The 1028736-nt window shown below is 51.6% G+C and overlaps 21 protein-coding genes and 3 long non-coding RNA genes across 95 annotated transcripts; 10 read left to right on the top strand and 14 right to left on the bottom strand.

The window, feature by feature from the left end:
- Window positions 1-9692: 9692 nt before the first annotated feature.
- Window positions 9693-24010, bottom strand: BOK (BCL2 family apoptosis regulator BOK). Its single transcript, XM_055291259.2, has 5 exons — window positions 23870-24010; window positions 23168-23416; window positions 20754-20882; window positions 12486-12649; window positions 9693-11100 (listed from the first exon to the last, which is right to left on the bottom strand). The coding sequence occupies exons 2-5, from the start codon at window positions 23385-23387 to the stop codon at window positions 10975-10977; spliced, it is 639 nt and encodes a 212-aa protein (XP_055147234.1). The 5' UTR covers window positions 23388-23416; window positions 23870-24010; the 3' UTR covers window positions 9693-10974.
- Window positions 24011-44349: 20339 nt separating this feature from the next.
- On the top strand, window positions 44350-45677 carry LOC129487293 (uncharacterized). The gene is made up of 2 exons (XR_008659282.2): window positions 44350-44503; window positions 45458-45677. It is a non-coding gene; the product is annotated as an uncharacterized lncRNA (long non-coding RNA).
- A 33819-nt stretch (window positions 45678-79496) lies between these two features.
- Window positions 79497-89702, bottom strand: LOC129488682 (uncharacterized). 3 transcript variants are annotated; one of them, XR_008659712.2, is made up of 4 exons: window positions 88910-89702; window positions 86654-86736; window positions 85803-86564; window positions 79497-80550 (listed from the first exon to the last, which is right to left on the bottom strand). It is a non-coding gene; the product is annotated as an uncharacterized lncRNA (long non-coding RNA). The 3 variants fall into 3 exon arrangements; XR_008659711.2 differs by lacking the exon at window positions 88910-89702 and having other exon boundaries at window positions 86654-87788; XR_008659713.2 differs by lacking the exon at window positions 88910-89702 and having other exon boundaries at window positions 85803-85968; window positions 86654-87788.
- An 89-nt stretch (window positions 89703-89791) lies between these two features.
- Window positions 89792-103235, top strand: STK25 (serine/threonine kinase 25). Of its 7 annotated transcripts, XM_055291253.2 has the most exons (12): window positions 89792-89940; window positions 90307-90436; window positions 96678-96908; window positions 97589-97645; window positions 98102-98210; window positions 98968-99125; window positions 99212-99397; window positions 99602-99747; window positions 100037-100151; window positions 100556-100627; window positions 101718-101854; window positions 102550-103235. In XM_055291253.2, exons 2-12 carry the CDS (start codon window positions 90407-90409, stop codon window positions 102587-102589), a joined length of 1281 nt encoding a protein of 426 aa, XP_055147228.1. In that variant the 5' UTR covers window positions 89792-89940; window positions 90307-90406; the 3' UTR covers window positions 102590-103235. The 7 variants fall into 7 exon arrangements, with proteins under 7 accessions (XP_055147228.1, XP_055147231.1, XP_055147230.1 ...); XM_055291256.2 differs by lacking the exon at window positions 90307-90436 and having other exon boundaries at window positions 89813-90002; XM_055291255.2 differs by lacking the exon at window positions 96678-96908 and having other exon boundaries at window positions 89847-89940.
- A 178-nt stretch (window positions 103236-103413) lies between these two features.
- On the bottom strand, window positions 103414-255918 carry FARP2 (FERM, ARH/RhoGEF and pleckstrin domain protein 2). 6 transcript variants are annotated; one of them, XM_055291243.2, is made up of 29 exons: window positions 253886-253989; window positions 242721-242814; window positions 236557-236763; window positions 198229-198333; window positions 197278-197320; window positions 194474-194552; window positions 190703-190800; window positions 188406-188520; window positions 183784-183931; window positions 170076-170171; window positions 167590-167753; window positions 166883-166951; window positions 165025-165082; window positions 159578-159830; window positions 144408-144583; window positions 136428-136517; window positions 135570-135703; window positions 135042-135123; window positions 130340-130577; window positions 122203-122333; window positions 114388-114456; window positions 113590-113679; window positions 108521-108541; window positions 108210-108292; window positions 107141-107259; window positions 106639-106802; window positions 105254-105361; window positions 104851-105002; window positions 103414-104247 (listed from the first exon to the last, which is right to left on the bottom strand). In XM_055291243.2, exons 3-29 carry the CDS (start codon window positions 236737-236739, stop codon window positions 104130-104132), a joined length of 3186 nt encoding a protein of 1061 aa, XP_055147218.1. In that variant the 5' UTR covers window positions 236740-236763; window positions 242721-242814; window positions 253886-253989; the 3' UTR covers window positions 103414-104129. The 6 variants fall into 6 exon arrangements, with proteins under 6 accessions (XP_055147218.1, XP_055147221.1, XP_055147220.1 ...); XM_055291246.2 differs by lacking the exons at window positions 242721-242814; window positions 253886-253989 and adding an exon at window positions 255779-255918; XM_055291245.2 differs by lacking the exon at window positions 242721-242814 and having other exon boundaries at window positions 253886-254025.
- Window positions 117400-120602, bottom strand: LOC129488681 (BTB/POZ domain-containing protein KCTD5-like). Its single transcript, XM_055291257.2, has one exon. It carries the CDS (start codon window positions 119860-119862, stop codon window positions 119119-119121), a length of 744 nt encoding a protein of 247 aa, XP_055147232.1. The 5' UTR covers window positions 119863-120602; the 3' UTR covers window positions 117400-119118.
- Window positions 255919-256024: 106 nt separating the features above from the next.
- SEPTIN2 (septin 2) lies at window positions 256025-294412 on the bottom strand. 3 transcript variants are annotated; one of them, XM_055291241.1, is made up of 13 exons: window positions 294324-294412; window positions 285571-285596; window positions 283679-283799; window positions 274462-274548; window positions 273562-273685; window positions 272062-272196; window positions 271790-271907; window positions 266914-267015; window positions 266115-266260; window positions 263793-263876; window positions 261852-261909; window positions 259839-259967; window positions 256025-258076 (listed from the first exon to the last, which is right to left on the bottom strand). In XM_055291241.1, the coding sequence occupies exons 2-12, from the start codon at window positions 285577-285579 to the stop codon at window positions 259866-259868; spliced, it is 1086 nt and encodes a 361-aa protein (XP_055147216.1). In that variant the 5' UTR covers window positions 285580-285596; window positions 294324-294412; the 3' UTR covers window positions 256025-258076; window positions 259839-259865. The 3 variants fall into 3 exon arrangements, with proteins under 3 accessions (XP_055147216.1, XP_063501435.1, XP_063501436.1); XM_063645365.1 differs by lacking the exon at window positions 294324-294412 and adding an exon at window positions 293745-293860; XM_063645366.1 differs by lacking the exons at window positions 283679-283799; window positions 285571-285596; window positions 294324-294412 and adding an exon at window positions 283170-283264.
- Window positions 294413-294573: 161 nt separating this feature from the next.
- On the top strand, window positions 294574-382928 carry HDLBP (high density lipoprotein binding protein). 5 transcript variants are annotated; one of them, XM_063645342.1, is made up of 29 exons: window positions 338168-338238; window positions 341699-341793; window positions 342456-342520; window positions 344079-344191; window positions 346355-346512; window positions 348034-348249; window positions 354442-354648; window positions 354844-355059; window positions 355659-355865; window positions 356081-356188; window positions 357867-357971; window positions 358328-358406; window positions 361378-361517; window positions 363020-363124; window positions 363252-363365; window positions 365137-365223; window positions 365395-365526; window positions 369656-369874; window positions 372166-372387; window positions 372622-372840; window positions 373777-373915; window positions 375725-375879; window positions 376804-376908; window positions 377142-377276; window positions 378342-378485; window positions 381287-381472; window positions 381911-382027; window positions 382185-382313; window positions 382459-382928. In XM_063645342.1, exons 4-29 carry the CDS (start codon window positions 344116-344118, stop codon window positions 382543-382545), a joined length of 3807 nt encoding a protein of 1268 aa, XP_063501412.1. In that variant the 5' UTR covers window positions 338168-338238; window positions 341699-341793; window positions 342456-342520; window positions 344079-344115; the 3' UTR covers window positions 382546-382928. The 5 variants fall into 5 exon arrangements, with proteins under 5 accessions (XP_055147205.1, XP_055147206.1, XP_055147204.1 ...); XM_055291230.2 differs by lacking the exons at window positions 338168-338238; window positions 341699-341793 and adding an exon at window positions 294574-294725; XM_055291231.2 differs by lacking the exons at window positions 338168-338238; window positions 341699-341793 and adding an exon at window positions 295055-295195.
- Window positions 382929-387902: 4974 nt separating this feature from the next.
- Window positions 387903-424237, bottom strand: ANO7 (anoctamin 7). Of its 2 annotated transcripts, XM_063645344.1 has the most exons (25): window positions 423811-424225; window positions 422431-422545; window positions 421597-421654; window positions 416624-416766; window positions 411652-411759; window positions 410854-410990; window positions 409786-409843; window positions 408804-408914; window positions 407611-407776; window positions 406087-406177; window positions 404496-404592; window positions 402745-402888; window positions 402538-402675; window positions 401781-401879; window positions 401604-401706; window positions 400009-400120; window positions 399591-399645; window positions 397454-397551; window positions 396098-396243; window positions 394447-394652; window positions 394098-394240; window positions 388827-388917; window positions 388357-388476; window positions 388183-388233; window positions 387903-388041 (listed from the first exon to the last, which is right to left on the bottom strand). In XM_063645344.1, the coding sequence occupies exons 1-25, from the start codon at window positions 423963-423965 to the stop codon at window positions 387985-387987; spliced, it is 2802 nt and encodes a 933-aa protein (XP_063501414.1). In that variant the 5' UTR covers window positions 423966-424225; the 3' UTR covers window positions 387903-387984. The 2 variants fall into 2 exon arrangements, with proteins under 2 accessions (XP_063501414.1, XP_055147217.2); XM_055291242.2 differs by lacking the exons at window positions 387903-388041; window positions 388183-388233; window positions 388357-388476; ... (16 more) ...; window positions 410854-410990; window positions 411652-411759 and having other exon boundaries at window positions 416303-416763; window positions 423811-424237.
- A 5658-nt stretch (window positions 424238-429895) lies between these two features.
- On the bottom strand, window positions 429896-466390 carry PPP1R7 (protein phosphatase 1 regulatory subunit 7). 8 transcript variants are annotated; one of them, XM_055291232.2, is made up of 10 exons: window positions 464930-466390; window positions 461033-461161; window positions 456829-456884; window positions 456137-456202; window positions 455343-455473; window positions 453896-454058; window positions 451544-451660; window positions 447927-448031; window positions 444169-444255; window positions 429896-430271 (listed from the first exon to the last, which is right to left on the bottom strand). In XM_055291232.2, exons 1-10 carry the CDS (start codon window positions 465090-465092, stop codon window positions 430095-430097), a joined length of 1194 nt encoding a protein of 397 aa, XP_055147207.1. In that variant the 5' UTR covers window positions 465093-466390; the 3' UTR covers window positions 429896-430094. The 8 variants fall into 8 exon arrangements, with proteins under 8 accessions (XP_055147207.1, XP_055147208.1, XP_055147210.1 ...); XM_055291233.2 differs by lacking the exon at window positions 464930-466390 and adding an exon at window positions 464091-464317; XM_063645359.1 differs by lacking the exon at window positions 429896-430271 and adding an exon at window positions 432645-434173.
- On the top strand, window positions 464312-513618 carry PASK (PAS domain containing serine/threonine kinase). Of its 5 annotated transcripts, none has more exons than XM_063645337.1 (18): window positions 464312-464560; window positions 473620-473857; window positions 475951-476183; window positions 476621-476791; window positions 477898-478038; window positions 478603-478737; window positions 479433-479693; window positions 480669-480837; window positions 483740-483896; window positions 486114-487366; window positions 489422-489606; window positions 490324-490491; window positions 504553-504678; window positions 504793-504927; window positions 507532-507731; window positions 511611-511744; window positions 512413-512559; window positions 513190-513618. In XM_063645337.1, the coding sequence occupies exons 2-18, from the start codon at window positions 473662-473664 to the stop codon at window positions 513345-513347; spliced, it is 3969 nt and encodes a 1322-aa protein (XP_063501407.1). In that variant the 5' UTR covers window positions 464312-464560; window positions 473620-473661; the 3' UTR covers window positions 513348-513618. The 5 variants fall into 5 exon arrangements, with proteins under 5 accessions (XP_063501407.1, XP_055147202.2, XP_063501409.1 ...); XM_055291227.2 differs by lacking the exon at window positions 464312-464560 and adding an exon at window positions 464703-464723; XM_063645338.1 differs by lacking the exon at window positions 464312-464560 and adding an exon at window positions 465196-465225.
- A 2657-nt stretch (window positions 513619-516275) lies between these two features.
- Window positions 516276-525974, top strand: MTERF4 (mitochondrial transcription termination factor 4). Of its 4 annotated transcripts, none has more exons than XM_063645363.1 (5): window positions 517611-517654; window positions 518676-518733; window positions 520001-520499; window positions 522478-522662; window positions 523431-525974. In XM_063645363.1, exons 2-5 carry the CDS (start codon window positions 518731-518733, stop codon window positions 523887-523889), a joined length of 1146 nt encoding a protein of 381 aa, XP_063501433.1. In that variant the 5' UTR covers window positions 517611-517654; window positions 518676-518730; the 3' UTR covers window positions 523890-525974. The 4 variants fall into 4 exon arrangements, with proteins under 4 accessions (XP_055147213.1, XP_063501432.1, XP_063501433.1 ...); XM_063645364.1 differs by having other exon boundaries at window positions 517625-517654; window positions 523488-525974; XM_055291238.2 differs by lacking the exon at window positions 518676-518733 and having other exon boundaries at window positions 516276-517654; window positions 523488-525974.
- Window positions 525975-526608: 634 nt separating this feature from the next.
- On the bottom strand, window positions 526609-625831 carry SNED1 (sushi, nidogen and EGF like domains 1). The gene is made up of 32 exons (XM_063645424.1): window positions 625398-625831; window positions 595874-596161; window positions 592603-592743; window positions 591751-591913; window positions 589395-589520; window positions 588960-589073; window positions 586073-586186; window positions 585836-585961; window positions 577547-577765; window positions 577221-577325; window positions 576853-576966; window positions 576063-576179; window positions 574197-574313; window positions 573913-574029; window positions 573602-573715; window positions 573001-573174; window positions 563437-563550; window positions 562613-562726; window positions 562188-562301; window positions 561437-561550; window positions 560815-561111; window positions 558481-558664; window positions 557492-557604; window positions 556296-556577; window positions 554780-554924; window positions 554622-554704; window positions 553140-553238; window positions 541349-541465; window positions 540614-540701; window positions 534867-534950; window positions 533912-533949; window positions 526609-528047 (listed from the first exon to the last, which is right to left on the bottom strand). The coding sequence occupies exons 1-31, from the start codon at window positions 625608-625610 to the stop codon at window positions 533913-533915; spliced, it is 4347 nt and encodes a 1448-aa protein (XP_063501494.1). The 5' UTR covers window positions 625611-625831; the 3' UTR covers window positions 526609-528047; window position 533912.
- A 7413-nt stretch (window positions 625832-633244) lies between these two features.
- CROCC2 (ciliary rootlet coiled-coil, rootletin family member 2) lies at window positions 633245-712634 on the bottom strand. The gene is made up of 31 exons (XM_055291226.2): window positions 712422-712634; window positions 701461-701611; window positions 700401-700552; window positions 697874-697980; window positions 694896-695052; window positions 690086-690189; window positions 689249-689446; window positions 687907-688003; window positions 687399-687605; window positions 686957-687168; window positions 686448-686630; window positions 685815-685959; window positions 685229-685375; window positions 684737-684967; window positions 671922-672115; window positions 669069-669187; window positions 668464-668633; window positions 667652-667828; window positions 662191-662304; window positions 658755-658898; window positions 654648-654865; window positions 653795-653954; window positions 652961-653098; window positions 652486-652843; window positions 652071-652255; window positions 651039-651159; window positions 650246-650379; window positions 640652-640801; window positions 635517-635648; window positions 634554-634733; window positions 633245-633334 (listed from the first exon to the last, which is right to left on the bottom strand). Exons 1-31 carry the CDS (start codon window positions 712497-712499, stop codon window positions 633248-633250), a joined length of 4950 nt encoding a protein of 1649 aa, XP_055147201.1. The 5' UTR covers window positions 712500-712634; the 3' UTR covers window positions 633245-633247.
- Window positions 638354-642169, top strand: LOC134737390 (uncharacterized). The gene is made up of 2 exons (XM_063645370.1): window positions 638354-638601; window positions 639996-642169. Exons 1-2 carry the CDS (start codon window positions 638430-638432, stop codon window positions 640307-640309), a joined length of 486 nt encoding a protein of 161 aa, XP_063501440.1. The 5' UTR covers window positions 638354-638429; the 3' UTR covers window positions 640310-642169.
- A 10929-nt stretch (window positions 712635-723563) lies between the features above and the next one.
- Window positions 723564-733328, top strand: MAB21L4 (mab-21 like 4). Of its 3 annotated transcripts, none has more exons than XM_055287891.2 (5): window positions 723564-724077; window positions 727719-727944; window positions 729321-729474; window positions 730816-731172; window positions 732301-733328. In XM_055287891.2, the coding sequence occupies exons 1-5, from the start codon at window positions 723564-723566 to the stop codon at window positions 732391-732393; spliced, it is 1344 nt and encodes a 447-aa protein (XP_055143866.1). In that variant the 3' UTR covers window positions 732394-733328. The 3 variants fall into 3 exon arrangements, with proteins under 3 accessions (XP_055143866.1, XP_055143868.1, XP_055143867.1); XM_055287893.2 differs by lacking the exon at window positions 723564-724077 and adding an exon at window positions 727543-727552; XM_055287892.2 differs by lacking the exon at window positions 723564-724077 and adding an exon at window positions 727543-727609.
- Window positions 733329-740491: 7163 nt separating this feature from the next.
- On the bottom strand, window positions 740492-751464 carry AGXT (alanine--glyoxylate aminotransferase). The gene is made up of 11 exons (XM_055287889.1): window positions 751264-751464; window positions 750858-751050; window positions 749481-749545; window positions 748770-748870; window positions 746404-746474; window positions 745382-745466; window positions 744239-744334; window positions 743439-743508; window positions 741850-741945; window positions 741332-741460; window positions 740492-740768 (listed from the first exon to the last, which is right to left on the bottom strand). Exons 1-11 carry the CDS (start codon window positions 751426-751428, stop codon window positions 740661-740663), a joined length of 1179 nt encoding a protein of 392 aa, XP_055143864.1. The 5' UTR covers window positions 751429-751464; the 3' UTR covers window positions 740492-740660.
- Window positions 751465-798776: 47312 nt separating this feature from the next.
- Window positions 798777-908166, top strand: KIF1A (kinesin family member 1A). 24 transcript variants are annotated; one of them, XM_055291205.2, is made up of 50 exons: window positions 798777-798876; window positions 822380-822545; window positions 831044-831120; window positions 832130-832309; window positions 833045-833110; window positions 834007-834185; window positions 835410-835521; window positions 836697-836774; window positions 837413-837478; window positions 837937-837954; window positions 845132-845207; window positions 846779-846857; window positions 847762-847904; window positions 848423-848449; window positions 849919-850052; window positions 851313-851392; window positions 851810-851885; window positions 853673-853752; window positions 853997-854103; window positions 855256-855339; window positions 857655-857835; window positions 857910-857982; window positions 858186-858279; window positions 859635-859783; window positions 860169-860347; window positions 862503-862640; window positions 863435-863704; window positions 870493-870611; window positions 873741-873826; window positions 874895-875033; window positions 875163-875334; window positions 875555-875645; window positions 876991-877109; window positions 878072-878127; window positions 879680-879788; window positions 880701-880767; window positions 881107-881191; window positions 884076-884181; window positions 886496-886522; window positions 895024-895138; window positions 896560-896693; window positions 897918-897979; window positions 898396-898541; window positions 899300-899500; window positions 900064-900141; window positions 900912-901036; window positions 902009-902161; window positions 902740-902932; window positions 903769-903887; window positions 904531-904935. In XM_055291205.2, the coding sequence occupies exons 2-50, from the start codon at window positions 822440-822442 to the stop codon at window positions 904571-904573; spliced, it is 5397 nt and encodes a 1798-aa protein (XP_055147180.1). In that variant the 5' UTR covers window positions 798777-798876; window positions 822380-822439; the 3' UTR covers window positions 904574-904935. The 24 variants fall into 24 exon arrangements, with proteins under 24 accessions (XP_055147180.1, XP_055147178.1, XP_055147177.1 ...); XM_055291203.2 differs by lacking the exon at window positions 886496-886522 and adding an exon at window positions 893561-893584 and having other exon boundaries at window positions 849844-850052; XM_055291202.2 differs by having other exon boundaries at window positions 849844-850052.
- LOC134737488 (uncharacterized) lies at window positions 837962-840418 on the bottom strand. The gene is made up of 3 exons (XM_063645853.1): window positions 840139-840418; window positions 839005-840078; window positions 837962-838914 (listed from the first exon to the last, which is right to left on the bottom strand). Exons 2-3 carry the CDS (start codon window positions 839442-839444, stop codon window positions 838164-838166), a joined length of 1191 nt encoding a protein of 396 aa, XP_063501923.1. The 5' UTR covers window positions 839445-840078; window positions 840139-840418; the 3' UTR covers window positions 837962-838163.
- Window positions 908167-923497: 15331 nt separating the features above from the next.
- LOC129488836 (aquaporin-12B-like) lies at window positions 923498-929735 on the bottom strand. The gene is given in 4 exon segments (XM_055291336.1): window positions 923498-923601; window positions 923604-923696; window positions 927316-927432; window positions 929129-929735. Coding segments are annotated over 4 exon segments (921 nt in total).
- Window positions 929736-935559: 5824 nt separating this feature from the next.
- Window positions 935560-941374, top strand: LOC129487289 (uncharacterized). Its single transcript, XR_008659281.1, has 3 exons — window positions 935560-935747; window positions 938190-938373; window positions 940903-941374. It is a non-coding gene; the product is annotated as an uncharacterized lncRNA (long non-coding RNA).
- Window positions 941375-965951: 24577 nt separating this feature from the next.
- LOC129488835 (uncharacterized) lies at window positions 965952-975938 on the top strand. Of its 3 annotated transcripts, XM_063645336.1 has the most exons (4): window positions 965952-966350; window positions 966534-966720; window positions 966948-967002; window positions 968459-975938. In XM_063645336.1, exons 1-4 carry the CDS (start codon window positions 966039-966041, stop codon window positions 968601-968603), a joined length of 699 nt encoding a protein of 232 aa, XP_063501406.1. In that variant the 5' UTR covers window positions 965952-966038; the 3' UTR covers window positions 968604-975938. The 3 variants fall into 3 exon arrangements, 1 of the variants encoding a protein (XP_063501406.1); XR_010122269.1 differs by having other exon boundaries at window positions 965952-966417; window positions 966948-975938; XR_010122268.1 differs by having other exon boundaries at window positions 965952-966417; window positions 966534-975938.
- A 2235-nt stretch (window positions 975939-978173) lies between these two features.
- GPR35 (G protein-coupled receptor 35) lies at window positions 978174-1006393 on the bottom strand. 8 transcript variants are annotated; one of them, XM_055291198.2, is made up of 6 exons: window positions 1004874-1006393; window positions 1003827-1004052; window positions 998128-998747; window positions 994866-994965; window positions 992575-992718; window positions 978174-980743 (listed from the first exon to the last, which is right to left on the bottom strand). In XM_055291198.2, exon 6 carries the CDS (start codon window positions 980731-980733, stop codon window positions 979804-979806), a length of 930 nt encoding a protein of 309 aa, XP_055147173.1. In that variant the 5' UTR covers window positions 980734-980743; window positions 992575-992718; window positions 994866-994965; window positions 998128-998747; window positions 1003827-1004052; window positions 1004874-1006393; the 3' UTR covers window positions 978174-979803. The 8 variants fall into 8 exon arrangements, with proteins under 8 accessions (XP_055147173.1, XP_055147174.1, XP_063501405.1 ...); XM_055291199.2 differs by having other exon boundaries at window positions 992605-992718; XM_063645335.1 differs by lacking the exon at window positions 992575-992718.
- Window positions 1006394-1011236: 4843 nt separating this feature from the next.
- CAPN10 (calpain 10) lies at window positions 1011237-1023658 on the bottom strand. 4 transcript variants are annotated; one of them, XM_055291192.2, is made up of 12 exons: window positions 1023347-1023658; window positions 1020941-1021072; window positions 1019533-1019729; window positions 1018395-1018612; window positions 1016503-1016644; window positions 1015839-1016005; window positions 1015053-1015333; window positions 1013842-1014044; window positions 1013404-1013665; window positions 1012256-1012455; window positions 1011946-1011991; window positions 1011237-1011692 (listed from the first exon to the last, which is right to left on the bottom strand). In XM_055291192.2, exons 1-12 carry the CDS (start codon window positions 1023485-1023487, stop codon window positions 1011663-1011665), a joined length of 2019 nt encoding a protein of 672 aa, XP_055147167.1. In that variant the 5' UTR covers window positions 1023488-1023658; the 3' UTR covers window positions 1011237-1011662. The 4 variants fall into 4 exon arrangements, with proteins under 4 accessions (XP_055147167.1, XP_055147168.1, XP_055147169.1 ...); XM_055291193.2 differs by lacking the exon at window positions 1023347-1023658 and having other exon boundaries at window positions 1019544-1019729; XM_055291194.2 differs by lacking the exons at window positions 1013404-1013665; window positions 1013842-1014044.
- Window positions 1023659-1028736: the final 5078 nt, after the last annotated feature.

The following is a 1028736-nucleotide window of genomic DNA, read 5'->3' as shown; positions in this document are numbered from 1 at the left end:
TTTTGACAAGATCTAAAATACTTGTAAATCTTCTGTAGAGTTGGCAGGGCGCAGTGGCTCACGCCTGTAATCCCAGCACTTTGGGAGGCCAAGGCGAGGAAATGGCTTGAAGCCAGGAGTTTGAGACCAGCCTGGGCAACGTGGCAAAACCCCATCCCTACAAAAAAAAAATACAAATATTAGCCGAGTATGGTGGTCCATGCCTGTGGTCCCAGCTACTCAGAGGCTGAGATGGGAGGATCCCTGCAGCCTGGGTGGTGGAGGTTGCAGTGAACCAAGATCACACCACTGCACTCCAACTTGGGCGACAGAGCAAGACCCTGTCTCCAAAAAAAAAAGATGGCAGTCATTTTTTCATTACTTTTAAAGAGCCAAGTCTGTGTTTTCCTACAGATGGAGCATTCCCAAGAGGCTAGCTGTGATTTTCACATCATCATGTAAGTTTTAGTTTGTAACTCTGTAATACAGCTTTCGTTTCTGTGGGGTTTTTTTCACTTGAAAGTTTCCAAACATACACTAAACCCTTGTACCTGTCACCCAGCTTCAGTACCTACCAGCATTTTGCCCAAAGTACTTCCATCTTTTCCTCCCCCACTTCTGCTGGAATACACGTAAGCAAATTCCAGACATATTGTCACTTGCCCCTAAATCCTTTGGTATGCATCCCAAAACAACACAAAGCCATTTTCTTTATCTTAACTCATCAACATATCTGAATCTCGCCAGGCACATGGAGACGGGTGTTGGGAAGCAGTCAGAAGAGGTAGCACACAGGCTGCGCAGGGTTAACATCCAGGGTAGCAACCGCAGGTACCACCTCCAGGGCTTGGGGACAAAAAGTATTACCAGGGTGGGGTTTCAGGGACCTCAGAGCTTAGAGGATGTGCTTGGTTCTTGCAAGAGGGGCAGGAGGGCCTGGGACTGTACTCCAGGAGCCAAGGGGGCACCAAGGGACCTGGTGTCTGGGCTCAGAGCTGTCTCTGCTCCCAAAGTGATGCTGAAATAACCTGGGAACACCAGGGAGGTCCCAGCCCCAACTCCTGCATCCCAGGCTCCTGCACGCCCAGCCAGAAGGGAGTGTGGGAGGGCAGCACTCAGGGCAGAGCACAGACAAGCCAAGAGACGAAGTCAGTAACTGACGGCACGGTGCTGTTTTCACAAAATGCGTAAGAATTCTGTAACGTTCTCTAACAGTCCTATTCTTATTTCCCTTACTGCCTCAGAAATATCCTCATACAATCGGATTATCAAAGCTTTATTCACGTTTGTGTCTGGCTACAAAGTCTTTTAGGATCCTTTTGATCCTAAAAGTCCCCCTCTTCCCTCCCCTGTGCCCTTGACTTGTTGGTGAAGCTGATCACTTGTCCTCGAAGGTGTCCCCAGTCTGGACTCAGCATCCTCCTTGTGGTGTTTAACTTTTTCCTCTGTCCCCTCTATATCCTGTCGTCTGGAAGTTGGATCTAAAGTGGCTGGAATCACACCTGGGCAGTGCTCAGTTCCTCGTGTCACAGCCCATGAGGAGCCTCATGTCCGATTGTGTCACTTTGTTGAAGCATTAATAAGCTTGGATGGTGACAGCCTGACCCCTTTATTGTCAGTTTCCCATCAACTGTTCCCCTGACAGTTTTGCCACCTGTGGGTGACCATTGCTAGAACAAGAACCTCCACTGGGACTGCAGAATTCTCATCTTCTGTGTCTCATTAGAAGGACATTTAGTGGCTGGAATTCTCTCAGACCTTCCCTTTATCCATTAGGGTAAGTCAGGTTACCCTGAAGTGCGTTCATACTAGAAAGGCAGCATAAGCACTTAATTATTTCCCTTTAATGATCAATTTTTGGAGTGAGAATGTCCTGGCAACCTCCAGCGGTGCCAAAGGACTGAGAGTTCCTCACACCACTGCAGTTGCCCTTCCCGCTTCCCTCCTCATGTTATGAACTTAATACTTTCATGTAGACAGTCTGTCCTCAGTATCCACAGGGGTGCGTTACAGGACCCACACGGATACCAAAATCAGATGCTTGAGTCCCTTGTATAAAATGGCATGGGGTTTGCATGCAACCTACGCACATTCTCACATATACCTTAAGTCATCTCTAGATTGCTTATGATACCTGATACAGTGTACATGCTCTGTAAGCAGTTGTTATGCCGTATATCTTTTGGGTTTTTTTATTGTGGGCTTTTGGGGAATATTTTTATTTATTTATTTTTTTTGAGACGGAGTCTCGCTGTCGCCCAGGCTGGAGTGCAGTGACGTGATCTTGGCTCACTGCAAGCTCCGCCTCCCAGGTTCACGCCATTCTCCTGCCTCAGCCTCCCGAGCAGCTGGGACTACAGGCGCCCGCCACCGCGCCCGGCTAATTTTTTGTATTTTTAGTAGAGACGGGATTTCACCATGTTAGCCAGGCTGGTCTCGATCTCCTGACCTCGTGATCCGCCCACCTCAGCCTCCCAAAGTGCTGGGATTACAGGCGTGAGCCACCATGCCCGGCCGGGAATATTTTTTATACACAGTTGAATCCACAGAAATGGAGGGCCAACTGTATTTGATATCATTTTAATCAAGTGCTGCCTATGTCTTCAGCAAACAGGAGATGCTCGGATTATCTCGTAATTGGCCAGAGGAGACCCTCCATCCATTGGGCTTTGATGCCTCCTTGCTCTGGGGCCACAGCTGCCTCTGACTTTTCATGCCCAGAACCTGGAACTACCCATTTCTCCAGAGCCCTGTTTCTCGTTAGTGGGGAGTGGGAATTGGAGGCCACAGACTGAGCACTGACTGCTTATGATGGCTGGGCTGCTCCACTTCCCAGCCTTTCCATGGACAAAACCAGAAAATTGTTCTAAAATTTATTTTCTCAGCTAGGCGCAGTGGCTCACGCCTGTAATCCCAGCGCTTTGGGAGGCCAAGGTGGATGGATCACCTGAGGTAAGGAGTTCAAGCCTGGCCAACATGACAAAACCCCATCTCTACTAAAAATACAAAAAATTAGCCAGGCATGGTGGCGGGCACCTGTAATCCCAGCTACTCGGGAGGCTGAGGCAGGAGAATTGCTTAAACCTGCGAGGCAGAGGTTGCAGTGAGCCGAGATAGCACCATTGAGCTCCAGCCTGGGCCACAGAGCGAGACTCTCTCTCTCAAAAAAAAAAAAAAAAATTTCTGGTTTCTTTTCTCTGAATAATGTGAGGTTGTATTAGAGATCAGGACCCTTCACCCTTAACTACTTTAGCAGGGGATATATACATGTATTTTTGAAAAATATGAATTCATACTGTTTTCCATTCAAATGTTAAGATTATAAGCGTTTTTAAATATTCTTTGATTTTACCTCTTAAGCTGAAAATCTTGGTTCATTACAACATTAACATTATTTGCTTTATTCTACATATAAATGCATATAATCATTTCAAAATAAGCCTGGACAACATAGCAAGACCCCACCTCTACCAAAAAAAAAGTATCATTAACAATGACCACTGGTCAAAGTTCTTTTCTGCTAGCCTTTTTAGACCTTTCCCTTTGAAGATACAAAGTTAAAATATGATGGAATTGGATTAACTACTCTGCGCTTCTGTCACCAACTTGATACACAAGTCCATTTGTTTAAATTCTAGAAATTGTTATAATTTGTTTTGCAAATACAAATCATTTGACTGGCTTTCTTGTCAGAACTGTAAAACCAGGCACATTTGCTCCACACAGGCCTCTAGCACAGCTACCGAGTGCTCCGGTAAGCTCGCCGTGGTTTAGCTTGCCGTGGTTTAGCGTGTCGTGGTTTAGCTCGCCATGGGTAAGCTCACAGTGGGTTAGCTCGCCGTGGTTAAGCTCGCCGTGGGTTAGCTCGCCGTGGGTAAGCTCGCCGTGGGTTAGCTCGCCGTGGGTTAGCTCGCCGTGGGTTAGCTCGCCGTGGTTTAGCTCGCCGTGGGTTAGTTCGCCGTGGTTTAGCTCGCCGTGGGTAAGCTCGCCGTGGGTTAGCTCGCCGTGGGTTAGCTCGCCGTGGGTTAGCTCGCCGTGGTTAAGCTCGCCGTGGGTAAGCTCGCCGTGGGTTAGCTCGCCGTGGGTTAGCTCGCCGTGGTTTAGCTCGCCGTGGGTAAGCTCGCCGTGGGTTAGCTCGCCGTGGGTTAGCTCGCCGTGGTTTAGCTCGCCGTGGGTAAGCTCGCCGTGGGTTAGCTCGCCTTGGGTAAGCTCGCCGTGGGTTAGCTCGCCGTGGGTTAGCTCGCCGTGGGTAAGCTCGCCGTGGGTTAGCTCGCCGTGGGTAAGCTCGCCGTGGGTTAGCTCGCCGTGGTTTAGCTCGCCGTGGGTTAGCTCGTCATGTGTAAGCTCGCCGTGGGTTAGCTCGCCGTGGGTAAGCTCGCCGTGGGTTAGCTCGCCGTGGGTTAGCCAGCAGATCCCCTCATGCTGGGCCTTGGGTTGTTTCCAGTCTTTGGCCAATCAAATGTCAGAGTTGGACCCAGCACCTCCGTTGGGACTGCAGAGTGCCTTTCTAAGTGTGCTGAGAAGGGCGTTTCCACATCCTTGTGGATTCTGGCCATGGTATCTTAAGGATACATTTCTGGGAGTGGGATTGCCAGTCGGTGGGGAGAGCCTCATCTGGCTTGTCTGGGTGTTGTCCCTGTCCCCAAGGGGCCAGGCGTTCTGCATCCCCACAGCATGGTAGGAAGTGCCTGCCCCCATCGGCAGCCGAATCTGGTGTCAAATTTGGATTTGGGTCAATCTTGTAGGTGAGAAATGGAGTCTTGGGTGGTTTTGGTTTGCATTTCTCTCTCTTTTTTTTTTAAATCATTTTATTGATTTTCCAAACTCATGAGCTCGTTTGAATGAGGAATATTAATCCTAATATTTCTCTTTTTAAGTTATAATTTTTATTGAGGTAAAAAATACATAAAACAAAATTTTTATCAGAGTCCTATAGATGGTTAAAAAAATGCACCATTTTAACCATCTTGAAGTCTACAATTTAGCAGCATTTAGTACATTCATAATGTACAACCATCACCTCTATGTGCTTCCAAAGCTTTCATCATGCCAGGAGACCCCACACCCGTTCAACACCATCCCCCTGCCCTCAGTCCCCGACAATCACTGCCCTGCTTCCCACTCAAGTCACTAACACTTTTGAAAATGTTCTATGTTATAAAACTTTTTCCCAGTATACATTTTGTCTTTTATCGCTCCTGGGTTTTAAGTCATATTTAGGAAGATTTTGTCCACTCCCCGGTGATGAAGGAATTCACTTTTTCCTAGTACTTTTGACCCATTTGGAATTTGTCTCAGTGTATGGTATGAAGTGCAGATTCATTTTTGTCTTTTTCCAAGTGGTTAACATTTAACATGTGTTAACAAGTCCACCCTTTCCTCACTGGTATCGTATGCCACCTTATAGACTGAATGTTCTAGGCATTGGGGTCTATTCCTGGGTTTTCAGGTCCCTGGGCCTGCCTGCCTACATGGGTCCTGGTGCCATGTGGTTCCATTACGGAGGCAAGTTTACTTTTGTGGAACTGCCTTGCTTGGGAGAGTTTTCTTATCCAGGAACATGGTATTTCTTTCTGTCTGTCTTAATTCATTTTCTATTGCTATGACTGAATACCACAGAGCGGGTACGTTATAAAGAAAGGAATTTTATTTCTTACAGTTCTGGAGGCAGGGAGTCCAAGCTATAGGAGTTGCATCTGGCGAGGACCTTCTTGCTGGTCGGGACTCTGCAGTCTCAAGGTGGTGCTGGGCATTATGTGAGGGTCTCATGAGAGATGGCAAAGCTGGCTTTTACAACCAGCCCCCTGGTGATAACTGCTCCGCTCCCTGAGAACCCATTAGTCCCGAATGGATTAGTCCTCATGAGCCAGTCACCTCCCCAGAATCCCATCCCAGCACTGCTGCATTGGAGTCCAGGTTTCCAACGCATGAAGTTCTGGGGAATGCATTCAAACCATGGTGTTGTTGAAATCGACTTTGGTGTCTTTATGGTCTATTTAAAGTTTTTCCCACTAAGGGTTTCACATTTCTTTTATGCATGGGGATTTTTATCTTTTTGTTGTTGTTAAAAATGGGTCATCTCTTCCATTCCGTCTTTCAACTGAAAGTATACACAAAGATCTCTGTGTGCTACTTTAAATCCTGCTGTTTCTCTGAATTCTCTTAGTGTTTGTAACATCACTTTCTTGTGCTGGAAATATAACAAAGTATTTGATCCAAGAAGCATCTGGCAGGAAGCCTGGGCAGGAGGGGCACCTTGAGCATGGGCTTCACGTTTCCTCCTTCCTCCTCCCCTTTCCTCTGCCTCTTCTCCTACCACCCGCGTTCCTTCTTTCCCATCTGCTGTCCACCAGGAAGGCGTTGCCAGATCACCCCAGGGGTCCCCTCTTCGTGTTTCTTGAGGCTGCGTGGGGGGAGGGCATGACAGAGGGAGGCACTCGGGGGAGGGGCGGCGAGGAGAGGTTGGGGCGTGCGAGGGGGCCTTGTCCTCCAGCTTTGTCAGAAGGCTAATGTGCTCTGTGGCCTGAGCTGGCGTCAGACAGGCTTTAAGAGGAGAATGTCAGCCAGGCGCGGTGGCTCACGCCTGTAATCCTAGCACTTTGGGAGGCTGAGGGGGGTGGATCCCTTGAGGTCAGGAGATCAGCCTGGCCAACATGGTGAAACCCCATCTCTATGAAAAATAGAAAAATTAGCCGGGCGTGGTGGCAGGCGCCTGTAATTCCAGCTACTCAGGAGGCTGAGGCACAAGAATCACTTGAACCCGGGAGGCAGATGTTGCAATGAGCCAAGACTGTGCCACTGCACTCCAGCCTGGGTGACAGAGTGAGGCCCTAAAAAGGGAAGAATATCGCTGCATCAGAAAGCAGAAAGGTGGGGCCTGCCCGGGCCCATAGCCCTGCGATGAGTCTGGCCCAGAGGCACAGACAGACACACAGGAGGCCAAAGTGAAAGGAATGAAAATGGGCTGAACGGATTGGAGGACTGAGGAGAGCCGGGCGGCAGGGCACCCTGGCGTTTGTTCCCTGGACGGATTGGAGGACTGAGGAGAGCCGGGCGGCAGGGCACCCTGGCGTTTGTTCCCTGGACGGATGAGGGGACGGAGGACAGCCGGGCCACAGGGCACCCTGGCGTTTGTTCCCAGGGTAGGGGAGCTCTAGCATGGCACACAGTAGCAGAAGATAGCGGGTTGTGGTCGGCCCATGTGGAGATTTTAGAAACATCTCACGCTTCATGTTTGTCATATCAGGTTCAATCACCCATGTCCAGTGTCCACAGGAAGGCCTGTCCAAGGCCTCATGGGAAACAGGGTGGTCCGCCAGGCCTGCCCTGAAGGGGCCCCGTCCCGGAGAAGCAGATGCACAAAGCTGAGGGACACAGGTCGTGGGCCTTCTTGTGTGGCTCCTTGGCCACTGCATTGCAGCACCTGAAAGCCACCGCTGGAGAGGCAAACGAGCCCTGCAGCAGGCCCGAACCAGAGTTCCTGGGCACGGCCCCGTGCACCCAGTCGGGAGCCTCCCTGCTGAGGGTCAGCGAAGGCTTGGGGTGCTGGCATTAGGGCTGGGTCCTGAGGGAAGATGAGGGAGAGAAGTATAGGAGGAGGAGGGAGTTGAAGGCTGCAGACGGGAGGCGGAAGGGGAGGGAGTAGGGCTGCCAGGGGAGGGGAGGAGGGTAGAGGGCTGGATGAGGAGGAGGGCTACAAAGAAAAGAGGAGTAGAGCTTCAGGGAAGGAGGGTGGAGGGCTGCAGCGGGAGGAGGAGAGGGAGGAAGGCTGCAAGGGGAGGAGGAGGAGTATTGCAGGGGAGGAGGAGAAGGGCTACAAAGAAAAGAGAACTGCGTGGGAGGGGCGTGGTGGAGAATTGCAGGGGAGGGGGAGAGGGAGGAGGACTGGAGGAGGAGGAGGGATGTGGAAGGAGGGTAGTGGAGGGCTGCAGAGGAGGAGAACAGGGAGAACAAATCCACTCCAGCAGGGGAACGAGGGCAGCATGGGGCGGACAAATCCACTCTAGCATTCCAATCTCCCTAAGCCTTTGAATCCCTTCTACACTAACCACAGGCAGCCAGGCATGTCCAGTTATCCCATGGTGGGCCATGTTTTGGCCCATGTTTCAGCCAAGCAGCCAACCAACCAATTAGAGCCCTTTCTAAATGCGGAATCTCTGCTTAGTGAGCCCATATCAATAAACTTGGCCTGAGCCAACTCTTGTTCCTCCTACCATTCTCCTAGGCCCTCAATATGCATTTCCACCTTCCTGGGATTTCTATGTAAACTGGAAAACTCACATTCTCTTGGGTAAGTGCATCTCCTCATGGTCACGCCCTATCTCTAGGGGCTGCCCAACATCAGTCTAGTTCCATGTCTAGAAGCAAAGAGGGGTTGGGGCAGGTCCTTGCTAGTCAGCAGCCTCAGGGCAGTCCCATTTCCTCAGGCAGTACAGGGTTAACCCGCTCCGATGGAGTTGGGGAGGCTACCACTAGGGTTAGGAAGGCCTCTTCCACTGAAGACTCATCAGGATTTAGGGGTTCAGTGTCTCTACTGTTCATCAGGGTCACCCCACACATCCTCATCCCAACTGACAGGATCCCATTCCTTCCCAACCAATGCCTTCACTTGCACAGCAGACACCGTGAGGCTGGGAGTTCCACATGTGCTATAATCTAGCCACTGGAAGGACGAGATCCTGGGTTTGATTTTCAGTAGTCTCAGACCCGCAGCTAAAGGAGGTAAGAGTCTCTCTTGGGACAGTCATAACTTTCAGATTATTCATGTGACACTTCTGCTGGGAATCTGAACTGAGCTCACTCCCATGATACTTTTTCTGAGACGGAGTCTCACAATGTAGCCCAGGCTGGAGTGCAGTGGGGTGATCCTGGCTCACTGCAACCTCTGCCTCCCAGATTCAAGCAATTCTCCTGCCTCAGCCTCCCGAGTAGCTGGGATTACAGGTGCCTGCCCCCACACCTGGCTAATTTTTGTGTTTTTAGTAGAGTTAGGGTTTTGCCATGTTGGCCAGGCTGGTCTTGAACTCCTGACCTAAGGTGATCTGCTCACCTCGGGCCTCCCAAGTGCTGGGATTACAGGCGTGAGCCACCACACCCAGCCGGCTTTTTTTTTTTTTTGAGACAGGGTCTGTGTTACCCAGGCTGGAGTACAGTGGTACAATCACAGCTAACTGCAGCCTCAACCTCTCAGATTCAACCAGTCCTCCCACCTCAGCCTCCAGAGTAGCTGGGACCACAGGTGCAGGCCACTGTGCTTGACTAATTTTAATTTTTGTAGAGATGGGAGCTTGTTATGTTGCCTAGGCTGGTCTTGAACTCCTGGCCTCAAGCCATCCTCCTGCCTCCCAAAGTGCTGGGATTACAGGTGTGAGCTACTGCACCTGGCCCATTATATTCTAGTTTGATAAAAGTGTTCGAAAGCCACCCAGAACGCTGCCTTCTACAAGTATTTAATTAGGAGCACCCAGTGGTGATACTATGCAGATCTCTATTGCCACATCACACTATGGACTACTGGTGTTCTTTTTACTACTAGAAGTCAGCATTAATGCCTTTACTTCTAATCAGGGTAAAGAACCAATTCCAGGAACCCTCCCATCCCCACTCTCTCACCACTCCCCCACCCTCAATTATTTTCATGCAAACCCTCCACACCTTTTACCACTTTGTATGTAGATAGAAGCTATTTAACACACACAGAGTGACATTCTGCCTAAAATGAGAACGATCATTTGGAGAAGTTTATTCACCCCTATCCTCCAGTGGGATGTGAATGCCATGTGAGGCCGGGGCTGGCTTGCTGCCGGGGTTCTCTTGTCCTGGCACGTGGCCCGCCCCAGCACGAAGCCTGGCAGGGAGGGCTCAGGTGGGCGGCGTGTGGAGGGCAGGCTGCTAGGCCAGGCCTCCCCAGAACGACTGCCCCATGTCCAGCCTGTATCTCCTGAGTGCCATGCTGCACTGGGGCGGGACAGGGCTGGCTTGGGGCTCCAGGAAAGAGGATGCCTCACATGTGCCTAGAAATGTAGGTGTCAAGGGAAGGCTGTGTGTGGGGGCACCTGAGGGGCTGGGCTTCCCGGGCATCTGAGTTCTTACGGAGCCCTAATACATCCCCAAATGGTTGTATGAGGATGGGCACAAAAATGGCAGATGGGGTCACCCTCACCCTCCACTGACGTGAAAATGGACTGGGATCCGACTCATGCAACGTTCCTTCTCAGCTGTAGGTTCCACATCCAGGGGTTAGGGGTCCCCACCACACAAGGACCCTGTCACAGGTGGGGGTCATACTCTTCCTCCAGAAACGGACTAAGCAACCAGCACGTGAGCCTTACGCTGTGTTTACAGGCTGAGTCCCCGCGGCTCTTCCAGCTTCACAGGCCAGGGTCACCTTCAGATTGAATGTGCAGGGCCCCGAGGACTCATGTCCTGAGACAGCCCCTCTTCCTGGGATGGGACCCCCGGGCTCAGGTGAGAGGTGTTCCCGGGCCCCTGCACCTGGGGCTCAGGTGAGGTGTTCCCGGGCCCCTTCATCTGGGGCTCAGGTGCGAGCAGGTGTTCCCGGGCCCCTTCATCTGGGGCTCAGGTGCGAGCAGGTGTTCCCAGGCCCCTGCACCTGGGGCTCAGGTGAGAGGTGTTCCCGGGCCCCTTCATCTGGGGCTCAGGTGAGAGGTGTTCCCGGGCCCCTTCATCTGGGGCCTGGGAGTTGACCCTGACTTCCTGGCCCCAGAAAGAAAAGGGAAAACACAGAGATCCCAGGAAAAGGGGCACAAGTGGGGAGGGTCGCAGGCTGCCCCAAAGCCCAGCTCCAGGCTCAGGAAAGCCCCTCCCTGCTCACCCCTTCCGGAGGGCCTGGGTCTGCGGAGGGACGGGGCTTAGGGGGTCTCCAAAGGTTAGCGTGCTCAGGCTTGGGTGGGGAGGAGGGAGACATGTTGGGTGCTGAGGGCCTCCTGCGTGGGGCCCAGAGGGCCAGGCTGCGGCCACTGCCAGGTGGGCAGCTCATCTCTCTGGCAGCAGCACGAAGAAGGCAGCCTTCAGGAAGCGGCCGAAGCTGCAGAGTGCGGCCACCAGCCAGTGCGAGCGGAGGCCAGGGTCTGTGCTGACCACACACTTGAGGACATCAGTCTGGGAGGGAAGAGGGAGACCGTTAGACAGCAGAGCCAGCACCGCCAGGCCCCCCAGCACCGTGCACCCGAATATCTGCAAATTGCACGAAGGGAATGCAGGAGACTGTTCGGGAAGGAGGTCTGTGGCCTGGACTGAAGGCTCCAGCACAAGACCAGACCCGACACCGTGCACATTCAGACAGCGTGAAGGGCCAGGAGGCACCAGAGGTGGGGACAGATGGCAGCCAGGCCAGCCGGAGGGCCCCTGCCGAGCAGGAGAGAGGCCTTCATGGCCCTTGCTGGGGCTCCAGACAACCAGACCAGGGTGCCAGCTCCCCTCAGCCACCTGCCTGCTGCCCCCCAGTGGCTACAAGTACACCGGTGTCCTCCTGTGGGGCCTTGGAGCCTGGGCTGCCAGGAAGGGGCAAACCCAGCTTCATTCAGACTCTGCCTGGAACAACAGCAGGGCCACGGACTCCCTGGACTCTGAAGTTCCTTCTGGAGAAGTGAACGAACGTCCAGTTCTCTTATTCCCTTCACTTCCTGCTAATACATGAAGGCTTTTCCCTGCAGCCTAGACCTGTGGCCTTGGCGCTGCTCAAAGTGTCTTCACCCACTGGGCACACAGTGCCCGGCCCCATGCCACACTCCACAGGAGGAAGGCAGAAGAGGAGGAAGGCAGGAGGGGACGAAGTCTTGGGGTTTCTGTGCTGAGGGACGCCTGTAGCCATGTGTGACATCTTAAGACAGTGCCCTCCCCCACCCCCAATTCAGCCTTCAGAGGAGACCACAGCCCCCGCAGACCACATGACTTCAATCTCTCGAGATGCTGAACCAAAGGCCCCAGCAGAGGGGTCTGAGCCCTGTCACCCCTGGCCGCTGATTTACACACCAGGCCAACACCCGCTGTACAAGAGAGAACGCTGGACTCTCGGCAGGGGAGCCGCCCTCCACACCCAGGGCCCAGCAGCAACTGTGGTCTGGCCAGGGCAGGGTGGGAAGTTGGGGGCATGGAGACAGAGGAAGGGTTTGGCTCTGACACTCACCCCTCGGGGCCTTGCTTTTCCCACTCGGGTGGGCAGGGACTGGGGGCAGTGGGTCTTTAGCACAGGGGTGGGGTCAGGGGGTAAGTCAGTGCTGGATCTGGGCAGAGTAGAGAGTCCAGGGCCTGCCTGTAGGTCTCAGCCCTTGCCCCACCCCCTGCCTCACCCATCTGCCCCAGCAGTGCTCAGGTGACCACCCACCCGCCATTCCCTCTCGTACCTCTGCACCCTCGCACCCCAGCTCTCCCACCCCCCTGGGCGCTCACTCACCCATCCGCCACTCCCTCCTGTACCTCTGCACCCTCGCACCAGCTCTCCCACCCCCCACCACCCCCCCACCCCCGGGCACTCAGGCGCTCACCCATCCGCCGCGTCTCCGCAGCCAGGTCGCCAGGGTCTTGCGCACGAACTCCCCCAGGCAGTCCACGAGGGCGTGGACCATGGCAGGCTGGGCCTGCCTCACACAGTCCACGGCCAGCCCCGCGGCCACCGCATACAGGGACACCACCTTGCCCCACGTGATGCCTGCAGGGAGAGAGAGGGTCAAGACCAGGACTTGAATCCCGCCCACGGGAGCACTTAAGGAAGGGGCTGGGCCTCTCTGAGCCGCTGTCCTGCTTGCCGTCCAGCTAATGACCAGGGACCGTCCCAAGGGGGGACCGCTCCCTGACAGGATGCCTGGCCAGCTGGCCACCTGCCCACCCTCTCAGGTAGTTCTCGGGCAGGCAGGTTTCTCGGCCTCCACTGTACACCTGCCCAGCCCGTGTCTGTGGAGGAGGCCGCAGGGACAAGTGGGGTGAGGCGGGGGAACTGAGGGCAGCAGCAGATGGAGTGAGCAGCCAGTGGCCTCACGGGCGGCACCCCTGGTCTGCCTGTTCCCACAGCAGGCCTGGCATCCACATTTTACATATAAAGAAGCTGAGGCCTGCGGAGAAACTGCCTTCCCCAGACCGCTAACCTGCTGAGGCTGAACTGAGATGGGAGCAGCCTTGAAACAGAAGACAAAAGATGGCGACAGCAGGGGAAAGAACAAAAGGCAGGACATGATGCCTCAACACGGAAAGACGTTTTATACATCAGCGAGAAAAGAGGGGCTTTCAAAAGAACTACGAGCACAGAACTGGAACAGCTAATTCACAAGAGAAAATTAAAATAAGAGACACGAAAAATGTTTACCTTCATTAATAACCAAAGAAAGGCAAATTAAAACAAGATGTAATCTGTTGCATTAAAAGCTTTTAGGCCAGGCGCGGTGGCTCACACCTGTAATCCCAGCACTTTCGGAGGCCAAGGCGGGCAGATCACAAGGTCAGGAGTTCAAGACCAGCCTGACCAACATGGTGAAACCCTGTCTCTACTAAAAATACACAAAAAATTAGCCAGGCGTAGTGGCACACGCCTGTCATCCCAGCTACTCGGGAGGCTGAAGCAGGAGAATCGCTTGAACCCGGGGAGGCGGAGGTTGCAGTGAGCTGAGATAGTGCCAGTACACTCCAGCCTGGGCAACAGAGCGAGACCCCGTCTCTAAATAAATAAATAAATACGTGCTTTTAAATGGCAGTGTGAGGATTCAGGCAACTGCACAGCCTGTAAACCTTGGTGGGAAGCCCAGCTGGAGGGCACTGGCAATATCTGAACGGCCACAAAACATGCAGCCCGGCAGTGGTCCCTGGCGGGAGTGAGCAGTGGTCCCTGGAGGGAGTGAGCAGTGGTCCCTGGAGGGAGTGAGCAGTGGTCCCTGGAGGGAGTCAGCAGTGGTCCCTGGAGGGAGTCAGCAGTGGTCCCTGGAGGGAGTTAGCCTGAGGACACTGCACATGCAAAGATGAAGCACTGCTCTCCGATCCACCCTCATATAGCAGCCAACCTGGATTTGTTATGAAAACATAAATCAGCTCAGTCACAGATGTTCACAGCAGCCAATTCACAATTGCCAAAAGGTGGAAAGAACCCAAGTGTCCTTCAACAGATAAATGGATACACAAATGTGGTGGATGTTACTCAGCCACAGAAGGCAGCCAGGCGCAGTGGCTCACGCCTATAATCCCAGCACTTTGGGAGGCCGAGGTGGGCAGATCACCTGAGGTCAGGAGATCGAGACCATCCTGGCTAACACAGTGAAACCCTGTCTCTACTAAAAATACAAAAAATTAGCCGGGCGAGGTGGCGGGCGCCTGTAGTCCCAGCTACTCGGGAGGTTGAGGCAGGAGAATGGCGTGAACCCGGGAGGCGGAGCTTGCAGTGAGCTGAGATTGTGCCACTGCACTCCAGCCTGGGCAACAGAGCGAGACTCCGTCTCAAAAATAAATAAATAAATAATAAATAAATAAAAGAAGGCACGGGGCTCTGAGGCAGGCTGGGCATGGATGGGCCTCAAAAACACACACTGGGTGGAAGCTGCCAGGCACAAAAAGCCACACAGAGTGTGAGTCCGTGGATGCAAAATGTCCACAACAGTCAGGGACAGAGCTGGGACGCAGGCTCACGGCTGGCAGAGGGCAAGGGGTGGGGGACGGCAGTGGCAGCCAAGGGCACAGGCATTCTGGGGTGATAAAGACCTCCTGAGGCTAGAAGCTAGTGGCTGTTCCACACTGTGAATGTGGCAGATGCTGCTGAATTGCACATTTTTAAGTGGATAATTATGTCATGTGAGTTTAATGTCAATTAAAAGAAATGGGGAAAAACACAAATCCGACCATGTCACTCCCCTGCATAAAGCTCTCGTGTTGCTGTGACTTCCCGTGTCCTTCAAAGTAAACCCAAGTTTGAATTCCCAGTTGAGCTGGCCCCTGGCAGACTCCAGCCCTTTTCCTGCCACCCCAACCTGGAAGGTGCCCTTGTCATTGGTGGGACACGCACACCTGGCACAGCCCCTGCTCTGCCCGCTGCACTTCCCCACCACATGGGGCTGTTCCTCCTTCCAGGGCACAGCATGGCCACGCGGGGAGTGGAGCCTGATGTCAGCACTGCGTGTGGCTTGCGGGACAACTTGTTCTGAGGTGTCCAGTTCCATCAGAACATAATGCATTCCATGCCGGGAGCGGTGGCTCACGCCTATAATCCTAGCACTTGGGGAGGCGGAGGCAGATGGATCACCTGAGGTCAGTTCGAGACCAGCCTGGCCAGCATGGTGAGACCCAGTCCCTACTAAAAATACAAATATTAGCCAGGCATGGTGGCAGGTGCCTGTAATCCCAGCTACTCAGGAGGCTGAAGCAGGAGAATCGCTTGAACCTGGGGGGCAGAGGTTGCAAGATCACACCACTTCATTCCAGCCTCGGCAAAACAGCGAAAATTAAAAACAAACAAACAAACAGAAACCAACTATGTTCCGAGTGACAGCCACATTTCCACTCCAGAGGGGTGGATGGGAAAGAAAGACAGGAAGACAGGAGTCCGGAAGCAACAGCCTCAGCGTCCACTGTGTCCTTCCAGCTCTTCTGTGTCTTTTTAACTGATATCATTCCATTACCATAAAAGTAATCTTTTAAAAGTGGAGTATCTTTGAGCATATTCACAAAGTTGTGCAACCATCACCTCTATCTAATTCTAGAACATTTTCATCATCCCAGAAGAAACCCCATGCCCATTAGCAGTCATTCCCTATTTCACCGACAGCCCCTGGCAGCCACTCATCTTACTTTCTGTCTGTAGATTTACCTACCCTGAATATTTCATGTAAGTGTAATCACACGGCTTGTTCATTTTGTGTCTGGCATATTTCACCGAGCACAATTTCACGGTTCATCCACACGGTAGCAGTATCAGCGTTTCATTCCTGTTAATGGCTGAATAATATTCCGCAGCGTGGATACACTACATTTTGTTTATCCATTTATCAACATCCTTTAGCCAATAACCTTTCGGGTATTATAAAGAATGCTGCTATGAACACTGACGCATGTTTTTGTGTGTGTGTGTGGATATAAGTTTTCGTTTCTCTTGGGAACACACCTGGGGTAGGTTTGCTGGGTCATAGGGTAACCCCATGTTTGCCTGTTTGAGCAACTACCAGGTTGCTTTTTCTAGAGCAGGTGCACCATCTTACATCCCCACCAGCAGAGTACAAGAGCTCTGCTTTCTGCACATCCTGGATAACACTTGTGGTCATGTGACTTTTTTTTTCTTTTTCTTTTTCTTTTTTTTTTTTTGTGAGATAGAGTTTCGCTCTTGTTGCCCAGGCTGGAGTGCAACAGCACGGTCTCAGCTCACTGCAACCTCCACCTCCTGAGTTCAAGCAATTCTCCTGCCTCAGCCTCCCGAGGAGCTGAGATTACAGGTGCCCACCACCATACCCGGCTAATTTTTCTATTAGTAGAGACGGGATTTTACCATGTTGGCCAGGCTAGTCTCGAACTCCTGACCTCAGGTGATCCACCCACCTCGGCCTCCCAAAGTGTTGGGATTACAGGCGTGAGCCACTGCACCCGGCTTTTTTTTTGTTTTTTAGAATAGGGTCTCTTTGGCTGGGCACGGTGGCTCATGCCTGTAATCCCAGCACTTTGGGAGGCCGAGGCGGGTGGATCACCTGCGGTCAGGAGTTTGAGATCAGCCTGGCTGACATGGTGAAACTCTGTCTGCTAATAATACAAAGAATACTAATAATACAAAAATTAGCTAGGCGTGGTGGCACACACCTGTAATCCCAGCTACTCGAGAGGCTGAGGCAGGAGAACCGCTTGAACCCAGGAGATAGAGGTTGCAGTGAGCCAAGATTGCACCATTGCACCTCCAGCCTGGGCAACAAGAGTGAAACTCCATCTCAAAAAAAAAAAAAAAAAGGAAAAAAAAGAAAGAATAGGGTCTGCATCTGTCACCCAGGCTGGAGAGCAGTGACACAATCTCTGCTCACCGCAACCTCCGCCTCCCGGGTTCAAGCGATTCTCCTGTCTCAGCCTCCCGAGTAGCTGAGATTACAGGCATGTGCCATCACGCCTGGCTAATTTTGTATTTTTATCAGAGACAGGGTTTCTTCTTTTTGGTCAGGCTGGTCTCAAACTCCCGACCTCAGGTGATCCACTCACCTCGGCCTCCCAAAGTGCTGGGATTACAGGCGTGAGTCACTGCACCCGGCCATTTTTATTTTTCTTATAATAAAACTATAATTAGAAGAATTATATAAAATTACATATGTAGTTATAGAAAATACAATTCAAATTCAAAGAAAAAAATAAAAACTATTGTCAACTTTTAAATGGGGAGGAAAACTGAGTTCTACCACTTTGGAAATGAGATTTTCCAAAGTCCTGAGCGGGAACTTTGAAGCCCTAGATGAAAACAGCCAGAAACAACATTTGTTGGCCGCTGCCTTCGTGGGAGGCTCCTGGGGCTGGAGACTTGGAGACCCCCACGGAGCCCTGCCCTGCAGCCCTCACGCGGCTCATATCACTAGCCAAGGCCCCCGCCCTGAGGTGCCGGCTGTGCGGCTTGCCTACAGTGGAGGGGCTGGGCAGGGCGCACACCCTCAAGGGCGCCTGCTAAGAGGAGCAGAGGGAGGAAGACCCGGGGGTCAGAGCGTGCAGGGGTGGCTGGCGTGGGAAGGGCCTCAGGTAGGGAGGCAAGGACGTGTAACGCACTTGGAGGCTGGAGGCTTGCCCTGTAGACAGAAGGGTCCAAGAGGACTGGGATGGACAAAGGTGAAGGGGGCTGGGGGTGCAACTGCCAGTGGGCCTGAGGGGCAGAAGGGGCGGCCCTGCCCTAGCTCCCTAGTCAGCTGGCTCTGGTTCAGGGAGGTTCAGAAACCCGCTGCAGGTCACGAGGCTCTTGGGCTTCAGCCTGCGTGGCTCCCCTCAGGCAGGGCCGCCTCAGAGTAGCAGCAGGTGGGGGTGTGGGGGCTGCCACATGGCCAGAGCCGGGCCTGCGTGGGACAAGCCTGGGGCGCTGGGTGGGGTGGGGGATGCTGACCACAGGGGAGTGGGCTCCAGTTTTCCAGTGAAAACAACAAGACTTAAACTGAACTCTACACATGGCCCGGGCCACCTGGCTGGTGCCCCCCACATCCCCCGTCAGCTGTGTGCCCGCTCGTCCCGCCATCACCTTTCCCCTCAGCCCTCCCGGGCCCCCAGGCGCCCTCCCAGAACCAACCAGAGCCTTCCTAGGCACCGCCCCCACCTCAGGCCAGACCCTGTTCAGGCAAGGCCGGGCGGGTAGGGGCATCCTGGCCCCATCCTCTCCCCCTGCTGAAGGGGGAGGCGCCCCACCTCTGGGCAGGCTGCTGCATTCTCAGAAATGACTGTTCCTTTTAAAGCCAGCCTGCAGCTCGTAAACCCAGCGGCCCCGAGACAGACACCCGGGTGGCCACCCACGTGCCGGCGTCTGCCAAGGGAGGGCTGAGAGTGGTCGTCAGCCCAGGATGCCTTCCACTCCTGGCTTCCTTCCTGGGCCCCACCCACTGCCTGCCCCGTGCCTGCCTGGGTCACCTTGGGGGCGGGAGGGGCGGGCACCAGCTTGCCAGCTCCTGCCACCATGCTTCTGCCGCCCACTGTGCCGTGGACCCTGCCCCCTGCCCCCTGCCCACCCGGTCCGAGCCACACCACCTGCCCACTCTCCAGCCCCTACTCATATGCACCCCCAGCCCACCCAGGTCTGCCCCATGACACGCCTCAGCCTGGCCTGGGCCCGGCCCCCCACCCTCAGCTGCCACTGGGGCCTTGGAGCCAAACTGCCAACGAGGATTCATTTACGATCTCCCAGAGGGACACAGGAGCAGTGACAGAGTCCAGGCTCTGAGGCCACCCTAAGGAGCGCCAGACAGGGAGTCTGGCCCGCACCCAGCTCCGTTCCGCCTCCTGACGCCACACCACAGCCTGAGGTCACTGCCCCTCCCCAGGTGTGGTCTGAGGCACTCCAGCACGTGCTGCAGCAACAAGACAAGCCCGGAGGCAGGACCGGACCCCGCCTGGACTCCCATCCCAGGACTCAGCCTTCCCTCTCCAGCAGCCTGCCAGGTCGCCGCTGCATCCCAGCCACGGTAACTTCTGTCCAGGGAGGTCAGCAGTGAGCAAGTGTGGCACTGGAGAGGCCGGATTCTGTCAGAAAACGCTCGCAGCCCCCGCCACCTTGGCCTCCAGCCGAGGGTGTCAGCCCCGCTCTGTCCCCATCTGGCCGGCCCACCAGGGGTCAGCGGAGATGTCTGGGAGAGGAGCTGGAGATCACCCCGCAAAGGTGGGGTCTGCCTGAGCGAGAGGCAGCGGTCCTCACGCTCCTGGCCTCTTGCCCTTGCCCTCCAGGGGGTGGAGGTGCCGAGGCTATCTGAAGACCCCTGGCTCTGAGGTCCCCCCGTGGTGTGGGATGCATCTCCCACAGCGAGGGTGTGGCTTCCTCTGGCGCCTCTGTCTGATGCCTGGCTCCTGCTGCCGTCAGGACGGCCTGCAGACAAGGCAGTTGAGGCCACAGAGATGACAGCAGGCCATAGTCACACAGCTGACTGGCCACGGACCCACACCAGCTCTTAGACGAGGGTGTGCAAGGCCTCCCTGCTGTCAGGGGTCTTCCAAAAAGCCGCCCGGGGTGAACAGCATGCCCCTCCTGCAAGCTTCAGGGAATCCGGCTCACCCCGGGGTTCGCTGGCCCAGAGCTGTGCCCAGCACCTGGACAGCACTTGGAAAACAGCTGAGGGATGTGCCAATCAGGGAGGTGCCGCATCAGGGCCGGCGCACCACTCACCCCAACAGCAGCACCCAGCGCCTGCCACACCCAGGGGCAGCTCATAGCACGGGATACCAGGACGGGACCCAAGGTCACAGAGGTCAAAGGCAGGGGGTTGAGGTCTGCAGGGCCAGACCTGATGACACGGGGCAAGAGGACAGAAGGCCACACTGGGCAAATCCAGGCCAAGGCAGCTGGTCAAGTGGACAGCGGGGCACCAAGCAGGGGAGACAAGCCCTGAGCCTCTCGTGGGCCTAGAAGCATGTGGACAGCCGGGAGCAGCAGGAGCAGCAGGAGCAGGGAGGCAGGGCCAGGAGTTGCCTCTCCAGGGCAGAGATGGGAGCGCCCAGGAGGGTCACAGGTGAGGCAGGCACAGCTAGGTGAGATGCGCTGCTATTCTTCGGATGCCCCCGGAAGCCGGTCTGCTTGGACCTCCTGCCCCCATGCTGTCCCCTCTCCTGGACGCTGGAGCCCTGAGGCTCACCTCTGACCATCAGAATCCAGCAGAGTTACCCGTGACTTCTGGGGGTATATCCTAACAGCCTGGCACCATCTACTCAGGAGCTGTCTGGGAAACCTGCTCCTTGCCACTCCTCCTCGGAACACAGCACCATGCTGTGAGAAGCCCAAGCCCCGCTCGGGGGCCCCTGCAGGAAACCAGGCAGCCCTAGGACGTGCCACCCCACAGGACTGCAGGTCACGTGGCCCCACTGATGCTGGACCACAGCTACAACCGCTCAAGAAGCCCGTGCCAGCTGCTCAGCATGCCCACCAGCCTGCAGAACCACAAGAGACCCTGAATGCTGTGGTTTAAACCCACGCTAGTGGCTGGGCAGCTCCTGACACCTGCAGCAGCGAGATGGCACCGGTGGGCACTGGGCAGTGCCAGGATGGGTGGGGGCCAGCTCGTGGGGTCCCTGTGAGCCTGAGCCACAGACCCTAGATCCCTCCCTGAGGTCCCAAGGGACAGGCAGACTGGGCATACCTGCAGAGAAGATGTGGCCAGCCACGGCCAGGAACGCATCGGTCACCACAGGCTCAGACTGCAGGGAGATGTGCAGCTGACGCGCCACGTTGCGGTAGATGCTGGGCCGAATCATCTCCAGCTCATCCCCTGTGTGGTCACAAGAGCAGGTGAGAGGCAGCCCACGCCCCAGCTCCCTGGGACATGGCTGTCTTGGGGCACACCCTGCACCTGACCCCACCTGACCATGCTTGAATTCCAGCCTGTTCCTCACTTAACTTGTCTGATTCCCACCTCCACTTGACCCCATGTGACCTCCCTTGGGCCATCCCCCAACCTTGGCCCCTAGGGACCAGAAGACCAAGGAAGTGCTGAAGGCGCCCCCAGTCCTGCCCCTCTGACGAGCTAGCCCCTAAGCCGAGCAGGCCAAGCCGGTGGGGCGGGAATCCTGCGAGAGCGTGGGCTGTGCCTGCTGGTGACTCACAGCCGACAGGCAGCCGAGCTGCCCAGAGCAGGACGGACCAGGCAGGCGGCCAGAGCCCGACGTGGGGAGGGGATGGGCAGAGAAAGCATCGGGATGAGAGCAGGGGAAAGCCCAAGAGCCTGGCTCAGGCCCTAGCATGGCTCAGGGACCGCTCAGATGCAGAGGCTGAGCCGCTGTTCTGGGCCACCCGCACTGCCACACCCCCACCTGGGCTGGCTGAGCCGCTGTCCTGGGCCACCCGCACTGCCGCACTCCCACCTGGGCTCTTGCTGCCAAGGGGACGTGCTTGGAGGTGGCACTGCATCAGCCCCGCCCTGGCAGCCGAGGATGGCCCCCATAGGCCCGCCGCCCCAGGGCTGCCTGTGGCGCCCTTGGCAGCAGCAGTGCATAGGCACGGGTCAGATGGTGCCGAGAATGCCACAGGGCCCTGGGATTGGGAGTCCCCAGCCCGGCCAGTTCTCCAGCCAAAGCAAACAGGGTAATGCTGCTGACTGGACCATCTCGGCCGATAAAGGCTGCTCTGTATCTCATTAATTAAGATCTGGAACCAGAGCAGAGCCCCAGGAGAGGCTGGCCGGGGGCGGGGGATGACATGGAAATTCCCAGGCCTGACCTGGCAGCTCCCAAACACAGACCTCCGGGGCTGCTGCAGGCTGGCTCCAGACTGAAGGTGGGGACACAACCCGGGCTTCTTCCTGTCTGCGCTGCCCGAGGGCAGGGAGACAGCGCTGGCCTCGAGGGACTGACCCTGAGCAGCTGTGAGGGCAGATGCAGGTCCAAGCTGTGTCCCTCTGGGGCCCCCCTGGACATCTGGGACTTCTTCCCAGCCATTCCAGGGGTCTGGCATCATCTTCTCAGAAGGCGACTAAAAGGATCCCCTAGGGTCATTCTCAGAGCCCGACTAGAGGCAGCAGCAGGCGGCGGGTCTCATGGAGTCCCACCAACCCCCTAGCTCCCACCCAGAGACCTCTCCCTCCTTCTGAACTTCTCAGATGGGACTCCACCTCCTCCTGGAGGTTCTGTGCTGGTCCCCGTGGATTCTGCCTGCACCCCACACACATTCCTGGGCAGGCCAGGTCTACACAGCTTCGCTCTCTGGGCCCAGCCCACCACGTAAGGGCAGGGGCCACCTAGAGCCCATGCCAGCGTCAGCCTGAGAGGAGGCAGCGTGTCCCCTCACAGGGTGGTGCCCTCCGACTCCAACCCCCTGCCTGGAGAGCCACCGATTCAGTTTCACCTCTGCTGTCACCTCCCCTTGTCGGGCTCGGCCACAAGCGCCCCATGTGCCCTCTTCGGGCATCACATAAACATTCACAGGTGACGGCCGCAGCCCAGCTGTGGTGAGGGGACTTGACAGTCACAGCGGGGCTGGTCCCTCCCTCTGCGGTCCAGACCTTGGAGACGGTGGGGGCAGCCAGCGGGCCGTGACCCCAGAACCGAGCACCCCCAGATGTCCTCACAGCACCAACGAATACTGAGGTTTTGGCTACCCAGCCCGGTGGGCGCAGTTTCCAATGGGGGGGCCTCGGAGGCCTCGTTATCCAGAGGGCAGCGGACGGGATCTCGGCCAGTAACACCAAGAATATGTTTTCCAAAATAAACATCGGGACACGTGCTCCTACAAAGGGTTTCTGTGCCCAGCTGAGAACAAGGGTCACTGTGGAAGCTTAGCCACCCACTAATAGATTATTCTTTCTGGAGCTTTCTATTGTTTATGGCCAGCATGACTGAAATCTGGGCTGAGCAGGCAGCTGATGGGGGGGCCTGTGGCGTGGGAGGCCTGAGAGGGCAGATCCGGGAGCACCCGCCTGGGTGGCCCTGTCCCGAGCGCCTGGCCGTCCCAGGCAGAGGGTGGGCGCCCCTGGGCCGGCCCGCTATCTCGGCCTCAGAGGGAGGCTGCGGCCCAGCAGGGGAGGAGGCGCAGCTGGGGATCCCACCAGGGCGCACTCACCCAGGCGCAGCAGCACCGCGCACACCTCGGCCAGGCGTCCCGGGACCGGCGCGGCGCGCTCGGGCGCGCTCCAGGAGAGGCCGGCGCGCAGTAGCCGCGCGTGCACGTACTCCCGGCCCAGCGCCTTGGCCTGGGCCACCAGCTCCTTGTCGGTGGGCGAGCGGTCAAAGGCGTCCATGATCTCGGCGGCGAAGACCGAGGAGCGCCGCAGCACCTCCATGGCGGCGACGCGGGTGGGGGGCGCCGCACCTGCGGGCACAAGCGCTCAGCCGGGTGGAGGGAGGCGGCGCGGGGAACGGGGCGCGCGGGGCGCCGAGCTGGGCGTGGCCCTCGGGAAGGGCCGTAGCCCGCGCCGGGTCCGCTCTCGCTTTTTGTGCCCCAAATCTTTAAAAACCCAGCGCCACCTTCTTTCGGGGCCCGAATTCAGCTACAGACATTCCCCGCGGCAGCCAGGGACCGGAGGGGCCGCGGGGAGACGGCGGTTTGCTCCGGGGCCGCCGGGCCCGCCCTCGAAGACGAGTGCGTGGGCGGCGGGGGCGGGGGGCACAGCCCAGCGCGTCCCCCACGGCGACCGCCCGGACCCCGGCCCTCCCCGCCCCCGCCCGGGGCCGCCCACCTCCGCCGCCGGCGTCCTGCGCGCGTGTCCCCGGCCTCGCCGTCCCCGTGGCACCCCGGCACGGACGCCACGCCCGCCGCGCTCACCTCTCCCGCCGCATGGCGCGGGCGCCGGGGTGGAGTTCTGGCTTCAGGATCTGCTCGCCGCCGCCGACGACCTCGACCCTTCCATTCAGACCCGCGAGGACGCGCGCCCCGCCCCGGCGCCCGCCCCGTCCACGCCCGAGCCGGGAGCGCGAGGTCCGCGGGGCTTCCCGCGCTCTCGGGGGGCTCCGGCCGCGGCGTCGGGGGCCTGGGCAGCGAGGGTGGCACCGCGCGACTCCCAGCCGGCGAGAGGCTGGGCTTGGGGCTTGGCCTTCTAAGGGAAAGGCAACCCCCGGGGGCGGAGTCGGGGAGACGCGGCCCGAGCTTCCCCGACCGCCTCCCCGCTTAAGGAGGACCGGGCGAGTTCCCTGGATGCGCCCGGAGAAGGCGACCAGGCCGGAGCGGGCCCCGCAAGGCGGAGCAGTGGGGACCCAGAGCCAGCCCCAGCCGCCTGGGTGTTCGCCGGGGTCCGTTTGCAAATTGGGTTGTCTTCTTCGTTCGTAGAGGTTCTTTCCAGAGTCTGGATACGTGTTCTTGGTCCGGACGCACGCCCTTTGTATTGTAGATGGATTCCTTGGATTCGCATTTATTGAAGTTATTGCAAATATCTTCCTCTATTTTGTGGTTTACTTTTGCTTTGGATGAACAGGAGTTACTCTTAGTGATGTCCAATTTATCAGTCTTTTCTTTATGGTTAGTACCTTTTTATTGGGGTATCCTCCTGTATTTCCTTTTAGAAGCTTGTTTTAGGGCTCATATTTAGATCTATGATTGATTACATGTTAATTATTGTGAATGGTGTGGTACGGGGCTAGAGCTCATTTTTTTCCGTGTAGATATTCGATTGGCCTGGCATCATTTATTGAAAAGCATCATTTTTTTTCCACCGAATTGGAGGAGTCCCCAACATCTCAACATAAATCAACTGAAGAGAGAGAGTGTGTGTGTGTGTGTGTGTGTGTGTGTGTGTGTCTGTGTGTTTCTGTTTCAGAACTCTATCCTACTGGTTTATTTCTTTATCCTTGAATCAACCTCACACAGTTTGAACAATAGGATTAACCAACTTGACCTAATTCACATATGTACAACACTATAAAATACTTACTCTTCCCATGTGCACATAGGATGTTTATCGAAATAGACCATATCATGGACCTTATACAAGTCTCAGCAAATTTCAAAGGATTGAAATCATACAGTGTGTCCTCTCTGAATTAAAAGTCAATAACAAAAATTACTGGAAAATCTGCAAATGCTTGGAAATTACATGTCACACTTCTAAATAATCAATGGGTCAATAATTCACAGTGGAAGGTGTAAAATATGTTGACAAGAACAGTGAAAAATAAGACATATCAGATGCTGTGCAGTGCAACTAAAACACTGCTTAGAGGAAATTTGATAGCCTTAGAAGAAAGATTGAAAATTAGGCCAGGCGAGGCCAAGGTGGGCAGATCACCTGAGCTCAGGAGTTTGAGACCAGCCCGGTCAAAATGGTGAAAACCCCATCTCTACTAGAGATACAAAAAATGAGTTGGGCGTGGTGGCAGGTGTCTGTAATCCCAGCTACTGAGGAGGGCTGAGGCAGAAGAATTGCTTGGACCTGGGAGGTGAAGGTTGCAGTGAGCCGAGATCATGCCACTGCACTCCAGCCTGGACAACAGAGTGTGGAAAAAAAAAAAAAAGGACAAAGAAAAAGAAAATTACTGCTCTAAGCTTCCACTCAAGAAGCTAGAAAAAGAACAATAAAACTAAAGATGAAAGGAAATAATAAAAATAAGAGCAGAAATTAATGGAATAAAGCAAAAAATAGATAAAATCAACAAAGCCAAAAATTGGTTCTTTGAAGAAATTAATAGAACTGATAAACCCCTGGAAAGATTGAGTGAGAAAAAAGATAACACAAATTTCACTATCAAGAATGAAAAAGAGGACATCACTATAGATGCTACAAGTATTAAAGGGATAAAAAGATAGTATGGAGGGCTTTTTGACAGTGCATTTGAAATTTTAGATGATACACAACTTACCAAAACTGACACTAAAAGAAATAGAAAATCTGGATAGTCCTACACCAATTAAATACATTGAATCTGTAATTTAAAATCTTCCCACAAAGAAAATTCTAGGTTCAGATGGTTTCACTGAGAAATTCTTCTCAACAGTTAAAAAAATACCACCAGTCTCATACAAACCTGCAGAGACTAAAAATGAGGGAGTATTTCCCAACTCATTTTATGAGGTCAATATAATACAAATACCAAAACCTGTAAGGAACGTTACCAGAAGTTAGGAAAGCTATGGAACCTCTATCTGCTATGACTTTCCTGTCTGGGGAGTAGGGAGAATAATAATACCTACCTCCTAAGATTGTTGGGAGGACTGAATTCTTTTTTTTTTTTTTTTTTTTTGAGACGGAGTCTTGCTCTATTGCCAGGCTGGAGTGCAGTGGCGAAAACTCGGCTCACTGCAACCTCCGCCTCCTGGGCTCCAGTGATTCTCCTGCCTCAGCCTCCCGAGTAGCTGGGACTACAGGCACCTGCCACCACGCCCGGCTAATTGTTTGTATTTTTGGTAGAGATGGGGTTTCACGATGTTGGCCAGGATGGTCTTGATCTCCTGACCTCGTGATCCGCCCGCCTCGGCCTCCAAAAGTTTTGGGATTATAGGCGTCAGCCACAGCGCCCGGCCTTGGAGGACTGAATTCTTAATCCATGTCATGTAGTAAGTGCTCAGGCACTGTTAGCTGCTTTTTCAGAAAAGCTATAGTACTGTAAAATCTGAGGGTGCATTTTTAATGAACTCTTTAATGCAGAGTCTAGAACTCCTTGGACAGTGTGTGCCTCAGATTTTTGAAGAGCAGTCAGGTTTGGGATTCCCTATATTTTATAGCTAGCATTATAGAAATGCAGGGAGGGAAAAGATCTCGCCCAAGGAGTCACTGCAAGACTGGGCATGGCCAGACTGTAAACCTTGGGGTCTAACTCCATGGTTCCTCAAGTACCTCTGTCAGGGGAAGAGCCTATGCTTGCAGGCAGGAGACCAGGAAGCTCCCACCTGCAACCTTCCCGCTGTGTAGCCTCAGGCAACTTCCTGCCCCATTCACAGGCTCAGTTTCCTCCTGTGCAAAATGAACTCATACTTCCTGCTTCCTGTCTCCTGTTGGAGTGTCTCTTGGGCTCTGACATGGGGGTAGTGGGCCACTGGGCTTAATGGATAGACATGTTCTGCACCCCAGAAGCTGCAGAAACCAGGTAAAGCTGTGTCTCTGGATGTTCAATACAGAACATTGCCAGCAGTAAGGAATTGAAAATGACCTAAGTGTGCCGGGCACGGTGGCTCACGCCTGTAATCCCAGCACTTTGGGAGGCTGAGGCATGTGGATCACCTGAGGTTAGGAGTTCGAGACCAGCTTGACCAACAAGGTGAAACTCTGTCTCTACTAAAAATACAAAAAATTAGCCAGGTGTGGTGGCACATGTCTGTAATCCCAGCTACTCGGAAGGCTGAGACAGGAGAACTGCTTGAACCCAGGAGTCGGAGGTTGCAGTGAGCCAAGTTCATGCCACTGCACTCCAGCCTGGGCAACAGAGTGAGACTCTGTCTCAAAAAAAAAAAAAAGAAAAGAAAATGACCTAAGTGTTTATGAAGAGATCAAGCCCAGCACAGTGACACCGCACTAGTAGTCCCAGCTACCTGGGAGGCTGAGGCAAGAGGATTGCTTGAGCCCAGGAGTTCAGAGCTGTAGTGCCTGTGAATAGCCACTGCACTCAGCCTGGGCAACTTAGCAAAGACTCGTTTCTAAAACACATTTTAAAAAGAGAGCAGATTAGGAGATTAAGCAATCTGGAGTACCTAGACCGCAAACCCTTATTCAGACCTTAAAAAAGCTTGGGTCATACTGGAGTCAGCTGAGGTCTTCCTGTCCATTGAGACCTGGAGGAGGCCCAGTCCCAGCCCTCAAATTCCCAAGAGTGCTTTGACTTCTTGGGAGCCTACATTTCTCCGGTCACCTTTGGCCCTGATTTTCTGTCTCTGCAGAATTCTTACATCCATTCTTGCCATGCATCTGACTCCTCTCTCTGCCCCAGTGTTGACCTAGCATGGAACTCAGTCCCTGGTTGGTGAGTGGGCTTCTGAGTGCTGATACCAGCCCACCAGACTGGCTTAAGCACAGGGCAGTTTGTTGATTTGTGTGACCAGAGAGAGGTCTGTTGGTTTCAGGTGTAGCTGGATCCAGGAGTCTCTTTCCATCTGTGCTCCCCTGTGATGGCTCCACTCTCAGACAGACTGTTCTGGTGTAATTGCAGGATAAAGCCCACAGCTCCCTGTCTATACCTCACAAGTTCGGGCTTTGCCAGTGGAAAAAAGTCGGGCTGTCCAGGTAGCTCTGGGAGATCCCCTGGGGTGGGCAGCTTCTGTACTCTGCCCATTTCCAAGCCAGCTGTGGCTGGACATGGGGAAAGTGTTATGCAGTCAGGCCTGCGTCTCATACCTGGCCCTGGATGGCACGGAAGTGGGTGGGCTCCCATCAGCTCCTGTGGAATGTGACCTGGAGGATGCTGGATTTCCATAAGAGCCTGCTCACTCAAGGCTGCTGTGTGGTCACAGAGGGGTCCATAACCCAGTGATGCCCACATTCAACATTCCAAATTCAAGCCAGCCCCTCAGGCTTGGGATTCTCCCAGCCTAGCCATTCACCTCCTCATGGCTCCTCTCTATCTCATCTCTCATGTGATGGCTGCTTGCCTCCCCCACCCTGGTCCTCTCCTCCTTGGCTCAGGCCCTGCCATACAGAGCCAGCCCCTGACGGCACAGAACGGGCGCATCCTGGTTGTCCTCCTGGAAGGCTGCTGTGGCCTTGTGCCACCTTGGAGACTGAGCTGAGCCCTCCCTCCCACGGTGACAAATGTGTGGTGCCCCCCAGAAGCAGGGCACCTTCCTCTGTGCAGCCACCTGCCCCGGCCGACTGCAAATCTCAGATGCTGTGAGTAGATCTGTCATCCATTTCCTTTGCCCGATGGGTCTGAGGCAGATCTGAGACTCTCCTCCTAGCATGGAGTGGGGAGGGAGGTCTGCCGCTCTTGGAAGGCTTCCGGAGCCCCCGTCCCTGTGTCCAGTGACTTCCCTCACTGAGGGGTACCCCTTGGGGTAGAGGCCACTCTACCCCGTTGCCCTTGCCAACACTAGACCCTGAAGTGAGTTGTGTGGGTGATACAGCTTGGATCTGTGTCCCAGCCCAAACGTCCCATCAAATTGTAAACCCCAGTGTTGGGGGAGGGGCCTGGCGGGAGGTGATTGGATGATGGGGGCTGATTTGCAGTTCTCGTGATAGTGAGTGAGTTCTCACGAGATCTGCCTGTTTAAAAGTGTGTGGCACCTCCCGCTTCACTCTCTTCCTCCTTCTCCGGCCTCGTAGACACGCTTCTTTCCTCTTCGTCCTCCGCCATGATTGTAAGTTTCCTGAGGCCTCCCAGCCGTGCTTCCCATACAGCCTGTGGAACGGTGAGTCAATTAAATCTCTTTTCTTTATAAATTACCCAGTCTCGGCCGGATGCAGTGGCTCACACCTGTAATCCCAGCACTTTGGGAGGCGGGCGGGTGGATCACCTGAAGTCAGGAGTTGGAGACCAGCCTGGCCAACGTGGTGAAACCCCGTCTCTACTAAAAATACAAAAAATTAGCTGGGTGTGGTAGTGGGCACCTGTAATCCCAGCTACTCGGGAGGCTGAGGCAGGAGAATTGCTTGAACCCAGGAGGCAGAGGTTGCAGTGAGCTGGGATCGTGCCGCTGCACTCCAGCCTGGGCTACATGGGTGAAACTCCATCTCAAAATAAATAAATAAATAACCCAGTCTCAGGTACAGTGGGGACGCCATGCCAGGGGTGGGTGGGACTGGGCGGGCGTTTAGCCTGCAGGCCACTGGGGTCGGTGGCAGCAGAGCACTTGGACTTTGTGCCGGCCACCTCACTCTGGACTGGCCTCTCCACCCACCACCTGGTGGCCTTCAGATGGTCCCTTTTTTGCAAAACCAGGCAGAGGGCTGTGTGGTGAGCCGCCCAGAATCTTTCTGCTGGGTGGTGTGTGTCTGCACGTGCCCCAGGCTGACCTCCCCCCCCTGCCCCGCCCCGTCACCTCCTGGTCACTGCAGGCTGCCTCTGAGGAGGGCAGTACCCGCCCACAAGGCCCATGGAGCCATGGCCTCTTCCCAGTGGTGATCCTTGATGGGCTGGAAGCTGACAGAACCGCTTGTCCTTCGTAAGCTGGGCTTGCTGCTTGTGGCTGAGGGCTCCTCCCCGTTGAAGAAGAGCTTGTCATGGGTGAAAGCGTTTAAAACTGGAATGTGAGTTTCTGAACGCGCTGGCATTGCGGAGGAAAGTGCATACTTGCAGGGAAAAAGACACGAAGGAGACACAGGAGACGGGGGCGGGGAACGGAGGGTCGAGCGGCGGCGGCAGCCTCAGGCATAGGTGGGTCCTGCCTGGCCTTGCTCTTTTTTTTGAGTCAGGGTCTCTCTCTGTCACCTAGGCTGGAGTGCAGTGGTGCGATCTTGGCTCACTGCAAGCTCTGCCTCCTGGGTTTATGCCATTCTCCTGCCTCAGCCTCCCAAGTAGCTGGGACTACAGGCACCTGCCACCACGACCGGCTAATTTTTTTTTTTTTTTTTGTAAGTAGAGATGAGATTTCACTGTGTTAGCCAGGATGGTCTCCATCTCCTGACCTTGTGATCTTCCTGCCTCGGCCTCCCAAAGTGCTGGGGTTACAGGCGTGAGCTACCGTGCCCGACCACTCTGGCCTCATTCTTTAGAGGGTCTGTTCTGAGCCCAGCCCCTAAGGGGTACTGAGCTACCAGTGTGTGCAGGGGCGGGGATGGTATGAGTGAGCCCGACAGGGTGTGGACCGGCATGGCGCGGCGTGGAGAGGCCAGAGAGACTGTGGGGCTGAACACATGCGGCTCGCAGGAAGCCTCTGGAGTGCAGGGTGTGCTGCGGGTGCAAGAGACAGGCTGCAGCGCTGTGAGCGAGTCCGGCATTCTGAGTTGGATCAGAGCCTGGTGTCTCTGGTGGGGCCAGGACATTCTCATTGGCCAGTTCCTGTGCATGGAGTGACCCAGGCTGCATGGAGGGAGCCGCTTGTGCTTGGGCCACACCTCTTGCTCTCCTTTCAAAATGCATCCTGAGGTAGCAGCTGCCTGGCTGCTTCGCCATTGCCACCCCGTCCCAGCCGCGCCACCTCCTACTGGACAGCCCCAGCACCCTCAGTGAGACCGGAGCCCTCCTGCATCTGCAGCCTCCTCCCCCACTCCTCGAAGATCACTTCCTTCTTCCTGGAACGTTCTTCCCCCATCTTCAAACTCTGCTGCCCGGCATTTCCTCAGAGCGCCCCCCACCCCACCCCACAGGTCACCCCCACTCCAGGTTCAAGTGGCCGAGGTGAATACTGGGTGGGCAGGGCGGGAAGTGGGCGGCGAGACACCTCCACCATCCCAGCCCACCCTCGCTGCGGTCAGAACCTTCCCACTAGAACTACAAGATTCCTGTGTTTTCACTTGGCCAGTGCAAACCTTCCTCCTGGGCGGAGGGACCTCCTCAGGTCTCCCCACCTCCTCCCCACCTCCTGTAGGGGGTTTCCCTGTGCCTGGGAGGCAGACGTGCTGTGGTGAGCCCTGAGTGGACTCAGCCAACAGCAGGGGCTGCTGCTATTGTGCCCCCCACCCCCTTAGTGGGTCTCCCCAAGTCATCTGCAGCAGTGGGACCAGCTTATTCTAAACCTCGGAGTCCTTCCTTCGCCTTCTCTCACATGGCCCAGAATGTCTACTGCTTCATGAAGCAACTAAATATTTCCTATCTGCAGTGAGCGGCGGGATGCGCTGGTTCTGAGTCACAGAAAAGCAGCCCTCACGCTGCTTCTAGAAGGAAGGGAATGTATGATCTGCGCCTCCAGAAAAGGCACCCCCAGGCCTCAGCCTCTCTCTGGGAGGTCTAGGGCTGGGCCATGTGACCGATGCTGGCACAGTGAGGCTGCCAGAGGATCCTTGACCAAAAATTTATAGCGTCCTCAAGCCCTGGAGACGTTTTAAGAGAACCAGCAGCAGAAGCTAATAAAGTGGTCAAGTGGGCATCAATTCGTAAACCCTCTCGGCTTGGCCCAGGCCCCTGGATGAGGTCATTGCCCTGGTTTCCAGATCAGAACCCTCCAAGGAGAGGCCTCGAGGTGATGGGCAGAGGCTGCAGTGGGCCAGTTCCACGGAGGGTCCCTTGGGTGCTTCTGCAAGCACCCCATCCCACCATGGGCAGAAAGCCAGGGACTGTTCGCACCCCAGGAGGCTCAGCCCTGCACAATAACCCCTACAGTTCGCACGGGCTGAACCAGGTCCCGTAAGAGCTGCCGTCGGGGCAGGTGACCCGGGCTGCCCCCTCGGGAGAGGTGTGTGGTGCAGAGACAGAGGGACAGGAGCTGCCTGGGCTGGAGGCTCTCCTCCCACAAGCTGCCTGGACCCCCTTCCCCATCTGGAAGGGGGGACACGCCCCTGGTCTGCCGCTCATGCAGGGATCTGTGGTGATAGTGTGTCTGGAATTGGTGGGTTCTTGGTCTCACTGACTTCAAGAATGAAGCCGCGGACCCCCGCGGTGAGTGTTACAGTTCTAAAGGCGGCGTGTCCGGAGTTTGTTCCTTCTGATGTTCGGAGTTTGTTCCTTCTGGTGGGTTCGTGGTCTCGCTGGCTCAGGAGTGAAACTGCAGACCTTCACGGTGAGTGTTACGGCTCTTAAGGCAGCGCGTCTGGAGTTGTTCGTTCCTCCCAGTGGTCTCGTGGTCTCTCTGGCTTCAGGAATGAAGCTGCAGATCTTCGAGGTGAGTGTTACAGCTCTTAAGGCAGTGTGGACCCAAAGAGTGAGCAGTAGCAAGATTTATTGCAAAGAGCGAAAGAGCAAAGCTTCCACAGTGTGGAAGGAGACCCGAGGGGGTTGCCACTGCTGGCTCGGGCAGCCTGCTTTTATTCTCTTATCTGGCCCCACCCACGTCCTGCTGATTGGTAGAGCCAAGTGGTCTGTTCTGACAGGGTGCTGATTGGTGCGTTTGCCATCCCTGAGCTAGACATAAAAGTCCTCCACGTCCCCATCAGATCAGTTAGATACAGAGTGTGGACACAAAGGTTCTCCAAGGCCCCACCAGAGCAGCTAGATACAGAGTGTGGATTGGTGCATTCACAGACCCTGAGCTAGACACAGGGTGCTGATTGGTGTATTTACAATCCCTGAGCTAGACATAAAGGTTCTCCACGTCTCCACCAGACTCAGGAGCCCAGCTGGCTTCACCCAGTGTATCCCGCACCGGGACTGCAGGTGGAGCTGCCTGCCAGTCCCGCGCCGTGTGCCCGCACTCCTCAGCCCTTGGGTGGTCGATGGGACTGGGCGCCGTGGAGCAGGGGGTGGCGCTCGTTGGGGAGGCTCGGGCCGCACAGGAGCCCATGGAGGGGGTGGGAGGCTCAGGCATGGCGGGCAGCAGGTCCCGAGCCCTGCCCCGTGGGAAGGCAGCTAAGGCCTGGTGAGAAATCGAGCGCAGCCCCAGTGGGCTGGCACTGCTGGGGGACCCAGTACACCCTCTGCAGCCACTGGCCCAGGTGCTAAGTCCCTCATTGCCCGGGGCCGGCAGGGCCGGCCGGCTGCCCCGAGTGAGGTGCCCGCCAAGCCCACGCCCACCCGGAACTCCAGCCGGCCCGCAAGCACCACGTGCAGCCCCGGTTCCCGCTCGCGCCTCTCCCTCCACACCTCCCTGCAAGCTGAGGGAGCCGGCTCCCGCCTTGGCCAGCCGAGAAAGGGCTCCCACAGTGCAGTGGTGGCTGAAGGGCTCCTCAAGTGCCACCAAAGTGGGAGCCCAGGCAGAGGAGGTGCCGAGAACAAGCGAGGGCTGTGAGGACTGCCAGCAGCTGTCACCTCTCAATAGGAGATGATCAGATGGGATGTACCTGACCAAGGGGGCACCATACACTTTCTGCGCCAAGGCCTGTGGGCCTATTGCCCCATTTGCCCAGATGGCTCCCTGAGCAAACAGCCCCTCCCCATTCACTTTTCCCAGAAGCTCATTCCTCTTACTAATGAAGAATCAGAGCTTGGACCAGAAGGGTTTTGTATAAACTCAGATGAGTGCTAAGTAAACAGCCGGGAACCCGCACGGCTGGAGAGTTTGTCCGCTAGCCTTGCAGCCAGGCAAGGGCAAGTGACCACAGGCCAAGCAGGGGCCACAGTCTCATGCTTTTAGCACCCGCATGCACCGACCCCCTTCCCTCCCCGGTAGGGGTCTGGAAGAGTGGGCTTCAGCCGGGCCAGGGAGTCCTGATGCAGCCTCATGTCCAGGCTCAGCCAGGCCAGCCACATCCTCTCCCACTGTGGATAGAGCTGCACAGGCTGGAACCTACCCCCTCTGGCAGCACCCTGCCAACCCTTGATATTAGAAAATCTTTTTTTTTTTTTTTTTGAGACAGAGTCTCGCTCTTTCGCCCAGGCCAAACTGCAGTGGCGCGATCTTGGCTCACTGCAAGCTCCGCCTCCCGGGTTCACACCATTCTCCTGCCTCAGCCTCCCGAGTAGCTGGGACTACAGGTGCCCGCCACTGTGCCCAGCTAATTTTTTGTATTTTTAGTAGAGACGGGGTTTCACTGTGTTAGCCAAGATGGTCTCGATCTCCTGACCTCGTGATCCGCCCACCTCTGCCTCCCAAAGTGCTGGGATTACAGGCGTGAGCCACCGCGCCCAGCCGATATTACAACATCTTTATTGCTGATCCGACAGATGAATGATGACACCGGGTGGCTTTACTGTGCACATCCCAGGCCATGAATGGTGACACCGGGTGGCTTTACTGTGCATGTCCCCGGCCGCCTGTAAGGCCAAGGGTGTTTCATGCCCCGTTGCTCACTGGACTCTTGGGATCTCTAGGTAGAAAATTTGCCCATTTCTCTGGGATTTTTTTTAGTTGGTTATAAATGCTGCAGATGCTTCTCACCAGACTTTCACTTCCAGCTCTTTCTCTTCCTGTGCAGAGATTGCGCGTTTTGTCAGAGTCAAATGTACCCATGCTCTGCAGCCTCGGCCTGAACGGGGCTTCTGTGCCCCGAGACCACACCCCGATAGCCCAGGCTCCGTCCTGACCTCCTCGGGTGTTTTGTTGTTTTGGTGTTTCATGTTGGCCTCATTTTACTTTTATGTGGTATTTGGAAAGGACGTATATCAGGACTCAAGAACTGAAGTGGTTTTTTTTGTTTTTATTTTTATTTTTTGAGACGGAGTCTCACTCCGCCACCCAGGCTGGAGTGCAGTGGTGCGATCTCAGCTCACTGCAACCTCTGCCTCCCAGGTTCAAGCGATTCTCCTGCCTCAGTCTCCAAGCAGCTGGATTACAGGTGCGCACCACCAGGCTTAGCTAATGTTTGTATTTTTAGTGGAGATGGGATTTCACCATGTTGTCCAGGCTGGTCTCAAAATCCAGACCTCAGGTGATTCACCCACCTCGGCCTCCCAAAGTGCTGGGATTACAGGCATGAGTCATTGCGCCCAGCCGGGAACTGAAATGGTTTTTATTTTTATTTTGTTTCTATATTTATTTTAGAGACAGGGTCTTGCTCTATCACCCTGGCTAAAGTGCATTGGTGCCATCACAGCTTGCTGCAGCCGGAAGCTCCTGGGCTCAAGCAGTCCTCTTGCCTCAGCCTCCCGAGCAGCTGGGACTACAGGCATGAGCCACCACACCCAGCTTGAAGTGGTTTTCAGAACCATTTTTGTGAATATGAGAAAGAATTTACCTTTTTTTCTTCCCAGATTGGCTTGGCTGTGGGTCCAAGGTGTCATCTCTTACCTCTCTGAGGATTGTCATGTTTAGGGTCCAAGGTGTCATCTCTTATCTCTCTGAGGATTGTCATGTTTAGGGACCAAGGTGTCATCTCTTATCTCTCTGAGGATCGTCATGTTTAGGCACCAAGGTGTCATCTCTTACCTCTCTGAGGATCGTCATGTTTAGGGACCTTTTTGGTAGGTGGCATTTTCACTGCTCCTTGCTCCACCTCAGTTTCCCCCAGGTGCTCCTCTGTGTGCTTTGGTCCTTCCTTTTTGGGAGAAAGGCCTGCCCTTCCATAGGAGGAGCAAGACTAGCAACTCCTTGGGGTGTCCAGGTGGAGCCTGGGGCTGGCCTGCTTCTTTCTTGGGGACGCCGAAAGGAGGTCTTTTCCCCAGGCAGTCCAGCATCTCCCAGGAAGGCCCCTGAGGTCTCCTGCTTGGGGTTGGGGGTCCCTGTCTAGCTAATGGCAGCCTGAGCCGAGTGCAGGAAGGGTTCCAGGGGCCACAAGTCAGGAGGCAGCCCCCCCTCCACCTTCTCCCCAGACCTTAGCCATCCCGTGTCCCTCGGCTATAACCCCTTAGATTCAGTTGCTCCAGAGAAGACATTGTTTTGTCAGCTTTGGAAGGGCCATCGGGCCTGGCTGTGGGAGGCAGGGGAAGGGGTGTGGGGTCCCCCACAGCAGCCTGTGCTCCCAGCCCCAGCCCCGCCGTTCATCCATGCCGTGGTCACAGTGCTCATCGTCCGTGCCTGTGGGAGGACGGTGTCCTGCAGGTGGGCCTGGGGCTGGGCCTCCTGATGTGCCTCAGCCAGTGGGGCATGAGCAGGTGATGACCATCCCCTCCCAGCAGACGTTTGAGGAGCTGTGCCCCTTTCCGGCGGAGGACAGCTCTGTCTCAGGGAGGGCTGCTGGCTTCTGGGGTAAAGTGGGAGGAGGATGGGGTGTGAGACAGCAGCAGAGCATCTGGGATAGGCGTGTGCCTGTGTGAGGAAGCAGCCTGGGCTGCCAGAGCCACTGGGATTCCAGGGCTGTTTGTTACCACAGTAGAGCTCCACCGAGGCTGACAGCTACACCTGCTAAGTCAGTTACCCTCCTCAGCTTTGGGCTAAAATGTGGGGGACATCAAAATCTCTCATCTTGCCAAGTGCGGTGGCTCATGCCTGTAATCCCAACACCTTGGGAGGCCGAGGCATGTGGACCACTTGAGGTCAGGAGTTCAAGGCCAGCCTGGGCAACATGGTAAAATCCCATCTCTACTAAAAATACAAAAATTAGCTGGGCATGGTGGCACACACCTGTCATCCTAGCTACTCAGGAGGCTTAGGCAGGAGAATCACTTGAACCCGGGAGGCAAAGGTTTGCTCAGCCTGGGCGACAGAGAGAGACTGGATCCCCCACCAAAAAAAAAAAAAAAAAAAAAAATCTCTCATCTACTGTTGTCTCCTCCCCAGGTTTTTTTTTTTTTTTTTCTTGTGGGCTTTTCCCCTTTAGGGGGAAGTTTTTAAAATTCCTTTCCTGTTATTGTAGGAGGGTTTGGGAGGGAGAGAGGGCTAAGGAGACACAGATAACGGGATCGTGGCTGCCCCACACTCTTCAGTTTACGATCAGCGCCTGTGGACTCCAGTGCACACTTCGCTGGCCTCTGCCTGCTGTGCAGCTTCATTCCAGGGCCTTTGTTTTCTCGTGGACAGTGTTGTCCCGTCATTCCTTCCCTTAAGCGGGCTTGTGGGGGCAAACTCCCTGAGTCCGGGTGGGTTTGCAAATGCCTGCAATTCCTCTCATGCTTGAAAGATGACGACTGCGCATAGATTTGAAGCCGTCACCCATTGGTCTTTATACTCCAGTTGTACATGTCAATCTGATTTGTGTTCCTTTTTTACCTCATAGCCTTCCTCTCCTCCTCCTCCTCCCTTCCCTCCCTCCCTCCTGCATTAGTTTCCTGACACGAACCTGGTGGCTTAGGACAACAGACACGTACTCTCTCACAGTTTCTGAGGCTGGAAGTCCAGAAGTCGGGGTGCTGGTGGGATGTGCTCTTCTGAAGCCTCCAGGGCAGGGCCAGCCGCATGCCCGTCTCCTCGCTCGGGCACCTGCCCGCGGTCCCTGGCGGTCCTCAGCTCATTGCTGCATGGCTCCAACGTCCACCTCTCCCACCACGTGGCCTCCTCCTGGTGTCTCTGTGTCCATATCTCTCGCTCTGTCTAAGGACACCAGTCACTGGTCATGGGACCCATCCTAATCCAGGGTGACCTCATATTAACCTGATCACATCTGCAAAGACTATTTCCAAGTCAAGCCACACTCCCAGCTGCTGGGGGCGGGACTTGAATATATTTTTTGTGGGGACACAATTCCCCTCTCAGGTTTTAAGATTTGTCTTTATCATTGAAGTTTTCAAAACTATCATGTGTCAGGTGAGTATTTTGTTTTCCCTTTTTCACCTGAAAACTTACATTTCTCTTCAATTTGGGGAAATTTTTCCTGTGTGTGTGTGTGTGTGTGTGTCTATGTGGTGTGTGTGTGTCTGTGTTTTCTGTGTAGGTATGTGTGGTGTGTGTTCATCTGTGTGTATGTGTGGTGTGTGTGTGTAGGTGGGTGGTCTCTGTGTGGTGTTTGTGTATGTCTGGGTTTTCTGTGTATGTGTGGTATGTGTCTGTGTGTGCTTGTGTATCTGTGTGTGTGTGTTCATCTGTGTGTATGTGTGGTGTGTGTCTGTGTGTGCTTGTGTACCTGTGTGTATGTTCATCTGTATGTGTGGTATGTATCTCTGTGTGTGTGCTTGTGTATCTCTGTGTGTTCATCTGTATGTGTGGTATGTGTCTGTGTGTGTGCTTGTGTATCTGTGTGTGTTCATCTGTATGTGTGGGGGGTGTGTGTGTGTGTGTGTGCTTGTGTATCTGTGTCTTTCTGTGTGATGCATGTGTCTGTGTGTGTGTTCATCTGTATGTATGTGTGGTGTGTGTCTGGTATGTATGTGTATGGGTGGTGTGTGAGTATGCATCTGCGTGCATCTGTGGGTCTGTGGGGGTGTGTGTCTGTGTGGTATGTATGTGTGTGTGGGTGGTATGTGAGTATGCATCTGTGTGGTGTATGCATCTGTGTGTGTGGTATGTGTGTGTGATGTGTGTGTCTGTGGTGTGTGGGAAGGGTGTCTGTATGTGTAGGGTGTGAGTGTGCATCTGTGTGCATCTGTGTGTGTGGTATGTGTGTGTGATGTGTGTGTCTGTGGTGTGTGTGCATCTGTGGGTCTGTGGTATGTGGGAAGGGTGTCTGTATGTGTAGGGTGTGAGTGTGCGTCTGTGTGCATCTGTGTGGTGTATGCATCTGTGTGTGTGGTATGTGTGTGTGATGTGTGTGTCTGTGGTGTGTGTGTGCATCTGTGGGTCTGTGGTAAGTGGGAAGGGTGTCTGTGTAGGGTGTGAGTGTGCGTCTGTGTGCATCTGTGTGTGTGTGGTATGTATGTGTCCGTGTGATGTGTGTGTGGTGTGTGTGTGCATCTGTGCAGTGTATGTGTGTGGTGTGTGAGTGTGCATCTGTCTGTGTGCGCCTGTGTGTCTGTGTGTGGGTGGTGCCTCCTCTCTGCCCTCCTTCTGGAATGCCTGCTGGCTGGCTACAACGACTTGTGGATCTCGCCTCCGTGTTTCTCAGCTTTTCCTTGACAATTTATTTCTAGGTCCACAATCTGCGGAGTCTCCTTCCTGGGCTCAGTCTTCATCCTGTGAATGTTTTCATCTTCATCCATTTTGCTACTCAGTCCCTTCACGGTGGCGTTTTATTTGAGTTCATGTTTGTGCTGTTCCTTTTCTTTCTCCAGCTGATCCCTCTGTGCACACACAGCATTCCCCTGGCTCTCTCTGATATGTGTACACACATTCCGGAGTCTCCTAATTGCTTTCTCAGTTATGTTTCCCAGGGGCGGGAGTGGGGTGACTCCTTCCCTCGGTTGCGCTGCCGTTTCCTTTCTGTCTTGGCTGTCTTCCATGCTTGGTGTGGTAGCTGAATAATGGCCCCCAAAGATGTCCTGGTCCTGATCCCTGGCACCTGTGAATATGGGACCAAAAGGGACGCTGATGACATGAGTAAGTTGAGGCTCTTGATGTGGGAGATTATCTCGGATTATCTAGGTGGCCCTAATGTCATCACAGACTCCTTATAATATGGAAGCAAGTGCTTAACGATGGGAATACATTAAAAAAGGAAAAAATGAAAATGGAAGCAAGAGGGTCAGAGAGAAACGCCACAGTGGGAAGGGGCCAGAGAGAGGCTCTGCTGCTGGCTTTGTAGGTGGAGAGGGGGCCATGAGCCGAGGGATGCAGGTGGCTTCTGGAAGCTGAAAAAGACAAGGAAACAGATTCTGTCCTAGGGCCTCCAGAGGAACCAGCACTGCTGACTCCTTGATTCTAGCCTGCTGAGGCCTATTTTGGATTTCTGCACCCCAGAACTGTGAGAGAATAAATTGTGCTGTGGAAGCCACCACACTTGTGGTGATCTGTTCCAGCCACAGTAGGAAGCTCGTATGCATGGCAGTTCTGATTGTGAACTCATCTTTATGTTGGAGATTCCTTTACACATAAGTCCCCTTATCCACAGGGAACAAATTCCATGACCCCCAGTGGATGCCTGAAACCGCGGAGAGTACTGAATCCTATATATACTGTGTTTTTTCCTATATGTATATCCTTATATCTATGATACAGTCTAATTTATAAATTAGGCACAGTGAGAGATTAACAAAAATAACTAATAGTAAAATAGGACAATGATGACAATATAATGTAATAAAAGTTTTGTGAATATGGTCTCTCTTCTCTCTCAAAATATCTTACTGTAAAATTAGCTGGCCATGGTGGCGTGTGCCTATAGTCCCAGCTACTCGGGAGTCTGAGAAGGGAGGATTGCTTAAGCCTAGGAGGTGGAGGCTGCAGTGAGCCAAGATTGCGCCATTGCACACCAGCCTGGGTGACAGAGTGAGATCCTGTTTCTAAAAACAAACAAAAAACAAAACTTACTGAACTTATTGTACTGACATTTTCGAACCATGGTCGACTGTGGGTAACTGAAACCATGAAAAAGCGAAACCACGGATAAGGAGGATTGCTGTACTCCCTGCTGTGTCAGTGACTCAGCCTCCCTGGTGGAGGGAAGGGCTGCTGGGGGACACATTGGAAGCTGGTGTTCTGGGTCCCCAAGAGGCAACCTATTCATGAAAATAATATGTTCATTTTATTAAAGTTGGAAAATATAGAAAAATATAAAGAATTTGCATAAGACTCATAATCTGGTTCACAGGCAACCATTATAAATATTTGAATTTTTTTTTTTTTTTAGACAGAGTTTTGCCGTTGTTGCCCAAGCTGGAGTGCAATGACACAATCTTGGCTCACTGCAACCTCCGTTTCCCGGGTTCAAGCGATTCTCTTGCGTCAGCCTCCCGAGTAGCTGGGATTACAGATGCGCGCCACCACACCAGGCTAATTTTTTGTATTTTTAGTAGAAACGGGGTTTCACCATGTTAACCAGGCTGGTCTCGAACTCCTGACCTAGATGATCCACCCGCCTGGGCCTCCCAAAGTGCGGGCATTGCAGGCGTGAGCCACTGCACCCAGCCAAATGTTTGAAATATTTTTATACGACTACAGGAGGGAAGAGAGAAAGAAAGGGAGGAGGGTAAGGGGGAAGTTGGGACCTAATACGAGCACTTTTTCTGTCTATTTTCCCCACTTACATTGTAGCTTGTGAGCACCTTGCTAAGCCATTACCATGTTTTATGCACAATAGTTTGATGGCTGCGCCATACTCCATGGGACGGATGTCTTATATAAATTGTTCATGTCATTGCGTATTTAAGTTGAAACAGCCCAGTGACATTTGAGCTACATCATTGTGCATCTCTGACATTTTCTCAGCACTAACACTCAGAAGTGGAGCCGCTGGCTCAGTGGGAAGGGGCGTTTTTAAAGCTCTGCATTTGGAACAAGTTACAAAGGAGAGTGCCATGCCGCGCAAGCCCACTGCCAGGGTCTACATGCCAGAGAGGGCCAAGGAGTCTAGGCTCAGAAGGTAAAGCCAGTGTTTGGTCTGGGGTCTGATGCGGTCCAGTCAGTGACCAAGGTTGGTGTTGGCTGCCTCCAGGAGGCTGGGTGGGAGCCAGAGGCTGGGCAGCCAGTTAGGCACCTGGGCATCACCAAAACGGGTTTGAATGTTCCCAAAACTTACGTTCAGCTTCAGGGCTGGGCGTGGTGGCTCACACCTGTAACCCCGGCACTTTGGGAGGCCGAGGTCAGGAGTTCTAGACCAGCCTGGCCAACAGGATGAAACTCTGTCTCCACTAAAAATACCAGAAAAATTAGCCAGGCGTGGTGGTGCATGCCTGTTGTCCCAGCTACTCGGGAGGCTGAGGCAGGAGGATTTGTTAACCTGGAAAGCGGAGGTTGCAGTGAGCTGAGGATACACCACTGCACTCCAGCCTGGGCGACAAAGCAAGACTGTCTCCAAAAATAGAAAAAAAAAATCATCAGGTGAAGAGCTGCCTCTGGTGAGGACAGAGAAGTGACCGAATCCCTGGGGTGCTGCCCAGCACTGCAACCTCTTGGGATATGTGGGCCAGACTGCTTGGCCCGAGTCCAGGCGGGCACGGGGTGAGTCCCGGCTCAGGAGGGTTTTGCGAAGGACACTGAGGGACGCTGCTGCCATCCACCTGGAAACGCTGAGTGCCCCAGAGTGGCAGACACAGCGTCCAGTCCTGGCACTGAAAAGCCTGACTCCCGTCCGTCCCAGCAGCCGTCTCCCATAGTCTGGCGAGGCCGGGAGGCCCAGGCTGCCACACCGCACGCCCCTTTCCTGTGTCCTTCACCCATCTCTCCCCTGAACGGGATGCCCACTCTACGCCCAACTGGCCGAGCGCCGGAGACAGTGGTGGGCACACTGGACCGAGCTGGGCGTCCCTTGGGAGGGGCAGACCCTTGTCCCTGAGTTACACAGCTCCGGGGGTTGGGTGAGGTTGGGGCGGACGTCCCGTGCAGGGAAGGACAGGCCAGGGCGCGCTGGTCGGAGCTGGAGCCTGAGGCTACCGGGCGCTGCGGACGGGCGGCAGGTGTCCGCGCACACACCAGGCACAGCCCCCGCCCCGCTGCCAAACCCTCCGCAGCGGCCGCACCTACTCCTCTGCCGAGCCTACTCTGCAGAGGGGGAAACGGAGGCTCCGGCCAGCGGGACCACAGCCGGTCAGCGCGTCTCAGCCGAGTGGAAGCCTGCGTCCCTGGGCTTCCCTGGTGCCGCTTCCCCGCTGTCCGCGCCTGGCGCCCTGGGAGCGGGGGCCAGAGTCCTGACCCGAGAAATCTTGGGGCCGATGAAGCAGGAGGACAGGACCCTCCTGGAGCCGGGGGACGACGGTGCCCGGTGCCCGGCAGGTCAGATGGCGCCGGAATCGCGGGGCGGGGGTCCCTCTGGCCGCGCGCCTTCCCTTCCGCGGCACATTCTGAAGGTTCTGCCGATGGAGAGGGTGGGGCTGGGGAGCGAGATGCTGGACGGGGCCGAGGGGCAGGGATCTGCTGCTGGGGAGCGGAGGGCTGCGCGGACCACGCACCGGCCCCAATCCCCCAATTGTCCACACCCCTCCTTGTGGCTGGAAACCCTCGGGTACCCCCACCTGCCCCAGGCACCCGTCTCCAACAAGGGCACTTCTGCCCTGCGGGGCCGCTCCTGGGCTCCTGAAGCCGGGAGCTTCGCACCTATTCGCAGAGAAGCCCCGCCCCTCCCCGCGGCCGCGCCCCCAACAACCACGCCCCCACGCGTGGCCCCGCACGGTCCTTGCATCGGAGGCAGCCCCACCCCTCTCTTCGGTCTTCTCATGACCACGCCCCTTCTCGCCCCGCCCCTGGTCACAGGCCCCGCCCCCACCGCAGCCCCGCCCCACGCGACCACACCCACCGCGCCCCGCCCCGCGCCTGTCCCTTCCTTTCATGACCGCACCCCGACCCTGGCCGTGGCCGGGGTCGTCCTCCGTGGGCGCCGGGGCTGCTGCTTTCCTTGGCGTAGCGAGAGAGTGGTGGACTTGCCGGCTGGATGCAGGCAGGGCGGGCGCGGAGCGGGGCTCATCTGGGGCGGCCGGGCCCCACCGTCCTCCCGCAGGGACACCTGTCCTTTCCTTTCGCAGGCGTTCTTTTTCTTCAGCTGTTTCCCGCTTCCTGAGATCTGGAGGCCTTCTTTTTGCACAAATATGTTGTTTTGAAACACTAGGCATTGTTCTGAGACTTCAGTCGCGGCCTGCAGCCAAACGCAACACGCATTTCAACCGAGCGCTCCGGCACTCTGGGGAATTAGGGGAGCGGATGAGAGATTTAAAAATCCACGGTCACTGTGCAGAGATAAGGAAATGTGATTCGTGTGTAGCTCTGAAACATGACTTTGCACTGAACGTCGCGCCCTGGGCATGTTCCCAGGTGATCCTTCACGTTCCTAAAGACCTGGTAACTCACCCATACCTGAAACCCCGGGCCGCCCTCCAGAGTGACCTCATCCTCAGCGCTACCTCAGACTCAGACACCTGAAGCTGCAGAGGTAGGACCCCGCATCACAAGCGGGAAGGCGAGGGCTGCTTGGGGTATGGACTCCCAGCTGCTGGAGGAACATTGTCCTTTGGCTCAGAAGAGAAAGCCAGTTTCTCTTCTGGCCTTTCCAGCTCCAGAGGAGCCCCCAGGGTGTCCCTGGTTTGGGGACAGTTCCCACTCACAAGCTGAAGGAGAATCCCACTCACCATTGGACAGAGGAGAAACAGGCCCAGCGAGGGGAGTGCTTGCTTGTACAGAGTGAGTCCGTGGGGAGTGGGAGAGACCCCCAGGGGTCCAGACTGAGCCCACACCAGGATGGTGGGAGGACCCAGCACCACCTCTGCCCCAGGAGCTCACCTGACAACCCACAGGGCAGTGAGACCTCCTTGTTGGGGAATCCTCTTTGATGATGCAAAGCTGCCAGAGCATCCCAGGGACAGCCCCAGGGGCTCTGACACCTGCTGTCAGAGTCACTTTCCCCAAAAGGACCTTCTCCTGTAGCCCCCAACGTTGTCCTCAGCTCCCCCACTTATCTTGATCCATCAGGCTTCATGGCCAAGATGGGTGGGCCCACTGTGTGATGGGGGGTCCCCTGGGGGAGAGTCAGCAGTCTACCCCACTCCTCTTTGAGGGCCCATGGAACCTGGGGATTCCCTTCTGGAACCCACTCCCAGGAAGAAAGCAAAGTACCTGGCCAGGAAGGTGAAGCCCGAAGACAGCCCGAGCCACTCAGCGCCCCCACCCGGTGTTCTCCATGAGGGAGCCCCCTGGAAGGGGGTGCTTCTCTGACCCTCCCAAAGTGGGAAGAGCCCACTGGATGGCACAGAGGCCTCCAGCCTAGGCTCAGAGCAGGGGTGGCTGGCAGAATTCTACTCCCAGCACCCAGGTCCCAGCATCACTGCTGCCACTCAAACGCCACAGGAGAGACTGGACAGGCGGGGAAAGGAAACAGTTCCCTCACCTCCTCCTCTGGGCCCCTGGGACCCCAAGGGAGAATCTGAGCTCTAGCAGACAAGCATTTGTCTTTGGCCTAATCATGTACCCACCTGGGAGGCCCTTGCCCCCACACAGCATGGCCTCGCATGGAGAGAGGTGTGGGCCACATCCCAGCCTTCTTGTTAAGTGTGAAGTCCGGGTCCTCCTCCCCCAGCACCTGTCTTTCCCAGTCAGCACATTCAGAGCATGGCTACGGCCAGTTCTCTTCTGTTCCAGGTTTGGGGGACATCACACGGCCTTTACGAATGTGAAGAAACACCTGGGAACACATCCAGGGCACGACGTTCGGCGAAAACTCACGTTTCAGAGCCGCACGTGAATTTTGTACAAATGTGAATTCTCTCACGACCATGGGTTTTTAAATCTCTCACCCACTCTCCTAATTCCTCAGAGTGCTTGAGCACTCAGTTGAAATACATGTTACGTTTAACTGTGGGCCGTGATTGAAATCTCAGAACAATGCCCAGTCTCTGCCCCTCTCCCCCTGCCCCTCCCTTGAAGTGGCCTCTGCCCTGTGTGGTGACCCCCAACCTCAGCTTCTGAGTGGGCCTCTGGCTAAGTTGGAAGTGGCTGCCACCCCACACCTCGGAGTGTTTCTGACAACACTGAAATTGCACCTTCCTTTATGCTGAACCTTGCAGCCTAAATCAGCAGCCCCTTTCTGACTCCTTTATATTTGGTGGAAAGATTTTCTATCCCCATGGGACATCTTTCCTGCCTCTGGCTTGGCCACTCCTCCCTCCAGGAGGCTCACCTGGGCCCTCCTGGCTTTCACCTCTCTCCTTGTCAGCCCAGTGTCTGCACATCCGCTTTGCTTTTCCTTTGCCTCTGGGCCTGATGTGTGTTTTTGGCATGTTCCTTCAGTGAGTCTCGTATCACATCATGGATTCTGCATCTGCCAACAGCTCCCATCACTTAAGCATACCTGCATACCTCCCTCCCTACACCCCAGGCAGTTGATCACCATCCTTCCAGGGGTGTCCCCCATCAGATCCACAGCCAGGACTCCCCGTTATGGACACAGATGTAATCGCAGTGAATTCATATCATTTTATGTTGCCTCAGCATTCAATTTTAAGTACTTTTATTTCACTTTTTTTTTTTTTTTTTTTTTTTTTTTTTTTTGAGACGGAGTCTCACTCTGTCGCCCAGGCTGGAGTGCAGTGGCGCAATCTCGGCTCACTGCAAGCTCCCCCTCCCGGGTTCACGCCATTCTCCTGCCTCAGCCTCTCCGAGTAGCTGGGACTACAGGCGCCCGCCACCACGCCCGGCTAATTTTTTCTATTTTTTAGTAGAGACGGGGTTTCACCATGGTCTCGATCTCCTGACCTCATGATCCGCCCGCCTCGGCCTCCCAAAGTGCTGGGATTACAAGCGTGAGCCACCGCGCCCGGCCACTTTTTTTTTTTTTTTTGAGACGGAGTCTTGCTCTGTCACCCAGGCTGGGGTGCGTAGTGCCATCTTGACTCACTGCAACCTCCACCTCCCAGGTTCAAGCAATTCTCCTGCTGCAGCCTCCCAACTAGCTGAGACTGTGTCCGGAATTGGTGGGTTCTTGGTCTCACTGACTTCAAGAATGAAGCCGCGGACCCTCGCGGTGAGTGTTACAGCTCTTAAGGTGGCGCATCTGGGGTTTATTCCTTTTGATGTTCGGATGTGTTTGGAGTTTCTTCCTTCTGGTGGGTTCGTGGTCTCTCTGGCTTCAGGAATGAAGCTGCAGACCTTCACAGTGAGTGTTACAGCTCTTAAGGCAGTGTGGACCCAAAGAGTGAGCAGTAGCAAGATTTATTGCAAAGAACGAAAGAACAAAGCTTCCACAGTGTGGAAGGGGACCCTAGCGGGTTGCCATTGCTGGCTCGGGCAGCCTGCTTTTATTCTCTTATCTGGCCCCAGCCACATCCTGCTGATTGGTATAGCCAAGTGGTCTGTTCTGACAGGGCACTGATTGGTGCGTTTACAATCCCTGAGCTAGACGTAAAGGTTCTCCACGTCCCCGTCAGATCAGTTAGATACAGAGTATCGACACAAAGGTTCCCCACGGCCCCACCAGAGCAGCTAGATACAGAGTGTCCATTGGTGCACTCACAAACCCTGAGCTAGACACAGGGTGCTGATTGGTGTGTTTGCAAACCTTGAGCTAGATACAGAGTGCCGATTGGTGTATTTACAATCCTTGAGCTAGACACAAAGGTTCTCCAAGGCCCCATCAGAGCAGCTAGATACAGAGTGTGGATTGGTGCATTCACAAACCCTGAACTAGACACAGGATGCTGATTGGTGTATTTACAATCCCTGAGCTAGACATAAAGGTTCTCCACGTCTCCACCAGACTCAGGAGCCCAGCTGGCTTCACCCAGTGGATCCCGCACCAGGGCTGCAGGTGGAGCTGCCTGCCAGTCCCGTGCCGTGTGCCCGCACTCCTCAGCCCTTGGGTGTTCGATGGGACTGGCCGCCGTGGAGCAGGGGGTGGCGCTCGTTGGGGAGGCTCGGGCCGCACAGGAGCCCACGGAGGGGGTGGGAGGCTCAGGCATGGCGGGCTGCAGGTCCCGAGCCCTGCCCTGCGGGAAGGCAGCTAAGGTCCGGTGAGAAATCGAGCGCAGCCCCGGTGGGCTGGCATTGCTGGGGGACCCAGTACACCCTCCGCAGCCGCTGGCCCGGGTGCCAAGCCCCTCATTGTGCGGGGCCGTCAGGGCCGGCCGGCTGCTCCGAGTGTGGGGCCCGCCAAGCCCACGCCCACCCGGAACTCCAGCTGGCCCGCAAGCGCCGCGTACAGCCCCGGTGCCGAGGGGCAGAGGAGGCGCCGAGAGCGAGCGAGGGCTGTGAGGACTGCCAGCACGCTGTCACCTCTCAAGACTTCAGGCGTGCGCCACCACGCCCAGCTAATTTGTGTACGTTTAGTAGAAACGGGGTTTCACCCTGTTGACCAGGCTGGTCTTGAACTCATGACCTCAGGTGATCCACCTGCCTCGGCCTCCCAAAGTGATGGGATTACAAGCCTGAGCTACCATGCCTGGCCTATTTTACTTTATTTTTTAATTGATATAATAATTGTATATATTTATGGGGTACATAATGATGTTTCCATACATATATAGTGATTAGATCAGGGTAATTAGCTTATCATCTCAAACATTTATCATTTTTTCATGTTGGAAACATTCAGTATTCTCCTTCTGGCTATTTGAAACTATAGGAGATATTACTGTTAACTATAAAGCATCCATTTTGAATACAGATGCTCCTGGACTTATGCTGAAGCTGCATCCTAATAAACACATCGTAAGTTGAAAATATCGCAAGTCAAAAATGCACTGAATACACATAACCTACCAAACATCATAGCTTAGCCCGGCTTTCCATAAACATGCTCAGAACACTAACATCAGCCTGCAGCTGGGCAAACTCACCTGGGGACACAGTGGCCTGCACAGTGAGTCATTCACCCTCCGCCTGGTGCGGCTGACCCGGAGCTTCGGCTCCCTGCCGTGGGTATGGCAGGACGTATGGCTAGCCCAGGGAAAGATCAAAATTCAAAGTACGGTTTCTACTGAATGCGTATTGCTTTAGCATCATTGTAAAGCTGAAAATTCCTAAATTGAACCATCATAAGTCAGATACTCTCAGCATGAGTTCAGCTTTCTCATATCTGAAGTAGGAGGACAGCCCTGACAGTTCATGGAACTTGGCCGCTCGCTTTAACCTTTTTCCATTTTAGAAAAAAAAAAAAATTCAGCTCCCTGCCAGCGCTCGTTTAATTTTACATAAACATACTCTTTGAGGCTGAAGCAAATCTAATTTTTAATGTGAAAATAAAATATAAATCTATTATTGGAGGCCAGGAGTGGTGGTGCACACCTGTGGTCCCAGCTACTCAGGGGGCTGAGGTGGGAGGATCACTTGAGCCCAGGGGGTCAAGGTGGCAGTGAGCCGTGTTTGTGCCACCCCACTCCAGCCTAGGTGACAGAGCGAGACACTGCCTCAAAAAAAAAAGAAAAGAAAAAACTGTTCTTGGAGTTATTTCTAAACAGAACTAATGTCAAAATCATCTGAATCATTAGAATAATCCATTTGGGCCTAGGTTTGGTGGCTCACGTCTGTAGTCCCAGCACTTCGGGAGGCCGAGATGGGCAGATCACTTGAGGTCAGGAGTTGAAGACCAGCCTGGCCAACGTTGTAAAACCCCGTCTCTACTAAAAATACAAAAATTGGCCAGGTGTGGTGGTGCATGCCTTTAGTCCCAGCTACTCGGGAGGCTGAGGCAGGAGAACTGCTTGAACCCGGGAGACAGAGGTTGTAGTGAGCCGAGCTGGTGCCACTGCACTTCAGCCTGGGTGACAGAGTGAGACTCCATCTCAAAAAAAAAAAAAAGTAATCTATTTGTGAAACATTTATCAAATGAATCTTCAGCCAACAACTGTTTGAGAACAATATTAACATCACGTGTAGGAATGCTGTGTTTTCTAGGACTTGATGTTTTCAGCCATAGAGAATGACTATATTTTGTGAATGGAAACACCAGTACTAAAACTGGAATGCTATGAATAGTGACGTCTTTTGTTTCTGAAGTCAATATACCAGAGTGATGTGAAAATAATGACAGCGGGATATCGTGTGGCAAAGTTCTCTCTGGGTAAATGCTGCAGCTGCAAGCGCCGCTGGTGACTATTCCTGGGGCAAATGGGAAAAGGGTTGAACCTGCTAGTTGGAACTCCCGAGGGGAGCCTGCCTGGGTAGGACCCTGGGGCCCAGGAAAGGGCTCAGCCACATCCCCTCCTGTGCTGTCTGGCTCCCACCTGCTGGCTGACGTGTGTCCTGGAAGGCTTCCTCCTTCCCACTCGCCCTGTGGGGTTTGCTGCCCTCTTCCCTCTGGGATCTGAGTCACGAAACTGCTTCTGTGGCTTCATGTGTTAGTGGGGCCGGCTCCTCTGTGTCTCACCTGACTGACACACCTGAACCTAACTTCTTTCCCAGTTAGGGCTCTCCTAGGGAGTGGATCACTTGGTAGGAATAAACCCAACACAGGTGAGACCAGAGCCACAAGGGCACCTGCTGGTGTACACAACCCCCTGGTCACAGGTCAGGCCCCTAGGCATTAAGCCGTCTGCCAGGATAAAGAAGTGTCCCTGAAAGCTCACAGTGCCCACCCACCACCACCAGCTCCCCCAGAGCTAGATTTTATATCCACTCTCCAGAGAGAGCAACCCTAGACCAAACTAGAGCAAAACACAACAGGAGTAGAAAAATGTAGTAAAATAATTAGGAAGTGATGAGTTTCCAGTATTTATTATCCATGTTTGTATTTGCTTGTGTGTGTGTTTGAGACAGCGTCTCAGCTGACTCAGCTCAAATCCCAGGCTAGAATGCAGCGGTACCATCACGGCTCACTGCAGTCTCCAACTCCTGGGCTCAAGTGATCCTCCCACCTCAGCCTCCTGAGTAGCTGGGACTACAGGCGTGAACTGCTATGCTCTGATAATTTTTTTTTAAGAGATGGGGTTTTACTATGTTGTCCAGGCTGGTCTCAAACTCTTGGGTTCAAGTGATCCACTCACCTCGGCCTCCCAAAGTGCTGGGATTACAGGCGTGAGCCACCGCGCCCGACCTTTTTTGTTTTGTTTTGTTTTGTTTTTTAGCGATGGGGTTTTACTATGTTGTCCAGGCTGGTCTCAAACTCCTGGGTTCCAGTGATCCACTCACCTTGGCCTCCCAAAGTGCCGGGATTACAGGTATGAGTCACTGCACCCACCTCTTATTATCTGTGTTTTTAAAATATAACTCATTTGGTTATAAGTGTTTATAATTAGTTTTTAATAATGACTGTGTTTTAACAACCAGCTCAGAATTCCTGTAAATTTAAGGCCGGGCTCCCGAGGCCCCGGGAATTGGCTCCAGCACATCTCGAGGCCCAGCGCCGGGCCCTGCAGCTCCTGCAGTGTTTCTGGGGTTCCCTTGTAGTCCAACTCCCACAACCTTGGGATGCAGACAACAGCAGCCTCCACACCTCCACAACGGTCACCCCAAACTCTCAACCCCAGGAATGTTTCCCAGTGCCTTTTCCAGTGCCTGCCTGATCTACGTGTGGCCACACTTTCTCCGGAATTGTCCAAGGGTGGGGGACACAGTTGCTATCATAGGCCCTCTGTGAATATCTCAGGAAGTGCCCCCCAGTAGCCTCTGGGCGTCTGTCCTGGAGTGAGATGAGACTGCCTGTAAGCCACCCTGGGCCTCCCAGTGCCCGGGCTAATGGTGATTCTTCAAGCCAGTTACCCAGGCACAAGCCTCAGATTTGGGGTCAGTCTCCAGCTGTGGCCACTTCCGCAGAGGAAGAGAGGGGCCCAGAAGTGCTTCTGGTTCCATCCTGAGGTCAGTGACCCTCCCTGGGTGAAGCAAGGCCAGGACCCTGCCATTTAAAGCCAGTCCAGGCTGATGGGCTTGACCGACCCAAGGTGGCCTGAGAGCACTCTCTGGGAGGGGATGGGTCGACTCAGGATGCAGCCCCAGCAGAGTGAAGTTCACAGCAGTACAAGGTGGGTGGGAAGCAGCCCCAGCCCGCACCAGCTCACCTGGATCTGGTCCCAGCATCCGTGGGGTCTCAGTCTGGGCACTGAGAGACGCCCTCTCAGAACCTCTGGGGCTGCACCCGTTGGCTCCTGCCACCTTTCCCGGGGCCCTGCCCCTCGTTCTACCCTGCAGACGCTACCAGGGAGTGTCCACCTGGTCCCTTCTGGCCCCATCCAGGGAGCAAGTCCTACCACTGAGCTCACCAAGACTGTGAAGCAGTTTCCATTCCAGTTCCTGCTGGGCTCTGACTTAATACCTGCATTCATTGCTTGGCTTTTCAGCCTCATCTCTGCAGTGGGGCTCAGACCCCGTCCTCCTGTGGGGCATTGGTCCCCACCGGCCGAGGCTGGACCCCAGGCCACTGTCGCCTGCTTCCAGACGCAGAGCACAGCAATCCCAGCCCACTGCTTTGAGTTCCTCATCCGTTTCTAGACCACAGAGTCCAGCCATGTCTTCTTCCTAGTTTATCCCTCATTGATGTAGTTAGAGCTAGAAGAATGCCCTGTGAATTCACAGTCATTTGGGGCTGAGATTAAAGAATAGAAGTTGGCACTGGGTGGCGGGGCCTCTGGGCCGGGTGCTGGGGAGGGACTCCCATCGTCTGCCCCGTTGCTGCTGGCACCTGGATCCAAAGGTGGCACATTCTAAATGAGGTCAAAATGGCTAAAATGCCATGGTATGATGCAGAAAAGGAATGCAAAGACTGAGAGAGACAAGCATATTATAGCAGATAGCACTGCACCCTACTCTACCTAGGCCCCCAGAGGGACCCAAAGACCCTCCCTTCCCAAGGGGCTTAGAAATACTCTGGTGGGGCCGGGAGTGGTGGCTCACGCCTGTAATCCCAAGGCGGGCGGATCACCAGGTCAGGAGATCGAGACCATCCTGGCTAACATGGTGAAACCCCGTTCTACCGAAAATACAAAAAATTAGCCGGGCGTGGTGGCGGGCGCCTGTAGTCCCAGCTACTTGGCAGGCTGAGGCAGGAGAATCGCTTGAACCCGGGAGGTGGAGCTTGCAGTGAGCTGAGACCACGCCACTGCACTCCAGTGTGGGCGACAGAGCGAGACTCTGTCTCAAAAAAAAAAAAAAAAAAAAAAAAGAAAAAAGACATACTCTGGTGGGGGGATGCCACCCTGGGCCAGCTCTTGAGGACAAGGTGCACAGGGGGACCCTGCAGCTGGCATGGATGCCTTGATGGAGTGGGTGGAGTGAGTAGCCACTCCCTGACTGGCAGCAAGAGGGGGAGGTGGCAGGGGCTGGGGCGGGGCCTGCAGAGATCCCTGGTGCCTTCCGGTGGTTGTGGGGTCCGCTGGACCACACAAAGGGCAGACACTAAGGTAACAATTGGTGGGGGCAGTGGGCTGAGAAAACCCAGGTCTGGAGCAGCCCTGGGGAAGTCCCTGCCCTCACCCAGCTCCCAGGCCTGAGTCATTCTGTGATCTGGGGCCCTGTGCTAAGGAGGAGGGTGGGTGACCTGGAGGAAGAGCATGGCGGTAGTCCCAGAAGTGAGACCCCCAGGCCTGCCCCCACACCTCGGGGTGGCCTTCCTTGTGTCGTGGGAGAGTGATCTGTCCTCCCTGCCATGTGGTCTGCACTCCTGGCTGCAGCACCTCTCAGCCATGGCCTCCTGGGACCCCTCGAGGGACAGTGAGTGAAGGGGCTGGGGAGCTGATGGTGGCCTTCCAGAAGCAGCTGCTGAGCTGACGGACCAGCAGGACCCATTGGAGGCTCCGTCACAGGGCCCTGGCTGGAGTCACACCTGGAGGTCTGCAAAAGGGCAAGGTCCTCATCCGTGATGCCTACAGCCAAATGTGCAGCCCAGGGCAGGGCAGAGCTGCTGCCACCCTGCAGCCATGCCCCTGGCTTGGGGGTTTGTACTGGAGGGGCGGCTTGCCCAGTCGTGGCACTCCGGTGGGACTGAGGCTGAGCTTGCTTTGGCGTGGTGGGTCAGCTGGCTCTGGGCCCTCAGCTCCCACAGCGGCGGCGGCGAGGCAGCCCTGCTTGCTGTCTCCACATCTCCTCTTCCATTTCCAGGGCCCCTGGTTGGAGGGTGGTGCTCACCCATCCTGGGGGCTGTGCCCTCCTCCAGCCCCTCCCCAAGGCCAAGCTGCAGCTTCTGCAGGAGATGGGGCCGGGGGTCTGGTGGGGCGTCCTTAGACACCCTGGGGTATGGGACTTTCCAGGAAGATGTGCCACCATCATGCCACTGTGCCCCAACTTGAGGGAATGTGCAGTCTGATAAAGACCACCTGGGCTTGCAAGAGAGGAGGTGGGCTCCCCACAGAAGCCAAGAAGCCCACCAGCCTTGCCACCTACTGCCAAGCCCAGGAGAAGGGCGCTGAGGAACAGGGGAGGTGGCACAGGGTCCAAAGTCCAGTTTGTGGTCACCACAGACTGGAGGCTCGATGTCTTCCGCAGCTCGGTTGCAGGGGCAAAAAGAGACTTAAGACACAAGGACACAGGTGTGGAGGGATAGACCTTATGGGATGGAAGTGTGAACAAATGGTATGCAGTTGCTCTCAGGAAATCATACGTACAGATAGGAAATCTGGACACTGACTCCATGTGGGATGACATTTAGGAATTATTAATTTAAAAGCTTTCATTTTAAAATTAACATACGGGGCCGGGCATGGTGGCTCACGCCTGTAATCCCAGCATTTTGGAAGGCTGAGGAGGGTGGATCATTTGAGGTTAGGAGTTTGAGACCAGCCTGGCCAACATAGTGAGACCCCATCTCTACTAAAAATATAAAAATTAGCGAGTATGATGGTGCATGCCTGTAATCCCAGCTATTCGGGAGGCTGAGGCAGAATTGCTTGAACCTGGGAGACGGAGGCTGTAGTGAGCCGAGATCATGCCACTGTGCTCCATCCTGGGCTTCAGAGTGAGACTCTGTCTCAAAAATAAATAAAATAAAACAAAATTAACATACAGCAGAACTGACTTGTTTAGTGTTGAGTTCTAGCAATGTTCCTGCCTGTATGGGTTTGTGCGATGCTCCCCTCTGCACACACCATGCACATGCAGCGTGGTCCCATCACCCCAGAAAGCCCCTCATGGCGCTCCTCTGCAGGACCAGGCTTCCCGACCCCTGGAAGCCACCGGTTACTTCTCCATGGCTTGTGTCCTTTTGACAACATTGGACAAATGGAATCATAGCTAGATGTGGTGGCTAGAGCCTGTAATCCCAGCCACTCTGGAGGCTGAGGCGGGAGGATCGCTCCCATCCAGGAGTTGGAGATCAGCCTGGGCAACACAGTGAGACCCTGTCTCAAAAAACTAATCGTACATAATAATAAATAAATGGAATCCTACAGTATGTAATGTTTGAGGCTGGCTTCTTTCTCTCCAGCGTGCCGCCAAGCCTCACCCTTTCCACTCAGGAGCGTGACCTGCTGCATGCGTGCCCCGCAGCCTGACCACTGCTCACTTGATCAGATCTTGAAGGACGTCTGTGCCATTTCCAGGTTTTGGCTGTCACAAGCAGGCATGCTCTAGACATTTACGTATGGGTTTTCGTGTGAGGATAGGTTTCCATTTCTCCAGGATAGACACCTAGGAGTGAGAATGCTCAGCATTCAGTTTGTAGGTAACTGCCTAGCTGTTGTCCAGAGTGGCCACGCTATCTCGCACGGCCACCGTCCCAGCCTGTGAGCTCCAGATGCTGCCTGTGCTCGCCCAGAGTGACCAATCACTGCACTTTGTCTGGGTCTGAGGAGTTTCCTGGGATTTGAGACTTCTCATGCAAAAATCAGGAAACTCCTGGACAAACTAGGACGTGGGTCACCTTTATCTTTGATGGTTAATTTTTACGTCAACTCGACTGGGCTGAGGGATGCCCAGATGCTGGGGAAACAGTTTCTGAGGGTGTCTGTGAAGGGGTTTCTGGAGGAGACGGGCATTTGAGTCTCCTACTGAATAAAGTGGATCTGCCCTCACCATGCAGGCAGCCAGCATCCAATCCACTCAGGGCTTGGGTAGAACAAAAAGGCAAGGGAGGGTGAATTTTCTCTCTGAGCTGGGACTTGCATCTTCTCCTGCCTGCAACATCAGCCCACCAGTTCCGGGACCTTTGGACCTGGACTGGGTCATACTGCTGGCTTTCCTGGTGCTCCAGCTTGCAGACAACACTGGGACTTCTCAGCCTCCATTTGGATGAGTCAATTCCTATAATAAATCTCTCTCTCTCTCTCTCCACCCCATATAGATACAGATACAGAGAGAGAGATACATAGATAGATACAGATACATAGATAGATACAGATGTATCTCCTGTTGGTCAGTTTCTATGGAGAATCCCGACATATATTTGTCAACACTTGCTATTATCAGTGGCTTTCTAAATTTTAGCCATTCTAATTGTTGTGCAGTTGGGATCTCATCATGGTTTTAGTTTGCATTTCCCTGGTGGCTCATGATGTTGAGCAGCTGTTCATGTGCCTCTTGGCCACTTGGAGGCCTCCTTTGATGGAGTGTCTATTCCAGTCTCTTCTCAATTTTTTCTAATTGGGTTTTTTTTTTCTTTGCGACAGAGTCTCGTCTCTGTCACCGAGGCTGGAGTGCAGTGGCTCAATCTCGGCTCACTGAAACGTCCGCCTCCCGGGTTGGTTCAAGCAATTCTCCTGTCTCAGCCTCCTGAGTAGCTGGGATTACAGGCGTGCACCACCGCACCTGGCTAATTTTTGTATTTTTAGTAGAGACAGGGTTTCACCATGTTGGCCAGGCTGGTCTTGAGCTCCTGACCTCAGGTGATCCACCCGCCTCGGCCTCCCAAAGTGCTGGGATTACAGGCGTGAGTCACCGTGCCCAGCCAATTTTTGTATTTTTAGTAGAGATGGGGTTTTGCCTTGTTGGCCAGGCTGTTTACCTCGTGATCTGCCTGCCTCAGCCTCCCAAAGTGCTGGGATTACAAGTGTAATTACAGTTTGCAGTGGTGCAATCTCCGCTCACCCGCGTGCCACCACACCCAAACTACGTTAACCATTTTTAAGTGTACAGTGGCGTTAAGTAAATTCACAATGTTGTGTAACTATCACCACTATCTAGTTCCCAAACTTTTTCATCACCCCAAACAGAAGCTCTGTGTTCATTAAGCAACATCTGCTGGTCCTCTCCCCAAGTAACTTTGATTCTACTTTCTGTTTCTATGAACTTGCCTATTCCTGATACTAGTATAAATGGAATCGCACAATGTTTGGCCTTTTGTGTTTGGCTTATTTCCCTCAGCATAATGTTTCCAAGGTTCATCCGTGCTGTAGCATGCATCTGAGCATCATTAATTATGTTATATTATATTATATTATATTATATTATATTATATTATATTATATTATATTATATTATTGTACATATGTATTTATTTATTTTGAGATGGAGTCTCACTTTATCACCCAGGCTGGAGTGCAGTGGCGCCATCTCAGCTCACTGCAACCTCTGCCTCCCAGGTTCTAGTGATTTCACCTGCCTCAGCCTCCCAAGTAGCTGGGACCACAGGCGTGTGCCACCATGCTCGGCTACTTTTTGTTTGTTTATTTGTTTTTTGAGACAGTGTCTCATTCTGTTGCCCAGACTGGAGAGCAGTGGCTTGACCTCAGCTCACCACAACCTCCACCTCTCAGGCTCAAGAGATTCTCCTGCCTCAGCCTCCCTAGTAGCTGGGATTACAGGCGTGTGCCACCACGTCCAGCTAATTTTTGTGTTTTTAGTAGAGACGGGGTTTCGCCATGTTGGCCAGGCTGGTCTCGAACTCCTGACCTCAAGTGATCTGCCCACCTTGGCCTCCCGAAGTGCTGGGATTACAGGTGTGAGCCACCCGGCCCAGCCTATTATATTTAACTGTGGTAAAGTACACATAACATAAATGTTACCATCTTAACCATTTTTGTACAGTTCAGTGGCGTTATGTTTACATTGTTATGCAACCAATCTCCAGAAGTCTTTTCATCTTTCAGAACTGAAACCCTTTATCCATTAAAGAACAGCTTCCCAGCCCCCTCCCAGCCCCTGGCAACCACCTTTCTGCTTTTTGTTTCTATGAATTTGACTAGATTTCCTCATATAAAAGGAACCATGCAGCATTTGTCCCTTTGTGACTGGCTCATTTCACTGAGCATAAAGTCTTTTCGGTTTATCCATGTTGTGGTCAGGATTTCTGTCCTTTTAAGGCTAATAATATTCCAGTGCATGGATAGGCCACATTTTATTTTATTTTTTTACTATTTTTATTTATTTATTTATTTATTTTTATTATTATACTTTAGGTTTTAGGGTACATGTGCACAATGTGCAGGTTTGTTACATATGTATCCATGTGCCATGTTGGTTTGCTGCACCCATTAACTCGTCATTTAGCATTAGGTGTATCTCCTAATGCTGTCCCTCCCCCCTCCCCCCACCCCACAACAGTCCCCGGAGTGTGATGTTCCCCTTCCTGTGTCCATGTGTTCTCATTGTTCAATTCCCACCTATGAGTGAGAACATGCAGTGTTTGGTTTTTTGTCCTTGCGATAGTTTACTGAGAATGATGTTTTCCAGTTTCATCCATGTCCCTACAAAGGACATGAACTCATCATTTTTTATGGCTGCATAGAATTCCATGGTGTATATGTGCCACATTTTCTTAATCCAGTCTATCGTTGTTGGACATTTGGGTTGGTTCCAACTCTTTGCTATTGTGAATAGTGCCACAATAAACATACGTGTGCATGTGTCTATAGCAGCATGATTTATAGTCCTTTGGGTATATACCCAGTAATGGGATGGCTGGGTCAAATGGTATTTCTAGTTCTAAATCCCTGAGGAATCGCCACACTGACTTCCACAATGGTTGAACTAGTTTACAGTCCCACCAACAGTGTAAAAGTTTTCCTATTTCTCCACGTCCTCTCCAGCACCTGTTGTTTCCTGACTTTTTAATGATGGCCATTCTAACTGGTGCGAGATGGTATCTCACTGTCGTTTTTATTTGCATTTCTCTGATGGCCAGTGATGATGAGCATTTTCTCATGTGTTTTTTGGCTGCATAAATGTCTTCTTTTGAGAAGTGTCTGTTCATGTCCTTCACCCACTTTTTGATGGGGTTGTTTGTTTTTTTCTTGTAAATTTGTCTGAGTTCATTGTAGATTCTGGATATTAGCCCTTTGTCAGATGAGTAGGTTGCAAAAATTTTCTCCCATTCTGTAGGTTGCCTGTTCACTCTGATGGTAGTTTCTTTTGCTGTGCAGAAGCTCTTTAGTTTAATTAGATCCCATTTGTCAATTTTGGCTTTTGTTGCCATTGCTTTTGGTGTTTTAGACATGAAGTCCTTGCCCACGCCTATGTCCTGAATGGTATTGCCTAGGTTTTCTTCTAGGGTTTTTATGGGTTTAGGTCTAACATTTAAGTCTTTAATCCATCTTGAATTAACTTTTGTATAAGGTATAACGAAGGGATCCAGTTTCAGCTTCCTACATATGGCTAGCCAGTTTTCCCAGCACCATTTATTAAATAGGGAATCCTTTCCCCATTTCTTGTTTTTGTCAGGTTTGTCAAAGATCAGATAGTTGTAGATATGCGGCATCATTTCTGAGGGCTCTGTTCTGTTCCATTGATCTATGTCTCTGTTGTGGTACGAGTACTATGCTGTTTTGGTTACTGTAGCCTTGTAGTATAGTTTGAAGTCAGGTAGCGTGATGTGTCCGGCTTTGTTCTTTTGGCTTAGGATTGACTTGGTGATGCAGGCTCTTTTTTGGTTCCATATGAACTTCAAAGTAGTTTTTTCCAATTCTGTGAAGAAAGTCATTGGTAGCTTGATGGGGATGGCATTGAATCTATAAATTACCTTGGGCAGTATGTCCATTTTCACGATATTGATTCTTTCAACCCATGAGCATGGAATGTTCTTCCATTTCTTTGTATCCTCTTTTATTTCATTGAGTAGTGGTTTGTAGTTCTCCTTGAAGAGGTCCTTCACGTCCCTTGTAAGTTGGATTCCTAGGTATTTTATTCTCTTTGAAGCAATTGTGAATGGGAGTTCACTCATGATTTGGCTCTCTGTTTGTGATTGGTGTACAAGAATGCTTGTGATTTTTGTACATTGATTTTGTATCCTGAGACTTTGCTGAAGTTCCTAATCAGCTTAAGGAGATTTTGGGCTGAGACAATGGGGTTTTCTAGATATACAATCATGTCATCTGCAAACAGGGACAATTTGACTTCCTCTTTTCCTAATTGAATACCCTTTATTTCCTTCTCCTGCCTAATTGCCCTGGCCAGAACTTCCAGCACTATGTTGAATAGGAGTGGTGAGAGAGGGCATCCCTGTCTTGTGCCAGTTTTCAAAGGGAATGCTTCCAGTTTTTGCCCATTCAGTATGATATTGACTGTGGGTTTGTCATAGATAGCTCTTATTATTTTGAGATACGTCCCATCAATACCTAATTTATTGAGAGTTTTTAGCATGAAGAGTTGTTGAATTTTGTCAAAGGCCTTTTCTGCATCTATTGAGATAATCATGTGGTTTTTGTCTTTGGTTCTGTTTATATGCTGGATTACATTTATTGATTTGCGTATGTTGAACCAGCCTTGCATCCCAGGGATGAAGCCCACTTGATCATGGTGGATAAGCTTTTTGATGTGCTGCTGGATTCGGTTTGCCAGTATTTTATTGAGGATTTTTGCATCAATGTTCATCAAGGATATTGGTCTGAAATTCTCTTTTTTGGTTATGTCTCTGCCAGGCTTTGGTATCAGGACGATGCTGGCTTCATAAAATGAGTTAGGGAGGATTCCCTCTTTTTCTATTGATTGGAATAGTTTCAGAAGGAATGGTACTAGTTCCTCCTTGTACCTCTGGTAGAATTCAGCTGTGAATCCATCAGGTCCTGGACTCTTTGGTTGGTAAGCTATTGATTATTGCCACAATTTCAGAGCCTGTTAATTGGTCTATTCAGAGATTCAACTTCTTCCTGGTTTAGTCTTGGGAGGGTGTATTTGTCGAGGAATTTATCCATTTCTTCTAGATTTTCTAGTTTATTTGCATAGAGGTGTTTGTAGTATTCTCTGATGGTAGATTGTATTTCTGTGGGATTGGTGGTGATATCCCCTTTTTCATTTTTTATTGCATCTATTTGATTCTTCTCTCTTTTCTTCTTTATTAGTCTTGCTAGCGGTCTATCAATTTTGTTGATCTTTTCAAAAAACCAGCTCCTGGATTCATTAATTTTTTGAAGGGTTTTTTGTGTCTCTATTTCCTTCATTTCTGCTCTGATTTTAGTTATTTCTAGCCTTGGACAGGCCACATTTTATATATCCATTCATTTGTTGATGGACTTCGGGTTTTTCCCCACCTCTTGGCTATTGCGCATAATGCTGCTATGAACATGGCATACAAATATCTCTTTAAAGGGGCCAGCTGCAGTGTCTCATGCCTGTAATCCCAGCACTTTGGGAGGCCAAGGCAGGAGTATTGCTTGAGTCCAGGAGTTCGAGACCAGCCTGAGCAACATAGTGAGACCTTATCTCTAATTTAAAAAATAAGAAGCTGGGCCTGTAAATGCCAGCAGTTTGGGAGGCTGAGGTGGGTGGATCACCTGAGGTTGGGAGTTCGAGACCAGCCTGACCAACGTGGAGAAACCCTGTCTCTACTAAAAATTCAAAATTAGCCCATCGTGGTAGCGCATGCCTGTAATCCCAGCTACTTGGGAGGCTGAGGCAGGAGAATCACTTTTACCCAGGAGGTGGAGGTTGCGGTGAGCCGAGATGGTGCTATTGCACTCCAGCCTGGGCAATAAGAGTGAAACTCCCTCTTAAAAAAAAAAAAAGAAAGAAAGAAAAGAAGGCCGGGCACGGTGGCTCACATCTGTAATCCCATCACTTTGGGAGGCTGAGGCAGGTGGATCACAAGGTCTAGGAGTTTGAGACCAGTCTGGCCAATGTGTTGACACCCCGTCTCTACTAAAAATACAAAAATTATCCAGGCATGGTGGCTCACGCCTGTAGTCCCAGCTACTCAGGAGGCTGAGGCAGAAGAATCGCTTGAACCCAGGAGGCAGACATTGCAGTGAGCCGAGATGGTGCCACTGCACTCCAGCTGAGGTGGGTGGATCACAAGGTCAGGAGATCGAGACCATCCTGGCCAATATGGTGAAACCTTGTCTCTACTAAAAATACAAAAATTAGCTGGGCGTGGTGGTGTATGCCTGTAGTCCAAGCTATTCCGGAGGCTGAGGCAGGACAATTGCTTGAACCCAGGAGACACAGGCTGCAGTGAGCAGAGATCGTGCCACTGCATTCCAGCCTGGGCAACAGAGCAAGACTCTGTCTCCAAAAAAAAAAAAAAAAAAAGAAAACAAAACAAATATCTCTTTAAGCTCTTGTGGGGAGTATATGCCCAGAAGTGGGATTCCTGGATCATACAGTGCTATGGTTTGAAGTGTGCAACAAAGTTCATGTATTGAAAACTTAATCCTCAATGCAACGGTGTCAGGAGGTGGGGCCTAGTAAGAGCCATTTAGGGCATGAGGGCTCTGCCACCATGAATGGTTTCATGCTGTTATTGCGTGAGTGCGTTAGTTAGCTCACAAGTGGCTTTGTTATAAGTGAATGTGGTCCCCTCTTGCTCTTGTGCCCTTTCGCTGTCTCTCTCTCTTGCCCTTCCACCTTACACTACAGATGATGTAGGAGGCCCTCACCAGATGCTGGTGCCCTGCCCTTGGACCTCTCAGCCTCCAGAACCATGAGTCAAATAAACGTCTATTGTTTATCAATTACCCAGTTATCAGGGGAACCCGCTCCCAATATTTCAACATAGGTTCTATTTTCCATTAGTGTCGGCCGGTCTGGGAAATAAAGAGAAAGAGTACAAGGAGATGAATTTTACAGCTGGGCTGCCAGAGGTGACATCACATATCAGTAGGACCATGATACCCACTGAGCCACAAAGCCAGCAAGTTTTTAGTAAGGATTTCAAAAGGGGAGGGAGTGTACGAACAGAGAGTAGGTCACAAAGATCACATGCCTCAAAGGGCAAAAAGGAGAACAAAGATCACATGCTTCTGAGGAAACAGGGCAAGGCAAAGCAGAACTCCTGATAAGGGTCTATGTTCAGCGGTGCACGTATTGTCTTAATAAACATCTTAAACAACAGAAAATGGGGTTCGAGAGCAGATAACCAGTCTGACCTCAGATTTACCAGGGTGAGGTTTTTCCCCACCCTAGTAAGCCTGAGAGTACTGCAGGAGACCAGGGCGTATCTCAGTCCTTAACCGAATAGGACAGACGTTCCCAGAGCGGCTGTTTATAGACCTCCCCCCAGGAATGCAATCCTTTCCCCAGAGTATTAGTATCAATATTCCTTGCTGGGAAAAGAATTTAGCGATATCTTCCCTACTTGCACATCCATTTATAGGCTCTCTGCAAGAAGAAAAATATGGCTCTTTTTGCCCAACCCCGCAGGCAGTCAGACCTTATGGCTGTCTTCCCTTGTTCCCTAAAATCATTGTTATTCTGTTTTTTCAAGGTGTGCTGATTTCATATTGTTCAAACACACGTTTTACAATCAATTTGTACAGTTAACACAATTATCACAGGGTCCTGAGGTGATGTACATTCCCAGCTTACGAAGATAACAGGATTAAGAGATTAAAGTAAGACAGGCATAAGAAATTATAAGAGTATTATTTGGGAAGTGATAAATGTCCATGAAATCTTCACAATTTATGTTCCTCTGCCACAGCTCCAGCTGGTCCCTCCGTTCAGGGTTCCTGACTTCCCGCAACACCCAGTCTCAGGTATTCTGCTATAGCAACACACAATGAGCTATGACATATGGGAATTCTGTTTTTAGTTTTTTGAGGAACCACCATTCTGTTTTCCACAGCAGCTATACCATTTTACAATCCCACCAACAGTGCACAGGTTCCAGTTTTCCCACAGCTGTGCCAACACTGGTTATTTTATGTTTCTTTGATAGTAGCCATCCTGATGGGTGTAAAGTGGTATCTCAGTGGGATTTTGATCTGTGTTTCCCTAATGATTAGTGATGGTGGGCATCTTTTTGTGTGCTTCTTGGCCATTTGTATGTTTTCTTTGGGAAAATGTCTATTAAAGTTGTCTATTCTTCAACTGAGTTGTTTGTTGTTGCTGAGTTGTAGGAGTCCCTTATATATTCTGGATATTAAGCTCTTGTCAGATACATAATTTGCAAGCATTTTCTTCCATGGATTCTCTTTTTACTCTCTTGAGAGTGTCCTTTGATGTACACAAGTTTTAATTTTGATGCAGTTCCATTTAATTTTTCTTTTGTTCCTTGTGCTTTTGGTGTCACGTTTCAGAAACCATCACCAAATCCAAGATCACAAAGACTTTTTCTGATGTCTTCCTCTGGGAGTTCTATAGCTTTAGCATGGTTTTGGTTCTATGGATCGTGCTTTGGTATTACATCTAAGAACTCCTTTCCCAGGTCACAAGGATTTTAGATATTTTCACCTAAACATTTTACAGTGTTATATTTTTTACACTTAGACCTATGACCCATTTACATCAATTTTTGTATAAAGCATGTGGTTTAAGTTGAGATTGCCTCTTTTTTTGGTATATGAATGTCCAATTGTTCCAGTGCCCTTCGTTGAAAAGACTATTCTTCTCTCTGTTGACTTGCTTTTGCACCTGTCAGAAGTCAGTTAGCCATATGTGTGTGGCCTACTGCTGGATCCTATTGTTCAAATGACCTGTGTGTATATCCCTTCACCCAAACTACACTGCTTATAGGAACGCTTGAAAGTGGGAGTATGATTTAACTTTATTTTTCTGTTTGAAAATTGTTTAGACTATTATGGTGTCTTTGCTTTTCCATATACATTTTAGAATCAGCTTGTCTATGTCTTGTCATAGCTTGTCCAGACCAAGAGACATCTGCGGCCAACCAGTGGGTAACTCACAGCCATTCAGTGGTACTTTGAATTCTGGTTGTATTAGTCCATTTTCACACTGCTGATAAAGACATACCCGAGACTGGGTAATTTATAAGGAAAAAGAGGTTTAACAGACTCACAGTTCCACATGGCTGGGGAGGCCTCATGATCCTGGCAGAAGGCGAAGACATGTCTTACATGGCGACAGGCAAGAGAGAAAATGAGAACCAAGCAAAAGTGGTTTCCCCTTTTTATAAAACCGTTAGATCTCGTGAGACTTATTCATTACCATGAGAACAGTATGGGAGGAACCGCCCCCGTGATTGAATCACCTCCCACCAGGTCCCTCCCACAACACATGGGAATGATGGGAGCTACAATTCAAGATGAGATTTGGGTGGGGACACAGCCAAACCATATCACTGGTCTTTCCTAATCCACCTGCTGCTATTTCCTGCTCAGAAACCTCAAGTATCTCCTCCATAAGTTGCATCCAGATTTTATAGCTGCATTCCACAGGAGAGGCAGGTGGAACTTGCTTACTCCATCTTACCTGGAATCGAAACCCTCTTGTTAATTTTTAATACTGTGATAATGGCATTGTAGTTATATTTTTAAAGCCCTTATCTTTTATTTATTTATTTATTTATTTTTTTTTTTTTTGAGTCGGAGTCTCGCTTTGTCTCCCAGGCTGGAGTGCAGTGGTGCGATCTCGACTCACTGCAAACTCCGCCTCCCAGGTTCACGCCATTCTCTTGACTCAGCCTCCTGAGTAGCTGGGACTACAGGCGCCCACCATCACGCCTAGCTAAATTTTTTTGTATTTTTAGTAGAGACGGGGTTTCACTGTGTTAGCCAGGATGGTCTCGATCTCCTGACCTTGTGATCTGCCCGCCGCAGCCTCCCAAAGTGCTGGGATTACAGGCGTGAGCCACTGCACCCGGCCTTAAAGCCCTTATCTTTTAGAGATGCAAACAGAAATATATATGGATTAAATAATTGTTTAATTATTTATTTATTTTTATTTTTTTTGAGACGGAGTCTCGCCCTGCTGCCCAGGCAGGAGTGCAGTAGCCTGATCGGCTCATTGCAATCTCCACCTCCAGGCACAAGCGATTCTCCTGCCTCAGCCTCCCAAGTAGCTGGGATTACAGGCACGTGCCACCACGCCCAGCTAATTTTCGTATTGTTAATAGAGATGGGGTTTCACTGTGCTGGGCTGGCTGGTCTTGAACTCCTGACCTCTAGTGATCCACCTGCCTTGGCCTCCCAAAGTACTAGGATTACAGGCATGAGCCACTGTGCCCGGCCTGGATTAAAGGATTTTTTTAAGCCACAATGAGAACTATTTTTTAAAAATATATCAGATTAGCAAGGATAAAAAAGTTTGGTAATGGAAAGGCAGCAGGAGGCGGTGGTGTGGACACCGCAGCCAGGCTTCCTGGGTTCCAACCCTAGCCCCTCACCTTCACAAACATGGCCTTGAGCTGCTGCTAGCCTCCCTCAGCTGTAACGCGGACAATCATAAACCCTTCTCCCAGGGTGTGGGGTGGACAAAATGAGTTGAAAGGTGGAAGCACTTACAACCTGCGAGTGAATCTGAGCTGTTTGTTACTTACCCCAGGGGTGGGGAGAAGGGTCAGAAGGGTGCAGCCCCCTGGAGGGCAGTCTCCTGTGTCAGCATTTTCAACACTTGTGCCTGCTGACTCAGCAACTCTCCTTCTAGGAATCTTTCCTCTATGCTCTCATAGGGGAGGCCACTTCAGGGTTCATGGTAACAGCAAAGGTCAGGAGACCCCTAAATATTCATCCACAGGGACACGTTCCATTATGGCTCAGTGCTAATTTGTTTAGAATAGAATCCTATGCAGATGTCTATCGTTCTGTTGTGGGAAGTTAGGTCTATGTTGTGGTGCAGAGGGAAGGGCACTGCCGGCTACCATTTGCATAAAAATAGAAGAATATACAGGTAGGTATGCCTGTCTCCCCATGCACAGACGCTCCACAAAGGCCCCGAGGGCCCAGCAGTGGTGCCCCTCGGAGAGGAGAGCTGCAGACAGGTAGTGTGCGATGTGCGAGGGCAACTCAGTTTTCACCGAGAATCTTCTCTTATTTTTTAACTATTACAACATCTACATATATTATCTTCTCAAAAGAAATTGAAAATAATAGTAAAAAGGAAATAATTCATACTACTCAAATTGATCTACAGATTCCATGCAATTCCTCTCAAAATTCCAATGACATTTTTCAACGAAATAGAAAAAAAAATCCTAAAATGTGTTTAGAATCACAGAAGAGCCCAGGCCTGCTGGCTCATGCCTGTAATCTCAGCACTTTCCTGATTAACTGGGAAGGTTTCTGGAGAAAACGAGTTGAATGGGCTTTCTCACCTCCGTGCCTTTCCTTCAGTCACAGTACAAGACCGATGGGAGGAAGTGGGGGGCCGAGGTGGGAGGATCAGCCACATAGGGAGACCCCATCCCTACAAAAAATGTAAAAATTAGTGCGGTGTGGGTGGCACCGTGGTACCAGCTGCTCAGGAGTCTGAGGTGGGAGGATTGCTTGAGCCTTGGAGGTTGCGGCTGCAGTGAGCTAGGATCGTGCCGCTGTACTTCAGCCCTAGCCACAGAGCAAGACCCTGTTTTAAACAAGCCAACCAACCAAAAAATGTGACACACACACACACACGAATATTATTCAGTCTTCAAAAAGAAGGAAATGATCCCGTCAATTGTGACAACATGGATGAACCTGGAGGACACTGTGCCCAGTGAAACAAGCCAGGCATCGACGGACAAATACTGCATTATTTCACTTATTACGGAAAGCAAAAAAGGTGAACTCATAGCAACAGAGAACAGAGGAGTAGTTACCAGGCCCTGGGAGGTAGGATAAATAGGGAAATGTTGGTAGAAGGGTACAAACTGTCAGCTATAAGATGAATACAGCATGGTGACTATAGTTAATAATCATGTCTCGTACACTTGATATTGGCTAAGAGAGTAGATCTTGTATCCTAACCACACACACACACACACACACACACACACACACACACACAAACTATGTGAGGTGATGAACATGTTAGCTCAATTGTGGTAATCATTTTAAAGTATGTATGTACATCAAATCATCATGTTGCATGCCCTAAGTATATACAGTTTTAAATTTTGAATTGTACCCGAATAAAGCTGGAAAAAAATAAAAATTAACTGGGAAATGTTTCTGGAGGAAACGCGTTGAGTGGGGCTTTCTCACCTCAGAGCCTTGCCCTCAGTCACAGTTCAGGACTGTGGGAGGAAGTGGGGTGAGGCCCCTCCCTTCTTTTGATGTAACTTTTTTTTTGAGTCAGGGTCTTTCTCCATCATCCAGACTGGAGTGCAGTGGCACAATCACAGCTCACTGCAGCCTCGACCTCCTGGGTTCAAGTGATCCCCCCGCTCGGTCTTATAAGTAAATGGGACCACAGACAGCTGCCACCATGCCCAGTTAATTTGTAAATTTTGTGTAAAGACAGGGTCTCCTTATGTTGCCCAGGTTGGTCTCAAACTCCTGGGCTCAAGCAGTCCTCTTACCTTGATCTCCCCAAGTGCTGGGATCATAGGCCTGAGCCACCATACCAGGTCTTTTTATTTTATTTTATTTTATTTTGTGGGCTCAAGCAATCCTCCCACCTCAGCCGCCTAAGTAGCTGGGACTACAGGCATACCCCATGTCTGGCTAATTTTAAAATTTTTTTGTAGAGACTGGGTCTTGCTATGTTGCCCAGGGCTGGTCTTTAACCCCTGGCCTCAAGCAGTCCTCCCACGTCAGCCTCCTGAGTAGCCAGGATTACAGGTGTGAGCCACCATGTCCGGCAGGGGCCTTCTTCAGCAAGTTTTCTTCATTTTTTCATTGAATTATTACCCCCATATACTCCAAATAAATAGCCTCCACAAGCGTTCATCACTCTTATTTAGAAATAAAGAAATTTTAATTCAAAAAGGTTAAGTAACTTGCCCAAGGCCACATAGGGACGTGTGCCTGACGCTACCGCACACATCCGTCTTCCTGGGGGAAAGTGAGTATGTGGGAATAGGAGGCAGCAGTCTGGGGACTTGGATTTTAGCTCTACTCTACCGGGGAACGTGGAGCAACCAACCTCCGTGAGTTAAACTCAGAGTCCAGGCAGCTGTGGCTGAAGCCTCCCTTCTGCCTGAAGCCAGGAGGGGCTGCTGGAGGCTCAGATGTGCTGCTTTTCCCTAGGGAGGGTTTATGTCCTGAGTAAGTGCAGCTACCTGTGGTTTTTCACTCACTCCACGTGAACACATCCTAGATTGTCCCATGGCTCAATGGCACTCTTTGTTTATAGAAATTCTTCTTTCTGCCGGGCACAGTGGCTCACGCCTATAATCCCAACACTTTGGGAGGCTGAGGTGGGCGGATCACGAGATCAGGAGTTCGAGACCAGCCTGACCAACATGGTGAAACCCCATCTCTATTAAAAATACAAAAACTAGCCGGGCGTGGTGGCGCATGCCTGTAGTCCTAGCTACTCAGGAGGCTGAGGCAAGAGACTTGCTTGAACCTGGGAGGTGGAGGTTGCAGTGAGCCGAGATTGTGCCATTGCACTCCAGACTGGGTGACAGAGCGAAACTCTGTCTCAAAAAATAAAAAAGTAATTCTTCTTTCTGTTTCATTTTGGATATTTCTATCACTATATTTTCAAATTATCTAAACTTTTTAAAAAAATTTTTTATTGAGATGGGGTCTCATTATGTTGCCCAGGTTGGTCTCAAACTCCTGGCCTCAAATGCTCCTCCCGCCTTGGCCTCCCAGAGTGCTGGGATTACAGGCGAGAGCCACACTCACCAGGCTCTTCCTCTGCAGTGTCTTGTCTGCTGTGAATCCCGTCCTGTGTGTCTTTCATATCACACATTGTAGTTTCAACTCTAGAAAATTACTTTCGGGCATTTTTATAAGGCCCATGTTTCTACTTTTCTCATATGTAAAATACAGTTATAATAACTTTTAATATACTTGTCTGTTAATTCTAACATTCGGGTTAACTACGAGTTGTTTCTGATTGGTTGATTTTTCTCCTCAAGGCTAATATATATATATTTTGAGATGGAGTCTCGCTCTGTTGCCAGGATGGAGTGCAGTGCCACGATCTTGGCTCACTGCAAGCTCCGCCTACCGGGTTCAAGAGATTCTCCTGCCTCAGCCCCTCAAGTAGCTGGGACTACAGGCACGCGCCACCACGCCCAGCTAATTTTTATATTTTTAGTAGAGACGAGGTTTCACCATGTTGGCCAGGATTGTCTCAATCTCTTGACCTCGTGATCCGCCTGCCTTGGCCTCCCAAAGTGCTGGGGTTACAGGCGTGAGCCACCGCGCCCGACCAAGGCTAACATTTTCCTGTTGTTTGCATGCCTGGTAACTTTCCATGAGATTGTCACTGTCATGTAATGTACTCGTTTGGGTGCTGCATATTTTTGTATTCCTGTAAATATTCCTGAGCTTTGTTCTTTGATGCAATTAAGGTACTTGGAAATGGTTGGATGTTTTCAGGTCTTGGTCTAAGACTTGTTATGCAGGAACAGGGTAGTTTTCAGTTGGTGGGTAATTGTTCCTTTAGGGTGCTAGGTAAAATACAGAACACACAGTGGAATTTTAATTTCAGATAAACAACAATGTTGTAATATAAATATTAATATATCCCATGCATTTTTTTTTTGAGACAGGGTCTTGCTCTACTCCCCAGGCTGCAGTAGAGCAAGCTCATGGCTCACTGCTGCCTCTACCTCCCAAGCTCAAGTGATCCTCTCACCTCAGCCTCCTGAGTAACTGGGACCACAGGCATGTACAACCACGCCCGGCTAATTTTCTTTTCTTTTTTTTTGAGACGGAGTCTCGCTGTTGCCCAGGCTGGAGTGCAGTGGGGTGATTTCGGCTCACTGCAGGCTCCATCCCCCAGGGTTCACACCATTCTCCTGCCTCAGCTTCCCGAGTAGCTGGGACTACAGGCGACCGCCACCACATCCAGCTAATTTTTTGTATTTTTAGTAGAGACGGGGTTTCACCATGTTAGCCAGGATGGTCTCGATCTCCCGACCTCGTGATCCGCCTGCCTTGGCCTCCCAAAGTGCTGGGATTACAGGCAGGAGCCACCGCGCCCAGCCTAATTTTCTTAATTATTTGTAGAGACGAGATCTTGCTCTGTTGCCAGGCTGGTCTCACACTCCTGGGCTCAAGCTATCCTCCCACCTCAGCTTCCCAAAGTGCTGGGGTTAGAGGTGTGAGCCACCATGCCTGGCCCTGCCCATTTTTAAATTGGATTATTTATATTTTTATTATTGCATTGTAAGAACTTTTTAAAATATATATCTTGGATACAAGTCTCTTATCAGACAGATGACTTGCAGATACTTTCTCCCATTTGGTAGGTTGCCTTTTCACTTTCTTCATGGTGTCCTTGGAAGCATATAAGTTTTCAATTTGGTGAATTCAAATTAATCTGTTTTTAAATTTTGTCTCTTGTGCATTTGGTGTCATATCTAATAAGGTATTTTATAGTTTTAGCTCTTACATTCAAATTCATGATCCGTTTTTAGTTGATTGGATCTAACTTCATTCTTTTGCATGTGGATATCCAGTTGTGTGTGTGTGTGTGTGTTGGATGTGTGTGTTGGGGTTTGTGTGTTGGGGTGTGTGTGTTTGTGGTGTGTATGTTTGTGTGTTGGTGTGGGGTGTTGTGTGTATATTACTGTATGCGTGTTGGGTATGTGTGTTGTGTTGAGTATGTGTGTGTGTTGTGTGTGTGTGCGCTGAGGTGTCTATGTGGTGTGGGTATGTGTGTGTGTTGTGTGAATGTGTGTTGGGTGTGTGTGTTGGGCAGGTGTGTTTGTGTTAGGTGTGTGTGTGTTGGGTGTGTGTTGGGTGTGTGTATGGGGGTGTGTGTGTTGGGATGTGTGTTGGGTATGTGTGTTGGGCATGTGTTGGGTGTGTGTGTGTTGGGTGTGTGTATGGGGGTGTGTGTGTTTTGTGTGTTGGGCAGGTGTGTGTGTATTGGGGTGTATGTGTGTTGTGTATGTTTGTGTTGTGTTGGGTGTGTGTATATGTTGGGTGGGTGTGTATGTTGTGTATGTGTTAGGATGTGTGTTGGGTATATGTGTGTGTTGGGCGTGTGTGTTGTGTGTATTGGGTGTGTTGTGTTGGGTGTGTTGAGTGTGTATTGGGGGTGTGTATGTGTGTGTTGTGTGTTGGGTATGTGTATGTGTGTGTTGGGTGTGTGTTGTGTGTGTTGGGTGTGTGTGTTCAGTGTGTGTGTTGGGTGTGTGTGTGTTGGGTGTGTGTGTTGTGTGTGTTGGTGTGTGTGTTGGGTGTGTGTGTTCAATGTGTGTGTTGGGTGTGTGCGTGTGTTGGGTGTGTGTGTGTTGGGGTGTGCGTGTTGGGTGTGTGTGTGTTGGGGGTGTGTGTTGGGCGTGTGTGTTGTGTGTATTGGGTGTGTTGTGTTGGGTGTGTTGAGTGTATTGGGGTGTGTATGTGTGTGTTGTGTGTTGGGTATGTGTATGTGTGTGTTAGGTGTGTGTGGTGTGTGTTGGGTGTGTGTGTGTTCAGTGTGTGTGTTGGGTATGTGTGCATGTCTTGGGTATGTGTGCATGTCTTGGGTGTGTGTGTGTTCAGTGTGTGTGTTGGGTGTGTGTGTCTTGGGTGTGTGTGTGTTCAGTGTGTGTGTTGGGTGTGTGCATGTGTTGGGTGTGTGTGTTGGGGGTGTGTGTGTGTTGGGTGTGTTGAGTGTATATTGGGGTGTGTGTTGTGTGTTGGGTATGTGTGTGTTGGGTGTGTGTTCAGTGTGTGTGTTGAGTGTGTGTTCAGTGTGTGTGTTGGGTGTGTGTTCAGTGTGTGTGTTGGGTGTGTGTGTGTTGGGTGTGTGTTCAGTGTGTGTGTTGGGTGTGTGTGTGTCTTGGGTGTGTGTTCAGTGTGTGTGTTGGGTGTGTGTGTTGGGTGTGTTTGTGTTCAGTGTGTGTTGGGTGTGTGTGTATGTTGGGTGCGTGTGTGTTGGGTGTGTGTGTTGGTGTGTGTGTTGGGTGTGTGTGTGTTGGTTGTGTGTGTGGGAGTGTGTGTGTTGGGTGTGTGCGTTGGGGGGTGTGTGTGTGTTGGGCGTGTGTGTTGTGTGTATTGGGTGTGCTGTGTTGGGTTTGTTCAGTGTGTATTGGGGGTGTGTATGTGTGTGTTGTATGTTGGGTATGCGTATGTATGTGTTGGGTGTGCGTGTGTTCAGTGTGTGTGTTGGGTATATGTGCATGTGTTGGGTATGTGTGCGTGTCTTGGGTGTGTGTCTTGGGTGTGTGTGTTGTGTGTTGGTGTGTGTGTGTTGGGTGTGTGTGTTGGGTGTGTGTGTTGGGTGTGTGTGTTGGGTGTGTGTGTGGGGTGTGTGCGTGTGTTGGGTGTGTGTGTTGGGGTGTGTGTTGGGTGTGTTGAGTGTGTACTGGGGTGTGTGTGTTGTGTGTTGGGTATGTGTATGTGTGTGTTGGGTGTGTGTTGTGTGTGTTCAGTGTGTGTTAGGTGTGTGCGTGTTGGGTGTGTGCGTGTGTTGGGTGTGTGTGTTGGGGGGTGTGTGTTGGGTGCGTGTGTTGGTGTGTGGGGTGTGTGTGTTGGGGGTGTGTGTTCAGTGTGTGTGTTAGGTGTGTGCGTGTGTTGGGTGTGTGTGTTGGGGGTGTGTGTTGGGAGTGTGTGTTGGGTGTGTGTGTTGGGTGTGTGTTGGGGTGTGCGTATGTTGGGTGTGTGCTGAGGGTGTGTGCATGTGTTGGGTGTGTGTGTTGGTGTGTGTGTATTGGGTGTGTGTGTCGGGGGTGTGTGTTGGGGTGTATGTGTGTTGGGTGTGTGCGTGTGTTGGGTGTGTGCATGTGTTGGTGTGTGTTGGGTGCATGTGTTGGGTGCGTGTGTTGGGTGTGTGTGTTGGGGGTGTGTGTTGGGTGTGTGCGTGTGTTGGGTGTGTGTGTTGGGGGTGTGTGTTGGGTGTGTGCGTGTGTTGGGTGTGTGTTGGGGGTGTGTGTGTGTTGTGGGGGTGTGTGTGTTGGGTATGTGTGTGTTGGGGGTGTGTGTTGGGGTGTGCATGTGTTGGGGGTGTGTGCGTGTGTTGGGTGTGTGTGTTGGGTGTGTGCATGTGTTGGGTGTGTGTGTTGGGTGTGTGTGTGTTGGGTGTGTGTGTTGGGTGTGTGCGTGTGTTGGGTGCGTGTGTTGGGGGTGTGTGTGTGTTGTGGGGGTGCGTGTGTTGGGAGTGTGTGTGTGTGTGTGTGTGTGTTGTGGGGGTGTGGGCACAGAGCTTATCTGCCTTCCCTGGGCATGCTGCCCTCCAGGAGCTTGCACATGTTCGCGTATCTGCAAGATCCCAGCAGCATTTGTTGAAAAAAATTACTCTTCCCCTTTGTTCACTGGCTAGAACAGAGCTAAAACAAAATAATTAAAATAAAATAATTATTTCCCAACTGAATTATCTTGGCATACTTTTAAAAAATCAATTGATCACAAGTCCATTTCTGGTAATGAATTTGATTTCATTAATCTACGTATCTGTCTTTTTTTGTTTGTTTTTTGAGATGGAGTCTTACTCTGTCACCCAGGCTGGAGTGCAGTGGCACAATCTCAGCTCACTGCAACCTCCACCTCCCAGGTTCAAAAGATTCTCCTGCTTCAGCTTCTGGAGTAGCTGGGACTACAGGCACCCGCAACCAGGCCCAGATAATTTTTTTTTTTCCGAGATGTAGTCTCGCTCTGTCGCCCAGTCTGGAGTGCAATGACACAATCTCGGCTCACTGCAACCTTCGCCTCCTGGGTTCAAGCAATTCTCCTGTCTCAGCCTCCGGAGTAGCTGGGACTACAGGCACACGCCACCATGCCCGGCTAATTTTTGTATTTTTAGTAGAGACGGGGTTTCACCATATTGGTCAGGCTGGTCTCCTGACCTCAGGTGATCTGCCCACCTCGGCTTCCCAAAGTGCTGGGATTACAGGTGTGAGCCATGGTTCCTGGCCGTTTTGTAATTTTCATTTTACAAGTTTCACAAGTCTTTTTTTTTTTTTTGTGAGAGGGAGTCTCACTCTGTCGCCCAGGCTGGAGTTCAGTGGCGCTATCTCAGCTCACTGCAAGCTCTGCATCCTGGGTTCACGCCATTCTCCTGCCTCAGCCTCCTGAATAGCTGGGACTACAGGCGCACGCCACCACACCCGGCTAATTTTTTGTATTTTCAGTAGAGTCGGGGTTTCACCGCGTTAGCCAGGATGGTCTCAATCTCCTGACCTCGTGATCTGCCCACCTTGGCCTCCCAAAGTGCTGGGATTACAGGCGTGAGCCACTGCGCCCGGACCACAAGTCTTCGTTAAATGTATCCCTAAGAAGCATTTTATTCTTTTTGGTGCTATTGTAAATGGACTTTTCCTTTTTTTCTCTTTTTTTGAGACAGGACCTCACTCTGTTGCCCACGCTGGAGTGCAGTGGCACAATCTCCGCTCACTGCAGCCTTTTGACCTCCCAGGCTCAGATGACTCTCCCCAGCCTCCCAGGTGGCTGGGACTATAGGCATATGCACCACCATGCCTGGCTAATTTTTGTATTTTTTGTAGAGATGGGGTTTTGCCATGCTGCCCAGGCCGATCTCAAACTCTTGATCAAGCTCAAGGCATCTGCCCAGATATTACTGCACCATTTTCTTGCTCCTATATTTCCTGATGAAATGTCTGCCATCAGTTTGATTATTGTTCTTTCATAGATAGTCTGTTTTCCTCTCTGGTTAAATAATATTCTCTTTAGCCTTGATATTGTATAGTTACACTATGTTGCGTTTGGATGTGGATTTGTCTTTATTTATGCTACTGGTACATGGATGGCACTGTCAATGTGAGGCTCTGTGTCTTTCTTCATTTCTGGAAAGTCTCGGCACATTTTCAAATACAATGAAAAATCACAAAACATGGATGGTGCAGAAAGAAGTAATGGTTTACAAGTTGTACTCACTTTTTTTTTTTTTTTGAGACAGTCTTGCTCTTTCACCCGGGCTGGAGTGCAGTGGCACAATCTTGGCTCACTGCAACCTCCGCCTCCCGAGTTCAAGTGACTCTTGTGCCTCAGCCTCCTGAGTAGCTCACATTACAGATGTGTGCCACCATACCCAGCTAATTTTTTGTATTTTTAGTAGAGATGGGGTTTCACTATGTTGGTCAGGCTGGTTTCAAACTCCTGACCTCAAATGATCTGCCCGCCTCGGCCTCTGTGTTGGAATTACACGCATGAGCCACCTTGCCCTGCTGTACTCACTCTTAATTATTATGCGGTATGTATGTAAACGTACCATAGACTTGGAGTTTTAAAACATTCCTTACCCACCGAAGTGTCCTATGCTCTCTTCTCTCGCACCATAAAAACCTTACCTTTTGTGACCAGGCAGCAGTTCATATTGTTGTCTTTACACTCAGTGGCTTAAAACTAAAAGTGATTCTGACATTTTCTGAACTAAGACTTAAGTGCAGCTTCCCTTTCTCTTCTCCTACTTCTAGATGCCATTTTTCTATCTTCTTCCTTACTTCTACATGGTTAAAGTGGAAAATCTTCACATTCTATATAGAATAATTGTAAATGTTAAAAATCAACATATGGGAACTACATTATTAAGCCTAAGACATTACTGCTGAGCTTGTGACAGCTATAATTCCCTCATCTTTGTCTTTTCCAAAGATGGCCTCAACATTACCTCCCTCCTCTGCTTGTCTCACAATGTGAGTTAGACGCTTTCCCCCCTTAAATCTGGGTGGGCTATGACGATGGTAGAAGTGGTGCTAACCAACTGCCAGGTCACTACGAAGCCACGCACTGTCACCTTTTCCTTCCGGAATGCTAGCCTTTGGAGTCTCCTGCTACAGACTCATTTGTGTCTCTTCTACTCCAAAGTTCATATGCTGAAGCCCTAACCTTCAATGTATTTGGAGATACAGCTTACAAGGAGTTAATGCAAGTTAAATGAGTTCATAAGGGTGGATCCCTGATCCAACAGGATCGGCGCCCTCATGAAAAGAGACACCAGAGAACTCTCTGTCTGCCGTGTGAGGACAGTGAGAAGGCAGCCATTTGCAAGCCAGGAAGAGGGCCTCACCAGGAACTGAATCAGCCAGCATCTTAATCTCAGACTTCCTAGCCTCCAAAACTGTCAGAACTAAATGTCTATTGTCAAAGTCATAGGCTGGTATTTTGTTATAGCAGCCTGAGCAGACTAATACAACCTCCTCATCCCCTCTTCTGCCTACCATGCTGTGAGAAAGCTCTAGAAGCCAGTGAGAAGAATGGAGGCCCCTGGCCCACAGCCCTGGATGAGCTCCAGCCTTCAACCAGTACAGACCACGTGGCCACACAAGCGAGTTTTCTTCAACTTGGATCCTCCAGCCCCAGTCAGGCTGCCCCAGCTGGCACCATGTGAAGCAGAAAAGAGGTGCCCCATCAAGACCTGTCCAAATTGCAGATTCTTGAGCAAAACAAGAACAAAACTCTAGCCGCTGAGTTTTGGAGTTGTCATGCAGCAACAGACACCTGATATATTTGCTTGTAAACTTTTTGCTTTCCAAAGTTGTGCAAATCTGAAAATGTCTTTAATACATTATTATACTTGATAACCAATTCTGTGTTGACAACTGTTTCACCTCTAAATTTTGAATGTATTTCTCCACTATCTTCTGGCATCCCATGTTGCTGATGAGAAGTGATGCCCTCTGATTCTTCATCCCTTGAAGGAATTTTTTTTTTGAGGCAGAGTCTCGCTTTGTTGCCCAGGCTGGAGTGCAGTGGCACGATCTCGGCTCACTGCAAGCTCTGCCTCCCAGGTTCACGCCATTCTCCTGCCTCAGCCTCCTGAGTAGCTGGGACTACAGGTGCCCGCCACCATGCCCAGCTAATTTTTTTTTATTTTTAGTAGAGACGGGGTTTCACTGTGTTAGCCAGGAAGGTCTTGATCTCCTGACCTCGTGATCCGCCCGCCTTGGCCTCCCAAAGTGCTGGGATTACAGGCATGAGCCACCGCGCCCGGCCCATCCCTTGAAGGAATTCTATATTTTCCTCTTGGAAACTTTTAGGGTCTTCTGCTGATCCTTGCTCTCTTGGTTTTTCATACCAATGTGTCTTGGTTTGGTCCTCTGCTATTCACCCTGGGGGGAGCTCAGTGCCTCCTTTTACCCAGAGATCAAAATCCTTGAACTCTGGGAAATGAAAGATTTCTTGGCCGGGCACCGTGGCTCACACCTGTAATCCTAGCACTTTGGGAGGACAAGGCCTGTGGATCATGAGGTCAAGAGATCAAGACCATCCTGGCCAACATGGTGAAACCCCGTCTCTACTAAAAATACAAAAATTAGCTGGGTGTGGTGGCGCATGCCTGTAATCCCAGCTACTCGGGAGGCTGAGGCAGGAGAATTGCTTGAACCTGGGAGAGAGTGGTTGCAATGAGCTGAGATCACGCCACTGCACTCCAGCCTGGTGACAGAGCAAGACTCACCCTGTCTCAAAAAAAAAGAAAAAAAAAAATTTTGCACTTTCTTCCTCTCTGGAATTCCCATTAGTTTGGTACTGGACTTGAACTTCTAAGCTTATCTTATTTCCTGAGTTCCTTAATTTTATCTTCCAACTAAACTTTTCTTTTCTCTTCTTGGAGACAGGGTCTCACTCTGTTGCCCAGATTGGAGTGCAGTGGTATGATCGCAGCTCACTGCAGCCTCCACTTCCCTGAGTTCAAGCAATCCTCCCACCTCAGCCTCCCAACTAGCCAGGACCATAGGTGCACACTACCACATCCAGCTAATTTTTTTGTATTTTTTGTATACATAGTACTTTGCCATGTTGCCCAGGCTGGTCTCAAACTCCTGGACTCAGGTGATTCTCCCACCTTGACCTCCCAACATGCTGAGATTATAAACTTTCTTTTTCTTTTCTTTTCTTTTTTTTTTTTTTTTTTTGAGACAAAGTCTTGCTCTGTCACCCAGGCTGGAGTGCAATGGCATGATCTCAGCTTACTGCAACCTCCACTTCCCAGGTTCAAGCAATTCTCCTGCGTCAGCCTCCCAAGTAGCTGGGACTATAGGCATGTGCCACCATGCTCAGCTAATTTTTGTATTTTTAGTAGAGACGGAGTTTCACCATGTTGGCCAGGCTGGTCTCAAACTCCTGACCTCACGTGATCCACCAGCCTGAGCCTTCCAAAGTGCTGGGATTACAGGCGTGAGCCACCACACCCAGCCTAAACTTTACTTTTCTTAAAACATGTTACCAATGTCTTTGGTTCTGTGGGTTCACTGAGCCCAGCTGAGTGGCTCCTCATAGAGTTGTGGTGAGAGGACCTAGGGGTGGTGCTGTCTGAAGGCTCACCTAGGCTGGAATTCCATTTCCATTCATGTGTCTGACATTGCGGTGGCCACACAGCTCAGGACTGGCTGTGCATCTGCCTTTGTGTGTCTTTTCCACATGAGTTTCTGGGTAGATTTCTTAGGCTGACTTCTCCAAAAGTAAGAATCCAAGAGCCTGCGGTAATTTTAATCTATTGTAATTTTATCTCCTGACAGCCTTTTCTTGGGCCATTTCTTGAAGCATTCTGTGTTTGTTCTAGGAATGTTCTAACGAGGTTCCGGAATGCTCTTCATTTCTCTGTGTTTCTATTTCTCCTCAGGTCATCTTTCTAATTTACATTGGTCTCTGTTGTTCATGTTGAAAGTCTTCCCAAATACCCAATATCCTTAGCAGTCTTTGAAGGGCGACAGGGTAGTCAGAGACAACACCGGTGGCAGCCAAGAGATCTTTATTGGAGAGGTAGAGGTCAGGTCGCGTGGGGGAGAGAGAGAGAGAGCTGCTGGGGCTGAGTATTTATGTCCTTTAGAGTGATGCGGTGATTGGTGATTGGTCAGAAGGCGGGACCTCGGGGCTAGCAGGAGGTGTTTCCTTTGATTGGGTGCTTATTTGGCAGGCTGTGCTTGGCGGGTTTAGGGGGCGCCAAGTGGAGGGGGAAGAACCCAGAACCGATGCCTAAGATGGCGTCTTTGATTTATCCAACATTCCTCCCTTTTTATTGGTTTAAAATGGAAAGTGGGCATCGTCATCTATCTGGCTGCTTCCTGCTGAGAAGGGGCATTGTGAGGGGGAAAGTGGAAGGGAGTTTGGCTTGGGAGGGTTGGGGTATAGTAGGAGTATGATTCTGCCTTGTAGGTAGAGGTTGATGAGTGCGGTGAGCCACCTTAGAGGTAAGGTTGGATCATCGATGAGCCAGCTGTCGGTGTGGAGATTGGTTAGGAACTGATGGAACGGGTTAGTGTCCATCTTTAATAGCCTGGGGGTGGGCTATGGAGCTGTAGGAAAATAAAATGACAGTTTAATTTAGGGTGTGGGTTGTAGGAGGCTTTACGCAGACATACCCTTGTAGATGCAACTTGTGAAGGCGAGCTGTTGATGGGGTGTCAGCACTCTATGAGGTTTTCTCTAGAGCCAGTTGTGTCTTCACACGTTGCTAGAAGTTGGTAGTTTCTAAGGAGAAGCTGGTTAAACATTTGGTTAAATATTGAACCTAGTAAGGCAAGGGAGTAGAGCACAGAACGCTAGGGCCCCCAGTAATGGGCCTATGAAGGAAAGAAGCCAAGCCATGAGAGGGGGTTTGAGAGTGTCCCAGAGGGAGGAACATGCATGGTGGTGGGACTTTAGGCTTCTGGAATGGGCGGAAGGGGTGGCACTTTGGAAATGCGGAGTTTGAGAGGGCTGTGAGGTATGGGTGTGCAAGTGTATTTTATGGAATGTGAGGAGGCGGCTAGAATTCTTGTTTGATCCGGGTTCGTGGCTGGTTTTAACCTGGAAATGTGAAGCCGAGGAGTTAGACGCCCTGGTGATTCTTGGAGCTTAGCGGCAGTAGGGGTGCAAAGCACAATTTGGAGGGGCCCTTTCCACTTTGGGGTTAGTGGGGCTACTTGTGTGTGGCTTGGTAGAGAGTAGAAAACCCATTCTCCTGGCTTGAGGGGAAATGGAGGTTGTGGGTTGGTGGCATTGGGAAGGAGGCAGTCTTGCCTTTTCCATAGCTCACCACGGATGAAGGACAGGAGGGGGTAGCTGATGCCTGCTGGGACTATTTTTGAAGTGGGCTCAATGCCAGGTGGGAGTGCTGGGCGACCGTACATGATTTCAAAAGAGGACATAAGGGAAGGCTTTTTTGGCAGAACTCGGAGTCGGAACAAAGCTGTAGGCAATAGCTTAACCCAGTCTAGATGTAATTCTAAGGAGAGTTTGGTAAGGTCTCTTTGAGTGTGCGATTGGTTCGTTCAACTTTCCCTGAGGACTGGGGGTGATATGGGATATAGAAGTGCCAGGGGATATTAAGTGTAGTTGTTATGTCTTGTGAAATGTGGGAAGTGAATTCAGGGCCGTTGTCAGTTTGGAGAGAGGTTGGGATTCCGAATCTTGGGATAATTTCTGATAAAAGGATAGAGGCAACTGTGCTGGCTCTTTTGTTTGTGGTCAGGAATGCTTCAACCCACCCAGAAAAGGTATCTACGAGGACTAAGAGATAGCTAAGTTTTTTTTACGGGGGACATATGAGTGAAATCTAGTTGCCAATCGCTTCCCAGAATATGTCCTCTGGATTGGTGAGTTGGGAAAGGTCCTGGCCTTCGTGGGGTTTTGGGTTTGTACATTGACAAATGGAGCAGGTAGGTGTGAGCTGTTGGAGGAACTGTATATCTGAAGAATCGAGGGTGAAGAAGGAGCTTAGAAATGTTTTTAATGACTGGGGGCTTGTACGGAAGATAGAGTGGAGGTATGAAAAGAGGGTGTGCTTTGGGAGGTTAGGTGGCTGTGAGTGTTGTGGAGGGTCTTGTGTGTACTGTGAAGGGTTTGGAAGTCTGTTTGTTGTTATCATGATTGTGTGGGGCAGAGACGACAGCGCTGCCTGTTTTGCCTCTTGGTCAGCTTTATTATTGCCTTGCGTTATTGGGGACGAGTCGGCTTGGTGGGACTTGCAGTGGACTATTCCTATTTTGGTAGGAAGTAGAGAGGCTTGGAGAAGGCATGTGATGAAGGTAGCATTGGTGATAGATGTTCCTTTTGTTGTGAGTAGTCCTCTCTCTTTCCAAATAGCAGAGTGGGAGAGTAAGATGTGGAAAACATATTTGGAGTCTGTGTATAGTGTGAGCAAGGAGTCTGCTGCCAGTTGGAATGCTCGAGTGGCTGCAATGAGTTCAGCTTGTTGGTTGGTAGTTTGGGAGGGCAGGGGCTTCGCTTCCATGGTCTGGGTTAGGGAGACTATAGCATACCCTGCTAGGCGCTGTCCGTTTAATGAGAAGGAGCTACCATCGGTAAACCACGTGTGATCTGGGCTATCTAAAGGTCCTTCAGAGATGTGGCTTGGACACGGTAGGAGGGACTCTAAAGTCTCGATACACTTATGTAAAGGGGGGGTTTGTGAAAGAGGTAAGAGGGTGGTGGGATTGAGGGGCACACAGGATTGTAATGAAGCAGTAGGATCGTGTAGGAAAGAGACAAGTAGTGACAGGACACGGCGGGGGGGAGTGTTTGCATGCTCTAGTATGTTAGAAGGTCCTTTAGTTGGTGGGGGGAGGTGATGGTAACGTTGGCCCCAAATGTGAGTTTTTTAGACTCTACGACCAGCAAGTAGGCAGCCGCCAAGGCCCAGAGGCGAGGGGCCCACCCTCGCACAGTGGGGTCCAGTTGTTTGGACAAATATGCTACTGTAGTGAATGTGGGTCCTTGCATTTGTCCCAAGACTCCTAGGGCTAGGCCACGGTGCTCGTGGACGTATAAAACAAAAGGTTTTTCTAAATTTGGAAAGTGTAGAGCTGGAGCTCTTAACAGTGCTTGTTGAAGTGAGTGGAAAGGTCGTTGGGCTGCGGAGTCTATGGGCTTGGATGGGGCTCGAGACAGGTCGTAGAGGGGTTTTGCTAGGAGGGAGTAGTTAGGGATCCATGTTCTAAAGTAGCCTGCTAGTCCTAAGAATGAGAGGATTTCTTGTTTTGTTTTGGGGATGGGGAGGTTTTTGATGATGCTTTTGCGATCTAGTGTGATGGCCTTTGAGTCTTGAGAGAGAAGGACTCCTAGATAGGTGACTTGTGTTAATGAGAGTTGGACCTTTTGAGGGGATACTCGGTAGCCTTTGTCTGTGAGGAAATTGAGAAGGGAAGCAGTGTCGGCCTCGGAGACGGCTAGAGAAGGACTGCACAAAAGGAGATCATCTACATATTGCAGGAGGACGGATTGGGGAAGTCTCAGTGTTTATAGATCTGAAGCTAGGGTTTGGCCAAAAATGTGAGGGCTATCTCTGAACCCTTGGGGAAGAACAGTCCATGTCAGTTGTTGTGACTGTTTGGTATCTGGGTCAGTCCAGGTGAAAGCAAAGAGATCTTGTGATTGGGGGGAGGGAGAGGAATGGTGAAGAAAGCACCCTTGAGATTGACCACTGAGAAGTGTGTGGCGCTTGGCGGAATTGAGGACAAGAGAATATAGGGGTTGGGGACTAGGGCGTGAATGGGTTTAACGGCTTCATTAATGAGCCTGAGGTCCTGAACAAGGCGGAATGTGCCACTGGATTTTTTTACTGCAAGAATGGGGGTGTTGAATGGCAAGTGGGTTCGTCTAAGGAATGCCTTCCTGAGGAGATCAGAGATAACTGGTTGTAATCCCCTCAGACTAGAAGTGGGGAGAGGATATTGGGGTTGGCTGGGAAAGTGATGTGGATTTTTGAGGGAGATTTGTATGGGGGTGCATAGTGCTAACGAAGGGGTGGTAGTATCCCAAACTACAGGATTGACGCCTGTTGGGAGCGAAGGCAGAGGAGGAGCAGGAGCCTGCTATATGGAATCAGCAACTAGGGCAATGAGTGAGGTGGACTTTGGTGGGGGTGGCTGGATTAAAGGTGATAGAGGTTTTGAATTTAGAGAGGATATCCCTTCCTAGTAGGGGAAGGGGGCATTGGGGCATGACTAGGAACCGGTGAGAAAATATGTGCCCGGAGAAGGTGCAGGAGAGGGGAGGGGTGGCTCTCGGACATATGGTTTGGCCTCCAACCCCGACTATAGGAGATCTAAAAACGGAAGTGACACCCCAGAATTCCCTCAAAACCGAGAAGGTAGCTCCGGTGTCAAGGAGAAATGTGATGAGGTGTCCATCTACTGTTAATGAGACCCTGGGCTCCTGAGCAGTGATGATTTGTGTCAGGAGAGGAGTCCCAAGGCCCTGTCAGTCTTCGATGGCCAGACCTAGGAGGTTGGGTGTAGAGCTGGAGGCTGGCCCGGCTCCTCTTCGGGGGCCGGGGCAGTCTACGGCCCAGTGGCCAGACAGGTGGCCTTTGGGGCGTGGCTTGTTGGGGTGCCTGGGATTTGGGCACTGCCGGGCCCAATGTCCCTCCTTTCCACATTTAAAGCAGGGCCCAGGGGGCTCGTGTGTGGGCCGATGACCAGATGACACCTTGTGGCTGTGTGATTTTATTATGGGCTGAGAAGGGGCCTGGAGGGCCTGTGCTAATAATTGGTATTTTTGTTTTCTTGCCTTCTCGTCCCGGTTATGATAAACCTTGAACACCGTTGCTAGTATCTCGGATTGGGTAGTGAAGGGGCCTCTGTCTACCTTTTTTAATTTGTTTTGGATATCAGGGAAGCTTTGGGTGAAGAAGTGGGACATGAGGAGTTGTCTACCGTCAGGGGTTTCGGGATCTATAGTGGTATATTATTGAAGTGCCTTTGTAAGGCGGTCAAGAAAGTAGAGGGGTTTTCATGTTTGTCCTGTATTATTTCATGAAGTTTTTCAAAATTGACTGCCTTCTGAGCTGCTTTACGCAGTCCAGCTATTAGGCAAGTGGCAAAATAGTCTTGGGCTGCTGTGCTGTTTTGTGTGTTATAGTCCCAGTTGGGCTCCTGTTCTGGTACCGCCTGCGCCCCCAGTGGCAGGGCTGGGGCTGTTTGGTGGACCTCATCTGCATGAGCGCGAGCATGTTCCCAAAGTCGCCTACGCTCTTCAGGAAGAAGGGTGTTAGAAAGGACTGTGTAGATGTCATGGAAGGTGAGGCTATAAGCTTGGCAAAGGTACTGAAATTCTGTGATGATGAAGAAGAGTTAGAGGTGTAAGAACCTAAACGTTTTTCGATTTGAGATAGGTCAGCTATGGAGAAAGGGATGTGGATGCGAACGATGCCCTCTGCCCCGGCCACTTCTCTGATGGGGGCGAGAACAGGGTGGGAAGATTTTGAGCGAGTAATGGGAGGGCTAAATGACGAGGAGTGGGCAGTGAGGAGGGTGAGGAGGCGGAAGTGGGGGGAGGGGAAGCTGTTGGGTGTTGGGGTTGGGCGGCAGCCGGAAGACGAGGCGGAGGGTGGTGGTATGGGGGGGGCTTGTCGGCTGGGTCGAAGTCGGGGGCAGAGGGAGGGGTTGGCAGTTTAAGAGTGGCAAGGAGCTGTTGGGGTTCGCAAGGGAGGCAGAGGTTAGGTCTGTCCCGTAGGAGCAAGAAGCCGTGAATATATGGGATCTCTACCCATTTTCCTGTTCGCACGCAATAGTTGTAGAGATCCCGAAGAAGATCAGGATTGAGAGAGCCATAAGGAGGCCATTTGTTTTGGTTGTCTAGGGGATAGGTGGGCCAATCTTGAGTGCAAAATTTAATTAGGTGTTTTGGTTTGATGTCTGAGGCGAGGCCAAGGGCCGACAAATTATTTAAGAGACATTGTAGGGGGGAGTCAGCTGGCAGGGATGCAGAGCCTCCCATAATGAGAGGAAGGAATAGACGGCGACGAGCTGGGCAGGGCGCCCCCTAATAGCCGCTTGCCGTGGAGTGAGTCAGAGCCTCCGGATCAATCGTCACCGAAACAGGACTGAGGAGCCTCTGAGAGGCAGGAGGCCATGGGTCACCTGGTACCAGGATTTTAACGAGCGAAGGAGAGGGGCCCAGGCCGGAGATGCGAGGAGGAGAGGGAGAAAACTCCGTTCCCTGCAGGCCGAGGCGGAAGTGAATGATGGGGGCCTACCACTCCCGTAAGGGCGTCGGGCAAAATGTGTCCGTCACGGGAGTGGCTAGGGTCTGGCGATTTGCCCGAGGGGAAAACTTACCAAGATGAGGCCGGTGGTGGGCGAAGAGCTCAGCGAACAGGAAAATGGGTGGAGGCTGGCCGGAGGTCTATACTGAGCCTGGGAAGGGGAATCCCGATCTGAGTCACGGCACCAAAATGAAGGGTGACAGGCTAGTCAGAGACAACACCAGTGGCAGCCAAGAGATCTTTATTGGAGAGGTAGAGGTCAGGTCGCGCACGGGAGAGAGAGAGCTGCTGGGGCTGAGTATTTATGTCCTTTAGGGTGATGTGGTGATTGGTGATTGGTCAGAAGGCGGGACCTCGGGGCTAGCAGGAGGTGTTTCCTTTGACTGGGTGCTTATTTGGCGGGCTGTGCTTGGTGGGTTTAGGGGGCGCCAAGTGGAGGGGGAAGAACCCGGAACCGATGCCTCAGATGGCGTCTTTGATTTATCCAGCAGTCTTAAAGAGACTAAGACTGAGGTGTTAGGAAGCTCATAAGGAGTTTGCATTCAAAAGCAGGACTTGTCAAGTGCTGGGCTTTGCTGTAGAAAGACTGGGTGGGAAGCCCACTGTCAGGCCAGCCTAAATCCCACTTTACAGGCATGTCTTTTTCTGGAGTATTTCTGGAATACCTCCACATTATTTATGCTAGGAAACCCTGCTGCTGTATGATTTGTGTGTGTTTGAGGGGATGGAGGGAGGAGGAGTGGGAAGCTGTTGACTCATGCACATACCTGTCTCCATGGTGTCTCTGCTGTCATCCTCCTCTCCCCCAGCTCCAGCCCCTCACCTTTTTAAGGCTCTGTATCCAATGGAGGGGGCTCAAGTGAAGGCTTCTTCCCCCCGTTTCACTGTCAACAAGCTTTACCTCTGGACATTTGTGACACTCACCTGCTGGGAGCCGACTCCTTTCTCTGAACAGTTTCAGGGTTTAGCCTCCCTTCCTGAGCCCCTTTTGACAAGTTATCAGGTCCCTGGTAGGGAAAGAAGAACAAGCTCAAGCGCCCAATCTCTTATCTTAATCAGAAGGGGAACCCAGTTCTAATCCAGATGCTGCTATGCTGCCCTCTTTCTGGGTTTCATTTCCTTGTCTGTCAAACCAGAGGGTGGCTCGGGCAACTCACACCTGACCCAGGTTGACACAAAGTCCAACTCCAGCTTCTCTCCACTCCTACCTGAATCCCCAGCAGCATACAAACAGGACTCAGGAGACCTGGGTTCAATCCTGTCTTTGCCATATTCTGGTTGTGGCCTTGGGCACGTCCCTTTACCTCTTAGTTATCCCTTGCCTGCTTCAGAGGGCTGTTGCAGTCACCAAGTGACTGGACCCGAGGGTAAGCTGCCCAGGGGGCTCAATTGTGAGTGTTCCCTCCTCCTACCCAAGGTCAGCCTTGTCAATAATAAACACAGTGACTCTCTGAGCACCTGCCAAGGGCCAGGCCCGCCACATATGGTGTCATTCTCACCATCTACAAGAAAGTTACTATTAGCTCCACATTCCTAAGGAAGAAAGTGAGTGCCCAGAGAAAAAACTAAAATTTCTTGGAGGTGAAAAATAGAGACCAGGCTCAGTGGCTCACGCCTGTACTTTGGAAGCACTTTGGAAGGCTGAGGCGGAAGGATCACTTGAGCTCAGGAGTTTGAGAACAGCCTGGACAGCATGGTGAGACCCCGTCTCTACAAAAATTAGCTGGGTGTGGTGACATGTGCCTGTGGACCCAGCTACATGGGGAGCTGAGGTGGGAGGACTGCTTGAGCCTGGGAGGTCGAGGCTGCAGTAAGCCAAAATTGCCCCACTGCACTCCAGCCTGGGTGGCAGAGTAAGACCTTACCTGGAAAAAAAAAAAGAAAGAAAAAGAGTCACTGAAAAGAAAATTTTTATATGAAAGATGAAAGATAAAACTGAAGAATAAGGCCGAGCGCGGTGGCTCATGCCTGTAATCCCAGCACTTTGGGAGGCGGAGGTGGGCGGATCACAAGGTCAGGAGTTTGAGACTAGCCTGACCAACATGACCAACATGGTGAAACCCCGTCTCTACTAAAAATACAAAAATTAGCCGGGGGTGGTGGCGCATGCCTATAATCCCAGCTACTCAGGAGGCTGAGGCAGGAGAATTGCTTGAACCTGGGAGGCAGAGGTTACAGTGAGCCAAGATCGCACCACTGCACTCCAGCCTGGGTGACAGAGCGAGACTCCATCTCAAAACAAACACACAAACAAAAACCCCGAAGAATAATAGAAGTATACAACAACAAAAAAGAAATGGAAAATAAGAGAAACGGGATGAAGGGCCTGGAAGGTCAATGCAGGAAAAGACATGGTGATGATCAAGTTCAGACGGCAGCTTAGCAAGACAGCAACCAGGAGCAAAGTATTAACAATTGGCCACAAACAGACAAAGGCTGAAAAACTCTTCTAAGCACTTTTTTTTTTTTTTTTTTTGAGGTGGAGCCTCGCTCGGTCTCCCAGGCTGGAGTGCAGTGGCACGATCTTGGCTCACAGCAACCTCCAACTCCCAGGTTCAAGCAATTCTCCTGCCTCAGCCACCCTAGTAGCTGGGACTACAGGCACACACTACCATGCCTGGCTAATTTTTGTATTTTTAGTAGAGATGAAGTTTCACCATGTTGGCTAGGCTGGCCCCGAACTCCTAACCTCAAGTGATATGCCTGCCTCAGCCTCCCAAAGTGCTGGGATTACAGGTGTGAGCCACTGCTCCTGGCCTCTTCTAAGCACTTTGGAAAAGTGCAGCGATTACTGACCACACGAAGGCCAGAGATGCAGCAGGCATCTATTTACATGCATTAAATACATATATTATCTTCATGCATTTACACATTCCTTCAACAAACATTACTGAGCGCCTGCCGTGGGCTGGCATGGTCCTGGGCACAGCTCTGCTTGTGGAAAGCCCACTTTCTCCTGGGGAGTCAAAGTACAAACAAAGCCAAGTCAGTATGTAAAGAAGCAGGGGTGATGAGAGATGGGGACCCAGCGTTCAAGGGGCTGTCCTGGATGCATGACAGGGAAGCATAGCTTCTTAAAGGACTCGGCAACGCACCATGAGAAAACACGCACCAGGGAGCAGAGAGAAACGCCAGAACCCTCTTGAAGAAGGAGGGATGTGAGGAGGTCAGGATAGTCACCTGTGCTGAGCCATCATGGAGACTGAGGGCCTGCAAGGGTGGACACAGAATGGAGGAGGGACAAATCTTCCTCAGCGGACAGGTGGGGATCCCTGCGGTGCACTAGGGGAATGCACACAGGGGGCACTATGACCTGGCGGCCCACGGGGCAGGGGGGCGCACCAGGTAGCCTTCGGCTCTGCAAGTCCCTCCCTGACCCTGGGGAGTGCCATGACGGCTTCCAGCAGCAGTCACTGTCCTGGGCGCGTCCCGCGCTCTAGCCCAGGTGGGTCCCACAACGGTGTGATCAAGGATGTCCTATGACCACCCCTTTACGGGTAAGGAAACTGAGGCAGGAGAGGCGAAGCAACTCGCCCAAGGAATGGGCTGTGCCGGTAGCTTCTCCAAGGCCTGGTGCGCCCTGGCCTGTGCACGTGATCCCAGGCGGGGTCTCAGTGCGAGCAGGGGCTTGGCGGTGTGGCCAAGGGGCTTATCTCCGTGCCGTGAGGACAAGGCTAGAAGCCTGGGCGGCCGCGGTGGATCCTCGTGGCGAGGCGGGGAGGGCGCCGGGCCTCACTGGCCGGCTCGGACCAGGGCTGCGCAGGGTAGAGCCCAAGGGAGAGGCCGCGCGGCCGCCGTAACGTCGGAGACGACGCCCGGCAGGCGCCAGCAAACGCAGAAGGCCTGCGAGGGCGAGGCAGGGAGGGCGCGACGCGACAACGACCACGTGCCCCGCCCGCCCAGCCGCGCGGCCTGCCGGGAGACGCAGTCCAAACCTTTCGGGAGCCGGACTCGGGGTCCCAGAGAGCCTCGCGGCGCGCATGCGAGCCCCGCCCCCTCCTGCGCGGCCTGCCGGGACTTGTAGTCCAACGCCAGCAGGCTTCCGGGCCCGGAGTGGGCGGTGGGACTCGGGGTCCCAGAGAGCCGTGCGCGGGCCGCGACGCCGAGCACCGCCCTCGCCGTCGCCTCCGGGCTTTCTCCGGTCGCTGCCGCCACCACCGTTGCTTCGCGGGCTGGGAGGCCCGGGGTCCCCGGGCGGACAGAAGCTGCGGGTGGGAGCCTTCGCGGGCGCTGCAGAGCGGGCCGGGGGAGGCCGGGATGGAGCCCCGTGGAGGTGGGCGCGCTGCCGGGCGGGTCGCTTGCGGCGATTGGGGAGGGGGTAGAGGGAGGGGCCCGGGGCGGGGCTCTGTGGCGGGGACACCCGGGCGGGGGCACCGGGAGGAAGCTGCCTCGGAAGAGGTGGGGGCGGGGACGGGAGGGGCGGCGAGCCCCCGGGAGCCTGGGCGTTAGGCCCGGGCGTGGCGGGGCCCCGGCGGCCTGGGGGTCTCCTGGGGCCACCCCTCCATGGATCCCGCAGTCCCGGAGCTCGGTCTCAGATGACTGAACTGGGCACCGAGCGCTCCTGCTGTCCCTCGCAGTGGACTGACGCCGCAGGGGCTAGCTAGCCGGCTCCGCGCCTCTCCGCGGGATCCAGACGCCTCCTGGGGCTGCCGGCGGAGGGTCTGAGGCGGCGCGGCCATGGCTCACCTCCGGGGATTTGCCAACCAGGTGAGGAGGGTGCAGGTCAGGGACACTAGCGGTCTCTCACCGAGGGGCGCCAGAGTCTCCTGGGGGTTCAGAGAGGAGCGCGCGTCGTGCGACCAGCGGAGCCGTCCTGAGGTGGGCGCAGGGCGGCCCCGGGGCTCTGCCGTGTGCCTGTGGCGTTTTGCGTGGCAGAAGCTCGCAGGCCTCTAGTAACCGAGCCCCTGGTGGCTCCGCCTGTGCGAGGGCGGTGGAGGTGCGTGAAGAGACACCGGCCCAGGGACAGGGCGCTGCCCCCAGCGCGGGGCGGGAACCTCATGTGAGCATCTGAAGGCAATGGAAGGTCAGGGGCCACACTGCGGCCTCAGCCTCGGCCACGGGTCATTCTGGCCGTGTTGGGCTGGGCAGGGGCTGTAGGGGAGACCCTGACGAGCGCCGAGGGGCTGAGATTGTGGAGAAGCAGATCTGAGTGGCCGGTGTGCAGGGAAAGCAGAGAACACGTGTGTGCTTTGGCCCAGGGGAGGGTGAAAAGGCTGCTCTGTGCAGAACCGGTTGCCCGAACGTGAGACCCATCTTTCTTCTTTAAAGAAGTCGTTTCCACTATGGAGCCACCTTTAAGTGTCTGGTGGAACAGCCTCGGAGGGAACCACTACAGCGAGCCCTTAGTGGTGCCAAAGGGCATGCCAGGGAAGGAGGGTGGGGACAGCCAACCTGGAGCCTGGGGACTTGCATTCTCTACCCCTCCCCACTTTTTTGACTCCGGCCGCTGGGTTTTCTTATATCTTAGGTGTTCGGTTTTGCTCTTCTTGATGCCTTGGTTCTGCCTAAGGTGTTGGAATCGCCGCTAAAATGTGTGGCCCTCGTTGTTCACTCCTATGTGCTGAATCCTTGAGAGTTGGGCGTGCAGTGGAACAGGAAGGGCGTCTGTTCGCATAGGGGCAGGAACTGGAGTCAGGGCTGCTTTGGAGGAAACCGGACCAGCCTGGAGACCCGGAACACCGTGTGTAGCTGTTGGGCCAGGCAGCCTGGACCTGCGTGGTCACAGATGGGCCTGGGGCTTGCTGACTGATGCCGAATTAAGCTAACAGACTTCTGATTTGCTTTTGGCATTCTGTATCTGGTAACTTACATGACTAAGGTGCTGGGAGAAGAATCTGCCACCAGTTTATTTTATTTTTATTTTTTTTAGACAGAGTTTCGCTTTTGTTGCCCAGGCTGGAGTGCAATGGTGCCATCTCCGCTCACTGCACCCTCTGCCTCCCAAGTACAAGCGATTCTTCTGTCTCGGCCTCCCAAGTAGCTCGGATTACAGGCATGCGCCACCATGCCCAGCTAATTTTGTATTTTTAGTAGAGACGGAGTTTCACCATGTTGGTCAGGCAGGTCTCAAACTCCTGACCTCAGGCGATCTGCTTGCCCTGGCCTCCCAAAGTGCTGGGATTACAGGCGTGAGCCACCGCGCTTGGCCAGTTTATTTTTAAGAACTGCAGAAATAACTCCTTTGGGTCACGGGATGAGAAATTGGAGCTCCGAGGTGCCTCGTAACTCTGTGCTGTTGGTTCTTGGTGCGATCAGGCCCAGGGAAGGGAGTGCGGGCACATTGGAGAAGGGATTCCAAAGGTAGGAAGCTCCTTTTGTCCTTTTAGGGTTCCCTTTGTCCCAGCCTGGATGATGAGAGACTTCATATAGTGTCAGAAAACCTGAGGGGCTGTGGTTTTCTCCTGAGATGGTTGCCAAGGTGTCCTGTGGACCTGTGGGGCAGCCCCTTTGTGGGAGAGTGGGGTGCATTCCCCCCATAGCCTGTGCTCCTGCCTTAGGCTTTTCCCCTCTACCTGGCCAGTTCCTGCCTGGCCTTGGAGGGCCCGAATGGCTGTGGGGTGCCAGAGCACTGTATCGTCACTCAGCTGCTGCCTGTCAGGTGGCAGCTGGGGATGTCTCAGCTATGTGTGCTGGGTCATTCCCCTTGTGTTGTGGGGCAACACTGACAGCAGACACATTGGCAAGTGGAGGCCCCAGCCTGGCAGCCCCAGGGCTAATGTGGAGAACAGGTGTCCACCGCCAGAGTCAGCTGAGTGGCCTGAGTGATCATCCAGGCCACAGCTGCTGCTACATCCAAAAGAGGATTCGCAGCCTCCAGGCCAGGGGCCCACTTACCCTTTCTTTTCCAGGTGGGGGTGGGGATGGCTTGCCTTGGCTTGGCCTGCGATGTCATTGTAGGGCCAGGATCACAGCCAAGAGGGTTCCTGTCACACAGTTTCTGCTTGGGCTGATGAGCCCTGGCTCTGGCTTAGGGGTCCACTGTGCTCCCCTGCTCTGAAGCAGTAGAGGTCTGAGTGCCTACCCAGCGGTTTCCCTTCCGGGGCTGCTGTGATGGAGCAGATTGAGCTCCAGGCCCTGTGTGGAGAGCAGCATGGCCTCAGCAGGGAGCAGGAAGTAGAGCAGAGCAGGAGGATGTGTCATCCATAGAGGCCTGAAGAGTGGGAAAGGGATCTCTGGGAGTCGGAGGGCTGGTGGTGCTGGGTAATGCTGCCAGGCCATGGCCCTGCTTTCGCCAGGCCGTCTCTTAGGCCACCTTAGACAGGAGTAGATGGGAGGACACAAGCTCAGGGCACCAACCAGACCTCCTGGAATCCCCAGGACTCCCTTGGGGTCTTTGCGGGTGCTTGGGCAGGGTTGGGTTGAGGCTGAGGCCAGGCCTACAGGCTAATGGCTTTGGTGGAGTAGCGTCCCGGGGCTCTGAGTAAGCGTTGATGGGCTGAGCAAACAGGGAGGATTTGACAAGGTGGCGATGGGCCTGCTGGAAGAGGAGCAGGCAGAAGAGGGGCTGCTTCTGCGGATCACCTGAGGTCAGGAGTTCGAGACCAGCCTGGCCAACATGATGAAACCCTGTCTCTACAAAAATACAAAAAAAAAAAAATAATAATAATGGGGCATGATGGCGTGTGCCTGTAAGCCCAGCTACTCGGGAGGCTGAGGTGGAAGAATCACTTTAACCTGGGAGGCGGAGGTTGCAGTGAGCCGAGATCACGCCACTGCACTCCAGCCTGGGCAACAGAGCGAGACTCTATCTCAAAAAAAAAAAAAGAAGAGGGGCTGCTTCTTAACCTTGTCCTGCACCTGGCATCCAGGACTGGGCTAGGAACGGGTGGTTCTCCACCAGAAATGGAGCAAACAGGAAGGAGGAAACGGAGATGATGCTCTCTATGGCAGGCGGGTGATACTTTAACACTGACTGCTTACCTATGACAGCCTGTGGGCTGATGAGCTTATGCTTTGACATGCACCTGTGGTCCCAGCTACTCAGAAGGCTGAGGAGACCAGCCTGGGCACACAGCAAGACCCTCCATCTCAAAAAAAGAAAAGATTGCATGTTCTGGGTTGACTTTCCTTTCAGATAGGGGCTGGTTCTGACCTCATCTGTGCCACCCACCCCCAACCTGGAGACAGCTGAGCACCTGTGACTTGTCAGCTTTGAATTTTTCCTGGCTTCTCTTTAGAACACATGGTCAGCAGCACTGGTGGGGCTGGGGGCAGACAGCTCACCTTGGCCAGCACGACTGGAGTGACCCCAGGCAGTACTCAGCTCTCTCTATTCTGCCGAGTTTCTTGACCTTGGCTTTGGGGACTCCTGGTAGCAGGTGGGCTCAAGGTACCCCCTGCCGTTTCCTCCATGGGTACTGGCTGCTGTACTGATGGGAGAATGAGAAAGGTCACTTTTGACTCGACCAGCTGTCTCAACTGGCCAGACCTTTGGGCTAAGCAAGGGTCTGTGTGTACACTGCAGCTGGCCTGCTCTAGCTGCTGCATGGAGGCCACCTGCACACCCCCATGCTCTGACAAGCCAGCCTTGCAGGGAAAGGTTAGGTGGCCTCTGGCCCTCCCCTAACTGCCTTTCCTTCCCCAGAGTTCCTGTCACCTCGGGGTCTGGCACTCAAAAAGGGATGTGCAGCAGCAAGTTTCAAGGTGTGGGCCTGTGTGCCGCCCCTTCCACCCTCCTGGTTAGAAACCCTGGGAGGTCAGCTAATTGGCAGTTTCACACGGAAATGTTGCCTCAGGCTGGTGCAATGTCCAGTTGGCTTCAACCAGCTCCTCTGCTGGGCTTAGGCCTGGGGTGGACCCAGCACACAAGTGTCCAGGGGGTGAGTGTGAGGGCTGTGTGTGGTGTACCCCATCCTTCTTGGAGGGCACGGTCTCCCCAGGCCCAGGAACGTGGAGGGCACCCCCACCCATGGACCCGTCCTGTCTTCAGTGTTTTTGTGGCATAATTAGTCGTTTTGCCTTTTTTTTTTTTTTTGAGACAGAGTCTTGCTCTGTCACCCAGGCTAGAGTGCAGTGGCACGATCTCCACCTCCTGGATTCATGCCATTCTCCTGCCTCAGCCTCCCGAGTAGCTGGTGCTGCAGGTGCCCACCACCACGCCCGGCTAATTTTTTGTATTTTTTAGGAGAGACGGGGTTTCACCGTGTTAGCCAGGATGGTCTCCATCTGCTGACCTCGTGATCTGCCCGCCTCGGCCTCCCAAAGTGTTGAGATTACAGGTGTGAGCCACCGCGCCCGGCCCGTTTTGCCTTTTTATGCTCTGCCACACTAAATTGGCATCAAGACCCTTGATGTTGTTGGGGGAGGGGCTGTGCGTGGTGGCTCACGCCTGTAATCCCAGCACTTTGGGAGGCTGAGGTGGGCAGATCACCTGAAGTCAGGAGTTCAAGACCAGCCTGGCCAACATGGTGAAACCTTACCTCTACTAAAAATACAAAAAATTAACTGGGGGTGGTGGTGCATGCCTGTAATTCCAGCTACTCGGGAGGCTGAAGCAGAAGAATCGCTTGAACTCAGGAGGCAGAGGTTGCAGTGAGCCAAGATTGCGCCACTACACTCCAGCCTGGGTGACAGAGCGAGCAGCCATCTCAAAAACATTTAAAAAAGGGTCGAGGCTTGAGTACACACCTCTGCTGGCTTCCCCTGGACTCTGGGCCTGGGCCACAGACCAAGCACCTTCCACACCAGTGGCTCAGAAGCTTTCAGGCATTGCTTCTTTAAATCTGAGGACTGTGTGAGGCAGCTTTCTGCATCAAGAAAGCATCAGTTTCTAACTCCGCGCTAGTGTAGCTGTCAGGAGGACTTGACGTAGGGGTGAGGGAAGCCCTTTCTAAATATGTGACTTTCAGGAGTGAAGGAGAACTTGGTTAACACATACTGAGGTTTTTTGTTTTTGATGAGTTTTTTTTCTTTTTTAAAAATTTTTTTTTTATTTTTTTGAGACATAGTTTCGCTCTTGTTGCCCAGGCTGGAGTGCGATGGTGCGATCTTGGCTCACTGCAACCTCTGCCTCCCTGGTTCAAGTGATTCTTCTGTCTTGGACTCTCAAGTAGCTCGGATCACAGGCATGCGCAACCACGCCCGGCTAATTTTTTTTGTATTTAGTAGAGATGGGGTTTTACCATGTTAGTCAGGCTGGTTGCGAACTACTGACTTCAGGTGATCCACCTGCCTTGGCCTCCCAGAGTGCTGGGATTTCAGGTGTGCAGTACCAAGCCTGGCCTGATGAGTTTATTTTTTAGTAGTTTCAAATTTATAGCAAATTAAGAGCGAGCTCCCAAATCCCCCCCTCACCTCCAGGGGCCATTAACCTATTAACATCTCTCATGGGGCTGGCATGTTGTTAGGGTTAGATGAGGCAACCTTCATGCCGTGTCATCACCTAAGGCTCCTGTTTCCAGCAGGGTTCATTGAGTTGGCTTGGCCTCTTTATACTTTCTGGGGACTTTTTCCCTTGCATGGAAAGTTCAGTTTAGGCTTTTTTTTTTTTTAATGGAGTTTGGTTCTTGTTGCCCAGGTTGGAGTGCAATGGTGCGGTCTTGGCTCACTGCAACCTCCGCCTCCCGGGTTCAAGCAATTCTCCTGCCTCAGCCTCCCGAGTAGCTGGGATTACAGGCATGAGCCACCACGACCAGCTAATTTTTTTGTATTTTTATTAGAGATGGGGTTTCACCATGCTGGCCAGGCTGGTCTCGAACTCCTGACCTCAAGTGATCCACCTGCCTCAGCATCCCAAAGTGCTGGAATTACAGGCATGAGCCACCGCGCCTGGCCAAGTTTAGTTTTTGAACACAAAGGGATAAAGGAAGAAACCAGAGAAGAATTGAGGTGCGCTCTGTCGGACTCCCTCTTCCCTACAGGTCCCTTCCTCCCCAGCAGGGCAGCCTCTGCCTGTCCCCCGCCTCTCGTGACTGGCGTTGTCTGCCCTCTGTCCCCCCTGGCCCTACAGCACTCTCGAGTGGACCCTGAAGAGCTGTTCACCAAGCTCGACCGCATTGGCAAGGGCTCATTTGGGGAGGTCTACAAGGGCATCGATAACCACACGAAGGAGGTGGTGGCCATCAAGATCATTGACCTGGAAGAGGCCGAGGATGAGATCGAGGACATCCAGCAGGAGATCACCGTCCTCAGCCAGTGCGACAGCCCCTACATCACCCGCTACTTTGGCTCCTACCTAAAGGTGCCTGTTGGGGGGAGGTGGGGACCCTGCTGGTGCTGTGCCTGGCCCCGTTCCATGTCAGAGGGACTGAATGACATGCCAGAGGGTGCAAGGTGGCCTTGACAGTTCAGTGCATGCCCTCTAGGAAATTGCCCTGGGCAGGCAGGGTGTGAGCAGGGTCCACGAGGGTCAGTTGGCTGTAAATGGCCACTGGGACCGACTTGCCTGCCTGTGGTAAGGCAGTGAGGGCGCTGCTAGGAGCACTCTGGGGGGCCCCTGCTGGCAGTGGTGAGTGGGCCTGTGAGGAGCAGGTGGGCTGGTGGTGCCAGGATCTGGGGTATAGGGAACGCTGTGGCCATCCTGCCCAGGAGGATGATGGGTGTGTTGAGTCACGTGCTTGCCAGCCATGCCCTCTTCCCAGCCTTGTAGGACTGGATCAGCAGCCTGGTTTTTGATGGGGTCTTGGTGAAGTGGACTCAGCCACCGCTCTGTGTACTCAGCCCGTCCTCTGAGCATCTGTAGCAGTGGTGTGGCAGGAGGGGAGATGGGCAAGGCCGAGAGAGCCCTTTCCTGTTCAGGGTTCTTGGCAGGGATGGGACCAGTGGGGCCTGGGCCCTGGCTGACTCCGGCCTGTGACTCCCACCCCGGAGCACACCCTTCCTCCTGCTGCCAAATGCTGATGGGTTTGTCTCCGGTCCCAGAGCACCAAGCTGTGGATCGTCATGGAGTACCTGGGTGGCGGCTCAGCACTGGACTTGGTGAGGCATAGGCCATGGCAGTGGGGGGTCTGCAGTGTCCGAGTCCCCTGCCCCTCAGACTCATGGGCTCCAGGGGCCACCTCTTGTTTGGTGTCATGGCACGTTAGGTGTTAATTAGGAATCGTCTAAAGCAAAAATGAACTGCCATCCGCACGTCTGCCCAGTTGGTGCTGAAAGGGGTCCTGGCCTGTGGGAGTAGGGGGGGCAGGCCTGCTGGGAGATGGCTAGAAGCCTCTTTTTCTGTTACATGACAGTAAGGTGAGGCTGGTTTATATGCTTTAGAAAGAGCCTCCACCACCCCACTCCCATCTGAAACTTAGTTCTGTTTGAGAAGTAAAGGAACATGAAGCCTCCAGCTATCTGCAGGGACAGCCCTCCCCTGTCAGCGAGGCGGAGAACTCAGGCATTGGGCCTGGGACAGGAGCTGAGGCCCTGCTGTCCCACCTTCCTCTCCAGCTTAAACCAGGTCCCCTGGAGGAGACGTACATTGCCACGATCCTGCGGGAGATTCTGAAGGGCCTGGATTATCTGCACTCCGAACGCAAGATCCACCGAGACATCAAAGGTCCTGCTGGGGGTGGATGTGGCTCTTGTAATGTCCTGAGCCCCACTGACCTTAGAGAGGCCGGGGCCTGTGAGGGGCAAGTGGCTAATGGTGCCCAGGGTCTGGAGTATAGAGAACCCTGTGGCCACCCTGAAACTGAGGAGTCCTGTCTCGCTTCATTTCCAGAAGATACTGCTTGTAACAGTTTCCTTGTACGCTGAGGAAACCAGCTGTGGACCGAGCGTAGGAAAGGGCCACGCTTAGCCGGAGTTGTTGGTTCCCTGTGGCTCACGGCACAACAGCAAGTGTAGAATTGAGTAGCCCCAGCTTGTGGTCTGGCCCTGCACAGAGCAGACACGAGGCTGGGCCAGCCCACGGGGAGGGACTTGCCACTGACACTGAGCCATCTCTGTCATGTAGGGACGATTCTGGTGGAGCAAGGGGCTTCCTGGCAGGCCCATGTTGGCCACACCCTTGGTCAGGGTCACCTCTGCAGTAGCCCCCAGTGGATGAAGTTGCTTGTCGTTGGGATTTGTTGTAAAAGCCAAATGCAGGAGGAGCCCTGGAGCTCGGAGTGGAGCCCTTGGGCTCCTGCTGGCAATGCCCCTGTGGCCCTAGGTGGCCCTGGGTTTGAGAGTGGCAAGGAGGGCTGAGGTCCTGAGGACAGCCCTGCTGTGCCCTAGGAGGCCAGGTGGATGGTACCCTGGCCCTTCCCAGGGGGCCCTGGGTGGAGCCACATGGAGCCTGGGATGACGCCTGCCTGTCCTGTGTCGAGCAGCTGCCAACGTGCTACTCTCGGAGCAGGGGGATGTGAAGCTGGCGGACTTTGGGGTAGCAGGGCAGCTCACAGACACGCAGATTAAGAGGAACACATTTGTGGGCACCCCCTTCTGGATGGCGCCTGAGGTCATCAAGCAGTCGGCCTACGACTTCAAGGTGGGTGCAGCAGGCGGGCGGGGGGGTGCGGGCACCACGCCTGGCTCGGGTGCTCAGGGCAGTGACAGTCCTTGTGTTCTGTCCAGGCTGACATCTGGTCCCTGGGGATCACGGCCATTGAGCTGGCCAAGGGGGAGCCTCCAAACTCTGACCTCCACCCCATGCGCGTCCTGTTCCTGATTCCCAAGAACAGCCCACCCACGCTGGAGGGCCAGCACAGCAAGCCCTTCAAGGAGTTCGTGGAGGCCTGCCTCAACAAGGACCCCCGCTTCGTAAGGCCCGCCTCTGGCCCGGCCCCTTCTAGACGGGATATGGAGGGAGGGCATTCGCTTGGGGTGGGCAGCACAGCCCGGAGGCCTAGGCCCACCAGCCTTGTAGCTGTGAGGACCCGCCCCGGTCCAGGCTGCTTCACGTTTGCTTCCCTGAGGCAGAGCTTGGCTGGGCCCAGTGACTAGTGTTCCCCGGACCCCCTGCAGCGGCCCACAGCCAAGGAGCTCCTGAAGCACAAGTTCATCACACGCTACACCAAGAAGACCTCCTTCCTCACGGAGCTCATCGACCGCTACAAGCGCTGGAAGTCAGAGGGGCATGGCGAGGAGTCCAGCTCTGAGGACTCTGACATGTAGGGACCTGGTTTATCCTCATGGTGACCCTAGGTGCTGTGACGTGGGTGGTCCCCACTCCAGAAGCAGGGGCGTGGGCCCTGGGGGTGAGGGTGACCAGATATAGTGTTGGGCAGGGACCCCCTCAATGCTGCAGGACGGGGCCTGCTGAGGCATCAGCTGGACCCCGTGGCCTGGCAGAGCCCCGTCCGGTACGTCGGGTTTCCCTTGGCCGTGAGGTGTGCCCTGAGGCCCTCATGCCTCCTGGCCGTCTTCCCACTGGCCCTGGCAACTCCTCATCCTCTTCAGTGATGGCGAGGCGGAGGACGGGGAGCAGGGCCCCATCTGGACGTTCCCCCCTACCATCCGGCCGAGTCCACACAGCAAGCTTCACAAGGGGACGGCCCTGCACGGCTCACAGAAGGTCTGTTCCTGGCCTGGCCTTTGCCCTCTGTGCACCCCTGGGGCCGTGGGGTGGCCTGGGTGTGGGACCCAGCTTTGTCCACCCAGTGTCTGGAGCTTGGGAAAGGCAGGGGTGGTCTGAAGCCCACTGTGGCACTGGGCCTGGTGTGGAGACCCCGAGCCCCAGCATGTGCCGGGAAGATGGCCTGTTCGGAGCCAAGTTTGTGAGGAGAGGGTGGGAGTCGCAGGCCCTCAGAGTCAGGCCCTCTGGGTGGCTTGATGGTTTTCGGGCCGGCCCTGGATGTGTGCCCCGACAGGCTGCTCCCAGCCTCTGTCTCTTCAAGGCTAGATCCTGGGCAGGGATGGGAGTGCCCTGCCTGTCGCCTGCAGTGCCCTGCTCACCCTGGGCCTCCACTTCCTTTGCAGCCTGCGGAGCCTGTCAAGAGGCAGCCGAGATCCCAGTGCCTGTCCACGCTGGTCCGGCCCGTCTTCGGAGAGGTGAGGTTGGGGCTGGGGCTGGGCCTGGAGTCCCGCCAGGGACGAGGCTGGGACGCTGTTCCACGGAGATGTCTCCCTCACAGCACCGTGGGGCGGTTTCAGCTTCCAGCTTTCCTGCAGCTGATTATGGGTTGGGTTTTCTGAGTGGAAGGAGCAGAATCTGCTACAATGACTCCTTTTGTACTCCCAGACCTGCCAAGGTTCTCTGGGTTCCTAGGGTGACTTTTTTTTCTTCAGGTGCAAACACAGATGACCCTTCTATAGAGAAAGCAGAGAAGGTTTAGTCGGGGGTCCATCCCAGGGCAGGTGCCGCCCTGATTAGTCACGTGACCCTGCATCAGCGTCACCTACTGATGGGCAGTCAGCACCATCCTCAGAAATGTGATGCAGCCAGGACCTCTGTGCCCAGGGTGTGGCCAGTGGGCTTGGGCCCAGGTGTGCCCTCCAGGAGCCCTACCTGGAGCCTGGGGAGGGAGGATGGAGGATGTGGGTGAGAGGTGGTGACAGCAGAGCCTGCCTGAGGATGGCAAAGGGTGGAGCACAGTCGAGGGACATTGGCTCCAGCCCATGTGGAGGCCCCAGCGGGAAGCAGCCATTCAGGCCCAGGTCCTGGGCAGCCTGCTGATCTAGCCACAGCCCCCGGAGGGTGGGTGACACCCGGTCAGGTGGCTGGAGGTGACAGGAGGCTCAGATGCTGGTGTCCTGATGGAGGTCAGATCTGGGCCTGGTTGTGCTTTGGGAGTTTCTGGGCTTCGTGTTTTTGGGTCTGATTAGACCCATTCAATGGCTTCCATGACCCTCAGCTGGGAGGAAGCCATCTGGTCCCCTCCTGAGAACCGAGGTCCGAGATTCCCTGGAGTGTAGAGGGAGGGTAGGGGCTGTGGGAAAGGACCACTAGGGTCCCCATTGTCAGGGCAGGGGCAGAGGCTTCCTTGGGCCACCTCACTTCCCGGCTTGCTGAAGGGCTCTCGGGTGTGGGTCCTAGGCGAAGGCCCTGAAGGCCTCCAGCATGAGTCTGGCTGAGCAAAGGAGCGGGTTCCCTGAAGGCCTGTCCTCGGGTCCAGGGTCAGACGTGGTGGTCTTTTCACAGCTCAAAGAGAAGCACAAGCAGAGTGGCGGGAGCGTGGGTGCGCTGGAGGAGCTGGAGAACGCCTTCAGCCTGGCCGAGGAGTCCTGCCCCGGCATCTCAGACAAGCTGATGGTGCACCTGGTGGAGCGAGTGCAGAGGTGAGGGCGGCCGTGCCATAGGGTCGGGGAGAGCACCCCCACCAAGAAGCTGGATGTGGGGTGAGGTCCAGTGCTCACTCGTGGGTGTAGCTGCATTTGGCACTACATGGGTTCGCTTCACTCTGGGAAGGGGCAGCGTGGCATCCTCTTCCTTGTTTGGACCCAGCTCACAGGGCCATGGAGACTTTGGGGCTGGAGACAGTGGGCAGGGCCTTTCCAGTGTAAGTGTCTGAGGCAGCGTCTCAGGGTTCCGGCCTCAGTGGCCACATGGCTGTCCTCAGCTGGCCTCTGCCCTCCACCTGGTGGCTCCCGGGAGCTACTCTGACACGCTGGTGGCAAAACGTCAGAGCTGCCCCTGTGCTGACTCGAGTCCTTAGCAAAGAGACAGGGCAGGACAGATGCTGGGCCCTCCACTGCCCAACGGACTTAGGGTCCAACCACCATGCTGCCGGCAGATGTGCCAAGTCCTGGTCCACACACAGGGACCCCTTCCTGGCACCCCTGGGCAGCAGCTCTGGGGGTGGGGTCTGGGCCAGTCAGTGCTGCTGCTGAGACCCTGTGCACTGGGGACACCTTCAGACCCACGTGGTGCAGTGGCCTGTCAGGGCTGTCACCGCAGACTGCACACCCAAGAGGCCGTCAGGAGCCTGGGCACAGAGGTGCACGCACACAGCAGTGGGCTCTTCTCTCTGCAGGTTTTCACACAACAGAAACCACCTGACATCCACCCGCTGAAGTGTGCTGCTGTTCAGATAGGGGACAGAAGGTCCTTTGTTTTTGTTCTGAGCTCCGTAAGAACTGTGCTGACTTGGAAGGTGCCCTGTGCTGTGTCGTGCCTGCGGGGACACATCAGATCCTGTGGGCCTCACATGCCAGGTCACCAGGTCACCGTCTCCTTCCACCCCTGCAGTGTGCTGTTCTGCACATCGGGGATGCTGTTCTATATGCCCACTGCCCTCCTCCCTCTCCTGGCCCAGCAGTAGAGCTCACGGGGGCTCCAGCAGCTGGTGTGGCCCTCATGAGCTACGCCTGGGTCTTCTGCAGACTCACGCAGCCCTATGGCCGCTCAGACCAAGACGCAGAGCAACTATCAGGGCAGCTCTGCCTTCTCTTCCCATGAGGTGGGGAGAGGCAACAGGGCAGCCCCCAGAGAAGTGTCCTGGCCACTGTCCTCCCAGGGCCCATGATGGCCATAGATTTGCCTTGTGGTGTTGGATCAGGTACTGTGTCTGCTCATAAGTACTTGTGTCATCCAGAATGTTTTGTTTTTTAAGAATATTGAATTTACTTGTTTCCTGAAATATTCTGAGGTTAATATGTTAGTTTTCATAGAACATTGAGAGGCCCCTGCCACTTTCAATAAAGACCTGACTTGGAGACATGCAGGTGTGTGTGGTGGGGCCTGGGCCATGCAGGGCTGCTGCGTCTCTGGTCCCAAGTCCTCATCACAGCACGCAGAGACTGCAGCCCAGCCCCGCTTCGAAACTTCCCTGTGACTGATTCCTGGGCTCTGCTTGGCCCACTGGAAGAAGAACAGAGCAGGCAGAGGAGAATGCAGGTAGGGAGATGCTGTTTATTTTTAATCATCAAATGTGTGTGAACAAAGCAGTCGCCTGTCTACTTCCTGTTGGAAGGGAATGCTGGGCACTAATAAATTAGAGGACCCCACCCTCCCAGGGCACAGGGGGACTTTGGTTTCTGCTTCTCCAGAGGTACATGGGGAACAAGCGTGGCTTCTGCCAGACTTGTTTAGCTGTGACCTGCAGGGCAGGCCCCTGGGGCTGCCACTTGGTTCACCAGATGGAAGGTCAGCATGGCTGTGCCACGCTTGTCTGAAAGGGTCCTGGCAGTGGGTATGCAGGGTGTATGGCAGGGCCTCTTTTCCAGTGCTTGCTCTAGGCCAGTCCTCAGCAGGGACCCTGCTCTGGGGAGAGAGGCAGGGTGTGCCCAGGCTTTGGTGCGATGCCCAGAGCTCTGCTCAGGCCTTGTCTGCGTCTTTGAGCCAGGGGCCTGGGGGCTGTGGCTTGAGAGGCTCCGCGATGAAGACCCGCACATTTTTCCCAGGGCCCCACATAGCTGCCGGCATGCACTAGGTCTTGGGTAGGGGGATGAAGCCCCTCCTAGATGTTACATGAGGCCCACCCACACTGTTGGTGCCAGTGGGGATCCAGTGAGACCACAGCCACTTCCCATCTGTTGAGAAGCCTCAGGACAGAGGCCACCTCTGTGTCCTACTGTTCTTTGTAGTTGTGTCCAAACCTGGGCAGGTTGAGCGTCATTCCTCCTTCCCCCTGACCATCCCCCCCAGCCCTGAGGAGGGTTGGGGGCCGTCCTGCACGATGCTTGGAGTCCTCCCGGCTGAGCTGCTGGCCCCCTGGATCACCTCCATCCACCTGGAGCAGAGGGCGGCCATCAGACCAGTGAGCCAGCTTGTACTCAGACACTGTCCCAAGAACAACCCAGGATACCGGACAAGCAGGACAAAAGAAGGGTTAAAAACCTGGGGCCGGGTTTTTAGAAACCTGGTGTGGTGGCTCACGCCTGTAATCCCAGCACTTTGGGGGGCTGAGGCAGATGGATCACTGGAGGTCAGGAGTTCGTGACCAGCCTGGCCAACATGGTGAAACCCTGTCTCTACTAAAAATACAAAAATTAGCCAGGCGGCGTGGCACGCATGCCTGTAATCTCAGTTACTCAGGAGGCTGAGGCAGAAGAATCGCTTGAACCCTGGAGGTGCAGGTTTTATAGTGAGCCAAGATTGTACCACTGCACTCCAAGCCTGAGTGACAGAGGAAGACTGACTCCATCTCAAAAAAAAAAAAAGCATTGCTGTTTTTTTGGAAATGCTGGAAGCACTGCTCAGCCCTTCCTTTCCAGGGCCCAGAAAACTTGCCTCCACTCCCATGAGTAGAAACGGGAGCTCAGGAGACACTGATGTTCCTTGGGGCCCCAGTCAGGCCTCGGTAGCTGACCAGGGCTGCCTCCTGCAAAATTACCTTTCAAATGTGTACTTGCTCTCAGCCCGGAAGAAGTAGACGTGGGATTTGAACTGGAGCTTGAAAACATAGTCTTTGTGTATGCCATCGGCCTCGCTGGGGATGCTCACGCTGTAGCCCAGCAGTGGGAGGCTGGCCAGTGGGTAGTCATCCTGGAAGACAGCATAGGGACACGGGTTCCAGGGGCTGGGTTGCCGCAGGGAGTGTCCATTTCTCTGCTACCTGCACAACAGTGGCACGTACAAATGCCCACGGTCCAAGGGAGCCAGTTTCCCTGTTCACACAACACAGGGTGTGTGGGCAAAGCATGGGAGGGCAGAACCAAAATACAAAAGGGACACAGATGAGCAGGGTAAGTGTCTGCCAGCATCACCTGCATTGGGTGCCAGTGAAACTCCAGTACCTGATGAGTTTTGTAGAAGAACAAACAGAAGTTGGTAAAGACGACCCAGAGCTTCTGCCAGCCATGACTGTTTTTGAACTTTCTTAGCAGATATCCTGAAAGCTGGTTCTGTCAATAAAGGAAAAGTGCAGGTGCATTAACCAGCACCCAGGACCCCCTGCCCCATCTCCCTGGGGCCTTGTGGGAGTGGGTTTGCTCCCCAAGACTAGCCACCTGCATGCTTTCTCCAGCTGAGGCCTTGATTTTACCTCTGGACTGCTATGAACAGCAGCTTTATCAGTACGTAAGTCCAACAGAAGCATGTTAAAAACCCAGAGTGATATTCCAGGCACCAAGAAAAGTGAGTTCCCTTTCCCTGTGCATAATAAAGTCAGTGTTCAGTAACTAGCATCCACAAACCCATCCAACAGCCAGAAGAGAGAAGATGATACCTTAAGAGACAGTACACTGAGCCAAGTCTGGAAGGTTCTTTAAAATGATGGGTGGGGGAGAGGCAAGTAAAGGCACACACAAGATGCCCCACTGCAGCCCCATCCCTAAGCACGTGGCATCTATTCTGCCAGGATTAGGCATGGCTTTGGCGCTGGAGTGGCTGGGCTCACGGGGCTCACATGAGCCTCCCGCCTTCAGGGTGGTGTTCAGGGGTTGCACTCTAAGATGGGGGAGCGGGCCTGGCTAGGACTCTGCTCAGATCTCAGGTGTCCTGGGCTGGCCATAAGCTGGTGGGCCCAGGTCAGGGACCTGCTGCACCCTGACCTACCCAGGGTCATCAGGGGAGAGGCTCGGGCTCAGCCCCCTCACTGGGGTGCTGGGGTAGCTCCTGAGCCCCTGCCCAGCAGATTGTGGCTGGGGTGAATTATGGGGAGACAGCAAGAAGGACAAGAGCTCTGGGTGGAGTAAGAGCAGGCTTAGGGAAGGGTGTGGGGGCACCAGGCTGAGGAACCTGGCGACCCACAGTGGCATTTGCAGTGAGATGGCCCATGCAGTGAGATAGGGCTGACCACCCTCTATGGCAGGGTGCCTGGGCAAAGCCTCCCCAGCTCCAAGCCCGAGGTGAAGGGTTTTGGAGGCACTGGGAGGGGGGCTGCAGGGGATGTGTCTGGGAGGGCTTTTCTCAGATCCACTACACACCAGCTCCAGGCCCTGAGGACACGCCCCGCCTGCTGGACTTCATCAGACACCAGACCTGAAACACCCTTTTCAAAGAGGGTTTGACTGGATGAGGGGCACTTTCCATACCCACTTCTACCAAGAGGAGAGTAAGAGGCAGTCCTCTGGGGCCAAGCCTGCCTGCTGGTACCCTCCTGAGGTCCCTTCCTCAGCAGCCAAGTGCAGAGACAGCCGGGAACATTCCAGATGCACTGAGGCGGTGCTCGCGGTCGTACCTCGACAGCTGCACTGTGGTCTGCCCTGGACACGCTGGTGTTCCGGTACCAGCACACGTGCATTGTGGTGTTGACCCGGTGCTGGCCATGCCCTTCCAGGGAGCTGCGGGCACCCCGAGCGTCATCTTCTGACTCCTGCTCCAGAGATACCTCGTTGGGGGATCCTGGGGAGAAGTCAGCAGCGTCTCAGGGGGAACCCCTTGCGGCCTCTGCTTGCCAGATACTTCCACCCCTTGGGTTCCTCTCGGGTGGCCCTGGGGAAATGGGGAGCCCTTGGTGCTAGGCCACCTGCTGGCTGAGAGCAAAACCACACGTGCTTCTGCCAGAGCAGCCCAATTGACACCTCTTCCCGCCCAGGCATGAGGCGTAGCCTGGAACATACCTTGTGGAAGGGGATTGTGTGGGAGCTTAGCGGGCCAATGGGGACCAAGGAAAACAGTTTCCAGAAAAAGCCTCCTTAGATGTAGTGGAGGTCTCCTGGGGGGTCATGGCCAGCACTCACTGGGGGGACGAGTACACACAGTGCTGCCTGGCAGCGCAGGGGCCGTGTCACCGCCACTCTTGGCTGCTTGGATCGCGGAGTTCAGGTCGAGCATCCACTTCTCTTTCTCCAGCCGAGTGCTGCGGGGAGGAGGGCAAGCCGTCAGGGCACCTGTTCTCCCACATTCTGCTTTGTCCTGCCTGGTGAGAGGACTAGGAAACGTGTCCCCTCCAGCGAGAACAGCAGGGAGGAGAGCTGGGAGGGACCTGCAACAGCCTGACCCCTAGGGTGCTGTGACAGGGTTGGGGGGGCCAGGGCAGGGCCCCGGTCCTAGAACAGGGGGTCTGCAGGGGTATTTGTTCCTGAAACGATGTTCTCTACATCTCTGATGCTGAAATGCAAGATTGGCCGTGGTTCATGATTAAGTGAACATTTCCTGGTGGGAACTGAGTGCCCTGTGCTCTGATGCTGGCCAGGGCGCTGCAGAGTCGGAGCTGAGACTCCTCACAGAGCACAGTGTGGTGCTGGTGACCATGCAGGGGCCCCTGCATCCCGGCCACCAAATGAGCTCAGTGTCATCCTTCTGTTGGTCTTATTTGGGGAGGAGGGAGCTGTTTCCACTTGCTTCTGTGCCATAGCCTGGTCTGCCTCATGCGAGTCCATACCACACTGGGACTGGGAGGCAGTGTTTGGCTGGGCTGGGTGTAAGCTGCCCTGTTGGGGCTTTGACCACTAGCTGCTGGTACTTCTTGACGTGAGGGTTGGGGAAGCGCCTGTGCCCTGGGAGACCACACGAGCCTGCCCACTCACCCACCCCGTCTTTGGAGGCACTGTGAACCGGAGGGCAGAGGGAGCAGCTCCACAGCACTGGGGCCTGCCACTTGTGGGGTGTTGTCACACCCTGCCCCTGACAAGGGTGAGGATGCTCCTTTGGTTGCATAACTTGGAAGCAGAGCTCAGAGTCAAAGGGGGCACAACCCCATAAGGCTACATGGCCTCTCACAGCTCAGAGGACTCAGAGGCTCATGGCGAGGAAGTCCCCACCCCTCCATCCAGGGCTGCTCAGGATGGAGACATGGAAGACCCTTACCTGGCTGCCACCATGATTGTTTTCTGAGCCGTGTAGATGGTGAAACAGTGTGGAACAGACCACTCGTTATCACTTTCTTCTGCCTGTGGGTGGAAGAAAAGGTCCAAGTCCTGAGGCCAAGAAGGAACTGACAGCCTAAGCCTGAGCAGGACACAAGGTGACTGCTGGCAATGCTAGGTGGGGCTTGGAAGCCCAGTGCTGTCCAAGTGCACACAGACTACAAAAGGCCAAGGAGGACACTGGTATCCCTGCGCCATGGCAGCTGCACCCCAGGGGGTGAGCCATGGGCCAGAGGGCACCCAAATACTCACCGGGGGGTCCAGCACTATTAGCTGAAAATCAAGCAAAGGAAAAAATGTTGAGCATTTTCATTATCCAAAAGGGAGTTGGACAATTCATTTATGAACCAAAGACCAAAACCTAACAGAGCTAGATTCGAAGAAAACCCACTGCAGATTAATTTTAATTATGTGGTTAGATGAAATGATTCCAAAATAAAATATTACCAAATCTAATCTAAAAGCACATACAAGGAATTGTCCCATGATCAAGTAAGGTTGTTTTGGGAATGCAAGGATCGTTCGGCATTAGAAAGCTGATTGATAACATTCATCCTATCAGAAGTCAAAGAGAAAAAGAGAGATCAATTCTCTACATGCAGAAAATGCCTTTGCCAAAATCCAAGGTGTTATTTCTGATAATACCTCTTAGAAACAGAAGGAAACTGTGTCAACATGATAAAGATGATCTTTTCAAGCCAAGAGCCATCATCCTTCCCTTAACAGTCAGGAACGAGGGCCAGTTCTCTGTCCCCAGGACCAGCCAGTTACCAACAACTCCACAAAATGGGCAGCTTCCCTGTGCAGAGCCTGATACACCAACCAAGCCTCTCACTTGACATCAAAAATCTGAATCAACATAAGCAAGGGCAGGCAAAACATTGTCCAGATGTTAGTCTTCCCATAAGTTAACACAAAAATTTAATGCAATTTCAACTGAAATCTCCATGGTGTTTTTGGAAGGAATTTGTCCAGTGACTTAAAAGATTACTTGGAAGAATTAAATGCTTGAGAATAGCAAAGAACATTTTTTAAAAGGAGGCAGAATAAGGGATGGAATGTGTTCACCAAACAGTGACTATCTCATATGGCACCACTAACTAGAGAGAGTGGACTGATGCTGGGCACACAGGAATGGAGCAGAATGCCCAGAAAGAACTCGAGTGCAAAGACAAAGGCTTCCATTTGATAGAGTCTGAAATCAGTGAGAAAATGAAGGATTCAACAAATAATGGGGAGTAATGTTACTTCTCAATCTAATATCTATCAAAACAAATTCTAGGCTGGGCGCGGTAGCTCACACCTGTAATCCCAGCACTTTGGGGGGCCGAGGCGGGCGGATCCCAAGGTCAGGAGATCGAGACCATCCTGGCTAACATGGTGAAACCCCGTCTCTACTAAAAATACAAAAAATTAGCCACCTGTAGTTCCAGCTGCTTGGGAGGCTGAGGCAGGAGAATGGCGTGAACCCGGGAGGCGGAGTTTGCAGTGAGCCGAGATCGTGCCTCGGCACTCCAGCCTGGGCGACAGAGCAAGACTCCATCTCAAAAACAAACAACAACAAAAAAAAACTCAAAAAAGCAAAAAAGAAATTCTAGTGAGATTAATTAAATGAGAAAAATGAAACCATTAAAAGGTGCCAATATAATATTGGCATGGGGAAGAACTTCCTGAGCCCATACAAAGGATAGAAACCCTCAAGGAAAAGACAGCCAGAGCTGACCCTGATAGGCCCTGATTTTTCAACTTTATGATGGTGTGAAAGTGATAAGCATTCAGTAGAAACAACTTCAAGTGCCCATACAACCATTCTGTTTTTCACTTCCAGTTTGGTATTCAATAAATTATGTGAGATATTCAACACTTTGTTATAAAATAGGCTTCATGTTAGATGATTTTGCCCAACTGTAAGCTAATGTATGTTCTGAGCACATTTAGAGTAGGCTAGGCTGGCTCACACCTGTAATCCCAGCACTCTGGGAGGCTGAGGCGGGTGGATCACGAGGTCAGGAGATCGAGACCATCCTGCCTAACACAGTGAAACCCCGTCTCTACTAAAAAATACAAAAAATTAGCCAGGCGTGGTGGCGGGCGCCTGTAGTCCCAGCTACTCAGGAGGCTGAGGCAGGAGAATGGCGTGAACCCGGGAGGTGGAGCTTGCAGTGAGCCAAGATGGCACCACTGCACTCCAGCCTGGGTGACAGAGCGAGACTCCATCTCAAAAAAAAAAAAAAAAATAGGCTACACTAAGCTATGACATCAGAGAGGTTAAGTGTATCAAATGCATTTTCTTTTCTTTTCTTTTTTTTTTTTTTTGAGACGGAGTCTTGCTCTGTCACCCAGGCTGGAGTGCAGTGGTGTGATCTTGGCTCGCTGCAACCTCCGCCTCCCAGGTTCAAGTGATTCTTGTGCTTAGCCTCCTGAGTAGTTGGGACTACAGGTGCCCACCACCATGCGTGGCTAATTTTTGTATTTTTAGTAGAGACGGGGTTTCGCCCTGTTGGCCAGGCTGGTCTCAAACTCCTGACCTCAGGTGATTCGCCCACCTCAGCCTCCCAAAGTGCTGGGATTACAGATGTGAGCCACCGTGCCCTGTTAAATGCATTTTTGACTATGATATTTTCCTCTTACAATGGGTTTATCAGGACATAGCCCCATTGTAAGTTGAGGAGTGTTTGTTTCAATTCACACCTTCAACAAGTATTTGCTGGGTTCCCTATATGTGCCAGATGCCATTCTAGAGTAAGAGAAACACAACCCATCAAGATGGAGTTTAAATTCTACAAGGTAAAACTAAATTGCAGGCAAAGTAACAAGGCAGTTACTGAGAAAATAATTTATGACTTAATAGTGTTGGTGAGCATTTTTATCATATAAACATTTCACTAATGTGTACAAAAAACTCACAGACCAATGGAGACCAGAGTGACCAGCACACTGAGTGATTCCCGAGAGGAAAAGCACGGAATTCCAGGACACAGGGACGAGGCTGGCCTCACCGACAGTCCACAGGGATGCAAAGTGAAACGATGGGGCTGCTCGACGGGGCTGCTTACCTTACCGACTTGGGAAGAGTAAGAGAGACAGGTGCCTAGCACTTTCCATGGTGGAGGGAAAGATGCATGTTTAGACCTAGCTCCTGCAGGTGGGAAGGTCAGCTGGCGCAGGTGCTCCAACAGCAATTTAGCAGGAGTGCCCAAGGCCGTAAACACCTTTGCTCAGACAAATCTACATTTTGGAATTGATCTGAAGGACATAATTAAGGATGTGCAGAAAGACAGAGACCCAACAATGTTACCGTCCTCAACAACCAGCCACAGCCAAGCATCCAGTGATAGGTGACTAGTTAAGTGAACTGGGGCTGCCGTGAAAGGAAAGGAAAACCAGTGCCCTGACAAAACAGCCCGTGGGTGATGGCAACTGTGCAGCAGATGCCTGCAGCCACCACTGCTGAGTGGTACAATGATGAGAGAGTTCTTTTTTTTTTTTTTTTTCTGTGGGTTTTTTTTTTTTTTTTTGAGACGAGGTCTCACTCTGTCACTGGGGCTGGAGTGCAGTGGTGCAATCACGGCTCACTACAGCCTTGACCTCCTGGGCTTAAGTGATTCTCCCACCTCAGCCTCCCAAGTAGCTGGGACTACAGGCACGCGCCACTTTTGCCCAGCTAATTTAAAAAAAAAAAAAAAAAAAAGATTTTTGGAGATTTGGCTTCGTCATATTCCCCAGGCAGGTCTCAAACTCTCAGCTTCAAGCGATCCTACCATCTTGACCTCCTAAAGTGCTGGCATTACAGGCGTGAGCCACAGCGCCTGGCCAGTGATAAGTGATTTCTATCTTATACTTTCAATTATTTTTTTCCACAATAAAGGTGTAATTTTTAAAAGTATACTTTAAAACAAATGGGGTCTGCTTCCAGTGGTAGCAGATGAGCTAATTCAAACTGACCTCTTCTTGCTGAGGGCCTGAAAAGTGGAATTAAATTTTACAAACACCTGCCTGAGGGTTTTGGTGCTCATTGTCAGGAGGAGGCAGTGCAGAGGGACAAGACCCTTGAAGAAAGAACAGGGGAAGAGGACCCCAGGGAGGGAGGACCCCACTGGAGGAGGAAGGACTCCAGGGAGGGAGGACGCCAGGGAGCCAGGATCTCAGGGAAGGAGGACCCTACTGGGGGAGGGCCCTGGGGGAGGAAGATCACGGGGAGGAAGATCACAGGGAGGGAAAATCCCAGGGAGGGAGGACTCCAGGGAGGGAATATCCCAGGGAGGGAGGACTACAGGGAGCAAGGGAGGACCCCAGGGAGGGAAGATCCCAGGAAGGGAAGATCACGGGGAGTGAGGGAGGACCTCAGGGAGGGAGGGAGGACTCTAGGGAGAGAAGATCCTAGGAAAGGAGGATCCCAGGGGGGAGGACCACAGGGAGGGAAGATACCAGAGAGGGAAGACCACAGGGAGTGAGGAAGGACCTTGGGGAGGGAGGGAGAACCCCAGGGAGGGAAGATTACAAGAAGGGAGGATCTCAAGGAGAGAAGATCACTGAGAGGGAGGACCACAAGGATGGAGGGAAGACTACTGTAGCACTGTAGTCAAGGCAAATAAGCCGAGAGGGATAGGGCAGAGCTGGGGATTAGAGCCCCTGTCCATGGCGCCCTGGTCAGGAGGCCTGGCAGGGCCATGGGGAGAGACAGTCACTGTGACGAGGTGTCCTGGACCAATGGCACATCCTTATGGCAAGTCCTGGACTTGGCTACCTGTCTGTACTGTTCCAGGCCTAGTGCAGGGACACACTCAGGGAAAGTGGACATAGCCTCTAGAGCTGCATGAAAGTCTCCCCATGACCTGAGAACAGTATTTCTATTGAACACAAAAAGCACTAACCACAAAGGACAAAGTTGATGAACTGGATCATGCTAAAATGAGGAATTTCTGTTCCCATCCCAGGCATGTGCCTACATGGGACAGAGGGCTGGTGTGGATGTCACACAGGTGGCACAGCCTGAGGAAGATGCCGCTGCAGAGGCTGACTCTAAGCTTGCAGGGAGCAGGCCTTGTCCTGCCAGAGACCACAGGCTGAGTCCAGGTTTCCCTAGAAGGGAACCATGGACTAGAGACAGGGCAGTTTGAGCATCAATAAGAACAATGACCATGAGGGTCAGAAACAACCAACAAGAAATGCCCAGCAGGTGCTGCTCCCAGTGCGGCCAAATACTCAGCAGGTGCTGCTCTCAGTGTTGCTGGGTTAGGATTCGCCTCTGCAGGAGAGAGGTAGGTGGGGCCCAGCCCAGCACCACGTGGAAATCCCAGGCAGGGTGCAAGACCACTCACCAGCATGCCTCGGAGGGGAAGGAGGCCCCGGATCCGGAAGTGGCTGGTCCCTGCGACTCCTTTGCTTGTGTACAGCAACATGTCTGAGAACTGAGAAGCAGCAAGCTTTACATCCATGAACTTCACAAACAAGTGTCTTAATAGTCAGACCAACTTAGACTCTGGCTGCTCATCATGTGGACATCAGATCTATTCAGCTTGCTGGAGATTCTTGGCAAAAAGGGGACTTTTATTCATTCATTTGGTCGTTTTTGACCAGAGGCAGGAAAGGGCCACAGGAACCAGTGCATCTGCTGGGTCAGCTCCCAGCTAGCTTGGCTGAGAAGCTGGAGGCAGTAAGGAATTCTGGCTGATGCTGACTCAGTTACCTCCTCATCCACATGTTTCAGGCTGGAACCCACTAACTGGTAGGAACAAGGACATGCTGGGAGGGGCTTCTGGGCCAACAGTGAGACTGTCCCGACTGGCCATTGGGCCATCAGTAGCACCTTCTTGCAGCCACATGTATGTGGACTGTACAATCTTTTGGCTTCTGTTTGTCCCATAGTCAGGTGCTCAGAACCTGGAATGAAGAAGGAGGCTGGCCCTGGGGTGGGTGGAGAAGCTGTTTTCTGCCTCTTCCCACTCTGTGACCCTCCCCTGGCCCCGTCTGACTCCAACGCTACCCACCTGGACCAAAGCCTCCAAGTGCTGAACTACCCAGAGGCCAGTGGGCTGCCACTGCACATGGTGTCCCTAACAGAACTGCTGCCCATCCCCCTCAGGGGGAAGTACAGCTTGAGTGGGGAGAGAACCTACCAGAAAGAACATCCTCTGCTGCAGGCCCTTCTTGGTGAGCTTGCGAAGGCAGCCCTCACGGATGAATTCCTGAAAGACAGAGACAGAGTCCCCTTTCAGCTGGCTGAGGGCAGCTGGCGGATGCGCACTAGCCGGGCTGAGGGTCAGGAATAGCCTGTGGCTGCTTGTGCTCCTCTGGCTCCTCCCAATGAGGGTCCTCTAGTGGGGCCTCCCAATGGGGTTCCTCTGTCCTCAGCAGTGCCCTTGGTCACCAGGTCCTGTCTTGGTGCCAACAAATTCAGTCCTCAAATCATCTACTGAGCACCTGCCCTGGGCTAGGAGCCCTGGAGCCCTGACACAACCAAGAGGTAGAGACTGGAGTATTGTTCTTGCTGAGGAGAAGCTTCTGGAAGGTTCAGCCACAAAGATGTCATCTGAGATCAGCTTTGAAAAAACTGGACAGGAGCAGGTTCGAGAATGGGAGGAGGAAAGGAGGGTTCTCCTAGGTATTCAAATTAGCACCACCCCGCCCCGCCACAGGGCACTAGATAAGAAAAAAGAATCCTGCCAGTATCAGACACCTGCGCAGATAGGGTAAGTGAGAGTCCTGGGAGCCCCTTGAATTCCTAACCTGGACTGCTCTGGAGCCCTTCCACCATCTGTTCCTTTCAGACAAACAAGAGGAGCAGCAGGTGTCCGGAGAACGTGCCAGGGGCCTGCTAGTGTGAGCAGCCCCAACATACTGCATGAAGGCGGAAGGAGGAGCATACTACACAGATAATCCTCACAGAAACGCAGGATGAAAAACCAGCCCAAACAGAAACGTCCACCCCACACAATGAAGAAGGTGGTCATATGGATGCATTTGCGTTAACTGGATGGGGCCGGTAACTAAGCTTGTGGCTCTCACTCCAAATCTGCCTGCTGGCCCTACTCTGAGAGGCCACAGGGGCATGACAGGGAGCCCTGGAGACCGCACGCTGAGGTCCCTGTGAGCTGCTGGCAATTGCTTGGCCCTGGGAGTGGCAGTTCCTTCCAGCCACAGGCAGCAGCATCACCCTCAGAGACCCCAGGACTGGCTGAGCAGCAGCCCCCTCTCCAGAGCTCCCTCACAGGATGTGTGTCCCAGACCCACGGGGCACCTTCTCCACCATGCACTGGCCCCGCTGCCAGCTGTGAGGCTCAGCACCATGGGCCTCTGACCAAGCTGTCAAATTTGTTCCCCAGCCCTAGGATAGTACCTGTGACTCACAGTTCTGCCACCTCCCTGACACTTCACAGTTCTTTTTACCCTTTGGCACCTCATCAACCTTATACCTGGTTAACAGTCCTTGCTATCGGCCAGGTGTGGTGGCTCACGCTTGTAATCCCAGCACTTTGGGAGGCCAAGGCGGGCGGATCACGAGGTCAGGAGATCGAGACCACAGTGAAACCCCGCCTCTACTAAAAAAAATACAAAAAATTAGCCAGGCGTGGTGGAGGGCGCCTGTAGTCCCAGCTACTCAGGAGGCTGAGGCAGGAGAATGGCGTGAACCCGGGAGGCGGAGCTTGCGGTGAGCCGAGATTGCGCCACTGCACTCCAGCCTGGGCGACAGAGCGAGACTCCATCTCAAAAAAAAAAAAAAAAAAAAACAATCCTTGCTATTACATCCTCTGCTCAAATAACTGGCATGGTTTCTGTTTCTTGACTGACACACATATTTAACTCAGGAAGACAAGAAATTCTGGGCTATACGGACGTAACTTTAGAGATTTTGACTAATAATAACAAATTATTATTTGAATTTGCACAGCATCTACTTCATGCAAGGCCCAGGGCTGAGCAGCTGACATAGATTCCTTGTTTATCCTCAAGACCTCCTGCCTCAGAGAGGGGGCGCAGCTTGCCCAGCCCACACAGGAAGTGTGGAGAGCCTGAGTTTGATGCATGGCTCAAGAGCCTACACCTTTGCCTATGTAACTACTCTCAATTGTCTTTTCAGTGACAGTTCCCTGGGCCACCATCTATAAGACCCAGTGACAGTTCCCTGGGCCACCATCTATAAGACCCTGCACAGAGGTTACTAGGAGAAATAACGGTATGTAACATGAGCCCTACTTCCAGGAGTTCCCAGCCAGAAGCAACAGCTCACAGCTATGCAACCAAGGAGAGAAATGAAAGAGTGGTGGTCCTAGCACCCGATCAAAGCCCAGACTCCCAAAGTGGGGAAGGTTTCCTGTATATTACAGGCTAATTCATTTCTCCAAGCTTGCAGTTCCACATTTTCAATACCTTCTTCTAACAAGGCTAACACAGAACATGATTCATACACATGCTTCAATGAACATGTGTGTGCGGAGACAGGAAACATCTCCATGTAATTTTTAAAACAATTTTTTATGCTGAGAGCATTGAGTTCAAAGCAAAAAGCACTAGCGACAAAAAGTAACTGGCCTAATAGACATATAGACCATGGGATAGAATCAAGAGTCCAGAAATAAATCCATATGTTTACAGTCCATTTATTTTTTTGTTTTTGAGACAGGGTCTTGCTCTGTTTGCCCAGGCTGGAGTGCAGTGGTATGATCACGGCTCACTCTAGCCTTGACCTCCTGTGTTCAAGTGATCCACTTGCCTCAGCCTCCTGGGTAGCTGGGACCACAGGTGTGTGCCACCATGCCAGGAATTTTTTTTTTTTTTTTTGGTAGAGACACGGTATCAATATGTTGCCCAGGCTAGTCTCAATCTCCTGGCTTCAAGTGATCCTTCTGCCGTGGCCTCCCAAAGTGCTGGGAATACAGGCTTGAGCCACTATGCCCAGCCCCCATTGAACTTCTACAAGGGTTACATGACAGGCAATTCAATAAATGGTGCCGGGAAAACTGGACATCCACATGCAAAAGAATGAAGTTGGACTCCTACCTTCCACTATACACAAAAACTTACTCAAAATGGATCAAAGATCTAAATGGAAGAGGTAAAATATAAAAATATTAGAAGAAAAGAAACAGAAGGGTAAATCTTCATACCCTGGGTTAGGCTTTCTTTCTTCCTTTCTTTTTTTTCATAAATACACAATTTTGTTTGCTATTTTCAGGGGAAACTTAGGCATTAAACTATAAAATACCATACCTAAAAAAGTATAAAAGTATAAATATCCCCTTAGAATAAATTTTAGTGAATTAAGTCTTAATATCTTTAAATTAAAAAAAAACCAACACAAGCCTATCTATTATATCAAGGTCAAAAATCAAACAATGCTAAGGGGCCAGCAGCTCTCCAGAGAGTACCCCCTGAGGGCCCACAGTGGCTGCCTTCCTCCCGAGCTCTGCTGGTGAGGACAGGGTCATCCCATGGCTAAGTCTGCTCTCTAGAAAGGCTTTTATAAATTATCTAAGCCAAACATTTAACAGCATATGAGAGACCTTACAAAGAGGAGGTGGTAAGTCCTAATGCTGGAGAACTTGGTTAATCAGGTTATTGGCAAAGAAGAAGATGAGGCCTAGGCAAGAAGTCTCCAGAAGCATTGGAAACCAGACAGTGTCAGAACCTGACCTGCACATGGGCAGCTGGTGGTCAGTCTGCACAGTGCCCCTTGGGAAGCTGGAGTTCCGGAAACAAAGAGCTTGGAGCATGCCCTGCACCCCAGGTCCCCAGACTCTGACAGGTCCCCACAACCAGCTAAGAAAGGTCTGTTTTCAAAGCATGTGGGCAGTGGTTTCCAAAAGAATCCCATTAGCTCCCATGTCGTGTTGGGTGGAGCCCATGAAGGTCGACTGAAGTCCCAAACATCCCAGAAAGGCTGCACAGTTATACAAAGAAAATGAGAGAGTGGTGAGAGAGAGGCATTTGTGATGCTCCATAAACATCCCGAAGAGGCATTTGTGATGCTCCATAAACATCCCGAAGTTTCACCGTGACCCAGACCTTCAGCTCCAGAAGCCAGCAGACAGGCCTCCAGCCCAACCTCTATGACAGGTGTGACATGGCACTGACAGGCACCAGCTCCCCCATGAGCCCGCAGAGTGGGAGACAAGGCAACACTGCTACCTCACGCTAACGGATTGAACAGATCAGTCTCAATGCAGCAATCCTTGTGGGCACTTCCAGAGTATAAACACTGGGGAGTCTACCTACACTGAAAAGTGGTACAAAGTTCTCTCGCCTGGAAAATACCAATTGAAAAGCCTTGACTGTCCCAGGCTGAGTCAGGCAGGATCATAGCCTGTGTCAGAAAGAGGCTTGGCCTCGAAACGGCGCTGGGAAGTAGTGATGATGCAGAAGCCGCCTTTGTCAGGAGCTCTGTGAGGTTGAGAGCAACCAGCGATCCCACCTGGGAGGCAGAGCAGACTCCCGACTGAGACTAAGGCCTGGCAGCCAGACCAGAGGCCACGACGTGCTGGATGCCGATGACGCCGTGGCCGCTTCCTGCCAGTGAAGCCCAGGCTGCTTTTACAGACTATGTGTAGCACCAAGAACTCTGTCCTTTACATGATCTTCAGGGAGTGAGTGGGCTGACTGGGAGCATCTGGCCCCCCTCAAGAGATAGTACCCACCTGGCCGCCATGCTCCTCCCCTTGGGGACACCTGGTCTTGGACAGCTGGACCTGTCTCTCACCACCCACCTCAGAAGCACAAAAGGATTCACACCCAGATCTCTAGAAAAATGATCAAAAGCAGGTTCCTTCTTGCAGCCAAGCTTCCCGGACATGGTAGTTCATTGCATCTTGGAAAAGAGTAAATCATTTTTTCCACTGTCAATACTCTGTCCCTCATATCCTTGAACCTTGTTCTTGCAAAATCTTGGCCTTCTTGCTGGGTTCACTGGCTGTACTGTACGGGGTGCTGTGAAGTTCCTTGGACACCACATAGAGGAACCTGGCCTGATCTTCATTCCCATAGTTGTAAGGGGAGCCATTGCTGACCAGTTGTTCAAACTTCCAGCTGTCGGACATGGTTGACACCATCTGTATGAGTTCCTCCTCCTGGCACTGAAGCACGCAGTACACATGCTTCATGGGCACCTGTGATGTTTTGCTCTCTTGTTCTCTAATTTTGTCCTTTACAAGTTTTATTAATGAAGTGATACTGTAAAATTCTGCTTTTTCCAACACTCCTTCCTCCACAAGGTCTTTGTTAATCATCAGCTTGCCGTGTCTCAGGTAGTTCAGCACAGGCCCAAAATAGGTGGGGTCTCTGTCCATTAAATAGGCAACAGTTTCATCCTTGTCGGGGTTAGCCTGATACAAGCAGTACAGGAAGTATTTCAGGTCCTGGCACAGCATCTGCTGGGTGGTGAGAAAGTAGGTGCCACCAATGTTGAGGCAGAGCCATTTGGACAAGCTGCCAGGTGCTGGGCCATGGCACTCTGAGTCTTGCACTGCAGCAGCACAGGTCGCCCCTGCCAGCCCTGCCCCAAGGCTGCCCCAGGCAGGTGGCAGTGCTCGCAGTAATTCCTTTTTTCTGAGACAGGGTCTCGCTCTGTTGTCCAGGCTAAAGTGCAGTGGTGGGATCATAGCTCACTGCAACCTTGAACTCCTGGGCTCAAGCAATGCTCCTACCTTAGCCTCCCGAGTAGCTAGGACTACAGGTGTGCACCGCTACACTTGGCTGACAATAGTTTCTTAGATATAACATCTAAGATACAAGCAACTAAAAAAAAAAATAGATAAATTAAAACCTTTCATGTTATAAATGAAGGCCACCATCAAGACAGTGAAAAGACAACCCACACAATGGGAGAAAATGTTTGCAAATCATAGTCTGATAAAGGTCTAGCATTCAGAATATACAAAGAACTCTTAAAACTCAACAGGTTGTCTTTTTACTATTGGGTTTTAAGAGTTCTTTACAATTTCTGAATAAAATAAACGGTGGGCAAAGGATTTGAATAGACATTTCTCCAAAAAAGGCCTACAAATGGCCAATAAGCACATGAAAAGATGCTCAATATCATCAGCTATCAGGGAAATACAAATTGTAACCACACAAGACAGCATTACACACTCACTAAAATGGCTAGAACCAAAAAGTGACACATGATGTGAGAAACTAGAAGTCTCATACGAGTTGGTGGGAATGAAAAATGGTTCAGTCACTTTGGAAAACAGTTTGGCAGTTCCTCAAAATGTTAAACATGGAATTACCATGACCCTGTATATGGTATATACTCAAAACTGAAAACATAAGTCCACAGAAAACTTGTACATGAATGTCCACAGCAGCACTATTTGTAACAGCCAACAAGTGGAAATAACCCAGTGTCCATCAGATGAGTGGAGAGACATGTGATACATGCATGATGGAATATGATTCAGACACAAAAAGGAACATGAGGCCGGGCACGGTGGCTCTTGCCTGTAATCCCAGCACTTTGGGAGGCCAAGGTGGGTGGATCACAAGGTCAAGAGCTTGAGAACATCCTGGCCAACATGGTGAAACCCTGTCTCTGCTAAAAATACAAAAATTAGCTGGGCATAGTGGTATGTGCCTGTAGTCCCAGCTACGTGGGAGGCTGAGGCAGGAGAATCGCTTGAACCTGGGAGGCAGAGGTTGCAGTGAGCCAAGATCACGTCACTGCACCCCAGCCTGGTAACAGAGCAAGACTCTGTCTCAAAAAAAAAAAAAAAAAAAAAAAAGGAACATGAATGAACCTTGAAAAGATTATTCTGAGTGAAAGAAGAGTCACAAGAGGCCACATTAATGTATGATACCATTTCCATGAAATGCCCAGACAGGTAACTCCTTAGAGACAGAAGGCAGATCAGTGGTTGCCAGGGGTTAGGGAGCAGAACAAGGTCCCCACAGAACAGCATCCCCACCCAGAACATGGTTACCTCAGAACAGAGTCCCCTGAGAACAGGGTTCCCTTCAAATTAGTGGTGGGAAGTGACTGTTAATTGGTGTGGGGGTTTCACTTTGGGGTGATGAAAATGTTCTGAATTCGATATTGATGGCTACATAACCTTGTGAAGATACTAAAACCCACTCAATTATATATTTTTGTATGTATGTATGTGTGTATGTATGTATATATGTATGTATTTTTATTTTATTTTATTTTATTTTTTATTTTATTTATTTTATTTTTTTATATTTTATTTATTTTATATTTAATTTAATTTATTTTATTTTATTATTTTATTTTATTTTATTTTGAGACAGAGTTTCGCTTGTGTTACCCAGGCTAGAGTGCAATGGCATGATCTTGGTTCACTGCAACCTCCACCTCCCGGGTTCAAGTGATTCTCCTACCACAGCCTCCTGAGTAGCTGGGATTACAGGCATGTGCCACCATGCCCTGCTAATTTTTTGTATTTTTAGTAGAGACAGGGTTTCTCCATGTTGGTCAGGCTGGTCTCGAACTCCCAACCTCAGGTGATCCACCTGCCTTGGCCTCCCAAAGTGCTGGGATTACAGGCGTGAGCCACTGCGCCTGGCTGTATTTATTTATTTTTAACAGAGACAGGGTCTTGCTCTGTTGTCAGGCTGGAGTGCAGTGCTGTGATCAGGGCTTACTCCAGCCTCGACCTCCCTGGATCAAGCGATCCTCCCATCTCAGTCTCCTGAGTAGCTGGGACCACAAGTGTGCGCCACCACACCCGGCAATTCTTTTTTTTTTTTTTTTTTAATTCATAGAAACAGGGTTTCCCTGTGTTGCTCAGTCTGGTCTTGAACTCCTGGGCTCAAGCGATCCTCCCACCTCAGACTCCCAAAGTATTCAGATTACAGGCATGAGCCACTGTGCCTGGCCAAAATTATACATTTTAAAATGGTGACTTTTGTGGTATGTAAATTCTATCTCAATTAAAAAAACAAACTAGCTCAAAAAACATTCCCAGAGCAAGGTCACTCACCCTGCCAGGAGCAATGAGGTTCTCTACGCCCACCAGGTCCCGCTGCAGCTCTGTTAGCTTCTGTAGGTTCTCCAGCCGGATGAGAATGTGCTGTAGTGTGATGGTCACCTCTGTGATGGCTTTCAGGGCGTCTGTGTGGAGAGACCCCTCAGTACAGGTGTACAGGCAGTGGTGTGCACAGCACCCTCCACCCACCACCTTGTGACAGGAACCAGAATTCTAAAAGGCAGTTCTAATTAGAGGTGCATCCTACTCAACTCCTTATAGCAGCGGTCCCCAACCTTTTTGGTACCAGGGATGGGTTTCATGGAAGACAATTTTTCCACAGACCAGAGGTGGTGGGAATGGTTTGGGGATGAAACTGTTCCACCTCAGATCATCAGGCATTTGTTAGATTCTCACAAGGAGCACACAAACTAGATCCCCCACGTGCGCAGTTCACAATAGGGTTTGTGCTCCCATGAGAATCTAATGTTGCTGCTGATCTGACAGGAGGAGGAGCTGAGGTGGTAATGCAAGCAATGGGGAGTGGCTGTAAATACAGAGAAGCTTCGCTTGCCCGCCACTCACGTCCTGCTGTGTGGCCTGGTTCCTAACAGGCTATGGACTGGACTGGTATTAGCCCATGGCCGTGGGCACTGGGGACCCCTGCCTTATTGGACTTATAGGACTGCTGCCTACTATGTGCAGCCACCAGGCACCTGCTCCTGCAGATACCCCTGAGGCCTTCAGGTTGTTCAACCCAAACTGTTGGCCAGTCCATATTCTGGTTTGGCAAAGAGGATAGGCTTTGTAAATAACCATTTAATGTTATGGGTAAGGCAGTATTTGCTCTTAAAGGAAAATGACTTATTGTACTTTAAAGGTTAAATGATTTGCACCTTCAAAGCAATTGTAACTTTCTCTTTTAACCAGGAACAGATGCTAATCTTATAGTTCAAGCAACGATAAGAGAAAGTTTATAATCTGGACAGGAAACTTAAAACACAAAGTTATATACTAAGAGTGGTGTGCCCAGCTCTGAGGCCATGCTGAGAGTGGTGGCGTAGCGTAGCTGAACCTGCTCCCACCACTGATGATGCCTGGAGCACAGGGTCTGCATCCTCCTTGCTGGAATCACTCATGGGGACCATTTTCCCCCTTCTTTCTATTAATTAATTAATTATTATTATTATTATTATTAGAGACAGGGTCTTGCTCTGTCTCCCAGGCTGGAGTGCAGTGGCACGATCTTGGCTCACTGAAACCTTCGCCTCTCAAGTTCAAGCAATTCTTGTGCCTCAGCCTCCCGAGTAGCTGGGACTACAGATGGCCTGCCACAATGCCTGGCTAATTTTTTGTATTTTTTTTTTTTTTTTTTTTTTTGAGACAGAGTCTCGCTCTGTCGCCCAGGCTGGAGTGCAGTGGCGCAATCTCGGCTCACTGCAAGCTCCGCCTCCTGGGTTCACGCCATTCTCCTCCCTCAGCCTCCGAGTAGCTGGGACTACAGGCGCCCGCCACCGCGCCCGGCTAATTTTTTTGTATTTTTTAGTAGAGACGGGGTTTCACCGTGGTCTCGATCTCCTGACCTCGTGATCCGCCCGCCTCGGCCTCCCAAAGTGCTGGGATTACAAGCGTGAGCCACCGTGCCCGGCGTTTTTTGTATTTTTAGTAGAGACAGGGTTTCACCATGTTGGCCAGGCTGGTCTCCCACTCCTGACGTCAGATGATCTACTCACCTTGGCCTCCCAAAGTGCTGGGATTATAAGCGTGACCCACCATGCCCGGCCACCTTCTCCCTTGTTTCTATCATGACTCCCTCTTATTTCCTGGCCACAAAGCTTCTCCATGACAAGGTCCACACCCCTTACCCAGCACTGCCCAGTGCTCAGCTCTAGCCCTGGGCAGATTTGTTAGCATGAAGTCACCTGACTGCTCCAGCTCTATCCTTTTTTTTGTTTTTTGAGACGGAGTCTCGCTCTGTCGCCTAGGCTGGAGTGCAGTGGCACGATCTCAGCTCACTGCAAGCTGCGCCTCCCGGGTTCATGCCATTCTCCTGCCTCAGCCTCCCAAGTAGCTGGGACTACAGGCGCCCGCCACCGCGCCCGGCTAATTTTTTGTATTTTTAGTAGAGACGGGATTTCACCATGTTAGCCAGGATGGTCTCAATCTCCTGACCTCGTGATCAGCCGGCCTCGGCCTCCCAAAGTGCTGGGATTACAGGCGTGAGCCACCGCGCCCGGCCTGCAGCTCCATCCTTTCCAGTGGGGGTGACAACGGCCCCTTACAGCTTTCAGAGGATAAAGTCAGAAAAGAATGAAGTATGTGAAGAGATCATCATTGACAAACAAAATTGACTGACAAAATTCACTTTCTGTCAATGACACCTGCATGACACTGAAAATGAGGCAGAACTTCAGTGAAGCCAGCATAGGTCTTGGCAGCTACCAACCCTATTGCTCTGTGCAGATTTCTAAGCTCCTGCCCCCATCCCCTGGCTCTCCCAGGCTGGCCATCCCTCAAGCACTTGGGTCTGAGCCGCTCCTTCCAGACATCATGTCAGGCAGAGACTCATCACGCCATGCCCATTTGCTGCATGGCTGCTTGAGTCCACTCAAATAGCACCAGTGCCACCCTGCCCTCAAATGCTGAGTCCACAGAGTGCAGGGCTGGGAGCCTGACTGCCACATGGACACTGTGCTGCACCTCGGTAGGGACTGGCAGCTGCTGGAAGCTCAGGACACATTTTGGACCTGATGGCATGATAATGATCCTATACATCACCCAACCTGCCTTGACATTCTCCACGGAACCCACAGAACAGTGTCTCCACAGAGCAGTGCCCCCTGCAGAACAGGGTCCCTCAGAAAAGGGTCCCCCTCAGAACACGGACCCCACAGAATAGCATCTCCCACAGAACAGGGTCCTCTTGGAACATGGTCCCCTCAGAAGAGGGTACCTTCAGAACAGCATCTCACTCAGAAAAGAGTCCCTCAGAACAGGGTCCCTATAGAGCAGGGTCACCACAGAACAGGGTCCCCTCAGAAAAGGGTCCTCACAGAACAGAATCCACACAGAACAGGATGCCCACAGAACAGAATCCCCCACAGAACAGGCTCCCCTCAGAAAAAGGGTCCTCATAGAACAGGATCCCCACAGAACAGCATCCACCTTAGAACAGGGTCCCCAGAGAATATAATGCCCTCACAACAGGGTCTCCTCAGAACTGCATCACCCTTGGAACAGAGGCCACATAGAGCAGCATCCCCCTCAGAACAGGGAGCCCACAGAAAAGGATCCCTTCAGAACAGGGTCCTCTCAGAATAGCATCCCCCTCAGAATAGTGTCCCCTCAGAACAGCATCCCCCTCAAAAGAGGGTCCCCTCAGAACAGGATCCCTCTCAGAACAGGGTCTGCGCAGAACAGCATCCCATTCAGAATAGTGTCCCCTCAGAACAGCGTCCCCATAGAGGAAGTTCCCCACAGAACAGGGTCCCCACAGAACAGAATCCTCCTCAGAACAAGGTCCTGACAGAACAGGATACCCCACAGAACAGGGTCCCCTTCGAACAGAATCCCCCTTCAAACAGGGTCCCCACAGAACAGAATCTCCCTCAGAACACGTTCCCCTCAGAACAGGGTCCACTCAGAACCGTGTCCCCCACAAAACAGGATCCGTCAGATCAGGGTCTCCCTCGGAACAGAATTCCCACAGAACAGAGTCCCCACAAACAGAATCTCTACAGAACACAATCTCCACAGAAAAGGATGCTCCACAGAACAGGGTCTCTTCAGAACAGTATCCCCCACAGAAAAAGATCCCTTCTGAACAGAATCCGCATAAAACATGGTCCCCTCAGAACAGGGTCTCCACAGAACAGAATCCCCACAGAACAGGATCCCCTCAAAATGGCATCCCCCTTGGAACAGGGTCCTCTCAGAACATGGTCCCCTCAGAACAGCATCCCCCTCAGAACAGGGTCTGCTCAGAACAGGGTCCCTTGAGAACAGCATCCCCCACAGAACAGGGTGCTCTCAGAACAGGATCCCTTCAGAACAGAATCCCCAAAGAACAGGGTCTCCTGAGAACAGCATCTCCCTCAGACCAGGGTCCCTTCAGAACAGGGTCACCACAGAACAGAATCCCCTCAGGACAGCATTCCCCTCAGAAGTGTCCTCTCAGAACAGGATCCCGCTCAGAACAGGATCCCGCTCAGAACAGGGTCCCCACAGAACAGCATCCCCCTCAGAACAGGATCCCCCTAAAAACAGGGTCCCCTCAAAACATCACTCCCCTCAGAATAGGGTCTCCACAGAACAGAATCCCCACAGAACAGGGGCCCCTCAGAACAGGATCCCTTCAGAATAGGGTCCCCTCAGAACAGGATCACCATCAAAACATGCTCACTACAAAACAGGGTCCTCACAGAACAGGGTCCTCACAGAACAGGATGCCCCACAGAACAGGGTCCCTTCAGAACAGAATCCCCACAGAACAGGGTCCCTTCAGAACAGAATCCCCACAGAACAGGGTCCCCACAGAAGAGAATCTCCCTCAGAACAGGGTCCTCAAAGAATCAGATCCCCCACAGAACAGGGTCCCCTCAGAATAGCATCCCCCTCAGAATAGTGTCCCCTCACAACAGGATTTCCCTCAGAACAGGGTCCCCACAGAAAAGGGTCCCCTCAGAACAGGATTCCACAGAACAGAGTCCTCTCAGAACAGCATCCCCTTCAGAACAGAGTTCCCTCAGAACAGGGTCCCCACAAAACAGCATCCCTCTCAGAACAGGATCCCCTTAAGAACAAGGTCCCCTCAGAAAACAGTCCCCAAAACAGCACTACCCTCAGAATAGGGCCTCCACAGAGCAGAATCCCCACAGAACAGGGGCACTTCAGAACAGGATCCCTTCAGAACAGGGTTCCCTCAGAACAGAGTCCCCACAGAACATGGTCCTCTCAGAACAGGATCCTGACAGAACGGGTTCCCTTCAGAACAGCGTCCTCGCAGAACAAGATGCCCCACAGAACAGGGTCCCCGTAGAACAGCAACCCCGGCTGGGTGCGGTGGCTCACGCCTGTAATCCCAGCACTTTGGGAGGCCGAGGTGGGCGGATCACGAGGTCAGGAGATCGAGACCATCCTGGCTAACACGGTGAAACCCCGTCTCTACTAAAAATACAAAAAAAAAAAAATTAGCTGGGCGTGGTGGTGGGCGCCTGTAGTCCCAGCTACTCGGGAGGCTGAGGCAGGAGAATGGCGTGAACCCGGGAGGCAGAGCTTGCAGTGAGCCGAGATCGCGCCACTGCACTCCAGCCTGGGCGACAGAGCGAGACTCCATCTCAAGAAAAAAAAAAGAACAGCAACCCCCTCAGAACAGGGTCCCCACAGAACACGGTCCTCACAGAATCAAATCCCCCATAGAACAGGGTCCCCTTAGAACAGCATCCCCCTCAGAACAGGGTTTCCACAGAACAGGATCCCCACAAAACAGGGTCCCCTCAGATCAGCATCTCCTCAGAATAGTGTCCCTTCACAACAGCATCCCCCTCAGAACAGTATTCCCTGTAGAACAGGGTCCCCTCAGAATGGCATCCCACTCAGAACAGGGTCCCCTCAGAACAGTATCCCTTTATAACAGGGTCCCCTCAGAAGAACATCCCCTTCAGAACAGGACCCCCGTCAGAACAGAGACCCCTCAGAACAGAATCCTCCTCAGAACAGGGTCCTTCTCAGAGCAGAATCCCCCACAGAACAGGGTCCCCTTCAGAACAGCATCCTCCTCAGAACATGTTCCCCCATGACACTATTCCCCACTTAGAATGAGATCCCCTCAAGGTAGTGTTCCCCCTAGAATAACATTCCCCTCACATAAGAGTCCCCTCAGGGTAGTGAGCACCCAGAACAGGGTCCCCCTCTGAATAGGGTCTCCTCAAAACAAGGTCCTCTCAGAGCATCCCCCTGAGAACAGCATCTCTTCAGAACAGGGTCCCCTGAGAGCAGCATCCACCTGAGAGCAGAGTCCCCACAGTGCAGTATCCTCCTAAAAACAGGGTCCCCACAGAATAGAGTCTCCTCAGAGTATGGACCCCTCAGAGCAGGGTCCTCCTCAGTCCAAGATCCCCTCAAGAGCACATCCCCATCAGAACAGGACCCCCTGAGAGCAGTGTCTCCCTCATAACTGAGTCCCCTCAGAAAAGGGTCCCCCTCAGAACAGGTTTCCCCACAGCAGTAGGCAGAGCAGGTGCATGATAGAATGGATCAACAACATACACTTAACATCCAGCACCCTTGGAAACTCTCATCAAAATGAAGGATAAATAAAATTGCAAGGCTGGCTTCTGCCAGCCCCAACAAATGTACTCCATTTGTCCAAGATAATTCTATTCAAGTTCTCAGGAAGACCAAGAGGCTGGTAACATTTGCACACCAAAGGCCATTTTCCAAGAAGGCCCTTCTTGACAAGCATTCCTGTGTCCCACATTTGGAGAGTGGGGTCATGGAGGGAAAGGAGCCTGCCATAGTGTCAGCTGAGAATGTTTCATTGGCTGGGCTCTCACTGCGCTCCAGAGATGGCTGAGATCTGAAGCAAACCTAGGGAGGCTGATGGTTATCAATGTTCTGTTGAGTTGACAACTTCAAAGCACTTTCACAAACAGCTTCACAGAGGTTTTGCACCAGTCTCTACATTTTACTGATGAGAAACCTGAGGTACAGGAATTCCTCCAAAGTCCTATGTACCTCAAGCACATGGTAGATGTGACCAGAACCTGGGCCCCAGTCTTCTCCATGGCATGGCTTCCCTGGTTGCCTGGGCCCAGGCCACCCTCTGCTCCAGCACTCTGCCTACCTAACTACTGTGGTATAATGACTGACAATGAGAAACATTTTAAACATGGTGTGGTTATGTCATGTTTTCCTTAAAATGTTTGAAAATGTTTTCTATAATTTTGTCCTTCTCCTTTTTAACAAACATGAAACATTTTCTTTTAGAATGAAAAGAGAATCGTCAACATTGTATGATCCATTCTATTTCTTGCTAATCAGAAAGCATCCTTATTTATATCTATTCATGGCTATGGGAAACCAGCTAGAGGAAATGCTAAGTATTTTTTCATCTATTTTTAATGACAATGATAAAATTTACTTGTAAAAACCTCCTCATGTGGTGGCTCACACTTGTAATCCCAGCACTTTGGGAGGTCGAGGCAGGCGGATCACGAGGTCAGGAGTTCGAGACCAGCCTGGCCAACATGGTGAAACCTTATCTCTACTAAAAATTCAAAAATTAGCTGGGTGTGGTGGCGGGCACCTGTAACCCCGGCTACTTGGGAGGCTGAGGCAGGAGAATCACTTGAACCCAGGAAGTGGAGATTGCAGTAAGCCAAGATCACACCATTGAACTCCAGTCTGGGCGACAAGAATGAAACTCCGTCTCAAAAGAAAAAAAAAAAAACCATAAACGTAAACAAAAACAAAAAAAACTCCTGATAAGCATAAAGTTCCCATCAGAACACATCCCCATCAGAATAGGTCCCCATTAGAGCAGTGTCCCCCTCATGACTGAGTCATCTCAGAAAAGGGGACCAAATTTACAATAAAATTAGAAATCCTATTTTTAGGTTAAAAAGGTCAGAGTTTACTCTTTTGTCCCTTTAATAAACATCAAAAATTACAAAGGCTGTCTATGTTAAAAACTTCTAACAGGTCACCTTGGCCCAATCTTTTGTATGCTTTAGAGCCAAGGCCTCCAGGACAGAAACATCCATAGGCAGCAGGTTGCTCTGGGGGTTGCACCCCATTCCCCAGTGCACTTGTGGGGGCTGTGGGTTCCCCAGCAGGAGCATGCCCTGTGACCCCTGCAGGGCAATCAGAGTCATCCCCTACACTGCTCAGACGTGGAGATGGGCAGGGCCTTGCCTGAGGGTGGAGGAGCAGAATAGGCAGAGACCTGGCGTAGCCTGGGACCTGCCCTCTGCCAGCAGCCAGAGGAGACGGGAAGGAAGGCCAGGGCCAGTGCTGACTATTGTGGTCCAGGCCCTAATGGGGTGGACTCCCGTGCTTCCCAGTGAAGGAAGTCTTCAGGTCTAGCAAAGCCGCCCCTGCCTCCCAGCCATGCACGCTGATCCTCGAAATGCAGGGCCGCGCCCACACTCACCGTGGCAGTCGGCGTAGTCATGGTGCCCGGGGGTGTAATGTCCGCATAGGCGGCGCAGCAGCAGGCGGTAGTGCAGCAGCCGCTGGATGGGCTTCAGCAGGAACGTGTTGAGAGGCAAGTAGCAGACCTTCTGCAGCTCGAACTCCTTGTACACTGCCTCCAACTTCTTACAGCGTTTGGTAGCCTTTTCCAGTTCTGTTAGGACCTCGTCATGTCTTTGGAAGTAGCTGGTAAACTCCTGTGGAAGCGCAAGAGCGGGGCCTTTAGGTGAGGAGATGTAGGGGTCCAGTGGGAGACTGGCCTGTTTTCCTTGACGGCAGGTGCTGGCTAGAAATCCCCACAGAGCAAATGGACCAGAGGCCCAGCGTGTGCCAGCGGGGGCTTTCTAGCCTCCACGGAACGCATCTCAACCCGTCTCAGATGCCACGTGACCTGCACCTCATTCCACCAATTCACTGCTACGTGCACCACTAACCGGCCCCATATCACACGCACTGAGTGGACCAGGGCCATCTCCCCACTGACAGATGAAGAATTGAGGATGGGAAGGCTGCAGTTGGCTGCGTGGGACACAGTGAGGGAGTGCAGGGCAGGGGTTAAACAAAGCCCACTCGAGTCCTGCCCAGTTTTAGGGCTCGCTCCAGAAACTTCTCTCAAGAGTGGAACTAAGCGGTTGTGCTGACACAGTTACTGGACAGAGGGAATAACCACACCTGACTTTTTTTTTTTTTTGAGACTGGATCTAGCTCTGTCGCCCAGGCTGGCGCACAGCGGCAGGATCTTAGCTCACTGCAACCTCCGCCTCCCGGGTTCAAGTGATCTTCCCACCTGAGCCCCCCCACAAAAACAGGCATGTGATACCACACCGGCTCATTTTAAAAATATTTTTTGTAGAGATGGGGGTCTCACCATGTTGCCCAGGCTGGTCTCGAACTCTTGAGCTTAAGCAATCCACCCATCTCGGCCTCCCAAAGTGCTGGGATTACAGGTTTGAACCACTATGCCTGGCCCATATCTGATGATTTTACAACATATGTATACATGTGTATGGATTCTGAGTATTACACAGACATATTAAACTAAACTATTCTCTAACTTAAAGATTTTTGTTTGTTTGTTTGGATACAAGGTCTCACTCTGTCACCTAGGCTGGAGTGCAGTGGTGCAATCATAGCTCACTGCAGCCTCAATCTCCCTGGTCTCATGTGATCCTCCTGCTTCAGCCTCCTGAGTACCTGGGATCACAGGCGCACGCCACCACACCCAGCTAGTTTTTGTATTTTTTGTAGAGATGGGGTTTTGCTATGTTGGCCAGGCTGGTTTCAAACTCCTGGGCTCAGGTGATCCACCTGCAGCCTCCCAAAGTGCTGGGATTACAGGCATGAGCCACTCCGCTCAGCTAAAGGGTTACATTACTTTTTATTTTTATTTTTTTAACTAAACACTTTTATTTGGTCCACTGGAGCCTGAGTTGGAAATCACTGTGGAGAATCCTATCGTAAAGGAATGGGGACTGACAGTTGATAAAATAGTCTCTGTGTCACAAGAGCGGGCCGTATTTACATATTTAGGGGTTAAAAATATTCACAGTTCAGGGTACAGGGAGGCCAAAGGGGAGTGGGAAATGTTTCTCCAGGTGTAAAAGCTCTGCAAGCCCCTGGGAGGATATGGGGGAGGTGGTGGTGGGGGTGGTGGGGGGGGTGGGAGGGGAGTGAAGGTGGGGCTGGCCCGCTGCCTGGGGGCGAGGGGTGGTGAGGGCCAGGTAGGGACGCAGGAAGCTGGGCTCAGATGTCTATGCATCCATACTCCCTAGGCTTCTAGTGGGAGGTGGACGTGGCCAAGCCCTGCCGATGCCCATGATGGGCTGGGGTCCCTCTCTGTGGCAGGGCCGGGCAAAGGGACAGGGTTGGCTGAGAAGCCTGCTGGTCCCCGGCCTGCCTGGCAGTGGTGAGTGGTGCTGAGGACCGGTGCCCACCCACAGCAGGCCTGGCACCCACCTGCACCCAGTCATGGCTTCAATCCTGGCAGGCGCTCCAGGAGTTGTATAGTGTTGCTGGGGGGTGGCTGGCCAAGGGCCCCTCTTTCCAAGACAAGCACCACCCCGGGGGTCACCACTCCATGCCAGGGCTCCAGGGACCACACTTGCTCTGGGGGGGGACAGGGGCCTGGGCTCTGGGGGAAAACTGACCTTATGCCCTGTGAGGGGGTGGTCCCTGATCCCACCCTGGGGTCTTGGCCTCTGACACCCAGATTTGGTTTTGTGGACAGAGCTCTTGGCTGCCTCCCCAGAGCTAAAGGGTTTTAATATCAAATCATTTTGTTTTAATGAACATTAAAGATGACTACAGTATGATAATCTGGATCAGACAGATTTGTGCATATTTCAATTTTAAATTAGTGCAACTGCCTTTGGGATAAGTAGAACTTTCTCATTAACAACCTGACTCAGCTTCCATCTAGGCAGGAAAAGGGCACCTAGGCTGAATGCAGTTCTTCAAGGGGGGCTATCTGAACGCAGAACAGCAAAACCTATGGTCCCTTGGGAACTCTAGCTGTGAGGAGTGGCCAGAGTCTCACAGGATTGGGTAGAAGGTGGGACAGGCGAGGGATGGAGGAGGGGGCACTTGAGTTGCCGTCGTCACCGTGGCTCAGCTTCAAGGTGTTATGCAGAGCTCCACACCTTGGGTGGTCAGGTGGTGAACTCATGAGCAGCCTGACAGGGAGGGAGAACTGTTCCAGGCACGTTAAGCAAGAGTGAGACCCCTGAACAGTCAATGCACGACCTGCACTGTCGTCCACATGTGAACACCTGTACCGTTGCTCCTATTGAAGAGAAATCTCACTTCCCCCAGTGCTGCCCCTGCCTATCCAAAAGTCTACTCCATTTTTGCGACCCCTGCTACATGCCCTTTGTGGAGCTGGAACACCTGAAAGAAAAACCTGAACTATGAGCCTAGCAGCCAAGGTGGAAACAAGTCCCAGAGCCCTGCCCTCCCCACAGCAGCTATGGGGACTCTGCCCTGAGCAGGCCCTGTCCTGGGGAGGGGGGACTCTGTCCTGAGAATGATCTTCTGAGGAAGACTCTGTTCTGTGCGGAACCCTGATCTGAGGGAAGCCCTGTTCTGAAGAGGATGCTGTTCTGGGGGGACCCATTCTGAGGACAATGTTCTGGGGGAGAATCCTGCTCTGAGGTGAACACTGTTGTGGGGGCATCCTGTCCCGATGGAAATGGGGACACTGTCCTCAAGGGAATGCTGATCAGTGGAGAAAAAGGTTCTGAAGAGAACAATGTTCTGGGGCTGGTAAGGGCCCTGATCTAAGGCAAACGATGTTTTAAGGTGGAGTCTGTTCTGGGGGTAGTTCTGCTTGGAGGGAGACCATGTTCTGGGGGACCCTGTTGTGAGGGGTATGCTGTCTTCAGGGGCATCCTATTCTTGGAGAGCCCTTATTGAGGGATGCGGTGAGGAGGGAACTTGTTCTGAGGGAAACAGTGTCCTGATGGGGCCCTGGACATTGCCCTGAGCCAGACTCTTTTCTGAGGGAAACAAGATTCTGAGGGAGACCCCATCCAGAGTAGGACCCTGCCCTGAGGAGGATCCTGTTCTGAGGAAGATAGAGTTCTGAGGAGACCCTGTTCTGAGGGTGATGCTGTTCTGGGGGAACCTTGTTCTAATGGGAATGACGCTCAAAGGCAGACCCTGTTCTGAGGGGGCTGCTGCTCTGAGAAGGGCTCTGTTTTGAGGGAACTTTATTCTGAGGGAACCCTATTCTGAGAGCCTGAGGGGGATGCTATTCTGAGAAGACCCTGTTCTGAGAGGACCCTGTTTTGGGTAGACCCTGCTCTGGAGGGACCCTGCTTTAGGGGGACTCTGCTCTGGGGAAACCCTGCTCTGGGAGCACTCTGCTTTGAGTAGGATCCTGTTCTGAGATGGACCTTTCCTGAGGGGACCCCTGTTTTGACGGGTCCCCTGCTCTGAGGGGAATGCTGTTCTGAGGCTACCCTGCTCTGAGGGGGCCCCTGCTCTGAGGGTGCCCCTGTTTTGTGAAGACCACACTCTGAGGGGACCCACTCTGAGGGGGACCCTGGTCTGAGGACCCTGCTCTGTGGAACCCCTGTTCTGAGGGGGACCCTGCTCTGAGGGGGGCCCCAGCTCTGAGGCGGCGCCTGTTTTGAGGAGATCCCACTCTGAGGGGAGCCCGCTCTGAGGGGAATCCTGGTCTGAGGGGACCCTGTTCTGTGGAACCCCTTTTCTGAGGGGGCCCAGCTCTGAGGGGACCCTGCTCTGAGGGAGTCCCTGTTCTGAGGAGACCCTGCTCTTAGGGGGACCCTGCTCTGGGGGGACCCTGCTCTGAGGGGACCTTTTGAGGAGACCCCACTCTGAGGGGGACCCTGTTCTCAGGAAACTTTGTTTTGAGGAGACCCTGCTCTGAGGGGGACCCTGGTCTGGGGAGATCCTGTTCTGAGGGGACCCTGCTCTGAGGAGACTGCTCTGAGGGGGACCCTGGTTTGGGGGGGATCCTGCTCTGAGGGGGACCCTGGTCTGGGGGGACCCTGCTCTGAGGGGACCCTTCTCTGAGGGGGATCCTGTTCTGAGGGGACCCTTTTCTGAGGGGACGCTGTTCTGATGGGCCTCAGCTTCAGGAAGATGGTTTTGCTCCCATTAACAGCATTCATGTAGGCAGTAGTCACCAAGTAGCCTACCTTTAACTGGCGCATGTTCTTGAGCAGGACGTCCCCGATTCGTTGATGGCCACCTTTTGTGTGGGCTTTGGAGGGCCCTTCCCTGAGTAAAAAGAAACAAAGTTGTTCTAAACATGGTGAAAGCTTGCAGAAGGCACTGTAATCTGACGCAGGGTGACAGCTGCCCTGGTTCCAGCTGGAGGAAGGTGGTGAAGCTCTGAGGTGGAAGAGGCCGCAGGGCAGGGCCTGCCCTGGATGGAAGCTGCTATTATGTGTCTGGCCATTCTCTAAAACAGACAGTAACCAGGCAAAAAGGGATCTTCCATTTTTAACTTGCTCCTTGCACTCTCTTTTCTGGAAGAGGGTGAATAAAGGGTATTATTACATCTGTACCTCTCCCCACAGGCTCCTAAAAATATGCTCCAGTGAAAAAATTGCTCTTCTGAATTAGTTTCTGAAGCTGGGAAGTTCCTAAGAGCAGTGATGATGAGTTGGTGTGGGAGTCTCCCGTGTGGGGGTCCAAGACCTGGGGGGCTGAAGGGGTGTTACCAGAGTGCCAGCCTCTGCTCCACCTCGCGCAGGAAGCCTCTGTGGAACTCATAGATGGGATCGATGTTGGAGAAGAGCAGTGTCATCAGAGTCGCAGGCATGGCGTCCTCCTTCACCACTGCACTGCGGAACCACTGTGGGAAGAGTGTGGTGTGATGGGAGGCGTGGCTCTTGTTGGGGACTGAGAAACTGTGCCCCTGAGGGCCTGTAGCCATAGGTCACCCAGCGATGACCCTCCAGTCACCGCCTACAAAGAGGGTTCAGATCAGCACTACAGCCATCCTCTTTGTTGACCATCCAGTTTTCAAATATAATGAAACTATCCTACATCGAAAGTTTCAAATGGACACTTCGCAGCTTTATAGCTTCACAAAAACTTGGACCCAATGTTCTGACCTGACTTAGAATAGTTTTAAAGCAGATATATTTAACAAAATATATACATGCAAGTCTCATGATTATCAAGAGATATTTCTTGGCTGGGTGCGGTGGCTCATACCTGTAATCCCAGCACTTTGGGAGGCTGACCAAGGTGGGCAGATTACTTGAGGTCAGGAGTTTGGGACCAGCCTGGCCAACATGGTGAAACCCCCCCTCTACTAAAAATACAAAAATTAGCTGGGTGTGGTGGTGGGCACCTGTAATCCTAGCTACTAGGGAGGCTGAGGCAGAAGAATCACTTGAATCCAGGAGGCGGAGGTTGCAGTGAGCTGAGATCACGCCACTGCACTCCAGCCTGGGTGACAGAGTGAGGCTCCATCTCAAAAAAAAAAAAAAAAAAAAAAAAAGATATTTCTCTGTGTTCAGGTGAGAGATTTATTAAAAAAAAAAAATCAAAGTAATCAAGGACTTTCGTACCACAGTAATAACTTCTAAATCCTTCAGGTATGTTCGTTCTGTAGCGAGAATCTCTTTGACTATGAAGTAGGCCTCGTCTGCAGGCATGCGCTGAAAGAAGCAGAGAGCTGTTAAGTGTGCGTCCATGGGACATGGCACCCTCCCATGTTCAGGGAGCCTGAAGTTTGTAACGTTTGCTTTCTTCTGCTCAAGGTAACATTGTCATGGGGTTTTCATCTTCAACTTCTGAAGAGATTTATCCCTGAGTAAAAACATAATCCTGTTATTCTTTTGGAGAAAAGAATTGCTGTTCAAATATCACCATATATAAACAGGGCTGAAGTTTATTATTGGTTTTGTGATAAAATCATTTTTTATATATCACTGCCAGTAGCATAGCTGGTTAGCAGACACAGGTCCATGAGTGTGTGTGTGCTTATAAATTATTAAACCTAACCCATACAAAAGTCATTAAAATGAGCAAACAGTGCGCATTCTAAGTGTGCCTGCATCAGAGCACCAGACTTGCTGGTGCACTTCCTGATGCAGACGTGGACCATACCCCGGGCCCAGTTTTCCATGCCCTGCTAGAGACAGCCCAGCCCTGAGCGCTCCTATAGCTGACAGGGCTATCTCTGCCCAAGGTGCGGGTGCCAAGCAGGCAAGCTGGCCGTGGGGGACCCTCTGCACCTCACCCAACACAGTGTTCCTGGCAAAGCGCGTACCTCATGACAGCCTCGGCAGGCACTGGGTCCTGTCCCTGGAGGGCCTCTCCCCACCCTGAACTCTCTAAGAGCCACCCTCTGTTGAGGTGCAACTTAACAGCCTCTTCTCCGTCCTCTCCCTGCCCAGAAACCACGATCCTGCTCTGCCCTGGCAGCTCGCCCGCCCCACCTCCAGACTGTGGCCAGCTTTAGGGCAGATGGGCCATGCAAATATCCATGGAGCAGGTATCAGCTCCGAATAGGCGCCTGGACACTGCCCCCTGCCCCTGTGAGGGTGTCCTACCAGGAGAAGACAGGCAAGAAGCACACAGGGCTGTACAAGGCATAACGCAGAGCAGAGGAGGGGCTGGAGGCTGGGAGACACAGCAGGCCGCAGCCTCACTCAGAGCAGACAGGGTGGCCTGTGGGACAGGTCAGAGGTCAAGGGGCTGGAGCAAGGTGCAGAGGTCAGAGGGAACAGACAGGCTACTGGTGGGGAAGGCAGGCCAGGTGGGCCTTCTGGACCCTTTGGGGTCTACCTGAATGTGCTGTGATGCACTTGGGCCCCAGGATGAGAGCAGACCAGGAGGGCAGAGAGGCTCCTGGTGGACCTCAGCACCACCCGGCGAGACAGCACTGGCTGGGGGGCGCGGAGGGTGAGGGGTGAGATCCTGGACACATTCTGAAGGTTGAGCCAACCTGATTCCGGTGTGGAGGTAAGGTGTGAGGGTTGGAGGCAGGAGGCGTGACTGCCGCAGTTTTTGGCCTAAGCCAAGGGAAAGACCAGCTGCCACGACTGGAGATTGGGGAGGAGTATCAGGAGCAGTGTTTGCAGTGAGCAAGCAGCTGAGGTGGCATGTGGGGCCATGTCTTCTTCCTTGTACTGCTGTGAAGTTCAGCAGAGCCTGCGGGGTTGTCCACTCCTCGTGGATGAGAGGACAACAAAGGCACATTTATCCTGTGAGTCCTGAGCCCATGGATATAGCCAGCTGTGAAGGGACAGCACCCTACAGTCCACTGAGATGCTGCTGCCTGGAGCCCTCCAGTGCCCAGGTGCTGTGCCACCCCCGCCAGAGTCCTGCACACATCGGCTGCCGTTCTCTCAGCTCTTCCCCATGGCTGGCAGCCTGCCTGGCTCCCACAGCCCTGCCACCATGTGGCTCTGTCACCAGCTCAGCCCCCACCTCTTGGTGCACTGGCCTCCTCCCCACAGAGAAGCTGAACCGCCTTTACAGCCTTAGGCTTTTTCTATTTTTTCTTTTTGAGCTTTATGATATTAAAAATGACTTTTTTATCTTTCAAATGAAAGGTTGAGCCCATCTTTCAAATCCAAATTCAGTAAAATCTCTTTACAGAGTCTTTTTCTTGGCTGGATGTGGTGGCTCATGACTCTAATTACAGCACTTTGGGAGGCTGATATGGGAGGATCACCTGAGGCCAGGAGTTTGAGACCAGCCTGGGCAACATAGTGAGACCCTGTCTCTTAAAAAAAAAAAAAAGTTAGCCAAGCATGTGGTCACACCTGTAATCCCAGCTACCAGGAGCCTGAGGTGGGAGGATCACTTGGGCACAGAAGTACAAGGCTGCAGTGAGCTGTGGCTGCACCAATGCACCCCAGCCTGGGCAACAGAGACGGACCCTGTCTCTAAAAAAAGAAGTCCTTTCTCCACCTGAGCTTGATATGCCCAGTGAATTCTCTGGGGGCAGAGCTGGTCCCGTCCCCAGAGGCCCATGGTTACGGTCTGGGAGGCCCCAGCCTTCCCCACACAGCTGAGGGACAGGGATGTGGCATGTTAGTGCCCCACAAACTGTTGACCTTGGGCCCTGAGGGAGAGTCTGGTAGAGGGAGGACAACTTCCTAGCCACAGTCACCGTGGCATGGAGTCCAAAGGCGATGTCCTAACTCTGAATGTTGTTCTATAGAAAGAAACAGGATGCTGGAGTCCTGGAGCAGCCCCCCTCCTCCAGGGGCGAGGCACACAGAGACACGTACGCCATCAGATAGCCACAGCAGTTGCTGATGAGACTTCTCATCACAGGTGCCACCAATGGGTCACAGGGGAGCAGAGTGGCCAAGAGAAGGGCCTTCCATCCCGCCCCTGCCCCGCCCAATCAGCCCAAGGAATACCGTGAGGAGACTCTCAGGGACAGAAAATACAGCAGCTGCCACTCTGCCCCCACCTCTAGATCAATGTCAAACCTGACCCCCAGCAAGCTGGGCTGCAGGCCAGGGATGAGACTGCGGCCAGGGACAGCCCCAGAGGAGCGTGCAATTCCTGTGAGCTTTACCACCTGTCCCGACATGAAGGGTCTATGTGCCCATGCAGAGCGTGGAAGAGGTTTCTGCCACCTTTGGCTTTCCTACCCTTCAACTATTGCCGATCCTCACAAATCTCTATTAAAAACGGGACAAACAGCCTGCCTTCCTTCCTTCCTTCCTTCCTTCCTTCCTTCCTTCCTTCCTTCCTTCCTTCCTTCCTTCCTTCCCTCCCTCCCTCCCTCCCTCCCTCCCTCCCTCCCTCCCTCCCTCCCTTCTTTCTTTCCTTCTTTCTTTCTTTCTTTCTTTCCCCTCTCTGGCCCAGGCTACAATCTACACGGCTTGCTGCTGCCCGCGCCGCGGACTGCCTGGGACTGCCGGCGCCCGCCACCGCTGCCTGCCTTTTCTCCTTTGGATGCAGGCACGCGTTCGCCATCTTGGCCACGCTGGTCGCCAGCTCCTGACGCCGAGTGCTCTGCCCGCCTCAGCCTCCCGAGGTACTGGGACTACAGACGGAGTCTCGCTCACCCAGTGCTCGGTGTTGCCCGGGCTGGAGGGCGGTGGCGTGGTCTGGCCTCGCCGCAGCCTCTACCCCCCGGCCGCCTGCCTTGGCCTGCCAGGGTGCTGGGATTGCAGCCCCTGCCCGGCCGCCGCCCCATCTGGAAGGTGGGGAGCGCCTCTGCCCGGCCGCCCCGTCTGGGAGGTGAGGAGCACCTCTGCCCGGCCGCCCCGTCTGGGAAGTGAGGAGCGCCTCTGCCCGGCCGCCCCGTCTGGGAAGTGAGGAGCGCCTCTGCCCGGCCGCCCCGTCTGGGAAGTGAGGAGCGCCTCTGCCCGGCCACCCACCATCTGGGAAGTGAGGAGCGCCTCTGCCCGGCCACCCACCGTCTGGGAAGTGAGGAGCGCCTCTGCCCGGCCACCCACCGTCTGGGAAGTGAGGAGCGCCTCTGCCCGGCCACCCACCGTCTGGGAAGTGAGGAGCGCCTCTGCCCGGCCACCCACCGTCTGGGAAGTGAGGAGCGCCTCTGCCTGGCCGCCCCGTCTGGGAAGTGAGCAGCGCCTCTGCCCGGCCACCCCGTCCGGGAAGAAGTGAGGAGCGCCTCTGCCCGGGCGCCCCGTCCGGGAAGAAGTGAGGAGCGCCTCTGCCCGGGCGCCCCGTCCGGGAAGAAGTGAGGAGGGCCTCTGCCCGGCCGCCCCGTCCGGGAAGAAGTGAGGAGCGCCTCTGCCCGGCCGCCCCGCCCGGGAAGAAGTGAGGAGCGCCTCTGCCCGGCCGCCCCGTCTGGGAAGAAGTGAGGAGCGCCTCTGCCCGGCTGCCCCGTCTGGGAAGTGAGGAGCGCCTCTGCCCGGCCGCCCCGTCCGGGAAGAAGTGAGGAGCGCCTCTGCCCGGCCGCCCCGTCTGGGAAGTGAGGAGCGCCTCTGCCCGGCCGCCCCATCCGGGAAGAAATGAGGAGCGCCTCTGCCCGGGCGCCCCATCCGGGAAGAAGTGAGGAGTGCCTCTGCCCGGCCGCCCCATCCGGGAAGAAGTGAGGAGCGCCTCTGCCCGGGCGCCCCATCTGGGAAGAAGTGAGGAGCGCCTCTGCACAGCCACCCATCGTCTGGGAAGTGAGGAGCGCCTCTGCCCGGCCACCCACCGTCTGGGAAGTGAGGAGCGCCTCTGCCCGGCCGCCCCGTCCGGGAAGAAGTGAGGAGCGCCTCTGCCCGGCCGCCCCGTCCGGGAAGAAGTGAGGAGCGCCTCTGCCCGGCCGCCCCGTCCGGGAAGAAGTGAGGAGCGCCTCTGCCCGGCCGCCCCGTCCGGGAAGAAGTGAGGAGCGCCTCTGCCCGGCCGCCCCGTCGGGAAGAAGTGAGGAGCGCCTCTGCCCGGCCGCCCCGTCCGGGAAGAAGTGAGGAGCGCCTCTGCCCGGCCACCCCGTCTGGGAGGTGAGGAGCGCCTCTGCCCGGCCACCCATCGTCTGGGAGGTGGAGTGCCTCTGCCCAGCCACCCATCGTCTGGGAGGTGAGGAGCGCCTCTGCCCGGCCACCCATCATCTGGAAAGTGAGGAACGCCTCTGCCCGGCTGCCCCATCTGGGAAGTGAGGAGTGCCTCTGCCCGGCCACCCATCGTCTGGGAGGTGAGGAGCGCCTCTGCCCGGCCGCCCATCGTCTGGGAAGTGAGGAGCGCCTCTGCCCGGCCACCCATCGTCTGGGAAGTGAGGAGCGCCTCTGCCCGGCCACCTATCGTCTGGGAAGAAGTGAGGAGCGTCTCTGCCTGGCCGCCCCGTCTGGGAAGTGAGGAGCCCCTCTGCCCGGCCGCCCCGTGTCTGGGTAGAAGTGAGGAGCTCCTCTGCCTGGCCGCTCCGTCTGGGAGGTCTACCACGGAGGCCAGAAGCAATGTGGGGGCTGGACGTGGTGGCTCACGCCTGTGGTCCCGGCACTCTGGGGGGCGAGGCGGGTTGATCACTTAGGGCTAGGAGTTCGAGACCAGTCTGGCCAACTTGGCGAAACATGAAGAATACAACAGACAAACCAACCAACCAACTCAATGACAACAAAACAGGTCTACCCTGGAGTCATACTCTAATTTTTTCTATTTTCCTCCCTTTCTGATCCTTTATCCCACTTTCTTTTTCTTCCTCTTCCTTCTCCCTCTTCTTTGTCAAATAGAGGATTGAGTTATTATCACTGATCCATATAAAGTCCCTCTCTCATTTATTTTAACTCCCACCCCCATTTCTATTCCCCGACTTCCCATGTGCAACCTTCCTAATATGTTTGATACGCATCTTTTTGTTTGTATGTATTTTTAGAAAATGTTTATTGTTTTTGTATGCAAAAAAAATTAATAATAAAAAAAAAGGGGGACAAACAGTGCATCAAGTGGGAGACACTGGGGAGGAGGGCACAAGCTGGCGAGGGTGGGCTGGACGGTGGGCAGCTCTTCGCCCCTCCCCACACAGCCCAGCAACTGGATGCAAGTGCAAAAGCTTAACAGGTGGCCTCAATGGCAGCACGTGGTTCTCAGACCCCTGTGTCACCTTGGCTCCCCAGGAGAGTGGTCTGCCAGGCCTTGCCAGCAGAGCCGTCAGTGAATCTGGGGCCAGGGTCTCCACAGAACCTGTTGCAGCCTGGCTGGGCACACTGGTTCATGAGGTCAGCACAGAGGGGTACTCTGGTGGGAACCTACCTCTGGGTCAAACCAGCAGCCCCTGCATGGTGATGAAGGGGCCATCCTTGCCATCTCGGAGCCCACCTGTGCTGGGCACCAGCCTTGCTATGTCAACTCACACACACAGAATTGAAGCAGAACCCAGAGCCCTCCCTCCAGAGCCCAGGTGTTGAGGAGAGGCAACAGGAGACACCACGTCAGGGCCGAGGGTGCCCACACGCATGGGCTGGGCCCAAGGGCTGCTGAATCTTTCTCTGCAGTGACCCAGCCACCATCTCCTCAAGGGCACGGCTCCGTGAGGACCCTGAGGTGCCCCCATCCCAGAGGGCCTTGCCATGCTGCTGGCCCCATGCCACGTCATGACTAACAGGCTTCTCCCAGGGCCACTTGCCACCAGCCCAATTATCCTCAGATGTGACAAGCTGTCACCCTATAGAACCATCTAAAGAATCAACTGATTTTTGTAATATAAAAAGTTACAAACTAAAATTTAGTCTTAAAACAGACTGCTTGGTAGCCATTTTTTTTGTTTGTTTTTGTACCAAAGAAACAGTGAACTAAAGAGATTGTCATTAGGTTTCCAAAATAAAAAGACATCTTTTTTGGAAACAGTCTTGCTGCCAGGGACCAGAACCAGCCCTCACCTGCAAGCCTCGTGCAGCAGTACGTTTAATATCCTTTGCTGCCTCCAGACCAGGGGGCTCCTTCCACTCCAGTGGGATCCAAGGGGACCCTCAGGGCACCAGGAAGGAGGAGCCTGCCCTGCCTGTGCCATCCTACCTGCTAAGAGTCCCAGCATCCCACGCGTAGCCCTGGCATCTGGAAGGCAGGCCTTGGACAGAATATCCTCAGGCCAATTCAGGCCAAAGCAGGAGTGTTGAGGTGTCACAATGACATACCTCCCCCTGTACCAGCACTGATTCCCTCCCTCCTAGAGGCCCCGTGGCCTCTTCCCGTCCAGCTGCCACTCAGGGACCCCATGTCTCCCTTCTCTGTGGACTCCAGGCCCAATATAGTCTGCAAACTCCCCGGACCCTGAGCCTTTTCTTTTAGGGTCCATCTGCAAAACCGTAGCTGTAGGCAGACTCCACGGGGCTAGGAGAGTGGAGGCCACCCTGAGGCCACAGCATCCCTGCCCCTGGTTGCCCTGTGCCTGCCAGCAGTGAGCTTCTCTGCTCGGTCACTTTCTTCCTGCAGACTCTCAGTTTGTGCCCTTATTCCTATCATCTTCGGTAAAAAGAGACCCACAGGGGACAGTGCCTCAACTTTGTCATAAACCCTCAACCCTGTCTGTGGCCCATGTACCCCTCCCCTCGCCACAACAGCAGAGGACCGTACCCTCCCCACAGGTGGCTCCTCCACTGTCTCCAACATCTGGCCCAGGGCACCCACTTGTACATTGGGTCTCCCACCCAAGAGCCTCTCCGGAACCCAAAGGGGTCCCTAGTGGACCCTCCCTTAGCACCCAGATCTTTCCTCCCAGTTACTCAATTGTTAAAGTAGAAGCTTGACCAAGCAAGGAGGGAAGAAAGGAGCAAAGGAGGGAGGAAGGGAGGGAGAAATGAGGAAGGTGGGAAGGAAGGAAGAGTGGGGGAGGCTCGAAGTTCCAGCGTGACACATGGAGCCTGTGGGTGCCAGGGACTGTTTGCTAAATGAATAAGGAAACTTGTTTTTGCACGAAGGGCCCTGGAGTCCCAGAGATAAGAGGAAAGTCTCCGGAAGGTTTTGCTAGGGAAGGCGGCCCAGTACCTCCTCTCTGCTCAGGAGGCTGGCAGGGTGGCTGTGAGCGCAGAGCCCTTCCCTGCCCCGCCCCAGGGTCCCCACCAGCACCACCGGAAGGAACAGTGAGCACAGGCCCACCCTGCAACCCTCTGCTAGCTTCTCAGCCTCGAGGGGCCCACCTTGTGTCTCGGCTCCTCGTAGTCCATCCCGGCTCCGCCGGCATCACTGAGGACAGGGCTCAGGAGTGGGGATGAGCCCTGTTCAGCTGGGCCCAAAGGCACCTGATATGCAGGGCTCAGACTCAGGGGGCTCTTCCGGCTGGAGGGAGAAGGCTGAGGACTCTTCGTGGAAAGGCCTGGAAATGAACGGGGTGGGGGATGGAGTGAGAAATGAGAAAGGGCTGTGAAGCTGGCTTAGAGCCACTACTACACTCCTGACCATTCAACTGCCAGCCTCGCACAGTGCCAGGCGCTTCCTGTAAAACACGGAGGTACAGCTTCTATCACACACAATTCTAAACATGACATAAAATGAAAATGAGGGTTGATGGTTCATCTACCCAATTTCAGAGAGCAATCCACAGACAGAGTGGATCCCCCCAGGACTCTAGGGGGGCCTGGATACCATACTTGTGTTTCTAGGGGCTTCTTTTGGCTCTGCAGAATATGTAACTATGATAAAATTAAGCACCACAAAATGTGTAAAGCAAAAGGCACCACCAGGACGGGGGAACACTTTCTATGTGCATTGCTAGAGGTTAGAGACTTAAGATGTCAAACCAGGGCTAACATCTGAAAAGACAATGTCTATTTTAAGGCCAAACGTATTATTCATAAAAAAATGGATCATATAAAACTGCTCAATTCATGATACTGTTTTCCAGTTCCTTGAGTTTTTCATTAATGGGCATTTTATTTTGGTTTTCTAAAACACAGTAATAATTTTCTCCTTCTTAAAACCATGTTTGTTTTCGAATAGGTGCCAAATTTGCAGCCCAATTCTAAAGATGATAAAGTATATTTCACTGTGTATTTTATAATAAAAAAAATCCTTTTCTATTTAAAAAAAAAATCTCAAAGGTTAATTTCTAATGTTTTTCTATGGGAAACCAGTAACTATTAAGTGCCAAATTTTAAAGATAACTTTACCTGGCTAACACGGTGAAACCCCGTCTCTACTAAAAACACAAAAAATTAGCCTGGCATGGTGGCAGACGCTTGTGGTCCCAGCTACTCGGGAGGCTGAGGCAGGAGAATGGTGTGAAGCCAGGAGGCAGAGCTTGCAGTGAGCCGAGATCGTGCCACTGCACTCCAGCCTGGGTGACAGAGCAAGACTCCGTCTCAAAAAAAAATAAAAAGAAAACTTTAAAGCAGAGTTTTAGAGAAGGAATTTAACTTCTGTTTAAAAACCACCAAAGGCCAGGTGTGGTGGCTCATACCTGTAATCCCAGCACTTTGGGAGGCCGAGGCGGGTGGACCACCTGACGTCAGGAGTTAGAGACCAGCCTGGCCAACTGGTGAAACCCCATCTCTACTAAAAATACAAAAAATTAGCCGGGCATGGTGGCGGGTGCCTGTAATCCCAGATACTTGGGAGGCAGAGGCAGGAGAATCGCTTGAACCTGGGAGGCAGAGGTTGCAGTGAGCTGAGGTCGTACCATTGCCCTCCAGCCTGGGCAACAAGAGCGCGACTCCCTCTCAAAACAAACAAAACTATCAAAGATGGAAATTTGTTTCCAAGTGTATAGTGTTTGAACACTGAAACTATCATGATTTCTAACGATGATTACTGAATCAGCTTACCAAATGTTGCAACAGAAGTAACTCAGTTTGAACCCCTGGTCACATAAATGCCACACCATGGTGCCTCCTTACTCCACCCACAACTGGTTTCAAAGCAAGATTCTCTTACATTATTGTTGGCACCTTCAGATGCAGTTGCTTATAGTGACCAGTTTATAAAACCCAAACTTGGTTCACTTAACCTAAAACATGTAAGTGTATAGGCAGATTAGTATAGAGCAGCTTCTTGAGAGCAGCTGACATCATGATTCCGTTTGCTGGGTTGGCATAAGCAACTCAACAGGTTCGCCCTCCAGTGGGACATGGGAGATGGAGGGGAGGAAGTCCTTATTTTCACATTGACAAATCAGGAGCCCTAGAAAGATCTTGCCTGCTGCTAGGAATTCTAGTTATTAGGATTCTTAAGATGAAATATCAGTGCTCATGAAAGCAGAGCTTTCCTCTGGAATTTTTCACAAGATACATTGAAAACACAAGGAAACATTCATTGCTATAGAAAACCTAGGTAACATCACTATAGGAAATTATTAACAACCAACTTATTAGAATTTGCTTTTATTACACATTCAGTTAAAGTACACTAAGCAACCTTAAAACAGCATGAAATTCCTACTTCTGCCTTGCCTCACATACTGGGCCACATTTGGTCTTTGTCACTTCTGAAGGGCTCAAAGTGGAACTGTGGCTCTGTGCTAGCCCCTGAAGTACGGATTACTTCTTATGTTGAAAACAGGTATGTTTCCGAAGATGTGCTGTTTGGGGTTTGTGTTCCAGAATCTTCTTTGTCCTCAATAAGCCAGAATTTCACAAGGAGATATTTTATGTGATGAAAACTCAGAAAAAGTCTAGAAGCTACTAATATCTATTTATTCTTCATAACTGTATTGTTCAGGGTGTAGCAGGAAGATGTTTTCCACTCATTGCTTCTGGAAGTTAAAAGTCGGCCTTCACTATTCTGCCCTTGTGTCCTTCCAGGGGTCCTCACAGCACCTCACTCAGAGAAGTACAGTCCAACAGCAAGTTACTAGTTGACAGTTTACCAAAAAGTTGCTGCAAAATCTGCCTTTGAGTTGCAGGAGGTAAAACTTGAGGAAACGGCATAATCACGAGACCCATCATAATGTGTGCTGCTGTGACGCTGCTGGGGTTGCAAACAGGCCATGGCCAGGGTGGGGTAATAGGGCTGTAAATTAGAAAGGGCCACTCCTGGCCAGGTGCGGTGGCTCACGGCTGTAATCCCAGCACTTTGGGAGGCCAAGGCGGGTGGATCACGAGGTCAGGAGTTCGAGACCAGCTTGGCCAAGATGGTGAAACCCTGTCTCTCCTAAAAATACAAAAATTAGCCAGGTGTGGTGGCAGGTGCCTGTAATACCAGCTACTCAAGAGGCTGAGGCAGGAGAATCGCTTGAACCCGGGAGGTGGAGGTTGCAGTGAGCCAAGATTGTGCCACTGCACTCCAGCCTGGGCAACAGAGGAAGACTCCGTCCCCCCCCAAAAAAAAAAAGTAAGTGCCACTCCCAGTAAACAACCCCTCATAAAGGAAGGACACTCCCCTTTAGGATAGACTGCTCATTTGGAATAAACATTTTTGGTTCTACGGAAGTTAGAAGTCATCATTTGATAATATTATAACTACTTTTTTTTTTTTTTTGAGACAGAGTCTCGCTCTTTCACTCAGGCTGGAGTGCAGTGGCACAATCTCCGCTCACTACAAGCTCCGCCTCCCGGGTTCACGCCATTCTCCTGCCTCAGTCTCCCAAGTAGCTGGGACTACAGGCGCCCACCACCACGCCCAGCTAATTTTTTGTATTTTTAGTAGAGACAGGGTTTCACTGTGTTAGCCAGGATGGTCTCACTCTCCTGACCTCGTGATCCACTCGCCTCGGCCTCCCAAAGTGCTGGGATTACAGGCGTGAGCCACTGCGCCCAGCCATAAATACATTTTTTTGAGACAAAGTCTCTGTCGCCCAGGTTGGGGTGCAGTAGCATGATCTCGGCTCACTGCAACCTCTGCTTCCTGGCTTCAAGCCATTCTTGTGCCTCAGCCTCCTGAGTAGATGGGACTACAGATGCACACCACCATGCCTGGCTAATTTTTGTATTTTTAGTAGAGACAGAGTTTCGCCATGTTGGCCAGGTTGGTCTTGAACTCCTGACCTCAAGTGATCCACCTGCCTTGGCCTCCCAAAGTGCTGGGATTACAGGTGTGAGCCACTGCTCCCACCCTATTATAAATACTTTCTATTTAACAAAAAACGGTCAACTCACAATTTAGTGAATACATTAAAAAGTACCACAAATTACCATTAAATATTTTTCTTTTCCTTTTTTTTTTTTTTTTTGAGACCGAGTCTCTCACTCTGTCGCCCAGGCAAGAGTGCAATGGCATGAACTCAGCTCTCTGCAATCTCCGCCTCCTGGGTGCAAGTGATTCTCGTGCCTCAGCCTCCCGAGTAGCTGAGACTATAGGCGCCCACCACCATGCCCAGCTAATTTTTGTATTTTTAGTAGAGATGTGGTTTCACCATGTTGGCCAGGCTGGTCTCAAACTCATGACTTCAGGTGATCCACTTGCCTTGGCCTCCCAAAGTGCTGGGATTACAGATGTGAGCCACTGTGCCCGGACTCTTTTTCTTTCTTCTTTTTTTTTTACTGGATGAGATCTTATGAAGTCCAATCTGAACTTGAACTCCTGGCCTCAAACAGTCCTCTTGCCTTAGCCTTCTGTGTAGCTAGGACTACAGGCATGCACCAGTGTCTAGTTTAAACATTTCTTTAAATGTTAGCTATAGCAAACCTTATTAAATCAAGCCTACTTCAAATTACACAAACACAGATCCTACGTGAAAGTCAATAAATCTGTGGGGAGACTTTTTTTTTTTTAACAAGCAACTGGCGATGAATGTGTAACTTTATTTATACACGAAGTTGTTGGACTGTGTCCTCATGCCTGATTTTGTATGGGCTGTTGCATTTATCCCTGGGGAACAGGTTTAGCTGAAGTCACCAACACAGATGTACTCCACAGTGAGAAAACAAGTGTGGCGCCATGGCCCTGAAGAGTGCTTTCCACAGTGACATGTGACAGGATAAAGTTAGTGCCTTTCAGGCTTTGCAATTTTGAATTCTGTGGATATCATAAAAGGACACTTGGCCGTAGTGCTCCTCCGTCTTAGAAAATCTTTTTGACACTGATAATGCATATCAGAATGCATGGTTAAAAGCAGATGTCAGCCGGGCTTACGCCTGTAATCCCAGCACTTTGGGAAGCTGAAGCAGGTGAATCACGTGAGGTCAGGGGTTTGAGAGAAGCCTGGCCAGCATGGTGAAACCCCATCTCTACTAAAAATACAAAAATTTGCTGGGTGTGGTGGTGCATGCCTGTAATTCTAACTACTCGGGAGGCTGAGGTGGGAGAATCTCTTGAACCCGAGAGGTGGAGGGTGCAGTGAGCCAAGATCGTACCACTGCACTCCAGCCTGGGGAACAGAGTGAGACTGTGTCTCAAAAAAAGAAAAAAAAGGCAGAGAAGTTTTAAAATGCTAAATATCAAGCTAAACAGAATACGTTTAGCTTTACTTGACATGGTGAAGAATTAATCTTAGGTATCTGTAAAAAATAAACTCTAAATCCGAGGTCCTCTACTGAAAAACAGCCAGTAAATCGGTCTTGTTGTGAGTTACGAGAGTCCCTTTTATAAAATTCATATCATACGCAACGCATAGGACACACCGACCACACACAAAGATGAGGCCCAGCTATCTCACTATATCCTCAAGAAGGACTGATTTCTTTACCCATAGACAAGACTTCAATTGCCAACATTAAAAGACTTGAAATTGAGAGATACAAACAGTAGTTATGTTTTACTGAGCTCCACACTTTTGCTGGGGTGGATCACAAACTGTCCACTGGCTGTTCACCAATGGGCTTCATTGCACAGACTGCACTTTGGGAAAAGAATAACATCTGAAATACTCTCAAAGCTGCAAATTGGCCGGGCGTGGTGGCTTATGCCTGTAATCTCAGCACTTTGGGAGGCCGAAGTGGGTGGATTACTTGAGCCCAGGAGTTTGAGACCAGCCTTGGCAACATAGTGAAATCCTGTCTCTACAAAAACAAAAAAATTAATAAAATTATCAAAAATTTAGCCAGGTGTGGTGGTGTGCATGCCTGTAGTCCCAGCTACTCAAGAGGTGGACGTGGGAGAAATGCCTGAGCCCGGGAAGTCAAGGCTGCAGTGAGCTGTGATCAGGCCACCACACTCCAGCAAATAACAAGATCTGATCATCTTCAAAATATATATATTTATTTTTCTTTAGACAGTCTTGCTCTGTTGCCCAGGCTGGAGTGCAGTGGCACAATCTCAGCTCACCACAACCTCCGCTTCCTGGATTCCAACAATTTTCAGGCCTTAGCCTCCCAAGTAGCTGGGATTACAGGCATGTGCCACTGTGCCTGGCTAATTGTTTTGTATTTTTAGTAGAGACAGTTTTTGCCATGTTGGTCTCAAACTCCTGGCCTCAAGTGATTGGCCCACCTGAGCCTCCCAAAGTGCTGAGATTATAGGTGTGAGCCACCATGCCCAGCTTTTTTTTTTTTTTGAGACTGAGTCTCTCTCTGTTTCCCAGGCTGGAGTGCAATTGCAGTGGCTCAATCTCAGCTCACTGCAGCCTCTACCTCCTGGGTTCAAGCGATTCTCCTGTCTCAGCCTCCTGAGTAGCTGGGATTACAGGCACACACCACCACACCCAGCTAATTTTTGTATTTTTAGTAGAGACGGGGTTTCACCATGTTGGCCAGGCTGGTCTTGAACTCCTGACCTAGTGATCCGCCCACCTCAGCCTCCCAAAGTGCTGGGACTAAAGGCGTGAGCCACTGCGCCTGGTCTCTTTTTTTGTTTGTTTGAGACAGGGTCTTGCACTGTTGCCCAGGCTGGAGTGCAGTGGCACAATCATGGCTCACGGCAGCTTTGCCTTGACCTCCAGGGCTCGAACCTCCCACCTCAGCCTTCGGAGTAGCTGGAATCACAGGCACACATCACTGTGCCCAGCTAATGTTTTAGTTTTTTGTAGAGATGGGTCTTGCTATGTTGCTCAGGCTGGTCTTGAACTCCTGACTCCCTCCCTGGGCTAAAATGATCCTCCCATCTTGGCTCCCCAAAGTGCTCTGATTCCCAGCCAAAAGACATAAAATTTAAAACTGTTATTTCAGACTGTCAGCAGTGAGCATCTCTGGCAGATGATTTTCTTTTTTTTTTTTTGAGATGGAGTCTTGCACTGTCACCCAGGCTGGAGTGCAATGGAGCAATCTCAGCTCACTCCAACCTCTGCCTCCCAGGTTGAAGTGATTCTCCTGCCTCAGCCTCCTGAATAGCTGGGATTACAGGCACCTGCCACCACACCTAGCTTTTTTTTTTTTTTTTTTTTTTTTTGTATTTTTAGTAGAGAGGGGGTTTCACTATGTTGGCCAAGCTAGTCTCAAACTCCTGACCTTGTGATCCGCCCTCCTTCGCCTCCCAAAGTGCTGGGATTACAGGCGGGAGCCACTGCGCCTGGTCTGGCAGGTGATTTTCTTTGTGGCAATCACTTTACTTCCAGAATTTTCTCAATATTCATCATATGATTTCTGAAATGTCATTTAAAAATCACAATGTTAAACTTTTGTGCTTACCTTCACTTTTTCCTTCAAGACACTTTTTATTCATCTAACTAGATAATGAAAGAGAAATATAACATTTAGAGAAAAAGGTAAAGTTATTTTTATTTGATACTTTTAAATTCTCCTCTTTAAAACTCTAACAAATGATTCTTGAAAACATTTGCCTATTAGTTGAGGAAGAATCAGCTCCTCCTTGGCAAAATTCAAGGTCAAGTTGAAGGTTAACTTCAGAGGAGGTGCAGGAAACTGAGGCTCGATGAATGAATTGTTAATTCCAGAAGAAAAGGAAAATGTGGAACTGTCCAAGGGATCCAAGTAAATGTGAACCTGATGAGTCAGCCGAAAATTATTTCTGGCTTCTCTACTGGAAGAGGATGTCACGAGTCGCTTTTACACAAAATCTGGCTCAAGGAATACAAGTGGGAGATAGAAAAATGGTTAATGGCAAGGGGTCCAAGTATTGGCTCATCTCTTACTGTGCATTTAGTTCACCTCCCTACCCGGCATCACTGCCTACAGGACAGGATGTGAAGATGTGATGCACGGCACAGCTTTCCAAAGGGCCATTTGGGGTTCTAACGAGCTGACACACAAAGACTTGGTCCACTGCTTGGTAGGCAGCACACAGTGGAGCCACGGCTGCTGCTCTCACGTGGTTCAGAGAACTGTATCAACACACGAAGTGCTCCCAATAATCTTTGTTTCTTTCCTGTTTTGCTCTAAATAAACGAGACCTTTTCCTTCCTAAGAAACACAAGTGTTCTAACCTGTAACAGCAAGTTGTGCTTTGGGCCATTTGTCCACATCTGCTATCTGCCAGGTGTACGGTCTCCTCTTGAGTATGTGAAGGTGCTCCAGGGCCTCTCTGTTTTTGTTCTCATACATTGTGTCCAAAACTTTGAGATGCATGCTCTGACTTATGAATCTTTCTATTGGAACCATGGAGGCAAGGTCCCAAAAACAAACTATTAAACTAAATAAAGGGTGGTGGTTATTAGGATTAGGAAAGAAATATAATCTGAATTGATATATTTCAAGAACATAAGGGCCACATGGTTTTTACCTTCTAAATTACTCAACTTATAGACCTAATACAGAAATGCTTTTGAGCAGTTTCTTGAAATCAGGATTTATGCACCCAGGTGCCTCCCACTTCATCCTTAGGCAGCGGGTGCTGGGCACGGGTGGCCCCAGGACCAGGAGGGTGATGGTCAGGGGGCAAGGCTGGCATGATGTAGGGGGGGGTAAGTGAGGCCCCTGGGACTCATTCCCCTCTTCTCTAAATGGGAAGTAACTACCCATCCGTGGGCTCTGAGGAGACCCATGAGTTTGTTCTGACAAGTGCCTTTCTAGAACATGCTGCTGCCACAGCCCCTCTGCTCTGGTGTGGCAGGTACAATTGCTGAGTTCCAGGAAGGGCTTACTGCCAGGTGCCTCCCACCCTGGCCTCAGGTGCTCACTGACCACCCTGCCCACTGGGCAGCAGGTGCCTTAGAGCCCCGGGGAGGCACTACCACCTTCCCAGAGGCGCCTGACATCAGTGGCTGCAGCTCTGTGCTGCTCCAAGGTCCCAAAAGGGTAAGGTGAGGAGCCTATTCTCAAAGGGCTCAAAAGCAGGAGGCAGTGTCCAAAGCCCCCGCCCCCACCCCCTCAGGCGTGTGTGGGGCTAGAGAGGCGTGGACACTCCACGGAGGCAGCAGAAACTCGTGTTGCCCGAATGGGAAACTCAAGCTCAGAGTGGAATAAAGCCTTGCCCAGAACCTGCAGAGCTGCCACACTCTGGGGCAGGGGTCTCTTGTTCACGTTCTCCCCTGTAATTTACAGGGTGGGTTTTGGCTGACTGTGGAAAAAACAGGCAATAATAACCTCATTTTCAGAATTAAGCCAACAGCATCTGTTCTGTGCATGGTAAAAGCGCAAGGACACAAGGCCTGCCCTGTGGGGTGTGGTGGGGGCCTGCACAGCACGTCCTCCCAGCTCTGCTGTGCAGGCCACGCAGGCCACACCAGGCGAGAGCAGGAAGCACTGACCGAGCTAAGACCGAGAAGAAGCAAGGTACCTTTCCCTGCTGGCCTTCCACAGACATCATCATCCATATTAAAATGAGACAATCTGCACAAGAGTCATGGTGCCTGTTGCCTGTTTGTTGCTCAGAAGCCTATGCAGAAGTCAAGTGACACTGTTATAAAAAATACGCAGCTGCTTCAGGGATTAATACGTAAAATAATCTTTAACTTATATAAATCAAAACTAAAAGTAGAGGGAAAGAAAGCTAAAAAGCCCATTTAAAAATTCACAGTAAATATTTCCTTATTTTATTGAACAATTAAAAAATTCTAAATTAGTACATATCTGCAAATTTATAAATGGCAATTTCAATGGAAAACAAATTTTATAAGTACCACAAAGCAGACAACAAAAATGTCTCTTTAAAAAATGAACAAGTTCAAATGTATAAGGAAATTTCAGCTCATTTTTTCTTCATTTCCTAGGGGAATGCAATTGTTTTTATGCAAAAGATGGCGCCTCCTTGAACTAGGGGACACGTCAGGCATGGACCACCACGTGGAGAGGGAGGCTAGCAGCATCTGCCCACATCCCAGCCGCCCGTGACAGAGTCTTCCACACACGTGGCTCCCAGATGAGCACCAAAGGGAGACCACAGCAGATGGATTCTGCGGACTTGAGAACCAAATCTATACAAATATTTTCAACTCTAAGTCCCCAAGAGAACATTAACATTTTTGTCTATGAAATAATTTTTCCAGCAATGAATTTTTTTGATATTCCACGAGCTAGGAGGGAACAAGCATACCTTGAAGACATATGTATTGGCATCAAATGTCACATAAACACACAACAGCTGGGAACACACATGCCATGTATGTCACCATGTGACCACAACCACAGCACATGTGAAGTGCTACAATTACTCCTCAGAGCGGTGGAATGGCAGAGGAGCTTGCATGAAAAATCAGAACATACCTGTACACCAAAGCAATTCAAAAGGACCAAGTCACCCTCAGCAAAATGACAATAATGGGAATGACTTAACCGACAGGTTTAAGTTTTTCATACTAAACTCTTTTTTTTGGTGTGCTATTGTCCGTCCCTCAATCAACAGTACTAATTTAAAAATGTGTGTTAACTGGAGCAGATAATCCTAATCTAATTCCATATTTAGAGAATCTCTTGGTAATATTAAAAAGGCACATATCAATACCTAGTGATCTGAAAAATTACATAGCATACGCTATTACATATTTTTCGTGTAGTCAGTTGTATTAACATATAACTGTGCTACTGTTAGACTTGAAATATTTATACATTGGCCTACATAAAGTACCTGGACTTTTGGAAACTTAAATACAAAAACAGTTTGACAGCTAATAAAAATAAATATTCTACCTAAAGCAGAGTATATCATTAGTGGTGGACTTCATGGGTCCAACAGGCACTGTCTGCTGGTGGCCTCTCATTGATGGAGACTGCTGCAGGATTGTGTCCCCTCTGAGTAGACACACCTGGCTATGACGATGACCCACGGGTAAGTCCTCCTGGGAGCTACCAGTGCAGCCCCTGATGCGCCCTGCCTGAGACTGCAGGCGGAGGATGACAACTGTGCGGCTTTAAGGTTCTGGATGTAACTGAGGAGATCAATAGATTGAGAGAGAACTGTCAGCATTCTGCAGGCACTTTCACCTCCACACTCGCAGTGAGCTGTATCCAGACACTTCCAGGAGTGCTGGGTCAAATCTGCATACTTCTTTCAATTTCAGGGTTTATCAGGCCACACCTCTCAGGCTGTGCACTACCCAACACTGGCTTGAGGAAGAGCCACACAGCACAGAGCAGAAACAAAAGCAGGGCCCAGTGCTGCCGCAGGGCACTATGGCCTCAGGCTGACCTGCTCTGGGAGTTTTGCTATCTAACCACTGTAAACTGTCTTGTTAAGGTGGAGAAGAGCAATGTCAGTGCCTCACTAAATGTTACAAGTGGAAAGACAGAATCTGTAGTGGGAAATGTCTTCCTACGGTTCTAAAGCCATGGTGCCTACACGCTTGCCTTCCCTTCCGTTTCTAAACCCCCTCTGGGTGGACATTACAACCCACTCAAAAGAGAAAGGGGTAAGAGGGCTGTGAGCGGTAACTCCGAAGAAAGCCTTGATTTTTTTTTGTTTTTTTTTTGAGACAGGGCCTCACTCTAGCACCCAAGCTCATGCCTGCAATTCCAGCACTTCGGGAGGCTGAGACAGGAGGACTGCTTGAGCCCAGGAGTTCAAGACCATCCTGGGCAACATGGAGAGAACCTGTCTCCACAAAAATGTTTAAAAAATTAGCTGGCGCAGTGGTGTGCGCCTGCAGTCCCAGCTACTCTGGAGGCTGAGGTGGGGGAATGGCTTGAGCCCAGGAGGTTGAGGCTGCAGTGAGATGTGACTGCGCCACCATACTACAGCCTGGGTGACAGGAGTGAGACCCTGTCTCTAAAACAGTAATAATAAAATACTTTAGCAACAAAATACCCAAGGAAAGAAGAAAGGCACAGCTGGGGCAAGCATGGTCAAGCGTGGGTAACACTGAATTTGAGGTGATGTGGGTTCCTTATATTCCTGCTTTGTATATTTTGAAAACTTCCTAAATAAAAAACTAAAGAATTATCTCTAGAAAGTGAGGTTCCATTAACACAAACCAAAAACAACAAGATCTATTTTATAGGAGGCCTAGTAGAAGATGCCTGAGAACAAAATTTATTCAGAATCTCGCACATGAGCGAGTGATGAGATACCTCTGCCGGGGCGGGGCATGATCCCACTCCTTAGGAAGGAACATTCCAGCTTCCACAGCATTAGCTTCACCAGGGAGCAGCCACCCCTGCCCACAGCAGTGCTAGCTCAAAACCACCCAAACCTAATCTGCTGTCTAGACGCCAGGGTGGGTTCCCTTAAAAACAAAAAGACAACTTTGTTAGTTCACAGCACCAGCAAGGACCGTCGTCAGGCAACACTAATGAAGGGGAGAGGAACCATCAGCTACCATATGAATACTAAGGTTTAGGAAAACGTTTTAAATGTAATCTATGCTCATTTCTCCCCACCACACAAATCCCAGGTTTATTTTTGGAGTGACAGTAAGAAAAGCAGAACCTCCCAAACAGTCCCATCCTGACCTCAGGTTCACTGCTGCGCTTCTGTCTGTCACAACATTTTCACAGGTATTTGTTAGCCAATGTAGAAAGCTGTGCCCAATGGCCCTTAAAGCATTAAGAAGGCAGGTCTGAATTGCCAGGGACAGAATGAACAACAACGATACAGACTGAAAGTTCTAGCTGCATAAGCAAAATGATGAGACTGCTGTTTAGGTATAACAAAGCTACAAAAATGGGAAACTGCCTGATGTGGTTAGCCACAAAACCCCGATGGCATCCAGGCAACACTGACGAAAAAAGGAAAACCAGCCCTTGCAAGATGCCCTCAATGGCTCAGACACCTGAGCCACGTGGTCCCTGTGCAATCACAGTAAATCCATCCAGGCAAAACATCAGAGATCTTACAATGTGAACAGGAATGAAATGTAAAGTTTCCACAAGACATTCTGGGAAGAGAATTAAACTTTAAATGTGGTATTGCACTACTAGGTAAGATCAGAAAAGAAAAACAACAAAAACCCCAACCCTATCTGTGGACTTGACAGATTCAACAGTGTCATCTAGGGCTGGCCTGAGACCGGCACTTGTGGGTGCTGAGCTGCATGGCAGTGGTTGCCCCATGACGTCCCTGGATGGACCTACCCACTCTGTGCCACAAACATCAGCCTTGACTTTCATGGTGGTTTAGACTGAGAAGCTCTCCATGTGGTACCCAGCAGGGCCCATGGCACCTGGTATGTGTTTACGGGTACGCTGGATGGGTTGGCAGGGCCACCTTGGCACACCTGCCCTTGGGACCCTTCCCACTGTCCTGGAACAGAATGATGCCCATGGTGTGTCTGGTTCTGCTTTTTTTGCAACCATATATCTTCTAATTCCCAATTAAGCTGAAGAAAAGAAAACAGCTCAAACTTACATAAGTGCATTTTAAACCAATGCCTCTCCAAGACCACTATCTACACACAGCACTATTTCTGGGTCTTAAGTCAATAATGAGGCAGTAGCCCTTTGACGCCTTTAAAAAAAAAATTGAAAAAAAAAATGACATGGTGCCTTTGGCACTGGGACAGTTCCAAGCACCCCCTCACCCCCAGCCCCAGTGCAATGGATGACTATCCCCCCAAAGTCCCAGTGGGACTCTTTTTCTCCACTTGTCTGTGCAAAAGGGTTGCTGAAGAAAAGGTTAACGTCTACGGGGGCCTTTACGGTCTCAGAGTCTCACAAGTTTGACCACAGCACATAGGAGGCCATGGCCTATGGCCATCTTTCCCAGGGTTAGGGCTGTAGAAGCATACTCAAGGTTTTGTGTAGCGTGGTGGCTGGACAAGTGAGACAAAACCTGTGTCCTAGTTAATTATAGGCAACAGGGCTCATCTTCAAAAGCAGCATCAATAGTGTAATACACATATTCTATTGAAGATCAACATGAACAGAATTGTGTAACATTCAGAATGTATAGCACCAGTTCTTACTTGAATCAAAGCATATGTCAAAAAACATAAGCTACAAAGACCAATTTATCGGTCCTCTAGGAGGACTGGCTGGAGTACTCAGATCTAAGAGTGGAGGCATAGCTTTAACGTCATTCCAAGTGAAAGGTCAAATTTTTTGACATTCAAAAAAGTATAATAAATCAGGAAATTAAAAAAAATTGAATATCTATCCATGAAATGAAAGTCACTTTCTATGTTTAAACCAAACAATTCTGAGCTCTAAACTACACAGCGTGGGTGAGTGGGTTGCCTTGTAAAGGAACCCAGAGTGGTCAAGATGGGTTTTTATCTATTTGCTCTCCGGAGTCAAATTCTTTAAATTGTTCTGTAAATCAAAAGGGACTCTTTCTCCACTTGTCTGTGCAAAAGGGTTGCTGAAGAAAAGGCTTATGTCTAGGGGGGCCTCGGTTTCAGAGTCCCATGAGTCTGACTCTGTGCTGCTGGAGTCCTCAGCCGTCGTGGGTGGGTAGCTGAGCTGCTCTAACTGGTCGATGATGTCAGAGAACTGGAAGGCCGAGCTGGACTCGGAGCGGACTGAGTAGGCTGGGAAGTTGACCATGGAGCTGGCCTCAGATTGATTGGCTGAGCTGCATGTGTGCACAGACAGCCCACCACGTAGCGGCATGTTATTGAGGGAGCTGTTTTCAGACTGGCTGTTCCTCAGTGAGCTGGTCTCAGAAGGACCCAGCAGGCGCTGCATCCGGCTGGCCTGCGCCTTCACCTCAAATAGCTCCGAGGTGTCTGAGGGGTGTGCGTTCCCATTGAAGTCACTTTCCTCCTCAAATGCAAAATCGTCTTCTGTGTTCATATCTACTGCCTCAGTGGAGTACCTGTCTGGGCTGGACTGAGCAGACCCTGGAAGCTCACACAAAGGAGAGGCCACCAGAGGCTGGGCAGAGGCCTGAGGTTCCTGTGGGACTACAGAGCCATAAGGAAAAGAAAATGCCTCAGAGCCTCCGGCAAAGAAGGAGATGTCTGCTGGGTCATCGTCTATGAACTCCTCAGATACCTGCAGCTGGGCATTTGTCAATGTGAAAGCAGGGGCCCCCCCACGACACTGCCGGTCACACCGGTGCTCCCCGCTGGAAGGAAATGAGCCTGTGGTAAAGTCATCCCCACCATTGTCATTTTTACAAGCAGCTCTGAGCTCCCTCCCGGCCCTCCCTGTGTCTAGGTGTAAGGCACTGAAACTCTGCCCCTCAGCACAGACAGAACCACAGCTGCTCACAACATGACAAAACCCGACACCTGGACCAGGCTGGAGTGCGGGGGGCCCGAGGGGCTGGGCCGATGGTGTGTTGGGGCCTCCAGCCACTGCTCCACTGCTCCTCTCTGCAGCTGGACTCTTGATGTAGGAAACCTGGGGATCTGTGAGGGAGCTGCTGCTGTCCGTAAACTCCGGCAGGCCAGCAGGGACCAGAGTGGAGGGAGAGAGCGAGTAAAAGGCATTCGCTGAAGATGGGGAGGCAGGAGTCCTCAATCCCTCGGGGAAGGAGATACTCTGGGAATCAAAGTTAAGAAAAGAAAAAAAGGATATAAAATTACAAATTACCACTAGAAGTTGCAAAGCCACCTGGCCTAACTTAGGGCATCCACACATTTCTATCACAGCTTTCATGAAAATGGGCAATTCACTAGACTTTCCCTTGTAGAACTGAAGATTTGTAAAAGTAGCATTGCAAATCAACCCAGGATCATCTGTTTACAAACCCTTACAATTCCATTTTTTTCTCTTATGACATGAAATATCCACAATAAAGAAAAGTTTTTAAAATTAAATTACAATTTTTAATTTTTTTAGAGACAGGGTCTTGCTCTGTTGCCCAGGGTGGAGTGCAGTGGTGCCATCATAGTTCAAACTCCTGGCCTCAAGTGATCCACCCATCTTGGCCTTCCAACATGCTGGGATTACAGGTACATGCCACCATGCCTGGCCAAGAAAACCTCCAACTTGCAGAACCTAATGACACGTGGTCCATGTCTTCCTGGAATCCCCTGTTACCAGGAGATTAATAGTTTTGTTGAGGGGTAAAATACAGCTGGAGAGGGAGTGAACCATTCCACTCAGCCAATAGAACCCTAAACCACAGTACTGACAGATGAGTAACAAGTCCAAGTTCTACAGTAATGCGCACTCATCTGTCAGTGATGTATCATCACCAGGGAGTTAGGACACACACCAATCCACTCATACATGTAAGGGAAGGTAGAGGGTCACTGCCTAGGATGCCCTTTGCCAATGGGAGTGGCACAAGAGTCTTGGGGTCTTCCAAAAGCACTGGAGTGGCCACAAGTCTGAGGGAGATGCAGCTCCCAAGCAGGATGAGGAAATACTGAGGGGCCAGGACCAGATGTCCAGTGGCTATGTTGCATCACCCGCTACTCCATAGGTGCCCTAACACATCCTCCCCTCATGGTTCCACACACAAGGACACGGCTGAACTCCCCCTACTCGCTAAGTGTCACTCCTCGTGTGCTATCACGGGATGCAGTCACGCTTTGAGAACATCCCTTACTATATATACACACGCCACATCGTTAAGAGTATGGTCAGACCAAAATATAACCAAACACAACTGAATAACTTTTTGTGCAATATGTACACAGGCAATATACACATGCATGTGTTACCATATGTAAAAGGTGCAAACATAACCGCACAAGGCTTAGTTACTAGGTCTTCAGAAACAAAACAGTAGGCCACAGTCCATAAGATTAACCTATTTTCAAATGCTGATCTTATCATGTCTCAATTATTCAACCATATTCAATATTCTCATGTGGCTTTTAAAATGGAATGGAAGAAAATTGAAAGCGTAAAGGTTTTATTTATTTATTTTTGAGATGAAGTTTCACTCTTGTCACTCAGGCTAGAGTGCAATGTGCCATCTTGGCTCACTGCAACCTCCACCTCTCAGGTTCAAGCAATTCTCCTGCCTCAGCCTCCCGAGTAGCTGGGATTATAGGCACCTACCACCATGCCTCACTAATTTTTGTATTTTATTAAACCTGGGGTTTCACCATGTTGGCCAAGCTGGTCTCGAACTCTTGACCTCAGGAAATCTGCCCGCCTTGACCTCCCAAAGTGCTGGTATTACAGCTGTTGAGTCACTGCGCCCGTCCTTAAAGGGAACTTTTAGATGATTTCTATTTTGACATTAAATTATTTTGAAGGCCGGGCATGGTGGCTCACGCCTGTAATCCCAGCACTTTGGGAGGCCGAGTCTGGTGGATCATGAGTTCAGGAGATCAAGACCATCCTGGCTAACATGGTGAAACCCTCTCTCCAAAAAAATACAAAAAATCAGCCAGGTGTGGTGGCGGGCACCTGTAGTCCCAGCCACTTGGGAGGCTGAGGCAGGAGAATCACTTGAACCTGGGAGGCAGAGGTTGCAATGAACCAAGATCGCACCACTGCACTCCAGCCTGGGCGACAGAGCGAGACTCCGTCTCAAAAAAAAAAGAAATTCTAATTTTGTGGTTGGGTATGGTGGCTCATGCCTGTAATCCCAACATTTTGGGAGGCTGAGGCAGAAGGATCACTTGAGCCCAGGAGTTTGAGACCAGCCTGGGTGACATGGTGAGACTCTGTCTCTACAAAAAAAATACAAAATTAGCTGGGTGTGGTGCCATGTGCCTGTCATCTCAGCTACCTGGGAGGCTGAGGTGGAAGGATCACCAGAGCCTGGGAGGTTGAGGCTGCAACGAGCTGTGATCATGCAGCCAAGATGATAGAGTGAGACCCTGCCTCCAAAAAAAAAGGAAAAAAAATCAAACTTTGTAAAGGAACAATTGAAAATACATTTCCTTTTAATTTCAATTGAATTAACAAGAAATTTCTAAAGAGGAAACATATCTAAAAGAGTTGGCCGGGCACGGTGGCTCACACCTATAATCCCAGCACTTTGGGACACTGAGGCGGGTGGATCACGAGATCAGGAGATCGAGACCATCCTGGCTAACACAGTGAAACCTCATCTCCACTAAAAAGATACAAAAAAAATTAGCCAGGCGTGGTGGCGGGCACCTGTCTACCTGCTACTTCAGAGGCTGAGGCAGGAGAATGGTGTGAACCCAGGAGGCGGAGCTTGCAGTGAGCCAAGATAGCGCCACTGCACTCCAGCCTGGGCGACAGAGCGAGACTCTGTCTCAAAAAAAAAAAAAAAAAAAAAGAGTTTAAGAAGGTTTTCATGTACCCATGGAAAAAACTGGGACCCCATGAGCTTTTTTTTTGAGACATTCTCACCCTGTTATCTAGTCTGGGGTGCAGTGGTACAATTGTGGCTCACTGCAGCCTTGAACTCCTGGGCTCAAGTGATCCTCATACCTCAGCCTCCCAAGTAGCTGGGACTATAGTTCGGTGCCACCACACCTGGCTAATTTAAAAAAAATCTTCAGATAGATGGGTCTCACTATGTTGTCCAGGCTGGTCTCAAACTCCTGGCTTCAAGCAATCCTCCAGCCTCAGCCTCTTGAGTAGTTGGGATTAAGGGTGTGAGCCACTGTGCCCAGTTCACATGACCTTTAATATAATGAGGTGCAAGTGTAGCTTCTGAAGTGCTATGACAGTATAAATGACAAACCATTAAAAAAACTGACATTGTACAGAGATAAAAGTTATAAATATGAAACTGTAGCACCATGAAGAAAAAGTTATGATATGTTATATAAAAATAGCAAGATTCTGACTAGGCACGGTGGCACATGCCTATAATCCAAGCACTTTGGGAGGCCAAGGCAGGTGTATCACTTGAGGCCAGGAGTTCGAGACCAGCCTGGCCAACATGGTGAAACCACATCTCTACTAAAAAACACAAAAATCAGCCAGGCAGCTGGGCATGGTGGCTTACGCCTGTATTCCCAGCACTTTGGGAGGCCGAGGCAGGCAGATCATGAGGTCAGGAGATCAAGACCATCCTGGCTAACACAGTGAAATGCCGTCTCTACTAAAAATACAAAAAAATTAGCCGGGCGTGGTGGCGGGCGCCTGCAGTCTCAGCTACTTGGGAGACTGAGGCAGGTGAATGGTGTGAACGCGGGAGGTGGAGTTTGCAGTGAGCCGAGATCGCACCACTGTACTCCAGCCTGGGCTACAGAGCAAGACTCTGTCTCAAAAAAAAAAAAAAAAAAAAAAAAAAAAAAATATATATATATATATATATATATATATGCTGATATATATATATGATGCATATCATATATATATGATATATATGATGCATATCATATATATGATATATATGATGCATATCATATATATGATATATATGATGCATATCGTGTATATATGATATATATGATGCATATCGTGTATATATGATATATATGATGCATATCGTATATATGATGTGTATATGATGCATATCGTATATATGATGTGTATATGATGCATATCGTATATATGATGTGTATATGATGCATATCGTATATATGATGTGTATATGATGCATATCGTATATATGATGTGTATATGATGTATATCGTATATATGATGTGTATATGATGTATATCGTATATATGATGTGTATATGATGTATATCGTATATATGATGTGTATATGATGTATATCGTATATATGATGATATATATATACATATATATATCAGCCAGGCATGGTGGTGTGTGCCTGTAATCACAGCTACTTGGGAGGCTGAGGAATGAGAATCACTTGAACCCAGGAAGCAGAGGTTGCAGTGAGCCTAGATCATGCCACTGCACTCCAGCCTGTGCAAGAGAGTAAGACTCTGTCTGGGAAAACAAAACAAAACATGCAAGATTCAATGTAAAAATATGCTTGCATGTGGAAGTTAACATGCCAACATAAAAATGGGAAGGGACTGTAGTGAAGTAGACCGAAACATGAGAAGGTCACTGATGTCCCATCACAGTGGCACGGAACAGCTGTTGTCACATTCTGGGACATTCCTGTCAAATGTTTTTGTATGAAGTGTCTGTGCGAGCTGATGTATCTTTGTTTTGATATAGTTGCAATCATGCCAAAGACACAGAGATATAAATTTGTTTCCTGCTTTTCATTTGTAACATAACAGCAAGAATTTCCCCATTTTGCTACATACTCTTTTTAAGCCATGCTTTTAGTAGTTAACAAAAAATCCTACTAAGTGAATACAGCTAAAAACGTAGTTAGTAAGTCATCTGGCACAGATGAGAGTTGTCAGGATTTTGTGGTGTATTACACACAACACTATGATGCACATCTCAACATACAGGCTTTGTCTCTCTTTTTTGAGATGGGATCTTGCCCTGTCATCCAGGCTGGAGTGTAGTGGCACTATCTTGGCCCACTGCAGCCCCGACTTCCTGGGCTCAAGCCATTCTTCCACCTCAGCTCCCTGAGTAGCTGAGACCACCCGTGCGCCACCATCATGCTCGGCTAATTTTTGTATTTTTTGTAGAGACAAGGTTTCGCCATGTTGCCCAGGCTGGTCTCGAATTCCTGGACTTAAGCAATCCTCCTGCCTTGGCCTCCCAAGGTGCTGGGATTACAGGCATGAGCCACTGCCCTGCTGGTTTTCTATTTAGGACTCCTTTCTGGAAACAGAGTCCCAGAATTAGAATTGCTGCATTAAATAATATGATTAATTTTAAGACTCTTGTTACAATACTGACAGACTATTTTCCAAAAGAGTACAGGTAACTACTATTGCCTACATTTCTAACCAGAAGAGACTAACCTGTTTTGGTAGGTCTGCAGTCAGAGCACGAATGGACATGTGAGTCTTGCTGTGTCTTCTGCAAAACAGAGAACAAGCTGTGAGAAACCAAACCCTCCCCTTCTCAGCACCTGTTTTTAAAGCACAGGCACTGTACTGTATCCATGAAGAAAACCTCACATGAAAATGTAGCTAAGAGGTATCTAACTTGAAAGGGGCAGGATAATGGAAAACAAGAATTCAAATAAAAAACAGAGGTCCCGGCCAGGCGCGGTGGCTCACGCCTGTAATCCCAGCACTTTGGGAGGCAGAGGCGGGCGGATCACGAGGTCAGGAGATCGAGACCATCCTGGCTAACACAGTGAAACTCCGTCTCCACTAAAAATACAAAAAATTAGCCGAGCGAGGTGGCGGGCGCCTGCAGTCCCAGCTACTCGGGAGGCTGAGGCAGGAGAATGGCGTGAACCCCGGGGGACAGAGCCTGCAGTGAGCCGAGATCGTGCCACTGCACTCCAGCCTGGGCGACAGCGAGACTCTGTCTCAAAAAAAAAAAAAAAAAAAAAAAACCAGAGGTCCCAAGAGAGGTAAGATTACACACCCACACTAAAGGAAAAAATTCCACATTCGGAGAAACAACAAGAATTTTCAGATTAAATGTTTACTATAGGCCGGGTGCAGTGGCTCACGCCAGTAATCCTAGCACTTTGGGAGGCCAAGGCGGGTGGATCACGAGGTCAGGAGATCAAGACCATCCTGGCTAACACTATGAAACCCCATCTCTATTAAAAATACAAAAAATTGGTTGGGTGTGGTGGTGGACGCCTGTAGTCCCAGCTACTCAGGAGGCTGAGGCAGGAGAATGGCGTGAACCCGGGAGACGGAGCTTGCAGTGAGCTGAGATTACACTGCTACACTCTAGCCTGGGTGACAGAGCAAGACTCCGTCCCGGGAGGTGGAGCTTGCAGTGAGCCAAGATCACACCATTGCACTCCAGCCTGGGTGACACAGCAAGACTCTGTCTCAAAAAAATATTTACTATACTATGTAAAAATATATATAAGCTAAGCTATACAGAAGAAAAACTAAAAATATCTCTATGTGTATACAATGTCTATATAAAAATATTACAGGCCGGGCGCGGTGGCTCATGTCTGTAATCCCAGCACTTTGGGAGGCCGAGGCGGGCAGATCATGAGGTCAGGAGATCGAGACCACCCTGGCTAAAACAGTGAAACCCCATCTCTACTAAAATACAAAAAAATTGCCAGGCGTGGTGGCAGGTGCCTGCAGTCCCAGCTACTTGGGAGGCTGAGGCAGAAGAATGGTGTGAACCTGGGAGGAGGAGCTTGCAGTGAGCGGAGATCGCGCCACTGCACTCCAGCCTGGGCGACAGAACGAGACTCCGTCTCAAAAAAAAAAACATTGAAACTGAACTCCTGTAAAAATACATGTTCATGTGTTTGAAGTGACTTTCAGTCAAGTAAAGATTAATATTTAAAATAGGCTGGGCATGGTGGCTCACATCTATAATCCCAGCACTTTGGGAGGCTGAGGTTGGAGGATTACTTGAGCCCACATGTTTGAGACCAGCCTGGGCAATATAGCAAGACCCTGTCTCTACAGAAAAAAAAAAAAAAAAAAAACCAAACTAGCCAGGGTATAGTGGTGTGCGCCTATACTCCCAGCTACTCGGGAGGCTGAGGTGGGAGGACTGCTTGAGCCCAGGAGTCTGAAGCTGCAGTGAGCTGTGATTGTGCCACTGTACTCCAGCTTAGGTGACAGAGCAAGACTCAGTCTCTCTTCTCGCTCTCTCTCCATATATATATTTAAATATTAATTTTAAAAGCACACACTTTACATCATAAAGGCCAGAGCTTACCTTTCATATGGAATTCTCTTCATTCCACTGTCTTTGAAATAATCTACTAGTTGTTTCTGAGTTCTTCCACTGTGAATAAAGATTCAGATTTTTAATAAAGAACAGTAAGTCAGCATTAATTTTTCAGAGTAAAAGACAAAAGATTTACCCATCCTCTCTCATAAATATACACACACACATATTTTATTTTTTGAGACTGAGTCTTGCTCTATTGCCCAGGGTGGAGTGCAGTGGCGCGATCTCTGCCTTGTGGGTTTAAGCGATTCTCATGCCTCAGCCTCCTGAGTAGCTGGGATTACAGGTGCCCGCTAACATGCCCAGCTAAGTTTTGTATTTTTAGTAGAGATGGGGTTTCACCATGTTGGCCAGGCTCATATCGAATTCCTGACCTCAAATTATCCACCCGCCTTGGCCTTCCAAAGTGCTGGGATTACAGGTGTGAGCCACTGGGCTCGGCCCACATACATATTTGAAAGTTATACTTTGTAGTAAGCGTAACGGAATTTGTAAGCAAAGTTTTTATTAAACCTATTTTTTTCCATTATTTTATTTCATATGCTTCCTCTAGTTATTCTTTCACAATACCTCCACTTCGTGTGTAATTCTCTGACATATTTTATAACATTTCTTTCTTGACTAGGAATTACCTATTTTCTCAGCTTTACAAACCAGTGAGGGGCCCACGCAAGCCATGGCATGGCCCCTACCTGTATCTGAAGGAGGAGCCCCGGCTGAAGAAGACGGCTTTTGCTTTTGGCTTAGGTTGGTCCAAAAGTCTAAAAAAGGTGTGATACTCCACACAAATCTTCCAAAAGTTCTTACATTCATCTCTACTACCCAACAAAAATTCTAATGTGTCCTGGTAAGGTCCCTAGAAACAAAACACAAAGGCTAATTAATTCAAGAATGAAGTATTGGACAAGAGGAAGTACATTTAGGAAGCAGATCACACGATAGGCAATTCCAAAATTAAATATTAGTAAGGATTTTTTTTGAGACAGGATCTTGCTCTGTATCCAGGCTGGAGTGCAATGGCGTGATCTTGGCTCACTGCAACTTCAACCTCCCAGGCTCAAACAATCCTCCCACCTCAGCCGCTCCCCTCCTACCGCTCAGTAGGGACTACAGGCTCACAACACCAAGCCCAGCTGATTTTTGTATTTTTTGTAGAAAAAGGGTTTTGCCATGTTGGCCAGGCTGGTCTTGAACTCCTGAGCCCAAGTGATCTGCCCACCTCAGCCTCCTAAAGTACTGAGATTACAGGTCTGCACCACTGCACCCAGACCAGGAAGGGTTTTTCTAAAAATTGTATACAAAGTCTTCTGGTTCCATCTGCTTAATTAAGCAAAGATAAACAGTATATATATTCACAGTGGAAACAGCAGAAAAATGAAGTCACCCACAATCACACAACTGTCAACATTCTGAATTATATCTTTGTAAACACTTTTTCCACCGAGCCTTGGCATTTTTCATGCCAGCTGACATATTTACATGTTATTACTGAATTGTTTCTACATGGTATATATTTTTAAAATCTAGGATATTTTACATGTCCAGGACATGCAGTTTTCAGGCCCACAAATATCGCCCTGAAGAAACTGCATTCACTCGCAGTTATTCCTTAGGATAAATTCCTAGAAATGGAAATCTGAGCTCAAAGACTGCACATTTTTGAACCTGCTGATGTATGTTACCCAATTACCTTCCACAAAGACTGTAATACTTTGAATCTAGCATTTAGTCTTTAAAAAGTGCTTAGGTAAGTAAAATGTAACTTTGTTAAGTGCAGATGCAAACAGTTCTGGGCTTTGACTTATCACCCTATTCAAGTTAATAGCTGCTTTGGTGAACTTTCCCTATCATCTCGAATAACTGCAAGAAACATTTTTTTTTTTTACTCACAGAGTAAAATAGCTTTTACTTGTGTTTTGTATGTGTGTTTGGCATTCCTTCTACTTCCCTTTCATCCACAGAAGAGATATTTGCACAACAATTAAAGCCACTTTCAAGCCTTCTACCAAAAGCAAACACACTTACACATAGCACGTGAACCCAGTGTGTACCAAAAGCCCTACTAAAGTGCCTTTTAAAGGTGTAGGCAAAGCTTTTCTTCTGACTGGCCCAAGAGCTCTAAATCTTCCATAACCCGAAATGTGTCTGGGCTGACACAGGCATGGCCATCTCTTAAGCTTCAAATCCCATGGTAGCTTGGTAAATCTACTTTTTATTTTCTAACTCCTTTTGTACAATGGAAATGCAGCAACTGGAACATCTTTGAATAACTGCAAGTACTGGATTTTACCAAATACACTGCACAGGCATTTATTTTTTCTATTTTTACTCATTTCAGTAAATTCATATGTAATTATTACTTTATTAATGAGCAGTCAGTAAAGAAAGGAGTATTTACTTCCTGATAATCAAGGCTTCTTCAATTAGAGCTATTCAAAGATCAATTTCTGAATGAAGGACACAAGAGAACACTGGGGACACTCCTCAATTCATTCTGAAGCTCTCAACTGCTGTAGGGCTTCAGATCATTTTGAACACTTTGTTCTTCAGCTTCCTTACCTAGAGAACAAAGAGGCTGCAATAACCATGGTTCTCAGCAGCCCCTAGGAGCTTGTCAGATGTGCACCTTCTTGGGTTCATCCCAGACCCACTGAATCTGAAACCCTGGGGTTTTGAGCCAGCAACATGTGAGTGACAAAGCTCCTGGGGGAGGTAAGTGTGAGACCAGCTAGGCAGACTGCCCTCAGCCCCTCCAGACCTAAATCCCGAATCCTGTCCTTGAGTTCTTGTGTGCATTATGCTGAAATGATTTACAAAGTAGTTATGTTTTAGCAGAATAAATTATGAGTTAAAAAATGGTCAAAATAGGCTGGGCATGGTGGCTCAGCACTTTGGGAGGCCAAGGCGGGTGGATCACCTGAGGTCAGGAGTTCAAGACCAGCCTGACCAACATGGAGAAACCCTGTCTCTACAAAAATACAAAATTAGCCAGGTGTGGTGGCGCATGCCTGTAATCCCAGCTACTTGGGAGGCTGAGGCAGGAGAATCGCTTGAACCCAGGAGGCGGAGGGTTGCAGTGAGCCGAGATCATGCCATTGCACTCTAGCCTGGGCAACAAGAGCAAAACTCCATCTCAAAAAAAGAAAGAAAAAAAAAAAAAGCTAAAAATAATACTTACATGAACCTCCGGATGAAGTTTGATAAGAAATCTTTTCCTCTTGAAGCTTAGTTTACGGACCTTGGACCAGTTGAAAGTGTTGATTTTGGTGGTGCCCTGAAATTCAAGAGACAGACAGATTACATTTGTATCTAACACATAACCCCTTTCTCATGAAATAGGGAATGCTTAAATTACATCCTTGCCAACAGAGCAATCTACTTGGCATTTTACCATTATGTCTGAAATAGCTGACTTAAAATGTCAATAACTAAACATATTACTCTATCTGTTCTAGAAAGATAATTTAATTTTTTTTTGAGATGGAGTCTTGCTCTGTTGCCCAGGCTAGAGTGCAGTGGTACAATCTCTGCTCACTGCAGCCTCAGACTCCTGGGCTCAAGCAATCATCCTGCCTCAGCCTCTGGAGCAGCTGGGACTACAGACACCAGACACCAATCCTGCCTAATTTTCTATTTTTAATTTTTTTTTGTAGAGATGAGGTCTTGCTATGTTGCCCAGGCTGGTCTCAAACTCAAGGCACATCCGGAACACAAGGACACTGAAAGGTTCAAAGAGATGGAAAAAGATGTACTTAACAACTGACCACAAGAAAGCTGGTGGAGCAGTATTATCATCAGACACGATGCATGAGAAAGAGGCCTTACATCATTTAAAAGCAATTCACCAGGAAGATACACTTGGACTTGTATCTCTCCCCATATTGTTTCAAATATTTATAAGAAATAGACAATTAGAAGAAGAAATTGAAAGATTTGCATTTTTTTTTTTTTTTGAGACAGAGTCTCACTCTTATCGCCCAGGCTGGAGTGCAGTGGTACGATCTCCATTCACTGTAACCTCCGCCTCCTGGGTTCAAGCAATTCTCCTGCCTCAGCCTCCTGAGTAGCTGGGACTGCAGGTGTGTGCCATCACAGCTGGCTAATTTTTGTATTTTTAGTAGAGATGTGGCTTCACCATGTTGGCCAGGCTGGTCTTGAACTCCTGACCTCAGGTGACTGGTCCACCTTGCCTCCCAAAGTGCTGGGATAACAGGCATGACCCACTGTGCCTGGCTAATTTTAATTTCTTTGATAAGGTTTTATTGCAAAAATTTAAAATCAATGTTAATATACATTTTTTGAAGTTCGCTCCTACAAGGAGGGTGGTCTGGAAAGGGCAGTGATAGTGGCCAGGCAGGGCAGGGAGTAGAGTCAGGCTTCTCACTGAAGCTAGAACACAGTGCTAGAGTGTAACAGGAGTGAATGCTGGGAATTCCTGGTCTCAGCAGATACAGACACAGATATAGAGGTAAATATAGATACGTGAGGTGAGTGGGTATATGTACACGTGTGTAGCACTGTCTGTTGAGAGGGCCAGGAGTGGTGACACCCCACAAAGCAATGGGCACACTGAGTGCATGGATCTTGGTCTCTAAATACCAGTCTTCACTAAAACGGCTGGGCTCTGTGGGGAAATGGCTGACTCCGCGGTGAAGCAGGCAAAGTACAAAACAAGCCTGGCATGTCTTATTCTGTAAGAAAGCAAAGAAGTGCTCATAAAATGAAAGGACATGTGAGAAGGACACAAGAGGCAGCTTCAAGAGCCTCCCTTGGGCCAAATGTGGGAAAGTTAAAGATAAAAATAAATAATGAAACCAACAGATTATCAAGTATCAGATTTGAATCTATGAATCCACAGTGACATAAACCAAATAAATGGAGAGAAAACTCTTCCTTCCAGTAGTAGGAAGAATGGGATTTAAAGAGTCATGATTGGGCAACCATCATAGTGATCTAACTAGAAGATGAGTGTGATGAGGTACAAGATATTTACTTAGTCTCAAAGTATCTCTCCATAAAATACTTAGTTACAAAGGACAAAAAGTAACTTTTCTTTCCTTAAGAGATAAGGAGTCTCAAACTCCTGGGCTCAAGCAATCATCCTGTCTCAGCCTCTGGAGCAGCTGGGAATACAGGCACCTGATACCAATCCTGGCTAATTTTCTGTTTTTAATTTTTTCTTGTTTAACTAGTTAAAGGCAGATGGGCATCTCAGGTAAAGGCCAGCAGGACCTTTTGTAGAGATGGGGTCTTGTTATGTTGCCCGGGCTGGTCTCAAACACCTGGCCTCAAGTGATCCTCCTGCTTCAGCCTCCGTTGCGACTACAGGCATGAGCCACTACTCAAAAATAACTTCATATACAGAAAAGCTGGCAAACACCATCTTGACCAAGTGATCAATGTTACCACCACCACCAATGGGACAGATGGACCCTATGTGCTACATGAATCAGGACACATCATCACTCTGGGAGTTTCTCGCCTAGGCAGTGAGCCCAGGGTCTGATCCTGGGGAAGCACTGCACAATCCCATATCATAAACATTCTACAAAATGACTGCCCTGTAATCTTCCAAAATGTCAAGGTCATGAAAACCAAGGAAAGAAGGAGGAATGTTCCAAGACTGCAGAGACCAGAGAGACATAATGCCTGGGTACAGCATTTGCTCCTAGATTGGACCTTCTGTAGTAAACAACACTGGGACAGCCAGTTAAAGGCAGACGGGCATCTCAGGTAAAGGCCAGCAGGACCTTTCTGTGCTGTTTTTCTATAAGCTTGAAATGGTTTCAAAATAAAATTTAAAAAACGTCTGAGACACTGCTTGGGCATTTCAGCGAGTATACGTTTGATGTTACCAACATTTACTCTTACCTGCAAACTCAGTGTAAGAGGCAGCAAAGTGAGGGACACAGTCCCCTCAGGGACACTTCCAAAGGAAAAAACAAACCTCTTTAGCCATAAGGAGTAAAACACTGATACATGCTACCACATGAGTGAACTTGAAAACAAGGAGACACTACACACAATAAACCGCATGTTTATATGATCCCACTTCTATGAAATATCTAGAATAGAGGGAATATCCTGACGGGTGCCTGTTCTGGATATCAGTGGTTGCTGGGGGCTGGCGGAGTAACTGCTAAAGAGTATGAGGGTCTCTTCTTGGGATGATGAAAATGTTCTGAAATTAGATAGTAGTGATGGTCATACAACTGTGTAAGTATCCTAAAACAACTGTATTGTGTACTTCAACATGGTGAATTTTATGGCATATACATTTTATCTCAATTAAAAAAAAATCCTGAGTTAGACGTTCTCAAAGCCAAGATACAAACGTTAGGGTCTAAATGAGGACTTAAGCTTCCTAGTTCCCAAAATATTGCCCAAACACTAAGTCACTCTAATTTCTACTAAAAGTAAAATATTGAAGGCCAGGTGCGGTGGCTCACGCCTGTGATCCCAGCACTTTGGGAGGCTGAGGTGAGCAGATCACCTGAGGTCAGGAATTAAAAAAAAAAAAATTAGCTACTCGGGAGGCTGAGGCAGGAAAATCGTTTGAACCCAGGAGGCGGAGGTTGCAGTGAGCAGAGACTGCGCCACTGTACTCCAGCCTGGGTGACAGAGTGAGACTCCATCTCAAAAACAAAACAAAAAAGCCGAGGGCCTGCCACGGAGGTTAAGAGATGAAGCCCTCCCAAGAAGGGGGCCGACAATAGCTCAGAGGCCCCCACATAACTGCTCCAGCTGCTTGTCCAATCCCTTCTGGTCCAAATAAGAAACTTCTACAGCTGTCTCTTGGTATCTGTAGGGGATTGGTTCCAGGACCCTCTACCCTAGTACTCAAATCTATACATCTTAAGGCTCTGATAGAAAATGGTGTAGTATTTGCATAGAACCTACACACACCCTCTTTAATTTAATTTTTGTAGAGATGAGGTCTTGCTTTGTTGCTAAGGCTGGTCTCCCGAGCTCTGGTGATTCTCTTGCCTTGACCTTCCACAGTGCTGGGATTACAGGCTTGAGCTACCACGCTGGGCTTCCTGTATACTTTAATAAAATCATTTCTAGATTACTTATGTACCTAATACAATGTAAACGTCACATAGTTTAACTGTACTGTGTTAAATTTGTATTTTTTAAAAAATTACACACACACATATATGTATGTGTGTGTGTTTTGAGACAGTTTCGCTCTTGTTGCCCAGGCTGGAGTGCAATGGTGCAATCTTGGATCACTGTAACCTCAGCCTCCTGGATTCAAGCGATTCTCCTGCCTCAGCCTCCTCAGTAGCTGGCATTACAGGCACCTGCCACCACACCTGGATAATTTTTGTATTTTTAGTAGAGATGGGGTTTCACCATGTTGGCCAGGCTGGTCTCAAACTCCTGACCTCAGGTGATCCACCCGCCTCGGCCTCCCAAAGTGCTGGGATTACAGGTGTGAGCCACCGCACCCAGCCTGTATTGTTTTTTATTGTTTATTTTCCTGTGGAAATGGAGGGCCAACTGTATATCCCAGGGTCTTAACCACCATCATGAAAGGAGAAATAAACAGAAAATCCAAGGACAATCATAGCTTTCATCTACTGCACCCTGACTTGACAGACTTTTTTTTTTTTTTTTTTGAGAAGGAGTCTCACTCTTTCACCCAGGCTGGAGTGCAGTGGCGCGATCTCGGCTCACTGAAGGCTCCGCCCCTTGGGGTTCACGCCATTCTCCTGCCTCAGCCTCCCACGTAGCTGGGACTACAGGCACCCGCCACCTCACCCGGCTAATTTTTTGTATTTTTAATAGAGACGGGGTTTCACCGTGTTAGCCAGGATGGTCTTGATCTCCTGACCTCGTGATCCGCCCGCCTTGGCCTCCCAAAGTGCTGGGATTACAGGCGTGAGCCACCGCACCCGGCCAACTTGACAGACTTTAAGACAACACTTTTAAACCTGCACAGTTAGCTGTGGAATGCTAAAATCTACTGCTTTCATTTTCATATTCATCCAATAATCCAGGGCATGTCTGAAAATGCCAAATAGACTACACGACTGGAAACAAACTGCCAGCTCAGGGTCACCCACTCCACATCAAGTCCTCTTCCTCAGACAGAACCAGCTTCCCCTCTCTTGGCTGCCTTTCTGGGATTTACTCTCACGCATTCATTCATTCACCCATATCTCTGAAAAGCACATTTATGACAGCTAGCACACTCTCCACTTTGAAATCTTGCCTCCTCAACTTCTGTCACTGCCAATACCTCACACCTACCGCTCCCCACACTCTCCTAATTGTTGGTAAATTTTAAATTCAGTATTTATATTAATGGTCATGTAAGCATTGCTCACACGCTGAGCTATGGTGAATTTAACTACTTTTTTAATATTATAAAGTAAAGCTTCCTTCTTCAAAATTTCCTTGAGAATCCTAATCACCTCTTTTCATTTGCTTCATTGGCATGTACCTATCCCTAGTTCACACTCTTCCACACGGTCCAGCACAAGAAATGAGTCCCTGGTCTCCCCTCTCTCCCGGGGCCCTGCCCTCTGCTCTGGTGTTGGTGGATGTTCTCTCGGCAGGCAGAGCCTGTGTCTTCCTCTGCCTGTGTCGGATGTGGAGCACCCTGTTTCCTTCTTTCTCACTTTTAGTTCATTCTCTCCTCTAGTTTTTCCTTACAAAGGGCGAGTAGCAGTTAATTTTTTAAAAATCTACATGTCTGAAAAAAGCCTTTCTCTGTACAGAAGTCATGTGGGACAGAGCACAGAATTCTAGTCTCGAGCCCCCCACACACCAAATTGTTCTTAAAAAAACTATCCCAAATGCTCGGGGAAACTGATTTGAGTAATAATAAAACTGCAGTCTCAAAAAAAAAAAAAGAATTCGTTTGGAAATAATTTCCTTTTAATTTTTGAGCTGCTGCCATTGCAGTGCCATTGCACTCCAGCCTGGGCAACAAGAATGAAACTCCGTCTCAAAAAAAAAAAAAAAAAAAAGAGAAAGAGAGAAAGTGTACCAGCTCTTCTTTGTACCTCTGGTTGAATTCAGCTGTGAATCCATCTAGTCCTGGGCTACTTTTTTTTTTTTTGCTTGGTAGGATATTATTGCCTCAATTTCACAACTCATTACTGGTCTATTCAGGGATTCAGTTTCTTCCTGGCTCAGAAAGCCCCATTGCTTTCTGGCTCCCAGTATTGCTACTGAATAGTTCGAGGCCATTTTAAATCACACTTCTTTCTCTCTCCTTCCTGGGAGTTCTTGGGTCTTCTCCACTATTATCCTTTGTTGGATGGATAGACTGCAAAATTTTTCTCCCATTCTGTAGGGTCGTTTGTTCACTCTGATGATAGTTTCTTTTGCTGTGCATAAGCTTTTCAGTTTAATTAAATCTCATTTATCAATTTTTGCTTTTGTTGCAATTGCTTTTGGCATTTTCGTCATGAAATCCTTCCTGTGCCTATGTCCTGAATGGTATTGCCTAGATTTTCTTCCAGGGTTTTTTGTTTTGTTTTGTTTTTGAGACAGGGTCTCACTTCATCGCCCAGACTGCAGTATAGTGGCTTATCCTGGCTCACTGCAACCTCCGCCTCCAAGGCTCAAGTGGTTCTCCTGCCTCAGTCTCTCGAGTAGCTGGGGTTATAGGCACCCACTATCATACCTGGCTAATTATTGTATTAGTAGAGATGGGGTTTCACCATGTTGGCCCCAGGCTGGTCTTGAACTCCTGACATCAAGTGATCTGCCCCTGTCGGCCTCCCAAAGTGCTGGGATTCAGACGTGAGCCACTCTGCCCAGCTCTCATCTAGGGTTTTTACAAGTTTCTTTCTGGTTCAGTCTTGGGAGGGTGTATGTGTCCAGGAATTTATCAATTTCTTTTAGATTTTCCAGTTTATGTGCACAGAGGTGATTGTAGCATTCTCTGATGATCGTTTATATTTCTGTGGGGTCAGTGGGGATATTCCCCTATCATTTCAGATTGTTCATTTGATTATTCTCTATTATCTTCTTTACTAGTCTAGCTAGCAGTCTATTTTATTATTTTTTTCAAAAAACCAGCTCCTGGATTTGATTTTTTTTTTTTTTTTTTTTGAGGTGGAGTCTCACTCTGTCGCCCAGGCTGGAGTGCAGTGGTGCAATCTCGGCTCACTGCAAGCTCCACCTCCCGGGTTCACGCCATTCTCCTGCCTCAGCCTCTCCGAGTAGCTGGGACTACAGGCGCCCGCCACCACGCCTGGCTAATTTTTTTGTATTTTTAGTAGAGACGGGGTTTCACCATGGTCTCGATCTCCTGACCTCGTGATCCGCCCGCCTCGGCCTCCCAAAGTGCTGGGATTACAAGCGTGAGCCACCGCGCCCGGCAGGATTTGATTTTTTGAAGGGTTTTTTTGTGTCTCTATCTCTTCAGTTCAGCTCTGATCTTGGCTATTTCTTGTCTTTGAGGTTTGCTCTTGATTTTTTAGTTCTTTTAGTTGAGATGTTAGGTTGTTAACCTGAGATCTTTCTAGCTTTTTGATGTGGGCATTTAGTACTATAAACTTCCCTTTTAACACCGCTTTAGCTGCATCCCAGATTCTGATATGTTATCTTTGTTCTCATTAGTTTCAAATAACTTCTTGATTTCTACCTTAATTTCATTATTTACCCAAGAGTCATTCAGGAGCAGGTTGTTCAATTTCCATATAGTTGTGTGGTTTTCAGTGAATGTTTAAATCTTGAGTTCTAATTTGATTGTGCTGTGGTGTAAGAGACTGTTTGTTATGATTTCAGTTCTTACGCATTTGCTGAGGAGTGTTTTGCTTCCGATTATGTGATCAGTTTTAGAGAAAGTGCCATGTGGTGATGAGAAGAATGTATATTCTGTTGTTTTGGGGGGGACAGTTCTGTAGCTATCTATAAGATCACTTTATCCAGGGCTGAGTTCAGGTCCTAAATATTTTTGTTAACTTTCTGTCTTGATGATCTGTCTCATATTGTCAGTGGGGTGTTAAAGTCTCCTATTATTATTGTGTGGGAGTCTAAGTCTCTGTAGATCTTTAAGAACTTGCTTTATGAATCTGGGGGCTCCTGTATTGGGTGCATATATATTTAGAATAATTAGCTCTTCTTGTTGAACCTTTTACCATTATATAATGCCCTTCTTTGTCTTTTTTAATCTTTGTTGCTTTAAAGTCTGTTTTGTCAGAAACTAGGATTGCACGCCTTGTTTTTTTCTGTTTTCCATTTGCTTGGTAAATTTTATTCCATCCCTTTATTTTGAGCCTATGTGTGTCTTTGCACGTGAGACAGGTATCTTGAAGACAGCATACCCATAGGTCTTGGCTTTTTATCCAGCTTGCCATTCTGTGTCTTTTAATTGGGGCATTTAGCCCATTTACATTTAAGGTTAATATTGTTATGTGTGAATTTCATCCTGTCATCATGGTGCTAGCTGGTTATTTTGCAGACTTGTTTTTGTGGTTGCTTTATAGTGTCACTGGTCTATATATTTCAGTGTGTTTTTGCAGTGGCTGGTAACAGTTTTTCCTTTCTGTATTTAGTGCTTTCTTCAGGAGCTCTTGCAAAGCAGGCCTGGTGGTGATGAATTCCCTAAGCACTTGCTTGTCTGAAAAGAATCTTATTTCTGTTTTGCTTATGAAGTTTAGTTTGGCCAGATATGAAATTCTGGGTTGGAATTTTTTTCTAAGAATGTTGAATATTGGCCCCAATCTCTTCTGGCTTGTAGGGTTTCTGCTGAGAGGTCCCCCATTAGTCTGAAGGGATTTCCTTTGTAGATGACCTGGCCTTTCTCTCTGGCTGCCTTTAATATTTTTTCTTCTATTTCAACCTTGGAGAGTCTGATGATTGTACGTCTTGGGGTAGATCTTCTTGTGGAGTATCTTAATGGGGTTCTCTGCATTTCTTGAATTTGAATATTAGCCTGTCTTGTTAGGTTGGGGAAATTCTCCTGGATGATATCCTGAAGTACACTTTCCAACTTGGTTCCATTCTCCCTGTCTCTTTCAGGTAACCCAATCAGTAGTAGGTTTGGTCTCTTCATGTAATCCCATATTTCTTGGAGGTTTTGTCATTCCTTTTCATTCTTTTCTCTCTATTCTTGTCTGCCTGTTTGAGAAAGATAGTCTTCAATGCTCTGAGATCTTTCCTCTGCTTGGCCTATTTTGCTATTGATACTTGTGATTGCAATGTGAGGTTCTCGTGTTGTGTTTTTCAGCTACATCAGGTCAGTTATGTTTCTCTCAAAACTGGCTATAATAGCTCCTGTGTTGTTTTATCATGGTCCTTAGCTTCTTTGCATTGGGTTACAACATGCACCTTTAGCTCAGCAAAGTTCATTATTACCCACCTTCCAAAGCCTGCTTCTGTCAATAACGCTATCTCAGCCTCAGTCCATTTCTATGCTCTTGCTGGAGAGGTGTTGTGGTCACTTGGAGGAGAAGAGGCACTCTGACTTTTTGAGTGTTCAGCATTTTTGTGTTGATTTTCTCATTTCTGTGGGTTTATCAAACTTTGATCTTTGAGGTTGCTGACCTTTGAATGGGGTTTTTATGGGTTTTTTGGTTCACGTTGTTGTTGTTTTCTGTTTTTTTTTTTTGATATAGGGTCTCACTTTGTCACCCAGGGTGGAGTGCAGTGGCATGATCTTGGCTCACTGCAACCTCTGACTCACGGATTCAAGCAGTTCTCCCTCCTCAGCCTGCCACTGTGCCCAGCTATTTTTTTTTTTTTTTTTGTATTTTTAGTAGAGATGGGGTTTCACCACATTGGCCAGGCTGGTCTTGAACTTCTGACCTCAGGTGATCTGCTTGTTTCAGCCTCCCACAGTGCTGGGATTACAGGTATTTGTTTTTTGAGACAGTCTCGCTCTGTTGCCCAGGGTGGAGTGCAGTGGTGTGATCTCAGCTCACTGCAACCTCTGCCTCCCCGGGTTCAAGTGATTCTCCTGTCTCAGCCTCCTAAATAGCTAGGACTACAGGTGCCCACCACTACACCCAGCTAATTTTCGTATTGTTAGTAGAGATGGGGTTTCACCATGTTGTCCAGGCTGGTCTTGAACTCCTGACCTCAAGTGATCTGCCCACCTCAGCCTCCCAAAGTGCTGGGATTACAGGTGTGAGCCACCGCACCTGGACTGTTATTTTTCTTTTACTAGTCAGGCCACTCTACCATAGGGCTGCTGCAGTTTGCTGGGAGTCCGCTCCAGACCCTAGTTGCCTCGGTTTTTCCTGTACCTGGAGGTATCACCAGCAAAGCCTGTGAAACAGAAAAGATAGCAGACAGCTTCCTCCTCTAAAAGCTTTGTCCCAGGAGGGTACTGACTTGTTGCTGGCCCAAATGCATCTGTAGGGGATGGCTCACCCAGTCAGGAGGAAGGGTCAGGGACTCACTTAAAGCAGCCTGGCTGCTTTTTGCAGAGTAGGTATGCTGCATGTGAGGGAACTCTTCCTTATCCAGACTGTTTATATTCTCCAAAGCCAGCAGGCTGAAATGGCTGAGTCAACCAAACTAGAGATGGTGGCCATCCCACCCCCCTGGGAACCTGGATCCATCTCAGGCAGATTTCCAGCCTGCTGCTGTTGGCTGGCTAGAATTCCAAGCCAGTGGGTCTTAACTTGTGAGGTGCTGTGGAAGTGGGCCTCACAGAATGACACTGCTTGGCTCCCTGGATTCAGCCCCCTTCCTAGGGATTTGTAAAAACAGATTTCCCACCTTGCTGGGGGTCCTGAGGCTGAAGTATGTGAAACTCCTAGGTCTCTGTGTGTGCCTCAGTGGCTGCTCTGAGACTGAACACAACTCTGTGTATTGGACCCAAGGTCCTAGTGGCATGGGCTCATGAGGGGATCTCCTGCTCCGTGGGTTGCAAAGATCTGTGGGAGAGGTTTGGTTTCCTGGGTGAGGTTGCACAGTCACTCACCATTTTCCTTGGCTGGGGATGGGGGTTCCTTTGGCTCCATGCTGCTCTTGGGTGGGCCATCAGCCCCCACCTTCGCTTTTCTTCACCCTCCGTGGGTTGAGCTGTTCACCTAGTTAGTTCTAGTGCAAGAACCTGAGTATTTCAGTTGAAGGTGAATTCACTCACCCCTTTTCTTTCCTCTTTGTGAGTGGCGTGGACCTCAGTTGCTTCTAATCAGCCATCTTGGATCCTCCTATATTATAATTTTAAATATCTGTGCTTAGAACTGAGGCTGCCATACCTCTGTGGATGATGGAGATGAAATTGTGGAGCCCAAGGTCTGCTGGGGTTGGGTTCCTATTGTTGCATGTGGGGCTGGGCCGTAAACCTGCTAAAAAGTAGCACAGCATCTGCCAGCACAACTCTGCAGGACAGAGAGGCTGATGGCCCCTGCCTGGCATGCAGACCAGGTAGGCGACACGGGGTGGAGATGGACTGGGACAGCCTATATTTTAATTTGCAAACGTTTTTATGTTCTCCATTTGTTTCTATCATGGTATCCTGCTCGTTTCAGAGATGCAGTGTTTTATTTCTGTGAAGGTTTTGTGAAAATGTAATACAGTGATACATTCACAAGGCTCAAATTCTGAAGGTTCAAAAATGAGTCCATAGCGCAAGTCTCCCTCTCAGCACTGTTTCAAAGCCTGTTGGCTTGGCCACCCCTCCCTGGGGCCATTAATGTCACCAGTTCATTCTATAGTGTGGAATATAGTGCACATATAATTTTCTCTCTTTTCCCCACAAGCAGTAGCTACTATACAGAGTTTTTAATCTTTTCTCCATGTAATGATGCATCTTGAAGGACGTCTCATTATTGGGACATAAAGAGCTGCTTCCTTGTTTGTACAGTCGCCCAATATTCTGTTCACATGGATGCATCACCATCTATTTAGCTGGCTTTTATTTATGTACTTATTCAGAGACAGGGTCTCACTCCAGGTGCCCAGACTGGAGTGCAGTGGCACGATCTTGGCTCACTGTAGCCTCGACCTCCTGGGCTCAGGTGATTCTCCCACCTCAGCCTCCTGAGTAGCTGGGACTACAGGTATATGCCACTACACCCAATGAATTTTTGGTATTTTTAGTAGAGATGAGGTTTCTCCATGTTGCTCCAGCTGGTCTCAAATTCCTGGACTCAAGCAATCTGCCCACCTTAGCCTCCCAAAGTGCTGAGATTACAGGTGTGAACCACTGTGCCAGGCTATTTAACTGGCTTTCTAATGGTTAATTCCCAAAATTTTACTATTACAAACAAGGCTGATAAAAATAAAAAAATTACAAGATAAAATTTTACATTTCTGGTAAAGAAGCATTCCTGTTTCTCATGAGCATGAACTGTGAGCCCTTTCTGGGGCTCCTGGGAACATGTTGGCTTGCACTGTGACTTTGCCGCTGCAGGCTGTGAGATTTCAGCCTTCCCTACTCTGCAAAGTCAGGTCCCACTCACTGTTTCATTTCCCAGATTCCAAATATTGCTGCTATCCCTCATCTTTTGTGGGCTGTTTTCCCATTCTTTGTTCTTATGGATTTAAATGTTTAAAAAATTCTTTCACTGTCATTGTATTCAGGGTTTTGAGGGAATAAAAAAAATACATATATTCAGTCTGCTATCTTCAATCTGAAGTTTCTAATCCCTTGCTTTTACAATTTCTTTAGGTTGTATTATGTTTTTTTCTGGAAATGTGGCAATGGCTCAGTTTGGATATGAAGTTTTCATCTCTGTGCAATGGGGGAACACTCATCAGCAGATGTAGGCAGGGGATGCTCTGACCCTCCACCTGAAGGCATGGATTGCTAAGGTTGGTCTCTATCATGGATTTTTATTGTTCTCCAATCACGTTTAGTATGAAATGTAACACAATATTCTAAATTCAAAATTAATTTTTTTTCTGACGGGAAATTGAAACTTGATGGCTAGGTTAAGAAAAATAAGGAAAAGAAAACAATAATAAACACGGCTTCATGAGGGAGGCCTGAATCAGATCAAGCTCTTTTTGATAGTCACAGGTTAAAACAAGCCCACAAAGAAACAGGTCACGCAGGCAACGGGCTCCCAGACTGCAATAGTGACAGTTCCCACAATATTCAGCATCGAGGAGACCTTTTCAGGATTGCCATAGTCTATCAGATGTGCAGAATTTTACAAGGGCCAGTGACCGGAGTGCTCCCAAAAGGAGGGGCCCAGACAAGTTGGACATATTTAGTCTGGGTGTGAGGGCACTTGGGGAGCCCCAGCAAGAGCTTTCAGATATGCGAAGGGCCTGAGTGAGGAGAAAAGCTCCTTCTAGTCAGGACTAGCAGTCACACTTAAGCTTCTTGGACATCACAAACCCCAGCACACACACACATAACCACAAAAGGAAGTGAGCAGGCCATGCCCACCATTTATGTAATTATTTACCTATGCATCACAACTAATACAAACACCTCAGAAGACAACACTGACTCTTATCACAAGCAATCCTCTGATATTTTCTTCTGTTCTAGTTTGTTTACTTAAATGGTTACTGTAACCCACTCTAAAGCGCTCACAGTCCAGCCCAGATCACACCCACAGCACAGAGACTGCTCCACTGGAAAAAAAACAGGGTTGTGGTTTAGGATTCTAAGGGGGTAGGCCGAATCGCAGGAGGGAATGGGAAGTCCCAGAGGCAGTGGGCAGCCCTGATGGGGCAGGAGGGAGTGGGGAATCCAGGGAGGCGGGAGGCAGTCCCAGGACGCAGTGGGCTCCATGACATGGAGGATAGTCACACCTGTGTCAGAGAAGGACAAAAGAATAATTTCCCCACTGAATAAGAGGTTGGATTGGATGACATGAAAGCCCCTCTTCCAAATCGAGGCCCTTACTCATCAGGACAAATATTTACCAACATCTATAAGAACAAACCCCACCAGGTTGCAGAATACCTCCCCTGCCCTGTTCTCACCCCTCCCTTCCCCACTGGCCTACCTGGAAGACGAGTACACCCATGTGGGAAACTGCCAGTTGAATCTTGGTTCCTTCCCTGTCAGAAGCCATGTGAAATCTGATGCCGTACATTTCCAACTTTCGAGCAATTTCGAGCACCTGGAAATCCGACTCGGCAGGTGTCTGGCCCCTGTAATAAAAAACGGTAGAATCATACGCTACAAACACTTGATTTCTGAAAGAGCCAAAATGCACTATAGAAGTGATCAGGAAAAGCAACAATGAAGTCTTTGTGTGTTTAGAGGGCAGATCGTTCATTGTCTGTATGTTTACCCACTACAAAAACAACATACCACACGTGCAGGCCAAAGACATCCTCAGTTTTCTTCTATTCTGTAACTACTTTGTAATGGGTAGAACACTTTCTTTGCATACACTAGCTACTCAGCCTTACATCTGCTCGATAGTGACAAGGCTATACACAAATACTACTGGCAGAGACAAATTTTAAATCAGAAGAAATACCACAGAGGGCCAGGCGCAATGGCTGACGCCTGTTAATCCCAGCACCTTGGGAGGCGGAGGGGGGTGGATCACCTGAGATCAGGAGTTTGAGACCAGCCTGGACAATGTGGCAAAACCCTGTCTCTACTAAAAACACAAAAATTAGCCAGGCATTGTGGTGGAGGTTGCAGTGAGCTGAGATCATGCCACTGCACTTCAGCCTGGGTGACAGAGCAAGACTCCATCTCAAATAATAATAATACTAATAATAAAAAGAAATGAAAAAGAAAGAAAATGAGTGTGATGAGATAGTAGTGTTATCTATGGTATTTCTTTTCTTTTTTTTTTTTTTTTTTGATGGAGTCTCGCTCTGCTGCTCAGGCTGGAGTGAAATGGTGCAATCTCGGCTCACTGCAACCTCTGCCTCAAGCGGATTCTCCTGCCTCAGCCTCCTGAGTAGCTGGGACGACAGGTGTGCACCATGACACCTAGCTTTTTGTATTTTTTAGTAGAGACAGGGTTTGCCATGTTGGCCGGGCTGGTCTCAAACTCCTGACCTCAGGTGATCCGCCTACCTCGGCTTCCCAAAGTGTTGGGCAGGAGCCACTGCACTCGGCCAATTCCTTTTCATCTTAAAAAATATTTTTTACTAACTGAAACACTTGTGTCTTATAAACCCGTTTTCTCACTCACTCACTCACTCACTCGCTCATTCGTTTAGACAGGGTCTCGCTCTGTCACCCAGGCTGGAGTGTAGTGGCATAATTTTGGCTCACTGCAAGCTCCGCCTCCCAGGCTCAAGCGATCCTTTCGCCTCAGTCTCCTGAGTAGCTGAGACCACAGGCACGCACCACCACACTTGGCTAATTTTTTGTAGTGACAGGGTTTTGTCATGTTGCCCAGGGTGTCTTGAACTCCTGGACTCAAACTTGTCAGCCTCTCAAAGTGTTGGGATTACAGGCATGAACCACTGTGCCTGGCTTTTTTCTCCAGTTTCAAAGATCCAAAAGCCATGTGATAAAGTCAAGAAAAGCACTTCTTTAATATCCTATTCAGTGATTATAAAGGTGTTTTCAGTGGATCATTGAAGAACCATTAGAACCATAAGACAATGTAAGAAATGTATAATAATTAAAATAAAGGTACAATATTGTCTTTAAAAAAAAACCTGAAGAATTATCAAAAGAAATAAGATGTGCAATGAAGCTGTGGTGACGGTGATAGACAGTCTCAAATTAACACAGCGAAGGCCTATGACGTAGAGCAGAGCTTCCTCCTTCCTGGCTTATTCGGGAAGAGTTCAACTGTATTCCCGTATGAAGCAGACCACATGACTCACCCTTCTCTTACTGGCTTTCTAGGGTTTTTAGCAGATACATGTGCACATGTAAGCACACACACATGCAGAGACACACAGGCACAAGAACATGTGCAAGTAAACATAACCACAGTATACAATGTACACAGGAACACACATGAACATATGAGACACACACAGAAACACAATGCATGCATAGGAACACATATAACATACACGCACATATGACCACACAGCCACCTATGTATACACAGAACACACACACACACACACACACACACACACACACAGAACTACCCTGAAGGTCCAGTTCTTTGTTCTTCCACAGGCAGGCTTCTCGACATAAGTGCCCAAAAATGTTGTCACTGTCTCCTCACTGCACTTTCAGTGTACTTGAATCTAGAATTCACCCTCAACACTCACTGAAGCTGCTGAAGGCGATGCATTGCCACACTGCCAAGCTCAGAAACCTGCTCCTGTGCCTACCTCCCCAGGCCTGTAGTCTCCACACAAGAGGCTGTGGCCACTATCCTAAAACATGCTCTCTTGGCACCTGTGCCCTTCCATGCTTCTGGCTGCTGAAGGCTCTTGTGGGTGCCTCATCCTGCACTCAGCCTCTCAAATGTCAGTTCTTCAGGGGTTCATCCTGGGCTCTTCTCCCTTCCTGACCTGTATCTGCCCTCTGCCTAGCTCATTTCACCCACCGCACAGGTTAGCCCGGCCTACGTGCTGACAACACTCTCCCCAGCATCCCAAACCCACCCACCCACTAGGGACTGTCCCTCAGGTTGGACAGTTCGCAGCACAATGCCCAATTCTCCCTTCTTCATGTCCAGCCCCTGCTGTGTGTCTCAGCAGGGAGAGACTGTCCCCAACCCTAGGAATGCAGACTGAACCGGTGACCGTTGCCTGCTGGGATGGCACATAACACTGGCAGAGGGCCCTTGGCTCCATGGGTCGAGGTCTGGATGTGACACTCAGAACAGCTGTACCTTCCTCACTACCAGCCAGAATAATGGCAACACTTGAAAGAGGCAGAGCCAAGGGTACCCGGGAGAACAGAGCAGGAGCTCTACCCGTACTGCCTTGCATGGAGGCCTCCTCAAGGTCAGATCAGGCAAATGGATGAGAAGCACCGACTCACACACACAAGATGCCCCACACCGTCATGTCCGAGATGGAGCTCTGCACGCGTGGTCTCACCGTATGTACAATGGGGTAAAACAATGCATGCCATGATGTGGGTTTGAGGATTACACACAAATGCTCGTAAGAGCTGTCCGTAATTGCCACTACGGCCTCTCCAGTATCAGTTGGCACTTCTACCTCCAGCCCTTGAACCCAAACTGCCCATGCCACGCTGGAACCTCCCTCTCCTCTCTGCTTCCTTCTCCCTCCCTCCCCAGGCTGGTGCTTTGCCTGGAATGCTTCCTCCCTGGCTTTGTCCTCCTAGGTCCTCCCACGAGCCTCCTTGAGCCTGCCCTCGGCCTTCTTTCAGCTCACAGCATATGAGCTATGTTCCTGCTACACTGCACACATTCTCATCTGTAGAAACGGATCTGTGTATCTCATGACTGCCATGCTGTCAGGCACATAAAAGGCACTCCTCTGCAAACACAAGAGATCCCCCACACTGGGAGTGGTGAGGTGCACAAAATGCACACAGTCTTACAGGTAAGAGCTGTATGGGTAGGCATCTCAGTCTGTGCCATTCAAACCAACTCCCCCGTGCTGACAGCAGTGGTGGATGCATAGTTGGCACTCATACTTTGAAGGTGTGAAAGGGCAGCTGCCAGCAGGTCCCAGTAGAGCCTTAATGACACACATGAATATACATGATCTGACAAACAAATCTGCATCTCAACAGGATGTGTCACAAAGGCAAGGCTAAGTCCTCCTGACTCACTTTCACCAGCTGAGTGCTCCCCTTTGGTGACTAAAGCTCCCAGCCACCTGGGCCAGAGCCCACAGCCCTTTCCCATACCATTCTTCAATCCTTTTCCCCTTAGCTAGCACTCTTTCTCTAGGTCTCTATCACTTCCATCGAGAAAAACCCACCAGTGTCAAGCCTTAGAGAAATCAAAGCAAGATGAGATGAAGGACATGGGTGCCAGGTGATTCCCAATGCCCTGACACAGGTAGACACTGTTAGCCTCACACAGTGCCCCCTCCTCCACCACAGCAGTGTCTTCCCCGTAGAGGACTCTTTCTGCCACACTGCAGAGACAGTGCAGCAGCTGAGACCCCCACAATAGCCACCCCATCCTGCTCAGTAGCATCCTCCTCCCTCAGACCCTGATGTCTTTTCCAGCACCTTTTTTTTTGAGACAGAGTCTCATTCTGGTGCCAGGCTGCAGTGCAATGGCGCGATCTTGTCTCACTGCAACTGCCACCTCCTGGGTTCAAGCGATTCTCCTGCCTCAGCTTCCCGAGTAGCTGGGACTACAGGCACCTGCCATTAGCCCAGCTAATTTTTTGTATTTTTAGTAGAGACGGGGTCTCACTATGTTGGCCAGGCTGGTCTCAAACTCCTGACCTCAGGCAATCCACCTGCCTCAGCCTCCCAAGGTGCTGGGATAACAGGTGTGAGCCACCATGCTTGGCTTCTTCCAGCACCTTCTAAAGCAGCACATCGTGCAGGTGTTAAGGTGCTTCAGGCCAGGGCTGCAGCTTCTGTGTGTCTGCCAAGCTGCCTCTGGCAGCAGCTGCACATCCCGAGGCCGGGAGCAATGGTCCTTATGTTAGAATCCTGCAGAAGTCACGACAACAGTCCTTTCTCGTTACACACTCTTTAGTCATTACTGTGGTGACAATGTGTCGGCAGACAATTGTGATGACTTACACGTGCTTCTGATGGAATTCTAGTATCTTCTCAAGGCAGTGGTGCTGGCCAGGCAAATACTCGTTCGCTTTGAGGTGCTCCCGATCCAGCGTTTCATCGTAATCTCCTATTTCCGCTGAGATAGGTTAAAAGTAAGTAATTCTAATTTTTAAATAAACTACAAGCATTTGTACGTGTCACTGCATACATTAAAAGTAAAAAAAAATTATCCCAAATTTGTAGCAAAATAATATATCCCTAAAAAAGCAAGATTTTGTATTTAATTTTTCCAAGTATTTTATGCTGTTAAAAGGCAAATATAATGGGAAGTGAGGAGGATTTCTTGAAGAACAAAGGCCTGATGAGTAACTCCAGGGAGGCAAACATTGATGAGTTTAATGTGTTTATTATTATTTTGACACAAGGTCTCGTTCTGTTGACCAGGCTGGAGTGCAATGGTGCGATCACCACTCACCGCAGCCTCAACCTTCCAGGCTCAAGCAATCTGCCCGCCTCGGCCTCCTAAGTAGCTGGGACTACAGGTAAGCACCATCATGCCCAGCTAATTTTTGCATTTTTTGTAGAGATAAGGTTTTGCCACATTGCCCAGGCTGGTCTCAAACTCCTGCACTTAAGCAATCCTCCTGCCTTGGCCTCCCCAATGTGCTGGGAATATAGGCATGAGCTACTGCACCTGGACTACTATTATTTTTAAACTACACCTTAAACCTAAATTGTCTCAAGATTATCATGATCAGGCTGAAGTATTTTATTTATTTTAGGATAATGTATTTTAAATGATTTTTTTCTTCAGACCTTCTCGAATTTCTTGATGAATAATGTCTCTTTCTAATTTCATGTATTTTAAGGCCAAAATGTCTTAATAACATAAAGTCCAATAATTTAAGGCAATATGCTTCTATTTTTAGACAATCTCATATTCACAGAGAAGTTACAAGCACAGTACAAGAGTTTTTCCTCCTCCGAGCCATGTGAGAGTGAGTTGCTAACATGTCACTTGCCACACTTCAGTGTGGACTTCCTATAAACTAGGACATTTGATACGGTTTGGCTGTGTTCCCACCCAAATCTCATCCTGAATTATAACTCCCACAAGTCCCACATATTGTGGGAGGGACCCAGTGGGAGGTAACTGACTCATGGGGGCGGATCTTTTCCGTGCTGTTCTCGTAATAGTGAGACTTTCATGGGATCTGATGATTTTATAAGGGGCAGTTTCCCTGTACAAGCTCTCTCTTGCTGCCGCCACGTCTCTATCAGCAGTGTGAAAATGGACGAATACAACATTCTTACCCGCAGCCTTGTAAAACTACCCAGATCAGGAACAGGGCCATGATCTGAGGCTCCATCCCAGATGTGGACCCTAGCCATATTTTACCAACTGCCCAATTATGTTTTTTATAACAAAAAGATCTGGTTCAGTCATATGTTGCATTCGTTGCCACGTATCTACCTGAGAAGTCTTTCAGCCAAATGAGTAAGAACCAAAGTCACTTTGAAAACGTTTATTAATCAACACATCCCCTGGTGGAGAATAGCAAACCCATAATAAAATTCGTTATTTGAAGAAGGTGTGTCTGGGGAAGGACCAAGGAAGCTGCAAATAACCTATATACTTATTAATTCCTAAAATTTTGGACACTTTCTATGTCATATTTCCTGGATTCAAATTTCAGAAACGTGAGTTTTGTGCCAGGAAGCTGTGGTCCCACCTCTAGCCCAGGAGCAATGTGAGTATTTCTGTTTTTCTATTCCCATCGCTGGGGACTCGGCAAGGCCCCAGAACCTCCTCTTACACTTCTCATGGTTTATTTTCAAAGTAACTATAATTCTTCACACAGTTCTGAACCATCTCTTGATCTGTGTGAGATACTAAGAAATGTCTTCTTTTTCCTTCATGGCTAACGCTTAACTAATCTGAGAGGACTGTAATTTTTATCCCAATGAGGCCCTTTCCAGGGTTTGCTGAGAGTTTGGTTTATATTCTGACTCTTAGACTGAATATGCATTGCTGGTAAAATGCACAAAAGCATAAATGAGAGACAACCCAAAAGAAGGAATGTGGCTACAGATTTTGGCCTTGGCCTGTGTTTGCTACGTGGAAACTATTTGCCTCAAGGAGTTCCACTTTATTAGAAGTTAATCTTTAGCTTATAAAAATATTGAAATTGAAACACCTCATTCTATGGTCAGGCTCATTAACTAGGTACGCACATCAGCAACTAATTGTAGTTCTGAGCACGGCTACATCTGTGCCATGGTCAGTGCATGCTCCCCGCTAGCGGGGAGATACTCACACTGCAGGAGATGGGACGTGAGAAGGGCCGCTGTGGTGTCAGCACAGGTCAAACGCTCTTCCAGCAGGTCTCTCTTAAGTTGCAAGGCAAATAAGTATCTAGAAGAGAGTTCAAAGTAAGACAGAGATAACTCCAAATGTTCTCTGAACCCAACACAGACATGTCTCCACAGCAAGACAGCAAATGAGCCCTGGGAAGTGGCAGTGACCCAACAGTGAGCAAAATGCAAGGCGGTCACGAAACAGCAAAGTCACAAAAGGCCTTTCATGAAACAAACAGTCACCAAGCAAAGGTCAGATGACAAACCAACTCAGCAGACTGAGTCACACACATGGGAGAGTGCACAGAAAGTGCTGAACACACTGAGGCACTCTAATGCGAACAATAAAAAAAAGAAATTGGCCGGGGGCGGTGGCTCACGCCTGTAATCCCAGCACTTTGGGAAGCTGGGGCGGGTGGATCACCTGAGGTCAGGAGTTCAAGACCAGCCTGACCAACACTGCGAAACCGTCTGTAATAAAAGTGCAAAAACCAGCCGGGCATGGTGTGCACACCTGCAATCCCAGCTACTTGGGAGGCTGAGGCAGGAGAATCGCCTGAACCCGGAGGCAGATGTTGCAGTGAGCTGAGATCACACCACTGCACTCCACATTAGGCAACAAGAGCAAAACTCTGTCTCAAAAAGAAAGAAAGAAATTAGCCTTTTCAGGCATACCATCTACCCATATAATTACACGTCTGCAGCCATACCTGCAGATGTGTGTGAAAAAATTTCACAGCCATGCTTTAAGCTGTGTTTTCATTGGATATTTTTAATTCATCCAAAATTGTGAGTGTAGTTTTATGTGACTAACAGAAGTAATGTGAATTTGTGACCTTCCTTCAGTGTCACAAATTCACATTACTTCTGTTAGTCACATAAAACTGCACTCACAATTTTGGATGAAATAGGAGAAATATCCAATGAAAACACAGCTTAAAGCATGGCTATGAAATTTTTTTAACAGATTGATAATATCTGGTCTTGGCTAGGATCTGAGAAACAGGCACTTTGGAATACCATTAGTGAGAATGTAATGAGAGAAGGCAATTGAAAATATTTATATGTTCATTTATTCCATCAGCAAATAATTACTGAGCGTGAATTATGTTCTAGGTACTGTTCTGGGAGCTGGAAATGCAATGGTAAGCAAGACCAACCCCCTGCCCCCAGCGGAATTCATGCCCCAGTGCACAATATTAAAATTTACCACATTCTCTTAAAATTCAGGATGTACATACCCTTTAATACAGCAATTCCATTTCTACAAACTTTCCTAGACTAATATTCCCATAGTTCACAAAGGTATGTGAACAATGTTTCTCTGCAGCATTATAACAGAAAAAAACTGGAAATATGGATGAATATGAGAATGAAGAAATTATGTTACAGCCTAATTTATTTTTATATACAATATGGAAAAATGTCCACAGCATGCTTAATAAGTGGGGGAAAAAAATCAACCTACAGTTCATTATGTATCATTTGATATTATTTTATAACATTTGTAATTTCTTTAAAGTTCTTATATCTATATGTTTATTGCACATCTATGCTTTCATCTGAAAGATACGCACTTATGTGGAGAATAAGGTGCTGGGTAAATGGAGAACTTTTACTTTTTACTTATCTTTGTTTACTTATTTTTTTTTTGAGACAGGCTCTTACTCTGTTGCCCAGGCTGGAGTGCAGTGGCGCTACCACAGCTCACTGCAGCCTCGACCTCCTGGGCTCAAGTGATACTCCTGCCTCAGCCTCCAGAGTAGCTGGACTACAGGTGCATGCCACCATGCCTGGCTAATTTTTTGATATTTTGTAGAGATGAGGTCTCCTCATGTTGCCTAGGCTGGTCTTGAACTCCTGAGCTCAATCGATCCTCCCACCTTGGCCTCCTGAAGTGCTGGAACTACAGGTGTGAGCCATTGCACCTGGCCCTTGGCTTTATTTGGAAAAAAAATTCTTTTACCACAAACATGTACATTTTTATAAACAGAAAAAAGAATCCTCCACATAAATATGGGGGAGAAGGGAGTAACTATAACACTGAGTTACCAGCATGAGTCCTAGAACTTGAGACCCAGGATCCTGAATTAGGAGACACTTTGTTATCCATCATTTTCAGATTATCTATCTATCTATCTATCTATCTATCTATCTATCTATCTATCTTTCTCAATTTAAAAGTGATTCCCTCAAAAGAGACTTTTTTTTGGTAAATGTCAGGCATTTAATACACTATTAAGATCTATGGCCACTCATAAAAATACTTGTTGCCATCTTTGGAGTTTAGTTTCCTAAACCTTTAAAAATAAGAGGGTGAACTAATGTGGTCTCTCCATTTCCTTGCAGCTGACATTCTATGATTTTGTGTTGTTAAAATGATATGCAGAAACTTTAAAAGAGAGTTCATAAGACATCTGATTCATTTATGAGTATACTTTTAACCAGAAGGCAAAAAAGTTATTGATACCACTACAACATCATAGTTCTCTTTTATATCTAACCTTGGGTTTTCAGTTGCTTTTTAGGTTATTCCTCTATTCTTCATAATATAGTTGATACGCGAACAAATACAAAAAATACAAAGAAAAACCTTCTATAACCTTACTGTCCAGATGAAACAATTGTTAATATTTTCTTTTTTTTTTTTTTTTTTTTGAGACTGAGTTTCTCTCTTGTTGCCCAGGCTGGAGTGCAATGCCAATCTCGGCTCACTGCAACCTCTGCCTCCTGGATTCAACAGATTCTCCTGCCTCAGCCTCCCAATTAGCTGGGATTAAAGGCGCCTGCCACCATGCCTGGATAATTTTTTCTTTCTTTTTTTTTTTTTTTTTTTTGAGACGGAGTCTTGCTCTATCGCCCAGGCTAGAGTGCAGTGGTGTGATCTTGACTCACTGCAAACTCCGCCTCTCGGGTTCACGCCATTCTCCTGCCTCAGCCTCCTGAGTAGCTGGGACTACAGGTGCCCGCCACCATGCCTGGCTTATTTTTTGTATTTTTAGTAGAGACAGGGTTTCAAAACTGTGTTAGCCAGGATGGTCTTGATCTCCTGACCTCGTGATCTGCCCGCCTCGGCCTCCCAAAGTGCTGGGATTACAGGGGTGAGCCACCGCGCCCGGCCAATTTCCTTCGTATTTTTAGTAGAGACAGGATTTCGCCATGTTGGCCAGGCTGGTATTGAACTCCTGACCTCAGGTGATCTGCCTGCCTTTGCCTCCCAAAGTGCTAGGATTACAGGCGTGAGCCATTGTACCCTGCCGTCTTTAGATCATTCCTATAAAGAACTGATCTTTAATTCAAAATAGTAGCACAAAAGAAGTGACCCAAAATATTTCTGCTCCATAAATTCATAAGGACTAACACACTGGGTACTTCTACCAATTAAGTATATTTTGTTGATAAATAAGTATATACGAGCAAAATCCCTGAGAACCTTATGAACATGCATACATCTATGTTCATTTGGAAAATATAAGTTCAATATGACCCCAACATCCCATTCCATTTTTTGTTTTCAAATTTGTACCGTAAACCTTACATTGAAGTCTTATTCACACGTGTTTGTGCAAGGGTCAATTGCCAACATGCTTCTTGTAACTACTCTACATTCATGATCACTTTTCTGTGTATATCAGGCTTATTCATTCTTTCAATGAGCCAGGTGCTGTGGGAGATAACAGGTGAATACAAGATTCCTGCTGACAACAGCTTCAGCTCTGTGAGCTCTTTACCTTGTATATTCTTCTTGTAGCTGACCAGGATCAGGTGGAAAAAATTTTACAGCTAGGCGAAGCACCACATTCTTTGGCCCTATAACAAAAAAATTTAAACTTCACAAATCAGGCCGATCTTTGCATTTATTCTCTTTTCACATATTACTGTATAACTGAGGTCATGCTTCCAAGTGGACTGTTACAGCAAATCTTTTCAAATAATATGACATTAAGAAATTTCTGCCCAGGTGTGGTGGTGTGTGCCTGTAATCCCACCCCTTTGGGAGGCTGAGGTGAAAGGACGGCTTGAGGCCAGCAGTCTGAGGTTGCAGTGTGCTACAACTGCACCACTGCACTCCAGCCTGGGCAGCAGGGTGAGACCCTGTCTCCGAACAAAAGAAAAAACAAAGAAGCATTTCCTGTATATGAATTTATGAGTCCCAAGTACCAATCACATATATATAGAATTTTAAAATCTTTTGCATTAAGCAGGGATTACTCAAGGAAGCCTTAAAAACAAGTAGGGCCGGGCGCGGTGGCTCACGCCTGTAATCCCAGCACTTTGGGAGGCTGAGGCGGGCGGATCACGAGTTAAGAAGATTGAGACCATCCTGGCTAACACGGTGAAACCCCGTCTCTACTAAAAATACAAAAAAATTAGCTGGGTGTGGTGGCGGGCGACTGTAGTCCCAGCTACTCCGGAGGCTGAGGCAGGAGAATGGCATGAACCCGGGAGGCGGAGCTTGCAGTGAGCCGAGATCGTGCCACTGCACTCTAGCCTGGGCGACAGAGCGAGACTCCGTCTCAAAAAAAATAAAAAAATAAAAACAAGTAGGAAATTGCACATTAAAAAATTTAAATAGGCTGGGTGCAGTGGCTCACATCTGTAATCCCAGCACTTTGGGAGGCTGAGGCTGGCGGATCACTTGAGCCCAGGAGTTTCAGACCAGCCTCGGCAACATGGTGAAATCCCATCTCTACCCGCCCCTCTCCCCCCAGAAAAACCCTCAAATTAGCCAGATATGGTGGCGCATGCCTGAAGTCCCAGCTACTTGGGAGGCCAAGGTGGGAGGACTGGTGGAGCCCAGAAGGCAGAGGCTGCAGTGAGCTGAGATCACACCACTGCACTCCAGGCTGGGTGACAGAACGAGACTCTGCCCACCCCTCCACACACATAAACATGCGCTCTCTCTCTCTCTCTCTCTATATATATATATATACGCACACACATATATATACCCACATACATATATATATACTCACATACATATATATATATATATACTCACATACATATATATAGAGAGAGAGTGAGAGAGAGAGAGAGACAGAGAGATACATTTTTTCCCCAGTTTATGGTTTTTGTTTTTTTGAGACAGTCTCTCTCTGTCGCCCAGGCTGGAGTGCAGTGACGTGATCTTGGCTCACTGCAAGCTCTGCCTCCCAGGTTCATGCCATTCTCCTGCCTCAGCCTCCTGAGTAGCTGGGATTACAGGCGACCCCCACCATGCCCCTACGCCCAGCTAATTTATATTTTTAGTAGAGGCGGAGTTTCACCGTGTTAGCCAGGATGGTCTCGATCTCCTGACCTTGTGATCCGCCCACCTTGGCCTCCCAAAGTGCTGGGATTACAGGCGTGAGCCACCGCGCCCAGCCCCCAGTTTATGTTTTAGGGAAAAAAATGACAAATGAAAAAGTTTTTTAAGGAAAAGTTAATGTGTTTATATCTTTTTTTTTGAGATGCAGTGTCACTCTGTTGCCCAGGCTGGAGTGCAGTGATGCGATCTCGGCTCACTGCAACCTCCGCCTTCCAGGCTCAAGTGATTCTCCTGCCTCAGCCTCCTGAGTAGCTGAGATTATAGGCATGCGCCATCATGTCTAGCTAATTTTTGTATTTTTAGTAGAGACAGGGTTTCGCCATGCTGGCGAGGCTGGTCTCAAACCCCTGACCTCAGGCGATCCGCCCGCTTGGGCCTCCCAAATTGCTAAGATTACAGGCATGAGCCCTCGTACTGGGCCAGTATTATTAGTAGTAATAAAAACACATTATTTTTGAAATCTGATTACGGTAAAGGTACATTATCTTAGTCTATTGGTATAAAAGTTATTTTCTTTCCTCAGAGATCCTTGTTCTGATATAACAAAGTTATTTCTACACGTTTTTCTTCAATTTATAATAGTAATACAAAAAATTACGGGTGACTCAGACAACTATAGACTTCATCTGACACAATTATAGAAGAACTGAGAAGTGCTACTATATGCCTTAGTTTAAAAAATTTAATAAGTAGATGAACGAAAATAATTATCTTGAGACTGAGGTGGGAAGATAGCTCGAACCCAGGAGGTTGAGGCTGCAGAGAACTGTGTTCGCACCACTACACTCCAGCCTGGGCAACAAATAGTGAGACCCTGTCTCAAAAATAATAATATAATTGTTATTATTATATTCACAATTACGATTATGTTTATAACTGTAAAACAGTATCAACTATTTTATTAAAAGCTATTTAAAAGAAGAAACTCAATGTCTTTTCATAATCAAGGGAGAAGCTGCAGTTATTTTTGCATATTGGCCAAAAATTAAGACAGTATCAATCAGCATATGCTCGTATTTCCAAATGTGAAGCAAGTCATCTAGAATCTTCTGAGTTAAATTTACTAAAACTAAACAGCAAGATGACTTCCAAGTTTATCTGCTGTTGGTGATTACTTCCTGCTAACCATACAAGGTAGTGATAATGAACATTTGAACATGCCTTTTAAACATTCCAGGACAAAGCATCTTAAACAGATTTTAAAGAGTTAAACCAAGGACTTACTTCGTATTTGCCTAATGATGGGTTTCACAGGTTCAAGCCAAATCTAAAGAAGAGTTAACAGAAGAAATCCAATCTATTAAATAATGTCTCTATTTAACAAGTATGCTATAAAAACAAAAATGGTTACAATTAGATAAATTTTTATGTCAGGAAAATTTTGACTCTACCCCCCTCTTACAAGTTGAATCCTGATAAAACAGACTGTACAAGAAGGACAGCAATGCCTGCTTTGGGAAGCCTGGGAAGACATTAAAATTGCTGTATTATACTGGATACCTCCATTCAGTTGCTGCTATGCACAGAATGGGTCCCAATAATTATTTGTGGGAATTTGTTAACACCAAACAAATATTTGGTACTACTGCATTTGTGAACAAACTGATGAGAGGGCTTCTGCAAAAAAGAGGTATGTCATGTCACCAGAACAGGAGACTTGGATAAATCTCGTCGCACTGCCAAGGGTATCTGAAAGGCTAGACAGAACTTAATAACGCTGACATGCTTTTTGAACTAAAGGGTTGATGTATGGTTCTTTAAAACAGTTGTATCTATAAATATTAAAACTCCACACTTTTTAAGGTTGCATCTATTAAGTAAAATGAGGCATAACTGGTTAAGTTTGCTACAAATCCACTTTCGAAATGATTTTCATACAGGATGTATTAGAGGTTGCTTTTATAACTTTTAAGAGAGTTTCCTCAGCACATGTGCTAACGAACAGAACAAATTTAGGGAGAGTGTGAATTCAGGCTTGGATTAAAGGCAAACATATTATCTACAGCTAACAATAATATATTTTAATAGCAAAAATATTTGATACTGATGATGTGACAATTATAAAAGATCTTCCAGCTACCATCACAGCAGGCCCAAAGGCTCCATGCCTGGGCACATCATAAGCATCCTACTACATGCTTAGGGCCTGTTTCCCTAACAAATCAAAGCACTTACCCAGTAGGACTGAGTATTTTGAAACTCCAACCCGAAGTAGTCACATTCTACCAGGTTTAAATGCTTCCACACTTGTGTCAGTAATACCTGGCCATCGCATTTAGGCTGTGCAGAGAGAGGTGGGAAAAATAACAAGGACTGAATGACTAAACAGCAAGGGTTTATGAAAACTGTGCATAAAACTACTTTCCCACACATAAAACTTTATTTGTTGCTTCACTTTGTCTTCCAGTGTATAACTAAGATTTATAAACTATATATAAAAAAAAAAGTCTGAAGCATTTGTCCTCAGAAACTGGCAACAAAATAAATAAAGCTAAAAAATTCCTTCCATTTTATATTTAGTGTGTTTTCAGTCCTATTTCTTTGTAACTTTAGGCTATAGAAACCATTTCTAGTTTTGGTAAATATTTTATCAAATAATTTTGATATTTACACCAGGTGCAGCGGCTCACGCCTATAATACCAGCAATTTGAGGCTGAGGTGGGTGGATTGCTTGAGCCCAGGAGTTTGAGACCAACCTAGGCAATACAGTGACACCTCGCCTCTACCCAAATTAAAAAATTAGCCGAGCACAGCAGTGCCCACCTGTATTCCCAGCTACTCAGGTGGCTGAGGTGTGAGGATTGCTTGAACCTGGGAGAAGAAGGCTGCAGTGAGCCATGATCGTGCCACTGCACTCCAGCCTGGGTGACAGAGTGAGACCTTGTCTCAAAAAAATGTAATTTTAATATTTACTAAAAAGCTAAAGTCTTAGAGTCTTTGTTTATATAAGGTCCCAGTAAATAATTATTTGGTCAATCAGAAATTACAAAGAGTAAAAATAAAATATTATTTGGTAGCATTTCACATCAATGAGAAGAACTGTTCATAAAGGACGTGGGGCAACGGCCTCTCCCATTAAGGAAAAGAATGGGCTGAGCACGGTGGCTCACGCCTGTAATCCCAGCACTTTGCGGGGCTGAGGCAGGAGAATTTCTTGAGTACAGGAATTCAGGATAAGCCTGGGCAACATGGCAAAACATTGTCTCTACAAAAAAAAAAAAAAAAAAAAAAAAATATATATATATATAAATTAGCTGGGTGTAGTGGCGTGCACCTGTAGTCCCAGCTACTCAGGAGGCTGAGGTGGGAGGATCACCTGAGCCCAGGAGGCAGAGGTTGCAGTGAGTCGAGATTATGCCACTGCATTCCAGCATGGGTGACAGGGTAAGACCCTGTTTCAAAAAACCGAAGAAGAAAAATGGAAATAGAGTTTTATTGTACATTACTCACAAAAATAAATTCCAGTGGACCTAAAGATCAGAATCAAACAGAGAAGAATCTCTATAATCTTGGGAAAGGTAAAGTCTTCCTAAGCATAGCAAAAAGGAAAGATGGACAGACTTGACTTAAATAAAAGTGAAAAACATCTGAATAGAAACACATTTAACAAAGTTATCTAGAATCACACTGAAAAAAGTTACAATGTTTTATTTTGCTCTTATTAGATGAAGATGTACAAATGGCTATTATGCATTTAAAAAGATACTAAATTTCTTTAATAATAAAACAGTAAGATATTTTTCACCCATCAAAGAGGGTTAGAATGATGATGCCAATATTGGTGTGTCTGTGAGAAACAGCCACTTTCACAGAGTGCTGGGAAGAATGTAAGTTCATATGACCTGTGGGGGGATAATTTGAAAACACCTTTCAAAATTTAAAGTGTGCATTTACCTTTGCCCCAGCAATTCTACTTCTAGAACTTTTTCCAACAGATATTTTCATACAACTGTACAGACCTAAACATGTTAAGGACAAATTCAGTAAAGAAGTGGTAAAATAGGCCGGGCGCGGTGGTTCATGCCTGTAATCTCAGCACTCTGGGAGGCTAAGGTGGGTGGATCACCTGAGGTCAGAAGTTCGAGACCAGCCTAGCCAACATGGCAAAACCTTGTCTCTACTAAAAATACAAAAATTAGCCGGGTGTGGTGGTGCATGCCTATAATCCCAGATACTTAGGAGGCTGAGGCAGGAGAATAGCTTGAAGCCGGGAGGCGGAGGTTGCAGTGAGCCAAGATTGCACCACTGCATTCCAGCCTGGGTGACAAGAGCGAAACTCCATCTCAGGAAAAAAAAAAAAAAAGAATTGGTAAAATAAATAATGACATATCCATAATGGACAACTATGCAACCCTTAAAAAAAACGCAGAACTCTCTATGTGTTATCATTGAAAAAAGTCTACAACACATAGTTAAATTAAGAAAAAAAAAAAGGACTGGGCATGGTGGCTCATGCCTGTGAACTCAGCAACCTGAGGGAGGAGGATTGCTTGAGGCCTGGAGTTGAAGATCAGACGGCACAACAAAGACAGACCCTGTCTCTGCAAAAGATAAAAATTAAAAGGAAAAAGAAAAAAAGGCCTCCATTTTATACAACGTATATAATGATTCCATTTTATTAAAAACACACATGCCCCATGGATACATTTATATGTAATAAAAATAAGTTTGGAAGGCTGTTCACCAAATCTTTAAAAGTAACCATCATTAAAGAACTGAGCAGAGGTGGAGGTGGGGGCAAGGGCATTCTTACTTCTTCACTTCTATAACATCTCAATTTTTAACCAATAGGCATATATCATCTTCACAATTAACAATACGTGCAAATTGGGGAGGCAAGTCTCATTGTTCCAAAGGACATTACGGCCCTTGAGGTTTAGTCACCAGATTCTCACTGTGTAAGAAATAAAACCTTGCAAATCCATTGTAACAAAGCAGCACGCGGAATAAAAGTACAAGGAACGCCTCTTTAAAATGGAAAGGTGAGCTACAAAGTGACGGGACATTGTAAATATAATTTCTAAATAACAAAAGGGCAAATCTGTGTTGAACTTGCTCTGACATAATCTCTTGGGGCCTTCTCCAGTAAGAACTTACTCTGATGCCTGTGGGCATCTAGGAGGAGGCATGCCAGTGCTCCACAAGTGGTCCATCAAGATGGGGAGAATGCAGCTAGACCAGGGTTTCTGAGACTGTTAACTAGTCAGAAATTATGAACCATGGAGTATGCTCCACTAACTCACTGTGGGCCCAAACAACCCTATGAAGTTCTCTCAAAGCCATACTGTCTGTCCACACCTCCATCCAGGATCACCAGGGCAGTCCTCCTCACGGCTCCCCGAGTCAGGACTTGGGGTGGGGAGGCTACATACAACCCAAGTCCCTCACCCTGATACAGCCTCACACTACCTGGCTTCACCTGAGTGCAGGGATAATGACATGCCCAGGCGAGAAGAATTCCCTCTCAATTCCCTTCTATCAGTCTCCAGTGAATGCTTTGAGAATCTGGTAAAAAGTCAGCTCATTTGTGGTCTCTCTTAATTCAGTCAATTCTACCTAATTACCACACCAGCTGGTACTCAACTCTAGAACTGCCCTTTGGCATTGCTGCTGACTGTGACCCGTTTATTTGTTTGGGTGTGTTCCTCCTACCAGACGGCAAGTTTAAAGGGCAGGGACTGCACCTTCTCCATCCTAGTAGCTCCAGCTCTGGCTCACAGGAGAGGCACCACACATGGCCAGATTCCCGGACTGTCCACCACTGCGCCTGATTCTGATGGCTGTTGTGGGAGGTTGAGTGTGCATTTCAGGTGGCACAGAGAATATGAAATTCTCTTAGCTCTCCCCTCTTTTTCAACTACGTGGCTGCCCCTGTGAGTCAATGGGGAGGTCAGGGTTCACCATCCTACCTGAGCCCCTCCACTTCCTAGGGTAGTGCAGCCAGGGTTTGCTCCAGGAGCCCTGCCCGACTACACTAATGAAGGCAATAGACACTAACCACGCAGGTGCAAGCACATTCACAAGGCACCTGTTAACCAGCAATGTCCAACACCCAGGACAGGGTTTGTAAATACGGGCACAAAAATTCACAGTTATATGGGTATTTGTATATATACACACAAACATATGTACATGTGTTTAACCTTCAGTGCAGGGAGGATGATCTTTTCATGAATGGTGCCAGGGAAACTGCATATCCATACAGGTGAAAATAAGCACTGACTCCAACCTCACACCATGCACAAAATTAATTCAATATGAATCACGGAAAGGCACAACAATAAACCTTGGGGTAGGCAAATATTTCTCAAACAGGACACAAAAAGCACTAGCTCCCCCACCCCCAAAAGACTGATATTGACTACCTGAATATTACAACCTTCTGTACATCAAAAGACACTGTTAAGATAGGAAAAAGGCAAGCCACAAAATAGAAGATAGTTGCAATACAAAAACCCAACAAAGGGGCTGGGTGTGGTGGCTCACGCCTGTAATCCCAGCACTTTGGGAGGCCGAGGCAGATGGATCATGTGAGGTCAGGAGTTTGAGACCAGCCTGACTAAAAATACAAAACTTTCACTACTCTCTACTAAAAATACAAAAATTAGCCAGGTGTGGTGGCGTGTGCCTGTAGTTCCAGCTACTTGGGAGGCTGAGTCAGGAGAACTGCTTGAACCTGGGAGTGGAGGTTGCAGTAAGCTGGGATTGTGCCACTGTACTCCAGCCTGCTCGAGAGCTAGACTCCATCTCAAAAACCAAACAAACAAACAAACAAACAAACCCAACAAAGGTCTTGTAGCCAACATATATAAAGATCTACAAATCATAAACCAGACAACCCAATTAATGACAAATGGGCCAAAAGACTTAAATAGGCACTTCACAAAAGAGGATATTCAAATGTCCAATAAACAACGAGAAAAGTTGGACAATATTACAACAAGGAAATGCACACTAAAGCCACAGTAAGGTACCACTAGACCCTCACTAGAATAGCTGAGAATATAAAAATGGATAATCCTAATGTTGGCAAGAAAAGTAGAACATCTGGAGTCTCAAACGCTGTAAATTTGTATTATCTCTTTGGAAAACTGACAGTATCTACTAAATGTATACAGAAGTATACCCTATAACCTAGCAATTCCAGTCCGGGGTATAAACCCAACAGAAATATCTGTTTACAGAGACCTAAAGACAAATTCAAGAATGTCTGGATGGGTGCGGTCGCTCACGCCTGTAATCCTAGCACTTTGGGAAGCTAAAGCGGGCAGATCACCGGAGGTCAGGAGTTCAAGACCAGCCTGATCAACATGGTGAAACCCCATCTCTATTAAAAATACAAAAATTAGCTGGGCGTGGTGGCACATGCCTGTAATCCCAGCTACTTGGGAGGCTGAGGCAGGAGAATTGCCTGAACCTGGGAGGCGGAGGTTGCAGTGAGCCAAGATTGCGCCACGGCGCTCCAGCCTGGGAGACAAAGCAAGACTCTGTCTCAAAAAAAAAAAAAAAAAAAATGTTCACAGAAGCTTTATTCACAGGAGCTCAAAACTGGAAACTACCAAAATGTCAATTAAACAGCAGAAAGGATCAACAGTTATTTGTTTTTACAATGGAATACTACCCAGCAACGAACAAACAAGCAAACCACAGCTATACCAACAACACTGATAATTTTCACATGTACATATTCCATTCATGTGCATGATAAATACATACATACTTATACGAAACCGAAGATTTGGCAAAACTAATTTATAATGCTAAAGATCAAAACAGTGGCTACTTTTGGGGGTCATAACTGAGACAGGCACAGGGAGCCTGTTCTACTCCATTCTCTGGGTGGGGATACGTAAGTGTATACATATGAAATTTATCAAGCTGCACACGTAAGACACATGCACTTTCTTATGTAAGTTATATTTCAATAAGAATGTAATTAAAAGGAAAAAAGGGCCGGGCACGGTGGCTCACACCTGTAATCCCAGCACTTTGGGAGGCCGAGGTGGGCTGATCACGAGGTGAGGAGATTGAGACCATCCTGGCTAACATGGTGAAATCCCATCTCTACTAAAAATGCAAAAAAGATTAGCCGGGCCTGGTGGCAGGCGCCTGTAGTCCCAGCTACTGGAGGCTGAGGTAGGAGAATGGCGTGAACTTGGGAGGCGGAGCTTGCAGTGAGCCGAGATCATGCCACTGCACTCCAGCCTGGGTGATAGAGCGAGATTGTCTCAAAGAAAAAAAAAAATGTAAATTAACAGGAAAAAAGGTTTAAAAAACCTTTGGAGTTCATGAAAATTGATTTTTCACATTTTATAATAATCCTTTCTACAAAAGTCTCTGAGCTGTGAACTTCGCCTCTGCTTGATATACCAAGAATTCACAGCTCAACGAAGCAGCTGATTCTACCGCTGGACAGTTCTGCTTGAAAATAATTCCTAGCCTGTCGTCTAAATGTCTCTCCAACCTCTACCTCCCTAAATCCTCACCTGATCAATCTCTTCTGGACACAGTTCAGCTTACCAAGGTCCCTTTTAAAATGGTCACCCAGAACAGAATACATATCACAGAAATTGCCCAAAAAAAAGACAAGTTTGGTACAGTGCCTACACTATGAAGTTTGATCACTTAACACAGATCACTGTATGCAAATTAAGTTATTCAGAGAACAAAACTTTATACTTCATGAGAACAAATTTTCTAAGGGGACTACACCAAAACACACATCAATCTAGTTTAATTTTTTAATATATCATTTTTAAAGTACTAAACATAAAAAGAGATAATTTGTAGGCCATATGTTTCAGGAAGGTAGAAACCATATTATGAACTTTGTTCAATAATTAGATCACCACACTCTTGGAGACTTTCTTTTTTTTTTTTTTTGAGTCAGAGTCTGGCTCTGTCCCCCAGGCTGGAGTGCAGTGGCACCATCTCGGCTCACTGCAAGCTCCGCCTCCCGGGTTCACGCCATTCTCTTGCCTCAGCCTCCCGAGTAGCTGGGATTACAGGTGCCCGCCACCACGCCCTGCTAATTTTTTTTGTATTTTTAGTAGAGACAAGGTTTCACTATGTTGGCCAGGATGGTCTCGAACTCCTGACCTCGTGATCCGCCCACCTCGGCCTCCCAAAGTGCTAGGATTACAGGCTTGAGCCACCGCGCCCGGCCGGAGACTTTCAACAGAAAGAATTATCCCTGAGGACAGAATCCCAGGTAGTTCCGGATACTTCAACTCAAATTATTGGAAAACAAACAAACAAACAACAACAAAAAAACAACTGTCAGGAGAGCCCTTTTTTTCCCCCACATAGTAGGCACTCAGATGTCTATTAATGAATAAACAAATCACTTCAACACTGGAAGAAACATTTGTTATGACCATAAATACTGAAGTCCAACCTGACATAAGTTATTAAAAGGTGGGCAATTCAATATGACCAGAAGTAGCAGGCAGTGTGTGAGGTGCAATGCAGACCACAAAGAAAGGCTCTGCAAACCAGCCAGGTGACCATAGGGTTCTGAGCCATTCTTGAGCTGCTCTGCAATGGCATAAATGCATGGTTTCCAAGGATGTCAAGAAATCTGGGAAGAGGTTGACCTGTTATTTCTCAAACCCAAGGATGACCAAAATAGAAGAAACAGGTTTAATTTGAACAGTTTAGACTTTATAGCTAAATGTAAGGAAGAATTGATGGTCAAGATGATAAACATAAAATAAGGCATAGAGATATCTTTTTAGCTCTTTGAACTTTTTGGTATATTGTATAATCATCTCTAAAACAGTACCAACAGCCATTGAGCCAAGGGTCAGGCATCCTCTGCTCTAAGTAGAAGAGGAGCAGGCATTCTCCAGGCCCTTTATGGCTCCCGAGTCGATCACAAGGAACAGGTTTCCTCCCACCATCCTAAGGGCAGAGGCTTTGGAGTAGGAATCCTGGTTTCCACTTGGTGGGTACGCTTAGCCTCGGCTTCCTCAACTGAAGAACACAACTCTTACCCTGAATGGGTTTTGTGGGAGTGTAATAAGGTAGCACAGGAAAGCTGCTGAACACCATGCCTGGCACACGGTGTCTCCAAGTCCAATACTGCTGCTCGCTGTCTGCCCACACAGAACAGTGTGAGCATCACCAGAAAACATCACGCACAGCGAGCGCTCACGCCCCTCCTGAGGAGGGAGTGCGGTTCATTCGGGACAGGTCCTCAAGTGTGCAAAGCAGCTTCTTTTTTTTTTTTTAATAATCCAATGAGATTTTATTTTAAAGAAATATTTCAGTTAACCCACTAATCTAACACAAAGTTGTGTAAAATCATGCACAATCTTGAGAACTACATTGCCCTTTTTACCTGAATCTTTATTATTATTATACTTTAAGTTTTAGGGTATATGTGCACAATGTGCAGGTTTGTTACATATGTGTACATGTGCCATGTTGGTGTGCTGCACCCATTAACTCGTCATTTAGCATTAGGTGTATCTCCTAATGCTATCCTTCCCCTCTCCCCCCACCCCACAACAGTCCCCGGAGTGTGATGTTCCCTTTCCTGTGTCCATGTGTTCTCATTGTTCAATCCCACCTATGAGTGAGAACATGCGGTGTTTGGTTTTTTGTCCTTGCGATAGTTTGCTGAGAATGATGGTTTCCAGTTTCATCCATGTCCCTACAAAGGACATGAACTCATCATTTTTTATGGCTGCATAGTATTCCATGGTGTATATGTGCCACCCTAGAAGAAAACCTAGGCAATACCATTCAGGACGTAGGCACGGGCAAGGACTTCATGTCTGAAACACCAAAAGCAATGGCAACGAAAGCCAAAATTGACAAATGGGATCTAATTAAACTAAAGAGCTTCTGCACAGCAAAAGAAACTACCTTCACAGTGAACAGGCAACCTACAAAACAGGAGAAAATTTTCGCTACCTACTCATCTGACAAAGGGCTAATATTCAGAATCTACAACGAACTCAAACAAATTTACAAGAAAAAAACAAACAACCACATCAAAAAGTGGGCAAAGGATATGAACAGACACTTCTCAAAAGAAGACATTTATGCAGCCAAAAAACACATGAAAAAATGCTCATCATCACTGGCCATCAGAGAAATGCAAATCAAAACCACAATGAGATACCATCTCACACCAGTTAGAATGGCGATCATTAAAAAGTCAGGAAACAACAGGTACTGGAAAGGATGTGGAGAAATAGGAACACTTTTACACTGTTGGTGGGACTGTAAACTAGTTCAACCATTGTGGAAGTCAGTGTGGTGATTCCTCGGGATCTAGAACTAGAAATACCATTTGACCCATCCATCCCATTACTGGGTATATACCCAGAGGATTATAAATCATGCTGCTATAAAGACACATGCACACGTATGTTTACTGTGGCACTATTCACAATAGCAAAGACTTGGACCCAACCCAAATGTCCAACAACGATAGACTGGATTAAGCAAAGCAGCTTCTTAATAAGGTCTACAAAAAGTAAGACCACAGATGAGAGGGAGAGCCCTTTGATTCCATGATGGGTGCATGTTACTCAACACAGCATCCAGTAATTTCTTTTTCCTACCAACATGTAAAACATATTTTAAAAATCAAAATATTTTCCATAATGTACTTTAAAGAAACCAAACTTTTTTCAAGAATTCTTGCCAAAGTAATTTTTCACAGGTTCACTCTCCATAATTTGTATAGATGCCTTACGACCTGGACAGTAGCTCATAAAGCGTCATAATCAGTTCTATTTTCAGTGCCACTTGTATCAGTCACATGTCCATTTTTTTTTTTTTTTTGAGATGGAGTCTCGCACTGTCACCCAGGCTGGAGTGCAGTGGCGCAATCTCTGCTCACTGCAAGCTCCGCCTCCTGAATTCATGCCATTCTCCTGCCTCAGCCTCCTGAGTAGCTGGGACTACAGGTGCCCGCCACCACACCCAGCTATTTTTTTGTATTTTTAGTAGGGATGGGGTTTCACTGTGTTAGCCAGGATCTTCTCAATCTCCTGACCTCGTGATCAGCCCACCTTGGCCTCCCAAAGTGCTGGGATTACAGGCGTGAGCCACCACGCCCGGCCCACATGTCCACTTTTATCCTTTCAAATCTTCTCGACTTAAAACATACCTTCTGGTCCTAAAAATACAGAAATTCACTATCAGGTGGACTACAGTAATCACTGCATGTTCCCAAAGTACCAAATGATCAGATGAAACAAGATTCTCCCTGCACTAGGTTGGAAGGGCGTCACAGCCACTTAAGCACTGGCATCATCCAGATGCTCAAAGTGGAAGAAAACCTCGCCATCACACCATGCTTCCTGCTGAACTCAACAGCTGCTCAAATCAGAACCATTTCAATACTAGGCTGGAGGAGAAACAGTATTAAGAACATAGTATAGAAAATACAAGTTAAAAAGCAAAACTTTTTGTTCAGTGTTTCCAGTTTTCTAGTTGGTCACGGTGTTAAAGTCCTTCTCCAGGCTTAGGTATAAAGAATATTGTTAAAAATTTACATTTACAAAAGTATTAAAGATTTTGTCTAGATGAAAATGGGCGACAAAGGCCTGGCTAACAAAGTACTTCTTTATTCTTTGTCTTAAGCTCTGTGGGAAAATTCTTCTTGAAACAGCTTGATTTTGTCCTTTAACTTGTTTCATGTGCTCATTTACAGTTCATTTGCCAAATTATAACTCCTCTATCTATCTGGATGACCACTCCTATTATATAATTCATATCTGTACTGGAAGTTTCATTACTTAAGATTTTTATTGTCTAATAATTAGATCAATTCCAAATTTCCTTTTATAATATTATACTGTACAATGGAAATAATCTTGAGAGCTCAAAAGGAAACTGTAGCTACATTCTTTGAAAGGTCACCAACATTTTTGATAGGCATTTCACTCTCATTTTGGCACATTTTCAAATCTTGGGTTCTCACATATTCCTAAAATACTGTACACCAAACTTCTACTCCAAATTGCACTAAGAACCATAAGGAGGCCAGGTGCAGTGGCTCACGTCTTTCATCCCAGCACTGTGGGAGAACGAGGTGGGTGGATCACCTGAGCTCAGGAGTTTGAGACCAGCCTTACCAACAAGGTGAAACCCTGTCTCTACTAAAAATAAAAAAAATTAGCCGGGTGTAGTGGCAGGTGCCTGTAGTCCCAGCTACTCAGAAGGCTGAGACAGGAGAATTGCTTGAACCCAGGAGGCAGAGGTTGCAGTGAGCCGAGACGCCACCACTGCACTCCAGCCTGGGCAATGGAGCGAGACTCCATCTCAAAAAAGAGAAAAAAAAAAAGAACCATCAGGAATAGTGTTAAATCTCAGCATAAAGATGTTAACTGCTACTTCTGCTTTATTTTTTTCTTTTTTGAGATGGAGTCTTGCTCTATTGCCCAGGCTGGAGTGTAGTGGTGCCATCTCGGCTCACTGCAACCTCTGCCTCCTGGGTTCAAGTGATTCTCCTGCTTCAGCCTCCTGAGTAGTTGGGATTACAGGCATACACCACCACACCCAGATAATAGGTTTTGGATTTTTAGCAGAGATAGGGCTTCACTATGTTGGCTGGGCTGGCCTCGAACTCCTAACCTCAGGTAATCCATCTGCCTCAGCCTCCCAACGTGCTGCGATTAGAGGTATGAGCCACCACGTCCAGACTGCTACTTCTGCTTCTAAGGGAAGGGTTCTGTATCATAGAGGGACAAATGAATCCCCAGGCACTTCATCTATTTAGACTAAAGAGACCAACTGGCAGATAAATCATCTCTACCATAAGATGTGGGCAAAAAATGAGCTTATGTATCAATGGATTCATTCATACCCTAGCTCTTCTACAATCGTTTCTCTTAAACTACTCAAGGAAACAGTACAACATGAAATCCCCCAATTTGAACCTGTTAATACTGGTGACTCAGTTACTTATTTATTGCCTTTCCATTCCAAACCCACCCTTCTTTACCCTGCTTTGTGACACTGGAGTAGGACCCTGTAGACATTCCTTTTACACCAGCTGGCTTTGCCAGTAGAGGGCTCAGGGGAGATACGATAAGAAGGGCCTTCTCTCCCCATTTCCGGGCTTTTGGCTTTCTTGCTAGCTGTGTGCAGGAGAGCCAGTGGCTCACACTATCCTATGAGTTTCACTGGCACTCCAGTCCCGCCAGCTGGTTCCTATGACACCTTAGTGAACTTCACCATCCAATGGGTCTGCACCTCAGCCTTGCGAGAGAAGGGCTCTTTCAAGTTTGCTGCTTCTCTGGATACTCCTTCCCTCAGCCCTGGGGTGGCAGCTGCTCACCACATCTCCTGGTCCTATATTCTTTAGCATCTCCCTCCCGTCTTAGTAGTTAATCCTCTGTTGCTGGTTAATCATTATTTCTATTAAATTTCCCTGTTCAAATTACTGGTACAGTTTCTGTCTCCTGACTGGACCTTGAACGATTCAATGGTATTCTCTGGAAAACGACTATACAGCTTTAACATCTTGAGCTTGGGAAAAAGGGTTCTTCCCCAAGAGTGGGGAGAAAAAAAGCCAAATCCACAGTGGTCCTCCTAACTACTGCAATGTAGTGGTAGCAGAAGCTCTGCACAACCAGATGAGGTTGAAAACTGGAAGAATAGTCATTAAATGGAGGTTCACTTGGCATCCATTCTGCTAGCTGCCTACCTGAACTCCCAAATTCATCAGGAGAAGAAAATTGTGCCTTCTAGTGCTGTCAGAAGTGGGGGAAGGTGGGCCCGAGAATACAGAACCTGCAATGAGCTTCCTCACAGAGACACCAGTGGAAGTGTGGAGGGGATTGCCATCTGAGCACAAAAGCAGGTGATGTAGAACACTCGCCCATTAGTGTTTTATGTCTATTAAAGTCTTCCACCTGGGCAAGGGCACATCAACACGGACACACCCCAAGGTGAAGGAGGCCCCGTTTCACTACACAATCCCATTTTCCCAACACATTTGCAGACAGTGTATGCCAAACACCAATAGCCAAAGAAGCAACCTGCTACTAACTGGCTTGTTTTAGGAGTTGGGCACACAACATGTAATTATTTCCTTCTTTATTGTCTTTCACTTAGTTAGCATCTGGGAAAAAGCAAAACAGAAGAGTAGCTTAGTTCAGCAGTAAGATCTCAAAGCAAGCTCTTAAGCAATTCCTTTCTTTCTTCTCCATCAACCAAAAGAGTTCCAGTAGCTTGCCTGTCCTTACTTGTGCGTACTTGTGAAAACTCACAAAAAGGAAATGTATGTCAGCATCCCCACCCACTCACTATGGTCAGGACGCAGCTCACTCCCACGGCCCTGTGGCCAGGCGGCTGTCATTTTCAGAAGGGAAGCCTGCCTGGGAAATCAAATAGCAGCCTTAAAAAAAGGCCAATAAGACCATTATTGATCAACCTGAACCTCATTTGCAAAAATACACAGACACTAAGAATGGTTAGACATTTAAACCAAACTGTTGAACTACAGAGACCTACCTGAAAAGCAGAGAAATTAGCCACCAAAGAATGCGTAAACATGGTATACCAAAGAAAACATAATCTAAAAAAATAAGATCCTATGTACAACTATTGCCTTTGTATAAAAATTAAAATGAGAAAAAATTAAAATTAAAGAAAAAAATTAGATCCTCAAAAAGGTCAGTGTTAGAGGTAAAGGTATTCATAAAATGGGAGGAGACTGGAAAAAGAATCCAACTAAATAATGAAAAGGGGATATTATAAAGATGACTCCAGAAACCAAACCTCAATAGGAGGCCAAAACAACAGATGGACAAGACTTGAATCGGAATCAGTGGTGTGGAAAAATAAACAGATGCATTCTTCTAGAGATAAAAATGATGAAAGAAAATCCAAATTTAGGAATCACAAATGCGTCTACGAGGAACCTAGGAGACGGGGCTGTAGCAGATACTGGGGTGTGATAACCCAGAAGATGCCTGGTGACTCCTGTCCTGAAGACAGCAGTGTCAGCTGTCATCTCCTTAGTCACTTGCTGGACTCGTTCAAAATCAAAAGGGTAAATAAGAAACTCTATTTTCAGCAAATCTAGGAACTCTCAAATTCTGCATCACAAAACTGTGGGGAGAAGCACCACTAGCAATAGGGACAGAGCAAGGGGTTGGGCATCTGTAGTGGGGGCACAAGCACTATGTCACAGGGCCAACTTCAGCAGAAGCCCTAAGAACACTTATCAAAGGTGAAAGGCACACTGAGGTGCAAAACTTCAGTCCCTTGCTTGTAAGAGCAAGGATGGGAAGAGACTTGGGTAGCAGGGTCCAAGTGTGGGCCCAGTTTGGCTTGGAAGAGCAGAGGTGATAGACTAAAGAAGAAATCTCAAGCAAGTCACATCCAAACCCACACACCAAGCTCAAGTCATGGCATGAACTTTACATTTCAACTAGTCTATGACCAGCCAATCCCCAAGACAACCTCCTTAAAATAGCCAACCTGTGAATAACTTATCTGCTTCAAAGATGGGTGATCAAAATAGAGTAAGTGCTACAAATATTCAAAGGTATTCAAGACAAAAGAGGAAAGAAATAGATATTAAAAACTACTTAATAAAGCAACTGCCTCTATAATACAAGAGCACAAAACTACAGTATCAGAGCTCTAGAAACAGAAGGAAAGACAACAGTTATTCAAAGAAAGTGGATCACCTAGGTGAGAATTCTTGAGTTCCTGCGTAACCCTGAGTAAGATTTTAAATTGGGTTGTTTTATAGAGTTGTAAGATGTCTTAGTTGTTTCAGGCTGCTATAATAAATACACCATAGACTGGGCAGTTTCAACAACAAACATTTATTTCTCACAGTTCTGGAGGCTGGAAGTCTGCAGTCAAGCTGGCAGTAGATAAAGTTTCTGGTGATGGATAAGGTTTGGTTAACAGATGGCCATTTCTTATATTCACAAGTGGAGTAGCACAGAGAGAGAGGAAGAAAATTCCCTTGTGTCTCTTCTTCTTTTTTTCTTTTTAAGTCCGAAGAGTTTTTGTTTGTTTGATTGTTTGTTTCTTTGAGACGAAGTCTTGCTCTGTCATCCAGGCTGGAGTGCAGTGGCACACTTGGCTCACTGCAGCCTCTGTCTCCTGGGTTCAAGCAATTCTCCTGCCTCAGCCTCCCAAGTAGCTGGAATTATAGGCACCCACCACAATGCCCAGCTGATTTTTGTATTTTTAGTAGAGATGAGGCTTTACCATGTTGGCCAGGCTGGTTTCTAACACTTGACCTCAAGTGATCCACCCACCTTGGCCTCCCAAAGTGCTAGGATTACAGGCATGAGCCACCTCACCCCGCCTCATGTCTATTCTTATAAGGGCACTAATCCACACTCATGAGGGCTCCACCCTAATGGCCTAATCACCCCAAAGGTCCTATCTCCAAATACCACCATTATTGGTGGTAAGGCTTCAATACAAAACTTTTGGGAGAACACAAACACTTAGTCCATAGCATTAGAGATATTTTTTTGGGACAGGGTCTCACTCTGTTACCCAGGCTGGAGTGCAGTGGCATGATCACGGCTCACTGCAGCCTTGATCTCCTGGGCTCAAGCCATCCTCCCACCTCAGCCTCCCAAGTAACTAGGACTCTAGGCATGTGACACCACACCCGGCTAATTTTTTTTTTTTTGTAGTGACGGGATCTTGCTATGTTGCCCAGGCTGTAAGAGTTATTTTAAAAATTATATTCTAGATGTAAGTTCCTTATCAGATATATCTTTTGCAAATATTTTCTCTCATTATTTTTACTTTCTTGATAGCATCTTTATTTGTTCTTTTATCACTTTGGAATTTGGTGTCATGTCTACTCCTAGGTTTTCTTGTAACAGTTTTATAGTCTCCACTCTGACATTTACATTAATGATCCATTTTAAATTAGTCTTTGAGTATGGTGTGGTAGGGGTCCAAATTCATTCTTTGCATGTGGATATCCACTTGTCTAGGCACCATCTGTTGAAGACTATTAGTTCTCTCATTGATTGTCTTGACATTCTTTTTGAAAATATCAATTAACCATGAATGTAAGGGCTTATTTGTGGATTCTCAAGTCTATTTCATTGATCTATAAGTCTATCCTTATGCCATACCACATTGCCTTGATTATTGCAGCTTTACAGTAAGTTTTGCTATGGAAAAGTGTGAGTCCTCCAACTTTCTTCTTTTGTGAGATTGCTTTTGGCTATTTTAGGTTTTTGGCTATCCTTTGCATTTCTATATACATTGTAAGATCTGCTGTCAATTTCTACTAAAAGGCTAGCTGAGATTTTGACGGAAATCACACTGAATCTGTAGTGTAGTTTGAGAGTATTGCCCTCTTAACAATATTATGTATTCTGATCCATGAACATTGTCTTTCAACTTATTTAGATGATCTTTGATTTTTTTCAATACTTTTATGATTTTCTGTGTACATGTTTTAAGGTTCTTTTGTTAAATTGAATCCAAAGGGGTGGAGCCAAGATGGCCGAATAGGAACAGCTCCGGTCTCCAGCTCCCAGCCCCAGCGACACAGAAGACGGGTGATTTCTGCATTTCTGCTTGAGGTACCGGTTTCATCTCACTAGGGAGTGCCTAACAGTGGGTTCAGGACAGTCGGTGAAGCGCACTGTGCGCGAGCCGAAGCAGGGTGAGGCATTGCCTCACTCGGGAAGCGCAAGGGGTCAGGGAGTTCCCTTTCCCAGTCAAAGAAAGGGAAAACAGATGGCACCTGGAATATCGGGTCAGTCCCGTCCTAATACTGCGCTTTTCCAACGGGCCTGGAAAACGGCACACTAGGAGATTGTGTCCCGCACCTGGCTCGGAGGGTCCTATGCCCACAGAGTCTTGCTGATTGCTAGCACAGCAGTCTGAGATCACGCTGCAAGGCGGCAACGAGGCTGGGGGAGGGGCGCCCGCCATTGCCCAGGCTTGCTTAGGTAAACAAAGCAGCCAGGAAGCTCGAACTGGGTGGAGCCCACCACAGCTCAAGGAGGCCCGCCTGCCTCTGTAGGCTCCACCTCTGGGGGCAGGGCACAGACAACCAAAAACTCAGCGAGAACCTCCACAGCCTTAAATGTCCCTGTCTGACTGACAGCTTTGAAGAGAGTAGTGGTTCTCCCAGCACGCAGCTGGAGATCTGAGAACGGACAGACTGCCTCCTAAAGTGGGTCCCTCACCCCTGAGCAGCCTAACTGGGAGGCACCCCCCAAGTAGGGACAGACTGACACCTCATTCAACCGGGTACTCCTCTGAGACAAAACTTTCAGAGGAACTATCAGACAGCTGAATTTGTGGTCTCACGAAAATCCGCTGTTCTGCAGCCACCGGTGCTGACACACAGCCAAACAGGGTCTGGAGTGGACCTCTAGTAAATTCCAACAGACCTGCAGCTGAGGGTCTTGTCTGGTAGAAGGAAAATTAACAAACAGAAAGGACATCCACACCAAAAACCCATCTGTACATCACCATCATCGAAGACAAAAAGTAGACAAAACCACAAAGATGGGGAAAAAACAGACCAAAAAAACTGGAAACTCTAAAAAACAGAGCACCTCTCCTCCTCCAAAGGAACGCAGTTCCTCACCAGCAACGGAACAAAGCTGGATGGAGGATGACTTTGATGAGTTGAGAGAAGAAGGCTTCAGACGATCAAACTACTCTGAGCTACGAGAGGAAATTCAAAACAATAGCAAAGAAGTTAAAAACTTTGAAAAAAAATTAGAAGAATGGATAACTAGAATAACCAATGGAGAGAAGGGCTTCAAGGAGATGATGGAGCTGAAAGCCAAGTTTCGAGAACTACGCGAAGAATGCAGAAGCCTCAGTAGCAGATGCGATCAACTGGAAGAAAGGGTATCGCTGATAGAAGATGAAATGAATGAAATGAAGAGAGAAGGGAAGTTTAGAGAAAAAAGAATAAAAAGAAATGAACAAAGCCTCCAAGAAATTTGGGACTATGTGAAAAGACCAAACCTACGTCTGATTGGTGTACCTGAAAATGATGGGGAGAATGGAACCAAGTTGGAAAACACTCTGCAAGATATTATCCAGGAGAACTTCCCCAATCTAGCAAGGCAGGCCAGCATTCAGATTCAGGAAATACAGAGAACGCCACAAAGATACTCCTCGAGAAGGGCAACTCCAAGACACATAATTGTCAGATTCACCAAAGTGGAAATGAAGGAAAAAATGTTAAGGGCAGCCAGAGAGAAAGGTCGGGTTACCCACAAAGGGAAGCCCATCAGACTAACAGCTGATCTCTCAGCAGAAACTCTACAAGCCAGAAGAGAGTGGGGGCCGATATTCAACATTCTTAAAGAAAAGAATTTTCAACCCAGAATTTCCTATCCTGCCAAACTAAGCTTCATAAGTGAAGGAGAAATAAAATACTTTACAGACAAGCAAACGCTGAGTGATTTTGTCACCACCAGGCCTGCCCTAAAAGAGCTCCTGAAGGAAGCACTAAACATGGAAAGGAACAACCGGTACCAGCCACTGCAAAAACATGCCAAATTGTAAAGACCATCGAGGCTAGGAAGAAACTATAGCAACTAACGAGCAAAATAACCAACTAACATCATAATGACAGGATCAGATTCACACATAACAATATTCACGTTAAATGTAAATGGGCTAAATGCTCCAATCAAAAGACACAGACTGGCAAACTGGATAAGGAGTCAGGACCCATCAGTGTGCTGTATTCAGGAAACCCATCTCACGTGCAGAGACACACATAGACTCAAAATAAAGGGATGGAGGAAGATCTATCAAGCAACTGGAAAACAAAAAAAGGCAGGGGTTGCAATCCTAGTCTCTGATAAAATAGACTTTAAACCAACAAAGATCAAAAGAGACAAAGAAGGCCATTACATAATGGTAAAGGGATCAATTCAACAAGAAGAGCTAACTATCCTAAATATATATGCACCCAACACAGGAGCACCCAGATTCATAAAGCAAGTCCTCAGTGACCTACAAAGGGACTTAAACTCCCACACAATAATAATGGGAGATTTTAACACCCCACTGTCAGCATTAGACAGATCAATGAGACAGAAAGTTAACAAGGATATCCAGGAATTGAACTCAGCTCTACATAAAGTGGATCTAATAGACATCTACAGAACTCTCCACCCCAAATCAACAGAATATACATTTTTTTCAGCACCACACCGCACCTATTCCAAAATTGACCACATAGTTGGAAGTAAAGCTCTCCTCAGCAAATGTAAAAGAACAGAGATTATAACAAACTGTCTCTCAGACCACAGTGCAATCAAACTAGAACTCAGGATTAAGAAACTCAGTCAAAACCGCTCAACTACATGGAAACTGAACAACCTGCTCCTGAATGACTATTGGGTACATAATGAAATGAAGGCAGAAATAAAGATGTTCTTTGAAACCAACGAGAACAAAGACACAACATACCAGAATCTCTGGGACACATTCAAAGCAGTGTGTAGAGGGAAATTTATAGCACTAAATGCCCACAAGAGAAAGCAGGAAAGATCCAAAATTGACACCCTAACATCACAATTAAAAGAACTAGAAAAGCAAAAGCAAACACATTCAAAAGCTAGCAGAAGGCTAGAAATAACTAAAATCAGAGCAGAACTGAAGGAAATAGAGACACAAAAAACCCTTCAAAAAATTAATGAATCTAGGAGCTGGTTTTTTGAAAAGATCAACAAAATTGATGGACCGCTAGCAAGACTAATAAAGAAGAAAAGAGAGAAGAATCAAATAGATGCAATAAAAAACGAAAAAGGGGATATCACCACCGATCCCACAGAAATACAATCTACCATCAGAGAATACTACAAACACCTCTATGCAAATAAACTAGAAAATCTGGAAGAAATGGATAAATTCCTCGACAAATACACCCTCCCAAGACTAAACCAGGAAGAAGTTGAATCTCTGAATAGACCAATAACAGGTTCTGAAATTGTGGCAATAATCAATAGCTTACCAACCAAAAAGAGTCCAGGACCTGATGGATTCACAGCTGAATTCTACCAGAGGTACAAGGAGGAACTGGTACCATTCCTTCTGAAACTATTCCAATCGATAGAAAAAGAGGGAATCCTCCCTAACACATTTTACGAAGCCAGCATCGTCCTGATACCAAAACCTGGCAGAGACATAACCAAAAAAGAGAATTTCAGACCAATATCCTTGATGAACATTGATGCAAAAATCCTCAATAAAATACTGGCAAACCGAATCCAGCAGCACATCAAAAAGCTTATCCACCATGATCAAGTGGGCTTCATCCCTGGGATGCAAGGCTGGTTCAACATACGCAAATCAATAAATGTAATCCAGCATATAAACAGAACCAAAGACAAAAACCACATGATTATCTCAATAGATGCAGAAAAGGCCTTTGACAAAATTCAACAACCCTTCATGCTAAAAACTCTCAATAAATTAGGTATTGATGGGACGTATCTCAAAATAATAAGAGCTATCTACAACAAACCCACAGCCAATATCATACTGAATGGGCAAAAACTGGAAGCATTCCCTCTGAAAACTGGCACAAGACAGGGATGCCCTCTCTCACCGCTACTATTCAACATAGTGCTGGAAGTTCTGGCCAGAGCAATCAGGCAGGAGAAGGAAATAAAGGGTATTCAATTAGGAAAAGAGGAAGTCAAATTGTCCCTGTTTGCAGATGACATGATTGTATATCTAGAAAACCCCATTGTCTCAGCCCAAAATCTCCTTAAGCTGATTAGCAACTTCAGCAAAGTCTCAGGATACAAAATTAATGTACAAAAATCACAAGCATTCTTGTACACCAATAACAGACAAACAGAGAGCCAAATCATGAGTGAACTCCCATTCACAATTGCTTCAAAGAGAATAAAATACCTAGGAATCCAACTTACAAGGGATGTGAAGGACCTCTTCAAGGAGAACTACAAACCACTGCTCAATGAAATAAAAGAGGATACAAACAAATGGAAGAACATTCCATGCTCATGGGTTGGAAGAATCAATATCGTGAAAATGGCCATACTGCCCAAGGTAATTTATAGATTCAATGCCATCCCCATCAAGCTACCAATGACTTTCTTCACAGAATTGGAAAAAACTACTTTAAAGTTCATATGGAACCAAAAAAGAGCCCGCATCGCCAAGTCAATCCTAAGCCAAAAGAACAAAGCTGGAGGCATCACGCTACCTGACTTTAAACTATACTACAAGGCTACAGTAACCAAAACAGCATGGTACTGGTACCACAACAGAGACATAGATCAATGGAACAGAACAGAGCCCTCAGAAATGATGCCGCATAGCTACAACTATCTGATCTTTGACAAACCTGACAAAAACAAGAAATGGGGAAAGGATTCCCTATTTAATAAATGGTGCTGGGAAAACTGGCTAGCCATATGTAGAAAGCTGCAACTGGATCCCTTCCTTACACCTTATACAAAAATTAATTCAAGATGGATTAAAGACTTATATGTTAGACCTAAAACCATTAAAATCCTACAAGAAAACCTAGGCAATACCATTCAGGACATAGGCGTGGGCAAGGACTTCATGTCTAAAACACCAAAAGCAACGGCAACAAAAGCCAAAATCGACAAATGGGATCTCATTAAACTGAAGAGCTTCTGCACAGCAAAAGAAACTATCATCAGAGTGAACAGGCAACCTACACAATGGGAGAAAATTTTTGCAACCTACTCATCTGACAAAGGGCTAATATCCAGAATCTACAATGAACTCAAACAAATTTACAAGAAAAAAACAAACAACCCCATCAAAAAGTGGGCAGAGGACATGAACAGACACTTCTCAAAAGAAGACATTTATGCAGCCAAAAAACACATGAAGAAATGCTCCTCATCACTGGCCATCAGAGAAATGCAAATCAAAACCACAGTGAGATACCATCTCACACCAGTTAGAATGGCCATCATTAAAAAATCAGGAAACAACAGGTGCTGGAGAGGATGTGGAGAAATAGGAACACTTTTACACTGTTGGTGGGACTGTAAACTAGTTCAACCATTGTGGAAGTCAGTGTGGCGATTCCTCAGGGATCTCGAACTAGAAATACCATTTGACCCAGCCATCCCATTACTGGGTATATACCCAAAGGACTATAAATCATGCTGCTATAAAGACACATGCACACGTATGTTTATTGCGGCACTATTCACAATAGCAAAGAGTTGGAACCAACCCAAATGTCCAACAACGATAGACTGGATTAAGAAAATGTGGCACATATACACCATGGAATACTATGCAGCCATAAAAAATGATGAGTTCGTGTCCTTTGTAGGGACATGGATGAAACTGGAAAACATCATTCTCAGTAAACTATCGCAAGGACAAAAAACCAAACACCGCATGTTCTCACTCATAGGTGGGAATTGAACAATGAGAACTCATGGACACAGGAAGGGGAACATCACACTCCGGGGACTGTTGTGGGGTGGGGGGAGGGGGGAGGGACAGCATTAGGAGATACACCTAATGCTAAATGACGAATTAATGGGTGCAGGAAATCAACATGGCACATGGATACATATGTAACAAACCTGCACATTGTGCACATGTACCCTAAAACCCTAAAGTATAATAAAAAAAAAAAAAAAAAAAGCTTACAAAAAAAAAAAAAAATAAATAAATTGAATCCAAAGTATTTTATTATTTTTAATGCTACTGTAAATAAAACAATTTTCTTTTTTTTTGAGACAGAGTCTCGCACTGTCACCCAGGCTGGAGTGCAGTGGTGTGATAGCTCACTGCAAGCTCCGCCTCCCAGGTTCACGCCATTCTACTGCCTCAGCCTCCTGAGTAGCTGGGACTACAGGCACCCGCCACCACGCCTGGCTAATTCTTTGTATTTTTAGTAGCGACGGGGTTTCACCGTGTTAGCCAGGATGGTCTTGATCTCCTGACCTCGTGATCAGCCCACCTCAGCCTCCCAAACTGCTAGGATTACAGGCGTGAGCCACTGCGCCTGGCCAATAAAACAATTTTCTTAATTTTATTTTGGAATTATTCATTGCTAGTGCATAGAAATACAATTGATCTTTGTATATTAATCGTGTATCCTGCAACCTTCCTGAAATTGTTTATTAGTTCTAATAGCTTTTTTTAAAAAAGAGACAGGTATCTTAAAATCTTCTATATACAAGGTAATGTCATCTGTAAATAGTTTTTACTTCCTTTCCATTGTGGATGTCCTCCCTCTCTTCCTTTTCTCCTCCCTCCTTTTCTTTTTTCCTAATTGCTCTGGCTGGAACCTCTAGTACAGTGTAAGTTTTTCAAAAAAAATCTCTGTACCTCTGTTTTCCCAAGTATAAAAGAGAATAATAGTGCTAATAGAGAGGACTGAATAAAATAATGCATACAAGGTGTTTTATAAGAGCAACTAGAATGTGGCGAATACTCAATATAAGCCATTAGGTTGTATATAAGAAACACATTTAAAACAAATGATTCAGAAAAGCTGAAAATAAAAGAATGACATGGGTATCCCAAGTATATTCCAAACAAACAAACAAAAAAGCAAGGGGACCTTGGTTACATGGTTGAATACAAGGTTGAATTTAGGCCAAAAAGGCACAAGTGAGACAATAAAAGGACACTTATTAGAAGAAAAAGTGTTATTGAAACCATGTCCCAAATGGTTAAAGAAACCAGTGACAAACAGAAAAGCTTGAACTTACATGATGGCAGATAAGAAAAACAGCAGCTTGCTGAAACTCCCTCTGCTTGTAAGACAACAAATCCGGCTGAAATTGGTGGGAACCAAGGTGGCCAACTGGAGCCTGCACAGAAGGAGCTTGCTAACATCACAGCTGGAATTTCTACCACGTTTCATACTCCCCCTGAATCTGCACATGCAACGCATGAAGATGCGTGAAGAGATACTTGCACGTGCCCAGGGGACTTTCCAAACCTCCCCTTTCCCTTGGACAATCACTAACCAATCTTTAAACGCTTCCCCCAAAATCTCTCCGTTAAATATACTGTCTTTAAGGACAGAATGGGGAGACAGATCTGAGCCGGACTCCTGTCTCCTTCTTGGTTGACTGGCAATAAAGCTTTTCTTTTCTCAAAACCCAGTGCTGAGCAGGGAGCAATGACTCGCGCCTGTAATCCCAGCTACTCAAGAGAATCAAGCCGGAGGATCACTTGGGGCCAGGTTCACTCGAGCTCAGGCTCAAGCCAGCCTGAGCAACAGCAGGACCCCATCTCTAAAATTAAAAAAAAATTTTTTTAATTGGCTGGGTGTGGTGGGGCACATCTGTAGTCCCAACTACTTGGAAGGCTGAGATGGGCGGATCACTTGAGCCTTGGAGTTCAAGGATGCAGTGAGCTATGATCTGCTACTGCACTCCAGCCTGGGTTACAGAGCAAGACCCCGTCTCTAAAAAAATCAAATCAAAATAAGCTGGTGCCACGTGCGCATCAGGCAGCCAGCCCCTTTGCTCAGTAACCTTGTGTCCATTAAGATCCAACAGTTATGTATATCTTTGCACAAATAACCATAGTGTTGACATTCATAAAATAAAAATAACAGCAGGTAAAGAGAGAAATATATATAAACACATTCACAATGGGAAGCTAATTCTTCTCAGTACTTAAGTAATCAAAAGGACAGAAGTAGTGATATAGATGGGGTGTATGTATATAAAAGTGCATAAACAAGTGTAAAAAATGTCCAGAAGAGTTAAATGGATGATATGACGTAAATGTTGAAGACGTTAATTCTGGGTGTGGGCAAATAGGTAATTTAAATTTTTTTTTTTCTCTTTTTTTGAGACAAGGTCTGGCTCTGTCACCCAGGCTGGAGTGCAGTGGTGCAATCACGGTTCACTGCAACCTCCACCTCCAGGGCTCAGGTGATCCTCCCACCTTAGCCTCCTGAGTAGCTGGGACTACAGGCGTGAGCCACCATGCCTGGCTAATTTTTGTATTTTTAGTAGAGACAGTTTCACTATGTTGCCCAGAATTGTCTCGAGCTCCTGAGCTCAAATGATCCACTTGCCTTGGCCTCCAAAAGTACCGGGATTACAGGTGTGAGCCACTGTGCCCATCCTACTCATTTATATTGACTGAATTTTTTGTTGGATGTATAAATTTTATAATTTAAGAAATATATTAAAAATTTTTCTAAGGTAGAAAATGTACAATATACAACAAAATACTATTATTTTATAAACTACTTGACTTGAATGATTTAAAAAGCAGCATCAATTTCTTAACTGAGGAAAATTAACAGCAGTAAGAGTTTTAGTTTTTATAACTTACTTTATAGCAACCATTTCTAAAACAAGTTTGCCCTCCTCTAGTGTTCTCAGTTTTCTCCAAATCTGATTCCTCTAAATAAGTAAAATTTGAAGATTCATTATGAAATCCTGTGTTTTACTAAGAGCTGATGAAAGACTCGCAAGATGGTTGTTTTTATGTTAATATGCTAACAAGTCCAATTTTATATGATGTTAGGACTTATGTATAATTTATAATTTCATTTCTTAATACAATTAATATTCATAATTAAATTTAGGACATGTTTCTATTATTTTCTATGTTTTTAAGAAATTTAAAATTGATGTAAATTAAAGACAGAAGCAAACAATATAAAGCTGAATAACCTTGATTTAACATGTTTACTTTAAAAGAGCTCACTGTGTATTTTTAGCATGTATGTTCCAACATTTTTCCTAGGATAGTAATGTCTAGCGCCTTTAAGCCATGTTTGAGTTGTCTTAATTGAAAATTGCTTTAATAAAAAAGAGGCTTTTCTTCTGCTACAAAGATCTGACTTTACCAGTTTCAAATATCAATACATGCAAAAATCATATGGACGCATATTAGCAAGGACCAAACAAATCTAAAAAGTGTAATTATGAGAAAACATCATGAATATCTAAAACCAGAAGATTAAGAAGGAATGTATTTTTCATAATCAGGAATATTAGATTTATTTCAGAGAAATATATTTTAGATTGATCCATGAACTTATCAGTTGCATCTCCAGGATGCAACTGATTCTCATCACTAGCTTTTCAGAAGTTTATTAGTTCCAGGCAAGTGTTTAAGATTGTGGATCAAGGAGGAAAGAATATCTTTCTGACTCTCCTAGAAACCAGAAAAAGCCTTTAAGTAGGACTGGGATCCCCTCTGCCACTGTGGCAAAAAGCTGCTGCTATATAAAGTGCAAAACTGTACATGTAAAGCATCACTCATGTGCACAGAACATTCCAGAGCATTCCAATAACAACAGTTGGAAGCGCCAACAGATATTTTTCATGTTTCTCTTTAATGACCAGTCTAAATTTCTCTAATAAAAGTCCAGAAGTTGAAGACTGATGACAGTTTAGAAAAGCTGTCTTTGGGTGACTGCAATGTCACCCGAAGGCTTCCACTAGGTCATGGTGAATGCCAAGTGTCAAAGATATTCTGACACCTGGGTATTTGTCAGAGATATTCTGACACTTGGCATTCACCATGACCTAGTGGGATAACAGCGGTGGCTTCACAGAAGGGCAATGTTAGCACCTTCTGGAAGATCAGGGCAATGGCCCCCTTGCATCTGGTGCACTGAAACAAGCTCACGTTCCTTCAGGACACAGCAACAAAACTTCTTCCCACCAAGCCCAGTGCCTGAGAACCCTCTACTCAGATGCCTAATGAGCCTCTTAAACTCCACATGGCTCCAAACCGAAGCAGCTCTTCCCATGGGCTCCCTAGTGCGGGACATGGGAGCTCAGGCCCAGTTCTTGCACTGTGTTGGCTCCTGGGTTTCTGATTCTCCACATCAGCACCAGCAAATTCTGCAGGCTCCACCTTCAAAATCTCTCCAGGATGCAACTGGTTCTCACTACCTCCCTTGCTCCCTTCTACCCAAACCATGTCCTGGGTCACCGCAGATGTCACCCAAAGGCTCCCCTCTTGCCCTGGCCTGGTTCTGGACCAAGTCATCACGTCCTGGGTGGAGTTCCATTTCCCTCCATGTGAGCAGAAGCCCTCCTAGATGCCTCTCGGCTCCACTCCCACCACATGGTCTCTTGCTAATCCCCAAACATGCCAGATGGGGGTCATCTAATGGCACCTGCATGTGCTGTTCCATCCACCTGAACACTGTTCTCAAGAACAGAGATGTGTGACGGCCCCTCCCACCGCAGGAACAGGGGTGTGGGAGTGTGGGATGTGGATATCCATCTGAGCGCAGCTCCATGTCTCCTGCTCCCTCCGTGCTTTATTTCTCTCCTGGGCACTAAGCACTTCGCAGTGTACCTTGTCTACCGTTGAGCTCCCCACTGCCGAAGAAGTGCAAGGAGGCAGAGCTCCTGTCTGCTACATTCACTCTGGCACTCCCAGCTCCGACGGCAGAGGCTGGTGCACACCAAGGCTCAGCAAATACCTGCCGAACACATGCTGGCCTAAGGCTGTTGGGGTGAGCACAGCCCAAACCCACATCCCATCTGTGTGGCTTTCCGTAATTTTTCTATCCTTTCCTTCACCACAAGTAGTCACTTTCTGTGAAGTCTCCAGCACTCCTTGATTCTTATTTCCTTTTTTATTTTACTTCCAACACAATGTATTCAATGTCTTCCCAACTCTTAAGTTATTTTTAAACTTCAAATATGATGTAGACCAAAAACACCAAAAACTGCACAAAACAAAAAATAAAACAGACAAGTCTGACGAAAATGTGAATAAAAATCCTAACTTTTGCCTATTAAACAGGAGATGTTATTAAAAATTATAATATGAAATGTCCATAAAGGTGAGAGAAATGAACACCTGCATATACCACTGGTAGAGGCTGAGGTGCTTCTGCTGTTTCTGGAATACAATTTCACAACATGTATCAAAGACCTCAAAACTGTACATACACTTTGATGAAGAACCTCCATTTCTATACGTTTACCCCAAGGAGATAATCAAAAATGTGTATAAAGATTTTGTATAGACTGGGTGTGGTGGCTCACACCTGTAATCCTAGCACTTTGGGAGGCTGAGGCTGGTAGATGGCTTGAGCCCAGGAATTCAAGACCAGCCTGGGCAACATGGGGAAACCCCATCTCTCCAAAAAATGCAAAATTAGCCGGGCATGGTGGCATACATCTGTAGTCCCAGCTACTTGGGAGGCTGAGGTGTGAGGATCGCTTGAGCCCAGGAGGCGGAGGTTGGATTGCGCCACTGCACTCCAGCCTGGGCAACAGAATGAGACCCTGCCTCAAAAAAAAAAAAAGAAAAAAAAAGATTTTTTTACAGAGAAACTGAAAATAGAACACTATATAGCCATTAAAAACTTTTAAAAGACCATATAAAAAAGTTCAGAATATAATGTTTAATTTTTGAAAAGACTACAAAAATGCACATAGTTTAGTCCCAATTTTGTTTAATACAGGTGAATATGTAAAAGGTCAGAAGGGTATTCAGAAAAATGTGAATGGTTGTTCTCTCTGGGTAGTTATCCTTGGCTGTGGGCCACTGTGAGTTCCTGTTTTTCTGCAGCGAACAAGTATTAACGGTATAATGAAAAGTGAATGACATTTTGGATGAATTCCCTCTAAAAAAAGAAGCATGAGGAACCCTGAGAGACGCGTTGGTTGGTCTTCTAGCTGCAGCATGTAACCCAATGGGCCTTTGCTTGACATGCAGGAAAGGACTTGGGGGGCTTCACCAGGGGCAGCTTCATCCCCAGAAAGCTGAGGTGCTGCGGTGCAAGTGTTAAACCACTGTGAACACATAAGTTGTGAAATAATCATATAACTTGAAAAATATGCATGTAACACTCTGTAAGGTAAAAAAGCAGAATGCACTCTTTCAAAGAACAGACATCACTGTAATTCTACCATCAGCTCTCTGGAGATTCATGATTACTTTCTATACCTAAAATGAACAATAACGTAGAATTAGCTTCCTTACATGAGGCTGATATGACTGAAAAATGCCCCCTAGAAGTGAAGTGCCAGCAGAACCTTGAAAAGCACTGCACCTTCCAGCTGTGGAAAAGAGGGCTCTGAGGTCTGTTGTGTTCAAGGACGAACAGAGGGGGAGAAATGAGGGTGAGAAAGAAATGGCATCAGCAAAAGGTGCCTGATGGATGGGGCAGGCTGACAGGAGCGCAGGTGGGAAGTCCACGCTCCAGAGCCTGAGAACTCTTCTCAAAGTCAGCGGTCCGCAATCCTGCCTAGAGCACCTTGAGGAATTTCTCAACAATACAACAACCAGCAGCAGGCCGGGGTGCAGCTGAGTCTAAAAGGTTTTGGACACTAGAGGGGAGTGGCACCCCAGGACAAAGTCGCTGGCGGTGGCAATCAGAAGAGGCCAGGAGCGGCACTACTTATAGCCCACAACAGGCCAGGTACAGGGCCCACAGCAGAGTGGGGTTTCAAGAGTAGGGAAAGGGACACAGAGAACAAAGAGACTGGCAGAACACCAGGGGCACGAGGCAGTCCCCTAGGATGGGCCCGTGCTGGGAAAGGGAATGTAATCTCTAGCCCTGGAAGAGACTCATGTCCACACTCCATCAGGGGGGTAAGGGTTGAGATTTAAAACCTGGTACTAACCTGCCCCAGGTGGAAACCAGCTACAGAGTGGGGATGGGCACACTGGTCATGGAGGCCCAGAAGAGCCTGCTCAGTGGAGGCAGGGCATGTTCAACACGCACTACCCACCCTCTCCTCCTCCTGGTTCTGACCTCTTTGCGGGGAGTTGGGCCAAGAATGTAGGCATTTGAAGTTTCAGGGAAGGGATGAGAAGAACTGAAGGGTAGTGGCAATTCAGAGGCAGTCAGGTAAAATATAGTATGGGTTGAGCATCCCATATAATATAATATAATCCCATATAATACAATAATATCATATAATAATCTGAAATCTGAAATGCTCCAAAATTCAAAAAAGTTTAGTGCCAACATGATGTTCAAAGGAAATGCTCATGGAACAATTCAGGTTTTGGATTTTCAGATTCGGGATGCTTGACTAATAAGCATAATGCAAATATTCCAAAATCTGAAAAAAATCCGAAACTCTTCTGATCCTAAGCATGTTAGATAAGGGATACTCAACCTGTACAAGCTCAGCTTTTCTAGCCTCCCACAAATCAAATAACAACAGAATCAAATTCTCTCCTGATCAAAAATGGGGGAGTTACATTGGTACGAGTATATCAAGGGGTTTCTGAGTTGGGGCTCACAGCTCACATGGGTCAGCCACTGCCTGTGTCACCTGATATGTGATCAACCACATCGGGTGCTAGAACTCTCAGGTGCTCAACAAATGGTGTGCGAGTCCAGGTGACCCAGTCAGCAAGTTTCACTCCCACAACCCTCTGCTCAGATCCTGAAATAACTTGGTTATTCTCTGCTATACAACCACTGTCATGGCATCTTCACTGGTACAGGGATCAACAGGATGACACTTCCCTATTCTTTTCCATTTGCTGGCCTAACTTCTTTATCAGTCGCCCTTGCTGTGTAATCTAACACAGGACTGTGACTTACCAACCGTGCTTGTGTATGTGTGTTAGGGCTTGGTGCGGGAGCTGGCTCTGGGAGTGCCAACATCACCACTGGGTAACTAAGAATAAAAATGTCCACGTCTCTGCCATGCACCACCCTACCATATTCTTGAGCATCAGGGTCAAAGGAATAGGTCAACTTTCCAAGACAAAATAACAGGTTTTAAAAGCTAGGGCAGAGTCACATAATAGCTTGGTATCCCAGAAACACATAAGAGCTTTTGTATAAAACCTCTATTATCTCCAAATTTCAGAAGCTGAGTTACTTTTTCTTCTGAGGTCTGACCAAAATAAGTTCTAAGGCAGTTTATTTGCTATATTTAGGATGTTCGTGTGGAAGCAACAACAAACATCTGGCTACAATACTTTCTGGAATTTTGACTATTTCTTCCTGCCAGAATGAAAACATTAAGTTTTTACTGGAATAGCAAGTTAAAGTCTTCTAGCACAGAACTTCGTGACTGAGAATTTGTCTTCCTATTTGTCACATATTTAACCTAAAGCCTCTGCAATTCTAAAGAAAAAAAGAAAAAGAAAGTCCACCCTAACAAGTGTGAGTATGTTGAAGAAAAGGGGAACATGAGAAAGTAGATGAACAATAACAAAGAAAACCCTCATGCTCATTAGATGCAATCCCTACTTGTCAGCAAAGGCAAAGGACATTCGCTGCCAGGGGCGAGGCCTCACACCCTTAAACTGTATCCTAGGTTGTTCTTTTAATCATTACATATCTCTTCTCCATAACACCAACTTTCAGATAATAGAAAACCTTTAAATTGCATTAACTCCTAAACCTAAGAGTTAATTACGAATTAATGAGGGTATAATTTTTCTAGACATCTTACCCTCTAAAGAGCCTGGGAAGACTTTCTAGAATGGGGTCTCAATTATGCACTGCAACTCTCCTTCCACTGCATCCAGCAATGAAGTTAGACACTTTTCACACCTGGCATGGTTTGGAGCTGAAAGTATTTCAACCCCATGACTTAGCACACAAGACAAGGCAAGCTGACACACAACTTTCAGATGGTTTTAAAACAATTATGGCTCAAAAACAAGATTCTTTAGAGCTGAGGCCAGATTTCTATGTTCAAAACCACAGAATTTGTTTAATCAACTAAAAACAAATCAAGACTTTACTAGATAAAAAAACTAGTCACTGACCTTTGATTAGCTACATATCCCATTAATAAATGCCAAAAGTGGCTTAAAATAAAACATAATTGAAGTCAATATGCACAAATAGGCCTCCACCCTAAATACATCATACCGATTTCTCTCCTGATCAAAAATCAGTTTAATAGTTGGCTTCCGGCTAGGTGTGGTAGCTCACACCTATCATCCTGGCACTTTGGGAGGCTGAGGCAGGAGGATTGCTAGAGACCAAGAGTTTGAGACAAATGGGCAATGTGGGGAGACTCCATCTCTACAAAAATTTAACAAATTAGCCAGCATGGTGGTGCACGCCTGTAGTCCCAGCTACTCGGGAGGCTGAGGCAGGAGGATCACCTGAGCCTGGGGAGGTCAAGGCTGCAGTGAGTTTTGACTACGCCACTGCACTCCAGTCTGGGTGACAGAGCGAGACCCTGACTCAAAAAAAAAAAAAAAAAAAAAATAGGCCGGGCATGGTGGCTGGCACCTGTAATCTCAACACTTTGGGAGGCCGAGGGGGGTGGATCACTTAAGGTCAGGAGTTCAAAACCAGCCTGGCCAACATGATGAAACCCCGTCTCTACTAAAAATACAAAAAAAAATTAGCTGGGCATGGTGGTGGGCACCTGTAATCCCAACTACTCAGGAGGCTGAGGCAGGAGAATCACTTGAGCCCGGGAAGCAGAGGTTGCAGTGAGCTGAAATCATGCCATTGCACTCCAGCCTGAGCGACAGAGTGAAATTCTGCCTCAAAAAAATAAAATAAAAATATCATCTCAAACCACAATGAGATACTACTACACACCTACTAGGATGGCTAGAATAAAAAAGTCAGAAAGTAGTAAGTGTTGGCAAATATGTGGAGAAATTGGAACACATAACGTTGCTGGCAGGAATGCAAAATTGCACAGCTACTTTGGAAAACAGTCTGGCAGTTCCTTTAATGATTAGACCTAGATTTCCCATGTGACCCAGCAATTCTACGCCTAGGTATTCTGTCAGTCCTCTGTATCCACAGGTTCGGCATCCACAGATTTGATTAACCACCTGATGATCAAAAATGCTAAAAACAACCCCACCAAAATGATAAAAAGTAATAGTACAATGAGAGATAATAGAAAAAAAAAGTCAATACAGTATAACAAGTATTCACATAGTGTTTCCATTGTATGAGGTATTATAAGCAATCTAGAGATGAGTTAAAGTACACCATATGGCCAGGTGCAGTGGCTCATGCCTGTAATCCCAGCACTATGGGAGGCCAAGGCGAGTGGATCACCTGAGGTCAGGAGTTTGAGACCAGCCTGGCCAACATGGTGAAACCCTGTCTCTACTAAAAATACAAAAAATTAGCTGGGTGTGGTGGCGGGCACCTGTAATCCCAGCTACTCGGGAGGCTGAGGCAGGAGAATCACTTGAACCCAGGAGACAAAGGTTGCAGTGAGCTGAAATCACATCATTGCACTCCAGCCTGGGCGAAAGAGTAAGACTTCGTCTCAAAATAAATAAATAAATAAAATAAAATAAACAAAGTACACCAGAGGATGTGTATATGCAAATACTATATCATTTTTTATATAAGGGATTTGAATATCTATGGATATTGGTATCCTCAAGGGTCCTAGACCCACTCCTGCTAAGATACCATGAGACAACTTTATCCTCTCAAAAATGAAAACATACATCCACACAAAAACTTGTACATGAATGTTTACAGCAGCATTATTCATAATAGCCAAAAGATGGAAACAATCCAAATGTCCATCAACTGAGGAACAGATAAAATGTGGTATATCCATACAATGAAATATTATTCAGCCATGAAAAAGAATGAAGTACTGCTACATGTTACAACATGGATGAACCTTAAAACGTATACTAAGTGAAAAAAGCCAGTCATACAAGACTACATAGTATATGATCCTATTCATAGGAAACGTTCAAAACAAGGTAATCGATATGGATAGAAAGTAGGTTACTGTTTGCTTAGAGCTGAGGGGAAGGGAGATGGAGGTTGAGGAGGTGACAGCTAAAACATGTGGGGTGATTAAAATGGTCTAAAATTGACTGTGGTGATAGTTGTACTTCTGTGAATATTAAATACCAATGAATTTTACACTTTAAATGGGTAAATTGTATGGTATGTGAATTACATCTCTATAAAGCTGTTAAAACATTTCAGCTGCATTTTATCCACCAACACTATTACATACTGAATAGCTTCTAGCTTCAAATCATCTTGACTTATCGGTGGCAATAAACAAGCATGCATTTCTAGATCTAGAGAGAAAGCATGCCAGAATAAACATGCATGTATTTCTAGATCTAGAAAGAGCTGCAAGAATAAACAAGCATGTGTTTCTAGATCTACAGAAAAAGTGCTGCAAGAATAAACACGTACGCATTTCTAGATCTAGAAGGAAAGAACGGGAACAAAATACAACCCTGTGCTCAATCACCTCCACTAGCTTCTCTGTCAGCAGTTTTGCTCTAGAATCATTTGCCATTCTTGTGGCAATGTACCTTGATAGAAAACAAATTTTCATTTGTACACTCTGGGAGATGGGAGATATAAATAAAACTGGAGGCTTACAGAGCTCAACTTTCTGAAGAAAATATAAGGAAGACAGCCAGGGCTTATAAGGAAGACAGCCAGGGCCTATTTGTTGCAGACATACATAAAACCACTCACCACAGATTCTACACGGACAGACAGCCATGAGCACCAACACTGAGGTCTTCAGGCCAAGTTGGTCTATGTTTTCACCAAAGCAAAAAATAAACATTTTAAAAACAATGAAACGTCAAAATTTCCCCTATGTTAAAAAGGTTCCTGAAATGTAAACTTCTAATATCAACTTGGGGAATCTGCATAGCACCACACAAAGTCAGTGCTTTCTGGCCATGAGAATACAGAAGAAGCTGGTGCTTTTCAAGTTTAATATCAGCACATCTCCCTGGAAGAACACTACTGCTTAAGACTTCAGTGAAAAGATAATCTAGTAAACAGACAAATAAGATAGGTGCATATGGCCAGAAAACCCCAAAACAAAACAAAATTGAATCTCTGAGGTCAGAAAACACTGCTGTAGAGGGAAAAATTCAAAACATTCTTAAAGTCTGTTAACCAAATCTAACTTTCGATTTCATTCATTTAACACGTTTACTCAGCAAGGCCCTGTTCCAAACACCAGAGGTGCAGAAGTAGATACAATACAGCCTTTCCTTCCCAGAACTTGCATTTCAGGAGCAGAGAGACAGCAAGCAGGCACCAGGATGTGGTGTCTTCACCAAGACAGACCTGCCCAGCCAGGGGTCTCACTGCTCAGTGCACCCGACACCCTGTAGCCAAATGTCTCCCTTAGCCTACAGGTCCAACAGCAAAAACCACCTGACCACAGTCTGTCTCTTGGCTCCAATGTGAAGTCAAGAGGCAGAGAGAGAGAATACGAATGAGACAAGTGGACAAATGACAGCAAGGCAGTGATGGTGGGCTGGGGTCAGGCAACCAGCCTTGATCCAAAGACAACAAGGAAGAGGGGGCAGGACAAGCCTGCCTCTGTGGGGCTATGCAGGGGGGACTTCCCCAGGAGGAGACTCTGCCCACTCAGGGCAGGCCCTACACACCAGCCCACTGACACCAAACCTTAGAGTGGCACAGACAATTGCACTTCCAGAGGCTGTATCCTGGTACACTGGCAGTATTTGTCAGGGTAGATTACAAAAAATGCTCACCGATTCCTGGCCGCTCTCCCATCAAGGTGCCTCTACTTCTCCACCCCTCGAATCAGAGCTAGCCTGGTAGCTTGCTTTCATTAATAAAATGTGGCAGAAGTGACAATGGACAAACTCCAGGCCAAGAGCCCAAGGGACACTGCAGTGCCCACTTCTGGACTGAGAACATTTCTGTGACCACAAAAATGAGGCCAAGTGGGCTGGAGGGAGAATAAGATTCTGCACGAGGTTCCAACCAGGGTGCCAAATGTATGGGTAAGGGAATCCCAGACTCCCCAGCCCTCCAAGTCAGCCTAGTAGAGCCTCCAAACCAACACATAGACCTGTGATTTAAGCTCCACGTTTGGGATGGTTTGTTACTTAACAAAGCTAACTGATGCAGTTGCGGAGGACAGGGTACTTGGAAGCAGAATACAATCAACTTATAATATATTGAATTTTAGCTCTCCCTAAAGGTGTGTATCAGCAGGCAACACAATGTAAAAAATACCCCAAGCTGGCACAGTGGCTCACACCTGTAGTCCTAGCTACTTGGGAGGCTGAGGCAGGAGGATCACTTGAGTCCAAGCGTTAGAGGCTGGCCTGGGGAACATAGCAAGATCCTGTCTCTTAAAAAAAAAAAAGTACCCCATCCAACCCAGGATATTCAGAATATGCAAGACCATTTTCTTTTGCTTCAGATAAAAGTTCTTTAATTTCTGGTAACTCTTCCAGATATATCAAATACCAAACATGACAGTTATATTTAACTGAAACAATAATCTCAATTTATTAAAACTGACAAGCTCTAAATATTGCAAAACCTTCACAAAATGGCATCTCTTATTTCCTTAGGTATAAAATGACTCATATTCAGTAAAGGTGAATTTCTTAGAGAAGAATTTACATCTTATTTATGACTCAACAACAAATGTGTGCTTTTTTCTTCTGGGTCCTAGTTTTAGCTGATAAAGTCCAGTAGGCAGAACAAAAAAAAAAAAGACACTCTAAAAGTAAACCTATTAGTACAATTATTTTTCTTTTACTTTTTTTCTCTTAAATTTTGCACCTGTTACAAGCCTAGACTATGGTAAATGTGTTTACTAGAGGATGGCAACACGGTGGAAATTCCTTCAAACACTTGACTGAAAAAGATTTGGGGCTGGGCGCGGTGGCTCATGCCTGTAATCCCAGCACTTTGGGAGGCCAAGGCGGGCAGATCACGAGGTCAGGAGATCGAGACCATCCTGGCTAACACGGTGAAACTCCGTCTCTACCAAAAATACAAAAAAAGAAGCCAGGCGTGGTGGCGGGCACCTGTAGTCCCAGCTACTCAGGAGGCTGAGGCAGGAGAATGGCGTGAACCCGGGAGGCGGAGCTTGCCGTGAGCCGAGATCCTGCCACAGCACTCCAGCCTGGGTGACAGGGCAAGACTCCACCTCAAAAAAAAAAAAAAAAAAGAAAAGAAAAGAAAAAGATTTGGGAGCCTAATTAAGTTTCCAGACTTTAACCTATTTCCTATAGGAAAGTCACCCAAGAGCTGGTGAAATGGCAGCCGACTGCTATTCTTCAGAGTGCAAAGGTTGCCCAGCTTCAGACCTCCTTCCCTGCAACAGAAGTGATGTGGGAAGTTGGACAGACAGGTCCTACCAGTTTCAGTTACCAGGGCCCTGATGAAATTATCTTTCACTTCCTCCACAGATAAGCACTTCAGAAAAGTATCCAGGTCCCCTGAGTTCTTACACCCTCCATACTTGCCTTCAAACAACACTTGCTCGGAGCTTCACTGCCCCACCCACCAAGCTCCCCTCCTCTGTGTTCCCTCTTCCCTCCTTCCCACCCCATGCAATGCATTCCGCAATAAGGTCCACAGCTCAGTAACAGTTTTGTTTTCTGTGTAGCATCTTGACTCCTCAAAAGAAATTCCCAAGTGTAAATAAACCTCCTGCTAGAGTTTAAATTCATTCTCTTGTCCTTACTTTTGTGCCATTAACAGCAAGAAAAGCTTCTAAAGATGTTACTTGAAAGCCAGAAAAAATTAGAAAAAAGAGAATGTATTTGTGTATTACATATGAAAATAAATAATTTTAAAAAGAACTTTTGGCTGGGCATGGTGGCTTACACCTATAATCCTAGCACTTGGGAGGCTGAGGCGGGAGGATCCCTTGAGCCCAGGAGTTTGAGGCCAGCCTCGGCAACATGGCAAAACCCCGTTTCTACTAAAAATACAAAAATTAGCCAGGCATGGTGGTACATGCTTGTAATCCCAGCTACTCTAGGGGTTGAGGAGGGTGGATCGCTTGAGCCCATGAGGTCCAGGCTGCAGTGAGCCATGATCATGCCACTGCACTCCAGCCTGGGTTGACAGAACAAGACCCTTTCTCAAAAAAAAAAAAAAAAAGTAAAAGATGAATAAATAAAAAGAACTTTCATGCTAATAACACGTAGAAAAACAAAAAATGTTTTCTAATACATCACATTGATCTAAAAAATAGTGTTACTTAAACACTGATATATGTATATATTCTTAGTATATTTAATTGTTCTTGCTAATATTACCAGTGCAATCTTCTATCAGGGAATTTTCAAAATAAAAACTGTATTATCATTGACCTAGAAAGTTAAGTTACATGTTAACACCATACAACACCTCCTGCATGACAGGCTCTGTGTGTTTGCTCAATCCTCACACCAGCAGCTCTGAGAAAGAGGGATTATAATTGTCCCTCTGTTTCAGAAAAGGAAGCTGACACACATGGAGGCTAAGTGGCATCCCCTCATCCAGGTGGCCCAGGCCTCGCTGAGACCAGGTGGCTTAAGCTGGGAAGGTCTGGGTGTACCATCTGGCTCCAGTCTGCACCTTCCAGCAGTCTCTTAGCCAGCCTCTCACAAAAGAAAATGAGTAGAAAGACCAAATTATACTACGATTTTAAATAAAAGATACAATACCAGTTTCCAAATAAAAGGAGAAATTCAGATGTACTGTTTCTAAGGATTTTCTCATGTGTTACCAAAGCCACTCTTGATCAACTTAATATGCAAAGTCTAACCAGCAAAATGGAATTTGGTATATAATTTGACCGTCAGAAGATATAAGGAAATATGCCTCCAAAAATCATGCTTCTTACCTCAATGTCAAATATTTCCATGGTGTTGTCCAGCAGCTTTACTCTGAGGTGCAGGTGCTTCTCTTGCATTCTGGGCAAGAGAGTCTGCCCAGGCTCAAGGGTGCTAACTCCCACAGGGGTCTGGGCACCCAAGCGCGTCCCTGCAGTCTGCAGGACTCTGTATGTTCCTTCTATCTCCCCCATTCTTCACCATGAGTGAAGAAAACACTAAAATGAGAAAAAAAAAAAAAAACACATGAAGGAATTATCACATTATTTAGGTATTAAAACAAGGTAAAAAAAGAATTATCGGAGACACGGGAATCCTCTGTACTATTACTGCAACTTCTGTGAGTCTTAATCACTTCAAAAGAAAGTGTTACAAAAGATTCTTTTCTACTCAGGCACTCATAGGTGGAGCGTGAAATAACAAGCACCACCCTCAATAACAATATTTCCAGATGCTCTATGAGCCAGGCATACCCATTAACTCATTTAACCTGTTAGACCTCACAAACGAGTGACATCACCACCACCCACCCACCTAAGCAGAGGCAAGAGAGCCCAGGGCTGCCGCACCAACCCTAGGCTGCCCACTCCCTGGCACACCTCTCTCCACCAGCCCAAACAGTTATTGTGGTGATGATCCTTTTTAAGTACTAGATGGTGCCATTTCTACCAAATGTAAACAGGCTCCACAAAGCATAGCATCAACGCGTGTCAGGTAGTGCACAGCAAGAGCTGAGGCATTCATGCAACTGTTCTTCCCCTCTGCTGACTTTATGTGGAGTAAAGGGCTACTCCAGCTGAGGAAAAATGCCAATAAAGGAGATGAAAACAGCCAGGTTTGTCTTTGCCAGCTTTGTACCCCTCGATTTTTCTAAGGTGTCTCACCAGGGTGGAGTGGGTGCCACTGGTAGTCTGGGAACTACCAGTATGGAATACTACCAGTATTTCACGTATGGAACTGAATGACAGCCTGGATAAGGGTAACAAGGACCACGTGCCTGGTAGCAGGAGGCACGTGCCCTTGGTCAGGCCCTTCCCAGCTCCTGCCCATTCTCACAATAACCTCCATCCTCACAATAACCCCCTCATCACTATCCACAGCCCACTTAACAGATGACAATGAGGGCGCAAGAAGGTCAAACACCTGGCCCAGGGAGGAGCTCATGTCCTTTTCAACTCTCCTTTAGTGCCAAGGGAAAGGTCTCTGCTTGCAAGCTATTAAGTCTAACAGGGCTATTCTTGTCATTATTTATTTAATGCACTGTAGATTTTATTTTTCCATTCAAATTGGGTATATATTTTTTAAAACAGATTTTATGGTGTATATTTGAAGTCTGCAACATGATGGCATGGGACACACAAAGATAGTAAAATGTGTCTTCATTGTTTTTAACGAAGATCAGGCTAGTATTAGGTACTAAATATTTAGTATTAAGTATCAGCTACAATTCATAATACTAGCTTGCTTTTAACATTTATTATCTATTATTTATGGCAACTTCCCTTGTGAAATGTCTTATTTATGTTTAAAAATCGATTTTTAAATATTTAATACAATAAAACATAGTATGGCAAAAAATATGGCAAAACTGGTGGAGATGAGATACAAATGCTGGGTGTTTAATCAACAAAGCATGCAGCATTGCACGCATTATTTTATCTCACCCAATCCCTCTCAGAGTCTTCCACTCATCTGTAACCTTTTAAAGAGTTAATCCCACTCAATCTCTGGCCCAGTCCCCTTGCGTGACAATTTAATTGCTCTGAGTCTCCTGGCCCTTTCCTCTTTTTCATGCTTATTTTGTCATCAACACAAGCAAATCAAGAACCCCCTGTTTTGTGGAGACACAGTCTTGCTCTGTTGCCCAGGCTAAAGTGCATTGGCCTCATCTTGGTTCACTGCAACTTCCACTCCCGGGCTCAAGCAATTCTCCTACCTCAGCCTCTGGAGTGGATGGGGCCACAGGCGTGCGCCATCACACCCAGGTAATTTTTTGTATTTTTAGTAGAGATGGGGTTTCACCATGTTGGCCAGGCTGGTTTTCAACTCCTGGCCTCAAGTGATCCTCCCACCTCGGCCTCCCAAAGTGCTGGGATTACAGGCGAGCCACCACACCTAGAAAAGAACCTTTTTAATCTGTTAATTTCAAATAGGCTCTCAGTGACTTACTGCCAAGCATTTCCTACTGCACACTTAAACCTTACCCACAAAGACAACATTTTGAACTTCTGCACACGTCCAATTTATCAAACGAGAAAGCAAAAAATGAAGAGCTAAATCCTCCAGGACAAGCAAAATGTGAGTACTATGAACAAAACGACAAGGCACTGCGAGGTCCCATCCTAATTCCTAAGCAAAGCCACTGACTGACACATTTATTAATTACCTGAGCTGCACGTTTGGCACAGGTTGGCAGTTACCTATCGTCGTCAGCTGTCTTTCTCCATGCTGGATGCTCCGTGAGGGTAGGAACTAAATTCTTACTGTAAACATTTGCTAAGTATTTACTTAATGTCACTGGCATCAAAAAACATGAACTGGTACATCATGCAATGTACTGTAAAGATGATAACAGCGAAAGACAAAAGACTACAACCACAAACAGAACAACACTTTAACAAAATTACTGTTTTTGCAACACTAATATTAAACATATATGAAGTTCTGAGAATCATAACTGAGCCTTTTCATTTCAGTTCCACAAACTTTTACTTAATTTTTATGAGTGCATAATTGTACATGTTTATGGGGTATGTGATTTTTTTCTTATTTTTTTATTGACATAAATTGTATATACTTATCATGTACAACATGATGTCCTGAAATATGTCTACACTACGGGATGGCCAAATTGAGGCAATTAACATATGCATGACCTCACAAACTTCACGTTTTTTGTGGTGAGAACACTTAAAACCCACAAAAATTAGTAGTTTTCGGAAATGCAATATGTATCTTAGCAATTTTCAGAAATACAATTATGTTGTTACTAACTAGAGTCACCATGCTATATAAGAAATCTTCTAAACTGCTGTCTAACTCAAGTTTTGTATCCTTACACAAGCAAACAATGTGTAATGGTCAAATTAGGGTATTTGGGATATCCTCCACCTCAAACATTTACAAATTCTTTCTGTTGGGAACATTCCAAATCCACTCCTCCAGTTATTTTGAAATATACAATAAGATATTAACTACAGTTACCCTATTGTGCTACCAACAATAGATCTTATTTCTTCTTACTGCATTTTTGTACCCATTAATTAATTCTTCTTAATTTCCCACCCCCTACTACCCTTCCCAACCTCTGGTACCATCCATTTTTTTCACTTCCCACATATGAGTGAGAATATATGATATTTGTCTTTTTCACAAACTTTCATTTATTGAGTAGTTAATGCAAAAGTAAGAGAATGCAAATGAAGAAGCCTTCCACTGTGAAGGCACCTCCAGTGTGAAAACATGAAAATTAAAATAAATGATCTATATGTTCTTGGTCAGCTCACAACATTTATCAAATATAGAACCACCAACAGTGGCTTCTTCTGAAACAAGGGATAGGATGTTTTACTTTGGTCACCAAAGGCACTCTTTCCCTTAAGTAATGCTACAAATCTGTAAACATTTATACAACTGAAATACATTTTTAGAAGTCATTTCTCTTATTTATTCTACTGTATAATTCTCATTTATGTTTTCTTAAGTATAGCTTTAAAAATTTCTTCAGGTTCTTTCTCTTCTACTCATTATAAGAAAGTCATGTCTAAACATCTACTGCTAAAAAACAAAATAGACAAGACTAACCTGTAATCCCTAGAGGTGCACATTCCACTGATAAAACCATAAAAGAAAACACAAGGAAGTTATCACTAGAAAAGTGGTCCCTTCTTGATGGGAGAGAGGGACTGTCACTGGGATGGAACACAGGGAAGGAGTTCTTGGGTTGGCGGGGCACAGTTTTATTTCTTGACCTGACAGTGTTCATTTTATAATTCATTAAGCCATACATCTGATTCATGTTTTTATATGTGTTTATTTTATAACAAAAATGTTTAAAACAACAAGCTTCTTAACATTGCTTCCTCTTTCACGAGAACATGACACACTAGACAAATAAAAAACACTTTTCTTAGCTCAAGGAATATCAAACGCTCTTCTCAAATATGTGGCTCACAGAGGAAATCTTTACACGTTTGCACACTTTCCAAGCAGCGACTTACATCCTAATGTTCATTTAGCCAAGACAGATGTCAACACGGCTGCAGCTGAGATGCAGGGCCACAACAAGATACCCTTGTTCATGAGACTGATCTTAAGAAGACAGATTCACTTGAGAGGAGATGAACCTGTGGTACTGTTGCTGATATCCCAAAGGAAAATCTGTTTGTTGTCACACAATAGTAATGTGGCATAAACTATCCATTTAATAATTACTCAGCTTTAAGATTAAGACTAAGACTTATATTTAAGACTTTAACACTAAATTTAAGACTAAGACTTAAGTTTAAGACTTTAAGTTTATTACTAAGCTTACGAAAGCTTAAAAAGACCTTAATAAAGCCAGGAATAGTGGTGCACACCTATGATCCCAGCTACTCAGGAGACTGAGGTGGGAGGACCACTTGAGGCTAGCAGTTTGAAACCAGCCTGAGCAACACAGTGAGACTCTATCTCTAAAGAAATGTAAAAAAATACATTAATAGAAAACCGGCAGGTAACCCCATTGCTGTGACTGTCGGTTCACCTCAGTGTCAAAGCCTGTCAATCCCAGCTACTCGGGAGGCTGAGGCTGTTTTACATAAATTTTGACTAATGAAAATTACCTTTGTTTTGCTTCGTGTGCTTATAAACAAGTATTAAAGAGGCAAGAACACACAGGCTAGACTAGAAACATGGCAAGGCCATGAACAGTCCTTGGCACACCATGTTCTGTGGTCCTAGGAACCTGGTGTCAACCTCTGCCCATCCCTGCTCCTGCCAGCGAAACTTCCCAGATACCCAGAGGAAAGTGGCAATGTAAACAATCAAGAATTCGTGGGGGACTCAGTTTATTGTGCCATCTTCTTTCAATGTGAATGAAATGCTTTGCAGTCTTCTTTCCTAAAAACATTTCTGGTGGCCGATACAATTTGCACTACTGACATTTGGTCCTGCCTACTACAAACTCTGCTCTTGTGATTATAGTCTCATTTAATAATAACAGAAAACCCTGTGACATGTATTTCCATTTTAAAGTTGGAAAATTCAGCTCAAAAGTCTGCCAAAGCTTTGGGTGATAATGATGTACTGAGTAGGTTTGTAACAAACGGACCACTCTAGTGACAAATGTTGACAGTAGGGGATGCTGTGTGTATGTGGGTGTGGAGGGTATATGGAAAATCTCTTTACCTCCTGCTTAATTTTGCTATTAACCTAAAACTGCTCTAAAAAATAAAATCTATTAAAAAAAAAAAAGGCCTGCCAAGGAACAAATAACTTAGAAGTGACAGAGCTAGGACTTGGGCCCAGACTTGGCTACCAAAACTCTTCCCCTTCTGCTGGAAAATCAGCACATGGCTTTTTAGACAAAAGCATAGTCCACCATCCACAGTAACAGGTAGGGGCTAACATTTCTATTTTGCAATTAAAAAAAACCACCTTTTCTAAAATATTTTTCACTGTCTGCTTTGGGAAAATAAAAAACTAAACTCCTCTACGACCAACCCAAGAAAGCAGAATATGAACTTAATATTTCACTACACTCGTCTAATATGAAAGTCCACTGCAGCATTGGGAACAAACTTCACTGCTGATGATGTTCAAATGGAATTCTTCCTCAATCCCTCAACCCTGGGGTGCGTTACCTCTTTACTGCAGCACAGCAAGAGACGGATCCTTCTTTATTCTCTTTCTAAGCATTACTAACTTTTAGAATAAGGAACTAAACAGTCAATGTGAGGAAGCAGAGAAAAATGTCAAGACCTGCACTGTAAAGTAAGGCCTTCAAACTGCTAATGAGAAATGGCTGGCTGGGCAGGTGGGCAGGCCAGCAGGGCTTGCACACCCTCCCCAGAACACTGCTGCATAAAAACACACCAACACTGCTACAGTGTTGTCTGAAGGCAGTGTGGCCCGAGCATCACAGAAACCACGCTTGGCCCCAGAAGCTTCGGGAGAAGGGTGCTGCAGAACTCACCTGCACACACTTCTCCAGCAGGCGCTTCAGGATGGCTGTGTCACTTGCACAGAGCTGACCACTGAGGAGGATCCATATGTGGGCAACGCTGTCCCTTAAACACCAAGAGGGGCAGTCAACAACTCAAGAACTCTGCTGATGGAAGAGCGCTTACTGACACAGAAAGGTATCTACCAAGCTGTCATTTAAAAAAGACCAAATAAAAAGGCAGGCGCTAATGGGGAACAAGGAAGGAGGCAGCACCAGCTGGGGATGGTGGAAATTCAGGGCCAGCACACTTAGGTTTCAATTTCAACTCTGCCATTAACAAACTCAGTCACGGCACCACTCCCAGCCCCAGCTTTTTCAACTGGAAAATGACAGAGGAAGGGAAGGGCTAATCAGATATTTTTCAGGTCTAAGAATCCATGATTCTGTGATAAGGCAGCTCAATGTGAGAACAAACGGAAAGAAAATGTGTTCTTGATTTCTACTAATTTATAGTGTTTGGTAGCCAAAAATTAAATATACCCCATAAAATCATGTTATCACAATCTTCCTACCTTAGCATAATGCAACAGTGGCTAAATGTGTGCAAGAAAAGGAAGATCACTTTCAGACAAATTCAACAACATAGTATACACACAGACTAATTGTTCCAAAGAGATTTCTTTGTACATAACCAATATTTGAAAATCTTACCTTTACTCCCCAGGTTATTTTTTTTAATTGCCTGAACACTAAACAGATGTATTATTTCCTTTAGAGTGTATTTTAGATCCTCTACACCTGGTATCCTGATTTTATGTTAAAATTCTACAAACTGAAAAACAGAAGTTTTAGGAGCTGAAGTGAATCTGGATAACTGATTCTCAATACTTCTGTGGGGGATGGTATGAAGCCATCCAATTTAACATCAAAATCTTTACAGAAAAAAGCAAGATCTGTATATGCTGCTTTGGTGTGAAAGTGAATAAAAGGTGCAAAACCAGGTGCATGGCATGCTAACCTCTGGTAAAAGAGGAAGAAAATATATATGTGTGTGTATATATATGTGTGTGTATACATATGTGTGTGTGTATATGTGTGTGTATATATATGTGTATACATATGTGTGTGTATATATGTGTGTGTGTATATATATGTGTGTGTATATATGTGTGTGTATATATATGTGTGTGTGTGTATATATATATATATATATTTTTTTTTTTTAGTAGTGATGAGGTCTCACTAGGTTGCCCAGGCTGGTCTCAAACTCTCATGCTCAAGTGATTCCACTGCTTTAACCTCCCAAAGTGGTATGTATTTGTTTACATTAAGAAAAAAAAGCATAAACCAAAAACTAACGAAAATGGTTACCTATGAGGGAGGAAGTGAAAGGGGTAACCAATGTTGGAAACTGTACATGGTGTTTAGTAGTTTTGATATGGGAACCTCATAAATGGTTTCACATAATTAGAAAGCAAAATTAAATCAATATTTTAGAAAAGCAAGTCCTAAAAACCCAAACGAAATGAAACAAATGGTTTTAACTGTAAATCAAGACATCAGCTAAACTAAAGAAAATTACTTCAAGTGACTTCAAAGCCCAGTAACTTCATTCTATATCACCAGGAAAATATATCCTAAGGAATAAAAGAACCACAAAGAAATCCTACAGGATAAATGACCTTGTCTCTTTGGTAAATGGCAACAAAAAAAGGAAACAGTGTGTGTATGTGTGTAAATACAAACTGCTAAGACATGTTATCTATAAGGTATGATGTTATCAAATGCTATATATAGGACCTTATTTGAATCCTGAATCAAATATTTACAGATCAGAGAAATGCGAATGCTAACTAAGCATCAGATGATATTAAGAGGTTAATATTATTTTCTAGTGTTTTAGTGGTATTGTGGGTACATGAAGGGCAAAAAAGTCCCTCTCTCTTAGAGATGGATACTAAAGTATTTATGAATAAAATGAAATAATATCTAGCATTTACTCTAAAATAATCCAACGAGTTGGGGATCAGTGGAGGTGGGTATAGGAAAAAAAGATTGTCCATGTGTTGATCATTGACGCTGTATACATGGGCTTTATTATTTTCTCTACTTTTGTGAATGTTTGGAATTTTCCACACGTGAAAACAAAAAACAAATCTAGCAATAATTTTTGATGTACATAGGGATTCAAGGAACCCATGCAAGAGTTCAAGCTGAGAGAGAGGGAGAGAGAAGTTCCTACTTTATGAAATCCTGGCCCAGTCTCTACTTTCCATAAGAAACTATAGCCTTGAAAACGAAGCTGCTTGATCAAGGCCACAGACCTGATTTGTGCAGGGGTGAGACTAATATCTGGCATGGCTCCCAGTCCAATAGACTATTGTGCAAATTCAAGACTAAAAAACATAAGACTATATTTATAGGGATCATTTCTACAGTTCATTACTAGAGAAGTTTCTCTCAGGATGTAGAGCAGAAAAGATGTATTAAAAATGACCGTGAAGGAATAGTTGTCAAGAAAAAATGAAAAGTATTAAAAAGATTAAAAACAAACAAAAAACTGATTTAAAGAACTGTAAATCCATGCATTATGAATTCACTCTTTCCTCCATTTTATTTCAGTTATTGTATTTTTCACTAAAATTCCCACTTCTTTATATCTTCTATTTTCTTGCTAAGACTTTCTATATTTCCATCTGTTTCAAGAGTAGCTTTACTTCTTGGACTATTTTAATAATAGGGGTTTTATAAAGTTTTATTTTATTTTTTAAACTGTAGCCTTAACAAATTTCCACAAACTTAGCAGCTTAAAATAAGAGCCTCTTACTATCTCACAGTATCTACGAGTTAGAAGTTTGAGTGTAATGTAACTCAGCAGAGTTCTCTGCTTAGGGTCTCAAAAGGTCTAAGTCAAGGTGTCAGCTGACCTGGGGTCTTACGTGGATTTTCTTGGGGGAGAATACACTTACAGGCTCATTCAAGTCTGTGTGGGTATAGGACTGAGGTCCTTACTTCTTGCTGGCTGTCAGCTGTTTGTCATTCTCATTCCTTGGCTCACGGCCCCTTCCATCTTCCATGCCAGAAACGTTACGTTGAAAACTTCTTATCTTCCAATCTCTCTGCCTTCCCCAACTGCTACCAGCTGGAGGAAGATCCCTGCTTTTAAAGGCTCATACAATTACCTAAAGCCCACCTGGATAATCTAGACAACAAATCCAGGCTAGTTGATTCGTACCCTTCATTACATCTGCAACATGCTTTTGCCAAGTCAGTCGTATATTCCTAGGATAAACACTAGGAGGTCAAGCTCATGGAGGCCACAAATCTGCAGACCACAGTCTATCAGATAATTCCAACATAGGCACCACCTCAGCTTTAGCCTGTGTCTTTTTTCACGAGTTATTTTCCTGGTTCTTGGCACATGCTGAGTAAATTTTGCATTGTATCCTGGACATTTTTAACATTATGTCTTAGAGACTCTTGATCTTGTTTAAATCCTATGGGGAATGCTGGTATTTTGTTGAGCAGGCACTGGCCTGGCTGGATTCAGTCCCCAAGTCCTGACCAGACTTCTTTTTTTTTTTTTTTTTTTGAGACGGAGTCTTGCTCTTGCCCAGGCTGGAGTGTGTGGCGCAATCTCTGCTCATGCAAGCTCCGCCTCCCGGGTTCACACCATTCTCCTGCCTCAGCCTCCTGAGTAGCAGAGACTACAGGTGCCTGCCACCACGCCTGGCTAATTTTTTTTTTTTTGTATTTTTAGTAGAGACGGGGTTTCACTGTGTTAGCCAGGATGATCTCGATCTTCTGACCTTGCGATCCGCCCGCCTCGGCCTCCCAAAGTGCTGGGATTACAGGCGTGAGACACCGCGCCCAGCCCTGACCAGCCTTCTGTAGAACATGGTATCAGTGTCACTTTCACTTTCAAAGCCTTTGCCATGTTCCTCAGCAATGTCCTGCAGGTACCTACTTGCTTGGTGGCCAGCCTGCCTTCCAGGCAATGGTCTATCCCATAGTTGAGTTCTGTCTTTGGCAACCTGTTTTGGGTCACATCATGCATGCATAGCTCAGTGTTGAGCCTGTAAGTTAACTAACAACTTCATGGGGTCACTTTGCTGAGCTCTTCCCTCCCTGAAATCTCCCTAGTATCCTTTCCAGTAACCTGCGCTCCCCTTTTCAGACTCCAACCAGAAACCTACGGCTTTAATTACTCCGTTTAGCCATGCTCTTCCTGTGCCTGCATCTTGCCTGGGACTGAGCTACAGGAGGGAAGAGAATAAAAAGGCAACTGGGGTTTTCCCCATTCCCTAAGAGTTTTAGGTGTCCACACACTCCTGCCACTGCAGGGCTAACCAGAGAAGAGGAAGCAAGAAGGAAAAAAATGATGGCTTTGTCCCACTTTCTGTCTTGGGGCCCAACTATAAAACTACTCTGTAGCTCTCCCTGTTCACACTGGGTACCTGCCTCCAGGTTTTGGACAGCTAGAGTCCAGGGCAGGGGATGCTGAAGGGAAGACAGGAAACTCACTAGTGGTGCAAAGTGGTGCTTCAAATTCTGGCCTTCTCTCCCATCCGCCTGTTACCGTTTACTTGTCGGAGTCCTCGACAGCTGCTCCATGCACATGTCCAGGTCTTACAGCCACAGACAGTGGCAGAGGCAAGATGGAATATGCTCCCTCCACCTCCCAGAACCACAGCTCCACATCCATGCATTTTAAAACATATTTACGGTGGTTATCATTGAGAGGGGTAAGAGGATTGATTTTTATTTTCTTCTTCCTTATTTTCTGTATTTGTCAAATCGCCTACAGTGATGAGTATATATTATCTTTGAAGTCAGATGGTTTCTCTGCAGAATCTTGCAGAAGTACTACCAGCTTTAAAAGTCTTAACTGATAGGGGCTACCTACAGTATGCCATTACTTACCTTCCAAGAGAAGGCTGGAATAACTGTCTTTCCCCTTAGAGTTGTATTTGCTCTTCTTTCAAAAATAGTTCAATTAAAAATTTATATATATATATATTTTTGAGATGGAGTCTTGCTCTGTCGCCCAGGCTGGAGTGCAGTTGCGCAATCTCGGCTCACTGCAAGCTCCACCTCCCAGATTCACGCCATTCTCCTGCCTCAGCCTCCCGAGTAGTTGGGACTACAGGTGCCCACTACCACACCTGGCTAATTTTTTGTATTTTTAGTGAGACGTGGTCTCACCGTGTTAGCCAGGATGGTCTTGATCTCCTGACCTCACGATCTGCCCGCCTCAGCCTCCCAAAGTGCTGGGATTACAGGCATAAGCCACCGCGCCCGGCCAAAATTAGTATTTTTAAACACTCTCTGGGTTCCATTTCTGGTTCAGATACTGATACTTGTTTTCCAACATTCATCTTATTAACTACTATACTAACAAAGCAACTGAGATTTTAATCATAAAGAGGGACCAGGCGTGATGGCTCAGGCCTGTAATCCCAGCACTTCAGGAGGTGGAGGCGGGTGGTTTACTTGAGGTCAGGAGTTCGAGACCAGCCTGGCCAACATGGCGAAACCATGTCTCTACTAAAAATACAAAAAAAAATTGGCCGGGAGTGGTGGCGTGTGTCTGTAATCCCAGCTACTTGGGAGGCTGAGGCAGGAGAATCGCTTGAACGTGGGAGGCAGAGGTTGCAGTGAGCCAAGATTGCACCACTGCACTCCAGCCTGGGTGACAGAGTGAAACTCTGTCTCAAAAAAATAAATAAATAAAATAAAATAAAAATAATAATAATAAAGGGGACAAGAGATTTATAAAAGCCTAGTAATTTAAACAATTTCTAAAAGTAGTTCCTCCTTCCCAAACACATTCCCACTAGCTCCTGGAAGATTCACTTAGTACCTTCACCTCACATTCCCCTACTGGGTTATCTGGCATCAAGCCAGGGACCAGGAAACTACCCCCACAAAAGCAGTTTGACTATAGAGCTAGTCTGGCTCAGGTTTCTGGGCCCTCACTTGCACCAACTCCTTCCAATGTCCCGAGAAAGGACCTAAGCAGAGTGTCCCTATGGTCATACACTTTTGTAAAATTCACCCCCAAAATATTCTAATTGCAATAAATTAAGACTACTGCCTTTTCCCACTGCAACTCTGCCTCTGTTCCTCTTCCCCTTCATGTCAGGTAGCTTGGGAGGGGCTGCTGGCATTTTTGAGATCCACCTAAGGGTACATTAAGTTGGGGAAAGACACTTAGTTTGGGTTTAACAGGACACATTTATGCTGTTTACAGTTACTTCTACTATGCAAACTTAGGTGATTACCAGCAATCTCAATGCAGGTATTCCTTCTAGAAATACTGCTATCACCCACTGTGCTGGTTCATCAGGGCTTTTATGAAATAAAGGTGAAGGGCCAGGGATCCTGTGGCAATGTGAATAGGTCCAATGGGGTCTGACTCAGGGAAGTGTGTGGGCACTGGAAAGGAAACATGGTTTGAAATGGAGGGAGCCAGATGCTTGTTTGTGGGGAATTTACCATCAGACGTGCTAAAATATAAGTGAATAGATCAGTTACCAGAAAAACAACCAATATAGCAGTACAATTCTGTGTGCCTTAGATGTGTTTTTTTTTTCTTTTTTGAATGGAATTGTGCGAAACAGGATTTACCTGAACATCTGTTTTTCTGGGACACCAACCTGTCGCAGTACTAGAAACAGCAAATACGTCTATATGTGAAACCATAAGTTTTATGTACCCTATCAACAATAAAAATTTATCAACTGTGCTAGAGGAATCACTGAGTTCTTTCTATATCCTGTCATATGAAAATGTGATTAAAAAGCACACAGCCAAAGGAAAAACATTACACAGGTGTGTTAGATAATTAACAAACGTTATTTTTCTCAATTTAGCCATTTGCATTATTGATCAGCTTTTTCGAATTTGTTACATTCTCATTCTAAATATTCACTTCTTTTTTTTTTTTGAGACAGAGTCTTGCTCTGTCACCCAGGCTGGAGTGCAGTGGTGTGATCTCGGCTCACTGCAACCTCCGCCTCTCGGGTTCAAGTGATTCTCCTGCCTCAGCCTCCTGAGTAGCTGGGACTACAGGCACGTGCCACCACACTTGGCTAATTTTTTGTATTTTTAGTAGAGACAGGGTTTCACTGTGTTAGCCAGGATGGTCTTGATCTCTTGACCTCATGATCCACCCACCTCGGCCTCCCAAAGTGCTGGGATTACAGGCGTGAGCCACCACCGCTCCCAGCCTCACTTTCTAAATTAGTTTTCGCTTGTAACTTTGTATTCTTTCTCTTAAAGAGTTCTCCCCTTCCCCCAAATTGTATACCTTCAAGCTCCATAAAACCTGGCATCTACCTCTGCCTCAGAAGAAATCTGATTAATTCATTCAAATATTTATTGAGCTCTATTCTGTTTCAGGCAAGTCTAAATGCTTAGGGATACAGGAGTTCCTAAGGGAGAAAAATCCCCCCCATATAGTGGACAAATACGAAGAAGACAGTACCTAACACGTATTAAATGGTGATTAAGTGCCTTGGAGTGAGTAAAGTGAGGATGGTAGAGAGGAAGTTGGCAGCTGGAGGGAGACAGGGAGGAGGCTTCATCAAGAGGACAAGGTCCAAGACAAGGCCTCAAAAATGCCCTGGTACACATTACAACAGCTACCATGTTCCTATATGACCACCACTGCAAGGAGATGCATGTCAAGCCCTTTGCTTATGTCATCTCATTTAATCCTCACAATAACCATGTGCAGCTGGCATCAAGGAACTCAGGCTCAGAAAGGTTAGTGATTTGTTAGCAGTCACTCAGCTCCGCAAGCGGCCTCAACCCCATCGTGATTGCATGGTGTGCTCAGAGCACACACAGATACAGAAGTTTAATTCAGAAAGGGAGACAACTGAGAAAGTAACCACTACTACCTGCCCACTGCAGTCACAGAGAGAGCAGAAAGTAAGAGGCAGCACCGCTGGCTAGCCTGACCTGGAGCAGCTTCCCTCACAGGGAAACAGGAGACCAGGGGGACAAAGGGCATAGTGTGTGCACAGGCAGAGGACTACATAGAAACTGCAGGAGCAGCTGGGAAAGGACGAGTATAGTTGGGCTGAGACACCCGAGGGGAGGTGGGGAGGTGGCCTGGGGTTGCGCTGTGCGAGCTCTAGGGGGCCAACTGGATGGAATCCCATACCTAAGTAGGTTTTGCAGCTGGGATAGGACATGACCACATTTTCGTTTTGGGAAGCAATCAGGAGGATGGGCTGGGAAGGGTAAAGATGGGATTAAGCAAGATTCATCACTGCATCCTACAACATTATAGGGCCTTTTTGTTTTTGAATTTTAAAATGGCAATAAACTAAAACACCAGTTTAGGGGAAAACAATTCATGACTCTTAAAATAAAACCACTTACATCCCTCTAACTACCCTCCTGATCCTGTTCACGTCCTCATGTATTTTTACAACACTATAATTGCTTTGTACACACCATTTCAACCTTTCAGTTAAGTCACATTTTAAAGCATATTTCCGTGGATCAAAATGGTTTAAATTTTCCTTGGATGGGAGGATGGGATTCAGCTTGCTGAAGCATGTTTACTTGCTATGGAGTACTCTACCATACTGACACAACAAAGTTTATCAGATTGTTTTGAAAAGTGTGATTCCAAAATCAAAATCTTTGCCACATACTGCTACTTTCCAAAAAGATTAGACCAATTTACAGAATCACTGTCAACTAAACGCTCCCCAGAAAATCACCAAAGACTGGGCTTTATCATATTGCTTTGCAGGATCCTCAACTTTTCAACTCCCTGTGGCATTGACAAATACGCTATGGTCAAAGGACTCTATATTCTGATCTCAGAGAACATGACTGGAATTACCTCAGCTCAGCATCCAACACTACAATGGGGTTTTGCCTGTATATCTAGCACTATGCTGTGTTTATGAAGCTCATGACGCACTGAGTAAAGGGGAAGCTGGCAAGCTGATATGAAAGTGGGTGAAGGAAAAATAAGAACAAAACTGAAAGGGTAAGCAGCAGTAAGAAAAATCTGTTACTGTCTGAATATAGAAGAGGTATTGATGTGACTAGAAGCAGGGGTGTTTGGAAAGGAAGGAAGCAACTGAATTCTTTGGGCCAAATGGATTTAAATGAGCTCACATGGAATTGCCCATGCATTGATCTTTGCTTTGGCAATCCAGTTCATATCATTCCCTCCAAACAGGATAAATTTGCTTAATTATTGCCTAATTTTTTCTCAACTGTGTTTTGTAAATATCCAGGGTTAGCTTGTTCTACTTTCTACTCGGATTATTTGTCCACCTGATAATAATAATGGCTAACATTTATTAAGCACTTACCTTGTGCCAGGCATCTTGTTAACACAGCTTTTTTTATTTTATTTTTTTTTTGAGACAGAGTCTTGCTCTGTCGCCCAGGATGCAGTGCAGTGGCACAATCTTGGCTCAACGCAACCTCCACCTCCTGGGTTCAAGTGATTCTCGTGCCTCAACCTCTCAAGTAGCTGTGATTACAGGCGTGCGCCACCAGCCCAGCTAATTTTTGTGTTTTTAGTAGAGATGGGGTTTCACCCTGTTGACCAGGCTGGTCTGGAACTCCTGAGCTCATGTAATCTGCCTGCCTCGGCATTCCAAAGTGCTGGGATTACAGCCACTGTGCCTGGCCAAGGTAAGTAAATTTTAAACTCATTTTTTGAATAAGGAACCTGAGGCAGAGAGAAATGAATACGCCTTATATCAACTTCCTCTTTGGGAAAGGAATTAGTATAGAAGGAACCTGGAAATCTACTAACGACTGATAGTCCTATAGGTAAATAAGCCAGCAAACTTCTGCAGTCCAGGAAACTGCATCGTCAGCATTTAGTTTGTTAATAGTGAACCATCTAATGAGAATCTGCAACAAGGATAGGGCACATGAGAAGTACAGATGGTATTTGCAAGTACCCTAGGTGTGACCCTAAACTGGTCATTCCACCTCTTTCAACCTCCCTTTCCTCTACTTTAAAATGGGGCTATGCAACTTGGTCATGTCTCTGAAGAGTTTTGGAAAAGTGAATAAATAACGAGCATGAAGTGCTTCCTAAACCTTTAAGGACCTCAAAAAAAAAAAAAACTTTCAACAAGCAGATGTAGAAAATTTAAATTATATTTGGCCCACAAGTAAAGGTTACTCCGTGTTTCCCTACCTCAAATGTCCTCTCCCATCTCTCTGGTACTGAGAAAATTTGCGTCGCCTGTTATAAGGCAGTCTACACAAGGCCAACATGCTAACCCACTGCCACCTCAGGGTTATCAAACATTTACACAGTGGCCCACACAAAAATACCCCACGGAAACAAAACAAAAACAAACCCAGAGAGAAAAACCACCTTTTAAAGATTTGGCCTTGGGTTTTAAATCTGCCCATCCTTTTTTAACACTATGTATTGAAAATCTTTCCTTCAATGAAGCCTTGTTCTAATTTCTGTTTTTCACATCCATTAGTGGCACACGATAGGCCAGCGGTTGCTGCCATAGCGTGAATGGAAAAGGTGCCTGTAATCTGGGTGTGTAATGTACTGGGCCATATTCTGGTCCCGTTTTCATGGGTTTCCCATGGTAGGCTACCCACTGGCTTAGGAGTATTTCTAGCCCTTAATGGAGTAAAAATATTAACACCTAACACTTGATTCCCACCTTTAAGATACAATTTAAAGAAATGCTAAAAAGGCAAACGGCTCAAAATGCATCCACCAGGCACCTCCAGGCCCATACCGTGCGCGTCCCTATGGCCCACTTTGGGGTGTCCTTCCGGGGTGGGACACTCCCCGGCCCACGGCCCTGCCGGCCTCCACGGGGCACCGCTCAACCAGCGAGTCCACGCGGGACACTCCCCGGTCCACAGCCCCACCGGCCTCCTCCACGCGGCACCCCTCAACCCGGGAGTCCACGCGGGCCACTCCCCGGCCCATCGCCCCGCCTGCCCCCACGGGGCAGGCTCCCTACAAACGGACGCTCCTCTAACCCGGACCCGCCTAGGAGCTCCAGCCGCCTCACGAAGGCCTTCAGAGGCCGGGCGGGACCATCTCTGGTGGACCGCGGCCTCAGCGCCCGCCCCGCCTGGGCCTCTCGCCTCGGGCCCCGGGCTTCGCCGCCCACCCGGAGAGGCCCACCCCGGCCCCGCGCTCCCAGGCCGCTCCACGTCCTCACCCTCGGCCTCTCGCTCGCCTGCCGCGTCCTCACCGGCCTCGCCCGGCCTCCGCAGTCGCGAGCAGCAGCCTCCAGACTAGCGTCGGCGGCGCCTGCTCCCGACTGCCCGCCGGCAGCCCCCGCGCCGCGCGCCCCGCCCTGACCCCGCCCCCGCGCCGCGGACGCGCAGTCGATTGGCCTGCGGGGCGCCAGGGCGGAGCCTCCCCATCCCGCGGCCTGAAAGCGCAAGACCGAGTTCTGATTGGTGAACGGACGGAGAGGGGGCGGGACCAGGCAGGCAGCGACGTAGGATATAAATCTGTGCAGCGCTCGGCTCGTTGGGCGGGGCGTCGGCTTGCTGAGCGAGGCGATGTCCTAGGCGAATTTTAGGCTCGCTGGGCGGGGCTAGATCTTGGGCGGGGAGTCGGCTCGTTGGGCGGGGCTAGGTCCTGGGCGGGGAGTCGGCTCTCTGGGCGGGGCTAGGTCCTGGGCGGGGAGTCGGCTCGCTGGGCGGGGCTAGGTCCTGGGCGGGGAGTCGGCTCTCTGGGCGGGGCTAGGTCCTCGGCGGGGAGTCGGCTCTCTGGGCGGGGCTAGGTCCTCGGCGGGGAGTCGGCTCGCTGGGCGGGGCTAGGTCCTGGGCGAGGTCCTGGCTCCCTGGGCGGGGCTAGGTCCTGGGCGAGGTCTGGGCTCGCTGGGCGGGGATAGGTGCTGGGCGAGGCCTAGGCTCGCTGGACGCGGATAGGTCTTGGCCTGGGCCTTGCCGGCTCTCCTTGCACTCTTTGGCTCAGTCCCTGGCCGCCAGCCTCCTCCTTACTCCTATGCATTGCATCCCTCGTGGGACTACAGGGACCCAAGGGGATCATCGAAGGATCGCGCGAGGGTGTGCTAAGGCTGAGACAGGCTGCTCCGTGGTGGCGGCCAGGATGGCCGTCCTCTGGCCTAGGGACCCCCGCCTGAGAATGGAAGCCTGACTTGCCGCAGCATACTTCCCTTCTCTTGAGAGGTTCATTGAACTCCTATGTGTTCTTCAGGACCCTACCCATTCTGCTCTCCTAGCCCGGCCCTGTCACCCACTGTCACCATGTGGCTGTTGAGGGAATAATTAACTTCAGGAAACACCCGGGAACTTAAGAGACTCCTCCTATGGTGCTGTGGATTCCAGAGTGAAACCTGACCCTTCGTTTCCCAGAAGCCCAGGCAGGAGAAATGCTGGCTCAGGGGAACCTCCGTTTCTCCTGAGACAACTATGGGGTCTGAGACCTGAGCACACCGACACTGGGCTCAGCCGTGCGGGATGCTCCCCTCATGTGCCACCCACCTCTGGGGCTTTTCCTCTAACCAGTCCCCAATGACACCACCAGGCCCAGAGTGGTGCACACACCCCAGAACAGAGGATCCCTGCCTGCAGACGGGCAGGGCCGGGTGGGGATAGTGCAGATGAGAGCCTGGCCAGAGGGTGGTACTGACCCCTGGTAGGCTGCAGGGTGTGTGCTGGTGACCTGAGGCTGGCAGTCTGGAGGGAAGGCAGCAGGTGTGGCAGCTATCAGCTGAAGAACTAGAGAGAGCAAGAGTTTCAGTACCCAGGGGTCTGTCTATAAGGAAGCTCAGAAAACACTGATAGCAAGGTAAATGGGGCCCAGGTGGTCCTGGGATGGTCAGTCCAGTGGGCAGCAAGAAGGCTAGAGGCCTTGGAGTGTAGGCGTCCAGCCACCCAGATCAGTTCAGATTTCCAGTTTCCTTTACTCAAGTAGTAGAGCCGCCTTAGCCTATTCTTGAAAATTTATAGGTTAGAAATTTCTTCCTAGATATATTTCAATCATTCACTTACATTTCCAGTAATTTAGTAGTTGCTATTATCAATGCGATCTTTCTTTTCTCACTACATTTTCTAATTAGTAAATAGATATCACTGACCTCTTAGTGTTAATTTTCACCAGATGTCTTGTACTAAGTAGATGATCTGATCACCTGTAAATAATTCCTTTCCAATCTTTTGTGCTTTCTTTTGGGCTGGATCTCCAATACGTACAAAGTTGTCCAGTACTGATGCTATTGATGCAAGTAATTTTTCTTGATTTTATACACAGATGTTGTCAAGACTTTGAATTTTCCCAGAAAACCTCACAACTTTCCCTTGCAAATAACCAAGAGAAATACTCATTTAATATCTAAACAATAGTGCTTTATTGATAAAAGGTTAGGTTAAATGGATACAAAATTACTGTGTAAAATAAGTGTTTTCAAAATACATTTCTACAGGTAGAGACTACCTCTTAGTAAAAGAGCAGTTATCTATTATCAAAAGTATCTATTTAGATTTGGGTAGTAAAACTAAAGGGGATCAGAAGTGTAGCAGTGTGGGTTCTCCCTCCCTGCATAGCTGTTACCAGGAGGCAGCGTGCCTGAAGTACTTTCACTCACATATGCGGGGTTTAGTCACCAGCAAACTTTTCTTTTTTACAGATTTTCCAGCAAAGTTATTAAATGTCAAACTCAAATAATGGACTCTGCATGGATGCACTCTGAAGTCATGGAACACTTTTTCTTAGTTACCTTCACACCATAAGCCATAACATACAGCTTTTGGCTATTCACAATTAAGCAACAGTGAAGGGCAAAGTTAGCAAGAACACCAGATTATTTTCTGTAGCACACCTTCATAACTATTATTATTTAACTGCCTCATTTTATGTTTTTTCTAGCCTCCACAAAAACCATAAAACCCTGTCTCATCCTCAGATTAAGCATTTTTCTCCATCTCCCTACACAACCATTGTCTCCTTTCACCTGTCACTTTCTGGGGTTGAATTTCCCAACTTCAGTAGAAATGATAGAAAAGGCAACCGCTGGAGTGTACCACAGGGAGACACAAGAGGAAAGGTGACACTAAGGCTACAGTGCACAGAAAACAGACCAGGTGTGGCTTCGACTGTGCAGACCTGCCCACTAGCCTATGCTACAGATTTGAAATGTCTTTCGCTTTGACACGACACACGGTTTATATTACACAAAATGAATGAAACGACAATGGCTAAAAATAAATGAGACAGCCTGCACACACAAAAATGATTACTGCTACTTTCCTCCCATCAGAAAATCACTCAAAAAGGGAGTATTTAAAGGAAACCCAAATCAGGAGAACTCGGTAGGCATCAGAGGTTCAAGGCACCAAAGCCTTAGGGCAGGAATACTTTTCAACGCAAGCCGGGCTTCAGGGGCACGCCCACCAACAGACCCCAATTTCCACAGGGGAGGCAGATCTTCTATACCTACAGTTACAGAAAATACACTAAAGTGCAGTATAAAATATAAAAAGGTTGGATTCCGAATAGACCAACTGCTAATTTTCCTTAAAAATATTTTTAATTTGGTTGAGTAAAAATAGTTTACTGAATCTCATTTTGTAGGTAAGAGTCTTATTTGCAATACGGAAACCGGAGCTCATGACTACTTTGATTTTCTCTGTAGCACAGGATAACCAGGATTAGTGGAGAACACTACAAAAAGGGGCTTGCGGTGAGTTCTTTGCATAGTGGTTTTAAAAACAACCTAGCATCAGAATTAAGAGACTTCTTTAAAACTCACCTCTAAAAAAGCGTTTAAGTATAAAGATATATCTCATTAGGAAATTCTATTATGTTTTATTTGGTTAACAGATAAAATCGCAGACGAATCAACAGTATAGAATTATAGCAGCAAAACTGGTTTTAGGTGTCGTGTACAAACATAAAAGCAAGGAAGCAAAGAGTCTCCAAGTGGTCTGATGTGGTAAGCAGATGGCCTTGCCCCAAGTCAGTGCATCTTTCTACATCACTAGGCACACGCCTCTACCACTCAGGAACATTATGGCTAAATTTGAATGTGCTAGATATAAATCAGGAGTGCTCATCAATGGTTAGTCAGTTGTTAAGTCAGTTAAATCAATGAAATTCAGTATTAAGTATACATGCCGATTCTTGGAAATCAATTCTAACATTAGTGGTTAGGGAGAAAGATGGAAAACATTCACTTCACAAAATACAGACTATAACACAGCAATGAAATACATATGTTAAAAGTACTTCATACAAAAAACACATCAAAAATCTTTTAAAAATTAAATTCTCAGGCACAGGTACTGTTAAAATGTGGATGGCACCCTCCCAAGGATTGAAAACACACAGCTGGATCATGCATCTGCAATGTTTTCTTTTTTATCCAGGAAAGTGTTTTCTAGAAAAAAGAAAACAAAACACACTTCAGTGGGAGTGAGGCAATGTCTGCTGCGTTAATCATTAACAGTTCTACTTTTCTCCTTAACAAAGGGCATAAACTGAGCAAAAGGCAGGGCTTACATGACCACAAAGTTAACTAAATCACAACGCCATTCATGAGGCTCTTGGAAACTGGAAATGCTGCAAAACTAAAAAGTATACAGAAATAAAATTTTATCTATCTAAAAGTAAAATTTTCATTCCATAAAGGTTGAAAACCAGAAGCTCAGAGAAAATAAGCAAACACCTGTCACTGCTTCCTGCTTCAAATGAGCTGCATCGCTGAGGCATCCTTGTCTCTTTCCACTGTACCCTCACTTCCCCAGTCACATACCAGTAACTGGTTACACAGGACCAGACTCTAGAGTCAGCAGGCCATCGTTTAAAAGTCATGGCACCATCGGCAAATACTTTTAAACTCTCTGGAGCAGCAACAATTTCCTTATCCGTAAAGTGTGAACTGAGCACATACCCTCAGGACTATTCTAAGGTGTCAATGTGATGATGAAACTAAAGCAACCAACTTGGACTCAGTTGGGGGTGACATGGATGTTTTCTTTACAGTAACTTATTAAACTGTACATACATATTTGTGTGCATTTTGTGTAAATACTGTATTTTACAATGAACACCTTTCCCAGTAAGCTGCAAGAGGATTTGGTGACTAAGGCTCCAGCAAGTCACTCTGGGTCCTTCCTCAGCCACCTGTCCACATGCTTTGGAGGCCTCAAGACTCCCTGCCTTCTGCCTAACCCACCCTGCCGTATGTCGGTGAAGGCTCAACTCCCCTCCCTGTTTTCATGAACACACTCATGCTTCCAGAATGAGGTCCCTGAATTGTAGTGGAGACCTTCTACCAAATTCCCAGTGTTTCATCCTCAGATCTTGGCCAACTCAAACTCTATTTCAAGCTCTGATCAGATCTCTTGTATGTTTGCCTTTACCCCAGTTGCATGTGACCTACCCTCTTCTTTGGACTCTTAGGTCATTACCTGACTTTATCTTTCATGCTTTTCCTCTGGCAAGTGATGGGAGTGGCCACCTGGACAGTTCGGAGAGCCTGCCTGTCCATAAGATACATAAGATACAGGGGAGTGGGCATGTGCCTTTTCCTGGTCCTGAGTCTCTGGAGTCTGCAGATTCTTTTCAAGCAGGCAGACCAGCATACACCACGCCAGACAGATATCTATTCACTAACGACCGTCAGTCGGGACAAAGCTATCTGAGGAACAGGAGGTCAGCAGTCACCATCCAGGGAACCCTTATCTACCTCGCGTAATTCTTCCTCCTTGTGCCATCTTTACTTTTAATCTGTACAAGCTGTTTAATAACACATTTTTATTCCCTTTAGAGAGATGTTTTAACAATTAACAAATTTCCAATACAACTAATAAAGGTGCTTTAATACATGATTTCCTTCTAATGTTGGTATTTGCAAGCTTAGAAAATAACCTGCAAATGTACCCCCAATAAAAGTTGAAATTATTAAAAAAAAAAAAAAAAAAAGACAAAAATATGAAAAATCTTTACTAGAAAGTAGGTGGCAAAGTAGTGGCTTCTGTTTTTCAGGAGCAATCTCTTCTCGTTTAAGATTAGTGATGGAGTTACTTCAAAATGCAAAATATTAATGAGGCTTAAGGAGGAACCTGTCATATTTAAGCTGACACAATAATGTTAGTAACAACTGCCTGTCTTCCAGGCTAAGGGACAACAGGGCCTACCTGACTTCTTGCTATGTGCACATCACCTTACACGTGGTGCCCGAGAGCCCCGCCATCACCATCCCCGCCCTGCATCTGCATCTGCATCTGCGCCTGCATCCTTGCGATCATCTCTTGCATGCGGCGGAGCTGTGAACACACACACATTATAGGTTTTCAAGGTTTGCTGTCTTTGAACATTATTTCTGGGTGTTCCGTGATTCCTAAAATTTCAACTTCTACACTTTCCCAAAACATGACAAAGTTATATAAAGACTTTTTACCAATCAATAAAAAAAAAAACAGCTAAAGAGAAAACCAAGTAAATGATACGAATATGCAAGCCAAACAGAAACAATAACCAAAGAAAGATAAGACAACATGATAAATTTTCTTAAGACGGAATCTCACTCTGTCTCCCAGGCTGGAGTGCAGGGGCCCAATCTCGGCTCACTGCTACCTCCGCCTCCCGGGTTCAAGTGATTCTCCTGCCTCAGCCTCTTGAGTATCTGGGATTACAGGCACACACCACCACGCCCGGCTAATTTTTGTATTTTCAGTAGAGATGGGGTTTCACCATGTTGGTCAAGCTGGTCTCAAACTCCTGACCTCATGATCCACCCGCCTCCGCCTCCCAAAGTGCTGGGATTACAAGTGTGAGCCACCGCGCCCGGCCAATATGAGTTTTCTAACCTAAAAGGAGGGAAAGAGACTGATGACGGTGGGAAATGCAAAGTAAAGGGGAATGGGAATGAGTCAGCTTTTCTGGAGGGCAATGAAGGCCTCACAATAAAACTAATATATATACATACGTATAAATATACATATACATATGCATATACATATACATATATATGTTAAAGGGATGGGATCTTGCTCTTTCACCTAGGCTAGACTGCAGTGGCACAATCATAGCTCACTGCATCCTTGAGCTCCTGGGCTCGGGGGATCCTTCTGCCTCAGCCTCCCGAGTAGCTGGGACTACAGGTGCATGCAGACATGCATGGCTAATTATTTTTTAATTTTTTTGTAGAGATGGGGGGTCTCACTCTGTTGCCCTAGCTGGTCTTAAATTCCTGGCATGAAGTGATTCTCCCACCTTGGCCTCCTAAAGTACTGGGACTATAAGTGTAACCCACAGTGCCTGGCCAAAAATAGTAAATGTTAATTCATCTTTATCCTTATCATTATGATTTGTATGTGTTCAGAAATGCCTCCAGGAAAGAATTATAAAACATTTAACTAAATTTTCTTCAGGTGACTTTGTGGTTATTTTTAACATGTAAATATTTGATCAATATTGAATTAATTTGACCAAAGAAGTATTTTCTTTTTGTTTTCAAAAGGCTAGCCCATTATGATCCTATTGTTTACTGAATAATGTGTTTGCCTTCCAAAACTCCAGCTGATCTGAATGCCACCTTTACAACAGAGCATATTTCCATATTTATGATCTACTTACAAAAATCAGTGACATTACTAAATTGTCTCCAAAGTCTTTCAGCTAAATATATGAAGCATTATGTATGCTATGTAAATATCCATGTTTATTATTATATATAGATGTGTATATATAGTAATAGTTATATGTATCCTCAACAAATTAAAAAAGAAAAACTATAAACTTTAAGTTAATTACCAATGATATCTATGGATGTAAACAAAACACCTTTAGTCACAAGAATAGTACTTTTCAGCTGGGCGCGGTGGCTCATACCTGTAATCCCAGCACTTTGGGAGGCCAAGGTGGGCAGATCACCTGAGGTCAGGAGTTTGAGACCAGCCTGGCCAACATGGTAAAACCCCGTCTCTACTAAAAATACAAAAACAACTAGCCAGGCATGGTGGCGGGCACCTGTAGTCCCAGCTACTCGGGAGGCTGAGGCAGGAGAATCACTTGAACCCAGGAGGCAGAGGTTGCAATGAGCCGAGATCACGCCACCGCACTCCAGCCTGGGCAACGGTGCAAAACTCTGTCTCAAAACAAACAAAACAACCAACCAACCAACCAACCAATAGTACTTTTCTACTTACCTCAGCTTCTTTTTCCAGCAAGATCTGGTCTTTATTCATGTCCTCATTCTCCACTTTCCTAAGAATCGAAAGAAATCAGAATTATAACACTGCAACAAATAGTTATTTGATACTCCCCCCAAAATTCTACTTTAAAATTTAAAATGACATGTATTTATCATTTTTCTTTTTATACTGAGATGGTGTCTCGCTCTGTTGCACAGGCTGGAGCGTAGTGGCATGATCTTGGCTCACTACAACCTGCACCTCCTAGGTTCAAACAATTCTCCCACCTTAGCCTCCCAGGTAACTGGGATTACAGGCACGTGCTACCACGCCCAGCTAATTTTTTTTGTGTTTAGTAGAGATGGGGTTTTGCCACGTTGGCCAGGCTGGTCTTGAACCTCAAGTGATCCACCCACCTTGGCCTCCCAAAGTGCTGGGAATACAGGCGTGAGCCACCACGCCCGGCCTATCATTTTTCTAATTAAAGATATAATGAATAAAAAGGGAACAGAATGATTTAAAAAAAAAGGTTCAAACAACATGAAATGGAACATTCAAGAGACTTTTCTTACTCTAAGCTTGAGCAACACCACTTGCTCTTACCCACTCAAAAAATTGGTATTATCTGAAGAATTTGCTTTGAGATAAGTTATTCTTTATTAATACGAATGTAGTCACCACATTTAAGGAGCAGGATCTGCGTGAGTGAACGAGGGGCAAAGCTCCTCAAGCACACCTGAGAACTGTGCTCTGCAAAGCACACTAATCCCCATCTCTGGGCCAGCGCCTGCTCAGCTTCCAGAGGGTGGAATTTTCTTGCTGCCTCTAAAATCTTTCTTAATGTCTTGTTTCCAAACTCATAATTAGACTTCAATGTGTACAACATATGTATCTGGAAATCCATCAAATTATTAGAATGTGAGAATTTTAATGAATTACAACACAGGAAACTTTTGTTGTTGAGACAGGGTCTCACTCTTGCCCAGGCTGGAGCGCAGCGACCATAGCACACTGCAGCCTGGACCTATTGGGCTCAAGCAATCCCCCTTCAGCCTCCCTAGTAGCTGGGACCACAGGCATGTACCACCACATGTGGCTAATTTAAAAAAAATTTTTATAGAGGCGAGGTCTCCCTATGTTGCCAGGGCCGGTCTCAAACTCCTGGACTCAAGTGATCCACTTGCCTTGGCCTCCCAGAAAACTTACATAAAAACATATTAGAATGGTTAAAAAGAAAAGGTGAGTGAGGGTGGCTGCAGGACTTTGTGAGGATCGAAGCTGCTGCTTCAACAGCCACTGGCTGCTTGGAAGCCACTCATCCTGGCCTCACTCTTAACTCGGGTGCCGCAATTTCCTAATGGGAACAAGTTTGTCCTCATGTACAGAGTGATGCTTTTGAAGGAGGACTTGACACAAGCCTCTGGCCTTTCCATCTAAAGTTTTTGTTTGTTTTTTGAGACAGGGTCTTGTTTTATTGCCCAGGATAAAGTGCAGTGGTGCAATTATGGCTCACTGCACCCCCCAGGCTCAACTGCTCCTCCCAACTCAGCCTCCCAAGTAGCTGGGATTATACGTGTGTGCCACCATGCCCGGCTGAATTAATTTTTTTTTTTTAATTTTTGTAGAGATGGGACTTCACCATGTAATCCCATGGTCTCAAAACTCCTGAGCTCAAGCAATCTCCCTTGCCTTGGTCTCCCAAGGTGCTGGGATTACAGGCATTAGCCACCATGCCTGGCCTAAAGTTTTTATGTGCATATCATTAAATGTACTTTTTCTTTAAAAGGCTAAAAGAGCATAATTTGATTAAATTAACAACTCTTTTATAATAGCTTTTGAGTAGGAAACCAAACCATGTTGCTTAATGGTCGATAAGGCTGAGCTGAACACATAGAGGAGGAGGAACATTGTGGCTCAGGGTGACACGATACAGAGAAAGGGGCACAGTGTGATGACCTGCCGCCTCTCTTGAGTCTCTCAGAACGGAAGTTTTCATAATGAAGGTCCTGGGTCACCTCCTGGAGATCCTGCATGTGGGTGCTGAAAGAGAAGAGGAATGCACCAAGGTGGCATCATGCACATGACATTCTCATGAGAAAAAAAACCACCCATCAAGTACATAGAAGAAACAGTAGTAATTTAAATTACTTGGTAAATTGTACATAAAGCTGCTGGGATTTCAGGATAATAAGTATGGCCGTGGAAATGTCTAGTGAGGTGTAGCTCTCCCTTTCTTCCCCAATAAATGACATACAAACACAGGTCTCGACTGAGTCTCTCAGGGGGATTTCTGCCAGAGGCACTGTCACCCCTGTGTGAGGCCATCACTACCACAGGATGGCAGACAGATTTTAAGAGATTTTCAGGTCAACAATGTCTGAAATAGAAGACGCTCTTTTAAAAGGACTTACGGAAAATGTAATGAAAATATTCATGCCTCCTATAACTCAAAATTTATATATTACTCTCTTATGAGAAAGAAGAGTTGGTTAGCTTCAGCTATGTAGAAGACCATAAAGTGAAGGACTAATACTCTGGATCCAAGAATATTAGCCAACAACTTAACCTTCCATTCATCTTATGAAACACTCTTAAAAAAATTTTTTTTTATTGCCTAGCTTATTCACAATACTTAAGCAGGCAAGAATGAGCAAACATTGTAACACATTCCTATTTATTCAGGATCCAGGGAAATGGATTCAGATAGCCAAGGAGTGGCTCACTCTACCTCACTGTGAGAAACACACAACTGACACTAAAGTCAAGTCCCCAAACCCTGTCTTCAGCCTCCACACCCCCCTCAATAATGGGGATCGGGATAGCCACAAGGATGCAGCCCTGGAGGGGCTGAGTGCGCTTAACTTCTTACACAACCATTAAATCGTGTTTGACACAGCTCGGATAGTAACGTTACTGATTTCAACTCGCTACAAATTGCTAAACTAAGTGAGACATGCGGCAATTATGTAGAAACTTTTAGCTAATCAAAACACTGATTTATCCACATCAGTCATTCTTTGAAGTCCTCTGATTAAAGAGGTATAGTTTAAGCAATACTCTCAGCCTGTTCTTTTTTTTTTTTTTTTGAGATGAAGTCTCGCTCTTGTTGCCCAGGCTGGAGTGCAGTGGCGCAATCCTGGCTCACTGCAACCTCCACCTCCAGGTTCAGGCGATTCTTCTGCCTCAGCCTCCCAAGTAGCTGGGACTACAGGCACCCACCACCACGCCCGGCTAATTTTTTTGTATTTTTAGTAGAGACGGGTTTCACCATGTTGGCCAGGCTGGTTTCACCATATTGGCCAGGTTGGTTTCAAACTCCTGACCTCAAGTGATCCGCCCTCCTGGGCTTCCCAAAGTGCTAGGAGTACAGGCGTGAGCCACCGCACCCGGCCTCAGCCTCTTTTTTCAAGAGTAAAAGCAATGTATGCATGTTACAATATGTGAAATTTATTTATTTATTTATTTTTTATTATTATTATTTTGAGACAGAGTCTCGCTCCATCACCCAGGCTGGAGTGCAGTGGTGCAATCTCGGCTCACTGCAACCTCTGCCTCCCGGTTCAACAGTGATTCTCCTGCTTCAGCCTCCTGAGTAGCTGGGATTACAGGTGCGCTCCACCACGCTCGGCTAATTTTTTTTTGTACTTTTAGTAGAGATGGGGTTTCACCATGTTGGTCAGGCTGGTCTTGAACTCCTGACCTCATGATCCGCCCACCTCAGCCTCCCAAAGTGCTGGGATTACAGGCGTGAGCCACCACACCCAGCCCTGAAATTTATTTTTAAAGGAAAAGACGACTATTTTTTCAGGTCTGTAATTGTTATTAATAATAAATGGAAGACAAAAAGCTAACCAGGGCCATACAGTGAGTCTCAGACTGGTGAGCGGGGCACCAGGTGTGGCTCAGCGTAGAGCAGCGGACCAGGGGCCTGTACAGCCTGACCATTTCCTTACCAGCACTGGGGACCTCTCAGACCCCAGTTTAGGTTCTAGTCTCCTTTTAACATCAAAGATGTAAGATCTTAGCAAGAAGGAAAGGTACTACAGGTTACAGGCCACAGGCAGAAGAGCTAGTTTAGTAGTGCCACAGAGGGCCCCTGGGTGAGGGTTCTCAGCACCAAGCTGCAACAGCCCCACACCACTTCTGCAATGTGAGAAACACTGAGGACGGCAATGAAGCTGCTGGCTGCAACTATCTTTGGGGCCAAGTGTACATCCCATTTGAAATCCATATTCTTCATGCCAAATTCTGCCAGAAGGAACACACCAAATGTCTTACATGAGCATGGTTCTCAGCTTCAGAAAGTCATTGTGCTCTGGGTTCTCCACCTCCACGACACCCCAGGGGTAGAGGCGGCCTCTGACCTTCTTTCCTTTGGCTTCAATCAACTGATTGGATCCAACCACAGAGAACGGGATGCTAGCCTAGAAAGAGGCACACAGAGTAGACAGGCTCCACACAGGGAACCCCAGAGTTCACTGGGAACAGGAGAACATCAGCAGACTTAACACACTGGTATTGACTACAAAATTTAACTGGAAAGCTGGGGGTATGTAACATTTTCTTGAGAAGTGTCAGATACTTTCTACATGGGACAAATTGTATGAAAACAAACTAAACCTACAATAAAATTTCTAAGCTTTAGGTGATAGCTGTATCGATTTTTTGTTTTTGAGACAGAGTCTTGCTCTGTCGCCAGGCTGGAGTGCAGAGACGTGATCTCGGCTCACTGCAACCTCTGCCTCCTGGGTTCAAGTGATTCTCCTGCCTTAGCCTCCTGAGTGGCTGGGACTACAGGTGTGCACCACCACATCCAATTAATTTTTGTATTTTTGATGGAGATGAGATTTCACCATGTTGGCCAGGATGGTCTGGAACTCCTGGCCTCAACTGATCCATCTGCCTTGGCCTCTCAAAGTGCTGGGATTATAGGCATAAGCCACTGCATGAGGCCTTAAAATATATTTAAAGCAAAAATACTATCGTAACTGAACATACCCAGGCAATCTCTCTCACCTTAACATGGACAACAGTAAACAGGAGTTATTTATGTTGTGGATTTGAAGCCAGTTCTTACCTTGAGAAGTCTAGTCTGCTCTTTAAAATCTTCATCTTCATCTGATTCTGCATCAGGTAAGTGATAGATTTTGATGTTATGTTCTTCAATTTCATCCAAAATCTGAGAGAATGACAAAACCAGGATCAATTTTAGCAAACTGCGTATGTTATCGTAGCCAATTCTAACTCATCCTGTAAGAAATATATCAGAATCATCCAAACGTCAATAATCAAACTGATTACCAAAGTTACTGTCAAATAAATTGATAAAACTGCGGCCGGGCACGGTGGCTCATGCCTGTAATCCCAACACTTTGGGAGGCCGAGGTGGGCGGATCACAAGGTCAGGTGAAACCCTGTCTCTACTAAAAATACAAAAAATTTAGCTGAGTGTGGCAGCGGGTGCCTGTAGTCCCAGCTGCTGGGGAGGCTGAGGCAAGAGAATGGCGTGAACCTGGGAGGTGGAGCTTGCAGTGAGCCGAGATCACCCCACTGCACTCCAGCCCGGGCGATGGAGCAAGACTCCGTCTCAAAAAAAAAAAAAAAAAAAAAATTATAAAACTGCTAGAAAGGTATTTATACTTGAATTTTGAGGATCCTCTGTACAGAATAAAAATAACATTAGCAATAATGCACCACTACCCTCAATGTACAAAGCAGCAGGAGGACTAACAATAGCCCCAGCACAACAGCTAAAATGGAAATCATACCACAATCAACCTCAAGAAGGGGTAATTGCCACAGAGAAGTTACAGGCATAAGAAGACCCTGGAGAACAGGCAGGAGTCTTAAAAGCAGAGAGAAGGGAGAGGTAACCAGATGGAAAAAAAGAAAGAAAGAAAAAAAATCTCGTCAAAGGCACAGATTTTGAGAATAACAAGAAATTCAAAAGGTTGGAATCTAAGACATCCAGTTGGATAAGGGAACAAAAACTGGAGTTACAAAGTGGAGAGTACCATGAATACCAGGCTAGCGACCTGGGGATCTGTATTTCATTCAATAGGCAGCCAGCAGTCAGCAGCAAAATCCCACAATCTGACCTATCAAGCAGGCAGTAGTGTGGGGGATGGGGCTTGGGGGGAGAAAGAACTGGGCTGAAGTTGAAATACGAATGCATTCATCCAATCACTTAAAACCCTAGCACTCAAATGCCCACTACATGGTGGGCATTCTAACAGGAACCAGGCAGGCCACAGTTTTGTTTGGTCTCACCCCAGTACCTGAGCCATTCAGGGAAGAGAGAACAAAAGCAACATGAGCAGAAAATATCCCGACCTCAAACTGTACACTGGATTTGCTTTCTGGTTTTTAAGAATAGAAAGCCTTAACATGATCTAAAAAGGGCCTTGAATGGTCAGAGATTTGGTCTTAGCGCAATGTCTGCACTAATTCAGAACTCCAGAAAAGGCCCTCCCCTCTACACCCTTTACTCTGTAACTCAACCTTCAGTCTTTTCATAAATCCTTATTCCTAAATGGGGGGAACCATCTTATCTCCGGGAGAAACTGAGCAATAAGAAACATGAACTTGCTCACCTGTCCTCATCTCACAGCCCCTTTCCTGGTCTATTATCCATCCATGCTAACCTCATCTTTTGTCCTATGCTGGCCTCATAAAGATGGAGCTTATACTTTGGAGGAGAGAAGAGTTCGGAAACATTTAGTAAGCTATTTAAAAGTGAGGAGAGGAGTCAGAAAGTGATGAGTAAAACATAATTTACACATTTCTCAGTCTGGATGATTTCAAGAATTGTGGGACCCTTTAAAGAGACAGGGAAGTTGGAAGGACAGGAGTTCATTGGTGGTCAAAAGAGGACTCCTGTGGGCAAATGTGGTTCACAACAAGAAATAAGATACTTGGAAGGGCAAATCAGAAGCCACAGAAATAATGTGATCAAAATAATATTAAGGAATACTGACCTTCAGGGATCAGGAAGGAAGGTGGTAAAAAACAGCAGATAGAAAAGCAAACACAGTGGCTCAGCAGCCAAGAAAGGGACGTTTCAGGAGTAGAACTGCCAATCACACAAACCCCACAGGTGGGGCCCACATCTGAGAACTGAACTGTTGGCCAAGCCCATGAGAGCAATTGCAGGTGGATGACAGGAAGCCTGAGTGAACAGGATCATGGGGAGGGCAGGTAACAGCTACCAGTAAGTGTCTGACTAAAAGAAAGGCTGGTGAAGGCAAGAGGCTAGTAGAGGCTGGCAGGAGGCAAGAGGTTCTTTTAGATAGGGCAGAATGAACAAACTGGTAGGCATCAAGGAGAAACTGGAGGAAGAGAAGTGATTAAAGAGGCCCAAGAAGGAAAGGATAAAAGCTCGAAGTATTTCAATTCATCTCAGATGTTGTAATCAAGCACTAAATGTTCTGGACACAGGATTAGAGATTAGAATTAGAGCATTCTAACCCTGACACCACCCCCATTTCTGCCTCACAGAAATTTAATGTAGCAGAGTACAAAAGGTAAAGTTCCCTTAAGTGGGAATTGCTACAGCATTTATTAGCATAAAAATGTCTATGCTTCCAGGGGTTCTTCAAAGGTTCAAATACTTCCTAAAAAACTGGCAGGCACTTGAGACAATTTAGGAAAAGGCTGCCAAACATGACTACATGCTGCTTAAAAACTGCTTTGGAAAAAAGCACCAAGAAAAATGTGAAAAAATGAAAGTCGAACCAGGTGAAATCATCTGCAGCGTGATAGTCAACATCTAAAAATAACAAGTGTATCTGTTAAGTCAATAAAAAAGCAAGAGCCAAGCCCCTGCAACCTGAGAGAATACACCAACCGACATCAACACCAGGACAGATACTTACATCGGCAATCAAGGAAAGGCAAATTCAAATGAGATACAATTTCTCAGACGGGAAACACATTACAAAAACTGGCAACATAACCATGACAGTTTTAGGGGGTGGAGAGAAGAGTACACTTTGGAAATGTAAATTGTTACAAACTTACTTTAGAGCAAATTTAGTCATCCTTCAAAAATTTAAATGTATACTTATTTCCTAAGAATTCGTTTGGCTCACACAATTGTGAAAAGACAGATGTGCACCAATGTTCATTACAACAATTATGCAACAAATCTATTATGTGCCAGACATTATTTGGAACTCTGGGAATATGTAAGTGAACAAAGCAGATTCCTGATCTCAGGACCTGAGGTCAGGGGTCAGGAGAAGCCAAAAAATACACTTTATGCGGTGTGGCGGGAGTGCTACCAGCAGAGCAGGGGATGGAGATGTGAAATCTTGTGTGCAGCGCTGCGCTCAGTGAGGGAGTTGCCTACACAGATCTCTGAGGGAAGACTGTTCCAGGCAGAGGGTATCACTAGCAAAAGGAGCGATCAAGGGGCAAAGAAACAGTAAATTTGGTCAAAGAAAAAAAGGGGCCAGAGCAAAACAAAAAGTAAGCCAAATATCCAACAACAGGAAACTGGACAAGTTAGAGTATATTCATACAGTGGAATGCTGTGCATCCAGTAAGAATTAGGATACAGTATATATGAGGATGCTTCCAAATATTTTTAAATAGAAAAATCAAATGGCAGAACAGTATTACTATGTGATTTCATTCTGCAAAACCAAAAACATAAGCTATGTTATAGAAGGATATACACTTAACAGTTGTTCTTTCTGTGGGTAATTACAGATTTTTTTTTTTTTTTTTTTTTTTCCTTGGGACGGAGTCTTGCTCTGTCACCCAGGCTGGACTGCAAACAACCTCCGCCCCCTGGGTTGAAGCGATTCTTTTGCTTCAGCCTCCTGAGTAGCTGGGACTACAGGTGCCCGCCACCACGCCCAGCTAATTTTTGTAATTTTTTAGAGATGGAGTTTTCCCATGTTGGCCAGGCTGGTCTCGACCTCCTGACCTCTGGAGATCTGCCTGCCTCAGCTTTCCAAAGTGCTGGGATTACAGGCGTGAGCCACCACACCCAGCCTAGAAAATTCTTTTATTAAAAAACCTTTTTTTTTTTTTTAGAGACAGGGTATTGCTATGTTGCTGAAGTTGGCCTCTAACTTCTGGGCTCAAGTGATCCTCCTGCCTCAACCCCCTGCTGTATCCCCCTACCCTGCCCCAGCAACTGGGATTACATGCACATATCGGTATGTTCATTTAGGGATCGTATTTTTATGCACGTACCGGTATGTTCAGTTAGAGATTTGTATTTTTATGCACATACCGGTATGTTCAGTTAGCGATTTGTATTTTTATGCACATACCGGTATGTTCAGTTAGGGATTTGTATTTTTATGCACATACCGGTATGTTCAGTTAGGGATTTGTATTTTTAGAGTTTAGCATATATAAACTATTTGGACTTTCTTAAGGAGCATATAATTAGAACAAAGTAAGCAATTTAAAAATATATAGCAGAGAATCAATAAAGAGGCTTTACAGACACACACGGAAGAGGGCACTAAAACTGGGACACCACAGGAGCTGCTGGGGGGGTGAGAGACGCTTCGCTGGCTGACAACTGCTATGTTTCCAAACAGAACAGAGAACCAGTCTACTTAAGATACATCCTTGTATGGGTCATTTGCAGTAAAGAATTTAGGTAAAATAACAAACTTCATGGAGAGATCACATTTCTGTATTTGAGTCATTTAACTCCCATGGAATGTACTTGTGTGTAACCAACTGCTACTCACTGAGGACATTTTAAATATAAGAATTTAACGAATAGAAATTTGATACCTTCATGAAGGCAAAAATTAAACTTTGTAACTATTAGGTTCTCCTTGAAAACCACCACTAAAATGCAGGAAAAATTCTCCCGCCCTGCCTCCCGACACCTGAGCAGACTGAGCCTGCGAACACACTCCGTTCTTCATCCCCATGCCCCCGAGTCGCACCCAGAGGGGGAGCAGGAGGCCAGCTTCACTCACCCTTTTCTTCAGTCGCTCCCGTTCCTTCAGAGTGAGAGTGTCAGCTTTTGCAATGACAGGCACAATATTCACCTTGTTGTGTATTGCCTTCATAAACGCCACGTCTAAGGGCTTAAGTCTAAAATTAATTTTAGAAGTGTCACTTATTTAAAAAAAATACATACAAAACTCTTCTCTCTCAAATTATCTTAATTCTTATATTAAAATACAGTTTGGGTAAAACTTACAAACCCATGTAGTAAAGCATTTCTCCACGGTAAACAATTACTTACCCATGTCCAAAAGGCGAAATAAAGTAAAAGCAACAATGCACCCTATTATCAATGATGTGCCGCCTGTTCAAGCCGCTCTCGTCATGCAGGTACCTCTCAAATTGCTCATCAATATAGGAGATAATTGTCTTAAAACTGAGAGAAACAGAAACATTAACAATAATCATAGGGTATAAAACAGGGGGTCCCTGACTTCAAAGGGAAAACAAGTGCTTCCGCCCAAATATATATAATTTAATAATTCATTTTCAAGATGAGAACAGAAGACTGACTCCTAGATTTGGCAAATGGAAGTTTTTGGAAACTATGCCAAGCATAACTGCCCCTAAGTGCTGAGAGTCAAAAGCCTGAATGGAATAGGTTATGATGCACCTGAGAGAGGGCCAGTGTAGACAGGGCTGCCAATTCTGTTTTTTTTGGGACTGAGTCTTGTGCTGTTGCCCAGGTTGGAGTGCAGTGGCGTGATCTCGGCTCACTGCAACCTCCGCTTCCAGGCTTCAAGCATTCTCCTGCTTCCGCCTCCCGAGTAGCTGGGATTATAGGCACACGCCACCACACCCAGCTTATTTTTGTATTTTTAGTAGAGACAGGGTTTCACCATGTTGGCCAGGCTGGTCTCGAACTCCTGACCTTGTGATCAGCCCACCTCAGTCTCCCAAAGTGCTGGGATTACAGGCGTGAGCCACCACACCCGGCCAGGGCTGCCAATTTTTTTCAGGAACGTGACTGTGAAGAGGGGCAGAGGAACAGGGTGGTAGAAAACATGGGTCAAAAGCAGGTTTATCTGAGCTGGGAAACAGCATTTATCTGAGCTGGGAAACAGCATTTATCTGAGCTGGGAAACAGCATTTATCTGAGCTGGGAAACAGCATTTATCTGAGCTGGGAAACAGCATTTATCTGAGCTGGGAAACAGTACAGCACTTTCACATGTAAGAAGGGAGAAATTCCTCAATGTAGGAGAAAGACAACAGAACCTTCCCCTTTTCATCTAGTGGTGGAAAGCTGATGCTTTATGTTGACAGGATTAGAACCAGGAGGGAGTTTGTACAACAAAAGCGGCATTCTTTGCACAGTACAGGTGACAGACTGCTCTATCTTCTACTTCTTCATTTCCTTATTTGTGAAGATGATGCCAATGAGTGGTCATTTAGACACTGTGACTCAACCCACTCTCTAACAGGTGTCACTTCCTTCCATGCAGAAAGGAGGTACTACAGTATCTTGTTCACCAGCCACGGCTCAAATCCAGGTGTTTCACTTATACTAGCAGTCTATGGATGACTGGCTTTGCGATCTCAAATCACAGTACAGTACCAGAAAAAAATTACTCTCCATAAAATTCCTTATTTAAAAAAATCAACATTTAACACGCTTTAAATTGTCTAGCTGTTTTATTATATACAGCAATCCCAAACTTAATAATCACTCATTAACACTACCTATAAATTTAAGTACATTAAATAAACAAATGCAGATCCCCGGGCACGGGGGTGCATACCAATCTCTGCAGTTGATAGCATCACCATAGCCAGGGGTATCGACCACTGTCAGGCGTAGCTTGACCCCTCGCTCTTCAATTTCAACAGTTGAAGCCTCAATCTGGACGGTTCTTTCAATTTTTTCTAGAAAAGAAACAAACTTAATAGGGAATATAAGCAGCATGCGAAGAGGAAAGCTCACGTTAATAACACTCTTACAACAAGTGACTTCAGAGTCTACTACCTCTCTGCATTGGTAGGTTCTCCAAAGACACCATGGGGATTATGCAAAAATGATCCCAGATAAGTCAGAATGGGGAAGGTTAAAGCTAAGATTATTGTGCTACTGGGGAAGGTTAAAAACACAAATATTAAAAATTATAATTTCTGTTCCTGGGAAAAAGAAAGCAATTTACGAATTCATTTAAAAACAGAATTCAAAAATATTCTGAAAGGGCTACATATTCTTGTAGCAGCCCAAGTCCTAGGCTCTCACTATGTGTGCCTAATTCATTCAACAGTCATTTGTGGATGCTGGTGTCCTGTGCTGGAACTTCCTGACAGTAGATGAATTAGAACATCTATCCTAGTAATCTTCTAGTTACACAGCATTTTTGATGTAAAACATTCTCACTTAATCCTTCCATCAAATATTTAACATAGGCAGAAACTACTTATTACATTTTACAGACAAAATAAACTCAGAGAGGATGGATCCATGGATACGTGTCAAAGAAAGTCTACAATCCAAATCCAAGGACCTCGGTGCAGCACACCTACCCCATTAAAAGTGTTCTCCTTGTGTTCAAAGCTGAACAAGAACAAACAAAACACAGAGCTAAGACATAAAATATTAATTAGGCAGTCTTCAGCATCTTTCATGTAGAATTACACTTACAGTAACATAGCAATGTTTTTACCTGCTGCTCCAGGTATGACTCTTTCTGGGTAGAGATCAGTTAGGAATAGGCTGTTTATGAGAGTTGATTTTCCTAGACCTGATTCACCTTTAAATAAAAAGAAAAACCTTGTCATGACCTTATCCATATGACACCACTGAATCGGTTAAGTGTTTACACAAGGCCTGGTACCGGGCTAAGTACCTCACAAACATCATTAGTTGTTTAGTACCTACAGTACTACTACGTTTGCAGTATGATCTTTGAGGGTACTCAAAGAAACTCTAATTTGCCCAAGGTCAGAGTACTATCCAGAGCAGGGCCAAGATTTGAATCCAGGTCTATGAAACTACAGAACTTGAACATCGCATGATTAGAAACACAACTGTTCACAAATGTGAGGAATGTACTTTAGAGGTTGGTTTTTATTTTTGGCAAATAGAATGCAAAGCAGGTTTTTTTTTTTTTTTTTTGAGACGGAGTCTCGCTCTGTCGCCCAGGCTGGAGTGCAGTGGCGCGATCTCGGCTCACTGCAAGCTCCACCTCCAGGGTTCACGCCATTCTCCTGCCTCAGCCTCTCCGAGTAGCTGGGACTACAGGCGCCCGCCACTACGCCCGGCTAATTTTTTTGTATTTTTAGTAGAGACGGGGTTTCACCGTGGTCTCGATCTCCTGACCTCGTGATCCGCCCGCCTCGGCCTCCCAAAGTGCTGGGATTACAAGCGTGAGCCACCGCGCCCGGCCTGCAAAGCAGGTTTTCAATGATCAGTTCTGCTAGTCACTAAACTCACCACATTTTCAGAAAACTGAATATATCTATCCTATAGTGTCAACAACACTTGTGCTTCCCGAGCTGCAGAAATGGGTGAGCAGGACAGGGCCTGTGGTCCGGTGGGCTCACCTGCACACCCTCACTCTGCAACCTCCCCTTCTGCCACCTTGTCTTCTTCCTGCTTTAAACCCATCCCCGTTTCCCAGCACTGGCAACTGCCATATGTCAGGCAACTTTCCCGCTCACTTTGTTGCGTTCACATGACTAATTCAGGTGACACATATCCATGTAAGCTTTCAGTGAGGTGAGAATCTCTCAACTACTGTGACTACATATTCTGAATATTTGAAATTTAACTTCAAAAAAGATGCAAAGTACCAAAAATTAAATTTTACATTTGAAGGAAGCACAAATTCCACTGCTTCATTGTAGGTTATCACCTAAGTCTTAATTTTGCATGGAGAAGTGCTTCTGATCTTGGTACTACTGGTGCTGGACTGTCCCCCGGGTACCCTAAACCACCCTCTGTTAAGTTCTGCAAAGCATGAGGAAGGAGTACACATCTCTTTTGAAAAATTATTATTTCTGCCTGGGCACAGTGGCTCACACCTATAATCCCAGCACTTTAGGAGACCAAGGCTGGAGGATCACTTGAGGCTAAGAATTCAAGACCCCGCCTGGGCAAAATAGTGAGACCCCCATCTCCCAAAAAATCAAAACAAAGTAAAAAAATCCCAAAACCTTAGCCAGGTGTCGTGGCCTGTACCTAGAGTACCAGCTACTTGGGAGGCTAGGGCAGAAGGATTGCTTAAGCCCAGGAGTTAGAGATTCCAGCAGGCTATGATCATGCCACTGCACTTCAGCCTGGGTGACAGAGTGAGACCCTGTCCCTTACAGAATAAAACAATTCTGGAAAAATCAAGAACAAATAAGTGAATTTGAAATGTGCAGACCCACAGCCAAGCGCGGTGGCCCACGCCTGTAATCCCAGCACTTTGGGAGGCTGAGGCGGGCGGATCATGAGGTCAGGAGATCAAGACCATTCTGGCTAACATGGTGAAACCCCGCCCCTACTAAAAATACAAAAAATTAGCCGGGTGTGGTGGCGGGCGCCTATAGTCCCAGCTACTTGGGAGGCTGAGGCAGGAGAATGGCGTGAACCCGGGAGGCGGAGCTTGCAGTGAGCCGAGATCACACCACTGCACTCCAGTGTGGGCGACTGAGAGAGACTCCATCTCAGAAAACAAAACAAAACAAAACAAAAAAAGAAATGTGCAGACATACAAAATTAGGACTGCATTTTAAGTGAACTGCAATTTTCACACATGAAGAGAATAATGTGTTGAACATGCCTAAATATGAGTGTAAAAATTTGACTAAATGCCTATTATCCCATTAAGTCATCCTTTTAATAAACTGTGGTGCAATGCCCCTTTACATTTTTGCTCCTTTACCTATTTCTTTAGAAGTCTGACACAATTTTAAAAACTATGCCTTTCCTCTTCAATAGTCTCTCATTTACTAATTAGGTGTGTTAGGGTTTTCCTGATATACCCATTTTTCTTGAGCTATTAATACTACAATTTAAAAGTTGAGGATTCTTGTGGCTTCCCAGTTCCACTTTTCACTACTCACCCTCAACCCCCTACCTGCTTTCTTTTAAATCCACTTTATTGAGGCACGATGTACAAAAACTAAAATACACCCATTTAAACTGTAGTTTTGACAAAAGTAGATACTCAGATAACCAAACTCCACTCAAGATAAAGATTATTTTCATAACCCTAGAGTTGCTTTGTGTAACTGTGAAGTCTACCCTCTCCAGTCCCCACTGCAGGCAAACACCAATCTACTTTGTCACTATCTATCAGCTTTGCTTATTCTAAAACTTTAAAATGGCATCATACAACATGGCCTATTTTGTGTTTGGCTGCTTTTGCTCAACAAAGCTCTGAGACTGATGCATGTTGTTGCATCTATGAGTAGTCCGTTTCTTTGTAGTGCCTGGCAATATTCCATTGTATGGCTACACCACAATTTGTTAAACCCACTCTCTAGATACCTCTGCTGTCCCCAGTTTGGGGCTATTTTGAGAAAAGCAGCTATGAATATTCATATACAAATCTTTACCGACATGTTTTCATTTCTTGTGGGTAAACACATATAAGCGGTTTTGCTGGGTCTTAACTGTTAAGGAAGTTACCAAGCTGGCTTCCATACTGGTTGTGGCATTTTCACATGCTCACTAATAAGAGTTCCAGTTGTTTCACATCCTTGCTGACACCTGGAGTGCCTCCCTCTTAGTGGCTGTGTAGTGGCATCTCGTGGTTTCAATGCATATTCCCCTGACCACCAAAGATGAGGACATCTTTATGTGGGTTTACCGGCTATTTGTTTTATCTTCCTATGAAATGTCTATTCAGATCTTTTGCTCCCTCTTTGTAAGTGGGTCACTTGTCTTACTGACCTGTACAATATTTTTATATATTCTGGACACATATCCTTTGTCAGATATGGTACTATGAATACTTTCTGAGTTCTTCACATTTTATTTTCCTATTGATGTCTTTTCAAGAAGGCAAACTTAATAATGCACAATTGTTTTTATAATTTCTGTTCTTCATGTCCTAAGAAATCTGCTTACTACAAAGTCATAAAATTTTTTTGCCCATTTTCTTGTAGAATTTTTATAGCTTTACATTTAAATCTATAATTTCAGGTTAATTGTGATATACAGCGTGAAGCAGGAGTTGAAGTTCATTTTTTCACACATAATCATCTAGTTGTTACAGACTGTAAAAAGATTAACCTTGCTCCCATTGAATCAACTTGGCTTTTTTCTCAAAAAACAAAACAAAAAAAACAACTGAACTTATTATATTGATGGGTCTACTTCTTGGCTGCTGCTCTGTTCAGTAGATCTGTGTATCTACCCTTACCACACTGTCTTGATTACTGCTGTTAAGTCTTGAAATCAGAGACTGTAATCCTCCAACTCTGCTCTTTTTCTAAACTGTTTTTGTCTGTTCTAGGCCCTCTACATTTACATTTAAACTTCAAAATCAGCTTTTTAATTTTTATTTCTGAAAGTTGGGGCTGGACGCTGTGGCTCATGCCAGTAGTAATCCTTGTACTTTGGGAAGCTGAGAAGGGTGGATCACTTCAGGCTAGGAGTTTAACACCAGCCTGGCCAATATGACAAAATGCCATTTCTACTAAAAATACAAAAATTAGATGGGCATGGTGGCGCATGCCTGTAGTCCCAGCTACTTGGGGAGGCTGAGAAACGAGAATCACTTAAACCTGGGAGGTGGAGGTTGCCAAAATCATACCACTGCACTCTAGCCTGGATGACAGAGCAAGACTGTCTCATAAAAAATATGGGACAATTTGGGGGAGAAAGGGCATAATAGTTCCAATCCACAAATTGGGCAGATCTTACAACTTTAGATTTTAATTTCTCTCAGCACTGTTTTGTAGTTTTCAGTGTACAGGTCTTGCACGTTTTGTTAAATTTATCTCTGAACAATATTTTTTGTGACTGTTAAGTGGTACTGTCTTAAAATTATTAATACTCTCGTTTGCGATTTTCTTTTTTTTTTTTTTGAGACGGAGTCTCGCTCCGCTCCGTCATGCAGGCTGGAGTGCAATGGCATAACCTCAGCTCACTGAAACCTCCCCCTCCCGGATTCAAGCGATTCTCCCGCCTCAGCCTCCAGCGTAGCTGAAATTACAGGCACCCACCATCATGGCCAGCTAATTTCAGTCCTTTACAAAAGTACTAAAGAGATGAAGTTTTACCATGTTGGGGGGGCTGGTCTTAAACTCCTGACCTCAGGTGATCTGCCAGCCTCGGACTCCCAAAGTGCTGGGATTACAGGTGTGAGCCACCGCACTTAGCCTAATTTCTTATCTTCAGTGGGTCCTGAATGTTTACAAATTCGTTTTTCAGCTAACATCATCTTCCTCCTTGATAACTACACTGAATGACAATGACTCTGAATGTTGCATCATGTATTCCTAAGATAAACTCCATTTGTTTAGTCAGTCCTAATTTGAAAATGAGAATTTGTTCCAATGGGATTGATATATTAAGGAACAATAGCAGTGTAATACAAATTTCATATTTGCTTATATGATCTAATCGGTGAGAAACTAGGTGAATACAGAAAACTGTGTTTAATTCTGCATCCAACAGAATCAAACCACTTGGGGATACTCCCAACACACACCCCTAAATATCTATCAGCTATCTTTCTTCACTGCCGGTTATGAGCCACACCCATTTACACCAAGTGTTACGACTTTCCAACTTTAGAAAATCCTCCTTCCACAGCTACACAGAAGCGCACAAGTTGCAACCCTCCTGATGTCCACTTGCACAAACCAACCTCAGGGCTTCTATGGTGCAGTAATTATTTTTAACCATTTGCATGTGGACTGGTATAATTCTTATGTTCCTATCTTTTCCCCATTGTGTCGCTGATGAAGATTCTGAGTATTGTGTCCCTAATTTTCTCCGTAAGCCCTGTGGTGTTTATTCATCATGCTGTATGGCATGGTGATTTTTTTAGAAACACACGGGTTGCATCATAGCAGAACTCAGTGCATTGTCTTTTTATTTACATATATTGCTGGACTTGGTAAGATTTAATTAAGATGTCCACGTCTAGCTTGTGTATATGTAAAAAGTAAAGTAGAGGCTCCTCTTTAAAGACTTTCCTCCCTGTCTAATTAGGAATAAATACTAACTTCTCTTAGAAGTAACATTTATTCAAAGACTTGTGCTAACATTCTGAAACATCTGCTAGCCGTAGCGAGGAAATCAATGTACTTTATGTTCTTAGCTCCCACAATTCAGCCTAAACATTTGCCCTGGCATGCTTATGCTGGTCCAAGCAAGCATTAGGTCATAGCCTGTTGCTCTTCCTTATTTGAAGGTGATTTTACCTTTCTCAACATTCCTCCTTCCTTCGTTCTCCTCTGCCTTTGCCTCTTTTAAAAAGTTCTAAGTTGCCAGCCAATCAGGACAAATACAGAACGTGAGCTCCCGTTCCAGCCAATGGAAACCGGACACAGCAGTAAGGTAGATGCATCAGGTTATAAATGACCCAGGTTATAAATGATCCTCTTTGTTCGGCGTACTCTCTCGACAGAACTGCTGGTGAGTGTACCCTTTCTGTAGAAAGTAAAAATGGCCTTGCTGAGGAAACTCAATTTATGTTCAAGTGCTATTTCTTTATGGCACCAAGGAACAAGCATTTCTAACATATATTAGTCTGTAGTTTTCTTGTCATTTGTAATAGGATAATGCTGGCTTAATAAAATAGGCTGGTAGGTGTTTCCTACTCATCTATTTCGTGAAGAAGTCTGTGTAAGATTTATATTAATCCCAGCACTTTGGGAGGCCGAGGCGGGCGGATCACGAAGTCAGATCGAGACCATCATGGCTAACATGGTGAAACCCCGTCTCTACTAAAAATACAAAAACAAAATTAGCCGGGCGCGGTGGCGGGCGCCTGTAATCTTAGCTACTCGGGAGGCTGAGGCAGAAGAATGGCGTGAACCCAGGAGGCGGAGCTTGCAGTGAGCTGAGATGGCGCCACTGCACTCCAGCGTGGGCGACAGAGCGAGACTCCGTCTCAAAAAAAAAAATAAAAAGATTTACATGACTTCTACTCCCCGCCACATACACCTTTCCTCATTTCTAAATCTCTACCTTTCTTTTTGTGTGTGTGAGATGGAGTTTCGCTCTTGTTGCCCAGGCTGGAGTGCAATGGCACGATCTCGGCTCACCGCAACCTCCACCTCCCGGGTTGAAGTGATTCTCCCAAGCAACTAGGATTACAGGCCTGCACCACCACGCCTGGCTAATTTTGTATTTTTACTAGAGACGGGGTTTCTCCATGTTGGTCAGGCTGGTCTCGAACTTCCCACCTCTGGTGATCCATCCGCCTCGCCTCCTGAAGTGCTGGGATTACAGGCGTGAGCCACCGTGTTTTGAGATGGGAGTTTCTCTCTTGTTGCCCTGGCTGGAGTGCAATGACGGGATCTCGGCTCACTGCAACCTCCACCCCCTAGGTTCAAGTGATTCTCCAGCCTCAGCCTCCCGAGTAGCTGGGATTACAGGCATGTGACAACACGCCCAGCTAATTTAGTATTTTTTTTTTAGTAAAGACAGGATTTCTCCATGTTGGTCACGCTGGTCTCGAACTCCCAACCTCAGGTGATCTGCCCACCTCAGCCTCCCAAGATGCTGTGATTACAGGCATGAGCCACCGTGCCCAGCCAATTTCTACTTAATTTTATTTTTTGAGACGGAGTCTTGCTCTGTTGCCAGACTGAAGTGCTGTGGCACAATCTCGGCTCACTGCAACCTCTGCCTCCCTGGTTCAAGTGATATTCCTGGCCTCAGCCTCCCAAGTAGCTAGGTCACAGGCACACATCACCACGCCCAGATTTTTGTATTTTTAGTAGAGATGGGGTTTTGCCATGTTGGCCAGGCTGGTCTCAAACTCCTGACCTCAAGTGATCCGCCCGCTTTTGCCTCCCAGAATGCTGGGATTACAGGCATGAGCCATCACGTCCGACCAGTTACATTATTCCTAATGACAATTCAGTGGTCACTCCTCTTATCTTCAATCCCCTGTATGTAATAAATTTCTTTATTCTGGCTACTTTTTTTTTTCTTTTCTTGAGACAGGGTCTCACTCTGCCACCCAGGCTGGAACGCAGTGGCACAATCACAGCTCACCATAGGCTTGACGTCTCAGACTGAGGTGATCCTCCTACCTCAGCCTCTCAAGTAGCTGTGACTACAGGCATCCCCTACCAAGGCTGGCTAATTTTTATATCTTTTGTACAGACAGGGTTTCACCATGTTGCTCTTGAACTGGTCTTGAACTCCTGGGCTGAAGTGATCCACCCATCTTGGCCTCCCAAAATGCTAGGATTACAGGCACGAGCCACCACACCAGGCCTGTTCTGGCTACTTTTAAAGACCTTTCTGTTTATCTATGATCTATTGCTTATTACATGCTTTGGTGTGCTTTTCTCTATTATTTCTTCTGCTTGTTGTTTCATCAGTAGTTTCTGGTAGCGTGTTATGGTGCGTCCTGGTGTAGTTTTCTTTATATTTATTTTGCCTGGTATTGCCACGCTTCTTGGATCTGTGCATTTACAACTTTGCTGAAAATTGGACAATTCCCAGGCATTATTTTTTCATGATTTTTTTTTTTTGCTTTCCTGTCTTCTCTGTGAATATAATCCATATATTAGACTGCTTACAGTGTACCAAAGGACATTGAGGACACATTCAATTTCTTTTTTTTTCCAGCTTTTCCCTTACTGTGCTTCTACTGCCCTTTTTCTCCTGCAGTGTATAATGTGCTGTCAGGCTTATCATGAAAATTTCTTATTTCAGTTGTATTTTAATCTTTAGAAGTTCCACTTGGTTCTCTGTTGTATCTTTCCTTTATCTTATTACACTCATGCTTTCCTTTAAGTAATACAGTTCTTCTTTGCCAATTCTATCATTTCTGTCATTTCTGGATCTGTTTCTATTGCCTGCTTTTTTTCCTGATTATGTACAGTTTTTGTTTCTTTGATGCCACACAATTTTCTGTTAGACATTAGATATTGTGAATGTTACACTGTAAATGCCTGGATTTTTTTTTTTGAGACAAGGTTTCATTCTGTCACCCAGGCTTGAGGCTTGAGTGCAGTGGCATGATCTCAGCTTACTGCAGCCTCAACCTCCTGGGCTCAGGTGAGAGGAACTACAGGTACATGCCACCATGCCTGGCTAGTTTTCATATTTTCTGTAGAGACAGGGTTTCACCATGTTGCCCAGCCTGATCTTCAACTCCTGCCTGCCTCGGCCTCCCGAGGTGCTAAGATTACAGGTGTGAGCCACCATGCCTGGCCTGGGGGATATTTCTGAAATGGGTCACTTAACACAGCCATTGGCAGGCCTTGGTTCCTTACTTGGTGGGCTTCCCTGTAAGGCTACTTGAGTGTTCTCTTGACATGACAGCTGGCTTCCTCCAGAGTGAGTAATTTGAGAAGAGGCAAGGTGGGGGGCCACAATGCCTTTTATGACCTAGTCTTAGAAAATGACACACTTTCATCTCCACAATGTCCTGCTGGCTACACAGGTAAAACCCTATTCAATGCAGGAAGGGACAAGAAAGTTGTGAATACCAGGAGATAAGAATCACTGGGGGCCATTCTGGAGCCTAGCTGACACAATGAGTAAACTTTCACTACAAATAAATAAGGAAGTGACAGAAAAATAATTTTGCTCCTGAGAAAAATTTTCTAATGAATATACATATATTTGTTCAAATTCTCAAGTTATTTGACTCTGCCAAATTTTCCTCTTACTTTATAGGTCACGTTATCATACTCCAGAGACTGGAAAGGGGAGATATTTATTAAGTTGGAAACTATAGATTAATTTCTTACCGACCACCATCAGTGTGAACTCAAAACCTTTTTTCACTGATTTTCGGTGAACTTGATTGGGGAGATTTGCAAATCCAACATAGCCAGGTGTTTCTGGATTTATAAACTGAGTTGGCTGTTGCTAAATAAGATTAAAAAACAAACAAATAAACACCTTAGTAGTTGCTTTTAAGATATAATCAGTTAGATGTGAAACAAACATAGGTTATCAGTTTTCACAAATTTTTAAAAAAGTATAGATAAACACTTCCAGAAAGTCCTACTTCTATCAGAAAACCAGTAGTATTCAACTAGGAGCATTAAAAAAAGAAAAACTTATCTAGTATAACTCCTTAGTTATATGCTGACTGAAAATTAACATTTTGTTAATCAGTATTCTGTTTAGGAATTTAACAATACATAGAAGATACATGCTTAATACACCTTAATGCAATTTCAAATTTCGACTTGAGAGACTATGGAGTTCCAGGAAAATCAGTCAAGCTTACAAAGTACTGCTACAGCTGACAGTACTTTGAATGAATGGTTTCATTCAAAAAACTTGGCTAAAGGATAGCTTCCCCCAGGTATTAGGTGCAATGTATTTCTGAAAAGTATCCAGGAAAAAGGCATCTCTCTTGCTGTGCTTCTAGCTCTATAGAAAAGAGTTTCACCGAGGGTGAGGCAGGCAAATTAGGGGTGGGATGTTGAGTATCTAGTGTCAAAGACCAAGAAAGAAAAGACAGAATGAGAAGATCATAGCTGACTACACTAAAGCATCAACATTCCTTGATAGAAGGGTATCTGATGAGAGAGAGGACAGAGATATGAGAAGGCAAGAATAGCAGAAGTAACCAGAATCTAGACAGTGGCATACTGAAAATGAGAAGAAATTAAAAAAACCAATTTATTAATTGAAAAAGGCAAGACATAAAATAGTATTTCCTTTAGGATTACATTTTGTAAATGTATAGTCAAATGCACACACCGGTGAAAAAGAATATATGTAACATATCAACAGTGGTTATTTCTGAGTGAAATAATGACTTTTTTTTTTTTTTTTTTTTTTTTGCTTATCTGTGTTCCACGCTAACACTGCTATAAAATGCAAACACTGGTATGATGATCTTGCATTGGATAGTAATGAACACCCACAGGATTCAAAGATTAAAAAAACCAGAGAAACAACAATCTTGCAACGTTAACCACAAGTTCTGCTTTCCTCAGAATATGTTCTTTAGAGCTAATTTATCTCTGAAATAACTTGCAAGGGCTGATTTAAACCAATTTATCAAGTCTAAGAGCCCCATCAATTTCATCATAATAAATTATTAGAATTCTAAATTATCTGGTCTGCTGGGAATGAACTAAGGGGGCTAAAAGGACTGTTACTGATGTGTGTAGAGAAAAGAAAGTAGAAGCCTGAAAAAAGAGAAAGCTCCAAGCTTTTAAGATGACAATTAGGCCAGGCACGGCGGCTCACGCCTGTAATCCCAACACTTCGGGAGGCCAAAGCGGGCAGATCACGAGGTCAACAGATCAAGACCATCCTGGCCAACACGGTGAAACCTTGAATTTACTAAAATAGAAAAAATTAGCCAGTGTGGTGGCATGCATCTGCGGTCCCAGCTACTCCAGAGGCTGAGCCAGGGGAATCGCTTGAATGTGAGAGACAGAAGTTGCAGTGAGCTGACATTATGCCACTGCACTCCAGCCTGGTGACAGAGCAAGAAGACTCCCGCCTCAAAAAAAAAAAAGAAAAAAAAAGCAACTAAATTAGAACTCTTTGTCTTAATGAATCAAATGTATCAGTTGTATTAAAAATAATGAATCGTATAAATCCCGACTGTCAACAATCTGAAAACATAAAGCAATTTCTCCTTATGCTGTAGATACATGAAGTATGATCTTACCTTAGACATCTTTTGTGAAGCTTCGTCTGTTAAAAAAAAAACACACAGACACACATAAACGCACGTACATAGTATGTATGTATACGCACGTATATTTAACAGCGTGAACTGACCTGAAAAAGACTTAAACATACATAGGCAATGTAAAAAGAAAATACAATTTCAGGACCTTCCAAATTTATTAGGCCAAAGGGAAAAGTTAAGCACTGACAGCTGGCTCATGTAATATTACTACTTTTATTCTTTCTGACTTTTGTGTTTAGATGTATACATTAACCAGACTCCCTATCCTTTATTCAAACCTAGACTAAATGACTGGGAGATGAGAGATCCTTATGACTGTTACTTCTTCACAAAAGGAAGTTAAACAAATCCCTTAAAGTGTAATCAATAGTAGCCAATCAAATTTGTATCTTTAAATGAGCCTTAGTTCAGAAAATGTTGTAATTCTGTTTGGCACCTCCATTTTGCCTATATAAACAATCCTCATTTTTCCCCACCATGGGAGCACTAATCACCATTCTTTGGTGTAGCTCAGCTTACACTTTTAAATGAATTCTTTTAGCTGAATCAGGAGCCTTTTGATTATTTTAGGTGACAGCATCTCAATTACTTCAAACATTTCCCTAGGAATAAGACAAGCATCTATCATTACAAAGGTAAATTCGATTAAAAAAATTAGGCCAGGCGTGATGCTCACGCCTGTAATTCCAGCACTTTGGGAGGCCGAGGTAGGCGGACCACTTGAGGTCAGGAGTTCAAGACCAGCCTGGCCAACATGGTGAAACTCCATCTCTACTAAAAACACAGATGCAGCCAGGCGTGGCAGCGCGTGCCTTTGATCCCAGCTACTCAGAAGGCTGAGACAGGAGAATCGCTTGAACCTGGGAGGCGGAGGTTGCAGTGAGCGGAGATCATGCCACTGCACTCCAACCTAGGCGACAGAGTGAGACTCCATTTAAAAAAAAAAAAAAAAATTAGATGGTGGCTGGGTGCAGTGGCTCATACCTGTAATCCCAGCAGTCTGGGAAGCAGAGGCAGGACTGCTTGAAGCCAAAAATTCAACACCAGTCTGGGCAACATAGCAAAACCCTATCTCTACAAAAAATTTAAAAATTTAAAAAATTTTTAAGTTGATAAAAGCAACTGTATATATACATGTACGCACATATTCCGTATTTTCAATAATATTCAAATTTTTTTTCAGTACTGATTATATGTTAGACACTAGGGACACAAATGGGATACACATAGATACATACTTCTCTGACCTCTGGAATTATGTCATTTCCTCTCTCTGAAATCTTTCAAGGGTTAAGGGACATCATTACATAGAGCACTGTAACCTGAACATGTCTGCCACCCACTGGAGTTTCCTAGAGCTACCTGAGAACTAGATTTTGACACTGGGGTACAGGGAACAATGTGAACTACATTTATGAGGAAAGGAAATAGCACTGAAGACATCTGAGTGTTAGAAAAATGTGACAATAGTTTTAAAGATATGTGGAATTCTTTTCTTTTTTTTTTTTTTTTGAGACGGAGTATCGCATTGTCTCTCAGGCTAGAGTACAGTGGGTGACAGCTCACTGCAACCTCCGCCTTCTGGGTTCACACTCTTCTCCTGCCTCAGCCTCCCGAGTAGCTGGGACTACAGGCGCCCGCCACCATGCCCTGCTAATTTTTTTTAAATTTTTAGTAGAGATGGGGTTTCACCGTGTTAGCCAGGATGGTCTCGATCTCCTGACCTCGTGATCCGCCTGCCTCAGCCTCCCAAAGTGCTGGGATTACAGGCGTGAGCCACCGTGCCCGGCCAGAGATATGTGGAATTTTTATACAAATTTTAGAAACCCTGAAGCTTTGGAAAGCATGGAGTCTGTTGGCTAACCTTCAGTAACAACCCCAAGAAAGATGACTGCTGTCAAATTTTGTTCCCTTTGGAGATTAGAAACTTATTAAAAAGCTTCTCTCACTTTGCCTCTCGATTCCCCTCCTCCAAATCTTAACTTCCTGAATACTGTGTACTCTGTTTCACTTTTGACTGGAAATGTTCCCAGCTACCTTGGAAGAAATGAGATCCCTGCATCCCCAATGTTATTTGGCTTGGTTAACCAAGGGATAGTAGCAGTAAGATTCAAGAGCCTTTAACTTCAGCAAAACCTAAGAATTGAGTGGCCGGGCGCGGTGGCTCACGCTTGTAATCCCAGCACTTTAGGAGGCCGAGGCGGGTGGATCACGAGGTCAGGAGATCGAGACCACGGTGAAACCCCGTCTCTACTAAAAATACAAAAAAATTAGCTGGGCGTCGTGGCGGGCGCCTGTAGTCCCAGCTACTCAGGAGGCTGAGGCAGGAGAATGGCGTGAACCCGGGAGGCGGAGCTTGCAGTGAGCCGAGATGGCGCCACTGCACTCCAGCCTGGGCGACAGAGCGAGACTTCGTCTCAAAAAAAAAAAAAAAAAAAAAAGAATTGAGAGCAAGTGTGAGTGTGGAGGAGTAGAACTTCGTAAAGGGAAAGAGAAGGGTCAGATGTAATATAGACAGTTTTGGCAGAAGGAGTTGGCATCTTGTTTTCAAATAATAGAGGTAAGTAACTGATTATGAAAGTAAAAAAAGGGCCGGGCGCGGTGGCTCACGCTTGTAATCCCAGCATTTTGGGAGGCCGAGGCGGGCGGATCACGAGGTCAGGAGATCGAGACCACGGTGAAACCCCGTCTCTACTAAAAATACAAAAAATTAGCCGGGCGTGGTGGCGGGCGCCTGTAGTCCCAGCTACTCGGAGAGGCTGAGGCAGGAGAATGGCGTGAACCCGGGAGGCGGAGCTTGCAATGAGCCGAGATTGCGCCACTGCACTCCAGCCTGGGTGACAGAGCAAGACTCCGTCTCAAAAAAAAAAAAAAAAAAAAAGGTAATCATTAAAGAAAATAACAATGAGAACTTCCAAATTAAGAGAAAAATACGGAGGAAACAGCAACTTCATCAAACCAGCAAAAATATGGAAAAGGAACAAGAAGAAACAAAATCAGAAGTAATCCTAAATCAAGACAATGGGGACAAAATTCAAGAATATCAGTCATCAGTATAAATGTGAAATAACCAAATTCTCTGCTTAAAGGAGAAGACAGATTGGCCTAAAAAGCCAAAAAAAAAAAAAAAAAAAACCGTCCAGCTATAACGTATATGCTTAAAGCAAAAGAAACAAAGAAAGGCTGAAAATAAAGGGACAAGGTAAACAATAGCAGGCTAGTGCAAACACAGAGGAGAGACAACACTATCAGCCTAGGTGGGAATTAAAGTAAAAATAAGCAGAATAACAGGGATAACAAGTTATAATGATAAACAATTTATAGGGAAGATGCAATATTCATAAGCCTGTATATTCAAATAATCACTGTAGATAAACACATAAAGCAAGCACTAGGAAAAATACAAAGTTAACTTAAAAAAAAATACAGTTCAAGTGAGAAACTTTAATAGAGTTCTCTGAGAACTGGACAGATTCAGTAAACACAGTATGTGTAAGGACAGAGAAGAATTGAGTAACACAACAAATAAATCTGATTTAGCAGACATAGAAAAACTTGAATCAATACCTTAAGAAATGTTTGAAGTCATGTATCTACCATAAAAAAAGCCTAAGCAAAATTTGAAAAACATTTTTACAGTCAATGTTCTCAAATAATGATCTGCATAAATTGGGTGGAAAAAGATGAAAAGTAACTCCCAGTAATTTGTTACATTACTGGATATCCCCGGGATCAAGGAGGGTAACAAAAGCAAAGCCACAAGCAATCTCTAGAAAGCAATGGAAGATAAAAGCAAAACTTATGAGATAAAACAGGAAATCAATAAAGAGAAAAAATGAATTATGGGGGGGGAAGAAGGGTAAACAAATCCAAAAGCTGGTTTTCTTTTTGTTTTTTGAGACAGAGTTTTGCTCGTCGCCCAGGCTGGAGTGCACTGGCGCGATCTCAGCTCACTACAACTTCTGCCTCCTGGATTCATGCAATTCTCCTGCCTCAGCCTCCGGAATAGCTGGGATTATAGGTGCCCACCACCACGCCCAGCTAATTTTAGTATTTTTAGTAGAGATGGGGGTCTCACCATGTTGGCCGGGTGTAACTTCCTGACCTCAGGTGATCTGCCCACCCTGGTTTCCCAAAGTGCTAGGATTACAGGCGTGAGCCACCGTGCCCGGCCTCAAAAGCTGGTTTTCTAAAACAAATTCCTCACAAGCCCAATTCAGGAAAAAACAGCAAATATAGAAAAGTAGCTAAAATAATGACAGAGGAGACTACATGTAGCAAAATGGCCCCAAATCTGAAAATGTAGAAAAAATGGGCACTGTGAATTACCAATACAGAACCAAAAACTGGAAAATCTGACTACAACAAGTATCACTAAGCAGCTGATTAAAGACATACCAATGAAAAGGACCAAGACTTGACGTTAGAGTTGAACTCCATCTAACCTTGGACAAGACCAAAGTCATTTAACTATTCCAAGCCTCTACAGAGAAAAGGGAAAACAATTTGTTTTACGAAGACAGCACAGTTTTAATAACAAACCCAGATGGAGACGTAAGAAAGGAACAAAGGAATGAATGAACACCATAGATCAATCTCACTCACAAATATAAATGCAAAAATCCTGAATAAAATATTTGCTGGCAATTAGATTCCAGGAATGTATCAAAAGCATCTATCAATATTAATTCAACAACACAATACAGGGAAAAAAAATCATGCATTAATAGATGCTGATGGGGCCTATAAAATTCAGCAACCAATCGTAATGAAAACACGAAGTAAGAAAACTGCTGGCGGAGTGTGGTGGCTCACGCTTGTAATACCAGCACTTTGGGAAGCTGAGGCAGGAGGAGCGCTTGAGCTCAGCAGTTCAAGACCAGTCTGGACAACATGGTGAAACACTGTCTGTACAAAAAATACAAAAAAATTAGCTGGGTGTGGTGGCGGGCACCTGTAGTCCCAGCTAAGTGGGAGACTGAGGTGGGAGGATCCCTTGAGCCCAGGAGGTGAAGGTTGTAGTGAGCGGAGATGGTGCTGAGGCACTCCAGCCTGGGTGACAGAGTGAGACTGTCTCAAAAAAAGAAAAAAAGGAAAACTGCTTAAATCTAATTCAGGATATTTCTGAAAACCAAAGGTAAATGCTATTCTCTAAACAATAGAAGATTAAATCTATTTAAATTACAACCGATAATTAGGCAGGAATGCCCTTCCATAATTATTTTTAAGCACTTACATGAAAACTTTTACATGAAGACCTATACAAAAAGCAAACAAAACCCCCATGTGCTGTCCATTATCCAGCTTCAACAATTAGCAACTCAAGGTCAATAATGTTTCATCTATTTCCACAATCATCAATGCCACTTCCTGGATGATTATGAAGCAAATACGAGATATAATATTTCATTTATATTCCACTACACATATCTAAAAGTAAGGGCTCCTAAAAATGACAAACCATTACCCATAGCTAGTTCTTTAATGCAATCAAATATCCGATCAGTATTCATATTCTCCATTCTCTCATTTTTTTCATGTGAGTCAAGATCCAAGTAAGATCTAAATACTGCAAATTTCACCACGATTATTTAATACTACCTTGGTGAGTTTACTGAATATAATGAAACAAGAAAATCAAAACAAAACACTTTTTTGCTGATTGGACTGAATATACAGAAAATACAAATACTCAGCTGAGTGCGGTAGCTCATGCCTGTAATCCCAGCACTTTGGGAGGCCAAGGCGGGCAGATCACGAGGTCAAGAGATCGAGACCATCCTGGCCAACATGGTGAAACCCCGTCTCTACCAAAAATACAAAAATTAGCCAGGTCTGGTGGCGCGTGCCTGTAGTCCCAGCTACCCGGGAGGCTGAGGCAGAATCGCTTGAATCTGGGAGGCGGAGGTTGCAGTGAGCTGAGATTGCACCACTGCACTCCAGCCTGGCAACAGAGCAAGACTTTGTCTCAAAAAAAAAAAAAAACAAAACAAAACAGAAAATACAAATACTCTGGTTAAGAAAATTCTAGAATAAGATAATTTAGTAAGGTAGCTGAATATAAGATCTCAAGTAAGTCAAGTACCAGCAATGAATATCAAGGAATAGAAATGGGGGCACATCATTTACAACAGAATTTTTAAAAATCCAAACAAGTAGGGACCAAACTAGAAAACAGGTCCTACATAAATCAAATCATTTTTATTTCCCCCAAATTAGTGTATTATTTAGTCCATTTCTAACTGGAATCCCTAATGGTGTGGCTTTTTTCTTAAAGGATTGGATAAAATGAGCTTCAAGTTCACATGGAAAGATTAAATGCCAATGCTGAGGATAGAAAAGAGCAAGCACTTACCTTATCACCTATTACATGTATCTGATTTCAAACCCACACAGTGCAACACAGAAATACCATAGAGCACCTCTCCCTCACCTCCACAGAACCCCTCAGCCTCACTGAACCCTGTGCACACATACGGGAAAACGGAGAAACTATTTGTCTTAAACTGACATTTCAACTTTACTTTGACTTTACCAAGTTTCTCCTGTTTTTTTTTCTGAAACATAACTTGGATCCACAATGTTTTCTCTCATAATTTATTAACTAATGTGAAATGGAAGGTGAAAGAGGAATAATGAACCTTTGAAGCACATGGTTTTCAGTGAGAAAGCCTTGATCCAGCAACATAAACTGCCAAGCACTGTGATTAACTTAAACACTCGGTGCAAATTGGATCAAAAATGTAGTCAAATGAAAATTTTATTCCTTCAGATCGTGTTTATTCCACATGCCAGTAGTTGTTTGAAGTTCTTTAATCTTGACCCATAGCTTATTTCTTCCAGACAATACTCCCAATACATATAAAAAACCGATTTTCACAAAACAAAAGATACAAGATGAACAACATCCTGCGAGGTAGAACCCGGAAGGTCCATGATCTTATTCAAAGCATCTGGATTCTTTGGATTTGGGGAAGGTCCACGTTCAGTATAAGGACGTAACACTCCTAACAGGGACTGAGGCAGGGATAAGTGGCATGTATGACCACTAACAGAATAGACTATACAAATGGCCTTACCTCAACTCTGCTGCCAAATGAGTTTTGGTGTCCCCTTTAATCCAGACCAAAAAAAAAAAAAAAAAAAACCCACAACTTCTTCTTTTGCAGCAGTTTCTGTATGCTGGTATTGGGGATAAAAAGGGGCCCTGAATTACACTGATGAACGATAGAGGGAAACCCTGGCCCCTTTCCCTAGGTCACCTTCCTAGTTTAAGAGCCAGTCAGAATGTAAATCTAATTAAAACGCTCTTGTTTTTTATTCCGGGCTGTGGCACTGGTGAGAGAGATCAAGGTGGAAGTTGGGGAAAAAAAATCAGGACAACCTTTACAGCTAATGACATCAATGCCAAGATTAGACATAACAGTACACGTCAAGAGTTAGGATGCTGGGTGGTGCAAAGAATCCACTAACGGGAGCTATCAAAAATCACTGAAAACAATGAAGCTCAAATCAGAAGTATCAAGAATCAGCTTTCATGATCCCTACACCATCATGTTTTTCTTTATGACGGCAAAACTATTTTGACACATTAAATATATCGGCAGGCACTGTGATTTAAGTCATTCAAAAAGTATTTGAGAACCTGCTAGGTGCTGGACACCAATCGAGGCAATGAGTATGGGTGACAAGATGTGCCCGGCCCCTCACAGTACCAATAGTCCAGTGGACAAATACCATCTGGAACGTCAGGCAAACACCTAAGCCTGTCTGGAGGAAATCTAATTTGGGCGGAATCCCACAAGCAGGGACTAGGTAAGGAGAAGGCAGTTAAGGTGGGAGGTAACCAGATTTAAGAGTTCGGGCAATGGCCAAAGGTGCAGAAGTTTGAACTACAAGAAGTTCAGTGCAGTTGGTTCATGTGTTTGTGTGGAGAGAGGACAAGGTCTGATGGCACTGACAAGAATTAGACCGAAAAGGTAAAAAAAAAAGCAAGCCAGGTCTTGTCTGGGCCAGTAGGCGAGGTCACAGTTGCGACCTCACTGAGATCACGGAAGCCACAGGTTTGCTTCTCATCCTCGGGCCAACTCGGCGGCCTCCAACCCTATACCCTAACCCCTGCTGCCTGTCCGGGCCTCGCTGGTGCAGACCTTCGTCGCCTCTCCTCGCCGAAGGTATCCGCAGACAGGGCCCAGTCGCTGTCCCCCGCTTATCCGCCGCATCCAGCCGATGGGCTTGGAGGTTTGGGGGCTGGCCAGTCCTCCACGCCTCCAGGAGGAAATGGCACCGTTAGAAAGACAAGATGGCCACACAAGCTCTAAGTGTTTGTCGGGCCGAAGCCTGTATCCTCCCTCCAAGCACCAAACCTCCCGACCTCGACGGCACTCGACGCCCCGAGGCCCAGCACCGACGACCGTGCAGCGGAATTCCCGCAGGGTCAACAAGGGGTCACCGGAATCCCCACTCCCGCGCCCGGCCCTGCCCGTGTCGGAGCCACTGTCGCCGGCACTATGACCGCCCGGGACAGCCCGGGACGGGGGAGCCCACGACAGGGCCCGAAGAGCCTGGGCTCGGCCGCCCCTCCCCCACACCGCCCCGCCGGCACCCCAGAGCCAGCCGACCACGGCCCGAGGGTATGGGACGAGCGGGACGTCCCCCGCAGCTCCTCTGGAGGGCCGGCCCACAACTTGTGCCCCCGCGACGGCGGGGTACACCGGCGAGACACTCACCCGCCAAACAGCCCGAGAATAAGCGCCGACCGACCGCGCCGCGGACCCGCCCAGCGCCCGCGGTCGGCTCACACCCCGCCCCGCCCCACCCAGCGCGCAGGCGGATTGCGTCACCGCGTCACCCCGCCCCTTTGCCAACTCCTTCCTGGCTTAGTGCGGCCTGGCCTTCTTCCCCTCCCCCAAGCGGCCGGCTTCCGAGTGCGCAAGCCCAGACTCGTCCGCGTGGTCCGCCTCTGCGCAAGCGCCGTGCTCCTCCCACGGCAGTTGGCCATATAGAGGCTGGGGGTGGGGGGGAGGTCGAGCGTAGCCTCTTCTCCTTTACCAAGATGGCGGCTTGTCCCTGTTTCGCCACAGTTCCTACCTTATGAGCTCGGTTTTCTTATGCTAATAAGAGTGGAACAGGTAATGAGAATCTTCGCCTTGTGGTGGGTAACTGGAGTGGGGGGAAGGCCGTTTGTTAGAAGGAGACAGGTGCCCACTGAGGAGGAGAGAGGCGGTCGCGGGAGGGCAGGTGGTGGCGGGAGTGCGGAGCTATTACGGGGAGGGGGAGCCTTAGCCTCTGCTCTTGTCCTCCAAGAAGATGGCGGCAGCACCGAGCTGGGGCCCCGAGTACGACTGGGAGGGGGGACGGCGAGTGGTCGCGCGAAACTCGTCTAGCCCACCACCGCCGCCGTCTCGATGATCGGGGGGGCCTCTCCGGGATTGGCTGTGCGCACGTCACGTGGGGCCGACGGGTCCTGCGCAGACCATCGAGTCGGGCGTCCCTCCCCGGGGACGTGGCCTTCCTGTGCCCGGGCTGGGGCCGGCCGCCCCGCGGGGGAGGGCGGAGCTGGCGCGGCCCCTAGCTTTCTCCTTCTGGTGTGGGGCCCGAGGTGAGACCTGGGGAGTGCTCCGCGAGCCCACGAGCAGCGACGTGGCTCGGGGACGGGAGGGTGCCGTGCCTGGCTGCGGCCTGAGCGGGATGGGCGCGGGCGGCTCCGGCCCGCGGGTTGTGCCCCGGCCCGGGGTGTCCTTTCCTCCCTCCCGCGTGGCCTGGAGGCACTGCAACTGTCCGAGACTCACGTCAAGGCTCGGCGCAAATACCCCTCGTTCAGGAAGCCTTCCTAGGTTTCCCCCGCTTAGAGGAAACACTTCCTGAGTTCCTGATGGCTGACCCGCATGGTGTTGGGAACCTGAGCCTTTCTGACACCGTGGCATGTTGCTAGGGTATTTTTGTGCGTAGCTCCTTTGAAAAGTGGTTAGGTGCTCAAGGCTAGCTGCTACATAGCCTCTCCGTTCGACTTAGAAAGTGAGAGGGTCAGACTTGACATGGTGTTTGGACGCCATGTAAAATCAGAGGAAGTCGACTTGGGCTTTGCTTATTAAACAGTGCCTATTATGGTGAAATTAAACGTCTGAAGGAATGTGGTTGAGTCGTAATCTTAAGGAACATGACGATTTGCCCCTCAGTTTTGCGTTTTATGTCCTCAGATTCATAGCTACCTATACGCTAAGCCCTCAATCAATGACTTCACATTTATTTGGTGTCTGCTTAAGGATAATCAGTCACTTTCTTAGCAGCTGACTTCCTTAAAACCCTATTAAGATAGGTTAAGTCACAATTAGGATTTTATCTAAGGCTCCTGGTAGCGGCACATTGCATAATAAGCTTAATGTTCATTTAGGGAAGCAAATCTGGGATGCTGAAACACTGGATGAAACGGAGTGCTTAGGTTTATATTTTGATTTTTTGACATCTAAAAGTATCCCTAGGCTAAATTCATTAAGTACGCATGGTATTAGGATACTTGGCAACAGTATTTAAAAATAGTTGAAAAGGTATTTGGGTAAGAATTATTTCCGTCATTTGAATTACCGAATCTCTGGGTCTGAAACATCAACCTATCAATAGTTTTAGACTTGGGGAAAATGGAGCTGGAGCCTGCTGCCTCAAGTCTCAGGGACAGCGTTTGAAACTCCATTAAATAATTCATCATGAGGATTAAACTTTCCTGTTACTACTATTAGTTTTGCTTGGTGCCAAGCACTGTTGAAGGGACTTAGCTCATCTTATCAGGAGTCAAATTAATGTCATCCGGGTAAAAGTGCATTGAGTGTAAGGAGAGCACCTCTAAGATGTAGTTGACCTATGTCCCGTACCTCAGCGCCACTAGGCTTACTTGAATCCTTGTTACAGTGTCCTCTCCAGTGGGCAAAGCTAACTTCTCAGTGGCCTGGTGGGAGAATTTCTTCTTGAGTAAATAAGTATTTTTCCAGGTTTTGTTGTTTTGGCCTTCCAGTTGTCTGACTTCAGCCTCATGGCCTCACTTCTTCATTTCAATTAAAAAATACTTGCTGGAAATTGCTGTGTAAGGTTAAGGGTTCTGCACATACAAAGGTTGAGAGGATATAGTCTTTTCGGCCGGGTGCGGTGGCTCACGCTTGTAATCCCAGCACTTTGGGAGGTCGAGGCGGGTGGACACTTGAGGTCAGGAGTTCGAGACCAGCCTGACCAACATAGTGAAACCCCGTCTCTTCTAAAAATACAAAAATTAGCCTGGCATGGTGGCACTCGCCTGTAATCCCAGCTACTCGAGAGGCTGAGGCACAAGAATCGCTTGAACCCTGGAGGCAGAGGTTGCCGTATGCTGAGATTGTACCACTGCACTCTAGCCTGGGTGACAGAGTGAGACTGTGTCTCAAAAAACCAACAACAAAAAAGAGGATATAGACTTTTCTTTTCCTCAAGCAGCTTGTGGTCTAGTGTGAGAGACTCATTTGTAGAAGAGTAATTACATTATGGTGTGATAAGTGCAATGATAGAAATACGTATAAGGTGTGGACATAGGAAATAGGCTATGATTACCTGTTGGAAAGTCTTCCCACAGAATGTGCTCCTTGAACTGGGGTTTAAAAGATGAGTAAGAGTTTTTGCAGGTGGTGCTGGGTGGACAGGAAGACTAGGAAAGAGGGGGCTGACATTTATAGTTGGTGGCATACGTGAGCAACAGGTTGAGAATTTGGTATACTCTTGCCATTGCAAATAGTAGAGAGCTTGGCTCAGAGTGTGTACTGAAGGACTTGATGCCCTTCAGTGAGTTTTATCTAAGATACTCTGACCTGAACAGAATTTGAGATGATTGTGCCGGGTCCACTGGGATATCTTACTATCTTTCGTGGGTCATATGGATTCTCCATTAGTGCGTCCCAACTGAAACTTACAGAAAGGGCTTAAGCAGAGAACATGCTTTTTGGAGTACAAAGTGGTATTTCCTTTTGGTATGGCCTGTTCATTGTGCATCCATCCCATAGGCAAATGGTGATACGAAAGCTTTTCCCTCTCTGGTAAGCAGTAACCAGGTTCTGGAAGAAGCGTACCATGCAGCTTTCCCAGTTGCCAGGTTATGATGACACAAAGTCCCAAATGCATGTGAAGGTTTTTGACCAAGTAGAAAAGCAGAGAACCCCAACCAGTATAATGTGTCAGAATGCTTTTTCCCTTCAGTTGTAAAAGCACCACAATGTTCAACATCTGGCAACCAAGAAAATAGTGAAAAGAACCTTTTTTCATGTGTATAATATTTTAAAAATTGGTTACATGTTATTTTTTGGTATTTCTAAAGTCAGAGACATTTTAGAAGTGAAATCCCTAGTAGGCTGTTGTTTTACCAAGCACACTGAAGTTCCTCGAATACCATTGAAGATGAGCCAGACACTTGTTCTGAGACGTGTCTGGACATCATGGGTTGTGTTAGTCATCTTGTTGATACTTGTTAATTTGGTAACAATGCACAGACTACATACTCTCCCTTACTACTTTGTATTAGTGTTCATATTAATCTTATTTCAAATCAAGGTTACATCTTCATGTAATTTATAGAGTCAGATAATCCTAGAAAGGCTTGCAAGAAAGAAGTGCCAACGTCCTTCCCCAATCGTGTTTCCTCCCCTGCAGAGTATCTACTTCAGCCTTAGTAGATTTCCTTGATCTTTGCCTCCAACTCCAAAGAGCATATTTGCTTGACATCTGTATTTGTGTCCCCTACCCCTGTTTCATATGATGTCTCTTTGCTTGACACTGAGAATAGGTAGGAAGTTCCTAGCTTGCTTTCACCCTCTGCCTTCTCAGTGCAAACGGATCCATGGCTGCCCAAAGTGATATATCCTTAATTTGGTTAGTTCAGTATTGATTGTTTATATTATGACTACATACTGCCATTTACAGCTGGACGAAGTGGTATAATAGGATTGTTTTCCCTTTTCTGGATAACTTTATGTTTTCCTGGGTTATTACAAGTCTTACTTGTTTTTGTTTGCTTGCTGCTTGCTCAGTTTTCTATATTTTATCACTACAATTCAACCCCAAATTCTGAAGCAATTGTCTAAATCTTTCAAGAAATTGTCCGTTTTCTTTTGAAGAAAATTAGTATTCCTATCATTTTATCTTGAATAAATCCTTCCAGCGCCTCCAATTTGCTGCAGGCTTGTCTGTGCCTGAAATCTTCCTGTAAATCTCATCACTCCCTCTTGTGTTGGAGCCTCACTTTTCTGGAACCTATGTCATTCTCTTGATTTTACTCTCTCGCTTTGATGGAGCACATCCTTCACTGGTTGCCTGAGAATTGCATGGCAGATGAAGTTTTGAGAATTTGTATGTACGAAAGTGCTTCATATCTGCTCTTACCCTGAGTAGGAGTTTGGACATCATTTTGCTCCGCTGTCTTTAAGTTTCCAGTGTTGTTGAAGTCTTAAGCCGTTCTGATTCTTTTTTATTGATACGTAACATTTTTAGAGGCTTTGTGTGACTATGTTTTTCCTCCATGAAACCTGAAGGTTTTTCTTTCTTTTATTTTCTTCTTCTTTCTTTCTGTTTCTTTTCTTTTGTTTTTTTTTTTTTGAGACACAGCGTCTTGCTCTGTTCCTCAGGCTGTAGTGCAGTGGCGCTGTCATAGCTCACTGCGGCTGCGGTCTCCTGGGCTCGAGTGATGCTCCTGCCTCGGCCTCCCAAGTACCTGGGACTACAGGCATGCACCGCCACACCCGGATAATTTTAAAAACTTTTTGTAGACATGAGCTCTCTATGTTGCCCAGGCTGATTTTGAACTCCTGGCCTCAAGTGATTCTCCTGCCTCAGACTCCCGAAATGCTGGGAGTGAAGACTTTGCATCTGGCCTCAGAGGCTTTTCTTTCTGTGAAATTCAGAACTCCCAGAGCAGTGATGTCCCTTGGAGACTGTTTTCATCCATCGTCTTGCCTACTCTTTGGTCCTGTTTATTTGCAACTCATGTTCTTCAATGCTGGGCATTTTTGTTGATTTATTGCTTTGATTTCTTCCTATTTGCTTTCTCTCTCTTTCTAGAATTCTACTCTTGGACCTTCTAGATTGGCACTCATAATTTTCTTAAGTTTTTTTTTCCCCCCTCTAAGATTTTTGTTTTTGTTTTTATCTTTTAAATTGTAAATTGACAAATTATACTTGTACATATTTAGGGGGTACAAAGTGATGTTATGATTTGTGAATACAATAAATAATAAAATCAAGTTAATATAATTCATCACTTCAAATACTTTAAGTTTTTTTGGTGAAAGCATTTGAAATTTACTCTCAGCACTTTTGAAATCGACATTATTATTTACTGTATTCACCGTGCTGTACAATATATCTGAAAAAAGAAAACCACATTCCTCCTGTCTAGTTGATGTTTTTGTACCCTTTGGTTTTTCATTTTCTTTCTGGAAGTTATTCTCAAGTTTATCTTCCAGCCCTTCTGCTGAGGTTTTTCTCATTTCTAAGAGCTTTTTCTTGTTCTCTCTATTCCTATTTTATAACCTATTTTTTGTTTCTTGAATGTGGTATCTCCTGTTAACTGTTTGAAGATATTAATGAGGTTTTATTTTTCCCTGTTTTCTTTTTCCTGAAGTCACTGAGGCTGCTCTGGTTTGTTTTGGGGTTTTTGGCTTTTGTCAGCCTTTTCTGGGCTATGCAGTGATGTTCTTGTGCCTGCTCGTGAGTCACAGAGCCTCTGAGCCCTGTCTGTGGCTTGCTGACTGTGGTTTCACTGCAGAGGCACCTGGCCGGGCCATTTCCTTACAGCACCCCTGTCAGCTTCTTTGGGTTTCTTCAGATTCCCCAGAGAAATATCTTGTAGCCCTTTGCCTGGCGAAGTGGCCAAATGAGGAGAGAGGCCTGGGAGCGCAGCAGTAACCGTAGAAGAGCTTACTTCCCTCTTTTCAGAATTGTTTCCCTCCTCTAACTTGTGTCCCCAGTCCAAAGATTCTACTTCCCTTTGCAGACAGAAAAGCGATACCATTTTGCCAGGATAGGAGAGGGACTGTGCAGGTTGGCTCTGTGTGGCTGTGCAGAGTTGTGGGGTGCATCTTAGGGATCTTCCTGCGTTTTAAACCTGTCAGGCAACTCTGTTTTTAATTCAGATCTCCTGGCTTCCCGTAATATTGCTGATTGGCCTTCCCCATTGCCGATACAGGATTCAGCCCTTTTAGGTCTGTTTCCAGTTTCTAGCCTCCAGTATTTTAATGTTCTTATCTCCGTTCTTATTCTTTGCTTTTGTGATTTGTATCTTAAAAAAAAAATCATTTACTATCATTTTAGTGGTGCTTCAGGAAGTAGTGTAAATGTATTGATCTGACAACTGCCCATGCTAGAGACACTGTTCCAGGAAGTGGGATACAGTAAGGAAAATGCGAGTGTGTTCTCCTGCACTTTCATGGAGGTCACATTTTGGTAAGGGGTGTCAGGCAGTCAGACCAGCAGATATGCAGTATGTCCAATGTGGACAAGAAGGAAGGAGGAAAATAAAATATCGAGGGGAGTGGAGTGGGGGACACAGTGGCAGTTTGGCATAGTGGGGAGGCCTTGCTGATTGAGCGACAGTTGATTCAAACTTGAGATGAGCAAACAAGCCATGGGCAGCCATCTGGGGAAGAGCGTTCTAAGAGGAATGGACGGGAGGTGAAAAGCACGGGGGCAGGACTGTGTTGTGCACGTGAGAGGAATGTGGAACACCAGTTATTAGACCAGTGTGGAGCAGGGCCAGAGGGTGTAGGAAACGGGCAGGTCAGGGGAGAAGCCAGGGCTCCTAGCAGTCGGATCTTGATGCCTTTGGAGAGCTGGAGCAGAGTGACTCAGTACTGGTGGTGGATCATGGCGAAGTGACCATGGGCCACACCATTCACAACATTTCTTACTTTTCCCATCACCTGTAGGAGGCAAGTATTGTTGTCATCACAGGTCAAGGTAGACCCTGAGGCAAAGACTAGATTAGTGGTTTGGCTCGAGTTTGTGCCTTCAACTGCTTCACTGCTTCCCTAACCTGGCCTTGTCAGTCAGCCTCAGTCTACCACCTACCCAGGTCTTCGTAACCCCCAGAACAGTATACACTTTGACACTTTTCTGCAAGCACAATTACCTTTTGGGGGAGCCCCTCTCTTAAAGCAGAGTAGGTTAATATTTGTGAATGAAACGGAACTTTGGCAGGCTGAGGTGTCTCAGGTCATCAGCTTACATTGTCTACTGTGTGATTAATTGAGGCAAAAGATGTCCTTTTTAGTAGTATTTTCTCATCACTTTTGCCTGGGTGCCCTTTCAGAATGTTATTTTTGGGATACAACTTGAGTTTCACTTAAATTTATAGTTCTTTCTGTTCATTCCTACTGCTCTGTTGCCCAGATGTGGATTTTGCTTTGTCTCACAAGCATTGCTGAAACACTGGTAGAAAGGTGGACGACGGATTGGTTGTGATTAGTTTGATCTTCACAGTAGGGAAATTCAAATGGTCAATAAGCTCAACAAGATTGCTCTCACTGATGATCAGAGTTGCCATTAAAATCGTATTTCCCCCACATCAGGCTGGAAAAAAAAATAAACATGATCATTTTAGTTGTCCTCAAAGGAGAAGAGGACAGGTATTCTGTAATCAGGTGTTGTGAGTGTAACTAGTTAAACTCTTTGGGAGGTGGGCAGTTTTACCTTGGCGATATCTATCAATGCATTGCCTGTAATCATATAATTCCATTTCCAATTCAATTTATCCTATGGGGGTAGAGGCCCAAGTGAACAGAGGATGCTCTTTTCAGCATTGTTTATAATCGAAAAAAAAAAATTAGTTCAAGGGTCCTATCAGTAGGGGATTTATTAAGGTATGTTTACTCCACTCAACATGTAGTTGTTAACAAATGAGGTAAATTTGTATTTGATACTAGGAAAGATGGCCATGATGTCTTTTCAAATGAAAATAAGTGTAGCAGATGGTGAAAGAATACATATAAGATCTTATTTTTATTTAAATCATGTATTAAAATTATAATTAAAGTATAATTAAAATTACAGTTTTGAAGGTATACTTCAGATTTATTTCTTGGGAAAGCCTCATGGGGGGTTGCCAGTTTTTACATTGTTTTGTTGAGTTATAATTTAGAATATTTTTAAAGCTATAAAATCAAGTTCCTTGGTAGACCATCACTACAGCAAGCCCACTGCAGTATTAATCTATTAATGCGGCCAATGTTAATAAAACCATTATTCGTTTAGCCCCTACCCATCCCATTCCAGTCTCTCAGGAGGCTTAGCTGTGTCTGAGAGACCCCCGTGCTATGGCCGCAGGTCTCTCCTGGGGCAAGAAGAGGTTAAGAAGTGGCTGATGCCAAAGTCAACAGTCAGCAAGCAGAGTGAGCAGTCTTGATGTCTTGATGAATTCTTTCATTTTTTTTTTTTTTTTTTTTTTGAGACGGAGTCTCGCTTTGTCGCCCAGGCTGGAGTGCAGTGGCGCAATCTCGGCTCACTGCAAGCTCTGCCTCCCGGGTTCACGCCCTTCTCCTGCCTCAGCCTCTCCGAGTAACTGGGACTACAGGCGCCCGCCACCACGCTCGGCTAATTTTTTTTGTATTTTTAGTAGAGACGGGGTTTCACCGTGGTCTCGATCTCCTGACCTCGTGATCCGCCCGCCTCGGCCTCCCAAAGTGCTGGGATTACAAGCGTGAGCCACCGCACCCGGCCTGAATTCTTTCAAATAAGCGTTTTTCAGATCTACTCTAGGGCTTGCTGTTTCCCTCTGTTGTAGTCTCAGAAGTTCTTGAGGTAGACCTTGTGAGACCTGCAGCAGTACTTGCTGTCTTAGGTACAGAAGGCAAGATACTGATTCTTTCTCCCTGACTCAACGAAGAGTTGAGATGTTTATCCAGGTTAGGATGACGCTGCCCCCCCTGTGCCCCCCCCCCCCAAAAAAAAAAGAAAGGATGGTGTCTTTGACTGGACTGGGAGTCGGGAGACCTCACTTCAATTTTGGGCTTTTCTTTTTTTTTTTTTTTTTTTTTTGAATAGGTTCAGAGCTACTCCCTGGACCTGTTCTTATCAGCCTTATGACTAGGGGCCTTGGAATACTTTTTTTTTTTTTTTTTTTAATTTATTGAGATGGAGTCTCTCCCTGTCGCCCAGGCTGGAGTACAACGGCATGATCTTGGCTCACTGCAACTTCTGCCTCCCGGGTTCAAGCAATTCTCCTGCCTCAGCCTCCCGAGCAGCTGGGACTACAGGCAGGCACCACCATGCCCAGCTAATTTTTGTATTTTTAGTAGAGACGGGGTTTTGCAGTGTTGGCCAGGCTGGTCTTGAATTCCTGACCTCAAATGATCTACCAGCCTCGGCCTCCCAATCAAGTGCTGTGATTATAGGCATGAGCCACTGCTCCCAGCCTGAGTTGGGGTACTTTTTGACCTGTAGGACTTCAGCTCCTTCCTTTTAAAAATAAGAAAGCTGAAGCCAGGCGCAGTGTCTCACGCCTGTAATCCCAGCACTTTGGGAGGCCGAGGCAGGCAGATCACCTGAGGTCAGGAGTTCAAGACCAGCCTGACCAACATGGAGAAACCCCGTCTCTACTAAAAGTACAAAATTAGCTGGGCATGATGGCTCATGCCTGTAATCCTAGCTGTGGGAGGCTGAGGCAGGAGAATTGCTTGAACCTGGGAGGCAGAAGCTGCAGTGAACCGAGATCACGCCATTGCACTCCAGCCAGGGCAACAAGAGCAAGACTCCGTCTCAAAAAAAAAAAAAAAAAGCTGAATCTTTGGGTTTTTCATTTTTCATTTTATTTTTTTAAAACAGATGCCTCAGAACCTGGGTAACTCAGTTTATCAGAAGTTCAGTTTTCAAGTTTGGAAGGCTAACACTTGGAGCTGATAGTCACTCATAAAACATCTGATTTTGGGATCACTTTTAAGAGTCCATGAGTGATATAAAAATCCTCACCTATTAAAACTTTTTGGCCGGGCGCGGTGGCTCACACCTGTAATCCCAGCACTTTGGGAGGCCAAGGTAGGTGGATCACGAGGTCAGGAGATCGAGACCATCCTGGCTAACACGGTGAGAGACCCCGTCTCTACTAAAAATACAAAAAATTAGCTGGGCTCGGTGGCAGGCGCCTGTAGTCCCAGCTACTCGGGAGGCTGAGGCAGGAGAATGGCGTGAACCCGGGAGGCAGAACTTTGCAGTGAGCCGAGATCCCGCCACTGCACTCCAGCCTGGGTGACAGAGCGAGACTCCATCTCAAAAAAACAACTTTTTATTCATTGCTTCCTATATACCAGTCATCACGCTATTTATTTCTAGCAGTGGTTATCACCAGGGTGATTTTTGTTACCCAGGGCACATCTGGCAGTGTCCAGAGACCTTTGTGGTTGTCATGACCTACAATCATCTAGTGGTTGTGGCCAGAGATGCTTACATCCTGTGGTGCACAGGGCAGTCCCCGCAACAGAAGTATTCGACTCAAAATGTCAGCAGCACTGAGGTTGAGGAGTCCAGCTGTGAAGGGTCAGTCCTTGAAAGGGGTCTAGGGTATAGCCATCACAGGCCCCATTTTTAAAGGAAAGAGTAGAGCCTGGCCAGGTCCAGTGGTTCACGCCTGTAATCCCAGCACTTTGGGAGGCCAGGGCGGGTGGACCACCTGAGGTCAGGAGTTCAAGACCAGCTTGGCCAACATGGTGAAACCCCATCTCTACTAAAAATACAGAATTAGCTGGGTTTAGTGGCACATGCCTGTAGTCACAGCTACTCGGCAGGCTGAGACAGGAATATAACTTTAACCCAGGAGTTGGAGGCTGCAGTGAGCCAAGATCGCGCCACTGGACTCTAGTCTCAGAGAGACAGAGCGAGACTCTGTCTCAAAAATTAAAAAGTAGAGCCTGGTACAGTGAAGCCACTTGCAGGAGTCATTTAGTTAGGGCTGTATTGCCTTACAGTGCTGGTGTCCTCACAGATGATAATAGTAATAAAAAACTCCACAACTGTTTACTGTGTGCCAGCTCGGGTTAAGCGCTCTCTATGTATAAGCTCATGGTAACACTAAAGGCATTAATATCAACTCCTTTTTACAGGAGAGGAGACAGGCCCGATCAAGGTCTGTAATTATTTCTTCTTTTTGTTATCTTGGCCCTTAGCTTTTAGAAGTTCACACATTTAAACATTCCATCTTGACAGAGTTACCCGGCGTTTGAGTGTCTGTGGGGCTTCTCTAAAGCGCAGGGTCAAAGGGGATATCCTGCCCACACAGCACTTTCTAGTTCAGGAGTGGGACCAACCAGGCCTTTGCAGCAAGATAGGTATTTGGTGCCGAAATACACGCTGTAAAGTTGTCCTGTGTTTATTGGAATTTTGAATATCTTTCATTGATTCAGTTGGCATTTATTTTTCACCAAGTACATATTCAGTAAATACGTTTTGGAAAAACAGTGAACAAATCAAAGTCCCAGCCCTAAAGCCATTTATGCACTCACGGCCTATCTCTGCAGTAACCTGCTGCTTGTTAGCACTGGGACCAAGTCCATCTGTGGCTGCCTTCGGGGGATTGGCTTCTAGTCTAGACTCTTGCTGGGTTAGTGTTTCCATCATTCTGTCAAGGATCCAGCTCTAAGGCTGATTAGCCACCTCCCTGAATTCATGTGATGGATGCACAAGCCTCTTGGACTAACTCCCCTCTTCATTTTATTGCTTCCACCCCAAGCCTGGGTTACGCGTGAAGCCATTGATGTGCTATTAATGTATTGGTGATGCCTTTACTTGATTTGGATCCCTATGGCTTAGCAGAGTAACTTGATCATGGCAGGTGCCATATACATATTTTGAGGGATGAACAGATAGGATAGTGTTGGTTGCTGAAAAGGTAATGATCTGGCCAGGCATGGTGGCTTATGCCTGTAATACATACACATGCACTTTGTAATTCTAGCATTCTGGGAAGCTGAGGCAGGAGGATCACTGGAGCCTAGGCGTTTGAGACCAGCCTGGGCAACAAAGTGAGACCCCCATCTCTACAAAATGTAGAAAAAAATTAGCTGGGCCTGGTGGCATGCCTTGGTGGTCCCAGCTACTCAGGAGGCTGAGGTGGGAGGCACGTTTGAGCCCAGGTCGAGGCTGCAGTGAGCTGTACTCACACCACTGCACTCCATTCTAGGTGACAGAGGGAGACTCTGTCTCCAAAAAAGAAGTAATATTCTGAACTCCTTTCTTGACTTTTTGGTGAGTTATAATGGGCTGCCAGAATCTAGATCAGCTTTTTAGGCTCTGAGGGATATGCTTCATGTAGAAATAATCCAGTCTGAAGGCCAGGTCTCAAGGTGTCACTTTTGTATTCTTGGATGACTGTCGAATGTGTGGTCTCGACGAATGGCTTTGTGGAGTAGCTTTCTCCAGAGACTTGCATGTGCTTGGATTAACAAACTTGCGATCCAGGTATGCTAAGCAGGTGCCTTCTGTGAGCAAGCTCAGTATTGAGGGCCCTGTTGTCCTCGAGGCAGCCAAGTGTTCTTGTATGCAGCTGTCCTGTGTAGCAGGTTAAGTGCTGCCTGTCTTCCTCTTGCTTATTTTCTGTAATGTGTCACCTTTCTTGGCATGATTCCTTTGTCCAATCTTCCAGCGTCCTGTTGTATGGTGTGGGTGGGCTGGGAATTGCATAAATGAGTTGGAGCAGTGACGTTCTTGGCCTTGCTCTGTCCGTGAGAGAGGACCCTGCACCATCTGGGGCTCCTGGAGTGCCACCCTGCACCGGCAGGACGCACCTCTTCCTGGCCCTGCTGTCGGCCTCTAAACACAGTGCAGGCTGACTTTCTTGTCACAGCTCGTTTGGCTGGCTGCACCAAATGCTACTTGTTTCTTTCTGGAGTGAGGAAATAACTTCAACTTCAGTGTGTATTATCTCAGCTGCAGAAGCTGTTCTAAATGCCCTTCTAGGGAACTTGTGCGGTGATAATTTAGTGGTTGTGCTGCGTGTTAGTCCTGCCCAACACTAGGCCCAGGTAGCTAGAGTTAAGTCGTTGGGCATTGGTAGGGCACTGTGAGCAAAGACTCTCTTACCTCGGGCCAGGCACAGAAGGACACAGTGGCTGAGCTCACCTGCTCCTTGGTCGTCCTTCGAACCTCTGAGTGCGGTTCCTCGGGGAGAGAAAGCAGTCTTCTCGTGGGTGCCAAGACAGCAGCTACCCGCATAGCAACCGCTCCTGGCCTGTTAGGAGATTTACATGTGGAGACTCTGGAGAGAGCTGCACTTCTAAAGGGGTTGCCACAACAGACAGCCTTAGGGGAAATGGGGAAACTGGAGAAAAGGGCTCTTATCCCAAAAGGACCAGATCCATTGGGACAGATAGAGGTAAGGAGGCAAAGAGAAAGCAACAGTACAAATGTAAAATTGAGAGAAATAGTTTTTGAAAGGGGGTCGTTTATTTGGCACTTTGACCAATTTGTTTTGAAACAATCTCAGTCTGTCGCCCAGGCTGGAGTGCAGTGCTGTGATCACAACTCACTGCAGCTTCTAACTCCTGGGCTCAAGTAATCCTCCTGCTTCTGCCAAGTACCTAGGACTATAGGGTGCCTGGCTAATTTTTATTTTTTTGTCAAAATGGAGTTTTGCTATGTTGCCCAGGCTGGTCTTGAACTCCTGGACTCAAGCAGTCCTTCTGCTTCAGCCTCCCAAAGTGCAAAGTGCGGGATTACAGGTGTGAACCACCTAACCTGGCCTCTAGTTTGTTTGTTTGACACAGGGTCTTGCTCAGTCCCTCTAGCTGGAGTACAGTGACACTGTCATAGCTCACTGCAGTCTCGAACTCCTGGGCTCAAATGATCCTTTTGCCTGCGCCTCCTGAGTAGCTGGGAGGCATACTGCTAGCCTGTGCCTGGCTAATTAAAAAAAATTTTTTTTTTTTGTAGAGATGGGAGTTGTGGGGGGTCTCACTCTGTTTTGCTATATTGCCCAAGCTGATCTTAAATTTCCGACCTCAAGCAGTCCTCGCACCTCGGCCTCCCAAAGTGTTGGGATTACAGGTGTGAGGCCACTGTGCCTGGCCCTTGGCCTCTTTTACCATTTTTGAAATTGAGGTTTTGAAGCAAGTGACTTGCTCAGAAACAGTTCTACCCCTTAGGGCTTCCTTTTCAATATTATAAGATGTGTGGTTTCTGATTTATTTATTAGAATGGGAAACTTTTTACCTTGTTTAACTTTTTCTTCAAAAATTAAAAAGCAAAACAAAACAAAGGGAAAGGATGGCCCTTTGGGATCTTTTCTGCCTGTCTGCTGTAACCATTCGACAGTTGAGAACCGTGTTACTTGGTGTCTTGTAGCTTGTAAATAGAAGACTGAAGTGTGTGTGAGTGGAACCTTAAAATTCACTTTTCCTTTGCTTTGTCTTCTTTATGCTGGAGTTTGCTGACTCCTGAGTGTATATTATTAGATGATTACAAGTGTGTACTATTCACCCCAGTATTTGCTGGCTAGTGTGAACAAAATAAAATACACTGCATCATCCAAATGTGTTTTATTTTGTAGCAATGTGTATATTACTCTTAATTTTCACTGTTCTTATGTGATATGCTTTCTAATTTTATTAATACCTAGGTCATTTGACTGTTTCAAATGATATTACTGATTTAATTATATTTACTTTTTAAACATTTGCTGATAAGTAGAAGATTAGGTGGTTTTGTAGCATTGGTTTAAATCAGTATGTGTGTGGCCGGGCGCGGTGGCTCATGCCTGTAATCCCAGCACTCTGGGAGGCTGAGGCGGGCGGATCACGAGGTCAGGGGATCGAGACCATCCTGGCTAACAAGGTGAAACCCCGTCTCTACTAAAAATAAAAAAAATAAAAAAATAAAAAATAGCCGGGCCTGGTGGCGGGCGCCTGTAGTCCCGGCTGCTGGGGAGGCTGAGGCAGGAGAATGGCGTGAACCCAGGAGGCGGAGCTTGCAGTGAGCAGAGATGGCACCATTGCACTCCAGCCTGGGCGACAGAGCGAGACTCGTCTCAAAAAATAATAATAATAATAATAATCAGTATGTGTGCACGAAATCCCCTTCACTTTGAAGAATACAGTTTTTTTCTTTTGAAACAAGGCTTCTATTTTGATCTAATTGCTCATGCTTGGAGCTGCCTGGCCAGCCCGAGACCCAAGTTCTGTGTTCCCTTTGTGGTCTACACAACGAGCTCAGCAGACTGCCAGCTGCCTATGTATGGGGCTCCAGGGCATCCCCAGGTTCAGCCCTGCAGTCTGAGAGAGAGGAGGACCTGGCCTGTGAAGGACTGAGATGGTGATGTGGAGGTCTTTTCTCCTCCATCAAATCTTGCCCCAGTTACCTTGTGTAGTATTTAGATTGTTGTTATCAGTTGCTCATATGGCTTTATTGAAGGCTGGTTTAGCAGCATATTTAGAACTTATTTGGCATGCATTCAAATTCTTCTTAGAGTGTTTTAATTCCAGTATGTACTTAGCTTGTCTTCTCTACCTGCCCCCAGTCTTGAAATGGGAATGTGTGTGTGTGCGTGTGTGTTTTCCTTAAGCCCTTGCTGATTGATGCAGTCACTTGCTTTCACCCTGCTTAAATATTCCTAACTCTCGTTGGGCAGTGTTCCTGTTACGTGTCGTGGGTTACTCTTATTTGCCTAGTGTCTGAGTTTTGCCTTTTGTTCGTCTTTTAGGGCAGTGTGCGATTGGGGCTCAGCCGTGCTAGTGGCTGGCCCAGATGGAGCATGTGGGGTGGCGGGGGGGGGTGCCAGCCTTCTAGGAAGAACTGGGCGGGGTGGGGGGAGTTCCCCATGTGAACCTCGAAGTTGTTTGGGATGTGCTGCTGTGCATATCTAAGTTGTGCTGTGGCTTTCTTGACACTTTCTGGTGGTTTAAAAATCTACTTTCTCATGAAAGAACCTGAACCAGGAAAAAAAAATATTTTATGAAGTTTGAGAAAATGATTGGGTGACAGACTTTAGTATCATGACAATATCTTAGTATAATAATACTTTTATGCTTTGCTATATAAAGTTTGGGTGCAATGTGCATTCATTTTGTAGTTGAACTCGTGATTAAACAGATATAGTCAAAATTTGTTGTTTGTTTGTTTGAGACGGAGTCTCGCTCTATCCCCCAGGCTGGAGTGCAGTGGCGGGATCTCGGCTCACTGCAAGCTCCGCCTCCTGGGTTCACGCCATTCTGCTGCCTCAGCCTCCCCAGTAGCTGGGACTACAGGTGCCCGCCATCGTGTGTGGCTAATTTTTTGTGTTTTTAGTAGAGGTAGGGTTTCACTGTGTTAGCCAGGATGGTCTCGATCTCCTGACCTCGTGATCCACCCGCCTAGGCCTCCCAGAGTGCTGGGATTATAGGCATGAGCCACCGTCCCGGCCCCAAATTTGGGTTTTGACTTTGAACTGGAATGGTCAGTGTTATCCGCCATCCCTCTCCTATATTGATGTTTATTTCCAAATTAGGGTGTTTAGTTTTTCTTTTTTTTTTTTTTTTTTTTTTACTTGAGATGGAGCCAGGCTGGAGTTCAGTGGCGCGATCTTGGCTCACTGCAACCTCCGCCTCCTGGGTTCAAGTGATTCTCCTGCCTCAGCCTCCCGAGTAGCTGGTACTAGAGATGCACGCCACCATGCCTGGCTAATTTTTGTATTTTTAGTAGAGACGGTTTCACCATATTGGTCAGGCTGGTCTTGAACTCCTCCTGACCTTGTGATCCACCCACCTCGGCCTCCCAAAGTGCTGGGATTACAGGCGTGAGCCACCGCGCCCGGCCTTAGGGTGTTTAGTTTTTCTAATCACAGTTGTAGTACATATCCTCCATTAGTTTTTTTAAAAAACGATCTTGAATTTACAGAGGAGGTACAGGTACCGTACAGCTCTTTATCCGAACCACCTGAGAGTAAGTTGGGACCACGAGACCTCACCCTGGGATATTTTCGTATGTTTACTTATAGACAAGACACCTTCCTCCTTAACCGCAATACAGCCATCAAAGTCTGGAAATCAACATGAATGCGTTGCCACCTTTTGATCAGGCAGCCCATTTGCATTCCACTGAAAGGATCTAGTTCAGGATCACAGTTCATTGTCAGATCTCTTTAGTCTCTTTCAAACTGGAGTGGTTCCTCTGCCTGAGCTTGACACCTTTAATGATTACCAGCAGTTATTTTGTGGGGTCCATTATTGTGGGTTTGTTTGGTGTTTCCTTTTGATTAGATCTAGGTTTTGCGCCTCTGGCTGGAACAGTACAAGGAGGCGGCTGGGTTCTGCATCCTATCAGGTGGTGCAGAATTCAGTTAGTCCCCTTGGTGGTGATGTGCACTGCACTTGCTTGATTCAGGTGCTGCCTCCAGGCTTCTCCACTGTGAAATCTTTGTAATTGTTAAGTATATAGTAGGGAGATACTTTTGAAATAAAATCCAACTTTCAGTTATCTCAACTGTCTCAACTTTAATCAGAGTTCAATTTACTTAATTATATCAATATTGGCTCATGGTTTCCCTAGTTAATTCGGTTGATTATTATCCTTTTACCATGATTTTATTTGATATTCATCACCTCAGGTTTGACCCATGAGAGCCCCTCAAGCTCCCGTGTCCTTTATTTATTTATTTATTTATTTTTATTATTTTTTAATTTTTTTGAGAGTGAGTCTCGCTCTGTCGCCCAGGCAGGAGTGCAATGGTGCCATCTCGGCTGACTGCAAACTCCACCTCCCGGGTTCAAGCGATTCTCCTGCTTCAGCCTCCTGAGTAGCTGAGATTACAGGCGCGCACCACCACGCCCAGCTAATTTTCTGTATTTTTAGTAGAGACGGGGTTTCGCCACGTGGCCCAGGCTGGTCTCAAACTTCTGAGCTCAGGCAGCCTCCCGCTTCTTCCTCCCAAAGTGCTAGGATTACAGGCATGAGCCACCATGCTTGGCCTGTTTGTTTGTTTGTTTGTTTGTTTGTTTTTTGAGACAGGGTCTCACTCTGTCCAGGCTGGAGTGCAGTAGTGAGCTCTCGGCTCACTGCAAACTCAGCCTCCCCGGTAGCTGGGACTACAGACGTGTGCCACCACCCTTGGCTAGTTTTTGTATTTTTAGTAGAGAGAAGGTTTCACCATGTTGGCCGGTCTTGAACTCCTGACCTCAGGTGATCCACCCGCCCACCTTGGCCTCCCAAAGTGCTGGGATTACTGTCTGTGTCCTTCTGATATGTCCTCATTATTCTCTTTCTCTTCTCTTTTCTTTCTTGTACCACAGGATATTCTGGGCTCTTCATGTACCTTCCCTGCCCCAGACCTGGATTCTGCCTTTTCTTCAAGAAGGCCTGCTTCCCTTTTATGGCAGTTGGTTCTCAGAGAAACAGGGTCTAGGCACCAGCTAGGTTGTTGGAGTGTTACTATACCCAGGCCCTCTCAGTAGACAGAGTATGTGTATACATACATATACAAAACATACACAGATACATGCGTGTGTATTTTTAACACACTGTCTCATTTTTTAATATCTCCATGTATTGAAAAGCATGAGTTTATTCCAGTACTGCCATTTCCAGTATAATACCACAGGGTTTATTCTAGTTTCTCGCTTTCCAAATGGATAACTCTGTTTCCCAACAGTGACAACCTTAGATCCCAGTGTCTCTAATATGTTTACTTCCTTGATTATTCACCGTATATGGAACGAGGCTCCTCTTGTTGACCTTCCTGCTTGGATGCCCGCTGCGTCCTCATCTCACTCAGCTGCTGTCATCCTGCACCTCCACCTACTGTGAACATCTTCCTCACTCCACTTGGGCTTTGATACCCTAGCTATGTAGATATTCTTTTATGTAGAAGCCCATATCCCCAGTTTAAAACAAAAAAAGTCCAAGTCCTATATGCTGTCTTTTTGCAGCTTGATCATTTTCATTTAATGTACAGTAATCTGTGCTTTTTCCAGACTGATACATGAGCTGTTGGATTATTGTTGGTGACAGTGCCTTACTGTGTGGTGTCCACTTCCCACTTAGTATTACTGCCTTCTTGCTGATGCACACTCGTGTTCTTCCCAGTTCTTCGCCTGTAGCATGCTGTCGTGAGCCTCACCTGACACACCTACGCTTCTGTATTCTTTTGCAGGCACTTCTGGAGAGTAGCATTTTTGAAGTGTGATTGCTGAATTAGATTGTATGTTTCTATTTTTTGTTATGTGTTTCTAAATTGCCTTCTAATTTTATACTTCCTCAATGGTTGAGTAGTCTTTTTTCCCCCTTACTGTTATAAACACTGAATGATCACTTTTGTTCGTCTTTGCTGATCTCATAAAGGCTGCATGAAGATGAACATCTATTCATGTGTTTGTGGGCAATTTTATATTAATTTTCTGTGATTTGTGTGTTCATATGTCCTAACCTATTCAGATGTTTTCCAGACGTTGAAAAACTCCATTTGTATCTTGACTTCTGTATTAGTGTTCTATAAAATTCTTATGCTCTGATAGAGTCAAATAAATCAATATCTTTCTCAGTGGTTTTTACAGTGTATATTGTTGGAGGCTTTTTGCACCCCCAAATCACAGGTTTTCTTCCTTAATCTTCAGCTCTTCAAGGTTTGATTGTTTACATCCAGATCTCCAATCCAGCTGAAATTTATTTTAGAGTGTGTTGTGAGGTAGGGATCAAACTTTATATGTTTTCAAAATGGATGACAAATTGGCCCAATTCCTTGCTGATTTGAAATGGCACTTGTATCAAATAATAAACTCACGGGTACACGTCAGTCTGTTTCATGCATCAAGTGCCTCTTTCTTAGCCAGTAACACCAAGTGCTAATTACCATTGCTTTGTAGTATGCTTTGCTAATTTTAGTTGAATCCCATCTTTTTTTTTTTTTTGCAAAATTTCCTAGCCTGGTTTTATTTTTAGGTGAATTTTTAGGAGAATCCTTGTTAGAGTTAAACAAAAAATCCTACTGGGATGTTGTGTTACTTTCCCAGGGCTGCTGTAACAAATGACCACACATTTGGTGGCTTACAACAGGAATGTATTCTCACAGTTTTGGAGACTGGAAATCTGAAATCTGGCAGGGCCACACTCCCCCTGGGGGATAGGAGAGATTCTTTGCTTCTTCGATCTTCCAGCTCCTGCCCCACAGTCCTTGGCTTGCAGCTGCATGGTTCCCACCCCTGCCTCCCTCTTCACGTGGCTTTCTCGTCTGTCATGGGTGGCATTTAGAACCCACCCAGATAATCCAGGATCATCTCCTTATCTTAGTATCTTTCACTTAATCTCATCTGAAAAGACCCCTTTTCCAAGTAAAGTAAAACAAATTTCAGGGATTGGGACTCCCTATCTTTGAGTGGCCATTTTTCAGCCTATCACAGATGGTATTTGGAGTTTGATTGGGGGTGTAGATGAACTTGGAATAGAACAGACATCTTTTGTGATGAATCTCCTGGCTAAGTCTTGGCATCATCTCCATGATTCAGGCTTCTCGTGTATATGTGTGTGCGTAAAATTTTTGTTTTGCCAACTTGCCAAGCTTGCCTTCACTGTTACTAGGGCTTCGTTATAGAGATTTTCTAAACAGGTCATCTGCAGACAGTGATATTTGTCTCCTTGCTTAATTCTGTCTCTTTAGATGGCCTGTTGGACAGTCTTTGACAATAGTAACATCTTGGTCATTCTGTTATTTATTTTAATACTATAATATTAGCTTTTTAGTAAATATATGTTACTTTGGGGAAATACTGTTCATATAGCCATTTGCTGATGTTAAACTCCATAGAAAGTAAATAATATATGCTGAATTTCATCAGTTTTTTGGAGCATTTTTGAAATGGTCGTTGGTCAGCCACATATATGTTTGTTTGTCCTTTTTTTTCTTTGAGACCGAGTTTCTCTCTGTCGCCCAGGCTGGAATGCAGTGGTGCGATCTCGGCTCACTGCAGCCTCTGCCTCCTGGGTTCAAGCGATTCTCCTGCCTCAGCTTCCCGAGTAGCTGGGATCACAGGCACCCACCACCATGCCTGGCTAATTTTTAGTGTTTTTAGTAGAGATGGGGTTTCACCATGTTGGCCAGGCTGATCTTGAACTCCTGACCTCAAGTGATCCACCTGTCTTGGCCTCCCAAAGTGCTGGGATTACAGGTGTGAGCCACCGTGTCTGGCCTATTTGTCCTCCTTTTAGCCATAAGTATATATTTTCTAATTTTAAAACTGTATCCCTAGAACAGACCATTCTTAGTCATGATGTCTTGTTTTCTAAATTTAGTGATCAATTTATTAGGCTAGTGTTTTGTTTAAAATTCTACATGTTTTCCAGCTTGGGCAATATAGCAAGACCTGCCTCTTGGAGAAAAAATTAGCTGGGCATGGTGGTACGCACCTGTAATCGCAGCACCTTAGGAGTCTGAGGTGGAAAGGATCGCTTGAGCCCAGGAGTTCAAGGCTGCAGTGAGCTATCTTGCACCACCGTACTGCAGCTTGGGCAGCAGAGCGAGACCGTCTCAAATAAATAAATAATAAAATAAAATAGAAATTTACGTGTTTGTAAAATAGTCTATGATGATTAATCTCTGCAAAATCTACTCATTGTTTTGGGAAGACAAAACGATGCCGATTTTCCTTTGGGGAACAACTCTTTCTACCGTGTATAAGCCATGTGTTTTGGATAGAATGGCTCAGCTGCATGGGTGGACCTGGTTGGCTATGGCTAATAGACATAACACATGCCCTTGGCCCCCTGATTATAGTTATTGGTCCCTAATGAGATCAGAACCCAATTAATGCCAATGAGATACAAAAATAATTTGTGGCACCTGTGAGACAAAGAAGCTCTTATTTCCTTGGGAGCTACCAGAAGATACAATTACTGCCGTTTATAACACTTCTTATTTCAAAACCAGGCAAATATAATGTTGTATCATTGTAATCTCCGGTGTGTGTTCTTTTCTTTTGTCAGACTAGGGAGAGTTAATTGCTCTTCAATTGCTTTTTTCAAAGAAACTGATTTTGGTTTTGATTGACCAAGCAGCTATGTTTCTGTTTTTGTTTTTTTTTGAGGCAGGGTCTCGCAATGTCACCCACGCTGGATTGCAGTGGTGCAATCACGGCTCACTGCAGGCTCAACCTCCTGGGCTCAGGCGATCTTCCTGCCGCAGCCTCCCAAGTAGCTGGGGACTACAGGCACGTGCCACCATGCCAGGCTAATTTTTTGTATTTTTGGTAGGGATGAGGTTTCTCTATGTTGCCCAGGCTGGTCTTAAACTCCTGGACTCAAGCGATCTGCCTGCCTCAGTCTCCCAAAGTGCTGGGATTATAGGTGTGAGTCACTGCACTTGGCCTGTTTTGTTTTAATTTTGTTTGAGGCAGAGTCTCGCTCTGTCACCCAGGCTGGAGTTCAGTGGTGCAATCACGGCTCACTGCAGGCTCAACCTCCTGGGCTCAGGCGATCTTCCTGCCCCAGCCTTCCAAGTAGCTGGGACTACAGGCATGTGCCACCCAGGCTGGGAGTGCAGTAGCGTGATTATAACTCACTCACTGTAACCTTGAACTCCTGGGCTCAAGGGATCCTCCTGCCTCAGCCTCTCAGTAGCTGGGACTACAGGTGTGTGTCATCATGCATGGCTTTTCTTATTTTATTTTATTTTTTATTTTTTTTGTGGAGATGGGGTCTTGCTTTGTTGTCCATGCTGGTCTCAAACTCCTGGGCTTAAGTGATCCCAAAGTGCTGAGATTACAGGTTTGAGACACTGCACCTGGTCTTATATTTCATCAGTTCTTTTATTCCTTCTACTTTGGTTTTCACTTTACATCTTGACTTGAATGCTTAGTTCATTCATCTTCATTAATAAAGTTTACAAGTTTGATTCACCCTCTGAGTGTAGCTTTAGCAGTGCTCTGTAGTTGTGGATAAGTGGTACTCTTTGCTCTTTTTCTTTTCTGAGACGGGATCTTGCTTTGTTGCCCAGGCCGAGTGCAGTGGCACAGCTCACTGCAGCCCCAACCTCCCCGCACTCAAGTGATCTTCCTGCCTCAGCCTCCCTAGTTGCTGGAGCCACAGGTGTACACCACCACACCTGGCTAATTTTTTGTTTTCTATTTTTATTTTTGTACAGGCAGTCTCACTATATTGTCCAGGTTTCTTTTCCTTTTTTAAACCTTGTTGGGAAAACTTTGAAATATACCTCAAAATAAAAGAGAATAGAAGAGAATCATATGCCTATCACCCAGCTTTCACACTTGTCAGCATTTTACTATAGCCCTGCCCACTCCCAATATTTTGTATGTTTCATTTGAGTATTTTAAAGCAAATCTCGGACTTTTAGTCACCTCTAAATACTTTAACATGTATTTTTTAGGAAATGTGGGCTTTAAAAAACAACCACAATACCTTTATCATAGCTAACAACACCAACCACGCTCCATTAATATTATCTAATATTTATTCTGTGTTTGGTTTTCTCCAAATGTCATAAAAAGCCCTTTTATACTTTGTTTGCTTGAATTGAAATCCAAAGAAGGTCTCCACATTGCATTTGGTTTAAGCCTCTTAGCTCTTTGAAAATCTATAACTTGCAGACTCTTTTCCCTTTTTTAGTTTTTGTTTTTAATGCCATTTATTTATGAAGGCAATAGGGTCGTTGTGCTGTGGAATGTCCCAGGTTTGGGATTTGGTTGACTGTGTTGTGGCACTATCTAATGTGTTTTTCTAATCCTCATATTTCCTGTAGCTAGGTCAGGATGCTCAGTTGGTTTCAGGTTGTTTGTTGTTTGTGGGGGGTGGTTTCAAGGATATTCCACAGACTGTGCTTTGTGTTGCACATTGAACAGCCAGGTTACATGATGTCGGGTGCAGTGTTGGTAGGTTGAATTATAGAGTTCTTTATCAACCGGTTCTCTACTGGGTGTAACGGCCATTTGCTTGTTGCTTGTACCCGTTATTTAGTTGGTGTATTAGTTTCTATTGCTGCCGTACCAAATTACAGCACTGTGGTGAATCAGTCTCACTGGTGTAGAGTCTGGGTGTCTGGGTGCCATCAGGGAGCTCTGGAGAGAATCTACCTCCTGGCCTTTTCTAGCTCGTGGCAGCCATTTTTTGGCTGTGGCCCTTCCTCCATCATTAGAGCACATATCTAAAGGACACTTGTGATTGTGGTTAGGTCCCACCCGTATAATCCAAAATGATCTCCCATCTCAAGATTCTTTTTTTTTTTTTTTTTCCCAAGATTCTTAATTTGTCTGTAACATATCCAAATCCAGAAATTAGGACTTGAATATCTTTGGAGGCCATTGTTCAGCCTACAGCTGACAGTTACAAAGTGAAGATGTTTCTAATTCTATTCTTATTTAAAGAAGATTTCCCATATCAATTTTGGAGGTTCTGAAATGTGGTTCCTGCTGGGGAGAAAGAACAAATGAATGATTTCTTTCCTTTATCAGTGTTTAAGATGCACTGGAACTAATAGCTTCCAAAGTTGAAGTTCATTTTTGTAGCGTTTCCCCCTAGTATTATAAACCTGTGGATGTGATTGTGCTTAAACCCGTGGATGCCATATTTTGGTGCTTCTGTTGTTCTACCCAAGTTGGCTTGTGTCATCTTTGGGTGTGACCCCTTGGTCTGTGACTGCTCCCTGTCTGCCTGTCACAGGAGGGTGTTGTACCTCGTCCGTGTTCTGCTTAGACCTAGAGTCAGTCATGTTTCTAAGGAACCCCAGTCTCCTGCCGTGAGATGGTGTTTAGACATCAGTCAGTTCAATATGTATCATTCTCTTATGCTAAAGTCTTGGTTCTTAATGATATTAACTTGCTTACCTATTCTAAATTTTGTGACTCTGCTTTTCACTGATTTGTAGTAGCCGATGTTGCTTAAGCATCTTTTATTCCCTTTCTAGATGGAGGTATCTTTGAAAAGTAAAGAGCCTCATATAATACAGAGCTTCCCCCTCCTGCAGATAACTCTCACAAACATTTAGCATGTGTCTGTCCAGAGTTTCCTGTTAAAACACACTTTTGGAGGTATGTAGTGTATGAATAAGTGCCATTTTCATGGCACGTATTTTTCATACAATATATCTTACAGTAACGATACTAACATTAGGATATATCCCATTTGGAATATATTGTCAAATTATTGTGTTTTAAAGTTAAATAATTTGGCTGGGCGCGGTGGCTCAAGCCTGTAATCCCAGCACTTTGGGAGGCCAAGGCAGGCGGATCATGAGGTCAGGAGATCGAGACCATCCTGGCTAACACGGTGAAACCCCGTCTCTACAAAAAATTAGCCAGGCGTGGTGGCGGATGCCTGTAGTCCCAGCTACTCAGGAGGCTGAGGCAGGAGAATGACATGAACCCAGGAGGCGGAGCTTGCAGTGAGCCGAGATCGCGCCACTGCACTCCGGCCTGGGTGACAGAGCGAGACTCCGTCTCAAAAAAATAAAAAATAAAATAAAATAAATTAAAAAAAAGTTAGTGCCGGGCGCAGTGGCTCACGCTTGTAATCCCAGCACTTTGGGAGGCCGAGGCGGGTGGATCACGAGGTCAGGAGATCGAGACCACGGTGAAACCCCGTCTCTACTAAAAAAATACAAAAAATTAGCCGGGCGCGGTGGCGGGCGCCTGTAGTCCCAGCTACTCGGAGGCTGAGGCAGGAGAATGGCGTGAACCCGGGAGGCGGAGCTTGCAGTGAGCCGAGATTGCGCCACTGCACTCCAGCCCGGGCGACAGAGCGATACTCTGTCTCAAAAAAAAAAAAAAAAAAAAAAAAAAAGTTAAATAATTCTCTGATGCTTAGGCCGCCGATGTAACATTGTTAGATACATTTGTTTCCATTTTCTGTGTAAACTTTTTATTGAGGTATAATAAACATGCACTTTTTAATGTATATAGCTCAGTGAATTTTCACTAACTGAACTCAGTCATATAACCAGCATTGAGATAAAGAAGTGGAACGTTTTATTTTTAGAGTTTAGAGTCTCTGATTTTTTTTTTTTTTTTTTTTTGAGACAGAGTTTTGTTCTTGTTGCCCAGGCTGGAGTGCAATGGCGCGAATGCAGCTCACCACAACCTCCACCTCGGGTTCAAGCATTTCTCCTGCCTCAGCCTCCCGAGTAGCTGGGATTACAGGCATGCACCGCCACGCCCGGCTGATTTTGCATTTTTAGTAGAGATGGGGTTTCTCCATGTTGGTCAGGCTGGTCTCGAACTCCTGACCTCAGGTGATCCACCCACCTCGGCCTTTCAAGGTACTAGGATTACAGGCATAAACCACTGTGCCCGGCCTCTTCTGATTTTTATGGTCCTAAAACAGAGCTGTCACTCTTGTTCTGTTCAGATGAGCTTGACTTCCATCCCTGTCCCCTGTCCCTTCTTACCCCATCATTTTCTTCTCGTATTTCTTTCTAAAAATATAAATAGACATACACATTTGTATTTCTGACTCTTTCTTACAGAAAGGTAGCATACCCTGCACCTGCTGGCCTCTGTTGCTCTTTTCATTAACTGTGTACCCTGAAGACTATGCATAGTAGTGTATGGAGGCTTTCCTCCTACCTTTATGCTATGTGTTGCTTCACTGCATGGACACAGCATGGTTTCTTCAGCCCATCTGCATATTGAGTCCACCATACTCATCCCACATTGATGCCTAATGTCTGCTTGAGGTTTCCTTTAGAGGGCACTCCCTACCTTTGGTGCCAGCCATTCTGCCATTCTGATCCTACTTCCCCTCATTACTGATCTTCCTTTTGCTGCCATCCTGGCTTCCTGTCCTTGGATGCCTTTGGAGTTGCAGAGAAGCTGTCTTTTATCTTCCTGGTGTGATACTTGTTTTCTAATAGTAGGAAATAGTGTTTTCTTGTTCTGCCCAGTTTTCTCTCTTTATAGATTAGATTCTTAGTTCCTGCTCCCTGGATGTATGTCAGTTTTTCTCTTACATGGTAATGTTCTGATCTGAGTCCGGTATCTCGGTTGTCTAACTTTGCATAGAGGAACATACCCGTGCTTTGGTGGGGATGTTGTGCTTGTATTCGTGCAGTTTAATGTTGAATTAGCTCTTTGCGGAGACAGTTATGTAAGTAACGGTTTCTAGGGAGTCTTTAAATCCAAAAGTGAGGCTTAATGTCTGAAGAGTAGACCGATAGGAAGAGAGTACTTGGAGAGATGATGCAGTCCCACCTTCTCATGAGACAAAGGAGGAAGCAGGCCAAGTGGAGAGGGTGATGTACCAAGCAGTGTCAGCAGATCGTACACTGGAGTGCCACATGCTCTCCACCCTTGAGGGGAGAAAACCTGAAGACTTGGCTTTTCCTGATGTTTGTTTTCTTGTTTGTAGAAAAGTATTGTTTCTGTTTGGATAGGACTGAGCCCAAGATTAATCTTTCAGATTCTTAAGTATTTCCACCCATGGCATTAGCTAGCTTTGTATCCATAACAGAGTTCTTTATAAACATGGGCTAAGCTAATTCTAGCTCATAGAACTTTTCTATGTAAATTGTAGGAAGAAAAAAAATCATCAAGTGTAAATTGTTGCCCTGGGTCAAACTATTTTGTTTCTTGTAGTTTAATGAGATTTATAGTGAGGAGATGGAAGGGATTTTTAAATCGCAGGACTAAAGGAGAATGGCCCTTCCTGCAGCCATTCTGTTCCCATCCTCTTCCCAGAACACCATTACAGTTGGGGTGGGGGCCTGCAGCGGGCTCCAAGCCCTGGTGAGGGGTGTGTGTGTGCAGGAGCTGCCATGAAACACCTTTCAGCGGCTCAGGGTGGCAGACTCGTGTTACCATGGTAGTTACAGACATCAGTAAACCCATGGGTCATACGGATGCATTTCCACCTAGAAGCAGTGGTTTGTTTCTTCAGTGAGTCAAAGAAACTTAAGATGGAGGAGACCCTAAGGAGTCATGTAAGTTAAATGATCACCCAGTGGAGAGTACACCTCACAGTGGGAATAAGCTCTGCCCATTTTTTTTCCTAGGTGCTAATTCAGGAAAGCACTCTCAGTGATCCTTTTCTTCATGTTGAGATGAAATGTGTCTTCAGAATTGTTCTTAGTTGTTCTTGGTTGTGCAGGCAACTGGACAGAACTCAGTCCCCCTTTAAATGCTCTCCACATGGTAAAGACAGCGCTTATGTATCTTTTTCTCAGTTTCCAAGGGCTCAAATAGGTTCATGTAAAGTCATCACCACTTCCTCAAAAGCAAATTAACAAAAAAATTTTAATTCAGACTTCTTGCAGATAACGTGGCAATTGTAATGAGAATAACACAGCAGAGAAAATAAATTTTGGGACTGTTTTTCACTGATTTGTAGTACCTGGTGATACTTAAGTGTCCTTTTTTCCCTCTCCAGGTGGAGGTATTTTTTGTTGAAAAGTGAAGAGCCTCATATAATACAGAGCTTTCCCCTTCTGCTGATAACTCTCACAAACACTTAGCATATGTCCATCCGTAGTTTCCTATTAAAACACACTTTGGGGGTATGTGGTGTATGAATATGTGCCGTTTTTCGTGTTCTTCCCTCCCATCTTCACGTTCTGCAACTTCACAGCACAATTGTCTTGTCAGGTCCATCTTTTACCCAGCTGTCCATGTTGATGCTTGTTGAGGACTGGGCTCTGGACTTCCTGTCCTTTTGCTATTCTCAATGACTTGAGTTTCCTTCTAGAGAGGTCTTATGCACGTACAAACATGTATATCTCTTTAACACGACTGGTTACATATCAATGTAATACATAGCTGCAGGCCAGGCGCAGTGGCTCACACCTGTAATCGCAGCACTTTGGGAGGCCAAGGCAGGCAGATCACTGAGGCCAGGAGTTCAACACCAACCTGGCCAACGTGGTAAAATCTTGTCTCTACAAAAAAAATACAAAAATTAGCCAGGCATAGTGGCGCACACCTGTAGTCCAGCTACTTGGGAGGCTGAGGTGGGAGAATCGCTTGAACTTGGGAGGCAGAGGTTGCAGTGAGCCGAGATTGTGCCACTGTACTCCAGCCTGGGCAACAGAGTAAGACCCTGTCTCAGAGAAAAAAAAAAAAAAAGAAATAGGCCGGGTGCGGTGGCTTATGCCTGTAATTCCAGCACTTTGGGAGACAGGTGGGCAGATCACGGTGTCAGGAGTTTGAGACCAGCCTGGCCAACAATGTGAAACTCTGTCTCTACTAAAAATACAAAAATTAGCCGGGTGGGGTGGCGCACGCCTGTAGTCCCAGATACTCGGGAGGCTGAGGCAAGAGAATCGCTTGAACCCAGGAGGCAGAGGTTTCAGTGAGCCGAGATCACGCCACTGCACTCCAGCCTGGGCAACAGAGTGAGACTCTGTCTCAAAAACACAACAACAACAACAACAAAATGCCTCTTCTTGTTCACTGACACTGGGTGTATGGTTAAAGCCCTCTTAACTGACCTGTTTTGAGGCACAGAGGTTTATTTAATCACCAGTCATTTGGTACAGGGCTAAGACCTCCTATTTGAAATGGGACTGGTTGGATTCTATATATTTTCCTTTTTTTTTTTGGAAACAGGGTGTTGCTGTGTTGTCCAGGCTGGAGTGCAGTGGTGCCATCATGGCTCACGGCAGCCTTGGCCTCTGGGGCTCAGGTGATCCTCCCACCTCAGCTTCCACACTGAGTAACTGGCACTACAGGTGCATACGACCTACCATGCCTGGCTAATTTTTCTTTTTCTTTTTATTATTTTTATTTTTTTGGTAGAGACGGGGTTTCGCCATTGTGAACCCAGGAAATCTGACAAGTCTCAGTTAATTTAGAAAACTTACTTTGCCAAGGTTGAAGACGCGCACCCATGACCCAGGCTCAGGAGGTCCTGATGACGTGTGCCCAAGGTGGTCAGAGCACAGTTTGGCTTTATACATTGTAGGGAGACATGAGACATCAGTCAGCATATGCAGGACGAACATTGGTTCGGTCTGGAGAGGTGGGACAACTCGAAGCAAAGGCAGGAAGACTCCAAGTGGGGAGGGGACTTCCAGGTCATAGGCAGGTAAGAGACAAATGGTTGCATTCTTTTGAGTTTCTGATGAGCCTCTCCAAAGGAGGCAGTCAGATAGGCATTTATCTCAGTGAGCAGAGGGGAGACTTTGAAGAGAACGGGAGGCACGTTGGCCCTAAGTAGTTCCCAGCTAGACTTTTCCTTTTAACTGAGTGATTTGGGGGCCCCAAGATTTATTTTCCTTTCAGACTGTGTTGCCTATGTTGGTGTTGAACTCCTGGGCTCAAGCGATGTACCCACCTCAACCTCCCAAAGCGCTGGGATTACAGGCATGAGCCACCATGCCTGGCCACATACTCTCTTATGTAAATGAAATTGATAATATGTCATCTAGGATTTTCAGCATTCATTTCTTTTAAGTGGAACAAAAATTTAAGAAACTCATAATCAATGTAGGATTCTCTGAGATTTTAAAGGTTTTCCCCCAGTTGACTTTTTCTTTTAAACAAACAGGTCTTGCTCTTTTTCCCAGGCTGGAGTGCTGTGGCACGATTGTAACTCACTGCAGCTTCAAATTGGGTTCAAATGATCCTTCTGCCTCAGTCTCCTGAGTAACTAGGGTTATAGGCACAGGCTAATTGTTTTTATTTTTTATTTTTTTAAGAAATGAGGTCTCACTTTGTTGCCCAGGCTGGTCTCAAACTTCTGGCCTCAAGTGATCCTTCTGCCTTGGCCTCCCAGAGTGCTGGGATTATAGGCATGAGTCACCATGTCCAGCCATAATTTTTTTAAGGCAATTTGTTTTTCTTGAAAATTCAGTGTGGTAAATTTAATATTCATAGATACATTTCTCTTCACTCTTTCATTATTTTGAATTATTTCTAAATGTAGTTACATTAACTAGTGAAACTGGCATAAACAGGTTTGAGAGCAAGTGAAACTGAGTCTTACTAAGCACACATCATCACTGGTGGGGATCGGTGTTCAGGGCACACTAGAAGGCACTCTGCTCATGGCATCAATTAATATTTTACTGTGGGGGTGGAGACTTGGTCATTCATCAGGTCATTTATGGAGGTCAGTGATAGTGCTTTGTGTTCTGCCACCCTTTGTTTACCCAGTCCCGGACTGAACCAATGCAAATGTTTAATCTTCTGACTCTACAAAAATGCTACAGTGCACATCAGGCACACGGCAGGTTTGTGATACCACCACAAGAAAGCCTGACATCCCAATAAAGCAGGTCACACGAGTTTTACGTTTCCCAGTGCATATAAAAGCTGTAACATGTTTAGAAAAACAATGTATATACTTTAATTTAAAATAATGGTTAAGGCCGGGCGCAGTGGCTCAGGCCTGTAATCCAGCACGTTGGGAGGCCAAGGTGGGTGGATCACCTGAGGTCAGGAGTTTGAGACCAGCCTGGCCAACATGGTGAAACCCCGCCTCTACTAAAAATACGAAAATTAGCTGGGTGTGGTGGAGCACACCTGTAATCCCAGCTACTTGGGAGCCTGAGGCGGGAGGATCACTTGAACCCGGGAGGCAGAGGTTGCAGTGAGCCGAGATTGAGACTGTGCCACTGCACTCCAGCCTGGGCAACTGAGACTCCATCTCAAAAAATAAGAATAAAACATTGGTTAAAAAATGCTCATGATCATTGAGCCTTCAGCAAGTCTTAATCTTTTTGCTGCTGGAAGGTCTCGCTTTGATGTTGATGGCTGCTGACTGATCAGAGCGGAGGTTGCTACATGTTGGGGTGACTGGCAATTTTGTAAAATCAGACAACAATGAAGTTTACTGCATTGATTGACTCTTCCACAAAAGATTTGTCTGTAGCACGTGATGTTGTTTGATTGCATTTTCCCACAATAGAACTACTTTCAGAATTGGAATCAATCCTCTCAAACACTGCCACTGCTTTATCAGCTAAGTTTATGTAATATTCTAAATCCTTTGTTGTCATTTCAACAATGTTCACAACATCTTCATTCAGCATCTACTTCCTGAGTAGATTCTATCTTAGGAAACCACTTTCTCTGCTCATCCATAAGAAGCAGCTCCTCATCTGTTCACGTTTGATCATGAGATTGCCGCAATTCAGTCCCATCTTCAGGCTCCACTTCTGATTCCAGTTCTCTTGCTGTTTCCACCACATTTGCAGTTGCTTTCTCCACTGAAGTCTTGAACCCCTCAAAGTCATGGCATCTGGAATGGTGAATCCTTTACAGGAGGTTTTCAGTGGACTTTGCCCAAATCCATCAGAGGAATAACTATCTATGGCAGCTATAGCCTTAAAAATAATTTCTTAAATATTAAAACTTGGAAGTTGAAATTACTTCTTGATCCATGGGCTGCAGAATGACTGTTAGCAGGCATGAAAACAACATTCATCTCCTTGTACATCTCCATCAGATCTCTTGGGTGACCAGATGCTTTGCCAGTCAGCAGGAATGTTTTGAAAGGAATCTTTTTTTTTTTCTGGGCAGTAGATCTTAACAGTGAGCTTAAAATATTCAGTAAATCATTTTAAACAGATGTGCCGTCATACAGGCTTTGTTTCATTTATACAGCACAGGCAGAGTATATTTAGCGTAATGCTTCAGACCCCTAGGATTTTCAGAATGGTAAATGAGCATTGGCTTTAACATAAAGTCACTGGCTGCACTAGCCCCTAACAAGAGAGTCAGCCGCCTTTTGAAGCATTTGAAGGCTTCTCTTAGAAGCGATCTAGCTGTTGGCTGGGCACAGTAGCTCACGCCTGTAATCCCAGCACTTTGGGAGGCTGAGGTGGGCAGATCACGAGGTCAGGAGATCGAGACCATCCTGGCTAACACGGTGAAACCCCGTCTCTACTAAAAATACAAAAAATTAGCCAGGCGTGGTGGCAGGCGCCTGTAGTCCCAGCTACTCGGGAGGCTGAGGCAGGAGAATGGCGTGAACCTGGCAGGCGGAGGTTACAATGAGCCGAGATCGTGCCACTGCACTCCAGCCTGGGCCACAGAGCGAGACTCCGTCTCAAGAAAAAAAAAAAAAAAAAAAGCCATCTAGCTATCAAAGTCCTTAGATGGCATCTTCTTGCACTATAAGGCTGTCTCATTTACACTGAAAATCTGTTTGGTGTAACTGCTTTCATCAGTGACCTTAGCTAAATCTTCATAACTCACTGCAGCTTCTACATCAGCACTTGCTGCTTCACCTTGCACTTTTATGTTAGAGAGATCTTAAACTTCAAGAACCAACCTCTGCTAGCTTGAGACATGTTTTCCTGCAGCTTCCTCACCTCTCTCAGCCTTCATGGAATTAAAGAGAGTTAGGGCCTTGCTCTGGATGAGGCTTTGGTTTAAGGGAATTTTGAAACTGGTTTAATCTTCTAGCCAGACCACTCAAACTTTCTCCGTATCAGCAATAAGGCTGTTTCGCTTTCTTACCATGTGTGTGTTCACTGGAGTAGCACTTTCCCTTCAGCCTTTTTTCTTTGCATTCACAGCTTGGCTATTTGGTGCAAGAGGCCTGGCTTTTGGCGTGTCTCAGCTTTTAACAACTCTTCTTCACATGCCGTCTTAATCATTTAATCATTTCTAGCTTTTGATTTAAGATGAGAGACGTGCAACTCTTCCTTTCACTTGAACACTTAGAAGCAATTGTTGGGTTATTAATTGGTTTCCCTTCAATATTGTCTAGGGATTGGGAGGCGTGAGGAGAGGGAGAGAGATGGGAGTGGCCAGTTGGAGCAGTCAGAACACACACACAACCTTGATTGATGAAGTTCTCCGCCTTGTATAAGCGTGGTTCGTGGCACTCCAAACAATTACAGTAGTAACATCAAGGATTACAGATCACCATAACAGATATAACGACAATGAAAAAGTTTGAAATATTGCTAGAATTACCAAAATGTGCTGTTGGAAAAGGGGCATGGAAAGACCTGCAGAGTTGCCAAAACCCTCAGCTTATAATAAACAGAATGTCTGAAAAACCCAAGTAAGAGAAGCACTGTAAGCTGAAGTGTGCCTCTATCTTTGGGCACGTGTGAGAAATTCTTAGAAGTAGGAAGTGTTAGATCAGAATATTGATGTTTTAAATCTCAGTACATAATCAAATATGTACACTCTCCAAAGAGATCACACCAATTATTCCCCCAGCCACACCTGTTTTCCCACACTTTTTTTTTGAGTCTTCAGATTTTATTTTTGCCAAACTGAGGTGAAATGTAGAATCTTATTCTACATTTCACTTGCATTTTAAAATACAAATTGAATGAATGTTTCCTGCATTTCCATGAAAGGCCTGCTTGTATCTTTTGCCCATTTTTTAAAATGGGTTATTAAAGAGTCCTTTAGGAAATACTGTAAACATAACGTGCTCCTCTTTTCCCCAGAAATGTTCGAGCCTGCCACGTGTGCCACATTTGTGTTTGTGGTAGAAGAGATGCTTTCATGATTGAGAAGAAGATGCATTTTGTACTTTTTCCCCTAATGTAAATTTATTCATTAAACACAAAAGATTTGTAATAAAATATTTTTTCCTTAAGATTGTTATATAAAGTTTACTGATGATAAAAACTCCCTTGTCAGTTTATAGTTTAGCTTTGGTTTGAAAATACAGACACTGTAGCACTGCTGTCCAATAAAAATATGAGCCACATATAATTTAAAATTTTCCAACATCTGCCTTAAAAATATAAAAATAAACAAGTGAAGTTAATTTTAATAATATTGTTTCACCCAATGTAAGATACTATCATTTTACATGTAATCCATCCTAAAACTAACAATAAAATGTTTTACATTGTATTTTTTGTACTAAATCTTCAAAATCTGATGTATATTTTAGACTTACAGCGCATATAATTTTAAAGTAGCCACGTGTGAAGGCTGTAGTGACATGTGGCCAGTACATGTTGGCCAGCACAGCTCAAAAGAGTAGTCTATTTCTATGAAAATCCATTAATTTATTCTTTTGGACCTAACATTTGTCCTATCCTCTTTTTTATTTTTTTGAGACAGGGTCTCACTTGGTCAACCAGGCTAGAGTGCAGTGTCACGATCTCAACTCATTGCAACCCCCACCTCCCAGGCCCAAGCAATTCTTCCACCTCAGCCTCCCGAGTAGCTGGGATTACAGGCACGTGCCACTGTGCCTGGCTTATTTATTTATTTATTTATTTTTAAGATGGAGTTTCACTCTTGTTGCACAGGCTGGAGTGCAATGGCACGATCTCGGCTCACTGCAACCTCTGCCTCCTGGGTTCAAGCGATTCTCCCACCTCAGCCTCCCGAGTAGCTGGGATTACATGCCCCCCCACCCCCCACGCCCGAGTAATTTTCTATTTTAGTAGAGACGGGGTTTCTCCATGTTGGTCAGGCTGATCTCGAACTCTTGACCTCAGGTGACCCGCCCACCTCGGCCTCCCAAAGTGCTGGGATGACAGGCGTGAGCCACCGCGCCCGGCCCCCCATCTTCTTAAGAAAATAAATTGTATTTATCTGACACATGTTCTTTAATTAGGCTCTAAGTAAATATTATTCTTTACTCAGCTGTAGAAATATGTGCTGATTGTTTTGTATTTGTAAAATTAATGTAGTGGCATACTCCACTAAATGTATTAATTTAGTGGAAAGTAGTGAGTTTAGTGGTTTAGTGGAATTAAATGCTAGCATTCCCAGTGAGATACCTACTAAAGGGCAGATTCTTTTAGATACCATTTTCCTTGATCTTTTTAACAACTTGCAGAAAAGGCCCCAACACTTACAAATGTGAATTGTAAAAGTTGAGAGCTTAAACAACTAGCCAAGGTGACCCAAATTATATCTGAGCAAGATTCTGAAAGCAGGTATCCTGGCAACAAGTTTGGTGTTCTTTATACAATTTGTTCTCATTATAGGTGCCTATACTGACTCGGATAAAACACAAGTTACGTATTTTCACCTTACCTAGAAATACGTGAATCACAGAAATAAGCCAGAGAACAGTGTCATTGGAGAGTATACTAAGTCACCTTTTCTGCTACTTCCTGAAAAGTAGTGAAACCGACCGAATTAGATGGTGGAGAAAGAACAAGGCAAATTTACAGGAAACCCTGGACTGCAGGTCTTTGTTTCTGCCTCATCTGAACTTTCGTGAGACTTTATTTTAGGGCTGGGAGTTTAATATAATAATATATACTGTAATGTATCAGTAGTAAATACATGCGAGCCAAAGGAAAGTTGTTCCTTATTAGAATATGCTACAAGTCAAATTAAACTGAGTATAAATAAGCTTAATTATAAAACTAGTTTGTGCTAATAAAAATGTAATATGAGCCACATATAATTTTACATTTTCAGCTATCAAATGGGATGGAAACATTTCTTTGACCTGACTTTGACCACCACACTCAGTATGGGAGTGCAAATTGTGCTAAACTTAGCTCCCATCCCGTGGTGCTAATAACTTCCTATAAGACTGCACTGCTGCCCAGCAAGTGGTGGGTGCCTGTCCTCCACATCTCTGCTCCCACACCCTTGGAGATGACCCCTGGTCCGCTGCTCCTCCTAACCCCTTCAGCATGGCTCCACTGCCATGGGTTCCTGTCAGGTGATCAGTTAAAGCAAAGAGGAGTAGGCTGCATAAATTGTATACCTCTGTTTATCCATGTTATCCATTGACAATTAGGTTCTTAAAAATCTGTTGACTATTACTAGCAGTGCAGTGAGATGAGCATTCTTTTACGTATTTCCTTTTGCCCAGGTGGGAGAGCTTTTTCCTGAAGTAAGTCTCTAGAAGTGGGATTGTTCGGAGTATTTGCATCTTAAGCCTTAATAGGCCTTGCAAATGGTGTCAGATAAGGACCTAGTTTTTCTCTCCTGCTGTAGATAACCAGTTTTCCCAGAGCCACTGATTGCATCATCCATCTCCCTGCTGATCCACACGACCACATCTGAGGCAGGCAATGGCAGTGTCTGTGGTGTCCGTGTTGGGCCCTCTCTGCTGCTCCCTTGTTCTCTCTGTCCCCGGCACCAGCGCCACAGTCTGAATTACTGTTGATGCACAACCTGACACTGGAGAGAGCAAGCCCTCCTCCACGTTGTTTTCTTCAGAGTTGTATTGGCTGTTCTTGGTCCTTGATCTTTTGTATAAATTTTGTTGTGTAAATAGGATTGTATATGTAAATAGTCTAAAAATGGTGTAAATAATTTTTTTATAATTCAGTGTTTGCAGTGCAACATTATAAAAATTACATATTGAAATCTTGTATAAAGAAAAATTGTATAAAATCTGGTTGTAAAATTCCATACACACACATACCTTTTGGGATTTAAGTTACATTTGCATTGAATTTCTAGTCTAATTAGGGGAGAATTACTATCCATGATTAAGTCTTTCTTTAGATGACCATGGCCTGTCTCCATTTATTAAGGTCATTTCTGTATTTTGACAAAGGTTTTTATAAACTCTATAAATCACACTTTTTTTTCTTACTAGATTTTTAAAAATTTTTTTAGGGGGCAGAGAGGGGACAGAGTCTCACTCTGTTGCTCAGACTGTAGTGCAGTGGCGTGATCTTGGTTCACTGCAGCATCTGCCTCCTGGGTTCGATTGTCGTGCCTCAGCCCCCCAAGTAGCTGGGACTACAGGCATGCATCACCACACCCGGCTTAGATTTATTTTTAATAGTTTGTTGCTGGTGTTTTGGAAACATAATTGATTGTGTGTATTGGTTTTATTTCTAGAAAACTTAGCGAACTTTTTAATTAGTTCTAATAATGTGTCCATACATTCTCCTGGATTTTCTACCAGCACAGTTATATTGTCTGTGAAAACTGGCAGTTTTGGTTCATTTTCAATTCTTTTTCTTGCCATACTGCCCTGGCTTATATTCCTAGTTGCTATTAGGAATGGGTTAATTAGTTGAGATTCTTCATTTGAATCTTTTTTTTTTTTTTTTTGAGATGGAGTCTTGTTCTGTTGCCCAGGCTGGAGTGCAGTGGCAACATCTTGTTTCACTGCAACCTCCACCTCCCAGGTTCAAGCGATCCTCCTGCCTCAGCCTCCCAAGTAGCTGGGAGTATAGGCATGTGCCACCACGCCCGGCTAATGTTTGTATGTTTAGTAGGGACACCTATATATGTTGGCCAGGCTGGTCTCGAACCCTTGACCTCAGGTATCTGCCTGCCTCAGCCTCCCAAAGTGCTGGGATTACAGGCACGAGCCACTGTGCCCAGCCCATTTGAATCTTTTGAAATGATCAAATTATCTTTGCCCCTCATGCTGTTAATGTGGCGAGTAACTTTAATCTGTTTTTCTAATATTGTACCACCCCACATTACTGGATTGAACTTTATCGTGACAATATTTGTTTTTCTATTTCTGGATCAGTTTGCAAGATTGTTTCAGGCTTTGGCTTCCCAGTACCTAGGTGAGATTCACCTACTCCTTTGTCTGTGATGAGTCCAAGCCCGTCAGCTTTGTGTGGGAGATAATCTCTCAGAGCTTCCTTACGAAAGCATCTGGAGGCCTGCCTTTTTGTTGTATTATTTTGTTTTTGTTGTTTTTTGTTTTTTTGAGATGGAGTTTCACTCTTGTTTCCCAGACTGGAGTGCAATGGCGTGGTCTCGGCCCACTGCAACCTCCACCTCCCAGGTGCAAGCGATTCTCCTGCCTCGGCCTCCTAGGTAGCTGGGATTACAGGCACGCACCCCCACGCCCAACTAATTTTGCATTTTTAATAGAGATGGGGTTTCATCATGTTGGTCAGGCTGGTCTCGAACTCCTGACCTCGGGTGATGCACCCGCCTCTGCCTCCCAAAGTGCTGGGATTACAGGCGTGAGCCACCTCACCCGGCCTTGTTGTAATTTTTATATTTGTTTCTTTGAAGATTGGGGAAGGTTGGTTATTGAAACTGTATTTCTAACTCAGTTTGGGTAACTTATTTTTCTAGAATTTGCCCATTTCATCTGTTTTCGAGTTTTTGACACTACTCTTCTCAATAGAATTCTTACGTGATTTTTCAAAGTCTCCATTTTAGCTGTAGTTTTTGACCCCCTTTTAATTCTTAATATTGCCTATTTATACTCTCCTTTTTTCAGGAATCATTTTTGCCAGAGATTGAACTTGTCTTTTAAAAAACTTGGATGTAGGTTTTGTTTATCCTTTGTGGTATATGTCTTTTAGTTGATTAATTTTCTATCTTTATTTCCTTCTACCTTTCTTTTGTTTATTCTGGTGTTTTTTTTTTTCTAGTTTCAGTAGTGGATGATTAGCTTATTTTATTTTTTTCCTCTTCACTAATAGGATGGCTTAAAGTTACAAGTCCTTAAGCAACACTCTTGTTTCATTCCACAAGGTGGGATATATAATTGCTTAATGGCTTAGTTTTAAATGTTTTCAGATTTCTTCCTTGTTCCACGAGTTACTTAGAAGCAAGTTTTAAAACTTACATAGTCTTTAAATTTTTAAGTTGAGTTCTAATTGAGTGGTGGTCTGAGAATGTTATTATGATTTAATTGTTTACTATTAAATTTTTTTTTAGCTCCTGGCCAGGTTTTATGGTTTTTTAAAAAGGTGTCACTTTTAATCATATGTTCAATAAAGTAGATTTATTAATTGTGTTTGCATCCTCTATACATTTTCCAGTCCCATAACCTGTGTTACCAAGAGAGTTGGGTCAGTCTCACCCTTTAACCTTGGATATATCAATTTCTCCTCGTAACCTTCAGTTTTTACTTTATATGTTTTGCAGCTATGTTATGAGATACATGTAATCAGAGTTACTGAATTTTTAAGTTCTTGACCTTCTCTGTTCTTAATAATGATTTTTATCCTACAGTCTGTGTTATCTGAAAATAATATAACCAACTTTCATATGGTTAGTATTTGCTCGGAGTACTTCTTCCATCTCTCTATTTCAGCCTATTTGTCTGTATGGTTTAGGACTGTTGAATGGCCTGTAGCTGCTGTTAAGAGTTGGTCAGTTTAGTCTGTTAACACGTATTTAGATTACTGATGGGTTTGAATTCATTCCTCTCATCAGTTTTGTGTTTTATTTAATACCTTGCTTTTTCATTGCTTCTTTTACTTCTCTTGCCTCCTATTCTTTTTTCTTGTTTTCTCTCTTTAACAATTATTAATACAGTATAATGTAAGCAGTAATAATGTACATCGTAATGAATACCGCTGAACCTACCACCTAATCCAAGATCTAGAACATTGCCAATAACTTCCATTTGAATAAGAGTTTAGTTTGAATGTTAAAAACTCTTTGTTTTTCCTAGATTGTCTTTAAATTTTTAACATTCATTCTCAACAAGGGCTAAAATTACTATCTCTAGCCTCTCCCCAAATGATAAGAATCTTGAAACCTTGCAACTTCATATCCCCCTTCCACCTTACATATTATTGCTGCCTAAGCATTTTAATTCTTTTATTTTGTACTTGCATATTCTGCTTATGTACCTATCTATAATTTAATTCCCTCCAAATTTTATTGTTGATATTAGTATAGGATCACCACTTGTTTCACTTTATCTAAGTTGCTGGTTTATCAGTATTTCTTCTTTCTGGTCTCTCTGGCTTTCATTTTCTTGCTGAAATATGTCCTTTAGTAGGTCTGTCAGCAGGGATCTATTGGTAGTAGTTGCTTTATCTTTGAGTATGTCTATTCTCATTCTTAAATGAAAAATAATTCTTAATTCCAAATTGACAGTTATTTCTTTCGTCATAATTCATATATAGCCATTATCCTCTGGTATGTATTGTTTTAAGTGGTCTGCCCTTGGTCTCATAGTATTCTTTATGAGTAACCTGTCTTTTCTCTCTAGTTGCTTTTAAGGTCCTGCTCTTGTCTTTGGTGCTCTGAGGTTACTCTGTAGTGTGTTTTGATCTGGGTTAGTTTAAATTATCCTGCTAGACAACTTCTCTGTCTTTTTTGGGATGAGGGAAGAATGTTGTATCATTAAATCTTAGAATTTTCTCAATATTTTAAAAAATGTTTCTTCTCTGTTCTTTGGATTTTTTCATTTCTCTTTTTGTTTTGGAACTCCAGTTACAGACATATGTTAGAGTTTCTCATTCTATGGTTCTTAGCTCTTTCATTCGTTCCATCTCTCGATTTTTTTCTAAATGTCATCTCTTATGCTTTTTTATTGTCTCAATCTTAGTTCTGTCTCCTGAAGTTCTTGAGTCTAATCCTACTTCTAATCCATCCTTCCTTCTTCTTGAGCTTTGGGCTTTTAGCCTCTCTACCATTTGGGTTGATCTGTAGGTATCCTTTTCAGCCTGGTAGGAGGTTTATTCTTTCCTGAGGGGGATTGCTTTCTCTTTTGTTAATATCCCAGTTTGGGCTAGGGGTTCCTGGACAGATGGGCTTGGTTGTAGGGTACTAGTCCATTGTCCCTGCAGCTCAAGAGATGCTTCTACCTGCCAGCTCAGGATAGTCAGAGAAGGCATCCTTAGTCCCCTCTACACTAGTGGGCTTTTCTTCTTCTTTTTTTGATCTACCTATCTTCTGTTGAGGGTGTAGCCCTTTTGGGGATCATGACTTTATGGAATAGGAGGGTATCTCTTCTCACCTCCTACCTTGAGCAGACCCAAACTTCTCCCCTGTCCCTTTGAGGGCTGAAAACTCAAATGTCACAGACAGACGTTCACACTTCATTTGGTCTGAATATTGCTAGCCATGGAATTTCTAAAATTTGCTTCTACGAACTATTTATTAGTTTCAATGTGCTAAGCTTGCTGGGAGGAAATGCTGGTTGTGAGCATCAGCACAGAAGCATTCTGGACGGTTATTAACACAAAGTTAACGTTTGATTTTATAATATCTTCTGCTAACAGTGTTTTTTAAACTAACTCTTGACGGTGTCCTGTGTACTAGGTACTGTGCCTGTGCTGACTTCCTAGCTTTATTGGAAGTTCCTTGACAGTGGACCGAATCCCTACCACTTACTCTTTCTCCATCTCCCTCTGCAGTTCTGAGCCCTCAAAAACAAAACAGCAACAAAAAACACACTTGCACTAGTTGCTGATTGGTTAATCCCCACGGAAAGTTACCAACAAACCACAGCAGTGACATAGAAGGGAATGCCTATTTCCACATCTAGGGAGGCCCACCTGCCCAGTTCCGTGCTGCTGACTTAGAGCATGGCTTTGCTAATGATATCCTTGGCTCCTTCTCTGCCTCGAGCCGCAGATGTTCTCTGCCTTCTGTGATTCTGCTCCCCTCCCTAGGTGGTGTCATGAAGTGCATGGTGTTTCCGCTGGCTCCTAGGCTTCTCCCTTGACCTTGCACATACAGTTGCCTGCTCCACATCCTCCACCTGCCCAGTCAGGGCATCATACCCCCTTATCCATCCAGTCTTCCTTGAATTTTACCCACCTCAGTGAGGGCAGCTCTTCCCAGTCACTCAGGCCAAGAACCTGTGCCTTTCTTAACTTCTTTCACACCCCTCTTCTGGTTAATAAGGAACTTCTTGGTGCTACTTTCCGAATATATACCAAATCTGGCCATTTATTTCCTCCATTATGCCCACCATAATGCAAGCCATTGTCATCTTTAGACTGAACTATAGTAGGCCTCCCCTGCCCTCCCCTCCCCTCCCCGCCACTCTCCACTTAGTGTCAGTGTTCCACGAAAAAAAAAAAAAAAAAAAAGTCTGATCTTGTCTTCTGCTGCTTGCAGCCCCCACCCAGCTCCCACCATCCTCAACAGCACCCATGGCCCAGCTGCAGGCTGTGCGGACCTGACCCCATTCCCTGGGTAAGGCTGGGTGTGCCCCTGCCTCTTGCCCTGTGTGGGACAGTCTTGTCCCCAGATACCTGTAGCTGATCCTGTGCCCTATGCAGGATTCTGTTCACCTGCGACTTTGCCAGAGGTTCAGACTGACATCTCTACAGATTGCTCGACTCCCTTTATACCCTTAAAAGAAACAGTGGCAGTTATCACTTAGTAAACACAATGGATGCAGAAGTGACGAGTCCTTCCCGGAGGGTGGAGACCCCCTGAGAGTAGGGATTCCGTTCCGCCCAGTCCTGCGTATCCACCGTGGGCTCAGAGGCCACACACCGGTTCTTTTGCGTGTATGCACCTATGTAGAGATGGAGTCATAAGTAATGCACGCTTTAAAGGAAGGGGATTTTATATTTTGGGGGGAGATTAAGTTGATTGCCAAGGAATCGGGTGGGGATAGTTTATAAAACTGAGGGACATAAGGAACAGACACGCAGGAATGAGGGAATGAAAGCCCCGGGGCTGTCTGGGAGCCTCACTGCGCTGTAGGACCTCGTGCCGGTGGGGCCATCCGCTTACGACGTGGTGGGCATCCTTTGAGGTTTTTCTTCTGTGATTTTCGGGAGTGGGCGTACTGGTGACATCTGCTTCCAGAGCAGCCATCCTTCCTGCTCCCTTTCTGGTCTTCGGTTGTTTCCACTCGGGTTCTTGCGGGGCACGCTCCCCCTGCTTTCTGGAGGTGATTAATATCCCAACTCCTCGGCACCGCCTTCCCCACCCGAAAAAAGGATGCAGAACCACGCCTGGAGTTGGGTGGGCCTCCCGGGTGCTGGGCGGCCCGGGGCGGCGGGGACCCCAGCGGCGGGGCGGGCGGGGCGCTGACGTGTCCAGGCGGGATTGGGCCGCCGCCCTATATAGCAGCCGGGGCCCGGGCGCCGCGCCTCGGAGCGTCCCGGCTTCTCCCGCGCGGCGGGCGAGCAAGCGAGCGGCAGGACCAGCGGGCGGGGGCCCACGAGTGAGCGCGCAGCACGGGGCTGGGAGGCCCGGACGGGCGGGCGGGACGGGCGGGCTCGGGGAGCTGCGGACGTGGAGGCCGCGGAGGGGGAGGGGCCCGGGTGCCGCGGCCCCCACCCGGGCCCCAGGCTGTGGCCCCCGCCTGCCGGTGTCCTGCTTACCGCGCGTGGCGGTTCCGGGCCGGACCCGGGGCCGGCTCCGAGTCTCTTCTGCGCGTGGCCGCGGCGCGGAGGGGCGCGCACAAACTTTCTCAAGTCCCGTGGCGCCGCTGGGCCACTCTTGGCCGCAAGCTGGGCTCCCCCGCCTCCTCCCGGGGCTTCGGTGGGGCACCCCCCGGGCCGTGGCCGCACGGCGGGGGAGGGGCGGCCGACCTGAGCCCAGGTCGCTGACGTTGGCGGGGCCGGCCCTCCCCTCCCCCGCTCCCGCGGGGTGCCCCCTCCCCCAGCTCGGGCTGCTCTGGCCGGCGGGGGCGCCGTGTGCGGCCAGGGTGGGGGTCCCTGGGAGGCCAGCGGGGTCCTTCCCTCCAGGTGGCGGCGGGGCGGGGGTCTGGGCGCAGGCCGGGCGGGGGGGCCCCCGCAGCACCTCCACCTGCCGCGCGGGGCCCGCGCCCGTCTACGTGTTCGGGGGTGGGGAAAGCTGCTCTTCTTGGGCCTGGAGTGCAACTTGGACGTGCCCCAGGGTCGTGGATGAAAAATACATTACGGAAAAATACCGAATTTGGATGAAAGGCGGGGAGGCCGAGGGGTTGCTGTCCCTTTAAGCCTGTCCCCGCCCGCGGGCCCTCGTGGCCTGTGGGAGGGCCGTGCTGAGGTGGCATCTGCGAAAGTTCCTCCATGCAGGATGGGTGCCGACTTCCAGAACTTGGTGAGAAGTGCGGAGCGGAGCCTGCTTTCTGCTCGCCAGTCACCTGCGGCCTCTCCTAGATTTCGATCTTGTGATCTTTGAGTGGATCAGGATTTTATTTTCCCATTCTGAACTTCGGTTTGTGGTCTTGAGTAATTTTACTAATGGAAGAGAAGTCTGGATTTCAGCCGGAGGTTTTTTTGATGCCCTCCATACCTGGTCCTGTCTGGTGCTTTAAAGCACTTGGGGGTCTCATTAACTGAGGCTGAAATCAAATTCTTCCTGGAGTATTACTGATAATTCTCTTCGAACACTGTTGCCCATTGAATATGTAGTTGGCAAAACTTATCACAAGGGAATCAACTTAATTACTTCCTCGTTTAAAAGCAAAAAAGTAGAACCCCTCATGTGAAGCCTTTTCTGTTGCTGTCAGAAACCTGTTAAACTTGTGCTAAACTTGTAAGCAACAGGTTTCCCACGTAACACAGCTCTGTCAGGACTCCACGTTTTGCTCTACACGTATTTGGGCGGAAAGGGGTCTTGGTTCCTGCCCTCCTTCCTTTAGTTCTAGTTCTGTTTGCTGAAAGTTAAATTCTGAGATGTGACCTTTTTTGCTGTGGACGTTTGCACTCTGGGAAACAAAATTAAAAGTCCAGGTTCAGTATAGTTTGAGGTTTACATTAGGTGGACCTGGACACTGATTGATCCGAGCTTCCTATGGGAAAAGTAGTTGAGAGAGCCAGAATCACGAAGGGACTGGGGCCATATGGGAGGGACTGAAGAAGACAGGAGACAGGGCTCACCTACCAGAAGGAGCCTTGGAGGAGAGCGGACTTGTTCTCCATGGCTAGAAAGGGGAAAGAAGTTGTAGATTTTGTCATAACTTGAGGTGGAGCGTTTACAGCCATGCAGGGGTGGACCTGGGCCCTGAGAAGGCCACGAATGTCCTGTCCCTAGTGGTATTAAGAAATTGGATTGGAGTAATATCTGAGGTTCCTTTCAATCCTGATATGGGCAGTACTGTTAGATCCAGTGAGAATCCGAGATACCTGATGTTTAGCCTCTGTTCTTGGGTATCTAGGCCTGCCCAAGGTATCCTGGGATCTTCAGATAGCAAGTGGAGCTGCCTGGTGCTGTCCTAGGGTTGCTGAAAGATCCACATGGAACAGGATGAAACCCTCGTGGGTGTTGTCTGTGAAGGCAGAGCCAGGAGCAGGGCAGAGCAGTGAGGGGTGGACATGGAGCTGTAGGGACAGCTTCGTAGGTGCTGCTTTGTTGAACCAGAGGCAGGTGGACCCCTGGGCTGCACCTCACTGGATTGGGAGCACAGAAGGAAAATGAGACTGACTTTTAAGAAAATCTCACCCAGAATTTCAGGTGGGGACAGGGTCTGCATTTACATGTGGGTCATCAAATGCTTGCTTAAAACGCATTCTTCGAAAACAGGTTTTTGAGTTGTTTAGAAGAACAACAAAATGTTGTTTGATGATACCAGAACCCTAGGTGTTAAATGTGTCTCTAGTTGTGAACCATTCGTTACAAGCTCTGACAAACTGCCACTTGGAATCTGGAGGCTAGGGACCCAGTATAGCCTGTCAGACCAGTCTGGAGTTTTCTGGAGGTCTACCTTCTGCCTTCCCTGGCTGCCTGAGGGTCTGTGCACGCCTGAGGAACATGAGAGGCTCTGCTCCAGGGTCTCCCTCAGACACAGGAGTAGGTTCCCTTATGTTGAGACTCCTTTCAGTATAGGGTCTGGCTGGACTTGGCTTCTGAAGGGTGTGTGAGTGGTCTCAGAAGAAACTGACACTGGGTACACAGTGGGGATTGGCTCATCACAGCTCTGTGCTGGAGAGTCGGTGTGGGCTGACATGGACGGAACTGCATTTTGCAGACTTCTAGTGTGGCTGTCACTGGGCACTGGAGACTTGCCCAGAACCTGGCTTGATAAGGGGGTGGGTGTCTGGGTTTAAGAAGTGACATTGGAGCCTGGGACAACCTTGAGTGAGAGACCATGCCAGGTGGATAGTCAGCAAGCAAGAGTGGGAGGGCGGAGGGTGGATTATTAGACACCTGTTGGGGCACCTTAGCCTGGAGTGCCCTGCCGCATTTTGCTCCCAGACTGGACAGACACTTGGAATCTCAGGGAGCTCTTGCCAGGTTGTGAATGTGCTACTGTGACACTTCGGAGAAATTTTCTCACTTTAATCTTTAAAACTTGCAAACTAGAATTTTTGGTGATGCTTTTAAATGGAATACTCTTGATCAGTTTGTCCCACCTTTCCCCTTCAGTCTTGGGGTACATCTGTGTGTCTGGTGCATCTGGGGCCCCATAGTGTCTCTGGTTTGTGGCAGGTTCCCTGTGTGACTCAAGCCCTGTATTTAGAGTTTTTAAAAAACTCATGACCAAGATTAGAATCCAGAAATACCACCAGTCCACATCCTCTGCTGGAAAGGCGAGACCCTTTAATCCAGTCTACTGGGTGCACCCCCATTGCCATGAACCGCCTTCTCAGCCCCGGACCCATGTGTCTTAAGGGCATGATTGTTGTCAGGGTATTAGTAGTATTCTCCAGTTGAGTGGGGTGTTTCTGTTACTGTCATTGCTTTTCCCATTTTAGACACATGCCTCACTCCTGTCAGCAGTTCCGCCTTTTCATGGTTGAGGAGCACATGTGGTCGCCGGCTTCCCATCTCCAGAGTCCCCTAAGGCGAGGTGACTCACCCTCCTACTTCACAGAGTTCTTGGTCCTCCCCAGACAGCCTTTGAAGGTTCCTTTCAATCCTGCGATTTTATGACCTGGTTTCTAAATCCCCAGTGGATTAGAAAGGGCTGAAGGACTTTTACAGGATAACAGCAAGAAGAACAAAGTAACTGCAAAATATACGGAGAATTCTTGAAGACAGTAGCTCTTGGTCACCATAAGCACTGCAGAGCCCCCGAGGTCCACATTCTGTTATAGGTCAGAGCCCAGCACAACAACCCCTTCTTCTGGTTCAGCCGCCTAGCGGTTATGTGGGGTACAGGAAAGATGATCCCGCCGTGCAAGAGAGCACCAATAGATTTGTGAGGATTTTACTTCAAAATGGTTAAGTTGAGAAGTTTGGCACTTAAAAGATCACTCCCTCAGGTCCCTGGAATAGTTGTCCTCTGCAAGTTGGAGCTGGTTCAGGTTTTATTTTAATGTGTTTTGTTTCAAGCTAATGGTTTTTTTTCTTCCAAGAAACTAGCCTGAGTATTGGTGTTAGTAACCAAAGCATAAATAATATCTTGACCTTCTCCGATTTTGAGGTAAAAAGATCTGAGTTGTAAAATGTAGATAAGTAACTTTTCTCTGGTTTCCTCTCTCTTCTCTCCCACTTCCCATCCCATACCAGCAAAAGCTGGCAGGCTGACAGAGGCGGCCTCAGGACGGACTTTCTGGCTACTGACCGTTTTGCTGGTAAGTTTGACCCTGTCTGAAGACTTCCTGTCCCTGGGCTGTGTGTGGACCTGGGAGCGCAGGGATGCGTATTTTCTTAGTCCTGTGTGTACCTTCTTTGTTTATATCACACCTTCAAGTTTCTCGTGGTTTGTCAGCGATGTCTCCATAGCTTCACCTCCCAGCAGGAACCATCTATAGACATATGCCCCTTAGATGTGTCATCTGGCTTCCATCTGTTTTTAATCTTTTATTTCTTAAATGTGAATTATGTTTATTCAGTATTATCTGAGTTGGGGTCTTGCTTCTCTTTAGGATTGCAGGCCTTAACTTTTCTTGAACTTGGGGAGAGATCTTAATTATGTTATAAAAATTATGCAAAATTCACTCCTTATTACTTGGCCTTGTTGTGCCAGTAATTGATGCGTAATTGTGTAAAGAAAATGGGTTCTTCCTCACCGTAGTAGTTTGGAGCTCACCTGGAATTGGGGAGAGGGAGGGGAGGAAGCTAACATTCCTACCTCAGAATGCTGAATGTACCCCATTTTTCAAATGAGGGAGCTGTGGCTTTCAGAGCCCATACCCTACTGAGCACTGTGGCTGTGCTAATCTGAGAAACTCAGTGCCCTGCCTGGTTCCCCTGCTGTGTGGGTTCTGTCCCACACCTGGGAAACAGAATGGAGGAGAATAACCAGTCAGTGTGGATCAAGGGCATTTAGCGCAATTTGTGGGTCTGTTACTCTTGCTACAAAGCACTGAGGCTGCTTTTTCCTGTCACGCAGCTACCACTCGTAACCACCTGGTTAAGCCGAGATTTGGAGGTGGTTTAGTTTGGGGCTTGGATGCACCTTACAGAGAGAGACTGGCTGGCTTTTTGTAGCAACTGTCATGCGTTTTGTAAGCATTAAGAGGTGTGTGGTGGGCAAATTGTCAGAATAACCAAGGTCACTGTTAGGAGAACGATCCTGGTGTTGATCTCTGCCTGGAGCCTGGGTCAGGCAGGTGGCAGGTTCCATGGTCCCCCCACGCCTGCAGTTAGGGGTGGTGCAGACTGTGTCTCTGTGGCCCCTGGGGTGGAGAAATGGTTGCAGATTGCCCCAAGTGGAGGATGAGGCTCCTACAGGCGACTTGTGAGGGGACAGTTAACCAGCTGTTCTAGGACAAGCTTGTCCAACCCAAGGCCCAGGACAGCTTTGAACATGGCCCAACACGAATTTCTTAAACTTTCTTAAAACATGAGTTTTTTTGTTTGTTTTGTTTTGTTTTTGTTTGTTTATTAGCTATCATTAGTTTATTTTATGTGTGTCCCAAGATCATTCTTCTTGCATTGTGGCCCAGGGAAGACAAAAGATTGGCCACCCCTGTTCTAGGACCTCCTTTACTTGCATTTTCCCCCCTTTTCATCACTTGGTGAGAGTTTGGATATCAGCTTACGTCAGAGGTTGTGAGGAAAATAAAAGGGTATAGTTTGCTGGTAAAAAAGAGAATAAAACTTTCGCTAAAACTCTTCTTAGGTTAACAATCTCATAGATAATTGAGGGTTGTACTTTGACTTCTGACTTATTCTTCTTTGCTTTAGTGGTTTTCCCGGATTGTGTGTAGGTGTGAGATCAACCATGAGTTCCGTTGCAGTTTTGACCCAAGAGAGTTTTGCTGAACACCGAAGTGGGCTGGTTCCGCAACAAATCAAAGGTGACAGCCCTTTTATGTGCTCTTCCTGGTAATGTCTAAGGCATTGCTCCCCTAAAGCCTTTACCAAATCCCGTGCCCTTTCTAGAAGTACCTTTTGGCCCTGTGATTGTGGAGCAGGGAGGGCCCAACATCTTGTGCAGTGTTTTTGCATTGCCGTGTGTGCAGGGGCAACTGGCCAGGCATGAGGAAATGAATCAAATACAGTGAGATTTAAAATGTGGACAGCTTTCTGGAAAGCCAGCAAATTTGACCATTGGTAATTAATGCAGTCCTTTTCAAAACTGCTTTTTCCTAATTGTGGTGAACTAAAATCTGGGCTTGAAGCATCCCAGAGCATTGCTTAAGCCTACCTTGAGGATGAAGGCTGGACCCTGGCTTCGGAGTTCTCGAACGCCACTGGCTGGGATTAAGAGCAGTGCTGTACAGTAGAACAGACTACAAGCCACGTGTGCAATTTTTAGGATTCTCTGGTACTTACTAAACGGGAACAGGTGAAATTAATTTTGATATTTTACCCCAATATGTCTGATACATTGTCATTTCAACATCTCTAATGTAAAAAAAAAAGGGGGGGAACCATTGATATTTGAGATTATTTCTCTTCAAAGTCCGATGTGTATTTACAGCGGCGGGACGTTTCCTTCCATTTGAATGCTAGATTTTCATCCAAAATCCTTGATCTGTGTTTAGATGTTATAAAATCTTCATTTGAAAGAGCAGATTGTTCTACTCCAGGTTGTTCCAAACACACTTAAAAGTTTTCCAATAACTAAATTGAGTATTAGTTCTTAAAATTAATTGAAATATAAAATTCACTTTTCCTTAGTCACGCTGGCCACATTTCACAAGCTCATTTTTGGTGGCTGCTGTGTCAGGCGTTGGAACCCCAGAAGCTGCTTTGTTCTGGGGGCCTGGGATCCTCCTACTGGAGCCAGCTTCCCTGTGAAGTCTGTCTTTCTAGAGAGGGAAGACAGCACTGAAAGAAGGCTGCCACCCGTCATGTCAGCACTGTTGGGTAGGTGGGTGTGCAGCTGGGAAGTGATGGGCCCGGACTCGGGCGTGAGCCCGTCTGATTCCAGAGGTCATCCCCCTGTTCTCTGCCACATCCATTCGTGGTGTTTTTCACTGGGCCTTGCTATTGCCAAGACACCGTGCTCAGTCCTGGGGGTTTGGGGTTATCCAAAACAGTCACACCCTTGATTTCATGGAGATTGTGGCTAATGGCACAAGCACGTGAACAAATGGGGCACTGTGGAAGATGGAAGTGATAATAATCAGAGAACCTGATTTCCACAAGCCTTGGGCAGGGCAGGGGGGATCAGCGGTGACCATTCCCACTGCAGTCTGTTTTTTTGAGACAGAGTTTTGCTCTTGTTGCCCAGGCTGGAGCGCAGTAGCGCAGTCTTGGCTCACTGCAACCTCTGCCTCCTGGGTTCAAGCGATTCTTCTGCCTCAGCCTTCCGAGTAGCTGCGATTACAGGCATGCACTACCCACACCTGGCTAATTTGTATTATTAGTAGAGACAGGGTTTCTCCATGTTGGTCAGGCTGGTCTCAAACTCCCAACCTCAGGTGATCTGCCCGCCTCGGCCTCTCAAAGTGCTGGGGTTACAGGTGTGAGCCACCGTGCCCAGCCTCCACAGCAATCATTTTTAACCTTGTATGTTACAGTGGAAAATCAGAGTTTGCCTCAAAGGCAGTTCTCACAGGTGGTGCTGGGTAGGACCATTGTTTTGCAAATGTAAGGGTCTGCTCTGTGCCTGGCGTTGTCATAGTTGCGATTTTTTTTTAAGTGTGTTATTAGACTCTAGAGGACTTAAAAATTGATGTAGCAAGGCTTGCTTTCAAGGGGCTCACCCCGTTAGGGGAGTGGGGCTCACAGTGTCTGAGCTGATGTTTACCGGGGAGGCCACGTGGATGGGGTTCGCTGTCAGAGACTGGGAGTCTCTGGCCTTCTCTGGCTCTCACACTCAGGGTGCTGGGCCTGTGACCTCCTGGGGCCTTTTCCCATCACTATGAATTAGAAGAGAGGGGTGGGGGGAGTTGTCCCTGGAGCATTTGATGGTTCTTGTTTGTCTGTTTTTAAGCACTAAAACCCTTAAAAGTGTTTTTCATGTAATGCTAAAAGTAGTGCTATCTTTTAATCTGTGTTGGCTGGTCCAGTTGCCACTCTAAATTCAGAAGAGGAGAGCGACCCTCCAACCTACAAGGATGCCTTCCCTCCACTTCCTGAGAAAGCTGCTTGCCTGGAAAGTGCCCAGGAACCCGCTGGAGCCTGGGGGAACAAGATCCGGCCCATCAAGGCTTCTGTCATCACTCAGGTAGAAACACCATTCTTTCTTTCTTTTAAAAATTTTATCATGTAACATGTCCATGTAAATTATTAATTTTTTTTTTTTTTTGAGACGGAGTCCCTCTCTGTCCCCCGGGCTGGAGTGCAGTTGGCGCGATCTCAGCTCACTGCACGCTCCGCCTCCCGGGTTCACACCATTCTCCTGCCTCAGCTGCCCGAGTAGCTGGGACTACAGGTGCCTGCCACCTCGCCCAGCTAATTTTTGTATTTTTAGTAGACACGGGGTTTCACCGTGTTAACAAGGATGGTCTCCATCTCCTGACCTCGTGATCCGCCCTCCTCGGCCTCCCAAAGTGCTGGGATTATAGGCATGAGCCACCGCGCCCGGACAGTTTTTTTAATTTTTAAAAATTAATTGCTGTTCTTTCTTAACCTATCCTTCCAAGCATAGAATCTGATGGAAGAGTTTCTGAACATGCAAGATTGAGAATGCTTTGAGTAGCTGAAGGGAGAAGGCCTTCAAGTTAAATCATCCCCCACCCCAGAGATGTTTCTGTCGACCACTTCTCTCATGTCCGTCCTGTATGCCAGCACTCAGCAGGACTGGCACGTGGTCGGTTCGCAGGCAGTGTTTGTCAGATGAGTGGGTCCTGTTTTCTGTTTTCTATTCATCATCCCACTTTCTTGAAGAGGTTAACTAGTTTCCTGGTTTTCTTTGGCTTCACTAGCCCTTCTCTCTGCTACCTGAATTTGAGATGTTAGTGAGTTTCAAAACTTTTATATAAACTCATATCATCTGGTCATGGTGGAAAATTACCATCTCTCTGCTAGTGTCTTCCCTGAATTTTAGGCTCATAAACAGTTGCATCCCAATCCTTCCATTTTCACCTGTCTGCTGTCTTGTTAATGGTTTTGTTAAATGTACCGCTGTCTACTTGGTGACTGTGGTCTCGAACCAGGGTAGTTGATCCCTCTTGCTTCCACCTTGTCCCTCCTCAGTTCTTCTCCATAAAGCAACGGGAGGGACCCTGCACCATCAAGCAGAATGCCTGCTGCTGAAAACCCTGTATTGACTTTTACTACAGGGTGGGATGGGGTGATCCTCTTCACTGTGCCCCTCTGGTGTGTTCACCAGGTTCCGCCCCCATCCACTTCCTCCGCTTTCCTGCCTGTATGCCCTTAGTTCCCTCACCTCTTAGCATGGATAGCTGCCTTGTGCTTCAGGAAGGTGTTTCCTGGCCATCCCCAGGGTCCACCTCCCACTTTCTCTCAAACTTTCTTCCTCCTGTTGATTTCATCACAGCACTTGCTAGCTGCCTCATTCATTTGTGCAGCTGATGTGGTTCTCTCCTCCTTAGGATGTCAGCCTCTTGACCTTGGCGCTTTTTCCTTGTCTTTCAGCTGCTTTATCCCAGGGCTTCGAGCAGTGCCTGTGGGCAGGGTGGGGCTACTTTGTGAGTGGATGGTGATGAACACATGTTCTTTACTCCCTGTTTGTTGGGCTTCTTTTAATCTCTTAACCTTCCCTTTTTTGATCTTTTTTGAGCAGGTGTTCCACGTACCCCTGGAGGAGAGAAAATATAAGGATATGAACCAATTTGGAGAAGGCGAACAAGCAAAAATCTGCCTTGAGATCATGCAGAGAACCGGTGCTCACTTGGAGCTGTCTTTGGCCAAAGACCAAGGCCTCTCCATCATGGTGTCAGGAAAGCTGGATGCTGTCATGAAAGCTCGGAAGGACATTGTTGCTAGACTGCAGACTCAGGTGGGTGGCCTGAGGCCTACTTCTCCCCAGTGACTGTGTACCCGTTCGATCACCCGGCTCCTGATGGAGGCTAGAAGGTCACCGGACCCTTCCTACCAGGGGACGGTTCAGTCTTTCCGAGGTAGGACAGCAGCATTCAGAGTCCCCTGGCATTTTTAGTGGAAAAAACTCACTAAACTAATAATAGAACTGGGACACTTACCATTTTTGCTCTTTGAGTGAATGAACTTGAAAGTAATAATAATTTTTTTTTTTTTAAGAGACAGAGTCTCACCTTGTTGTCTACGCTCTTGTGCAGTGGCTGTTCACAAGTGTGGTTATAGTACACTGTGGCCTCAAACTCCTGGGCTCAGGCAATCCACCTGGCCTCCCAGTTAGCTGGGATTACAGGCACACCACCTCATCTGGCCAAACTGAAAGTTAGAAGCTTGTCCCAGAGTTCGAGACACTTAAAAGAAACTGGGCTTGCTGCATGGTGAAGATGGGTGGTTCCTGTTGCTCTGCTAGTGTGTTCATTAACTACACATTTCCAGGCCCCAAACTGAGGAGATTACAAGTTCAAATTCTGTTTTAAGCCAGTTGCCTAGTCTTTGGCAGTCTGATGCCAGTACTTGGACTTTATTTAAGAACATTCGTAATGAGCAAATCTCTGATGCATTTCTCCCTAAGTGGTAGCACTTAAAGACCAAGAAAAATGTAAAGAATCTTATTAAAGTGTTGCATGACTGCTGTTGTACTAGATAGGCTTATTTAGGAATGGGGGTTCTTCCCATCTGCTGCTGAGTCTCCTTGATCTTGTGGGAGCTGGATCTGGAGCACGATGGTTGGACGATGGGGATCTGATGGGAGAGGGCCTGAGGGCTAGGAGTGCAGGGCATAGCCAGGAGGCGAGGCAGAGGAGTGCTGCCTGATGCAGGCCCAGCTGTGCCCCTTAACCACATGGGGGCATCAGGACAGTCCCCAGCCCCAGCTGGCTTCATGGAGTTAAACCATTAGGTGTTAGGAAGGTGAAAGTGTTGCTTGTAATTGTCCAGCATTGTGGCCAGTGCATAACAGGCTCTGAAAGTTTTCCTGGTGTCTGCTAGTCAGTGGATATTTGAACCTCTGTTTTGTAATCAACACTGTAGGGGAAAGGGCCGCTTCACTGAATATATGGATCAGAATGAAGACATTGACCCCTGACACTCTCCTGCTCCTCGATTATCTTCAAGCAAATCCCAGATAGGTTACTGTGCCTTAGTTCAGAGATTCCCGTTTTCATATATACATATATATAGTCATTGTGCTCTTAACTCGTAATCGTATGGATAGTGGTTTCTTAATATTATACTATGTTTAACCCAGACTATGTTTGGACTTTCCTCATCATCTCAAAGATGTTTCTTCCAGCTGGTCTGTTCAAGTCAGTGTCCAGACAAGGTCCCAATGTTGCATTTGATTATAGAGTCCCGCCTCTCATTCTTTAACAGTGCTTACTCCCTCCTACCCCCTCTTTTTTTGAGACAGGCTCTCACTTTGTTGCCCAGGCTGGAGTGCAGTGGTGCAGACACAGCTCACGGCAGCTTTGACCTCCTGGGCTCAAGTGATCCTCCTGACTCAGCCCTTCAAGTAGTTGAGACTGCAGGCATGCACCATCAGGCCCGGCCTTTTTTTTTTTTTTTTTTTTTTTTTGGCAGATGCTGGTTTTCACCATGTTGCCCATGCTGGTCTCGAACCCCTAGGCTCAAATGATCCACGCACTTCAGCCTACCAAAGTATTGGAATTACAGGCGTGAGCCACCACGCCCAGCCAATCCTCCCTTTTTTTAATGCCATTGATTACTGGGGACCATAGGTTTTTGGTTCTGCTATTGACTGATTATTTTTGGTGAACTGGTGTTAGATCTCTGGGGGCTTGGTTACTTCCACAGTCAGCTTGTTGGGCAAGCAGACCCTGCAGGTGGTGCTGAGTCTGTGCTGTGATAGCTGCTTGTTCTGCTTTGTGCTGATTTTGAGACTGATCAGTAGGCTCAGGTCTGGGTCTTCCCTTGTCAAGTTCCCTGTCGTGCTTTGTGTAATCATTTTACTATCAATTGGTGATTGCCCAAATTCGTTAAGGGTTGCAAATTATGCTTTTCTAATTCTCTGCCTGCTCATACATTAGTTGATAATTCTTGTAAAGAAGAATTTTTCTTCATCAACAGTTGGGTGGGAAGTACCAGATAAATAATCGATTCTTTGGTGCTCCGGCGACTTCAGTGTTGATCAGTGACTCTTTCTAGTGTCACTATGAACTCAGGCATTGTCCATCATTCTTCATGCTGGAGCTGCTTCATCTTTGGCCAGTGGGTCCCCTCCTTTCAGTTTTGTTCTCTGCAGCTTTCTGTCATGACCCATTAATATCAATACCTTCTGGCCGGGCGCAGGGGCTTACGCCTATAATCCTAGCACTTTGGGAGGCTGAGGCGGGCAGATCACCTCAGGTCAGGAGTTTGAGACCAGCCTGGCCAGTATGGCAAAACCCCATCTCTACTAAAAATACAAAAAAATTAGCCAGGCGTGGCGGTGGGTGCCTGTAATCTCAGCTACTCGGGAGGCTGAGGCGGGAGAATCACTTGAACCGGGGAGGCAGAGGTTGCAGTGAGCTGAGATCGTGCCATTGCACTCCAGCCTGTGCAACAGGAGCAAAACTCTGCCTCAAAATAAATAAATAAATAACTTCTTAATTTCTAACACAGAAAGATGCCTCAGGCTAATCTTACGTATTTCCTTCCACAGACCTTGAGTCGGCTATTTCTCTATGAACTCTGAACCTTTTGAGTAGGAAATTGCAGTTGGAGACTCCAGTCTCCATAGGTGCACATCGCAACTAGGTTGTCAGAGCTTCTAGGCTTTTTCAGAAGACAGAGCTAGGAAAATTGTACTTTTAAGAAAGGAAAATCAGGCGGTGGCTCTCACGCCTGTAATCCTAGCACTTTGGGAGGCCGAGGTGAGCAGATTGCACGAGCACAGGAATTTGAGACCAGCCTGGGCAACATGGTCAGACCCCATCTCTACAAAAAATAGCTGGGCGTGGTGGCGTGCTCACCTGTAATCCCAGCTACTTAGAAGTCTGAGGAGAAAGGATTGTTTGAGCCTGGGAGGTTGAGGCTTCTGTGAGCAGTGTTTGCACCACCGCAACCCAGCCTGGGTGACAGAGTGAGAGCCTGTCTCAGAAAAGGAAAATCATAAGTTCAAAATCACTTGAAGTAATTCTTTTTTTCTGAGTTTTTCTGTCATCTTGATATAGTTAGGTACATTTGTTTCCGTTTACTGTCAATTTTTAAAAAGTATTTCAACATTTACATGCTTGCAAAGTCAACATTATATAATAAAGTACTTTCAGAGAAATCTCTCCTGCCTGTTACCTTCACCCTGCTCCCTCCCCACCTTTGCCGGAGGCCATTCCTGGTCCTGGTTTATCCTTCGTTATTTGTTATTTGAGAGCAGAAGCAAAATACAGCTTGCCATACACCCTGCTCTATGCCTTGCTTTTTTTCTTTTATTATTTTTTGGAGGTGTCTGCATATCAGTAAGTAGTGATTTTTCTCATTTCGTTGTTCAGCAGTGTAATATTCTGTGGGCGTACTGTAATTTACCCAGGCTTTCCTACTGATGGGCATTTGGGTAGTTTCCAGACTTTACCTGTTACAAATTATGTTACAGTAGAAATCGTGTGCATATGCTATTTCCTATTTTACCCAGTGTATCTTGGGATAGATTCCTAGAAGTGAGATGGCTGGGTCAGAGGGTGGCTGCATGTGGAATTGGGCCATCTGATGCTAAATTTCCTCCTTAGGAATTAGTGTTTTGCAGTCTCATCAGCAGTATGCAAGGGCCAGGCTCACCACATTGCTGGGTTTTAGCCAATGGGAGAGGCAACCAAACATACTTTTAATTTGCATTTTTCTGATGAGCAAGATTGAGCACCTTTTCAATATGTAAGGGCCATTTATATTTTTTATTATCTTTTTTTTTTTTTTTTTTGAGACGGAGTCTTACTTTATCACCCAGGCTGGAGTGCAGTGGCGCAATCTTGGCTCACTGCAAGCTCCGCCTGCCGGGTTCACGCCATTCTCCTGCCTCAGCCTCTCCCAGTAGCTGGGACTACAGGCGCCCTCCACCACGCCCGGCTAATTTTTTGTATTTTTAGTAGAGACGGGGTTTCACCGTGGTCTTGATCTCCTGACCTCGTGATCCGCCCGCCTCGGCCTCCCAAAGTGCTGGGATTACAAGCGTGAGCCACCGCGCCTGGCCCACATTTTTTATTATCTTGAGTCATTGTTAGGAAAGTTTTTTCACTATCATGTCATAAGAAAGTTTATATTTTCTTCTGCTACTTGTAAATGTGTTCTTACATTTCAGTTTCTGATCTATTTGGAATTTATTGCAAATAGGGTTGAGGCACTGATCGAGTTTCACCTTTTTCCATACGGCTTTCGAGTTATCAGCACTGTTTTTTTTGTTTGTTGTAACACAGGGTCTCAGCCTGCCACATAAGCTGAAGTGCCATGGCGTGATCCCGGTTCACCAGAGCCTCAACCTCCTAGGCTCAGGCCATCCTCCTCTCTCAGCCACCCCAGTAGCTGGGACCACAGGCAGGCGTCACCATGGCCAACTAATTTTTTTTTTTTTTTTTTTTGAGACCGAGTCTCGCTCCGTCGCCCAGGCCGGAGTGCAGTGGCGCGATCTCGGCGCACTGCAAGCTCCGCCTCCTAGGTTCACGCCATTCTCCTGCCTCAGCCTCCTGAATAGCTGGGATTACAGGCGCACGCCACCATGCTAATTTTTGTATTTTTGGTGACCTCGTGATCCACCCGCCTTGGCCTCCCAAAATGCTGGGATTACAGGCGTGAGCCAGGCCAGCTAATTTTTAAAATTTTTGTAGAAGTCGGGTCTCACCATGTTGTCCAGGCTGATCTTGGACTCTTGGGCTCAAACAATCCTCTCACCACGGCCTCCCGGAGTGCGGGGATTACAGGCGTGCCATCACCATCTTGAAAAGACATTTTGCTCCAGTGGACTTAAGTGGCTGCTTTTATCATGTCCTAGGTGTTTATATTAACTTAGCTCTGTTTCTGGGTTTTCAGTTCAGACCAGCAGGTCTGTCTTTCCATATACTGCTATTTCCTATGTTAACGATAATGGTTTCATGTTTAATGTCTAGGACCACTGTTAACACCTCCACCCTGCACTATTCTTTTTCAGAGTTTTCTTGTTTATTTTTGTTTGTTCTGTGTTACAGCCTTTATCATCAACTGTTTGAAATTGTATTAATATTTTAAAGTTAACCGGGATAATTACCATCTACTTAAACCTTCTCTTAGCTATTTTAAGGAGTGTTTTCTAATTTCGAATGCACATACTCCACCTTGTGTTGGGCTTATGTCTTGCTATTTTCTTGTCCTTTTTTCTTTTTTCCGTTTTTCTGTTAGAAACACATCTTTTGGCCAGGCGCAGTGGCTCACACCTGCAATCCCAGCACTTTGGGAGGCTGAGGTGGGCGGATCACGAGGTCAGGAGTTCAAGACCATCCTGGCCAACATGGTGAAACCCTGCCTCTACTAAAAATATAAAAATTACCTGGGCATGGTGGTGCACACCTGTAGTCCCAGCTGCTCGGGAGGCTGAGGCAGCAGAATCCCTTGAACCTGGGAGGCGGAGGTTACAGTGAGCCAAGATCGCGCCACTGCACTCCGGCCTGGCGACAGAGTGAGACTCCGTCTCAAAAAAAAGAAACGCATCTCTTTCATTACATCTTCTAAGTAGTGCTGTTTGTGGAAGTTAATGTTGTTAACTTCTGGATTTCAGTCTTTTCTCCTTGCTATAAATAGAATTTAACCCAGTAGTGTTTTCAGGGTTTCTGGATATGTAGTCATGCTTCTTCCTGTCCAGCTTTTGTGGATGTTAACTCTTGTCTCCCTTTGTGGGTGTATATTCCAGTGGATGTTAAGTAGTGGTGCAGATACACTTGAACTTACCCTAGCCTGGGAGTCAGGGAAGCCTTCCCCAAGCATGTGATGTTTAAGCTCACGCTGTTCTAATGGATGAGTTGGTGCTGGTGGGCAGGAATAAGCAAAGATGGTGTTTCTGCCAGAGAGAATGTCTTGGAAAAATATGCTCCTTCAGAACCTACAAATAGTCTTGTTTTCTTTGATTCTCTTCTTGCTATAGGCCTCAGCAACTGTTGCCATTCCCAAAGAACACCATCGCTTTGTTATTGGCAAAAATGGAGAGAAACTGCAAGACTTGGAGCTAAAAACTGCAACCAAAATCCAGATCCCACGCCCAGATGACCCCAGCAATCAGATCAAGATCACTGGCACCAAAGAGGGCATCGAGAAAGCTCGCCATGAAGTCTTACTCATCTCTGCTGAGCAGGTGAGGCCTGAGTGCCTCATGCCCCTGCCTACCTGCTTGTGCATACCTCACTCCCTCATGGGTTGCCGTGTCCAGTGTGAACTAAAGGCATAATGTGGTGGGGGTGGAGGGCTTGACTCCAACTCTAAACAGCCCTGTCTGTCCCCAGTTTGTTTTCAGAGGCCTGTTCTCATCAGATCATCCCTTCCCTTCCAGGACAAACGTGCTGTGGAGAGGCTAGAAGTAGAAAAGGCGTTCCACCCCTTCATCGCCGGGCCGTATAACAGACTGGTTGGCGAGATCATGCAGGAGACAGGCACGCGCATCAACATCCCCCCACCCAGTGTGAACCGGACAGAGATTGTCTTCACTGGAGAGAAAGAGCAGTTGGCTCAGGCTGTGGCTCGCATCAAGAAGATTTATGAGGAGAAGGTACACGACTTAGAGGAGGCAAATCCCCATAGGCAGGAATAGAAACTAGGATTTGGGTCTGGAGATTCAGTTAAGGCCTGATTCTGCCCCTTATCTTTTTGTCCTTGATGAAGATGCCTATTGCCTCTATACTTGAGTGACCCGGGTGAGACGGGTGCCCGCCCCCGCTTGCTGCTGAGCATCTGCATGGCAGGTGTCTTTGCCGTCCTGGGCCTCTGGCTGTGCTGACAGGCTGCCAGCTGGGCTGCCCCAGGTCAGATGCACATCCCAGACTTGTTCACGTCTTCGATTAAGCTGTTAGCTCAGCTTAGTGAACTTTGAGGTCTGAAACGTGTTCCTTAATTGAGGGAAAGGATTGGGTGTTTTGCAGTGTTCAAGGATGAAGTTATCAGCCGGCGGGTGACTAGACCGAGGGGAAAATCCAGTCCTTGAACAGTGAAGTTTCTGGGGATTGGCTAGTCCTGATCACTTGTTCACTTCTTGGGATCAGCATCTATAGTCTGGGCCGCCTTGGCTTGCTTTCTGCAGCAGTGGCCATGCCCACATGCCCGCTTCCCACACCTTTCCCTTTGACTGCCCCTTATGGTGCTCTTATTTAGAAAAAGAAGACTACAACCATCGCAGTGGAAGTGAAGAAATCCCAACACAAGTATGTCATCGGGCCCAAAGGCAATTCATTGCAGGAGATCCTTGAGAGAACTGGAGTTTCTGTTGAGATCCCACCCTCAGACAGCATCTCTGAGACTGTAATACTTCGAGGCGAACCTGAAAAGTTAGGTCAGGCGTTGACTGAAGTCTATGCCAAGGTAACTGCCTCAGAGCATGAAGTGTGTCTCCTTTGAGTGGAGTCCGCGGGGCCTTCATGGATGAGCTCTCGATTCGTAAATCCTGGGGCCTGGACACAGTGCAGGTGCCCAGGTCTGGGGAGAGCGTGCCTCTGAGCCCCAGGTGAGCAGCCTGGCTTTCACTGTGACATGACCTTGAGCTCTGCAAACCCATAGCTGTTCTCCCATTTTCTTAGGCCAATAGCTTCACCGTCTCCTCTGTCGCCGCCCCTTCCTGGCTTCACCGTTTCATCATTGGCAAGAAAGGGCAGAACCTGGCCAAAATCACTCAGCAGATGCCAAAGGTAAGGACACGTTTTTCACCTGTTATATTGAATTTGACTTTTCTGTCTTTCTGTTTCTGACATTGCTTTGTTGACCTTTGTACTGTGGATGCCCTTGAAAACTGGTGTATTTTTCTGAATTAACTGGCCTGTTTGCCATGGTCAACTTCCATGTTAGCTAAAGAACAGCAGAATAAATGTCTGTAGATGTCTGTACCATCCTTCTGGCCTTTAACCAGAGAGGATTGTATGTTCTTAGGTTTCATAAGTATCTTAAGAAACATGTCATTTAGTAATTATGGTGAAATAACTTCATAATACTTTGGCGAGCCAGGTGCGGTGGCTCACACCTGGAATCCCAGCACTGTAGGAGGCTGGGCGCAGTGGCTCACGAGGTCAGGAGATTGAGACCGGCTGGGCGTGGTGGCTCACGCCTGTAATCCCAGCACTTTGGGAGGCTGAGGAGGGTGGATCACGAGGTCAGGAGATCGAGACCATCCTGGCTAACACAGTGAAACCCTGACTCTACTAAAAATACAAAAAATTAGCTGAGCTTGGTGGCGGGCACCTGTGGTCCCAGCTGCTCCAGAGGCTGAGGCAGGATAATGGCGTGAACCCGGGAGGCGGAGCTTGCAGTGAGCCGAGATGGCGCCACTGCACTCCAGCCTTGGCAACAGAGCGAGACTCTGTCTCAAAAAAAAAATAATAATACTTTGAAGAGCAGAATTTGTATACAAATTGTATTAAGTGTGAATTTAAAGCTTTCTCAGTTTACTAAAGGAGACTGTAGCCCCCAAGAAACATGAACAAAAAAACACCAGAGAATCCAACCATCATATTTAATTCCTGTTTTGTTTAAACTTCATTTCCAATTAATGTTACAGTCCTTTTTAAAAATTAAATTTTTTAAATTTTATTTCTTCTTTTTAGTGACAAAGCCTCACTCTGTCATCCAGGCTGGGGTGCAGTGGCGCAATCATAGCTCACTGCAGCCTTGAACTCATGGGTCAAGTGATCTGCTCGTCTCAGCTTCCCAAGTAGCTGGCACTACAGGCGCCCCAAGCTAGTTTTTGTGGAGGCAGGATCTTGCTATGTTGCCCAGGCTGATCTCAAACTCGTGGGCTCAAGTAGTCCTCCTGCCTCAGCCTCCCAAAATGTTGAGGTTATGGGTGTGAGTCACTTGCCCAGCCCCTTCTACTTTTTATAGCTTCATATAAGGACCAGTCTCCCTTCCTTAACTCCTTACCTGCAGGATAATAAACCAGGAACGCCGGCAGCCTTGCCTATGTCAAGCAAGTTACTTTACCACCTTGGTGCAGCTATATGAGTTTCAAAATTCCATCCGTGCTCTGTCTCATTCTTTATGCAACTAAAGAGGACCAGGCCTTGTAAAAGTTCAGATGATGCAGGAGCATATCGCATGCTTTATGTTAGTGGCTTCTGTGGGGCAAACGGTGTCCTCAGTGAGAGGCAGGATCATTCGGCCACAGTATTTAGTTTCCTGACTGTGGCTCCCTAACCCTCCCTTTCAACTTTGCTTGATGGCTGTGGATATGTCCCTCCCTCCCTCACATCTCTGTGAAGCAGTTTGGGATCAGAAGCCGCTCCCAAGAGAGCTCCCACAATTGCACCCTGGGAGCCTGAGGGGCTGCAGCTGTGCCATTCTGTTGTCGCTGTCTCTTTGGTTTTGGTGTGGTAGGTTCACATCGAATTCACGGAGGGCGAAGACAGGATCACCCTGGAGGGCCCTACAGAGGATGTCAACGTGGCCCAGGAACAGATAGAAGGCATGGTCAAAGATTTGGTAAGGTGCCCTGTGGAATGTTGTGTGTGCTGGTGACAGGGAGGCTCTGAGTTGGGCATGGGCGGTCATCTCTCGGTGACATCCCACGTGGCTGGGCACAGACACCCAGGGCATCCTAGCTGGGTGAGTAATCGGTTCTGAAACAACCAGAAGCTGGCCGAAGTCCTGGAATAATCATGGGTGGAGGAAACTTCATCTTGAAGAAGGCATCTTTCAGGGGAGACACGGGGGTAGTCTCCAGCAATGCCTGACAGCTGAGTGGTCAGAAAAGGCAACCGTGGAGACTGCTGAGTTTTAGTTCAGCTCATTGGCCAAGTAACCAGGCACATCCGTGGACCTCTGTGCTCCTCCTGCAGATTAACCGGATGGACTATGTGGAGATCAACATCGACCACAAGTTCCACAGGCACCTCATTGGGAAGAGCGGCGCCAACAGTGAGTGAGGCTGGCTGTTGCGGTGGGGCCAGTGTGCCCTGAGACCCTTGTGGGGGGTGTCAGCTGTGAGAACTGGGACGTCTGTGCAGACAGTCCAGGCCCTTTGCTGCCTGTAATGGGAGTTACAGACTTTACATCCTCCTGCCTGCTGGAAGAGACCACTTTTCCTTTTCCCCTTGGTGCAGTGGTTGGATTAGAGCTGTTTGGCCAGTGGGTGAATTGTCACTTTTGGAAATCATCTAAGCCCTCCCCAGGTAACCCACAGTGGCCACGTTGAAGGCGTGCTCATGGGCAGTGTCCTCCATATTGCCGTCAGACCTGCCAGGTTAGCCCGTCAGTGTCTGTGGTACTCATGCCTTCTGAACGTGGAAACTGCTGATCCGGAACTCACTGAAGAGTAAAAATATTCTAGATTTGTGCCCAAGTAAAACAACATGGGGAGGGATACTTTTTTGAGACAGGGTCTCGCTCTGTCACTCAGGCTGGAGTGCAGTGGCACGATCTCAGCTCACTACAACCTCTGCCTACTGGGATCAAGCAATTCTCCTGCCTCAGCCTCCTGAGTAGCTGGAACTACAGGCGCATGCCACCACACCCAGTTAATTTTTGTATTTTTAGAAGAGACGGGGTTTCACCATGTTGGCCAGGCTGGTCTCAAATTCCTGGGCTCAGGTGATCTGTCCGCCTCGGCCTCCCAAGGTGCTGGGATTAAAAGTGTGAGCCACCACACCCAGCAGGGGGATTCTGTTGAAGAGGCAGTGATATGTCAGCCAAGGTCGATGTGCGCCTCACCTGTGCCAGGTTGCAGGTGCAGAACAGTTACAGGACGCTGTTGGAAGTATGTCATGTGGGCCAAGGTCGATGTGTGCCTCACCTGTGCCAGGTTGCAGGTGTAGCACAGTTACAGGACACTGTTAGAAGTGTGCCATGGGCATTCTGCTGCAGGTCCAAGGATGTTTTGTGTCGTTTGTTTGTTTTTTGGGACGGAGTCTTGCTCTGTCACCAGGCTGGAGTGCAGTGGCGTGATCTCAGTTCACTGCAACCTCCACCTTCCAGGTTCAAGCGATTCTCCTGCCTCAGCCTCCCAAGTAGCTGAGATTACAGGCATGCGCCACCATGCCCAGCTAATTTTTTTGTATTTTTAGCAGAGACGGAATTTCACCATGTTGCCTAGGCTGGTCTCAAACTGCTGACCTCAGTTGATCTGCCCACCTCAGCCTCCCAAAGTGCTGGGATTACAGGCATGATGAGCCACCGTGCCCAACCAAGAATTTTTTTTACACTTCTTTCTTTAACTGTATGGCTATACGCACACACTTGCGTGTTCTGAAAACAAGTGCACACGTTGTGTGTGTTACCTTCGGGTGGAAGGTGAGAAGGCAAGCACGTCCTCCATTCCTGGATAGTTCAGTGGATGAAGGAGCCTTTCCCAGGTAGTGGGACACCAACCTACATAACATGACTGATGTCCGTGTATCCGTTTTTGTTGTGAGTAAACATAGCCTTGTCAGCTGTGTTGTGGCCTGTGCAATGGTGAGCTTTCTGGTGTCAGTCTTATGTTTTGTGGGCATTTTACATGACAGTGAGTCTACAGGCACAAGGTGACCTTTTTGTGCACTACTTGAACCATGCACACACCATAAACTTGCTTTTATGGTTTTGTTTTGGTTTTGGTTAACTGTAGTGTTTGTTTAGGCCTGACACAGTGCCTCTTGCCTGTAATCCCAGCATTTTGGGAGACCAGGGCAGGAGGATCACTTGAGCCCAGGAGTTTGAGATGAGCCTGGGCAACATAGCGAGACCCCCATCTCTACAAAAGAGAAAAATTTAGCCAGGCCTGTGGTCCCAGCTACTCAGGAGGCTGAGGCAGGAATATCACTTGAGCCCAGGAAGTCAAGGCTGCTGTGAGCTGTGATCGTATCGTGCCACTGCATTTTAGCCTGGGTGACAGAGCAAGACCCTGTCTCAAAACACATGTGGAAGTCCAGTAGTGTAATTCTAACATTAATTTCTGGTTTCTGCTCCTGAGAAATTGCAGGATGTAGCTTAGTCAGTCGTGTCTGTTCTGTTTTCTTCTCATGCAGTTCCTAACTCTTGTCTTCTTTCGTAATCTAAAAAAACCTGCTGCCCAGCTCCCATGTCCTCTGCTTGTCTTGTCTTGTGTTGCTCCACCTGGAACAGCTGCATGTCCATGTCACCCTCCCTCAGTGCATCACCTCGTTGCTGCCTCTGCATGTGCATGTGTTCGGGATGGATGCACAAAAAGCCCTCCTGGTGGTCCTTCCAGCAAGCTGGGCTTCCCTTTACTGCACAGTGGGCAAGATTCCTGCCTTGTTTCCTGATGATACGGCTTCTCCAGTGTTTGGGGGGCCTGGAACTCTAACTTGGGGGTACTGGGTTCTATCCAGAGAGGTTGACAGCAGGAGGGTTTGCAACAGCACTTGTCTTGCAGACACAGTGAAGTGCTCAGTGTGAATCTGAGCCAACGGTAGATGGGGTCTCTGGGCAGCAGCATGGTCCCTGCAGGGCTCTTAGGTGTCAGTGAGTGCTTTTGTGTGGAGTTAATGTGTGTGATTTTTTTAACTTGAGAATAGTAGTTCCCAAACTTACTGCACATTAGAAACACCTGGAATCCTTTAAATATTCTGAAGCCCCAGCCAATACCCCAGACGAGCTAAATCCCAGACTGAGTGGCCCCAACTATCAGTTATTTGAAGGTCTCGGGGCATTGCCAGCTTGTGGTCCAGGCTGAAAGCCTGTCCTCCAGCACCCTTGTGATTCAGGTGAAGATCATAAGTGGCCCCCATTCTAGACAATGGAGATTTTTGTTTTGGAAGCTAAGTGTTGTTTTTGGTGATGGGAATCACTGATAAGGTTATTTAGCGGTTTAGCCCTGTCCTGCCTAGTTATTAGTCATTGGCAGAATGTTGTTGGTCTGTGTCCTAAATGTGTTTCCTTTTGTGTTCCTAAGTAAACAGAATCAAAGACCAGTACAAGGTGTCCGTGCGCATCCCTCCTGACAGTGAGAAGAGCAATTTGATCCGCATCGAGGGGGACCCACAGGGCGTGCAGCAGGCCAAGCGGGAGCTGCTGGAGCTTGCATCTCGCATGGTAAGTGCCACGGCTGGGGCCTCTAGGAAGGCACTGGCCTTGCGTCTCTTGGCTCCCTCTAAGGAGTAGCTTGTTGTGTTGTGCGGCCTTGGAGAATGGAAGTCAACAAATCCCACATTGCACTGGAACCGGATTTGACTCCCTGGGGCCACATTTCCTTTATCCTCCCCAGGTCACCTGCACATCTTGTTCTCCATGGCTGTGTGCTGTGCTAGAAGGGCACAGAGACTGTGTGGCAGCGTCTTGGCCTTGGCCACACCCTGGGTTCCCAGATGCCTGGGTACCATCTCCAGAGATTATGACAGACATTTCTGGATTCTCAAAGGCATCCCAGGTGGTTCCCATGTAAGGCCAAACTCGAGAATCACTGCAAACCGGAAGTGGGGGCTGTTGCTCTCTACCACCTGGCAGAAGCACTGCACTGCTCTGGGCTCCCCGACGTTTCATACATGCTTATGCCAAGCTGTGAGCACCCTTGCTTCTGTGAGTCAGATACCCACACTTGAAAGTCTCTGGGTATCTTTAAGTATCCAGAGAAGTCAAATACTGTGTGAGTGCCTGCAGCAGCACTTTGGCCTGACTGTGTGAGGAAAGCCCCAGGGTTCCCTGTCATTCGCTTAGGGGACTCTTTGTTCACCTCACCCCAGTACCCACACGAGGAATCTCAAATTGGCAGACCTCTTTTATAGCCCTGAGCTGCATTCCAGGGTGTGATGCACTGGATGATGCTCCCACTGCTTGTGGCCTTCCCGGAGCTCATTCCCCAGTCTCATATCCCAGGTTCTCCTCTTAGCCTGGCCTCCAGCCCGGGTCCCTTGTCCTGGCTGCTTTATGCCCTTCCTGATTGCTGAGCCCTTATTTCTCTGTCAGCCAATAGCCCTTTGATCCAGAGTCTCTCAGAATTCTCGGAAACGTTTGGTTGGCTGATGGTGTTCTTCCCTGAATTCCACCTCTGCTTATTCTTCTATATTTCTTCTGACATTTTAGTGGGGCCTGTGGAGGAGTTGAGAGCCATGTGGGTTCAGTGCCCTGTGTTGAACGTTCTTAGCCATGTAGAGAAAGTGGTCTGAGCCACCCTGTGTTGACAGAAGGGATCACTCACTGCTATGCAGAATGCCAGGCCTCCAAGTAGAAGAGCTGGGCCTCCCTTGTAGTACCTGTTAAAACAGAAGTGCTCACTGAACTGCTTTGATGATTACTGCTATTATGATAGCACTTTTGGTTGAAGGGTCCTACAGTGAGTTCCTTAATTGGACTTTGTTCAGGAAAGTGACGTGCAGCCAATGTTGCGGAGTGTCGCGATGCTTGGCAAGAGCACTCCTCATGCGCTGTGCACACTCTAACGGCTGGTTGCCCCTGGGGTGCTACGAGGTGCCACCTGGAGACCACCTCACCTGCTCCGTGAAGGACTGTGCCCAGGGCTCCCTGGTGTCCCCTTGTGTCAGCGGGGAGTTGCTCGCTGTGTGTGTGATAAATGACATCTACTTTAATTGTATTTTTAGGAAAATGAGCGTACCAAGGATCTAATCATTGAGCAGAGATTTCATCGCACAATCATTGGGCAGAAGGGTGAACGGATCCGTGAAATTCGTGACAAATTCCCAGAGGTAAAGTTTCCCAGAGACATTCCATAACTCTGTAGGAGTGATCCAAGTCACACTTCAGGAATATTTGATATTTGGGATATATGTCCTTCCTCATACTTGAACTTAGTCTCCCCATGATTTGTTCTAGGTCATCATCAACTTTCCAGACCCAGCACAAAAAAGTGACATTGTCCAGCTCAGAGGACCTAAGAATGAGGTGGAAAAATGCACAAAATACATGCAGAAGATGGTGGCAGATCTGGTAGGGGTGTTTTACATCCTTTCTTGTACGACAGCACCTGGGGTGGGTGGGGCATGCGTCCTGTCAGAAGTCCTGACCCCCACACGACCCCTGCTCTGGGGAAAGCATAGGCCCTGGGCTGGCCTTCCATCTCAGGGACTTGGGACAAAGTGGTGACGGCTTCTCACTTAATACCTGGATGTTTAGATTGGCAGTCATTGTTAAGACTGCAGTGTTTGTGGAATTCAGGTGGGGGGATTTGCCTTTTCTCATGCCCAGTTACCTTGTTTCCCTGAGGAGTCTTCAGACACTTAGAGAAATGGTCCCATCCAGTAAGATAAGAGGAGTCATATACTGACTTATTATTATTCTCAAAAACTGACGTGGGTTTGCAACCTACTCATCTGACAAAGGGCTAATATCCAGAATCTACAATGAACTCAAACAAATTTACAAGAAAAAAACAAACAACCCCATCAAAAAGTGGGCAGAGGACATGAACAGACACTTCTCAAAAGAAGACATTTATGCAGCCAAAAAACACATGAAGAAATGCTCCTCATCACTGGCCATCAGAGAAATGCAAATCAAAACCACAGTGAGATACCATCTCACACCAGTTAGAATGGCCATCATTAAAAAATCAGGAAACAACAGGTGCTGGAGAGGATGTGGAGAAATAGGAACACTTTTACACTGTTGGTGGGACTGTAAACTAGTTCAACCATTGTGGAAGTCAGTGTGGCGATTCCTCAGGGATCTAGAACTAGAAATACCATTTGACCCAGCCATCCCATTACTGGGTATATACCCAAAGGACTATAAATCATGCTGCTATAAAGACACATGCACACGTATGTTTATTGCGGCACTATTCACAATAGCAAAGAGTTGGAACCAACCCAAATGTCCAACAACGATAGACTGGATTAAGAAAATGTGGCACATATACACCATGGAATACTATGCAGCCATAAAAAATGATGAGTTCGTGTCCTTTGTAGGGACATGGATGAAACTGGAAAACATCATTCTCAGTAAACTATCGCAAGGACAAAAAACCAAACACCGCATGTTCTCACTCATAGGTGGGAATTGAACAATGAGAACTCATGGACACAGGAAGGGGAACATCATGCTCCGGGGACTGTTGTGGGGTGGGGGGAGGGGGGAGGGACAGCATTAGGAGATACACCTAATGCTAAATGACGAGTTAATGGGTGCAGGAAATCAACATGGCACATGGATACATATGTAACAAACCTGCACATTGTGCACATGTACCCTAAAACCCTAAAGTATAATAAAAAAAAAAAAAAAAAAAAAACTGACGTGGGAACAGGTTTAGAAAGTGTAGTGAGTAGTGGATGAGAAGCCCATGTATTTCCGTGGGCTGCACCTTAGCTGATGGCTGCCCTGGGAGGGGCGATGGTGAGGGACTCCAGCACTGTGAGCTGCTGTCACATCACTGCCCTGAGTGCAGAACTGCCCAGAGCGTAGGGGTCCGTGCTGTCTCCATGTGTGTTCTGAGCCCTTTCCTCAGCCAGCTCTGATCCTGGCATGGGACATGAACTCTCTCTTAGCCAAAAAGTAGACTTGCATCGATTGACTGTAATTTGCAACGTAAGTTAGTTGTTGGACAAATGATCTCACTTATCATGACAAACCTCTGAAGGTTTGTTTGCAAATACCAGTGCTCTGTCGTGTTCATGCTACTTTTAGGGGTAGAAGGGATACTGTATTTTACTCTCTAGCACAGGTGGTGAATCGGGCTGTGTTTTTTGTCTTTAAGGTGGAAAACAGCTATTCAATTTCTGTTCCGATCTTCAAACAGTTTCACAAGAATATCATTGGGAAAGGAGGCGCAAACATTAAAAAGGTGATAGCTTGTTCCCTGCATCTTGCTGCTTCTTGCCTTGTCCTCTGTAGCCCTGCACCATTTTGGTTTTAGACTAGGAGGGACTCTTCCTTACTTCTAGCCCCGTGCTCAACTGTGTCTCAACTCTAGGAGAGCTGTAGTCAGCTTCTCATGGTATCTCTCTCCCTGTAGATTCGTGAAGAAAGCAACACCAAAATCGACCTTCCTGCAGAGAATAGCAATTCAGAGACCATTATCATCACAGGCAAGCGAGCCAACTGCGAAGCTGCCCGGAGCAGGATTCTGTCTATTCAGAAAGACCTGGTAATGGGAGATGTTTTCTGATGGAGATCCTCCCCTAAAATCTCTAACAGCCTCTAAGATTGAGCCTGGGGTTGAGTCACGCTGGGTCATTGGGCCAGCGCAGGCTCGGGTGGCAGATGTGGAAGATTGCAGCTTTCAATCTAGGCTACTGATGAGTTGGTCAGCAGTGTTCTGCCTTTGTCTGTCTCTCATGATGCTTACTTACCTGGACCCTGCAGCAGTAACATTTGACGTGGGCACTTGTCTTATTAGACATTTTCTTTTTGTTACCTGAAAATCTTATCTGAAGGTATTTACGGTATTTTCTTTCCTTTAAAGAAAAGTGACATGCAGTAAATTGTACGTATTTACAGTGTACAATTTAATAGTTTTGACGTGTGTATACATCCATGGAATCATCCCCACCATCACCCCAAAAATGTCCCATGCCGTTTCGTATTACAGTCTCTCTCCATCCCACTTGGCAGCTCCTGAAAACCACACTCCCCCCACCCCCACCTCTCTATCCCCAGGCAACCCCCAATCTGCTTTCAGCCACAGTAGATGCTTTTGGATTGTCTACACTTTTGTGTGAATGGAATCATAACATCTACTCTTTATTGGGCCCATCTGCTTTCACTTTGCAGGATATTTTGACATCTGTGTGTGTTGTCACCTGTATCGTTGCTTTGTTCTTTTTTATTTCAGGATAATATTGCACTGTAGGGGTAGATCATCTGTTTCTTTGTGTGTACTTGGTAATTAGTGTCTTTCAAGGGGTTTTCTATTTTCTCCAAGTTGTCAAATTTATTAACATGAAGTTTTTTAGAATAGTCCTGCATTATCCTTTTGCTATCAATACTGATGTCACCTCTCTTTCATAATATGTGTAATCTGTGCCATTATAAAATGATGCCTTTTCCCTGGTAGTACGCTTGGCTCCAAAGTCTATATTATTGTTTCCCCCTTATATTTAAAATTTTGTTGGAGATGAGGTCTTGCTGTCGTCCAGGCTGGAGTGTGGTGGTGCAGTCATGGCTCACTACAGCCTTGGCTTCCCAGACTCAAGCAGTCCTCCCACCTTAGCCTTCCAAGTAGCTGGGACCACAGGCGCATGCTACCGCACTGGGCTAATTTTTTTTTTTTTTTTTTTTAGTTAGTAGAGATGAGGTCTTGTTATGTTGTCCAGGCTAGTCTCAAACTCCTCAAGTGATCCTCTCGCCTTGGTGTTCCAAACTGCTGGGACTACAGGTGTGAGCCACTGCGCCCAGCCTATACATGATACTAAAGTGAGTTTCTTTTTGGCAGCTTGCTTTTTAAATTAAATCTGTCTACTAATCCCAGCACTTTGGGAGGCTCAGGTGGGCGGATCACTTGAGCTCACAAGTTCAGGACCAGCCTGGGCAAAACCCTGTCACTACTAAAACTACAAAAAGAATTAGCCAGTAATGGTGCTGCATGCCTGTAGTCTCAGCTACTCAGGAGGTTGAGGTGAGAGGATGGCTTGAGCCTGGGAGGTGGAGGTTGCAGTGAGCTGAGATTGTGCTGCTGCTGCACTACAGCCTGGGCCATAGCGCCTGACCTTGTCTCAAAAAAGAAAAAAGGTTATGATGTTTGCATTTAATTACATTTGTGATTATATATATGTTATATATCACATATTTATATTACATATATTTAACAAATGTGGTTAAATAACTTACTGTAATTTTTTTTCCTCAATTGTGGTAAAATATACATAGCAGAATTTATCATTTTAATCATTTTTTAATGGTTAATTCAACTGAGTGCATTCACAAGGTTGTGCAACCATCACCCTGTCCATTTTCAGAGCATTTTCCATCATCTTACACAGAAACTACACCCATTAAACAGTAACTGCCACCATCCTCACGTGCTCAGTCACCACAATGCCATGATTTTATATGGTTGGCTTTCAGTCTACCATTTACATTATTAACCTTTAAAAAAAACTCCATTATTTTTTAAAGAAATTTAAATAATATGAAAAGATGTATGTGTTTATGCACACAGTTGCCATTTCTAGAGCTCTTCATTTCTTGGTGTGATCCTTGTCTTCATTTTCCTTCTGTCTGAAGGATACCACCTAACATCTTGTAGTGTGTATCTGGTAATGACTTCTTTCACTTTCTGTATGTCTGAAAGTATTTTTTTCCTTCACTTTCGAAAAACTGCTTTCTGCTGCATAAAGGTTTCTAGGTTGGCAGTTTTTTCCTTTCCAGACTTGGCTTCAGTGCCGTCTCCTGTTGTTGCTGATGAGAAAGCTGATGGCGCCCCTGACTTTGTTCTTCTGTCCGTGACAAACCTCCCTCTGGCTGCTTTTAGGATTTTACCACCGTCTCTGAGCAAGTTAGGATGTGTCTCTGTAGTTTTCTTCATGTCTCTTAGCTTGGTGTTTATGTGTGTTCAGAATTTCATCAAATGTGGAAAATTTTTGGTCACTATGAGTATTTTGTTCTGTTAGCCCCTTGCTGTCTCCCCGTCAGGGACTCTGGTGACCAGGGTATTGGTTGTCTTCTACTTGTGCTCTGTTTGTTTTGAGTTGCGGGGAGGAGCGGTATTGGTTTTCTCCATGAGTTTCTTTAAATTCATTAATTCTTTGCAGTGTTCTCATCTGCCTAATTTCATCTAATAGAATTTTCATTTTAGACATTGTTGTTTTCTTCTCTAGAAGTTCAGTCTGAATTAATATCTTCTGTATTTTCAGTTCTTAACATGTTCAGTCTTTCTTTCTGCTTTTGGCCATTGACAATACAGTTAAATGCCTGTTTTTCTGTCCTTGGCTGGCTGATTCTAACACTGTCATTTCTGGGTGGTTTTGTATTTTCTTTTCCTCGTTATGGGTTTTCCCCCTATTCTTTGCATTTCTGGTGTTTCTTAATGAGGGTGTTTTTGTATTCCTCTGAATATTATTTTGTGTTTGTGAAGGTACTCTGAAACATTTTACTCCTTTTAGGACTTGCTTTTAAGGTTTATTAGGGAGGATCAGAGCAGTATTTAGTTCAGGCCCAAATGTTTTCACTGCTGAGATAAGATCCTTCTGAGTACTCCACGTCCCACAAAGTTGAAACTGCTGAGGACGGTTCTGGACCAGGCTCCAGCTGAGCTGCAGACACTGTTTCCTGGTGTCTGAGCTGTAGGTACTATACCAGGCCCCAACTGAGCTGCAGGCACTGTTTCCTGGTGACTGAGCTGCAGGCACTGTACCAGGCCCCAGCTGAGCTGCAGGCACTGTTTCCTGGTGACTGAGCTGCAGGTACTGTACCAGGCTCCAACTGAGCTGCAGGCACTGTACCAGGCCCTGACTGAGCTAAAAACACTGTTTCCTGGTGTCTGAGCTGTCAGCCACTCTACCCGGCCCTGACTGACCTAAAGGTACTGTACGAGGCCTAACTGGGCTGCAGGCACTGTTTCCTGTGGTCCTTCTGGGGATTCTTTCCCAGGCCCGAGGTGATTTCCTCACGCGTATCAATATATGAGTGGCTAGTCTGTGGATCTCAGAGGTTCTCGATGCCAATCTCTTTGGGCTCTGACCTCCGGATGGTTCCGTTTCCTCACCTTCCTGTACTGTGGCAGCAACTTGGGGCAGTTGTAGGGCTCACCTTGTTTCCTGTCTCCAGGATCTTGAAAGTCACCATTAGGCAGTAAGTTCAGTCCAGTCCCTGGTATTGCATCTTGGCTGAAAGCAGAATCTTTGGTTTTAATAGGAAAAGTTTATGTGTCCATAGGCATATGGACCCACCTGTGGCAGAGCTGGAGGGTTGGCTGAAGAAACAGAGCATTATGTGTGGTCTGCAGTTGCCACGCTCCCACCTCCCAACCCAGCATACATTCACGAGGACTCTGGGTCCTGTTGAGTTAAACACCGCCCAATGCGCCTGCTCTGCTGAGCGCACCCTGCTCTCCCCAGGACGTGCACTCTGCCAACACATGATGCAGCGCGTTGCTCCCTCCTCCCCCTGTGCAGATCAAAAATGGCTTGGAGAAGTTTGGCCAGTGCTCGTAAGTGGCAGCACCAGGGTTCTAGGCCTGCGTGTTCATCACCACCAAAGATGATAGTTTATCTTTTCCTCTGCCCTTTTTGCCACAAAAATGTGACTTCCTCCTCCTGCCCTGTGTTTGGTTTCAGGCCAACATAGCCGAGGTAGAGGTCTCCATCCCTGCCAAGCTGCACAACTCCCTCATTGGCACCAAGGGCCGTCTGATCCGCTCCATCATGGAGGAGTGCGGCGGGGTCCACATTCACTTTCCCGTGGAAGGTTCAGGAAGTGACACCGTTGTTATCAGGGGCCCTTCCTCAGATGTGGAGAAGGCCAAGAAGCAGCTCCTGCATCTGGCGGAGGAGAAGGTGAGCATGGGGAGGGAGTGTGACTCTTGGCAGGAAGCCTGGTCCTCAGTACAGTGTTCTCTCTTCTCACTGTGGAAACCCCTGAATTCCCTTCCTTTGTGGCAGGTCAGAAAACAGCTCTGTAATGTACTTTTTATGAGTCTTTGTTTTTGCTATTACTGGAGGGCCTTTCCAGGTCCAAACGCTCACATATACAATATATAAAAGTTGGTCTTTGGCTTATTAGTTTTGGGGTGCTTTTGTCTTTTAAGTATGATTTACAGTAAAATTGACCGTTCTTCAGGTATAGTTGAGTTTTAATTAACATGAAGTCATGTGACCACAATAATCAAAACTTATTTTCCATCACCCCTAAAGATTGCCCATGGAATTGCTGTTGTCCTTGTGTCAAAACCCATCTGTGGATATGTTTCCGGGCTCTTCTGGTGACACCAGGTTTATGGGAAGTCTAGAAATCAGTAGTGTGAGCCCTCGTAACTTTGGCTGTTCTATATCCCTTGCTGATCAGCCTGTCAGTTTGTAGGAAAAAAGCATTTTCACGTTTTCATTGGGATTGTTTAAATCTAAAGATGAGACTGGTAAGGACTGACAGCTCAGCAGTTTTGACTCTCAGTCATTTCTCCATTTTTTTTAGGTTTGTGATTCTTTATTGGTGTTTTATAATTTTTAGCACATTTTTATGTTCCACTTAACAGATCTAACTACTGTTCTTTTAGTGCTATTGTAAATGGCACTTTTTTTTCCATCTCCAGTTGTTAGCACGTGGAAGTGCTTGTGATTTTTGTATGTTGACATTCATGAGACTGCTAAATAAAGCTCATGTATGTTAGTGCCGGTCACTTTTTTGTGGATTTTTTTTTTTTTTTTTGAGACGGAGTCTCGCTCTGTTGCCCAGGCTGGAGTGCAGTGGCGCAATCTCGCCTCACTGCAAGCTCCACCTCCCGGGTTCACGCCATTCTCCTGCCTCAGCCTCCCGAGTAGCTGGGACTACAGGCGCCCGCCACCACACCCGGTTGATTTTTTGTATTTTTAGTAGAGACGGGGTTTCACCGTGTTAGCCAGGATGGTCTCGATCTCCTGACCTCGCGATCCGCCTGCCTCGGCCTCCCAAAGTGCTGGGATTACAGGTGTGAGCCACCGTGCCCGGCCCACTGTTTTGTGGATTCTTATTTTGTATGTCACAATCACGTGGTCTGTGGACAGTTATGTTTCTCTCTAATCTGCAGCCTTGTATTTCTTGTCTTTTTTGTTGTTGTTGTTATTAGATTGATGTTTTTGTCTTTATGTTTAACCAGCCTTGCATTTCTGGGGTAATCCCTGCTTGATTTGGTAGGTTGTCTTTGGCCATATTGCTAGATTGGATTTGCCTAATTGATTGCCTGATTTTTGACTAATGCTGCTACTTGTGGATGTCTTTGAAAAGCAGTGGAGTCTCTAGGTGGTATTTGGTCAAACCTGCACTTGAAAGATAGCAAAGTTGTTATTTAATATTTTTATGCTAGCATATTTTTCTTTGGTATTCTTGCTTGTGGGCCAGGTCTTGGGTCCAGAGAAAGGCAAGAGCTCCCCGTGTGGACCTGAGTCCCGTGGAGCAGCGCCCTTCTCGGGGCCCCTGCATGGGTCTGCCAGAGGCACTGGTGTCCACAAGTACAGTGTCCGGGGCCTTTCCAGGACCCTTGTTTCTTACTGCCACACAAGGGGTGTTGTGCTACATGAGGCCTCTGAGGACTGGTCTCTAACTGTAGCCTTGGTTGGCTTGTGTCCCTCTGAGCTTGAGCTTAGGGAGTGGCTGGTTTTGTGGGGGCTGACCTGTAGCACTCGTGGGAGGAAAGGAAGCCTGGCCCAGATTTGTGTGTGCTTGGTCTGGGGGCGTGGTGCAAACCTCTTGGGCAGCTTGCTTCCTGCTCTGCTGGGCACACCCCGCGCTCCCCAGGACGTGCACTCTGCCCACACACCGTCCAGCACGTTGCTCCCTCCTCCCCCGGTGCAGATCAGAAATGGAGAAGTTTGGTCAGTGCTGGTAAGTGGCAGGACCAGGGTTCTAAGCCTGTGTTCACCACCAGCAGCATCTGATTGTTGTGGAAGAGAAGTATGTGTACAGTCTGTCTGGGTATTCATCTGTTTATTCAGTGAGGTGCGCTAGCCCCATTTTGGGGGTATTGGTGTAACATCAGGACACTGGTGACAATGTAAGGGGAGCCTGAGCTTGCCGTCCTACAGGCCCTGTTGTCTTCCTCATGTGGTGTCAGGCATGTGGTGTCAGGCTAACACAGTGGGATTGGTTTCTGCAGCAAACCAAGAGTTTCACTGTAGACATCCGCGCCAAGCCAGAATACCACAAATTCCTCATCGGCAAGGGGGGCGGCAAAATTCGCAAGGTGCGCGACAGCACTGGAGCACGCGTCATCTTCCCTGCGGCTGAGGACAAGGACCAGGACCTAATCACCATCATTGGAAAGGAGGACGCCGTCCGAGAGGCACAGAAGGAGCTAGAGGCCTTGATCCAAAACCTGGTAGGGAGCGGGCCTCGGCGGCCGACTGCGGGGGCGGTGATGGGGAGCGGGCCTCGGCGCCCGACTGCGGGGGCGGTGATGGGGAGCGGGCCTCGGCGCCCGACTGCGGGGGCGGTGATGGGGAGCGGGCCTCGGCGCCCGACTGCGGGGGCGGTGATGGGGAGCGGGCCTCGGCGCCCGACTGCGGGGGCGGTGATGGGGTGGCTTACCTTCCATCTCTTCTTAACACTGCAGGATAATGTGGTGGAAGACTCCATGCTGGTGGACCCCAAGCACCACCGCCACTTCGTCATCCGAAGAGGCCAGGTCTTGCGGGAGATTGCTGAAGAGTATGGCGGGGTGATGGTCAGCTTCCCACGCTCGGGCACACAGAGCGACAGAGTCACCCTCAAGGGTGCCAAGGACTGTGTGGAGGCAGCCAAGAAACGCATTCAGGAGATCATTGAGGACCTGGTAGGCACTTGGGTGCTCGGGGAGGGGTTCTCACCCCACAGTGGCCACTCACCGAAGCCGTGTATGGGTGTTCGCTCCACCCTGCAGGGGGGTGACTCCCTCATACAGTCCCGGAAGGCTTCAGAAGGGGCTTTCTGGTGCTCGCTCTTCTTTCCTCAGCCTGTCTGGCCTCCTTACTGATGAGAATTCTGCCTGTGAGAAGCACTTAAAAAAAAAAAAAAGGAGAGAGAAGGAGAAGGGGAGAGGAGAGAGAGAGGAAAGAAAGCAAGAGAATAAAAAATGCAGTCTGTGTAAGGGATCAGAAAAAATGAAAATGCAGTCTAAGGAGTCAGCTCTCTTCTCCCCTCTGTGAAGGAAAGAAAATCGGTTTGAGGGCATCCACGTGAATCCATGGGAAGTCGCGAGAAGACGTGTTCTTTTTCTAAAGCAGTCTTTACAGAGTGTCCCCTCCAGGCCACTCCCCTGCCAGGGCCTTGGCTGCCCTTTCCCTGATAATCAAGTCTGATGCCTCCTCATGGAGTCCGAGGCTACCCCAGGAGGTCCCACTCCCTTGGCTGAATTGGCCACCCTCCAGGGACGGCACCTGATCTTCTGGGACACATTTCAGAGGAGGCCCACCCCCTTGGACCTGTCCTGCTGCCTCCCTCCTCCCTCCACCCCCTTGGACCTGTCCTGCTGCCTCCCTCCTCCCTCCACCCCCTTGAACCTGTCCTGCTACCTCCCTCCTCCCTCCACCCCCTTGGACCTGTCCTGCTGCCCCCCTCCTCCCTCCTCCCTCCTCCCTGCGCCTGGAACCCTGGACTCGGGAGAAGGGGAGCATCTGTGCCAAGTGGCTGTAGAGGACAGGGAGGAAGGTGGCGTAAAGGGTGCTGTAAAACTTGTCCTAAGGAATTTAATCTTTGCTCTTTTCTTTTTTCTTTGTGTACCTCCCTCCAGGAAGCTCAGGTGACATTAGAATGTGCTATACCCCAGAAATTCCATCGATCTGTCATGGGCCCCAAAGGTTCCAGAATCCAGCAGATTACTCGGGATTTCAGTGTTCAAATTAAATTCCCAGACAGAGAAGAGAACCCAGGTGGGTCCCCCATTAGCCCTGTTCTGCTTGTTACTAGTGGTGCCTCCCATGGGAGAGGCAGAGCTATCGTACATACTGGTGAGGCTCTTTCCTGTCTCTGCTAGAAAACCATCTGTGTATTCTGGGGGCTTCCAGAGGTTCAGGGTCACTCCTTGGCCGTTAAAAGATGGACCGTGTCAGTTATTGACGAGTGACCTGGTGACCTTCATATGTCTTAGAGACACACAAGGTAGCCAGTCCCAAGGCAATGAGGAGCGTGCAGCTTCATTCTCGGGCGTCCCGAGTTCAGTCCCAGTGATTCTCATGACATCGTTTGGATCACATGAGCCCCGTCGTAGAGCTTCCTCCTCCACACCTCCTGTCACTGTGGGGTGTCCCCTATGAGGCAGGCAGCTGCAGCCTCTGGCTGGCCAGAAGGCACCATCCAAGTGGCCGGCAGTGCTTCTAGGAGGGCATTCAGCTCACCGTACCATGCTTGCCCCCAGCTCTGCTCATGCACCTGGCGGTGGGGAGGCGACCTGTGGGATGCCGATCGGTTGCATCTCTCTCACTTGCTCTGCATTTGTGAAACAAAAGGTATGCTCTCCACTCTGTGTATCAGTCTTGGTTGAGCTGTTTGGGTGGCAGGTGGCCCTGCAGCCTGCTGAGTTCACATAGGGTCATCTCTCTGGGCATCCAGGAAGCATGTCACACACAGCCATTCAAGCCCCTTTGTTTTCCTGAGAATACAGGCTGTTTTGAGTAGGAAACTAATAAACTCATACTGCACTCCGTCTATGTTTTACATTTCAGTGGTTAAAACTTTGATTTTGATAGAATTTCACAGAATAGTATAAAGACACATCTTGTGGCACCAGTTTCTTTTCTCAACTTCTCCCCTTTTACACACATTTTTTTTTTCTGAATGTAATTTTTAGACATGTCCCTTTGTTCATGGTGGGTATTTTCTTAGAACAAGGACATTCTCTTACATAATTCTAGCACATTTATCGGAATCAGATCTAACATTATAGAACAGTAGTATCTAATATGTTGTCAGTATTCAAGTTTGCCAGTTTCTCTCCTTCAGAAACACCTACTTCCCCACCCTAGGATCACCCTTGATTTTAGGCAGGCGTCTGTCTGGTCTCCTGCTCATTTATTTACATCACACACCGCCTGGGTTCTGTCTTAGGGATACTTATTGTTGTGGTGTCTATTTTGGTACACACGTGGTGTCCCAGTGTGGCCTGTAGGAGCCCCTCCAGCTGTCTTCTGTGTCCTGTTCACACGCCCCTTCACTCCTGGGGCTTTCGCTTTCTGGCAGAAGGAGCTGGCACAGGTTTACCTTGGCCTCGCCCTTTCTGTCTCCCCTAGACCTCTCACCCCCTTTCCCACTGCCTCTCCTGGGTGGGGCTGCGTGCCAGCCGCCTTCCCTGATGAGCCCTCCCTCACAGTCAAGCCCCACGTGTGCCGTGGGCCTGCCCTGTGTTCCTCCCATGAACTAACTCATCTGATCTCACTGAAGTCTGCGCTGTAGTTGCTGTTAGCTTCATTTTCAAGGTGAAGAAGGGAGACACAGAGCTCACAGCCTCCCTGCAAAGCCTTCAGTGCCCTCCCCCAAGGTCTGGGAGCCCTCTTTGAGGCTGCTGTGGGGACGTCCTATCTGCTCTCCCTGCACAGACCGAGACCTCCTGAAGGACAGGATTGGTTTTCCCCCGCTTTTACCACCCAGCACCCAGCAGGTGCCTCACAGACGTATGCATTCTGAACAAGGTGTGGGGTCTCTTCCAGCAGCTGTCAGCTGTCCCTTTTCCCCTTTCTCTCTAGTTCACAGTACAGAGCCAGTTGTCCAGGAGAATGGGGACGAAGCTGGGGAGGGGAGAGAGGCTAAAGATTGTGACCCCGGCTCTCCAAGGAGGTGTGACATCATCGTCATCTCTGGCCGGAAAGAAAAGTGTGAAGCTGCCAAGGAAGCCCTGGAGGTATGTGTCCATGTGCCCCCTCCACCCCGCCAAGGCCCAGTCAGCAGGCCCCTGGGGGAGACGCATGGCCTGGACGGGATGGACAGTTGCCGCAGTGGCAGTGGCAGTGGCAGTGGAGCTAGCCCTCTTGCTCCTGCCGTGTGCGCACAGGCTGTCTGGCTGTGCTCCTTGGCTGGACACAGAGTTTGGGGAGGCCACTTCCCTTCACCAAGGCTCCGGGTTCTGTAGCCCCTTTCTGGGACAGCTGCATGGGATCCGGCCTCTCAGGCCCACGGTGGGGGTGGGGGCTGTGGAAGGGTCTCAGCTGCAGGGGGATGAATGTGACCTCCAGTTGCAGCGTCTCCCCCCTCGTGAGTGGGGTCCTCAGGCCTGGCTCACCTTGTGTGCAGTCAGTGTTGAGTGCCACCTGCATGTGGGATGCTGCTCTCGGTGCTGCGGTGCCACAGCACACAGATAGTTCTCACGTTGCAGTGGAGAGACAAGCAGTCAACACATATAAATGCTGTGGCAAGAAAGAGCAGGTTCTGGAGGTGAGGGGTGGTGGGGGAGCCAGGGCAGGGAAGGTGAGTAGTGGTCCGAGAGTCCCTTGTGACACCTCATGGGCGTCGGTCAAAGCCGCCGTGACCCCAAGGATGTACCAGGAGTCGGCCTCTCCTCCTACGTGGGCCTGAAGGCGCTGCTGTAATTCAGGAGGGTAGGCTTGGGATGAAGGGTCTGGAATTTCTGTCTGCCAGCATTAGCCTAATGCAAATCTTTTCCCATTCTTTTCTATTGAATTAAAGGTCCTGGTGGCATTGTCAGGTGGGGCACATTGCTGCTGTCATAGGGCTGTTTGCCTTGTGTTTCGTGGAGCCCCACTGCTGAGCTTACAAGGTCACTCTGCTCTCAGCTCCCATGGTCTAACCATGACCATCCTCCCTGCAGGCATTGGTTCCTGTCACCATTGAAGTAGAGGTGCCCTTTGACCTTCACCGTTACGTTATTGGACAGAAAGGAAGTGGGATCCGCAAGATGATGGATGAGTTTGAGGTAGACCCCTTTCCCGGGAGGCCACATCACAGGAGTGGCCTGTCGCACCCCTCCTGAGTGCCAGTGCCCTTTCTCAACTTCTTGTTGACCTTGCCTCCTCCTGCTCGGATTGGGCGCTGACTTCCCTTCATGGCGGGTGGGCTTCCCTCTCGCTTCTTCTGGGTCCCAGGGCCAGTGGACTCTCTCCTGTTCTCTGGGGTCCTGAACATCAAGTCAGCCCCCTCTTCACGCAGGTGAACATACATGTCCCGGCACCTGAGCTGCAGTCTGACATCATCGCCATCACGGGCCTCGCTGCAAATTTGGACCGGGCCAAGGCTGGACTGCTGGAGCGTGTGAAGGAGCTACAGGCCGAGCAGGAGGACCGGGTGAGCAGGAGGTGGCCAGGGTGCTCCCCCGAGCCATGGTACTCAGCTTTGGGTACATGTCAGAATCTAGGGAAGTTCTTCAAGATCCCAGCATCCCAGTTACATCTGGGTGGCTGGAGGTGAGATGCAGGCAGTGCCAGGATGCAGTCAGCATCCAGAGGTCTTGCTGTGGAACTAGCCAAGAGCATGGCACCTTTCTCTTTTTCACAAAAAAGTGACAAAGTTGGACTTCTGTGTAAATTTGCAGTTTCTCTCAAAACCAAATCAGAGTGATACCTCAGACCCACAGGAAAGGTCAAGGTTGCGAGAGGCCCCCAAGCATGTGCCATGCAGTCAGGATGAGCATCAGGGGACCCCCCAACTACCTCTAGCACAGGGTGGTCAAAGGGCAGGGACTTCCTGCTAAGCAGGGATGAAACCCCCCCAACCTCTGGCAGGGCTGACGTTTGGAGGATTGTGTGAGCAGACTGTGCTGGGGTGGTGGTTTGCTGAGGGGGTTGGCTTTCCACTCCTCCCGTCAGCACGTCGAGTCTGGTGAATGGGATGGAGCTCGTGAAACTCACACGGCCTCGGGGTACCCCTGCGTGGACTCTGGGTTGTCTCCTGCAGCCAGGTCATACCTGTAGCCTTTGGCCATGGGTGTTCAGGGGCTGTGGCCGCCCGCTCTTCTTGGTCTGCATCTGCCCCAGTCCTAAAAAGATCCAGAGCATTTCTGTGCATATCCATCAGATCCCTGTTTTGACAAATGAGGAGAGGAGGGCCCCAAGCTCGTGACTCACTGCCCAGCTCTGTCAGTTCCTGAGCACGATCCTCGCAAGTGGCCCCAAGCCCTCTTTTGAAGGATTTATAGACCTCCTTGTGGAGCAGCCAAGTTCCCTGGTTCTCATTATTAGCAGATGATGGAAGGTGGCAGAGGTCGGACCAGAGAGATGGCAGACCATTCCAGACCACGGGTTACAGAACACTGCAGCATCTCCCGTGTCCTATGACCAGGGTGGAAGGGGAATGGGGTCACAGGGTGGGTCAGCTCAATCTTTGCCTCATTCTTGCTCCTTTCATTTGTAGGCTTTAAGGAGTTTTAAGCTGAGTGTCACTGTAGACCCCAAATACCATCCCAAGATTATTGGGAGAAAGGGGGCAGTAATTACCCAAATCCGTTTGGAGCATGACGTGAACATCCAGTTTCCTGATAAGGACGATGGGAACCAGGTGAGAGCCTCGGTTGGAGTGTGTCGGGGGCAGAGGCACTTGTTGACCTTTGCCGTGACTTGGGAGCAGTAACCAGATGTGCCTAGATGGGGGTTCGAGGGCCAAGTTGAGAGTGGCAAGTCTCTGAGGACCTGATTCTGGCCTGAGGTTGGGCTGTGTCTGGTCACTTGCCAGATGGGTGAGGTCTCTGGCACTATGTACCATCTGGGGCCTGGGGCATTTTCTCCTGTGTCTCCTTCGCTCCAGCTGGGTCCTTGATCAGTGGCGCCTCCAGGTATAGCTCATTCACCTGTCACCCGGGCCTCTCTGGGGCTCCCAAGGGCTCTGGGGATCAGGTGGACGTTTCTCTGCAGCCCCAGCTGCAAACACCGTTGTGCTTGCCGGGTGGTCCTTAGTAAACTCTTGTTACTTCCTCCAAATTGCAGTGCCACCCCCCTGCCACTGGCTCTCATGGCCTCCTGCTTCACTCAGAACAAAATGAAAGGCAGCCCCATCCCCTCTCTGGGCCCTACCACCTGGCATGCAGGGCAGCCTCGCCCAACACCCCCATGTCTATCTGGCTCCCTCTTGCACACACTTCCCAGGCTTGGTCTTTCCTGGCTCTGGCCTCCTGCTGGAGTGTCTTGCTTCCTAGGCGTGTCCGGCACAGCTTTGCCCACAGTGGGAGACTAGCAAGCCTTGGTGGCCACGGTTGTGCTGGCTTCCAGAAACAGTCAGCAGACCCTCTGGCAGCAGAGCCCCTCCACACCTCTCTCCCACTGCTTCTCGCAGCAAAGCCCCTCCATGCCTCCCACTCCCACTGTGGACGTGCCGCCCAGGGTTTTCCGCTGCTTCACCTTCCCCTTCTTCCTCCCCAGCTTCTTGTTTCCTTTTGGATCTTTGAGTCACATACACACCAGCCAGGCCAGGAGGGCCCTCCTGCACCCTGCCTCCTCCGGCTCCCACATCCTCTTCCCTCCCCACGTACATTTTTAAATTTTTAGTCTTGATCTTGAGAGTTCTTGTTTTTGAGAGAGAGTCTTGTTCTGTCGCCCCAGCTGGAGTGCAGTGGCGCGATCTTGGCTCACTGTAACCTCTGCCTCCCAGGTTGAAGTGATTCTCCTGCCTCAACCTCCCAAGTAGCTGGGGCTACAGCTGTGAGCCACCACTCCCAGCCCAAGAGTTTAGCTCTTTTAAGCCCCTCCACCCTTATTGCCTTTTATTGCCCTCTACTATTCCATATAATTATCAACCTTAAAAGTCATTATAGGTGAGGCACAGTGGCTCACGCCTGTAATCCCAACACTTTTGGAGGCCGAGGCAGGTGGATCACCTGAGGTCAGGAGTTCAAGGCCAACCTGACCAACATGGCGAAAGCCTGTCTCTACTAAAAATACAAAAATTAGCCAGGCATGGTTGCGTGCACCTGTAATCCCAGCTACTTGGGAGGCTGACATGAGAATAGCTTGAACCCAGGAGGCAGAGGTTGCAGTGAGCTGAGATCACGCCATTGCGCTCCAGCCTGGGCAACAGAGCGAGACTCCATCTTAAAAAAAAAAAAAAAAAGTCATTATTTAGCAATTAGACTATTCCATCTAATACACCATGAGCCAAGTGGGGTGGAGCAGTCATTTCTTCACAGGCAGCTTTTTCCTGTGAGCTGTGCTTCGGATCGTGAGCTTCTGTACCTGGCGGCACGGGGGTGGTGCCTGAGGCTGTCAGCTCTGCTGGGCCACGGTGGGTGGGGCTGCTGCCTCCCGCTCTGGCATTTTGCTTCAGTCTGGACAGAAGCTTCTTGGGCTGCTGCTCTGTTGTCTCTAGGTTAAGTCTTTCTGCTCGTTTCCTTTCCAGGCATTTGTCCCTGTCCTGTAGTCCTGTTGAGTGATGGTGCTTCTCGTGTTGTGATGTGTCCCCGTCTTCTAGTCCTGTTTCGTGATGGTTTTTGTGTTGTGGACGTGTTGTTTTCGCCGATTGTGGGCTACAGGTGTTTTGTGACCACGTTTCCTTCTCTGTGCCCTCAACTGTCTGCTTGGTCTGCTTGTCTGCTATCCCAAGTCTGGTATGGTGTCTCCTGTCCATTTGTATGGCCCAAGGAAGGCCTGAGAAGGTGGGAACTCTGAGTGAGGGAGGGGCTCGCTGAGGAATGCCAACCAGCCAGCCTCCAGCACAAAGATGCCTCCAGACTGTGGCCCACGTGGGCAAAGCAGCAGGAAGCTGAGGGGCTTGGGGCTTTGTCTTTGCCCCACTGTCCTTGAGTCCAGAGTTCTTGCCCGTCAGTGTCTCCTTTGTGTTTGAGGACAAATGTCCTTTTTTGTTCTGTAATTCACTGTCTTTCGGGTGGAGTTTGGGAAGAGATGGAAGCTGAGTGGACATTGGTTTTTTGTGTTGTTTGTTTGTTTGTTTTGAGACGGAGTTTGGAGTGCAGTGGCGCGATCCCGGCTCACAGCAACCTCCGCCTCCCGGGTTCAAACGATTCTCCTGCCTCAGCCCCCGGAGTAGCTGGGATTACAGGCGTGCACCACCATGTCCAGCTAATATTGTATTTTTAGTAGAGGCGGGGTTTCTCCATGTTGGTCAGGCTGGTCATGAACTCCGGACCTCAGGTGATCCACCCGCCTTGGCCTCCCAAAGTGCTGGGATTACAGGCGTGAGCCACCACGCCCGGCCCTGAGTGAGCATTGTTAACCTCTTGTTTTAAATCAGCCGTTATGCTGCTTTCCATCTTCTCTCTCCTGAGCTGTTTTCCTCAGCAGTGGGGGCCGGCTCTTGCCCCCGCTGGGAATCCCAGTAAGGCATCCCCTGACTACATTCTCCTTTTTTAGCCCCAGGACCAAATTACCATCACAGGGTACGAAAAGAACACAGAAGCTGCCAGGGACGCTATATTGAGAATTGTGGGTGAACTTGAGCAGATGGTTTCTGAGGACGTCCCGCTGGACCACCGCGTTCACGCCCGCATCATCGGTGCCCGCGGCAAAGCCATTCGCAAAATCATGGACGAATTCAAGGTGAGCGGGCTGGAAGCAGTGGGTGAGCGTCCTCTCTCACCAGGGGCACCTGGCTGGCCAGAAGAAAGGGGAGGGCATGGCCTTCCCCTCATGATGAGGCCACAACCCCAGGGCTGGCAGTGGAACTGTCCTCATGGACACCACGGTGGCGCATTAGGAGGGCATCTCCTTGACAGTTGCCTGGCAAGCTCCTCCTCTGTGGGTGGGAATTTCACACAGGAGCGCACGGGTACGTGCTCCGGCCCTCTGTCTGCTGCAAACAAGGTGCTCCCGAGATAACCTAACTTGATGTGGTGGTGAGGCTGACTTCAGAACAACTCTGAAACCAGATTTTAAGATGTTTGCTAACTCAGAAAATGCTTCACTAGAAATAGACACATAGTTTCAACCCTTTCCTCGCTTGGAGTCCCCTCATCTGACGTTGCACACCCCTTCCAGGTGGACATTCGCTTCCCACAGAGTGGAGCCCCAGACCCCAACTGCGTCACTGTGACGGGGCTCCCCGAGAACGTGGAGGAAGCCATCGACCACATCCTCAACCTGGAGGAGGAATACGTGAGTCTGGGTGGGCCTTGGAGCCCCAGCCAGGAGCTTCAGGGGACAAGGTGGCACTTGTGTTTCCAGAGGCAGGCGAGGTGCAGGGGTGAGCAGGCGGGCGGGATGCTGAGGGTGCTGGGCAGACTGACCCTGTCTTCCTGTCCTCTGCCTGCAGCTGGCTGACGTGGTGGACAGTGAGGCGCTGCAGGTATACATGAAACCCCCAGCACACGAAGAGGCCAAGGCACCTTCCAGAGGCTTTGTGGTGCGGGACGCACCCTGGACCGCCAGCAGCAGTGAGAAGGTCAGATGTGGGCTTCTGCCCTCCTGGGTCCCAGGGAGGGTGGGCGGGCAGGCGGGCTTGGTGTCCCGAGGGTGGCAACTGCGTTGGAAGCTGCTTGCGAGTTGGGGAGCAACCCCTCCTGAAGCTGTGTCCTCTCTCTGCACAGGCTCCTGACATGAGCAGCTCTGAGGAATTTCCCAGCTTTGGGGCTCAGGTGGCTCCCAAGACCCTCCCTTGGGGCCCCAAACGATAATGATCAAAAAGCAGAAACCTCTCCAGCCTGCTGACCCGAACCCAACCACACAATGGTTTGTCTCAATCTGACCCAGCGGCTGGACCCTCCGTAAATTGTTGACGCTCTTCCCCCTTCCCGAGGTCTCACAGGGAGCCTGGCACCTGGCTGTGTGTGCGGCTGCTCCTCCAGGCCTGGCCGTGCCTGCTCAGGACCTGCTCCACTGTTTAACACTAAACCAAGGTCATGAGCATTCGTGCTAAGATAACAGACTCCAGCTCCTGGTCCACCCGGCATGTCAGCACTCTGACCTTCATCACGAGAGCTCCGCAGCTGTGGCTAGGATTCGACTTCCTGTGTCATGACCTCAGGAAATAAACGTCCTTGACTTTATAAAAGCCAAACGTTTGCCCTCTTCCTTTCCCACCTCCCTACTGCCAGTTTCCCGTGGTCCAGACCGTCCTGTTTGTGGAGTGCAGTCAGCCTCCTCCAGCTGCCAAAGCGCCTCAGCACAGGTGTCAGGGTGCAAGGAAGACCTGGCTCTGGACAGCAGGAGGCAGGTTCCTGGAGCTGGGGGGTGACCTGAGAGGCAGAGGGTGACGGGTTCTCAAGACAGTTCTGATTTTACCTGCCGTGGGGTCTGAAAGCACCAAGGGTGCTCAGCCTGAGGTCTGGTGAGTGGAGCCTGGAGGCAACGTGGTAGGCACCATCTGGGTCCCCTGTGGCCGTCAGTGTCTGCTGTGATTGAGATGCGCACAGGATGGGGGAGGTAGGGCCTTACGTTTGTCCTCAGTGGGGGCAGTTTGCCTTAGATGACAGCTGGGCTTTTCTTCACAGCACCTGCAGCCCCTCCCTGCCCCTGCCCTAGATGCTGTGTGTTCAGTTGCCTTCTTTCTACCTCAGCCGGCATGGAGTGGTCTGTGCAGTTAGTGCCACCCCACACACTCGTCTCTTGATTGAGACGTTTCTGGTGGTTATGGGTTTCCCGTGGAGCTGGGGGTGGGTGCCGTGTACCAAAGCTAGAGGCTGGCGCTCTCCCTCAGCACAGGTGGGTCAGTGGCCAGCAGGCCCATCCGGAGTGGGAGTGGGCACTCCCACCCCGCCCACAGGCATGGGGATGTGCAGGCCAGCCCCTAGGAGCAGGTCCCGGGTGACTGGCAGTTTTCACGGTCCAGGGCCGAGAGACGATGGCATGGGGCCTGGAGCACGAGCTAGAGCAGAATGCAGACCACACCACTGGATGCCGAGAGCCCCTGCTCTCCGAGGGAGGCATCTGTGTCGTGCTGTGAGGGCTGAGGACAGGGCCCTAGTCTCTGGTTTTCTGGTCTTCCCATCCTTATCTCTGTCCCCCACGGAGGTGACTGAGCTGCTAGCGAGTTGTCCTGTCCCAGGTACTTGAGTTACGGAAAAGCTGACTAACGCCCATCCATCTCACAGCCCTTCTCTGGGGACAGTCGCTTCCGCCTTGACACCTCACTGTCAGTTGAATAACTCAAGCTTGGTCATCTTCAGACTCTGCAATTCCTGAGTAGACCCAGAACGGCTTAGCCCAAGTCTAGCTGCAGCTGCCTTGACAAGTCCCCATTTGCTCAGGCAGCCCTGAATGGGCCTGTTTACAGGAATGGTAAATTGGGATCGGAAGGAATCTATCCTCCGGCTTCACAGGCTAGGGTGACCACGGCTTAGGAAACTGGGAAAGAAAGCAAGGCCCTTTTCCTGCCTTTCCCGGGATCTGTCTCCTCCACCTCCACGGGAGAGGCCAGCAGGGAAGGATGGTCACCTCTTCCCCATCTGCATGAGTTCCGGAACTCTGCCACGTTGGCTGCTTGCTTCCAGCTCCCCCCAGTCTCCATCCCAGCGGGTTCCTCCTGTCTTTTCTACAGTGTCCTAAAACATCCTGCCCCTACCCTCTCCCAAAGGTAAATTTTAATTCTCTCTCACCAAATTTTGCACATCTCTGTATGTTGCTTGATGTCTTAGACGCAAGCCCTTTCCTAAACTGTTTTCAGTGTGCGCGCTCTTTTTCCTTTGGGTGGTGGTTGTAAGGGCGATGAAATGACTGTCCCCAGGCCTGTCTCCCTGAAGCCTCTGTGCTGTCAGGAGAGCCCCGGGCAGGGGTGAGGCGTGTGTGTGCTTTTCCTCCTTGTTGGATGTCTTCCATATCATCTGTTTCCATAGCTACAATCCATCCCTTGGCCTTAACTTTGGAATTTGGAGATTATATGCAAACATGTGTAAAGGCTCATGAATATGGATGACACTGGAATTTTATAAATTCTAAAATAAAACCCGAAACCAGATGTAGCATGCTGGGACTCATTTTGTCACGCTGCCGCCTGAGTGTTCTCTTTATTGTCACCGTGGAGTGGTGACTGGCATCCGTGGGTAGTTCATCTTTGGCGTGATTTTCTCAGCAGTTCTCAATACTGTGTTCAACGGCCCCTCGAGAGCCACATTAAGGGAGACCCAGGTGTGGTCATGGTAAGAGGGTGGCTGCCTGTCCCTGTCCTCTGGCCGCCAGCCAGTCAGCAGCTGCCCTGCAGCCCTCCTCGTTGAGGGTGCACAGCTGTCCTTGTGGAGCAGCACCTGCCACTCCCTTTTCGGACTCTGCCAGCGTCAGTGGCATTCCTGGCACCCTGGACCCGGCTCGTGAGTTATGACGACCTGAGTTGGTGGGGGGTGTGGGTGGAGGCCTCGGCTGGAGGAGGAGGAGGGAGGGGGCGTTGAGTGGGAGGAGCCACCCCAGTCACCTGAGTGGCAGGCGATACCGGGAAGAGTCGAGAGGGAATTAGTGTCCCTGCTGCTGACTGGGCTGGTCCCCACCTGGGAAGACGGGTGTGGCAGTTCCTCTTAAAGCCAAACATGTTGGCCGGGTGCGGTGGCTCACGCCTGTAATCCCCAGCACTTCGGGAGGCCAAGGCAGGCGGATCACGAGGTCAGGAGATCGAGACTATCCTGGCTAACACGATGAAACCCCATCTCTACTAAAAATACAAAAATTTATCCGGGCGTGGTGGCATGTGCCTGTAGTCCCAGCTACTCAGGAGGTTGGGGCAGAAGAATGGCGTGAACCTGGGAGGCGGAGCTTGCAATGAGCCGAGATCGCACCACTGCACTCCAGCCTGGGCGACAGAGCGAGACTCCATCTCAAAAAAAAAAAGCCGAACATTTTACCCCTGACCCAGCAGTTCTGTTGGGCCCTAAATATGCAACCCACAGCAAAGCACACAACTGCAAAATGACCCCAAGCCAAACATGAAGCAGCCCAGCAGCCCAAGGAGGGGCTGAGATGGACGCTCGGCACAGATGGGGCTCGTGCGGTGTCTCGCGGCAGATGCCAAACACAAAGTCCCCAGTTCCATCCCTGCTTGGTGGCCGAGGTGGTGGCTACTCTGGATGGGAGAGGGTCACAGGCAGGGTAGGGTGCATGTGGGCATGAGGCCCTGGATGGGAGAGGGTCACAGGGTAGGGCGCACGTGGGCATCGGGGCCCTGGATGGGAGAGGATCACAGGGTAGGGCGCATGTGGGCATCGGGTGATGTGGAACTTGCCTTTTACCCACGTGCTGGTTACAACAATTTGTTACCTGGAAGCCTGTATGACCTGAGCATTTTCTTACGTTTCAATAAATTCACCTTAAAACTTTGGAGTTTCAGACGGCAACAATAAAAAGCAACCCACTGGAAGGAAGTACACGTGGCTTTGTAATAAGCACACTGCTGAGCGAAGCACACGTGGAATGGCTGAGCTCCCCTCTGTGTAAAGTTTCCGAGGTCCCCGCCCCAGGCCGTGTGTGCTGTCCTGTCCGCCATGCTCTGGCCGGTGGTGTCCAGCCCCAGGACCCTGTGAGCCCTCATCCCTGCCGGAAGAGCCCTTCCATTGAGGCAGAGCACAGTGCTCCTAAGAGGCAGGTGAACAAGTGGCAAATCCTAAAGAAATACTACAAGCAAGCATGCTGCCCTCAGGCCAGGCATCACGGTGGGTTAAATAGAACGCAGGCGAGGATGTTCAGAAAGAGGCCTTTTCTGTGGAGTAAGTTTGGCAGTACTCATCAAAGCACATTAAAACCACATGTTCTTTTTCTGCATGTGTGTTCCCGAGACGGAGTCTCACTCTGTCGCCCAGGCTGGAGTGCAGTGGCGTGATCTCAGCTCGCTACAACCTCCGCCTCCCGGTTTCAAACGATTCTCCTGCCTCAGCCTCCCAAGTAGCTGGGATTGCAGATGCCCGCCACCACACCCAGAATAATTTTTGTATTTTTAGTCAAGACAGGGTTTCACCATGTTGGACAGGCTAGTCCCGAACTCCTGGCCTTGTAATCCTCCCACCTCAGCCTCCCAAAGTGCTGAGCCACGACGCTCAGCCAAAAACCACATATTCATTTTGACATTTAAGTTCCACTTGTAGAACTCCAAGGAAATCAATACAGATGAGCACAGATCCATTTTTTAGCAAGTGGACGGCTACACTGGGAATGTTGCACAGTAGCAACAGTCAGGGGAAGGTTCACGTGGCTCCTCGGCACAGGGCAAAACTGCACATCACATGACGATCCAGGGTGGAAAACAATTATGTATAAACACAAACTTCTGGGGGAAGAGCCACCAGATGTTACAGGTATACACGTTTCCTCCTCTCATCCCAAAACCTCCCCCATTTGGGTGCTTGCTGTGTACTAGGCCCCGAGGAACAGAGGTAAAAACAGCAAGAGGGGGCCCTGGGCCAGGGGCCAGGAGCTGGGAGAGGGAGGGAAGTCAGGCAAGGGTCAAGAGGACATATGTAATTGCTGCAGAATGCAATTAAAGAGACACTGTCAGAGGCTGCCTATAGTGGCTAGGGGGAAAGCAGAGCCTGATTCAAGAAACAGAAGAATCCAGAGGACCCAGATAACTGGGGATGGAGGGAGGGGTTGAACAGACCTTTGCTGTGGCCTGGGACACAGAGCTGCAGGGCCCGAGAGCTGGGGCATGTGGGTGATGTCCCTGCGTGGACAGGGCAGGAAGAGGCGGGTGGGTCCAGAGGACACGAGGGAGAACAGCCCTGCGCTCTGCAACACTCGAAGGTCACCAGGTGTAAGAGGAGAGGGTGATGCGGCCAGGGGCGGCGAGGACCACAAAGCCCACCTGCCTGATGAGAACTGTCGTGTCCAGGGACCTGGGGACGCCACAGAGGGACAGGGTCCCTTGGGTGCAGGGGCCCCGTGGGCTTATGTCTCGGAGCAGGAAACAGAGGGCCTTGTGAGCTGACGGTCCCTCCCTGCCGGGAATGGAGTGACAGGCGCTCTAAGGAGACAAGCCGGCGCTGGGGGGAAGCAGGCAATGTGCCCAGAGATGAGGCACAACAGCAGCCAGCAGTTCACAAAGCCATTGCCTGTGAAGAGGAAAAGGACACTGCTCACAGGGCTCAGCAGGGCCACAGCAGGGCCACTCCCCTAAGGACCACCAGATGTCCTTCCAGGCGTCACTGCTGCAGGTGGCTGGCCTTGGGAACCCTGAAGGATGTCCAGTGGGAGCTGAGCTGGGGAGAGGGTTAGGGGCAGGGACAAGTCAAATTAGGGCCAGGAGCAGGCCATGGCCACGAGGCACAGTGGGCGGCTGGGAAGGGCCCTGCGATCTCAGGGAGTGCACGGGGCAGGGGCCTGGCTGCTCCCAGACTTGCCTCTGAGCCCTGGGGCTGCTCATCCTTTGCTCTGTTCGTTCCAAAAAGAGCCTGTCCCCCAAAAAGGGCAGCAAGAGGAAGAGGGATGTGACTCAGTGTCCAAAAGTACAGCAGCCACTGACAAGGATAGGGAGAGGGCTGGGGGGAGGGCCGAGACTGGGCTGTGCAGTTCACCTCATTCTCGGCCAGTGCCTGCTTAGCCAGGTAGTACTCCCGCTTCACTTTGATCTCCACAGACTCTGGGATGTCAGGCACCAGGAGGTCCAGGAGCCGGCCGACGGAGAAAACCACATGCTGGGAGCAGAGGAAGGCACTCACCCCCACCCAAACGCCCAGAGTGGCCTTCACAGGGCCAGGCAGGCCGGGGCTCCGGCACCTGCTCCCGGCTGTGGGTGGAGCCGGAAAGCAGCGGGGCAGGAAAAGGAACCCCAGAAGGGGCAGAGGCCACCCCAGCATTCGTGGCCCTGGAGCCCAGGGATGAGGCCAGGCAGGGAAAACGCAGGAGCAGAGAAGAGCTCTGATTTGACCAAGATGACACAGCAGGAAGCGATGGCACCCACCCCTCACCACGTGCGCGAAGTAGGCAAAGCACAGGGTCGGGGCGTCATGCCATGGATGGGAGAACCAGCAGGTGCCTCAGCTACCTCAAACACAATGACGAAGGCCAGGCGGATGGCAAGAAGATTCCAGTAGGTCTGGGAATAATGTCCATCGTCATCCCGGAAAGCCCGATACCTGCAGCAGACACAGGACTCAGTGCGTGGAGCCAGAGCTGAGTGTTGGCTGGGCAGGTGCCTCTGGAATTAACCCATCTCCCCTTTTTCCACTGTTTCGCTCTCTGATCCCATGTTCCTGGCCTGGCTCTTCATCGAGGGTGCCTGAAGTGGGAATTCTTCCCAAACAGGATACTCTGACAATACCTTTAACTGGTGGGTTCCAAAGGTGGATGTGCTGGGTTGTCCCCCATTGGGCTAAACTGGACCCTCCCCACCCCCCAGGGGGCAAATGCTTTATTTTCTAGTAGATGTGACAGTCCAGTACGTCTGTGCTTCTACGGATGACATCAGTCTACTTACACGGTGAAAATATGCCGACAGCTGACCTCTGTGAGATCCGCAGTTCACCTGCTCAGAGACTGCCCAGCAGAGCCCTCCCTCCCTATCATAAGCTACATTCAGCTTCACTTGCTATTTCAGACTTTGACATCTTCCTGCGTCTCTGTCACATGGTAAAGATGTGACATTCCATTTTCTAATATAAAGTTACATGTTGCACTCCATGAAAACTATTAGCAGAGTCAACTTTGTAGGAAAAGAAAAAAAAAAACAAACCAAATATTGCAAGTTAAAAATAGAGCCATTGGGAAAAAAATCCCTCAAATGAATGGAATAAACTTTTAAGTGGCCAGACACAGCAGAAGAGAGAATGGGGACTGGGAGACAGTGACGATGAGACCACCCTGCAGGCAACACAGAGAGCACACTTGCGGGGAAGCAGGCCACAGCCCAGTGGGAGTTCCAGACGACAATGAACAAGCAGAAAAGCACTGCTGGAAGGAATAAGATGGAGACGTTTCCAGAACTACACAAAGACATAACTCTTTCAGCCGGGCGCGGTGGCTCACGCCTGTGATCCCAGCACTTTTATCTATTTATTTATTTATTTATTTATTTATTTATTTATTTATTTATGAGACGGAGTCTCGCTCTGTTGCCCAGGCTGGAGTGCAGTGGCGTGATCTCGGCTCACTGCAACCTCCGCCTCCTGGGTTCAAGCGATTCTCCTGCCTCAGCCTCCTGAGTAGCTGGGACTACAGGCCCATGCCACAATGCCTAGCTAATTTTTTGTATTTTTAGTCAAGACGGGGTTTCATCGTGTTAGCCAGGGTGGTCTCAATCTTCTGACTTTGTGATCCACTGGCCTCGGCCTCCCACAGTGCTGGGAATACAAGCATGAGCCCCCGTGCCCGGCCATCCCAGTGCTTTAGAAGGCTGAGGCAGGTGGATCACTTGAGGTCAGGAGTTCAACCAACATGGTGAAACCTCTGTCTCTACTAAAAATACAAAAGAGTAGCTGGGCATGGTGGCAGGCAGCTGTAATCCCAGCTACTCGGGAGGCTGAGGCAGGAGAATCACTTGAACCTGGGAGGTGGAGGTTACAGTGAGCCAAGATCATGCCACCGCACTCCAGCCTGGGCGACAAGAGGGAAACTCCATCTCAAAAGAAAAAAAAGAAATAATCCCTTCCCTAGGCCAAGTGCAGTGGCTCAACACTTTGGGAGGCCAAGGTGGGCAGATCACCCGAGGTTCGGAGTTCGAGGCCAGCCTGGCCAACATGGCGAAACCTTCGTCTCTACTAAAAATACAGAAAAAAAAAAAATTATCTGGGTGTGGTAGCGCATGCCTGTAATCCCAGCTACTTGGGAGGTTGATGCACAAGAACCACTTGAACCCAGGAGGCGGAGGTTGCAGTGAGCCCATATCATGCCACTGTACTCCAGCCTGGGTGACAGAGCAAGACTCCGTCTCAAAGAAAAAAGAAAACAGGACAGGCGCAAAAGGTGGCTCAGGCCTGTAATCCCAGCACTTTGGGAGGCCGAGGCAGGCGTATCACTTGAGGTCAGGAGTTCAAGACCAGCTTTGCCCACATGGTGAAACCTCATCTCTACTAAATATACAAAAATTAGCCGGGCGTGGTGGTGGGCACCTGTAATCCCAGCTACTCGGGAGGCCAAGGCAGGAGAATCGCTTGAACCTAGGAGGCAGAGGTTGCATGCAGTGAGCCAAGATCACGCCATTGCACTGCAGCCTGGGCAACAGAGCAAGACTCCATCTCAAAAAAATAATAATAAGGCCGGGCGCGGTGGCTCACGCTTGTAATCCCAGCACTTTGGGAGGTCGAGGCGGGCGGATCACGAGGTCAGGAGATCGAGACCACGGTGAAACCCTGTCTCTACGAAAAATACAAAAAAAATTAGCCAAGCATGGTGGCGGGCGCCTGTAGTCCCAGCTACTCGGAGAGGCTGAGGCAGGAGAATGGCGTGAACCCGGGAGGCGGAGCTTGCAGTGAGCCGAGATTGCGCCAGTGCACTCCAGCCTGGGCGACAGAGCGAGGCTCTGTCTCAAAAAAAAAAATAAAATAAAATAATAATAATAAAAAAATAAAATAAATAAATAAAATAATCATTTTCTTTGATTTGTTTCACCAGCAGGCATCTGTAAAGGTAGTGCTTTTTTTTTTTCTTTTTTTTTTTCCTGAGACAGTCTCATTCTGTCGCCCAGGCTGGAGTGCAGTGGCACCATCTCGGCTCACTGCAAGCTCCGCCTCCTGAGTTGAAATGATCCTCCTGTCCCAGCCTCCAGAGCAGCTGAGATTACAGGCGTGAACCGCCACACCTAGGTTTTGTTTGTTGTTGTTCTTGTTTTTCTGAGAGGGAGTCTTGCTCTGTCGCCCAGGCTTGAGTGCAGTGGCACAATCTCGGCTGACTGAAAGCTCCGCCTTCTGGGTTCACGCCATTCTCCCGCCTCAGCCTCCTGAGTAGCTGGGACTACAGGCGCCCGCCACCACGCCCGGCTAATTTTTGTATTTTTAGTAGAAATGGGGTTTCACTGTGTTAACCAGGATTGTCTCGGCCTCCCAAAGTGCTGGGATTATAGGCATGAGCCACCGTGCGCAGCCTTTTTTTGTATTTTTAACAGGGACGGAGTTTCACCATGTTGGTCAGGCTGGTCTCGAACTCCTGACCTCAAATGATCCACCTGCCTCGGCCTCCCAAAGTGCTGGGATTACAGGCGTGAGCCACCGTGCCAGGCCAAAAAAATGTTTTAAGAGACTGTCTCTGTTACCCAAGATGGAGTGCACTGGCGTGATCACAGCTCACTGCAGCCCTGACCTCCCGGGCTCAAGCGATCCTCCCACCTCAGCCTGGTGGGATCTGGGAGTACCAGTGCCTGCCTCCAGGCCCAGCTAATTTTTTAAACTGAGGTCTCACCATGTTGCTCAGGCAACTCCTGAGCTCAAGCAGCCCTCCCAACTCAGCCTCCTAAAGTGCTGGGATTACAGAAAACTTTTTTTTTGAGACAGAGTCTCACTCTGTTGCCCAGGCTGGAGTGCAGTGACACAATCACAGCTCACTGCAACCTCTGCCTCCCAGGTTCCCAGGTTCAAGCGATTCTTGTGAGTCAGCCTCCCAAGTAGGTGGGATTATAGGCATGTGCTACCACACCCAGATAGTTTGTCTGTGTGTGTGTGTGTGTGTGTGTGTGTGTGTGTGTATTTTTAGTAGAGACGGGATTTCACCATGTTTGCCAGGCTGATCTCGAACTCCTGGCCTCAAGTGATCCATCTTCCTAGGACTCCCAAAGTGCTAGGATTATAAACATGAGGTACTGTGCCCAGCCAGAAAAATTCTTAAATGCTATGAATGCTTCCAATCAGAAAAGCCAAGTCACAAAAGAATAGTATTTCCAAAGAACTGAGTCTACTGAGAAAATAACTCAACCTACACTTTTATACCCGCTTTCTGAAGGACAAAAATGCATGGAGATATTATCATACATATGCGTGATACATATCTCTATGCATACATATGTGTATGCATTTTTGCATATGAAGACCCCACTAACCACACGCCTTTACTGAAAGAATTACTAAAGGATATACTTCAGCAAGAAAAAAAAACTCAGAGAAGGCAATACATAAGAAATTACTGTAACCACCGAAGTTAACAAAATACACAAATTTGATGAACAGATGACTGAAATGTTTTTTCATGTGTGTTTTTAACAATAAAACTAAAACTCCATGTAACAATAATAAGATAGACTGGTGCTCACTAGGTGGTAAGGCATGTGAAGATCCTAGTCATACACAGAGAGAGGAAACAAAACTGAGTTCATTCAGGCTTTGTTAGGATAATATATAGTTAAGAATGTGTGCTAGCCGGGTGTGGTGGCTTGTGCCTGTAATCCCAGTGCTTTGGGAGGCCAGGGCATTGCTTGAGGCCAGGAGTTTGAGACTAGCCTGAGTAACATAACATAGCGAGACCTCATCTCTTTAAAGAAAAAAAAAAAAAAAAAAAAAGCCAGGCCTGGTGGCACACGCCTGCAGTTCTGGCTTCTCAGGAAGCTGAGGTGGGAGGATTGCTTGAGCCCAGGAATTCTAGGGTGCAGTGAGCTATAATTGTGGCACTGCATTCTAGAATGGGATACAGAGCAAGACCCAGTCTCTAAAAAAAAGAAAAAAGAAAAGAATGTGTGAGTAACCCCTAAAATAATAGAAATATATGCCATTGGTTCCAAATAAGCAAAAGAATAAAAAACAACAACAAAAAAAACACTTTCCCATCCGCCAGAAGTCAGGAGAGGAGGAATAAAGAAGATAAAGAATAAAAGGAAAAAGTAAGTATCCATTATGAAGAGATCACAAGTATGAATTCATACACAACTAAAAAGTTCAAAATACATAGAGCAAAAGCAAAACCTGAGACCGACATGAAAACACTGATAACCCTATGGTTTCGTAATTTTACCGTTCAGATTTGCTCCAAAATTAGGAGACTATGATGTTTTTCAAGTTTAGAAACACATGCAAAACTTCATTGTAACCAGATCACAAAGGAAGTCTCCACAAATGCGGGTGAAGCACATCCTACCTGCTCTGCAGGTTCTATAACCAACTAGCAATTCACCTAGAATCCACGATTTGCCCTCCAGCCTCGCAAAGCTCCGTCCTTTCCCGCGGGGAACCTCTCCCCAGCCCCTGCCCAGGGCGTCCCCAGCTCCCTCCCTCCCCCGGCCTTGCCCCGCTGCGCCCGCCCCTCCTGGCTCCCCACCGCCGTACCCCTACCCCACCCGAGCCCCACTCCGCCTCGTCCTCGCGCGCCCGCGGCCCCCTCCGACTGACGCGGGGCTCACCTGCACGTGCGGTTGTGCGCGGCGGCGAACGAGAGCGGGGCGCGCGCCAGCGTGAAGTTGAGGAAGCCGCGCAGGTCGTGGGCGCGGGTCCACCGGTAATAGGCGCGCGGCAGGAAGTCGGACGAGAAGGCCAGGAGGAAGGCCTGGGCGCCGGAAGGGTCAGCGCGGGGCGGCCCCCGCTCCGCCCCTGCGCGCCCCCGCGCCCCCCTGCTGCCCCCCCGCCCCTGCGCGCCCCCGCTGCCCCCCGCCCCTGCGCGCCCCCGCTGCTCCCCGCCCTGCGCGCCCCCGCTGCCCCCCGCCCCTGCGCGCCCCCGCTGCCCCCCGCCCCGCGCTCCCGCCCGGGCCTCACGTTGCTGATGACCGCCAGGTGCGTGAGGCCCGCCAGGATGTGGAACCAGATGCCGATGTCCTGGGCGCGCTCGGCCACCGGGCGCCGGTACTCGCAGACGAACTTGCGCGCGTCCAAGCGGATCTCCACCCAGTTGTTGAGCAGGGCGAAGAGCGGCGCGAGCGGACAGGCGGCCACGAAGATGGTGACGAAGCCGAACTGCAGCACTGCGGGGCGGGGGTCACGGCCGGGCTCTCCGCCACCGTCCGCCCTCAGCCCTCGGAACGCGCCCCCCGCGGAGGACCGGCCAGTCCACGTGGTGCCGCCACCCCATCGCGGCTCATTCCGCCCCCACCTCCTGGTCTCCCTCGTCCTGGACCGCGCAGCGCCAGGGCCACCTCCCCTGACCGGCCCCAGGCCGGCTGTCCTGCCCTGCGCTCCGTGTTTCTGGCTGGTCACGGGCCTTCCCCGGCTCGGTGAGCTCAGGGACTAACTCAGGGCAGGCGTGAGGGCAGAAACCTGCTTCTGATTTTACAACCGGCTTCTCCACTCACCCCTCAGGGGAGCTGTTAGGAGATGGCTCTTTGGAAGGGGTTTCTGGGTCTTCGCCAAGAATTACTAGTGAGATCCTTGGGGTCCAGGGTTCAGTGGAGGAGGGTCAGGGCGTCCACTCCTCGCCTTGGGAACTGGCCTGCGCCCTTTCCACAGATGCCACGGCTATGCTGGGGAGCTCCAGGGCCTGCCGGCTCACATGCCCGCTTGCTAGGTTAACAGCTGCCTGCCAGGCACAGTGTCTCACGCCTGTAATCCCCAGCACTTTGGAAGGCTGAGACAGGTGGATCACCTGAGGTCAGGAGTTCGAGCCCAGCCTGGCCAACACGGTGAAACTCTGTCTCTACTAAAAATACAAAATTAGCTGGGCATGGTGGTGGGCACCTGTAATCCCAGCTACTCGGGAGGCTGAGGCAGGAGAATTGCTTGAACCTGGGAGGTGGAGGTTGGAGTGAGCCGAGATGGCGTCACTGCACTCCAGCCTGGGCGACAGAGGGAGACTCCGTCTCAAAAAACAAAACAAAAACAAACAAAAAAACTGCCTGATGATTCCTTCTCCCTTTTGTCAGCTCAGAGTCAGACCCTGCGCTGCAGGGACAGCACAGGTGATACAGACCCACCCTCCAGAGTGCACCACCTGTGCAGGCAGTGAGCCCCTGGCACTGGCCACCTGGTAAGGTGACAGTGATAGGTCTGCAAATAGCGTGGGCATTGAGATTTCTGGGGACATCAGCTCTCCAGGCCGCTGCCTGCTGCTGCCTGTGGCTTCACCCTTGGAGGACTTCTGTGAGCCCCAGGTCCTGCTCTCCTAATTCTTTCCTTGCTCTGGCCCATGCTTTCTAGGTCCAGGGACCCCAGGGGAGCTCTGCAACAGCCCCGGGGGCCTCCTCCCCGTGCCGGTGCCCCTCCATCCTCAGCCAACCCTCCTGGGCACTCTCAGGGGAAAAGAACTCCTTTCTGGATTCCCCACGGGCCCGACCCTCTGTCCCCACCCCACTCCCACAGCACATTTCAGGGCAGATGCAGACAGAGGAATGTCAGGCTGGGAGGCCCGAGCAGAGTGGCTGCCCATCCCTGCCCACGGCGCCAGCCACTGCCGCAGCTGCTAACGGGCTCCTACCCATTTCCAGGTACTCGTCGAACAGACCCTCACAGGGCACAAGCTCATAGTCGGCCTCCCAGGGCCCCTGGCTAGCCCCTGCAGAAGCTCCCGCCTTCCTCTTCTTGGAGCAAAGCCGGAACTTCTGCCACCAGCCCTTTAGCTTCCTGGGGACGGAAATACAGGAAAATGGCCTTTGATCCAACGTGGGTCTCAGTGGCTGCTATAGTCCGGGAGGAGATGTGGCCGGGACAAGCCTGTTGCTTTGCAATTAAAGGGCAGCAGGGAGGGATGGGGTCTGGGGCCGAGGGGTGGACACAGTGAGAGCCAACACCTTTGCAGATTGGACTCAGTGAAAGCGTCTGTGTCTGTTGGTCAGATGTGGGAGGGCAGCCCCCTACATTGTTCCTTAAGGCTTTAGGGGTAATGGTCCCCTCCCGGAATTGCAAAGCAGTGCCAAGAGCTCTGCCAAGGTTGGGAGGGAGTGGACGAGGACGACTGTTGTGCCCCAGGAAAAGCAGATGTGGAGGCCCACGTGTTGGGTTCGTCCTACACAGGGGCATGTGTGCATGTTGCCTTATCACACTGTCACTCATCCATGCCCTGCTCCTGCCAGGCACAGAGCTCCACCCTGCACCTTATGGTCTTGTGGCTTCACAGCACCAATAGTCCCAAGAGGCATGGCCACCATCTCCCAACTGCTATTTGTGGTGCCCCATAAAAGTCAGTGCTGATTTGGGAGCTGCCTTCTGGGGGCAGATCAGGTGTTCAGGGGGGCGCTGGGAGGGCGCTCAGGTCAGTCTGGCCTTGAGTGGGAAGAGAGGCCCTGGGCAGCCTCTTTGAAGGACTCTGGCTTGGGAGGGGGACCCAGTTGCCTTGATGGGGGCCACAGTGCCTGCCAGTAGAGGTGGCACTAGGGAGATGGGAGCCTTGTGGTCAGGGTGTCCCTGGCAGGGGTGTCTGAGGATCAACCCTGGGGCCTAGGGCCTCCTTTTCCTCCTCCCTCTTGTGCTGCGTTGGGGGCTGGGGATGCCAAGGAATACTCTGGCCCAGCCGCAGCATCTCTGAACGGACAGAGCCATCACCCCAGCCTTGGGCCCAGGAGCCTAGATCCCCTCCCCAGCCAAAGCTGGTCCCAGGGGTAGCGTCTTCCACAACCATAGCCCAGAAGACCTCAGCCAGCCACAGGGCAGCTGCAGGGCAGGCAGCCCAGAGCCCGGGGCAGACGGCCAGGCACACTCCCCATCCCCCTCCCCAGGCAAGGTGCCTTCCCTTCACCTCTTCTCCCAGCTAGGGCTGGGCTGGAGGCTGCTACTGCCAGGTGCTCTGGGGTCCCTTGGTCCTTGGATGCCACCCAGGGAGGAGCGGGGGACTCACGGGATGAGGACCTCCTGCATGTTGTTGATGACCTGCTTGCCCACCATGATGACCAGGAGCTCCTGTGCCAGCTCGATGAGGCAGCCTCCAGCTGCACACTACGGCAGCAGGGCTCAGGTTAGCTGGGAGACGGGGACCAGCCACTCGCCCACCCATCCCTTCTTGTCTCAAAGCTGGCCCTCATCCCAGCCCCTACCTCCCTTCTGACATGCCTTGGGCACCTTGAGGGTTGCAGAGATGCTTCCACCATAACAGCCCCTCCTGACCTCACAGGAGCCCCCAGGTCCAGCTGGAAGACTGTGCATTGGAACAGCTGCAGGGGGCACTGCTATATGTACCTAATGGCACCCCAGTTTTCCTTTGGAGACCCACAAGGGGTTACGTGGGGCTGACTGTAGCCTCTGGCTTCAGGACAGACCCACAAGGCAGGCCCCACCAATCGGTGACCCAGTTTGAGCCAGTGAGAGGTGGAGTTCCTGGGAACACGTGCCTTGCAAGGGGTGCTGAGTCTGAGAGTGTCGGCTGCACTGCAGGGCACCTTCCCTCCAGATGGGGATGATCTTTCTGAGAACACAGGCAACGCTGGGAATAGCAGTGCAGCATTTTTAACACCCTGAACATTCATACCTAACCCTGCATAGCCCTGAGCATTTTCAGCACAGGAGCCAAGAAAACTCCCTGCAACCTTCGCCTCCCGGGTTCAAGTGATTCTTCTGCCTCAGCCTCCCGAGCAGCTGGGTCTACAGGTGCGTGCCATCACACCTGGCTAATTTTTGTATTTTTAGTACAGACGGGATTTCACCATATTGGCCAGGCTATTCTCGAACTCCTGACCTCATGATCCACCTGCCTTGGCCTCCCAAAGTGCTGGGATTACAGGCAAGAGCCACCAAGCCTAGCCGAAAACTCCCTTTTTTGTTTAAGCCAGTTTGAGTTGGGAACTTTTCCCACTTATAATTGAGAGCCCTCGGGCTGGTCCATTGTGGCACTGGCAGCCACACTCCCCACTCCATCCCCAGCCTTCCCTGTCCCCTCTCACATGAAATGGAGACCTCCTTTCGGGGGCAGCCACTTTGCAGTTGGGCTGGCTCATGGCCCAGGCCCCGTGCCAAGTTTCTCTCCTCCTCCTCCTCTTCCAGAAGAAGAGGTCTTTCAGGCCAGGGGTCACTCAGCAGGGGTCCACTTAGGTCCCAGCCCAGCTCAGAGGCCACCTGTGGATGGCTCCAGATGCACCCACCCTGCTGCCTGCGACCCCAGCTGCTGGGACATGCCTGGCCCTCACCCAGGAGGGGCTGTGTGTCGGGGACAGTTTTGAGGGCTTCTCTACAGTGTCTTGGAGGGGCTGTGGCACAGTGGAGACTACTTCCGGGGTGATGCACACATCAATTACTTGCACCAGAATCTCTGTCTTGGGGTCTGCTTTGCAGGGACCCCCATGACAACAATGCTTCATCCTCCACCAGGTGAACTTCCATTTGCTTTCTGAAAAAACCAGGTTCACACCTGGCTCTTCGAGGTACGGAGCCACTAAGACTCTTAGAGATAACACAGTCACAGGCAGAGCCCACCGTGCTGATGGGGAGAGGACAGCTGGCCACAGGGAGATCCCTGACGGCCATGGTGGCAGCACGCCAAGCCTGTGAGGAGGCCAGCCTCTGCGGGCCTGTGTGCCAGAGGTTCTGCGCCCACCGTCATGGCTCACACTTGTCTCAGGTGTGAATTGGGTTAAAATGGGGAAAGAGTAATATGGGCTGGGACAGCTGGGGTGGGGCAGGGTTTTTGGTTTGCTTGTTTTTACTTTTGTGGAGATGAGGACTCACTATGTTGCCCAAGCTGGTCTCGTACTCTTGGGCTCAAGCGACCCTCCTCCCTCTGCCTCCCTAAGTGCTGAGATGACAGGCGTGAGCCACTGTGCCAGGCCTGGAGTGTTTCGGGTGTGGTTTTGAATGGGGCACATTGGGGGTCAGAATAAGTGGTGAAGAGAGCCTGGGAGCCCTGAGTGGCCAAATGCACAGCTGGCCCTGGCTGGGCGATGAGGTAGCCGGTGGCGGGAGGAATTGCTGCAAATCAAAGCTCGAATGGAAGTGAGAGGAAGCGCACAGCTCATCCACCAGCCCTGGGCCTCCGGCACACTCACCTCCTCGTTGCGGACTCCAAATAAGGTGTGGTAGTTGCCTGGGTATCCCACAAACCTAGAGAAAGTCAAGGTTATGAGCCTGGATGGGATCCTTCCTGTCTCCTCCCACTTCCCTGGGCTCTGGAGGCCTGAGTGGAGCTGCTGCACCTGCCCTGGAGGAAGCACGAACTGTGGCGTAGAGTCCAGGCTGCAAGCTGGGCCTCCTGTGAACCCCCGAGCTGGGTGGGGACCAAGAGGTGGGCAGCCCGTTTGCTCAGAGGTGCCGGGAGGCATGGGCCCCCGTCCCCTGCCTGGGTCTCCTGTTCCGTCCTCCACCCTGCCTGAGCACGGCTGGATGATGCCTGGTGCCCAGGCACAGGGAACATGAACAGAACTAAGCCGGGGCGAGCTGTGGCCAGAGGGAGAGGTGCCCACCAACCTGCCCTTGAAGAAGGCAATGTAGATGGGTGAGGAGTAGAAGTTGACGAACTGGAAGATGAACACCTTGAGGGTGAAGGCGTCCTCGAACTTGGTCTGGGTGCGGTGCATTTCTGTGGCATGGAGAGCCTGGGCTCAGTCCCTGGGGGGGTCACCAGCATCCAACTAGGGGCCCCTCTCCTAGGACCACCTTGCCACACACAGGTGAGGAAAAGGCCATATCATCCAGATATTTTAAAGAAGGAGACAAAGTGTGACATTTCCAAAGTCATCCAAAAACATGTTGATTAAGAGGAGTTGGGAAAATTGGTAATACCCTATATCCCAACACTAATAATGAATGTGGTGCACACAGGCGAGTCAGGGGATGGGTCAGAGAAACAGAGTAGAGGCTCGGCGCCAAGGCTGTGCAGCAGACTGGGCTATGGTGCAGGTGCCGGAGGCGGGAGCATAAAAGGCTAAAGGTTACAGGAGGGAAAGGGAGGCTCAACACCCCACAGCAACCCCACAGTTGCAGAAACAGCTGGGCAGCTCCCCTCAGGGCCCTGCCTTGGCCGTCCAACACCAGGAACCTCTCCCTGAGACACCTGCCACCTGCGAAGGTCTTTCCCTGACACCCACCTTCCCCTGGCCACCCACCGGGAGGCACTTCCTCCTCGGCACTTAAGCCCTCTCCCATTCTCTGTAGCTGTGCAGGCAGCCAGTTCTGTCCCCTCTCCTAGAACCTGGGCTCCAGGGCGGGGCTGCCAGCTTTTGTTCAAGACTATTCACCCCCAGGGCTAGAGCAGGGCTGGTGAGAAGCAGCAGCTTATGGAATGAATAGGTTGGTCGTAAGTGTCCTCAGGAAATGAGACAGAGAAAGAGAAGACCGATGGGAGAGGAAGGAGGAGGGAAGAACTGAGAGGCGGCTGCCTAGCCCAGCGGCCGATCCCCCATGCCACCCAACAGGCTCAGCGGCCCTATCCCAGAGGGACCTCTCCCACCTGGGGACCTCGCAGCCTGGAGGGGCCCTGTGGAGGGGCGAGAACTCCGTGGGTGCTCGAGCGCCCCCATGAGGAAGGCCCTGCTCACTGCTCTTTCAAGGGGGCCTCTGGGGAGGCTGAGACAACTCCCATCTGTACCACATTTAGAAACGGGGGGGCGCCGCTTCCTAACCCAGGGATTGTTTGTGTCCCACCTGGGGTGCCAAAAACAAAAAATAAGAAAGAGAAAGAAAACCAGGTGCTGTGGCTCACGCCTGTAATCCCAGCACTTTGAGAGGCCTAGGCAGGAGGATCACTTGAGGCCAGGAGCTCGAGGCCAGCCTGAGCCACACAGTGAGACCCCTGTCTCTATCAAAAAAAAAAAAAAAATTCAGCTGGGCACAGTGGTCCCAGGTACTCAGGAGGCTGAGGCAGGAGGATCCCTTGAGCCTGGGAGGTCAAGGCTACAGTGAGCCATGATCGTGCCAGTGCACTCCAGCCTGGGCAACAGAGTGAGATCCCGTTTCAAAAGAAGAAAGAAACAGAAATGAGGGCCGTGTGTCAGTGCATGAGAAAGTCATGTTGTGGCAGGGTGGGCCCCGGGTCAGTGCCTGGCCGGCCTCAGCCTACTCACCCCATCGTGTCAGGACGTGGGCCAGGGACACATAGATCTTGGAGAGGATGAGGATGAAGACGAGGTTCACCACAGACCCTGTGAGGCTGGCGATGCGAGAGGCCTGACAGGAGACAGGCAGTCAGAGCTGGATGAGGGGCTGCTCAGGGCCCCCCGAGGCAGGCGGCAGAGGCTCACCCAGGCTGCGAGGAGGGCGTTGCCCGACCTGGACGCCACGACGGCCATGATGGCGCGGTACAGGATGATCGACACGAGGCACATGACCACCACGGCCACCTGCAGGGGCAGGGAGGCCCGTGAGCCCCTTCACGGTGTCTCGGGCACCCCAGCACCCTCAGGCCATGGCCTCCGACAGCTCTTCTAGTCCACTGCTGGCCCCAGCACTACCTCCTCTAGGAAGCCCCTGCCTCCAGCCCCGGCTGTGCTCCCAGCCTATGTCCTTCCTGATGAGTTGCTCAGGCAGAGGTGGGGTGGGGTTAGAGTTAGAGGCTGGGACACATCTGCGTGTCAAGGCAGCCACTGTGAGTGTTAGAGAGCCATCCCATCCCAGGAACTGGGGATTCCTGACATCTTGGCAGGGGTGCGAGGGGTCCTATTAGGAAGACCCTTTGGCTGGAAGGCAAGACAGGGTGCAGTGAATGGCCCTGCTGGGGTGCCTGCCTCTCTTTTCCTTGAAACCAACCCCTTTGCTTGAAAAATGCCCCATGCCCACACCCACGGGGAGACCCTCCCAGGCCCTCTGCATGACTCACACCTGCTCTCAGCCAGGACCCCACAGCCGAGCCCGGGCACATGGGGGCCTCTCTGTGGGGAGTGAGGGTCCTGTGCCCAGAGGAGGCATCTGGCCGCGGCACCAAGGTGGGATGGGGGACAAAACCACCCCACATGGTGCAGGAGGATGGAAGCGTGAGTGGAGGGCAGGGGGACCACGTACCATCACCAGGATCACCACGGAGCCGGCCAGCATGCGGCGTGCGCGGCTCCTCTCAGGGAAGTAGGGCTCGTCCTCACCCGTGATGGGGTTCGGGGCTGTCATGGGGGCTGAGGCGGCAAACTGGGGCCGAGGCCTCTCCTGGAAGGGAGCCGGTGCTCAGTGGTGGCCCTCGCCGGGTATGACCATGGTCCAGCGGGGGTGGCTCACCTCAATGTCCTGGTAGTCGGAGCAGTCCCAGCGGTAGGCCAGCGTGGCGCTCTTCCGCTTCCAGTACTCCAGGAGCAGCACGGCCCACAGTGCGATGAACAAGCTGAAGAAGACGGTGCCGCCGTGGTCGAACAGCCGACCGGCCTGCGGCAGGGATGGGGGACGTCCAGACTTGCTTGGGACTGGAGGCCCCTTGTTCTTTCCTCCTGGAATGGGAGTGTGCATCCCACACACATCCCCTCACTGTGTATTTTTTGTTTGTTTGAGACGGAGTCTCGCTCTGTTGCCCAGGCTGGAGTGCAGTGGCGCAATCTCAGCTCACTGCAAGCTCCGCCTCCCGGGTTCACGCCATTCTCCTGCCTCAGCCTCCCAAGTAGCTGGGACTACAGGCACCCGCCACCACGCCTGGATAAATTTTTGTAGTTTTAGTAGAGACAGGGTTTCACCGTGTTAGCCAGGATGGTCTCAATCTTCTGACCTCGTGATCTGCCCACCTCGGCCTCCCAAAGTGCTGGGATTACAGGTGTGAGCCACTGCGCCCGGCCCCCCGACTGTGTTTTGGAAGCACAGACCCACAGAGGGAGAGGAATTTTGCCTCAGGATGGCTCACACCCAGGTCTTACCCACACCTGACTTTGAGGATGCGATTTGGGACTTTCTGAGCTGATACTTTCATGAGGTTTTGGACCTAGAGTTAATGCTGTACGGGGTTGAGACTTTGGAGGATGCTGGGATGAGGTGAATGTATTTTGCACATGGGATGGACATGAAGTTTTGGGAACCAGAGGATGAACTATAGTGAGTTGAATTCTGGCCCCCAAAAGATATGTTCATTGGGAACCTCAGAATGTAATCTTATTTGAATAAGGGCCTTTGTAGATGTAAGGTGAAGGATCTCCAGATGAGAGTACTCTGGACAAGCCCTTACAAGAGGGGAAAAAAGGAACCAGCACGCAGACACAGAGGGGAAGGCCAGGTGGAGATGGAAGCAGAGATTGGAATGAGGCGGCCACAAGCCAGGGAGGACCAAGGACTGCCAGCAGCACCAGAAACCAGGAGAGGGGCCTGGGGCTGAGTCCCCAGAAGTAGCCAAGCCTGCCAACAGCTTGATTCTGAACTCCGGCCCCGGGTCTGTGAGAATAAGCTTCTGCTGTTTTAAGTCCCCATTTGTGGTCCTAGGAAACATCCAGGTGGATTCCCAGGAGTGAGGTCAAACAGCATCTGGCCCATCAGTAGTGCCAAGGGCACTGGGTCCAGTGCATGTGGGGTACAAGCAAGGCCCTGAGGCCCCTGGGAAGGTGGACAGACCTACGAAGCATGCCAGGCAGGCGGGGGGACAGTGGGGCTCAGAGACTGCAGGAGCCTCCTGCCCAGGTCTTGTAAGCTGGGAATTCTGCTCAGAAGTCCAAACCTTTGGTTCTGCCTGTGCCCTGGGGTCTCCAGGGTTTGTCTGCCTTGGAGCCAAGGGCCAGGTGCCCCCAGAGTGCCAGAGCTAGAGTCCTGGCGTGGGGTGTCCTCAAGTGGGAAGCACTAACATGGGCCACTCTGCCAAGTGCTGGGAGGTGTGTGCCGGGCGTAACCCCAGTTTCAGGCGAGAGAACAAAGGTTAAGGAGCTCACGGCGCGTTCCGCCTTTAGGTGGTGACAAGCAGGACAGGGGCTGGTGCAGGTAGAGTCAGGACCAGGACGAGGGGAGCTGCCCTTCTCATCCCCGACTCCCAAATCCCTTACCCCACCCACCTCTTCTCATACCTGGGCCAGGGCACAGGCGCTGGAGAGCAGCCAGAAAGGGCAGTCGAGGCAAAGTGGGCACATCTCGAAGCTGTCCTTGCTGCCACACAGTTCCTGCCTGCAAGGCATGGAGCGGAGGGGTAGGAGCTAATGGGGGAGGGGGGCTGCTTGCTTCTCCCAGCCAGGCGCCTCCCTTGTCCTCTCTCTCCCCACCACTGCCTTTACCAGGCCCAGCATTTCTTAAAAAAATAGTTGTTTTAAAATATATGCCATGATGATGTCTAAGTTTCTGAATTTCAGTTCCATGATAAACTAAAACACAAACCCAGTCATTTATTAATATTATAAGAAAGCTTACATTATTATAATAAACAAGAGTTAGTGCCAATAAAATTAGCATGGGAGCACTCCTGCCCATCTGTCAGCCTTGGAACACTCCTGTCCACCTGTGTCAGCCTGGGAGCACTCCTGTCCACCTGTCAGCCTGGGAGCACTCCTGTCCATCTGTGTCAGCCTGGGAGCATTCCTGTCCACCTGTCAGCCTGGGAGCACTCCTGTCCATCTGTGCCAGCCTGGGAGCACTCCTGTCCACCTGTCAGACTGGGAGCACTCCTGTCCATCTGTGTCAGCCTGGGAGCACTCCTGTCCACCTGTCAGACTGGGAGCACTCCTGTCCACCTGTGTCAGCCTTGGAGCACTCTTATTCACCTGTGTCAGCCTGAGAGCACACCTGTCTACCTGTTTCAGCCTGAGAGCAGTCCTATCTACCTGTCAGCCTGGGAGCACTCCTGTCCACCTGTCAGTTTGGGAGCACTCCTATCCACCTGTGTCAGCCCAGGAGCACACCTGCCCACCTGTGTCAGCCTGGGAGCACTCCTGATTACCTGTGTCAACCTGGGAGCACTCCTGTCCACCTATCAGCCTGGGAGCACTCCTGACCACCTGTTGGCCTGGGAGAACTCCTCTCCACCTGTGTCAGCCTGGGAGCACTCTTGACTACCTCTCAGCCTGGGAGCACCCCGTCTACCTGTCAGCCTGGGAGCACTCCTGACCACCTGTCAGCCCAGGAGCACTCCTGTCCACCTGTCAGCCTGGGAGACTCCTGACCACTTGTCAGTTTGGGAGCACTCCTGTCCACCTGTCAGCGTGGGAGACTCCTGACCACCTGTCAGTTTGGGAGCACTCTTGTCCACCTGTCAGCCTGGCAGCACTCCTGTCCATCTGTGTCAGCCTGGGAGCACTCCTGTCCACCTGTCAGCCTGGGAGCACTCCTGTCCTTCTGTGTCAGCCTGGGAGCACTCCTGTCCACCTGTCAGCGTGGGAGACTCCTGTCCACCTGTCAGTCCGGGAGCCACTCCTGTCCACCTGTCAGCCTGGGAGCACTCCGGTCCACCTGTCAGCCTGGGAGCACTCCGGTCCACCTGCCAGCCTTTCAGCCATGTCCACAAGGCCCTCTGTGACACTCCTAAAGACAGGCATGTGCTCACCTCACACCTCAATCACCTCAAGCACCAGCTGTCTGCACAGGGCCTAGCACCTAGGGGTCCCCCCGCCCCACACCCATCTGGAGGCCCAGCACTAGGCCCCAGAGCTGCAGAGAGGGAACACTCACGTGGGTATGTCTGAGAACACCAGGAAGCAGCCCACCAGGAATACCAGTGTGCCCACCAGTGCCGCTGGCAGGAGCCAGCCTGTGTAAAACCCTGTAGAGAGGATGGCAGGGGTCTACCATTAGGAACCCAGGCTTGGGGGCCCCAGGTGGGGGTCTGCACAGCCATGCTTGTCCCCTAGGGACCACCCTCAGCCCAGCTTGGGGGCTGGGGCCCTATGTGAGGAGGCCAAGAGGTGCACAGCTCTCCCTGGCAGCTCTGGCACAGCCCCACCCTCCTGGGCCTCTGCCCTAGACTCTGGACACCCCTACCACATTGACCCCAACGCCAGTGCTGCTGACGCTCCAGCCCACCAGGCTCTCCACCTCTGGACGCCTTCTCCTCAGCCAGCTCACTCCAACTAACCTGCCCGGGACGGACAGAGAAGTCCCTCTACGTCCTGCCCACCACAGAGGTGTGGGCCCACCCGTGTTCCAGCCCCAGGGAAACCACAAGTCATTCCGGGTGCCTCCCTCCCCACCACCCAACCCCCACCCTGGCCCCTGCCTCATCTGACCACAGCCGCAACCCCTCAGTTACCCCAGGCCCTCAGCATGTACCCCACTGCCTCCCATAGGGCTAGTCCAGTCCCGGGCCTGGTGTCCCATCTCCTGCCTGACTCAGTCCAGGCCTGGTGTCTTGTCTCCTGCCTGACTCTCTGCTGGCCAGAGGGACTGCTGTGAAATGCAAGTCTGCCTGGAGTCCAGATGCAGCCCTGGCCTTGCTTGCCCCCAGAGACCCCCAGCCTGGCTATGCTGTCCCAGGGTTGCTGCTCCAGGCCCTGAGATGGCCAGGTGAGTCCTGGCACACAGGAGCTGTGCCTCTGCCCCAATGCTGTGCCCCGGCTGCCCTTCCATGCCTGCTGGCCCCGCCCGCTGCCCTGGCTGGCTCCATTGTCTGGGTCCACTCTGGGGCTGTGTGTGGGGATGAGAAAGGGCTTTGGAAGTTCTGGGGCACAGAATGAAGAGGTTGGGCTGACCCAGGATGGAGAAGGGAGGGTGCCAAGAGCTGAGTGGGGTGAAGGCAGCCAGGACCCAGGAGGAATGGCTCTGGGGTTGCCTGGGGAAGATGGGCATCTGGAAAGTGCTGGCCTGCTTGGAGGAGATGAGAGGCTTGGCCTGGACCCAGGCGGGGCAACCTCCCTAGGATGGAAGTTCCTGGGGTGGCCCCAGGGCCTCATGGGCCAGTGACAGTCGGGGAGGGAGTCAGGAGAGACCCCCACCAGCAGAAGCGGCTCTCAGCACTGTAACTGGGGCATTAGGAGGCCAGGGCCCAGCATCGTCATGGCGCCCAGTTAGAGTGACTGGGCTTGAGGGGAGCCAGGAGGGCAGCCCGGCAGGAGTCAGCGAGGCCAGGCCAAGAGCTGCGCCCACCGTCCAAGCCCTCACGCACACCGCCCTCCAGGGGCACGGACTGGCAAATTGTTACAATCTGAGACCAAGCTGGGGGAGCCCAGGGGGCCTGGGGGGGCAGCGGAGGAGACTCACCGAGCCAGGCGAAGTAGAGGGCCACCTTCTCCCCGAAGTACCTGCGCACGTGGTCCAGGGGCTGGTACTTGTTCCACTTGCCCCAGCGCGCCCAGTACTGGAAAAGGACTTGGCGCTGGTTGAGGCATGGAGCCTGCGGGCCCTCTGGGGGCATCTTGAAGGGGCCCTGGGGGTGAGCAGCCTGTGGGTGGGATGCTCCCCCTGCTGACCCCACTGGGCACTGTTGTAGGTGCGGGGGCTTCAGTGTGGGACATGGGCAGACAGGCCTGGGAGTTTGGGATTGCTCCATGAAGAAAAAAGAGAGTAATGTGGAGGGGTGGGTACAGGGTGGTCCGGGAGGACTTCTCTGAAGAGGGGACATGTGTGGTGAGGCCCCTCTGACTCCTGGGCTTCAAGGGTTCAGGGCGGGGAAGGGCCTGGAGAGGCCACCCTGGGAGAAGCCAGTGGCCGTGGTCCAGGGCCCAGCACCTTCTCTGGGTTGGAAAGCCCCCAGGCTGGTGTCCTGTGCTGTGCGTCCTGGGCCCTGGCTGGCGGGAGGAGCTGCCACAGTGAGGTGGGACACCTGGCATTTCCACACCCACTTTTTCATTTAACCCTCATGACGGCATTGGGGCAGGACTGGACCCCTGGCCACGCAGCAGTGGGCTCAGGCCTGACCAGGCCCCGGATGCCCTGGCTGCCTGCAAGTCCCCTCCCCTGCTCGGCCAAGGGGGAAGGCTTGGGAGGGTGGGGAGATAAATGGCCTCCTGCTCCCCACAGTGGCTGTTTTCTCAGGGATGATGGTAAGGCTGACAGGAACAGGTGCAGCGGCAGCTGCCCTGGTCAGTGCCCGCTTTGGCATTGCCTCAGTTTACCCAGCTTCTGGAGGGGGATAGGAGACCTCACTGTCTTTCCCAGCAAGAGAAGCTACCCAGAGAGACGGAGCCATAGCATCTAGAGCCCAGGGACCGGCCTGTTCCCATGTTAGGCACTGCAGTGTGGGCTGCAGTCCCCACACAGCCGGACCTGAGGCCCTGGACAGGCCACGGGATGGCCTGGTCACATCGCTGCATGTGTGTGCGTTTAGTGTTCTAACTCCTGGGTGGCCATGCCGGCTGACTATGCCTGCCCCACACCCGCCTCCCTGGGGGCCAAGAGGACCCAAGGGGACTCGTCCCCCATACCAGGCTGGAGCCCCCAGCCCCCAAGCTCACTTCATGCAGGGGGAAGGCAGCACTGAGGACACCCTCTGCCAGCAGCTGGTGGATCCCACGCAGGTTTTTCTTCTCGTGGCCGTACGGGGTCTTGGCCAGGATCTCAAACAGCTGCAGGGGATGTGGAGGATGGCGCAGGTCACTTGTCACGTGATAGCAGAACAGGGAAGTCCTAGCTAGCCTGTCTTCAGGCCAAGGCCACGGACGGCCTCCCTCAGCCTTCTGGTGACAATAGCGATCTGATGGAAAGGCGTGGGACTCTGTGTCACCGCCTCACATGCAGGACGCCCCTGCTCCAGGGTAGCGCTCATTCTGCCACTCTGCAGACTCGGAGTCCTTGACAAGAGCTACACGGCATGTGGGGGTTGAGTCTGCACCTGAAGGTGGGCCCCCGCCTGGCCGTGCGCAGTCCACTCTGGACCCGCACCCTGGGTGACGGTGAACACTGCAGCCTGGGAGTCAGCTGTGTCCAGGGTGTGCCCTGCCCCCTACCTGGGCAGCCCACATGACTGTGTGCCCCGTGGTGGTCAGCAGGGCCTCTCTTGGGTAGGCCTGGCCTGGCCCTTCCCTGCCCACAGGCCTCAGGAGCAGGCCTCCTGCTGGGGTGCCTCGGGCCTGCCTCACCTGGTACTGCCCATCCTCCGATGACGCTGCAGGGCAGGTCTGCTCCCAGCCAGCAGGACCCACCCTGCCTGGGGCTAGTCTCGGCTGTCCCACATGTCCATAAATCCAGTATCTATTTTGAGCCCTGGGGTCCCAGAGGGGAACTGGGCCCTTCCCCGCCCCCTTCCCCAGTCCCAGGCCATGGCCTGCCCTGTGTAGTGAGGTGAGGTCAGCCTCTAAAGTTTCCAAAGCCCCCAGGCTCCACGCCTCGGCCCTCTGATCTCAAGTGGGCCTTTCTGCATCCATGGAGGCTGGGGGCTAGCAGGATCCTCAGAGCCAGGTCAGGGTTTGGGGTCCACAGCAGGGAACCCCCACTCACAATTTGGTGCCTCTTGGTGCTTGTGAAGAAGGTGTCCTGGTTGTCACTCCTGAGGAAGCTGTAGACATGTGAACAGTGCAGAAGGTTTGGAGGAAGCTGTGGGCATGTGAACGGTGCAGAAGGTTTGGGGCCCGGGTGCTGGTGCACATGCAGGAGCACAGGCCTGCGGACACAGCCCTCGCCCCAGGAGAAGCAGCTGGCTCGCCGGCGGGTCAGTGGCTCCCGATTTTGCCTTTTCGCATCCCCAGGAACAGGAGGCCACAGTAGGCCCCCAGATTCCCAGAACCCCTCACCACACACAGGGTGGGGGGAAGCAAACTGTGGCTGGGCACAGGGCAGGGCGGTGCAGAGAGGGCCAGGCTGGCCGGGAAGCCCTATCCCGTGTGCTGCCCTGAAGCTCCGGCAGGGGGCCGAGGGTGCTCGTGGGCAGTGCGGACAGTGACTAGGTAGGGGCCCTCCCTGGGAAACCAGAATCTCGGGAAGCCATGGGTAGGGCAACATGGAGTGAGGTTGAATTTCCCACCAGCCCCAAAAGGAGGCATCCCGTGTGGCAGAAAGGCCGCCTTCAGCACTGGTTCCCCGACAGTGGTCCCTGCCACTTCTGGACTCCCCAGTCTGTAGGCCTGGTGCCATAGTGCAACTGGCTTTGTCCAGTAGTAATGTGTGTGGACGACACACGTGTCGTTTCCAGGAGGGAGCCAGCATGGGCCAAACACGTCCCTGTATTCTACCTCAGCAGTTGGGGAGGCTATGAAGAGACAGAGCCTCCATGGCCAGGCCCTGAGAGACCGCCTCACCACACGTGTGCCTGAGCAGGAACTGGACCTTGCGTGTCCAGCCACTGGGCCTTGAGCGGGTATCTGTCCTGCAGCACAACTGCCCTAGCCTGGCTGACGCAGCGGCATTTGGAAATGCAGACACGCGATAAGCGTGCCCACCTGGCCTCAGATTCCCTGCCGAAAACTCCAGGTGTGGAGAGTCCTGGGGAAGCACCAAGTTCCGCTCACTCATTCACCGACTCCCATTCACTCCTGCTCTTTCCTCCGTCTGGCAGGGCCCCTGCCTTACCGTGGCAGCTTGTTCACTCTGAACCGGCAGGAGTAGTACTCGGGGGGCACGTCTGGCACAACCTCCAGCAGGACGTTGGGGACGCCCAGCCACGCCAGCAGGCCGGCTGACCAGTTGGAGGCCTGGTTGGGTAACTCCTGGAAGGAAACGTCAGTGGCTCCTCCCACTCCCGGGAGGCGGGCAAATGCCCAGGTGGGAGTGGAGGTTGTGCAAGTTTGCAGATTGGGCAATGGGCGAAGGGGCTCCAGCAGAGGGAAGGAGCGCGGTAGACCCTGCGAGGGTCCAGGCGAGCCCCTTCCCCTCTCAGGGCCTCAGGCTCTGAGGCTGCTCAGCTTGTCAATTTGTAGCCCAGAGCCCCTCAAGTGGAAAAGGGGTGGGAACCGGTGAGTAGCGTGTCTCTGCCACCCGCATGCAGTGAGGGTCAGGCCAGCTAGTGCAGTGGGTGGCAGACCCACGTCCAGGCCCGTCTTCCTGAGGTCACCTGGAGCCAGCCTTCACCCCACGTCCACAGGCAGGGCCCTCAGCAGGTGGCCTGGCAGGGGTCTGGGCCTGGAGGGGTCAGCTCAGTGCACACACACTGTTCACCCAACCCCACCTCCCGGGAGCCCACTGTGGGGATGCCACCATCTGCCCTGTTTGCCCAGTGAGGTTTCTTGGGGCCTGGTGTCGGGGTGGGTAGGAGGAGCCCCTGAGGCCTCCGAGCAGGGAGCCCTCCTGAGGCTGTGGGCGTTGGCAGCTGAATGCAGTGTGTGGGGACCAGGACCTCCGGCCCACCCTGTCCCCATGCCTCCCGCGTACCTGCAAGGGCAGCTTCAGGCGCAGGTCTTCGGCGTAGTAGCACAGCACAGCCCACGAGGCGCTGAGGAGGGCGTAGTGCACTGTGGTGTTCCCGTCCTGGACGTCCTGCTGCAGGCACCCAGGGCTCCGTGAGAGCCTGAGGGTGCATGTGTGGGGACATGTGTGCACATATGCACATGTGTGTGTCCATTCGCACTCTTAGGAAAAGACTGGCATTTCTGTATCCGTGGTAACAGCTGACTTTGAATCTCCTATTTGATACATGACACCTGCTCCCATGGACACGCCTCTGAAAGCCAACCAGGCCTCAACAGCCCCGTTTGGGAGTCGGCCCCAGCAACAGATTTGCTGCAGACAGCACGCGGTTGGGGCCGGCGTCACCTGCAGCCTCCCCTAAGGCTAGGGAGAGCCTTGCCCTGCTGGCCAGACCACGCTGACACACGCCCACCTCCCGGCTTGAGGGGCAGTGCCTCCAGCTTTTGGTTTTCAACATCGAACGGTCGCCTCACCTTTGATCAGTATCTAGTTGTACATGCTTGTTGTGCACGGACATGTTTCCGTGTGTGTGTGTACATAAGGGGGGCACTACTATGTTCACGTGTGCACGTGTGTGCCAACATGTGACAGGCGCTCCTGGAGCCGGGGTGGGTTCAGACAGGGATCTTCAGTCCAGTGCACAAGTGCCTCCTCTGAGTGCATAACTGCTTTTCAGCACCACCCCCTTTAGCCCAGCGGCCCTCAGCCCTCACAGCCATCTGGGGTTCCCTAAGTGCCACAGCCCCGGCCCCACCTTGGGCAAAGTGGAACAGAGTCAAGCGCAGACCCTGGCCCCAGCTGGCTGTGATGGCGCTGAGAGCTGAGAACTGTCCTGCAGACCAAAGACCAGGCACACTGTGGGCAACGTGCTGGGGCCACTGGCATCCCCTGCAGTGGTCCCCCCTGCCCTCAACTAAAGGGCAAACCTGCTCGAGTCTGGATGATGACCTTGAAAACTCACGGGACAGGCCGGGCATGGTGGCTCACGCCTGTAATCCCAGCACTTTGGGAGGCCGAGGCAGGCGGATCACGAGGTCAGGAGATCGAGACCATCCTGGCTAACACGGTGAAGCCCCATCTCTACTAAAAAAGACAAAAAATTAGCCGGCTGTGGTGGCACACACCTGTAATCCCAGCACTTTGGGAGGCTGAGGCAGGTGGATCACGAGGTCAGGAGATCGAGACCATCCTGGCTAACACGGTGACGCCCCGTCTCTACTAAAAAATAAAAAAAATTAGCCGGGTGTGGTGGCACACGCCTGTAATCCCAGCACTTTGGGAGGCCGAGGCGGGTGGATCACAAGGTCAGGAGATCAAGACCACGGTGAAACCCCGTCTCTACTAAAAATACAAAAAATTAGCCAGGCGTGGTGGCGGGCACCTGTAGTCCCAGCTACTTGCAGAGGCTGAGGCAGGAGAATGGCGTGAACCCAGGAGGCGGAGCTTGCAGTGAGCCGAGATTGCGCCACTGCACTCCAGCCTGGGCGACAGAGCGAGACTCCATCTCAAAAAAAAAGAAAAAAAGAAAACTCATGGGACCACACCACCAATCAGCTCTGTCCATAATAAAAGCAGGTGTCTTTCACCTCCGCCTCCCAGACACTGAAGCAGATCCAAACTCAGGAGTTGGGGGCTGTTAGCTCTGTGGGCTCCATGTGCCAGCACCTGAGAAGGCCTGGAAGGAAGCCAGGGAGAGTGGGGGAGGGGAAGCCTGGGGTTGGGGGGATGTGGCTGCTCCGGTGTGTTCTGGACAAGGAGTAGGAAACGTGGGAATGAGAAGGCGGACGAGGGAAGAAAGGCACGCAAGGTGGAGGGGAATCGGACGCAGGACTAAGTCCACAGCAGGTTAAAACCAACCAGGACACCATCATGACCAGGAGAACCAGCCAGGACTGGGGAAAGATGTCTGTCACACACCACCCCAGCAATGGCTAAGTGGCCAGGACAACAAGCTCCTAAGCCTTAATAAGAAAAAGGCAGGTGAGGCTGAGACAGGCAGATCCCTTGAGGTCAGGAGTTCATGACCAGCCTGGCCAACATAGGGTAACCCCATCTCTACTAAAAATACAAAAATTAGCTCGGTGTGGTGGTACACACCTGTAATCCCAGCTACTCAGGAGGCTGAGGCAGGAGAATCACTTGAACCCAGGAGACAGAAGTTGTAGTGAGCCAAGATCGCACCACTGTACTCCAGCCTGGATGACAGAGTCAGACCCTGTCTAAAAAAAAAGGCGGGGGGCAGGTGACTTGGGAGGCTAAGGCAGGCAGATTGCTTGAGCCCAGGAGTTCCAGACCAGCCAGGGCAACAAAGTGAGACCTCATCTCTATAAAAAATACAAAAAATTAGCCAGGCATGGTGGTGTGGGCCTGTAGTCCCAGCTACTCAGGAGGCTGAGCTGGGAAGATGGCTTGAGCCTCAGGAGACTGAAGTTGCAGAGAGCCATGACTGCACCACTGCACTCCAGCCAGGGCAACAGAACAAGACTGTCTCATTAGGCCGGGCACTGTGGCTCACGCCTGTAATCCCAGCACTTTGGGAGGCTGAGGCGGGTGGATCACAAGGTCAGGAGTTTGAGACCAGCCTGGCCAACATGGTGAAACCCCATCTCTACTAAAAATACAAAAATTAGCCAGGCGTGGTGGCAGGTGCCTGTAGTCCCAGGTACTCGGGTGGCTGAGGCAGGAGAATTGCTTGAACCCTGGAGGCAGAGGTTGCAGTGAGCTGAGATCACGCCATTGCACTCCAGCCTGGGAGACAGAGCAAGACTCCATCTCAAAAAAAAAAAAAAAAAAGATCCTGTCTCAAGAAAAAAAAAGAAAAAGGCAAGTGACCCAATAGAAAAAAGGGCAAAAGACACAAAAAGGCAATTCACAGTATTGGAAACATAAATGGACCATAAACGTGAAAAATGCTCAACCTGCAGCACTATTCGCAATAGCAAAGACATGGAATCAGCCTCAATGCCCATCAGTGGTGGACTGGATAAAGAAAATGTGGTACATATGCACCATGGAATACGACGCAGCCATAAAAAAGAACAAGATCATGTCCTTTGCAGGAATGTGGATGGAGCTGGAGGCCATCATCCTTAGCAAACTAACCCAGGAACAGAAAACCAAATACCGTATATTCTCACTTATAAGCGGGAGCCAAACGATGAGAAGTCAGGGACACAAAGGGAACAAGAGACACCGGGGCTTACTTGAGGGAGGAGGGGGAGGAGCAGAAAAAATAACTATTGTGTACTAAGCTTAGCACCTGGGTGATGAAATCATCTGTACAACAAACCCCTGTGACACGAGTTTACCAATATAACAAACCTGCACGTGTGCCCCTGAACCTAAAGTAAAAGTTAAAAAAAAATCTCAACTTCTTTAAGAAGCAGGGAAACTGCAAATTAAAACCTGGTTGAGGCCAAGGAGGTGGCTCACGCCTGTAATCCCAGCACTTTGGGAGGCCCAGGTGGGTGGATCACCTGAGGTCAGGAGTTTGAGACCAGCCTGGCCAATACGGTGAAACCCTGTCTGTACTAAAAATACAAAAATTAGCTGGGCGTGGTGGTGGGTGCCCGTAATCTCAGGTACTCAAGAAGCTGAGGCAAAAGAATCTCTGGAACCCGGGAGGTGGAGGTTGCAGTGAGCCGAGATCTCACCATTGCACTCCAGCCTGGGCAACACAGCGAGACTCTCTCTCAAAAACAAACAAACAAGCACACAAACCACGGTGAGCCACCGCTATATCCCAACTGGTTGGTAAAACGTTAGAAGTCTGCAGTATCAAGTGTTGAGAAGATACAGAGCAAGGGGCCTCAGGCCACTGCTGATGGTGGAAACGGGGCCACCACGTGGGGAGTGGTGTGGCCATATGCACATGCCTCGGCCCGGCACCCCTACTCCCAGAAGTTCCTGCACACAGGCACAGGGACACACACACACACACATGAATGAATTTACAGTAGCTGATTTTCATAATCGTCCCAGACTGGGAACAAGTCAAATGCCCATTCTCACGGCATCCATAAGCAAAGACCGGCATTCATACGAGAGCTGCCTGCGGCGAGGCAAGGGTGGGCCCCGGGGCAGCGGTCACCGGCCACATGGGCGGGCCTCACCGCGGGAATGACCCCGCACGTGATTCAGCTCTGCCAATCTCAAACAGACAAAGCCAGGCTATATTGCTTGATGATGTAAAATTGGCGCTAAAATGGTAAAGAAACCCTGAGTGTGATGAACATAAAACTCAGGATCGATTACTCTGTGGAGAGGAAGAGGACAGGTGACAGCACAGCCTGCTCCTGGGGACCCAGGAAGGTGGTCAGAGGAGGGCGGAGAAGGAAGGAGCCGCGTGGACAGACCTGGCAATGAGTGGGGGACACAGCAGGGTGAGAGCTGGGCTCTGCACCCCAATCCCCAGCTGCCCCAAGCCCTGCCTGCGCCCGCCTGTGCCCACACACTCAGCATCCTCACACCTAGTTCCTGTTTCTCACGCTCCCTGGACCTGTTGCTTAAATGATTCTAAGTGGTACCTACCGTTATCACCGAAAGCAAACATGTGCAAGGACTTTTTAAGCTGTTAATTCTATAAGCACACTGAGAGTCATAAACACAAATGACACGCCTACACAAAAGCTTTAATGTTGGAGGTGGGACAGGTGAATGGCAAAGGTAGTGTCAGAGTTTTCAGGTGACCCTGAGGGCTCCGGCTTCCATGAGAGAGCTGAGTGTGCCAGGAGGGATAAATGTTTACCCCCACCTCTGGACAGCAGCTCCCTAGCCACAGGGAGGAGCTCATGGTGGCTGGGGGTTCCAGCAGGACTTTGGGGCCTGATCTGCTCTGGGACCCTGGACACCACGGCCTCAGGCCTCATGCGGCAAGGTCATGGGTCACTGAGTGGATGCAGGGCCTAGGGCCCTGCCCATGACCGCCTCCACGTACCTGGTCTACATGCAGCCCAGCCGCACGAAGATTATCCAGAAAAGTCTCCCGCCAGGTCCTGTGCGTGTGTGTTCTATCCCGGGAGGCACTGTCCTGCTGCCGGTCTAGCTTCAGGTCCTCCTCCCAAACGAGGACGAAGTCTGCTGGGAGCCAACAGGGACAGAGGCAGGAGCCTGGCTAAGTGGCAGTGGCCGGCCCAGGGAAGGGATGCCAGCATCCCAGCCAGGACGCAATGGGGAGCCAGGCACTTGGACGCTCAGGGCCGGTTCCTTCCCGATCCCCTCTCTGGTCCCAGCCAGGGCTAGGAGGACTCCAGGAGCACTTCCAGGTTCCAGGACAGCCCTGCATTGGCCTGGGTGGGGAACGGAGGCCTGGAGAGGGGCTGGGTATGGCCTTCTGAGACCCCTGCTATGGTGCTCCTCCCTGCAGGGTAAGTCCCAAACTCCTAAAGGGGTATTTAAGGACTTCAGGTGCAAGTCACTGTCAGACTTCCCTTCCTGCCATACAGAATCATCAAAGCTGGAGAAAGTTTCTGAAGCCCCTGATTTTCTGTCATGAGACAGCAATGGTTGCTGGGCTCAGGCCCTCCAGAGAAGAGGAGCGTGCGAAGTGAGCCTTCCCTTCCCTTCCCTTCACTTCACTTCTTCCTGGGGCATTTCCCAAACCACAGGGAGGGCAATAGAGCCCAAGCAGAGACCTTGGTGGGTGAAGCGAATGAGCCTCCGAATTAGGTGCTGCTAAGGGGGCTGGAGCTTGGGAAGAAGAGACGCAGCCACCGGGTCTGTGAGAAAGTCCCCCAGGCCCTTGGAGCACCAAGCTATTCACACACACAGGCAGCTGCTGGAGGCCAATGGCTGACAAAGATTCCAGAGGATACGCAGTGCTGGGGAATCTGAGCTCCAGCTGGAACACCCTGGTCATCCAGCAGAGACTCGCAGACCACACCCGAGGAGTAAGGACAACGGAGTCCCCTTAACTGCAGGGGATATATTCCAAGACCCCAGTGGATACCTGAAACTGTGCGGAGTAACAAACCTATATATACTGTCTTTCCCTATACATACCTGTAATATGTACATACCTATGATATACATTCCTATGGTGAAGGTTAATTTATGAATTAGGTAAAGAGATGAACAATAACTAATCATAAAATAGAATAATTATAACAAAATACTGCAGTAAAAGTTATGTGAATGTGGGCATTCTGTCTCTCTCTTTTAAAATATCTTATTGTGGCTGGGTTTGGTGGCTCACGCCTGTAATACCAGCAATTTGGGTGGCCGAGGCAGGCGGATCACGAGGTCAGGAGATCGAGACCATCCTGGCTAACACGGTGAAACCCCATATCTACTAAAAATACAAAAACAAAATTAGCTGGGCGTGGTGGCCGGCACCTGTAGTCCCAGCTACTCGGGAGGCTGAGGCGGGAGAATGGCGTGAACCCAGGAGATGGAGCTTGCAGTGAGCTGAGATCACGCCACTGCACTCCAGCCTGGGCAAAAGAGCGAGACTCCGTCTTAATAAAAAAAAAAAAAAAGGAAATAAATAATTTCTATATACCTATGACACACAGGCAGTGAAATTTTCCAAGTAATGCTATTTGGAACATATCTACTAAAAGATGCAAAAGATCTCATGAAAGCAGCAAAAAAAAAAAAAAAAAAAAATTAAAGGCCAGGTGCGGTGGCTCATGCCTGTAATCCCAGCACTTTGGGAGGCCGAGGTGGGCAGATCACTTGAAGTCAGGAGTTCGAGGCCAGCCTGGCCAACATGGTGAAACCCCGTCTCTACTAAAAATACAAAAATTAGCCAGGCGTGGTGGCACACGCCTGTAATTCCAGCTACTCGGGAGGCTGAGGCCAGAGATCACTTGAACCTGGGAGGTGGATGTTGCAGTGAGCCAAGATCACTCCAGCTGGGTAACAAGAGCGAAACTGTCTCAAAAAAAAAAGAAAAAAAAGAAAGAAAAAAAGAGAAATTAAAGTAGACCTAAATAAATGGAGGAAAATACCATATTCCAGGATTGAAAGACTCACTTTCTAAATATGGGAAATAATACATCAGGCATACATTAATCCCTTTGACACAAAACAGAACACACAAAATTGACAAAACTTTAACAATACTAGGCCAAATGGATTTCAAGACACAAAGCATGATTATGGATAGACAATTTTCTAGGCACAATTAATATTGATAAAAGGCATGATTTTCTCAGAGGATAGAATATATTCTACCTTTATATGAAAGTTTAAAACGATTGTGTCTTGGGAGGTGCCAGTCTTGGAATGAAGGGTGGGGAGCTTCTGGTAGCAGGAGATGTGGTCTGAGGGCCTGGTGGGGCTGGGAGGGAGGGGTGGGCCTGTGGCTGCGCAGGCAGCTGCGAGGATGCCTTAAGCCTCACACACAGAGTGGGGGGCGTGGGCGTGTGGAGGATTCTGAGAAAATAAGGGCTGTCTACATTTTAAAAAACCATCTTAGGCTGGGTGTGGTGGCTCACACTTATAATCTCCGCACTTTTGGAGGCCGAGGTGGGCGGATCACCTGAGGTCAGGAGTTCAAGACCTGCCTGACCAACATGGCGAAACCCGTCTCTACTAAAAGCACAAAAATTAGCTGGGCATGGTGATGTGCACCTGTAGTCCCAGCTACTCGGGAGGCTGAGGCAGGAGAGTGGTGTGAACCTGGGAGGCAGAGGTTGCAGTGAGCCAAGATTGCGCCACTGCACTCCAGCCTGGGTGAGAGTGAGACTCTATCTCAAAAAAAACAAAAACAAAAAACCAACCAACCAAACAAAAAACCATCTTAACCACATTTAAGTGTCCAGGTCATTGGTACTAAGGACACTGACATTCTTGTGTGGCCATGACCACCATCCATCTCCACTGAATCCCTACACCCATTAAGCACTAACTCCCCTTCCCCCTCCCCAGCCCCTGGCACCCACCAGTCTACCTTTTCTCTCTATGAATTTGAATCTCTGGGGACCTCATATAAGTGGAATCACATATGTCCTTTTGTGACTGGCTGATTTCACGTAGCATACTGTCCACAAGGCTCATCCCCGTTGCAGCCTGTGTCAGAATTTCCAGCCTGGGCGACAGAGTGAGACTCCGTCTCAAAAGAAAAAAAAAAAAAAAAAAAAAAAAAGAATTTCCTGCCTTTTCTCTTTTTTTTTTTTTTTTTGAGACGGAGTCTGGCTCTGTTGCCCAGGCTGGAGTGCAGTGGTGCGATCTCGGCTCACTGCAAGCTCCGCCTCCCGGGTTCACGCCACTCTCCCCAGCAGCTGGGACCACAGGTGCCCGCCATCACGCCAGGCCAATTCTTCTATTTTTAGTAGAGACAGGGTTTCACCGTGTTAGCCAGGATAGTCTCTATCTCCTGAGCTTGTGATCCGCCCGCCTCGGCCTCCCAAAATGCTGGGATTACAGGTGTGAGCCACCACGCCTGGCCAATTTCCTGCCTTTTTAAGGCTGAATAAATCCATTGGATGTAAATACCACATTTTGCTTATCTAGTCATCTGTAGGTGGATACGTGGATGGCTTCCACCTTGATATGGGCTGAACTAAGTTTCTCCAAAATTTGTATATTAAAGCCCCACCCCACAGTCCTCAGAATGAAACTGTATTTGGAGATTAGGTCGTTAAAGACACGTGATGGCTATTAGGGTGGGCCTTAATCCATGACAACTCCTGTCCTTATAGGAGGAAGAGACCCCGGGGGTGTGAGGACACAGGGAGAAGGCACGTCTGCAAAAGCCAAAAGAGAGGCCTCTGAGCCACCAGCCCTGCCTCACCCTCACCTTGGACTTCAGCCCCAAGACTGTGAGAAAAGAAAGTTCTGCTGTCTAAGCCCCGCAGGTTGTGGTACTTTTTTTTTCTTGGAGACAGAGTTTCGCTCTTGTTGCCCAGGCTGGAGCGCAATGGCGCGACCTCGGTTCACCACGACCTCCGCCTTTTGGGTTCAAGCGATTCTCCTGCCTCAGCCTCCCGAGTAGCTGGGATTACAGGCATGCACCACCACGCCTGGCTAATTTTGTATTTTTAGTAGAGATACGGTTTCTCCATGTTGATGAGGCTGGTCTTGAACTCCCGACCTCAGGTGATCCACCCACCTCGGCCTCCCAAACTGCTGGGATTACAGGCGTGAGCCACTGTGCCTGACCCAGGCTGTGGTACTTCTTATGACAGTCCCAGCAGACGAATGCATGCCTTCCAGCTACAGTGAATGATGCTGTGGGTGTACAGATATCTCCCCGGGTCCCACAATCCCGTGCTCGTGGGTGCTCACCCAGGGAGGAATGCTAGCTCCTATGGGAACTCTGTGCTGAATTCTCTGAGGAACTGCTGTTTTCCTTAGCAGCTGCACCATTTTACACTCCCTCCAGCAACGCACAAGTGAGCCAGTTTCTGCTCATCCTTATCAACACTTGTGATTTTTTTTAAGGAGTAGCCATCCTAGTGGGAGGAGGTTAGGGTCTCTCTGGTGCTGAGGGGACAGCAGGGTGGGCGGGCTGGGTGCGGGAACCTGGCTGGTGCAGGTGCAATCCCCTGGGGGTCGGTGGTAGCTCCGGGCACACAGAGGCAGTGGGTTGGGGGTGGATCAAAGAGATTTTGAAGGTACAAAAGGGGTGGAGTGCAAGAGATAAGAGTCAGAAATGACCTGAGTTGTGGCTGAACAGCTGGAGGATGGTGGAGGGGACCGGAGCAGGAGGGAGGGGGCAGCCCTGTCCGCTCTCCAGAGCCCTCCCGGCCCCACCCCATCAGTAGGGAGCCCCCTTTCCTGCTGTTCTTCCCGCTGTGGTTTGCTCACCCCGAGGCCCTCACCCCAGTGCCCCATCCCCAAGCAACTGGCCCCAGAGTGGCTACTGAGGAGGCCACCCCAGCCTGCTGCCCCTGGGGGCACCCCCGTGGTGTCCCCACCCTCAGGACCAACACGGGTGTGGTACGGATGCTGGGAGGGGCTCACCGATCCGGGGCTTGGCAGGGCTCCCAGCTCTGCAGGCGGCCGCTTGCTGTCCACCTGGCTGGAAGGCATGGAGGATGGAGAAGCATATTAGCATCGGCCCATGGCAAGGGTCAGGTTGGCGGGAAGCACGGCCAGGACCAGGGGTGCCTGTCCTGCTGGCCTCCAGGGGCAGAGGGGAGCTGGACTGCTCCCAAAGTGGCCCTGAGGACAGAGTTGGCCATGGCAACCGAGAGCGTCTGGATGCTCGGGGTGAGAGGCCCTGCGCCCTCCCTGGAGGTTCATCTCAGCTGTGCTTGGGGCAGCAGGAAGGGGCCCTGTGTCCACCCGCAGGCTGCTGGGGCAGACCTGTGGCCCAGGAGAACCAGGAAGAGGGCCCTCCATGGCCAGGGCCATCCTGCACGGCCTTGAAGGCCCGGGACCCAGCTTCTCCCCACAGGCTCACAGCGTATCCATGGCCTCCTAGTGACAAGGTGGAACCCTACAGATGGCCCTGGGTGCTGCTGTGGCCCTGCACTGACTGGGACTGCGCCACAGGGAGGGCCCCGCCCTGGTCTTGCCTTTGCCTGGCCAGGCCTCCCTTCCCCTCCTGGGGCTCCTGTCTGAACATCAGTGGGTTCTGCTCGGTTCTCCGCAGCCAGGCCGGGCCAGGCGGGCGGTGATCTGACTGTGTGTGTTGAGGACTGGGTGGTGAGGGCTTGGGGGTTGCCAGGGGATGCAGGGGAAACATGGTGATGCCCATCCACCCCCAAAGGCTCTGGGCCCAGGGTGGGGGTATAGACCCAGGCAGGGGAGAACCTCTCAAGTCGCACCACGGTCTCCTGGGCGCTGTGTTACCTCCGAGGCGTGGGCTGTGCTCCCGTAAGGGCCCCTCTTATCTGCCTCAGGGGGGCTCACATCGATCAGGACGGTGCTGTCCTCTTCCTGGGCCCGGCGCCGCAGCATCCTGCTCCTGCACCACCAAGGCCGGGTGGGGAGGGGGTCAGAGAGGGGATGCGTGAGACCCGTTCTGCCTGCAGTGAGCTCAAGTTACACTCGGCTTGGAGTAGAATGGGGCCGCGCTGGCCTGGCAGACTCTCCTGGCCATGAGCACATGGAGAACCCCCTAGCCAGCCACTAGCTTCAGGAAGGAACCAGTGCCAGGGAGGGAGCGTCTGGCAGGCCTGGCACAGCAGGCGTCTGTCTATCCAGTGAGTGCCTGTGTCCCCCAGCCCTGAATGCCGTCCACTCTGCCTGGGTACTCAGTGGAGCCTGAGAAGGCCCACAAAGGTGGGCCTGGAGTACAGACACCTCTCCCTCTCTTATCTGTAGGGCGGAGCCATGTTAGCCAGGGACAGGCAACCCCTCATGTCGCCTGCCTTCGCTCATGGCCTGAGGACCCAATGCTAGGACCCATAGGCCCTGAGCTCCCCAGCAAGGCAGGCCTGATGGAACCCGGCCTCACTACTCTTGGGGGTCCCAGCTTCCTCCCGCACCTTCGCCCCGGGGGTCTCTCTCTGTGGGAGGACAGGTGCCGTGGCTCCTAGTCTCAGGCTGGCAAAACGGGGCCAAGAGCACGACATCTGTGGCCCTGGAAGGAGAGGGTTCGAGCTGGGGCTGGTATTTGGAGCTGCGATGATGACCGGAGGGTGTGACCATGGAGGTGCTGCAGGAGGTTGGAGGCGCAGCCTTCTAGTTCTACCCTTCACTTCACATTAGCGGAGGCCCAGAGAGACAGACTGAGCCCAGGCCGCCTGCACCTGCCTAACCTTGAAGCCTGAGCCAGGTCTCAGTGTTAGGACTCGGCCCCGGCCCCAGGCTGGGAGTCTCACTATGGACTGTGGGGTGTTCCTGGAGGAAAGTCCCTGAGGAGTTCAGCCACCCAGCAGCCCCTCATGCCCCCCATACTGCTGTGGTGGGCAGGCGGGCCCCTCCTCAGAGCTCTCTGCAGCAAGAACGGGGCACGCCCCCACCCCAACGAAGGGACCTGCTCCACGGGGGAGTCCCTGGGCAGGCAGGAAGCCAACCCCAGCTGGGTGTGCCCTGTCCAGAGCCACACTGAGCGTGTCTCCCTCCTCGTGCCCCAAGGGGCTTTGGGGACCAGGGCAGGCCCTGGCACTGCCTCCCCACAGGCCAAGGTGTATGAAAGTCCTGGTGGGCTGGGGTGCCGCCCTGCCTCCTTAGAGTCCAACGCTCCACCTTCTCCCTGTGGCCCACACGTCTAGGCTGGGTCCCCACCTGGCACAGTGGCTTCCAGAAGAGGTCTCGGAGGTCATGGCCCACCTCTCAGCGTGAGCCTGGTCTCGGCAGTAGAGTCCTGGCCTCACTGCGGGACAGAGGGTGGGGAGGGGTGGCCCTTGGAGCCCCGCCCAGCCAGTGGCAGCCATTCGCATGCCCTCGCCTTGCCTGCAAGTGGGCCAGGAAGCAGGCAGGGGAGGTGCCCAGCACAGCTGGCCAGGGCAAGGTTTCCCGGCTCCTGGAGCAGGATCTATCTTTGTTTAAATAGGGGGTGTGGGGCTCAGAGCTGCAAACAGAGGCAGCCCACTTGGCTGGGCTTTCACACACTCGCATGCAAATGCTGCCATCCTTCTGGGAACCTTATTTGCTTAGAGATTTCAGGGCTGGCATCAGCTGTCATAGCTGCTGCCTTGGAGGGTCTCGAGGAGGTGGGATTCCGCAGGAATAGCCACAGGTGCCACCTCTGCTGGAAGCCTTGCCAGGCAGGCCTAATAGCTCTGTTTATGTGGAGGGAAACTGAGGCTCCTTGAGGTTACATAGCATGTGCTGAGTGGTGCGCCACGGTTTCACCCGGGGGCTGGGGAGATTAGGAGACCCAGGTCACACTGCTGGCTCTGCTAATGCCTGAGGGGTGACCTCAGGCATATCCCATGCTCAGGGCCCCATCTGCAAAAGGACAGGAGGGGTCCTAGCCTTCCTCCCATCCTTTCCGCCCTCCTCCTCCTCCTCCTCATTCTCCTCCTAGCCCTCCTCTTTCTCCTCCTAGCCCTCCTTCCCCCTCCTCCTTTCTCCCCCTCCTCCTCCTATCCTTTCTCCCCACCTTCCCCCTCCTCCTCCTGTTTCTCCCCCCACTCCTCCCTCTCCTCCTCCTATCCGTTCTCCCCCCTCCCTCTCCTCCTATCATTTCTCCCCCCAACTCCTCCTTCTCCTCTTATCCTTTCTTCCCCTCCCTCTCCTCCTTTCTCCCCAGTCCCCCTCCTCCTAATCGTTTCTCCCCCCCCCCTTTCCCCCTCTCCTCCTCCTTCTCCTCCTATCCTTTCTCCCCGCTCCTCCTCTTCCTCTCTCCCTCCTCCTCCCTTTCCTCCTTGGTGCCTGGCAGTGTCTGAGAACCTACCACCTGTGCTCCCCGCCCTCCGCGCACAACTCCACTGGGGAGCCCCAAGCTCAGCTTGCTGTTCCAGGTGCCCCCTTCCGCCTGTTGAAATCCCTCCAGGCGGACCCTCATCCTGGCTGCAGCTTTCCCTTATACCTATGCCCCTCTGTGCCTGGCACCTCCCAAGGGGCCCTGTTCTTGGACCTGTGTTGCGCCTTGGAACAGCGGGAAGGCCCTGCAGGCCGGGGTTCCCTGTCAGGACCAGCAGAGCCTGGGCGGCAGGACTTTGGGGCCCTGGACCTCAGGGAATCTGCATGAGAGGTCTCTGCTGTGGCCAAGCTCAGCCTGCAGGCACCTGAGATGGATCCTTGGATGAGCGCTGGACTGGGGAAGTGCTCCAGAAACCAGGAAAGGAGTCGGGAGGCAGGAGGGGAGGGAGGATGAGTGGGGCACCATCTCCCCAAGACCTGTGGAGGGTGGCCTCAGCCTGCCATGGGCACTCTGCAGGGGAGGCAAGACTCAGCGTTTCCTCACCTGGATGCAACTGTAGGCTCTTACTCTGCTCAGTCACTGGCCAAGGACCCTCCCAGGAAGATGTGCCACCTCCCGGGAGCTCCCGACTCTCTGCTCTTGGTGACAAAGTGGCTCTGGTGGCCTCAGGGCTGTCTACTCAAGAGCTTCAGGGCTGGCTGCTGGAGGTGACCACACCCCAGTGGGAGCCCTTTGAGGAACGAGTGCATGCACAACACCTGAAGCGGGTTCGGCCCTGAGGAGTGTCTTTCCATTTTTACTTCATGCAATTCTGTTTGGGTGGGTGGTTTTTCAAGTTGTGTTACTTTTGAGGGAAAGGAAGGAAGGGAGGGAGGGAGAAAAGCTGCAACAACCAGCACAGGGGGCTCGCCAGGTTCCAGGCCTTGGGGGGAGCCCAGGCCCAGAAGAGCCCAGGCCCAGAATCTGCTGCACCATCTTTCTTTGACCGTAACTTTTTTTTTTTTTTTTTTTTTTTGAGACAGAGTCTCACTCTGTCGCCCAGGCTAGAGTGCAGTGGCACTATCTCGACTCACTGCAAGCTCTGCCTCCCGGGTTCATGCCATTCTCCTGGCTCCGCCTCTGGAGTAGCTGGGACTACAGGCGCCCAACACCACGCCCGGCTAATTTTTTCTATTTTTAGTAGAGACAGGGTTTCACCTTGTTAGCCAGGATGGTCTTGATCTCCTGACCTTGTGATCCGCCTGCCTCGGCCTCCCAAAGTGCTGGGATTACAGGCGTGAGCCACCGTGCCTGGCTGGCTGTAACTTTTTATACCAGTTTTTGTAACATTTATGGACATACTTAGGGGTGTGGTTAGTGGAGGTGGAAGTGGTGGTGAAGAGCCCACACTGAAGTTCAGTGCTCCTTCTGAGGCTGGAGGCGCGTGCAGGGCTCCCTCCTTGAGGACCCTGGCACTTTGCCCTGGCCATGTGGGAGCCCTGCTGGACGGACAGTGGCTGGGTCGCAGGGGACAGACTCTTGGATGCCTGCACTGCCCGCTTTCTAACCTTCCTGTCTGCAGGTGCAGCCAGCACCCCAGCTTCCTGTGAGCGGCGGCTCCACACAGGCCACTGGCCCCTGATGTCTGCATTGCCCACTCTGGCCCTTGGCCTGCGTTTCCGTCAGGATTCCTGTCTCCTTTATTTGATGTGTGGGAGTTCTAAATGGTAAGCCTTGCCAGTTTTTTTTTTTTTTTTTTTTTTTTTTTTTTTTTTTTTGAGACGGAGTCTTGCTCTGTCGCCCAGGCTGGAGTGCAGTGGCGCAATCTCGGCTCACTGCAAGCTCTGCCTCCCGGGTTCACACCGTTCTCCTGCCTCAGCCTCTCCGAGTAGCTGGGACTACAGGCGCCCGCCACCACGCCCGGCTAATTTTTTTTGTATTTTTAGTAGAGATGGGGTTTCACCGTGGTCTCGATCTCCTGACCTCGTGATCCACCCGCCTCGGCCTCCCAAAGTGCTGGGATTACAAGCGTGAGCCACTGCGCCCGGCCAGCCTTGCCAGTTTTAAAGGCTGCAAACACCTTCTCTTAATCTACTTTGCCATTATTCAGGTATTATGCATTATTTTTGTTCTATGTGAAATTTTATGTAAACAAACCCATCAAAATCTTGTCTTACAGTTGTCCTTGTGGAGTTTTTTTTTCCATTTGTTTTTTTTTGAGATAGAGTCTTGCTCTGTTGGCCAGGCTGGGGTGCAATGGCGCAATCTCGGCTCACTGCAACCTCCACCTCCTGGGTTCAAGCAATTCTCTTGCTTCAGCCTCCTCGAGTAGCTGGGATTACAGGCACCCGCCACCATGCCTGGCTAACTTTTTGTATTTTTAGTAGAGACGGGGTTTCACCATGTTGGCCAGGCTGATCTCGAACTCCTGACCTTGTGATCCGCCCACCTCGGCCTCCCAAAGTGCTGGGATTACAGGCGTGAGCCACCGTACCCGGCCTTGGGGAGTTTTCTCCACTGCTAGCTCACATATCTGCCTTTCCACATTCTTTTTTCTTTTTTGGGGGGTGTGAGACACGGTCTCACTCTGTTGCCCAGGCTGGAGTGCTAGTGGCGAGATCTCAGCTCACTGCAACCTCCGCCTCCCGGGTTCAAGCGATTCTGCCACCTTAGCCTCCTGAGTAGCTGGGACTACAGGTGGCTGCCACTACGCCCAGCTAAGTTTTGTGTTTTTTTAGAGATGGGTTTTCACCGTGTTACTCAGGCTGGTTTTGAACTCCTGAGGTCAAGCAATCCACTCGCCTTGACCTCCAAAAGTGCTACGATTACAGGCACGAGCCACCACGCCCAGGGTCCCACATTATTTTCTACTGATTTCCTATTTCAGCACAGCCCATGAATCACCAATTGCTCTGGAGCCCACCCTGTGTGTGATGCCAGGGAGGGGCAGTGTTCATTTTTCCACATAGCGCCCTCTGCCAACATAATGAGGACACTGTCCACCCCTCCCCGACCCCGGGACACCTTTCCCAGTCCCCGAGTCTCCTGGGTTCCTGCTGAGGTGTCCCTGTCTTGGTGCTGTGAGGTCAGGCCTCCCCCCACACCCTCACTGTGGGTTTGCAGCACTCAGGATCTGGTAGGAAAGCGTCTCTCCCAGCTCTTCTTCAAAATGAATTGAATCACAATGTTGACTTTTTTCTTCCATATGAATTTTAGAATTTGTCGGGCATGGTAGCTCATGCCTATAATCCCAGCTTTTAGGAAGGCAGAGGTGGGAGGACAGCTTGAGCCTAGGAGTTTGAGACTTGCCTGGGCAATATAGCAAGACCCTGTTCACCAAAAAAAGAAAAAGAAAAGAAAAAGAAAAAGCTGGGTGCGGTGGCTCACTCCTGTAATCCCAGCAATTTGGGAGGCAGAGGCAGGTGGATCATGAGGTCAAGAGATCAAGACCATCCTGGCCAACATGGCGAAACCCTGTCTTTACTAAAAACACAGAAATTAGCTGGGCATAGTGGCACGTGCCTGTAGTCCCAGCTACTCAGGAGGCTGAGGCAGGAGAATCGCTTGAGCCGGGGAGGCAGAGTTTGCAGTGAGCAGAGATCGTGCCACTGCACTCCAGCCTGGCGACAGAGCGAGACTCTGTCTCAGAAAAAAAAGGAAAAAAAATTAAATTTTAGAATTTAATGTGTCTCAAAAAATCAAATCGTGGCTGGGTGCGGTGGCTCACCCCTGTAATTCCAGCATTTTGGGAGGCTGAGGTGGGCGGATCACCTGAGGTCAGGAGTTTGGGACCAGCCTGGCAACATGGCAAAACCCCATCTCTACTAAAAATACAAAAATCAGCTGGGTGTGGTGGCGGGTGCCTGTAATCCCAGCTACTAGGGAGGGTGAGGCAGGAGAATCGCTTGAACCCGGGAGGTGGTGGTTGCAGTGAGCCGAGATTGCGCCATTGCACTCTAGCCTGTGTGACAGAGACAGACTCCTTAAAAAAAAAAAAAAAAATCAAATGGCACTTTGACTAGGATTGTGCTGGATTTAGCATACCTTTCCTCATCACTTCCACATTTTTTGTATGTTTGTAAAAATGTCTGTTAAAGAACAGATGGCTGGGTATTAATTTGGGGCCTTTTAAAATTTTTTATTTGTTTTGAGACAGGGTCTCCCTCTGTCACCCAGGCTAGAGTGGGTACAATCATAGCTCACTGCAGCCTTGACCACATTGGACAGTAGGGTTCTAGAGTCCTGGTTCCTCAAGTAGACGGTTCTAGAGTCTAGAGTCCGGAGGCAGAAGGGACCTTGGTGACTACATGATGTGGCCCTCATTCTGCAGGAGGAGAAATCTGAGACCTTGGGAGGTGACGATGCCCTGGTAGCATTAAATCCAGACCTCAGGTGTCTGTCAATGTACATTTTATATTAAAAAAGCCAAAATAACAATGGGGTGAGAACAGGAGGCCACTATACAAGTGGCCAAGAGTTCAGATCCTTGGAGGCCGTCTTTGGAGAGGCTCAATGGGGCTCACATTCTGGCAGTAGCACAGCACCGCGTGGGACACGGGACACCCTCCCCACACCTGAGCTTTCACCCACAGGCAAGGGACGTGGCGAGAACTGATGGGCACACGTGAAAGCAGTCAGCCCTGCCCGGCGCTCTTTAAAGGGGAGCTCTAAGGAACACAAGCACACAGGGCTGAGTCAGCTTTTACCCATGTTTTTTTAACTTACCTAATTTTTTAAAAATTGAAAATGGCTGGTTTAAAAGACTAAAAAACCTCAGTTGTTGCAGGTCAGGACTGCCTGAACCCTGCACACCAGGACTAGGGCCAGCTAGGCCAGCCCCCGAATGCCACTCGGACAGCACGTGAATGCCTGTAAAGCACTCTCAGGCCCTGTGTTTCACATGACTCAGGTAGGGACTGTGACTGCCTTCTGAGAGAAGGAAACAGGAATTTCTAGTGAATGAACGCAATGTGTCTTATGTTCTCTCTGTGGCTACAATAACTGTCAACAATCACCCAGGAGGACTGTGTGGCAAGATTTAATTGCAATGGCATCTGAAAATGGTGCGTGGCATTGCACGCGCCAGCTATCGTCAGTGCCTTTATTGCCATTGGGTTTGTGACTGTTGATATAGTGGCGACCTCAGGAGCAACAGGTGGGTTAAAAAACCGTGGCTGGGCGCTCTTCCGAGGAGAGGGACCACATGAGGAGCAAGGAGGACTCAGAACCTGACGAACGTGGCGTCGATCTGCCGCACGGAGGGGAGGGCCAGCATGACCTTTCGCCGGTACTGGGGGTCCTTCTGCAGGGGGTTCCGCTCCAGGTACACTGTCTCCAGGCTCCTGGCTCCCTTCAGCTCATCGAGGTCGCTCCAGCTCTCAAGGAGATTGTCGTTCATCTGGGGACACACACAGGAGAAAAGCCTCTAGAACCAAAGAGCCCAGCCCTCGACTCTGGTGGGGTCCACTAGCCACCCTCCTCCTTCCCACTCAGAAGATGGGGAGCAGGTGTGGGTCTTCCCTGGCACCTCATGGGACCTTCCATGGCCTCTTGGTGCATCCTGGCCACCTTCAGCTGCAACCCAAGTACAAGTTACCTGTCCATAGCCAACCCTGGGCCAGTCACTATAACGGGGCCAAGTCCACATTCAGGTCAGCAGAGGAAAGACAAAGCAGTCCTGGCCACCTGCCGGCTATACTCGTCCATAGGCAAGTGTCAAAGCAGGGTGGGCTGCACTTTCTACAAACCAATTCTCAGCCATCATTCCCAAGGCTGCACTCTGCGCCATCACTGTGACACAGCAGACAGAGGCCGCTTTACTTAAAACTCTCAACTCTTCTGTAAGTTACCTCTATGGCTCTCTCCACAAGGAAGCCCCAGCTGCTGCTTTCACCCAATACCAGGTGCAGGGACACAAATCGTGAGCAGGTGGGATTCAGAAGTCTGAGTTGCAGGCTCAGTGCAGGCTAAATTTTACCATCTTGGCCCTGCCATGCCCAGCTGGAGGGACCTGCCTTTGGCAGGAAGAGTTCTCTTGCATTTTTTTTTTTTTTTTTGAGACAGAGTCTCGCTCTGTCGCCCAGGCTGGAGTGCAGTGGTGCCATCTCCAGAACAAGGGGAGCCAGTCCAGCTTCAAACCCTGTTGGTCTGACAGTCCCTTTCAAACACCCTGTGTGTAGAAATCACATGTTCAGAGCTGCCCGGCCTCAGGGCCTGCCAGGCAAACCGCAGTGGCAAGAGCAGGGGCGCTGCTCCCGAAGAGGCAGCTGGACTTGACTGTGAAACGACAATGGGCAGAGCCAGGGGCACTTGTTATAGGGTGACAGACTTCGACTCCTTTTACAGAGAAGTTAGGACGGGAAGTGTCCATGTGAAACGGAATGCAAGCGGGGCGTTCTACTCTGGGGCCCACACTGCCCTGCCCACAGCTGTGGTCCGACTGGGGGGTCCCTGCATGGACTTCTGGACCCCTGCGCTGCACAGCTCCCCTTCTGTCTGGGGCCCTGTCTTGCACACTCTAGCTGCCAGAGATGTTGATCTCTGCCTCTTCCACTCAGAAGTACTGTGTTCTGCTTGGGAAACATCCCTGGTAAGGAGTGGGGCGATCACGGGGCTCGCGCTGGAACTCCCTCCTCAGAGCCTGCAGGTGCGTGCTGCCTGCTGTCCACTGCCTGAATAGAGTTGTTTCGTATTTTTCTATCTGTCTGTGGCAGGAGGGCTAGTTTGGCACCAGGTCCACTGTCATAGCCAGGCTGTCTTTAGTAACTTACTGTGTGTCAGGGGCCTCCCAGAGAGGAACATAACGTGCATCTCACAGGTTCGCCTGTTTGAGGAACCCTATTTTCTTTTTTTTTGAGATGGAGTCTCGCTCTGTCGCCCAGGCTGGAGTGCAATGGGGCAATCTCTGCTCACTGCAACTTCCGCCTCCCGGGTTCAAGCGATTCTCCCACCTCAGACTCCCAGGTAGCTGGGATTTCAGGCACTCACCATCATGCTCGGCTAATTTTTGTATTTTTGTAGAGACGAGGTTTCACCATGTGGGCCAGCCTGGTCTTGAACTCCTGACCTCAAGTGATCCACCCGTCTCAGCCTCCCAAAGTGCTGGGATTACAGGCGTGAGCCTCTGTGCCTGGCCTGAGGGACCCTATTTTCACAGAACCTTTTGTGGGACTAGTGTGTACCAGCTTTGGGAAACCAAGATTTCCAAATCCTAGAGCTTAGCCCTTGAAGAGGGACTGAAACCTGCTGGGAAGAGCTGCACCACCAGGGCTGGTGCCCCGCTGCCATCCCGACTAGTGCCTCCATGTGGAAGGGATGTGAGCATACATTCTTAAATGCTGTTCTGTTGCTACACTCACACTACCCCGCTGGTTGTGTGGCCAGTGCAGAGCCGGCAACATCAGAATTACAGGGGAAGCCATCCACCTGCCAGGCCTGTGATTGGCCAGTCACTGGTCAGTTAACAGAAAGAGCCCCGAAAACGATGCACACACACGCCTTAAACCAAGCTTGTCCGACCCACGGCCTGCGGGCTGTAAATGGCCTAGGATGGCTTTGAATGAGGCCCAACGCAAATTTGTAAGCTTAAAAACATTTTGAGATTTTTCTGCGATTTTTTTCGCTTTTTTTTTTTTTTTTTTTTTTAGCTCATCAGCGATCGTTAGTGTATTTTATGTGTAGCCCAAGACAATTCTTCTTTTTTCCAATGTGGCCCAGGGAAGCCCAGAGACTGAACACCACTGCCTTAACCACTTCCACCACAAAACACACAAAAAGGACATTCATTTAATAAAAGTAGCAATATTACACTGTTTGAAAGAAATAAGATTTTCTTGTAACATAGTCTATTTAAAAAATGACTCAAAACACCACTGGCAGTTGATTCAGGCTTTCAGCTCTGGCATGGGAGGTCTTCAAGCTGTGTCACCACCTCCTTTATCGATATGTGATGTATTTGTGTTTGTCACACACCAGATGCTTCTTGTCTCACACATCACAGCATTTTCCAATGTCATTATTAGTCTAGATTGGCGGACCATCTTTATAAACTGCAGATTTTGTAATTTTCCATAGCACTGCCCATCTCAGAGCAATTTCCTCCAGGACTTAGTAAACCTAACACAGGGAATTTTACTCACCACCAGTGGTGCGTTGTAAATAATGTGTTTGATACTGGTAACTTTCAGAGATTCTTATCTTTGCATTTTTCCAAAATGGAACTAAAAACATTCACTTGTATGAGACTCTGTCTCATACATTCCATAGATCCCAGGATGGGGCAAAGATGTTACACTCATCATGGAAAAAAGATGACCTTATGTTTCTCTTGTAAAGTTCTGTACACCGGGGCTGTCAGGGAGCCTGGCTGGAGAGCGCGGGCACATTCCTTTCCCCCAGAGGGACCATTTCAATCTCTTCTAATCTTGAGCACCTCCCATGTCCTTCTCACACTTTTTTTTAAAAACTAAAATTGGCTTTTTGAAGAACTGTCTTGTAAAGTACCCCTCATTGTCATTTAGCTTGTTCCTCTAGCTCTTATACTTCCCATAAACTTGAAGTTAGGTATGAATGCTTGGTTAGATCAGACTAAACATTTTTGGTAGGTATACTGCATAGATGACTCACACTGGGGACACAGCACCTCAGGTGGTCCCACAATTAGGGATGCTAAGTTTTATCATGCAGATCAGCTGGTGACCCCAGATGACTCTGGGGACATGCTTTCCCTTTGCAATTAGCGAGTTCTCTGTGGCATGATCCTCGGGCCTGTGTGCAAACATCCCTTCTTCAACATCCTTCCCAGTTATCTCAGCAGTTGATCCCTTGCCCGAACCAACGGCTGGGATTCTGCTAGGGAACTTCTTCTCGGTTGATGTTTTCCTGGTAGACTCTTTTGGTTTTTGGAACCCAAACTTGCATTTTGTATTTATGGGGTTTTCTATGTGTGTATTTTGCATATACATACATAGGACACCTGTATTTCCCTTTACAATTTTTTTGGCTGATATTATAGAAAATTTACATTAATTACCCCAAACTCAGTAATGTTTTAAGCAAAAGATGGGTAGAATTCTTAAGATACATTTCATAAACAACTGGTAGAATGTACAAATCACTTATTTACTCCTTTAACAAAGGAGATGTGTGACACAGGCACGGCCGCATCGAGAGCTGTCTGTGGGGATGGTGAGCTACTCGGGAGGCTGAGGCAAGAGAATCCCTTGAACCCGGGAGGTGGAGGTTACAGTGAGCCGAGATTGCGCCACTACATTCCAGCCTGGTGACAGAGCGAGACTCCAGCTCAAAAAAAAAAAAAAAAAAAGAAATACATGCTTATTACAGAAAATTCAGAAGAACTATAGAGTATAAAGGAAAAAAGAAACCAACTACCCACAAGGGCTTCTCATTTTGGCATATTTCCTTCCAGTGTCTTTTCTTTATTTTATTTTTTTGAGATGGAGTCTTGCTCTGTCGCCCAGGCTGGAGTGCAGTGGCGCAATCTTGGCTCACTGCAACCTCCGCCTCCCAGGTTCACGCCATTCTCCTGCCTCAGCCTCCCAAGCGGCTGAGACTACAGGTGCCCGCCACCACGCCTGGCTAATATTTTTGCATTTTTAGTAGAGATTGTGTTCGCCAGGATGATCTTGATGTCCTGACCGCACCCGGCCGAGATCTACAGGCGCCCGCCACCAAGTCCGGCTAGTATTTTTGTATTTTTAGTAGAGATCATGTTAGCCAGGATGGTCTCAATCTCCTGACCCCTCTTAAACTCAGTGCATGTAGACACCAGAGAAAAGACTGGAAGGAGGCCAGGCGCGGTGGCTCACGCCTGTAATCCCAGCACTTTGGGAGGCAGAGGAGGCCGGATCACGAGGCCAGGAGATCGAGACCATCCTGGCTAACATGGTGAAACCCTGTCTCTACTAAAAATACAAAAAGCTAGCCGGGCATGGTGGCGGATGCCTGTAGTCCCAGCTACTTGGGAGGCTGAGGCAGGAGAATGGCGTGAACCCGGGATGCGGAGATTGCAGTGAGTGGAGATTGCGCCACTGCACTCCAGCCTGGGGGACAGAGCCAGACTCCACCTAAAAAAAGAAAAAATTAGCTGGGCGTGGTGGCAGGCGCCTGTAGTCCTAGCTACTCAGGAGGTGAGGCAGGAGAATGGTGTGAACCCAGGAGGCAGAGCTTGCAATGAGCCGAGATCACGCCACTGCACTCCAGCCTGGGAGACAGAGCGAGACGCCGTCTCAAAAAAAAAAAAAAAAAAAAAGAAAGCTGAAGACCAGTGACAAAGTAAAGTATCTGCAACACAGATGACATACTAAGGTTTAGTATCATTCATCGATAGAATCTCCATAAGTTAATAATAAAAGGGCAAATGCACTGGATTAAAGCTAGCAGAAAGTATCAAGAGCGAACAAAAGGAGAAAGTGGTTGAAAACAGGCGCCAGGGTTAGACTTATCTGTAATTAAAGGAATGCAACTGAAACCTAATGAAATGGCCATCACTAGACTGAAGGGGAGGAGAAAGTGGGCCCAAGCCAGGCACACATGCTGGGAGGGAGGCACATAGCCTCTCCCTGAGCAGCCCCTACCTGTGCCCCCCACTCCTTGCAGCTCACATCCAGACAGCCCTGGGCCAGGGGTGCCAAGCTGGCACAGGCTGCTTGTGCTGGGCACTGGCTACAGGAAAGCATTCCATCAAGAGGGCTGAGGAAGCACAGCTGTGGCATGGGGCAGGCCTGCAACGTAATCCAAATGGCATCACTTGGCTTAAATGAGCGGGCAGCATCTGCCAACAAAGCATCTGGGAGGGTCCTGGGGAGTCCTCTGTGCCAGCACGGCAGTGGGCAGATGGGTTCCATGCCGGCATCAGACACCGTGAGGGTGGAAACTTTCCTGCCAAATGTTTCTCCTCCCCTGGCTACTGCCTTTGGTCACTGTGATGCCACCTTTCCCCTGGATTACTGGGAAGAGGGTGGGGGCCTGAGCAGGGCAGTGCTAGCCCACCCTCCAGGCTCTGGATGTCAGCTTGAAACAAGTCCCGTATGGCAGGGGTGAGATGCATCATGTTGGTGAACTATCTATTGCTATCCTCCACCTATTTATCTATTGAATTGTTTTCTTTCACTTTAAAGAGCTTTTTGTATGTCATAGAAAATAACCTTAACCTTAACCTTTCAGGTGACCAACGGACTCTTTCATCATGCAAAATATATACGCTTTATAAAATTAGATGTATCTGGCCGGGCGCGGTGGCTCACGCTTGTAATCCCAGCACTTTGGGAGGCCGAGGCGGGCGGATCACGAGGTCAGGAGATCGAGACCATGGTGAAACCCTGTCTCTACTAAAAAATACAAAAAATTAGCCGGGCGCGGTGGCGGGCGCCTGTAGTCCCAGCTACTCGGAGGCTGAGGCAGGAGAATGGCGTGAACCCGGGAGGCGGAGCTTGCAGTGAGCCGAGATTGCGCCACTGCACTCCAGCCCGGGCGACAGAGCGAGACTCTGTCTCAAAAAAAAAAAAAAAAAAAAAAAAAAAAAAAAAAAAAAAAAAAAAATAAAATAAAATTAGATGTATCTATTCTTTCTTTTTTCACTTCTGATTTTTTAATCTTGGTTAGGAAGCTCTCTACGATACTTTTTCTTTTTCTTTTTTTTTTTTTTTAAGATGGAGTCTAGCTCTGTCACCAGGCTGGAGTGCAGTGGCACGATCTCAGCTCATTGCAACCTCTGCCTCCCAGGTTCAAGTGATTCCCCTGCCTCAGCCTCCCAACTAGCGGTGACTACAGGCGCGTGCCACCACACCCTGCTAAATTTTTGTATTTTAGTAGAGACAGGGTTTCACCATGTTGGCTAGGATGGTCTTGATCTCCTGACCTTGTGATCCACCTGCCTCGGCCTCCCAAAGTACTGGGATTATAGGCATGAGCCACTGCGCCCAGCCTTTTTTTCTTTTTTTGAGACAGCATCTCCCTCTGTCGCCCAGGCTGGAGTGCAGTGGCACGATCTTGGCTCACTGCAACCTCCGCCTCCTGGGTTCAAGCAATTCTCCTGTCTCAGCCTCTCCAGTAGCTGAGACTACAGGTGCATGCCGCCACGCCTGGCTCATTTTTGTATTTTTAGTACAGATGGGGTTTCACCATATTGGTCAGACTAGTCTCAAACTCCTGACCTTAGGTGATCCGCCCATCTCAGCCTCCCAAAGTGCTGGGATTACAGGTGTGAGCCACCGTGCCTGGCTGCATGTGGTATTTTTAAGGCTCTAAATGCCCTACAGAAAACTTGTATGAAACACAGCCATCTCGGTAGTCACGAGGTATGCCTGCTGCCATCACAGGCTGGTTGCAACTGCATTCTACAAGAGTCTTTGCCAACCTGACAGATAACACTGTATCTCAGTGTTTTAGTATATTTTAAAAAGTAATGAGTTATGGCCAGTTATGGTGGCTCACGCCTGTAATCCCAACACTTTGGGAAGCCGAGGCAGGCAGATCACTTGAGGCCAGGAGTTCAAGACCAGCCTGGCCAACATGGCGAAACCCCATCTCTACTAAAAATACAAAAATTAGCCAGGCATGGTGGTGGCAGGCACCTGTAATCCAAAATACTTGGGAGGCTGAGGCAGAATTGCTTGAACCTGGGAGGTGGAGGTTGCAGTGAGCTGAGATCATGCCTTTGCACTCCAGCCTGGACGACAAGAGCAAAGCTCCGTCTCAAAAAAAAAAAAAAAAAAGAAAAAGAAAAAAAATGAGATAGGAAATGCTTTATGTATTTACAAGCAACTGTTACTTCTTGCTCTGTGAACACCCCTAGTTTTCAAGTGATACCTGGGTGTGAGCTGTTTTTAATGTAAGGATGTTAGCCCTGCATCTGACACATGTGGATAACATATTTTCCAATGTTATCTGTAGCTGGCCTCCACCCAGTTGGCCAGCTTTTTCTACGTTCCTTCTGCTCATTCAAATATGTTTCAGGCACTGGCTGGGCATGGTGGCTCACACCTGTAATCCCAGCACTTTGGGAGGCCCAGGAAGGAGGATTGCTTGAGCTCAGGAGTGTGAGACCAGCCTGGACACCACAGTGAGACCTTGTCTCTACAAAAGATTTTAAAATGGTCCAGACGTGGTGGCTCACTCCTGTAATCCCAGCACTTTGGGAGGCCGAGGTGGGCGGATTACTTGAGGTCAGGAGTTTGAGACCATCCTGGCCAACATGGTGAAACCCCATCTCTGCTAAAAACACAAAAATTAGCCGGGCGTGGTGGCATTCACCTGTAATCCCAGCTACTCAGAGGCTGAGGCAGGAGAATCGTTTGAACCTGGGAAGCGGAGGTTGCAGTGAGATTGTACCATTGCATTCCAGCCTGGGTGACAAGAGCAAAACTCTGTCTCAAAAAAACAAAAAATGAATCGAAACAAAAAACCCACAAATGTAGCCAGGTCATTGGTGCACACCTGCAGTCCCAGCTACTCGGGAGGCTGAGGTGGGAGGATCACTTGAACTCAGGAGGTCAAGGCTTCAGTGAGCCACGATCGTGCTACTGCACTCCAGCCTGGGTGACAGAACGAGACTCTGTCTCAAAAAAAAAAAAAAAGTGTATCAGGCACTATTCCAGATGCTGGTGAGATAAGAGTGAACAAAACAATATCCATACAGCGGAAAATTATTTGGCCTTAAAAAGAAAGGCAATTCTGACACATGCTACAGAATGGGTGAATCTTCAGGTCAATATGCTGAGTGAAGTAAGCCAGTCACAAAAATAAATACTGCATGATTCCAGTGATATGAGGTCTGTAGTTAAATTTATAGAGACAGAAAGTAGAAGGGTCATTGTCAAGGTCTGGGAAGGGGAAAATAGGGAGTTATTGTTTAATGGGTACAGAGTTTCAGTTTTATAAGTTGAAAAGAGTCCTAGAGATGGATGGTGGTGATGGCTGTGCACCATTATGAATGTGCTGAATACCACTTACTGTACACTTAAACATGGTTAAGATGGTAAGTTTTATTTTATGCAAGTTTTACCACAATAAAGAAATTGGGAGGGAAAACAAAGTAAACCAAACACTAATTTCCCTGCCCTTATGAGGTTTATATTATACAGTGGGGGAGACAGACACAGAAGTAAAATAAATAAGTAGGACTTCTGTTTCAAGCCATGATAGAACAGCTGGTGCTGGGCTCCTGCCTTTGTCACAAGCTACTAGAAAATAGGATAGAATAGGCCGGGCGTGGTGGCTCACACCTGTAATCCCAGCACTTGGGGAGGCCGAGGCAGGCGGATCATGAGGTCAGGAGATGGAGACCGTCCTGGCTAACATGGTGAAACCCCGTCTCTACTAAAATACACAAAAAATTAGCAGGGCGTGGTGGCGGGCGCCTGTAGTCCCAGCTACTCAGGAGACTGAGGCAGGAGAATGGCGTGAACCCGGGAGGTGGAGCTTGCAGTGAGCCGAGATCACGCCACTGCACTCCAGCCTGGGGGACAGAGAGAGACTCTATCTCAAAAAAAAAAAAAAAGGGATAGAATACATGAAATAATTGTTTTTATACATTGGACAACAGGTAACACAGACAGTGATTCTTGAGACAGGAAACAAATGAGGTGGGCGGTGTGATCATCTGAGCCTTCTGCCTGGAGGAACTTTCCGGACCACAAGGAGGCGGAACCCAAGCAGAGCCTGGTGGCCACACAGAGTTGAGATGGTGATTGTAGTTTGGGGAGGCAAAGGGAGCTGGAATGTATAGATAGGAGTGAGCTATGTAGGGAAAAAGCCTCCAGAAATCCACATGGTATCCTCTTGAATCCTGGACTGAAGATGAAGCTGTGCTAGGCAGAGTGAAAAGCTAAAGGCTGGTCAAAGAACTACTAGGCAGCCCCGAGCTGCAGAATGCCCAGAGCTCACCCACAGTAGGTCCATGTTTGTGTTCCCACCAACCACCGTGGAGAGAACTTAAATACACAGGATATTCACCAGAGATCCCAGGAGGGCCACAGCTTCAAAACAGTGCTAGATCAATCTTACGGGGTAGACTATTTAGATGTACTCTAATAAAGCTTAAAAACAAGCCTCAAAAGGATCAAGCTGTAACTTAATTGCCTGTCAGATAAAGTCCAGTATGTTTTGAAGGAAAACGACATAAATTCCAGACATTCAACAATTGAACACCATAAAGCCCAGGATCTAATAAAAAATTACAAGACGTGAAGAAGGAAGGACTTAAAGGAAAACACGAATCTAATGAAGAGAGAAAAATAATCTACCAAAAAAAAAAAAGCCAAATGTTCTTTTAGAGTTGAGAAAAATACAATATCTGAAATAAAAAATTCATGACATGGGCTTAACAGCAGATAGGATACTACAGATGAAAAGATCATGATCTTGAAGATTTAACAACAGAAATTATACAAACAAGCACAGCAAGATGAAAGCCCGAGGGGTGGAACAGGGTGGAGGAAATGGCCTCAGGGGCCTTGCTAGTACCAGAGGAACATGCATAACTGGGTTTTCAGAGAGAAACCGGGGTGGGGGAGCAGTGGCAGAAACAGTTTTAGAGAAAATAATTTCCAGAAGCTTTCCACACTGGATGAAAACCATAAATTCACAGATCCAGTGGACCCTAACACATCAAAGAAAATAAACTACACCATGGCACATTATATTCAAGTTGCAGAAAACAAAACAAAATAAGAAACAACGATTAAAAGAACATTTAAATAGCAGCCAGAGGAAAAAGGACAAAAATGACTGCTGGCTTCTTATTAGAAATAATGCAAACCAGGGCCGTGTGTGGTGGCTCATACCTGTACTCCCAGCCCTTTGGGAGGCTGAGGCAGGAGGACTGTGTGAGCCCAGGAGTTCGAGACCAGCCTGGGCAACATGGCAAGATCCCATCCTATTTTTTTTTTTTTTTTGAGACAGAGTCTTGCTCTGTTGCCCAGGTTGGACTACAGTGGCACGATCTTGGCTCACTGCAACCTCTGCCTCCTGGATTCAAGCAATTCTCCTGTCTCAGCCTCCCCAGTAGCTGGGACTACAGGCACGTGCCACCACGCCCGGCTAATTTTTGAATTTTTAGTTGAGACAGGGTTTCGCCACGTTGGTCAGATTGGTCTCAAACTCCTGACCTAAGGTGATCCACCTTGGGATTACACGCGTGAGCTGCCGCGTCTGGCCCCGTCTCTATTTATTTTTAAAAAATATTTTTAAAATAATAAAAATTTTATAAAGGAGAAATAATGCAAACCAGAGGATGAACGAACAAAGTATTTAATGTGCTTAAAAAGGAAAAAAAAAACCCTGTCAAGCTAGAATTGTGTATCCATAATATTAAATTCCAAAAACGCAGGCAAATTAAATAGATTTTTCAAACAAATCAAAGTGAAGGATCGGTTTACTGCAGAATGCACAACGACAAAAAAACAGAATTCTTCAGGTGGAAGGGAAATACCAAGTGGAAACTCAGATCCACACAAAAGAATAAACAATGCCAGAAATGGTAAAATAAGTGAGTTTTCTTGTTTTTAAATTTCTTTTTTTTGAGACGGAGTTTTGCTTTTTTGCCCAGGCTGGAGTGCAGTGGTGCAATCTTGGTCCACTGCAATCTCCACTTCCCGGGTTCAAGTGATTGTCATGCCTTAGCCTCCTGAGTAGCTTGGACTACAGCATGTGCCACCATGCCCAGCTAAGTTTTGCATTTTTAGTAGAGACAGGGTTTCACCACATTGGCCAGGCTGGTCTCAAACTCCTGATCTCGGGTGATCCACCTGCCTTGGCCTCCCAAAGTGCTAGGATTACAGGCATGAGCCACTGCGCCTGGCCATTTTTAAATTTCTTTAAAAGATAAGGTATCATGGGGATCATAAGATATTTAAATGTAAAATATATAGATTGTGATAAATTAAAAATGCATTTTTAAATTCTAATCACTAAAACAATCCTCCCTCCAAACAATCCAACAACAAGAAAACACTAGTACAGAGGTATAGCAAATAAGCCAATAATAGAGTTAAAATAGACTGCAAAAAAAAAAAATCTCACTCCAAAAAGTAGGTAGGAAAGAGTAAACAAAGAATAGATGAGACAAATAAAAAAGAAATACTAAGATGATAGACTTAAACTCAACCATTACACAAAATGTAATTAAATGTAATTATATTAAATGTACGCAGTCTAAACACACCACTTAAAAGGCAGAGACTGTCAGACTGGAGAAGAAAGCACAAAAAACACATTTTAATTGTAAAGGTACAGGTTAAGAGTAAATGGATGGAGAAAGATTCCATGAGAGCGCTAATCATAAGACAGATGAAGTGGCTATGTTAATTACAGACAAGATACCCTTCCAGGACAAGGATAAAGAGGATAGCAAGAAAGAACAACATTTCATATGATAAATGGATCAATTCATCAAGAATTCCTCAATTCTAAATATGTATGCACCTGATAACAGAGTTTCAAAATACAAGAAACAAAAACTGATGGAACTGAAAGGAGAAATGGATCCACTGACAATTATAGTTGGAAGGTTTCAACATTCGCCTCTCAGTAATTGGAACAAATAGGCAGAAAAATCAACAAACATAGTATGTAGGTTATCAGAAACTTAAGACTGGTTCTCTATTTCTGCCTTAGAGACTAATGATGTGCATCTCAAATGTGATATGAGCGTGGAACTGAGTTTCAGAATTCCTGGTTTGCAGCTTTCCTTCCTGGAATGCAATTCTTTACCTGTAAAATGGGGTAATATGACCTTATCCACATGGTTGCTGTGAAAATTGGATCAGAATGGAAAGAGGTATGGACACTATAAAGTGCTGTGCAAATTCTGGCTATTTTTTACTATCTTTGGTGGCCTAAGGAACAGGATTCTTCTGTGTTACAGGGTCAGGCACTATCTGGCCCCTAGTGATTGATCACCAGCCTGCCTGCCTCCCTGCTAGCTGTGGTGCCCAGGTTGGCCCCTGCCTGTGGTCTCAGCACTCTGTGCCCCATGCTCTGTTCCTAGGCAGGGCATGCAGAAGGAATCATAAGCTTCACGAACATTGCTTCAGTATCAGCTCGTTTCCCAAACCTGCTCCCTAATTTTTTGCCAGGTGCCCTTTCCCTATTACCTGGTCCTCTGTCTCTGGACTCCTTATTCCTGTTGTTTGGTTTCTTTGTGTGGTTCCCTGGCTTCTTTGCCAACTCCTATGCACTAATCCAACCAGCCTACCACCAGCCACACCTTCTTTCAAGGGTGGGCTGCACATAGACCCATCTGGACTCATTGAGGCCCCCCCTGGCCTGGTACATATTTATCACCTGCCAAATTCTGGCTCTGATCTTCTCAGACATGCTCTGGTATCATATCATGACACTACTCAAGACCCAGTGCCACTAATAAGGGGCAAGGAACATTTGCAGCAGGCCACCAGTGTTCTAGGGAAACTTGGATGACCTTTTAAAATGGGGAAAGGAGAACGCACAGGACATAAGCAGGGTCAGCAGCACAGCTAGAGGACAGGCAAGGAAGAATGATGCCTTACACTCAGTATGAGTCCTGGATTAGACTGAATGTATCTGAGGACACTACTACATTCACAGCATCACAGGGTGACACCTGTGCTGCAATCTCTGCAGGGGCCACGTGCTATGGGAAAGGCAATAAGCTTTGGGAGAATTCTCTAAGGGAATCCTAACACTGAAGACTTCAACTCGGGGATCATTTCCCAACCCCTTTAGAGGAATTGCAAAAACTTCTTATATTCTGTTTCTCTTCCTGCTGACTCCACAACACTAGTCCTGAAACTATACCTGTGACAAGACAAATACAAGGCAAATTCCAAGATGACTAACTGCAGAAACCCATCCAACATTTCCTTCTGTTGTGCTGGAATATATCTGTAGGGAATGCGTCTGCCTCTCTGCTGAGGTTTGGAAACCATTTGGTCAAATGACAATTTTAAGTTCTACCCATACCTAGATCAGGGCTTCTCCAACCTCTGTGCATACTGCAATCACCTGGAGTCTTGTAAAGCAAAGATTTTGACTCAGTTTGCATCTGGGCTATGGTGGGGCCCAAGATTGTGCATTTCTAACAAGCTATGTCAATGCTGCTGATGTGTAGCTCATGCTGAGGAGCACAGACAACACCCAATACAAGTCTACAAGAGCGCCCACCCCAAATCTCATGACGTGCAGAGTCACTCAGCATGAAGGCTTACAGGAGATTCTTGTATTCATTCATATGACATTTTAATCAGTGAGACCAGTTTAGTCAAAGTGTCATCAACCCCAGCGTGTATTAAACTTACCCAGAACTCTTGCAGCTCTGTTAGATGGCTGATATTTTCAATCTTTTTGATTCTATTTGATGCAATGTCCAACATCGTGAGTTTGTTCTAAAAGAAGGAAATAAAATGTTTCCTGGATTACCTCTGATCAACAGTGATTTGCATGACCACGCAGGCAGTGTCAAGTGCTGACCTTAGGGCTGCAGGTGCACTGCCCTCTCTGCCCTCACAGGATAAGGGCATGCTATGGAGGGTGACAAGACCTGCTTGCCTCCTGCAGCCCTCCCTGGGACAGTGTTTCCATCAGAGCCTGCCCAGCTACCTCCTTGAGCTCTCCTGATCGCTGGGATTTGAGACTGTCAGACTCCAAGCCCAGTGCTCCCAGATCCCTGTCCATTGAGGCCCCTAGTGAGACTGATGGTCCCAGGAAGAACTGAGTAACCCCCTGATGCTCTGAAGAAAGGCTGACAATTGTAGTAACATTTACTTAGTGCTCATCACGAGGAAATGTACGACCAAGTAATCTTCAAAACAAAGTTCCTCTCTTCATTCAGGGATGAGGAACTTGGGGCTCGGTGGGGTTAAGAATCTGCCCAGGCGCATAGTAGCAGTGGGAGAGGCAGGACTCTCAGACCGCAGGCCTATACTCTTGTCTGGGAAGAGGGTGCCAGGAGCATGAGTGCAGAGAAAGGACCCATGCTGAGGACTGGGTGCTGGGCACTGGGTGCTGGGCCTGCTGAGCACCTGCTGCAGGGTGTGTGTCCCCACCAGGAGACAAGAGTGTGTTTTTAGGATCTTCTACTCTGAAAATGCACATCAGTTACTCACTTTCCAAAACACGTTAGCTAAGCCTGGGTAATAATTTTGCTTCTCATCAAAAGGAAAACATTTACAAGCTGTCTGAGAACGTCTGACAAAGTTCACTCCCTTCTCTGCCCTCACGCTCTGCTCCCTCCTGAGTCCCTTCCTTGGTTTTCTACTGCATTTTTGGTATTCCAATTCCAAAGCCTTCCAAGTTTTAAGGGAAAGTTAAAACATTTCTCAAAAGCAAACACTCCTCCCCCCATCTCCCCTGAAATGTACCCAGCCAGTAGCTTTCCTAAGTCGAAAGTGCTATGGCTGTGGCCTGGGAGCTCCTCTGGCTGTACCACCCTTGCTGCCTTGGCGCCCAGCGCCCCAGCTGGCACCAGCTGCGTGTGTCAAGTCTGACACCACTCTCCAGCAGGCTATGCGCGGCATGCTGCCTAGGAGGTGCCTTCAAACCACCCCATCTTGGTGCCCTGGTCGGGTCTGCTCACAGAGTTATCAGGCTCAACAGTGTGCGAGGGAGGAGCTCAGTGGGGCGGGTTCAGAGCAAAAAGGACTGCAGGAAAATGTTGCAGAAGACTGTGGGTAATCCAATGACACACCACCTGGCGGTGGGGCTGGAACAGGCCTCTCTAGCACGGACGGCAGCTCTCCCCCACACTCTGCACCATTCTGAGATGCTCATGGCCATCTGGTATGCAAGCCCAGAAACTGGCAAAATGAAAGTGGCCTGGAACACAGGCAGGATTTGAGCCTCGTGAGGTCCAAGCACCAAGGCTCAGCGTGAGGGGCAGAGCCGGTGGTGGGCTCTGGCTGTCAGAACCGGTCCCTCACCTCTGAGCTCAGGGATCCAGGTAGGCACTCAACAGCATTTCATATTTTTCTAGAGGAGTTGGACAATGTTGTGAAAACTCATCCAAAAACAAACTAGTAAGAACCGCTTAAGAAATAGAAAAAAAGAATGGAACAGGGTGAGGAGAGCAGGCACACCAAAGGGCATGACACAACGCCACAAAAACTACATCTGTCAGGGACCACTGCAAACATATTCTAGACCAACGGGAGAGCCCAGAGCTGGAGGAAACATGAACAAGACAGGAGTCGTGAGACACTGGGATGGGGGCGTCGTCTAAGTTCCCACCTGGGACAAAACTACATTTACTTTCCTATTTCCCACCATAAAAATAAATTCCAGATAAATTAAGAAACAAAACTTAGGAGAAAATATTTGTCTGATCTTTAGTTGAAAAAAATGGCAGAGGAGCCGGGCGTGGTGGCTCACGCTTGTAATCCCAGCACTTTGGGAGGCCGAGGCGGGCGGATCACGAGGTCAGGAGATTGAGACCACGGTGAAGCCCCGTCTCTACTAAAAATACAAAAAATTAGCTGGGCGTGGTGGTGGGCGCCTGTAGTCCCAGCTACTCGGAGAGGCTGAGGCAGGAGAATGGCGTGAACCCGGGAGGCGGAGCTTGTGGTGAGCCGAGATCAGGCCACTGCACTCCAGCCTGGGTGACAGAGCGAGACTCCGTCTCAAAAAAAAAAAAAAAAAAAAAAAAAAATGGCAGAGGAGAGACTGTCACATTTGATCATGATGAAGATTACAATAACATAATTACCTTTAATACAACAATTTTTTTTTTTTTTTCTGTTTTGTTTCAGAGGCCCAAGAATAGTCTGGTGTTTAACCAAGATCACAGTGTAGCACTTCTACTGGTAAAATTCTGAATTACACCTTCTTTCCAGTTTTCCTGGGACTGGCTGCTTATCTGAACTGTGCTGCAGATTGATTGTCTCCCGGTGGACGCCTGGTGGTGACTGCAGGGCCTTGGCTCAGTGAGGCCAGGGTGCAGGAGGGCACCAGAGCTCCCTTGAGCATGGGCTCCCTGCTGCGCAGCCCACCCGGCCCCAACCCCAGCCCCTGCCACAGTCCTCAGCGCCATATTCCACAGCAGGCGTGTCTCCACTTACCACTCTAAACTACACAGGGGAACACTTGGTTTGCATGCTAGTTTTATAAACTTTTAATTTCAATGCAAAGTCAAAGGAAGGTGACCAAACTTTCCACAGGCAAATTTGAATTTTTCCAAAATTTTATGCAGGTGTTGGTGAAATTTACTGATGCCAACTAGGCCCTGGGGTTGAGGCACAAAGGCCTTTAATGAGATTGAAACACTATGTTTATAGACCAATCTGGTTATATTTGCTGGCAATTTAACAAAACAGAATAAAACAAGTAAAATTGAATGAGAAAAAGTCTTTTATTTGTCTTGAACACTGCACTGGGGCAGAGCAGGTGAGCTGGAGGCAGCTGAGGAGGGTGGGGGCTCTGTGAGCACACTTCTCCTCAGTATGTGAGGCTGTCCTGCACCTGAGTGAGAAGGGCCGGGGAGGGTGGAAGGAGCATGGACAGGTGAGGACAGGTGTGGACAGCAGGCAGGGAGGAATGGGGAAGGAGGAAGCTGCTCATACTGTAAGAGGAGGAGGGGGCTGGGACTGAGAGCTGGTCCTGTGCTCCCTGTGGGCTGGGAAGTAGGGGCTGAGGCCAGTGGACCCATGGGCAGAAGGTCAGTGGCCTAAAGGGATGCCAGTCACCCTCATACAGGGCCCTTTACGAGTAGGTTGGGTTTGTTTTTTTCAAACCTTGCAAAATGCCTGCAGTGCACAGTGGGTGTGCAGTGGATGCTGCCCCATTGAGGGAGCCTACGGAAGCCTGTGCTGAAATTCCACATAAAGCGTCAGCCCTTCGAGGCACACTCAGGGCAGAGGGCCAACAGGCACACACAGCTCCTGCACTTTTCGGTATGAGGAGGGCGTCCCTTAGTTTTTAGGATGGGAAGGTCTTTCTGATAAACCTCCAGAGGCAGGGCATCTTCCTGACACTGGCCCGAGAGGCCAGTGTGTGCTGGCTGGCCAGGTGCCTGCTCGCCTGGTGCCCACCACCCACAGCCCCAGACAGACAGTGGGTGTCTTACATTGTTCTCCAGGCCCTCGATGACCTCGATGCCATTGTGGCTGAGGTACAGCTCCCGCAGGTTCACCAGGTTCTGCAGACCCTCGATCTTGGTCAGCCGGTTGCTCTGCAAGAGGGAAACGAGGTTTTGTGTTATCTTTTTTTTTTTTTTTTTTTGAGACGGAGCCTCGCTCTGTCGCCCAGGCTGGAGTGCAGTGGCGCAATCTCGGCTCACTGCAAGCTCCGCCTCCCGGGTTCATGCCATTCTCCTGCCTCAGCCTCTCCGAGTAGCTGGGACTACAGGCGCCCGTCACCACGCCCGGCTAATTTTTTTTGTATTTTTTAGTAGAGACGGGGTTTCACCGTGGTCTCGATCTCCTGACCTCGTGATCCGCCCGCCTCGGCCTCCTAAAGTGCTGGGATTACAAGCGTGAGCCACCACGCCCGGCCAAGTTTTGTGTTATCTTGAAGAATTCTAAGAATAGAGCATTTCACTTAAAACATGCTAGAATGTGGCTGGGCGCGGTGGCTCATGCCTGTAATCCCAGCACTTTGGGAAGCCAAAGGGGGCAGATCACGAGGTCAGGAGATCGAGACCATCCTGGCTAACATGGTGAAACTCCATCTCTACTAAAAATACAAAAAATTAGCCAGATGTGGTGATGGGCGCCTGTAGTCCCAGCTACTCGGGGGGCCGAGGCAGGAGAATGGCGTGAACCCGGGAAGCGGAGATTGCAGTGAGCCGAGATTGTGCCACTGCACTCCAGCCTGGGCGACAGAGCGAGACTCCATCTCAAAAAAAAAAAAAAGGGCTGGGCATGGTGGCTCACGCCTGTAATCCCAGCACTTTGTGGGGCTGAGGCGGGAGGATCGTGAGGTCATGAGATCAAGACTATCCTGGCTAACACGGTGAAACCCCGTCTCTACGAAAAAAATACAAAAAAAATTAGCCAGGCGTGGTGGTGGGCACCTGTAGTCCCAGCTACTCGGGAGGCTGAGGCAGGAGAATGGCATGAACCTGGGAGGTGGAGCTTGCAGTGAGCCGAGATTGCACCACTGCACTCCAGCCTGGGTGACAGAGCGAGACTCCGTCTCAAAAAAAAAAAAAAAACAAAAAAAAAACACATGCTAGAATGGGACTCATGTAGAGAGAAAAAGAGGATCAAAATTTTGAGCCTGACTGAGCTAAAATTCATGCATGGGAATTACATGTTTTTTATATAAAGAATTCATTGTTAGGCCAGGTGCAGTGGCTCTCACCTCTAATCCCAGCACTTTGGGAGGCCAAGGCAGGAGGATCACCTGAGGTCAGGAGTTTGAGACCAGCCTGGCCAACAGGGTGAAACCCGTCTCTACTAAAAATACAAAAAATTAGCCAGGCGTGGTGGTGCACACCTGTAATCCCAGCTCCTTGGGAGGCTGAGGCAGGAGAATCACTTGAACCCAGGAGGCTGAGGTTGCAGTGAGCCAAGATTGTACCACTGCACTCCAGCCTGGGCAACAAGAGTGAAACTCCATCTCAAAAAAAAAAAAAAACAAAACACCAAAAAAAAGAACTCACTGTTAAAAGATATACTTGGTGAAGCTTTACCTGATTTAATAATTTTAAAGTGTAAAAATTACCGAATATTTTAAAGTAAATTAATTATAATTTCTTTCTTTCTTTTTTTTATTTGAGATGGACTCTTGCTCCGTCACCCAGGCTGGAGTGCAGTGGTGCGATCTTGGCTTATTGCAACCTCTGCCTCCTGGGTTCAAGCGATTCTCCTGTCTCAGCCTCCTGAGTAGCTGGGATTATAGGTGCCCACCACCACACCCGACTAATATTTATTTTGGTATTTTTAGTAGAGATGGGGGTATCACCATGTTGGCCAGGCTGGTCTTGAACCTGCCTTAGCCTCCCAGAGTGCTGGGATTACAGGCATGAGCCACCATGCCCGGCCTCTAATTTCTTTTAGTACATATTACAACTCAAATTAAACTTTAATAACTTTTTTTTTTTTGAGATAGAGCCTCGCTTTGTCACCCAGGCTGGAGTGCAGTGGCACAACCTTGGCTCACTGCAATGTCCTCCTCCTGGATTCAAGCATTTCTCCTGCCTCATCCTCTTGAGTAGCTGGGATGACAGGCACCTGCCACCATGCCTGGCTAATTTTTGTATTTTCAATAGAGATGAGATTTCACCATGTTGGCCAGGCTGGTCTCAAACTCCTGACCTCAAATGAACCACCTGCCTTGGCCTCCCAAAGGGCTAGGATTACAGGCGTGAGCCACCACGCCTGGCCTAAGAACTTTTTTTTATATTTTTAATTTTTTTAGAGATGGGCTCTCGCTATGTTGCCCAGGCTGGTCTTGAACTCCTGGGCTCAAGCGATCTGACCACCTAGACCTCCCAAAGTGCTGGGGTTACAGGCATAAGCCACTGCACCAGGCCAAGAACTTTCTTAAAGCTTGACAAACTTCTGCTTCACCAAGGGTTAAGAGTGGTTTTCACATGCCCCTCAGTGTTAGTAGAGAGGATCAACTAACCACACCGGACCTTGTCCCCAGAGCACTCTGTTCCATCTCGCTTCAAGGGTCCAATTCTGCTAATTTGCTTCCAACACAAAAGGTAAACAGGAGCCTAGGCACACCCAAGTGCTTACCAACTCCCAAATGCAGAAGTCTAACAGGGTTGATATTCTCTGTGCAATGGAAGGAATTGCTTCTACCATTGAGCCAAACACTTTAGAATTTAGAATAAGCTCCACCTTCTGAAGAAGTCCCCTTTGACTAAAAACCATCTAGGACTGCTACTGGGGGGGAAGGTGGGGGTGGGTGGGTGGAAAAAGCCAAAAACATGGCACTTAAGAATGAAATTTTTTGGGAGGCCAAGGCAGGAGGTTTGCTCGAGTCCAGGAGTTCAAGACCACCCTGGGCAACATAGGGAAACCCCTTCTCTACATAAAATACAAAAATTAGCCAGGCATGGTGGTGTGCACCTGCAGTCCCAGCTACTTGGGAGGCTGAGGAGGGAGGATTGCTTGAGCCTAGGAGTGTGAGGCTATAGTGAGCTATGAATGCACTTGTCACGGCACTCCTGCCTGGATGACAGAGTGAGACCTTGTCTCTTAAAAAAAAAAGAAAGGCCAGGAGTGGTGGCTCATGCTTGCAAACCCAGCATTTTGGGTGGCCAAGGCAGGAAGATCACATGAGGTCAAGAGTTCAAGACCAGCCTAAGCAACACAGTGAGACCTCATCTCTTCCATGCCTCACCCCCTCGACAAAATATTAGCTGAACGTGGTGGTGCATGCCTGTAGTCCTACTGACTTGGTAGGCTGAGGTGGGAGGTTGGCTTGAGCCCAGGAGTTGGAGGCTGCAGTGAGCTATGATAGCACCACTGCACTGCAGCCTGAGTGACAGATAAAGACCCTGTCTCTAAAAAAGTAAAAAAAATAAATAAAAAATAAAAAAGAGAATCAAGTTTTTGCTTGGCACATGTGTGTATAAAGTCTATGGTATCTAATGTTTCAATTGCTTACTAATAGTGAAATGAAGTGCCAATTGTGAAGGCAGTGAAGGATAAAAACTAAGGTTGTGTCCAGCAGCATTGGCCCTGCCAGGGCTCGCGGGGAAGGGCAGCTCAGGAAGCTCCGTACCTGCATACTGAGGACTGTCAGGTTGGTGAGCGCATCCAGGTTCTGAAGTTTAGTAATTTTGTTTTTCCCCAAAAACAAACTCTCCAGGTTGGTTAAGGTGTCGATATTTTCGATTGCCTGTGGAAAGGACAGAACAGCAATGAGTACTGCAGTTGACGGGCTGTGCCAGGCAGCCGGCAGGTGCCTGGACTGGGGCAGAGCTGTCTGGGCTTCAGCTCTGTGACATGGGGCTAGTGACGTATCTGCTAAGACTTCCAGTGGAAATCCTACTTGAAGGTAGAATACAATAGTGGCGAGTCCAAGACTGTCTTGAGCTCACTCCCAACCCTCTGATTTCCTGGGGTGCTAAGGAACAGTCTCAGAACCCAAGGACCAGTAGATTCCCAAGTCCCTTCCAGTTCTAAATTTGTGAGCTGACCCATTAAAATGTCCTCCTGCCGGGCACGGAAATCCCAGCACTTTGGGAAGCTGAGGTGGGCGGATCACAAGGTCAGGAGATCGAGACCATCCTGGCTAACACAGTGAAACCTTGTCTCTACTAAAAATACAAAAAAATTGGCTGGGCGTGGCGGCGGGCGCCTGTAGTTCCAGCTACTCCGGAGGCTGAGGCAGGAGAATGGCGTGAACCCGGGAGGCGGAGCTTGCAGTGAGCCGAGATTGTGCCATTGCATTCCAGCCTGGGCAACAGCACAAGACTCCATCTCAGAAAAAAAAAAAAAAAAAAGTCCTCCCAAGAGCCTCAGTCTCTACAGAAGTGAGGCACTGTGACCTCAAGTCTTTGAAATCCTGGGACCCTCACTTAGGATTCCTGGGGGGCCCTCACACCACAGTACTCTTCCCCTCTTGCCCAGTTTCCACACCCTCCTACATCACTCTTCCTTGCTGTGATCAAGTGCTCCTCTATTCAACCATAAACCTCCAGAGGCAGTGACCACGCTGCCCTGTCTGGTCTCCCCATGGTGACTTGCCGACAGCAGGATGTTTAATGACTGTTTATTGATTTGACTTCAGTTTCCCTCCTCTGTCAGTTCACTCTCTCTCAGAACAAGTCATTCTTTAAATATTTCAGCAGACACAAAATAACCAGATGAGGTGCATGCTAACCACGAGGGGACTCCAGGAGGGAGGATGGTGTGCTAATCCACACGCCACCGCAGGACTTGGTGGGGGCGGGGGCATCCTCACATGCTGTAGCCTGCATTAATTTGTGATGAGCCACTGTTCCCCTAGAAAGTTCCATAGTGAGACACTTGGTAAAGTGCGGACATCTGGGCTGCTCTCTAGTTTTAAATGTGTTGCTTTGCTATTTGTGGCCATGAGATCTCTAACGATAACTGTCAAGAGACCCTTGCCAAAACCACCCTCCCTTGGTTTGTATCCTGTCCAAGCTCTCAAGGGCCCAGGACAGACATAACATGCTATAATACTTCCAGAAGCCAAACAGAGGGGCATTCTGAACATGGGCAGGGGCGGATGTGCTCAGAAACACCTGCCAAAGCCACTAAGCAAGGCCGGGGGAAGCACAGGCTCTGTGCCATGACCCTGATTAGGAGCCAGGCATGGGGCTCGAATGCTCTTTTGGCTGACAGAAGTCCTCCTCCCTGCCCACGGGAACCCTCCTTCCTCTGTGCACGGCAGATCCACCTCCAATGTCAGTCCTCCTGGGACACCCTCTCAAGTTCCCCTCCAGCACATGACGGTGGTTATGAGTCAGCTGGTGAAGACTTGATCCTGCTTCTGTGGAACACCAGATCACTTTTCAAAAGTCTTTTATTTCCATTCTGTCCCATGTTTTCAAGGTCAAATGGATCCTGGAGAACAGATGTAATCCTGCTGGGGACTGTGTCCCAGGAGTATAAAGCCGTCCAGGGAGGAAGGCCCAACTCAGCACTGCCTTTGGGAGTGTGTCAGCATCAAGAGACTTTCTAAAGCCGCTGGTACGTACATCAGTTCACTTCAAGTGCCCACTTTGCTGGGCTTGGGAAACTTTCATCTCAAAGAAGCATGCCAGAGAAGATTACTATGAGTAAGTTCAAGAGCAAGGCATTCAGGTCGGTTGGCTCATCTCAGGCAGAATGTAACTGGGAATGGTGTGATTCAGGGTCATGATTTGGATGAAGAGCAACTGAAATCTACATGCAGAAGAAAGGCTAGACCACTCAGGACTTACTGATACTGACTTCCAGTTAGCATTTTTTCTTAAAAAAACAATAATTTCCTTGTTCATGAAAAAAACCACAGCATCATAAGAAATGCATACTCACCATGCATTCTACATATACCCACTGAGTCCACACACAACCCGCTAGCTGCCTCTCCCTGAATATACTAGTCAGGGCTGTCTGCACCTACCCGGATGCGGTTAGATCCCAGCTCTAGCATCTGTAGTTGATGTAAGTTGCTTAAGTTCTCAATTTTACTGATTTTATTGTTGACCAAGAAGAGTTTTTTCAGTCGTGTCAACTTGTCAACCCCTTCGATGTTTCTCAGCAGATTAAAAGAAATATCTAGAATCCTGAGAACAACCAAAACAGTTTTTTAAAAAATTACATGAGCATAGGTTGCACAGAACTCACAATTTAACCGCTGAAGGTGGCATCCCCATCAGGGACTGCAGTCACTACGAGGCGGGCGAGGGTGGGGTGGTCTGACTGTGCCCCTGTTGCCGCCTGGCTCACACTGATGCTGTCATGAGGGGTTTGGAGGCTGCCCAGGAGCCTGGAGCAAGCCAAAGGCAGCCTACAGGCTCCTGACGCCCTGGCTCCCAGTACAGTATCTGAGACAGAAACTATGTTTCATTCACACCTGTGCCCATGACAGGACCTCACACCAGGCTCTGCACACAGAAGGGGCCTGAGAAGTATTGAATTAGAAATAGAAACAAAACAAGCACAAATGAATGAGCAACAAAGGGCAGAAATCCAGGTAAAGTTATAATTAGGACCTGGCTCCTTCTTTTTTAATTTTAATTTTTGTAGACAGGTCTTGTTATGTTGCCCAGGCTATTTCGAACTTCTAGGTTTAAGTGATCCTCCCAATTTGGCCTCCCAAAGCACTGAGATTACAGGTATGTACCACTGCACCTGGCCTAGGACCTAACTCCTTAAATTAGAAATGTCACTTTTTTTTTTTTTTTTGAGACGGAGTCTCGCTGTCACCCAGGCTGGAGTGCAGTGGCGCGATCTCGGCTCACTGCAGGCTCCGCCCCCTGGGGTTCACGCCATTCTCTTGCCTCAGCCTCCCGAGTAGCTGGGACTGCAGGTGCCCGCCACTTCGCCTGGCTAATTTTTTCTATTTTTAGTAGAGATGGGGTTTCACCGGGTTAGCCAGGATGGTCTCGATCTCCTGACCTCGTGATCCGCCCGCCTCGGCCTCCCAAAGTGCTGGGATTACAGGTGTGAGCCACCGCGCCCGGCTGTCACTTTTTTTTTTTTAATTTAAAAAAAGAGTATTCAAAAGGCAAGAGGAAATTCTGGATTAACTTTCCCCTCTACCGATTTCAGTATCATCCCTGAATGGAGGCTTTCCAGAAGTCCCCACTGCAGCCTTCCCATCAAAGATTTACTTTGGAAGCCAGGATTGTTCAGGAAGCCGAAGACATGCATGAAGCCAGTGAGGCCTCCTGGAGCCCTGAACACAGCAGGAAGAGACTTGGGATTCAGATGCAGGGCAGGACCATGTGGCAGAGGCAGCCTGTCAAGGGCTAAGAGCCAGCAGGAAGTTGGCTCTGGAGAGACTGGACACCCCCCACCCAGTGGCCTTCCCACCATGCTGTTCTCCTGTGGGTCTCATGACTCACTCCAGCTCTGTTAGCGCCTCCAGATTCTCAATCTTCTTGATCTGGTTGTCGTAAAGATCCAGCTCTCGAAGACTCTGTAGCTCCTCCAGATTCTCAATGCATTTAATTAAATTTTGGCGGAGGCAGAGAGTCTGGGGGATGGGAAAAGGACAATTGACACAGGCAAGGGGGAGGCCATGAGAAGGCCTCATCTGGTACTGGAGGACACAGGACAGGCCTTTCTGGTGGAAGGACATGTCTTCATTCTCCTGCTGTTTCCTAGAAAGGTGCGGACCTTTGAGAGGCAGGTGGGCAAGGGCACTAAGCTAGAATTCCTCAACACACCTGAGGATGGGCAGGAACCCAAAGGGAGGCAGGAGGCAGGCCCCCCGCACCAAGCAGGCCTAGCTGGGGAGGGAGGCGTTGGCCTGGGGTATGGGTGTTTGCCACTACCTGGCAGAACATAAGAACCTTTGGTGGGCTCAATTTTGACAAATTGAAGTGAGATGCAGGGAGGACCGTAAAATTCAGTGAGTGCCTAATTGAACACAGACACAGAACTGAGGCAGGCCAGAGTCACAGGTCACTGGCTGCCTGGCTCAGGAGAGCCAGCCCCAGGGCTGCGCCTCAAGTCCCTCGACTGCTATCTCACACCTGCTGTGCTCCCAGTAAAGAAAGGCCTGCTACAAGGTGGAGGCAGTCACGCCTCCCACAGGCTGGGACAAGGACCACAACTTAGGGCTGATTGCTCGATTCTGGACTTATCCACATCCTATGGGTGAGCGTCATAGTCCCCTCATGAGAGTCCCTCTCACCTTCACTTTCTTCAGTACCTCAAATCCTTCAATCTTCCCAATGCGATAATGATTCAAATCAACATCCTGAAACAAAGCAGAAATCTATACTCAGCTATAGCAAAGTGGCTGGAGACCTGTGTCGTCCTAGAAGAGGAGCTATCAGAGGAGGCCTGGAAGTGGGCAGCAGTGGGGTAGGCAGTGCCAGGTGGCTCGGCAGCACACAGATGTCAGTGACAAGGTGTGCTGCGGGGGCTCTTTGGCTTAGTGATGACTATGTAAAACTGGCCCTTAAAATGATTGGTACGTGACATCTTTTTCTCATTCCTTAGATCCTGTATGCACAAAACATAAGCTCAGGCTCTGAGGATATGCACCCCATCCCATCACCATCAGAGACACGCTGTGAGCTCAGGAGGCCCAGCGGCCAGTCATATACAGCCTGGGGCCGTTGGGACCCCCATGTACAATGTAATCATCAGACCCAGACAATGTTTGAGTCAAAGGCATCTCATCTGCCACACAATCCTCAAGGGTGGAACAGACATGGGGATACCAATCACTGGTAAGAAAAACATGAACACAGGACTCTGACTCAACCAAGGGAGGCTTGGGCCACCTCTCCAGGGAAATAACTTACTAATCTCATACAAGATAATCTGACAGCGTGGTCCATCACCACGCCCAAGGCTGGGCTGCACAGGCAGCATTACCTCTGCATCTCTGTCCAGGTTGATGGTTTCCATGTCCACAGGCAGCTCATGTTCTTCTGAAAAAATAGGAAAAAGAGGTTTGTTCAGAACCCCATTAACAGGAGGCATTGGTGAAGAGCTGCTTCTGGCTGAGGTCTGGGGCTGTTTGGTGCCCAGAGCCAGCTCAAACCCCGAGGAGGAACCAATGGGAAGGTTTGCTTCGGACCTGGAGAATGTGGCAGGGTTAGACCCTGCTCCAACAATAGTGATGTTTTAAGCATTCTGAATTTCCTGAATTCAGATATTGGCAAAGGTCTCCAAACATCCATCTGTGCCTTTGAACTTCCTGAGAAAGGAAATGTGTTTTGAAGCTGTTAGTGGGAAGGAGGGGAGGAAGCAGCTGAGTGCAGGTGAGCAGGGCAGCACTACTGCCTTTCCGTGACTCCCAGAGCTGCAGAACTGGCAGCAGCCTGCCTCCTATGTAGCTTTTCTCTTTTTGTTTGTGGCAATAAACCAGGCTATTAGAATCTAGACCATGCTGGGCACATCAGATGCTCTAGGATGGGCCTTTTATTGCTTTGGAAGGTGGCCCAGCATCTACCAACACTTCCCTCTGCAAAGAGCAAAACAAAACAAAACATAGTTCAACAGATAGGATCAAAGAGGCTCACTGAATAATTTAAACACACTTCTCAATGGGGAGACTGGTGAACTCACTCCAGTAGAGAAGCCCATTGGATTTCACGAGGACTCTCCACCCTGGGAGCCGGCCTCCTCTGTGCGGAGGAGGCAGAGAGCTGCTCTCCCTGCTGAGGCGACAGCCTCCCTGTTAAGCACTTCCTCATTTCATTTCATTGTAACCTACCTCAGCATATGTGCTGAAAAGGACTAAGACATACACAGATGCACACACACACGCATGCACAAAGACACACGCATGCACGACAGTGGTATACACAGACTCATGCAGACACACAAACACGCACACTCACCCCTCAAAACACTTAAAAAAAATTAACAGTAATTCCTCAACATCACCAAAGATTGTCAGTGTTCGTATTTCCTCAACTGTCTTAACATTTCTTCCCTTAGTTTACTTGCATTATGATCCAAATAAGGCTGTATATTGTGACTAGATGGTATTTCTCTTTTAAAAATTTTTTTAATTAGTTTTTTTTTTAAGAGACAGGGTCTCACTCTGCTGCTAAGGCTGGAGTATAGTGGTGTGATCATAGCTCACTGCAGCCTTGAACTTGTGGGCTCAGGCAATCTTTGTCTTAGGCTCCCAGGAAGCTGAGACTACAGGTGTCTGCCACCATGCCTGACTAATTTTTTAAAACCATGTTTTGCACAATCAGGGTCTCGCTATGTTGCCCAGGCTGGTCTGGAACTCCTAGCCTCAAGTGATCCTCCCACCTTGGCCTCCCAAAGTGCCAGGATTACAGGCACGAGCCACTGCACCCAGCCCAGCATTTTTCTTAAATTTCTTTTTTCCCCTTGCAGTTTTCTGTTGTAGGAAAACAAGCTGTTTGTCTTGTAGTGCTTCTCCCAGTCTGGATTCTGTGAATTATACCCATAGGATGCTCTTTCTCCTGTAAACGGATTGTCATTGTCACTACCTTACAGGGCTGTCAGCGCTCTTATTGTGGCTCTTCCTAGAGCAAACGTGCACTTGCTTCTGCAGGGGAGTGAGCTCACACAGCCCTGGACCACATGCCAAGGGCTGGCTCCTCCAGCCTGGCTCCTCACCTCACCTGGAGGCCTCTGAGAGGAGCACTTGACATCAGACCAGCTTAACAAAGTAATGATCCCACATGGCTGCATTCACTTCACTGTTTTTCCACTATGCCTTTTCTATAACCATCAACTGTGGTTGGTTAAAAAAAAAAATATATAGCTTATCCACAACTGTAAAGGATACCAACCTGAGAATTAAATAAAAGGAACTGGGCAAAACCAAGAGATAGATATAAATCACCTCAAAAGACAATGTCAAGTCACCGTTCATAAGCTCAGCAAGTTGCACTGGAAGAGGCGCTACAATTAAGGCAGGGCGCCCAGGTCGTGTAGTCCAAACCAGGACCCTTTGAGAGCAGAAGGGCACAGTTATGCTGGGCCAGCAGGCAGAAACGGGCTCCTCAGGACATATGGTCACATGGCTTTAAGGGGTCTTGTTTGTAATACATCCAGCATGGCTGGCCGCTCACCACTCAAAATGTCAGCTAACCTCTGAAACAAGGTTTCCAGCCTAGAATGCCCTTCTGAGTGTATTACATATTCATCATATTTTAAAAATAATTTAGGGAAAATAGGTAGAAGGTAACAGTTGACATGATTAAATTTGTTTTAATTGAATTTAAGACTCAAGTAAACACAGGAGAAAGTCTTGGCTCCTCTAAGGGCTAGAAATGCATATTCCCAGAAAATTCATAATCGGCTAATCATCTCGAAGAAAAAAACTTGGATTTTTCTAGGCCAGGCCAGCGGGTCTGCCTTGTAGCCATGTGCCCTTGGACAAGCGGCAGAGAGTCTCATTTTCCTCATCTATAACACATTACCACACTGTGTACTTACAGAACATGATGACAACATCATTAGCCTGTGCTAGTGAGCCAGGAAAAGAAAGCACACAGGGCTTGCTCTGCCAACTCTCAAGTCCTCCATAAACACCCAATGTCTCAGCAACACCCATCTGAGGATAGCGGGGGCTCCTACCGCTCCACTGTTGGTGACTAAGCCAGGCGATAACGGAAGCTTCCATCTATCACTCCCATGCACTTTATTCCACCCACATCACTTCCAGAACATCAGCCCCAAAGTTCCAAAGTGAATGTGACTGGTACTTTTGTGGTAATCTCCTTGTGCCTTAAAAGTAGGTTGCCATAGTTACCAATCATCTTTGCTGGCACAGAGAGCACAATGTTATTTTAAAAATTAGGTTTGTTTCTTTATAAATTTATTTTCATTTTTATAAGGGATGCATGATTATTCATACACTGTATACAAATCTAGAAAACACAAAATGTATAGATCCTTCTTAAACCTGCTGTTTGGAAAGACTCAGCCCGTCTGATGTGTTTTCTTTCCATAGCAGGTAAAGTACATATATGCATGCATACTGTTCAGAAACTTTTTTTTTTTTTGAGATGGAGTCTCACTCTGTTGCCCCGGCTGGAGTGCAGTGGTGTGATCTCAGCTCACTGCAACCTCTGCCTCCCTGGTTCAAGTGATTCTCCTGCCTCAGCCTCCCGAGTAGCTGGGACTACAGGTGCACACACCACCATGCCTGGCTAATTTTTCTTTTTTTCGTATTTTCAGTAGAGACGGGGTTTCACCATGTTGGCCAGGCTGGTCTCGAACTCCTGACCTCAAGTGATCCACCCGCCTTGGCCTCCCAAAGTGCTAGGATTACAGGCGTGAGCCATCACGCCCGGCCACATCTAAGCACTTTAGAAGTCAATCCTCAGGCCTATAAAAATGGTAAGGCAAGACTCAGAAATAATTTCTCTCAGAGACTAAAGGTTTCTATTGCTGTGGTAGGACATAGAAACATAGCAGTCAGCCATAACGTTTATTTCAAATCTCATTTCCTAAACATATGGTTAATAAAACAATGTTGCGGTTCTTTTTTTTTTCCTTTTTTTTTTTTTGAGATGGAGTATCCCTCTGTCACCCAGGCTGGAGTGCAGTGGTGCGTTCTTGGCTCACTGCAACCTCCACCTCCTGGGTTCAAGCGATTCTCCTGCCTCAGCCTCCCGAGTAACTGGGATTACAGGCACATGCTGCCATGCCCGGCTAATTTTTGTATTTTTTGTAGAGACAGGGTTTCACCATGTTGGCCAGGATGGGCTTGATCTCCTGACCTCATGATCCACCCGCCTTGGCCTTCCAAAGTGCTGGGATTACAGGCATGAGCCACCACGCCTGGCCAACGATGTCGTGGTTCTATCTCAGACGGCATACTAGTACCAATATTCGTGCTAGGATTTGCCTTCAGTGGAATTGGAAAAAACCACATCCTTTCTGCAAATGCCGTCAATGAGTCAACCTGCTGAGGGAGCACCTCGAAGAGCATATCCACCTGCCCTGGGCCACTGAGGGCCCCTAAGGAGCACGGCAGTCCTTCTCCAGACCGACACAGCACCCACGCCCAGGGCCAGACCATGTGCAGCACAGCCCACATCCCCCAACCAGCAGATGTCCCCAAGGGAGCTGCGCCTGGTACCTTCTGGGTCCTCCTCCCCCTGCTCCTCCCCATCCTTCAGGCTTTGTTCACTGAGGTCGGCCACGATGCCGCTGCTGTGTTTCTTCCCTTCTTCATCGCCGGATTCTTCGGACTCGACCCTCCTGTCAACTGAACCCACACATGTCAATGAGAATTCACATCTACTTTATGGGACTTTGAGGAACATATAATAAACACTCAGTTGTAAGTCAAGAGGATTTCATTTAAACATGTTTGTTGAATCCAGTTCAATGAACATTGAGTGTCTCCCATGTCCCAGCACCACTTGAGGCATACGGCCGCAGGGAGAATGGGGAGCAGAGTGTGGTGCCCACATGGACACTTAGGTGAGGTACACACTACTTCTGCCCTCAAGGAGCTTGTGAAGAATTGCCCAGTGTTCTGAAAGCCTTGGATCACCTGTGATTAAATCCACTAATGGAATCAGGTAGTGAAGCACCTCCTGAGTGCCTTTCACTTTTGGGCTGGGTGATCACCACTGTGACCCTTCTGCCACGTATCTCCATCCATGCTCTACTATTCATCTGGCTAAGAAAACCAGCCAAGTTCACAGGCCCACATTCTGAAAGAAATCAAGACTAACTCAAATCAGACTGTGGGCAGGGAGGATCACTAAGGAAAAGGAGAATACAGCCAATAGTGCTGACTGCCCACAGAAAGCTCACTGGTGTGAAATGAGCTTTCACACTGGACACTAGACAGAGTGTTAGCAACTTAAGGCTTTTAAAGGTTCATAAATATTTTTTGAATTAAAGAACAAGGCAATTCAATGTGTCTCAGGTAAAAATTCTTCGGTAAGGTTGTCAAATCATTTTTCTTTTTTATAACTTTACTCATGACCTCTTTTGGAAGTCTGTCTGGAAAACATGAGGCACTAACACATTACTTGGAATTATCAACCATACTGAAAATACTCTCTTTCCTGACTATGGTTTATCTACAAAGAGATGTGCTCTTTGAGGGAAAAAGTTCAATTTCATCTTTGTACTTTCTGCTTAGCCTAGCAAAGTAAAACCCAAGAAAGAATTGCTATATAAAAGAAGTCCTTATAAAACCCACCTCCAAAACCTCCAAATCCATCTCTTCTTCCCTACCCCCGCAATGACGGTGGCTCAGTTACTTATTAGCTGCAGCCTGGGCTCCGGCCCTGCCTCCTAACTCGTCTCTGTGACTTGTCTTGCCCTGTTTATTCTCCACTGCCAGAGAGTCTGATCTAATTCTAAAATCCAAATCTGATATTTGAGTCCAAAAGTATTTCTGGAATGCTCTTCCTGAGTTTGCATCTTGCTGCTAGAGCTGCAGCTTTGGCAAATCGTTTCCATTTGAAAGCCTCAATCTCCTAGTCTGTGGAAGGGAGCTAGTATAGAACCTATGCCTCAGCAAGTTGCTGTCACGGTTAAATTAGAAAAGGCACAAGAGCAGTTAGCACGTGCATGACATGCAGGAGATATTTAACAAATTAGTCACCACCAGGCACAGGTCACTTGATGGTCCAGGCTGAGGGAGAGAAAGTTCTACTGCATGACAATCTGGCGCAAAAACCCCAGTAAGAGGAGTGGTGTAGGTTAGGAAAGGCTTAGCTAATGAAGGTTGGCCAAAGGGCAGCAGAGAGGGTCTGGAACATGGGACAGTGGATCAGCATGTAAGAAAATGACTTTGGTGTACTGCGGATGATGGGCTGGTGAGCAAGGACAATCAATCTAGCCTAGAGATGACGAAGGTCTGAGTTAAGGTACTGGCAATGGGAATGGAGGACGTATCAGAGATTTGGAGATACTTTTAAAAGTAAAAGTCAGAGCTCCTTGACTAATAGGACATAGGTGGGAGTGGGACAGAGAGAAAAGCCGGGCTTTTATATTTGTCATTTACCAAGACATGGAAACAGCTGAAGAAGGAGTGGGAGGATATGAAGAGGCCCTTCTTACTTAAAAAGACTCAAAGGGTATGAAGTCCAAGACCCTTAACACTACCGCTCCCATCCCCACCACATATGATTTGGTCAAACTCTCCTCCACACCCTTTGACCGCAGTTTTCTTCGTCTTGAGTGATTCTTGCTCTTTTCCCTCACCCCATCCCCAACCTCGTTGCCTTCGAGTTATTCTTCAGGCTCCAGCTCAGAGCTGGCCCTGCTTCTGCAGCAGTCACCACTCCTAAACATGTCAGCCCTTCCTTCTGCACCCGCCCTCCTTCCCCAGCTCCACATTCCCCTTCCCTACCACTTTCACATGAGGCAGTGACTGCTCTTCTGGGAGGTCTGTACCCCTCACCAAACCATGGGACCCAAAAGCACTTAAGCACTTGATGACACAACTGATTCCCCAGATGCTAAGTGGGTGTGTGCACGCATGTTTATACACATACTGTACATGCACATATATGACTGTACCTACAAATATGTAGAAAATTATATATAAATACATGTGTACGTATAACATATACATATACGCATGTGGTTTTTTTTTTTCAACAAAGTGAATGAGGAGGAAGAAAGTTGAATTTAGACTTTTTGGAACTATGACAGCTTTGAAAACAGGTATCACCTTGTGTAACTCAATCTTCTGGTTCCTTGTTACCCCTTCGCAACAGTCCACTCGATTTCAAGAGAAGACCCTTCTCCACCCTCACCACGTGAACCAAGGAGCAGACTCTGGTAGATCCCAGCGCCCACAGCCTCAGTTTCCTCGTCAGCTGACCGAGGAGGCTCCCCCGCCTGTCAATCTCAGAGGCGCGGGGCGAGGCTCCAACTGGACTGAATGGAGCCACCGCGTCCCATTCAGCCCCACCCCCGGCCTGGCCTCGCGCCGCCGCTCTCCCCCTAGCTCTGGGTCCTTCCCGGCCGCTGCCGCCCCCGGGCCGGGGCTCCCCCGAGGTCCAGAGCCTCCCCCGCTCCCCCGGGTCCGGCTGTCAGCTGTCAGGGGGCCGCGCGGCGGCGGCCAGAGGCAGGACGTGGAGTTTCTCTCAGTCACGGAGCAGTTCCAGCCCGCAGCTCCCCCCGCCCGCTGGGCCCTTGGGCCGCCGCCCGCAGAGGCCGCTCACCCTCCATCATCTCCTGCGACTGTTGCTGCCCCGCGCCGCGTTCCGCCGCCATGTTGGCTGCTCTTCCCTTTTCCGGAATCTGTCGCCTCAGACCCCTCAGCCAATCAGGGCTCCCGCCTCAGAGCCGGCCCAGCCAATGGGATTCTGGCGCGGCGACTTCAGCTGCGGTGCGCCTGCGTGGGCCCAGCGCCTCATGGGAGTTGTAGTTCCGTCATGAGGCCGCGCGCCGCGCCTCCCCCGGGGCAGGTAATTTCAGGCAGCGGAGCCGGAACAGTCTGGAGGCGAGAAGCTGGGAAGGAAAGCAGAGGGAGTCGAAGCGGGACGCACAGAGCCGTAGCTGCAGGCAGACGGAGTGGACGTCTAGGCAGAGTGGAGAGACGCCCTGGGCTCGAGAGTTGACTTCTGTCACTGTCTCGACCTCGGAGGCGTGGAGGGGCCGCAGGCCAGGCGGATCTTTCCGTGGCTGCAAGGTGCGGGCCAGTCCTATGTGCATCCCTGACCTCTGCGAGCCTCGCTGGCTGCGTCTGTACAATGGGCCGAACGGCAAGAGCAACAACATTCTCCCGGCGTCCCCGCGCGGATTTTACCCATGCGAAATGCCGCCTTTTCTTGACGCTCAGAGCACGCGGGCAGGTGCGGGGCACTGGCGCTGGTGGGGCCGCCAGCCAGCTGGCTGGCTCCGAGGCGCCAGACGGGCTCCCCTTGCAAGCCGTTCCCAGCCCAGTGCGGACGCTGCAGCCTTCGTCTACCCTGCGGAGCCACCCGGCCCGTAAGCGAGCCGCCCCGCGTCCTCCGCCTTCAGAAAGAGGCCTCCAAGAGGCGAGCTCTGCGCTACTCACCCGTTTTGATCGCGAGTCGGGAGGAAACCGCATCTGCCCGGCCCGGGGGCGGAGGCGCCCATGATTCCTTTGGCTCCTCCGAAGCGCCGTAGGGGGTGTTTGGTGCGTCCCTAGCAACCGTTAGCGCGGGCTTCTGGACTCCGGCTAGCTTAGTCCCGCCCATACGCGCAAGTGGTTGGTCCGTTGAGCTTGTCAATCGGTGCGAGTCGCTGTGCGATTGGTCGGTGGGATAAAAGCGCGGAGGGCCTCGCTTCCGCGGTGTGTAGCCGGCTGGGACTGACCCTCGCCTGACTCAGGTGAGATACCTTCGCTGGGGAGAGCGGGCCGGGCTCCGCAATCTCCCGAAGGCCGCTGTGGGTCCTGCGCGGCTCCACGCTCCTGGCCCAGGAGGATCCGCCGCCCGGCCCTTAGACGAACCCGACCCCGGGTCTCCCCTCCCTGCGCCCTTCGCGCACCGCCGAGCCCGCGTCCTTTCCGTGCCCAGATCGCGGCGGGGTTGCGGCCGTTGGCCCCGGGCCCCGCGCCCCCATCGTCTTTGGGGTGCCCTTCAGTGTAGCCTGCCCGGCGGGCGCCAAGGCCCCGCGCCTCGGGTCGCCTCGGGACTGTGCGCTGTCTTCACTGCAGCCCGCCCTGCGGGGCGAGCTCCAGGAGAACCAGCTCGGATCCCGCCACGCTCCCGCGCTGGGCGTGTGGGTCCCTGCGGGCTCAGCCGGCGACGCGGGGTAGGGGGCGCGCGCCGTCCGCGCTCCTGGTTCCAGCAAAGACCTGGACTTGAGCCTTAATCTTTTCACGAGGTTTTCTTTCCCAGAGTACGGCAGGGGCCTGCGCTGCCGTCTTGAGGCCTTTCTCGTCCTTACCTTCCGCATCTCAGTACCATTCGATGACGATTTTTCTCTTAGGGGTTCCCTCTCTTCATCTTTCTGCTGCTACCTTAATTTAAGACTTTATAATTTCTTGCCTGGATTATTGTAGCCTTTCTCCTGCTTTCCAGCCTTGCCCTGACATGGTCCCTGGAGTCTTTGTAAGATGCATATCTGGCCATGTTACTCCTAAGCATTGAATCCTTAAAAGTTCATTTTGGGGATAAAATTAAGACTTTGGGCAGGCATAGGAGGCTCTGGGCTCATGCTTGGCCCCTCCAGGCCCACGTCCACCTACTCTTCTGGGTACTGAACTCCTCTCTGGGAGTCTTTGCCTTTGAAAGACTTCTTCACTCTGCTTGGAAGGGCTCGGCTCTGCAGGTGCCTCCTGCAGGATTGACATCCTTGCTGTCTTCTACTGCACTGTTCACCGTGTTGGCCTCATCCGGAAACTGGTTCTCATTTTTGTTGTACAGCTGTGCTGAGAGCAATGGGAGCTGTTTGCTTCTTAGCTTATGTTCTGGTGGGAGAGAGACAGTTGCTTCTAGAAGTTCACCGAGATGCTCCCTGCAAAGCTGTCCTTGCTTCTGTTTGGTCTGAGGTGGGGTCACTTGTGTCTTCTGGAATCAAAACTAGCACTGGGAATATGGTTACTCGGCGGCACCATTAGGTGCTGTCTGCTGCGTTTGGGTTCCCGTGTCTGCAGCTCACAGTGGATACAAAGGACAATTTTAAAAATCGGCCTGGACGTGCAGGCATTTCTGGTTAACATCTGAGTCAAAATTTAGTGATCTAAGGTCATGTGAAGCCAGGCTCTGTTCTTTCTTGAGGCCAGGCTGTGGCTGTGGAGTGCACGGGAGGCTCGAGGGGCCTATGCTGTTCAGTGACAAACTGGCCCACGTGGACCTCAGACGCCCAGGAGGCACAGAGGGAAAAAGGATGCATCTTTCCTGCTGTCCTCCCCGCTCCCGCAGAGGGTCCCATCAGTTTCCCTCCTGGATAGGCTTGTAACTCTCAGTAACCTAATTAAACTTCCACATCTTCATGTTTCAACTTTGGTTGGTATTTATTTACTTTCTCCCATGAAGGACAAAAAATTGCATGCCCTTACCCTCCCTTCGCTTTTTTTTCCCCTTTCTGTCTCATGTTAGTTACTTTTACAAAAAAAACTTCTGTAACATTTACAATATATTCTGAATAGTTATATTACTTTTTTATTATTTTATTTTTTGAGACAGGGTCTTGCTCTGTGGCCCAGGCTGGAGTGCAGTTGTGCTGTGTCCTCACTGCAGCCTCCACCTCCTGGGCTCAAGCGATTCTCCCACCTCAACCTCCCCAGCAGCGGGGACTACCAGCATGTGCCACCACACCTGGCTAATTTTTAATTTTTTTTTTTTTTTTGGTAGAGTTGGGGTCTCTCTATGTTGCCCAGGCTGATCTTGAACTCCTGGGCTCAAGCAATCTGCTTGGCCTCCCAAAGTACTGGGTATATTACTTTTTAAAATAGTTTTGTAACATTGACATTGCAGTCTGAAGAGTTATATTTTTTAGGAATTAAGGTTTTCTAACATAATGTATTCTGAAGAGTTATATTACTTTTTTTTTTTTTTTTTTTTTTGAGACGGAGTCTCGCTCTGTCGCCCAGGCTGGAGTGCAGTGGCGCAATCTCGGCTCACTGCAAGCTCCGCCTCCCGGGTTCACGCCATTCTCCTGCCTCAGCCTCTCCGAGTAGCTGGGACTACAGGCGCCCGCCACCGCGCCCGGCTAATTTTTTGTATTTTTTAGTAGAGACGGGGTTTCACCATGGTCTCGATCTCCTGACCTCGTGATCCGCCCGCCTTGGCCTCCCAAAGTGCTGGGATTACAAGCGTGAGCCACCGCGCCCGGCCGAGTTATATTACTTTTTTAAGAAAGTAAGGTTTTACAACATTTACAATGTATTCTGAAGCTATAATTAAGTGTCCTGAGCTTTGTCTATAGGTTGGTTCTAAAAGTAGAAGAAACTGCCTCACACTATAATCATGTCATTGTTATTTATTATAGCAATAATTAGTGCATTTGGATGCTTAGAGAAGGAGATGTAAACCTGTGACTAAAGGTCCCATTCATTGTTGCTGCTTGTAGGGAAGCTGCACACTCGAACCCCAAACCCCGTATGTAATTTTTTCCTACACATCTGCAGGTTTGCAGAGCCTTTGCCTTCTAGGGTCCTAGGCTGGGTTTGTGTGTGAATGTCTCTGAATTTTTTGGCCGTATCAGTTTATTCATACAAAAGAATAAAGGCAGTGTTAGTCATGAATTGTACCAGCAGAGTGGACGCATTTGAACCCATCACCCAAATTAGGAAATCAGGGGACCTGTGCCCTTGTGCCTCTTCCCCACTTTAGCATCTGCCTGACCCAGAGGGAACCACCTGCCTGAAGTGTAGGTTTACCAGTCTCTTATTTAGGAAGTAGTTTAATCACATGGGTGTGTTTCCCTGAACTACTTATTTAGATTATTTCATGACAAAGGAATCCTCCTGCTGATTGTCTTCTGTAATTTGATTTTTTCCACTCGTATATGGCTAAGATTCACCCTGTGTGTAGTTCATTTGTTTTCACTGCTGTAATTCATGTATGAATATTCCAGAATTTAAAATCTATCTTCTTGTTGAAGAGTGTTTGGGTTTCATTTCCTTTTTTCCTCTCTCTCTCCCTCACTCCCTCCCTTTTTTCCGTCCCTTTCTTCTGCCTGTCTTTGCCATTGAGACCCATACTGTCCCAAACATTCTGGTGTCTTCTTATCTGTGTGCAAGAATTTCTCTGGAATATAAATCTAAGTGGAAAGTGCTGTATCCATATAGACAAATGTTTGACTTGAATTGTTTTCTAAAGAGATTATATTAATGTATTAAGAGTTCCTGTTGATCCAAATCCTTTTTGACATTGGGCATTATTAGATTCTTAATTTCTGCTGACTTAGTAGGTATAACATTATCATGTTTAAGATTTCCTCTCCTGTAAAATGCTTGTTCCTGTTTCTTGACATTTTTCTATTGGGCCATGTGTCTTTTAAAAATGTTTAAATTTTAAATAGTTGATCTTTTAAAGCTATTCTGGATATGAATTTTCTGTTGGTTATGTATGTGGCAAATATCTTCTCCCAAATTGTGGCTTGTTCTTTCATTTTCTTTATGGTATTCTTTGTGAACCTGTGTTCTCAATTTTTTGTTTTTTTGGGGGACGGAGTCCTGCTGTGTCGCCAGGCTGGAGTGCAGTGGCGTCATCTCGGCTCATTGCAACCTCCACCTCTCAGGTTCAAGGGATTCTCCTGCCTCTGCCTCCCGAGTAGCTGAGATTACAGGCGCCCGCCACCATGCCTGGCTAATTTTTGTATTTTTAGTAAAGATGAGGTTTCACCATGTTGGTCAGGATGGTTTTGATCTCTTGACCTCGTGATCCGTCCGCCTCAGCCTCCCAAAGTGCTGGGATTACAGGGGCGATGTGTTCTCAATTTTAATGTTAAATTTATTTATTTATTTATTTATTTTTATTTTATTTATTTATTTATTTATTTATTTATTTTTTTGAGACGGAGTCTTTCTCTATCCCCCAGGCTGGAGTGCAGTGGCGCGATCTCGGCTCACCGCAACCTCCACCTCCTGGGTTCACGCCATTCTCCTGCCTCAGCCTCCCGCGTAGCTGGGAATACAGGCGCCCGCCAACACGCCCGGCTAATTTTTTGTGTTTTTGGTAGAGACGGGGTTTCACCGTGTTAGCCAGGATGGTCTCGATCTCCTGACCTCGTGATCCGCCCGCCTCGGCCTCCCAAAGTGCTGGGATTACAGGCTTGAGCCACCGCGCCCGGCTAATTTTAATGTTAAATTTATTAATATTATTTTATAACTAGAGTTTTCTGTGCCTTGTTTAAGAAAACTTTCCCTACCCCAAAGTCTTACAGATAGCCTCTTTTCTTCTAAAAACTTAGTGATTTTATTTTATGTTTTATTTGGTTTGACAGGTATCTCTTTGTTGCCTAGGCTGGCCTTCATCTCCCTGGGCTCAAGCAGTTCTCCTGCCTTAGCTTCTAGAGTGGCTCGGACTATAGGTGCAGGCCACGAGGCCTGCCTGGCTAAAACGTTTAGTGTTTTGACTTCCACAGATCAGATCTTTTATGCCCTGAGCACCACAGTGAGACCTCATCTCCTAGTTAAAAAGATGGCCATGTGAAGACACATACAAACAGGGAGAAGTCGGCCAGGCGCGGTGGCTTACGCCTGTAATCCCAGCACTTTGGGAGGCCGACGCGGGCGGATCACAAGGTCAGGAGATCCAGACCATCCTGGCTAACACAGTGAAACCCTGACTCTACTAAAAATACCAAAAATTAGCCAGGCGTGATGGTGGGCGCCTGTAGTCCCAGCTACTTGGGAGGCTGAGGCAGGAGAATGGTGTGAACCCGGGAGGCGGAGGTTGCAGTGAGCCGAGATCGCGTCACTGCGCTCCAGCCTGGGCGACAGTGAGACTCCGTCTCAAAACAAACAAACAAACAGGGAGAAGCTCTGTGACGTCGAAGGCAGAGACTGGAGTGACACAGCCACAGGTCAAGAACACCAAAGATGGCCAGTAGCCACCAGATGCTAGGGTAAGGCAAGGAGGGGGCACTCCTTGGAGTTCCATATTGGAAGAGGTGGTGTTGGGAGGGCCACCTCCCCTTTCCTCTCCACCCCAGGCCTGCCTTGTCTTGGAAGGGCCTCATGTGGGCATCCTGCCAGCTTGTCCAAGCTTGCTATTCCTGGAAGGCTGCTCCTCAGCCAGTTCACGGGTCTAGGTGTGCCGATGTGGGAAGACCTGGGTGGAAAGAGGCCTGTGTGTGTCTTAGAAGTGGGCACTGGACTCTTTGGTTGGGAACTCTGGGGTTCTGGATACCCAGAAAGTGGTCCAGAAGAGGGGATATGAGGTCTGAGTGGGCTTGCCTTGGCCCCAGGGTCTCCTCATTTCGTGGGGGAAACTCCGGCCATGGTTCCGGTATTGGCCACAGCCTCCTCTTGCCATTTATCTACAGCCTGGATGACCAGGTGGGGGCTTCCTTCCAGTAGAGGAGATCTTGCTTCAAGGGCTCTTTTGTGGAGTGTGGCCATGAGGACAGGGTGTTGGTAAATGTGTACTTGTGTTTCAAGTGCTTGCCAATATGCAGGATGGAACTCTTCAGTATCTCCACTCTGCAGGGTGGTCACATGAATGTATACATGTGACAAGACTGCATAGAACACACGCTCACGTGCACATGCGCATGCACACATGCATGGACACACGCACACACACACGTGCAGGTAAATTCCTTGAAATCTGGATGAGGCTGATGGATGTTATCAAGTCAGTTTCCTGGCTGTGACACTCTCCTGTAAGATGTCACCATGAGAGGGAACTCAGTGAAGAGTATGTGACATTTTCCTGTATTTCTACCCTGTATCAGCATTTGAATCATGTATAAGAGAAAAGCTAAAAATACAAATCTCTGGTGGCAGGCCTGTCTCTAGGAGACATGGCCTCTTGGCCATGGCCCCCGTGACCTCACTTGTTGGCAGCACCCAAGTGATTCTGTGCGCAGCTGGTCGGATGGTCAGGACTCACTTTAGGGGAAAGCTGGGGGCATGGGAGCTGTGCAGCCCCCACGCACTGAAGAGTGCGTCATGACCTGGGAGTATTTTCAGGTGGTGCCTGCAGCCGCTGCCTTCCCTCATGGGAGTATTTTCAGGTGGTGCCTGCAGCCGCTGCCTTCCCTCATGGGAGTATTTTCAGGTGGTGTGTACCTGCAGCCCCTGCCTTCCCTCATGGGAGTATTTTCAGGTGGTGTGTACCTGCAGCCCCTGCCTTCCCTCATGGGAGTATTTTCAGGTGGTGTGTACCTGCAGCCGCTGCCTTCCCTCATGGGAGTATTTTCAGGTGGTGTGTACCTGCAGCCCCTGCCTTCCCTCATGGGAGTATTTTCAGGTGGTGTGTACCTGCAGCCGCTGCCTTCCCTCATGGGAGTATTTTCAGGTGGTGTGTACCTGCAGCCCCTGCCTTCCCTCATGGGAGTATTTTCAGGTGGTGTGTACCTGCAGCCGCTGCCTTCCCTCATGGGAGTATTTTCAGGTGGTGTGTACCTGCAGCCCGCTGCCTTCCCTCATGGGAGTATTTTCAGGTGGTGTGTACCTGCAGCCGCTGCCTTCCCTCATGGGAGTATTTTCAGGTGGTGTGTACCTGCAGCCGCTGCCTTCCCTCATGGGAGTATTTTCAGGTGGTGTGTACCTGCAGCCCCTGCCTTCCCTCATGGGAGTATTTTCAGGTGGTGTGTACCTGCAGCCGCTGCCTTCCCTCATGGGAGTATTTTCAGGTGGTGTGTACCTGCAGCCCCTGCCATCCCTCATGGGAGTATTTTCAGGTGGTGTGTACCTGCAGCCCCTGCCTTCCCTCATGGGAGTATTTTCAGGTGGTGTGTACCTGCAGCCGCTGCCTTCCCTCATGGGAGTATTTTCAGGTGGTGTGTACCTGCAGCCCCTGCCTTCCCTCATGGGAGTATTTTCAGTTGGTGTGTACCTGCAGCCCCTGCCTTCCCTCATGGGAGTATTTTCAGGTGGTGTGTACCTGCAGCCCCTGCCTTCCCTCATGGGAGTATTTTCAGGTGGTGTGTACCTGCAGCCCCTGCCTTCCCTCATGGGAGTATTTTCAGGTGGTGTGTACCTGCAGCCGCTGCCTTCCCTCATGGGAGTATTTTCAGGTGGTGTGTACCTGCAGCCCCTGCCTTCCCTCATGGGAGTATTTTCAGTTGGTGTGTACCTGCAGCCCCTGCCTTCCCTCATGGGAGTATTTTCAGGTGGTGTGTACCTGCAGCCCCTGCCTTCCCTCATGGGAGTATTTTCAGGTGGTGTGTACCTGCAGCCCCTGCCTTCCCTCATGGGAGTATTTTCAGGTGGTGTGTACCTGCAGCCCCTGCCTTCCCTCATGGGAGTATTTTCAGTTGGTGTGTACCTGCAGCCCCTGCCTTCCCTCATGGGAGTATTTTCAGGTGGTGTGTACCTGCAGCCCCTGCCTTCCCTCATGGGAGTATTTTCAGGTGGTGTGTACCTGCAGCCCCTGCCTTCCCTCATGGGAGTATTTTCAGGTGGTGTGTACCTGCAGCCGCTGCCTTCCCTCATGGGAGTATTTTCAGGTGGTGTGTACCTGCAGCCCCTGCCTTCCCTCATGGGAGTATTTTCAGGTGGTGTGTACCTGCAGCCCCTGCCTTCCCTCATGGCTCCTTCCCACCCTGTTCTTTGTTTTCCTCTCTCTCTCCTTCCCTCTTTCCCATGTCTTCCTATCTATTTTTCTTGGAAAGAGCTTTTGTTTTTCTTTTTTTTGAGATGGGGTCTCTCTCTGTCACGCAGGCTGGAGTGCAGTGGTGTGATCTCGGCTCACTGCAAACTCCGCCTCCCGGGTTCACGCCATTCTCCTGCCTCAGCCTCCCGAGTAGCTGGGACTACAGGCGCCTGCCACCTCGCCTGGCTAATTTTTTGTATTTTTAGTGGAGACAGAGTTTCACAGTGTTAGTCAGGATGGTCTCGATCTCCTGACCTCGTGATCCGCCCTCCTCGGCCTCCCAAAGTGCTGGGATGACAGGCGTGAGCCACTGTGCCCGGCCTGGAAAGAGCTTCTTTTAGCACCACTTTGGGCGGACCGTTCTCCCGTCGCAGGTTCTGACCCGGGACGGCAGTTGGTGGTGTATGTCTTTTGGGGCCGAGCTGAACTCAGCATTATGAATTAGTTGGTTAAACTGTCTTTATGTTTTTGCATTGCAGATGTTAATCAGCTTCACGTTGTTTTCTAGTTGTTAGAGGTGGAAGCTTGGCAGTTGGCCTCCCTTCTTCCCATGGAGGACGGGGGCTTAACAGCCTTTGAAGAGGACCAGAGATGCCTTTCCCAGAGCCTCCCCTTGCCAGTGCCAGCAGAGGGCCCAGCTGCACAGACCACCGCCGAGCCCAGCAGGTCGTTTTCCTCAGCCCACAGACATCTGAGCAGAAGGAATGGGCTTTCCAGACTCTGCCAGAGCAGGACGGCACTCTCCGGTAATGACCTTCGACCGCTGCAGGCCTCAGCGCGTGGAAATACAAATGTGGGGTTGCTCTGTGTTGTCATGGAAACCCTCTCACCAGGGATTGAAGCCACTCTATTCCTGCAGAGAAAAGTTCGCAGTTTAGGCGCTCGGCTCGCGCTGGCAGGTGACTCTGGCAGGGCCTTTGCTGCTGCTTTTGCTCTGTTGTGATTCCCAGGCATCTGGCACTTCTTTTCAGGCAGCGGGTGGAACTCCCCTTCAATTTCAGGGTCAAGTTACAGCAAAATGTTATTTCTTACTTCAGAGTGTGTGAGAACGCTGTTCTAGGTTAGGCTGTTTTACTTAGGGAAATGCAGCTTTGCTCATGCATTTACTGAGCTAAATGAGGTTTAGCCGGTGGACCAAGAATCATGGGGCAGAAGTCTGTTGGTGCCTCCTATGTCCACAGTCTGTTGGTGCCTCTTATGTCCAGACACCCCAAAGGTCTGGGCAATGGTGAGGAAGAAAGCGTCACTTGCCTTTGAGGGGCTGTCTGATGGAGGCACTTGGGGAGACAGCAGGCTGTGTCCTTGAAGTTGGAGTAGACCTCGAAAATGGGGAAATGGGGCACAGAGCTGCGGGAAATGGTGGCTGGGGGTCTGGTCTCCAGGCCGAGGAGCACTTCGACACTGGAGTAGGAGGGTATTGGAGCTGAGCTTGTGCACTGGGGTGTCTGAGGGTGTAGAGTGGAGGGCCCTGTGGAGAGCACCCGGGATACTGCAGGGAGGGCCGGGCTGGGAGGCACACAGCACCCTTGGGAGTGGGCTTCACCCAGGCACTGATCAGGAATGTTCTCAGTGAGTATCGACAGGTGTGTTCCTTTTTTGGAGCATCATTCTGGTGGCTGCATGAGGAGCAGGGGTGGGAGCCGGAGGCACAGGGCCTTGAGACATGAGGAGGAGCTGTACTTGGTGACTGCTATCTGGGGAAGAGGAGGGGCGAGAGAGTGGCTGGATGGCCACGTGGTTTCCAGTCTCAGAGAATGGTCGGGGTCAGGCCACTCACTGAGAAAGTCAGGGGTCCTGGATGAAGGACATGGAGGGGAGGGGATGGGAGAGAAATGGAAGGGCCAGGTCTTGCGTGCTTGGTTTTGAGCACTGGAAGAATGCAGTTGGTGTCTCCAGAGATGGGGAAGAGGGCGAGTGGGCTGTGGGAGGTCCGGGCTGGAGGTGCGAGTGTGGGAGTCTTCAGTGCATTTTTAGTTAGATGTATTTAAAGCTACCGAGGAATGGGTGAGATGGAGCCGTGGTCACTGAGAGGTGAGAGGGTGGGAGGTGGGGGAGCCCAGGTGCCCGAAGAGGGTGGTGTGGGAGGAGGGTGAGGCCTGAGGAATGACTGGACTGAGTGTTTTGGGAGCCATTGGAGGCATTGCTGAGAGTGAGGACGCTGCACAAGGAGCTCTTGAATCGTAGGATGCTTCCAAGGAGTAAGTGACAGGGCAGCCGCTGGAGTGGCCATGGGGTCTTGGAATGACTGACAGAAGACAGAAGGTGGGAAGGAAGAAACCTTTGAGTGTAATTAAGCTTTTTTGTTTTTTGAGACAAGGTCTGACTCTTGCTCAGGCTGGAGTACAGTGGCGCAGTCATAGCTCACTGCAGTCTCAAACTCCTGGGCTCAGGCAATCCTCCTGCCTTAGCCTCCTGAGTAGATGGGACTGCAGGGGCACGCCACCATGCCCAACTGATTTTTAAAACTTTTATTTTTAGTAGGGATAGGGTCTCGCTGTGTTGTCCAGGCTGGTCTTGAACTCCTGAACTCAAGCAACCTTCCTGCCTCAGCCTCCCAAAGAGCTGGGATTATAGGCACGCCTGGCTTTGAGTGTAATTTAGACACAGAAGTGTTGATCTTGTGCTGTTCGTGCTTCTGAGTGGACCTGGTGGTTGCCTAAGTGGATTCTGGATACCACGTTCAGACACGTGATGAGAGTGGGCGTTAGCTGTGCAGACTGACTTAATCCTTAGATCTTTTTGCAGGAGTTGAGGGCAAGGGCTGTGTGCTTTGCCTGTTTCAGAAGGTGGACACTGCAGCTGTGTGAAGTCTAAAGCTTCGCTTCGCTTCTCTTTTCAGAAGACAGATGGAGCTCCTACTGTCTCTCATCACTGGCTGCCCAGAATATTTGTACAAGTCAACTGCACTGCCCTGCTGCCCCCGAGCACACGGACCCGTCCGGGCCCCGGGGCAGTGTGTCCTGCTGCTCCCTGCTGCGGGGACTGTCCTCAGGGTGGTCCTCACCCCTGCTTCCGGCCCCTGTGTGCAACCCTAACAAGGCCATCTTCACGGTGGATGCCAAGACCACAGAGGTATTTGCTTCTCTTTTAGATCTAGCTGTGTAGATGTGGTTTTGGGGTTTGTGCCTTAAACCTGGGATTTGGGTGTTTTAATGCAATTAGAAAAACATTTGGGCACTTTGGGAGGTGGGAAGTTTGCTTGAGCCCAGGAGTTCAAGACCAGCCTGGGCAACATAGCAAGATCCCATCTCTACAAAGAAATTAGCCAGGTGTGGTGGCACACACCTGTAGTCCCAGCTACCAGGGAGGCTGAGGCAGGAGGGTCACTTGAGCCCAGGAGTTCAAGGCTGCGGTGAGCTCTGATTGTGCCACTGCACTCCAGCCTGGGCAACAGAGTGAGACCCTGTCAGGAAAAGGCTGGCTTCTACATGGTCCTCCTGGGCTATTCTGGGCAGCTGGTGGAGCTGCTGGGGATGTCTGCATCCTTGCTCCTCTTTGTGATTCCTCAGATCCTGGTTGCTAACGACAAAGCTTGCAGGCTCCTGGGGTACAGCAGCCAGGACCTGATTGGCCAGAAGCTCATGCAGTTCTTTCTGAGGTCAGATTCTGATGTGGTGGAGGCCCTCAGCGAGGAGCACATGGAGGCTGACGGCCACGCTGCGGTGGTGTTCGGCACGGTGGTGAGTGGATGCGGGTGCAGCGCTCAGTCTGGCCTCAAGACCAGCAGCGTGTGGCAGGAACAGCTCGGTGTTCCCCACCAGGAGCTCTGCTGGGGGTTGGGTGGCACCAGGACATCTCAGCTTCTTCAGCTGAAAATGTCATCCCAGGTGCCGTTTCCCCGCTTCAGCTGCAGTGGGGGTGGGGGCCCTTCAAAAACACTCATCACAGGAACGGACGCTGTGGCTGCGGCTGGACTCCCGGGGGGTGTTGTGGGTGGCCCTTGCTTTGTCTGAGGGCTGTAGCTTCACTAGTGTTTTGCAGCCCTGCTGGGCACCACGTCAGACGCTCAAGAGTCATACGGTTTTATTGTCTATTGATTTTTACATTCTGTTTGGTGCTTGTGGGAGCGGGCAGGGGTGTGGGCCTGGAAGCGTTTCCCTAGACAGTGTTGATTCTCTCACCTGTGCCATGTGTCCAACCTGGACGTTGACAGTGAGCTGAGTTGGATGTGGAGGACTGAGCCCAAGGCATGGAAAAAGCCCAAGGCATGGCTGATTGTAGAGTTTCCCCTCAAAGCAGGACGGCCTCGTCAGCCGGTCGGGGACTGGGGGAGCAGCGTTGGAGGGCAGTGGAGGTTGGGGTATGATCTGAGGCTCTAGTAGTCACCCGAATCCTCCAGGTTGCCTGTTTCCTAGACACTGTGGCTTTCACACAGGGGACCCCATTGCTTGAACTGAACTGATGTCACAGGCTTAGGACCAATTGTGTCAGAAAATCACTGGTTCAAGAAACTGACTTAGTGACTACTAAGAAGAAAAAAACTAAGATATTCACCATGTGTTGGTGTCTGTTTCTCTAAGAAATAACAGATACTGCTTTTTTCACCCTGCAATATTACCATGAACTGAGAATGAAATCTACTCTCTTGATAAAACTTGCACTTGGAGATTTTAATGTTCAGCATCGGAAATCTTGTTTGTGCTTTGGTAAATTTCTGAAATGAAAGTCAGGTAAGCAGAAGTTGAGAACGTTGCAGTGCCTGGAGTTTGGGCCTCCTGGAGGCGGGTGCCCCACCCAGACTGGTCTTTTGGGTCCACGACATGCAGGTGTGAACCTGTTTCCACAGGTGGACATCATCAGCCGTAGTGGGGAGAAGATTCCAGTGTCTGTGTGGATGAAGAGGATGCGGCAGGAGCACCGCCTATGCTGCGTGGTGGTCCTGGAGCCCGTGGAGAGAGTCTCGACCTGGGTCGCTTTCCAGAGCGATGTGAGTGTGCAGCTTTGCCTCGTGTCTCATGGATGCTGGAGCCGGTGTCGTTCTCCTCTTCAGCAAGTGCTGGTCCCTGTCTCATTCCTTTGGGAAGAAAGAGGATGAGGAGCCTGGAGGGTCTGCCCAGTGGTGCCCTCGCTGATTGTGTGTGCTTGGGCAGGGAACGAACCTCCCATACTTCAGTTCCTCACCCATGAACTGGGGCATAATCATAACTCCTCATGAGATTGTTTCAACATTTAAATGAGATAATATATGCAAAACCCCCAGAATAGTAGCTGGCATTAGAGACAGCCCTCATGTGTGAACTGGGATGTTATTAATGAGCTGTGGTGTGGGCCAGGTTCCTGAAGAACAAGAAGGCCCACAATTTAGGTGCATCTCCGGTAGAAGGAGACAGATGATGATGCTCTTATCAAATTCATGGGTATATGTCTCTTGCACTTCCGATGGAGAAGTCATGTTGGGGTCTTGCTTTTAGCTTGAAAATATTGAAGCTTAGTTAAATTTACAGCTGGAGCGCAAGAAGCTTTTATGATAAGCACTGGGCTTTTCCTCCAGGGCACCATCACGTCATGCGACAGTCTCTTTGCTCATCTTCACGGGTACGTGTCTGGGGAGGACGTGGCTGGGCAGCACATCACAGACCTGATCCCTTCCGTGCAGCTCCCTGCTCCTGGTCAGCACATCCCAAAGGTGGGGCTCCTGACCTCTTGCACTGTGTGATGGGGTGGAGTTCTTAGCTCTGAATCCATAACTGGAGACACAGACCAAGGGTTTCTGAAGGCAAGGGTGGCCGTAGGGGTGGGACGTGCTCAGTTTTGAGCTTCCTGTGCGCCGAGGCCTTGACCAAGGCCCGGGGCCTGTGCGGTCTCCCAGCTGGCCACTCTTGTCCCCTGAGTCTTGTCTTCTCCCTAGAGCTGGGCCACCCATAGAGGTGGATGCTGGGACATTGCCCGAGGCTGAGAGGGGTGGGAGAACACATCCACAGATGCGCAGCTGGTGCAGTGCAGCCTGTGGGGCCAGTATCCTGGGGCCAGAGCAAGGATGGCACGGTTGCCAGTGGCGTGGCTGAGCCCTGAGCCTGAGCCCCACAGTCCTCCCTCCCTCCCTCCCTGCTGGTGCCCGGCCCCTCATTGGGGTGTCTCACTTGCCCTGGGTCGCTGTGCCTGGGGCGGCTCTGGACACTGAGTCCTCCCCATCCACAAAGGGCTCTTTCCTGGGCCAGGCGGGCCCGGGAGGAGAGGGAAGGCAGAGCAGTGTGAGTGTGAGATGTCCTGGGGACCTTCCCTGATGACATGTGGCGTAGAAGTTGGGTCGGACGCAGCACAGACTCAGTGCTCTGTCCACGTGAAACACGGCTTGAGCCAAACGACAAGCCTTTCTTTCAGAATCTCAAGATTCAGAGGTCTGTTGGAAGAGCCAGGGATGGCACCACCTTCCCTCTGAGCTTAAAGCTGAAATCCCAACCCAGCAGTGAGGAGGTGACCACCGGTGAGGCAGCCCCTGCGAGGGGCTACCGGGCATCCGTCTGGGTGTTCTGCACCATCAGCGGCCTCATCACCCTCCTGCCAGATGGGACCATCCATGGCATCAACCACAGCTTCGCGCTGACGCTGTTTGGTTACGGAAAGACCGAGCTCCTGGGCAAGGTGGGGCTGCCCTGGGCGCCTGGCTCCCCATCTCCTCGGAGGAAGCTGCTGTGCTCTGCAGTGCGGGCTTGCGTGTGGCACAGGCCTTGCGCCCGGCAAGCTCTCCAGCTCGCTCCTTTACCCAGGAGGGACCTCGGGTCCAGGGAGGGAGGTCCTTGCTCACGGCTGCCAAGCTCCTTCTCTCCACCCTTCCCCAGCAACCACCGTCAGAGGGAGGGAGAGGAGCGCTGTGCCTCAAAGCCCTGAGAGATCTGGTCTGACTGATGGACCAGGGTTTACGACACAACTGCAGGGGTTCATTGCTCACCCTAGTAGAAATACTAAAAAGTAGCTAAGCTGAATTGTAGTTAAGTTCAATTTAAGTTAGTTAAAAAGCAGCGTTCTTCCTGGATGAGGGGTTCCCACAGGAGCTGAGGGCGTTGAGACCTTGCAAGGATTTTGGGGGCACGGACGCTTGTGCCCTCTGTGAGGTTAGGGCGGGTTCCGGCATTACATTATGGGCAGTGTCTGGTGAGGGGGCCACACACAGGTTCAGAGGAAGCATCTGTCAGAGCAGCTCCTGGCCTGGGAGGAGCCCAGAGGGCCCTGCAGTCCTTCTGTCCTGGGTGCATGTCACTGTTCTGGCCACCAGTGAGCCGCGTGAGGTGAGGCTTGCAGACACAGGCTGCCAGATCCATCTAAACATGGGGCCAAAGGCCAGATGTCTGCTCCAAAGATGTGTCGATGTCAGTGTAACTTGCCGCAGAGTGTGTTTTTACCTTTTTCTTAAGAAAAGGGGAAAAATCATGAATTACATGTTGAACATCAGAGGGGCTTCAGGTGCATCAAAGGGCATTTGGCCCGAGGCCTCTCCTGACCTTGAGGGTGAACCCTCAGGGACTGGCTCTCCTTGTGTTTATTCCTCCCCCAGGGGGACAGTCCAGTGGGTCAGCGTGGATCCTCCAGGCTCTGAAATGTCCCCGCTTTGTTTTCTAGAATATCACTTTCCTGATTCCTGGTTTCTACAGCTACATGGACCTTGCGTATGACAGCTCGTTACAGCTCCCAGACCTGGCCAGCTGCCTGGACGTCGGCGATGAGAGTGGGTGTGGGGAGAGAACCTTGGACCCGTGGCAGGGCCAGGACCCCGCTGAGGGGGCCCAGGGTAAGACACAGCCTCCTCCTCCTGAATGCGCCTGCAGCTGCTGAGCCCCAGACAGCCCCGTGCCTCTGAGACAGGGCTGGGAGGAGCAGGAGCTACGGCCCCTCCAGAGGCTCAGGGGTGGTGGGGGGGTGGAGTAGGGGGTGACTGTTTTCTGGTTTGATGTTCCTCTCTGTCTCAGGGGCTGTGACATGTTATTCTTATAAACATACGAGCGTAGAGAAGAAGAATAGAAAACCCCCAAGACTGCATCACCTGTGCCCGTAATATCTGAGACACAGCATCCGAGACACAGCTAACTGACAGTCTTAGTATCCGAGACACAGCTAACTGACAGTCTTGTCTTTTCTAAGTAAACTTACATAGCTTCATGTAGTTTGAGTGAATCCATGTAGCATATCAGATTACCGCTGACCCTTGAACAACTGGGTTTGACATTGGAGGGTCCAGTTATACACGGATTCTTTTCAACCTCAGAAATCCAGTATTGGTGGGAGGTGAAGTTGGCGTATATGGAGGGCTGACCTTCCATGCACCTGCGTTTCACGGGTGGGCTGTGGGACGTGAGGGTGTTCGGATTTTGGCATTCTGGGGGTCCTGGAACCCATCCCCTGAGTGTACTGAGGGTTGACTGCAATTCCTAAATCGAATGTTCTACCAGTATTTCCTGGTTTAATTATGTTTATCCCACATAGTTTTAATTTAACGTTTTAAATTATTTCAACAAATACTCCGAGTCCCTTTCATATGCACAGTCTTAGGTGTGTGGCTTCTGTAGACAGGGTGAGCACACTGCCTCCTGTCCCGAGGGACCCACTCTGGCTGGGAGCAATGAGGGGCAGTGGAACCCGCTGATGTTCTGGCAGGGCCCACGCCTGAGCTCCTGGTAAGGAGCAGGCCCCTGGCTGCTTCCACAATGCTCACTCTTGTTGACAAGCATGGGGTGGGGGTGCGCCCTGTCCCTGGCTCTGCCCTGGTGAGGACCCCGGGACTCTGCCTCCAGGGGCTCTGCCCACCTGGAGCGTGGGCTCACTGGATGTGGTTCTGGAGTTCCTGGGGCAGGCTGGGGCCCAAGGGTCCAGGTGATGGTGTGGCAGGGGTGTCGGGTTGGGGGTCTCTGTTCTATGGAAGGACACAGTGGGCGTGAGATAGAGAGAGAGAGTGGCCAGTGCTGGCAGAAAGCACAGCCGCCTCGGGGCTCTGCATCGTGGTGGGTCCAGGCAGGTCGGCAGGTGCTGGCTTGCGAGGTTGTCCTGCATGCGGTCACTCGGGTATTGAATGAGTGTGAAAGTGGATTTAATACAGTCACTGAGGAAAACTACAGCTTCACGAGACTGACCGGCCTGGTGAGATAAACATTCACCATCAGACACTCTTTAGCTTTCTGGGCTTCCTGTGAGTTCTTTGGCAAATGTGCCCAGCCTCCTTCCCCACAGGGTCTCGCCTGGGTCATTAGAAGCTGGATTGTGACATTTGTTTTAAAAGATGCTTTGTTAGGCTGTTGGTTCTCCTGACAATCCCGGCTTTCCTTAGCGTGTGGTTCCCCTCATCCTATCTGGGGTTTTCTGTCTCAGTCTGTCCTTTATACAAGCTTTTTCCTCTGGCACTGATTATATTCCCCTTCCCCTTTTCCCGGAATTCCAAATTCTGACCTGTGCGTGCACGGCTGTGTGTTTAGTACATGCTCTTTATCAGATATTTGGTGGTGGGGGGAGGGGATCACAACATTTCTGTTACTCTTGCATTGTTTCCCTAGGATGAATTCTTAGAAGTGGAACTTCCAGATTCAGGGAATGAACACTTTTGCTAGTTACTGTCAAAAATGCCTCTTGGAGAAGTTATGCCAAACCACCCAACTGTCCTGGTGACAGAGCAGGCTTCCCTCGGCTTGGGGCTAGGGTTCTTCTCAGGGTCGTCCTTTTTTTTTTGAGACGGAGTTTCACTCTTGTTGCTGAGGCTGGAGTGCAGTGGCACCATCTCGTCTCACTGCAACCTCTGCCTCCTGGGTTCAAGTGATTCTCCTGTCCCAGCCTCCCTAGTAGCTGGGATTACAAGGATGTACCACCATGCCCGGCTAATTTTGTGTTTTTAGTAGAGACGGGGTTTCTCCATGTTGGTCAGGCTGGTCTCAAACTCCCAACCTCAGGTGATCTGCCCGCCTCGGCCTCCCAAAGTGCTGGGATTACAGGTGTGAGCCACTGTGCCTGGCCTTCCAGTGTCCTTCCTAATGTAGCCTGCTTTCTCTCATGTAACCAAGAGACATACATTCATCCCCTACCACGGGCCAGGCTGCACTGCGTGCAGACGCCCCTGCCCTCACGGGGACTGGAAGGAGCCAGGTGACATGTGGAGCCCAGGAAGTGGCCAGAGCTTGGGAGGAAGGCAAAGAGGGGAAGAGGGCATGCAGTCTTAGGCCTGGGGGCCCAGGAGGCCTAGGGAAGCCTTGTAGATAGCCAGGTACAGCATTTCTGGGATCAGGAGCCATGATCCCAGGGCCTCTAATACTTCAGGTATGGCAGGGAGGCCAAGATGGCTGGCCAGAGAGGGCCAGGTGGAGAGACCTGGAGGAGTGAGGCCACAGAGTTGGGGGGCCATGGCCGAGACTTTGGCTTCTGTCCAGAGTCAGATGGGAGCTGTTGGAGGGTTGTCAGCAGATGAGGGCCGTGCTCTGACTTGGGTGTTGATAGGATCATGGTAGCTGGCTGCAGGCGTCCTGGGCCAAGCAGCAGGGAGACAGGAGGCAGAGAAGAGGGCGCTGGTTTGGACCTGGGACGCTGGGGGTGGTGAGAGGTGGTCGATGCTGGTCATGCTGTGAAGGAGCCTCAGTGAGTTCCAGGCAAATGAGCAGATTCATTTTAGGGAGTGCCTGTGAAGAGCAAACACTCTTTTTCGGTGTTGCTGCCAGATCCAAGGATTAATGTCGTGCTTGCTGGTGGCCACACTGTGCCCCGAGATGAGACCCGGAAGCTGGTGGAAAGCCAAGACATCTTCACCGGGACTCAGACTGAGCTGGGAGCTGGAGGCCAGCTCCTTTCTCGCCTCTCACCTCAGCCTGCTCCAGGGTAAGTCCCTTGGTGGGAGGTTGCAGGTTTAGTAAAAGTCCAGGCAGATGGTAGGTGAATGAGGAACATGTCAGAGAGAAATGTTCAGCCTGTTATTCATAGTAATACTGAAAACGCACATGTGGTGAGCGCCTGCTCTGTTCCACACACAGTGACACCTGGATTTTCTGCGCTGCCTGGCTGAGTCCTTATCAGCCTGTATGGGAGGGCACCATGGTGTTACTATCTCACTGTAGGGATAAGGAAACAGGCTGTGCAGAGTTCCAGAATGTTTAGGTAGATTTCAGAGAACTGATAGAAACATAATTTTATCATTTTCTTTTTTTTTTTGGAGACAGAGTCTCGCTCTGTCGCCCAGGCTGGAGTGCAGTGGTGTGATCTCCGCTCACTGCAAGCTCTGCCTCCCAGGTTCACGCCATTCTCCTGCCTCAGCCTCCCAAGTAGCTGGGACTACATGCGCCCGCCACCACGCCCGGTTAATTTTTTGTATTTTTTTTAGTTTCACCATGTTGGCCAGGATGGTCTCGATTTCCTGACCTTGTGATCCGCCCACCTCAGCCTCCCAAAGTGCTGGGATTAATTTTATCATTTTCAAAGTCATATGAAGCCGTTCTCTTTGCACATTTTAAAATATTCTATTTAGAGTAAAGAAAGTTTATATTAGAGAATTAGGAACATTTAGAAAAGTTGAAATAAAAACTCGTTCTATTGTGATAGTCCTATTGTACATAGCACGTGTGTGTGTGTGTTTTTAACCCATTTTCTTCTTCAGAATCTTTTTTTTTTTGAGACAGAGTCTCACTCAGCTGCCCAGGCTAGAGTGCAGTGGCGTGATCTTGGTTCACTGTAACCTCTGCCCCCCGGTTCAAGTGATTCTCCTGCCTCAGCCTCCTGAGTAGCTGGGACTACAGGCACCTGCCACCATGCCCGGCTAATTTTTGTATTTTTACTAGAGAAGGGGTTTCACCATGTTGGCCAGACTGGTTTTGATCTCTTGACCTCATGACCCACCCGTCTTGGCCTCCCAAAGTGCTGGGATTACAGGTGTGAGCCACTGTGCCCGATCCTGTCCTCTTTCTGAGCCTCTGGTATACCTTTACTAGGTTGCTGATGTTAACCTGTGTGTCTGTCCCCGAGTGAGGTGGTGAGGTCACATTCTGTTCATCTGGTGCCCAGTGTCGGTCTGTCGTGTGGAGGCCACAGTGGCTGGGCTGACGGGAGGCCTGGGTCCCCTGGCTCTGTGATCATCCTGTCTGGACTGTGGCAGCCTCCTCGTGGGTCGCCATGTGCTGAATGCTGGAGGACATTGTATGCCACCTCTTAGGAGCTGCCCTCACCAGCCTCCTCTCTCTTTTTCGGCCCCTGTCCCCTTCTTTTTTGTTTTTGTTTGAGACGGAGTCTCACTCTGTCACCCATCGCACCAGTGAGCTGGTACAATCTCAGCTCACTGCAACCTCTGCCTCCCAGGCTCAAACGATTCTCCTGCCTCAGCCTCCAAGTAGCTGGGATTACAGATGCCTGCCACCACACCAGGCTAATTTTTGTATTATTAGTAGAGACAGGGCTTTGCCATGTTGGCCAGACTGGTCTCGAACTCCTGACCTCAAGTGATCCACCCACCTCGGCCTCCCAAAGTGCTGGGATTACAGGTGTGAGCCACCGCGCCTGGCCCCCTGGCCCCTGTCCCCTTCTGCGCGAGCCCCATCTGAGAGCCATTTCCCAAATCTGAGAGCCATTTCCCTCGTCGGCTGTGAAATCGGATGGTGTTTGTAGTCAATCAGTTGTGTTTTTACTGTTGTAGAGTTTACCAGGGACTCTCCAATCCCTCTCTCCATTCCTCTCACACCTCCTCAAGGCAGCAGCAGGGACCTCCCCTTGCAGGTGGGGCTGAGGCTGAGCTGCACGCCTGACGGGGGGTTTGGGGGCCCTGAGATGAAGTGGGAGTGCTGAGCAAAACATTGGCAAGTGCTCCTGTACTTTACTGTTGGGCTTGTGGTAGCATTCTCTGCTAAATCATTTCTAAACGTGGACTTAATTTGGAGAAATTTGAGACTAAGTGCTTTATTTTTTAACTTGGTCACAAAATTTGGTCTTTTTCTTGTTATAAATTGGTGGCATTAAATGCTTTGTACTTAGTTCTAATGGAGAATCGGTGCAGTCTCTCCTTTTGACTCATCTGTGGCCCTACACGATGGTCACCCATGTCATTATCCCCAGGGTGGACAGTGTCCCAGAAGGAAGCCTGCCAGTGCACGGTGAGCAGGTGCTGCCCGAGGACCAGCAAGTCACTGCCTTGGGGAGAGAGGAACCTGTGGCAATAGAGAGCCCCAGACAGGGTCTTCTGGGAGAAAGCAGGTCTGAACCAGTGGATGTGAAGCCATTTGCCTCTTGCGAAGAATCTGAAGCTCCAGTCCCAGCTGAGGATGGGGGCAGTGACGCTGGCATGTGTAGCCTGTGTCAGAAGGCCCAGCTAGAGCGGATGGGAGTCAGTGGTCCCAGCAGTTCAGACCTCTGGGCTGGGGCTGCCGTGGCCAAGCCCCAGGCCAAGGGTCAGCTGGCGGGGGGCAGCCTCCTGATGCACTGCCCTTGCTACGGGAGTGAATGGGGCTTGTGGCGAAGCCAGGACTTGGCCCCCAGCCCCTCTGGGATGGCAGGCCTCTCGTTTGGGACACCTACTCTAGATGAGCCGTGGCTGGGAGTGAAAAATGACCGAGAAGAGCTGCAGACCTGCTTGATTAAGGAGCAGCTGTCCCAGTTGAGCCTTGCGGGAGCCCTTGATGTCCCCCACGCCGAACTTGTTCCGACAGAGTGCCCGGCTGTCACCGCTCCTGTGTCGTCCTGCGATCTGGGAGGCAGAGACCTGTACAGTGGCTGCACGGGCAGCTCCTCAGCCTGCTATGCCTTGGCCACGGACCTCCCCGGGGGCCTGGAAGCAGTGGAGGCCCAGGAGGTTGATGTGAATTCGTTTTCCTGGAACCTCAAGGAACTCTTTTTCAGTGACCAGACAGACCAAACATCATCAAGTTGTTCCTGTGCTACGTCTGAACTCAGAGGGACACCCTCTTCCTTGGCAGTGGGCTCCCATCCAGATGTAGGCAGTCTCCAGGAACAGGGGTCATGTGTCCTGGATGACAGGGAGCTGTTACTACTGACCGGCACCCGTGTTGACCTTGGCCAAGGCCGACGGTTCCGGGATAGCTGCCTGGGACAGGATCCAACAGAACCACTTGAGGTTTGTTTGGTGTCCTCTGAGCATCATGCAGCAAGCGACAGAGAAAGCCCAGGACGCATTCCTTCCACGTTGGATGCTGGCCCTGAGGACACATGCCCATCAGCAGAGGAGCCAAGGCCGAACGTCCAGGTCACCTCCACACCCGTGATCGTGATGTGCGGGGCTGCTGGCCTGCAGCGGGAGATCCAGGAGGGTGCCTACTCCGGGAGCTGCTACCATCGAGATGGCTTACGGCTGAGTATGTCCTGGGCCCCATGGGAAGAAGCGTGGTGCCCCCAGAGCACAGCTCAGTGCGGGTGCAGGGCCTTGCTTGTTCTGGGGTCTGATGGGGTTTCACCCTGGAATAGTTTCAGCAGAAATCATGTTTTAAAGGAGAATGCATATCATCCACCTCTTGAAAATTAAGATTACAAATGTGTGTGCCTGCGGAGGGTGGTGCCCAAGGTCCCAGGCCACCTGCCCCATGCCCATCAGTTCCAGCTGTGCCTCCCGACTCAGGCCATACACTTCAGAGAGCCGCTCTGCTCAGCAGCTTGGGGAGATTCCGTCGGGGGCAGGAGAGGTGCAGGGGCGTCATGCTGGAGTCTGTCTCTCCACCTCCCACCAGCCCCCACCTCAGTGGTCACATGGAGAGGTCAAGAGAGATGTGAGCGTGGCGAGATGCTCACGTGTTCTTCTTCCGTGCTTTTGGTGTTTAGGCTGCTCTGATCTCTGAAAAACCTGCCCTTCTGTGAGGGTCATGGATCAGGCCCCTCTGCTTGCCCCTTTGAGGTTGATTCTGTTTTACTTTCTTTTTTATTTTCATTTCTTTTTTTTCTTTTTTTTTTTTGAGACAGAGTCTCGCTCTGTCGCCCAGGCTGGAGTGCAGTAGTGCGATCTCAGCTCACTGCAAGCTCCGCCTCCTGGGTTCATGCCATTCTCCTGCCTCAGCCTCCCAAGTAGCTGGGACTACAGGCGCCCGCCACCATGCCCGGCTAATTTTTTGTATTTTTAGTAGAGACGGGGTTTCACCGTGTTAACCAGGATGGTCTCGATCTCCTGACTTTGTGATCCGCCCGCCTTGGCCTCCCAAAATGCTGGGATTACAGGTGTGAGCCACCACGCCCGGCCTGTTTTTTTTATTTTTTGAGACAGAGTCTTACTCTGGCCACCGTAGCTGGAGTGCAATGGCATGGTCTCAGCTCACTGCAACCTCCGCTTCCTGGGTTCAAGCGATTCTCCTGCCTCAGCCTCCTGAGTAGCTGGGACTACAGGCGTGTGCCACTATACCCAGCTAATTTTTTTGTATTTTTAGTAGAGGCACGGTTTCACTATGATGGCCAGGCTGGTCTCGAACTCCTGACCTCATGATCCACCCGCCTTGACCTCCCAAAGTGCTGGGATTACAGGCATGAGCCACCGAGCCCGGCTAATTTTTTGTATTTTTAGTAGAGACGGGTTTCACCGTGTTAGCCAGGATGGTCTCGATCTCCTGACCTCGTGATCCACCTGCCTCAGCCTCCCAAAGTGCTGAGATTACAGGCGTGAGCCACTGCGCCTGGCTGTATTTTCCTCATTTCTTAATAGATCCACATTATTTTAGCCAGTTGTTTCCATATTGCTGATTTTGTAGTGTTGATAGCTAGGGTTCTTTTCTTATACTTAAAAGAATTTTGTAAATAATAAGTGTTATTTGTAGAAACATTAGAAATATAAACAAGAAGGAAATAAAATGGGCTGTAAACACCCACCACCAAAAAAAGCTAACCACACTTACGTTGGTGTATAGCTAGGAGGCTGTGGAAAATGCATATGTGCTTTCTCTATATAAGTGTGTATGGAGTTTAATATGACTATTAGTGACTAGAGTAGGTACGTGTGTACGTGGATTAATGTAAGCCATTCACATTCTTGTCACTGGAAGGCCAAAGACCCACTGTGTGTAGGGGCACGTTGAGTGCAGGTTCTCCCGGCTATTCTGAGTTGGAGGTTGTCTGCACCCTCAACTACAGGCCTCTCCGGAGGGCTTCCTTGGCCTCTGGCTGCCCTGAGTGAGGAGGTGTGATTGTTGCAGGCCTGCAGGCTATGCCCCGGGGGTGTTTCCCTGGCTGGCCCTGACAGCTTTCCTCCAGGCCTTGGTGCTGCCTGCCTCTGCCTAGGCTGCTCTCTGGTCTGTGTTCTGGGGATTGAACTTTCTAACTTAAAGCTGCTGGGGATTGGACTGTTGCATTCTAGGACTGGACTTTTCTAACCTAAAGCTGCTGTCTAGCCAGGTCAGCACAGGCCTGTGCATTCTTACCTTCTCACCCTTCAGGTATACAGTTTGAGGTGAGGCGGGTGGAGCTCCAGGGCCCCACACCTCTGTTCTGCTGCTGGCTGGTGAAAGACCTCCTCCACAGCCAACGCGACTCAGCCGCCAGGACCCGCCTCTTCCTTGCCAGCCTGCCCAGCTCCACCCACTCTACCGCTGCTGAGCTCACCGGACCCAGCCTGGTGGAAGTGGGTATTTGCAGTCAATGCCTGCCCTGGACTTGCCTTGTACTGTGTGGCAAATATCCTAGTTGGCACCTCTCTGTTTCCTCGGGGATGGGAATACGGTCTGTTTGTAACTTTTTTTTTTTTTTGGTGGGATGGAGTCTCGCTCTCGTTCCCCAGGCTGGAGTGCAATGGCGCGATCTCAGCTCACTGCAACCTCCGCTTCCTCCCTAGTAGTGGGAATTACAGAAACGCACCACCACGACCGGCTAATTTTGTATTTTTAGTAGAGACTGGGTTTCTCCATGTTGGCAAGGCTGGTCTTGAACTCCTGACCTCAGGTGATCCACCCGCTTCGGCCTCCCAAAGTGCTGGGATTACAGGTGTGAGCCACCGCGCCTGGCCCTGTTTGTAACTTTTCACACTGTCTTCTAATATCTGGTGTGACTATAAAGCCACTTTAAATCTGCATAGGCCCATGTGTATGATGGGGTGTAAACACGTTTTGACATGTGTGCCAGTTGAGATCAGTGTGCTGAGGCTGCTTGGGGTGCCCTGTGGAGATCGGCTTTCAGACCTGTCTGAGAGCACAGGAGGAGAGGGGACTGGAGTGCAGGGGACTGGAGTGCAGGGCACACCTGCCTTGGGTGGCTGCTGAAGACGCAGGGGGACCACTGTGGGTGCTGCACCTCTGCCAGGTGCAGTTGCATGTAACCCCACAGACCTTCCTCTGCATTGCAGGTGCTCAGAGCCAGACCCTGGTTTGAGGAGCCCCCCAAGGCTGTGGAACTGGAGGGGTTGACGGCCTGTGAGGGCGAGTACTCCCGAAAGTACAGTACCCTGAGCCCGCTGGGCAGTGGGGCCTTTGGCTTCGTGTGGACTGCCGTGGACAAGGAAAAAAACAAGGAGGTACCCTGGATGTGGGAGGGGAGTGGCGCGGGGCACCACTTCAAATGGCTCTTGACTTTTGGTCCCAGTTCTCTAAACCTGGGGTTTTTGGAGGAGTCCTTTACGTACGGCACCAAGCATACAACCTGGTATGTGGGCGGTTTCCGGATACAAGGAGGTTCTCTCAGCAGAACACATGTCCACATCCAGGGTTGCTGATCCCGTCAAGTTGTAGATTCAGACCTCAAACAGGCCAGGCTCAGGGCTTCGCCTCCTGCCCTTGTGTTAGATCCCACATCTGGACCTTTGTTCCCTCCTTTCTGAGCCTGGGGTTTGCACCATTCTCCTCCTCCCCACTGAGATGCTGATATCTCACAGGCACTGCACATGCATGCTTAAAACCAAATTTAGGACCGCCTCCACCCAGCTGGAAAAAAAACCCCAAGAAAGAGGCAAGCAAGCTAACCAGCAGAAGCTCTTGGTCTTCCCGGCTCCCTGGAATGACTGCTCTGTTTATAGCTCACGGCTGGAGCAGAGATTGGTGTGTGCTAGGCATTCCTCTAGGTGCACTGAGTACTGCCAGCTGCTTGTCCCCCCACCCCCTTCCTCCCCAGTTATCATGGCCATTCTTACATATTCTCCTTCCAAATAAGCTTTAGAACTTGCTGTCCCTCCCTCCCAAGTCCTGTTGGGATTTGTAGCTGCCTGGACATGTTGCGATGTGGGGGAATTGACATCAGGATGATGCCCACTTTCCTGTTCAGAAGCAGCATCTGCTGCTTGCTGTGAATCCCTGTTAGATTGTCCAGGTGTGTTTGTGCCTGGCTTGGCGGGTTCCTGGGAGGGTCATGGAATACTGCCCGCAGGATCCTTTGCTCCCTGCATTTTCTTGTCACTTGTGGCCGGAATACACCAAAAATCCGAGCTTGGATTGATCCATCATATGTGTATATCCAAGTCTTCCTAGTACTAATGCTCTTTCAGTGGATCCTTTGGATTTTCTAGATCAACAACCACTCCTCTGCAGTAATGACAGTGTTGTCTGTCCCCTCTGTGATTCGCCTGTCATCATCCTTTTATCCTTCCCTCCTGTCTCTCCTTAACTAGGACCTGTGGGGTGTGCTGCACAGCAGGCGTGCCGCTGCCTCTCCTGGGCTCTGCTGCTGCTCCAAGGTGGCTGTGGCTCCTTTCAGTGCCTGATGAGCACCTCTCATTGGAGGATCTTTCATTTTACTTCCAACCTGCTAAAATTTTATAAGAATGAGTGTTGAGTTCTATCGAATTCTGTCAAAAGATGTCTTTTCAGCATCTATTGAGATACTCATATCCTTGTTGCCTTTATTAATAAAATGAATAACATACGGTATCTGTCTTTCATTATATTATAACAGTCTCTTAATGCATTGCTGAATTTGATTTTTGATTTGCTATTTCTCTTTTTTTTTTTTTTTTTTTGAGACGGAGTCTTGCTTTGTTGCCAGGCTGGAGTGTAGTGGCACCATCTTAGCTCACCGCAACCTCCTCCTCCCGGGTTCAAGCGATTCCCCTGCTTCAGCCTCCCAAGTAGCTGGTATTACAGGCATGCGCCACCATGCCCATCTAATTTATTGTATTTCAGTAGAGACAGGGTTTCACCATGTTGGCCAAGAAGGTCTCGTTCTCCTGACCTTGTGATCCACCCACCTCGGCCTCCCAAAGTGCTGGGATTACAGGCTTGAACCACTGCGCCTGGCCTGATTTGCTATTTCTATTTGGGATTTTTTTTTCGTTTATATTCATACCTAAGTTTTGTTTCATTTCATTTTGTTTCTTTTCGTTTCTTTTCTTTTTTCTTTTTTTCCTCTTTTTCATTTTTCTTGCTCCCTCCCTCCCTCCTTCTTTCCTTCCTTCCTTCCTTCCCTCCCTCCTTCCTTCCCTCCTTCCTTTTTTTTTTTTTTTTTTTTTTTAATGTCAGAGTTATGAGGCTGGCCAAGTGGCAGTTGGATGGTGTGTCAATACCTGGAAGATGATGTTCCCTTGGCTGTCCTAATTCTTGTTTCGCTCTCTTTTTTTTTGCTACACTTGCCAAATAATTGTCTATTTTACTCATCAAGTATTTTTTGTTTTCTTTTAATTTCTTATACTTTCTATGATTTATTTTTGCTATTTTTCTTTAATTTTTTTTTTTTTTGAAACAGAGGCTCGCTCTGTTGCCCAGGCTGGGGTGCAGTGGTGCGATCTCGGCTCACTGCAACCTCTGCCTCCTGGGTTCATGCCATTCTTCTGCTTCAGCCTGCCTAGTAGCTGGGACTACAGGTGCCCGCCACCACACCTGGCTAATTTTTTTTATTTTTAGTAGAGACGGGGTTTCACTGTGTTAGCCAGGATGGTGTCAATCTCCTGACCTCGTGATCCTCCTGCCTCTGCCTCCCAAAGTGCTGGGATTACAGGCGTGAGCCACTGTGCCCGGCCTAATTTTTGGTATTTTTAGTAGAGATGGGGTTTCACTGTGTTAGCCAGGATGGTCTCAATCTCCTGACCTCATGATCCGCCCTCCTTGGCCTCCCAAAGTGCTGGGATTACAGGCGTGAGCCACCGCGCCCGGCCTAATTTTGCTAGGTTTCTAGATTATCGTATTGAATGTGTATTTTCAATGCTGTTAATAATAACTGTTTGGCCGGGCGTGGCAGCTCACACTTGTAATCCCAGCACTTTGGGAGGACGAGGCGGGCGGATCACGAGGTCAGGAGATTGAGACCACAGTGAAACCCTGTCTCTACTAAAAATACAAAAAATTAGCTGGACATGGTGGCAGGCGCCTGTAGTCCCAGCTACTCGGAGAGGCTGAGGCAGGAGACTGGCGTGAACCCGGGAGGCGGAGCTTGTAGTGAGCCGAGACTGCACCACTGCACTCCAGCCTGGGTGACAGAGCGAGACTCCGTCTCAAAAAATAATAATAATAATAATAACTGTTTACAGTTTGAAGCTTTTGGAATACACTTTGGCCATATCCTAGAGGTTTTACTCTACAGTGCTTTGGTTGTCATGTGTTTCTAAACACTTTGAATTTTTTTTTTTTTTTTTTTTTTAGACAAGGTCTCACTCCTTCATCCAGGCTGAAGTGCCGTGGTACGATCTCAGCTCAGTGCAACCTCTGCTGCCTGGGTTCAAGTGATCCTTCCACCTCAGCTTCCTGAGTAGCTGGGACTACAGGCATGCACCATCACATCCGGCTAATTTTTTTGTACTTTCTTTTTTGGGGGGGTAGAGACAGAATTTTGCCATGTTATTCAGGCTGGTCTCAAACTTCTGGGCTTAAGCGATCTATCTGCCTTGTCCTCTCAAAGTTCTGGGATTACGGATGTGAGCCACCATGCCCAGCCAACGGTTTGATTTTTAAGTTTCTGTTTTCATCTGTAATTTATCTGAGCAGATCTTCTCATTCTTGGTTTGCATCAGGAACCCGATGGACTCTAGGGGTTTCTTTAAACCTTTATACCTTAAGGCAGAAGAAAGATGCCCCAGCATCTTTCTCTTGCTGTAAAAAGAAACCACATGAGTAGTTTTTGCCTTTTAAAAAACAGATGGCAATTTAAATGTTATTATAAGGCCAACAAATTATTGAGTAAAGGAACCAGTCAGAAAATAGACTCTTAAGGGTCGTTATGGTTCACAGAACAGAGTGCAGTTCCCACATCTTAAGAATCTCCTTTGTACCAAGAACCCTCCCAGGCCTGGTTACCTGGTGACAGAGAGCAGAGATGGGCATACATCCCCTGCTGTCACTGTGCTGGGCAGGATGGGAGAAGCCAGAGTGTTGGGAGGTTGATCCTGTGCAGTTTATTAGAACTAGCTTTATGGGTGGGATGCAGTGGCTCACTCTTGTAATCCTAGCACTTCAGGAGGCCGAGGCCAGAGGATTACTTGACCCAGCCTGGGAAACACTATAGTAAGACCTCGTCTCTACAAAAAGTTAAAAAATTAGGCTGATGTGGAAGAATCACTTCAGCCCAGGAGGTCGAGGCTGCAGTGAGCCAAGATCATGCTATGCACTTCAGCCTGGGCAACAGAGCAAGACCGTCTCCAAGAAAAACCCAAAAACAACAATAAAAAACTAGCTTTATGGTGAATAAAAGTGGCTTTCATTTTTCTTCCCAGCTGTGGAGGAAAAGAGAATTTTTAAAAATCTTTCTGAGTTTTTTTCCCCAGCGTTTAGGATGACCTGCTATTTCAGGGTTAAGCATTAGTATCCCAGTAGTTATCATTAAGAGAAACAGAGCAGGCCTGAAACACATACAGTGTGTGACATGGGGGAGAAAATGGCAGAAGAGCACTTGAATATGTGGAATGTGAGACCCTTGTTGCTTTCCAGCTATATGCCCTGAGAGTTATTTAGGCAAATACTTAAATGCAGGATGCACAAATCATGAGTGTACATTGTTAGGGACTTTCAACAACTGGACACACACACCACCAGCACTCAGATCAAGATGCAGAATTTCCCCAGCATCTCAGGAGCCCTTCTGGGCACAGACCCCAGGGTACCCACTGTCTTGGCTTTTAACATAATCAGGCTTGCCTATTTCTGGACATTCTATTTATATAATGCTCTAATGATGTGAGCTCTAATGATGTTGAGTATCTTTTTGTGTGTTTGTTCGCTATCTGCATATTTTCTTTGATGAAATCTTTTCAAACCTTTGCCAGCTTTTAAAAATTGGGTTTTTGAGGCCAGGTGCGGTGGTTCACGCCTGTAATCCCAGCACTTTGGGAGGGTCATGAGCTCAGGAGTTCGAGACCAGCGTGGCCAACATAGTGAAGCCCTGTCTCTACTAAAGATACAAAAAATTAGCTGGATGTGGTGGCACACACCTGTAATCCCAGCTACTCAGGAGGCTGAGGCAGGAGAATCCCTTGAACCTGGGAGGTGGGAGTTGCAGTAAGTCGAGATTGCGCCATTGCGCTCCAGCCTGGGCAACAGGGCGAGACTTCGTCTCAAAAAAAAAAAAAAAAAAAAAAAAAAAAAAAAAAAAAAATTGGGGTTTGTAAACAATACTGTATTTTAAGAGTTCTTTATAATTTCTAGTTACCATTCCTTTATCTAGTAAGGGAATTTCACCCAGTCTGTGGCTTGTCTTTTCATTCTCTTAGCAGTGCCTTTTGGAAAGCAGAGGTTTTTAATTTCGATGAAGTCCAGTTTATCAATTTTTCTGTTATGGATAATGCTTTTGGTATCCTATATAACCCAAGGTCACAAAGATTTTCTGTTTCCTCCTACAAGTTTTATAGTCCTCGGTTGTACACTGAGGTCTGTGAGGCAGTGGGAGTTGATTTGGTGTGTGGTGCAGGCCATGGCTGAGGCTTACCTTATACACGTGGATTTCTACTAGTTTGGCACCAGTTGTTGAAAAGAATCCTTTCTCCATTAGATGATCTTGGTAGCCTTGGCAGAAATCAATTGACCATATATGTGTGGGTCTGTTCAGTCCACTGGTCTACATGTCGACGCACTTGCCAGTGACTGCAGCTTCATAGTGAATCTTGAAACTGTCGGTTTTCAAGTCCGCTTTGAATATCCTAGGTCCTTTGCTTGTCCACGTAAATTTTAGAATCAGCTTGTTGATTTAATTAATTAGTTTTGGGGAAGGCAGGGCCTTGAACCCTGTCGCCCAGGCTGGAGTGCAGTGGCGCGATCATGGCTCACTGCAACCTCCACCACCTGGGCTCAAGCGATCCTCCCTTCTCCAGCCTCCCAAGTAGCTGGCACCACAGGTCTACACCACCACGCCCAGCTAATTTCTTAATGTTTGTAGAGATGAGGTCTTGCTCTGTTGCTCAGGCTGGTCTTGAACTCCTGGCCTCAAATGATCCTTTCACCTTTGTCTTTCAAAGTGATGGGATTACAGGTGTCAACCATGGTCGATTTTATTAATAATGCCTGCTGGGATTTTATTTGGATTTGTATTGTCCATAGAGCTATTTGAGGAGAAGTCACACATTGATTGAGTCTTCTCTGTCATTTACCTCTGTCTTGTTTGAATTCTATCATCAATGTGCTGCAGTTTTCAGCATATGAATCCAACATATTTTGTTAGGTTTATCCCTGAGTATGTCATGTTTTGGATGCTGTTGGAAGTGGTATTGATTCTTAATTTTAATTTCCAGTTCGTCATTGCAAGTATATAAAAATACGATCTATTTTTCTCTGTTGACTTTGTGTCCTGCAAACTTGCCAAACTTTTTTGGTAGATTCTTTGGGATTTTCTATATAGACAGTTGTATCATTTATCACCTCCTTTCTAATCTCTATGCCATTGATTGATTGGTTGATTGATTGATTGCCTTATTGCACTGGCCAAGACTTCCAGTAAAATATAAGATAGGAGTGGTGAGAATGGACAACCTAGCTTTGTTGCCAATCTTAGAAAAAAAGCCTTTAGCCTTTCACTATTAATGATGAGGCTAACAGTGGGTTTTCTGTAGATGCCCTCTATCAGCTGAGGAAGCTCTCTTCTCTTCCTTGTTTGCTGAGAGTATTTATTAGGAATGGAGGCCGGGCGCGGTGGCTCAAGCCTGTAATCCCAGCACTTTGGGAGGCCGAGGCGGGCGGATCACGAGGTCAGGAGATCGAGACCATCCTGGCTAACACAGTGAAACCTCGTCTCTACTAAAAATACAAAAAATTAGCCGGGCGTGTTGGCGGGTGCCTGTAGTCCCAGCTACTTGGGAGGCTGAGGCAGGAGAATGGCGTGAACCCGGGAGGCGGAGCTTGCAGTGAGCCGAGATCGCGCCACTGCACTCCAGCCTAGGGGACAGAGAAAGACTCCGTCTCAAAAAAAAAAAAAAAAAAAGGAATGGATGTTGGCTTTTGTCAAGTGTTTTTTTCTGTATCTGTTGAGATGATGTATTTTTTATTTATGTGGACATGATGCATTATAATGATTGAGTGATGAATGTTGACTCAACCTTGCATTCTTGGGATTGCTCGTAATGTATTACTGCCCTTTTTATATATTGTGTCTTCAGTTTGCTAATACTTATTGAGCATTTTTGCATCTACATTTATGAGGAATATTGGTGTGTAGTTTTCTAGTAATGTCTTTGTCTAATTTTAATATAAGCATAATACTGGCCTCATAAAAATGAATTTGAGGCCAGGAATGGTGGCTCATGCCCGCAATCCCAATACTTTGGGAGGCTGCAGTGGGAGAATCGCTTGAGCCCTGGAGTTCAAGACTAGCCTGTGCAACAGAGTGAGACCTCACCTCTACAAACTAATTTAAAAGTCAGCTGGGCGTGGTGGTGCATGCCTGTAGTCCCAGCTAAACTTGAGAGGCTGAGGAAGGGAGATCGCTTGAGTCCGAGAGGTCAAGGCTGCAGTGAGCTGTGATCACGCAACTGCACTCCAGCCTGGGCAACACAGCAAGACCCTGTCTTAAAAAAAGATTTGGAAGTAGTCCTCCTCTTCTGTTTTGTGAAGAGTTTGTATAGAATTGGTATTATTTTTTCCTTAAATGTTTTGTAGAAATTGGCTGGTAAAATCCTCTGGGACTGGAGTGTTCTTTGAGGGAAGAATTTTAACTGCAAATTAAACTTTTAAAATATAAATGGGATTATTTCTCTGTTTCTTTTGAAGCTTCGGTGGGTTGGATCTTTCAAGAAGTTTGTCCATTTCATCTAAGTTATCAAATTTATTGCCATAATAGTCTCTTACAAACTTTTAATGTCTGTAGGGGCTATAATTTTATCACTATTTTCATTCTTGGTAGTAGTAATTTGTGTCTTTTCTCTTTTTTTTTTAACTGATCAGTCTGGTTAGAGGCTTATCAATTTTATTAATCTTTTCAAATAACCAGCTTTGGGTTTCATTAATTTTTCTTATTTATAATCGATTTTCAATCTTGTGATTTTTCTCTTATTATTAAAAATTTTTTCATTATTTTTTCTTACTTGGGATTTAGTTTTCTTTTCTTCTTCTATTTTCCTAAGGTGGAATCTTAGATCATTTATTTGAGCTATGCTTTTTTCTAATATAATCATTTAATGTTCTAAATTTTTCTCCAAACCCAGCTTTATCTGTGTATCACAGATTTTCATGTTGTGCTTTCACATTCATTCATTTACAAATATTTTGTTACTTTGTGTTATATAGAAGTGTGTTGTTTAATTGCCACATATTTGGTGATTGTTCAGATATCTTTCTGTTTTTAATTTCTTTATAGAGAACATACTTTGTATAATTTCAGTTTCTTTAAATCTGTTGATGCTTGTATTATGTTTTGAAGTCTCTACCTACACTTGTGGATTTGCTTATTTCCCTTTGTAATCCTCCCAGATTTTACTTCATATATTTGGAAGCTCTGTTGTTATAGGAATACCCATTTATTATCATAGCATCTTCTTCATGAACTACTTCCTTATTTGATATGCCTTGTTCTGAAGTCTACTTTGATACTAATATGACTACTCCAGCTTTCATTTGATTTGTGTTCACATAGTAAACTTTTCTCATTCTTTTACTTTTAGTCATTTATGTCTATATTTAAAATGGTCTTCTGTAGGCAGCATACACTTGGGTCTTGCTTTTTAAATTCAATATGAAAGTCTCTATCTTTAATTGAGGTGTTTAGACCGTTGATGTTTAATGAAATTATTGATATGGCTGGATTTAAATCTACAATCTAAATCTAGATGTTTTCTATTGTTTCTGGATATTTCTGTGCTTTGTTCTTTTCTCCTCTGTTTTTCCTGCTTTCTGTTGAGTATATTCTATTATGTCATGTTTTTGTTGTTTGTTTTTAATATTTCATCATGATTTTTGACATCTGTGTTGAGGTATAATTCACATACCATATAATTCACCCATTTAGAGTGAACAGTTCAGTAGATTTCAGTATATACAGAATTGTGCAACCATCACTACAAACGAAGAATATTTCATGACCTCAGAAAGAAACCTCATACCCATCAGTAGTCAGTCCCATAACCCCCATCCTGCTGGAATTTCCTCCATCCCAGTCCTGGGCAACCACTAATCTACTTTCTGTCTGAATAGATTTGCCTATTCTGGACACCTCATATAAATGGAATCATGCACAGTGTGCTCTTTTGTGACTGGATTCTTTCATCTAACATAATGTTTTCAAGGTTCATCCATATTGCAGCGTGTATAAGTACTTCATTCTTTTTTATGACCGAGTAATATTCCATTATATGAACACCATATTTTGTTTATCTGTTTATCAGCTGATGGACATTTGTGTTGTTTCCATTTTTTGGCCATTAGGAATAATGCTTCTATGAACAATTGTATATAAGATTTGTGTGAACATATGTTTTCAGTTCTTTTGGGCATATACTCAGGAGTGCAATTCGTGGGTCATGTCGTAACTCTGAGTCTAATGTTTTGAGGAACTGCTAAACAGTTTTCTGAAAAGGTTGTACTGTTTTTACATTCCCATCAGCAGTGTACAAGGGTTCGTAGTCTACATATCCTTGCCAACACTTACTATTGTCTTTTCCTTTCTAGCCATTCTAGGGGGTGTGAAGGGGTAGCTCATTGTGGTTATGATTTGCATTTCCCTGATGACTAACGATGTCAAGTGTCTTTTCATGATCTTATTGGCTGTTTATAAATCTTCTTTGGAGAAAAGTCTATTCTGATCCTTTGCGCATGTTTTTCTTTTTCATTTTTTTTTTTTTTGAGACAGAGTCTTGCTCTGTCACCCAGGCTGGAGTGCAGTGGCGCGATCTCGGCTCCCTGCAATCTCCGCCTCCTGGGTTCAAGGGATTCTCCTGCCTCAGCCTCCCGAGTAGCTGGGATCACAGGTACACACCACCAGGCCCAGCTGATTTTTATATTTTTAGTAGAGATGGGGTTTTACCATGTTGGCCAGGCTGTTCTCGAACTCCTGACCTCATGGTCCACCTGCCTTAGCCTCCCAAAGTGCTGGGATTACAGGTGTGAGTCACTGTGCCTGGCCCTGCCCCTTTGCCTACTTTTAAATTGGGTTATTTGTCTTTTTATTATTAAATTACATGAGTTCTGTATTCTAGATACAATTTCTTGATCAGATATATGATTTGCAAATATTTTCTCCCATTAAATGTGTTATCTTTTCACTTTCTTGATGTTTCATTTGAAGCACAAACATTTTAAATGGATGAGTTCAGTTGGTCTTTTTTACCATTTGTCACTTGTGTTTTGGTGGTGATCTAAGAAGACTCTGCCAAGCCCAAGGTCATAAAGATTTACTCCCATGTTTTCTCTAAGAGTTTTATGGTTTTAGATTTTACATGTAAGTCTTTGATCTATTTTTGAGGTTAATTTTTGTGTGTGGTGTGAGACTGGGGTCGGACTTCACTCTTTTGTATGTGGATATCTAGTTGTCCTAGCACCACTTGTAGAAGACTATCCTCTCCCCATTGAGTGGTTTTTGGCACCCTTGTCAAAAATCAGTTGACCGTAGATGCATGGGTTTGTTTCTGGACTCTGAATTCTATTCCATTGATCTATAGTCTATCTTTCTATCTTAAGTCTATCCTTAAGCCAGTCTTGATTACTGTCTTGATTACTGTCTTGAGCTTTCTTTGTAGTAAGTTACGAAACTGGAAAATGCTAGTCTTCCAACTTTGTGTTTTTTCAAGCTTGTTTTGGCTGTTTGGAGATTGTTTTGGCTATTTTGCATTTCCATAAGGATTTTAGGGTCAACTTGCCAGTTCTGCAGAAAAGCCAGCTGAGATTCTCATAGGAGTCACACTGAATCACTGAATCTGTAGCTCACCATGGGGGGTATTGTCATCTTAACAATATCAAGTCTCTGATCTGTGAACGTTGAAAGTTTTCTGTCCATTTAGACCTTTGATTTCTTTTAAAGTGTTTTGTAATTTCAGTGTACAAGTCTTGTTATTCTTTTGTTAAATCTCCATTATTTTTACGTCCAGTTTATTCTTTTTCTTAGGTTTATTTTTCACTTGGTAGAATATATTCATTGCTGATTTTTCCAGGAAGGAGTCATGGGTATTATACTTTCAGTCCTTGTATGTATTAAATTGTGTTTATTTTTCTCTCATATTTTAGTGGTGATATGCCTTTTTCCTCTCAGAACTTTTTAGACCAGTATCTGTTGTAATCTAGCATTATTTTGAAGTGAATTTTGCTGACAGCAACCTGATTTATTTTTCTTTCTAGATTTAAAATCTTTGTCTTTCAAAGTTTTCATGAGGATGTCTTTAGGGGTGTATGTTTGTGTGTGTTTTCTTTATTCTTGCTTGATACTTGGTAAGACTTTGATCTGAATATTTAAAGCTTCCTTTATTTTAAGAGGATTCTGTTCTTTGTTTCTATTAATTCTTTCCTTCTCCCTCCTCCTGACACTCATTTTAGGTGTGCATGGGCACCCCTGGAGGAGCCCGCCCTCTTGTCTCCTTGGCCCTGCAGCTGAACAGGCCACAGGCCTCTTCACTTAGAGTGTCCGGGCTCCAGCCCTCCCAGAGGTTCCTGGAGCTCTGCCGCATCTCAGCAGGCCCTTCTTTTGCTGCTCAGGACCACAGCCTGCTTCCCCTCATCTTCTTGCTTTCCCTCAGTCTCACCTCTGGCCTTTTGGGCCATGGTGACCCTCCTGTCAAAGGGTCTTCAGAATTTGTCTCCTTTCACCTCTCACAGGCTGGCATCCAAGCTGCCCCCTTCTCTCCTGATTACTGTGAGAGGCCTGGATGTTGCCCAGGCTTCGATGGTTCTTCCTGCTCCCGCCCTGGCCCCGATGCCCTCCCGATGCCCCCCCGATGCCCCCCCGATGCCCCCTTACGCTGCCTGCCCAGCCCCCCGCCCCTCTCACACCTCCTTGCACAGCTCAGGGCGCTCTGCCGCAGTCCTGTGCTCCCGCTGCCCTCTGCCTGGAGGGCCTTCCCTGAGGTGCTCAGAAGCTGCCTTCCCGGACTCGCTCCCTGTCCCACCCACCTCACAGGGGCCGCACCCCCGCGGCACTTCCTGCCCCATCTTTTTTTCCTTATTGCCACTCGTCGTTCCCTGGTGCGTGATCTTGCTCAGCATCTCTTGCTGACACCTTGCTGAATAGGCCCATCATGTGGTCGGCACCCACTGGGTTGCCCGTCGCTCCTTCAGCTGCGTGCCGACACCCACGTAGCAGCAGGTGTTGGGTGACAAGATTTTCAGTGACTTGCAGTGTTTCTTTCTTTTATGAATGGTATCTTTTTCTGTTACACTTTGACTATCATTGACTGTTGTAGCACTGTCTTTCTTATATATGCCTTATGTCTGTCAGTCTTACTAAACTCTGATTAATCTCAGTCAGTGTTGAAAACATATCTAAGAGTGATAGCCTTTCTTTATATTTTCTAGTTTTCAGGCTTCTTAGCTCATTCTCTTCGCCAGGGCTCCCTGTCCTTGGTTGAGAAGTCGGGGTGATGTGGATGTTCTCCGGGGCACATGCCCTGAGGCGTCTGGGGCCCTCTCTCCAGCCCAGGTTATGGCTCCTTCAGCTCCACCTGGATTCTCCATCACACCTGTCTATCCACCTTACAGAATGGGCAGTAATGACGCTGTGTTTCTGGTCAGCTGCTGACCACCTTCTCTGCTTCCTTGTGCTGCAGGCGTTTACCACTGTGTTTCTTCTTTCATGTCCCTGGGACTTAGGGGAGGTAAATGCAGGGGATGCATTTGCCACATGGACTGATGGTGGCCCTGGTGTAATGGGAGCCTTGAGGACCAGGTGGCCCCTGGTGTAATGGGAGGCTTGAGGACCAGGTGGCCCCTGGTGTAATGGGATGCTTGAGGACTGAGTAGCCCCTGGTGTAATGGGATGCTTGAGGACTGATGGTGGCCCTCGTGTAACGGGATGCTTGAGGACTGATGGTGGCCCCTGGTGTAACGGGATGCTTGAGGACTGGGTGGCCCCTGGTGTAATGGGATGCTTGAGGACCGGGTGGCCCCTGGTGTAATGGGATGCTTGAGGACCGGGTGGCCCCTGGTGTAATGGGAGGCTTGAGGACCAGGTGGCCCCTGGTGTAATGGGAGGCTTGAGGACCAGGTGGCCCCTGGTGTAATGGGAGGCTTGAGGACCAGGTGGCCCCTGGTGTAACGGGAGGCTTGAGGACCGATGGTGGCCCCTGGTGTAATGGGAGGCTTGAGGACCAGGTGGCCCCTGGTGTAATGGGATGCTTGAGGACCGATGGTGGCCCTGGTGTAAGGGGATGCTTGAGGACCAGGTGGCCCTGGTGTAACGGGATGCTTGAGGACCGATGGTGGCCCTGGTGTAATGGGATGTTTGAGGACCGGGTGGCCCTGGTGTAATGGATGTTTGAGGACCGATGGTGGCCCTGGTGTAATGGGATGCTTGAGGACCGGGTGGCCCTGGTGTAATGGGATGTTTGAGGACCGGGTGGCCCCTGGTGTAATGGGAGGCTTGAGGACCAGGTGGCCCCTGGTGTAATGGGAGGCTTGAGGACCAGGTGGCCCCTGGTGTAACGGGAGGCTTGAGGACCGATGGTGGCCCCTGGTGTAATGGGAGGCTTGAGGACCAGGTGGCCCCTGGTGTAATGGGATGCTTGAGGACCGATGGTGGTTCCTGGTGTAATGGGATGCTTGAGGACCGATGGTGGCCCTGGTGTAATGGGATGCTTGAGGACCGATGGTGGCCCTGGTGTAAGGGGATGCTTGAGGACCAGGTGGCCCTGGTGTAACGGGATGCTTGAGGACCGATGGTGGCCCTGGTGTAATGGGATGTTTGAGGACCGGGTGGCCCTGGTGTAATGGATGTTTGAGGACCGATGGTGGCCCTGGTGTAATGGGATGCTTGAGGACCGGGTGGCCCTGGTGTAATGGGATGTTTGAGGACCGGGTGGCCCTGGTGTAATGGGATGCTTGAGGACCGATGGTGGCCCTGGTGTAATGGGATGCTTGAGGACCAATGGTGGCCCTGGTGTAATGGGATGCTTGAGGACCGGGTGGCCCTGGTGTAATGGGATGCTTGAGGACCGATGGTGGCCCTGGTGTAACGGGATGCTTGAGGACCGGGTGGCCCTGGTGTAACGGGAGGCTTGAGGACTGGCTCCAGCTATTTCCACTCTCTGTCTTCCTCACAGGTGGTGGTGAAGTTTATTAAGAAGGAGAAGGTCTTGGAGGATTGTTGGATTGAGGATCCCAAACTTGGGAAAGTTACTTTAGAGATTGCAATTCTATCCAGGGTGGAGCACGCCAATATCATCAAGGTAGGTGACGATTTCCTCTTTAGAGATACCCTAACTTGGCTCATGTCAAATATCTTAAATTTGTTGACTTGAAGATGTTTTGGCAGAGTTGGACTTGGCTTTGTCTCTTCCTAGGTATTGGATGTATTTGAAAACCAAGGGTTCTTCCAGCTCGTGATGGAGAAGCACGGCTCCGGCCTAGACCTCTTCGCTTTCATCGACCGCCACCCCAGGCTGGATGAGCCCCTGGCGAGCTACATCTTCCGACAAGTGAGAGCAGGCCAGAGCCGGCTGGGTGAACGCAAGCCTGGGTGCCTGGGTCCGGTGGCTGCAAAGATCAGTGATCCATACTCTGTTCTCTCGCTGAGCTGGATCTAGCCTTGTGTGTGGGGATTTCATGGAGTAGGTTATATATTTTGAGAAGAAAATTCTATGATTGAAGTAGAGAAAGTGCGGTTGAGAAGGAAGGATGAGGCCAGATACAGTCCTGGAATGATGGGAAAGTATGTTTAATGATTAAGGTTTATTTACATATATAAAATATCCACAACAATCATAAAAATTAATCAATAAGGGTTAGGATGCAGTCAGAGAGTGTCTCAAAGGCATGTGTGTGGCACAGCGGCCTGCAGGCTGTAAGTGCTAAGTAAATGGTGGTTGTTCAGTTAATTAACCAGCAAAATTGAGATCCTGACATTCTCATTTTACGGTAAGTATTTGTCTTGATCTGTTTTGTGTCTAATTACGTATTGAACTTTGGCCATTATTTTATTGGAATGGGAGAGTGATGATCAAAATAGGAAGGCATCCTAGCAGAGGGACAGGAGGAAGAAACGGTAACTCGTGTTGGGTTTTAAGGAGAAGATGGTGGTTCCATCCTGTGCTGCTCCCAGCTCCCCCGAAAGAATTGGAGAAATACCAGCAAAGCGCTGTGTAGACAACTCACATTTGCTCTTGGATTGTTTGCTGGGGACGACTCGATTTCTAATGACAGCTTCCGTGAATCAACATTTCTTCCTTAAAGCTACACGCTCTCAGGGGTTGCTGGGTTTCCAAAGTTTAGTTTCTCAGGCTCCTACTTGTAAGTTTCAGATATTATGGTTCTGCCAAAAAAGGGTCACCTCTCTCCCTCTTCCTATGTTGGAAGATGACGTCCTCCCTTTAGTTTGTGGCAAACACTTGTTTCTGAAACTTTTTACAGCAAATAGAGTATCTGTGTGAGGTTATGTTGAGGGTCACTTGTTAAAAGCTGCTGCCTGGCAGCTGTTAATTCTGGGGCTAGTGAGACACATAATTATGGTGTTTAGACTCTAAAATTTTTGCCAAAAGAATCTCTACCCCTTTTTTTAAATATATAGACATAAATGTTATTCTATATAAATACAGATTCACAATTTTATAAGGTACATGATCGCACATCAATGTATGTAGGAATCATGCCCATTCTCAGGGCATTGCCTGTCAGCTCCAGATTCATCAGGACCTGCTTAGCAGCGGGGTGGGGGAGCTGGGCCTGGGAACAGCCCTGGCTTGGTTCAGGCAGCTCCAGGGCAGCATGGCCGGTCCAGGGCACAGAAGCATCTGCAGGAAGAGCAGCTTTCTTCAAGCCAGTCTTTATCCCTTTGTGGTTAATCTCTCAGTACTAGTTAATAAATCTTAATGAAACTTTCCATGTTCAAGTTCATGTGTGGTTTCTGTCTCCTGACTGGATCCTGACTGATTTGTATATATCTACATATATTTGTAAGTATGTATTCATGCATGCTTGTATATGTGTATTTATGTGTGTACCTGTGTACAAGTATATGTTGTGTGTATAGGTATGCACACGTATATATGCAGGTGTGTATATATGTGCACATGTATGTATCTAAATGTGTATGTATACATAAATATGCAGGTATGTATATATAAATATGCATGTATGTATATGTTTGTATATATGTATATAAATATGCGTATATTTATTAAATATAAGTTAATTGGGCTTAGCTAACCTGTGATTATTGCTTCTGATTTGAAAGATACTCATTTGTAAATATAAAATTGTCTCAAAAGATCAACATGATACATCCATGAAATCACTAAGTTGATTGGGACAATGGGTGCCCAGATTGTGACAGTCAGACGTTTAATTCATCCTAGTTGAGCTAAACTGAAAGGCCGATGTTGCTGGCCTCCATTATTGGAGAGGCAGAGTGGGCAGGCAGTGGAGCACTGCAGCGGCACCTCCGCGGGAACGAAGCCCATTTCCAGCGTAACCGCTGTAAGTCTGCATCACTGAGCAGCCACACATTTGGGGAAAGGATGGCTGACACGTCATGCTTCTCTCTCAGATGCCACTGAGGCTGTGCTCCTAGCTCTGCCCCAAATTGCTGCCTCAACTCTGGGCAAGTCACTTTCCCTCCCTAAGAGCTGAGGTTGTCGACTTGGTGCTTTCTCTCGGGCACTTCCCACTTAACACCAAACCTGCACCCATTCACTTGCCCACCATGAGTGTCTTTGAACTGTGGCTTTGTGGCCTGTCTTTCCTCCTGAAATAGGCATGGTGTGTGTTGCGGGGGCAAGTGTCTGCTGGGAAGGTTTTCTCAGCAGCAAACAGAACTCACGAGTCTCATATTGATGTTGCTACCTTGCCGGCTAATGTGGCCATGCCCGGTGAGCACACGCCCTGAAGGGCTTTGTCTCCTGTTTGCTTCCAATCATATCTTCAGCATTGAAAAGTCTTTCCTGTCCCCAGTTCATTATGAGTCGGAGGTTTATTTTTATTTTTATTTTTTATTTTTTTATTTTTTTTGGTTCCAGTTTATTTTAAAGGCATATTTTAGTTGAATTGCTTTTTTAAAAAAGCCCCCTCTGGCCTCCTTTTTCCAGCTAGTGTCAGCAGTGGGATACCTGCGCTTGAAGGACATCATCCACCGTGACATCAAGGATGAGAACATTGTAATCGCCGAGGACTTCACAATCAAGCTGATAGACTTTGGCTCGGCCGCCTACTTGGAAAGGGGAAAATTATTTTATACTTTTTGTGGAACCATCGAGTACTGTGCACCGGAAGTTCTCATGGGGAATCCGTACGTATGCTGCTGCGGTGCAGCCCGTCCTCCTGTCCTCTGTCAGGACCCTGAGGGTGGCTTGATTTTGGGTGGGAAAATGGCTTCCTTCGTGCCTCTTTGTGATGAGAGTGTTGAGTGATCAGGGTGATGTGCTGAAAAATAAGTGGGCAGGCAGGCAAGGTCATATTGGGCAAAGGCACTGGGTGATGGATATAGGAGTTAATAATTTTATTTTCTCAGCTCTTATTTGTTTGGAGTTTCATATAATAAAAAGCCAAGAAAAATATTGAAGAGTCCCCCAAAATGGCACTCTTCAAATAAGTGAAGAGCATTCTTTTTAGTTAGGTTTATTTATTTTGATGACAGGAATAATATCTATTTCAGTAAAATACTGTGGGGCTGACCATACAAGAAATCAAGCACTAGAGAAAGTCCCGAGGCAGAGGACTCGTGCTGAAGGCGGAGCCCTTGGCTGCAGGGGCTGTCGCTGACCACCAGACTCCGTGTCCCTGGAGTGGGCAAGCTGAGCCTCTGCTCTGTTGTGGGGAGAAGCGGCGTCTTGGGGTGTGTGGCTTAGTTTGCATCTCTGCAGTCAGGGGAGCCTGTGAGTTGGGGGCCGGCCTGGGCAGGGCCTCCTCTCGGGGAACTTAAGAGAGGAAAGCAAAACGGAAAGGAAGATTGTTGTTCATTTGTAGGGCCTGAGTGGAGACTGTCTGCTGACGGTGTTTTCTGCTGCACACGCCCGATCACTGTCTCATCTGCACGTAAACCAAATGTGTCTTTATGTGTATGAAATAGACTTTATTAAGTCAGTAACAGATAACGGGTGTTTTCCACTAACACCTACATGTATTTTAGAGAGGTGTGGCTGGAATGCATCTCTAGGTGAGTTCATGGTTAGAGTCGGATGATCACAGCACTGCTTGGACCCTCCCGGCCTGCTGCTGCAGCGCCCGTATCTGCTCCATGTGGTTCTCTAGGAGGGAAGCTGATGCTGCCCCCACGGGACAGGCACACGGGGTCCCTCACAGACCTGCTTGGAGCTGCACCTGACCTGGCGGCCTGAGGCCAGAGCATTTGCGTGCAGTCACGCGCGAGCTCCATGCTGTGCCTCGGGCTCTCAGGAGGGCCTCAGCCTCGGGGAGAGGAGTGGCCCGGGCCCTGGATCCCGGTGTCTGCTTAGGCCATATTTCATCAGTCAGGAGGTGCAGGTTCCAGGCTGCGCACCCTGAGTCCTCAGAGCCCAGCAGCCTCGGCCTGCACCAGCCTCTCCATGCCAGGCAGAGTTGAGCTCTTCTGGGCCTGGATGCCCTGTGTACAGAGTGTGGAGGAAGTGAAAATGGGCTCTTCCCTGCTAGAACCTCCATGCATCTTCAGAGCCACCAAACAGCATTGACATATTGAAGGGGGTTGGTCTAAGAAGGGCCGTGGAGTTTCCCTTCAGATCTAGTTTGGTTGCCCTAGAGCCTGGTGGGCGCTGGTGGGCTCTGCCTGCCCTGCAGTGGTTGTCGTGCCCTCCGTGCTGGAGGGAACTGCCTGTCCCCTGTCCACTGACCCGTGATGCCTGCTGCATGGCTTGTCACTCCTTCCTGCACCCAGGCCGCGAAGCCTGGGGAGGGTGCGGGGGGTATCCAACCTGGGCGAGAGCTCAGTGCTGCTTGGCCACCTTGCCCCTGCCTCCCAGAGCTGTGGCTCCTACCCTCTCCCTGAGCGCCTGCCCTGCCAGGGCTCTGCCCTGCCTTCTGGCCTCTCATTTCTGGCTGTGAGTGGTGTGCTGCTCCTGGGCCTGCTGGGCTGCAGGCCTCCTCTCAGGAGCTCCTTCCTCCCTCCTGCGTCCTCTCCCCATCTCCCTGGCCGAAAGGGTTTCTGAGTTCTTATTCTCAATCCCATCCTCAGGGCCCTGGCGTCTGTCTTGTCATCTTCATCTCCGTCTACTCCAGGGTCGGCAGACTGTGGCCTTAGGTCCCTATTCCCCTTCCTCAGGCCCTGGCAGCCGCCATTCGGCTTTCTTCTCTATGAATCTGACTACTCTAGGGACCTCCTATATGTGGAATCGTACAGCATTTGCCTTTTGGTGACTGGCTTATTTCACTTAGCATAAAGTCCTCAAGGTCCATCCATGTTGTGGCCTGTGCCAGCATCCTCCTTTTCAAGGCTGAATTTGATTGCATTTTCTGGATATGCTGTACTTATTCATCTGTCAGTGGACATTTGTGTTGCTTCTACCTTTTGCTTCCATCTTTATGTTGTTCGTGATGCCGCTACAAACGTGTGTGCAAACATCCCCTGCCTCTTGTTTCTATAAATAAAGTTTTATTGGAATGGAGCTATGCTCATTTGCTTACGTGTTGTCTGTAGCTGCCTTTGTCCTGCATGACAGAGTTGAGTTGCAATGGGGACCATGTGGCCCAAAACATGAAATATTTACTATTTGACCCTTTACAGGAAAAGTTTGCCAACCTCTGTTCTATTCTATTGGATATTTCTCTTCAGCTTCTAAAAGTCTTGAAATCTCTCTAAAAAACAGAAAGAACACAAAAACGAAAACTGCCGAATCTGATTTTCTTGCTGTAGCCCCTACAGCTCTCATCCGTCCCCTCAGCTTCCCTGCGGTCTGTGCTAGCGACCCCACCACCCCGCTGACTTAACCTGGGGGCCTTTCACCCACGCTGCTGCTCTGGCCTCTGTGACCTGCCCTCTTGAGCCCTCCCCTCCCCTCCCCTCCCCTCCCAGCCCCTCTTCTCTGAGTCCAGCCCGGGGCTCTGTCCGTGCCACTCTTCTCACTGCTGTGGTTTCTCTTGGCTCCCTTGTCTAATTCCGGTTCTGGGAAGAGGCTGCTGCTTCCCAGACCTCTTCTGGGGACAGACCACCAGCTGCGGACCTGGAGACGCATGGCCTTGGCCAGTGCAGGGGCAGGGCTGTGGGTGCGGGTGACCTGGCTCTGGTGCGTGCTTGGCAGCAACTTCACTTCACCAAGCCTTGCTCTTCTTCTGTGCAAAATGAAACTAATATTTATCTTGCTAGGTTGTTGTGAGGATTTGGGCTAAGCCATGTAAAATGCTGGTACAGCGTTGGCACCTCTAGGTACCCAATAGATGGTAGCGTGGATGAGGATGTTTACGGTGACAGGAAATAAATGGTAGCGTGGATGAGGATGTTTACGGCGACAGGAAATAAATGGTAGCGTGGATGAGGATGTTTACGGTGACAGGAAATAAATGGTAGCGTGGATGAGGATGTTTATGGCGACAGGAAATAAATGGTAGCGTGGATGAGGATGTTTATGGCGACAGGAAGTCCTCTGGGTGTCTTCTCCCTGAAGCTTGCTCCTCCATTTGGCCCACTGTGTGAACACCCACCTTCACCACATCCTTCTTGTTTGCTTTCATCCTTCAGTATTTTTACCTGTTCAGTCTCGTCCTGCAGCGCCCTTCACATCGTCGCCACAGTGATCATCCTAAAGGGCATGCATGTCCATGGTCACACCAAGCTGAACATGCCCGATCACGTCTGAAGGGCACGTGACCCTGTTCTGAAGTGGCCTGTGGCTCCCATGGCCCTCAGCAAAGCCAATGGACGTGTACTCTGCTTCCTCCAGGAAGCCCTCCCCCCTCCCTGCTCTGGTGGACACATCTTGTGGTTGGTGTCCACAAGGAAGTTCCTGATTAGCCTTGGAGCTGCCCGAGGGCCTCTCCACTCCTGGCACACGGCCTGGTGGCTGGCCTGGGGCAGAAGTGTGTGGAAATGGAGGGCGTGTTTGAGGGGTGGAGTGACCCTCTTGGGAAACCACAGCCTGGCCTGTGTGCTGGTCGGGAAGGGCCACGGTGCTTCCCATGGGCGGGCCTGGCAAGCCTGCGCTGAGCGCCGTGGCATCCTGATGCCTCCTCCTCCTCACAGCTACAGAGGGCCCGAGCTGGAGATGTGGTCTCTGGGAGTCACTCTGTACACGCTGGTCTTTGAGGAGAACCCCTTCTGTGAGCTGGAGGAGACTGTGGAAGCTGCCATACACCCGCCATACCTGGTGTCCAAAGGTGAGCGTGAGCTGCAAGTGGTAGACAGACGACACATCCTTAGAGACCAGCCACTTTTTTTTCCCATTTCCTCATTCCTCAGTGTATCTCTGTCCATATCAACAGTCTCATTTGTTTCCTTTCTATTCATCACATAATTTGCATATGACTGTAAAACATCTTGCTAATTTGATTTTTGTTAATGTTCCTCTTTGGATCTTAGAGGCCCTCTTGTGAGAAACACACTTGCAGTCAGGACAGTGAGGCTCCTCCAGGTTGCTCTGTTGAGTTGGTGCCTACATGGTTAAAGGAACTGGGGCCCGAATCCAGATGCAAGGCTGGGGGCTCCGCTCAGCTTGTGCTGGCATCCCCTCACCTGTCATGTTAACCCTGCGTTATTCACAGCTCTGCATAGCCAGAGCGCCTGAGAACAGACCAGTTAGGAACCTCTGCACCACCTGGATTTTGCTTGAGTGAGATGGCATCTTGAACTCCAAGCTTTCATTTCAGAGGCAATGGGTGTTTCCGGCAGCTTCTGTCCAAGCACAGCTGGGCCCTGCACTAGAGGTTCCTGGGCCGCCTCCTGCCCAGTCAGAGGCTCTGTGGGGGGTGGTGGGCACCCAGGAATCTGAGATGTGCTCCACTTCATTCCAATCTGGGCCTACCGTCTGTGTTCTTTGTGTCCCCAGAACTCATGAGCCTTGTGTCCGGGCTGCTGCAGCCAGTCCCTGAGAAGCGCACCACCTTGGAGAAGCTGGTGACAGACCCGTGGGTAACACAGCCTGTGAATCTTGCTGACTACACATGGGAAGAGGTGTGTCGAGTCAACAAGCCAGGTGAGGCTTCTCAGCATCCCTCCACCCCATGTGACTTCACTTGGAATAACCAGGTCCCCAGGCTGCCTTCCTAGGTCAAAAGGAGGAAAAGGAGGCTCTCTCCCCCATGCTGTCTTGGACACAAATGTCAGGGCCTATAGCTGACCTGTCACCTGTGAGAGAGGGTTTGATTCTGTCCAGAGGCCTCTGGACACCACTGGGGTTCAGGGTATGGCTTTGGGCCTTGGAGGGTAGGCAAGTGCCATGGGAGCTCCTGGCAGAAGGGGTCAGAACCCTCAAAGATGGTTTGAGGAATGCAGCTGGTGATGGTCTGACTGGGCCGGAGGGGAGGATATGGCCACAGATGCTGAGTGTGATTCTCTAGCAGCCTGCAGGGCCCAGGGCTCTTCAGACAAGGCTCTGGCCACAGAGCCAAAACGACTGCTCAGAGCATTTGGACCAAGCTGCGGTTGATGGCCCTGGGCTTAGATCCCCACCTTGGCAGGATCTGTACTTCTGGGACATTGCCAGTTGGATTTCCGAGGGCCTCGTCTGTAGGCTTTTGTTCTAGGACTTCTTCAAGTGAGAAGCAAAGTATTTTAGAGCCTTGAGTTGTTAGCACGTGATACAGTTACCTTCTCCTTTCTTCAGAAAGCGGAGTTCTGTCCACTGCGAGCCTGGAGATGGGGAACAGGAGCCTGAGTGAAGTGGCCCAGGCTCAGGAGCTTTGTGGGGGCTCCGTTCCAGGCGAGGCTCCTAACGGCCAAGGCTGTTTGCATCCTGGGGATCCCTGTCTGCTGACCAGCTAAACACCAGTTTCTTCCTGCTTTTCTCCACTTGGTTTGGAAAATCACACAGTTTTCAGGCTCCATCTGTTTGGAGAAAATACATTCTCAAGCATCCCCAATTCACCTTCTAAAAACTCATGTGCAGGTTTGATAAACACCAGAACAGAAGACAGTGATGCTGTATTATTTTAGGTTTATTACATAGATTTGGAATTCACTTTTTTCATGACCTAGAAAAAAACATTCCAGTGTTCAACTGTTTTATATTATTAAAGGGCTTTTAATTTGTGAACTTCTGAAGGCATGAGTGTTTTCTCTTTCTACTTTTGTATATGTGCATGTTTTGTTTCCTCTGACTTGGTATATGCTCATCTGAGCAATGGGTAGAACTGGTTAGTCAAATGGCCAGACTATTTCATTAATTGATTTCCTCAAATGCTTTTTAAATTAAAGCACCTTTGTTAGTAAACAGTTATCCTGACTTGGATGTTGTGAACTGTTCCCGTGTGCTAAGTGTGAGAAATACCTGGTTTCCTCATTTTTCCATGTGTGTACCCCACTTGCCACAGTTGGGAAGAAGTCTAGCCTTGGCCATTCTGGGGTTCCTTTTACAAGCAGGCCCTGCCAGGGGTGGGCCCAGGGCTCTGAAGCTTACTGCATCTGGTGAGACTGGGGAGGGTGGCGTTCTCAGGGACCTCCCTTCTGTCTGAGCTCTGTAGCAAGACTCTGCTGTCAACATGTGGCTGGCTCACTGCCAGCAGTCCCCAGACATTCCATGGCTAGCCAGCTCCCACCTCTGTTCACGTGAGGAGCTTCCTGGCCCAGCCCCCACCTCTGGCCTGTGTGAGGGGCTCCAGCCCTGTATTCCTCCGGGCTGCTCAGGCCCCAGGGTGTTTCTCAGATACTCAACTGGCTGCTTCCCTCCCTTAGACTCCAGTCCATCCCCCTCAGACAGACTTGGCTAGGTCAAGTACTTAGAATTGTTTTATTTCATGTCTGTGTTAGAGAGGAGGGAATAGCTAGAGGTGAGAGCAGAACCTTTCGTTTTTTCCCCCTGCTGAGACAGCAGGAAAAAAACCAAAACCTAAACCCCTACCCTTTTCCCACATGTCATCACTTGCAGACAGTTCTTCCACATTCTGAGACTCCTGCCCAGAACCTTCTGGAGGCTGCCTGGGAGCCAGGCTGCCTCCAGCGTGGTTCTGAGCTATTTCTAGTGGTTATTTAGGAGGCACTCAACTGTTTCGGGATGACAGAGTTAATTTTAGTCCCATCTGGTAGGATATGGGATATTGCCAACCCTTTCTTCAGAAAGTGCTGCCTGAGCCTTGCTGCCACCACAAGTGACTGATGGAGTTGGTGGGGGAGGACCCTCCTCTATCAGGGACATTCAAGGTATAAGAGTTTTACATGTGTGTATTAAAGTCAGTGATGTTTACTCTTAAGAATTCAAACGAGTTTTCTGATGTTTTAAGAGCCCTTACCTTGTAGTGTTTATGATGCTTATAACACAGAGAATGTTATAGAATGATGTTTGTATTTATTTATTTTATTTAGAGACAGAGTCTCATACTGTCACCTGGGCTGGAGTGCAATGGTGAGCTCTCGGCTCACTGCAACCTCCGCCTCCCAGGTTCAAGCAATTCTGCCTCAGCCTCCCGAGTAGCTGGGATTACAGGTGCCCACCACCACACCTGGCTAATTTTTTGTATTTCTAGTAGAGACGAGGTTTCACTATGTTGGCCAGGATGGTCTCGAACTCCTGACCTCGTGATCCGCCCTCCTTCGCCTCCCAAAGTGCTGGGATTACAGGCGTGAGCCACTGTGTTCTGCCACAATGGTGTTTGCAGACAGGTGTTTAATGGGTTGAGAATGCAAAGTCCTAGCTTTCTAAGAACTGTTACTTCTTTATGAGAAAAAATAATTAAAGCTCATCTGACTTGATGGCAGTGGGAGGTCTGGTATTTTGCAAACGTTCTTTGCAGAAAGAACCCAGAGAGGAAAGTTCTGAGGCTGAGGCTGACAATTTTTCCACTCCTTTTTTTTTTTTTTTTTTAAGATGGAATCTTGCTCTGTCACCCAGGCTGGAGTGCAATGGCGCAATCTCGGCTCACTGCAACCTCTATTCCCTGGGTTCAAGCAATTCTCCTGCCTCAGCCTCCAGAGTAGCTGGGATTACAAGTGTGTGTTACCACATTACCCGGCTAATTTTTGTATTTTTAGTAGAGGCAGGGTTTCACTATATTGGCCAGGCTGGTGTCAAACTCCTGACCTCAGGTGATCCACCCATCTCAGCCTCTCAAAGCGCTGGGATTACAAGCATGAGCCACCGTGCCCAACCCACTGCATATTTTTAAAGTATGGTTCGAGAGAGCAAAGTTTTCACACAAGACTGAAGGTGATGTCAGTTTTTTTTTTTGAGACGTACTTTCGCTCGTTGCCCAGGCTGCAGTACAATGGCGTGATCTTGGCTCACTGCAACCTCCACCTCCCAGGTTCAAGTGATTCTCCTGCCTCAGCCTCCTGAGTAGCTGGGACTACAGGTGCCCACCACCATGCCTGGCTAATTTTTGTATTTTTAGTGGAGATGGAGTTTCACCATGTTTTCCAGGCTGGTCTCAAACCCCTGACCTCAGGTGATCCGCCCACCTCGGCCTCCCAAAGTGCTGGGATTACAGGCGTCAGCCACCACACCTGGCCTCATGTCAATTTTTCATAGTAATCCCCATGTCCCAGCTGTCATTTTATTTCTAGAGCTAGACAACCTGTTCAGGTTCCTTTATTCTTTCCAGGGAGTTGGGGTGGCTCATGGAATTTTCTTAGGCCTTTGGTGTAGCATTAACACAAGTTATTGTGAGATGTTGACAGTTGAGTATTTTGAGAAGAAAATTACATTATAAAAAACAACAAAGGCAACCAATTTCTTTTTTCCTTTTGTTTTTTGAGACAAGGTCTTGCTCTCTTACGCAGGCTGGAGTGCAGTGGTGCAATCACGGCTCACTGCAGCCTCAACCTCCTGGACTCAACTGATCCTCCCACTTCAGGCTCCGGAGTAGCTGGGACTACAGGTGCACGCCACTACTCCCGGCTAATTTTTTATTTTTTGTAGAGACAGGGTTTTCCTGTGTTGCTCAGGTTGGTCTTGAACTCCTGGGCCCAGGCAATCTCCCCACCTCAGCCTCTCAAAGTGCTGGGATTACAGGCGTGGGCCACTGCACTCTGCCAAAGCAACCAATTCTTTAGTTCTACACAGATGAGAACCTTCCTTTGATATAATCCTTTTGTCAAAAGACAGTTTTACATAAACAATTTAGCACCCCACTCCATGCCTGGCGCAAAGCAGATATGTAAATGTGTATCCATGCAAGAATCAAATCCTTTATGTCAGTCCAGAATGAAGTAGATAAAACAAGAAATGCTTATAAATTAAGGCTTTGGTGGCAAGATTTAGGCAGCTGAGAAAGCACACCTTTTTATTCCTCACAAGCATCACCTTTTGAAAGATGCCTATGCTCTTAAAACAGGTCGAGAGAGGAAATTTAAGAATGAATACACATTGGGCTAAAACTTTACTATATTTCTTCCTAAGAGGGAACCAGACCTCTAAGTTGGGACGGCTCTTGCTTATGAAGGGAAATGTGCCATAATTCCTGTCATTTTACTTGGGTCTTTTAAAAACCGCAAATTCTCATCTTCCACTGGCTGAGAGTAAAAAGAAATAAAAGCAGTAAAGACTTCTTTTTGTGCGTAGGTGGCCCCGGTGTTCATGCTGAATACAGATTTTTACACGATAAAATCTTAAATATCTCTATATGGAACGGAATCCATTTTTCCTGCCTCGGGAAGGATTTCTGCGCTCTCGGGTGAAGTTCCTGAAGCAAGGAACCAGTTCCCCTCCACCTGTACTCTTGAGAGGAATTCTCAGGTCACCTGAAACACGAGTTTCAGGACGACCCATTCGTTCAGCGACCCATTCTTTCACCCAGCCCAGAGCTCTGCGAAGCGGGACACGGGCAGTGCAACGGAAACAACCGGACACCGAGGCCCCCGAGGGCTGAGGCCGCGGCAGAGGCGGCGGCGCGGTGACGGGCGTGACTCCGGCCTTCCGGCTTTGCTGAGGGGCGGCCCCGGGACACCTGAGCCCCGCGGGGCCGTGAGCGCTCAGCACAGCTCCGGGCCGGAATCACGATCCACCAGCACCGCGCTGGCGCTGGGAACGGCGGCGGTGACGGACCGGGGACCGGAAGTGAAGGACCGCGGAGGACAGCTGCTTCCGGCGCCGTAACTGCTGCCATCTTCTCCGCGCTATGGCTGCGTTCAGCCGTCAGGTAAGGTCGAGCTGGGCGCGCGGGCTTCTCCGGGTCGCAGGCGGGCGGGCAGCGACGCAGAGGAACCGCGGCCGCCGGGTGTTTCACGGCCAGGTCGTGGAGCCCTCCCGGAGGTCCGTGCACGCTGACCTGGTTTTGGCATCCTGGACCCGTGGCTCTGCTCAATTATTGTGGGATGTAGAGTTGACATTTTTTTTTTTTTTGAGACAAAGTCTCGCTGTGTCGCCAGGCTGGAGTGCAATGGCGCGATCTGGGCCCACTGCACCCTCCGCCTCCCGGGTTCAAGCAATTCTCCTGCTTCAGCCTTCCGAGTAGCTGGGATTACAGGCGCCCGCCACCATGCCTGGCTAATTTTTGTATTTTTAGTAGAGACGGGGTTTCACCTGTTGGCCAGGCTGGTCTCTAACTTCTGGCCTCAGGTGATCCACCCGCCTCGAACTCCCAAAGTGCTAGGATTACAGGCGTGAGCCTGTAAACAAGAGTTTCAACTTCACAAGAAGATAACATGTATTTATTTTTCATTAAGAGGAAGCGGAATCCAGCATAAAGGTCTTTAGGCTTGAGCCCAGTTTCCCGGGCCGCGCCCGCTGACCCCAGCGACTGCCCGGTGTTCCTGGCGGAGGGAGCATCTGGACAGGGGAGCCTGGAGAGCAGCCAGAGCTTGGGATTGGCAGGCTGGCCCCAGGGCGACAATCGATGACGCTGGAGAAGGGGTTGGGACCGATGTGAAGGGTTTAGAGCAGGGGTTCCCCAACCCCCAGTACCGTCGCTTGTCTATTAGGAACCAGGCTGCACAGCAGGAGGTGAGCGGCAAGTGAGCCAGCCAGACTTCGTCTGCATTTACAGCCGCTCCCTTCGCTGGCATTACCGCCTGAGCTCCGCCTCCTGTCAGAGCAGCCGCGTTAGATTCTCACTGGAGCGCGAATCCTATTGTGAACTGCGCCTTTGAGGGATCTAGGTTGCACGCTCCTTTTGAGAATCTGATGCCCAGTGATCTGTCACTGTTTCCCATCACCCCCAGATGGGACCTCCTGGTTGCAGGAAAACAAGCTCAGGGCTCCCAGTGATTCTACATTATGGTGAGTTGTATAATTATTTCATCTTATATTACAACGTGAAAATAATAAAAATAAAGTGCACAACAAATGTAATATGCTTGAATCATCCTGAAACCCCTCACCAGTCTGTGGAAAAATTGTCTTCCGTGAAGCCAGTCCCTGGTGCCAAAAATGTTGAAGACTGCTGGCTTAGAGTGCCTGGATGATTTGTGCATAGTTTGTTAAGCGCCAGCCTGAACCACTGAAGACTTTTGAGTTCGACTAGAATTGTGTATGCAAGTTGACTAATTACTGTGACCCTTGAACAACAGGGGTTAGGGGCACCAGACCGCCCCCACACCAGTTGAAAATCAGTGTATAACGTTTGACTCCTCCAAAACTCAACTACTAATAGCCTACTCATGACTGGAAGCCTTACCGACAACATAAACGGTTAACACATATCTTGTATATATATATATTGCATTCTGTATTCTTAAAGTAAGCTAGAGAAAAGAAAACGTTATTAAGAAAACCATAAGGGCAAAACCCCATCTCTACAAAAAATACAAAAATTAGCAGGGTGTAGTGTGCACCTGTAGTCCCAGCTACTCAGAAGGCTTAGGTGGGAGGATTACCTCAGCCTGGGGAAGTCAAGGCTGCAGTGAGCCATGACTGCATCAGTGCACTCCAGCCTGGGCAACAGAGTGAGACCCCGTCTCAAAAAAAACAAAAAGAAAATCCTAAGAGAAAATGTATTTACTATTCATTAAGAGGAAGTAGATCCTCATAACGTCTTTAGGCTGAAGAGGAGGTGGAGGAGAGTTTGGTCTTGGTGTCTCAAGGGTGGCAGAGGTGGAAGAAAATCCACATATAAGTGGATCCAAGCAGTTCAAACCCTTGTTGTTCAAGGGCCAACTCTGTATCCCACAAGATTCTTCTTGTGGAATGAATTTAAGAACATGAATCTGGAAAGTAGTCTGAATTCCAGACTTTTCTGGCACACATGACCAGGTGGCCTAGAAATAGTTTTTCCCTCTTCCTCCATGTCCCCGCTCCCATCTTAAAGCTGCAAAAGCTAACAATATTGTACCTGCTTGACTCCCATCTCTGTGACCTTGAAATGCCCTGTTCTATGTGAGCTTCCTTCTCTGTAGGCTTAAGTTCAGATAGGATTTTGCAGATTGCTTATAAAAACTGTATGTTTGTGTGGAACCAAGGCAGTAAGTACCCTGGCTCAAAAGTCTTATGGTGTCCATTACACTGGAATAGTGAGGAATTAATTGTCTTTTGGTCCTGTGTCTTATAGGTCCTTGATTGGCACCGCCTGATCCCCCTCACCTGGGCCTGTATGGCTAGGCAGACTCCTCATCTTGGAGAACAGAGAAGGACGACAGCTTCTTTGTTGCGCAAACTAACTACAGCCTCCAATGGAGGGGTCATTGAGGAGTTATCTTGTGTTAGATCCAATAACTACGTGCAGGAACCAGAGTGCAGGAGGAATCTTGTTCAGTGCCTCCTTGAGAAGCAGGAGACTCCTGTGGAACAAGGGTCCTTGGAGCTAGAGAGGGTCATCAGTTCCCTCCTGGACATGGGTTTCAGCAGTGCCCATGTTAATGAATTGCTCAGTGTACAGCGAGGTGCCAGTCCTCAACAGTTGCTGGACATCATTTCTGAATTTATTCTCTTGGGTCTGAATCCAGAGCCTGTGTGTGTGGTCTTGAAGAAAAGTCCCCAGTTATTGAAACTGCCCATTATGCAAATGAGGAAGCGCTCCAGTTACCTGCGAAAGCTTGGGCTTGGAGAAGGTACAAGAAGTTGCAGATTTTGGCTGGGTGCGGTGGCTCATGCCTGTAATCCCAGCTCTTTGGGAGGCCAGGGCAGGCAGATCACTTGAGGTCAGGGGTTCAAGATCAGCCTGGCCAACATGGTGAAACCCTGATTCAACTAAAAATACAAAAATTAGCCGGGCGTGGTGGCACGCGCCTGTAATTCCAGCTACTTGGGAGGCTGAGGCATGAGAATCGGTTGAACCCAGGAGGTGGAGGTTGCGGTGAGCTGAGATGGCGCCACTGCACTCCAGCCTAGGTGACAGCAAGGCTCTCTGTCTCAAAAACAAAAAAACAAACAAACAAAAAAACCAAACATTTTATATAGTGTGAGAGGAGCCAGAGTTGGGGAAAGAACAGCCTAAGGTGAGATGGATTAGGGAAGGTTTCTGAGTGTGTCAGTGTTCCTGGAGAGGACTGTATAATTCGGCTTGGAGGTGAGGAATAGGAGTGGCCTTCTGTGCAGAATACATTTCGAGAGGGAAGGGGGAGGAGTTAAGACTAGAAGAAAAAATTGAGTGCCAGGGCAGAGACTCTTGTCTGCCTTGTTCACCGTGGGGTCTTTAGCACCTAGTGGGTGGGCATGTGGTATGTGCTCAGTGGGTTGATGCTGATATGTGATGTTGATAAATATGTGTACATATAACATTTGATGTTTAAATCAACATGAAATGGTCTTAGTGCTCTATCTCTGATGTGATGTCGAACCAACATATCTTGTGAAGACTTAGATTCTAGCCGAGTGTTTAGATTTACTGTGGAACATGAGAGATCTTGCCAGGTTCCTGGGAAACTCGTGGAGTGGCCTTCCCTTCTATTTATCCCCCACTCCTGCCCCCAACAATATTCACATCTCAAGGATTCTCAAAGTTCCTTGAATCTCTTTAAGGGCCTTCTGGAGGAGTTGGGGGTCTCCAAGGACCCTTACCCAGTTTGACCAGGGGAGTCCCACTATTATTTCTTTGCATTATTGACTCTTCCTGGTAAGATTTTTTTTGAGGCAGGGGCGGAAGGTTTAGGATCCACCATTTCACAGCATCTCTACAGGCCTCCTTCTCTAGAAGATAAGAAAAAGGTAGCCTTGTATATTTTTCTTAACAGATTCTTACAGTGTAATCTAAAAGTCTAAATATATTATGTGTGGTGGTGATTAATTAGCAAACTCAGCACAGCCTTAAGAGATGAAGCTAAACCTAAACTCCTGAAATTCCTCACATATTAAGATAATCACTAACTCAAATGTTAGGAAAATTTTAATTAACAGTTTAAATAGTTGACTTTAAGTTTCCAATTACTGAATTTTGCTCAGCTATCCCTAGGAAGGCCTGGAATAGTCCCAGTTTACACCAGTTAGTGTGGTTTTAATAGGGCCTCTTTCACTCAAGGTGCCCTGGCTTGGAGTATATGGTGACCCTGATAACCAGGACGTCAGCACTGGTAGTGTGTGTCCTCATGGTTACTATTATTGTTAATGTTACGATGACGATGATGATGGAACTCCCTTTCATTGAGTTCAGCTTGAGAATGTTAGTTGTGAATGCTTCGATGACTATTTTATTATAGAAGGAAACATCAACCCAAACCCGCAATATGGAGGAAACTACTCTCCCATATTACTCTCTGATCTTTCCAGTAAATGCCTGGGAAATTCTTTTCCAAGTGAGGAGGGCAAGAGGAGACCCAACATACAAAGTTGGCACCTTTCAGGTGGGAGGCCAGAATAAAGCAGGAATATAGGGAGGAAGGATGGTGAGTCTGAGGGTGTCAGGAAGTCAGTGGGGAGATGTATCATTTCCATGGTGCTTCTGAGAAGATAGATCTGAAATTGCCACTTGCTCTGCGGAAGGAGAGGATCCTCGTTTGTTTTTAAATGTGGACTTAAATTGGGTGCAGCTAGCTCCTTGAGTTTCTGGAGTGTCCTGAAATTATGTGCTTGCCTTTTTTGAATGTTCTGCAGGGAAATTAAAGAGGGTGCTTTACTGTTGCCCTGAAATTTTCACCATGCGTCAGCAGGACATTAATGACACTGTCAGGCTTCTCAAGGAGAAGTGCCTTTTCACGGTACAGCAAGTCACCAAGATTTTGCACAGTTGCCCCTCTGTTCTTCGAGAGGACCTGGATCAACTGGAATACAAGTTTCAGGTGAGAATGACTGATGGCGTGATTAGTGTAGTTTCAGGTGAGAATGACTGATACTGTGATTAGTGTAGTTTCAGCAAGTTTCTCAGGTTTTTCAAATGTAGTAAAGGTTAGTTATATGGATAAGAAGCCTCAGACACCTCATATTTGAGTGGAGGAAGTGAAAGCCTAGATGCTCTGCATACATCAGCCAAAGAGAATTTGGTTCTGGTTCTTTTAATTTCTTTACTACAGATCAAACCTATTCTTCAACTTTTCTGCCATTAATAATGAATGATCCAGTCCTATTCTTAGAGTCTAGGTGGGGACTCTGAAATAGCAATTTTAAAATAGCTGAAACCTTCCTGTCCTCAGAATCTATTTTGCATGTTGATTTTGAAAATGTAATTTTAACAGTTGTCCAATTTTTTACTAATAATTATGACAACTTAGGTCGAATTTCTAGATGTCTTCTGAATGTTTTGCCTATTCTTTCCATATTCATCCTTTTCCTTCCCCATTTAAAGAAAAATACCACCTCTTCCTTCTGCCCCCTCTCCCTCCTGCCCCTTTTCCCTCCGGCCCCTTCTCCCTCCCGCCCCTTCTCCCTCCTGCCCCTTTTCCCTCCTGCCCCTTTATTTCCTGCTCTCTGTTTCTCAGGATGAATTTGAAAGTGTTTTGAAACTGCCGGCTGTCACACAAATGTCAGTGTCCCAGACTGGGTATTCGCTGTTGTCAGTTAGGCAATTCTTTTTGAATCCTTTTGTACAACGTAAGTTTTTATGTTTATAGAATGGTAGGTTTCAAGACTCTGTATCTGGGACTCCTAAGTGTGTCTGTGTCTTCCAGTATGCGTACTTCAGGATGGGAATTAAGCATCCAGACATTGTAAAGACTGAGTACTTGCAGTATTCACTAACCAAGATTAAGCAGAGACACATTTACCTGGAGCGCCTGGGACGGTACCAAACCCCTGATAAGAAGGGGCAGACACAGATCCCTAACCCATTGCTCAAGGACATCCTCAGAGTTTCAGAAGCCGAGTTTTTGGCCAGGACAGCCTGTACTTCTGTTGAGGAGTTTGAAGTTTTTAAGAAGCTCCTGGCTCGGGAGGAGGAGGAGTCTGAGAGCAGCACATCTGATGACAAAAGGGCAAGTCTGGATGAGGATGCGGAGGACGATGATGAGGATGAGGAGGATGACGAGGCGGAGGACAGTGATGAGGATGAGGACGACGAGGAGGAGGAATAGCTGTGATGGAAGGACTAGAGCCAAAGGGCCCAGAGATATCAAGGAAGCTTTTCATTCTCTTAAAGCTTTTGGGTCCTTGAATCTTCTCAAGTTATTTTTTATTCTAAAACTGGTCTCTTGATGAAAAAAATTATAAGTCCCCTGAGAGACAGATCAAACCAAACAGGAAACAGGAAATGCATGTTTGATCTGTTGTCAGGTGTCTGTGGGGAGGGCCCTGTCCCATCCTGAATAAAATACTTATGTTGAGCTATTCAAATCGAGGGGACTCAATACATCAACATTTGGTTTTATTTTTTTCTCTTTTGAATGTGTTGGTGATAATTCCGTGACAGTTGGAAGATGGGGTTCGTTCTTCCGGTTCAGGAATCACTTTGTATTTCCTTCTAGTGATAAAAATAAAATTACGAGAAGGCAATGTGAGGTTTTAGTACATCATAGCACTTTATTTTATGAAAACATGTAGCAGATTTTCCACAAAAATACTTATTTTTAATCCAAAAGTATATTGCTTCATAATGGTATTCAGTTGTACAGCAGAGTAAAAGGAAGTTGATTCGTGACGTATTGGTTAATTTTGCATGGCTTCTTAAGGCCAGCAAAATACTGGCAGTTTTCTTTATCTTTGTGAAGAACAGGCCCTTCCTGTTTGGGGAAGTTGGCTTTTATGTCAGCTGTTGGCCAGCGGTCACTTCCAGGCCTGGTGTCTCCGGCCCTGTAGTCTGTAGTGCCAGACTGTGCTGGCCTGGAGAGTGCTGGGGCAGGTGGAGGCCAGGGAATGGTCCCATACAGTTATCTCCCCTGCCCTGGTTTCAGACAGCTTCGAGAACCAGAGGAGAAGAGCATAGGGTCATGGAGCAGGTGGGCTGAAGCCAGGGCCACAGGGAGCTCTCCATGACCCCCCATGGTGGGTGTGGGGGGGGCGTGTCACCTTAGGGAACTCAGTGAGTCTGAAGAACAATTTGAAATGTTGGGAAAAGAAAAGAGGAATTTGATGTAAGCCAGGGGTGATCCCTGAGGTAGAGGCCTGTCTCTGATGGCATGAGCTGTAAGGGTCCTGGAGGATTGGTACATTCCAGTTAGCCCTCTTTAGGGGAAACTGGCATAGGATTGATGCAGAAGGCATTTTTGATGATGGGACCAAAATTCAAGTCTCCTTGGTAGCAATCTAGGATCGACTAGATTCTAGGATCTGGTAGATTCTAGGATTCTAGTGGGTAGAGGCCAGGGATGCTGTAAAACATCCTGCAGTGCACAGGATGGTCCCACAAGAGAGGATGATCTGGCCCAAAATGTCAGTGCTGAGCCTGAGAAACTCATCTAAGGCCTGGTCCACTAAAGTAATGTGACTGTTCACTCGTGACAACTTCAGATGGTAAATGGACTTAGGATCGTATTATTTTATTTAAAAGAAAAATAAGGAGCTGGTTTTTCAGCCGGGTTCCTTTCCCCTATGCACTGGAATACCCCGGTAGGTGTGAGCTGCATGCTACTGTGGGGATTCAGCACTGAAGTCTAGGTGCTTTTGTTTTCTCCAGCAGCCTTGTCTTAGAGTGTGACTGCAAAGAAAAAGACTTTTGTTTTGCAAAAGAAAAGCAGCTCGGCGACTCCCTCCACATCGCCACAGTTGAGTCAGACGGCAGTGGCAGTTGTTTGCCAGCGGAAGGAGTTCCTGCTAAGGGGAGGTGCAGGAGGTGAGCTGATACCTGAGTGGGGCCCCTGCCTGTTGGGTTCTCCACTGGAGGACAGTGGGCACAGCAAAGACTCCCTTACTTGTACCTGGCAGCCCACATGCAATGGGGAAAAGGGAGAGTTTGTCTTTATTGCCTTGCTTGGCCTTAGGCAAAACTGTTTGGAAATGAGACATTTCACTGTGCCAGTGTTTTCATTTTCTCTTCCATTGTGGCATCCCGGTCACTGCCATTCTCCCTAGAACCTAGGCTGTTGTTCTTGTGCCGAATCAGAGGACTAAGTAGAATCCTCAGTCTGCTTAGCCATCCCAGTTTCATTAGCAAAGGGGTAATTCAGCAACTCATGATTGCTTCTTGCATTTTGATACAGAAATAAATCTTTATGCTCCTGACAGTTTTCTGATTCTATTATTACTGATTTCCTTGGGTGGACTTTATTTTCAAGGAAGCCATTCGAGTTTTTAAAAGAAGCCACATGGGAAAAGCTGTGGTGGCCTCCTTGGAATGTTTCAAGAATGAACTGTAATTCCTGAGCACCAGGAAGTCTTTTTACTAGATATTTAATGTGGAAAACATCCCAGTGGGCGAGTCCTGGGACAGCACTTGGGACTCAGGAGCCAGTTCTTGTTGACACAAGGCTTCTGAGCTAACACTGCAGCATATTAGCATTTGCTGTGTGGCTGAGGGGCTTGAGGTCCTAGTAGGGAGTAGCAAGTTTCCTAGTAGAAAGATTGACCTACTCTTCCAGTGGTATCACTCGATCTTAGCATCTGCTAGTAATGCTGTAGCTTACATGGACAGACAGTGACAGGTCCCAGGGCTGCAGGAAGTCCGCAGTACGTGTTTGTGAACGTGGCTTTCTCAGTTCACCCAGTGACCCTTCGCTGAGCTCGAGACCCTTCATTGAGCTCCACCTTCTGCTCTCAAGTGGGTCTGGAGCCTGGGGAACAGTTCGGGAGTACAGGTGAAACTTCTCGAATTGCCTGTTCCTTCTTTCTGAAAATGACAAATTGCAGAATACACAGACACATGCACATGAAATTTTAATAAAGATAAAAAGCCTAAAATATACTCTAACTCTTCAAAAAACATTTTTATAAAAGATGAAAGGAAGGAGGCCCTCTTTGTGGCTGGAATGCTGGCTCTGAGCAGAGTCAGGGCGACGCGGCAGGGCACTGGCTTTCCAGCTGGGTCAGCCATCATGAGGCTCAACACGAGAGGAGGTGGGATGGCTGCTCTGGTTGTAACATTAGCAGGGGGAAGACAGCTGCTTAGAAGCACGGTGGGAAGCAGATGTGGTGAGGTGCCGTACTGTTCTGCTTACGAAGATGGGGATGTCTAAGACTGTGTTTACTACCTGATAGCCTAAAACAGCATTACTTGAGTCATGGACTAAAAGGAACCTTAAACATTGCCCAGCCCAGCCCAGGTGTCCATCTGTCGCACTGAGACTTGTAAGGTGTCCTTGCTGCTTTGTGGCAGTGTGCCTTAGCTTTCCAAGCAGGGGTCTGGATAGCTTTTTCCATGAAAATTCAGGGGTCTTTCTTTGATACCCTTGTGACTTGTCATTCAGGGGATGGCTTCCATTGTTTAAGGCTGAAGCCTAGGTGATCTCATAGAACAGGGTTCACCAAATAAGGCCAATTTGGCCACCACCTGTTATTGTAAATAAGTTTTTATTGGAACATAGCCACAGCCATTCAATTACATGCCTGCGGCTGTGTCTGCGCTACTGTAGCCACGGGGACCTCTCGTCTGCAAAGCTGAAAATGTTTACTATCTGACCCTTTATAGAGAAAGGCTGCCAGTCGCGCTGTTGTCTAAAAGAGTCTGAACTCCACCTGGTGTTAACTCTTCCAAATTGTACTAGTCCGTAGGATGGCTCGTCAACCTGCACGAGCGTCATAAACTTGCTGGGGGACCACAGCAGGGGCGGCGGTGTCTGCAACCCGGCTTTCCTTCTGGTATCACCTGGTCTCTGCCCTTCAGCCCCTGCCCCGTCTCTGTTTTGGAAGTGGTCCATCACAGTTCCTTCTCAATTTGTTAGGCCTCGAAGGGAGAATCCTTTCTCTGGCTCTGGAGTCTAACAACAGGTTTCTGCATACTGCAGAAGGGTGGCTGACTGACAGCCTCACTAATCTTGGGGAATGGTGAGCTGTCATCTCATCCGCAGAGGCACAGACCACACCTTCAGGAACTGCAGCCTGGGTGAGGGCACAGGCTGCTTAAATGCATCGCAGGACTCGTAGGTGGTTGGTCCCAGAGGGGTCTCTCAGGGTGGGCTGGTGTGTGCACAGGCCTGGCCATCTGTCCTCTAGAGGCCTGAGGAGAGAGGTCACAGAGGGGACTGACTCCAGCTAGGACCTTTTCTCTCACGGTGTCCTTTTTCATCCAGTTTTTAGACCTCATCTTCCTGGGTGTTAGAAACTCGTGAGGTTGGTGGAGTGTAACAAGAACGTCTTAAATCCTTTGAAGAAAAAACAAAGTGAAGCATGAGGAGAATGACAGGCATTCCCACTCCTCTTTAAACGGGCTGCTTCCTGTTTCTCTTAGTGGCCCTCAGGGCCTCTGTCACCCAGAGGACCCCACGTTCTTAGAGCACCAGGATTCTACCATATGGCTGTGCACATGGGGAGGACCCCCGCATTCTTAGAGCACCAGGATTCTACTATATGGCAGTGCACACGGGGAGGACCCCGCGTTCTTAGAGCACCAGGATTCTACCATATGGCCTGCACATGAGGAGGACCCCGCATTCTTAGAGTAGCAAGATTCTACCATATGGCAGTGTACGGGGGGAGGACCCCGCGTTCTTAGAGCACCAGGATTCTACCATATGGCAGTGCACATGGGGAGGACCCCATGTTCTTAGAGCACCCAGGATTCTACCATATGGCCCCATATGGCCGTGCACATGGGGAGGACCCCACGTTCTTAGAGCACCCAGGATTCTACCATATGGCTGTGCACATGGGGAGGACCCCCGCATTCTTAGAGCACCGGGATTCTACCATATGGTAGTGCACACGGGGAGGACCCCGCGTTCTTAGAACACCAGGATTCTACCATATGGCAGTGCACACGGGGAGGACCCCGCGTTCTTAGACCACCAGGATTCTACCATATGGCAGTGCACATGGGGAGGACCCCGCGTTCTTAAAGCACCGGGATTCTACCATATGGCAGTGCACATGGGGAGGACCCCACGTTCTTAAAGCACCAGGATTCTACCATATGGCAGTGTACAGGGGGAGGACCCCATGTTCTTAGAGCACCCAGGATTCTACCATATGGTCCCATATGGCCGTGCACATGGGGAGGACCCCACGTTCTTAGAGCACCCAGGATTCTACCATATGGCCGTGCACATGGGGAGGACCCCGCGTTCTTAGAACACCGGGATTCTACCACATGGCAGTGCACATGGGGAGGACCCCGCGTTCTTAGAGCACCGGGATTCTACCACATGGCAGTGCACATGGGGAGGACCCCGCGTTCTTAGAACACCGGGATTCTACCATATGGCAGTGCACATGGGGAGGACCCCGCGTTCTTAGAACACCGGGATTCTACCACATGGCAGTGCACATGGGGAGGACCCCGCGTTCTTAGAACACCAGGATTCTACCATATGGGGGTGCACACGGGGAGGACCCCGCGTTCTTAGAGCACCAGGATTCTACCATATGGCAGTGCACACGGGGAGGACCCCGCATTCTTAGAGCACCAGGATTCTACCATGTGGCGGTGCACACGGGGAGGACCCTGCATTCTTAAGAGTACCAGGATTCTACTATATGGCAGTGCACACGGGGAGGACCCTGCGTTCTTAGAACACCAGGATTCTACCATATGGCAGTGCACACGGGGAGGACCCCCGCATTCTTAGAACACCGGGATTCTACCATATGGCAGTGCACACGGGGAGGACCCCGCGTTCTTAGAACACCAGGATTCTACCATATGGCAGTGCACATGGGGAGGACCCCGTGTTCTTAGAGCACCGGGATTCTACCATATGGCAGTGCACATGGGGAGGACCCCGCGTTCTTAGAGCACCAGGATTCTACCATATGGCAGTGTACAGAGGGAGGACCCCATGTTCTTAGAGCACCCAGGATTCTACCATATGGCCCCATATGGCCGTGCACATGGGGAGGACCCCACGTTCTTAGAGCACCCAGGATTCTACCATATGGCCGTGCACATGGGGAGGACCCCACGTTCTTAGAACACCGGGATTCTACCACATGGCAGTGCACATGGGGAGGACCCCGCGTTCTTAGAGCACCGGGATTCTACCACATGGCAGTGCACATGGGGAGGACCCCGCGTTCTTAGAACACCGGGATTCTACCATATGGCAGTGCACATGGGGAGGACCCCGCGTTCTTAGAACACCGGGATTCTACCACATGGCAGTGCACATGGGGAGGACCCCGCGTTCTTAGAACACCAGGATTCTACCATATGGGGGTGCACACGGGGAGGACCCCGCGTTCTTAGAGCACCAGGATTCTACCATATGGCAGTGCACACGGGGAGGACCCCGCATTCTTAGAGCACCAGGATTCTACCATGTGGCGGTGCACACGGGGAGGACCCTGCATTCTTAAGAGTACCAGGATTCTACTATATGGCAGTGCACACGGGGAGGACCCTGCGTTCTTAGAACACCAGGATTCTACCATATGGCAGTGCACACGGGGAGGACCCCGCATTCTTAGAACACCAGGATTCTACCATATGGCAGTGCACACGGGGAGGACCCCCGCATTCTTAGAACACCAGGATTCTACCATATGGCAGTGCACATGGGGAGGACCCCGCGTTCTTAGAGCACCGGGATTCTACCATATGGCAGTGCACATGGGGAGGACCCCGCGTTCTTAGAGCACCAGGATTCTACCACATGGCAGTGTACAGGGGGAGGACCCCGCGTTCTTAGAGCACCAGGATTCTACCATATGGCAGTGCACATGGGGAGGACCCCGCGTTCTTAGAGCACCGGGATTCTACCATATGGCAGTGCACGTGGGGAGGACCCTGCGTTCTTAGAGCACCAGGATTCTACTATATGACCGTGCACACGGGGAGGACCCTGCGTTCTTAGAACACCGGGATTCTACCATATGGCAGTGCACATGGGGAGGACCCCGCGTTCTTAGAGCACCAGGATTCTACCATATGGCAGTGTACAGGGGGAGGACCCTGCGTTCTTAGAACACCAGGATTCTACCACATGGCAGTGCACATGGGGAGGACCCCGCGTTCTTAGAGCACCAGGATTCTACCATATGGCAGTGCACATGGGGAGGGGCAGCCTCCACCGACTACATCCCCATCTTTAGGAACATGTGGGCTCAGTATTGCAACTTTTAAATGTGAAATCACAGGCTGTTCCTCTTCCCTGCCCTCCTCCTTCCAGTAACGACTCTGGTTCTTTTCTCCAAGGGCACGGCCGTGTCAGGTTGCTCTGGGTTGAAATGAATTCTTGTGTTGTTCTTGGATGGGTGTCTGGGTGCGTGTGTTTCTGTTTCTTGCTTTTTTGTGTGTTGTCTCCATTATTTCAAGAATAGGTGTTCTATAAGCCAGTATTTGATAATTAGTTGGGGGTTTCTGATTTGTTTTTATGGAGTGGATGTGCTAGGCAAGCTTTTAAAAAGATATATTAATATTTCAGGTGACTTACCACCATATAAATATCTCAAATCCAAATTATGTTTGTGGATTCTTAATCCTAGTACAGTTAGGCACTGCACGATGAAGGGCCATGTGTATGACAGTGGTCCCGTGAGATTACAATGGAGCTGAGGTCACAGCCATCGTACAGAATTCTTTTTTCTTTTTTCTGAGACAGAGGGTCTTGCTCAGTTGCCCGGGCTGTAGTATAGTGGCACAATCTCAGCCCACTGCAACCTCTGCCTTCCAAGTTCAAGTGATTTTCCTGACTCAGCCTCTTGAGTAGCTGAGATTACAGGTGCCCACCACCATGCCTGATGAATTTTTGCATTTTTAGTAGAGACAGGGTTTCACCATGTTGGCCAGGCTGGTCTCGAACTCCTGGCCTCAAGTGATCCTCCAGCCTCGGCCTCCCCAAGTGCTAGAATAATTCTTTATGTGTTTGTGGTGATGCTGGTGTATACAAACCTACTGCACTGCCCTGTGTATAGAAGTCTGACACATACAATTATGTACAGTACATAATACTTGATGATAATTTGTGGTTACTGATTTACATATTTACTATACTCTTCATCATTATTTTAGAGTGTACTCCTTCTACCTATAAAAAAAGTTAACTGTAAAATGGCCTCAGGCAGGTCCTTCAGGAGGTATCCAGAAGAAGGCATCATTGTCACAGGAGATGGCAGCTCCATGTGTGTTACTGGGGCACGATGTGGAAGTGGAAGAAGGTGACATGGATGATCCTGCCCTTGTGTGTAGGCCTAAGCCAATGTGTGTGTTTGTGTCTTAGTTTTTAACCAAAGTTAAAAAGTAAAAAACAATTAAAAATTTTAAAAACAGAAAAAAGCACTTAGAATAAGGACAGAAAATAATTTTGAACATTTGTGCAGTGTGTTTGTATTTTAAGCTGTTATTACAAAGAGTTAAAAAGTAAAAATTAAAAATGTATAAAGTAAAAAAGTTACAGTAAGCTAAGGTTAATTTCTTATTGCAGAACTAATTTATTATTGTGCAATGGCCGGTCCTGCATATTCCAATTATGGTAAGTGCCCTGCACAGGTGAACCATTTTTTATCTTTTATACCGTATTTTTGCTGTAGGTTTTCTGTTTAGATACACACACACTTGGCACTGTGTTACAACTGCCTACAGTATTCAGTAACACGCTGTGGTGTGTAGCCTGGGAGCACAGGCTCTGCCATACAGCCTAGGTGTGCAGTATGCGGTGCCATCTAGGTTTGTTCTAAGTACGCGCTATGATGTTCGCCCAGATGAAATCGCCTCACAAAGCATTTCTCAGAATGCATCTCCACTGTTAGGCGACGCTCGGCTGTAGGAAATTGCTTACAAGCCTGGAGTGTGCTTAGTGTATGTGTCTTTGGAGGGAGAGGTGGGAGTGGGAAGTGATTCCCTTGAGTCAACAGGAAGCGAATGCTGCCAGCTTCTCTCTTACGGAGAGACTTTCACATCCGAAGAGGCAGATGCGTGCACTCTGTCATGGCCAACTCAGAGCTCAAGTTCCTGCCATGTGCGGAGCTCCGGCCCAGGCCTGTCCCCCGAGGTGGTGTGCACACTCTTCCTTTGGTGTGTGTGAACCTATACCTGAAAAGCTCTTTTGCTTCTGTTTGTTTTTAAAGGTTCCCGAATGACATTTCTCCTTTACTTTTTTAGGCATATAACAAAACATAGACCTGTTTTGAAGTGGCTTGTTACCCAAGGGTGCCTCACTGTCATCTGTACCACCAGGAAGATGAACTGTGAAGGCTCCTTTAAGGGGCAGGAGTAGCAAAGCTGTCCTAGGCCAACCAGAAATTCATCTTTCATGCACAGTGACATGTTGATAAGAAATTATAGTCAGTATGAAACTGATAACAGGTTGTAGATGGCTTTCTATGGTATATCCCAGTCTCTTGCAAACGATTGTGAAGAATACCAGTGTTGAAGATTCAGCAGTTTGTGTGGGGAGGCGGGGGCAGGATGGGGGTTTCGTTGCCAAAAGAGTTTGGGAAATGCTAGCTTAAACAAAAAAGAGAGAAAGTTTCTTTCATGTCAGGATTTATGAATGCCTGTGAGTCCAGTGTCAGTGATGACTTTCTAGTGACAGTCTTCGAGACTTTCTAAATATTAAGTGATCAAGGCCCCTGCCCTGCCCCACTTCTAGTTCCAATAGAATGCCATTCACAAGATCTGGGAGACACTCTCTTAGCCCTCTCCTGGAACCCCCAGAATTTCTCAGCAGCCCAGGCCCTCCCGCTGCCTGTGGCCCCTCCTCCCAGGTGCCAGGTGGTCTTCCAGCCTCTCCAAGTGCCCACCCTCCTGCCTCTTCCTCCCACTGCAGCTGATCTAGGGGTTTCTTGGCCACATTTCCCTTGAGAGAGAGTGGGATTTGCCCCTGTCCACAGAGAGCCTCATTTCTACCTGAAGATGTATTTGTCAGTGGCTAGACCAGGTTCATGTCTGTTTCCCCTTGGGGAATTCTGAAACCTTCCTGCCCGGGAGTCTGTAACACAGCAGCACAGGACCGAGCTTCCTTTAGCAGTGCTGAGTAAGTAGGCAGCGGCACTCTGAGAGCCCAGGGCTGGGCAGTCGCCCCCGACTTCCCAGCAGCTCTGTGGTAGTGGGGCGGGAGCAGCAGGGACGTACCTTAAGATTTCTCCAGTGTCTGACTCTTACTTTGTTTCCTGAAATAATTAGAGAAAAATTGTTTAATGAAAAAGAGACCGTGTAGCTTGAATCCTACAGCTACCTCAGTCCAGGCTGCCTGCTGAGATCCTGCCTTTAGCTCACATACATTCCATGGTGGGGGACACCATTAGTCCAGACACTGCTGTGGAGATTAGCATTTTAGTTTGTGTGCGCCCGCCTGGCTTGAGGCGGCAGTTTGGGAATAACAAGGCTAGAAACCTGGCTGGCTGTGAGTCAGAGAGAGAGAGAGAGGACGGACGTGGGAGAAAGCAAGCAACAGCTACCCTAGGGAAGAGCCGGTGATGTGCACAGGCCGAGCAGCACGGCTGGTGAGCTGCAGGCTGTGGCCTCGCCCTGACACTTGGTAATGCCAAACAAGTATGTGTGGCTACTCATTGGTCTATGAGGGCGATGACAGGCTTCGACTCTGTGGTTTCTAAATCATATAATATTCTCAGGTACTTCTTAGCAGCAAACCCCAAACAGTAGTAATTCTTGTAACTACCTTGAACCCTTTGTGGAAAGAACCTGGGTGTGAGTGAATGAAAAGTAAACAGCGATGCGCTATATCGGCCATTAAATACTCGGGGCTGTCAGTAACACCCCGTACTTCCCCATTGTAGCACCATGTTCTTTGTGAATATGCATAACCAGAGTGACCCCCCAGCACCCACCTATGACCTCCCCCCAGCACCCAGCATGCCCGGCTGTGCCCCTCTGGGTATGCTCACATGCACATATATGGACAGACAGTTTCGTAGCAGAACGTGGCTGCCCAGGGGCTGCCTATCTGGGCGAGTAGACTGCCTGGCTCAGCCCACAGGCCTGCAGCATCCCACAGCACTGCCGCCCTTGCCCCATCACCCTGTGGGTTACATGCAGGACACGGCATGGGCCTGCTCCCCAGAGGCACCTGTTTGGGGTCTTCTTGAGGCTTGTGCTTTCACAGCTCTCTTTGAAGCAGATGTCTTGGTGAACTCTGTAGACTCTTTTATACCTGTTGTCACAAGAAAGCTTTGTAAAACCAGACAATGAAGCACAATGTTGCCAACTGCTTAACCTAGGCTATGTGAACCCACAGGTAAACCTGAAGGTGCTTGAGGGAAAAGCTGCTATTTCCTGAATGAAACGTTACCTCCTATTGATGTATTAAAATGTCTAACATAAAGGTCATGTGATTTGTAACAAATTTATTGAGGTACAATAATATGCATAAAATAAACCCATTTTAATGTGCATTCTGATGAGCACTGACAAAGGATATGGTACTAAAAATAAAATGTGAAATTTCAAAGACATGTCAATGCTAGAGGCAGGCCACTTGGCCTGAGGCCTGGGGAAGGTATGACCTCACTTTCTGTTTTTCTGGGTACTTCACAGAGAAGTTTGAGAAGTGTTGGGGATTCAGGATTTGGATGTAGGCATTGTAGAACAGGAGACCCGATTTCATCTCCTGCCTCTTCCATTTATTAATCAGGCTACTTCGAGCAAGTCTCTTGAAGTTTTAAGCCTCAGTTGCAGGTAAAATGGGACCTGCTCATACCATCTCTCTTACAAGTTTGTAGATAATGATGGATGGGAAGGCGTTTTGTCTTTTGTTAAAGTTCTCAAATGTCAGCGCTGTTTAAAAGGGAAATCCAAGGAGTTCAGCAGGCAAAGCTCCAACTCATATGCTAAGTCTCACAGAACCTTTAGGATCTAAAACCTGTGGTAAGACTTCCATTTCTGTGCATGAAAGAGTAACAGAATCTGGAATTAACCTCCCAATGTGAACAACCAGAGAACTGGACAAAATATAGTAACTAACTGTACGTCAGATGTAGAAAACAGACAACACAAGACTGTAATCCCCGAGGGAAGAGAAACAGATGAGATGAGTCCTGTGGTCAGCCTGGAACTCAGCCTAGAGAAGTTTTTGGAGGCATCACAGAGAAAGGGGATCCAAGCGGTGGTCACACTGAGTTGAGGAAACAGAGACTGAAGTTGGGGAGGCAGAGGCAGCTGGAATTTGTGGGCAGAGTACTGAAGAGGAGGGAACTATGCACAGGAGGAACTCCAGAAATCTGTGTAGCGTCCCCTTGGGCCTGTGGTTGGAAATAAAGCTGTGCATGCATAGGGTGAATCTCCACAAGGCAAAGAAGAACTACTGAGGAGTTGAACGATTCCCAGAGACAGAGTAGAGAGATCTTGTTTATTAATAGGCCATCCACAGAAACCCCAGAGAGGGCCAGGTGCGGTGGCTTGCTCCTGTAATCCCAGGACTTTGGGAGGCCGAAGCGGGTCCATCACTTGAGGTTGCGAGTTTGAGGCCAGCCTGGCCAACATGGTGAAACCCTGTCTCTACTAAAATACAAAAATTAGCTGGGCGTGGTGGTGTGCGCCTGTAATCCCAGCTACTTGGGAGTCTGAGGCAGGAGAATCGCTTGAAACCAGGAGGGCAGAGGTTACAGTGAGCTGAGATCGCTCTACTGCACTCCAGCCTGGGCGACAGAGCAAGACTCCATCTCAAAAAAAAAAGAAAAAAAAGAAACCCCAGAAAGGTCATGCCATAGAAGTAGGGCAAAAGGCTACTCCAAAGCCACCCTAAAACAAGCCTCAGAAGGATCAAACTATACTCAGATAATGCCTTGCAGAGAAAAAACATTCTTGAAAAGAAAACAACAACAAAAAAATCCAGCATTCAGTAACATAAAACTTACAATGCCCAGTATCCAATAAAAAACTTTATAAGACATTCAAGAATCATTTGACTAATCAAAAAAGTGACCCATAACCTAGAGAAAAATAATCAAATAGAATAAGGCTCAGACATGAGAATGATGACAGAAATAACAGACAAGGACCTTAAAATATACATTATAAATTCGTTCCACATGTTCAGTGATCTAAAGGAAAATATCAAGATAATGACGGAAATTGGAGCATCTGAGAAACAACTAAATGAAACTTCTGGAGATGATAAAACCCAGTATTAATAAAACTTTTGTTGAACAGGATTAATGGTAGCTTAGATGCTGCAGAAGAAAAGATCAATGACCTTAAGTGAATAGCAACAGAATCTGTCCAAAATGAAAAGACTGAAAAAGTTGAGAAGAGCTGCAGTGACCTGTGGGACAATATCAGTCTAATACACGCATAACTGGAGTCCCAGAAGTAGAAGAAATGGAGGGACAGGAAAAATATATGAAGAAATAATGGCAAAAATTTTACAAATTTGACAAAACTAAAACCCCAGAAACACAAGAAGCTTAAACTCCACAGAATCAAAACGTAGCCATACCGAAGCACATCATAATTAAATAGTCCAAAAACCGTAATAAAGGGAAAACATAAAAGGGGCAGGAAGACACATTCCATACAGTGTAACACAGGTAAGAATGACTGCAGTCTTCTTGTCTGGAACTATGCAAGCCAGAAGACAAAGGCATGACAACTTTAAAGTCATGAAAGAAAAAATATAACTGTCAATCAAGAAGTCCATACTCAGCAAATATATTCTTCAAAAATGAAGGTGAAATAAAAATCTTTTCAGACAAACAAAAGCAGAGAGAATTCATCCCCTGCAGACCTGTGCTATAAGAGATGTTAGAGTTAAGTTCTTATGGCAAAGAGAAATGATACCAGACAGAATCCTAGATCTACAAAAAGGAATGAAGAGTGCTGGAGTTGGCAGGCAGATGTGCAAGTAAATACAAAATACTTTACTTTCAATATCTAAAACAAGATAATTTTTGAGTGCAAAAATAACATATTGTGCAGTTCACAGTGTATGTGGAAGGAAAAAGTCTCGTGATAATTCAAAGGATGGGAGGGAAGTGGAAGCTTGATGTCAGCCGCTGCCATGGACAGTGAAGTTGTCTAGTAGTGATTAAAGGTATGCGGCATGAAGTTGAAGATGTTATGGTAAATCCTAGACACTGCCAGCCAGGCACGGTGGCTCACGCCTGTAATCCCAGCACTTTGGGAGGGCGAGGTGGGTGGATCACCTGAGGTCAGGAGTTTGAGACCAGCCTGGCCAACATGGTGAAACCCTGTCTCTACATAAACTTCGTCTCTATTAAAAATACAAAAATTAACAGGGTGTGGTGACAGGTGCCTGTAATCTCAGCTACTCGGGGCTGAGGCAGGAGAGTTGCTTGAACCCAGGAGGCGGAGGTTGCCGTGAGCCGAGATCGCACCATCGCACTCCAGCCTGGGGGACAAGAGCGAGACTTCATCTCAAAAAAAAAAAAAAAAAAAAAAATCCTAGATGCTGCCATCATGTTGAACTCATATAATAGTAATTAAAGATACATTGTGTTAAGGTGAAGATGTGTATGGCAAATCCCAGAGCAACCTCTAAACAATAAACTTAAGAAGTATAACCAGTAAGCCCATAGTGGAGGCAAAATGGAATCCTAAAAAGCAATCCAAAATTAGGCAGGAACAAAGAAAAAAGGAACAAAAAGCAGGTGGGAAAAATAGAAAACAAATAGTAATATGGCAGTTTAAATCCAACCACATCAGTCATTATGTGGAAGGTAATGTAAATGGTCTAAATACTCCAATAAAAACCAGACTCTCAGACTAGATATAAAGCAAGACCCACCTCTATGTTAAATACAAGGAAGTCACTTGAAATATGCAGAGAGGTTAAAAGTGAAAGGATAGAATGCTTTCAGGAAGTGAAGGGTCTTCTTGTTGGATACTTGGTGGTCACCAGCAGGCACTGGTGTAACTAAGCACAGCGGGAAGATGGTAGATACTGTGGATTCGGACTCTCACTGCACAGAATCCAAATTCAGTAGGTTGTCAACACGGCTTCCCAAATCCCAACACAGATTAGTATCTCATATGTGTTTCCTGCTACATATTAGGCCTGGCTTCATGTCCAAGCTCCAACGAAGCTTCTACCCTTGCCCATCTACATCCCATTCTCCACAGAGCATCCAAAGTAGTGTAATGGAACATGTCACTCTTCTGCTCAGAACCCTTTGGTAGCTCCCCATTTCATGACGGACAAACACCAGAGTCCTTCTGTGGGTCTCCATGGCCCCGAGGGTTCCCTGTCCCTCACCTCTCACCACTCTCCACTTCTCCCCCAACATGCCGGGGACACTCCTGACTTGGGGCCCTGGTAACTGGTCCTCTGGCTGTCTGGAACGTCCTTCCCTCAGATGTCCATCCCTCCTCCATGTCTGTTCAGCATCACCCTCTCCAGGAGGCTTGTCCTCTTGTCTCCAGGAGGGTGAACACCCTCTTGCTGCACCAGCCCCTGCCCATCCCCAGCAGGCTCTCCTAGTCTCATCCTGTCATCTCGTCCTTTTTCCCTGTGCACTCACCACCTGCCACACCACACACCACACACTCACTGCTGTCTATTGTCTGTCCCCTCATCTGCAATGAACAGGTCCTGAAGGCAGGGCTTTGGTCTGCTCTGTTCCTGATGTGTGCTGAGTATCTAGAACAGTGCCCAGCACACAGCAGGTGCTCAGTAAGTCATCATCTGTTGACTAAATTGACTGTGTGACCAACAGAGTCCTAAAGTGTTAGCAAGAAAGGACCTAAGAGATGGGCTGGGCAGCTCTCCCTCCACAGCCCATTTTGGAGATGGGGGACCTGAGGCCACATCATGAGTTAATGGCAGAACTGGGGCCGGTGTTCTCATGAGCTGTTTGTTTTTCCAGGGGACTCTGAGGAAGAGAAGAGAGGAAGGTCACATAGATTGGCTCTGCCATCCAGTGGGGACTGGGTTGATGTGTGGGAAGGAAGGCCTGGGGGCTCGGGGGCTCAGGGGCCAGGGGCGTGGGTAGGCTGATATGTGGGAAGGAAGGCCTGGGGGCCAGGGGCCTGGGTGGCTGACGTGTGGGAAGGAAGGCCTGGGGGCCTGGGGCCTGGGTGGCTGATATGTGGGAAGGAAGGCCTGGGGGCTGGGGGCCGGGGGCCTGGGTGGCTGATGTGTGGGAAGGAAGGCCTGGGTGGCTGATGTGTGGGAAGGAAGGCCTGGGTGGGCTGATATGTGGGAAGGAAGGCCTGGGGGCCGGGGGCCTGGGTAGCTGATGTGTGGGAAGGAAGGCCTAGGGGCCTGGGGGCCTGGGTGGCTGATGTGTGGGAAGGAAGGCCTAGGGGCCTGGGGGCTTGGGTGGCTGATGTGTGGGAAGGAAGGCCTGGGGGCCGGGGGCCTGGGTGGCTGATGTGTGGGAAGGAAGGCCTGGGGGCCGGGGGCTTGGGTGGCTGATGTGTGGGAAGGAAGGCCTGGGGGCCGGGGGCCTGGGTGGCTGATGTGTGGGAAGGAAGGCCTGGGGGCCAGGGGCTTGGGTGGCTGATGTGTGGGAAGGAAGGCCTGGGGGCCTGGGGCCTGGGTGGCTGATGTGTGGGAAGGAAGGCCTGGGGGCCGGGGGCCTGGGTGGCTGATGTGTGGGAAGGAAGGCCTGGGGGCCGGGGGCCTGGGTTCTTCTCAGCCCCTGCTCCGGAGCTGCATGGACTTGGGGCAGTTACTCGGTTTTTCTGCCTCAGCTGCCTCATTTGTGACATGGAGGGAATCGGTGGTCAAAGCAAGTCCCTCCTGTGACTGCAGCCATCATCCCTCCTCAGGGCTAGCTGGGAAGCTTTGAGACAGCACTTTGAGGAGTCAAGAACACACTGCAAATGCGGTGAGGCAGAGGACAGAAAGCAACTTACACGTGGTGACAGACGCCTCCCTCCCAGACTGGAAAGGACTTTGTCTCGGAGAACAGCCTTGTGCAGGGGCGGGACACCTTTACACAGGCTGCGACAAAGAGGGGCCGCGGCTCACCAGGTGCTCCTGACGCTCCTCCTGCCCCTCCCGAGAGGCCTTGCCTAAGGGAGAGGGCCCGGGGGTCTGCAGCTGGCTTCCTCTAAGGCTGGGAGAGGGTGCAGGGGTCTGCAGGCTGGCTGCCTCTAAGGTCAGGGAGAGGGTGTGGGGGTCTGCAGCTGGCTTCCTCTAAGGTCAGGGAGAGGGCTCGGGGGTCTGCAGCTGGCTTCCTCTAAGGCTGGGAGAGGGCCTGGGGGTCTGCAGGCTGGCTTCCTCTAAGGTCAGGGAAGAGGGCTCGGGGGTCTGCAGCTGGCTTCCTCTAAGGCCGGGGTGGGTCAGTATTGTGGAGGTGGGGAGTCCCTTCTCCCGACACCGCTCTGGCTGGGTCAGGGAGCCCTCCGCAGCTGTGCCTCGCATGCTGTGGCTGTTCTGACCCCTGTGACGGGCAGCACCTCTCATCCTGGTGCTTGGGGCAGCAGCGCAGCCCCTGGGGGCTCAGGGGTCAGCCCCGTGCACCAGGCTCCCTGTCTGGCACCTCATGGTTTGGAGGCTCCCGTGGCAAACCCAGCTGTGGCCCAGCAGTCCTAGGCCGAGGCACAGGCTGTGTTGTAAGGGGCGCCCTGAGGCCAAACCCGACTTACCGAGCTCGCAGCTTCTGCCTTTGAACCCTGGCCCGCAGTCACAGCGGTGGGTGTCTGCGCCTGGCACACAGGTGCCTCCGTTCTGACAGGGGTTTTCTGAACAGTTGCCAGGGACATCTGGAAACAGAGGTCACGAGAGGTTAGTCACTGGGACCCCAGGACAGGCCTGCCTCATGGACATGTTGCTGCCCCTTCCTCGATGACCTGACCTGATGCAGGGTGGCCGTGCACTCCTCTGTGGCGTGCTGTGGTGGCCTCCCAAACGCCTCTGGGCCCTAGAGCGTGGTCCCAGTTCAGGTGTTGAGAGAGCAGAGGTGAGGAGACAGGCCGCAGCGTGCTCGGCCCTGACCTCATTACTGGAAGGAAGGAAGATGAACGAGGAGGAGGAGGAGGGAGAGGGAGGGAGGAGCGGGACCTTCAGTGCTTAGCCCCCACTGGCCTGCGGCCCCTCCCCACCCCTGACCCTTGCTGGCTTTGCCCCTGAACACGGTTTCTGCTGCTTGGATGCTGAGGCCCCTCCTGGTGCTCTAATGGGACCCTCTGTGCAGAGCTGCTGTCCGTCCCCGGCAGCGGCCTCGCCACACTGGCCACAAGAGCTGGGCAGTCAGCAGTGACGCAGGAAGGGGTCAGCCTGGCCTTTCTCCCTTAGTGATCACTCTGTCCTTATTTTTTTCCTTATGATTATTATTTTTTAGCTTTGTCAAGATTCCTGTTTTAATTTTTAACTCAACATTGAAAAACACAAAAGAGTAAGAATTGTGCCCACCCCACCATGTCTAATAGTGAGGCCCGGCCTCCCCTGACCATCCAATCCAGCACCCCCACCCTGTCTGACGCTCCTCATCTACTTCACAGAGCCTCCCCGTGTGCCCGTCCCACGCATGCGGCCAGCCCAGGCCTTGCTGCTCCCGCCGGTCCCGAGCCCTGGGTTTCTCCCCTTGGCTGCTCCTCCTTCCTTGCTGGGTTCACTTTGGGTTTTCTCCCTTCTCTGCCCCTGTCCTCTGGGATATCCTTGTCTTTTTGCTATTTTTTTTTTTTTTTTTTGAGATGGAGTCTCGCTCTGTCACCCACACTGGAGTGCAATGGCGCGATCTCGGCTCATTGCAACCTCTGCCTCCTGGGTTCAAGCAATTCTCCTGTCTCAGACTCCCGAGTGGCTGGGATTACAGGTGTGCGCCACCCTGCCCGGCTAATTTTTGTATTTTTAGTAGAGACAGGGTTTCAGCATGTTGGCCGAGCTGGTCTCGAACTCCTGACCTCGGGTGATCCACCTGCCTTGGCCTCCCAAAGTGCTGGGATTACAGGCGTGAGCCACCACGCCTGGCCGTCTTTTTGCCTTTCTTGATATGCTTAAAATGAGTTTTGGGCTTTCAAAAAAACCCTTTATTATGAAAATGTTCAAACCCACAACATGTAAGCATGAAGAGCACCATGCACTCAGCTTCAACACTGATCAAAACTGGCCAGTCCTGCTTCATCTGTTTTTATCTGTCTGTCGCCCCCTTTCTCTTGAAGAATTTCAAAGCGGCTCACAGATATCATTTCTCCTGTGAACATGTCAGCAGTATCTAATACTAATTATTATTATTATTAGAAATTAGCAGTCATTCCTCAATATCATAGGAAATCCCAGGTCATGTTCGAATTTTCCTGGTCGTCTTAAGAATGTCATAATTTCAGATCTAAACTGATGAGGGCTCTTGGGGCCTGCACACTGCCTTTGTGTGATGCACCTGAAGTCTCCTTCAACCTCCCGCTTTATTCGTGGAAAAAACAAGGTCATCTGTCCTGTAGAGTTCCCTGCCTGAATGTGACTTACTGTTCACTTGTTCCCACCCCTGTATTTCCTGTAAACTCTAATTAGAGAGAGGTGCTTGATAGGACTTAGGTTCAGATGGTCTTTGCAGGGCTGCTTCTCAGGGATGCGTGTACACCCCCAGCCAGCCCAGGTGGCCTGTGATGTGTCCAAGTCCCGCTGGAGTGACACGAGGACTGGTCACTGGTCCAGTGTTGGCAGCTTGACCAACCCAGAATAAAGTCCCCACAGGTCTTGCACCTGATGGCTTGAGCAAGACATCGAGATCCCTGATCCAAGGGCTGTCCTCTCACAGGCCTGTGTCTGACCCTGTCGCTCCTGCCCTCACCAGCTGGAGAGTGGTCTGTGAAGACAGGCTTTCCCTCACCTACCCCGTGGTCACCCTGGACTGGTCCACACAGGCACAGCAGCGTGAAGGCTCCATCCTACTCCTTTGTGTGCCTGCAGACCGAGTCGGTCCTCAGCAAGCTCCAAAGTTGCCCACTAGGTTGCTTTTTCTTTCTGAGCATCGTGATGAACACAGAGATATTGGTATATTTCATGGGCTTCCGTCCATTGCTGTCAGTTGTTTTCCTGATGCTCAATTAATTCTGTCTTTGGACAGCGCGAGCCCTTCAGGTTGGCCTCCCCGCCCTCAGGACGCAGTCTGCTGTTTTGAAAGCTTGCTTGCTTTTTACACAACATGTCCTGGCTTACTTTGTCCACATCCTGCTTCAGGCTTGGAATCCCCCATTTCTCCAAAGATCACTGGTTTCTTGGTGAGAACGAGATCCAGAGCCCACAGCCTGGCACTCACACTGCTCCCTGTTAAGGGATGTCACAGCTTCAGGCCTTTCAATGAATAGAACTAGAAAATTAGGTTTCTTTAAAAAATAAACGCATTATGAGTTCATACTAATATTTCCATTTCGAATTAACAGAATCAAAAGACAAACAAGATTTTATTTATTTATTTTGAGATGGAGTCTTGCTCTGTTGCCCAGGCTGGAGTGCAGTGGCAGGATCTTGGCTCACTGCAACCTCCAGCTCCTGGGTTCAAGTGATTCCCCCACCTCAGCCTCCCGAGTAGCTGGTATTACAGGTGCACACCACCACGCCTAGCTAATTTTTGTATTTTAGTAGAGACGGGGTTTCACCATGTTGTCCAGGCTGGATTCAAACTCCTGACTTCAAGTCATCTGCCCGTTTCGGCCTCCCAAAGTGCTGGGATTACAGGTGTGAGCCACCGCGCCCGGCCAAAACAAACAAGATTTTTAACTTCTTTCATTTTATATTTTTAATTCTTTACACTGAAAATCTTGGTGGTGTTAACAATTATTTTCTTTATCCTACCATATACATGTAATCATTTCAAAATAACAATACAAGTATTACTACTAACATTAAGATCACTGAGTATAGCCTAAAATTTCTTGGCAATGCTTTTTATCCTTAGACCATATTCCACCAGGGGTGAACAGACTACTCTTATTAAAATCGCTTGCAATGACATTTTTTTCCTGTGTGGTTATGCCATCCACATGATAACTAGGTTTACTTATTTCAGTATGTTTTCAATTTTTAGGTGTTGCCTTTTCTTTTTATTGTTTTTAAAAACTTTTTTTTTGGTTCTAAAGTCAAAACTGTAAAACAAGGTTCATTCAGAGAAGCCTAGCCAATCTCCAGTCCCATTATGCGGCTCTTTCCCTCCTCATTTAGTGAACCATCTTATTAGTTTCATTTCTTTATAAAAATGAGGACAAAATTTGTATTTCCCTTCTCCATTTTTCCTACACAAAAGATAACATACCGAAAACACTGTTCTGCACATTTTTTTTTTTTTTTTTGAGACAGAGTCTCGCTCTGTTGCCCAGGCTGGAGTGCAGTGGCGTGATCTCGGCTCACTGCAAGCTCCGCCTCCCGGGTTCACGCCATTTTCCTGCCTCAGCCTCCTGAGTAGCTGGGACTACAGGCACCTGCCACCGTGCCTGGCTAATTTTTTGTATTTTTAGTAGAGATGGGGTTTCACCGTGTTAGCCAGGAAGGTCTCAATCTCCTGACCTCGTGATCCACCTGCCTCAGCCTCCCAAAGTGCTGGGATTACAGGCGTGAGCCACCGTGCCCGGCCTTTTTTTTTTTGGAGATAGAGTCTTACCCTGTCACCCAGGCTGGAGTGCAATGGTGCAATCTCGGCTCACTGCAGCCTCTGCCTCCTGGGTTCAAGCAATTCTTCTGCCTCAGCCTCCTGAGTAGCTGGGATTATAGGCATGTGCCACCACGCCTGGCTAATTTTTGTATTTTTAGTAGAGACAGGGTTTCCCTGTGTTGGCCAGGCTGGTCTCGAACTCCTGACCTCAAGTGATCCACCTGCCTCAGCCTCCCAAAGTGCTGGGATTATAGCTGTGAGCCACCGTGCCTGGCCTGCACATAACTTTTTTTAAGCCAGCTTTATTGAGATAATTCATATAACATAAAATTCACCCAAAGTGTACAATTTATTGGTTTTAAGCATATTCACAGATACAGGCATCCATCAGCACAATTTTAGAACATTTTCGTGACCTCAGAAAGAAACCTTGTACCCTTTGGCTGTTACTGCCTTCCCCATCCCCTCCACCCTCCAGTCCTAAGCAACCACTAATGTACTTTCTGTCACTAGAGAGCTCCCTGTGCTGGACTTTCATATGAATGGAATCATAGTACATAGAGTCTTTTGTGTCTGGCTTCTTCCACTTAGCATAATGTTTTCAAGATTCATCCGTGTTGTAGCATGCAGCATAGTTCCTTGTTTTATGGTTGAATCATGTTCCACTGAGTGGATATACCACGTTTTGCTTATCCTTTCTTTTCTTTCTTTTTTTTGAGATGGAGTCTAGTTCTGTCTCCCAGGCTGGAGCGCAGTGGCGCAATCTCGGCTCACTGCAAGCTCCGCCTCCCGGGTTCAAGCGATTCCCCTGCCTCAGCCTTCCGAGTAGCTGGGACTACAGGCGGTCGCCACCACGCCCAGCTAATTTTTGTATTTTTAGTAGAGACAGGGTTTCACTGTGTTGGCCAGGCTAGTCTCCAACTCCTGACCTGGTGATCTGCCCACCTCGGCCTCCCAAAGTGCTGGGATTACAGGCGTGAGCCACCGTGCCCGGCCTCTTACCCTTTCATTAGTTGATTGACACTTTGGTGGTTTCCACTTTCTGGCTTTTGTGCTGTGCTGCTATGAATATTTGTGTACAGGACCTCGTATGGACATAGGTTTTCATTTCTCTGGGGTATATACCTAGGAGTGGAATTACTGGGTCATATGATAACTATTGGTTTAATCCTTTAAGGAATTGTCAGACTGTTTTTTTCTTCCCCAGAGCAGCTGCACCACTTTACAGTCCCACCAGCAGTGTAGAGGGTTCTGATCTCTCTGCATCCTCACCGATGCTTATTATTATCTGACTTTTTAACTCCCGCCATCCTAGTGGTTTTGATGTGCATTTCCCTGCTGACTAATGATGTCAAGGATCTTTTCAGTGCGATTACTGGCCATCTGCATATTTTCCTTGCAGAAATGTCTGTTTAGGTCCTTTGCCCATGTCCGAATTGGGTTGTCTTTTTACTGTTCAGTTGTCAGAGCTCTTTATTTAGATAAGGGTCTCTGATCAGGTGTGATTTGCCCATGTGTGAATTGGGTTGTCTTTTTATTGTTCAGTTGTCAGAGCTCTTTATTTAGATATGAGTCTCTGATCAGGTGTGATTTGCCCATGTGTGAATTGGGTTGTCTTTTTATTGTTCAGTTGTCAGAGCTCTTTATTTAGATAAGGGTCTCTGATCAGGTGTGATTTGCCCATGTGTGAATTGGGTTGTCTTTTTATTGTTCAGTTGTCAGAGCTCTTTATTTAGATAAGGGTCTCTGATCAGGTGTGATTTGCCCATGTGTGAATTGGGTTGTCTTTTTATTGTTCAGTTGTCAGAGCTCTTTATTTAGATATGAGTCTCTGATCAGGTGTGATTTGCCCATGTGTGAATTGGGTTGTCTTTTTATTGTTCAGTTGTCAAAGCTCTTTATTTAGGTAAGGGTCTCTGATCAGGTGTGATTTGCCCATGTGTGAATTGGGTTGTCTTTTTATTGTTCAGTTGTCAGAGCTCTTTATTTAGATAAGGGTCTCTGATCAGGTGTGATTTGCCCATGTGTGAATTGGGTTGTCTTTTTATCGTTCAGTTGTCAGAGCTCTTTATTTAGATATGAGTCTCTGATCAGGTGTGATTTGCCCATGTGTGAATTGGGTTGTGTTTTTATTGTTCAGTTGTCAGAGCTCTTTATTTCGATATGAGTCTCTGATCAGGTGTGATTTGCATGTTTCCTCCACTCCACAGGTTGTCATGTCACTTCCTTGATGGCATCCTTTGAGGCACAGAAGTTTTAAGTTTTGATGAAGAGCAGTTTACATATAGATTTTTGTTGTTGCTCACTTTTATTGTTGAGCCAAAGGGCCCTCATGATCCAAGGTCATGAAGATTTACTCCTATGTTTTCTTCTAAGAGTTTTGGTTTTAGCTCCTAACATTTAGGTTGTTGGTCAATTTGTGTTAATTTGTGTTATGAGGTATATGGTACGAGGGGTCCGGCCTCATTCTTTTTGCACGTGGATATCCAGCTGTCCCAGCACCATTTGCTGAGAAGACTATTCCTTCCACATTGAATGGTCTTGGCCCCCTTGTTGAAGTCAGTTGGCCATTGATGTGTGGTTTATTTCCGGACTCTCAATTCTTTTTTTTTTTTTTAGATGGAGTCTCGCTCTGTCGCCCAGGCTGGAGTGCAGTGGCACGCTCTTGGCTCACTGCAAGCTCTGCCTCCCGGGTTCACGCCATTCTCCTGCCTCAGCCTCCCGAGTAGCTGGGACTCCAGGTGCCCGCCACCGCACCCGGCTAATTTTTTGTATTTTTAGTAGAGACGGGGTTTCACCGTGGTCTCCATCTCCTGACCTGGTGATCCACCCACCTCGGCCTCCCAAAGCGCTGGGATTACAGGCGTGAGCACCGTGCCCGGCTGTGGACTCTCAGTTCATTTCCACGGATCTAAATGCCTATCCTTAATCCATTACCACACTGACTCCATTACCATTGCTTTGTAGCAACTTCCGACATTAGGAGGTGTGAATCCTCCTACTTTTTTCCTCTTTTTCAGAATTGTTTTATTTTTCTGGGTCCCTTGCAATTCTACATGAATTTTAGACATGGTACACAACTGTCCAGAGACATCTTAACAGCAGCCCTACAGAATATGGCTACGTGCAGGGGTGTTTAGAATCCATGAGCTACTATCATCAGTGCTTACCTGCCGTGTGTGGGACAGTTGTGGCTACAGAGACTGTGACAGACACTTGCACCGTTCTTGGGCTGCTGGGCTCTACGCCTGCGGCTCATGCAGCCACAGGATGGGAGGTCACCAGAGAGCTGCCCACCACAGCCTTGTCCTGTGTAGACATCAACACTAAATCCTGGGTTTATGGTCGCACACTCACACATAAATAAAAACAGAAGGCTGCTTTGAATGGGTTGGGGAACAGGGATGTGGCTGCAGGCTGAGGATAAATTACAGAGCACAGCGGCTTACATTCTGCCCTTGCCTGGTATTATATAGGGAAGGCAACTGCCTGTCTTTCTCAGTGGCGGCCACCCAAACCACTGGTGCAGCTATCTAGGGGGATAAAACCAAGCTAGTCCAGGAGCCCTGCTGGGGCGAGACGCTGGGGAAAACAGGAATAATCTGACTAGTTTCAGCACGCACTCCTTTGCTTCTGCCCCTCCAAACCTCTAGGATGACCAGCTACAATCTCGAGAACCTGCCTCCTCTCCATGAGATTCTCCCTTGGGCTTGAGGTGCAGTCCTGACTTGGATAGTTGCTTGGGGAGGAAACACCAGTCAGGAGTGTTAACTGTGCTTTGGGGGGTACATGGGACTCTCTGGGGATCCTCCTTTTCTTGAGAAAAATAAAGTCTAACAGCTTCCAGGGAGAATGAGATTATCCTACCAGGAAATAATAGTTAACAATTGTGGCAGCGATACTGGACACAGATGACAATGGACTAATATTTGAAGAAGTGAACAAGCAGGGGACTTCGCACCTAGAAGTTTATATCCATCCAAACTGTCCTTCAGATGTGAGGGCTAATAAGAATTTTTACAGGCACACAGGGCCTCAGAGGTTTGGCCATTTAAAGTCCCAGCAAGTACTTTGTGGAACTTCACAAGCTGATCCTAAACTTTCATAAGCAAGCAAAGGACTAAGAACAGGTGAGACACGCTTGACGGTCAAGTTGGGAGGACTCCGGGCCCCACAGCACAGCAAGTAGCACCAAAGCTGCCATCATTAAAGTAGTTGCTATTGGCTCAAAGAAGGTAAAACCACAAAACAGAGGAGTGAACCCAGAAATGGACCCATGCATGTGTGAACACCAGATTGACAGCACAGTTGGCACTGCAGTGCTGTGTGGAGGTAATGAGCATGCATAAGAAAAAGAACTAGCTGCTACTTTATACAAAAATCAGGTGAGCTGTAGGTCTGGGTTTTAATTTATTTGTTATGTTTGAGACAGGGTCTTCTTCTGCCACCCAGGCTAGAGTGCAGTGGCGTGATCGCAGCTCACTGAAACCTCTGCCTCCCAGGTTCAAGCAATTCTTATGCCTCAAGCTCCCGAGTAGCTGGATTACAGGCGAGCTCCACCATGCCCGGCTACTTTTTGTATTTTTAGTAGAAACAGGTTTTGCCATGTTGGCCAGGCTCGTCTCAAACTCTTCCCTGGCCTCAAGTGATTCGCCTGCCCAGGCCTCCCGAAGTGCTGGGATCACAGGTGTGAGCAGGTCTGACTTTTAAACGGCAAACGATTAACCTTTAAAAGGATATAATTTTATATAGAAAACCCCAAAGAATGTAGGACAAGAATAGGAGATTTGGCAAGATGGCTGGCTATTAGGTCAGTATGCAAAAGTCAAATAAATATCTATACTCCAGTAATAAATAATCAGGAAAAGTAATGTTTTAAAGTATATACTAGTATCAAGCTATATAATAGTATCAAACTATAAAATACCTAGGAATAAATCGGAATTCCATATAAAACTTTGCTGAAAGACATTAAATAAGTCATAATGTCATATATGGAGAGATATCCCATGTCCATGGATATAGACTTACTATCCTAAAGATGTCGGTTTTCACAAAAATGGTCAATGGATTCAATGCACACCCAGTCATTATCTCAAAGGCCATTTCCATTGAGTGTGACTAGAAGATTTGAAGGTGTATATGTGGCAGAAAAAAGGCCAAGGGTAGCAATGATACTTCTGAAGATGAAGAGTGAAGGAAACGAATTTTGATGCTGACAGTGGGGGAAAAAGGGACTTTTTAGCATGAAGAGATGAAAAATCCAGTTTACCCATATGCATAAAAAATGAAATTGCAGCCCAATTTCCCACACACACAGTCTACTTCAGATAGATTAATGACTTACATGTCAAAAGCAAAACTTTAAATCTTTGAGAAAAAAATATACATGAATAACTTTCTAACTTTCGTGTGGGGAAGGATATTTTTTAAAGAAGGCCCCCAAGTTGTTAACCACTAATGCTCGATAAATTTGATTATGAACTTTTCTCTATTAGGAAGTACCACCAAGAATAGGGAAAGACAAGCCAGAGGCTGGAAGAAGATACCTGCAGAACACAGACCTGACAAATGATCAGTATCAAAACATATAAGAATTTTGACAAATGAATGAGAAGAGTACAAATAACCCAGCAAAAAGTCAAAAGGCATGATCAGGCATTTCACAGAAGCAAACACCTTTGGTGGATGCCCATGAAGAGAGGCTCAGTCACATCAGTGCTCAGGAGACGCAAACCCAGATCCCAGGGGTGTGCATCCCACCCATTCTGCCTGCAGGATCTGCAAACCCGGCTAAACCTAGTTCTAGAGACTGGATTCACTGCATGTCTTCATCACTGCTGGAGGCAGCGCACTGCTATCTTAGAAAATGACTTAGTTCTCGTGTAATTTGGGCATTCACACATCCTCATCCTAGATCCAGCTTTTCCACTCTCGCACACGTACTGGAAAACCTGTGCAGGAACATCTGCTGCAGCACTGCTCATACCAAACACAACCTACATGTTCTCTGCACAGAGAGGGGAGAGCTGGTCAGTTCACTCAGTGGACTCTGTGCTCAATAGTGGGTGTGAATAAGCCGCAGCCGCCCAGACCGCATGGGCCAACCTCCGTCTGAGAAAGCAGAGTGAAAACACAGGTCTAACGATCACACACGGCAAGATAATTATCTTGCAAAGAAAACTCACGTATTGTTCTGCCATACATATATGCACAATAAAATCACTCTCCCCACCTTCCACTCCGAAAAAAACAAAGGAATTCTAGGCACAAAGTTCCGGATCATGGTTAACTGAGGGCAGAGAGCAGCGGACGGCAAGGGAGAAGGTATTGTTCACATTCAAGTTTATAGGTTGGGTTCTTGACTTAAAGTCATTATTCAAAGGCTAACAACTAAATAAAAGGTAGCTAGCGTGAGCGTGCAACTTGAACCAAAGATCACGACAAGCTTTGCGCGCTGAGGGGCCATTAAAGCGTCTACTTTTCATGTTATCACTTAAAATCATTTTGCACCCACCAGGGCATGAGCATCTCATGCTGGCAAACACCACGTGACTGTAGTGACCTCGGGGCCAGCCTGGGGGTCATCTTGAATCTCTCCTGCGGAAGAGACCCAGGAGAGTAACACATGCCCCTCCAATTTCTGAGTTCTAGGAAATGAACACCTGGTATTTAAAGGGGCTGACATAATGCAAACCATCTGATGAAATGTTTGTTTTAGTTCACTTAAAGATCAAGACACACGAGTCTTCACTCTGAATGGGCCACACCTTAATTAAGAGAATACTTCACTCACTGCGTCGGATGCACAAACCAGTCCTCCTGGTGCTCACGGGGGCTAGCAGCAAGTCCAGACCTCATATGGTGAGGGGGGAATGTGAACTTAGGGTTCAGCGAAACCGCCACTTACAAACGCACCCTCTGGCACCGCAGGTGCCCTTGATGTGTACAGATGTCCTTGACAAGCTGGGGGCATGGCTTGCGGGTGAGACCACGCTCAGCGGCTCACACCTTTACCAAGTACTAGGCCTTCTTTGGGGTTGGGTTGAGGGGTGATCCCAATCTGAGTCTGTGGTGGGACTCAGGGGAGAACAGGTCACCGGGTGCTAGGAGAGCTGTCCATAGAGGACACAGCCCCAAAGGATTAGAACCAGGAGAAAGGCAGAGTCTGACTCAGGGTGAGGAACACACAAGCACTGATGCTGCCCGAAGGGGAACTGCCTCGCGAGCATCTGGGAACTCTTCCTGCAGGTGCTCAGCAGATGCTTGGTGCCCGCAGGGCCATGCTGGCCTCGATTCTCATGAGGCAGAGCCCCGGACTAGGAGACAGTTCAGGTCCTGCATAACCTGAGTGTCCGCAGGGCCCAGCTGATCCTCAAGCTGGGGCTCACCCAGTGGCTGCTCCCTCTGCTTCCCCCATCCTGACTCTGCCCGAATCCTGATGCTTCCCCCATCCTTCTCCTCTTTGGAGACGAGAGGGGCGAGGGGCCCAGAGGCAGGGGCTGGGGTGGGCTCTGTTGCATGTGGAAGCGAAGGAGGGGAGGGGAGGGGAGGGGAGGGGAGGGGAGGGGAGGGGAGGGGAGGCAGCGGCAAAGCCAGTCTCTCTAGCTCAGACTCTGGGTGGTTTGGGTGGGTCCTGCCCCCTGGCCTGTTCCCGTCTGTGGGGTCCCACTGTTTGGGTGGTGTAGCTTCCCCCCATCTTCCCACACCGGGGTGCCTGGCGCGCGGCCTCCCCTCAGGTAGGCTCTGTGCCTCCTGGTTCCTCACCGTGGGTGGTCCCTCCTGCCTGCAGCCTCTAAGGTCCCTGAGAGCAGTCAGTCCCAAAGTCCCCACCAGCGCTGCTGACTTACTTCCGATGTCCTTGTTGCCGTGTTCAGGGAGCTGGAGGGTCAGGCTGACCTGCTTGGGAGCTTCCTCCGTGTTCTCGAGCTGCACCGAGGCTGTGGGTTCTAGGAGAAGCCAGGCGGTGACCACATGGCGCAGCTGCTTTGCACCTGGGATGGTCCTGGGGTCACCATTTTGAGTGCTTCTATACCTCAGGGAGCACGGATGTCCTGGTGGGGACCAGGCTCCCTGCGTGGCCCCAGCACCTGTCGGCCCCAGCGCTGCCTCCCCTGAAGGGCTGGCCCTCACGCTCCTGCTGACCCTCTGTTGGGGCTGAGCCTTCCACTTGCAGGGCCCCTCAGAGCTGCTTCAGGGACGGCCACCAGTGATCATGCTGAGAGGCCCCATCCTCACGGCTGATGCGGTTGCTTTCTTCTTAGGGTCAAATTCTGCATTCCTCTCCCTCCACCCCTGCTTCTTGGAGCCTGCGGCACCCCCTGCTCTCTCTGAGCTGTCCTCAGTCTGTACTGACCTTCCTCATGCCCTCACCCCCAACTGCATCACTCTATGCAGGGATCTCAACCGCACCCTTGGGCACTTGACATCTGCTTCCATAGCTGCAAGTACAACGGGCCCCCTCTGTACTCCAGATCTCACCTGCCCACCACTGGGCATCCCGGGCAGCTGCCTGCCCTCTCCCCAGACACCTTGCTGGGGGCTCTCTCCCCTGCTCACCACGCAGCAGCAACCCCAGGGCTCTGGTCCCTCCTTGTCACTCTCCTTGCTGCATTTCCCTCCCTCCCCTGCCTGAGGAGTTTTTGCGCAGAATATGTTCATTAAACTGGTGACTAGGCTCTGTTGGGGAATTCCATGAGGATGAGCACCTGGACTTCCAGGTGAGAGGCAAGGGCCAGAGAGGTCCCCTCTGGGGCAGGGTCGCGCCTGCCTCACTCCTGCCAACATGTCTCAGGGCTTCTGTGTCAGAATCATAGGCAGATTCCCAGAGCGGCACTCACCCAGTAAAGCCGGTGGGAAGGGGCCAAGGCACCTGGGTCCATTGGCCTTGCTGCCACCGGGAAGATCTTGCTAGGACAGTGGCGGAGGATTTGCTGGACCACACTCAGAGTGGTGGGTTAGACCCTCACGGCCTCCTGCCCATGGCTTACTAAAACAAAGCTCAGAGCCCTACTTTGGCGAATAAAGCTGTTGTAATGTCTCAGACCTGCTTCTAAAATGTTTATCTTCTCTTGCATGCCCTACCAGCAGCATGTGCCTCCAGCCCACACACTGACGTGAGGCCCTCATGAGCTGCCCCTCCCGCCATGGAGGTGCATGCTGCCGGCACCCCACGGGCCCCGCGCCTTGCGCACAGTCAGGGTGGGGGTCCCTGGCTGGAGACTGCACTGGGCGGTGGGGGTGGGCTCATCATGTAGGGGACAGGGCCTGGTGAGAGTGGCAGTGAGGACGAGGGTTGGCCACCGAGGTGGGTAGGGAGGCCCGGCACTCACGTGATCTCATGGTGGCTGCTTTGCTGGGTGAGCCGCCGAACCTGGCGCTCACTCTTCCTCTGCCGTCCACAAGCTCCGAGAACCTGCAGAGAGGGTGGAAGGGTCACCACAGTCCAAGAGCCGCCTTGGGCGATGGGGCCAACGAGTGGGGCATGTACCTGGGGGGCTGGGTGGGGGTCTCGGGGGCGCCGTGGTCATTGAGCAGGCGCAGCTCCGGCAGGCGCGCCGGGGGCGGTCTGTTCCTGAGCACTCGAGGGTGGTGTCCTCCCTGGTGCCAGCGTCTGTCGGCGCCATCCCTGGGGGCTGCAGAGCAGGCGGGAGGAAGGGGCTGGTCTGGGGCTGCCCTCTGCTCCTGTCCCTGCCCCTGTGGCATGGGAGGTGCCCCTCACACTCAGCCATGCTTGGAGAAGGGAAGGGGGGGCGTGTGCATGGGCCGTGGTCATCCAAGGTGCTTGTGGCTTCCTCAGATGCCCCGGGTTCCCTTCCAGCCCACCGGTTGCATCCCTTCTGAGGAGGAGCCATGTGCAGCCATGACACAGGCATGCACGGGCCTGAGAATTGTGAGGCAGGGCTGAGTCTAGGCCCCTGCCCGTCACTCAAGTTCTCAAGGGGCTGGGCACTCGGGCTCGGACTCAGGTCCCAGGCTGCCCTGGAGGCACAGTGGTTCTCCCAGTGGCCTCCTGATGGGACGCTTCAGCTGGGAGTCCCCACCGCAGCATATGCCCGGAGAGTGAGGGCGCATCTGTCACCCTAACAGCGTCCTTCAGCCTCCCACGCTGGGCCCTCCTTCCCCGTGAGCCCCCCTTCCCTCTCACTCTGACGCCGGCTCACAGAGGTCCCAGCCTGCCCCTTCTGCCTGGCTGGTGCACTTGGCCCCAAGCTGGTGGGGGTGGCAGGGTTGAGTCTGAGAACTTGCCAAGCTCATGCACTTCATGTCCCCAGCACAGCCTCACGGGTTAGGGAGGAGCCTGGGGTTGGAGCCCTCTCCTCCCCGGAGAGCCGCCCCCTGCGCTGCCCTGTCTGGCCGTGGCCTCTCCTCCCTGCTTGTCTCCGTCTCTTTCTTCTCTCCCTGTTCCGCTCCTGCATTTTCCCACAGCTCCTTCGGTGAACTTGGAAGACGTAAGTGGGGCGTTCGGGACACTGGTGGAGCCTGGAAGGGCCACCTCTGCACTTGGGAGCAGACCTGAGCCCTTCGGAGCCTCTGTCCCCACTCCGAGTGGCTTCTGCCCTGTGCCTCTGTGCCCCAGCATTCCTGCCTGCCTTGCAGGCCCCCGCCTGTGGCCTCCTGGCCGTTTGTCTGTCTGTGTCCAGTGGCTCTTCATGGGTCAGGCCTGGACTGCAAGGCCACTTCCGGGGGCTTCCTCCTCGCTGCCACCCTCGGCACCTGTTTTCAGGTGGTGCTCGGCCCGTCTGGGATCTATGGGAGGGTCTGGAACAAGCTGAGGCTCCATGTGCTTATTAAGTTGTTGGTGCCACCTGCCCATGAGTCCTTCCTTTCCTCGTGGGTTTGAAAAGCCTCCACTTTCATACACAGACTCCTCCCCTGCTAACACGGTCCTGTTTCTAGGCTGTCTGCCTGGCATCCCAGGCCCTTGCAGGGCCAGGTCAGTCCTGGACAGGGTGGAGGGCTGGCAAACACCGCCCCCGCCCACGCGCAGGGCCCGCGGCACTCACAGGTGATGATGTAGAGGTGGGCGGGCTCGCTGTGCAGCGGCCCCAGCTCCGTGCTCTGCACTGCTGTCACGGAGAGCTGGTACCGCCGTCCCGGCAGCAGGTCGCGCACGGTGTAGGACACCAGCTTTCCGTTGGGGACATAGCGGCTCTTGGTGCTCTGGCTGGTGGTCACATTGATGACATAAGCCTCCAGCAAGCTGCCTGGAGTCGGGGCATCCCAGACCACGTGGGCAGAGGTGGCAGTGACTCGGGCGGCGGTCAGGTTTGCTGGAGGCAGGGGCCCTGGATGAGGCAGGGGCAGGGAGAGGTGAGGGGGTGCCCACAGGGTCTTCTGGTAAGAACACAGTTTGAGAACCCGACATGGGCTGCTGCAGCCTTGCTGGAAGCCAGATTCTTTATTATGGAGAATGGTACAGTGCCGAGGCGGGGTGTGGGCTAGCACGTACAGCAGAATCTCCCAACCGAGAGGCCTGCAGGCCCCCGGTTGCCACCCACCCCTCGGGTTAGGATCCACGCTGTGAAGCCCCCAGGCCCTGGCCTGTCAGCTGGCGCCCTCCCTGCGGCACTGTCGGTTCCCCTGAGCCTGGCTGCGTGGAGCCCTGTGCAGACTCCTCTGCCCCACTAGCCTTTCCCGTGCCTTCCCAGGCGGGCAGCATCCGAGTGCACAGGTGGGCAGGGGCCTGCTCAAGCCTCTGTTCCTCACAGAGGGAGCTGCAGCCTCCCCTCTGCCCAGTTCACCCGTCCCTCCCCTGCGCGCTGACTGTCTATGCTGTCGCCCCTCCCATTCACTGGGGAGGGGGTGTGGGCCTAGTGACACCAGGAGCTTAGGGAGCTTAGCTAGAGGGGGCTGGTTGCAAGGTACAAGGGCCCTGGACAGCGTGGGTATCCCTGGCCCAGGGAGTTCCTCTGGCCCTCTGGTCGGTGTCCAGTAGGAACTCCATGCTGAGGAGCTACCAGGAGCCTTTACAGATGGAGACTGCCCTGGACAGCTGTCCCAGCACAAGGCCCGGCCCAGCCCAGCGGCTCCTGCCCAGTGGTCCCTGCTCAGTGGCCCCAGCGGAAGAGACGTCTGGGAGGCTAGGGGCTGGGTTTCTGCTGTTGTGGACGCTTTGGAGAGGACTAGGGGAGGCTGGAAGGAAGCCAGAGCTTCTAGAAGATGGCCTTTCGTGTGCCGGGGGCCGCACTGCTCTACTCACGGGTCCACACGTGCGTCGGCGCAGTGGCCAGGCTCTCCGTGGGGTGCTCCTCTCCCCTTAGCCCACTGAGGGTGGTCAGCTGGATGGTGTACCTCCTCCCAGGCAGCAGGGCCCTGTGGGCAGGAGGTGACAGAGAACAGGGACGTCTGGGACCTGTGTGTGACTCTGCTGCCAGACCGCAGCTCCCCCAGGCAGGAGGTGACCGGGGGGAGGTCGTCCTGCTGCTGGTGGCCCAGACGACCTCCACGAGGGGCAGACTCACGGCCCTCAGAGCCGTGTGCTCCTAGGGTGGGAAGCCAACCCATGGTCTGGGAAGTGGAGGAGGATCGGGTGCACTTGGGGCTGCTACAGTATGGTCAGAGGGTCGGTGTTCAGATGGGAGAGGCCAGAGAAGGGGGAAGTGGTCGCTGTGCAGGGATGGGGGACGGGCCCTCAGCACAGGTGAGTTGATGTAAATTCTCAGGAAACCACGGAGCAACGTGAGGCCGATGCCAGCCCCAGCCCCAGGAAGCTGCTGGCTGGAGTCTTCCTTCCCACTCGCTCTCCGGTCTTTCCTGGCACCCCTGCCTGTGCTGAGCATGAATCAGAAGCTTTCTGGTTGGCGACCAAATCACAGGGGTCCACTGTGGGACTGAGCTTGGGGCTGTTACCATCTACCCTTGCTGGCCGCTGCTCTCTGAGGGGCCAAGTCACTCTCGTGATCTGTGTGGAAAGTGTGCCCCCAGGTTTTCAGAGCTTTTCCTGCTCTTTTTGGACACTTTAAAACACTATCAAGGTGTATCCTCCCTTGGCAGCCCTGATGAGGTGAGGCGGGAGTGAAGCCTCCAGGGTCTGAGGCTGGCTCACCTGAGACCTTTGCCTCCGCTCGGGTGAGGAGTGGCAGGTGCACAGTCCACACACAGAGAATGTGCCCGAGACCCGGGCCCCGTGTCCCCGAGCCCCCACCCCTGCCCTCACCCCAGCCCCATGCTCTGGGTGTCCCTTCTTACCCAAAGGTGAACCTGTCCACACTCCTGTCCACATCGGTGGCCTGGTCCCTGAGGGCCTCAGGGTGGCGGATGGACACGCGGACCCCACTGACGGTGGCATGGTGGATCCTGTGCAGGACCCACTGCACTGAGATGGTGCTAGCCGTCACATTGGTGACCTCGAAGCCTTCCACAGGGCGGGGTCCTAGGGGGAATGGGCTGCTCAGCAGGTGCTGGCCCCTCCTTGCTCCTGGGGGAGTGAAGGGTCTCAAGATGAGACCAGGCCTGGGAGGGTACTGGGGGCCACAGAGAGGTACTGGAGAGGGTGTCCCATCAACTGCTCAGGGGACTCGAGCTGAGTGGGATGCCCAGGCTCTGGCCTCCAGGGCTGACAGCTGCAGAACCCGCTGTGGGCCAGCCTGCCTTACCAGAGGCAGGGGTCTTAGTCTCCATTTAGATGTGGCAGTGACATGGCAGGGGATGGGCCGGAGTCCCTCTGAACATGAGTAACCCAGACCTCCCCTCTTGTCTGTGCCAGTTGACTATTTTGGTCTAAGAGCACACATCTGGGCCTGGTCTGGGCAATGCTGTCCTAGGAGGACGGACACACAGAGCTCCCAGCGACTGCAGGGAAGGGCCCACTTGTGAGCTCCGCTTCCCGCCCAGCCAGTCTACTCCAAAGCTCGAGTGCCACTGCTGATGTGCCAGGCAGAGCCCAGAGGGCAGCGCTCAGCTCCTGGCAACTCAGCACCCCGGTCTGTGGACAGCAGTCCCTTCCACCCACCATGGCTGGCTGGAGCCCCCACTCTGCAGCAGGCAGGGTGGGCTCTGTCTTCACTCCAGATACCTTCCGAGGGCAGATCTCACATGCGGCAGCCTCGCAGGTGCTTCTTCCTAAAACAGCCCAGGCGAGCCACCCCCACTCGGCCCCTGGCAGCTCCTGCTGACATCTGCTCAGTGCCACCCTCACGTGTGCCCAGGCTCCCCACTGGCTAAGGTGTGCTGTGTGTCCTTGCTGTGTTGGAACTCCAGCCCCTTGGTGGTCAACTCCTGCGGGACAGGCCCTTGTGGGCCTCTGGGTGGGCTCAAGCTGCCCTGAATGCCTTCTCCTGTCCCTCAATGCCCTTGGCACTGGCATCAAGCTGGGGCCCAGGTGTGGCCAGGAGGCCTTCCTCCCGTGAGAGCCGTCAAGCTCCTCTCCGCCTACCCGCCATGCTACGCATAGGTTTCACCAAACTCACGTGGCCACCCCGCGGGGCCCTGCCAGGTGCTCGGGCCTCCCTGAATTCCTGGCCACCCACCCATCCATCCATCACGCCACTTCACAGCAGTCCATGCTCTCAGCACCTTTTCCTCTTTCCTCCAGCGTCTAGCACCCCTTCCCCATTCTTGCTCCTGTGTCTGGAGGCCACAGGCATGTTGGGTGAGAGTCCCATGGCCCCATGGCCCCGCACCCCACTTGGTTCCTGCCCAGCCTGTTCCGAGATCCCCTGTGCTCTAGCTGATGCGGCCAGGCTCCGTGGAAGGCCAGCCCTCTGCTTTCTACCGGCCCTGGCCCTGTCTGTCCACCGCCGTGTTCTAGGGCTCCTTTCTCCTCCCCGGAATCCCTCCCAGCAGCAAACAAGCCCACTAAGCCCTGACACCTTCCCTAGAGCACTCAGCATCTTCTGCTCCCCGACACGGCAACAACCCCACAGGCTGTGCACAACCCGGGCCTCCCCTGCTCTCTTGGCGGCTCAGGCTCTGAGGAGGCTCCTCCTAGGACCCCTCCTCAGGGGTCACATCTGGTCACAGCTTTCAGTGCCAGCTCCAGTGGAGGCTCTGGGTCTGTCATTCCATCTAAGGCCTGCCCCACGGCTCTTCCCGATTGAGCCACGGATGCCTCCTCTTAGCACATCCGAGCGCCTACATAGCCCTGTGAGCAGGTGCCTCTTTCAAACTCTCCCCAGGCCTTCAGAGCACCCCAGAGTCCCAGCCCCTCCAAGCCCACCCCCGCGGCCCTTGTCTCCCACACTGGCTCCTTCTAGGGACCTTTTGGGAAGCCCCCGTTCCTCCCCAGTCCCACTTCCTAGCTCCATGCTTGGGGGGTTGTGCTGCTCCCACTCTTGGCTCTATTCTATGCGCCCCAATCCCACGCCTGTATCTTGTGGACCCGAGGCCACTCCCGCACAGCCGTCTCCCGGCGCTCTTGTCTGCAGCAGGGTGCTGCCTCCAACCCCCAGCTCAGCTGTCTGTCTTGCTGCTGGGAGAACTAGGGAGGTGGACAGCATGACAGCCACCCTGCAGGTGCCGGGGCCAGCGCTGCCCTTGAGGGACAGGGGCTGGGCAGGCACGGCCAGGCTCGGGGACACTCACGCGTGCGGGCCAGCAGCATGGCAGGCCTGCTGATGTCATTCTTGTTGTTACTGTTGCGCTTCACCGAGAAGACGGAGATGTTGTAGGCCCTGCCAGCCGCCAGAGCCCGGAGCTGGTGCGAGGAGCGGGTCCTGTCCACAAAGTCCGTGCGGCGGTAGGAGCCGTCGGAGGAGACGTAGGTGACCGCGTAGCCATCAAGCATCTGCCTGGCGGCTGGGCCGTCGGGCGGGTTCCAGGAGATGGAGAACCCGGCCTCCTCCACTCTCTCCATCTTGAGAGCCGTCGGTGGGAAGAGCTCTTCAGGGTTTGGGTCAAAACAAGGGGAGGGGACTGGTCAGCTGTCAGCCATGCACGCCCGGCTCCCGTCGGCAGCTCAGTCGGGTCTGGCTCTTGGGTCTGACACAGCCATCGCTGGCAGAGCCCTTCTTTGTCCCTGGCCACGGACCTCCAGGACAGTCATACTTTTGAACGTGTGACAGTGTCTCAAGCGCACTGGAGGGTTTTATCCAGGGAGGGGCCTGGGCAAGCAGCGGCCAGATGCTCTGCCCTTGGGGACCGTTGGGCCCTCTGGGGAGAGGGGACCCCCCACAGTTCCCTCACCGGAGGTGCCCTCGCCACCCACCTTTGGCGCAGTCCTTGCCCGTGTAGCCCACTTTGCAGGTGCAGCTGTGGGAGCCGTTGCTGGCCAGGCAGTAGCCACGGCCCCCACAGGGGCTGGAGAAGCAGGGGTCACTCACTGAGGGGAGAAAAAGTGGCAGTGTGTGTTGGGGCATGGCCAGGGGCCCCCGCTCCAGGCGGACCCTTGCTCCTGGGGCACTGGGTCCCTCCTGCGTGGGTGTGGAGGGGCGGGGGGCACAGGACAGCTACTGCCTCCCTTCGCTTCTGCCACCTCCACTGCCCTGCGGGGCCCAACCCAGCAGCTCCTCCACCCTCCACAGCTGAGTGCCACCAGCTGGACTGGCTGAGGGGAGGAGACACTGGACCAGGACAGGACAGGCCACCACCCCAGTGACAGTCCTGCTTGAGGAGGGGAGGTCAGTGGTCAGGGAGGCCTTATCAGGAGGTATCCCACTGGGGGCTGATTAGGGAGAATGTTCCAGATAGAAGGACAGTGAAGGGCCAGACCTGGGTGTGCAAGAAACTTGGCCTGTCCGAGGGCAGCAGGGCCTGTGTGTGGACGTGAGGCCCCACCCCTGGGTGTGTCCTTGGGTGAAGAGGGGTGTCCGGGGGGTGAGCGCAGGAGATAGGGATGTTTAGAAGGCACCATTGTGGGACCAAGGGAGACAGGCGGAGGGCCACTGGCCTGCAGCCTGAGAAGGGGCCTTCCGAGGCAGCGGGCAGAGCGCGGGGAGCAGATGGGCTTGCCGCCCTACCTGTCTCGCAGTGGTAGCCGAAGAAGCTCTCTGGGCAGACGCACAGGTAGGCCCCGCCGCCGCTCTCACACCGGCCTCCGTGCTGGCAGGGGCTGGAGTCGCAGGCGTCCACCTCTGGAGAACACCCAGAGAGTGGGCCCAAGCCGCAAGAGGGGAGTCTGGGGGAGGGAGGAGAGGACAGCGGGAAGAAGGGAAAGGAGGAGTCTAGGGGCAGAGGCCAGGAGAGAGGGGCAGTGGGCAGGTCCCACCCCTCAGCCCTCCCCAGCACCCTCACCTCCACCCCTCCCTCCCAAGGTGGCCACAGCCCTGGGGGTCCCTCTCCCCAGGTGGCCTGCCCAGCAGGGAATGTGGGGATGCCCCACCTCCTCTCTGATCTTCCAGAGGCCCAGGCTCTGCATGTGGGGCCCACTGGAGGGAGCGCCTACCTGTCTCACAGTGGACTCCGACGAAGCCTGCAGGGCACCGGCAGACATAGGCCCCCGGTAGGTTCCTGCAGGAGCCTCCATTTCTGCAGGGGTGAGCTCGGCACTCATCCCTCTCTGCACAGAGAAGCGGTGTCAAGGGTGTTGCTGGCTCAGGTCCGAGGCGCCTACATGCCCCCAGGATTCGGTGCATTCCCTGGGGCTTCAGTTACCCCTTTCCCAGCTGGGAGTAACTGCTCAGGACGTGTGCTTTTCCTTCCATCAGCCCCACATCCACCCCTCCTCGGGAAGCATGCTACCTCCACTGCCTGCTGGCAAAGCAACACCTCCAGGCCATGCCTTCCTCCAGGCCACCCCACAATGGGAGGCTCCCCAGGGCCATGACTGGGCACGGCTCCCTGGGCCTTGCCCTCCCTGGAGCCTGCGTTTCTTTCTCAGGCTTAGAGCCCTAGCGAGGTACAAGGGTGTGCAAGGCTCATGGGGCAGGCCTCCCCTCCCTCCACTGGCTGGCAGCACCGACCAGGTGTCAGAGACGGTGACCTGCCCTCTCCGACGCCCACCTTCTCTGCACCCTGAGGCCAGGCCAGCATTTCTCAGCTGGGCTCTCAGTCTCCCCTGGGGAGGTGCAGGAAGGGATATTTGTAAAATCTTTGTCTTGGGTGTCAGAGCTGGCAGGGGCCCGAGAGAGCATGCAGTGGCCACCCTGGCCATCCAGACAGAGACCTGTCCAGGGATCCAGACACAGAACGGTCTGGGGGACCCAGTGCCTCAGGCACATGGCCAGTGTGCTGGAGCTGTCACCCCAGCGGGGCCAGGGCCCCTCTTACCCAGCTCACAGTGGGCGCCCTCATAGCCTGTGCTGCAGAGGCACAGGTACCCAGCGACACGGTCCTGACAAGAGCCCCCATGCAGGCACGGCTGAGACCGGCACTCATCGATTTCTGAGAGGAGAGAGCCCAAGAATAAAGCAATGTGGCCACGATTAAGCCAAATTAAGATGCACATAAACTAGTTCTGAGGGGCCAGACAGAATTCGATGATATGTCATCAGTGCTTGGAAAGGCCAGAGACCAGGGCTGAATATCCTTGGAGTCGGGGCAGGGCAGCGGGCCTGGGGCTCAGTGCCTGGCTGTGCCTGTGAAGCGACAGGGCAGGCTCAAAACCACCCCCAGGGCTCACAGAAGACGCTATGGGACTTACTTCCAATGGTTCAGGCCGACAGGACAAAGGCCTCAGGGGTTTGACAGAAAATGTCTCATGTCCTATCTTGCCATTTCAATGTGTAATAGTCACCTATGAAACCAGTACATCTGGGACAAATCTTAGTTTTAAAAGATTCACCACAGGTTTCTTTTAAAGCGGGAGTTGTGCTCCTGAATTTAAATGTTTATTTTTTTAAAGTTTAATTTTATGCTTAAAAAGTAAATAAATGGTAATGACTTAGTGACGTCTGGGACTAGCACCCCCCCCGGCAGCCAGAATAGTGAATGTGCTCGTCCGACCGTGCACCCTTCTCTTCCCTTGTGATAAGAATCTCTGGGTTTATCATTTCCTTGTCTTTTAAAAATTAGGTTTTCTGGCAGTAAAATAAGTAATTAAAATTAGCTTAAAATTTTATAAATTGCCTAAACAATAATGAATTTGTTTGTGTTGTCTATGAACTTTATTCGTAGTACATCATGATATATATTGTCTTCTCTCAGCATTATAACAAGAAGAGAACTCCACACCATAGGTCAGTGTGGTTCATAGATTTTCACTGCTGAATAACATTACATAGTGTGGTTATATCATACTTCACCCATTTTCATTGGCTAGGTCTTTGGGTTGGTTCTAGACTTTTTCCTTTTTTTTGTTTTCTTTTTTTTTTTTTTTTGAGATGGAGTTTTGCTCTTGTTGCCCAGGCTGGAGTGCAGTGGCATGATCTTGGCTCACCGCAACCTCTGCCTCCCGGGTTCAAGCGATTCTCCTGTCTCAGCCTCCCGAGTAGCTGGGACTACAGGCGCCCACCACCATGCCCAGCTAATTTTTGTATTTTTAGTAGAGATGGGGTTTCACTACGTTGGCCAAGCTGGTCTCGAACTCCTGACTTCGTGATCCACCTGCCTCAGCCTACCAAAGTGCTGGGATTACAGGCATGAGTCTATGCCCAGCCTAGACTTTTTGCTTTTACAAAAAATGTTGCTGTGTATATTCTTTCCCATCTCCTGGTGCAGACATGGAAGTTTTTCTTAGGTTTGTACCCAGAAGTGCAATTGCTGGGACACAGTTGATGCAGGCAGACTGCCGCATTGTTTCCAAAGTGCTTCTAGCGATTTACACTCTTGCCAGCAATGCATAAGAAATCTTGTTGGTCCACATTCTCACCAGTATAGGCTTTTCAGACTTCTGAACATGTGCCAGCTGAATATATCTCATTGCACTTTTGATTTGCATTTCCCTGATTACTAATGAAATAGAATATTTCTATGTTTGTTGGCCTTTTGTATCTCTTCTTCCATGAAATGCCTATGCATGTTTTTTTTCTGTTTTCCTATTAGGTTGTTTTCTCATTGATTTATCAGAGTTCTCCATGTAGTCTTGAGACTATTTATCTCTTCTCCCACTTTGTAGTTTATATTTCACTTTCTTAAGGTTTATGGATTTAGGTTCCTAATTTTCATATAAAGTATGTTCATTACTTCTTTTTAAATTATTTTTGTGGCTTAAGGAGTCTTCCACTACCCCAAAGTCAAAAGTATATTTACCTATATTTTCCACACAAAATTATATCTTTTTTGTTGTTGTTGTCGTTGTTTTTTTGAGACAGGGTCTCATCCTGTCACCCAGGCTGGAATGCAGTGGTGCAATCACAGTTCACTGCAGCTTTGAACTCTGGTTTCAAGTGATCCTCCCACCCCAGCCTCCTGAGTAGCTGGGACTACAGGTGCACGCCACTACGCCTGGTTAATTTTTGTTTATTTTTGTAGAGTTGGGTGTCTCTCTGTGTTGCACAGGCTGGTCTCAAACTCCTGGGCTCAAACAATCCTCCTGCCTTGGCCTCCCAAAGTGCTGGGATTATAGGCATGAGCCATGTGCCTGGCCCTGTAGTTTTTTTTTTTTTTTTTAAAGAAACATTCAAGTCTTTAATCCACCTGGATTTAATTCCTGTGTATGAGAAATAGAGAACCAATATAATATTTTTCCAAGTACAAAACCACTTTATTGCAGCTCTCATAAATATTTTCTCATACACTTTTGTATTTCTTTCTTTTAGAAGTTTATAGTTAGGGATGGGCGCGGTGGCTCACGCCTGTAATCCAGCACTTTGGGAGCCCAAGGCGGGTGGATCACCAGAGGTCAGGAGTTCCAGACCAGCCTGGCCAACATGGTGAAACCCTATCTCTATTAAGAATACAAAAATTAGCTGGGCATGGTGGTGAGTGCCTGTAATCCCAGCTACTCAGGAGACTGAGGCAGGAGAATCGCTTGAACCAAGGAGGTGGAGGTTACTGTGAGCCGAGATTGTGCCACTGCACTCCAGCCTGGGTGAGAATGAGATTCTGTCTCAAAAAAAAAAAAAAAAAAGTTTATAGTTTTAGCTTTTACATTTATGTTTATAGTTCCTTTTATGCATTTAAAAATTTATCATGTTTTTGATGCTATTAAAGTAACACTTTCATTTCAAAGTGTTCACTGCTACAACAGGTTCTGTATACTGACCTCGTATCCTGTGATCTAGTTGAACTCACTTGTTAGTTCTATAGCTTCTTTCGTAGAATTTCCTTAGGATTTTCTATGTATACAATCATGTTATCTCTAATTCTTCCTTTCCTTCCTTTTATTTCCTTTTCTTGTCATCTGGCACTGTCTAGGGCCTCCAGGACAACGCTGGGAATACGCACTGAACGGACACCTTGCCTTGTGCGGATTCCAGGTGGAGTCTCACCACTGAGTACGCTGGGAGCTGAGGTTTTTCATGGATGTCCTTTATCACGTTGAGGAAATTATCTTCTACTCTTAGTTTACTAAGAATTTTAAATCACAGTTGAATTTGTCAAATAACTTCCTGCATCTATTGAGATATATAGTTTTCTCTTTCATCTCCTAATATGATGAAGTACATTGATTGACATTAGATGTTAGACCAACCTGTGTCCTTGAGAAAAGTCCCACTTGGTCATGGCTGTATTATCCTGTTATGTAGTACCGAGCTTGACTTAGTGATATTTTGTTTGAATTGTTGCGTCTATGTTCTTGAGAGATGCTAGTCTGTAACTTCAAATTTTGTAGTGTCTACGTCTGGTTTTGGTATCAAGGTGAGTTGAGAAGTTATCAAATGAGCTGGGTATCAATTGAGTTTGGTATCAAATGATAAGTGTTCTTCCCTCCTACATTTTCTAAAAAAAATGTAGCTCTTTCTAAAAGAGGTTGTACAAAGTTGGTATCATTCCTTTCTTAAACATTTATTTGGTAGAATTCATCCGTGACGCAATCTGACACAGCTGTTCTGAGGAAGGTTTTTAATTACAAATTAAATGTAACAGATATAAGGCTGTATATGTTTTCTATTATTCTCGTGTCAGTTCTGGTAATTTGTCTTTCAGGGTGTCCGTTTCCTTTGAATTGTCAGATACATTGGCCTAGAATTGCTCATCGTGTTCTCTTGTCCTTGAAGTACCGGTAGGATCTTTAATGTTTAAAGGACCCCACTTTAAACAGGAGGTAGGATCTCCTTTTTCATTCTGATCTTGCTAGATTTCTCTTCTTTTCTTGATCAGTCTAGCTAGGGTTTATCAATGTTAATGATTTTTTTTTTTTTTTTTTTTTTTTGAGACAGAGTCTTGCTGTGTCGCCCAGGCTGGAGTGCAGTGACGTGATCTCGGCTCACTGCAAGCTCTGCCTCCTGGGTTCACATCATTCTCCTGCCTCAGCCTCCCGAGTAGCTGGGACTACAGGCGCCCGCCACCTTGCCCGGCTAATTTTTTGTATTTTTAGTAGAGACGGGGTTTCACCGTGTTAGCCAGGATGGTCTCGATCTCCTGACCTTGTGATCCGCCCACCTCAGCCTCCCAAAGTGCTGGGATTACAGGTGTGAGCCACTGTGCCCGGCCCAATTTTAATTATCTTTTCAAGGAAACAGCTTTTGGCTTCATTTATCTTTCTCTGTATCTGTTTTATAATTACATTTTCTAATTGCTGGTTGCTGATACGTAAGCACATAATTAATTTTGTTGTAATCTATATCCACTAAACATGTTACATTTTATTAGGCTTTTCAAAGAACTAATTTTGGTTTGTCCTTTCTTTTGTATCTTGGATCTCTACTTTATTAATTATGGCTTTTACCTTTATTCCTCTTTCCTTCTACTTTTTTCAGCATCTTTTGGTATTTTTTTTCCTAACTTCTGAAGTCAGATATTTAATTAATCAAGTTTGAAATTTTCTTCTTTTCTAACATTGGTATTAACGTCAGTTTCTTAATTTTTGCTTTATATATATTGACATTATTGTATTAGATGCTTGAATATTTATAATAATTGTATCTTCTTCATGAATGGAACCAATTATCATTGAGAGACATCCTCTCATTCTTAATGCTTTTTGTCTTATAATTTTTTTTGATCGTAATATAGTTAATACGCCAGCTTTATTTTGATTTGTATACACCTATTTTTTCCCTTCACTTTCATTCTTTGTATAGTCTTATGTTTTAGGAATGTCTCTTATAAGAGTGCTAGCTTGTTTTATACCACATCTGGCAATCTCTCACCTGAAGAGTTAGTCCATTCATATTTGTATTTTTTCTATCATAATTCTTTCCAATCTTAATATTTGCCATGTTTTTCTGATTACTTTTTTCTCCTTTTTGGATAGTGACACACGTTACCATGAAATCTGATAACTCTCCCTTCTCTTAACTGGGTTTATCTTATTATCTTACTTCTTTCAGAAAAGGACACTTTTTTTGCTAAGTCTCTGAAGCTGTGTTTGAGAATATATTTTTTATGGTATCACATTTGAATAACGATTTGACTGGATAAAGATTTTTAGGTATTAAGTTTATTTCTTAATTTTTAATTTTTTAGAGACAGGGTCTCGCTGTCCCCCAGGCTGGAGGGCAGTGGCATGATCATAGCTCACTACAGCCTCCAATTCCTGGGCTCAAGTGACCCTCTCACCTCAGCCTCTTGAGTAGCTGGGACTACAGAAGCATGCACCATGCCTGGCTCATTTTTAAAGTTTTTTGTAGAGTTGGGGTCTTGCTATGTTGCCCAGACTGGTCTTGAACTCCTGGCCTCAAATGATCGTTTTACCTTGGCCTCCCAAAGTGCTGGGATTATAGGTGTGAGCCACTGCGTATGGCCTATTTTTATATATATATATTTTGAGATGGAGTTTTGCTTGTCGCCCAGGCTGGAGTGCAATGGCGCAATCTTGGCTCATTGCAACCTCCGCCTCCCAGGTTCAAGCAATTCTCCTGCTTCAGCCTCCTGAGTAGCTGAGATTACAGGTGTCTGCCACCATGCCCAGCTAATTTTTGTATTTTTAATAGAGATAGGGTTTCACCATGTTGGCCAGGCTGGTCTCAAACTCCTGACCTCAAGTGATCCTCCCACCTTAGCCTCCCAAAGTGCTAGAATTACAGGTGTGAGCCACCGCACCCAACCTATTTCAATATTACTGTTTGGGATTTGCTGAGCTTTTTGAATTTGTGGGTTGATGTATTTCTTTGTTTTTAGAAAATATCCAATTATTATCTCTTCAAATATTCTTTTGCCCATTCTGTCTTCTATTTCTGGGACTTCAATTATGTGCTTGTTTGCCTGTTTGATATTGTCCCACAGATCTCCGATGCTGTTTTTTTAAAAAATTCACATATTCGGCCAGGCGTGGTGGCTCACGCCTGTAATCCCAGCACTGTGGGAGGCCGAGGCAGGCGGATCACGAGGTCAGGAGATCGAGCCCATCCTGGCTAACACGGTGAAACCCTGTCTCTACTAAAAATACAAAAAAATTAGCCGGGCGCGGTGGCAGGCGCCTGTAGTCCCAGCTACTCGGGAGGCTGAGGCAGGAGAATGGCGTGAACCCAGGAGGCGGAGCTTGCAGTGAGCTGAGATTACGCCACTGCACTCCAGCCTGGAAGACAGAGCGAGACTCTGTCTCAAAAAAATAAAATAAAATAAAAATTCACTTATTCAGAATTCCTAATTCATTTTTAAATTATTTTTTCTCTCTGATCTGCGGTTCAGATAACTTTGTTGTCCTGTCTTTGAGTTCTATGGTTTTTTTTCTTCCATTGTATCCATTTTGTTGTATCCATTTTGTTAAGCCTATCCAATTTATTCATTTCAGCTGGGCACAGTGGTTCACGCCTGTAATCCCAGCAGCTTGGGAGGCAGAGGCAGGAGGATCTCTTGAGCTCAGGAGTTCAAGACCAACCTGAGCAACACCATGAGATCCTGTTTCTACAAAAATAAATAACAAATAAAACAATTTATTCATTTCGGATATATTTTCAGTTCTAGATTCTCTATTTTGTTACTTTTTTTCTCTGCTCAAATTCTCTATTCTCTCAATCATTCTGCCTCTCTTTTCCTTTTTAACATAAAGAAAATTTTAATGGAATTTTAAAGTCTTTGTCTAAATTCCAACACTTGGGTGATCCGTAAGGTCTTTTTCTATTGATTGTTTTTTCTTTAGATTATGTGTCATAATTTCTTGCTTCTTAGACATAGTGTGTATAAGAACAGTGGAAATCAAAGTAGAAAATTTCACACTAGGATGAACATACTGTATTCTCTACTAGGTAGCAAGGTTGAGTAGCTGACCTGTGGTATCATTAGGAGTTGAGCTGGGTTGGGGCTAGAGCAGTTTTAAGTAGTTTCAGCTCAAGATTGGTTTTAAACGCTTGAGGATTTGAACAGGCCTCTCCCTCCAGGTAGACTTGGAATCTAATCCTTGTGAGACTATCAAATCTTCTGCTTTACAGACCAGCCCCTGGCTTCTCATGCATTTGTAATGATCCTGTGGGTGAGACCTGGGAGGTGCTGAGAACTTGCTCTCTGTATTTGTGGCTTCTCTTGATTTCAATGCATTGTGCTTGCCCCTGCAGCATGACAAGTTTGGCTGGAGGATGAAAGCAGCCAACAGCCTCAACTTCTCTGCATCCTCAACTCTTTGATAGGTTAAAAGATAGGATTTCATAGGCTTCATGGTGTTCCTTTAACATTACAGTGACAGTGGTGGTATTTTGTGACTGTCTACATCCTAACCAAATGGATCTCTTCAGTATTTAACAAAATTCACTATCTTATGTCTGATATTGCTGTTGAGAAGTTTGATGTCAAGCTGAGTCTTGTTCCTTTGTACATGACCTGTTTTTCTCTCTGGAAGTTAAAACTTTTTCTGTTTCTCGTATTTTACTATGATGTGTCTGGTGTTTGTTTCCCCTTTGCTCCTGTTTGACGTTCTGTGGCCCTTTTAATCTGCTGTTCATCTGGAACTCTGGGAATTTAACTCCCTAGCCACTTACACTTTACAGTTTTGTTTTCTCTTCTTCTTGGGCTCTGATTATCTCAGCTTTAGCACACCTTCTACCCTCTATAGCACCAATATTTTCTTTTTTTTTTTTGAGACAGAGTCTTACTCTATCACCCAGGCAGGAGTTCAGTGGCATGATCTCGCCTCACTGCAACCTCTGCCTCCCAGGCTGAAGCGATTCTCCTGCCTCAGCCTCCCGAGTAGCTGGGATTACAGGCATGCGCCACTACACGCAGCTAGTTTTTGTATTTTTAGTAGGGACGGAGTGTCACTATGTTGGCCAGGCTGGTCTCGAACTCCTGACTTCAGGTGATCCACCTGCCTCGGCCTCTCAAAGTGTTGGGATACAGGTGTGAGCCACAGCGCCTGGCCCCAACATTTTCTTTTTTATTTATCTTTCCCTGCTTCTTTCTGGAAAAGTTCTTCAAGCTGATCTTTCAACTCACTTACTCTTCATCTGCATCCATTTATAAATTATGTCTGTTATTTCAACTATTATAGTTTTTAATCTGCTTATTCCCACTTTGTTTTTAAAATAATTTATCGATCCTGTTTTGGATGGCCAATGCCATGTTTACTTTGTAAATTTGTCACAGTTGTTTTATACCGTTAATCCATTTTCTTTTTTTGTATGAGATGGGGTCTTGCTCTGCCACCCAGGCTGGAGTACAGTGGCAGGCTCATGGCTCACTGCAGCCTTGACCTCCCAGGCTCAAGTGATCTCCTGCCTCAGCCTCCGGAGTAGCTGGGACTACAGGCATGTGCCACCACGCCCGGCTAATTTTAAAATTTTTTTGTAGAGATGAGGTCTCCCTATGTTGTCCTTGCTGGTCTTGAACTCCTGTGTTAGTCTGTCTTCTGCACTTCTGCTTCCATTGTACATATTTTCTGGACTTTTATTATTGTTTTCTGAGGCAATCGTACTTTTCAGGTGTCTCAATATCCTGGCTGGTTGCTCATATTCTCTGAGGATATCGGCTTCTTATCTGGCAACATATGGGGGGGAAGTAGCACTGGGAGCGGGGGTCGTCTCCAAGACAGTCAGGAGCTCACCCTGGGGCTTGAAATCCCAGAAGGAAAGGAGGGATGCTTGAAGCCAGGTGTTCCCAGAACCCTTCGCCTGAGGCCACGCAGGTTGGCCTTGGCTTTGCGGGACATGTGGGGGACAGCGATGGGCTTATGTGCCCCACTCAAATCTGGGTGCTGTCACCCACTGTTCCTAAGCTTGTTTTAAAATCCTTGCTTCGTAAAAACTAGCTCACATCATGCAGACTTTCTGATGGACAGTTTGGACTCCTCTGGCGTAATGCGATGCACCTGCAGGGTGTTAATGTCCCTACTTCTCCAGGGGCTTCGGTCAGAGGGGGCCATGTCTCTAGGCTGTGCACCCCCAGCTCCCAAGCCAGACAGGGGTGGGACCTCGGTGGCAATGCTCTCTGGAGCAGCACTCCTCAAATGGCTGCAGGGGGAAGGGGGATCTTGTTCTGATTCTACAAGTCTTCAAGGGGCCAGGAGTAAGAGGTGGGTCCTGAACCCATATCTGGCTCTTTAGGACTCTGCCCCTGGGCTACCTCTTGGCCTCAGCTACTGTACCTGCAGAGTGGGTATTTGGCTGTTTGATCCCCTGCTCTGGGCTGCTCTGAGGACGAGGAAGCCTTTAGTGAATGGCCCAGAGCAAAGCTGACTGATCATCACCACTGTCACCCCAAAGTCTACATTCACAGACAGGAGACTGAGGGGAAGAGGGGCAGGACCAGGTCAGAGCTGGGCATCCAGGCTTGGGCCTGCAGCCCCTGTGCTCCTCCACATGGCCAGGGTGAGGAGGGTGTGGGCCCCACCTGCCCCACCCCAAGGGCCCACAGAATCACCGAGGCACTGGGGAGGCTCGCTCCAGACACCATGTGGCTGGCAGACCCGGACACGGCTGGGGACGCTCAGGCTGTAGCCGCGGTCACATGCATACAGGGCCACTGCGCCCAGCCGCGTGCCGTTGAAGCGCAGTGTGGCGTGCTTCACCTCCTCTGGGGGGCCGCAGTCCACCTCTGCAAGGCACAGCAGCCTGTCTCGCAGGGTCCTGTGCCTTCCTGGTCCCTCCCCACCGCTCTGCCTCTGCCCGACCCGGCTGCAGGGCCCAGGGATGTCCTGCTCCCACACTGCCCTTCGCCGGGGAAAGGTGCCTCGACTTCTGGGGCCTGGTTGCCGTGATACGTGTTTCCTTCTTCCCATTCCTGCCTTGCCCAGCTCTGCAGGGATTAGCAAGAAATCCCCACTTGACCCCCCCTGGCCATCTCACCTGCCTGGCACTGGCGTCCCATGTACCCTGCTTGGCCCCCCTGGCCCTCTCACCTGCCTGGCCCTCTCACCTGCCTGGCACCAGCATCCCATGTACCCTGCTTGGCCCCTCCGGCCCTCTCACCTGCCTGGCACTGGTGTCCCATGTACCCTGCTTGGCCCCCCCGGCCCTCTCACCTGCCTGGCACCGGCGTCCCATGTACCCTGCTTGGCAGTGGCAGAAGAAATCCGTGCCTCGGTCCTCGCAGGTGCCCCCATTCACACACGGGCTCCGGAAGCAGGGGGAGGGGGCTGCCAGAATGCAGGAGGGTCCTGGCCACTGTGTCTTCCCTGAAGGCTCTCGACTGCATGGGGCATCCCGCCTCCTGCACCCAACTCCACCTCCTGTGCCTCCAGGGCCTGGACCAGCTCTGCCCACGTGCCTGTTTTCACATCTGCAGAGAGGGTTCACCCCTGGCCACCCTAGCCTGGCCTCCCACCCACCTTACCTATCTCGCAGTGCCTCCCGGAGAAGCCTGGGGGACAGTCACATTTGTATTTGCCAATGTAGTGGAAGCAGGTGCCGCCGTTGTGACAGGGGCCAGAGGCACACGAGTCTGGCTTCCCTGGAAACAGAAGCCAGGTCAAGGGTCACAGCCCACTGCCCTTCCCAGGTTCCCCAACATCCCAGAGCTGGGGCCTCTTCATGAGAAGCAGACCCACAGCTGGCAGGGAGGGTGCATCAGGGCTGGCCCATCGTTCCTGCCCTCCCCCCTGCCCCTGGGGGCCGCACCGATCTCACAGTGCCTCCCAGTGAAGCGGTAGGGGCAGCTGCAGTGGTACTCGCTGCCCGCCTCCTTGCACGTGCCCCCGTTCCGGCAGGGCCCTGAGCTGCACAGGTGTGGCCGGGCTGTGTGGAAGGACAGAGAGGCAGATGAATGGGGCCAGGCTGCTGGCCCCACAGAGCCACTATACCCTCCTGGCATCTCCTCAGTCCTCTGGTGCTGGTGGGGCCTTCTCGACTAAGCCCTGGGGCCCGGCCGCAGCGGGGGCCAAGCAGGTCCGCACACATAGTGGGGGCTGGGGTGGGGCTCGCAGGCCGGAGACCCCAACTCAGTCACAGGTGGGCCCTTCCTGTGGAGAACTGGCGCCAACACTGCAGCAGGCGCAGCAGTCCCTCCCTCCTGCACACGGGCATTCCCCATCTGACAGGAAGCGGCTGAGTCTCATCTGCCATGACATCAGGGTCCCCAGCAGTCAATCTGGATTTCTGTGTGTTCTGTACCTGCATTGGCATTGCCACATTTTCCCTGAGTCCTAACAGTTCCTGGGCCCCCGAGGAGCTCAGATGGCTGGGCCTGTGCTTGAGGCAAGCACATATTTAAAGGTGTCTGCTAAACCAAGCACATCTATCCTGCCACCTTGACAATCACACTGTCAAAGGTCCAGTGAGGAGCACCAAATCCTTGGACCCCTGGGTGTTCTGAGTGGCGGGAGGGGCCTGCCCTACTGGGCTCACTCCTCTCCTGCCAGCCCTCCCACACTGCATGTCCAAGCTCTGGCTGCCCCATCCCTGAGGACAGCCATCTTTGTCCCTTCTGTACTCCCTTTAGGGTCAGAGGTGTCCACATTGGTGGCCCATGTGCTCACGGAAGCTGGGATGCTAGGGGAGGGCTGTGCAGTTCTGGGGCAGGCACAGAACCTTTAGGGCAGGGACACTGGGTACTGGCAGTCTGGCCTAGTGAGATGTGGGTGCTGGTAGGACCCCCCTTGGGTGCAGTGGACTTCATACCACTGGCAGGTGTGAGCTGGAGGAGGGCCAGAGTCAGCTCTGGGCAGGGCCCATGAGGGGCCTCAGGGTGGTCCTAGGAGTGTGTTGAGAGAAAAAGACCTCGTCAGAGCTTGCAAAGAACCAAGCAGTTGGGGTCTTCTCTTTGGAAACCTGCTCTACCTCTGCTGCAGGGGTTGGGGTAGCTATGGGGTACAGGGCTCAGACTTCAGGGTCTTTCCCTCAGGGACAAGGAACAGAGCAGGGGAGGGGCCATGGAAGGCTCCACACCAGTCCAGGCTGTGGGGGTGCCTGGGGCTGAGCCCCTGGAGAGGTGCCAGGCCACTCTGCGGTCAGGCAGCCCCCTCTGGGCACTGGCCACTGAGATGCCAAACAGGTCTGGGGGTCACTGATGGGAGTCCCAACTGTTGCTTCAAACTGCACGAAGGGACGGTCCTGGGTGGGGCCTGGGGGGGACAGCTAAGCCTGCAATGTGCTTACAGAAGGACACTTCTATTCTCAAGCGACTAAATGTAATAAAATTCGACATTTTCCATGCTGAATTAGATTGCAAAATCCTAGGAAATTTTTAAAATAAAATTTGATATAATGATTCTAAAATCTATTTGGAAAAATGCTGAGCAGGCAATGAAGCCTATTTTCAGAAGAGCAAGGTAATGACCAGCAGGCCTGGCACTGGTGCAGATCGGAACCGTCCAAACAGTGAGGTGCTCACCTCTAAACACACAGAACAGAGCAGTACATCAGGCAAGGCTCTAGACGAGGTCAGCAATTCGCGAAACAAAGAGAGACTAGCAGAGAAGCAGGACCGCGGCCTGCGGGCGCTCTCCAGGGTGCTGACGCCGGCCCGGACGCCCCTGCCCGCCATACCTTTCTCGCAGTGCTTGCCGTGGAACCCGCGCGGGCACTCGCAGGTGTAGGAGTCGTCATGGGCATCGCAGGAGCCTCCGTTGAAGCAGGGGTCTGAGTCGCAGGGTGATGGCACGGCTGGGGGCAGGGGGCAGAGGGTGGTCCTGGAGCCTATGCCGCATCCGTGCGGGCGGCAAGAGGCTGGCGGGCACCTTGCCTGCCAGGGTTACCCTGACATCCTGTCTGGAATCAAGGCCACTTAGAATACACTCTGTGGGCATCTTGATTCCTCAGAGTGGGCTCTAAGGCCCCTCCCTGGAATTTCTCTTTTTCTCGATTTTAGCAGAACTCACCCTTCCTTCTACGAGGTAGGACTGAGCTGTGATACAGAAATGCCTTCCTGTCATCACTGCCAGCATCACGTCATTATTCTGTATAATTATACATGATGCAAGTGATTAACCATCTATACACTAACAAACGTATAGTAGTGATACATATAATTACACATGCCTAATTATGTATGCATTCAGTATTTTAATAGCTTGCGCTGGGGCTTAGGGAAGATACCACATGGTGTTTGTATACTTGCAGAAGTGCTTTTCCACCTGTGAGCTTACTCCACTGGGGAAGAGGGGATGTCCAGCCCCATATTACAGGAAGGCTATTGAGAGAGGCTTTCCCAGGTGCCAGCTCTCCTGATAGTCAGAAGGGAAGAAGGGACTCTGGCCTCTGCCTGCCTCACCCACCACTTTCCCCCTGGCTTCTGTCCAGGCCCCCAGCCCAGCAGGCTCGTCCCCGAGCTACTCACAGTGGCTGGCATTGTGGTCAGTGTGGCAGACGCAGAGGTAGCTCCCGCCGTGCTCCATGCAGTAGCCCCCGTCTGGGCACTGTGTGTTCATGTTGCAGGGCATGGCTGTGATTTCTGGAGAGAAAGGAGGAAGCCCCAGCCCATATTCCAATATCTTCCAGCAGACCTCGAGTCCTTGTCCAGGATGGGGCTTCCCAAGACCCAGTGGCCCCAACAGGTTCAGGCACTCTTGTGGCCAGGCCCTTCTGGAGGGGGGTAGAACCAATGGTGGACAGTCTGGACCTGTGGACACCAGCCCAAGCCACCATTCATTTCCCGGTTATGAGGATGCTCAGGGACAGGGCAGGAAGGGTGCCCTGGGCACCTACCAAATTCACAGAGAAGCCCAAAGAATCCCGGGGGGCACTGGCAGAGGGTGGTGTTGGTGCCCAGGCATCTGCCTCCGTTGCGGCACTCACAGTCATTGGGGACTCCTGCCACGAAGAGAGGGAGGAGCCTCCCATGTGGGGGCGCAGAAAGATGGCACCCTCGCTCCAGACCCTGCCCTGCTCCTGGCCAACTTCCCATACAAATTGCAGTGGATGCGCACTCACACGTTTCTTCTCAGGGCGTTTCCTGCATGCACCCACAGGAAGGCCCTCCCTGGGTCTCCTGCCCCAGCCCTAAAACGGCAGCCCTTGCAGCCCAGACGCACTCTCCCTGCAGTCCAGGCCCATGAAGCCTTCGGGGCACTCGCACACATAGCCCTGGTCTGCTTCCACACAGGTGCCCCCATTATGGCAAGGGGCCGAGAGGCAGGCGTCTCCTGCAAGAAAGACAGCAGTCACCAGCGGCCACACAGGGAGTGTGGGGAGAGTGGTCTCCCCGCCCAGCTCCAATGGCACCTTTGGGTTTTCACCTCTGTTCTCATTCCCAAGTGGGATTTAAGCCAGAAGCTTATTTCTGGAAATGGATTTGTAGCTGCGCTGCACCCCATGGAGCTCAGCATCTCCCAGCTCCTCCCTTGGACAGAACAAGAAGCACCAGAGAAACCACCCGGCATTGGACAGAACAAGAAGCAGCAGAGAAGCCACTCGGGATTGGACAGAACAAGAAGCACTGGAGAAGCCACCCGGGATTGGACAGAACAAGAAGCACCGGAGAAGCCACTCGGGATTGGACAGAACAAGAAGCACCGGAGAAGCCACCCGGGATTGGACAGAACAAGAAGCACCAGAGAAGCCACCCGGGATTAGACAGAAGAAGCAGCACCGGAGAGACCACCCGGGATTAGACAGAAGAAGAAGCACCGGAGAAGCCACCCGGGATTGGACAGAACAAGAAGCACCAGAGAAGCCACCCAGGATTGGACAGAACAAGAAGCACCGGAGAAGCCACCCAGGATTGGACAGAACAAGAAGCACTGGAGAAGCCACCCAGGATTGGACAGAACAAGAAGCACTGGAGAAGCCACCCAGGGGCCAGAGGCCTCCAAACGTTTCTGGTCAGGCATCCCTATCAGCGAAGTATTTGGGATTTTCCAGGTATCTTTCTGCTGATCTCTAGTTTAATTTTGCTACGGTCAGAAAACAGAACCCTTTTCAATGTATTGGGTCTTACTTATGGCCCACAATGTGGCCTATGATGGCCACGAGCACTTGAGAAAAATGTGAGCACTCTGTAAATGCCAAGTAGGCCAAGCCCAAGTCTTCTCTAGCTTTACTGATTCCCTGTGTACATGTTCTATGAACTGCTGAGAGGGGAGTGTCGAAATCTCCATCAGTAATTATGGACCTATTTCTCCTTGCAGTTCAGTCAGCTTTTGCTTCATGTGAATAGGTGTTAATAGGTACAAGCATATCTAGAGTTATGTCTTCTGGATGAATTGACCCCTTTATCATTGTAAGAGGTCCCTCCTAATTCCCAGCAGTATTCCCTAAAGTTTATTTGATATTAATATAGCCACTGCAGCATTATCTTGATTAGTGTTTACCTAATCTTACTTTTTTTTTTTTTTTGACAGTCTTGCTCTCTTGCCAGGCTGGAGTGCAGTGGCGTGATCTCGGCTCACTGCAACCTCCAACTCCCTGGTTCAAGCGACTCTCCTGCCTCAGCCTCCTGAGTAGCTGGGATTACAAGCACGCGCTACCACGCCCAGCTAATTTTTGTATTTTTAGCAGAGATGGGGTTTCGCTGTGTTGGCCAGGATGGTCTTGATCTCCTGACCTCGTGATCCGCCCGCCTTGGCCTCCCAAAGTGCTGGGATTACAGGGGTGAGCCACCACGCCAGCTACTTTTTGGTTTTTAAAGATGTTCAATTTCTTCATGTGCTTTCAAAATGTGTCTTTGTAAATTAGTATACAGTAAAATTGACTTTTGTTCACATCTCTATGAATTTTAACACATATATAGATTTGTTTAACCCCCACCACAATCAGGATACACAACATTCCATCTCCCTAAAAGACTTCTTTGGTCTCTCTCTTCAGTGTCACAGAGCTCCTGTTACCCCTCAGTCCCTGACAACTACTGATTTGTTCATTACTATAGTTTTGTTTTACGAAGAATGCCATTTAGTGGAACCATAGAGGATATAATCTTTAAGACCGGCTTCTTTCACTCAGCTTAATACCTCTGAGATCCATCTAAGTTGTCATATGTATCTATAATTGGTCCTTTTTATGACTGAGTAGTATTCCACCATACAGAGGTTCCACAATTTGTCCATCCATTCACCCAGTGAAGGGTATTTGGGTTTTGGAGTTTGGTGATTAGAAATAATATAAACATTTGTATATGGATTTGTGTGTAAACATACGTTTTCATCTCTTTAGAGTTAATACCAAGGAGTGGGATTGCTGGGTCATATTATAAGCATATACTTAACCTTATGAAAAACCTGCCAAACTGTTTTCAGAGTGGCTGAACCATTTTGCATTTCCACTAAAAATGTGTGAGAGTTTCAGTTGCTCTGTATCTACACCAGGTCAGTATTATTTTTTTTAGACATTCTAATGAGCTTGTTGTGATTTCTTGTAGTGGCTTTTATTTGCATTTCACTAATGGCTGACATTAATGACAAGAATATTTTTCCATCTGTTTATTCACCTCCATATATATATCTTTTGTGGCCAAGTGTCCGTTCAAGTCTTTTGTCCGTTTTTAAAATTGGGTTGTTTGTTTTCTCACAGTTGAGATTTGAGAATTCTTGGTGTATTCTGATCACAAGTCCTTTGTTGGGTATGAGTTTTGCAAACATTTTCTCCTGGTCTGTAGCTTGTCTTTTTATTCTTTTAACCATGTCTTTCACAAAGCAAAAGTTTTAAATTTTGATGAAGTCTAATTTATCTTTTTTTTTTTAATGAATCATGCTTTTGCTGCTAAGAACACTTTGCTTAAGACCAGGTCATAAATATTTTTTTTTTTTTTTTTGGCCTATGTTTTCTTCTAAAAATCTTATAGTTTATGTTTTTCCATTTAGGTTTATGATCCATTTAGAGTTAATCTTTGTATAAGGTGTGAGGTTTAAGTTGAGGGTTTTTTTTTATACATATAAGGATATCTAATTGTTTCAACCCCATTTGTTGAAAAGATTATCCTTTCTCCATTGGATTAACATCATTTTCGAAAATTAATTGGCCATATTTGTTTGGGTTTAATTCTCAATTTCCACTCCTGTTTCATTGATCCATGTGTCAGTCCCTTTGCCAATATCACACTGAATTGATCACTGTGGCTTTACTGTAAATCTTAATACTCAGTAGTGTGATTCCTCAAAATTTATTCTTCATCAAAATTGTTTTGGTTTTCTAAATTCTTTTTCTTGCCATATAAATTTTAGAAGCAGTTTGTCTACATTTACAAAAGATTCTGCTGAGACCTCTGTTGGAATCATGTTAAATCTATAGATCAATTTAGAGAGCACTGCCATATTTACTATGTTGAGTCTTCTAATCCATGAACATGGTATGTCTGTCCATTTACTTGATCGTGATTTCTTTCATCAGCACTTTGTAGTTTTTCAGCATACAAATTCTCTCATGTTTTAGTAGATTTATACTAAAGTCTTTCAACTTTAGAGGAGCTATTACAAGGTATTGTCAATACAACTTAGATCAGATTACACAGATTCCTCCAACTTGGGGGAGCTCAGGAGTTCATAAATAACTTTATGGAGTTGCTGTCCCGAGATTCACCCTCCAGTTTCCCCAGTACTTTCCAGTTTTCTGGGGCTACCTTTTTCAGTCCTCTGGCAAAAACGCTGCGGCTTTTATTTCCCTACCTTGCCACTTTTATTGCCACCTGATTAGACTTTTATAACAATAGCATTCATGGCTGGGACCAAGTAATGGGACGACAGACACAGGGAAAAACAACAGGAAAGGGAAAAACAATACCCAACCCCTTTGAAACCACAGCACCCTCAACTGGAGAGGGAGGTTTCTTCCCTCGCAGTTTAAGACACTTGAGGATTCCCCAGCTTCTGCACCGTCAGCCCTGCTTCTTAAGCCGGACTAGAGGGCTTCTCCTGGAGCACTCTTTCTGTCCATGTGGATGCTCACTTCTGGTTTTGAGGTGGTGCTGAGTCCTGGCTGGGGGGATACCAAAGTAAAAAACAAAAAATGGTAAACTCACCACTGGTTTGGTGGCACTTTGAAGCCTGGTCTTCTTCCCCAATCCACCTGCTACTATCTACTTTTCAGAGTCCTCTGATAGCTACTCCATGCATTCTGTCCAGGATTGTAGCTGTATTCAGTGGGGGAGAGACAGGGGTAGACTGTGCTTACTCTATCTTTCTCAGAACCAGAAACCCATTCTATTACTTTACAATTATCTGTGTCTTTATACTTAGAGTGGGTTCTTGTGATAGCATATAGTTGGGTATTGCTTTTCAGTTCAATTTGACAATCTTTGCCTTTTAATTTGTATGTTTAATCATTTTACATTTTAATGTAACTACCAATAGGCCTAGACTGAACCTATCATCTTGCTATCGGCTTTTATTTGTCCCACTTCTTTCTTTTTTTCCTCTCTTCCTGCCTTCTGGATTGAGTATTTTTAGGATTCAATTTCTATCTCCACAATTGGTTTATTAGCTATAATTCTTTATTATTATTTTTCACTTGTTTGGGGTTTACAATGTATATCTTTTACTTACACAGCCTACCTTCAAACAATATTATACCACTTTATATAATATAGGGACCTTACAATATTATACTTTTATTTCTGCCTATCTTTTACATTGGAGTTGGTAAACTATAACCCACAGACCAAATCTTGCCTGCCATCAATTTTTAAAAGCACAGTTTTATTGGAACACAGCCATACCTATTCATTTATGTATTGTCTATGGCTGGCTGCTTTCACATTACAATGGTGGAGTTGAATTGTGATAGAGACGATATGGCTCACAAAGCCAAAAGTATTTACTTTCTGGCCCTTTACAGAAAAAGTTTACACAGCTTGGTTTATGTTATTGGAGTCATCTATTTTATTTCTGCATATAAGTTTTATTATTTTATTTTAAAAATTATCTTTAAAGGGATTAAAAAGTCTTCAACCCACATATTTATCATTTTTAACACTCTTCATTCTTTTGCGTAGATCCAGATTTTCCCTTGGTACCAGTTTTTTTTTTTTGCTTTTGACTAAATAATTTCCTTTAACATTTTTTTGTAATGCAGGTATGCTGATGATGAATGCTCTTCATTTTTGTTTGTGTAAAAAAGTCTTTATTTCAACTTAACTTTTGAAATGTAGTTTTGCTGGTAATACCGTACACTAGGTTGTACTGTATTACCACCAACACTAGGTTGATGGTTTTTTCTTTCAGTACTTTGAAGGTGTTACTCCAGTGTCTCCTGGCTTGCATTGTTTTTGATGAGAAGTCTGTGTCATTCTTGTTTCTCTGTATGTAATGTGGCTTTTTCCTCTGGCTGTTTTTGAGGTTTTTTATCATTAGTTTTCAGCAATTTGATTATGGTATGGCCTTGCGTGGTTTTCTTCATGCTTTTCTTGGAAATGTGGGTTTTAGTTTTCATCAAATTTGGAAAATGTTTGGGTATTATTTCTTCACATACTTTTCCTATAACACTCCTTTCCACACCCATCTCCATCCTCCTTCGCAGACTCCAGATACGCGGATCCTATTACCCTAATATTGTTCTCCATCCTCCTTCGCAGACTCCAGATACGCAGATCCTAGGCTGTTTGATACTGTTCTCCATCCTCCTCCGCAGACTCCACATATGTGGATCCTAGGCTGTTTGATACTGTTCTCCACCCTCCTCCGCAGACTCCAGATACGCGGATCCTAGGCTGTTTGATACTGTTCTCCATCCTGCTTTGCAGACTCCAGATACGCGGATCCTATTACCCTAATATTGTTCTCCATCCTCCTTCGCAGACTCCAGATACGCGGATCCTAGGCTGTTTGATACTGTTCTCCATCCTCCTCTGCAGACTCCACATACGCGGATCCTATTACCCTAATATTGTTCTCCATCCTCCTCTGCAGACTCCACATACGTGGACCCTATTACCCTAGTATTGTTCTGCAGGTTGCTGAAGATCTCTCCTTTTTCTTTTAGTCTTATTCTCTCTGTGATGCATGTTGAATTGTTTCTGTTTCACTCTTCAGGTTCATTGATCTTTCCTTCTGCAATATCTAACCTGCTGTATATATTATTCAGTGTATTTTAAAAACTCAGATATATTTTTCATCTCTAGAAGTTTTTAAAAATACCTTCTACTTCTCACTAGGTTTTTTCCCCTCAACAATCTTGATTATAGGAGCATATTCATAATAGATAAACATTTGTATCTGCTAATTCTGTCATTTCTGGTGCCTGTTTCTATTGATCTATTTTTCTCCTGGCTGTGAGTTATATGTTACTTCTTTGTAGACCTGATAATTTCTGACTGGGTATTTTGGAGTTCTGGATTCTGTTATATTACTGACATACTCCTGTTGAGGAGTATAGGATTTTATTCTGGCACATGGCTCAATGACTTAGGATCAGTTTGATCCTTTTAAGCTTTCTTTAAGATTTGTTAGGGCAGGTCGACATTAGTCTTTAGTTCAGCACTACTAAAGTGACGCCCCGCTGAGGACTCTATGCAATAGATTCCCAGCCCTGTTTGAGCTCCAGGAAGTGTCTGACTTACTGCTTTCTAGTGGTTCTTTCCCCAGCCTTGCCGATTTCATCCTGAGCCCAATAATAAGAAGCTAAAATTCAGTGAGGTCTCCTCTTGATCTCATGCTGCCTCCTGCCTCAGGAGCACCATCCTGTAGCCACTGAACTCGGATCTTTGTCTCCTCAATTCAGAGGGACTGCTGGACTCTCAGTTCCTTCTCCCAGCACAGTGGCGTGGAAACTGCCCCAGGCAGAATCTGGGGCAATTGTAGGGCTCACCTCATTTGATTTCCTTTACTCCGGGGTGACAGGCTTGTGCTGTCTGTTGTCCAATGGCTGAAAAAGGGGTTTCACAGATTTTGTCTGTTTTTCTAGGTGTTGACGGTGAGAGGGAAATTCCAAGAGCAGTTAATTCTTGTTGGCCAGAAGCAGAAGACTAGATTCTCTTTTTTGTAGTGTCCAATTTGTGGCCAACTTCCTGTCAGATCTGATTAGACTGTCAGCATCTGCGCCTTGTAATAGTCAGTCGGTCCTTATGTTAGCACCAGCGTCACTCTATTGTTTCTTTCTTCTTCTTTTTTTGTTTTTTTTTTTTAGACAGAGTCTCACTCATTCTGTTACCCAGGCTGGAGTGCAGTGGTGCGATCTCAGCTCACTGCAACCTCTGCCTCCCGGGTTCAAGCAATTCTCCAGCCTCAACCTCCCGAGTAGCTGAGATTACAGGCGTGCACCACCATGTCTGCCTAACTTTTGTATTTTTAGTACAGATGGGGTTTCACCATGTTGGCCAGGCTGGTCTCGAACTCCTGACCTCAAGTGATCCGCCCACCTCAGCCTCCCAAAGTGCTGGGATTACAGGCATGAGCCACCACACCCAGCCAGTCTGTTTCTTATTATTCACTCTACTTGCATCATTATTCTGTACAAAACACGGTTTATTTGCAAAAATCTTTTGAAACCACTTATCTGTTTCCTGACATGAATTTAGTGAAATACACTGATATTTAGATAACAATCTGGGCAAAGTGAGCTGTGACACGGGAGTGACTTTAAAGCAGCCAAATAGGTGAGGCTGCCTCCTCCCGCTCCTGCCCTGCAGAGCACCTCCCTCCCCTCAGGACGCACCCTGGCCTCCCATGCACTCGGCAAAGACTGATGGAGGGCCCATGACCCTCTGTGTCTTATGGGTAAAACAGAATTTCCTCCTTAATTTTGTAAACTAAGAATAACCTGAATGGTTTGTCTTTAGCATCTCCCTGGAGAGAAGCAGCACCTGCTGCGTCCATAGAGGTCAGCACAGTGGGTGAGCCTGTGGAGGCAGGTGCAACAATCAGACTCAAAAGCCATTTTTATACCTTGGGCTGCAACCTCCAGTTGGCCTTTTAATTCCTCTAACAAGTCACAACTAGCAGTTAAACAACAGAAAATAGAATAGAAAATAGTGAAAGCTCAGTTTTCTTTCTGATTCCCATTACTTTCCCTTGTGTGCTGAGGGTTCTAGAGTAGGAAAGGAAGATGTTAAAAAAGTCAAGAGTCACTCAGGCTAGAAGAGGAGCCTTGGGAACTTTGTCATCCCTCCTGGCATTTCACAGATGGAAACCAAGGCCCAGAGAGGGGAAGGGGTTGCTCAGCCTCACACAGCACCCTAGAGGCAGCATCCATCTTCTGCTTCCTATTTTCCCTGCAGTTGGTGGCTTAGGATCCAGGCTGAGCGGGAAGCGCTGGGGAGTGGGAAGCGGGCAGAGGCATCCCCCCACCCCAGAGACAGGTGTGAGGTGAGTCAGATGGCGAGGCAGGAAGGGGAAAGCGGCTATGGTGGTGTTCACGGCACAAAGCCACTATCAGCCATGGCGACCTGCAGGCACTTGGCCAGTTACCTGTCTCACAGCGAAGTCCCTTGAAGGGCTCTGCACACAAGCAGGTGTAATTCCCCACTAGGTCAACACAAGAACCTCCATTCAGGCAGGGGTCAGGGCTGCAGTCGTCCACATCTGAGGGGCAGCAGAGGTGGGGGCTTGGCTTGAGCCAGGCCACAACCACCCTGTGCCCAGCACCTGGCCACAGGCAGGAGCCCCTCTCCAATCCGAAGCCAGGCCACTCACCTGTCTCGCAGGCTGCTCCGGTGTATCCAGCCTGGCACACACACACCGCAGAGCCGTTCTCCACCTGGCACTGGCCACCATGTTGACACTCTTTGGTGTCACAGGGGGATTGGGCTAGAGTGAAGAGGTGTAGACAGGACAATGGACTCCCAGCTATGGTTACCTGAGGGGACAGAAACCCCTGGGACGTACACTGAGCCCCACCCCCAACTGGCTTACAGGGCAGGGGGGCCTGGCAGGCAGGTTTCTGAGCGGGCAACAGGCAAGAAAGAGGCCTGGCCAGGCAGTCCTGACTGGCCACCTGAAGCTCCGTCTGAACTGGGTCTAATTCAGCAAACCTGGGATGGAGGGATGGGTGTGTATGCTGGGCAGGGGCAAATGGGGGTGCACGGAACTCCCACTCTTGGGGGACGGTCCCTCCCTAGGTGGCTCTTATTCCAAGTGGACTGTGACAAGAGCTGTTGTCAAGGATGCAGGCTGTGACTGAGCCTGGAAGGGTGTGCAGCATCCAGGGTGTAGGAGTGGTCCCTGGGGTGAGAGGCTGGGTGGGGCAGGCAATGAATGGCCTGTGCAGGAATGGCCAGGGCAAAGGGACTCCTACCCCCAGTTACTGAGTGGGAGTGAGCTAGGGGAGCCCACCCTCTGCTCTGCCTCCTCACCGGATGCTGGCCCTCCTTGAGCCCAGAGCACCTGGCCCACACATCCCAGGTCTCTCCTTTCCCCCGGCCAGCAGAGCCAGAAGCAGAGGGGAACCAAATCCCCTGTCTTACTGACAGCTCATACCCAGAACAAACTCAGAAACAAGAGCAATAGCCAAAGTGTGTGTCCCTCCCTGGAGTCATGGGGGAAAGGTGGGGCCCTCTCCTTGGCATAGGAAGGAGACGGGAGGGCCTGACTACTCCCCCAGGAGGTGTGACAGCCCTTTGGTGGCTGATGGGACACGGTGATCCCTGTCTCCCTGACCCCAGCTCCACTAGGTGGAGGAGCACGCACACCCTTGCCTTTAGTTGTGGGCGCCCCTGCTGTTATGAGCTCTGGGGGCCAAGGTGGCTTCCAAGATCAGGGAGCCCCTGTGGGGGGTTGAGGGGGTAAGGCTTGTACCCAAGGCTTGTGCCACAGCTGCACTGAGAAAGTGAAGGCTCACGGCCCAAGGCCACACATACAACTGACATGCTGCAGACCCAAGACCTGAACCAGCCTCCTGGCACCAAGCCCCAAGTCCTCTTAGGGGACGTTACCAGGCTGTACGTCACAGAGGGACTCCTGGAGCCTGGGAGCAGCCCGTTCCTGGGAAGGAGCAGCCCGTTCCTGGGAAGGAGCAGCCCATTCCTGGGAAGGAGCAGCCCATTCCTGGGAAGCTCTGCCCAGTCACCCTTGGGGAGCCTCATTATAGGCCTGGGTCCTCCCGCAGCCAGGCCCCTGGCCAGCACCGCACAGGGAGAGCACTGAGCAAGAGGAAGGAGATCCTGCCAGCCTCCCTGGCCTTTACCAAGGGACAGAAGCCTGCAGGGCTGAGTCGGCCGTGGCACCAACGCCACAGAAGCCTGACTCCCACCCGTCTCACGTTGAGAACACATGGGCAAGCAGGGCAGGAGTTTCTGGATGAAGAAAGTCTCCTTTGCATGGAGCTTGCTCCGACACTGGCTGTGGGAAGACAGTGGCAGGGGTCGGGGAGCAAGGGATAACTGGGGTCACTGTGCTGTCCCCTATGTGTGATCTGTAAAGACACCGACCGGCAAGCGCATCTCACCAGGTGGGAATTGTGCTTCACTCCTTTGGACCTTGAAGTCACATTTCCATTGCATTCCTGCAGAATTTCATTCTAATGGACTTTTCGGTGCAAAAGTCCCTTACTGCCACTCAAGTATAGTTCTCTCCAATACAAATATGTGTAAACACTGGGATGAAGTACTTTAAAAACTCTCCCATGACCGTAAATATCTGATAAGAATTGTTTTTTCTAGATTGAGATATTGATATAGTCACTATTTGAACACATTGATCTAAACAATCTATTACATGTTTATATAAGTGAGTGTCACACAGGACATGCACACCTGGCTGAGCCGGGTGGGGAGCAGCAGGTCACAGTGCTTTGATTTTAGGGGCTCCCTTTGCAAAGCTCCCTGAGCAGAGCCCTATGGTGAGATGGAGAGCAGGAATGGGGGGGTCCACCTTTCTTTACCAGGTGGGTGAAGGGCATGGGTGAGGGGCCTAAAGAGGTGCTGGTGGAAGGGCAGTAAGTAGAGGCCGACTCTGATGACAACTGCTTCAAAAGAGCTGGGTTCTGAACTGGGAGGGCAAGCTGAGGTTTGGAAGCAGCAGTGAGTATGGAGAGGGACTCCAAGGCCCCACCTAGGCTGTGAGAACCCCTTTCCCTGAAGGCAGGGGCAGGAGAGAAACAGCGTCCAGGAACAGCTGGAGGGAGCAGCAGGGACCGTGTGGCTGTGCCCTTCCTGCCCCACGGCCAGCCCATCTGACCCAAGAAGCACTTCACGTTCCCCTCAACCTGGTCCTGGGCTGAGAGGGGGTCTGACGACCCTACCACATCCCCAGTGGGCTCTCATCCGGGCTCTGGTGCCTGTCTGGCCCTGATCCTGGCCTGGTTTGGGACCTGGGCACTGGCCTGTTCTGACGCCCCATCCCTGGTCTGAATGCCATGGCCTAGGAAGCCTGTGTGACTGGTCATGGCTCCTGCCCCCTACCCAGATATGGGCCTTTCCCTGGGCATCCGGGCTCCTCCACTCCTCGAGGGTGGCCTCTCTGGGCTGTCTACCTGGCAGCATGCACAGCTGCCGGACCTTCCTAGACCTCAGCCTTGTCCAGCTGTGTCTCCCACTATCCTGTACCCGGCAGGGCCCCGGGGGCCCCGGTGGGTTCCTCTTACCTGTCTCACAGGTGGATCCCCCAAAGCCGGCCGGGCACTGGCAGCGGAAACTGTTGATGCCGTGAGTACAGGTCCCGCCATTCTGACAGGGCTGGGAGGCACATTCGTTCACGTCTGAAACATGGGGCAGGCTGAGGCCTCATTGGCAGGAACCCGGTTGAGGAGTTTCCTCCAAGGCCTCGGGTTGGGCCGGGGAGGGAGGAGCAAGCCCAAGATTGGCTCAGAGAGGGCAGCAGCTGCACCCGCCCATGGTGCTCACTCCAGGGGGCTATGGCCTTTGGTCCCCAGTGGTCCCCTAAACAAGTCACCCACACCCTGGGGACAGAGACCCCTGACCTGCGCCCCTGGGGGCCCAGGGCCACTGATGGAGCCTACAGTGCTCCTCCTGAGCCCAGCGCAGCCAGCGGCTGGTCCCGCCCTAGGCCAGTCACTCACCCAGGTGGCACCTCCGCCCCGTGAAGCCCGAGAGGCAGGAGCAGGTGTAGGAGGGGTTGCCCGTGACGCAGTCGTCGATGCACTTGCCGCCGTTGAGGCAGGGGCGCAGGGCCAGGCACACGGAGGCTGCAGACATAGGGAGGGGCTGGAGCCTCAGCCGCCGCCTCCGGACTCGGCAGGAGAGCCACTCCCATACGCAACTCCCTTCCCTCCCCTGACCCAAAAGGTCGGCCTCTGGGTGGGGTGACCGCAGCAAAGCAGCCAGGTTTCAGGTTTCACTGCAGGTCGGAGCGGGGGAGCAGGGGCGGTGCTGTTGGCGCGGCCTCCGGGGATGTGGCTTCGCGTGGGATGGACTCCCCGGAGTGACTCACACCAGCACCCCCTGTCCCCTCCATCCCTCTCAGCGCTGCCGCGGGCAGTTCTAAAAACTGGCACACTCCGCCTCCCCTCCCGGGTTCCTGGCGTAGAAAACCCGAGGCTGGCACTCAGCCGTCATGTCGGCGTTTCTGGGACAAGGCAGGCCATGCAGGGGGCGCGGCCGGGGGCTGCAGGAGGGCTGTGTCCCTCGGATGCTGGGCGGCCGCTCTGGGGCGGGGGGCGGCAGCTCCTGGGCTCCCCGCCCCTTGAGCCCGAACTCCCTAAGCTCAGATGCAAGCGGGGACCTGTTCGCGCCCCAGTGTGTGGGTAGCTCGGGCTCCTCGGGTCTCCTTCGTCGCGGCGCCACCTGTAGCCCTTAGATGGGTCTTTCCGCCCCGCGACTGCATCTTTCCTCTTCCCATGATGCGCGCGGTGCTCTCCCCAACCCGTGGCGCGCCTCTACTCCCCACCCCCCACCCCGTGATGCGCCTCCACCTCCCAACCCCGTGGCAGGCCTCCACCCCCACCCCCCACCCTGTGACACGCCTCTACTCCCCCATCCCCCACCCTGTGACGCGCCTTCACCCCCCACCCCGTAACGCGCCTCTACTCCACCCCCCACCCTGTGATGCACCTCCACCCCCCCACCCCCCACCCCGTGACGCACCTCTACTCCCCCACCCTCCACCCCGTGACGCACCTCTACTCCATCACCCCCCACCTCGTGACGTGCCTCCACACCCCCAGTGGTCCCCTAAGCAAGTCACCCGCACCCTGGGGACAGAGTGTCATCCCCCTCTCCGTGACGTGCCTCCGCCCCCCACCCCTACTACGCCCCACCTCCAACCCCGTGGCACACCTGCACCCCCTGCCCCCCCACCCCGTGGCGCGCCTGTACCCCCCACCCCGTGGCACGCCCCCACCTCCCACACCCTCTACCCCTCACTCCCAACCCTGTGGTGTGCCTGCATCCGCCATCCCCACACCATCTACCCCTCACCCCCAACCCTGCACACCCCACCCCCCACCCCCACACTCTCTACCCCCATCCCCCACCCCGTGGCGCGCCTGCACCCCACCTCTGTCCCAACAGTTGTGTGTGCGCATCTGCTACCCCTGTCGTGTTCTCTGGGGACTCAGTGTTGCGGAGAAGCGGCCCCTCTCCCCTCTCAGTAGCCTAGATGCTGGCGGCTGGGAGGTGAGTCTGAGGCAGGTCCCAGCGCGAGCCTCACTGCGGCCCCAGGCTTGGCCGGGCTTGTGATGCGCAGCCCTCGGTAGAGCGGATCAGTCGCTTGCCCTCGCCCCACGTGTAAGCAGTGATTTCTGAAGGCTCCTTGGCTCCCAAGGCCGCACGGCAGCAGGGCTGGGGCTACGATCCACGGCTCTGCTGCCGCCCTGGCTAGTCCCACAAACCACGTGCCCACTCCTGGGAGGGACACCCACCCCGTCCGTTTGTGCACTCTGGGCTGGAAGGACCCCTGGAACTCCCCTGTAGACGTGATGCTTGGGTTTGTCAAGCAGACACCAAATCCCACCAAGCAGCAAGCCTGCTGGCAGAAATGAGGACCTGGGCGGTAAGAGGACCTGCCTCGTGGGTGGCTCTGAGGGTCAGAGACCACATGCTGCTCCTCCCCCAGCCCAGGCAGGAGGCTGGGTGGGAATGAGGGGAGAGTAGGGACCTCATGGTCCCAGGGAGAGACATCCCTGGGCTCCTCCTCCCCTGAGGACCCAGAACTCTTTACCCCTGAAACCCGCAGTCTCCAGACGGTTCCCTCCAACCCAGAGCAGTGTGTGTGGGGGGTCTTCTCTAGGGGAAGCTGAGGCTCCCGGACCAGCCAGGCCTTCCTTAGTTTCACATGCCTGAGGTGGGCTGGGCTGGAGACCCAAGGGCCCCCACTCTTGCGGTCAGCATCCAGCCCCCTTCCTCTCCACCTCTCCTTTGCCATCAACCCCCTTCCTCGGCCCGCTCCCACCCCAAGCTGCTCCTCTGTCCTCTTACTTGTATGGCCGCAGCCCCCCACGCGCACCTGGGCATCATCGATTCTGAACGCCCAGCGCCCGGGCACACCCACGTTGGTGGTGGCCTCCACCTCGGCCATGTCTGCTGTGCGCGAGCCGGGGACACTGAAGTAACGCCGTCCATCGCCTGCGTTGAAGCCAGCCTGGGGGTGGGGTGGGGGCAGAGTGAGGGAGGCCAGTTCCCCAGGTCTACAGAGGTGGGGGTTACCCTGCCCCTACCATGCTCCTGCCAGGGTCAGCAACCTCCCAGCCAGGTCCTGACCTCAGCCAACCGTTCCTGGGAGCCAAGGAGAGGGTTGGCCCTGGCTCCCCAGCCCAATCCTCGGGCAGCTCACCTCTGGGCTCTTGGGCCTCCCCTGGGGCCAGGGGCAAGTATGACCCCAAGAGAAAGCATGTGGCCAGGAAGTGAGCAGGGGTGTGCACAGCCCAAAGGCACTCTCAGGCCTGGGGAGCACTGACCCTGTGGCCATTGTCCTGTTTCATTCCCTCCACACCTGGGGTTTCCTGCTGGCTGTGGTCCCTTGGGTCACTGGCTAGGCCAGACTGCAAGGCATAAGGAGCAGAGGACATCTCTGTTGCTGCTGCAGCTGTTAAAGGGGACTGCAGGGGCAGGGCGGGGCAGGTCAGGGGGACAAAGGTGCCTTGGGCCTGAGGATGTTTGTTTTCGGGCAGTGAGAGGCCTCAGGGATGGTTGTGGATGCCTCTCGTTCGCCTCTGCACGGTACAGGGGGATCTGCCTATGGTGAGCCCCTGCCTACCTAATCAGCTCATGACAGTCCTGGCTGTGGGGAGCAGGGGTTCTGAACACAGAGCACCCACTGCACTCGCCTACCTGGGCTGCGATGCCCCCGAGGCCAGTGGCGTTGCCCCCGCTGCTGGCGTGTGTGCCTGTGGTCCACACGATGGACTCATAGTTGAAGATGGTGAAGGAGAGCTTGCCGTCTGTGATGAGCACAGTCTGGAATGTGTTGACCTGCTGGGGAGAGGGGGCTGAACAGGGCCCTGCACTCCCCTTGGCCCAGGGAAGCCCTGCCCTGTCCACCATCCTGGCACACAGTCATTGTCCACTGGGCCCCTGGCTTGCTCAATGTCCGTGTCTTCCAGCTGGACGGGCAGCCAAGGCAGGACCCTGGTGGCCTCATCCTCTGCTGTCTCCCAGCGCCTGCCACTCAGCAGAGGCCGTCCGCAACCCACAACTGTTGCTGGGGTGAGTGAAGCACCTGGGGCGGGTGCGGGGCCCACAGATGGGAACAGACACTGTCCCCTGCCCTTAGCCAGATCCACAAAATCTCCTGTGTGAAATGAGCAAAATTGTAAAAAGGAAAAGAGGGAAGGTAAAAAGAACCAAGGAAGAGCTGTGCTGCAGCGTTTAACAGTCAGGTCTTATGGTTTTCACAGAATTCTACTGCATGGAAATATTGGCAGGCAGTGTACAGATAAGGAGCAAAGGATCGGAACTGTTTAAGAAATGATCTTGGGACAAACAGGAAACCCCTGAAAAAGAATCAGATCAGAGTCCTGCCTTTCACCACACACACAAAGAAATCCCAAATCAAATAAGGTTTTAAAGTGAAAGAAGTCCTAGAAGAAAACACAGGTGAATGTGTATAACTCAGGAAAGGGAAAGGACTTTTAAGTGTGATGTTTGTTCACAGCAAAAACCAAAAGGGAGAATTAAACATTTGACTGCAAAGGGCTTCTGAATACTTAAAAAAATCTGTAAGATCAAATTGAATAGCAAACAGCAATGTGAAAAACGTATTTATAATGCATACAGCAGATAAAACTATCGAGACTCTTAATTCAAGAACTACAGATCAATAAGAAAAAGACCAAAAGTATTACAGAAAAAATGTCAGAGGGTATGAACAGACACATCACAGTAGAATACTACTGTTCCATTAATATTAGAACAAATTCAGCACCACTAGAAATTAAAGATATGTAAGTTAAAAAGTAGCACTCATTGTTTTGTCTACAGAGTTGGCAAAGTTGGAAAATGACAGCTGGGGTGCAAGGAAACCAGCACTTCTTTTTTTATTATTTACTTTTTATTATACTTTAAGTTCTAGGGTACATGTGCACAACGTGCAGGTTTGTTACATATGTATACATGTGCCATGTTGGTGTGCTGCACCCATTAACCAGTCATTTACATTAGGTGTATCTCCTAATGCTATCCCTGCCCCCTCCCCCCACCCCACAACATTCCCCAGAGTGTGATGTTCCCCTCCCTGTGTCCAAGTGTTCTCACTCATAGGTGGGAACTGAACAACGGAAACCGGCACTTCTAAATGTGGCTCCTCTGAGTATGAATGTGTAGATTTTTTTTTTTTTTTTTGAGATGGAATCTCCCTGTCACCCAGGCCGGAGTGCAGTGGTGTGATCTCGGCTCACTGCAACCTCTGCCTCCCAGGTTCAAGCAATTCTGCCTCAGCCTCCCGAGTAGCTGGGATTACAGGCACCTGCCACCACACTCGGCTGATTTTGGTATTTTTAGGAGAGGGGAGTTGGCCATGTTGGCCAGGCTGGTCTCAAACTCCTGACCTCAGGTGATCCGTCTGACTTGGCCTTCCAAAGTGCTGGGATTACAGGCGTGAGCCACCGCACCCTGCCTGAATATGTAGATTTTTGAGAGGAAAACTGGAATTCTGCAGGTGGCAATCTCCCTTCTAAACATGTGTACCAGGACGGGATCATGCACAAGGTGACTTGGGCTATGCTGTGCCCGCCTCAGGCCCCTGGTGTTGCAGCTGTCCAGTCATGGGGTGCAGGTGAAACAAATTCCCGTGCCACCTGGTGCTGGGCTAGTTTGTAGTCACTGAGAAAGATGGGTGATCATACAGTGTACATTCCACTTATGTAAAAGTCCACATTAGAGAAACTACGTGCTCTGCTTCAGGAAGGCGAACGTAAGTGCTAACACTCGGAAAACAAACGAAGACGTGAGGGCCGTAGAATTGGGGTGGTGGCACCGTCTAGGGGACAGGGCGGACTAGAGCCAGTAAGGGCCCATGGTGGGGCTCTGGGAGCCGGAGAGGCGCAATGAGGAGATGCATGAAGCTGCTCCTGGAAGTGCCCCTGGCTGGGTTATGCTTCTGAGCACTTCCTGATGCCTGGCTAGAGTGACCCCATGGGGCAGATGCGTCCTGTCTGCTTCGTCCAGGGTTGTCTGTCCAGTGCCTAGAACACTTGCCTGTCACTTGGAAGGTGCCCTTAAAAAGTGTTTATTAGGAGGCCGAGGTGGGCAGATCACCTGAGGTCCGGAGTTCGAGACCAGCCTGGCCAATATGCGGAAACCCCCTCTCTACTAAAAATACAAAAATAAGCTGGGCGTGGTGATGCATGCCTGTAATCCTAGCTACTCAGGAGGCTGAGGCAGGAGAATCACTTGGAACCTGGGAGGTGGAGGTTGCAGTGAGCTGAGATCATGCTATTGCACTCCAGCCTGGGCGACAGAGCAAGACCCCATCTCAAAAAAAAAAAAAAAAAAGTGTTTATTAAATGCATGAACAAACAGCTCTGAAAATGGTGGTTCTGCACCCAGCGCCTCTTTTCTAGGGAGTCACTGTCTTGCACAGTCATGACCCAGTGCCCAGTGCAGGCCTGGCCACAGTAGGTGCTGAGTAAATACATCTGCCACTGGAGTGGGCAGCTGTCCTCGTTAGGGAGTGTCAGCCCACCAGAACTCATCGAGCCTGCAAAGTGGCTGATATTCTTCAGTCAATGTTTCTGTCATGTTTGGCATTATTGAGGAAGAGTATAAAACAGAATAACCTTCCAGTCTAACCTTTTGAGTACTGGGCCATTCCAAATGGAAATCCTTCTAACACCTGCCAACCCACATGCCTCTCTCGGACATGTGAGCTGCTGCTTTGGGGAATTTGGTGTTTCCTGGAGGCAAGTGGCTTCCAGGAGCACTGGGGAAGGTTGGGGCCGTGTCCTCTTCTGCTCTGGCTCTGTGGTTTTGACCACATGTTCCCCTCTTGGGTATGGACCAGTGACTGCACCACACCCACATCAGCAAGAGGGGTCCCTGGTGTGGGGAGACCCTGGGCCCTAGCCACACATCCCCCCTCCCCAGGACAAGTGCCTGGACTCACAGGGGATGAGGAACTGCCTCCAAAGAAGGTCACTCGGTACCAGGTGGCAACAAAAACCCAGGTGGCGCTGAAGTCCAGGAGCTCGGGGAAGTAGCGCCTGACATCCTCCGTGGCTCGGCGCAGCGTGGCTGGGTCGGTGGCCTCCCGGTAGTACACGTCACCTGCACGCCGGTTGTCCACATCTGCCCAGAAGGCTGCCACCACGCAGCGGTCCTTGGCAATGGGGAAGGCCACTGGGGTGAACTGAGAAACCTCCTTCAGGAAAGAGATGATGCCGTTGTTGTTCACCTGGGAGGCAGAAAGCCAGAGCGGGGATTGACTGGGGGCTGTGGGCAGGCGGGCGGGCCCAGCGGCCTCCCCAGCCCCGGCTACCAGGCATCCTCTGAGGGGAAGCCAGTCCTGGGCAGGGCATCCCCAGCGTGGCCTGATGGCCCCTGTCCCTGAGATGGACCCAGCATGACCTGCTTTACCCCCTCCTGTCACGCTGTGTGCTCAGGGCACAGGTTCTGGCCTGTGTGTAGTACCCAATGCCCTGTGGAGTACCCAGCCCTGGTTGGCTGCTGTGGGGGGTAGGAAAGCCCCCTTTCGGGCCCTGGCCTCAGTCAGTGGGGCACTTGGGCCTGCCCAGCAGCTACTGCTCCTCAGCTGTGCTCCAGTTGGGGCCTCAGGGGCGAGGTGGAGCCCCAGTATCTGAGCTAAGCCTGAAAGGATGAGCAGGGGTCCCACAAGGTGGGCTTAAGGGAGGGGTGCCCCCACTAGAGCGGAGGTGGGGATGGCCAGGGGCCAGCATGGCCGGGGAGGCTGCGGGGGCTGCAGTGGCCAAGTAGGGGAGCCTGTGCTCAGCCTCCAGGCAGGGGGAGCCTCAAAAGGTTTCTGAGCAGCACCTCTGCAGTGAGATGCACACGCTTCAATCCTGGCCCCACACTCCATGCCACTGGCTGTGCATCCGTCAGTGACACAGTTCAGCTGCTGACCTCTCTGTGCTCTGGTTTTCTTACTTATAAGAAGGGGCTATGGCTGGAATGTTTGTGTCCCCCCAAATTCCTACGTTGAGATCCTAACTCCCAAAGAGATGGTGCTAGCAGGTGGGGCCTTTGGGAGGTGATTAGGCAATAAAGGTAGAGCCCTGGTGAATGGGATTAGTGCCCTAAGAAAAGAAGCCCCAGAGAGCTGCCTTCTGCCATGGGAGGATACACAAGAAGACGCCATCTATGGCCCAGGAAGTGGGCCCTCACCAGTCACTGAGGCTGACTGACAGTGCCTTGATCTTGGACTTCCCAGCCTTGAGAGCTGTACAAAATATATTTCTGTTGCTCATGAGCCACTCAACCTAAGGCATTTTACTATAGCAGCTCGAGCTGACTAGGGCACTGGCTGTGACCTCACAGGGTGCTGGGCCCAGGTGAGTGAGTTGCTGATCACAGTGGTCAGCTCTACGCTGTCACTATTTGCTACTGGGAAGAATGTGACCAGAACCGTGCTTTTAGAAAAGACCCTCTGGACTTCCCCTTTGGGTGAAGCCTGGAATGGGCACTAAGGGGTCTCAGACTGGTAGCACCCCTGCCTTCTACACAGAGGCAAAGGAAAACCCTCTCTGGAGAAAGATGGCATCATCTTAGGCCTCAAGTTATTCCTGCAAATAATTTTACAAATACACAGTCCAGGACACAGCCAAAGATAATCAGGCACCCAAGGAAGCATGATACCACCAAGAGGAATAGACAGAAATGAGAGAAACAGCAGGTACTGGAATTATGAGACTCAGAACATAAAATAACTAGGTTCAAAGAGATCAATGCAAACTTTAGAATTTTATCAGAATAGTCAAAACAATCTTGGAAAGGATGTACAATATTGGAGGACTTACACTTCCAGATTTCAAAACTTACTACAAATCTCCAGTAATCAGTGTGGTACTGGCATAAAGACAGATATACAGACTGAGGGAATAAAACAGAACCCAGAAATAAGCCTTCGATATATAATCAAGCGATTTTCACAAGGGTGCCAAGACCATTCAGTGAGGAAAGGACAGTCTTTTTAACAAATGGTGCTGGCAAAACTGGACATCTACATATAAAAAGGATGAAGTTGGGCCCTTACCTAACACCATATACAAAAATTAACTCAATATAGAGCCAAAACCTAAACATAAGAGCTAAGACTGTAAAACTCTTAGAACAAACAACAGGGCAAAAGCTTCATGACGCTGGATTTGGAAATGATTTCTTGGATATTACACCAAAGGCACAGGTAACAAAAGAAAAAGCAGACAAATCAGACTTCATGAAAATTAAAAAATTTGTGCATCAAAATACACTATTAACAGGTAAAAAGGCAACCTGAAAACAAAATAACAGAAAATATTTGCAAATCATATATCTGATAAAGGATTAATACCCTGAATATAGAGAGAACTTCTAAAACTCAACAACAAAAATCCCTTGTTTCAAAAATGAGAAAGGACTTGAACAGACATTTCTCCAAAGAAGGTACACAAATGACCAGTGAGCACCTGGAAACATGTTCAACACATCACTGCTATTAAAAAAACAAACCTGGCCGGGCGCGGTGGCTCATGCCTGTAATCCCAGCACTTTGGGAGGCCAAGGTGGGTGGATCATGAGGTCAGGAGATCAAGACCATCCTGGCTAACACGGTGAAACCCTGTCTCTACTAAAAATACAAAAAATTAGCCGGGCATGGTGGCATGTGCCTGTAGTCCCAGCTACTTGGGAGGCTGAGGCAGGAGAATGGCATGAACCCGGGAGGCAGGGCTTGCAGTGAGCCGAGATTGGGCCACTGCACTGCAGCCTGGGCAACAGAGCGAGACTCCGTCTCAAAAAAAAAAAAAACCCAAGAAAGTAACAAGTGTTGGTGAAGATGTGGAGAAATTGGAACCCTTGTGCACTGTTGGTGAGAATGGAAAATGGTACAACTGCTGTGAAAAACAATATGGTGGTTCCTCAAAACTAAAAACAGAATTACCGTGACCCAGAAATTTTACTTCTGGGTCTATAATCAAAAGAGTCGAAAGCAGGGTCTTGAAGAGATTTGTATTTGTACACACACGTCATAGCATTATTATTCACAATAGCTAACAGCTGGCAGGAACCTGAGTATCCATTGAGGATGAATGGGTAAACAAAATGTAGCACATCCATACAATGGAATATTATTTAGCCTTAAAAAGTACGGAAATCCTGGCCAGGCACAGTGGCTCACGCCTGTAATCCCAACACTTTTGGAGGCTGAGGCAGGTGGATCACCTGAGGTCAGGAGTTCAAGACCAGCCTAGCCAACATGGCAAAACTCCATCTCTACTAAAAATACAAAAATTAGCTGGGCATGGTGGCACATACCTGTAATCCCAGCTACTCAGGAGGCTGAAGCACAAGAATAACTTGAACCTGGGAGGTGGAGGTCACAGTGAGCTGAGATCATGCCACTGCACTCCAGACTGCGTGACAGAGTGAGACCCTGTCTTTAAAAAAAAAAAAAGTAAGGAAATCTGTCATAGGCTACAACATAGTTGAACCTTAAAGATACTATGCTAAGTAAAATAAGCCATACAAATACTGTATGATTCCACCTATATGAGGTACCTAGAAGAGTCAAATTCATAGAGACAGAAAGTAGAAAGATGGTTTCCAGGTGTTGAAGGAAGAGGGGAATGGGGACTTATTATTTAATGGGATTAGAGTTTCAATTTTGAAAGATGAAAATAATTCTGTGGGTGGATGGTGGTAATGATTACACAATAATGTGAATGTACTTTAATCATTGAACCATACATTTAAAAATGGCTATGATATTAAATTTTATGTTATGTGTTTTACCCCAATGAAAAAATTGAGAGAAAAACACTAGGATAAAAAAATTAATCAGGAATGTAAATTATTTAATCAAAAGACATTTTAAAGAACCAAATGAATAGGATATAAGTAACTAAATAACAGAAATTAAGAACTGGATAGATTGAAGAGTGGACTTGATGCATTAAGAAAGAATTATGAACTGGAACTAAAAGGTCAGAAGAAACTATCCAGAATGTTAAAGGAGACAAAAAGAGGGAGAATACAGAAGAAAGGATGAGACATAATGGAAAACAGTAAGATGACCAAACAAATGCACGACTTGGAGCACCAGAAGGAAAGGAGACACAAAGACAATGGTGAGAATTTTCCAGACTGATGAAAGACATGAAGCCATATGCTCAACTATTCCAGTGATTCACTAGCTAGAAAAATAAAAACAGGCCGGGCATGGTGGCTCATGCCTATAATCCCAGCACTTTGGGAGGCCGAGGCGGGTGGATCATGAGGTCAGGGATTCAAGACAAGCCTGACCAACATGATGAAACCCTGTCTCTACTAAAAATACAAAAAACTTAGCTGGGCATGGTGGCATGCGCCTGTAATCCTAGCTACTCAGGAGGCTGAGGCAGGAGAACTGCTTGAACCCGGGAGGCGGAGGTTGCAGTGAGCCAAGATCGCGCCACTGCACTCCAGCCTGGGTGACAGAGCAAGACTCTGTCTCAAAAAAAAAAAAAAGAAAAAGAAAAAAAGAAAAATAAAAACAAAGCCACATCAACAAATGTCAGAAATGCACAAGGTCAATGAAAAGGAGAAAATCTTCATTTTTTTTTTTCTTTTTCTATTGCTGCTGCACAAATTATTCACAAGGAGACAATCTTCAAAAGAAAAAAACAGATTACCAGTAGGGGCACTGCAAGTAGACTGACAGCTGACTTCTCATATACAACAATGAAAGCCAGAAAACAGTGGAATCATATTTTCAACATGCTAAAAGAAAACAACTGCCAACATAAAGTCTTATATCCAGATAAAATGCTCTTTACTATGGAAGACAAAATAAAGATAATTCAGGTAAATAAATAATAAATAGCAGACCCACACTAAAAGAGATGCTAACGGATCAACTTCAAGTCAGAGGGAAACGTAAGATCAGAGATGCAAGAAGGAAAGAAGGGCAAATAAAATATAAAGAAATAATATATACTGCCTTATGAAATGGTGTAAAAAATCTATAGCATTAAAACTCATTACAATAATATACATTGAGAGAGGATAAATCATGCTGAAGTGTTCCAAGGTCATTGCATTTCCCAGGAGGAGGGTAAACATATAAATGAACTTGGTAGTGAATATTAATAAGTTAAAAGTGTATATTGTACTGTCTAGGGCAGTGGTCCCCAACCTTTTTGGTAGCAGGGACCAGTTTCATAGAAGACAATTTTTCCATGGACTGGGGTAGGGGTGCAGGGATGGTTTGCAGATGAAACTGTTCCACTTCTGATCATCAGGTATTAGTCCCATAAGGAACACACAACCTAGATCCCTCGCATGCAGAGTTCACGATAGGGTTTGTGCTCCTATTAGAATCAAATGCTGCCACTGATCTTACAGGAGGCAGAGCTCAGGTGGTGCTCACTCTCCTGCTGCTTGCTGCCTGCTGTGAGGCCACAGCCCAGTATGGGCTGCAGCCCCAGGGACTGGGGACCCCTGGTCTAGGGTAATCACCAAAAGAATAGAAACAGTGTCCATATTCTATACTGATAGAGGGGATAATATGGTATGATTGGCCAGGCATGGTGGCTCATGCCTGTAATCCCAACACTTTGGGAGGCTGAAGCAGATGGATCACCTGAGGTCAGGAGTTTGAGACCAGTCTGGCCAACATGATGAAACCCAGTCTCTACTAAAAATACAAAAAAATTTAGCCAGGCATGGTGGCGGGCACCAGTAATCCCAGTTACTTGGGAGGCTGAGGCAGGAGAATTGCTTGAACCCAGGAGGCAGAGTTTGCAGTAAGCCAAGATCACACCATTGCACTCCAGCCTGGGCAACAGAGCGAGACTCTGTCTCAAAAATAAATAAAATAAAATAAAATAAAATAAAATAAAATAAAATAAAATAAAACAAAATAAGATAAAATAAAATAAGGCATGATTAAAATACTCAACATAAAACATGGCAAGAAAGGAGAGAGAAAAATATATAAAACAGGTGGAAAAATTTTGCACAAAAAAGGTAGGAGAGTGGCTGGGTGCAGTGGCTTACACCTGTAATCCCAGCATTTTGGAGATCGAGGCGGGTGGATCACAAGGTCAGGAGTTCAAGACCAGCCTGGCCAACATAGTGAAACCTCGTTTCTACTAAAAATGCAAAAAATTAGCTGGGTGTGGTGGGACATGCCCGTAGTCTCAGCTACTTAGGAGGCTGAGGCAAGAGAACTGCTTGAACCTGGGGGGTGGAGGCTGCAGCAGAGATTCCGTCACTGCACTCCAGCCTGGGCCACAGAGCAAGTCTCTGTCTCAAAAAAAAAAAAAAAAAAAAAAAAAAAAAAGAAAACAAGAGAAAATAAATTAAATGTTCCAGTTTAAAGATATACTATCCAAATGCTAATCAAAAGCACGAGCTGGTATAATCATATTATTATCAGATTAAGAAGGCCATAAGGCAAAAAGCATTGCTAGAGGTAAAGAGGATCACTTCATCATGATAAAGATATAAGAGCTCTGCATTTGTATATACCCAATAGCAAGGCCTCAGCACATATAAATGAAAAATTGACAAAAGGAAATAGTTCAACTCACAATCATGGTGGGATACTCAATGTGTCTTCTCTAGTAAAAGACCAGGCACAGACAAAGACCATATGTCAGAATAAAGAAAATCTGAACAATGCAAATAATAAATGACCTAATAGATATCACAAATGGAACTTTTTTTTTTACTGCATATTGGGCCATAAAGTAATTGCCAACAAATTTCAAATGACTGCAAAACTTACAGAGCTTGTTCTTTATCCACAGTGTAATTATACCAGAAATAATAACTTAAAAAGTAGAGGTTAAGAAATATAAATTCTCATCACCAGGAAATGGAGGCAAAAATAAAACAGAAATATAAATAACTGTATAAAGAAATATAACAAAAATGCTATTTAGCAAAAACTTGTGAGGATGTGGAGAAAGCAGAACGTCACTGGAAATTTATAGTATTGCATGCATATTTTGGTATCTATATATAGTATATACACATAAAATTTAGTAAACAAACTCATATATAGTAAGTAAACATACTAAACAAAGTTTAGTAAATAAAATCATATATAATAAACTCCTATGGGAGAGAAGAAAAAAATAGAGCAGAAGTTAATAAAATAGAAAACAAATACTGAATAGAATCATCAACAAGGCCAAAACTTGTTTAAACTAATAAAATAGATAAATCTCTGGTGAGAGTGATCAAGTAAGAAAGAGAAGGCACAAATTGCTTAGGACTCAAAAAGAGGCTACCATTTCAGCCCCTGATGCTATCAGAGAAGGTAATCAGAGGATTTTATAAACATCTTTATAATAATACTTTCAAAAATTTTAGGTAAAATAGAAAATTTTCTTGAAAAATGCAACTTACCAAAACTGGCTTAAGAAGAAACAATGGAGGGGAGAATGTTAGCATGACAGAATAATGACTTCCTGGAAGAGGAAGGACAAAGGCCACCATAACTCATGTTAGGAGAAATGAGAAGTCTTCCAGGATCCTAGTGGAGAATGCTCTCCACAAGTGGTAAGTGTTTGCAGTGGTGTGGGGTGGGGAGAGTGAGGTTCCTCTATATCCTACCTGTTGATGAAGTTGAGTAGTGAGAGGTAGGCTGGAAACAAGGCCACCTGGTTTGTCATGGCTGTTGTCATGACAAGGGTGCCAAGGCTATTCAGTGGGGGAAAGAATAGTATCTTCAACAAATGGTGCTGGTAAAACTGGATATCCCTATGAAAAGTATAAAGCTAGACCCCTACCTCACACCATATACAAAAATTAACTCAAGATGGATCAAAGACCTAATGTAAGAGCTAAAATTATAAAACTCTTAGAATAAAACAGAGGTGTAAATTTTTGTGACCTTGGATTATCCCATGGTTTCTTGGATACGACACCAAAAGCACAGGCAACAAAAGAAAACATAGATGAACTGAATATTATCAGAATTAAAAACATTTGTGCTTCAAAGGACACCTTTAGGAAATGAAAAGACAACCCACAGGATGGGAGAAAGTACCTGCAAATCATAATCGGATAAGGGATATATATCTAGAAGATATAAAGTACTATTACAACTCAATAATAAAAACTTCAATAGGCATTACTCTAGAGCAGATTCAGAAGGAGCCAATAACATACAAAAAGACGCTTGACAGCATTAACCATTAGGGAGATGCAGATTGAAAACACAAGATACCACTTTTCACCTGGCAGGATGGCTATAATGAAAAAAGCAAATAATAACCAGTGTTGATGAGAAATTGGAACCCTCATACATTGCTAGTGGAATATAAAATGGTACAGCTGCTTTGGAAATAGTCTGGCATTTCCTCAAATAATTAAACAAAGAATTAATATACACACCAGCAATTCCACTTATACTACCATATATACTCAAGAAAATGGAAACATGTCCACACAAAAATGTTTATGTAAATATTCACAGCAGCTTTATTCATAATAGCCAAAAAAGTAGAACCAATCCCAGTGTCTGTCAACTAATGAATGGATACATGAAAACAAATAAAATATTATTTGGCAATAAAAAGAAATGAAGTACTGATCCATGCTACAACATGCATAAACTTTGAAAACACTATGTTAAATGAAAGAAGCCAGTCCCAAAAGACTATGACTCTATTGGTATGAAATATCCAGAACAGACAAATCCAGGGGAGACAGAACATAGATTGTGACTGTCTGGAGCTGCAGTGGATGGGGGGCTGGGGGTGTGAGGGCTAAAGGGCATGGAGTTTCTATTCAGGGTAAGGAAAAATGTTCCAAAATGGATTGTGGTGATGGATATACAACGCTGTAAATATATGAAAAGCCACTAATTTGTATACTTCAAAAGAGTGAACTGCATGATGTGTGAATAAACAGGGAGGGAAGGACAAAGCAAGGGAGGGGCCTCTGAGCCTGGACTCTGTCTGGATGTGGGAAGTGCAGTGGTGGGGAAGAGGAATGGGCACTGACAAGGAGCTAACAGCTGGAGGGGGCAAGCGACACTCTCTACTCGTGGTCCCGGACAGCTGTGCTGAGCCCCCAATTCCTATGCATGCTAAACCCCTCAGAGGTGTTCCCATAGGGAAGAAGGCACTAGAATTAAAGCAAGGGAGTTGCAGTGGGGATGCTTAAGTGAGCTTGAGGATGGAACTTGGGTGTGCACAGCTTTCACATCTGAAGGTAGAATTGCTGTTGACGTGGTGTTTCCTGCCTGTGTGTCCCCGTCTTGTGGTGTCAGGGGACTTTCAGGGACTGTGACACGCAGAGGTAAGAGGGGGCCCGTAGATGGCCTCTCCCTGCCTCTCTGTCCCTTCTGCAGAAACAGTGTGGAGTCCAAGAGATGGGAAGCCCGCTGGAGTCGAGAGGCCATTTCCCAGTCCAGCAGCAGCCCCTGCCCAGGGCAGGACCCCACTGCACCCCCTTTAAGGCAGGGTAGCTACTGGCCTGCAGCGAGCACTTGTAGAAGCAGAGCGTGACCCTTGAGGGCTTTGTGACTCACTGACCTGACACCCCCATTTTGGGGGTTTTAAACTTGATCACATAAGGGCAGCGCCCAACAGGTCCTGGTGGCCTAAAGGAAATGGTATGTTCAAGGGTACCAAAGCCAAGAGCCATCTTGGATTTACAAGAAAAAATGGCAGCTACCCCTTTGGGGAAGCTCACCTTCTGGTCCAGTGCCTGAAGTGAGCCACTGACTCTGTGGGGTGCTCAAGTTACGGGGCTCCCGATGCCTGGGCCTGATTCAAGGATTGTCCGGCTAAGCTGGAGCCCAATGGCGTCCCCTGGGCAGCGGCTGTCCAGCCCCAGTGCCAACTCTGGGAGACAGCAGAAGACCAGTGAGTATTGGGGCTGGGCTGGAAGCTGCCACCCTGGCCTTAGGACTCTTAAGGACCAGAAACATTGAAGTTTTACTGAATTTTGGTTGTTACAAATGGTGTGGTCTGCCCAAGGGCCAGCAGACTTTCTGGGAAGGGCCAGATCGCAAATGTTTCTGGCCCTGTGGACCACACGTGGTCTCTGTTGCATATTCTTTTTTGTTCTTTTTGTTTTTGCAGCCCTTTAAAAGTATTAAGAACATTCTTAGTTCACAGGTCATACACAAACAGGCCTTGGGTCGGATGTGGCCATCCATCCTTTGTGGGCCCCGGCCTGGTTTCAGAAACAGGGTTTGTGGGAGCACGGCTGAGCACACTCATTTACTTATTGTCTATGGCTGCTTTTTCGTGACAACAGCAGAGACCCTATGGCCTGAAAAGCTGAAAATAGTCACTACCTGGCCCTCTACAGAAAAAGCCTGCTGCCCCAGTCCATGGTCTGGTCTGCCACTTGCAAGACCACAGCCTGAGACACTAACACCCTCACATTTGGGGCCCGCTGGTGTGCAAACAAATCCTGGCCACTGATTTGACAGCCTGGGCCGTTCATGTAGGTGCCCACAGTAAGGGTGCTCTCTGATCGGACCGCGCTGCCTCTTGGATCCCTCTTGGGACAGAAGTGGCCATGCAGCCATCATCGTGGACGAGGCGATGACAGGGACCCCGTGTTGCCTGTGTGAGCTGGCGTGCATGAGGTGGCAAAAGCACCTTCCACATACCAGGCTAAAGTCTCCTGACAGAAGCTGGCCTGCCCCTGCCCCCAGGACCACCAGTGGCGTCTCCACTCTCCAGGTTATTGTGTTGCTGTTCCAGTCCAATAAGCCTGCCCTGGCCACACCACTGAGTGCTTTTGACTTTCTAGACAATTTGCATCTGACAGTGATGCTCCCTTTGTCTCAGGTCACTCAGCCATGGGTCACTAATCACGTATTGATGGATATTCCAGGATCCCTCCCATCCGCAGCCTCCCGGTATTTTCAAGCCCTAGACCAGCCTCCTCAAAAATCAACTCCAAAGGACTCCAGCCTCTGCCTCCCTGCCTGCTTCTGGGCCACACGCCATGGGCATCTGCCCCTGGTCTACACACCATGGGCGGACAGTCTGATCCTCAACATGCTCATCCCATCCTCCAAAAGGGTTCTTTTCCGCTTGGCCGCCCTTTGGGTAATGACAGGACAAAAGGTGGGGCTTCTGCGGGGCGACACAGACCTACCTGGAAGCCTTGGGGTTTGGCTCTGACCATTTCCGGGCCTGCTAAGGCTCTTTCCCTGACAGCGGCCCCAGCCTGCCTGGTTGGTTTGCTCTCCAGGCAGCAGCCCGGCCAAAAAGGGGCCTCAGGAATTCACTCAGCTCTGGTTCAGCCACCTGGGTTCTCCTGTGGGGCTGACACAGTCCTGAGTCATGAACACGTGGGTGGCTTGGTTGACGGCACCGCTAGCTGGGTTCATCTGCGGTGGTCCGCGGGTGCCAGCCTGGGAGCAGGGCTTCTCTGTGGCTCTCACACCAGTGCTCCTGCTGGCCTTGTGCCTGCACTGCCCTGTGACAGGTCTGGGTGTGAGTTGGGGACAAACTGGGGAAAGGTGAGTGAAAGTTCCTGGGATGTGCATTCTGGCTTCCTGGTTGAGAAGGGAGAGCACCAGTCTCGGCTCCTGACCAGGGACCACCTTAGATCCCGGGAGGTGCAGGGGGCTGAGTGAACAATGAATGTTCTTTGCTCCTTAAATCCAGCACCTGGCAAGGTGCCTCATGGCCCGCCTGAATCAGGCTGCTGAGCTGGCAACCTGACCTGCGCTGGGTTCCCCATCTCCGTCCTGTGGATCCAGCTGGTATCTGCACCCAAACGTGCCCCCATGTAAGTGCATGTGTGGGCACAACCTTGCTTCCGTCTTGCTGACTTGAATTCATAGCTTCCCCGTCATCTGAGCGCCTGTGGGTTACATCGTGTATGGTGATCAAAGCTGCAAATGCGCGGTGACGTGGCAAAAAGACTTAACCCAATCAGCACAGCAGGCACCACGGCAAGGTGAATGGCGGTTCTCAGACAGAGCGACTCGGGTTGCGTGTTACCTGGGTGGGAGTGAGCCTTGGAATGCCTCTCCAGTCGGGAAAGGGATCAAGGTACCCACCACCTTGGTTTGCCTGGGACTGAGGGGGTCCCCGGCACACGAGACTTTCAATTCCGGATAAACCAGGACGAGTTGGTTATTGCAGCGGGAGTCGCTTTTTTGGCTCACTCATTGCCTCTGTAATTATTGACGGCGGCGTCAACAGCGCCGTCAAACTCCTTGCATGGGCCACGAGGATAACAGCCAGGCCTCAGACTGCATCCTGGCTCTCTCAAATTAGACCTACGGGGCTCTGCAGGACTCTTCGCAGCTGGCTGCGCCTGGGCCCCTGAGGGTCATGGTTGAGGTCCCGCTGTGGGATTCCTGTGGACAGCAGCCTTCACCCACTTGCCGTGGGAGGAGATCAGGAGGATTTGGTTCTGGCTGCTGGCGTGGCATATACTGGTATGAACGTTTGAGTTTGGCCAAGAATGTGTGGGGCTGAGGAGGTGGCTTGGTAGGAGAGGCACTCTGCTGTGGCTCTGCACTTTTTTGCCAACTACAAGAGAATACAAGGCCCTGTCCACTCTTTGCCTGGGTCATTTCTTAGGGTTGTGTTTGCAGAGATCCACCTTGAGGGATGAACTGTCACCTTGGGGGCGAAAAACAGGCTTGCTATGGAACAGCCGCACTCCCCAGGCTCCATGTTTCTTGGCTGTGATGTAAACCCACTGTGCATAGCGTCTCCTTGGTCCCCTCCACGCCATGCTGGCAGGACTTGGACAGTAACAGAACCCAACACAAACCACTCTTGCTACTTGCTGGGCCATGAGGCTCTAACGTGAGAGTTTCATGCTTTCTGCCGGCACCCATGAACCAGTAACAGGGCAACTTGTTAGTCTGTAAGAAGGGTACAATCTTGACATTTTATATAAAATGAAAAATTTTCTAGAAAAATGCAACTTGGCTGGGTGCGGTGGCTCACACCTGGAATTCCAGCACTTTGGGAGGCCAAGGTGGGTGGATCACCTGAGGTTGGGAGTTCGAGACCAGCCTGACCAACATGGAGAAACCCCGTCCCTACTAAAAATACAAAATTAGCCAGACATGGAGGTGCATGCCTGTAATCCCAGCTACTCGGGAGGCTGGGGCAGGAGAATTGCTTGAACCCGGGAGGCAGAGGTTGCAATGAGCCAAGATTGTGCCATTGAACTCCAGCCTGGGCAACAAGAGCAAAACCTCCGTCTCAAAAAAAAAAAAAAAAAAAAAAAGAAAGAAAAATGCAACTTATCAAATGTAAGTGGAAACAGAAAATGCAACTTTTTATATAATCATTAAATTGAATGAATATTCAAAATTTTCCCAGCAAGAAACTCTAGGTCCATATAGCATCACCAGTGAGTTACACCAAACATTCAAGAAATAATTCCAGAGACACATAGACTCTTCTAGATAGACGAATCCATTTTATGAGGCCACCATAACCTGGATACTAAAATTTAACAAAGACAGTACATGAACGGACAACTCCAGGCCAATTTCACATAAAGTTGCTAAAACCTTACATGAATTATTAGCAAACTGATTCAGCAATATACAAAGAGGATAAATAATCCACCATGGGCCGGGCGCGGTGGCTCACGCCTGTAATCCCAGCACTTTGGGAGGCCGAGGCAGGAGGATCATGAGGTCAGATCGAGACCATCCTGACTAACACGGTGAAACCCTGTCTCTACTAAAAAAATACAAAAAGAATTAGCTGGGCGAGGTGGCAGGTGCCTGTGGTCCCAGCTACTCGGGAGGCTGAGGCAGGAGAATAGCATGAACCCGGGAGGTGGAGCTTGCAGTGAGCTGAGATCGTGCCACTCACTCCAGCCTGGGCGACAGAGCGAGACTCCATCTCAAACAAAAAAAAAAAAAAAAAAAAAAATCCACCGTGACAGAGTTGGGCTTTTGTTAGGAACACAGCTATGCTTTACATCAGAAAACCAATTAATTTGCCATTAAATTAACTTTATTAATTTAATTTGCCATTAATTTAACTTTATTAATTTAATTTGCCATTAAGTTAACTTTATTAATTTAATTTGCCATTAAATTAACTTTATTAATTTAATTTGCCATTAATTTAACTTTATTAATTTAATTTGCCATTAATTTAATTTAAATGACCAATTTAACAGATTAAAGGAGAAAATCATATTATCATTTGAAGAGGTACAGAGAAGGCATGGAATAAAAGTCAACGTCCATTTGTGATTAAAAACGCTGGGAATACGAGGAGTAGAAGGCAGCCGGCAATCTGAAGAAGGCTTCAGACACACAAGCGCACACATCGTATTCAATGCTGAACCTGGAACACTTGCTTTTTGAGACTAGGAACAAGTCAAGGGTTCTACCAACACCACTGCTATGAGACGATTCATGGGGGGCCTCAGCCAGCACAGGCACCAACACCACTGCTATGAGACGATTCATGGGGGGCCTCAGCCAGCACAGGCACCAACACCACTGCTATGAGACGATTCATGGGGGGCCTCAGCCAGCACAGGCACCAACACCACTGCTATGAGACGATTCATGGGGGGCCTCAGCCAGCGCAGGAAGACACAAAAATGTGTCACAAAGTAAAATGAGTAGAAAGGAGCCCCACTGCTGCCGTGACTGAATGTGGATGTAGAAACCCCATGGACTCTGCACATAGATGATTTATCAAGATTCATAAGGGATTTTGTCAGGCAGTTGGATATAAAGTTAGAAAATGTAAAAAATCAATTATAGTTCTATGTGCCAGCAATAACCAGAAAATGAGATTAAAGAAAAGACGCTATTTACGACAGTGTGAAAAAATCAAGTACCTAAGAGTAAATCTAACAAAAGGTGTGCAAGACTTCTCTGCACTCGATTCTGAAACCTTGCTGAAAATGTGACAGTCAACCTAAGCAAATACGGAAATATGCCAGGTTCCTAGACTGCACGACTCAATATGGTACAGGTATCAGTTTTCCTCACATTGATCTGTATAGTCAACGCAATCCCAATAAATATCACAACAGGTGTGTGTATACGTGTGTGTAACTTGATAAGCCTATTCTACATTTTACATGAAAATGCAAAGTCCAAAATAACCAAGACTGTCTTGTGAAAAGCAAGGTGGAAGGGCTTGCTCTGGGAGACGCCAGCCTTTCTAGTCAGGCCACAGTAGCCGCAGGCTCCTGGCTTAGGGACAGAGAAGCAGGACGGAGAGCCCGGGAACAGCCACAACGGCGCTGGGGGTGTGTGGGGACAGGCGGATTTTCAACAAGGGTGCTGGCTCTGCTTTCCTTTCCTCCAAAAAGGAACCCACGTGACTACCTCGGGCCCCACGAGAAGATCACCTCCAGGTGTATTAGAGACCTGAGTGTGAAGGACAAAATGAAACAGCGGCAAGACTGTTGGAAAGCAATATGGAGAATTTACTACAGTAAAATTAACACCTTCTATCCACCCAAGGACGCCAGTAGAGAGGATGAAACAAGTGCAGAATGAGAAAAGATGTTTGTAACACTTATGACCTGGTGTTACCAAGAACCCCCACAAATCGGCGAGAAAGAAGATAGCTCCGTAGAAAAGAGGGAAAACACTTGAACGGTCACTCCACAAAAGATGAAATCCAGTGGTAAGTGAACATATGAGACTGGCTCAGCCTCATTCATAGAAAAGAAAAGGAGACCACAGTGACCTCCCACCATGCAGCTGCTCCATTTGCAGAAGCGTCGGCCAGGGTGTGGCCCTGGGGAGCATCCACACACAGCACATCCCACGGCTCAGAAATCCCACTCCTGGGTGTGGACTTGACACAAATGTGGACTTGTGTGCACTGGGACATGCCTTCAAGAGTTTTCACAAACAGCATTGTTAAGAGTAGTCTAGGCCTGGCGTGGTGGCTCACACCTTTGAGAGGCTGAGGCGGGCAGATCACCTGAGGCCAGGAGTTCGAGACCAGCCTGGCCAACATGGTGAAACCCCGTCTCTCCTAAAAATACAAAATTTAGCCAGGTGTGGTGGCACGCACTCCTAGCTACTTGGGAGGCTGAGGCACAAGAATCGCTTGAACCTGGGAGGCAGAGGTTGCAGTGAGCTGAGATCACACCACTGCACTCCAGCCTGGATAAGACAGCGAGACTCCATCTCAAAAAAAAAAAAAAAAGAAAAAGAAAAGAAAAGAAAAAAGAGTAGTCTAAAGCTAGGAACAGCCCCACCTAAAAAATTAAAAATAGAACTGACATATGGCCTAGCAATCCCACTTCTGAGTATTACCCAATGAAATGAAACCAGTATCTCATAGAATAGCTGCACTCTCATAAGCAAGATATAGGCTCAACCTAAGTGTTTGCTGACGGATGAATGGATAAGCAAAATGTGGTGTATATATACAGACATATGTACACATAAGGGAATATTATTCAGCCATGACAAAGAGAGGGATCCTGCCATCTGCAACAACGTGGACGAAACTGAAGGACATTATGCTCTGTGAAATAAACCAGACACAGAAAGACACTTATATGCGGAATCTAAAATAGCTGAACTCAGCCACGTGTGGTGGCTCACGCCTATAACCCCCAGCACTTTGGGAGGCTGAGGCAGGAGGATCTCTTGAGGCCAGGAGTTCAAGACCAGCCTGGACAATATAGCAGACCCTATCTCTACAAAAAAATAAAAATAAAAAAAAAAATAGCTGGAGGTGGTGGTGCATGCCTATAATCCCAGCTACTAGGGGCAGGGGGGTGGGGTGGAGTGGGGTGTGGCTGAAGTGGGAGGATCACTGGAGCCCATGAGTTCGAGGTTACAGTGAGCTAGGCTCAGGCCACTGCACTCCAGCCTGGTGACAGAGCGAGACCCTGTCTAAAATAAAACAAATAAAATGAAAATTAAGTTGAGTTCATAGAAGCAGAGAGTAGAAGGATGGTTGCCAGGGGCTGAGGTGGGAAATGGGGAAATGTTGACTGGAGGGTGCAAACCTTCAGTCAGACAGGATGAGTAAGTTCTGGGGTCTCCATGTAACTCATGGCGACTGTAGTTAACAGTACTGCTCGTGGCCGGGTGCGGTGGCTCACGCCTGTAATCCCATCACTTTGGGAGGCCGAGATGGGCGGATCATGAGGTCAGGAGATCGAGACCATCCTGGCTAACACGGTGAAACCATGTCTCTACTGAAAATACAAAAAATTAGCCGGGTGTGGTGGCGGGCACCTGTAGTCCCAGCTACTTGGGAGGCTGAGGCAGGAGGATGGCGTGAACCCAGGAGGCAGAGCTTGCAGTGAGCTGAGATCACGCCACTGCACTCCAGCCTGGGCAAAAGAGCGAGACTCTGTCTCAAAAACAACAAAAACAACAACAACAAAAAAACCAAAAAGCAAAAAAAAAAAACAACACAGTACTGCCTCGTTTAATTGAAATTTGCTAAGAGAGTAATCTTAAGTGTTCTTGTCACACACATGCACACACACGGTAACTGTGGTGATGGATGTGCAGATTCATGCAATTGTGGTCGTCATTTCACAATGTGTAGGTATATTAAATCACACGATTTTCACTGTCAATTTTGTCTCAATAGGCTGGAAAAATTCAATTACAACAACAACAATAGCAGCCCCAAATGTGTACCACTGTAAGACAAATAACCTGTGGTCTATTCACACAACCATACAGAGGTGATAATGAAGTAACAGCACCACCAGAGATGTGGACAAGCCACCCTAAAAACACCAGGGAGGGAAAAAGGCAGGTGTGAGAAGGCGCTTTCACAGGCCGGAGGGGCTGCCTTGGGGTGGCAGCGCAGGGTGGGGCAGTGGCAGCGTCTGCTCTCGGCCTGGCGGTGAGGCCACCAGGGTTTGCGTTACGTTTGCTCTTTTTTTTGCACATTTATGTTTTGTACCCTTTTTGGCATGTGTTTTGGAAAAAAGAGCTAAGGGTTAGAAATGACAAGTGGTACCTCTGGGTTGGGGGAGAAGCATCTGGGGGCAGGAGGCCGCTGTGGCTGAGGTCCCTGGGGCTGGGCCACCTGCCTGGTGTGGGGGACCTCCCTGCTCTGCCCCTCGCCGCACCCTCCACGCTCTTCCTTAGCTGGCCCCACTCCCTGCTTGGCTCCTGAGCTGCTGCCCTGAGTTTTCTGTTGGCCTTTGAAGTGGGAGCCCAGCTTGCAGGTGTGTGGTGTGCAGGGGCCTCGGGCCCACCCGCCGCCTGTCCCACTCCAGCTTTCCTCTCTGCCCACCCCAGACAGCTGCTGCCCTCCCCGCTGGGAGCTGAGCCAGGGAGGAGGCAGAACAAGCCGGCCCTGTCCCCTGCCAGGACAGGGCAGCCAGGACAGGGCAGTGCCAGCACCGCAGTGCAGGGCAGGGGCCCGCGGGACTTCCTTTCTCCAGATGTGGACGTCCCAACGTCCGGTGGAAAGGGGGTAGTGGGCAAGGCCCAGGCCAGAGGGCCCAGGAGCTAGAAGCGGGGCAGGGAGCCATGCGGCAACCCCTCTCTCCCCAGCACTGGGGTCCCTCTCATTCTTCAGGGCTGGGAAAACGCTACTTCCCAAAAAGTGGCAATTTTATTATTGTTATTTGCCTACTTGCAATAGCACCTTGTAAAACACGCCATAGAGACGTGGAAAATGAGGAGAAAGGATTAGCCCATCTCCCAGCCGACACCCCCATTCATGGCTAGGTGTGGACCTGAGCACTCATAGAGGGACAGTGTGGGTTTAGTCCCTCGTCTTGACTTTGGGGGCGGGAATGCCAGCAGGCTGCCCAGCGCTGGCATCTCAGACACCTGCTGAGGGCCAGTGTTTGTCTGCTGGGGTCTGGGGCCTGAGGCCAGCCTGGCAGGCCTGCTCAGCGCCACTGGGACACTTGCAGAAATGTAACCACTCCATGTGCAAGGAGACCCAGGGGACCTGCCAGCCCCAGGCAGGGAGGGAGGGAGGGCAATGTGCTTGTTCCGGGTCTGCAGGGTAGAGACGCTGCAGCAGGCCCTGGCTGCGTCCCCCAGCACCCCAGCCCCTCCCTGCAGATCCCATCATGCAGGGCCTCCCCGAGGCCACCCTCTGGTCTCCTTTAGGGTCACGGCTCTGCCTGCAGCCTGGAGCCCAGGCCCTGGATCACTGCTGGCATTGCTCTCCTCCCAGCCAAGCACTGGCTGCTGAGAAAAACAAGACTACCACCTGGACATCACAGTCCCAGGTGGGTGACAAAGGTCCTGGGAGGGGCTCACACACAGGCCGCCTGGAAAAAGCTCTGCGTTGGACACAGCTGAGCACGGTGGGCACCCTGGTGAGTGCCCCACGCCCCGCCCTCACCCTCCTCTCTCAGGCTGTGGTCAAGGCCAGCCAGCCTCACAGTGGCCTTGCCATGGAGGGGACGCTCTGATCCCTCTGAGCAGGCTGACATTCTTGGGCTGCTGGTCAGCTGCTAACTGGGGAGGCCCCAGGCCACATGGAACCTGGAGCTGCAGTGACTTGGGGACTTGGAGGAGGCTCCTTGCCCTCCTCTATCGGGGGCGGGGCTGGCCACTGGCACTCAGGGCTCTCCTGCCCTCGGGCACCCATGCCTTTCCTGCAGGACGGGGCCGACCCTCGGCTGCCTCAGGAGGAAGCACAGAGACGTGCTCCAGTGGCATTTCCGACTTGGATGAAAGCAGGAAAGAGCTGAAGCGTCTGGGGAGCCTCCAGGAGGTGACCTCGGGCTGAAAGTGCCGATTTGCAACAGCCTGCTCCCCCGGACCTGAGCCAAGGGGCTGCTCTGAGCAGGACAGGGTGGGCCTGGAGGGGAGCCAGGGACCCAAGAGACTTCCGAGGGCCCAGGAGCCAGGAAGCGGCACCCTGACTCTGCAAACGTTAGATCACAAAGGGCGGCGCTGCGGTTCCCTGCTTTGACTCCTCTGCCAAGAGTGAAACAGCACAGCCTCGAGGTGTTTTAGAAGCTTGTTTTGAAAAATGTAGGCATGTCTTTTATTTCCTGGCAGCTTTCTGGGCAATTAGGATTCCTCCCACAGGCACAGTGGGGGCTGGCGTCCTGGGCCGGCGGGATGGGCAGGGCCTCTGGGGCTGAAGGGGATGGTCTCCTGCTGAGCGGCCTCACGCCAGCCCTGAAGGGAAGGAGGCTGGCCCCTGGCCCAGCTACCGAGGGCAATACTGGGCTGGGCCTCCGGGGACACACACATGGGACAGAAGGGGGTGTTCCAGTGGGAGGGAAGAGAGTTACCACCAGGGGCAGCCAGGGTGACTTCCTGGAGGAGGGGACCTCTGAGCTGCATTCAGTGCCCGGACAGGGGAGGGGTAAGGGAGGGGTTCCCAGGAGAGTGTTGATGCCATGTCCTCTCTCTCCTGCAGACTGAGGTCCTGGGTCTCCCTGTGGCTTCCCTGTCCCCATGGGGCCATGCCCTCAGCCCCCGTGCCCCTTCTCATGCCCTGTCCCTCTTGCTGTCCTCACAGCCTCTCCCTCTCCACCAGCCCCTCTGCTTCCTTGTGTTGACAGCAGCTCCTGCCTCCCGCTCCTTGCCTCACTTGCTTCCCACCTTGGCCAGGTGCTCCGCCAGTCCCTGTGGTCAGCAGGGCCACAGCCCAATCCCCCAGAGGCCCCAGGGCATGCCTGGCCTGGGGGCAGTGGCCCCACACTGTCTGGGTGTCCACACCTGCCCTTTCCATCCATCGCCAGCCTGGGCCGCTGCCTTCAGCCTGTCCACACCTCAGAGGGAGGGGCCTCCTCGCAGTCACCCTGCATCTCTGCAGTGGCCACTGGGCCACTGTCACCTCCAGCCACCACCATCAGAGATGCAATCTCGAGATGCATGCCTGGTCTGTCCCCCACTCCCCACATACCTGAGATTCTTACTCATGGGGACCCCCGTCACTCCTCCAGGACCCCAGCCCTGTCCCCACGTCCTGCCCCAGTGAGCCTCCAGGGCTGCCTTGCCTGCTCCACTTTGCCGCCTCCAACCTACTCCAGAGCTGATGGCAGGAAATGTTTGCTGAAAGATGGGCTCAAGGGCCCAAGAGGCCGTGCTTGACCCTTGACAAGCTCCTGGACAAGCTCAGAGGACAGTGTGATGTGTGATCCTGGGCTGCCCTCCTGTGTGGAGGCACTGGGGTCAGGGTCCTGGGCTGGCCACAGTCCTGCTCCCACTTGGTGTTCCCTGACCAGCCCGCAGAGCCCAGAGGCGACTTCAGCATGTGCTGAGCCCTGGGCACCACGGGAGAAGGGCAGGGGCTGCACACAGCGGTGTCTAATAACTGACACCTGCTGGCTGAATGAATGACTTGCCCTGCTTTGCAAAGAACCAGGGAATGGATGCCAAGGCACCTGGGTGTTGAGGCTGGTCCCCGTACAGAATGAATGGGGTGAAGCCAAGCTGGGGCTCCCACCTGCCTGGTCGCAGACATGCAGCAGTGTGACCAGGTCCTGACCCTTCCAGCCTGTCCTGCCCCAGTTTTCCCCCATTTATATGTTTCATCATTTATTTACTTATATCAGTGTGAAGCCATGGATTTCTCCTTTGTTTAATAGATTAGAATCTGTTACTATCATTATTTGTTTTAATGCTCCAATTGTCCCAAACACTGCCACTGGGAGCCCTTCTGGAGGGCCTCTGTGTCCTTTGGATCCATCTCCATCCTTCTCCTAGTGCTTCCTTCCTTTATGGCACAACAAGATGTTCCAGGCTCATCTTGCACTTCTCTTGCCACGAGCCTAGGATCTCCACGGCATCCTGGTTCTTTTTAGTGGAGACTGGTGTTTAGCAGCCAAGATCTGAGCATGGAAGTGCCCTTTGCTATTGAGGTATTATTGCTTCCATTTCTCTCAGTGGACAGAGCTAGGAACTGTGTATGTAGGTAGACACACAGATGTATATACCTGTGTCTACACCCATCTGTCATAATACATACACGGAAATATGTGCTATGAGGTTATACGGATATGCTGAAGTCAAATCTAATACAAAGCCAGAGGTTTCACTTGATGTTTCCTCCTTTCCGTATCTGCAACTCCTATCTTCAAGAGAAGCTCACACCATTCTCAATCTATTTACTCATTTGTTCAACAGCCTCAACATTTCTGACCCATACCACTGTGGAAAACAATGCTACACTTGGAGTTTCATAATTGTTCACCATTCTTTTCACTTTTGTTCACAGATACATAGTCAAAGTATTGTATTAAAAAGTACATGCTGAAATTAGTAGACAGTAATTTTAAAGCAATTATTATAAAGATGAAAAATATGCTCTAGATAGAAAAGGAAATGTCAACATGATGAGGGGAGAAATGAAAAATGCAGAAAAGATCCAAATACAACTTATATGAGTAAAAAGTGAAACAGATGAAACAAACATACTCTGAATGGGATGAATAGGTTAGACTGTGTAGAAAAAAAAATCAGTTAATTTGAAAACATAACAATAGAAATATTCAAAATGAAGGACAAAGAAAAAAGACTTAAAAATAACAAAGCCTCATTCTCATTGTCAGTGAGCTCTGGGACAACAATAAGAAGTTTAATGTACATACAATTTGAGTCTCCAAAAGAGAGGAGAGAAAGGACAGAAAAAATATTTGATGAAGGCTGAGATTTTTTTCAAATTTCATGGAAACTATACACTCACAAATCATGAATCTTAATGAAACCAAGCAGAAGAAATATTTTTAAAAGCCTACAACAATACACCTAATAACCAAATTGCTGAAAAGCAGTGATAAAAAGAATACCTTAAAAGCAATCAGAGAAAAAAGATGCATATGCAGAGGAACAAAGAAGGGAATGACGGCAGACTTCTCATCAGAAACTATGCCAATCAGAAGACAACAGAGCAGCATCTTCAAAAAATTTAAAACACAAACAAAATCCAAAGTCAATCTGGAATTCTACACCCACCCAGCAGAGCTTTCTTTCAAAAAATGAAGATAAAGAGATTTTCAGATTTTAAAAAACCAGAGATAATCTATGCCAGCAGGTCTACACTATAATATTAGAGGAAGTCCTTCAAGCAGAAGGAAAATGATATAAAAATGGAAATCTGGGCCAGGCATGGTGGCTAAGGTCTGTAATCCTAGCACTTTGGGAGGCTGAGGTGGGCAGGTCACTTGAGGCCAGGAATTCAGCCTAACCAACATGGTGAAACCTCGTCTCTACTAAAAATACAAAAATTAGCTGGGTGTAGTGGTGGGCACCTGTAGTCCCAAGTACTCAGGAGGCTGACGCAGGAGAATCATTTGAACCCGGGAGGCGGAGGTTGCAGTGAGCCGAGATCGTGCCACTGCACTCTAGCCTGGACGACAGAGTAAGTAAGAATCCGTCTCAAAACAAAAACAAAAACTAAACTAAACTAAAATTTAAAAAATAAAATTTTTTTAAAAAAGAAATCTGGACCTACATGAAGAAATGAAGAAGACTGGAAACAGTAAATATGTGGGTAAATATAAAAGACTTTCTAATTTTTAATCTCTTTAAATGATAATTGACTGTTTTAAAGAAAAAAAAAAACATCGGCCAGGTATGGTGGCCTATGTCTGTAATCCCAGCACTTTGGGAGGCTGACGTGGGTAGATCACGAGATCAGGAGTTCAAGACCAGCCTGGCCAAGATGGTGAAACCCCGTCTCTACTAAAAATAAAAAACTAGCTGGGTGTGGTGGTGGGTGCCTGTAATCTCAGCTATTCAGGGGGCTGAGGCAGAGAATTGCTTGAACCTGGGAGGCGGAGGTTGCAGTGAGCCAAGATCACGCCACTGCACTCCAACCTGGTGACAGAGTGAGACTCCATCTCAAAAAAACAAACAAAAAGTTAACAGTGCATTATTGGGTTTATAACATGTGTAAAGTAATATATATGACAACAATAGCATGAGGGCCAGAAGGGAAATGGATGTATGCTGTTATAAGGTTATTATATCATACTTGAAAGAGTATAATATTATTTGAAGGTAAACTATGTTAAGTTAAAAATGTGTTTTAAATCTAGAATAATCACAAAAAAATAAATCAGAGGTGTAACTAATAAGCCAGTAGTAGAGATAATATGAAATCATTTTTAAAAATGCAAAAGAAGAAACTACAGAGAACAGATGTAACAAATAGGAAGATGATAAGTTAAAATTCAACCATATTGATAATTACATTAAATGTAAATGGTCTAAAACACTCTAATTAAAAGAAAAAGATTTGTCAGGCTGGATTAAAAAAATCAATACTACACTTCTTTTTTTTTTTTTTTTTTAGCATTTACAAGAAAAAGAATCAAGGCCACAGTCATTAAGGTGTGGTAAGGGTTTTGCTGAAGATTTCACAGGAAGCCAGAACAAGAAGCCACAACAAATGCTCAGACTGCAGTTTTATCAGTGTTGTGCCCACTGCCTACACACATCTCCTTTCTTCATGGCTCCCCTAGTGGGATGTGAGGATCATTTTGTGCCTCAAGCAGAGGCCAGCCTCACCCCCTGGCTCATCCCCACTCCAGGATCTTCTCCTCCATACATGCGTCAGCCTCTCTCCTTCCTCACATAGGACAGCCTGGCCCTGTCCAGCCCAGGGGCTTCCAGCCCTATTCCAGCTCACTCAGCCAAGAAAGGGCTCATCAGAAACCACAGATGTTAGAAGGCAGAGGGCAGTATAAACGATAACCAACGTTTTTATGGCCACCTTTACAAATTGCTGCTCCCGTGTGCAGCCTTATGGCTTCCCATGGCCCATCACACACAGAAGTGTCACAGACAACACTTCATGCCAGTATCACACAAACTGACCTGCCTTCCCTGTGAGCCTCTTCTCTAAGCAGGTCACGTGCAGAGATGGGGCAGTGCAGACAGAGACTTTCCTTATGGGGCCCAGCATGCAGCCAGGACCCCCTATCACACTACCATGTTCCAACAGCTGTGCCTGTGCCAGGGGTCAGGCCAGTCCTGGGAGGGAGCTGGCCATGGGCTGAGGCTGAAGTGTGCAGGTCCCGCATCTCTGTGTGGAAAAGCTGACTCCCAGGCTAAGACCCTGTCAGGGAAGGTGGGACTGCTTCTGCTTTGGGGAACACATGGTGCAGAAATGTGCTGGTGGCCACCACCATGAGCCCACCATGTGGATGGGGCACAGGAGGACTCACTGCTCAGGGCGCCGGCATCTTGCTGCATGCATCCTCTGGCCTCAGCAGGGGTGGAAGAGAGAGTCCTTCACCGGGGCACCACCACCACTGCAGCCCCAGGCTGTCGTCTGAGGCCTATTCTGAGCCCACCACCAGAATGGTGGCATGAGGATGGATGTGGTCCCTGCCTTCATGGGGTGCACATTCCAAACAAGAAAACCAAGGAGCAACCCAGGTGAGGTCAGAACCAACAAGTTGCAGTGAGCACAGAGGGCGGGGCTGGGGAAGTGTCTGAGCGGGGCGGGGGGCGGGAGGGCAGAGGGGATCAAGGAAGTGTAGCAGGGATTCTGGCGAGGAGAGACAGGATCCCACTGATGTTTTGTACGGCTCCCTTGGCCACTCTGCACAGTGGAGGGCAGGCTGGAGGGAGAGGCCAGGAGCTGGAGGTCAGCAAGGGGGTGCCACAGGTGTCCAGGCAAGTGGGGATGGAGCTTGCGTCCAGAAGGTGACAGCTGGGAAATGGTCCAAGTAGAGATGTAGGCGGAGCTGCTGCTGACGTGGACGGTGAGGGAGAGGAGGGAGGCACTGGGGAGGCTCTCAGGGGTTCATTCACGGAGATGGGTGGGGGCCAGGGAGCTGCTGCTGACGTGGAGGGTGAGGGAGAGGAGCAAGGCATTGGGGAGGCTCTCAGGGGTTCATTCATGGAGATGGGTGGGGGCCAGGGAGGAAACAGGACTTCTGTTTGGGTCCCACTGAGTTTGGGGTGGCACAGTAAGAGGCAGCTGTACACAGGAGTCTGAAGGCCCCTGAATCTGCATTCTGAGCCTCAGTTTCCTCATGTGCACTGGGCATGACTGTCCTGCTCCATCCTCTCAGGCGCTGCCTGTGAGGTCCAGGCAGATCGCAGGTGTCCTGGGCTTATGGCCTTCACCTGGAGTCACCAGGCTCTCTCGCCCCAGCATCCTCCTTGACTCCAGCCCCATTCCACTTCCCCAGGATCCCCTTCCATCTGCTTCCGCCACACCCAGGCAGCAGCAAGAAGCGGGTGCTGAGGGGGTGGGCCAGCCCTGGAACCTCACTGAATAGGGTGGCCAAGGGGTAGCCCAGGACCGTCCTCCCAGCCAAGGGGCTCCTGCATTTCCTGGTGTGTTTCATGAGCTCAGAAAAGAGCAGAGATGGCAGTGATTTCTCCCCATGTCTGCTCCCAGATTCGCACATGCGCAGGCCTCGGTCCCACTGAGACAGTCCCTGTGGGTCAGGGTAGATTTTCCAGATGGCTTGGAGCTGGTGACCACACAATCGTGACAGTGATGGGGTGTGTCACAGGTATGACCTGATGGGGGAGCTTCACCACACAGATGGGGAGACAGAGGCTCAGGGAGGAAATGACCAGACAAAGGTCACAGGCTGCATGTGAACTCCCACACCAGAGCAGCTGCCCTGAGCTCCCTGTTCCGGGAGGGGTAGGGCTGGGACTGTGCCCGGATGGTAATGTGCAGTGCCAGAGCCAGCAGACTTGGGGTGTGGCACCAAGCCTCAGGGCACAGAGTAGGGGTTCGGCCAGCAGCAGCGAGGGTCAGTCTGACTGTCCGCATTCCTCCTTCTCGCCTGTGGGGCTCTGCAGGGCACCACCCACTCTCGGCCCTCAAATCCTCCCTGCCTCTGCTCAGGGCTCTGTCGGGGGTCCTGATGCCAAAGAAACTGAGATCCTACCGTGGCCCAAAGACCATGCTGTGGATGGGGGCAGTGCTTGGAGCCAGGGGCTTCAGTGTAGGAGGCACCAGGAAGATTTCCTCTCTCATTCCCTGCACCTGCCCCCAGGAAACCACTCCACCTGCACAGACCCCACAGACCGCGGCAAGCTCCGTCTTAATGCACACTGGCAGTTCCTGCATGGCAGGATAGCGGCAGCGTGCCACACTCCTCAGCACGCCACACTCCTTGGCTGCATATCTTTGTCTGTGTGTAGAACCTTAGCAATAAAATGCACTTTCAACACTTTTCAGAGCCTTACGACTTATCACACACATACAGCTACTATGACATGGGAAAGAAGCAAAACGATGGGTCCCTTCTGGAAAGTGGGCCACTCCATGTGTGGCAGAGCTGTCTTGCTAGGGCCGTAATCCATGTGCTATTTCTGATGAAGACAGAAGAAGCACCCACCTCATGCAAGAGCACTTCTAATTTCTACCTGTGACTTGCAGGCAGTGTCAAAGGGAGGCACATTCATTCATTCAGACAACAAGCCTACTCTTGGTCAAGCGACGGGCTGGGGGTGGAGGAGCGCAGAGGTCACTGCAGTGGGATGGGGGCTGGAAGGTCCTGGCTGGGCCTGACATGGGAGTCTGAGTCCAGGGCCAGCAGACACCAGGCCCCTACTGACTGGAGCTGGACAAGGGCCAGAGCCAGGGGCCTCAGAAGAGGGTCCGCTCGGCCTGGGTGGGCGTGGGAGGCCCCAGGCAGGTCCACTTCCTTCAGAACAAATGCCTCCCTTCTTTCCACCTGGCTTCAGCCCTAACCTGCTGCCAACCACCCCTTTCTCTCTCCCTCCTTGACCACAGAGCCCTCACAGTTACTTCAGGCAAGGTGTCCTGGGCAACACACCCTCAAGAATCCTGCTAAGCAAACAGAAAGGTGAAGTGCACTGCAGGCACTGTGTCCACATCGGCAAATGTTTTTCAAATAATATCTTTGTTTCAGGAAAAAGCTCTGATGGAGATAAATGTTTTGTTAGCAACCAAAAGGTTCATTTCTGACGAAACCCTTGTTTTCCTAGCAGATCTTCCCACGTTAGAGCTGTTTCCCCCAGTTGCTCTGGCAAGGGCAGATGTTTTCGGTGAGGCTGTTAAGTGGGTTAACCATTTTAATAATATTTTCACCTGTGACTGTAAGTGGGAACGCTGAGCCTGGCCCAAATGCTTAAGGAGCCTCTTGAGTTCTGTTCGGATGTTGCCAATGTGAGTGTCCCATACCTCAAGTAGACAGGCCTCCTCCAGCTCGGGCCAACGCTGAGCACCATTCTGTCCTACCCACTTTGTACTTCCAGGAGTCAGTCCCGTTCCTCTGCCCAAGTCCTGGTCCAGAGGGACTTTCAGGGGGTAGCACCGACAGCATGGCTGCCCCTCCCACCACGGTCAGGTCACCCAGTGCTGCCACCGAGGCGGGGAGGCCTTCCTGAGAAGGTGGGGAAAACGCAGTGGGTGCTGTGGATGGTGTTGGCAGTTGCGGGGTGGGAGGCGTACTAGAGGGCATGTGGTGGAGGAGGCCCTATGGATGGAGGTGGGGACGGATGATGACAACCAGGCAGAGGATGTGGATGGTGACGACGGGAAGCTGGGGACCATGGGGAAGGTGGTGGTGGCGGCAGTGCTGCTGGTGGTGGGGTTGAAGGTAGTGGTGTTGATGGTGGAGTTGGCAGTACAGGTGGTGTTACTCCGGGCAGCACAGATGGCAGAGGCGACGTGGCTGGCAGTGGGTTGAGGCTGGAGGTGGGCGAGGGTGTGGGAGGGCTGATGGTGGAGGTGGCAGTGGTGATGGAGCTGGAGGGGACTCTACTTGAGGCTGGCTCAGCAGTTTTCTAGATATGATCTGGGGTGTTTCAGGGAACCACCTGGTACCAGTGCACCATGGCCTACTCAGGGCGAGTGCTCTATGCAGTTACCAGGTGCATTTCATTCCCTGGGCTGCCATAAGGGCTTGGCCTAGGGTCACACTCTGGGAGCCATGGAGACAGAACTGGCACTCGGGCCTGTTCCTTCAGCTGAGCTGAGCCTGCTGTCATGAGTCCCTGGCCCCAAGAGTCCCACTGGGAGTCCTGTTTGGAGAGTCTGAGCCTGAGCGGCCAGCCCCCAGACTGCGGAGAGGAGCGCAGGGAGGGGCAAGCCTGTTGCTAGCCTGCCTAGGAGGGTCTGCGAAGAAGCAGGCCCTGCCCTGAGCGCCTGGACAAGGGGTCCAGCCTCCTGGCTCTGGGCGGCACTGGCGTCCACGGGGGGCGGAGCTGAAATGGCCCAAGGAGGGGCTTCAACCTTCGCAGGCCAGGCGCCCCACTTGGGAAACTGAGGCCCGGGAAGCCCGTGCCCACGGCCACATTGCCATGTGCGAAAACCAGGGCAGTACCAGGGCCCCCTGCTCTCCTCTGGGAATCAGGCGCCGGGAAGACGCGCTCGGCAGGTCTGGCAGGGGCCGGGGCGCCGCGCTCCACTCGCCCCCGCCTCGGTGCCCGGCGGCTGCCGCCCCCGCCCCGCCCGCGCGCCTCTCCCGCGGGCCGCTGTCCGGCCTTGGCCGCCGAGGAGGAAGCGCTGTCCTCATTCCACCTCGGGCCGCCCCGGTGCCAAGTGGCTGGCGGCGGCGGCGGGAGTCCGGGCCCGGCGGGCAGCGGCCGGGGCGCAGCGCCCTCCCCTCCCGGGCGCCCCGCGAGCCCGGGGGTTACTCACGTAGAGTCCGGAGTGCTCGGCACCGAAGAACGGGAAGGGCACCGAGAGCGGCCGCAGCCCCGAGCCGCCGTCGTCCTGCTTGGGGGTGACGGCGTCGCCGCGCTCGGCGCCAAACGGGTAGAAGTCGGCGAGGGCCACCGCGCCGCGCACCCCGCGCGCCCCAAGCCCCAGGGCCGCGGCCACCAGCAGCGCCCAGGCGACGCCGTGCCGCATCGCGGGGTTGTGCGGGCGGGACGGGGCGCGGGCGGAGCAGGGCGCTGGGGGACTAGGCTGCGCGCGCGGGTGGCCGGCAGGGCCAGGCGGGGTGCGGGGAGCGCGGGCGCGCCCGCTCTCCGCGCCGTCGGGGGCTCCGCGTCCCGCGCCCGTTCGGCCGGGCGACGCTCTCGCCGCAGCTCCGCAAAGGAAAGCGCCGGGCGGGACCGCGTTCGGGGCCAGCCCCGCCCCTGGGGCCACGATTTAAATATCCAGACCGGCGGTCACTCGGGGGGGCGGGGCCATGCAAATCGAGCGTCTCTTAAAGCGCCAGGCCCCGTGGGAGGACGCGGGCGCGCGGGGAGCTCAGTCTCCTGGCCTGGGCACAGGCAAGGTGAGGGCTCTGTGGGCGCGCGCCCTGTGGTGGGGCCATGCTCTGCCCCGGGTTCCTACCCTAGTGGGGGCGCCTGGGTCCTCAGAGCGGTCCTGGGACAGACCTGTGTCCCTAAGGCCTGAGACGCTGGGCCCGCCCTGAAGGTGTGTCATCACGCGGGGGGGGCGGGAGGGGCACCCTGGCCGGGCAGTGCCTGGATGAACCCGTTCCATGCTGCCCCCTTCCCAGCCCTGAGCATGGGGACGCCAGGCTTCCAGCCACTGGAGCAGGCTACCCCCGGAGCCCACTCCCTGCCTGGGTCTGTGTGAGGAAGAGCCCGGGCCGGAGACTTGGAGGCACGGAACAAAGTGTTTGCATCTGCGTGGCCACATCAGGAGAAATTCTTGGCAGGCTCAGGATCTCGGGGGCGACCCCTGGGTAAAGCAAACCCTCCGTGGGGGAAGACTGACCCACTCAGGCCCTGGGGGCAAGCGCGCCCATGACACCGTCCTTGGCAGGTGGGGGCAGGACTCTGAGTCCTAGTATTTGAATTCAAGGTCCCCACCCTGTGGCCTGCCAGCCCTCCCCCCTGTCTCTTGGGCTGCTGGCCTGGGCATTGCTCTGCACCTGTCTGTCCTTCCTCAGGGGCTCAGCCGGGACCACCTTTATGTCCCCAGGCCCATGGCAGGGTCTGATTCCTGGAACTCACCCGGCCCACCGTGGTCTCTTCTCTTAGATCCTGGTGTTGGGTGATGTTGGCTGCGTGCCACACTGGGGCCCCCAAAGATAAGAGTGCACCCCTTGAAGACAAGCAGGAAAGCCCCGGCTGATGGTAACTGCACCTACCACTGAGGTGCTGGGTGGTTTTTTGTTTGTCTTCGCGTTTGTATCTTCTGAAATGTCTCAAGTGAGCACGTGTTGTTTTTCAGTGAGAGCCAGGCACAGTCAATGTTATTTTTAAGAAGCAGCGGAGGGTTCTCTGCGTGTGACTGGGTGTTGCTGGTTCTCACGGATCCTGCCCTTGGTGTTTTCACTCAGAGGTTCACGACCCTTTAGACTTGGCGTCAGGGCCAGGTGCAGAATTGTTAAGGAGGGAGCTGACCCTGCACTGGCACGCCCCTGAGAGTGAGCACCTCCTGAAAGCTTGCCCCTGGCGCCTCTCCCACGCTGCATGGGGTGGCAATTCTGTTTGCAGAGAGGCAAACTGAGCCTGGGAGGGGAAGGGCTCTGTCCCACAGTTAGCCCTTAGGTCACAGTCCCAGCTTTCAGAGCTCCAAGACAGCAGCACAGCCATGGTTCCAGGGCCAGGAAGGTCAAGGCCTCCTGTCTTTGGAGGGAGGCACCAGAGAGGGCGTGGAACTGTAGAGTCCCTACTTGAGGCTGGCTCTCAGTGAGAGCCTGGTGAGGAGAGACATGTCTCCACGCACATGCACACACGTCCACGCACACATGCATACTTATTCACACGCACGGAGGCAGCGTACGCACATACACGGGGCCTCAAGAACACACTTTAACCCTTTCCTCAGCCCAGCCCTGGCCTCCCTGGGCAGGGAGGGCTGCTCCCACCTCTCACTGGCACAGGCCATGGGGTCAGGACAAGGCCCCATGTAGCAGCCTCGGGAACAGAGCTGCCAGGCGTCACCGTGGCGGGAATCAGGGAGAACGCTTTTCTATTTGTCTTTTTTCTAGAAAAACCTGGCAGCCCTCTATCCTCTTTTCAGTGCATTTAGGGCCTGGCTGAACGGCCCTTCCTGTGAGTTTGCGAAGGTGGGAGGTGGCAGTGCCAACCCCAGGGCAGGATTTCTTCGCTGAAGAGGTGTTGTCATGGGGATGTGAGGCTTTGACCCCCACTAGGGCTGGCCCACCTCCTGCCCTGTCCCCACTACCCATCCACTCCCCACCACATGCTCCTGCTCTGCTCTCAGAACCCAGCCGGGGGTGCTGCCTCCCAGCCAGCTGCCCAGGCCAGGCACCCTTATCGCCACTGCTGACCTTCTCTTGAGCACACAAGACAGGGGGGCCTGGGTAACAACCCATTTCTGGGCTGGGTTTGGGTCAACTTGGGGGCAGGGCTGCCCAGGGCCCAGGGCACCTTGGGGCACACAGTGGCACTCAGTGGCTGCACCGAGTGGAGGCCTGTTTCTTCAGGTGGGTGGGCTGGTGGGCCTCACGGGGGTCGCTGAGCAGCGTTGGAAATGCTCAGGCCCGTCCTTGTCCCAGAGAATCAGAGCTCATGGGCCTGGGGAGCGGCTGGCAGTGGGCCAGACCCTGGTCATGGCCCAGAGAGGCCACACTTCCTCGGGCCTGTACCCTGCTGACCAGCCTCGGCCTGCGCCCTGTGCAGATTTTCAGCCGGGCCCAGGGAGCTGGGGGTTAACACAAGGCCCCGCTGCTGCTGGGCATTACATTTCATTAAAAACAAAACAAAACAAACAAAAAAAAATAAAAAAAAACAACACAACTCTGCAGGCAAAAAAGAGAAAAAAATGTTTTTTTCAGGTGCTAAAAATATTATCAGGAAATACTTTTCAGCAATGTGCTGTTTTAGGCTCCCCTCTGGACTCAAGGGCGCCTTTGTCTCTGCCACAGAAAATCCACATTTATCAAAACCAAAATTGTTTTATCAAGCAGGCTCATGTTCTGTGGCCAGGAAACCCGAGCCTCCCCAACCGGCCTGTGACATTTTAATTTAGGGCCTGAGTGTGTGTGCAATTTAGATGGGGTGCCCCAGGAGCTGCCCTCAGGATGCCCCAGGACTTGGGGCTCCACGCAGGCCAAGGTGGGGGTGCCCTCCCCAACCTGCACCTGGTCGGCTGGGCCTATTTGGTCCTCACAGGGTAGGGGTGGGAGATCCTGGGGGTTCAGGCCTGAGCTGCCGGGGCAGGGGCTGGCTGGCTGTAGCCCACCCTAACTTTCTCTCCTCCTCTCCCAGAAGTGGCAGGTGGAGTTCAGGTCCCCTGCCCCAGAAGCCCCGATCCCAAGTAAACCTCCACATGCTCTGGAATGAGGCCAGGAGGCCACAGGGACCAAGGGCCGCTTCACCTGCTCACTTGGTCACTGTCCTGTGTGGCTGGTTGGGGTCTTGGTGCAGTTGGCCCCTGAGGGAGTGTGGGGGCCACGCAGCCTGCCCTGTACCTCCTCTTCTCATGCACATGGAGCCGCACACACATTGACTCCCATGACGGGACTTCTGTGGTTGATCTTAGGGAAATGATGGGACCGGGGTTCAGCACTTCCTTCCCAGGATGTTCACTGCTGCGTGGGCTCAGGCATCAGCTCTCCCTGTCCTGGGAGCCTTGTCCATCTCCTGAGTGCCCAAGACAGGACACAGCCCCATTCTCTGTGGGCTCCAGGATGGCAGGGACAGCCAGCAGCGGAGGGACAGTCAGGCCCAGGGTCCTCCAATGCCCCAGAGCTTCTGCAGCAACAAAGCCATGCTCTGAGACGTTTTTAGTGATTTGGGAAAACTCTAATGGTATTGTGTCAAGCAAAGGTTTTAAAAAATCGTACTCTGAGTAGCATCCATGCTATGGCCTCAACCATCCTAAGCACACGTGTGCTAGAAAAAGGGAGAGGTGGGTGTCGCCTCGGGGCTCTGCATGCAGGTCACAAATTATGATGGTGGTTACATTCTCCTTTCTATGTTTCCCTGCTAACATTTTTTGCAATTAATTTGAAAAGTATGAATGTTTTAGAAGCCCAGATAAACAATGCCCTTGGTTCCAGCTGGCCGGCTTCCTGCCCCGGCGTCAGCCAACCAAAGCTTGTGCTTCCCTCAACCTGGGGTGCTTCAGAGGACTGGCCTGTTGTTGGGTGCCGCCGTCTGTGTTCAACGTGGCCCCTCCTCCAGTGCCCCCTCCCCAGGGGGCCTTCCTCTCCCATTTGTCCCCTCCCTGTGTTGGTCTGCAACCCCATCCTTGGATGCCTGCAAAGGGTGCTGCCCCCGGACCCAGGCACCTGAGGGCCTGTCAGAGCATCAGAACTTCCTGGCCAGAGGCCGGATGGGACCCTCCAACAGCCCCTGCGTGCCCCACATTCCTCGGCGAGCCTCAAGGGTGGCAGGAATCCGAAGGGATTTTGTGTTCTGTCTCAGACAGGAGCTGGGCCCCTGCCTGCATCCCTGCCTTGTGTGGGGGAGGGTCTCCTGGCTTTCAGAAACCCCAGGCACATTTATCCCCTCTGCCTGCCGGAGAGGGCAGGCAGAGGAAGAGCCAGACTGTGGAGGCCTCCGAGGCTGCAAGTGTATGTGTGGTTCTAGCTCCATGAGGTGGTTCTAGGGGGTCCATCCCCTGCAGGGACAAGCCTGAGGGCCACCTCTGAGTTTTCACTGACACCCAGACTCTCTGTGGGTTCTAGAGGCAGACCTTGAGAGTCACCCTCCTCTTGGGAGCACCACGGATCTGCGCTGCCTCCACCAGGCTGGCCTCAGGGGGTGCTCCCTCGAGCACCCTGGCCCTGCTGGACCATGGCTGGGGATGGCAGCAGGGAGATGGACGTGGCACTCTCAGAGCCATGGCTGCTGCAGGTGACAGTGCCTCCACCGTTAGCTGAGTGCTTCTGGCCTCAGCCTGGGCGATACTTCATGTAGGACACACCATGGCCCTCTGGGGCTGGGGTCACCCCACTTTATAGACAGGGAAACCAAAACCTAAAGAATCTGTCCAGGGTTGGGTTGCACAGCTGGTGGGGGCACAGCTGGGACCCCCGTCCAGGCAGGCCTGGGCTGGAGGCTGGCTTCAGGCCACGCATGGTCTTTTCCCCTTGACTCTGGGGAGGGCGTGGGCAGGGGTCCAGCCCCCTCTTCCCTTGGCCTTGCCTCCACGAAGGGGCAGGGCGACCCCAGCATCTGGGGCATGTCCTCTGGTTAACACGGCTCTGCCTGCCCCCTCACTGGGCAGATGGGTCTGGGGCGAGGCCAGTGGAGGGGGAGCCTTGGCCTGGGCTGTCGGGTCCCTGGGCCTGACCCCCTCCTGTCGACCTGGTGCAGACTTGTCCCAAAGCAAGGCTTCGTCCTCATCTGCAAACCAGGTGCTCAAAGGGCTGCTGTGAGAACAGAGGGAGAGCTCTCCAAACCCCAGCACGGTTCTCAGTCATCATGAGACCGGAACACAGAGGCCCACGCACGACCGCTGGACATGTTTAAGAAAATGCCAATGTATTTCCACTAGAAAAATCCTCTTTTCCGAAATACATGTCTTTATGTTGAATAAGTTAAAATAGCATCTCCTATGCTGATTTAACTATTTGTTAAAATTCAAAATTCTGAGGCCCCCACATGCATTTCAAATGTTCCCCATGAGCAGCCAGGGCAAGGGGGTTCCTGAAACTGCCGAGAGCGAGCTGTCTAATCACAGGTGCCTTTCATTGCGATGCTAAGAAATCACCTGGGCCCCTCCCACCTGCGGTGTGTTCCCTTCCCGAGCTGGGCCCCTCCCACCTGCCCTGCGTTCCCTTCCTCTAAAGATGCACTGGGTGCCTCCCCTGTGCTAGGAGCTTCGGTCCCTTTGGGCGCTGCAGGGATGCAAAGAGGGAGGCGTGGACACCGCAGTCCCAGGGACACATGGGGGCTCCCGCTGCCGGGGGCTGGAGGGACCGATGCTGAGTCTCCTGCCCACAACTGGGAACCTTGAGCTTCTGTTCCTCCCTCCCACCCTGGCCATCCCTCAGGTCCTTCTGCTGGGCTGCGGAGTGGGAGGCCCCCTCAGTGAGGAGACTGCGGATGGGGAGGGAAGGCAGGGAAGGGACGTGCCTACTAAGTGCCAGGCCCTGAGCACCAGATGCTGCCTCTCAGTGACCCCCTCCACCCGCCATCTGGCAGAACGCTCTCCAGCAGTGGGGGCAGGCCTGCCTGCTGTCCTCCACCCCGACTGGCCACGGCAGGGGGTGCCTATCGGATCACCTGTGCCACCACTGACTCCTCCTTTGCCCAGAGTAACATCCGCTCATGGGTCACCAAGCTCTTCCCCTCAGAGCCCAGGCTGAACCTCAGAATCCTTCTCAACACAGCCACCAACAATCAGGCAGAGGTGACAGGAAGGAGCCTATATGCCCACCTCTCTTTAGCTATTGATTTTGCACGATTTACAGCGTATGGTAACTCCATTACCAAATCCACCAGAAAACCAGGTGTGCCAGGACAGAGTGTTTTAAGTCCCAGAGTGATCTTGAAATAGACACTGTTTCACATTCAGCCAAGGCTCACAGTAACTGTGATGGGGTGGGGGCCGGGAGCCTCTGGCCTTGCACCCTTAGGCCAGAGTCCTTTCGACCGGGACGGGAGGCCCCCGTGGCACATGCAGGGATTCACTGGGCTGGCTGGTGCCCCACAGATATCACAAATGACCACCTATAAAGCATGCGGCCCTTTGGAGAGGAGAACAAGTCACTCTGAGCAGTGGTGATGGAGACGAGGAGTGCAGATGAACACAGGTGGCCCACGCCACAGGCCCAAGATGGCCGCCTGCGTCTCCATAGCAACCCGGCCGGAGTCCCGCAGGACCCTTCCCAGCGTTTCCAGGCCGGGAACATGGGAGGCCCTGTAACAGCTTTAAGTGTTACACTCCCCTGGCGGCCAGTGAGTCACGGGGACTTGAATCTGAGTCACTTCCAGCCACCTGCCACCGTGACGGCCGCAGTTCCTGGATGCGGAGGCTCGCAGCCGCTGGGCGTGGGGATGTGGTGGCTGGCCTCGCAGGACATTCTGTTTTTGGCTCCGGTTGGTGGAAATGTTTCCCACGTGTTTTCCCGTGTTTACAGAGCCGAGGGCACGGAATGAAGCCGGGGAAGCCAGCCTGACAGGGCCTGGCCCCGGGGGTCTGGCCAGAGCAGCCACTCCAAAGCGGAAATGGAGTGCCAGGCGGGGGCAGGCTGTGAGGACGCCAGGCGGGGGCAGGCTGTGAGGACGCCCAAGCCCCCGCTCTCTGCCGGAGGGGAAGGGGCTGTCAGAGACGAGCGACCCGCAGCGTGGTCCAGCACCAGCTGTAGGCCGAGTCTCCAGGGGCGGGAGGAGCTCTGCGGTCAGCGGGCTCAGAGTGCGCCGCTGCCTGAGGACCCTGAAGAGTGAGTGGTGGCCCGGGCGGTGCTGCCTGCACCCTGTGCTTTCTGCTGTCATCGTGCCCACCCCATCTGAACTTTGTCCCTCTTGTGCAGAGCACAAGGCATTGGTTTTCCTAACAGTGGTTCCCCCAGCAGCCTAGGGCCTCCAGCACCTTCCCCAGGGCCGCCTGCCACTGTCCAGTCAGGGATGAAGGCAGCTAGGCTGCTGGGTGGTATGCAGCAGGGCTCACTGTCTTGTCTGGAAGGCTTGGCCGAGGTGGGCCTGTTGCTGCCGCTGCACTTCCTGGTCCAGTTGGTCCTTCAGGCTGGCCACCTGGGGACAGGACAGTGGCTCAGGTCAGGTGGGCAGGCTGCACGGCCAGGGCCCCAGGGTATAGAGGCATGGAGGGCTCTGTGACAGGAAAGGCTGGAGGCCATGGTCCACAGCTCCCGAGGGGAGGTGGCATGCATGGGACAGAAACATCAGGCAGATGTCAGACTGACTCCCTTGCTGCCAGAGAGGGATGCGCAGTTCCGCCTCTCACCACGGATCCCCACTCTGCCCACCTGTGGAGGCCACTGCGCACCCTTGGTGGATGGGCCCGCTTCTATTCAGGCCGTGAAGGCACTCAGAATGAGGCCAGGTGCAGTGGCTCACACCTGTAATCCCAGCACTTTGGGTGGCCGAGGCGGGCCTTGGGCATCAGGATCACCTGAGGTCAGGAGTTCGAGACCAGCCTGGCCAACATGGTAAAACCCCATCTCTACTAACAGTACAAAAAATTAGCCAGGCGTGGTGGCAGGTGCCTGCAATCCCAGCCACTCTGGAGGCTGAGGCAGGAGAATCGCTTGAACCCAGCAGGTGGAGGTTGCAGTGAGCTGAGATCTCACCACTGCTCACCAACCCAGGGAACAGAGTGAGACTCTATCTCAAAAAAAAAAAAAAGCACTCAGAATGATAAGGAAATAAATAAATGTCCTTTTGCTAATAAATTTAGCAAAAGTGCCTTGGTGGTCAGGGACCGTAACTTGGGGATGACACTGGGCAGTCAGGTCACCTCCTGGGCCTCAGTTTCCTCATCTGTAAAATGAACAGACAGCTCTAAGGTCCTGATAGCTCTGAGCTCCAAGGCTCAGTGGTTCAGCCCAGCAGGTCTGTCACATGTACGTATGCATGTGTGGGTGTGCAGTGCACACACATGCCCAAGGCTTGGCTATGCTTCCTTATCCACCTCACTGTGCCCACCTCATCCTCACATGTGCCACGTGTGCCATTGTTTTCCCTTTGTGACTCTGAAGGACAGGTGCAGGGGCTGCCTCTGGTGACCTGCCCCAGAATCCATGCTCCACCTCCCAGTCGGATAAACCTTGTGCGCTCAAGAGCAAAGAAGTGCAGGCAGTGCCCGGAGTAGGTCTGGAGCCCACTGGGTGGCAGTGGAGAGCCCCTGTTGCTAGAGGACTTCAAGAAGTCACGCCTACTGGGTGACTGCGGGGATGCCAGTCCTCCGTCCCTGCCTCTGCCCTCACCCAGGGGGCTGGGGTCCCCACCTTACCTGCTCTTCCAGCACCTTCACCCGCTGCTGGTGGGTCCATTCTTGGGACTCCAGGGCCTGCGTGGCCTGCTGCTGGGCCCCATGCAGACGCTCTGCCTCTGTGGCCAGGTCCCGCTGGTGCTGCGCCGTCAGGTCCCGGAGCCGCTGGGTGTGGGCCTGCTCCATCTCCGCCATCTGGGCCTGGAGCGAGAACTCGGGCATCTCACTGCTGTCTCTCACTGAGGGCCGCACAGAATCCCAGGGCAGGAGTGCCACAGGGTGCTCCACCTGTCTTTTGGGCCCCACTGCCCTCTGCCAGTGTTGACCCTGGCCAGGACTGCCCAGCAGACCTGGGGTTGGGTGCACACGTTCAGCCCACGGGCCTTGGGTTTGGCTTTGGCTGGGCTGGAGACTAAGCCACAGCCTCCAGGGTGGGCCTAAAATCTGTTTTAATGGCACCCCAGGTTCCTTTTGGCTGGGCTGGGTGTCCAGAGGGCATCGAAGTTTGATTCTTGCCCATCCTGCCCCCATCCCCTGCTGGTTTCTGAGGATGGGGGTATGTCCAATGTGGACAGGGAGAATGAAGCCTCTGAGGCCCCTTCTGTGGGTGTCAGGCCCCTAGGCCTCAGGGGATTCCCCTGCCCCAACACAAGCAGGTAGCAGCCTCTGGCCATGCCCCACAGGCCTCTCTGACCTCCCTCGTCTGGCCCTTGTGCTGCTCTACAGAGCCCAGGCCTGGCTCCCACGGGGAGGTCAATGTCTCAAGAAGGGCAGGAGCCTTGGGTCCTCATTCTAGCTCTGCCTGGGGCCTTGGTCTGAGTCTGTATCCATCACATGCAGAAGCTGGTCCAGCCACCCTCCCCATGTGTGCACGTGTGAGATGGAGGTACACCAGCCACCCCTCTGGAACTGACAACCTCCTGGATCCCACCCCAGGTCTGCCCTCAAGTCTGGGGTACACAGAACTCTGCTGGCCCAGTTGACCTGCAGCTGCTGATTTTGCCTCAGGGCTCCTTCCACCTCCTGGTGCAGGCTGTTCAGAGACTGGTCCAGCTGCTCCTTCTCAGCCCCCAGCCTGAGAACATCCTCCTCCCTCTTCAGTGTCTCTTGCTCCATCTGCAGAGAGCCCAGGAGGCAGAACTTGTGGCCTCCTGGCAGGGAGTGAGGTCAGGCCAGCCCTCCTCTGGGAGCATAGGGATGCCTCTGGGAAGGACTCTGAATTCCCCTAAGAGCTGGCAGGGTCAGGAAGGGCACTGCCCTGGGCCAGGACCCCCGGCCTCATCCACGTCTATCTGATATCTGCAGCCAGAGTGACAGCTTAAGGAGGAGCATAGGGCCAAGTCCCCATCCAGCTACAGAGCAGCAGATGTCCCCATCAACATCCTCAATGGGGGACTCTCTACATCTTTTAAGGTGACATCCCAGGAGCTACCCCGCAAACCTCTTCTCAGTGTTCCTCCAGGTCTCATGAGCCCCTGCACTCTCTGGCACTTGCCTTCTGCTGTTGGCACTCAGGATCTGCTGAGCTCGTACAGGCACAGGCCCTGAGAGCCTGGTACACTTGCTGTCTCAATCCCAACAAGCCTGTGGCATTGGCATCACTATCCCCACCGTCTGTCCTCCTTGTAGGCTGCAGGCTGCCCCAATATGCTCCCTCCTTAGTCACCCACTCCCCGCCCCATGGGCACAGGTCAGGAGGGATAAGCTGCAGGTTAAAAATCCGGGAAGGTTACCCAGGAAACAGACATTTTCTATGGGAAAGTTGGCAAGGACCTTTTGTTCCCTTGCGAATGGGCCCTCTGGAGGAAAGGATTGAATCTAAGAGTTCTCTCTCACAGAGAACAGCACTAGGAGAGGAACACCGTCCACCAGCCCCAGACAGCCTGCTTCCAGCGCCCCCAGATGGCCTGGGGCATGCCTCATGGGTGGTTGGTGTGGATGGGATCCCATGATGTCACAGGCTCATTGGGCCAGGCAGGCGCTGAGGCAGGCTTGGAACCCAGGCCCTGCTCTCCAAACCAGGCTGCCTCCAGGCTCTGCCATGCCCAGCCCTGAGGGTCCTGCCTGCTGGGGCTGTGTCCACAGGGGCAAAAGCCTTGGGCTGGAGTGCCAGGTCAGTCCTCTGTTGGCCCCAATGCCCTCTGTCGGGTGCTGGCCCTGGCCCAGGATTGGGCAGCAGACCTGGGGCTCAGTGCACACACTTGGCACACCACAAACCTGCCCTCTTAGCTTCAGGGCTTGAGCAGGCCTGGTTTCGGGCCCTAAGACAGAGGGGATAATTTGCGTGGGTAAAGTTCGTAACAGGGTCAGTGGTTGGAACTTTACAAAAAATAAGGGTTCCTTTCTTCTTCAGGACTGAGAAAAACAGAGTCCCCCTACACTGAAAAAGGATGTCCTGTTTCTTTAAAAATCCAGTTACACTCCTGGAAGTGCATGTTATGAAGAGAAGAGAAAAGTGAAATCCAAAATAAATAAACGGCCACATCCGGGTTTCCCCTCCTGAGACACCAATAAAGGGTTTATGGGTTTGTGGGCCCCTCACAGCTGACCTCCTGGAACTCATTAGCTGTTCCTTCCCTCCCCCTCCTCAGGCTCCAGGGACTCACGGCGGGCACTGTGCCCACAGCTGGCTCTGCGTCCCCAGGCAGTGCTGTCGCAACCAGGGCTGATGCAAGCCCCCTGCTCCTCCACCCCCAGCAGCGTCCACGGGAGGCGCCAACACCCTGGCTCCATGGCCCAGGGCTGGGCCCCCTTCAGGAACAGCAGCAGGGGCTGGTGACTAGACCCCATTGGCTGGCCCTACTCTGGAGGGCAGGTGGTCCTTTGTGGACAAGCTGGCTGGTGGCTTTCATGACTGTCCTGGCCTGCTGGCCCCTGTCCCCTGGGCAGGCTGGGCTGCGGGGCCTTCTGCAGGTGGCAGTGAGTCCTTGGGAAGGGCCACCCTGCTCTGGGGTTCACCCCTGAGGCCTCAGCACCTGCCTTCCCCACTTCATAGATAGGGGCACTGACCCTGCAGGGGCCAGCTCAGCAGATGCCATCATCCCCTCCCCTGTCCTGAGTGCCCATCATTCTTCCAGCTGCCTCCTCTGGAGCCCCGTCCCACTCTGGGGCCCCCTGCCTACTCCCGGAGGGGGGCTGTGAGGGCATCAGAACCCTGGGCCCACAGCTGGTGCAGCCCGCTCTGCAGGGCCAGCCTGGGTGGCTGTGTGGGCACCTTCCCTGTTCCTGCAGGGCCTCGGCAGCACACAGCAGAGGGACAAGGGGCTGTCCCCCAGGCTCCATGGATGGAAGGCCAAAGACACCTGCCCTTCCCGCCCCTCCCCCTGCGCCATCCGGCCTGGGATGGTGAACAAACTTCCCAAGGAGAACAAGCTCGAGCCCCCCAGGACGCTGGAGGTGGGAGCTTGTGGATGGGTCGTGGTGCCGGCAACAGCGGCTTGGCTTTCCGGGCCTGTCCCTCCAGCTGGGTGACCCACAGGTCACCTTGACCTCTGGCTGTCTTTGATCTCGGCGGCCACTCTGCGGCTGCATGGGCAAGGGTGGCAGGAGAGTAGCTGGGAGGGGGTGGGTGTGGGGCTCTGGGGTCAAGGGGCCATGAGGAGACCTGGGTAGTGGGCAACAGGGCCAGTGATGCCGAGCTGGAGGCAGCCCCTCCAAAAGCATCCGGTCCAGAGGGAAGTGGGCACAGCTTCCTCGGGGACTCTGGCCTCAGGCCACCAGGACTACCCCACCCTGCACCTTGGACCCACGGGGTGGGTGGGAGCTGTGCCCATGTGCCCATGTGATGCACCACCCTCTCCACTTAGCCCTGTTTGTGAGCCAGTTGCCGTGCAGGACCCTGACGGTGCCCTGGAGTCATTTAAACAACCCATGCTGTAAAAAGGGCAGTGTCCAGCCATGCAGTCCTGGACAGCCACCATGTCCCCATCAGGGAGGAGCCCAACTGTGCAGACAGCTCACATCAGACAGCTCTCTGGCATCAAGGAGAGGAGGATGAACAGAAAGAGGGATCGGTGTGAGGCCGCCCCGTGGGCTGGGGCCATGTGCCCACTCTGCCCTCACCTGCCAGGTGGGGGCCCTGCATGCACCCAGACCCCACTGTGGGGGGCAGCGAGACCCCCAATGTGAGTGCCTGGGTGTGTGTGGAGTGGGTGCCTGGGTGTGTGTGGAGTGAGTGCCTGGGTGAGTGTGGAGTGAGTGCCTGGATGTGTGTGGAGTGAGTGCCTGGGTGAGTGTGGAGTGAGTGCCTGGGTGTGAGTGTGGAGTGAGTGCCTGGGTGTGTGTGTGGAGTGAGTGTCTGGGTGAGTGTGGAGTGAGTGCCTGGGTGTGTGTGTGGAGTGAGTGTCTGGGTGAGTGTGGAGTGAGTGCCTGGATGTGTGTGGAGTGAGTGCCTGGGTGAGTGTGGAGTGAGTGCCTGGGTGTGAGTGTGGAGTGAGTGCCTGGGTGAGTGTGGAGTGAGTGCCTGGGTGAGTGTGGAGTGAGTGCCTGGATGTGTGTGGAGTGAGTGCCTGGGTGAGTGTGGAGTGAGTGCCTGGGTGTGAGTGTGGAGTGAGTGCCTGGGTGTGTGTGTGGAGTGAGTGTCTGGGTGAGTGTGGAGTGAGTGTCTGGGTGTGTGTGGGGTGCTCACAGAGGACAAGAGAGCTGCCTCTCAGGTGATGGGGAGGGGGTGCTGTACATTGCAGGCACCCCCTCAGTGGGCCCAAAGAGTGATGGCTGGGGTGTGGGCTCCGAGAAGCTCTGCCTGCTTCCTGGAATGCCATTTCCTCTTTCTTGGGCTGTTTCCCTATCAGTCGACCTGGCAGCTGTGCGCCCCTCATCTCCCCGCGAATGGTTCTGCTCCGTCTGGTTTCATGCGTGGGAGCCGGGTCCACATGCAGCAAGGGGCCGAGCTCAGTGGCCAGGATCACTGGATCACTCACCTGCCACCAGGGTGCCTCCACCTGGCCTCACCTCTGCGGCCCACCCCAGGACACAGTGGTCTACGTTTGTCTGACCTTTGGGCTTGGAAACTCTGTCTTGCACCGGGGAGGCCGGGGAATGACAGGACTGAGTGATGACCGTCACTTCACCCCTTGACCACTGAGCTCTTCCTGGTCTCTCACCCTGTCTGCCCGGGCCCTACCGGGAGCTCAGGGGCCACTATCCTTGTGAGCGTTGAGAGGGGAGGTTGTGGGGCACCTGCACAGGCTGGCCCACCTGTTTCTCCAGCTGCAGGGCACACCCCAGGGGAGGGGCTATCTCCACCATGAGCAGGGGCCTCTGGGGCTCTGGGGTTTGTGGTGTGTCAGGCCACTCGGTTTCCAGCAAAGCTGGGCTCAGACACTGGAGACAAAGCCAGGGATTTGCCCCCACCCACGGTGCCTCCCCAGGGAGAGCCAAGGCAGGGCGCACACGACACCACTGGCAGGGCTGTGGCCACCTGCGGGCGTCCTGACCCTGAGCTTAGTGCCACCCCGCCGGCAGGTGAGGACACAGAAGCATGCGCGGGCCAGCGCCTCGCCCAGCCGCGCCCCTGCGCACCCCAGCCAGGAGCTCCTCCCTCCTCTTTAAGGACCACCGCTGCCGCCTACCTGTGCGAGCTGAGCGCGCAGCGCCGCGGGCTCCCCCTGCAGACGCGCCCGCTCGGTGCGCAGCGCCGCCGTCTGCTCCTGCAGGACGCGCCTGTCCGCCTGCGCCTCCGCCGCCTCCTGCCCGCCGCTGAGCTTCTGCGGCCGACGGAGCACCTGGGCCAGAGACGCTGGGCGTGGGCCAGGGATTGGGAAGGCCCGAGTTTCTGAGAGCGGGGTCGTTCCATCTAAGGCTGGCTCTGGCCTCAACTTATTTTCTCCTAAACGGCGTGTCCACAGCTGACTCCTCTGTTGCAGGAGTGCTTACTGTACGGCAAGAAATCCAGCCCCCTGACTCCCTGTGGGCCCTTGCAGCCTCAGTTTCCCCATCTGTCAGCGGGGGACTGGATGGTGCCTGGGTCTCTGCAGGCCTGCTCACCTGCCTCCAGCATCTCTCTAGGCCTCCTTTCATGTTGAGGGACTGATTCTGCAAAGGACCACAGGGCCTCTTCCCTGTAGGCCTGTTCACTGCCTCCTGGTGACAGCGTACCCTGCCCTCCTGGGCACCCTCACCTGTCTCAGGGGCTCCAGCGATCCCTCAGCCTTCTGGCACCTGTGCTCCAAGTTGGTGAGCTGTTCTTCCAGCAGCTTCCCCTGCTTGGCCAGGCCTTGGCTGTGCCTCCTGCTCTCGTCAAGGGCCTGGCGCAGTGTTTCCATTTGCTCCTGGGGGGAGGGAGACACAGGGCCCACCTGGAGACACTGGGGGTGGGAGGCCCTGCAGGGAAACTCTCACCTCAGGGCATCTGCCTAGACCGTCGGGCAGGACCGTATCGCTGGGATGAAAACAGCAAGAACATGGTTAAGGACAACCTGAAGTGCGTTGATCAGGTGGTTGTATTTGCAATGTAACCTCAAAGGTGCGGACCCCCAGGAAGCCTGAGACGAAAGTCCTGGAGGTCTGGTCCAGCGTGGGCAAAGGCTTGGGCTTGGCAGGTTCTCTGCTGCAGCCAGCGGTCTTAGAGGGCACATCGGTGGCATCCCTGCCCTGCCTCCAGCCTTGGTGGCTCCTATTGCCCTTGGGATAAAGACTGAGGTGACCCTCCCCAAGGCTCCTGGAGCCTGTTCGGCTCAGGCCCTGCTTGCCCCTTCTGCCATCACACTGCATGTTTTCCTGCTTCAGCTCCCACCTGGGGACATGGCTAGTCCCAAACTGAGCTCAGGAGCTCCAGAGCCCGTGAAGCTGGGATGGCCCATGATCCCCGCTGTGTCCCTCACCCCTGCGCCCTCTTCTCAGCCCCTCTGCCTTCAGCCTGTCCAAACTGCCATCATCCACTTGGGACCAGTGACAGCCCTTCAATTTCCTCACTGTCCCCAGGTGCTACCCCATGACGGCTGAGGGTGCATTTCACTTGAATATCATCGGCCATGCCACTGCCTTGCTCTGGGCCTGTGGTGCTCCCAGCTGCCCCCCAGGACACTTCCCCGGGGAACTCGCCATCACTTCGATCACGTGCACCTGCTGCCCTCTGTGAACAGCCTCCCCACTGGCGCCCCCACCCTACCCTGCCGCCTTCTCCTCCTGCTTGCAGGAATCCTGCCTCCCTGTCATCCCAGGAGGGAGGATGGCACCCGTGGTGTCCCCTGAGCCCGAGAGCTGGCAGCTGTTGGGCCTTGAGAGGCCCCCAGACGTGTGAAGGAGCTTGCAAGGCATCCGTCATTGGAAGCTTGTTGGCTGCAAGTTGGCCTGGTCAGGTCTTGATGAGCCCCCAGCCCTTGCACCTTCCTGAGGGTTTTGTGGGAGAAATGGCCAGCTCCTTCTGGGGTGGCTGGATTCTGAAAACACTTTTTTTTTTTGGTCCGACACTTTGTTACTTTAAAAAAGGAAAAGAAGGAAGACAATCCTTGTACCTCAGACTGTGATGTTTCACCCTTTGTGCAATTCTGAAAATTATAATTTTCTATATAATTTTCCAGTAGAAAAGCAGAAGTTTTCTGCAAATACGGCTTAAATATTTCATGGCAGTTTTAAGAGGTCCCAAACCTCTTGTAATGACTCAGCTTTTATGGAATTTGAATGAACCGTAATAATTGAGTAGTTCTCCTTTAATGCGCAGCCCCACCGGCCCCAGCGAGTTGCTCTCATCTCTTGTGTCCCTTTGGCTCTAAATCCTGATGCTGTGTGCAGGCTGGCAAAACAAACCTTGAAAAGGTGGATTCAGTCTGAGGGCTTCAATAGCTACAGGAAAGAACCCCAGCCCTTCTCTCCCAGAGCTGAGTGCTCAGGGATGAGCCTGGGCTCCAGAGGCTCCTACCCCGGAGTCCCAGCAGGGATGAGCCTGGGCTTGGAGCCAGCGTGCGGGGCTCCAGGGTCAGTTTCCCCATCTGGGGCATGGGTATGATGCAGTCTCACAGGGGTCTTGTTGAGACCGAAAGAAGGCTGGGGCCAGGCGCTGTGGCTCATGCCTGTAATCCCAGCACTTTGGGAGGCTGAGATGGGCAGATTTTCTGAGGTCAGGAGTTCGAGACCAGCCTGGACAACACGATGAAGCCCCGTTCCTACTAAAAATACAAAAAAATTAGCCAGCCATGGTGGCGGGTGCCTATAATCTCAGCTACTTGGGAGGCTGAGGCGGGAGAATCACTTGAACCTGGGAGGCAGAGGTTGCAGTGAACCAAGACCGTGCCACTGCACTCCAGCCTGGGCAACAAGAGCAAAACTCTGTCTCAAAAAAAAAAAAAAAAGAAGGCTGGTCGGATGCTGGACTCTGAGATGCCCCCAGGGAAGCTGTTACAAATGAAGGGCTTGCATGGGAGGCTGGGAGTGAAGGCTGGGGAATATCTGAACAGGAGCAGAAGGGACAAAGGCCTCGTTAAGTGTCCTGCTGGCTGCACAGAGAAGGACAGGGCAGGCCACAAACACTCGCCAAATCCATCCTTCGGGCCCTGGAATTGGGGTCCTCAGCCTGATACCCATTTATCCATTGGGCGACGATGGGCCAATTCGATTGCCCACTGGCAGGTATCCCCTGGTCTCCCTGCACTGGTGAGCTGCCCCATCTTGCCCTCAGGCCAGTCACAGGACAGAGTTAGCTCTGGACAGTCCTCAGATACAAGGGGGTCGGAGCCCTTCACTCCACACAGTGGGACTCTGGAGCCAGACAGAGGGCAGGGTCTGGTGCCAGTTCACGGCGGCAGGGCCTCCTCTGGACTCTGGCCTGCCCTGCTGCCTCTGTATCTATTCTACCAGCCTCTACTGCTTTGACCATACTAGCATTATAGCCTGTTGTACTATTCACTTTCAAAATTTTCTTGGAAAATCTCAAACATCTATTCTTTCCTGTAAACTTTGCAATCAGTTTGTCCAGTATTCTCTAAACACATCACAAACAAATAGACAAAACCAAACCAAAAAAGCAAACGACCAATAAACAACTGACAAAGCAGGAGCATAAACAAAGACCCACCCAGACGCTGATCAAAAGAAAACCGTCATCCCTGCCCAAAGCCACAGCCTCTCCAGGAAGATGACGTAAGCAACAAAAAGTGGCACAAACACGCACTCATGCTTTCAAGTAACCCCCAAATTTAAGAAGAAATAAAATGGAAACTTCTAGAAAACTGGTAAAAAGGAAAAGAACTCACATCAAAAACTGATGGGACACATACCAAACCACAATTAGGGAAAATGGGATCACATTAAATGCTCTTACTATTAAAGAGAAAGCCCAAGCATAAACAAATTACTTATTCCTTTCAAGAAGTAAGAAAAATTACAACAAAAAGAGAGTGTTGGCTGGGTGTGGTGGCTCATGCCTGTAATCCCAGCACTTTGGGAGGCCGAGGTGGGTGGATCACTTGAGCTCAGGAGTTCGAGACCAGCCTAGGCAACATGGTTTAACACTATCTCTACAAAAAAAAAAAAAAAAATACAAAAGTTAGCCAGGTGTAGTGGCATGTGCCTGTAGTCCCAGCTACTCAAGAGGCTGAAGTGGTAGGATCACTTGAGCCCAGGAGGTAGAGACTGCAGTGAGCCAAAATCATGCCACTGCACTCTAGCCTGCGTGACAGAGCGAGACCCTCAAAAAAATAAAAATAAAAGTAAACTAAAAATAAAAATAGAGTGTTCATAGAAATAAAAGCTGAAATCAATAAACTAGACAAAAATAAGAGATAAATTTATTCTTTGAAAAGAGGAATAAAACATGAACTGTTGGAAAATCAGATTAAGGGAAAGAAACACATCTCCAACATGAAGAACAGAAACAGATAAAACTCCACATGTAAATAAGGCACAACTACACACATAAAGCAGGTGTAACTGCTGACAAGACCGTGTATATAACGAAGATGATGCTAAGCAGACGTATGTGCAGGTCTTTGGCAACGTACTGAACGTGTAAGATGAGTTACATTCCCACAGGGCAAAACTGACCCGAGAAGAAATGGAAAACTAAAACAGACCCTTGACAGAAAAGGGATTGGAAAGGGAATTAAAGTGTATTCTTTACGATGACAGGAGCTGCGGAATATGTACAGGGAAGTTCAATGAACCTTTCAAGAAAAGTTATTTTGAGTGTTCCAGGTGATGGAAAAAGTGGAAAGCCCACCAACTCATTCTATAAAATAATACAATTTTCTTAACACAAATAAATCTGAAAAATATGTCACCATAAAGGAATTACAGATGCAAAAATTCTTGACAAAACACTGAGAGTAATCAAGTCCGACTGTGGCTCAGTGTCCACCTTGTGGGCCCCGCCGGCCCCAAGCTGCTCGGCTAGCTTTGGGCATATGTGGACCCGGGAAACTTTTAGAACCTGTGACTGAGGCTGAGTTGAGCCCCCACAGGCGGGTGAACTGCAGGGCTGGCACTGGGGATGTGGGGAGCTGGAGGGGGTGGGTGTGGCACGTGGGCACAGTGAGGGAAGGAGGCCTGGGCAAGAGTCCAAGAACGCCGTGAGCTTCCCTGAGCCACGGAGGCTGTGACCGGGCGCCAGTCCAAGGGTGGCATGGGGGGCCTTTCTGAATGGGCATGAGACTGTGGGTGATGCTGAGTGAGTGCCAGGCCTCCCGCCTGCTCAGAGACCTGGCCAGCTACTTGGGCACTGCTGCTGCGTTCCGTGCGTGTCCTGACGCCACGGGCTGGCCCTGCACGGCTGTTCTATCGAATTCCCAGGGTAGCCTTGGAAACGGGGAGGGATTTGCTCTCAAACAAGAATCTTACTGTTTGCATAGCACAGCCTACCATTTAATTAGAAAAATATGTTTTTAATTAACTTTCTCTTGACAAACACATTGGCTTATGTGAAACGGGAAAAACCAACCCATGAAAGTGAAAGAAGTTGTGTCAAATGCAGAGCTGGCTCTAGACTGTGCCAGGAGCCTGGCAGAGCCAGGAGAGGCGCCAGGCCTGCCCTACTGGACCCTAGCACCCCCCGGCTCAGCAAGGGGCACGGGGCAGCAGGGAGCATGGCTGTGTTCCCAGCCCCCTGGCTGGCTAGAAAATTTCAACCCTGAGCTCTCTGCCTGGGTTTGCTGTGTGTCAAAAGTGGGGGCCTCTGGTGACTTAGGTGTGTCTGAATCCAGAAACCCATCACAATGACCAATAGATTACAAAACGTTGGGAAAAACTTTCCTGAGAGCTGGAGACCAGGGACTTGGAGGACTCTTGAGGGCAGATGAAACCAACTTGGCCTAAAAATGGGTGAAACAGTAATTGCCAGAATTATAAGAAAACATTGACACAACCATGATAGATTTTAGCACAGTTCACCAAAAAAGTTGAGCAAATTCTACACCAAGCAGAAAAATGCATACAAAGTTCTGATCAATGTCAGAGGTGTCCTCTGCACTCATGTGTGGAGACCCAAAGTTGGACCCCCCATGCCCCCTACCCTGACTCAGAAGGGAGAGGGCTGGAGGGAACTGCAGGGGTGTTGGGGAGGCAACTCTATCCCACCAGGACCTCAGAGAAGAGGGTTGCTGTGGCTGGGGGACCCGGGGAGCCCTCCATCCCTGTGAGGCAAGCAGCTGGGGCGGTGGAGGACCACACCGTGTCTGTGCACCAGAGAGAGCCGCTCCCCCCTGCCCACTTCAGGAACAGAACAACTCTGGGAGGGCCCGAACTCCACCACTGGCTCCCCACATTCCCCATGGCTCCCTGTGGCTGCGGGATCTTGGAACCCTTCTCTCTGCCTTCCTTTTGAGCCTGAAATATTGGGATGGGGACACATAAAGTCCCTGATGGGTTCCTCTCCACTCCCAACTTCAAACAAGGCCAGAACTCCTTTCTTTAAAGACACCCAAAGGAAAAAAAAAATCACAAAACTAGTATCCACTGGAGTTTCAGAAAATAAAGTCGATCTGAGGAATCAGATCTGAGAGTCTCTAATTAAACAGAGAAGTGAGCTACTGACACACATCAGAAGATGGTAACTGGTGTTCTCAAGGTGAGGACAGGACAGGGGTCTTGAGGTGGACAATCCACAATGAAAACTCAGGCCGAATGAGGCCACCGTGGGGGCAGAAGCAGCAGATGAGACGCAGCAGATCCTGAGATTAGCTGAGTAGGAGTAAGACCTGAAATTCTCCTGGGACCTTGGGGAAAACTGAGATGACAAGGAGAAATTCAAGACTGAAGCCAGGAGGACAGGTCCAGGGGGTCAGTATTGGGACACTCAGAATTCCGGGACAAAAGAACAGAGAAGAGAGAGAAGGAGAAGAGATGTTTTTTTACAGTGGAAGGAACCTCTGTAAACAGAAGGTAGATTTGATTCTGCAAGTCGGGAGGGCTTGCCAGAGTAGGTAAAATAATGAAAGGGGCCGACCCGCCCACATTTTGGCGACACTTTTGAATTTCAAAGACAAGGAGGCCTCTGGCTGCCCCTCTGGAAAGAGCACTGACAAGAAAAACACAAAGAACCCAGGGAATCCGCACATTTCTTGAACCCATCTGAACTCAAGTTCAGAGGCAAACAAGGAGCCTGGAATCGAATGAAAACCAGGCCCCTCCAGGAGAGATGCCATGAGCGGCCCCACCCATCATACCAGCCGCAGGGAGTTCACCAAAGCTGGTAACACATTGCTCGGACCCATGTGGCAGGCAGAGCCCTCAGAGGGCCCCATGAGCTCTGGCCCTGACATTATCTTGTGATTACATTGGATTCACGGCCAGGGGACTTTGTGGATGCGAGTAGTTGACTCTGAGTTAAGCAAAGGGTGACCACCCAGGCGGGTCTCAACCACTCACGCACACCCTCGGGTGTCGGCAGAAGGGAACCCTGAGGTGTGAGCCACATGGAGATGGGGGGCGTGGGGTGCAGGTGCTGCTGCCACACTGTGGCTCAGCCAAGGAAGCCCCTGGCTAGGGGTGGGGAGCCCTTGGCTGACCGCCCAGAAATGAGGCTCAGCCCGACAACGCAAAGAGCTGGACTCGCCACACTGGGATGAGCCCGGATGCCCCCAGAAGCACCTGGATGAGCCCAGAGGAGGACTCTTCCCCGGGGCCTTGGGTGGCCCAGCTCACCCCACGACTGTGAGACCCAGAGGGGAGATGCCAGTCACACCATGCCAGGCTTCTCATCTATGGGACTGGGGGCTCAAAAGTGGGGTTAAGTCATCAGTAATTTGTTGCAAAAAGTAGTGCACCAGGTGTGGGCTGCTGTGGGTACAGAGCCCGGGGGTCCACAGACACCAAGAGAAGTTCAACCTACAGGCAGGAGAGCCCAGAGCCCTTCTGGGGGGCAGGTTTGGAAGAGGGGAGTGTCCAGAGCAGGAAGTTCTAAGGAACAAAAGTCTTGGCTCCTAGGGCACAGGTGGAAGCAGTGCAGCTGGGAAGGGAAGGGATGAGACCCTCGGCCCCTGGAGGGGGCAGGGCGCTGTCCTGGCCCAACCATAAGATGCCCTGGATGCAAATGCCAAGGGAAAAGAGGATGAATAAATCATCCCTGCCATGCAAGACAGGACAGGCAGGAAAGACACACAGAGAGGAGAAAGTGTGCTATGAGCAACCTAAGGAAAAACAGAGCATGGGTTATCACAAAACTTCTACGTGGGACAAAGTCCCCCAGAAGAGGCAGAGACTCTAAGGTGGGATTGAAACCAAAGCCAGGCCAATGAAATGAAGGCTGAAAACACAAACACCAAAAAAGCAGGGGCCAAGAGGAAGACAAACAGCAGTCACAGGACATGCAGGCCACGCAGGAAAAGTTAACCAAGAAACTTCAAATTCGAAGAGTCAAGAAATCTAGAAGTCAAATACCCTTGGAAATAAAAGGAGACATTGACAAAAAGAATTGTAGTGGGAAAATTCAACACATCATCCTTAGCTTTGATAAATTCAGGAACTGGATCATATGTGGCCTATTTGAATAATGCATTTGTAAAGGTTGATTTAAAAGGTCTATTTCAGAACTGGGCATGGTGGCTCACGCCTGTAATCCCAGCACTTTGGGAGGCCGAGGTGGGCAGATCATTTAAGGTCAGGAGTTTAAGACCAGCCTGGCCAACATGGTGTGAAACCTGTCTCTACTAAAAATACAAAAAATTAGGTGTGGTGGCAGGTGCCTGTAATCCTAGCTACTTGGGAAGCTGAGGCAGGAGAATCACTTGAACCTGGGAGGCGGAGGTTGCAGTGAGCCAAGATGGTGCCACTGCACTCCAGCCTGGGTGACAGAATGAGACTCCATCCCAAAAAATAAAATAGAAGGTCTATTTCAAAATGTGTAACCTGTGAACAGAGAACATTATTTTTGCATGCACGTGGGAGACATACATGTGACTCTACATATAAAATGAAACTTGGCCCAGCTCAGCCCACTCCAGGTCCCCTAACTTCTCAGGTGCCCCCATCTCCTGGGCATCTCACAAGTCCTGACCCCATCCCTGGCCAGGCCGCCTGGGTCTTTCCACAGATGTCTCTAGTCTTATTGCCCCAGCAGCTGCCACCAGAGGGGTCTTTCCAGAACAGAAATTTCCAGACTCCTGGCTAATGAGGAACTTGCTCTCTCTGCAGCCTGGCCTCTGCTCTCTGCCCCCTCCTCTCTCCCCTGCAGAAGCCACCTCCTCAGAGGCTCAAGGCCTACTGAGGACTCAGTGCCTGCCTGCTAGTCTGAGGGCTGACAGCCCTCTGGTGGCCTCTGAGGGCCACCAGGCTCCGGGGCTGAGCCCCTCGTGGAGCAGCGCAGGCCTGGCCGGCTGCCCTTGGGGCCCTTCTGCCAACCTGCAAGGCTGTCCCTCCTGATAGCTCACCCAGGCCTCCCTCATTGGAGGGACACTTGGAGAGGAGTGGCTCCCCGGTCTCTGTGCCCTGTCCCCTCTGCACTGTGCTGGCTCCCTCTCTCCAGAATGGGTTGAGGGATGCCTGGGGACAGTTGCCCTGGGGAGCCTCAGCCAGGCACCTGTTCTCTGGCCGCTGGGGCCTGCAAGGCAGCTCTCTGGAGCGGAACAGTTGTCCCCTGGCCCAGTCTTGACAAGAGGATCTCAGGACACCCCGAGGGCTGCTTGGACCTGTGGGGCTGGGCTGGGCCTGGGGCTCCCCATCAGCACTGAGGACCAAGGCCTGGGCCTCCATCCCCCACGGCCTGGCCGTTCCATTTCCAGGGCCAGGCTCCTCACCTGAAAACCTCAGACCCAGTGGGCGCCTCCCCAGCACAAAACCTGGCGTGTAGGGACACTGACTTCAGCCTTCCTGAGAGGCCCCTTCTGTGTCTGAGTCACACGGAATGAAAAGTGGTCTTACAGCAGGACAGTGTGACCCTATAAAGAGCCCCACGGCTGGGCCAGGGCCGCCCCATGCCTGCCAGTGTGGCCTCAGCAAGAAGAAAGGGCCTAGACTTGGGGCTCTGCCCCCCACTCACTGTGCCCCCAGGGCCAAGTCCTCAGTTTCCCCAATCTGTAAAACAAGGGCTAGAACCACCTTAAAGACAGCTCTGCTAAGGACGACCCCAGTCCTGATGACCCCAAAGCCGCCTGCCACAGCCCAGCCTGCACCTCTGCCCCAGGGCCCCGCTGGGCTGGCCCACTGGCTCCAGCCCTGAACACCCACAGAAGCGCTTGCAGACCCTCTCTCCCACCTCCCGGCCCTGTGGCCTCCCTGCAGGGTGTGAGGGTGACCGAGAGGCCTTGTTCTTGTGCCCCACCTGGGACCCACCCTGCCGCCTGCCCCACCTGCAGCCGCCGCTTCTCCTGGCCTGCCGCACGCACGCTCGCCAGGTGCTCCATCTCCAGCCTGCGGAGCGCCTCCTTCTGCAGGGCACGTGCTGCCCGGGCGCTGCTCAGCGCGCCCTCCACCCGGCGCCGGCCTGTGGGGCAAGCAGGGTGGCTTGAGGGGCTCCCATGCCCCTCCTAGGTCACAGGCAGGCATTGCAGGGCTCCTGGACTTGAGTGACCGGTTCCCACGTGGGAGTGGGAGTCCATCCTCACTGCTCAGGAGTCCTGGGGCTACCCCAGGGTCCTGGCTTCCTGCCCGTCCTTCCCTCCTGCCTCTTTCCTTTAATTGAGGGGCAATAAGCAGATAAACTCGTGTGTATGAGGCAGTGGGGGGCACAAGGGGCCTCTCTGAGGGGGGTGACAAGGGGCAGGGCCTGCCCGGGGAGAGCCATGTGGCTGTCTGGGGGACAGGGTGGCAGGCAGAGGGCACAGCCAGGGCAAAGGCCCCCAGTGGGAACTGCAGGAGGCCAGGGTGGGGCAGGGGGGCAGAGGATGCTGGGAGCCAGATTGGGAGGGCCCTGATGGGCCTGTGGGCGTCACTCCTCTGTGCTGGGGAAGTCACTGCTGAGAACTCTGATGCCAAGCACTGACCCAGCCTTGCCAGGCCTGGTGGTTTGGGTGTTGCCCCTAGGCTCCCTTCCCACCAAGCTGCCCCAGGGGCCGAAAGCTTATAGCCGGCAGCGGTGGGGACATGGTGGTGCCACTCTCACAGCCACTCCCAGGGTGGGCGGGGCAGGGCAACGGAGGTCACCTTCTTCCGCCTCAGCCAGGGCTTTCTGCAGCTGCCCCACGCGGCTCTGGGCCCGGGCACACCTGCACTCTGCCTCGCTCAGTCGGCTGCTCAAGGTCGCCATCTGGACACGGGAGTCATCCTGGGCAGAAGGACTGAGGTCAGCAGGGGCAGTCCAGCGGGCAGGTGGAGGGCCAAGGTGTCTGCTAGAGGGTCGGGGCCAGCTGGGGCTGCTCACGGTCTAGCCTGCAGGTGTGCAGGGCAGGGCAGTGGGTGGGGTGGGCCGTGGGCTCGGGGAAGGTGGTCACACTGGGAAGCTGAGCTGACCTGCAGGCCTGGGGAGGTGGAGGTGCTCAGTGAGACTCGGCCTAAAGGGTCCAGGTTTCAAGCACAGGTGTGGTGTGGGAGAGCTGGCAGGTGGCGGCCCACAGCCTGTGGTCAGGGGGACCGGCAGGGGCTGCCCCTGGCAGGACTTGGGGCTGAGTGCAGACGGGACCCTGCCCCCTGGGACTGGCAGCAGTGAGAGGGTGGGGCTGAAGGGAAGGAGTGTGAACGGAGGACCCCGGCCAGGGCTCAGGGTCTGCCTGTCTTTCTCACAGTCCTGCCCACTGGAGTCACCCAGCGAGGTGGGAGGGGGTCGCTCATGGGTGGTTCTGTGGGAGCCCTGAAGCCAGGAGCAGCCACTGGGGAGCTTGGCCCCACCGGAGGGGTCTTTGGGAGCACTGAGGGGAGCTTGCTGGCTCTGTCCTGCAGTTGCCCAGCCCCGGCAGCTCTTCAGGGGTGGCATGAGTTGCAGAATGCCCTGCTCTGGGCCCTGGTGGGTGTCACAGTAGGGCCTGGCTCCAGGGGCTTTTCAGCCTGGTGTGAGGAAGGGGGCGGCCTCCAGCCACCCGAGGCTCCTGGGCTTGGGGGCCACGGTGGTGCTGGTGTTTATCACAGCAAACAGGACAGCCTGGACACTGACCCTCAGCCCCAGGGACGTGCGGATGGATGGACAGCAGGTGTTCTTCCCAGTGACCCCTGGGGGTGCCGGGAGGACCCCAGCCCCATTACCCTCTCCCGCTGGGCTTCCCGGAGCTTCTGCACAAAGTCCCGCAGGATGTCCTGCACGGCGGCCACATCCATGAGCGCTGAGCCGTGGCCTCCATGTGTGGGCGAGGGCCATCGGAGGGGCGAGTGGGGCCTGGCTGGGGGGCTGGCACCCTGTTGCCCAGGGAGAGCCTGGGAGCCGTCGGAGCCTGCGGGAGGTGACAGCGGAGGGGTCGTGGACAGGAACACAGTGACAGATACACGCCCTTTCCCCTTCCTCTCTGCTGCCCCAGCCATGGAGCTTGGGGAGCCGGCCACAGGTTCCTACAATTGCCTTTCCGAGTCCCTCACTGTGCGAGTTGTGAAACCTGAAAGAGAGGTGCCAGGCCAGGGACTGAGCTGCGACAGGGGCCTGCCTGCCTCCACTGAGGACTCTGACCTTTGGTGGGGGAACCAGGCTGCTCTGGGGAGGCCCACGGGCTGTGTCTCTGGAGCCCCAGGCCACAGCGGAGTGTGGAGCACAGCCGGCCCAGCTGGGCCTCCGCGTCCCGTCTTGCACCCTCGGCCTGGGCCAGCTCCTGCTCCAGGCTGTGGATTCGGTGACAGGCCTGGTCTAGGCGAGCCTGGAGAGCATCAGCCACACCGCTGGCTTCCTGCAGCTTCCTGGTGACACTGTGCAGCTCTGCTCGGAGGGTCTGCTCAGCCCCCCGGCTTTCACGGAGGTGCTCCTGGAGCTGCTGTCCATGGGCCTCCCCTGTGGCCTCCACCTCTGCCAACTTCCTCTGCAGTCCCAGGACCTGTAGGAGGGATGTTGGGGTGCGCCCGTGGGAGACAGTGAGGAAGTGGGGTGGGCCTCCTCCCTCTGCTCCCCAATGCCCAGCTCCTTCCCTTCTGAGCACAGGCAGCCCTCCCACCTCCTTCTGGGCACCCTCGTGCTTGGCCTCCGCCTTGGCTGCCTGCCTCCGCAGCTCCAGCACCTCCTGCGAGCACTGTGCCTGCAGCTCACGGGCATCTCCACTCCTCCTCCGGTTCTCGGCCTTCAGCGTCCTCACCTGGGAGCGTGGGGCCGCACGGACAGGGTCACTGGTCTCTGTGCTGGAACCCAGGCAGCCTCCCTGCCTCCTGCCTCTGCTCACATGTCCCTTGAGGGCAGCTGGCCACACTCAGGGAGGCTTGGGCTAAGGTGCCCCCAAAAGACCTTGTCCTGGGAGTTGTCACCCTCAGCCACTCTGCAGACACCTACCTGGGACCTCCTCGGAACCTCCTCGGAGGACCTGGGACAAGGAGGAGGCTCAGGTGGGGCGGGGTGGGCACTGATTAGGGAGTGTGGGCAGTGGCTGGGGTGCACTGGAGCCAACTGCCCTGAGGTCGCCATGATGGGAGGGAGCCAGGCCTCGGGGGGACCCGGCTTGCCAGCACCCTGCTCTGCAGAGGCCAGGCCTCGCCTCTAGCCTGCCTGAGCTCCCGAGTGCCACCGGAAGGTGTTGCATGTAGGATACCTCTGTGTGCTGCTGTGCATGGCTCCCTTCCTCCTCGCTAAAGCATTCCCGGTTTTGCCCTCTCCAGTCTTGTCATCTGCGCCCCATGGGGACAGACCCAACCAGGGACCCTGTGAGCCTGAGCAGGGCATGGCCCGAAGTCTGGGGACAGAGCGGTTCAAAGGCGGCAGCAAGGCCGGGGCTGGGGGCTCCCCTGGGAGGAGCCGGGACCCACCAGGCGGGAGGGTGCCTGGTTGGATGTTGACCTACCTGTCTGTGGAGTTCCCGGAGCTCCTGACGGGCGTCCTCCCGCGTCTGCTCCAGCTCCCACAGGCGGGCCCGCAGTGCACTGGCCTCCTGCTGCAACGCCGCCTGGGCCTCCTCCAGCACGAGCAACTTCTGCTCCTTCTCCTCCTTGGACCGCTTAAAACTGACGAGGGTGCCACAGGCTGGGGCCCCCGCACCTCCTGGGGGGGCCAGCACAGCTGCCCAGCAGGTCTCTGCCTCCCCTAGTGAGGCACTGGCCCCAGTCTTGACTCTGCACAGTGTTCTCAAACTCAGCCTCTGCAGGGCTCCCTGTCACCTTACAGACATATGTCCACCCAGGTCCCAGTGCCTGGCCGCATGGTCCCTGCCCACTATCCACCTCTTCAGCCCCTCCTCACCTCATCCCTCCCTGTCTCCCCCTCTCCCTCACACTCCCGGACGCTCAACATCCAGCGCAGCCTGGCACCTCTGCCACCTGCTGTGAGGGCTGTGCCGTCCAGCCCAGCTGCCCCACAGGGGCCTTTTTAGAGCCCCAGCCAGGCCCTTGGCCTCCCTCTGCTCCCCAGCTCTGCACCACCTCCTGGAGGCCACCTGTGACCTATCTTGCCTGCTGGATGGGAACTCCCTGTGGACAGGGACAGGTGTGTCCGTGTCCTCAGCCATCCCTCACACTGGCCAGCATTGCACACCTCTTGGACTGGGCAGCGGGAGGCCTGCTTGGCATGTCTACCCCATCATCGATGGGGCTCAAGTCAACAGGACGCCCCTGCCTAGCCCCCTTGCCCCGTCCTCCCTACGGCCTGGGTGGGCAGCAGGCTGCAGGGCACCCCCAGCTGCTCCTGGGTAGCCGCCATACCTGGCCTTCTCCTGCTCGGCCCTGCAGATGGTGGCCCGCAGCTCGCTGTTGAAAAGCAACAGTACGTCCTTCTCGCGGGCCTCGTCGCTCAGCGCCCGGCGGGCCTCCTGAGCCTCCCTGTGCAACCCCTCCCGGCTCTCCTCGACGCCCTGCAGCTCCTGGCGCAGTGCGGCCAGTCCCTCCTGGGCCACGGTCAGCTGTGCCTGCAGCCTCTCAGCCTGGGGAGGAGCGTTCAGCTCTAGAGGCCAGCTGGGGATTGCTGCTCCAGGGATAGCCACAGGGGCCTGTGGCCTCTGATGTGGTGTGGCAGGCACAGGTACCCTGCCCAATTTGGTCCCCATGCGCTTTGCTCACCCCATGGAGCCACCAATCCCTACTGCTGCGGAGGCTGCAGGGTGGCTTCCACGGGCTGAGGAAGGGCCACCCTAAGAGCCCAGAAGACCCCACCTTGATCCCCTGGGCCTGGCCCCACCCTGCGGCCTCCCTGGACCCCCAGGACGCTGACCACTGGTAAGCAAGGCCTACCTGGGATGCGGCTCAGCACACGCGTCTGCACTGTCACTGCCCGGGGCCCTTCCCACCTCCCGCCCCCAGCGTCTAGTCCTCTCCTTAGGTGACAGTGTGGTGCCCAGGCTGCTGCCTGTCCTAGTGTGGGCAGCAGCCTCAGCAGGCAGGCTGGGCCTGACCCTGGCACAGTGACCCCGGCCCAGTGACCCTGGCACAGTGACCCCGGCCCAGTGACCCTGGCACAGTGGGGGCTCACCCACTCCCTTGGCCCTCCTTCCCCCGTTGGCATGGGAGGCAGTGGGAGGAGGATCTCTGGTGATGGGGGGGCAGTGGGAGGAGGGTCTTGGTTCCCCGCTCCGGACACCAGGCATCTCACAGTGCCCGGGAGAACCCAGGGGTGGGGTCTGGAGGACAGTTGCAGCCTGGCAGGAAGGCCCTCCCCAGCACCTACGCTCTGGGGGTGGGGACTTGCTGGGGCTCGGCCCTGGCGTCCAGTCTCCTGCCTCCCAGGTCTGAGCTCTGGGCCTGACCAGAAACCCTGGAGAAGGCTCCGTTCCGGCTCTCGTGTGTCCCAGAGGAGGAGGTGGAGGTAGCCAGTGGGGCATGCCCAGAGATGGAAGCCACAAAGAGTCCGCAATGTCAAGTCGCTGGCTTGCCAAAAGCAAACCCCTCTTTCTGGCTGTTTTCATGGGATATTGTCCAGGCCCCCGGCCGGCCTGGCTCCCGAGGCTGCCGCTGTTATTGTTGTTCTGTTTTTGGGAAGGGCCAGAGCCTCCCCTCCGCTCCCCTCCACCCCCACACGTGGGAGCCATGACCGTGCTGAGCATTTTCCGCCGAGCTCAGCAGAAACCCGCCCAGAAGGTCAAGGACCAGCAAAAGGGCCCATGCATCATAAAAGAAACTGTTTTCATTTCCCAGCGCAGAGGAGATGAAAACAAGCAAAACAAATGCAGGGGAGGGCCTGCCCCCACTCCCGCCCCCACCCCACCCGCTCCCTCTGCCTCATGAGAACAGCCGTCCCTTTTACAGGAATTTTACAGCCAAATCACTTAATGTGATTATAATAATTATTTCTTTGCTAGAAATTGTATAAACAGCCTCTTTTAAAAATCTCCTGCAGGGAGGCAGCTCCAGAGCTCTGTAGGGAGGAGGGCTGTGGAGGGAAAGCAGGGGAGGGTGAGTGTGAGTGAGTGTGTGTGTGAGTGTGTGTGTGTGAGTGTGTGCGTGTGAGTGTGCGTGTATGTGTGTGTGAGTGTGGGTGATGTGTGTGTGAGCTGGTGCAAGTGTTCACTGTACGTGGTGTGCATACGTGTGTGTGCATGCATGTGTGTGCACATCTGTATGCCTGTGTATGCACTATGTGTGTGTGCATATATGTGATGAGTGTGTGATGAGTGTGAGTGCATGTGTGTGTGATGAGTGTGTGTGTGTATGTGTGAGTGCATGTGTGTGTGATGAGTGTGTGTGTGTGTGTGAACCAGTGCAGGTGTCCACTCTGTATGTGGTGTGCATACATGTGTGTGCATGCATGTGTGTGCACATCTGTATGCCTGTGCGTGCACTACGTATGTGCATGTGTGTGCACACATGCGTGTGTGTGCTTGGTGCACGTTTCTGTGCACGCCTGTGTGCACTGTGTGTTGTCCATATGTGATTCCAGCATGAGTGTGTGAGTGTGAGTGCGTGAGGCTTGTGTGTCTGCATTCAGCATGCACGCACCACTCTGAGTGTTGAGTGTACACAGGTGTGTGTGGTCTCACTGTGTGGATGATGTGTATGCATGTGTGTGCACACGTGTGGACCTCAGGCAGGGTCTGAGAGCCTGGAAGTTCCTCCAGTTTAAAGGTTGTGAAAAATGTTATGGTTTCCATGGTGACCCTGGGCCAGCCTGGCGCCTGGAAGGGCTCTGCCTGCTTTTCCCTGTGATTGTTCCTCTTGTCCCCCTCAACCATCCTCACCTTTTAGCCCTACTCCCTTTCTGGGCACTCTGCTCTGTTCTGGGAGCCCCTGCTCCCTTCCGGGGGCTGCTCCTCTGAGAGCCTGACCTTCCCATGAGGCCTGCGCTCCCTTCCTTGAGGCCAGCAGAACCAATGCACCCCCACCCTCTCCACACCTCCCCCCCCCCGCCCCCTGCTGCCCCCAGTTTTGCAATCTCGTTTTGCTTCCCCGTGTGGTCGCTGACCGGGCCTGACTTTGAAATCTGTTGAAAGGAGACCTTTCTCCTTGGGGCCAATGTAAACAGCCGGTCATGTTAAATCATGTTCTCTTCCTCTCTCAGCCTGCCTCTCGGGGGTGCTTGGGGTGGGCTGAGCCCCTCTCCTCACTCTCCCCTGCTGGCCGGCCCAGCCTCTGGGGCGTGGTGTGCGCCAGCCGCTCGCTCCAGCACCAGGTCAGCTGCGCAGCCCCCAGCCTTGGCGAGCAGCCCAGGGAGTGTGCGAGGCCGCCCCGTCCCCGTGGGCCCCGCTGGGGCTCCAGCTGACCCTCCCCTCCTCCAGAGCAGATCCGTGTGCCCTCCTGCCCTCGCCACACACAGGCGTCCCCCCGTCCTGCCAACCCACCTCAGAAACGCCTCTCCAATCTGCCTGCCCACTGAGCCCAGGCCAGCCTAGCCCTGGCCACTCTTGCCCCCTGCCCACGACTGTCCCCCACCCCACGTCACCATCACGTGGCTCCTGGGGGCCTCCATGTCAACCTCAGGCCCTTGGCCAGGCCCAGGCCCACCCCGAAATCTCCACTAACCCACTTCTTTTCTTGCCCGCTGCCCCAAATCCAGCCTCCCCCACCCTAGTGTCTAGCCCAATGAAGTCCATGCCTCCTGCTGTGTGGGCAGAGCCCAGCTTTTCTAGGGCCTCCCCACGCCTCCGTGGATGGCGCGATGGGTCTCTTGGCCAAGGGTCTGAATTCCCCTTTGCTCCAGGTCATGCCTGTCTCTCGGGAGGGCTTTGGGAGGCGACAGCTGCCCCAGTGCCTCCAGAGTCAGGACCTTCCTGACTCCACTTTCTTAACTGTGTGGAACGAGGGGGCTGGCTGGACTCCCGGAGCCTTTGGCTGTGTGGCTCTGGCCACCCTTTCACATGCCGGCCCTCCCAGCGGCAGGTGTGCCCCGCCAGTGCCCTGGGAGCTGGCAGGTGTGCTGTGCACCTTCCCAGGACAAGCAGGGCAGCAGGAGCCGCGTCGGGACCCATGGCAGCCTGCAGAGAGCTCCCCTCCCACTCAGCTGGCACCCTGACTCAGCCAAGTCCACCTGACTCAGCCAAGCCCACTTTCACCCCGAAGTCAAACTCACCCCTTCAGGAGGCTTAGAAATGTTGCCTTCTTTTCCCTGAAAACTGGTGTCAGCTTCCCTTAGCCAATGGCCTGGGCCAGGCACCATTTCATCTGCTCTGAGAGCCTGGGCTTGGCTTAGTGCGTGGTGTGAGGGTCCCTTGCCCCACGGCCCCTGTGGCTGTTTGCCTCTTCCTAGTCCCAGGGACTACTCTTCCATTCTCCGTGGTACAGCCTCTCTTTCCTACTGGCACCCCCACTCTCTCCTCTCTTGGTACCTGCCCTGCTTTCTCCTCTCCTCTGGCATCCCCAGGAGCCCCCAGCCCTGCCCCTCACCTCTCTCTCCACATCGCCCCGCTCGGCTGCTAGGTCCTGGAGGCTCTCGTGTAGGGCCGTGGTCTCCCTCTGATGGGCCGTGATAGCGTCCTCAAACTGGGCCTGGAGGGCCTTCAGCTCCTCAGTCGTGGCACTGATGGTGGCCTGCAGGGAGAAGGGAGCCCATAGTGGCATCAGGGAGCTGGGCCCAGCAGTGGAGGGTGAGGTAAGGCCAGGACCCTGGAGCAGGAGGCGTTGCAGTGGCCGAAGAGGGGGAGCTGGGTCCTGCTGATCATGCAAGCCCCAGGGTAACTGGCCTTTGATTTCCTAAACTGTCAAACAGGCTGCTGGGATGAGGAGTCGTCCACGGCCCCTGACAGCTGTGATGTGTGAGTGCCCATGGACACAGCAGGAGGCAGCCCCTCAGCTCAGCCTGTGCCCTGGGGCAGGGCCCATCCCTTCAGGGACCACCACACACTGGGCAGCTCTACCCTCCATCTGGGACTGAGCTCAGCTGGAGTTGGCTCCCTGTCGCCCACACCACCCGAGGTGTCCTCTCAGGCCTTGGGGCAGTGTGGCCAGCAGGGATCCTTGGGCCAGGAGGCCCCAGGTTCGGCCCATGGCCCCTTGTTCATGGACAAATGCCACCTACTTCACCCCAAGCCCCAGGCCCCTCGGGACACCGCTCTGCTTCCTCTCAAGGCACTCCCCACTGCACCCCTGCCCAGGTTGCGGCTGCAGGGCAGATGGGGCTCAGGGGGGTCTCAGCTTCCTGGGCCTCAGTGTCCTCAACATGAAGGGTCAGAGCCCTGCCCTGCTCAGGCTCCACATCCCTGGGCTCAGGGCACTGGACCAAGCCTCCGGGCAACAGCAGGCGGCTGGCAGGGGGCGGCTGGTGTGGGATGGCTCCCTCCAGAGCGGGCTTTGTGTTCCCGGGGGCACAGGTGCCCACACGGCTGCCCCTGTGCCAGATCTTGGGAGCCCCTCCTGTCCACCTGGATTCTGCTAGGGTTGGGGCTCCTGCAGCCTGTGCCCCCTGCTTTTGGGAAAGGAGCCATGCTGCTGCCTCCTGTCCTCATTCTCCACAACCCCCTCTGGTCTCTCTGGACTGACAAGGGCCATCTTGGGTGACCAGGCCATGGCTCTGTGCCTCAGCATGCCCCAGCACTGTCAGTGATGGGTGCTCCTGAGGCCTGGCTGCAGGATACCCCTGTGAGGGCCTCGGGGACACGGCATCGGCTGGGAGCCCGGCGGCAGTGGTGACTCAGCCTGGGGGCGCACGCTCTCCTGTCATCTGGCGCCTGGTGCCCTTTGGCTGGCATTCCTCTCCTCTCGCTCCTCTCAACAGTTTTAATTTCCATTTTTTGAGCTGAGGTGGCAAAGGAACCCTTAACGAGCTCCCCAGGGAGGCCGGCTGGCTGGCAGGCCTGGTCCCGAGTCCGGGGGAGACTCAGGGCCAGCTCAGGAGAAGGCTCCAGAAGCCAGCACTGGCTCCAGAGAAGGCCCCTCTGTGAGCCAGAGGCGTCAGCTCCCAGGGCCCCAGGAGGGCTTTCCTGGGTCCCTGCCCACGGGGTGGAGCCGAGGGAGCTGCTGGGCCAGTGGTCGGGAGGAGGGAGGGGCACGGTCACAGGCCCGATGCCAAGCTTGGTCGTCCTGGGCCCCGTGGAACCCTCCAGGCCTCAGGGGCAGGAACAGAGCAGGGTGGGGCTTCGTGGAGTGAGGGGCAAGACTCCTCTGGGCAGCCCTGCTTGGAGGGACTAGGAATCCAGGTTGTGGCGTCAGGCAGGAGGAGGCGAAACGACACTCCAGAAGCCGCCTCCTCATTGCAGCGCCCTCTCCCGCTGCATAGTGCCCTGGGGATGGGGCACAAGCCCTCCATCCTGGCTCCGAGTCACCGAGCATCCCCCAAGGCCCTGCTACCTGGACGCCCCGGCCCCCCACCAGGTGGCCTGCACATGCCTCTGTGCAGTCAGTGAGAAGGGCTCCCATTCAGAATGGGCACAGAAGGGGCCTGCCTCCTGCGCCTGGCACCATGGCCTGTGTTCTGTTCACTGCACACTGAGCCATATATTCAACGCCAGTCAGGTAGGTGTCCAACCCTGCGTCCTTGCCAGGCACAGGGAGGAAAAGGCTCACCCGAATTTAAAATAAGCCAAGTACGGGAATGAACGGCCTCGTCACTGAACATGCTGGGAGCTGGAAGGACAGAGGCAGGAGGCAGGTGTGGGCCGAGCTAATGGGGTGTGTGCAGCCAGAGAGGGCAGAGAGCTGGGGGTTGGCGATCAGCCTCGCCCTCAATCCTACCTGTTCCTGGCAAGGAGAGGAGCGGCGTCCAGTGCCTTGAGCCCATTCCCTCCCTGCCCAGGGCACCCTCGCACCTGTGTCTGTTCAGGGCCAGCCCCTGCCACCAGGACAGCAGCCCCGACCTCAACACAAACAGCCCCTCCTCAGGCCCCCTGGGCCCTTGGAGATCCTGCTGTAGCTCCTGCATCTATGTCCTATTGCTGGGCTCTGGCCACACCCCGCTGTGAGCCAGGCCCCCATCTATGTCCTATTGCTGGGCTCTGGCCACTCCCTATGAACCCTGCCCAGTCTCTTCATCTCCGATGCAGGACCTGGTGCCATGCAACAGATGGGCTGAAGCCTTGGCATTCTGCAAGCAATAACAGTGGGTGCCCAACCTTGTCCACGAGCTGGAGGCACAGGCCTCAGAGTCCTCCTCCCCAGAGCCCTCCTCCTCAAAGCCCTGCTCTCCTGAGCCCTCCTCCCCAGTGCCCTATTTGCTGCTGCCTGCCCAGCCCCCTGGACTTGTGCTCCAGGGGAGGACTCAGGGGTCCCAAGTGACCCCCGCTGGCAGCCTGCAGCAGCCTTTGTGCATGGGAGGGCCTCTGTTCACTGGGTGAGGGTGGGCGGCTGTTTCCTGGGGGGCTGTCCTAGCCCCTCCGCGGACGCCTCTCTCCTGGCTCTGCTCAGGACTCAATGTGGGTGTCCTTTCCTGCCGAGAGTTTCCTCTGGTGCAGGGCCAGCCGCCTCGGGTTCAGTTTCTCCTTTGGAAGGATCTCTCTGGTGAGTGAATTCCACGAGGCTGGTGCCCATGTCCCCAGCTGTGCTTTTCTACAAGCAGCTCCAGTGCACATACAGGCTCAGCCACTCGCTGCTGCTGGCTCATGGGAGGCCCCCAGCTGGGCCAGGCCTCCCCTCTCTGGCCCCTGCCAGCCCCGAAGCTAAGGGAGACCTGAGCCAGGTAAAGTCGTGATGCCCACTGCTTTGGCTCACTCGGACCTTTCCTGCCCATTGAGTGCCCCTCCCACCGGAAGCCCTGGAGGCACCTGGGGGAAACTGAGGCTCAGGAAGGGAGGGGATGGAGACGGTCATGCCACTGGGACCAGGCCCCCTGGGGTCTGCCAGCACCTGCTTGGCTGTGCATGTGGCTGGGCTGCATGGGGCTGGGGCTCACCTGCGCTCGCTCCTGCTGGCTCTGTGCCTCCTGCCGCACCCGCTCCAGCGCCCTCCTGGCCCTGGAGAGCTCCTCGCTCAGAAGGCTGCGCTCTGTTTCTTTCAGGGACAGGGCCTGGACAGGACAGGGTATGCTTGTGAGAGCGTTGGGGGGTCTCGGGGGAGGGATGAGGCCTCCTCTAAGGAGAGGCTGTGGCAGAATGCCGAGTGCAGAGCCTCTCCTGGACATAGCATGTTCACGTTCCTGTCTGCACATCCCTGCCACTGGAGAGGAGAGGCAGCTCCCACAGAGGCAGCCCTGGGCCCTGGGCCCTTTCACCCTCTGAGCACCTGCCCTCTGTCCGACATCGTCCCACCTCTGTGTCTGCGCTTAGGCACGTCCCTGGGGTATCCTCCCCTTCCTCTGCCTGTCCAAAGTCCTGCCCTTTCCCATGCAGTTTGGGGGTCTTCATGAGCCACCCCCATCCCTCTAGGCAACACTTGCTGCAGTGCAGAGAAGGAAGCTTAAAAGCCCGAAAATGCTCCATCTCCCTGATGGTGTGGGAGAGACACCCTCAGCTCCGAGGGCGGCATATGCTGCTCCGTGGACCAGGCTGAGGAAGCAATGCCTGTCAAATCCACACGTGTATATTCTCTCTATTCCCAGGCCCATTTGGGGGAGGGCAGCCCAGAGACATGCGTGCACCTGTGTGGGCTGACCTATGCACAGTGTCACCAATGTGTCACCAATGTCTGTGACACTGCTGTAATGGCAACAAAGCTGGAGGCAACCCAGACACCCGTGGAAGGAAGAACAGCCAGCCACAGGAAGACCCAGTCCTGGCAGCTCAGCACGCAGCCCAGAAACAGAAGAACAAAGCTGCAGATACACAGCTGGGAAAGGCCATCGAGATGCTTTGATAATTGAGAAGAGGAAAGCCCAGGAGCTAGCGTGGACTTTTCATTCCCTTTGTATTAAAAATGCAGTGCTGGGGAGGTAACGCTGTATATTTCTGTTTGCAAGCAATCTTTGGAGGGTGTTGCATAACAGAAGATGTATCAGGTCTTTGTCCTGGGTCCTTGGAGGAAGCTTCTAAACCCTGGGGGTTTCTCAAAAGTGTGGAGTGTCTGCATTATTCCTGGCGGGCCTCTGGGACCACACCTGAGTTTATGCTAATGAGGTGACTCAGGGTGGGCTCCTACTGAATTTCAGGATGGGGACTGTCTGCTGAAAGACCATTATTAGAGGGTTGGGGCTTTTAGCCACGGGATGTCAGCCCAGCCTCCCAGCAGTCAGAGAAGTGGGCTTCAATCACATAACCAGTCACTCCACCGATCACGTTACACAGTGAAACCCCAATAAAACTCTGGACACCAAAGTGCAGTGGAGCCTCCTGGCTGCTGAGCACACTGGGGTGCAGGAGGGTGCTGGGCTGGCTCCACGGGGAGGGCGCTGGGCTGGCTCCACGGGGAGGGCGCTGGGCTGGCTCCACGGGGAGGGCGCAGCAGCCCCTGTCTGTGACGTGCCCACCTTGCCCGCGTGTCTCCTCTTCTGGCTGGTCTCGAATTCCATATTTGATAATGAAACTCTAAGAGTAACAAGAGGCTTTCCTGAGTTCTGTGAGTCATTCTAGTGAAGGGCTGAACCTGAGAGGATCATGGGAACCCCCAAACTTGTAGTCAGGTGGTCAGAAGTGTGGGTGGCCTGGAGACCCCCGGGCTTGTGGATGGTGTCTGAGAGACGGCGTCCTGTTGAGGACCATGCCCTGTGGGGTCTGTGCTCTCTGGGTCAGAATGGCATGGGCCGATTACAGAGGAATCAAAGAGAAAGGACAACTGTTCCCTGAGTAGCCTAGTGAAGGGGAGGGGCAGGAGTGGGGGACTTTTCATTGAATGGCTTTCTATATTCTAAACAATTTTAAAAATCATTGCTCCCCTTCCTCCCTCCCTTGAGGCCCTGCTTATTTTGCTCAGCTGGAGGCCGGTTGGCTATTTATGAATCTGCCCTTGCTGGACTGTAAGGTCTGCAAGGGTGGGGGCCCTGTCTCTCCCTCCTGTGCCCCTCATTACTGGACACAGCAAGGGAGTGTTTATTAGAATTTTAGGCAAAACTTCATCAAATACAGAAGTGTGGCATTCTCTCGGGTGAGGGCTTCGCTTTGCAAACAGGCGTGGGCAAGCCGCCATTCAGACACAGTGGGCCAGAGAATGGAGGGTTCCGGTGGAGACAGCCCCTCCTGGGTCAGCGGCTCCGGGTCTTTGGCTCTTGCTCCACATATAATTCCTCTTCTTTGTTACAGAAATAGATCCCCAAAGACTGTTTTGTGACTGGGTCATCACAGGTTCCTCAGGGAAGTGTGGGGAAGTTTCCTGCTAGACCCCGCAGCCCCACTTCTCCGCTCAATTTCTCCACACAGGCCGCCTAGAATAAAGGGCAGCTGGCCTAGCAGAGGTCCCCGGAAAGCTCACTTGCTGCACCGGCAAGGGCTCCCCACAGGCCAGCCCGTCTGTGCTGTGCCCCTGGGGTGCCCCTTATCATGGTTCTGCTGTGGGTCCAGGGGAGGGAGGGCACTAGCGCATGGTGTCTGTCTGTCCTCTTAGCCTGCGCTCCTGTTTTTTTTTTTTTTTTTTTTTTTTTTTTGAGATGGAGTCTCGCTCTGTCACCCCAGGCTGGAATGCAGTGGCGTGCTCTCTGCTCACTGCAATCTCAGTGAGAATCTCCTGGGTTCAAGCAATTATCCTGCCTCAGCCTCCTGAGTAGCGGGGATTACAGGCACCCACCACCACAACCAGCTAATTTTTGTATTTTTTTTTTTTTAGTAGAGACAGGGCTTCACCATGTTGGCCAGGCTGGTCTTGAACTCCTGACCTCAGATGATCCGCTGGCTTCAGCCTCCCAAAGTGCTGGGATCATAGGCATGAGCCACCAAGCCTGCACTCCTGTTTGACAGAGGTCCCCTCTCTTGGAGGCTGTGTGTGCCACTGGGAAGCTGGGATTAAATAATCACATGAGAACAGGCCACGTTGCCCAGTGGTTGGTCTCGGATGGGAATGAAGGGCTGCATGGGGGCCTTGACGGGCCACCCACTCCCCAGATGTGTTGCTTCCCCTGGAGCCTCTTTTCTCATATATCCAATGGGAATAATATCACCACCTCCCAAGGAGCTTTGAACTTAGCTTTCTCCTCCTTTGCCTGGCTCTCAGCCCCTCTTGCGTGGACCTTGCCTCAGCCTCTCCCCAGTCTCCTGGCCCCAGACTCTTTTCTGCCCAACTCCTATCATATCACCCCTGCTCAAGAACATCCACTGGCTCCCTATCACCTGATGCTGGCGCCCAAGGCCCGTCCCGGCTCCACTGCACACCTCTCTCACTGCTTCCACTCACGTGCAGCCTGGCAGCTGTGCAGAACTTCATGCAATCCCCAGACATCCTGCCAATGTCCACGTCCTCTCCACTCAACACTACTATTCCTCCTGTAAGGCCTTCCCTTCCGCTATCTAAGGATGCAGAGTAGTGGGGCAGTTAAGAGCACAGACCTCGGTGCCCAGCAGGTGCACTGCACAACCCTGTGCAAGGCATTCAACATTTGTGGACCTTAGTTTTCTCACCAGTAATATAGGGATAATTACAGCATGTGCCTCAGAGTGTTGCAAGAATCAAATATTAAATGCAGAGAGTCTGACAAAAAATCTTGGCTATTTTGGCTACTGTAACTCCTCCTGCAGTTTGTCATTTTTTTTTTTTTTTTGAGAAGGAGTCTCTGGATCTCGGCTCACTGCAACCTCTCCTCCTGAGTTCAAGTTATTCTCTTGCCTCAGCCTCCCAAATAGCTGGGATTACAGGTCCCCACCACCATGCCCGGCTAATTTTTTTGTAGTTTTAGTAGAGACTGGGTTTCACTATGTTGGCCAGGCTAGTTTTGAACTCCTGACCTCAAGTGATCCACCCACCTCAGCCTCCCAAAGTGCTGAGATTACAGGTGTGAGCCACAGCACCCGGCCTGTAATTTGTACCAACATCTTATAGTCCTTATCACCCCATGTGACACAATGTGGACGTGTTCATGTGTCCATTCCTTTCACTCAACAGTGAATTCTTCAGGGTAGCATGATATACTGGAACAGCCTAGACTCAGGGTAGCTTTTATAGGGCTAGTGGCTGAGTCTCAACTGCTGGTGGGATGGAAGGATGGCCAGATGTGTGGCTGGTAGTTGTGTGCTTGGCTTGGTGTTTGAGTTGGATACACTGATGGATGATTGGATGACCGGCTGGTTGGCAGATCCAGGTAGATGGATGAATAGACACATGGATGGATGGTTGGATATGTGGCTCGACAGCTGAGTTTGTGAACAGATGAAAGGATGTTAAGTGGATGGATGGATGGATGGTCAGATGGGTTGTGGATAGCTGTGTGGATGGAAGGTTGGGTGCATGGATGGTTGGATGGATAGTCAAATGAACTGATGAATGATTGCATGGATGGTGAGGTGTGTGGATGCACAGCTAGGAATGTGGATGCATGGCCATATATCTGGGTGGATAGAAAAATGTGTGGAAAGAAGAATGGATATTCAAGTGAGTGGGTGGATGATGACAAGTGCGTGGAGGGACATTCAAGTGCATGGATGGATGGGCAGATAGATAGATGAATGGACAGATGGATGGATGGATGGGTAGGTGGGTGGATGAGTGTATGGATGGATGGATGGGCAGGTGGATGGGAGGATGAAAGGATGAACAGGTGGATGGGTGGATGGATGGATGAGCAAGTGGATGAGTGGATGGATGGGTGGATGGATGGATGGATAAATGGATGGATGGGTGAATGAATGGACAGATGGATGGATGAATGGGTAGGTGTGTGGATGAGTGTATGGATGGATGGATGGGCAGGTGGATGGGAGGATGGATGGATGAACAGGTGGATGGGTGGATGGATGGATGAGGAGGTGAATGGGTGGGTGGATGGATGAGTAGGTGGATGGGTGGATGGATGGATGAGGAGGTGAATGGGTAGATGGATGGATGAGCGGGTGGATGGGTGGATGGATGGATGGATAAATGGATGGATGGGTGAATGGATGGAGAGATGGATGGATGAATGGGTAGGTGGGTGGATGGGTGGATGGATGGATGGATGGGTAGGTGGGTGGATGAATGGACAGATGGAGGGATGGATGGAGAGATGGATGAATGGATGGGTAGGTGGGTGGAAGGATGGATGGATGGGCAAGTGGATGGGCAGATGGATGGGTGAATGAATGGACAGATGGCTGGATGAACAGATAGGTGGGTGGGTGAGTGGATGGATGGATGGATGGGTGACTGTCCATCGTGACTGCTGTGGAAGAACAAAGCTGCAATAGCAGTGACCTGGAAAGGCTGCACCTGCCCGAGGTGTGGCCACATGCAGCCCTTGTGCTGGGCCAGAGGTGACAGGTGCAGTGGGTGTGAGCAACCCTGCCCCCAGGCCCCACCATCACCTGTTGCATCTTGTGCTCCAGTTGGAGAAGGCTCTCATCCCGCTCCTGCTTCAGGCTCTGAATTTCTCCCTTCAGAGCCTCTCTCTCGGCTGCACTTTTTGTCACCAGCTCCTTCTCCTGCTCCAGCTGGCATCTGGCTACCTCCTTCTCCTCTGCCAGGGTCAGGCTCAGGGTCTCCTGGGCCAAGGTAAAGAGATGGGCTGTGAGGTCCGGCAGGTGAGGCCAGCAGTTGTCTGTGGTCCTGAGTGAGACCTGGCCCATGGGATGCCAGGGCTGATGGGCCCCAGGGGCTGTCCACTCCAGCCAGCTGCACACCCCCCATGTCTTCCCCTCAGGGTCACCAGAGCAGGGAGGGCCTTTCTGGGTCTCAGCACCTGTCATCCCATATTGATCTATCAGTTTGTAAACCATTCCTGAGTCTCTGCAGTGCATCTGCCATGGAGGGGTGTAAAGATATGTCAAACCAGGCCTCCAGAAGCCTGTGACTTGCGGGACAGCTCTAATGAGGGTGGGGCCCCCTCCAGCCCTTGTCCTTCAGACTGCACCAGACCAGCCAACAGCCTGTCCAGCCTCTTCCATGAGGGAGGCCCGCCCCAAATACAAACCCAAGCCCAATGTGAGGGCTCCACGGGGAAGGCCCTGGATGCCCACGTGAACTATAAAGAGTGAGCCGGTCCTTGCCCAGCCTTCCCTGGCCAGGCGCCTATGTCGCTGAGCTCGGTCTTTCAGGGCCCCCTCCTCCCAAGGGCCTGCCATTCCCTGGGACCTGGTAGCCTTCTAGGAAGCTACTGGTGGGCTCCTGGGAAGCAGACCTTCTCCCTCTGGAGCTGTGCCAGGGCCTCGCGGTGGGCCGACGCCTGGCTCTCCAGGGCCCGCTGGGCCTCCCGCTCCTGCTGTGCCACCTGTCGCTGGAGCCGCCCCGTGTCCTGCCGCAGCTTCATCTCCTGGACCTCCCAGTCACTTTGTAGCTGCTCCATTTCCACTGTGGGTTGATGGGTAAGGTGCACTAGGGCCTGGCATGTGGACCCCTGAACCCTTTGGGACTTCCTAGACAGTGACAGCCTTGGGGGCGACCACTATCCACTCCAGGCTCCGGGAGTGGGTGGCCAGCACATGGCAGGGTGGGTGAAGCAGGGTCAAGCGTACAGGGCTGCAGCTGGAGGCTACACGCTGACCCTGTGGCCAGAGCCCAGTTCTGAGCCTCAGGCCGGCACCAGGTGCAGCCTCGGCGGGGTGTTGCTGGTCCTCATGGGCGAGGGTGGCCCAACTCGCTCAGTCACATGAGCTCCAGGCTCACGTTTGTGCCCCTGTGGGCTCCAGAGAGGGGGTGCAGCACGTGTGGGCACTGAGCTCCATTCCAGGGGCCCCTACATGGCTGACTTTCCGGGAAAGAGCTGAGGGAGCGCCCTTGGAGCACCTTGCAAGGCCTGCCGAGCGAGTCCTGCACTCCGGGCCTCCTCCTCCAGCTGCTCCTGCAGCTTCGTGGCCAGCTGTTGGGCCTCAAGGAGGCTGCTCTCCAGGGAGTCCCTCTCTGCCCTGCAAAGGTGCAGCAAACAACGGGAAAGTCATCCCCAAGATCCTGGGTATAAAATGTTCTCTATAGCTTTACACGGGTGTTAATGAGACTCAGCTGAAATGCAAATAAGTGGAAGAATGTTTTAGAAATTATGGTGCATCTCTGGAGCACCATGTGCTGTTAACAAGGATGAGGAAACTATTTTCTATTCTCATGCCATGAAAAGAGTCTGCCCAAAAAGCCACGCACCCAACTGGACCCCCACATGCGGCGCGATTCCATCATGTGAAAAGCCTGCTTGGTGCATTTGTGCATGGAGATGCCGCTGCTCAGAAGACACCCGGAGCACACACCAACACACAGCAGGGCCCATTCCTGGGAGGGCGGGTGATGAAAGACCTCACATTTCTAACAGTTAATTCATCAATGGTCCAACCATCAATGGCAAGTTTCATTCTTGCTGTTCACTTCCCTGTGCTGGGTGTTTATCCGTGAACAAAGCAAGGCATCAAACAACACGTACAAACACACCACAAAGACTCAAACACAGACACCCATATGAACACACAAATGGTAGGTGCACAACCCCAAACAGATGAGGTCAGGGTGGGCCATGGGCCACGGGGACCCTGGCAGCTGCTGATCAGGCCCTGCCTCCATTTCTCTTCCATCTTTCTGGCCACCACTACCCCCTTCATCAGGGGTGGAGCACATCCCAGCCTTCTGGGGCTCGCCAGGGCTTGCAGAGGGAAGTCCTCTGGGCTCAGGTCAGAACCCCCAGAAACCTCACTCTGCTGCATGCTACTCTGCTCGCCCTCCAGTCCCTCCTCCCGTAAGTGTCCTCATGGCCCCCATCCCACACTCCCAGGCTTGAGTGCTCTCTTCACGGGGCAGCTCTTCCCGCTTCCGCGTGTAGGAAACCCTCCCTTCAAGTCAGCGTGGAAACCCCTCCTCCTAGAGGCCCGCCTGGTCTCCTGTAAGGGATGTGGGCTCTGCTGCTCAGATATCGGACGTCTTTGCCTGAAGCTTGGGTACCTGAGCATGTGCCCAGCCTCTCTCTCCATGGGGGCCCAGGAGCAACTCCAGGGGCTCCGCCATTGAGCCCCTGGACTGGAGGCCTGGCCCCCCACAGGGTGCTCCGAGCAGGGCAGGGCTGCTTGGGGTGTGGGCCGGCGGGGACCTTGGTCCATCTTGCTAGCTGACAAGCGGGCCAGGACTCCATGAAGGGAGGGAGCAGGTCCCCACTGCTGAAGCCTTGTCAGGGCCTGAGGATCCGAGAGTGGAGCCCTTTGTAAAGCAGACCCGTGGGGAGGCCTCATCAGAAGCGAGGAGCTGCAGCAGGATTTCCCGCACTTGATGGTCCTGAATGTTACCTGCGAGCTCATCAAAATGGCAGCGTCCACGCTCTCCGGCCCCACTGGGCCAGTCAGATAAACACACAGAGTGTGTCTGGGCAGATGTGGCTTCAGGTCAAGCCCCTCTGTCACCAGAGGCTCAATGGGCCATCAGGACGCCCTGTTCAGTGGCCTGTGATGCTGGGGCCTGCAGGGCTGCCATGTGCAGGGGACCCGGGTGAGTGGCAGGGCTGAGGGAAGGGCAGCTGTCAGGGCAGCACCCAGGCTGCTGAGGGCTCTGGCTAGGGCCTGTGTTCTGGGCAGCAGACCCTGCCGGCAGGAAAGGGACCTCCAACCCGGTCCTTGGAGCCCCCAGGGCCCAGGAAGGAGCATGGGCAGGAGCCCAACCTGCAGCAGCCTCCCTCAGGTTTTCCTTCCCGATTGCTGTGCAAGCTTTCATTTGGAGAAGAGGTTTGTCTGTGAAGAAGCTCAAAGATCTCAGACTCCAAGGCTTCTCATGCCTCCCAGATTCTAGAATTCCAGGAGGAAATCTTTTCAACAAAAATACTTAGCAGTGCCTGAGCAGGGCCCTGAGCAGGGCCTATAAGGCACAGAAGACATCAGCTGTTGGGTTTCGGCAGAGGCTGCAGGACCCATTCGGATCACCAGGCAACAGCCTACACACATCCTGTTCTTGCCTGTGAGTGCCCGACCCAACTTCTGGGAGTTGCCCTGAGGGCCTTTGGGCTCACCCGCCCATACTCTCCACCTCGTGTGTCCCTGGGCTGACCCTGCTCCTGGCTCCAGGGATGGGTGTGCAGCCCAAGCCTGGGATCAGGCCCTGTGACTCCCGGCAACTAGGATTGGTACAGGGATGTCACACAGCTCAAGATGGCCCATGGCAGCCACTCTCGGGCCTTGTAGGGAGAAGGGTGCTCTGTGTCTGCTGGAAGGGGGACCCTGGGGTGGCTGCTGGCCATCTTGCCACCTCTCAGAGTGAGCCTGCCTGGGAATAAGATCTCAGAGTCAAGCTGTGCTGAGGGAGGGAGAAGCAGGATTCTGAGGGCACTGTGGGAGTGCCTGAATCCAGCCATACCTGAAGCTGGTTTCACCCTGAACTCCTCAGCTCCATGAGCAAGACATTCCACATCTGCCTTCCACTGGTCTGAGCTGTGTTTCTGCACTTGCCACCACCTCTTTCAGGAAGGTGACCCCAGCGCTTTCACTGGGTTGACCTCTTCTAGATGCCCTCCCCCAGCCCAAAGGCACTGTGCTTGCCTCACTCACAGCCCATTTCATGTGCACACACTCCCTCCCAGTCCTTTGTCATGGTGTGAGTGTCCCCATACCCTGCCACACTGCAGACTCTCTGCAGGCAAGGACACGTGGGACATGCCCTGACTGGCAGGCCTTTGCATACCTGAGATCAGCTGCCTCTTCAGCTGCGAGCCGGCCCTGCCTCTCCAAGGCCTCCTGCTTGGCCAGCAGCTGGGCCCGCTCCTCAGACAGAGCATCCTTTCCTTGCAGGGCTTGCTGCAGAGTGTCCATCTGGGCCTCCTGGTCCTGCAGGCTCTGAGCCAGCTGCTCCTCCAGGGCCCGTTTCTGGCATGTGACCTAGGGGAGGTGGGGAGGGGACAGTCGGGAGAGAAAGAGAGTAAGTGGGTGGGTGAGCATGGGCCTCTTGAGGGGAAGAAAGGACTTCAGAAGAAGTGATTTTATGCAGAATGGCACGGAGGTGAAAGTGGAAGAAGTGGGTGGACCTCAGAAACACATGTATGTTTTTACAATAGAGGGGGAATCCACTCAGGTACCCTTGGCCTCCCAAAGTGCTGGGATTATAGGCGTGAGCCGCCTCACCTGGCCAGAATTTACTTTTGACCCTGGCAGGCAGTGAAGGTAGAAGGTCACTGTAATCCAGTCGGTGACTGGGATGACTCACACCTGAGCTTCAGCGTCTATGAAGGATGGTCTATTTCTGATTCACCACTACTACTAGGGTCAAGCCCTGCTGTGAATACAACTTGATGTCTTGTGATATTTATCAGAGCCTCTCTGTTTTGGTGGCTCTTAACCCTAATTTTTGTCCCCCTCAGGCCATGGTACTGCCAGTTCTTCTTGGCATCTCAATTTTTCAGCCCAAACTCTTAAATGAGCAAATGCCTTGAGGAAGAGGAGGTACCACTCAGGTACCCTGAGTGGATGGGGATGGTATTGAACTGGGCACTCCTAGGTAGGAGCCAACTGTCAATCTAAATGGTACCATTTGTTTGTCCTCCAGTGTCCAGGGTTCAGGAAATACTGCATATAAATGGCAATAGAAGGTAACAGAAAACTAGATTGCTGCAGACCAACACTTCCACCAAGAACATCATAAAAATCTAGAGAGAATATATCACAAGAATATGCAAGAGACCTCAGACAGCTGAAAAGACAGCTGGGACTGAAGGAGTGAAGATCTTGGAGAGAAGGGAGACACAGAGGAGTGAGCCCAGCATTTGGTGTCTCCTCTTCCTCAAGGCATTTGCTCATTTAAGAGTTTGGGCTGAAAAATTGAGATGCCAAGAAGAACTGGCAGTACCATGGCCTGAGGGGGACAAAAATTAGGGTTAAGAGCCACCAAAACAGAGAGGCTCTGATAAATATCACAAGACATCAAGTTGTATTCACAGCAGGGCTTGACCCTAGTAGTAGTGGTGAATCAGAAATAGACCATCCTTCATAGACGCTGAAGCTCAGGTGTGAGTCATCCCAGTCACTGACTGGATTACAGTGACCTTCTACCTTCACTGCCTGCCAGGGTCAAAAGTAAATTCTGGCCAGGTGAGGCGGCTCACGCCTATAATCCCAGCACTTTGGGAGGCCAAGGCAGGCAGATCACTTGAGGTCAGGAGTTCAAGACCAGCCTGGCAACATGGTGAAACCCTGTCTTTACTAAAAATACAAAAATTAGCCAGGCATGATGGCACACACCTGTAATCCCAGTTATTCAGGAGGCTGAGGCAGGAGAATCGCTTGAACCCAGGAGGCAGAGGTTATGGTGAGCCAAGATCATGCCACTGCACTCCTGCCTGGGTGACAGAGTGAGACCCTCTCTCAAAAACAAACACACAAACAACAACAAGAACAAAAACCCTTTCTAGAAGAAGAATCGCATCGTCAAGATCCTCAAATTATTTCTATAATTTATTATATATAAGATTGACTAATCAAGATCTGGCCTATCAGGAGACAGGACCACATGACAAAAAACACAAATAAGAACAGAAAATAGATATAGATCCTCCCACCCTTGTTATCTAGATATTGGAGTTATCAGACACAAACTTTTAAATAGCTGATTAATATGTTCAAGAAGATGGTTAGCAAGATGTAAAGTTTAACAATAGAACTGGATACTAAATATAAAAAAGACAATTTAAAATACAATAACCAAAAGTTAAAAAAAAACTAGTAGACAATGACAGATTAGACAGAATAAAAGAAAGGACTAATAACCTGGAAGAGAGACAAAAGAATGTGTTCAGACTGAATCATAAAGAGAAAGAAGGATGGATAGAAAATACACAAGAGTGTTATCAACATATAGGACAAGCTAAAAATGCCCATCATATGTGTAATTACAGCCTCAGAAGGAGATGAGAGGGCATATTTGAACAGATACAGGCCAAGAATTTTCCAAATCTAATAAAATACATCTAGCCCTAGACTTAAAATGAGCTGTAACCCCCAAAAGGATAAATTAAAAGAAAATGTCACATATATACAACTTAGTAAAGTTTCTGAATACTAAAGATAAAGAAAAATGTTTCTTAAAAAACAAAGGGAAAAAGACACATAGCTGTGAAATGAACAAGACTGACGCTTTCCACACCACGGTGAAAGCCAGAAGACGATGGAATGACTTCATTCAATTTCTGAAAGAAAATAATGGCTATTTTAGTATTCTATACCCAGTGAAAACATTCTTCAAAAGTAAAAACCAGGACTTTCTGCTTCTGATAATGGTGAGGTGGGTTGTTGAAGACCAGCCCTCCCACCTAAAGCAACTAGAAAAGCGATACAATACACAATCCAATAATCTGTTTAAAAGTGTTAGAGAGATACTAAGGCACTCAGGTCCCAGGTGTTCAGGCTACAGAGAGACATATATTAAAGTGAGTCTGAAATTTTATGAATACAACAGATTTCCCCTTTAAGGTATCTGCCAAGTCCTAAGTGACAACGGTGTGTAGAGCCTCAGTATCCAAGAATAAAGCTTTAGGCCGGGCTTGGTGGCTTATGCCTGTAATCCCAGCACTTAGGGAGGCCACTGTGGGCAGATCACCCGAGCTCGGGAGTTTGAGAACAGCCTGGCCAACATGGTGAAACCTCATCTCTACTAAAAATACAAAAATTAGCTGGGCATATGCCTGTAATCCCAGCTACTCAGGAGGCTGAGGCAGGAGAATTGCTTGAACCCAGGAGGCGGAGGTTGCAGTGAGCCGAGATCGCCCCATTGCACTCCATCCTGGGCGACAGAGCAAGACTCTGCTTAAAAAAAAAAAAAAAAAAAAAAGCTTTAGCTAAAAGACTGGGAACATGGCCTAAGATTGCAGCAGGCTTATGAGATTGAAGAGGTATAACTTAGAGTTCAGATATACCAAAGCAGCCAGGGAATGAAAACAACAGCAGATATCAGAGAGCAAGGAAATGCCTTGAGGTGAGCCTGAGATTCTATATTGCGATTTTTAAAAAATGGTACTGCTGGCTGAGTGCATAATCCCAGCTCTTTGGGAGACTGAGGCAGGTGGATCACTTGAACCCAGGAGTTTGAGACCAGCCTGGGCAACATGGCAAAACCCCATTTCTACAAAAAACGCAAAAATTAGCTGGGCGTGGTCATGTGTGCCTGTAGTCCCAGCCACTCAGGAGGCTGATGTGGGAGGATCGCTTGAGCCCAGAAGGTCGAGGCTGAAGTGAGCCACGGTAATGCTACTGCACTTCAGCCTGGGCAGCAAAGACCCTGTCTCAGAAAATAAAATGAATGGTACTGCTTTGAAAAAGTATGTATTTTTTATAATTCAGAAGTAGTAAAGGGCCAGACTGAGAATCCGAACAAAAAAATAGCAGCTGAGAGTCTGGGAAGTCAGATAGGACTTTTGGAAGTCCTGTCTGAAATAAAGATAATAAATAAAGAGAAAATAAAACCTGGAGTTTAGGGCTAACTAAAGAGGAGGAACCCTGGTAAACACCTGAGATTTCCAATTAGGAGCACAGGAGAGTTATACCCTGGGATAAGCCAGAAATAGATGACTCCTCACAAAAGACTGAAGTACAGTTACAAAGCAGCTAAATCCTGGACTGGATAAAGGGGATTTATCCCTATTCTGATTTCCCAAAGTCAAAAGCAAATTCCCTCTAGAAGAAGCTTATATCATTCAAAGCCTTAAATTATCTCTATGAATTATATCTACAAAAACACAGTCTGTCATTCAATCAAAAATTATTAAGCATAATAAAAAAGAAAACAAAAAATATTAAGCATACTAGGAGACAAGGCCAAACTACTGAAAATACATAAATAAAAGACAATAGAAATAGCTCATTAGGGGATCTAGATGTTAGAGTTATCAGACAAAGACACAAAAAAGTATTGTAATTAATACGTTTAAAAACATACTCAAGAAGGTAAAGAATGTTACCAAATAACTGAAATGTTTGTGAAAAGATGAGTGTGTCTGTGTGTGAATGGTTAAAAATAATCATTTAAAAGTAAAAAATATTAATAAAGTAATGCACAGTTTATAACAACATGCACAGAAATAAAATATAGAACAACAAGAGCAAAAAGGATGGAAGAGATGTCTTAGTAAATTGTGCTGCTACAACAAAGTACCTGAGACTGGGTAATTTGTACAGAAGAGAAATTTATTAATTTATCTTCTCACAGTTCTAGAGACTGGGAAGTCCAAAATCAAGGTGCTGGCAGGTTCAGCTGTCTATCAAGGACTACTCTCTGCTTCCAAGGCTGTGCCTTGATGCTGCATTTTCCGGATGGGAAGAATGCTGCCTCTTCACGTGGTGGAAGGCATAAGGGAAAGTGAGACACAAATGATGCAGGAAGCCCCTTTCGTAAAGGCTTTAATCTCACTGATGAGGGTGGAACCCTTATGGCCTAAATCACCTCTTAAAGGTCCCACCTCTTAATACTATCACAATTAGTCATTAAGTTTCAACACCTACATTTTGGAGGGGACACATTTGAAACATAGCAAGGGATAAATGGAATATATTGCTGGAAGGGTCTTACGTTGTTTGTGAAGTAATACAATATATGGATATAGACTGTGCATATCATAATTTTAGGGTAATCACTAAAACTAACAAAAAGAAACACAACTAAAAACAATCAATGGAGAACATAAAATGAAATACTAAATAAACATGCAGCTAACCCAAAAGAAGGCCAGAAAGGAAGAATGTAAACATATTTTTAAAATATGAGACAAACAGATGGCAAATACCAAGATGTAAATAAAGCATATTAATAGTTACATTAAATGTAAGTGTCTAATAAATACTCTAATTAAAGATAGAAGTTGTCAGAGTAAATATAAAGGCAAGACCCAACTATGCCTTTGACACATGCTTTATTTGTTAATTTTAAGTTTTTTTATTTCAATAGGTTTTTGGGTAGCACGTGGTGTTTGGTTACATGAATACGTTCTTTAGTGGTGGCTTCTGAGATTTTGGTGCACCCATCACCTGAGCAGTGTACACCGTACACAATGTGTAGTCTTTTATCCCTCACCACCCCCAACTCTTTCCCAAGTCCCCAAAATCCAATGTATCATTCTTACACCTTTGCATCCTCAGAGCTTAGCTTCCACATGTGAGTGAGAACATATGATGTTTGGTTTTCCATTCCTGAGTTACATCATTTAGAATAATAGTCTCCAATTCCATCCAGGTTGATGTGAGTGCCATTTTTTGTTCCTTTTTATGGCTGTGTAGTATTCCATGGTGTGTGTGTATATACATATATATATCACATTTTTAAAATCCATTCATTGATTGTTGGGCATTTGGGCTGGTTCCATATTTTTGCAATTGCAAATTGTGCTGCTATAAGCATGTATGTGCAAGTATCTTTTTTGTATAATGACTTATTTTCCTCTGGGTACATACCTAGTAGTGGGACTGCTGGATCAAACAACAGATCTACTTTTAGTTCTTTAAGGAATCTCCACTGTTTTCCATAGTGGTTGTACTAGTTTACATTCCCACCAGCAGTGTAAAAGTGTTCCTTTCACTGCATCCATGCCAATATCTATTATTTTTTGATTTTTTGATTATGGCCATTCTTGCAGGAGTGAGGTGCTATTACATTGTGGTTTTGATTTGCATTTCTCTGATAATTAGTGATGTTGAGCATTTTTCCATATGCTTGTTGGCCATTTGTATATCTTCTTTTGAGACTTGTCTATTCATGTCTTTAGTCCACTTTTTTGATGGGATTGTTTGTTTGTTTTTCTTACTGATTTGAGTTCTTTGTAGATTCTGGATATTAGTTCTTTGTCAGATGTATAGATTGTGAAGATTTTCTCCCTCTGTGGGTTGTCTGTTAACTCTGCTGACTTTTTTTTTTTTTTTTTTTTTGCTGTGCAGAAGCTTTTTAGTTTAATTAAGTCCCATCTATTTGTCTTTGCTTTTGTTGCATTTGCTTTTGGGTTCTTGATTATGAAGTCTTTGCCTAAGCCAGTGTCTAGAAGGATTTTTCCGATATTATCTTCTAGATTTTTTTTTTTTTTTGAGACAGAGTCTTGCTCTGTCAGCCAGGCTGGAGTGCAATGGCATGATCTTGGCTCACTGCAACCTCCGCTTCCCGAGTTCAAGCAATTCTCCTGCCTCGGCCTCCCGAGTAGCTGGGATTACAGGTATGTGCCACCACACCCGGCTAATTTTTGTATTTTTAGTAGAGACGGGGTTCCACCATGTTGTCCAGGCTGGTCTCAAACTCCTGACCTTGTGATCCGCCCACCTTGGCCTCCCAAAGTGCTGCGATTATAGGTGTGAGCCACTGCGCCTGGCCTAGCTTCTAGAATCTTTATGGTTTCAGGTCTTAGATTTAAGTCTTTGATCCATCTTGAGTTGATTTTTGTATAAGGTGAGAGATGAGGATCCAGTTTCACTCTTCTACATGTGGCTTGACAATTATCCCAGCACCATTTGTTGAATAGAGTGTCCTTTCCTTACTTTATGTTTTTGATTGTTTTGTCAAACATCAGTTGACTGTAAGTATTTGGGTTTATTTCTGGGTTCTCTATTTTGTTTCATTGGCCGATGTGCCTATTTTTATACCAGTACCATGCTGTTTTGGTAACTGTTACTTTATAGTATAGTTTGAAGTTGGGTAATGTGATGCCTCCAGATTTGCTTTTTGCTTATTCCTGCTTTGGCTCTGTGGGCTCTATTTTGGTTCCATATGAAATTTAGGATTTTTTTCTAGTTCTGTGAAGAATGGTGATGATATTCTGATGGGAATTGCATTGAATTTGTGGATTGATTTTGGCAGTATGGCCATTTCCACAACATTGATTCTACCCATCCATGAACATAGGATGTGTTTCCATTTGTTTGTGTCATCTATGATTTCTTTCAGCAGTGTTTTGTAGTTTTCCTTGTAGAAGTCTTTCACATCCTTGGTTAGGCATATTCCTAAGTATTTTTTTTTTGCATCTGTTGTGAAAGGGGTTGAATTCTTGATTTGATTCTCAGCTTAGTCACTGTTGGTGTACAGCAGAGCTACTGATTTGTGTACACTAATTTTGTATCCCGGAACTTTGATGAATTCATTTACCAGATCTAGGAGCTTTTGGGAGGAGTCTTCAGGGTTTTTTAGGTATATGATTATATCATTGGAAAACAGTGAGAGTTTGACTTCCTCTTTACTGATTTGGATGCCTTTTATTTCTTTCTCTTGTCTGATTGCTCCAGCTAAGAATTCCAGTACTGTGTTGAATAGAAGTGGTGAGAGTGGGCATCCTTGTCTTGTTCCAGTTCTCAGGGGGAATGCTTTCAACTTTTCCCCATTCACTATAATGTTGGCTATGGGTTTGTCAGAGATGGCTTTTATTACCTTAAGGTATGTCCCTTCAATGCCGACTTTCATGAGGGTTTTAATCATAAAGCGATGCTGGATTTTGTCAAATGCTTCTTCTGCGTCTATTGAGATGATCATGTGATTTTTGTTTTTAATTCTGTTTATGTGGTATATCATATTTATTGACTTATGTATGTTAAACCATCCCTGCATCCCTGGTATGAAACCCACCTGATCACGGTGACACACACTTTAAATAAGCAGACACAGACAAGTTGAAAGTAAATATATGAAAAGGATATATCACGGAAACACTAAGCATAAGAAAATGGAAGTGACTATATCAATATCAAAAAAGTAGATATCAAAAAAGAGTATTGCTAGAGATAAGAGGGGATGTTTTATAATGATAAAAAACCAATTCCTCATGAAGAAATAAAATATTAAATACATATACACCTAATAATAGAAATTCAAAACACATGAAGCAAAAATTGACTATGGAAGAAACTAAGGGGAGATCTAGGGGAAGAAACAGACAATTCCATTATCACAGACAGAGATTTTAATGCCCTTCTGTCACTAACTGATGCAGCAAGTAGACAAAAACAACCAATCAAAGAAATAAATCAACACACAAAAAACCCCAGTAAGGACTTAGAAGATTTAAACAACACTACTAAGCAACTTGATTTAATTTATATTTATAGAACAATGCACTCAGCAATAGCATAATACACATTCTTTTGACATGTTCAAGATAGACAATAGACTGGGACATAATACATTTAAATCGATTCAAATAATATGGAGTATGTCCTCTGATCATGATGGAATTATATTAGAAATTGATAACAATTAGACTTTTAGAAAACCCTATTTGGAAGTTAGGCCATATATGTCCAAATAATCTACGGGGCAAAGAATAAATCACATGGGGAAAGAGAAAGTAGTATGAATTAATTAATAATAAAAACACAACATGCAGAATTATGCAGATGAAGAAACAGACATAAAAACAAATAAGAAATTGGAATAGATTATATACCTGTTAAAGAAATTGAATTCATTATCAAATGCTTTCTCACAAAGAAAACTCGAGACTCACATTATTTCATTAGTGAATTCTGCCAAACATTTAAGAAATAAGTAATACCAATTTCACACACACACTTTCAGGAAATAGAGGAAGAGAGACTACTTTCCAGTGTATTTTAGGGGGCCAGCACAACCCTGATTCCAAATCTGATGATTCCAAGGAAAGAAAATTACAGAAATATTACTCACAAATATAGATGCAAAAATCTTTAACAAAATATTTATAAGTCAAATAAAAATATATAAAATGGATACTAACTCATGACAAAGTAGGGCTTATTATGTGTGCAAGTTTAACATCTAAAAAATTAATCAGTATAATTCACAACATTAACAACACAAGGAGAACAATGACATGATCATCTTAATAGTTCCAGAAAAAGCAGTTAGCAGAATCCAGTACCCATTTATAATTTTTTTAAAATGTCAGCATACTAGGAATGAAAGGGAACTTCCTTACTCTGATAAAGGGCATCTATGAAAAGCCTACAGATAACATCATATTTAATGGTGAAACATCAAATTATTTCCCCATGATTGCCTTGGGTGGAAGTATGGCCACTCTCACCACTATACTCAACTTTGTTCTGTAGGTCTTAGTGCAATAAGATAAGAAGAAGAAATAAAAGGTATTCAGATAAGAAAAAAAGTAAAACTATTGTTACAGATGAATAATTGTATAAACATACAACCTTAGTACTTATAAATGAATTTGTCAAGGTCACATGACTCAAAATAAACATACGAAATTGTATTTCATATGAAATTATATTTCTATAATAATGAACAATAAGAAAATGACATTAAAACAGTAATATAATTCATGATATAAAAATCCAGAATTAACCTAATCAAAGATGTGCAAGAAAACTCTACATTGAAAACTACAAACATGGCTGAGAGAAATAAAGACATGGAGAGATATACCATATTCATGGATATAATATTCAATATATTTAAGATGTCCATTGCCTCAAGTTGATCTATAAATTCTAAACAATTTTAATCAAAGTCCTAGCAGGCTATTTTGCAGGGGAGGAGGGAAGAAGAAATTGACAAGATGATTCTAAAATGTATATGCATATGCAAAGGATTTAGAACAGCCAAAACAGTCTTGAAAAAGAACAAGGTGGATGTGTGTACACTACTCAATTTCAAGACTTACTAAAAAGCTATCATAATCAAGACAGTGTGGTTTTGGTGAAAGAATGAATAGATTGACTTGCACAGATCAACGAATCCCACATATATGATCCATTTATTTTCAACAAGTTGCCAAATTTAATCAAGGACAAAAGGAGAGACTTTAAAAAAATGGTGCTGGAAAAACTGGGTATTAGTATGAAAAATAATGGACCTTAGTTCTTACATCACACCACACACTTGTGGTTCTCACACTTTAGTGTGCAGCAGAATCCCAAGGAGGGCCCATTAAAATCCAGATTTCTGGTCTGCCTGCAGAGTTTCTGATTCAGTAAGTTTTGTGTGAGGCATGAGCATTTGCATTTTTAACAAGTCCCCAGGTGTATTAGTCTGTTCTCACCCTGCTGTAAAGAACTACCTGAGACTGGGTAATTTATGAAGAAAAGAGATTTAATAAACTCACAGTTCACAGGCTTAATAGAAAGCATGACTGGGAGACCTTGGGAAACTTACAATCATGGTGGAAGGTGAAGGGAGAAGCAAGCACCTTCTTCACAGGGCGGCAGGAGAGAGGGAGTGAAGGGAGAAGCGCCACACACTTTTAAACCATCAGATCTTGTGAGAATTCACTCAACATCAAGAGAACAGCAAGGCAGAAATCTGGCCCCATGAACAAATCACCTCCCACCAGGCCCCTCCTCCAATTTGACATGAGATTTAGGTGGGGAGACAGATTCAAACCATATCACCTGGTGACGTTTATGCTGCTAGTCTGGGAAGCACATGTGGAGAACCCCTGCTGTCCATAAAAATAAACTTTAAATGGATCATAGATCCAAATGTGAAAGCCAGATGACAATGTAGGAGGATATCTTCTTGTCTTTGGGGTAGGCAAAAATTTTTCAGACAGAACCTGGAAAATACTAATTGTAAAACTAAAAAAAGAAATAGATATATTGGAGTTTGCCAAAGTTAAAATTTTATGTCCATCCATAAAAAATATCATTGAGAAAATGTACAGGCAGCCACAACCTCGGGGAAAATATTCATAGGACATGTATCTGACAACGTACTTGTATCCATGATATATAAATTCCTGTATATTCATAACCAAAATGCAAAACCCCACTTTAAAAAATGAGAAAAAGATTTGAACAACTGATAAAATAAAGAATACGAATATCCAATAAGTGCATGAAAATGTGTTCAATATCTTCAGTTATGAGCGAAATGCAAATGAAATCCTCAGTGATGTATCACTTCACACATATAGAATAGCTAAAAAAACAAAAAACAAAACCCCCCAAAAAAAGACAATGCCAAATGTCGAGAAGGCAGAGGAGCAACTGGAACTCTCCTACACTACTGGCTTCAGCAAAGTGATTGAACCACTTTTGGAAAGCTGCCTGCTTTTTCTGAAAGCTGCTTGGTTGTTCCCAATAAAAGTTCAACAGACACCTATACAGCAAGTGCACAGTTTTGCTCCTAAGTAGTTAGGAAAAATAAAAATATATGTATGTGACTTGTACAAGGTTTATGGCAGCCTTGTGCATCACAGTCCCAAACCAGTCGCCTCCCAGCAGGCCCCTGCTCCAATTTGACATGAGATTTGGGTAGGGACACAAATCTAAACCATATCACCAAGTGTGTGTCACACAATGCAACGTAAGTGCAGGGCCAAGGCAGAAGAAGGGAGTCACATCACTTACATAATGGACCTGGACATAAGCCACAATGCTCTTTGTAGGCAGGGTTCAGGCAGAGAATTCACATCACCTGGGTGCTTGTCCCAGTGATATGTAAAAGTGCCCTTCCAGGCAGGACCAAGGAAGGACCTTGTAGGCAGGACCAGTATTGGAAACATTGTTGCTGGACAATCCAAATGTCCAGCAATAGGTGGATGAGTAAGCAAATGTGGTTTACTCATCCCAAGGAATATAACTATGCAGTTAAAAAGAAAGGGCTTAGTGATACACTGAACATGTATGGATCTCACAGACTTGATGCTGAAAGAGAGAAGCTGGACACAAAAGCATCCGTACTGCATGGCTCCATTTATAAGGAATTCTGAAACAGGTGCATCCAGTCTGTGGTGCTGCACATCAGAGCAGAGGTCACCTGGGTGGGAGCTGGGGGCTTTGGGCAGTGGCTGAAGGCACATGGGGGAACCTGCTGGGCTGACAAAAATGTTCTATGTCTTGATCCTGGTGGCGGCTACTTGGGTTTGTACAATTGTCAAAACTCTTTGACACTGTACACTGACTTATTAAATGTCAATAGAAAAAGAGGAAAAAGATGACCCCAAAAAAGGACAAGACAGAATCTGAAAACAGAAGGAGGGTTGAGCTGTCCTGAATGCGACAGGAGCTGTGGAATCTGAGCCACAGGGGCTTGAAACTCAGCATGGACAGGGTTTCTGCACGGACGAATGAGGCAGGATTGGAAAAAACCAAGACTGCTTTTTTTCTCCAGTGAGTTGAGCTTCCTCAACAAAAGATGGGGAAATTGGGAATGAATATGTGAGGCACCAATGAATGTGCAGTCGCAGAGTTCAGCTGTGTGGATGTGGACCAGGGAGAAACAAGACAGAGGAGGAAAAAGCAAAGCTCTCTAAGGGCCCAGCGTGCAGAAGTCACTGGCCTGAGGCCCGGGCTCCCCTGCCAAGTGGTGGGATGGATATGGAGGCCAGGCCTGATGGGAATCTTCTTCTCTGCATACCCTTCCCCTGCCTTCACCCCCACAGGGAGCCCCCACCCCCACGGGGAGGCCAGCACTTGGCCTGATCTGTTACCAAGACAGAAAGAGCTGATGTGGGCATCCTGAGCCTGCCTGACTCACAGAAGCACCTTAGGCAGGACCTGCGACCCAGCCGCATCCCAGACGGCGGCAGCCTGCCCTGCAGACGTCCTCACCTGGCCCACCTGCTCCTGGAGCTGGGCGTTCTCTCGTCCCAGCAGGGCTGCCTGCCCCTCTAGCTGCTCCTGCTGCTGCTCCAGGCGTCCACAGGCCTGCTGCAGGCCCCTGCGCTCTGCCCGCTCCAGTGCCAGCTGCTGTTCCGCCTGTGCCAGCTGCTCCCCAGCCCGGGTCCGCTCCCGCTCCAGAGTCTTCCGCTGTTCCTGCAGCTGGTCCCGCTCCTGCTCCAGCTGCCACCAGGTGTTGGGGGCTCTGCATCCACTCCCCCAACCCTCGTCCCTGTAGGCCAGCCATCCCCGAGGCCTGCCCCAGGGGCACTGTCTTCCCTCCCTCAGACCTGGCCAGGGCTAGTCAGGTTCCCTTGTCCCCAAAACCTCGGACCAGGAGAGGAAGTGACCTGGGAGGATGGAAGGAAGGCCTAGGGCTGGGAGGCCCACAGCCACCTGGGAAACAGGTTCCAGCGAGGCCCGCCCCACTGGCCCTTGTCTCACCTGGAGAGCCAGGTGGTTCAGGGCACTTTTGTCCTGAGCCAGCCCCTCCATCAAGGCGGCCATTGCGGCCAGGGAGTCCCTTTGCTCCACTCCCTCCGACTTCAGCCGCCTCACGAGAAGCTCCAGGTCTGCATTGCTGCACTCAGCCTGGGGCAGGGAGGGGGATGCCAGGGAGGGAGCTTCAGCTTCCAGGACAGGGCTGTTGCCGCTGGGAAAGGAGTGAGCCCTGAGCCACGGAGGTGTGCAAGCCAGAGCTCTTGGGCGGACATGGCGGGAAGGTCGCCAAGTGGGGAGGTCTCAGGGCCAATGGTGGCTCCAGGCACTAAGGCTCCAGCCAGAGGAGGTGGCTGGTGGGCCAGGGAGAGGCCACGAAGAAGCAGGCGTGGCCGGCAGGGTTGAGAGCAGCTGGGCCAGGCTGGTGCCTACTGGTTGGGGACGGGAGAGGCCTTCGGTGAGTTTGGGATCTCTGGTGATGGGCTGAGGGTCTCGGCAGGCAGGAGAGAGGGAGTGGGAGGCCAGGTCAGTGAGGCCAAGGTGGGTGGGGGCAGACGGGAGAGGGGGCGGGGTTGGGGGGAGCAGAGTGTACCCGTGCCAGGGCGCTGCGCAGGCCCTCCCTCTCACTCTCCATGACATCCCGCTGCAGCTGCGCGGCGCTCAGTGCCTCCCGGGCCGATGCCAGCTCCTCTCTGAGCCCGGAGACCTTCTCCTCCAGCTGCTGCAGGCGGCCTTGACTGAGGCCCCAGACCAGAGGGCGGAAGGTCGCTCAGGGTGAGCAGTGGCTGCCCCATGGGATTTCAGGCAGGCGACTGCCTGCAACGCCCTCCAAGCCCAGGGAGGCCCAGGAGGAGTATGGAGTCCCTGGAGGACCAGGAAGGCAGGGAGCCCTTTGCTTCCGGACTTCATTTCTGGGGCAGGGGAGGTACAAGTGCCTCCGGAGGGACGGGAGGGGTGGGGCCCCACATCTGATGGGCCCACAGGGTGGTGGATGTGCACCCAGGTGGGGCACTGGGCCAGAGGGAGTGAGGGTTGGTCTGGAGGATGGTGCAGCCTGGGGAGGAGCCTGGAGAGCCCCCGCCCCTGCCCTGTTAGGGCCGCCACCACACCCTGAGGTGAGACAGGTGAAGAAGCAGACCTGTGGCCCAAGGCCAAGTGGCTGATGGTGACAGAGTGGGGTCTCTTCCGTGGTAGGGGCCCTGCCCACCCGGCCACGGCCGCGCACCTGGTCTTCAGTGCCCTGCAGCTCCGTTCCCTCCGCAGAGCTAGCTCCTCCGCCCGCTCTGCCTGCAGCAGGAGGCTTCTCTGCAGCTCCGCGGCCTCGGCCTCCAGCCCCTGCTTCTCCGCATCTGCAGCGTCTGCCTTCCCTTTCAGCTCCTCCACCACCATCTCCAGAGCAGCCTTCTCCCTAGGGATGGTGGGGGCAGAGTTGGGGCGGCCCTGGACACATTCAAGGTGCACCGCGTGCCTTGGTGGGCAGTCGGGGCTGGGTGTATGCCAGCCCTGAGACTGCATGGGCAGAGGGAGCCCGAGAAGCACACAGGGTCTCACTGGCGGGTGTGTCCCACCCTGGCCCATGCTCAACCGGTGCTCACAGAACTCTGCTAGAAGGAAAGGACCCCTCCCCGGCTGGCCACCCCTCCAGCTCTAGAGGTGCTTGTCCTGACAGCAGCCCTGGGCCCTCGGGATCCCACATACCCTCTGCAAGGCTGTGCAACCCCTTCACCCCGTTACCTCCCCAGGAGCTTGCAGGACGCCCGACACTGCTGCACCTGGAGCCTCTGGGCCTCCAGCTGGCCCCGAAGGGCCTCTCGTTCCCGTGCCTGCTCCCCAGCCCGCTTCTGCTGGAGCTTCTGTGCAGCCCCCAGCTCCTGCCGGCTTTCGGACAGCTGCTCCCGGAGCCCGGCCACCAGTGCCTGGGAGGACTTCAGCTGCAGGCACAGCTCCTGCTCAGGTGGGGTGCGGTGTGGGCCTCTCTGGCCTAGGCAGGCTTTGCCCACTGAGGCCCACCAGGGCTTGTGACTCCCCAGAAAGGACACCCCTGACACTGGGGCCCCTCCCTGGGGCCACGGGGCTCAGGGGCAGGCCCCATAACTACGCTTCAGCCTGAGGGGCTCATGTTTCTGCCCTCAGGGAGACAGGGAGACAGGGAGTCCTGTGGGCTGTGGCTGCCCACCTGTTCCCGCCGCCACCGCCTCTCTATGGCTGCCTGCACGGCCTGCAGTGCGGGGTCCAGGGCGACTGGGGAGCTGGTGTGTGGTGGGGACGCCCCTTGATGGGGGGATGTGGCATGTTGGGGGCTCCTCAGCCGGCGCCATGGCTCCCCCAATTCAGTGATGCTGCTCCCTGCCAGCTCCAGGCACCGGCTGTCCTCCTGGGCCACCTTCAAGGTGCAGAGAGGAAGGGATAGAGGGGCCCAGAGCACAGGGCGGTGATTTGGTGGGGACCGCGCAGACAGTCCTGAGGGTCCCTGCGGGCCACCTCCACCTTTGCCACCGGGAGGACAGGCGAGGGGCCACACCTTCCTGACGCGCCTCAAAGTGCACTGCAGGGACCCCACTTTGCCCTGCAGGCCGTCCGCCACCCCCGGGCCGCTGCTGCACTAGGCTTCCTGTGGCAGGGGAGACTCCTGAGCAAGGGTGACAGACCCCTGCCACATAGCCACCCCCATCCCTCCCACCAACCAGGTTCTGCAGGTCGGTTCTGAGGGCAGTGATGGTCTTCGCCTTCTGCTCATTCTGCTCTGTAAGCTTCTCCACCAGCAGCGTTTGCTCTGAGAGTCTGGGAGGAGTCGGGGGGTGGGGGGGTGAAGGGCAGGGCCCAGAGGACGGGCACCCATGCATGCCCTGGCTCTGCCCGGACTCCTCCGTGTGGTGGCCCCCCTGCCGGTGCTGGGTGATGCCTCTGTCTGAGTGGCCTCTGTCCCTGGTCTGAGCATGTGTCTCTCCTGCCACAGAGCCTTCAGTGGTTCCCACGGTCTCAGGAGTCAAGGCCCACACCCTGACCAGCTCTTCAGCCTCAGATGCAGTGGCTGCCCGAGGCTCTGCCCTGTCCTTGTGGCACAACAGAGGGAGTGCCCACCACAGGCCTTTTCTTGGCCAGTCCTTCTGCCTGGAGCACCTGTCACCATCAGTCTAACAATAAGTGATTTTACTGTTCCTTCCTTCCCAGGACCCACCTTCTTCCTAAAGACCCCAGGTCCCCCTTCCTGTGGCTTAGGCCCTGGTGTGCTGCCCCTGCAGCTGGATGGCACCGTTGGGTCCCCATGTCCTGTCCTGCTCATCTGGGGCTGGGTTGTGTGTGTTGGACTCAGCTGGACCCCCCTGAGGGTAGGGAGGGCTTCTGCCTGTCAGCCTGGCGGGGTGTTTGTGGCCAAGTGGGCCCCGGACCCTGGGTTGTGAGGCGTTGGCCCCATGGCCAGCAGGTTAGACCTCCACTGGGGAGCCGCCTCCCCGCTTTCTGCTGAAGCTGCCCTAGCAGGTTAGACCTCCACTGGGGAGCCGCCTCCCCGCTTTCTGCTGAAGCTGCCCTCAACAGACCTCTGAGCCCTCCATGTGGGTGGTGGGTCCAAAACCTTCCATAATCACGGCGGGGCTCACAGACCCCCAGAGAGGGCGCGGGTGTCCTTCATATCGGGCAGGAGGTGGCCTGGTCCCTCTTCCTGCCTCGGTTTTTAAACGATTTACGTAAGGTGAGCTCTTGCCCCTGGAAGAATGTTCCTGCTTTAAGCCTGAAAACTCCAGTTCTGGGTGCTGACCCCCAGGATGCAGTCCCAGTGAGTTCTCTGCCGTGCTCCCTGAAACCCTCACTGTAGGAGACCCCAGTCTCCGCCTCCTGGGCATTAGGGGAGTGCCCTGCAGCCACTGGGATGGTGACTCTACAGAGTGTGCACTACCAGTGACGGCAGGGCCCTACCTGCCCTGGAACAGTGTGACCACATCTGGGATCCACAGCTGCTCGGCAGGCTGGATGGGCCCCGGCCCCCCAGGCCTTCCCTATGCAAGCCTGCCAGCCGTGAGCTCTCACCTGGCCTGGAGCGCCACCTTCTCTGCGTCCCAGCAGCCCTGCAGGTGCAGCATCTCCCCCACCTTGTCACGAAGCTGCTGCCCCAGGGTGCTGGCCGTGCCGCTGGCCGACAGCCGCAGGTTGGAGTCAAGGTTTAGGCAGGCGGTGTGCAGTCGGCGGGCCGTCCTGGCCATGTCTGCCTGCAGGTCAGTGAGGCCCCTGGGAGACAAGGGCAGCACCTGCGGCTGACTCAGGACCCATCTGCAGAGGGAGGGCCTGGTCCCATCAGCCCCACAGAGGACTCCCTCCTTGGCCGTCCTCAGGAGAAGCCCTCACTGCATGGCATTGATTGTTCCCATGTGTCACCAAACACCAGGAAGGCAGCTGGGGAGGAGTGAGCAGGGGCAGGGCCAGGTTGCACACTTCAGGCTTCAGCAGCCTTCACTCAGTCATCAACCCTCTGAGCCCCCGACTCCTCCTGTGCAAGGGGCTGCTGCGTACCTAAGGGCTAGGGGGGTGGTACCAGGACGGACCTCCAGTGTGGCACCCAGCAAGGGCTGGACAGACTCCAGAAGCTCCATCCGGGTAGGTGTCCCCTACCCCACAGTGTCCCCTTCACCCCCCTCTCATCTCTCCTTGGCCTGTTTGTCCTTCTCCTCCACTGCCCTCCTAGGCCGCCCTCATCACTACTCCCACTGGCCAGCCTGAGGCCCAGCCAAGGCTGGGTGAGAAGCCGGCAGGCCAGGGCTACTGCACCCACGGGAGAGCCCACCCTGGGCACTGCTTCCCCCCTCCCTGAAGGGGCCTCAGCTCCCTGCAGCCTGGTGCCTGGCCCCAGGTGGGGCAGCTGGCACTCACCTCTCAGCGGCTGCGCGCAGCTCGGCCAGGTCTGCCCCCAGCACCACGGCCTGTCTCCACAGGAGAAGGAGGTCCCGGGGCTGCCTCAGGCCCCCTGGCCGGGTCTGAAAGCAAGAGGCCTCCTGTCTACCTCAGGCTGGGGCGCCTTTACCCTCCCTGAGGCCCACTCTTTTCCAGGTGCCATGTCCCTCTCCATGGGGGCTGGAAGTGGACCCAGCATCCCAAAGCCCCCATATCTCACGGGCAAATGAGCCCTAGGCTCCCCCAACCCCACCCTGGGGCCATACTGTGCCCCTCCCCAGGAGATGACCTGGGGACATGACCACATCCAGCCCTCCCAGGCCAGCCTGTGTGCATGGAGGTGGGAGGGTGGGGTGCGTGGGCCCCTGAAGAGAGAAGATGCTGACTCAGTCGCAGCTCCCCAGCTACTCTCAGGAACTGCTCAGGCTTAGAACACCCCAGAACCAGGCCTGGTCCCCTGCTGGGGCAGACACTTCTGCAGCACACGGCTCCTGCCCTCCCACTCCGATGGAAGAGGACGGGCTGCCTTTCTCCAGTACAGTCTTTCTCCTTACTCTGTAGGGTTCCTGAAGATGTCCAGGTGTTGGTCTGGCACTTCGAAGGTGCCAGGAACACAGAAGCAAGTTAGAAGCCTCTAGCACTGGGGCCCGAGGTTCAGCAGAGAGGAGGGTGGCAAAGCTACTGAAGTTAGAAGCCTCAGGACTGGGTCCCCCTTTCAGCAGAGAGGAGGGTGGGGAAGCTACCGAAGTTAGAAGCCTCAGGACTGGGTCCCCCTTTCAGCAGAGAGGAGGGTGGGGAAGCTACCGAAGTTAGAAGCCTCAGGACTGGGTCCCCCTTTCAGCAGAGAGGAGGGTGGGGAAGCTACCGAAGTTAGAAGCCTCAGGACTGGGTCCCCCGTTCAGCAGAGAGGAGGGTGGGGAAGCTACTGAAGTTAGAAGCCTCTAGCACTGGGTCCCCCTTTCAGCAGGGAGGAGGATGGGAAGCCATGACCGAGACAAGGCCAGTGATTAGGCTGTAATGGAGCGGAGTGGGAGGACTCTGTGTGGGGGCTGGAATGGGGGGAATCGTGTGTGCACAGTGGTTCCAGCCTTGCAGGGAGCTAAGATGAAAGGCAGAAGGCTCAGAGTCTCCACACCACCTTCTAGGTCCTGCACTTGCCTCCTCCTGCTCGCCGACCTCTGGAACTCGGGGGGCTACTGTGTTCCTGCCACCTCTCCCTGCCTGTGACAGTCCCACCCCTGCTCCTCCAGGTTGCCTTCAGGTAGAGAGCACTCACATCCTGCCCATTCTCCAGAACCCCCACGGAGGACCATGACCAGAAACCAGCAGAAACAATAGAACGAGACCTTGAAGAACTTCAGGTATTAGATCATCTCACCTTCATGAAGCCTGCCTGACCCCTCACCTGATCCCACACCTGAGGTTCCCCCAGCTGAGCCCATAACACCTGGCCGTACACCCTCCAGAGAACACATCCCTCTGTGTCCATTCCACCTGGCTGTACACCCTCCGGAGGGCATGCCCCTCTGTGCCCATTCCACCTGGCCATGCACCCTCTGGAGGGCACAACTCCCTGAACCCATACCTAGCCATGCACCCTCTGGAGGGCACGACTCTCTGAACCCATACCTAGCCATGCACCCTCTGGAGGGCACGACTCTCTGAACCCATTCCTGGCCATGCACCCTCTGGAGGGCGTGCCCCTCTGAGCCCATTATACCTGGCCATGCACCCTCTGGAGGGCATGACTCTCTGAACCCATTCCTGGCCATACACCCTCTGGAGGGCGTGCCCCTCTGAGCCCATTACACCTGCCATGCACCCTCTGGAGGGCACGACTCCCTGAACCCATTCCTGGCCATACACCCTCTGGAGGGCGTGCCCCTCTGAGCCCATTACACCTGTCTGTACACTCTTCGAGAGCATGCCACCCCGTGCCTGCTATACAGGCGTGGACGCTTGCTTCAGCTGCACCGCCTCCTGCACTCTGTATTCATCACAAGAGCAGGCTGAGATACTTCCTGGCAACATGGAGGCGAGGCTGCCAGATTAACCTGCCGCTTAAACACCTGAGAGTCCAGATTAGCCTCTTCCTGAATGCAGGGCTGGAGTGGCCTGAACGGCCAGAACACTGAGGCCAGGAGTTGGTGAAGCCACAGACCATCGGGGAGTGTACGCAATTTCTTGCTACACACACACACACAAAAAAAAACACAACAAAAAAACCAGGCACATATGACCCTGCAGGAGATTATAGGGAAAACTGCCTGTCTGGAATGTTGGAGTTAAACAAAGAAAAAAGTCTTTCTCATGGATATGGAACGACACTACATAACCAAGATAGTCTCAAGAAAACTTAAGCTGAAAATGTACTTCAATGTGGCCCCAAAGACTGTTAGAGCTCCTCGGCATCTACCAGAAGCAAATAAAAACCCTTCCTAGAAAATACTATATGCATCTCAGGTTTCAAAGAAACTTCACAAATTTCCAAGGAAAACAAGCAGCTCTTAGTTAAAAAATAAAAAAAATCACCAAAGGCACAAGGAAACAAAGGACCATGGTCAGAAACCAGCAGAAACAATAGAACCAGGCCTTAAAGAATTTCAGATATTAGATAGTCAGACACAGGCTACAAAAAGACTATTTTTAACATGGTTCAACAAATAAATAAGAGGCTTGAAAATGTGAGTTAAGAAGCCAGGCGAGGTAGCTCATGCCTGTAATCCCAGCATTTTGGGAGGCTGAGGCGGGCGAATCACCTGAGGTCACGAGTTCAAGACCAGCCTGGTCAACATTGTGAAACCCCATCTCTACTAAAAATACAAAAATTATCCAGGCATGGTGGCACACACCTGTAATCCCAACTACTCAGGAGGTTGAGGCGGGAGAATCGTTTGAACCTGGGAGGTGGAGGTTGCAGTGAGCTGAGATCGTGCCACTGCACTCCAGCTGGGTGACAGGGCAAGACTCTGTCTCAAAAAAAAGAAAAAAAAAAGAAAAGAAAATAGAAAATGTGAGTTAAGAGTAAGCTATTTAGTATTTGGGAAAGAATCAAAGAGAACTCTTAATGAGGAAAAATACAATATCGGCAATTTAAGCTAAGTAGGCAAATTTAACAGAGATTAGACATCAGAAGAGAAAACTGATGGACAGGAAAGGAAATTTGAAGAAATTATCTAGAATATAGTCCAGGGTAATAAAAAGAACAAAATCGTGAACTGTGCCTGGGAGACAGCGTAAGAATGGCTAACACATGTCTAGCCAGAGCTCAGAGGAGGGGAGATGGATGATGAGCACCGGCAATGTTTAAAGAATATTGACTTCCCCAAAATAACAAGCGACACAGAGGTTCCGCGAACCCTAAAGCGGGATAAACAAATAAATCTACACCCAGACACAACACAGAGACACGGCACAACAACCAAGTCGGAGCAGGGGTCTTAAGAGCAGCCGGTGAGAAGCCACGTTACCTTGATAAGGGGCCAGTCAGAATCCAGGCAGCCTGGAAGCTGACTTCTCAACAGCAGCAGCGGAGAGAGAAAGAGAAAGCGTATCTTCAAGGTGCCGAGAGAAAGCAGCTGTCAACCAGCGAGAACGGCTCTCAAGGAGAAAGGGGAAATAAAGACCTGGGTGATCGAATGCCAAACTGAGCTCAGGGACCCTCTCCTTCCGGCATTTGTTCTCACACAGCGGAATCCGCTCCTGCGGTCCTCAGGCGACCTGCCCAGTGGTCCAAGGACGGGGACCAGGCAGTGGGAACATGAGATCTGCCTCAAATGCCTCGAGCCAGAAGGCCTGGCATAGGCGATGACTCCTTGCTGATAGCACGGCTCCGGCTGACGCTATGCAGAGGCCGGCATTCCCTCTCGGGGTGTAAACCTCGGCTGGTTTGTCTGACACCCGCCTTTCAGGAGCAGCAGCTGTGGGGGGCTCGGGGCTGGGACCTGGCCCCTACTGGGGTGAGTGGCGGCCCCTCTGGGACAGGCTTGTCTGAGGGACGTCTGTGGAGGCAGCCTGAGGCCAGAAACGCGGCTGCCCCTCCGGCTCCTGCCTCCTATTGGCGCTGCACATCTTCCGGGGGCCCGTCGTCCTGGGGAAATCCTTGCCCGTGGTGCCCGTAGCGTGCAGGGGCTGGGCGTCCAGGCCCCCTTTGCTGGAGGGCTGTTGGGAACACCTTCAGGCCCTCAGGGACTGCCTGGCTGGAGAGTCACGTTACCCAAGGCCACAGCAGCTTCAGAGGGTCCCACGACCATGGAGAGATCCGAGCAGGGCATCAACCCCTGGACGTCTCCCTCCTACAGGGACTGGTGCCTGGAGCCCTGTGCCCTGACCCCCTGCATGCCTCAAGGTTTCAGAAGTTGGACTGGGTAAGGCTGCAGGGGAACCTGGGGGGCCACAGCCAGGTGCTGTGAGCAGCGGTGCAGCCCCAGGCTCCTTCCAGGGTCCCCCCTGCTGAAGTCTGGCCAGGAGTTCGGTCTATGGAAACAACCTGCCTCTCCAAACAGGGTGGTTCACACCAGAGCTGGGATGCGGCCCCAGTGCCCCATTCTGAAAGCCCTGCCCTCCTTCTCTGGGTGGGGGGCAATAGGGGTGGACCAGGAAGTGCCTCACTCCACAGACTGCTGTGGCCAAGCCGGGTTAGGGACATGGTGTGGCAAGAAGCTGTGGCCTTGTCCCCAAGAGGGAGAGCCGCTGAGCCAGCGCACCCTCACCAGGTCCCTGCCTGCTACCCAGCCATAGGCACCCAGACAGGCGGCCGCCATGGGGTGGGCAAGGGTTGAGGGAGCACCTGTCTCTGGGCCCAGCGCCTCAGCTCCAGCTCGCCCTGCAGGCGCTGCATGCTGCCCGTCGTCCCCGCCAGCTCCCGGGCCAGCGCGTCGTTGGCCTTCTTCATGTGCTCCAGCTGCTCCCGCAGGAGCGCGTTCACCTGGCAGAGGCCGGTGCTCCTGGACAGACAACCCACAGGGCATGGTGGGGGTAGGCGGCCTGTCCTAAGAGAGACACTCAGAGTCTTTAAGTCAAGTGGCTTGAATGGAGCCCCAAACCCTCTGGGCCCAGCTGACCCCGGCTCAGGTTCACAGCCCCTGCTCTGCCCCCATCTGCCATGGGCCCCACAAGGGACCCCTAAACCGAGTGCCAGCATCAAGGTGGCTCTACCAGGTGCCAGCCCAGTGCCCTCCTGCCTTCCTGCGATATCTGCCCTCTGTCCTCCCCCAAGCCCCTGCCCCTAGCTCTCCTGGCTCTGGCTCTGCAAACTTGGCCCGCCCCTCAATGCCTGAGACAAGGTGCCGGGGGCTGGGAGGGAGGTGCCCTTCGCCGGGCGGGGTGACGCGGAGAGGGAGTTGGACATGCCCGGGGTTGGGGACAGCCTCTGCTGCACCCTGGGGCCTTCCCCACCATGAGTAGGTCCACACTTGCTGCAGTAGGGGTGCAAGTCCTCCAGGTGGGTGGACCTCGGGAGCCGGCATCCCCGCCAGGCCGCCGTGGTTCACTCACTGCTCCTCTCTGCCCCCCAGGCCTAAGCCGTGGTTCTCACTGCTCCTCTCTGCCCCCCAGGCCTAAGCCGTGGTTCTCGTTGCTCCTCTCTGCCCCCCAGGCCTAAGCCGTGGTTCTCACTGCTCCTCTCTGCCCCCCAGGCCTAAGCTGTGGTTCTCACTGCTTCTCTCTGCCCGCCAGGCCGCCATGGCTCTCACTGCTCCTCTCTGCCCGCCAGGCCACCGTGGTTCTCACTGCTCCTCTCTGCCCACCAGGCCACCGTGGTTCTCACTGCTTCTCTCTGCCCGCCAGGCTGCCGTGGTTCACTCACTGCTCCTCTCTGCCAACCAGGCCACCGTGGTTCTCACTGCTCCTCTCTGCCCGCCAGGCCACCGTGGTTCTCACTGCTCCTCTCTGCCCACCAGGCCTAAGCCGTGGTTCTCACTGCTCCTCTCTGCCCACCAAGCCTAAGCTGTGGTTCTCACTGCTTCTCTCTGCCCGCCAGGCCGCCATGGTTCTCACTGCTCCTCTCTGCCCGCCAGGCCACCGTGGTTCTCACTGCTCCTCTCTGCCCACCAGGCCACCGTGGTTCTCACTGCTTCTCTCTGCCCGCCAGGCCACCGTGGTTCACTCACTGCTCCTCTCTGCCCACCAGGCCTAAGCCGTGGTTCTCACTGCTCCTCTCTGCCCGCCAGGCCACCGTGGTTCACTCACTGCTTCTCTCTGCCCGCCAGGCTGCCGTGGTTCACTCACTGCTCCTCTCTGCCCACCAGGCCTAAGCCGTGGTTCTCACTGCTCCTTTCTGCCCGCCAGGCCACCGTGGTTCTCACTGCTCCTCTCTGCCCCCCAGGCCGCCACGGTTCTCACTGCTCCTCTCTGCCTGCCAGGCCTAAGCCTCCTCTTGGGTTATTTTTCTTCCCCCTCAAAACTGGTTTTCAAAAGTTTCTCAGCATTCTGATTCCTTTTCCAGATTCCTGGAGGATGAACCAAATGTGGCAATATTCTACAGACAGCTTAACCTCCCCAGGTCTGGGAGACTGGTGGGCCTTGGTTACTGTGGGGGGCTGGGTTAGTGTGAGGGGCTGGGTTAGTGTGGGGGGCTAGGTTAATGTGGGGGCTGGGTTAGTGTGGAGGCTACGTTAGTGTGGGTGGGGTTGGGTTAGCGTGGGGACTGGGTTAGTGTGGGGGCCGGGTTAGTGTGGGGGGCTCCGTTAGTGCGCGGGTCTCGGTTAGTGTGGGTGGGGCTGGGTTAGTGTGGGTGGGGCTGGGTTAGCGTGGGAGGCTGGGCTAGTGTGGGGAGCCGGGTTGGTGTGGGGGGCTGGGTTAGTGTGGGGATTCTGGGTTAGTGTGGGGGGCTGGGCTAGTGTGGGGAGCCGGGTTGGTGTGGGGGGCTGGGTTAGTGTTGGGGGGCTGGGTTAGTGGGGGGCTCGGTTAGTGTGGGAGCTCAATGTGGTGGGGCTGGATAAGTGTAGGGGGCTAGTTAGTGCGGGTGCTGGGTTGGTGTGGGGGGCTGGGTTAGTGTTGGGGGGCTGGGTTAGTGCAGGCAGGGTGGGGGCCGGGCAGAGGCCCCCTTGATAAGCCCAGGCATGACACTGTCAGCGACATCTCAGGGTGTGAGAGTGGGTGATCCACACACTGGACTCAGGTGTGGCTGGTGGCCCGGGTCTGTTGCCAGGGTCCTAATGTCAGCGCTCACTGACAGCGATGGTGGGGGGGGGCTCTGTCCCTCTCTGCCACTCCCTCCCTGTCATTCATGAGCCAGGTTGACCTGTGGCAGGGAGGATGGCAGAGCGTGGAGAGGCTGCCACGTGGAAGGCTGGCACCAGTCCCGTCCCCCATGGTGAGCAGCCGCTGCTCCTGGCGTGTGGAGTGGGGGAGGGGTCTGATAGTGATGAGTACAATCGTGATGCTGCTACTATAATAGGGATGCTGCTGAGCCACTCAGAGGCTGGGACAGCATTGCCTGGTCTCGTGAGAGGCCCACACTGAGCCCAGGAGGCTGTTTCACTGTTTCCACTCGGCCTGGGCTCTCCCCACAGCAAGAGGGAGCGCACTGCAGGCCCCCACACTGCCCAGCCACTCAAGTCAGTCCCCGCTCCCAGCCGCGCCTCCTCCAGCCCCCTGCCCTGCCCTGCCAGGCCGTGGAGGCCTGGGTTGACTCCTGCAGGGAAACTGAACTCACAACTGCTTTGGAAAGAGCTGTCAGTAGCCCCAAGGCACAGAGGGTCCCACTGCCTCTCGGGAGGATGGCTGTGCTTCCTGCAGCCCTGACTGTCCCCCACCTGGCCTCACCTCTCCTCGGCAGCCTCCAGACGGCCAAGGGCCTCCTCCAGATCCACGCTGTGCTCCAGCTCCGACCTCCGCAGCTGAGCCTCAGTGGTCTCCAGCCGGGCCTGCAGCTGGGGAGGAGCAATAGCCCACCTGGTCTGGCTGCTCCTGAACCTGCCGGGCAGGGGCTGGGGCATCTTGGGCACAAAGCCTACCCTGGTGGGGAAGAGAGGGCTCCCTGGGGCCCCACAGCAGGGGCTGGGGTTGGGTCAGGTGAGGCCCAGGCCCTTCCACACAATGAACCCGACAGGCGGCCTCCTGCCCTGTGCCAAGTGCCCACAGCTGGCAGAGGAGGGGAGGGGCAGGGGCACGCTGGGTTGCACTGATGTGCCGATCCCATCAGGCCTTGAGGACAGTGTGAGTATGGTGGCCCAGTGGGGGCACGGCTCTGAGGGCCGCTGGAGCCTGCCCACATTTCATTTACAGATGGGTAAACTGAGGCCCCACTGCCCCAGCTACCTGGGCAGCCCAGCCATCAGGGCAGGGGGAGGGGCTTCAGGGCTCCATTCAGGCACACAGGGGCAGGATGGAAGGTCACAGGGCTGTCTCTGGGGCTGCCCCCTGGAGAGTGAGTGAGTGTGGTTCCCCTCCAGCTGGGCCTCCTGCCTGAGTCCAGCACCTCACCTACAGGGGACAGGACCACACACACCATGATGTGGGCCCACTGCCCAGGGCCACTCCCACTGCCCAGGGCCACTCTGACATCACTGGGCCAAGACTGAACTGGGGCCCCGGAAATCAAGGGCCAAGGATGGCCCAGGTGGAGGGGTGGATGGGAGGGCAGCAGGCCTGGGGCCTCAGCTGTGGCTGTGCCTGGGCCGAATGCATGGGAGAGCAGAGGGGCCCCTCCTCAGCCACCAGCTGGAAGAGAAGGGGGCGTCGGAAGACCCTGGAGGAGCTGGGTGGGGTCTGGGGATGCCACCCCAGGGTGGAGATGCCACGGTCAGGCACTCTGGCCACCCAGACCCCATTCCGCCTGTCTTGGGGGTAACGTGGAGTGAGACCCAGCCTCCTGGCACCCACACTTTGCCTGCTGAGCCGCCTGGGAGCTGGCGTGCACTAGGCTGCTGGCGAGTTTGGATCTGACTCACGCAGCTTACTAATCTGTCGGCAGCATTTCTGCGGCTTCTATTCCCACCAGCCTGTTCCCAACATCTCCCCACCCTGTGCTAGGAAGGTGCCTCCCCCAAGGCCTCCCCACAGCTGTAGGGGCTCCCAGGGAGAGTAGCCTGGCTGGCAGCTCATGGATGTGCTGGGGCCCCCATCAGGTGGGGTGGACCCCAGGTCCTGCCCTCAGGGGCTCCCAGGGGTGTCAGCAACAATGGAAATGTTCCCGTGTGGGGGTCAGGGCGTGATAGAACTGGGTGGGGAGCAGAGAGTGGGCCCCTCGGAGAACTGAGGGCACCCCTGTGGGGCTGGTGCTGCCGTGATCCTGGGAAGGACCCTTCCAGAAGGTGAGGCCCCCTGGGGACCCCTCAGGCATTCAGTACTGGCCACTGGTCACGTGACTAAGAAGGGGCCAGATCTGGTTCAGGGGTTCAGATCTCAGCCCCAGTAATGGTGGTGCGGCCTGGGTGACCGCTGGCTGGCTCTGAGCCTCGACTTCCTTATCTGGAAAGTGGGGTCATGTGACTTGCCATGCAGAACCGGGGAGCTCTGAAGATGGCCTGGGTGCAGCAGGGGCCCTGAGTCCCCCACAAGGTGGGCTGGACACCGCACTCCACGCACTGGCTCCTTGCCAAGTCCTGCCTCAGAAGCCAGCATGTCTTGGAGCGGCCGACATAGGAGAGAGGCTCTGGCCTAGCAGGTTTCTTGACCTTTCTGCCTCGGTTTCCCTGTCTACACAATGGGAGGCCCTCCCCAGCTCCACATTTTGTGACTAAATATGCCTCTCACTCACCTCACAGGTGACCCTGGAAGGCACCGCAGCCACCAGGGGACCAAAGATACAGCCCTGCCTCTGGCCCCTGTCCTCTGAGGTCCAAGTGGCCCCGGCCAGCCTCAGTTGTCAGGAAAGGGCCGGGGGACTGGGGTGGAGCCATTTCTCTGCGAGCTCCATCTGGGGTTGGGGTCGGTGCCTGCTGGCCTGCTTTCCTCTGCTGTGCAGGTGCCAGCTTTGTGCCAATGCTGGGCAGAGCACTGGGCCCCGCGAGTCAGGACTGGCCAGGCCACCCCACAGGGCTCCCGGGCAGGTGCAGGGACAAGTCAGTGCCTAAGCTGGGTTGCGAGACCTAGGGGACACGCTGGGCATCAGAAAGGCCTGGGCACGTGCTGCTTGGCCTCCCACCTCTGGCCTCAGTTATCCCATCTGTTGCCTCAGTTTCCCCATCTGTTGCCCAGGGTTTGAATGTCCCCTAGCTGACACTCTGTCTTTCCCAGTCTTAGAAATTGCTGATGGTCCCAGGCTCTGACTGCTGTCCCAACAAGTGACCCCTTACGAAGGGCCAGGCTGCTCCCTCCCGCCTGCCCTGAGTCTGCTGCACACACGCACCTGCTCGCTGACCACACGGCACCTGCTGGCCAGCTCATCTCGCTCGGCACTGGCCTGGGCCAGCAGGTCCCCCAGCCGGGTCAGCTCCTCCTGCAGAAGCTCGTTCTCCTCTTGCACTCGGGCCACGGTGGCCGTCGGCTCCTGTACCCCTGCTGCACGGTACCTGGGTCAGCCCGGGTGGCCAGACCAGGGCCCACCTGCACTCAGCCTTGTGCCCTGTCTCCACGGTGGGACCCTGGGCTGGCCACCAGGCTCCAGCTGCTGGACCTGCCCCCATCTCCTGGGAGAGGCCCCAGCTCTGAGCTGGGGACCCTAACATAGGGAGGCAGACTTCACACTCTGAGCCCCACTTCCTCTCATGTTAATTGGAATCCTACCACCTCCGAGCACCTGGACCCCAATGCAGACCCAGGCCCAGGCCGAGCCCCAAACAAATGGCAGCAGAGTGTGTGGGCGGCCTGGACGCTGGGCACTCACCCTGTCTATGAAGTTGTGAGCCCTGTTGCTTCTGGGGGAAGGGACCTGGTCCCCAAGTAATAAAGTGCTTTTGTAAATACACACACAGCCAGTTCCCCAGGCCTGCAGGAGGCCAGACAGACCCTGGGAGAGAGGGATCCCTGGGACCCATGCAGGAGGGAGTCCTGGGCATACACAGGACAGGCGGCCTGGAGCTGGTTCCTCAGCCGCCAGGTGGACAATTGGAGGCAGCGCAGGGGCCTGGGGAGGGTGCAGGACAGGCAGAGCCCAGGGGGGTGGGCGTCTGTGCTCCCTGAGTGCCAGTGTCTGGCATTTCCACGCTGAGGAATAAACCAACACCAAGGAAGCGGAGACTCAGGTGGCCACAAGTGTGCCACACAGAGGCAGCCCTGCTCAGGCCCTGCTGAGTGCCCTGTGGGTATCGATATGATGCCCCTGAGGGTGGCCCTGTGGGGGATGGGGCCAGCCCCAGGCCCAGGACTGTCCCCCACGCCGTCACCTTGGCCAGCCCCGGGCCCAGGACTGTCCCCCACGCCATCACCTTGGCCAGCCCCGGGCCCAGGACTGTCCCCCACGCCATCACCTTGGGGTGGCTCCTCACTCAGGCTGCCGGCCACGATCTCACGGATGCGGGTGGGCACGGGGGTGGGCGAGGCCTGCCGGCCTTCCCCACGCACGGTCAGCGCCCGGTCTTCCCTGCTGGCTGTGGGACTCAGAATGGTGTCCTCCAGTCTCTGAAAGACACCCCCAGAGATACCTGGAGATGGCAGCCCCCAACAGCTGCCAGGCACCCTCTACGATCCCACTGAATGGGAGCCACCACAGGGCCACCCCAAGGCAGCAGAGTGCCCTGGAGAGGACAGGGCGAGGCTGGGCAGGTCACTCAGGCGCATGCCTTGGCTCTCCACCTGTGGAGTGGGGCTGCGCCTGTCCCCAGGTTCTGGAGAGGAGGACCACACCCAGCCGAGGTCAGCAGGAGCAGGTACTGCACTTGGGGCTCTGCCCTGTCTTGGTGGGGGCTGGGCTGAGCGCTGGGTAAGCGGTCGCCAGTCCCCTAGGGGATGCTCACAGGCAGGTTCCTTTATCTCTGCTCCACAAGAAACCCAACATCCTCGCCCACCTGGAGCAGGTGGTCTCACAGCTTGTTTGCACGGTGGGGCCAGAGGAGGGACCTAGACCCCACGCAGCAGTCACAGAGCCCAGTGTGTGTGGGCGGGGGGGGGGTGGGGGCTGAGGACGGGTCAGAGGGCTGAGGCTGAACCCATGCTTCTCTGCTCAGCTGCCCACTGCCCTCCACAGGCTCGGTCCATCGGGAGGGTGGGCAGGCCCGGGGCTGCACGCTCGAGGCTCCGAGGATGAGCAGGGCCCGTGGAGCCCTCTCCTCCCACGGCTGTGAATTCTGGGTGGAGTCTGGGACTCCCACCCTCAGGCTGCCCTCAGAGGGCTGCTGGGCCGGGGCAGCGAGGGCAGCGAGGACAGCGAGGACAGCGAGGACAGCCTTCCTTCCCAGGTGGGTCCTTCACGAAAGCCAACCGCCAGGGAAGAGGCTCCAATAGGCCCAGAAGTGGGCAGGAAGGCCCAGGACCTGGGCTCACACTCGGGAGGTGTTTGCTGAGTGACTGCCCTTCTGCCCCAGGAGCGCCTGGGTGTCCTGGGTACCCCAGCCTGGTTTTGAGGGTCTTGGGCTCTAATGGCATTTTGCCGGGCAGGGGCACAGCTTGGGGAGGGCCGGGACCCCAGGGCAGGGGACTCCTGCCAGGTGGAATAGATTACTGACTGTGGGCAGGACACACAGGCCGCCTGTGCCAAACCAGCAGAAGCCCAGGCAGGTCCCGCAGGAATACGCAAGGCCACAGCTGTCCCCGGCCTGCTGCCTTAAGGAATACGCAAGGCCGCAGCTGTCCACGGCCTGCTGCCTTAAGGATATCTGAATTTCAGGCAGTGAATTAACTACTAAAGGGTGACCGGATGCTTGCCGGGGAAGCTGGGATGGGATGTCCACTCCTAGGGGCTCTCCAGCATGGCACCCTAGAGTCCCAAGTCCTCCTTGCCTAGCTCCTACACCAGCACGGAGGACCCCTCTCCCTGGGGTCTGCAGAGCAGCTCCCCCACCTTGTGCCTCCTGGATCTTCCTCCTGACCAGGGTCCTCATGGGTGACCACTGAGCTGCCTCCTGCCTCCCATCTCTTGGCCCTCCCTGAGACCCTGTTTGCGTCCCCGGACTCTGACCTCAGGCCTGGGCTGGTGGCTGTGCCCTGCTCCCCCACCCTGGCCCTCCTCCCAACCCCAGCCAGGCCTTCTGCACCTGGTACATGCTGTCCGGCTATCTCGGATGCTCCCTGGACACAGGCCTCCTCCTCCATCTGCACCCCAAAGATCGCGGCCCCCCTCGCCGGGGTTGGAGAGCCACAGCAGACCCAGGCTCAGCATGGCGCCTGGAGAGGCCCTGTTCTGATCCTGCCGCCCTGTGAAGGGCAGCCACTCAGCAAACGCCTCCCCACTATCTGCTGAGGTCTGGGGCCAGCCCGCCATCCTCCCGACAGCCCGTGCACCAGGGTCTGCCTCTCAGTCCCCTGGGAGGTCTTGGGAGGCCGTCACTGCAGGTTCTCCCATTGCCTCTTCTTCTGGAGGGAGTAATGGGCCCCCCTTGGGAGCAGCAGCCCGGTGGGGGAGGGGGAGGGAAGTCCCTGCTCCTCCTCCTGGGCCCAGCTGGGACCCAGGTGCCAAGACCACCAACCAGGAGGAGAGCTGCGGGAAGGGGCTCAGCCATTCTGTTCTAAACCCGTTATTTCGCACAGCGGAGAACGGAGGCCCAGCAGGGTGGCAAGAGGCACCCCAGGCTCCTTGATCAGAGACCATCAGGCTCCTCTCAACACCCCCAGGCCGGGAAGGGCTCTGCCCCGCCCTCTCTCCGCCTGCTCAGCAGCTCCCGCCCTGCGCTCCCCCGGGCATCGGCGGCGCCACCCGCTAACGGGAAGGCTGCAGTGCGGCGTAAACTTGACTCATTCCTAACATTTACAGAGGGTCACTTATTAGCGGGACGTCCCGAGAGGCGCTGGGGCGTAATGGGTTCCATCTGTGGACGGGTGCCTGCAATGGGCCGCGGCCCAGCTGGAGCCAGAGGGGGGCGCGGGCAGCGCGGGGGGAGCGCAGGGGGCGCAGGGGGCGAGGAGGGGGCGCTGGGGGGAGCGGGGAGCGCAGGGGGCGCGGGGGCACAGGGGGAGCGCAGAGGGGGGCGTGGGGGACGCAGGGGTCGTGCAGGGGGGCGGGGGACTCAGAAAGGGGGCGCCGGGGAAGTAGGGGGCGAGCAGGGGGGCGCAGGGGGGCGCAGAGGGGGGCGCAGGGGCGTAGGGTGGGCGCGACTTTGGAGTGTGAGGGCAGCGCCGCCCCCATGGAGCCACCCGGAGGAGAGAAGGGCTGAGGGAAGGAGCGAGCAGGGGAGAGGCAGGGATGGGAGGGGAGGGTAAGGAAGGGAAGGTGGGGGTCGGCGTGTCCGGAGGCCTGTGCCGCCAACCTAAGCGCTTAGGACCCCGCCGAGGCTGCTTTCTTCCCCACGGCTCCAGGGTGGTCCTGAGGGTCTGCACCGCCCACTCCCCAGGCCCCTCCCGGGGGCTCTGCGCTGCCACCTGCGCCAGCGGGTCCGGGCAGAGCGTCCCCTCCGCGACCTGTGGGTCCTTCTGGGCCTGCCGTTTTCCCGCCTGGGGCCTCTACGGGGTGGGCCCAGGCTGTGGCCCAGCGTCCGCTGGAGGTTTGTATTCTAGAAGGCCTCGCGGTGGGAGGGAGCACCAGGGCTGGAGTTCACTTTCCCCTAAGGCTCCAGACTCACAGTTGAGCCCTGCCCGTATCTCTTCCTCCTGCCCCCAGCACCCTCTTCAGCTCAACCTGCGTTAAAGACCCCAGGGAGGTCACAGCCCCTGCATGGAGCTACCCTAGGGGTAACTGGCCCACTCAACCCGATCCGGGCCCTGAGGGGGGTGGCCCAGTAGGGAGAGCCAGCGGGTCCTCACTGCTGCGCCACCCCATTTGGTTGTGTGGAGAGGGACAGCCGAACCTTGGGGGAAATGTGGGCTCCCCATATCTCTGCCTCTGCAGGGTCAGAGCAGAGCTCCCCTCTAAAAGAGTTGGACTGGGGTCCTTGCTATGCCACCAATAAACAGAGACCGTGGGTGTGTTTCCCCCCACCTCATGTCCCCATCTGTGAAATGGGACCGTTGGCCATCCAGGCCCTCCTGGATCCCAGGGCTGGGGGCTGGGGCTCTGTGAGGGTGCAGTGGATGGACCACGTATGGCCTCAGCTGCCTGCCCCCAGCTGGCCACCAGCCTCTGGGAATGCAAGCTGCTGGGATCTTGCTGGGAGGCAAATGACCTCCCACCCTCTGATGGAATCAGAACTCTCTTGTGGATCCAGAGTCCCACCTGCACTTTGGCACTTGCTGGGGACCGGAGGTTTCAGGGTTGCTGCCAGGGCCTCTCCTCCTACACCCCTTCCCCATTCCAGGGTCTTGGCCAAGATCCTGGAATGGGGGGCCGGGAGGTCACCTTATCATACTCCATGCTGCAGATAGGGAAACTGAGGCCAGGGACACGACCCCAGCTCTCCACTGGGGTAGGGTGGAGTCAGAGCACACCTGCCAGCCTGTACTGCCTGCAAAAGTCTTCCGCCTGCGGGGAGGGCGCAGGGACTCTAGGTCTGCACCGAAAAACCAGAGTCTTGGCTTTATCTGAAGGCCACACTCTTGTGCTGATTCCTACCCCTGCACCTGGGGCATGACCTTGGAGATGCTGTCAGGGGTCAGAAGCCTTGGAGGGAAATCCCCTACACCCTTGTCAAAGCCACTTGAAGCAGGCACGGTCAGGGGCCTGCTGAAGCTCAGACCCAAGGGTCACTGGCCCCACCAGCCTTCAGCAGCCCCACCACCCCTGTCGTCCCGTCCTGCTTGGACAGCTGCCTGAGCTGGGGGCAGGAGGGGGACGGAGAGGGGGAGCATGTTCATCGGGACCCCCGCCCACCCCCCAGCAGGCTCCTCGGTCAGCCTGGGTCACCCTCATTGAGGGGTGGAACCCTGAGTGAAGGGTGGGGTGGAGGGCGAACCTCCTGAGTGAGGGGTGGGATGGAGGCAGCTCCCAGCCAGAGGGTGGAGGGTGCCTTCCCTGAGCTCCAACAGTGCGCCCGTGTGGCCGCGAGGAGCGCTGCAGGGGGCTGCCAGGTCTTGCTCTTGTAGAACGGAGGCTGGGGCTGGGGGTTTGGACGGCATCGGGGACCAGTGCTCAGTGGAAAATGAAAGATGTGTGTCCACGAGAGTGAAGGCGCGTGCCAGCATCGGCCCGCAGGGTTCTCCGCGCTCTCCACTTGCAAACGTTTTCACATCCATTGTCCTGACCTGCAATGGAGGCTTCTGGCCTCCGCCTTAATGGGTGAGGAGGGTGAGGCTTGGCACCTCTGAGACTTGCTCAAGGGCACCTGCTTAGCAGCAGCGTTAGGACCGGGATCCCAGCCTTGGGCCCCCACTCACGCACAAGGGTGGTCACTGATGAGCCTTCCCAGCGGCGGTGTCTGGACTTGGCTCCGCTGCAGTTCTCCTCCCCTGTGTGCCCCCTCCCCAGCCTGAGCAAAGGGCAGGGAACCACGCAGCTTCTGGGCCGGGCAGCAGCCCCTTTCCTCCTGGGTCTGAGCCCAGCCATGCTGCGGCTGCTGCCTTTCTCTCCCGGGCCCTCCATGGCCCTCCCAGCATCCCTGGGTGGGGAAGTCTGGCCTTGCCAGGAGCAGGCACAGCTTGAAGAACACATCTGAAGACAGGGCCTCCGGCCAAGTCCAGCCACCGGACGTCTGCTTGCCGTCCTTCCGCAGCCCGGCCCGCCGCAGAGAGGGCCTTGGGCTGGGTGGCCTCCCGCCAGGCTCCATTTCCTTAGGAAAAAGAGCTTCTCTGTGCCTGGGATAACACCTGGCCTCCAAAATGCTGTATTTCAGCAACTGCTCAGCTTAAGTCTCTGTGTTTGTGGAGCACACTCTGGGCCTGGGCATCACGGAACATGCCTCTGTGGGTGTCAGTCTGCTCCTCAGGTGATGATAAATCTAGGCCACCCCTGCAGGCAGGACCCCGGCCGACCAGGCATTGAGGCAGGGATTGTGGATGGGGAGAGACAACTTCTCATTTCCTTCTATGCCCCCAACGAAATGCTTGGCACACAGACAGGCTCAGACGCAGCGCACTGCTCGGAAGACTGAGAGCTCAGCTGGAACTGCCTGAGTTTGGAATCACCAACGGCAAAATGACTCAGAACAAGGAACTCGAGGAGGGCAAGGGCCCTGTCTTTCCTGTTTGTCCCTGTGTCCCTGGTGCCCACGCAGGCTTCCTGGGGGAGGTGGGATAAGAAAGAACCCACCAGCTAGAGAGCCCGGGCACTGTGTCCATGTGGAGGGAGCTGTGGAAGCAAAGGTGGAGGCGTGCATCTCCAGGGGTCTGTGCAGGGCCTGGAGGAGGGGCAGCAGGGATGGGGGTGAGTGGGGCAGAGGAGGAACCTGGAGCCAGACTGTGAGGGCCTCGAATGTTCTGTGGAGGATTCTGGGACATGATCCTTGGACCACAGGGCTAGTGGGGTTTCCTGAGCGGGAGGATGGGCCCGTGTCGTTAGCACAGTGGCCCTGGCTGTGCCTGGCAGGGCCTGGATGCAGCTTGGGAGGTTTGGAGGTGGGCTGAGCATCTGCCTCTGGCTTGCTTGTGACAATGTGGAGCTCGGTGACAGGCACCATGGCCTGGCTACTTGGAAACCATCCACCGCTCCTGTCCTGTGGTGGGGACTCTAGACTTGGGTCCTTGGGATCTCCTGAGTGATAAGCGTGTCTTTTGTTGGCCTGTGGGATGACTGATGGCCAGGGCCCCTGGATAGCCGCAAAGTAAGGGCTGGTTACCAGAAAGACCACGGCACGATTAGAGCATTGGTGCTTTCAGCCCCACACCCCGACATCTGGGGAGAGGAGAGGAGCTGTCTCTGGAGCTGATCCCCAACGGCCAATGATTTAATGAATGTTGCCTACTTAATGAAGGTTCCATAGAAACCCTAAACCACAGGGCTGGGCAGGCTAGGCTGCTGAACACAAGGCAGTGCTGTGGGTGGTTGGTGTGCCCAGGGGCCTGGAGGCTCCATACCTGCCCCCTGTACCTTGACCTGGGCACCTCTCCTTCAGGCTAGTCCTGAGTTGTGTCCTTTATAATAAACCAGTAATCAAATGGGAAAGTCACTTCCAGAGTTCTGTGAGCTGTTCCAGCAAATTATCAAGTGGCGCAGGGAGTTGTAAGAACCCCTAATTCACAGGCAGTCAGAGAGAATACGGGGGGCCCAGGACTTGTGATTGGCATCTGAGGTGGGGCAGCTGTATGGGACTGAGTCCGTAAACTGTGGGTCTGTGCCAGCTCTGGATGGTTAGGGTCCGAACTGGATTGAATTGTAGGACAGCTAGTTGGTGTCCAGAGAGGTGGACAATTGGCTGGTGTCAGGAAAAACCCACACATTTGGTGTTAAAAGTGGTGTGAGTAACAACAGTTCAGACAGATAAGCCTTGCTCGGAGGGAAGTGCGTACGTTAGAGAGGTAAGAAGTGGGAGGGTAAGACAGTGCGGTTACTATGGAAGACGGCATGATGGGTCTCCACAAAGTTAAATGTAGACTCTGCGTGGTCCAGCCATCCGCTTCTGGGCATCTGCCCGAAAGAATTGAAAGCGGAGGCTGGAAGAAATATTTGTGCCCCGAGGTTCACAGCAGCATTTTCACAGTGGCCGACAGGCAGAAGCCACCCAGGCGTCCATTCAGAGATGAATGAATAAACAGAGTGTGGTCCGTCCATGAGTAGAATATTACTCAGCCTTAAAAAGGAAGGAAATGCCGTCGCCTGCTACAACATGGGTGGACCTCGAGGGCGTAATGCTCAGTGAAATAAGCCAGCCACGAAGGGACAAATACCATCTGATGCACTTAGACAAGGCTGCTAGAGTCACCAAGTTCATAGAGACAGAGAGTACCATGGTGGGGGCTGGGAGAGGGGGGAAGGGGGCGTGAATGTTGAACGGGGGCAGAGTCTCAGTTTGGGAAGATGAAAGTTCTGGGGCCGGGTGTGGTGGCTTACACCTGTAATTCCAGCACTTTGGGAGGTTGAGGCGGGCACATCACTTGAGGTCAGGAGTTCGAGACCCTCCTGGCCACCATGGCAAAACCTCGTCTCCACTGAAAATACAAAAAATAACTGGGCATGGTGGCGTGTGCCTGTAGTCCCAGTTACTGGGGAGGCTAAAGCACGAGAATTGCTTGAAGATGGGAGGGCGAGGTTGCAGTGAGCCGAGATCGCACCACTGCATTCCAGCCTGGGCGACAGAGAACGACTCTGTCTTAAAAAAAAAAAAAAGTTCTGGACATGGATGGTGGTCATGGTTGTTCAACGCTGTGAATGTGCTCAGTGCTACAGAATTGTTCCTAAAAATGGTTAAAATGGTCAGTTTTATGTTATGTATATTTTCCCACAATTTAAAGAAAAATGAAATTTTTATTTTTTAAAAAGTTTATTTCATTTTATTTTTTTGAGACAGGGTCTTGCTCTGTCTCCCAGGCTGGAGTACAGTGGCGCGATCTTGGCTCACTGTCACCTCTGCCTCCTGGGTTCAAGCGATTCTCCTGCCTCAGCCTCATGAGTAGCTGAGATTACAGGTGCCTGCCATCACGCCTGGCTAATTTTTGTATTTTCAGTAGAGACGGGGTTTCACCATGTTGGCCAGGCTGGTCTCAAACTCCTGACCTCAAGTGATCCACCCGCCTTAGCCTCCCAAAGTGCTGGGATTACAGGTGTGAGCCACTGCGCCTGGCTAGAAAAAAAGAAATTTTTGAAAAGGCTGAACAATCAATGAGTCAAGCACATATTTCCAGAAGTGAGATGAAGAACAAACTCAGAGAAACTGAAAGCAAAGGAAGAATGCATATGTAGGTTAAAGGAAGAATGCATATGTAGGTTAATGAAACACGAGATAAGAATACTATGAGGAGGATCGGTACGCGGCTAGTATCAGAAACGAGAAATGGGATGCCACTTCGGGGCAACCACTTCCTCCCCACTGTGCCCAGGACTGGGGTTCTGGACCCAAGGCTGTCTGGAGTCCTGGGAAATCCCTGTCTCGCCTGTCTCAAGCCTCCCAGCAAAGAGGGACAGCTGGTTACCCCACAGATCCTGCAGACATCCAAAAGACAGGAAGAAGATATTGTGAAGAACTTTTGCCAATAAACTTGAAAATTTAGATGTAATGGACAATTTCCTAGAAAAATAGCACAAATCAAAACTCAAGCCAAGGAACCGGAGTCTGAGGAGCCCCCAGCTCTGCGGGGACTGGGCTTCCTGTGCTGGGTTCCTCGTCGGGGACCCTGCGCCGCGCTTCTCCATCAGCTGCGGGTCTGGGTGCTGGAGATTCCGAGGAAGGGCACACCCCATCCCTCGAGGCAGCCACAGATGCCCCCACTTCACGAGTAATTTCAGCGGGCTTTGCGCTCCCCAAGTCCGACTTGCTCACCCCAGAGACAGAGGACTAGAGTTTCCAAGCCTGCCCCTTTACATCCAGTTCCAGCTCTGGGGTGGGGGCATTCTGAGGTGTTGTGCAGAGGTTGTGGGGGGGCTTCCAAAGGAGGGGAGAGCAGCTGTGGCCGGAGGAAGAGGGATGTCAGAGAGGCTCCTCCGGGCCTGGGAGCATGTTCACCATCCATCCAGAGCCACCACCCCTGGTCACAGGGGAGCCTCCTGCATCCTCAAGCCACAGCCTTCCTCAGGCCCTGCAGTCTCCCAGGCTGTAGCTGGAGGGTGGAGGGTCCCTACGGTTCTGCCGCCCATCCGGACAGCTGATCTGAGTGTCTGGTGCCTGCCTGCCTGCTCACTCTGGGGTAATGGCATCAAGATCTTAATCACTACAGCGAAAATAACAGGTGTCGGCAGGGCGGGCAGAGCTGACTTTGCTGGGGCCTGCGTAGCCTCCAGATGAGTTTCCCGGGGACAGTGGGAATTTGGGGGCAGGCAAAGCAAAGCATCTCTCAGCTACATTTGCACAGCGCTCATGCCCCTGCCTGATGTCAGCACTGGCCTGGGTTTCCCCCTCAGACCAGCCGCTAACCACAGCAGCTCCCTCCAACCCTTAAGCCTCAGCTTTCCTGACATCCGAGGGGATGAGAATCCTCACAGGGCTGCAAGTGTCCTGTAAATGTAGTGTGCCAGCTCTCCAGCCTGCATTCACCAGCCCTGCTCTCAGAACTCACGGAGCTGACACCCAGGCAGAGCTGGTGGAGCTCCAGGTGGAGGACGTGGAGGTCACCGCAGGTGGAGGAGGTAGAGGTCACCCCACGGCACCTCGTTGTCTTGTTGCATCACCTGATTCAAATACCCTGCCCTCGAGTCCTCGTGTGGCCCTGTGTGTGAGCAAACCCTGCATCTACTCTTTCACTTGGTCACCTGCACCAGCTGTGGCCATTTCTCTTTTCAGGTGACCCGTATTGTTTGGATAGGACCATGTCAGCCTGCCATGGCGTAGTTCTGAGATGCTGAGAGCTGGGTTAACAAGCAACCGTGAGTAAGCCAGTTCGTCAGGGGTTCCCTGCGATCCCAAGGGGTCCGTTGGAGGTGGGGCGGCCTGGCTGCGGTGGTCAGCAGCAGGTGACGGCAGTGCAGGGAGGAGGGATGTCTGAGGTGGGACTGCAGGCTGGTCTCTAGGTGGGCTCTGGGAAGTAGGGAGGCAAGGGGAGAGGGACACGGGACAATTCCCAGCCACTGTTGTCATGCACCAGGTGCTATGAAGACAGAACCAGAACATCTGGAAGCCACAGAATAGACACTAGGGCTAAGCCACAGCCTCCCACAAATGTGCAGCAATGGGAACACCACCCCAGAGAGGCCCTGCTGGCCCCCACACTTTGCCATGGGAGGGCAGTGAACAAGGTCCCAGAATGTCAGCGCCGAGGGCGTCTGGCCATCCCCACCCCCAGTGTGCAGCCTGCAAACCTGTGGCTGCCAGGGACGCTGGCCACCTGAACGTCCACAGCCAGCAGCAGCCCCAGGGTCTCTCTCCACCCTGCAAACCTGTGGCTGCCAGGGATGCTGGCCACCTGAACGTCCACAGCCAGCAGCAGCCCCAGGGTCTCTCTCCACCCTGCAAACCTGTGGCTGCCGGGGATGCTGGCCACCTGAACGTCCACAGCCAGCAGCGGCCCCAGGGTCTCTCTCCACCCTGCAAACCTGTGGCTGCCGGGGATGCTGGCCACCTGAACGTCCACAGCCAGCAGCGGCCCCGGGCTGTCTCTCCCCAGGCTCTCTCTCCTGGCTGAGGGCTGCCTGTGTGTGCGTGCAGGTGTGCCTGCTTGCATCCGTGACTGGCTGCACGCTCAAGGCAAACACGTGAGCAAGTGCAAAGTGCCCCGGGAGCCAGGAAGGTGCCTCCTTGCCACCCCCTCTCTCTGCCGCGTCCCTTCCAAAGAGCCCTGGCAATCTGCTCTCAGGAGGGTGCAGGGAAGTGACCGCCCCACTGACCTGGATCACAGTGTCCAGCCCCAGTAGGGGCTGTTGGGAGGCGTCCCCATTGCCAGGCTCACTGGAGGCAGAGCTCATTGCAGCCCAGAGTGCAGGACCCCAGAGAAGGCCGGGCTCTGCTACCTGGCAAGTCTCCAACTAGCCAGGGTCTTCCTTGGTGCACGGGCCCCACACCTGTGTGGCACCTGGCTCTGCAGTCCTGTGTCCCCAGCCTGGGCGCCCAGCTGCCCTCACCCTGTGGGTAAGACAGTATGGCCAGCTGAGCCCGTAGGTGTTGCTGTGGCAACTGGGACGCTGAGAGCTGGGTTTCCCTGGAAACAGGAGTGCAGGACCCTGCTGCTATGGGGACAAAGGAACGCTGTTGGCTGGAAGCAGTTTTCCCTGGAGACCTGGAACGCCCTGGGCGAAACTGTCTACCTGAGCAACGGCACCTGGGAGGGGCTGGCCTTTCCCCCAGACACCCCCTCCCACATTCGCTCCAGGGGGAGCTGTGTGCTTGCTGGACACACGGCAGGCAGAGGCAGCATGCAGATCACTGGTCTTCCTTGATCTGGACTCATGAACTATAACTATGACTTTTAAAAAACATTTGTCAAAGAACACAGTGGTCGTCACAGGTGGTGGACTGAGGCCTGGAGAGGGACGCTAAGGAAGCTCGTCTTCCGGGCCTTGTACATGTGAGTCCTTCTGGAGTCTGACTCCTGCTAGAGCCCTTCAGAGTCACCTGCCCATGGATCCACCCTTGCCCCGGGAAGCTGCACTGTTTCCCACCCTCTGGAACCGGAAAGGACTGCCAGCCACCCTGTCCGAGGGGGAGCAGGTCCTGGTCAGCATGCGTGGTGGAGGGTCTGCAGAGCTTGCCCACGGCTTCCCACCCCAGGGGCTGTCAGGGGCTGTCCGGATGCCAAGGCACGGCAGCTTCCCATAGGTGAGGCAATGGGAGGGAAGTAGGGCCATGCCTGCCACCTCCAGGCCGGCTGTCCCTGCAGACGCAGAGCTCTGTGGCTCGGAGCCTGGGCCTCCCGGGGCCTCAGATGAAGTCAGGTGCCTGGCAGGCAGCCATGCCAGCGTTTCTGTCCCATTCCACTCCCTGTGGGTGCCAGCGTTTCTGCCCCATTCAACTCCCTCTGGGGCTCCTCATTCTGAGCTGGGACCTCCTTGAGCTGATGCTGGCAAGAGTCCCTCTGGGGAAGAGACAGCCACAGAGGTGGGCCCTGCAGCAGGAGTGGCTGCCCTCCCATGAAAGGCTGCCCTGTTCAGGGGCCTCTGGGGACGGGTACATCTCCGAGTCTCTCAGAGATCCAGGTTTTTGGAGCCAGCTCAGGAGACTGGGAGGCAGCCTGCTCAGCAAGACCACAGTGGCCCGGGCAGTGGAGGTGGATGCCGACTTAGGGGACCAGCATGTTTGTCCCTGGGGCTGCTGAGAGAGGGCCTGAGGGCCCAGGCCACCTCCTCAGAGGCGAAATTCAAGAAGCAGAGGCACCTGTACTCAAAAGGAGCCCTCCCAGAGAAACGCCTGTGCTCTGTTCACCCCCACTGCTGAGGACAACCTCCAGGGTGACCCTGCAGGGACAGGCCAGGCTCTCTGGCCAGACATAGCCCCATGGACATCCGGGCTGGGCTTCACTGGACAGTCCCTGGGGTGCTAGGGGCCTGGTCAGTCCTTCTGAGCCTCATGCTTCTGGCCCAAGCATGACCTCTGGCTCCAGGTCCAGACTGAAGACCCCCACTCCATGGGCCGGGCCCCTCCCTGAGCAGCCTCCAGATCCCCCAGGGACCCAAGACTACTGGTTGCCCACCCTCAGAGTCCTGGGAGGCCCTGTGGCCGTGGAGAGTCCTGTCCTCGATGCCTCAGCCTGAGCGGGGAGGGCAGCGTTTCCTGCTGGGGCTCCACTGAACTCCCCTGAGGTGGGTCAGGGCTTAGAGGGTGTGGCCTTGGCCTCTGGTGAGAGATCCTGCTGGGGGCAGGGCGGGTAGAGTGAGGAGCGGGCATCCATGTGGACCTGTGGACGGTGGGGAGTGGCTGGGAGGCTGGTGTGATCTCCCATGCAGGCCTCTTGGATAGGTGGAGATAAGACCTCACAGGCCAGAAGCAAGTCCTGCGTCAGTCCTGACATAGATGCTTATGTTCAGGGGCGGCCCGGTGCCCTGAGTGGGGGTGTTGGAGAGACGCCCTGACCTGAAACCGTACATCCAGGCCAAAGGTGACATGCACTGGGCCCAGCCGGGTGGAGGCACCCCCTGTGGCTTCTGCAGGTGACGGCTTTCAGGAGGGCTGGTGGGCAGGGGCTCCCATCTGTGCTTAATTTTATCTTTATTTATTTATTTATTTTTGAGATGGAGTCTCACTCTGTCTCCCAGACTGGTGTGCAGTGGTGCTATTTCGGCTCACTGCACTCCAGTGAACTCCACCCCCCAGGTTCAAGTGATTCTCCTGCCTCAGCCTCCGGAGTAGCTGGGATTACAGGCACACGCCACCATGCCCAGCTTATTTTTGTATTTTTAGTAGAGACGGGGTTTCACCATGTTGACCAGGCTGGTCTTGAATTCCTGACCTCAAGCAGTCCTCCCACCTTGGCCTCTCAAAGTGCTGAATTACAGGCGTGAGCCATCGCACCCGGCCTGCCTAGTTTTAGAAAGTTCCTTCTGGCTGTGGAGTTGCCCTGGACGAGACTAAACGTGAGGATGGGATTTTGTCGGTCCAGGTGGGCATCACCTGGAGCCTCTGTGCCATCTGGGCTGGGCGTGGCCGCCTGCAGTTCAGCCTCCCCTGCCTGCCGCAGCTCCAAGTCCATGGTTTTCCCAGATGTCCTCCCACGCCTCTTCCTCAGTCACTGGAGGATTTGCCCAGGGAAGAGGGATTTCCTGGGAGAGTCCTGGTGAACCATGAAGGTTGGTCCCTCCTCTTGGTGGGGTCCTGACCCGAGGCAGGCCCTCCTTGCCGCCCACCTCCTCTTAGCCTTGGGGTCCTGGCTGCTCCACCGGACACGTCCTCGTTTCTTTGCCACTTCTCCCCCTTTGCTGCTTCTCCCCCTTAACCCTGCCCCTCCGTGGCTGTGCAGGAAGGCCCATGCCTGCCGGCAGAGGCCTGGATTCTCCCCAGGATGCCTTTCCAGGACATGAGGGCCGGCCCAGCCGCGTGTATGCCTCCCAAGGCCTCACTGCTGGGCGTCCATTATGGGGGTCCCAGACCAGGGCCATGGCTGGACTAGAAGAAGAACCCACAGGGTAGGCCTTGGCCGGAGCCTGGCTAGGCCCCCAGGGAACGTCCTGGGACAGTGGAGGATGGGATAGAGGGTCCTCCCCGAGTGCGGGCGTTCTGTGGGGTGGGCTCTCGGGTGGGCAGGGCATGGGGGGCCCTGCCCAGTCCTGACCCACAGCCTGATGGGGGTTGAGCTCTTGTTCTCTGGACCTCACGCCTTCCCCGCCCCGGGACTGGGGAAAGTATTTGGCACCCATGGCCATTCTGGATGTGGTCCTCCTCATCCTGCCTGACCTGCTTGGTTTCGGAGGCTGAGGAAGAACCCTCTTGGGCTCAGAGGAACACCTGTCTGTAGATACACCATCGCCGGTTTTGTCATTATTTCCTTGAAACAGGAAACCTTGTTATCCTTATCAAGGATAATCTTGTATCTCCTTATCAAGGAGATAAGGAGTTACAGCCTTATCTCTTTGGGGACAGTCCCCAATCCTGGCTGTGCTGGGCCCACGTGGGGACACATGAGCAGACGATGAGCAGGCACAGACACTCTGGCCGCCAGGCACCCACACAGCCGGCCATGGGTCTCTTTTCCTGTCTAGCACCAGCAGGGGATGTGCCTCGGACAGTACCCAAAGAGGCTGTGACCAGGTCGGCCCCGGGAGCCACGGAGCCACTCCTTTCGAGCAGTCACTGGCTGTCCTCTCAGACAGTCTGCTCTGCCAGGTGTGGACTTGGCTCTGAGGAGGAGACGCTGGCCCTGGGGGGTGCAGAGTCACCGAATGAGCTGAGACAGTGATGGAAGTCAGGAAAGATCCCAGAGTGATTACAGCAGGACGGGCAGCCCTGGAGGCTGTGAGGCTGGGACAGAGGGCGCCACAGTCTGTCCACCGCCTACCCTCTCCACAGAGCTGCCCTGCACATGAACTTTCTTCAGAGGGCATGGAAGTGCCACCCCATCCTGCACACAGCAGCTGAGTGGCACTGTCCCACCCCCATCTGTCGGGCGTGGACAGGAGGCCAGCTGAGGGCGGGGTGGTGGCTGGTGAGGCAGGTGGTCTGATGTGGGAGAACAATGCATTTGGTGTGATTTTCAAGCTCTTTTCCACTCTCCTGAGAGAAGAGGCCAGCTGGATACAGATACTGGGTTTTAGGGGAGATCCAGATGGTTGTGGGGGCAGGCAGGTCCTGAGAGGTTCTGTGGGGTGGGAGAGAAGACCTTGCTCTTCACCCACCCCATGTTTATCCACGTGAGGGGTTGCCGGTGGATGCTGCCGTGGGCAGGCCCTGGGGGACCTGGGTCCTGGGAGAGGCTGTAGGGCAGGCTGGGGACCCTGCCCTCTGGTGCTTTCTGTCAGCGTGGCAGAGGCTGAACACCACAGCACAGTGAAGAAAGGTGCCTGGGGAGGGACCTCCTGTCTGGGGACCGGAGGAGGCTTGGGGGTACCGCCCTGCCCAGGGGTCCAAAGGTAAGAGCCCAAGCCATACAGAGCTTAGAAGAAAATGTAGGGAAAAGCTTCACGACACAGGATTTGGCAGTGATTTCTTGGATATGACATCAAATGCACAGACAATGAAAGAAAAAAATAGATAAATTGAACTGCATCCGAATTTAAAACTTGTGCATCAAAGGACGCATGAAGAAAGTGAAAACTCACGAATGGGAGAAAATATTTATCAATTTTTTATCTGATAGGGGATTAGTATTCAGAATTTATAAAGAATTCTGGTCAGGCGTGGTGGCTCACACCTGTAATCCTGGCATGTTGGGAGGCCGAGGCAGGTGGGTCACCTGAGGTCAGGAGTTCGAGACCAGCCTGGCCAAACCCTGTCTCTACTAAAAATATACAAAAAGATTAGCTGGGCTTGGTGGCGTGCGCCTGTCATCCCAGATACGCAGGAGGCTGAGGCACAAGAATTGCTTGAACCTGGGAGGCAGAGGTTACAGTGAGCCGAGATGGTGCCACTGCACTCCAGCCTGAGTGAGAGGGAGACTCTGTCTAAAAAAAAAAAGAATTCCTACAACCCAACAACAAGAAAACGAACAACACAATTAAAAATGAGTGAAAGGCCTGAACAGATGTTTCTCCAAAGAAGATACACACACGGCCAATAGGCATGTGAAAGACACTCAGAGTCGCCTCATCTGAGAAATGCAAATCAAAACCACAGCACGTCAGCACTTCACAATCCCTGCGATGGCTCTTACCCAGAAAGCAGAGGATGAGTGCTGGGGAGGATGTGGAGAAGCCAGGGCTCTTGTGCACTGTGGAGGGAACGGTGTGACAGATCCTCAGAAAATTAAACAGAGTTCCCATATGATCCAGGAACCCACTTCTGGGCATATACCCCAAGGAACTGAAAGCAGAGACTCAAAGAGATATTCGTACCCCTGTGTTCATAGCAGCATTTGCACTGCAGCCAATGGTGGAAGGAGCCCAGGTGTCTGTTCACAGATGATGTGGTCCATCCCCACCGTGGAACATTACTCCACCTTTAAAAGGAAGGAAATTCTCACACATGCCACAATCTGGAAGAACCCTGAGGATATAACGCCAAGTGAAATAAGCGCATGCTAAGTCCGATGCTTACCTGAGGTCCCAGGTGTGCTCCAAGCCCTAGAAACAGAAGGTAGAATGGTGAGAGCCAGGGGCTGGGGGAGGGGCAGGAGTCAGTGTGGAACAGGCACAGAGTCTCAGCTTGGAAGATGAGACGAGCTCTGGAGACTGACGGTGACAATGGCCGCACTGCAACATGAATGTTCTTAATGGTGCTGAGCCGCACACTTAAAGGTGGTCAAGATGGTAAAAGTTATGCTTATTTACCAAAATGTAAAAAACTAAAACTGCAACCAGCAAGCAAAATAAAACCCACTGTGGCCAGCACCTGGGGAGACCTAGAGGGTTCCCCCACCCAGCTGCACGTTCCAGGGGAGCTGCAGCCTGTGGGCTGGCCCTGAGTTGGCGACTGGAGCCCTGGACAGACGGAGCTGGTGTCCCTGAGTGCCCAGATGAGCAGTCTCCATGCCACCCCTGAGAGAACATCCCCTTCCCCTCTCTCACACCGCCCTCCACCCACCCCTGTGCCGTCGAGCTTCCTTCTCCCCAGGACCCCTGCCCACCCCCTGTCCTGGGCTGAGCCTGCCTCAGAAAAATGAGTCTGCTCCAATGTCTGCTCCCCACTGGTTTTTCCAGGTGAGGGATCAGCCCACTCTCAGCCCCATGCGGCTCAGCTCCTCAGGGTGGTCCAAAGTAGCCCCCAGCCCATGACCCACAGATGCATCTCCCGACCCCACCCACCCCGCCACACACCTGACTGTTCCCCAGCTGAGCAGACTCCAGCCCTCTCCATCCACCTAGGGCTTAACTGCCCATCACCTCCTTCCTCCCCCAGCCCCTGCTTCTTTTCTTCGTTCCTCCCAGGGGGGTTCCCCCCTACAGCTCAGAGCCGCTCCGAGGGGGGCTGCCAAGCTTAGCAGTGGAAATACAGGGATCCCTGTTATATTCCAACTCCAGATCAACAACAATAAATGTTTGTGTGCCATGCAAATTAGATTTGAACTTCAGATTAATCCTAACAGCTGGGCGTCCTGCATTTTATTTGCCACCCTGATGCAGAGTTAGGCCATGAAGGGGAGGCCACAGGGGCTGGGCATGTGCTCCGGGAGTCAGGACGCGGGTTTGTTCCGCGTGGTGAGCATTGCAGCTTTATTTTTTATTTTTTATTTTTATTTTTATTTTTATTTAATGCAGCTTTATACTGAAGTCCAGACTGCTCATGTCAGCACGGAAACTGCTTCCCCGCAGAGGCATCTGCGTAAAGGGCGTCTGGTCTCTGGGCGGCTGGATTCTGTCTGAGAGTCTGTCTCCTGTGGATTCCTCGCTGTCCATTGAGGGCCTGGAGCACAGCGGGGCAGCGACTTGCTCAGGCCGCACGATGGTGCCAAGCTCGTCTGCTCAAGTCTGACTTTTCTGCATCCACATCTGAGCCTGAGCAGGCCTGGCGGGTACTCTGGGCACCTTGGCTGAATAGGACCACAGTGTCCTGGAGACAAGGGCCCGACGCAGAAGAAGGGTCTCCTTCCCAGAGTACTGCAGGCGTTGGTGGCTGGTGTAGACCTCGGCTGGAGACTCCTGTCTTGGTTGCTTTTGCATGCCTGAGGCTGCACAGAGCTGTGCGCACTGTTCCTGAACAGGTGGCTGGGCTGGGGAGGGGCAGCGAGCACAGGGTCCCTGTAGGCAGCGTCCCGGCAGGGCTCCTGGCACGTCGTGGTGTGGGGGCTGCTGACTGTGGCTGGCTGAGGAACAGCCACCTCCTAGTCCCCAGAACCTGTGAACAGGACCTTATAAAGCACAGGAGAGAGTGTGGCCTTACACGGTAACAGACTGAACTGTGGGTGAATTGAGGCCTTACGTGGTAACAGACTGAACTGTGGGTGAATTGAGATCTCACGTGGTAACAGACTGAACTGTGGGTGAATTGAGATCTCACGTGGTAACAGACTGAACTGTGGGTGAATTGAGATCTCACGTGGTAACAGACTGAACTGTGGGTGAATTGAGATCTTATGTGGTAACAGACTGAACTGTGGGTGAATTGAGATCTTATGTGGTAACAGACTGAACTGTGGGTGAATTGAGATCTTATGTGGTAACAGACTGAACCATGGGTGAATTGAGGCCTTACATGGTAACAGACTGAACTGTGGGTGAATTGAGATCTCACGTGGTAACAGACTGAACTGTGGGTGAATTGAGGCCTTACGTGGTAACAGACTGAACTGTGGGTGAATTGAGATCTCACGTGGTAACAGACTGAACTGTGGGTGAATTGAGATCTTACGCGGTAACAGACTGAACTGTGGGTGAATTGAGACCTGTGGGATGAGAAGATCATCTGGGATGGCCTGGTGGCCCTAAATGGTCTCCCCAGTGTCCTTGTAAGAGAAGCAGAAAGAGATAGCACAGCTGCCCACAGGAGAGGACCACGTGAGGACGGAGACGGAGAGACGTGGCCAAGGAACGCGGCTGCACCGGAGCTGGGAGAGGTGGGAGCGGCGCTTCCCTGGAGCCTCCGGAGGGAGCTCAGTCACATGACACCATGCCTCCAGAGCTGTGAGAATTCACTTCTGTCATTTTACCTCTGCCGTGGTCTGTCGCAGCCCCGGAAACATGCCCCCGCTGTGGGCTGCAGCTGCGTGGAGCCCCCAAGGCTCAGGGTGTGCCCCTGGTGCTTCCCTAGGTTCAGCCCCTGGACTCTGTTCAGGCCGGAATGTCTGCTTCCCACCCCGCCTTTCCCAGTACATCTGGGACTTCCTGAAATACAGGATCCGTGCTCTGGCCCTGAGCTCTACTGAGAGACTGAATCAACACCCATCTGAGCATTTGCGGTTGCCACGGGTGCCAAGGAACCCCTTCTTGAGTTGCCAAGGCCCCAGGACACGTCTGGTTTCTCTGACCCTCCCCACCCTCACCACGCTGCCCTCCTGAGGTCAGAGTTGGGGTCCTGGATTCGCTGTGGCTAGTGGCTGCCTGCAGGCCTCTGGAGCACTTGGCCCCTTTGTGGTCAAAGCTGCCCTGCGTCCAGGGCGGTTATCCACATCCCCTCCGTCAGCAGTGGCTCTCCCCTCTCTCTCACAGGTCCAGCTTCCCAGGGACCTTTGCTTGTCCACAGTTCCCTGGTGTGCTCCACATGCTCCTGTGTGCCAGGCATCGTGCCCGGCTCTAGGGTACACTGAGGAGTGTGACACCATTCCAGCCACAGGGAGCTCACCATGTCATTCACCACCCGCCAGAGGGGCCAAGGGGCAAGGATGGGGCCTGGCCCATCAGAGGCTCTGACCTCAGCGGGGGCACAGGTGGAGAGAGTGGGGTCCCTTGGGGCAACCAGCTGGGTTCAGCTCAGGAACTGGTGGGGGCCAGGAGGCCAGAGCCAGCGAAGGACAGGACAGGGTGTCAGCCGGGTGGAATCCCCTGCCAAGGAGAGGAGAGTGGGGACATGGTCTTGGGCTCTTGGTGTTGACAGCAGTGGAGAGGGGGCTTTAGGGGCAAAGGAGGATGCAAAGCCTGGGGGCTGCCCCTGAGGGAGAAGGGCCCTGCTCTGCGGCCACTGGAGGGAGCAGCTTGGGGGCTGAGGAGCCGAACCCTTCCCATGGCTCAGAGGCCCTGGGCACTTTGGGTAGATTGGGATGGGGTCGGGGTTCTCCTGGGGGAATTCAGAACACCGGGAGGTTCCTGGGAAGGAGGAGCTGGGGCACTGAAGGTGTCATCAAATCACAGACGTTGAAGCCAAGGCCCAGAACAGGCAGATGAGCTCCCTGGGCCGCTGCGGCCGAGGGTGAGGGGCAAGACCGGGCTATCCAGGAGTGCAGGGTCCCAGCTGCCCTGCAGCAGTGTCCACCTCCCCGCAGGCCAGAGTCCTGTGGAGACAGAGGACTGTGGCACACGGGTATGTGTGGGGACCTAGGCAGGCCGTGGGCAAGGGCCCAGGACAAATGGGGCCTTTAACCTGAACGGCTGCCCTCGGGGAGGGGGACACGTGCTCTAAGCATCTCCAGGGAACAGGAGTGGGCCAGCTTGGAGGAGGGATATCTGTCTCTCACTTGACCGTGGGCTACCCTGTGAGGTGGTGAGCTCCCTGTCCTGGGAAGCATGGAAGCAGAGACCCGCTCACTTGGCTGCAGCCCCTCACAGGGGCTTCCAAGCACCAGGAAGTGAGTGGCTGTCGCCCCCTGCCCCACCCCTCCTGGGATCCTGGTTCTGCCCACAGCTCTGACTCAGGTGCAGATCCCCGGGGGGTGAGAGGCCCACGTGTGGTGGCTACAGGGGCGGCATCTTCACGACGCCTGTGTGGGGCCGTCTCCACGTTCACTGTTTGCAGACACCCCTGCGGCTGAGCACCCGATGCACTCGGCCAGCTGGCAGGGCCAAGGGTCGGTGGGGCGGCTCCCTGCTGGTTGGGACTTGCACGGCCCTGTGCAGGGAGGGGGGTGGGGCCGGCAGGATGCCTGGCGCAGGTGCTGGAGGGGGATGGTGGGGCGAGGTTCTCCACCTGGGTGAGGTGGAGCCACAGAGGCTGCTTCTCTCCAGAACCAGACGAGCTTCAGCTCCCAGGCTAGGTGGGTGCTAGCTCCTCTCAGGTTGGAGGCTGGGCAGGGTGGGGTGGGGTGGGGACTGGCAGCCCAGGGGTCCGGGGCCCAGATGGCTGGATGCACAGCTGGGGCAGAGGCAGGAGCCACGCCAGGACTGCGGCCTGTGCGTGTTTGAAGCGTCTTCCTTTAAGCCAGGCACAGGTGTCTGAGGGGAGCATTGCAGAGACGCAGCCCCTAGGTTCCCAGCCTTCCAGGCAGCCTTAGAGAGTCCGGGGCTCCCCAACAGTGGGATCTAGGCAGCCACTGCCCTGCCTCCCCTTCCTCACTGAGCCACGGGGTGCCTTGTGTTCCCTCCAACCTGGCAGGGAGGCTGGGGCGGGGGTGCCTGATCCAGAGACCCGGCCCCCGGGCTGTGGGGAGGAGGGTGGAAGGAGGCCCATCAGCAGCACACACAGGCTGCCATCCCAGGGATGGCCCAGTCCAGCGGCAGTATTTCTCCAGGGACCTCAAGCCTGGCTGGCACAGGGGCCGTGCCTTGGGCCTAAGATGAGAGAGCTCTTCTGATGGGAGGGAGGAGGGTGGTAACCAAACTGAGCCTCCGCCTGCCCTGCACAGCCCCTGTGACATTCTCAATTGCTGGGGACTGACTCACCCCCACTTCAAAGGCCTTAAATAGTTCAGCTATTTCACCTGCCGCACTGTGCCGTCACCCTGGAATTCTGCTCTGCGGGAGCTGAGGCCCCATCTGCAGACCTGCTGCTCACCTGGGCAGGTGCCTCCTCACAGCCCATCTGCACAGCTGGCCTGCGGAGTCCTCCTCAGGGGCCACTGGCCCTCACCTGCCACTGAAGGGATGCCTGCCCCTGCTGTCCCCACCGCAGCCATGGCCGTGCAGGTGCCCCTGTGGCACCACTACCTGCAGGCCATCCGGTCCCGGGAGGCACCGCGTGCCCAGGACTTCCAGCGTGCAGAGAATGTGCTGCTCACGGTGCTGGAGCGCGTGCATGCCCTGGACCCCCGCTTCATCGTGGACTACTCCCGCGGCCTGGAGGCCTTCCAGTTCGCCCTGCGCTCCTCTGAGGATCCAATGGACATGGAGGTGCCCCTGTGGGTGGATGCCGAGGCTCTACTGATTGAGGAACCAGAGGCCACCCAGCCGGGGGATGGCCCTGAATTATGCCGCCTGGGTGTGCCCAGGGAAGGGGCTGGCCTGGAGCGGTGGACCACCGATGATACCTTCACTGCCTCCTCAGAGGGTGACGCCAAGTGCCGTGGACACATTGTGCCCAGCAAGGTCCTGTGTGTCCTCAAGGACCTGCTGGTGGCAGCCATCGTACACTGCAAGCACCACAGTCTCATCGCGCCAGGTACAGGCACAGCCCACTCTGCATGCATATCTGTGTGTACCGAGGGGCTGCTGTGTGGGTGCTCGCAGAGCTGTACCTGCCCACTGTGTGGGTGTCTGTGTGCAAGTGTGTGAGTGCACATGTGTGTGATTGCCATGTACGTGCACACAGGGTGGCAACTGTCCTCTGTGTGTGACTGCACACACAGGCATGTGTGCACGTGTGTGACACTGTGCAAGTGTGAACAGCGTGTTGGGGCACAGAAGTCGGGAGACCTCACTTAGGTCTTCCAGCTCCAAACGCCTCTAAGAAGACAGATGACATGTTCCGCGTCGTGTGTTTGCACGGGGTTTCCATGGCTGCCGGTCGTCCAGTGGCTGGAGTCTGGGGCAGCTGCTTCACTGGTGGCCTTGCAGGAGGGTCCCTCACACGGCTCTGGGCAGGTGGCTCTGTTGCCAGTCACAGCCTGTGACCTTGAGGCTCCCCGAGGCCGTCTCATGCCCACTTCCAGTGTCTGATGATGTTGCACCGGGTGGGAGGGGTGTGTGTGTGCCTGCCTGCGTGCACATGAGTGCAGGGGTGTGAATGTGTGTGCCCGTGTCTTATCAGCTTATGGCTGAGTTGCCTATTGGTGTCTTGAGCCCCAAGTGGGCTCTGAGGCTGGGCTTCTGCATGGACCAGGGGCTGGCCTCAGTCTCTCCTCTGGGGCCTTTTGTTTGTTTATTTGTTTTTGAGACCGAGTCTCACTCTGTCACCCAGGCTGGAGTGCAATGGCGCGATCTTGGCTCACTGCAACCTCCACCTCCTGGTTCAAGCGATTCTCCTGCCTCAGCCTCCCGAGTAGCTAGGATTACAGGCATGGGCCACCACGCCCAGCTAATTTTTGTATTTTAGTAGAGACAGGGTTTCACCATGTTGGCCAGGCTGGTCTTGAACTTCTGACCTCAGATGATCCATCCACCTGGGCCTCTCAAAGTGCTGGGATTGCAGGTGTGAGCCACAGGGCCTGGCCCACCTTTGGGGCCTTGTTGATACAGTCCAGGGTGAGTCTGAGCCCAGGGTTCCTTCAGCAGGGGCTGCCTGGACGGCGAGGGTGGCTGAGAGGACAGGGCTCAGCCTGTGCAGGAGCCAGGATGATGGGGACCCTGAGTGGTGCAGCCATCCTCCAGGGGGTCAGGTTGTCCTGGAAGGGAACTGGGGACTGGAACAGAATTTGTCACATGTGAGTCACCACAGTCCTCACAGGGCTTTGTTGCCTCGAGTCACCTCCCTAGTATTCATCCGACCCTCATGTCCTCCGTGAGGTCAGCGGGTGGGGTCAGCTCACCTTCTCGAGAGGCCGTGAGCTGCTTGAAGCTGCCCAGCGCTGGGGCCTGCCTGAAGGCAGGGGCACCTTCTGTGGGTTCTGGGGAAGGGTGTGCCGCCACCGCCGCACACAGCCAGGCCTCCCGTCTATATACTGGGAGGCCAGGAGGGCGGATTCTAACAGAAGCCCTCCCCAGACCTGTCTAGTGCCCTAGGGTGAGTGACTGACCTGACCTCTGGGGTGTCAGCTTCTGGTGCTCCCAGCCAGCCCTCACCCTGCCCCCAGCCCCTTGGGCTTCCTGCACCATCATCTTCTGAACCTTTAATCATGTAGGCCGTGGGGTGGGTATTTCTATCTTCTTCCCGACCTCACTTGGCCCTGTCCCCACCTGTGAGACAGGCCCACCCATTGGGGTGAGCAGGAGGCCGTGCCAGGCCCTGAGTCGTTCGGATTTGGTCTAAGCCACCAGGCTTCTCACACCCGCAGAGTGCGTCCTGGGAAAGCAGACCCGATACTGCAGGCCGCACCCACGGCCCCTGAAGCTGCGCTGGGCGTGCAGGGAGATTCCAGGCATTGTTTCCTGACACTCACCTTAAACGGGAAGTGGCAGCCTGGGTGACAGGGGTCAGGCTGCCCCCACCCTGGGAACCGGTGAGACCAGCCCGGGGCTGTGGCCTGTGGCTGGGCTGGTGTAGTTGTGGCTGCCTTCCAAGCTGCCAGGTCATGGGCAGCGAGCGTGTGTGGCCCACGGCAGATGAGGTGTGTGGCCACTAGAGGCAGCTCTGAATGGCAGGCACCTCAAATGCTGCATGGGGGGGGCCCTCCTTCTCTTCCATTGATGGGAACTGAGGCCCCTGTGGGATGGGCTGCCCAGGCAGCAGGGCCAGGGTTGCCCTGAGGTGGGTCCCAGAGGTGTCCCCAGAACTGCCCCAGGGGAGATTGTGGGTGCTGAGGGGTCCACACAGCCAGGACCAGGCTCCCTCCGGAAGGGCCCTGGGACGGTGGGATGGTGGGAAGGCAGGCCCCATGCTCGCTCATGATGGGGACCTTTCCCAAGGCACGTGCCAGGATTCCCTCGGGGACACGCCAGCATGCTGCCTGGGCCCTGCTCCCTGTGACCTGGGCACCCTGGCTGGACAGTACTGGGGAGGGGAGGGGCGGCCTCTCCCCCAGTCCCTGGGCCAGTGTAGGGCGGGGGCTGTGCGGGTGTCTGCAGTCACCCTGAGTGACACCTCACCTCTTCATTCTCGGACATTAATTTGTTTTGGGGGGAGTAGGGCAACTGAGGCAGAGGCCAGAGGGCCCCTGGACTCACCTGAATGCCCCCAGCCCCAGCCCCGTTACACCCTGGAGCAGGCCCTCCAGGGCTCTGGGTTCCGTGTTAGGGAAGTGGGCACTGGGCTGGGTCCTGGGTGGGGTCTGAGGAGGGAAGGGAGTGGGAAACCTCTTGGACAGAGGACATGGGACTCTCGGGCAAGGGCTCTCTGAGAAGTGTAGGATCCAGACCTGGTCAGGAATAGTGGCTGAGCTCCGTCACTGTGAGCCTGCTGGCCTGGGCAGCCCAGAAACAGGGCTGGCCGAGCTGGCTCCCTGCTACTGGAGGCCGCCGCCACCTCTTCTCTCCATGGGAACTGAGCCCTGGCCTGGGCCTGTCCCTCTCTCCCCAGCTGCCCCCATCATGTAGACTGGTCCCCTAGCTGGATCCAACATGGGCTTCCCATGCACGCAGTTGATTTGAGTGGCAGGGGGCTCTCAGGGAAGCTTCCAGGGGTGGGGGGAGGAGGAGGCGAGTTCTGGGGAGGAAAGGCCTAGCCTCGCTCCACCCTCTCCAGCTCTGGAGTGGGAGCCCTGTGGCCCCAGCCTGGACTGCTGCTGCCTCCTCCCCTGCAGAGAAGGCAGCAGAGACACCAGGGCCATCGTCAAGAGGTAGGGGGCTAGCTGCGGCCTGGGACTTCGGTCCCAGGGCTGGGTCAGAGCGAGCAGGCTCAGGAAGGCCTGGGAAGGCACAGCAGGCGTGGTCCTGGGGTGTGGGGTGAGGATGGTGCCTGGCAAAGGAAAACCTCACGTAGGATGCTGCTGTCATCACTAATGCTGCAAGTCGCTGAGCTGACAGTTGTGCCAAGGACTGTCACCATTGGGCAGGCATGGTGGCTAGCTCATCACTCGACTGAGGTCCAGGGATGGACACAGGTGTCCGGGGTTGGGGAGCTGCAGCCTGCAGGTTGGGGCCAGCAGAGAGGGCTGCAGGTGAGAGGTGATGAGGGGCAGGGGCCAAGTTGGCAGCAGGAGGAGGGCTGTGGAGTGTCCTGGGCGGGTGAGGCAGGTCGAAGGGCCGGCGTGACTTGGGTCTTTGCAGGTTCGCTGAACGCGTCCAGCCTGAGGGAGGAACAGCTCCATCTGTCCTTGCTGGTGTCCAGCGGCTGGAGAACAATCAGCTTCCACGTGGTGCCCGTGGTGAGAAGGAAGCTTGGGGTGCCTGCCCTGGAGGGGGTGCAGCAGATGCCCGGATTCCCCGAGGGCAGCTTGAGAAGGATCCTCGGCCAAGGGGTGGGCCTGGTGCCGGCCAGCGCCCAGCTCTGGAGGTAGGCACACCTTCCTGGTCACAAGGTTCCTGGGGAATGGGCAGGAAGGGGCCACCACCCCCATGCTCCCCTGGCCCCAGCCAGGAGGATCTGCAGGGTCCTCCATCTGCCTCTGCCCCCATGGGCATGTGTGTTCCACTGAGATTACTGGGGTCTCTGGCTGTAGGGAGGGTGGAAATGTGACCTCTCCCAAGTGGAAAGGGGCCTGGTGGCATCTGACACTGGGTGATGAGAGACCTGGAATTGTGGACGGCTGCCCTAGATGGGACCTTTCACTACCCAGCTTTTGCTTGGGGCAGGAAAATAGCTGAGAGTTCAGGCAACCTGTCCAGGCAGGCGGGTTCCCAGAGAAGCTGAGAGGGTCCCCAGTGGGGGTGTGTCCACATTGATGTCTGAGAGGAAGGAGAGGGGCCCTGGGCAGAGGCTGAGCTCCCCTGGAGACCCCTAGCCAATGGCCAGGGACCGCATCCCATCCAGATCTGACACCACTGCAACAGCCCCTCAGGGTGGCTCACCTCCCCCCGTCACTTGCTGGAAGGTTGGTTGAATCCACGCTCGTCAGTGGAGGGCTTTGCAAAGCTGGTCATGTCCCTCCAGTGGTTTTCTCCTGAAAGGAAAGGCTCAGCGGAGCGCCAGTCACCTGCTCTGCATTCTCGCTGACCCCTTCACGCGAGGCAGGGGCGGCGTCCAAGCTTGTGGAATAACTACCTGCCCTCCTGCCAAGGAAGGGGAAGGGCTGGGCTAGGCAGAGTCATTTTTGCAAGTAAATGGGAAAATGACATTTTTGGTGCCCCACTTCCTGTAGACTTGGGGGGGACACTGGGCGCATTACTGGCCCCCGTTGAGGCTCCGTGAAGGGTGGGCCCATGAGGGTACGGTGCCAAGGCTCCACCACCTCAGCCCATCCAGCATGCACACAGCAAGTCATCTAGTGTGAGCTGCTCTGAGCTATGGGCATGGGCGGGGCTGGGGTGTGGAGCAGAGATTCTGAGCCCATCGTGCGGCCACACCTGGAGGCTGCTGCCCTGGGCTCCCTGAAGGGGCCGTGGGTGGAGCCGTCACACCCCCGGGCTGGGTGGCTCCAACCTGGGCAGGTCTGAGAGGCACCTTCCTGTCTACACAAAGGGCCGGGCTGGCCTGGAGGCTCCTACATCCCTCCGTATTCAGGGCCAGGGAGTCTCCACGAAAAGCAGGCGTGGAGACTGCACAGCCGGTGACCGCAGCTCCCGAGAAACCTGGATTCCAGGCTGGGTCCCACCAGCAGGCGCAGCACAGCACAACCCCGGCCAGGGCCCGAACCTCCGGGGCTCAGGAGTTCCCCATGCTGGGGGCCAACAGCGGCGGGGGCTGACCCAGTGCGTCTGTCTGGGCCCCAGGACCTCTGCTGACTACCTGCTCACGAGGCTGCTGGGGGAGCTGGGCTCCCTGCAGGGTCATCGCCTGGACAGCCTCTCCATCCTCGACCGGGTCAACCACGAGAGCTGGCGTGACAGCGGCCGGACTGACGGCCTGACCTTTGGCCACCTGAAGGTACCCAGGGCGGGACTCAGCGGGTTGTCCGTCACCAGGGCCCAGGGGTAGGTGCACCCAGGCGTGTCCCTCCTGCCAGCCCTGACTGGCGGGCAGCTGCTATGAGTCCCGAGTCAGAGTTGGGGGGATTCTGAGGGCCTGCCCAGGTTCTGAGGAGGTGAGGCCGTGGCTCATGAGGGTCATGGGAATGTGGCTGCGGGTGCCGTGGTGCCGCAGGCTGGCCTTCACCATCCCTGGGCCGCGACCTCGGAGGCCTCCTGGCCCTGGGACACTGTTGGGTAGAATCTCAGGGTGGGGCCTCACAGAGCCCGGTGTTCCCGCCCAGTGAGCCTCCTCCCAGTGTCTGGGAATGTCACCCGGCTGGGACATCTCCCTCTGGGGGTTCCCAGGAGAGTCCAGGCACACCCTTCTCTCTGCTTCCTGGGCCACAGTGACATTCTGCAGAACTCTGTCCTTCTGAGGCTTTGTAACGTCAAATGCTAAGAAGAACAAGGAACAGGCAGGGGCCAGGGACTCCAACCCACCCCAACCCCGAGGAAGCAGGTGGGGGCTGTGCTGTCTTGGGAGTCTGCTCGACTGGCCCCTCCCTGGAGTGTGTGGCCAGCTGGGCGCTGCTCCACAGATGGGGCTGGCACCTCCACCTGGCTCAGTGTTGAGGGAGAGGTGCCCCTCCTGGTGTCGGGAGTCCCTAGGTGACCTCTGGCCATGCCCTCTCAGGCCCCTACCTGACCTGGAGCTTCCAGCCCCCCTTGAGGTCAGATGCATGGTGGTTCCCAAGCCCCAAACTCAACTGCAGTGTGAGGGGCCGTGGGAGAAGAGGGTTTGAAAAGCCGCTGTGAGACAGGGCCTGGGGCAGGATGGAGGGGAAGGGTCTCTGGAGCGGCCACAGGCAGCTCAGGTCTTGTGGTTCAGGCCAGGGGTCATGAGCACACAGGCTAGGACTGTGATAATGCCATGGGCCCATTGGGTTGGGCTGCAGGGGGGAGTAGGAGCTCAAAGGGGCGGAGGGAAGGAGAGAAAGGCCCAGAGGATGCTGGGAGCTGCAGAGGTCCCCAAGGGAGGTCCTGAGGGGTGAAAGGAGGAGCTGGGGTGAGGCGCCAGGGCCAGAGCCAGGCAGGGGAGGAGAGAGAGGGGTTCATGCCTTCGGGAGCCAGCAGGCTGGGGGCAGCGGGTGGGAGGGGCCTGGGACTCCTACTGGGACGTGGAGGGGAGGGCGCAGGGTAGGGAGAGGTGCGGGTGGGAGCAGGGAGGGGCAGCCACGGTGAGGGTGGGAGCACAGGGTGGGAGTGCAGGGTGGGCCGGGTGGGCCAGGAGGCCAGGGCTGACCCTGCTGTCCTGCAGGTGGTGCTGCTGTGGGCCTCCGTGCTCTTCCCAGCGCCCGAGGACTGGGCAGAGTTGCAGGGAGCCGTGTACCGCCTGCTGGTGGTGCTGCTCTGTTGTCTGGCCACGAGGAAGCTGCCCCACTTCCTCCACCCGCAGCGCAACCTGCTGCAGGGCAGCGACCTGGACCTCGGCGCCATCTACCAGCGCGTGGAGGGCTTCGCCAGCCAGCCCGAGGCGGCCCTGCGCATCCACGCCACCCACCTGGGCTGCAGCCCCCCGCCGCGCATCGGCTCCGGACTCAAGGCGCTCCTGCAGCTGCCGGCCAGCGACCCCACTTACTGGGCCACTGCCTACTTCGACGTCCTGCTGGACAAGGTGGGTGCTGGCTGCGGGGGCCTTGGGCAGGCCCAGGGGCATGGGAGGGTGAGATGGACCCCTGGCCTGGCTCCCTGCCCATTCTCTCCCGGGTCAGCGGCCCCAGGAATGCTGAGGCCAGGTCAGGGCTTGGATGGAGAGCGTCTGTGGGAACATGTGATGTCTGGGGGTCACATGGGCCGTGGGGGGGGTCGCCTCACTGGTGGCCTCACAGGGCCTGGGGCTTCTCCCTGGAACCAGGGCAGTGGGTCTGACCCTGCTTCCGTTTCCCACCAGAATTGCCCCCCAGCTCACACTTGGCAAATGCTTAGAGCCCCAGCTGCCCATCCTGGAGTTCCATTCCTTGTGAAGGGATATGGCCTTACCGGGGCCCCAGAGGGACCATTTTTTTCTCCCGGGACTCAAGAATGCACAGCCATGCTGCTTGGGACCCTGTGTCCCCTGGGCCACTTCTCATGGGTGCCTGGAGGCTCCACCAACTGCCCCTCCCTGTGCCCCAGGCTCTGCCACCTCTGCCGAGCCTGCCTGGAGTCCACCCTGCTCCTCGCCCAGGGCCTGGCCCTCACCCTCATCCCAGGAGCAAACACAGTCTCCTTCCAGGGCACAAACAGGGGTTTCTCAGCCACCCTCTCCTGTGTCCTAGTGGCAGTGAGGCCCCAGGGAAGCCACCCTCTGCTGGGCATCTTCTATCCTATTTTAGGAAACTTCCGCCTGTTGAGATGCTGATGGCCTCCTGGGGTCTCCCCTCATGCCCAATACTTAAGAATTTTTACCCCAGAGCCTGCGATTAGGGGGCAAGGGCCATGCTCTGTGCTCTCAGCAGACCCGTGTGGGCAGGGTGGGGTGAGGATGGGGTGGTCGCCGGAGGCAGCCTTCAAGCAGCACCCCCTGGGGCCTCCTCTGTGCAGGCCCATGCCAGGGACGCCGTGTGTGAGGAGGGGCTCAGGGAGCAGCAGAGGCTGGGGCCGCTCCGCCTCTGGGATGCTCGTCCAGGCAGATACCGGGGGCAGGAAGGCCCGGCATGGCCCAGGGAGGGCCAGTTGTTCCACGCTGTGCTCTCGGCCCTGAGAGCTTATGATGGGCTCCAGTGGTCCCTGTAACCCTTCTCCCCTGCAACCCTGCCTGTAGTTCCAGGTCTTCAACATCCAGGATAAGGACCGGATCTCTGCCATGCAGAGCATCTTCCAGAAGACCAGGACTCTGGGCGGCGAGGAGAGCTGAGCTGGGCCACCTGGTCTCAGCCACCTGTTCTTGGCTCCCCGACAGACTCTGCACTGCACCATGGGAGGCTCCTGGGACGTTTGGAAGAAGGAACGGGCTTCTCCTTGAGCGGGTAGTGGAGGGATCTTTTCCCCAGGAGTGGCCTCTGAGAGTCTTTCAGTGCCTGGTGGGGCAGGGCAGGCCTCTTGGAGCACCTCCTTCCTGGGTCAGGGCCTGGATGCAGGTGCCAAGCTCTCCGTGTGGTGCATATTGACCCAGCCACGTGGTGTTGCCAAGCAAACAGCATCGGCAGGAGACCTGGAGCTGAGGGCTTGGCCCTGCCTGCACTGTATGCCATTCCTTGGTGACGAAATGCTGTATATTTGGTTTTGAAAAAATGAATGTGTTGGGTATACACAGCAGAAAGGGTACAGTCCACTTTTTGTATATCGGTGTGGAAAACATTTCTCCTAGAAGTAGAAGAGTCTCATGTGCTGATGGATAATTTTGAGTCTTCTCCATTCTCTGTGAATGACCCCCCTTCCCCAGGCATCCCTACCTCCTACCTCATTCTTAGAGCAAACTAAAGCCAACTGAGGGTGCACACACAGCCATGAGCCCACCTGCCCACGACTAGTCCCATCTGCTTCTTCCCGTCCCTGTGGAAGTGGCCCCTGATATGGTGTGGATCTGTGTTCCCACCCACATCTCAGGTAGAATTGTAATCCCCAGTGTTGGGGGAGGGGCCCGGCGGGAGGTGACTGGATCATGGGGGTGGAGTTCTCCTTTACTGTTGTCGTGATAGTGAGTGAGTTCTCATGAGATCTGGTTGTTTGAGTGTGTTGCCCCTCCCCCTCCCCTTTTGCTCTCTTCATCCTTCTCCGGCCACGTAAGATGTGCCTCCTTCTCCTTGACCTTCCGCCATGATTGGCAGTTTCCTGAGGCCTCCCAGCCATGCTTCCTGTACAGCCTGCGGGACTGTGAGTCAATTAAACCTCTTTATTCATTGCCCAGTCTCAGGTAGTTGTTTACAGCAGTACAAGAACCTACTAATACATAATACATCCCCCCCTCTCTGATGTAAGGTGTCCTCTCCTGGCATCTGATGCCACCCCCACTCTGTCCTTACCATTCTTTGTACCCACAACTCACATTCTCTCATCAGCCCAGCACTGCCTGCCTGCAGCCCGTGACCTGCATGGGTCCTGCCCACTGGACATTTCCTATTCTCCATCTCTGGCATCTCAGGGGCATTTACCCCTCAGTGCCTGAGCCACAGCTCACACCCTAGGCTCTTGGAGGGGACCTGCAATTCATGCAGCAGCAGCTCCCTGGAGCCTCCTTGAAAGGGACCTCTGACCATCTGCCAGAGGAAGTGCACACTCACGACAGGAGATGCCCAGGCCCCTTGAAGGCTGCAAGATCCAGGGCCTGAGCCAACACCCACACAAAGGGACACAAAATGCCATCACTCCTCCCCCATTAGAATGGGGGCTGGTGGAAGCAGAATCTTGGTTCACATCTGATTCATAATGGAACTGAAGGGCCAGGCCCACCCTGTGGCCATTCCCTTGGCATTTGATTGTGAATCAGGGTGGCTGTACATAGCAGGAGTAAGAGCTGGAATAGCAGGAAGGGCCAAGGGGAAGATTATTTCGAAATCATCCCTATTCCCATGGCCAAGATAACCCAGCAAAACATACCACATCCTGGGTGTACTAACAGAATTTAGTTCTACTTTCAGAGACTTTAATTCACCAATATGGCTCCAGTAGAAGCCAGATGGGTTATGGTGAGTGGTAGTGGATTACATAAACTTAACCAAGTTGTAAGCTGTAGTCCAGGTGCTGTGCTAGACATGGTATCCTTAGTACAACAGGACAGCAGGGCCTCTGGAACTCATATGTGGCCACTGGCCTGGGAGAAAAGCATTCTTTCCAATCCCCATCAGAGGGGAGGCTCAGACACAGTTTGCATTTACTTGGAAGAGATAATATTATAAGTTCACAGTCTGGCCCAGACTGATGTTAACCCTCTCTTCTGTGTCACAACGTAGGCCTAATGGGCCTTTGTCACCTGGATGGTCTGTAGAATATTATGCTGGTTCACTGTATTGATGACATCATGCTAATTCGAACTGGAGAGGATTGACTGGAAAGTTCTTTGGATGCCTTCTAAGACCATTCATTCCAGAGGGTGGGAGACAAACCTTACAGTCTCAGGGTCTGGCCCAGAGATTAAGACTTTAGAGGCTCAGTGGGCATGCTGAGACTTTGCTTCCAAGGTGAAGGGCAAGTTTTTGTACCTTGCGCCACCTACTGTGAAGAACAAGCATGGTGCTTAGTGGGCCTCATTGGATTTTGGAGGCTGCATGCACCTCACTTGGAAATGTCCATTTGCTGGGGGACTCAGAAAGCTGTTGGTTCTGAGTGGGGCCAGGGCACAGGGAGGTTCTTGAGCAGATTCACGCTATGATACCACCATGGTGCAAATGGTATCTGCAGTAGAAAGGGGCACCATGTGGCATCTCTGGCAAACCCCAAAAGAGGAGGTGAAGTCCTGGAACGAGAGCATATCGTCTGCAGCAGAGAAGTATTCACTGTTCAAAAGCAGCATTTGGCGTGATATTGGGCCCCTGGCCAGGGGACACCAAGTAACTGTGTGACCTGAGCTGCCCACCATGAGCTGAATGTTACAGAGTCCTAAGTTTGGGGGTGGCAGTGGTGGTGCAACAGCAATCCGTTGTACATGGACATGGCCCCTTCAGGGCCAGGCCAAGCAGGGGGGGTGGAAACAAGTCAGTTAGATGAACAATGGCCTGGGTCACCCTATTACCACCTACGTGCACCTGTGCCTCTCCTTTAACCTCACACATATGGCCTTGAGAGGGTTCCCTGGGATGAGATGACCGGGGAAGAAAATCCTGAGCCTGTTTCATGGAATATGATGGCTTGGTCTTTCGGTGCACACCAAAATGGCCTTTCCCAACTCGGGGTTCCTAGAAGACAGTGGTGAGGGAAAATCCTCCACATGGGCAGGGCATCAGGAAATAGAAACTGGGCCGGGCGCGGCGGCTCATGCCTGTAATCCCAGCACTTTGGGAGGCCGAAGGGGGTGGATCACCTGAGGTCAGGAGTTTGAGACCAGCCTGGCCAACATGGTAAAACCCCGTCTCTACTAAAAATACAAAAAATTAGCCAGGAATGGTGGCAGGTGCCTGTAATTGCAGCTACTCGGGAAGCTGAGGCAGGAGAATTGCTTGAACCTGGGAGGTGGAGGTTGCGGTGAGCCGAGATCACGCCACTGCACTCCAGCCTGGGCGACAAGAGCGAAACTCCGTCTCAAAAGAAAAAAAAGAAAAGAAATAGAAATTGTTCATCTCTTTTGTATGGAGAGACAAGTGGCCCAAGGAAAGAGAACACACAAACATTAAGACAAAGAGTATTACCAGAGGTAAGGGGCGATATTTCACAATGATAAAAATAGTCAGTTCATCAAGAAGGTGTAGCAATCCTAACAACAGACCTTCAAAATCATGAAGATGAATACATAGAGTTAAAGGGAGAAGGAGACAAGACCACATTCACACTGGGAGAACTGAACACCCCACTCTCAGTACTTCACAGAAAAAGCAGGCAAAAAAACAAAACAAAACAAACAACAACAAAACCCCAGTGATACAAAGAAGACTTGAACAACGCTGTCATCCAGGCGGACCTGAGGATCTGTAGAAGCTCACACCTGACAATGACCAAAACACGTCCACCTCGTGTCCATGGGATAGTCACCAAGACTGCTGCTAGTTTATAAAACAGACTCTCAGTACATGTTCAAAATACTGAAATGCATAGACAGTATGAGCTCTGACCGCAACAGACATAAATTTGAAATAAAAAACAAAAATACCTTTAGAATATCCACCAAATATCTGGAAATTACACAATGTGAGTCTAAATAGTCTGTGGTTCAAAGAAGAAATCACAAGGAAATTATAAAAATTTTGCTCTGAGTGATACCAAAAACACCATCGATCAAAATTTGGGAGATGCAGTGAAGAAAGCGCTCAGAGGGAAATTTTTAGCTTTAAATGCTCGTACTAGAAAACAAATAAATGTTTAAAATCAATTAAGCTTCTACCATAGGAAGCTAGAAAAAGAGGAGCAAATTAAAACCAAGGGAAGTAAAATAAAAGGAACAATAAGAGTGGAAATCAATAGAAAGTGAACAATTGAGAAAATGATGGTAAATGTCGCTTTTTCAAAGAGATTAATAAAATCAGTAACCTCCTAGCAAGACTGATCAATGGGAAAACAAGGAGAAAATATAAATTACCAATATCAGGAATGAAACAGGAAATCATTAGAGAGCCCATAAGCATTAAAGGATAATAAAGGGATATTATGGATGATTTTATGCCAACACATTCAACAACTTAGAAGGAATCAAGCACGCTCTGGGTAACACAAATTACCAAAACGGGCACAAAGAGAGGGACAAAAATCTAAAGAACTCTATGTCTATTAAAACATTAGAAGTCATTAAAAAAAATCCTTCCCATGAAAAAAGCTCCTGTCCCATAAGGCTTCACTGGACAGTTCTACCAAAATACAAGGAAAAAAAAATAGTCCCTATTCTAGACAAATTTAATTGACAAATAAAGGAAAAGAAAATACTGTCCAAACCACTTTACAAGACCAATGTAACCTTGCTATCAAAACCTGACAAATATATTACGAGAAAATAAGAGGTCAGTCAACGAAACAGCACATCTGTAGAATAAAGAAACATAACTTCATGATCATCTCACCATAGGCAGAAAAGGTATTTGACAAAATACGACAGCTGTTAGTGATAAATACTCTCCACAAACTAGGACAGGTGGGGACTTCCTGCCTCTGACAGCAGGGCAGCTGCAGAAACCCCACTGCTGCCGTCAGCCTGAGGCTGAGACATTAAACACGTCTCCAAGGTGAGAAGGTGCACGCTCACTACTGGGATTCTGCACTGTATTTGTGGCCTACACCGGCGCAATGAAGCAAGAAAAAGTACATAACAGGCAGAAGACGTACAACTCTCATTAGTCACAGAGGGTTTGATTCTCTACTTAGAAAATTCAAAGGTATCTGCAAAGAAGCTACTAGGTCTTGTGAATTTAGGAAGGTCAGAAGATACAAGACTAATATAGAAAAAAATGAGATTATATATTAAAAAATAAACAACTGGAAATGAAATTTTTCAAATGCCATTTGTAACAGCATCAACAATATCAAACATCTAGGAATAAATCTAACAAAAGATCTGCGCCCAAGTGGGCTGTTTCTAGGAGGTCCTACTTGGAGGGAGAAGGGCCGCTGGGGGCCGGGGAGGCTGCCTGGTCCTGCCTCCTGGGCTGGGTCGTGGCTTTCATGTTTCTGGGTTACTGGCTTTCCTTAAATAACCCCCTCCCGCTTTGCTGTACATTGAAAACTAGAAACATTGCTGAGAGTAATTTAAAAAGAGTTACATTTATGTTTATGAAATGGAATTTATACTTTATTTCCATTTTCCTTAACTTGATATATAGATTTGGTGCAGTTCCTACCAAAATTTCAGCAAGCTATTCTGAAGAAATAGACAACATGAGTCTAAAATGCACACAGAAATTCAAAGGATGTAGAATACGAAAAACCTTTAAAAGGGGGAAAAACATTGGAGGACTTGTTCTTAATTTCAAGACTTACTATAAAGCTACAATATTTGCAACGGCATGAGATTGACATGAGGATGCAATGAAACAGAAGAGAGAGGCTGTAAATAGACCTATGAATGTGTAGTCAACTGATTTTTAACAAAGCTTTCAAGTCAGTTCAATGGGGAAAGGAAAGTCTGTTTAACAAATGTTACTGGAACTGGGATATCAGTATGGATAAAAATGAACCTTGACCCCCTTTCTACCCTGTGTGCAAAATTAATATGAGGTGTATCATAGACCTAAACACAAAAGCTGACACTGTAAAGTTTCTAGAAGAGAACACAGGAAGATATCGTCATGGCCTCAAAGTAAGCAAAGGTTTCTCAGACAAGATACAAACAGCCCAGACCATAGAAGAAAACTCATTCACAAATACGACTTCACCAAAACTGAAAATACCTGCTCTTTGAAAGACACAATTAAGAAAATGAATAGGTAAGCTGGGTGTGGTGGCTCATGCCTGTAATTCCAGCACTTTGGGAGGCTGAGGTGGGTGGATCACTTGAGGTCAGGAGTTTGAGACCAGCCTGGCCAACATGGCAAAACCCCGTCTCTACAAAAAAACACAAAAATTAGCCAGGTGTGGTGGTGCGTGCCTGTAATCTCAGCTACTCGGGAGGCTGAGGCAGGAGAATCTCTTGAACCTGGCAGGTGGAGGTTGCAGTGAGCCGAGATCACATCACTGCTCTCCAGCCTGGACAGAGACAGACTCTGTCTCAAAAAAAAAAAAAAAAAAAAAAGAAAAAAAGAAAAAGAAAAAAGAAAAGAAAATGAATAGGTAAGCCACAGAATGGGAGAAAATATTCATGCCACACATATCTGATAGTATCTAGAATATATTTTAAAATGATTGCACATTGACAATAAAAAGACAAAAATCCAAATATGAACAAAATATTTGAACTGACACTTTTCAGAAGATCTACAAACGGCCGATAGCATATGAGAAGTTGCTCAACATGAACAGGCATCAGGGAAATGCAAACTAAAACCAAATCAGACACTATTTTACACCCCCTAGCAAAAAAAGACAACGCTGAGTGTGGGTGAGGATGTGGAGCACCCTGGACGCTTGTGCATAGCTGCGGGAATGAAGCATGAAGAGCCACTTTGGAGAATTTCGTGGCAGTTTCATATAAGGTTAAGCCTATCGTATGACCCTGCAATTCCACTCCTAGTTATTTATCCAAGAAAAATGAAAATATATGGCCACGTGAAGGCTTGAGTAAGAATTTCACTACCACCGTATTCATAACAGCCCCAAAATAGAAATAACCCTGATGCTCAACTATGGTAATGAACCAACAAATCATGATGTGTCCAAATGACGGGGATGGCACTCAGCAACAAGACACACCGGCGCCCATGACGGCACGTCCATATGACGGGACGGCACTCAGCAACAAGACACACCGGCGCCCACGACAGCACATGTGTCAAAAACAGTAAGTGAAAGAAGCTGGCACAGTGGAGGACCTGCCGTGTGTTCCACTGACCATGAAATTCAACTATGGCCAGGCACGGTGGCTCACGCTTGTAATCCCAGCACTTTGGGAGGCCGAGGCAGGTGGATCACTTGAGGTCAGGAGTTCGAGACCAGCCTGGCTGATGTGGTGAAACCCCATCTGTACTAAAAATACAAAAATTAGCTGGGCATGGTGGTGCACACCTGTAGTCCCAGCTAATCTGGAGGCTGAGGCAGGAGAATCGCTTGAACCCGGCAGGTGGAGGTTGTAGTGAGCTGAGATCGTGCCACTGCACTCCGGCTTGGGCAACAAGAGTGAAACTCCGTCTCAAAATAAATAAATAATAAATAAATAAATAAATAAGTTCAAATATGCCAGGCTGATCTATGGTCACAGAAGTCAGGCAGTTGAGGGGTGGGCACTGGCTGGATGGGAGCATCGGGGGCCTTCCATTGGAGGCTTCCACGTGTCATGGGCTCAGGTCCTGGCTGTGCGCTCTCCAGCACGCAGGTGCCCTTGTCCATGACAGGGGTCTCCAACCAACCCTGATGGCTTGGTCTTTCGGTGCACACCAAAATGGCACCCGGGTTCACCCGGATGTGGTGCGTGAGGACATTTGGGGGTGTGACTTCTGGGGCTAGAGTGTGGTGACAGCACCCCCTCCAGGAGAGGATCTACCCTGTGGGCTGCAGGACGAGGAGTGTCCCCCTGAAGTCCACAATCAGGCAGCTCAGGGAGCAGAGATGCTCTCCTGTCAGACTCTTTCACAGACCACTCCACACAGTGAGGAGAGGTGGCCAGGCCCTTTATTAAACATTCCTGGGAGGCTCACAGCCTGGGGACTGCAGCTCATTTGGAAGGCACTGGGTTCTGTGCCCAAGTGGACTGTTTCCAGGAGGTGCCACTGGAGGGAAAAGGGCTGCCTGGGGCCAGGGAGGCTGCCAGGTTCTGCCTCCTGGGCTGGGTCACTGGCTTTCCTGTCCCCAGGCCTGGAGGACCTTGCAGGGTCTGTTTGCTCCTGATCCTCCTGATCCCTCGGGGTGGGCATGGGCCAGGTGTGTGCCAGCGCCAGGTGTGTGCCAGCGGGCAGGTCACAGCTTCTTCTTGGGACAGTGCTGCAGGGCCGCCCTCAGGGCATCTATCACGTGGTCCACATTCTCGCGGGTGGCGTTGCAGCCCAGCAGGCCGATCCGCAGCACCTGGGGGGCACAGGCCCAGCTGATGTCAGTCTCCCCCCTGGGACCCGCCTGACCCTGGCCGACAGCTGGCCAGAGCCAGGATGGGCTCACCTGAGTGAGGACTACCCACCCAGTGTCCATAAGGGGAGCTGAGAGCCCCGTGCAGGTCACAGAGGGGGCCCCCGAACACCCAGGCCAGGGCAGGCTCTCCTCCCTCCGCACCCGCAGCCATACGGGAGGGCAGGGTGGTGCAGTGAAGGTCCCTCCCCACTGCCACTCAGAGACACAGCTGGGCCCAGGCGTGGGGCTTCCGGCCTGGTTCCAGGGTCTGCTCAGAGGGAAGGAAGGACGTTCTGAGTGGAATCATAAAGGCTGCACCCGGTGACCTCAGTGGGCTGGGGTGGGAGCAGGGGCGACAGGATACGCTTTACTGGATACCCCTTGGAGAGCGGGCCCTTCTGGATGCTCCTGCAGTGTGGGCTTTCGGATGACCCCAGCCTCCCCCGGACCTGGTACACAGTCCTGCTCAAGGAGGGGTGGCAGGTTTGGTTTCTGCAAAAGGCCCTCGAGGCGCTCCCTCTCACCTTCCCCGTGGAGGGCCCAAGGCCACCCATGATCTCAATGTCGAAGTGGTCCATGACGTAGCTGACGATGTCTCTCCAGTCATAGCCAGCGGGCACAGCCACAGCAGTGACGGTGGGCAGCCGGAGCGCCTGCAGGAGGGGCCTGGCTCAGTGTGTGGGTGAGAGGCCCTGCACGGACCTTTGTGACAGCTCTTGGCTGGCGCCATCTGCCCCAGCTTCAGGTTCCAGAGGAGCCGGGGGAGAAAGGGTCAGGAGAGAGCAGGGTCCCCACCCCTTAGGAGGCAGGGGATGGGCAACTTCCCACTGGGAGCTCACAGGCCGTCCTGAGATCCGGCATCAGAGGCCGGGAGCTGTGACTTCATGGCTCCTGCGGAGACTAATCCCTGGCCCCGGGGCCACACCACCGGGCAGCTGCCCCCTCCTTCTCAGGAGCCAGTGTCCCTCCTGAGGGGGCTGGGCAAGAGCCCCTCATCCTTCCCCATGGGTGCAAGGCTGCCCACTGCCAGGGGCCTCCTTACTGGGTCCTTCACGAAGAGCTGCAGCCCCAGTGCCTGCAGGCGCCCATGCAGATATGCCGCGGCCTCGCGGTGCTGGTGCCAGCTGTTCTCCAGGCCCTGTGTGGGAGATGGCGCTGGTGGGCAGTGGCATGGGTGGGGTGGGCAGGAAGCCCTGCCCTCTGTGGTGCAGGAGGAAGAACCTGACTCTGCAGGCCTTGGTGCAGGGGAGCCCCTGGAGCCCCCAGTTTGACTTTGCCTGGGGGCAGGGCCTGGGACTACCCCAGGGCAGGAGGAAACATCTGGGTCTGGGAGAGACAGAAGGAGTCTGTGAGAGACAGAGAGGGGGGTCTTCCTGTGGCCCCTGGGGGAGAAGAGGGGAGAGCGTCTTGCAGGGGGAGGGGGCTGGGCAGGGAGGGGAAGGGCTGTTGGGCTACACAGGGCTGGGGTGGATCAGGGCCAGGGCTTAGGGTGCTGGCTCCCAGGCCCCCTCTCCTCTCAGGGCCAGCTCCCCCGACCTGGCCTCCTCCCCAGCACTGCTCCTGCCTCAGCTCTGGGCAGGTGAGGGGTGGTCTCTCCAGCCCTGGGCCCCTCAGTGCCATCATCTCAGGTCATGGGTCCTCCCAGCCTCCAGCCACCAGTTCCCATGGCCACCCCAGGTGGGTCCCCTGGGGCAGCAGCTGCTCTCTACTCTGGCCCTGGCCTGTCTTCCCTGTGCATGTGCCCCTGCAATCTGCACTCTGCCAGGTCCCTGTGCCTCTGCCCTTGACTGTGCCCTGCTGTCTGGTCCTGTTCTCTTCCTTCTCCGCCCGGCTCACACCCCCCACCCACCTTTACGACCCTAGAGCCTTTCCCTGTGTGAGTGCCTGACCCCTCGCCTTCCCCTGGGGGTGCGGGTGGCATTTAGCTTACAGGGGCACCCTGGCACTAACCCAGCCCTAGGTAGTGGCTTTATGAGTGGACCCAGGAGGACAAACGTGGCAGGCACGGCCTTGCAACCTCACGGGAAGCTGGCTGCAGCCCGGGGACCCTTCCTGGACTCTGGACTGGTGGCTGGCAGTGGGCCCTGTGGAACACAGGACCCAGATGAAAGTAGGTGGCCCAGCAGAGCTCCTGGGCCTGTGGCCATTCTCAGCCGCCTGCGTCCTGAGAGTGTGGATGTTGCAGTGGCCAAATCAACCCCTGATCACACCCAAGTGCTCATGCTCAGCTCTTGCCCTGCCATAGGCGCTGGACAAGGCTGCAGGAACTGCCAACCCCTCACTTTACATCCACGCCCACCTATCTGTGGGCATGTCTCTGGCCCCTTTGGCCTCCCCTTCTCCCAGCCCACCCACTCACCGGGCCTCACTTACTGCTTCACACAGCAATGGAAGGGTTGGGAGCATCCACACCTGCCCCATTGCTGCATCTGTCCCTGGGGCTGTGTCCCCCTGGCCCTGCCCACAGCCAGTGCACCCGGGGCCCTGTCCTCGCTCCCCCACTCCCACTGAGGGTCTCTCTCTGGCAGGCTCCCTTCTCTGTGCACCAGGGACGGTTCCTTCTCTGCAGGCCGCGCCCTCGACAATCCAGCCAGTGGCCCTGTCTCCTCCTGTGGAGTGCAGCCCACGCACCTGTTCCGCAATGAGGGCCAGGCTCTCTCTCAGGCTGTACAGGCTGATGACAGGGATCGTGTGATGGTACCTGGAAGACACGAGGGGGCTTGGTCCAGCACCATGGGCAGGGTCGGGGGCAGATGGGACATTAGCTCTGTCTGCCCCAGCCCCAACAGCACAGGCTCTCTGACCACAGGCCGGTACCCTCTGCAGGAGTCCTGTCCGGGTTCAGAACTTTGGACCAGGAAGGCAGCTTCATCTGCCAGGGAGAGCATGGCTCTGTGTAGGGCCCAGCCAGGATGCAGTGGGTGGCTGCAGGAGCAGACACACACGCCACTACCTCCCTGCCGAGCCCCTCAGCCCCAACGTGCCTGTGAAGCCGGCACTGGCTCTCTGTACCCACTGGGCTAGGGCACCATTCCTGGCGCCTTGTTCCTGTGTGTAACGTAAGGGGCCTTGGGTTTATGGCCAAGGTTGTCTTTTGAGAAGGGGTAAGCTGAGGCCCAGGAGTGGGGAGATATGGCAGGGCCAGGTCCAAAGTGCCCGAGGGTGTGCTGGGACCTCTGGGGGGTACAGTGTTTGTGGAAGGGGCAGTGGGGGCCATGACCCTGCCCAGAGCCTTGGACCAATCGAGGAATAGGGGAACCCAGGGTGGGGCATTTGACTGCCTGATGCAGGTGGATTCTGGGGCTCTAGTTGGGGTTCTTGAGGCATGAAGGTGGGGGGCTCCGAGAATCCCTGAGTGCAGTGAGAGGCCAGCCCCCCACCTCTCAGCCATGCCCAGCGCCCCCCACCTTCCCGTCCCTGCTGGGCCTCACATCCTGGGCTGGTCGTCACAGCCCCAGAAGTTGGCCAGCCACTTGATGTCCAGGTAGAAGGAGAAGGGCTTCGTCTTGCGGGAGTACATCTTCTTTCTGGGGAGGAAGAAGCAGCCTGAGCACCAGCCCCTCAGTTTGGGCTGAAGGCCAGGGCGGTCTTGCTGGCTGTCCTGTTTCACAGGAGTGAGACATGGTAGGGCCCCCAGGAGGGCCTGCCCCAGCTGCATTTGTGCTCTGGGGCCAGTGTGGGACCGGGCGGGTCGTGGGTCCTTCAGCTGTCCAGTCCCGCTGGCCCTTGGGCCCAGCCTGTGTGACCCTGCCACGGGGGCACCGAGGCCAGCTCCCTCCGCTCTGTGTGCCCCTTTCTCTCCCCCAGCCCCTCCTACAGGGTCAGACTTCATTTCTCACATCACCCAAAGGTGACTGCTTTCGGGCCCCAGGGGACAGTGGCCAGGCTTGAAACTTTAAATGTGTCTGTCTCTACAACTCCAGATTGAGGGGCCAGCCCTGGCCTCTCCCCAGGCTCCTGACTCACACCCAGCCGCCTCCTTCACCCTCCCTTGTGGTCCAGCAGGCATCTCAAACCTCCCACGTCCAACACTGAATTCCTGACTTCTCCCCGAAGGCCTCTCTGTTCTGGGGAAAGGCACCTCCAGTTGCCAGGCTGCAGCTGGATGGGAACCGCCTGTGAGGCCTGGTCCCCTTCCCCCACCCCCTGCCCGGCCTGGCTCAGAATCTGGACACCAGGAGCGGGAGGTGAGATTGGGACTGCAGGGGGCACTGTGTGTGGCCCACGTTGTCCCTTGGGGCAGCCCCTGGAAGCTGAGCCAGGGCGGAGGCCGGTTGGGGCGCTGGGCCCCAGGCCCTCAGTCCTTTCCCGGCCACTCCTTGGTGTGAAGCTGGGAACTTCCAGAGCGGCGGACTCTGCACCCTGTGCACGCCCGTGGCCCTCCCCTCGCCCGGCCTCCCCACTCCCTGTGAATGAAGTGCCTTTGGCCTCCCAGAGGGTGGGCAGGAGAGCGCCAGGTGCTGGAGGAGACTGGGGAGCCCTTCCCGCCTGGCTCCCGCCCCTCCCGCCTCAGGCCACCTGAGCTCCCTGCAAGCCCAGCTCTGCACAGAGGCGAGGGTCTGTGGGTCACTCACTTGGCCTTGTCACTGAAGGAGATGAGCGAGGTCCCTGGAGGGGCGTTCAGGGCCTTCTGGGAACCCGAGTACAGGATGTCGATGCCTGTAGATGGGTGGTTTGCTCGGGTGGGTGAGCCCCACCTCAGGGCCGGCCAGTCCAGCGGGATGCCTGCCTGGCTAATGGGCTGGTGGGCTACGACCCCACCAAGAATCCGTACACGATGGGAGGGGAGATGTGGAAGGGAGTCCTAGGTTCAAATCTGGGCACTGCTGCGTGGCAGCCATGACCTCAGGCCTGAGCGTTTTAGCGCAGCTTCTCCCTCCGCTGTGCTGGTCCCCAGGGACAGCCCTGCCACCCCAGGCACCATGTCCCTGGGGCCCTCCCCAGGTCCCTCCTTTCAGTAGTAGTTTGAGGATCAGCCCAGAAATCCCTCCCTTCCTGCCTGAGAACTCCCAAATCAGGAGGGGCTCTGCAGAAACAGACAGGCTCCCATGGGGTGGGTAGGCAGGCACCGCAGTGGATGACAGTGGGTGCAGGGTGCAGGCTCTCCCCCGTAAGCGGATGGGCACAGGAGGATCCTTGGCCCCTCGGCCGGCCTGGCTGAGGTTGCCTGCAAGGTGACCCTGACAGTGGTGCTCACGGCTATGGGCTGCCTGGCAGGGCGTAGGGCAGATGTGAAACTGAGCCTCTGGGGGGTTGGGCAGAGGGGTCTCCTACGCCTGATTGACTGGAGCCCTGGCCCTTCCTCTTCCCACCGCTTCTACTACTGCTCTGGGGCGTCTCAAATGTCCCCCACCAGGAGCTGTCCCTCCTGCCAGCCCCTATGCCTGGATCTGAAAGCTCAGTGGAAGCACTGGGGTGCCGGGTAGTTCATGGAGCCGCTCTTGCCCCAGTAGGGAGCGAGCGTTTCCCTGGGCCGGGTGGAGACGGGGCTGAATCCGCAGCGGCGGCTGCCGGACGCGCGCTTCCAGCAGGGCTTCCTGCACGCGGAGCCCCAAGGCTGCTTGGGCTGGGCAGGGCCCTCAGAGCACACCCTTACCTTGCTGGTCCATGTAAAGGGGGGTCCCACCCAGGGACACCACCGAATCCACCAGGAGCAGGCACTTGTACCTGGAGAGGTGGGGGACGGAACGGAGGGCAGCAGGTGAGGCAGGGGCCGCTGGAGGGTTTGGGCCCCAGGCTGGATGGGGTTTCTGAGCCTCAGGCTGGCAAGGAAGGGGGGGTACCTCCCACCTGCACCCCAGGAGTTGGCCAGTTGCCTTCTCCTGCCTGTCAGGATCCGTCAGGACCTGTGGCTCTTCCTTTCCCAGCCCTGAGCATTGGAGCAGAGGGAGCTGGGGGAGTGAGGGAGCATCACGGCCCTGGTGAGACTCAGCTGCAGGGCCCCGCAGCGGTGCTGAAGAGGGTCAGCCGGGCAGTATGTGGTTGCCCAGGGACAGCGGGCACCTGAGGGCCTGTGTGGACCCCAGGGACCAGGGTGGCACCAGGCTGGGCCTCCCTCTGCCAGCAGCTGCTTGGCCCAGCCGCTGGCCAGAATTCAGGCCGGAGGGGACAGTCCCAGAACAGCTCAAGCAGCAGTGCCACAAATTCTCACCCTCCTCCACCTCCGTGTTCACAAATTCTCACCCTCCTCCACCTCCATGTTCACAAACTCACCCTCCTCCACCTCCGTGTTCACAAACTCACCCTCCTCCACCTCCGTGTTCACAAACTCACCCTCCTCCACCTCCATGTTCACAAACTCACCCTCCTCCACCTCCATGTTCACAAACTCACCCTCCTCCACCTCCATGTTCACAAATTCTCACCCTCCTCCACCTCCATGTTCACAAACTCACCCTCCTCCACCTCCGTGTTCACAAATTCTCACCCTCCTCCACCTCCGTGTTCACAAATTCTCACCCTCCTCCACCTCCATGTTCACAAATTCTCACCCTCCTCCACCTCCGTGTTCACAAACTCTCACCCTCCTCCATCTCCGTGTTCACAAACTCTCACCCTCCTCCACCTCCGTGTTCACAAACTCACCCTCCTCCACCTCCGTGTTCACAAACTCTCACCCTCCTCCACCTCCGTGTTCACAAACTCACCCTCCTCCACCTCCGTGTTCACAAACTCTCACCCTCCTCCACCTCCGTGTTCACAAACTCACCCTCCTCCACCTCCGTGTTCACAAACTCTCACCCTCCTCCACCTCCATGTTCACAAATTCACCCTCCTCCACCTCCGTGTTCACAAACTCTCACCCTCCTCCACCTCCGTGTTCACAAACTCTCACCCTCCTCCACCTCCGTGTTCACAAACTCTCACCCTCCTCCACCTCCATGTTCACAAACTCACCCTCCTCCACCTCCGTGTTCACAAATTCTCACCCTCCTCCACCTCCGTGTTCACAAACTCACCCTCCTCCACCTCCATGTTCACAAACTCACCCTCCTCCACCTCCATGTTCACAAACTCACCCTCCTCCACCTCCATGTTCACAAATTCACCCTCCTCCACCTCCGTGTTCACAAACTCTCACCCTCCTCCACCTCCGTGTTCACAAACTCACCCTCCTCCACCTCCATGTTCACAAACTCTCACCCTCCTCCACCTCCATGTTCACAAACTCACCCTCCTCCACCTCCATGTTCACAAACTCTCACCCTCCTCCACCTCCGTGTTCACAAACTCTCACCCTCCTCCACCTCCGTGTTCACAAACTCACCCTCCTCCACCTCCACGTTTTCTTGCAAAGAAAAAAAAGACACAGAAAGTGTCTCGTGCTGGTCACAGGTGGGGACGGCCTGGGTGTTGCTGAAGGTGGCAGGTTATGTTTGTGAGCTTTATTCATGGCCACGGGCCATGCAGCCAGCTGTCTGGGCTGGGGCCCTGTCAGAAGGACCCTCCCTGGCTGTGGAGTTTCTCTCCTCTGTCCTGTGCTCAGACCTGCAGACGGGACTGCTGGGTCCCAAGGGGCCCTGTCCCCATTTCTCAGGAATCCCATCTGACTCCATTCAAGGCCCTGCCCTGTGCACCCCCATGCGGGGGTGAGGGAGGCTGGAGGAGGGAAGTGGAGGGCATCAGGCAGCTTTAGTGTCCTGGCAATCTCGGGGTGAGCTGGGGACAGGCTCTGGTAAGATATGGAGGTCTGCACCAAGCCCTCTTCAGCCATGGGGACAGAGGTCAGTGGGCACTATGAGGGCGCTCGGCCAGGGAGCACCTGAGCCTGCCCCAGACCTGGGGTTGTCTTTAGACTCAGCTGAAAGCAAAGAGGACCTGGGAGGTGCCTGCACCCCACACCATGTGACAGAGGCCGGGGTGGGGACCAGGGGCAGACGGACCAGAGGGGCCAGTGCCCACCCCTCCCCACAGCCTGGCTCTGAGCTGCGCTCCCGCCCACCGCCCTGGGGCCAGGCTCACCTGTGGCAGAGTTCCCCGAAGCCGTCGAGGGGCTGCAGCACGCCGGTGGACGACTCCCCGTGGGTTAAGAACAGCAGTACTGGCTTGTGCCGGGCCAGGCCCTGGGGAAGCAGGGATGGCTGCAGGTGGAGCTCAGAGGTGCAGGGACCAGGACCCCACCACAAACCCTCCCGGGGCGGTGCAGCTCCAGGTAGCAGGGGCTGGGCCTGCCTCAACCCCTCCCTGATGGTGTGCATGGGAGGAGGGGCTGGGGCGTCTCCGCTCTGGGAGGAGGGCTTTTCCAAGAACAGGACTTTTGTGCAGAGATGGAGGAAGGGTGTCCCCAGCCTGTTGCCTGGCCTGTGAGGGCTGTTGCTAGATGGACTGAGTCCCTACCCTCCGGGTAGGCTGAGGTTGACTTCAGCCCACAGGGTGGGGTATCCTGAGTGTCAGGGACATGTTCTGCATCCTGGACCCCAACTCAGCCTCCTGCCTCTAGCCCCTCTGGCCCTGCCCACAGGACCAGGCTCCTGACTCAGTTTCCTGCCAGACAGAAGCCTCCCTACCAGTCTTCCCATAATTCCCAGGTAATGGAACCCTCCCCTGTGGCCTCACAGATGCTAGGATGGGCTGAGGGCCAGCTACCAGCCTCCCGGCTTCCAGGCGGCCCCTGAGCCAGCATGATCCCCCCCAACCTCCTCCCGGCCCTGACCCCCACCCTGGGTCCCCTACCTCCTCCACCTCCTGCAGGGTGTAATGGCCTCCAGGGTCCTTGGTCATCGGGTGCACTCGGGCTCCTGGGTGCAGGACAGAGTGGGCCGTGAGTGTCCCGCACACGCTGCAGAAGCCATTGTTGGGCACCCATGGCCCTGCTGAGCAGGGGGGCCCTGCGAGGGCTGGACCCCGCCCACCGTGGCACCCTGGCTGCCTGCCTGAAGAGGAGGGTGGACTCTGCCCAATGGCAGCCTCTCTGTGTGTAGAGCCAGGGCCTTCTTGACCCCCCGGCTGTTGGAGCCAGTGCTCCTGGGGCGCTCTTGACAGAACTCAGCTCAGATGCCCTTTCCCAGGCCACACTGACCAGTGCCCTCCCAAGCAGGGAGTGAGCTCCCGGGGGTCGGGGCTGCACCTGGCCCAGGACTGGCACAAGGAGTGTGCCTGGCCCAGGGCTGGCACAAGGAGTGTACCTGGTCCAGGGCTGGCACACCACAGGTGTGATGGATGAGACTGAAGGATGAGGGCCAAATGAGGCAGCAGCCTTGCCCTCTGTTGGAGCTGGGGACTCCAGGAATCAGGCCCTCATCCCCTCCCTCTCTCTGCCCTATCCTGTGTGCTGTTCAGGGCCAGGTTGTGGGAGGGGAAGAACCTGCGGCTGAGGGGACAGAATGGGGACAAGGAAGGCCATATACCACAGGCATCTGAGCCTGCGTGCCCTGATGTCCACTTGGGGTCCTGGCCTCTGCCGACCCTGCGTCCCCTTGAAAAGTTTGTGGACTTGGGGTTGGGACCCTCTTGGCTGTCATGGTTGTGTATTAGCCAACATGGCCATTATGGAGCTGACCGAGCTGATGTCCCTCAATGCCACAATCAATCATTAAACCCAGGGCACACTCCTGCTCCTGTCTCTCTCCCAGAAAAGTGTACTCTGGAGGCGAATACTCTGCCCATTCCTCCGTATTTTGTGGATCACATCAAGATTCCAGAAGGAAAGCTGCGGAGATTTGAGGGGAGGCTTCAGCTTCTGAAACCCCACCCTGTCACAGAGCAGAGCTGGTGCCTGGGGCCCTGGACCTCGGCTGGGGCTCTCAGGAGTGTGTGCTGGGACCAGAGGTTTCCCTGTAGTTCTGTCCCCCACACGCTCCAGAAACAGCTCAAGGAGACTGGGGGGATCGGGGCACCTGTGCTGCTCCCAGCCCTATCAGAGTCAGGCCCCATGAGTGCCCTGACACCGCCTAGAGGAGGCAGCGGGCTGGCAGGAGGTTCGTGCGCACAGGGCCACAAGGTGGGTAAGCACTCACCCAGGAATGGGGGCTGCCAGCTTCAAACAGAGGGAGGCCAGGGAGGCCTTGAAAGATGGATCCAGAGCCATCCCCACCTGGCCCTCTCCCTTACCCATGCGCTCCCCGATGTCCACGGCTCGCTGCCCCCAAATGCCATTGGCCCCAACCAGGAAGGAGTCCCCAGGCTCCAGCACATTGACCAGGGCGGCCTCCAGGGCACAGTGTCCCGAGCCAGAGATGACCAGTGTGAGTGGGTTCCTGGTCTGGAACACGTACTGGATGCCTTCCTTGATCTCGTCCATGATCTGCGTGCGGGTGGGTATAGGGTGAGACCCAGGCTCCCCGCCTCCCCAAGTAAGGAGGCAGTGACCCCCTTCCCTCGTCCACGATCTGTGGGTGGGTACAGGGGTGAGACCCAGGCCCCCTGAGTGAGGAAGCAGTGACCCCTCCCCTTGTCCATGATCTGCAGGTGGGAACACGGGTGAGACCCAGGCCCCCCGAGTGACCCCCACTCCTACCTGGTACATATCCTTGTTCATGGGCCCGATCATCTGCAGCCCCCCGGCTGCCATGGTGCGAGGAGGCAGGTTGGAGGGACCGGGCCCCATTAGGAGCCGGTTGGGGATGGAGAGGGGCTTGAGCAGGGCCTTGGGCGGGGGTACCAGCAGCTTGTGAGAGGCCATGGTCCGCACCCAACCTGCCGCTTGAGGACCTGGGGCTGCACTGGCCTTGGCCAGACCCTGGAACATTTCCCGGCAGGGCGGACACAGAGGTGAGAGGTGAGGATTGGTGGATGGGCTTCCGTGGCAGCCCTGCCTTTTGCTTTTGTTCCCTGAGCCTTATCTGTGCTTGTCCTGCGGGTCAGGGCCAGGCAGCAGGGGACTAAGCCCTCAGGCAGAGGGAGCCCCCAGGGCTGAGTGACAGAAAAACATAGTGTGACAAAGCTGTCCTCACCCCAGCCCTCCTCGCTCCCACTCTGAGTCCTGCACGTCCAGCCGCTCTGATCCTGCTTAGCTCAGGGGTGAGAGAAGTGTTCCTTAAAGGGTCGGAGAACAGATCACTGAGGCTTGGCAGGCCCTGTGGTCTATGTTGAAACAACTCAACCCTGCTGTGTGCTTGCAAAGCAGCTGCCAGAGGTGTGGGCGTGTTCCTATAAAACATTTACAAAAAAGCAGGTGGCAGGCCAGATTGGGCCCATGGACTGTGGTTTGCTGACCCTGGCGCAGCTGATGGCAAGGCTTGTAAACCAAAACTAAAAATCGAAGGCCCCCCACCAACCATCTGAGTGGGGTTCCCTGTCTGCCAGGGCACTCTAAACTTTAACCCAGAAGACGTTCAGGCCATGCCACATCATACCCCCCAGCATTAACATCGACATAGACCTTAAGTCTGATAGGAAGCATTTACCATCTATTTTCTCTCTAAAGCCCGCTACCTGGAGGCATTGTCTGCTCTCCACAACCCCTATTTCATAACCCAGACACTCCTTTCTGCAGAAAATAACTCTTCAATCAGTTGCCAATCAAAATATGTTTAAATCTACCTATGACCTGGAAGCCCCCCAATTCAAGTTGTCCCACCCTTCCAGATGGAACCGATGTAAATCTCCCATGAATTGCTCGATGCCTCATGTCTCCCTAAAATGTATAAAAGCAAGCTGTGCCCCGACCACCTTGGGCACTTGTGGTCAGGGGTGCACCCTTGAGCTTGGCAAGGATGTCCTCCCTCCTGAGGCTGTACTGCGGGTGCATCCTTAGCCTTGGAAACAAAAACTTTCTAAATTAATTGAGACCTGTTTCAGGTACTTTTTGGTTTACAGGCTCAACTTGGCAAGCAAACCTGCATGGTATACAGACACACACAAGGCAGGGGTTGTACAGTGAGTTTCGGCATGCTGCATTCCAGAGATGTATAGAAATTCTAGTTATGTATAAGTTTTAGGTTGAAAAGAGGCCTGGAACCAGGTGCCAACTTCAGATAATAGGGAAGTCTAATTACTTCTACATTTCTCAAATAAAGAGTTTCCCCGCCACCCACCCCGCCTGGGGCCTGCTTGATGGTTGCCAGGTAATCTTTGCCGTCCTCATTTTCCCTCTGACAAATATCTTGGTGAAATCTTTGACCCTTCCTTTTCCACCATGCTTATGTCCACCTGCTTCCTGTTGGGGTCTCAAGAAAGGGGAAACAGCACAGTGAAGAGGGGTGTCCAGTGCGCCTGGCTACTTGCTGCTGAGAGGGAGTTCGGGGGGATAGGTCGTGCTTTCCCCTTTCTTGCTCTCAGTCATGAAGGGAATAAAGGGTCATGAAAACTTGTGCACGGAGGCACGTGATGGGATTCCATCGAGAAGCCCCATGTAAACGGGAGCTGCAGTTGCAGGCCGGTGTTGGGACTGCATAGCCTTCTGCAGGTGGAATTGTTGTCATCTGGAACCTAGAAACGTAATCAGAGCATTAAAAAGGCAGGGACCAAATATTAACAGAAAAATGACAGAAGATAAAGGTCTAAGGAATGGGAGAAGTCAAGTGACATATGAAAACCAATCAATAAAAGTTTTGGCCCAGTCTTGGTTGCTTTGGGAAAGTGTGTGTAGCCATTTGGCTTGTTTGATGATTTCTTGGGCATTGGTTTGCACTTCTCCAGACACAGTGATACAGGTGCAACAGGTCCTGTTGATGACAGCACAGACCCCTCCTTTTTCAGCTAGGAGGTAATCCAGAACTCACCTGTTACCAAACACCAAAATCCTGCTGGTGAGTCTGATGACTTGTAGAGCTGATAGACAGGTGCCAGCTTTTGCTATTCCAAGGGAGGCGGTAGGTTCTCTTAGTTGTGATTTCCTGGTAAGTAAAACCTCCCCAAGGGGTAAGAGTTGTGATAGTTCCCACAAGTCCCAGGGCCCTTTTCCTTCTAGAAGGGAATTCTGAACTGGAAGTGATGTTCAAGACAGTAATTTGGGTGGGAACTATTGTTCCCAGGCTACAATCACCATAGTGAAGAGAATGATCAAGGTGGGATAGGGCCAAAGCTTGAAAAGGGTTTAAATAGTTTTCAGCGGGGCTGCTAAGCCATAAGAGCCCAGGAGGGGCGGGATGATTATTTTAATTAAAGTGTTGGGAAAAAAGGAAATGGGCCTTTTGACAGTTTTTTAGAGGACTCATATGGGGGAAAGACTATGTTTAAGTACTGATGGAGGAGGTTTAAAAGCAGGCGGGTGCCAGTGCATGGCATAGGATGTAAACTAGGTGGCACGATGGTTATTTCCTGCACTGGTTGAATCATTATAGTAACATACATGATGGTATTAGAAGTGCAGGGGTGGTGTATACTGGGAGCCCCACTATATTGGTCCAGTTTAATGGCTTATAAATTGGCAGTGATGAGATAGAGTCAGAATCTTTTTTTTTTTTTTTGAGATGGAGTCTCACTCAGTTGCCCAGGCTGGAGTGAAGTGGCGTGATCTTGGCTCACTGCAACCTCTGCCCCTGGGTTCAGGTGATTCTCCTGCCTCAGCCTCCTGAGTAGCTGGGATTACAGGCACCTGCCACCACGCCCTGCTAATTTTTGTATTTTTAGTAGAGACAGGGTTTCACCATGTTGGCCAGACTGGTCTCGAACTCCTGACCTCAAGTGATCCACCTACCTCTACCTCCCAAAGTGTTAGGATTACAGGTGTGAGCCACTGCACCTGGCCAGAGTCAGAGTTTTGATTGTAGGAGGCTAAGGCCTCAAATGAGTCAAAGTTAGCCGCATGAGTATCATTATAACAAGGTGTACATCCCAAAATAACATTACAAGTTAAGGAAGTTTCAGTGATACTGTAAGTATGGATGGTGGAGGAAGTAACATGATAACACGAAGAGGGAGGTGGTTTCCAATTTACCAGCATGGAAGGAAATGGTGGGGGTGGGAAGGAGTGGTGAGAACAATAATGAAATCCCAACAGTACAGTTTGATTGGAGACGGGGTGCGCTTACGAAGAAGAATCTACACGGCTTGGAGTAGCAGGTTGTGGATGGCAAAGCCAGCCACACGAAGTATTTCCTCCTCTCACAATAGCATATGAGATGCTGAAGATGGTATTGTGAAACCAACAGGATTAGGAAGTTTTTATATGAGAGATAAAGAGAAAAACATGAAAGAAAAAAGGGATCTCATTGTTCTAATTCAAGGACTGTTAACAAAAGTTGCTCCAAGTATAATTAGAAAAACCACCTTGCAAATAAAAATCCAGTGCAAGCTGAATAGTTGTATGTGGGTCTTGAGAAATGGGGATTGGATAAAGAGTAAGTAAATTGGCTGCGCATGGTGGCTCATGCCTGTAATTCCAGCACCTTGGGAGGCTGAGGCGGGCGGATCACCTGAGGTCAGGAGTTCGAGAACAGCCTGGCCAACATGGTGAAACCCTGTCTCTACTAAAAATACAAAAAAAAAAAAAAAAAAAAAATAGCCGGGCATGGTGGTGCATGCCTGTAATCCCAGCTACTCAGGAGGCTGAGGCGGGAGAATCACTTGAACCCAGGAGGTGGAGGTTGCCGTGAGCCGAGATTGCACCACTGCACTACAGCCTGGGTGACAAGAGCAAAACTCTGTCTCAAAAAAAAAGTAAGTGAATTGAGGATAATCTCAGAAAATTGGAGGACCTAGAAACCCTTCTGGAGTACGTAAGGAAATGACAAGGGAGGGAAGGAAAGTGAATGATAAACACAGCAAAAGGCTTACCTGGTATCCTCTGCTTTTGAAGAGAGGTTAGTGTCACCTGGTTGTTTGCAAAACAAAAATCATAGATCTTCCAAGGGTCAAAGCGTAAGCAGGCTGGAGTTCTGGCGGTAGTGCAGACTTCATGCAGCAAAGGTGGACCCAAGGGGAGAATCCCTGCAGTTTAACAGCCGTGAGAGAGGCTACGAGGACTTGAAAGGGTCCAGTCCAGAGGGCTGGAAGGGGTTTTCTGTCTTGAGGCAAAGTTTTTAAATATACCCAGTCCCCAGGTTAACAGGAGGGCTTAGTTCTGATGAGGAGGGGTCAGATTTTGGACAAAATTTGTCCTGGTATTCAGTAGTGGCCTGGATAGTTTGCCCAGGGAGGCATCATACTGAGACAGATAATGAGCCTCTGGATCAAGTAATAAGTCTGTTTGTAAAAAGGGGCACCCATAAAGAATTTCAAAAGGGCTAAGGTGGGTTGAAACCTTTGGGAATTACTCTAGATCTTAACAGGGCAATAGGAAGAAGAGTTATCCAAAACAGTTGAGTTTCCATAGAGAGCTCAGTGAGAAGGGTTTTCAAAGCTAGACTGGCCCTTGGATGACTAGGTGGTAAGCAGCATGCAAGTGGTATTTTATTTGGAGGGCCTCGCTGATTCCTGGAGTAACAGAAGAAATAAAGGCCAGGCCATTGTCTGATTGGAGGGATTGAGGGACCCCAAATCGAGGAATAATGTGTTCTAAAAGAGCCGTAGTTACTTCTGATGCTCTTTCTGTTGGAGTGGGAAGGCTTTAGTCCAGCTTGTGAAAGTGTCTATAAAGACTAAAACGTATCTGGATCCCTTACGAGAGGGCATGTGGGCAGGGTCAGCTTGCCAGTACTCCCCTGGGACGGGCCCTCTATGTTGAATAGGTTGGAGGAGGGCCAGGGGTTCATTGCACCCTCAGGATTTGATTGACAGCAAATTGGGCAGGATTGAGAAATGTCCCATAGAGTTGGGGCTAGGTTAGGCCCTTGAAAAAGAGGGTCTCTTAAGGCTTGTAAAGTTTCCACCCCCAGGTGGGTAGCTGGATGGAGATTTTAGAGGATTTTCCATTGTGGAACCTCAGGGAGGAGAAGTTTATTTTCAGAGTTTTGAAGCCATCCCTCAGGAATGAATGTGAAACCCTGTTTTAGTGCCTTTTGTAATTTTTGTGGGGTGTGCTGGGGTTTTGGTGGGGTTGGGTGAGGAAAGAGGGTGGCCAAGCAGCTGATTTAGTTTGTTTATCTGCATAATTATCCCCTCGGGCAGGATTTGAGTTATCTTTTTGATGAGCCGGACAGTGAAGGATTTTGCTATTTCAATTGGGAGATGTATGCCTTCTAGCAAGGTTGAAATTTCAGGGACGTGCTGAATGGGGGTGTTATGGGCTGTGAGAGATCCTCGTTGCTTCCAGTGGCTGCATGGGCATGCGTTACGTGACACACACAGACGGAGTCAGGATGTAAGTCACTTGAGCTTTATTCCAGTCCCCAGTGAGAGAGCTATGATAAGGGCTATTAGTTCAGCTTTTTCAGCCAAGGTGGTTGGGTGGAGGACCTGATTCTACGACTTTAGTTAGGCTAACTATAGCACAGCCTGACACTCTCCTTCTAAAATGAACCTGCCACCATCAGTGCACCGGGTAGAATCAGGAATTTTATGTACAGTGTCCTTTAGATCAGCCCTAGCACTGCACATAAGATCAATAGTTTCTACACAGGAATGTCCAAGAGCAGCCATAGGTTTTATAAATAGTTCAGGAGTTTGCAAAAAAAGTGATTGGTACTTATGAATTCTATTATCCGAAATCCAATAGAAGGCTTTAAAATTTAGAATATCCAAGACCTGATGCGGGGATAAAAATCTTTAAGGTTTGTCCTAGAGTTATTTTTGAGGCTTCTTGGACTAAGAGGGCCACCTTTGCTAAGGCTTTTAAGCAGGGGCGCCATTCCTGGGATGCCAGGTAAAGGTTTTGAAATATACACTACAGGGAACTTAGAGGGCCCCAGATCTTGGGCTAAAACTCCCACCTTGATTCCCCTTTGTTCATGTACATTCAAAAAGAAAGGCTTGGTCAGATCTGGTAAGGCTAAGGCCGGGTCTGAGATTAAAGCCTGTTTTAAAGTCTTTAGAGCATGCTTCCTATTATTAGTCCACATTAGAGGTTGTCCCTCAGCTCCTTTGAGGGTTTCATGTAAAGGTTTTGCTCTTAATCCAAAGGAAGGAGTTCATATTCATACCCCTAAGGACCCAAGCTGTTATTTAGTTCCTGGAGTTGTCACGTTTAAGATAAGATCTTATATTTTATATTTTATTTTTTAATTTATTATTTATTTTATTTTATTTCGTTTATTTTTGAGACTGAGTTTTACTCTGTCACCCAGGCTAGAGTGCAGTGGCATGATCTTGGCTCATTGCAACCTCCGCCTGCCAGGTTCAAACGATTCTTCTGCCTTAGCCTCCTGAGCAGCTGGAACTACAGGCACCCGCCACCATGCCCAGCTCACTTTTTTTTGTACTTTTAGTAGCGATGGGGTTTCGCCATGTTGGCCAGGCTGGTCTCGAACTCCTGACCTCAAGTGATCCGTCTGCCTCGGCCTTCCAAAGTGCTGGGATTACAGGTGTGAACCACTGTGACGGGCCTAAGATAAGATCTGTACAAGTGCTAGAGAGGCTCTTTGTGCTGGGAGTTAAGATAAGACCCCAAAATTGAACACCCTGTGTGGATATTTGTACCTTAGAAGGAGATACTTTGCATGTATAATCAGCACGTTTGTTTAGTACTAATACTGTGTTTTGGTCTGGAACAGCTTTGCTAGGACTACAGATTATAGGTCATCTACATACTGGAGTAGATTGCTATCTGGGAGAAGCTGCAGTGTGGACAGGTCTTTAACTAGGGCCTGTCTAAAAAGGTGGGAGCTATCTCTGAATCCCTGGGGGAGAACTGTCCAAGTTAACTGTTGAGTTATTTGAATATCTGGGCCTTGCCATTCAAAAGCAAACAAATATTGGCTATCTGAGCATACAGGAATGCAGAAAAACACATTCTTAAGATCAAGAACTGTAAAACAAGCTGTGGTGGAGGGAATCTGTCCAAAAAGGGTATAAGAGTTTGGGACAATAGGATGAATAGGAATAACAGCTTCGGTAATGACTCTAAGGTCGGAGCCATTTGGTTTCTTTACCGCTAAAAGGGGGGTGTTACGAGGTGAGTTGCATGGGTACACTCATCCACGGGTTAAACATTTTTGTTATTAGACGTTTTAGCCCTTTTCATGCTTCTGGTTTCAAGGGGTATTGAGGGGTTCTGGGGAACTTACTGGGATTTTTAAGCTGAATGATGACAGAAGTGGCTGATGCTGAACGGCTAGGAATAGAAGTTTTCCAAACCTCAAATGGCACTTGTTTTAGAATGTGAGGTTCTACAGATTGTAGCAGCTCTTTTGGTGACGTGTGAGTTAAAACAGCTAGAAGGTGAAGCCTTGGCTATAAGTTAGCTTGTAATTTTGTGAGTAAGTCATGCCCTAATAATGGAACAAGGCAGCTTGGCAGGACTAAAAAGGAGTGGGTAAAGGAATAGCCTTCCATTTCACAAGGGAGTGGTGGTGTGAAACAGCCTCGCTGGGGTTTTCCATCCACACCTGTGAGGAAAATGAGGGATTGGCACATTGGGCTACAGTAAATGTTTAAAGCTGAATAACTGGACCCTGTATCTCTGAGGAACATTGTCTCTTGTTCAGCCTCAAATAGATTTCCTCAGGGCTCCTCCATAGAGATAGAGAAGTTAGGGGCCACACGGCCCTGTCAGTCATCTGGAAAATGACTTTCAGAGGCTTGGTCATCACCCAGGGAGAGAGGGAGAGGTGCCCGTCCTTGCCCTGATCTTTGTCCTTGTTCTGCAGGACCCACTTGTTGGGTAGGTTGGCAAGGTTGTGGCTGTGATGGCCCGGAAGGAAGAGGTGCCACACGCCCTGTCATGGGGGAGAGAGGGAAAGGCTCTTCCAATGACCCTCTTGTTTGCAATGAGGACAGGGTCCTGGGGGCAGCTTATAACCCAGAGGTTTGGGATATTCTATACTCCAGTGTCCTGGATTCCTGAAATAATGACAGGCCCCTGTTCTGTTAGTGTTACAGGGACAAGCCTTGGGGTTAGTAGCAAACGAAAAGAATGTGCCAATGCTGCCGCCATGTCAGTAGCTTGATGACACCATTTTTCCTCCTCCATTTGAGACTTTCTTATTTTTAATGTTTCCTCCTGGTTACTGAGAACCTTAAAGGCTGCATTTAATAAAGTAGGAAAGGGAGTTTGTAGGCCTTGCTCTAATTTTGGAGCTTTTGTCTGATGTCTTAGGGAAGCCTGACATAAAATGTGTGGCCAGATGTATTGGCCCTCAGGGGTTCTGGGGTCTAAACTGGTATATTTATGCATGGCCTACACCAGTCTAGCTTGGGAAGGGGCAGGGGTTCTCAGATGGCTCCTGAGTGATTTATCGTAATTTAGAAAAAATAACAGGGTGTATTAGAGCTTTTTTCATTCCTTCCAACAAGTAAGTTATAATCTCATCTGCCCCTGCCTCTGTCTGGGCCACATCGGCAGCCTGGTATTGCCAGTGGGTTCTGTGTTGAGGACAGATTTTTCCCGGCTCTATTATCATTAGGATTATGAGCATGAGCTTTATCTGCCCCAGCTTGAGCTAAAGACCATATGCGTGATTTTTCTTCATGGGAACAACAAGTAGTTAATACCACGAATGTGTCTTGCCAGTTTAAATCAAAGGCAATAATTAAAGCTCGAAATTCTTGAATGAACTTAGTGGGATCCTGGCTAAATGAACCCAGCATGGATTTGAGAAAGATCAGACATTGGAAAAGGGACATGAACTTGAATTGTTCCCAAATCTCCATTTGCCACTTCGTGGGGAGGTAAAACCCTTGTGGGATCTTCTCAGGACTCTTTGCTAGTGGCATATGTGACTCATGTGTGAGTATGTGAGGGGGATAGAGTATCTGGGTATGGGGACGGGAGGTTGATTGGGGGATGGAGCAGACGGAGAGGGTGCAGGTGAAGTGGGAGCAGGCTGTGGAGAGTGTGATGGGCAAAAGGAAGGCTCATCTAAGACATCAGAATCAGGGAGGGAGGAAGTTCCTTAGAAGCATATGTGACAATTTTTCTGTAATTTTGGGTTGTAGGATAAAGCCAAAAAGACTTGAACACATGGGACCTCTGCATCCTTTCTGAGGTTCCAGCAAAATGCGTCTAGCTGTAAAATAATATTCCAATCCAGGGTCCCATTAAGAGGCCAATATAAATTATTGGGGAGCATATATTGAACCCCAGATACATTACAAAAGAAAACCATATGCTTCTTTTTCACAGTTTGTGGGTCAAAATGAGACCAGTTTTGAAGAATGCCATCCAAGGGCGAGTCAGATGGAATTGAAGAATAAATTGGACTCATGTTGGGTTCAGATCAGGGACTACAAGATCCCTGAGGTGTCCCTGAGGGACTTGGACCTCACCTCTTTGGCTCACTCTATTTGGAGGCATCCACCATGGATGGAGGGCCTGCCCTTACCTGGACGGCCACTCCAGGTGTGCCCGTGTTTGAGTGGTCAGCTCAGACCTAAGGTGAAGGAGAACTCACCCATAACTTGGGATGCGGTTCCTGCTTGAAGTGGAATCCAGAAGTGGGTCCGCAACCAGTGGAGTGTGTCTGCGCAGAGCGGGGATCACTGCTGCTCATTTCCAAGGCATGGTTTACAGGGCATTAAGTGAAAGTGGACTTGCCACCCCAAAGAGCAATAGTAAATTCGCTCTTTTGTCTTGGCCTTCGGGTAACACCAGGTAGTGCCCTTGGCCAGAAACCCTCAATTGCCAAAGAGTACTCAAGCTGGTTTCCTGGTGGTTCAAAAATGGAAAATAACCCTGGCTAATTCCTCACCCCTAAGGGCAGTGATGGAAAGATATCTCTTCTCTAGGGCTTCAGGATCCCACTGAAGAGTGGTCTCGGCCAGGGCCCTCAGTTCCCGAGTAAAGAACCAGACCATCGAGGGAAGCAGGCAGGGAAAAGAAGGGAGAAATCCCAGTAAAGTCCCGTATGCACAACCGAGGTGCCGGGCGAGGTGTCAGAGCCCCAGCATCGGGAAGGGGCCAACTCGCGGGCTGGTAAGAAGAACTTACCAATGACAGTATGGGTTTGGAAGAGGAAAGTTTTATTAGGAAGAAAGAAAGCCGCAGAGGAGGGCAGTGGGTGCCTCCGCCAGAGGACTCGGCACCACCGGGGGTTTTCCTTAGGAGCATTTCTGGACCTCACGGTGGGAGCTGAAGGGTGATTTGCACGATAAATGCTACATTTGTAGACATTCTGGTGCCTTAGGGATGGCAGGGGGTGCACGTTGAGTTTCATCAGCCATGCATTCCGGAGATGTCTAGAAATTCTAGTTACTTATAAATGTTAGGTTGAAAGGAGGCCTGGAACCAGGTGCCAACTTTAGATGATGGGGAAGTTTAATTACTTCTAAATTCCTCAAATACGGAGCTTTGCCACAGATGGCCTGCCTGATGGTCGCCAGGTGGTCTTAGCTGTCCTCAGCCAGCTCATGGAGACTTCCCAGCTCAGCCTCCTACCCTCCCCCAAGCACACTCCCCTCTGCTCCAGTCAAACCCATGCGCCTGTGCCTTGGCATGTGCCAGCCTCTCTGCCAGCAGTGCTTGCTCCTGTCTTTGCTCAGCTCCCCCTCACTCCCCAGGGAGTCATCCCAATTGTCCAATGTCCTCAGCTGCCATCAGGCCACTCACCCCATCTGTCACATCATCTGTTGACTGCCTGTCCTCCCTGGGGCAGGACCCCCTTTATGCAGCTCTGTGTGCCCGGCATGGCATGTGCGAGGGCATAGAAAATCTGGACAGAGAGTTGGCTGACTGGTCCCGGAGGGTGGGTGGGCAGCCCTTGGAAAGCCAAGGAGGTGTGTGTGCTTTGTTCCAGAACAGAAGGTGTTGTTCACTCATCCTCTGTCAAGGTAACCAGGAGAAGCTGTTGCAACCACCAAGGGAGGGTGTTTCCTCAGGCCGAGAGCTTATTGGGAGCTTCGGAGCTACTGACCACAGCAAGCTGCAGGGCAGGCAACCGACCTCTGTCACCCAGGAGTCCAGGGTATAAGGGCCACCTGGCCAGCTGGCCAGGCCGTTCCAGCCAAGGCCAGCAGCAGCAGAGCCCTTGGAGTGGCCTCTCGCAGCTGTGAAAAGGGAGCTGAAGGCACCACCTGCTCAGCTCACCCGCCTTTCTGGGCCCTGGGGTGGGCCTCGGCTGGCAGGATGGGGCGTGAAGTCTGGGTCAGGACCTGGGACTGGGCTGCCTTGCCCTCCTGGGCAGGACTGACCTGGGGTTGTCTTAGTTCCCCAAATGAAGTCACCAGCAGAACCAGCTGGCCTGCTACCTGACACACAAGGCCAAGAACTGAGTCTCTTTTAAAAATTTAACTTGTTTTGTTATAATTGATATAAAATAATGCAAATAATTTCTTTGGGTCTGGCGCCTGTCTCACTAAGGCAGACGAGCCCGTCGCCCTTAGGTGCTGTAGGGAGACGCTGTGCAGCCTGCCAGTCACACGTCCCCACCATGCACCATTTTAATTGAACCCCGGCTAAACCAGCCTGTCGGGACATCCGGGCTGCAGGTGGCCATCAGGGCATTCGCCCTTCAACAGGCAGCAGCTGGGTCCCAAGAAAGGGGAGAATTGGTGTAAAACCCACTGCCTCAACTGGAGGGCGGGACCCCTGAGCCGTGGGGCCTGTGCACGTGATGCAGTGGTGCCTCGGGGGTGTCCGGCACAAGTTGCCCCCTCCAGGTCACGGCCTGAATGGCAGGAGTTGGTTCTGGCAGGTGAGGGTCCTGCAGAACGGATGCCACCGAGCAGCTCCTGATGAGACGCCTTGTCCTGGGGTACCTGTTCTGGTGCCATGTCCTGGGGTATCTGTCCTGGGGTATCTGTTCTGGTGCCGTGTCCTGTGGTACCTGTTTGGGTGCTGTACCCAGGTATGCTGTGCCGTGAGGGCTGCCACGCATGCCTATGCTGTGACCCCATCCCTGCAACAACCCCTTCCATGCTGAGCCTGCTGCTGCATCCCTGCTCAACACAGGTGCCTGTGCCCAGGACTGGGCATAAAACCAAGTCCTGTGTGAACAGCCTGACCATGCAAAGCCGGGAGTCCAGCCACGTGGAGGCAGGGCTGTCCCTGGACCTCTTACCTGTGAAGTGGAGTTAAGTTCTCACCTGGGGTGACAGGGCAGATGTCAGGGGCCACAGGTCATCACAGTAATGAGGGTTTGTGGTGGAAAAATCCGGCTCTGCCTCTCCCACCTGGGCCAAGGCAGCCCTGACGCACTCTCCCCTCCCCATGCGACCCCAGCCAGCCTGAGGGTCCTCCCAGACAGGGGCGGGGGGTATGTGGAGCACCTCCCTGGGAGTCGGCACAGCCTCCTAAATGCTGGAGGACTCAGGAGCCACGACATCGGGGATTTCCAGGCGGCCTCCAGGGCTCCTTTCCCCAGGCGCCTCTGGCTGTGGTGAGTTCTTGGCATTGGTGAGTGGGGTGGGGGCAAGAGGTGGGTGTAGAATCTGGCACTGCCTTCCTGGCATTCACTCTGGGTTCCTAGAGGATAGGAAGCCTTGGCCCCTCAAGACCTTCCCAAGCCCATGCCACAGAGATGTGAGCAGAGACCCCATGTGGGGTTGGACAGGACAGGCCTGGCCCCCTTTCTGGAGGTGGCTGCAGGGGGCAGGACAGGTAGGGCCACCTCAACCGTGTGGCCCTGGCAGCTGCTTGTCCCACTGGGACCCCACGTCCTCATCTGCACAGTAGGGACATGCACTTGGGCAGCGAGGGCCACGGTGGCTTGTGGGGAGAGGGCAGCTGCCCATTGCCGCAGTTTCTGGGCTTTGCTCCTGGGCCCCCGACCTGGTCCCCACCAAATTGGAGGGCCCTAGCACCCCAATGCCAGGACAGCCCATCTCCCTCTTCTCCCAAGTGACCGTAGAATCCGAACCGGAAAGTGGAACAGCTGATGAAGAGGCTGCCCGGGCAGGTGTGGCCTCAGGCTCTGCTGGGGCTGGCCCCATCTGCCGCCCCTGCCCTGCCTTCATGAGGCCAGTGTTCTGGATACTGGGGAGCTCTGCTAGGGAAACAGCACCCTCCACACATCTTAGCGGCGATCAGTGGGTGCGGGGTGCATTGCAGCTCCCAGAATATGTGCATCCTAGTCCTAACGCCTGTGGAAGTGACCTTGTACTAGGGTCTTTGCTGATGTGATCAGGTTAAGGGCATACTGGATGTGGGTGGGCCCTAGCCCAGGTGAGGTAGGAGGCCAGCAGGACTCATAGTCCGGACTGGACTGAAGACAGGCCGAAAGCAGCAAGCAGCATGGAGGACATCCTCTGGCCACCCTCACTGCCCACCAGCCAAAACACTCCCACCAGCACCAGGACAGTTTACAATGGCACAGCAATGCCCGGAAGTCACGGCCCATTTCAATGGCAACAACCGGAAGTTACCGCCCATTTTCTAGCAATTTCTGAGTAACCCACCCCTTCATTTGCATGTCATTGAAAGTGGGTATAAATATGGCTGCCAATCACCCCCACACGCAGCTCACTGCCTATGGGTAAGTCTGCTCCATGGAGCAAGCATGGAGCTGCAGCACTGCCACTGCCTCCCGGAAGCTGCTTTCTTCCACCACCTGCTGGCTCTTGAAATCTTTCCTGAGCAAAGCCAAGAATCTCCCCTGCGTCACAGTGACCGGTGTTCCACAGAGGCTGGCATGGATGCCATTGAGGAGAAGGGGGTCTGAGCGAGCTGGGTTCTCCTTCGTGCATGGTCCGCACCCACTCATGAGCCTCTCCACCTGGAATTCTGCCCTGTGGAGGGGGGATGTCCATGCCCACCCTGGCCTGCATCTCAGGGATTTTATGAGCATCATCGGGCATAATGTGCCCCAGTGAAACCTGCCCAATTGTCCCATAGAACGGATGTCGATGGTTTCTTTTGAATAAACATAGAAATTGGCCCTCCCAGTCTTAAAACTTGAGAAAGGTACATTTGTCTTATCTGAGTTCCTTTCTCAGGAATTGGCCCTCAGCCCTCCCAGGTAGTCTGAAGGAATGGAGACTCACCAGATCATGGCATCTAGACAAAGGCATGCCAGACCCTTCCCCCGTCATGGCTGCCTGTCTGGCCACCTGCTTCCTCCTGACCAGCTCCTCTTCCTCACTCTCCCTAGTTCCTGTTTTCCTGCATATAGTTACATTTCTGCTCTGTAAACCTCTAATTTTAGTTGATCAGGAAAATGGATTTGAGATGCATCTCCCACCTCCTTGGCTGCAGCTGCCCATTAAAGCCTTCTTATTGGCTTTCTGTGTGGCAAGCAGCAGGACTGATACCAGACTCCTGGTGTTTTGGTAACAAGAGGACACTTGGGAAACTACAGCCACGAATCAGCTCAGCCCTGATGTTGATGAGAAGCTGGTGGCCTTGCCCTTCTCAAGGATTTTCTCAGGAAAATCAATTTGATGCCTACTTGAGATGCAGTTTTTAAATTGATTTTTTTTACAATAAAATTATCTTGTGCTCATTGTAAATACTTTTAAAACCTCAAAATACATTGTTTAAAAAATTAAAGCCTTTATACCTTCTATTTAGATGAGCCCACTTTTATTTATTTTTGAGATGGAGTCTCGCTGTGTTGCCCAGGCTGGAGTGCAGTGGTCCAATCTTGGTTCACTGCAACCTCCGCCTCCCAGGTTCCAGCTATTCTCCTGCCTCAGCCTCCCAGGTAGCTGGGACTACAGATGTGCACCACAATGCCTGGCTAATTTTGTATTTTTAGTAGAAATGGGGTTTCACCACATTGGCCAGGCTTGTCTTGAACTCCTGACCTCGTGATCCACCTGCCTCGGCCTCCCAATGTGCTGGGGTTACAGGCCTGAGCCACCACTCTCAGCCAAAGCCCACTTTTACAACGGTGGGGGTGTGTGTCACTTTCTCATGTTTATTTTGCCACATTTTTGTCCGTATAACTGAAATCATTCAATATACATTGATATTTGAATGGAGTAAACACCAGAACAATCTTGGGCCCCAGTGGAAGGTGACAGAAAGGACAGATTGGTGCTGTGCACTGTGTGGCCCTGGTGGATTTATCAGTGTCTACTATCCCACAAAACTTTTGAAAGAAACAACTGAAGTCATCTGATAGCACTTAAAGAGGCAGCGTCGCTACCCATATGCATCGGAGTGATTTGGCCACAGCTTAAATTGAACGTTTTACCAAGGCGTTTCCAGGGTGAATCTCCTTTCTTTGGATCTGCTGGATGCCAGGAGAGTGGTTTATCACCCTCGTGTAGGGAAGGGTGACAAGCAGGCCGGGGTGCTCCCTCGGCACTGGATCTCGGGGGTCCTCACCACCCTGGCGGATCAGAGAGGCCACTGCACCTAAGCTGTCTGTGCAGACAAGCGGTTCCGCTGGGCACCTGATTTCCTCCCAGGGATCTGGGATCTGCAGGCACGCCAGGCTGAGGGTGCAGCATGACCAGCCCCAGAACAGCCCTGGCGCTGAGACTCTGAGGCACTGAAGGGCTTCCGTGGTTGGGACATGTCACACACGTCACCACAACGTGGTGCTGGGGAATGGCGTGCGTCCCGTGGGCTGCACCTGGAGAGGACGCTAGAAGCTCGCGCCGGTTTCCTCCATGCTCTGCCCCGTGCCCTGCCCTGTGCTGACTGTGTGTGTGTCCTTTCCTTGTAAAAAATCAAAGGTCAGCAAGTCCTCCTGGAGAACTGTCAGCCTGGAGCCCTGGCAAACCTGCACAGCCACCTGTTTCCACCTCAGGCAGTGGTGTGGTTTCCCTCCGCACAGTTGATTCTCGGTTAGAGCCACATCACAGTCCTCTGTGCTGACAACCTTGTTTTCCCGTCCTGGGCGAGTTCTGAGGTTTTTATTCATTAATTCATGTTTTTGTTTATTCACCATCATTTATTGATAATCTTCTCTGGATTAATCATAAGAGAATAAATGGTCATGAATAAAACAGTGAGAAAATGCACAAGCTCACTGCTCCAACTTGCCAGCCCAGAAGCGGGGACCTGGGCAACCGCATGGTACAACCTCAGAGGAGAGGTGGCCGCGGCAGGGAGTGAGCAGGAGGGAAAGGAAGACTTTCTGGCAGAAGCCACATCTGAGCCAAGATCTGCCTGGGGAGAACAGTTAATCTGGGCATGAAGGTGGGGCCTAGATCGGCGAGGCCTGCTGGACAGCACCTGCAAGACCCCCGGTGGGAGGGGCGGGTGCAGCCAGGATCAGAGGAAGGACAGTGTGGCCAGGGGGAGGCTGCAGGGTGGCCAGAGGGTGTGTGGGGCCACAGGAAGGATTTGGGTTTATGCTGAGAGCCCCGCAGAATCGTGGGAGGATGGACTCTACCTACAGCAATGGCAGATCACAGCACAGAGAGCCTGGAGGGTCTGCTTGGGAAGGCAGGCCCCAGCTGGGGCTGGGAGGTGTTTTGAACTAAATTGTGCCATCCAAAATGTATGTGTTGAAGTCCTTGCCTCCAGTCCCTCAGGATGTGAACGTATTTGGAGATAAGGTCTTTAAAGAGCTAATTAAGGTTAAATGAGGCTGTTAGGATGGACCCTAATCCAACCCCACTGTGTTCTAATAAGTAGAAGAGATTAGGACACAGACATGGGGGGACAGCCGTGTGGAAACACAGGGAGAAGACGGCCATCCACAAGCCCAGGAGAAAGGCTTCTTTTGCTTAACCCCTTCACGACTCTGCCCCTGGTTCCCCAGCGTGTGTGCTCTAAATAGTCCAATCCTCCACCGCTCCAGAAGCGAGTAGCCCCGCCACTCCCGGGCGAGGTGAGGATTACAGGGAACAGCAGGCAGAACGTGCGGGGCCTGTGGGTGTGCGAAGCACTCAGCACACAAAGCTGTTCTCAGCACGAGAGTTAAGAGCTCTGGGCAGCGCCTGGAGTGCGGGCATCTTTTTGACCTGAGCATCCTCCTGTGGGGTCCTGGCCAACGTCTGAGCCCCTGGGAGACCCCACGAGGCTCTGCCCGGATCAGTGGCCCCAACGCGGCAACTCAGGCTTGACATACATATCAGCAGGAAGCCCAGGGGACAGAGCTCCCAGTGGAGCCAGGACCGGCTCAGGGGGAACGGGTCTGGGGTCAGAGGTCACCACCCTGCCCAAGGAGCTGCCAGACAGGGACTGCAGAGAGGCACAGGGACAATGTGCTGGTCTCTGAGGAAACAGTGACACCTAGTGGCCGACTGTGGCCCCACCACAGGGCACACAGGGTTCTTGTTCTTCCTGATGGCTCAAGTGACAGCTGGCATGTCCATGTGGGGCAGGAGGAACTGCAGAAAGGCCCAAAGAGGACCTGCGCTTCCCGCCCCATCCCTGCCTAGAGCAAACTCGGCCTGCAGTATGTGGGCACAGACTCCACAGCCCGCCAGGGCCTGCAGCCTCAGGGAAGCCGCTGGACACTGACCTGCCTTGGGAATCCTGATGGGTGTGCTCAGCCTGGGTGACATGACAGTGGCCTCCCGCAGCACAGTCCACGGGGCTGAGGATGGTGAGAGACAGTGACAGGTGACCTGGCTCTTGGGGAGGGACCCAGCCAGCGGGCCAGGGCCGGTGGGGGCTTCCTGATTTGCAGGAAACTCAGGGGACAGCAAGGGGAAGGGTGCCGAGTCACGGAGGGACCCCACTGGTCCCTGGCCTTCGAGGCCTCTGGGGTGGGAGCAGCCTGCACATGGGGTGGATGCAGTGGGGGACAGCAGCAATGGGGGATGGCAGCAATGGGGGACGGCAGCAATGGGGAATGGCAGCAGGGGGCCCGGAGTTCACGTGTGACCAGAGGATGGTCAGGAGGCAGTCGGTCAGGTTTAAGCAGGGAGGGACTTGTTTGTGGATTTGTTTTTCCACCTGAATGACTCAGAGGGTGCCCAGGTGGCTCTGACGGGGGTTCCAGTGGAAATGCCTGTGGGGTCTATGTGCCTCTTGCCTTCTGTAGCCCAGCCGTCCTGTCTTCATCTCCCCATCCAGCCTTGGTGCTCCCAGTGCCCTCTGACCCCCATCTGCCACCATTCATCATCAACAAGCAGTGGGTGGGGCTTTCTCATGCAGGGCTCTGGCCCCCACACCAGCCTGACCGCCCTCCCTGGCTGGGCCTGCCCTGGGCAGCGCCCACCGCCCTTCACTGCTCCTGCTCCTGCACTGTCTCTTCCCCGTGGTGAGTGGGCTGCTCTAAAGGCCCCTAGATTGGTCCTTCTGGCCATCCTTAGGGGCTTCCACAGCCCAGTTCCCGATGGCACTCGGGGTAGCCATGGGCTGTGCACATCAGGGCTGCTTCTCGGCCTTCTCACCAAGCTCGGTGCCTGGCTCTGCCCTCAACCTGCAGCATGTCCTTGGGCAAACCCCATCCCTGGCCCAGCCTCCACTTCTTCTCAGGACAGCTCTGTAAGGTCTGCGGGGTGAGCCCTCTTGTTCCTCCCTCAGCTTAGCCCTGGGGTAATGGGGTGAATCTTCTGTGGGGCAGGAAGCCAAACCTCCTTGTGAGGGAGGAGGGAGCCTCCCACTGAAGCACACATCCCAGCAGTCCCATTTTAAAATATCTTCTAAGTAATGAGGACGTTCTCCAATGGCACAGACATGAGGACAGCGGAACTGTCAGCGCCAGCACCGGCCTCAACAGCTGGCAGCGTCCTGCCGTCCAGCTTCTTTTCTCAGGACCCCCACCATATTACTCATTTAATTTTGCTGAAGATTTAAAGCAAACCCTGACAGTGTGTTCTTCCACCTAGATCTTCCAGTGCACACCTAAACAGATGGACCTTTTTCACACAGCCTCAGTGCCACTGTCACACTTAAAAAAAGCTAATAACAATTCCTTCCTATCACCTGGGAGCCTGGCCATAGACATGTTTGCCCAGTCATCTAAAAAACATTTTTTTAAGAACTGAGATGTAAACAAGGCCCAGTATCACATGCTGTGGGGCCCAGGACTCAAGCTTTAGTGTCAGCGGTGCTCCTCACCCTCTGATGTGGCTTGGTTGTGTCCCCACCCAAATCCCATCTGGAACTGTAATCCCCTTAATCCCCATTTTATATATATAGGGAGAGACCTGGTGGGAGGTGATTGGATCATGGGGGCAGTTTCCCCATGCTGTTCTTGTGATAGTGAGTGAGTTCTCACGAGATCTGATGGTTTTATAAGGGGCTCGTCCTGCTTTGTTCCTCACTCTTCTGTCTCCTGCCGCCTAGTGAAGAAAGAGGAGTTTGCTTCTCCTTCTGCCATGATTATAAGTTTCCTGAGGCCTCCCCCCCATGCAGAACTGTGAACTGTGAGTCAATTAAACCTCTTTCCTTTGTAAGTTATCGAGTCTTGGGTATTCCTTTACAGCAGTGTGAGAATGACTAATACACCCTTTAATCTTCAACAGTGCTCCTCAGCCTCTAACGTACAATGGTGCTCTCCACCCTCTAACACAACAGTGCTCCCCACCCTCTAACACATGGCAGTGCTCCCCACCCTCTAATGTACAGTAGTGCTCCTCACCCTCTAACGCACAGCAGTGCTCCCCACTCTCTAACGCATGGCAGTGCTCCCCACCCTCTAACGCATGGCAGTGCTCCCCACCCTCTAACGCATGGCAGTGCTCCCCACCCTCTAACGCATGGCAGTGCTCCCCACCCTCTAACGCATGGCAGTGCTCCCCACCCTCTAACGCATGGCAGTGCTCCCCACCCTCTAACGCATGGCAGTGCTCCCCACCCTCTAACGCATGGCAGTGCTCATCATCCTCTAACGTACAACGGTGCTCTCCACCCTCTAACACAACAGTGCTCCCCACTCTCTAACACATGGCAGTGCTCCCCACCCTCTAATCTACAGTAGTGCTCCTCACCCTCTAACGCACAGCAGTGCTCCCCACCCTCTAATGCACAATGGTGCTTGTCACACTCTAATGCACAACCATGCTCCTCACCCTCTAACGCCTAATGGTGCACCTCACCCTCTAAAGTACAGTGGTGCTCCTCTCTCTCTAATGCCCAACGGTGTTCCTTACTTCGAATGTACAACTGTAGTCCTTCTTCACATGGTGGCAGGAGAGAGAAGTGCAGAGGGAAGGGGGAAAAACCTCTTATAAAACCATCAGATCTCGTGACAACTCACTCACTATCATGAGAACAGGATAGGGGAAACTGTCCCCATGATTCAATTACCTCCCACTGGGTTCCTCCCATGACATCTGGGGATTATGGGAACTACAATTCAAGATGAGGCGAGGGACACAGCCAAACCATATCACCTGTTAAGCTTCCCAAACCTTATCTATACAAATAGCCCCCAGAACTTCGGAGGGCCGACTCCCACTCTTTGGAGTCTGTGCTCCCAGGTGGCTGTCCTCATGCTCTGTGCTCAAGTTAACTGTCCATTTCATCCTGTTTTCTGAATCTCTTTATTTAGGGTTGACGGGAAAGGGATTGGCCATGGTGCCTGGCACACAGGCAGCTCCTGGCAGGAGGCCAGCTATGCCACAGGTCCGGCCAGTGCTCTCTGGGCTGTGTGGCTGCCCACTGCCTGGGCTGCCTGGCCAGCCCACTCTCTCAGACTCTCTCACCAGGGTCTAGACTCCCTGTCCCAGGAGTTTCTGGGCAGCGGAGAGGGAGAGAAGGAGGCAGGCCTGGAGGCTCACCTTCCCGCAGGATCTGAGCTTCCACCAGGAAGGAAACCAAAATATATCCCCCGCAAATAGACCTCTTTGACATCTTTTGAGATGGCTGTTCAGAAGGCCTGAAAACAGAAGCAGCCCTGCAAAGCTTTCTTTTGTGGGGAAATTTGCATCTGTATAGAAAACCTGCATTGACGCAGCCAGGCTTTTGCTGAGGCCCTCATTTGTCTGCGTTTAGGAAAGATAAGCTGAGAGTCTGTGTATTAGCCTGTTCTCACACTACCATAAAGAACAGCCTGAGACTGGGTAATTTACTAAAGGAAGGAGGTTTAATTGACTCACAGTTCTGCAGGGCTGGGGAGGCCGCAGGAAACTTACAATCATGGCAGAAGGGGAAGCAAAGACATCCTTCTTCACATGGAGGCAGGAAGGAGAAAGAGTGCCAAGCAAAGGAGGAAGCCCCTTATAAAACCATCACATCTCATGAGAACTCACTCACTATCATGAGAAAAGCAAGGCAGAAATCACCTGCATGATTCAATTACCTCCACCCGGTTCTGCCCTTGACACATGGGGATTATTACAATTCAAGGTGATATTTGGGTGGAGACACAGAGCCAAACCATATCATTCCACCCCGGCCCCTCCCAAATCTCATGTCCTTACATTTCAAAACACAATCATGCCCTTCCAATAGTCCCTCAAAGTCTTAGCTCATTTCAGCATTAACCCAAAAGTCCAAATCCAAAGTCTCATGTGAGACAAGGCAATTCCCTTCTGTCTATGAGCCTGTAAAATCAAAAGCATGTTAGTTACTTCCTAGATACAATGAGGGTACAGGCATTGGGTAAATACACCCATTCCAAAAGGGAGAAATTGACCAAAACAGAAGGGCTACAGGCCCCACACAAGTCTGAAATCCAACAGGGCAGTCATTAAACCTTAAAGTTCCAGAATGATCTCCTTTGACTCCATGTTTCACATCCAGGTCGTGCTTATGCAAGAGGTGGTCTCCCATGGCCTTGGGCAACTCTGCCCCTGTGGCTTTGCAGGGTACAGCACCCTACCTCCTCCCACCTGGCTGCCCTCGTGGGCTGGCTATGGAGCGTCTGCAGCTTTTCCAGATGTACAGTGCAAGGTGTCAGTGGAGCTATCATTCTGGAGTTTGGAAGATGGTGGCTTTATTCTCACAGCTCTACTGGGCAGTGCCCTAGTGGGGACTCTATGTGGGGGCTCTGACCCCACAGTCCCTTCTGCACTGCCCTACTAGAAGTTCTCCATGAGGGCTCTGCCCTGCAGCAAATTTCTGTCTGGACATCCTGGAAATTCCATACATCCTCTGAAATCTAGGGATTGGGAGCTCCCCAAACCTCAATTCTTGACTTCTGGGCACCCACAAGCCCATTACCACATGGAAGCTGCCAAGGTTTAGGGCTTGCACCCTCTGAAGCAATGGCCTGAGCTGTATGTTGGCCCCTTTTAGCCATGGCTGGAGTGGCTGGGACGAAGGGCACTAAGTCCCAAGGCTGCACACAGCAGGGGGGCCCTGGACCCCACTCAGGAAACCCTTTTTCCGTCCTAGGCCTCTGGGCCCTTGAGGGAAGGGGCTGCTGTGAAGGTCTCTGACAGGCCCTGGAGACATTTTCCTCATTATCTTGGTGATTAACACTCAGCTCCTCGTTACTTATGCAAATTTCTGCAGCTGGCTTGAATTTCTCCCCAGAGAACGGTTTTCTTTTCTATTGCATCATCAGGCTGCAAATTTTTCAAACTTTTATGCTCTGCTTCCTCTTGAACAGTTTGCCACTTAGAAATTTCTTCCACCAGATACCCTAAATCATCTCTCTCAAGTTCAGCGTTCCATAGATCTCTAGGGCAGGGTCAAAATGCCCTCAGTCTCTTTGCATAGCAAGAGTAACCTCTATTCCCGTTCCCAACAAGTTCCCCATCTCCATCTGAGATCACCTCAGCCTGGACTTCGTTGTCCATATCACTATCAGCATTTTGGTCAAAGCCATTCAATAATTCTCTAGGAAGTTCCAAACTTTCCCGCATCTTTCTGTCTTCTGAACCCTCCAAGTCTCTAGGAAGTTCCAAACTTTCCCGTATTTTCCTGTCTTCTTCTGAGCCCTCCAAACTGTTCCAACCTCTGCCTGTTACCCAGTTCCAAAGTTGTTTCCACATTTTTGGGTATCTTTACAGAAGCACCCCATCTCTGTGGTAAGAGTTTATGATATTACTCCCTTCCCATGCTGCATTAAAGAACTGCCTGAGACTGGGTAATTTATAAAGGAAGGAGGTTTAATTGATTTACAGTTCCACAGGGCTGGGGAGGCCTCAGGAAACTTACAATCATGGTGGAAGGGGAAGCAAACATATCCTTCTTCACATGATGGCAGGAAGGAGAAGGAATGCCAAGTGAAGCCCTTTATAAAATCATCAGATCTTGTGAGAACCCACTCACTATCAGGAGAACAGCATTGCAGAAACCACACCCATGATTCAATTATCTCCACCTGGTTCCACCCTTGACCTGTGGGGGTTATTAAAATTCAAGGTAAGATTTGAGTGGGGACACAGAGCCAAACCATATCAGTCTGTCACCCTTAAAGGCTAAAAGGAACATTTACCGTTTGCTGGCTGTGAAGTCCCCTAACCTGGTGAGCCTGGCCTCCTCTTCTCCCCCTCCCATAACCTGCCATGCCACTGGGATCTGTTTGTGGCTGTGCTTGAGCCTCCATTCTTTCTGTAACCTGTTCAAAGAAAAACCAAACTCCATAAAATATTTAAAGAGGTTTCTTCTGAGCCAATATGAGTGACCATGGCCCGGGAGCAGTCTCAAGAGGTCCTGAGAAAGTGTGCCCAGGCAGTCGGGTCACCACTCAGTTTTATACATTTTAGGGAGACAGACGTTACAGGCAAAGACATAAATCAATACATGGAAGGTGTAAATTGGTTCTGCCTAAAGAGGTGGGACATCTCCAGGTTGGGGTGCTTACAGGTCACAGGTGGATTCAAACATTTTCTGATTGACAATTGGGTGAAAGAGCTAAACATTGTTTAAAGACTTGAAGTCAGTAGAAAGAAAGGCTTGGGTAAAGATAAGGGGGTTGTTGAGACCACCGTTCTTGTTATGCAGATGAAGCCTCCCACGTCGCAGTCTTCAGACAGAATAGAAGGTGAATGTCTCTTTTCAGACTTTGAAAGTGTCAGACTCTCATTTAATCTCCCTTAGATCCAGGAAAGGCCTAGAAAGGAAGGCCTGGCTGCATTAATGGAGATTCTCTACAGATGCAAATTTCCCCCACAAAAGATGGCTTTACAGGGCCATCTCAAAATATGTCAAACAATTATGGTTTGGAGTAAAATACTTTTATTTCCTTTAGGGTCTGCCATCTGTCATGTGAGGCTACACCAGAGTCAGGCTGGAATTTGGTGTCTTATTGCCACAAGGAGTCTGCTCTATCACTCTCGTGATCTCTACTTTAAGGTTAGTGCTGCTCAGCTCTGCCTAAATCCCAAAAGGGAGGGACAATAGGGAGATATGTCTGACCCCACTTTCTATCATGGCTGGGAATTCAGCTTTTCAGTTTTCAGTGGAGTCTCCTTGGTCAAGAGGGGGTTGTTAGATATAAGTTCTAAATTTCTCTTCAAAGAATCAATATGTCAGTATGTTCATTTCTTTGCCTTCTACTGTAAAACTTAACTTCCTCATAAAGCAACCTTTTTCGATTACCTACTCCACCCTGACTCACTCTGATTGCCTACTTCACCCAGACTCATTCCCATCACCTGCTCCCCCTGACTCATTCCCATCACCTGCTCCCCCTGACTCATCCCGACTACGTGCTCTGTCACAACCATTTTTCCCGCCAAAGCACTCACCCCATCACTCCCTTTAAATTAGCCAATCGGAATTAGTTTAGTCTGTGCGGTCTAACCCTAGCCAGTAGGGGAACGACACAGCAGCAGGGGCCACGTGCTTCAGGGATAAGAACCCCTTCCCCTCCCTTGTCCAAGTGTGCTCTCACCATTGCTCCATCTCTAAGGGCACATCCTTCTATAGAAGTAACTTGCCTTGCTGAGAATTAAAAATAAAATTTTATATTCGAATGTTATTCCTTTTGCAGCACCAAACTTTATATATATATAACGGGGTCTAGTCAGTTGGTTGAATGGGCTTACGACTTTATTCTTGGTTTACAAATCTCAAGGTGGTATAAAAACAGCAACTATCCTGCCTTTCTTTGAGTTCTTCTTTTTTTTTTTTTTTTTGAGATGGGGTCTTGCTCTGTCACCCAGGCTGGAGTTCAGTGGCGCCATCTAAGCTCACTGCAGCCACCAACCCCCAGGCTCAAGTGATCCTCCCACTTCAGCCTCCCAAGTAGCTGGGACCACAGGCACATGCCACCAAGCCCAGCTAATTTTTTTTTTTTTTTTTGGTAGAGACAGGGTTTCACCCAGGCTGGTCTCAAACTCCTGAGCTTAAGCCATCCGCCCACCTCAGCCTCCCAAAGTGCTAGGATTACAGGCATGAGCCACTGTGCCCAGCCTCTTTGAGTTCTTCTATTTCCCTGACTCCTGTGCACGTTAATAAATTTGTATGCCTTTTCCCCTGTTAATCTGCTTTCTGTTGGTTCATTTTTTCAGGGAAACTTCAGAGGGTGAAAGGAAAGATTTTCATTCTCCCTTACAACCCCAGTAGGCTTGAAGCCTAAGGCCTCACCTAATTCCTGGTGGGACAGGAGAGAGTGCTCTATGAAGGGTCACCCCAGGCAAGAGACTTCCCTTCCTCAGAACAGACCCCCAGATTCCTTTCCCCAAAGCCCAGCCCAGACCTTCACCTGGTAGCCCTGAGGACCAGCTCCCAGCCCTCATCCCTCAGGGCCCTAGGAATGTCCTAGCCCCTCCTGGGCTGCCCCCAGACGTGGTGCCTGTGGGTGGAGAGGTGTTCTGAGGCCACAGGCCTCCTGCTGACCTCCCCCCGCAGGGCTTCGAGTCCTTGAGACTGCAGATGTGGCCCAGGAGGCTGCAAGGAGGCTGGAAGATGGGGGGACCCTGAGAGTAAGTTCGTTCTTGCTGGCCCGACCAGGAACACAGGCCACAGGAAGATCCTGGAAGGAAGTGGGCTCTCCCATGCCAGATCCACCAGGGAAGGGCCGAAACCAGAAGCCCAGCTGGGAAGCTGGATTCCTGTCCATCCTAGAAGCCCAGGAGTCATGTGAATGAGCCATCGGCGTGCCCTGTCCTCCACATTTTACAGAACTCAACCAGTCCTTGCAGCCCCTTGAGGAAATTCTGTGTTATTTCCCGTTTACAGATGAGGAAACCGAGGCATGGAACAGGGAGTGACGTACCCAAGGGTCCCTCCTGTAAATGGAGAAGAGCAGCCGGGGAGGCTGGCCTGGAGGAGATGGGGCCACATGGACCCAGGCACCTATGTGGCTGCACTGATGGAGCTTCAGCATTGAGGTGGGGCTCCCTGTGCTCAGCCCAGGGGGGCATGCCTCAGGAGCATGTGTCCAGGCACCCTGAGAAGAGGCGTGTTGGCCACCCAGCCACAGCTGGATCCTCCCGGGGAGGCCACACTTCTGTGGGCACCTGGGCCTGGGTGGGAACAGGCTCCCCCATGGGGAGGGGGCCTGGGCTGCGGATCCCGAGGCACACTCGCCCTGTTGGGAGCTCCTGTCTAACCTTTCCCATCATTTTTAGACGCATCCCTAGTTCTAATTCTTTTTCCCAGCAGGTGGCACTGGGGAGGCTGTTTGGAGCCCTGCAGGCCTGTGAGCTCAGGCCATGGATTGCTGGGGTCCTTGTCCCCCACTGACCAGCCCAGGGAACTCGCTGTCCAGGGTGTCTGCAGCTCCCCGTCAGGGTCCACGAAGGGTGTCCTCCATGGGTCATGACTGCCCCTGCTGTTGCCAGGATGCCTCCTCCACACCTCCCCCTCAATTTCTCCAGTCATGGCCCAGTGATTGCACCTGGGGCTGGGGGAGACAGAATTTGCCTGGAAGAGATGCTCAGTGTGGCCACCTCACGGCCACCAAGCCCCACGTGTGCTCTCAGAGACAGCTTTGCACACAGTGGCACTGGCAGCATCCGGACTGGCCTCCTAGCTCCCCACACATCTTCTTGGATAACAGAGGAAAAGGGAATTGATCCCCAAACTCCTTCCTCCAAGGTCAACTTCTCTTCTGCCAAGAACTAAGGAAAGCTTCCATCTCAGCCACTCCTGCTGCTGGTTCTGTTTCTGCAGGTCATCTTCTGACCTTGAATCCGAGTTAAGTCCCTTGTGTGCTGTGCTCCCTTGGGTGGAAGCAGAACTGCAGACCCTTTGATGGAGCCTGAGTGACAGAAGGGTCATCAGAGGTTGTGGCCTCTAAAAGACTCTCCAGTTTACAGATGGGGAAACTGAGGCTGGAGAGAGGGAGCCCTGCCCGGAGCCACACAGCTAGCATTGAGTAGACACTACCTGGGAACTGGACCCAGGTGTGCCCCCTCCTGACCGGGGCAGGAGCCACCAGTGTGGGCTTCAGGGAAAGACACTCTCTGGTGACCTGCACCAGGAGCTGGGACCACAGAAGGGGATGAGGGGAGAGAGAGAGAGAGGGCAGCTCTATGCAGATGGCACCTCCTTTCTCCCAGGAGCCACACTCCCCTTCACAGTGCGGGGCACTGGAGGTAATTCTGACCGGCGGCTCCAACTCAGGCTGAGCGCCAAGAACTCCGGGATGCATTTAACAACACAGTGGCCAGGCCCGGGTGCACCGGGTGCCCAGCTGCCTCCGAGAACCCCTGATGGAGACGAGGAGGCAGAGGCCCTGGGATCAGGAGATGTGTCCAGCTCACCCCTCAGTGCCTTCCTCTGAAAGTGCCGTGGGGGCACTGCAGAGGTTCATGAACGTTAGCATCCTGGAACTCCACGCCACACTGCGATGAGGCACAGACCCAACATCAAACTTCAGCTGTGGGTGAGAAGCCTCTGGATTGGGACTGACTCCGAGTCGTCCAACCGTATGCACACATGGGCTATACCCACCGATGGCTGCCCTGCATGGTCAGGGATCGCGTCACCAGCCAGCATCCATCTGCAGCATGCAGGCTTGGGGAGCGGGGAGCTGCCTCTGATCAGGCTTTGCTGCAGGGCCTGGCTTTTCTGCTCAGCTGGCCTCCAGTCTCCAGCCGCGGCTGGGCCCCTGCTGGCCGAGGGTGTTCCGCATCCATCAGACAAAGCCAACCCTGGCCAGGGGCCTCCACGCGGGTGAGGCATTGGGAAAGAGCTGATTCTCGCTGATTTACCCACTCACTTGCTTGCTCCGGAGTTTCTGTTCTTAGGTTAGGTTTTAGTCCACTGGGCTTGTGCATGGAGCAGGGAGGGTTCCTGACTTTCCCTCCTCGGAGATCCTTCACCCAAGTGCAGCTGAGAAGTTTGAGCCTTTCCCCTACTGGTTTGAAATCCCGCCCTTAGCATGTGCTACCTCTGTCATTTATCTTTTTGTTGGTTCCCTTGCCAATATTGAGTTGTTTTAATTATTATGGCCTTAAAGTTGATAGGTTGATTTGCCATAGCATAGTAAGACTCCTCTAGTAATTTCTCTTTGACTTGCTTCAATTTTCTTCTCATTATCCACCTTTTTTTTTTTTTTTTTTTGTCAGAATCTTGCTCTGTTGCCCAGGCTGGAGTGCAGTGGCACAACCTCAGCTCACTGCAGCCTCTGCCTCCTAAGTTCAAGCGATTCTCTGCCTCAGCCTTCCGAGCAGCTGGGATTACAGGCATGCGCCACCACGCCTGGCTAATTTTTATATTTTTAGTAGAGACGGGGTTTCGCCATGTTGGCCAGGCTGGTCTCGAACTCTTGACCTCAGGTGATCCATCCTCCTCGGCCTCCCGAAGTGCTAGGATTACAGGTGTGAGCCACCGCACCCAGCCATATCAATGTTACTTAGATTTTCACTTTTTATATATGTATTTAATTTTAAATATTTTGTTTCTATAGTTATATCTTGTTGTCATTTTCAAAGAGCCAATCCTTTTTTTTTTCCTAAGTCTAATTTTTGTTTATTTTCTATTTCATGACTTGGGGTTTTGCCTTAATCCCTTTATCCTGCCCTGTTGAATTGTATTGTTGTTCATCGTTTAGATTCTGAGGTTGAACATAGAGGCCAATCATTTCCAACCTTTCCTGAATTCGTATCAATGCCTTTAAGCTTGAACTTCCCTCTCACAGCACAGCGGCTGCATCCCCTTGGTTTTGATAAAGGGCATTCTCATTTTCATTCATTTCTAGAAAGAGTGCAACTTCAGTTATATTTCTTCATTTAACCTAGTAAGTTTTTTAACTTCCAAGGCATTAGACATTTTTTTCTTGACCACACTTTTCTTGTTTAATTTTTGTTTTATCGCTTTAGGCTCAGAGAACAATAACTTGTACAATTTCTTCTTTGAATAGTTCATTGGTATTTTGAGGGGCTCTCTGCCTGGTTATGTCAACGCTCGTGGGCTTTTGAGAATGACCCGCAGTGAGGGTTCCGGCAGGAAACCTCTTGCTATGCTCCAGGGGCACAGATGCAGACAGCTTGGTGACACGCTGCTTTACACAGGTGTGGACAGGGCTGGGGATCCACCAAGGGAGGTGTGGGTGGCATTGGGGTCTTTGCCAGTGCTGGAGAGCATGAGGAGGGAGCCACTGGTGGAACTGGACAGTGACATTCAGAAAGTAAAGCGCTCAGCAAGAGGGCAGCCTGTCTGGGGTGATCTGAAAAGTTGGGGCCAGGAGGATCAGCCCCCTCCCTCTTTACCCTCTCCTCCTGCTCTCCAGCCCTGGCAGTCTCTCCTACTGGCTGAAGCCAGAATAGAATCTGGAGAGGCCACCCTCCCAGGACACAGGGGCAGGGACAGGCTGAGGAGGCAGGAGTAGGTCTGCATAGGGGAGAAGTCCACCCAGCACACCCTGGGCACCTCCATGGCGTGAGCTCCCTGTCTTCCCTGTACTTGTGTAAGTGTCTGTCATCAGAAAGATGGCAGGTTGCCCTGGGCAGGACTGTGTCTTACTCAGTTCCATCCCTGCCAGCATCTAGCACTGTGGTCAAGTCCTCTACATGCTGTCCCCAGAGAACCTCTAGTCCCCAGCCTCCTGCTCTGTGTGTAGGCTGACAGCACAATCCAGGCCCAAGTCACTGGGGAGCACCCAATTTGCTTCCTCTCTTCCTCAGCTAAGGGTGAGCAGCTGGGGTGACCCCAGCTATTAGCCCCACCTAGCAAACAGCACAGCGGCCCTACAGAGGGGCAGCCCTTCCCACTGCCATGCTGCAGCTCCAGACACAGAGGAAGCTCCGGGCTTCCAGGATCTCTGTGGATGAACAGATGAGGGAAAACTGGAGGCACTGGGAGCAGCAAAAGCAGAGGGGTAGGGGACTCGGACTGACGTGTCAACAGCCAACACTTCCTTCTGGTCCTGGTCCGGGAGCAGCTACCTGCTGACACGGCTGTGCTACAATGGGATCTGGCCCCAGTCCAGTTGCCGCCGGCCAGACACTGAGTCAGCACCCGGCTGTCCAGTGCGCCACGAGCAGATCCCGGCAGAGCTGCCCACGCTGTGCAGATCCCCGGTGGGCCTCCCAGGCCAGAGCCCGGGGACCCATTCACTTGGGGCCCTACCAGTCCCTACCCTTGGTTGGCTGGGGGCTGCCCAGCCTGGGCCCCACCCACTCAGGGCTCCGGTTTCTGAGTCCGGGGCCCAGCAAAGCCCTTTCCTGCAGGTTATTTCACTCCTTCCTGAAATGGGATCATGACCCTGGTCCTACCTCTGAGTGATTCTGATGTGAGATTAGGGATTGTGCAGGGATGGGGGTGTGATCCTGCAATGACGGACTCCTAGGCCTCCTCCCAGCCCCGCAGAGTCCAAATCCCCAAGGCAGGGGCTGAGGAGGGTGAGGCTAACAGAGCCCAGAACTCCTGAGGGTCCTGAGCATCTGGGGCCTCCTGGCTCTCGTGACTTCACATCCTGGCCTCTTCCCACCCACTGGAGCTCTGAGGGTCTCAGCCTCTTTCCACTTGACATCTTTCTTTTCTTTTCTCTTCTCTTCTCTTCTCTTCTCTTCTCTTCTCTTCTCTTCTCTTCTCTTCTCTTCTCTTCTCTCCTCTCCTCTCCTCTCCTCTCCTCTCCTCTCCTCTTCTTCTCTTCTCTTCTCTTTCCTTCCTTCCTCCCTCCCGCCCCTTCCTTCCTTCCTTCCTTCCTTCCTTCCTTCCTTCCTTCCTTCTTTCTTTCTTTCTTTCTTTCTTTCTTTCTTTCTTTCTTTCTTTCTTTCTTTCTTTCTTTCTTTCTTTCTTTTCTTTCCTTTCTTTCTTTCTTTCTTTCTTTCTTTCTTTCTTTCTTTCTTTCTTTCTTTCTTTCTTTCTTTCTTTCTTTCTTTCTTTCTTTCTTTCTTCTTTCTTTTTTCACAGAGTCTTGCTCTGTTGCCCACGCTGGAGTGTAGTGGCGGGATCTCGGCTCACTGCAAGCTCTGCCTCCTGGGTTCACGCCATTCTCCTGCCTCAGCCTCCCGAGTAGCTGGGACTACAGGCGCCCACTACAACGCCCGGCTAATTTTTTGTATTTTTAGTAGAGACGGGGTTTCACCATGTTAGCCAAGATGGTCTCGATCTTCTGACCTTGTGATCCGCCCCCCTCGGCCTCCCAAAGTGCTGGGATTACAAGCGTGAGCCACCACGCCTGGCCCTCTTTCTTTCCCACTCGTGAGTGGATACATACACACACAGACACACACACACACACACACACAGACACACACACACACCCCTTCCCAACAAACTGTCCCAAACCTAATGTGGATAAATACAGAATGTGGTGCAAAGTGTCTCCAAAAACGCAACAAGCCTCGGCCTCCTTGTCTGTCCACCGCACTGAGACCTCCAGGTCTGGGAGTTCCCTGTGGTGTGAAGGGCACCTGTGTCATTTGCCGCCCAAGCCGGGCACTGTGAGAGTGAAAGGGGGCATGGGCACAAAAGTACAAGTCAGGACTGTCCTGCTGGGCATGGACACAGGGTCACCCTCAGCAGCCCCAGGGTCGGAAACTGGCGCAACTATCTTCAGAAATTCCATGTTGGTGCAATTCATCATGGCTCCTCCTCACTCTCTTCCCCTCAGGATGATCCAGTTTTGGGTTTGGTCCTCAAGAGTCTCCAATAAACGTCTTCACCAGACCTGTTTCCTGGGGCAAAAGCCTGGTTGTTTATTTCTCTTTATGACTTCTATAAACATTTAGATTTTCAGGAGAAAAACAAGAAATAGGGAGTGGACACTTGTTCTTCCAGCAGAGGAATGGGAAGGGCCGTTCATCTGGCATCCTCTGTCCTGTGTCCTGGTCCTGACTCCCTTCTGAGCCTCAATTTCTCCATCCATAAAATGGGGAGGAGGCCTGGACCCCAGACCCAAGCACAGAGTAATGATTTTGAGAACATGCGTCCACTAAAACAGGATGGAACAAAAACACAGTCACTGTGGGCGAGCATTTGGAAGTGTGCAAGGAGGAAATGCTGCTTTGCATCTTCTCTCTGCCCATCTGATTCTCTGGCAGGCAAGAGGTGATCATAGCCAGGACTTCTCCTGATCGATGGCTGCCCACACCAGGGGTCCCAGGGCCCAGCCACACACAGAACCACTTGGCGTGCTTAACTAGGAGCCCCCATAACTCACGGAGAACAATGGAGTCAGGATCTCTGAGGGGTACAGTAGGGTGATTCTGATCTGCAGCCAGGGTGAGAACCCTGGGTTCGAAGGTACTACCAGCCTCCATGGCTGAGCTGGGTGGAAGCTGTTTATGAATGACGAGGATTTGGGAGGGGTGGGCTTGAGTGGGGAGAGGTCATCGCCAAGGCTTAACATTAGTGCAGATAGAGGCTGATCTCATGCCTCCATTGGTGAAAAGCCAGGCTGGGGGCTTCCTACCAGGGAACCTGCTTCCTCCCGTCCTCTAAGCACTGCCTTGCTCTGGCCCCAGAGAAGCTACTGGAGTTGGGGGAAGGGTATTCAGCCAAAGACCTAGCTCAAGTCAATCTAGAGCATCCTCTGACCCTCAGGGGCCTTTTCAAGTGTCTCAGCCTTGGTGTCTTCATTTGCAAGATGGGGGCGACAATTGTGCCTCCTTGTGCCCTCTGTGGGTGCGAGTAAACTCAGTTCAGCTATTCAAAAGTAAGCATTTTGGCCAGGTGTGGTGGCTCACACCTGTAATACCAGCACTTTGCAAGGCCGAGGCAGGTGGATTGCTTGAGGTCAGGAGTTCAAGACCAGCCTGGACAATATGGTAAAACCCCATCTCTACTAAAATACAAAAATTAGCTGGGCACCTGTAATCCCAGATACTCAGGAGGCTGAGGCAGGATAATTGCTTGAACCCGGGAGGTAGAGGTTGCAGTGAGTCAGGATTGCACCACTGCACTCCAGTCTGGGCGACAAGCGAGACTCTATCTCAAAAAAACTCCCCAAAACCAAAAACCAAAAACCAAAAAACCAAAAGTAAGCACTTGACAAATTCCACAGCACGGATTTGGATGGCAGGGAGGGTCACGGTTACTGGGGAGAGCCTGGGCAGGTGTCTGCAGGCTGGGATGGTGGGAAGGGTCAGGGTTACTGGGGAGAGCTGGGGCAGGTGTCTGTGGGCTGGGCCTGAGCTTCTGCCTGGCTGCCCCTGTGCTGCAGTGTGGTCTGCCTGCTCCTCACCCAGGTTCCGGCTCCACTGCAAGAGCTGGGCCGTAACCAGGGCTCTGCTGGGCCTCCTTTCCCTGGACCCAGGCCAGTGGCTGATGTCCTGTCTCCGCCCCATCACCACAGCCACAGAGCATGCGGCAAACCTGCTGACACCACTGCTGAGGTTCCTGGACCTCTGGGGAGTCTGCGCTGCACCCCAGGCCATGAGCTAGGCCAGCTCCCACCCACTGTGGAGGGGTGGACACAGCCTGGTTAAGCATTCACCATGCCCTGACAGCCATTGTTTATTGGACACAATTTACCCGCCATGAAATTGATGGGTAATCACTTCACATTCCACAAACGGAGAGGCTGGGGCTCAAAGAGATGAATGACCACCTGGGTTCGAAAGTTAGTGAGGGACAGAGCCAGGATTTCATTCCAGCAGCCAGTTCTCGGACAACTTCACTGCTCTTGTCTCATTGACATTCTCGTCCCCAAACCTGAAGACTGCAGCGTCCCCACTGTACACCTGACCCCGAGACTCTCAGAGACAGGGTGCACAGAGCAAAACAGGCGTGGATGAAACAAATGAAACCCCGACCTCACCCTTGGGGCGTCTGCTGTGAGAGCCCTGCCTGGACCCAGCTCCCCTCCTGGCCCTGCCCTTCCAGGCTTCCCAGGCCCGAGGGGTTCCGTGCGGGGAAGCGTCTTCCTGACTTGCCATCCTGGTGTCCACAGAGCCCCCCGGGCTGACCCCAGGTGACCCCTTTGCCCACCTTGGCCCCCAGTTCGTCCTGTAAGGCAGAAAGTCTTCATGGAGGAGGGGAAAGAGGCATCCCAACAGGGCTTTGGAGGACGGGATTCTTCGGTTTTAGGGAAAGGCTGCAAAAGCTGCAGTGAAGATGTGACTACACGGTGGGCAAGGCCTGTCATGGTGCCCCTGAGCAGGCGCCTGGAGGGGATCTGCGAGGACCAGGTGGGCAGTGGGGCCTCAGCCCGATAGGAAGCTCTGTGGGAATGGGATCCAGGGTCTATGCAGGAACACCGTCCACAGGTCACCCTGGGAGCCGTCTGAGCAAAGCTGGGATGCAAAGGGTCCTGCCTAGGCCAGCAGGATTCTGCCTGGACATTAGTGCGTCAGCTTGGAGCTAGTCCCTCCCAGCGTTTTTCTATCTGGGCCTCAGTTTCCCCATTTGTAACATGCAGTTTACCGTCCCAAAGGGCCTTCCAACTCAATCTATGTGGCTGGACCCCAACCCCACTGCGGTGCAGCGTGAGCCCACGGAGCCCCCCACGGCTTGGCCGCACTTCAGGGTCCGGGCGCAGGACCCCACGAGCCGCTCTCACTGCAACCGGGGAGGCCCCGCACAGGCCGCAGGCGCCCAGCCGCCATCGTCTAGTCCCACAGGATGCGCGCCCTAGCTCAGCGCGCCCCGCGGGACCCGCCCGCCGTTGCTGTGGCAACGCTGCTACTGTGAGACTAGCGAAGCCGGCAACCCGGCAGCGGAGGGAGGAGGTTGCCACCGCAACCAGGGCGCGCCACCAGCAGGGTGAGGTCTCCAGCGGGGCGGGGCCTATAGCAGGCGGGGCCTACAGCGGGGCAGGGGCGGGGACGGGGGGCAGGGGCAGGGGCGGGGACGGGGGGCAGGGGCAGGGGCGGGGACGGGGGGCAGGGGCAGGGGCGGGGACGGGGGGCAGGGGCAGGGGCGGGGACGGGGGGCAGGGGCAGGGGCGGGGACGGGGGGCAGGGGCAGGGGCGGGGTCGGGGACGGGGGGCAGGGGCAGGGGCGGGGACGGGGGGCCCCATGGAACCTCGGAGCCGCGCGGGTTGCTGGCGGCTTCTTCCCAGACTGCTGGGCTGTTGCAGTTCCACACCCTGGGGTTCCACCCAACGCCTTGGCCTGGGACTTCATAATTCACCTCTTTTAAGATAACCTGTCTTTTCACTGTTTTGTCTCTGGTGTTCTGCAGACTTGCTTTTATTTGCTATTGGGGCTCTTATTGATTCCTAATCTGAGCGCTTCTGTCTTAGGCAATTCTGGAAAATTCTAAGCCAATATTTCTTCGAATATTGTTTCAGTGCCTTTCCGTCCCTTCTGGAATTCCGCGAATTGTTTTCCAGCGCAGGTCAGGGCATCCCCTGGCTCCGGCTCTTGGCCCGACCCCACCCTCGTGGCGTCTCTGCTGTGGGCGCCCTGCCTGGACCCAGCTCCCCTCCAGGCCCTGCCTTTCCAGGCTTCCCAGGCCCGAGGGGGACCGTGGCGGGCAGCGTCTTCCTGACCTGCCATCCTGGTGTCCACAGAGCCCCCCGGACTGACCCCAGGTGACCCTTTGCCCACCTCGGCACCCCCGCCATCCGCCCATCTCGGCCGAGTTGCTGCCTGGACGTCACAGCCCATCCGTCCCCAGCGCTCAGACTGGCTGCAGCCGCCTCTTAGTGTGGCACTTGCGGGTCGTACTTTTCTGTGTAAAAAGCTGGTTTCTGTATTTTAAATTTTGTGATATATTTTTCTACAATTTATTTTTATTAGGTGGAACAATTTAAAATTATCACTTTTGTAGGTCAAAAGTAGACATCAGTAATTTGATGTGATTTAACCTAATATTATTTCCACATTGGTTTATCTAGAAGTCTACAGCTCTGATAGGATTTTAAAAACGTTTTCCCTAATGTAATATTTATTAGTAGTGTAGATTCAGAATGATACAAAAGAAAGTAAAATATGAAGGCATCTTACTCTCTAACTCCAGTGGTGTAAAAAGTTACACCTAAGATTAAAAAATTCAAATCATATACACAGAAAGAGGATATATTTAAAAAGAAAGAAGTGAATGCCTTCTCAACAAGCCCCACCAACAGTCACCCCCAGCCATGACAAAGGCTGCCAACAGTTTCTCGTGATTCTTTTCAGTGAAAAAAACGGGATGGGGGGTTACATTGTGCACACTCTTCTGTGTCCCTTCTAAACAATTTAACAACAAATCCCAGTCATCTTCCCCCATCAGCACATACTTTTGAGACTCCTTTATTTTAGATGCTTTGGAGAAATCACTCCTGTATATGCCCCAGTCCATTTAGCCCGTGCCCATGGGCGAACACCTTGATATTTTTTATTTTATTTTTTTTGAAACAGAGTCTCACTCTGTTGCCCAGGCTGGAAGGCAGTGATACCATCTTGGCTCACTGCAACCTCTGCCTCCTGGGTTCAAGCGATTCTCCTGCCTCAGCCTGCCGAGTAGCTGAGATTACAGGCACGTGCCACCACACCTGGCTAATTTGTTTGTATTTTTAGTAGAGACAGGGTTTCACCTTGTTGGCCAGGCTGGTCTCAAACTCCTGACCTCAGGTGATCTGCCCACCTCGGCCTCCCAAAGTGCTGAGATTACAAGCATGAGCCACCGCACCCGGTTGATAATGTCGTTTTTAAATCCATATTGTGATCAGTATTCTTGCCTATTTATGTTGGCAAATTTTTGTGTGTGTACATAACAGGCAAATTGTTAGCCATGGAATTACTGAATTGAGGGTAGGAGCACATTAACGCAGGTGCATTTTGACAAACTGCTGTCCAGAAACATTGCAGTCCTTGCCCTGGACACCGCCATGGCACATTTTCCCATGGGCTGGCCACACTGGACATTACTAGACATCTTAATTGCATGAAGTTTGATAGGTCAAAAAACAACCCAACCCCACTGTTTTTGTTTTGTTTTGTTTTGTTTTGTTTTGTTTTGAGATGGAGTTTCGCTCTTGTTTTCCAGGCTGGAGTGCAATGGCGTGATCTTGGCTCACCGCAACTCCTCCTGCCGGGTTCAAGCGATTCTCCTGTCTCAGCCTCCCGAGTAGCTGGGATTACAGGCATGCGCCACCGCACCTGGCTAATTTTGTATTTTTAGTAGAGACCGGGCTTCTCCATGTTGGTCAGGCTGGTCTCAAACTCCCGATCTCAGATAATCCGCCTGCCTCAGCCTCCCAAAGTGCTGGCATTACAGGCATGAGCCACCGCGTCCAGCCAACAACACTACTGCTTTGATGTGCACTTCGTTAACCGTGACCATATTTTCCCCTGCTATTGGCCCATTCTCTTTCTGTTTTTCCTTCTGCAAACTGTCCCTTTGTAGTCTCTTTCCTTCTCTGGGGTCATCACTCAGATTGTTTGCTGTGGGTTTGCAGAGCTCCTTACACTGTCGGAAATCCCTGCATCTTCATAAGTGTGGAAATAATTTTCCCAGTGTGGGGCTGGGATTTCAATTTGGCTTATGGTGTTGGGCCATAGAGATGCTGGGGTTTTTGTGGAGTCCTCATCTTTTTAGCGGGCTCCGGTGATGTGTCACTCTTTCTCCACTCCAAGATACTGCACACGGCCACCGCGTTTCATCCCAGCCCCCTAAGGTTTTGTTTTCACAAATTAATATTGATTCCCTTGGGAATTTGTCTTGATGTCACTCACATGTCAGGTGGGGATCCAGCTCTATATTTTCCCACAGTATCTGACACCAGTTATTAAATGATCTATTTCCTCAAAATTATTTGAAAGGACACCTTTTATCATAAAATTTTGATCTGTTTCTTCTTCAACACTGGCATCTTTTTAATTAAGAGAATTTCATAATATGTTTTAGTGTCTTATAGGGCAGATTCTCCTTATTCTTCTTTTTAACACATTTCCTGGTTAGTCTTGCATGTTCGTGTTTCCATGTGAACTTCTGTTGCTATTTTAATTGCATGGAATGTGTAGTTTTAATTTAGAGAAAACTAGCTCTTTTACAATACTACCTCTTCCAAAAACACGCTATGCTTTTCCACTAATTTACCTCTTCTCAGTGGATTTTCAAAGTTTTCTATATAATTTCCTTATGAATGAGAAAACTGTACATTTCTTGTTATTTCCTGGCATTGTATTTATTCTTATTTTTATTTTATGTATTCTTTATTTACATATGCGTTCTGGCAATTTTTGATTGCCATTATGATTGGACTCCTCCATTATAGGTTCTAACTGGTCATTGTTTTGTGGAAACTGTTGCTTTCTTGGTGACAACTTTTCTTATCAGCTCCTAACTTAAAAAAAACTTAAAAAATATTTCTATAACTTTAGGGGTACAGATGTTTTTGTTTTGTTTTGTTTGAGACAGAGTCTCACTCTATCGCCCAGGCTGGAGTGCAATGGCGCAATCTTGGCTCACTGCAACCTCTGCCTCCTGGGTTCAAGCGATTCTCCCGACTAGATTCAGCTACTTTCCTGAATAGCTGGGATTACAGGCATCCACCATTATGCCTGGCTAAGTTTTGTATTTTTGTAGAGACGGGGTTTCACCATGTTGTCCAGGCTGGTCTTGAACTCCTGACCTCAGGTAATCCACCTGCCTCGGCTTCCCAAAGTGCTGGGATTATGGATATGAGCCGCGGTGCCTAGCCTACAGGTGGTTTTGTACAGTGGTGAAGTCTGGGCTTTCAATGAACTCCTCACCTGAAAAGTGTACATTGTATCCAATATGTAGTTTTTCATCCTGTTCCCCACTCTCATCCTTCTCGCTTCGGAGTCTCCAGTGCCCATCATACCACTCGATTTGCTTTTGTGTACCTATAGCTTAGCTTCCACTTATAAGTGAGACATACAGTATTTGGTTTTCCATTCCTGAGTTACTTCCGTTAGGATAATGGCCTCCAGTTCCATCCAAATTTCTGCAAAAGGCATTATTTCGTTCGTGTTATGGTTGAGTACTATTCCATGGTGTATATATACAATACTTTCTTTATCCATTCATTAGTTGATGGGCACTTAGGTTGAGTCCTTATCTTTGGAATTGTGATTTGTGCTGCAATAAACATGTATATTGATAGTTTAAAAAAATTGTATAATGACTTTCTTTTGAGTAGATACCCCGTGCTGGGATTGCTGGACTGAATGGTGGTTCTACTTTTCATTCTTTGAGAAATCGCCATACTGTTTTCCACAGCGGTGGTACTAATTTACATTCCCATCAGCTGTGGGTAAAGCATTCCCTTCTCACCACATCCGTGCCAACATCTATTTTTTTTTTACTTTTTAATAATGCCATTTCCTAACTTATTGTTCCCTATAGCTTGTCACTCATCCCTTAAGTTTTCTAGATAGATGATTATATCATCTACAAATAATAACTTTGTTTCTTCCATTCTAATATTTTAACCTGCTATTTAAATAGGAAAAAACAGCTGTTTATTCCCTGTACTGAACACTTGATACCAAATGTGAGGCTTATTTTCTCCACACCATCCAATTATCTAACTCTTCTGACACCAACTGGGTGTTCTACAATTTAGTGATGACACTAATTAGGTGGAATTAGCACAGACCCCGCCGGTTAAGGACTTGGCCTCTGAAGACCGCCCCCACTTCAGGTGCCAGTCGAAAGTGGTGAGTCCCGGGTTACCCACACTTACGTTCAACTTGGCTACAAATCAGAAGCTTCCAGGATCCTCTCCTCAGGCTCAGCAATTTGCTGACAGCTCACAGAATTCAGAGAAATATTTGCATGTACTGGATTATTACGGAGGACCTGTCAGGGACACAGATGAACGGCCACATGGAGAGGGGTGCAGGCAGGGTCTAGAAGGGCTCCGAATGCAGGAGCCTCTGTTCCCATGGAGTGGAGGGCACCACCTTCCTGGCACGTGGGTGTGTTCACCAGCCCAGAAGCTCTGCAAACCCTGTCCTTTAGGGATTTTTATGAAGACTTCCTGTGCTGGTCTGTTCCGGCTGCTAAAACAGAACACCTCAGACTGGATAATTGATAAACAACAGAAATTTATTGCTTATCATTCTGGAGGCTGGGAAGTCCAAGATCAAGGCACCAGCAGATATGGCATCTGATGAGGGCCTGTTCCTCGTGGATGGTGCCTTCTATGGGTCCTCCCCTGGTGGAGGGCAGAAGGGGCTCCTCAAACTCTTTAACAAGGGCACCAATTCTGTGTGTGACAGCTCCATCCTCGTTACTCAGTCACCTTCTAAGGGTCCCACCTCTTAATACAATCACGTTGGGGATTAAACTCCAACACATGAATTGAGGGAGGACACCAGCATTCTGACCATGGCACTTCATCATGCAGCATGACTTGCTGCTCGGCTGCCAGCCTTTCTCGTCTCCCCAGAGGGTGAGGGGGTGGGGCTGAAAGTTCCAAGATTTTAATTATGGCTTAATCTTTCTGGTGACCAGCCCCCATCCTGAAGCTATCCAGGAACCTACCACGAGTCACTTAATTAGAACAAAAGACGTTCCTATCGCCCAGGAAAGCCTGAAGGATTTAGGATCTCTCTGTCATGACCTGAGGTCCTGGAACCAAATATTTGGTCTAGCAAGCAAATATTAGAACAAAGGATGGTCCTAGCACCCCATCACTTAGGAAATTACAAGCATTTTAGGAATGCAGTGTCAGAAACTGAGGGCAAAGACCAAATATGTATTTATGTCACATATTTTCTTCTCTTTTTTAATTGCATAGGCGGATACTTCTAAATGCAACGGAGGTGAGAATGCACATCCTTCATTGTGATGAGGCTTTCTCTGTTGTTTCACCAGGTCAGCTATCGTTTATATAGGGCTTATGGTGTGTCCAGCCCTCGTCTCAGCATTTTACACATTAATTCATCGAATCCTCATCACTGCCGTATGAGGTTGGTACAGCTTTTATTCCAGCTGCAGAAGAGGTCACGGGCACAGGGGGCTAATGAACTTGCCCAGAGTCATGCAACTGATGGGCATGAAGCTGCCTGCTGCCCTGGGCTGCCCCTTGGCTGGACTCATCCACCAAGACCCTGCAGGGCTGCTCCCTCCTCAGGTGAAGGAAGAAGCCACATTTCCCTAAAGGGTGTGGTTGTTTTCTTTTTAACTAGAAATAGATGGCTTCTTGGTCAAATGCCTTTTCAACATCTATTAAAATCACCCCATTTTTTAATCCTATAACTTCCTAAAATGAATGATCATATTCATGCCATCCCTAATACCGTACCACACTTGTATTTTCGAGAAGAATTTAGCCATGTTACAGGATCATTCTAATGTACTGCTGAATTCTTTCTGGTTGTGTTAGCAATTTTTGCATTTGTCTTGCTGCGAAATTGGTTTGTGGTCTTCCATTTTGGGATCTCTCTGCCAGGTTTTGGCATCAGTGTCATGCTGGCTTCACAAAAAGAACTTCATCAGTCTCCTTTTCATAGCTATGGGTCACTTTAAGTAATATGAGAGCAGTCTAGATTTTTTAAGCTTAAAAGTCTGAAACTACCTGGGCCCAGGCCTGCAAGGTGGCTGCTTTTTGAAAACTTCTCCCATGTTAGTGATTTATTTGGGGGTGGGCAAAGCCTGCTCCTCAACAAGAGGCCAGCAGGCAGGGCCCTGGGGTGACCAGCATTCCTGGACAATGCCACTCCTACCCTTGGCCACTTGGACAGCTTGTATCCTCTGAGTGTGTGCAGAGAGGGCAGTGGGGGTGAGTCCTCAGTGCAGTTGTGGGGGCACTAATGTGAGAAAGTCTTGATCTAGTCTATTGGAGGGTGGGGTTCAGAGTGTTGGTCCTGTCCTGCATCCCTGTACTCTGACCTCAGGAAGTGGGAACTGAGCAGGGATAGCAGAGGCAAGCCCCAGAGCTTGTCACATGCCGATCTGCCTTTAATTTTTCTGTTTAGAAGTTGAGAAATGATCGAGTATTCAAAGAAAAACAATGAGATTGAAAGAAGGGAAAGGAGGAAGAGGAGGAGGGAAGATGGGGGGGGAAGAAAGGGATGAAATTGACAGCCTCCACCACTGGGTCTGTGAGCTGCGTCACAGCAGGTGGCCCCGCGCTCTTGGCTTGATGCTCTGCTGTCACTGGCCCAAGATCCTTAATAATTTCATCTTTTGTGTTTTGTGGTGCCGATGGCATATTGGGGCAGGTGCAGAGGAGACGCACAGATCTCTGCCTGCTCCTGCAGCCCCATCCCGATCTAGTGTTCACAGTGCCACGGAATGGAGTTCAGCAAGATTCACTCCAGAGCCAGGCAGAGCAGGTCATGCCTGCAGCCCAGTGGGCGTGGCATGAGACAGCCTAGAAAGGCCACGCTTTCCATTTGAACCAGAACTTGTTCCAAATACAGAAAGGGGGCAATGGTGTTCTAAGGAACACAAAGGACGTGGGACCCATGTTGTATCTTTTCTTACTCATATTACTTCCCTGTATTAGCCGAGCACTTTCACTGAAATGGTGGCATGGAAGGAAAGGGAAAGACACGAAGACCCAGAGTTCTCCTTTTATCCCTCCTTCCTCATCAGTAAGCGGGAGGCAGAGAGTGTTGGTGCCAGCATCGAGAAGTGAAATAGAAGCAGGCAAGTGAGTAGTGTGCATGGTTTTCATTGTTCTGGTAAGAACAGAAAACACACACAGATGAACTAGGAAATATGAGCTGTGTAATTTCAGTGATTTGGTGTATGAGTTGAAAGCTCTTCTATCTGCATTTAAAATTGGCATTCTACGATAGAAAGCTGAGGAGTAAAATTCATGCTAGTAATTTAAAATTTTAATTTTTCTTTACTTAGAATGGCATTAAATTGCAAGAAAACACCATGGCTAATCAAGAGAGCCTGGGGAATGGAGGAAGAGGTTTGTATTTTTAGCACCTTTAACTGCACTTTGCCAGGCTTTTGAACAAGGCGCCTTTATTTCATTTTGCATGGGGCCCCACATGTTCTGTTACTGGGCCTTTTCCTACTGGAAAAATAGATGAGGTCTGTGAAGTGGGTGGAGGCTGCAGCCAGCGCAAGGGGGACCGGCAGGAGAGACACAGTTTAGTCCTGCTCTCCTGCCCTTCTTGGGATGGCCTGGACCACAGGAAGCCATCACGGGGACTGTTAGGGAGCTGCGAGGTCCTCCTGGGTGGGACGGCGCTGGAGACAACAGAGAGCTGTCCAGAGAGCCTCCTCTCGGATGCCACAGCATGATGCAGCACAAGGTAGGGAAGTGGCTCCTCCTCTGTGGGCCCTGGAGAGGGACGCAGCAAGGAGTGGTGATCAGTTTCAGGAAGGAGCCTGCACTCCAGGCCTTCCCTGCATGGGCCTGGCTTCTGTGCCTCCCCACTGCAGGCTGCCAGTGGAGCAGCTGCTGTCCCGATACCATTGGGTGCTCACAGGCCAGAGTCACTCGACGCCCAAGGAATATGGCCAGCTGGAGAGAAAAACATGCTCCCTGGGGATCCATGTCAGTCCATGTCTCTGTGGCATTAGAGGAGGGGCAAGGGGTGATTGGGAGGAAGCCCATGCAGGATAGAGGGGAGGGAGCAGGTGCAGGCAGAAGAGCTTCAGATCCTGAGGTAGGTCTGAGTCCTGTGAAAGAGACAGGGAAGGAAGGGGCTTGGGTAGGAAGAGTCTCAGACTGCAGTCCCCTTCCCAGAAACTTTCGGCCAAGCTGATGGGTGTCCCTGATAAAGCTGCCCGTCGGAGGGGTCTTGAGTGGGACAGAGGGGCCAGCACTGGTATCTCAGACTCTGTCTTTGATGAGGAGCAGTCAGGGAACAGGCGGCAAAGCTTAGTCTTGATATAACAGTAATTGCTGTAAATGTAAGTGGGTTAAATTCCAATTAAAAGACAGAAACAGATTAGATTTAAAAATTTAAACAATGGGTTGCCTAAAAGAGATACGCTTTAAAAAGATACAAAAAGCTTAAAATAAGAAAGTTGGCAAAACACATAGCAGGCAAGTATGAACCAAAGAAAACTGGATTGACATGTAATGTATGACATTCAAATTTAAGGCAAAAAATTTAAAAATCTCCAAATACCAGACAAAGAAGGGCACACATACATATGGGTGCAAGGAGTCACAGAATGATAATGCATGTCTATCAAAATCATTCTAATATCTAAAAATATGGCCACAATACACAGCAAGCAACATGTGCCAGAACTGCTGGGAGAAGCAGATATTTTAACAATTCTAACTGGAGATTTTAAAAAATTACAAGCATAGTTCACATTGACAAAAATTAGCAGAAATCTCCAAATCCTGATCAAAATGATTAATAACCTTAAAAAACTTTTCTTTCTGGGATCTTACCTTACTGAGTCAAGAATTAATAATTTTGAACTATTACATAATATAGAGAACTCTCTGCCCATCAAGCAGAGAATACAACCATTTTGAACACATGTAGAACATGTATGAAATAGACTATGTGTTAGGACCTAAAGAAGCCTCAATGAATTCCAGAGGCACAGGGCCATGCAGACTGGGCTGCCAGTTTCTGTTTGTGCTTCTAAGTTCCCTTTGCCCATTCTTCAGGAGACCACCCGAAATGCACCATACTCCTTGGGTGCCCTGCCCTCCAGCTTCCCCTTGGGTTCAGCCAAAGCACTACCAAATCAGGGGAGGAGGGAGAGTGAGGTCCAGGGTTTGCTGCCCTGGCTCCCTTCCTAGGAAACTCTGGCTGGCTGCACCCCTCCACCTGAGCCTCTGCTTCTGCCCGCCCAGCTCCCTGCAGGCAGTAAGGCTGCAGTGCCACCAAGCCCTTGGGGCTCTCCGACCTGCTGCCCACACCTTTGTCAATAGTCTCTTTATCAAACGCTTCTCAAATTACCCAATTTGAGTGTGCCATCTGCTTCCTGCCAGGATCTTGACTGAATACAGACTTGTTCTCTGTCAATAATGCAATTAAATTAGAACCTGGTAACAAAAGGTTATAATTAAAGAAACACTATTGAAAAGTAAATAACATTATTAAATAACCCTGGGTTTAAAAGGAGATCATCAGGGACAGCGGAAAATATTAGATCTGAATGATAATGAAAACATTTTATGTCCAAATTCGTGAGACTCAGCCAAGACAGTCCTGTAGAAGGAATTTTGTAGCTTTACAGTAGATCTATTGGAAAATCAGAAGGCTTAAAAAGGAGCTAAGCATTTGGCTCAAGACAGAGGAACAGATCGACCCCAAAGAACCACAAAGGAAGGAAATAATACAGAAGGATAGAAGCAAATGAAATAACCGGAAAGGCATCTAACAGAACTAAAAGTTGGAGCTCTGAAAATATTTAAAAATATTAAAAGAGAAAAATGCAAAAAACGAAATACAGGACAAGTGCACGCCAGTAATCCCAGCACTTTGGGATGCCGAGGTGGGTGGATGGCTTGACCTCAGGAGTTTAAGACCAGCCTGTGCAACAGGGCAAAATCCTGTCTCTACAAAAAATGTGAAAGTTAGCTGGGCGTGGTGGCACACACCTGTAGTTCCAGCTACTAGGGAGGCTGAGGTGGGAGGATTGCTTGAGCTGGGGAGGTTGAGGCTGCAGTGAGCCAAGATGGCACCACTGCATTCCAACCTGGGAGACAGAGCAAGACCCTGTCAAAACAAACAAACAAACAAACAAAAAACCAAACAAAACCATAAAAAGCCAGAATACAAAGAAAAAAAGATATGCTAGTCATTTAAATATTAACGTGAAATAGATTAATTCCTAGAAAAATGTCTATTGCCTGGAGAAATAGAGAACTTGCCAGATTAAAAAGCATGAGGAAAACGGAGGTGATAAAGACCCCAGCCCCAGAAGCCCAGATGGTTTTATTGTTTCTGCCAATGTTAGGAAGAACAATTGATTTCTCTTTCACGCCGGTGGTTCCAGGAAATAGTGAAGGAGGAGGAGCTGTCTAGCTGGTTTCGGCGGGGCTGGGAGTGGGGGGCCCGTTTCTTGCAGAAGTGGATGTGAATCTCCCCCAGCCACCTGCACGGCGCTCGCACACAGCTGTGGGGACTGAGGTGAAGCCGGCTCTCCCTAGAGTGTGGATGAAATGGTTAACGGCGAGGCCGCTAGGGCAGCGCAGGCCCCTGCTGGGCGCCGGAGGGGCTTAGCCAGGCGACGCCAGGATGCCCATGGCAGGGGCTCGATGGCAGGGGCTGGGCTGGAGGGGACCCAGCCCCGGGGTTCAGGGTGGACCGAAGTTCGTGCACCCCCGCACCGCAGTGCGGGGAGGTCCCCGTGGGCGAGCTGCCCAGAGGCTTTGTCGAAGTTGCCCAGCCCTGGGACGGTGGAGGGAGGGCGGTGGCGCGCATGGAGATACCAGTTAGCCCCTGGAACTAGGAACGCGGTTGGGGGCTGGTGACGCAGGCTGGGGTTTGTCGGGGTGGCCCCCGAGCGGCGTGTGACTTGGGGGTCCAAGGAAGTTAAACTGGACAGGCTGGGGTGAGGACAATGGGGGCCTGGAGAGGTGGGGCGAGAGGAGGGCGGGGGGTCCCCACAAGCCGCGGTGGAGGCGAAGCGGCGGGTCCGCGGGCGGGTTGCATCATCCCGCGGGGAGGGCCTCGGTCACTGCTGCTCATCCCCAGGCTCCCCGGCCACGACACAAGATGCGATTTCACCGCGCACCTGTTACACCCGGAGCCAGCATCCCTGGCCCAAGGAGTCCTCCCTCACCAGCCCCGCCCGCCCCCCACGATGCGTCTGTCGCTGGCTCAGAGCGGGGGCAGGTGGACGTTTTACGATTTCACTCGAAAGGGGCCAGGGTGGGGGAGGGCCCGGCGAGGGGTCCGCGGGCAAGTTCAGGTGCACGCGGGGCTTCGGGACGGGGCGCCGCAGGGTCCCTCCCCCGCGAGGTCTCAGGGGCGCGCCGGGGGAGGGGACGCTGCGTCCGAGCCGGGTGTCCGTCCCCCACCCTCCACGGGGCCCGCCGCGGTGTCAGCGGTGACGTCACAGCCCGGCCCCGGCCCCCTCCGTCCCCAGCCTCATCCCCGCGGCGGCCGCGTCGCCCGTCCCTCTCCCCGCGCGACAAACCAGCTGGCGACTGGAGCTCGGACGCCGCACGCAGCCAACCAGCGCCTCGGGAGGGGCGCGGGGCGGGCCGGGCCGGGGGCGCGCAGCCCGTCACGCGGCGGCGCCGTCACAGCGCAGAGCAGCCGGCGAGCGGCAGCAGCTCCGGGCTCGGGAGCCCGCGCCCATGCCAGTGCCCATGCGGGGCCGCCGCCAGTGACGCCGGAGAGGTAAGGCCGCCGCCCGCCCGACCTCCCGCGCCCACGCCCCTCGCCTCGCACCTGCGCCCGGCAGCCCGCGCCCGCAGCCCGCACCTGCACCCACTGCGCCCAGGGCGGGGAGCTCCGGCCCGGCGCCCTTGTTGCCGCCCAAAGCGCAGGCACTGCGAGGCCCCTTCACTTCCAGACCTTCCTCCATCTCCGCAGAGAACAATGGGGGAAATTCAGGGGTGTCCGCCCTTCAGGTGCCGCTGGAAAAGGTCCCTTTGCCGCGATCTCGGCTGCAGCGGGACCCTCGGCTTAGGCGGGCGGGGGTCGCCCTCGGGAGGGCTCGCCCGGCCGGCGGGATCGGGATACCCCCGCCCTTCCCGGGCTATTCCGCTTCCCTGGAGAGGAGCCACCGGCGGGGCTGCGGGAGGGGCTGCGCCCAGACGGCGGGGGAGGGGAGGGATAGAGAGCAGGGCTGAGGACGCTGACGCCGCACCTGGGAGGGTGCGCGGCTGCAGCGCCTCGGCCCGAGGGGAGAGCGCGCAGGGCAGCCGGGCGCGGGCAGCTGCTCTGATTCCCGGGGTGGGGGAGGGCGGATGCTGTAGCCGGGAGCAAAACAGGCGGGCGGGGCGGGGGCTGCGGCGTTGGGGCCTGGCCACCCGCTTCGTTGCACTGCCGGGCTGCCCATCACCCCCTCCCACGCCAGAGACCCCAGCTCCCTTCTAGAAAGACCCAGCACCTGGGAGGGGCCGCCGGCGAGCACTGCCTGCGTCTCAGCAGCCAGCGCCCCTGTAACAGGTGTGGCCCGGCGGCGAGGGAGGGGCTGCGGGGCCGCAGGGTCTAGGCTGGCGGCGCGCCCGCGGCGCCCGGGCTCGGATGACACGAAGGAACAGTGGCCGCGAAGACCTTCGCACTCCTGCTTTAAGCCGCCGCTCACGCTGACTCCCCCCAAACCAGCGGCACAACCCTCTCGCTGGGAAGGGCCGGGGCACCATCCCCGTCGGGAGGGAGGGTCCGCAGGAGCGGGGCGCTGGGCGCGGGTAGGTGGGGTTGGGGGGGCCCTGCCGGCCGCAGGGGCGGGAGGGGGAGGGGAAGGAGGGAATGCCAAGTCATGGGGCCTGCTGGGCGCGAGCGCGACGTCGCCCGGCGCGGACCCGATGCGCGCCCACGTCCCCGGGAATAGGGACTTTCCCCCAGAGACTGGAGGACCCCTTCCCCAAGCGGCAGCCCTTTCCAAGGGGTGCCTGCATTGCTGGAATTAAAGGCCTGCCAGGGCAAGCAGACTGGATCTTGCGGCTACGGAGAGGAGGCGGTGCGGAGAGGCCCCTGCCGCGCAGGGCTGGCACTGGTCTCACCCTGGGGACGCACAGCGCGACACCGTGCTTGGCTCTGTCGGACACACGGTAGCACTCAGGCTGGCGGGGCCTTTGCCAGGGAAGCCATGCCAGCACCCTCGTGGTGTGAGAAGGCAGCAGAGGGTTTGAAGGGAAGCTCTGGGGTCCACGTGGGGGTTGGGGCTGCACCTGCGGCGGCCATTTTGCAGGTGTGGTTGGCCACCAGCCTTAGCCAGGCTGTGGAGTGGGGCAGATGTGGAGCTTGCGGTGCAGGGTGTGGGATGGGCCAGGGCCAGGGCTCAGGTCTGCCCTTGCACTGAACACACACCGTCTACTTACAGGGGTTCCTTGTTTGGTTGATGGGGTGGTTGGAGTCAAGACCCAGGAACCCTCTGGACCGGAGGGATGCTGAGGGGCCCAGCGTGGGGTCGGAGGAGGGCAGCCTTTACTGGGGGTGAAGTCTCGGGAGGGCGCTGGGTCCAAGGCAGGGCCCAGATGAACAGCTTCACTCTGGCTGCAGATGGATCTGAGGCCCTGCAGGTGTCCTCCCCGGGCAGGTCCGCAGGGCGGACAGGGCTGGAATCAGGTGTCAAGGCAGGGGTCCTGGCCCGGGCCCAGGGAGGTCCCTGTGGTGAGGGCCTGCAAGATGTCTGCTGTGTGCCAGCCCTGCTCCCAGCTGGGTGCTGCCCCCCTGGGTGCCTCCTTTCCCCCTTCCCCCCTGGAATGTCCCACAGACTGCCCCATCTGGGGCTCCGGCCGGCCAGCCACAAACAGGTGGAGCCTGGAGTTCTGCCCAAAGTCCAGGGATGATGCTTGGCTGGATCAGGATTCAAACTGGGGCCACTGCCCGGCCGCCCAGCCTGTGCCTTGCAGTCATCACTGATGTCATGACTGCTGACCTTGGGCCCACCATGTCCTTTGGGAGTAGGGTAGGGCAGTCCTCCTGTGGGATTTGTGAAGGGTGGACGGGGAGATGTGGGCTGGAGGAGGAGGCCCTGGAGGAGACTGAGGGCATCTCTTCAGGCCACTCAGCTGGGCCAGCCAAAGTGGGTGAACTGGGTGTGGCAGGGACGGGAAGGGAGACGTTCCCACAGAGCCCTGGTCCTACTGGATTGGGGTCTATGGAGGGGCTACCAGCATTATGTCATTGGGATTACTGAGCCCTGCATGTGCCTAGCTGGCCAATCCCGTCAGGCCTGAGACCATCCGTGCACATCTATCAGTGAGCTGGGAGGGGCCTGAGCTGCCACCACAGGTGGAGAGTGGTGGGCCTGGGTCTCTGGGTGGCTGTGATTGGTAGGATGAGCACGTGGTTGTCTGCCTGCAGAGTCTGGGGACCTCTCTAGGTCATTGCCACATTCAGTGTTCTTAGGCCCAAAGGATGTGGCTCACCACCCGCAATATGGGTGGCCAAAGGGACTCAAGGTGTCACCTCCCACTGCCCATCACCCACTCCATGCCCAGGAGCGTCTCTGAGAACCATGGGGGGCTGGGCCACACCCTGCCCCGAACCTGTCCATGGGTGGCCAGGATACCCAGGGACACAGCCAGGCAGCGTTGGGCCTGCATCCTTGCCGGCTTCTGCCCCTTAGGTGGTGGCCTCCAGCCATAGGCCCATCCCTGCTACAGGAGGGTTTGGGATCCCAGAGCTTTGCATCCCAGTCCTTTGGCATGGCACCTGGGCAGAGGCAGGGACACAGTGGCCCCACCTGACGAAGCCAGCTTGCTCTTTAGCTCCTGAGACCCACTGGCATCCCCACTCGCAGCCTGGCTGGCCTCTCACCACCCCAGTGCCTCCACCCACAGGGCCTCAAGAACCCAGGGGACAGCTGGCTGGGCTTGGCCCATGTGCTGCAGTTGGGGGTGCCGTGGGGCAGGGGGCACAGTCAAGGTCAGCAGCAGGTGGAGGCTGAGCCTCCTGACCTCTCCTGCTCCTTCCCAGCCCATCCTGCTGGCTTTGGCCTCCTGCAGGCCTAGTGCGTTGTAGAGATTGATCCGGATGTGTGGATGTGGGACTTGGATGTGGGACTCAGAGGCTGGGGTTGCTGGAATCTGAGTAGGAGGGGCTGCTGCCTCTCTAAAGCCTCCTCACCTTGGATTTAATCTCCTAATCCCAGGCCTTGCGGTCTGGGCAGGCCCAGCCCTGGCTGCCACAGAGCCTGGGGATTCAGATGGCCTTTGGGGGTCCCTCCTGCTTGCCATCCCTGTCAGATTTCAGGACCCCCTGGGGTCTAGGGCGGGCAGGCCAGTGCCTGGCTGTCCAGGCATCCTCGTGCTTATTCCTCACCCCTCCCCACAGTGCCCTGGAGGGGGCCAGAGCAGTCATCTGGCCACACACACTCATAGTCACATGCATCCACTCGAACACACACAGATCCACATGCATATACACATACACACACATTGCACACACACTGACACACACACCCACACATACATGCACACACACACCCACACATACATGCACACACACACCCACACATACATGCACACACACAAACTCATACACACAAATACATGCTCATGCACACTCACATACCCACACTTACATTCACACACAAACACACAGACATACACACATGCTTATGCACGCATGCATACACGCATGCATGCAGATACACACACACACACACACACTCACACACAGACACACACTCACACACTCACACAAACACACACACACACTCACACACACACACACACAAACACACACACACAGACACACACACACTCACACACACACTCACACACAAACACACACACACACACTCACACTCACACACAGACACACACACACACACACACACTCACACACAAACACACTCACACACAGACACACACACACTCTGCATCCCTTGTCCCTGTCTTTGTTCTTGCCTGGGTTTCTTCTCTCAATACTTCCTACTCAACGTCCACATTAGGTTTTAGGTCCCCCTCAAATGCTGCCTCTGCCATGATGCCTGCTGTCACCCCTACCCCGCAGATTGGCACCCCCTCCACAACCATAGGTTTCCAGGGGTGGAGAAGAAGACAGGGAACACTGATTGGGCATAGCCTGCACTGTGCACCTCATGTGCTTCCCTTTATCCCACGCCACTCCACACCTGAACAATGAGAACAGCACCACTTGGCTGGGACCCCACTGAGGCAGGTGGTGGTATCCCCATTTTCCAGGTATGGAGACGGAGGCTCCTGAGAAGCCCATGTGGCTTGTAAAGAGAGGACCTGGGACTCCGAGGATGGTAGCTCCTTTAGTGCTTTCTGCTCATCCCTCCACTTTCTCCTCCACCCCCATTGCCCCCCCTTCTCCCACCCCCATGGGGGCCAGCACGGTGCCTCGCACAGAGTGAGGACTCAGTTCTCTTCCATGGCTGAGCCGGTTGTTTTAGCCCAGGTACTGCATTTCCTGGTAGAGTCCAGGGTGAGCTTTGGCCACCTTCTCAGGGGTTGGGGTGTCCTCGGGTCTCAGTGTCTCTTGTTCAGAACCTACGGATTCCTGAGCCTGGCTCAGGAATGACAGGCACCGCCTTCCCTCTGGGCCTCCCGTGGGGCTCCTGAAATGCAGCTCTAGGGACAGGCATGGCCCGGGACTGCTCCTGCAGGGCCCCTTCCCTGAGGCTGGTAGTGCCAGGAATGCCCTCAAGGGGTTCCTGCCCCCACCTCAGCCCTGCCAGGAGCCCTCAGGTGGGCCTCAGTTTCCTTCTCCATCTGTCATCAGCTCAAGCCAGTATGGTGCAGGACAGGGCCAGGCTGTCAATGCTCAAGGTCATGGGTCGGTGTGGCTCCTGAGGAGCTGCTGTGGGACTGTGGCGGGGCTGTACTCAGTTGCTTGGTGTCATCTGGTCCCCACTCTCCTCCTGCTTCTGGGGTCAGGGCCCCACCATGGCTGCAGGTCCTTGGGGCCTGGGAGGGCTGTAGCTCTAGGACAAGCAGTGGCTGCAGTGGGCTAGGCACAGACCAGAGGAGGATGCTTATGGCCCCACACCCTTTGCGTCAGCTCTGTACTTAGGCAAGATGTTCTTGGTTGGTGTTTTATTTTCTCCAGCTCTTGGTTATCTTTATTTTATTTTATTGTAGAGACAGGGTCTCACTCTGTCACCCAGGTTGGAGTGCAGTGGTGCAGTCACAGCTCACCACAGCCTCAACCTCCTGGGTTCAAGTGATCCTCCTATCTCAGCCTCCTGAGTAGCTGGGACTATGGGCATGTATCACCACACCTGGCTAAGTTTTTTTAGACGGGGTTTTGCCATGTTGCCCAGGCAAGTCTTGAATTCCTGGGCTTAAGCAATCCTCCTGCCTCGGCCCCACAAAGTGCTGGGATTGTAGGTATGAGCCACTGAGCCCAGCCTTTTTATTTTCTTGAGTGGGTTTTTTCCCTTTTATGGCACCTCCAGAAGTGGCCTCTGGCAGCTGCTTGCTATGTCCCCTGGATTGGAGTTTCTGTTTCTTGGACCCTAGAGCTGCTTGTTTCTTGGTTTCCTGTCTTGTTTTGCTGGAGCACATCCTTGTGTGACTTCCTTGAAAGGGTGCATGAGTCTTTGGTGTGTGAGCGTGTTTTTGCTGTGTCCTTGCTCTGGGTGGTAGTGTCTGGGGTGCTTCTGTTCCTAAGTAGTTTTCCTGGGACTCTGAGGATAGGGTCACCATGGCTTTCTGCATCAGGGAACTTATGAGCAGGCTTTGTTGGCAACTCGTCTTTTCTCCCTGGAAGCTTTTAGGATCCTGTCTTTTCCTTGGTGTTCTAACTTCATGTTGATGGGTGTAGGGATGGGGTTTGCATTTATTTATTTATTTATTTATTTATTTATTTATTTATTTATTTATGACGGAGTCTCGTTCTGTTGCCCAGGCTGGAGTGCAGTGGCGTGATCTTGGCTCACTGCAAGCTCCGCCTCCCGGGTTCACGCCATTCTCCTGCCTCAGCCTCTCCGAGTAGCTGGGACTACAGGCGCCCGCCACCACGCTCGGCTAATTTTTTGTATTTTTTTAGTAGAGACGGGGTTTCACCCTGGTCTCGATCTCCTGACCTCGTGATCCGCCTGCCTCGGCCTCCCAAAGTGCTGGGATTACAAGCGTGAGCCACTGCACCCGGCAGGGTTCGCATTTATTGGCACTTGGTGGGCCCTTCACGCTGAAGTCAGGGTCTCTTCTTCTGTTTGTTCATAATTTCCTCCTTTTCATTTTTTCTTTTACCCTGAATTCATGGGTTGGTCTGTTTGGTTGCTTTTCTCTTGTATATTCTGTCTCCTTGTTTATATTCTAAAGTCCTTTGACTGCCTTTTCTAGAGGTTTTTTGGAATCTTGTACTTCAGCTCTTACATTTTTCATCTCTAAAATCTTCACGTTTCTAATTGTTGTGTCTCATAGCATTTTGCCCTTGTTTTGAAAATGAGCATCTTCTTCAATCTCCTGGGTGTGTGGACAGAGGTTGTGCTTGGTTGTTTCACGTCTGTTCCATGCTTTGCCTGTCCTTCCCGCAGGGCCTGTTTTCTGCTGGCAGCTCTGGTCCTTCCCTTTCACACTCTGTTCTCACGCCCGAGGAAGGCATTAGTTGGCACATCACGCATTAGGGAGGCCGTTGACGGGAGTGGCAGGGCTGCTGCTGCTCACCCCGGAGTGGTTCTGACCAGAGCTGGGGTGGGGTGTCCATGGGGTGTGGGGTGTCCATGGCAGGCCCTGGCTTAGGTGAAGGGGTGGGGCTGGCTACCAAGCTGCCCCTGCATATCAGAATGAGGGGTACTGCATTCTTCAGCTCACTGAAGGCTTCACACCTGCTCTGGAGAAAGCCATGCAGCTGCTCACCTGGGGGCACTGGCAGTGACCACCCTCGGAGGGTGGATGGCGGGGCTGGGGCTGCGGGCTTCCATGTTAGCCTCACTTCTCACCCCTGCCTTCCACCGGGTGCCTGAGTTCCCGAGCCTGAGCCCCTGCCCCTTCCTGCCCTCTGCAAGCGGCACTCAGGGCTGAGGTCCCAGGAAACGCCTCTCCATGCGCTTTGCAGCTAGGGGCTCTGTGGTGGGTTCTCATGGGGTCTCAGAGTGACCAGTGTGCCTGCAGTCATTGGACCTGGGGCTCCTTACTCTCCAGGGGTGGCCAGGACACTCCTCTATGACCATCGGTTGTAATTCTAAGAAAAACCTGCTGTGCAAACTCTTCAAGAAGGATCAGTGTTTCAGGAAGCGGCCCATGCCGATGCTTTGTTCTGGGCTGGCCCTGCCAGGTGTGCACATGGCGGGCCACTGCTCTAACTGGGAGCAAGTGGATCCTTGAGGTGAAGGCGGGTCCCCGAGGTGAAGGCGGATCCCCGAGGTGAAGGCTGATCCCTGAGGTGAAGGAGGATCCCGAGGTGAAGGCAGATCCCTGAGGTGAAGATGGATCCCCAGGTGAAGGTGGATCCATGAGGTGAAGGCAGATCCCTGAGGTGAAGGCGGATCCCGAGGTGAAGGAGGATCCCAAGGTGAAGGCAGATCCCTGAGGTGAAGGCGGATCCCGAGGTGAAGGAGGATCCCAAGGTGAAGGCAGATCCCTGAGGTGAAGGCTGATCCCTGAGGTGAAGGAGGATCCCGAGGTGAAGGCAGATCCCTGAGGTGAAGGTGGATCCCCAGGTGAAGGTGGATCCATGAGGTGAAGGCAGATCCCTGAGGTGAAGGCGGATCCCGAGGTGAAGGAGGATCCCAAGGTGAAGGCAGATCCCTGAGGTGAAGGCAGATCCCTGAGGTGAAGGAGGATCCCGAGGTGAAGGCAGATCCCTGAGGTGAAGGTGGATCCCCAGGTGAAGGTGGATCCATGAGGTGAAGGCAGATCCCTGAGGTGAAGGTGGATCCTGAGGTGAAGGCGGATCCCGAGGTGAAGGCAGATCCCTGAGGTGAAGGTGGATCCCCAGGTGAAGGTGGATCCCCAGGTGAAGGTGGATCCCCAAGGTGAAGGCAGATCCCTAGGTGAAGGCAGACCCGGAGGTGAAGGCTGTCTGGGCTCCAGGCGGATGCCTGTGTGATGCTCTGCAGCGTGGGCCTCTCCAGCAGCTGGGCAGGGAGTGCCTGTGCCAGGCCTGTGTCTGCCCCTCACTGTCACCCCATGCCTGGTCTTTCCTGGACACTCCTTGAGCTGAGGCACACTTTGTCATCTGCCTTAGTGCCACCCCCAGCCCCCTTCCATAGGGGCTTGGCTTTTTCTGCTGATGCCCCCACCCCAGGGTGAGGCAGGAACCTGAAATGGTCCCAGAGCCCCAAAGCAACAGGGGAGTTCCTCTGGGGCCACCCTGCCCTCTGTGCCTGCAGTGACTTGCGGGGCGTGGCCTGGTGCGGCCCAGTGGGTCTTCTGCATGCATTTTTACCAAGTGAATGGATTCTGTTCCCCTCTCCTCTGTCCCGGGACCCCTGGCTCAGGGCTCATGGTCTCCCTTTCCTGGAGTCATCACAGCCAAGATGGGATTACAGCCAGCTGGCCACACCCACATACCCACGTGGATGGCCACCATCCCCCAGCCCTCTTCCCCTCTCCTGCCCATGGGCTATCTTCTCTGCCCACTTCCCGTGGGTGCATCCTGGGTCTAGTCAGAGCCTCAGACACCCATGGTGTTGCCTCTATGTCCCCAGTGCAGACCCCACCCTGCCACCAGCAGCTTCTCAGCCCTTCTTTGCCTCTGAGCAGTCATCCCAGCCTCTCTGGCTTCCTCCCTGCCACCCTTGAGCCCGTGCCCTCATCTCTAGCCACTCCAGCCAGCGTGACCTCTCCCCACAGGACCAGTTCATGCTTCTTGTTTCTGATGATTTCCTGCCCCACCTGTCCCAGAGGTGCCCCTCTCTGTCTTTGAGGGGAGCTCACCCTTTCTCCTGGGCTCTGGCGTGTGCTGTGTCTGGCACTGTGGCCCGCAACCCCCCGCCTTCTCAGGGGTTCAGCTGTGTCAGACCCCCATCCTCAGCTTTGCCTTCTGCCATCAGCCATGCCCACAGGCTCTGGCCACCCTTGGGGCCAACTGGCTCCCTCTCAGGTCGGCTGACAGAACAACTTCTTGAAGATAGTTTCTTTTCTTTTCTTTGTTTTGAGGTGGAGCCTCATGCTGTAGCCCAGGCTGGAGTGCAGTGGGGCAATCTCTACTCACTGCAACCTCTGCTTCCCGGGTTCAAGTGATTCTCCTGCCTCAGCCTCCCAAGTAGCTGGGATTATAGGTGCCTGCCACCAGGCCAAGCTAATTTTTGTATTTTTAGTAGAGACAGGGTTTCACCATGTTACAAGCCAGGGTGGTCACTAACTCCCGACCTCAAGTGATCTGCCCACCTCGGCCTCCCAAAGTGCTGGGATTACAGGCATGAGCCACTGCAACTGGCCAATAGTTATATCTTTAAAAATTGTGTCATGTGGTAGCAAAAATATACAACAAAGAATACAGAATATTACAACCAACGGCCACATGCCCACATCAGCTTTCAAAATAAGGCATTTCCAACCTGCTTCACAAGGGTATCACTGGCAGAGGGCTCACTGCCACCCGGCATCTCGGCCGACCCACATCACCCTGGGGAGGAAGACAGACAGATGGGGCCTGGCGGGAGGGATGTCCTTCCACGTCACCATGGCAGGCACATCCAGTGGCCTTGGTTGCGTCCAGGCCCTTAGACCCCCTCCACGCCCAGCACCGTGAATTCGGTGCTGATCGCTCCTGGAGTGTCATCGTCCGCCCTGAGTCTGTGGAGTGCTGCTTGTGTGTTTGAAACTTCGAGGGGGCCGCAGCCGACACTGCATTCATCTGCATCTTGGATGCTGGGCATTTGGGCTGTCTCCATTCTTTTTGTAATGATAAGTCATTCTGCATTTGGGTGTGTTTCTCCCTGTGAATATGTATAGCATCTCTACTTGCAGAGTTGCTGGGGCACATGGTCTGCAGCCCCTCCAGATGTTATCATGTTATTTTCAAAGTGGTGGCACCTGTTCACTCCCAAGGTGAGCTGTAAAAGCTCCTGTGGCCTCCTTCTGACAGCGCTTGGTGTGCCCCACTTTTAAATGTTGCCATCTGGTGGATACAGTTTGAAAATATGGTTTCCGAATTACTATCGTGGTTGAGTATCTTTTCATGTAAATTGCCAGTTCATATCTTTTTGCCCATTTTCTTTTGTGGTTTTTGTAAATTTTTATTTTTATCTGTCCTCTGTATTCTGCGTACAAATCCTTCGTTGAATTGTATGTGTTGCAGATACCTTCTCCAGGTGGGTGGGGTTCTCGTCACCGTTTTAGTGATATCTTCTGATACCCAAACTTTCCTTTTGGTGTTTTCCGTGGGTTAAGAAATCTTTCCGGCTGGGCGCCGTGGCTCACACCTGTAATCCCAGCACTTTGGGAGGCCGAAGTGGGTGGATCACTTGAGGCCAGGAGCTTGAGACTAACCTGGCCAATGTGGCGAAACCCTATCTTTGCTGAAAATACAAAAAATAATAATAAAAATAGGTGTGATGGCACATGCCTGTAATCCCAGTTACTTGGGTGGCTGAGGCACAAGAAACTCTTTTTTTTTTTTTATTATACTTTAAGTTCTAGGGTACATGTGCACAACGTGTAGGTTTGTTACATAGGTATACATGTACCATGTTGATTTGCTGCACCCATCAACTCGTCATTTATATTAGGTATTTCTCTTGAATCCTGGTGGCAGAGGTTGCAGCTAGCCAAACTGCACCACCGCACTCCAGCCTGGGCGACAGAGTGAGACTCTGTCTCCAAAAAAAATAAAAAAATAAAAAGATTCCTTCCCTAGGGGTAGTATGAAGATATAACTCTTCTTTATTTTCTTCCAAAACATTTTTTGTTAACATAGAGGTCTTTAATCCACATGGAATTTGTTTGACATATAAAGGGATCTAATGGTATATTTTCCATATTGCCAACCAGTGTTCCTTCCATCGCTGGTTCGGTCATCCGTCCTCTCCCCCTTGCTCTGTAAAGCCACCTTTCCCAGATGTCAAAAGGGCTGTGCTTCTGCAAGTCTGTTCCTGGGGTCCCTTCTGTTGCACTCGTGGTGGCCTCTTCCTGTCCCAGTACAGCCCGACTTCATGCCAGGGCTTTCTACCAAGGCTCAAGATCACAGGGCGTGTTGCCCTCTGCCCTCTGGTCTTTTGTTTTTTTCTTCTTCAGACTTGTTATGGATATTCTTAACATCTTACTCTACCATATACATTTTTAGAAGCAACTTGTCATGATTCACAAAAGAACTTGAGTTTTCATATGAAATGACATTGAGTTTTCGAATCAATTTGGGTAAAATTAAATGTTTTCAAGATATTGAGATTTATTTTCCACAAATAAGTTATAGTTCTCCATTTATTTAGATTTTCTGCAACGTTTTTAGTAAAGTTCTACAATTTTCTTTATAATAAGTTAGTGACGGCTGGGTGTGGTGGCTCATGCCTGTAATCCCAGCATTTTGGGAGGCCGAGGCGGGCAGATCACGAGGTCAGGAGTTCGAGACGAGCCTGGCCAACATAGTGAAACCCCATCTCTACTAAAAATGCAAAAAATTAGCCGGACGTGGTGGTGGGCGCCTGTATTCCCAACTACTCAGGAGGCTGAGGCAGGAGAATCACTTGAATGCAGGAGGTGGAGGTTGCAGTGAGTCGAGATCGCACCATTGCACTACAACCCCAGGCGACAGTGTGAGACTCCATCTCAAAAAAAAAAAAAAAAAAGGTTAGTGACATTTATTCCTGGGTACTCTATAGTTTGGGTTATTATTTTATTTATTTATTTATTTTTTAGAGAGAAGATCTTGCTCTGTTGCCCAGCCTGGAGTGCAGTGGTGTGATCATAGCTCACCGCAGCTTTGAACTCCTGAGCTCAAGTGATCCTCCTGCCTCAGCCTCCCAAGGAGCTGGTACTACAGATGTTGCCACTACTCCTGGCTAATAAAAAAAAAAAATTTGTTTTGTTTTAGAAATGGGTCTTGCTATGTTGCTCAGGCTGGTCTTGAATTCCTGGGCTCAAGCGATCCTTCTACCTCAGCCTCCATGGTAGCTGGGACTAGAGGTGTGAGCCACTGTGCCAGGTTGGGTTATTATTTTAAAGGATACCTTAAAATATGTTTTAATTATTTATCAGGTATCTAAGAATGTTCTTGATTTCTACAACCTTATTGAACCTTCCTAATTCAAATAATTTTTCTGTGGATTCTCTTGATTTATAGGTAGATGGGCAAATGGTCTGCAAATAATGACAGTTTGGTTTCTTTCTTTCAAATTCATATTATGTCGTTTTTTATTTTCCTGTCTTACTGGTTTGGCTAGAAGCTGTCCTACAATGATAAATAGAAGTAGAGATAGCAAGCATCCTGGACTTGTTTCTGAATTTAAAGGAAATGTTTCTATCATTTTACCATGAAGTGTGATGTTTGGGTAGATTTTTAGTAGATAGCTATTATGAGGTTAAAAAAGTTTTCTTTTATTCTAATGTTGCTTAGAATTTTATCACAAATGAGTCTTGAAAATTATGGAATTTTTTTAGTATCTATTGAGGGCCTCATATTTTTTCTTCTTTAATGTGAAAATTATAATAATAGCTATCCTAATGTCAAGCTATACTGGTATTCCTGGAATATGCTTACCTACATTGCCCTTTTTATTTGTTACTGTTATTTTCTTGCTAATTTTTCAGACTTTCGTACCTATATTCATCAGTGAAACTGGTCTATAATCTTTCTCAAATTTTTCTTGTTTACTTTGATGCTGAAATTCTATTAGCATCAATGAATGAGCTAGGAGTACAGTTGGTGCTCCATATCCGTGGGTTCTGCATCTGTGAATTCAACCAGATCAAAATTTTTGGAAAAAAAGAATGGTTCCTCTATACTGAACATGTACAAATATTTTTTCCCTTGTCACTATTACCTGGACAATACAGTATAGCAACAATTTATTAATACATAGCATTCACATTGTATTAGGTATTATAACTAATCTTGAGATGATTTAAAATATATGGAAGGGGCTGGGTGTGGTGGCTCACGCCTGTAATCCCAGCACTTTGGGAGGCCAGCGTGGGCAGATCACCTGAGGTCGGGAGTTCAAGACCAGCCTGACCAACATGGAGAAACCCCATATCTACTAAAAATACAAAATTAGTTGGGCATGGTGGTGCATGCTTAGTGGCGCATACTAGGGAGGCTGAGGCAGGAGAATCGCTTGAACCTGGGAGGCGGAGGTTGTGGTGAGCCGAGATCGCACCATTGCACTCCAGCCTAAGCAACAAGAGTGAAACTCTCTCTCTCTCTCTCTCTCTATATATATATATATACACACATATATATATATATACACATATATATACACATATATATACACATATATGTGTATGTATGTGTCTATATATGTATGAGGATGTGTAGGTCAAATGCAAATACTACACTAGCTCATATGAGGGACTTGAGCATCTGTGGATTTTGGTATCTGTGGGGGGTCCTGGAACCAATCTCCTACTGATACTGAGGGACGACTTTATATTCTTTGGGTGTTTCCCTCTCTTTCCTGCATTCTCATAAAGAGTTTGTATAGGACTGGTATTATCTTTTAAACAAATGTATGGTAGAACTCACCTATAAGAAGTGTCTGAATCTGCTGCCTTTTTTTGTGGGTAGATTTTTAAACTATCGGATCAATTTCTTTAATAATTGTAGGAAAATTCATGTTTCTATTGCTTACTTTTTCTCATAGTCATGCATCACATTTTCCTGGTTCTTGGCAGGTCTAGTAATTTTTGATTGGATGCTAGACATGATTTTTAGACTTTAGAGTGTTTGATTTCTTATATTTCTTGCTTTAGAGCATGTTTGGCTTTGTCTTTGCAGGCACTTAACCTACTTGAAGACCAGTTTGATCAGTCAAGGCCTGTTCTTAAGCTTTTCTAGAGTTGGTCTAGAGTGGACCACCTGCAGGAATAGTTTAGTCCCCCACCTAGGGCATGCCTTCTCCAAAGTCTCCACGGAATATCTGGAGTGGAGGCTCAAGAGGACTCCCTGTTCTGGCTGATAGGATCACAGATGTTGCCTTACCTTGTGTGAGTTTTGAGAATTGTTCAGCTTACAACGGCCCAGTCTTTTTGGGTCTGGATTATCTGGGCATGGACTAGGACTCTGAAAAGACTTAAGGGTACCCCTGTGCAAATTTCTGGGCTTCTACTGAGCAGCAACTTTCTTCCAGAACTCTGACTCACAACCTCCAGCTGCCTCCGCCCACCCAAACTCTGACCACCATCTTCTCAACCTGTCAAAGCTGCCAAGGTGCTTGGGTCCTACCTCGCTGTGCCTGCCTCCAGGCAGATTTGGAGTGGTCATAGGGCTCACCTAGTATGTGCCCCTTCTCTCAGGGATCACAGTCCTGCACTGCCTATTGTCTAATGTCTGAACACAGTAATTTTCGTATATTTTGTCTTCTTTGCTAGTTATTGTTTACAGTGAGAGGTTAAGCCTGGTCCCTGGGACTCCATCACGGCTGGACATGAAAACTCCATGTTTTGCTAGTAGTGTTTTCATTTCCATTTAGTAAGTATTTTTATGTTTTCATCATGATTTTTCCTTTGGTTTGTTATTTAGAAGTCTATTTTTAAAATTTCTAAACATGTGGGTTTTTAATTATTTTTAAATTAATTTTTAGTCTAATTGTGTTCAAATTACATGATTCATTTGATACAGGTCTTTGAAAGCGACTGGGAGTCGCTTTATGGTCTAGTACATGGTAAAATATTGTAAATGTTCCATATGTGTTGGAAAAGAATGTTGCTCTAATTTTCTGCAAGAGGCACATATGTGCATTCATTCATGATTATTGTGTTATGCTATGCTCTTATTAGTTATATATCTGCTTGATCTACCAATTAGTGAGAAGTGTGTTAAAATCCCTGTCATGATAAATTAATCCATTCCTCCATATTACATGACTCTTAACTTTGGTTTTATATTTTCATCCTTTTTTTCTTTCTGGGATAATTTTGGGTAATTTTTTTCTGACATATTTTCCAGTTCATTAATTCTGTGTTGAGCTCCATTTAATTTGCTGATTAGCATGTCTGCTAAGTTTTCAGTTTTAAATAATTACATTTCACTTCTAAAAGTTCTGCATGGTTCTTTCCCATATTTTATCCCATTGTTTTTCACTTCTGCTTATTTATTAGAACATTTAAGCCAACTTATTTTTATAATCTGTATTCGACAATTTTAATATCTGAAATCACTGAGGATCTAATCCCTCTCTTCCGTCTCTCTTTCTTCTCCTTCTCCCTCCCCTCTCCCTCCCCCTCCCCTCTCCCTCCCCCTCCCCTCCCCTCCCCCTCCCCCTCCCCTCCCCTCCCCTTCCCCTCCCCTCCCCTCCCCCTCCCCTCCCCTCCCCCTCCCCTCCCCTCCCCCTCCCCTCCCCTCCCCCTCCCCTCCCCTCCCCCCTCCCCTCCCCTCCCCCCTCCCCCTCCCCCCTCTCCCTCCCCCTCCCCTCCCCTCCCCCTCCCCTCCCCTCCCCCTCCCCTCCCCTCCCCCTCCCCTCCCCTCCCCCCTCCCCTCCCCTCCCCCCTCCCCCTCCCCCCTCTCCCTCCCCCTCCCCTCCCCTCCCCCTCCCCTCCCCTCCCCCTCCCCTCCCCTCCCCCTCCCCTCCCCTCCCCCCTCCCCTCCCCTCCCCCCTCCCCCTCCCCCCTCTCCCTCCCCCTCCCCTCCCCCTCCCCTCCCCTCCCCCCTCCCCTCCCCTCCCCCCTCCCCCTCCCCCCTCTCCCTCCCCCTCCCCTCCCCTCCCCTCCCCGTCCCCTCCCCGTCCCCTTCTCCCTCCCCTCCTCCCCTCCCCTTCCCCCCTCCCCTTCCCCTCCCCTCCCCCTCCCCTCCCCTCCCCCCTCCCCCTCCCCTCCCCCCCCTCCCCCTCTCCCTCCCCCTCCCCTCCCCTCCCCTCCCCTCCCCATCCCCTCCCCTCCCCTCCCCATCCCCTCCCCCCTCTCCCTCCCCCTCCCCTCCCCTCCCCTCCCCTCCCCATCCCCTCCCCACCCCATCCCCTCCCCACCCCACCCTGTCCCCTCCCCACCCCATCCCCTCCCCTCCCCATCCCCTCCCCTCCCCTTCCCCTCCCCTCTGCTTCTCTTCCCCTCCCCTCCACTTCTCTTCCCTTCCCTTTTTCTCTTCTCTCCTTTTTTTGGTGACTCTTGCTTATGGTGAATTGCTTCTCCAAGTGTTTGGTAATATTTCATTGTGAGCTAACATTTGACTGACATTCATCTGCGGGAATCTTGGGGCCCTGGGAAAGGAAGCCTTCTGGGAGGATTTGTATGTGCTTTGTTAGGTGCTTTGGGTGCTACCTCCTGAGAACTCCTCTGAGCTAACTTCTTGAATTTGGATTTCACTGATCATACAGGTGTTGTAAATTTGAAACCCAAACTTTATGAGAACAGGCCTGTGGCCTTAAATTCTCAGTAACACTTGCTTTTTCATCACCTAGAACTGGGTGTCATTCAGATTAATTCCCCTGTATCCATTTTTTTACCCAGCCTTCCATTTCAGAGAGGTTGTAGCTTTGAAGGATTCAATTTTGTGGTGACTTGGTTCCAATCCTCACTTTATGCATCTTTGAGGTCCTGCCTCCCATTCCCCCCATAGCAGGTGAAACCAAATTCTCTGGTTTCTGATATCACCAAATGCCTATAGCTTTGTTGCCACCTTAATTTCATCTCTTTCTTCCACTTTTTCCTTTCCTTCTGAGGAGTCCTCTAATTTTCTTCTGATGTTTGTTATTTATCCTGAATTTCTAGGTGCTTTATAATGGAGGGTGTCTCACCCACCATACTGTAGAAGTAGAAGCCTCCATTCAGCCCTTTTGCTCTCTGTTGGGAAATATTATTTTTATTATTTTTTTTTTTCTGAGATGGAGTCTCGCTCTGTCACCCAGGCTGGAGTGCAGTGGCACGATCTTGGCTCACTGCAACCTCTGCTTCCCAGGTTCAAGCAATTCTCCTGCCTCAGCCTCCCGAGTAGCTGGGATTATAGGTGCACACCACCATGCCCAGCTAATTTTTGTATTTTTAGTAGAGATGGGGTTTCACCATCTTGGCCATGCTGGTCTCGAACTCCTGACCTTGTGATCCACCCACCTCGGCCTTCCAAAGTGCTGGGATTACAGGCATGAGCTACCACACCCGACCCAGGCAGGAAATATTAATTTTAATGAGCAAACTGATTTTTGAATTCACACATACCAGTATTTGTCAACCAAAATGAGGAATTTCTATTTATTTTACCTCAACTGTTTGGTAATGATTTTTAAAATGATTCTTTTTAGGTTAAGTATGAGTATAGTGTAGAACAATCAAGCATTTTACAAAATTTGTTTAGAAAATCAGCAGACTTTGTTCCTCATACCCAATTTTTTCAACTCAGCTGTTTTTAAAATTTAGCTGTATATTACTAATTAATGTGTTTGTTCTGCTAATTCGTGCCTGTTTTAGCAGTTATGTAAATAGAATTATAAAATGTTTACCTTTTTGTGTTTGATTTTTTTCAATGCCCTATTTGTGGTATTCATCCATTTATCATGTCTCCCTCTTGAAATGCCACTAAAATAAAGGTAAAGGTAAACTAAAAAAAGACCTAAATGCTCCCATAAGAATGAAAAAACAGGAGAGAACACTCAGCCGCCACATTTTGGATGCTGAAAAGCAGACCCACGTGGAAACTGATTTAGCAGATTCACAAGAGCGGAACCTTGGTTCCCTCCCAAGGCAAGCCTTTGTGACCTCCTGAAAGTCTTCCCATGCCAACCACAGCTCCCTCGGGGACACTGGGGTCTGAACCAGCCTGGGGATGATGTGGGGCTGCCCTCACCATCCCTGTGCCTTTAAGGCTGTGCATTTCCTCGTCAGTCCGGCTTTAGCTACATTCCGCAGGACCTTTGCCACAGCTTTGACATGTATCTTCATTATCACTCATTTGCAATATTTTCTAATATCCAGTGTGGTGATTTCTTTGACCCATGGGTTTTTTAAAATTGTATTGCTTAGTGTCCAAGCAATTGGGTTGTTTCGTAGGTGATTTTTTTTGAGGGTATTGATGTATAGCATAATTCTATTGTGGTCCGAGAACATCTGCCTTATAACTTGAATTTAAAATGGATATTTGTGGAAGTTTGCTTTATGACCAGCGTATGGCAAATTTTAGCACACATTCTGTATGCACTTTAAAAGAATATGTATGAGGCTGGGCATGGTGACTCACACCTGGAATCCCAGCACTTTGGGGAGCTGAGATGGGAGGATCATTTGAGCCCAGGAGCTCAAGACCAGCCTGGCTAACATAGTGAGACCCCATCCCTACAAAATAAAAAATAAAAAAATTAGCCAGGTATGGTGGCATATGCCCATAGTCCCAGGTCCTCGAGAAGCTGAGGCAGGAGGATTGCTTAAGCCTAGGAGGTAGAGGCTGTAGTGAGCTAAGATCACGCCACTGAACTCCCATCTCGGAGACAGGAGACCCGGTCTCAAAATAAATAAACAAAATAATGTGTACGATATATATTTTCTCCTCCTCAGTGGCTGATAGAACAAGCACAAATTTTCATCCTTTTATTTTCAACCTCTCTGTGTCTTTGTATGTAGAGTCTGTTATGAACAGAATATAATTTATAAAAATCTGGTCAGACAATTTTTAATGTTTTACTTGGTGTATTTAGTTCATACTGAGTTGACCTTTTATCTGCAATCTTAACTCTTTCTTTTCCACTTGACATTATCTTTTCATATTCTGTTTTTCTCCTTCGTTGCCTTCTATTGGATTCATAAAAGAAATTTTAATTTTTTGGGTATTTTTCTATTAACTTGTTAGTTATACATCAGTTTTCTACTTTCTAAATGATTACCCTAGCAATGACAACATGTATCCTTGACAATTGAACATAAATGATTACTGTTACCTCTTTCATGATCATGTTGAAACCTTGCAATCTTGTCTTTTGGTTTCTATCATTTCTGTTCAGGAGTCAGTTGTCAATCTTATTTTTGCTCCTTTAAAGGTTACATGCCTTTTTTTTTTTTTTCTGGCTGACTTTAAGCTTTCTCTCTTCATCCTTGGTCCTAGCAGTGTTGCAGTGCTGTGCCTTGTGTGGCTTTCTTGTTTGTCTTGCTTTGCATTTGTAGAGCTTCTTGAAACTGTGGGTCGATGTGCTTCAGCAGCTTTGGACAATCCGTGGTCATCAGTTTTGTAAATATTGCTTCTCCCCTGTCTCGGTCCATTCCAGCTGCTATAACAAAAATATCACAAACCGGGTGGCTTATGAATAACAGAATTTATTTTTCACGGTTCTGGAGGCTGGGAAGCTCAAGAGCAAGGCACGTTGGCTGAGGATCTGCTTTCTGGCTCCTAGACAACTTCTTGCCCTGTTCTCACGTGGTGGAGGGGCTGAGGGGTGTCTCTGGCATTTCTTTCTTAAGGGCACTGATCCCATTTGTGAAGTCCCACCCTCACGACCTAATCACCTCTAAAGGCCCCACTTCCTAAAGTCATCACTTTGGGGGTTAGGATTTCAACATAGGAATTTGGATGGGAACAGGGGACACAAACATTCAGACCATAGCACCCCCATTCCATTTCTTCTCCTTCTAGATTCCAGTTACAGGTATGTTTGACCATTTCACTGTGTCCTGTACTTTTCTGGCTCTCATGTCTATATTTTCTATTCTTTTTATCTGTTTTAAATTTTCTATATTTCTATTACCTGTCCTCTAGTTTACTAACACTGTCTTCAACTGTGTCTATCTCTTGAGTTCCTAATTTTAGGTATTTTGTTTTCCAGATCTAGCATTTCCATTTGATTTTTTTTTTATAGTTTCCAGTCCTCTGGCAAAATTCTCCATTTTCCATTTAAATTCTCTGACCTTTTTGCTCTTATTATGAATATATTAGTCAGGTTGTTCTGAAGTCCTTGTTTAATAACTCCTAGATCTGGATCATGTGTAGATATGTGTCTTTTTTTTTTCTCATGTGTTTATATTTTATTTTTCCTCTTTGTTTTTAATCAGAGTCCTTTCTTATTTTACACCTTCTAAGTTTTGACTGGATGTCACACATTGCCTATTAAAAGAATGTAGAGTACAGAGATTATCCTGGGTTTGAAAAAATTAAAATTAAAATTAAAGAGTGTAGAGGCTCCAGATGGCTTCCATTTTCTCTCCCAGGCAGCCAGACTGAAGTCCAAATTAAGCCAAGTGAGGGCAGGTTGTAGTTTTCATAAGGCTCGTCCGAGCTATGGCTCTGCCCTGCTCTTAGGTTTCGTACCTTGCTGGGCTTTCAGCCACAGCCTGCTGTGATCACTGGGTATTCTCCTCCCGGAGGACCCTGAACTCAAATCTTTGTTCCTTCCCACCTGAGACTGTGCAAGACTCCTCTTTGGTTTTCAGCTTGGGTTTTTAAAATCTCACCTCTCATATCCTCAGAATTTGGCAAATGTCTTAAGGGAAGGACTGGACATTTGTTCATCTTAGTTCTTCACCTCTGTCTTCTGGAATCTTGGCCTCTCAAGTTTCTTTTTGCCCAAAAGCTCTGCAGCTTCCTCCGTCCCTCAGCAACAGCTCTCTGTCTGGGAAGACTCCAGATTCCCAGTCTCTTGCCCCGTGCACAGAATGCAAATACATCCCGGAGGCTGTGCTGCGGAGGCCAGCTCCCGTCTTGGCAGCCCCTCCTCTGGAATGTTGGCTTGCGGCTGCACACTGATTTTCCTTCACACACAGTGCAGTGTGGCATCGGGCCTCTTGAGTAGTGCATTGGTCGGCTGCTGGCCACTGCACCCACCAAGCCGCCTTCGCCTTCCGTGCTTCGTGGTGTGCATATTCCACGCCCCAGAGCCAAGAACAGAGGCTTCTCTGTGTCCTTGTAATGCTTTTACATTTTAAAGATCAAGTTCTATAATAGCTTTATTTTTTCAATACGGGAGAACCAGTTGTCCCATACTGATCTTACCTCATTCCTTAAATTGCTGCCTTTTTCTTTAGTGTGTGTGTGTGACTGCTTTGGACATGCTTAGTCTGTTCATGTGCCATTTCTAGACTTTGGGAATTGTTGTAGCTCTGTAGGATATATGATAGCTGGTAGGGGATGTTTCCCCTCTGTTCTCATTTTTCAAAGTTCTCTTATCCTGACAAATTCCATTGAACGTCCTGTTGGAATATTTTGTTTATTGGAATTGCACTGAATTTATATAGCTATATTTGGGGAGAACTGGAAATTTTGCACTGTTGAATGGAATATCTGCTTTCATCAATATTTTCTTAATTTCTAAGTATTTCTGATTTTAGTACTTGGGATTACTGAGTCAAAGAATATAGACCTTCTTAAAGGCCCAGGGCGTGCTGCAGAATTGCTCCCTAGAAACCTTGCGGGATTTGTGCTCTAGCCAGGGACTCGTGAGCTCGCCTGTTCCTCTCTCCATCCCGGCTGGAACGTCCTAAGACTTTTTCCAGTTTTAAACGTGCAGGGATTTTCAACACAAGGAAACACAGATTCTCAGAGGTCATCCCTCCGTCCACGCTGGCGGCCACTCCTGGCCGTGAGGAGGAGATAGTGGCGGAAGCACTCTGGAGTGTAGACGTGGCTGCACCTTGTGGCTCTAAGGGGCTGTGGTGTAGGCGGCATGAGTCCAGCCACATCAGGAACTTGTCCCCACTTAGCCATAGGGTGGCCTGGCACATCCCCCTCCCCTGTAGCCTCTGGAAGAGCTGTTTGCCTGAGGGACAGCCCTGCCCCACATCCAGCCTGTTCTGCGGAGGAGTTCTGGGGAGCCTGGGAGTGGCCTCGGCAGGGTCCAGGAATTCAGCATCTGCCCTGGTCCCAGGCTCACTGTGCCTCCTTTCCTTCTGCAGACAGACCTCTCCTGCTCTTGATCCTGGAGCTTCCAGGGGCAGCCCAGAGGGGCTTGTCCCTTCTTCACAGCTATGAGGCTGGGGCACTGTAGGATGGGGGCTTTTTGCCAGATTCTCCCAAGGGTGGCACTTACGGATGGGGACGACCAAGCAGAAGGTTGCCTCTTCATGGAATGTCAGTGTGGAAGAGTTTCAAGGAGGCCTCTTAGCCTTCGCTCTACGTGGATGCCTCTGGCGATGTGGGACTCACCACTGAGTGGGCACCTTAGAGCATTTAGACAGCAATTGGCGAAAACCTCTCATGTCAGGCTGCATGAATTCTGTTTCATGGAGCTCTGGCCATTCCTGTAACCAACAGCTCTGTCCCGAGGCTGTCCCTGTCCCTGTGCCCAGGAGCCCCATTGTTCAGGCCGCAAGTCCCATGGGGAAGCAGTGGCATCTGGCTGGTCAGCCCGGAAAGACCTTTCACAGTGGCTGCTTCGTCACTGTTTTGCGGGGAGTTTTCATCAGCCTTCTTCAGAGTCCCATCACCCAAGAGGCCAAATCATTTTGGGGTTCCTGACCACCACCCTGTCATTTTGCAGACGGTAAACTGGGGCCCAGGAAAGCTAAGTCACACAGGTGGGGTAAAGGCAAGGCCGAGGCTGGTCCCCCAGCCCTGGCTTGTACCGAATTCCCCATGACTCGTTGGCTGCTCCTCCTCAGCGGGGCTCAGGAACGTTCCTCTCCACCTTCTGCGTGAATTACCAGCAGGAAATTGGGCCGAAAACGTTGACTTTTGTCCCATTGCTTAGGGCCATCTGTGCTGTTCTTTTCATTTCTGAGTAAAGTTCTCTTTCTTGCTAATTCAGAGACCACGCTACTGCTGATGTGGCTACCAGCTGGTGCTTGGTGTGGAGCGTGTGATGGGGCATTCTAGAACACTGTCCCGTTTTAAAGCGTCCTTGACATGTCGATCTGGAGCCAGCACTGGCTCTTGGGGCCTGTGCGGACCTGGCACGGACCCCACCAGGGCCTGCATTCGCAGGGGAAGACCCTTCTTGGGGGATTTGCCGCGGGTGTGAAGGCCACCTTCACGTTCACACCCAGGTCGCTGTGTTTCTGTTTCTTTCATTGGGTTTCAGCTTCCTCAGGCTTGCGAAGCCGGGTTCCACTGGTCCCGCTGGGCTCCTGCTTTCTAGAATTATCTGTGCTGCCTCCTCTCCTTGTGGAGGAGAGACACCCCATGCAAGTGTCACGCTGGGGGCTTTGGAGGGGAGTGGAGAAGACCTGTGGCTTCTGCTGCAGCTGGAGTGCCTGTCCTGCCTCCTCGGATATTGTTTCTAATTCATGTTTCCCTTTTTTCCAAGGTGTTCCCCCCACACTGGGGCTCCCACTACTGCAAGGAGTGACCCACGAAGGCCACAGAGATGGCCGGGGCTTCGGTGAAGGTGGCGGTGCGGGTCCGCCCCTTCAATTCCCGGGAAATGAGCCGTGACTCCAAGTGCATCATTCAGATGTCTGGAAGCACCACCAGTGAGTATCGGCCTGCACAACATCGGGGTCGGCCACGGGTTGCTGGGGGCCATGGTCCTGTGCCTATGGGCCAGGCTCAGCAGTCAACCTGGCCCTGGCCCCAAGAGCACCTCCTTGTCTATGTGGCGTGTGGGTGTCCTGGGGCTGCTGTAACAAACTGCCACCAATGGTGGTGGGCTTATAAGAATAGAGATTTATGCTCACAGCTGTGGAGGCCAGAAGTCCAAAGTCAAGGTGCCAGCAGGGCCTCACTCTCTCTGGGCTCCTAGGGAGGACCTTTCCTGCCTTCTCCGGGGTCTGGTGGTTGCCAGCCACCTTGGCCTGCAGCAGCGTTGCTCTAGTCTCTGCCTCCGTCGTCACGTGGCCTTCTCCTCTGTGTGTCTGTGTCTCTGCTTTCATGTGGCTTTTTTATAAGGACACCCATCACTGGGTTTGGCTTTCTTATAAGGACACCCATATGTTTCCCCACATATCCAAACCATATCAGTATCTTGGAGCAAGAACCAATTGTCATCTCTCAGTTCTGTGGCTGGCTGGGCTCAGTGGGGCGGTTTGTGCTGGGGCCTCTGGTGCAGCTGCAACTGCTGCTGCCATCACAGGATCAAGTGGTGTCAGCTGCACTGAGTGGTGACATGAACAGCCACCTGTCTTCAGGATGTGGACAGTGACAACCTTCCCATTCACAGGTGCTGTGCACCCATCCAACATGCCCTTATCTATCATCTACCAGGTGGGGAGGGGGGCGTCCCGAGGGGAGGGCACTCAGGTCCCATGGAAGCTTCCTCCCTAGGTTTAGTCTCCGAGGCCTGCTTAAGGGCTGGAGATTCAGGTGTCACTGGGGGTGTTCTGGGCTCTGTCGGGTCCTGAGGAAGTGAGGGCTCTGCTCGGGCCCTCTGTCTGGCCCAGGGGTGATCCTTCCAGAAGCCCGTGGAGCTCTGGCTAATCATGGTGCAGTGGGCAGGCTGGGGTGACCCTGCTAAACTCCAGGGTATGGAGGCTGCGGAGGCGGTGGGGCCCCAGTGCACTTCGGGGTTGCATCCTGACTGTTCTTCATGGTGAATTGTTTTGTCTGTTTGGTTCCTGGAAGCAGACCCAGAGATGAGGATTTGAGCACCAAGAGTTTATTTGGGAGGTGGTCCCAGGATGCAGTGTGGGAGACTGGGGAAGTTTGAGGGGAAGCCGACAAAGGTGCATTCGTAAGTGGGTGACCTCCGTGGCCGGGGCCCTGGCCTTGCTGGGGCCCGTGGACGAACACAACGCACCTCCCGGTTGTCCTGCCCAGGAAGGCCAGTGCTTTTCCAATAACGTTCGCTGCATTAGCTGACTGCAGCCATGGCCTTTTGTGGTCAGAGAAAGTGCTGAGGTGGCAGGACCCTTGCCTTTAAAGGGAAGCCTCAGGCTGTGCAGAGCTGTGAGTCTGGAAATGTGACCTCAGGTGGGAAATGTGACCTCAGGTGCGAACCATGGCTCTGGGTGTGAACTTTGACTCCAGGTGGGAACCATGACCTCTGGTGAGCACTATGGCCCTGGGTGGGCAGAGGATGACTGTGCCATGCCCCAGCGGGCTTTGCTGTGTCATTGTAAGGTGACCCAGGACATCAGGGAGGGCCTTGTGAATCCCCTTCCATCCCCCACTGGGTGCCAGCAGCACAATTGCCACCTCAGTCTTTCATGTGGGGTCATGGGGAACTCCATGGTTGGGACAGTGACAAGAACCAGACCCGTTGAGCAGCTAAGGACCACCAGAAGCAGAGTGGATGGAAGAACAAAGCCTCAGAGATGGGACCCTCCTGCCCCTGAACCTTGAGAATGGCCCAGCCTCAGGCCAGACCCTAAATGACAGGGTTAGGCAGGTGGGCTGGTTGGAATGGGTGTCCCGGAAGTGATGGCTGGGGTGGGCAAGTGGCCCCCTTGAAGCCTCTGACCTGCCCCCTGGCCCAGCCTCGGGGGCACTGGGTGGGCGGCCTCCCCATTTTGCATTTCCCCTCATAGGATCCAGAAACGGGAGGGTGCAGCCTGGAGGTGAGCCAGCATTGCCAAGACCTCGACACTGGCAGTGCTGCCCACTTGGTGAAAGGTCATCTGGCTGAGGCTGCGCCGGCCCAGACCCCAGAGAGCTGCTGGTTCAGAGACAGCAGTGCAGGCCTGGACCCGAGACCTCACTCCCCAGTGGTTTTTGCCTGCTTCACTCCACCCTGGAGAACAAAAGCTGAACCAAAGCTTTACCCCAGGGCTTAGGAGCCAGAAGCCAGAGCCATATCTGTGGGCAGCCACGTTTCCTTTAGCCAGCGGGGTTGAAACCTGAAGCGAGACACCCTGCTTCAAATGCTTGGATCCCGTCCGGCCCTGGAGACACTGGAGTTCTGGGATTTCGCCTACGTGCCAGCAGGCTCTGCTCCCCACTAAGCTCTGAGCAGAAGTCCAGGCAAGCCCAGGAGGTCAGGAGGGGAACGCAGGAGCCCCTACACTTTTTTTGGGCAACTGGTAGGTCCTGAAGGAACCTCCCCTTCTCAAATATGAACATATGCAAGACATCAACCTCTTCCGAGATGCCGATCTTCCGGGGATCACCAAACTGAATCAAATGTCTGCAGGGTTGCAGCAAAGTTCTGAAACCAAGGAGGAGGAAAGGGCCGTGGACTCACAGTGGGGGTGGAGAGCCTGCCAGGGCATTTCCTCCAGGACACCTGGAATGTTTCAGACGTCGTCACTTTCATCCTCGGGAAACTGAAGAGCCACAGAGCCAAGACAACACATGAGATCAGTGTCCTGCCCATTGTAGCCAAAGACGCACGAAGAAAGCCAGGGCCCCACGTTGCCCACATGCAAAAGGCAGGCTGTGAGGGTGGCAGGGACAGGCACCCAGGCCACTTGCTGGAGACCGCCTGGTGATGGATATCAGACATGTGATGCCGACCTCACCAGGCTGCTTGCGTGAAATGCAATGAAGATTATCCAGCAAGTGTTCAAAGGTGTGCATTTGAAACGTTCACCCTGGTGCTGTTTTACCAAGCCCGGGGCAACTGCCCAAATGCCCGCCAGCTGGGAGCTGCTGAAGGGACGTTAAGTCTATCCCAGTAGTGGTCTTGAGTGCTCCTGAAAGCTTTGTGTTTACAGCCTTGAGAAAGTGCCACACAATGTTGTGGGGAAGGGGGCAAAGGTCAGCGCAGAGCCCAAGAGTGAGACTGTGTGTGGGTAAAGGGCAGATGGGCACGCACTGCAGGTCCTGTGTGCACTAGATGTGCATGTGCGTGGGAGACAGCAGGATGGGAAGACGGAAAAGAGTGGCAGAAGAATGAACAATCAGGAAAAACCTCTAGGAAAGCTGTTTTCATTTTGGAGAAAGCAAACCAGTGGTGGTTTTGGAAGAAAGTGCTAGAAGCTATGTCAGAAATCTGAGTGAAGGGCTGACGGAGCTCAGGAGAGAAGGACGCCCCCCAGGCCTGGCGCAGGGAAGCCTGCCGGAGGAAGGGGGTCACGGGCTTTTCTCCTGGAGGTTGAGGGGCCAGGGTGTTCCAGAGGGCTGACCTGCCCCAGAACAAGCCCCAGGAGGACACCTGCAGACAGGGCATGAGAGGGTGCGGGTGGATGCCCACCTGCCAGAAGCACTCACAGGAGCCACTGTCCCTGGTGACTTCTCAGGGGCAGCTCAGATCAATAGAACTGGGAATGGCTGCCCTGGCTGGTGTGCCAGGCCCCTCGGAAGATGGCGGGGGCTGTGCCAGGCCCCTCAGAGGATGTCGTGGGGAAGTGACCTGGCCAGCCTGCCCTGCCTGCCCGGTGAAGCTGCTGACTGTCCCTGGAGTCTCAAAACATGAGGAGAGGCCCCACTCTCTAAAGTGTGCCTTGTAGCTCCGCTGTGACGCAGAAATTGGAAGCATTTGAAAGTAAATTTAACTGTTATCCTGTAATCATCACCTGCGTAAATAATCCTCTTCATCTGAACACACCAAACCTAGCAGTTTTGTGAGCCGGCCGAGCTGTCCGTTAGGTGCACTTCGGTCCGGCCTGGCCGAGCTAGTGTAGGTTGGCCTGGGAGCAGAAGTTGAGTGTGAGTGCTTCCGTCCTCCTCCTCTCTCCTCACATTCTCTGCCCTGAGGACCAGAGGACGTGAGGGCCCTGAGCCTGCCCAGCCGTTCTGCAGATGCTGGAGGCTGGCTGGGGACGCGGACCCTCAGCCATGTGCGGCCCCTGAAGTGAGTTTCTGGAGTGAGGGGCCTGGCTGTGCTCATGACTTACTCGCTGTGTGACACTGGCTAGAGGGCATCCCTTTGGGCCTCAGTTTCCCCACCTGTGCAGTAGCGAGTGGTGGTGCTGGGTATTCCCTGAGATCCCCAATCATTTCTGCACTCTTCTGGCCATGCAGAGGAGGCCCAGGGTTGGGGTGGCCTCTCATCTCTGCCCTCGCCCACATATGGGGACCTGGACCCAGGGTGGGCGTGACCCCAGACCCCAGCCTCCGCTGTGGGCTCCCCCAATCCTGAGCAGTCGGGGAGCTGGGCGAGCCCCTCTGCATGGGCAGCAGTGGCACCCGTGTGGTCCCTGGGGCTGCTGTTACAAAGGGCTACATACTGAGTGGCTTTAAATGACAGAAATGTCTCCCCCTGTTCTGGAGGCCAGACTTGGAGGTCCAGGTGCGCTGCAGAGTGGGCATCTTAAACAGCAGATGTTCCCTTCTCAGTGGTCTGGAGGCAGAAGTCCAATCAAGGTGCCCACAGGTCTGGATCGTGGGAGGGCTGTCTTCCCAGCCTGCAGCTGCTGCCTTCCTGCTGCGTCCTTGCCTGGCCCAGGGAGCTTGGGTCCCTTCCCCTTCTTTAAAGCCACTCATCCCACCATGAGGTCCCTGACTTCATGGCTTCGTCTCACCCTCATCACCTCACAAGGCCCCACCTCCAAATGCCATCTGTTTGGGGGTCAGGGCATTGCATATGAATCTGGGGACACGCTCGGCCCACAGCAGGCTCCGTCGGGAAGAGCCAGCTCAGCTCAGCCCTTGCACCTGGTGCTCAAGGCTGCAGGGACGCTGAGACTCTGAGAAAACGGCTGTACTCCATTCCTTTCCTGTCCCCCTTCCTCCAGCTCCCCCCACTCCTCGCCCCAACCCTCCCTGCGCCGTCTCTGTCGTCTCGGCGTCCAGCCCTTTGCAGGCCCATGCAGAGTCCTGGGAAGCGTGCCTGCTACTGGGCACCTCGCCGGCCTTGGAGGGGCCCAGCTCTGGGGGCCTGGCCAGAGCCTGGGGCGGGAGGGAATGGGGGCCCTAAAGGGGCTGGCTGAGGAGCCCAGCCCAGCAGGCCCTGGGAGGACCTGTTTCTTCTTCCTCCCTCCGCAAACCTGCACAAGGAAAAAATTCCAGACCCTGGCAAAAAAAGCCCTTTCTGCAGCAGAATCGGCGGGGGGAGGTCTCTGTGAGAAGCAAGCTGCTGAAGGAGGGGCTGCCTGTCTCCACAGGCCTGGCGGACCTCAGGGCTGGGAGGTGTTGCGGGGACCCTGGCTTCTAGTCTGGCTGTGCGTCGTGTGACCTGGGGAGAGGATCTCCATTCTGTGGAGCTTGGGGCCCATCTGTAGTGACAGAGGATGGTTCCCAGCCACAGCACAGGGTGTGGGAGGGGTGGCAGGGCCAGCGTGGGGTGGAGGTCCCAGTCACAACACAGGGCCTGGCGGGGGTAGGCGCAGCACCGGGGTGGGTTGAGGGTCCCAGACACAATACATGGTCTGGGAGTGGGGTTGTGGGCAGGGTAGGGTGGGGGTCCCAGCCACAATACAGGGCCTGGGAAGGGGGTGGAGAGAGGGCCAGGGTGGGATGGGGGCTCCAGCAACAATACAGGGCCTGGGATGGAGGTGGAGGTGGGGCCAGGGTGGGATGGGGGTCCCAGCCATAACACAGGCCTGGGAGGGGTGGGGGCCGAGGACAAGCAGGCCTGAGGGAGTCTCCCATGGGCCATTTACAGCTGCTAATGAGCCCCACTCCTGCCCACTCACCTGTGCTGCCCTCTGTCCCCTACCTACCTGGCATTCCTTGGGCACCATCTGTACCTTGTCCCAGAGGGCCCCCGCCTCATGGAGCTCATGGCCCATGTGGGGTGTGGCACCAGGGTTCATCCGAGCAAGGTTGGCACCCAGGGCTGGGCAAGGGTGGGACAAGGAGCAAGGGCTAGTGGGGGTGTGGGGATGGGGGCCAGGCCTGTGCGGAGAGCCCGACCTGAGTGCAGCAGGGTGAGGTGAGGGGGTGGATGGGGCAGGAAGGGGTGTGGGGATGGGGGCCAGGCCTGTGCAGGGAGCCCGACCTGAGTGCAGCGGGGTGAGGAGAGAGGGTGGATGGGGCAGGAAGGGGGCCAGGCCTGTGCGGGGAGCCAGGCCCACGTGTGGCGGGGTGAGGGGATGAGGTGGACAGGGTGGGTGTTGCTGGCTTGAACAAGGGGTCCCAGGCCTCTGTGTCAGAGCTGGGAGGCCCAGCCAGGCTGCACTAGGGAAGGCGCTGCAATTGTTTGCACAGCGCTGGTTGATGCGTGCTGGGGTTCTGGAGGCGGCACCACGGGTGCTGTTGCCTGGGTCCCGGCACGTATTGAAGTCAGGGCAGCTTGGCCTCCTCTTTGCCTCTGCTCCTGGACACAGCACGGACGTGGCCCCTCTCACTTCCGAGGACAGGGCTGTGATGGTCAGTCCCCGGCTCCCTCCTGCTGGCTGCCAGAGTGCCTGGGTGTTTCCCGGAAATCCTCAGGCCTGGGATGCGGGCCCAGGTGGGACCTGAAACCGGATCTGCCCTGGTGACAAGGCTGCCAGCGATGCCTGTGCTGTCAGCAAGACGCTTGGCCAGAGAACACGGCCCACGTGCCTGCCCGCAAAACCAAGCCTGGGGCAGCAGCAGAGTGCGGACAGGCAGAGGGGCTCTCGGTGCCCTGAGCTGCCATAAGGAAGCACCACAAACAGAAGTGTGCTGTCTCGTGATTCTGGAGGCCAGAAGTCTGAGATCAAGGCGGTGGCAGAGGTGGCTGCTCCTGAGCCATGAGGGGCACCCGTCCAGGCTCCCAGCTTCTGGGGCTTGCTGGCTGCTTCTGGCATTCCTAACTTGTCATCACCCTGATCTCTGCCCTCATGTTCTCATGGCACCCTCCCTGTGCACATCTGTCTCCAAATCTCCTCTTTTATAAGGACATGGCAGCACTAGATTAGGGGCCGTCTTCATGGAGTAGGACCTCATCTTAACTAATTACATCTGCAGCAACTTTATCTCCAAATGAGGTCCCATTCTGAGATACTGAGGGTAAAGACTTCAAAATAGGGGGGCACAGTTTAACTCATAACTGGGATATTTTGTTCTCCGTGGTCCTGGTGGCAGGTCCCCAGGGTACATGCTGGCATGGAGGGTGCGGGCATCCTGAAGGCTGTGTTGCCGGCCCCCAGCCCACATTGGCTGAGAAAAACCCATCCGGGGCAGACAAAGCCTCATCTCCAGCCTTCATCTCCAAGCAGAGGATGGTGCCATGAGGGCTTTGTTCTTCAGGTTTGCTGGTGGTGGTGACCAGGATTGGCCAGTGTTCCTCCTGGGTGTGAGAACCTGGGAGGGGACTGCCTCAGGCCTCCAGGCCTCTGTCAATACCGATTCTGGGTTCAGACAGTGTTCCAGGGGGCAGCGGGTCCTGTCCTTCTGGCCACTGAGGACATGCAGCCTGCAGGGTCCAGACCTGTCCAGGGCCTGGGAAACGCTGGGGGCAAGGATGGAAGGTGACGGTGGGTGTGCTGGGTCCCTGAGACACTTGCAGGCTGTGTGGGTGGGAGGAGCTTCTGGGACACTCATACTGGGACTGCTCCTGGGAACCCCCTCCGCCAGGCACCGACTGTGGGCGGGGGCATCATCACGTGTTCATAGATTTGTTCTGGGTTTGATGAACAGACATTCTGTGAGCACTGCCTGAAGCCAGCCCAGGGTGCCTGGGATTGGGCTTGAAGTTGGGTGGAGGAGGGAGGGGGAGGAGGGACTGGCAGAAGACAGTCCCATAGAGCTCTGTTTGGAGTAGCAAGCCTAGAACTGCACAGGCATGACACAAACATGATGGACGCCCAGGCTTCCAGTGCTTCTCGGGCACGTGCATGCTGAGCCGGAGTGTAAAGGCCTGGGCAGGGGGCGGGGCAGGGCAGGGGCTGTGAGCCCAGGGTGGACCCCAGAGATGGAGGGGCTGCGGCTTGCAGGTGGGAAGGATCCTCCCTGGGTGGCTGCCTTTGAGGGGAGCCAGTTGCACTTGGCGGGAGAATGACACAGAGCCTTGCAGGCTGGTATGGTGGTGCCCTCGGGCATCCACGGGTGGCAGGTCTCACCATAAAGAGGGGGCAGAGACAGCTCATCTGCCTGGGAGTGGGGTCCTAGGTCCCCTCCAATTTGGGGGCCTGGCTTATCGGGGGCCCGAGGCCTCTTAGGACCACTTCCCCACCTTGGAGAGTAGATGCCAGCTAGTCAGGGTCCCTCCCAGCACAGCGCTAACCACCTGTGTTCCCTCCCACAGCCATCGTTAACCCCAAACAGCCCAAGGAGACACCCAAAAGCTTCAGCTTTGACTACTCCTACTGGTCGCACACGTCGGTAAGCCGGGACCCCGGGTCGGGGGAGGCGGGGGCAGCAGCGTGGAGGCCGTGTGGCCCTCGGGGTCCCTCGACCTCTCTGAGCTGCTCATTCCTCTCTAACTGGGGCGAGGACCCCACCCTCCTCCCCTGGAAGGTCACCCTGAGCGGCCCATGCAGGGTCCCCAGCAAAGGCAGTGATGGAGGCTGCAGGGACTGAGGGGCCTTCAGCTCCCTGTGGGTAGTTTCCAGGGTCAGAACTGTGTGTCCGTCCACTTGCTGGTGACTTTTCCCCAGACGTCCCAAAGTCAGAATGCCCAAAGCTGACCCTGAGCCTGTCTGGAAGCTGTGCCTTGCACGCTGGGAGCCCAGGAGACCCCTGGACTCTTCTTCTTCCCTCCTCCCCCATCCAGTCCACACTGAGCCCCGTCCTCCACCTGCCACCTCCTGGACCTTTCTAGAAGGCATGCAGCCTCCTCATCTAAGCACCTTATATCTATATCTCTGAGTACCTGCCCCCATAACAGCCCCAGGGCCCCTCGCTTCTGCCTTCCCCATCCAGTCCGTCCTCCTTCCAGGATGACCCTCAGCTAACCACCCTGTCCCCCTGCCTAAAGTGCCCCACTGTCCTCAGGACTGTCCAGGCGCTGTAGCCCAGCCTGTGGGGTCTCTGGGCCTTCGCACCCTGTCCCCAGTCCCAGCTCTTGTCACCGCTGCTTGTCACGGTCACATGGAACTTACTTTGGTTTTGAGGTCCCACCTCTGGGCCTTTCACATGCTGTTCCCTCTGCTGGAACCCATCCTGCCTCCCGCCTCACTGGCTGCTCTTCATCCCTCATCTGTGACACAGAGGGCTCCTCCTCCAGGAAGCTACCCCACAAGGCAGGAGTAGGATGGGGGGCAGGCATCCCTCCCCACTGTGCTGCCCTGGCACCCTGAGGCCCTGGGTACCCCCTGGCTCCGCAGACATGATGGGCTGAGCCTCGGGTGCACCCAGCCTCCTGTAGCTTCATTCCTTCCTGGTCCTCCAGCCTGAGGACATCAACTACGCGTCGCAGAAGCAGGTGTACCGGGACATCGGCGAGGAGATGCTGCAGCATGCCTTTGAGGGCTACAACGTGTGCATCTTCGCCTACGGGCAGACGGGTGCCGGCAAATCCTACACCATGATGGGCAAGCAGGAGAAGGACCAGCAGGGCATCATCCCGCAGGCACGAGGCCGGGGGCGGGAAGGGGCAGCCCCAGCGGGTGGGGCGGGACCAGCTGAGGCTGAGAGCTCCGGGCCAGGCACCCCTGAGAGCAGCCCCCAGAGAGCAGGGAGTCAGGAGGGGAAGGCCAGCTGGGTCAAGGGTGGGGCTGGGGCAGGTGAGAGCCAGATGTGGCCGTGAAGCTGCAGACCCAGGCCCCAGGTGCAGGAAGGGCCCTGGCCTTGGACAGGGTCCACCTTGATCATGTGCCTAAGACACAGCAGCTGGGAGATCCCTGGCTGGGGCAGCTGATCTCTGAGGGTGTGAGGGCTGGCAGTGTGGGCAGAGAGAGGTGCTCACGACAGGGATGACCAAACACGAGACCCAGCAGCTCCTCATTTGCTGCAGGAACCCTGAGTCCCCAGCCATTCCCCTGGGCAGGTCTCTGGACCTGAGTTGGTCACTAGTACTTTGCCTGTTGAGGGAAGGGAGATGGCTGGGATGTCTGTAGGATGGCAGAGCCAGGGGGAGGGGCAGACGACCCACACCAGCCAGTGACCCCTGAGTTAAGAGGGAGACTCTGGCTCTTTGGCTACAGACTTTCTCAGTGCCTTTATCATGACGTGTGTGGTGAGGGTGCAAGAGGGGCCTGAGAGAGTGGCATCCTGCCTGGCGCAGGCTGCCCACAGCATCGCAAGGGGCGGGGATCCAGGGAGCAGCACCAGCCCTCCCCGGCTGACTGTCCCCCCATTCCTGCAGCTCTGTGAGGACCTCTTCTCTCGGATCAACGACACGACCAACGACAACATGTCCTACTCCGTGGAGGTAGGGCTCCCGCCTGCCGTCGGCCACTGGGGCAGGGCTGGGAATCCGGAGTGGCTGGCAGTGCTTTTCTGATGCAAAGTGAGTGCCCACCACGGGTCTGTGTGCCTCACTCATCCAAGTGGTAGGCAAGATGGCTGGCCTGGGCAGGGCTCGAGACCCCCCAAAGCACAGAGTGATGAGGTGATCCCCACCTGGCAGGTGCTTCTCCAGCAGCTGCTGTGTGCCAGGGCAGGGGCAGGTGCCTCAGAGCTCAGGGCCTGGCCATGCCTGCCGTGGCTGGGGTGACCCTGGCACGCGTGTGTCCTAGAGCCCAGGATGGCCGTGGTGAGGGAGGCCACATTGACACCCTGCCTTGCGCACACACACAGGGGCTGCAGACTGGGAGCCCTCTGCCCAGCAGGCAGCGCCCACCCCTCACTCAGGGGTCCTGATGGCCGCGCCCACCCCCTCACTCAGGGGCCCAGCAGGTGGCCCCCACCCCCTCACTCAGGGGCCCAGCAGGTGGCCCCCACCCCCTCACTCAGGGGTCCTGATGGCAGCCCCCACCCCCTCACTCAGGGGCCCAGCAGGCAGCCCCCACGCCCTCACTCAGGGGTCCAGCAGGCAGCCCCCACGCCCTCACTCAGGGGTCCTGATGGCAGCCCCCACGCCCTCACTCAGGGGTCCAGCAGGCAGCCCCCACGCCCTCACTCAGGGGTCCAGCAGGCAGCCCCCACGCCCTCACTCAGGGGTCCTGATGGCAGCCCCCACCCCTCACTCAGGGGTCCAGCAGGCAGCCCCCACCCCTCACTCAGGGGTCCTGATGGTGGCCCCCATCCCCTCACTCAGGGGTCCCCCCAGTGGCAGCCACACTCCCTGGCCTCAGGGGTCCCTGATGGCCTGGCTCTGCCCTGCAGGTCAGCTACATGGAGATTTACTGTGAGCGCGTCCGTGACCTCCTGAACCCCAAGAACAAGGGCAACCTTCGCGTGAGGGAGCACCCACTGCTGGGGCCCTACGTGGAGGACCTCTCCAAGCTGGCTGTCACCTCCTACAATGACATCCAGGACCTCATGGACTCAGGGAACAAGGCCAGGTGGGTGGGGGGACTCGCTGGACCTCCCTGCCCTCCTGTCCTGCCGCCTCTCCCCGGAGGAAGCCCCTTCACCTCGGTCGTGGCCCTTTTTGGTAGGGTCCATCTGTGCCCCCGTGGAGCTGTGGCCTCCAGAGCCCAAGGTCATTTAGGCCTGTGCCAGCCCGAGAGAGGCCGAGGGCTCCCCCTGTGCAGGGGACACTGTCACCTCCATGGGGCTTCTCCTTCATAGGGGCCTGTGTCCTCCAGCTGAGGTGCCCGGGGGTGCTAGCAGCATCTGTGGCCGCTGCCTCGGTGGGGCAGCTGCTCTGCCAGTCCCAGGGGTTCAGATTCTGTGTGGGGGCCAGCATGCTGGGGTCGGGGGCCATGTGGGGAGGGTCGGCTGCACAGTGCTGCAGCCATAAGCAACCCGGCTCCTTGGCCTCTGCTGCCCTGGGCCTCCTGCCTGGGATGCCCTGGTTGTCATGGCAACAGACCCCCTCCACCACCCAGGACTTCCTGAGGGTGAGGTGATGGCCCTTGTCACTCTCAGCTCCTGAGGTCGTGAGTCACACTCTGTGCCGTCCTGCACCCCTTTGGTGGCCCCACAAGGGCTGGTGGGTGGGGGTGCTGTTCCTGATGAGGCCCATAGCACACCCTGGTGGTTACTGTGACCTCATGCTGGAGGTGGGCCCTGGGCTGCCACATGCCATGTGCTGAGTCTTGGGAGCCTTCCCTGAGGTCCCTGGCAGGTCAGGGTGGCATCGGGACCAACTCCAGGCCACCCTCAGCAGCCTTGGGCTTCCTGTTCTGGAGGACCCTGCTGAGACCCATGTCACCTCCTGTGGTGTGTGGCGGGCTCCCTGGGCTTCCCAGAACCGCGGGTTTGGGCTGTGGTAGGGTGGACAGTGGACAGCCCCTTCCCCTCCCATATCATAGCCCTGGAGGGCTCCTGCTCAGCTGAGCACTGCATGGGCTTCTCCATGCCCAGGAGTGGGAAGCTTCCCCAGTCACTGCTGCCCCGAATACACCAGCAAGGGCTGGGGCTGAGGACGCCAGTGTGGGCAGGTGGCCGTGGGCCCCGTTGGAGTCCTGGCAGGAGGCACCATCAGTGCCAGGCCCAGCAGGGCGGCCCCTAGGGTCTGGGGGAGCTGCCCCCCGATGACCTGGTTCAGAGGGCTGGCACCACTGGTGATCTTGCACCCGGCCACAGGACAAGGGGTAACTGTGTGACTTTCTGCTCCTCAGGACCGTGGCGGCCACCAACATGAATGAGACCAGCAGCCGCTCCCATGCCGTCTTCAACATCATCTTCACCCAGAAGCGCCATGATGCAGAGACCAACATCACCACGGAGAAGGTGAGTGAGTGGCCTCACAGGCGGTGCCACTGAGGGCAGTGGCTGGTGGTCGGGGTAGGGGTGGAGGTCAGGCCCATGGGGGCAGCACAAGGACGTCAGGCCCAATGTTGGCCTGTGCGGGGCAGGCAGTGTCCTCACACTTACACTGGCACCAGGTGTAGACATCCCCTGCCCTGCCCCAGAGGTCCTTCTCCCGCACCTTGGCGTTCTCCATGGACCAGGCCAGGGGGCCATCTTCTGGGGCTTTTGCCTGGACAGCCAGTCCAGGCTTATGGGAGGGGTAGCGGGAGGGCACTCAGCCTCTCCCTGACCGTCTCTGACTCTGCCCCCTGCCCTCGTGCCCCAGCCGTCCAGGCCCGGGGGCACCTCAGCCACCTCCTGGTTGGGGGCTCGCTCAGGCAGCCGCGTGGGGAGCGCAAAGGGGCTGGGTGGAGTGAGGGCTGCTCAGTCCCTGATGGTGCTGGAGGTCCGCCAGGCACGTCCTCCTGACCAGGACTCCAGGAAACAGCGAGCAGGGGCTCAGGATGGCTGAGGTGGGTTGGGGGACAGACAGGGGTGAAGCTGGATGAGGTCAGCCCAGCTGCCTGCCCTGCTGCCCTCGCTGGTGGGCACTGAGAGGGTCCTGCGGTGTCTGTGGGCAAGTCCTGCCCTGCAGCTGTGGCTCAGGAGGGGCCAGGCCTCCTGGTGTAGGGCCCCCCACCCCAGGCTGTGGGTGCCCCTGTCAGGAGCCTGGCCGGTGCCTGCCTCACTAGGTGCAGCCATGGCTCGTCAGGTGGCTGAGCAGGGCCAGGGCCTCCTGGAGCTGGGTTCTAATCCCACCACAGACAGTGAGCACCATCTGTGGAAGTGGGGACAGTGACAGTCACACCTCGTGGATGCCGTGGGGAGCGAGTGCGCCCTTGTGTGAAAGGCGCCCAGCGTGTGGCGGCAGTGCCCGTGTTCCCCTGGGGAGGTGGCTGGGCACTCACTCGGGCAGGGCGTGGGGAGAGCTGGGACGGAGGTGCGGGTGGAAACTGCGGGGTCAGGACTGCTGGGCCTGGGGAGGGGCGGCGCCTTTGCAGCGGGGACGCTTGGCCGGGGCTCCTTCAACAGCTGTGGAGAACTTGCCCAGGGGTCCTAGGACGCCCCCGCGCATCTTGTGGCCTCTCTTGCATGTGACGCGTCTGCTGTTTCAGGTGAGCAAAATCAGCCTGGTGGACCTGGCTGGGAGCGAGCGGGCTGACTCCACAGGAGCCAAGGGCACGCGCCTCAAGGTAGGGGCCAGGCCGCCATGCGGGGACTGCAATGGGCCCCGTGTCCACACCTGGCCTGCTCCAGGGTGGGTGGCAGGAGGGCTCTGTTGGGGTCCCGGGGGCCCGGGCCACCCTGAGGGTGAGCCTGTGCAGGGAGGGTGGGCATAGCCTGGGGTCTTGGGCTGCCAGCAGCCTAGGGCTGTGCCTGGGGCACCAGCGCTGGGCACACAGGTCAGGGACTTGGCGGGACGGTGGCCTCTTTCAGGCCCCAAGGACCTTTCGCCCAGAGTCCGGATCTTCCCTGGGGAGATTGGGGCACCCCCGGGGAAGCAGTGCCGGGGTCAGGAAGGAGTGTATTTCCTCGACCCCCGCTGGCCTCAGCACCTAATGCTTAGGCAGGGGCCCTGGAAGCGTTTCAGGGGGACACAGGATGGTATCAGGGTTCGCATGGCACTGAGGGCAACACTGGGAGACATGCTTCTGGCCAGAGGCTCTAGCTGGCTTTCTGCCAGGGCACCCCATGTCCGTGTGGCCCCAGAGATCAGCAGCTGCAGTGGTGGCCTCCGCTCCACACCGCACAGGTCCACCCAGGGCATCCCTCCAGAGCAGGAGGCCCCAGGGGTCCCCAGCGTCCCAACCCCACTCTTTTCTGCCCGCAGGAGGGGGCCAACATCAACAAGTCGCTGACCACCCTGGGCAAGGTTATCTCCGCTCTGGCTGAAATGGTGAGTGGCCCGGCCCGGCTTCCATAGCCAGATCCCCGGAGGGTCTTCAGGGCCCCTATCCTGCCCCTGTCACTCCCGTTTCCAGGCCCTGTGTCTGGGAGGTGGCCGGGTTCAAGGGAGAACCTGGAGATGGCCGGAGTGTCACACGCTGGAGAAGGGGTAGGGGCCCTGGTTTCTCCCGGGACCCTCAGTTTCCCCACCTGTAAAGTGGGGCTGTGGCCACAGTTGGCCGCGTGCAGCAGGAAGCCCTGTCCTCCAGCACCACCCCAGGCCTGGGCCTGGGAAGGGCGGCCTTGGGGGGACCCTGCCCCTGGGGGAGCTGCTGTCAAGGAGACCATGGGGTGGTAGAGCCTGAGTCACAGCCAGGGCGAGGGAGCCGGGCCGCCTGCCCTTTCGCCCCCACAGCCCGCGCCAGCCTCGCTCCGGGCCTCAGCCTCTCTCCATCTTTTCCTTTTCAGGACTCCGGACCCAACAAGGTAAGCGGCTTCCTTCAGCGCCGGGGCAGGGGTGGGAGGCTGGTGGTGGCGTCTGCCCTGCCCTGGCGCCCTGTGGTGAGGGGCGGGGCGGGCAGCGAGTGCGCTGGGAGATGGGAACATGGGGGTGGATCCCGGGAAGGAAGACAGCGGGTGTGGGAGGCCCCGTGCGGTGCCTGTGTCTGCGTGGACAGAGGGCGTCCGGGGCGGCCTCACGGCAGGGCCTGGGGCGGGGGCTGCGGGGAGACACAGGTGGGAAAGGGCGGCCAGGGGGGCGTGGGGCCCTGGGAGGAGCTGAGAGGGGTGCTGAGGAGCTTCTCGGGCATGGAGAGGGCTGGGGAGCCCTGAGAGGAAGCGGGCGACAGGCGTGCTGGACTCGGAGCAGCCGTAGGCGTGTCGGGGCCGGCGGGGAGGCGAGCGCGTGTGGAGTCGGAGGTGCCGCGGAGGGCGCCATGTGTGCAGCTGCCTGGGGCGAGGCCGGGGACTGTGTGAGGAACCGCGTGGGCAGCCGTGAAGCCGTTCGAGGGACCGGGCAGGAACGGAGTGAGCCAGCGTGGGAACGCGTGAGACAGGGCGGGCGCCACCGTGAGCAGCTGCGAGGTGCTCACTGGGAAACGCACCGGGAACTTGGTGGCGGCTCTGTGGGGACAGAGAACTGTGTGCATTGTGAAGAGCTGTGTGGCTCTTCCACACACAGTTCCACACACAACTCCACACACACAACTCCACACACACAGTTCCACACACAACTCCACACACACAACTCCACACACACAGTTCCACACACACAGTTCCACACACAGTTCCACACACACAACTCCACACACACAGTTCCACACACAACTCCACACACACAGTTCCACACACACAGTTCCACACACAGTTCCACACACACAGTTCCACACACAACTCCACACACACAGTTCCACACACACAGTTCCACACACAGTTCCACACACACAACTCCACACACACAGTTCAACACACAACTCCACACACACAATTCCACACACAGTTCCACACACACAACTCCACACACACAGTTCCACACACAACTCCACACACACAGTTCCACACACACAGTTCCACACACAGTTCCACACACACAGTTCCACACACACAGTTCCACACACAGTTCCACACACACAACTCCACACACACAGTTCCACACACAACTCCACACACACAGTTCCACACACACAGTTCCACACACAACTCCACACACACAGTTCCACACACAGTTCCACACACAGTTCCATACACAACTCCACACACACAGTTCCACACACAGTTCCACAAACAGTTCCACACACACACTTCCACACACAACTCCACACACACAGTTCCACACACACAGTTCCACAAACAGTTCCACACACACAGTTCCACACACAACTCCACACACACAGTTCCACACACACAGTTCCACACACAACTCCACACACACAGTTCCACACACACAGTTCCACACACAGTTCCACACACAGTTCCATACACAACTCCACACACACAGTTCCACACACACAGTTCCACAAACAGTTCCACACACACACTTCTACACACAACTCCACACACACAGTTCCACACACACAGTTCCACAAACAGTTCCACACACACAGTTCCACACACAACTCCACACACACAGTTCCACACACAACTCCACACACACAGTTCCACACACAGTTCCACACACAACTCCACACACACAGTTCCACACACAACTCCACACACACAGTTCCACACACAGTTCCACACACAACTCCACACACACAGTTCCACACACACAGTTCCACACACAGTTCCACACACACAACTCCACACACACAGTTCCACACACAACTCCACACACACAGTTCCACACACAGTTCCACACACACAACTCCACACACACAACTCCACACACACAGTTCCACACACAGTTCCACACACAACTCCACACACACAGTTCCACACACAACTCCACACACAACTCCACAGACACAGTTCCACACACACAGTTCCACACACAGTTACACACACACAGTTCCACACACACAACTCCACACACACAGTTCCACACACAACTCCACACACACAGTTCCACACACAACTCCACACACACAGTTCCACACACAGTTCCACACACAACTCCACAGACACAGTTCCACACACAACTCCACACACACAGTTCCACACACAGTTCCACACACAACTCCACACACACAGTTCCACACACACAGTTCCACACACAGTTCCACACACACAACGCCAGGGAAATGGCCTGGGACACTGCGTGGGACTGTGTGAGACTGAGGACCTGTGTGGGGAATTGTGTGAGGAGTGGAGTGAACTGTGAGGAGCTGTGATAACCGTGTGGAATGTGAGAGAACGGAGTGGAACGGCGTGGAGTGGCGTGGGGAGGGAGGAGAGAATGATCCGCTGTGCAGATTGTGAGGCACTGTGAGGAACTGTGTGGAGCTGCGTGTGGAGTTGTGTGTGGAACTGTGTGTGTGGAACTGTGTGTGGAGCTGTGTGTGTGTGTGGAGTTGTGTGTGGAACTGTGTGTGGAACTGTGTGTGGAGCTGTGTGTGTGGAGTTGTGTGTGTGGAACTGTGTGTGTGGAGCTGTGTGTGTGGAACTGTGTGTGGAACTGTGTGTGTGGAGTTGTGTGTGGAACTGCTGTGTGTGTGGAACTGTGTGTGGAACTGTGTGTGTGGAGTTGTGTGTGTGGAGTTGTGTGTGTGGAACTGTGTGTGGAACTGTGTGTGTGGAGTTGTGTGTGTGGAACTGTGTGTGGAACTGTGTGTGTGGAGTTGTGTGTGTGGAGTTGTGTGTGTGGAACTGTGTGTGGAACTGTGTGTGGGGAGCTGTGTGTGTGGAGCTGTGTGTGTGTGGAGCTGTGTGTGTGGAGCTGTGTGTGTGGAACTGTGTGTGTGGAGCTGTGTGTGTGGAGCTGTGTGTGTGGAGCTGTGTGTGGGGAGCTGTGTGTGGGGAGCTGTGTGTGTGGAACTGTGTGTGTGTGGAACTGTGTGTGTGGAGCTGTGTGTGTGGAACTGTGTGTGTGGAGCTGTGTGTGTGGAGCTGTGTGTGTGTGGAGCTGTGTGTGTGGAGCTGTGTGTGTGTGGAGCTGTGTGTGTGGAACTGTGTGTGTGGGGAGCTGTGTGTGTGGAGCTGTGTGTGTGGAACTGTGTGTGTGGGGAGCTGTGTGTGTGGAGCTGTGTGTGTGGAGCTGTGTGTGTGGAACTGTGTGTGTGTGGAGCTGTGTGTGTGTGGAGCTGTGTGTGTGGAACTGTGTGTGTGGGGAGCTGTGTGTGTGGAGCTGTGTGTGTGGAACTGTGTGTGTGGGGAGCTGTGTGTGTGGAGCTGTGTGTGTGGAGCTGTGTGTGTGGAGCTGTGTGTGTGGAGCTGTGTGTGGGGAGCTGTGTGTGTGGAACTGTGTGTGGGGAGCTGTGTGGGGAACCACAGGAACTGTGTGGGGAGCCTGCAGAGAACTGTGTGGCCAACTATGTCAGAAGCCGAAAGAACCTGTGTGAGGACGAGAGGAAGAAATGCCTCAGGAACCGTGGGGGGAACCCGAGGAACTCTGGGGGCCTGAGCGGAGCTGCGTGGGAACATGAGGAGCTGTGCGTGGCACCGGGAGAGGATGTGTGTGCCGCAGGGTGGGGAGCTGCGTGGAATCACGTGAGGGAACCGTGCAGAGCTGTCTGTGGAGCTACGGGAGAAGCTCTGTGGGAGAGTATGTGAGGAACCATGTGAGGAATTGCGTGGGGAACTGTGGGAGGATTTGTGAGAAACTGAATGTGACTGTGTGGGGAAGGCGGGGAACCAGGTGGGAAGCGTGTGGGGAATCGCCTGGGGGAAGTGTGTGCTCGTGTGGGGACCCACGTGGGGGCTCTGTGGAGCTGGAGCTGCGCGTACTCTGAGGACCTGTGGAAGTGGGAGTGGAGGTGTGTGGAGTGGTGTGGGGCTGCGTGGGAATCGTGTGAGGGAACGCTGAGGAGCCAGGCGGCTGCTCGGGGAGCGGTGGTGAGCTGTGAGAAACTGCGGGGAGACAAGCGGGCGGCTGCTGGGAAAGGCATGAGGAACGGGGGATCCGTGGAAATGTGGAGGAAACTGTGGGGAAGTGTGCGGGAACTCGGAGGAACTTCCGAGGGCCTGAGAGGAGCCATGTGAGCCCCCGTCGAAGGCATTGTGAGAGGATCTGCTTGAGAAACCATGTGTGGAACTGTGCGAAACTGTGAAAGTGGGTGAAACGGGGCTGCGTGGACCTGTGTGGAATGCTGTGGAGAGCTGTGTGAGAAACAGAAGCACCGTGGGGCATGGGGAGGCCTGGGAGGAAACATGTGACAGCCTGTGTGTGGAGCCATGTGGGAAACTGAAGAACTGGGAGGCAGTGCATGCGGCCACGTGAGGAGCCGCAGAACTGTGCGAGGAAGTGTGTGAGCCACTGTGGGGAAGTGTGGCAACTGTGTGGAACTGTGTGGAACTGAATGTGGAACTGTGGAATTGTGTGGAACTGTGTGGAACAGCAAGGAACTGGGTGGGAACTGTGTGGAACTGTGAGGAACTGTAGGAAACTGAGTAAGGAACTGTAACGAACTGAGTGGGGAATTCTGAGGAACTGAGTGTGGAACTGTGAGGAACTGAGGGTGGAACTGTGAGGAACTGAGTGTGGAACTGTGTGGAACTGAGTGTGGAACTGTGAGGAACTGAGTGGAACTGAGTGGAACTGAGTGTGGAACTGTGAGGAACTGAGGGTGGAACTGTGAGGAACTGAGGGTGGAACTGTGTGGAACTGAGTGTGGAACTGTGAGGAACTGAGGGTGGAACTGTGTGGAACTGAGTGTGGAACTGTGAGGAACTGAGGGTGGAACTGTGTGGAACTGAGTGTGGAACTGTGAGGAACTGAGGGTGGAACTGTGAGGAACTGAGTGGAACTGAGTGTGGAACTGTGAGGAACTGAGGGTGGAACTGAGTGGAACTGAGTGTGGAACTGTGTGGAACTGAGTGTGGGACTGTGAGGAACTGAGTGTGGGACTGTGAGGAACTGCGTGGGGAGGCGGGAGGAACTGAGGAACTGTATGGTGAGCCGCGAGCAGCCGCGTGGGAACCGTGTGGGGAATGGCGAGAGCTCCCTGAGGGACTGAGCGCTTGAGCGTGCGGGACGGAGATGTGGAAGCACCACGTGGGAACCGCGTGACTGGCTGTGTGAGGGACTGGGAGGAAAAGTGCGAGGGACCCTGCGAGGGACAGTGACAGAGGCTTTTGAAGGAGCCGAGCGAGAGAGTTTTTGAGGAACTGGTTGAGGAACCGGGCCCAGAGCAGGGAGGCGAGGCCGGCAGGAGCCCGGCCCTTCTGAGGATCTGAGGTCCCTCCCGGCTTGTCAGGAGCTGCCTGGCCGAGCTTTAGTGGCAGCAGCGGGCGGGTTTTCAGCAGGGCTCACAGTGTCTGCTTTAGCCAAGGATGGGTCCGCAGGCCATGCGCGCCGCGTGAAGGATAGGTTGGGAGCAGGGTGGCCTGGTGCGGCAAGTCAGGATGGAAGGTCAGCGTTCCAGGCTTGGGATGGTGGAGGCTGCGGGGCCGAGACGGGAGAGCTGGGTGGTCCTGGGAGATGGCGGAGCACGACTGGACAGGGAGGCAGTGAGGGAGCAGGAAACCCAGGGGGCTGCTGGGCTCCTTGCTGAAGTGGCTGAATGGCTGGAGGACATTTATGTGGAAGCAAGGAATATGACACATAGCAGAGAATTCACCCTCAGGAATTAAATAATCAAAAACCAAACTAGAGGCCGGGCGTGGTGGCTCACGCCTGTAATCCCAGCACTTTGGGAGCCCGAGGCGGGTGGATCATGAGGTCAAGAGATCGAGACCATCCTGGCCAACATGGTGAAACCCTGTCTCTACTTTAAAAATACAAAAATTAGCCAGGCATGGTGGCGCACGCCTGTAGTCCTAGCTACTCAGGAGGCTGAGGCAAGAGAATCACTTGAACCCGGGAGGCGGAGGTTGCAGTGAGCCGAGATCGTGCCACTGCACTCCAGCCTGGTGACAGAGGGAGACTCTGTCTCAAAAAAACAAAAACAAAAACAAAAAAAACTAGAAATAGAGTAGAGTTAGTCCCTACCAAGTTTCCAAAGAAAAAAGAAAGCAGTCAGTTGTGCTGCTGAGCTGCGAGATGGACACCCTGAAACCCTGCTCGCAGAGAAGCCAGTGCAGCATTCTGGACCCCCTTTGACAGGGAGTCTCAAGAGCTTTCAAATTTTATGTGCCTTGTGAGCTGGTGGAGCTTCTCTTGGGGCTGTCTTCAAGAACAATAATGTCTGTGTGTGTGCCCAGCCCTTGAGGTGGCATCTGCGTGCATGTCCTGGGGTGCAGGCTCCAGGGTCAGAGGTCTCGTCTGCCAGCCCAACAGGTGCTCTGCAAATGTTTCATAAGCCAATGCATACATGAACCAGTAGACATTGGAAGTCACTGAAACCCACAATTAGTGGGATCATTAAGTTAGTCACAGAGTGTCCATCAGAAGCAGTTCCTGGCAGCCGTTATGTGGATGGAGTCCATATTTTAAAGAGCCAAAGAGGTAGCAAGAGCATGGAGGATGCTTCATTCTGAGGGGAGGGATGGGAGAACAGGTCGTTAGAGGAAGGCCTGTGAGCTGGCTTCTGCAGGACCATAGGGAGTTTGATGGGGGAGAGGGCAGGTGAACTCTGGGTGAAGGGGAGATTTAAGCTGGCAGGGAGGTAAGTGTGGCAGAGGCCACAGAGACCTGGAGGGCCACATTTAGCTGTGGGGGCCTTTTCCCTTGGGTCAGAAGGAGTCGCTGATGGTGTTCGAGGAGGGGCCATGGGCTCAGATGGGTCCTTCAGACAGAGTAGAGGGAGGAGACACACTTGCTGGTGACATCAGCACTCCTGGCTGGTGTCCAGCTGGGTGGCCCAGGGGCAGCAGGTGTGGACAGGGGAGGAACCTGAAGGACGTGCTAGCAAATCCCTGACTGTGGCCTAGAGGAGGCCTCTGGGGTGGCGCCCTGGGGTCTGGGCAGGGAGAGGCCTGGGCAGCCTGAGAACGTGTCCAGCAGAGCGGGCCCCACCCCTTGCCCAGCCTCTAGCTTTGAGGACCCACTTGGCAGGGCCCGCCCTGGCCCCTCCCTTTCACTCCCTCTCCAGTGGGCTCGGGCTTGACCTTGAATGTTCCTCCCGCACAGAACAAGAAAAAGAAGAAGACAGATTTCATTCCGTACCGAGATTCCGTGTTGACCTGGCTCCTCCGGGAAAACCTGGGTGAGAACTTGTGGGTTTCCCTGTCCCCAGGGCTCTGATCCCACCCTGGGCTGTGCCCCTCTTCCCCACTGAGGGGGTGCCCAGTCGCCAGGAGGCCTCTCACCCTTTCTGGGCTGAGGCTGCGAGGTGAACCTGGAGGGTCCAGTCAGCTCATGGCTCTTCTGGAGGGCCTGGGGCAACGGCCAGCAGTGGGTTAACGAAGCGAGTGTGGGAACCAGGACGGCCCAGGGGGCAGCACAGCACACACCTGCCTGTGTTAGTGGTCCTGGGTCAGGTGGGCTGTGACACCCAGGCCAAATACTCATCCTTCTCTGGGCCTTGGTTTCCCCATCTGTCACGGGGACCTGGGACTCGATCTGGGAGCTCTGCTTGCTGGGTTTTGAGGGGCTGCCATAAACCTCCTCCTCCCCATCTGAGTTCTGAGTGGTGAGACTTAGATGGGGAGGTGGGAATTGAAATGCACCCGATGCTGATCCCGTCCGTCCCGGAATAACCTGAATCCTCCCCAACTGCATTTACAGCTGGAGAGGCTGATGCCCAGGGAGGTAAACTGAGTCTTGTGCTGACCTGATGAACATAGATGACTAGGGGTCCCTGGCCTCCCTCAGCTGCATGGCTGAGGTGTGCAGAGCCCAGGCTGACCACCTCTGCACCCCACAACTAGCCATGCTGCTCCCCAGCTCAGGCCAGTACTGCAGACCGCAGCAGGCCTGCGGATGGATGGGTCCTGCTGAGAGAGGAGGAGAGTGTTCCTTCACCTGAGATATGGGCTGGGAAGGAGCCCCCTGCTCCAGGCACACCCAGGTTCAGCCCCAGGGCGGGGGCAGGGGAGTCCTCCCACGGAGCCTTTCCTGGGGCCCGTGTGACATGTGCCCAGCCCTTCACACTGTCTCTTCAGTCCCTATGGGGACCCACCTCGGACCCATGCCCTGGGGACATGGCCCTGAGGATATACAGTTCCCTAGGGTCAAGCAGGCAAGTTCATCTGTCCAGACTTGAAGCATCGCCAGGCAGCAGTCCTGAGGGCTGGGGTGGGTTCAGTGGTGATCTTTTCCGACTGCTGAGGTCACCTAGACAGGATTCCCTGAAGAGAAAGACACAGTCTGTTCCTCACGCCACACATTACCTGATGCTGGGATCCTACTAACCTGGGCCAGGAATCTGATGTTAAATACTGAGGAATATATTTCAAATGAAAATGATAGAAGTGCTTGAAAAAAATATTGAACATAAATGGTATTTATTTTGGAGTAAATACTTTAAAACCTTCCACAACTTTCCTCTCTGCTTTGGGGAAAGGAAGGCCTGATGGTTGTAAAATGGCCCCAAATGTGAGAAAAACACAAGTAGAAGAGAAATAATGGTGGTGCCTGGTTCAGAGATGAAGGAGCAGCCAAAGAAGGCCAGGTCCTTGCTGTTGTCTGTGTTCATGGGGGGAGGGTAAGCCTGTGACTCAGTTTACCTCTCTGGGCCTCAGCCTCCCCATCTGTAAATGTGGGGGGAAGGGGAGAGCAGACATAGCCCTGGGACCTAGATCCCCCTCTGGGCACAACCTGGTCTTCTTCCCACAGGTGGTAACTCAAGGACAGCTATGGTGGCAGCCCTGAGTCCTGCAGACATCAACTACGACGAGACTCTTAGCACGCTGAGGTGAGTTCTCCAGGGAGACAAGCTCTGCTCCCCACTCCCTGGTCTTGGGGGATGGATCCTCCTGTGCTTGAATTGGGAGCACCAGTGAGCAGGGGCGACTCTCTGAGGGGTATACCCTGGACTCTGTGAGGCTGGAAGGGACTGTTGTGAGGCTCCTGGGACTGCAAGGGCCCTGTTCCATTCCCTCCATGGAGCCTTTGGGGGTGTGCTTTGGGGCTGCAGGCAGCCCAGGGCCCGGTGGCACCAGACTGGGAGAGCTGTGCCTGCTGGGCGGAGCAGTTTACACTCACCTGCCAGCCGGGGTAACCACTGGGGATTTTTAGATAGCAAAGGGGGCATAGGTGTGTCTTATGGGCAGGGTGGGCACCTGGGGTGGGGAGCTGGGCCCCTAGCCATGCTAGAGGCTGCTCAGTTGTTTGGGTCAGTGATCTCTCCCTTTTGACCGTGCACCACCAGTGCTTAAGAGAAACAAAGGGTGTGTGTCACAGTAGAGGTTCATGTACTAGTTGGAAACATAGACATGTGCATCAGCTGGTACACGGTGTGGGCACAAGCCTACACACACGTAGATGTTCTCACATTTTCCCACTGGACTTTCTCCCTCTACCCTGGGACCACTAGGGGAGAGGACACCACCCTGTCCCTTCTCCCTTGGGCCTCAGTTTCCCCAAGCGGGCGAGCTGGAACTGGGTGACCTCACCTGTAAGTCTTCTCTGGCCTGTGGCCCCAAATGCCCTCCCCAGCGACTTGCCATGGGGGCGATTTCTCACTCTGCGCCAGGCTGTGCTGGCTCAGGTCCACCTCTGGCCTGGCTCCTGAGCCCAAAAGGCTGAGTCTTGGGCAGGGCTAGGTGTGGACCTGTCCCAAGCACAGCCCACAGCCCACAGCCCCCTCTGCCACCCAGGTATGCTGACCGGGCCAAGCAGATCCGCTGCAATGCTGTCATCAATGAGGACCCCAACAACAAGCTGATCCGCGAGCTGAAGGATGAGGTGACCCGGCTGCGGGACCTGCTGTACGCCCAGGGTCTTGGTGACATCACCGACAGTGAGTGCCTGCGCCAGCCTGTCCTGGACAGGGTTGTGGGGCCTCAGGCTAAGGGGCCTCGCAGGTCATCACATCCTCTCTTTTGGGGCCACCACTTTGCTGGCTGCACCCTGGGCTGTGGCAGCTCCACACCACTCCCAGAGCCCCTCTGGGCCAAATCCCTGTCCCTGCTCCATGTTCCTGGGCAGAACTGCCTCTGGGTGGGAGGCCGGGTGGGGGCCCTGGACAAGGGCAAGTTTCCTGGCCTTGGCCTGGGTGGTACCACATGGTTTGGGTTCAATGCTGATGCAAGTGGGCCAGAGACGGCTCCCCTGGAAGCCCCATAGGCAGGCTGTGGGTGCTGGGGTCACAGCGGCCCCTTGTGTTCTGGAGCTGAAGACCTTCACCACCCTGCTTGTGGCCACACACTCACTGCTGGCCACCCTGGCCTGTGAAAGGCATGCCTGAGCCTCTGGAGACAAACCTGTTCTTCTGTTTCTCTGTCTCTCCCCCTCCCCCACGCTTCCCTCCCCCCGTAGCCAACACTGTGCCTGGAGGACCCAAATGTGTGTATTCCCTTTGCTGCTCTCTGCATCTCTGCTTCCAGCCCCAGCCAGCATGAGGGCCTAGGGTGGCACGGGCAGGGAGGGGTGAACCCCAGGGTACCTGCTCTGCTTTCTTCTCCTTCTGGGGGAGCAGAAAGCACTGCTTTCCCTCAGCCACAAGGCCCTGCTCGTAGATGTGGGGTTCTGTCTGCCTCTGAGCCCACACTCCTGGCTCATTCCCACCCATATGGTCTACATGAGAGACCAAGGCAACGGGGGAGTCAGGGTGTAGCTGAGGCCTTCTCAGGCTAAACGTGGCCGAGATCAGGCCCTCTGACCCCCTGTGCACCCAGAGGCCTGTAAAGGTCAGGATATCAGCACCAAAGGGTCAGGAGGGCTGGAGGGACTGTCCTGTCCCCAGCTCTTGGCTCAGGCCTCCGTCTGCAATGCCATTTCTCCAGCTGACCTGACCCCCCACGCCCAGGCCCTCGACTCTGGAAATGCCATAAGCTCAGCTTTCACAGCAGATGCTGCCAAATCCCGCCCAGCCTTTGTGCCTCCTGGCCTCGGTCCTGGCTCCATGGGGCTCAGTGCCTCCCCGAGCCTGGCTGCAGGGCGCCCTCCACTTCCCCCACACCACATGTGGTCCCACGCTTGTTGCTGCTGCTCTGCTGTGTGTTCGCTTCTGCTAGGAGACCCTTGGCACCACCTACTCCAGAGATGTCACAGCCCCACCTCCCAGGCCTTAGGAACACATGAGGCCTAGGCTGGTGGGTGAGCTCCTCGAGGTGGAGGGGAAGGGCCTCCCTCATGAGGGTCCCATGTTCACCTCCTCCAGGATGGTCTCTGGGCCAATTTCCCCATCAGTGGGCTGAACGGTTAGCACAGCCCGGCCCCACAGCTCGGGGGTGTGTGGTGTCCCAGGCTGACGGTGGGTGCGAGGGGTGGGAGGACAAGCGTGGGGGTCTGTATGGGGCGCTGCTGGGTGACCATGCCAAGCCAGTGGACAGGGTGGGAAGATGCAGGGAGGACGGGCTCCCAGCCCTCAGGTGCAGGAGCTGCAGGGCGGCCTGGCAGTGGGGCCTGGAGTGCAACTGCGAGAAAGCAAGAAGCCTGGCACAGGGGGTGCAGGGGAGCTCCAGGGTGCCTAGGGCTGTGCCATGCTGCTGCTGGGGAGGGCAGGCCTGGGGGACAGGCAGGCAAGTGGGCGCCACTGCCGGCCGGGTCCCATCATAGGCAAGGGGTGGCAGGAAGGCCTTGCATGCGCTTGTCCTGGGCCGGGCAGGGCTGCTGTGCCTCGTTGATGGTTTCTGTTTCTTGCCTTCTCTGGGCCCCATCTCTTACTTTTTCCCATCTTCATCTTTTTTCTCTCCCTCCCTCTGTCTGTCTGCCCGCCCTACCCCTCCTCCCCATAGATGTGTCCGACCTTGAGAACAATAACCTTAACCGTGGCGGGACGGTGAATGAAGCCCCTGACCCTCTCTCCACAGTGACCAATGCCCTGGTGGGTATGAGCCCCTCATCCTCGCTCTCAGCCCTGTCCAGCCGCGCGGCCTCTGTGTCCAGCCTCCACGAGCGCATCTTGTTTGCCCCGGGCAGCGAGGAGGCCATTGAAAGACTGAAGGTGAGGGCACCACTTGGGGCTTCGGGGTGTCAGACTCTGGGAATGGAGAGCTCAGAGGAGTTAGAGGCACCCTGCCCTCCTGGGTACAGCCCATCCTGATAGGGCCATTGTGGAGCACCAGCAGGAGCCTCTGGCGTGTGGCCAGAGGTGCCCAGGGGCCTGTCTCCAGACCACCCACAGCAGCCAAGGCAGCCAGTTCACTTGGGGGTCCCCAGGCTGAGGGCTGCACAACACTCAGCTGCTGGACAGGAAGTGCCCCTGCAGGACCCTAGACCTGGGTGTCTGGATGGCCTGTGCCCCCACCCATGCCAAGCCTGGACAAGGGAAGCTCCAAGAATGAATGTCCAGGACTGAGACTCTTCCTGTCAAGTCTTTAATTGTGTGAGTGGGCACTTGTTCAAGGAGTAGTGAGCTGGATGGCATCTGTGGGTGGAGAGGAGTCTCGTCCCTCCCCACCCTGCAGCACCCCCTCCACTGGTGACAGCCCCAGGTCACAGCAGCTTCCTCCCTGGCATCCTATAGAATTACAGCCCCTGAGAAGGGTGGTGAGTGTGGCACAGCCTCCTGAGCCCCCTCCAGGCCGTCCTGTGTTCACACCGGCACACCTGCCTGGGAATAGTCACCACCTCCCACCGCTCAAAGGCACGATGTGCTCCCTGGTGCCCAGCAACGGGCCGGGATTGTTTTAGGTTTCCAGTCACACGCCCCTCAGTGAATGGCTGTGCAGGGGCGGATGAGCCACACTCCTGGAGACTGAGGGGCTGAGGGGAAAAGGCAGAGGCCCCATTGAGGCCAGTGTGAGGAAGGGGATGGGGGTGAGGTTGGGCCTGTGACCCTGGAGCAGAGAGCCCTTCTGGGGTGTTGGGGTCCCACTGGGCTGTGGGTGGGAAGAAAAAGGAGAGACCAGGCTGATGTTGGGCAGTGTCGTCCATGTCCTGAAGAGGGGTGAGCACTTGGGCCTCTCGGCAGCAGCGAGGATAGCTGTGCTTTAGGAGCTGAGGCTCAGCATCTCCCAGGAGCATTTGATTCTCTTTTCCTTCCAGATTTGTTTTGTGTTTTCCCCATTCTCCTGAGTGTGTCTAAGGGAAAGACACACATTCTCTGAGCTTCACCTTGGTCTTTTGGATGCCTCGGTGCCTGGACGGGCCCAGGAATGTGGCTCTTTTGCTTTGCAGCCCCTTCTCCTGGCACTTGTGTCTCCATTGTCCTCTCCCTTGGCCCCAGCCCCAGCAGCTCACTGTGCTCTGCCTCAATCCCCAGGAAACAGAGAAGATCATAGCCGAGCTCAATGAGACCTGGGAGGAGAAGCTGCGGCGGACAGAAGCCATCCGGATGGAGAGGTGTGCAGCGGGGCAACTGAGGCCCAGGGGGAGGGGTGCAGCCAGCAAGCCCGAAGCCTGGGCAGGATGAGCACTGAGCCCTGCCCTCCAGTGCTGGGCACCTGCACCATGGGTGGCCACATCCCAGCCCAGGGCAAACCTGTTCCCTCATCCCCAATGACCCCCACCTTGTATACCGCTGGCTGCTAGCCACCAAGGCCTGGGATACCTGAGGCCTGATAGACCTGATCCCTGACCATGGTGCAGAGGGGCCGTTCCCATCAGCAGATGCCCTAACCCAGTGACCAGATGGGACACGCATGGGCACCACCCAGGCCATGGTGGCCACAGGCCTGCTGCCCCCATTGGTCAGCCAGGGCTGAGGCCAGTGCTGGAAGCCTTGTGGAGCTTGTGCTGACCTCAGCTCTGTTCCCCCAGGGAAGCCCTGCTGGCTGAGATGGGTGTGGCCATGAGGGAGGATGGCGGCACCTTGGGCGTATTCTCTCCCAAAAAGGTAGGAGCTGTCTCAGTTCTGTGGTACTGCCCTCATCTGAACAGGACCAGATGAGGTGCTGTCTCAGGTAGAGCCAGAGGGGGCTCCTGGGAGTAGGGGAGCACGGTGGGGCTCTGGCCCAGGTACTGGGGCTGTGAAGCTCACCCACAGTCACACTGTGCTTTTTGTGGAGAATTCGGTCCCCACATTCTCATGGTGGGGCATGCTGGTGGCTTTGGGACATCAGATGAGTCTCTTGGTGGCCTGGATTGTGGACTGGGCTCTCCAAGGTCAGGGCAAGGCTGAGAAGCCAACGCCCAGGCTGGAGACTGAGACACGAGGGGCCTGGACCTGCCCTGGAGCCTGTGCTGCTCACAGAGCTGGGTGCCAGCTGCCTTCTTGGAACTCAGCTAGAGTCAGGTCTGACTGTTCCAGTGGGGACCCCTCTTCTCCCACCAGGCCAAGCCTAAGGGGTCTTTCAGCTGGGGGCCCTCAAATGGCACAGAACCCCTGAGCAGCTGCTTCAGAGTGTATATGACTCCTGTGCCCCCATCCAGCAGCCCAGGTGGGGCATGGCACAGCAGCCCAGGTGGGGCATGGCACACGCACTTGGGAAAAAGTCTTTCTTGTGGTTCTAGTCCCCAAACCCCACACACCCACCCCAAAGATGGCCAGGACATGGGGACAGACACCTGTGTGTCCATAGCTTGGGAGGGGCTGGGCAGGGCTGTGCTCCAGGCCGGGGGCCCAGCACGTGCTGAGGTCCAGAGGCAGGAAGGGCCTGAGAAGAGCTGTAGGGAGATTCCAGTCCCGGGCAGGGCAGGGACAGGTAGTGCCCTAATGGGGCTTCTCTATACAAGTCTTCCAGACAGGCCTTTGGTTTGGTCTGGAATGGATTGTTCCCTGCACTGTTTCAGACCCCATCCCCTTCCTGGAGGTGTAGAGAGGAACTCCAGGTGTGCAGTTTTATTGGTGGCCCTGGATCTGGGAATTGCCCAGTAGTGGGACCACTGGGGACCCCCTTCTTGAGAAGTTCAGTGTTCTTGGGAGTCACGAGACATGCACAGGCCAGCGGAGTCCCAAGGCTGCAGCCCCTACTCAGCCCCAAAGCCGTGGGCACAGCCCCTCCTGGCTGGACATCTTCCCCACTCAGGGGGCAGGGACGGCTGGGGATGTTCTGTCCCCTTTGTCCAGTGACGAGGCCTCCACCTCTCTGGATGGGGGTGCCTCAGGTGGCTCATCAAGGGTCCTTTCACAACTGCTTCACTCCCCAGACCCCAGGGCTGAGCCCTCCATGGTCAGGGTCCTGATCCTTCTTGGCTTTTGGCTCCCACTGGTGAGCCCACGGTTCCTGGGTTGTCTGAGCTGGAATGGGGTCCTAGAACCCCATTTTACAGTCCAAAGCTGGGAACCCAGGACCCCATTTGACAAAGCCTGTGGTCTGCACATCTGGGGGCTCACCCCAGCCTCAGAGGGCCCCAGGTCCCCCACATGCTGAGAGCTGGGGCTCTCTGCCTTTCTGGAAGCTCAGCTTCTGCTGCAGTGATGGGGCTGCTGTGCCAGGCCTGGGTGTATGCGGGTGGTCGGGTCCCACCAGCCTGCTGCTGTTGGTGGGCTGGGCCTTCAGCTTGTGCTTTCTGTGTTCCTCATTTTCCTGACTTGGAGTGGCCAGCCTGGTGGCACCAGCCGAGTGTGGGGGCAGGGACCCTGGTGGTAGTCTGGTGCCTGGGGAGAGGTCAGAGGAGGGTGTGGCCAGCATCGGGCTCCTGCCCCCCTGCAAGAGAGATGATCCTCCTGTCTCCCTGCAGACACCACACCTCGTCAACCTGAACGAGGACCCGCTGATGTCCGAGTGCCTGCTTTACTACATCAAGGATGGGATCACCAGGTGAGAGGGGACCTGGCAGCCACTCCAGCCTGGCCAGGCCCTGGGATCTGGCAGGGGAAGGGTGGACTCCCCATTCCTGCTGCTGCAGAGGGGCCACTGAGTTTGGACTTCCCCAGGGACCCCGCTGATGTCCGCCCTGGGTGTTTCCCAAACAATCCTGGTTGGGCGTCCCTGGAGGCCAGTGGGTGGTGTCCTGGGTGTACTGGGTCCCGGCTGCAGTGCTGATGGCGCCCCCACCACACAGAGTGGGCAGGGAGGATGGCGAGAGGCGGCAGGACATCGTTCTTAGTGGGCACTTCATCAAAGAGGAGCACTGTGTCTTCCGGAGCGACTCCAGGGGAGGCAGTGAAGGTATCACCACCCTACCGTCCCCACCCGCACCCATGCCTCTGTGCTGTGATGATCAGGCCTGAATGAGGTCACCCTTTCCCAGCTTACCCAGAATTAAGTGGGTTGCGAGTCATACTTCTAGGCAGGACATATGTGTGTGTGTGTGTGCGTGTGTGTGTGTGTGTGTGTGTGTGAGAGAGAGAGAGAGAGAGAGACAGAGAGAGAGAGAAAGAGAGAGAGAGATTTGGAGAGAGAGAGAGAGATATTTGGGGCCAGCCTTGAAGACAACTTCTATTAGGTTGGTGCTTGGGAAAATGCCTGGTACCTTCTGTGGCCAGGGGTGGCTACTGCCTTAGGGAGCTGAGCCTCCTTGAGGGCTGGAGGTGGGGGCACAGGTGGGCTGCTGGCCAGGAAGCATGTTGGGGCCCAGGGTGGAGGATGTTCATGGCGGGAGGACAGTGAGCCATGAGGATTGAGCCCAGATCAGGGTGGAAAACTATTTCCAGACCTTGGTTTCCTGTTGGCCGTGGGCGGCCATCTGTCCGTTTCCCCTGCCTGCCCAGTGGTCTCCCTCCCGGAGATGACGTGGGGCTGTCCCCATTGCCTGGTGCTGCCCAACTCAGGGATGGGCCTGTGGTGTCGGTGTGCCGTCACATGGCCCACAGCCCAGGCTAAAGGCATCTCCTGGCAGCATCCAGCCAGCCTCTGGCCTGCAGACCCGTGACTGACACCCACTGTCCAACTTGGCCACCTCAGGATAATGGCCCTAAGTGGTGTTGGGACGGTTGGCTCTCCTGGAATTCTCTGACTGCAAAGCCCTGCCTGCCCTCTCCTGTGGGATGGCCCAGGCCCCATTAGCTGGTGTTTTTATCCTTGTCCACCTGGAGAGCTGGACAGGGCCCTGGGTGCCCAGGCCCAGCACAGCCTCTTGGCTTCAACATGGGCACATGCATCCTCCTCCTGGGGGTCACTTTCTTCCTCTGTTAAGTGGGGTGAGACCTCTAAGCTCCTCTGAGGCCCAAATGAGTGTTGCCAATGGTCACGGCCTGTGTAGCAGGGAAAAGAGAGGTGAGAGGCCTGGAAGAGGCCATGCCCGGGGGCCAGGTAAGCCGAGCTGCTGTAGGTGACAGCCCCTCATAGTCCTCCTCTCTGCCCCTCCCACCTTTCCTGTAGCTGTGGTGACCTTGGAGCCCTGTGAGGGGGCAGACACCTACGTCAATGGCAAGAAAGTCACAGAGCCCAGCATCCTGCGGTCAGGTATGGCTGGGGACTCCAGGGGCCAGTCAGGTAGGCAGAGGCATGAGGCGAGGCCTCTGTTCCCATGTCCAAGCCACCACCTCCTGTGCACTGTGCCGGACGGCAGCTCTTAAGGGCTGTGGGGCAGGTAGGGGAGGGGGCTGCGGGTACCCAAGCAGCTCATGTGCCTCCCCAGTCCCCCAACTCCAGGAACACAGCACTACAGGCCCCATTCACACAACACTGGGACCCTGAGACACTGAGTCCATGCTGTGAGCTGAGTGAGGAGCCAGGGTGTGCCTGCCTAGGAAGAAGCTCCTGCCTCCTGGCCCAGGACTCTGCCCTGTTGGGCTGGTCTGGGGGATACAGGGCTGTGGACAGGGGCTTCCTAGAGCTGAGGTGTTGTGGAGCTCAGTGGGGTGGGCTGCTCCAGCTTCTGAATGCAGCACCCCGGGTGGGGTTGGGCTCTGTTCCCAGACACTGCAGTGTCTGTGATGGTCAAACACGTGCAGGCACACATGGCATAAAGTCCCTTCTTTAGAGAAGTCAGACAGGGGGCCCTCCTGAGTGGTGTGTGACTATCGCCCATGCAGTTAGGGTTCTGCCAGAGAAACAGCAGCAGCCTGACGCACAGACATGGCTGTAGACATGGAACGAGATGTAGTGAGATACGTACAACCATGTCTAGGTATAAAGAGATTTATTTTAAGGAATTGGCTTATCAGATGGCGGGGCAGGTCAGCGAAGTCTGAAATCCATGGGCAGGTGGCAGGCTGGGAACTCGGGGCAGGCTGGGAACTCGGCGGGAGTGGACTCCATCCGTTGGGTTTCTTCTTCCTCAGAGGAAGCCCCAGTTTGCTCTTAGGTCTTCACCTGCTTGGATGAGGCCCACCCCACCGTGGGGGGCCTCCGTGATTTCCATCAGCTGATTGCAGGTGTGGAGCACATGTGCAGAAACCTCCACACAACACCCAGGGAGGGTGTGGCCGAATCAGTGGGTGCTGTTGCCTGGCCAGGCTGACATAAAAGTGACCATTGGCTTGGAACAGGGGAGACCCTTTCCTGACCCTGTCTTAGGGGAAAGCAGAGGGGGTGAGAAGGGGCAGGTGACACCCAGCGGCCCCACTTCTAGCCCATCTGCCCACCCCGAAGGCTTTTGGAGGAGTCTTCGGGACTCAGGAGTCCCGCCTTTGGGGTCCCTGGGCAGGAGGGCAGGACACACTGAATGTCCTGAATTCGTGGGGTGGCCTTGTCATGGGGAGTCGGTGTGGCTAAGCCTGGGTGACAGCTGGTCAGACGGACAGACAGCTGTGCCCATTCTCCCTGCTTGTTTTTGGGTTGGCCCTGGTGCCTGTGGGGCTCAAGGCAGGGCCTAGGCAAAGAGAGGCCTTAGCTTGGGGTTTCCCTACCAGTGTCCGAGGTGGGCTGCATACAGCCTGCGGACAGGGAGGACAGAGGAAGTGGCCAGCTGAGAGCGGCCAGCAAGGAGGCGCTGAGGGGGGACAGACCTGCAGGCACGGGCCACCTGGGTGGGAGGCAGGACAGAGCCGGCTCTATGGAGCCCCAAGACAGAGCTGCAGCTACTAGGGAAGGTCAGAGGGAAACTAGGCCATCCAAAGAGAGCCCCTGCAGGCAGGACTGTCCCAAGACAGTGAATGCTGCCCTGGAGGGCCCTGCAGATGGGGCAGCCCTGAGGGGGGTCCAGCCAGGTGCCAGGGTGGGAGGGGCTGGACTGATGCCTATGCCTCGGTAGCCCCAATGCTGAGGCTCTGCAGCCACCTGTGCCTGCTAGCTGCTGTCCCTGCTTCCTTCTTGTGGTTTCTGGACTCTGAACCCTGGACCCCCTGGCCCTGGGCACAGGGGACCTGCCCCAGCCCTGCTTCCAGTCTAGTGGGGGAGACAGATGGAAGGGAAGGGTCCTGCGCCCTGTAGCAGTGCTCTGTGGAGGGCCCAAGCCCAGCCCTGGGGGCACCGGCCCCAGATTGGATGTGAGAGGGAGGGTCCTGGCTCCCATGTGTGCATGGGGGCTTGGAGGCAGGAGGCAAGTACAAGGCTGGCCTGGGGAGGGGTGGGGACACTGGAGCACAGCAGAGGCCCCAGATCTGTGGTTTGCAAATGTCACTGGCTGCTGAGTGGAGAGTGGCCAAGGGTGGATTTATGGGGAGAGTGAGGAGACACATTCAGGTCCCAGCGAGGGCTGAAGAAGGAGTGGCTAGGAGCTATGGATGGTGGGGTGCCTGCACCCGTTCCCCTTTCTCCTCACGCCTCCCCGCTTGAGACCATCAGGGACCTGAAGATCCCCATTCCCCAAGGCCACCTGTCCCTCTGTCCCCCAGGAAACCGCATCATCATGGGTAAGAGCCACGTGTTCCGGTTCAACCACCCCGAGCAAGCCCGGCAGGAGCGTGAGCGCACGCCCTGTGCGGAGACGCCAGCTGAGCCTGTGGACTGGGCCTTCGCCCAGCGTGAGCTGCTGGAGAAGCAGGGCATTGACATGAAGCAGGAGATGGAGCAGAGGTGAGGCGGAGGCCACCCCCGTCTGCCTGCTGCCCCTCCTGCCCTCCCGTGCTCACCCCAACGCCCCCTTGCAGGCTCCAGGAACTGGAGGACCAGTACCGCCGCGAGCGGGAGGAGGCCACCTACCTGCTGGAGCAGCAGCGGCTGGTGAGTGACACGGCCCCGCCCTCCCTGCCCAGCCCCCACCCACACCAGGGGACCCCTGTCCTCCCACGCCCCCACTCCCTGCTTGCCTGGCCCCATCTCTTGCATCTAAACAGTGGGATGTGGTGAGGCCCATTGTCTAGGCGCAGTGCAGGAGGCCTAGGCAGGTAGGGCCGTAGTAGAGTCACAGGCCTTGTTTTCTGCAGGACTACGAGAGCAAGCTGGAGGCTCTGCAGAAGCAAATGGACTCCAGGTACTACCCGGAGGTGAACGAGGAGGAGGAGGAGCCCGAGGATGAAGGTGAGGGGTCACTGGCCAGCACCTGCTGCGTCAGGAGGGTCTCAGCATGGAGGTGGGCCTCAGCATGGAGGTGGGCAGCCCTGGGCCCCTCCCTGGAGGTCACTGGTCAGCACTTTTGCCCTGGGGTCTGGACCTGTCTCTTTAGGGAAAGACCTCCTTGACCTGGGAAGCACTGTGGAAGCAGCATTGGGGGAGGGGGGATACTGTGCCACAGCTGGCAAGCAGCTCTGCACACTCACACACTTGCGTGTGTACACACATGCACACATTCATGTGCACACTTGTACACACATGTGCACGCACATGCTGCCTCTGACAGGAGTGGCTGGATGATGGTGGGGAATGGGGCTGATAGGGGCTCACCATGCTCATATGCATCCACTCTTCCCGTCCTGCTGACCACAAGGCTCATGGGGCCCCTGAGGACGAGTCCACTGTGCACATCACCTCAGGATTCCCTCAGTGAGCATATGCTCGGGGGGCCAACCCAGCTGACCTCCCGCAGCTGTGGGCAGAGGTGGCTCACATGCAGCTGGGGAGGGGTTTGCGCCCATCTCAGCCTCTGGCCAGCTGGTCAGCAGCTTTGTGCTGGCATGACCTTGGCCTCTTCCCCTGTTTGGCCTCATTTACCCAGCGAGGCTCCCTCCCACTGTAAAGCTCAGGCGCGCCGGATCGGGAGCAGCCAAAGGCGCGTAATGCTGTGTTGGGAGGAGGGGTGGGGCCTCAGCACAAGGACAAGTCCCTCCTTGTGTCCTTGCTTGTCCTCTCAAGGGTCCAGTGGACAGACAGGGCGTGGGCGGGGAGAGGGTGTACGGGCCAGGGCCACCTGGAGCACCTGGCCTGCCCTCCTGCCTCCTCACCTGTGGGTCCTGCTCCCCACTGCTGGCCCCAGATGGTGTGTGGCTGTCATTGATGATGTTGCTCCCCCAGCCACTCTGATCTTCAGCCTGACTCACAAGGCTGCTCGTGGTGGCCTCTCCTTTGGGGCACACAGAGCTTTTCATGTTGCCCACTGTGACAGAGCTCTCTGCCAGTTTCTTCTTTCTATGTACCCAAATAGTTAGTGTGAAACCAGGGGCGGGCAAGCACAGAACTCTCCCAGCCCAGACCCAGAGTGAGAGGAAGCCTGGGGAGACAGGGGTCTGTCCACCTCTGGCCTCAGTGACCACAGAGGGAGTAGCCTTCCAGCCTTCCATCTTTTTACCTGATGGCCACCCGGCCGTGATGTACACAGAGCACAGGTCAGCTTAGGCAGCCCCATGGAGTGGCCAACCGGTCTGACCCTCCAGAGGGCGAGGCATGGTGGGCAGGGTCATGGCCTTCCTGCGATGACCACATGTGACCTCTCCCTACAGTCCAGTGGACGGAGCGGGAGTGTGAGCTGGCGCTCTGGGCCTTCCGGAAGTGGAAGTGGTACCAGTTCACGTCTCTGCGGGACCTGCTGTGGGGCAACGCCATCTTCCTCAAGGAGGCCAATGCCATCAGCGTGGAGCTGAAAAAGAAGGTGGGCTGCCCACTGGCTGTACCGTTTCCTGTTGGAGAGAGTGCGTCACCTCACTCATGACGGGGACAGCTACTTGGGACTCAGCGCTTGGCTCTCTGCCGGCCCCGGGGGTGGCGTAGCAGCCCTGCCTGACCTGGGCCCCCCAGAAGGGTGGGCAGTGAGGGACCCCAGACCTGGCCAGGTGGGACTTGGCTGCTCACGGGAGATGGCGGCCGGATGGGCAGGCAGGAAGCAGGTGTTCCCCCCGGCGGCTGTCTGAAAGGTTCCAGTGAACCATTGTGGGGCAGGCAGCTGAAATCTCCGGAAGGTGGGAAGGAAGCCTTTTTGGGGACCTGGCACCCTGGCCCCCAAGGAGCTGACGAGTGGTCATCTTCCCCCGTCACAGGTACAATTCCAGTTTGTCCTCCTGACGGACACACTCTACTCCCCTCTGCCACCCGACCTGCTGCCCCCAGAGGCCGCCAAAGACCGAGAGACGCGGCCCTTCCCCCGCACCATTGTGGCCGTGGAGGTCCAGGACCAGAAGAACGGGGCCACCCACTACTGGACGCTGGAGAAGCTCAGGTGTGGCTGGAGGGCCGCTGCGTGGATGGTGGCAGAGTCATCCTGGGCAGGGCTGAGGCCACAGGAGCGGTGGTGGGCACAGGCTTCACAGCGAGTACCTGCAGACACCGCTGTTCCTCGTGTTCCAATTATTTTAAAATCAGAAGAAAAATGTGAATAGAGTCCAGCCTTGTAGAATCCTCATTCTCCTTCTACCAATGCAGCAATCATACATAAAAATAGATTTGGGCATTTTCTTTTGGAGGAAAGGACAGATGAGGGGAATGCTCCCTAGGTCCACAGGGGTCAGGACAGTGCAGTGGAGGGGAGGGCAGACTGTGGCACCGACAGAACAGGCTGGCGGAGCTCCCAGAGTGGGTACAGCAGGGCCTGAAGGGTGGCTCCCCAGAGGGGCTGGGAGAGGTGGTGGGGGTGGAAGGAATGCCCCCGTGCTCCTCCATTCAGGAAGCTGCTGGGAGGTGGATCCCTTAGCTGAGCCCAGTGGAAGGTGGAGGAGGAGCTGAGGTGGGGGTGGCGAGGAGGAAGCCTGGGCTGTGCCCCTCTGTGCCCAGTGTGAGCTCGTGTCCTTCCTAAAGCTCGGCCTCTGCTGTCCCCACTTGCTCACTCTGATTTGTCTTGAGCCTTAATTTTTTTTTTTTCCTTTAAGAGACAGGGCGTTGCTCTGTTGCTCAGGCTAGAGTGCAGTGGTGTGATCACAGCTCGCTGCAGCTCGAACTCCTGGGCTCAAGTGATTGTTCCACCTCAGCCTCCCGAGTAACTGGGACTACAGGAATGGAGTGCACCATGACACCCAGCTAATTTTTGAATTTTTTTTTGTGGAAGAGATGAGGTCTCGCTCTGTTGCACAGGCTGATCTCTAACTCCTGGCCTCAACCAATCCTTGCACCCTGGCCTCCCAAAGAGCTAGCATTATAGGTGCGAGCCACTGCACCCAGCCAGGCCTTAAGTTATGGGGGTGACTGAGTCACCATGTGAGGCCAGCGCCATCAGTGGAGGGGTTGAATGTCACTCACAGGCCCCTAGAAAGCAGAGCATGGCACGCTCCACCCTGCAGGGCTACAGGGGGAGGCACCAGGGCCCATCGGGAGGCAGAGAGGAGTAGGAGAACGCCCAGGCCACAGCCTGGGGTTGTGGGAAAGGCCAGGCAGGGCAGGGAGACAGCTTAGGCTTGGCTAGTTTGAATAATTCTGCAGGGCTCTGGGGCATAGAGCTGTCCCTAGTTGTCCAGTACCTTGTCCTGGGTGATTTAGGTCAGGGGGAATATTGGCCTGGTGTGTGAAAAAGTTAGAGAAAGGAGGTGGCTGGGGTACCGACTCAGGATTGGTTGGTTTGTGTAGGAAAGGCAGGGGTGATAGCAAGTTGCTGACTGTCTCTAGGAATTATCAGGACCTAGGCAGCTCTCCCCAGCCTGCAGTGCCCCGCAAGGAAGTCAAAACATCACAAGATACAGAAAATAAAAATATGATTAATGCACTCATACACATACACATTCATGCAAACACACACTCATAAGCATTCATGAAGACCTGCACATATACGCAGCATACACTCCCACACTCACGCTCCTCACTCTTCTCCCCTGTTCTCCCAGGTTACGTGGCTTTTGGAAGGATGGACAGCCACTGTTGATGTGGTTTCTCTTATGCCTGAGACCTAGGGGCACAATGATTGCTTTTCCTTTCTCCTACATTTTGTTTTTCTTGGGAATAATAATTTGTAGGCTGTTTTGTCTGTCTTCTGTGTCCCTACCTCCAGTTTGCCCTTTATTCCTTGAGCTCTTGGGCCTCTGTGGCGTGATCCCCCTTTCTGAGCTTCACTTGGGTTCTCTTCCCACCTCTCTGCCAGCTTTCCAGCAGCCCAGTGCTGCCAGCCCCTCTAGCCCCTCACTGCTTGTTCCCCGGCCCACCCCCTGGAGGGAGTTTGGGAGGAGCTGTTGGTGACCTTGCGTGCTTAGCTGAGTATGTTACCTGTGACTGACCAGCTCTAAGGGTCACAGAGGGGGTCTGTCTAGCAAGCCCCCTGAACCTTGATGACCCTGAGCTAGATGTTGTGGCCAGAGCTGGGCTGAGCCCACTGTCCCCAGGAGATAAGGGTGTGCAGTGCCAGCTGCTGAGCACTGGGCCTGGGTCCACACTTACCCCTGCCGTCCCTGCAGGCAGCGTCTGGACCTGATGCGGGAGATGTACGACCGCGCTGCAGAGGTGCCCTCCAGTGTCATCGAGGACTGTGACAACGTGGTGACCGGCGGAGACCCCTTCTATGACCGCTTCCCCTGGTTCCGGCTGGTGGGCAGGTGGGCGCCTCCTCCCTTCCTTGGCAGAGAGAGAGAGAGAGAGAGAGAGATTGAGAGACAGATTAAGAGAAAGAGATGGCAGTGGGGGTAGGAGTGGGCCCTGGCCTGATACAAGGAGCAGCCCCGACGGGTGCTTTTCCAGCCCCAGACTCCCAGCCCTGTCCTCCCCGGCCTGAGGTTCCTCCCAGTCATTCCTCTCCACACACCACAGGGCCTGTTATTTCAGGGGACATGAGATGGGGTCTTGGCACTGCCACCCAAATCCACTGCAGGGCTGTAGCTGCCAGAACCCATGGGTCCATGTGTATGAATATGTGAGGCTCCCAAGCAAACTTTCTGGGTCACCTGGTGGCCCTGAGGATGGGAACATGGAGGCAGGGCTGTGTCACCTGAGCCTTAGAAATGGCTGCCTCCTTCCCTGGTCTCCCAGTCTGGGGTCTGCACCCAGCACACTTTACCCCATGGGACTGTGGTATTCTGAGGCCTCAACGTGGCCAAACTCTCAAGGTCCTCATATGGCCTCAGCCACTCCCAGCCGAGACCCCTGTTCTCAGTCCCGCCTGCAGGTGTCCTCCGGAACCTTCTGGAACCTTCCTGCTGGCCATATATGTGATTGCTTTCCAAGCCTGGGGGCACAGTTTTGGTTCTCTCATTTTTTAAAGCAGCATTCTCAATGGTCTGTGTGTTTGGTTTTGGTTTTAAACAGAAGTTCCCCCCAGCCCCGGCCCCGGCCCCTGTTTGTCCCTGCGAGTCGCTGGTGTTAACTTCTCTCTGTCTTGTCGCACTAACCTCAGTTCAGCCATCTCTGGCTGCAACAGCTACCCTCTTCTCAACACATGCATGAGCGAGCGCATGGCTGCTCTCACCCCCTCCCCCACCTTCTCGAGCCCCGACTCCGACGCCACCGAGCCTGCCGAGGAGCAGAGCGTGGGGGAGGAGGAGGAGGAGGAGGAGGATGAGGAGGAGGAGGAGGACCTGGAGGACGACGTCTTTCCGGAGCACGCGCTGTGCGACGGCCGGGACCCGTTTTACGACCGGCCCCCCCTGTTCAGTTTAGTAGGAAGGTTGGTGAGGTCGAGGAGAGCATGCTGGGGAGGACCCAGCTCTTTTGCACAGGAGCACTGCTGCGGGCACAGATGGACCGCTGGGGCCTGGCCCGGGCCCTCCCAGGGCAGGCGAGGCAGGTGGAGGGGCTGGCCTCCTGAGGAGAGCACCCGAGGGCCCCTGGGCCCTGCATCCTTGCAGTGGGGCTGTTCACCCATCCTGGAGAAGGTCGCTTTGGGCCAGCAGGGAAGAGTCCGGGTTCCAGGTACAGAAGAGTTAGTGCACCCCGGAGCTTGCAGCTGTGGCCCCAGGCAGGTGGGACTATTTCTGCAGAGAGGCCGTAGGAACCCCGGAGTGGCTCAGGCACCCAATGGCCGAGTTCCTCCCTGAAAGTCCCAGTGCAGGGCCCGAGGGGCATTTGATAGGTGAGGGCCAGCCGCCCCCAAGCAGGATGCCCATCCTGTCATTCTTCTGGGAATCAACACTGTCTTAGTGGAGGCAACCTCACCCCAGCTCAGCTGTCATCCAGAAGAGACAGAGGCTCCTGGCTGCTCTCAGTGCTCTCCACTCTCTGTGGAGAAAGGAGCTGAACTCAGAGGCAGCCATCCTGAGGCCAGGGAAGGCCTTCCTTTTAGGAGTGGGAGGCAGCTGCTAACCCTCCCATCTCCCTCTGAAGCGATGGGGCCTGGGCAAACCATGCCTGTCTAAAGGTGAGGACGACTCTATCCCTCCTGACCTCCTCGGTTGTCATGGCCAGAGATGGGGGCATGTGGCCCAATGCCCTCATGGAATGTGCCCTTTGCAGAGAGAAGCTGGTTATCACATTGCCCAAATGGGTGAGAGACCACGGTTGGGAGACAGAATGGAGGCTGGGGAAGCTCAGACCCAGGGAGCAGGCGTCCCGCCCTGCTGGCAGATTTGGCAAATCCAGCTGCCTTCTTGTTATCATGGAAGGGAAGTCAGGTGAAGGAAAGATCTAGAAACCTGGCTGTAGTAGTCAGAAAGTCAGCTCAGGAAACAGCTGAATTTATATATTTTACATGTATGAATGTCATAAGATAATTCTTAATAGCAACCTTTTTTTGGCGATTGAGATTGCTTCCCTGGGCTAGGCCAGTGGAAGTTTTCAGAAGTCTGGAGCTTGGAGCAGCAGTGCTGACAGCTGAAGGCTAAGGGTGGCCCCAGATCACAGGGTTTACACGGGCTTTACTCTGTCCTTGGGTGGAGACGGTGGAAGGAAAGCCTCACCCTCCCTCTTGGAAGACAGCAGGTCCTCATGGGCACGTGCCATGGATTTATTGATTTATTCTGATTAATTTTCCATGAGTGTTACTAGGCTGTGAGGTGAGATAAGCTGGCCTAACAGATAAAAACCTGTGGCACTCTCCCTCCGAGATGCTCTGGGCCTGTGCTTCCCACTCTGCAGGGCCCAAGAGGGAGCAGCGGACCCCAAGGCCAGTTCCATGCAGGCCTCTCTCAGAAAGCCCCGGGCTATAGGGCCAGGCCCCCTGCACCTGCTGGGCCCCAGGAGTGGCTCCGGGTGTCAGGTAGGTGAGGGATCAGGACGCACAGGGGGATGAGGACATCAGGAGAAGTGGGGTGGGGATCTCGCAGTCTCAGCCAGAAAGAGCTGGGTCCTTCTAACATTTTTTTCCCCTTTTGTGGATTTGAGATTTTACAAAACTACCAAACCAAACAAAAGTCATCAAAGAGAGACCTGGCCCCCATATTGTGGGGTGGTCTGTGAAGGGCTTCATTCGGAATCATCTTGATCTTTTTGGTTTGGCAAGAATTGGCTTCTCCCATGCAGCAGCTGTGCAGGCCCGGCCCTGGGAAGGCCCCTCGTTGATTTTCCTTTAACCTTCTGGTAGCTGCTGGCTCCCTCCAAAGCTTCAGCGAAATTGGGGCACCCACTCTTGTCCCCTCTGGAAAGGCTTCCCTGGGTCCCAGCATGCGTCTTTGCACCTCACCAATCTGTGGTTAGCGCCTGCCTCCTCCCTCCCTCCCGCCACACTCAGCCCTCGCTCTGTCTGCCTCTGCTGCTGCCTCTCTCTTGGTCTGGGTTTCAGTCTGCTTCAAGGTACCCTGGCCTCTGCGGAAGGCCTATCCAGCACTGGCCTCCTGTGTTCTGCACTGGGGCTCCTCACCCAAGGCCAGAGTCAGCCCCTAGGGGCCTCTGCCTCTGGTGGTCTGGGGCACCAGGTGACCTGGGGAGGCAGGTGGGTTGGTGACCACTGCCCATATTCCAACAGGAGTGGGCCTGAGGCTCTGATTTCCCCTGGCACAGGAGGGGTAGGAAACACGGGAAGGGTGGGTGGGCACAGGAGCTGCAGAGAGAGCAGGGCGAGAGGCTGACTGCCTGGGATGAGGGTCCCTGGGAGGGGAGCAGGGCTGGGGAGGGAGCGCAGGTGTCTAGGGCTGGGTCGATAAACGTTGCTCAAGCTCGAGGGCTTCAGTCAGGGTCAGCTCTGTGCCCCCTGGGCTGGCAAGGCCACGCCACTCTCTTGGGTCCCACATGGTGCTCTCAGCGGGCTAGGGCCCCTCTGTCTTGGTATTCGTAGCATGGCTGTGGGTGGCGTCTCTTGGCCCAAGATCCTAAGAGCCACTCTCTGTGCATTGGGTGTGTCTGTGGCTGGTAGGGACAGGCCTGGGCTACGTTCTGGCTCCCAACTGATGTCAGGTTATTTCTGGCACCCAGAGGGCAGGTGGGGGCATGGCCTGCCCAGGCCTGTGAGGCCTGCGGCCCTGGAGGGTGTCTCCACTGGGCAGAGACGCCAGGCTCCAAGATGCCAGGCACCAGTGCTCTGCCCCATCACCTCACACTTTGGGTGCATTGGTTGGCATGGGCTCTTCACAGAGTAGGGAGGCACCTTCCAGGCCCAGCTCACAGCTCTCTTGAGGCTGGTGCTGCCACTGGGGCAGTGGATTCAGGGCCCCAGATGTCCCTTCTGGCTGAACAAGTCTATCACCAAGCCAGGCAGACTGGGACAGGCAGTGGGGAGAGGAGGGCACCCAGCACTAGAGCCACAGCCAGATCCATGTGTCCCACCGGTGGCCTGGGGCCTGAGGTCAGTGCCATGAGGATGCTCACAGGGTGCAGTAGAGATGGGGGAGCATTTGGTGTCAGACCCCAGGGGTCCTTTTCATTGTATAACCTCCACCTGGATGTCCCTTCGGGCCCCACCCTCAGCTGTCCCCACCTTTGGGGCACAGTCTGGGCTGCATCTTGCCTATCTGTTTGAAAGCAGTTAGCAGCAGTCTGTGATGCTACAGTGTCTGGGTCCCCCTAGCCCCCAGCATGAGGACAATCTGAAAAAGCATGAAACAATCGATCTGCTTAATTAATCAGCTGTGATAACTAAGCAGGTGCCCAGGTTAATTGCCCACTCAGAGTGGGTGGGGAAGTGCCCATGGAAGCCAACCCTGGCTCTAGAAGTAAGCGGTGGAGCTTGGTGTCCACACAGTTGAGCTGGAGAGGAGTCCCTTGCAGGCCTTTGCCGCCAGGCCCTGGCGACTTCGTTAATCTCTTTGCCTCAGGGTCATCCTGTGTGCAATGAGGTATAAGTACCATATTTCATGGTTCTAGTGTGCTGAGACCCTGGGTGGATTTTGTGCATCTCTAAGAAAGAAGGGTGCAGCTGGTTGAGTTGAGATGGCTGTTTATTAGGACGTGCCCTGTCGAGGAGATAGGGGTGCACTGCCTCCCGGGAGGTAGAAGAGCAAAAGGCCCCGTGTGCTCACCACTGTGCTTGGCCCCTAGGGAGCCTCCACAGATGCCGGCTGCTGTGATTTCTGCCATGTTGCTTCACAATGGGATGATCTGAGCCTGGGGTTGTGAGGGGCTTGGGCCTCCTCCTTGAGCCCAGCCCCTAACTGATTTGTGGGACACTCGAGTCTGTGCTGTGCAGCTGGTGCCTGAGCCCATGGTTGACAACATGGCAGAAGGCGTCCCCTCAAGGTCAGTTCTACACGGGGTTTGTTCAGCAGGGAGGCCCTGTGGAGAGAGCCAGGTTGGGGCCTGCCTGCTGCAGCCTCACCATGTGACCTGGGATGGGCCTGGCCCCTGCCTCAGTTTACCTCTCTGTGCACTGCCTCAGATCCCCTTGGACTTGGCCTTTCAGGGCAGTGGGGGAGAGTGAGGAGGGGGTCAGTGTGAGACCCCGAGAGCTAAGAGTGGGGAGGGGGTGGCCCCTTCCCTCGCTCAGGTGCAGAAGTCTCCTCCCTCTGGGTGTGGTCCTGGGGAGCTCAGAAATTTGTGGGTCACCTTTGTGGTGCCATGAGTGGCACATGTGGATGGCCCCAGAGCCCAGGGCTCTGCTCACTGCCAGCAGCCCCTGTGGAATTGCCCTAAGCTTTGGGAAGGCAGCTCTGGCGAGGGGTCTTTGGGGTAGGAAAGGTAGTGTCTGACCCGGTCTGGGTGGCCCTGGACAGCTATACCCTCTCCTTCCTGTGAGGCTGTGCCAATGGATTCAGGGACCCCGTGCCTAAGGTCCTCACCTGGCCCACAGTGGGAGTGGTCCCAGGTCCCGCCCCCTCTCCGAGCACCACCCCGTGGGCTCCCTGCAGAGTGGGGTGAGGCAGTCTCTTCATCCTCAGTGCCCTTCTGCCCTCCAACCCTGGGATTTTTGCAATGGGCACTGGCTCTGGGAAAGGGTGGGGTGGGTGGGGGCTGGAGGGCAGGGGCTGGCTCAGAGCCCCGCAGCACGGGCTGTCCCGTCTGATCTCCTTATATCTTCCCCACTGTGGTGCGCTAGCCATGGGGAAGAGTCATGCTGTCTGGTGGCCCAAGTCCTGGCTCTCCCCACCCCCACTCCTGGACGCCTTAGCTTTGCTCAGTTTGTAGCAGCCCCTTTTCCCAACCCCACTGTCAAGCAGAGACCCTCCTCCAGGAGCCCGGGGTGCCCTGGGGAGGGAAGGCATTGCCATCCCCCTCCAAGGGGATGCTGGTAAGTCCCTGTCTGCGGGGCACCCAGCAGGACTGTGGGGAGGGGCCCCGCCCTGTGGGCCTCGGCGTCTTCTTGTGACTAGGGCCAGGGTGAGCTTCCATGGGCGCTTCCAGACATAACCTGGGTGGGTGGCCCAGGGCAGTGGAGCCCCAGCCCCCACACCTAAGTCAGGCAGAGCCGCCTGCAGCCTTGTGGGTAACAGGTCCCTGACGGGCTCCATGGGTGTGGGGCACTCGCTTCTCAGGGGGCATCTTCAGAGGGGGCGTTGTGCTGGGGAGAGGGCCCAAGAAGCCACCAGGGGCTTCTTTTACCCTAGGAGAGAGGCCTGAGGAGACTTTCAGGCCCCTGGAGGGCAGCAAGACCCTTTTCCTATTTCGAGCCTTGCCTGGGCCATTTTGCTGTGAGGGCATTGGTGAGGTCTCAGCTTAGCAGGGCCACTCAGAAAGCAAGGGAGATTCCATGGGGATGTGTAAAGTCAGAATGAACGAGACAGCCAAGGGGAAGGTCCTGACACTGGGACGCTGGGGCATCTGAGGAGGCTTGAGGCAGCAGATGAGATGGAGGGTAGGGCTTCTGCATTGGAAGTAGAGACACCTGGGGCATCCATGGACCCATGGGCCACAAGGCTGAGCTTGACTGTGATGGGGAGGCAGGGCCTGGATGCCCAGGGCCATGTGGGGCATGGACACCCCTGCAAGGAGCTTGGGTGTCACCAAGGGCATGGGGGGATGTGTCTGACCGGTGCCTTAAGACCTTTCTGGCCGCTGTGGGGGCCATGGCAGGGTGGCTGGTGGTGATGGGGCAGTTGAGGGAGGCTTCTTGAAGACTGTTGAGGTGGAACTGATGGATTTGATGAGTAGGAGGGGCCACTGTGCTGCTGGTTTCTGACTTGCTGCTGCAGGAAGGTCAGGGGGGTTAGGGTGTGGAAGGAGCAAGGTCAGGAGCCCACCTGAGAGAGGTGTTGGGTGTTCACAGCCTGCTGAGTCTCACTCAACCCCTCATCAGTGTCTGCTCTGGAATTGAGGGCCCCAGGCACGGCCCTTTCCCATGCCAGAGGTCATGGTGCTCAGAGCTGCACCTGCCTGGAGCAGGAAGCAGGGTATCCTTCCCCCTGGCTGGGTGGCGTGGGGTCTTCCAGGGTCCTCTCTGTCCTTCCAGCTGCCCACATATTGGTCAGCACAGGGAATGCAGCAGCTATCTGGCAACCGACTATAGGTGCTCGTGGTCTCTGCCTAGGCCGGTCCTGGGAAAGGGGGGTCTTGGTGCTCTGGGTCACTGACAGGGCAGGCTGGGCCGCACCGTAGCCCTGGGGGTGTCCTCAGGGCTCCATTCAGCACCTCCCTGGGCCCTGGGCTGGCCTTGGCCAACTCACCTCGGAGCTCCCATCTGCCGAGTTTCTGTTTGGGGAAGAGGTTCTGTGGGGTCCGTGAGCATCAGGGACCCCTGGGAAGTGGGCAGGAGGTAGAGCGATGCTGGCCATCAGTGCCAGTGTGAAAAGGGGGGCAGTGCAGTGTGGTCTGGGTCCTGGTCTGGCTCCCGTCCTTCTTGAAGCAGGCTGAAACCTCCCTCCTCGGCTGCTCCCTTCTCAGGCAGCCAGGTCCGGGCCCAACTGGGCTGTGCCTCTGCTCGCCGCAGCTCATTCCTCGTTCTCCTCTCTGTCCCTCCACCTCCTGTCTCCTCCGAGTGCCCACCCTGCCTGTCCCCGCCCGCTCTTGCTGTCCTGGCTCTGGCTGTCCTGTCCGGCGGCTTCCCTCTGCTTTGCAGCTCCGTGTTGTGTCGTGAGCCAGGCCATGCTGTTGCCGCTGCCATTCAGAACACGCGTGGAGGGGTGGCCCATGACCGCGGCCTCTGCTTCCCCCCAGGGCCTTCGTGTACCTGAGCAACCTGCTGTACCCCGTTCCCCTGGTGCACCGTGTGGCGATCGTCAGTGAGAAGGGCGAGGTGAAGGGCTTCCTCCGCGTGGCTGTCCAGGCCATCTCAGGTGCGTGTGGGCCGAAGGCCGTGTGTGGCATTGGAGCCCCTGGGGCTGGCTCTCACCTTTGCAGGCAGAGGCTTGGGCCCGAGAAGGGCCTTCTGGCATCATGTGGTGGTTAGTGGGAAGCTGGCCTCAGCTGGCCCTCCACTCTCCCTGGGGTCAACCTGAAGCTGTTTTTCCACCCTGTCCTGGGCTGGCGTCCCGGGCTGCTGCCCCGCAGTGGGCCCTGGAGGGGAAGCCCCTGCTGCCCAGCTCTTGGCTCTGGACTCCCTGGGGTCAGCTGGGGGTGCCTTGGGGGCTGTGCAGGCTGAGCCCAGTGCCATCTGAGCCTTCTCTGGTTGGAGGTCTCCACCTTCCCATCAGGCAGCCCCATATGGACCCAAGACCACCTGGAACCCTCCCCTAGCGTGCTGCAGAGCAGGTGCTCTCTGTCAACACATCCCACCCACCCGGCTGTCTCTGCAGCCCCAGGAAAGGCTTGTGAGGCCCAGTGCCTGGCCCCTGGGCCCTGCTCAGGGCAGCCCTCCCTGGGGTGCTTCTGGTTCCCTGATGCACTCCCTGGTCTCTCAGGCACAGGCCTGTCCCGCTCCACACTGGGCCTGAAGATGCAAGCCCCTCTCTTGTGGGAGGGGGAGACTGGTGCTGCTCAGCCTGCTCCTGATGGCCGGAGGCACCAGCACAGCCCCGGAGTGTCTGAGCCTTGGTTTGCTCACATGTAAACGGGATCCGTTGTAATGTTCCCCACCTGATAGGAATGTTGAAGGGTACTCGAGAACATAGATGTGAGAGAGCTTGGCTGCCTGGAAGCTGCAGGGCAATAGGCGGCTTGCGCGGTGAGGGAAGGTCCCACTCCCTTCCCTGCCCACCCCGGGCTCCTCCACCAAGGTCTCCCCTCACCAGGGACCACTCTTTTTCCTCTCAAAGGCCTTGGCTGCCTGGGCACCCTAGGGAGGGAGTAGTACAGACAGACAGACACACAGACAGGCAGATGGATGCAGAGAGGACGTGCATCCATGGCTGCAGGGGGGCTCCTGCCTGCCGGGCTGGGGCTGCTCAGAGCAGTGACCTGGAGCAGGCTGAGATGGCCATACCCCTGCCCGGATGGCAAGTCCCCCAACTCTGAGATGGCTCATATTCTCCACCCTGAGATATCTCATATCCCCCGCAAGATGCAAGATGTCTGGTCCTCCCGGCCCTGCTATCCTGGCTGCCTTAGGCGATTTTAATCCCACCTAATTAATGAAGTTAATTTGACTCTAATGTTAAATTATCTTTAGCCCATAATTTCTTTTTCTTTTTCTTTTTTCTTTTCTTTTTTTTTGGACAAAGTCTTGCTCTGTCACCAGGCTGGAGTGCAGTGGCTCGATCTTGGCTCACTGTGCAACCTCTGCCTCCCAGTTCAAGCAATTCTCCTGCCTCAGCCTGCCGAGTAGAGTAGCTGGGACTACAAGGGGCGCGTCATCATGCCCAGCTAATTTTTGTATTTTTAGTAGAGATGGGGTTTCACCATGTTGGCCAGGCTGCTTTCGAACTCCTGACATCAAGCAATCTGCCCATCTCTGCCTCCCAAAGTACTGGAATTTCAGGCGTGAGCCACCACGCCCGGCCAGCCACCCTGCCCAGCCTAGCCCATAATTTCTAAATGCTGTTTAAAGCACCTCCCACTGGCCATGTCATTGCTTGTCATCCAGTCACTGTGATACCACAGTGCTGAGAATTAGGGGGCCTAGCTGGGGAGTGAGGGAGAGCACCAGGGAAGGGCCCCAGCCCTGCTGCTGGAAGGCGGGGTATTTACCGGGGCTGCAATGCTCAGGGAAGCTGGGAACACCTATCACCTCCCTCTGCCCTCCAGGAGGGGCCACTCCCACCTGGCCAGGTCCTCCCGATCCTGCCTTGTGGCAGCAGCTCCTACCAAGTGGTCGGGATGGCTGAGCAGAGCCATCCTGACCACTTCCTCCCACTGGCCCCCACCCTGACAGCCACTTCCTGAGAGTGGGGCTGCACCAGAGGCCGTGGGGCTGGCCCATGTCCTTGTGAGGGCAGCTGCTGTCCTGGTCTGCTCTTGGTCAGAGGGGTTCTCTGGGGTCCACGTGGAGGTTGCCCATTTCCCAAGCTCAATGCAAAGTTCAAGCTCAGTGCAAAGCTCTACCTCTGTCCTGCACCCTGTGGGGTTGAGAGGTACCCCCACCTCTCAGATGAGGGTCACCAGTTAGGAAGGCACAAAGCAGCTCTGAGCCCAGTTCTGTGTGCCCAGGTCCACAGCCCCTGCTATCCCAGGTCATATACTGGGAAACCAGGCTGGGACACTGCCTGGGAAGTGCTCCTATCCTGGGCTGGGTCGCCAAGCCTCCTGCCGGCCATCCTACAACTGCATCATTTTATGTTGGGTGATGCCTAATTGTTTCCCTGTCTAATGCCTGTGGTGGTGGAGAAGGGAACTTAGAAAAGGCACCAGCGCTTGCATTGGTGGTCTCAGAAGTCTCATCAGCCCTGCCCGTGACCCGGGCGAGGTCAGTTTGCTGTTCCCTCAGCACTGACTCCTCCATGAGCAGGCGCTGGCTGTCACAGACCATGGCAGGACAGAGCTCAGGGCTTCAGGCAGCGGGTCCACTGAGAGCTTTGAAGGCTGGGAGTGTGGGCGCATGCACCGGCAGGCCTGGGGAGTTGCATGGAGGGGCGGTTGGTGGCCCTCGAATGTCTAGGAAGGTGATAGGTGGTGGCTTCGCCCAGATGGTGGCAGTGGCACGTCGTGATTCTGGAGGTGGGACCAGCAGGGCTGGTGGGGTGGTCTCTGCACATGGGGATGGGGAGGGGCTACCCAGCTTCTGCTTGAGCACCTGGGAATGCGGGCAAGATTTGGTTTTGAAAATATAGACTTCATGACTCCTATCAAAGTGGGCTGTGATGAGGCTGTGGCTGCTTTGGGGCCCCCGGGGCAGTACAGGCAGGTGGTCAGTGTGCCAGGACATGCCCTGGTTGTCACTGAGCCACAGGCGGCAGCTTCGGTCAGGGGCCTGCTGCCTGCTCTGGCTCCTGTGCCCTCACTTTGACTGCAGGGTGGCCCAGCCTGGCTCTGTGCACACCCACCTCAGGGGACAAGCTGGGCTCCAACCATTTGCTCCGTTTCTCCTGCAGCCGATGAAGAGGCCCCTGATTATGGCTCTGGCGTCCGCCAGTCGGGAACTGCTAAAATCTCCTTTGACGACCAGCATTTTGAAAAGGTATCAAGCTCCCTCCCAAGTCCCAGACCTGGAGGTGCCTGGCGCTCACTGGAGTCCTGTGCACTTTGCTTCTCTAACACCCCTGTCCCATCCCACGGGCCCTGAGTCCTCTTGGGGTTCTTCCCTTTGGTCCAGAGCACTGAGCCTGCCCCGTCTCTAAGCACACCATGCCCCTTTTCCCGGGTTTGCCCTGACCCCTGGATCTGCCCATCTCCCACCACGGCCGCTCCAGGGTCCAAGCCGGGGCGCAGAGCAGGTGGACAACATGAGCCTCCAGAACAGACACTGAGGTGCAACCCCTCCCACCCTGTCTCCCTTCTCTGGACCGGCTCTCCTCTGGGTCCCCACAGGACAACGCGTTCCCACTGCCCCCTTCGCCTGCTCCCTGCCTGCCCCCCAGTGAGAATGAGGGGGCCCCCTGAGGCTGCCTACCTGCGGTCCTCATGTGAAGGGCCAGCGCTGTGTCCACTGGCACCTGGACCACTCAGTCTCCTCTTCTGCTCTTGAGAGAGAGAGTGGTGGAGGAAGGTCCCCAAAGTGCACCCAGGCCATGCTCAGGTAGCTCCTGTCCCCACCTTCTTAGACTCACTTCTCACCCATGCCCACCTGGCCATGCTGTCACCTGGAACCTGGATGCCTTACTCCCTGAGCGAGGGTGGTCTGTCTGCCCAACGCCTTTTCTCTTGAAGGGACTGTCAGTATTGGGGATGCCCAAGAAGGGGAGGGGAGAGAGCTAACCTGCTGGGCAACGGGCCCTGGCAGGGGGGGGTCCGGCAGAACTGAAGACCAGAGCAAAGAGGCGGGTGGTGAGTTGTTTCCAGGACAGGTCAGACCTCACATAGCCATAGGCTATAGAATCCAAAGACACACATCCATAGCAGGGGAAACTGAGACCTGGGGAGGTGGGTGCCCCCCTATAAGGCAGGGGCAGGTCTGGTGTGTGGATTCATGGAGGCCCCAGCCCAGGCTCTGGACGGCACGGCCCTCCCGTGGGCCTGTGACAGGGTCTATGGTGCCCCTCCCCAGCCGGGTCCTGGCTCTCTCTGACTCTGGTCCCCCTCTGATCAGTTCCAGTCCGAGTCTTGCCCCGTAGTGGGGATGTCCCGCTCAGGAACCTCCCAGGAAGAGCTTCGCATCGTGGAGGGCCAGGGCCAGGGCGCAGATGTGGGGCCCTCAGCTGACGAAGTCAACAACAACACCTGTTCAGGTGGGTCGCCCACCCCAGCGGCCCAGGGCGTGGGGCATGCTGAGACCTGGTTCCTGAGCCCGGCCCAGGCCTGTGGCTGGAAGACAGTATGGTCTGGAGGTCCATGACTCTCTCCTTGACTCCCAGCAGCAGTGCCCCCAGAAGGCCTCCTCCTAGACAGCTCAGAGAAAGCTGCCCTGGACGGGCCCCTGGATGCTGCCCTGGACCACCTCCGCCTGGGCAGCACCTTCACCTTCCGTGTGACAGTCCTGCAGGCGTCCAGCATCTCTGCCGAATATGCCGACATCTTCTGCCAGTTCAAGTGAGCCCCTGCTGCCTTTGTGTCCCCGCGCTGTGCACGGACTCTGTGCCCAAGGCGCCCCTGCCTGGGCGCTGAGCAGAGAGCAGGCCATTTTGGTGCTGTGTTGGCCCAGCCCGCAGGCCCTGAACGTCCCAGCACCCTCATGTGAGGTGGGTTCCACCTGGTAAGGTCTTGTTCCAAGTCCCTCACCCCACACCAAAGCATCTCCTCTGCTTTGCAGCTTCATCCACCGCCACGATGAGGCCTTCTCCACGGAGCCCCTGAAGAACACAGGCAGAGGCCCCCCACTCGGCTTCTACCACGTCCAGAACGTACGTCCCTGGGCGCTTCTCCCCATCCCTGCCACTGACCCTCCCAGGGCCTCTCTGAGCATGGCTCATTCTCCCTCTTCTGAACACCAGTTGTGGGCCAGGAAACTCCGGTTCCAGGCGGGATGTAGGAGCGATTTCTGGGCAGTGGGAGACCCTTGATGGGTTTACAACTGGGGGATGGGGGACACTCAGAGCCCCTGAGAGCTGCCCATGGTGAGCGTAGAGCTGATGGGGAGCCGGATGCAGGTGCAGTGGGGCCTGGGGTTTGTACTGAGGGCCGGGGTGCTCAGCCAGGGCAGCCCTGGCTTGGATATTGGGAATGGGAAGGAGGCAGGGTCACAGGGGCTGCAGGGTGCTGGCAACGTCCTGAGAGGTCTGGAAAACTCCAGGCAGGAGAGTGATGGCAGCCGGTCTGTTAGGATGATGGAGAGGAGGGGCCTTTAGGGCGGAGCATCTCCTCCTCCAGGCAGGAGAACTGGGCTCCTGGGGCAGCAGGGGAAAGAGGTGCCTAACGGTGATAAGGAAAGCTACCAGGGAGCCAGGCCTTGAGTGCCAGGCCACAGGTGTGGATTTGGCAGGGCTGATAACCTGGAGACTCAGTGGGTTAGTTGGCTGGGACTTCTGTCACAAAGCACCATAGATGGGGGCATCTAAAACAACAGAAATGTGGCCTCCCACGGCTCTGGAGGCTGGAAGCCCGGGATGAGGGTGTGGGCAGGGTCGCCTCCTTCTTAGGCCTCTATCCTTGGCTTATAGAACAGCCGCCTCTTCCTTGTGTCTGTCCACATGGCCCTCCTCCTCTGCATGTGCCTGGGCCCAAACTTCCCCTTTTCATAGGGACAGCAGTCATGCTGGATTGGGACCTACTCTGATGACCTCTCTTTAACTCCATTTTCTCTGTAGAGGCCCTATCTCAGGATATACTCTCATTCTGAAGTCCTGGGGTTAGGACTTCAGCATACGAATTTGGTGAGGGGGACACGGTCCAACCCATAACTCTTGCTGAGTGGGGCAGGGCCTAAGAAGGGGCGTCCTGCAGAGGCCAGAGCTGCCCTTTGTCACCTTTCCCAGCTCTGTGTTCTGAAAGGGCAGCTAAGCCACGTGGCCCCTGTTCGTCCTGGGGAGAGAGGCCGAGGGACACACTCCAGAGTCTTTCTGGGGCATGTGGTGGGAGGCGGGGCTGGGCTGAAGGGCCTAGAGAAGGCTGCTTCCCCTGGACAGAGGTGGGCCCAGCTAGGGGTCCCAGATCTGGGCCTGAAGCGCTTAGCTCACTGATGTGACTCTCCTTCCCCATTGAATGTGGCCTGGCCGTGCCCTCCTGTCCTCCCACCTGCCCACCCACCAGATCGCAGTGGAGGTGACCAAGTCCTTCATTGAGTACATCAAGAGCCAGCCCATTGTGTTCGAGGTCTTTGGCCACTACCAGCAGCACCCGTTCCCGCCCCTCTGCAAGGATGTGCTCAGGTCAGCGCCATGGGTCGGGGGGTTCGGGGCTGCTGTCCTCAAAGCCCCTTCTCAGATCTTTTCATCCACCTGTCTTGAGGCTGCAGAGCCTATGCACCCCCTGAAACCCACCTCCCCTGCCCATCCAGGAGGCCCTTTGCCCAAGGCTGGCAGGACTCAGAGAGCAGTTAAGAACTCTGGGTCTGTCCGCAGCTTCTCTCCTTCAGGACTGCAGAGGGTTCCTTGTGAGCATTGCTTGACCTCCTGCTGGCCTGGGCAGTGTGTAGGGGCTGCCAGCTGTAGGATGCTGGGGTGGCCCCGGGGAGACCACTTCTGCTGCCCCCTGAGGACCCCACGAAAGGGGCCCAGCTGTGCCACACCCTGGGGAAGCCCAGCCTAGCTCCCTCAGTCCATGCAGCCTCCTGAGGCCTGGAAAATGAGGGCTCAGAGAGACTTGCGGGGCTGGGGCATGAAGTCAGGACTTCCACTCAGGCCATCTCACCCAGACCCTTGAAGGTGGACAGGCGTGTTTACTCTGGGCCAAGCCGAGCCCTCCTGGGCACCTCGAGTGCAGAGAGAACCGCAGACAGGCCTCGGGTGGGCCCTTGTCTTCCCATCTCCATCTCCCCTCAGCTGTCAGGCAGGACTGGGAGCTCAGGGGCCCTCCAGGGTGTCAGGGAAAGAGAAGGGCAACGAAGGCTTTGTTTTGGGGGTGCTTGTCTGTCCTCGGGAGTGCCTGAGGGACTCTGGACTGGGAGCCAGAGCTTGACCCTTGCCCTGGTTTCCTGTGGCCTCTGGGGTGGGATCTGGGGTCCCAAGGGTCCCTCCTCTTCCTCCCACCCAAGCTGGTGGGCGGCCTTGGAGAAGAGAGGGTGGGAGGGGACAGGGATGGGCACCTGGGGCCTGTAGCCCTTCTGTTTCCTTCTGACCCCTCCCACCCAGGGTTCCACAAACACCTCACACTGGTCCTTCTTTCTCCACAGCCCCCTGAGGCCCTCGCGCCGCCACTTCCCTCGGGTCATGCCACTGTCCAAGCCAGGTAGGAAGCGTCTCTTGAGCCGTCTCAGGGCAGTGAGCTCCCCTCACTGTGGGTGCTGTAGTGGGCTGGGCCCCCACAGTGGATGCTGTCCTCTGTGACTGGGCTGTGCCCTCCCAGGCACTCTGGGGCCACCCTGAGCCTGTCAGGCCTCACAGGGTCCCCATGGAGCAAGGGTCTGCCCTGTGCCCAGAGAGTAGCCTGGAGCTGGTGGCAGAGGTGTGGGGGAGCTGAGGAAGGAAGGCAGCAAGAGGGTTGGGGGCTTTGAGGGGACTTCAGGCATCTCAGCTGAACACAGAGAGGTGGAGATTTGGGGGTGAAAGGCAATCTAGGAAGCTCCTTCATGGGGGTCCGAGGCTGGAGGTGGGAGCGAGAGTGTGGGGTCAGTCAGGGAAGAGTATTTGTCAGAGCTTTTGCCCAGAGCCTGGCGCCTCTGCCTGTGGGAACAGGTGGGTTGTGGAATAGCACTTGAGATTCACCGGCTTTTAGTTAAAAGAGTGGAGTTTATTTCCTGCAAGACCAAAACCCAGGGACATGGTTGGGGGAGAGCTGAAGACAGCCAGACTGAGGCCCAGCAGCTGTAGCTGAGTCTCTCACAGCCCAGAAACCCTCCTGAAGGAGGGAGTGTGGTCCCGGGCACCAGCGCCCCAGAGGGTAGGGGCCTGTGTGAGAAGCTGCTTCTGCAGCTGGTGGGTGGAGGCACTGGGTCTGCACACATGGTGACCAGGTGTCAGCCTCTTGTGCCTGCTTTGCAAGGACCCTGTCCTCAGAACCCCTGTAAGATGAAGGTTTGCAGGCTGAGGACACTGTGGGAGGACACCCTCCAGCTGCTGTGGAGCTGGTCCCTGGTCTGTACAGGCTTTGTGGCCTGCAGTGTGGGTTCCCTGAGATTCAGTCCTCTCCACAGCCTGCAAGAAAGACCTGTAGATCCATATTTGTAGGAGAGGCAGAGGAGGGGACTTGCTAGAGGAGGACCTGCGTGATGGGTCTCAGAGAAGGGAGTGGTGGACAGAGGTGGGTGAAAGATGTGAGGACAGAGGCTGTTTGTCAGGAGCTGGACACGAGTGGAGGGCCAGTGGGAGCTGAGGGACGGGGACTCTCGGGCCAGGCCTGGGTGCTGGTGAAATGTGCTTGCACAGGTGTAGTAGGCTGTGGCCAAGGTGTGGTGTAGGCAATGGGCCTGGCAGCATGGCAGAGGGGCCCCGTGAGGGTTGTGGGGCTTTTGAACAAGGGTATCTGCGGCTGCCCTGTTGGTTCTTGGGGTCTTGACCACTGTCCTGCTCATGAGCTGTGCCCAGTGTGCATGGCCATGTGCCTCTCCTAGCCAGGGCACAGAGAACGTGAGCGTCCATGTGACGTGCTGAGGCCACAGAGTGCCTGGGACTCGGTGTATCTTCGGAATGGCTGGGGTTGGCTGGTTTTTTCCCTTGAGGAGGGGGAGGTGTCCTCGCTGCCTCTGAGCCCCCTTGGCCCCGGCACCTCCTCCTTGAGTGTGCCCTTGGCACGTGATGGGTCAGGTCTCCCATCCACACATGCCTCCCTCCTGTCCCTACAGTGCCCGCCACCAAGCTCAGCACACTGACGCGGCCCTGTCCGGGGCCCTGCCACTGCAAGTACGACCTGCTGGTCTACTTCGAGATCTGTGAACTGGAGGCCAACGGCGAGTGAGTGCTGGTGCTGGGGCTCCCAGGGTGTGAGTGTGGGGAGGGGTGGGGCGGAGAGGGACGAGGACCTGAGTTGCCTGAGGGTTGCCAGCATCCAGAGTCGTTCTTCCAGCAGGTGTTCACTGCAGACCTCTTGTGGGCCCAGCCTCATCTAGGTCTTGGGAAGTAAAAGCAGACAAAGCTCCCCGCTGTCCTGGAGGAGCTGGCATGGGGGGCAGGGAGGTGCTGGACAGATAAGCACCTGAATTGGTGGCCCCATGGTCCTGAGCACTAGGACAGCAAACCAGGGTATGGGTCGGGGCGGGGCGGGGCGGGGCGGAAGACGGCACTTACAAAGTGATCAAGGGACTTTTGAGGGAGGTGGGAGGGGATCCCTGAGGCCCTGGGAGGCAGGTTCCAGGGTCCCAGTGCAGAGGCCAGTAGGGGTCTGCCTGGTGCCCTGGGGGCAGCTGGGAGCTGGGCTGTGGCTGGCAGCTCAGGGTGGGGCCTGGTGGAGACTCGAGTCCTTGCCCAGAGTGGGACAGGAGCCTTAGAGGTTGGAGCAGACGAGCCCATCTGCTGGGATTTCTTCTGGATCCTCTGGCCTTGGGTTGCGGATCTGCAGGGCATGAGGGGAAGCAGAGGACCCTTGAGAACTTACAAAGATCCAGCCCAGAGGGGCCAGGCCGTGCCATACCGTGTCTCCTTGTTGGACACCCTGCCAGTCCAGTGGGCAGGACTGGGAGGTGATAGCCAAGGAGGCCTGGTGGGTTTCTGTGCTCAGCTGACCATGGTCTCCATGGATCAGGCCACCTGATCTTCACCAGAGGGAGTTGCTGACTTTTCTCTGTTTTTGCTACTGTCCACTGTGTCCTGTGCTGCAGGGCAGGGAGGAGGGGCTGGCTGCTCCTCACATGTGTCTCTCTCTTCCAGTTACATCCCAGCTGTGGTGGATCACCGTGGGGGCATGCCATGCATGGGGACCTTCCTCCTCCACCAGGTGTGAGCCCCTCCCTCCCCTACCTTGCCTGTGTCCCCTCCCCCACTCCCACCAGGTGTGAGCACCTTCCTCCCCAACCCTGCCTGTGTCCCCTCCCCAACCCCAACACCCCTACCTTGACTGTGTCCCCTCCCCCACCCCAACACCCCTACCCTGACTGTGTCCCATCCCCACTCCACCAGGTGTGATCCCCTCCCTGCCCCTACCCTGCCTGTGCCCCCTCCCCTACCCCCACCAGGTGTGAGCCTCTCCCTACTCCTACCCTGCCTGTGTCCCCCTACCTCACCCCACATGGCCCCCTGAGCCGTCTGACCATATCCTCTCACCTGGCACTGGCAGGGCATCCAGCGACGGATTACGGTGACACTACTGCATGAGACAGGCAGCCATATCCGCTGGAAGGAAGTGCGCGAGCTGGTCGTGGGTGAGCACAGTGTGGGGACTGCCTTGGGGGCTGGGGCCGAGCTGGTAGGAAGAGTACAGGCCCTGAGCTGGATGCTTAGCTTCTAACCACACCTCTGCGTCTGTTGCTGCGTGACCCTGGCCAAGTCACATAATCTCTCTGTGACTCACTTCCTCACCTGAAAAGGAGAGCCTTGGACCTGGGTGACGATCTGCAAATTACTATTTAATCAGTGTATTGGAGTTCTGGGGCTGCCATGACAAAATACCACAAACCAGGTAGCTTAAAACAGCAGACGTTTGTCATCTCACACTTCTGGAGGCCAGAAGTCCAAAATGAAGGTGCCGGCAAGAGGCGCTATCTCTCTGAAACCTGTTGGGGAAAATCCCTCCCTGCCTCTTCCAGCTCCTGGTGGTGGCTGGAATCTTGGGCGACCCTGGCCTGCAGATGCATCACTGCGTTTTCGCAGGCCTCTCCTGTCCTGTGTCTTCCTGTGGCCCTTTCTCCTGAGGACATCAGGCAGGTTGGATTAGAGGCCCATCCTGCTCCAGGGTTGACTGCATCTTTACTCAGCTTGATCACCTCTGCAAAGCCCTACTTCCAAATAAGGTCCCATTTGGAGGTCCTGGAGGTTAGGACTTCCACGTATATTTTTCGGGGACACAACTCTGCCCATAACTATCACCAAGGATCTTACACACTTTTCTTCCATAACCTCATGTTTTGAACTCGGGTCCGCCAAATGTTTGCTTTGCTAAGGTGGAAAGAATTTGTCTTCTCAGTTTTCATTCAAGGAGGCAGACAGTCATCCGTTCAAGTGTGTCACTAGCATCAGGCCAGCCCAGCCCTGCCTTGCCCCAGACATTGCCATGGCCGGGCTGGATGGCCGGGCTGGATGACCGTTCAAAGTGACTTCCCTGGGGCTGGACCCGTCACCCTGTGTCCCAGTGCAGGACTGTAGACAGGAGGTTCCAGGCATACCAGGATACATGCTTATGTTTTACAAGTTTTGTGTCTAATTTCACATGAATCAGAAAGTCATGGAACAAGCACCCAAACCCTCCTTTCAGAGGTTGTTTAGGACAAGCCTAAAAAGAGTGAATTGATTTCTAGGCAGAACATAAGCAAATACACAGCTGGTTTATGGACCCAGCTACACGGTAGTTGAGGAATGATCCCGGGGGCAGCACTGCCCTCACATTCTGAGCCCTGGTCTCACTTCCCTCAAGGCAGACAGGAGAGAAGGAAGCGGGGGAGCTGGATCTGCATGGTTGAAAGGACGCATCCTTCGGGCCTGGGTCTGTCACCACTCAGTCCCTGCCTGCTCAGATCCACCTTCTCCCTACCTCCTTTCTAAAAAGGCCAACAGGAGCGTCTGTTTATGTGGGGTGGGGGGATCAGGGATGCTATTTAAAGGGATTTGGGGCGATATGGTATGAACCCCAATGCCCCCCTTCAGGCTAAGGGGTTTGGGCTCAGCCTCTCTGGGCTTCGTGACTGAGCAGCCCTGTGATTGGACTCAAGGCACAGAGCAGCCAAGTCACTTTCTGGGGAGCACCTAGCCTCTCTCCTGCTCCTCACGTGGGACCCAATTTAACTGTTCACAGCCTTCTCTGAGCTCAGCATCCCTCCCAAGAGGGCCATGGGACTTTCCAGCCCTGTGAGTTGGACAGGACTGTGGGCACGGGGTCAGTGAAAGGGATGAAAGTCAAGGAGAGACCCTGGGTGTCCATGAGCAGTGGGTGGGTGTGCCATTTGAGGCAGGGGAGGGAGTCAAGGTGCAGACAACAGAGGGTTAGGACCCCAGCCCAACCCCTGGCACTCTGTCCAGACCAGCGGGCTCATGGGTGTCAGTTTTGTGGGCCAGGTACTTGGTCAGACTCAGAGCAGGCTGAACACTGCTTAAGTGCAGGCTCTGAGGGCTGAGAGTGGCTGCGCTCCCCTCCCCGAGGGCTGAGAGTGGCTCTGCCCAGGCAGCAATCCCTGCAGCTGAGCCTCTTTCCCGCCATGGGCACTGCCCAGCATGGACCCAGAGGGCCCTGGCGTGGGGAAGAGCACTTTGCTGGGATCCACCTGCCTCCTCCCAGGACCTAAGTGCTGCAAGGTCATGGGTCAGAGTTCCAGCAATGGGATGGGGCAGGCCCAGTGTGCACCCGTCAACACAAAATCCTAGCGTGTCCTGGGTTTTATCTTGTCCATGCGTGGCAGAGGAGAGGGAAGGCTGTCGTTCCTTCCTGGCTCAACAAATAAAATGTACATGTTTAAATGAGCAGAACTGTCACTGTCTGGCCAAGAAATTACTAGGTGAAGCCACTAGACAGTTTTCCTGCCTGATAATGGCTCTGGTTTCTTTCACAGAGACAGACAGACACCCCCCATGCATGCAACTTAGCGGGCTCTCCTGGAAATGCCCCTTGTAAGAAGAGGTTTTATGGCACAGATAGTGTTCTCTCCTCTCCCTTCCCATCTCTCCCCTCCTCTGCTCTCCTTTCCCTCCCTCCCTTTCTCCCTCCCTCCCTCCCTTTCCTTGTTATTATCATTATTTTTAGGTGTAAGAAGAAGTAGGAATATTCCTCCTCTGTGTCTTGCTTAGCCTTCCTTTACCCGCAGTCGGGAAGGCCTGTGGTTTCCAGGCTAAGCACCTGCATTTGTCAGTGTGTGTGCACGGGAGTGTTCATTGTTGCCCAGAGACAGACAAGAAAGACCGTGGAGCAGTAACTGCACATGGCACCTGGGTCGCTGAGAACCCTGCAGGGCCTCCCTGTTCCCCCAGCACTGCCTTTGACAGATGCTCTAGTGACCATTTGGGGAGCTGGCTTGCTGACAAGACCCCCACCCGAGGCAGCCCGCCAGGGTCCCACCTGCCCCCTGGGAAGTGACCTGTGGCCCATTGCCTTTTCTGCAGGCCGCATCCGAAACACTCCAGAGACCGACGAGTCCCTGATCGACCCCAACATCTTGTCTCTCAACATCCTGTCTTCCGGATACATCCACCCAGCCCAAGATGACCGGTGAGTCCGAGACTCCCTGAAGCCAGGGCCCAGGGCATGTTCTCAGCCAGCTTGCCAGGCCCTCGGCCAACCCAGCACAGGGTCCAGCCACACAAGGTGACCCGCTCAATGCTCTCCCGGCCCTCCCTTCTGGCACCTGCAGGAGCTGTACGGTGAGGGGCTGGTGGCCTCTGCATCCCCGGCTCCTCGTTTGTGCACCTCGTTGCTGGTTCAGGCATCCCCATGCCCATTTGTTCATCACCAAGCAGAGGGGCCAGCGCAGGGGTTGGAAGATGAGCTGAGTTCTGTCCTCGGGAGTTTTGTGGTTGGGTGGTGCGAGGACAAGTGGCTGTATATCCAAGGACCATGCTGCTGTGGATGAGTCAGTGGCCTCTGGCAGGCGTCCTGGGGCTAGAGGTGGAGCAGCTGGGGTGGGCGCCCACAGGCACTGGTTGGCACAGGCCCCTCATCACCAGGCTGCTCCTTCCTACACTCCTTGCATGGCCAAGACCCCACTGTCTGGGTGGTCCCAGCCCGACTGCATTTGGGCTGGGGTTTTGGTGCTCTGGGATGTCTGGGGCAGCCCTATCAGGGTCTGCTGGGGTTAGGGAATGGGAGAGGGAGGCAGCCCCTGCGGTTGGCCTGGGCAGGTGGCTCAGCACTGCGTGGGTGGGGACGTCCCGCGGGCTCCACTGCGTCCCAGGCGCTGTCTTCCAGGGGCTTGGGGAAAGTGAGACGGGGGCTCCAGTGTCCAGTCCTGGTTGCTCCCTGGGGGCTCGACCTGACTCACAATGCACAAGCCCAGAGTGGACCCTCAGAGCTGGAGCCGCAGGTGTCTCCATGGCCGTGTTTGTAGGAAAATGTCTTTGAGGGCCTCCCTGCAAGGAGGGTCAGGGTCATAAGGAAGGAGGATCCTGGGGGGCGTCATCTCCTATTTTTCTGACTTGGGTCCACACAGAGCTTTGGTTTCATCAGAAACACCCACAAAGTGGTCTATTGGAGCTTAGCACTGCAGTAAGGAGGGCACGGCAGGGGCAGCCAGGGCAGGGGGCAGCTGGATAGTCAGGGTGGACACAGCACTAAACAGTAGGGGGTGGGGGTTGGGCAGAGACCTGGGCATGGTGGATGCAGCCCTGGTCCCAGCCCTGCCTGTGGCATTCCAGAGGGAACTTGCCCTGCACTCATGTTCACAGGAGGGTAGAGAATTTGGGGGTGTTCTATGCGGAGGTGGCACCATGACGGGGGAGCACGTCTGGGAGAGGGGGAGGTGAGGCAGACCAGGTGTGATGGGCCGGGGCTTGGGACTTCCTCGTGCCTTGCTTCTCCTGCCGCCATGAGAATGCTCCCTGGTGAGGCGTGGAGAAGGCCTGGAGCCCCCAGCACAGGCACTGCCTGCAGAGTGTGGGCTGCTGTGCCTGGGCCATGGGGGACCAGGAATTGGAGTGGGGGGTGGGGCCCAGAAGGGCAGGTCTGCCATGTGAGACGTGCTTTGGAGCCTGGGAGATGACCTCATTACCTTATTTTTCTGACCTCTGACCCTCCCTCAGCCCAGGCAGCTCCTGGGGTGGGGTGGGCAGGGGCTGCAGCCCCCCAACCCCACCTGTTATCTCCCTGCACAGAGGGCTGAGTTTCTGAGGTCTTCCTCAGAAGACCAGCTGCCATGGGTGACATAGGAAGGGGCGGCTCATGGCTGGACCTCAGGCCACCCTGTTCCTGGATGCCTGAGAACCTATAACTGAAGGGGCTTCGCCCCACACCCTGAGGACTGTGAGACATGAGGCCGGTCCCAGGGTGCCTCTGGGGTTGATGTAGCCCTGTGCTGGGGTCAAGGCCCTGGGTCTGAGAAAGGAGGAAGGCGCGTTGCGTGGGCGTGGCCTCCCTGAAGCGGCTTTTGGCCCTCGCTTGGCTCCTGCCCGTGCTGGCAGCTCCCACCCCCAGCCCTGCCCTGGAGCAGTCTTGGGGACCGTCCTCTGCTGGCACCCCCAGGCAGGCACCGTCCTATGGCTTGGCTGACCAGGCCAGTGGGCCTTCCTGTGCCATGGACGATGCTGGCATCCTCAGCCCCGTGACGGGGTGGGCTGCTCCAAGGCCTCTCTCTCTCCCTGACATGCAGAGGCTCAGGAGCCCTGGCTTCTGGCTCCGGCCTGGGGCCTGGGCCTTCCATACGCTTTGCCACGGCCTTGCCTCCCGCCCGCTCCCAGGCCCCGCGCTTTGCAGCCTCCGCGGCTCAGAGTGGGCCTGTGGCCACAGGCCGCTTCCCTCTGCCTGTCCCCCTGCCCCGCTCCCGCTGCACTGCCCGGCCCTCACTAACCGTGTGATTGTTTGTGTTTTGCAGGCAGTTTCTTGATTCGGACATACCTAGGTATCATCTGTGACCCTTGGTTTCATTTCAGCCTCTTCTTTCCTCCCTGCTCCTCCCCTGACCACCCCCCACACCCCTGAGAAGTTAACTTCCAGCTTCCTGGACTCCTCACACACGTGCTCACATGTCCTCCTGTTCCTCCCGTCTTCTTTCTTTTTATTCTCTTGGAATCTTGGTTTGATTTCTTTATTGCTTTCCCACCCTGTCCTCTTGGCTGAGTCCCTTCTTCCCCCACTCCTGACTTTGGCTGCTTTGTAGTTTCCTGCTCCCTAGTAGACACTGGCTGGCCTCCTGCTCCTCCTGCCCCAGCCTTGCCCGCCCCGCGCCACACCCTGCCCTGTGGATGGGCTCGGTGTCCCGCACGCTGCTGGCTGGCCTGCTGCCCTTGGCTGCACCACCCTGTGAGGACCAGCCCCGCTCCCCTCTCCCTGCAAGGGGCCGTAGCAGGCAGAGCCGTGAGCACAGGGGATGGGGAAGGGCAGACAGGAGCCAGCCCAGGAGACCCTCACACTCCGGCACATTCCACAGCCTCTCGTGAGTCCCTCGCCTGGCCAGGCCAGGAGGAGGGACGGCAGCTCCAGCCACGCTCCTCTGGCCATGGCCACCGAGCATCCTTTTGTGGAAGTGGCGGGTGGTGAATTCATGAGGAGATCAGAGAGTCCCAGACTCAGGTTGTCCAGCAGGTGGCTCCCTTTTCCCCGGCTGCAGTGAGGCCCCTGCCCATGCCAGCCTGGGGCAGGGAGTCGGCGAGACCTTGGGGATGGAGGGCCTCCAAGTCCCTAATCCAGACACTGGTGAGAACTCGAGTCCGTTCCGAATGGAAGGTCAAGGCTGCCTGCTCCTGGGTCCCTGCATGACTGTGGCCAGCATCACGGCAGTTATCCTGTGGGGTGGCGTTTGTGAAGTGAACTGAGCAGCAGAAGGCCTTTCAGACCAACGTTGGGCCTTTAAGCCCTGTAGCTGGGAGGTGTGAGGCCGCTCCTGGCACAGAGCCCCAGGGCAGTGGGGCTTGGTCAGCACTTTCTGAGGCCACATCCTTGTCAGGTCATGTTGCAATGGGTCAGGACAGATGATTGACAACTGTGGCAGAGGGACTGTGGCCAGGAGAAGACTCTGCCCAGGGGTGGCAGGGCCAGAGTCCCCATTGGCATGGTCCCTTGAGCACGCACACACACACCTCTTTCCATGAACAGATCTTTTCCAAAGACTACCACACCAGCTCTCCCTGGGGACCTGGATGCAGCAGAGACCCTGTCAAGGGACCCCTGTGATGGTGGCTGTGCTGAGGAGGGAGCACAGCCCTGCAGGGCCTGAGTAGGGGCCTCCCTCTCCCTGCAGTGAGTCCAGTGGGCTTGCAGGAGGAGGAGACAGCATCATGCTAGCTGGTCCTGGAGTCAGCTGGCCTGCCTCTGGGAGTTTCCCCATGCTCAGAAACATCTGGGTCTGGGGAGCCCATCAGCTTGGGCTCTAATTTAGGAGCTGTTTTCTGGGCATTGCTGTGCCATTGGTAGGGCCGCAACATTCACCCATGCACTCATTCATCTTTCACGTGTGACTAAGACACTCATGTGAGCCACATGCTGTGGGATTAAAGGCAAAATCAGGAAAAGTCTGTCCAGGTGGGTCAGAGCCTGGCCAGGAAGCTCATTCACCCTCTCATCCCTCCCTCATCCCCTCATCCCTCCCTCATTCCTCATCATCCCCTCATCTCTCCCTCATCCCTCCCTCATCCCCTCATCCCTCCCTCATCCCCTCATCCCTCCCTCATCCCCTCATCCCTCCCTCATTCCCCCTCATCCCTCCCTCATCCCTCCCTCATCCCTTTCTCATACCCTCATCTCTCCCTCATCCATTCCTCATCCCTTACTCTTCCCCATCCCCTTATCCCTCCCTCATTCCCTCTCTTCCCCATCCCTCCCTCATCCCCTCATCCCTCCCTCATCCCTTCCTCATACCCTCATCCCTCCCTCATCCCTCCCTCATTCCTCTCTCATCCCTTCCTCATACCCTCATCCCTCCCTCATCCATCCCTCATCTCTCTCATCCCTTCCTCATACCCTCATCCCTCCCTCATTCCTCTCTCATCCCTTCCTCATACCCTCATCCCTTCCTCATACCCTCATCCCTCCCTCATCCATCCCTCATCCCTCCCTCATCCCTTCCTCATACCCTCATCCCTCCCTCATCCCCCATCATCCCTTTATCCTTTCCTCATTCCCCCTCATCCTCTCATCCCTCCCTCATCCCCTCATCCCTTATCCCCCATCCCCTTATCCTTCCCTCATTCCCCCTTATCCCTCCCTCATTTCCCCTTATCCCCTCATCCCTCCCTCATTTTCCCTCATCCCCTCATTCATCCCTCATCCCCCCTCATCCCCTTATTGCTCTTTCATCCCCTCATCCCTCCATCCCCTCATCCCTCCTTCATCCCCTCATTTCACCCTCTCTTCCCTCACCCCAGAACTCCTCATCCCCTTATTAGCTCCTCCCCTCATTCCCTCATCTCCTCATCCCTCCCTCATTCCCTCATCCATCCCTGATCCCTCCCTCATCCCCTCATCCCTCCCTCATCCCCTCATCCCTCCCTCATTCCCTCATCCCCTCATTTTACCCTCTCTTCCCTCACTCCCTCAATTCCTCCTTCTCTCACCCTTTCCTCCCCTCACCCCCTCATCCCTTACCGCCTCGTCCCTGCATTCTCTAATTCCCTCACCCTCTCCTCCCCTTACCCCCTAATTCATGCCTCCCTTCATTCCCTCCATCCCTCTTCCCTTCATTTTTTCCTCCCCTCACTCCCTCACCCCTTCACCCCTTCATTTCCTCATCTCTTCCCCTCATTCTCTCCTCCCCAATCCCCTCCTCCCTTCATCCCTCCTCCCCTCATGCTTCATCCACTCTTACCCTCACGCCTCATCCCCTCCACCCCTCATTCTCTCCTCCCCTCATCCTCTCCTCCCCTTCTCCCTCCTCCCCTCCTCCCCAATCCCTCATCCCCTCCTCCCCTCCTTTCCTTATCCCTCATTCCCTCCTCTTCTCATCCCCTCCTCCCTCATTCTGTCCTCCCCTCCTCCCCTTCTTCCTCCCCTCCTCTCCTCTTCCTCCTCCCCTCCTCCCCTCCCATCATCCCTCCTCCCCTCATCCCCTCCTCCCTTCATCCCCTCCTCTCCTAGTTTCCTCCCGTCTTCCCCTCATCCCTCATCCCCTCCTCCCCTCAAGCCTCCTGCCCTCATCCATTATCCCCTCATCCGTCATTCCCTCCTCCCCTCCTCCCCTCCTCCCCTCCTCCCCTCCTTCCTCATCCCCTCCTCCCCTCATTCCCTTATTCCCTCATCCCCTCCTCCCCTCCTTCCTTCATCCCTTACCCCCCAATCCCCATAGCAGACACTAACCAAGCAGGCTGTGTCCTGGCCCTGTGGCACAGCAGTGATGGGGACTGCTGGCCCTGGTTCTGGAGCCAGAGTCCAGCAGTGGTGTCAGCCAGGGCAAGGGGGACTGTGGGGGTCTTCCCAGTGGGGAGGGCTCACCAGGAAAGAGTGAGCTCGCTTGAGCTGGGGGCACAAAAGGAACCCATGAGCAGAGGTGGAGGGGAGAGTGGAAAAGGCAGCTTCCGGTCAGGGCCGAGCCCCTGACCTGCACTGCCTCTGAGGCCAGATCTGGTCTAGGATTCTCCTTCTCTGAGGACAGCAACCTCCAGGGCCATGCTGTCCGGTGGCAGTGGTGGGGAGCAGTGACATGCTGGTTGTCTCCCAGCTGGCACGACTTCAGGGGTGGCACGCGGTCGGGGTGCCAGCTCTGGCTGGGTCAGCGGCTACAGCCCAACACTGCTGGTGGAGCCCAGGCCAGAGCCACATCCGATGTTGCTCAGAGTCCGTGCATTCCTCAAGCCTGTGGGGACAGGATGCAGCTCTCTCCAGCTGCGCCCCCACCCCCTCCCTGCCTCTGTTCAGTCTGTGCCTGGCATCTGGCATGCCCACCATCCTAGCCCCTATGTCTAAGTCCTTGGTGGGCTTTGAAATCCAGCTGCAATGGACCCTCCTCCAGGTGCCTTCCTGACTCTGCCCACCTTCTCACTAGCCTGGCTGTAAAATCTCTCCTGTCTCTCTGTGGATCTACTGCACATTTGCCCCCAGGCCAGGTTTTAAGCTCTCAAGGGCAACGTCAGCCTTCCCAGCTGTACATTTCCCGACAGGACAGAGCCCAGGGGCAGGGCTCAGTCAGGCCAGGAGGGAGCCTGCAGCTGCCCTCAGGGGGCTAGGAGGGTGGGGTCAGCACTGACCAGGACTCAGGCTGGAGGTAGAGAGGCTACAGAGCAGGCTTAGGCTGCGGCCCTCAGGGGTGCCTGGGCCAGCCTCCTCCAGTTGGCTGGGCCCTGTGCAAATGCTGCATCCAGCTTTCATCCCAGAGACAGACGGGCTGCCTGGGTTCTCTGCTCCATTCTTGGGCTGCTTGGTGGGTGGTGCCACATGACTGCGTTGTGTCACATCCAGAGCCTGTGAACCATATCCGTGAGGTTGGGGTTCAAGCACAATCCCCTGCTCCTTAGCTGTGTGTTCACATCGGATCAAGTCTCCTGCTGGGATCATGTTCCCTTCGGGCGAGGAGGGTCAGCCCTGGCTGCCAGCTGTGGCCTCAGCCTGTTAGATCACCTCCCTGGAGAACCTGGGCCTCCACATCCGGGCTGCATGTTTCCTCTTGTGATGATTCTGAGGGTTTGGCAGCTGTCACATGGGATAGAGTGAGGGGGGCTTCAGGGGACAGGCCCTGGAGCAACCTTGTGCCCGCTTCTGGAGTGGGGGTCCTGGAGTGGTCTCCAAGGCCCTCCCAGCCCACATCCTCCAGTTTTTGCCATGGCAGGGTGATCTTGCCACCTCTCAGCCTCCCTGGGTCTTGGTTTCCTGCTGTATAATCATGGGGCACCCATCAGTGGTTCCCATGCTGTGCCCTGCAAGCCCGGTGGGCCCCAGCTGGCAGTGTGGGTCCCATGTGAGTCCTGTGCGGGTGAGCTGCTACTCTGCCAGCCTGCTCCTCCCCGATCCACCAGCCGTTGTCCCCTTTAATCTCACTTAGGATCTGGGTAAGACCTGTCCTCCCTTTGTAGAGGCTTGAGGGGCATAGGGGGACTAGGGAGTGTTGCCAGGGACCCTCCTGGCCCAAGATTCCAGGGTCTACTGCCCGTGAACAGGTGGAGCCAGGCAGGATGTGGGTCAAGGGTTGGTTGAGAGGCATTTAGGGTGCAGCTCCCCTGGGCAGAGTGGGAGGCCTCTGGGGCTGACCAGCAGTTTGGAAATGACCCAGGGGGAGCACCGTGGCTGTGCCCATGTCAGACCCTGGTCGGGCTAGCCATCATGGCACCTGGGGGAGGGGACATCCCTGCTGTGCACACAGTCCTATAAGGCCCCCTCCCACCATTCTCCCCAGCTCACAGGTGAGACTCCACCACAGTCAGGTTCTCAGGGATTCTAGTCTACTGGGGTCCGAGCAGGGCAAAGCCACATACTACCTGAACTGAGAAATTCTCTGCTAGGACCCCCAAGGGGGCTGTTGTGGGCCTCATGTGGAAGTGGGTTCATGTTCTACTTACAGCCCCAGGCCTGGCTCCAGCAGAGTCCACTTGCTCCTAAGGAGCAGCCCCTGGCTGGGCCTTGGGGTCCTACCTGCCTCACTGGGCTCTTTCCTTTACTGTGTCCCACTCAGGGGCCAAGGAGCCCCAGGATGGGGCAGGGATGTGGTTCCTGATGAATGAGGAGTGCCTGGGCTGGGAGGACCTGGTGCTTTCTGAAGGGCGCACAGAAGGGAGTAGGTGCTGATGCTGGGAAAGACCTGCTGGTTCTGATCCTGGGGCCCAGGGGTGAGGGGAAGGTGGGCTGTGTCTGCACACACAGAGATAGAAGAGAAGGAAGGGGAAGAGAAGCAAGCTGAGGCCCTTTAGGGACTTTGGAGGCAGAAAACAGAGGGTCCAGCACAGGACCGAATGCTTGGGCCCAGCAGGAGAGACAGGGCTGGTGGGACCTGCAGGCTGGGTCTTACCCAGTGCATAGAAGTAATGAGGATGCTAGAGTGTCCTAGATAGTGACATGTGCCAGATAGTTACACTGACGTGTACCAGATAGTGTGATGATGATGTGTACCAGACAGCGATGCTGATGTGTACCAGACAGCGATGCTGACATGTACCAGACAGCGATGGTAACGTGTTCCAGACAGCGATGCTGACGTGTACCAGACAGCGATGCTGACGTGTACCAGACAGCGATGCTGACGTGTACCAGACGGCGATGGTAACGTGTACCAGACAGCGGTGCTGACGTGTACCAGACAGCGGTGCTGACGTGTACCAGACAGCGGTGCTGACGTGTACCAGACAGTGATGCTGACGTGTACCAGACAGTGATGCTGACGTGTACCAGATAGTGATGCTGATGTGTACCAGATAGTAGTGCTGATGTGTACCAGATAGTAGTGCTGATGTGTACCAGCTCCAGGCTCTGTTCTCATCGCACTCAAGTATTAGCTCATTTAATCTGCAAGACATCTTGAGGTAGGGGCAATTACTGCCCCATGCTACTTGCAAGGAAATGGGGCACAGGGCTGTTGGTGACATCCTGAGGCCACGTAGCTATGAAGTGGCTCTGTGGCATTCCAGCAGTCTGAGGCACTTGTTCCAGGCCAGGCTGCAGTGGCTCCAGCCCTGGCCTGCGGGCCTGACCCTCCACAGGATCCCGCAATGTTCTAGGAGAGGAGCAAATCCCTCCAGGCCTTTCTCCTGGCTCCTGGGCATCCACCTGGTCCAGCTGAGGACTGACGCAAGGCTCTCACTGCAGACCCCGGGGAAGGAGGTGTCTGCAGGGCCAGGGCCAGGGGCTCCACGTGGGGCTTGCACCCCAGCCTTGTGTGCAGCGAGAGCCTGGGGGCTGTGAGATCCGGCGTGCACCTGCCGAGCTCCTCAGTTTTCTGCCCTGGGCCTTGTGCCGGTGCTTGTTCTGACATGTCCATTTCTTCTGTATGTGTACGTGTGTGTCCTGGCTGCCTCCACCTTAGCGTTTCATTGGGAAATGACACTAGGTACAGCTCACTTTTCTCTTCCGCCCTTGCTTGGTCTGTCCTCTTCTGCTCTTCCGAGTTCCTTTCTCCTCAGCGTCTGCCTGCTTCTACGCCCTTTCTCTGACCACCCGCTGTCCTCACTTTCCCGGGATTGCTCCTCGGTGACATGTGTCCGACAGCAGCCCTCCCCGGTCCCTCTGCTTCCTTCCACACCCCCAACTTGTGAGACCCATGCCCTGCGTCCCAGACCATGTGTGCAGTAGACAGGGCAGCCTGGTGCCACCTGTGCTCCACCGCAGTCTCAGGAGGGGCCCGGCCGCCTTGGAGCCTGCGTGGCCGCCCAGCTGTGTGTGTCGATGTCTCTGAACTGTGTCCTTGTGAGGATGCTTGGAGGGGAGCTGGGTGAGGCTGGGTGGATGGTAGAGTGGGCGAGCTGAACATGCTGCTCAGGGCCTGCAGAGTGGCCACATTCTGGATTCAGGCAAATTGTCCACCTCGGGTATGACCAGTCCTCCCTGTGAGCACCAGGCCTGAGGAAGTAGTTCCATCACTCTGCCATCCAGAGGGCTGAAAACAGGAACTCTCACGTAACAGAAAACCCTGTTCTGGAGCAGAGGGCACCCAAGGTGTTTGCGGAACGCGGTTCGACCCCATGGGGATGTAAAATCCCAGGCCCCTGGGGCCACCCTGGGACAGAGTTTGCGGGTAGCTGGCTCAGGCTGTGATCACCGTAACTCCAGGTTGGAGATCAGGGACACAGCGAGGCCGCCGCTGTCTCCCGTGTGCTAACAGAGACACTTTTGCACACGGCCTCACAGCAGCCACCCTGCCTCCATGCCAAGCATCCTCCCCCCGGGGCCTTCCTCTTCCCGATGGACCAAGGGTGAGTCCATTGTCAGAGGAGATGGACCATGGAGGTTTTTGGCAAATCTGGGCAGGTCCCCTTCAGGTCCAGGGAGAGATGGTGGCGCCTCCTTACTCAGACTGAGGTTGGGGTGGGCCCGCGCAGGCTCTGCCCTCTCCCTCCCTGCCTCTGTCCTTCCTCTCCTCCCTGCCCCAGTCCTCTCCTCCTGCCCTCCCCTCTCCTTTCCCTGTGTTCCCCACATCCCAGCTCCCTGTCCTGCCTCCTTCCTCCCTTCCCTCTCTGCCTTTCTTGTTCTCATTCCCTGCTGCCTCCTCTCCTTCCAGCCTCAGCGTGACAGCTGGGGCACCATTTGTGGTGGAGCTGGGAAAATGCTGGGATCACCCCCATCGGGGCGTCCAAGAGACCCCACTCTCTGGGTCCTGAGTAAGGAGGGACCCATCCTTCCTGGCACTGCCGTCCGGGCTTCCAGCCTGTGCCCCCAGCCGCTCCCTTGCGGCTGCCCCATGTCTGTCTCTCTGTCTGTCTGCATGTCCCTGGCCTGGCTGAGAGCAGCTCCCACACCATCAACTTCTACTTCGTCTCTGCTTCCTTTCAGGACCTTTTACCAATTTGAGGCTGCGTGGGACAGCTCCATGCACAACTCTCTCCTGCTGAACCGGGTCACCCCTTATCGAGAGAAAATCTACATGACGCTCTCCGCTTATATTGAGGCAAGGCACCTATGCCAGGGCACTCCACCAAAACCACCCAGCCCCTGAAGCTTGAGGTTCTTGTAAGCTCTGGACAACCCCAGATGACCCAGATGACTTCTCAAGTTCTCAAATCCCTGGGTTAAATTCATGTGCCTTTAAAAAACAAAAAAAAAAACAAAAAAAACAAAACACTGGACTACAAGGTTGAATACATAAATCCATAAATCCATGTGCTTTTTTTTTTTTTTTGAGACAGAGTCTCACTCTTGTTGCCCAGGCTGGAGTGCAGTGGCGCAGTCTCACTGCAGCCTCCGCTTCCCAGGTTCAAGCGATTCTCCTGCCTCAGCCTCCCAAGTAGCTGGAATTACAGGTGCCTGCCACCACGCCCAGCTAATTTTTGAATTTTTAGTAGAGACGGAGTTTTGCCATGTTGGCCAGGCTGTTCTCAAACTCCTGGCCTCAGGTGATCGACCCACCTCGGCCTCCCAAAGTGCTGGGATTACAGGCGTGAGCCACGGCGCCCATCCTCCATGTGCTTTTAATGGCAGTTAACTCACTCTGCTAAACTTAGTGTGTGGGTGTTGTCCTTGGGATGCAAGATGGTTGCAGCACCACCAGACATTGTGTCTGCATTCTGGCAGCACAAAAACAGAAGTGTCCCATCCCCACAGCACCCCCAGAGTCTGCAGTACATAGGCCGTGGCCAGACCTGGGCTGTGGCCTCCCTTCCAAGTGCAAGAGGCGACTGGAAGTGTGGGCGTTTCTTGCTGGTCATAGTAGTGAGGGAGAGGGAGGGTGGGGAGCAGTGGGTGGGGGCATCTGCAAGCACATCCCCTCTCTAGAGCCGAATTATTCCGGCTTCACATGGGGATGGTGTGACCATCTCACTGGATGGTGGTGAGGTTGCCGTGAGAAGGCACTGGCAGAGCTCTTCCCAGCGAGTGCTTGGGACTCTTCAGCCCTGCACAGCAGCTGCCCCCACTTCAGGAAGACAAAGCTGTTCAGCAGTTACCATGTCGTCCACCAGGAAGTCATTTTCTGTGGCATTTGAGTTAAAATGCGCACATTCAAACAAGACCTGGTTTGATCCTCATAGACATTCCAGGGTCGGGGAGGGTGTCGCCCTAATTTTATGGTGAGGCAGCTGAGGCCTGAGCAGTGAGCCTGTGTCTGGGACCCTCGGGGTCCCCACACATGGAGACTGGTCCCTCAGGCAGCCCAGGGGTGGACAGAGCTGTGGCTGCCTGTCCGCAGTAGGGTTTGGCTCGAGGGCAGGAGCAGAGACTTTCTCCTGCCTGGGTCCAGGCCACACCTGAGGCCCTGGGAAGGCCCTGGGGCTGCCCGTCGGTGCTGGGCATTGTGCCCCCAGGAGAAGGCTGGAAGGGCACCTGGGCACTTGGGGTGTCCTTGTGCCTGAGCCCCACCCCCGCCTATCTCAGATGGAGAACTGCACCCAGCCGGCGGTTGTCACCAAGGACTTCTGCATGGTCTTCTATTCCCGCGACGCCAAGCTGCCAGCCTCGCGTTCCATCCGCAACCTCTTTGGCAGTGGGAGCCTTCGGGCCTCGGAGAGGTAAGCTCCCAGGGGTGAGGACCACATGGACTCCCACCCTTGTCTTGGTGCGAGCCAGGCAGGGCTCTGCCTGGCAGCAGTCCTTGGGCCACTCAGCAGCTCACCCTCCGTGAGGCCCGGCCACACTCCTGGCTGGCTCCCTGTGCTCAGTCCGCTCCCGCTCACCCTAGATGAAGACTCTGTGGAGGCCACGGTTCCTGCAGGGGACACCGACACCACTATGAGGGACTTGAGGGCCAACCTGCAGGGGATGGGAGGAGGGGCAGCCCCGGGATGTCCACCTGGGGCCTCCTGTGGGTGATCCTGGGGCCACACCATGCCCCCCTCCCACCACCAGTGACCTTCTTCCCTGAGGACCACAGGAACCTGTGCCATAGGACTGCCCATAAGGCACTGAATTAGGAGCTGGATAAATGGGCAGTGGCTGGAAGGGGCTCTGGACACAGCTTCCCACAGGACCTGCTGGGTGGCTCTTCTTGGAGGCTGTCGGCACCTTGGGGAGCCAGACACCAAACACCAGGACCAGCCGTGCTTGCGTGCTGAACACGTCCCTGCATTCTTGGGGGTGGAGGAGAATGAGCCGGAATGTCAGGGCCCTGACAGCAGGGCCGCTGAGGCTACCGGGCACCCGTGGCCACCTTCAGTGGGTCTCCCCGTGGTCTGCCACATGGACCTGGTGTCCAGGTTCACATTGGGCACAGCTCGGAGGAAAGAGCTTGGGGGTCGGGACCCAGTGTCCTTGAGGGCTAGCTGTGGTAATTCTGGAGGTGACTCAGTAATTGTGGGATGCCACCGACCTGTCTGTGGGAGGGTGGCCAAGGTGCTCTCAGAATCTGTCCTGGGCACAGTGGGGCTGCTCTGTGGGGTATAGGGCCTGCGGGGCTCTTGACGCTCTGGAGGGACTGGAGATGCCAGATGCTGTGCTTATGCTGCCTGTGTCTCCCTTGGGCTGGGACAGATTGGAGGCTGCTGTGGGGGCCTGGCCTCAGGTCACAGCCCCATGGGCACCTGAGCAAGACCAGCCAATGCATCTTTTCTCTGGGGGCCGGAGGGAGTCTGGGATGAGGACTCTGAACAGAGGCTGTAGCTCAGGGACCTCGACACCCCTCCACCCCAGCCAGGCTGAATGCGCATTTGATAGTGGGGCAAGTCAGCAGCCAGGCTGGCTGTGGGTCCCCATTGCAGGGCCTGGTGACCACATGTCACTCCTTCTACTCCCTGCAGTAACCGTGTGACTGGCGTGTACGAGCTCAGCCTGTGCCACGTGGCTGACGCGGGCAGCCCAGGTAGATATCTGCCCTGCTCTCACCGGGTGGGTTCCTGGCCTGCTCGACCTCTGCCCACTCAGGGTGACCACAGCGAAGCTGCCATTTGCAGGGGGATCCCTCACAGAACACAAGCACTCACCTTGTGGCTTCTGGAGTTGTTCTGAGATGGGACGAGAGCGAGGGAGGAGAGTCAGGCCTGCTGGCTTCCTTGGGTTCCCAGGGCACAGCCGAGATGGCCATGGGACCCCGGGCTGGATAACTTCCTATGGAGGAGGCCTGCATGGCTCTTTGGGCCCCAGGGTGGACCAAGGACCAGGGGAAGCTCATCTTCACCCCAGAGGGGAGGCAGCTTCACAGATGGGTGGACCTCTAGGGTGGGTGGGAGGAGCAGCCACCCATCAGGTAGGGATGGAATGTCCGCGTCCCCCATGCAGGGATGCAGCGCCGGCGCCGCCGAGTCCTGGACACATCTGTGGCCTACGTCCGGGGCGAGGAGAACCTGGCAGGCTGGAGGCCCCGGAGTGACAGTCTCATTCTGGACCACCAGTGGGAGCTGGAGAAGCTGAGCCTTCTGCAGGAGGTGAGGCAGCCTCAGAGGATGAGGCCCAAACGGCCGTGTCCATGTGGCTTTGTCTGCAGAGCAAAAGCTGGAGAGGGCCCAGTGCCTGGTGCCCACTGGGGGGCAGCACAGCTGGTCGGGAGTCACAGCCACCTGCAGGAGGAGCATGTGATGCTCCAGTGTGCACTGCGGGGCTGCGTGGCGCATGACAGAAACATGGCCAGTGTAGTACAGAGGCATGCTCTGGAGTTAGCCAAGGGAGACTATCAGGCATATAGACAGAGGCCAGAAAGGGACCCGGAAGGAGAGTCGCAGGGCCAGGCTGCCCTCTGCGACTTTGATCAGGGAAACCAACATGCAGCACCTAGGCACTGCCTCGGGGTGAATGTGTGTGTGACACATGACCCATGACGTGTGAGATGCGTGAGGCCAGGGCTGTGCCTACCCCTCGGCCCTCTCCCGAGGCCTCCAGCACTGCAAGGCAGCAGAGCCCTGCCCCAGAACCTGGCGTGTGAGATGCATGTGTCTGAGAGGGAGCAGCTTGCTTGCTGGCCATGAAGGCGGCAGGGCTGGAGTGGGGGCTGAGTGCTGTCAGCCCCTGGGGTGCCAGGGTCTGTTTCCTCATTTCACAGCTGAGGGCCATCAGTCTCCAGTCTTAGCCCAGGGGAGGGTGGGCTCTCCGGGGTCTGCCCAGAGGGTCATGCTGCTGCTGAGGCTGAGCCCAGCTCCGGAGGTCACCCCTGAGGTGCAGCAGGTAAGGCCTTGTGTCCTCTCTGAAGGTGGAGAAGACCAGGCACTACCTGCTCCTGCGGGAGAAGCTGGAGACCGCCCAGCGGCCTGTCCCGGAGGCACTGTCCCCGGCCTTCAGCGAGGACTCTGAGTCCCACGGTTCCTCCAGTGCCTCCTCCCCGCTCTCGGCTGAGGGCCGCCCATCACCCCTGGAGCCTCCCAACGAGAGGCAGCGGGAGCTGGCCGTCAAGGTGGGTCCAGCTGGTGGGCAGTACACCCGTAGCCCCAGGCCCTCAAGGGCCCTGAGTCATTTCTGGGCAACTCCAGCAACCCAGCTTTGCCCATGGCTGCTCTGGTTAGCACCACCAGGAGCTAGGAGCTTGAGGGGTCCCTAGGGTCCCCTTGCCCGCTGACTGTACCCCACCTGCACTGAAAGTTGGGTGCCTTTTGCAGTCTCCCTTCCCAAGCGATGATTCACTGTCTCTTGAATACCTGTGCTGATGGGGAGCCCACCACTTCCACCTACAAGTGGCTCTTTTGGCGGCTGAACAGGCCTCTGGGAAGGCCTCCCGCACTGGAGGCAGCACTGCCTCTGGCCTCACACCAGGCCCTGAGCCAGAGCCTGACCCTGGGAGACTTCCTGGGCTCACCCGATGACCTGGGCGGGGTGGAGGTGCTGCCCACCTTGACCCACTGTGCTCTGGCATCGGAACCCACCTGTGTCTGGGGAGGGGTGGGTAGAAGAGCCTGCAAGGCTGTCTGAGCAGGGTCGCGGGGGGCCTGGCCCCTGACCACGCGTGTGCTCTGTCCACAGTGCTTGCGCCTGCTCACGCACACATTCAACAGAGAGTACACACACAGCCACGTCTGCGTCAGTGCCAGCGAGAGCAAGGTAGGCGCGGAGGGGCTGCACCAGGCTGTCCTGCAGGGCTCGGGCTCCCATAGGCAGTGGTCCCCGAGGAAAACTCCCATTCCGTGTGGGAAAAGGCAGTTAAGAGTTTCCTAGGAACACGTCTCAGTGCAGAGGGACACCTCATACCTAAGTGGCTGGTTTCCCTGGGTAGGCCTGGGGTCTATGGGAGGTGGGGACGTGAGTGAGGGGCCGAGTGGGTCCTGTGGCCTGGGACTCACCCACACGCTCGCAGGCTTCTGCTGTCTTCCTGGCCCCCACCCTGTCTGGCCATCACCCTGTGGCCTCTGGCCCAGTCAGTCAAGCCCCCACTTGGCTGTCCCTCCTCCTCCTGGGACCAACCCCACCCCTGTAGCCTGGGAAGCTGCTGCTGTGCTGCATCATGCATGGAGCTCCAGCCCCGGCCCATGGCCTTCCTTGCCCCCGTGGCATCACCCAGCGCCACCTCACGCTGGCACGGGCAAGAGGCAGCAGGGAAGAGCTTACCCAGCCCACTCCTCGAGGTGTTGGCAGGGTGGCTGCTTGGGTCAGGCCAGAGCCTGAAGTGATGGGAGGGGCCAACCAGGGGCTGCAGGGGCTGGAGGGGGCCAGGGGTCTTGAGCTGGCCAACTTTGAGCCAAGCCTGCTGGTAGGAGAGGTGGGTGCCCTAAGCAGCAGGTGTGGGGTAAGCGCAGGCACAGGGGGCAGCGCCCGCAGAGGCCGGAGAACCCTCTTCCCTGTGTTCCCTGAAAAAGGCCTTCTCTCCTCCGCAGCTCTCCGAGATGTCTGTCACCCTGCTCCGGGACCCGTCGATGTCCCCTCTAGGGGCAGCTACTCTCACCCCCTCCTCCACTTGCCCCTCTCTGGTTGAAGGGCGGTACGGTGCCACTGACCTGAGGTGAGTGAGCTCCAGGCTCTCGGAGTGGCTTCCGGCACCACGGCTGACCCATGACCATGGCCATGAGTCGGGCACAGAGAGCACTGAACGGGGGGCCCCAGTGGCTGAGGGTCTCGGAGTGGCCACAGGCTGAGGGAAGGGCCTGGAGGAGTGGAGTCCGTGGCCCTCTCAGAGGGCGCCTGTGCCCTGCCAGCTCCATCCGAGTGCGTGTGTTCTCTTCCCTGAAGACCAGAAATGGGTGGAAAACAAGCTAACGCTCCCTTTTCCTGAGACAGTGCTTATAAAATAATGGAAAAAGAAAAGGTTACGAAAGAGGGCGTGAGAGCCGTTAGGGTCAGTATTGCGGAGGGAACACCTGGCCCCTGCAGGTCCGCATTTGGAAGAGACCCCGTGTGAACCCCTTATGTACGAATCATAGGCAGGCAGATGGTTTTCACTCTTGTTTTAAAGTGCCTTAAGGGTTCCAGAATTTCATTTAAAAAAGAAAGACAGTGGCATCAGCTGGCCTTGTCTTCTGCAGGCCTCCTTGACCACCAGGTCGAGTCGCGTGGGGCCTGTCCCATGTGGGGGGCCCATGCGGGAGGCCAGCGGCACCCTCTGCTCCAGTGGCTCCTTAGAACCTCATGTCACCTTCAGTCTAGTTGTGGAGATAAAGAAATGCTGGACTTGCTTTCACAGGGTGGAGGTGGGGGCAGGAGAGCCACTGGGAGAAGGGCATGGAGTGGGGCACAGGCTCCCTGGCTGGGCCCCGAGGTTCCTGGGGGACCCTCCCCACCAAGCCCAGCACTTCCTGGAATCGGGCACAAGCTTGGCTGTCCTGGTGGACGGGCCCCGGGAGCTCCCACTGTGGGCACAGCTGGAGAGACCCTGCAAAGGTGCCCTACTGCGGCTCTGAGGAGGGTGAAGCCTGGGGGAAGACAGCCCCAGGCCCAGGGAGGCCTGCAGTGTGCAGCACTTCCCTCTGCTTCCCAGGACCCCACAACCCTGCTCCCGGCCAGCCAGCCCAGAGCCCGAGCTGCTGCCAGAGGCCGACTCCAAGAAGCTCCCTTCCCCTGCCCGGGCAACAGAGACAGACAAGGAACTCCAGCGCCTGCTGGTCCCTGACATCCAGGAGATCCGAGTCAGGTGTGTGGGGCTTCCCTGGAAAGCACCGCCATCAGCTCGCTCTATGTTGACGGGACAGGCAGGCCACCCTGATCCCCATACTGGGGGCACAGGGACCCTCATACCTGGGAAGACAGACAGGTTGCCTGACGCCCATACTGGAGGTTCAGGCAGGCTGCCCCTGACCCACATGGAGGGGCAGCTCCTTGCTGAGAGGTCAGGCAGGGCCCTGTGACCCACATGCCTAGGCTGGGAACCAGCACAGAGCACAGGGGAGTGGGTGGGGTCAGAGCCAAGGCCCAGGTGGGGAACTCGTGGTCACTGGGCACTGTGTGACAGCCTTGCAGCAACTTTAGCTTATTTCTTTAAGTTTTTCCATTTTATGGTGGGGAAACTGAGTCCCAGAGCTGGCTTGGTGATCTGGTCTCCAGCCTCCTGGGTCGGGGTTCTGCCAGGTGCCCTTCGATGCCTCGACCCACTTTCTGGCTGGGGAGGTGGGTGGCACTGCTGCGTCCCAGCTCTGGGTGGTGGACGGTGAGTGCCCGAGTCAGCCACTGCCCCCACCGAGGGCCCCAGCGAGCAGCTCTCTCTGCCCTCAGCCCGATCGTCTCCAAGAAGGGGTACCTGCACTTCCTGGAGCCGCACACGTCGGGCTGGGCCAGGCGCTTTGTGGTGGTGCGGCGCCCCTATGCCTACATGTACAACAGCGACAAGGATGCCGTGGAGCGGTTCGTGCTCAACCTGGCCACTGCCCAGGTGGAGTACAGCGAGGACCAGCAGGCTATGCTTAAGGTGCGGCTGGGCCCGGCTCAGGCTCGGGCACCAGGAACCCTAGCAGGGCAGGAGCTGAGCCACCGTCCTCTGCAGCCCTTCGTCGGAGCAGAAGGCCTATCTTCTCACCCCAGACTCCGTCCTGTTCCACAGAGACCAGGCTCAGGGACTCAGCCTCAGGGATCCTCTGTCCTTGCCCCAGGCCTCTCTGCCTGCCCATGGGGCGCATGTTCCTGGTGACAGCTAGTGGGGATGGGCTCCGGTCAGGGCAAGCATTAGTATTCTCCTGTGTGATGGCCACAGCCATGTCCCTTCCTCCGGAGTCACCCAAGGTGGGTGGCATCAGCCCTGCAGGAATGGGAAAGCCACAGGGCTCAAAGGAGCCCTCCTGCCCCCACTCTGCCCAACCCTCCAGCTGGAATGGCCCTGGACAAGTTCAGGAGCCTGGACTCGTCAGGCTGGCTGGAGAAGAAGTTTCTCTGAGCCATCTGGAGGTGGCCCCAGTATCTACGAGATGGTGTTTTGATTCCCTGTGGTGGGAGTGGGTGGTGTGAACCCACATCTGGACCAGCAGCCCAGCCAGGGTTCCAGGGAGCAGGGAGCATGAGGGGCAGGCATGTCCCATAGGGATGCAGAGCAGTGGTGAGGGTGTCCTGGGACCACCGGCCGCAGATGCGTCCAGAAGGCAGTCACAGCCCTGGCTGGGTCAGCCTTCCCCTCTGTGTCCCCTCCGTGTCCCCTCCCTGGGACTTTCCTGGTGGCGCCCCTCCCCTGCCTGCATGGGCCCTGGGGAGCAGGAGGGTGGTGTGCTGACCACGGGGGCCTGGCACCTCCTCACCAGCAGCCTCCCTCTGCAGACACCCAACACATTCGCGGTGTGCACGGAACACCGCGGCATCCTGCTGCAGGCCGCCAGCGACAAGGACATGCATGACTGGCTGTATGCCTTCAACCCCCTCCTGGCTGGGACTATACGGTAGGGCTGCCGGAAGGGCGAGGTTGCTGCCATGGGGGTCCTGCCCTCAACTGGCTCCTGGCCAGGACCATTTGGTAGGACCCTGCTGCAGGACGAGACTGCTCTCCCAGGGGTCCTGCCCTCAATCCCCTCCTGGCGGGGACCATTCAGTAGGGCCGGCTGCAGGGTGCGGTTGCTCTGCCAGGGGTCCTGCCCGCAAGGCCACCTGGGGAAGCAGTGCGGCCAGGGGAAGGCGGTGCAGCCTGCCCTTTCTTGTGTGGGCTGGGGATGCCCTTAGGGCTGTCAATGCTCCCTCTGAGTCGTGGCTTCTTGTGGAGTGATAAATCCCAGGCCATACTTTCAAAATTGCATCCTAACCCAGTGGCCCTGGCATGGGGAAACCGTGTGCCCTTGGGCAGGCTGTGGAAGGAGCTGGTCCCTCCCACAGTAGGGATGTGAAAAGTGGGGTGCAGGAGGGGACGGGTGGGCTGAGTCCTACACATCAGAAGCAGAGATTCAGTCCCTTCCCCAGGTGATGAGGGAAGCAGCAGGGACATGGGGTCTGTGGCTGCCCCTCACGGCTGCCTGCCTGTGGAGGGCGCGGTGGATATAGCCTGCAGGTGCTCCTGGCCTGACCATGCCGCCTCTCCCAACTCTCCTGCAGGTCCAAGCTCTCCAGAAGGAGGTCTGCCCAGATGCGGGTCTGAACCTGAGCCCTCCCATGACAGCCGGCAGGCCCAACCCATCCCCACCCTCATCCTCGTCTGTTCTGTCACCTGCCGCCCGGCCCCTCTCCTGCCAGACAGCCCACGACCGGGTCGACCCCCCAGGGGACACCCATGCCAGGCCCGGGGACCTGTGCCACATGACCAGCTGTGCTCCCAGCAGAGGCTGCGCGTGTCAGTTCTTCTTGCAGAATGTGCTTTGGTGGAACAAGCTGGGAGAGGCTGGGGGGGCCAAGGGCACAGGTTACGGGGGTTCTTGCTGCCGTTCTAATATTTTTTTAAGCATAGACAGACTTATAATTAATATACGTTAGTGACATTGAATCAGTCAACTTGGAAATTAACTATAAGACTTGTTCTATTTATAAGTATTTATTTCTAATGCCTCCACATAGCCCTGTAATATTCAGATGGAACCCCCAACCACTTCCACCCCATTTGTTCCCACTTGTGTCTCCCAAGCCTGCTAGGGACAGGCAGGGCAGGGACAGCCACCTTGGAAGGCCACAGTGAGGAGCTGTCTGGACCAGTGGGGCACCTTGGGGCTAGCACACGGGTGCATCGCCTGGGCCCCAGGCTTCTCCATAGCCACATGGGTCCTGGGTGTATGTGTGGGAGGGTGGGGGAGTGTCTTTGGTGCCTGAAGTCTGCACAGCATGGAGGGTGGTGTGAGTTCCTCTGGTGGGAGGTAGAACGCACATCTCTTCTGGGCGGCCACCTGAGATGTGACTCTAAGAAGAGTTCCAGCAGCTTTCCCCAGGAAAGAGTGAGGGGTGACACTCGGCTCTGGCTCTGAGATGAGGCAGACGGCACCCAGGCTGTGATCTGTCCTGGGCGGGGACCGGGAGGGAGTGGGGTCAGGATCACCTGCCAGTGTGCAGACTATGGGGCTGTGTGCTGTCCCTGGACCATCAGGGCAGGGTGGTGGGTTGAGACCAGGAAGTCAGGGAAGGTCGGAATTCAGGGTGACGGTCTAGGTGTCGAGGGCTGTGGTGCAGCCTCTTCAGCTGCGGTGAGAAATGGAGTGAGCTCGAGGTAGCTTCTGGGAAGAAATTCTGCCATTAGCAGGTTTCTTGCAAAGACTTTCCTCTCTTTGTTCCCAGGGCAGAGAGTTTCTGTGAGTCCCATTGAGAAAATCCCATGGGGTGGGGTATCCTGGTCAGTTGGCAGTGGAGAGTGGCTGGCTCGGTGGTTATCGTCTTCAAGCTCTTCCCTTCTGCATCTGCGGTGTCCCTTTGTTCTTGTCCCATTTCACCCCCTCTGCAGACACCAATGTCCGAGGGCCACCCAGGACAGGACGGGGGTCAGCCCCAAACTGAGAGTCTGGTCATAGGAGTCACGTCCAGAGGCCTAGGGAGGTTTTAGGGCCCTCCCCACCCACACGCAGAGGTTAATTTTGTCTCTTTTTAGCTCAAGGAAAGACAGTAGCCAAGCAACAGAGCCCCTCTCCCGCCGTGGCCCGTGGGAGCAGTTACATCGGGTCTGGCGCTCCAGACCTAGGGCCCAGCACTTTCATCAGATCCTGCCTCCTGGAGTGGGGGAGATGCAGCATGCCACTGGTTCTGAGGCCCCTACTCTCCCAGGCTGTCCCACATGATGCTGACATGAGCCTCAGAGACCCCAATCCCATGCCTGGGGGAGAGACAGCGGCTCAGGAGTTGGGGAGCATGGGCCTTCTACACCACATGGGAGGGCTCTGGCATGAGGTATTCCTTCGGGAAGGTTGTTCAGGCCCCTGAAGTTCCATCTCGGAGAGTGGGGTGCAGGGCAGGCAGGCCAGGACCTACGCTGGCTGCAGTCTCTGTGGCTGCCTGCCTGGGCCAGCCTGTTTGGGAGCTGGGACTGTGGGCTTGCCTTTTCGTACCTGGGCTCAGGTGCGGTGTGGCCACCGCCGCCCTCATCCCCTGCCTGGGAGGCTCTCCCAGGGGCTGATGGGGGGTTTCTGTGAGGGAGAATCAGGGCTCGGGAAGCCACGTCTGGGAAGGCAGGACACAGGACACTGCAGCTTTCTTTGGAAATCTCCTAGGTGAGGACTCATATCCCAGAATAAAATTCAGAAGCCAGGTGGCCTGTGCTCCCCATGGGTGTCCTCTGGAGGCAGTGGGCCAAGACGCAGAGAGGAGAGGATGCAGAACAGCTTCTTGCAGAAGCACCTGCTCCAGCATCCAGGATTGCCTGGAGGCAGGAAGGAAAGGCAGGGGCAGAACACACTGGTCTGAGATGAGTGGGAGCCCCACGGGCCCCAGGCAGGCTAGAGGAGGCGCAGGCCCTGCCACGGCCAACTCAGGTCAGCCAGCCTGAGGCTGCGGCCTCCAAAGGGTCTGGGCGCGCCCCCCAGGTCGCAGGTGTCTGAGGCCAGCCAACCTGCAGAGCACTAGCGGCATGAGTGGGCTGAGAGGAGGTGCCTGGGAGCTGCCTGAATTCAGAAGCCTCCACTGCCATGGAGACTGCCTGGCTGTGTCCTCTCAGCCAGGTGCCGTGTTGGCCTTGGCTAGGACCCAGAGCCACGCTGCAGCCTCTGCCAACTCCCTCCTTCCAGGCCTGCTCTAGTGAGGAGTGCCTAAGCCAGGACCCAGAAACTCAGAGTTGATGGTGAGAGAAGGCCGCCTGAGTCAGGACACCTGGCTTCTTGAAAGTTCGCTCTGCCAGAAACCACCTAGGGATCGCGTTAGCTGCATTCCTTGAGCTCCCCAGGAGTCGGTTTCCACATCTGTGAGGTGGAGGGCTGGTGTGGAGGTGCTCATGGGGTGCGGTGCTCAGGAGACAGCCAGGCCCAGCGTGGCTGCTGCTTCCTGCTAAATGGGGAAGGTGAGACAGATCTGGAAAGCCGTCTCCCTCGGATGGTTTCATTTAATGCTTTAAACTGCCAAGTCTGGGGGCTTGTTTTGGTTTGGGGGCAGCCATCCTCCACCAGAAAAGGGGAGCTCCTTCCACTGTGGCTCCAGATAGAGGGGGATGCCAGGCTCCAGGCTGACCAGCACTCGGGCTCTGATGGGACATGGCCAGTGCCTAGGGTTGCCAAGTCCAAGGCCTCCCACTGGGAGTCATCGCTCGGAAGATGCCAATGTTTCACTCACCGGCTGCACAGGCACAAACTCCCCCACCCAGGATGGCTGTGATGAGGTGGCCCTCCCTGTCAACCCTGGTCCCTGAAGTCCCCGGCACCTGGGGCCCTGGTGGGGCTGATGTCACAGGTGTTTACTGTGCTGCTGCACTGGTCTTATGCCAGCCTCACCCGTGTGGGGACCACGGAAGGCACATTCCCTTACCCCGGTGCCGGGCCGTGCGGTCCCTTAGATGGACAGCAGCTGTGGCGACCTGCGTTTCTCCCTGGGCCTGTGCTTCCTGTAGTTAGTCCGTCCCCTGGTTCCCCTGTGGCTCAGAGGCCGCGTCCCTGGCTTGTACATATGTGATTGCTGTGGGCACACCCCAGACCCCATGTCATAGCTGCCGTCCCGACGTCACGACGCCCGTCCCGATGTCTTACACCCGAGTGTTAGCCCTAGGTTCCCGTACTGTGTGTGCACTTGAGGCTCTGTCCAATTAAGAAATAAACGTGGCTCTTACCCAACACACTCCCGTGGGCTCTGCTGTGGCTTTTTTTGCGTGTTAGGTGTGTTGGGGGGCCCCGGAAAATGGTTGTAGGTGCATGCATCCAGCGTGGTCCAGAGACTGTGCCCCTCCCCCAGTGATGAGGCAGGGAGGGGATGGCTTTCGAGGTGGGCATGGGGAGGTGGTGGGGAAGGCGTCGAAGACTCAGTGTACGCAGGGTGCTGGTCTTGGAGGATCAACCTCCACCTGCCTCCCTCCGTGACCGGCTGCACCCCTGTGAACCAGCCCCAGGCGCCTCTCCAGGGACACAGCACCTACCACCCTCATACCAGGCCACTGCGCCCATCCCAGGCAGCCTCTGGGGCTTGGACCCTTCAGAGTCTCTAGTCCATGGGGTCTGCGCCTGGGCCCAGATCCTCAGAGCCTCCTGGAGTTCCAGAGGCCGCGCCATTGCACACGAGGGCCTTAGTCTTCTCCAAGGCATGGCAGGAGTTTGGGGACCAGTGTCGCACTGATGGCTGATGGGAGGATGGGGTGACAGCCTTGCACTTTGGGGGACTCTGGGCAGGGCCCCCAATCCTTAGGAGCCCCCAGGCCCTCCAGAGGTGAGTGGCTTTATGTCACAGGTGACAGCCATCTCCAGGACATTGAGTGAGGGTGGCACCTGCTCAGAAGGCAACGCCTCTCAGTGGGCCTGGGAGGTGGACCCTGCTGGCCGGCACGGGGCTCCAGGGCCTTGTGTGGGGCCACCCTCTGGCTAGAGGTGGGAGGGGCTGTGTCAGGGGTGACATAGATACCGTTCAACCCGTGCAGACTCCTCCTGTCTGAGAGGTCGTAGTCTTCCAGTCCTGAGATTATAGACTTAGAACTTTTTGCCAGCTGGGTGAAGGGCACATACAGTTCCTCTCTGTGCTGTTTTTTTTTTTTTGTTTTTTTTTTTATAACTTCTTGTGAGCCTACCGTTATTTTAAAATGAAAAAGAAAAAACTTTTTATTCATCAGATTTTCTAGTTCTGTACAATGAATTTGTGTTACTGTGTAATTCTTTTAAAACTTAAGAGTGAGAAGCAAATCAAACCAGAATTCTGTGACTGGGCAGAATCATAGCGGCCTCCTCCCTGGTTGAGGAGGATAAATGAGTTAGCTTTGGAAAAGGCTTAGGACGGGACCTGACACAGACTAAGTGCTGTAGAAGGTTTCTGTTTTTTAAAACAATGAATGAACCTAACAAAATTAACATTAAGTAACAAGTGGCTGTGCCTTCCAGTGTTAAGAAGAAACCTGTCGCCACCTCTGCTTCCACCTGACCTTGTTCTTGGGGCCCCAGGGATGACACGTATCATCCGAAGGTTCTGGAAGACCAGGGAGTAGAACCAGGAGTGTGGGCTGAGTGGCGCTGGGCTTCCATGGTTGGTGCCTTCCACCAGCAGTGTGACCGGGCTCTGGGACTGGGACCACTTCTGTGTCCAGGGCAGTGCTAAGCTGGGCATGGTCATCCTGTGCCCTGTGGGGCCTGGTTCACATTCCCCAGCTGCATCCTCTCCTGGCTGGGATGGTCCTTCTGTCCACATTGGTGCCTCAGTGCAGCCCTGGCTGGTGGTTCTCTGAGGCCCGGGAGCCATTCAGACCCTTTTGATGCCTGCAAGTCTCTGCTGCCATCCAGCGAGGGCTGGTGGCACAGTTGACTCACACGGACAGACAGACTCACGTCTTAACTCAGCAGATGGCCACTGTCACTCCTGCACAGGCGGCGGTCCTTTAGGGGTGTCGACTAAAGCTTTCACAGCCTCCAGGATGTGTAGAGGGCAGAAAAGCCTGGAAGCCCCAGCCTTGAGGACAGAGTCCACCCCTGTGCAGACAGCCAGTGATAACCCCAACCCGGTCCCCAGGGAGAGGTGGCCTGTAATGCACCTGGCTCCCTTCTGCTCCAGCCTCCTGCCCATCTTGACACCTCCTGCTACTGCCCCAAAACCTGACTCGGCCCAGGGCCCCTCCTATGTCCCCTGTGAGCTGGAGTCTGAATGCTGAGTCCAGGCTCTGGGGAGGCTCCCTAGCTCCCCGCCTGTGCGGCAGATCCTGAAACTGAGACCCTGACCCTAAGATGGTTCCAGAACCCTGGGCTGAACCTCGCTGGCCCATCCAGCCTGTGCTCTCCTCTCCCCAAGACCTTAAGGCTGGCTCCATGGAGCCTGGAGCAGACCAAGCCACAGTGTGGGTGTCTGGAGGCTCACGTGTCCACTGGACGCGTTGTGTCTCTGGGGAGCTGAGCCCCGGCCTTGGGGACACCCGGACAGGATCCAGCAGATTCCTCATCCTACTGGGGTGACACCCATTGGCCAGCTAGACCCAACTGGACCCAGGGCCAGAGGGGCGCAGGCATGTCCTGCCTACAGTCCAGGGCGCAGGAGGCAGGGACTTAACCCGTCACCTCCGCGGCCTTCTCCTCTCCCTACCAACCACCACTTGGAGCCCGCCAGGCCCCCAGCCAGGAGATCTTGACTTTATAGGTGTGTGGGGTGTCAGAGGATCCTACTGCACAGCAAATGGTATTTCCCAAGAAGAATTCCCATGAGCTGCCCCTCTTCCCCCCAGTGTGGGCTTCCAGGACCTGGCCCGAGAGCACCCACCAGCTTCCTGCCTGCTCTGCACTCCACACCTTCCTCCTCTCATGTGTGGTGTGAAATGGTGCTTTCCTGATTCTTCCAAACTGTACTTTCCAGTACAGTAAACAACAGAGCAACATGGGTCCTTACACATAAAACCATGCTCTTATCCTACTTTTGGGGACAAAGTCGTAGCTGGAATTACTGTGTGGGAGTTTATATAAATTCAAATGTGCATCTTACATGTGTGTGTGGGTCTGTGTGTGGCATGCGTGTGCACGCGTGTGCACACACACACACACGGCTTCTGAACATAATGCCCATCATCCTCTCACTGCATGTCTGAGTCTCTTTAGTCTTCCCCATTTGACAGGTGGCAAGTGGCACCTTATCATTTTTCAATTTTATTTATTAGTGTTGCTAGATTATTTTCATGTGTTTTTATATATATATATGTATATATTTATTTATTTATTATTTATTTTTGAGATGGAGTCTCACTCTGCCGCCCAGGCTGGAGTGTAGTGGTGCAATCTCGGCTCACTGCAACCTCCACCTCCAGGGTTTACGTGATTCTCCTGCCTCAGCCTCCCGAGTAACTGGGATTACAGGTGCCTGCCCCCACACCTGGCTATTTTTTGTATTCCTCGTAGAGACAGAGTTTCACCCTGTTGGCCAGGATGGTCTTGATTGAACTCCTGACCTCAAGTGATCCACCCACCTCGGCCTCCCAAAGTGCTGGGATTATAGGCGTGAGCCACCGTGCCCAGCCAGATTATTTTTGTTTCTTTTGTGACTTGCCTATTATGTCTCTGGCCAAATTTTCCTCTTAATTTGCAGTCAATTACACATATATCAGATAGCTCATTCCTTTGTCATATGTTTTAATTTTCTAACTTTGTAATTTGTCTTTCTGTTTTGGTAATATTTTATTTTGCCTTATAAAATTATGTTTAATATCTTTTAAAGTCAAATATAGTTTATTTTTCAAAATTTCTAACCTTGGGCATTGTGCAGAAAAGAATTAGCCCAACAGGCTTGCACCTGCTACTCTTTAAATGTCTGCTGCGAGGTGGAGCCTCAGACGGCTTCTGGGAACTTGGCACTTGAACTGTTCCCTGGATGACAATGAGGGTTCACTGTGCCCAGACTGTACAAATACTATAGCCCTTGATGCACTTTCCTTCTGAGTCTGGAGTTTGGTGTGTTCCAGGCAGGGCATGGCCAGCTTCCGGTCAACACCACAGGCACTGAGTCCCTACTGAGCTCCCCGATGGGGAGCCCTTAATATGGATGGCCATGCAGTGTTGCTGGGAATGAAACATATCCTGTGTTACTCTGTGGGGAGAGAGGCCTTGGAAGCACAAGCCTGGTTTCCTTCACACCATGCCCCATGCCTTTTCCACCCCATGCTTTTTCCGTTCACAGATGTGGTTTCAGAGCCTTTTGCCATAACCAGTCTCAGCCACAGCACCACTGTATGCTAGATCCTGTGCATCCTTCTAGAAAGTCTCTGAACCAGGGATGACCTTGAGGACTTCATGATACAAGAACACACTTTGAAACTCCTTTCCCATTCATTTCACTTATCTCTAATAGTGATTTCATTTATGTCATCAAATAACCTATCTCGCATGATATGACCACGTAGAGTTTACTCTGGGAATGAAGAGGTCACTTCATATCAAGAAATCTATTAATAAAATCCATCATATCAATAGAGCTAAGAAAAAATGGCCATCACCACAGATGCAGAAAAGCTAGGAACAGAGCAGAACGGCACGCTAGCATCACCACAATTCGATGGGTTTTGGAATTACTAGCTAATTTCTTTACACAAGAGAAAGTAATCAGAGGGATAAAAACAGAGAAGGAAATATAAAAATTATCTCTTTTGCAGATGATAGAATTATATATCTGGAAATCCCAAAAGAATCCATGGGAAAACCACAAATAGCCTGAATTTGAATTTGGAGGGTCAATATGAAGATATGATAGATTTCATTTTTCTTTAAAAAATACACATTTCCTAGTTCCATTTATTGAAAAGGCCTAGAAACAACAACCAGCTCCTTAGCAGTGACATATTCCTAGAACCGAGACTGTATTGTCTAAATAGAACTTCTCTCTAACACTGGGAGAAATCGCTAGTTTCAGAGCAGGGATGAGAATTGCACAAGATTATCATGAAAATCTTTTCAACAAAAACATTATCACACTTTAAGGGTTTTGCCAATAGGACCCAGAGTCATTGTCAGACTTCAAGGGTTGTGTCAAAAGGACCCAGGATCCAACTTAGAGGCTCCCACTGGCCTAAGATGGGACAACTTGAACATCAGTAAGGCTAATAAATGTGATGACTGGAACACATGTGATATGGTTTGGCCCTGTGTGCCCATCCAGATCTCATCTTGTAGCTCCCATGATTCCCACATGTCATGGGAGGGACCCAGTGGGAGATGATTGAATAATGGGGCGGATCTTTCCTGCACTGTTCTTGTGATAGTGAATGGGTCTCACGAGATCTGATGGTTTTAAAACACAGGAGTTGCCCTACACAACCTCTCTTTTTGTCTGCTGCCATCCATGGAAGATGTGACTAGCTCCTCCTTGCCTTCTGCCATGATTGTGAGGCCTCCCCAGCCATGTGGAGCTGTAAGTCCAATAAACCTCTTTCTTCTGTAAATTGGTCAGTCACAGGTATGTCCTTATCAACAACATGAAAACAAACTAATACAACATGTAATATGATTACATCTATTGGTTTATAATGACAATTAAAAAATTGTAAAAAAAAATAGCTCAAAATAGCTCACTGGTAACCATCAGAGGATGCAACTCATTTCAGAAACAAGTAAATCAGGAAAAAGAAACAAGCATTACCCTGTCTTCCCTTAGAAACTGTACCTAAGCATGGCCAGGTAGCCGAGGAGCAGAGGTTTGTCTTTGCAGAAGTATTTTTCCTATAAAGGAAGAGAGAAGGTCATCCTAAAACTCCATGGCTGTGTAATCCCCAACACATGAGCAAATGAATGAATGAATGCGGCTAGGCAGTGACATCACCAAAGACACAGCAGGGCAAAATCTACCTCTGGATGGAACGGCACAAGCCCATCTGAGGGGTGGTTTACAAAAACCTGGCGCTGAAGCTGATCACGTGTCCAGATCCGGCTGTAAGAAACACGGGGGAGATAGGCTATGCCGACAGACACTGCAGGACGCCTGCGTCGAAACCCAGACGTGGGAGACTTCACTCACAAACGACCTCTGCTCTTCACCAGATAAATTACAAGATGAGAAGGTGAGGGAAATAGGTTAAAAGAAATTTAAGAGACCTCATGTGGATCCTAAATTTTTAAAAAGTTAACAACATTAGGTGAGTGCCTTTGGTGCGTAAAGAGCTTGGAAGTCATGAAGCTCATCCTTACAGTAAGAAAAGCTGACAAACCTGAAAATCAGTGTTTTCTTTCACCGATCGAAGCTTTGAGCTTGCAGGGCGTACTGCCACCCCAAACTCTGAAGAGACAGCACAGAGTCTCAGTGGAGATTGGCGCCCTGGAGCAGAAGCTGCTGGAGCCGCTGCTGGCAGGAGGCCGTAGATGGCAGTTCTAGCGAATTGCTGGAGGCTGTGTGTGGACCAGCTGGAGAGAGAGAGGGTCCTGCACCCCAGGCTGGGGGGATGCTCATGTGCTCATGGGTTTTACTACCATGAACCCCACCAAGTTCTCACAGAGAAGAGCAAAGAAAAATCCCCTCATGTTCCCATCAGGGGGAGGGGCAGAGTAATCATCTTGAAACATGACGAGAACTTCCTCCACAGCAAAGGACTCTGGGGTGGAGGTGAGAAGGAAAAACGAGAAAGAGATGGGAACTTCCCCAGCTTGATGAAGAACATCTACAAAACCCCGCAGCTGGCATCACACTTAACACCCAAAACTGGCAGGTCCCCCGCTTAGACTGAGGGAGGGCGATGGTGTTCCCTCTCAGCACTCTTTTCCACATCCCACTGGAAATGCTAAGTGCAGCCAGACAAGGAAAGGGAATAAGAGGTATACAGGCTGGGAAGGAAGAAATGGAAGTATCTTTCTTTGCAGACAATAGAGTTTTCTATGTAAAAAATGCCAAAGAATTGACAAAAAAAAGAAAAAAAAAAAACTCCTGGAACCAGGAAGTGAGTACAGCAAGGCCACAAGATACAAATTAATACACAAAAGTTAAATAATTTATAATTATTGTGTATTACTTTCCTATAAACCAGCAATAAATCATTGAAATTGTAAATAAAAATGCCATTTATAATAGCATTAAAAAAGAAACAGAACTAAGTAGGTATAAATCAAATAAAATATGTCGATGATCTGTATGTAGAAAACTACAACGTTTCTGAAAAGAATCGAAGAGCATCTAAAGGAATGGAGAGACACTCTGTGCTTATGGATTGGAAGATTCAGTGTTGTTAAGATGTCAGTTTTCCCTGGTTGGTGCTATAGATTCAATGCATTCCCAATCAAAATCCCAGCAAGCTAATCAGATATTGACAAACTGAGTCTAAAGTTTATATGGAGAGGGGAAAGACATAGAATACCCAACATATGAGAAATAAAAATAATGTTTTAAGGCCCCCAACTGACTGAACAGACCCCTTCTTGGCCAAGGGGACCCAAGAGAAACCTCAAAGGCTGAGTTCCCGGCCATGATGGGACAGGGGGCCAGACACACCTTGTTATACCCCCTTCCTCACCAACTGCCACTGGACGTTCTTTCCTAATTGGTGAACAGAAACCAGCCCTTTTGAAAGACTTGCCAGACCCCTGATCCCTTTTTCTGGTTTCAATACAACAACCAACTAGCATCTCTTCTCAGTAAGAGACCATGGACCATGGACTGGTCTGGCCGTGTGTCCTCTGTGTCACCTCTTGACATACAGGGGCCTACATTTTCTTTCTTTCTTTCTTTCTTTTTTTTTTTGAGATGGAGTTTCGCTCTTAGTGCCTAGGCTGGAGTGCAACGGCATGATCTCGGCTCACTGCAACCTCCGCCTCCTAAGTAGCTGGGATTACAGGCATGTGCCACCACACTCGGCTAATTTTTGTATTTTTAGTAGAGATGGGGTTTCATCATGTTGGCCAGGCTGGTCTCAAACTCCTGACCTCAGGTGATCCACCCGCCTCAGCCTCCCAAAGTGCTGGGATTACAGGTGCGAGCCACCGCTCCTGGCTGGGGCCTACTATTAATGCACTGAAATGGAAGTCTCCGCCCCAAAGGGAACATGCATGTAGCAGGCATGTGTGCTTACTATGTGTGCATGTGCTCCCCGCTTCATGAATATTCATAGCTCCTCCTAAAATGTTTAATATGTATATGTAGACAACCTGTTCAGTATAGATTCCTCTCCCACTTCCCACTGTTAAAGTGCCTTTTTCCAGTTTCTGCCAGAAGCTACGCTTCCCAGCCTGCGATGGCCAGGCTGCAGGCTGCAACCCTTTGTAAGAAATGAAGCTCTCCTCTCAAAGTCAAGAACCCTGTGATCTGTCAGCTGGCACACAATACTGAGGAACAAAGTTGGAGGACTCACATGACCTGACTTCCTGACTTACTGTAAGGCTTCCATAGCCAGGATCATGCAGGATTCACAAGACTGGTCATATCGGTGCATGAAACAGAGTAACAGAAAGCCCAGAGGAGACCCACACCAACAGCGCCAACTGGTCCAAAGGAGCAAAGGCAAGTGAGTGGAGACGGGGAGTCTTTCCAGCAGAAGGTGCTCCAACAAATGGATGCCCACATGCAGAAGCAGGCACACACAAAGAACCAGAAGGATGTGGTCACAGACCTCCTGCCTTCTACAGAGGTTCAGCCAAAAGGAATCCCAGACCTAAACGTAAAACACAAAACTGCAAAACAATTAGAAGAAAACATTGGAAAAAATCTGGGTGATCTTCGGTTAGGCTCTGAATTATTTAGATAAAACCCCAAAAGCATGATCCATAAAAGAGAAAATCAGTAAGATGGACTGTATAGAATTTAAAATGGTTTGCTCTGCAAAGGAAATTAAGGAAAGCCACAGACGTGGAGGAAAGTCTTTGCAAAATACACACTGGACAAAGGACTGGCATCCAAACATAGGAAGAATGCTTAAAATTCAGCAACAAGAAAACAAAGAGCTCATCTAAAAAGGAGGTAAAAAATCTAAACAAACCTCATCAAAGAAAATACACAGATAGCAGAAAGCACAGGAAAGATGCTCTGCACTGCATGTTATGAGGGAGCTGCAGCCTGAAGCCGCGGTGAGAAGCCTCTACACACCCACGGGAATGTGGGGCACCCACCTGACTGACGACATGGAAGCCTGGGAGCAGCAGGAGCCCCGTGCCTGCGTCCGGCGGGAGAGCCACATGGCAGAGCCGCCTGGGGGCAGCTCGGTGTTTCTCACAGAAGTCGCCACAGCCCCACACAGACCCCAGCATCACAGTCGTTGGCGGACCCAGCTGATGGGAAAACTCCCCAGAAACAGGGTCTAGGTGGTGAGGATCTAAAGAGGAGGAATCAGGGGGGCTGGGCTGGGGAGGGGCTTGTTTGGGGGGCACTCCCTCATGCACAGAGAGTTCTGGAGGGGGTCAGGGACAGAGGGGTGAGTTAGAGGGCTGGGGTTGGGGCACAGTGGGAGGGAGTGGGGAGAGGTGAAGGGTCAGGTTGGGAGGGTTGGGAGAGGGGGTCACAGAGGCATGGTCAAGGGCTTGTGGAGGGAGGTGGGGTGGGGTCTGTCCAAACCTCACAGAAGGGCCCCCGCTAGCCACAACCCCCGTGGTGGGACGACTCTGCTCTCTGGCTGGACAGAACCTGCTAGAGCGGCCTGAGTGGCCACAGCGGTCACTGAGCAAACCTCAGACACCCAGGGAGCTGCAGCATGGGCACCCAGATGAGCACAGGCCAGCCCCTCCTGCCCACCCACTGCGCTGGACAGACTGCTGGAGGTCTGGGGCCAAGGCTTGGAAGGAACGGGGAAGATGGTGTCCTGAGGGCCAAGGACAGGGAGGAAACAGCCCCTCCTAGAACCCTCAGCACCGGCCGACTCGACTGCTGAGTAACCCGGAGCAAGACCCTGTGCGTCTCAGAGCCTCACTTCCTGCCTCACAATGGGCAGGTGAGACCCATCCCAGGGAGCTGAGGGTGGGGTGGGGCAGAGAAAGCTGAGGTGCTGTATCTGGGGGCTTCGGCAGAGGGCAGGCCCCATCCCTGGCCCCTGAGCCCTGCCCCTCTTGTGCGGTGGCCAGGTCAGGGTTACGCCAGCCTCCTCCTCCAAGCAGGCTCCCCTCCTCCCTCAGCTGTTGCCTGGAGACCAGGATGCCCCGTGTATCCACCCCCAGCAGGTGCCGAACAGGGTTCCCATCCTGCAGCCCATCCTGGTGGGGATCCCCCAGGAGTAGCACGGCCTTCCCCAGGGCCTCTCTCAGGGCCACCTGTGCCTTATGGGCTCCCAGCCCAGGAAAGCAAGGCCACAAGCCAATATTTGCCCAGGCAGGCACGCACCTGACCCCTCTGCCTGCTTTTCCACCCCAAAGTCTGTCTGCTGATCTCCCGAGCTGGGGGAGCCTGCGGGTGTTCCATATGAATCCTGGGCACTCAGCCCTCCTGGAGGCCAGCCCAGGTCTAAGAGGCATTGCTCTCCAAATCTCTCTCTCCCTCATGCACAGTTCTACCATTTGGGAGTCACTCCTTTAGCTAGATCACAGTGTCTCCAAAAGCTGTAAAGAAGTTTACACTTAAAGACACCAACACAGGGCAGGTGTGGGCCCTGATAAGAGGGACAGTCTGCCCAGGTGAGGCAGATAATGAAGCTCGGTAGCAAGGCTGGGTCCAACCCCTCTGAGTAGGCAACTTCCCGCCAACCTGCCCGGCTGAGGCAGCAGCTGAGTGGGCTCACTGGTGACATCCCCCGGAACCCAGGTCATTTCAGCCATGAGAAGTGGACACCCAGAGATGTACTGAGGTCCCCCGGCAATCACCTTGCAGACCCTGTCTGAAAGCCTGGACTTCAGCCCCTGGGTTTTGGGGAGACAAGGAGGGTCTTGAGGAAAAGGGGCACAGTGAGATTTCGGTGTGACTGAGATGGGGCTGGACAAGAGGGGCAAGACTGGAGGGGTGACCAATTAGGAGGGAATGCGGGAATGTGGGAGACGGGGGGCGGCCTGGACTTGGGCCGCCAGAGGGAATGAGGTCAGGGAGGATCCCAGGGGTGGTAAGATTTCAGGGGAGGGCAGGGGTGAGTGTGACCCCCACGTGCCTGGCCTGGCTGCCTGGGTGGCAGTCCTGAGCCTGAGGACATAAGACAGACTTGGTCTTGTGGTGACTGGGGTGGGGAACATGGGGACTCCGAGTTCAGTTGGGATCTGCAGAGTTCAGGGCTTCTGCAGGGCACCCCTGGCCATGGCAAGGAGGCAGTGGGGTGGTTACCATGGAGATGGGGGGAGTGCATTGGGGTGGTGACGATGGTGACAGGGGAGGTAACCATGATGGTGGGGGGAGTGCATTGTGGCGGTGACAATGGTGATTGGGGGGAGTGCAGTGGGGAGGTGACCACAGTGACCGGAAGAGCAGTGACGTGGTGACCATGGTGGCAGGTAGGAGTGCCACGGGGTTGGGTGAGAACACTTTGTGTGGAGGTCAGAGGGGTGGGAGGAGGGAGGTCCTAGGGAGGGAGAGTAGCTGAGGAGGCTCCAGGAGAGGGTAGGGGGCTGGGAGCAAGAGGCCAGGCAGGTCATGGCCGTTGCAGCAGATCCTGAACCCGGGCCAGTGTGGAGAGGAAGCGGCCTCTCGTGCCTACAGAGGGGAATGGCTGGCACCCTGGACATGGCCAGCTTTGGTCCCCATTCCCCAGGCCCTGGGACCCTGCAGCCCTCTCTGATGATTTAACCGCCTTCGCGAGGATGCCACTGGAGGCGACCTCCACAGCCCACTCGGGTCCCTCAGAGGCAAAGCCCGGTGGATCCCATCCCATTGCAGAGGGGGCTGGGGGGTTGGGTGGAGGGTACTCAGTCCCAGCTGCTTACCTTGGAGCCCTTGGAGCGTCCCCAGAGCCAGCCGCCCTCGTAGGCACACAGGCCCTTCCCCACCCAGGCGTGGCGGGTCCTGCCCCGAGACAGCGCCTTCACCACCCTGCGGGACCCGCCCCGGGTCCTGGAGTCCGCCTTCTCCTGGTACAAGACGGCCTCGCCAGAGAGCCCAAGCCCGGAGCCTGCGCCACTTCCAGGGCCACACCCGCGCCTTCTATGACCCCCGACGGCCAGACAGCCACTATGGCCTCAACTTCATGGCCTTCGACCTGGGCTTCGACCACAACGCGCGTCGCCTGGCCCCGAGGGTGCGAACGGTGGCCACGCGCTTTGATCTGTGGCTGATTGCCCAGCACCTGGACGAGTCCCTGGGGCTGCTGCGCCGCGCTGTGCTGGGGCCTGGATGACCTGGTGGCCTTCCCCGTCCAGTGGCGCGAGGCCTTCGCCCAGGAGCCGCCGGAGCCGCGCTGGACTTGGCGCTCTGTGCGCACTTGAACCGCACGCTGTGGGCGCGGCTGGGGGCCGGGGGGCTGCGGCCGGAGGTGGCCGCGCTGCGGGCAGGGTAGACGCGCACCTGCCTCCTGCATGGCGAGGGCCTCAGGGCCGGGCGCGGAGCTTCACCCGCAGCTGGCGCCGCTGCAGCACGGCCTGGCGCCCATCCTGGGCTACCAGCTGCGGCCAGACCTGGACCAGGCCACCCGCCGCCATTGCCAGGACCTGACCACCCCAGAGCTGCAGTTCGCCAGGCGCCTGTACCTGTGCCAGTTCCCGGAGCGGGTGTGGGATCCGGGACGCCCTTGGGGAGCAGAGCCCCAGGCCAGGCGGCATTGCGCGGCAGGCCTAGGCCCAGGCCCAAAGGAAAATGTGGGCCGCGTTCAGAGGCAGGCGGGGGTCCCTAGGGCTCTGGAGCAGAAGGGCGCTTCTCAGCCCCTGTTACATGGGACCCCACAAGGCGGGCGACAGTGGCCGGGAGCCACAGCTGAAACTGCTCTGTCCCGGCTCCCTTTTCTGCGCATCCTTCAGTAGTTACGGGAAACCTGTTTTTAGCAACTTACTTTTCTTTTCATCTACTTGAAAGGCACGTAGGTCGCCCGTGGCAGATACACGATTCTGAGTCATTTTGGCAGTTTTTCATGTGGAGAAGGCTCTTTCTGCTGAGGGAACGTTCCGGAGCTGCTGGGAGTGTCTCATCGCTGTGGCGACCTGGGAAGCTGCTCTGCTGAGCCACCCGGAGTCGCAGATTTTAGCACATCTAGAGCAGATGAGCGGCTAGTCCCAAAAATGTTCGCGCTTCAGACAGATCACTTTTGTATAAGTTTGAGCGTGTTTTTGATGCAAATCTATCGTGATTATGTTTCCTCTGACGTTTCCTGTACTTGTGGAGCTGATAGGAGAGACTGAAGGTGAATTCACGATTGCACACAACTTACAACATCTGTTTGTGAATTCGATCAGTGTATCTTCAACTGTAAGAAAAATTAATTTCAAAACTTCTGCATTAATACCTGGATATTCCAACATCTTATATGAAAATTGTGCTCGTTTCTGTCCAATGCAGTGGCCCTTGCTTCAGGGTTTGTGGATTTTGTTGAGAATTTCGAGATTCTCAGAAAGAGATTCTAAGCTGGAGTAATTCTAACAGCTTCTCGGTTACGTTACTGGGATAACGCTGTGTCTGCTCCTCTCATGCTCAGTTACTGATACAGTTACTGCCTGAGCACCGGGACCTCCACTCCTGGAAGGATCTGTGCAGAGGCTGCAGGCACTCGTGGGGAAACAGACACACCTCCGGCACCCAGGGGCCTGGTGCTCCCACCCGAGGAGGATCCCCTCTCCTTCCTGGGGCCCCACCCCCTGCTGCTGCTTCTGCTGCCATGTGACACCCAGGCATGGCCAGGCCCCCACGCAGAACGTCTGTGAGGGGAGCTGGTTGGCCCCACCCCATCGGCTCCCCTGTGTGCTCAGCAGCCCTTTGCCTGGCAGGGTCTGGCAGCCCCATTGGGGCCTCTGGATGCCACACAGGACTGGCTCTCAGGCCTGTCCCACGGGATTCCTGTCTCCACTCCACGGCCGGGAAGAGGAGCCTGGGGCTCCAGAAAGAGCCAGCTCTCTGCCTGGGTGGGAGGGGGCTTTATGGAGGGGAGGAGGGTGTGTGTGTGAAGGGGCAGCCTCGGGGAGGAGGGTGTGTGTGTGAAGGGGCAGCCTCGGGGAGGAGGGTGTGTGTGTGAAGGGGCAGCCTCGGGGAGGAGGGTGTGTGTGTGAAGGGGCAGCCTCCGGGAGAGGAGAGGATTCTTCTTTCCCTCCCTCCACCAAAGGCTCATCCAGGAAAACGTGGCCTCACCGGCATTCCCAGGGAGAAGCCCACGCACCATGAGATGGGAATAATACAGGGTGGTTGGAGGGGAGTGGAAGTTCCAGGCAGCCCCTTCTCATCTCTAGCAAAAGGAAACCCTGCAGAAGCGAGAGGCTGACAGGACCCAAAACACTGGGGTGTGGCCGTGCTGGCTGAGACCGCCTGGACCCCACAGGGCTCTGGCTGTGCCCCGGTGTCTCCTGTGGCCTCACGATGTGCTCATTAGCATACTCATCACACCCCCACCAGTGCATGATGGCTCCAGAACACCCAGATTTGGTGTAAAGAATGGGCGGCCCCGCAGCTCTGAGACATCTCCACGTTTTCCAGGAATCCTGTGGACATTCCTCCAGCCCCAGCGCCCCTGCCTGGGAGGGGACTCTAGAGGGCGCCACACTCCATTTCTCCAGTGGGAGCTTTGGGCTTCGCAGGAAATCTCTGGTCTTTCACTATTTGCCAACTCGCCCCTGAATTCCTTCGCGTGATGGTGTCAAGAGCCTGGACGCTGGCCGGGGTGCAGGTCTCACTGGGGTTGGGGTGTCCCCTAGCCCCCCACATCGAGGACATCTCCCTGCTTTCTCCTCTCATCCTTCCCCTGTAGCAGAGCAGCTGGGCCCAGGGCTGCTGCCCACCAGAGGACGGGGTGCCGCCTGTGGCAGGAGCACCGGCCACCTCACTCACTCCCTCTGGGTGGGGCAGCAGGACCCATAGCAGAGGGCCCTTGTCTCCTTTGGGTGAAGGTTTCCAGACCGGCTCTGTTCTTTGGGAAGGAAATGGCTGGAGGTGCCATGCGTCCAGGTCCCAGTTCTGCTACCAAGGTCCCAGTGATTGACCTGGCTTTGGGCAACAAGCGGGCCATGGTCCTGAGGGTAGCGAACTCAGAGGCCTTGGGACTGGGTGCCCTGTGCCTAGTTCACAAGCCTACAGCCTCAGGCTCCAGCGCCAACCTCAGCATCCCAGCGGGTCTCAGGCATCCCCGGCTGTGGGTTCACTCCCGGGCATGTCCAGGGCTGCAGCATCATCTTTGCAGACTCGGGACCTGGCAGACTCCCTGGGCTCTTCCCTGTCATCCTGCCCTTTCCACTCCTGCTTCTTCTGTAACAAGAGGCAGGAAGGAGCCCCCGGGAGATGCGGAGACTCAGACCAGCCTCACCGTGTTGCCGCACACCCCTGCCTGCCCGTCCAGAAGCCTCTCTCGGGCCCAGGGGGACACACAGGTCTTAGAAATGGTTTATTGACAAATGGCTTCTGGGGAGGGGGCTGGGATTCCCCCTTAGCTCCAGAGGGTTCCAGGGTCCAGCTACGAGCAGGGCCCTCGCACAGGGCTCACACAGAGCAAGGCCGCTCAGCGGGAATGCGGCCCCTCACCACTGCTGCGCCCAGGCTCCTGGACACTGGACCCCTTTGCAGGGGTCTGGGTGTCCCCCTAGGCCGGGGCTGGCTTCCCTCGGGTGCTCGGTACTTGTTCTTCTGGCTGTAGAACAGGTTCCTCTGGAAAAGGCGGGGAAGGCGGCCCTGGTGCAGCAGCACAGCCAGGACCATCCCTGCAAGAGAAGGCAGGTCCCAGGTGGGGCCGCGGGGCTCCTGGGCCCAAACACAGATAGGACACCCACTCCCAGGCCTGTGCCAGGACAGGGAAGCCAGGCAGCCTGGCCAGGAGCCCCAAGAACCCTGAGGCCCAGCCCCTGCCTGATCCTGGTCTTCCCTCCCTGGTCGTGCCCCTCCCTCTGGGTGTGCCAGCCATGGGGACGGGGGCAAGCCGGTGCGGCTCCTTGTACTTCTGGACCACGGTCTGGGATGAGTGACTGGAATTCCTCTCCCCCCACATTGTCCTGAGCCACTCCCAGAACTTCTGTGGCCATTTTCATCTGGGACCTGATGTGGCGTCCCAGGGTGGCTGTTTGCAGGGCTGTGGTCTGGCGTAGAGGTGGGGGATGTGAGTGGACAAGAAAGATGTGGGTGCCCCTGGGTGGGAGGCTGGGCCTGGCTGAATCCTCATGCGAACGTTCTCCCAGAACTCCAGGAGCAGAGACTCCTAAATCCGCGCCTGCCTTCCAGGTCATTGGGAAGGGCAGGTGTTCCGGGCAGAAGGGGAGAGTGGATCCTCTTCAAGTTTAAGCTCAGTCCTCTAAGGATTTAACCCACAGTGTGTTAGCTCCACTGGGGCTGGCCTGAGCGGGACCTGCCTGTCACCACCTGCAGCTGCTGTGGCTCCTGACAGTGGCCCCTGTGCCTATAGCTTGCTGAGACCAGCTGTTGCCCCTCACTCCGCCCTCCAAGGCTCACACTGGTCCTATCTCTGCTCCCAGGAGGGCAGGCGCAGGGAGGTGGGATGACCTGCTCAGGGATGTAGCCAGCAGGTGCTGGTGGCCGCTCACACCCAGGGAGCCAGCCCCATGTCCACACCTGGCTATGCGGCTCTTGCCTGCAGCCTCGGAACTCCCCAGGGCTCAGGCTAACACTGAACTTTTGGATAAAGGAGGTTAATGGAAGGACACAAGCCTGTTTTTCGGGTTCCTGAAGCTGCTCTAAGATGACAGGAAAGGGATGCTGTCAGAGGTGTCAAGCATCCAGATGGATGAGACAGGAAGAGACACAGGAGCACAGCTGGGGCTGACAAGCATGCAGCCGACCAAACACTGATGACATGGAGAGGCCGGATCGCCTGTCCGCAGGGACGAAAGCTGGGAAACAACCCACTTCTTCTGCAGATGCCTCATGCTTTCAGAAGCTGGCGCCCGGGTCCCTGTGGGATGGGGTAGCCCTGGGACTCACCTAGGAGGAGGGACGGCGATTCTGCATGGGAAGCTCCAGAGCCCCAGACCCCAAAATACAGAAACAGCCAGCGCCTCCCTCCCTGGCCCTGGCAGGAGACAGATTCCTCTCTAGAGGGGGCATGTGGACTCGAGCATCAGGCCCGCCCAAGCCTGGAGTCCCACCTGAAACACGGATCCCAGCCTCTTCTTACTTGGCTCCTAGAAGCTGCGAATGCCCTTTGGGCCTCTCCATAGAGGCAGTTCTACAGTGAGAGGTTGTAGTAGACTGAAGAGAATTTCCCCAGCGACATGTCCTTCCCAGAACACACGACGTGCCCTTGTTAGAAACAGGGCCTGGGACATAAAATTAGTTAAATTACAGTGATGTCATACTTGAGTAGAGTGAACCTCAAATTCAATGACTGGTGTCCCTACACAAAGAAAGAGACAATGACACAGAGGAGGCAGCCAGGGGAACCGGCAGACATGGGAGTGGTGCGTCTCCAAGCCTGGGGACACCGGGGATGCCAGAAGCCCCCAGAGCCTGGAAGAGGCAGGAGGCTCCTCCCCAGCAGCCTCCAAGGAGAGCTGACCCTGTCAATGCTGCCAGCTCAGGCTCCAGCCTCCAGAGCTGGCTGAGCATACAGCCCTGTCACATGAAGCCTCTTCGTGTGCGTCCTTTGCCTTGTAGCCCATGAAGCCACCACAGGCCACGGCTGGGGCCTGAGAAACTCAGGACGAAACTGATCTCCCACCCGGAACCCTGCCCAGGCCTCACAGACACTCAAGTGCAGGTCAGAACCAGGACACTGTATTTCAGACACAGGAGGTCTGAAGTGAACCTGCCAGGTCCCCATTCTCAGGAAGCTACTGTGAGACGGGCACCAGCAAAAAGAAGGAATCAACCAAAACAGGAGGCGATGAGGAAAGCAGGAAACAGAAATGCAACCAGGATCAGTGAAGGGCAGCTCCGTACCAGAGACGGACGCCTGCGGGTAACCCAGAGCTGCGGATCCTCGGGGGAGACGCTGCCCACACAGAGCACTGATGTTGAATTAATGAAAGCACCCAGAAGCCTGGGCAGGAGAGAGTCCAGGACCTCGTCACCCGCAGGAAGCAAGGCCTGTGCAGGAGCGGAGAGGCCTCCTGTGCCACCACAGCTCACCTGGGCCGCGTTTCCACACCAGGGAACTAGAGGGGGCTCTGGAGCTGATCAGGAGGAGGAGGCCGATCCACCAGGGGTGAAGGATCCACAGGGGGAGTGCGGGGAGGCAAGGAAAGAACGCGCGCCCCCCACATCCCAGGAGACAGCCCAGGGTTGACACCTGAACTGAAGAGTCTCGGAGAAGCCCTCCAGGCCCAGTGTGTGGGGACAGAGAGGCCAACACTGAGCTGTTCCTAGCAGAGGGCAGTGCTGCCTTGGGGACGAGGGGCAGGAGGGGGTTCCTGATCTACTTCATATGCTTCCTAGGACCCTGCACATGCCTGAGAGACTGTGACCACATCAGAACCATGGCGACAGATCACGATGACATCAGTGTCACCATTGCAGGGCCAGGGTGCCTGAGAGACCCCCAGCTCCTGTCTCTCCCTGCAAGGGGGGGCTGAGGCATTGCCCCTGAGACCTCCCCAGTGTAGAGCCAGCAGAAGCTGAAAAAAGCTTCCAGAATTCCACAGGAACCCAGCTGCCCTTCTGGTACCTCAGTGAGGTGGAGCCGAGTGTCTGAGAGCAGGTGCCGGAGAAGGTGTGGGCTCCACCTGGGCCTCTGAAGCCAGGGGCCAGAATCGCCAGATCTAGGGCCAAGAAGGGGCTCCATGATCTCCCCATGCTGCTCCTCTGCTTGGATCCAGGATATAAGAAAGGAGGGGCACACACTGTGGGGGAGCTGAGGGGTCCCCTGTGTGCATCAGCGAGTCCCGGGTCTGACCCACCAGGAAGCAAAGGGGCCGGCTGCTCCACCCCCATGCTCACAGCCCTGTGAGTGCACGATGGCACCCTATATCATCTAAGTGGGGCTCTCTGTCTCCTGAGGCTTTAGGGACACCAGAATGAGCCCCCCTCGAGGAAGCCTGGCTCTGGGTGTGTGGAGATGCCATCTGGGACGGGAACCCCAGGTGCATGGAGCCTCACTGAAGACGCCGTCCCCCGTGTGCCCAGCACCCCTTGCAAGGTTGCCCCCTCCCCAGCCTGTCCCCTCCTTACCTGGCTGCAGCTCACTCGGCACCAGGACGGTGTCCACAGTGAGACATGCCGTCACAGCCCCTACCCCACACACCGTGCCCACTGCAGAGACCTCCCCGGGAGCACTGACCAGGCACCCTCACCTCCACCCTGCAGGACCCCACGTGCCAGGACGCTCTCTGGGCCCCAGCAGCCCTAGGGACCCCACCCCGCCCCTGCCCTTACCTGTCAGAGGGCCCAGCCAGTACACCTGCGCGTACTCCAGTAAGGTGTGTCCCGAGCAGGCAAAGGTCACAGAGGTGGCCAGGGCAGGGTTGAAGAAGGCGGACGTGAAGGGCCCAGCTGTGGGCAGAGCACAGACAGCCCTGGTCCCCAGCCCTGCCTGACGCCCCTCTCCAGGCCAGGACCTGACCCCCGCCACCGAATCCACACCAAGAGCCCCACTGTGTGCAGGCCTGGGAGCTGCTCCTCACTCCTGGAGCCCCGCCTGGTCCCCCGCACTGATGGACACACAACGCAGAAGGGCTGGGTCAGCCAAGGTCTGGGTCAGGGGCAGCAGCTTGAGGGCCCCCCAGGGCCGTCAAACACCCTCCCGACGTCTCACCTGGATCCCGTGCCCCTCCCATGCTACCCTCCAGCACCCCACCTTGGGAGACGTGGCCTTCAAGAAAGATGGACAGAGAGAGATGGAGACAGAGACTAAGAGAGACAGATAAGGAGAGACAAAAAGAAACAGAGACAGGGAGACAGAGAGAGAGAGGAGAGACAGAGAGAGATCTCAGAAATGGGCAGCAGCAGAGGAGAGGAGAGGACACGGCTGTGTGATGTGAGACAAGGGAAGGTGGCCGCACCCAGGCCACTGTCCTGCAGCCCCAGGCCTGGGTGACCGCCCCAAATAACAGAATCCACCAATACCAGGGACCTGCCTCTGGGCAGGGAAGAGCAGGGAGTGGGCCTAGCAGAGGGCAGGGGCCACAGGGACATGGAGTCTGCGGCCGCCCAGGTGTAAACCAGGACCCTGAGGACGGGCAGCTCCGTCCCTGAGACCAGGTGCCCTGTGCCTTGTGGAGGCAGGACCCTTGATGAGAGCTCTCCGGTGCCACCCAGGACAGAGGCCCAGGCAATCTGCCACAGAGCTGTGTCCCTGCAGAGCTCCCTGCTCACCCATGCCTCAGTTTCCCCATCTGTACAGGGCTCTGGTGGCACCTTCCCATGGCCTTTGTGGTCCAGGTTCCATGATGTCTGCCCAGTGCTGGGTCGTGGGCAGTGCCATGGACCTAAGTGCTGGTCCTGTCCTGATTAGGACCTCGGACCCCTGGAAGGATACCTGATACCATTCTCCCTGCAGCCCTTCCTGTGGTGCCTGGAGCACGAGCCGGCCTCCCCTGGCTCTCCCTGCAGCCCCAGCACTGTGGACACCTGTCCTGGGAACTTGCTGAGCAAAGGCTTTCGTGGTGGTGGAGCCCAGCGCTCGGACGGGAAAGCAGACATGGGGGGCTGGATCAGACGGAGGGTCTGCGTGGAGGGAGCTCACAAGGGGGTGATGGGACCATGAGAGCTGGGTCCCACGGTCTGCCCAGGTGCAGGCAGGGATGGCAGGATGCGGGTGTCAGTAGGAGGCCAGGGAGGCCGAGTGGGGCAGGTGGGACAGGACCTGTTGCTCTGGAAGGGGTGATAGAGGGTGCAGGGGCTCCCACACCAGACCAGGAAACTGGGCTGGGCCTTGAATCGTCTACCTCGGCTGTCCCTGCTACCCCAGAGGCAGAACTTCCGGGAGGACCAAGAATAGCTGGGACTGGGGAGAGGTGCAGTGGGCAGGATGGCCCTGGCAGGGGACAGGCTCCTCCACAGCACCCCATGTCCAGCGCAGGCCCTCGTCTACCCACCAGGTCCCAGGAAATCGCCGCCCCTTCTTGTGGGTTTGTTGGCCACCTGGGCCAGCAGCCCCCATCCTGGGTGTGAACAGGCCTGACCGTGCACGGTGGCCACACAGGTGGAGGGTCCTGAGGGGCCCAGGGGAAGGGGAAGCAGTGCTCACCCGTGTAGGCCATGACGGTGACCAGCAGAGCCACAGCGGTCACCCTGTGGGTGGGAGGACTGTGCCGCAGGTGCAGGAGGGTCAGATGGAAACAAAAGGCGCAAGCGGCCTCCACAAGTGCCCCATGGGGCACGGATGTGTGCAGGGCCGAGCTGCAGCTCTGGGCCATGAGGCTCTGCAGCAGGTGCAGGTCGCTGAGCTCCCAGGCCCAGCAGAGGCGTGTCAGGGTGCAGGCGGCCTGCATGCCCAGCCCCTGTGCCGCCAGCTTCAGCAGCGTGCCAGGCAGAGACTCCTCGGCCATGAGAAACTCCTGCAGGGACACGGTGGGGTTGGCCGAGGCCCCGTCCAAGGTGACCCCGTGCGCCAGGAAGAGCAGGAAGAGCAGGGTGAGCAGCAGGTCAGGCCCAAAGCCCCCAGCCCAGGGCCCGAGCTCGACCAGCGTCCTCATCTCCAGGCAGCAGGCCCCGAGCTGCACGGCGCCCACCGCCTCCCGGGCGAAGCCTTCATAGGCGCCCACTGGGAGCAGGGCCTTGGAGGCCCTCCTGACCCCCTCGCAGAGGGCGAAGGTGGCAAAGAAGAAGGAGAGGGACACGTTAAGACCTGCCATCGGCCTGCGCCCTGCTGAGGAGCTGTGCCTGCAGGACACCTGAGGGAACAGGGCAGGAGCTGGCCGGTTCCCACAACCCAGAGGTCTCAGGAGTGTGGGAGAGGGCACCTGGGCCTCTGGGAACACCACAGCTGCAGCCCCAGCTCCCGCCCCACCAGCTGTCACCCAGGTGCACCGCCAAGATGGCCACAGGGACCCTGCTCCACAGCTTGGCATCATCCCGTCATGTGACACACCCAGACCCACTGGCCATGCTCGGCCAGCCCTGGGCGCTGGAGACTGGCCCAGCCCTTCAGAGCCTCCATCCGAGCTCCACTACTCCCACCTGTGCTCTTGGGTCCCGGACCCCAATACCTGCTCCCTGCACCTGGCGCCTCTTGAGTCAGGGTCTCCCAGATCCCTGCACCCCCTCCAGGTCCCTGCCTGAACAAGGGCCCCCATTTCTGCCTCCCTGCATGGATGCTGTGTCCCCATCTCAGTGAGGGCCCCATGCTTTTCGCACCTGCACTGTGTCCCCACTGGGGTGAGACCACCACTGAACCTGCATTGTGTCTCTGCCTGGGACGGCCCCTCATGGCCCCTGCGCCTGTTCTGTGACCCAGCCTAGGTGAAGCTCCCTCCTGCCTGCACCTGTAGATGTCTTCCCTTGAGTGAGCGACCCTGCTCCCTGCACCTGGCTGTGTCCCCACCTAGACCAGGCCCCCTGCACGTGGGCTGCGTCCCTGCCTATGGGAGGGTCCTCTCATTCCTGGCTCCCTGCACCTCCACTGTGTCCCCACCTCAGCAGGGACCCCTAAGCTTGTTGACCTGCCTGGGGTCCAGTCTGGGTGAGACCCTCCTCCACCTACTCTGTGTCCCCTCTGGTCAAGAGTTGGCAGCAGTCCCTGCCCCAGCCCCACACTCCCTGCCCTGTACTGCCCTCACCTGCCCTCAGGAGAACTCAGGACCACCCCTCACATCAACGTCCCTCCCACGTTCCCGCCCCGAAAGCGCTTTCCAGAGATGAAAACCAAAAGTGCCATCGCCACTCGCTTGAATTTCCTGCAGAGGGGCCAGCTGCCCACAGCTGCATGGAGAAGGCGCTGAGCCTGGGTGTCTGCGGGGGGAGAGCTGGGGCTGGGACCATCCAGAGCTCCAGACCCGGAGGGGATGGGGCATGAGCCCTGCGGGCCCCATGATGGGCCGTCTGTCACCCTGCAGCATGGCTCCTGTCCACTGGGTCTGCACCCAAGCACTGGGACACCAGCCATGGCCATACGGGGTACAGAACGTGGGACCTGCTGGGTGTCCCCCCCGCAGCACTTTGCTTCTCCCCCAGGACCGATTCTAGTACCTGAGGGTCTTCCCCCAACTTGGCCTGCAGCTCCCCTTTCTCTGAGACTTAGATTTCCTTTTATTTTTGGAAACCCAGTTGGGTCCCACCTGGCGTTCCCCTGGCACAGTTGGGGAGACTGAGACCAGGAGGGAAGGGACATGTTTGAGGGCACAGCGGAGGCACCAGCTCACAAAACAAGGGGCGATTTTATTTCAGTTTTGACCTTTACAGTTCTGGGATTCAGAATTTCCTCCAGGTAGGGAAGGTGTCTGGTCGCCTCCAAGGAGGAGGGGAGGCCCCAGGCTCTGCGACTCCAACAGGAAGGTTGCCTGTCCCCCTCCCCAACCCGTCCACTGACCTCTCCCCAGGAGGCAGAGAAACCCTGGTTCCAGTAGGGCTGTGGGTGCCTTCAGCTGCCTGTCCCCTGTGCAAGTGCCCTGCCCTCTCAGAGGAGCAGAGGAACCTTCTGGAAGCCATAGAAGCCTGGCCTCTTTACAGGGAAAAGCCAGGTCTTCCCTCGTGGGATCCTATGGAGAATGAGCTCAGATGGATTCCTCATATTCTAATCCGACACCACTGGAGACCTCGAATCCTCCTTCCACAGCGGGAACCCCCTTGTCCAGTGTCACGGATACCGGGCCCCAGAGTCTCCCTGCATCTGCATTGACCCTCCACGGAGCTCACAGCAGGGAGGGTCCACGTGGCCCACCTCTACCCCACGCACAGGCAAACCTGAGAAGGAACATTTGATCACCATTCACAGCCCTTGCTTCTTTCTAGAGAAATAAAACAAACTTGTACCAGAATATGAAAACAACGTGAAACACACAAAAGTTACGTGTGAGCCCGTGCACTGTGATAGGTGTCAGCAGTGTGAGTCTCGCCAGCGTCAGGAGCTGCAACGTCTTCATCATCCCCCAGTCCTCTGGTCCTCCCTGCCCTTCCCCAGCGGGAGGGTCCACTCTTGTGGGTTCTGTGATTCTAGCTTCCCACTTTCTCTCAGGAGCCTGCAGAGGACCCGGACCATGAGCTACACGTGGGTTGGACCTGCCTGTTTTGTGGGAGGGCCCTGTCCCTGAGGGTTCATGTCCCTTGAACATGTTTGAGAGTTTTCTTCCTTTTCATTGCTGACTTGAACCCATGTCATGAAGAGCCACAGCTTGGTCGTTTTTCTGATGATGCACATGTGGGTCGATTTTAGTTCTTACTACTATGAATAAAGCTGCTATTAGCATTTTTTGGTCTATTCTTTCTGTAAACGCAGACTTTTATGTCTTTTAGGTAAATTCCTAAAATGCCCCGGGTGAGCTATGTCCACTGAATAAATCCCAGATCTATAAATTTGGAAAGAAAACTTTATTTCCAATAAAGGGGTAGGGCCTTCAGGGTGGCCGTCCTGACACCCTGGGCACCTCAGCCTCTGGCAGAGCCCGGGCCGGGCACCTGGAAGGAAGGGGTTGGGGCAGGAGCTTCATGCTGAACAGGTTGGCTAAGCACACACGCTCCATGGGTTGCTGGAGGAGCCATGAACATTCAGGAAGGGGTCCTCACTCATGCATACTGAACAAACATGCATGTGACACGCGTCCCAAGTTCCCCTGGGGGTGGACACGTGACATCTGAATGTGTTCCTATGAGGCCCTCGCCTGGAAAGGTGAAGCAGCAACACCAAGGCGCTCAGTGCACGGCGCCTGGAAACCAGCCAGAACCAGTCGCTGCTGGGTGGTCCCTGGTCAGAATTGCAGAAATCAGCCTCTTGGCCAATCAAACTTAGGGCTGGTGGCACAGAAGAGTGGGGCTGTGTGTCAGCGTCTGGAGGGGTTGAGCTGCACCTGAGTGAGTGTGTGGCTTTCCTAGAGGCCAGTGCTGGTTTAGCTGCTAGAGAAAAAGAACCCTCCTGGCCAGCAGCCCCTGGTTTCTGCTTTTCCGTGTCCTGTGCGTGACTCCACCCCTGCCAGGCAGGGCCTCAGGTCTCGTTGATCATTTGCTGTCTTATCGCCACAAGGAACCTGTTTTCTCAGTTGCCTCTTTACGGTCACCTTCGTGCTGGTGAATGTGGTGTCCCAATCACAGACGGAGGGGCTGTCACATGGCGGGTCCCACCTCCCACTCTGTCATGGCGGGATTTTTGTCATGTTTTTCAAATTTCTCTGGAATCCCCTTGGCCAAGAGGGGTCTGTTGAGCTTGTTGGTGTGGGAGCTTAGGATTTCGTTTCTAGTTTTCATATGGCAGGTGAGTGAAAACGTTATAAGGGACTATCCAAACCTTTCCCGAAGTGGTTGTAGTATTTTAACTCTCACCAGTCGTGTGTGACAGTTTTGGTGTCTTTAAAAGTCGGTGGTGTCGAGATTTAACAACTATCTCTTCTGCTGATTGTGCGGTTCTATCTCTTCGTGGCTTAAACTTGCATTTCCCTCATGACAAAAATGTGTTAAACAATTAGTCATGAACCGTCTGTCCGTTCCAATCTCTTCTGTTCATTTTTAAAGTTGGGCTGTGTATCTTTTTATTGATTTGTGGTAATTCTTTCTATATTCTGGATACAAGATTTTTGTGTGGGATTTGTTTTGCAGTATCTCCCCAGACTTCCTGGTCACTTTCTTTGTAGTGTCTTTTGATAACTAGAGTATTTTCCTTCGGATAAGGCCAAACTGATTATTTTTAAGTGTACATCTCACTGCTTTTTCCTCCCTGCTCAGGAAGTGTTTGTGCGTTCCCAGGTCACAGCAATATTCCCCCGTGTTTGCTCCCAGAAGTTTCATGATGTCCCTTTGAAGTGAAATCAGTGGCACCCATCCAGATAGCCGGGCTTCTCTCACAATGTAAGGGTGCGGTTTTGTGTGTTTCCACCTGGATGTCCAATTGCTCCAGACGCCACACCCAGCCCCTGGCTCCACCTTCTGGGTACAACATGGCTCTGCTGCCAGGGTTCCACCCCAGGCCCTGCCTCCCCTTAGCGATGGGCAGTCAGAGTAGAAACCCCCACTCCCGTTTTGGGAAAGTCCCCAAATGTCTCTCCTGGACAGTGTTTCCCTCTGAGAAATGCAATAAAGCCCACGGAGGTGAGGCTGGCTGTGACGCTGCCCCTGCTGCCCAGACTGTGGGGCCGGGGTGGGGGGGCCACACGGGTCTGGAGTGTAGCCGCTGGAGCCAGCTGGACAGAGGCCTGACTGTGGGAGGCAACTGGCCATCCCTGGCACTGGGAGGGCAACAGACAGGGGTGGTGGGGGTGGTGGGGTGCACAAGGCCATGCTTTGGGGACCACAGCCCGTCTCCCAGCCCCTGGGACGCTGCCCCCACTACCTGAGTTGCCCTCCTGGCCCTGGGCATGGGGCCAGGACTGGAGGCAGAAAGCAAGGGGTGGGCTCTGTGTGCAGGCCTCTCTCAGCCATCGCAGCCTGCCCAGAACCCCCTCCGCCTGGGCCAAGAGCCCGCCTGGCCTATGTCACAACCTGGAGGCCCCCTACACAGCCGCCCAGCCCAGGGCGCCCCAGCCCACAGCTCCGGAAGGGAGCAGCCAGAACCACCCCTCTTCCCCCAGAATCCCTGCCTGGAGCCCCCACAGCCCCCTCCTACGGGCTCCGCAGAAGGACTGACCTTCCTGAGCCCCTGGTGTCTGCCTGAGTAGAAGGTCAGAGCGCCCATGTCCTGAAGGGTGTTAGGGCCCAGGGCCAACCTGAGACCCAGTTACCATCAAACAGGGCACCGTCAGGGCTCCCTCGGTGGTCCTGAGTCAGAGTCCAGCCTCCCTGCCATGGCCAGGTCGTGTGCAAGCCCCCGGAACTTGCCCTGCAGGGGACCCTGGCCAGCCCTGAGCTGGCCTCTGAGGGCCCCATGGGAGCCACTCACGTCATCTGACCCTGTGAGAACAGCCAGGGGTGGTCAGGATGAGGCTGTGCAATCTCATGTCCCCAGAGCCCAGCCACGGCCCAGTCAGCAGGGGCAGCGGGAGCTTCTCCCATCCTGGGCAGAGGGAAGGTGGGGCAGTTCACAGGGACCCAAAGCCAAGGCCAAGCGCTTGTAAGGATTTGGGATGGTGGCCCGGCTGGTGGGGGCACCTTCTGAGCTCCTCCCTACGGGACCTGCAGCCTTTTCTTCCCGGGGACACAGCTCCCAGGCGCAGCATTCGTGCTGGACTAGAGATCCTGAACCTGTCCCACAACTGGCCATGGCCCCATTTTTAGGAAAACAAAATAAACCCGTAGTGAAGGGCATCGTGAGATCTGCACAGCGCAGCCCTGGTCTTTCGGGGAGGCTCCCGGTGCGAGGGATTCGAGGGCTGGAGAAAGTGCACGTGGTCATGGCGTCCAGGGTCCTGGGCCAGGCAGGGGTCTTAGCCGGTGCCCCAGACCCCTCACGCCTGCTGATGCTGACAGCCGGGGACCCCAGGGACACACTTGCAGGGACACAGCGAAGACTCCACAGTGAGGGAGGCAGGCGTGCGGGGAAGGCTGGGTGGTTCCAGGAGGGGTCTCCCGCTTCAGAACCCAGCTCTGGGCTCCTAATTCTGACAGGTCCTGTGAACAGACGCTCTCAGGAAGATTTCAAAGCTAGATGCCAATTCCGATTTCCTTTCCACCCTGAAGCCTGAAAGCTCAGCACGCCACGGAGCAAACTGACACCTGAAGGGCCAGGGGTGACACTGCTCCCGGTTCAGAGGACACAGTGGCTTCCTGGCCGCCTGCAGGGCATCCAGGTGGGTGGGGAGGACCAGGACTCTCTCTGCCTCCCATTGTGGGAGGCTCTCTACGTGAGACATCTCTCAGGGGTCGCTATTCCAGGTCAGACCCACACAGGGAGCCGGCTCCAGCCAGGGGCCCAGAACACCAGGTCCCCCTTCCCCTCCCTCCGGAAGCCTGGTTCCAAAGGCCACAGAGAGGGGTCAGAGGGCAGAGTCTGAGCGACGGGGGGTCCAGGCCCACACAGGCAGAAAAATAACCCGGGAGGGGGCAGCAGGGACTTTATGGCCAGGAGCAAACAGGAGGCACCAACACAGGTGATGGCAGCCCCCAGGACCCTGGGCTTTAGGAGTAGGGCTTTTTGTCTGGCGTCCGGCCCGGGTCAGGAAAGGAGGGACCATCATGTGCTTCTGAGTTGGCCTGAGTCCAGCTGGCACCTGTCAGCCTGCCCTCTGCTACAGAGGCACCATGAGAAGATGGGCAGGAAAGGCAGCTCTGGGCAGCGGAATGCCAGGTGGAGGCTCAGACCCCAGCCCAGCTCCCTGTCCCTCAGCCTCCCTGAACTACAGAGGGCTCAGCGATGCCCTCACTGCTGGTGACCCTGAGCACTGGGCTGCATTGGTCCCCAGTGGCAGTGGGACCTGTTCTCCATGGGGTGCTCAGGAAATGGACACCTGAGGCCACCTCAGTGTGTCTCTGGGGCAGGAGAGCTTGCATCGGCAGCATTGAGACAGGCTCACTGGGGGATGTCCCAGGGAAGGAAGGACCCCCCAAGCCCCCAGGGGTAAGTGTTTCTCCTTTGAATGTGTGTCCAGAGTCATGGGCAGCAGTGATGTGCACCTGTTTAACCGCAAGTTCTCAACAAATTCCGTGTCTATACAGTAGGCCTCCCTTATCCGCAGTTTCGATTTTTGTGGTTTCAACGACTGAGGTCAACTTCAGTCCAAAAATATTTAGAGAAAAACTCCAGAAGTAATCAATTCATATGTTTTAAATTGCAAGCCATCCTGAGTAGCTTGATGAAATCTGTGCATCTCTCTCCACCCCACCTGGGTTTGCACCCTCCCTTTGTCCGGCATATTCGTGCTGCAGACACTCCCCGCACCCGAGTCACTTAGGAGCCCTCTCAGTTGTCACACCCACCGTCGAGCTGTCGCAGTGCTTGTGTTCAAGGAACCCTTCTTTTACTTAATAATGGCCCCAAAGCACGAGAGTAGTGATGCTGGCAATTCAGATACACCAAAGAAAAGCTATAAATGCTTCCTTCAAGTGAAAATGTGAAAGCTCTCAATAAGGAGAGGAAAGTAATCCTATGCTGAGATAAAGATTAAAGTAAGAATGAAACTTCTATCTGGGAAGCTGTGAACACTATATTATTATTATAATGGTTCTGTTTTATTATTATTGTTGTTAATCTCCTACTGTATCCAATTTATAAATTAAAATTGATCATAGGTATGTATGTATAGGAAAAAACATAGTGTCTACAGGGTTCGGTACTGTCCGCAGTTTCAGGCATCCACTGTGGGTCTCAGAAGATGTCCCGTGCAGGTAACTGGGGGCTCTTTAGTGTCTACAGGGTTCGGTTCCGTCTGCAGTTTCAGGCATCCACTGTGGGTCTCGGAGCGCGCCCCCTGCAGGTCGGCGGGGGCTCCTGCATTGATAGGTTGTGCCATAGTCAACCTTCCATTTCCCTGGGTTCCCCGTCCTTGGAGTCAACCAGCCTCCGAGACAAAATATTCAGGAAAAAAAGCTAACAATACAACAATAAATAATAGAAGTAAAAAACAACATAGTGTACCAACCACGTATGTAGCATTTACATTGTATCGGGCAGGATAAGTAATCCAGGGCGATTTAAAGCACAGAGGGCGTGCTTAGGTTATATGCAGATGCAACACCATTTCATAGGAGGGACTTGAGCATCTCTGGGTTTTGGTGTCCTCAGGGGGTCCTGGAACAAGTGTCCTGTGGATCTGAGGGATGACTATAAACAGCGTGTAGCACACAAGTTACAGAAAATAACAATACGTGCAACACCCTTACGCTAAATTCCACGTGGCCACCGACTCTCTCAGGATGCTTCAGTTGGTGTTGGCCAAACTCTTGTGCCCTCGGCCAACCTGTGGTTTCGAGTGACCCATGTCCTGACAAAATCAGATGGCCACTGGGAAACTCAGTCACAGGCTGCCTGAGAGAGGTGTCGCTGGCTTCACTGGGAAACTCAGTCACAGGCTGCCTCAGGAGAGGTGTCGCTGGCTTCACTGGCCAGTGTAGTCTCTGGTTGCCATTTTCTTTGACATTAACCGTGTGTGTCAGGACAGCACTCACTCGCCAATGATGTTGTCACCTGAGCAATTCCTCTTTCAAATACGGGAAGGATATTTCCTCCATGTTTTGTGCCACTGACCATGAAAAGGCTACAGACCTGGCGTGTGTTCACCTTCATTCTGTTTTAGGACACAGCGTCCATCCCCTCCTGAAGTCACAATCCACACAGAGACAATCTGCGGAGCAGGAGGTCACGCCCTGGTCTGCAGCACCTGTGGGTTTCCAGCTGCCCCGGGGCCTCACTGTGCCACCGGAGTGGAGAGAGGTGGGCAGTGCCGCCCACAGCATTTCCACCATACGGAGGCAACAGACGTAAGCGACCCCCAAAAATAGTTATAAAAAATCACTAGGAAGTCTTGAGTTTAGGTAATTTTTACCTTAATATGATTTATTTAAGTGCAGATTTCTGTAATTTGTTCATAGTGGCTGTGTTGAATGACAGGCCTTCCACATCCTTGAACGTTTAGCAGAGGACCCCTTGAGTGGGTGGGACAGGGAAGACCCTCTGCTTCCTAGAGAGGGCGAGGAGCGGATTTACTGTCTTTCATTCACCCTTGCACAGGGGTTTGCTCCTGGGGCGCCTACAGGGGAGCAGCTGTGGAGTGGAGCTGCCCCACGCTGGGCCACTGTGGCCACCCACATGCAGGCCCAGGTCAGTTAGATGCTCCAGCACCCCAGGGAAAGCTCTTGGGCTCACTTTTGGGCCACAGCTGTGAACGGGATAAGCTGTTCTGGAGGCCAGAGTAGGGTGGAAGCAGCCACGAGCATGGCACCCATGAGGGGCGACGCTCAGGACAGTGGCCCCAGACCCTGGGGTCTGCCTTCAGCATGTGGGAGGCCCCTCCACTGTCAACCCGGTTGGAGCCATGCAGGACGTGGGGCTCCGTACCTTCCTGAGTGCCCACCTGAACTTGGAGTGGGTTGGATGGTAGCGTCAGTGCTCCTCTGTCCAGGTGCAGGGTTCTGCCCGGTCCCACTGTGTCTCTGGGCAGGGTCATCAGGGCCACTCTGTGCCCTGGAGTTCAGAACCTTCTGAGGCTGGCCTGTCCCTCCTCATGGTCCAGCCCTCGCCCTGACCTGTTTTCCCGGCCTGAAGAGACAGACCTTCCTGTCCTCATGTCCACTCTCTGTCTGCAGTTGCTTGGAGAAGGTAGGCTCCATCCTCATGTGAACAGCAGACAGTGCGTGAGGGGAGAGCCCTGGGGACCCCACCGTGCTCTGCCCAGCCTCCCCACCAAACACTCCTTGTTCCGCCTCTGGTTCTGCTGGGCTGGAGCTCCCTGGATGGGAGTCTGGCCTGGGACTGGCCCTAGACAGCTTCAGGATAGAAGGTCTTCCGCCCTGGGGGCTGCAAGGGTCTCCGAAGGCAACCTCCAGGCTGGCAGGGTAGTGGGTGCTGGGGACAGACCTGGGGAAGTGGCTAGGGCTGGAGGTGAGCCAGTGGTGGGGGCCAGGAAGCAAGGTCAGGCTCGGGCTGGAGACGCAGGTGGCAGCTGCTTCACCAAGGCAGGATGCTGTGGGGGAAGAGGGTGATCATTATTCCTGAAGAAACAACCACTAGATTTAGAAAATCTCCACCGGGAGGGAAGCCCTAAGCTCTGTACTTTGTATAAATAAACGGTGTTTGTGAAATCCAAGATATTATATAACATCTTCTACGCAGGAATAATTCCTGCATTTTATGGTGAGGGGTTCAGTGACTTTTAAGAGGTCACACAGCGGTCACCAGCAGCAGGACCTGGGCTGAGGGGACCTGGACCCCCTCAGTGCCTGGGCCAGACTCCCCTATCTGAGTGTGGGCTGCTCAGAGCCCTGAGCTGAGCTGAAGGGGTGGCCTGCCCCTCCGCACCTGTGGGTATTTCTAGTTGGGTGGGACGAGAGACTGAGAAAAGAAAGAAGACACACAAAGTATAGAGAAACAACAGTGGGCCCAGGGGACCGGCCCTCAGCACACCAAGGACCCGCACTGGCACCGGCCCCTGAGTTCCCTCAGTTTTTATTGATTATTATTTTCATTATTTCAGCAAAAAAGAATGTAGTAGGAGGGCAGGGTGATAATAAGGAGAAGGTCAGCAAAACACATGTGAGCAAAAGAATCTATGTCATAATGAAGTTCAAGGGAAGGTACCATGCCTGGATGTGCATGTAGGCTAGATTTATGTTTCTCTCCACCCAAACATCTCAGCGGAGTAAAGAATAACAAGGCAGCATTGCTGCAGGTATGTCTCGCCTCCCACCATAAGGCGGTTTTTCTCCTATCTCAGAACTGAACAAATGTACAATCGGGTTTTATACCGAGACATTCAGTTCCCAGGGGCAGGCAGGAGACAGTGGCCTTCCTCCATCTCAACTGCAAGAGGCTTTCCTCTTTTACTAATCCACCTCAGCACAGACTCTTCACGGGTGTCAGGCTGGGGGACGGTCAGGTCTTTCTCATCCCACGAGGCCATATTTCAGACTATCACACAGGGAGAAACCTTGGACAACACCCCGCTTTCCAGGGCAGAGGTCCCTGCGGCTTTCCACAGTGCATTGTGCCCCTGGTTTATTGAGACTAGAGAATGGCGGTGACTTTTACCAAGTATACTGCCTATAAACATTTTGTTAACAAGGCACGTCCTGCACAGCCCTAGATCCCTTAAACCTTGATTTCATACAACACATGTTTTTGTGAGCTCCAGGTTGGGTCGAAGTGGCCGAGGCGAAGCTACAAGTTAACAACATCTCAGCAAAGCAATTGTTTAAAGTACAAGTCTTTTTCAAAATGGAGTCTCTTATGTCTTTCCTTTCTATGTAGACACAGTAACAGTCTGATCTCTCTTTCTTTTCCCTACATGCCAGAGGGAAGTTTAAGCATGGAGACAGTCACGCAACACTGCCATCTTTTACCCAAATAAATAGTCATCACTTTACAGTCTTGTGCCAAAGCATTATCCATTAGCCAGACCACCTGAGAAAGGCAAAAGACTGCCAACATCTGGAAACCTTGCAGCCTTTCAAGGGCGCCTATCTGCTTATAAAACAACGACGTGTCCATTATAGCTTTAGGTCTGCACTCTGTGTCTAGCTCCTAAAACTAGAGTCTGCCAGGTTCCACGCTGATGATGCTCATCTTCCTGGGTACAGAACAAAGACAAGATAAGGTCAACCATTCTTCTGCCACCTGCCTTCCTACAAGCCTTCCCCCTGTAAGGAAATGTGTAAATTCTAAACCTCATGAAAACCTGTTTGGATAACATCGGACATAGACATGTCTATGACTTGTGTTTTTCCCCAACACACCCTCAAGCTCTGGCTTAATAAAACTTGATCGATTGAGACTCCTGTGTCTGTCACTAATTTTGATTAACAAGTAACACAGTAGCTGTGGGTGGCCACAGATTGTAAACCAAAAAGCATCTGAGACGAGTCTCAATCAGTTTGGAAGGTTATTTTGCCAAGGTTCAAGAGCATGGTCTGTGACACAGCCCCTGGAAGTCCTGAGAACATGTGCCCAGGCGGTTGGGTCACAGCTTGATTTTGTACATTTTAGGAGGGCAGAAGTTACAGGCAGATATCAGCCAATACATGCGAGGTATACACTGCTTCGGTCTGGAAAGGTAGGACATCTGGGGTGGGGTGAGAGGGCTTCCAGGTCATAGGTAGATTCAAAGAGTTGCTGCCTGGCAATTGGTTGAAAAAGTTAAGTTTTGTCTACAGAGTTGAAATCAACAGGAAGAAATGCTTTGAGTTAACATAAGTCGGGGGTTGTGGAAGCCAAGGTTCTCGTTTTGCAGATGAAGCATCCAGGTAGCAGGCTTCAGAGACAACAGATGGTAAATGTCTTCCTATCACCCCTTAAAAGGTGCTAGACTCTCCTGAAGAGATTTAGTAAGAGAAGGAGATTCTCTGCAGAATGTAATTTTCCCCACAAGAGACAGCTTTGCAGCCGCTTCAAAATACACCAAAGAAGTATATTTGGGGTAAAATGTGTTGATTTCCTTCAGGGCCTGCTATTTGTCACACGATGCTCTACTAGAGCCTGTTCCAGGGCTCTCTCCTGGCTCCTAGTGTTCCTGGCCATCCTTGGTGTTCCTGGTCCCGTACACACATCACTCGAGACTCTGCCTCCATCTTCGCATGACCGTCTTCCCTGTGCATCTGTGTTTCTGAGTCTCGTCTCCTCTTCGTATAAGGACGCCAGTCATTTGGGATTAGGGCCCACCATAATGACCTCATCTGAACTTGACTATATCTAAAATGACTGTTTTCAAATAAGTTCACCTTCACAGGGACCAGGGTTTAGGACTTTAAGTATCGTTTTGGGGGAACATAATTCAGCCCAGCATTTGCAGTGTATAATATTGTTCAACATTATTGGATTCCATTTTCTAATAGTTGGTTGAGAATTTTTATATCAATGCTCATGAGAGACACTGGTCTGTAGTTTTCCTTTTTGATAACGTCTTTATCTGGTTTTGGTATTAGGTTGATGGTAGCCACAGAGAATGAGTTAGGAGCTGAGCCCTCTGCTCCTGTTTTCTGGAAGAGATTGTGGAAAATTCCTGTAATTCCTCCCTTAAATGTTTGGTGGAATTAACCAGTGAAGCCATCTGGCCTTGGTGGTTTCTGTTTGGGAAACTTATTAATTTTTCATTTATTTAATAGGCCTTCACCTATAATAGATATAGGCCTATTAAAATTATTCCTCCCTGTGGCCGGGATAATCCCAGCTCTTTGGGAGGCAAAGGCCGGCAGATCATGAGGTCAGGAGATCGAGATCATCCTGGCTAACACAGTGAAAACCTGTCTCTACTAAAAATGCAAAAAAAATTAGCCAGGCGTGGTGGTGGGCCCCTGTAGTCCCAGCTGCTTGGGAGGCTGAGGCAGGAGAATGGCGTGAACCCAGGAGGCGGAGCTTGCAGTGAGCTGAGGTCGCGCCACTGCACTCCAGCCTGGGTGACAGAGTGACACTCCGTCTCAAAAAAAAAAAAAAATTATTCTTCCTTGTGAGTTTTGGTAGTTTGTGTCTTTCAAAGAATTGATCCATTTCATTAAAGTTATATAACTTGTGGACATATATTTTGTGGACATGGTTTTCATAGTATTTTTTAGGATTCTTTTAATATTTATGGGATCAGTAGTGGTGACTTCTTTTTCATTTCCGATGTTAGTGATTTGTGTTTTCTCTCTTTTTTACTTGGTTAGCCTGGCTAGACATTTATCAGTTTTATTGGCTTTTTTGAAAAAGGTTAGTGAAAAACCACGCTATGATCCCATAATTTTGTCTCTTGTTTTTCTGTGTTCAATTTTATTGATTTCTGATTTAATTTTTATTATATCTGTTATTCTGCTTGCTTTAGGCTTAAGTCGTTCTCTTTTACGGTTTCCTGGGATGGAAGCTCAGGTTACTGAATTTAGATATTTCTTCCTTTATAACATATGCATATGTCATCTATCAATAGCCCTATCCAGACACTGCTTTTGCTGCCTTCCACAAACTTCATGAGTTGTATTTTCATTTTCGTTTAGTTCAGAATATTAATTTTTATTTATCTTGAGAACTGTTTGACCTGTGTGCCAGTTTAATGTGTGCTGTTTGATTTCCAGATACTTGGGGATTTTCCAGCCATCTTACTGTTGTTAGTTTCTAATTTTATTTCATTGTGGTCTGAAAGATCCTTTGTATTTTTGTTTTTTACATTTGTTAGTGTATGGTTTATGGCCCAGCGGGTGTTCTAATTTTGTGAATGTTCCATGAGAGCTTAAGAAGAATATGTATCCTGCTGCTAGTATAATTAAATTAGCTCCTCTCACTTCCTTTTGATTAGTGTTGGCATAGTATATCGTTCTCTGTTACTTGACTTTCAACCTATCTAAATCTTTGTTTCTTAAACGAGTTACTTATAGATAACATATAATTGGATCTTGTTTTTTTTGTTTGTTTGTTTTGTTTTTTTGTTTTTTGTTTTTTTTGAGATGGAGTCTCGCTCTGTCACCCAGGCTGGAGTGCAGTGGCGCGATCTCGGCTCACTGCAACCTCCGCCTCCCGGGTTCACGCCATTCTCTTGCCTCAGCCTCCTCAGTAGCTGGGACTACAGGCGCCCGCCACCACGCCCGGCTAATTTTTTGTATTTTTGGGGTTTCACTCTGATCTCGATCTCCTGACCTCGTGATCCGCCAGCCTCGGCCTCCCAAAGTGCTGGGATTACAAGCGTGAGCCACCGCGCCCGGCCCTTGTTTTTTTATCCTCACTGACAATCTTTCTTCTAACTGGTATATTTAGACCATTCACATTCAACATGATCATGTATATAGTTGGATTAACATATATCACATTTGCATCTGTTTCCATTCATTAATTCCACTTTCCTTTGCTTCTTCTCTTCACCACAGACACCTCTTTTTACTCTACTCTGGTTTTAATGAGACATTTTATACAATTCCAGTTTAGCTCCTCTATTAGGGTATCACTAGGGTATCAAAACAATATTTTTATATTTTTAAAAATTGTAGTGGTTGTCCTAGAGCTCCTAATATATAATTTTAACTGATGTAAGTTGAACTTTGACTAACACTATGTTGCTTCATGTGAAGCATATGCACCTTAAGCAGAGTGTTTTCAATTCATTTCTATATCAGCGTTCCCAATCTGTATCAGTAAGGACATAGATGGCCTGAATAGCACTAACAATCAACTTGGTCTAACTGACATTTCTGGAATAACCCATCTAATGTGTAGCATATGCATTATTCTCAAACTGTCATGGAACACTCTTCAAAGTAGACCACATTCTAGGCCGTAAAACACACATTAACAAACGTGAAAAATAAAAACACAAAGGATCTTTCAGACCACAGTGGAATAAAATTAGAAGTCAACAACAGTAAAATAGCTTTCCCCAAATATCTGAAAATTAAACAGCATACTTTTAAATAGTACATGGATCAAAGAAAAATTATCAAGATAAATGAAAATTAATATTTTGAACTAAATGAAAATACCACTTATCAAAATTTGTGAGATACAGGAAATGCAATGCTTAGAGGAATATTAATAGCATTAAAATGCACATATTATAAAGAAAGAAGTATCTAAATTCAACAACCTAAGATTCCATCTCAGGAAACCAAAAAGAGAACAATTTAAGGCTAAAACAAGCAGAATAACAAAAATAATAAAAACTAGATAGGAAACCAATGAAATGCACAATGGAAAAAAAGTAGAGAAAAATCACTGAAACCAAAAGCTTTTTAAAGGAGATCAATAAAATTGGCACAAACTTCAAGCCAGACTGCACCAAAAAAAAGAGAAGACACAAATTACTAATGTCAGAAATGAAGAAGGAATCATCACTACTGATTCTTTGCACATTAAAAGAATAATAAGGGAATACCATGACCACTCTATGTCTGCAAATTTGATAACTAGACAAAATGAACCAATTCCTTGAAATATCAAAAATCGAAAATCACAGAAAAATAAAAAATCACAGAAAAAGAAAAAGATATCTGAATTGCCATGTCTACGTGTATATAATAAAGAAGTTGAATGAATAATTAATGACTTCAACAACAACCAAAAAACCACACTGCTTTCAGATAGTTTCACTGGTGAGTTCTACCAAACATTTAAGGAAGGAAAAATTAATATTAATACTCCATAATCTCTTCCAATAAAGAAAAGTAGAGAAAACACTTTTTATCTCATTCTATGCTGCTAGCATTACTCTAACACCAAAGGAGACAAGGAAAACTACAAACGAGTATCTCTTATGAACATACACACAAAACTCCTCAACAAAATATCAAGACAGATCCAACCATATAAAAAATAAATTATATACTGCTACCCAGATATCCAAGGCTGTTTCAATACTTGAAAATTATTCTAATCACCATAGCAACAGGCTAAAGAAGAAAAATTATATGATTATATCAAATGATTTAGAAAAAGCATTTACCAAATCCTACATACATTCACAAAAAATTCTCAGCAAATTAGGAATAGAGATGCTGTTTCTCAACTTGATAAAGTTCATCTACAAGCAAACTTACAGCTACAAGGAAACATCCACTTAATGGCGAGAAGCTGGTCACTTTCCCACTAAGATCACCAACAAGGCAAGGATGTCCCTGTTCACCACGTCCACCCGACACTGCACTGGAATTCCTAGCATATGAAACAATACAAGAAGAAGAAAGGAAAGGTGTATATATTGGAAAGAAAGAAAGAAAAATGAAGAAATAAAGGAGAGTAGTTATTTTTTACTAACAATGCTGAAACAAACAGAAGTCTATGTGAAAGAAAGTAAACTTAGACACAAGCCTAACACTTTCTCCCCAAATTAACCCAAAATGGATCATAGATGTAAGTGTAAAATGCAAAACTATAAAATGTCTAGAAGAAAACATAGGAGGAATTCTGTGTGACCCTGTGTTTGATTATGTTTTTAGATACCACTCTGAAAGCATGATTCATGAAAGAAAAATTAACTTTGGATATTAGATAAAATTTTCTGCCAGCAAAAGATATTGTTAACAGAATATAAAGACAGTCCATGAAATGGGAGAAAAATCTTTGCAAAATACATGTCTGATAAAGGACTTATATTCAAACTATACAAAGAGTTATTAAAATTTAATAAGAAAACAACCCAAATTAAAAATGAACAGAAGACCAGAACAGAAAACTAATCAGAAAAGATATACAGATACCAAATATGCATATGGAAGTGCATATTTGTCAAATGTACATTTCCATATGCATATTTGATATACACAATTGCATAATTCATCATTAGAGAATTAAAAATTAAAATAGTAACACACCTATTCAAATGGCTAAAATCCAACAACCTGATAATACCAAATGTTGATGAGCATGCAGAGCAATAGGAAATCTCACCCACTGATGGTGGGAATGCAACCTAGTACCACCACTTTGGAAGATAGTTTGGCAGTTTCTTACAAAGCTAAACATAGTCTTACCATATGATGAAGCTATCACACTCCTAATGATTTTCCCAACTGATTTGAAAATTTTATGTCCACACAAAAACCTACATGTGAATTTTCATAGCAGCTTCATTCATAATCACTAAAAATTAGAAGCAACAAACATATCCTTCAACAGGTGAATGAATAAGCAAACTTTGGTACATCCATACAATGGAATATTATTCTGTAATAAAAATAAATTAGCTGTCAAGCCACAGAAAGACATGGAGACAGCTTAAATGCATATTGAAAAATGAAAGAAGCTAGTCTGAAAGGTGATATACTATACAGTGGTTATATAGCATATATCAATAATTATGATATAACATGGAAAATGTCAGTGGTTGTCAGGGGTTTGAGGGGAAGGAAGAAAGTTAAAAAGGTGAAGCAAAGGAATTTTTAGGACAATAAATCTATTCTTTAAGTACTATATTCTGTATAATGCTATAATGGTGGATACTTGACATTATGCAATTCTCAAAATCCATAGTACTTTACAGAATAAAAGATAAATGTTAATGTATGCAAAATTTTAAAAAGTCATTTAGGAGGTTGGCGGCTCTCAGGAAAGAATGCAGACTATGACGAAAACATCTAACTGTATTACAAGTTACTCACTGAAGGGAGTGGAAAGAAAAGGTGCTGACCTGAGTAACCTTGGAAATGAGTGTTGCCTGCAAGACTGAGGGCAAAGGACGCCGCACATAAGCACTGTACTCTACTTGATAATGTCATTTCCCACAGGCATGAGGGTGAACAATTCTTATGCCACTATACATGTATGCTAAAGTTGGACAGTTAGGCTAATGGATGGCAGATGGTGGGTGCCAGGTTTCTGACTGGGTGGGATAAGTAAGGGAAGGAAGCTAGAATATTCTACATGGTAATAGATTTGGAAACATCAAATGAAGTCATGATTACTTAGAGAAATATTTATAAATATATGTATATACATGGGCTAGTATACACACATATATTTCCTCACTGAGTCAGCAGAGACAGCCTAAACGAATCAGCACCTCAATAGCAACAAGCATACCCGGCTCCCAGATCTTGATTTCTTTTTTTTTTTTGATGGAGTCTTGCTCTGTTGCCCAGGCTGGAGTGCAGTGGTGTGATCTCGGCTCACCACAACCTCCACCTCCCAGGATCAAGTGATTCTTGTACCTCAGCCTCCTAAGTATCTGGGATTACAGATGTGGGCCACTACACCCGGCTAATTTTTGTATTTTTAGTAGAGACGGGGTTTCACCATGTTGGCCAGGCTGGTCTCGAACTCCCAACCTCAAGTGATCCATCCACATCGACCTCCCAAAGTGTTGGAATTACAGGTGTGAGCCACCGTACTCTGCCCAGATCTTGATTTCTAAGACCATTCTCCAGTACAAGGAGCCAAGATTTCTTGGAGAAATGGCTGACTCTAGGACCGGGGCTAGAAATATAAAAGATGAGCCTAGAGCATCTTGTAGTGCCAGAAAGTTAAGAAGTGATGGACACAAAAACCCACATTGGTGGCAGCATGTCAGAGAGACACAGGAGCCAACCGAAAGAGCTCCCCAGTGGCCAAGATTGGAATAGAGTAACAAAATAAATAAAATAATATTTAATCACAGCCCAAAGTATAAAAAAAAATCCATGAATCCATGCTGATATAAATTAATTGTTGAATAAATAAGTTAATGGGGTAGAAGAAACAAAAGTCCTGTGTGGAAAAATTCTAAATATTTTATGATGCTACTCTTCCCTCAAGGAGAGGAAGCATAACTTCCCACTCCTAAACTGTGGGTTGCACATGAAGACTTCCTTCTAAAGAACACAGTATAGGAAGGAGGGAGGGGAAAGGGTCACTTTACAGTGGAGAAAACTCACCACACTACCTCAAGGTCAACATCACCAGGGATAAATGATGTTGATACGATGTCAGTAGTACGTACCCTTGATATAATGTGACAAAAATGGTACTTTACTTCTGTAGTCTTCTCCCCAAAACCCATCATTTCAGACTTATAATGAAAAAAGTCAGATAAATTCTAATAAAATTACATTCTACAACATACCTGAGCAGTTGCTCTGAGAGCCACCAGCTAAACTGGGGTTCCAGTACCATAGCAGCTAGCAACCCTGCCCTAACAGAAAATGAAGAGGGGCTGGACATGGGTGTTTACGGTATCCTTTTTTTTTTTTTTTTTTTTTGAGATGGAGTTTTGCTCTTGTTGCCCAGACTGGAGTGCAGTGGTGTGATCTCGGCTCACCGCAACCTCCGCCTCCCAGGTTCAAGCAATTCTCCTGCCTCAGTCTCCTGAGTAGCTGGGATTATAGGCATGCACCGCCACACCTGGCTAATTTTGTATTTTTAGTAGAGACAGGGTTTCTCCACGTTGGCCAGGCTGGTCTTGAACTCCCGATCTCAGGTGATCTGCTCACCTCGGCCTCCCAAAGTCTTGGGATTGCAGGTGTGAGCCACTGTGCCTGGCCTATGGTATCCTTTCATGGGATGCTTCTATCACCTGGAAGACAACCTAATACCTAGTGTCTGGCCCATGACCAGGGAGGTTCCTTGCACTAGAAACTTGTTTATACTGGTACATAGCTTAGTGTCTCTTGTCTGACTCATGTCTAGCTTATGTCTGCCTGATCTTCACTCTGTGTCTGCCCGATTATCACTCTGATGCTGGGAGCCTGACCTTGTGTTCTTCTGGTGGAAGGTGCAAATTCAGTACACCACCACGATATGAAATATGTTCAAAGATTTATTACAAATAGATCTTGGACAGTGAAAGCACAGTTAGGAGGGAAGTCCTTCATCCTCCAGCTACTTGAAGTTCATGGGCAAATGTCTGAAAGGTTCATTTAAAAGAAGCCACAGGAAAGCAGGGAGCCCAGCCTGCTGGGTGTGGGAGATGCCTCTAAGTTCATTTTTGTTTGTTTGGTTTTGGTTTTGAAGATCTTGTTGCATATCACACTTCTAAGTTCTTCTCTCTAGCCACTGGCTTCAACCATTCGGATGTTCTACTTCTAATGCCTAGGGAGCAAACATTGCTGTGGCATTCTCATTACATCAGTACTCCTCAAAACTGTCAAGGCCATTGAAAACAAGGAAAGTCTGAGAACCTGTCACAGCCAAGAGAAGCTTAAGGAGTCACGACAGCTAAACAAAATGTGATAGCCTGGATGACCTGCTGGAACCGAAAAAGTGTGTTAAATGAGACATAAATATAAACAAAAAAATACATAAAAACTAAACTATCAGAATAAACTATGACATTAGATAATAATCAATATTTGTTCATCAATTGTAATAAATGTACCATATCAATGTAAAGTGTTAATGATAGGGAAAACTGGGTGCAGAAGATATAAACAAACAATTATATTGGCAGATTTGTGGCTCTTGTTCAACCCATGTCCAGTTTATGTCTCCCTGATCGCCACTCTGGGAACTATTTGTACTATCTTCTCAATTTTTCCATAAATCTAAAACTATTTTTTAAAATAAATTCTATATAAAACAAACAAACAAAACAGAAGGAAATACACCATGGCCAAGTGGAATTTATTCCAAGTACACAATACTGGTTTAAAATTAGAAAGTCAATTAATAAAATCCATCACATCAACAGGCTAAAGAAGAAAAATTATGTCACAACAATAGGTGCAGAAAAAGCATTTGACAAAATCCAAAACCCATTCATAGTTTAAAATCCTGAGTAATCTCAGAATAGAGGAGAAACTTCCTCAACTTGATAAAGAATATCTACAAAAAAAAAAACAAAAAACAACCTACAACTAATATTGTATATAATGGTGAGAAACTAGATTTCCTGCTAAGATCAGGAGCAAGGATGTTCCCTGTCAGCACTGCTTTTCTACATTGTACTAGAAGTCTTAGCTAATGTGATATGACAAGAAAAAGAAATAAAAAGTATATAGATTGGGAAGGAATAAATAAAATTCTTTATTTGCAGATGACATGATCATTTATGTAAAAAAAAAAAGGACAAAAAAAACCCTCCTAGAACTAACAGGTGGTGTAGTGTCCCCACCAAACCTCTTGTTGAATTGTAATTCTCAGTGTTGGGAATTACAGCAGTGGGGCCTGATGGGAGGTGATTGGATCATGGAGTAGATCCTTCATGAATGGTTTAGCACCGTCCACCCTGCCTTGGTACTGTATAGTGAGTGAGTTCTCACAAGATTTGGTTGTTTAAAAGTGTGTGGCACACTCCCTTCTCGGTCCTGCCCCTGCCCTGTGAGATGCCTGCTCCCCATTTGCCTTCTGCCATGAGTAAAAGCTCTCTGAGGTCTCCCCAGAAGCAGATGCCACCATACTTTCTATACAGCCTGAAGAACTATGAGATAATTAAACCTCTTCTTTATAAATTACCCAGTCTCAGGTATTTCTTTATAGCCGTGCAAGAACTGACTAATACAGGTGATTACAGCAAGGTTGCAGGATACAACATTAACATACAAAAGTTGGCCAGGTGTGGTGGCTCACACCTGTAATCCCAGCACTTTGGGGGGCTGAGGCAGGCAGATCATGAGGTCAGGAGATCAAGACCATCCTGGATAACACAGTGAAACCCCATCTCTACTAAAAGTAAAAGAAATTGGTCGAGTGTGGTGGTAGTCCTAGCTACTCAGGAGGCTGAGGCAGGACAATGGCATGAACCCAGGAGGCGGAGCTTGCAGTAAGCCGAGATTGCGCCACTGCACTCCAGCCTGAGTGACAGAGCAAGACTCCATCTCAAAAAAAAAAAAAAAAAAATACAAAAGTCAATTGCTCTTCTATATACCAGCAATGGACAAGTGGAATGTGAAATTAAAGACATATTACCATTTACTTTAGCATCCCTCAAAAATTAAATACTTAGTTATAAAGCTAACAAAATAGGTATATGACCTATATGATGAAAACTACAAAACTCTCATGAAATAATTTTTTAAAAACTAAAGAAATGGAGAGATACTTCACATCATGGATAGGAAGACTCAATATTATTAAGATGTCACTTCTTCTCAACTTGATGTGTAGATTCAATACAATCCCAATCAAAATCCCAGCAAGTAATTTTGTGGCTATCAACAAATAAATTCTAAAGTTTTGTGGAGGCCAGGCACTGTGGCTCACGCCTGTAATCCAGCAATTGGGAGGCCAAGGCGGGCAGATCACTTGAGGTTAGGAATTCGAGACCAGCCTGGCCAACATGGTGAAACTGCATCTCTACTAAAATACAAAAAAATCAGCCAGGTGTGGTGGTGCTGAGGAGGCTGAGACAGGAAATTGCTTGAACCCAGGAGGCGGAGGTAGCAGTGAGCTGAGATTGCACCAGTGCACTCCAGCCTGGGCGACAGAGTGAGACTCCATCTCAAAAATAAATAAATAAATAAATAAATAAATAAATAAATAAAGTTTATTTATTCTGGAGAGGCAAAGGACTCAGAGTATTAATACAATACTGAAGGAGAAGAACAAAGCCGGAGAACTGACTTGACTTCAAGACTCACTATGAAGCTACAGTAATCAAGGCAGCGTGGTACTGGTGAACAAATAGACAAAAGATGAATGCAACAGAATAGAGGCCTGTAATAGACTCACATAAATATAGTCAATGGATCTTTGACAAAGGAGCAAAGGAAATACAATAACAAAAAGATAATCCCTTCAACAAATGATACTGGAACAACTGGACATCCATGTGTAAAAAAAAAAAGAATCTAGACACAGACTTTATTCTCTTCACAAAAATAAACTCAAAATGGATAACATCCTTAAATGTAAAACATAAAACTATAAACCCTTAGAAACTAACACAGGAGAAATTCTAGAGGATCTTGGGTTTGGTGATGACTTTTTAGACACAACACCAAAGACACTAGCCATGAAAGAAAGAAAAGGTAAGTTAGACTTTGTTGAAATTAAATATTTCTGCTCTATGAGAGACATTGTCAAAAGAATGGAAATGCAAGCCACAGACTAGGAATGACATGTCTTTGTAAATGATGTATCTGATAAAGAACTCTCATCCAAAATATACAAATAACTCTTAAAACTCGAAAATAAGAAAACAAACCACCCAATTAAAAAATGGGCCAAAGACCTTAACAGATACCTCAGCAAAGAAGATAAACAGACAGTAAATAAGCATATGAAAAGATGCTCCACATCATATGTCATCAGGGAAATAAAAATTAAAACAGCAACATGCCACTACACACCTATTAGAATGGTCAAAATCCAGAACACTGACAACACCAAATGCTGGTGAGGATGCAGAGCTACAGGAACGAGTGCTCATTCACTGCTGGTAGGAATACACAATGACACAGCCACTTTGCAAGACAGCTTGGCAATTTCTTACAAAACTAAATATACTCTTACCATATGATCCAGCAATCATGTACCTTGGTATTTATCCAAAGGACTTGAAATCTCATGTCCACACAAAAACCTGCAAACAGATGTTTTTAACAGCTTTATCCGTAAATGCCAAAACTTGGAAGCAATCAAGATGTCCTTCAGTAAGTTGTGGGGAGCCAAATTCACATTCCCATGCATTGGCAAAGCCTGCAGACAGGGAAGTAGGTGGGATGGCAAAGACCACCACTGAAGATCCTGTTATGGGTAGCTTCCTGTTCTTACCAGATCAGTGAAGCGCTGTGAATGGCTTCTCATAGTTAATGGTTAGCACAGGACAGACTGCAGAGGCCGCATCAAAGGAAGACAAAAATAGTTATTGTCTGGACTGTTAACCCCTGGCATGTATAAAAGCACTGAATAAACCAGAGCTTGTCGGCGCTTCCCTATCAGGGGACCGTCCCTCCTAATCCCGCTTTTCTGTGTCTTTCTTTCATCATTCTTCTCACTACTTCTCGGTGCATCCCTGAATAACCCCTGCGGCAGGACCGCTAGAGTAAGTGAATGCATAAATTCAGACAATGAAAGTAAGATTGACCTTAAGCAAGACTAAGCAAAAAGAATAAACCTGGGTAGATATCCAGTAGTGGAATTGCTGGATCAAATGGTAGTTCTACTTTTAGTTCTTTAAAGAATCTCCACACTGTTTTCCATAGTGGTTGACCTAGTTTACATTCCCACCAGCGGTGTAGAAGTGTTCCCCGTTCACCACAGCCACACCAATATCTATTATTTTTGGATTTTTTTATTATGGCCATTCTTGCAGGAGTAAGATGATATCACATTGAAGAAACGAAGTCATTATACGAAAAAGATACTTGCACACGCATGTTTATAGCAGCACAATTCGCAACTGCAAAAACGTGGAACCAACCCAAATGCCCATCAATTGAGTGGTTAAAGAAACTGTGAGGTATATATATGGATGGAATACTACTCAGCCATAAAAAGGGGTGAATTAATGGCATTCACAGTGGCCTGGATGAGATTGGAGACTATTATTCTAAGTGAAGTAACTCAGGAATGGAAAACCAAACATTCTATGTTCTCACTCACAAGTTGGAGCTAAGCTATGATGATGCAAAGGCATAAGAATGACTCAAAGGACTTTGAGGACTCAGAGGGAAAGGGTAGGAAGGGGGTGAGGGATAAAAGGCTACAAATTGGGTTCAGTGTATACTGCTCGGGTGATGGGTGCACCATAATCTCACAAATCACCACTAAAGAACTTATTCATGTAACCAAACACCACCTGTTCCCCAATAACCTGTGGAAACAAAAAATTTTAAAAAATACTATTGGCATTTAAAGGAAATGAGCTATGAAGGCATGAAAAGACATGGATAAACCTTAAATGCATATTACTAAGTGAAAGAAGCCAATCTGAAAAGGCTATATACTACGTGATTCAAATATATGACATTCTGGAAAAGGCAAAGCTATGGAGACAGTAAAGAGATCAGTGGTTGCCAAGGGATGGGGAAGGCGGGAGACGGATGAATAGGTGGAGCACAGAGGAGTTTTAGGTAGGAAGCTCTATATGATACAGTCATAGTAAATATATGTCATTGTAGATTTGTCAAAACCCATAGAATGTACAACATAGAATGACCCTTAATGTAAGACATGGGCTTTGGGTGATAATGATGTATCAATGTAGGCTCATTAATTGTAACAAACATGTCACACTGGTGATAGATGTGGGCAATGGGGAGGCTAGGCATGTGTGGGGGGGAGGGAGTATATGGGAAATCTCTGTATCTTCTGCTCAATTTTTCTGTGAACCTAAAATGGCTCTAAACAATAAAATTTATTAAAAATGAAGTTTATTTTAAAAATCAGAAGGAACAAACGTAAACAGAAAATAAAATGGCAGGATTAAGCCTTATTATATCAGTACTTACATAAAATGTAAATGGACAAATATACCAATTAAAAGATATTGGCAGAATGGATACAAAAATATGATCCCAATACACGCTGTGTTTCAGAAACTCATTTCAACTTTAATTATTATATAATTAGGCTGAAGGTAAAAGGATGGAGAAAGATAGACCATGAGAACGTGAACAAAATCAAGTAATCATGGCTCTATTAATACAGATAGAACCTTCAGGGCAAAGAAATTACCAGGGACAATTACTCACATGCATGCAGCAAACAGAAGAACTGTACCATTATCCTTCCCTCACGGAAAGACTTGTATAATTGTATGAGTTCTCCCCAACCCCCTCCTCCCCAGCTCCCCAGAAAAGCAGAGGAATCTCCCCAACAGGGACCCTCCCTTGGCCCCTCGTGTTCAGTGTGAGCACACACCAGCCCTTCGTGCCCACAGCTTCTTTCTTTTTGGAAAACCAATGTTTCAATTGCCTGTTTCAATTCTTTATCAAGCCGTTGCTCTGAAGACGAGTGTGTTTCTTGATGTGAAGAAATGTAACTCAGCAGTGCACACTGGCATGAAAGCTTCTGTTCCAGCTCTTTTACAGCACTCTGTGCATTTGCATCTACCACTGGGCAAGCAAAGCCCAGCCTAGAGTCAGTGTCTGTTCCTTTCAGGACCTATTTGTAGGCTTTCGGGGCTACAGAATCAATTCTACTTGCCAACTATGTGCAGGGCCTCCCCCTTACCCTCCTCCTATTCCAGGTAAATCTGCCCCATAGCCATCTGCAGTCCATGTCTCTGTGTCAGCAGATAGTTGCATCTCATGCCTCAGAGGGTGTGTTGAGGGGGAGGACATGTTTAGATGCAGCCCTTCCCTGCACCGCTGCAGCCCTCACACCCAAGGCTTCCGTGGGCCCTGGTGGCCACCCCAAGTGAATGCACCAGGACTCCCATTTGCCGGTTCCAATCACCTTCTTCTGATGGATATTGTCATGTTCTACTTTAATGCACCCCTGAAACTCCCACCATGATTTTCACGGGGCCCTCTCTTTAATAGATTAGTTTTCCACTGGCCGTCTGCAATCACGTGGCCATGTCACTGGCCATCCCTCATGAGTCAGTAAAAACCCAAACAGGAAAACCACATGCAAGTCAACCCACTGAGCTAGTTTGATATTTCCTTCTTCAATCAGAGAATCACGCCTGTAATCTCAGCACTTTGGGAGGCAGAGGAGGAAGAATCACTTGAGCTCAGGAGTTTGAGACCAAGCTGGGCAACATAGCCAGACCCCATCTCTACAAAAAAATTTTAAAACTTAGCTGGGTGTGGTGGCGGGTGCCTGTAGTCCCAGCTACTAGGGAGGCTGAGGCAGGAGGATTGCTCAAGCCTGGGAGTCTGAGGCTGCAATGAGCAGTGATCACACCACTGCACTCCAGCCTGGGTGAAAGAGCAAGACCCTGTCTCAAAACACAAACGAAAAAACCAAAACAAAACAGAGTGACAGACTTCCAAACAGGATGCTCCCCATTCTGCCTGAACCTGCCGTCCATAAACCAAGCAGCTTCCTGCTGGTCCGTTGAGAGCGGTTCACCCATCAGTTGGGCACCGTTTTCATGGTGACAGCATCTGGCAGCTCCTCAGAGGATTCCAACGTCAGTCCTTGGGGAAAAGAGGCTCTGCTCATGGGGTGATGAGCTCCTCCTACCTTCCCCCAGGAGCATGAACCTGTACCTGAATACATGAATTAAATAAAATTTCCATTTTATTCTGGATTCTTCTGGGCACTGACCTCTCCATGGGGGTGTTTCTCTGGCATTGCTTAAGACATTCTGGGTATTTCAGGTTCTGGGGTTATTTTATGTCTTTCAGTCATAGGAACAGTCTCAATCAAAGCCTAGTAGCCTGCAAATTGTCTCTCAAACAGAAATTTTCCAGTCCAAAATCACACTTCTCACTGCTGGGTGGTGCTCACAGGCTTTACTGTGAGTCCTGGTCTGCCCCACAAAGGGCTGAACCATACAGAGGATGTGTGCCTGCACTCCTGCTTCTAACAGGGCGTTCATTCAAGTGGCAGGCCCTTTTTGTCCACCAGCTGTTTAATACTGTTTCAAATTAATGACCTCTGTGGGCTTGGACAACATTATTGGCTCCATTTAGCATGCCCAGCCAATATTGGCTGAAGGGTAGATTTACCTGTTGATGTGGTTGATATGGTTTGGCTGTGTCCCCACCCAAATCTCATCTTGAATTGTAACTCCCACAATTCCCACATGTCATGGGAGGAACCCGGTGGGAGGTGATTGAATGATGAGGGCAGGTCTTTCCATGATAGTGAATGAGTCTCACGAGATCTGATGGTTTTAAAAATGGGAGTTTCCCTGCACGAGCTCTGACCTTGCCTGCTGCCATCCATGTAAAACATGACTTGCTCCTCCTTGCCCTCTGCCAGGATTGTGAGGCTTCCCCAGCCATGTGGAACTCTAAGTCCATTAAACCTCTCTTTCTTTTGTAAATTGCCCAGTCTCAGGTAGGTCTTCATCAGCAGTGTAAGAACAGACTAATACACCTGTCTTCCGTTTTACATGTGACCTAGGGGAAGCATCTCCCAGCCAGATGCAGTATCTACCCCCATGACACATTCAGGTACAGCAGGTGCAACCACGTCACATAAAATCTACTCAAACATTCCGATATTCATCTGAACTTTCACCTTCATCCCATCAACCTTTCCTTCCTGTACCCTCCCACCCCAGCTGTAGCTTCTACAGAGGCTTCACCAACAGGTTTGGAATCACAGTAGGAGAACAGCCTGTTGCTGTGTATTTATCTCAAAGCAAAAACACCGTGATGACCAGTGTTTGATCCCCACATACCAAGGTGTTCTGCAGTAAGGTCTGTAGACATTGCCTGCAGCAGAGAGAACCCTTCAAAAAGACGTCTATCTAACCTGCTCAGCGGTCACACGTCTTGGCAAGAACGTCTGAAGATGTGACCAGCCGCACATGTTCTATCCCACAAGCTTGCTAGATAAAGGATACTTTCTGGCCGGACATGAGTGGCTCACACCTGTAATCCCAGCACTTTCAGAGGCCGAGGCAGGCGGATCACTTGAGGTCAGGAGTTTGAGACCAGCCTGGCCAACATGGTGAAACCCCATGTCTACTAAAAATACAGAAATTAGCCAGGCGTGGTGGCACATGCCTGTAATCCCAGGTACTTGGGAGGCTGAGGCAAAAGAGTCACTTGAACCCAGAAGGCGGAGGTTGCAGTGAGCTGAGATTGCACCACTGCACTCCAGCCTGGGTGACAGAGGGAGACTCCGTCTCAAAAAAAAAAAAAAAAAAAGAATGCTTTCTGGAGGGCAAGTGGCTCACAGCCACCCGAGACGTAGCTTCTGTTCATAAGTCCCTATCTTTTTTTTTTTTTTTTTTAAGATGGAGTCTCACTCTGTTGCCCAGGCTGGAGTGCAGTGGTGCGATCACGGCTCACTGCAAGCTCCACCTCCTGGGTTCACGCCATTCTCCTGCCTCAGCCTCCTGAGCAGCCGGGAACTACAGGCGCCTGCCACCACACCCGGCTAATTTTTTGTATTTTTAGTAGACAGGGTTTCACGTGTTAGCCAGGATGGTCTCGATCTCCTGACCTCGTGATCTGCCCACCTCGGCTTCCCAAAGTGCTGGGATTACAGGCATGAGCCACATAAGTCCCTATTCTATATTTCTTTCTGAGAAGCTGTATTTGTCAGCCTCTTTCTTCGGCCTCTCAGCTCCTGGGGCCTTTGGGGGTAGGTTTGCACTGACCTGCTTACCACAGAGCAATCTCAGTGCATGGGGCTCCCGTGTCGAGGAGCCTCAGAAACATTTCTTCTTCATCCTCTGAGCATTTTACCCACTCGTGGGTGTATAGCATTGGGTCCCCAGCCAGGGGTCAGGCCAAGGGATGCTGACCCTCTCATCAGTCAAGCCCTTATCTTGATTGGATTGCAGGAGCATCACTCTAGGCGACTGGAGGCCAACTTGCTCATGGTCATCTTTGTCTCTTCTAATGTTTTCTGTTTCTCCAAACTGGTTGAATGTAGGTTTAGGCCCTTCAGCTTTGGGGCAAGCAGGAGCTCCCATCAGTTCTAATTTCTGAGAGTGCTGTCATAAGAGCTTTGTTTTAACCCCATTAATGTCTGCTTTGCTCTGCCCATGTATTTCTTTCTTCCTTCCTTTCTTTCTCTTTTTCTTTCTCTTTTTCTTTCCCTTTCTTTCTTTCTTTCTTTCTTTCTTTCTTTCTTTCTTTCTTTCTTTCTTTCTTTCTTTCTTCTTTCTTTTTTTCTTTCTTTCTTTCTTTCTTTCTTTCTTTCTTTCTTTCTTTCTTTCTTTCTCCTTCCTTCCTTCCTTCCTTCCTTCCTTCCTTCCTTCCTTCCTTCCTTCCTTTCTCCTTCCTTCCTTTCTTTCTTCTTTTTTTTTTTTTAATGGAGTTTTTCTCTTGTCACCCAGGCTGGTGTGCAATGGCATGATCTCAGCTCACTGCAACCTCCGCCTCCCAGATTCAAGTGATACTTGTGCCTCAGCCTCCCGAGTAGCTGGGATTACAGGCTCTCACCACCACACCCGGATACTTTTTGTATTTTTAGTAGAGACGGAGTTTCACCACGTTGGTCGGGGGGGTCATGAACTCCTGACTTGGGATTAGAAGTGTGAGCCCCCACGTCCAGGCTTAGTATTATTATTTTAATTAGAGATGAGGTCTTGCTATGTAACCAGGCTGGTCTCAAACTCCTGGCCTCAAGCAGTCCTCCCACCCCAGCCTCCCAAAGTGCTGGGATGACAGGTGTGAGCCACCGCGCCCAGCCATGTTCTTCCCATTTCTTAATAACTGTTGAAGGATGTTCACCTGCTGGGATGGGGTCCTGCACTCTCCCACCTGACTTTCCTCATTCTTTTGCAAAGCAGTCTAAATTTCCCCACAATCTGTTGTTTCAACATAACTTTTTCCTTTGGCCCTGAGGCCAGAGACTATAGCTTGGACCTCCCAGAACCCAGGATTGGTGCAATGTCAGGATTCAGCCCAACATCTTCCTTACCTTTCCCTCTAACCTTCCCATCGGTCATGGCCCCAAGGCAACCACCTCAGCCTCACTACCCACTGGCTCAGGCTCAGAACCTCTCTCTTGCTTTCATTTCAGCTTTTACAGAAACAATAACTCACAGTGGACCCATATGAAGTGCCACTAGTGATGCTGGAAGTGCTCCCAAGAAGCAGAGAAAAGTCATGACATTACAAGAAAAAAGTTGAATTGTTGGATATGTACTGAGGTCTGCAGGTGCGGTTGCGCCATTTCAGAGAGATGACAGAAAACTTAATGATATTGATAAATACAGTACAGTATTGTAAATGTATTTTCCCTTCTTTATGATTTTCTTAATAATAGTTTATTTTCTCTAGCTTACTTTATTGGAAGAATACAGTTTATAATACCTATAACATATCAAATAAGTGTTAATTGTTTATGTTATCAGTAAGGCTTCGGGTCAATAGTGGGCTGTTAGTAGTTAATAGCCTACTGTCGTAAGTGCCTCCATGGTGATAGCTTATCATTGTAATTGTCAGAAATGAGAGAGTGGTCTTGCAGACTGTTTTCTCTGCCTTTACAGTTTGATAAAACTCTTGCAGCCGAAAGTGGAATTCACTAGAATGACCCTGAGTCGCTGAAAAAGGAGCAATGAGAGGGCAGGTGATGAAGGATCTCTCTTTTACCTTCACTCTCTCTTAACTTTTGTTTTAGCTTTTAGGGAACACAATAACCAAGAGATTGCATATGTAGCTTGGTTTTTGTTACTTTGTATTTCCTTATTCATCCGGCCAGCCAGTTCCTGGGGATTTGGATCCATCATTTCCAAATTCTGTTGGAAACTTTTACCTCCTGTAACTGACCACAGCAGGGCTGCAGTTCCACACCACACGTGACCCGTGGCCATCCAGAAACCAGACGTCCTTCATCCTCTGCCCTCTCATCGATCCTTTTCCCAAACCACACGTTTCAGTGAGTCGGGTCATTCTAGTGAATTTCACTTCCAATTCCAACTCCAACCCCAAGAGCTTTAGCCAAATGTGAAGACAGAGAAAATGGTCCTCAAGAGCACTCTCACTTCTGACACCAATTACAAGTTCCAGGAACCCCACACCACCCTCAGGTTCTGTAATTTGATAGAAAGACTCATAAAACTCACTGAAAGCTGTTATACTTGTGGTTACAGTTTATTATAGAAGAAGGACACAGTTTGAAGTCAGCCAAGGAAGCTGCACAGGGCAGAATCCAGGAGGACAAGAGGCTTCTGTTGTCCTTTCCCTGTGTGGTCAGGCCAGTTTTGCTCTACTGGCATGTATGTGTGGTGACAAGCCTGCAGCATGGCCAGCTGGGGAGGCTCACTTGATGCCCTCTGTCCAGGGCTTTTAGTGGGGCTCCAATATGTAGGCGTGACTGATTGATTGGTTGACTGACTGATTGCTGACATAGCTGATCTTAGTCTCCAGCCCTCAGGAGGTTGAGCTGTGTGACCAAAAGCCCCCACCCTAAATCACATTGTCGGTCTTTCTGGTGGTTAGCCCTCACTTAAATACTATCAAGTGTGGCCCACCGCCACCCTAAATCATCTTGTTAGACTATCTGGCATTATCCAAGGCAAACAAAGGTAAACAAAGACACTCCTATCAGTCATGGCATTCTAAGGGCTTAGACATGACCTCGCAGAAGCCAAGGGAAGGGCTAGACATCTTTTTGGATAAGGTTAAATTCTTTACCGCACAACGTGTGAGATAAAAATTATGGAAGAAGGAGTTTAGGATTCCCAGAGCATCCTCATGTCCCTGATGCTGCAGGGGGTACATCTGCCAGAGGCCCCTCGCAGTGATGGTAGCCTGAGGAGCAGGAGCACCTGGCTGTGGCAGGTGAGGTCCAAGTTCCAGGGCCCAGGGTGGACCACACATCCCAGGCCCAGGAGCCAGGGCCTCACGTGGGCCTACCCCAGAGGCCGGGCACCAGAACTCAGGCTGTGGATCCTGTGTTCCTGGAACCACCTACGGCTTGGCTGCCCTGATCCAACCCTCCCACAGGAAAGGGCGCTGCTGACCCAGCTCCGTCCTCTCCTCATCCCCTTGCCACATATTAGAGGGTCCTAAGGGTTCTGGGGTGCAGCTCCTAGGAAGAGGACTCTGTCCTTTTCCAGATTCCAGGAAGGGAGGAAGACACTGCTAGGAGTGTTCCCCCCTGAGAGTGCCCTGGCCCAGAATCTCCTCCACTGAGGAGCAGAGAAATGTGTCTACACCAAGAGCTGTCCACACAGCCTGACAGCAGAAGTGTCTCGCCTCCAAGTGACCCCACTTTTCAGTGAGCCCACTTCCAAAGATCCAGAACCACAGCAAGACGCTTTGCTCTCTGCTAAAGCAACGTTGATTTTTTCTCTGTTAGTTCTGTGGCTACTGAGTGATCATTCAGCCACTGAAGTGGAAATCTAACAGATTACTTCTTCGATAATGTCCTGCAGGTTCCTCAAACATGACTCCCTGTGATTAAGGACTTTAATGCTCTCCCATTAGCGGGAAGTGTAATCACATTATTTTGTTGTTGTTAATTAGTGTAATAAAGTTATCCAGAAACACAGCAAGAACTTTGTCTTCTAAAATAATTTCCATGTTTTTCTCTTTTATTTTTTTCTGTTATTATTAAGTGGTTACACAATATCTCAAATGGAGACCTAATGTAATTTTTAGGGTAGTGTTTTATAAATGTACATTATGTAAATGTGAATCTTAGTAAACCATTTCCACATTATTTGATTTCTGAATACTGCAAGAAGCATATTTGTGTCATTGTTATTTAATAAGTCTCTTCATCCAGGAACCAGAGGTCCTTCATCCCCTGCCCTCTCATTGATCTTTTCCCCAAATCGCAAGTTTCAGTGAGTCAGAAACCCATTTTCCCTCTCTTGTGAGCTAATATTGAACCTCCTATTGGAGCTAATATTTATCCCCCTCATGAGGAGAGGCAGCTGGAGGCCTCGTTCTCCTCCAGTTTATCTTCCTGGGATGTTCTGCTCAGAGGCCACCCTAACCTTAACACAACAGGGGCCCGGGGGCCCTGAGCAGAGTTCAGGGGTCAAACCCGCCCCTCTTCAGCCCGTCCTGCCCTCTCCTGTGGTTCCACTGTGGTGGTGAGGTGATTACACAATTGGTCCTATTGAAGCCGGATGGAATTCTAGTTCTTGGGGTGGTGATTTCTACATGAAGCTCATTTGGAAGTGAATTTCCTGGGGGCACTGTTTCCTTTCCTTCTGTTCTGACAAGGGAAGGACATTATTTGGGTGTGGCCGCCCTTTAAGACCCTGCACCAGGGAAGTTCAGTGAGGGTTTTATAGGACGTCTCACATCTGGGGAGATGGAGAAGCACTGTTTTCTTCTATGGACCCAGAGATGAATATACAGTAGTTATAAGACCAACTATGTTCAACTCACTGAAACTTGATTTTTAGGAATGTTTGGGAAATACTGTTTCCACAAAACATCCTTCCCTCGTCCATCCATCGCGGGTGCTGGGGGACCTGGCCTCGCTGCTGCCTCCCTCCCTCCTTCAGTCCTGAATCCAGCTCTGGAGGAGAAGCAGCTGGGGGTGGGGAGGGGAGGTGACACCGTGCCCCGAAGGGTTAAAAAGACCGGTGACTGACAGCAGGGATTCCTGAGCTCACTGGGCGGCAGGTAAGAACAGCAGCAGCATGCTGGAAATTCCCTCCTCGTGAGAATAAAACTGACTGAGATCCTGGGGGCCCAAAGGGCCAGCTGGAGTGGGCAGCAGCTTGCTGACATCACGGCCGGAATTTCCACCTCATGTTCATACTCACTGCCCCTGAATCATCATATGTGACCCTGCAGAGGCACGAAGACACAGCTGCACGTGCCCAGGGGACATTCCAGACCTCCCCTTTCCCTCTGGCAATCACCCGCTAATCCCAGAACCCACCCCAGACCTTTCCTAATGACAGCACTGCCTTAAGGCCAGGAAGGGGAGATGGATGTGAGCTGCATCCTGTCGCCCTGTTGCTGACCTACAGCAAAGCTTGTCTTTTCTTAAACCTAGTGCCACAGTACCAGCTTCTAAGCACATCTGGAAGCCAGCCCCATTCACTGTCTTCCCCAGGCAAACCAGCTGCCCAGACTTGCTTCCCCAAAGCGCCTCTCCTCTCCCAGGCCACTCACCCTATCATCTCTCAGGACCAGGGCGTCCCAGAGCACGCTTTAGGGGGTGCCTGGAGTTGGGACAGGGCCACTGGACATCCAGCAGGGACCCTGAACTCAGTTGCGACCCCAAGGGCGTGGGGGTCTGATCTCCTCCAGTGAATCTCCCCAGGGCACTCTGCTGGGAGGCCCCCTAACCTTAACATAACAGGTGCCCAGGGGGCCCTGAGCAGAGTTCACAGGTCAAACCCACCACTCTTCAGCCTGTCCTGCCCCAGGCAAAACAACAGTGACAAAGACTTCCCAGGATCCCTGACAACCCTCCCTGCTATGTGGCCTTCACCTCCCACTTCCTATGTCTGGTCTTGGGTGTGGAAAGGACCTCAGAGGTTAAACTGTCACCCCCACCCCCTCTCTGGCCACCTCTGCCCCCAGCCACTGCCTGGCCACACTCGTGACAGCTGGAGCTGATAATTCTGCTTCCTTCAGGGCAGAGTGGGCACTGGCCTGGAGACTCCAGTGTGTGCTGGGGCGCAGGCAGCCACGGCTGTCAAAGCGGCGTCAGTGGGGCTGCTGTGTGACTTGGACGCAGTCGCCAATGTCCACTTCCCTCCAGTCCTCAAGCACTGTCAGAGCTTGCCACTAGCAGGGACAAAAGTCATACCACCTGTGGGGGCACAGGCCTCCTTCACAAAGACCGCGGATGGTCCTACAGGGATGCTTGCCGCTGAGGGGGCAGACACAGGGCTTTCACCACCTGTAATTCGGAGCCCCTCCCTGCCTTCCAGTTCATCCCAACCCCCCTATTGCCCCATTCCAGGCCCACATCCCCCTGAGATGCCAGAGCGTGTGTCCTGTTTGTTCCTGGCCCAGAGCTTCCTGCCCCTGCTGCGTCACTGGCCTTGCCCAGGACTGTACCCGAAGCCTGCTGCCTGACGCTTAGCAGCTGATCCTCTCAACACCTCAAACGGTAGATTCCGTTCACAGGACACTCTTGGCACTTAAATTGCCCTCATATTTTCACCCCAACCCTTAGAAAAGCTGGGCTTGGTCCTGTACGAACAAATTCCGCTACTGCGAAGCTTCCAGCTCCATCAACGAAACCCAGCTCATGGAGAGAGGGTGTGACAGGAGGCCCCGCGCCGCCACGGGCCGCTGCTCTGCTCAGGATAGGAGCGGGCGGGGCATTGAGTGCGCCCACAGCAGGAGCCAGAGCCTCCGCTCAGAGGACACTTGCTCGGCACCAGGGGCCGCTGGCTCCTAGAGGAATGACGCAACCCAAAGGCCCCTGTGCTCCTCATGGGCCACCTCTTCCGGGGGTGCTGCTTCTGCCCTGGAAGCCCAGCCATTCTCCCTCCTCCACTCCCTGGCCCGAGCTGTCAGAGACACGCACAGGGCTCCAGCTGCCTCTTCCTCTAGCCAAGGCGGAGCGTGGGCTTTGGCCAAAGATTCTCGCCACGCTTCCATAAACACTACAGCTCATGCAGGGCAGCTGGGAAGAGCCTCCAAGGCAGACCCTCCTGGGTTGGGACGCGCAGAGCCAGGGTCTCAAACCACGACCAGATGGACCGCTGCCTCTTTCTGTAAACAAGGTCACGGGAGCTCAGCCTGGCCTTTGTCCACGCCATCCTCCGCTGTCTGCGGCCACCTCCACCCTCTGCCGACAGCGTGGGCGCCTCGCCGAGGAGGCTGAGGACGTTCACCGACCGGCCCATTACATTAGAGGCTGCTGGCCGCCGACGCAGACCCCTGGCCTCGTGGACCAGCAAGCACGAGGGGCGGTTTTGTTTCTGGTGAGCGCCCGCCCTACAGGTGTCTGGTGAAAAGATTCCGTGTCGCATCCTGCGGCAAAGGAGCCAGGTGCGCAGCTGCAGTCCAGCTACGGACAACCTTCTGCAGGAGACCTTGGGAAAAAGCAGAATTTCGACAAAGGGCAGCTCTGACATCACTGATGTGTGTTCTCTGTCTACTTGCAGCTGCCGTGGCAGAAGGGGGCACAACCAGAAGAAAAGAGCCTTCACTTGCCTGGACACCCAGGACACCCAGCCCGCAGCCAGGCATACCACGGTGCTATTATGTCTCCTGCTGGCTACAGACAACGTCACAGGAAGACATCGTCAGGAGCCTGTGTCTGTGAGGAAAGAAAGCGAAAGACACCATCAGGTACCGCAAAAACAGCCCTGGCCCAGGTCAGGGACTGTTTTTTGTTCTCCGGAGACATCTCCAGCCTGGCTTTGTGCCACCTGCCCATCAAAGATGACGCATACCTGTCACCACTGCCCATCCCTGACACACCCAATCCACAGCCAACATCTGCTTCTTCACGGCCTGCCCTGTCAGCCAACACAAGCCCACTCCTGTAACGAGTCCTCCTGCCCTTCTCTACCTAGAGGCCTCATTGCACAGCATTTCCCAAGACGTGCAGGCAACCTTTCGCTCCAGCAGGTAAGAAACCTGGCACTGGCTGTTGGCAGGTGCCTTCCTGGCAGGTTTGGCAGGTGGGCATCCATACAGGTGACAGTTCTGTCGAAGGCATCACTGTCACATGGCATGGTGGCCATGCATCCCGTCCCCTCTCACGTCCAGATCCCGAAGACAGTGCCGCATCATTCTGATGGGCAGCGGGCTGTTCCTGGGACCCTCCAGACCCTCGGACTACTTATTTGAAGTCTAAGATAGAGCTGCCGCGACATTTTGGCTGTGAATTAGTGACCATTTGGGGTAATATTAGTCTAACGTTTGGACAGTGACAAAGACAGGGACCAAGGTCTACAGCCCCAGCAGTTCCCACAGGGCTGAGACTGGAGAAGCACTGGAAGCTGACTCGCAGATCACCTGAAGGGAGCGTCCAGGCAAGCAGTCGTCCCCCGCCTGGGAGCCACCCCAGGAGGCCCGCCGCCCCCTCGGAGCTGGGAGGTGGGAATCGCCCGCCCACTCTGCCACCCAGGCTGTGCTACCAGCAGGGAAGCTGTGCCCAGCCATGATATCAGGTGGCTGAGCCCCATCTCCAGGCCTGAGCCTGGCCTGGAAGCCTCAGTCCTTAGGGCCTGGTGCTGGGGCCCCAATTCTGAGGTGGGCATCAGTGGTGAGTCCTGGCTACGGCTCCTTCCTAAGTCAGACCCTGCGATTGTCTTGAGGAGCAGAGCCAGGGGCAGAGAGACACCTCTCCCCAGCATGGCTGAGAATGTAAGGCAGGAGGCTCCTCCCCTCCCTCCAGGTGAGCAGCAGGCAAGAGGCTCGGGGCAGAGGGGTCAGGCGCTCAGGGGAATGTCTCCCGAAGGCTTGGGGACCACGAGCCAGGCTGACCTCCAGCCCAAACAGGACATGAAAGCAGAAGGCAAGGACGGCTGGGGCTGACTCCGGCTGACCACCATCCCCAGCCCCACTCACAGCACTGCTGAAACCCAGACGGGCTGGCTCTCCCCATCCCCCACGGCAAGGCTCTGGGGTGACCCCTGCTGTCTGGGGCAAGTGGAGACTCCCATGGCCACAAAGCCACAGAGATGACCGGCTCCCCGTGTGAGACAGCCTTGCACAGGCTGATTCTGACAGGCAGTGTGGGCTCCCATGTCCTCAGGGCCATGGCTGGGATGACGGTTGCAGAAGCCAGAAGGTCCCTGACCTCCAACATCTTCCTGTGTAGCTGAGGATGCTGAAAGGGGCCCATGGTTGTGCCCTGTGGGGCGGAGTGCTCCGCTGATGCTCTGGGCAGGATTGTGGGGGGTGGTACAGGAGGAGGGGAAAGAAGGGGAGAGGAGAGAAGAGGGGAGGGGAGGGGAGGAGAGAGGAGGGAAGAGAGGGAGGAGATCTGCAAACAGTGCAGGGGCTGGTGCGCCTGGGGGAAGAGTAGGGCAGGGCAATGAACCTGGGCCTCCCCCAACTCCTTACTCCCCTCACCCAGGCTCACCAGAGGCTGTCGAGAGCACCCACCCTGCTCCCTCGCCTCAGGCGTCCCCAGCACATTTCGAAGCCCCGCAGCCAGCAAGAGTCCCTCGGGACTGCCTCCCGCCTGGGCTTCTCTCCGGAACCCACTGCCCGGTTGTTAGGGAAGCATCTGCGCTAATCCCACAGCTCAGCCATGCCAGATCCTCAGAGCGGGAGTGAATGGATCCTGAAACCCACGGCTGCTGTTGGGGGAGGAGGGGACCTTGGGGTTGGCTCCCAGCCCCTCTCTAGCCCTTCCTCTGAGGAACCAAGCCACGGGGGTCACGGACAGGGGATTGGGCCACTCAGCTCAGCCAGCCTTGAGTGTGAGGACCATGGGAGGCACCATACCTGTCTGAGCCTGGAGAGGGCTTCCTAGGAGGAGGTGTCACCAGGCTGAGCCTTGAGGGTTGAGTTGGTCCAATAAGTGGGCAGCCCGATAGATGGCGGATGGCTTGGTCTGCCCAGCATCTAGAGATCGAAGGCCAGAAGTGGTACATGGTGGGAGTGGCTTGAAAGCAGCTCTGCTTCCACCCGTGAGGACAGTGGTATTCAGACCTCTCACTGTGGGAATCTTCATTAAACAAAAGCTCACCTGGAGTCCCTGTCCATGAAAGAATGGAACAGATGATCACCGCCACCCACTGTGTGCAGCTCTGTGCCAGGCTGTGCTGAACCCTGGAAATGCTTGCCATGGCCTGTCGCACCAGCCATGCACCCTTCTGCAGATGAAGAAGGTGAGGCACAGAGAGGGAGCTTCCCCAGGGTGAGCAGGGCAGGGTGCGTGGCCTCTCTGCTGCACCACCCCTCCCTGGAACAGCTCCTAAGTGGAGTGGGAATTCTGCAGAATCCCCAGGACCTGGCCAGCAACAGAGGAAAGAGTAGTCAGACGGGAGACAGAGAGGGCTGGGGGCTGAGGGTACTGGGGCCGTCGGGGCACGGCCTGGCCAATAAGGAGTCAGGCCACCCGCCCTGCCCCTCTGCCACCTGGCTTGACGAGCTGGAGGGCTGTTGCTTGTTGGGCTGGTTTCAGGTTTTCATTTCTTAAGGAGAATCGGGGTGATGGGCAATGTGTGGAGCAAAAGGAAGGCAGAAAGGCAGGTGGGCGGAGTGGGGAGACTGTGGGGCGTGCATGCTGCAGGGCCGCCCTCCCCGACCTGCATGCATCTGGGCTGGCTGGGGAGTTCCAGGGACAGCAGGCCGGCTGCCCTTCAGGGGAACCTGTAGACCCTCGGCCAGCAGCCCCCACTCTCCTTCCCTGCTGGACACCGGAGTCTGAGCCAATAAGCTGGACCTGCCCTGGGCCTCGGGGTCCAAAGAGGCCTTTCAGGGAGGGCTGACTGCGTGTGGCCTGAACACACAGTCCTGGCAGCTGCAGCTGGTGGGGGGCAGGTTCCTGGGCCTGGCAGGGTGGGGGGGGTGTGGCAACCTCTGTGATGTGCTGCACAGAGGCCCCTCAGGACTGAGGCACACATGGCTCACCAGCCTGCTCATGACCAAAGACCCCTCCGCACATCACCTTTGGTGACGCAGCTCAGCGGAGGCAGCTGTGTCCAGAGACTATCCCAGGGTGGTCAGCTCCAAAGGTCATCTCAGCTCCAGAGCATCCCGGGGTCACAGTGAAGTCGCTGCCTCGCCTGCCCTTTTTCGCGTGGTGTTCCCAAGAACACCTGGGGAAACCCCTGCGTGCAAACTCCAGTCCCAGAGGCGGCAGCCCCCTGGGGGACAGCAGGTGGGAGGGTGGCTCAGTGCCGGGCCGAGAGGGCCTGAGGGTCTGCTCACCTGGCCAGCAGCCACAGTGCAGCAGCAGGACTAGCCTCGAGACCCCAGCCAGGCCGGCCTCCAGGAGACAGGAGGTGAGGAGAGCAGCGCCCCCTCCCTCTGCTGGTGCAAACCTCGGGAGGTCCAGGGATGTCGGGAAGACACACGCCCTTCTGTGAGCCATGGGGGTGGAGGGGCGTGGGTGATGCCGCAGGCTGGCACCGGTGGGCCCGGTCAGGAACAAGTCCATCTGACAGCCAGAGGGCATAGGAGAGGCTCTGAGAGCAGGGCCCGTGGCACCTCCTCCACCCCTGAGAGGGTCTCCTGACCACTGGTGCCCATCTCTGCCCTCTCCTGTGCTCTCTGGGTGGCAAGGTCGGGAAGCCTGACATTCCCCAGACCTCCTTGCTGACGGGGCCAGGACATGGGTGGGGAGGTGGGGGCTGACCTTCCCCAGGGCCAGGTGAGGGCCCCACGCATGGCTTCTCTGTTCGGGCTCCAGCGAGGTCAGGCCTTGCGTGCTGTCGTCTAGATGGCTGTTCTGGGGAGGCAGCCCCGCGTTACGCTGGTGTCCTGGGTGCTAGACTCTGCACTCCACCCCCCTGCCTCAGAGCAGGACCCGTTCAGGCCAGGCAAGGCACTGCAGCTGCGCTGGGCTGACCTGGAGGCCACAACCGGCCTCAGAGCCCCCATATTCCTTTCCCAGGCCTCCCAAACGTCTCAGGTCTTACTCCCATTCTGCTTGAGGAAGTTTCTTTTCCCTGCACTGACCCCTGATGATACACTCTCCCACACAGAAGACTAGAGATGTATGCTGAGGAAAAATTCCACAGGGCCTGCAGATGGTGGGGACTCCAGGGACACCAGGCACAAAAGCAGGTGCCACTGGCTCCCAACTGAGTGTAGGAGCTTCAGTGAAACACCTGCCCACGGTCAGTACCGAGGCTCCTTCTACCCAGACCCGCTTCTCCCTCAGACCACCTGCAGCCAGGCTCCACCCCTAGCAGGAACAAGAAGAACCTTCATGAAGAAGCTAAACTGTTCCACAGAAAAGGCTCACAGACACTGGCAGCCCGGCCAGCTGCCCCCTCGCCCCATGACCGATGCTACCTCCTGGCTGCCCAGGCTGACCGCAGCTCTCTCCTGGACCATTGGAGCCTGGATGGCCAGGGATGGAAGAAGCTGCCTGAGCATCTTCAGCAAGGAAGGAAGGTCAAGGAAGGAAGGAGGGAGGGAAGGAAGGAAGGAAAGAAGGAAGGAAGGAAGGAAGGAAGGAAGGAAGGAAGGAAGGAAGGAAGGAAGGAAGGAAGGAATCAGAACAAAGGAAAACGAGGAAACCAGATGAGACAGAGTTCACAGGGAGCAGAGGGGACTTGAAAACATGTGTCAGCAGAACCCGCCCAGCAATGAAATGAAGGAAGCAGAGTGCAGCCGTTTAAAAGTCACCCCGCCGGGGAGGACACTGCAGAGTGCTCACACATCGCAGGCCCCATCCATGTGGAGCCCCAGAAAATGCAAAGTGGGGGATGCAGCCAATCAGTGGAGGGGCCACAGGGCAGGGGGAGCTCTGGGGACGACAGCACGGTGACAGGCGACGGGCGGAGGCATTGGTCCAACGTATCACGCTGTGCACCTTAAGTACAGCTTACTGTGCAGAAGTTATACCCCAATACAGTTGTTTAAAAATGAAATAAAAAGCCAACCGTAAGTGACGTCCCCAGAGAGACCTGAGAAGACGGGGCATCACAAAGTGAGAACAGGATAGTATTTTTAAAAAGGAATGACCAGGCTGGGCGCAGTGGCTCACGCCTGTAATCTCAGCACTTTGGGAGGCCAAGACAGGAGGATCACTTGAGGTCAAGAGTTCAAGACCAGCCTGGGTAACATGGGGAAACACTGTCTCTACTAAAAATGCTAAAAATAGCCAGGTGTGGTGGTGGGCGCCTGTAATCTCAGCTACTTGGGAGGCTGAGGTGGGAGAATTGCTTGAACCCAGGAAGCGGAGGCTGCAGTGAGCCGAGATCACGCCATTGCACTCCAGCCTGGGTGACAAGAGTGAGACCTCATCTCAAAAAAATAATAAAAATAAATAAATAAATAAAAAGGAATGACCAAAAACCAAGAAAGGACTCTTGAATAATCACTGGAATAAAAGTTTAGTAAAACACTTGGAAAATAAAGATGAGAAGATATCCCCAGAAGGCAGAACAGAAGCTCAAAGAGATGGACAAAAGGAAACAAAAAATGAATCAATAAGGAACGGAAGGTCGGTCTAAGAACTCCAAACTCCGGCTCACAGGGGGAGGAAATTATCCGAGAAGGGAATCAAGCCCAGACAGCTGGGGTCCTCCGATTGGAAGATACACCGCGTTCCCAGCACAGAAACGGAGTGAAATTCCAGCCTGGTGTGCATCGTAGTGAAATCCTCACGCTCTCAGTGTAAATACATATTTACCCTAAAAGCTTCCAGACTGGGAGAAGCAAACAGACAGCACAGAGCACTAAGAATCCAATGACGAGAACCTAAGTAGACACCCGTGTGCCTGACCGGAAGCCTCTCGGTTCTGGGCAGTGTGCTGGGTCCCCTGCCAGTCCTGGGTCCGTCCTCAGCCGTCATCTGGACCTTCTGCTCGTCAGTGGCTGCAGAGGGCTGTCACTTTCTGGGAGGCAGCTTGCCGTCTGCTAACAGCCACAGTTCCCCTGCTGTTCCCAAGTGCTTTGAATTGCCGAGCCCTTGCTAGCCTGCATCCAACTCCAGAATCTCCCCAGGATGACTGTGGTCCCCATACAGAACGTGTCCCTTGCCAGATACAGCCCCCCAGGTGTTCACTAGCAAGGGAGGATGTGCTTCTGTGTTCCCACGTTCCAGACCCTATACTCCTGTTGATGCAGCCTCAACTGGAATCGACTTCTGATGCCTGCTCTTTGCTAATCAATGGTTTTGCTAGTTAATGGTGACTCTGTGGTGATGAGTGTGTGGGCTGCTCCTAAGCCCTTTGGGGTCTGGGCCTGGCCTCATTTGAGAAAGAGGATTTCTGCTTGGCCTGGCCCAGCCCAAAGGCCAGACTCGGATGTGGGTGCTCAGAGTGTGTTAGTTGTGACCGGAGCTCTGAGTCAGTTCTTGGGCGCCTGACTGGTGGTGCTTTTGCCTCTGTTTCCTCTCAATGTCCTTGGATTTTTGTGAAAGTCCAACAGCCTCCACTGTGCTGGGAGCCAGGAGGGGATAGGAGGGAGAGTGGGTGTGTGTAGTCCCTGTCCCAGCCATCCACTCTGGAGGGGCTGTATCCTGAGAGCCAGGGCGGGGCAGTAGTGCCCCGAGACTCTGTGCACCCCCCAGGGCTGTGGGGGGTCCTTGGAGAGCTGAGGGCTCCTCCGTCCACCACCAAGTAGCCCCCACACCAGGACCTGCTGCAGAGGCTCTGGAAGAGCACCGTCTGCCTCGCCCACTGCTGTGCTCTACCCCACCCTGGCAAGGACTTCCCGAAGGGCACAGACAGGGGCAGGGTGGGGCTCTGCCAGACCAGGCACGGTGCCTCTGCAGACAGCACCCCTCTCTGTGCCTTGGAGCCCCGAGGGAGCCTCAGAATCCTTCTTGACACAGGGCTCTCAAAAGCTACCACCTGGCCAGAGTTCACCTTTCCATCTAAAGCTCTTTGCCACTGCTGGTCTATGTCGGCCATCTGAGTGCCCCCTCAGGTGGGTAAGACTGGAGCCGAGTCCCAGGCCCAGTTCTTCCTGTCTCCCCAAACCCCAAACCTGGCTGGGGACAAGACTGGACATCTGTGCTCAGTCCTGGCTCAGCTGGTCAGCCTCGCAGGAATCCATCCCGGGGTAGGGATTGTTCCATGGACTCCTCCATCTCTTGGAAATGAAAGTCCCAGGGGGCCAGGGTGGTAGAAGTCAGGGATGTGGGAACTATCTGCTTGGCTGTGCCCTGGACAAAGCCATGGGGCGGGCCCCAGAAAAGCTGGGTTTTGGTGACAGCAGGAGGTGTTTTGGGGCCGTGGGAGCAGGTCTGGAGGACCAGGGCAGGTGCAAGAGTCCTGAGGAAGCCCTGAATAGGGGATATGGGGCCAGTGGCAGGGCCAGGACCCATTCCAAGGGTTCCTGTAACACAGGAGGGTCACCGGGCTGGGCGGTGGGGGCAGGATGGAGAGAGGAGAGGGTGCAAGCCCAAGTGGCCTGCCCTCATTATCACTCAGGTGTGTCCCCCATCCCTGCTCCACCAGTAACTGTTGGTCACCTTCATGGGCCTTTCCAGAATGGTGTGACCTGGTCCCGCCTGGTGCAGATCTAGGGTTTGGGGAGAGTCACGGGCAGGCTGGGCATGGCCTCTACAGAGGGCAACCGAGGGCTCGGGCCCCTGAGGAGGGGGAGATGAGCAGGGAACCCCGTAGGGAGGCCTTCCAAGCAGAGGGCAGCCTGAGAGGCTTAGTGGGGTTGAGGTGAGCTCCTCATGGGTGGGGCGGCAGCAGGCCTGGTCCTAGCTAGGCAGTGTGCCCCATGATGGTGAATGCACGAACAGAAGGGGGAGGGTGGGGAAAGGCTGGTGCCGTGACCACAGGCCATGCTGCAGGACTGGACACAGCCAGGCCTGGGAGCCAGGTGTGTGGTTTTCAAGACCCCCTCATTCCATGCAGACGGTTGTGGGGAGGAGGGGAGAGGGAGCTGCTGGAATGTTCCAGGCCTGGATGTGTGTGCAGTGGCAGGGCAGACCCCCAGGACCTGGGCACCAGAAATGATGTGGGCTCTGATACGGTCACGTTGTTTCCTGACTTTGGTGTTTGAGGATCACCAAAGCCCTGGAAAGACCTGGCTCAGCCAAGGGCCATGGGTGCTGTGGGGAGGGGAGAGAACAGAGAGGGAGGAGCCCAGGGCTGCTGGTCCCCTGACCCCCCACCAAGTACACCCTGGCTCCCTGAGCTGGTTCTGGGACCAACTTGTCCCTGAAGCCTCCAGCACCCCAGAGTTAGGGACAGGAGGGTTTCCAGCTGCAGGCAGAAGCCTGGGGGCATGCATGGGCCAGGGAGCCAGACCACCTGAAGGCAGAGGGGGACAGAGGCCTGCAGAGCCTCTGGAATTGGGACCACACTGCCCAGTCCTGTGCTACCTCTGCAGGCCACAGGAAATGCAGGCCCCGCAAAACAAGAACCCAGGGCCTCTGAAAAATCAGGAAGCTCAGGACAGTGGTGTGTTAAAGTAGGTAGAGCCCAGCTGAGCACAGGGCCTCCTGGGCATGGCTGTCCTGGGCACGGGGCCCTGTAGAGTGCAGGCCCTCCTGGGCATAAACACTCCTGGATATGGGCTCTCCTGGGCATAGGCCCTCCTGGGAATGGACCCTCCTGGGCATAGACCATCCTGGGCATGGACCCTACTGAATATGGGTCTTCCTGGACATAGGACCCTCCTGGGCCTGGGCCCTCCTGGCATGGACTCTCCTTGGTTGGCATGGACCCTACTGGTCATAGACCCTCATGGTCATGGATCCTCTTGGGCATGGGCCTTTCTGGGCACAGGGCTCTGCTGTGTGTGGACCCTCCTGTGAGTAGGCCCTTGTGAACACTCTACTGGCCATGGGTCCTCCTGGGCATGAGCCTTCCTGGGCAAAGGCCCCTGGACATGGACTCTCCTGGGTATGGACCCTCCTAAGCATGGACCCTCCTGGGCATGGACCTTCCTGGGCATGGAGTCTCCTGGGTATGGCCTCTCCTGGGTATGGCCCCTCCTGGGCATGGGTCCTCCTTGGCATTGATCCTCCTTGGTTGGCATGGACCATCCTGGGCACAGACCCCTCCTGGTCATGGACCCTCCTGGGCATGAACTCTGCTGTGAATAGACCCTCCTGAAATGACTCTACTGGGCATGGGTCCTCCTAGGCATGAACCCTCCTGGGCAGGGACCCCTAGACATGGACCCTCCTGGGAAGGACCCCCAGACATGGACCCTCCTAGGCATGGGACCGCCTGGCATGCACCCTTATATTATTCTGTTTTCATACTGCTATAAAGAACTGCCTGAGACTGGGTAATTTATAAAGGAAAGAGGTTTAATTGACTTACAGTTCAGCATGGCTGGGGAAGTCTCAGGAAACTTACAATCATGGTGGAAGGCGAAGGGGAAGCAAGGCACCTTCTTCACAACGCAGCAAGAAGAAGTGCTGAGCCAAGGGGGAAAAGCCCCTTATAAAACCATCAGATTTCATGAGAACTCACTCTTTAACATGAAAATAGCATGGGGGAGACTGCCCCCATGATTCAGTTACCTGCCCCTGGTCTCTCCCTTGACATGTGGGGACTGTAATTCAAGATGAGATTTGGGTGGGGACACAAAGCCTAATTATACCATTCTGCTCCTAGCCCCTTCCAAATCTCATGTCTCTTTTACATTTCAAAACTAGTCATGCCTTCCCAAAAGTCTCCCAAAGTCTTAATTCATTCCAGCATTAACCCACAAGTCCAAGACCAAAGCGTCATCTGAGACAAGGTAAGTCCCTTCTGCCTACAAACCTGTAAAATCAAAAGCAAGTTAGTTATATCCTAGATACAATGGGGGTACAGGCATTGGGTAAATATACACATTCCAGATGGGATAAATTGGCCAAAATGAAGGGGCCACAGGCCTCATGCAAGTCCGAAATCCAGGTGGGCAGTCAAAACTTAAAGCTCCAAAATGATCTCCTTAGACTCCATGTCTCACATTCAAGTCAGGCTCGTGCAAGAGGTGGGCTCCCATGACCTTGGGCAGCTCTGCCTCTGTTGTTTTGCAGGATACAGCCTCCCTTCCAGCTGCCTTCACAGGCTGGTGTTGAGTGTCTGTGGCTTTTCCAGGTGCATGGTTCAAGCCATCAGTGGATCTACCATTCTGGGGTCTGGAGGATGGTGGCCTTCTTCTCACAGTTCCACTAGCAGTAGGCAGTGCCCCAGTGGGGACTGTGTGGGTGGGGGCTCCAACCCCACATATCACTTCTACACTGCCCTAGCAGAGGTTCTACATGAGGGTTCCACCAGTCCAGCAAACTTCTGTGTATCTACAGGCCCAACACCACATGTAAGCCACCAAGGCTTGGGGCTTGCACCTCTGAAGCAAAGGTCTAAGCTGTATGTTGGCCCATTTTAGCCACTGCTGGGATGTGGGGCACCAAGTCCTGAGACTGCACAAACCAGCAAGGCCCTGGGCCCCACCCACAAAATCATTTTTTCCTCCTAAGCCTCCAGGCCTGTGATGGGTGGGGTTGCTGTGAAGACCTCTGACATGCCCTGGAGACATTTCCCTCATTGTCTATGCTATTAACATGTGGCTCCTAGTTACTTATGCAAATTTCTGCAGCTGGCTTGAATTTCTCCTCAGAAAATGAGTTTTTCTTTTCTATCCCATAGTCAGGATGCAAATTTTCTAAAATTTTTATGCTCTGCTTCCCTTTTAAATGTGAGTTCCAATTCCAAATCATCTCTTTGTGAATGCATAAAATTGAATGCTTTTAAGAGCACTCTTGAATGCTTTGCTGCTTAGAAATTTCTTCTGCCAGATACCCTAAATCATCTCTCTCACATTCAAAGTTCCACAGATCTCTAAGGCAGGGGCAAAATGCTGCCAATCTCTTTGCTAAAGCACAGCAAGAATCACCTTTATTCCAGTTTCCAGCAAACTCCTCATCTCCATCTGAGACTACCTCAGCCTGAAATTCGTTGTCCATATCTCTATCAGCATTTTGATCAAAGCCATTCAACAAGTCTCTGGGAAGTTCCATACTTTCCCACATCTTTCTGTCTTCTTCTGAGCCCTCCAAACTGTTCCAACCTCTGACTATTACCCAGTTCCAAAGTTGCTTCCACATTTTTGGGTATCTTTACAGCAGCACCCCACTCTCTGTGGTACCAAGTTACTGCATTCGTCTGTTTTCATACTGTTATAAAGAACTGCCCAAGACTGGGTAATTTTAAAGGAAAGAGGTTTAATTGACTCACACTTCAGCATGGCTAGGGAGGCCTCAGGAAACTTACAATCATGACAGAAGGTGAAGGGGAAGCAAGGAACCTTCTTCATAAGACAGCAGGAAGGAGAAGTGAAGGGAAGAGCCCCTTATAAAACCATCAGATCTCATGTGAACTCACTCACTATCATGAGAACAGCATGTGGAAAACAGCTCCCATGATCCAATTGCCTCCACCTGGTCTCTCCCTTGACACATGGGGACTATGGTCACTATAGGGATTACAATTCAAGATGAGATTTGGGTGGGGACACAAAGCCTAACCATATCAGCCCTCCTGGGTATGTACTCTTCTGGACATGGACCTTCCTGGGCATGGACACTTTTAGGCACGGGGCCCTCCTGGGCATGAACTGGCCTGGGCATGGACTCTCCTGGGCATGGGCCTTCCTGGGCATGAGGATCTCATGGGCATGGCCCTTACTGGGCATGGACCCTCCTGGGCATGGGGTTCTCCTTGACATGGTCCTTCCTGGGCACAGGGCTCTGTTGTGTATGGACCCTCCTAGGCATGGACGTTTCTGGACATGAACCCTCCTGGGCATGGACCCACCTCAGCATGGACCCTCCTGGGCATGGAACCTCCTTGACATGGACCCTCCTGGGCTGGACCTTCCTGGGCATGAACCCTCCTTGACATGGGCCCGTCTGGTAACGGACCTTCCTAGGCAGGGACACTCCTGGGCATGAACCCTCCTAGGCATGAATCTTTCTTGACATGGAGCCCCCTGGACAGGGACACTCCTGGACATGTATCCTCCTGGGCACAGGGCCCTCTGTGCACGTGACCCTCCTGGGCATGGGGCCCTCCTGGGCATAAACTCTCCTGGGCATGAACCCTCCTGAGCATGGACCCTTCCAGGCATGGGACCCTCCTGGACATAGACCCCCCCACCAGGCATGGACACCCTTGGATATGGACCCTCCCGGACATGGGACCCTTTTGGGCATAGAGCCCTCCTGGGCACAGGACCCTCCAGGGAATGAGGCCCTCCTGCTCATGGACCATCCTGGGCATGGACCTTCCTGGGCATGGAACCCCCCCAGACATGGACCTTCCTGGGCATGGGCCCACCTGGGCATGCACCCTTTTAGGCACAGGGCCCTTATGGGGCTCTCCTGGGCATGGACCCTCCGGAGCCTGTGGTCCTGTGAGATGCCATCAGCCGCATGCTTATGCTGTGTCCCTGCCGGAACATGACTGCCATCTCTCTCCAGTCCTGTGGAACGTGGAACGGCGGGGGGTGGTGCCTGTGGACATGCAATATGGGATGACAGGATAGGGTCTGAGCCCAGGCTGTGCTGGCCCACACTCACAGGAGGTCTCTGGAGCGCCCTGTCCTTCCAGCTTGGGTTTCGAGATGCCCTCCATGCAGGAGTACAGGAGAGGCAGAAACCAGCAGGACATCGTGCCTTTACCTGGGCTGTCCCTGCCCACCCAAGGCTCCAAGAGAGCACACAGTGAGTTCAGGGCTGATCCTGGGCTCCTTGCTACTGGTCCCAGCTCCCCCTGGCAGGCAGCACCTCCCGGAGCCCCTGAGACCTGGCCCATAGCGCCCACGGCACGCCTCCTAGGCGAGGGTCACACACAGAGAGTCCTGGCTTTTGTGGGCCTTAGCACTGGGAGCCACGGCCAGTGCAGATGCCTCCTGGAACTCCTTGGCCATGTAGTAGTAGCAGATGGCGTCCAGGCAGCAGTTGGCATCTGAGAGCTTGCTGGTTATGTAGAGGGCGCGACGGATCATCTCCAGGAGGGCACAGGCGTTCCAGCCCACAGCGAGGCGCACCGTCAGCCCCACGTGCAGGGGCAGGAAGCAGACCACAAACACCACAAGGTTGGCCCAGACCATGCGGGCAGCCTTGCGGGTGGCCTCTGCCTGCCCCACGTCAGTGGGTGGCCTCTGGGCCAGGGCAGTCACCACCTTCAGGGAGCAGAAGACCACCACGGCCAGAGGCAGGTAGAAGCCCAGCAGCGGGAACGCCATGGAGTTGAAATTGTGCCGGGTGCTCCTGAAGCAGAAGCCGCCCTCCTGCATCCCCAGGAACCAGCGAGCCACCAGGGAGCCGATGACCAGCACCCAGAGGACCGCGCACACGGCCGCAGCCTGCCTGGGGGACCGCAGCCCGCGGGCACGCAGCGGGTGCCGCACGGCCACATAGCGGTCCACGGCGATGGCCGTGACCAGGCTGATGCTCATGTATCTGTTAGTCAGGTAGATGCCCTGGGAGAGCTGGCACAGCGGCGTGTCTGAGGTGTCTTGCAGGGAGTGCAGCACGAAGGGCAAGGCGCACAGCAGGCAGAGGTCAGCCACCGCCAGGTTGGTCATGTAGATGTGGGTCTCCGTCCACTGCTGCATGCGGCAGCAGAACACCCAGAGCGCCAGGCTGTTGAGCAGCAGGCCCAGCACCAGCAGGATGCCCAAGTAGGCGTAGAAGCCGAGCTTGATCGTCGGGGGCCAGGTGAGGTCGCTGGAGCCACAGGTGTTGTAGGTGCCATTCATGGTCCTGGGGCTGCAGAGGGAGCCGGAGGTCAGCAGAGAGCGAGCGGGGGGAGCAAGGTACTGCCCCCACTCTGCCCACCTCTGGGCAGGGATGTGGGAGGAGGTGAGCCCCAACCCCACATCCACAAACACAAAACTCCTCAAAGAAAGCATGGATGCCGTGAAGAACTCCAAGTCACCATCGAGGTCTAACCCCTGGACACATCCTCTTCCCATCTCCTGAGCGCTTCTCTCCTGGGACCTGCCTGTTGTCATGGGGCAGGAAGGGAGGCAGAAGGAGCTCCACGTTCCCCTCCAGTCCCCAGCCCAGCAAGCCCTACCCTCCAGAGCGCAAATCCTGGACAGAGAGCCCAAAGGGCTGCCAGCCTCACCCAGCACACAGCTCTTAGCAGGGAGGGTTCAGAGGCAGCGGCACCTGTCAGCCCAAGGATGGGAAGACCAGGCTCCCGGACAAAGCCCAGGGTGGCCCCTCCACCCCTCCCGGGACCCGGCTGCAGGAGGCGCCCACATTTTACTCCACACCTGCATTGGCCCTTCCCCACAGCAGAGTCCAGGACAGCTGGGACTCTGGCCTGCCCCTCCCTCCCTGTGAGCCCACTCACCCAGTCCTGAGCTCTGGAGGTCCTGCCTGGATCAGCCTGAGGCCCCATCCCAGTCCCACATCTGGGATCAGGGATTCACCCCTTGAGCTCCCAGGGGTCAGAGCCTGTGAGGGCAGCCCTGCCCCTCCAGGCCCTAGCCGTGCTGCTCAGGGGCCGCCCAGGGGTGGAGCTGAGTATCCTCCTCTCCATCACTATTAGGACCACCCACAAAGTCACCCCTCCACTGTCCACGCCAGCCTCTCGCTGTCCCCAACACCCTCCGCGACATAGCCCAGGAAGGCTGAGCCCAGCCCTGGATGGACTTGGTCAGGGTCTGGTGTCCAGGACATGGCCTGGAGTCATCCTGACTCGGCCACGCCTGCAGCTGGGCCAACTTGTTTCCTCATCGTAAGGGGTGCTGGTGTCGCACGCAGGTGGGTGTGAGACGGAGCTGCTGGTGAGCGCCCAGAGTCCAGGACTCACAGCCACACGTCCCACCACCCGGGCTCCTCAGTGGGTCCAGGAAGAGCCCGGAGTGGTGAGAGCGGGAGAAGCCTCTCCCCCGCACCATCAGGCTGTTCTCTGGGGCATCCCGCAGTGGCTTCCTGCTGGGCTGGTATGGAAGGTGGGAAGGACTCAGCCCACAGCGAAGGGGCTTCCTCCTCCCTCTGCCCAGAGGAGCACACAAGGTCCCCCAAATCAGGAGAGGGGAGAGCGCCCAAACCCCGTGATTGCAGTTGCTGGGGACCATTAGTGCTGGGACGCATTTCCCCCACGGTGGCCCCTGGCAACTCCAGGTCCTCAGGCCATGAGGGACGCAGGGCACAGGTTTCAGCCAGAAACAGACACGTTCTGCCCTCTGGCTTCATTCCGTTTCCTTAGATCCCACCTCTGGTGAAGTACAGCGGATATTTGCTGACTTCCAAGTTTTAGGAGTCCTTCCCCCGAATGCAAAGTGCTGCGCGCCCGAGGGTCTCTCTCCTCCCTTCTTGAGGGTCCTGCTTGCTTTCACTCTGATTCATGAGCAACACCTCGCCCTCGTTCCAGGGACCTTTGGAGGGACCCTGAGCCAGGCCAAGCTCTGAGGACATCCCCAGAACCCACTGGAACCAATCGCTGGGATCTTCCCTTGCTGTCAGTCCTGTGCTCCTGTGGCAGCCCCCGCTGGGGGCCACGAGATCCCAGAACCTGCTCAGAATCTACACCTCAGAGGCACCTGAGCTGGGCAGGCACTGTGCGTTGGGGAGGGCTCCGTGCACCTGGCCTCCTACTCTCCCCACCTGAGTACTCAAATCCACCAGAAGTCCAGGGCCAGCCTGGGGCGGGGTGCAGACTTGGAGGGGGAGGGGGCCTGCATGGCTAGAGGGTGATTCTTTTGCTGCCCCATCTTGAGTAGAGGCAGCCTGGGACCCTGCCTCATGGGAGGTGAGGACCCGGGGGCTCGTGTCCCTAGGCCCCTTCCCATTGCCCCAGCTTCCCCCATCCCTCTCCATGGCTGCCAAGGGACTCTCAGGTCACACATACCCAGGGCTGTAACTTTCATACTAGCCTCGGTGTGGCCCAGTATTTTGTGGGGGAATGTTTAACTGCAGGCCAGGCACAGTGGCTCATGCCTGTAATCCCAACACCTTGGGAGGCTGAGACAGGAGGATCACTTGAGGCCAGAAGTTTAAGAACAACCTGGGCATCATAGGGAGACCCCGTCTCTACCGAAAAAAAAAAAAAAAAAAAAAGACAGAAAATTAGCTGGGCTGGTGACGCGTGCCTGTAGTTCCAGCTACTCGGGAGGCTAAGGCAGGAAGATGGCTTGAGCCCAGGAGGTTGAGGCTGCAGTGAGCTATGATCTTACCTTAGAAGACAGAGTGAAACCCCATCTCTAAGAAGAAGAAACAAAGTCTAACTACAATATTTAAATTTTCCTGTTTATAATAAAACAAACACTGAACTATTAGGGAGAAAAATGCAAATGTTGCAAGAGTTTCAAGGTGCACGTAGGCTTTGAAGAAGTGCCCTGTTCATGGGTCCTTGTCTCACCCGTGGGCTGCCTCCCAGAAAAGTTCAGGAAATGAAGGCCCAGGCTTTAGCCCAGACAGCATGGGGTGCCCGGGAGCTAACACGGCCAGCACAGATGCCCACCTACTGCCCCAGCCCCGCACAGGAACCTGTGTCCAGGCCGTGGACCGTAGCTGGCCTCCCGCCTCAGCTCCTCAGGCCCGTCTTCCTCAACAGACACCAGCACCATCAGCCTCGGGGAGCTCCCGCTGCCGGGGACCGTGGGAATGGGGCCCTTCCACTTCCTGCCCAGGAGGCTGTGGGGATAGGAGCCAGCAGCATGCCTCTGAGGCCCCGCTTCCCCTTCTGATGACAAGGTCAGCCTCGGCTTCTGCACACAAAAGCAGAAAAGAGCCCTTTGATTCTGCACTGAGCAATCCATCCAGGAGAGAAACCTGGCCATAGACAGGCGGCCCAGCCACACTGGAGCCCCTCACCAGCCCTTCCCACTGTCTGGACCGGGGACCCACCCAGACCCCAGAGTGCCTGACTGGCCTGGGATTTAGACCACAGGTCCCAACCACTGCTGAAGACGTGGGGGCATGCAGTGAGGTGCAGATCCCTGTGGCCCAGGCACCAAAGAGTCCCCCGTACCCGTGACTCCTCTGGCCTTGGGCCCCACACAGCACACCCCAGGACCCAGGATGGGGCTGTGAGTGACACGAGTTCACAAAAGTAGCTGCTCACTCGGGGCCACAGCACGGGGCATTCTTTATTCTTGTTTTTAAATGTCACATCCCACACTCCAACAAGCTGCTACCCACACACAGGCTCCAAGCCTTCATCAGCCTCAGCCACCCCTGAGACCCCAACAGCCTCAGCCCACCTGAGACCCCAACACAGCCTCACCTCGCTAAGACTCCCCATCACAGCCTCACCCCACCTGAGACCCCAACACAGCCTCACCCCACTCTGAGACTCCATCACAGCCTCACCCCACCTGAGACCCCATCACAGCCTCACCCCACTCTGAGACTCCATCACAGCCTCACCCCACTCTGAGACTCCATCACAGCCTCACCCCACCTGAGACCAGCCTCACCCCTCTCTGAGACCCCATCACAGCCTCACCCCACCTGAGACCAGCCTCACCCCTCTCTCAGACCCCCCATCACAGCCTCACCCCACTCTGAGACCCCATCACAGCCTCACCCCACTCTGAGACCCCGTCACAGCCTCACCCCACTCTGAGACCCCGTCACAGCCTCACCCCACTCTGAGACCCCGTCACAGCCTCACCCCACTCTGAGACCCCGTCACAGCCTCACCCCACTCTGAGATCCCGTCACAGCCTCACCCCACTCTGAGACCCCGTCACAGCCTCACCCCACTCTGAGGCCCCCCATCACAGCCTCACCCCACTCTGAGATCCCGTCACAGCCTCACCCCACTCTGAGACCCCGTCACAGCCTCACCCCACTCTGAGGCCCCCCATCACAGCCTCACCCCACTCTGAGATGCCCCATCACAGCCTCACTCCACTCTGAGACCCCCCATCACAGCCTCACCCCGCTCTGAGACGCCCTATCACAGCCTCACCCCGCTATGAGACACCCTATCACAGCCTCATCCCACTCTGAGAACCCCCATCACAGCCTCACCCTGCTCTGAGAACCCCCACCATGCCCCTGCCCCGCTGAGACCCCATCACAGCCTCACCCCACTCTGAGACCCCATCACAGCCTCACCCTACTCTGAGAACCCCCATCACAGCCTCACCCCACTCTGAGAACCCCCATCACAGCCTCACCCTGCTCTGAGAATCCCCACCATGCCCCTGCCCAGCTGGGAGGCCCCTAGGGCAGTGGGTGGCACTGACCTGCAGGCAGCTTTGGCCTCCTAGGTGGAGTGTGTGACCCCCGCTGCCAAAGCCTGCACAGTGGCTGTCTGAGAAGGGCTGGGGGAAGTGAAGCTGGGGTGAGCCACCCCTCGGGGCTGGTCCCTGACTCTGCCCCTCCTTAAAGTGGGGGGGCGGGTGGCTGACTGACGGCAGCAGGGCAGGGGTAACCGGAGTTCCCCACTGCTCCTGCACCAGCCCCAGCTAGAGGGCGTGGGGGATTTCTGGGAGGGAAGTGGGGTGCCGGCTGCCTGTGCTGACACCTCTGAGGAGCCAGCAACCTTGCTGAGGGCACACATTTGTTCTGGAAACAGCGTGAGAGACAGCAAAACCAGAGGCGCTCCAGCCCCGCCCACGGAGCCTTCCTCCTCCCCAGCCCACTTCTGCCCTGTCATCTCGGAAATCTTCCCAGGGCCCAGCCCTCCCAGGGTCTGCGGTCAGCCCGCCCTCCCCAGTGCCTCATGCCCAGCCCCCAGACAGGGTGCAGCACGCACACTCATCCTGGTTCATGCAGACACGCTCCGTGGGCACCTTCCAATACACATACACACACCCTGGCACACATGCACACACACATGCACACACCAACGCACACGGGTGAGAGGCACATGCTCCAGCACACGCAGGCACGCTGGCTCCTCCCCTGCTTCCCCCCAACTCAGCCACCTGCCCCTCCTCCAAGCCCACCCCCTCAGAAGCCTACCCAGACCACCCCTATCTGCTCTAGAATATTCTCCCTGGCCCCCACCTCCTCAGCGGACATCTTCCCTCTGGGCTCATGGTGGGGGAGCCCGTAGGCCCAGGCTGCTCCCCCACGGTGCAGAGCACCCCCTTCCTGGGCCCTGTCCATCCTGAGAGCGGGAGCCTTGTCTCCCCAGCTTGGGCCCCACAGCCCCTGACCACAGCCTCTCTCTCCTCAATGGCCGGGATAGGCTGGGGAGAGCTTCAGTTTCACCCCTCCCCACTTTACAGCAGTGGAAACTGAGGCCCACGGAAGGGAAGAGCTTGGCCCAGTGTCACACAGGTGGGGACAGGTCTGAGACCAGTGCCTGGGCCTCCTGAACCAGACCAGGGCTCTCTGCCAAGAGGCACCTGAGGAAACCCTAGCTGGGCATCGGTCCTTCTCTGCTGTTATCCCGGGCCTGGCTCCTGTCCCTTCCTTCCTGCCCTTCTTCCTGCTTCCCCGGCTGTCCCTCCAGGCCCAGTCCCCAGTGTGGGCCCTCGGGTTCCCCGTCCAGTCTCCATGGGCCATGATGTTCAGTGGAGAGGGGCCTCATCCCCGGGCAGGAGGCTCAGATTTGGGTTTTCATCCGCCCGATCTCAACTCCCACCCCTCACTCTGGCCACAGGGTCTGGCCTCTGGGGTCAGCAGAAGGCACGGCACCTGATCAGTCCAAGCCTGGCCGCCGTCAAGCAGGGACTGGAGGTGCAGGGCAGGGCATCTCCCAGGGGTGCTCCTTCCACCTCTGGCGGATCAGATGGTGCCCAAACAGGCCTACCCAGCCCACCAGAGCCAGGGCCCTGCACAGCTCCCCCACCCCCCACCGCCAGGCCAGCCATGAACTCCACCGCGCCCCCTCCGCTGGGCATCGTTCCTACCCAGCAGTGGCCTGGGGCACCCCGTCCCCACCAGGCCTGGCCTCCCTGACGTGGCCTGGCACCTGTGCTCCTCACACACTGGAAGGGAAGCCCCACTGGGCAGGGCCACATGGACCCAGCGGATTCTTGTGGGCTGTGTGGACTTGGGGAAGAAACTGGACATTTAGAGACTCTGACTGTCTCTGGGAAGGGCCCCTCGCCGCCAGGTTCCACCTGTTTACAGGAAACGCTGTCCCCAGCCCACCCCCTACCTCCTTCCATCTGCCCCTTGGCTGTCTCCGCAGGGCGTGGGGGCACTTCAGGGCAGTCCCACCCAGCCTGGAGCCTGGGCCCTCGTGCTCTGCCCCCTCCCACTCAGGCAGGCCTTGCCCGGGCCCCTCCAGAGTGCTGCTTCTCTCCTAGCTCCCCGCTCACCCCCAGGGACCCTCCCTCCCCAAAGCTGCACCCTCACGGCCTGTTTCTAGCCCTTCACCCTGTTTGATTTTATCACAGAACTTATTTTTTAAGTAACCCTTTCTGCGGACTGGGCTCGTGCTTGTGGGACTCTATCTGCTTCCTGCCCTGTCGGGGCCCTGGCACACAGCCCGGCCTCTGTGAAGCTCGACAACCCCTCACGCCAGCGACTCTTGCCGTGGGGCCGCGAGTGCCTGGGACACAGCAGGTCTCGGTCATCGTCAGCGCCCAGCTCAGGCACAGTTGCCCGGGGTCCTCTGCTGCCGCTGAGGCCCTTCTTCAAGGCCCCCTGGAGTCCTCAGGTTCGAGAGGCCAGATGGCAGGTTTCCAGTCCAGGTCAGGCCTGTTCTCACCCTGCTGGGCAGCTTCAGACACCTGGCCCTCTGCAGAGGAGAACGGGCAGCCAGGGTCCTGCTGTGGGCATAGGGGCACTGCCCAGGGCCCTCCGCCCCAGCCTCTGCTCCTGGGCAGCTTCCTCTCCGAGGTTGCCCCTCACCGCCAAGGTTAGCCCCCTGCAGTAGCGCCAGCCCCTCCCACTTCACCCCGCTGGGCTGTATGTATGACACGAGGAGCTCCGAACAGGATTCCTTCCTGCCCTTCCTCCTGCTTCTCCAGCTAGACCTGCCGGACGCCACCCCTGCAGCCCTATCTAGAGCAGCCTCTGCAGCAAGCTTGTCCAACCCTCGGGCTGCGGGCTTTGAATGTGGCCTAACACAAATTTGTAAACTTTCTTAAAACATTATGAGATTTACGCACAGACCTTTTTTTGCTCATCGGCTATCGTGAGTGTTAGTGTATTTTATGTTTGGCCCAAGGCAATTCTTCTTCTTCCAATGTGGCCCAGGGAAGCCAAAAGATTGGACAGCCCTGCTTTGAAGGGAAGTCTGTGAGGGGATGTCAGGGAAGCAGGAGCCTGGGAGAGCCAGAGAAAAGTTGTTTACATTCAGCTCCATCTTGAGACCAACGAGGCACATACCTGCCAGCCACAGCCCATGGTCACATGATGTTTACAGCTAAAGCAGCCGCCAGTGACGCCTGCGTGGACACACTTCTATGACAGCAAAGTGTCCAAGTGCCCCGGTATCCAGAATAATATAAGCTTTCCAGATAACTACGCTTAGCCGGATGCAGTGGCTCAGGCCTGTAATCCCAGCACTTTGGGAGGCCAAGGTGGGAGGATGGCTTGAGCCCAGAAGTTTGAGACCAGCCTGGGCAATATAGCAAGACCCCGTCTTTACAAAAAGTAAAAAAAAAATTAGCCAGGCATGGGGGTGCATGCCTGTAATCCCAGCTACTCAGGAGGCTAAGGCGGGAGGAGCACCTGAGCCTAGGAGGCAGAGGTTGCAACAAGCTGAGATCGTGCTACTGCACTCCAGCCTGGTTGCAACAGAGCAAGACCCTGTGACAGACAGTTTTCTTTAAATCAATAGAATAATACATGTTAGGCACAGTTTAGCTTAGTCTTTACATAGACGAGACCCCTGTATGAGAAAAAGTTAAAGTTGGGGTGTTCCTCCTCTTGCTTTGTGATGACACCCTGCTCTGTAACAGAGCAACTTTCAATAAACCCTCTCTTCTCACCACATTCTGACTCGCCTTGACTTCCTTCCTGAGTGAGACCCAAGAACCATGTCTTGAGGTCTGAATCGAGATCCCTTTTCCAGTGAAGCTGCCATCCTAAATGAGTCGCTTGGATCCTCATGGGTCCTTTGCATAGTTTTGGTTTATGAAAACAACACATTGGCTAGGTGCAGTGGCTCACATCTGTAATCCCAGCACTTTGAGAGGCTGAGGCAGGCGGATCACGAGGTCAGGAGTTCAAGACCAGCCTGGCCAACATGGTGAAACCTCATCTCTACTAAAAATACAAAAATTAGCTGGGCGTGGTGGCGAATGCCTGTAGTCCCAGCTACTCAGGAAGCTGAGACAAGAGAATTGCTTGAACCCGGGAGGCAAAGGTTGTGGTGAGCTGAGATCACGCCACTGCACTCCAGCCTGGGCGATAGAGGGAGACTCCATCTCAAAAATAAATAAATAAATAAATAAGAAATAAAACAACACATTACGGTTTTATCTTTATGACTGTTTTTCTGGTGTCCCTTCAAGTGCTGTGCCCCCAAGGCCAGTGCCTCACTTGCCCACCCAGCAGCTGAGGCAGACCAGCGAGGTCCTCTGTGGGGGCTCAGTTGTAGACCCCGAGAGAGGATGTGAGTCCACCTCCCACTTCTCGAGGTTTCTCTGTCACCCTCAGCACTTTCTGTTCCCCTCTTCACACAACCAGGTCTGGAAGTGGACGTCCTGCTGGGAAACTCCCCTCCCCCACTGATCTTGCCTAAAGCCTGGGGGTGTCACCGTGAGGGACCAGGACACAGGGTCTCTGTCCTAGATGCCCTCCTTTTGTGTGTATTTGATGTTTTCCATAATAAAAATGTACAGAGAATTGAGTGTGTGGCCATGGAGGGGCAGGGGAGGGCAAAGCCTGTCAGATGTGGGGCAGAGGAGGTGGCGGGCAGGGGTCCCGGGGGTGGCTGCAGAAGACTAGCACCTGTGGCCTAAGGTCCCCTCCAACCAAGACCCGCCCTGTGCCCAGCCTCCTGTGATGGCCCCATCCCAGCCTGGCCTGCCCACGCCCAGCGGGTATGTCCTATGTGACCCCAGACTCATCTTCCCACAAGAACTAGCCCCTGGCACCACCTGCCCCCAAAGCCAGGGCAGCCAGCAGGGACTGGGCCACAGGGGGTGGTTTGGGTTGGGGGTGGCAGGGAAGGCTGAGGCCTCCTCCCTATGCTGGCTGGGTGGGCAGCAGCCAGCATTTGCCACCTGGAAGGAGCTGCCAGGGTGCCGAGGGGCAGAGTGCAAACCAGGCCAGCAGAGCCCCCAGGTTGCAGGAGACCCCTCCTGCCCCACAGCTCTTTGGCCCCCACCTCCCCCCACTCTTGGATGTCTTGCAGGCCTCTGCCCTGGCAGGGGCCACCTCTCTCTCTCTCTTTTTTTTTTTGTGAGACAGAGTCTCGCTCTGTTGCCCAGGCTGGAGCACAGTGGCGCAATCTCAGCTCACCGCAACCTCCGCCTCCCAGGTTCAAGTGATTCTCCTGTCTCAGCCTCCCGAGTAGCTGGGATTACAGGCATGCACCCCCACACCCAGCTAATTTGTATTTTTAGTAGAGACGAGGTTTCACCATGTTGGTCAGAATGGTCTCGATCTCCTCACCTCGTGATCTGCCCACCTTGGCCTCCCAAAGTGGTGGGATTACAGGTGTGAGCCACCACGCCCAGCTGGGGCCACCTCTCTTACTTGAAAGCCTCCTACCCCATGGCGGGCTCCTCCCTGCGGCCCCTACACAAAAGTTGCTTTGCAGCCCCTGAGATCCACACTGCTTGCCCAGGCGCTCAGGCCGCATTCGGCAGCCGAGGAGCAGCAGCGATGCTGGCCAGGAAGGAGTGGGGCAGACAGGGGACTTCCCACGACAGGCTCGTGCTCCCTTCAGAGGGACTGAGAAGGACGTGTCCCCCAGTGCAGCCACCAGAGGAAGGTGCCGCCCTGGACTGCTCCCTGCCCCGGGGGGCCCTGTGGCTGCCGAACCCCCTCTGGGACCTGCCTGCAGCTTGGCTTCCCCCTCCAGAAGCGCCTCTGCTGGGCCTCTCTGGACCCCCCGCAGGCTCCAGCCAAGCTGGGTGTTCAGGGGGTCCCCACAGCCCAAGTGCAGGGCCCTTGGCAGGAGCTGAGCACCACCACAGGATGGGCAGGGGACATGGGGTCCCAGGGGTCTGGAAGGGATCCTGAGGGGTCCTGAGGGGACCACGATGGGGGCGGGAGGGGTCCTGAGAGGGTCTGAGGGGCTGCAAGTCACACCCAGGGCCCTTCCCTGCCTCCCCCGTGCCCACTCCTCCCTTTACCAGGCACCCTCACAGTGGAGCCTCTAGCTCTGCCCACCTGCAGCAGGAGGCCCCTGGGCACTCAGGGACCATCTCCCCGCCTTGGAACTCCTGCCCCACCTTCACCCAGCCTGGGGGGGTGTCGAGGCATCTGGCCACCAGCAGGGAGATCCCAGCCCTGGCCACCAAAGGCCAGAAGAGGCTCCTCGGGCTGAGGGCAGGTGACCCCAGCCCTGGGCCACCCCTGCCAGCTCACTCACCCTGATGGCTCCCACTGCCTGCTCCTGGGGACCCACTGCTGCCAGATGCCCTGCTGGGGTCCCCACCTGGCCTCGGGGTGGGCCTTGGGTGCTGCCCCAGCCAGGTTTCTGCTATTTCCAGCGGCTTCCCCCTTTCTTGGCCCTGGACAGCAGGGCCACCCTCTCGGACTCCTTCCCCTTCCTCTGCACAAGGCTCTGTGACAGGGAGGGCGCCTGCTCCTTGGCCCTTCAACTGCCAGCTGTCTGTCTCCATCCCTAGGGCCCTCCCTTCTCAGCAGAGAGAGCCATCCAGCCCCTGCTTGGGGTCCTCCGAACTCACTCACCCTCCTGTCCAAGAGCCCTGCTCCTAAGATCCTCACTCCTAAGTGCCACTTCCTGGCTCGGGAAACTGCAGAGGCTCCCCACTGCCTACCTGAGGCCGCCTGCCAGCCGCTGGAAGGTCCTCCACTCTGGGGAGACCTCCGGTCGGAGGAGTCTGGCAGGGAGGGAGTAGTAACTCTTGAGAGCAGAGTGTGTGTCGTGTGCTGTCATCCCCGCCCCAAACTGAACCATAAACACTCAGTGGCTGGACAAGGGAGGGGCAGTCCCTCCAGGAGGGATTTTCCCCACGTCCTCCCCGGGGCAGCAGGATCCCGGCCTGGCTGGCTTGCAGCAGCCTGTCTAGGATGGGCCCAGGAAATGGCAAGTTTAATCACGCCCAGGAGCCACTGAGGCAGAGGGTCCTTAACCCCAGAAGAAGCACTGTGTGAAGAGTTCTCACACCCGTTCTTTTGCCCTATCCTGGGACCACCAGCCTTCAGAGGCACTTCCTCCAGGGCCAGGCAAGACGCCTGCTGATAGAGATGGGAGTAGACACTCACAGAGGAGATGTAAATGGCTCCTTAAAGATACGAAAAGATGCTTAAAACGATCATAAAAAGAGAAACATAAATTAAGCTCAAAACGATCATAAAAAGAGAAACACAAATCAAAAGTTCACTGCAACACCATTTCTCCTCCATTAGTCAGGTCAAAATCCAAGAGTTTGACCACAATAGAAAGACGTCCTCGGATATCACCCATTGATCGTTGATCTCTAAGGTGGTACAAACCCCCACGTGGGTGGATTTGGCAGTATCTTTAGCCAAATTAGAGATGCATTTACTCTTTGACCCAATAACCCCCCTTCTAAGAATGTACTCACAGAGAGATGCAAGGACTATGAAGCACGTACTTTAGCAGCTATTCACTGCCATGGTGTGGAGTGGGGACAGCCCGGGAACCACTCAGCATCTCTCCCAAGGGCGCCGGTTGAATGAGGCATGTTCACATCACAGGACATAGGGCACTTGTAAAGAGGAGGGAGAAATATTTCTACACACTGTCCTATGGTCATCTCCAGGATATATTTGTAAATGAAAAAAAGCATGTTTATGTATATATAGACAATTTATGTGTTTTTAGATGCAGCCATCAGCTTGTATGTTTTACAAATGGAAACACAAGCCACAAAATTTGCTTTAAATTAAACTGTTACCTGTAGGAAACAGGTGGAAATTGGGTGATGGGATAGGGATGGACTTTTGTGACCATATCTTGGTTTCTAGATTTGGATTTAGAATCATGTCAAATGTTTGTGTAATTACTTAATTTAATTAGATTAACTTGTAAAAGAAATTCTTAAAATTGAACGCAAAATGAAACTAACTGACTTGCATTATGGGTTGACAATATGACCCTACCAAACTCTTCCAAGTGATTTTAAAATCCAGTCATTTGGATGTATATCCATATAGCCTGACAACAAAAAAGAATGGCAAAAGAAGTTTTCATTATTTTAAATAATCATCTTCCAAATAATTTTAAAACACTGTTTTGTCTGTACATCGACACAACCCAGGGAGTTTAAAAGTATCTAAAAATAATTTTAAACTATTTTCAGTGGTTATACTGTTGATGGTAGTGTTGGTAAAGTCATTTTGAAAATATTGTGTGTGTTACAGGATAAAACAAATGAATAACTATGTTAGGTATTGTTTGAGATTTTTGGTGTGGTGTGGGAGAAAGGAGACGCAGATGTGTTATCAATAAGATTAAGTAAAAACTTTGTAAATCTGAATTTAAATAGAAAGTATCAGTTTGTACTCATAATGTGTCTTTCAAAAAAAAAGCCTTAGTTCCGTCCACTGACAAGGCCTAAAAATAATGACAAATCCAGTAACCACAAGCACACCTAACACCCAGATTGTGGTCTCTAAGTACCATTTCTCTTGAAGAGGAAGAGGGGCTCTTGGAGAGAAGTGTATGCTGTCCAATCTGGGTTAGGAAATGTCTAAGATAATTCTGGAATGTCTTCTTATGCCAGAGAACAAAGTAGCTGTCAAAGATTAGCAGGGCAGTGCCAAAGGGGCTCAGGAGTTAAATCAAATAGGCTGGCACTGGACAAAGACAGGAAGATCTGAATATCAATAAGGATAATAATTTTAATAAATGGGAACATAAAAAAATGTTTAAACTCATGAATTTGTAATTATACTTTAAAAACTCATTAGTCATTGTTGAAAGATGCCAGGAAAACAGTTCATTATTTTATAAATGTGGAAAGGAAGGGAAAGAATCAAGCATTTGCCCTGCCTTTCCTATGCAAACTGTACCTCAACATGACCAAATAGTTAATGAAGGAACACTTCTTTTTATAGATACATTTCTGCTAATAAATAATGAAGGAAGACAAAGTCGAATATCACTACTTTGCAAACCCTGATGGATGAATGAAACTTGCATTAGGGTTAATTATCTATTATTTTAGTTGTGCATTGTCAGTTACCTATTGCTACACAAAAAGCTACCTCTAAAATGAGAAGATTAAAACCACAGAGTTTTATCTCCCAGTTCCTGTGGGTCAGGAATTCGGGCTCTGCCAAACTGGGTCCTCTGCTCAGGGTCTTTCATGAGTCTGCAATCCAGGTGTCAGCTGGGGCTACAGTCTCATCAGAAGGCTTAACTAAGAGGAGATTCACTTCCAGCTCCCCCAAGTGGCTGCTGGTACAGTTTCATTCCCAATGTGCAGCTGGCCTGAGGACCCCAAATCTCCCCTGGTTCCTGCCCTCAGTTCCTTACTGGCTGTGCCTCTTCACAGGGCAGCACATAGCATGGCATCTGGCTATCCCAGAGCCAGCGAGAGAGAGTATGCATCCAAGACAGATGCCATGGTCTATTTCAACCTAATCATGGAAGAGACAACACATCACTTTTTTTTTTTACTGTATCGTTTGTTATACGTGAGTAAGTCCAGCCACCCTTACAGGAGAGAACTGCATGACATCAGGAGGCAGAAATCACCCACTGGGGGTCTCTTGGCAGCTTCCTGTCACATTCATGATCATAGGTGGCTGCCGGCCTCACAAAAAGAGACCACCAGACATCAAGAGCCCCCTGGTAGAAATGCATGCCCCCGCTGATGAAGTGGGCTTGTCAAAAAACCAAAACTCTCACCTGAATCTGGTGAAGTATCAGAGCTGACTCGCAGTCGACAGGAGATTGGCAGGCATGGGAACTCCAGACATACAGGCTGCCAAGTCCAGTCTGCGAGAAGCTGCACAGGGCAAGAGACCCAGGAGGGGAATGGAGAGACGGAGGAGGAAGCTGCCAACTAAGAACCCAACAGGTATGTCGGCCGGGACTGCGGGGACCTCGTGTGCATCCTGTGGAGCCACTGCTGTCGAGGTTGGGACCATGAACCCAATGGAAGGTCACCCTCAGGCCTGTATTCACGACTGCAATAGTGCAGGCAAGAGGCAAACAGAAGGAAAAAGGTGCCGGCTCCTCCGCGTCCCATTTTTGACCCCTGGATGACATCAGGCAGATGGGGAGATGATCTCACTACCAAGGAGGTGAAACAAGGCTCAAACAAAAGGATCTGGCCTGGGGAACCGTGGAGGAGGCTAAGAGCAGGAAGTGCTGTCTGGGGCAGGAGGGCTGCTTCTCCTGTGGGGCCTGCTGGCAACATCTGCGGTTGGGCCTGAATGATCACACAGAAGATTGTGGCCTGGAGCCAGACTCCTCAGATCTAATTCAACCAAATAAGCTCTTTTAAAAAATGTATAAGGTGGGAATTGAGCCTCATCTCCCTTCCCTGCTGCAAAACTCCATTGTGGTAGCCTCCGTTGAATAAAGTCTACCTCACTGTTCTCTAAAAAATTGTAGAAGTAGTAGGGAAAATGTAAAAATTAACTCCTGCTTGTTGCAATTGAGGAAAGGTTCATTTCTTCGCTAGATGTGATAATGCTTATTGTGGTCATGTGTTTTTAAAAGTCCTTATATTTTATTCATGTGGCATGTTTTGTAGATAGAAGGATATGATGTCTGGCACTTATCTCAAAACAATTTGAGCCCGTAGATGGAGTGTGGTGAAGCAACGTCAGTTGTGACTCTTTGGCTCTTGCCAAAGGTGGGGTGATGGGCACAAGGGGTTATTATACTTCTGCTTATTTCAATCTGTTTGAACATTTCCAAAATAAAAGGTCAAAACCAAAGATAGCCAAACACCCCACTGCTAGTCTGTAGAAAGTGTTGGGAGTGTGTTATGGCCTTCTCCTTTAACTCCACGGCAGTGCAGGAGACGATGGGGTTTCCTCACTGGCCCTGAAATGAACGATCCCTAAGCATCACATGCAGAGGAAACAGACGGAGAAGGGACTCATGGGTCTACACGAGGCTTAGAGAGGACTCAGCAAGGGGCTTTTGGGCACCATCTGAGCAGGAGGGCAGCGTGCTGGGGCCTGGTGAGCCCTGGGGAGACTGCACTTGGGCTCGAAGGGCCTGGGTGGTGGCGCAATACAGCTTCCCCCTCACCTGTCCACGTGTATGTGTACACACACACAAGCACAGGCATATACATATACATACAGACACATGTAAACATACACACATGCACATATACAAATACACATGCACACACATAAAAACAGACACATCACACAAGCACTGCATACACACATGCACACTCGCATACACACAGATACACATACAAATACACACATATACATACATACACACGAGCACATACATATACACACAGACACATGTAAACATACACACATGCACATATAGAAATACACATGCACACACATAAAAACACACATCACACAAGCACTGCATACACACATGCACACTCACATATAAACACACATAGATACACATACAAATACACACATAAACATACACACAAGCACACACAAATGCATATATATGCACACATATATACATATATACACATACACATACACATCTATACACATACACATATATATAGATACTGCATACACATACATACACAGACATACACATATGCATATATATGCACACATATATACACATACAACATACACACATGCACATGTGCACATACACACACATATACCCACACTCTGATAAGCTACATCATTGGAGGGGCCTCTGGGTGGAGGGACAGGACTGTCAGCCCACATAAGCCCGAACCAGGAGCATGGTGGTGCCATGCCAACTGCACCTACCTGGTCCCTCCCTACAGGAACTCACACAGAGATGGACACCAGCCAGGAAGCACCCATGCTGGGGGATGAGCCCCCTTCCACATGGGCAAGGAGAGAACTGGGAGAGTAGAGGCCTCCTCGGGACCAGGGGCAGTCCTGTTCCATCGGCTCAGGTGGGTGCCAGTCTTTGTACCCTCAGCCCCAAATCCATGCTGCACAGGTGGGGAAACCAAGGCCTGGGGGCCAGGGGCTGGCTCAAGTCCCTGAGAAGTCTGAAGCGGGGAGAACTGGAATGGTGATGGTGAAGGTGAGGGTTAAGGTGAGGTCTGACATTGGCTGAAGAGTTGTTTGGATCAGAGGGTGCATTTGGATTAGGGATAGGATTAAGGCTAGAGGTAGAATTAGGGTGAGGACTAGAGTCAGGGTTAGGGTTTGAGCCAGGTTATGGTCAACACGAGGCTTAGGGTTAGGGTTCAGGTTAGGGTTTGAGCCAGGTTATGGTCAACATGAGGCTTAAGGTTAGGGTTAGGGTTGGAGTTGGAGTTAGGGTTAGTGTTAGGGTTTTGCCTAGGGTTAGAGTTAGGGTTAGGCTTAGGGTTAGGGTTGGAATTAGGGTTAGGGTTCGGGTCCATATGAGGCATGGTTAGGGTTAGCGTTAGGGCCCACATGAGGCATCATTAATTAGGTTTAGGGCTCGGGATAGGGTTATGGTTGTAGTTGGAGTAGTGTTATGGTTAGGATTAAGGTTTAGGTTGAGTTAGGGTTAGCGTTAGGGTTTCAGTTAGGGTTAGGGTTTGGGTCCATATGAGGCATTGTTAATTAGGTTTAGGGTTTAGGATAGGGTGGAGTTAGTGTTATGGTTAGGGTTAGGGTTAGGGTTTGAATTGAGTGAGGGTTAGGGTTAGGGTTAGGGTTTGGGTTCGAGTTAGGTTCGGGTCCGCAAGAATTTTAGGGTTATGGTCAGCATTAGGGTTGGAGTCCACATGATTTATGGTTGGGGTTAGGGTTGGGTTAGGGTTAGGGTTCCAGTCCACATGAGGTTTAAGGTTATGATTAGCATTAGGGTTGGGGTCCACATGATTTATGGTTAATTATGGCTCATTATGGTTTACTTTGTGCTCCCTCACTTTAACTATATGATGAGATTCTTCGTTCCTTTTCCTGGGCCTCTTTTACACACTTGCACTCAAATGCACACCCTCCGACACTCCCCTCTCCATCCTCATAGTGCCAGGTAGGTTTACCCGTGTCCTGCTGTCCTCTCTGCTCACTCCTCATCTTGAAGTCCTGGTCAGTGTTTCCTGTCCCCTCTCCTCCTCCTTCTGGGTGGCCTGCAGTGCCTGCTGTCCCCAAACTTCACCTTCTCTTGTTCTGCATATCTTCCGGAGCTCTTGTTTACTGAGCATCCCAGCTGGTCCCTGAGCTATCAGGCTCTGCCTCACTCCTCATCTGGGGTTAATGAAGGTCTGCACAGCTCATGTTACAGTTGAGGTTGGAGTTCCAGGAATTGCCACTGATGAGGCTGATTGCTCAGCTTCTGCAGTTGTGCAGAGCTTCTGCTGTCTGCAGCTGAGGCTGGGTTATGTCTGCGCCCCTAGGAGGTCAGAGACAGTGTCTCTGTGAGCACAGCTCCAATTGCAGAATTCCGGAGAACCATCACCAGGAGGCCCTGTGGGCTGGGATGTGGATCCCACCCAGGGCCACAGTTCTCATTCACGCTCTGACCTCCCCAGACCTGCCCTTCCCTTTCTTCCTCTGGAGAAGCCCGGATTTGATCAGCTGTTTGCCTCCTCCCGCGGCCCCGCTGGCTGCCAAGCCCTGCTGAAGAGCTGTGTGCTGGCTCAGGCCAGTCTTGCAAATTCCTCTGAAAGAGAAGTTCCCACTCACAGAGTCCATTTCCTCACACCCCCTCGGGGTCCACCTGCTGAAATTTGGATCCCACCACGGTCAGCCCACCAGAACCTCTCACTGAGGAGATGAGAGCCCCTTGGACTCCCATGTCCCTAGAGCCCAGAGCACAGCTGACAGGCAGCACCTCCATGAACCCACCAGCAGCCTTTGGCCAAGTCACTGAGTCCCTAGTCCTTTTTTTTTTTTTTTTTTGAGATGGAGTCTTGCTCTGTCGCCCAGGCTGGAGTGCAGTGGCATGATCTCTGCTCACTTCAAGCTCCGCCTCCCGGGTTCATGCCATTCTCCTGCCTTGGCCTCCCGAGTAGCTGGGACTATGGGTGCCCAACACCACACCCGGCTAATTTTTTTTTTTAGTAGAGACAGGGTTTCACTGTGCTAGCCAGGATGGTCTCGATCTCCTGACCTCATGATCCGCCTGCCTTGGCCTCCCAGTCCCTAGTCCTTTCTAAAAATTGTTTTAATAAGATGTTGAGTAGGTCTAAATGAACACCAATTCACCCACCATGAAGGTGAAGGAACAGAACTTAAGATGATCTTTGAGGCCCCCTTGCACCTTGCCCTGAAACATCCTCGTGCCAATGTCCAGAAGTAACCACAAAGCCACTTCCTCGTGTGGCCTCCGTGACACACACTTCCTCGTTTTGCTCCTTCTCTGGCCTCTCCCTTCATCTCTACTGTCCTGCATTTGGGTCCCTAAAATGTTGGGGCTCCTCAGGGTTTGGTCCTGGACTCTTCTTGTCCCATCGCACATTCTGCATCCACAGACTACTGTGTTTCCATTCATTCAACAATCGCCCCTCTGCCCTTTACCCCTAGAGCCAGCTCCAGCCCTGGCCACTGCCCTGAGCTCTGGACCTTGTAAGGAAATGCCTACCAGGTATCTCCTCCTGGATGCCTCAGAAGCACTTTAAACGCAACTTGTCCAGAACTGACCACGTCATCCAGCCCTTTCATCACTCCCCAAACTAATCTTCCTTCAAAGTTCTCCATCTCAGAGAGTGGTTCCTCTTGTTACCCAGGCCAGATATGTCAGTGTCATTTTGGAATCTTCCTCCCCTCACCCCTCCTACATCCAATCAATCATAAATAAGTTAAATATGCATATCATAAACCCTATTGCAACTAATGAAATGATAAAACAAGGAAGTATAATAGTCAATAGAAGAGATAAGTGAAATACAAAATAGTCAACTAATCCAAAAGAAGGCAGAAAAAGAGGAGGGAAAATGGGTACAAAGAACAGAGGAGATGAATAGGAAATAAATAGCAGATGGTAGGTTCAAACCCAACCATATCAACCATTACATTAAATGTGACTGAGGTAAACAATCCAGTTAAAAGACAAAGATTATTGGCCAGGCATGGTGTCTCATGCCTGTAATCTCAGAACTTTGTGAGGCCGAGATGGGTGGATCATTTGAGGTCAGGAGTTTGAGACCAGCCTAACCAACACAGGGAAATCCCCATCTCTACTAAAAATACAAAAAAAAACAAAAACAAAACCAAAAAACAGCTGGGCGTGCTGGCACGCACCTGTAATTCCAGCTACTCAGGAGGCTGAGGCATGAGAATCACTTGAACCTGGGAAGTGGAGGTTGCAGTGAGCAGAGATCATGCCACTGCACACTAGCCTGGGTGACACAGTGAGACTTCATCTCAAAAAAAAAAAAAAAAAAAAAAGCCGGGTGCGGTGGCTCATGCCTGTAACCCGAGCACTTTGGGTGGCCGAGATGGGCAGATCACGAGGTCAGGAGATCGAGACCATCCTGGCTAACACAGTGAAACCCCATCTCTATGAAAAAAACAAAAACAAACAAACAAAAATTAGCCGGGCTTGGTGGCGGGCACCTGTAGTCTCAGCTACTAGGGAGGCTGAGGCAGGAGAATGGTGTGAACCTGGGAGGCGGAGCTTGCAGTGAGCCAAGATCGTGCCACTGCACTCCAGCCTGGGCGACAGAGCAAGACTCCGTCTCAAAAAAAAAAAGACAAAGATTATCAAACTGCATTTTAAAAAGCAAGAAGTGGCCGAGCATGGTAACTCACACCTGTAATCCCAGTGCTTCGGGAGGATGAGGCAGGAGGACTGCTTGAGGCTAGGAGTGTGAGACCAGCCTGGGCAACACAGTGAGACTTCATCTCCACAAAAAGTTAAAAACAGCTGGGTGTGGTGGCTCACGCCTGTAATCCCAGCACTTCGGGAGGCTGAGGCGGGCGGATCACAAGGTCAGGAGATCGAGACCATCCTGGCTAGCACAGTGAAACCCCGTCTCTACTAAAACTGTAAAAGATTAAATTAGCTGGGCGTGGTGGCAGGCACCTGTAGTCCCAGCTACTCAAGAGGCTGAGGCAGGAGGATGGCATGAACCCAGGAGGCGGAGCTTGCAGTGAGCCAAGATCGCGCCACTGCACTCCAGCTTGGGTGACAGAGCAAGTCTCTCCAACTAAAAAAAAAAAAAAAAGTTAAAAAGTAGGCTGGGTGTAGTGGCTCACACCTGTCATCCCAGCACCTTGGGAGGCCAAGGCGTGTGGATCACTTGAGGTCAGGAGTTTGAGACCAGCCTGGCCAACATGTGAAACTCCGTCTCTACTAAAAATACAAAAATTAGCCGGGCGTTGTGGCACATGCCTGTAATCCCAGCTACTGCCTGTAGTCCCAGCTACTTGGGAGGCTGAGGCAGGAGAATCACTTGAACAGGGGAGGTGGAGGTTGCAGTGAGTCGAGATCATGCCACTGCACTCCAGCCTGGGTGACAGAGTAAGACTCTGTCTCAAAAAAAGAAAAAAAAAGTTAAAAACTTAGGCACGTGTGGTGCCACATGCCTGTAGTCCTAGCTACTTAAGAGGCTGAGATGGGAGGATTGCTTAAATCCAGGAGTTTGAGGCTGCAGTGAGCCCTGATGGTACCAGCCAGCTCATTTTCTAAGTCAAGTTTTACCCTGTACCAAAACTGGACAAAGATATTACAAGAAAAGAAAACTGCAGGCCAATATCATACAAAAATATAGACATAAAATCCCTAATAAAATATTAGCAAATCAAATCCAGCAATATATAAAACAAATAATACATCATGAAATTATGCAAGAAATAAAAGGTTTATTTTCGCATTAGAACATCAATTAATAGAATAAATGGTAAAATGTATATATTTATCTCAATGGATGCAGAAAAATATTTGACAAAATGCAACATCCATGAATGATAGAAACTCGGCAAACTAGAAGGAGAAGGGAACTTCCTCAACGTGATAAAGATCACCTACAGATAAACTACAGCAAACTTCAAGCTGGGAAATGATAAAAGACCAAACTTTCTCACTATACTCAGAAACAAAGGAAGTGGCTCTCACACTTCTATTAAAAACGGTATTGGAGGTCCTAGCCAGTGGAAATAAGGCAAGGGAAAAAATGCAGATAGGAAAGGAAGAAGCAAAACTACCTATTGTCACATGTGACATAATCATGCGTGTAGAAAATTCAGCTTGGCACAGTGGCTCAGGCCTGTAATCCCAACATTTGGGGAGGCTGAAGTGAGAAGATCGCTTGAAGATAGGAGTTCAAGACCAGCCCGAGTAACATAGCAAGACCCAATCTCTACAAAACATAAAAATTAGCCAGGCATGACGGTGCACACCTGTAGTCCTAGCTACTTGGGAAGCTGAGGTGGGAGGATCGCTTGAGCCCAGGAGTTTGAGGCTACAGTGAACTAAGACTGCATCACTGTACTCCAGCCTGGGCAACAGAGTGAGCCCCTGTTTCAATTTAAAAACAAAAAAGAGAAGAAGAAGAAAGAAGAAAGAGGAGGAGGAGGAGGAGGAGAAAGAAGAAAAAGAAAATCCTAAGGCAGAAGAAAAAGAAGAGGAGGAAGGCGGGGGGTCAGGAGAAAAAGAAAATCCTAAGGCATTTACCAGAAAAGAACAAAAGAAGCAAAAAACACTATGAATTAATAAATGCATTATCAAGGTTACAGGATACAAGACCAATATACCAAAAAATGCGTTTCTATATATTAGCAAAAAACAACTGGAAAATAAAACTAAACATACAATACCATTTACAAGCATTGGAAAACAAAGTACCTAGGCACAAGTGGGAAACGTGTATGCTTAAAGTTACAAAATATTGCTGGGAGAAATTAAAGAAGATCTAAATAAATGGACAGGGTTCAGCATAGTGGCTCAAGCCTATAATCCCAGCACTCTGGGATGCCAAGGTGGGTGGATTGTTGGAGTCCAGGAGTTCGAGACTAGCCTGGGCAACATAGCGAAACCCTGTTTCTACTAAAAAACAAAAATGCAAAAAATTAGCCAGGTGTGGTGATCTGTGCTTGTAGTCCCAGCTATTCGGGAGGCTAAGGTGGGAGAATCACCTGAGCCCAGGAGGTTAAGGCTGCAGTAAGCTGAAATCCTGCCACTGGACTTCAGCCTGGACAAACAGAGTGAGATCCTGTCTCAAAAATAAATAAATAAATAAATAAACAAATTTTTAAAAATTAAAAATAAATAAATGGATGGGTATACCATGTTCATAGATTGAAATATGTCAGTCCTCCTCATATTCATCTATGTGATCAATCCAATCAAGCATTAAGCATCATGCCCTGTTGGTTTTGCTTCCTGGGTATATGTCAACACTAGCCTATTCTCTTCTCCATCACTCCCCCACCTTAATGTCTGCAACAACTTTTTAGTTGGTCCTTTACTTCCAATTCATCCTCAAGACTTCAGCCAGAGAAAGATTTCAAACATATGTATGTTAGGCCCTGCTTTAAACTACGTAGTGGCTCCCAATTGCCCATGAGATAAGACTCATGCTCCTTAAACAACACTTAAGGCCCCTGCTTACATCTCCAGCCTCAGTTCTTGACATGTTCTCCAAGCCCACTCCCCGCACTGCAGGCACGGAGAGCTTCTTTCCATTCCCTGAGGGTGCCCAGCCCCTCTCCTGCCCTTGGCTGACCCTCAGCTGGTCAAGGAATACCCCCCATGCCACTCTCACCTGTTCTATGAACTCCATCTGAGTCAATGGATTACCTTTGTGCAGACGGTCCTCCCTAATGGATCATGCATGCCACGGGAGCAGGGGTGAAGAATGTCATGGCCACATCCACAGCTATCAGCAGTGTGCCTGCCACCCCACACATGTGCTTAGGAGGCACCAGGATGGAGGGAGAGTGGGCAGCAAGATGGTGGAAAGTGATGTGTCCATGCTTTTGATGTCCTCATAGGGCTTGGAGGAGGAGCAATGAGCCCATGTCAGCTGCAACACAAGAGACAGGCACACAATGCCACAGTGCCCAATGTCACGCCCATCCAGGCCCCAGCCCAAGCCTGGCTGCTCCACCCCTGGCAGATTCATAAAGGGACCGGGTGTCCCAGGCAGCTAAGGTGGGCCCAGTCTGAGCCTTGACCTAGGTAAGGGACACTGCACATGCCCCTGACTAAACCTGCTAAACCTGGTGCCATGTTCCCTGGGACCCCTGAGTGAGTGTTGTGGTCCCAGCCGAGATCTGAGGCAGTGCTGACTATGTGGACACTGGCTACACCTGCTGGGGATTAGACAGCAATGGCCGGGTTTGGGGGGCAGCACTAACCGGATGGCCTGCAAGCTATGGCCAGAGCCCTGCAGCCATGGTCTGAGCTCCCCAGGATGCTACAGAGAGCCGAGAGCTCCTGAGATTCCCAGGCCAGCCTGCCCACCAAAGCCTTTCCTCCAAAGCAGAAAAGACCCTTCTCCTGACGAAGCGGCCATGTCCAGGGCTTCATGTTGGGATCAAAAGGCCCCAAATTATCCCCAGGAATAAAATGATTCTTCCACTAGTTTCGAAAGGCAGCAAAACTAGCTTAAGTCTGGCAAAAATTAGGTGAAAACAAACAAGCCAAAAAACAGCAAAACCAAATAAAGACTCCAAGGGACAGCGAGCAAGGCACGACCACGAAGAAAGCACGAGCCCAGAGCTCAGGTCTGAACACCTCAGCCCGAGCCTGGCCAGCCGCATCCTGTGTCCTGCCCGGGCAGCCCCGCCCCAACCAGCCCTCTCCCCAACTACTGATCTCAGGACACAGGATCTCCACACTCACCCCAGAAGCTCTGCTGCCCCCAAGGCTGGCCCAAGCCTGGAGGACTGTGAAAGAGAAGACGGCGGAATCAGGACTGGATAGGACACGGCTCCCACCAAGGAGTCACCAACTGCCGTGCTTGGAGCTGGAAGTGACAACAGGAAGGAACCTAGGCAGGTGGTATGGGACAAAGTCCACAGGAAAGGCCAGGAAGGAGGTGCTCTCATGGGACACACCCAGTCCTGCCCGTCCAGATCTGCCAGGGCCGCCCTTTGTCCCTTCCCACCATGGTGGGGAGACGGTCTTCAGCCCACATGCCCCGCTCTGCAGGCCCACAGTACCACCAGGGATCCCAGAGCCCTGGACCCCATGGAAAGGCCAGGCCCTGCCTTCAAGCATTCTGGAGAGTTCTGGGTGCCTTGCCAGGGCTGGCGTTGGGGAGATAGGATTTTATTTTTCAGGGTGGCTCTCGTTTGCTAGGACACAGGCCACTGGGGACTCAGCATTTGTGTAAGAGATGGGCCCTTCTATGGATGACACATTTACGTCCCAAAACTCACATACTGAAGTCCTCATCCCCAAGGTGAGGAATGAAAAGGTGGGGACCTCTGGTAGGTGATGAGGTCATGAAGGCAGAGGTGTCACAAATGGGATGAGTGCCCATATAAAACGGGCCCCAGCGAGTTCCCTTGCCCTTTCACCACGTCAGGACACAGAGAGAAGGCGCTGTCTCTGGACCAGGAAGCAGGTCCTCACCAGGCACCAGGTCTTCCAGTGCCTCAATCTTGGACTTGCAGCCTCCAGAACAAAGAGCAACGCATTTCCACTGTTTATGAGCCGCCCAGGCTATGGTGCTTCGTTACAGCAGCCCAAAGGAACTCAAAGAGGGGCCCCGCCAAGGCACTCAAGCAGGTGCAATGCCAGAAGACCCAGGAAATCTTACAGGGGTGAGGAAACTCTTTGGCTTTCTCTATTTTCACGTAAACCAGCAGCCTTGCAGCAAAACAAGTGGTCAATAGGAGACTGAGTGCTTGGCAGACAGCCGACAGAGGCCAGAGAGGGCAGGAAGTGGACAGTGGCTGCCAGCTCCAGAGCACCCCTAGAGGCCCCTGGGTGACACAGGCAGGGGAGCCTCACGGAGATCCAGGAGCAGGCATGCTGGCGGTGGTGCTGATGACAAGCTTACTGATGGTCAGGCAGCGCTATCGGCTCTGAGGCTGAGAGGGGACTGAGGGTTTCTAGATGGCCTTCACCCGTAAGCAGAGCTGTGCAAGGAGCCCATCCAGGCTGGCAGCGGCCACTGCAGAGTCCACCCCAGCAGACGCTGAGACAGAAATGTCACTGGGTGGCCTGTGGCCACTGGCCCAGAAAGCAGGAAAAGCCCCACAGTGCCTCACCCCCCCTTGCCTTCCTTCTCTCCTGACACCCCAGGAGTCTCCCCCAAACTGCCAGGCCAGTGGCGCATCTCCCCGCAGGTGTTCCCAGGGTTATGGCCACACAGCCACTGCTGAGAGGGTACAGCCACTGCTGAGAGGGTGCAGCCAGCAATGAGTAAATACGCTGGCCAGCAGGTGTGAGCCAGAGCGGGAGCCCCAAGGGAAGGCCCATGGCTGGGCTGTGGGCAGCGTTCTTGGGGGCAGCCTTGTCCAGGGATGCCATGGGGTAGCCTGCCTGGGGAGGCTGAGCCAGGCAGGGCACAAAGGCCAGGCATTTCAGCCAGGTGGGAGCACCCCGGCCACCGACACTCCAGGCTTCTCCCTCACCAACTCCACCTCCTCCACCTTCCCTCCGAAATATCTTGCACCCAAATTCTATGTCTGCCTCTGCTTCTGGAGAATCCAACCCCCACTGGAGAAGAGTCACTAATTTGATTTGGAACTGGGTCACTCACGGCCCATGGGCAATGAGGACCCATCACTGGTCAGGGGAGATAGCTGGTGCCTGGCACAAGGTGGTCATCCTGTCCAGTCCAGTTGTGAAACTGGTTCCAGTGTCCAGTGGGAAAGTTGGGGAAGGGGGTGTGCTGGGGGGCCCAGCTGCTGTTTGATGAATGCACAGACATGAGGGGCCTCCAAGGAGGAAGCAAATAAGGCGCAGGTGGCTGAGGCCTCACTGAGGTGCCCTGGCTGGAGTTTGGAGAAGCTGGGCGGGGGTGCAGCACTCCCAGTTCCTGATCAACACCTAGCCAACGCCAAGGCCACATCTGGAGAACCCAGGACCATGGGCAGGGAGGAGGCAGTGTGTGGTGCCTGAAGGTTCCACTCTCCAGCCTCTTAGGAAGCTTCTGAGCCTGCAGAGATGCAGCCCACCCCTCGCTCCACCCCTGTCAGGCCCTGGCCCCCCTTGGGCGCTAGGGCCCTGACCAAATGAAGTGTCAGCAACATCCAGTGACCAGGGAGTGGGCTGCGGGCCCGGCCAGCTCGGGGCACGGGAGGAGGCTGCAGGCCCAGCCAGCTGGGGACGGGAGGCAGGAGCACTGGTAGGACTGGGTGCTGAGGCGCCTGATAGGGAAGCTCGAGACCTAACAGCAGTGTCCCGAGACACAGGGTTTGACACCCTGGCAAGGCCCCTGGAGATGGAGCAAACCTGGAGGTTCCTAGCAGCACACACAACACTTCCACTTTTGCTGGGCAGGATGGAGATGCCACAGCCGCCATGGCTGGTGGGGGGTGGGCGTAGGCGTGTGTGTGGTGGGAGCTGCCAAGCACTGGCTCCCTGGGAAGACCAACGTCACACGGCTCACCTGTGCCATGCTGGTTAACGGGGAGTGGCAGCTGCGCCGCAGGAGGCTGGCAGGAGTGGTGCCGGTGCCACAGGAGACTGGCGGGAGTGGCGGCGGTGCCACAGGAAGCTGGTGGCAGGAACCACCATCACAGGGTTGGGCTCGCCGAGGGCGGAGGGCATCAGACCTCTAAACAGCAGAGGCCAGGAGACAATCATGAACACGGCTGAAGGGCGCCAAGGGGCCTGCCTGCAGGGCTTATGGGATAGCGACAGAGCAAGGCAGGGCTGCCAGCAAGGGCCACACTCAGGTGGAGCCAGCAGAGGGGTCCAGGAGGGCTGAGGGTGATCGCTCCGATAGAGCCCCACTTGGGCCCACACTGCCCGAGTCGGTTTTCAGCCCAGGTATCTGCTGATCGAAGAGGTGGCCAGGCCTGCAAGATGAAGGACACTCCCCACATCAGCAAGTGTGTGTCACAAGGACTTCCCCGGGGACTATGTGCACCGGGAGGGAATGTCCAGGCATCTGGGAGACACTGAGCACATAGGCCCTGAGCTGACATTGGTCCCCAAGAGTCACTAGGGCTCCATGACAGTGGGACACATGACAGGCAGTTAATAATGGAGTCCTGCCCAGGACTAGCTCACATGAGCCCACAGGGCCTACAGACCCACCCAGGGCCATGTCCTGGTCTCTGAGCCTGTGACACCTGGGGAGCGACCCGGGGATTGACCCCTAGGGAGCGACCAATATCTTCGTTGCATCTTTGGGGTAGAGATGGCCATGGGAAGGCCAAGAGGGACACTGGAAGGCCAAGACTGTCCCCTCCTGCCCGGGTCCCAGGGCAGCCGTGGTATGCGGAGAGAGGGTGGTGGCCCTGCTGTCTCTCCATTTGGTTCAGTGTTGCCCTGTGGGGTGGGATTCCTGGAGGGCCACGTGGCGAATGCACGCACGGCCGAGGGGCGGCCCAGTGCAGCAGGCCCTGGAGGCCCAGGTACCCGGGGTTGGCCATCAACTGGACGAATACGTCACAGAAGATCAGAAGCTGCTCACATTCCTATGAAATTTGTATGGAATGGACATAGGCATTTGCTGTTTTTCCTGGGGCCTCTGCCGGAATACAGGACAGAAACCCAGCTGGCCGGACGCCCTGAAGAGCACTGCACTGACCCACGACCTTGACAACAGGGTGCTGATGGAGTCGGAGCAGGAGGCAGCCCGGGACAAACAACGCCAGGCCAGGGCCTTCTGCACCGGAAATGTTTAGGTTGGCTAGGGGTTAGAGGCCTGCCAGACATCCTCTCCAATTGTGTCTGGAACCTCCCATCAGAAGGAAGCACAAGGCCTCAGGGGCCTCCACAGGCTCCGGAGGGAGCGTTTTCCACACCCAGGAACATGGTTCCAGCTGGTAGACCAAATGGCCAAGGCAGCCAGGTCGAGTGGAGCCAATCCACCCTGGGGAGATCATGGGCGCCAGCCATGGCCCCTAGAGTCACAGAACCCTGCGCTTTCCAGGCCTCCTCTCAGGCGGTAGCCTGGGACACGGGAAGCAGGTCCTGGCTGTGGACTTTGGGCAGAGCTGCCCAGCAGGAGGGTGTGGCCGCCACCTTCAGGGCCTGCCTCGGGGACAGTGGCTCCTGAGCGCCCGGGGGAGGGATGCTCAACATAAGGGCCTGGCCAGCCCAGGTGGGGCCCTGCAGGCAGTGTTTGCTCCAGAACTTCGCGGGGTTCCCATTAGTCTATCCTGACATGGACACAGCCCCTGCCTTCCTGTCTTCCTTTCATAGGCACTGTCCCTGAGAAATACCCTGACCCCAACTGTCCCACCTCAACCTGCACCATCAGGCGCCCTGCACAGGACCTGTCCACCCACAGACCAAGGATCTAGGGCAGCTCTGACCCAGCTTGAGCCTCTGGCTTGGGCACTGCCCTGCGGGGTATTTCTTTGGTGAGCGGCCCCTCAGTGTTCGCCCTGAGTTCCTGCACCCCAAAAGGCGGCACCACTGGCTTCATCGGAAGTCAGCACAGAAGCCAGCGGATGAGGGAGATCTGTGGCAGGCTCTGCACGCAGGGAGATGGAGCCCCATCCTGCTGCTCAGGAATCCGTGTCTGAAGATGCCGATAACACAACTGCCATAGCCACTGCTGCTGGAGAGCCATTGAACCAGCAAGCAGAGGGGCTCATGGGGCAGGGGCCAGGGCAGTTTCCTGTGGGTGAGTCAGGAGGGTGGCTTGACGTGGCCAGGGCGTGGAGAGGGGGGACAGAGGCACAGGTCCCAGTGGGAACACAGACACCAGGACTCCAGAGACGGTCGTGATCGGGCAGCAAGGCCCAAATCAGGCTCACTGGGTGCTATGGTTTGGATTTGTGTCCCCACCCAAATCTCATGTCGAATTACAATCCCCAGTGCTGGAGGGTCCTGGTGGGAGATGACTGGATCATGGGAGCAGATATCCCCCTTGCTGTTTTGGTGATAGTGAGTTCTCCTGAGATCTGGTCGTTTAAAAGTGCACAGCACCTCCCCTTCGCTCTCTTCCTCCTTCTCCAGACACCTGCAGACTGCCTGCTTTCCCTCTGCCATGATTCTAAGTTTCCTGAGGCCTCCCCTGCCATGCTTCCTGTACAGTATTCGGAACTGAGGCAATTAAACCTCTTTTCTTTATAAATTACCAGTCTCAGAGAGTTTATAGCAATGTGAAAAAGGACCAATACACGGGGTCTCCCCAGGCATGAAGGGACTCAGGAAGCAAATGGAATTTAAAAAGGATTAGTGGCGGGGCTGGTGGTCATGCCTGCAATCTTAGTGCTTTGGGAGGCGAAGACAGCAAGATCGCTGAGGCAAGCCTAGGCAACCATATAATGAGACCCCTAAGTATCCAAAAATTAAAAGACTAACCAGGCATGGCGGTGTGCGCCTGTTTTCCTACCCACCTGGGTGGCCGAAGAGGGAGGATCACCTGAGCCCGGGAGGTGGACGCTGCAGTGAGCTATGATCACGCCACTGCACTCCAGCCTGAGCAACAGAGCAAGACCCTGTCTCTAAAACAAAAGGGCTTGGTGACAGCCCTCCTCACCCATGTCTGGAACTGTCTTCTGCACTGTTCAGTGACACTACAGCTCTCATTGCAGCATTTGGTGTGAGGGACGAGGGAGAGAGGCCTGGGGAAATAAGTAACCCTAGGACACCGCGCAGGTGAACTCCGGCTGAAGGCAGAGGAGCCGTCCAGATCCAAGGATCCCTGTCCACGCGAACCTGGGGTTCCTCCCTCTGCAGGAGCTCCCATTCTAACACCCGTTTCTGAGACGTCCTTCTTCACCACAGCCTTTGCAGTGCCTTCGCTGGCCCTCCCCACACCTCACTCCCCAGTCTATCAGTCTGCGTCCTCCAAGGCCAGGGCTTGACCTGCCCTGGCCAGCCTCAACCTCAGCCCCCTGGCCTGGGGCATGCCCTGTGCCCGCCCCTCCAAACTTCTCCCCTCCTCCCCACTCACCATCTCCTCCTGAAACCTGCCCTGCCTGGGTTGGCTCTGCCCACCTCCCAGGCCCCCAGCCCCTCCAGAAGCCATCTTCATCCTCACCATCTTGGCAGGCACCCAGCCCTCCCCACAGCCTGCTCAGCAAGAGCAGGCACAGCCTGGAGCTACTTGGAGCAAGACTGATCTGCAAATCCTCAACGCTCATGTTTATTTATAAAGTTACACCCTCAAAGTGATTCAAACAATAAATAGTTATAAAGAAGATCTGTTGCCCTACCCTCTGGGTATGAGGCCTCCGTGCGGAGTCAGCAGAGGAGGATCTGGGAGGGATCTGGGGAAGCTCTGGGATCCTGGGGTCTCTGCCATCTCAGTGGTACGACAGAAGCCACCAAGCTTCCTGCCCTTCCTGCAGCACCAGCTCGCCCCCAGGGCTGTGTCTCTCCTGATAGAGGCTTCCCGTGGACCCCTAGGCCACAGCCCCCGGGCAGGGCTAGGAGGCAGGCCAAGACTCAGGACCAGCCCCCACAGTGCAAGGCTGGCCGGCCCAGCTGGTGGGAACCTGTCAGGCCCTTGGGCTCCAGTCACGTGAGCTGGCACAGGGGGCCACCCTGTTAGGTTTTCATCACTGCCATGACAGAGACCTGCAAGGACAGATGGGGGGCCCGGGCAGCGGTGGCACTCGCCCCTTCTCACACCCCACCCCGAGCGCAGCCAGGGAATGGGACGCAGCCTCAGCTCCCCCTGCCCTTTGAGGCACCGCCCGGGGCTCTCACAGGAAGAGGCAAGGGCACCTCACGTCCCAGGCAGAAACCACCTGCCTGAGGGTGCAGGTAGACCCTAGGCCACCAGGCAGCCCCAGGCAGGTGAGCCAGGCTGGTGGGGCTGCATACACACCTCCTGGAGGAACTGGCCCAGCATCTCCTGGCTGTGAATGGATGGCCTGTGGAGAGACACCAGGTCACCGCTCCCAGACTGCACTTGTCACACGAGGGGCTGTGTGTTCCTGGCCCACCTCCCACTAGACTCTCCTCCCAGGCTCAGACCAGCAAGGAAGGGTCCCCAGGCAGGCAGGACAGCCCTGGTCTGCCAGGACAGGTAGGAGCTTGAGGGTGAGGGGCGGGCAGGAGACGTGAGGGGACGGGCGAGCACTAAGACTCCAGGACCCCAGCCTCCAGCTGGCCGCCCCCAAGTCCCAGAGCCCCACCTGTCAATCCTGGTTGCGATGGTCACTGTGAAGGCCCCCTCTGTGTCCGGCAGGTAGGTGGAGGGCACGACCTTGTAGGTGCCCGCAGGCAGGAGGCAGAGCCGGCTCACCTCCTGGGCGTAGCGATGCGGCACGCAGCTCAGCAGTGGCTCCTGCAGCAGCAGTGGGGGTGCGTCCTGGCTCCTTCCACCCTCTGGGACCTGAGGAAAGCGCGGGCTCAGACTGAGGGGGCCAGCCTTGGGGTAGGGGGCCCAGCCCAGGGCCATCTGCTCGGATGCCCTTGGCCCTCTTGAGTCACACACAGCCCCTTCTCTGAGGAGGGGCTGCCAGGCCTGGACACTGGACTCGCCTCCTCACCAAGGCCTGGCTACCCTTGCCGGAAGGTGCCGGCAGTGGGGCCCGCCTGGAGGCCTGTCGCATCATCAGGGGCTTTATTTTAACACCTGTGACTACCCAGCCTGCCCCAAGGGCTCCCACTGGCCCTGGCATATGTTCTCCTCAGAGCTCCAGGGGACCTAAGCCGGCAGCCCAGGGCAAACAGCGAGGGTCCAAGGGCCCACAGGCAGCCCACTGTGAACCGAGGGTCGCAGTGCCTTCCTCGTCAGGGCCCTTGCATTCCAGGGGACACATGTCTGCGGAGAATGAACCTTGGGACACAGTCATTCTGAGTCAGGGTAAGTGGACAAGGGGCCGCCGGCTGAGCTCAGTGACTGTGGACTTCCTCACACCCGAGGGGCTGCCGTGGCCAGCCAGCCTGGGCCTCCTCTCCTTTCACTCCTGAGTCCATCAGCCTCCTGTGTCCCCAAGCCAGGGCTCGACCCATCCCCGCTGGTCTCAACCTCGGCCTCCTGTCCCCTCCAAACTTCTCCCTTCCTCCCCACTCACCACCTCCTCTGGAAACCTGTCCTGCCTGGGTCAGCACTGCCCACCTCCCAGGCCCCCGGCCCTTCCAGAGGCCATCTTCAGCCTCGCCTCTGTGAGGATGGAGATGGGAGAGGGCCCTGTGCGGGTTCCAGGCAGCACCTCGAAGGGCAGGGGGAGCCCAAATGACTGAGCCCAGAGCCCTCTGTTGGGACAATGGAGGCCAAGATGCACATTCTCTGAGGGCCCCTTCTGCTCCCCCTCCCTCCCTGGGGCAAGGAGCTTGCCTGGAAGATATGGAAGCCGATGGGGTGGAACTCGGTGTCACTGGGCCGGCAGTGCTGATGCAGAGTGATGCGGACGCAGCGGGGGGCAGGGCCCTCGGGGACCGAGAAGGGGAAGCAGGGGTTGGTGGGGTATGAGGCAAAGTTCCTGCTGCCCCCCGCCGTCTGGCCGGCTCTCCAAGAGCCCCGTAGCTGCACGGTCCCCCACTCCCCCGCAGGCAGGGCTGCCCCGGGGGCGGTGTTCTTGGCCACTGCCCTGATGGCGCTGCCAAGAAGACAAACATGGGAGGGCGCTGGCAGCAGGTTCCCGGCGGCCTCAGTTCCCACATGGACACCTGCCAACCACAGAGGGAAAGTGCCCAAATCCTGCCTTGGAAGGGCCTGTGGTCCTCCAGAGGCTGCGGCCTCGGAGAGCCAGCAGCACCGCGCGGTTCCTCTCACCTAAGGGAGACTCGCCCGGTAGAGAAGACTCGGAGCAGGAACTCCCCCGGCGCGTCCTTCAGGAAGGTGCTGGGGACAGCCAGGTAGTAGCCCGGTGAGAGCTCACAACGCAGGTGGACCTCCCGGTCGTAAGCATGGCACGCAGTGCCAGCCACGGGGGGCGTGGACAGGACCCTAGGCAGATTGACCCGCCGCTTCTCCACCTGTGAGCACGGGCAGGAGGCTCAGTGCAGAGGAGCGGCCGGGGTCAGATGCCCTGGCCTTGGCCTCCCTGCTCCAAGCACAAGGGCCTCTGGAATTGACAGATGAAAGTGCCAAGGCCTGTCAGCACCCTCCACCCTCTCTCAGGGGCCAGCTAGAGATGCCCACCAATCCCAGGCTTCACTTGGCCCCGGGGCCAGTATCTGTCCCAGACACGAGCCTGCGAGTCCTCCCTGTAGCTGGGCCCACAAAGGCACTGTGGCCCAGGCAACCTGGGGGCTGCTGGACAGTGGGCCTTCCAGCAACTTCTTTTGCAAGAGGAAAGGAACATCATGTGGGCCACATCCATGAAAGGACAGGGAACAGTGTGGTGCCAAGTGTCACACCCTGTCAAGACACACAAGATGAAAACCCAGCCCCTGAGCAAGCAGCCGGCATACCCTCGACCCACACTCAGGCCCTTTGCCCTCAGGCGCCCCCATCTGTTCTTCCAGGAAACAACACATTTTGTGAACCAGTGGTTGAACCTGGGACTGCCGGGGCCTCAGAGCAATCCCATGAGATCCATGTCAGGACCCCGTCTTGCAGGGGAAGAGACTGAGGGAGGCGGGGAGAGGACGTGTGCCAGGTCACAAGCTGCAGAGCTGGGACTTGCCCTGACAGGTTCTCAGCCAGTGGCTCTACCTCCTTGCCTCAGAAAGGCACAGCGCTGCCAGGAGCCCCCGGGCCCAGGCCCCTCCTGCGGGTCTTGCCCTGGTTGCAGACTCTGTTGCTTTCCTTTGGCCAACGAGGCACACGGCAAGGCAGAAGGACCTGCAGTCTCAGGTCAGAGCCGGGTCTGGGAGCACCAGCAGACGTCAACCCCATGCAACAGCCCAAGGAGGGGGGAGACTGGTGGGGCCCGTGGCAGAGTCACATGTGTCCCGGCTGAGCCAGTCCTAGAACCCAGACCTCCATGGGCCTCCATGCTACCTGCCGAACCGAGCGTGAGCCAGGCGGGGCTGAGTTACCTTCCAGAGGTGCAGGCCCACAGCCTGGTAGTGCTGGCCTGGGATGCTCACTGGGCTCCACGAAGTATGACTGTCACCCACCAGCGCCCGGGCCCGGCCTGCCCAGTCCGCCGCGTGCAGCCTGGATCTCTGCAGGACGGCAATGTACACCTCACTCGGTTCTGAGACCCGCAGCCAGAATTTGGGGTTGCTGGGAAAGCCGCTGTTGTTCCGGCAGCCTCCTGCTGACTGCCCCTTGACCCAGGCCCCAGGCAGCGCCCGAGTGTGGCAGAGCAGCTTCTCTAGTGAGAAAACACCAGGCATCAGCAGTGGGACACGGCTCCTCGCTGGCCTCCCGCCACGGTGGCGTCATGAACCCTGGCAGGGTCTAAGCAGCAGCTACGGCCACAGACAGAGACAGCCCCTCCCACAAGCCTACCCTACTCCCGGCCCCTGGGACAGAATCATCACCCTCCTCCCGGCCCCTGGGACAGAATCGTCACCCTCCTCCCGGCCCCTGGGACAGAATCGTCACCCTCCTCCCGGTCCCTGGGACAGAATCGTCACCCTCCTCCCGGCCCCTGGGACAGAATCGTCACCCTCCTCCCGGCCCCTGGGACAGAATCGTCACCCTCCTCCCGGTCCCTGGGACAGAATCATCACCCTCCTCCCAGCCCCTGGGACAGAATCATCTCTCCACAATGAAGAGAAGCAAACTGGGCCTGGGCAGGGGGAACCTGGGAACCTGCCCAGCCTCCTCACTTCGGCAGGCAGAGCACATGCCCAGCACAGCCCCTTGGGCACTACCTGTGTAGAGGCTCTGCAGGTGGCCAGCCTCCGTGACCGGGTAGCCAATGGTGAGCTCGTCAAACTCCCTGAGGAACTCTTCCTCCTCCACCCAGAACTCCCCTTCCTGGAGCTGGGACAGGAGCTCAGATGCTACCGCTGCATCTACCTGGCTCCACCCTTCACCCCTGAAAGAAACCTCATCTCAGCAGAAGCCCCTTCCGAGAACTGGTAGCGTCAACTGGCCGGCAGGCTGGGGGGAAGCCTGGAGGGGACCCAGAGAGCCTTGAGTTCCTGCCAGCGCCCCCGTGCCCCAGCTCTGCAGCCCCTCCCACACCCGAAGCAGCTCTGCAGCACAGGGCCTTCTGGGCAGCGGCCACCCCCTGGAGCCCTCTCTTTTCCCAGAGGAACTTCACGCCTCTGGACACATCTTCCCAGGACTGCTGCCCGAGCCCGTGATGATGTCTGCCCTACTGAAACCCCAGGCCTAAGGGCCACCTTGGTCCTAGGCCTCACAAGGATTGTCTGGAGCCAAGACAAGCATGGTGTCACAAGAGCAGGGGCTCAGGGGCCTTGCTGGAGACGGCCAAGTATGGTCCTGACAGCTGAAGGTGACCAGGACACAGGCCAGACTGGCACTGGGCCCCCCTCCCGACAGCAGCATGGTCCAGGCCCCAGCACTCACCCCTCTCTCCAGAGCCCCTGCCAGCACCGCCGGCCCCAGGGGTTCTGGATCCTCAGCAGCAGGATGCTCTGGCCCACTTGACCCTGGAGCTCCTGCAGGTCCGAGACAATGAAGGCATGGAACTCCCCCAGCTCCCGGGCACCTGCATGAGGAATGGCTCAGGCACAGGCAGGAAGGGCACCATGGAGTCCCAAACTGACAAGGACACACAGGCCTCTGTCTCCTCCTCTGGAGATGCTCCAGCCCACCCGACTATGGCTACACGGGAGACCCCAGATCCCCATGGACCACGGGAGCTCCTTTCTTAGCAGCTGTGGCCCGGCAGCTCAGGAGCATCTCCAGGAGCAAGCACACGGGGCCTGACTCGGCTGCCATCCGGGTCTGGTGCTGGCTAAGTCATCCCCTTCTCTAGGCCTCAGTCATCGCCCGTACCCGTCTGTGCACAATGCCTGGCACAGCACCAGTTCTCAAACACGCCACACAGATGCATCTGCAACTGCCAAGAACCTAGAGAGTGTTTCTCTTGGCAAAGCCTGCTAGAGGCAGGACATTCAGATAGCGCCCTGGCTAGAAGCCCACTGGAAGCATGGAGGCCCAGGGGGGCAACAGCTCCACCTGGCCAGAGACCTTGAGACAGATGGGCATAGAAAAGAAAGAGTCAAACAGAGAGGAAGGCCGCATCTGTGGCGGGGCAACGGTCTAGAGAGGAGGGTCTCCTGGAAGGACTTCAGTCTCGCCCACGCCGCGGCTCCTTGCCACCTCAGCAGGCTCCAATGCACCTCCAGTCAGTGCCAGCTGCCATCTCTCTCTGCCTGGGGGCTTTCTCTAAAGCCTGAAGTGCTAGGACTTAGCCCTACCCCACCCTGGAGCACCCAAAACCAACAGCTCCCCGAGCTAATGCCCACGAGACCAGCGCCCTCACTCCCAGGTGGGAGGCTCTGAGGCCAGCGTCCTTCCTGGCACCACAGTGGGGCTGGCGGGGAGTACACACCCTCCAGGCGCTCTGAACCTCTCAATGTCCTCCTGAACATCATCTCAGGGTCTGCTTATGGGGGACCCAGACCAAGGCCTATGACAACCTGTTTCAGTTTATTGTGATATTCATATTCTTTAACCAATATTTTTAAAATAATCCTAAGTATGAAAAAAATGATAAAGATGTTCATTGATACTACTTATAATTATATAAAACCAGAGAGATCTTAATAACTACATCAGGGGAATGATTAAGAGACTGTGGCAAACCCGCTCATGAGGCGAACATTTGACAGTGTGTGTGTGGCAGTGTGAGGAGTGGTGCGGAATGGAACGTGTAAACTGCGCGTGCTCACGGGAAACTGAGAGCGCACTCAAAAGTCACAAGCGGTTCTATCTAAGTGATTTTTTTTCTTCATTTTTTGTAGAGATGAGATCTTGCTATGTTGCCGAGGCGGGTCTCTTGAACTCCTGGGCTCCAGCGATACTCCCGCCTAAGCCTCCCAGTTTTGGGATTACAGGTGTGAGCCACCACACCTGGCCTCTTTCATTTTGTGGAAACAAACTGTTTTTAATGAACATATCTATCACTAAAATAAAAAACAGGTTTTGATTTTGCCAGGTTGCCAGCTGGGCCAGGGATGGCACAGACAGTGGGCTTTGATTCAGTGCCACCTCTTCCTGCCTCGCCCTAGTAGAAAGGACTGGTCAGGGGAGAGAAGGACCACGTCCCTCTGGAAGAGGACAGTAGGGGAAGGTCACAAACCAGGACACCACCCTTGAGAACAAGCTTACTTCTTCCCACTTAGTCCTGACAGGGCTGTGTAGCCAGTCACATAAAAAGCTACGGTGTGCCTGAGGCCTGACAGTGAGGGGCACGCTAGCTGCAGCCCTCCCATGCTGGCCACGTGCCTCACCTGCTCTGGGGTTGAGCACGGAGCAGCTGATCAGACACTGGTCCTTCAGGTGGAGCAGCTGCCGACAAGTCCTGTGCTCCCAGCGGCCCAGCCTGTCCTGCTGGCCTCCGCTTCCTGCTACGCCCTTCAGGTTCCATCTTTCTGCCAGGCCACCTGTCAGGTCCACCAGGGCATCCGCCACCTGCCCTGCCCACAGGTGCTCGTAGGACCCATGGACCCTAGGGGACACAATCACCGTGAGAGTGAGCCTCTGGCATTGAGCATGGCCCCCTCTCCGATTCCCATGGTCTGTAGCACCCCAAATCGTCCAACTGCTGCCTCAACCCCACCTCTTTACTCCCCTCTGCCTTCTTCCTCATCCTCACCAAGTCAAGGCTTAGCCTCTCCTTCAAACAGCTTTTACTTCCCAGCAAGCGTGAGCGCCCTGCAGTCCTCTGCCCACATACAGAAACTATCTGGCCTCCGGCGTGGGCACAGGAGCAGGGCAGGAGGGGTGGAAGCTATGGATGCCCACATCCCTCGCCTCTCAAGCTCCAACCCTGCTTTTCCTAAAACAGCCCTTGGGACAGAAGGGCTCACTGGGCACTGATGTCACCAGCCAGCCTTCCCATGTTCACCAGCTTCCCTGCCTGCCTGTCGGTCCAGTTGCCTTTGGCAAGAAGACAAATGCATTCTAAGAGAGAAGGCTATTCAATTACCACTCATGGTGAGGGTCCTGGTCCTGAGCCAGCACCATGATACACAAGTGTTGATATGCCGGGGTGGCCTCATTCCTCCCCAACGACTACACAGTGAGTCTGCCTGTCCCAACCATTCCACAACAAATATAAAGAAGCATCTTTCTTGCTGGGGCCGATAAAACAAGGAGGATGGCACACATGTTCTCTGTAGAGGACGACTCCACGCTGGGCTTTGGAACAAGGGAAGGGAAAGGAGGCAATGGGCAAACCACAGGCCCAAAAGAAGAATCTCTGCACCTGGCCAGTCAGCCTGACTCACAGAATGAGCTGCCAGACCCTCAGAACTGAAGGGGGGCTCTGCAGCCCAGAGTGAGCAGAGACCCTCCCGGGGCAGCCCATGGTAGTGGCAGCTCCCCTACTTGCCCCAGGCCAGGCCCTTCAGCCCCCAACACACGCACTTGGCGTAGACCTTTTCCAGTAAGGGGAGCCAGAACACATCCTCCCTCTGGCAGCGGGAGAAACAGAGTCTCCCTGCAAGGCACGGCAGGCGGTCATCTGTGGTCACCTCCACCCAGCGTCCAAACTGCCAAATGCGACAGGTGAAGGAGCCCTGGTACTCCTCGTCGGCCCAGCTCGGCTGTCCCGGAGGAATGACCTGCCATGCACAGGGAGAAGCAAAAGGCGAGTGTGACATAAGCACCACCCGGCACTGCTCCAGTGTCCTGGCCGCGGTGTGGCCACAGCTGAGCGCTCCACAGGCATCACGGTCTGCAGAGAACTCCACGGCACACCTGGATGTCGGCGCCTGCACAGGGCTGCATCACCACACATGAAATTAACAGACCTCTCATTGCAAAACTTAAGGACCACACAGAGGGAGCCATATATCCCGGGACACACTCTGCTGCCCTCACTAAAAGCATCTGACCTGAAGCCAAAACAAATGTGACATTCAAGGGCATGAGTGACCCAGTTCTTGACTGAGCTGGCTGCAAGCAACACGTCACCACAGCCCCTCCTGCTGCTGGGAGCCTGGCACCCCGACACTGGGCCAGCTGCTTGCACCCACTACGTTCACCGCAGGGCTCCTTCAGGGGTAAGCATTCTGACCCAGCATCGGGGGAGTGCAGGCTGGGCACTAGGTGCCTGGTGCAGTCCTGGCCCTGCCACCTAATGGCCAGAAACACAATGGCAGTGGTTTTAGCATTCTTGTTTAAAAAAAAAGTCAAAGCTGGCAAGACCATGAGTCTGAAAGCCAGTGACTGTGACATGCTTACCATGGGGCCTGAGACATGAGTGAAACTCTGAATGAGGTCACACTGTCAATGACGCTGCATTAATCAGCAACACTTAGCAACAAGCCAAGCATAAAACTGTGAACACTCCCAGGTAAGGAAAACCTGAGAAGGCCTTCTCCTCCCAGAGTATCTGTCTACCCACGGAAACAGGTTTAATAACCTTTTGCAAACTTATATTCAAAACCTGTAAGAAAATCAGCCAGCTAGCTGAGGAGAGATCTGAGGCAGAGGCTGCCAGCCAGCCCCGTCTTCCTGTGAGCTAGCACATTTGTCTCTTTATTCTAAATGTGGTGATCTGACTCCATGGAGTCCGGGGGTCAGGAGAGCACAGAGCAGGGTGAACCTCTCTGGATGGAGCCTTCTGGCGAGGCCAAGGCACCCCCTCCTGCAGCAGAGGGAGAGTGCAGTCCTCAGTCCCTGCCTTGGAACGCTCCTGCTTTCCCCCAACACAGCAGGAGATCCGGCTGCGGCACAGCTCTGCTTTCACAAGGGCTCCTGGTACTCAGCAGGCCGGAGAAACGCAAAAAGAAACCGGCTCCAGGACAAACACAGAGAAGGGACCCCGCACCTGGTCCAAGAGGTGCCTGCTCTTCTGCAGCGCGGCGCAGGCACACAGGAACCAGCAATCCCCCAGCAGCCCCTGCTTCACCTGCCCTTCCCGTGGGTCATCTGGAAACAACCGGGGTGTGGCACAAATCTCCTGAAATACAGAAAGTTGTCCAGAGTTAGATCATGCCTACTGGGGAATCCTTCAAACTAAGAACCCAAGGCTCTAGATGACAGGAGCTGGGGTGGAGCTTTTCTGATCATCAGTGTTACCCAAAAAGGGACAGGAAGGTGGTTTCCTGCAGTGGGTGTCCTTCAGCTCCTGGCTTCAAATCCCCCTGCCCAGCTTAATTCTGGGGTGCCTTCCTTCCTTACTGGAAAAATCCCAAACTCTACCAAGTTCCTTCTCAAAACCGCTAAATGTTGGTTTAGAAAAGTTTCACTTTTCACTCATGCTGGTAAATCTCAAATGTGTCCTCCATCCTGCTGGAAATCTTACTGTTTCTCTAGCAGGCTCCATTTCCCACATCCCCTAACTATCATATACCTTCCCCTTTCTCCCTGTCTACTCAAAACATCCACACTGCCTTTGCCCACCCCTCTGAGCTTCGACCTTGCCCCCTGCTTCTGGACCTGACCCTGTCTCCTGCCCTCAGTGCCTGGGCTCCTCTCACAACTCCTTCCCTTCCAGCTCCCCGGACAGAATCCCACCCCCATGTTCTTTAAGACATTATCCCTCAGCACCATAGTCTCCTTCAGGCTTCTCTTCATTACAACCTTCTTGAAAGAGCCGCCATGCCCACTGCCTGCTTCCCATTCACTCTCCACGCAGGCTCCTCTAGCTTCTGAGACAATCACGGCCCCTAAACTGCCTCGATCAATGTCGCTGTCACCTCTATGTAATCAAACCCATTGGGCTTCTCTTGGTCCCAACTCTCTTTCCCAACTACTCAGCAGCATTCACAACAGCAGAACAGCTGTCTGCTGCCCCTGAGGTGGTCCCCACTCAGCTTCAGTGAGGCCGCATGCTCCCCGGTGTCCTCTCCCTCACTGCCGGCTGCTTCTCAGGTCTATCTGTCAGGGCACCTGCCTGACCCCAAGAAATGTTAGGGTTCTTCAAGGCTCAGCCCCAAGGCCCCCTTCTTCTTTACTGATACTCCCCTGAGACACTCTCCCAGGCTGTGGACCGTAAACCATCTAACATGCTCCGCCTCCCAGATGGATGCCTCTAGCCTAGATCTCCCTGCTCTGTATCCACCTGCCTCCAGGACAGCTCCACCTGAATATGTGAGAGTAAAGCCCAACTCTAGGTCACCCCCAGGCTCTGTCCCAGGACCACTATCCACCCACTTGTTCAGGACAGAAACCTAGAAGGCATGTTGATTCCTCCACTATCCTCACTCTCTATTTCAATCAGTCACTATGGCCTCTCAATCCCTGCTACAAAGTATGTCTCAAACCAATCTACTCCAAATCCGCATCCGAACAGTCGTCAGGCCAATCTGAGCCCCTTCATCTTTCTCCAGGACCACTGCAATGGACCCTTGCATTCTTGCCCTGACAATCCACTTCCCACCCAGCAGCAAGAGTGAGCTTGTAAAAACACACATTCAAAAGAATCACTCTTCTACCAAAACCCTCTAGTGGCCTCCAGCTGCACCTAAAATCAATCTTTTAACAAAATAAAACCCAAATTCCAATGACAAGGCCCTACATGGTCTGACCCTTGCCTCCTCCCAGGCCCTTCAGTGTTGTCCAAGGAAACCAGGTGGCCTGTCAAAGCCATCTCAGGCACCAGAGCCCAGAAGTTCCAGCTCTGTTCGAAGACTGGTGGCCATCAGTTGTCTCCGCTAAGACTGCATCCACTTAGGGCAAGGTTGCTCCCTGGGCAGTCTTATTTAGCACATAAACCATTTCTAAAAATTTGAACACAGCACTCGGCCAGGGGGAGGTGCCATTTTTAAGTGTTACAACTGGAAAGGCAGGTGCACAAAATCCAAAACTGACATTCTATCACGCTTTGCTTTGTGGGCTCGGCCTAGCCGCTTCAGAGGGGCACGAGTGGCCCTCTCTGCCGGGAGGCGCAGACACAAACGCTCTTCAGGGCAGAAGCAAACAGGTGGGGCGGGGTTTGGGGCTCTGTTAAAACGCCTCTCGCTGCGCTCTGAGCCTCCTTCTGGATTGGCGCTCTCGCAGGTGGAGGCCACGACCTAGTTTACTGTCCTTGGGGTAGCGCCGAGTCCTGCTCGTTCTGGGCGGGGGTATGAAGGAGGTACGAAAAGAGGGGGCCGGGCGCCCACTTCTGAGGAGAACAACGGCGGACCCTGCGTTCGGAGCTACCCTGGCCGCCCACCCCGCCCCGCTCCCTGCGAGGAGCGGAGTTCTCAGAAACCAGAAACGGCGCCCACCGCACCCCGCACGGCCCCACCTGGGGCCGCCTCCACGTGATGTCCTCGCGGAACTGGGCCAGCGGCGTAGACAAGTCGCAGAAGAGCGAGGAGTCCGCGGCGGGGAAGGCGGCGTCCCGGAACAGCTCCCTCGCCGGCGTCGCGCCCCGGCCCGCCCGCATCCTCGGCTCCGCGGGCTCCCATCTGCAGCCGGTAGCCTCGGGGTCGCAGCCCCGGAGAGAAGGCGAGTCAGCCGCCGCCGCCTCCTGCCCGTCCCGCCCGTTCCCCGCCCGGCCCGGCCCTCCAAGCCCGAGGGCCCCGCAGGTGCTGGACCAGGCCAGTACGCCGGCCCTCTAGTCTCCCATTGGTAACCAGGCGGCAGCCAACCGGGCGTGGGGCCTCGGGTCACGTGACAGGGCGGCCCAATCGCACTCGGGCAACGGAAAGCGCCACGGACGTCGGAGGCCCAGGGGGCGGGGCTCCCGAGCTCCGCTCTTTCGAGGACGGGCGGCTGCCGGCGCTGTATTTTTTCCTTCCGGGGGCGGCGGAGCTCAGGGCTATCCCGGCCTCCGCTCATACCGGGAGGGCCGGCAGGCGTTTAGTCCTCCAGCCGGTGAGGCTCGGGCCGGGGTGTCGGGACCGCCTGAACACGCGGGCTCTGGGAGCTTCAGGGACCAGGGAGCCACCTCGGCAGTGTTGCGTCGCAGACTACAGCTCCCAGCCTGCACCGCCGCTCCCAGCATGCACCTTCCTCCCGAAACGCGTCTCTGCTTTCGGCGCTCTGCCGCGGAGGCCGTGGCCGCGGGTAGTTGGGAGGAACCGAGATTTGCGCTTGGTAAGGCAAGTTGCGAGCTGTCCAGCGCCGGTCGAGTGCCTGCCGCCGTCGTCGTCAGGCAGGGGAGAAGGGGGCCTCAACCCCTCTAGTGACAGCCGTTTGCTACCTAATAGGGCTTTTCATCCCACCGGGCCCCAGGGCCCTGGTTAGGAGCCCAGCAGGCTCAACTTCTTGCTGTGGTTCTGGAAAAGGGAGTGACCACCTGGCCCAACACCTCTCTCTGTGATGTGTTTGGGAGTTTTGGGAAATGAGACGGCTCCGAGGGAAGAGCTTGAGGGAGCGGCGTCGCAGTCGTTCGACCTTCCCGGGCCTGGGCTTTGTTTCTAGGCATTTTAGGTAGAACGCTCTGCATCTTAACTGGGGGCAGGGGAGGCGGCCAGAGCATCTCGCTGAGCGTTTTCCGATTCCCCAGATGGCCAGGCACCTGGTCCTGGTGGCTGGACAGTGACCCCGTGGACGCACGTTTACAGCTATAGTCACTCAGTGCCGCGGGGAGGTGAGGATAGTGATCCTGGGACCTGCTGGAGGATTCACCCTTGCCGCAAGAACCTGTTCCATTCCCAGAAATGAAGGCGGTCAGGCAGGGGAGGAGAAGGGAGCCTCAACTCTTCTAGTGACAGCAGTTTGCCACCTAATAGAGCTTTTCAGATTTTGTCGCCTCAGGCCATTTTACTCAGCCTCGCGCTATGAAGGATGGTCACATTGAAGCTGTTTTTCTGCAGTCAGGAGCAAAAAGTCCCGGCTGTTGAAGGAGAAACTGAATCTGGTTCAGGAGTCCCAGGTTCCTCCCTCTGAGAGGCCGGGTGAGGCCTGCGTGAGTAGCAGTTGTTCAGGTGGCAGGACACTGCTGTTTTCATCCCACCTGGCCCCAGGCCCCTGATTAGGGGCCCAGAGTGCTTATGTACTTGCCTTGGTCTGGAAAAGGGAGTGACTGCATAGGCCAACACCTATGGGATGCTTCATTGCCCAGATGTTTCATATCCGGGATGCTTCATTGCCCATTCAGCACCCCCTATGGTGCTGACTCTTCCGGAAGATGTTTCTGATTCCTTGCTAGGCTGGTTGGTTGCACCATAGCTGAGAGGACTCAAGAAGAGCCTGGTCTCTGCTTCACCTAGGGGTCCCGGAGGAGTAAGAAACACATGTCTTTCCTGTCCTAGGCACATATGGGTGGGTAGCAGAGCTGAGGCTGGCCGAGGATCCCGACTATCCTTTGGGAGCCTTCGTTGTGCCGCTCTCCCAGGCTGATCAGATCTGGAGAGCTAACAGCTTCCTATGGCCACATCTGTGTCCAAGGCTGGGCCCATGCCCGTAGCCAGATTGCCAGGATCTGGAAGGGGCCAAGAGACAGCTGGTGCTGGGTAAGCAGCAGCCCTGTGTCAACCTGCCCCCACTATTACCCCGTGCTGTGATTTGCGTGTGGTCTGCCCCTGCCCAAACTGGTATTGAAATTTGATCCCCAATGTGGCAGTGTTGGGCGGTGGTGCCTAGTAGGAGGAGTTTGGGTAATAGGGGTGGATCCCTCATAGACAGGTTAGTGTCCTGTGTGGAGGGGTGAGTTCACATGAGAGCTGGTTAGAGAGTCAACCTTCTTGGGGTCCTCTCTTGCTTCCTCTCTCGCCATATTGCCACGTAATCTCTTTGTGCATGCCTCTCCCCTTCCACTTGCTGCCATGAGTTGAAGTAGCATGAGGCCCTCACCAGGTGCAGCTGCCCAATCTTGAAATTTCCACCAGAATTTTGAGCCAAATAAACCTGTTTTGATTTTTTAAAAAAATAAATTGCCCAACCTCGGCCAGGCGCAGTGGCTCACGCCTGTAATCCCAGCACTTTGGGAGGCCGAGGCCGGTGGATCACGAGGTCAGGAGATCGAGACCATCCTGGCTAACACGGTGAAACCCCATCTCTACTAAAAATACAAAAAAATTAGCCGGGCATGGTGGCAGGTACCTGTAGTCCCAGCTACTCGGGAGGCTGAGGCAGGAGAATGGCGTGAACCTGGGAGGCAGAGCTTACAGTGAGCCCAGATCTCGCCACTGTACTCCAGCCTGGGCGACAGAGGGAGACTCCGTCTCTAAATAAATAAATAAATAAATAAATAAACAAACAAACCCAACCTCAGGTATAGCAGCGTGAAACAGACTAAGACATTCCACATGCCCTGTGGTCCACTACCCCAGGGTGCAAAGATGTTCCCTCAGCCATGAAGATCGACATTCCCCCCTGGCTCCTGGGATATCTGGAGGGATTGTAAGCAGCTTGGGTTGGTGAGATAAGGAGTTTGGGGGCCAGCTGGTTCGTGACCCTGGCCGCCTCAACTGCAGGCTCTTGGTCTGAAGTACTGTAATTAAAGTATGAGAGCCTCGGGGCCCTCACTTCAAGGAGGGAACAGCATCCCCATGCCTCAGCGTTTGAGGATTGTAGGAAGATGAGAGTCCTTCAGGTGGGACTAGTTCCCACCATGACCCCACTGCCGGCCAGTGGACTGAAATACATCTGACCACTTACTTCTCAGGTTCCTGGGTGTTGAGGATGAGCGCTATAGAATCAACCCTATCTGCCTCCTCTCATCCTGCCACTCCTCTTGTTCTGTCTGGATGACTGCCCCTGTTTTTCAAGGGAATGTTCCCTGTCTTCCTCAGCCAGGATCTTTTCTGAACTTGACATCTCCGTTTGTTCAGGGGGCAATAATTGGGCACTTCACTGTGCTGGTCATTGCATTCTCATGGAGATGCAGAGATTAAAAATTAGTATCTTGTCCACATACTGCCCAGAGTTAGCAAGGATTGCTTTTCCGTGGATTTCTCTCAGGTCGGGTACAGTGGGGGTAGGGTCCTTCTCCCTTTTCCTAGCCTAAAGGTTCCAGCTGAATCTTCCCAGGCAGGGCTGAAACAGGAACCATTTTAGTCTTTGCTGCAACCCATGGTCAGTTCTCCAAGAAAAGTGAAGAGGGTTCCACCTGGGGCAGCCCTCAAGGGCTCAGAGGGCCAAAACACATGGACAACATGTTGAGACACTGAGTTTGTGTGATCCTCACACATCTCAGCAGTAGGTGTTTCTGCCTCATTTTACCGATGAGGAACCTGAGCTTCAAAGGGAAGAGGTGACAGCTCAGGACCACACAGCTGTAGGTAGGAGGCAGGAAAACAGGGTCTGGGTGCAGGGAACATAGGCTGATTCACACTTCAGTTATGACAGGAAATATCTTCTCCATAGGGCATGGGCCAAGCAAATGACTTTGTAACTTCATCCTCTCCATCTACATAACGCGTGCCCCAAGTGACCAATGGAATCATCTAGAGGGTATTTAAACTCTCAACAATTCTATAACAGGGCTTTTGTGCTCCTGTGCTCAGGCCCACTCCCACATGGTGGAGTGTACTTTCATTTTGAATAAATTCCTTCATTCCTTCTTTGCTCTCTGTGTGTGTTTTGTCCAATTCTTTATTTAAGACGCCAAGAACCTGGACATCCTCCACTGTTAACAGTAGGACACATCAACTCTTAGAGTTGGGGCAGCCAGCATAAAAGCAGGCTGACCTCAGCCCTCTTCATTCACTGCAACGCGAGGAATGGATTCTTTGTTGGCAATATTTTAGGTTGAGCTATTTTTCTCATTATAATACATGCTTAGTAAACAGAGTGGGAATAAATATGGTACATGCTCCTTATAGGAATTTTTTTCCTAACTGTTGGTATGAAGTGGTTTTGTGTTCTTCAATTTTATGAGGATTATGCAGATAATTTGCACAGTTGACTAGTTATCTGAGGTGAGCATATTTCGGATGTGGGCTATTTTCTGCATTGTGGGTGTTGTATTCCCTCCACATTGTGGAATTTTTCTGTTTGCTCATTCATTTGGAACAAAGAGAGGTTCATCTGGGCCTGGCTGGATGGGTGGGTGGGTGGTAGTGATCTCCTTAGCACTCTGCCTGTGCCTGTTAAAAGCCCCTCAGATCTGTGCTGGGCCTGGCCACTCTGTAGACACCCTTGCCAAGCTCCACCTTTAGCTGGCATGTCCCTGCTCTTGGGCTTCTGTCTGACCAGGTGATTATTCCGAGAGATGGGGGAGCGGGGGAGACTAACAGCTGACATCAGATTCCTCTTAGTAAAAGGACAGTCTTTGTTAGGGAAAACACCTTGGTGTGTGCTTGAGTTAGAGCCTTGAGGGCATGGCTAGTTGAGGTGGCTTAGCTTGCAGGGTGTGAAGGTCTGATGGGAAGGGAAGAGAGATGTGGGGGAGAAGATGGCTAAAGAAATGAGGCTGAATTGCGGGGTTGGGGGCAGATGAAGGGCCATGGAGGGGACCCCTGGAGGGTAGAATGCATGCCATATTGAGAATGAGGATGCCTTGATTGGAACTTTCTTTTTTTTTTTTTTTACTCTCCATGACCTAATATCCCCAAGTGCATTTTCTGTTGCTATAACAATACCACAGACTGGGTAATTTATAATGAAAGTAAATGTATTTCTTACAGTTCTGGAGGCTGGGAAATCCAAGGTCGAGGGGCTGGCATCTGGTAAAGGCCTTCTTGCCACACCATTCCATGGGGGAAGATGGAAGAGCAAGAGGACACACAAGCAAGAGACAGCTAC

The sequence above is a fragment of the Symphalangus syndactylus genome, chromosome 8 (assembly GCF_028878055.3).
Source record: "Symphalangus syndactylus isolate Jambi chromosome 8, NHGRI_mSymSyn1-v2.1_pri, whole genome shotgun sequence".
Lineage (NCBI taxonomy): Eukaryota > Metazoa > Chordata > Mammalia > Primates > Hylobatidae > Symphalangus > Symphalangus syndactylus.
This window is presented reverse-complemented; position numbering and strand designations above follow the sequence as displayed.

Bases quoted from the DNA above. Each gene is read 5' to 3' on its own strand.
- ANO7 (XM_063645344.1), bottom strand. From the start codon at position 423,965: ATGCGAATGGCTGCCACTGGCTGGGCGGGGCTCCAAGGGCCACCCCTC. The intron at 407,777-408,803 runs GTGAGCTTGGGG...GCTCACCCCCAG, and splicing joins CTGCCTTCCCCCTGCATGAA to GGCCCCTTCAAGATGCCCCC. The intron at 400,121-401,603 runs GTGAGTAGGCTG...TCCATGCCACAG, and splicing joins CCACGTCCTGACACGATGGG to AAATGCACCGCACCCAGACC.
- GPR35 (XM_063645333.1), bottom strand. From the start codon at position 991,943: ATGGTTCAGTTTGGGGCGGGGATGACAGCACACGACACACACTCTGCT. The intron at 980,744-991,803 runs GTAGGCAGTGGG...CTCCCTCTGCAG, and splicing joins CGGCTGGCAGGCGGCCTCAG to CCCCAGGACCATGAATGGCA.
- LOC134737488 (XM_063645853.1), bottom strand. From the start codon at position 839,444: ATGGAACTGTGTGTGGAACTGTGTGTGGAACTGTGTGTGTGGAACTGT. The intron at 838,915-839,004 runs GTGTGTGGAACT...GTGTGTGTGGAG, and splicing joins GGAACTGTGTGTGTGGAGTT to TTGTGTGTGTGGAACTGTGT.
- STK25 (XM_055291251.2), top strand. From the start codon at position 94,453: ATGTTGCCTCAGGCTGGTGCAATGTCCAGTTGGCTTCAACCAGCTCCT. The intron at 98,211-98,967 runs GTCCTGCTGGGG...TGTGTCGAGCAG, and splicing joins GATCCACCGAGACATCAAAG to CTGCCAACGTGCTACTCTCG. The intron at 101,855-102,549 runs GTGAGGGCGGCC...TTCTCTCTGCAG, and splicing joins CTGGTGGAGCGAGTGCAGAG to GTTTTCACACAACAGAAACC.
- PASK (XM_063645337.1), top strand. From the start codon at position 473,662: ATGGAGGACGGGGGCTTAACAGCCTTTGAAGAGGACCAGAGATGCCTT. The intron at 476,184-476,620 runs GTATTTGCTTCT...GTGATTCCTCAG, and splicing joins TGGATGCCAAGACCACAGAG to ATCCTGGTTGCTAACGACAA. The intron at 480,838-483,739 runs GTAAGACACAGC...TGTTGCTGCCAG, and splicing joins CCCCGCTGAGGGGGCCCAGG to ATCCAAGGATTAATGTCGTG.
- BOK (XM_055291259.2), bottom strand. From the start codon at position 23,387: ATGGAGGTGCTGCGGCGCTCCTCGGTCTTCGCCGCCGAGATCATGGAC. The intron at 20,883-23,167 runs GTGAGTGCGCCC...GTGACCACACAG, and splicing joins CGCGGTGCTGCTGCGCCTGG to GGGATGAGCTGGAGATGATT. The intron at 11,101-12,485 runs GTGAGCGCCTGA...CTTCCCTCCCAG, and splicing joins TGCGGAGACGCGGCGGATGG to ACTGATGTCCTCAAGTGTGT.
- KIF1A (XM_055291202.2), top strand. From the start codon at position 822,440: ATGGCCGGGGCTTCGGTGAAGGTGGCGGTGCGGGTCCGCCCCTTCAAT. The intron at 853,753-853,996 runs GTGAGAGGGGAC...CCCACCACACAG, and splicing joins ATCAAGGATGGGATCACCAG to AGTGGGCAGGGAGGATGGCG. The intron at 879,789-880,700 runs GTGAGTGCTGGT...TCTCTCTTCCAG, and splicing joins GAACTGGAGGCCAACGGCGA to TTACATCCCAGCTGTGGTGG.
- MTERF4 (XM_063645362.1), top strand. From the start codon at position 517,634: ATGGCTGCGTTCAGCCGTCAG. The intron at 520,500-522,477 runs GTACAAGAAGTT...AATGTTCTGCAG, and splicing joins AAAGCTTGGGCTTGGAGAAG to GGAAATTAAAGAGGGTGCTT. The intron at 522,663-523,430 runs GTGAGAATGACT...TTATGTTTATAG, and splicing joins AACTGGAATACAAGTTTCAG to AATGGTAGGTTTCAAGACTC.
- LOC129488835 (XM_063645336.1), top strand. From the start codon at position 966,039: ATGCAGGGCAGCTGGGAAGAGCCTCCAAGGCAGACCCTCCTGGGTTGG. The intron at 966,351-966,533 runs GTGAGCGCCCGC...GTCTACTTGCAG, and splicing joins GAGGGGCGGTTTTGTTTCTG to CTGCCGTGGCAGAAGGGGGC. The intron at 966,721-966,947 runs GTACCGCAAAAA...TTCTCTACCTAG, and splicing joins AAAGCGAAAGACACCATCAG to AGGCCTCATTGCACAGCATT.
- PPP1R7 (XM_063645359.1), bottom strand. From the start codon at position 465,092: ATGGGCGGGACTAAGCTAGCCGGAGTCCAGAAGCCCGCGCTAACGGTT. The intron at 444,256-447,926 runs GTAAGACACCCA...TCCTTCTTTTAG, and splicing joins TCGAGGGCCTGGAGAACAAT to AACAAACTCACGATGTTGGA. The intron at 434,174-444,168 runs GTAAGTTTAATA...TTTTTTTTTGAG, and splicing joins CAGAGCTGCAAGAGTTCTGG to CTGGAGTCTCGCTCTGTCAC.
- LOC134737390 (XM_063645370.1), top strand. From the start codon at position 638,430: ATGCAGTCCTGGACAGCCACCATGTCCCCATCAGGGAGGAGCCCAACT. The intron at 638,602-639,995 runs GTGGGGGCCCTG...CCCCGCCGGCAG, and splicing joins ACTCTGCCCTCACCTGCCAG to GTGAGGACACAGAAGCATGC.
- MAB21L4 (XM_055287891.2), top strand. From the start codon at position 723,564: ATGCCTGCCCCTGCTGTCCCCACCGCAGCCATGGCCGTGCAGGTGCCC. The intron at 724,078-727,718 runs GTACAGGCACAG...GGGTCTTTGCAG, and splicing joins CCACAGTCTCATCGCGCCAG to GTTCGCTGAACGCGTCCAGC. The intron at 727,945-729,320 runs GTAGGCACACCT...TCTGGGCCCCAG, and splicing joins GCCAGCGCCCAGCTCTGGAG to GACCTCTGCTGACTACCTGC.
- AGXT (XM_055287889.1), bottom strand. From the start codon at position 751,428: ATGGCCTCTCACAAGCTGCTGGTACCCCCGCCCAAGGCCCTGCTCAAG. The intron at 751,051-751,263 runs GTAGGAGTGGGG...ACCCGCACGCAG, and splicing joins TGAACAAGGATATGTACCAG to ATCATGGACGAGATCAAGGA. The intron at 743,509-744,238 runs GTGAGGCCCAGC...CGTGTCTTCCAG, and splicing joins TGTGACGACCAGCCCAGGAT to GTACCATCACACGATCCCTG.
- SNED1 (XM_063645424.1), bottom strand. From the start codon at position 625,610: ATGCGGCACGGCGTCGCCTGGGCGCTGCTGGTGGCCGCGGCCCTGGGG. The intron at 589,074-589,394 runs GTGAGTGACTGG...CCCATGTTTCAG, and splicing joins GGGGCGGAGGTGCCACCTGG to ACGTGAACGAATGTGCCTCC. The intron at 562,727-563,436 runs GTAAGAGGGGCC...TTCTCTGTGCAG, and splicing joins GGGCGCCCACTGTGAGCTGG to AGAGGGATGAGTGCCGAGCT.
- CROCC2 (XM_055291226.2), bottom strand. From the start codon at position 712,499: ATGAGCTCTGCCTCCAGTGAGCCTGGCAATGGGGACGCCTCCCAACAG. The intron at 701,612-712,421 runs GTCAGTGGGGCG...GGTGTCTTTCAG, and splicing joins GGCTGGACACTGTGATCCAG to AGACTGGAGGACACCATTCT. The intron at 695,053-697,873 runs GTGAGGCCAGGT...TTGTCTGTCCAG, and splicing joins CTGGAGGCTGCCGAGGAGAG to GAGCACCGGCCTCTGCCAGG.
- SEPTIN2 (XM_055291241.1), bottom strand. The intron at 272,197-273,561 runs GTATGCACCCCC...TGTTTCTCTCAG, and splicing joins GCTATCAACTGCAGAGATTG to TTTTAAGACAATTATCTCCT. The intron at 261,910-263,792 runs GTCATCACACTG...TTCGATTCTTAG, and splicing joins AGACTCAAGAGAGGCGGCAG to GAAAGTGGAGAATGAGGACA.
- LOC129488681 (XM_055291257.2), bottom strand. From the start codon at position 119,862: ATGATCCCACCACTGCACTTTAGCCTGGACAACAGAGCGAGACCCTGT.
- CAPN10 (XM_055291192.2), bottom strand. From the start codon at position 1,023,487: ATGCGGGCGGGCCGGGGCGCGACGCCGGCGAGGGAGCTGTTCCGGGAC. The intron at 1,016,645-1,018,394 runs GTGAGGCACGTG...TTCCTCATGCAG, and splicing joins CGTGCTCAACCCCAGAGCAG to GTGCCCGGGAGCTGGGGGAG. The intron at 1,011,992-1,012,255 runs GTGGGGCTCTGG...GTCTCTCCACAG, and splicing joins ATCGCAACCAGGATTGACAG to GCCATCCATTCACAGCCAGG.
- HDLBP (XM_063645340.1), top strand. From the start codon at position 343,388: ATGCGTTTTGTAAGCATTAAGAG. The intron at 356,189-357,866 runs GTAAGGACACGT...TTGGTGTGGTAG, and splicing joins TCACTCAGCAGATGCCAAAG to GTTCACATCGAATTCACGGA. The intron at 372,388-372,621 runs GTAGGGAGCGGG...TTAACACTGCAG, and splicing joins AGGCCTTGATCCAAAACCTG to GATAATGTGGTGGAAGACTC.
- FARP2 (XM_055291246.2), bottom strand. From the start codon at position 236,739: ATGGGGGAGATAGAAGGAACATACAGAGTCCTGCAGACTGCAGGGACG. The intron at 188,521-190,702 runs GTGAGTATCTCC...AACCTATCTCAG, and splicing joins CACGTCCCATCTCCTGCAGT to CGGAAATAGGAGATTACGAT. The intron at 144,584-159,577 runs GTGTCGGGTTTT...GTTCATTTCCAG, and splicing joins CGCACTCCAGCCTGGTCCAG to GCCTTTCCACGAAGAGTCCT.